Source organism: Plectropomus leopardus, chromosome 1 (genome assembly GCF_026936395.1).
Source record: "Plectropomus leopardus strain MGB_pleo_1.0 chromosome 1, ASM2693639v1, whole genome shotgun sequence".
In the NCBI taxonomy this organism is placed as follows: Eukaryota; Metazoa; Chordata; class Actinopteri; order Perciformes; family Serranidae; genus Plectropomus; species Plectropomus leopardus.
In genome coordinates this window covers 9,015,825-9,952,494 of record NC_142176.1, presented here as the reverse complement: position 1 = coordinate 9,952,494, position 936,670 = coordinate 9,015,825, and the positions used below count along the sequence as shown (strand labels likewise).

Below are 936,670 nucleotides of genomic sequence, written 5' to 3'. Positions count from 1 at the left end.
AGGCAAGATAAGCCAAAACACTATAATTACATTCATAATCAAAAATATAACTTCCTTTCTATGAAACATCCTTAACTGGTGTATCAGCAGATAAAAAAATCTTTAGAACACAGCTATATTTCTCTCAGGGGATTAATGAAGTATTTCTATTCTATTTCTGTTTCTATCTATATAATATGATGATTTATTTCTTGAAATTAATGTATGCAAAGAGATTCAAAAAGACACGTGCATCCCGTAGTGGGTGCTGGCTCCAAGATAAACCAAAATGTGAAAAAATAGAGGTCCTCCAGTTAACGTTGCCAGCTGCCCTGGCGCGAGTTTAACCTGCGAGCAGATGCACCTGTACAACATTAAGTCGGGGGGGGGGGGCAACTAGCAAAAAGTGCAGCAAGGACATAGCCTTTGTACATGGGGCACCCGTTTCTACCTGATGAGCTACTCCAGACTTCAGCTGTTGACACTGCTGTCTTCAATGACTCCCGAGTTTAAATAAAGTATAAAATAAATAAAAAATACAGTGAACAAATAAAAAATAGTGCATAATACATAAACAAATCAACAATAGTGCATTATGCAAAAATAAATCAAGGTGCGTTATATTTAAACAAATAAATAAAAGTGCATAATATGTACAGTTTAATTTTTTTAAAAGAAAATAACTGGACACGGTATATTTACAATATTAATTTATGTTATGTTTGAATATGAGTAAATCATGTATCATGTCAAACGAAATCATATAATATACAAAATATGTATTATTATGTTATATGTGTTTATATAATGCATGTAAATAGGAACAGAATACAGTAGCATAATAGAAAAAAATAGACTAGTTATTAAGCATCCTTATTATATTATTATCCTTATTATACGGACATACAGACAAAGAAGTAATTTCTGATCTGACATCTTCATCAGCAGGCAACTTCTTAATAACAATTGCCAGAGGTAGCAGCATGAATAAAAACAGTGAAGATGTATAGCTGCACTAATTAGCTGATGAGCGATGTCAGAGCTAACAGAGTCACAGAGGGGTGTTGATACAGTGTAGTGCTCACTGCTGTTAACACGACAGGGCCAAATGCCTGATATCTTACATTAGTGTTTAGTAGTGTAGCAACACATTTATCTGTTAGAACCAGCCACCTGTTTACCGTCAAAGAGAGAGGCAGCGCTGTTGTTAGTATCAGCGGGGAGTCCCTCAGGGCTGTGTTTTTAGGCCTCTTCATTTCTGCCTGCTTCTTGAAATATTGCAGACTGCAAAACGGGATATTTTTTTCCACTTCTGCTGTGTTTAGACTGCTCATTATTCATTTTCCACCTATCACAGAAGCCAGTGAGAAAGTTGTCGGAAATGTATCTGCAGCTTGCACGGCTCCACAGGTTGCTGTCGCTGTGGCAGCAGGGAGGCTTAAAAAATGCGGCAGATAGAGAGGAAAGGGATCTAAAAATATCCTGGGAGAAATTAGGTGATATGAAGCTATTCACATGAATGATTGATGTAGTTATAATGTGCTGCTTATGACCAGCTTTTATGAGCCAGTTAAAGTTTTGTTCGCTCAGACTCATAGCTTGAATTGCATGAACAAAATCAGAAAAGCGGCACACAGACCGGAGAGGATCCTCATTTTATCTTTCACTCTTTGACGTGAGAAAGCAAAAAAAAAGGCACACTTAAATGTGCTGTGAAATTCCTTTTATCAGTTAAAAGCAGATGCCCGGCGTCGCTTATAGGGACTGTATTTCTGATGTGGATGTGTCAATCGTATCATTGATTAAGAGCCAGGTAATCCATCTGACGTGGAGATTATTGGATCACTGCAGCACCTGCTCCAGGCTGATTCCTATGTATAAAATGGCTGCGTTAATCCATATGGGTGGAGGCAGCCCTTCAGGCTGAAGCAAGGACAGGGAGCGCTGCGGCCAGGAGAGAGGCTGTGTGAGATATTGAGAGGCTGTCGGAGCTGGAGACGGTTCTTCTTTGCTCACTTGTTTTTTGGTGGAGTTTGGAAAAGGGGGTTGTGTGGCTTTCAGTCAGTCATACAGGGTAATTTAAGCCAGATTTAGGTGAGCTGTCATCAAGGTCATGGCATATAGAGGTGCTTGGAGAAGTGCAGGTCAATAATGTAAGCCTGGGAAAGGAAGTCATTGTGACAAATTCACCAATGATGCTGTGGTAAGTTTTGGGGTATAACGGCTTTCCCAGCCCCTCAGTATGTTGCTTTTACCGTTTTGAGCAACATAATAAAAACTGCACGCTGTTATGACTAGTTCAAGATATAAAGTAACCAAGAGGGACAGTGGTTAAGTGTTTGTTTTACCACTTTAAACAGCTAGAATAAACAACAGTGTTCATTAGTGCGCAGCCATTACTTCCAGCTATGTCATTCACGAGATCCGGAGTCAAATCTCTCAGGTTACGCTACTACTGTCAAATGTCATGTTTTACAACCGCTGGGTTTTATTATGGGCCCTGTGGCTTCTATACAATGGGCCTCACTGTGGAATGCACCCTCCCCGCTTCATGTACGTGTGCACTCACATACAGCCGTTGTGACACGTTGTGTAATGGAGACAGTTATATCAGGGGCAATGCTCTTTGGCAGTGCGGACATGCCACTATGACTGTATGTTGTTATTGGAAAAAGCAGAGAGCTGAGCGGGGTCATGGCTGCCGCGTAGCACCTCATCAGTCAGCCCAACCGCCCCGAGGAGGGATTGTTTAAATTTGGCTCTGCGCCTCGTCTTGAGTTACGTCCAGATGGTGGATGAGAAGTTGAGAGGCGGGTTCTTGCTTGGTCGAGCGTTTGGCCAGTCGCGGCTTCAATTTTGAAATGGCCAGTCGTTTCATATGACATCCTATACGCTTGTCCTCAAGAACAAGTAAAAGAGAAAATACTGCCACTGATGCTCATAAATTCACTGTATTTTTTCAAGTTCACTTCACAAGGTCACAAAAATGTGCTCTGGCTTATTTCATCAGAACTGTGTTGTGTGTTGCTGCAGATGGCCTTCTACACCACATGGGAAGAGCTTTCACCTGCGAGGCAATCAGAGACTGAAAACAATCTGACGTGCTGCTGGTCATGTGTTATATCACTAAACATCAACTAAATGTTTCCGTGTGCTTTTTGTTTGGAGTCTCAATGGTTTTTCTATTCAGTGCTCACAGATGAGCCCATCATCTGTGGAGTTTAGTCAAGCCAAGGCAATTTTATTTATATAACTCAAATTTACAAATAAGTGAAACACTGAAATGATTTTGTTGCTGATATAATTTGAGTTGTGTATTTATAGTTAGTTTACATGCAAGTTTTTTTTTCTATTTTATTTGATTTAAGTCTCAGCATTTATCTTTGATGTAGTTATTGTAGATCAGTGATACATAAATTACGTAATTTCGTAATTTACAATGAAAATGAACTTATTCACCTGTTGGGGCTCCAGGCTAAGCCCTGAATGCCCTCAAATTTGAGAACATGAAAAAAAAAAAAAATACAAAAGGCTAAATAACTTAAAAGAAAAAGGGTCACCTAACCCCCCCTCCACAAAATTATTAAAGAGACACAACAGGCCTACAAAGAAACACAAAACAACTACACACAAATCGACACAGTTACCTAACAAAACTTACTTCAAAGACACAAAAAATAACTACAAAAAAGGCAAAATAACTTAATAAAGGGGCAAAAGAACCAAAAAGGAACACAAAATAACAACAAAGAGACACAAATTGACAAAAACTCACCAAACCATTCCGCCTGCAAAATTACCTCAGACACAACACATCTACAGAAAATCAAAATAACTACGTAAAGGGGCAAAACAACCAAAAAGAGACACAAGACAACAGCATATAGTGGGGCAGCAAAATCTGTGTGTCTCCAGTCCTACGCAGGGAAAGTAATGGGGCCCTAAACATGCAGGCCTGCTGCTACTGTAAATATATGGAGGAGAGCAAACACTGAAAGTGGCATTTTATTTACCATACCGTAGATATTGATAATTATTAGTGTTTGTTTGTTATCTGGCCCCTGGCCTCCTGTCATGCAGAAGTGGCAAAAGTTAAGTATCCCTGTTGTAAATGTTTCTTTGCACTCTTTGTTGAATTTAAAAGCATTAGAGGGCCGATGACCTGCAGCTGTACCTCAGTAAAAGGCCTCTCTCTCTTTTGGCAGTGATTGGTCAATACCTGCTGTAAGCTCAGAGGAAGGTGGACAAAGAGCCACTCAGAGGGACAGACTGAGCTGTCGGCTCATGAGATATGAGGTCAACAAGCCTCCCGGATGCAGCAGGTGGGAAGAGAGTCTGGGGAGCCAGATGACAGTGATGATGATGATGATGATGATAATGGTGTAGATGATGATGAGAGGTAAGAGTGTGACCTGTGAGTGGAGGAAGCAGAGTCTTGTGCAAACAGAGAGAGGACACACAGACGGAGGGAGAGAAGGATTTAAAGACTTTCCTACCAAAAGTAGAACAGCAGGGAGATGTAGCCAGCAGACCTTACAGGAAAGAGAAGAAAACCACATGAGAACAGCAGACGAGAGAAAACAGATGATAGTGAAAGGGAAACATGGGTCAGTCTAGGAAGAGGAGTGAGACCAAAAGATGTTTGGTGGCTGAGGAGAAAGGGAGCCAGACAAGGGCTGTGGTAGGAAATTTAAAAAAACACTTCTCTTTGACCTCATTGGAAAACATAAGATAGAAAAAAGATGTGACACAAGATTCACAAGGACTGCAAGAAATATCCGACTGCGTACACTAGGCGACGTAATCATGTGAAGCAAATAATCGTGAAGCGAATGTAATGGATGTTAGCCTACCGTGCTGAAACTACTACAAGATGGATCACTAAAAGCATTTCTTAGATACTTCTCCCTGTGCATTCTTAACGTTTTGTTTCATGCACTATATAAATGTGGACAATCAAGTGAAAGATTTGGCTTTATTACCAAGTTTGACATTGACATTAAAAAAAAAAAGGAGTACAGGCTACTGGTCACAAAAGTGAAACGAAATGGTCGTCACATTGAAAATGGTTGCACCCTCACCTTCCTGTCCGCTCACTTTTATCAAAATGTACCTCAATTAACATGAAAATAATTGTTAAATCTATTTAAGATATGCATATTGTTTTTTTGTGAATGGCACATCACTTTAAATGTTGCTGCAGCAAGGAATTGTGGGATGGCATTATGTCCTTTCCTTTTGTAAAGGATGGTCTGTTGTATCATGTGCTAAAACAGATAAGAAAGGAAGAACTGAAGCAACTTTCCTTACCATTTAGAGATTTCGAATAGCTCTCGTATGATATTTAACAAATTGGTACCTCCATGAATGGCATCGGCACGTTACTTACCCAATGTAAAGTTACATAGGTTAGGTTTAGAAAGAAACACGATGACGATGTCTCAAAGTTTACCTGGTGTTACATGGGACATGAACATTGATCTCCTGTGGAAAAGTCCCGTGTTTGTTTGACCCAGCTGCCATCCCTACTTCCTCCGTATGCAGAGTTTTGCTCTTTATCCGAACTAGTTGTTTTTTCCCATCAGTCTATTAGTTACATAATCGTAACCTTCCCTATTACAGGGTTTATGTTTCTGTTTCATGATTATGTGCGTTATATATGAATTCTGGTGCATTACTTTTAATAAGAGGATTTTTCTGAAAGCCTCAAAAATTGGAGCCTGAACAAGCACATTTGTAGCGAGTTGAATGATGTGTCAGTCTTGGTTTTATGGACTTCTGACTGTAAATAGAGGCCTTTTACTCCCCTATACTGAAGCTGTGTCATACTGTAATTCCAAAGCACATTTTTGTTCATGCATATTACAAAAAAATATACAAAGTTTAGTATACAAAATAAAATAGTGTAAATACTTAAAAAACAAAACAATTGAAACTGGAGTTTGTAGGTTATGAACATTATTGTCCCACAATGCAATACACAAAGATAAAGGATGAGCTGCTCACAGCTGGAGAAAAACAAACCAAAACAAAGCATGAAATCCTTGGAAAACATTCTGCATTCTCCTTGTGAGATTTTTTATTTTGATTAATGTCCACCAGTGCGCATATTTCATATTTTTCTTTTCGTACAAATCATCAGAGTGCATTAGTTTCTTGTATAATGACTGCAGAAACTCTGCAGTGGGGACACAGCATGCTTACGTCTCCACATGTTTTTTATTCTGGGCAGATATTACAGTGACTGAATAAAGGAAATTTTTAAAGATTCTAAAATTTTATACTGTTATTAAAACACATTTCTCTAACAGTTAAAATCCAAGAAGGAGGCTGACTTGTTCACACACTGCCTGGACAACTCCCCAAGCTGAGCTGTAATATTGTAATACCATATCATTCATAAACCCCCGGCCCATAATCATTAACTCATCTGCAGACTACTATCATATGAAAATAGCACTCTCGCTCCACGCCCTCCATTCGTGCAGTGACAAGATATTTAACTGGTCTCACAGAGTCCCATTCATCATCATGGCTGTCTTTAGAGGAGAACATTTCCCCTTCCACTTCTGTCTGTAAGATGAACAGCTCCACTGGCTCAGCTCTCATTTTATCGTCCTGTTCTCTCCGTGCTGCTGGAAGACACCACTGACTTCAAGCTGCTGGCTTTCAGCTCGTATTGTTGCAGTGGGATTAATGCTGATGGCCAGTATGATGTTCCTACACAGATTAAAGAAGCATCGCCACGCTTCTATTTTTATAAGTAACCCTTTTTAATCCACCAAAGTGAGCAACACGCTTTGAAATATGTAAATCATGTCAACTTCCCTCCACCCATATGATCATCACACCACATATTTCATGCTAATGAAGGCAGCACGCAAACATCCAAAATGCTTTTTTTCCCTTTTTTTTGTTCCTGAACAGTGTGCATCTTAAAAGCTTTCGTAGTAATCCGTGTGTTAATTGCTTCTCTACAATAATGTAATCTGGCCACAGTGGAAGAAAACAGTGGTAAACAGAGTACATGCCGATAAGCCAATGTTGTCTTGTTTGGTTGAAAATTGCTCCTATTGTTGTGTATGAGGCAGAATGATAGTGCTCAAGGTTTAAGCTATATCCTACATAAGGATAAAAAAATAAATATATTATAGAAAAGAAATCTATTTGAATCCCATATGTAGTAAACAGTACACTACAATACACATTGTACAGGAACAATGATTCTATACATGTTTGTTTGGCAGTTTTTAATCCTATAATGTATATTTTCTATATCCATCCCAGCACATGTCGTCATTTTCTGCTTTTGAACGACTCCAATTCAGAGATCATTACCACTCTTGATCTTGTTCCTCACGTTTAGTGACATTTAGTCCGGGTGCCTTATCTGATAATGTCAAACAAGAAGCTCATAATCGAGGCATACATTTTGGCTCTGAGATGACTGTTGCACTTTTGTTTTATTCATCTGAGACATTTAACTAAAAACTTTCATTCACAGTTGTAGAGATCAGCACTTTTATCACCTCCAAACTTGATTATTAGAGTGCACTTTTTTCTCCTCACAGCAGGTGAAAGAGCTTAAAGACTATAACTTAAACAAATTGCTGCTGTCAGGCTTTTAAAGAGTTCCTAGTGAAGCAACCACATCCCATCAATTGTTGCTGCCTTTTACTGATAGTTTTACCATGCAGGACCGGACTTGCTCCCTAAAAGTCTGATTGCTGCCTGACATTGTCTGACAGAGGCTACTAGTGATTCTGAACGTCACCTTGTCACTGATAACTGGAGCCCTAAACGCGATTGTAAAGCGGTACTCCATTCAATATGATATCACTTTTACGGTGTCTCTCAAGGCAGGTTTTCATTAACTCTCAAATTGTGCAAATTGAAAGTGGGAATATGAAATAAAATTAATGGAAACACGTACATTTTGAAAAAAAAAAAACCTGTCCCTTTTATCACAAAAAAATTTTTTACGCTTGCATGAGGTGGCATTTCAGGTGACTCAAAAAAAGCCACATTTCTCAAAAGTGCAATGAAAACACTTCTTCACTTTTATAGGTCACATGATGCTATGGCTATACGCTTGTCCTTAGGAACTGGCTCCCTCGGACGTGATGCAGCAGGCGCTACAAGAGGTGTTATTGCATCACATAACGCTTCAAAAGTTGAGCAGATCATAGTGAAGTTTTGAATCCACACTATCCAGACTATCACCTCCCAGGAATCCCTCATATATGGCCACTCTCATGTATAAGGGGCTTGCCATTACTGCTCACATAATAGGCCCATTTGCACATTTTGGTGTGTAAAAGAGGGTAAAAGAGACCCGTCGAGTGCCGGCAATCTCGCCTGACATTACTGTCTTTCAGAGGCTGATTTTTGAAGCTAGAGTGATGATACTGGTATCATATAAACTAGAAGACCTCTGTTGGAATTGGAAACCATTGGTACCAACAGTGTCATGGTAGCTTGTTTAAAGGAAGGTTAAGTAAGGCTGCAGTTGGGATATATTATGGCGAGGTGAAAAACTAGCATGTTATTTGTCACATGGGTCTCTTTAACTCTAATCTCAAGACATCTGAATGAAATTTCTATGGATAACCTCGAATCTCCCCTTTGCAGACACGCCCACTTTATGCTTGTGCCTGAACCTCTAAAACAGTCAGTGGAAATACATAAATTGTGTATGACTAAAAAGCGAAGATTTTTGCTGATTTAAAGAACCTAATTGTATTCATGTACAGTAATGTTTGTCCACATAGTGGCCATTTTATTGTAGTGAGAACATTTTTTTAATCTTTTGTGATAATAGACATGCAGAATTTAGAGGATGTATGACTTTTATAGGCCTGTTGACAATAATAGTAGTTCCAGTAGTAGTAGTAGTAATACTCTGTAGTTTCCAGAACAGAAGTAATCGCCACCCAGTTGCTGAAAAATGCAGTCCTTACAGAAATCTTCAAATTTCAAAAGTTTTTGGTTCCAAATCACAGCCTTTATTTTTTTGGTGCTCACCCTTAAGATCTTGGTGTCTTAATCTGGTATTTTTGAGGGATTTCTTGACCATTATTATCAATTCCCAAGTTTTTAGTACTTTAATTTAGCACCAAATCTATATTGAAAAAAAGCGTATCAAACCAGAAATTGCTTCAGCAACTTACGAAACATAGTTGAGCATGAGATTGGCCATAATACCTACACACTTTAAACTTTCAAAGTTTGAATAGGTGCAAAAACACAAGGTTTATTACATATTTCTGAGTGGATAATCTTGACTTACGGTGCTGAGCCGCATTTCAAATTAATCTGAAGGTTCCCAGCTCTCAGATGTTTACCAATACTATCTGGCATTTACTGTTGACCTGCTATCTACCTCAAAGTATCCCCTGCCCGTCCCCCCAAAGTGACAAAAAAGGATGCAGATCGATGGTAGATCTTAGAGGGTTCTCTTAACTAATGAAATGTGTTAGAATTGTTTAAACTATTATTTTAATTACTTTTTATTCCTTGTTTTACCCCAGAGCACTTTGTAACTTTTTAAGTTAATGAAAAGGGCCATGCAAATGAAGTAATTTTGTAATTATTATTATTATCATTATATAAAAACACAGTGACTGTGCCACTTAGTACAGCAATCAAAGTAAAGTGAGGCAGGGTCAAATACTTTCAATTAAACAAAGTCACTATGGCAACAAAGCCACTGGTGCAGGCATGATGTGTCAACAGGGGGCACCATACCACTGTCGTGCTCTGGACTTTTGACAGGAGCCTTAATTAGCATATGATTGGATCAGTGGGTATGAATCCCTCTTAAATAAACCAATTTGCAGTCGTACTTAGAAAATGATTGAGGTTGACAAAGGCGGCAGATTTGTGATCACTAAATGGCTCGGGCCGCTGATTGATGGCTGCTGAAGATGTCAGAACAGGGCGAGGCTTCAGCGGCTTCATTTCGCTCCCAGCTTGACCTTTCTTTTTCCTCTCAATACTCGTAATGATTCATCGTCCTGGAGCATGCTGATGAGTGCTGAGCCCACAGTAATGCTGACTGATTGATGAATGGGAGACATGGCGGGATGCTTTGTCTGTGTCATATAATATTTTGAGCTGCAAAGTGCTTGATGATGCAGCATCTTTTAGTTTGGGAGATGATTAATTATGATGACTGAGCGCTTATTAAACCCCAAATTGACCAGATGAGAAAATGGCTTCATATTCGGCCTGATGAGATGATGACTCTGATGTCTCTCTCCCTTTGAATAAAATCCCTAGACGCCTGTTTTTGTGTTTCATGTGAACCAGCTGTCTGTACTGTGATTTTCTCAGGGGGTCTCGTTCCAGCGATCATTGCTGCTTCGTGTGTTTGCCTGTGCGTCTGTCGTGTGATTGTTTCTAAGACAATTGTGTCCTGTTATAGGACACACACACACACCGCTGCCTCTCTGAGGGCCCGGGGCCTCTCCTCCACCCTCGCTTTCTCCCCATCCCACCTGGCATCGCTGTCAGAGGCATGGCTCCGTGCCTTGGCATGCAGCGCGCCGTCTCCCTGGCACTTCGTCTGGTTGCGGGGCTGAGAGACGGTGCCGTGCCAATTGGGGCTCCTCCGACCATTGTGCTTGTCCAGTCTTCGGATGCCCAGAGGGGGGCTTTTCCACCTGTTCATTGGGAACCTGAAGTGCACCTCCAGCGGCTGCCATATGTCACTCACATTCACACCATCCCCTCGATGCACTGTGACAGGTGAGTCTTTATTAGCAGCGTCTTAGACAAAATCATACTGAAAACATGGCACTGAAGCAACAAACACACAAGACATTTGGATTCGTCATACTAAGAGAACAGAATATTAATAACATTAACAAAAGCTTTGTTCTATTCAAGTGTCCGAGTAGGTCATTTCAGTAAACCAACATGCTCAACACGGGAACCTAAAACTGAAACGGCTAAATGGAATTTAGCCATCATTAATTTTATTATTTACACCTGAGCTTTACCTACTGTGACATGTCAAAATGTCTGTTAAAAAGATGTGTAGTGTAATAGTGCCACGATAACTCTTTGCAACCTGGATTGATATCAGTTTTTCTTGTGCTGTGTTCAGACCTTTGAACATTGAAAAAATTGGCTTGATGGTAAGAAAAAAAAGCAATCAGCAACATGACAAAAAAGGTCCAATAAATTGCGAAAAAAAAAAGAGTAAAAAGTTACAAGAAAATGACTTTATAATTATCTACAAAAAGAGAAAGACAATTATTAGAAAACTACCAAACAACCCTTTGGAAAAATAACAAGAAAATTTGATTTATAATTATTAGAATTTTCAGACATTATTATTTATATTCATTATTGATTTTATTTAACTTCTTTTTTTCATGTAATTTTCTGTTTTTTGTTCTTTACTGTTTTTTTTGGCTAATTTCAGGTAATTTTCCAGTAACTATTCACTAACTTTTTGGGCTATTTTTTTCTTTCCTTGCTCATTGCCTTCTTCTCCTGTTTTTGAAAGAATTTGCTCAGGTTTAAAAGCGTTAAGCTGCAGTCCAACAAATGTTATGACGCATATAGTGTGTGATGTTGTTTAACGTAATTGTCGCTGGTGTGCAGTTAAATATTTTGGGGGGGCTCAAAGCAATATATCAGTCGGTTAGCAATGTTGACCTTAAAGCCAGCGTTTTTTTTTCTCTTCTAACCTCCGGGAACCGAAGTGTCCACAGAGGTCTCCTACTTTCCAACAGACTCGCTGGTAAAAAGACTGAATAACGCTGTTTCATGTCACAGTTCAGTGTCTGTCCAATGCTGCTCGTTGCAGAGCGGCTTCTTACTACAGTGGCCCTATCTGGAGCCAGTGTTTGGTTTGTCTTGTTTTGGGCTACTATGGAAACATGACAAACAATGTGGTTGTCTCTATAAACGAGGACCTGCTCCCTGTTAGATACAAATGGCTCATTCTAAAGTGACAAAAACAGAACAATACTTATTTACAGATGATTAAACACAAAAGAAAATGTACTTATTTTCTTTAATCCTACATATTGGACCTTTTAATTAACATTCTAAAATCAAAAGCATAAAATATTTTGTATACACAAAATGGGAATACGTACAAAAAATTGCATTTAGCTTCTGAAGCTTCACTTTTGATTGGGTAGTTACAAATTGCAACACTGTTTCCTTTTTTGCCAATTCGGTTTGTATTTGGCTTAAATGGAAATGATTTTTTCAGTTTCCTCTTGACATATTAAATAGTTTGCAGCTTTCAAGTGGTGCAGCAACAGTTTTGGCTCAGACGATACAGACTCTTCAGAGCTCTGGTAGCTCTCTCATGTTGCTTTGAAAGCTCAAATAGCCGTACGCTGATTGACTTTTTTATAGCTGACAAATGCGGAACAAAATACGATTAAAATAGGAATGATGTGGCAGTCATGTTCATGCTTTGATTGCAAAATTAAGTTCAAGGAATATTAAATATAATGTGCCATTTAGGTAGTTTTTAAGTCCTGCATGTTGTATACTTACAGTAATATAATTTTATACACAGTATATTAAAAGAAAAAGACAGTTGTCACTTTCCCTTCATCCGTCTGAGGTTTGAAGGGGTAATGATTCTGTGTAGTGGTGGTTGTCAGTTCTTTGACACCACTGACAGATTCAACACCATCATGCATTTTGGAATAGTCCCCGACATTTTATAAGATCAGACTGACACGGTGAAATATTCTCTTTGTGCTTCACATTAATGTCTGAGCTGAGCTGCTATCTTCTACTCTCATGGTGTTTATGACTCCCCCTGAAAGTCCCTTCAATAATTTAACATTTCCAGAGCATGAATTAGCAAAACTGATCTTAAAAATACATTTGCTTTTGATAAGAGCTCTTCTTAAGGGGTGGGGGGGGTGATTTTTGCAGTCAGAAGAAGGATCTAGTGTTCTGATCACACTAATACGGAACAGAAGGAATAGTAATGCTCCTAAAAGACCTCAATACATCAGAGACATGCCTCTTCCAACAAGTGACTGCAGCATCCAGCTCTATAAGCCAAGTGCACTGTCTTGGGTTATGAATGGCTTAATTGGCAGCAGCGCCGCAAGTGTCACACAAAATGTCAGCAGTGAAAGAGAGGCTACTGGAACAAACTCTCCAGTGTAGGCACAGTGTCAGGAGAGAGGCTCGGTAAGGCGCTCTGTGAGTTCAGAGAACAGTCTGAGTTGATTTCCTGTCATCACAGACACATAATTACCTCCAAGTCATGTCATTGTGGAAAAAGAACAAAGAGTAGCTCAGTGGTGGAGGAAGTATTTAGATTTTTTTACTTTAGTAAAAGCAGCTATAACACAAGGAAAAATACTCCAGGATAAAAGAAAAGCTTGCAAAAAAGTACGTATCATACTCACTAACATATCTTAATGACTGCATGGAAGTTTGGGGTAACACTTACAAAAGCAACTTACAGCCAATATGGATACTTCAAAAGATATATATATATATATATATATATATATATATATATATATATAGTTACATGCATTGAAGTTAATAAGTTCTGGTCAAATTCAAAACTGCAATAATCACATTTAGAGCAATAAATTATTCACTTACTGGCAACATTCACAACGTTTTGTGACAAGGAGGAGGGGTTAATATTTAAATCTAATTTCAAAAAAGCAATGTGTTCGTATAACTAAAAAGACTCTGTGCGTTTCAGTTTACAGGTGGACAGGTGAATAAAGCAGGAACATAAATCAATTTAAAAAACTGTACAAAAAAGATATTTCTGGCAGGTATATTGATGAGGAAAGGTCGTTTTGGGGGTGTTTCCATTTATTTTGTAACACTGGGGGATATTTGGATTATAAATAAACCTGGGATGGTTATTTATTAATTTAATTTGCCGGTACGTAAACTGGGGATGGTTGTTTGTACACTAGTTGTAAATAAATATGGGAATTTGTTGAGTTTTAAAAAAAGTGAGAAAGCACCACTCCTTTCAGACACTGTATTTTTGTTTTTTTGTTCATAATATGTTTTAATTTTTGGTGTGAAATTAGGTCATTCATTCATTCATTCAAACACTGGATTTTGTTGACAAAATAATCTTACGACAAGATGCATTTAGCAGCTGTTAATTGTTCAGTGCACGAAAAAAAAAGGGTTGCTGAAAAAAATGTGTGTTATGATAGAAAGCCCCAGGTGAGCTACTAAATGGACCTTGACATTATTTTGTAAACTTCATCTGTAAAATCAAAGTTACTGGATTATTATCAGTATTGATGCATGAATTGATATATATATTATTTTTATCCACCCAGAGTTTTGGAACCTATTCAAACACCTTGAACGAGGATCAGTGTACGTCCTGGACATCTTACCTGCCGAGCCATCCATCTATAAATGGTAAATAGAAAATATTTTTTGAAATGATGTAGGATATATGTGGATATTATGTATGTAAATACAAATTATTAAAACATACATAAGCATAATTTTTAATTAATAATTAATTATCAATTAAAAATATATTTTTTAAAATCTTTTACAGTGCCGACGATATGTTACTATAGCTCTTAAAGAAGCAGAATATTTTGGGTGGAGTACAAAATAGAGACAGGCCGACTTAGTCTTACAGGTGGCATTTACAGCAACAACAATCTCCGCTGTGGACAAATCTCCCCACCTGGATGTGTTCCTTAAAACACGGCACACAACCTATTGAGACATGTTTTTTTCTCGTTTAATCTTCATTTATCCGAGTAAAGCCGACCAGCCTTGTTTTCTTGTCTGGTCCTGTACTCTTGCACATGCATCTACCCACTGCTTAGTCTGATAGTCGCACCTCTCCGCCTTTATGGAGCACTTCAGCAGCAGACAAAGCAGTAAAAAGTTTACTTAATCTATGCAGTTTCTACGCCCACATCCTCCATATCCAATCTTGGAATTCAAGCTAAGATTTCTGCTTCCTTTTGACTGAACTCCGCGCTCATATTATGTCCACACATGCGTTCACTGGCCTTGTTTTGGAGATTCATATCATCCAGCGGAATTAACAAGGCGGATGTGACTTCATTTTCTGTGTCGTCCAGTTGTATCAGTGACTTAATGTTCTCTTAACACAACTTCAAGTGTGAATATATTTCTGCTATATTTCACCTTCAAAGCCAGCAACTGCTCCATCTCCTGGGAGCGTTTGTCACACCACACTGCACAAACTCCACGATTTATACAGCAGCTGGTGCAGTAAATGTGCTGTAATTGCACAGTCACACATGGATTCGGGTGTGTTCATAGTATCACACCAAATCTATTCATCTGCAGTCCATGTGATAATGATGCTCGCTTCAGCGCCACACCGCCACCGCCGCTGCCACCTCCCATTTCCCTCTCAGCACTTGTGCATGTTATTTAAGGGTATTGTTATTATTCCTGCATATAAGCATCTGTCCCCTCGGTGCATTGTTCGCTGATTGGAGGAAATGCTTTTGTGTTTTGATCTGATTGGGCATCAGCAGTGATCTCTGCAGTAATGACCCGTGCTGGGAGGTGTTACAGGAGCAGATTTGGAGGCGCTATCCTGTTAACAAGGAGCCTGCTGAGACAAGCTGTGAGCAACACCGCTCGGAGATGTGTGATTTCAAGCAAGGCCTGTCCGTGCCAGACAGTTGGTGATCTTCACTTTCTTTTTTTCTTTTCCTGTTTATTGTTATTGAATATGACAGTGAAGGCAATCTAGAGTGCTTTAGCTGAGAGACATACAAGAAAAAAAAGAAAAGTAGATGTTCATTGATTTACTTTTTGAGTCTATGGAGAGATTCAGGGCCTTTTTTGTTGATATTTTTCTTATGAATGGCATACAAAACTGTCAGTGTGGAAGTGTGGAAATAGGCGTGACTTGTTAGTTTTAACCTTCTGAGACCTTGATCGACATCACCTTTCTTGTGCTGCATTCACACTTCAGATGCCTTTTACAAGCTGTTTAACCCCTTTCCTTCATAAAAAAGGGGGAGAAGTGAGTGAACAACTGGACAAGAAGTGTCCTTTTTTAAAGATGGGAAAAAAAACTAGGAAAATACATACTATTTTTAAATTTTCAGCCTTTTATTGGGTTTTTCTTTTTTGCTATTTACCCTTTTTCTTGTTTTCTTTAATATATATATTATTTTTTATTTTATTTTATTTTTTAAATGTATTTAATTTAATTTTATTTATTTTATTATTATGCTAATTTTATGGACCATGTCTTATTAAGTTGCTCATTACCTTCTCTCCATGTTTAAAAAAAAAAGTCAAACCAATTTTCTCAGGTTTCAAAGGGTTAATAAGGGCAACCTACAGTATATTTAGATTTATGTAATATCTTTTATCTTACTTTTGCCATGACAGGAAGAAGCTTAACAGAGATCCTTGTTGATTTTTCTACATTAGATTTGACTCTTTGATCCCTGTCATCCCCTGTAATAATCTACAAAAGTATCGTTAGAGTAACAGTTGTGTTATTTAGCCTGATTAGCCCCAGATTTAGGCCCCCTGGTTTGGTTTACAGACATACCATTACCCCAGGGCAACAATCGCGCTCTGTGTTAAATGAATTCGGCAAAATCCTCAGTAATCCTGGACAAAGAGCGGCTAACAACACAAATTCTTCTAATTCAAATAAGGCTAAACTGTTCCAGTGTTTACAAGCTGTGAGGTTGTGGAGCAAATCCAGCAACCATTCAGTGACTAAAGTGACTGAGTCAGAGTTCACATGCGAGCTGCTGACTTGAGTTCATGGCCAGTCTGTTACAACTTCTGGCACCCCCACTGGCCTCCCCTGACGAAAACAATCTCAGGCCACTATTACTGTTTTTAAGAGACTGTGGCACGCGGGTATTTAAGATAGGTAGTGGTGTCTTGTGAACGTTAACAACCTCAGGTATCCATTAGTACCTAACTTGTCAGGGAGGAAGCTATAACACTCCACATTTTGGCGTCAGTCATTTTGTCACAGTAGTTTCCCTAAGCTCTTGCTCCTCAGCCGACATGTTGCGTTTGTGGAGCTTCTAGCACGAGTGGCCGCTAGGTGGGTTTCCGTTACAGATATGCGCGAAACTTACGCGATATTTTCGAAATGGTGATAAATATACCTGTAAATGTCAACATGTCAACATTGTCGTTTTGAGAATTAAGCTTAAAAATACAGACTCACCGAGCTGATAGTTTTGCTGGGGAATCTATTTCTAGTTAAAAAACACAAGATATTGAATTGAATTATGACCTCATAAATGTAACATAAATTGCAAGAAATTAGTAGATTTAGAAAATTTGTTTTAAAAAATCAACAGAAAAAATGTCAAAAAGACAAAAGCTAGGGAAAAGTTGTATTTTTAACTATCATAATTATATATTTAAAATTGAATTATGGTTTATTATCATGTTCATTTTCAGGTAATTTTTTTGTACTTTTTACTGATTTCTTGCTAATTGTCGGTTGTTGTTGCTCAGTTCCTCCTTCCCATGTTTATAAAACAAATCAACCCAATTTGGGTTTTCAGGTTTCAAAGGGTTAAGCTACAGGTTTTTAAGTATAGTATATATTTAATATCTGTTCCACCGCGTGCAAATATGAAGTACAATGCTGCAAAAACACATCATCGCTTTTCATATGTGAGACATAATATGCTTTGATTCACGTAGGTCTCAACAACAACAGAAGGGCACATGGTGTAACTGAGAAATTTGACTGTGATTTGCAAAGTCCAAAAGTAAATTACTGCTATGTAAACCTCACCATCATCTCCTGTTCCGTACATGCAAATGACCGTGCCTTAGCTCCATGATTGATACCTAAGTGGAAAAAACGAACGTTGGTTCCTTTGTAGAACAAAGGAAGAACTATCCATCATCGCTGGAAACAACCCCGGCTACCCCTGTGCTCCGTAGGCTACATGCAGAGTAATTCTCGGGGGGATGTATTCCAGACATAATGAGAAAAAAACATCAGGGTAAACAAATCGACTTTTTTTTTTTTTTTTGCTGGCTGGCCTAATTACAGGGCAGGAATAAATAACTATTGGAGAAGAGACAGGCACGCTAGTGTAATGCATTGTAATGGGCCGTTGGGGAGTTAATGCGTCATTTTTCTGCCTGACATGTTGCTGTGGCATGTTCGGCTCACTCTGGTCATACAGATGTTTTTTAGCAGCTCTGGCATGCTGCACAGACGTGGGCAGATTGTTTTTGTAATATTAATTTTTTTCTGCATATCCTAAATGTTCCAGAGATTTGCTGCCAGGGTCATTTTGTCACACGTAGTGATATCGTGAATTGAGATATGTATTTAATCTCTAACCATAAGGGCTGAAAACAGAGACTTGTAAAAGGGTTCAACTTAAGTTTTGGTGTTTAAATGGAATATATGCCTGAATGACAGGAGGGAGCATCTTAACTTTTAGAAAAATATGCCCTCGGACACCCTTAGGCGGGGATCACACACTGATGCTCAGATCTGCTTCGAAAATGCCATGGCAGAGCTAAATGGTTGGGTGCGCCTGGGGCTGTCTGGCCCAAGTGTCACATTGATAAGCACTGAAACCGTCGAAAATATTTTCAGTTTTATGCATCTCTGGAAAAAAAAACCCAGGAAAGCATGTCATAAGAGAGATGGATGCATCCCAGACGCATCCTATCATCACTGGTTTTTTAGGTCCAGTGTATTTTTAGGAATCTCCTTTTTTAGTGTACCATGCTACCCTCAAACCACCTCTTTACTCCTACTTAAACTATGTATCCCAGGATGCCTTTCATCGTCCAGTGTGGGGACCCACACTTGTTGCCTTCACTCAAAGGTCAACATGAATACATACTGTGTATTATTGCTCATTACTCAAAACACAACGTAGCATGTGATCGTTATTTTCTGCAACGTTTTCGACCTTTATTTGATCAAAAGTCGAACGTATTAAGAGGGAGCGGACTAAATGTGGGAATACACACGACCTATTATGCTTTTGCTCATTTTCTGTCATACATATACATATATTGCAATGTCAGATGTTCATATTAAATGTGGCCAAAGTCTCAAATGATGACACGAACCTCAGACTACAGAGTGTTCTGGTAAGTGTTTTTTTCTGCATGCAGGCTGCAGGTGATTACATCATGTCGCCTACACAAGAAGCTACATGCTTGTCAATGTTGTAAATTTCTAACTGATTTCAGATCATGTTCCTGCTGGAACATGTCTAGTTGCAAAGTTTTTGGTTTAGAAGCTTTTATTTGTTATTTTTCACAATAGAAAGTACTCCAGCACAGTCATTTCTGGCTCCATGTACTTTACTATATGCAGCTACATGCAAACATCAGGGAAACATGCGATTTTAATTGTTGATGTTGTTGATTTCTTCCTGATTTTGGATCATATTCCTGTCCGGTTGTGAAGATTTTGGTTTACAAGCTTTGATTGGTGATTTTTCACATTGCAAAATGCTGCAATAGGCTACTCAGTTAGACCTACAGTTATTAACCCGGCTGCAATGACGGCGCGAAGATCAATCACAGCGGACTGGATTAGTATTTTCTTAAAGCATGTGTGTAAACATGTTTTAAGACATTGTTGGCTTGGTCTCTTTTAATGGCAGTTCTTCTGTCTTAATTTTTTGGGGGACCTGTATTTATTTTTTACAGCCCAAAGACACACACAAAACAAAATAAATATCTAATAAGATAGATTTATCAGTCCATAAATGACATTTTCTGCTACATCTTTTGGAGTCATGTGCACAGGGGGTATTTGAGTGACAATAATTAGCTAAAAAATATATCAACAACAGTAAACGCACTATCGAAATGAAGTAAAAATATGAAATTTAAAAAGAAAAGAAAAAAATAAATGATAATTTAATGCCATTTTTAATACCATCCTTTAATCTCTGCAGCAACTAGATCAGGTTTTTCATTTAAGTCTTAAAGTGGGCTCAAACTTAATTTAAATTCATTTAGGAGTCTCCTTAAATTACACATGATGTTATGAATAAAACATAAAATAGAAGCTCATTAAACCATATTGATATAGAAGGTGGATTATTTTCTTTCCAACAAAGTGTTTGCTGCCATTATAGCTATTTTTGGCTAAGATATCATATTGTTGGTAAGAGTTTTAAAGTATCTCCTAAAGATAACATTATGTTTGTTGATTGTTGCTATAAGAAATGTTATTATGGTTCATTGCAAATGAAATATCTTTTAAGTGCTATATCTTGAGCTTGAAGGTTCATCATTCTTGACTTAAACAGCAAAAAAAAAAAAAAACCAACAACACCACATCTCTTGGTCTTCTTCAGTGGAAGAAGCAGCTCAGTTGTCATAAAGATGTTTTTTTGTCATGTGACTGAAATTCAATCTTTAGATCACATGATAACATATATCTTTGTTTAATCTATTTCTTTTTTTTTTTTACATGTGCTAATCTCATTTTTGCCTTCTTTACACATGTAATTCATAAAAACCATGAACGATCACCCGTTTACACACATCAAGGCATGATCTGTTAGCGTCTCTGTCTCTCTCTCTGTCTCTCTGGTCTCTGGTCAGAGCATTCATGCACTTCATGATAGATGAGGTGGAATGGAGGGGGAAAAAATCCCAAAACTGAATATTCCCCTCACTGTAATCATTTCAATCTGTTCTGCCAGAACAGATTGTGGTATTTTGCTTCCCTGTTGGAGAGCTGTATATATCTCCTCCCTCCCTCTCTTATTTCCCCGCTCCCTCTCCCCTGTTCCCATTATTGCAATGTGGCACTCTCCATTTCATTGTCAGTCTGGGCAGCGCTGCTGTAGCATAGACTCGTTACATTGTGCCTAAAGCCCACTGGCCACCTCCCTGGTGAGGGCGCATGATCATCCATCATGGATAAAACATTACCCTACACCGATGTGACCACCAGTTCCTGCGTAGCCTGGAATTGGTGGGGATAAGCACAGAAAATATGCCGGTAAAATTGGCCACCTACTATCAAAATGAAACTCTTAAGGACAGCTCCACCCTATTTGTCGGGTCATATTGAATGCATTTTTCTGCGCTGAGAGAGCATGGAGCATGCAAGATTAGATGCTGCTTCTTGTTTTGTGTTTTCTGGTGATCCCCGAGCCCCGTTTAAGGAGTTGCAGTCCCTGTTGATTGAGAGAGCCCCTTTAAGTGGCCATGGCAATTCCAACAACAACAGTCGACCTCCTCTGGCAGGAAGAAGGCCCTTAACCACAAGAGCTGGGTCTGGAGGGGGGTGGGGGGGTGGGAGGTGAGCCAGGAGGAAGGCAGCTTGCGGTCGTACATCTTGGGAAGGCTGCATGTGTTGCCCAGACAGCCCCTTAAGTGACTTCACCTCATCTCAATGGTGCTCATTACGAGCGATAGAAAGCCATCCATTCAGGGCAGCAGTATAAAACAAACCAACTCCATCTGGAGAGAGGACAAGAGGGTGTCAACACGGGCTTGCAAAATTGATTGGGTTCTGCACAACCCTGTGAATAGCAGAGGGCTCTACATCTCATCATTTTTACACACTTGACTCCTTCACTGTCACAATTACTGCCACACATTTAGAGTCTGGATGTATCAACAGGGTTCCCACAAACTCTAAATATTTACTCATAAAACAGAGAGAAAAAAATCAAGTGCCTCCACAGTTGCCCTCTAAACATATTTCAATGGCTGAAACTCAAAGCAGGGCACCATGGCAAAACCCACACAGCATCCAGTATTCGTTTTGAAGCCCATGTTTACGCCGCTCAGTTTGGTAGCCTAGCGTCTCCGAGCAGCAGACTCCTGCTGGGATGTTAAGGAAGGCTCTGCCTTCACAAGATGGAGTCTAACCGAGAGGAGGGGAAGACAGGAGGAGAACTCTTGAGACTGCATTATCTTCCGCTGTCAAATTCACTTGGAATACCAGTTCTGACAAATTACACCTTCCTTCAAACTAATATCTCACCGCAAATGCCTTTTTCTCTTTCAAGTAATACACTTGGATGTTCACGTATGGCTGTGGCGAGCAGGAGCTGTCCATATATAGCAAATGAGCCACAGATAAAATCACTCACGCCTGCCTGTGAAATAAGCGCGGAGACAGGATTGTGCCGGTGAACTGCAGCAGGGTGAACAGATTTAGCCAAGCAAAAGCTGTTGGGTGTAATGGCTTTGATTTGAATTTCTATTCCTTTCATTAGGAACCGTTGACATTTCAAGCACACCTGAACGCCTTTGTCACTGACTAACCTTTAAAAAGAAGAGCGATGTGTCTTTCCTGAGGAGACAAAAGCCCAGAAACAAATACTGTCACGTTGACACACGCTTTCTCTAAAATACTGAACCAACTAATGAAAAAAAACAGGAAAAATCATGTTTACAGTAATTAAAGGGTTTAAGGGTTTATTCAGGTGTTTGATGTGCCTTGAGACGAGCATAAATTCAGGTATGTTGGATGCTTCAAAGCGGCATCATCCAATCAAGCGTACACATGCAACATTAGAGGTTTATACTATGTAATAAATGTAGCTCTTATGATCCCAAAAGACCTGCAGGAGATAGATATAAATGTATGCTCCGCATGAAAAGAAACTCAAACTTTGATGTAACTAAATCAACATTGCAAACCAGGTGAGTCATATGTGTTTTGATGCCATTTAGTCATATATTAGTGCTATGTTTTCCCTCCCCGTCTGTTTGGAGTATGTTATCAAGATTTTCCTCGCTGTTCCTCTTATCTCTATAATATACTTTGAATTTATGGTCCAAAGTTTATGGTAAAACAATGCGTCCTTGTCACAGCTGACGCCAGGAATAACTTTGCAGTTTTGCAGAGATGCACCTGCAGTCCGGCCACGGAGAGTGTGGCCTCTTTGGAGCTCATGTTGCTTTGAAAACTCATATATCAAAGTGACGATTGCCAGACCTCTAACATAGCTGCACTCAATTATATCTGACCCACCTTCATTGCACTGTTTCTTCTTGTTATTAAGTTACCTAAATGTTTCTTTAATTGTGTCTCTCCCATACGGTGAACACATGTCAGACTGCAAGTCATCTTTAACTATGACATCTGATAAAAAGGTATGCGCCCTATCAATCATCATTAAGGTTAAAGGATGTATGCATGTATGACTGCATGTAGCTTTTTACATGTATTAATTATTTTATTGCCAATGGGTGAATGAATTGTAAGGTAACTTAAAAACTGAGAACGTCTCTCATTTTCTTGGTTGCCTGCATACCCTGTGGATGTTATATGTAAAGAACTTGAATGATGAATTTTGCGGTAAAATCAAAGGGATGCGATTAACATTAATCAAATAATTTCTTTCTGACAGAAAGCCCTCAAGGCAAAATTCTCCCAACACCCTGCTGCACGCTGACATATTAAGAGAACTGGATACAGTGTTAATGTTGATTGCAGGGCTCTGTTCATTGCTGTGAGAGTTGGTCAGTGACCGATGAAGCCAAAATTGTTCAACTGCTGCGGATAAAATTACCTAGATGATACAGGGATGATCGGCACTACTTCTGCACTGTGCGGCATAAAGAGCCGGCGCTCTAAAGACTTACGGCAGCTGCACACAGCTGAGTCAAGCCAAGTAGGGATGCACAAAATTGGATTAATCAGGCGATATCTGATATGCCGATATAGAACAACTAATTTGGCCGATTACCGATAATATATCTACTTTTTCCCCCCGTCTAATTTTAGTGATCATAAGGTCTCCTCTGTAGTGGAATTAACATCATATTATGCATTCTCTTACCATGATGACCCACCAGCAGATGGAGACATAAAATACAATGCTTTTCAAAGTATGCAATATTCATTTATCGTGCAAAATAAGGAAAATACATAAAGTTGGGGTTGATGTTTTGTACATGTTCCCCTTGTCAATTAAGAAACAAAAAAGATCGTAATATGATATTGACAGAAATCAGCATGTTGGCCAATTCCGACATTTCATTTTGAAGCCAGTACCTGCTGATACCGATGACGTGCCAATATCATTAACCCTTAGAGCCAAGTGCGTACAAGAGGCCAATTTCCACTGGCCAGAAAATTTAACTTCCGGTTTAGTGCTCCTTTAGTTTGCATCGGGATAAAATTATTTAGGTTGCGGCTCTTCTAGACTTTCCAAATGTTATTGGACCAAATGGATCAAATCCTGATCAAAAAATGTATCCAGATTACAGAGGTCTCTTTCGTTTCTCACAAAATCTTCAAGTTTCATTTAAGGAAAAAGGAAATGCCCAGACAAGCTGCGGGCACACTGCCTTCTTTTTTCCAGTTTCTTCATTTTATACATATTGACGACAGTTTAACCATGAATAATGTTTTACCATGTTTGCACCACAGACTGGCCACTCCCTGCAAAATATTTATAGATGCACATAGACTTTGCTGTTAGAATTATACAACTGAATCAGTAGTGATTTAAGCTCCATTCCTCATATTTCATCATTTATAATATCCATATTCACATTCTGCCCTACATTTCCATGTTCCATTTTGATCAATATTTCATATCCCATGTTCCATATTCACTATTTTATCACTTAGATTTTGTTACTTAGGGCCTACCGCATTGTACGTTTGCTCTGTGTGCTTTGTTTTATTTTTTATTTGTTCTATTAATCTTTTATTATTTACTTTTTTTTTGTTTTATTTGTGTGTTTTCCTTTTCTTTTTTTTTTAGATTTCTACAATGCACGTCCATGCAAGAAAGGAGAAAGCACAGAACAGGTTGTATATGTGATGAATAATGAAGAAATAATTTTAAAAATCTGGGTTTAGGTCAAGAGAATATTTTAAATTAGTAACCCACACACACTTAGCGCTCCAGTTTGATCAAATTAGCTCCATCTCCTGTTTCGCTCAACTCATGGGCTATCATTCAAACTTGGGATCCAATACTTTGCAACAGAATTTAACATTAGATTTGGCTCCTTTGAGAGTAAATCTCCAGACAGCGGTCATTCTGTGGATTTTTAAGCAATCTGACAAAATCCACCCCATTACCCAAACTAATTAGAGCTCAGACTGTCATAGATTCCACTTTATGTGGCCATAAATCTGCTCCTCTGCCCTCTCCATCCTCGTCCTCTCCCTGACTTCTGACGTCAATCAAGCGTCTGTTTTCAGCGGGCTGTGCGCTGCGATATTTCAGCCGCACACTGAGAGGTAATTAGAACAATGATTACCAGCACCTAGGAAAAGAGTGAAGACAGGGAAAGAAAGTGCTGACATGTGTGAGGTGAGCTGTGCCAGGTTCTGAAAATGTGCCCAGGCAAGCACATGTATGACGGGGTGTCTGAGCGCACACCGGCTGCTTCCTGCTGAAGCAAGTTATGTGCTGTGCAGTGGCAGGTGGGAATGCTCCATGAGGCCATGTGCTGCTGCCATCTTTAGCCCGGGGTTTGGGCCAGGTACACAGCAGCTGTTTGTCTCCATGGGCAAATAACCGTCACACACACACACACACACACAAATACACACCCATGCATATCGGTCAAATGTGTCAGATAAGAAGAAATATCACCGCTGGCTCAGAAGTGAAATGTCATCCTTTTCTTGGGGGTTTAAAACTTAGTTTTAAAGGTCCAGTGTGTAGGATTTAGGGGGATACATGGACAGAAATGAAATATAATATAATGAGTGTGTTTTCTTTAGTTTATAATCACCAAAATCCCCCAAAACAAATTGTTGTGTTTTTGTTACCTTAGAATGAGACTTTTATATCTACTTGGCAGGCAGGTCCTCATTACGGAGATTGCTTTGTTGCACAGCAATGTTTCTACAATATCCCAGAACGTATAAACCAAACAATGGCTGTAGGGCCATTCACATTTTTTGCGTTGGAAAGTGTAGTTAGCAGCTCCTCTGCAACAAAAGTGTCATAAAACACTGATTTTTAAACATGAAACTGCGTTAGTCAGTGTTTTCCCTCGTTTAAATCACTGGGTTCATTAGTTTTGGAGACGTAGAGACCTCAGTGGACAACTCCTCTCCTGGTCAAAACCTCCTGAATGACCGAATCTTCAGTTATCAGAGAAAAAATGTGAGCAAAGATTAGCAGGTGCGAGGCTAAGTGCCCATCTCGGACATGCCAAACAGCATCAGAAAAACACGGTTTGTAACATGAAACTGCTTTATTTAGTGTTTTACTGGTTTAAATCACTTCATAAAAAAAGGTGAGTTTACATTAGCAGATGCTGAACAAGCTGCCCATCTCCAATGAGCCAAACATGTCGGAGAAACAGCGATTTGTCAAGTGACACTTGTATTTTCGTGTGCATTACTGGTTTAAATAATATGTTCTGTTTGTTTTGGACTGTTTGGACTTTAGTGTATTTCTTAAGCTAGAGAAAAAAAGGTGAGCATACATTGGAAGGAGCTTGGCTAACCGCCTGTCTCAAACTTGTATTTGAGAAACACTCATCTGTAACTTGAAACTGCTGTTTTCGATGTTTTTTCCAGCTCATATCACTGGCTCTGTTTGTTCTGGAGAGGAAGTGACCTCTGTGGATAATTTGGCTCCCGGTAAAACCCGCCTGAACGACTGGATCAGAAAAAAGGTAAGAACACATCACCAGAACATCACATCACAAGACTTCTGGTCTGTCTGCAACGTGCCAAACTGCATAGGGGGAACATTGATTTGTAACATAAAATTGCTTCATTTAGAGTTTTAACCGGTTTTAATAATATGGTCAGTTAGTTTTGGAGAGGGAGAGATCTCTGCGGATAATTCGTCTTTTAGTAAAAACCTCCTAAACAAAGAACACTGAAATTACAACTGGGAGAAGTTTCAGCTGGTTGTGGTCTGCAGTCCTCACCACTAAACAATAAATCCCCTTAAATCTTACACATTTATTCTTTATTTGAGCATTCATTTGAGCTGCACTTTATGTGCAGTGGATGAAGCAAGATTTCACTCAGACTGTAAATAATCCTCAGGATTCATCAAATGCCACACTAAAGACCGCTCATCCGGCTCTGCTGTGATCTGACCCGCGTGCCCTTTAATCTGGATCTAAATAAGATCAGGATCGGGATCATGCTGGGATCACATTCAAGTCAATGCCAGTATTGGTAATCCACTCCAATCATTTGAACTGAATAGCTGATTTACTGATATTAGTGGATATGGTTAGAGTGGTGATATTTAAGAGAGGGATGGTTCTGATTAAATAATATTACATCTGTGTAAAAATTATAAAATCAGATTCAGCGTGTAGATTTTTCTTTAATCTGCACTGGCTGCCCCTTTTTGTCTCCTCCACACGTTAAACTAATGTCAACACCAGTCTTGTCCCTACAGTCCTCTGAAAACACACACATCAATGCAATTTAACGATGCCTGAATATATTAAACTCTACATATGGCTGCTGCTTTTAGAAGAGTTCAAAATACTTAGAAACGTTTGAAATATTACGCTCAACAGCTGCTTCAAGTGCAAGTTAATCCACCGTCCGTTGCCGTGCTGAAATCTAATGGCTATTTCCCTGACTGTGTGGCTGCCATTACTTGATTCATGATGTGAATATCTCTTTAATGTTGGAGATTTGAGATTTGGTCTGACCTGGTGCTTTAATCTGGAAGAAATATGTTCCCAGAACGCATAGCAACAGGCTGTGAGGAAAAAAAAACATGCTGTTAAAGAATTAGAAGCGAGTTTGAGCGCAGCTGTGTGCTTGTACATAATATAATTGGCCTGTGGATGTGAACCGACTTTAACAGGCAGGTCTGCTGTGGAATATATTGCTTCATTATAAAGAGCAGAGCATATTGTAAAAATCTGGTGTTGGGCTTCATGTAGTGTTGGAATAATTGTTATGGTTTCATATCAGCGGACTGGGAATATGTCTTGTAGAGGAGCAAATGTTGGCCATTACAGTATAATAGACGGTCATGTAAACCTATCTGCAAGCCAAAACCATGATAATCTGTCAGACTGAACTGTACGTTGTCTTAACTGTGTTTTATAGGTGCCATTATCTGAATATCATACATTTATGCAACACGTAGAGAAAATCTAGTGACTTCTCCAGTGTAATCTTGCTGTAAAACAAAATTGCCAACATTGGCAGCAAAAGATGTGGAATAAATTACATGCTTTTAATTTGAAAATACAAATTTTCTCATCAATGATTTACGGGCACAAAAGTCCAACACATTATTGATTAATGTTAACATTTCTTTTGCCCCAAAATACCAATATTTAGAAGATTTTTCATGGATGAATTTAAGGAAGCAAGACTTTTCTGAAAGGAATAAAGTCTTTGATATGTAAATCTGAAGCACATCAGTGTAAAATGCTTTTATTTATTTATCTTTTTATTTATCTCTGCCTAGATTCTTAAATCATTGGCAGCAAGTGTGGAAAACCGACAGGTATGAAATTATATAATATTTTACTATCATATAAAGCTTGTGGATTGCTGATATTTTGGAGAATGATAAAACATTAGGAAAATCTGACCCACACAACCCAATCGCCAGAAAATATGTTGGTATTGTACCTTTATATAAACCACGGATATGTCACATTTGCATGTCATTATGTAGTAGATACACTAAAACTTTACATTTCAAATGATGTGGTTAGATTTAGGCACAAAACCACTAAGTTAAAGTTTGGAAAAGGTCAGCTGCTTTTCGTGGCACTATCTTCATAGAAAAACAAAGACAGTTTGCTAAAACTTTTTGCAGAATAAAATCCTTTAAGGGTAGCTCCGGACCTCTGTTTTTTCACATTTTGGTTTATCTTGGATCTAGCACCCACTACGGGATGTGCCTGTCTTTTTTTTAAATCTCTTTACTACAACACACCCACATTTGGGGGCTAAAAAGCCACAGGAAACACAGCAATGGGTCCCTTAAAAACACCCACACTTAGTGCTTATAAAGCCATTCAAAAATAGAAATGACACTATAAAACCTGTTATATCTTGGCCTCAAGCAGTAGTTTACAGCGTTCTCGCTCGGGTGTCAAACCATCAGTGTCCTCTGCCTCCCTATTGCAAAGTCAGTTTATATACAACATCACTTTAGAAATGATTTGCAGAAACGTGAAATGCATACATTTTCTGGCGACTGGGCTGGATCCTCAAAGCTCACATTTAATTCAGAGGTTAAAGCAGGATTATTTACAGCAGAGGTGCTCAAAGTTTTGAAGACAATTAATGGAGCTAGCATATGATTATGGCCTGCACAGGAAAAGTGCTGTTGCTAGTGGTCTACAGATATCACTAACTTCAGCCAATAGCCCCAATGACTGAATGTAATTCCTGTGACACTCATACTATTAGTTGTCTTGCAACCACCAGCTTTCTTGTTGTCATCCTCAACCTGCCAGATGCCCACACAGTCTTGAAAAATGCAATTTTCCTCAAAATTAACTTTTTTGAACTAGGATTTCTAATAGTTGAGAATATTGATTTTCATTCAGATTTCGGTAGATACTTAATGAGACACTCAACTTTGATAAAATATGTGTATTCTAACTACTTAAAGCCAAGTTTCCAGAGGCTTCAGTGATGTGATGATTAAAATATGATGTGTATTTCATATCATGTTCAGAGGCTGCACAAAATGTTTTTTGAAGGCCACTATTGGCCCCTTGGGCTACACTTTGAGCAACAATGATTTCCAATCAAATCCAAATTTATTTATGAAGCAAGTTTAAAAACGATAGAAGTGACCAAAGTGCTGTACATCAATAAATAAGTAAGAAAAAAGCTGCATAAATATCATAAAACAGGAAATAAAAAAACTGTTTAAAAAAAGGGCAATTAGGATTTGAAGGTACACCAGTGTGTCGACATGGGCAAATGATGGCTGAATATAAACCTCTGTCTAACCCAGTTGTATCTGATGATGCTCAGTGTTTCTCAAATGCATCCAAAATGCTTACACGCAGGAAATAGGCCTAATAATTTGTAAATTAGTACTTTGATTGATTGTATCTATCCATTCACTGTCATAATTAGCCTGTCTGCCACCTACTGCCCACCAGGAAGCATGGCAGCATTTACAGATGACAAATTGAATCATTCATGCCTTCTCCTCTGCTGTCCTGCTGAATTGTGTAGTTTTGTGTGTCCTAGTTACATTTCGATGTATTCAGGGTAAATAACAAGAATAAAAAGTATGAACTAGATAGAAGGGATTTCTCAGATCCATGACAGCAGCTAATAATCACATTCGACTGAAAAAATTGTTTTCTAGATAGATATTTCTATACTTGTAACAAAATGAAAATCAGCAAGACGAAATATGACCACTCTCTTTAAAGTCCTTCATTCTCTCTGCAGTCAGGCTGTGTAACCTTGACAGTAGTCTCTGGGAATTAACATTTTATTTTACTACTCTGGATATTAACCGCTTGTTTATCTGTTATCTGGTAACCTTATTTAGTTACTTATTTGTTGTCTCTGACATACTCCTTACTCCTGTCTGCTGTTCAGTGTTTAATGTTTGTACGATCTGTAGACTGTTAAAACTGAATTGACCTTTGGGATGAATGAGGTTGTTTGAATTGAATCGAGAAAAAGAATCCGGCCCTAGAGGTGAGCCCTGGGGCACACCATGTGATCAGTGACGCAGAAAGTATTTATTAAGAGTGAAAATGTGATATTTGACAGTTTATATGAGAACAGGTCCAGCAGCCACAGTGATTTTAAACAAAAAGAGGCTCTGTTTTGGCCCATGGGGTGAAATGGTTACTGTTAATGTCATGGATTACTCAGACCAGCGGGGGGAGCTGTTCCATCTGCCTAACTGTGATTCAGGAGCATTGGGATGTCACTTGTTACCAAACAGCCCCCCACCCCCCACCACCCCCAAAGCCTAGTCACAAGCTGACGGAGAATACAGCACTTGTTTTTTTTTTTAGCTTTCATAATTCTGCTTCGTGTAACTGCAAACAAATACTTTTATAACGACAAATACAGAGTGACGCAATGTCAAATTTTTCACCAATACTCTCTCAGTCCCCTATCCTAACAAAAACCAAAACAAGGCTCTGTACTTTATCCCCTCCTTCATCCCCTGTCCTTTAACAATACATACCAACCCTTGGGATTATTTTAAGCAACCTGATTTGAAACTTAAAGGATTTAATCCTAGCTTCTGATTTCTCAGCCACCATGTGATGTCATTTTTTTGGAGACAAGTTACAGATGTTGGCCTCTGTGCCTGTTTGGATTTCTGTGATCATTATTGTAAACAGGAACACATTTTCTCGTTATTTGTGCTATGTATAAACCTCTTATGAGTGCAGCCGCAGTCGACATGGATGTATCCCTACTTGGTCTACTGTAGGAGAGCTGTTCAATCACAGGATTTGGCTTTAAGAAACTGTGGTTAACTAGATTCACAGCTATTGAACTCACCACCACTGGATATAGAGGACTCCCGAGGTGTGAATTAAGATCATGTTTTACTGCTTTTCAGCTAAGTCTCAGTCTATGTCCCTCTGAGGACCATGACTCGATTGCATTGGAGGGTAAACCCACCTAAATTCAGTTTATCCACCTTTTTATTTGCTAAACATAGTGTGACTTTTACGGATCAGATTTACAATGTACACTATACGGCACTAAACAATGTCAAAAAGATGCCACTAAGTATATAATGACACAGTGGTGTGGGAGTTAAGTTTATCATTCACTGTTTTTTTAGAAAGTTAATTCAGCTTTTTTCAATCAATCGATCAGACTTTATTTGTATGCCACGTTACATACAGACAAACTGTAGCAAAGTCCGTACAATAATAACAACACACACGAATAAAAACAAGACTTTGTGATTAAGTAAAGCACTAAAAAATAGGAGTACTCATTAAAACCAGGAACTGAGGAAACACTATCATAACTGAGGAAACACTGGAGGCAGGATAAAAGCTAAAATAAGTAAATAAATAAATAATTAATAATAATAATATTAATAATAAAATACTCAAATTGTAAATGAGTGGTAAATGAAAGGATAACAGCACAAAGTGACAATAAACATGGTGAAAATAATACAATGATATAGGAAGTAGTAAAACTGTGAAACGGAGTAAAATGTATAAATATATAGTCAATAGATAAAAATATCAAGTTTATATTAACAGAACATTTTGAGTCATTTCACCACCATTAAATTTTGCATGACATTATTATTGTAGAAAACAGACATAAGCACAGAAAAACTCTGCAGCCTTGAGCATTAATTAGTCCAGTTGTGTCACTAACTTTTGAGTAAACAGCTGCTTCCTTACCGACCAAATAGAAATAACCTCATTACTACACCTGCCAGTCCTCTTTGTCATTACAGTTTGATTGCAAGTAGGAAAAATATTTTATTTTTACATTTGAGAATTGGTTGAAAGGCCTGTGTTGATGATAAGCATTGAGCCACTGGAGGCACCAGCACCTTTTTCTCTACAAAGATAAATGGATTTGCTATAAACAGTCTAAAGAATTCAGGAATGCGCCATTGTGCATCATGAGTAGGTTACCTTTGGTACATTAAGTACACAATGATGCAAATACTTTTGTACTTTAAGTGAAAGTTTGAGTGCAGGACTTGCACTTGTACCAGAGTATTACTTCCCTGTGGTAACACTATTTCCTTTATGTAAAAGATCTGAGCACTTTAGAACAAAAGTCTGAATATTTGTCGTTCTAGTTGGGTCGAAAAGTATTTTGAGCATCTGAAAATGTTTTCAGAAGGAATGTAAGTGTTTTTAGGTTTTTCTGTTTGCATTTTTTAGAGAGATCCTCAGTTAAATTTGCCTTTGGTTAGCTAATCAGCACTGTAAAAGTTTTAAGTGTAAAAGTGAGGAATCCTTGAGCGGCACAGACCAGTGAACCGGATGTATTCAGACTATCTTTATATTCAGTGTAGGCCAGGAAAACGCATAATTAATAATATTTAAAGCCTAATAAATAAATAAGTTGCCTTTTTCTCTCCCAACCTTTTGATGTCTTACTCATCTTTGCCAAAAAGCAAATAGAGTCACAGCTGACTGGCACAGTTCAGGTGTGTCCTTAGGATTTGAGGGCATTCAGGGCTTAGCCCGGTCCTCTGTCAGGGGGGTCTTGAGGATCCCTCCATGGCACTTTTTCAAATCCCTGTTTTGATGCTTTTTTTAACCCATCAAAAGCTGAAAAGAAATCAGACATTGGTGTTCCTAGTCTGCTGGGTGCTAATAATTAGTAACAAATCTGTCCCAAACGGGCCATTTAAGGGACTGCTAGTTATTTATGATGGGGTGTTGCAAAAAGGGGGAGGAGTGTCAGATATTTTTTGATCACAGTGGAAGACTTTTGTTTTTTATTTTAGCTTAGGGGGAAATCGCCAAAATTAGGATTTTGGATTTTGTCTTCAAATTTTAACTTTCAGACATCGAAGATTTATAATTGAATCTCTATTTTTTAAAATTTTCCTTAAAAACACCATGTTTCATAGCTAGAAACTGCAAAAACAGTTTGGATTTTTAATTTCTGTCAGTCCTTGGACATATATGCTATGAACAGTTCCCTTAGTCAGAAAAACGCACAACCAAGTACGAGTTAACAACAGAGATATGTTTATACATGCTGTTGGTTGTATCTATCTATCTATCTACTATTATTTATTTTAATGATTGCCGATAAAATTAAATGATTAAAAAAATAAAACTTTACTGAACTTTAAATTTGTAAAACCTCAGGGTGCTATTTTTAATTAATTCATTTTTTATTGACTTTATTTTTAAAAAACTCGCTGGGAACTTTCTGTATGTGATGTTGATCGCTTCAGTTTTGATGATACATTTGCTAAAGGCATTTAAATAAAGTTTTGTGTTGGAGTTTGTTATATTGTTATAATTCTTAATACTGAAAGGAAGATTTTCATTTTCATTGTAAATGCATATTGGTTCCAGATATTGGTTACTGTTCTCATTAACGTCTAATAATCCTGTCGATATCTACCCTGAAAAACCAACATCAGTCGACACCTGTCTATCTATCAATCTAATCTATCTATTTATCTATCAATCTATCTTTCTATCTTATCTATCTAAGAATATATCATGTTATAGAGGCTATAACGTGACAGAGCTCTTATGGAAATACAAAAACTGTGTTTTGTACCTCAAGCCAGTATTGACTTATCACTATATTATTAAAACATGTCAAATTCGCACATGATTTAACACACCTGTGTTGAAAAGAGGATGTGTCGTGTTGGACTGAAATCCCACACCACAGTTTAGTTTTCGCCTGAGCACACAGGATCCAAACTTCCGTGTGACTCCACACCCTGTTTTCCGGGGAGCCGGTGGAGATCCAGCCCTTCAACACGCTGCTCTCTTACGTCCCGTCCGTGAGCAGTGAGCTGGCCGCGGCGGAGATTTCTCCTTCTGCCCGGATCTTATCTTTTCTCCAACTGAGCTCTTTCTAGTCTTTTCCGCGCCTGACACACAGCAGAGTAGTAAAGTCGGCGCGTTGGAGCTCAGCCGCCCGCAAATCTCTGTGTCCTGGCGCTGCGCCTCCGTGGATATGGATTGATTTCAGTGTTTTTTCTCCGACCTCTGCCTCGACCAAGTTGAGAAAACAGTCCGTGTAACCTGCGGCTCTCTCTTTTCCATGTTTCATCCGGCCAGTTTTAAAAGTACCTGGCTCCGGATGTTTCTGCACATTTTGGGACTTTGAACTTTTTTTTCCACGCTTGTGCATTTTTTTTCCCCAGGAGGTGGCCGGGGATTTTAAGGATTTCTGTATTTTTTGGAAGAGCTTCTCCCGGGGTTCCTGAAGCCTGCAAAGATTTATTTGTGAAAAGTGATGGCCGAGCGGGGAGCTCTGTCGCTCCTCTCTCTCCTCTGTCTCACCTTTCTCTACACGGAGACCACCGCCGCAAAGCATGTCGACAAAGGTAAACGTCTGTCGGTGTTTTCTGCTGCGTGTCTGCCTTTTTACGCAAAGAAACTTACCGACATTGTATCACGAGTTGCGAAAAGAGAAACACACGGAATGCAAACTGTTGGCTCTGAAAACCAGACACGGAGCTAGGTAGCTAATTCCGCCGTGTTTAGGTCAAATCACCATTTACACAACTTTAAAAGTAGCCTACTTTTCACAGCATTTCCACCAGGACATGTTTGAAGCTCTTTTTCCACTCCGTCCTTTTGTCTGCATTGAACTGTTGATAGCTGTTTGTATTTCAAACGATTCACTAACATGCAGCGTGGGTGCTTCACAGATGTGTCTTTGTGTTGTGTGCATTTGAAACTGAAAGGCGTAAAAATATACTTTTAAAAAAACTGCTGGTTTAAGATCATGCATGTATATGTGTGTTTGGTCGTGGAAATGCAAAGGGTGGCAGGAACTTGAATGGAAAAAATGGAATACAAAGAGTCATTAGTGCTCTCTGTCAGGTAATAAGCTAGCATCATCAGTCCAGCAGACATCTCATTACCTGGGCGTCAATACATGTTTAGCTGATGGATAAACAGACCTCAATTCATTTGCTTCTGTTAATTGTTTTGAAGTGAGCGGCTCTGCACTGCAGCCTCTGCCTCAGTCCAACTGGTGGTGCTCTGTAGTGAGATATTTCACTGGCATTAGGGACGGTTCTTCATTTATCAGAGAGAGGAGGGGTGGTTGAGATGTGACTTGGTTTTTTTCTTTTCTTTTTTTAAGCTTTACATGTTTGCATCCCTGAATGACTGGCAGAAAACTTCTATCTATCACGAATTGGTTAAGATTAGTAAAACTTTTGATGTTTGAGAATTAAAAGTAAAAAAAGAAGATGAAATCACAGGTGTTGAAAAAAGCCCTGTTTTTACAGACCTGCTTGGCATGCTGGTTAGTAAGCGCAAACCTTTTTTTTTTTTTTTGGCCAGATTTTAAATGAGACTTAATAGTGATGCTGATGAAGTTTTTTTCAGTTTTGGATGTGGAACATGGTGTGATTTTGCTGATTTTTAAAGAAAATTTAAGAAATAGAGATTTGATTGTAAAGCTTTGATATTTGAAAGTTAAAAGACAAATCTTGGAGTTGAAAAAAGCCTTGGTTTTTCACGCTTGTTGTGCATGCTGGTGAGTTAGTGGAAATACTTTTATTTTTGGCCAAATTTAAAATGAGATGTAGAATAAAGTCATTTTGATGAAGTATCACTATTTTAAACTCAGATTTGGTCATGTTTTTTTTTATTCTGAAAGAAGCATTTTTCGCAAATGATGCAGCCAAGGACCACTGGAAACTTTTAAAATCCAACAATTATTTCTATTTTTACAGTTTCTGGCGATGATAATAAGTGTAATTTTGGCATGTGATTTTTTTTCAGGAAACATACCTTTCAAAACCGGCGTGTTTGGAAGACGTCTTTTCTGTAAAACAATTGGCAGTAAAATAAATGCAAAATACAACCATGTAATTTAAACTAAATAAAAAAACATAAGTCCCTCCCCAGTGCTCCATAAGTAACAAACAGTCCCTTCGAGGTCTTGATATTAGACGTATTGATTATATTTCAGCACAACACGCCACAATCTTCTCTAAGCACTCCAAGCCATGAGTGCCTGAGATAAACTAGAGAGCCATGAGGAAAAAATGACGGAGTGCAAAGCTCCAGCTTATATCACACACCCCATCGTGACAGAGTCACATCTTTATCATTTAAGCCTTAAGACGCTATCAAACACAGCAGCATGTGGTCTGGAAAATTGTGAATATGACTTGTGCAACATGGCCCAGTTTTTTCAGTCATTATGCAAAATAGCTGTGTGTGTGTCAAAAAAAAAGGCAGTCCATGTGCCTTTGAAAGCGTGTTGTTTATTCTAAAAAGAATGAATGTGGATAGAAGACAGGCCTTGGAGTGACAGGCCTGAGCTAGCTGTTGGGCTCTCTTGCGTGTGGAGCCTGATGAAAGACCCTCTCCTGCATGAAAAGCGCTCTGCAGTGGTGGAAGGGGAGATAGAGAGAGAGGGAGAGAGGGAGAGAGAAAGCCCCTCCTTGGCTTTGCTGGAGATCAGTACAAAAGAGAGAGATGGGGGTAGGGTGAAACAGGCCGACTGTCTGGAAAGTAATAAAACCAGGAGATTAAGGGGACCAGGGAGTTCCTTTGGGAGCTTTGATTGATTCCAGAGAATTGGACTGGGACCCACACACAGAGAGAGTCTCAAATTACAAATTGTGGGGTCCCCTTCTCTGAAAATATCTGTTTATTCAAAACACATTTCTTTGAGGTCCCAAATGTGGCCAGAAGTTACCTTGCTTAAAGTTGGCAGAGTTGCAACCCTAAAGAGTTTCAGTCTCATTTAGTTTGGGAACACTTTTTTTGTACTATTTGGAATAACCTGTAAGAGTTCAGCCAAACTTCAGCTTTTTTTGTAGCTCTTACAAGTTGTGAGAACTTTGAAAAATGCAAAAAGTTCAGCTTTTGTAAATAAGCCCCTGCATGGGGAGTGTAAAATCCATTTAGGCTCTATCTTATCTCTGTAATCCTGCAGGGAGGAGGGAATAGTGCGCTGATTGTCTCCCCGAGGACAATGCAAATAACTTGCTGAAATGTGTAAACATTTGGCAACGCTCTCTGCTCTTACAGACCACTCACCAGGGTTTTCTCCTCGCAGACCACCTCAGATGCAACGCTGCCCAGACTTTTATAAACAGCTGTCGTTTTCTTTGGCGCATTTAAGGTCTTCTCTGTGGACTCTGCAGCTAAGAGCATAATTTACCACCTTTGTGTCGTTGTATTTGGGAAGCCCTGGTGGTCCTACATCCCAAGTTGTGGGGAAAAGAAGGAGAAGGGCTTAAAGTTGGATCTCATTCATTCTGAATTTGAAGAATAATTCATATAACATCCTCATTTTTGCAGTGTAATGAGTAAGAAAAGTTAAGTTATAGGTTTCTTTTCTGCACAAATTAATGGGAATGCATGATATTGGATGTTTTCCGATATCTGATATGCAGCTATTTTCTAATTTTGGCCGATTGCCAATGCCCATGCTTCGACAGAGGATCAGGGCCATGCTGAAGAAAAAAGTCATAATATTACAATAATGAAGTTACAATTTCAAGAAAAAATTGTAATATTACAAGAAGAAAACTTGTAATTTTGTGAGAAATAAAGTCACAGATTAAGATCATGAGATGCAGCCAGACCCGAACTCTGACCTTCAGCATAGAAGTCCCATTTACTAACCATTCATCCATCACTTCTGATCACTTATTCATACTTTGTAGCTTTTTATACCATATTACCTGACTTTCCAGTCTTAATCTGTGACTTAATTTCTCACAAAAGTATTAGCATAGTCTCATAATGATACAACTTTTTTTCTCATAAATTTACGAGTTTAATTTCATAATATGACAGCTGTTTTTCTCATAAATTTATGACTTTGTTCTCATGATATTATGACTTTATTCTCAAAACCTAAGACTTTTTTTTTCAAACATGGCCCTAATCCTCAGTTGTATGATTCAATACATGCACAAATGTTTTTCCACCTAATCCATCAACTCTCTCCTGTAGTGGAATTAACATATTACGCCTGCTATTTGTAGTGATGGCCGACTGGTGGCAGATGCAGACATAAAATAAAATGCTTTTTAAAATGTACACATTCACTGGGCAAAATAAAAATGCTTTTTTAATTTAGATTTTGTGTAAAAATCATCTTCAACTCAAATTAGCTGCATCATTTCCACATGTCCACATCATCTTGTGATGAGTTGAAAGGGGACATCATGTGGAGTCACCTGCTGTCTCTGCCAAATACAGTATGCTGTTTACTGATCATTTATTTATGGGCTCCAATCGCTCATAAAGTCCTAATGACCTCCATCCACGAGAGACGGATAATTGCATACTTGGCCAAGTGTTTGATTCATCTGTTTCACTAATGAAACCGCCCCCATTAGGAAATGCTAGTGATCTGCTGTGGACACCGATGTTTGCTGCTGCTCCGTGTCCTTGTGTAAGATGTGGTGTGGCGAGGTCAGCAGTATGAGATCACAGTGGAAAATAACAAACTTTTTTTGTGCTTTGTTTCTGTTTTCTGCTGTTAAATTTGCTTGTCCAGACTTTGTCGGGGTGAAAATGACAGCAGTTATTGAAATAATGTGCCCTAATTGTCACAGCAGTTTGTCACATGTAATTGGCAGGGGGAGAGGTAGATCAATATGCTCTGAATAGATGGCACGACATCTGCTGTTGCATCTTTTTGGTGATTGGGGATCACTGTAATCACCCGCTTTTTGCTTTTATCTTTAAGCTGACTATTGTGCCAAAAATAATAGCACCATTGACTGTAATTTCATCTAACAAGGCTCTCCACTTTGTTGATTCCCTCATATATTGCTGTTATAAGCACGATTTATATAGACGTAGTGCAGTTAAACTATAGCATGGCGGCATCATTTGCACCGTGGAAATAATGCACGCCTTGAAACGCACGTTGTTTGATCCCATTTCTCAACATATCAAACTTTCACGCCTCAGCTGTTAGTCTGCAGGTTTAATGCTTGTACACCAGATTGAATCTACATGAATTCTTTCTCTACACTCCATAAATTTTAATCCCTTATTTTTCCGTATGTTTATTGATTGCTGTTCAGCATGCTGTTTGAAACAGTTTCTCTAATTGGCACTGTTAGCCCCCTGTGTATGTGAGGCATAGACTGGTCGGGCTGGCTGGTTGGTTGTGATGGTGAAGGGGGGGCTGTTTTGAGTGGAGAGAAGCCAGGGGTCATGGTCTAAAACCCAAAGTGGATCACAGACAACAAATCCACGGTTTCTGCTGTCTTCTAGATGAACTTACCTCGATCAGAGCAGCTTCTTGTTGTGTGGTGCAGAGAAGCACGACAGAAGTGTGCTTTTGCTGTTTGTCCTCTGAAGCCTGTATATCAGTCTCTGATTCTGGTACACATTCAGCAGCTTCGAAGACTTTCTTAGGGCTGCATGAAGCTTCACCCACTTTCAGGTATATGTCTTTACATTTTTAGTTGTTGTTGTATCCCTGAATATCATTTTTCAAATATATGGTTTTATGTTTTTTTTTATGTCGTAAACCACCCGTAAAACAATCCACGGTCTGTCTACCTTTTGTGATATTGAATACATTTACCTTTTTTTTATACATACTGATATTAAGAAAATTAGGGCTGCCCCTTGAAAGTTGGAAATCCAAATCATCAGTCAGAGAAACCTCAGTTGGCTGAGATTGCTTTAAGTTGAGCAGTCAGGTTTTTTTTGTTGTGAAGTGTACTTCAGGTAATGTTTTGGTCCCCAGGTTTTTCTGCAGAGTGAGTGCACTTGACTTTTATGCTACTCTTTGTAACAAGGAGCTGCAGACATGCAGGCAGCTGCATGGAGTCGGAGGGAGGAGACCTTCTGCTTAGAAGTGTGGAATTTACAGATCACAGCAACTTCATACGATACAGTCTCTGGCTTTTGTTTGATATCTGATTTGATGTCTGCAAAAACTGTACATTTAGGACCAGTTGTTAATGCTGTTAGCTTGTTTACTATATTTTGTGAATTTTGCTGTCACATTGACCTTCCCTCGGAGCCTGCTTTAACACTAATTCTTGAATATTAGCATAGAACAACAAAATCCAATTCGACTGGTATAAATCTGAGTTGGGTACAGCACTAGTGACCAGTTAATTGGTGCCTGGTTATTGAAACCAAAAATTTACTGAAACTGACTTCCCGAGCTGGAAACAACTCCTGCCGTCCAAACGCTTGGTTGAAGTTAACTTGAATTTCTGTATTCACCAGCTTTTGTGTTTTAATGTTAAAAACTTCCACACTTACAGCAGTCGCTCCTGGTTCACCAGTTCAGTCAGCTCTACCAGGACATTTTGTATGTGCTGGCAGAGAATAAAGGCTTTTTTTGTACACTTACCACTTCTGCTAATCAATTTCCTGGAGGGGAACCCTGCTCCCTGGACACAGGAAAGCCTTTGATTGAATGTGGTGTGAAAGGGGGTATAAGGTGTTGTCCTGAACCATCAGTTTTCTCTGTACTTTGAAAGCCAGCCTATTTGGTGTTATGATTGGTCGGTTCACAAAAAGCGGCTCACATCAAGTGCGCTCCTCTTAAAAGCTGAACTTCTCTCAGCCTCCGAGGTGCTCCTGCTGTGACTAAAACGATGTCAGACACAGCACCTTTCCAATCCGGCTGCTATGACTTCTTTGTGTCTGCTGGCCCTTTCATGTCAAAACAAAAAAAGAGCTGAAAAACACTTGCTGAGAGTTTGAAATAAGTTGAATAGCGTCAAGAGGCCATAAAGCTGTCCATACTGCCCAATGTGATGAGCCCTTTGAGACTTTATGGTAACCCGAGAGACATTACTTCAACAGCTTTGTTATCTTTTACAGGAGACATAGCCGGAGACATGTGCGCCTCACTGATTTCCAGTCTTTCTTTAGTTTCCTCTCTAAAAATAGAACAAAATGCAAAATTTTTTAATTCACTGTGGTGCTGTTGTGCTCTCCAGGCTTCCCTGTTCTGCTGTGATTGAATGATGCTCAGGCTTAATGACCTCTGGGAGAGCAGTCTTTTCAGTTTCCATGGAGCTGACGCACATAGCTGGAGTCTGAGCAAAGAATACAAAAAAAGACACTAAAATTGTGGCTTTATTTTAAGAGTTTAGCAAGTTTAGTTTAACTGATCAAGCTCTGCTTCTAAGCCTCACCGCAGTCTTGCAGTCTAGGGCTGTTGCTTGAAGTACAGATTGTACTTCTGCATTTTTGTGTGCCCACCACCACATTCACAAAGAGGACAGAAGTGGATTGAGAGGGAAAGACAAATTTGAAGTACAGAGAGAGTGAGAGGTGGCTCTCTATGAAACTCATATCAAACCATAAAAACTAGGCAGTGCTGACCAATATTGTGTTACTATATCGCCTATTTTTCACCTAAAATTCCTTCAGAAACATATTTTAGTGCTCTGTTTGGCTGTTATATGAGAATTTGTGAACAAGAAGTGGGCAGCATACTTTCCTATATTGTGAGAATAGTGTCTGAAAGTACTGAGATCTAACGGTAAAACTAAGCAGAGCTGATAAAATACGAAAATGAAAGATTTTGAAACTGCGTGACCCATTTTTCAGCTCAAATGTTTTCAGGAATATATTTTAGTGTCTTGTATAACTGTAATACAAGATCGTTTGTAACCAGCCAACCAAGCTTGCATTACATCAACCACCAGTGGGAGCGTTTATTGGTGCGGTGCGGCACAGTGCATTCTGGTAGTTGTAGGTTCAATGTAAATGATGCAGCCCCTTTTTCTGTTTACTCTGGTCATGTCGCACCAATTTCAAAAGTACTTGCTTCTTGTTACTGCATAGACAGCCCAGATTTATTAAAAAAAAAAACCCAAAAAACCCAACTTTTTCCAGCAATGAAATAATTCTTTTGAAGTTGTTACCAACTAAGTAAATCATTTGGTTAAAATTTTAAAATACCTGTAAAATGTCTAACAAATAGCATATTTTTCAATTTGTAGTGAAATTCTGTGAGCTCAGTTGCTCTCTTTTTGACATCTTTAAAAAGATATAACTGAAAGAAAGCAACATAGAAATCTCTAAAGCATCTGATTAGGTGAGAAGCTGCAAAGATAAAATCTTTTCAATATCTCATCCTGTTACAAGGCCTCACCCTTTGATTTGAACATTTCTGCACAGATAAAACTCTCAGTGGTTTCATATCACAGTAAGCTGGCCATTGTACTTGCAAAGTTTGTTAAACCAAATCAAATAATTTACCATTTTAACACGCAGATATGACCATCACCATTTACTGAAGCTCACGCCAGAGCAGCACACAAACGGGACGAAAGCACTAAGTGAAGCTTGTGTGAGTAGCAGGCAATAGTCTTAGCGCACGACACACTACAATATTAATGTTCTGCTTGACTGCAGTCACAGTTGGTCATGTTATTCAGGATGCCGTGGCATTGTCCAGTCTGTTACCGCATTCAGAAAAACTGCAGCAGTCAAGTTACTGTGTTTCAGAGCCTGTCCTTTACAACTGCAGCGTGACGGCAGTAAATGGCAGTGAGTGTATTGACGTTAGATTTAAGTAGTGTACTGCAAGCAAAGAAGTATTTCCCCCTGGCCTGGCACACAAGCAAAACCTTGTAGGAATGGGCTTTGTGGCCCTTGTAAAGGAATCATTATACCAGCACAGCAGGACAGTGAGGACTTTTTTTCCTGAAAATTTTCCTCAAACTTTTGCTATTTTGGTTCTGCCGAGCTCCTGTCGTGGTGTCTCCTGTCGGTAGTGGCAGCTGCGTAGGATTATGACACATGCAAGCTGTGCTTGTCAGATGAGCCTGGACTAATGAGTGCAAGGCTCTGTTATACACTGAACTGTTTTTACAACCATGGGGGGCATATTACAGACATTTCCTATTAACATAAGGCCATGTCTTTTTAGATGTTTGCATTTTCATTTTTACGTCCTCTAAATGTTTATTTTTTTGTCATTTCTAAGTCAAGGTTTAGTTGACATTTTAATGGTTAGTAAACAGTAAACAGCAAACAAGCCCGGCTTTGTTTTGCATTTTTATTTTCATCATATGATCCCATTAAATAAAAAGTCAGAATTGTGGGAGTTAGTGGTCGGGTTGAAATGTGTGAAAACAGATCTTGATATTTTTTGTCAATGATGTGAAAAATGATGTTGGATCTCTTTGGGGGATTTTTCAGTATTGACAAAGCGGCATTATCTTGCGAAAGCATCTCAATCACTTGCATAGACATAAAGGATGATTAACAGCTGTCATTATGAGGCAATTGGGGAACTTCAAAATAGGAAGGAAGATGGTTATCATGAAAAAGGAGTTTTAAAATGACAAACGCAGTTCAGGCTTTATTCTATGAACGTAATCTACACAATGAGCAGATTAGAGAGCTAGTTCACATAATTCCTTTAGATTTTGGCAACTCCTTCCCCAATCTCAAGAATGTAAATATAATTATCGTAATGTGTATTTGATATAACCATGAGGTGGCTGGTTTTATTCCTGACAGCGGCTCTTGCCATATATAAAGAGAGACTTATATTCTTCTTGAAAGACTGATTAATAACCTTCATTTGGTTGCTCTGTAGCTGCTGGAGCTCCAACACCCCACAGCTCTCAGACATGAATTTATTCTCTGCCGTCTTTTTGGAGGACGTCCAGGGTGTGATGAATTAACCTGAGAGTCTTCTCCATGGTGTAGTTTATGGTGTAGTGCAGTCGTTAAAGCTATGGTAGAGTTGTTTTTTTCTTTTTTTTATTTAACAAACACGACAAAAAGATTTTTTTTTTATGACTGTCAATATATTCCTGACAATAGTGCATGAAGCCAATAATCTGTGAATCCTCTGCCTCCTGATAGTCCTTCTAGACATCAAGATTCAGTTGCTGCATTGTCTGTTTCTTGCCTTAAAAGTTATCAGAAACATATTATAGTGTACTGTTTAGCTGTAAAATGTTCAAATTTGTGACCCAGCTGCTATGCTGAAAACAGCCATTCCAACAGGAAACACAGGCAGGAGCACAACACTCTTATTTTAGAGCTAAACGGTACACTAAAATGTATTTCTGAAAACATTTTAGGCCAAAATAAGCAATGCAGTAACAGAATCTTGATTTCATATTTGATCAGCGCTTTCCACGTTGACAGCAGTTAACAAGCAGTGATCAACATGATTTCTCGCTCCAAATATTTGCAGAAATATATTTTAGTGTATTGTTTAGCTGTAAAAGGACAATGTTTTGCTCCCACTGATGGATAGTGGTTTTTTTGGCTTGACTGTTTTCAACGTGGCAGCTGGGTCACAAACTTTCACATTTTACAGCTAGAAAGTACACTAAAATGTGTGTCTGAAAACATTTGCTGTGAAAAATAGGCAATGCAGTTACAGAATCTTGATTAATATTTTATCATGGATGTGTAGTTTGAAGTTTGACTGCATCTCATGAGCTGATGATGATTCAATGCAGCTTTTCCAATATTATTATTTTTGTTCATTATAGTGGTCCAGTATGGACTGGGCAATCTTGGTATTCTCAACCAAGGATTGTTTGATTGCTCAGGTCTCCCAACATATGCTACATATTCTAAAGCCTAAAAATGTTCAAGAAAACAGAGCCAAGAGGAAGTGCAGACATCTAGTTTTCTCTCAGACCACTTCAGTTACAATATGCTCAATATGCAAGTTTATTATGGGTTTGTGGCCAAATTACGGCAACATTAAACTGCCTACCCCAGTTTAAAGTATCTTCAAAGAAAATGCATGCAAACAAGAATCAATAAAACTTTTTCAATATAATGGGGTTTTTTCATTTTTACATTGTCCGTATGGATTGTGCAATCTTCTTATTCCCAACCCAGGATTGTTTTTATGAATTCTGTGGCCTTCTGCACCCGACCAGTACAAGTTCAGAGCGGTGCTTGACCTATTTCCCTCACCAAATTAACTTTTAGAACTGTTGTCTAACCCCAAAACATCATCATCTTTAGTTTACTCATCATATTACTGGTGCAGGGTTTACCAGTATGTGTATGCGGGAGAGATCTTACAGTCACTCATAAAGTATCAATCACTCATGTACACATAGAGCCTCTCAGCCTTCACTCAGTCAAAGGAACGTTTCATGTGCTGAAAGGGTGTGGGGCGGTCGGTCACAGAGAGAGGATTGTGAGCAGCGCTCAATCGAGCTGGCTGCCATCGTCTTGTGCCGGGCTGTGGCTTTTGGCAGCTTTAGCCATGGTGGGATGTGTGTGTGTGTATATGTTTGGGTGGGTATTTGTATAGGCGTATGCCACCCATCTGGGGTTGCACAGCTGTTTTATCAGCGAGGTTCAGAGAGTTTCCCGACTTGAAGAAAAAAGTGTACTTTCACTGAGAGAATGGAGAGAAATTAGACCATTTTGATTCAGCCTTGAGCTTTTTATGTTTTGCAACTAGCAACCTTGGTATCATTGATTCAGTATAATGCAGTGATATTTTGAGGAACAAAAAGGAGTAGGCGTTCACTGTTTTCCACATTTAGGCCAAATTTTTATTGTCAAAGTCTTTATTTAGTTAAAGACAAAATTACAACTTTGCACACAGCTGTGAATCGCAAAGAGGTCGGTAGCTGTGTGGTGTGGGTTTGTTAAAGAACTTCGATTTCTAAAAATGTGCTGCAGAAAAGATTTTATAAGATTCACATAAATTAAAACCCGATGTTTCCCATTGGAAAATATTGACATGTGCACTGGCAAGCCGACACATTCTTTACACAACTTTCTTAGAAGGCACACACAACCCAGTTCAATACCAGCTCCATCCAAGATTTCTAATTATGGTGTGTTTTTAATAGATTATGAGCTGCTGCAGCTTTGGTGAGCCGTGCCAGAGCAATTCTGTTAAGTTTTTGTATTTTCTCCATAATTTTCTTGCTTTGTTTCACAAGGCAAAAACTGGTTTGTCCGGTTGTCTGTAGTGGAAATCCATAAAAACCACTTAACTTAAAACGCAGTAGGCGTAGTGTGTTTAGGCTTCAGCAAGAATAGAAGAAGGTGTCATTTTTTGTCCTGCACAGTACTTTTCCATGGCACTGTGTCAGCATGCGAAGCACAGCAGCGTTCTGGATTGTTGAGTCTCAGACGTTTAGTTTAAACAGTTTAGGGTTTAGAGTTAAGACCACTGGAGGCTCCGTGCTTGTCGTGTATATATCAGCTTGTGTACCAGTTCCTCTTTGGGCCTCTCCAGTCAACCTCCCAGGTTGTATTTTGATTTCACCTGCTGCTATGGTGACTCCTAGAAAAAAAAATCTCCCGGTATTAACTGATGTTTCTGCAGCTAAACCCAAACTGAAACGATTCTTTGAAAGTTCAGCGTCAGATAGAGGCTCCTTTGTGCCGCTGGGAGCTCCCCTTTGGCATGAGGCTCCACTGACTGCAGCGACTTCTTACCATGTTATTGGAGCCAGTTCCTTCTCAACTCTGAGCTCATCTAAAGCTAACAGAGGTCAAGAGAGGCAGCTGAAATTGTGAAATTACTGCTTTAAGCCTTTTTTAATACATTGCCATGATGTAATGGAATTGGCCGTCTCTTTTGATTCTGCTTTCTTGGCCCTTCACAGTTGAATAAAAACGTCCCTCCGCAGCACTTGCTTGAAAGATGATGGCTTTTCTCCTTTTATATGAATGTTACACAGCTCTTACACGACATAAATTTGAGCTTGGCTTTAGAAAATGCTAATTACAACTTGAAATTTGATTTACTGTACATCAGTGGTGAATAAATGTTTTACTGTTGATGAAATTGCCAACCCTTAATAGAGGTATTGGGGCTTCTTTTTTTACATTATTACAAAGTTTAGGTTTCTGGAAGGACCTTCAGGTCTTGCAGTTTTTGTGCACAGACCTGCAAAAAAGTTCTTAAAATGACAGGTGTTTTAAACTGTCTGCAACCCTTTTTACACTGCCTGTTCAAGGAGGGAATATTGCCTAATTATTCTGCCTCGCCGATCTTTTTAAAAGGTATGATCACGGCGTGGGGGGCAGAGTATTCTCGTCTTGAAGCCCACATCTGAGGTAGTAACAGCGGTGAATAGACGTCTGTTTAAAAAGGACAACTGGCAGAACGGTCCCACTGACGGGACAGGTGTGACGTTTTGACAAGGTGTTATTTGTGCGACCCATTGAGGGGAGATTAACCTTTGAACGCTGCCATAAAAACGGTCCTCCGGTGCCCTCATTGGTATTTTTCCTCATTATGATGTCATTCATTGAAGTATCTTAGAATTACTTCATATCCAAAGGAAGACATAAGCTTTAGCTTTCTCTTGCAAAAAAGAATAAATGTTGTAGCTATTATGGTTTTTATTTTAGATTGATTCATACAAGGTTATGCAAACAACAATCTCCCATGAAAAAATCTCTGTGTAATTCTGGTGAAACACTACGGAAGACAGAAGAGTCTCTGCTGCAAAAAGAATGAATGCTCAAGCTATTATTGGTTTATTTTTATTAAATATCTATATATATATATATATATATATATATATATATATATATATATATATATATATATATATATATATATATATATATATATATATATGTGGCCATTACAAGGAAATACCGGCGTAATGCTGTGCAGTGTACTGACATTTTGTCCCCAGATTTTGCTGCAGAGTGAGTGTTCTTGACTTATGCTACTAGGAGAGGAGAGACCTTTGGTTTTGATGTGGTGAATTTACCGCTCACAGTTGGTCTGCTGCATAAAGGATGAATGCTCTTGCTGTTTTGTTTTTTTAAAAAAAAGTAGTTAGCAGAAAATCGGTCAAAAATCTGCAAACTGAGGAGGCAAGGAGGTCACACGCCTCTTATACTTACTGGATGCTGTCATGCAATCTAAAATCACACACTGGGGTGGCACAGTGCTGTCATTGTTTAGTTCAGTGTTTGAAAGAAAAAAGCAAAGGCTAAGGCCTGACCCTGGCTTTTGAGGTGGTCACTCTGACCCTAATGTTTGAAGTGAGAACTACACTTCCTGTGTGGCCAACAGTGACTATAGTAATAAAATGAGACCTCACTCACTCCCTCAGTTATGACTGTCCTTTTCCTAGTGTGGATTTAAGTCCTTGACCTTTAGGGGAGATGATAATCTCTGCCAGTGTCTGTTTTATGGAGTCTGATAAGAGACTTTGAAAAAGGTTCGGCTGGGATATGAAACCTAAGATTGTGAGAAACAAGTTTGGTTATCGTCAGGCTTACACAACGCAGAGAAGGATTGCACAATATTCACATTATGACCCGGAGCATTTCTCTCATTCACAATTGATGACATCATTTGGATGATTTTCACATTGGAGAATAATTTTGTTCACTACGTATGGCGCAATGCCAGAACTACACTAACAGTACAGCTGAGTTTCAGTCGCTGTCGGATAAAGCTGTACAAAACCTGAGAGCAGCATCTGGGACACCACAGTCTCTTGAGCTGTGTCTAAATACAGACACGACCTTCCTCCGTCTGATATGGAGGAAGAGGAGGATGGGCTTGGCGAGGAGGATAAGCAGGTGGACGCAGGGCCAAAAGCCTGTGGAGGTGAGGATTTTAGTCCAGCTTGAAGTGTACACAACGGGCAGTGATGGAAAGCAGCTGCATCAATTCCCTGTGATTCCTTAACCATTGTCCCTTGAACCTTGACTCCGCTCGCTCCCCCACTCCCTCTCAGCCTGTGACAGGTCACTCAGCCACAGCACCAGCATGGCTGCAGAGTGGATGGCGGCCAGCAGGGAGCACCTGCGGAGGAATAGCAGGCGAGCAGCATTCCATCACAGGACCTCGAGACACAGATGTCATATGAGACACGAGGGACGTGTTTGGAGTGGGGGATGGGGTGGGAGGGCCGGTGGCAGAGGTTTTGGCATGGTGGGGCAGTAATGGGGAGGGATAGCAAGCCAGCTGCTACCAACAGATTCTTAATGAGGTGTCCCATCAAGAACACAGGGAGATGAACATTAATGAGTACAGCTATACTTGTCTGTTCATTTATTCCCTCCTCTTCAATCTCGCTAGCATGAGGTGTGTGACATGTCTGGGCACAGCAGGGCTTTTTCCCTACAGGCCTGATTTGGATGTAGTTTGGCTTGCATTTTCAATAATAAAGTAGCAACCAGCACAATTATTCTATTCTGTCTGTGATTTTTTGGTTGATTTTCTGTTCAGTCCTTAAAGTTGGAATTTCCCAGAGCGGAGAACCCAGTGAAATCCTCTGTCATTTGCTTTTGTGACTAACAGCACAAAACTCCAAAATATTCAATTTAGTATGATTATACTTACAGGGAAAAGCAGCAAATTCTCACATTTGAGCACCAGCAGGTGTTTTTTTGCATCTGCTTTTTTGATTGATTAATGACTGATATTATTATTATTGTCATTATTGAAATTGTTGTCAGCAATCCAGCCAATTGGGGAACGCCTAACTTTTGCCCTTTTTACACAAAGATCACTCTCTAAGCCCCCTTTTTATGCAGCCTATGCATTTTTACACCAAAACAACGGTGGCATCATGCAGCTCCAGATTGTGATTTAAGACATCATGCATCATGTAAGCAAAAGAGGCATGACGTTAAACACAATAGCTTCTGCTTCTAGTGTGACATATAAAATACACATCGGCAAGGCCTTCTAAACAATAGCAATGGCATAACATGGCAACAAAAATCATTAACTGTTATATGGCAGCTGATCTCATCCTCTGCTCTGAGAGTAAGGAGCTCCCAGACTTCATTGTTCTCCTAATTTGTAGACATTTACGGCCGTTGCTCTTTTTCTTTGAGTTAGCCGCTAACTGCTACATGCAGCTTTTTAATCTCTTGCGTTGGGTTGCACGCGTAGCGCGTCATCAAAACATCACACCTGTCCCATCCAGGATCCCGCCCTACCGGCTGCCCCTTTTACACAGACCTTGATTCAGCGATGTTGCTACTTCTGTTACCAGTTCTAGGTGAGACAGCTGTATCCCCACATTCTGTGATATTACTTTTTATACAGAAAAGTGAGGCAACGTAATGGTGTGATTTTCCTGCCTTGAACCGGCAGTGTAAAAGGGTCTCTTGAGAGATTTGACAGGTGTGGATGCATGGGAGATGCATTATTGTCGTGATCAGAATGTGTGGACTACCGCTGGGAATCTGTACTCGATATCATCTAAAAAATCTCAGTACCAAATAGTATCGAAACGTCTTCAGTCAAATGGTTCTTACATTCGATCCATTTTTTGTCAGGCATCTGATCGCGGTCCGTCCCTATTCCATGCCAGACTTTCTGTTGCTGCTGTCTCTGGAGCCGCTCTCCTTAGCAAGTTTTCAGTTTATTATCTGCTTGTTTAGCATGAGCTAAAGCAGCAGGCGCTAACATCGAGCTGTTTAACAGTCCCAATAAACGAGCCCGAGCTAACACAGGCAGCAGCATTTAGCATCTAACACAGGGCCATTAACTGATCCCAACAAACTTTCTGTTGCTGCCGTCTCTGGAGCCACGCTTCATGATGAACAGTCAGTTCACATTTTCCTGGTTAGCACAAGCTAACACAGGCATTAATGGCTAACATCCAGCACTGAGCCTTCAAACGGTCCCAAAAAATTCATAGCAAAACGGCTTGACTCTGTTGCTAAACCCAGTAACAACCGTTGGGTATTGTTAGCCGTGTGATGCTTACAGTTAGCCCTGTTACTGTTTAGTAACATTAGCCATGTGATGCTTACAGTTAGCCCTGTTACTGTGTGTGTGGCCAGGTGGTGCCCCCGGAGTAGAGCTCACACTCCTGCATCTATAACCCATGGTCTGTGGTGTGGTGAGGTTGAGTTGGCCGAGTTCCCACCAAAATGTTGCCACTTCAGTCAAATTATGGGTATCAAATGAAGTATTGCTGGATTTGGTATCACTATAAGGGTACTGGTATCATTTTTTTTAAAAAAACAAAACACAGTCTTAGCCTGTATGCACAGAATTTTTGACCTTTATGAACAAATAAAAACTTCCAAAGTGATGTCAAAAGTGAAGCTCTGTTCATCAACTATTCCCTTTTTCGACATTAACAACAGGCAGTAGAGCTATGTAAAAACAACCGAGCTAAAAACCGTTGCTGAGGATGTGAATATGTACAGTATGTTTCGCTCGTGAGAGACGGTGAGTTCTTGTATAACCTTTTTCCAGCAACCAACAATCCAAGTGCTTGAATTACTGGTTGGGGAAATAAGCAAAATGCTCTTTCTGCTTTCATACTTCATTTACCTGGAGTGGTCTAAATTAGTCCTGAGTGCATAAGCATGTCATTCAGGCTTTCAGGACACCTGCTGAACAAATTCGCTCAAAGAGCACACATACACACACAAACAAACACACACGCTCAGAGAGCAAGATCCCCTAAATATGTCCTGCAGTCTGTTTGTGCCATATGCCGTCTAATATTGTAGTGAACTGTAGCAAGTCGAAATGAAAATTCACCCAACATTATCTAATTAAGCAGGTGTGAAAGCAGCTTAATTCAAGTCAGTTTTGGCACCTCTCACCGGTCCATGTTCAGCGTGAAGCAACAGTTCAGCTAAAAGATGTGAATACTTTCATTAAGCCAAAGGACCGAGTTGCACACTTTCATTTCTCCTCAAAAGGAGATGTCAGAAGCGGTCTTGAGTTATAAAGGGTGGTGGTTTTATTAGCCACTGCTAGCCCATGGGGTGCTTTTTGTTATGGACTGACAGGGGACTTAATAATGAAGCTCTCTAACCCAATGAGCCCTGAATCACTGGAGCCCCTCTTCCCTTTCTTTGTCCCTCTCCCAATCCCCCCACAGTGCCACTGCATTCCCAGCCTGGCGGGGCAGTGTCTCTGGGCCAGGGCCATGTCACGCACCCCTTTTGGCCCCAAACGACTGCGGTGGGGGGGTCAGGGGTTCAAGTGCTCCCCGTGGGGCGATGCACGGGATGCCTAGCGACGCCGTGGCTCGGCCCCCGCACCGGCTACGTCGGTAATTAATTTCTAATGAGAAAGAAATTGGCTGACCTCGCAATAGCTAGCCTCTTGGCTCTAGCTCACGATTACTGCCCCTTTCCCATTTTGCCTTTCTCCCACACAGACTTCAAAGCAGAGGCGAGGATAGCCCCTCCTGGCTCGATGCTGATAGTGGAGCGCTCGGTGAACATTCCTTGCGTGCTAGACAGAGGTTGAGTGTGGATTTTATGGGCTGTGTTTCTGCTAGTCCCACACATACCTGTGGTTCATGTGCATGCTGTTCTAGGAGGTTAACTGTGTTAACCCCTTCTCGTATGTAACAGAAATACAACTGGCGGTACTGAGGATGAGGAGGTTTCTCAGCTTTTATAAAGATACTGTGTTAGCCTGTGTGTGAGATATTTTACACAAATCTACAGTTGTTTTTTGAAACATAATCCTGTAGTTAAAGGTTGCATCTAATTCACCAGGCCGTTATTGTCATTTTAAGACCATTTTATGCCAATGGCGTAATAATATAACATCATAATAATGCCAGTACATGCGTTTAAAGTTAAGTTAACGTTTGATTCTCAATAACCTTCAGTTGGATTTGATTTGATATTTGAATTTCAATGTGAAAAAAAAATAAAAATATAACATAAATAAAATACGACAGGTGTCAGGCGTCAGTTTGTAGCTTTTAATTAGCTTCCATTGAAAATGAATTGTAGTCTGTGAGTGTGAATACAGCATTACTATGACATTTTAGGAATTTATGTTTATATCTTTTTTCTTTATCAAGGATTTCAATTCGAAGATCAACAATCCATTTCAATGCTTCTCAAATGGAGAGCGTGCTGTTTGATATAATTTGGATTCTTACTGAGGCTAGAAACAAGGGAAACGGCAAGTCTCTCTCAAAAGTAAAACAGATTTAGCTACCCACAAACCCCAAAAACCATCTTATTTACCAGTGCATTATTTTTAGTAAGAAAGCCAGCACATCAAAGAGTCAGCTGGATTTTGTTCAGAGGTACCAAAATGTGCAAAAGCTGGCAACTTCACAACTGGGACAAGACCTCTCAGATGATGTGTGCAGCTTCCAGGCCCAGTTTTTGTTTGTCAAGCCGTAGCCCCAGCACATGAAGCTTACTGCTTCTTTAAATATGATGTCCTGTTTTCCTGCTGTACATAATTAAATACACACATAACCTGAACAGCTTTGCAGTTGTAATGTATCTTTTATGGAGCTTGGCTAGCTGCACACTTGCTTGTAGTTAGTGTTAAGTTGGGTTAAACACCTCACAGAGGCTCCTCTTTGAACATCTTTAAGATTTTTTTATTAGTTAAAGGAACAAAAAAGTCATCTTCCCATTCAAAGATGCTTAATTAAAGCACAATATCTTTGTGTTGTGGGTTTTTTGGTCAGCGCGGTGGCAGTGTGTATCGATAAGACTTCCTGAAGGGAAACAATTGTGTGAAATGCAGGAAGCCATTAGGAAGCCAGGGACTCATGTCTCTCCCTGCTGAGTAAATAGTGTCTGCGCCTCCCCCCGTTTCATCCACTTTTGAATGAGCCCAGCACTTGTAACAATAAAGGCAGGAAATGAACTGTACTCACACAGGAGCGTGCAGGATGCTCATTGTGTTCCTAATTGACCAAACTAGGTTGGGTGATAAAAGCAGACTTTCCTCTTGGTTCTTTGAAAATAGCTCAAAGGTAGCGTGCATTAGGTGTGGTCCAAAAAAAAGCAGCTAATGAGGCTGTATTTTATTGCTTAATTTTAGATTTTTTTGGAGTGTTTTGGTCATGTCCTAACTGACCCAGTTTGTATGAAATTGGAGCTCACAGTTTGAATCCATGACTGCCTAACGCTTTTATTGCTTTCATGTAGCATGCAATATGTATGTGAGCACGCAGTGGGAAATAAAGCGCACGAGAAAACAAACATGGCACGCAGTGTTGTGTGTGCTGTGCGACACCAATTGCAGTCCTCAGTGTTAACCTGTTTACTATTGTCTAACCTCACCTGGCTGCAACATCCTCATTTTTCTCTGAGGAATGCAGGTGTGACTCACAGCCAGACAGCGTTACTTAAGTCGTCACCTGAGAAGCCCCTGCAGGGGAAAGTTGTGCTGCCCTTGAGTGTGGAGCATAAGCGTATTTGAGCTGACCTGCATTCAGAGAAGATTGGCGATGTAGTCGGGATTTAGGTTACTAGTGCCAATCCTACTACTCATTAGTCAAAACTTAGTTGTGTGTTTGTGTGTGGGCAATAATGCCAGCCCTCCCTGAGCCATGAGCTTTTTCTTCATGAGCCTCTGCTGTGCTCTCATGGAGGGAAGGGCAGTATATTAATTACACTAGATATATCGCATCTCGTCCTACATGAGATATATAACATGACTGTATCTGGGCATCAAGTATGAACTGTCATATTTAATGTTTATTTAACCTAATTATGATAGTACTTCATTCAGCATCACTACGAGAGTACTTTATCTTTATTATCACAGTACTTTATTCAACTATTTTATAGCAGTACTTAATTTAACTTTATCACAGTACTTTATTAGCCTTAATTGTCACAGTACTTAATTTAATGTTATTTTAACAGTACTTCATTTATCTTAATCATAACAGTACTTTATTTAACTTTATAATGACAGTATTTTTTAATTTCATGATGACAGTATTTTCTTTAACCTTATTATTACATTAATTTATTTAATTTTATTATTACTTCTTTTTCTTTACCTTTATTGTAACAGTACTGTATTTGGTAGTAGTAAATGTAGCAGATGTCGTACATTTACTAGTATTTTAGGGTCTACAGTAGTTCAGAGGAGATTTCAAAATAATGACATAGATGTATCACAAGATAGCCTAAAAATATGGCAATGTTATTTATAGGCTATATCACCCAGCCCTAGATGACAAAATAATGACATGTAAAATAAAGAATATATTGATACTTTATTTAACTTAATTATAAAAGTACTTTAATTAAAATTGCAATAACAGTAGTTTATTTAGTAGTTTAGTATTTCCGTAGACTATAGTAGTTACAAGAACATTTCAAAATGTCAAGATATAGATTTTATATCTTAATAATCCCGAAAAAATATGGATATATTGCAGGGGCCATATCACCCAGCTCTGAAGGTAATGTCGGCCAATTAAATACAGAGAATCAGATGAACCAGTTTCCAAATTTTGGTTTAATTGTTGGGTAAGGGATCAGTGGTTATCTGGCCCACATTTTGTGCTTAGTGTAATTGATATTTGGTTTACCCCCCAGATTAAGTGACAACTAAGAAGGTTAGCATTGAGGATTTTCCCAGATTAATTCCAGGAGGCCAATCCGAGCGGGATGACCACTCTCCCCGTATCATCCCAAACGTCTGCTTTACCTGGGATTTACTAGCATATGAAAAAGAAATGAGATCAGAGGTGGCGATAAATCCTGCAGCAAAGCCTCCCTCAGAGAAAATGAGATGCACACTTGGCAACGTCAGTCACCAGCCGCTCATGTCCTCATTTCCTATAAATTGATTTTGGGCGCTCAGGTGATGAGAGGTGGAGTAACTAATGCGTATAAAGAAAATGAATGTTCAAACTAGTTTGAACATTCATTTTCTTTATTCGCTTTCGTGCCTCTAATTATGTGTGATGCAGTTTTTGGCTTTGTTGCATGTAAAGAAATGTGCTCCAGTGAGGCCAGCTTCCCTTTGTTGTAGTCCATTTAACCCCAAGAGAAATGTTTTATTTTAAATGAGACGCTACACATTCACGCTGGTAAGGTCCCAGTGTCCCAGCAGATTCACCAGCAACTAATTTAGGAGTTGCTAAGTGATTTAGCATCTGTTTTTTATGAGACCCAAGTGAGCTACAACTGCCACCCCCCTTCTGCCCATCACTGTCTGTGCCTGTGGCGTCAAGGCTCGCTTTTGAATTTCAATCAGCCCTGGATGCATTGTTGTGTTTATTTGAGGGGGATGGGTCAGACGGGGTGTTAGTAGTAGTAACTGGTTGGTGTGTGTCAATCACATATTCAGTGTGACCAATGGGCAGCTCATTGGAGGCTAGTTTGGTGTTCTCAGGGGGCACAAGGCTTTAACTGCTGCCCGCGGGGCGAACCCTGCCCTTCATTCTTCACACATCGTTCTCCCTCCTCTCGTCATCCTCCTCGCAACCAGAACACAGGCAGCACAATCAATAACAGCCTCACCCTCCGTCTCCTTCCACCGCCCTCCCCCCCATCTGACTCCTCCTTTGGTCAGCCGCTCCCTGCTTTCCATTTATCAACACTGCGTTTGATGTTGGCTTCATCATTCTCTGTCAACCCCCCCAACACCTCCATGTGTGTAATTGTATTAGATTCGTCATGGTGGCGCAGTCATTTGGCCCGCCCCAGCTGGTTTTGGGCCAAAGGGGCTTCTTTCCATGTACCTGCAACCCCACACATTAGTTTTAAGTATCTTTAGAGTTTAATTCATTTCCATATGGTGTTGCACTGCTATGGTTCAGTGGGTTCCGCAATACCCTAAGGTACATTACGTCTTTTATTAAAGACCGTTTTCCTTTTCCTTATTACCATTGTTCCTTTACTTCCCTCAGTCCTTCTCTTCTTGCCAGGCGCTGAGGCAGAAGTGTTGAGCTCGCATTAAAAATCAAACCCCAGATGTAGAGGGCGAGTGGAAATAATGGAAAAAATGAATCTCACACATAAACATGCACTTGGACAGTGAAGATGCCCGCATTGTTTTCACACTGTGAAATATTCCTTCAAAAATTTATTGGGCATTTTTGCCACTTGTGCTCATTAGCAGTTTATTCCTTGAAGAATGTGCTCAGTGTGAAAATATTTGACAATAACAGTTTTTATTGCCCCCACAAGGAAAACTGGCATCAGTGACTCAGTATCTGTTTTTAACTGTGTGTTTGTGTTTGTGTTTGTGTGTGCAAATCTGGACAAGTTGAAAATTTTAAATTCAGACCTAATAAAGTATGCTGTGTTTCTCGGAGGTGTTTATGCAAAGGCCAGTGTAATACACGACGTGGATCTTATGGTCATGAAAAACTCGGAAAAATCATGGAATTTGCAAATAGCAGTTTTCAGGTCTGGAGAAGTTTCAGAAAAATAAATGAACCCAGAAACATTTGGAAAAGTCATTGAATTTAGCTTCACAAATATCTGTCAAATAGAGAATATGTGGTTCACTTAAGATCAGACTGAGAAAAATCTATGCTGTTTAAACAATAATTTCGGGCAGATCAGTCACTTGAAGTTATGTTATACGTTGGTAACATCAGACTAGGACCTAAATTGCAGCTTTTTCTTGTAAATTTGTGCAATGATAGGAAAATTCTGACCAAATTAACAATGTATGGCTCCACTTTGACAAGTTTAAGGCATATCTTGAGACAGACCAGGACCTAGGAAGTACAAAATGTGAAGTAACAACATTCAGCATTTCTTAGCTGACATCACTAGCTTTTACATATTTTTTAATTTCTATGACCAGGATGACACCTGCTGCCACCTGCAGTGCTTACCTTGCGTCCACCATCAGGCAAAAGACTGTTTCTAGTGCTGTGTCCAAAAACGAAGCCACATTTGCAGAGGCACTGTGGGCACTAAAGGTGGTTAGTTCTCACTATTTCCATAAAACACAAGCCAGCTTTTTCAGGTCATAATCCCCAAAAGCAAAGTAGCTGCCAAATTTGCATGCGGTGTGCACAGGTGCTTATTGGACTGTTTTTTCTGAGAAACTGGCAAAATTGGATATGCACTGTAACAAAACAAAACCAATTTTCAAATTAGCATAACCTACCAGGGGCTGTGGTTACTAGTATAATACTGTTATTCTATGGTACTATACTGTATTAACTTCAACAGTATATTACAGTCAAATTTCTTACGCTATTCTATGGTGAGAAGAGAGAATGTGAGGTTTATAGTGCGATACAGTAGCTAACCTGCGTGCGTTTTCTGTCCCTCCATTGGGCCTACTATTGGTAAAAGTACTGCATAATGCTGTAAGTTATACAGCAGCCTACTGTTTATTTTATCTGTTGTTTTGGCTACAAAAAGCATCATGATTTACAGTATTGTATTTTCAAAAATCAGTACATTACTGTCAGAATTTGGTCTTATTTTTACAGCAATTTGTTACAGCGTGATTTTTTTAATTCTCATTTTACGCAGACGTTTCAGAAAGGTATGGATATGAAAACTTGCCTCTAAAGCATAAAAAATCTTGGATATTTATTGGTAAAAATGTGTGTGCGCCCTGAAACTGGAGACATATTCACACACTGGGATCAGAGCTTCACTGGCAACACAACCACAGAAGCTCTAATTCCATTTTATTGTTTTCACCTTTGTCTCATAAAATCCCTTTATCAACTAATGAGCACTAATTTCCTTTTGTGAAACCTGTTGTGTCAGGGTAATCTCTAGCCAATACATTTCTTGTTTTGAGATTTTGAGGAACACTGAGCGGACGTACTGGGAGAGAAGAGACGGGATGGTGTGCAGAGGAGAATGAGGAATGGGGAAGACTTAAAAGGCACAGTGAGAGAATCTGTCTTTGTCGATTACACACGCAGTACAACCTTGGCGGCTACATTAGATCTCTTTCTCCATACACCAAACTACCATTAATAATGGATACAGCTCTCTAGCTCTTTTGCTTTTCTTCCCCTCCCCCCAGCCTTGCCCCTCAAGGCGTCTACCCCTCTCTCCCTGTCCCCCCTTTTCCCTACCTCCATCCTGTCCTGGCCTTCCCTTCTCCTTTCCCCCTCCCCCTCTACACTGTTTCAGCTGTGAGACTGCTAGCCAGGAGCCATGGCAGGTGTGCATACATCATCATGGCGCTGGCCACACAGCCTGCAGCGCCCAAACAGTCATCATCACATGCATCCACCTGCCTGCAAAAAAAAGAACATTATTGAATTGTTGAGCGTGTTTGGTTTCCCGTTTTGTTGCAGTCGGTGTTATCTGGGTTTTCGATGAGGACATTAGCTTGTTTTGTTTCTCCTGACAGAAACCTACAGACAATGACAAATGAATGACAAACACACTCTGTGGAGATATTGAGAATAAAATGGAGTGCATACAAGCCATTGTTGACACTCATCTGCATGCACAATGGGGAAAAGGCTTGTTTTATTAATATTATCTTGATTGTCACTTGAGCATTGCATCTGTCATTTGAGCCGAGATAATGTTCCCCAAACAGAAGCTTCTCAAGCTTAACCCTTTAAAGTCCCTCTCCAGACACGTTTTTAAAGTGTGTTATTCAAATACTAATATTTTGTTTAACATGGTTTTCCCACATAATAGTTAAACTCTGAAAAGGGGATGAAAGCAGATTTATTCCTTCTCCCTTGCTATGAGCCGTTTGCATGCATGTTTGAGCCGCAGTCAGACCCAGACTCAGATGAGGAATCTGTTCACCAAAATTGGCGACAAGCAGTCATATCAGAACAGAAGTATGAATAGCATATTGTAATTATGTACTTTGCTAGCTTGTTGGATAAACTGGAAGTTGCTGACAGAGCATTAGTGGTTGTGAAACAAACAGTAATCTCTGCTGTGATTGGGTTATTAGTAGATAATGGACGGAAATGCCGGGATCGGATTTACATCCAAAACACTCAGTACTCTGCCATGTCTTTTCTTCCTTGTATATGTCCCTTTTACATCATTCTGTGTCTCCTCTCTAAATTTGGATGTTTTTGCAGGTCAGTACATGATCTTTTTTTTTCCTCAGCATCAGTTTGTAGAGTCTCAGCATGAATAATTGATTTGATCACAGCTGATCAGTTCAATAAATAAGAGGAGCAGCTGCTGCAGAGAAAGGGGAATGCAAAAATTCAACATAATCAACGGTTGAGTTTCTCTTTACTGTTCTAATGCTCTGTATGTGCCCAGAGTACGCTCTACGCTCCGACAGCGTGGTGCGATGAATATCCAAACAGTATGTGTATTCCTGTAGCGCTCGTAATGAACAATGCAGGTCCAAAAATAGAGAATCAACATTTAGCGGCATATGTTTTAATTGTGGCGGACCACCACCAATAAATAAATGTGAGGGAAAAACTGCAAACTCTCGCTTTCTGACAAGTCTGCTCTGTGCTGAAGGCTTCAGGTCTTTTGGCGGTTTTGTGTTGAAGTCTGTTCCTCCGTCGATATGTGTTTCCTAAGTTAGACAGTGATTGGCTTTCGTATTATTGACATACCCTGACTATCTAAGATTCAAACGTAGGCTGGGCAAGCCTACGTTTGAATCTTAGATTTTAGGGAAGTGCACAGACATCGCCCCCTTCAGTAGACAAATGTGAAAACATCTCTCAAGTGACAAACTTTGTGCAGATGCAAGACAGTTTAGTCAAGGTCAGAAATTTTAGACTGCGTAAAGAGAAGAAAAACACATTTTTGAGTGGCCCAGTAATCACCGCAGAAGAAAAAACAAACTGCATACAATATTACATAATCAGTAGACTCCCAGTTTAGCAGCAATCACCATCCTTGTGTGTCAGTTAGCTGAATTATTTGTCCTGTTCACTGTAACATTTGCAAGGCTACACTGATTTGCAAAATACCACCTGAAGCACTTCTTTATCATGTTTTCTCCTGCACGGGGGAATACAAAGGTTTATCTAAAAATAGAGAAACATTATCGTCCATCAGTCTAACCCAACCATTCAATTTGTCTTGATGTAAAATCAGAGTGGTGTTTAAGCAGACGGCTAAATCTGGAGGACAAACAATATTGAGGAAAGCAGATTTGCAAAGCAAACAACAACACTTAAGTAATCTGGTCTGAGTTTCCATTTTCAGCACGAGATGAAAGAGTTCATACATTACTAAGCACAATAGTTGCCACGTTGTATAGCCGTTTAGAAAGTGCACATACATGTGTCACCGTTAATCACGTGTATGGGCTGATGATGGATGATATCATAAATACAGGCCATTTGGTATTTGAAAGACACTAAAGCCCTTCTAATCCTCTCACCATGATAAATGTATGTGTAAGAAAATGGGACCCAGATGCATAACACAGTAGCTGCACTGTTAATCCTTCTGGAGTCACTACTTGCTTTCGAAAAATCCTCGTCTTGAGATTGACGCTGCGTCATTGTCTCGATTTGGCAGACGCAAAATAACACAAAAACAGTGTAAAAGTAGAAAGGTGTGAACAGACACGTCTACTGCGCAAGGAACATAAATCATTTTCAGTTTAATATTATTTTGTCATGGCTCAACAATAGATGGTGACCTGTTGTGGGTGTTTCCTTTTTTTATGCATGCTCCAGTGAGCTCTGATGAGTTATCTGCCACTTAGGAGTCTGTAGGTGGTGGTGTAGTTGCTCTGACAGCAGCGTTCTCATATTTGGTGTCTGATATTGTGGTTGTTTCCTAAAGTAATCCATGTGTTTCATGCCACTTTGTCACGTTTCTGTGGCGGGTAGTATATTTCCTCTCAAAGACACTACCATCAGGGTCATAACACCCGAAACAGGTCCTAGTTGGATCCCCCTGTCATGGATTGTCATGGTGAAACCAGAGTACAATAAAAAAAAAATCAATGAAAGAGGGGCGGTGGAGGGTAGTAGGACTCCCAGTTGACAGATTAAGGACAGGTTCACAACACTCACAGAGGGAAAAATCGTATTTCCTGTCCACTTCTGTGGGATTATCCTTATCTGCTATAACTGTCTATGTCCTCTGCTGTATTTGTGAGGTTGTTAATGTAGTTTAAAGTGCTATATGACGTAGTGCTGCAACATTCCCACTGAAGTGATGACTTGCAGAGAGAAAGAAATATAATTGTGGTTTTAGACCCAGTGCAATGTTTCACTGTCTGAGGTCTCAGACACTGTAAACCATATGATCAAACCTCGCTTTATCTATTGGGGCTGTACCAAACTAAAATTTATGTCAATTGAATTGGATTTGGCTGTTGAGTATGAATATTTGTCTATCAAGGGTTTGGTGAGGCGTACAGAGACAGAGACAGCAACATTCATGTAAAATAGTAAATAAGCCAAGTTAGCCCTCTGAGCAGCGATGGTTGCTAACTATGCTAATGACAGATTAGAAATGTGCAACAATATTTTCAGAGTCAGAGACTGTATTGTATTCAGCTGCTGTGAGGTGTAAAATCACAATTTAAAGCAGAAGGCAGAACTGCTGCAGAGGGAAAAAAAGAACATATGCAGAGCTCTGCCTCAGCTGCATTCATAGACCCGCAAAAAAACCTCTGTATTTAGAGAGGGGACACATAATTAAACGACAGGAGACACACATTTAAAAGAAAATATGAACCACTTAAATTCTGTGGGAAACACACAAGAGCTTTCTCCAGGTAGCTGCCTCCATCTCACTAGGACTCACTCTGGGTCTGGGCTCGCAGCTGCCTGTACTGGTGTGCAGCATTTAAGTGAGGAGCGCTCACTCTGCAACTAAATCTAGGGACTGAAATGTCCCCAGAAGCATACTGCTAGGATTTCCTACACATTTATTTATTTGTGGCAGCCTGCCATAATTAAACATCTGTCGCCATGTATTGATTTTATATTTTTGGAGCTGGACAATTCATTAGGGGCTCTATTAGAATATATATATATATATATATATATATATATATATATATATATATATATATATATATATATATATACTGTCTGGTTTTTCATAGCACCACAATCTTGGACTGCAGCGTGTACTCTGGGCACAGATGGAGCAGTAGAATACCAGACAAGGTGAAAGTGAAACATTGCACTGGGTCTAAAAGCCACTCACCTCTACATCAGCTGCTCCTCTCATCTGTTCATCAGACTGGATTGACAGATCAATTAGCTGTCCTGCCACTCAAACTCCTGAAACTGCTGCCGAGGGAAGAAAACCTATGAGTTCTGCTTTTGCTGTGTCCATGGAGCGCAAAACATTTAAATTAACAGAGGGAACACAGAACACACAAGGTGAAAATAACGGGAAGTTTGCTGCCACAGATAGATTCTAATTACTGATAAAATACAATAAAGGACGACCTGAAGAATCTGATTGAGGGGCCTCCAACTGATGATTCAAATCTCCGCCTTTCAGGGGGCAGCCCTAGAATCTATATGGAGCATTATCAGACAAACCATGCTATGAACAAACAACTGCTCAGTTGCTTTTGAATAATTGGTGCTTTTTTTAGCTTTATAGCAAGAAACCAAACCTCTGCACATCCATCAGATTAACATGTGTGTGAAGAATGCTAAAGTGAGTTAACACAGCGCGGAGGATGCTGTGAAGATAGGACATGGTGGCTGGGGGTTTCAGGCTTTAGAAATTGGGAGCTTTGCCCATCGGAATTTGTTTTCCTTTTCCTCACGGGAGAGTCCTCCCCTCTCCACCCGAGGCAATCTGTCTTCCTGTCATCCTATTGATCCCCTACAACGCTCATTAATATGGGGAAAAGGCCATTGAGCCTGAGATGAGAGGCTAGTGGCTGTTGTCTGTTGAGAAGGTGTGTAAGCAGAATAAGAGGAATGATTCATCTAGACCAGAATTATATCCTCAGAGCTGGGATACCTTCCATCTCCACTTAGAAAATGTCTGGCTCAGAGGGAGGGGCAAAGCTTTTATGAAAGCCCAACACTCGGACAGCGATATGAGGGTAAATAAAACTGCAATATCATCTCGACACATGGCCACGGAGGTGTGCAGGGGATGTTTGACCTTGCGGACATGGATGACAAAACCCTCCCAAGAGGAGAGTACACAGAAACAAGGGATTTTAATCTCCTTGCATCAAGTGGCCTTGCTGAGCTCAAACCAGCTTAGAATCACTCTGGTGAATGTCAGCGTCCTCTCCAGCAGCAGACAACTTCCCTCTGCAGTTTGCTTACAGAGCGGGAGTGGGTGGCGGCTTCAGAGGCATTATGAATTGTTAAGATGGCTGGAAATGAAACATAATCTCAAATCCACTCAGGAATCTACATGTGCTTTTCCTTTTTTCTTTATTTTTCCCATCTGATGTTGTATTTTGATTCGAGCTTCATTTACATTCATATTGAATTTGTTGCGTGCCATATGCTCCCTGACGTTGTCATGGGATACAGGCCAGACTCATCGTTTCCCTTTTGGAGGCAGCTGAGCACATTCATTTGTGTTTGTTTTAAGTGATGAGATAAGAAGAGGAAAAGTCCATCCTCAGACAGTGGGTAAATGTTGGATAAAACCAAGATGTTAACACTGTCTGCTGTTTCATATCAGTTTGACACATACAAGAAGCTAACAAGTTCTCCTTGAATGTCATGTTGCACCAATACACGTGATGTTTATAGAAGCCTCTTTCACACATGCACTGCTAACATGAAATCAAAATCAATTAAGACATTACTGAAGGAAATGAATGTGAGAACTCAAATGTCCCAATCAGTTGGATTGGACATTAAACAGACTTTCCCTGTCATCTCCCTGGTACAAAGTCTGTAGGTCGGTGATTGTCCGGTGAACTCACAGCAAGTGAATGGGCATTTTGGTGTGCGAAGCCAGCACAAAACAAACATCTGAGGGTCAACATCATTCACACAAAGGGGTTTTGAATGCATTACAGGCTCTCATGGGTTGTTTTTTCCTCAGCAGCAGTTTGTAGAGTTTTGAGTCACAGAGTAGATAATTGATAAGCTGATCCAATTGATGGAGGAGAGGAGCAGCTATAAGTGAAAGCAAACTTTTAGACCTAGATCAATGAACGAATACGTTTCTCCATCCTTTGAAGTTTCTCCTGATGCTCTGCTGCTCCATTTGTGCCCAGAGTATGCTCTGTGCTCTGAGAGTGTGGAACAATAACCAAATGGTATATATTCCAACAGCACTCCTAATGAAAGGCCCAGCTCCAAAAATAGCAAATTTGAACATTGCTAAAGATGTTTAAATTGTGGCAGGCTGCCTCAAATAAATCAATGTGTGGGAACCCCTAAATATACACACATCATGTAGGTGAAAGGCTGTCAAAAACAGCATGAATCGTTGTTTAGACCTGACAAAGATCCAAGTGGGATTGAAGCGTTGTCTCCATTAAACTTGTGTGGCAGGTGTACAGGTGTGACTTTTTTCCTCATGTGTGGGGAACCCTGTCAGATTACAAACCAGCTAGGTGTAATCTAGGTCATGTCCTGCCACCTGCATGTTCTAGCCAGTCACCAACCCTCGCCTAAACCCTACAGAGTATTTCCAGTGGGTAAGAATACCTCTGTTGTGTGCTCTATGTTTGAGAGCGAAACTCGAGACATTGTACAGAGTTCATATGACAAAACGGCGAGAGATAGTGGTCTTTACGAAGAAACAGCCGGCATGCAAAAATCTCAAGCAAAATGAGCAACTAAAGCAACTGCAGTGTCCTTTTGGCCAATCTTTCAAATAAATCTCTGTTTATTTGTAATAAATCTTACATCTTATTCACTGTTAATGACTGCTTTGATGGACAAAGAAATGTCTTTGGAGACTCCATCCAGTGCACTTGCCTCACAGGATGGCACATTCAGGGGACTTATTTACAGCAAAGCTTACGCCCCAAATCACTCTCACGCTTTTCTTTAACCTGGGATGCTGTGGTGAGATCTCTCTATTCAGCTCCCTCTAAACTTGTTAGTAAATCAAGGCCATTGTGTGCTGCCAGAGAAATTGTCCATTAATAAGCACTATGCCTAGTCAAGTGGCACGGGAAGCATAGGGGTCAGGCCCGCCTTCCAATCATTACACCTCATCCACTTCCTCGTAAAAGGCCCCTAGCCACTCAGCCACAGGTCGCCATGGAGACCCGGGACAGGGAGCGGAGCGTGAGGTGGGGGTCGGGGGTTGGAGAGCGGCGCAGACAACCATTAGCATCCCATTCCATGGTAATTAATGATCATCCCACTGGCTCAAAATCAGGGCCCAGAGAAAAACAGACACGGAGCTTGCTCTCTGAGTGCAAATGTCAGCGGTAAGAAATACGTCTGAGGACTGGAGACGGGAGGTGGTTTTTGTTATGATTGGAAAATGGTGGCAGGATGTCGGTGAAAGCTGTAATGTTGCACGGGGGATCGAGGTGATGGATGTGGAAGTGATTTATGATCAGGATGGATTGTGTGCAAGAAAATAATAAATAATAGCTTTTTATTTGCATAAGCAGCCCTCTACACGTAACTGTTGTTTGCTATTCAAGGGCAGAACTTACAAAACCCTCGTCTTTCAGCCTTTGGCACCTTCCGCACCTTTGACTGGTGTCTATCTGGCTGCGCTCGGATAATCACTTGTCTAATCGAGTTATGAGCGCTGTTCACATTGCAAATACGAAGCTCACATTATTGGGTTTGTAATCAAATCTTAGGTCTGCTTGTCCTTAGGGGATTTTCAGTCAGCCGGCGAGCCAGGCAGCCAATCAGCCAGCCACAACGGCTTTGAAGTGCCGGCAAACCAAACTACCCATCTTCCCCCTTTCTCTCTCTCCTCAAGCAGAGAGCTCCTCTCCACACCGCACAACCAAATGTGCATCAACTCAGACACAAAAGCAATTCTGTGGGCAAATAAAAATGCAAACAAATGCCACACAGATGCCCATGTTTGAACATGCTGATGGGCATAGACAATAACATGGCGTGCGCGCACGCACACACACGCACACACACACACACACACACACACAGCAGAACAATCGGTGGCACGCAGACAAAGACTGTTGCCACACCATTCAGTGAGGGCCAGTGCTGCTCTTCCTGACAAGCAGGCTGTGTGTGTGCTCCCTCAGTCTGGGCTCACAGACCACATCCACAGCACTGACACCACACCTTTATCTCACAAACACACTGGACAGATTAAGAGGAATTTTGCCAGTTTGATATGCAGACGAAGGTAGGGATGTTTACAACAATGTTTAATTGCCTGGTGGTTTTTAAGGACACTGATTTCTATGACAACAATTTCATTCTCACCTAACAAACTCTGTTACTGGAGACATAAAGCCCTGTAAGCTCTGTTGCATTCATTTATCTTATTTTAGGTGTTTCATGCTCTCACTTTTAGCGCGTTTTGATGAGTTATGGCTTGGCTGTGGCTATAATTTTGACAGGATGGATGTCAATTATGATGACAGCTTGACGGTTTTGCTGGTTGTTGCCAGATGGCATGTGAACTTTGGGTTCTTGCCAAGGTCATTCGTATTGTCCAATATTTGCAATCCAGTGCAATACTGTTGCAAATAGCCTCAATTTTTGAGCTCCTGTTTTCTTTTCTCTATTTTTACAAGAGAAGGTTGTTTTATTGCAACATTCATTATAGCTAAAGGTGATTTCCAAAAGCAAATGAAGTAGCTAACTTCACCACTACAGATCAGATTTCAGTCTGTTTTAACTCTTTTAATTTGGTTGACTGGTCTTTTTAGACAAGAGCTAACCCCAATATCACAATATTTTTGACCAAATACCTTGGTATTGATACTGTGATCTAATGTCGAACTTATAACGTGAAAAACAATGTATAATTTGCTTCAAATTACTGAGCAGCCCCTGGGGCTTAATTTCTTTTTAGCTTAGGTATTTAAGGTTGTTGTACAAAAACCCTTAAAATCTTTTCTTAAGGACAAACTTTGAGGCATTTGTTGTAGTTAAAGGGATTTTACAGATGTAGCATTGTTGTTTATAGCCATACTTTTGATAAATAAGGTCTTTTGTGCAATTGTTTAACTAACTTAAGCGATTCCTCAAGTACAAGACAATAAGACAGAAAAAATCTCAACTTGGACTTATCATAACTTGCCAGTGTGTCTTTGATCACACTGTCAAACAGTCATTCAGAGCTGCAACGAATAGTCGAGGAATCGATTTAGTCGATCAAAATAACAACTGTTTTGATCATTAATTTTAGTCTTTTCTTTTTTTAAGCAAAAATGTCAACAGTTGAACAAAAGAAGATAACATAACTGATCAAGTAATTTAGTCTATCAAAAGAAAGTTAATCAGCAACTATTTTGATAACCAACCAATCATTTTTTAAGCAAAAATGTAAAGAAAATGCTGGTTATAGCTTCTTAAATGTAAGAATTTGCTGCTTTTCTTTGGTTTTTCTGACAGTTGATGGTGTGACTTTGAGTTTTGGACTTGCTTGGATGAAAGAAGCAAATAGAGGTCCTTTTGGTTTCTGGGAAATTGTGATGAGCACTTTTCATATTTTTTTTTTGTGACATTTTATAGACCGATCGATTAATCATGAATATAATGGCAGATTTGTCAATAATTAAAATAATCGTTAGTTGCTGCCCTGTAGTCACTTGTTGTTTTAAAACTATATGCAAAGCTGATTTTAAATCTGCAGCAGAGCTGAAATAAATAGAGCAGACCTTTTGATCTGCAGTTTGGATTGAATGTGGGATGAATAAAGATGTGAAAGTCTTTTCATTCAGAAAAATCACAACTCGTGTTGAATTAGAAATGAGTATTCAGCCAACGCTCCTAATATTTCAGGATAACACATACAAACACGGAATGAGATGTAACCCCCATTCTTCCTCCATTTTTACCTCTCGGACTCCTGCAGGTCATTGCCTACATACAGTAGGTCCAGTTAGTGATACAGGCAGCGGTTGTTGTTATTCTAGACATTCCTGCTGAGGGTTGCATTATCCTCCGTGGCATGGCGGCGAATTCTAGCATGTCTGTCACCCACCGACTCATCCCACAGGCGCTATCAGTGCTCAGCCTCTCACAGGCATGCATGTACACACTGTGTCCCACTCTCCTAATCCCTCCCCCCACCCCTCACCCCTCTTTCTCTCTCTCTCCCAGCTGCACCTCTTGTTTATCTGCCTTAGCTTTACCTTTTCCTCCCCTCCCTCCTCTCTCTTCTCTGCCCTCCGCACTATCAAAGGCAGTGGAGAGTATTATCACCTAGGAACCATCCTCTCCTCGCCTTGGCTAATGCAGCCCGACCGCACACACACTGGAAAACACACTAAAACGCACATACAGTATATACACAGAGAGAGCGAGAGAGAGCAGCCTTATCAGCACCCGCTGGTGTCAGACCCTCAATTAATTTTGTCATTAACCGAATCCCATTGCTCCCTCTGCCATCGCAATGCCATGACGTCTCACCCACATGGATGGAAGACACCGCTGACACACATGTATTATACACACACACGTGCAGCATAACACACACATGCCAATTCCACCCTCTCTCACTGACATCCATTTACATCCTAATGATGGAGGTAAATCCCCAGTGCGATCACGTGACCTTTCACCCCTCCTTGCGAGTCACCATGAGCACATTTAGGTCTGTGCAGCCAATCCGCCACCAGATAGTGAGCGATGAGAGGGGAGGGGTGATGGATAGGGATGCAGACGGGCCTGGTGAGGAAGAACAGGGGCGGAATAAGAAACCAAGAGGGTTATTAAGTGATAAGAAAGTGCACGCCACGGAGAGTTGAGGTGAGAGAAATGGAGCTCCTCACACATCTCCATTTGTTTTGTTTTTTTTTAACCTCCTCGGCACCCGATGTGTTACTGCGGCCCCTGGGCTACAAGGGAGCCAGCGGTGAAGCTGTTTACTAGACTCACCAGATCATTTCCTTTCGAGGGAACCGCTCGTGGCCCGGCCCGCTCAAGCCTGATACCGATTTCCCTCCCGCTGCTCACCGTTGTCTGGCTCTGCAGCCCCCCCCACCACCACCACAATGATCTCTGCCACAGCAGGCTGCGGTGCAGAGTAACCCGACTCCATTTTGAAACCCTATTGGTCTTGTTATGGCTCTGACTGGTGGAGTGATCTTGGCTCGGGGGCAGAGAGGGACAAACTCCCTTTCTGGGGGATTCAAACTTCCAGAGTTTGACTTCCACATAATTTTGTTTTTTGTTTTGGAGTAGCTCATTGATGTTCCGCTGCCTTTCTGCTTATCTTTTTTTCCTCGAGCTGTAGTGAGTTGGTTCTCCCTGTCTTGCATAATATTTCTGTTTTTCTTTCCTCCTCGCTGTCCCCTTGCAAATATTTTTTTTCCTTGCGGTGCATTCTGTGGTTTTGAGTGAGCAGTGTGGGTTGGGCGTTGTGTGCACATGGCTTATGGGTTCGAGTCTGGTTCACAGCTTGCAATGCTGTTTAGATTATCCCCGCATCACACTGGAAGTGATACAATGCTGAGGCGTCCTGCTGCTGCATTTGGCTCAGGCTTGTACATATTCCTTGAGACCCCTGGTGTTTGAATTAAACCCAGGATGCCTCTCGCTTGTCAGCCCCCTCTGTCTTCCACTTGTCCATGTGTTAAACTTATGACTACAGTTGAGGAATGTGTGATTTAGATGAAATTAGTATCACAATATTGGGATTAAGTGAACAAGGAAAGAATATAAAAGCAATAATGAAGAAATGTCCCAGAAAATTTTCCTTTAAGAAACTGTACAATGCTTTAAAAAAAATAATATCCATTTACCGGTAACTAACTGGTTAGTTTTTAAGGAAAAAGACTAAATGATGTGAAATACAAGATCCTTTAGATCGGCTTGTCATTGACTCAATTAGCTTTAGCACTGCATTTAAAAGCACTATCTATTTAGAGGTGGGGAAATTTTAGTTTTTATGATATAAATGTTTTGACTTTTGTTTTTTTTCTGCTTGCTTTGCTAACAGACAGCAAGGCGCATTAAAATGCGGAAACAACTAAAGCTCTGGTCTTAACAGGTTAGCTATGTTAGCCCTGGCTGCTCTGCTCTGTGCACCACCCAGATTGAGTAGGAGTTAGCGAGCAGCGTCGCTTATTCTGCAGTTACTTCTAGAAATGTCGTCCCAGTTGTAGGATGGTGTTGCTGTGTTAACAGGATAGCCACACTCTGGTCTCCCTGCATACAGCCCCCGCAAGTAAACAGATTAATTTTAAGCTGCAAAACCTCCTAAGCATAGTTAACTATGTTAGCACCACTAGCCATGCTCAGGCTGCTAACTGTGCTAAAAAAGCTAACAGTGATGACAATGCTGATGGGGTTTTAGGCTTAAAATTGGGGCGCTTACACACTGGGGCAACCTGGGGGGAGACAAGAGGATGAGCACAATGTTTCAACAGCAATGCTGTTGGGTCAGGGCGGCGTTATGTGTGACTCACAAATGTGTCAAGCTTGTAAAAATAGACACTTTGTTTTGAAGTACAGTGAATTTCTGGCACAGAGCTTTTATTTTGAAGGTTGTTTGTTGTTGTTAAATATTAGACAGCTGCTTCAAAAAAACGGCAAACTGGCTCTAAGAAATGGCCAAATGTATGAAGCTGAATATATTAAACTGTGTGGACCTTGAACTAATGACTGAGAAGAAATCTGGACCTTTTGGCTGGACCAGTTGGAAACCACTGCGCTGACTCAAGTGGGTCCAACATGTACAATATCCCAGGGTGCAAGCCTGTTACTCCTGTCAGTACATCCACATCCCCTTAAACTTCCCAGCATTTATCTCTGACTGTCATCTCTGCTGCGACTTTTTTTCCTCTTATCCATCCAACTCAACCATTCTCCTTCACAGTCAGTCACCTTTGCGCTACATAATGTACATATATACAGTATGTGTGTTTTAGCACCTTCACCTCTTCTTCTCCCATCCCTACCCCTAATTCGGTCTCTCCCTCTGTCCTCCCCACCCTTGCCCAGGGGGCTCCATAAATATCATTTCATCCTGTGGAGCCGCTGACACGCTGCAAAGGGCCTATGATAAATAATTCACTCCCTCGGTGCAGGGCAGGCAGACTCCCCTGCTTAGGAATTCAGCATGAGTGTGTGTATGTTAGGGTGGAGGGGCTGGTGGTGGTGGTGTGGCTGTTGGTGGGGGGTTGTGTAGTGGCGGTGATGATACACACAGACTTACAGAGTCAACTTATACTGCATACTAACACACATTTCATTTTATATGAAGAAGTGATACAGTGGAGCAGAGGGTGTAGACTCCATCAGTCCTCCACATTGAGCTCCCCTCTCTCCCTAGTGGTCAAGAAAACTGAATTTTCATTTCTCACTCATGCCTTTATCTCAGTGTTTCCCAACTGGTCCGGCCACTGGGTACACATTTCTCCTTAGTCATTAGTTCAGGGTCCGCACATAAGAGAAATGACCACGTATTCAATTTTATTTGATAAAATGTAAATACCACATGGGCTCAAAACACAATGATATCAAACATATTGCAAAAATGAAGCGCATTAGTTATAACAAGCAGCTTTTCTAGCATTTGAAGACATTTGGGGCTTAGTCCAGACCTTTGTAGGAAAAAAAATCGTCAACGTTTAATTTTTGACTTCTAAAATATTTTGCTTCTATGCTTTTTCTCTAATTTTTTTTGTTACTTTTAAAGAAAACATGCCTTCCAAACCGCAGGCCCAAAATGCCACAATGATGCTATTTATCACAGCCAAAAACTTAAAAAAAAAAAAAAAAAAAAAAATATTTCTGAATTTCCAATGGTCCTTGAACACATCATGTGGGACAAACACTTTGTGCATTTTCCCACAGTCACTCAGGGAGGCTCAAAAAATATTTGTAGTTTTGGGGGAAAAAAAACAACAAAAAACAGACAGCCAGTTTTTCAAAAACTGGCAATGGTTGCGAGTCAAAATGGACCAGTGACCAGCTGTTGGGAACCGCTGCTTTATGTTTTGTCCCCTTTTACTCGCAGTACTTTTGTCTTGGCTGGTGATAACCTGACTTCCTGCCATCTCAACCGTCTGTCTCCGTCCTTCCCCCTCTTCTTCCCCTCCATCTTCCTGCATCGCTCACAGCATGCTGAATAGGGTTGATCTGGGGGATTGTGCACGCACCATCACCTGCCCTCTTAAAGTACTGGCTCCTTGATTTATTGATGAGGCTTGGGATTATTAATGCCAATCGCCTCCCCTCGGCTTACTCAGCCGGCACGAGCGCCAGCCCTCCCAGTTATCTGTGGGCCGAGAGACGGAGAGAGGCAGACAGTGGAGGAGACAGTAAGTGGGCTTTTGTGGAAGCTTTGACTGGAGAGTGGGAAATCAACACCAGTCGCGGCGTCAGACAAATTCTGGCTCAAGTTGGCAAACACTGACAGACACTTTTCATTTTGGTAGATTTTTTTACTTTGGGGAGATATGAGAGGGAAGATGAGTGGCAGATGAAGAAGGAATGTCGACGCTGCGACTGTTGTCTGTCAGGCCGTGTGTGTGTGTGTGTGTGTGTGTGTGTGTTCTCATGCCTGTATGTGTCCTATATGGAGTTGTGTGTGTACCTACAGTATTCATTCATGGTGTTACTCGACCTCTGTCCTGTCAGGAACCTCCTATCCGCATTTTCTAGGCTGCACAACTATGACTAAATTAATGATCTTGCTTTTTTTAATCAATATAGAGATCATGATTTTTATTTATGGATATTAGGCACAAAATATTGTTATTGCTTTTATTGTTTACATTTTAGTATACAGAGCACCGCTTTCACCTGTGTGTTCTGCTATATTTCTGCTAATGTACAAATTTTTACATAAAATACGACTGGTCCTTTTTCACAGTGCATTTTCTAGAAGCAAAATATAATGTACAGAAGATTGAAACAAACCTTTTTTCACCCAAAATTAAATCAGCAGAGCATTGCTTTTAATTTCATGTTGTGCCACATTTCTGCAAATTAACAGATTTTTGCTTTTTGAATTAAAAAATGAGCTTCTTCTTAACATGAACTGCAAGAAGTTAAATATAAATCAAACTGTTCGCTGGATGCACGAATGTGATCTTTGGCAGCTGGACGGATTCTGTGACGGGCTGTACAGTGTCACTGTTACAGATGTCTGAGTTGATGCTGGACAAGGATGTGGATTCAGTGCGATTGCATTAGCAATGTTATTCTTCTTGAAAAAGCTAGATGTTTGCAGGTGTTTTTTATTTGTGAAGTGGGAAAGTGGCTTTACATTTTTACTCTGGACTGCAGCCGCAACATTCAGGAAAGTTTCACAGGCTGCCGCTGCAGTTTGCACGCACAGTGACGCAGCTGTTAGTTTAGTAAGCGCTTGATTTGATATGAAGCAAAGTTTTTTATACGTGTATCAAACATTTTAAATGTCAATATCACAGTCAGTCGTTTAACTGAAGGAAGCCAAAATCATGATTGAGATTAATATATCGTTAATTGTGCAGCTCTGACATGTTCACTAACAAACATGGTTCGTATCATTTGGCAAACATGGACGTTTTGTCTGAATAAGTCAACCCCCTTCTCTGTGCGTGAAGCCCATTATTTACCACGTCATATAATATAGTCGACTTGTTGCTTCTCAACATCTGTATTTCCTTGCCATAATAATAACTTTTGTTCAAGGCAGGTGTGTTCCATGTTCAGATTAGCTTCTTGCTGATGAATCATATGACCGGTGCCACAGCAAAGCCTGGTTATCTGTATGCCCACCTAAAGGGAAGACTAACAGTGATTTCTGTTCCCAAGCCTTCAATCTCAGGTTTTGATTCTGTGACAGCCACCTTTGTTTGCTCAAGATCCCCTCCACTATCTGCCCCAGCTCTTTGTGCTAACAATAGTGTTTTCTTGTTTGTCTGAGGCTTGAATGAGTGCTGCTCCAATAACACACACGCACTGCAGGCCCACTCACACCACAGAGCTGCTGTAAACAATGTGGTGATAGGAGGAAGTGACTTGCACTGTGGCTGCAGGAAGGCAGAGGCCACTAATGTTTAGCGTCTCATCTTCACCCTCAGCCCCTTCGCCCGTTCTAATGGATGCCAAGGAAGGAGAGGGAGTCTTGGATTTGATTAGCCTCAAGCTGCAGCGTCTAATTGCCCCTTCCACCAAAGCCATATTGAAATGATTTATTCATCATCAAGCTCCAAACAGTCCCTTGTAATAGGCTGCCAGAAAATAGGATGCCCGATCCCTGCTCCCCTCCCGTGCACTATTGTCTCTGTCATAGGAGAGGATAATGGGCGTGATGTTTCCATGGCTAGCAGGATGTAGGTTGATGTTTACAGCCATAATAATGGAGGGCATTACTGTTGTTAAGCATTCAGTGTGTGTAAGAGGGAAGGCTTTCTTGGCACAGTGGAGGGATACTGCCTCTTAGTCCACTGCTGTGTCTGCTCCATGCTATTGTTGCATCTGCAGGGATTGTGAAAAGCCTCAGACCGTATTAGATATACCGTTTCACACCTGATTACTTCATGAACAACTGTTGTTCGTGTGTGTGAGTTCCCGTTGTTTAATTTGCATGGGAAATGCGCTCATCCTAGCCAACCCTCAAGGGTTGATTTAAAGGCAAATTACACACAGACGCCATGCATCTTCAGCTGTAGTAGACCACTTGAGCCAATCCAATTTTTGATCTGTAAGCGAAGCAAGTTTGTGAAAGGCTTTCGTCTGAAAATGTTCGGGAAACTTTAAATCTCTTAGTTCTCAGCATCTCAGCATCGCTCTGCTCTTATCCCTTATCCAAGAACACACCAGTGGGGCCACAATCGCTGTCAATTCTGAGCAGAAGAGCCTCTTACGTAGTTAAATATGCCCTTTTAAGAACCCTTTCAGCTTAGCTTTTGATATTTAAGCATGAGCAGGCGATGGCGTGGAGTATGGGTTAGTGGTGGATGGTGTAAGGTTTGCTGGGCCGCGTGTAACTAATTCAGAGCACTGTCTGTATTTCCGCTATTTTCACTTTTTTGGAAATAGCCGTAAACGTCTCCAACCACCCATGTCCACGCTGACCCTATGAGGACGTCCACTTGCAGTCAATTTTCTAATGACCCTGCAGTCCAAAACACTGCTGTCAGTCCAGCAGCAGCCGCCTCACCACATTAAAGTTAGTTTTAAGTTAGATATTGGAGAGGCATTGACACCAGACGCAGCAGCACTGTTTAGTTTTACTTTCATTCGATGTTGGCAGCAGGAGGACCACCCAGCCCTCCCGTTAACTGCTGGGGGCCGACACGCACACTTTATTGTACTATGAAGACATTGGCAGACATTAACTTTGTGTATTTATTTTTTGTTTACCTCAGTTCAATGTGAAAAGTATGTCCGAGCCTGCGGGACCTAATGGCCCCCTCAGCAGAGATTCATACCGAATGTTATGAAAAGTCATCGGCAAGATGACGAGCAACAAAAGAAACCCACAAATGTTTTTTTCTTTTTAGATAAGGATGTAAAAATTCTTAGAGCCGTCACATCTTAGTTTCAGTGTTCAGTGTATTACGGTCCTTTTTTAATAGCAAAACAAACATCACAAAATGTAACATAACACAACAAAAATTGCTAGCATGCCATTGCCTTAGTTGCTAACTAGCCAGCTTGCTAACATTACATTGTTATGGGAGATTTGTGCATGACAGTCACATATTTTGACATATTTCCATGTTGCATTCTGCCACTTTTAATGGCATATGATGCTTAAAAATGTAAAGTCCGGCAGCAAAGTTGTTGCACTTTTTACCACTCCTCTAATATCAGTGCAGACTGGCCGGATAGCAGCACGGGTTGCTAATGTTAGCCTACAGAGCACCGCTCGTGGCCTGGTAATGAAGCAGCATCCTTTTTCAGTTGATGACTTGTTTGATTGATTAATAGCGTGAAACTTAAGTTGTTAATGAAATGCGAGTGTCCTGACAACCGCTAAATGATGCCTATAGCCCACGTAAGAGAAATCACCACTGCAGAAGATGATATATTCTTAATGTCCGGTAACACTCGTCGCGTCCGTTTATGTGCACGTCAGCATACCAGCGACTTATCAGGGTCTTGAAGGGTTGTCTCATTTCATAGGGGAAGTTTCAACCACTACTTCTTGTGTCTCGCTTCCAAGGGTCAAGGTGGCACTTGAAAATGACGAGTAGGTGTAAAAATATGAAATGGGATTGGGCCTTAACCTCGCCCTTGCCTAAATCTCCCTGGACTGCAGTAAGTCACCTTGATGTCACACGAAAACAGAACAGCCCCTCAGAGGATCAGTTTAACACCTAAGCAAATCGGCTTTCAACAGAGTTATATTAATACGTTATTGGCCAGCAGCTAGCAGCAGGTTAAATATAGGGTGTTGCTGGTGTGGGGCTATTGAGGTGACCCTGTTACTATTCAAAGGGAAACAAGAACCCGAGCACGTTGGCTCAGTTGACTCGCTCAGAACTGGCTCGCATGTAGGCCAGTTGTGTGTCCTGTTGTGCACAAAGACTGGCCATATGTAGTGTCACAGGGGTTGGCCGGCCCCGCGGCTTTTCTATCCTGATGGCAGCGTAACCCAAGCAGTCTGCCTCGGCCCCGAAGGCCAGTGTGGAGATGGAGTTCAGAGAAATGGCATGGGCTTGCCCTTCTTTTTATTATCATCTGCTGCTGTTTCTCTCTGACCCCTCTCTATCCGCTCCGCTCCGCTCCTGTAGGCCAGATTAATGCTATTCCACAGGCCTCGACTTAATCCTCAAAAAGGATTGTTCTAAGCCTTGACAAGGTAATATCGGCTAAACAGATTGCAATGGTGCACAATCAGAGTTACTGTAATGTGACGCTACAAATCTGGGTGTTACTGCATTAGCACATTATCCTTGTAACCTTCACAGGTCTACTCATTCTGCTACTGTTTTTTGATCTTTTAGTCTAAAAAAAAAGTTTATTCACAATTCTGCTTTAAAAATGCTTTTAATATGTTTTTTAAGGTAATTTTAGTCGTGTGTACTCTTCCATTCAGGGAATCCTGTGAACGTGCTGAGAAGGAGCACAGGATACGAGGTGTGATAAATGCTTATCAAATTGGAAGTGTCTCCCACCATCACATTACTGCCTGGAGAGGCTCCATCATCACTGTCTCAGCTGCCAAGTTTAAAAATGCATATAGAGGAAGGAGTGAAGGCTGGGGGGGGGGTAGAAGGAGATGGTGTCCTTTACCTTGAAATAATGAACTACGTTATTGATGAGGTTCTCAATTCATGAACAGAGCATAGAATTTGACTGAATTAATACATGACCGACCTACAAGAACTTTATTGACCACACATACAACATTGTTTTGGTGTTAACAGCTCGTGTTGAAATTGTAATATCGATACTGAATTCTGCCTTGATGCCTGTCAAGCTAACAGTTGGACGTAAGCCAATGTTTGATCTTCAGTGAGCATCTGTTGCCCAAGTTTCTTTTTTAGTCGGCCCTTGTCTGCTTTTTTCAGCAGATGTAGCATGTTAAATTGCCAACGTAGTCTTCAGTAAAGGAAATCACTCTGATTGGCAGTTGAGCTCAGTTCTCGTGAAGAGAAACAGATGTGAAGAGGGCATGAAATTAAACATGCTTTATTAGGTATGAATATTTTTTTAGCTGTCAAGCTCTTGAGCAGATTTTTTTGTGGTATTCTTTGTTGATATCAAAGATGCTCACTAATATCAGAGATCTATAGCAAAAAACTTCTAGTCTCCTAAGTGGGCGTGGTCATGTCTCCCCTGCATACCCCCACCTCTGTAGGAAGTGCAGTAAACATAATGTGGATGGATGAAATCTGATTCAAAACAATGCAACACTATATTAGGTACAAAATTGATTTGTTCATTATTTTGCCACTTGTTTATCTTCTGTCTTCATTTCTGATTTTAAGCGAGTGTAAGATCACGTCAGGTGTCGCGAGAGTATGTTGCAAAATCAGAGACGTGTCTCAAAGTTCAGACAATTTTTCTGTCTGAAAAATGCCGTTTCAGTGTCAGAATTTTTAGAAGGGTTGGAGCTTGTGACATATTGTCCAATATTTACTTCAGTGATGATTGGACTAAGGGAACGGTCATAATCTGTACTAGCATCTTCAGACTGTCCTGTCGATCTTCAGGTCTGCTGCTATGTAGAGTTGTTCCCTCTCATGCATGCGCAGAATGTATGTGCTACTTGGCCACTGGCTGTCGTCTTCGTGGTGTGTTCAGGTGCAACTTTTTGACTGAGACACAGAAGACAACATTAGGCGACAGTCGGCCATCATTCCCACTAGTTCTTTGATGTTCATTTGGTGTGTCTGAGCCTTTAAATGTGTTGAGAAAGAAATCACAGAAAACATGGAAGATGGACCGTTGCGACCTTCAGGTTTTACATGAGCCCTTTCAGGTGCGATGTGGTTTTTTTCCCGACTTACTGACTTAATTGCACTAAAAAAAGCAACTGATAACAACCCGGGACATGAGAAAATGAACGGTTTGACATAGACCATGAAATGTTCGCCTAATGCATGCCATTTATTTATGTGTGATTAGTGTCAGTTTTTTTTTACGTGCCGGTTTTATTTGGCTTGAAACAGGCACAGAGAGACGTGGGCCAAATTGATTCTGAACGAGACATATCGGCTGGTTAATGAATCTGGTTAATTGACTGTGTAAGAGGGTGCCATAACAGTCAGACAGTTAAGAGCAGCGGCAGCCTGCAGAGTCCAGCCGGCTCATCTGTGATTACGTCACTCTGCTCTTATCGATTCTTGTCTTCTCTCGGTGGCATGACACCATCAAAATTGTTGTAAGCAGAAAAGGATTATGAGCGCAATCATGGTGGTCATTACTGCACTATCATGGGCGTTTGGATGTCTTGACACTCTTGTAAAGTGATTAGCCTCTTCGCTGAGAGTGTAAAAGGGTCCCGCCGGGCTTTGTACTCCCCCTCTTTCCCTCCGGGACTTGAACTGACAGCTATGTGTGACGTGTAGAGACAAAGAAACTTCACCAAAAAGAGAGTGTGGACTTCTCTGCCTGAGAGACTCCTCCGTTCTGCAGTTCCTTCCCTCCTTACAGGTGAGGGTGGATAAGTATTTGAAGAGATTGTGGTTTTCACATCACAGGAAATGAAACGTGGAGCTCCCGACCGTGCAGTGACAAAGAAATCCACGGTCCCTGTTCTTAAGCACGTATACGCCCACTCGCACACAGACAGCTTGTACAAACAGTGTCGGAGGCATCTCCCTGGGTATTGGCAGGGCTCTCCAGGAGCTGCTGCCTCCTCACAGCTCCTCTTCAGATCACCGCCACCTCACGTTGGAGAATTTATTACCCTTGTGATTCTCCGGATCTCAAAACTACCCCTCCCTTCACTATCCCTAATCCTCTTTGTTCTTTGTTTGTTTGCTACAAGATTTATTACGCTTCTATGTATCTACTACTCCGTCCTATTCTACTGTACCTCCCCATCAGCTCCTCTTCTCACTCCTTTTCACACATCCCCTCCCACCTTGCTCTCTCCAGCTCAATAAGCAAACAAACTCACTTCCTCTTGACACTCGGCTCCGTCGCGGTGATTTGCTGTGCTTGTCAGGTCGAATATTGAGCGACATTGTGGCCCCTGTCAACAAAAGGAAGGCCCCGGAAGCCAGAGGGGTGGCGTTATTTGTGCGTGGGGTGGATTATCTCCCCCACACGCCATTCTGGCTTTCCTCATTGTCTGGCGGGTAACCGGCATGCAGCGTGCCGATGCCAGGATGGCTCCCTTGTGGCATCCACAATACACAATGCCTGCCATGATTTACCCAACTCACTTTGGTAAAACTGGATATTACACACATGGCATTCTCACACAGACTGGCTGCTTCCCTTGCATCCGTGTCTCACTGGTCTTCTGGACAATATCCAACACAATTTTCATGATTGAACATCGGGCGAGGAGGCAGGAAGGGAGTTCCTGCGAGTGTCTCATGAGGTGACCTTGTTGGGAGCACTGTCAAGGATGTAAAGCCACTGAACATATGTTCCTGTGTTTCGAAGCCCACATCTCTTCATGCTTTCATTATTGCATGTACATGTCTGTGTCTGACTGCGCTCTGAATTCAGCCCACGTAGTTTTTATGTCTGAATGCCTGCATGTCTGTGTTTGTATGCATAATGCTGCCTCTCAGTCGGACAGACAGTTTTCAAAGAGCGCACTCAAGCTGCGGAAAGACAAAGAACGCACCCAGGTAAAAGACAGATTTTGAAATAGAGATGGGGGTCTTGGCTGGAGCGAGGAAAGACCACCAGCACACCCATCCTCCGCCACCCTGATTACACCCCGCAGAGTCGCGGTTGGACATTGCAATCAATGGCGCAGCAGGTGCTTTAACCCTAATTGACACAGGTGGAGTCGCCTGTACACATGACGCTATATGCAATTTGCTCTCAGACGTGACGCTTTTGGACACAGAAATTAGACTTGTACACCAAGCCCCACTGCCACCAGTGTTTGTTTTACAGCGGGTAATGAGATGCAAATGATCATGCATGGGGAATTGGGGACCCTGAGCCACAAGAGAGGGTGCTGAGGGGGAAGGGATATGACACATGTGCTTGCACGGTGGGACATTCTTAGCCGCTAAAACCAGGCGACAAACAGATTTCACGGCAGGGAACAAGACGGCGTGTCAAAGGTGTCATGCCAAAATGGGATATCAAACCAGTCTATTGGTGGAAATGTGGGGAGGCAGGGTGACACTGGGTGCTTTCCACACCTTACAACATTAGACGTGGATAGCTTGGCTTCCCCGGTGGTATTGAGGAGGTGGCTGGGGGTACAAAGAACGAGGAAAAGCTATGAAAGCCTTGGTAGATGATGTGCTGTGGAAGTAGAAAGCTTGTCACCATCTTTACTTGTAACACAGTAGCTGCAGGCTAACAGGTTGTTCTAAGTAGGATATTGGCTTTTTATGTGCTGGTTTCTCTATATGAAGAAGCGGGTGATGGAGGAGAGAGGAAAGCAAAATACTATAGAACCACGAAATTTTTATGCACAGATTTTTGCACATGCAGCTTGAATTTGCATGAGAAGCATGCATATGCAAACAAGGTAACAGTCCAGCCCAGGTCTGATTCTAGCCACCTGAATAAAGACTCAAAGGGTTAAAAAAACACTTTTTTTCCTGAGTTTATCCACACTGACATTCAAGTGTTGCTTGTGCAAGCTCAAAAGTTAACTTCCTCTAATCTCCCAGACAATGGCTGTAATGGTGCGACAGGGCCTTTGGCTTTCAGTGTCACCCATCATCATGCATGCGTAGAAACAGGCTGGCAGCTTGGTGGTTTGGGACCTACTGCTGTGGCAGACGGTGCATTGAGGGGATGAACTGTGGCACACGCTGTTTTCACCATAATCTTGTGATGGGCTCCAAAATGCCCCCCTACCAGTGAAGCAGACCTGCGCCATAATTTTGCATATAAACCATCGAACAGTTGGTTTGACATCTTGACATTTTGACAGCAGTATCAAAGAATCTTTCATAAGGTTAAGAGCGCTATTTTTTTTTTCTCGTGTCACTTCTCTGGTTACACCTTGTCCTCTTAATATTGGCATTTTTGTCAAAATTTTGTTATTAATATATTCTTATTCTATGAAAACTTATTAACATTATTTGAGGTGTTTTTGTTAAGTTAGATGTATTTTTTTGTTTTCAAAATAATGTTAATATCATTTATTCTGTTTGCAATGCAAAGCCTTCAAGCCCAACATCTTACATTGCTCAGAGTGCAGATAGAATCATTAATTTTAAGGAGGTGACCTGCAGAAGAAACTGTAGATTGGTCTGCATTATAACTTGAGGGAAAATAATCAGGATTATATTGATTTATTATTTTTGTGGACAGGGTTTTTTTAGGCATTATTAGACTGGACAAACTTTTTCATGCGAACCATAAAAACTGGGAATGATAGTAATTTGTAGAATTCAATTTGAAAGGACTTTTTTTGCGTCTTTTGTGTCCCAGCAAAGGGGAGCCAGTAACCTAAGTGGATCTTTATTGGTCAAACACAGCCAATGCAGCACTTTCAACCCCCATTTTCATTAGCCGTTTAAACAACGGACGACAACACAAAACACGAATAACCGCTTGTAACAAAAAAGGGCCGGCAGTGAAGTCCAGGCTTTTGATTTGTGAAAGCAAAGGTGATGTTGTTAAACCAACTGCCATCCAGTTTACCGTACATCACTTCAGCGTTCTTTGTGGTGCAAACACGGACCGAAAAACAGCCACAAAAGATATGTAGTTCTTGAGAAACTCCCCCGAACAATATAGTCCAAAAGTACCTATTGTGCACTTTTTTCTTTTTCTATTTTTTTATTGATTGCAATATTTCTCAAAGCAGCAGCAGTTAAGAAGTCTGGTCATCACCTCACCGTCTTATTTTTATTCTGCTCTCTACTTACAAAATTCGAATAATACCAAATTACTAATACATTGGAGGTATATAGCTACGCCCAAGGCAAACCCTGCACTAAATCACACAGCAGTCCTCCCCAACACTGTGTTGATCTCTTCTTCTCCACTCGTCTCAAAAACAGCTTATACGAGATTTATGTTTTCCTTTCCCATTACAGCTGCCTTTCCATATTGACCCTAATATCAGTCACATTTACACACAGAGGATGTCAGCGGACACATGTAATAGATGAAATCATTAAACCGCACTGGGGTGTCTAGGGTAATTGAAAATGTAACAGACACACGCTCACTCTGTTGTTCAGCCATAAATTGTGGAAACATGAAATTGCGGCTGTTTGTTATTCATTTTGCGGCCTTATTTAAAGGAGGAGAGGAGCACAGGGGGTCTCGTGGGGCAAATGTTCCGCAGGAGTCTGGACATTTGTCTTGATCAGAGCCGAGTCCGACTGAATGACTAAAGTGTTTGTTTGGTTCCTCTGAGAGAATCTAAATGAGATCTATCCTGTCGTGTTATGCTTATTTACTATTGTGCAGATTTTTCATTATCTGTAGATCGGTGTGTGTTGGTGTGTGTGGACAGGTGCTCTCAGTTGGTCATTGTGTTTTGAGACACTAAAAAGTTTCATGTGTTTTAATTGATGTTGGTTGTGTAGTTGTGTGGGTGAATGTATGAAATTTGCTCAATCGAAGCTTCGTGGTGGCTTTTGTTAAAGGAGTACTTCCCCTGCAAAATGACCATTTTTTTAAAAATCAGTTTGTGAGGAAAACTTCTCATCTGCCTCCACGGTGAACGGAGAATCAAAAAAAAGTCAACACTTAATAAATACAATGAACAGGGACTGCGCTTAATAGTAAAACTGTATCAAAACACTCGTTTACACAACTCACATAATCCAAGTCTTATTTATTCTCAATATGACCTCACTGCATCTTCACATAGTGTTTTATATTATAATGTTTTTGCAAAAGTACGTGTGTTAGTGAAGCTACGAGCATCGGACTGGGTAAATGAGACTTGGATTAAGCAGCACGAGCTGTGTGAGAGTCTTTAAAAGGAAAAAGAATATTTGCCTTTTTTGAAGTCTTTGTTTACCATGGAGACATGCAAGAAAATCAAAATCCAACATAACATGTGGCCAGTAATGGACCAACACAATTGGTCATTTTGCAGGTGAAGTCTTCCTTTAACTGAGCTAGTTTCTGAACCAATATTAATCCTTGAGTTTGTATCAGTAGCTCCCATATTTGTGTTATGTCACATCTGTGTTGCTTCTGTATTTTGCACGTGAGAAATGTTTCGAGCCATAGCTCATATGCACGGCTTCCCGCGTGCTTTGGCTTGTTGCGTGTTTGTGAGGTGAAAAGTGAAAGAGACTTGGAGACTGGGAAAGAGTTGCTCAGTCTCTATTCCAACCACCTCCCTCCAATTTATAGCTCTTGGAGCGAGATCTGTCTGACAGCAGGCCTGTAATTAAAGTTGAGAAAAAAAACCCTCTCCAAATGCCCTCCAGAGTTTTTTTTTCCTTCCTTCTCTTATTTTGGAAGAGTTGAGGGAAGAAAAAGCTTTTCCATCTCCTCTTCGCACTCCTACTCCCCCACTGAACGTCACTGCTGCGACTCCTACAACTTCAAAACTTTACCCCCAGGGACCTTTTTCAGTGCATCATAAACACAATAAACTAGAAGTTATTTGCTTTTAAGTGGGGGATTTGTTTATCTAAAGAAAAGCCCCGTTAAATGTCATCAGAGTGATTTATTTTTTCCGTTTTCTGTCACTGTTTTACTGCGTTACTGACTTCAGCCTGAAGCCTCAAACACTCATGTAGCAGTTTGTGTCTTCAGCATGTTGGCCACATACCGCTACACACTATAGACTGACATTGAGCCCTGTTGATTGATCTGAAATTATGGTCTGGCTGCCTTTTACGTTTAAATTTGACAGCTAATCAATTCCTCCATCAATAACCTCTTGGTACGGAGGCCCTGCGGCTCCTGAGCTACAGCTCTCAGGTCTCCGGGTTCAGAAATAAATCAGCGGTAAGGTCCTTTGGCTCCCATTTATGTTTCCCTGAATTGTTTAAGTTTATTTGTTAGGATCTGAGTGATGTTTGTAACCATTTTTTTCAATTTTCAAATCCATATTTCTTATTTTTTTTAAAAATGATATAATTTTCCTCATTTTATTGACAAATATGCTATAGAGCATAATAACTATTTTATGCTAAAAATATTTGCCAAAAGCTCATCTTCATTAGCAAAACGCAGTAGCACTTTTATCTCAGAGGTGACTGTTAGATGAATATATGCAAACTCACACAAACAAAAACACCACCAACAGCTTTCAACACATCCTTAAAATAACGAAGGAAGTCTGCAATTAGATTGTGCCGCAGCAAACAGAAGCCTTTTTATTTTTATGTTGCTTGTTAGCAGATTCACACGTGTATCTGTGTGTCCTCCTCACTGACACTTTGAAACCACATGAAGGTTTACACCACGGTTTACTGCACCTCTGACATGTTTATTTCATTAACTTGGGTACTTCTTTGACACCGTCCTCCCACATGCACAGTCCTTCCATATTGCAATGGTTCAAAAATACATCCGCTGGGTATCTGTACTGGATAGCTTTTAAGCAGCGGTGGCCAAACTGTTTTGATTGTGAGCCACATACAGAAAAAGGTGCCAAGCAATAGTAAATGTGAAGTAATCAATTTGTTACATGTCAAGAAAAGCAGTTTTTAAAAAAAACAAAACAAAACATCAACATTACTACACAACGCTACAAACATTTAAATGTTTCACATTATATTAGTTTCTTGGTATGCCCATATATTACAGTTTTATTTTTCTATTTCTCTCCATTTTAAAGCCCTGACAAAGACTTGTGGTGGTCAAAACATGTTGACTTTTTAAATGATTTAGCCAATACAAAAAAGGCTTTTTTTTAACCTAATTCCTCCTTGTTTTTCATGTTTTTCATATTTTTGGAGTGCCTGGGTTTCCTTTCTGTTTATCGTGTTTCTTCCTGTTTTCCATGAGCACCCGAAACAAGTTTTGGACCTATGTTTGATCATAGCCTACAAAGCAACCAGTCACCTCTCTCTCTATCGAAGTATTTATCTATATTCTGTCTTTTCATGTTTGCCGTATCTTTTTCTCAGGTGATTGTTTTTTGAGTCTACTGTACTTTACTGATGAAGTTTTCAGATTAAGACAGGCGGTGTCAGGGCTTGCAGGTAGTATTCTGGTAGTTCAAGGTGACAGTAATATTGTGTTTTCCTTTTTGCACTCAGATGTAGAAAAAAATGACTATTTGTGCGGTTTTGTTTGCAGTGAATCACTGCAATCGTTCATCATTTTAATGCGTTGTTTAATTGGCACACTACTGCAGCAGCTACAGTCTGTACAGTCTGTGGTGTGGTGAAGTCGAGCGTGGTGTATTTGATGGGAGTTCAGAGTACTGAGATGCCACCAAAATGTTTGAAAGTGTTTGCTTTACTACACAGTTGTGGCATCTGGTGGCATTTCATGCAACTGAAGGCTTCCATTCTCCTGATGGCCATGAATTAGAGAAAGGGTATAAAATGAAGCACTCTATTGCTATCAGTTTCACTTTAAACATACTGTTATTGGTACTGGTATCATAACTTTTTAACCATTTTCAGCTAAAAGAATACACCATATACATGAAGATTTGCAGCTCAAACTTTTATGATCACCTGTGCAGTTTCCAGCAAGTAGAAAACCTGAGATTTTCAGCGAGCTGCTTCTTCTGGCTTCTTTGTGTGTCACCATCCCTGTTCTCTCCTTTGCTAAACGTTGGTCTCCTTCTTTTAACTGTCCCTGACATTGCCACAAGGGAACAAAAGGGCACTGAGGAGTTTTGTCTACAGTCTGGTAAATCAAAAGGACTCCTTGGGGAGCATGAGAGTCTGCCCAGGTAACCAGTGTGAGCACAAGTATGAAAGGAAACACTTTTATGTAGGAATCCCACTGTGGAGCATTGTTAGAATGTAGTTGTGCATAGAGATGTGTGATTATTACAAGGAACAAATGCACTTTCGGCTGTGCTCATACTTTTACTTCCTAAGGGTGCTGAACGATGTTTTTGCATCAACATGGGGTTCTCTGTCTAATTCTGACCTGGGAGCACATGTTCAAGCCTGAGAGTTTTCACTGTTGAGCCCCGATGGGAAGGAAACAGTTAAAGGCGGCTTATGGAGTGAGCGTTGAGTCTGCCGCGGTGGACCTGCGCAGCCAGTCGACTGAAGCAGGACTAGCCCAGTGACTGAGCCGAGCTGGCCGGCTGCCAGGAGCGCCCCACGCTGCAGACAATACCCACCTGTGTTAGGCAGAGGAGGGGGTTGGTGTGAGAGTGATTGTGTGTGTATGTGTGGAGCTAGTTACTCAGTCAGAGTGTGGCTCCTCCTCCTCCTCCTCCTCCTCCTCCTCCTCCTGCTCGCCATCCTCTAGCTCTCCAAATGTCTATCAACAGGCTCCAGCTCTTGTTTTGGCTCATTGTGTTGGACGCAAACGTTTGAAAGCAAAGTCGGAGATGAAAATTGAAACTCGTTTTCCGAGATGACGAGGGGCTTACAAACGGACAGAGGGTCTATTGGCTTGCTTGTGCATGTTCTCTTCAAAGGACACCCCCCTCCACCGGTGCCAGACACCCCCAGTTGGATCCCGGCGACCCCTCCACAAACGTGCCGGAGGCTAGAAGGGTGAGGGGGGGAGGTGAGGGGGTCCCTAGGGGTCTTTACTCTCTGGTTACTGCAAAGAGACTGCTACTGCCAGAGGGTCGCCATGGCAACGCTATTTGATTCCTACAACAATGCCAGAGTACCACTCCCCCCCTCCATCCTCCTCTGAGCTACACACACACACACACACACACACACACACACACACACACACACACACACACACACACATTTACCAACAGGGCCAGTGTGATTGGAAGATTACATTGGGGATCACGACAAAGTGGGCGCTGTAGCTGTAAAAGAGACTGGCTATGCCCATGTGAATTACAGGCTAATCTATGCGTAATTAAAATGTTGTCTGTAAATTAATTAAAATCTCATAATTAATATCAGGATGTTATAAATCCTTATTATCATAATACATTTAATGTACTTTTCTTCATTAAATTAAAAACCCAAAGATACTCAAAACTGAGACCTTGCCATGTCATATCTCTGCCAGACGAGGGTTTATTGTGATTGGAAGACAAGAATCTTTTTGCAGAATTCAGTGTAAAAAATATGACAGTTTATAGGGCTGTCCAAATACCTCTTTATGGGCTTTGAAGCCTCAGTGATTACTACCCACAAATATTCAGTGTTTCAAGGGGACGCAGAGAAAAAGTGACAGAGAGAGGGAAGAGAAGGTGGACTATTGCAAGCAACGTTTCTGTGAGTTCTTACTAACTGCGGATGTTGTAAGTCAGACCTTATCTCGAGATGCAAAGCCAGTGCTTCACTACTGTTGGCAGCCGCAGATAACCGCCGCCTCACCTGTTCCCTTTCCTCCTCAGACTGCCAATTCAGTGCTTGAAGCGGGGATCAGTAACTGTGCTGAGGCCGCTGGCCTTGTTCATTTCTGACACTTGCCACCCCATTTGAATTTCCAAAACAAAACAAAAATGTAAGCATTTAAATACTGATTTGGACGTTGATTACCATGGCTGTGATTGAAGCTTTAAGCATTTGCGTCAGCCATAGTAGTCTACATCTTCAAAAGTCAAAATTGTCAAAATTGTTTCAATACATGGAATTCACTAGCCAGAATTCACCAGTTTAGTGACTGAAGCAAATCAAAGCCTTGGAAATAAAGTGAAGTTTTGTTGTATTTATCTTTAATAAAAATGCTCTCAATGTGGTATCAAAAATTTATATTTTTCAAGGCTTTGATTTGAAGTTAGCGATTCCAGTACTGTTTCAACACAACTGATACATTACAACCTCTTGTTTTTGTCGGATCAAACACTTGACGAAGATGTATTGTGCAGCAGTGAGGCAGTTGCCAAGGAGCTCTCTGGCAGAATTAGAGCCATGCAACAAACAGTACAGTGTATTTATGGGTGTCCAACTTAAATTGTCACAGAGAATTACTCTGGAAAAAATCAACAATGAGTGTCTCTTAGTAGTTTTTTATCCCTTCAGATAAAGCAACAAAAGTATTTTTAGCCACTCTGCTGTGATGCTGATTGGAGCATGAAGCCAGGTGCTAAATCACACAACAAAAGCCTTGAACATACTGCTAGTAACATGTTAGCGTGGATGGGAATCAGAGAGCGAGCGAGCATCTCTTTGCGCCTGTTACACCCGACTCTCACAGATAGCCGTTCCACTGACAGTATAAATGCTTGTTGGTGGATAGTGCTGCTGGAAGAAAAAGATGTCAAGACATGAAGTGTATTTTACGGAGGCTGTGTACTCCTCTCAGAATAAAGAACATAGAGGAAAAGTAGACCTCGCTGCCTGATTGTCTGAGACAGCGTATGTACAGTGCGTGGTCGAGAGCAATCATTCCTCTGTGTATGAATGCATTGTCTGCCGGTGCCTGTGTGTGTGTTCGTCTGCTGCAATTTGCATGCTTCTCTGTTAAGCGACATGCTCTGGCTGCTGCGGGATTAACACCACTGTGCCTAAGCCTCGTACCGTAGTATTCCTCATAGACGCACAGATACTCCGACAGCTTCTCTGTAGCCCAGTGGGACATATTTTACGAGTGTATTTTGAAAGACAAGCATTTTATAGTTGATATATCGTACAGTTTTAGTTTTTAAACAGCTGATGAAGCAGTGCTTGTGATGTCTAAATCCCTTCCAGGTGTCCAAATTCATTTGCATGACATGTCTACTAACTACAAGCCAGTTAGATGTCTCTCCCCCTTGTGAGCTGATGAAACATAATTGCAAGTTGGTAATTTGCTCTCAGAAAATGACACGGACAACTAATTTGAAAGATTTGACCACTGTGAAATTCGACAGGAAAATCCCCAAGCACCAAGTATTTCATGGTATAAATAAGGCCTTTTGTATATATATATGTTAGCTAGGCCATCTATGCAGTAGAAAGTTGCAAATATTTTTTTAATTTGTGCTACATAACCAGAGAAAAGGTAGAAAAACCTTCAACTACCAGAATGCAAGGCGCTTGATCAGACTGATAAAGGCTCCTGCTGGCAGGTGACGAAATGTGGATTGGTCCGTGTGAAATAATGGCCGCCGGCCAGATCTCATGTTACCGTTAAACGGTAAGCTAAAACATATTTCTGAGAACATTTTAGGCGAGAAATATGCATCTCAGTGAAAGACTCTTGGTTTATATTTGATAAGCGCTGCATGGTTTTGGTGTTTGATCTCCGTTTTCTTCACAAACTCTGACTAGTATGGTGAAATGGGGCATCAAAGTATGTTTCTGACAACACTTTAGGCGCAAAATAGGCAGTACAGTGATGCAGTCTTGATTTATTTTCAATCAGCACCGCCTAGTTTTACTGTTTGGTCAGATTTTGGTCCGGGACTGAAAAAGGGGCGGGTTCGTCTCCTAATCAGCTGTATACTCTTTGAGTTCATGTTGATCGCAGCAGGGTTGATGAGCATTATGAAAATGCGGAAGTATGGCCTGTAGATCGAGCAACAGCCTCAAGAGCCAAATTACTAGGGCTGCCCCTGAAAGTCGGACATATGAATCGTCAGTCGGAGACCCCTCAGTTGACTGAGATTGCTTCAAGTCGAGCCATCATTTTGTTTTTGTTTTTTGCTAGTCAGTGTGCTGTGCAGCGTACTTCTGGGGACATTTTGGTCCCCAGACTTTGCTGCGGAGTTAGTACTCTTGACTGTCGCACTACTCTTTGGTATAGAGCTCGAGTGGACATGATGCAGCGGCACAGAGGACACACTGTAAGACTCCCAGATGACATTATCTTCTGTCTTCTGCTTAGAAGTGGTGAATTTACAGATCACAGCAACTTCATACAACAGTCTCTGGCTTTTGTATGATATCTAGTGTTGGCAAAAAACTGTTGTTGCACTCTGCCGATCTGTCATTAACACCCTTAGCTTGTTTGCTCTATTACATGAATTCTGCTGTCTTGATGAAATCCCTGTTAAGCCTGTTCAAACTCAAAACTCAAATATTGGTATTTAAGGGCCAATTCTGATTTGACTGACATAATTCTGAGTTGAGTACAGCCCTACAGATCACACCATTTGGTGGTGTTTTGGCTTAAACAGATATTTAGGAGCTGGTCGGATGGAGGGAAGTCTACCACACTTCATCTACACATATTATTCACATTGTTTTGATACAAAGCTGGCTGAAAATTGGTGATATCCCTTTAACAGAGAACACAACTGCCATATGCCCACAACACATCCTATGCTGTGCCCAGTGCCTCGCTCCAGGGTGCAGGCAGGAAATGCCATATTGGCCTCCCAGGACAGTGAGATCATTGGCTTGGCCCCCAGGGTGTGGACACATGGTCCCAGACGGCCTCATTCTTCTGTCTCAGCCCTTTGTCCTCCTGCTGACATGACAAGCTGTATGCCTCTAAGAACTCTTTTGAACCTTTTCATCAAGCCTTTCACCTTTTAGGATTGATGTCTTCCCTTTGATTAGCTTTTCTTGCCTGAATTCAAAGAATAAATGCTGTGAGGTTAACAGTGAGACATGAATGCATTACACCTGTGGCGGAAATTAACCAAGAGCCAGAATAGAGGGCAATTTTCTTAATCACAGCCAATTAGAGGGACAGCTTGTTGCTTCTTACTCCAAGTTCAGATTGAAGCCAAGGAGTATTACCTATATCTTGGCTATAGCTGGATGGCCCTTGCCGGCCAAGCGGGGTCCCTTTTAATATGATTAGGACGGATTACGGCGTTGTCTGCACATCAAAAGAGCCAGGACCAATTATCACCCCTGCCTTTCAACACGACAGCCGCTCCTCCTCCCTCCCAGCGAACGTAGGAGAGAAAAGGAGAAAACAGAGCCCAGGCGTCTTGTAACACTCCAGAAGCCCCGTGCTAATGGACGGATTCATCATTCATTCAGGCCTTTCATGTACAGTATTAAGCAGTGATGGTGCACAGTTGCCAGCGCTTTGGCTAGTCCCTAAAATAGATTGAGCGTCAGAGCTAATTATCCCGGTCCCAGAGGCATGTACAAACAGGTTCATATGACAGAAAATGTGCTCAAAGGCATTGGAAAGGAGCAGAAAACTGAAAACAAGAACTTCATGCCTACGGGTGATGTTTGTGAATATTTGTCTTTTTTTTATTTTCTTGCAGATTTTTCAATTTTTCTGCATGCTGTTGTAATCGAGATTGTGTGCAGGGTAACAGCTTCGACTGTTAGCTTTGCTCCGTTTTGCTTAGGTGCCCATTACCATAATCCCCAGTCAGAGCGGTTCTTCTATTAGCCCTTTGTGCTGTCTGCGCTCATGACAGGAAACCAAATGGATGTGGATAAAAGTAGTCCCCATGCCCCCACCCTCCCCATCTTACAACACTTACACACAACTCACACACACACGCTGCTTTGCCAAATTACTCTCATAGTTTCACTTTTCTCTAAAGTGCCAGAGCGTAAGCGCTTGAACAAAGGTGCCCCCTGGATCCCTACCACCCATCAAAGGCAGAGTTGGAGTCAACCCAGAGTCCTGTCAGGAGTCAAATGAAGCCATTAAAATCCCTTTTTCCACTGCCCTGACATTTAGTTTTTTTGTGTGTAGCATGGAGCTCTTGCCTGCACAGAGAAGGCGCCACATTACTTTTGTCGCAACATAATGAACTGTTTCCAAATATCAGTACCACACCATTTTTTCTTTTGTAATAATTGTGTGGCTTGTATCATGAGTCGGGTTTCCATCCAAATGTAACAAAATTTTAACTGAAATTTTGAGAAAAAGGAAAGAATATGTGAATTTATGTGCTATTCCGTGCAGTGTTACGTGGATATTGGGAGTTGGTTCATTGAGAGAAGCAGCAGGTGGCGCTAATTCTCCGATCAGGTCACTGCAGAAGAGGGCACAACAAGATAAATTAAATTAAAAAGAGCAACAGCTAAATCTCAAACAAATGAAAACAATTAATGTCCAATAACAGAAAGCACACTGACCAATAGAGATAGAGTTTTGAACAACAAAGATTACAGCCACGTGCTTTGGAGGCTGCGCAAACAAACGCATTAAGAGACGATGAAAAGAGATCGCAATGACCTATGGTACATCATGACTGTATGTTATGTATTCCCTGAATCTTTTTACATCGACCTTAGTTGTATTACCTTTTATTCATACACCAACTTCTGCACTTCCCAATGCATAAAAAAATGTTTGCATTATTTTAAGATTTTTCTAATTTTTTTGGCATGTTTTACTGTGCATTGAAAAAGAGTTTCCCCACACATTCCTTTATTTGTGGCGACCTGCCAAGATATCCACATCTGCCGCCACATATTGATTTTTTTATTATATTTTTTTGAGCTGGACTGTTATTGGACTAGCACTCAGACTGCAGAGAGGACTCTGGGCACAGATGGAGCAAACTCAACCAAAAAAATCTTACCAAGAGTTCTACCTGAGCTGCATGACATGCAAAAAAATAATAAAGGTGCACTGGGAAGCATCAGTGAGCAGCTACTTTGTGTGGTTCATTTCTTCCTTAACCATTGTCCTCTACATTTTCTTCTGGTTAGTCTGCCATAACCAGCAGCACAGAGTAGAGCTGTTACCTGCCTGTAAAGATAATTATGCTCTATGTCCTGAGCTAATTCCAGTGGGCAGACTGCTCCTTGTATCGCTGCACCACAGCTGGCCTTAGAGTGTGCACATCCAGCTCTCCTGCAGTGCTCAGTTTAATTGCAGAACCTCCACAAGCCACGGCCATGAATTTCCAATCCACTTGGGCGTACGCCTCATGTGAGATTTCCGCCTGTATTGTGTTTATACACAGTGCACGTATGTATATTAAATGCTTTGGGTATACAAGTAAATCCATAGCAACCATGTCAGCACAACTGACATCACTGTGGGCGATTAGCAGGTGAACACTCAATCACAATCCCCACAAGCATGTAAACAAGGGGCTGAAGTGGCCTCTGTGCACTACATACTACCGCCCCTGCCTTTTGGCTAACCTGCAGCCGGCGAGGGCGGCATTAATAATTTAACCAAACACTCAGACGTGATGGAGCGGACAAGGGAACCCAGTGAGGAGCACTGCGGTTGAGAGAGGCTATTAAATATGAAAACTATTTGTGGTGACTAATAGTATTTTTGTTTTCCTAGAGATTAAAGTCTCTCGTACTGTAACATAGCGTCTCCCAGCCAGTGAAGATGGTAAATTGTTTGATCAGGAGAGATTACTCTGGATGTGAGTGCCGTCTGGGTGTAAACTGACTCTCTGTGTTTGCTGGTACTGTGTCGCATTCAGCTGCCAATGAGCTTTACCCCAAATTTAACATGATTATATGTACAATTATTATCTTTAAGTGTAGTTTACATGTTATCTGTGCTGGTCGTTGCTGACAAATAAGCCTTAGCACATGTGTTCTCTAGTTAACCCCTGTCAGCTGAGCACATATTCATACACACACAGCCAACTGGGGACAGCAGCTACTTGTATATTTATACATTCATGGGGTGCTGCTGCGTGCTCCATGAAAAACACACACACACACACACTTACAGGGGGCCTTATTCTTGTGTCGAGGATTAGACGGGTTCAGGGCCAGAGTGCCCCTCTGGTTTCAGCTCTCGCCTTGGTGCGGTGTTTTAGGTGGGTTGGTGGGGTGTGCGCTAAACCCTCAGGGGGACAGACTGCACTGCACACAAATCATTACTGCTCATCAGTTGCTGCCACTCAGCCAATTATTTACTCAACAGCTTGGCTTGGCTGAGACGAGGATACATGAGACAGACACACACCTACTTGCAGAAACATACCTCATTATACATCGGGATTGTACGGGAGAAATCATTGAGAAACAGTGTTTGTTTAGGGAGGGATGTATTTGCGAGTGGGTCAATACCTCCAGCTGGATACACACAATTCGTCATAACTTCAAAGTCTGGATGAAGTTTTCACAACTGATTTCGGCGTGTAATTTGGAAGAGGGCTGTCAAGCGAGGCTCGACATGACAGAAAAGTGTTGCTTCAGCAATACACAGGCCCCTATCTAATACCTTTCCAGTGAATTATTTATAACCGCTATACCACGTAAGCTATATGTAGCATATTAAACACATAATCCTCTCATCTTTTATTGATGCTCCTTTGATACGAGCCTCGCTGATATGTTTAATAAGAGAGCTTAATATGTAGGCCAGTAAGCAGATTTGACTGCCACTTTGAGCCAATAGTGATGAAACTTCACCCAAGCCTGATTGGTATTGCCGTTTAGTTCACAAGTGCAGACTGGGAGAGGGGGAACACAGGCCAGATTGCTCTGGAGGAGATTACGTCTGTTTATGATACACTATAAACACTCATACTCAAGCTGGTCATGCTCAGCGGCTGACTGTTTACACACCTTGGCTGACGGGTAAGAGGGAATTTCAGCTGCGCTCCGATCAAATCTGCCACAGGACGAGGCTGTGTCAAGTGCTCACGCTCTCTGCTTCCTGTGTTTTTATTGCGAGAGGGACAGATACATGCAGACAGAAAGGTGGGAGGGCGAGGGGGGACTCCCTTTGATGGGCTAAACCTCTTGCTTTGTGGGCGGTTATACGCACACACATGCACGTAATCACATCGCACAATGGAGCTAAGATATGATCCGTCAGTGTTCAGGAAATGGGATTCATCTATCTAACTCGATGACGCTGAGACGCACCAGCAATTGCACAGATAGCACTGTTTTGTCAGCAAATTGATTCTGATAATATGGTATAATTGCTGCAGACAAATGAGCCACCACAGAGGAAACAAGTACTGCCTCTCTGTTGCTTTCATTCACAAGTCTTCAAAGAAAAACTCATGCTGCTATCATAAAGCTGTAATTATATCTGAATTATTTACAGGTAGTTAGTGGCAATAGTTTCTTTTGGCAAAACCAACATTTATTACTCCTATATAATTATACTAGGGGTGTCAGTAGCAGTTAATTTTGCTCTCAAAGTCCTGATACTGTTAACTTAGAGATTCATTTTTAAGAAAAAGAAAACACCATGAAAAGTGGCCTGTATTACAAGAGGTCTTTTTTTTATTTAGTCCGGTGCGCCACTGACTCATTGAGCTTTAGTGCTGCATTTCAAAGCACTGTCCATTTAAAGGTGGTGAAATTTTAATGTTTTCTTAAGGAAATGCTTTGTTTTTTTGTTGTCAGACAGGCCAATTTGTGGAAAGATAAGCCCCTTTTTCGCTGCCTGTTCAGAATCAGAGTCAAAATACCTGTCATTGTACAGGTATAGTGACATGTAGTTGAAGGCAGAAATTTCGCGCTGTAATGCCGCCTCGCTGATCTGTATTTAAGGTAGGATTGTCAGTGGCCATGGGAGGGTAATAACAGTGCAGAAATAGTGTCAGTAAAAACAGGACAGCTGGCAAGATGTTGTGTGTTATGTGTGCGTCCCACCACAGGAGATTTAAAAAGTTGCTAGTAGCAGTTAGCATCTAACACAAAGGAGGAGGACAGCGGCTGTAAATGTCTGAAAATAGGGAAAACAATGAGATCCAGGAGCTCCTTAACCTCTGAGCAGAGGACAAGATCAGCCTGCATATAATAGGGAAGGTAAATGATTGTTATTGTCATGTTGTGCCGATGTTATTGTTTAGAAAGCATTGCTGACTCTGATGTTTTATGTCACACAAGAGACGGCTGTTGTGTTAAACGTCACGCCAGTCACAGCTCTTTCAGTTCTGTGATGCCGACATGCTATATAAAAGTCACACACTGGAGCCATAATAATCCAAAAGGGCTATAAAGAAGCGGGTCACCATTGATTAGCCAGGTTAACATAAATAGTGGCGCCAGTCATTCGGTAATCACCCCCCCCCCCCATTGTTTAGCATTGTTTACTATACAAGCAACACTATCTATGCTGACTCTGCTCACTGTGCTAACGGAGCTAACAGTTAAAAATGCTAAAAGGGTTTGCGGCTCAAAATTGAGCTGTGTGCTCACGGGGCAGACCTGAGGAGGGGCGCTGACAGTGGACACAATGTTTCCATAGCAACACTCTTGAGTCGGGACGGCGTTACAAGCGGTTATCACCAAATGAGTGGCGTGGCAGTGCTGTAAACTGAAGAGTGAAAGTTAACCTTTAGACTGACATGCATAACATGTAAAAAAAAAAAAATCTTCATTGCAGTTGACAGTTGACATCCCTTGAATATAGGCTACTAATGAGCTTTTACAAAAGTTTTTCCTCTGTTTTGACCACAAGAAATAGACAAAGACATTCAGTCAGTGTCTGTTGGCAAAAAGGGACAAGGTGACATTTTCAGCTGAATTCAATAGCTGTTTTTATCTTTTTAATATCATGTCATCAAAAACATTTGTCTGTAAATTCAGACAGTGTAGGCTTAAGAATAAACACACACCCTATATTTCATACTGTGTTTTTGTTGTATAAATGATTGAACAGTGAGAAATGACACTCCTAGTGATTGAGTCACTTTGTCCTTTTGTGGCTGCTGGGACACAAAGCTCTTTTTTCATTCTGCTCTTATCTAAGCCAGACTGATTGAGGCCACATAGCCATAATTCTCTCTGTAAACAAATGAGACGACTTTCTTTCTCTCTCTTTCTCTCTCTGAGATGCTCGTACAAACACAGTGAGTGACATTCACCTTGTTGTGTCCTGTTGGATTTTTTTCTGATGTCTTGACTGCACAACAACAAAAAAAGGAAACCCATCACTCTGTCTTGTTGCCACATCACTGCACCTCTTCCTCACCGGCAATACGATCCGCATTAGCATCCACAGCAGCCTGGGCAGCTCCTGCTGTCCGAGCTGATAGGAATGAGAGCAGAGATAAGCTCACTGTGTAATGAGTGTTCAGCCTCTGTTGGACAGGAATAAGAAAGAACAACCCTCTTGTGCTGCAGTGTAAAATGGGAAATCAACACAGGTCACATGCATGTCTTTATGTCAAAATCAGTCTCTGTGACCAGGAATGCAGTTTTCGTGAGGATGTGTGGTGATGCGATGCTTTGTTAATGGGTGATATTTATGCCATGCTTCACCTCCCATTCATGCCATCAGCGCTCCTTGCGAGCTCTTTTGTCGTAGTTACACCCTCGGAGACTGGCACAGGCCTCACGCTCACTGTTGGAGTGTGAAGAAGAGAAATGCCGGCTGCAGTGGAACAAAGGTGCAAACAAAGAAGTGGAATGGTTGAGCAGAAATGGACGTATGATGATAAATGCATGAAAGCTAGACGTGCTGATAACACAGCAGAAGGTCCCAAAGGAAGGAGGGGATCAAAGATAGTGTCAGCATAAAAAACTCTGCAAATCATTCTGTTTTTAAGGCTGGGGATATACTTCCTTTTCAGTACACGTTCATGTGTGCATGATGGCTTCCTTGGAGTGGTGGTTGTACACATTAAGAAATGCTGTAAGACACATAAAACACATGAACAGTGGGGGCAGTGTTGGCATAACAAGAGAAACATACTCGACTTTAGGCATGTGTATCACAAGTTTCATCACGATATGATATATTGATTCTATTCTGTGATATTTGCTGATACCACAAAGTCTGCCATGATAGGATTTTGGTTTGATTCAGTTCAAAGGACTGCGACTGATATGAGACGATATCAGTAAATATCCTCATTGTATTTTTCTTGGCTGCTTACCATCTTCTGCCTGGCATTAGGCAGCTGGCATTGTTTAAATGTTTCTGACGGAGGTGCTCCTGGATGGAAATGGTGAGACAGAGGTGAGACTGCTATTTTTTACAATCTCAATACAAAGGTGTATCAGCAAGATAACAATATGTATCCATGTTTTCACTTTAAATTGATAAAATGCTATATCTATCTAAAGCGATGTAACACTACAACCTTACTAGGGCTGCACTATTATGGCCAAAATGATAATCATGACTTTTTTTAATGATATTGAGCACGCCTTTTTTTTTTTTTTGTCAATATAGCAATTAATTCTGCACATTTAATTGTGGGAAACCAAATTTGCGATTGTGATTAATATTTGATTAATGTGCGGCCCTACCTACTCACCACTGTCACATCGTGCCTGATGCATATCATATATGACGGCACTTTTTCTGCTGTGATCTGCGGTGATCTCAAAAATCAGCAATATAGTTACATACTTGAGTGAAATCATGTTTATTTTTTGCATCATTTTTACAGTGCAATCTCTAATGTGCCCTCTAGTGGAGTCCTCGAGGTAATGCGTATAGTACATAAGCAAGTACATGAACAATTCCCTTCATGACATAGCGTATTGTCTATGTGAACACTTGGTTAAAAAGCATTGCTTTAATTTAATCATCAACACATCATGAGAGAGTGAACTCTGGCAGATGAAGCATAATAATAATCTGGACAAGACAACAACATACATGGAGCCTATCGAGCTCTGAGCAAGCCTAAGAAACGGTTCACCAAAATAGAGCCGGGTCGAGCGTTTTTTTTCGTACAAGCAGATTATTTCTAAGGTGAATTGCTGAGTCACAACATGCTGTGAGATCCTTATTCAGAAACGCTGAATTAATCTAGTGTTCATTCATTGGCATCATGTCCAGATAGGAAGAGGTGCAGTTCTGCAGGTCATCTTAGTTTAATACACTGATGTAACACCACTACTTCCCATCTGCTAAATGACACAGCATCCTACAGCATTACAGCTGTTGGCACATCTGGTCAGACTTTGGTTGGACAGAGACCAAGTAGGTCTCTCATTCCTGCACTTAATGCAGTGAGGAGAAGATTTCTTCCTCCTGAGCCAAATTGATGTTTCATGGCATTTTCTGCTTTGCCATGTTCTGGAAATTGAAAGGAAAACTGAACAGATAAACGCGAGGATTCAAACTCTTTATCGGAGACAAAGTTGGCAAATACAAGGTATATATTTTGGTCTGCTGTCCTATCTGTTGAGCCCAGGTTTTGCTCTGTAATTTTGCTTGTTGTGGGTTTAAAGGTATTTATTCTTGACGATTGAAATATCTGTGGACTGAGCGGGGAATTGGCCTGTATCTGCAGGCTGGAAGTGGGAGGTGATGCAAGTGCACTCTCGTTACAAATAAAAAAAAGCTTCTCTCCAGGAAAAAAAAGATGCTTTCATGACTTCAAAGGGAGCTTGACAGTCTTGTACACTACAGTAATAATATCTGAGAGACCTCCCTTTATGCCCCACACAGCCTCTTCATTTTGTAATCTAACTATGCCCATGGTGCAAACACTTAACCCCTGTAACCACACTTAACTCCACCATTATTACTCCACTGTCTTCAGATAGCGTTCCCCCCTGTGCCCATGCTCCTCCATATGCCCTGGATATTTTGTCCAGAGTATATTTTTTTTGGAGGGGCAACATCCAGTTTCAAGTAAAATAGTAATTGAGTCTCCCTCCCAGTGTTGGCTCGAAGGCTTTGATCTCTCCCGTGCTCCAGTGTTAAATGGTTTCCTCCAAATCTCTGCGAACATGCAGCGACTGGCTGCTCTTTTATCAGCAGCCTGCTAACAGCGCCTCTTCGCCGACCACTTTGAAGCCACAAACAACTCACTCTGAAAAGAACAAAAAAAGGGTGAAAAGCATGAGAAGTCCTGCATATATACTACTTATATAAAAGCAGTTGCTGTAGTGCCATAGGTTAACCCTTGGAAACTTTAAGCGACGTCAGTTTTCTCATGCTGCATTCAGACACCTTTCACATGTATTTTAAACCTTTGAAACCTAAACAAATGGACTTGATTTCTTTTGAAAACAGAGCTAAAGAGGCAATGAGCAAATTGGCAAGAAATGTCCCATAAATTGTAAGAAATAAGGTAAAGAAAATGACCTGAAAATAGAGAGAGAGTCATTATCTGGGGATAATTATTAAAAAAGAAATAGAGGAAATGTCCAGAAAACTACTACTACTAAAATATATATATATATATTTCTATATATATCTTTATATTTTTAAAATAATAATGATAATGATAATTATTATTTTTTAAATTATTATTATATTATTATTATTTATTCAATATATTTATTTCTAATTTTATTTTTATTATTATTTTTAACCTTTTAAAAACTTTTTTTTGTGCTAAATTTCAGATAATTTTTTTGTAACTCATAACTTGTAACTTCCCATTTTTTTTAAAGAAATAAAGCCAGTTTACTCAGGTTTTAAAGAGTTAACGGCACAGTGGTGGGGTTATTATAGAGGAAGACACTGTTGTTGAGTGTGAGATAGAAAAGATACAAATTGGAGACTATGTCAAGACTTTTTCTTTTTCAGAGGAAAGTAATTCTATCATTTCTGTTCATGTGATAAGAATTAGTCTGTAATAGTCAGCTAATGTTCGGTGGGAATTTAAAAGCGGGTGACTCAGCTTTCTTCTTGTAATTAGCAGAATTTGCATGCAGATGCTTATCTTAACAAGAGGGGGAAATTGAGATAGTTTGAAATGTTTTTGTGTCTGGGGCTGGTAATTGGCAGCAAGCTTATCAGAGGGAGATTGGCCACACTTGAGCGCTCAAAGGAGCCCGAGCCAGAGTCTGTGATCAACTGAGCGGCTGGGTTTGACCTCCAGTAGACTTGTCCGATGTGACTTTCATCCTCAGCTCTTCGTACCAGATGCTGTATTAACCATTGCCACCCTGTGAGGGAAATGTAGGCATCCCCTTCAATTCTTTTCCTTCACGATTAAAAAGAAATGACAGCAGTCAAGGACGAAACAGGCCAAAGATCCAGACTTTGAAATCCAATACTGATAAATTGCCGGGTGTTTGACTTTGCAAGGCATACTGGATTATATTGATTTTCCTTCCTTTCTGTGTGTATGTGTTTGTGTGAGTGAGTGTGATAGCAGAGAAAACCAGGGGCAAGAGAATGCAATATTGTGTTTCATTAAAAAATCTATAGGATATCTCATTACAGCCGCATGATTTTCTTTAGTATCGGGGTTGGTGGGGACGGGGTGGAGCTGGTGGGTGGCAAGATGAATGTGCTTTCCTGTCTCAGATGACTATCTCATCTGTTGTTGTTCATGTAGAGAGGAGGAACTGGGCTCAATCTGCCCAGTGTGTCAACTGCTTCCTGGCCATGTTTGCCCACTGCTCGCTGATTTTTAAAGCCGTATCAGATAACTCATGCATGGCAGAGCTAACTGAAAACTTCAAAAATCACAATGTCTTGAAAGAATTTGGGGCATTTTTTCTATTATATTCATCTTTCCTTTTTTTTACTGTATAGTACTGGCTAGGGATGTCAGATTTGGTTAATTTTACTTTCCATAGCAAAGCACAGATTAACTGGTACCATTTATACTCCCTCAATGTTCGAAAGTACGTCCACTACAAACATTTTGAACATGACTGCCTTCATACTTCAGTGCGTCCTGGAAGAGTCAAAGTTACACGCAACAAATGACACGGCGATGGAAAAGGTTGCAGTAATGTTTCTTTTAGGCAGCATTGTCATTATTGTAATATGACATGCGCCTTTTCTTTTTGTCATCAATGTAATTCAACTTTCAGGGGTTCTTTTTGGGGAGTTTTTCCTTAGGCAGTGTGAGGGTCTAAGGGCAGACTGATGTGATGCTGTAAAGCACTCTGAGGCAAACCGTGTTTTATGATACTGGGCTTTATAAATAAAGTTGACTTGACTAGATGGCAGTGGTCTGTGAGGCACATATATACATCGCGACTTGTGGACAGAGAATTCTTTTCACTGTTTTACAGATTTGTTGTCTCAGGTCATGTCTCACTTGAACTTCGAGCGTGCCTGAGTGGGTAATTTTTGCCAGTGGAGCGTAGGTCGGACATGCATAACAGGTCGAAAATATTCTTGCTGTTTACATCCCTACTACTGATATTTCACACACTAGCTCTCTCTTTGTTAAAAACACCACCTGCTCCTATATTGTGTTTTTTTTGAATGATGCTGTAATGTCTCATAGGTCAAAAGGAAATGTTCATTTGATCTCTGCTTAATCGTGTTACAAGTATTGAGTTCGATTTGAAGGGAATCTTACTCAAAAACAGCAGATAATGGCATAAGCCACCATAGTGAGATTTTTAGTCAGCCTTCTCTGATAACCATGAAAGGTTATCCTAATTCTCAAATCCTGACATTAAGTGATGGTTTTAACCTTTAGTCTGACTGCTCCGTGGGTGCCCATTTAGCTTAAGAAACATGCTGTTTCTCGCTGTTTTGCTTTCCAATTATTCACGGTGAGGCGGAGTTTTTGACGTTCTCACACACTGTACCCACACACACCGTTTCTACACAAGCTCTCACAGTTTGATCGCATGTGCCGCCATCGTCTCAGTGGGCCAGTTCTTCAACGAGGGCCCGTGGGGAGCCTGATAAGAGGGGGAATTCAAGCCTCAATCAGTGCTGGTTAATTATCACAACCAGGGGAGGTGAGAGAGGTTCCTCCGTCTACCCAATCCCTCCTGGATCTCCATCTCCCTCTCAAACACCCTCGTCTGTTGGAGCTTTGTCTTGCAGTCCGTTCTTCAGGTGTTACTTTCATGTATTGATGTTCAGCCATACTCAAAATAATAGAATATAATAGCCGGTTTCATTTTTATATCCATTATTTTATTAATTTATTCTGTGTATTTAATTATTTACATTAGTATATATGTCTCCTAGGATAACAAGGTTAATGTGGTATCATTTGCAATTATATATGAATATATATGGTATAAATGATAGTTTGCTTTGGGGGTAGTGGTAGTATTTACACAGTGGGAAAAACCCATAGTGACTCTTTTGTCTCTGCAGTTCTGATGGCATTTTGAATAGTGACGGGAGTCTAGCTTAGCCTAATTACTAAGTGTCGCTACGATCAAGTTTAATTAAGAGTTATGTATTTGTAAACTCTCTAATTCCATTATTGAGAGCACAATTTGATTACATGTATATCCAGCTCAAATGCGCTGCCATGGCGGAGGAATACAAATATGCATATTTCAGAAACACGGGTTCCAAATGTAATTGTTGTAAACGTTGATGAAAAATTAATGCCACGCTAATGAGTGCAAAGCATGAATCATTCAGCATTGGAGGGCTATTTCCCTACTTTTCAGAGGAGCCAATTTTCAGCTCGCCATTCAGCATTCTCTTTTAACTGCATGCTGTGACACACGAACACACACACACACACACACACTCACACACACTCACACAAAAAAGAAATCTATGGGTTTTACTGACTCAGCTTAAGTAAGAAAATGATGTGATTCAACAAAAGTCAAACTATCCCTGAGACTGTGGTCTTCAGTCAGGACTTTTGACCTTTAAAATACTCAAAATACACAAAGAGAAAAAGAATTATAGAAAAAGGTGACAATTTGTATGGTTCTGCTGTCACCAAGCATTTTTCGGTTAAGCGAGGCACTAACTTGGCCTTCGACCGCAGCAGCTACAACCCGTACAGTCCGTCGAGGGTGGTGTATATGGCTGAGTTGGCAGTTCAGCATGCCGAGATGTCATCAAAATGTCCGAAAATATGGCTATAATACAAGCTTGTGGTATCCTGTGGCATTTTGCGCAACTGAATCTTTCCATTTACATGATGAGTATTATATAAGGTAGAAAAAATATCTAATAAATCACTCTATTGGCATCAGTATTACTTTAAAGGTAATCGTACTGGAGTTGTATTTTTTTTAACCATGGGTCCTCAACAGGCTGTCGTCAAACCATAGGGGGTCCACTATGAGTATATACTAGGTATGTTAATGCATGGCAGTTTAATCTGTACCACGTTACTGTCGGCAAGTTTAACATACACCTTCATTTTATGCAAATTATGTAGTGGTAGGTCCCCTGCTCTGTCTCTATTTCGCCTAAGGGGTAATCGGCCTAAAAAAGTGCTGATGACTCCTGTTTTAAATGATATATAGCCCTAAAAATTCCAACAATATAAAAAAGAATTTGCTGTTCAAACTTGCTTTTTCACTGTAGGTCACTTATTTTTTGCAATGATTTAAGATAACATAAAATGCATTAAAGAAGGACTAATGCAGACCCAAAACTTTCAAAATGGAAAGTGTTGCATTCAAACTACTTATTTGGTTGGAACAACAGTTGGATATTTTTATCTTACACCGTGGTTTATTATTTAAACTGTTAGTTGTGGAGCTGGTTATAGGTTGCAGAAGCTGCAGCAGCAGTCGTGTCTCTAAGGTGGTCTTGGGTTGAGCCTCTCGCTGCAAAACAGGAAATACGGGTCAGTGTGTGTGGTTTTTGGGAAAGAGGGATTAAGTACTCTTTAATTACTCTTATGCTACAGCATGACACGGTTACTAAAGGGTAAGAATGCCATTCCCTGACACAGAGTCAGGATCAAAATCCCTGCAGGTTACAAACTGTGCACATCAGACATGGTTGTTTAAATTTGATATTTTGCCGGACTCTTGCGCTCAAAGCATTCACTAATCCCATTAACCAGCAGATCGTTGGAGTAGGATCTGTTTCTTCATCTGATTAAAGAGAGACTGACATTTGTATTGGAACAACATTTTCTGGCACTATTCAGTGAAGCCAAAGCTGATGGCGTAGCAGTGACCCGGCCCCGCCTCTGACCCTGTCATGTTTTCTGCGGGCCTCCAGAGTTTTACAATGGCACCGAGCAGACAGGATGACAGAGAACTGCGAGCTGAAAAAATTGGATCCTTTCCTCTTTTTAATCTGCCAGTTGAGCGGGTGCCAGCGCAGGACAGCCAGTGTGCGCTCGGCGCCCCAATCATTTTGTCCATCCCTTTATGGCTTGGCCTCAACCCCTCATTTCATCAACTGCTGTGGGGAACGCTGAGAACACCAGAATTGGTGGGTTGTGGTGTCCCCGATCATAGCTACCTCCCTCAGGCATGTCAGATATTGTTCCTGGTGTCAACTCCCAAAAGAAATACATGACCGGCCACACTAAGTCTGAAAAAGTTCTGTTACAAATCTGCAAAAAAATGAACTGAACTATGAGCTGTAACATCTGACAAGCTGATCTATTAGAAAATAACGAAGCAAAAAAAACCAAACTATATAACTAATATAATTATCATAAATTATTATTATCTCTATTTTGTGTTTAGCACTTTTTCAGGTCATTTCCTGTTTTGGTTCTTCAGTGGAGGTTTGTTCCTCTAACCTGGGATTTTGCCCTTTCTCAGATTTCTCCAGACTCATTTTAAGAGATAAATGTCTCTCAAAGCATTGAAAACACTAATCTGTCTTAATGAATGTGCCCCCTTCTCCTTTCTTTTCTATTTCTTGGTAATGAAAAAGATGTCTCCACTCAAATCTTCACTTCTTTTATTCGTTTCAAGTCAAGTGCCCAAATGTCAGTTTTAACAAAATGAAAGAAAGTAAGCTAGCCGCCTCAACTTGCAGCCGCTCTGTATTAGAATCCTTGAAGGGACCTCCGTACTCGTCCTTTGATTGGAAAAGGACACACCTTTTCCTTTTTTTCCCCAAATAGATACATACATCGAATGAAGGAAGTTAGCTGCAGCTCCTTCTCCTCTTCTATTAAAGACACCTCGTCCCTCTACACTCGGTCTCGGGATCATTGTTATTTCCCTGAGGTGTTTCTTGGAGACAGATGGGCTTTAGACGGGAGTTTTGAGAGATGAAGGATTCTGCAGAGAGAGAGTCGCAGGTATAAAGATGAAGGAGAGGCGGAGAGGAAAGAGTGGGAGTGAAGCACAGACAACCATTTCCATTAGTGTCATTAAAGCGACCCTGACGCTGAGGGTGGAAGGACAAACAATGGAGGGATGGAAATAACGGAGAGGCAGCAGCTCGGTGAATGAAGTGCTCAGCTTCATTACAGAGCAGCCCCCCCGCCTCCACCTTTACCTGCGTGGAAGGTTTCCATTTATCCTTGATGGGCTGTGAAAGATTTTCTACGCTCAGCTTGTTGTTTCCTCATAAAGGTCTTGAAGATCAGGGATCCAGTGACACATTTATAACAGGAATACAGAACAAAGACTGTGAAAACTGTTTCCTTCTAGTGATGTCAACGGTTAACTGTTAATTTGTTAACCACCAGGAATATTATTGACCTGTTATTCATGCAGGTCAACAAGTTCATTTTGTTGCTCTTCAGTTTACTGCACTGCACACGAGCCGGGGCTGGTGTTAACTAGCGAGCAGCGCCGCTCATTCGGGAATTACCCACAAGAGGAAACATTTCGCCCAACCTGTCTTCCCCCCAGGTAACCGTGGTGAGTTAGCAGCTCAATTTTGATCTGCAAACCACCATTTGCATTAGCTCTACTGGAGGCTGGGCAGCGGGCTTTATTTCTGCATGGTAACATGGTTAGCTGTCTGTCAGCAAAACCAACAGAAAATACTGTAAAAGGAAAGACATTTACATCATATGGCATTCAAATTTCAACTCCTCTAAATCATTTGTGCTTAGAAACGTGGCCCTAAAGCTCACTAAGTGAATAGCACCTTTTACGCTGCCTGTTCAAGGCGGGAATGTTGTGCCATTCTGCTGCCTCGCCGTTCATAAGGTACGATCTCATAATATGGGGACGGAGTTTTCTCAGGAGGTGGAAACAGCGCCGAAATGCAAAGGAAGCAATGTTTTTAACATGTTGCCCTGTTTTTAATCGTGTTTTCACCATGTTGCTCTCTCCGTCTTATTATCGGCCTTTTTTAAAAGTTATAAGAAATAGGTGTTAAGTCATTTCTTCTTTCTTCTTTTCATGTGTCAACATGTACAGAATGACAATAAATAAACCTTGAACCTTAAAGGTCGTTTTAGGCCCTATAACACTGTCTTTGTGTAAAAGTGCTAAAAGAGCATTGGAAGAGAAAAGGAAAGGCCTCTTGCATTTTGTGTCAATTTGCAATTTTTATTTTGTTTTTTTTAAGTAACCAGTTAGTCACCGGTTAATGGGTGTCAGACTGTCAAAAGCAAAATTAACCAAAACCGACACCCCTGCTTCCTACATAATGATCACAATGTCTGTATTACTGTTTAGCCTCTTAAACTGTAATGACCATTTCCCATTGGCTGTAAATGCCCGTTTTCATTTCAGGATTTCTTGTCCCTTAAGTCCGAGCCACAGAAAGGCCTCTGTTGTTGGAAAAGTGACTGGTTTTGAGTGGTCTGCTCTGTCTCAAGAGCGGCTCAATAAGGAGGGCAGTCAATATGGCTGCTCTCAGACGGTGGGTCAAGAAGGGAGGAGGCTTCCTGCTGAGCCAAGGGTAGAATAGGAAAGAACAGGGGGTCTTTGTGTGGAGTGCAGACCCTCGCCCACTCCTCTTTACCGCCTCCTCTGGGATATCACACCTATGGTTTTAAAACTGTGTATTTTTCTGCTGGAATTGTAAACTGTATATAGGCTGGTACACAAAAATACCCATCATAGAATACATGTTGCACAAGTGAGTTATTCACTTTTTTTTTCTGGCGATGACAGAGTTGTTGCAAACCCTGAAGCAAAAAAATGTCTTGACATGCATTCTGTGAACACATTACCTGAGCTCACACACACCTCACCTTGACAGTAAGCCCTGTAACATCCAGAAATATGCTTTCAACGCCGGCTCATGATGGGAAATGCAGCACAAGCTCCATGTCTCCATTCTGTCTCTCTCATCTGAGAGCAAGGGAGAAACTGTGAGGGAGAGAGCGAGGCAGCGTATCAGGGCACCACCTTAAGCTGGGCTCCCAAACCTTTTATGACTGCTGAGCAAAGTGGATTTGGGACAGAGGTAACAGCCCATACTTATCAAGCAGACAGCCTCATTTTCTAGCCCCTTGCTCTCCTTGCCCGGTGTGGTGGCTCCTATTTCTCAAAGACAAACGGGGGCTCCCACACTGCTGGGCCTGAATAGATTAGACTTCCCACACCGTAATGTGGTTTCTAACACCCCCTTCCTATTTTAACTCTGCAGCTGTGTTGTTAAAAGCCCGCAGTGTTTCACTACTAATAAATTCTGGTGTAAAGATGTGTGTGCTCTGCATTGCAACAGGTGAAGCAGTCATCTGGGCCGTTGCATATCATAGATGACTGCATTACAAGACCAAAAGGTTTTTGTACAAGAGGCCGAATACTCCATTGTTGTGAAATTCATCTCCTTTTTTTTCCCATTACATTCTGTTTCAGCGAGGTTTGGTTAGATACTTTCCCTGCACTTTAATGATGTATGGGAACATACGCTCTGTTGAGTTTTCTTTCAATGAACGCTTCAGAATACATCAAGAGGCCGCAGCTCGTTCTGTAGGTGTTCATTTGAATTTTTTTCACTCACTCCCAGCCTTGTTAGTCGCCAAAAGTAAACTTTTCCTTTGACCTAAAAGTTGAAGCTTGTTGAAGTCTGTGAGGGGTGAATTTTTTTTCCCTTTTGTAATGTTGCAGATAGAGATCCTTGCTTCCTGCTGAGATCTTGGCCTTATCTGGCTCATTTAGCTCGCCTGCTTGTCTCCCTCTCTCTCTTACAGGAAAGATGGGGCTTGTTAACCTTTTGATATTAGCGGCTAATATTGTGGTTAATAACCACAGACTTGGTTTTCCAGCTTTTTTTGGGTGAAATTGCTTGTGGTGTTATTTGATATTTGGGCTTTGTTGTTATTCCTAAGGGGCCCAATAAACAGATGAAGTTAGAGTATTTTGGTATATGTACTCATACATTACACCTCATTTTCTAAAAATAATTCAGGAGAGTTTCAAAGAAATGAAATTACCACTTTAATAGCACACTGTTTAGACCAGGAATACTCAACTTGCTTTGCCTTGGGGCCACCTTTGCAATTTTATTTAGGATTTTAGGATGTCTCTAGGACTTTAGAATGTTTATCAGATTTAAGGCTATTTCTAGGCTTTTTGGACATTTCTCAGATTTTAGGACATTTCTCGGATTTTAGGACATTAGGGACTTAGCTGGGACCCGTGTCAGGCCTCTGCGTGGGAATCTATCACTGGCCTTTTTTGTAAAAAAGCTTAATTTTGATGATATTTTATGCACTCTATCACCTTGTGTATACTCAAAGTACAAAACAGTCCCCCGTGTGAATCACTTTATTTTTAAAGTGAATCAGAAAATGGTGGGGGGGGCACCTGGCACCCTATAGGGGCCAGATTTGGCCTGCGAGCCTTAAGTTGAGTATCACAAGTTTAGACCTCGCAACCAGGGTTAGGTTCCAAATCTACTTTTCTTCTGATTTCTAGTTTCTGTGTGCTCCAAAGCATGGAAATACAAGACATTTGGTCAAAGTGAAAGCTTTTTGGCAGCCGGTGTTGCTTTTCATCAAAATATTTGTTTAGTCTGTGCACAGTGGGCCCAGCATTGATTAAACTGTTCCACCTTCCTGTGTTATTATAGTTTGGACTTTGACCACTATGAAGGGCATCTTTGTTTTGCTTTGTTGTCTGTTCGCATGTCTGTTTGTCTTCCTGCAGTTTGACTGCTGCTGGTGGTATCGTAGTTTTTTTAAAAGGAAATAATTTCATGTGGAGATATTGTGGAAAAAAACACTTGTAAATGAAGCTGAGGTCAAGTCAGACCCTTAGCTTCTTGTCCACCCCTCACACCCCCTAGGTCACCTCCATCTCCAGCCCCATCTCCTTCTCTTTCCCCTGCTCTGCTTTGCTGACAGTGGATGTTGTGTCTGCAACTGAAAGCAGATGGTTCGCCATTTTGTTAGGCAGTACAGCTGAAGCTAAGCCCTCCCCTACTGCTCCTACGACGGGGATAAAAAGCTGCTAAAGGCGGCTGTTTTGGCTCTGATAGGATGCCGCAGGACCCTCAAGCCCATTCAGTTTTCTCCTCAGATAGAGAGCGGCTGAAGATGGTCTTTTGACTGGAAAGGAGCCAGGCTACAGCCTGGAAGCTCTGCTCAACCCACACACCCACTGTTCCAGCAGCGTAAAGCAGAGATGATTAAGCATGCCATGGTGCCTCTGGTCTGCAGGAGTGACAAATCCCCCCACTGCTACTCCACTCTGCTCTCTCTCCATCTGTCATGTACACCATCAGTGAAATATATTTTCTGGTGTTGTCACATTCTGCCCAGTATGTACACTCAGCTGCTCTGAATGTATCGATTTTCCTGAAATCAGCTGCTTACTTCAGTTTGGTTTAAAACCACTCGCTTACTGCAAAGAGTCAAAGTTGTGTTGGCTTTGGACGCGGTTGATCTTTTTTTCTTTCTTTTTCTTAACCGCTGTTTATTCTCTTGAATCTCTCATCCACGTACGCCTGGAGGAAATTTCAAAATAAAATATTGTATGTGTGAGCACTTGTGCCATCTTTGCATCAGCAGATCTAATACACTCTTCTGAAAATTTGCTTTACTTGCATCGCAGCCATAGCTGCACATTACTTGAAGTAAAATCAGATTTGAAACATGGCAGTGGAACAGTTTGATTTCTGTAAAAATGACACTCATGCCGTCATAAGAAGTAGGGATAGGAATCACCAGAGGGCCCCCAATATGATATTATCACAATAATTAAGTAGCAATACAATATTGTTGCAATTTAAGCAATTTATGTTTGCAATATGTTGAGTATTGCAGTATATTAGATTTATTACCTTTTTTTTAATCTCCAAATTACAGAAAAACTTTTTCAACAAGTGTTTTTATCTAGGAAGATAGTTTTCTGTCTGTTAATCACACCTCAGTAATCTTTATAGCAGCAGTGAAAGTGAGACTTAACTGTTTATTGTGCCAGGTCTAAAAGTTTGCTTTCACTCACCTCTGCAGCAGCTGCTCCTCTCATCCATTGACCTGATCAGCTCTGCCTGGATCAAAAGATCAGTCATCCACCCAGCAACTCTTTAAACTGCTGCTGAGGAAAAAGAAGAGCTCATGATGCAGCTGCACTACATTTACAGACCTACAAAAACGTCAGAATATTGAGAGGAGACACAGAATGACACAAAAGGGGCACACACAAGATTGAAAAAAAAAAACATCTGCTGACACCCTAATCATGCTAATCAGTCAGGCTTTGACGCTTCAGTCAGAGTAGCAAAGGTCCAACACTTTCAGTTGAGATAGAGTGAGGGCACTGTCCCCTCCCTCTCTCTCCTCTATTCCTCTCCATCAGTGAATTAGTGTGGAAACAATAGCACAGCGTAGTTGGAATGCGGTGTTGTCTTCCCTCTATTCCCCAATGTGAGAGTGGAAAAAATCTATTCAATTCAGTCATTTTCTGCAGCGTTTTGCAGTAATTGTTTGTGCTTTCAAGAGAACTAAGTGCACTGAGGACAACCTGCCATATTGCCACCATAATGGACCGCGCATTACATTGCTTCTCTCTTTGGATCTCACACTGGGGACTCGGTGCCGTAAGGTAGAGAAATTACCTCCTAGTAGTTAAATAGCTGAACCATTGACATAGCATCTCTCTTTTCTGTCTCCTTCCCTTTCCTTCTCTTTCTGGTCTCGCTCTCCCCTGGAGACGTGCCATTTCCCTGGAAGAGAGCAGGCATATTTTAAACTGCATTTAACATTCAGCCACTTATTTCTCTCCATTCGCTGCATTATTAAAATACCTTCATACCCTCTTAATTATTTTTCTAGCTTTCCTCCATCCCTGCAGAACTGATAATTGGTGTTATTTATCTAAACAATACCACTGTGTGACTCTTAGGGTGGGAGCGCTTGAATAATGGATGAGGACAAATGCAAAGCAATTGCACTTACTCCGACTTTGGCACTATCCATGTCAGTGCGATGTTACCATTTATGCTGGAGGAAGGAAATGGCGACCGCGTTCCAAAGTGTTTACTCCTTCGCTGCACTCTCTACTTATAATAAAGCAAGACGTGATATTAACTTGCCAGGGAGGCTAGACTGGGTTAAATTTGTCAGTTCCTCTCGTCCAATTCCAGCGGGGCTTGTGGTTTCATAATGAAAAGCCTCTCGGAGTCTCTGGGATAGACCGAGGCGCAGTGGCTGAAAAGATAGATTGAACACAAAGATGTTTTGCTTTGGAAACATTTCATTGAGTGTTTGGGGCACTCAGGGTCCTGTAGTGTCCTTTCATTTCAGCCACCAGCACATTTTGTGTGAGTGGGTTTTAAAATGTTCCACTGAAGTTGATGACGTCCTAGGAGATGTGATTTTGCAATCACTTGTCATGTGGTTGAACTCAAATGCAGCCTGAGTAGTAGTTCCCTGTATTCCTGAATAACAGTCAGCATTTTACTGCTCTCTCTCTCCTCTGCTGCAGAATAAATGAAAAAAAAATGTTAGAAGTGATATGAACTCATCTGTCGCAGCAGTTACAGCACTGGATGTTGAATGCGGCCTGTCATTGGCTGGCGATTTAGGCCGGCGTTCTCCTCCCCTCTATCAGCCTGTTACCGTCAGCTTAGACAAGTATAAAACACGAGAATAAAAGTTACAGTGCAGTGCAAGAAATGGATAAATATTTCATAAAATGCAGTGGCAAACAGAAACATCTTCAGTCTTGATTTAAAAGAACAACAACAAAAAAAAAATGTCAGTGAGTTTACATGGACATGAATAACCTATTTATGATCGGGTTTTTGGAGTATTTTGTCATGTGTTTAAGCATGGAAACAACATTTTTAGTTAATAAAAACCAAAATGTGCCACTGGAGCACTCTGAAAGAAACAGGGATGTATACTCGGAATATGAATAACTCGATTTCTCTTTCCCTAATATGATCGTAACTGGCATAAGCCTCATGAAAAGGAAATTGATGTCCATGTAAACACACTCACTGACTTCACCAAACTACAGATCCCTTCACAGGAGCTTCTGTGATATCATCATTTTGTGACATTTTCTTTTGTGGAGAATCAGACATTTTAATGACAATGCTTCCCTCCCCATGTGCAAATGTTTTACCCAAACAAGTTCCAGCCCGGCACTGCATTGTGGGCTAAGCTCGATCTCAGCAGTTGTGATTGGTTTAAAGAATTACAAACAAGCCAGAGCATTTCCCCCCATAACAGAATGATCATTTGTGCTTCCAGACCTTTCTGGAGTGCTGACACAGCACTTTGGAGATAGGTTTGGCTTTGCATGACTACATATACTTGGCTGCAGTGTTATGTGAAGCAGTATATCACAACAGGTTATGATGAACCTTTTTTTTTTCCTTATAACATCTGCAACAAGCAACAAATGTACACTTTGCTTTACACTTTTGCTGCTGGTGGAAAGAAGACACATACTGCTGTTATTTTAATAAACTCATTAACATGAATACTGCTATCCGCCGCAGTGACAATGGAACGGAGCCAGTTTTTCGATGTCAATGAAAAGAAAGAAAATCATTTGGGTTTTTGCTTGTTGAAGCTCAGGCTGCATCCTCACGCTCTCCTTTTGCCCTCCAGGTTCAGCAGCGCAGCCCTTCAGCCCCTTCTGGTTTACAGTGGAGCCCGAGGACACACTGGCCATTCGGGGCAACTCGGCACTGCTCAACTGTTCGGCCCACAGCGACGCAGCTACGCCGGCACGCATAGAGTGGAAGAAAGATGGCACCTTCATGAGCCTGGTTTCAGATGAGAGACGAAACATTCTCCCCGATGGCTCGCTGTTCTTCACCCACGTGGTCCACTCCAAGCACAACAAGCCTGACGAAGGCACCTATCAGTGCGTCGCCACTATCGACAACCTCGGATCCATTTCCAGTCAGACGGCCCGTCTCTCTGTAGCAGGTAAGAGCAGTCAGATTTATCAAGTTTTACCATAACCTGTACACCTTGAACACCACCGTTGTAGTTTGCGGTGAATTGTGTCGAGAGAACATCACATCTTTATTTCTTTTTGTTCTTATACTGATGTCAATTTTTGATAAAGACTGTAAGACAAACTGTGTTATGTAACATACAGGAATGGAACCATTTCTTTGAAAGTTTTGATTCTCCATGGCTATGCTGCAAATACACACCTGCGTAGGTGTGAAGAGGTTCTTTTGTTCCCTTGTTGATTGTTTTTTGTCCTTGAATTGCGTAGTCGTGTGTACTCTCTCCTCTATAAAGTCCTTCACCTTGCTGGGGCTTGAATGCATCGCCCTACAGGATAAATGCTTGTAAAAGGGTCTGTTTTTTTTTTCATTACCAGCCCCCACAGTGTGACCTTGTTCAGTTTGGGAACAGTAAGTGACGTGGGATTATTAGGTGTTTTGAGTCAAGTCGTGCCCCGAAATTCAATTTGCAGCTGAAGGAGCCACAGAAAGCGTCTACTGTGTGCTCTCTACTCAGGAGTGCTCTGCCAGATTTAAGTCGCTGGAGAGAGGCCTCTTGTTGACAATGGGATAGTACAGTATAAGCCTCTCGGATACTGAGTGCCTGTGTGAAGTTGCTGTCTTACTGTGATTCTGTTTCTTCTCATAGCCTTTTGAAATGTAAGCAAATGAGGCAGTACATTACCGCTGGAGAGATTGAGAAGAATTTTTTCTTCTTAACACAAAGACATCAGTTGTCTAACCACATGTGCAACGCAATTTCTCAGACAAAATCAGTGTTTGAATTTAGTGAATGACCACATAAAAAGTATAACTGTAATAGCTTTGAAAATTTGCAAAATGATACATTTCAGGACTGCAGTCTGGCATTTAAAGACTGAGTAGAGTTAAGGCATTATGTTGGTAGAGATGGAGTATTACGATAATAAGAATGTTTTCTTTAGTGTGTAATCACCTGAAAATAAGAATTGTGTTTTCACTATAGAATAAGCTGTTTATGTCTATATTGGGAGCAGGTCCTCGTTTATAAAGATTAACATGTTGCACTGTCATGTTTTTACAATAGCCCAGATCGGACAAACCAAACACTGGATCAAGATAGGGCCATTCACATTTTTACGTTTTCACATTTTCTCATATCAGCGACCAAAATTAGAAGCCCATTTGCAACAAGCAGCATTTGTAATGTAAAACTTCCTTATTCAGTGTTTTTACCGCTTTCGATCACCTGGTCTATTTGTTTTGGAGAGGAAGAGATCTTTGTGGGAACTTTGGCTCCTGATTAAAAAAAACTAAAACATGAACACTGCAGGAATCCTAACCAGAAGTTTTAGCTTGTTGCATTTGCAATTTTCACCCGTGGATGCCACCAAATCCCCTAAATTTTACACACTTGACCTTTAAAGATCTAATGAGGATCTTAGGGCCCTGACACACCAAGCTGATAGTGAGCTGTGATCAATGTTGGGCCGTCTGTTGTCCTGTTTTTTGTTGTGTCTTGCACCGTTGGCACTAGTCGGACGCTGTCTGGTCTTGTCTGCTGTTTTCCCAGCTGATTCAGCATGTTGAGTCGGAGGTGAAGCTGAAAGAACCATTCAGTGGGTAAAATCACTTACATTGACAGTTCAAATTAGTGCACTAGAAGAGAAATGTGTTCAAGTGCAACGTTTTGGCCAGGACACAGGCAACTTGAGGCGATACAACAGCCTGCTTTCATCCCCATTAGTTTTTTGATATTGGTTTAGTGTTTCTGGGCCTTCACAATTTAAAGTAAAGATTTTAAAATTTGTAAGACCCCGAAGTTGGACTTTGGAGATGACATATTACTTGTGTCCTTGCTACAGCTGCTTTACATGTTGCTGATCCAAAATAACAGAAAGGGCAACATGTGCTTGGTGTAATTTACCAAAAAATACTCTTTGTATGCACACATGCTTTAGTCGTTTTCAGCCATCACGTAGATTATCTTAATGTTGATGTGATGGTAGGTAATTAGTGTCTGGCTTTGTTTGTGGGGCTGTCAGAGCTTGTTTTTAGTCTGCCTGACCCTGTGGTCACCATGGCAATACTGCTGAATCAAAAAGAGGCTGTCTGTGTGCACTTAAGAAAATGAAACACTTATTATACACACATGAAACTAGATATTGTCTTAGATTTTGGATGTCATAAGTGCTGTCTTTTCCTGGTTTTAAAGGCTGTGTTACAGTAAAGCGATATCATTCTCTGAATTTACCAGACTGTGCTAGCTGTTCTGTTTTTTTCCTCTACTAACATTACTGATGATTATTGATCAAAAATCTCATTGTGTAAATATTTGTGAAAGCACCACTAGTCAACCTGACAATATCTTTGCAATATTCAGGTGTTTGGTCAAAAATATGGTGATGTTTGTTATTCTCCACATCATCCAGGCCTGTATGTGAAATAAGTACATGTCAGTGGGCTCATACGTGTGCGCGTCTTCAAGTTTTTTCAGCCAAAGCTGGATGGTAGACAATCCATCTCGGCGCTTCATCAATACCTGTCACTGAAGCTGCGTGGACGTATGATGCAGAGGGGATTCGTTTAGTTCCTGCGCCAAGATGAGTTCTGCTATCAGACAACCTCACACCCAGTGGGATCCGCCTGGGTCAACCATGATGGGATGTTAGATTCAATCAATTTCTACTTGAAGAGTGGAGCAGGTGAAACCTGTCAGCTATCACAGGCACACACACTGACACACTTTTCACATGGAAGTCCACCCACGTAAAAGCACCGACTATTGTGCACATTCATACACGCACAAGCGCCAACACATTAAGCCATTGCGTTTATGGTTCTCCTTACACACACACTCACACATGCACATGCACAACCACTGATGTATCTCCAGCTGGCTGGCAGGTGGCCAATAAAAAGGTTAATTGCGGTGTAGAGAGAGCAGGCCATTAGGCCGCCATCAGACCCGGGAACGATGGCGCAGGCGGGGGCGGAGTGGGCATGACCTCTCCTATGTAATGACGGAATGAGTCACGGATGGCTGCCGTGGCAGGGAGCTTATCTGACAAATACCGGGGTAATATCGGAGATTGATTGCTGGGAGACGTGCGGCTCATTCTTCTGAAGGAAACACCTCCACTTCCACACATCACCACCATTACCATTGACACCGCGTCCCTTTGCTCCTCAGCTTTATGTCCTTGCTTTACCAGACTCCTGCTGTCGTCTGCTGTCTTGTTTCATTTTGATGATGTTTACAGCTGCACAGAACGTGTTTGCTATCGTATAAGATTCAGCAAGTAGGACAGGTCACATGTAAACAGGAACTGATGTTGTTGTGATTTTGCTGCAACTCCTAGTGGGTGATGAAGTTTTTACCTCCTGTGAGCTTGAAATAATTCCTGTCCACACACACGGAAAAAAATAAAATCCCTGTCCAAATTTAAAATAATCTTGTTAGGACAGAGTTTCACAAAAAGGTTTGTTTTCCGTGACCTTAAATACAGTGCGTGTGTGGAGAAAAGGCCATGCGCTCAGGAAAAGCTGTTTTTAAATGTGCCGGTGTACCTTTGGACAAGACGTAAGGTGGACATGTACATTTTTTCCAAAATAACTACATCATATTTAAACCATCTTAAGGAAAACACTTTATAAAATTATGTAAGCAGCTTTATTATCACTGAAACACTGAAAAAGACCAAATCCACATAAGTGCTAATTTGCAGCACTTGTTCCTGAATGGCAGTTATATTACTTTACTAGGAGCCGGACAATATAGTGATTAGTCTTTGCTAATCACTATAATCATAGTATGATTATGATTATGATTGATATGATTGTTGATATGATTGTTTCATAAGTGTGACTGAATTGCTGGCGTTTGCATTAACTTATAATTGTAGTGCTTCAATGATAAGTTGATTTAATGAGCGATGTCAGCCATTAGAAAATGTTACTATACGAAAATACATGCTGGGTGAAACATCTCACATGTCAAGTTGACAAGTCTTTTATCAGCTTTTTATCTGTGTATACTATATATATTTTTTCCTTATTCGACAAACAAAATAAGTAATTATATGATCCCGATAGAATTCAATGGATAGTTTTTTATAGCCTTAGTCTTAGAGAGTACACAAAATGCTTTACAACACAAGCACCATTCACCCATTCACAAAACCATTCGTGGCCGAGACCGCCATACAAGGGCCCACCTGCTCACCCAATAAGCATTCACGAGCACACTAACGCACAGATTGAACAGCTATTGGGAGCAATTTGTAATTCAGTGTGTTGCCCTGGGATACTTTGACACGTAGACTGCAGGAGCCAGGGATGGTCCACTGACCTTCTGATTGGCAGACGACCGTCCTTCTTCTTGATCCACAGCTGCCCCGAGCTGCAACTGTTAATTGATTAATTGATTAGTTGTTTGACAGAAAAGTGATCAGTAGCTTGTTTGATTAGTGATGAATCGTTTCAGTCGTTTGTAAAGCAAGGAAGTCAAATATTTGACGGTTTCAGGTTCTCATATGTCAGGTTTTGCTGCTTTTTGTCACCTTAAATTATATAAAGCAAGACCTTTGAAGACGTCAACTTGGAGTCTCAGAAAACAGGAACGGATTATTTATTTATTTATTTATTTATTTATTTATTTATTTGTACCAGGGCTGCAACATCTAATTATATTGACAGATATTGCGATGAGTCTTAATTTTGGTGGAAATGGTAAATTTTTACATTTAATTTTCCCTGAAAATAGTAGAAATATGTGATTGTTGTTATTGTCTGTACCAAAACAAGCATTTTCTGGAATATGGTTTTTAGGCGGTTGCATCTGCGTCATTTGTAATAGTATGATGTGACATATTTCACCTATTATCAAAAAATTGCACCTTCTGTTATGTGGATATTGCACTTGGCCATATTGCAATTGGTGTTAATATTCCAATTATTTGTTCAAACCTATTTTTTTTAAACCATTTTCTGATGTGTTATAGCCCAAATGATTAAGTGATTATTAGGAAAATGATGAAGAGATTCTTAAAAGATTAACAAAAAGCCTTAAAGAAGCTCTTGACACCACTGTGATTGTAACTAATTTAAAAAATGTGTGTGATTAATAAGGTGGAAAAATAGTGGTTTAAATGAAACGATCAATGATAGACTAATCGATCATGAAAACAAAACCATTAGTGAGTTTAACTCCAAAACATAAAATTTCTTAGTATAGATTTTTAAAAATTAATTGGCTTTCCATTATTATGCAGAATAATATGATTAATATTTAATTTGTGTGCCTTGTGATCACACACACACACACACACACACGTTGTATCCTGTAAACCATTATTAAAGTAAGGCATTGTGGTTTTAGGACATCTATTATTCTCCATACGGTCCAGCTTTGAAGTCCCTCTCTGCCGTGTGTCTCCTCTTTGCTGTTGCTTTGTCATGCAGTCTGCCTCTGTGTGTTTTATCCTGTGTGTGCACAGTCAGATACTGTGGAAACACAAGCAGACTCAGAAGAAAGAGGGAGAGGGGGGGAGTTCGGCCTAGTGGGGCCCAGTCTTATGTATTCAGTTTGAGTCTCTGTAAGAGAAAAGGAGGGGGGAGAAAAATTATAGGGCAGAGAGCGAGATAGCAGTATACAGCAGTGATGGCCGGGACATGGAGCGAGACGCGGGTAATGAGAAATCCCATCTTAACTGTCTGCTGTTCTCCCACACAGCCGTCCCCCTCCTCCCACTGGCACGCTTTGAACTCCTCCTTCTTAGGAATTGCTCGAGGTGAGCGCCACCTCACCCCCGCTTAACAGGGAAACCCCCGAATGAGAAAACGAAGAATTAATTTCGCCCTCTCTCTCTCTCTGTCCCCCTCTATCTTACAGTCTCTTTGTTTTCCTTTCTGACCTCTCAGTATGTAAATGAGACTGCTCTCGGTTCACATATATCAGCTTTTTGTTTTAGTTTTTCTCCGTTTCCGCCCTGTTTGCTCCTATGTTTTTCGCTCTTCCTCTCTCACCTATTGGCGACTGTGGTGCACTGAGATAACCGAAGCCACTTATTGCTTTGCTTTGATATCCGGTTTCACTGAAATCTAATTTCTCCCTCCACACAGTAGTAGAAATTATAAACTGAACACTCTTCATGTGTCATGTGTGTCGCCTCGTATTTAAGCATGCTCATCCTTTGATAGAGTCGGACGCCCTTTGAAGGATTTAGGGGTGTCGGCAGATTCTTTAATCCCTTTTTTGATGTATTTTAATCTATTTTTTTTTGTGTATGTGTGTGTGTGTATTGGGGGTGTTGGACCCCCAAGGACATGACAGCTTGAAAATTCGAAAAGGGATAATTGCGTCACTGTTGCATGGATAGCCCTTTGTGGTAATGTCGGAGATACTTCGCAGTAAACAGAGTCGATTATTTAAGTTGGCATCTCAACATATTGTGAATAATCAAACGTCAGCTGTGTTTTCACAACAATAGTATAAATGTCAAGTAAACATGGATACAGATATTCGTTTGGGATGAAACATCATAATGGTCGATGTGCGCTGTGGTGTCTTAGAGAAACATGGATGCAGTAGCATGTAGTGCGATACGTCATGTAGTTATTATCATGTGTTTAGTTGGATATTATCTGAATACAGCAACTTTTTTTTATTACAGAGTAATAATTTCCTTTAAGCATCTGTCTGTCCTGGAAGAGGGATCCCTCATCATCCTCTGCCGCTCTTCCTGAGGTTTCTTCCTCTTTTTTCCCCCCGTTACAGGGGTTCTTTTTCGGGAGTCTTTCCTCAGGTGATGTGAGGGTCTCAGGGATGTCGTACGCTGTAAAGCCCTCTGAGGCAAACAGTGTTTTGTGATAATGGGCTTCATAAACAAATTTGACTTGAAAATTGACCTGCACAGCCACTCTTAGGTCCTTCAAGGTGGACTGATGAGACCTGCATAGCTCTTCTGTATTTTGACAAACACTGTGAGGGGCCTGTGTAAAATGTTTTATGAGCTAAATGTAATCTGTGCGATCAGTTCTGCCGTCATGGACCTCAAAGCGTGCAGCCCGTCATGTTCAGTTTGTGTTGTGTTGGGTTTGTGGTGTTGTTAACCTCTGTTGGGTTAAGACACAAGGAGTTTCTGATGTTTTGTTTACAAGGTACAAAGTAGATTTTCTAGTATTTTTTTAAACATAGTTTAAACATAGTTTAAAAAATGAAATGAAAATGTGTCTTTGATCCCTCTTCTCTCTCTCTCTCACGCTCTCTCAGTTTGTGGGCAATCTCTTGCCAAGTTGCTCATTTCCTTTTTTAAAGAATTCAAACCTATTTTCTCAGGTTTCAAAGGTGTCAGTGCTTGTTAAAGGTGTCAGAACGCAGCATGAGAAAACCGATGTCAATCCAGGTTTCAAAGGGTTAAATTTGGAGTGATTAGAGTGCGTTTGCCAAGAATATATTCTCAAATGTCTACCTTAATTAACCCGATGTTTGTCAATAACCAGTTTTTCTTGTGCGCACTTAGTCCGTGTCACCTTGTATCAGTGCGCTAAACCCGCCCTGATTAAAACAAACACACACAGAGCAAAGGGCAAACAACAAAACGGCTATCTCACAGGCTGATCTGGTTCCAGCACAGATAGAGCCCAATCAGATGATGTCTGACCACTCACTGAGCTGTATGCATTCATCCTACTTATCTCTTCACACTCTGCCCAAAGAATACTCCTTCATTTTATCACTCCTTCTCCTGTGTCGTGCTCTCTTTATCCGTTCTCCAACTGAATCAACCTCCTGTCCTTTCTTTTTTCACCTCCTTTACTACCTCTCTCAGCCCTCTATTTTCTCTTTATTATCCTCTCAGCCCTCCATTTCTCTACTGCTCTAACACAACACACCCACTGGCACACACACACCTACACACACTTGCACTCACCCATTTTGCACTTCCACAGTGGCTGCACCAAAGTCATAAAGCGCCAGAATGGCAAACAAACAGTAATAAATCTCAAAAACAACAACAAAAAAAAACATCTCCCTCATTCTCAAAGGAACCACCCGAAAGAAATGCATCAACCGTGTCATTGTTTTCCTCTTAAAAATTTAATCTTTTGTTTGTCAGCGAGTGCACGTGAGTCTTGACAATGTCCACACCAAAGCTGGCTAAATTTAAAAAACAAATCTTCTCCTTTCCAGTGTTCACTTGTCATCTGCAATAAGTCAACATATCCACACCCAAAAGCTATGCTTTACTAAAACACTCTCCTACCTTTAGTCTAAAAACTCCACTCATGTATTTCAGTTTGTGAATATGATTTAAAAAGGATGGCACATGTCTGTTCAAGCACAGTTAGTTGCTGTTTAAGAATTTGCCATACTGTATTTTGAATGCCCATATTTCCCGTCACATGATCCATGTGTATCTCACAACAGCTTCCACTTATCAGCTGTGAAAAATCCATACATAGTTTAATTATTTGAAAACTGAAACAACCAAGAATACACAAGTTGTGATAATATTATTCAATCTAAGTGATTGTGGAAAGCAGATGATGAGGTTTAACAGGCTGATATAACCCGGCTGTCTGGCTTACTTACCACCAAATTATTGCTTTAAAGGTTCAGGACGCCTTCAAATAAACAATTTTTTTATTTATTTATTTATATTTTTACAAAAGATTTCCTTTTCTTGGTGCTTTGAGCACCAAGAAAAGGAAATCTTTTGTTTATTAGTGTAATGTTTTAGTGTGGACAGAGAACTAATGTGACAAAATGACAACCAAAATACCAGCATAGATTTTGGTAGTTTCCAAATGTGAGCAGTGTTCTTAGATTTACAGTACAGACCAGCGGACACATTCCTTTAGCCAAGCCATTTCCAGGTGCAGGTGCTTCCCCTTATGACCAATTATGTGCTGCTTTACTGATGAATGCCGGGGTCGTTGCCATGACGAATGGCTCTGACCCGGAAACAGGGTCAGGGTCACCGTGGCGTTCCATTACCCTGATTTCCATCTGTCTGTGGCACACGTGAGGAGCGACGGGGGCGACAAGACGGGAGCGGCTGCAGATAAAGCGTAGAGGAATGACTGTTGCAAACCTGCACTTACACTGAGGTGCATTAATCATATGTTGAGCTGAAAAATGAAAACATTCAGGTACCCTTGGAGCACAAGTAATGAAAAAGGAAAATAAGTAGAAGGCTGTTTTTTAAAAAAAAAAAAAAGTGTACTTGAGCTGTTGTAGCCAGCTGCAGACACGAGGCTGTGAGAGAGAAACAGGACTCAGCTGAGAAAATATGACGTGGGGAACGTTGGTTGAGGATGGAGCTGCAGGGAAAGATCCATCTTTTTTTTTTCTCTCTGGAGGACGGCGGCGGGAGAACAGTGACGGCAGGGAGTCTGTTGGGTTGGAGGTAGATGACAGCCTCCATTTTACGTGTATTCGCTGACTGATTAGGTCCTCTGGGTAGGTGGAGAGGCTGATGGAGACGGCCCTATCTCTACTCTCCAGACACCTCAGTGCCTGCTGTGTGTTTGGGCGTGTGCGTGGGAATGTACAGTGGTGCGTTTAATTAATTTAATTGTGTTTCAGGAATTCTTCTGTTTGTGACATGTCATCTCTCGACATGAGCTTTATTCTGATTGTAAATTCACAGTTGAGCACCAATGCAAGGCTGTTGTTACGTGAGTTACCAGCGTCATTGCAAACAGTCAGTTTTTAAGTTTTGTGTTTTTGCAGGCTAATATGTCTCCTATAACACTAAAACCAAGTGAGATTTTGTATAGAAAACAGGTTTACAACCCATATTTATTACCAATTTTCAATTTATTTGTTTTCTACTGAGTGGTCTTTACACTACAAGTTACTACTAAATCACAATTTGATGTACTTAAACAGGTATTTTTGAAGTAGAATTTTCAGGGTTTATCAAGTGTCTGTAGTTTGGTTGTACATGATTTTATTTTTTTTAAAAAGTTGATCAGATCCTCGATAATCGTACTCATCCTGTCCATCTGAAGTTCAGAAGGAGCAGTAGGTCCAGCAGTAGAATCCTGCAGCAGAAAATTAGAGCAACAAGGTGTACTAAATCATTTGTGTCAACAGAAGTTTGATTATTTAACAAAAAAGATGAGTTGTAATGGCTTAAGGCAGACCTTTTTTATTCTTTTATGAAATGCAATTTCAGATTGTTTTCTATACTTTATGTTTATTGTCAGTTTTGTACATTGTGTGTGTATGTGTGGCTGTGAATGTACTGACAGTATATTTTTAAGTTCTGTTTGTGTACCTTTGTGTTCCTCAAACAGAGTGTGTATGAATGCATAAGTTTCCCCTTGTTGGATAAAAAAAAACTTTACAGTGACTGTGACTAAATCTCCTTTAACATGTGCTCTGTAATGTTGTTTTTACTCTGGTGATTCACCACACTGGACAATTTGTGCTAACTTGGTCACTTTATGAAAGGTTAATGTAAAAGTGCCCTCTACGATCATGTGCAATTGCTTTTGACAATAGTCGAATCAATAGCCAACAGGGACAGAAATGGCTGGATGTTCACCCTGTTACACAAAAGCTAAACCGTGTCAGACCTGTTTAAACCTCATGTTGCAGGCCGGGCTGCAGACCCAGTTCAGCTTCCCAATATTACCCAATTCACACCAACTTCATTTAATTTTACTGAGATTGTGTCTTCGGCTACATCAGCACTCATATAATTTGTTTTAAATGCATTACTATTGCTATATTTTCACCTAATGTTCACATCACTCTGGCATTTTGGAGCCACTAAAATGGAGGGAGACCTTTACAAAAACTGCCGACCTCGACTTAGTCGAAATACTCCAGAAATTATAGTCTGAACATGCGGAAAGAGTGACTTTTGAAACTGCCGCTTGCCTCCTGGTTGACTCTCATCAATCACAACTTTTCGAGCCAAAATATTATAGCTAAGTCTATATAAATTTGTGATTTCATGCATCTTGGGTGGTTACCCTTTTCTCATTGCTGTGATTTCCTCTGGCGATGGATGATGCTCCTGTAAGGCTCTAATATGTGGCTGTATTTACTTAGTAACTCCTCATTTCTTGACCACCTATGCTTAAAGCTAGGCAACGAGGAAAATATGAAAATCAAATATTATGATTTTTTTTTTAACCAAACACCTTATTGTCGATGCTGCAATGACAATGTAGGGTCAACTGTGGGTGCTTTCACAAAATATTCACGCAATGAGATTTTTGCGAACTAATCATCAGTAATGTGGATTTAATGACTCAGTGGGTAAAGACAGATGATAGATCAGCTATTTAGCCTATAAACCGAGAAAAGACAAGCCAAGTCTGTTGTATTTAAATAGTCAAATCGTAACGAAGTTATCAACACTTACACTTTTACTGTGTCTAAAATCGAATACAATATCTAGTCTTTTATCACGATAACGAAATAAAAAGTGCTTAAACTCGTGATACTTCCACAAACACTTTTTGCCATCTCTGTAACATTTTCTGTAAGTAATTGTAACGTGTTTTCACACGTATGCACATGCCCAGTGTCTTTAAAGAGCCATGTGAACGGCGTTTTCAGAGACGTTAGTATGGATAAAGATTATTTCTGAAACAGTACTAAAATGCTTGAATGTTCTTGAATGTGGTTTTCATTTTGAGACGCTGTTGTAGGATGAAAACACTTTAGTGTGGGTTCGGCCTTGTTGTGCCAGGAAAGCTTTACAGTTTCCATCAACATCTCTATCATTAATTCACCTGTTAAAGCATTCAGACAGGAAATAAGCTAATTCCTTATCAAATGAATTCTTCATCACTGTTATGTGCCAACATATCTTCAGAGGTTTTTCCAATTCAGATGGAGTTTTCTTCTGTGCCACATTATGTGCAGCTGCTCAGAAAGGATTTCAAAGAAACCTCCAAATACCTGGGGACATTTTCTTCACCACAATGAAGCCGCATTTACAATTTCAAATTAAAGTGTACTGTCCGATTGAACTCGGACCGTTTTCAGCTGCTTTCTGCACTGTGCTTTAGCTGCTGCAATTACTGTGTTCTAATGAGAGTGATAATTGACTGCTGCAGTCAGCAGATGAAGATAAACTCGTGCATAATGACTTCCCCAACTTGCTCCTCTCATCTGTGTTTTCGAGCCCACTGCTCTTCATCCTGCACCTCAAATCCCCGACTACCCGAACGTCTTATTCCCAGCTGAACACGGTGCATCTCCCAATATGTGTAAGGCATCTACACTTCAGTGAGGAGTCTTCAAGGTGTTCACAACCTCTGAGATTTCCCTTGAATGCTCTCATTTTCATTTCGGACCCGAAGGATAGAATCACGGCGTCAGTGAGAATTTGGCTGCTAGCGTGACATGTTAATCAGCTTGAGTGTTTTGTCTTTTATAGATGCCTTGCTACCATCTGCTCTAAAAGATCTTCTTGAACGTGCGCAGCATAATTTGGGGGTCTCATACAATCATGAGTTGCCCTTCAACAGCTCCAGTTGTTTGTGGGATTTACTTCAAATATATGTCAAAGCCACCTGAGACTAAACTTGGCAAATCCCCAAGATCTCACTAAAGCGATGGGGTAAATTAAGCCATTTTTTTAAATGTGGTGTTTATCATGTTAAACAACACATCAGAAGGTATCCTTTACACCAATCAAGTGGAATAAACAATGAGGACTTAAAATTAATCCTTCATGGTGATGGCAAAAAGCAGATTAATCATTGTCTGCTACTTGCATTACTTAAAAAATCAAGTCATTAGTAACCTGTAGTCGTCCACCAGCTTTCCTAACTGCAGAGCCTGAATTCTTGCTAGTCACGGACATGAATTGCATGGTAGTTATGCTGCTTGTGTTTTGGCAGAGAACTGGAATTTGATGTTCATAAAATGATCTGTTTCAAACAGAACATAAGGCACGAAGAGACGACCCGAAGGAGAGTAGTTTCCACTGTAGCATGCAGATCTAACCACACAAATAACTTTAACCATTTTGACTTAATTCTGAACTCCTGGTTTGTTTAATTTTAGGTTTCTGTGTTCTGCAGTGTGTCCCTCTGGAATGCCAATAATTGCTTTAATAATTGCTTTTTCTTTTAAAGAAAAAAACTTTTTTTTTTTCCATTGGCATTTGCCAATCTAGTTTTTTGTCCCTTCTCGTATTGTTTCTTCGTAGTGGAGATTGGTTAACCATTTAAAACCAAATTGGTTCAAATTCTTTCAAAAAACGTGGAGAAGTCAACAAGTATCTTAACAAGACTTGGCCCATAAATTGGCAAAAAAAAAATAGTAAGAAAGTTACAAAAAAAATCACCGGAAAATAAGCCAAGAAAATAATAAATTAAAAAAAAGACTCTGAAAAAATGCTTATCTTTTCTGTAACATCATTTTAAGTATAAAATTAATATAAATTTAAATATAGATATTTTACCTATTTTTTAAAATAATTTTCTAATGATCTTCCCCTCTTTTATATATATTTTTTTTAATTTTACATTATATGGGATCATGTGACTCCTGGAAAAAGTAAAATATTCCTGAGAAGTATTCCATGGAAAAATGTTCAACCTTAGCACATGTCAATTACAAAAAGGAAGCTTTTTAATTCCTGAAGCCAAGGTGTATTACTCAGTCCTACCCTGAGGATATGGGGTGTATGTGCTCCTAATGTTGAGCTCTCAGGGTGGACGTGCATGGCAAAGTTCACACTTAAGTCAAAAAATAGCTGCTTTGTGCAGGGAGCTCTGCTACCTGGGGAGTGCCTCATTCAAAGCCGTGAAAAGTTTTCGGGAGCGGACAATCCATCACTCTCGCCGTTTCTCTGAATCTGCATAAAAAAGAGGCTTAGACAGCACTTGAGAGCATTTTGTTTATCCTCCCCTCCCTCATTGACATTCACCGTCCATGTCTTCTTCCTTGCGGTTCTACAGATAGAGACACCTACGCAGTAACGGACCGGTGTGCTCATCCGCATCGCCCTTTCATCTCTCAGCGCCCGTCCGAGCAAGCATGCATGAGGCAGTTTTGGGTTTTCACATTAAAACGTCCCCGTGTTTCAAAGCTAAATTGGGCTTCATAGAGCTTTTGAACCCTGAAAGAGAGTTGACTCACGTTTTTTTTATTTCATTTATTTATTTTTTTTATGATGGCTCCCCATGCCATGGGGAAATCTTTTCAAACGCACCTCTGTATTTATCAGACACACGGGGTGGGCAGAAAAAGTGAGCCTGAAAGTTTTCATTTCAGATTGAAGCATCGCTAGCCTCGAGTTTTAATATTCAAGGCCACTTGTCTTGACACTTGTTCTTTGAAAATGTTTTTTTAGAGAGAATAGCAGCGAGAATCGATGTTCTCGTGAGCCTTTTTACCATCAATTAGATGATGACAAGCATATCATATTTCTTTAAGGGATGTCCTTTGAAGACTTTGTGGATAAAATGTGTGATTTCAGGGTGACAGAAAAGGGATTTGATTTTGCTACTCAAGGTGTAAATAAAATATGTTTGATGCATATTTTACTTGGCTTGTGCTGAGGATGCAGAAATATGGTGCAACCGTGAGTGTTTCATTGCATATTCTGCACTAAAAGAACGCCTCGCCTTGGGCACAGATGGAGTGTACCGAGGAAACCAAAGTGCGAAGTGCTCAGTTGGTGAGCATCTTGGTTTCTTATGCTTCAGAGATCAACGTTATTTATGGATTGACTTTTTCGCACCATCTGAGCAGGTTTTCTACAAGCATTGACAGCATGATGATGGCGGCGGAGAGGTGGAGCTTTAACTGAAAGGGGCGCGCTCAAGGTGTGAGAGGTGACACCTCAAAAAGCATTTCTCTCGGCTTCCTCGCAGTTCATATCCCACGCTCTGTCTTCCAGCTGACTGGATTTCACTCTTTCTGCAGAATGCCTCTTTATGCTTGGAGAAAATAGGAAGAAGCACTGCAGTGTTCTTTCCCACATTTCCCTTAATTATGGTAGATTCATTCATGTTTTTTTCTTTAGTGACAAACTAAAGGGTTTAATCCTGGGAACTTCACATTTTGCTTGACAATCCTTAATGGAAAGTTCATTTGCATTTATTTTGTTGCTTTTAGCCAAAGACAGACAGTCTGCATTCCTCACTGAGAGTCACTCAGAGCTAACTTGAGGGTAAAAAGGGGGGTTTGAGGGCGGAGGATGGATTGGTGGTGCTTGCCAAGTGTTCCTATGCATTCTGCAGAGCGACAGGGATGAAAATAAAGGTCGGAAATGAATGGGGCACCGTACGTGTTCTTCATAGGAAATAAAGAGTGTTTTGGGAGCTGTTTGAGCCTGTTCAGACCTGCTTGAACACCGACTCTGTCTTAATGTGCAGGGGCATGACATGTGTGATGCAGGCAAGACTTGTGTGAGCAAGAGCAAGGTGTGAAGAAGGAGAAAGTGTGATAAACAAAGAAGACGGAGAGCAGGAAAATGATATGTCGCTTCAATGAGCAATTCAGCTATGCAGGGAACATGAAGACACCATGAAAGTGTGCATGAATGTGTGTGTGGAGATCCTGCTTTGACTGAGCTGTCCTGAACTGTGTGTGTGTGTGTGTGTGTGTGTGTGTGTGTGTGTGTGTGTGTGTGTGTGTGTCTGTGTGTGTGTGTGTGTGAGAGAGTGTGTGTGAGCCCTGGTGAGGGAGTTCAGACGTCTCATCTGTACACCATGCAGCGCCTTCACACTTGGTGGTTGCATGCTGTGGAGGTGTCATTCAGGGTTGCATGTGCATGAGTACGAGTGTGCGCACACACATGCATGATATCAGGGCGGCGTAGAGGCGTTTGACTCGCTGAATTGAGTATGATGAGGCTTGATTGATGATTTAAAAAATAGAAAGGCTTGCGGTGTTCAAGTAGAGACTCCCTGCTGTTAGTGTTGGTGTGTGGTATTATGGAATTGCTTTTTGTACAACAGACTTCATTCTGCAGTATCACAGAGTAAAGCTTTCATGTCTCCAAGGGGCAATTTGGCTTATAGACAACAGTTAATAGTTACAACAGTGAATAAAAATAGCAATTAGTTTGATACATACACAAATAAACACAAATGCAAAGGTTAAAGGGATACTTTGCAGATTTTCAACCAGCTGTGTATCATAGCAGTGTGGGTAGCATGTGTAGATGAACTGTGGTAAACTTTCTATCTCTCTCTCTAAAACTATGCAGCGCTGATCAAAAACAAAATCAATTTTCTGTTACTGGATGGTCTATTTCTTGCCTAGAAACATCTGGTCACACAGCACCAAGTTCAAAAGTATTTGCAACTTTCTACTGTATAAACAGCCCAATTTAAAGACAAGACCATCTTTCCAGCAGTGAAATTCTTATTAACATTACATTACAGTTGTCATCACAGTTTAAAGCATCGGAGAAAGCACCGAAAGAAAAGAAGCCAGAAACCAGGAGAAGCAGAATCACATCCTCAGCTACTAACTGATCAAATCACATTTAGTTAAAAAAGCCAGCAGCTGATGGAATAAAATACCACTCTGATCCTCAATCTCCGACTCCCACTGATTGATCCGGAGCTTCAAAACGACCTGTCTCTATGATACGTCTGACAGTCGTTTGTGTACAAGACAAAAACAAGAAAAGAACGCTGCCCCGAGGAGACCTACGCTCATCTTCGTCAGTATCAGAGTGGGATGCTGTGTGTGTGTGTGTGTGTGTGTGTGTGTGTGTGTGTGTGTGTGTGTGTGTGTGTGTGTGTGTGTGTGTGTGTGTGTGTGTGTGTTCCAAGCTGTAGAATAACTTGTGCTCAAGGTCAGTGATAAGTATCTCCCCTATTGTTTATTCACGTGCACATGCGCGCGTGCACGCACGCACACACACACACACACACACACACACACACACACACACACACACACACACACACACACCAACCAACACACACACAGTTAAAAGAGGCAAAACAGCACAACAACAGCATGTTTTTTATTCTACACACTGCCAGCACTTTTATCCTCCCTCCAACTCACCTTTCAGCTTCCTTGCACCTCAGTGCTGCATTTTAACACTCAGGTCTCAGTTCCTGTTACATTTACAGCCAGCCAACACAAAGCATGCTTGGATACAGCTATTGCATCAAAGCATTTGTCTTTGATGTCGGGGATGTATGTATTAAATCTTTCTCCAGGCAGAGCGGATTGTGCAACCTTTTGCTTAAAGGACAGAAATATGCCGAGCAATTTGTATCGGTGAAATGTGGATTACACAAGCACAAGCATTATCTTATTTTGGGGATTTGGATGGCTCGTTTTTGGATGACACAATGTGCAGGCACATATTCTCACATATATACAATTAAGACTCATCAGAGGTTGATTCTGTTCAGAGGCGTTCTGCGTAGCATCTGCTGCGTTTGAAGGCGCTGCGCTGCAGATGGACTGGTGTAATTGCTAATGCCACACTGTCAGAGCGTCCAGGTGTTTTCAAGATCTGTTGCATCTTTTTCCATTAGGGCTGAGTGATCGATTCGATTGCCTTTATTGTTATTTTGTCGTCCTCACTTTCCCTGATATGATAATTTCAACACCTACTCTTTTTTTTCCTTTGCAGAAAAGCCACTATTTGCACTTATTAAATGTATCCACTTCATATCTGCACATTTAATTCACAATAAATAAACAGCCTACCTATTATTTGTGTGTAAAGAGATGGCCGCTGAGGGTTTAAATGCTGCTGTGTGATCCCCAATCAAACACAAATCTCTCTCCTGCAGCCTGTTTAATATGTACAGTATGTTTTCTCAGTTTTTGATGTCTGTGTTGGCTGCCGTTTGTTTAATCTGTATTATACATGGCATCTGCATCTCACCAGACATGGCTAATGAACTTTGAAACTGCGTTGTGTTTTATGTCTACATGGGCAGATTGGTCTCGTCATGTCAGATCCCTCTCTGAAATTTGAGTGGCGTCTCTGCTTGTCCTGTTATTGATGCTCGCTGGAGCATCTCCGAAATATGTTTACATGAATTTGGGAAAGGGGAGTGGGGGGGGGGATCAAAGGGGATTTTTGATCTTTTAGCTCCTGAAAGGCGCACGCAATCCCGTTTTTGCAGATACTATGATTTCAAGTGTATAAACTTGGATTATAATTATCCAACTAAAAGAATTTTTGTTTATTTTTTTATTTATTTCTCTTAAATTTAATCTTTTAGCCCCTCAAAATGATGAAATTCGACAATCTGTCACTCAGCTGTCCAATTCTATTTTGCAATTTCTTTGTTAGACTTGAACCTGTCACCATAATGTTGATCCTAAATTTAAACTCTCATTATTCTCACTCAAAATAAACATTAATATTCTGATGCTGAATCTAAAATTAGTGCGAGAGATGTGTGTTTGTACGGTGCGGAGGAGGGTCGGAGAGCTGCTAACTGACGTTAATTTGCCACCCCATCACACCTCTCGGCGAGGTAAACGATGATGAATGCCCCTGGCTGTGTTGAGTGACATCATCGCCGTGCACTACATCTGTGTGTTCAGAAACATCTGCTGCTCCCGAGCTGCCAGTCCTGTGCACATGTACACATACTCACCTTAATGCAGGTGTGGCTGCTGTTTGCGTAGTGGTTCGTAGAGAAACTCATCCATCTCACCTCACATTGTCAGCAGCCATTCTTCCTTTCACGACACTTTCAAGACAATTCCCTTCAAGTTCAGGAGTCAAGCTGATGCTTTGTGCAGCGTGGTTGACTGCCTGAGCTCGCCTCATTGTGTCTGCGGCGCATTTCATTATCAACAACACCACAAAGCCCATGCTGATATTCTCCAAATAGCAGCTGCAGATACTTCACACTGATATTTGTTACAAACTCTCTACATAATGTGACTGTTTGTGCAAATGTGAGTGTGTGTGTTTGTGTGTGTGTGCAACAATCCTTAGTAAACGCAGCTCACTTCTAATCTCACTGATGCAGGAAATGTTTTTTGTTCCACCTTCACTGGGGTATAATTTGAAGCACACACCCACACACTGTTTTAAAGATAAGTATTAAATTATGCTGGAGAATACTGTACAGTAAGTTTGCTCGGTGCTCGTGTGTTGTGTTTGACACATTTGCATTAAGCTCCCATAGATCAGTGCAAAAGAGGAGAGCTCTGTGGTGTGCTCTTTTATCGTTGTGCCATGATGATGAACTACAGGTCGGCCTTTTTTTATTAAAAAGTTATCCTTAATAATTTTAGGGTTGTAAGAGAAGTTGGTTTGACATACAAGAGTGTATATGTGTGTTTTTTTTTTCTTTCTGTGCTTTTCCTATGAAAACTCCCGCTCAACTGTCATTAAACAGTAGTGACGTAGGCTCCCCACACACGCTGTTCAGTGACATTGTTAGCATGAACAGTGTGGAAAGTTTTATCTTGGAAGATTTGAGCTCGGAGTTGGAGGATGGTGCTATTAAACCTTTATTTAACGAGGTGGAGACACACTGAGATTCAGTATAATACTGCATTCATACTGTACAACCACATCATTAGATCCACAGTTAATGTATTACCTACAGTTAAATGGAGGTCTGAAAGCTTCCAGTTTGGAGAATCAAACAGGAGTACCACCTTAAAACGATCAATATAAGTTATCAGTATAAATCAATACTAATGGAACTGAAGATATTATCTTTGCTGCCAAAGCCACCCGACGCCAAAGACAGAAATGTAAATTAGCATTTCTGTCTTTGGCGTAACAAATCGGTCAAATTTGACCTCACAGCACTCGGGAGTTACTGGTCTCCTGCTGACTCAATAGTTTAGTCTGTTTGTTGACTTTTGGAGCCAAACTAACACGGCGTCCACAGCAGTATGTGCAGAAAACATGCAGAAACCTGTCAGTTCATATGGGAAAAAGTTTTTAGAAGGGCTTCGGAAAAAAGCTTTTTTTTTCCAACTCTTTTTTTATTGTAGCAACAATAAAAAAGGATACAAACATACATACTACATACCAGTGCATGAAAATTTGTGTGCAAAAATACATACATACACAAACAAAAAATCCAAAGCAATACTGGACACCTGAACAAAATCTTAGTACGATGACGAAAGATTTAGCACACATGGAAAATAGCATTTTGAGGATAAAGCATACCTACTTCGATCTAAATTGGGCTTCTCGAGTTTAAATACATCAGGAACACTACTGAAAAGCTACAGAATAATATAAAAACCTAAAAAAAAATAAATAAAAAAATAAATAAAAATAATGGAGCTGCCCTGTTAGTAATTTCCATATTCCAGTACTCATATTAAATTAATATCGAGTCCTCAAGCACTCTGAAAAAATAAATAAATGAATAATTTAGTGTAAGACAAGGGTCCAAAATGGACACCTAAGTGAAATGCAGGCATGGTTTAGCATGCTTCTAAGAAACACAGACTGTAGAGATTAGCCATTAGTTGCAAAGTAAATGTTACATAGCTTGCACTGCACATTGATTTTGTTTATTTAGTCAAAATACTTACAAATATTACTGTTATGCCTGGTCGCCATTCTTCCAGCAACATTAGATTGTGTGATTTTTGACTGAAAATGTTGCTGTTTAAATCTCTGTAGATATTCATAGATAGTAGTAACATCACTGCATCCTGTCCAACAAAAGTAAACTTTCTCCGTGTAATAGGGTCACTTTACATTTCTATTTATGTATATTTATATGTTTTTATTTAACAAAGCAAACAAAAAGCAGTTTCTCTATATGTTGAATGAATCCTGACGTCCCTCTGGAGTCCTCATGCTCCTCCCTACATCAGACTTTGAATGCTGTCCTAGTTTTTCTCTGGACAGGCCTTTGTTTTTCTTGTCTAGATCACCTTCCAGAGGCTCTCCCCTCTCAGCCCCCTTACTTCATCAATTCTGCTGAGAGAGTTTCTCCATTTTCATGCGGCCTCATCCTCCATCCATCTCATTTCCCCGCTAGCTGCTCTTGCAGGGCTGGAGCATAAACAGAGCAACAGGCCCGCCGATAGCATCTACAGATGTGCCGCCAACATCCCCAGATAAGAACCAGCAGCAGCATGCCCCTCTCCAGCAAACAATAGAGCTCCCACTGAAATGTGTGGTGTGAAGATGGAGAGGAGAAGGGGAGGGATGATGGAACGGGTGGAAACTGAATGAATACAAGAGTAATGCAGGGAACGAGGAAGAGACGGCACGGTGGCGGAGAAGAGGCTGAAAAATTGGATGGAGTGGTGGAGGGGAGAGAGGTGAATATGGAGAGGTTAGCTCGTATCTATGTGTCCATCAACAGCAGGACAGGGGTGTGTTTGGCTCCTTTATCTGGATGGCCTGTTGAGCTACTGGAGGGCGGAGGGGCCCTTCATTCCAGGGGAGGGGGGGCGTTGCTCGGGGCCTTAAGGAAACTAGCATTTGACGAAAGATGTGAGGACGGGCCGGCGATAGCTGCTCTCTGTGGCACCTGTGTCGGCCTTGATTGACGTCTCCTTCATAATACCACACCTGACTCTGCTGACATTGGCTCTGTGGAGCTTCTCTCTGCATCCTCTCACCTCCTCCTCCTCCTCCTCCTCCTCCTCCTCCTCCTCCGCTCTCCTCTCTGATAAGGGAGCGAGGGAAAGGGGGGAGGTGAGACAGAGAGAGCAAAAGGGATGTACGGTCGTAGTGCCAACACATTTATCTGTGCTCTGGTAATGGGAGCAGCCGCCGCCACGGTCTCCCGTGGCAACGACCTCTGCAGAAGGTTAGCGTCAAAATGGGCCAAGAATGAGCTAAATTCCCAGTGATAAAATAAGACACCTTAACATGATTAAGGGCCCTAATGCAATCAGTATTGTTTCAGCTACAACTCAATTACCTGTAATGAAAAAGGCCTCGTTGCTTCTTGATTCTGTGGGGAGTTCGCTTGGCTGGAGGTCTGACTGTGAACAGGTGAAACACACATGGGAAGCAGAGGAGACACGTGAGGATGAAACAATGACATGCTGACTCACAAACTGAGGATCAGGCAGAATCCGTTCAATGTGTGGACACACTGGTCACATCAGCTCCCTCACAGGTGTCATAGACGGGCGTACAGCTTATCCTAACATGCAAACATCATTAGAGCTGATTAGCATTTAGAAAGTTAACCCCTCGAAACCTGAGCAAATTAACCTGATTCCTTTCTAGGACATAGGAAGGCAATGAGTAACTCTACAAGAAATTACCCCAAGCATTGGCAAAAAATAAGTAAAAGTTAGTAAGAAGTAAAAGGGTAAAAGTTTAAGAAAATTAGCAAACAGAAAAACAACGTAAAAAAACCTGAAAGAAAGTGCAAAAAAAAATTTAAAAATGGGATTTTAAAAATAATATTATTTTAAATACATTGCTATAATACTTAGATAAACTAAACGACTACTGACTTTTTTTTTTTTACTGTGTCCATAAGAAAGGACAGAAAATCAAACATTTCACGGTTAGCTTTTTATTGCAGGCACATGTAGATGTGATTGTTTGATTTCAGCCAAATTTTGTAGAGGTCAAACAGTTGAATTACAACTTACGAGTCCGTCACATGATGCCATGGAACCAGAAAATATTTTTTTCCATAAACTTATACTTAGCATACCTCTTCTAAAGAGTTAATCTGTGCGTCAGGCCATAGTTGAAGAGTTGGATGTGAGACCAGTTTAGTTTAGGAGTCTGATGTTACTTTCAGTCCCTCTCTATATCCGTGGAAACATTTAAAACTAAAGCCACGTGTTTGGGTCATTGATGTAGTTGTGTGTATAAAATATTTATTCACTATAAAAATAAAAAATGATAAAGAATTTTCCAACATGAAGCCTCAAAGACTTGACTCAGACTTCCTTTAAACTATGAGAAAGTGTGTTTTCCACATCAACCACATACAATCCAACCAAATACAAATATGCAATACAAATACAACCAACTACAGTGAGAATCCTTTTATACTTTTTTTACTGCACAGGATATACAGTAAATGGTTAACATATAAAATATGCATATAGTTTGATTTGCCTATTTCCACAGTAATAGGGTTGAAACAAGCGTCTCTGAAAACGAGATCTGGATTTCCTCCTCATTGATGTTCCCATGGCAACAACTGACCCGGCCCTGTCATGTGTCCTTCTCCATCCTTCAGCATCCACGAGCCTCTCCTCTGTCTGTTCCCACAACATCCAATCAGGAGCTGTCAGAGTGCCAACTGTGCTTCATCCTGACGTGTCATTTCCCATCTAGACACATTTGATTGTGCGCGATTTCATTGTTGGCTTTTTACTAACATTTGCAAGAAGAAAAGAAATCCAGCAGTCAAACAAGCAACGTGTCACACTTGTGACATGCAGAACGGAGAGGCAGGTTACTGCCGAGTGTTCAGAGCAGACCTTTTACAGTGACTGTCTTATAAAGCGGATGTTATGTCGCCTGTCTTCTGAGCGCTGCTGTTGTAAAAACAAAGCAAGCCTCTGTAAAGACTGTAGTAATCAGGCGGAGGTGACTTCTCCACGCCTCAGTTGTACTCTAAACAGCAGCTGCGCCCCGGGGCCCATCCGCTGATAGTCATAAATGTTTAGAAGGGCGTTCTTTTCTCAACATCTGGTCTGCACCCAGAGTGGCTTAGCAGTTAAAAATATCCCTCCCCTGGCTAAGAGCTATCAGAGATGTTAAGCCTCGCAGAGTTAGCTTAACATACTTAAAGGTGTCTGTCGGCTGTGGGTCAGTGCCCTGAATTCACTGCTGCTGCTCCAGCAGGCTTCTGTCTGCATTTTTTTACAACAATGGAAGGATTTTGTTTTTCTGATTGCCTCCTGCTACCACTGAGCGCTCGAGCAGTGTTGGACAGATCACTGAAAAAAAGTAGTTTATTACTTATTACAAAAGCAAAGGAGTCTTCACTCAGGTCCCAAGTCAAGTCCCATGTCCTACACTTTGAGTTTCGAGTCCTAAACAAGTCATAATATGAGTTTTGTGAAATGTAAAGCCATTTCAACAGCAGAGTGTTGATCAAATACATTTACAAAACTCATGACTGCTTTTAAAAATTCAGACCAAAAAACCCAACAAGTTTGTTGTTTCTCTGTCTTCTGTCTACAAAAAGGCTCAGTTAAGTTGCAAATGACTGCCGTAAAAGTCTTTTTTGATATTGTCAAATTGAGTCTAAAGTCATCAAATTTATGACTCCAGTCTGACCCAAATCCACACATCAGACTGAAAAAGTGTCTCCATCTTCCAAGCTAGCTGGTTGGTGACGTACATGCACGATTGTTGAAATTAGACAAAAGTATGGTTGTAATAATTTGCTTTTGGGGTAACAGTTATATTATTGAAATTATTAGTCATTTGTTACACTGCTTGTGATTTTACTACTGTACCTGCCCAGCACTGGTCTTGAGTTTGTCATGTTGGTATTTCACGCTGGACAAAAGGCTTTAGTTTCACTCTGCGACACCAGTTGTCTTCTTCGGGTTTTACTGCAGGCGCTGACTGGTTACAAGGTCAGGAAACGCTCTTTCTGTCATCTCCTGCACCCGAGAGTCATTTTTACAGTCCAGTAGATAAAATAAGAACCCCTGTCTGAGGCTGACTCCTGCAGAACGCCATCCATCCATCTTCCGCCTGTCCCTCTGATGTGTGCACACAGCACAAGCATATATGTGTCGGGTAGTGTGTGCGCTTTTGCGGTTGCCATTGCTCTGCACACATATCATAGAGTTCAAAAGTACTGATTCATTCTCGCATCACATCTCTGCGCTGATTGCTCATTACATGTTTCAGTGTGCCAAAGGTGGTATTGGAGTAGGCAGCCCTATTTTTAGCTCAGTCGTAAACTGGTGTCGTTGTTATCCGTTTATGTTCACAGACAGATGTTTGGATCAGATGGAAACTGAACATATTTGATGCATGAAGATTAAGACGAGTTTTATGGTTCGACATGGTTTCTGTTATGGCAGTCAGTCACTCCCGTCTCCCCTCCCTGTTGGTGAAAAAGACAAATATGTTGTGATGACACCGGCAGACTGAGCATTTCATCATTTCCTCAGTATGTCAGGCTTGTCAGGCTTCATGCATGATGAAGTGCCTCACTGACTTCTTTATTAGATTCCAACACAGAGTCATTAATTAATCCTGTTTTCACTCTTGTCAATCTTGCGAGACCTCCCACCTGTCAGCCCCCGACAGGATGAAGGTTGCTGTTGGCTTTTTCACTGCGAAGAACAACAGCAAACATGTTTTTCCAAAACTGACAAGACCTTCAAAGTTCCTGTTTCCTTCATTTCTCTTGACTTTGTTTACTATGAAAGTGGTACACTCTTGTTTTCTTTGCCTCCGAGTTGATTGAACACAGTTAAACTAGCATGTTTATATGTATTTTTAGATGAACACCCACAGTCTTTCGCATAAATTGGTATCTGTGCTTCTATTATATCTTCCCCTATTATCCTGTCTATTTAAACATTGAGGTTTTCTTTGTGAAATACTTCAGTCAGCCTTTTTTCTTTTTTGACCACATCCTATATTTGTATTAAACAGCAAAAAGCCAAACTCCCTCTTGGCGTCAGATTTAAAGAATTCATGCTGTGGTTTTCATGCAACATGCAAAGCCACTTATAACTAAAGCACCACCGCTCAAAGCTAAATTTCACAAGTATCTAGGCTGCATTGTAGAGATAGAATAATCTATTTTCCCGTGTGCCATAACACCTAAAAGGCCTTTTATTAACAGTGATATCTGGGGGTGAACAATGTAATCTTCATGTTGTTTGAAGGATATACATTTGAATGCATTAAAAAGCAATTAAAGTTTTATAACAACAGAACAGAGGAGGAATATGAGTGTTTGTCTCAGACATCTTATGCAACTGATTGTTGTTTACTGGCTGTCAGCCTCCACAGTGTTGCCTTCACTCATGCACGCGAACTTGAATGCATACAGAGTGCATTAATGTATTAATAATCTCACATAACCAATGCTGTACCAATGGGACGTTTATCTTCTCGTGATAAACCCTCTGAACATTCTGGCCCAGCAACGTTTTCTCAGAAACCCAGAAGGAATCACCCCGCTGACTTTTTAATCCAGTTTTAAAAGTAAAACGTAAAGCCTGAAGTTGGATGCATAATACTCAAATAAATAAAATGTCTATTTTTTTTATAAAGCTTTAATCTGGCATAAGAAAAACTCAGAAGAAAAATATCACATGAAATATTTAGTTTATTTTAACTTTTACAGAAAAACTTTTTTTTTTTTTTTTGGTATTTCAAAATTACACAAATTTACCAATTAAAAGAGAATGTGAAGTTCCGCTGTGTGAAATGAGGGCGCCGTCTTTGAGGTGCATGTCCTGTTAACTAACTATAATTAAAGTGAACGCACACAAAAACATGATAGTGGAGGAGGTAAATCAGCGTCTGTAATTCAGGTTTGGGCTGCCAAGTCATTTGGATGGATGTTGTTTATTGGGATTAGTTTGTCCAAAAAACACTGCTGGACCCAGTGTGGCACCCACAGGTAACACAGGGTGTCCTTTCCAGATGGTGCCTCCGATTTTATCACACCTGATATCAGACAGATTCGTCAACTCATTATACTTCGTTTCCATCTTCAGTCTGACATTGTGACTGCTCTTACTGATTTCCGAGGGGGATTCAGTTGCCCCTAACCAATCAATCCAGACCAACATAGGCCAATTTAAGTCCATACTGATGTTTAGCCATGCCAACACAGCGGTGGAGTTTTATAGAGTGGAGTGGAACAAAACAAAGCAAAACAAACTTTGATGTCGGGAAATATTGAGAAGGCATGTTAATTTAGAACAGCCTCCACAGCAGCGTCTGTCGTGTTTGTAATGCTCGCTATTGTTGATTTTTGTGATAGCTCCTCATTGGCTGCGGTGCGCAGCCATGGCGCTGATTGGATTGTTTTTGTATTTCAACTAGGGTTGCAAATTGTACTTTTATTAATCGATTCATCTTTAAAATTAACAATCAGATAATCAATTTACAGTTATTTGGAAAAAAAACCCATGAAAACTTTGCTTATTAAAAACAATACCAAATGCGTTTTTTCCTCGGTCAATGCAAAAAGCAACTTGTCTCATGGCCTATACTTTGACAGCATTTCCATTAATCACTTAAATTTCACATTTGACTAAATTCTTAATGACCAATTAATTGATTGTCCATTAATTGTTATCATCTCTAATTTCAACTGAGAATTTAATGATGCCAGAAAAATCATTTCAAGGACTGAACTCAGGCTAAATTTTATGTCCACCTGTACGTAATCCAGCACAGTGAATCTTACTGCAGTACAGTTTTTATATTCAGTGTCTGTTGACGCTGTCAGAGGCGTTGATGTAACTCTGTGAACTTTTTCTTTTTTCTTTCGTATTTGACTGCATTATAATGAATAATTTACTGACGAGGTGCAAAGAATGTAAGAAAAATAATGTATTTCAACACATCACCAACATCTCCACTAACAGTATGCTCAGAAATTACCAGAGAATTTAAGTAAGAGCTTTCTTACACAGAGCCAACAATATTTCCAGGGTTAAGGGATTGTATAAGATTGTGCAGTTGTACCTAATAAACGCACAGTACTGGACTTTCTGACTTCAATGCAGTACTTTGAAAAATATTGATATTCAATACTTTTTGATGATACCATGGGGGAAAATTGACATTGAAGGCATAAAATATATTTTTTTAATTAAATGATAAATGTAACGGCGACTTGTCTTTCTTTGGTTAGAAGCAGAGAACAGCAGGATGACTGCAGCAAACACTAACAATGAGAGAGAGCAAGGAAATGCAGCTGGTACCAAAGTTCAGTTCTTTGGAAAATGAGTAACAATTTCAACTATTCAGAATCAATATGGGTCGATAAAACAATATTTTTGACACTTTCATGAGTTTCCCGTCATTTTTGACTGAGTAAGTAAGTTTTGTTTGCATTCAAAATATCAAAAAGATGTGAGTACTTTACTTTTTTACTGTAAGAATGTAACCTTATAAGTTCGTAGGCGGAATAGATGATTTTCTGTAATAAAAGAAGACCTCAGAAATATTCTCCCCTGAAGCTCTGAAGCCTTCAATTAGGGAATTAATTATCACTTACTCTGCTGCTGGCCTTAAAGGGAGTATGAACAGAAAGAGGCGCTGAACTGAATAAAGCACATAATGTACATATTGTTCAGGAGGATTTTCTCAAAGCCAATACATCTAATAGACATTATTGTCTTTTTTTTTTTTTGGCCTGCTTGATTACTCTGCCACTCCCACATTCGCCTGGAGTCTCAGATACTCATTGCCATTGATTGTCTTCACACTCTGTCTAATTTGCTCTTCATCTGGGGTTGGATCTAACACCTCACTGTCTGAAATTGGTCTTTTTTGGCTCAGCAAACTTGATTTGGCTCTATGTGGTGTTGCAAAATTCATAAAACAATAGGTTGTTCTGTCTTTTCGTGCACGGCATGCAAAACTGTAATGGATGTGTTGATAAGGGAGGGTGAAGGCGTTATTATTGTGCTTTAAAGGAAAACCCTTCTCCCTTCGGACAGCCATACACTAGTAAATATCAATTTGTAACAGTCGGTGCATTCTATGAATTATTCTGTCATCAAGGGCTTTAATTTACTTTTTTAAGTGTACCCACTTTGCTTCAATCTGACTGGTGTACTTCAATTTCAGGTATTGATTTCCCCACATTTCCCAGAATGACTTTGTCCATCCCCGGAGGATGGGCGTGAACTTGTTGAATTCAGAGAAAGGGAGAAAGAGAGAGAAGTAGTGGAAATAATAGCGTGATAAGAATCAGAGTCCCAGTTGTGGCTGTGTTACATTCTGGTCTACTGATTCTGTTATCTGTGAAGAAACTGGGATCTCTGCCTCTTTTGTGATGTGTTGCTTCCTTCTGATTGTTCACGACCGCAAAATGTCAGATCTAGGGAGAATACTTTGCCCTTTGACTTGAAGGTACAGACACCAAAGCCAAACATTTACTGCTGATCTCCAAATATTCTGCAACAAAACTCCACTGTAGATTTGCAAGATAAATCTACAATAGATGTCATGTACTGGTCTGTATTTCAAATAATTGATCACTGTACCAGCAGGGGGCATTAGCCACAGCTGGAAAACAGCTGGTCAGTTCAGTCTTGTACATGAAAACACATTTGCTTAGCTATAATAGAGATGCAACATGCATTGTGCAGCCAGTATCCCACAATGCCTGTAGGCAGGACTCATGGATACAATGTGTTTCTGTTTCTATTACTGAAATAGACTTTTGAAAGCATTAGCATAAAGGCTGGTGTATTTTGCAGTTTGTGTACGTGTTTAATGCCAGTTTGATAGTTCAGATAAAGCTGCTGTTGTGCAATACAGTTTTTAAGTGGTTATCTCATTGAGCGTTAGGGATTGGGGGAATAATCGGCATTAAGATTTGTGCATTTGAAGAATTACCATATAGACTGTTTTTAAGCAACAGGCCTCCAGCATTTAATTTTTTTGTTGTTTCAGAGATAAATGTGAGCTGATTTGGACTGTTATGAAATACATGGATTTAGTTATCATACCTCTGAATCATAATCTAGTCAGAGTTCATGACAATAAATATTTATATAAACTGGTAACTGGTCTAATCAATATTTTTCTTAAACTCTCATGCAGTGTACCATCTAATGACATCTCCATATTAATTACATGAATATAAACTAATGGGGGCATTATGTGACCAAGCATTATCAGTGCACCTGACGAGGACAGCTTCATAAGTGCTTTCAGCAGCCATGACAGTTTCTCAGGGTTTGAGTAGTTTTGCACAAAGTAGCCTGAGGAAATCCAAGTTTCATCGCCACATCTTTTCGGCCCATCTTTGGTAGCTTATAATAAGCTTCGAGGAGATGGTTTTCATTGACTCTCCTTTTCCTGTCATGATTACAGTGTGCACACAGCACCAGCCTCAGGTAGCTGGAAGCAGACAGTGTATCACTACTCAAAAGATCATGGGAGTAAAGTAAAAAAAAAAAACAGCTTAACTGTCACCATAGTATTTCCCCCTATTTGTTGTCATGTATGACAAGTGAACACTGTAAGCGGAGTAGATTATTACACACAAATAATTTAAGCAGCATTTGTGTAGGAATAATTCTGTCTCAAGCCTTTTGATCCAGTAAGTCACTGTAACTGTGATCACTTTAATGGTGCGTTTTCACCAGCAGGTCAGTTCGGTTCGGTTCAGTTCAGTTTGTTGTGGATGGTACCTTTAGTACCTTTCCAATTTTGTCACCCCAGAGTCACCCCACCACAGATTCAGTAGCAAAAGGTGGAGCTGTAAACGCTGCAGTCGCTGAGGGCTGAGCTGTGGCTTATGTGAGTGCTGTATGTGGTGAAAACGCTCAACAGATCAGGCATCTAGGTACCCTCTCTGTGTAGGTGCTACTTTAGGCTCTAAACGTACTGTACCGAAAGCTTTTGATCAAAACATGGCTTATAAGTGATTCCTCTGTAAAAGTGTCACACATCACATATGAACGAGCACAACATCAGTTGAAAAAGCATTACAAAAACATAATCATAAGTCATGATACAGGTGCATTTTTTTTAAACGATATCTGGGAAAAATTTAGGAGATAAGACATTAAACTAAGAGTGCTATTTTATTAATCATTTTAAACTGACTTAAACTCCCCCATAATAATCAGCTCCAACTGTATCAGGTCATTTTTTAAATTAATTCAGCATGAAAGCTTGTTTCATTAAACCTTTGAGAGTGCAGTTCATGTAGATTTTGGTTTTCAGACATGTATGCACAATATTTAAAATATCACAGTATTATTAGTCATTTATGGTTATATATATATATATATATATATATATTTATAGGGAAGTAAAGAATTAGATCTTAAATAAAAGCAGCTGTCAGTTCAGATGCTGTATTAGAGTTAGATTGTATCTGTTAATATAAACAGTTACGGTCTAAATGGAAAATATGAGCATGCTCGGATGCATTAACTGTGCCCCTTTTTTGATTGCTTGATTTTAATTTTTTTTACATTGCAGATTTTTATTATGGAAAATAGGTTATTTCACGTTGCCAGTCCAAACACAGCACGTTGTCAGGGCAGAGACATATATGGCCTCTAGGCAGCTCAGAAACATGAGCCAGTTTCTGTTTTTTTTCCTCCTTAATTACTTAAACTGACTGCATGTAAAATATGTAACGCAGAGCGCTGTGTATTTTTGATCCAAGGTGAAAAGCATTCTACAGCCAGTTTATAATTCAGCTGAATCTGGAGGGAGATCCTTAAAGCCTTTTGCATATTCCATTAAGCTGCTCATTGTTATTCTATACCTGATTTTAATTAAGAATAGTAGAAACCCAACTGTGTGATTTAAGTGTATGTGCATGTGATGCTGCTCTGAGGCGAAGTAAACCGTCGTTACGCCTGTTGGTACAGTAGCTCTGTGCGGCGCAGTTCTTTCCTGCTAATCTCCGTCCCATGATGGACACATTCATTCATTCATTAGCATTCATATGATTATAAGCTCTGCCTTTAAAGCCGAGCAGATGATGCAGGGTTTTCTGACGAACCACTCTGCACAAAGGAAGCTTTTGGTGGCTCCTCTGGGTTAACCGCTTGATTTTCTCGGGAAATATTATTTGGAGACACAATAAGATCAGCAGTCACATTTTGCTTTCATTTAAAAGGTTCGAAATGAACAAAGAAACAGCTTTTGCATCAGCATAAAACTCCTGTGTTTTGACCACTAAGACATTATTGCTCCCTCGCAATCATTTGGCCTCATCGCACTCTGGTAATAAGTGTTGAGACTGGCAGTACAGCGCTTCTGCTCAATAGATGGTGCTGAGCAAGGGTGTGGAAAATGAAGCTCCCATGCAGTCGATTTAAATGGAGAATTGTGATTAATTGGAATCGATAGTGTTAGCATCGACACTCACCACTTCCCGCCTCCTCAATGCCCCGTCTCGACCCTCACTTAATGTGCTTATGCACACTTCATCCAGTCCGCACAACACACATGAACCCGCGCATACATATCTGAGACATTATAAAGTAAATGCACTTCATTAGCACTGGCTGCATCCTTAGTCATGCCTGTGTGAGTTAGGATCCCCACACACAAATACACACACACACACACACACACACACACACACACACACACACACACACACACACACACACACACACACACACACACAGCAGACTGATGAACTCAGCCGGAGAGATGTGATGAGGCTGGAGGAACAAAGGATTAGTCGATTGAGAGCTGGAAGCTCAGCAGACTGCAGACTGAGTGCTCACAACAATCTGAACTGAAGTTGCGAGATGGGCGATGTTTTCTCTCCTCTACAAATGTTCTGTCTTTGTAGAACTGTCTTGTCTGCAGATGACTTTCAGAAATCTCTCCTGCGTCCTCTTTGGACCAAATGTCTGAAGCTGTGAGACAAAGTTGTATCGATATCCATTGAATATTTTTGCTATTAGATCTTGGATGCATATTACTCAGGGCATTGTTTTCCAGCTCGTGTTTTTAAGTGTCATTGCACCAGGGGCCCAAACACAGCCTAAAGTTTAAAGTTTCAGTTAAAGGAAAACCTGTCCTGCACAATTATCAATTGTGTTTCTATTACTCACCACATGTTGTGTTGAACTCATGAAGAAAACGGTTTTCTCACATGCCTCAACGAACAAAGAATCCAAAAACAAACAAAACAAAAAAATGTGAATGAACAGAAATGGATGATAACCTGCAAACCCAATGAATAGATTCAAATAAACAACAAAACAATATGTGTTACATCTTCTGAAAGGAGGAAGAGGAAGTGTAAACTTATTGTTTCCTGTAATTAATTCATGAACTTTATCGCTAACATATATTAATATATAATTACATATTACACACACACACACATACACACGCACACACACACACACACACACACACACACTCCTATTCCTTTAATACAGTTCAACTACAACCACTAACAGATAAAATATTTTTTTTATCATTGAGATAATGAAACTGATGAAACTAGAAAGATAGAGGACCGTCTGTGAGCACGGTAGCTGTGTGGCTGTGGCTCAGAGGTAGAGCGGGTCGTCTTCTGATTGGAATGTCAGTGGTTCGATACCCGGCTCCCCCAAGCAACATGTTGAAGTGTCCTTGAGCAAGAGACTGAACCCCAGTTCCACGTGCATATGAATAGTTACTGAGTAGCAGGTGGCACATTGTACGGTGGCCTCGGCCACCAGTGTGTGAATGTGTGTGTGAATAGGTGAATTTAGTGTGAAAGTGCTTTGACTGGTCGAAACACAAAAAAAAAGCTATAAGTACAGTCCATTTACCATTTACAATTGAAAGTGTAAAAGAGCATGACATTCAGATTCAGTGAATTCATCAAATCACCATCATCATGTAACTACCATTATATCCTCTTGATTAAAGCTACATAACCTGAAATCAAATTCTTAAAAAAAAAAATCTAATAAAGATTGAATCTTTTTTTTTTTTAATGAAAGTTCATTTAAAGAAGTGCATCCAAGAATTCCCTCTAACGCTCGCTAGCCTTATTATGATTACTCGCCCTGCACTGCAGCTGCTAATCATAAAACGTATTTGATTCAGTGGGGAGCTTCAGTGACTTTAATCTGAATGATTCAGATGAGGCTTTTTTGCCTCCCCTGGCATGATTATACAGTAGTTGATTGGCAGCTTTGACACAAAACTATCAGTGCTGGGATCGGCTAAGCCCATATTAGCTGAACTATTGTGCTCAGATATACTCAGAGAAGCTGTGCGCGTCGACCCGGGCCAGACGAGAATGTGTAGCTGTTGGGACCTTATCTTAAAGTGTGATTTACCCTGGAGCCACTCTTGGCAGGGGATTTGAAGAGCTGTCTGTAGGTGAGAGAGGGCAGAGACGCCAAATCATCACTCAGCAAGCCGTCAGCATCACTTCCTGTGGAAGCGCACAGTTACAGCAGGCATTCATAAACAGATAAACAAACACTGAAACGAGCCATTTCATCCTCAGTCACACAGTTTCTCATTTCTCACACACACATTACCACGGAGACAACCACAGCTAGCCCAAAAACTCAAGAGGCCCTCCATGGTGGGAACACAACATGATATTCTTTTTGTTGTCGACGGAATAGCCTTCTTCCTTTTTTAAAAACAACTCCTCCTTCCTCGCTAATAAACCCAAGAATACCATTTGCAGTTCACACATTGTAAGTTGTTTTTAATTGAAGCCATTGTGTGCGATTGTTTCGAACGCGGCCCGCCAGTGTTGGTTTCAGATCAATGCTTTCAAACGCAGGAAATAATTATTTTGTGTGGAGATGAAAGTCGGGGTACAGCAGCATAAACAGCCTGTGGATCAAGCCTTTTTTAATTAGTGCTGTGTGTCTTCTGCTCTGCGTTGCAAATTAACATCCACCATTGAGGATAAGTGACTGTGCTGCGCAACTGTGTGTGGGTGGTTATGTGTGTGTGTGTGTGCATGAGGGGTTGTGAGTGCAAGAGGTCGGGTCTGGGTGAGGATGGGGGTTGCATGTTTTGGCCTTTTGCACTCAGAATCTGGATTGCAAGATGTCGCTTCCAATATTCTGGTATGTTTTGCAGCTCTTGAGATTAAACCAAAATATACATCTTGTCATATTTTAAAACAGATTCTCTGAGTTTTTATGACTTCCCAAGCGGCTGTGTTAAAGGTCCAATATCAGTCTGGTTGTTTTCCCAGCCTGGCTCGATAAAAGTATGGTTTTATTTCAGATGTTTTGAAAGTAAATATAGTTGAAAGTTGAATTTTTAAACAGGCTTAACAGCATATTTTCTCAGAGTCAAATGCCAGGATCACATCACTCCCACTAAACTGATGAAAAAACACATTTTTTGCCTCTTATAAACCTTTAAGTGTACATGTATGGAAGAACATTGGACCTCTATTTCTAAGCAAATGCTTTAACATCTTTGTCATGTCGTTGTCTTCCAGGGATGCCCAGGTTCGCCAGCCAGCCATCGGCGGCCACCGTGCATCAAGGCAGCAGCCAGGTGATGGCTTGTGAGGTCAACTCGGATCTGGTGCCTTTCACCCAGTGGGAGAAAGACCGCCTGCCGCTGGAGCTGAGCAGCAGGCTGGTGCAGCTGCCCAGCGGAGCCCTGGTGATCAGCAACGCCTCGGAGGCAGACGCCGGTCTTTACCGCTGTTTGGTGGAAAATGTGGGATCATCCAAGTTCAGCGACGAGGCCCAGCTCCAGATACTGCCAGGTAATTGGAGGAAATAGTTTTGTCAAATGAAATGCTGTCAGTAAGAATGCAAGTCAGCAAGCTTTTTTTTTCCAGATGTACAATCCCCCATCCAAAAAAGTTGGGAGACTGTGTAAAACACATAAAACCAGAATGCAAATCATTGCCTTCTGGTTTTTTATGTGCATCCTTTTTGACATACAGAAGAAAAAAGTCTTCAACGATTTTTTTCCATTTCACATTGATCCAATGCAGCTATTCACATGAAATTGCGACCAAACATTGGTAATAACCCAATAAAACTACAATGATAAAGCAATCCTGATATGTCAATTGATAAAAATGAGGTGCGATGCAGTGGACACAGACACAGAAAACATATATAGAACATGCTAACTGAAATGCATCCAAGCCTTTGTTTGCAATTTCAGCTTCAAGATTCTTCCTGTATGAGGAAACTAATCTCTCACAGTGTTCAGATGGGATTAGGGATTCTCAAAAAAAGATTGTTGAAATTGAAATTCTCAAAAACTACATCAGCTGGTGTCCTCAGTTCCCAAATGCTTTTAATGATGCCCCTTTTCCACCAACATGGAACGGGTTCCGTTCTGGTTTCTGCACCTAATTTTGAACCGTTTGGAGCATTTCGACCAAAAGTAAATTGGTTTGGGACCAGAAAAGTTGATTCCCGGTTGGAAACAAAAAGAAACAGGTTTTCCATGACAACATCAGTGGGCGTGTCATATACTACAGGTTAGAAAAAGGGGATAAGTCTCAATAGTCTTGAACAACTTCTCATCATTATTTGTTGTTCAATGCTTGTTTTTTGGATAAAAATGAATATCTGTAATAACAGAACAAACAATAAATGCCATCTGCCATCTTTCAATGACTCACTGCTTCCATTGGTTATTGTGAAATGTCCTTCATTGATGATTTATAGTTGATTACAATGGTCCTGCTTTAAACAAGTGTAATGGACTAGCTTGCTAAATAGTATTAAAGTTTTAAGAACCAGAGTTAATTTTGTCAAAAGTGGTCTGAGTGTTATCAAAAGAAAAACTGATGTAACATAGTGGTACACAAGACTCTGTCCCAAATTTTTTGGAATGTGTTACTGGCATCAAATCCAGATTGGGTGCGTATGCACAGAAAACAGTTAAGTTTATAAATTTCAACATTAAATGTCTCTTCTTTGAATTGTATTCAATTGAATACAGGTCAAAAAAAGATTTGTTTTCATTTAACGTCCCAAACTCTTTAGAATCAGTGTTGATGGATTTTTTAGTCACGAACATCAGTGCATCATTTGACTGACACTTACTTCCATTGTTATCTAACGGTGAAAAACTTATTCCTGCTTGCCCTTAATATTGCCTGTTAATCGAAACATTTTCACATGCTTGATTACGGAGCAATTATGTTGGAGCTTCTATTGTAGAACCACTTGTGCGGCAAATTGAAATTAAAATATAGTTCAGTGCATCATTTGATTAAAGCTTTACATGGTGTACTCATACCTTTAGCATGAAAAAGATTGAATGCCAAACGGAGAACTCTCAGCGGGGTTATCGGTAACGCCGCAGTAACTAAGCTGCAGCTCAAAAGGGGGCTGGATTCCATTGTGGCAGCATCCCGTCTCGCCCCTCCAGAAGTTTTATTTACTGAGTTGTTAAGCACCAGGCTCCTGGCAGCACAGAGAAGATATTAGAGGTCATAAATCAGACTTCAACAAGACCCCAGTGGGGGTCTTTATCTCTCTGTGACTCCTCCAAGGATGTGTGTTAGAGTGGCAAAAGGCTGGATGCATGCAGAAGGAAAACCCATAAAACTCTGTGAGGAAATTGAAAGACATTTTGTTTGGATGCTACCAGATGTTGAAGAGACAAAAATACATTTACAGTTTCTTGGTTTCTTTGAAGTTGCAACAAATCAGCTTGAGAATGCAGTAATGTGGGAGTCTGCGGAGAGAGACTTTGAGAGTTTGGAAAAGAGCTGGGTGAAAATGATTTCTGTTTTTTAATTAAAATCCCGGTTCGAGCTTCATAGAATTATGATCTCAGATAAACTGATAGTGCTGAATTCTTATGTATGTGCTCTGGCCACACAGGACCTGGATATTGCAGGATCCGACTCTTGCAGTTAGTTACAGCTGGAATTATATGGGATCACTTTGAACTCCTAAAGAGCCGAGACTTGAGCTGTCTCAGACGTCAACATGGACATTATTCATCTGACCATTCTTGGTTTGGGTGTCAGAAAGGACTGCCCTTCTTTTGAAGTTTTTAAGACAGATGACACCCATTACGTCAAAGGTTGCCTTTCTGCTTCACCTACTCAACTCGACCTTAACCTCAGCCTTAACCCTGACCCTTTTTTCTCTGTCTAAGAAACCGGAGAGGAGAGGAAGCTGGAGTTCCTGGTTCAGCCCGCGCCAGTGACGAAGGTTGTGGGCGCCAGCGTGCTGCTGCCCTGCGTGGCCGCTGGTTACCCTGCGCCACACGTCCGCTGGATGTTTGGAGACAAGCTGCTGGAAGAAAGGTAAGAGCGTGAACTCTGGCTGTACGTTTGATTCAGGATACCATTTCAGAAATGAAAGAAGCCTTAAAATGCTGCAGGTTTTCTTGGGGCATGCTTCTGCTCTGACTTGAAACTGCTCTGCTATGACTTATTCAAACCAACCTTTAAAAATCACCTTTGCCCATCAAAGTCCACACACTGCTGTGTTGAGCGTTCCCCTGCTCTCACACTTTCTTAGCAACACAAGCAAAGCAACACAACTATAATGCACTGCTTTTTTCCTACTTGATGCCTTTGGTCTCCAAAAGCTTACCTGTTACATCCTCACTGATACATTGTAGTTTCAGAGCTTTTTAAAAGTAAAATGATCTCTGTACACGTGAACGTTTTAGCAATATTTCAGAATTATAGTGTGTTGTATTTGCATTGGGAAGTTGGAATATCTGAGTTCCCAGTTGGAAATTTCAATCTTCAAAACCCACTGAAGTCAGATTTCTGACTCAGAAAGTCAAAGAAAACGCCAACGTCAAAATCCAACATAGTTGTTTGAACATCAACAGAAGTGAAAGCTGTAGGAATGTCCTGTATATTATTTTCCCTGTTTGCAGGTTATTACGGCTGCTGTTCTTCCTCTTTGAATTAGCCTCTGTGCTGACAGCTGCGTTTTAAATCTCCCGCGGTGGGTAGCACACATAAACATCTCATCAAAACATCACACCCTTACCGCTCATGGTCACGGCTTTCCGGCTTTATGTTTTACACAGAGGCTCGTTGCGGCGCTGTTACAACGTCTGTTTCCGGCTCAGAGGCGAGACCACTCTGTCCCTCCATTGGATCTTATATACAGAATGTTGAGGCATCATAACAGTGTAATATTCCCACCTCGAACAGGCTGCGTAAATTCAGCTTTTGTGGTGTGTTCAGGTGCAACGTTTTGGCCGAGGCACATGTGAATTTAGGCAACATGCTTTTAGGTGCTCCAAACGCCAGAGCCGTGTGGACGCTAGGCATAAACGCAGCAATAGTTTTAGGTTTTCAAACAAAAAGGTATTAGTGTGGATGCAGCCTGAGTCCTGGCGCCTGCTCCCTAAGGTGTTAATGCTTTCCTGCCACTGCTACTCAGAGAGCCCCGGGGGGGAGGCGGGGGACCTGGACGTGCCAGCGGAGCCACTTCAGCTGGGAGAAGAGGCTGCAGGGTTGCCAGCTGAGGGGAAGTTCACAAATTAAGAGCCAAGAGAGAGTGTCACAGCGCCTGTGCTCTCACTCCTCCGGCTCTCATTAGCTCAGGCGGAGCAGCTCAAATCCCCGAGAGCCTCGCGGTGGACGTGGGAAGTCCGATTCTCACCAATTAAGAAAGCACTTTGTTGACCCAAACCCTGTGTACCAGTCCTGTAGAATAATAACTTTGCAACTTGTAGGGTCAACAGAAAATGCCTGGAAATAGGGCTCATTCATCTAAATCCAGCCCCAGAATGGGATTTCTACCTTCAGTGAAATTAAATGTAAGGTCATCTCATCGGAGGCTCCGGAGTGGTGTGAGCCAGAATATCATTAGACTTTCTCCCAACCTTTACTTCCAAGCACAGCACCACATCTCAAGTTAACACCTATTTGAATCATCTGTGAGTACGTCTGACCTCCAGTGGGAGCCGACTAAAAAAGGGACTTATTAATCTACCTTGTATTAATTGCGAAACACTATCCAGCATGCTTATCCGCCCCCCAAGGGTGTCTCAGTTCGTAATTAGCAAGCTCACTCTGAACAACCAGGGAAGTCTTTTCGATATTGAAGTGGACCTCCACGCTCCTGCCTTCAGAGCAGAAATAGATTGTGTGGCGAATACATTACCGAGACTGTTCTTTTGATTTTAATACGACATTGACAATTAAGAAGAATAGCAGTGGAACTTTATTTTTTTTTTCTCCTTGAGAGTCTCCCGTCCCTCTCAGGCATTACATGAGAGATAGAAGAGCTGCTGTCAATTAAAAATCTGTGTGGCGTAGAGTGTGAGCGAAGAGAGAGAAAAGGGGAATCTGCAAAGAGCGTCTAATTGGTCTTTGGTGCGCGGCACAAACAGGGCCTTGAAAGTAGCGTCGGCGAAGCTGTAGACATGAGATGAAAGTTTATAAAGATGTGTCAGTGCTACCAATTGAAGGCAGGGTGACTCACTGACAGCGGGGATTATCACGTTGAGCTTCTGCCGTTGGTGCTTCAGCTTGGTCATGTCTCTTGTTGTCTTTCTGTCTCTCTCCCGGTCTGTGTTCACAATAGCAGAAAGCCAGTTTTATCCTGAGCCACAGATAATGTAGGTGATTCAAAAAGAAGTGCAGCATGAAACTGTGTAAGGCTGTTTTAGACACGTTCAGACTCTTGGATGTCTAATTCTCTTCAGTAATTCCTTGCCAGTCGTTCCTGCAGCTGACTGACTCCTCAGAAGCACTTGAGGATACTTTTAAAGACACAGTTGAATCCTTCAAAAGTCTTTTTAAAATGTGCCATATAAAGGATTTCTGCCATAAGTTGGATTTCTGTCTTAAGTCTTTGAAGAGTCTCATTAGTATGTTTTTCAGAACCCTCCAGAAGACTGTTTCTTTGTCTCACCTGTCCATATCACCATGTAGGACTTAACGGCTGCAGTAAAACTCTTTGATGTCTGCGTTGACAGATGGGGACAGAGACCTGATATAGAAATTCCAAACAGGTGGTTCGTCTGACTCTCGGTTGTTGAGAAGTTGATTTGTCTCTGTTCTCTGTTGAGAAGTTGTTGAAATCTCTTTAAATTGAGATGATCAATCACTTTCAGATGAGGCGATGATGAGTCATAAATTCTTGCTGTGACTTTGGTGAAAACATGTTTGACGACTTGTTGGACCATGACCAGTCACTGCAGCCTGTCAGACATGTAGGTCATGGGGATGGAGGTGCAGAGATGTTTATGAATGAAAGTAAATATGGAAGCATTCATCTCTCATAAACTGGGAAGGAAGGGTCCGTCTTTTTATTAGGGTTTGATCGGTATTGTTTTTTCAGGGCTGATACTGATACCAATTACCAGTATTTAATGAGACCAATAAGCGTTTTATATGCATTTAGAATAAAAACGAAAAGCTTTCTGTCAATATTTAGAATTTGGAATAATAATTTTGGATAGGGTTAGGGTTAGTATAATAATAATAATAATAATAATAATAATAATAATAATAATAATAATAATAATAATAATAATAATTTGGATAACAAACTCCAACACAAAACTCTGTTTAAATATTTTAAGCTAATGTTTAATCAAAACTGAAACTTTCCACATTATATCCAGCAAGTTCCCATCAACTTTTTTTTTCTTTGTATAAAGTCAAGTGAAAATTGAAATAAAAAATGAAATAGCTCCCTGGGGTTTTACAAAGTAAAAGTTCCCCCCATGCTGACCCTTTCTTTGCATTTTTTAATTGAATTAATTTTACATGTGATCATTTAAATACAATTCTGATACAGAAAATCAACAAAATGCCAAATATCAGCCCCAATCATAATCTGTTGATCCCTCCTTTTTATTGAGCATGCATTTGTACAGAAGGGCTGTGTATTGGCAAGAATTTTAACAATATAATAATAACAAAAAATGTTATGCTGGTCTTTTGTCAGGATATTATGAGGCGTCCCAAATTACACTGACACAATCAAAAACAATCATGATGACTCTGGCATGTCGGGTCAGACTGGTAAAGTGTAGATCAAATGTAGATAAAAACTCTAATAACCACTGCCTTTTAATTATGTAGTTGTCCATCTAATACCAGTTGTTTTATATAAGGTTTTCCATAGAGACGTGGCGGGATACTACTCAGACTTTCTATTACGCTCTGCTGTGTGAGATTATTCAGCTGCGGTATCTCCAGACAGTATCTGGAATGAAAGATTGATATTGCTGTATGAGTTACACCATGGTTTATTCTACTGTAACACGCTGTTTATGTATTCGCCAGATCCTAGTCTCACATTCATTTAGGCTCCGAGCAAGTCTATTGCCAAGGACACCAAGCTCACCATTTATTCTGATTAAGCTCAGCGGCACCGTGACAGAATATGTAACACTTGAAGCTGCTCAGTCAACACGTTGAAAACGCATTCTTAGCAAAATGCCCGTCGTGTCATCGATAGCATCCCCCAGGTGCGGGCGCGCTCTGAGAAACGGGCCTTTGGATTTCTCACAGTGGTCCTGATGACGCTCATGAAAAGGGCAGTCATCTTTTGTTCTTGGGAGTATCACTCTATCACCTAATAGAATTCCCCAGAAGTCAATAAAATGGATGAATTATGCATGACCGCCAGCAACAGGGAATTGACAGAGCATGTAAATCAACCCCTTTCCAAAGCCTCCAAGCCATCCGTCTCCTCTGCTCCTTGTCTTCTCGCCCTCATTTAAATATGATTGTGTATATTGCATTTACTTGTGTATAGAGAGAGAAGCATGGTGAGGGAAATTTGTTTGCAATTGGACTATTATTGGACTGCAGTGTAACCCTCTTTCACATATGCATACAAAAGCGCACACATCACCTTATTCACTCTGCTGTTTCTGTGGGTGACGGAAGAATAGACACACACACACACACACACACACACACACACATACACGTATATGTACAAATGCACAGGCACGTTTCACTCCATGGGAAGTCTTTATGTTAGTGAGCTGCTATGGGAATTACATGAAGGAAAAACAGCTTTTAACAGCTTTATTTTCCATGCCATAATGCACCACTGTTTTATAGTAAGAGCTCAAAAAATGTCGGTGTTGGGGGTTTAAATCAAAATCTTGCTAGTGTAACCACATAGAAACCTGTACATCAGCAAACCTCATTTGAAATTACATCATAATTAAAAAGTCCAAAGTATAAAGATGTTTAGGAATCCCACCTTTCGTGCCTCCTTTCAAATTCTTAACAGTTTTTTTATAATTTTGATAATTTTATTTTTAATAGAACATGAAGCAGAAAAGCAGCACAAAAGCAGGGGTAAACTGTTCTGCATCACTTGCAGCGTTGTGGTCGAAAGCATAGCAAAGTCATTGATTTGACAGATATTTTTCGACTGCGAAACACACTTGGAAAATAAAGAAAACACAAATACAACAAACGAGACAAATCACCATGACAGAAACTGTTGCATCTACATATTTTGTGCTGAAAAAATCAATGTGAGTTAGATTGATCATGAATTGGTAGTAGCATTATTGTTGTATAGATCACAAACTAAGAACAGTGCGATGTATTCTGACTGGAACAAGTTGCCATTTTTAATAAAATTATACCGAAAAGCAACTATTTTTCTCTTGCTCCTGGAATTCCTCTGCAAAAAAGCCACAACAATATCAATCCCCCGAAAAAGAATATGTCCTAATGTCCTTTTTTTAAAAGAAACTGTGCAAGTAAGAAAGACAGATGATCCTAAATTGCTATTTTATTGTTAATAGTGAGTAATTCTTACATTCACAGACCTTGTTGACTTGGTGGTACCTATGGTTGTTGGTGGGAACGTCAGGTGTATTTTAGAAATGGTGATACAAGTCCCAAGGTTGAGTTTGAAATGAGGTACTGGAAATTGCCAATTCACAAACAAAATTTCAGTAGAAATTATGGATGAATTGTGGTTGTGGAATTCACACCGCCGAAACTTTTATAATGGTTTGAGGATTGTGATAGCTCCGGTAATTCTGCATGCATACACAGAAGAGAATTGGTTTCTACTCCTGAAAAGACAGCACGGCTGAGTAAATGGCACTGCCATTTAAAATTCCATCCGAGCTAACAATCCTTCAGATGCAATCATCTGTAATTGTCTGTATTTTTGAGTAAAGTCACCAAGTGACACTTAGGCCTTTAACCTGCTTTGTTCTCCACATCCTTTTAAGTGCAGTTACATTTTTAACACCCACACCATCAACTGCTGTCATTGATTTTTTTATTTTTTTTAATTCTCAGTTTTGCTTTTCAAACCAATTTTAAGACACTCTGCACCAATCTGCTCTTTAATGTTGTTTCCAAACTGCAAGCGAAATAAAAATACATTGTTAGCGCAACTGAACCTGTCAGCCTGTCAGAGAGTGAACCTATCAGTGTTAATGGCCTGTGATTTTCACGCGTTCCTTCCCTCAGAGTAACACTTAGTGAGGTTAATGGCAAATGTCCGTCTCATGCTGAACTCATCCTGCAACAGCAGCAGTTCTTAGAGGTGTTTCGGATTCAGAGAGATTCAGCTGACTGATACAACAGTCACTCATACCGCAGAACACAAAGAAATCTGCCCAGCTTATTGTTAAGGAGGAAAAATAGAGAATTGTAGCTTCTTGTCATCTAAATGCAGACTGAGAGTATGAAAGCACTTCCTGTCCATCTGTGCAATATAATGCAATCCAGTACAAAAGCTCTGCACATATTCTTCCTCAAAGAACCTTAAGAAGTTTTTATTCAAACTTTTCCAAATGGCATTGACGTCTTTATTTCTGACATCGTAGTTTTTGGTGGGGTTATGCTGGACTACATTATCTTATAATGTGTTACAATGTTTTCCCCCTCTCATGTTTGTAGATTTGGTGGTTAATTATTAGAATTTAATGCGCTGTGGCACAACATCACAGCCAACTACAACTTTGTACATACACATGAAGTTGACTTAATACCTCTCTGGTATAATTATCTCTGCCAGGTGTAAGCCTGGAGGAGATGGTGCCTTTAGTTGTGTGTGTGCTGCACATATGTGAGTGTGTGTATCTGTCTGTCCACAGCTATTCTTGCAAACTACTGGACCAATCAGACAGTTATTTTGTGTGCAAATGTGTGACTGTATGCTCGAGGACCTCTTGTGTTTGCGATGATTCACATCTTTTGAAAAAGCTGTTTTATTGACTGTCTTACACGGTCATTGACTGCTGACTCCTCATTCCTCTTACTTTCCTCGAAATCAGCTGAGCTAAAATCAAGCCTTAGGCCCAGGTCCACCAAAGTGGATTTTTTTTTCCCAGCTAGAAAGCCATGCACTCCTCAAGAAACGCTTTAGAAGCGTAGCATTTTTTTTAGCTGAGGGGAAGACTGAAGCATGCAGAGAGAGAGGACGGACCTGCCGGTCTGTGTGGGTTCATAAGAGGAAACATAGTAAAGGCTGTATACCTAATATTAACAGATATCTCCTCTCTTTATGTTGTTCAGCACTTGCTCAGGTCAGATGTGACAATTTGTCTTTGCGGTAGACTGTTTGTCTCTCTTCAGCTGTGACTGAATGTCTAAAGTGACAGTAGTCGGGTTTCCATTAACCCTCAAATTGTGAAAATTGAATATAGAATAATGGCAGCATGTCAGTTTAAAAAAAAAAATTATTTATTGCAAAAAAAGTGTTTACACTTACATGAAACTGCGATGGAAACACTTTTTTTAACCTTTTATAGGTCACATGAAGTACAACAAAGAGTGTTGTTAGGAACTAGCTCCCTCGGGCATGATGCAGCAGGCGTTACAAGAGGTGTTATTGCATTGCATAACCCTTCAAAAGTTGAGCGGATCTTCCAGAAGTTTTGAATCCACAATCCTCTGTGAAATCGTGGGCTATCACCTCCCAGAAATCCCTCCTATGTTGGTGCTTCCACTTATTAGGGGCTTGTCTTTCCATTATCGCTCGCATAACACACCTAAGTCGCCTTCGAATTGGAAATAATGACGCTGTTGTGATAGCTGCAATAGCAATAAACATCCTATCTGTAATCTGTAATAGAAACCTGTATGGTGAGGTGTTGAATTTAACCCAAAGATGAGTATTTTTCAACTCTCTGCACTTAAAAAAATGCCCAATGTGCAGAATCCACACCCAGTGCCTCATCACGCTACTGGTGTAGCGCAGCGTATATATGCAGCCCTCCCATTGCAAAACAATTAAAAACATACATCGGCCTCAGAATAAACTGCTTTGGTGGACACGGCCCCTTACTGTCTGTTGCAGGTCACACTTTGGCCTTTGTTGTGGATCAAAAACTGACGTCATTAAAAAAGTTTGGTCTCATTTTGACCAGCAGAATCTGCAGATTAATACCTGATATGTTATGAGCCATGATGCAAGATGAATAAATCAACTGTTTTGTTATATTCACCGCAATCTTGACTGGGAGAGACGATTCCACCGGGTGCAGCTGGGCGACGTCCCGGCAGTGACTCGATTTTGTTCCATCCACCACTTGGCATCATACTGCGCTATGACTGTTTCACAAGTGAAGCAAGTAGTTAAATATTTGGTTTTGTCTGTTTTAATTGAGTTAATTGTTGTTTTTTCCTACTTTGTCATGTTGTATTCTACAAAGTTAATACCATTTAAAGTCCAGTTATGACCAACATGGTTCAAAAATTTGTGTGTGTTTTAATTATCAAAAATACATTAATAATTATATTATATCAATATTTCACATTCAGTGCCCATAGGCAGGAGAACTAAGTCTGCTCTGTGTAAAGCATTGCAGCTCCATCAAAAGTATACAAGGCGCATGTTTTTTGTAGCTTCTGGGTTGTGCTGCAGTGCATCAGCTGGAATTACACGATTTGTCTAAAGCGGCAGAGATCAGTTTGAGCGGCCAACTTGCACAGATCCACACTCTACTTTTTTCAGTTTGTAAAGGTAGACTTTATGTCTAGACCTCTTACATTGGGTTGCATCAGATTTTACAGGTGTATCTAATATAGTGTATATAAAAAGTAGCATTTAAGAAGGGGTTAAGATTGATGTGAGTCTGAATAAAAACTCTTCTGCTTCATATGTTTCCCTCATTGAGAGATGTTGGCATGTACGGTACTGTAGGTGTCCAGCGCCACATTCCTTCACATACACAGGAGGCTCATATGGTCACAATTCTGCTTAGAAACTCGAAATTTCTTCAGCACTGGAAAAATGATAGATGGCAGTAGCAGATTGGGTTAAAGTAATGGAGTGGCTGTGCTGGCATGTGAGGCTGAGAAAACAAGACAAGCAACATGGTTTTCTGGCAGTGGATTATGGGAAGGCTCCTTTTTAGGAAGTCTCCAGCACATCACAAACACTCACAATCTCTCTGGCTCTCCTTAAGGCGTGTTTCCTGTCACAGCAACTATTGTTCTCTTTTGCATTCTTGTCATAATGTTGCTTTTATTGTCATGTAGGAATTGAGGATAAGAGGATCAGATTTGTTTCTGGATGAATCCACAGTTTCTTGCATTTTTCTTTTTAATTCTAAAACACTAGAATTGAAGAAAATCTGCTCATGAACATACTGCAGTTTAACTCTAAAAGTTAAAACTGTGCAGCATCATGAGTTGAAATAAAACTGACAATATGGGTCTTTATTCACTGACAGACTAGACCTGCACATTGTCTTTCACAGCATAAAATCTGCTGCGCTTTACTGTGGCCCTTCATAAGACATTATGCAGGTATATGTCCCATTTAAAGGCTTTATAATGCGTCAAGTGCTGAAGTTCTGCAGACGGGATGCCCAGGGGTCATGTGGCTTCAAGCGACCCACCAGAGCCATTTAAAAAATATATACTATGTGAGTTATGGGCTGCATGATCTATTGTAATATGCACTAGTCAAATGATCAGTTTACTCTTGGGAACCCTGGTAGAGTTAGAAAAAAAAACCCAAAAAAACAAATAAAGTCAGGTATGTAAGAGCTGTTTTTGTCTCGAGGGCCCTGCGGCTTTCCATTACCAGCCAGAGGAAAACAAAAATGTTTTCATGGCTGAGTCACTTGAGAAGCCCCAGCCTGTGCTGTTGGCACCAGGTTGTTTCTCACATTAATTTCTATTTGTTTATTCATTCACTTATTTCCTTGATTTATTTCCTCTCTCCTTTGTCCCTCACGTTCGTTTCCCTGAATACTAAAGCTCAAAACTGAACAAAATTAGTTAAAGAACAAACTGTTTTGTTTTTTGTCTGCCCTCCTTGGCTGTGAAATGAAATCCTGCTGCTTTCTTCACACCTTGAACATGATTCAAATTCATGGAACTGTTGTGATTATGTTCGGTCAAAAGAGGGGAGTTCAATTTGCGTACAAAGATGGTGGAGGAGGTTGTAGACATAAAGGAGGAAATCTGAACAAAGAAAAATAAGAGGTAAAAGAGGGCAAACCAAAAAAAAAAAGTTTAAAGATCGCCACTCTATCCATTAATAATGAATCCCCTTTTTTTGTTGTGACAGTTGTGATTTCACCTGCCTCCTCTTTGTGCTGCAGATAGCATGACCCATGCCCTACCACTGTCACAGCACCACTGATTGCTCTGTGACAGCATGCTGCACGCCTTCATCGCCACACACACACAGACCCATACTTCTTCAGTGATCTGCAGCTTCCCCTCGCCCAGGTGTACTGACCTTGCCGCCACTCTGTTTTACGGAAGGCTGAGTCACCACTCACACATACCAAATGTGTTCTTCCCCCGCAAAGCCCTTCTCTGAGTTCTCTGTGGCTGCCACCACCGTCAAAGCTGAATGGCAGAACAGGGGACAGGATTGTGTGAGAGACCTCTACACGCTGACAGGACATCCTCAACGCCTTTTACGGACCAGTTAGCCGCTAGAGCGGATCAGAGGGAGGAGGGTGTTGTTGTTCTTTCCATCATTTTGGAGCTCAGAGATGATCTTTAAGCGTAACGATCAGAGTTGGGTACCAAACTTGGAACTTTAAGGGTGGCAACTGAATTATGTTCATAGTACTGCCTGCCAGTTCACATTAAAACCATTGTGACCATTTCAGTCCCTGAGAGCGCCTCAGGGTGAGAAAGCTCGAAGCTCCAACAAGCTGCAACTTTAAATCGGAGGCAGAAGCGCCCTGAACTCGGCCGAGCCCCTTTGGTTGCTCTGTTGGTTGCTCTGTTGGCTGCTCCATTTGCCACTTCGTTGGTTGCACCATTGGTTGTCCTGTTGTTTCTGCCATTTGCCGCTCCTTGGGCTGCTCCGTTGGCTGCTCTGTTGTCTACTCTGCTAGCTGCTCCGTTCGCCGCTCCATTGGCCGCTTCTTGGGCTAGTTTTATAGCCGCTTCATTGGCTGCTCTGGTGACCGCACCATTGACCGCTCTATGTGTTGCTCCATGTGCTACTCGCCCGTTGGCTGCTCCATTTGCAGCTCCATTGGATGCACCATTGGCCAATCCATTGGATGCTCTATGGTTAGCTCCATCAGAGGCTCTATCGGCTTCCCAGGGAGCCAAAGCTATCCTTGCAAAGCCAAGTTGATGAAATATTTTTGGTGTTTGGTACATTTCTTGTCTGTATCATTTAAGAGTATGGAATATCAATATTTTTCAAGGTATTAAAGATAGAAATTACAGCATGCTGACAACAGCAAACAGAATATAAAAACATTATATATCCTCCTATATGCACAACACAATGTGGAAAGTTGCTGCTGCTGCTTGAAGTGCAAATAATTAAAATATTGACACAAAACCTTGCAGAGAGACCAGGGCCAATTAGCATCAGTGCACCTCGGCTACCTGACATATTTACCCTGTAATCTTCACGTTGCTTGTACTGCATGTACACATGTGTGCATCTGCTGTTTTGTAACAAGATAAAAAGTGACAGCGGCAATGGTGGGCTAATTTAACAGCCCTTGGTAGGTGAATCCAGATAATGCAGTTTTAATTAGAGCCTCACTTATGAGCATCTCTCACCAAGGACCTGCAGCTAATGCATAAGATATCCTTCATATCCTTACAGCAGGTGCTTTATCTTTACTTAAATGACCACAAGTGCTCCTTCATAATAACACAAGGTATCTGCAGCCCCATTCAGCTCAAGACAGTTTACGCGGTCTCCCTCCCTCATGGTTTATTAACAGTAACACATTCTTTGTTCCACAGAGCACTTTAGCTGCTGCAGTTGGACTGACTCTCTCTAAACTGAATGAAGAATTGCCTGGTGGTTTGATATGTGCTGTGTGTTCTTCTTTCAAGTACAAGAGAAAGCTGTCAATGCCCTTTACAGTGCGTGCGGCACTAAAGGCCAAGAGTGTGAATAGTTGTCCTGGTGAGGCTAACTGCAGGAATGCCTGGCACAACAAACTCAGAGACGTCTCTCAGAGGAATTTCTCATTCAGCAGGGATTTGACATGCAGAGCCTCTCAGCAGAAACAGCCAGAATCTATAATGTGTACAGGGAAGTAGTCAATGTACAGAAAGGCTTTTCAGCATTTCAATTCAGTTCAATTTTATTCATAAAGTCCAAAATCACAAATCATACTTTGTCTCAGAGGGCTTTACAATATACCACACTCTGTGTCCCTGAACCTTCACAGCGGATAAGGAAAACTCTCCCCTAAAAATAGTATTTAACAGGGAAACAATTGTAAAAAAAAAACCTCATTACCAATGGTTCTGTGTTATTTTCTGCTGTCTAAAGGACTTAAAACAGCAATGGCATTTTTTTCTGTGATGAATTCACACAAATATTTTTTCTGTTGTTTTTGTCACAAGTACTTTCACAGAGAACATGAATATAACATGCTGAAAAAAAGCCAAATTATTTCAAAATGAGGTTGTTTTTTCTGAGTTAAAGTATTGCAAACAAAGGTATCAACCAATCGTGAAGCGCCTGTACTTACGAGGATTATTAAACAACAACACAGAAGCTCCACAGACTGAACCAAGTACCCAGGAACAGCACCAGGCTTTGAAGTCAATCTTACGTAGTGGCCACATGTGAAATTACAACTTCTGGGTCCGTCACGTGATGCCAGGGGGCCCAAAATGCCTCATTTCACAATCAGGATTTAGTCTATTCACCCTGATAACATTTCAGAAGGTTAGCAGAGCACTCTGAGAGAGAACTTTGTCGCTCAGCTCCCGTACGTCTTTAGTACGTTTGCTCTACATGTGACCCCCCAGTGTGGAACGTCGAGTTTTTTGGCTTCATGCACCACTGAGCAACTGAAACAGGAATGAACTGGGCCATGCCTCCAACATCATCATCCAGTTGTTTTCATACATCAATGATCTGCAACAAGACAGCAAACTTTAATACTCATTTCAACCTTGACAAAGGCAGTGCATACCAGATCCATTCCTTCTTTTCTTATTTCACAATAAAAGCCCTAAACATACACACTGCATAACCATTTACCAGAGGGATCCCAAATTCACTGAGAGGGGTTTTCTAATAGGAAAATTAATGAAATATTGTACATGATCCCAGGCTGTACAACAACTGACCTCAGTCAGAATGTCAGAGTCTGCTTTGGGTCAATATGATTCTGTAAATGCAAATGTGCATCGCTGCCAGTATGAATAGTTTTGATGCAAAAGTGAGTATTTTGCATTTCATGTATATTTGTCATAAGCTGGTGGATAAAGGCCTTAAGGACCAAAAGAAAGGGCAGCTACCTACTGATGTTGCCTCTTTTTTCTCCTCCACCTTGAGGACTCAGGGCATTCTCTGTCAGACTTTCTGCTGAGTGCAATACTTTTTCTTGTTATACATCGACTGCTGTCAGAATCAGCCCAGTGTGCTGTTTGAAAGTCCTTTCAGACTGACGTGATCTGGGTTCAGCTTGTGTTTCCTGTCAGTCTTAACAGGTCAACAAGTCTCTTTTGACCTGCTGCCGGCCTGGGTCAAACAACAGGTCTTACTCTGCCTCAGATTTGTTATTAATAGAGCCTTGTTCCCACTGTACAAAATAAAATGTGCTAACACCTGCTGACATCTGGCTTTTTAAAGCAATGAGAATGCGCATGATCGGCATTCACATCCGGGTCAAATGACTCTGCAGTAGAAATGGGTTTTTATAGCCTCCGGCTCTGATTGACATTGATGGAAACACAAAACCCAGGTGAATGTGGTAATTTCAGCTCCTTTAACCAGCGAGATGCAGTGACGCGCTGTCACTAATTACTCTCCGTTTCCTCCCAAGCTGCACTAAAACATTGATACAAATACACCTGCCCCGAGTTTGAAAGAGAGACTGAATAAGTACAAGATAAAGAGATAAAGAGAAGAAACCACTGAAAAGTTTTCAAAGACCTCTGTTCCTGCTGCTGTCTACTGTTTACCTGTTCTCCTGCGTGTCCGTGATTGCGCATGGACACACCAACAAAACACACACACACACACACCAGCTGACAGAAAGGCAGACTGGTGTGTTGTAGCGGTGTGTTCACTGGCAGTGAGAATGCATGCATGTTTGAAAAACCCAAATACACGTGCTAGCTTTAATGCCAAAGGGGTATCCGTGAACACTGGTTTGTAGTTTCTACAGGTTTACTGTGATTTTTATAGAATGTTAACAGTTTTTCTCCAATTTGACAGCAGTAGACATTGGTGACAGCTTAAAGACATCTCAACCAAACTTCTCAGTCTAGATATTTCAGCATTAAAATTGAAAACTGCAGGTGCAAACGTGGGCAGTGTGTGAACAATGACAATCAAACATTAACCTGTCATTGTAGCCCAGAAATGTCAAAAGCAGGTTAAATACTATATTCATTAAATCTGCGTCAAACAAAAGCTTTTGTGTGAGCCTGATGTCAGGCACATTATTGCAGCCCACCACCATCAGTGAGAAAAAACCACGTTCAAAACCTCTACAAAGCATTGATCTGTAACTGCATATATCTGAGTTTCTCATTTTCCAGGCACTAAAGTTTGCTCGTTTAAGACAGTAAGTCTCTCCAACCCGAAGCTGAAGTGTTAGCTGACTATTATACTTCTATGTGAAGTTAATAGTGTATTTTATCTCTACAATACAAGTGAAACAGTGATGTCATTTCAGTGACAGCAGGTCGAGTGCCACTCGAATGCTCCACTCCAGCACAGACAGACAGGCAGATGGTCTCAATGCCAAAGCTGCCAGAACGAGTCAGGGAGAGAAACAGGAGCTCGAATTGAAAAGCTCGAGCTAGTCAGCAGTTTAAAACTAAATCAACCTGATGCATAGAGTTGTTTGCCTCAGTGCACTCTCTCTACCTCTGCATGTATCCTCACTCCTCTGCGCAAAAACTATTATGCACTGATCTGGCTTTCCTCAGTCGCATCTCACTCGCTGTTGCCCTCTTTGAATTTTTATCCTCCTCAGCCGGCTCTTGCTTTCCTCTCTGTTTCTCTCCTTCTGAATGCAGAGTTCTCGCTGTAAGCTATTGATTTCTGTTTTCTTTCCTCTCAGCCTCCTCCTACTCCCATGCTCCAGTGGTTGTTGAATCAAGCCAGCGCTTGGCCACAGACTGCTTCCCCCCTGGGCCTACTGGGAAAATCAAAGATGGGACTGTTTAAAATGGAGGAGGGTCACCGGTTCAATAAGAGGCTATTCAAATAGATATACGATTATATTTTTGGATTAGGCGTGAATAGTTTAGAATAATAAATATTTAAGATTGCCTAGCCTGAAATGACTGATGTTAGTTCTGTCTGCACCACTCTGTGTTGCAATATGTAAATACATACATTTTACACATGAAAAGATTACATTTCATAATGATTTAACTGTGGGGAAATATATATATAATCGGAAGTTCTAGCACACCGCAAAGTGAATGATACTCGGAGCATGTATGAGAAAATAAATTCTCAAAATGTTTAGAGGTTGTGAACCTTCAATGATAATTTTGCTCTGGATATGATCACCACGGGCAATACTGGATGAAAAGAAACAATAGTTCAAGGATGCTTAACTTGCTTTGCTTGGGGGCCGCTTTTGCAAAATGACAAGAGGTCAGAGGTCAGTCGCAGTAGTCCCATACATGTGTCTGTGATTTTAGGATGTCTTTAGGTTTCTAGGATTTTAGGATCTGTCCAGGATTCTAGGGCAATTGTAGGATTTTACAATGTTTCAAGGATATTAGGACACTTCTAGGTTTCTAGGATTGTAGGACATTTCTAGGATTTTAGGATGTTTTTAGGATTTTAGCACGATTGTAGGATTTTGGTGCAGGGGCTTGCAGGGGTTCCTCTACTGGCAATTTTTTGGGGATTAAAAAAACTCTATTTTGATGCTTTTATGGAATCTTGTACCTTATATATACTAAAAGTACAACAACAATTTCCAGTGAAAATCACATTATGTTTATTGTGAATCAGAAATGGTTCGGGGGCCACCCGGCACCATATCGGGGGCCAGATTTGGCCCGCGGGCCGTAAGTTGAGTATCACTGCATTCGTTCTTTAAGTCAGAATCTCTCTCCTCAGTGTTGGATGGTTGTGTTGCTTTTTTGTGTATGCACGTCAGCTCACTTTATTAACAGCTGGTTAAAAGAGAAACAGAACATTTGTTACACAACTGCAGAAGTGACACTCAACACAAACTATGACAAGCCCCAACTGTAGCTTCAGTCCAACATGTATTTTTTAACGGTATTAGTTTATGCAAGTTGTCCATAAATCATGATTGCAGTTATATCTGCCTTTAGGATCTTTTATTTATTCAGAGAGTTGTTAAAAGGTGACAGAGCGAAGGAGGCGAGGAGGAGACCAGGAGTCAACCTCAGGCCAGTAGGTTAACATGGAGCTCCAGGGGCTGTGACTTTTACTACTCAGTGCAGTGAGCTGAATGAGCGGGAAGGGAATATGCTTCATGGAAGTGAGCTGTTATGGCTTTTTACATATTTTACCAGTCTGTTTTTTTTTTTTTTTTTAAAGTACAGGGCGATGAGGCCCAAGGTTTCCTGCATGTGGTGTTGACAGTGTGCCATCTAGAGCAGCCCCAAAGGTCATGAATACTGTTTTTAAAAAGGAATCAAGATGAAGGACTTTTGCACAGTCACACCTAACTTTGTGTCTTTGTGTCTCCAGTGAGGGTCGTGTGGAGCTGCTGGGAGGAGGAAGTATCCAGATCTTAAATCTCACAGAGGAGGATGCTGGCATCTACACCTGCATGGCGGACAATGCTAACACAACCATTGAAGCCCAAGCTCAACTCACCATACAAGGTAATGTCAACACACACATGGTCTGCCTTATTACAAATAAATACATAAACTGTATATACTGACTTTAAACACAAGATGAAGGGGAATTATTTGAAATTCACAGCATATGAGTTGTCTGAACAGGGTTCTTAACATGGCCAAGTTAGCAGCTAGAGGTGCTGACTCAGATAATTATCTGTAACTGCTGTATGAGGGAAGTGCACAGCAGCAGCGATGAGCTAGCCAGTGGGACACATACATGCACTAAGGCTCCAGCCACACTTTCCACTACCATTTCTCCTGCGAGGTTGCTCCTGCGGCTTTTAACTTGCTGCGTTACACCTATTGCATTGCTCCTGCTGCATTGCTCCTATGGCGTTGATCCTGTGGCTTTGCTTCTGCTGAGCTGCACAGCTGCCTGCTGCTATGACTACTGTATTTTCACAATTAAAAGCTTGTATTCCACTAGTTAATGGATCCATGCAAGCCACTGTCAACAACACGGCCATGCACATACTTCTCAAAATAAAGCCCTACATTAACAAATGAAGGAATTATGTCTACAGAAACGTGGCTTTTATTTTAAAACAGAAACGCTAAATATTGAATATAACAATTAATATTTATATATTTATTTAATATCTGTGACTGACAGAGTCACTGAAACTGAAGTGAAAGGATGGTATGATGTCAGTATGGTTATCAAAACACCATTCTGTTTTTGCTGAAAAAAGCACAAAGTACATGGAATAAATAGGCAATACTCAGAATCTCTGGATCGTCCACAGCTGAATAGCAGTCAAGTCGCACCTTAGCAGTGCTGCTCATGGGACACAGTGCAGCCCGGGCAAAACATGCACATATGGCTGAACTGGATACAACAACAAATAATAGAGAAGCTTGCATAATAACACTCATAGAGGGACTCCATTCTGTCTTAACATAGCAAATCGAGGTTTGCTGCTATATTAATGCTCTGAATGTTGCATCCAGAACCTATGATTCAGGCTTTCATAGTTACAAGTCAGCCAATCTTTGAACACAGTCATGGCTTTACTCTTTGGAGTAAATTAGGAACAAAGTGACAGCACAGGCTGAATTTAAGGCAGAGATTGAAGTTCAGTGAAGATGCATTAGTTAGCAAGGAGAGTGCAGTGGTTGAGAGCTGAAAACAGTTTCATTTCGTCTGATTATGTTTGCAATGAGCTTATTAAATGCCCACAGGACTCATATCCCAGACCCGAAACAAAGCCACCGACATCTTAGTTTGAAATGAAATGAACAAGGTGTTTTCTGCATGCAAACTATGTCGAGGTGCACAGGCAGGTAACTAAGCTCCGTGGAAAAAAAGGAAATGTTTTTGTAGATTTACTGTGAGGCAGTGTTGAAAGTGAGTGATATATTCAGCATAAATAGCATATAGAGTGTTTGTACTTGTTTATATCTGCCGTTTCACATAACTCCACCCCACACAGGAATAACAGAAAGATTTGAGCTGCATGTATTGCTTGCAGGAGAAAGATGTGAATTAGAAGAGACTGAAAGAGTAGCTGGCAGTTACCAGACAGCACAGTGAAACTGCACATATACACCTCTGAAATAGAAGTACCACACTGTGGCTTTTCTCTATTGTGTGTCCAAATACATTTATCCACACAAGTCGCACTTATATATCAAATAAATGGAACTCAAAAATAATAAGCATTGCTATTTGAACTGTTCATTTTCAGCAATAGTGCACACATTTGTGGGCTTCAGGTGGAAATGATGTCTGTTCTGCATCTAACTTGAGGTCATTCTGTGAAGGAACTGCTGATTCTGTGGCATTTATCTCTCAGGAATTCAGTGTTGATGAGCAAATTGAAATTCTAGACATACATTATTTATTTTAGACATATTTTTTCCGAGCATTAATTATCACACTTACAGGCAACAGCTGCTATTTCCCCAAGTGAATGCTGACTAATCTTCGCTTTCAAACTCCTACTTTAACCTAATTTGTGCAACACTGGTCTATAATAAATACATTATAAAGTGCTGTGTGTCGAGGTGCAAAATACAAAAATAATGCATATAAAATCTTAAAAAACCCAACTGCAATATATGATGTGACCAGTGAGACCTGCACTAATATTATGCACCATAAAAAATTACAAACAACCAGCACTTAAAATTATCATGACAAATTGTCAATAATCAGAGCCCTATGCAAGATGAATTTTTTATTATTTATTACATTTTTCCATCACAATGTCTTCATCAGCCTTTCTCCTCCCAATCATTCGTACAACTTGTCTCTGAAAATGTCTTCGTTCCTAAAGCACAAAAACAACACACAGATGTTAACTATTTTGGATCTTCTGCGGCTCATGTGGAGACATTAAGTGAACTACGTGAAAATTGAGCAACGATGAAACAAATTGAACACAGTATATCCACATGCTGCACAGGGTTGACACAACAAGCAAAAATGATGCATAACATTGTTTACAGGGTCCTTCCAAATCCTTACAAAGTCTCTTAAGGCTTTGCATTCATTAGTGGAAAATAAAGCCTTAATTGCTATTGAAATGTCTCGAATCAGTCTTTCAAAACTCTTAAAATGCTAAGTAATACAAAGTAGTTTTTTTCTGACTTTCTGAATTTCAAAATAGGCAAACTGGTGATGTCTATCTTTCTGAAATAATTTACCAAATGCCTCTAACGGTAATGTCACGCAGATTAGGATAGTGGAACCAACTACACTCACGTGTTGTTTTTGTTCGGAGCAGAGGATCCACTGCCTGCTAGATAGCTTTCACTGTGCCCTGGATAATGTGCGGAAAGGAAAATTCAATGAAAACTGGCTCTATAACCATGATTTTGTGGCTGAAACCAGTACAAGGCAATAAATTTGAGGCTCAGTGTACTTTATGCAGAAAAGTTTTTCAAACTCAGTTTGGAAACGAGGCAGAGTGAGAAACAAAAAAATCACCAAGGAAACACACTGCCAAACACAAGGTGTTTACCAAAAAAGTAATGATTTCTGTTACATCTTAAACAAATGTTTCCTTAACCCAACATAATGTTGGTTCCGGGTTTTTTTTTGTCTCTAATTTTACTTTCATTTTAATTATAAATGGCATTAAAAGTCTTAAGTCTTGACTCTAACCTGCCTTAAGCGGTAGGAACCTGTTTATTTTTTAACTATGCTTAAAAGGAAAATGACATCTCTAATTTTGTTATTTGTGGAGGTGCTAAAACTGAGCAGGTCACTTTATGGTTGAATCTCATAGGAATTAAATTTAAGTTGTTGATGTTGGTGGTTCAGAAGTTAAAGACAATCACATCTTCCAACTGTAGAAGTCCAAAGTAATGTGGAGCTACATCACTATTCACAGATGTACCAACTTAGAACATAAATATACATAAATATTAACATCTGTGCATCAGAAAATGGTGAGAAAAGTCTTACTTACTCATTTAAAATCATGTTTCACACACAGTTTCAGACACACCCACTGTAATCGCTTTGTAATTATTGTTGCCAGACTTCGTGTTGGTGAGGAAAATTACACATGAACACAAACTCGTCATGTGTGCTTGTACACTTTTCCCAGGTGAAGCAGGTCAACAGGATTTGGTGTGAAATAACTTTAGAATGGGGGAAACACCCCGAGGCTCATTCCCGGGTTCATTGCATTTCACACGCGGACACATCGTGCCATGACTCCCATCTCTTTCTTCCCCCAAATCCCTTCATCTCTCCATCACCCCCTCCACCACTCTTTCATCATGTCCCGTCGCTCACTGTGATTAAAGGAGACAGTAATGGAAAATCGGATCAGGTCACAGGAGGACATCTGACTTCACTCGTTTTCAGTCTTCAAGTCTTGTCCACCAAATTCTCGCTGAAATCCCTCATGTCTCTGACCCGACCCCTGCCAGCCGTCACCTTTAATGTGACAGGACTGCGGAGGATTGGTCAGCGCTCTCAGAATATTGTTGAAAGACATCAGTCATTGTAATACAATAAAACCATTCGATTAGATCCCGTGCCGTTGACTCACAGGCCTAATTGCATTTGCTTCATCCAGATTCATGAAGAAACCAGATTGTGCCATTGATTTGCTCCCTTGACAACAGAAGTGACACTTGAAAGGTCAATTGATTCCCTCAAGAAGTTGTTTCGCTTGTAAAAGAGGCTCGTACAAATCAGTGTGGCATAAATCTATACCAACATCAAAACAACGTTTTTTTCTATGATTGACTGCTTCTGAAAACACCTCAGGGCCTGTTTTGCTGCAGTAACAAGGAGAAATTGTGTGTTTATAGCGAGTGGCTTTTCATAAACACTGGACAGTTTGTGCTGAGGAAAGATGCAGAGAGTCAGCTGGGGATTTGATACGGTGAAACATTGTTAGGTTTCGCCTGGAGATAGCTTGGGGGTTTGTGATGCAGCTGGTGCTCATCTGTAGAGGGAGAGATGCATGGGGGCTGCAGCAGGTGCGCACACACACACACACACACACACACACACACACACACACACACACACACACACACACACACACACACAGATACACACAAGGATGCATACATAATGATCTCACACAAGGTCAATTATGCACTTACTCTACACACCTGTATGCATTCACTACCTGCAGATTGAACCATTATTCAAATGTCAAACCTCCCTCAGTGACTCCTCAGTTAACTTAAGTCTCCTTGGTTGCTACTCTTCACCTAGAATACTTCTTAACTTTCTTTTTTCAGTCAATACACTTTGGTGACTTCTACATTATGTAATATTTGTTAGAACAAAGTTGTTTAATTTGTAGATTTACAATGCCCTAAAAAATTCGATTTAGTAGTAAAAGTACATGGATGTTTCTGAAAATGTAATGTGAATCATTAAGTTACGATCCACTCAGATCTCTTAAATAATCAAGTTAATACTAGTTACAACAGTCTTAAACTGCACCGTGTGGATTATCCAGTACCAAGGCCAGCCACTAAAAAACCTTGGGTCACAGGATCCCCCCAACTTTGTATTTTGAGTATGTAAAAAAGATTTAGAGAAAATCACACAAGACATCACATTTAACTTTATAAGGATATAAGGCAGCCCAAGTTAATAAGATAGAATATAACATAAGTAAAATATGAAGTCTGGACCATGTAAGTAGAATGAGAGTAGATGGGACATTCCCATTCAAAGCACTGAACTTTTCTGTGCACCATTTCCACTGCTAAGAATTGTGACTGTTGCTTTGTAGCAGGCTAACTTTCACACAAACGGATTTGCAGCAAGTCGCCATCTCACTGAGGTGAGGTTTTGAAGTAACAACCAAGTGAGCAGTGGAGTAGTGTGAAGAATGGAGAGTTATCTTTTCTGCACTTTCTTTGTTGATTACTGGCCAAGACTACATAATGAGCATCAACAAGGGACAGACAAAAAAAAAGCTGCCTGCTCAGTGTGTATGGTAGGACAAAACGGAGTTAAACTACAGAGGGGTGATGCACTTTATGGCTCCATTGATGTGGGTTGTCACCATAATAACTAATAACAATCGACATTTTTTTTTTTAACTAGCTGAATGACCATGGCAAACAGTTCAATGTCTGTTCTCTTCTCATTCTGTTTTTATGGTCTGGACAGAAAAGTGGGGCTGCAAGCCTCTTTCAGATAAGATTTCACCTGGGCAGAACTTAACATATCCGCACTACGGTTCATATGACATTTAAAGAATAGACACCCCTGCTGGTTACGTTTGGTTTAAGAAAAGAGTCATGGTTTGTTTAGGAAAGTAAATTTTGGTAGGTTATCTTTAGGAAAGGAAAACTGGTTGGGCATCGTCAAGTTACATACTTGACATAGGGTTGAGCACAAACACCAATCTTTTGGGGAAAGTCCTGTGTTTGTTTGACCCATCCACTGCCCCAACCTGCATCCTCATAGCAATGTTCACTTTCTATGTTTTGTTCTTTACTCCCTTTAGCACATTCGTCACGACTGCAGCCTTGATTACGCTAATTAAATATGAATTCTGATGCACTAATTTTCATAGGTATAAATACAAACAGTGCATGAGAACAGCCTGCAGAGCTTTGTAGCAAACAATAGCAATATGTTGCTTAACTGACCGTTTTCCATGTTATCAAAAATCTTAAATATTCGGCTGCAAAGCTTTTATGGACAAAACAACAGAATGAACAGGGAAACCTATTTGCAATATGAAATGATGTACAAACAGCCTCAGTAAAGATAATGTCAGCGGCTGTCAGAAATAAGCAATAGGTATCCCAGAGCAGCGTGTGCCGTATCTTTTTTATTAAATATTATCTAAGTGCCAGAGAGATAAAGAGGATTACAGCCGGTATTTGCGTAGACACAAACACAATCTGGCATTGTGTTGAAGTTAAAGTTTTTCTTTTAAGACAATGGAACTCCAGGCAGTTTTGAAAAATGTCAGACTCTTAAAAAAAATATATATATATGTTACGGTAACATTTAAGTCATCCTTCCTCTTGTATCACATGGAGGATTTTGTGATTATTACAGTATGTTTGTTCTCTGTTTAGTGTGACTTTGCAGTGACATCTCACCCTCTATTAGAGCTGGAAACAGGATAAATGAGGCCAAAGGAGGGAGCAGCTTCTGATTATGGTCTTCCATGACGGGGGCACCTCCCAGACCTGGACTCTCTCTGTGTGTGTGTGTGTGTGTGTGTGTGTGTGTGTGTGTGTGTGTGTGTGTGTGTGTGTGTGTGTGTGTGTGTGTGTGTGTGTGTGTGTGTGTGTGTGTGTGTGTGTGTGTGTGTTTAAAGGACTGAAATAGTCTCTCCACTAACATGTATGTTCCCACTTTTATGGGGCTCTGAGTGAGTGGCCCTCATCTATCACGGCCCCATGCTATCGTGTCATCAACTTAATTGTTCTTTCCATGTGCAGCACTCACATGCAGGAAATCCCTGCCCTCTGTAAAAGTTCCATGTCTCTCCTATGAGCTGAGGATTTATAACCACAGGCAGACAGGAGGAGCGTTGTTGCCTTGTTATAGAGAAGAGCAAAAATAGACAGACATGAAACCCTGGATATGCTACATTTCAGCTCACAGTTGTACCTTCTTCTTTACTGTCTTGTTGCAAGAAAAAGTAAGACTTTGGTTGTATATCATATCTACATACTCAGTAAACACCTAACTTTAACTTTTGAAACCCTAAATTATATCACTTTTGTTTTGCTGTTGTCAGACATCTTTCACAACTATTTAAACAGTGTAACCCCGAACAAGTTGGTCCAATTTCTTAAAGAAACATGGGAAAAAAAGCAATAACAAACTTGCTAAGAACTGTTGAACCCATTGCAAGAAATTTGTAGATTTTGAAATTAAAAAAACTAGGGAAATTGTCTGGGAAACAAATAAAATAAGCTAGGGGAAAAATGTTAAGAATAATCATAATTTTTGTATGTCTCAGAATTATTACAATGTTTAAGCACTTTTTTCCAAGTTTTGTTGCCCTGATTTTTAATTACTTTTCTATGTTTTTGTTTGTTTTATTTCTTTTTCTATTTATTAATTTATTTATTACACATTTTTGTTCCTCATGTTTTTTTTCTTTTTCTGCTTTATATCTTTTGGGTCATTTATTCTTCTTTCCATGTTTTAGAAAGAAGTCAAACCAATATGCTCGGGTTTTAGAGGGTTAACTTGACAAAAATCAAAGCATGTTGAAAATGCTGTGTTTTTTTTTTTTTAACTGTGCCCAAAGCATTTTTTCCCACAATGGTGAAATAGTTTTTTTATGATGCATGGAATAATTAGAGATCTGATAAGATCTTGTGGATATTTTTACTTTAGCACATCATCTTCCTGCCCTCCCGTCAGTGTCACAGAGCAGCTACATTCTTGCTGTAATAAAAAGAAACTTTCCATTTAGCTATTAAAAGACCACTAATCTGACAAGAAACAGCACCCACAGGCACACACACCTTTTCCCTTTTTTCACAGGGGGTATTGTCTCACCCAGTGGGGCGTGTGGAGGTGTCTGATTTCCTTCTCCACCCTGTCTTGTTTCTGCATTTGTTTTCTATTTATTTCAAATGTGCATGACACAAAGAACATGCAAGCAGTGTTTTACTGTGTGTTTTATTGAGCCTGTGCTCTCGCAGAGACGTTGTGTTGGTAGGTCCCATGTTGCTGCATCTGCTGCGGGGGACACAGTCCAGCTCGGCCCACCTTACCAGGTGTTTGAGTGGGCAGCAGCGTCTGACAGGCGTTACTCAGCCTGTCCAACTGTAAAATGAACTCACTGAGTCATCCATGCATGAAAAAGTTGGCACCAATCCCCATTAGGAAAATATGATGAAGTGGTAACATTTTATGTCCAAAAAATCAAAAATCAACCTCACTGTGGCATCATAATGTTCTACAAAAACACTTTTCTGGCCATTACTCAGTATCATAACTCAGGAACAGAAGGTGAAACATTTGTCTGGATACTGAATAGGTGATTCGAATCTTTGGTGCCCACATTGAAACTGTCCTTATCATATAGGTTGAAGATGTGTGTGAAGCATCTACAATTAAGAATTTGTAGTTCCTTTACAGTAGCATCCATATTTGAAGTATTGTCTGCTGTCATAGATTCATATGAGTCTGGACGGACATGGATCTAAACTTTAACTTGACTAGTCGCTGGAGGCAAACAACTGTGAGTCTGTTATACTAGTTTAGAAATAAAGGAGTTTTTTTTAACGAGAATATTGTCATGACGTGCATGTCATCCAGTGATCGATGCACCAGACTCCCAGGGATGCTCTTGTTATACTTGATAATAATGAATACATGTTATAATTAAATACACTGTACATAATATACAGTTTAAAGGGATAGTTAAGGATTTTTGAAGTGGGGCTGTATTAGATACTACGTATAGTCAGTGTATTACATACAGTAGCTGGCAGGAGCCGAGCTCCTGGGGTTCACAGAGGTTCATATCACATTTTGATGCCGACTGTAAGTATCTTAGTATCTGATACAGCCCCACTTCAAAAATCTGTCCCTTTAATGGTCAAAGCAATTGGTTTTTTTTTTGTCGTGTTTTCAATACGCTTCCTACAGGAGTTTGAGTCTTAACAATCTGCTTTAGAGCTCTATTCTACAGAAAATTGATCTTAGATAAAAGCACCGTGCAGAGGAAGCTTCGCCTTCAACGCCTCTATGTGCCGTAACCAAACCATACAAGTGCTCTTTGTTTCAGCATTTCACGGACAATCTCAGGCCTCTGCTTTCAATCAATTCCAGTCATTTTGAAACCATCAGAGTGAGTCAACTGAAAGCATCCAGAGACTGAGCTCCCTCTCAATGAGTCTGCCTCTATCAGGACGTTATGCTCTCCTCGATGGCTAGGAAAGCAAATACCGAGCATCTTTCTTGCCTTACTGCTGAAGCTGTTTGTTTTGGCCGGGATTAAGAGTAAAGCTGTTATCTTTGGAAGAGCAGGACGGGTAATTAGCGCAGTCCGAGTTCCACTTGCCCTCGGAGTAAACCCTGACTGCCCAAGAGCTATTGTTTAACTTTATGAAGCTGACTGGACTTCGGCCAAGCTTACAAAATAGAAAAATGTCTTTTTGCAGCTTTAACAGTCTCACATTAGGCCTTGATAAATGACTGCTGTAGCCCAAATGTCGGAGAATTTAAAGATTTTGACTCATCCTAGCAATAGTACACCGACTGCTACAGCTCCTTTTTTTCCCAGCTTTTTCACTTTGATATGTCACCATTTGTATCAGTAGATAGAGGCTGGGCTTTTTTCCCCTCAGAATGTCTCTTTTCAGTGTATTCCTAGCTACCAGTGAGGCTTTAAGTAAAGTAATCTGCCCAGAATCCCTTTAGGAATCCTATGGGGTCTTGTTTTAACAAGCTCACAGTCAGACACACACATGACCTTTTTGTGGCCCTCTTTTAGTAGTTCACTGGAGTCAGTGTAAGTCTGCATTAAAGCTGCTTTTACTAAGCTACAGGCTAGAGAGATAATACCGGCCCCAAAGAACTGCCATCAGACTTCTTTCGGCTATTCGCCCTCCTTTATACTTGTTTCGATGTTGTTTTTTTTCTCCCTCTTTTGCGTATCTGCCTTTCCTTTGTTGTTTTTCAGTCTCTGTTGGATTTCTCTTTCATTAGGGGGTGGTTTTTATGTTCCAATTTAAGTCAGCCTGCTTGGACACACTCCAGCTTTAGAGCTGAGCGTGTGTGTCTGTAAACTGGAGAGTGAAGGAAAACAAGGGACATGTGACGTCATTCACATGTTTATGAAGAGACATATTTTTAGTCCTGGACTTGGATTAATCAGTCGTCACCATCTCTGTCACTTACTGGATCCAAAAACTCCAAATTTGGGGAAAGGCTGCAGCCGGGGGAGAGATGATGAGAAACGTGAACAGATAAAGCGTTGCAGAGTGTGACAGGCTGAGACACCTGTCCATCAAGCAAATATGCAAGACAAGGCAAACTTATTAATGGAGCACATTTCATTACAAAGAATCCCATCTTTGTACTTTTAAAAAATCATCAAGCAAATGCCATGCAAGGATATGTTAGATGTCTTAAAAAATATGTGCTAAACAGACTGTCTTTAACCCTTAAAGGCAATAACATGGACATTTTGTCATATACAAATACAATTTTACTTATAGTTAGCTATTAGGATTTAAATTTTTTTCCTGCAAAACTGTATACATTGTTTAATGAAATTTTGAACATTTCTTACCTATTATTTATTTTTGTTTCTTTAACCCTTTTTTTGTTGAAAATTAAATTCCTTTTGTTTGCATATAACTAACTTAAGTGAATTGTTGCCATTGTTACGGCCCGCTGCAGCTGGCTTGTTTTTCTTGTTAATGTTTATGTGCATCATAATGCCTGTGCTTTTACACTAAAAATGCAGGCGCCAGGTCATGAAAACATTGCTTTACTCATCCCCAGTCATCGTAAAAGAATGTTTTCATTGTATGTTTCATTTGAACATTATTATGGAGCAGATTCATTGAATCTTTGTATCTCAGCAACACTGCAGTAAAGGTGAGGTTAGGTTAAGGCACAAAACCCCTTTGGTTATGTTTAGGAAAAAGATCATGTGCTGACTTAAAACACCACGTTTGGCACCACAAAAGCAGCTGGAAAAGCAGGGACAGATTGGTGAAAAAAACAAACCACATTCTGTGTCTGAAAAACACTCACGTTCACTGACAAAACACCCAGGTCCTGGTCACGAATGTTGCTGGGAAATGTTGTGATGTGCGACTAAAAAACACCCAGGTTTGCTTAGAAAACACACAGGTTGAGTCACAAACCCCATTGGAAATACTGCAAAAAACAACCGTTTTTGTTGTTTGTCGGTCTCGAACAGTGGTAGTGGGTTTAATTTGACAGGTGTCTGGCCTACGTGTCACATGATCCGCCATTCCCGCCAACTCCAGATAGCAAAATCCACCCATATACTTTGTCACTTTAAAAATGCTGATATGATATGTGTGGTATGTTCAAGTGTAACATATTTTTGGTTTGCAGAAATGTACAATGCAAATACTTTCTTCAGATGACTGGGGTGCCTTACTGCACTACCAGTGGTTTAAAAAAAACACTGGTTTCTGCAGGGTTAGGGTTATGAATCACTTATTTCTAGGAAGAAGTTGGATTATTCACATAATCTGTGGTGCTTCAAAGAACAGGTGGTGTTTGCAGCTTTTCTTCACATCATTTTGCAAATGTGACTAACTCCACCTTTGCATATGCATGTTTCATGCTGTAAACAGCCAATTAAAGAAGGTCAAAAGAAATGTTGCATTGAGAATCACCCACCACAGAATCACACACACACACACACACACACACACACACACACACACACACACACACACACACACACACACACACACACACACACACACACACACAATTACCCTGACACACACGTCACCCTCTGTTGAGTCCTGAAAGCTTCCTCTACCCCCACCGCCTGAGCCTTATTGGTATATTTAGGCATTTCTACTCATTGCTCAGTCCAATAGGTTCCAAATGTCTGAACTCCATTTAGAGAAAATGGTGCATGTCTGCTCAGATGGAGAGAGAGAGAGAGGGAGGGAGGGAGAGAGAGGGAGGGGAGGGTGGAGATGGAGGGAGAGAGAGGGAGGGGAGGCTGGAGATGGAGAGATAAACAGGGAGTTATAGGAAGATTAAGAGTCAGGGGAAAAATGAGAGACTGAAACGGAGTGAGAGATAAAGAGAGCCGCTGGGTACCAGTCACCATCAAAACCTGTCACCAGCAAACCTCACTAGGGGGGCGTACACACACATACACACACACACACACACACACACACACACACACACACACACACACACACACACACAAAATATATATATATATGTACATAAGAATTGCAGTGTAATGCAAAAAGCTGTATGAATATATAAAATGTGCACAGATTGAGACAGCCTGGACGTACAGAAACATATGTCCGCATACATAAGCAGCCACTTGCACACACACACACACACACACACACACACACTTGTATTCCAAACAGCAAAACACAAGAAAATCCACCCATCCACATATTGCCCGCGGGAAGGAAGCAAACACAATTATGTACAGCATATAGCACCAGTAATAACGGGGCGAAACAAGTATCCTTTTTAAATTCATTCATAGCCCGACACACACACACACACACACACACACACACACACACACACACACACGCACAAACAATGACTCACTGGTGTCTTAACGGTGTGTCCCTGACACACCAAAGTAAACCAAGGATTCCACCTGCCTCTGCTGCACAGCTACTAGAGGCAAATATCCAGGGGACACCACACTGTGAAACACATTATTCTCAGCTCACACATCCCTCTGCAGGGAACACCGCTACACGCACACAGAGACACACACGCACACACACAGCAGGGCGATGGCTGTCTTGACAATCATACAGTGATCCAGTCCACAAGCATCACCATCCTCATTTCCATCTGGTCGTCAATATTCGCCACAGTACAGAAAAGTCTAGACGCTCATTAAACGAGGCGAAGGGAAGGTTTCTATATTCTCTGGCGCTGTTCAGTTGTTTGACTTGTTCTGCTATATCGAGTGGTTGGAAAACTGGCATTTGGAAGTCACAGAAAAAAAAAAAAATACTATACGGCGGGCTTTAGTTTGAAACACTGCAAGGTTTTTTTTATTCTGTTACATCAAACCTGAGGGGAAACCCAACCCTGGGATACCTCTGCACTGTGAGACATGTTTCATTTGTGAGGAGAATTGTATTTTCTACTGTTAAGTTTAAGTAGGAGATTTATTACCCAGAATACATTTTTACAATCTGAGTGACAGGCATGAATTTGAAGCTGTCATTAAGGAGGTAAACCTGTGGGGATAAAAATAGCGCTCGGAGGGCAATAGTGAAAGGAGAGTCATCATGTGTGTCACTTGCACCCCCGAATATGTAAAGAGAGCTGGAAACAGCATTTGAGTCAGAGCCCCATTCATTCCTATGAAAGCTGCTCAGCGGCACATGAAGACAAAGAAGTTCAAATGATGCATATATAATACCTGGAGATTCCAATTAACCCTTTGAAACCTGAGCAAATTAGCTTGATTTCATTCTAAAACATGAGAGGAATTCAGTGAATAACTTAAAGAAAAAAAATTAAAAACATATTTTGAAATTAAAACTGCATACTAAAGCTAAGGAAAGTTAGGAAAAATGAGAGGATACACACACGTGCTGCTCCCAGTATTTTTAGAGGAAGATACAGACAAAGCATACTTTGGGAATGTGCTTTCTCTTTGTGTGCATCTTCTCTCAAGTTGAGCCTCTCTTCCCACGTTTGTTCTATGTGCTATGTAAAAATACCAAACAGATGGACAAAGTGCATTTTAAGGTCAGGAAAATACAAACATGTCATATTGCCCACAGTGTCTGTAGCTGCACTGCCTCTTGTTTTTTAAGCTATTGTTGGTGTAGAAGTGTGCACAAAGGCAATTGTTTCTTTTGTAGATTTAATTACAAATAACTGTAATTTGAGAGTCTTAATTTTCTTTCTATTAAAGATGTGTCCCAGCAGAGTGAAGGCCAATTTGTTAACTAGCAATTTCATGCAACTGTAAATTAGCTGCAGCTACATCAAGCATATGCAGGCGACTTGACCTCACAACCTGCTCCTCTTCTGAATAAAGCCAAAAAAAAAAGGACCCCGTCCACCCACTGCTTCTAATATCCAATCAGCCCGTGTGAATAACCACAAAATAGATGCTAATAACTGGCTATCACAGAGCCCAGGAGGCTGATGGCGAAGCTTGACACACTGCGACACACTTACAATACAGTCATTTAAACTGTGGTCAGCGAGGTCGCTGCTTATCGGAGAATGCACAGAGGCAGCAAAGGCACTTGTGCACGCAAACACACACACTCACACACGCACAGTCTGTCTTACTCTGTCTCTCCTCACATACACATGCAGTCCAATTATAGAGAGAGGACGAGGCCTGGGCCCTGCGCTCCCGGTGACCTTGTTCCAGGACAGATTGATGAGGCGCTGTATCACCCCAGCAGATCAAATAACTCCTTTCTGGCCCTCATTACCAGGACGAGGGCAGATCTGCAAGTGCTCGGCTTAGCTAGTGTAGCATGCTAACACGCTGCACTGGTACCAAAGGAGCTGTTGTTTTTGAATAAATAAGACCATAGGTTACTGAACCTTTTTATCAAATATTCCAAGTGCTGCCATCTGCTGAAAAGGTCGCCGTTTTGTGAAAGGGTGCAGAAAATAATTGGATAAGTTGTTGTTAGATTATATTGTTTGTTGTTCTTTCCACCCTCCCTTAACTGGCAATTTGGCAGTTGGAGGGGAGGCATGGCATCACTTGTTCATTTCCTGGCAGAGACTGAAGGCTGGACTTTGATGTGCCTGGTTAGATTTGACAAATTGGTTCCTGAATTTCATGAAGAAAAGATGACACATTTTCTTCAGTCATCTCTTATTTGCTCCTTTTTTGTGAAGTATTAAGTTAGTCACACCAAATTCAATGCAATGTTTTATTTTTGATGTGCCTGACTCCTCTTTCTCATCTTTCTTTCACAGTTCCTCCTCAGTTTGTGAAGCGGCCAGACAACATTTACGCCTACGAGTCTATGGACATCATCTTTGAGTGCGAGGTTTCGGGGTCGCCAGCTCCCACCGTCAAATGGGTCAAGAATGGAGATGCTGTCATCCCCAGTGATTACTTCAAAATAATTGTACGTTAATTTGTCACTCAGTGGGATAGCTCAGATTTTTTGAAGTGGGCTTGTATGGGGTACTTTTCCATCGTCAGTGTATTGAGTACAGTAGAAGTCAGTTTGGAGTCCAACATGGAAGCTAAGCAGTCTACTGCTGTTGATGAGGGCCAGCAACAAAACCTATTTTAGCCACTTAAAAAAATCAATATCAGTTTAAGTGTAAGCTCTATTTAGTATCTATTGTCGACGCTCTACTTTGATGTCAAACAGTGATTTCTAACAAGAAAATAGAGCCATTATATCACTCTCTTTCAAGCCAGACTCGAGAAAAACAGTGATTTAACATCACTGAACACAGCAGCTGTTGGTGTACAGCTGCCTCAAACATTTAATTTCTTTGTGTTATATGTGACTTTGGCGTTTAAAAGAGTTAGTTCGGACCAAAGTCACACAGTAACAAACTAACTCACTGATTGAGGTGATGGTACAGCAGCTCCTGTGATTAGCAACTAAAATTACTGTTTTTGTCAATGGAGTCTGGTGGCTTTGACGAGAGATGGAAACGGAGGCCGTTAATGGCTTCCCCATCAGAAATTACCATCTGACGATGCAGTAAAAATGTTTCAAATGTAGCATTGTAGCATTTTTTTAAGGTCAGGCTTTTTATGTGGTTAAAATCCATTTTGTTGTTGCCCCCAACACAGCAATACATTAGCGTCCGTGTTGGACTCCTTCATGCTTCTCTGAATCTGTGACATGCTGACAAACATCTACTGTTTGTGATACACTGACGATGGACAAGTACTTTATACAAACCCACTTCAAAAAATCCAAACTAAACCTTCAAGTTGCACCTTTTTCCCTTTTCTGCACTAAAGACGCTTTCCTATCAGGAGTATATGCATGATTTTGCTTAATCCCAGTGTCAAAGTAAAATGTTTTAAATTATTTAAAAATGCCAAAATTGTTATCTATTACCAACTATTTTCTTCCTTCCTGTTTTGTAGAAGGAGCACAACCTGCAGGTCCTGGGTCTGGTCAAGTCGGACGAGGGTTTCTATCAGTGCCTCGCAGAAAATGACGCAGGCAACATCCAGTCCAGCGCCCAGCTCATCATCTTAGATCACGGTACGCCACTCACCAGGAACACTCGCTATAGTGTGCAAATCAGATGTGTTAGCTCACAAGATCAAATTGATTACCGCTCGAGGAGACGACGAAAATGCACCATTGATAGAAATGCGTCATTGATGTAATATTTGGCGTCTTAGAAATGAACTGTGTATGATTAGTATAGATCAGACAGTCAGGTGCTATACAGCTGTAAATGCAAGTCTCTGTTCACAGCCATCAACACCACAAAGAACCTCGTGATTATTTCTTAGCTTTTAACAGACACACCTTCTGTGAATCTAAGTTATGGCGGCTGGAGCTGTTGAATGCAAACAAAGTCATTATTGTTTCATCTATGTTGATATGATTAAATATCAAGTATAGTGGTAGAAGCCTGTAGCTCAGAAATTTCCAACAGAGAAAGCAATAAAAGGAGCAATCTTTGCAAAAATACATGTTGAACAAAGGCTCGTAAACAAGAGCTAGTTCTGCTCTCTATACAGTTTGCCTTATTTATAAACAGCTAGAAGGATTCTGGAGGCTGTGCACATCTGTGAAGGTGTGAGGAGTGAGGGTGTGTAGTGAAATGAAACCACTGGGATCTTGTTAAACCAGAGGTGACTCAAAGGGAACAGAATTATATCTGGGCCAAACGATGCTCGATTTGCACGCAGTCCATTCCACATCTAGCGCTACAGAAATGTTATGAGGACTTCAGGAAAGCAGCTTCACACAATGCTCATGCTTTGATGCAGCGGCATTAAATATGAACACACATGCTGGTAAAGTGAGAGCGCCTGGACAGCTGCACCATAGTTTCTCTTATTGTACTTTGATTTAAAGGTCCAGTGTGTAGGATTTAGCAGGATAAAGTGGCATGTAGTGGTGAGGATTGCAGATAGCTGGGACTTCTCCTGGTAAGAATTCCCATCAGAGGTTTTTAATGGGAGCCAAATAATCTGCAGAGGTCTCTTCCTCTTCAAAACAAACAGACCAGGTGATTAAAACTGGTAAAAACATTGAATAAAGCAGTTTCACTTTACAAATCTTAGTTTTCCTGACGCTGTCTGAAATGTCGGTCACAGGCCGCTAGCCCAGCACCACCTGATGTGTGCTTACCTTTTTCTCGAATAATTTATGATCCAGACATTTAAATCACGACAAACACTAAATATGCAGTTTCATGTTAAAAAAACAAAACAAAACAAAACAAGTTTTTTAAAAAAAGGAAGAAAAAAAAGGTTTTTCCGAGACTCGGGCTGCTAACTACCGCGTCCCTGTGTAGCAGGACTGTATTCAACCAAAGAAAATCTTAGTCAACCTCCTCTTCAACCAATCAATGGGATGATGGGAGAAAAAAAATCTACTCCGGTGAAATTATTCCTGTCTGAAGCTTAATTCAGCCATGAACTGAGTATTTATTTTGAAGACGTAGTAAAATAAGTCTGAAACTGATTCTGATAACTTTGGTTAAAACTCGTCACTGTCACCAGACGTCTAATCACAGTAGACAAGGGGTGGGACAAATAACACAGAGACCAAACATCACAGGGGACAAATAAAATGCTGGACAACAACTGCCTTTTCCATTTAGGTAGAGAAACACTTTGGTGGACACATGGCCTTATGAAAGTAACACCAGTGGTCATTTGACAGATGAGAATTTGTTCGGACAAGCACATATCAACCAGCTGTCCAGAAGCCCTGATATTTAGAGCCAGTGTTTTGTTTGTCCGTTCTGGGCCACTATAGTAACAAAACAGTGCAACATGGCAATCTTCGTACACCAGGACCCGCTGTCTATGTAGATATTAACAGCTCATTCGACGGTAATAAAAACATAATGATCATTATTTTCAGCGTTTTATACAATAAAGGACACATGCTTATGATATCATATTCCATTTCTGCCAATATATGCCCTTAAATCGTACACACTGGACCTTTAAATTCAAAGGAGAGGGTTGAACAGTAATTCCTGGAGTAGATCTGCTGAGTGCAGAGTACAACAAAAGCAGATAGCAAGGACAATGTCTTGAGGCACAGAAAACTAAGTACCCGAAAATAGAAGCAAATGTAGAAAATGATTTTAGCATCCTACTTGAGGTAATTTAGTTTCATTACCTCTGATCATTGGAGAAAATGTAATACAACTTAAATTTGAGATCATTTGCGCAGTCATTATGATCATAGTCTAACCCAGGGGGCTCGTGAAAACCTCTCCGCCAAACAAGAAAACAAGATATTTAAGATGATAACCAAGACACAATTTCACTAAAAAGCATCATTTAAATAAAATAAGGTTGGAAATGGAGGAACAATAAAACCATGAGGCGAATGGAGGTAAAAGAATAATACAGCACGAATCAGGTGTTTTTTTGTGTATTTTCTTGATATTAAACTCAGACTCTTCTGTTTTGTTGAGGGAGGCAAAATTTAATCAGGCGTGAACTCCTCCTCACTCGAAGCAGGTGGCTAATGGATTAGCATAGTGGTGTCCAACCGGTGTCCCCCCAGCTGTGACACCCCCTCTGATTGGAGGACAGTAAGTCAGAAATAATGATGACCTGCAGCTCATTGTGTATTTTTGTTTGACTCCATTGATAAGGGCGTTGCCACTTTGCATGGCCCCAAGTCTTTTCTTTTTTTTTGTTTGAGTTGGAGATAAATGGGATGAATTACTGCGGCAGCTGGCCTTGTGCACGGGGTCTGCCCTGAGCTGGGCTTTGAAGAAATTAATCTCTGTTTAATCCATAAAGATCACAGAGAATCTTTTCTTTTCTTACTTCTGAGTGTGCACCTCCGTCTTTGTCTCAGTAATCCAAACACACTCACCGGCAGAAAGTTTCCCAGGTTCCTGTTTATTCATCAGTTTATTATCCAGTCATCATCAGAGTCTCGGATGATAGATCTAGAAAATAACTCAAGTCGCAGCGATGCTGTTTATTCTCCCTGTAAATTATTGACGTTTGGTGCTTGTACAGACACATCCACTGCAGCGCTCTCTGCGAATGCTTGCTTCACTGTGTCAAAGTAATTTCCTCTCTCAGAGGTGCAATGGTGAATCAGTGAGAACATGTTCGAAATCAGCTCATTTTCTACAGCTATTAGTGCTTTGTGGGTACGGCTCTGCGATGTGAGATTGAAATGAATCTCTCCAAGTTCTAGCAGAGTTGTATCTCCCTCCTAGGAGTCTCTCCTCTGTCATATTCGCGTCTCTTTCCTCCTGGACACATTCGATTCTGCAGCCATCTGCCACCTTCCTCCCCTCTTCCTCTCACTTACTCTCTCCTTGTCTTCCACAGCCACCTGCTCTCTGTGATAATCCAACACACTGGGCTTTATGCTAATTGTGCTGGCTTGAAAATTCCCCTCTATGTGGCCACCCCCCCCCCCTCACAGCTGGGCATCTTTGTCCACACACTCCTGCTCTTTGCTGCCCCTGTGTGTTTCGTCTCGGTCAGGTATCCCGCTCACACCTGCCAGGCTTGAATCATCCTGAAACAGGGCCAGAAAACACCCGGTCTGTCTGTCAGCTGCCTTGCAGTCGGGGGAGATAAGCCGGGGACTTGCCACAGGGATAAAGTTGTCTTCACCCAACAGGGAAATCAATGGGGTTGAACTGCATCTAAACACCCAGCGGCTGCACGTTGGCTAATATTCATTAGTGCTCCTAATCTTTGCATCTTGACGCTGCCAGCTGCAGTTAAATGTGGCTCCGCTGATGATTCCCACTTGTGGATGTGTGGAATGGAAAAAGGTCAGCTGTCAGCTGTTAGCATATGCACAGTATCTTGACTGTTATTTATAGTGATATGTGCTGTGTATCAATACCACTGGCTTTGATCTCCACTACAGCAGATCATATGACCATGAGTGAGTACACAAGAAACTTCAGCAGAAAGCTTTTTCCTCAAAGTCTTATTTCATTTTGCTTCAGAGATAGAGATTCAGAAAACACATTTTTTGTGGGAGTGGAGGTCAAAAATAGGGCCTCAGATTGCAGTCACAAACAGTTTTCCTGGACATTCCACAGCCATGTGCAATATGGGTCAACTAGTTGCAAACAGATGTGGGTAAATAGGAGCACAAAAGCCAAAAGTGGACCTCAAGGGGAACTAATTATGCAGTGTGCTGCAGGCAAAGTAAGTGCCTCTTAATGTCCCTTGTAAAGCTGCCACATTCAGACGTCGTCTTCTGGAAGTGCTCGCAGTTTATGAAGTTCTAGCGCTGTAGTTACAGTCATCACATTAAGCCACAGAGAATGCAAGAAATCATGTGATTTAGACTTTTCACTCTGACAAATGCTGTATAATTTCTTGTTTTTCATAAATAATACAGATTTTAAAGGGATAGTTTACCTACAAAATCAAAAATACATATTCGTCCTTTAATTGTAGCGCTATTTATCAATCTAGATTGTTTTAGGGAGAGTTGCCAAGTGTTGTGTCTGCCTTCTCTCCAATATAATGGAACTAGATGGCCCTCGGCTTGTGGTGCCTAAAGTTGCTCAAAATAATCCACAGACCTCGTTATGAGCAGTTTCATGTAGGAAATATTTTCTTTCCAACTACACTTGCCAACCGTTTAAACGTGCGGAAGGAAGTGTGTATTTACTGCTGGCTCACCTCTGAACTAGCTAACATTACAGCTCAGTCAGGGAGGACAGCGCCCTGCCATCGTTCCAAAGCCCCAAAATACTGAAGCCCAATTGTCCAATAAATGTCCCATTGTACCAAAAGCCTGTTATCTCAAAAATAAATGCCCATTGCTCCAAATTCATGTTTTTCTGAAAATATACACACTTCCTGCAGCTAGTTTCAGTTTCCAGTGGTGTTTACAAGTGTTTTTACTGACCCTTCACAGCTTTTCCCAGCAGTGTTTGTGCCACCAACCGTTCCCTGCTTCTCCAACATCTTTTGTGCCACTGAAAATTGATGTTTTAACCCAAAATGTGATATTTTCCAAACTTAAACAAAGTGTTTTTATGACTATACTTAACCAAACATTCACCAAAGCCAGTCAACAAATGTAAAGTATCCCTGGTTTGAAGAAACTTACAATGCAAACTTGTTTTTTGTTTTTGCGATGGGGTTGTAAAGGTGTGTATCTTTATAGAGAAACAAGACTCCTGAGAAATGGTCATTTGTTTTTGGGCTAAAGGGCTGTTGAAGAAATGGACTGTCTGTTCATTGAAATGAATGAACAGACGAATGTGCCATAGGAATTTCGGGCAGTCCCTGAGGATAACAATGTCCCTGAGAATGTATATTATTTTATTTTGTGCGAGCTGTACACACCTAGACAAAATAATATTGGATAATATATGAGAGAAGGCAGACATCTCTACCGTCAGTATCTCCAACAATCGGCAACTCACACCAAAACAATCTAGATTGTTAAATAGCACTACAGGTAAGAGAAAATATATGTATATTTAATGTTTGGATTAACTGTCCCTTTAAGTCTACTCAAGTTCATTGTATTATAACAAGCCTACTTATGCAGGACTTGAAATCAATACGTTCTGATCAGAACAAGTCCGATCCAACAAATGCATACTCTGTGTGAGGTTTTGTCACATTCTTGGAAGATTGGCCCGCTCTTTCCTCACTTCTCTATAAATACAACCTCTAATTAACACTATGATGATTCTCTGCTGGCAGTTTGCCGTTAACATGTAGACCTTATTGTCAAAATGTTCATGAGGGAGGTTAGTCAGCTGCAGAGGATATGCTATTTAAGGGATTATCGTCACGTGTCATCTATAGACAGTGTGCAGCAACAATTTGTGGCCTTTTCCAGGCACATGATTATGTGAAGCATTTATGCATGATACTGTAGTAGGCGGCAATTACAGCTTGGAGAGGAAATGGGTCATGCTTTTCAACTTTGAAGCTGTACACGCCTAGACAAAGCACTTGTTTATATGATTGTCATCTATCCATATGCAGAACAAAGAGTAAGGCTGTTTGAAGTTTGGTAAGGTGGCAAACTAAAATGTATGCTCAGTCTTTGCAGTGCGGTTGCTTTTTGTGTCGTTCTTTGAGATCAGGAGCAGAGCTGAAACAAATATTTCGTTTTAAGCATGGGCTGGGATGGGACTTACATTTTCTTTCAGAAAAGAAAAGCTAAAGCGCATTTGCCAGCATTATTTGTACTTATTTTAACAATCGGAAAGCCCAAGACCACAAATGAGCCTGGGAACTCTTATTAGATGCCCACTTGTTGAAAAATGGCGTTTAAGATTCAATCACCTGCAGTAAAAGCTCAATATAAAAAATACTCACAGATCTGCATTCAACATTGGCTAACAAATGAGACGCGGGTGCACTCACTTTGCTGTTTGCCCTTAAGTGCATGGTTTTTGTTTTTTTATTTTTGCATAAATCCGAGAGATGCACTTCCATTTGCATCTGAATACTTATTTCTGCTCCTTCCATATGCTGTGCTGGCTTTAATATGGAAATACTCCTCCGTCTGAGTTTGTATCTCTCCCTCCATCTCTCCTCAACTCTCTCCATTCCCACTGCTCACATGAATAATGTTTTGCCTCCTAGTGCCCAAGCCAAGTACTTCACTGGAGAGGCTGAAAGCTTGTTTGGATGTTCAAGCTCTGAGCTCTCATGCTGCTTGAGCCGCAACTGTTGCAAGGCAATTTCATAAGCCATTTTTCAAACAGAGATTCTATAACACTGCTGTAAAGAAGATCTGCTGATTTTAGGTGTTTTACACTGAACCAAACGATGCACAAGTGCTGTTACGTGTAACACAACAGCATTGGCGTGGAATATTGGTGCATTCATTTGAGGTTGTGTTTACCGTGTTCAGGACTTAAGTCCATATTACACCTCAGTCATGTGGTGTTTAAAAACTCGTAACTGGCAGCTCGGATTTCATGAGTCTTGATGGATTTTCTGACATTTTCAGAAACGGCACAGGCTGTGGATGCTAAGTTTTTTGCAGATGGTCAGTTAATATATTACCATTTTATTTGTATAGAGTCTTTGTGATTGTCTTTGTTTTCTTAGACACTCTGTCTTTGCATTTGCTGCATTATATTACTCGCTCACTAGCTTGTTAAATTGTTATCCTCAGTGGGCCCCTAGATGTCGACAGCAGCGTCCATGTTGCAGCAGCGGTGCTTTCACGGCTTAACCACTTGAACACCAAGTATGTTGTGTACATGACTTCCCATGCCGTAACTACGAGCTCACAAGTTGTGTTTGAGCGCAGCATATGTACACAGCCCTTTTCCACCATGGTCCCGCCATGTCGGCTGTCACTTTCACACAGAAGTCAGCGCAGTTAGTAAATGTTTGTGTTATTTTTTTGGCACTCTGTAAGTATGCTTTGTTCTTTAAATACTAAGTTGTGCAAGTAATGTGCTAACTGGCTAACTAGTGTTTTTAATCCGTCCTATAGACTGTATATAAAGATGATCTCGATTGCCCCCTGGTGGCTGGTTGCAGTACAGGTCATAACCTTGCTTCTGTTAAGTTCGGTTCTTATTCAATTCGGCAAAAAAGGTTTTTCTCGCAATGATTGCCAGTCCAGGCACTCGTGTTCAGTGGGGCTGCTTGCAATTGGTCGAGTGGGTGTTTGAGCGGGAACTTCCCCACCACAGAGATCGATACTGCGCAGACGCTAGCGCTGAATGTAGTCATCAGCACAAGACTTACATGCTTGTTGGCCTTTGACTGTAGTCTTTGTGGTGTGTTCAAGTGCAACTGTTTTTTGTGGACACACAGGCGTCATGACTGCCACACTACTTCTTTCATGTTGGTTTGGTGTGTCTCAGTTTTTGAAGAGGCTGTTGAGATGAATGAGAGGGAAGCATTTCACTCAGCCATCCTCAGGTAAAGGATAACATACATAAAAAACATCAGTCGATGCTTGATGCTGTGTAATGGTGCTACACACAGCAGAGCTTCTTTATTCTAAAGGCTGGTGTCTCTGGCTATTATTCATATTGTTTTCTGACGAAAAAAAGATGACGCACTACTGCTGATGCAAATGTATTTTTTCAAGCTTTTGATGAATCCAAAGCTTAAACAGGCAGATCCCTCCCTCTCTTTCATCTCTTTCTGCTTCCCTTTCTCTCGGCTTCACTCTTTCAACCTGTATCCCTCCTCCTCTCCCTTCATCTTCCCCTTCATCCAGCCATGCTGCCATTAGTTTTCCCTCCCCCTCTCTTAGACCTGTGGCAGCAAACAGAAGAGTCCTGTCCTCCCCTCCCATCAGAGGTACTAGACCCCCACTGAGAGATGGAGATGCCTCATCGCTGCCTGAGTGCTCACCGTGTCTCCCGCGTCTCCTCCATCACTCAGTGTGTTTCTGAGTGCAGGCATCAGGAGCGCTGGCATGATAACCTGACGTGTGCTGTCCCCAAAGCTGCAGCCTGACAAAGTGACAGGGACAGGGAGCTACTGGAAGGGTTATTTAGAGAGTCGCACATACCGTAACTTCATTAGTAAATCAATTAATTACAGCCGACTTGAGCACCAGACGTCCCCGTGAAATGACACCGAGACCCATTCTACTACAGTATTTGCAGATGACATAGCGCCGCCGTTAACAGCTGAAATTAGATGGAAGCACCGACTCTCATTTGCTTTGATCTGGGCCAAGACAGTTATCACCTAATAAAGATTATGCCTCGGGGTTGATCCAGATGTCAAGAAAACCCACACAAGTTTTATTTAGATGTCACTAATTTACAACACATGAAAGCAAATCAAGTGGAAGTTTAACTTCAGTTGTGAAAACAAAGTAATTAGAGGCGACATTGAACTTCTGTACTCTTAGTACAACAACTCAATTTGGAGAAATAATTTTCAAAATGAATCTAAACAAATCTCTGCAAAGACGCAAAGCTTAAAGGTCTTGTGCAAAGGACTTAGTGACATCTTGTAGTGAGGTCCTGTTTATGCAGACACCATTTCGGCACAGTTGCTTCCACCCATGGCAGATTAAAAGCAAGACAACTCTGTCACCCCATTCCATGATCCTACCTTGTATAAAGAACGGCGAGGTGGCGTGAGGGCTGGACAGCATTACGGCACGATAATCCCACCTTGGACATGCAGTGTAAAAGGCTTAGTGTTTAATTTGTCCATTCTGGACTACTGTAGAAACAACATGGCGGACTCAGAGGAAGAGAACCTGCTCCAAATGTAGATATAAACAGCTACAAACCCGACGATTCTTATTTTCAGGTGATTATAAGCTAATTAAAACACAGTTATGAATATTATATTCCATTTCTGTCAATATATACAACTAAATCCTACACACCTTTAAACAAACTGAAATACCAGAATATGAACGCAGCCAACAACTTCTCTCATTGAAAATGAATGAAGGCAGATACATCGCAGTCATCTGGAGCCACACAGAAAATCAGCCTTAAATAAAATATTAACCCACAAGAAAACTATTGGCAAGAAACAACCACAACGTAAAAATACAGATAAATAGACCACAGCCATTACAGGCGGCTCAGCTGACCATAAAGTGAACACAACCCGGCCAAAGAAAGATGTTACGGAGCTGGTTGCCAGAAGCAATTCTGCTCGCTGCGTTAGCAACAAAAAGCCGAGAAAGCCTCAAACTCTTCCACCTTATGTTCAAAACATAAACCTTAAGAGATGTTTGTTTTTTATTTCAAACAGAGCTGATATCTGCAGCAGATTTGTAACACAAACAGGCACTCAAATATTGACACCATCGTTTCAACATGAGCAGTAATTATTTCCACATGGAGTACTGATACACATGAGAGACGGGAACACAGCAGCCGAGAAACATCACTGTGTGTAGAGCAGAGCGGGATTTATGTATAATATATCTTGATGTTATCCTCTTCTTATACAAATCAAGATGTATTTGTATTGATATTGAATTGAAAGCAAAGAGAGACACTTAAAAGGAGGTCCCAGTACTGCTGTCAGTGTGGCAGCAGCGCCTCTAGCTGGTGTTGAGGAAAGATATTTATTATGAATCCATATCATATAAAATGTACTGGATCATTATTTAACAACAAAGAGCTTCAGTCAAGAAGGCAGAGCAGTAAAAAAATCATATCAAAAAATCCCCCTAATACATTTGTAGCAGACAAGCCGTAGACAGGGCATCCTACCACTACATCCGAGCGCCACCCTTATTCCCTGTTCAAATCAAGAAGTGAGAATAGGCTGCTAAAAGACCCTTCCCTCCAGCCAGACTCTAGTCGCACTGAATAAAAGCTCAGGCCCACTTCAGGGAATACGGTGTGCTCCATCATCTGCTCGCGGGGTCATGGCCGGGCCAGCAGGAGCAAATGTGTAACGTTGTGAGCATGTGAATGTGTCAGCACAGTGCAGGGCTGCGCACCATGTTTGCTGTTGGCACACTCTGCATCGTAAGTTCAACAGCAGGCACCGGTGTGAAAATGTGACAGTTAAACAGCATGTCATGTACTGCTGGGATGCACGCGCACACATATGGTCACACTTCTGTGACTGCATGATGTTTGCCTTTATGAAGGCTGCATGATGTCACGGGGATGCATTGTGTTTACTGATTGAGCCAACTGAATTGTTTGTCATTGTTCATCCAAGGCAGCAATCATTATGTCAAGGTCGCTCTCGATTGCTTTGACTGTCTTTGTTCCTCGCTACATTTCCGTCTTATACCAGATGTACAGAAGTGGCTACATGCATGTACAGTAGCAGTAAATAGCGCTGCAGCTAATAATTATTTTCATTGTTGATTCATCATTATTTCCTGAATGAATCAATTAGTCGTTTGGTCTATAAAGTGTCAGAAAATGGTGAAAAATGTCCGAGATGACGTCCTCAAATGTCTTGTTTTGTTGACAATCCAAAGATGTTTGGTTTGCTTTCATAGAGGGATGGAAAATATTCATCTTTAGGAAGCTGCAATCAGGGGATTCTGACTTTTTCTTTAACCTCTAATACTGTGAGGGAATGCAGTGTCTTCGGGCAACATAACTGTCTTTCAGAGGCTGTAGCAGGCTGAGTTTTAAAGCTGCAGTGAAGATAATGGTGTCATGTGAAACTAGAGGACAAAGGAATCCCCTTTACAGACATGCCCACTTTATGCTAATCTTATGCAGTTTTTTTGCATGTAGTACAAAAGTGTTCGTTTCCCCTTATGAAAGCTGAGTCTCTTGTGGATTCAATGAGCCCAATTGCATTCAGGTGTAATGATGCCGGTCCCCATAGTAACCATGCCATTGTAGTGAGACCATTTTTTTTAATGGATTTCACTGTATAAAATGACCTTTTGTCTCATCCGTGATAATCGCACCCTCATGAAACTTTACAGCCTCAAACTAGAGACCTTACGCATCCAATGCATGTATGGCTTTCACATGTTTGTTGACAATAAGGTCGATTCTGAGCAGTTTCCATAAAATAAGTGCTCACCATACAATCGCTGAAAAATGCAATTCTTACAGAAATGTCCAAATGTCTTCAACTTAATCAAGTAATTGTTTAGCTTTGGTAGTGATGTCCAGTCTTATTTAGAGACATATTGATTCAATTCTATGGTAATTTTTGAGGCTACAGCCTTGGGGGGGTTGTTTATTTTCAAAATTTCCAAAAGTCAATATAATAAACATCCCATGAGCGTGATGCCGCAGAAACAGAGATAAGAAGCATAAAAAGGGAGAGGAGCGGTTGTTGCATGAGCTAATAAAGTGCAACTAGGGGATGAAAATGCCTCAGAGAAAGAAGTTGAATCCTTAAAAAACATCAGTTAACACCAAATTTACCTGTTCTGCTACAGCGACACCATGTAGCTGCAGGTTCTGTTCTACACTGCCAGCGCCATTATAAATTAATATTATATTAATAAGTATCTTATCTTAACTTACAGTCTTGAGTAGCATTTAATATTGGGGTGATATAGTTGATTAAACAAAGGATTGTAGTTATATATGTAAGTGCTCATGATCATGAAAAGGGAATAAAAAACAAATCAGGGACATTTGATGGCGAATATTAATTATATGTAAATGTGAATACTGAATTCTGCCTCTAAGCAAAATATATTGAAATTCAAATTTGGGGATGAAGCCCCAAAAATATGCACACAGTGTCTTAACTGCTGTACACACATGAAACCTCTTTGCCATGCACACACTCTGTGTTAGTGATAGTGATTAGTGAATGTGTTCCCCCACTGGGGGCTGTAGGAAGCTGATCAGAGGGATTGTAGCCTAAATTGATTGTGAAGTGCTGAAATCAGCTTCCACCAAATTGCTGTTTATTCGGGCGCTGATGGCAAAGTAAGTGTTTGTGTTGTGGCTCCGTCTCTCAGGGACGATGCTGAGTGTGTGTGTGTGTTTACAAGCCGAGGCTCTCGCAGCACGGGCTGAACTTCACTATGGGTTGTATTTACTCGACCGTGGTGAAAGGCTTTGCCTCATTTATAAATGGTCTGTCGCCTAAATGCTAACTGCAAAATGTTATGGGTGCCTATTTTGCTCTTGTTTTGCACAGGAAAGAGAGAAAAAAGGTTAAAAAGTAGCCTTCAGCTTCTGCATCAGTGCTGTTTTTTGAAGGTCAGTCTTGTTATCAACACCAGTTTTAAACCTGGCTGCGTGTATGTGTGAGAGATCTGCCTTTTCCTGACAGTCTGTTTTACTCACTACCACGCGCCCTTATTTACGATATAACACCATCCGCCTCCAACACACACTCATCCAGGATGCTGATCTGATGTTTTTGGACGTGCACAGTCCTCTGGGTGTAGTAATTGGAAGTACCACATGGCACAAAAACATCACTTTCCCTTCACACCCTTCCCTTAGCTGCAGGCAGCTGACCCCTGTGAGCGGCGCCACCAAAGCTGGAACTTTTATTTTTCCAGTTAGCCCCCCCCCCTTCTTCCACTGAGCCTCCCAGTTTCCATAAGCTAAAAGTAGAATAGTGAGTAACGTCACAGTGGGTTGTGGGCACCCCGCTGGCTGCGAGCGCTATGCAATAGGCGCTTCTCAGTGGGTCTAACCCAGGGAGGCCGCTTTATTGGTAGGAGTCTGATTAGCTGGGCCTGTTTGTTAGAGAGTCTCCCAAGGGGGGTGCAGCTGCTCCCATTTCTGCAAACATCCTATTTGACCTTTTCAGCCCTTCCCTGGTTGTTCAGCTCCACTCACTTTATACATAAAACGTTGCAAGTGCATGTATCCACACATACACACTGTTACACGGGCTTTCTCTGAAATCAATTACTTCATCCCAGGCTGGCTCTGTTCCCCCAGAAAGGTTGAATTGTATTCGTGTACCTCCGAGGTACTAAGATACAAAGGCAGGCAGTGCTGGAGAGAAAAGCTTGTTTTGTTTCCAGTGCTGGTCATTGGTGGCAAAATGCTCGGGAGATGTGTAGCATCCTCGGCTGTTTTGATCAGCTTGAAAGGCGAACCCAAGAGGCCTCGCTTTCCTCTCCCAGCCAGCATGTAGAGCATGTGATGCATATGATGTAGATTCGTCAAAGTGGGAAGGGAGTTGGAGGGGGGGGGGGGTTTACATTGTATACCATAGTCACACGTCCTCATTTGCATACAGAGTCTGAGCAAGCAGCTGTTGGCCTCATGATCGTGCATGTTTCTTTGAGTGTGTGTGTATGTTGAAGCAAGGCATTCGGGGAAACAAAGCAATCACACCCATATTAACTCACCAGTGACTCACGGATCAAGGGGGTACATGTGTTTGATGGTGAAAGGACGCTGCATGTACAAACAGCGGATGATTAATTATTGATGTACCCGACCCCATTCAGTTACTGTTGTCATCTTCAGATAAGACTGTTAGTTTTCCCCTATGTCAGTGATACTCAACTTATGGCCCAAAGAAAAAAAAGAAACATTATTTTTGTACTTCAGTGTACAAAAGGTACCAGAGTGCATAAAAAGCAGCAAAATGGGGCTTGTCTATCAAAAAAGTGCCAGTGGAGGATCCCCCATGCCCCTGACAGAGGTTCTAGCTAAACCTCTAACGTTCATAAATCCTAGACATGTCCGAAATCCTAGACATGTCTGAAATCCCAGAAATGTCCTTAAATCACAGAGACCTCCCAAAAACCTAGAAATGTCCTAAAAACCTAGAAGCATCCAGAAATCCTATAAATATCCTTAAATCCTAAAAATGTCCTAAAAGCCGAGATATGCCCTAGGAGCCTAGGAGCATCCTAAAATCCTAGATACATCATAAAATCTTACAAATTTCAGAAAATCTTAGAAATATCCTAAAATCCTGCAAAGACCCTGAAAGCAGACAAATGTCCAAAAATCATAGAAACATCCTAAAATCTTAGAAATGTCAGAAAATCCTTGAATCTTCCTAAATTTCTAGAAGTGTCCCGAAATCCTAGAAATAAGTATGAGGCTGCTGCGACTGGCCCCTGGCCTCTTGCCATTTTGCAAAAGTGGCCCCCAAGCAAAGCAAGTTGAGCATCCCTGTTCTATATGTTGAGATCTGATGATCTTCTGAGGGTTTTTTGTTTTTTTTCTCAGTAAAACATATATGGCATTTTACACATTCCCACACATCCAATCCGTCTGTTTGTTTATTTTGAGAACCAAGAGCAGGGATTGCCTTTTTTTTCCATGAAAACCAAATTACCAGAAAGTAAATTGCTGGAGGGCCAAGAGTGGATGCAAACCCAGACATCATCCCATCCAAAACATACCCCATACAAATGCCTTCTCCTTGTTTATGTAGTCCCGCAGGGAATTTGAGAATGTTGATTTTGGATGTGAAAAGCAAGATATATGTAAAACTGAACAAACTCTGGCATTTAAGGGGAAATTTGCTGCAGGGTTTTCAAAGAGGTGGCTTTTCTGGTTGATAAACAAGAACACACTGAGGCTTCAGGAGGTTTGAGCCGCCTGATGAATAGAAAGACTATCCTGCAACACCACATGGCATCCAGGAGGCCTGCGGATCTATCAGATGCGTCCTCTCTCACACCCCACTTTGTCTCCAACACCACAGAAGTGTTTAGGGAGTGCAGAGACATAAATACATCTGTGACCCACCCCGAACCTTTTGTAACGGCATTTATTGTTTGTGCTCATTGAGGCAGAGACTCTGTGTTTTGCTGTTTTATACATTTTTTTTGAGAATGTTGACCTTTACACTTTCTGCGCTGTGAAACATGCAGCACTGGGAGTGTTAGCCGGCCTATTTTTCAGTCTTTTGTACCCGACTATGAAAGTGCTGATCTCTCAATATTATTGCTGGTAAATGTCCAGTGTGTAGGATTTATGGGGCTATATTGGCTGAAATTGAATATTATAATAAGTATGTTCTCTTCAGTGAATAATCACCTGAAAATAGGAATTGACGGTTTTTGTTACCTTTGAATGAGCCGTTTATATCTAAACAAAGAGCGGGTCTTTGTCCACAGAGTTCATCGTGTTGCAGTGCCATGCTTTCGTGGGAGCCCAGAAAAGACAAACCTAACACTGGCTGGGGCCATTTGCATTTTCACATGGGCCCAATCCAAAAAGCAATACATTTTTAAGGTGAAACCACTTTATTCGGTGTTTTAACAGTTCAAATCACCGGGTCAGTTTGTTTTTGAGAAGAAATATCTGTGGATAATTTCACTCCTGGTAAAAACCACCTAACTGTCAGGGGCCAAATTCACAAAACTTGGGGGTAGGAGAAATGTTCTCCAAAAGCTGGATTACAGTAAGTAAATGAAATGCTGCAGAGTAGATGACGCTGTTCATTTCATTTCCACTGGGTGCCCACACGTTGCAGGCTCACAAAAGGGTATGTCTGTGACAACCAATCACATCTGTTTCTCTTCCTCTTAGAGTTACTCTGAGAAATCTCTCCTAAGCGAGGACTCCTCTCTATAATCTTTAAAGCTTAGTTAGGAGCTCTTTTAAAGTTTCTGAAAATGTTTGTGAATACGGACTCTGGATCTCTTAAATTATCTGAGAAAAAAGGCGAGCACTTTTTAGCAGGTGCTAGACAAGATGTCTGTCAAACAGTGTTGAAAAAACACTGATTTGTAACGTCTTTTTTCAGTGTTTTACCAGTTTATTTACCAGGTCCATTTGTATTAAGGAGGAAGAGACCTCTGCTGATAATTCGGCTCCTGCTTCAAACCTCCTAAACAGTGAACATGAAAGAAATTCTAACTTTCTAAGAGAAATTTCAGCTGGTTGCAATCTGCTGTCCTAACCGCTTGGTGCCACTTAATTCTCCTAAATCCAACACACTGCTCCTTAAATTTGTCTGATTTTGATGTGTCCCCTCTGGCCCCACCATCAGCATCTTCATCACCCTAAAAACTGTTCAAGAAAAAATATTTCAACCACTCAAGTCTTAATGAGGAGAACTTTCATTTTGGGGATTGAAATGTGTTTCTTTTAATTAATAAACGCTTATTTCTCTCTCGGGGAACATGCAAGATTTTAAACATTTCTCAGCAGTGGTGAACGTGCCCGAGAAAGTGATGGAGAGAAATGTGGAGCAGATGTTGTTTCACTTTTTTTGAAAATCAGTTTGAGGCACAAAGCGCCTTTTTTTTTCTTTTCGGATTATGTCAGCGTGTTGGAACACCTCGTCACTTTGAGCTTTTGTGAGGTTGGAGCTGCTCTTTAATCTTGACAGTCTCTGATTATAACAGTGAGAGGGTGTGTGTGCAGCTGCTGATACGCTCCACCAATCTGATACTGTATCTGTGTCAGTTTCCCCTCAGCCAGTGATAAGGTTTACACAATACAAGGTGCAGGAAAGGTCTCCAAGTCAAATCTTAGACTCCTAACAAGGAGGTCACCCTGCGGTGTAATGAGAAGGGATTTAATTATTCCCCCTTGGTGCACAAAGCACTTTCATGCTTTGTTGATAAATACCTCACATTTTTATTGTTTATTTAATTGCTTTTCATTTATTGTTGTATTGCTTGTAAAGCACTTTGTAACTGTTGAAAATTGTGTTTAAAATTGAGTTTATTATTGTTCTCGACAAGTTAGTTGAGAGGAAACGAAGAGAACAAAAAAACCTGTGCTTGGTCAGCCTTTTTCTAGCGCTCCCTCGTTTCTCTCCTCACCTCTCACTTTGTCTTCACTTGAAACATTTGTCTTCTCTTTCTGACTCAGTTTCCTTTGTCGGTGAGTTAAGGAGATGCTCAAATGTCACGAGCTGTCAGCCTCGCTCATCTTTTCAGTCTTACCTTGAAAGAGAGCGAGGGGTGCGAGAGGGGTGTAGGGGAAAAAAGCAGCTGTAGTTGTCAGCAGTTGCTCTGAAGTACCAGCAGTTTTCCTCCACATTTACTTGACAAGCCATGAGAGCATGTGTCGAGGTGTTCTGTTGTTGCTTACATTGTCTTTACATTTTAATGACTTTACATGCACAAAATATTCAGTTTTTGTCCCTTATTTTAAAAAAAAGACTATTTCTCCTGAGTTGTTTACATTGCTAATGAAAATGAATATTGCTCTAATATTCCTGATTATATGCAGCTCTGCGTACTCCGAATAATGTGCCCTAACATGTCGTTAATCATGTCAAAATATGAAAAACGTGGAACAGCTGGAGCCCCTTTGTGCCATTTTGCTCTTTGGATCAAAATAAGATTTTTTTTCACAGTTTTCATACCAGTTTTCACTGACTCGTTGGACCGTGCAAACTAAAGCTTTCATCATGCCCGACCCTACATAAACGCCCAAGTTTTTGTCAAAGCCCAACCCAAGAGCCTGAACCACAACAGCAATTTTGGGCCACAATCCAGTTAAGAACCCAAATTTTTACTGTAAAAAATGTATATATTTATATATTTTTAATATGAATGTTTCCTTGCGACGCTTCTTTTACTTGTCTTACTTAAGTTATTTCAAAAGTCTGTCGTGGGCTCTGTGTCTCAGGCCCAATATCATATCAGCCATCAGGTGGACATGCAGGTGTGACCAGTCTGTCAAGCTACTCATATCCCATGAAAGTAGACTTAACTGGTTTATGCCCATTGCTTTTCATGTCACTGTTATTTCTCCATACTCGAGGACATGATTTGGTTTCAGTTTTACAGGACTTTCAATAGATAAACCAGCTAGAGTGACCATCACAAGCTGGTGTGACCAGATAAACCATCAAAATTATGCGAAAATATCAAACAAGCTGGTCAACAGGCTTAACCACCTTAAGCTGGTCAGGCTGATTTTTCAGCAGGGGCGATATGTCCCACATGTCTGAATTGGAAGAGGCTTCATTCAGAAAAAAATATATTTTGTAATATCAGCGCAGAATACTGTTATACTGTTTCCACGACCCCTCAATAATTCCGAATATTCTCATAATCAGGATAATAGTGGAATATTGATTTGCATGTAAACATATATCTCTGTGCATTTTTGTCTTTGTCCAGAAGGATTTACCTCGATGTCCTTCAACCACAATCCCAGATCTGTGCAGTTTAGTTCATAGTCCCACATTTTCCCTTCATGCGACTATCACATGTTCATATGAAGCATGACAAAGACTTTCAGTCCTAATCGACAGTCTGCTTTGTGTCGGCTCTTTGAAGGCTCTGGACGGAGCTCTTTGAGTACATTGTTCACACATGCTCTATTCACTCTATGGCAGATAAAAGTAGTGACTCAGTAATGGACCATTAGCATTGTGCGGGATCTGTGTCCTATGCACTCATCATTACCGAACCACATTAGACATGGAAACTAGTTCTGAGAAAATCCATTTTGCAAGAGCCTGGCATGGCCTGCTGAATTCCCTCTGAAAAGGCTATCTGTAGTTACAGTGCTGTGGGTGCTTCTGGCAGATATCTGCGTTCAGTAGATTTATGCTCTCTTGGTGGAGGTGCGTTCGTCTGAGCCAGTGAGGTAGGCTCTCTTATCTGGGTACTCAGAACACATGATGAAAAAACGACTTGGCGTAACTTTACAGCCACAGTCACCTGGGAACACAGCAAAGGATTATGGAGTTAGCAGCACAAGATAAAAGTTTAAGTTATGAGGCTTTAATCAGAACTTTAACGCTACTCCAATTATTTTAATTTCGGAAAGGGCTCTCACTTCCTTTAAATATTAAGATGAATGCTTTGCTATGCACGTCTTTGTCTCAACTGTTTTGCGTATTGGTTTCCCAGATTTATTATGCAGATCTAGAGTAACCTTCCTCGTTAAGCCTTAATGCCAGCCATTCATTACCTCTGGCACAGAGACTAATGACACTATTAATCAGCTATGAATAGAGCTTGGCAACGGCAGTGGGAGGCTGACACCTCCTTACAGTAACAATTTTAGGCACGCATGTACAAGACAGATTGTCAGAAGGACACAGAAAACTGCCCAGCATGTCAATTACCTTCAGATGACAAGGAAACTATATGTACTGGTCCTTTTTTTTAACCCCACAATGCATTTCATACCAGGCTTTACTTCATCTCTGATTTCAGGAATATTTTTTTATAAGTGCGGTATACTTGATTATATTTGCATCATCCTATCTTTTACTCAATTTACTCAGAGAAATAAAGCAGCGTTACCTGTTCGCAGCGCCATTGTAGCCTCGCTGACCTCTGGGACACCTCTCCCTCTCTCTTTAGCTGCACTGATGTTTTCTTTAAAATAATTGCTCTGCTACAGTTCAGTATGTCTGTAGCAGCAAAGCCAAAGATGAGGGGTTTTTTCCAAGTATGTCCACACATACAGTACATGTCTCAAAGCTTGGCTCCGTTTCTGTCAGGCCATATTCTTCTGTCAGCAAGTGGTGGCTCAACTCCAGATGATGAAACATATTTTCAACACATTGGATCCTCTCCTACTTGTAAACTTACATTTTTCAAACTGTTTGATCTCTTTAAGAGAAAGAAAGAGAGTTTAAATGTGCTATATACAGCATTCACACAATTAATGTAGCAACAAATAACTATTTGCTATGTAAAGATGTATCAGAAAAGAGTCATCCTGAGCAAAAAATGAAACAATACTCCTCAGTTGTAGTAGACAGTCTGGCCACTGCATGTTAGTGTCGTGGATGTATGAAGAGAACTGGATACAGCTTTAGAGAAGGGACCCTGGTAATTTCTTTAAAAAGTTGCACAGCGGAGCATTAAGCCAAAAAAGCTCAGTTGCTGCATATACAGTTACCCGGATGATCAGCGATGTTTCTGTGGCCCATAAAGCAGGGACTCAAAGGCTACTTCTGTTTCGCTGTTCCACTAACTTAAATGGGGCTAAAATTACTAAATCATGCAACTCTTCTAAACTTGGCAAATGTTAACAGACTGAATGGATCAAATTCTGATAGTCAAACAAGTTTATTCTGCAGGGGCTGTGACACTCAAAAAAATGCGTCCACAGATTTTGACGTGTCTTTTCCAAGTTTATGGGGAAAAAAAGTATTTTTGGGCCGCTGGGCATCATGTGATGGATGTAATGCTACTGTTTGGCCTCTACCAAAATTGCCTTCAGAGCCCGGCGCACTTTTTATGAGACCTGTAACCCTTTCCTACCATCTTTTGTGTTTGTTTACTTCTGTTACAATAGCTGTTCAGCTGTAAACAAGCCTCCATGCTAGTCTTTCTATATTAGCAACTTTTTACATCAGGGTCTGAGCGTGGCCTCCTGGGCTCTCTGCAGCCGCCACCGCAAACTCTACCAGTCAGAAACCTTTGGTTAACAAGTAAGGGTTAGTTACGGCTGTTGGGGATGGATGTTTTAAAATATTTTTGACTGTGTTTATGAATCTTTCTATTTGTTTTCATGACCTCCCTGTTGTTTCCTGTCTATAAACCATTCCCAGTATTAGACTCAGTACTTTTTTCAGTACTGAGTTTCAGTTTGTTTATAGGATTATAGAAAGAAAATACTGGCCAGATTTTAATGAAACTTACTGGAAAGGTGTACTGTGGGCCAAGGAAGAACGCATTAAATTTTGGATCGAACTCAAATCACAGGGCAAAAACACAACTTATTTTTTGCTTTTGTTAACCTTGCAAAATATGCCATTCAGCCTTGGTGGACGTCTGCACTCTCTGGATGCCTTTTTAGTTTGTTTTGTTTTTGCACTTTTTATGAATGTTTTTATGTATGTATTATGGATGGAACTTTGTCTCCAGTACTAATTTGTGACAGTATTTGCTCTGCGTTCTGACTGCATGTAATCCACTGTGATCCTTGTTTTCACATTTTAGTAATGCAGGAAGTGCTTCCTCGTCAACAAACAGGCTTCAAGCTTTTGTTTATCCTGTGAGCTGCTCATGGTTATGTAGTGATAGACTCATGATGTGAGACACTAGAGCGCTGTGTGTGCGTGCGTGCGTGTGTGTGTATATCTCTTTATAAATGAGGATAATTGTTCAGCATCTGGTAATTTACACTGCAGTCAGAGAGCATTAGGACGATGATCTGTTTTCCTTTGTTTCTGGCTCCTTTCCAGCAAACTGGATTTGAAATGAAACGGTGGCTTTGAGGTTAAAGTGTCGACTTCCAGCTTTAATGTACGAGGTTGTTGACATCCATATCGGGTGAAGTGTTCTACATTAATCCCCCAATTTTACTTCACTAAACATACAGACAGGCAACCAGTGTTTTTCTTTGTTTTTGTTTTTTTCTATGACCAACTGCTGGAATAATCTTGACAGGCCACATCAGTCACCTGACCTCAAACCACTTGATGAAAACAAGACTGAAGGCAAAAATCCCCTTAAATAAGCAAGAAATGAGGATATTGAGTATCTGCTAATATCTCTGAGTTGTAGCTTCAGCCAGATATCGACTTTTGCAAATCTTATATATGACGCATTGATTTTGATTTAGGTCTGTGTCAAATAATCTGAAATGAAAGATCATAGTCAGAGCTTTAACCTCGTAAATCACTGTTTTCATTTCAAATCCAAGGCGCTGCGCCTTCGCTGAGCCGACACAACACTGAAGGTGTCACTTGCCAATGAGGACTGAGTGTACTCACACAGATGTACAAATACATGCAAACACTTTTTGTATTGATTTAAAGGTTCAGTTTGTTGGATTTAGGGGGATACAGAGGAAGAAATCAAATAAAATCTAATAAGTATGTTTTCTTTAGTGTATAATCACCTGAAACTAAGAATAATTTTGTTTTCGTTACCTCAGAATGAACTGTTTATATCTAATCAATCTCTACCACAGAGATTGCCACGCTCCACCGCTGTGTTTCTACAGTAGCCCAGAATGGACAAACCACACACTGATTCTAGACAGGACCATTCAAGTTTCCTTGTCAGCCACCATAGTAAGCAGCTCCTCTGCCAAACAGCATCGGAAAAACGCTGATTTTTAATTTGAAACTGCTTTATTCTGAGTTTGTACTAACTTAAATCACTTGGTTCATTTGCTTTGGAGAGGAAGAGACCTCTGCAGATAATTTGGCTGCCGGCAAAAACCTTATGAAAGTTTGGAACTTAAGTTATCAGAGAAAAAAGGCACTAATTTTTAACATGAAACTGCTTTTCACGGTATTTTTAACTTTTTTACCTGGTTTGTTTGTTTTGGAGAGGAAGAGACCTCTGCAGATAATTCGTCTCCTGCTAATCCTCCTGAAAAATGAATCCTCCAAAATCTCACTTTACCTTTAAACTGAACTTCCTTCAGAGTTTGGTGCAGAAAGTTCATAATAAACAAACTGATCACAGGGTTTGTGTGAGTGAGAACATTTATGAGGACCAAACAGCAGCAAATGCTTCATATCACAAAAGTCATTGAACTCTGGGAATTTGAAATGTAAACAAATATCTAAAAGCCAGGTTAGTGGTTAGTCCACATGCCATGACAGACAAATATGCTAGCGGCCGCTTTGCATTTCAAAACAATTTCTCCAGTAATAATACACCATTTGCACACTACACTACACCGTGCTCCTTCTTCGTATTTCAGCTCTGCCCTCCAGTCATTTTCCCTGACCTGCAAACAAATGGAAATGTCATACAGACTGACATTCTTTCCGTATGGTTTCGTTTCGCCCACTTGCCAGGCAAATGGAAAGCAGATCTCGCTGAGTCTGACCACAGATTGTTCCTCCAAAAAAGAAAAAGAAAAAAAGGAAACCACCAAATGAAATCACAAACATCTCTGTGGCTGAGCTGTGGAATGTGACGGCAAACGTGTTCAAAAAACATCATCTGGTGTACTTGAGAGAATCTAGAGCTTTTTAGGGGTTGGGTTACTTTTGCTGTGTTTGAAATACAACTGGTTAATTCCCTGAACTCAAAGACGGGCTTCTTGTGTGCATTTGAGAGGCTCTTAGGTGGCTTTGTCCTGGTCAAAACAAAGTCCACCTCCGTTTGACAGTTTTAATTAATGAATAAAAATTGCCAAAAGGAATGCAAACCAATCATTTTTCATCTCAAATGATTGGCAAGAAGGCCGTCTATGAAAACTACATGTCTGACGCAATGTTCTGCTCCCACTACCCTTACATTAGAGAGCTGTGTGTAGATCTGCATGTGTAGTCCCCCTTGTATTGTGCTTTTATTTGTCAACTTTGTGAGTGTAGTAGAAGTGTTTTATTTATGTGGTTCCTTGTCACGCCAAAAGTCTTTTTTTGTTACGTTGTTGTTATTTTGTTTTTCTTCTTTTTTTGTTTCCTTCCTTTCTTCCGTTTCACTGTCATTTCCATTTCAACTCCTCTCCTTGACCTGTTCCTTTCGGTCGCCTCTCTTCCCCTCCTGCGCTGCCACTGTCTCCCAACCCTCCCCGTCCTCCCTGCACCCACCCCTCCCTCCTCCTCCTCCTCCTCCTCCTCCTCCTCCCAACCCGAAGATGTAGCCCTGCCCTCTTTCCCTCCCCCCTCACTGACTCCTAACACTACTGACCATGTAACGCCAGGCTCTGGAGGTGTAGCCAGTCCAGCAGGACCCACCCCCTCTGCCCCACGAGACGTCGTGGCTTCGCTGGTTTCCACCCGCTTCATCAAGCTGACCTGGCGCCCGCCGGCTGAACCCCATGGAGACGAATTAACCTACTCTGTTTTCTACAGCCAGGAGGGCACTAGCAGGTACTGCACATAGAAAATGTAGTACTGCCAGGAGGGTACTAATACACATATTACTGCAGGATTCAGCAGGGTACTAATATACATACATTCCTGCACAGAAGTCTCAGACCAGTCTGAAAATACCTAATTAAAGCAGTTAAAGCACTTAGCATAGCAGTAAGTGTTAATTAATTAAAAACAAACATCCTCCCTCAAAGGATTACCTTTTAACATCCAAGTATAAACAAAACAATTCAGTTCTAACTCTTGTTTTAAGTGGCTCTGTGATGATTTTTCCCTCGGCTTCATGTGTAGGGGATTTACTGTGTACAACTTAGGAGGAAATTTAAGAAGCTCAGAGGATTTTCCACAGTTTCTCTTGAGGCGTTTTGGCTACTTTTTATGTTTTTCTCTGTAAAATAGCTGTAAGTCATTTTCAGAAGTGGCTACAGACATAAAAAGTGTTTTACTACGTGCTAGAGCTCAAGATGCAAATGCATACATTGCTGTGTGTGCAAATCCATGGAGCATACAAATACTGTTTACACTAACCAATCTAGTTTTACATGTACTGTTGGCCTGGAACTAACTATACTGTTTCTACTGTAGACATGAGTGCTAAAATGCTCATTCTTAGTCAATTACTTGATTAATTGATTAGTTAATGGACAGTTAAAGTGTCATTTGAGTCATTTTTACAGTTTCCAGCTTCCCCAGTATGAGAATTTGCTGCTTTTTTATTTCAGTTGCCAGACAAAAAGGTTTGCATTATACGTTTTTGCAAATCACAAATACGTTACATTTGGATGTTACATATGTATCATATCAACATTTCAAATAGTGGAAGGGATGGTGGATGGTGTGTCATTAGGGAGACACTTGCCAAGCTCTAAAGACCACCATTTCAAAACCAACAATCCCAGTTATTTTTGGCGACCATTGCAGCTTTTTGACTGGTTTTTGTGGCACTAAATCTGGGTGGTTTTTACCGACACTTAGCAGTGTTTTCCAGCAGCATTTGTGGCACTGAACTTGGGTGTTTTATTCTGAAACCTGGGTGTATTTAATGGCACATTTCCGCATTTCCTATCATTTATGGTAGCGAACCTGTTTTCAGTGTCACACCACAGCATTTCCTAACAGCTTTTATGTTTCCAGACCTGGGTGGGTTTTTTTTACCAAAACTTGGGGGTTTTAGTTGCACATTTTGGTGTTTCCCAGCAGAATTTGTGGAACTGAAGCCAAGTGTTTTTTTTGGTTTTTTTTTACCAAAACCTGGGTGTTTTTAGTGGCACATTGCTGCGTTTCCCAGTGGTGTTTACGGAGCTCAACCTGAGTATTTTTTTACATAGCCATCTCTGCTTTTCCTGCAGCTTTTGTGCAACCAAGCGTGGGTGTTTTAAGCCAAAACATGATTTTGTTTTCCTTACCATAACCAATTGATTTCTGTACCTAAACTTAACTACACCGTCACATCAGTGTTGACACTGTATAAATGTAATGTATCCATGGTTTGCAAAAACGCAAATATTATTTTCTGGTGATTGGGTTTTGCTGTTGTCAGGTTTATATCAGTGTTGATTAAATGTCTGTGGTTTAATTCTCTGACAAATCCAGAAAGATGTCACCCTGAGCTTTGTTTTATTTTATTTTATGACATTTTATAGACTAAATAATTCATCTGCTAATTGAAAAATTAATTGGAAATTCTGGGGAAAAAACCCACCCTCAGCATAAGGCAGCAAATACGCACTGATATGTCTTCAATCAAGATGTCACAAGTACTATAAAATACACAATTACATATTACTAAACTGTGTACTAGGCAATAAAAATGCAATCAATTAATGAATTCCTCATTTTATTAGTACCTAATACTTTCTGTAGTGCATTAAACCTTTCAAGTATGTTCTCACACTTACAATGTAATATTTATTTGTAATTAAAAGATATTAGAGTTATTAAATGTTCTGCTGCTGTTTGTGTGTGTGTGTGTGTGTGTGTGTGTGTGTGTGTGTGTGCGGCCACATCAGGGAGCGAGTGGTGAATACCAGCCGTCCCGGTGAGATGCAGGTCACCATCCAGAACCTCATGCCAGACACCAAATATCGCTTCAGGGTTGTGGCCCACAACAGCAACGGGCAGGGAGAGAGCTCTGCAGCGCTCAAGGTGGCCACCCAGGCTGAAGGTAAAGACACACAAACACACATAAACATTCATTTCTATGTGCTCAGTAAACAGGACGCATAAACATAAAGGCAAACTCCAGCCAGTTTGTTGGAAACATGTTCACACTGGCACTCTGAAGCAAACAGGATGCACTCAAAAAGAGCGTGCAAATGTGCAAATAAACATTCACACAAACAAATATTCACTCACATACAGCATACGCTCACTTCAAACAGAGACACCACACAAACACACACACAGAGGAGGCTGTTTGGTGCTGCGCGTTATGGCAGACCACCCAACAGCAGACCAGAGAAATGTGGCATTTTCTTCTTATAAGCCGCTTCTTGTTTATGCACCACCATTTACTATAATCCCTCTGTGTGTGTTGCTTTAAACCATGCCTACCTGTGTAAGGAATGAAATTAGTGTTCCATTTTTTTTGTAAAACATTTCCTTCATCCAGTCTGTGCAGAGATCCTGCTTTTAAGTGGAGACGCAGACGAAATATTGAGGGTAGAGAGGGGACAAAGTGTTTCTCCTCTTCTTTTCTCTTTGTTTTTGGGTGTGTACGCCTCCCCATGGCTGCTGCTTCAAGTCACCCAGTTTCACCCACATTTGAAAGTGCTGTGGCGGGGATTTCCCTGCCCGCTGTCAGGGAGGACGCCCCCCACCTCCCGATTCAGCTACAGCTCAGTCACTGTCACTTTGTAGGTCAGCCGCTGTTCCTTTACCTGTGTCCTTGGTTGGAGGGCAAACGGATCAACACTCATACACACAAACTTCACTTTAATGCCTGCCAGCAGGCGTCTAGCCACCCGTGGGGATAGCAGTGTGGGCGGCCTGTACCTGTGCAGTATATCTCTGTCGTGCATGTGCACTTTTAATATAAGAACATGCTCCAAATGGGAGCTTAAATTTTGGACCTGCGTCTGAGTACTCGGCGTGTGTGCACAAGGCTGCACTGTGTCACCTCTCTGCAGAGACTGGGTTGATACACCTGCACACGCACACTCAAAGCCAGGCCTCTGATATCCGTGCACAAATTGAGCTTTTCTGTTGTGTCAGAGACACCTGCAGCTTAAGCCTACAAGATATATACGGCGCAGACGTACATCTGTGCCTGACAGCCAGCACTTTAACCTCTCAGTCATTGTTTCCAGCTGCGACAACATTGCGACGGCTGTTATTGTTTTCACCTTATAAGTCTGTGTCTTGTTATCACGGCAAAAGTCTGGGAGACACCTATTGTAGTGGGAACTACCACACAAGCTGTTTTTAAGTATTCTGCCTGGTGTTTACAGTGTTTCCCCTCTATGCATTTAGCACCCCTGCAATATGATCATCCTCCCACATGCAATTAACTTTCAATCTCTAGGCCCACTTCAAGCAGCCAGTCGGGGACGAGCAAGGATTATAAATTGAACAGCCTTAACAAGGGTGCTCCTATCGATCAGCCACCAATCGTCAGATAATCATTCTAAATAGTTTAAACAGCCCCGCCAGGATTTTGCAGGCTGTTTTTATGATATTTCCAGTGTGAAATGCCTGATTTCGTGGCAGTTTCTCTTAAAAAATCTGATACAAGTTACAAAATTTTAAAGTCTTTTTATCTCCCCTGACAAGATTTTTTTTTTTTTCACAGTTACATATGATGCACATCCTGATATGATGCATATTCAGAGCCAGTTCTGGTGTAAAGTAAAACAAATATTAAAAAAAATAAATCTTTGTTTTCTTTGTTATATACGTCAGAGCCAGTAAGGGGGGTTTACAGTGCAACAGTGGTCCATGAGGGGGGGCACATCGGGGCAACGAGGGGCTGAGACAATCGAAATGCTGCAGGCACTATACTGAAAAGAGATTTTAACCTGTTGTAAAAAGTCAAATTTGCAGTGAAGTCGTACATGACGCTAAAAATAGCTTCCCTGACATGTTGGTCCTGAAAAGTGTCGCTGGATTTACAGGGTGTAAAAGGGGAGACCGAGGGAAATTGTAATGGTTTTTGGTTTTGGTGTCACTGATCACAAACCTCTCAAACTATGTGGATACAGAACCAAAAAGAACTAGCTTACCTTAACGTGGTGGAGTGGTCTCTTGAAGCGGTCACAGGCACTCTTGTATCGGAGAGAAAAAGAAGTGGGAAAGACTAGAAAGCTCTGACGAAGGCGGCTGTGCCGAATCACTTTTTTTTCTACCTTTTTAGTCTTTCCGACTTCTTTTTCTCTCTGATACAAGAGTGCCTGTGGTCGCATCAAAAGACCTCTCCACCACGTTTAGGTAAGCTGGTTCTTTTTGGCTCTGTTTTTTAATTAAAGCTACAGCAGAGCATCTTGTTGTACCACAACTCACACTGAGCATGCCAGTCAATTTTGTAAAAATATGTGTCTAAGGCCCGCGTAGCATCAGTGGATGTACTTAAATATCTTCCAATGACACGAAATAGAGCTGAAAAAAAATCCTAGCAGAAATACTTGTTTATGTGTCTGTCTGTGGGATTTTTGTCAGTGTGATTACGTCGCAATAATACAACATGTAGTCATGACACTTAGCAGCTTTTTAGTTAAGCTCACATTAAAGGTAGAGTTTGAATATCGGCGCAGTGTCAGGAGGGAGGCCAAAGGTAGGGGGGGTGGGAAATAGGAAAGGGTTCACACACCACCACCACCATCACTTCACATTACACCACTGACCCACATTTGTGGAGTGGAGTGATCGCGTTGCAACATGGTCTCCAGTTTTATTTTAAATCAAGTTTGTCACAATACAGACACAACTAGGAATGTCACAGTCCATATACTTACTGACATATTCTGTATACAGCGCAGTCACAACGTGTTAGTGTAGCAGAGATACATGCGGTGTTACGTTAGCTCTGTCTTCCAGCACTGTGAATGTGAAATGAATTATTTACTTCGAGGTTAAAGTGCTGACTGTCAGCTTTAATTTAAGTGTGTTTACATTAGTTTCAGATGAACAGTGTTGAAATACTAGCCTTGTTTATCCACGGCCCCATGCTCTCAGTGGATGTAAAATAATCAGACAAGTTCTCATAAACTTATATGAATATATGACGTTTATGTTCTCATTTGTTTTTGTAAGATGTCAGATATTAAAGTTCAAGATCTTCACTGCACAATTAAAACAGCCACATTTAAAGGCAAAGTTCTTATATCTGTTCTGTAAAGTTTCATCTAATATATCATACGACATTGCTAAATATTCAAGGTTTACATTTCTGACCTTTTCAATGTCTCTTTCAAAAAGTACAACCGATACATGTCACAAATCTTTCTGTGTAATCCTGCACTCTATCTTGAATAATCAGATGCAATAAGATAAACTGATGACCGCACTGAATCTAAGCTGAAGGCAGATGTTGGTGGAATGCAAGAAGCACATTGATGTTTTTGTTGAAGCTCACATGCAGTTTGTTTGTCGTGGGAATAACATGCGAATCAACGTGGCTGGCAGCCCAGTCGAGAGGGGACAGATTGGTCTGCACGGAGCTGCAGCGGACTGAGCCGTCTCGCGGTCTCAGCTCTTCCTAACGCAGGGAAAATGTGGCTTTAATGTAGCCAAGAATTGTGTTTTTGGCAGCGATCACTGGACATTGCCAAATTGAGTTCCTGTCCTCAAGATGTAACAAAAAGCAACATAACTTGGAGAGGGCTCAAGATTAAACAAAGGGAAAATTGTCAGGTTTGATGGTTTTCTAATTTCATCTTTCTTTCAGTCCAAGTGCCCGGCCCTGCTCCTAACCTGCAGGCGGTGTCCAACACGCCAACCTCCGTGTCTCTCAGCTGGGACAAACCGCTCACTGGCAACGGAGAGATGCTCACCTACAAGTTGTACTACATAGACAAAAGCTTTGGCACTGAACAGGTAGGACGTGGTCTTCATTCACTCAGCTGTTAATTAAGATAGCAGAATGGTTTTCAAATTTCTAAAACATGGTGACAAATTTTGATGACTTAATGAATGAAAGAGCAAGGTTTTCTTTTTTAATGACAAATCACGCTCCACAGTGCTTCACACTGAACTGATTAAAAAATAAAAAATAATGAAAAGGCTTGATTTAAGACACAAAGGATGAAAATTAAAAGAAATGAATAAGTCAAGTGAAATATGGATGTGCTTTCAGATTAATGGTTCTGTATGCAACATTCGGAGTACTAATATAGCAACAGATAACTATTTGGGGATTTCTGTTAAGTAGTCAATGATACATTGGCAGTTATGGTTGCTTAGAAATGTCAGGCGCCACCTGCTTCTGCGCCCTTGAAAGTTGCCACAGAGCAGACACAAGAGTAGCACCCAGAGCCTGACCTCATGTTTCCAGGCAATAAAACACACGCTGTGTGTTGCGGCCCTTACAGTGTTTTCTTGTGTGTTTTTCCATCACTTTATTGACGACACATTATTAAGATTTAAACAGAAACATGCGGTTCATATCTTTGTGTCACTGCTCACACTTGTAAGACCTTGTAAGAGGAGAAGTGCTGTATGCAGCTGACGCTTGCTTTTGCAGGGTACATTAGATAAAAAGAATATGACTGCACAGCCTAATGTAAATTGTGATGAGGTAAGGAGTTCCTAATCATCCGCCAAAAGACTCTTTGTATTGCTTTTTGGCCACAGTCTTTATTATGCACCTCACACTGAAACTCGTATTGTGCAGAGAGAAAGCAGATATGATTCACCCAGTGGTTCTCTGTAGGTCTAACTCCGTCACCAGAGTGGAATTTAGCTGGTTAGATATTGAGTCAGCCCCAGCAGTAGCAGTGTGCAAGCCAGTGAGGCATTAAAAAGCCTTTAATATGATAATGGATGAAACGTCAGCCAGCGTACTGAGTAATGATGCCTCAGCTCCCCAGAGAAGAGAGCCAGAGATGAGGTGAAAAAGGCAAGAGAAGTAGAGAGGGATGGAAGGAAAGAAGGAGGTGAAGGAAAGGGATGGAGCAGAGATGAAGTTAGAAAGATGCAGTGCTCAAAGGACATGAAATATTAAAGGACAGAGGGAAGTCAGGGACAACCTATGTATGATGCATCAAAGGGTGATGTGGTCACAGGAGATCATCTGCCCCCGAGTTCAAAGGTTGCGATCGGGTCGCTCTGAAAGCAAGATTAGATTTCCACAAAGTCTCTGCTTTTTACTCGAAAAATGTCACAAGCGGAGCGCTGAATGCAAATCGTCTTGAGGTAATTGGGCATGTGCCAGCGTGCCCAATTTGTACAGCAAAAAGTCGTGATCACAGACGGCATAATTTGTTTCTCAGCGGAAGATGACATTTTTACACAGAATTACAAACAGAAATGTTAGTGTGATGAAATGATGAAAGCAGGCATCACATTTTGCAGCTTTGCAATATTTGAGAGATTGCTCGGGTTGTAAATCTATTTGAACTGTCTCATTTACAACATGTTTGTGCTAGTATCAAACTCGAAATGGTAAAATTACAAAATTCTGAATTAATCAACATGCTGTCAGCAGTGAAGTACTCAAATACATGTATGATTTGCCTTTATTTTTGCAGATAATCTTTGAAAGAATAAAACATTTTTCCTTTTTCACATTAACTTTACATGCTTTGTTCAATTTACATCTTGTCTTTACATAAAATATTGGATTTCCAGTGAGCACATTCACTTAAGATATTTTTTTTTATATCTGAGAATATTTAAATATCCAAGTTGAAGAATTTGGTATTCGTATACTCAAACGACTGTTTTAGATTTTAAAGTAATGTTCTCTTCTCCCTCTCCTGCAGGACGTTGACGCTGACAGTCAGTCGTACACCATGACAGGACTGAAGAAGAACACAGAGTACAGTTTCCGTGTGGTGGCCAACAACAAGCACGGTCCAGGTGTCTCCACTGATGACGTCGTGGTTCGCACTCTGTCTGATGGTCAGTTGTTTGGTGAAGGGAGAATTTACGGCTTTTATTTTATGACATCCCCTCATTCATTTTATCACCACTGTGTGTGTGTAAAATGTTATGGATGTGTGGAAAATAGTTAATATACATCAAGAAAGGCACATTTTCACAGTCTAACTGTTACTTTGCAGTAGATTAGAGCTGTTAATAAATGATTATTTTAGTGATTAGCATTAACCTGCTAGCAGTGCTTGCGTAGTTAACAGCGCGTAAAGGGTTTTGCGGCTCAAATATAATGCATAGCATCCACCCCCAATTTCTCCCCCCAGGTAGCCTCGGTGAGTAAACTGCTTTATTTTGAGCTGCAAAACCATTTTAGCATTGTTAATTATATTAGCACCACTTACCGTTTTGACACTGTTAATGGTGCTAACAGAGTTAACAGTAGAGGAGCAGTAATGGAGCTGCTTACTCACTCCAGCAACCTGCAGGGGAGGCTGGAGGGTGAGCAACATACTTCCACAGCAGTGCTGTTGGATTGGGACGGCGTTACAGGCTGTAATCGCAGCAGGATGAGCAGGAACACCAGCTAATGTTTGCTCCCAGCAGACCCTGGTGGTGCGCAGTGCAGTAAACTTTTATTTATTTTCTTATTTATGATTTTACTTTTACAGGGACAGTGCACATTTATAATGATTAAAATGACAAGTACATATAAACAAATTCAGTGTGACAGTGATAGAGGGTAAGGCACAATTAGAGGATTACAAAAAAGACAAGAAAGGGATCCGTATAACAAAGCTGCAGTATCAGTATCAATGATGGTTATTTTTTGTATAATTCTGTATGTCTTACTCGTTTGTGCTTTAACTGTGGAAATGATTTTTCTCCTTGAGGACGTATAATAAACTCTATAAAATAAAATCGATCTATTTATGCTTGAAAAATCACTTAGATAATAGCTTACATTTACATTTCAATCAACTCATTTATTTATTAATTTATCAGCTCTTCAAGTCTAATGTTTGTGTTTTGCTGTGCGCTTCACTAAAAAATCTTTCTTTTGTTTCACAGTACCAAGTGCTCCTCCTCAGAACCTCACCCTGGAGGTCCAGAACTCAAAGGTAAGAGTTAGTTGCCTTGACTGAACAGGAAGCCACAGTTTGAAGGACCTCCAACTGATCTTGATTTTTCGGTTGTTTTTATTGAGGGCTTAAAAGCTTTTACAGTTGTTGCTCACGCTCCCTCAGATGCAACACACAAATGAGAAATGCACCGAAACTGCCCGCAGCTCAGCTGTATGGTCTGCAGTGTATGTAGCCGCTTCACCAAATCCACAAGCACTCACTCACTTACACACACAAACACTTGAGCAAATACAGTACATAGCCTGGGGGCCAGAACACCGTTGTTTCTCTGTGTGATTAGCTGCGTCAGAGGCCTGTAGCCCCAGCTGGTTAAGAGGGTGTGTGAACCCTCATCGATCCTCTCATCGGCAGGAGACTCGCCTGTCAGAAGGTTTTATCCTCTGTATCACTCTCCATCCATACAGTGTCTGGCAAAGAAGCCTGCGGCTCAAATCTGAATGGATACGGAACAATATGAGCCTGGGAGATGCAGGCACACTGAAAACAAGACTTGGGGTGTTAACGGGGATAGTTCAGATATTTTTTTCACCTAAACATCCATGTTAACAGGGGTAATTTGGCTGGAAAGTGAACATTTTGGCAGGTGTCTTAAAGGGATAGTTCGGGGGGGGGGTGCATATATAGGTATCGGCATCTGTTATCAGCCAAATGTGTTGTTATTTGACAGCATATCGGATGTCAGAGAAAAAAAATTCCAATATTGTGCATTGCTACTGACCATGGTTAAGTACCACATAAAATACCACTTCATAAAATTGGAACTATCCTTTTAAGACGGCAGTCAAAATCTTTGCTTTACAGCCAAATCAGCTCAGTAAAATATATATCGAGGTGTAATTTGATCTATAAGTTGCCATATCAGTGCTGATCAGGATGCTGTGTGCAAAGCCACCCTGCTAACAGCCGTTTCACCCTGTTGGTTAGCATGTTTTCTAGGAGACGGGATGAATAGAAAACAGATTTAAGTGTTTGAAAGTCAGATTTCTTTTATCTAGATTGAATTTCCCAGCGATAACTGCATCAAATCTCTCACAGCCCAAGCTGACAACTCCAGGTGTCTCACACTCGTTTTAAGTATCATTGTTTAATCAGATTTATTACAGTTAAACATACTGTAGTTCTTGCGTGACGCTCGTGATTAGATAAGCGTGCTGAGGTGGCTGCAGGCTTCACAACAGACTCCTGATTAAAACAGGAAAGCGGCCTGAGCTGTCTGTCTCTTTAGCCATTTGATCTTCAAACAGAGAGCTGTAGGCCTGTTTATTGTATATTTCCACCCGAGTGACGGATTAAATTTGATAAAAGATGTTTCTCGCTCGTGACATGTGAGACAGCGAGTGCAAACAGAGCGGGCGGCAAAGAGAAGAAGATACGGGAAAACCTTGGGGTGCATGCATCGACTACAAAAGCAGCAGCCGGCGCTTTTAGCCCTTTGCTGGTCGATGCAGAACCCGAGTGAGAGAGAACTGTCAAAGCAAACTAGGGAGAAAAAAAACTGGTAGACAATCCTATCACACACTCCCAGCTTGAGTGAGAACTGGCCACCCATGCTGAGGGATACTCAGCTGAGATTTGTGGAGAGAAAACGCTCTCATGCTAATGTTAAGAGTAAAATGAAGAGGAGGCGCTCTGCGGAGACAACAGGAATTGTAGCCGAATTGTTTTTTGAATGGATAGTGTACATCCAGCTGTCCCTCTCCAATTAGAACCAAAAAACCCATTTAAAGCTGTGAAACAAACATCTGGCATCCTTTATTCCTAAGCATTATTGAAATTAGTCATCTCATTTCTGCTTCTTTGTTGTCATTGTGTTTAATTCTGAATGTAAACAGTCATTAAGTCAATAATTCTGCTACAAGTATAAAGATACAAAGCATTTATGCAATTAGCAGTTTGAAACGCCCAGCCAAATGGAACTGGGAGGCAAAAAAACGAATTACTATGCATTTCATATTCAGTCTTCTCTTTGGGCTTTGTCACGCAGAACTGCACATCTTTTACCTGCGAGGAAACCTGAAAATCATGTTTTCGTGATCTTATTTTTTTCCCGGTGATTTTTCCAAAAGTCAATTAAACAGGTTTTCATGATTAGGGAGAAAAGACGGGAGAAAAGCAGCACGCACAACGAGCTGGGTCTGATAGTGTAATAAGAAAAATGGAATAATTGAACACATTTAACACAAATTTAATTTGCGCAATTCCCTTGACTTGGCTGGGGAGGAATGTGTGTGTGTTTGTGTGTGCGTGTGTGTGTGTGTGTGTGTGTGTGTGTGTGTGTGTGCCCTCTACATGTATTCAGGCCTTTGTGCGTCAGTTTGACAGTGGGGAAGCGTTAATTAACTCCTCTCCCACGCTGGGCTACCCCCCACCTATCTCTTTAAACACACACGAAAACTCAGATGCATAAATCCCACAACAGTGCGGCGCGTGCCCCGCCAGCAAAAGTCCCGCATTCATCTCCCCGCCTCAGAGTCTCCGCAGGGTTAACCTGACCACATGCACACCCCAATCATCGGGACACCTCCTTCTATTATTCATGTGTTTATTTCTTCCTAATGCTTCAATCTGCACTGCGTCACCCGTGCTCAGAGGGGTGTTTGTTTTTGCGAGGCCCTCCCATTTGCACCACTGTCAGGAGGAGAAGGGAGGGGCGGGTGAGGCAGTGTTCCTGGCCGACAGTACAGTAAACCCGCAGAGTTACGCTAACACATACGCCTGTGCCAAAGTGTGTGGGAAGGTGTGATTCTACCTGCCAAGCCGTGAGGTCACCTTTACAGCTGCAGGCCCAAAAGCAGATGGTCCCACATGTGCTAAGCGTAGGTTTTTGTTTCAACCACATTCGTTTTTCTCCTTCCTCAGAGCATCATGCTTCGGTGGCAGCCTCCACCTCTCAGCGGACAGAATGGGGAGATCACTGGCTACAAAATCAGATACCGGAAAGGATCCAGGAGGAGTGAGGCAGCCGAGACCACCGGAGGCACCCAGCTTAACAAGCTCATCGACGGTAATGGACGCTGAAGTTTTTGTCTTCTGTTGCAGTTTCTCTGAGAGACCGCCAAGTGATCTCCTTCAGGGGGTGTGAATGTGGTGCATTTATTACCGTATGTGTCGGTGGAGAGGAGCTAAAGACCCAGTTCAGACCAAGCACTTTACATTCAGTTACATCCAGTAGGGAGATACTGATTCCAGTGTGTTAAATCCGGTTCTGGTACACAACGGTACCTTTTTTCTGCACTTTAATTCAGTTCAATCCCATTTTAACTATAAAGCCCATCATCACAAATCACAAAACACTTTAACAAGGATAAAAAAAAATGTTTGAAACATCAGGTAGAGCGACTGAGAAGGGATCCCTTTTCCAGGATGGACAGACATGCAATGGCTGTCGTAGAGAACAATAAAATTACAGTAGATCACTTTACTTTCCCTGTAATAACAACAATTGAATATTTGAACAAGCTGCAGGGAAGACTAAAAGGCAACTCTGCTCTTGTACTCTTTTCTAATCACACATCGAGCTAATCTTCTGTGACCGTCTGTCCGTCTGCTTGTGTGATTGAATGCAATTGTGTCTGCTTGAGTAATAGTGATGTTAGGCTTTTACTAAACTTACATAGAATATACCAGACTTCAAAATTGTCACAGCAGATTGGCTTAGCACTGATAGTTTTGGCTCAATGGGAAGCTATTGAAGTCATCCCCCAGCTTTGGGGTGCATCTGCCTCTTGTCCGTTGCCACCTTTGGATTTACTGACTTAATTGGTTGGTATCCTTCAACGTACGGAGTTCGGTACCTCACCCTAACATCCAGTTTGAGCAGCGATAGAAAGCAGTTCAGACCTGGCACTAATCTCACTTTGCTCCTCATATTTTATCTGTGTTCACACTTGTGTTCACAGCTGTCCACTTTGATCACTGAGAGTGTGTTATGATGCTAAGTGTGAAGAGTTTCATTGAAATTGTGATAGCACTGCGAGCGATCGGTGTCCTTGACTCAAAAACAGCTTTTCTCCTGCACTTTTATATTAAAAACCATAGACTGTCTCCAGGTCTTGTGTGATACATTGCGACGTGATCGCTGAACATGATTTTGAAATGGTGGATCCATAAAAAAACCCTCTTGTTTTTTGTTCATAGGGACTACCAAATCCCCATGTTCCCTTTTGATGCTTTATATAGGTCCTACATCAAAAAGTTTATGCTATCAGTCTCCGTTTCATCTCCGCTGTATGTGTCTCAGATACTGTCAGCTAACTGACACGCTACAATATTTACAATCTAGATCTTGAGATGTGTCTGATATGTTGTTTGCAGTCAGTCTGGACTGTTTATTAAGTCAACATCTGCATTTCATCTGAATACTTTGAGACGCAGTTACACATCTTACCGTATCCCGACGTTACCCGCTGCTTCCACCAAAATATGCACAATATCACCAGAGAGACACAGCAATGGTGATTAATATTAGATGTTGTCTCAGCAACTTTCAAGTGGCCCGGCCTCACGCTGCGTGCTGCATCAAAGAGAATATACACTTAAAAGTTGATTTTTGAGAACATTCTGGGGGGTGAAACAGAGGGGTGTTTGTTGGTTCAAAAGCGTTTAGAAGGAGATGTTGTAGCCTCGGAGGCACGGATAGTTAGGCAGTCTTCAGAAGTTACCCCCAAGGGCGGCCCAGAATAGTGGGTACACAGAGAAAAGACTACAGGATTAGCATGTAGCGTGCAAATGGGACAATATGACGATGATGAAAAATTTTACAGCAAATTAATACAGCAACACATCATTTGTCAGCGGGCGTTCCCCTCTTTTGTGAATACCAAAGCCGGCACCCAGCAGTGAAACGGCTCCTTCTGAAGGAGACATAGCTCTAAAATATGAACGAAAATCCTCCTCCTAAAGTTTTTTTTAACTCTTTTTAGCTCCTTAGTTTTATATCTATTTGTGCCAGCTGCTATTACACAGTTTCTTTTTAACAACTTCTTAACCGCAAATAAATTTTTACCCCCCAAAACATATTAATCAAAGGTGAAAAATAAGTCTCAATCACTTTCATGATACCGAGTGGAAAGGAAAGTTAATTGCACCACAGAAACCTTCACTTGATCCGTCCCTCAGGCAGGATTATAGATTTTCTCCTTAAATTGTGCAGAGACGGATTGGACATCTGTTTAAAATATGTGTGCTTTCAAAATATTTATTGTGTCTGCAGTCTGAAACCACAGTTGTCCAGCCAAGTGGAGAGCAGCAGTAAATTATAGAATAAAATCAGGTTTTAGAAAGAGACTGACGTTTTTAATAAAAGCGTTTTAATTTCTGCTTAAGATTCAGTTGGGCAGCAGCTCAGTCTAAATACCCGAGCTTTGACTCTGACCTGTTTGTATTGCCTTTGCAGGTCTGGAGCGTGGGACAGAGTACTCCTTCAGAGTGTCGGCCATGACAGTGAACGGCACGGGACCGGCAACCGAGTGGACCACAGCAGAGACGTTTGAGAGCGATTTGGATGGTAAAAAATACCTGCTGAACCCCTCTCTTCCCCTTTCACACTTAAACTGTCCTGTGACATAAAGGCAACAAAAACCCCAAAAAATAATCTCAACAAAAAAAAACAGCTAACGGCAGTGAGTGGCTAACTCGGAAGAAGAATAGCGGCCAAAAATGTCTGCAAATTTGGAAAACAATGAGCACCTTACCCTCTGAGCAGAGGATGAGATCAGAGGCCATATAACAGGGATCATAAATGATTGTCATTGCCATGTCATGCCACTGTTATTGTTAAGAAAGAGCTGCCAATCAGACATTATATGTCAGACTAGAGGCTGATGCTGTTGCGTTAAATGTCACACCCGTAACGCCTCTTGTTTCCCGATGCCGACATGCTGTCTAACATCACACACTTGATGTAGCAGTTGTTAAGGTCTGTGTAAAAATGTGAAGGAGGTGCAAAGAGGGGACTTAGGAGAGACCTTATAGTGCGATCTCTTTGTAAAAAGGGCTCATTTTTACAGAAATCATGACCAGATTACTCAAGATAATCCACAGACCTTGTTGTGAGCAGTTTTGTGGAGCAACTACTGAGCCGCTTCCGCCAACTGCATCACCGCACAGAAGGAAGCGTCTTTATGAAGGCACAAGATTAATGGCGTCCTCCTCTGCTGAGCTGTAATGTCAGCTAGCTCAGCTGCAAGCCTCCTTCTGTGCAGTAATATGGCAGGCAGTGGTAGTTTAGTAGAAAGAAAATAGTTCCTTCATGAAACTGCTCACGACAAAGTCTGTGGGTTATCTTGAGTAACCGGGTCAGGATTTCTGTAAAGAGACATTACTGTTGAGATTTTTTTCAAATGTCATTTTTTAGGTGCTTTGAGCACCATAAGCCGAGTATCATCAAGCTCTATATGATGCTGATATCTCGTCAACTCACACCCAAACGATCTAGATTGATAAAAAGCCCCACAGGTAAGAGGAAAAACATGTGCTTTTGAGACTGGGCTGAACTGTCCCTTTCCTTCACCAGAATCACGTGTACCGGACATGCCCAGCTCCCTTCATGTCCGCCCGCTCGTCAACAGCATCGTTGTGAGCTGGACGCCACCGGAGAACCAGGACATCGTGGTGCGCGGTTACACCATCGGCTATGGTATCGGCAGCCCCCACGCTCAGACCATCAAAGTGGACTACAAGCAGCGTTACTACACCATCGAGAACCTCGGTAAGAACAAATAACATTCTGCTACATGTTTATCAAAACACTGCACTGCTGGTGTCCTTTTTTTCTGCGATATTGATTTTGATCACTCTGATATTTGACACCCACATAATTACACTGATGAGTCTGAACTTATTTGTCAAATAACACAAGTCAGCTGGTGATGAGGCTGCGGGAACAAATGCACCTTCACCTGAATTGTCAGCATTTATAAAACATTACAGTCGTTGTCCTACTTAAAAATATCACTGAGACTTTAATTACAAATGAGCAAACACAGACACAAACAATATGAAGCAATTCATCTGTGCTTCATAGAGAGTATTTACAGAATTAATGAGATCTTCTCCACCACACGCCTGAGCTGGTAATTATACAGATTGGCCTAATGAGGACACAATAATTAAAGGTAAAAAAAAATAAATGTTTAAATAAAACAAATGTGTTTTAGTTATTTTAATACTCGCTGGCATCAAAGCAAAGGAAACATCAAATGAAAGGTCTACTGCACTGAAATGTTCCACTTTGTGTCATTTTTCTGCATAACCTCAGTCTAACCTTTGACAAACTGACACAAATTGTCACCACTGACTAAATTAAACCATTTTTTAACCCTTTTTTATTATTGTAATGTCATTTCTTGGAGTATCTTGAAACACTTTATATCCCTAAAATCTGCACAACCTATGCTAGATGCTTATGTAAGTTAATAAACCATAATAATTGATAAAAGTATTGAAATTGTGTCACACACAAAGCGTCTTGATGCAAAACATAAACGAGACAATTCTTAATACTCAATAAGTTTTTGAAGTAAATGCATCATTTAGTTCTGAGATATGCTCATGTTTATGAGCAGAGTGCGAAGCCACTGTGATCGATTCATCATTTACTCCTCTGGCGCCATTACGCCTTTTTACTCAGTTTTGCACCATTTGCAACGTAGTGTGATGACATCATCACGGGCGTACAAAGTGATGACACCGATGAAGGAAGCCTTAGCTTTGTGCTGCAAAAAGAACAAATGTTCTCGCTGTTATGCGTTTTTTTAGATCGATTTATACAGGACTATAGAAACAATGATCTCCTGTTGCCGTCTGCTGGACGTCAAGAAAGCTGTAGTTCTTATTTTAATAACAAGCAGTGATTTTGCTCTATTGGTAAGCAAGATTGTATTTCTAATGAGTCCATTACGTAGATCATACTCGTTTTTTGGTTTTTTAGTAATGGTATTTATTAATTAATCACCATCAATAATACAACAATAATCAAAGCTTCAGGAAGGAGTCTAGAAGTAGATTACGAGTTAAACAGTAATCTCAAGGATCTGAGGGAGGAATTGTTGTGAAATATCTGTATATGCATAATTGAAGCCTTCATTACAATCAGAGTACGAGAAATGATTGTATTCAAATACTCATTTCGGCCAATATCGCAATTATGAGTCGAGAGTCTCGAGAGTTTTGGCTTGATTAGACGGTTGGATATCTAATTTATCTTGGCCTTCATGTCTCTCTCGCTTCACTCTGGGTTAACCTCTCTTTCTCTCTCTCTCTCTCTCTCTCTCTCAGACCCCAGCTCTCACTACGTGATCACACTGAAGGCCTTCAACAACGTGGGTGAGGGGATTCCTGTGTATGAGAGCGCCATCACCAGACCACAGTCAGGTATCAACGGCACACATCTCAGTCTGCCTGCTGAATGCTAAAGGCTTGTTTAAATAGTTGCATTTACAGCATTCATATCTGGTAGAAAATCCTTTTAAATGTGTTCTCTTTGCTGATGCACAACAAAAGCCACATTCAGTATTATGGGATATACTCGCACAGCTGTAGTGACTGAGCTCAAAGAAAGGCTTGGACTGACATTTATCTTCGCTCTCTCTCTAACCTGAGATCATTATGAGACAGAATGTGTCTCGACTCCAAATTACCAAAGAGATAACGGGTCATCGGGGCGTCTCGCTGCTCTAATTAACTCTCTCCTTAATGGCTCCCCGTATACTCTCTTTTTAATCAAATGTTCAAAACCCTCCAGTTTCACCGCGTAAATTACCATTTGTCCTGATATTAGGATTTCAGAAAAATAAGATTAGAAGTTATATTGATGGAAAAAATATTCAACCACAAAGATTGGACAGAAATATTACTGGAGAAAATACTATGTACAGAATAGGCTTGGGTGGTATCACGGTATTACAGTGTACTGGAGTATTATGAAATCCCGACGGCGTGACTTTAAATACGTGCAAAAAATTCAGACCCTCATCTTTTTGTTAACTTCATCCTGGAGAGGCTGTATTAAGGATTTCTTGCATGCAGCGTGCATCACGTGCTCTGCAGGTAATACCCGGGTCACACTGCATGTGTGAGTAGTGTGTGTTCACACTGAATATGTGATTATTGAATCATTCAAGGCTTGTCATTAATTGTATATTACAAAAACATCAGGGCCGAAAGCTTGTTTAAAAACCCAACAGCCGAGGGAACGAATAAAAGTAAAATGCCTTATGTCGACGACTGAAGGGATTCTGTCGACTGAAACGTTGTTATAGATCTTTTCGCAGATGATACGAATTGTATCGTATCACCTGCGATGCCGTTATCTCTGCATATCCGTGCGCATTACAGTGAAACAACTTTTGTTGCATCAACAACACAGTCTGAACAATCCAGTTTTTGCTAGCAGCCCCACAATCTATAATCCCTCAGATCACGACCCTGTTATCAATTAGAAGTAGAACTTAAGTCTCAATCCAGCGTCTTTGACAAATGATCTTAAAGTGAGAAACAGAGCCTGTTAGGCTGCGTGCTTGCTGAGTTCACAGAGTTTATGTGACAGTGTCAGAAGACAACCAGCCCATGCTCCCCGGGGTGTCCCAGAATGTGGGCTGCTCCCGCCTCCTCTCCCATCCAGCCTCCCACCTCCCTGCTCAGCCTTGATCACTCCAGTTTGTCTCCGCCGCAGCACTGTTGCAAAGCCGAGCTTGAGAGGGGTGGGATGCTGGATGACATGAATCACGTCAACATGCTTCGAGGGGGGGTGGCAGTCTGAGTGTGTGCGCACACACCCCGCACACTGTCATACTGTACACTTCTCTCTATGAAGCTCTCTCTGCCTCACACACACACGCAGCGCTGCACGCACACACACATACACACACGCAGACCCCCTGTGGTGGCTTTGGCAACCCTTCGTCAGATCCAAACGTTTCCTCTCAAAGCAGAACCAAAGCCCACCACCATCGTCTGCCGCTGAATCCTCTGGGGCGCGTTCCCTTCCTGCCAGTTTGTTCAAGTCGGGATTAAAAAGACGAGCTGACCTACATAGTACTTTTACTTTTGAAAAAAACTGAGGAAAAACTTGGTGAACTTAGGTTGAGAAGTTGAATATGTTATAATAATATGACGTCTTAACCGAAGAGCAGGAAGTGAGGGACTGCACCTGCGTCTCTAAAAAAATGTAACAAGGCGAAGTTCGGCCTCTTCCCTGTAGAGTGCGCTGTACTGGTTTACACTAGTCTCTTCCAGGCTGGGAAGAGAAAAGCAGCTTGCATGCCACTCCAAAAACCTCAGAGCCTCTCCACAACCACATGAATCCTCTGATCTCCATCACACACACGCACACACACTGACTCAGTCTTGGGAGTATAATGAGGCCAGCTCTGCACAAAGAGGTGTCAAATGGAGCGAGGCGGAGAGGAGAAGACCAACAAGTGGTGGAGGAGTGTCATCGTGGGTGACTGACCAAAGCTTTTTCTTCAAACCCGGGACAGAGCACTGAGACCAGCAGCCAGGAGGCCATCTTGAAGCGTTTATCCTTCAGTATGGAGGCCAGAAGCTTCTTGTTCCAGCCCCTCTTTCTCTCATACACACACACATGTACTGGGTTTTATGGGGTGTACTCGGCAGGCACCTTACAAACAAACACACTCAAGTGCTCTCTGTGGGAGCGCATATACACACTGTCACTCTTACATAAACAGATGATTTAACAACAGGTTGTTGTTAAACAACATAATGAAAACCATTTATCATATTCAAGTGCTGCCCTGTTCGTTGTTAAGGTGAATACTTCAAGATTTCAGTGTATATACTTCAGTTTTTGCTGGATAGAAATGATGATCAGTTATACTTTATATCTTTGGTTGTTTTAGCATTGCAGGTAATATCAAATCAGCAAGCACGACGGTATTATTTTGGTTTTTTTTGGGGGGGTTTTTTGGATTTACAGAATTTTTGCAGCAATTTGCAATTTTTCAAGTATCCCTTTATACTGTTTTGGACAAAAACAGACAGATTTATCTGGTAATTTTATCTATAAACAGTTTCCCAAATAGATGTCTATAAAAATGATTTAACAACAACAGGAAGTATTTTGATATTTCAGAATAAAATGACAAATACTGATAAAGTATTGACAATTACTCTTACTGGTTTGGTACATCTAGAATTAATCAACTAGAGCTGATAATAATACTTTATCACTCTTAATGTTAAAAAAAAACCTAATTTGAAAAAGGACAGTGTGTCTTATTTATTATTATTTTATTTCGTCATTTAATTGTTTATTCATTTTTTTATTGTATGGACACTGCACATTAATAGATAGTGTTGTATTTGTGCCAGAGCTTTCCTAAAGGCTCATCTCCTCTTCATCAGATGTTACATAGTCACTCTAATAAAGAAAATTAAAATAAGCCATTTTTAAATTAAAAAGGTATAAATATACTGTGTTAGATAAACATATTTAAACAAAAGAGGGGCATTTCAGAAAAATACACTTTTTCCACTTCTTCCAAATTTCCACAAATTTATTTTCCTGAAGCCTGACTGAAAAGGGAATTGTTTTTGTCACAGAGATTTCATAAATGACATCATACCAGTGCTCTACAGATGTGGCGTTCCTTGTAATTGCTTTTCTACTAGCTAAAAGTTACCAACTTTAAAATGAGTGCACTGTTAGGTACTAATTAAAACTTGCAACGCAGAATCACATGACAAACGGAGAAATTAAGACGTCATGAACCAAACTAGAAAGGATTAGGTTTGTAACACTCACATGATTACGATTGTATCCTCACAAAAGGCCTGATGCTAGTCATTATCTAGTATTGATTCAAGGAAGAAACTTCCCCCCAAAAGCTTTTCACAAAACACTTTTGAGCATCAGAACAGAAGCAGCACAAACACACACACACACACACACACACACACAAAAACATCCATCCACGTGTCCGTGACCCTCTTCTCTGCCTGCAGGCTCCACTACGCAGTATTCTTTCCATAGTTTTCAAGGACATAATGTAGTTTGTTGACGTCGCTCTGCTCGGAGGGAAAATGTTCCAGTGCGTTCAGTGTCCTTCTCTTTATCCACTTTACATTCAAATGTTGTGAAAGCTGCATGATGTAAACATAAGGAACACGCATTCACACGTAAAAGTGTGGGTGAATGCGTAAATGTGTGAGTTTTAGAGTTTGCTGTAGGATTGTGGATATCTGCTTTCAGCTTAGTTTTCCATTTAATGTAATCCTTTCTTATGAATAGAGTATCTCCTCCTCTCTCTCTGTAGTGCTACAGTAGTTTTTTATAGATCACAGCATACTTCTGTAGAGCAGCCAAGTCTGTAGATTTGTCTGTTTTTCTAATAGAATCTTCTCTCTCTTTCTCTTCACCCTTCCCAAATCCCATCCGTGTTGCATGTATCTTTTTCTCCCTCCCTCTTTTTCATTTTAACTCATTAACCCGATTTTCTCCCGTCCACTCCTCCCTGCATCCTGTTTCGACTCCACTGTCTGATCCGCCACGCTTCCTGTCATGTTTTAATTTTGGTCATTTTAATTTGTGTCCATGCATGCTGGTGCCCTGCCTAACGGGCAGACCCCATAGACCCCGATGTTGACCTGTACGAACTCTTCCATGCTCCATACACCCCAGTACCAGACCCCTCCCCCATGATGCCACCCGTGGGCGTTCAGGCCTCCGTGCTGAGTCACGACACCATCAAGGTGACCTGGGCCGACAACTCGCTGCCGAAGAACCAGAAGATCACGGACAACCGCTTCTACACGGTGCGCTGGAAGACCAACATCCCTGCCAACACTAAAGTGAAGGTAAGAGATTTTAGTTCTTGGTTTGATGTGTTTATTTAACCCTTTGAAACCTGGATAGACATCAGTGTTTGTGTGCTGCCTTTAGACACCTTTCACAGACTTTAAAATCTTTAAGCCAGAGTAAAACATGGAAAGTAAGCTATTTAGCAAGAAATTTCCCAGAAAAGTTGCCAAAAATTAGGAAAAAAGTGACAAGAACATGACCTGAAAATGTGCGAGAGAGAGATAGAGAGAATTAATGGAAAATTATGAAAAACTTTGGGAAAATGTACAGAAAACTTAACATGAATTATAAATTTATATAAAAAAAAATGTAAAAAAAAAAAAAAAAAAAAACTTTTTTAATTTTAAGCATTTTTTCAGGTCATGTCCTTGTTTAAATTTTTTTTTTACAATTTTTTTTGGGGGGGGCTTTTAGTCTTCAATGAATAGGATAGCCCGATTTTATTTTAATTTATTTTATTTTATTCTATTTTATTTTATTTTATTTTAATTTATTTTATTTTATTCTATTTTATTTTATTTTATTTTATTTTTTGCTTTAGGTAATTTTCTTTTCGCTAATTTCTTGAGAATTATTTGGATCATCCCTTGTTAAGTCGCTCGCTAACCTCTTTCTATGTTTGCTTTCTAAGTATTGGATTTAAAAAAAATCTTATTGTAGTATTTGAGGAGGATTTCTCAGAGAAAACAAAGCCTCACTTTAATTTTTTAACCCCCCCGTTCTGGTTTAGCTCAGCACTTTTCAGCTCACGTAAGTTGCTTACAACTCTGTGTAATTCACTAAAGTACAACTCGAATCATTTCACTCTGATCAAACTTTGGTGGCACTCCATATAATACAGTACGATTTCTGTGTATTTCAGTGCTGTGGGACTTTGTGCTTCCCTTCATGCCTACACTTACCAGAGAGATGTATTGATGTGCAGAAAATAAAAAGTAATGTCGTACAACGATATTTAATAAAGTATTCCCTCAGCAGCTCCCGAGCACAGTGGCAGCATAATGCTGATGTTTGTAACTGAGCAATAATCTATTTTCATCTGACTTTTGAGGCACTGTAAAGAGAAGCCGTCGCTCTGTTTTTAACTGAGAAATTCTTCCTCAGAGTTTAGTGCTCCAGTTTTAGTCTTCCTCAACTGGAGATGATGACATGAACATTTCAAGTCATGATTATAAGTATTATCACAGTAGCGTTAAGTTCAGCTTAGGTATCGAAAAAAAATAGCAGGAAATTAGCAAAAAGTACAATAAAATTTACTGATAAATAAATAAATAAATCTTTTTTGAAAAAAGTAATAGGGAAATAACTCAGAAAAAGCGCTTTAAATGTATAATAATTATCTAACATAAGTCTTTATCAAGTTGCTCATTCCCTTTTTTCACATGTTTTGGAATGAAATGGCACCAATTCAGTAAAAACAACAACAAAAAAGAAGAAAGTTTAAAAAAGGAACGAGGAAAAAACCTGGAAAAAGTGCTTGAATGTATAATCATTCTGTTACATAATTTGAAATATGTAGTTATGTATTTTTTTTCCTCGACATTTTAACTCAGCCAGTGTAAAATTATCCACTAATTTCTTGCTATTTGTGGAATATTTCTTACCAAGTTGCTTGTTCCCTTTTTCCCCATGTTTTTGAATGAAATCACACGATCGATTTGCTCTGGGCACAAAGGTGTAAATACTGGAAGCAGCACAAGGTTGCAAAGGCTTAAATAAAGTTTAAATATTTGTAGTGATTCACAGATATCTGATTCTGAAACAAGGTGTTTGAGATTCAGCCACTGATTTTTGACCTGAAGCTCAATTATGGTGATTACTTATATCCGAATACTGGATCACGGTTGGTGTGTACGTGTTCATGGCTGCATGTGTGTATGCAGACCTGTGACTGAGCAGAGCTCTGATAAAGGCCAATGTTTACTGATTAATTATTCAGCAAGGACAAGACAAACTGAGCACTGGAAAAAGAGAATCTGACAGTGCATACAGCCGACTCAGAACACACACACACACACACACACACACACACACACACACACACAGACTCAGCAGTCAAGTCTCGCTGCTTGATGCTCAAATTGGTTTGATTCTCTCACTGTGACTGTAATTAAAGACTTCCAAAGGCTCATTATCTTTCTGTCCCATTAACCAAATCCAATATATTAACAAGTCTATTTGGTCTGTTCTTTTGGCCTGTTTTGTTTTTTTTTTTTTGTTGATTTTTTTCCTTCTCTCTGAAAACGACTTCCTGTACATCCAGTACGTGTGCAAGTATATCATGAGACCAGTCTAACCGGCGGTGATGGCTTCACCTTAATGCTGCTGTTCATCATGTCCGCTCCACTCTTAGAGCGAGTCTAGCCAGACAAGCTTGTACATTATTGAAGAGACGACTGCTTTCAAACCAGCAGCGTGTTTCTTAAGAACAGAGTGTTTTCTTTTCCTATCCCACTGCCCTCTGTTTGACAGCCCCCACAGGAGAACTGCACTTTTGTCATAGCACGCAACGTTATAGATAGGGCTGTTAGAGACGGCGAACCTGCTGCGACCCCACAGCCAGCACTTATCAACATAAATGGTTATATAACTCAGGATTTTGTAATCCACTGTCTAATTTAAAGTTTGTAATGGCACAGGAATGTGAAATACATCCTTTGTGTTTTGCATTTTGAGAGACTATCTCTGCTGTATTTGGTTTTACAGCTGTTCATAATGGCCACTTTATGTGGCTCTATGTTTCACACATCACAAAATGTAAAAGCTTCTGGTTCCACTCAGTGGTCAGTGTGTGTAATGTATCCTAAACTCTGCACAACCTTCAGATTAGTGATTGTGTTAACTATTTGTCTATTAGTCTTTTAAAGGAAAAAAATATAGAATTTGTTTTGACAAAGGACTAATTGTTTAATGGTTTTTCAAGCCAAAGTGTCAAACATTAACTTACAGAGATTTGGTATTATCTGATAGTATATTTAATGTGTTTAGGTTTTTGAGTATCAGAGAACAGACAACATTTGAAGATATGTGATGAGTATACATTTTACCAACTAAAATATAAATCAATCATTCACAAAAATAGTCAGCAGACTAACGAATCAACCCGTTTTCACTCCAAACTCATCAAATACTGAAGCTTGGTCAGTTTCCCGCAGCATCAGATACAGATCAATGAGGCACACTTTAGCGTAAGTGATACACTAGGCTGAATCATGGTGGGACGCTATGAGCAATGGCTGTGTTATAAAGGAAGGGAATTATGTATCGATCGGTGTCAAAGAAACACAGGACTTTCACTGGAGATCACTGTTTGTGTCCCGCCTGAAAACGAAACTCAGTATAGAGCTAGTTTAACAATGAAACATAGTGTGTCACTATGTGACATTCATCGCTTTAAACCTAATCAAGTACCTTTGCTTCCGTAAACCTACGCTGGAATTTTATTCTGAAACAACATTGTGTGCATTTATCAAGCGGAAACTTGACATTTTCTGTAGGCACGGTAGTTTAATTTGAAAAGACACTGCATCAGCATATCACAATACAGGATTACAATTCAAGATATTGTTATATATTGCAATACAGTTACCAAGACAATTTTTTTAAACCTAATTTCATGAGCTAGCGGTGCTTCATTATGACTGTCTGCCATATACACCGGTGTTCTTTGTGTTTTCCTGAGCAATATGTTGTTGCATTGCACTGAAAGAATCAAATGTCTTAAGATAGATTAAAACATTGTATTCTAAACATAAAATAAACCATTGACGTGAATCTTTGCATGTAAACAATCAATTATAAATCAATGCATTGTTTTTGAAAGTTGATACAATATAGCAACATATTATGGCAATACTAAGTTTTATCAGTTTTTCTTACACCCTTACTACGCATATGAAGAGTATAAACTGACATGTTGTCCCTGAGCGTCTCAAACTGATACTAAAGGGATAAGTAGACTGTCATAGTTTGGCATTCTTGTTTTATTGTGTGTGTGTTTGTGTGTGTTTTTCTATCCCTCTGCAGATGGCCAACACCACCAGCCTAAACCACATGGTGACGGGTCTGAAGCCAAACACGCTGTACGAGTTCTCCGTCATGGTGACCAAAGGCCGCCGCACCAGCACGTGGAGCATGACTGCACAGGGCACCACCTTTGAGACCAGTAGGAGCACACACACACACACACACACACACACACAAATAATTGTGCAGAAACATGTAAAATGCACACATTCACAAAGACATAAACCCACATCATGTCCAGTTTTGGGAGCCCCTGGCTGGCTGGGAGTAACAGTTGACTTTTTGCAGCCCAAAGGCAAGGAGAGGACACACCTGTGGAAAATCAAGCTGTCACTGCACAGTAAAATGTAATCGAAATATTAAGAAAGGTATTCATCAGTAGATTCCACACTAACTGCAAGTGAAATTGAGGAAACCTGCGGAAAATTTGGTGATTGTGGAATATAATTTCAGCACTGCTCGATTTACTGAGAGTAACTCAGACTAACCCTGCTTCCATACAAAATACATGATTGGACAAATTATGAAATAATAATAATGATCATAATTATTATAATAATACAGTCTTGTGTTACAACAAATTTGGTTTACATTTTTCTCTTGATTTGCAGACTGTTGGCCATGTGTTTCGGCCTGAGGAGCAAACGGAGACCCGAGTTTTCAAGCTTAGAGAACAAAACGCATTTTGTTTTGGTTCATTAATCTTTTCTGGATTCATTATTTTATTACTGTTTAACTTTTTGTTGCATTTTGCTTGGCACAATATCTGAGGGATGACAGTGAGTGATCACTGTCTCCCCGGAGTCCGCTGGATCCAAATTGCATGAATTGTCTGTATCGGTGTTAAAATTACTCATGGCGCTGTCACCACATTGTTTTTAAAACCATCGGCCATTCTGTATTGAAAACACAGTCCCCTGAGTATTTGTTTAAGATTCCTGCAGCGCTGCGTACCTAATACTGCAGATACTAAAGTGGCAAAGCTCATTCTTCATTGTGAGTTGGAACTGCTGAGCTAAAAAGTTGCCTGACAATAAACTGGGCATTAAAAACAAAAACTAATTTTCTTTCAAACGCCGTTTTTTATACACCTTATTGAATTGAGATTTATTGCACTTTTAAAAAGAAGTGGAACTTTTTGTTGTTTTTATTAAGAGGTGAGGAGAAAAGCCAGTTTTCATCTCTGCCCAGCCAGGGGGTTTGTTTCACAAGTGTGCAAGGGGATTTTATCTACAAGGTCATAAACACACACACACACACACACACAGGTGCAGACAAGTCAGAAACTTAAGGTTGTCAGTTTTGTGAGCAGAAGAAGCACCGACTAGATACACACAACACAAACACTTAATTGTTGTTTGTGCATTTTATGGATCTAAGTTACACCCACACACATGCAAAGACTCACAGACTTTACTCAAATCTAGTGAGTTCATCATGTCCTTAAATTAAAAAAATAAAACATATGAATTTACTTATCAACAACACAACAAATGTTCTGTCTCAATCACCCCACAGTTCCCAGCTCCTCCCCGAAAGACGTGACTGTGGTGAGCAAAGAGAACAAACCTCGCACCATAATTATCAACTGGCAGCCTCCCTCTGAGGCCAACGGGAAGATCACTGGTGAGTCGCAAAGTCTCTTCTTTTGTTCCATAATTTGTGGTCCCATGGATAAATTCACAGTGAGGAGGAACCCTTTTTTTTAATGGTGCAGAGGCACAACGCACACACACACACACACACACACACACAAAATGTAAAACAAATAGAAGTGCAAGAAGACTACATGGCTTTGTTCATTTAAAACCAAATAAACAACCAAAAAGTAAAAACAATGACAGTTACAGTTAATAAGATTACCAGTTAAACCTTGAAAATCTACACTCACATTCAGTATATACAGAATATCTTTCCCTAACTATAAGTATAAGAAAAAAGTCTGACATTACTGGACTGAAAAGTTAGATTTCTGACTTTTTGACTTTAATTTGAATAATTTCGAAGTTTTTTGTTGCAAGTCAACACTAAATGTTGACTTAAAATAAATCAGATTAAGGTGGAGAAATGATCTACACAAAATGATTACATATGTAAAATGCCCTGTTAAAAATGTATATTCTTTGCACTTTTCAGCCTTTTTATGCAGTAGTGTTCAGAGATGAATCTCTATTTCCATCTGATCACTGTACTGCAGGCTTAAGCGTTTTCATTAAAAAAAGATGTAATGCAGTAAAACTACGACTACTACTACTGCTACTACTACTACTAATAATAATAATACATTTATTCATTTATATATTATTTTGCATAACACTTATAGAAATAAGAAATAAAATTCACAAAGTGCTGCACAAAAGAAGACAATAAAATCATGTAATCAATAAAAACAAATGCGAGACAACAATAAAAGCAAAAGCTACACAATGAAAGTAAAAGAAAAGACCAGAAAACATGGACTAAAGACAGCCTGCTGAGGAGGACCCCAAAAGAAACATACCAAATAAAGAGTGGGATGACTCTGATGATGTGGTTTGTCTTGAAAGAATAAAGCCAAGAAGCACAAAACATTTGAGTTTATTGGCATTAAAGCCACTGAATCCAAAAAAAAACAACCTCTCTCTCTTCTAACCCTCCTCTGTTAGGCTATATCATCTACTACAGCACAGATGTAAACGCTGAAGTCCACGACTGGGTTATTGAACCTGTGGTGGGCAACCGGCTGACCCACCAGATCCAGGAGCTGACGCTGGACACCACCTACTACTTCAAGATCCAGGCCCGAAACTCGAAGGGCATGGGCCCCATGTCTGAGGCCGTGCATTTCCGCACTCCAAAGAGTAAGTTTGGAAAACAAGATGAGACGGAAACGCGATGAGATGGAAACACAATGAGGACAAATGGTGCAATAAAACTGCATCCACCCTTTTTGTCAATTAATCCCACGTAGCACTTAAAGAGCCGTATGTTTTTCTCAGGAGTTGAAGAGCTAAAAGGCGAGATAATGAATATTGGATTTACATTAGTCAGGCCGCCAGAAGCACGACTCCAAACGAATGCTAATTTTTCAACCGTTTGCTGGAACGTTATGCATTTTATGAGCACTTCATTAGTGGGGAGTCAGGCTGAAAACATCAAAACAAGGCAGGGGGCTGCGTTGGTAGGACCGTATTCTTTAACTCTTTGCAACCTGAGAAATATGGTTTGACTTCTTTCAAAAACACAGGAAGAAGGCAATTAGCAGCTTAACAAGAAATGGCCCCAAAATTGGCAAGAAATTAGTAAAAAAAAAAAAAAATTACAAGACATTTTCCTGAAAATAAACAAAAACAAAGAAAGAATAAAAAAAAAAAATGAAACAAGAAAAATGAAGATAGAAATAAATTAAACATATTATATTTCTGTTTCTATTCGAAGAAATGAATACAGATTTCTGGACATTTTTTTCTCCACTTTTGATATTATCTAATAATTTCCCCACAGCTAATTTTCAAGTCATTTTCTTTTCACCTTTTACTATTTTTCTGCAATTTGCCAGGCATTTTTTGCCAAGTCGCTTTTTGCCTATTTCACATGTTTTCAAACAAAATCAACCCAATTTTCGGAGGTTTTAAAGGTTTCTGTGCTTTTGAAAGACACACAAAACTGATGTTGATGCAGGTTCCAAACAGTCAAGGCACCAGTGAGACAGTGAAATTTGATCAAGGGAGTTCAGATTAATGCGTCTATCAGACACCAAAACACCACACAAAAATTTGTAATATTAACAGACAGAATTTTTTAAGCTCTGAAAAGTTATCACGGCGAGAGCTGTTTTGTCTTTCACCATGAAGATCAGATGATAGACGGTAGAATCATAAGCTGCACATTGCAAAGTAATCGAGCAGGAATGTGCGCTTGCATGTGTGTTATTAGCCAAAGGCTTACATAAATGTTCTAGTTAACACTTTAGACTAATTCTCCTGATGACGCTGTTGTGAGAGAGTCTCTTGAGAGCTGACACAGATGTTTTCTAATCTTTGTTGATTGGTTCGGGATGACCAAATTACTGCAAAGTCTGGTCAGCAAATTTGCATCCGACTCTAAATGTATCAAAGCTTTTTTAGGTAGAGTTTGGAGGTGCTGTGCACACCTTTTGTGTTTTATCTTGATTTGACATGGCTGCACATGTTTAGTGAAGTACTTAATATCAATATGTGTTTAAGTGTGCTATTTCTTGGACTTTTTTTTCCGATGCTTTGCTCTTAATCCCAGTTTGGCTGTGTCTGCAGTGCTCTCTTGCTGTTTGGTTTTCTCACTATATTTTTCATTCTTTTAGTATTGCCTCTTTCCTCCTCACAGCTGCCCTCTCTCGCTTTAATTCCGTCTCCCTCGCTGCTCTTTTCAGCTAACCTGTTTTTTGCTTTTTATTGTCTCTCCCTCTCCCTGCTCTCCTTTGGCCTGTTAAGCTGAGTCCTCTGACAAAATGGCTAATGACCAAGGTAAACTCCCCCTCCACACTCTATCTTCCACTGCTGACTCTGCACCTCTTTCTGGAAATTACCATCTACTAGGCTGATGAAAACTTGGGCTGCATGACTGGCAAATTCTATTCATAGATGTACACAGATTGTATGTCATGAACATAAGACAGAGGCATGAATGTGACTGTAGAGGAGGTCATGACAATACTTAAGGAGTAAAACATATTTTTTCCGTTTTGAATCAGCCTCAAATCTTCCACCGAAGCCAGGGCCTCCGGGCAACCAGCATCCACAGGACCATGGAAATGCAGTTGGTAAGATTTTCCTCTCACCTGTTGTCTTTTACAGCCTTCTTCAGATATTTAATGATATCAGTGAGACACTGCAGCAACTAAGAGCATGATCTGAGAGTGTCCAAAAAGTTGGTCTTTAAAAAGATAGAAGGGAGTCCCTCTTCGTTTGACATAGCATTTTAAAATCTGCAGTTTTGAATTTGTCTTTTTTTTGTTGCTATAGTGCAATGATTATTTTGTTCTTTAATTTGTTTTATCTTAATCTTACGAGGAATATCATCGAGATTAAAATCTGATTTCCAAGGGAGTCCTGGAAAAGAAAGCAGAATAAAAATTTTTACATAAAAGATCAAACTACTCAAACAAAAAACAAGCAACAGCCTTAAAATAAACAGAATATTTACAACAAACTATTGAAAAGGCAGCATTCAGTAACCGAACATGTGCATTAAGTGCTCAAACAGTCCTCAATTCTGTTATTAAAATCTCCCATTCTTAGAATATAATCTAGTTTGAAGTGACTGTAGCTGACACCAACATGAGGGAGCAAAAACATTAAATAAACTTCACCAAGGACAGTGCGGGTTTGAGGAATGATGGTCGTAAATTGTCTGCATGTCTGAAGGTTGCAGCAACTGAACATTAATAAGGAGGCAGTTTGTTTGATATGGCCTTATAAATAAAAAATGTCAGTTAGAAAGTTAAATTTCAAAAAAAACAAAACCAACTTTCTCATATTGACTGCAGTGATGTGTCTGGAAACCTGAATCTGTGACAAACTGTAGCAAAGCGTAGCACGCTGAATTAGGTTTGTAAACTATAAGCACTTTCCTTAATCGATTTTTTTTTTTAAACAGAAAAACGTTGCTGATACTAAACAATATCAAATACATTTTTCCTTGAATCAATGCTGACAGCAACATTTTTGCATAAACTCAACTCACTAGCCCATCAATTGATGGATTAAATTTCACATGTTAGATCAAACTTTTAACGAATGATAAATCCATCATCAATGAATCATTATCATCCCTACACTGAATCTAACCTTTTCAAGGAAGGAGAATTTGCATGCACCATAATCAACTGTTGATAAAAGCATCACATCAACCAATTTTTTTCTTTGCACCAAAAAAAGATACGTTTGTTTCTATAATTAAAACCCAACTTTACCCTGAGTTTTTTGTAAGACACTCATCATGTATTTAAAAGACAGATTGTCTTTTAGGATGTCCCCAAGTGTCCTACAAAGAGGTTTTTGTAAATGTAACTAGTCTAATCCAGTCTTTCTCCTCTCGAGGTAAATCAGGGGTGGGAGGCAACAGCGAAGGTCACATCCTGGTCATTGTCATCATCATCTCAGTGGGAGCGTTCACCATCATCGTGGTGGTGGTCGGGGCCTTCCTGTGCACACGGCGCACCACGTCCCACCAGAAAAAGTAAGACACTTTGTCACTTTTTTACACAAAATGCATCTTCTGTAACTCTCTTACTAGTAACAGCTCAGCTCTCTCCTGTGTCCCTCTTTGCTTTCACATCTCTATAAATGAGGTCAGTCTTTCACGTCTGTGTTCTCTCCTGCAGAAAACGAGCCGCCTCAAAGTCCTCAAACGGCTCCCACAAATATAAGGGAAACTCCAAAGACCTGAAGCCACCTGATCTTTGGATCCATCACGAGAGGCTGGAGCTAAAACCCATGGACAAGTCGCCAGATCCCAACCCAGTCATGACCGAAACGCCCATCCCCCGCACCTCGCAGGACATCACGCCGGCTGATAGTGGCCTGGATAGCAACCCTCACCTGCAGCAGCGGCGCAACTCCTACCGTGGTCAGTCATGCCCGAGGGGCGAAGACTTTAAAATTTGATGTTATGGGAAAGAGATCAAAGTGAAATGTCACACTTGCTGCCTGGGCCTACATGCATAATAATACTGAGCAAACTTCTTGAGTTTGGCCGGCAGACAGGAAAGTACATTTTGGGAGCTTGACTAAGAAAACAGTTTTTTTAAAGGCAGGAAGTGTGTTAATACCCTCAGGTTTAGCTCCAGCGGGATGACTGCGGGAGTCTTGGAGAATTTGGTGTTTTTGTTTCACAAGTCAGCACTTGTGTTTGTTTTTTCTGTGATTATCATGCAAAACATTTCATGCTTTTCATACGTGATGTCCATTCCCTTTCATGATCGCAGTGCTGCAGGAACACGCTGTAGATCCACTCCATTAAATTAGATCATAGAGTGTGACATTTAAAATGCAACCAAAAACCAATGATGTCAAATTCAATTAAGGATCCAAAGGTCTACAGATGGATCATTCACAAAAAAAAGAACGTTAGAGTAGCATCTCATTCTGATTGGCTGGTTTCCACCGTACCTTTTAGGCCACGAATCAGAGGACAGCATGTCTACACTAGCAGGCCGACGAGGGATGAGGCCTAAAATGATGATGCCTTTTGACGCACAGCCGCCTCAGCGTAAGTGTGTGTTTGTGAGTGTGTGAGCCGCAATCTACAGATAGTGAGTAGTCGATTTGGAAAGTCTTGACATAAAATTTGTTGATTACAGCATATTGAATTCCCAATTTCCAGATAGAGTGCCCCAGGGATGGAGTTTTTCTGTAGCCTGACAGCAAAGTTACCATCGCCAAAAATTCAGTGGGATTTTTCCATTGGATTTTGGATCATTGCACAAAATAAGCTCTGTGGTAAACAAATGATGATACTTAGATGTTTTGTTCAGCAAGATAATCTTCACAAATGAACACTCATGATTTTTGAAGCCTAAATGCAGTCGCCAGAGGTAAAAAGCTAACAATAGGCTACAAATGAACTACACAGGTGTCCCATCACCACCACGTTCTGTAGTCTCATGTAGCAACTTGTTAGCAAATGCTTTTTTTAAAAACACATTAAAGCTTGAAAGTTCACAGTGGGGTATTTACTGACGTATTTTCCAACAAAACACGAAAGTCTCCTCAGCTTGTGTTAACCACAGACCTCATTTTAGGCATCTATACAGAAATCCATTCATTGACTTTGATATGAGCGAACCGAAGGTGCGGAAATGCTAACTCACTTCTGGGTTTTAGGACTCATTCCTGGGATACTCTATTTATCTCATACCATCGTTTGTCTAATCAAGAGACCAAATCCATCTCACGTTCCCACAAATTTCCTGTCTATTTTAATTGTTTGTTTTTCTAAATTTGGTGACTGAGAGAACATCTAGTCTGTTTATTTTAGAAAACTGCACGTGTGTGTTTCTCACCTTCAGTACTCCCACACCCTTCATCGGTGTTACAGCTGCTTAAACATCTCATCTTGTGTGTGTATCCATTTTCATTCACAGCTGTGATTAGTGCTCACCCCATCCATTCCCTCGATAACCATCACCACCATTATCACATGGGCAGCCTGGCGTCGCCGACACGCAGCTACCTCTACCACCAGGGCAGCGGGCACTCACGCCCGCACGCCTGCGCCACCCCCATCTCCCATCTAGACAGGGTGGACTCTACAGGTGAGACACTACTGCCACCTGCTGGACAGCAGGAGACACACAGAGGAGGACAGAGCTGCTCATGTTCATTCATTGATTTATCATTTCCTCGTTCATTCATACGCAGGCGCCATCTTCTACATTCATGTTTCAGTTTTTGAAAATGTGACTAACAGCTCCTCTCTGATCTCCCCGCCTTCTCAAGTCATTTTTATATGCTCTCTTCGACTCATCGTAACTTTTACCAAAGTAATTGCCATTGATTTTGCACTCTGGTTGTTGAGTTAAAGTGCATGAACAGATGAAGGCTGAACTGTTAATAGCTTAACTGATTAAAAATTAATAATAATATTTTTTTATGTAATAATAATAATGATAATCTTAATTTATAGAGCATTTTTCAAAACAAAATATCTTCACAAGGCAGCAAAATAAAACAGACAAGTCATAAAATCAACTGTTTTTTTAAAGAAAAGAGATTAAAAAAACATGTAGTCAGTGGTATAGTGGAGGGTATATGCGTGTATTTTATATGTTTTTCCTGTGCGTTTGCATTATACCCACCTATTAGCCTAAATGCCACTGAATATACAGGAGGGTGTACCCACTTCCTCCTCTGTAACCTACACATTTACCTCATCGTACACCCACCTCATCAACTACAAGTACACCACTGAATTTATAAACCAAAGAATTAAAAGACAGTTCAAAGGAAATTAAAACTCAAGTACATTCAGGAAAGCATTCAGATAAGAGTGCGTTTTAAAAAGGGACTCAAAAGAGATCACTGACTCAGCCGAACTAATTTCTTCAGGCAGAACTTTCCAGAGCCTCGGGGCCTCTGGAGCAGACAAAAGTCCTCCGCCCGAGGCTCTCAAAGCACGTACTGGTGCAAACACTACAAAGAGGTTATCGATATGGCAGCTAGAGAGGCCATGTAATCAGTAATACCTTAAAATTTATTTGAAAACATACTCGGAGCCAGGTGTGATCATGTCTCTGTTATTGATTGTTGATTAATCATATAGTTGTTTCTAAAGTAAACCGTTTTCTGGTTGCAGGTTCAAAATGTTCAGGTTTTCTTGCTCTTTAACTTACATAAATGATCTACATTTTATGTCGTTATTCTATATCCTTGTGTATTAGGGGCACTTTTTACTGTAACACAAGTTTTTGGGGTTTTTTTTAAGTAAACTGAGGAATGAGTGATGGTGGTTAGTTTCCGTGGGCATGAAAAACAGAACAAATACAGAATTTCAGGACTGCAACTTGCAGTCTTTCTTGAAAATATCAAATAGTCTATTTTGGTCTTTAATAATGGTCTGTAAAATCTCCCGGAGACAAAGTTTATATATATTTATATTGTTTGTTTTGTCGAAAACTCGAAGATTTTCACTTTACATTCACAAAAGAGTTTGAAAACTGGCAAATATTCTTATTTAAGAAGTTGAAACTGATGCATTATTTGCATTTTTGCTTCACAAAACCGCTTGATTATAAAGTTTGTTGCCAATTTTTACTTGTTTGGTCAATTATCAACTTATTGTTTCAGCTCCAGTGAATTATTACTCCGTTTGTGGTGTAAGAAATCTATTGATATTGAAAGTATCATTTTAAATACAGTTCTGCAGTAATGATAATAATCTATACTTTTTTTTTTTTTTTTACTTGTCTTGTATAAAGTCTGAAGTTGGTTGGCAGTCTCTGGCCCTTGGGTGTAGAATTTGAAATCGACCTCAATCACTCCTCAGTCCCTCCTCAACTTCCTTTTTCTCCTCCTCCAGAGTCGGTGAGGAACACGCCAAGTACGGAGCCCCTCCCTCCAGCCACCGCCTCCTCCCAGGTCTCCTGCCCCTCGGAGATCATGGCCGACCCTGAGGGCAGCTACCACGGCTCCACCACCACAGAGGAGGAGGCCAGCTACTCCAGCAACCTGCCGCCCCACCGCTCGGCTCACCCGCATGCCCACGCCCACCCGCTCAAGAGCTTCGCCGTACCTGCCATCCCAGCCACCGGCCATCCAACGTACGAGTCTGCTGCCCTGCCCAGCACTCCCCTGCTGGCTCAGACCGGTGAGCAGAGACACACACACACACACACACACACACACACACACACACACACACACACACACACACAAATCAGTGTGTCAGTTCAGGTCAGGGGAGAGAACAAGACTGCCGACTGTCATGCAAGCTGTTCACACTGTGACCAGGCAACGACCCGCAATCTGCACACTTGCTCCAGCTCATTTGTAATCATCTTGGTGCAGATATTTTGATGAAATTTTCTTTAAATTATTCAGATTATTACAAAATTTAATGGCAATGTTTATCATGAGGAGAGATTGTGTCTATGTCTTTGCATTTGAGTTTAAATCTGATGATATTCTGAGTTTGATATCGTCTGTGTGATATCTGTACAGACTGTGAAAACAAATTTCCTCCATAGAGGACAATAAAGTACAAAGCCAAGCCTGAACCGCGTGTTGCATAAAAAGACCAAAGCCAGCAGTGTTAGTTTGTCTCTCAAAACTTTCACACCAGAGCTTTGATCTCTGCCAGAGCTCGACTGAGACCAACCAGAGCCGCAGGGTTTGGGCCGGGCTATAATTTCTTAATATTCTCCTTGGCTTGAATCAGGTCGGGTTCTCACCAATTTGCTGGTGTGTGTGTGTTTTTCTTAATGAGTGGCAGTTCTGGTGCATGAATGGCAGGAGTTGCATTTGGCTGAATCAAGAAAGAAAGAGAGTCAATGATGGGGGACAGAAAAATAGACCAATATAGTGGAAACCAGGGAAGAAAAAGACAGAGAGCACAAAAGAGGGACTGCAAGGTGGTTTTAATGGTAGAAATTTGTGTTTTTAATCAAGCCGCGGCTGAAAATGGCTGCTGTAGTTGAGGTTCAGGTTGGGCTTTCACAGAAACTCTGCAGGTTCACGTAGGGTCGTTTTTTGGGCCCAATCAAAGCTCTATTACAGACGTCCTCAGCCTGTTGGTGGCACTCAGATCTGAGCCAATCAGTTTGCACTGAAGATTTCAGTCTTTAAAAACGTCACACTTGTTTTAGCAAAAGTTACTGAAACAGGAGTAAATAGGTAAGTATTTTCCAGCTGTTGAGTAATACAAATACTTCTCTAGTGAATATTTGGGTCAGCAGTATGGTGTAATGAAGAAACATGTCACACAGTGCAACAGTGTGGCTCACTGATGTATTTTTGATAGTTTTTGGACAACAAAGGACCTCTATAGCACAGAAGAATCTGCTGTAACAGACTTTGAATTCAGAGCCAGTACTTGTTAGTGGTTATTTTTGGTTTTGGTATTTTCAAAGGACTTTGTCTCTAAAAGACACAAAGTCCTTTGAAAATACTACTCTTTAATAAAACAACAAAAAGTGATTCAGGGTTGATGTATTCATAGGATGACCTCTAGCTCATCTGGTAGGCGCTGAATTTAGGCCGAGGCCTTTGCAGCGGCCTGGGTTTGAGCTGTATGCTGCGTGTTGCTCGTTCTTTCTCCCACGTTTCCTGTCTATCAGCTGTCCTGTCAATAAAGGCAAACACACAAAAGTTTATGCATTCAGTCTTGCAGAAAGCTGTTTTTCATGTCATCTGTGTGTTTGTCAATTTCAGGGGCCCCCACTCACCCCCACGTTGTTAAAACAGCCTCTATCGGAACACTAGGAAGGACACGAACACCGATGATCGTCACTGTGCCCAACGCCCCCGATGTGCCAGAGACCAGCAAGATGCTGGAAGATGTAGACAGCGTGAGTATAGCGCCCCACCCTGGCTGCCCAAAGCAGAGCAGGCTGTTCTTACCTGGCTTCACGGGGGTGAATATGTGATATTTAGCCCTTTTTTAAAAAAATAAAACCAATCACACATTTCCTTCCAAATCCATGTTTTCTTTGGGCACTGGATTATGCAGTTATTGGTTTTAACCACAGTTTCTGTTTGTTCTTTCTCTCTTTTTTCCAACTTCAATCTCACCATTTGATTTGTGGTGTTGTCGGCTGCATTTCGATTCATTTAACTTCTAACAACTGATCGTAACACGACCCATAACCGGAATGATTTTATTTTGACCATTTAATCTCCGTGTCCTAATCATTGATTGGCTGTCGACCATCTGTTCGCTCCTCTTTTGGATGTTTTGCTTTCGTCTGCTGCCTCTTTTCGTTTTTATCGTTTTTTCGACGCTTCAGTCCCATTGACCCATCCCCCCCTCCCCCGGCTCGCCTCACCCCACCCATTCAACTCCCCGATCCTCTGTGAGAGATCCCTGACTGACCCTCTCCTCCTCTCCTTTCCTCTCTTCTCCTCCCTTCCTTCCTCCCTCCTTCCAGGTGCTTGCCTCCCTCCCCCTGCCCCTCCCCGCCCCCGCAGTAACCCTGTTCCTCTCCCTCAGAGCTACGAGCCCGACGAGCTGACCGAGGAAATGGCCCACCTCGAGGGCCTCATGAAGGACCTGAACGCCATCACCACAGTGCCATGAGCATGCACACACACCTACACACGCAAACACACACACACTTTCTCTGTCATCCACACGAACACACACTCTAACGTCAAACACACCCAAACACAAGCCTTGGGAGCCAGAGGCTGGTGGACACAAAATGGCTTCTTGTGCCCAAGAAAACTCCCCCTGCAGAGAAAAAAAACAAAACGAAAAACAAACTGAAACTTAGGAACTTTTTTTCGGCTTACCTTGCTCAATCTCAGGAAGGAGATTGCCATGAGAGGGAAGAAAAAGTGACAACGCTTCATCTTTTTATGAAGAACCATTCTCAGAGACAATGAACTTTTAAAACATTGGTCGCTTTCAAACCGAAAGATTGTGAATTTTTTCCTCAGCAAAAATATGCGCGGTTGGTTTTTTTTGTGGCGGCTCGCTCGAGACGAGACGACGGTTGATTCAATGTCAAAAGGAGAAAGTCCCAAAATATGCTGGTTTTAATGTTGGTGCTCATGCGGCGCAGTCTACACACAGTGTTTGTTTTAGTGTTTTCTTTGTGCATTTTGTATATCTATTGGGCCGTTTCAGTGAAGTGAACATTGGATATCAGCCCCTCCCTCTTTACAAGCCTACATTATCATAAACTTGGTCATTTTTTTTTGTTTTTACCCCCTTGTGTCATATATTGTGCCATGACTTTTTATTATTTTCTATGTTATTGTATTATTTTTTTTACTCACATATCCTTATAAACATGTACATATGTTGTGTTTTTTTTAAAACTGCCTCATTCTTTTAATGTTTCCCATGTTTCATTATTGTTATTTGGGATGAAAGTTGGGAAGTGAAGCTCAGTTTTCATAGCAAAAGGGGAGAGATGTGTTTTTTCTTTCTTCTCTGGCATTTTTTTCCCCCTTTGTACATTAAAACGGCTTCTTTTTCCGTCTTTTGTTGTTGTGGGAGCTCCGTTTTAAAAGCCTTACCAACGTGTTTGTATGTTGGACAGTCGAGACGTCTCCGTGGATGTCGCTCGGAGTTGTGCTGTCACTCACCGCCATGGCAGTTTCTGTGTAGTTCTGTGGGACTTGACAGTATCTCCTCACAGGTCAGGGGTACCAAGGACTCAGGGCGCTGACCCCCACCCCTCCTTAAAAAAAAAAAAAAAATCACATGGCACCCAATCAGTCAATCACCTGCAACAGACGAGTTATCTTTTATATGAGAAGTTCGATCGAATGTGTGTTCCAAAAACCAATATTTGGTTTCAGACGTCCGTACTGCTGAACCACGTGTGCATTTTCCCGCAGCGGAGTGTGTTTGCCGTTTTTATTTTTCCCTGCTGTTCTTCATCAGATGCCCTGGTTCTTTTACAAATCTTATAAGATGCAAAGATGTTGGCCTTTTGAATGGGACTCCCAGATTTTTTTTTACATGGTAGTTTTTGTATGAAGAAAAAAAAAGAAGCTTGTTCTATACACAAATCCGATGTAAAAAGGAAAAAAAAAGTTCATCTAAGAAACTAGTTTTTCATTACCCTCTTACCCAAAGAAATTTGTCATTTGCAATCATAGTAATTTGCTCTACTTTTGTGAATACCATGTTTCTCATAAATGTACATCATCATGAATGTCAATATAACTGTAAGAGATTTTAACTATGGATACAAACAAGGAACAAGTTTTGGTGGGAAAAAAATGATTGAAAACAGAAGTGGGGAGAAAAAAAAAGGACCGGACTCCATTTGGGAAATAATCTATTGAGTTGTAAACAGTTGAACCTGTATTGCACTTTTTCACAATTTTTGAAAAGTACATTTCTTACATATCTTGTGTTTTAAATATCAAAAGCTGTTTGTGTAACGTAGTGTCCTAGGTAAGCAGCAGGCAGCTGGTCTCGTTTTTTATGTTCATTTTTTTCTTTGCTCCAGAGGTGATATGAATTTGAGCAGCCGGGTTGTTTACTCCGCAGCTCATGATGAGGAATTCTGTTGTTGCTTGTTCATGTACAGAGCTTTCTTTGCTTTCTGTAGAAAAAAAAAATCTGTGGCTTTTTAAAAAATGTTGAAAAAAGGTTTGGGAAAAAAAGATGTTTTTTTATTGGTGCTCCTATACATTGTGTATACAAACTATTATGAATACTAACAAAGTAAATGTTTCTGCTTGTCTTCTTTTCATCAAACATTATCAGGATGCCTGGTGACGCCGGCTGATTTTCGTCTGTTTTCGGGCTGTTGGTTGAACTACAGATTGTATTTGTACTTTATCTGCAACCACACAGCGGACATAAAAATTTAAGGTTTTTAGCACACTGTTTCACAACAATTTGTGAACAGGAAGTGGCTGCCATACTGTTTCCTGTGTTGTTAAAACAGAAGCTGAGGCTCACATCAACCATCAGTGGGAGCGTTCATTGCTATGAGGCGATGCAGTGCATTCTGGTAGTTGTAGGTTTTCTACCTCTTGAGCAAAAGTGAATGCCTCTTTCTCTGTTTTCGCTGGTCATATAGCCCTAATTTAAAACTATTTGTGTATTTCTACTACAAACTCAACCAAGATTTATGATGACATCATCTTTCCAGCTGTGAAATCGTTCTCTGAGGTATTTTACATGAGTATTTCCATTATAAGCTACTTTCTACTTTTACTCTACGACAATATTGCGCTTTTTGACATCACCTGAATATTAATCTACACATTCGGATTATTCAAACAAAATATAAATTAACAAATGACGATGTGTTATTATGGATTAAGCTACCGGACAGTAATTAAATTCAGCTCCACCTTTACCAGCATCAACATTAAAGTGATGCTTACATGTGAATGCTACTAACTATACTCCAGCGATATTATATCTATGATTCGCAAATTGGTCATTTTACATAATGAGTACTTTTACTTTTGGTACTTTTAATATATTTTGATATCTATACTAAGATTTTGAATGCAGGCATTTACTTGTAACACAGTATTGTCACACTGTGGTATTGCTACATATTCAAAGGTAAAATACTGGAGTACTTCTTTAAAGTCTACAGTATATCCAGTCAACAGAAAACAAACCAGAGACAACTTTGACAATAGATTTATTTTTTCAGCAGTTTTTTAAGAAAACTGCCAAATATCTGCTGTTTGCAACTTCTGACATGTTGGTTTACTTTTCTAATATCTCTGAATGTTGGTCAGACAAAACAAGCAATTTAAATATTTCAGTTTCTTGACAACAGTCGTGAGTCAGGGCGTGACTCTAGGTTTGGTTTAAATTGCCATGAATAAGAAATCTAACAAAAGCACAAGTTTCATGTTTAAGTTTTTCAGCCTCACGTTGTTAAAGAATGAAAGCCACTTTGTATTGTCATTATTTGTATGGTCTCAGATTCTTAAAGGCCCATAAATACTCTCATCTCATTTTATGTTTTCTTTTTCTTAGACTACCTTCAAGCTGATTGACTAACCTGTTTGTCGGTTTCATGATTTGTAAATCCTGAACTCTTAGATCAGATTTCTAGCTTCATCATCATGTGAGAGAGTAAAATCTGGCTTTCTGCCTGCGTGGCTGATGGAAGTGACTCACTCAGCATTTGGCTGCCTGTTGTTAATTTTAAGTTTCAAGTTGATGCAGCTGAAAAAAGTGTGGCATGAGATTAAATTAAACTGCAACACACTTGAATAAACCATGACATTTGAAAAAGCAGACACGTTCAAAGTCAGATAAATGAATTGAAGTAAGTTAAGAGCACAGGAAAGATGAAGTGAAATGGAAAAAAATGAGATGGCTTCAACTCAAAACACTGCGTCGAAGAAGTACTGATAAAGTAAAAGAATGGGCTTTTATTCACAGCTCATACAGTCTGTCACAACCATTTTAACTTCACTGTTGCAGGTGAATAAACATCTGGCACTCCTGTGCATAAATGTAATGTGATTTGACGAACCATTGGAAAAGTTTGTTCACTTCAGGTAAGTTGCAGAGATACTGTCTGTGTGTAAATGAAGGTAAATTCAGCTAGTAAAATAAAATTGATATATTCTACTTTTTCAGTGTCTTAAAGCTTTTAAAATATTTGACTGAAAAAACACCCCATTCCTAAGATTAAATTTTATTCCTTATGAGCTGTTCCATAAATGGGCAGCAGGGCAGTTGGCCACTTTTCCTGTTTACTAATTCACCTTTAAGAAAAGATTAAAATATTGTCCTTATACAGTAAAGTATAAAGTATCTCAGAATTATACTTAAACACTTGAGTAAATTTACTTAGATGCTACATCAAGTCTGAAGTACAGATATTAAAAATATTGAAAATGAGTCCAGTAATAATAGGCTAATTAATAATAATTAATAAATAAATAAATAATAAATACATAAATAATAATAAATGTTATTTATACAGCATATTTCAAAACAAAGTTACTAAGTAGTTCAACCAGTAATGAAACATTTCAGGGAAGCATATGCAGCATAATACAAAAATTATACTTTTTGTTTTCTAAAAAAAAAAATATATATTTTCAGTCAGATTTTGTAGATACTTTATGAGACACTCAACTTTTACTATTTAAAGCCACGTTTCCGGAGGCTTTAATTGAGCAGGTCTTTGCTGTGTGGTGTCCTGTTGCTAGGCGACCAGCAGGTGTCGCCGCCGCCGTTTCCTCGCGCTTGTAACATCCGCCTACGTCAGTCCCTCTCACAACACGGAATATGGCGGCCAGCTCGGATCGGATTCCTCCTCCTTTCCCCTCCTCAGAGGAGCCGGGAGCCGGACTGTCTGACATGGCAGACGGGGACAGCGACGAGGGAGAGGACATCTTCGTCAGTAACGTATGTTTACAGCTCATTCTCGTGAATTAAATCCTCCGCGTGGCGCTTAATGTCTGAGGCAGGGAGCCAGCCTCTTTATCTGATCTGACCTGCATTCACGGCAGCAGCCAAAATAACTGGGAGCTACCCGACAGAGAGGCGAGAAATTAGGTCACTTTTGTGACAAAAAGCTGCGAAACCGATTCAGAAAGTTGGACGAAGTTAGTTAGAGCAGAAATTGAGCCGTTTTGGACTCGCAGCTAGCTTGTTTTGCATTGATTTTTGGCTTGTTTTCGGCCTGCCCTGGTTCATAATTGTTAGTTTAAAGAGGCTCCTGTGTAGCTGTATTTGTATTTTTTTTGTTAGGAATTTAAGTTTGCTAGTTGAAGAAATGTCCACCTTACATGACCCGAGGCAGACACTTTCCTTTTCCTCCTTATCTGTCAGTAACCGATTTAACGGTCATGAGACCAAATAACTGTCCTCCCCATGTCAACGCCTGTGTGTGTACCAGTGCAGGAAAATACTCAGATCGTGTACTTACATATAAGAAGAAATATCATAGTCTAACATACTCCATTACAATTAAGTCCTAAAATTTAATGTTATATAAAAGGAGTACTACAGAAATATTACCATCAAAAACTAAAAAAAAAACTAAAAAACTAAAATAATAATATCAACACACTGATACAGTTTCTAGGTTGAAACATTATTTGATATTTATGAACAAAGCATGAGTTATGAAATATTTTGATCTGCTTTTATTTTTTAAATTTCTAAATTTCCCCTGTGCCGGAAAATACCCATGTCCAAGACAAGACTTCACAACTTCAAACTAATAAAAGAATGAGTTAAAAGCCTTCAAAATGAGAAACTTTGTTTTATTTTTTTTAAATATTGGCCTTCTAACCCTTTGAAACCTCGAGCAACATCACTTTTGTTGTGCTGCTTTCAGATGCCTTTCACATGTATTTAAAACTTTGAGTGCTAAGCAAATTGGTGCAAAATATTTTAGAAATATTGGGAAAAATACAGTTTGGCAAGAAATGTTCCACAAATTGCAAGGACTTTGTAAATTTAGAAAAATATTTTCTAAATTTTATTTTAAAATAGCCAGGAAAAGATATCTAGGGAAAGGAAAAAAGTATATTAAACATGTTAGTACATATTTGAAATTATGTTGCAAAATTATTCAAATTTTTAAGCAATTTTCATGCCATGTCCTTGTTTTTTATTTTTTTGTTTTTACTTCTTTTCTTTTTTTTTAAAGACGTGTCCCAGATTTTCTTTGACAATATATTTTTTATCAGGCTTAAAATGGGTTCCTGTTTTCTAAAAAGTTGGGAATGCTGCTAATGGCACTAGTAGGCTCTCTGTTTTTTAATTAATTCATAAAATAATTTTGCTGCTGGGTGTGTAAAATGTAAACTCTGTGGCCCCTCTGAATTATGATGTACGAACCAGTATTTTGTTGAACATTTAGAGATCTCTATGCATCTCTATGCAAAAATAATATAGCTGTTGTGAAGTTGCCATAAATATCTAACTTTTTATTCATTCCTCCACATCTTACCTTTAGAAAAACACTGGGAGGTTGGCCCACTCCGAGGTTTAATAGTCTGGACTTTTCCCCAGCTTAATTAAAGAATTTAAAAGATTTTTAGTCCCAATTCTCAAGAATGAATGACAGATACTAACTATCAAAAGTAAAAGTACACTTTATGCAAAAAAAAGAGTGTGGAGTAAAATTTGAAATTGCATGAAAAGAAGTGACTTAAGTTATATACAGTTACCTCAGATATGTACATGAGTACAGTATTCAATAAAATATACTTTGTTACATTCCACTGCTGGTATTTCCCAAGCGTTTCTGTGTCTCATTAAAGACACGTGTCCTTCCTGTCTGCAGAGTAACCCTGTGGCTGTCAGTCGAGGAGTTTCTCAGCCCGACCACGTCAGCGAAGAGCCTCCAGATCTGTTCAGTGAGGAGGAGGCCAGCAGCACCACTGCCAAATCCAACGGAGTTCACTCCGATGATGACAACGACCTGTTTGCAGGTACCAACAATTCATGGACATTTTATCCAGCTTGGTTTAAATTTCGCAGTGCTTGCAGGCCCTAAAACGAATCCAGAGTCTTGTAAGATGGTTTATTTTACGCCTAATGGTACTAGATGAAACGGCATTCCTCTGATTTGAAAGCATCGAGCTCAGTTTACGAGTCATGAGACTAAACACTTGAACAGCTGATATCATCTCTGCTTGAGCTGCAGCCACAGACTACTCTGATCATCGCTTAAACCACTGATCATTTTTGTTTTCAACCTTAGGAAATAGCGAACCTGATGCTTGTTTTGTCTGCTGTCACAAAGATACTCAATTCATATTGATATTAAAAAGAAAAGCAGCAAATCATGACATTTAAAAAGCTGGAACCAGTGAATGTTGTTTTTGCTTTATAATTGCTTGCTACTATTGATCCACTAATCAATCAATCTACTACACGTTTTAGATCTAGCTTTGAGACTGGGAATGTATTACAGTGAGCCAATATTACAAACTTTGGGCATGAAAGTTTGAAATATGTGGCCTTTGTTTTTTGTCACATAGTTGAGATATCTCTGCTTCTGCTGTATCAGTTTTACTACTCTTTTTTTTAAAAGTCTGTCTGTGCAATACAACAGCACCCAGTGCTTGTTAAATAAAGTCAGGGATTCAAACATAAGGTTTGTTTTGGTTTTGTTACCCTAATTTCAAGTATCATATTACAGTGATAACTTGTGTTTCATTACAGGCAAACTTTTAGTGCTTTACATTCAATATGTAGCCCACAATGAGAGCAGTAACGTGCAATAAAATAGAAATACGAGTACGACCTGCGCTAAGAAAAAAAAGATCAAAGAGAAAGTGCAAGAAAAATGACATTGAAAAAGACATTTCCAAACCATAACAGCTAATCTCAAGCAAAAATAGAAAGGTTTTAAGTTTAATTTTGAGCTTGGACATAATTTTTAATGTGTCTCAGGTCAGAATAAGAAAATAATTTGACCATAAATTCAAGTTCTTCCCTCACTGCTTTAAATACGAAGACATATTAAGAAATATGAAAGGGATAGTTCACTCAGAAATTAAAATTAGTCATATCCTCTGTTGTATCTGCTCACCTTCATGCCGACGGAAAGTCGAGTGAAGTTTTGAATTATCCCTCTAAGGTCAGTCCTCAAAAAGTGCCGAGCCTTTATTTCCAAGCATATAATCTTGTTGTCATGCGGTCAACAGCCTACAGGAGTTTAAAAGGGAAACAGAGAATTATCAGACGTTGTCATTAAACTCACTTTAACAGAGGAATAAAACAGGTTGAAATCAAGTTTTGTGAAATGACAAGTTGTGATGGGCATCAAAATTAGTCATGTACATGAAAATGGTAACTTTTCCATCGTGAAGTTCTAATTTCTAACTAATATTTAATCTAATGAAATTTTCTATTTTTTTTCTGGACAAAGCAGATGTGGTGCTGTTTCATGACATAATGTGTTATCCCTTCTGAGGTACTCTTTAGTCATCTGTGTTTCTGGTTTTTTTTGGATGACGAGAGCCAAACATTAATTAGAAGTCTTTCCTCAGAGGCACATGTGGAGCTCAGCACAGACACGGCCGACAGCTCTGCTCGCAAGGAGCTCTCCACCTCCTCTGGCCCCCGTCCTGCCTCCTCCTTCACTCAGAGCCCTGCAGCCATGCAGCCCACCTCCTTGGAGCAGGTACGGCCACAGCTGAGCTGAGCTTCCTGCGAACTTGGAAACAATTAATTACATCCGTGCTTTTGGAATGCACACTATGTAATCGGCAGCTAACCTGCCTCTAACAGCCTGTTGTGCTCTTCTTGTTGATAACAGTTGGAGGAGGAGGAAGCCAAGGACAGTTTTGACGTGGATGTTGCCGTCACAAACCCAGAGAAAGTTGGTCAGTCTCATTTTTCCATATTTTCTGTCTGTAAAACTATGATACAAAGAAATAAATTATTTAGAAAGTCGCTGGATAACTATAGTGCTGAAAAGTTTTTATCAACTTCTAAATGCACTGACATATTTGTTTTAGAGTGACACATTATTAATTCTCATCTTTAATGTATTTTCAATGTTTCTGTCCTCGTAGGAGACGGCATGAATGCATATGTGGCCTACAAAGTATCCACCAGGGTCTGTAGTTAAGCTCATATCGATACATATTTTTTGTGTACTTTTACATGGCTCCTAAAACTGCAATTATGTCTAAATCTTAATTTCTTAATTTCCTGTCCCTGTCTCTGCTTTCAGACCTCCTTGGCCATGTTCAAGAGTAAAGCCTTCTCTGTGAGGAGGCGTTATAGTGACTTTTTGGGTCTTTATGAGAAGCTGTCGGTCAAACAGACGCTCCACGGCTGCATCATCCCACCACCACCAGAGAAAAGTGTCGTAGGTGAGTGTCCTGGTTGTCTTTTTTTTTTTTTTTTTTTAAGTCTGTGTGTTTTTGTTTTTTGTGATTGTCCCTTTTGGTGATTGTTTTCATCATTTGGACCAACAGGAATGACCAAAGTGAAGGTGGGAATGGACGACCCGTCATCGGTAGAGTTTGTGGAGAGAAGAAGAGCAGCTCTGGAGAGGCAAGGATCCAAACATGTTTCACACAGTGACCTCTTTAAAAGACTGCTTCACCCTTCAAATGACCATTTGTATTCAGTCATCCTGTGATATGTTGGATTTCCTCATGAAAACTGTTTTTTTCTCTCGCATGCCTCTGGTTAGTAAATAATCCAAAAACAGAGAAAAATTCTACATTAATTAAAGTCATAGGGGTCCGCATTTGAATACAGCAAAACTATATCGAAACATCTGTTTACAAACTCGAGAGTTTAATCCAAGTTTCATTTATCCAATCGTGTGCTTAAGACAGCCCAAGCAGACAGGGAACTGAACTTAAGTAAAACTTATTGGTGCTCTTTTCAAGCCAAGACTCCATTGACAAAAACAGCAATTATACTTTCTGAACATGGGGGCTGCTGGTCTCCCACTGCCTCAATCAGTAGTTTGTGTGACTTCGGTGTTTTAAAGGTTTATTTTTTTTTCGGCTTCACCAATGTCACAACACAAACTACCGATCGAAACAGCGGTGAACCAGCAGCTCCCATTTTCAGCGATGTAAGGTTACTGTTTTTGTCAATGAAGTCTGGCTGGCTTTTAGGAGAGCATAGATGTTTATTTTCAGTTCAGTCACCTGTTGGAGAGCGCCGACTGTTTGAGAAATACTAAGCATACGACAGGATGAATGAGACTTTAATTACACTGCATGAGTTGTGTGTGAGTTTGTAAAAAGATGTTTTGACACAGTTGTGCTGTTGTTACACACATACCCAAAGACTTCAGTTCATCAGCAGTTTTCTCTGTATTTGGATTCTTCGCTCAGCATAGTAAAAAAATGATAAAGCATGATAAAAAAACAAAATTTTCTTTACAAATTCAGGATCCATGTGATAAGTCATTGATTTACAAATGGTCATTTTGGGGGAGAAGTATTCTTTTAATGAGATAATAACATTCATACTTGTTCTTTTTAACTTGATTCTGCCCGTGCCCGTGTTTTTGTGTTCATGTGTTTGTGTTATTTTCTTCGTTCCTCTTACTTACGTCATCTTGCTGCCTCTGTTTTTTCTAGGTATCTTCAGAGAGTGGTGTCTCATCCGTTGTTACTACAAGATCCTGACGTGCGTGAGTTCTTGGAGAGGGAGGAGGTGGGTATTTTAAGACATAAAAACATTTTCCAGTAGCAGTAATCTGGTTATTGACGGTTATGACATTTGAGCCATGCATGTGTTTGTTTTCAGCTACCCAGAGCAGTGAACACGCAGGCACTGAGTGGAGCCGGCTTTCTCAAGATGATCAATAAGGCGTCAGATGCTGTCAACAAGATGACCATCAAGATGAATGAATCTGACACTGTAAGGGGACTCCGGATGACGTGTTTTCCTGAGACGATTGTGCATCTAGCCTGCACATAGAGTTAACTATGAAAATAATTCTGTCATAAAAGACATATTGTTGGATGAACCACGTTAGATCAATAGAGGCACCATAAAGTTGTGATGCAATAAATATACAAAAGTTGGACAATATGGACAAAAATTTGTATTTCGATTAAAAAAAAACAAATAAAATAAGCAAAATTATAGCAAGACAAACCGGCCCAACACTCTGGAAGTTATGAGACATTTTTTTGTTTTTTCTCTTGATATTTTCTCTGTTTGTCTCAGTGGTTCGAGGACAAGTTCCAGGAGGTGGAAAATGAGGAGCAGCAGTTGAGGAAGCTCCAGGCCGTGGTCGACTCTCTGGTCAACCACAGAAAGGGTGAGTCTCATCTGCCTTTCACGACTTGTCTTTGTCTGCTGAAATTTTATTGAATCGAAGTGGAAGTTTCAAACTGAGGAAACAGAAGAGTACAGTCTAGCTGCCTGGTCTTTTAGGCTGAAACAAACAACACTGAATAAGTTTTCTGTTTCCAAAACCAGAGCTGTGTGGGAACACGGCAGTATTTGCCAAAAGTATGGCCATGTTGGGAAACTCTGAAGACAACACAGCCCTGTCGAGGGCCCTCTCCCAGCTGGCAGAGGTGGAGGATAAGATGGAGCAGCTGCATCAGGAGCAGGCGGCCAGTGACTTCTTCATCTTCGCAGAGCTGTTGGCCGACTACATTCGCCTGCTGGGTGCTATGCGGGTGAGATCACAGCTGCAGAATGGTAGTTTTTCAGTAGGAAGAAGTAAAGATACGATAATGTGAAAAGTAAAGCTTGAGTAGTTCATGAGACCTGGACTAAAATGAAAAAAAAAACTAAAATATTTTAAGCCACCATCATCTACTAGATTACATAAATTGATTTTAATGTGAGGAACAAAATGTAGTAAAAAAAAGTGGGCAGGATCACTTATACATAACAATGTGTTCATTAGTGAGGGATGAATTGTGATTTAAATCAGGAAATTGCAAAAAGTGTCTGTTGAGCCAGTTGAGATGAAACTAATCTCTGCAACTGTGAGCAGTGTTTTTTAACAGTGCAGTATGTACAACTCTTTCTCTCTTAACCCTTCATTTTGTCGGAGCAACATAAATACAGCAGTAGGAGCACGCTTTCACAGGGTTCCCGTGGAACCTTTAAAATTTTTTAGTCATTTAATCAATTAATCTAAAAAATAAGTCCTTGATTGATATTAAAATGTCTTAAAAAGATCTTGAAAAGTCTTAAAAATGATGAGACATTGGAAGTACTATTGGAGATTTTTCTGAATTGTTTTTCTGATGTTGCATTATAAAATTTCAAAATATTAAAGAATGCCTCACCAAAAAGTCATATTTTACGTTGCAATAAATATTTGGGCAACAGTCTAACTGATGTAGGCTCGTGTTTTTTTCCTTCAGCTTTAGCTACTGTAAAATTACTAAAATGCTGTCTTAAATTTAATTCTGAGTGGCATTCAAAAAGTCTTTGAAAGTCTTAAATCCCACTTTCTTAAGGCTGTAGGAACCCTGTTTAATAACTTTTGATAAACCTGTGGCGTTGTGCGAGGTCACAGTTTTACTGCGTGTGCTACCTGTTCTCTGTTTGGTATATGGAGTGATCGGGTATTGTGTGTCCACAGGGGTGTTTTGACCAGCGCGTGCGGGCGTGGCAGCGATGGCAGGAGGCTCAGAGCACACTCCAGAAGAAGAGAGAGGCCGAGGCAAAGCTGCTGTGGGCCAACAAGCCGGACAAACTGCAGCAAGCCAAAGAAGACATCACTGAGGTAACAGACACAGTGAACATCCAGCTGCTGCAGCATCAAAACAAGCTGTAAAGGTCTTTACATGAACACAAGTTCTTTCAGGGCATTTTAGATTTTAAATAAAACAGCTTGATTGTCATATTAGTTTGACCTGAAGGGAGTATGAGATCCTACCTAGCTGACCTATAGTCATTTTTCACTACTTTCTGACATTTTGTAGACTGAAAAAAATGATAAATAGATCAATACATATAACTAATTATTTGCAGCCCTCTCTTTAAAACTGCAAAAATAATGTGTTGGATGTGATTCAGTGTCTTTATACTAGAAATGAAGAATGCTGAAACATTATCACAACTCCAGTGACAATTCACCTACATACCTGTTGTAGTATTTTGTGCCATCAGTGTTTTATTCTCAGTAAAAATATTTCCTGTTTCTTTATAGATGTTTTCAGATTAGATCAGTGTTTTTAAACTAGGACATCTTGTGTGCAAAAACCTGTCTGTAGTTCTTTAGAATAAGCATCTGATGTATATTTTTTTACTGTTTAAAGGATGTGGTGTTCGACAATTTTAATATCACATGCTGGAAAATATCAAGACATTGATATTTTGTGATTGTTTTTGTTTTCCTCCTCCTGTTTGTCCTCAGTGGGAGGCGAAGGTCACTCAGTACGAGAGAGATTTTGACAGAATTGGCATGACTGTACGCAAGGAGGTTCTCAGGTTTGAGGTATGTTTATGTGATTATAATTGCTATTAAAAGCTTGTTTATATCATTATGACAACTGTGGATCAAAGTAGATGTTATGTGGGTTTTTGTTTGGTTTTTTCTTTTTTTAAAAAGATACTATTCTCAGTCTATTTAAATGCTCTTTTAAAGGTCTGGTGTGTAGTATTTAGAGGGAAATGGAATATTATAAGTATAAGTATGTTTTCTTAAGTGTATATTCACCTGAAAATAAGTATCGTGTTTTCGTTACCTTAGAATGAGCCGCTTATATCTACATAAGGAGCAGATCTTTGTTAATGGAGATCGCCATGTTGCACTGCCATATTTCTATAATAGCTCAGAGACAAACCAAACATTGGCTCTTAATAGGACCAGTCGTATTTTGGCATCAGCCACCCCTCTGTGACAAAAGTTTGGGAAAAACAGATTTTTTTAAACTTGAAACTCTACTCAGTGTTTTTACTAGTTTTAAACACCTGGTCAGTTTGTTTCAGAGAGGAAGAGACCTCTGCGGATCATTTTGGCTCTCAGTAAAAACCTCCTGAATATCTGAATTTCAAGGTTTAAGAGAAAAAACATGAACACATATGAGCAGGTGGTAGGCTAACGGCCCAGCCACACAAGGTCAGAGAAACACTGATTGGTAAAGTGAAACTGCTTTATTCAATGTTTTTACTGGTGTAAATCACCGGGACCGTTTGTTTTGAAGAGGAGGGGACCTTTGCAGATAATTCGGCTCACTGTAAAAACCTCCTGAACGTCAGGATCCAAAATAATGTAAGCACACATTCAGTTATCAGAACAAAAAGGTGAGCACAGCGCACATGGCAGGCGCTGGGCGAGGCACCTTCCTGACACGCCAAACAGCATAGAAGAAACTGATAGATTTGTAACATGTTTTTACTGGCTTTAATCGTCGGGTCCTTTTGTTTTGAAGAGGAAGAAAAGTTTCAGTTAGTTAAAATCTGCAATCCTCACCACTAGACACCATTAAATCCCCCTTAGTCTTAAACACTGCTCCTTTAAATGTATTTTATGGTGACCCTGACGAATGCCAAAAGCTTCTTGGAAGTAGGTGAAGTTTTGCCAGAAATTTCTTCAACTGGCTTTTCCATTGGCAGAGAGCTTGAGACGTGACAACACTTCTGTCTTTTCAGAAAGAAAAAGCCAAGGACTTCAGGACCCAGATAGTCAAATATTTGGAGGCAATGCTGCAGTCTCAACAACGGGTAATCTTTCAGCTATGTCAATATCATATTCACCATGTACACTTTATTCAGTGGGTTTAACGTTACTATAAAACTGTGTTATCATTATTATGTGTATTATTATGATAATAACTTCTAAATATTGTGGTTATTATTAGAATGCCTTGAAATATGAAGTGATGACAACACATTTTAACTTTTTTTATTTTTCTCACCCTGATTGTATTGCAGCTTGTAAAGTTTTGGGAGGCGTTCCTGCCTGAGGCAAAGGCAATAGCTTAATGAAGAGGGAGACTTTTTAAAGACCCCAACTGCCTTTTTTAACACTTTACCTCTTGACCAGGAACTGAGAGGACAATTTTGAAACACACAAGAAACTTCCATCCATTTTTTTCTTTCTTTTGTCTTTTTAATCATAGTGTATTCTCTTATCTTGTACAGTTCTTTTTGATATAATAAGCTGCCGCATTTACGAAACATTTCTTTGGCATAATTCCTTGTTTATGATTGAAAGATGGTATAAAGCAGGAGATGCACCTGGCCGTAGTATTTGTAAAAACCCACTGTCTTCAGTGGGCTATATATTTATGTTTCTTGGTTAAACCAGTATAATAAAGTGTTAACACAGAGGTACTGCCCTTGAGCAACATTGTCTATAGTTTACATTAGAAGATAGACGTTTGTAAGTCATTCCAGCCTCTAACAGCTTATGTTGATGGATGCATGTCAGATACCGTTTCGATGCACTAAAATGCATTTCACAGTTGGAAAAGCTGTTTTTTAAACAAAATACCACTATTGATGACTGAGGTCATTTACCAGGAGTATTAGCACATTGTTATTGCAACACATATTAGATCATAGAAATCATATTAAAACTCACATTTGGTGAGGTTACAGGCTTGTCGGAGTTGTGACAAAATGATAACAGAAATGTGATGTTACAGTGAGTGCAGGTTAAGAAAATGCAGTCACTGCTTTGTTTTCTATGATGATGTATTTGCTAGAGTCATGTTTATTGTATTAATCCACTTCTTCCGCAACAGTTTACTTAGATTTCTTGAGGCCCAAAGTAACTCATCTGGAAGTGCTGCGGAGATTGTTTGCTGCCTGTAAATGACTGTTGACATGTATGTACACATGTACAGTACTTGAATTAAATCATACAACTACATTCAGATATTAGTAATCATACATGTTTTGATGAATCGGTTTAGCAATGACAGAAAAGGCACAGACATTCAAGTGATATGGTCCCTTATTTTCTTATTCAGCATTTGTAGTTTTTCAGTCATGTCATATTTACGTAAGAATGTGCTTTATTTTTGTAACCACTTTGCATTAGCACACACATTTTCCTGGAAATGCTAAACAGGTAGATGTACAAAATAAATATGATTGGTTAAGCTTTGGCACTGGTGTTGTGTGTACTTATTTTTACTTTGTGGGATTTTTTAAATTTCATTTCGGAAGTCCTTCGGGCTTAACGGTGTTAAAAGGCCCTCTTGTAATTGCAATGATTTTGTGTCTTTTTCAGAAGCATTTTAAAGGTTGACCATGACTTTTAAGTCCTGCTGTCTTTTCGTGCTGTAGACAGTCTGTCTGAACCACATATTAAATACACTCATGCACGTGGCGCAGGGTATAATTTCTTGGCAGAACTATTCAAGTGCCAAACTTATTTAGATAAAATCTAATTTTAAAATCTTCTGTGCATCCTGAGCAATGAGAGACAGACTCATTCTTCCCTCTGCACAGCCCAATGCATTTTATCTTTCCATGAAACTGATTTGTAATGCGAAACTGCTTCATGTAGTATTTTAATCTGTTAAACATCCTGGTTTGTTTATTTTGGAGAGGAAGCAACCAATGCGGATAATTCGTCTTCTGTTTAAAATCCACTTTAGCAATTAACCCTGTTGGTATTTTAACTAGGAGAAGTTTAAGCTGGTTACGATCTGCAATCCTCACTACTAGATCACACTAAATCCCCCACACTGCTCCTTTAAATGTGTATCTGTAGTCCACAGAGGCAAAATTATCCAAATCTTACATAAAAGCTACAATTATTTATATAAAAAAATGTGCAAAATGTGTGTCTCATAACTTAGTTTCTCCTTCTTTCCATGACCCTTTAGATTAATAAGGTGACCCTTGGGAGGGGCCCAACCCCTATGTATAACCAGTGGACTTAAGCTGACTGTAAAATCGCCAAGACCATCTCCACCACCAGCAGCTACAACAGTAACCTGCTGCTCTGACACTCATGCACAGTGGTGGAATGTAATAAAGTACATTTACTCAATTACTGTATCTGAGTACAAATTTAAAGTACTTGTACTTTACGTGCGTATTTCTTTTTCATGCCAGTTTATACTTTTACCCCACTACATTTCAGAGGGAATACATTATACTTCACTACATTTATCTGAACACTGAAGTTACTTTGCAGATTAGGATTTTTGCATTAAACCACAAGAGTTTCAAAATATAATGTTTTTTATAAGTTAAATAACCAGTTTATACAAGTACAGCTGATACCGTTCATTGACATAAGAATTTCCAACTGTTTTGATAGACGTTTAAGTTTGTTTTTATTTTTCTTCATTTTTTACAAATAATTTTAAGATTTGGGGGTTGGTTCTATTTCTTAATAATAATTTTAGGGTTTGGGGGGGGTTTCCTTCTAAATTTTTGTATAAAATTCAACTTTTTCCTTTTTCTCCTATTTTTACATAATGTAAAATCTTATTTTTTTGAAAAACTTTGAGTTTGGGGTGCTATTTTAAATAACTTTGAAGGGTCTGGGGTGTGTTTTGTTTGTTTTTTGTAATTAATATTTTGAGTTTTAGGGTGGGTTGTTTTCTAGTATTTTTAAGTATATTTTCCTGATTATACTTAATTTTACTTAAGCATCAACAATACATCAGTAGTAACCGTAGTATAATGTCACATAGAATCAGTTATCAGTCACAGGAGACATTTTACTGCAGACTGAGGACTTTTCCCTGACAGATGTTACAGTAACATTAAAAAAAATATTAATAATTTTAGGAAAACTACAGATGTTTCTCCTTAAGCCTCCCTGAGAAGACAAATGTTTTTCTTCATATTGAGGAATATTTCATGCAAATAAACGTGCTTTTGTTCCTCTGCATCAGAATATCTTTAAATCTGTTATTTATTTAAAGACATTCATTGCTGTCACCTTATTAGGGATGCAAACTTTGAGCAATTTTTCCCAAAAATATTCATTTGACATTTTTTATGTTATTGTAACATTTTTCAAAAAATATACTAAATATTTTTATCTTCTCATATATGACTTTTTAAAGCTTTTCTTTGTCATACATGGTCATAGAGTTAATTAGCCTGTATGAGTCCTGACCTGGAAGTGTGCGTGGTGAAGCGGGCGGTGCCGTTTTTGTACATCCGGTGTGTTCGAACCTTTCACGAGCAGCGAAGAATGGAGCGAGCTGCTAACGACAGTCCGCCGTTAGCGTGAAACATCACTCACAAACAAGTAACACTGAAAACCTCCACATCAAGCTCCGGGGTACTCCTCTACGTTTTGGCGTGACAGACATACAAGCCGTGTCCTGACCGTCTGGATTTATCACAGCGAAGGTGAGCCTGTTGTGTTTGTGTGCGACGAGCTAGCAGAGCAATATTTGATAGTAAGCTTTTTGGTTGTTAGCTAATATTTTCGTTGCTAACGGAGCTAATTTCCTTGTTGCGCTCCGTCCAGCTGTCACCTAGCCATCAGGAGGTGTTAGCCAAGGCGTTAACACCAAGCAATGAGTCTTGTTGTTTTATTTGGTGTCTTTTAAGTCATTGAATTTTATGATTAATATGAAAAAATATATGTGAGTTTTTTTCGGAGGTTATTTTTTAAACCAGAGCAACCACTGTGGCTAAGTAATGTTTGGCTAACGTTAGCTTTGTGGCTGGTTGGTGAGGTTTTCTGCTGGGAAGGTGGAAAGCTAACTCTGCTAACGGCGAGTTAATCGATGTGACCATCACTAATGTTAGACTGCCAAAGGCTCGCTTTGTTCGCGAAACGTTGGCGTTCAAACTGCCAACTCGCTTCCTTGTTTTGATCCGGCTGGAGGGCCCGCTTACAAAGGATCGATCATCTTTATATTAGCCTCAGCTGCCTCTACTAAACACTTCATCACACACAAAGTGTTATCACTGCCTCCCAGTGCAAAGGTAACGGATGCAAAGACGGGATGGTATAGAATATATAATGTATTTTAGCCGAGGCCCCTCCTCAGCCTGGTCACCGTGGAAAGAGATGTATTGAATCAAACTGACGCAAGTTATTTTGATTTTTTTGTCAAGTGTGTATGTAAAGAACAAGTTAAATTGTACCTCAGAATGTGCACGTTTTCTTTGCTTGTGGTCAAAAACGCAAAGATACTCTCTAAGTGCATCTTTTTCTCTTGCTCAAGTGCATATAAAGTAAAATCTGAGAGGTTGAGCTTACTTTTAAGAAATCTTGGAAACCTATTGCCATAAAGTCAGTATAACTGTTAGTCCAAGATTATGTTTACTTGACAGTGCTGTGCAGAAGTCTAAGACCATGTTAAACTTTGTTATTAAAGCAAGGTTATGATTATCATATTTATTTCTCAGTAGTCTCTTTACTTAAATAGAACTAGAACATACAATAGATATGTATACAGTATCAAAAACACAAATATTTAAGAAAAAAACAACTTCATCAGGCTAAAGTTGCAAGTATTTAACGTGACCTCCATTTCCACTTAGCGTATCTTGAACTTTCTTGGGCAGACAGTATGATATTTACAGTACTAGTGTATATACACCATGTTGCATTCGAGTCATGTCCAAAGCTCAATATATATTGTTTGAGTTATCTTTTGTTATGGATGTACATTTCCATGTTTGGTCTTAATACCTTTCTTTGTTGAGCAATACATGCACTATTTGTGACTCACTGGAAGCTGGCTACTATAAAAGGCCACGTCACCTTCACATCATTCCATTCAAAATGCCCAAAATCACACAATTTGACAGGCATCTATAGTGGCCTAAGGCTTTTGCGCAGTAGTATATCTAATTGTGAAATGTACCTAATTTTGGGGAGTTGTAACACAAAAATGGCTAGTGAAATTAACTTGTTTTTTTTATTATATCTGTTTGTGACTGAAGTAAGCCAAGTTAGTCCAAATAAATTGGACAGTCATCGTTACTCAGTAAAATTTAGGGAACTGATTACCTGAGATAAATATTCAAAATCATTCCTTTAAACTATGCTTATGCATATGAGCTGTAATAAACAAAACAGCATTTTAGGTTTTAAAATTTTGCTGAATCTGGGTTGTTGTTTTTGTTTGTTGATTGTAAACTAGTCAATCAAATTTAAATATTCTAAAACATGTCAACAAATCAGAACTTGCAGATACCCAAACTGCACCACATGCAAAATTGTTTTTGTCATTACACAAAATACATGCTTTCCTTACATATTTATATAGAGCACTCAGTTTCCTAAATTGTCCTGAGTAAACACAACTGCCAATTCAGAATAACTTGGTTTACCTAAGTTTCTTACACTTGTAAAGAGCAAGTTAATTGCACTTGTCAATTATAAGTTGAAACAACTTCACAGAATGACGTAAATACAACTGTTAGTAAACTTAACAAGTAGATGTTAACAAATATAACTTAAACCAATAGTCATCTTTACTTACTTTTCCTTCAATGCAATTGTTTCTTAGCTTTCTAAAAAAAAGTAAGATCAACTTGTCACTTTACAGTGTAGATGGCATATTACTAAATCAATAGAGTATTCTGTTACTGTTTATCTAGTAAAATAATTGATTTCTACTAAACATCACAGTGCTTTGAGAGAGCAGTGCAAGCCATTTCTGAAGTCATTTTATTAAAATGCACGTTACCAGCTGGACTGTTGCCCAAATTAAGGCTATGTGGAACTAGCCATAAATTGTTGTTGGCATCTTTTAGAAGAGTTCCACTAAAGGCTGATATAAAATATTTTCTGCACTGCATTTATTCAAAAAGTCATTATGATATAGACGAAATGCCTGCCTGAATAAACTCAGTGTGTATAGACCTTGACTTAGCAAAATCAACATTTAAGTAATTAAATGTGCTTTTCATTCATGTTTGTTGACAACATTTTATTGCTATCTTTAAAGATTTTGCAGATAATTGTTTATTTGACAAACATCTTTTCAATGTCTCATCCTTTATCATATGTGCAGTTAATTACTACACAATGTAGACTTCCTCAGTAGTACTTGAAGTTGTCTTTACAAGATGGTAGTTTACAGATTTTTAAGCAGTGTAGTCAAGTCATTTGAGCTTTTATATCTTTCAGGCAATTTGTTTCATATTTTCACATTTTCAGCAATGTGTTTCCGCTGTCAGCATTCACACACTTCCAAAAGAAAATGCATTTTCTAGTCACTATATAATGTGGACTACCTCAGCAAAGCTCAAGTAAGATGTAAGATGCCTGCTGATCATGCAATATTTATAAGATTTGGGTGGAAAAAAATGTTAATTGTTAACTGATTTTATTTATTTATTTATTTTTTAGAGTATCCCTTGTATTTGAGCGTGTAAACACCATGTGAACAAATATTACCATAACTAAGCCTCATAAAGAGGTTATTCATGTACATGTAATCACACTGAAGTGAAGAAGGGAATCTATTTTAATTGTTATTTTATATATTGGTATCTCTTGATTCAGGTCCTGAAAAGCGCTTTACAAATAAAAATTATTATTATCATTGATAATCTTAATTCCCACCAGTAATAGTTGAGAGCTGGCGTTAAAGAGAGAGAGGCAGCTGTTAGCTGGCACTGCCACAGTAGGAGTCTGCACTATTGGCAGGCCCCCCTCCCGGGCTGATCTTTCCACTGAAGGTTAATCACTCCACTCAGAGCCTTTATGTTTCTGTAAAAATGAAAAGATGTCAACAGATTAGTCATTTTTAATAGATGCTAATCAACTATAAGCACCACTGTTTCTTGAGATATTTTTGCAAATTTGTGGTTTGTAATCAAGGCTTTTAAAGTCTAATATACATTTTCAATGCCACCTCAGTGTGTTACCAATAGAAATATACCAGTGAATAACCCTGGATTTTAAAAGCACCTATTTACCAATTACACCAACTTTCCTGAACTCTTAAAATGCTTCTGTTTTGATTAACAGCATCGTCAGCAATCCCTTTTGCCACTTTTAGTCAGTCAGCCTTGCTGCTTTGGCTTTGTGCCAGTGATTAGACAGTAAATAGTTGTGTTTATGTGTATATTTTGATACTTTCTCCACATTTCACAGGGATTTCTAACAGCATTGTGAAAATAATACTGTTATTATACTATGTTTATGTATTTCTATAAACACCAATTCCTGCATCATCATTTTCAGACTATAACTACAAAATGAAACGGTCTGGTGCATGCTTTCAGTGTGGCACAGATGAGAGATATGCAGCTTGTAGTCACAACGACTCATATTTGAAGGCTTTGTCAGTAAAATGACACATTTCTTAGTTGTGCAGAATGAGCTTAATTTGAAAGTGTGAACAGAATGACCTGCGTATGATTTGTTTAAAATATGCAGTGGTATTACTGCATGGTATTTTGCCTACTTGTATTTTGTGAGTTTAGCTCATCAGTCAAGTTATCACTGCAGTTTTTCAGGAAGCAAAATGAGTGACAATCTAATTATAAGAATGTAAAATATTTGTCTACTTTTTGCATTTAATGTTAAATAGGTTGATTAATCATTGCACATAATGATGTGACTCCTTTAGCGCGCATACAGGCCAAGCCAGAGTCAAATGAAATGCCTTCATGCAAATGAGCACTATATCAAGTATCAGGCTGCACCATCATAAATCTATACCACCATCAAACAGTCAGCCTCATTTACTTATCTGCTCTAGCACAAGCCCAGCTAAAGTTTCCACTATGAAATTACGACATTCAAAGTACACAACTGAACACTACCTCAACTTTTCTTCAACATGGGATTTTTCCCATGTTTAGAAAGCCAGCGTACACACCAAATTTTAGTGTGAGAAGGGTATTTCTGTCCAACTTTGGAACCCATCAACAATCGGTCTGATGACGATAAGGCTCTGGTAAGGTGCAATGGCTAATATATTGGGAGATCCAGTGTAGCAAAGGGATATACGGGCCAAGACCTCCTCTTCAGTGCACTGCTCATTTTTTAAACAAAAATGAAAATCATATAGAGCGAAATCATTGGATGATAGTTGATTGGTTCCAAGATTGCATTATTTTCAACTGTTGTTTAAAAATGTTTAGAGCCCTCTTTTCTCATAGCTTTTGGAAGGGTATTCCATAATTTTGGAGCATAGTTAACAAAAGCTGAGCTGCCTATTTTCTTGCGCGCATAACTGTGTATATTTAAAAACCCAGCAGCAGGAGATCCGAGAGCTGGTGAAGGATTATAGAATGACAGAGAGTCTGCAATGTAGGCCGGTCCCAAACAATTAAGAGCTTTAAAAACAAGTAAAAGAACCTTTAAATCTATTTTAAAAGACACTAGGAGCCAGTGTAGTGTAGCTAAAACCAGAGTAATATGCTTCCTCTTCCTTGTTTGGTTTAAAAGTGTAGCTGCAAAATTCTGAAGCTGAATTTTCTTTTTCAGTATTAGTTCCTTGCATTAGTGACTGCTTATTGCTTGCAACAAGGCATTTTAATGTGAGAGCTCAACCATAGAATAAAGGCTTTTTTAAACGTGCACACATTTTATCTGAAAGAAGGTAAAATGCTGTACTTGCGGTGGAAATGTTAAGCAAGCCTGGCAAAATCAACATACACTTGCATATTTGTTTGCAATGATATTTTTATTTGCTGACAAAAAAGAACAGATTGGAAAGAAAAGTGTTAATAAGTTCCATCTGATTTAAATTTATAAAGTCCTTTCATGCCTTCTTCTTCATAGAAAAAAAATTACTCTTATAGGATGCCAAAAGGTGTGTATCCTCAAACATTTATCAGGAGACACGGCGCCTCCGCAGGGATAAAGGCCGGGGATTCCCCACATCACATCAAAACTGAAGAAGCTGTTTGTAGAAACCACAATGTTTTTTAACAGTCCAGCTTGAATTTGTTCTCCACTTTATTAATTAGGCGGTCAACGGATATGAGTTTACACAGAACGATGTAATGAATTGCCATTTTATGCAGTTGCTCTATCATATTTATTTGAGGTGAACAAAACTGCAAGAACATCTTAAAATGCACAGCAACACCACCACTTATGTCCTAAAACTGCTGTAGTGTTGCAGAGTTTCAGCTGAAATGAAACATTTCATAGTTTTACTTTAGTCAAACTTCTTTCAGTAGATAAATATATATTTAACAATGAGCACATAACAAGATATTAAATGTAGCCTATATATCAAGAACCAGAGGAAACGATACACAAGTAGATAAATAATACTTAGGGGTTCTTTTACAGCGTGTAGCGTGATACGCCTTTTGTAATTAAAGGCTGCAGATGTTTTGCTACCCTTCATGAAGTGTAGTTTTGCCTCCTTATAGTATGAATTGAGTTCTTTCCCCAGTTTAATGTTCATTTTCCCATCCTAATCCTCAGGTTAGGCATGTCTGAACATGTTTGAAACATAATGTGGCTGTGGTAATTATATGACAGATGCATAAAAATAGGCAAAGAAACTATGCTTAAAATTAGCTCTGTGATACTCTTATAATGTCATATTGTCACACTCGGATTTTAGCGTGAAAACACCTTTAAAGTGAAGCTTGTGTGTAATTTTCTCCAAATGAAGTAGACTCAAACTAACTGGTGTTAGCCTTGTCTGTTGCATTATCATCTCTAACCATACACTCAAAATTAAACTAAAGAAGCATTTAATATACTGTAGAATTTAGTGTAAGGTTTAACTGTACCATAGAATTTTGAATTATTGTGGAAATAAAGTTTTGAAACATTTGATCAGCCTTAATTTACACCAAAAAACACAAGTGGAAATAACAAATGACCAACAGTATGACAACTCGGTGTCTACTGACCAGAAATAATCATGCCTCTCTTCCTTATAACAAATAACCACACTCAAATATAGTTACACATTTCAATATTATTTAATCTTCAGTATAACCTTATTTTTGTAGTGACTTAGGGACTGTTCCTTATTTCTGAGTGGAGGGGGTGGTGCAGGAGAGGCACTTCCAATAAAAGTGAGAATTATGGAAGAATTATTAGGGAGTTGTGTGCATAAAAATAAATGGTAGTATTTTGCAGTTTTTCCACCTAAAATGTCTGAGGGATGATGGCTTTTTTTGTAAGCTGCTGCAGAAGTTAGCATCGCCATGGTTCCCTTATTAAAAGGACAATAGGAATTATCCATTGGATTTTGGATTATTGCAGCAACGTGAAAGTCTCTTACACTTGTGCCAACCACAGACCATATTTCAGGCTTCTAACCAAAAACCCATCCAAATAAATGAAACAAGACTTTGAAACAAGGGAACTGGAGGTGCTGAAATGCTAATTCATTTCTGGGTTTTAGGAGTCATTACTGGGGATCTCAGAGCCCCAAGTGGATTTGAAAGGCATGTTTTTTTTTGGTTTTTTTTAAATCTCCAAAAGCACACCATTGATCATTGCCAGAAACTGTGAAATATGGTTATTTATGGTGTAGGGAGGGTCATGCATTTTCCCCCAGTCACCCAGGGAGGCTCAAGGAAAAGCATTAGCTCTGAGGAGGGTCATGATATGAAAAAAAGTCAAATCCCAGTCACTCTGATAAATAAAATACAGTCCCTTAGAATAAACTGAAAGTTTAAAGCTGTGCTCAGCAGTATCACAAGGTCAGGCTGGTATAATTCAGTAGTTTAGCTGTGATATGCGATGTGGTGTTGCAGTCTGGGCTCTCAGGTTAACAGCAGCGTCCAGGGAATTATCAGAGTGTGTGTTTATTATCCTGCGTCCACCCTGGAGTTTGTGTGTGTGTGTGAGGACGGTCTTTGATCAAGAGAAACACCTAGCCAAGCTAATCTAAACACCCGTGTGTGCTGGATCAGAGTGGCCTACAAATGATTATTTGCACAATGGAAACTGTTACACAGCTCACTATTTGTCGTTGCCGCAAACCTGTTTTATAGCCGTGTTGTTCTGTTCCTGGTTTTATGTAATAGCAACAGTGCACAGTTGCCCTTGAGAGCAAACTAGCTGTCTTTGATGCTGAGATCTGTGCAGGCACTGCAGGCAATACTGAGCATGAGTCATCCGGAAGCCCACACACAAATACTTTTCTGCAGCAGCCTTTTCCATGCTCTGGATTTACAGCATTGTCATGAAAACATTAGTAGCTGTTGTTTTTTTATTGAAAGCATAAAGCGTATAAAACATATTTTTTAATGGAAAACAGTGCTTTTTAAATGCATTTTTGGGTGAAATAATTTGTGGTAATCCCCTGATTTTACAGTCAACATTTTGTCTGCAGCTGCTTCAGCACACTAAGTTGCTGAAGATGAATAACAGAATAGGAAGTCCTTATTCCCAAAGAGGCCTGAAGCTGATAAACATCATATGTCTCGTTTCTTAATGATTGCTGAATCATACACCAAATTGCCTTCATGTTTCAAAGTCACGTAATTTAAAATCCGCATAATTCTTGCCTTTGGTAGAAGGGGGTAGGGTGAACCCAAAATCATTTTCCTGAGCACTTGACAAAATCCGACCAGTGTCCATCAAGTTAAGCTACGTTGTCCTTGTGAGCAGACATAGCTTTATATAATTGTTTACATAATATTCCCCGCTGACATTGTCTGCCAGGCTATAGCTGTGGGTGGTGGACAGTCTTCATGATCACAGACTATGACTTCAGGTTTGTGTTGATGCTCAAAACTGTTTACTGGTGTTTTCTGTGACCACTGTGACTTGATGACTATCTCTTTAGCTCAGCAGCGCTCTTACAGTAAGCCGGCCATGTCCTCATTTAGCACCGTCTGCTTGTAAACAGTGAGCTTGCGTATGATTCATGACCTTCAGAAAGGAGTTCAACTCGCAATGTTACAGTGAAGTTAAATTTAGGAAATATTTGTAACTGTTGAAATGTCATTGGTAAACTGCGGTGATTAGTGGCGACTGTTATTATAGTTCTGATGATGATTAATTTTGACAACCTTTTGGAAAAGTTAAGATGAGCAAATGGAGCCTTTTCTCAGTTATTAAAATGAAGTACAGTGCTCTGCCATCATGTCTCACTGTCTGTGCAGCGCATGACTTGCCCCCTGACTGAACTCTGCTAGGATTAGCAGCTCTTTTTTTCAGATTTTGCTGCATTTCCACATAAAATTAAACTAAATGACAGAATATCTGTCTTAATCCTGAACAACAGCAGTAGATCATTATTGAGTATTTTAAGGCCAGTTGAATTGTAATTTTTGTTTTACTTTTACTTTGTGTAGTCTCTTCGCTAATTAAGGTACAGGTGCATGTTTTCAAAAGTCTAAAATGGCTTAAATGTTCTCAGTGTGGCTACTTTGAATTTACATTTTCAATGGTAAAGTTTTCATTGTGAAAGTGTTTTGATTTGTAGTTTAAATGTTACTTTGAGTGTCATCATTTTGTGGTCAGTGTTTTTGTGCTTTTAAGAGCTTGTCAGATATTTGAACAGTTTTAGCTTTTTGCTGAAGAAGAAGCTCACTGAATAGGATTAGCCTACATCTTGTAGTTGTTTTCTTAAACTCTTTTTTTTTTTTGTTTTCACATTAACATGGGAGACAATTCCTTATGCTATGCTCACGCTACGAGAGACACAACAATAGGCTGCAATTAATTTTCAATGGAAGCTGGTGACGTGAAGTGACAAACTGACGCCCGATACTTGACAATTACGATGGACGCAATGCAAACTAAACTACAAACTAAAGTTGAGCTGCCATCAAGGTTTTTCATCTCCCCAATAATGCAGTGAAGTGTCAGGCAATCATATATTTGTTCCTTTATGAGCACTGCGGTGCACACAGGGATATAGTGAGGTGGCAAAGCATGATGTAAAACAGGACTCAGACACTAATCATAAACATAGATATATTTATGACCAAATACAAACTTTAGATTGTGTTCAGTTGGGGCTGTACCCAACTCAGAATTAATGTCAGTCGAATCAGATTTGGCTGTTAAATATGAGTATCCGACAAATTGTTTTGTTTTTCCATATAAAGTTTCAGAGTTTGAGCAGGATGATCGATGTTACAGTGGCATTCGTGTTATGTAGTAAACAAGCTAACAGTGCTCACCGCTGGCTTGTTTGATTTCTAAACGGGTGCTAAAACACTTGTGTGTATGGAGATAGTTCTCATTTTAAAATGCTGTTTAAAATGAAAATATATTAGTGTGACTGTGGCCTCAGAATCACACTTTTATGTTCCATCTGCTGCTCTTTGTTGAAAGTTAACGTCTTTTCTCTTTGTCGTGTTGTGTTTGTTACAGGTCTACCACCTTCTACTTCCTGTGACAAATGTTGAGGCCGGAGATCAGCCTTTTCAACAACTGTTAGAGGTGACAGGGTGAGGACGGGAAGGAGTGTCTGTTAGCTGTGCCAGGTTTTGTCTCATGAGAGTGACTGTGCCATCCAGGCACTGCCAGTGACCAGGGCTGTGGCTGTGGGGGGCCCGGCCCAGGAGGCCTTTTTGTACATCACTCCAGGCTCCCGCTGACCTGTGCTGCTCACACCATGGATCAACAGAGAGATAAATATGGCGAGCGGCCCGCCCGGAGCACTAAAGTTTCGCAGGGAAGCCGCAGCGGACACTCGTCCCGACCATCTGGCTCCTCCAGCTCATCTGGGGTCCTCATGGTGGGGCCAAACTTTCGTGTGGGCAAGAAGATCGGCTGTGGAAACTTTGGTGAATTGAAACTGGGTAAGTTGAATCTAAATCTTGTGTTAAATGGTTAAAGACACAATAATGGTGTGAAAGCTGAGTTTAGTTTATCACAATTATTGATGGTTCTGTGTGAAAATTCACTCTGTTTTCAGTTTATTAAGTACACGTAACCACAACCATCACAATCGTGAAACATTGTTCAGTCTTGATTTAATCTGTATCAGAGAGGTGAGGCCTGTCACGATAATTATGCTATTGACTTATCATGTGATATATGCCTGGCTCCCAGGCCTTTAATTCCTGGGAGCTGTCATTATGGAGGTAACTCCAGTGTTCATGAGGCTAGGCTTAGCCTGTCTATTAGTCGCAAGAGGCATCATTTGTTTTTTTTGTGGCCAAATTTTGTATTGCGTATCAAACTGAGTAATTTTGGGCTACTTCTTTAAATGTATATGTATGTATGTATATATTTCACGTTTTCACATTTCACACATATCACATTTTTGTGTCTGAATATTCTGAAAAATGAAAAGTTTGTTGCTGTTTTAAAGGTTGTACTGGTATTATTGTGCTATTATATTGTTATGTCATTGGTATAAAATAATTTTAAAATGCCAGTAATATTACTAAGTGCATTTTTTCTATGACAATATATCATCCAACAAAAGTAGTTACTGAGACAGGCTTGGTGTTAATTCAAGTTTTTTGTCATTTTGAAGGTCGCTTGTGTTCTGTTGAATTTTATTGCATTATACTGAAATGTTTCTAAAAAATTTTCCACCCCATTCATTTGAATCAGTGTAGACAAAAAAATCTTTCTCAGTATATTGCAATACAAATTTACAGCAGCCTCCAAAATTTCCATGAACTAAACTAAAACTGCTCAAAGCAGTTAAATTCAAAATGAATATTATAACATTTTTAAGGTACATTTTTTCAGGACTGTTGTGTTAGACTGGGTTATCTTTGGGTAGGTAACTGACTACATAATCACAGTAGAGCTGGAAAAACAGAAGCACCATTGGATCATTTTCTGTTGCAAAATTTGCAGGAAATTTAAATAAGAAATCTTCACTCAATCAGACACAATCACTTACAGAGTTGCCTATTCCCCGGTGAACCTCTTTTAAAGACTTAAGTGGTGTACTTTATTTTAAAAGCCATCTTTCCCGTCTTATTTCAGGTAAAAATCTCTACACCAACGAGTATGTAGCTATTAAACTGGTAAGTGCACACTTTTCTTCCTCTGCTTGATTCCTCACCTCTGCAGATATAAGAATCCTTTGCAAAATGATGCATACAGTTACAATGATGCATTATGAATCACTTGATTTTAGTGATGCATCTAAAGTGTTATGAAAATTACATGATGTCAGTGCTGAGCTCAGACTGGGAAGCTGTTATTAAACTTCAATTAGACACAAATTGCATGGCTGTCGAGATTGCATTTGCACTTGATTTCCAGAAATATGAGGTTGCACTCAGGCGACACAGTGGGGTCGTTGTTATACTGGACTATTCTGGTCTTTGAGAAAAATGTGAAGGAGGTGTAAATGCTTGGTGAAGTGAGTCTTTCCAGTGGCTGCTGGACCGGGAATCATGACTCCTGATTCATGCTTTTATTATTGCTCACGAGAGAGTAGTAAGTACAGTAGATACAGTAGTACTAAGGTTACAGAGCCAAATCACTTCCAGCTTCTTACACTGCTGTATGGTGTTCTGACACTGATGTAACTGAGAAATGGTCCACTTAAATGTATTGAGAAACTTAAAACATCAGTGAATTAGGAAGAAATTAAACAAATCTGAGGCACTATTGGGCACATTGTATCTTTAGATTATACGCAGGTCACTTTTATCACAAAATGGTTTTACAGGTGACTTTTCCAGGTAACATTGCACTTAGATTTACTGTAGAACAGTTTCTATTTTTTATTCTGTGTCCCACACTAAATGGGATATTTTGGTAACTTTGGGCAAAGACAAAACCTGCAAACTGGAGACTGATGGTCAGGTTTTAGGATGAGTCAGATACTGGAGGAGTTTGTCATTTGCTCTAACAGAGTTTTTGGAGGAGGACAAAGATTACGGACATGTTTTTGATCCCAGGTGACAGGAAGTAATTGTTGTTTTAAACATGTTGGTAGAGAAAAGAGCTGCTTGCGTTGTTTGTACAAAAACTGACACTGACATTGTTTGTGCTGCTAGTGCCAGTTCATTGGGTAGAATTATGAGTGTGTCATAATGGGTTTTCCTAGTTCATCCCAAATTCTGTTATCATTATTACATGGCATGTTTGTATATGACCTTATTTGCATTTCATGAAAACAAAATCTGAATGGTATACTGTGCAGGATTTCCTTAAAAAAAACCCAAAACATTTTATTGACTCGTACAAAAGTAATACCTCACAATCATCGTTTATGAACATTTAGAAGTGTGCTGCGGTTTATTTATTTGTAAAGTCTTTGACCTCTGTCAGTATTTTCTTATTTTGCCCTTATTGTGCTTTGATTGGAATGTTCCTGGTCACAGCATGCAGGTGAGGTCCGGACTTTATCATAAGCAGCATGCATTCGAAAGTATGTTACAAAATTAAAGTTTTTGATTACCAGTCAAGCTAGTGAAGCACTAAACGGGAAGTCAGTTGCTCCACTGGTGGAAGTTTCCCGCTCAGGCACTGTGCACATACTCTATGGGCCAAGTAATGTGGAAGATTTGGGTACTTTCGTACTGCAGAAATTGAGCATGTTTTGCTTCATGCTTCATTTTGCTACTGAGCCACTCTCATAGGAAAGAACAGGGTCCCGCCTCCATGGCTGTATCCAGGTTTTCTTAATACATCCATCTTCTAAATGGCAGTCCGCAAACCAGTGGGTGATGTCACTTTAGCTGTTTCCATTATTTATACAGTCTATGCTTCCAAAACAAGAATAAATTGGGGGGTGGCTTTTACTTTCATTGGCGATAAGGTTTGCAAACAGTAACCGACAATTTCTGCATACTATACTTTCAAAGAATAGCATTCATTGTTTTTCTTAACTGATTTAACACACATGTTAAATTCTGCTTAAGGTGTTTGTTTTTTGTCTTTTCCCTGTCTCATGTCAGTTTATGAGGTTCTTGTCATTAACTTAGTACTGGTTTGGGTGTTTTCACTGTGCAGGAACCAGTAAAATCGAGGGCACCACAGTTGCATTTAGAGTACCGGTTCTACAAAACGCTGGGAACTACAGGTAAGGTCACACACGGGTCTGCATCTCCTTGTGTTTTTATGTGACTGCATGACATTGATTTCACTGTTTTGGGAGATCAGATCAGAAGATTGCATCATTTCCACAACAAGTGATTACTCCGCTCAGGTTACATATTGATATTAAGCTGGGTCAGCGACTTATTTTAATCTCAGCGACTTTGTGGACATGTGAGTGCGAATGACTGTGCGCATATTAGAGCGTGTTGAACAGTGACCCTTCTTGACAATAGATTTAACCAGGAGGTAATTCAATATGAAATGTGTTGACATAAAACATCTTATACACCCACAAAACAGATGCAGCAACTTGTTTTTTTTCTGATCCACTGAAGAGACTTCCTTGTTTTTTTTCTGGGCAGAATATGCAGGAAGTCTTGCACACTGCATTTGAGGATGTAACATATGTTCAGTGCTGTTTGTCTGCAAAGTCACTGGTTTCCTGTCTGCAGTAGACTTAACGCATATGTGTCTATACTCCAGGTCTAAATGAGTTATTAATAACTTAAACAGTCCGTTTGTCACACTGGCTCAGTGTGTGTCTGTTTGGAGGAAGTCTGGGTGTGAATATGAATCTGTATAAATAGTGTACGAGTAAGCGGCTTTTGAAATATGGGCAATTATTTGATACAATGAAACGTCCTTTAAAACAAAACAAAACAAAAAAACCCACTAAATTTTGGACGCTTGCTGGCAGTGGAAAAAAGCTGTCAAAAATGCAACACTGACATATTTACACCTTATTAAGTGGACATGGCAAACCTGTTAGCACATCCAGCAGTAATAAAGCAACATTAACAGTCACTTCAGCCATTTTTTTATATGAACTCAGGACAATGTGCGAAGACTCAGGGCTTGAAATTGTCGGGAGTTGTCGGGACACAACAGGAGATTGTATGTGTCAGATGTGTTCTCACCTACTCTGTTTGGTTTAGACAACCTATGGGTGGCGCCTAGATAGAGAATGCAGGAGGCAAGACATGATGCAAAAAGTCTGCTGCAAAAATCGCAGTGTTTTGTTTACATAGACAGTTTGTAATTTGACCATAAACAACTGAGCTTCTTGCCATTCCTTAAATTTGTCTGAAGATTTCAGCGTTGGCCCTTATAGACAGGAGTTCTCCAAATCTGGTTGCCTTTCCAGTTAGACAGACTCTTGAGGGATTTATCTGGCACTAAATGCTTCACTACATTCACCATCTAGTTGTTAACTTCATCCTTTTTTGCAACCAAAATGTTCCAGGAGCTATGGAGCCATGCAGAGAGGCTTTCTTTCAGGAAGGAAACTAAAAGTCTCTTGTGTGTATTCCTATTGCATTTCCAAAGGGTGCAGGGTGGTGCTTGGCAGGTGGCATGTCAGCCTTTTTATTGAAAACAGCTGCCAACTCCGGCTTATAACAATAATGATGAGAGCGGAGAGGGTGAACAAAAACAATAAAGTTGTGGGCTGGAAAACCAAAACAATGCATTGAAAGATGCTAAAAGGAGGAGCTGCAGAGTTGGGTGATGGTTCTGTATAGATATGTTACTTTGAGTGACCCCTTGACATTACACAGTCATTTGACCCATCTCATAAAAATATTGATTACAGTCGCATTCAGGAAACAACTGAACTGGCGCTACCTTGCAAGCCAGCCAACTTAAAAGTGTTGGTTAGGAGAAGAAGAAAAATTATTTACTGTCACAGTTGGTGTTACTTTGTGAGGCATCACACCCATTAGACAAATCTTCTCTGTTTGCAATTTCTTAAAGAGATAGAACACAAGATGTCTTCTTTTCAGTCTTTACTTTCTCTGCTTTTAACTTTGCTGCTTGCTCTTAAAGAGTTATTGTTTCATTGTAGAATGTAAACATTGGTCACATGATCCAACTGACATTTCACCTAGGGCTTGTAGAAGTGCAGTGTGGATCATATAGCCTTGGGTTTAAATGAACCCTGGGTTAACTGTGCATGGAAAGGAGCTAAGAATATGCTAAGTGAAATGCCCTCTTTTTTAATTCTGTCTAGTCAAGCCCAAATGACACCGACACTGGCACTGTAACCCAAGTTTTTTTCCTGAGACATATATTATCGGCAAGCTAAAAAATAATAATAATAATATTAACAACAACAACAACAACAAATAAACTTTATTTATATAGCACATTTCAAAACACAGTTACAAAGTACTTTACAATAAGTAGAGTGACAGTACAGTTAAATACAGAGAGAACAAAATGAACTAAGCCAGACACTAGCTACATAGTAAAACAGATAAGACTAGGCAAAAAATATATAAGTTAAGTTAAGTTATTTATTTTGCTTTGTTTACACATAATTGCCAGTGTCAAAAGTTACACTACACTGTCTTGTTCATGGTGTTACGTAGTGATGTCAACACTTACAGTCCAATGTCTGACATAACACTGTTTGTCTTTCTCCAGATCCTCATATTCTTTTTTCCAGATTTGTGCCCTTTACACTTTATTATTCTGTGTTCAGAATGAAACACAATACAATAATTGTTTCTTCACGACTTCTCTTCCTTTAACTGTGTTCCCCTGAGGATTTGTCAGTTTGTCATAAAAGATTAGTCAAGGTCTGCTGACGCATCCTTGTTGCAGCAACCACTGACAAGGATCTTGTGAGGATTAAATGACTACAACAGAGAAATAAATGAAGGGCAAACTTTTTTAGTCTTGGTCCGAGAGGAAATGGGTGGGAACACTAGTAACAATGGAACAATAGAAAAATCTTTTTTAGTAGTTTGTTGCTCTTCTGGTAGAATGGTTAAAATTATAATGTATATATTGAGCCAGTAGTCCCAAGAACACGCCTAAACTGGAGCAAGAGATTGATACGAGATAACTTGGATAATGCTGCTTTTAGATTTATTAATTAAGATTTTTTTTTTACAAAACCGTTAAAACACAGTTAAAGGATGGTCTCAGTCACAGTTTGTCATGGAAAATAGAAGCCTCGTTTTTGTAATGTATGGTCCTTGATGTGGTTTTTGGAGCTCTACGTGCATATATGATAACCAGACTGGGAATATAATGGCTATTGTTTTGCAAAGGCAAGGGCTGCAAAAGGCCAACTGTGCGGAAACTCATTAAATATTTAGAGAGCGGGTCTGCCTCTCTTAGTACTAACCTGCCTCTGTCCTCTCCTCCAGATGGGATAACGTGACCTCATTTCTTCTTGGCTGTGTGCTGTGCCACATTCCTCCCAGCCAATGTGGTTGTCACAGTGTCTGTGCGACAGGGTCTTTATGAATTAATGTGGTTTGACTCGGATGCTCAATCAGGTGTTGTATCTGGTGCATAACCAACTGTCAATGGATATTAATGAGGATGATTCAATTAGGCATCATGCATCTCTTTCCAGATATGATGTGAGGATACTTATCAGTGCAGTTGATAACGGTTTTATCGCTGCTTTGGTTTTTTACAAAACGGCAGACTGCGAGGCATTATTGTGCCGAGGACAAGATGGTTTTGAAGATCAAGAGGTTTTTTTTTTTTCAAGGGTGGGTGGACACTATTGAGCTGTTAAAGGCATTGGCAGTCAGAGCTCATCGTGAAACACTACACCAGCCCTGTGGCCGTTGCAGTCCCGAGGAGTAAACATTTCCCACAGTGACACAGCTTACCAGATTTTACAAACATGTAAAGGAAAGGCCGGAGGTCTTATCCTGGATGTCTGTTCCCACTAATGCGAACACATGGATCTTTGTTAAGAAAAGAAATTCTCTCAGTGCACGGATTAGCTTTAAGTGAAAAAACAGGGCACTGAAACTACAGAGCAGTGTTTTAAATGTTAAAACCTTTTAGTCTATCAGTGGTGAAGAAAAAGCTTAAAAAATGAAAACAACTGCATCAACAGAGATGTAAATACAGTATCAAGTTGCTTTTAGCATTTGAATTAATTTAAGTATTTGAAAATTCATTCCAAAATTAAAAATACAAATTCTTCCTCTTACCTGTAGTGCTGTTTATCAGTCTAAGATGCTTTAGTGTGAGTCGCAGAGTGCCGGATATACTGGCTGTAGAAATGTCTGTCCTCTCTCAGATATAATGGAAATAGATTAGGGATGCATGATATTGGATTTTTTGCCAATATCCAATATGCTGATATTTTATCCCACCTAATCTTAGTGATCATCATGTTTCTTCTGTTGTGGAGTTAACATCATATTATAAAAACTTTTATCGTGATGGCCCGCCAGCAGATTGAGACATGAAATACAATGCTTTTCAATGTATGTCATGTTCATTGTGCAAAATAATAGAACTACTTCAACTTAAAGTTGATGGTATGTACATTTTCACTTTGTCAATGAAATAAATATATATCAGTTTGGGATATCTGCAGAAAACAGCATGTTGGCCTATTCCAATAGTTCATTTTCAAGCTAATAAATGCGGATACAGACGAGCTGATGTTAGTGTGCATCCCTAAACTAGACAGCTTGTGTTGCTCAAAGCACCAAAAAATATAAAAATTAAATAAAAAATTGAAAACTTAACAATAATGTCTCTTTTCATATATCATGACCCGGTTACTTAAGATTATGCACAGACCGTGTTTTAAGCAGTTTCATGTTTAAACTATTTTCTTTCTGCCAAAGTACACCTGCAAACCTTATTACTGCACAGAAGGAAGTGTACATCCGCTGTTAACTCACCTAGCACCACTGAGCTAGCTAACCTTACAGCTCAGCCGAAGAGGACATTAATGATTTTTAAATCTCGCGCTGTAGTTAGCCTCTCATCTATAAGAAGATGCACGTTTCCCTTTGCACTGTGATCTGATTGCTGACTGTAGTTCAGTAGAGAGAAAATAATACCCACATGAAACTGCTCACCGGGTCATGATTTCTGGAAAGAGAAATTGTGCTTCGAGCACCACAAGACAAGTGCCATCTACTTCCATTACACTGGAGAGAGGGCAGATATCTCTATGGCTAATATCTTCAACACTCGGCAGCTCACACCAAAACATCCTAGATTGATAAATAGCACCACAAGTAAGTAGAAAAATATATATTTTTGATTGGGGGGGGGGTTCCCTTTTATTTGATGGTCCTTTAACAAGAATATAATCTCTGTAATCTGAGACTTGACAAAAATGTTTCATATATTTCCGCTCATTTTGGCTGCAACCACATCATCATGACACATCATAATCACATCATATTCATCTGTCATGTACGTTTACATGTCACAGTTATACAGGTTACTGAGGGACACATTTGTTTATGCATAACGTAAAGTTAGGGTCATACTGGTAATTTTGTTAATTCTGAAACATGTACTTTTACTCTGAAGTTTAATAATTCACAATTTAATTGCCATGCAGCCAATGTTTTTTGAGTACTGGGTAAATTAATTTCTTCTGTAAGTCTTCAAAATTCAGAAAACATGAACGTGCATGGACACTTTAAAATCAAAGACAAAACTGAATTTTCCTGTAGCTGTTTTCCTGCTTAGAATGAAAGAGTGTAAATCAGAGTAGAGCTACAGTCTAATTACAAGTGATTTCTTTTCGCTTTTGGTTCCAAGTAGAACAACCCTTTCGGCTGCTTGCTGACACCGTTTTGCAGTGCAATTTACAAAGCAAACTGAAGCAAGCCAGTAAATGTGTCTGTCAGAAATGTAACCATGCAGGCATCATGCGATCAGAATTGGATCAGCACAGTGCACGAAACTTGATGTGAATCAGAAGATGGCTGTATTTCGCAAGATGCATTGCAGAACCAACAGAGGTTGTCTGTTTCCACTCCCGTTACACAATCTTTGCACCTACCTGTCATAAATTTACAATGTGAAAAAAAGCATCCATCCATTGATCTCTAAACTGCTTATCCTGTCGTGGGGGGCTGGAATTGATGTCAGCACACAGTGGGTTAATAGTTGGGTACACCCTGGACAGGTGAGCAGCCAATCACTGAGCTGAGATACACATACGTATATAGTAAAAGAAACACATTCTCACTGACACCTACAGCTTAATTTAGAGTCACGAATTCACCTAACCTGCGTTTTGTTGCACTGTGGGAGGAAACCCACACAGGCACGAGGAGAACATGCAAACTCCACACAGACAGGAACCACACAGTGATCTCAATTATTTCTGTGATGTTTTCTTCCTTTATTTAAAAAAATGCACTTGATTTTGCTGATATGCCTTATGAAATTACCGTTTTTAACCTTTTTTTTTTTTTTTAACATTTTTGTCTGGCATTAAGCATCCTATAATATTCAACATAAAAAGGTCTAGAAATTATTGCTTTAAAAGAAATTAAAGAAATGGGTAAAAACAGACTCTGGGAGAATTTCTACAACCTTCAGTGACAAAGCATTGGATTATTTATTGATAACAGAATAGCTATTATCAGATGTCAAAATAAAACTTCCAAGCACTGGACTGCTCTCATCAGAGTTCAGAGAAAGATCTGCTCTTTGACAGCTGGTTGAAAAATTGCACGCATAGAAAGTCGTGTGCAGGGAGATCCGGGCGACTGCCTTTCAGTCGGGCTCAGAACCAGTCATATTCATCCGTCACACATTCATCTTATTCCCGCTTTTGTTGCAAAGGACTGCAGCCAGCACCTCTATTAGATTACAGTAATGCATAGGAAAATGTAGTCTTTAATCCTTTCACACAGGGCAGGCAGTTTTACTCACTAGCTGACAGAACTGACACATTTGTCTGCATAAAATCTTTGTAGTTAAAATTTTTGTGCTGATGTTGAATTCTATTCTGATCACAGACTTGCTGCTCTGCGTAATGATTTAAGTTAATGTAATATATCTTGATCCAGTATCTGTATTTTAATACTTAACACAACTACATGGTATATACTTAGCATTTATATTAGTGAGGATAATTCACTCAAATATTGTTATTGCTGTGGAGAATGTAGTGGTAGTCTGTAAGGTCTGAGCAGACATCATCGCTAGCATGAACAAAATATTGAAGTTCAAAAATTAACGAATCAGCAAACTTGGTAGGTGTATGTTACCTGCAACATATTGCTTTAATTGAGGTCAATTAACCTTTTGTTGTGCCTCTGCGTTGGCAATAGCCATAGCTGGAGGCTTTCTGTTTTTGGGCTGTTCGTCCGTCCATCCAATTCTTGTGAACGTGTGATATCTCAAAAACACTTTGAGGGAATTATTCCAAATTTGGCACAAACCTCCACTTGGACACAGAGATGAACTGGTTAGATTTTGTTTGTCATAGGTCAAAAGTCAAAGTCACGCTGACCTTGAATCTGTCTCAATTTTGGGAAGATTTCTAGAACGTCTTCAGGGAATTTCTTAAGATTTGGCACAAACATCTACTTGGACTCGATGATAAAATAATTAATTTTTTGGCTATAACTCAAGAATTTATACATAAACTATTCTGAAATTTCACACAAATGTCAAATAAAATAAAATGATGATTTGATGACACTTTATATCTAAACATACAGAAGTGAACTTCACTGTGACATCATGATGTTCTGCAGAAACACTTTTCTGGTCATTACTCTAGATCATATCTCAGGAATAGAAGTGGAGACGATCAGATTTTGAATTGGTGACACTTATCTTTGGTGTCCATCTTGAAACTGAGCTGATTGCATAGATCTTTTGTGCTGTTGGGCTTAAGATGTGTGTGAAGCATCAATGTTTTTGAATATGTTGCGTGTTTGCAGCAACATAAGGTAATATATTTGAAGTAGGACAGGGCAATATAAAGATATTATATGGTGTGGAGATATGAGACTATATATCGTTGTAGACTTTGGATATTGTTATAGATGAGGAATAAAGGGTGTTTTTCCCTGATTTAAATGTTCCATTACAGTGGAATTTTGTACTTTTCTTAACTTATCAGACAGTTCTCATTGTTTTAACACTTGCCTTTACCCACTCAGTCGTTATATCTACATTACTAATGATTATTGATTATAAATGTAATTGTGTTAATATTTTTCAGTATCAAGTCATTCCTACGGTATTACCACATCAAAGAGAGAAATGGTTAAAAAAGGAAAAAAAAGATGTAATGTTCGAAGTGCTTTTGAGGAGATTTAAAAATATTTAGATGTTGTGTATCGAGATATAGCCTAAAAATATTGCAATATAATTTTCAGCCCATATCGCCCAGCCCTGATTTGAAGTGCTGTCAACTGTCGTAGCCACATATGAGTCTGGACAGACATGGATTTATACTGTAACTGCAACTTTAGGGAGGAATACAACCTTAACTCTGTATCTCTAGTTTTAATCTAGTGCTCTTCTGTGTATTTACTCAATGATGCGTTCTGTCCGTGAACATATTTTGTTTAAACGACTGTCTTTGTTTGCCTAGACCTCATGCCATTCATTTACTTTAAACACTGAAGAAATGTCTTGAAGACCGAGTCAGAACTACACCCAGGCATTGCTCTCATTATTTTAAAGAAAATTAGATGAGAGAAGTCAAAAGTGGTACCTACAAAAATGGTAGCCTCCATTAAAGTTTGAGTCTTTCTGTACAATTAGAGTATACTTTACAGTACAGGACACACAGATTCGATGTCTTTGCTATACATAATGATGGCTCTGCGTTCCCCAGCTCCCTTTGCTTGTAAAAAGCTTGACCAACCAACCAAAAGCTTGTTTTCAATTGAACGACGTTTATCCACTTATTTACAGCACATCTCCAATCTGACACATTTTTAGGCCTCCCACAGGCACCCGGGGTTTCAAGGCACTCATTCCTATGGTACAATTAGCAACCCACAGAACTGTATAATGGTGTCCAGAAACACAAGATGGAGCACAGCATGACTCCTACATGCCCATATGCTAGCTGACAGCATTTTATGCCACCTTTCATGCTGCAGTGTATTTCCCATTACCCAGCTGGCGAGTCCAAATGTCCTCAGCAGCATGCTCAGGATGAATATGTTAATGCACTACATCAGGATTATAATATAGCTTTGTGATTATTAGTCTTTTGCAAATTACTTGAGCATAATATTAACTTTATGGTGGCTATTTGGTCCATTCACAGAGAGGTGTTTTGCCGACTTACATCTTAGATCTGTCTACTTTATGGCAAGCAGAACATGAATTAACTGAGCATAGAATCAATATATTTTGAGCTGGTAGTTTGTCTGACTTGTTTACCTGTGTGCAGAAGAAAAAATCTTCTTTAAGCTATTACATAGACACAGTTATGAGGATAAGAGCCAAATGTACCAAATCTGGTCAACAGAGAGTTCTGAAGAGAATTATAAATGTAGTCTCAAAGCTGCACCAATCAACATTTTTATTTTAACAACAGTTCAGAAGATAATGTGTAATGTGAAAGGTGTTGCTCATGAAGAAATATTATTTTTTCAAATTTGCGTTTCTCCATAGCCTCATAATGTCCTCAACATTAGCTCAATGTTTTAATTTTATGGGCGGCGGCTTATTGATTTAATAAATCTGCTAATCTTTAGGCTCTGCTAAGAGTCTACACACAACTATATATCAGCCTTAAAACAGTGTGTGCACAACCGTTTGCTAACATATTCACCAGGTCAGCTATAAAAGGGGAATAATATGTAAAGGTTGTGTTTACAGCTTGTTAAGTGGCCAAAAATCAGTCAAGATTTAAATCTTTTATTACAATGAATCATCCATTTAGAGGTGAGGAACAATGGCAATGTATTTTTATTTCTAAATATACATAGATAATATACATATCACTTATATAGATATATTGCTCATACACATGCACAAGTGTAAACACAAAACAAACAAAGCAACTGTGTAACCAATAATAGTATCTCCCAAAGAGCTTCTTCATGTCAGAATCTGCAGATACTCAATGTATTAAAGGACTTTAGAACCGGGGACATGAAAAGCAATCAGGACGTCCCTACTTCTTTTAACTTCTATGCAATTATAATATTTCCAAGGACTGAATGCAGCTTAAGCATGTCTGATAAAGCAAGGTCTGTATGATTGAAGCGCCGACATTTCTTTGAAGTTTCTTGAGGGACCCTCTTTTTTTAATGGGACTCTGACTAGCAGCAAGCAGGGGCAAACTTTGAATCATGCTTCCTCCCTGAAGGCAATTAACAGTTTGACCTGATTTCCTGTTCTTTGAAACTGAAGTTCAGGATGTGGTCAGGAAGACGACACAGAATACAGATATCAGCAATTGCAAATAATTATAAATGAATAGGAGTTGTATTCGCAAAAACATTAGATAAGATTAATTAGAATTTCATACTTTGACTGTAAGATAGTGAAGCCTTTGTTATCCATTTAGAAATCCCCTTTGTGTGCTTTTTAGATAATGTCATTAAAACCGCAGGAATAAAGGAAAAGTTAAAACCATTCACACCCTGCCGTCCCATTACAATACAATTTTAGGCTTTAAGCTCACACACTTTCCTAGAAGTTTAACAGCACAAGGTGCTTTAATTTTCAGATTGGACGTGTTACAAATAACCCATGCGAAGGAGTGTAAGAGCGTTGGCCTATACTATAATTACTGTTGCATTGGACCGACCACACAACACTAAACTGCACTGTGACAAGAAGTAAAATAAGAGCCAAGGTGACAGATGGAAGGGATTTTGGAGCAATTAGAGTGAGTAGAGCAGAGAGGATATGATTCAGTAGGGAGGATGTGATATGAGGCGGTGAAAAGATTAGTTTTCAGACTGCATTAGAGGAGTGACACAGTTTTATTTGCAGGCGCTGTGCTGTATTTTACTTTAGGGTTAATATTTACCTTGCAGCTTTCTCTGCTCTCTGTACTCGGTAACCTTGCGGTGCCCCTTCTCCTATCTGACTGGTCTGAGGCCTCTTATGGTTCACCTTGGACCCAACTTAGAAATATCATTAGTCAAAAGAGACAGGGATAATAAACACTTATGCCACCCAAATGCTCTCTGAATTCCCATGAGTATATACAACTCAAAACATTGAAGGCATGCTCTACTTTTTGTCATCAACTAACTGGTATTTGCTTTGCCTCCAACAGTTATTTACTATCTAAGCTATAATTAATGAGCTTGCATACCTTCATTTGTGAATGCATATTTAACGCTTTGAAACCTGAGCAAATTAGTTTGATTTCTTTCAAAAACATGAGAATAAAGCAATGAGCAACGTAAGATATGACTCAAAAATTAGCCCAAAAAGTTACAAAAAAAACCCCCTGAAAACAAGATAAACGATTAAAAGTAAAAACAAACAAACAAGAAAATGACCTAAAACGTTGTGAAAATGAAAAAAAATACATGCATTTATTTTATATTTTTTATAAGACATAATTTTATACGTAAAAATTGTAGGTAATTTTCTTTTCACCTTTTTAGATTCAGAAATACTTTATTGATCCCCTGGGGGAAATTATGGTCCATTACAGTCACTCTGATGCCAGCATAGAGAATTATCACAAGTAGAAGTAAGAACCAGCACAGGTACATAAAAATAGAAAATAGAAAATCAGTAAGAGTGAACAATAAGGACAGTTAAATATTTAAAATAAAGTATGTATAGTATGTTGATTATGTAGGTGTGTAAAATATATATGTATGTAAGCCGTACACATCACAATATTTTATATTTTACTAATTTCTTGCAATTTGCAAGGCATTTCTTACAAATGGGCCATTGCTTTTTCCCCTCATTTTTTCGAAACCAATTTGCTCAGGTTTAAAATGGTCAAATTGCTTATTGCAGAAAAACTGATGTCAATCCAAGCTTCAAAGGGTTAAACAAAAAAGACTTGTGTGATAACTGACAAATGTGATTACAAGTACAGATGTGTCCACTGGACTTGAATCTTCTTCTTTTTTAAATCTAATTTCTTTCTTCCTGTGTTTTCAGCTGAAGGAGTGCCCCAGGTGTTTTACTTTGGGCCCTGTGGGAAATACAACGCCATGGTTCTGGAGCTGCTGGGCCCGAGTCTAGAGGACCTCTTTGACCTTTGTGACAGGACCTTTTCGCTGAAGACCGTCTTAATGATAGCCATTCAGCTGGTGAGTTCAAAGCTTTATATGATCCATTCAGTTGTTTTAAAAATAGCTTCTACTAACTTATTGTGACTGATGAAACACTTCCTGCTCCAGCATATGTTTCACAGTAAAAGCACCCCAGGGTTTTGAAAGGATTCTGCCCCCTGAATCACTCGATAGGTTCTAATGTGAAACAGATGGAGGAACTGCGACAAAAAAATCTAAACACCTAGTCTACTGTCCAGATATTTGCGGGAGCTTTCAAACAAATTTTTCTCAGCAGATGGTGTTTACTCAGGTGACAATATGATTAAAAGCTCTGGAAAAATCTAGTGATACCTAGTTCACATTACACAACTTTGATTTTCCACTGTGCGACAGTTTTCGGAGCTCCTTGACAAAAGCCCCAGATCAGAGGCAAATCATCAGCTCAGCTCTTGTAAAGTGGCGCTTAAGCAGTATGTGTGAACTGTTCAGGACATAAGCCCAAAGGTTTGCTGATGCATTGCAGATGCTCCCCAGATATTTAGCAGGCTTAATATCTGGACCTGTTGGGGAGCCACAGCCGATGAGAGTGGTTGTGGGAGGGAACACCTTAGGGGGAGGGGGAGCTTTCCCACCAGAATAAGTGCAACAAGCGAGGTTTTAAAACATATGTAAACCCGCAAAATACTGCATTCCCACTGCCAGTGAACACACCGCATGAGTCTGCCTTTCTGTCAGCTTTTGTGTGTGTCTGTGTGTGTGTGTGTGTCTGTCTGTCTGTCTGTCTGTCTGTCTGTCTGTCTGTGTCAGTGTCTGACAAAGAATAAGTAGACAGCAGCAGGAACAGAAGTCTTTAAAAACATCTCAGTGATTTTTTCTCTTTATATATCTCTTACTTATTCAGTCTCTATTTTAAACTTAGTGCATACTAACTTGAAATGGTGTTTTAGTGCTAATTAGGAGAAGATGGAGGGTAATTAGTGACAGTGCGTCATTGCATCTCACAGGTTAAAGAGCTGAAATCAGCACGTTCACCTGGGTGTTGTATTCCCATCAGTGCTGATCGGAGCCGGAGGCAAAAAAAACCTGTGTCTACTGCAGAGTCATTTGACGCAGGTGTTAATGCCGATCGTACGCATTCACATTGCATTAAAAAGCCAGATGTTTGCAGGTGTTTTTTTCTGCAGTGGGAATGAGACTTATGTGTTGCATTTGCGGTATAGATTAAAGCTGTTGTTGCCAGATTTGCAGGGTGTACAAGGTTTTCCACACATTTCTTTACTTGTGCGGGCCTGCCAAAATTAAAACATCTGTGCCACATTTTGACTTTTGATGTTTGGATCTGGACTTTCGTCAGGAGCACCAAATATATGTACAGTTCGGTTATTCATTGCATATCACTCTAAAAGCACAGAGCGTACTCTGGGCACAGATGAAGCAGCTGAAACCGGATGCAGTCAAAGTTAAACTTAACTGCTGATTATGCTGGGTCTAAAAGTCTGCATTTCTCGCCTCTGCAGCAGCTGTTCCTCTCATTGAAGTGTTCTGATCAGCTATGACCAGATCACCAGATCAATTATCAACCCCACGACTCAAACTCCTCAAACTGCTGCTGAGGAAGAAAATAACTCATGTAGAGTTCTGCCGGGGCTGCGTTCACTGACCCACAAACACGTCCACATTTAAAGAGGAGACACAGATTGGTAAAAAGGGACACACACACACTCCAAGATGGAGCATATGTTTTTTGGTGATGGAAGGTAGATCTTGTAATTTGTTGCACTTTGTTGCCAATCAGTCATGTCGTATGAAAACGACAACATCAAGACTCCCAATGACAAGTTAGAACGTTGTATGGCGTGAACTGTACAGTGATCTAACAACTTTGTAAGTCATGTAGTGTGAACTAGGAAGAAGTGGACCAAGAGTTTAAAAAACTGTCACATTTTTTTCAAGGTTAAGAATAAACTTTCATGCCAAGATGGAGCACATGTTGTGTTTCCAGCTAATAGAAGAAGTGGCAAATTAAAATGTCAAAGGAAAGCTAAATTTGGTATAATATGCATAAAATGGGAAATTAGACGATTTAAGTCGATTTTTTACACTTGTTTAACATACTGGATGTCTCCGAAAGCCTAGTATAAAATATTGTACTGCTTGAATAAGATACTTAAATACCTGTTTTTCAGTGTTTCAGCAATCAGCCTGACAAATTATACACTATTTTATTCACACTAAGTCCTGCCTGCAGAGGGCCCTGGAGCACTGGTACCCACCAGTGCCGAATCTGCAAATTAGCAATCTGTCAGTTTGTACGTACTGTTGGTCAGAGTCAGGTAGACTGTCAGAAAGAGCAAAGCCATCACTGAATCTCATTAAGTTTGAGCAGCTCAGAGGGTGGTTTTACTCAGAGTTTTTGGTGCCTCAGACATCTCAAAATTTCTAGCATTTCATTTTGTCAGCACAAAATCTGCACTGCTCTGTAATTCAGATAGCCCCTGCAAATTCTGAGGAAACCTACAAAACAGCACAACATAAGCATGATGTTGCAGAACAGAGAGTTGCTAAAGCAGCTAATCTCTCCTCTGTGTTTATCACGTAGGTCTTCCTCTTTATTTTTTGGCACAAGTGAGCGATCCCACAATAAGTGCTGTGAGCTTGTACTTCTACACAAGCTCTTTTTTTTTTTTTTTTGATCAGCTTAAAGAAAAGAGTGTTTCAGTATCCCACAAGATCAAACCCATGTACAGGATCTTATTACTCACACCATTACTTATGTTCCCATTGTGTTTTAGCTGTTCTTACAAATCTCTTTCTGGCAGGAAACTGCTCTGAGCAGTTGGTTAAGATTTACATCCATAAACATATTGTCATTCTGATTCCTAATTGCTAGCACTTTCAGAGTCCTAATTCCCAGCAGGATGGTTTTGCATCTCAGTGGCTTGAAATTCTGGCTCAACATCAACAGAGGCTTTTGTTGTGTGATAGTAATTGATCACTGTGGTAGCTGTGCAGCAAAGTGCTTAGGCAGTTAGTCAATTAATGATTGGTCAATCAGCATAAATTAATTGACTGTTTTCTAAATGATTCTTCACTTAACAGGTAAAAATACTTAGGTTGCAGCTTTTTTGCATTAGGAGGTAAGGGTTACTTCCACTTTGGTTATATAACAATCTAAATGATAATTGCTTCACCAGTTGTTTTATACTGTTCTAAAGGCTGTTTAAAAGCAGATAAGGCTCTGGTTTGTCTGATTGGCACATCTGGTTGATGCCATCAAATGTGCATTAGCAGTGTTTTCCACAAACGCAGCGCAGGTGAACTCTTTCAGCTTTTTTTTTCCTCAGCAGCAGTTGCAGGGTGGATAATTTATCTTTTGGCGCGGTCAGTGCTGACCAGAACAATGAATGTGATGAGGAGCTGTGGCAGAGAGCGTGAAAGTATAACTTTCAGACCTGGTGCAATGAACGGTTAAGTGTCACATCACTGTGCCTGATTGTCTGCTGCTCTGTCTGTGCCCAGAGTATGTGCTGTGCTCCGAGAGGTGCAGTTAATAACCAAATAGTATATATATTCCGATAAAATCAATACATGATGGCATGTTTTTTTATTTTGATAAAATAAATACATGTTAGCAGATGTTTTAACTTTGGCGGGCACAAGTAGTGCTAGTGTTATCTTTGTTTCCATGGGGGAAAAAAAACACATGGGGTCTGACTAATAACTGGAAAAAATCAGTCATGTCAGTAGACTCCTGTGTCATGAAACCTAGTTTACTACTCCAGCAAGTAGGCCGAACCTAACAACCTAGCAATAGAGATGATTTCAAATAAGAAATATTATGCTTTAATCCATATTTGTTGCGCTTAGCCTTTCAAAAAAATTTTTTGGGAAATTGCAGTGTTGCTGTTCTAAATATGTGGTTTACAGATCAGATTGCCTGGTTGGATCTACGTGTTGTTTAATGTGTAATAATGCTGACATCAAGTCCTCAGTCAATACTGTATCACAATGTTTATGAGAAGACTGACATATTGCAGCAGTCAACTTTCATTAAAATGTCACTTTTGAGTAATTTTGACATCTTGATTCCTGTTTTGCTGAGTCTGGATGGGTTTGCGATTATGTTCCTTTTTGCTGACTCGGCTGTATTCCTCTTCGCCAGATTTCTCGAATGGAGTACGTGCACTCTAAAAACCTCATCTATAGAGATGTAAAACCTGAAAACTTTCTCATCGGACGACAAGGGAACAAAAAGGAACACATCATCCACATCATCGACTTTGGTCTTGCCAAAGAGTACATCGATCCCGAGACCAAAAAACACATTCCATACAGGGAGCATAAGAGCTTGACCGGCACTGCCCGATATATGTCCATCAATACACATTTAGGCAAAGGTGAGATCAGTTTCAAAGTTTGTGTTTCTGTTTTGGTTCTGAAGTGTTCTGACATTCTTATTATGTAATGTTGTTTGATGCTTATATTCTTGAAGTTTCTCAGTGAAATGTTGTCACATCCATTGATATAGAGCAAAGCCGGCGAGACGACCTGGAGGCCTTAGGCCACATGTTCATGTATTTCCTGCGTGGGAGTCTACCATGGCAAGGACTGAAGGTATGCCAAGTACATGGAAGTGGTACAACATCCTTTTTTATACTATGTAGAAAAACATTCATTAATAAAATAGCATCTTGGGGCTGACATGATTTCATGACAGTCTGCAACCTTAAAATCATGATCTGATCATCACATCAGTATCATTGTTTAATGTGCAGTTTTGCATCCATATTTGTTATTATTACTAGTGACAGATTGTAAATATAAAGTTTTCAGTTATCAGTGATTTCTTCTCCACTTCAGTCCTAACTGAGTATTAAACAATATGGCTACAGCCAAAGAGAAATAAGTAGTGATGGTATGATTTAGATATTAACGGTCACTTTGTGTAATCCAGTGAACTGTACAGTCAGGATTTAAGATTTTTTTCTGACCAGTCAGTACAAAGATATACGATTTATATTAAAGGGGAACAATGTCCATGTTCAAAATTAATAATTGTCAAATAAAATCATAAAAATAAAAAAAAATTAATACCTGTATCTCTATGGTCCAAGGTCGTCCAAAAATGTTACTAAAAATAAACAAATGTCTCCCAAATGGAATAAAAATGGAAAAATGGACATTGACAGCACCTAGGACTATGTTCTCAGTGTTTGGGTACATTTTTTTTACTCTAGAAATTACAACACTATGACAGAATAAAGCTCATTTGGGGATGAATAAGAAAACAAACCTGTGGGTCCATGAAATCAGGCTCCCATTAATTGTCTGTTGGGCAGCTGCAGACTTTAAACCCTGTAACATCACAAGATTGAGACTCTTCTCTAGTTTCTGGCTTTGAGAAACTAGAGAACACAAATATTGATGAAACTTTCCTAGGCCATAAAAATAACATTTGCAATCTAAGAATGTGTTTTGATATAATTCTGATTGATGCTTGTTCGACTGCAGAACCGTTTCATATGTATCTTTCTATTTTAATACTCCTGAAGGCCGACACGTTGAAAGAACGATACCAGAAAATTGGAGACACAAAACGAAACACTCCCATCGAGGTCCTCTGTGAAAACTTCCCAGGTATTCATTCTGATGATGTGATCTATCTGTAATGTACTTACAGATCAGACTCTAAAGCTTTGAATCATTACATAGAGATTGGCTGTGATTTGACCTTTTTTTACAAGACTTTTTCAAATAAGGTGTTTTAGAATTTCAGCCCACTCCATGTTTAGAATTATAGTATCTACTGTATGTTGAAGGGTAAAACATCATTTAATTCTTTAAATTTGTTTAATTCAGAGGAGATGGCCACCTACCTGCGATATGTGAGACGGTTGGACTTCTTTGAAAAGCCTGACTATGAATATCTGCGGACTCTGTTCACTGAACTGTTTGAGCGAAAAGGATACACCTTTGACTACACTTACGACTGGGTTGGCAGGCAGATAGTAAGTGACCCACATAGTGACAGATGCATTTTAAGTCGGCCAATGACTTTTAGCAAGCTGCTCTACTGCACAGCATTTAACCGATGATTATTCCTCTCAGCCCACACCAGTGGGGTCTGTCCATATAGACTCTGGAGCCTCTGCTGTGACGAGAGAGAGCCATCCTCACAGAGACCGGCCATCACAGCACCCACCAATCAGAAATCAGGTACGTACTTTTCATTACAGTCGGACATTTTTATATAAGGTACACACCCACCCACCCCCGCTTGCAGAGATATCCACAAAGCATTAATCTCCGGTTTAACCCTTAATAAACTTGACCTGTAAATAAGGGAACCTGTTAGACAACATTATGAACAACTCTGGATTCTTCAGTTATATCAAGACCTCGTCATTATTACCAATCAAAGCTAATCTGCCTTTTAAGTTTTTAAGATTTTATGAAAGCTATTATTTCTAGAGATGCGCCAATTGATCAACTGGTGACCGGAATCAGCTGATTTTAAGCTTTAATGACTATAACCGGTGACCGTCCACTCAGTCTCAGACATAACCGATCCGATGCTGATGAAACATACATGCAGTAGCCACACAGTGGTTCACGTCGCACACACAGCACCACAGACAAGAACTGCTGCTGCAACCTGTTCTCATTCCCTCCTAGTGACTTTATTTCTAAAAGGCAGCTAGCGACACATTTAGTGACTTATACAGCACATTGGGGAGAAGTTGTAATATTTCCTCATGCATTATGCTCGGAGTAATTGTAGTGATCGGCTCTTCTGCCAATTTATCTTTAGTTCAATTTTATTTACATATTACATATGGAGCACTTTTTATTTTGAGTTTGAGTGAGAGAAGGTCATGTAATCTAGTGCAGATTTGTCAAAAATGTAAAAAATATTTAACAGTCAATTTTTATTGTGAACATACAATTGAATTTTCCATTAAAGAAAAAAAATTGAAATAGAATCGGCAGGTCTGACCTTTAAATGTTGACTAAGAAAATTGCAATAAGTTCATCTTTAATTATCTCTTTTGATAGATTGAGTGTTAAGTATTTGTTTTGTTGTTGTTTTTTTTTAAGAAGATGACAAATATTACAGACCGGAAACTGAAATGAGTTCCACTGATTGACAGCAGCCCACAAGGATGAGGATAACTGAGATAATTCTTTAGAAACATACACATACTTTACTACATTGAAGTGGAATAGTGAAGGAGGAATTATTTGATTTCTTTGAAAAACCATCAGAAAATATGCTGTGGTTGTCAGTGCAGGTGTGTTTTATTAGTGGTTTTCTGGCCTGCATCTCCCAGGGACTACAGTTCACCCTTGCACATGTTTTAGTTTCAGAGCAATGGTGCAAAGGCTCCATATAAGGTTTGGGGGGATAAAGTCATTTGAATGTTTCTGCCAATTACAGACATTTTTCAGTGAGCTGAATATTCTCTACATTTTGTTGTACTGTTGTATAAATACTTTGAATACTGTTGTTAATTGCATTTATAAGGACAGCTAGTCAAACAAATGACTTGTTTCACAGAAAAAAAATACTTAAAACATTTTTAAAACCTTGTTCAATGATTTAGGTTTAATTTGTGTTATTTAAGTGTAATGAGATTGAGGCCAAAGCTTACCTCCGTTTGGCTTCAGGCTCATTAGTTTCTGGTTCAGTTCTTTGGCTGAAGCCTTGCTTTGATTTTGATTCACTTTTTTTATTTTGTTACATTTTTTTTCTTCTTCATTTCTCATGCTGCTTTGCATGGTACCTGGCCTCGCACATCCATCTTTCCTAATGCAATTATTCCATCACCACCCCAACCCTCTCCCATCGCACCTCCCCCCAATCCCACTTCCCCTCCCATCACCGACGCCCCCGACTCCTGAGCAGACAGCGGTCTCAGATCGACGAGGAGCATGGGAGGTGCAGCCCACACGCCAAGCAAACTCCTCCTATCTGACCTCCCACCTGGCAGCGGACAGGCACGGGGGCTCAGTGCAGGTATACACCCCTCACCTGATCAACCACAGCCCCCACCTGATCTCTATGGAGTCAGATCTGTCTCATAGGATGTAATACAGAATAATGTTTCAAGTTAAAAACCTAATAATATTCAGGTGTGTCATTTGAATATTTTGAGCCAGCTTTTAAAGAAACATTGGCATGTGCAAATTCTGATTCATTTGGCACATGGCATTTTTGGTTCCTGTTAAGAAAGGGTTAGAAAGGTTATTTAGATTTTTTTTTTAAACATGGATCCTATATACCCAAGTGTATAAGTGACTAATTGGAACAGCAATTTTTGAAATTGGTGCAGTATTGAGCAAGACAGCTCCAGCCGACGATGATGAAACAGACGACAATGTAGCCACTCAGGGCAACGTGCACCCTGTATCTACGTCCCTAAAAGTGGTTGCTTTTGTTACTGACAGGCTCAGATTCCTATTCTGAGTGTCTAACAACATTATGGGAAGGATCCCAAGAGTAAGATCCTTTTGTTTGACCAGAAACAGCCGTGAAATTGCCATTGCTTAACCAACCAGACTCCAACAAATAAACGGTATATATACGGCATATTGACGGTATGATTTTAGCATTAATAGAGCGAGCATATTTTCACATCGCAAAGGGTCAATTTCAACCAAAGCAAAGTTAATGATATTTGGAACAGTGTAAAGACAAACCAAGACAGCAGGGAGTTGTATTTAGTTTCTGTCAACAATAAATGAAGTTGGTTTTATGATGATAAAATTATTATTTAAATGGAGTGTGCTGGGTTTAGCAATTGCAATTTCAGTGCTGTTTCTGGTAAAGCATAAAAGATTTTACTCTTTGACTTATAGGTCTGTCTCTGTAGGGCTTTTTGACATAATGTTGTCAGACTTACAACAATCTTAGCCAATCAGTGGCAAAAAACAAGCACTTTTAATAGATGTAAATTGACGGGGCGCAAATGCCCCTAGTGGTTACATTGCAGCCTTTTTTTGCAGCTGTTGGCTGCAGCGCTCTCGGTCAGTGCTGGACCAATTTCAATAAATGTTGTTCTCACTATAAACTTTGTAACAAAAACATGGGAAAATGTATTTAATTTACTGCAATTCACATAATTCCAAATAATTGTATTTGCTGAATGTTATTGGTATTTCTGAAAGCAGTTGCCATTTCTGGTTTACAAGTAAATGAACAATAGTAGATAACAAACATTTTACCAGGACACAACATTTATTTTGTATTTCAGCCTGAGAGTGAGACAGATCTGTAACCATGTACCTCCCCCACCCCTTTTACCCCTGGCTGGGAAATGTTATTTTTCTGCACCACCATAAGCATGTCATCTGGTGCCACCCACCCCAGATGGTGAAAATGTGATTTAGCTTTACGAACAGCAGCCCTGGTTGATCTCAGATCTTACAACTCTTCATGGCACTCAGACATTCCTTGCAAGATCAAGAAGCCTCTTGCATGGCAGGGTGACCTGGCTTAGCCGGCTAAGTGCATGCTCTTTAGTCATAAAGGGTCATTATGTTAAAAAGAACATCCTGGTGTAATTTTGACTACTTGCCATTACCCAAGCTTGTCTCTGTAACAAGCTCTGTTTGTATAGGTGTGTACAGTGTGGGCTTTAGTAGATCTCTGGCTATTCTACTAAACACTATTGACTGCCATTCATGTTAAAACAGTGTGGAGACTTGTACTTTGCCGCACATCAGTAGATATTTCAGCCATGTAGGTTCACTTAGGCAATTTCTCCTGGTTGTTTTTTTATTGGTAGAAACATGTTTTTAAGCTCAGATTGGACTCTCAGTGCAGGATGAGTCATGTAAAGGTAGAGAAAATGATTCATTGTGCAAGATGATGGCTGTAAGATTAACTGAGGGAGCAGAGCTAATGACAGCGAGCTTAGTTATTATACTGTTAAGGCTCCTTTATACTGTCCTCATACCTCCATGCATCTTGGCATAGACACATCCACTACTTGGCAGTAGAGGGCAGACACAAAAGTTTCTGACAACAGTAAGCATGGCGACAATGTGGAAGGTTGTAATAATATACCTTTAAACAGAGGCAGCGATGTAGATGGCTGTGGTCTGTTAAATACATTGCAACATGGGAACAAATAATTTCTTCATTATATAACCGTTTTGTTCCATTGGGCCATTTTTAAAATGTCTTTGTGGTATCGTACAGAAGTATCTTGCTTGACCACTACACTGCCGCCACAATTTCTATTGGTATTTCTCCATTTTGTCCGCTTCAATAAGCTTTAAGAAAACTGGCACAGGTCAAATGACATGAATGCAGAGTACGTTCAGAAGGCTCCCTCTATGTCCCTATACCTATCCAATGTTGAGCATAAATGAGTCCTTAGCTTACGAATCATCATTAGCTATAAGTTTCACTCTGTTTTATGAGGTTATATGAAGGTGGCTGAAATAGTTACATTTCTGTATACAATAGAATGATTATTGGCTCTTTATGGATCTCCATGCAAACATATGTACAGTTTATCTTTTGAAACATTTCCTGAAACTCTTTAATGTGTGGGGCCACCCAGAAAAACAGATTCTAACACTGTTGGGGATATCATGATGGAGAATTGGCAGATAATGAAGAAGGCAATCCCAAACACAATGCTGTGCATAAGGACCAAAGAAAAACAAATGTCATTTGCATTCACTTCTCTACATATAAAAATGTATATATTTTTATGTTAGCTCATTAAATAACATTGAGTCAAACCCACAGACAGTGGTGGTCTGTAGGACTTCTAAATTATGCCGCACACAGACATTGTGGTTGACTGACGGTCAGAACACAGAAAAGCCAGCTTGCAGTCGCTCCAGTACCTCTGCCAGTCATGTGACCCTCAAAACAAAGGTCTCATATATCTGTGCAAAGTCTAATTATTTGCTTGGATCCAGACCTTTGAGTCCACCCTCTCAACTGAGTTCGAGTTGACTGAAGATCGAAACGGAGTGTAAAAAGTTAACCATTCTGTCTGATATCAGGCAAATAAACTATGTTAGTTGCAGTAATTTGAATGAAACTAAGCAAGTTATTTCAACAATTTACAGCAGTTTTATCTCCAGGAAAATTGTCTACACTGTTGCATCATGACTGGAATTGAATGATATCAGGACAGCAGAGATTAACAAAGGTGAACACTGTACACGCCTGTGCACCCAAAATACACATTTTTACAAAAAATATAATGCCTTTTTTCTACAGGTGAATGGGACAACCATCAGTAGTTTATGTTTGAATACTGTAATTTTATATTTGTCTGTCGGTGGTTGTTTGTTTGATGTCTAGCTGTGCATTTATGTCTTTCTTTTCTGAAAAAGGTTTATGTTAGGTTTCTTCTATACTGTATTACAGGCTAGAAAGTGGATTTTAAAAGCTGTATAATTAGGTTTGACACATTTAAAAAGAAGTAAGCTTGAAGTTTGTTCTGTACAATTTAGACTGATAGTGGTGGAACTGCAGCAAAGCTACACCAAATTAAAACACCCCAGATTAGCAGATTATTGGAATTATTAATGTCAGCTATAGTTACTGGCAAGAATCGTTCTTCGCACGCAAGAAGAGCGGGATTTGTTTTGGACAAAGCTAACACACTGCGAGCCAGACTATCTGCTAACAAGTAATTTATGGGTGGAGATAAAGATTTTGCAGTTTTTGCACCATCCCACTGCATAATTTTCATGGTTCTCCACCCATCTCTTGTTGCCATTTTGGACTAACTTTCAAGTTTTCCAATTTTTCTTGAAATGGCTGTGACAGTATTAAAGGGAGACACACTGATCACAATCAGGGTAGCTATGGATACAAGATACAAGCAAGAAAAAAAAGTAGTTAACACATGCTGATGTGCTTTGTGTGTTATTGATGATTTCTGCCGTGCTCCATAGAAGAGGCAATGGTGGTAAAGCAACATTCATACATTAGTTTTTATCCAGAGAGACTCTCCATCACAGCAGGACCGGTTTGTCACAGTGATTCAAGCCAACGTCTTAACTGTTTTTTTGAAGTAACACCCATCTGTGCCACAGGTGGTCAGCTCGACCAACGGAGAGCTGAACGCAGACGATCCACTGGCAGCTCATTCCAACGCTCCCATTACAGCTCAGGCAGAGGTGGAAGTGGTCGACGAGGCCAAGTATGTGTCATACACCCGCCACACCTCTCCTCCATGTCCATCTGTCGCTTCCTTTCTCTCCCGCTCTTCCTCTCTCTGTCTCTCTCTCTCACCACTTTATGCTATGCTGTTGAATCGTGGCAGCCCCCAGCTGTCATCCTGCTCCTGCCCCTCGTATCTTCTGTCTGACTGTGTGGAGTTTTGATCCTGACTGCTGCCTGTCGCCATGCTGTTCCCTCAATTAGATTTTTTTTTAAAAAAAAAAAAAAGAAAGAAAGCAAATGTCGATTAACTTCTCAGTCAGAGCTAATTCAGCTTCTCTGCCTGTAGTCTGCCCGAGCTGTTGACCCCTAACACAGCTAGCAGCCATTGAGGATTTTATATCCTAACAGCTTGACCATCTGAAAGAAACACGGCACTGTTGTTCAACCTGAACATCATGTCTTTAACAGTTCCAGTAATGATCAATGCAGTGCAGATCCCGTCAGCGTATTAATGTAGCAGCCAGATCTCACCAGATTGTCCATGTGGCAACTTAGTCACATGGACAAAGATTATGCACATGATATCATCGTATCCGTCACTTCTGTTTCTCTTTGAGAGTCAAACGTGGAGAAAAAACATGGTAACCACTGTCATTAGCACTGGTTTCATTCAGTTCATCTTGGAGCTGGTAGCACCAGCTAAACGACTACTGGTGTTAGTCCTCAGTGCCAGCAGCTGGAGTGATGCCATGCTGCATGGCTGGCCGCCCACTGTGATAAAACTGCGCTGCTGGCTGAATGTCACGAGGTTCAGCTGACTGAGAAGAGCTCTTTTGAGACGCACAACTCTCTAAGACAAAAATATATATATTTATATATATGAATGGAGAAAATAAGCACTTTGCAGATAAAATTAGAGGCTCTTTGTGTTTTGATAAAAGTACAAACAACACACATGAGAGTGAAACGTGACTCCAAAATATAGAGATTTAGTTAAAAGCTACAAAGTACTGAGAGCTATGCATACTGAGACATTTAAAAATGGTGCTTGTCGCTAACACAATCACATTTATATTGAGCCAATCATTTAATTCTAAGGTTCAGCTTGGATTTAAAGAAGGAGACCGCCCTGGTCGGGTCCGAGTCAGTAGCACCACAATAGCGCGGGTCAGCCCAGTTATTCACTGGTGCAAGGCTGTGGTAGAAATATTTCTTATTATGGTGCAGCCAAGATTGACTTTACCAGGCCTCATAACAACCGCTTTTTAAAGGAAATGTGAGGCGTCACTGGCAGTGTTGTCATAACTAAATAGAAAGATGCAGGAATGAGTCCTAAACTGCGAAAATCAGTTGGCATTTTAGCACTCCTGGGTCCCTCATCTCAAAGGTGATAGGTTTTTTGAACTGGTTTTTGGTTAGATGCCTGATGTAAGATCTGTGGTTAACACAAGCTTAAGATATTTTCACATTTTGTCCTGTGGTGTAAAATACATCAGTAAATACCCCACCCTTAATGTTTTTAAGCATTCATGAGTCCTAACAAAGAGAGTTGCTAACAAATGGCTAAGTGAAACTATAGAACATCATTATGCCACACACGGCTTTACAACCTCGATGTGGTGAGTTTAAAGTCACATCACTGTGGTGTACTTCATTTATAGCCTAACGTAGTATTTATGCTTCAAAAATGATTAAAGTGGTAGTCATTTGTGAAAGTTATGTTGCAGAATATATCATGTATGTATCATAAACGTTTGTTTGCCACAGAGGTTTTTCTCTGCAATAATTCAAAATCCAGTGGAAAATCCTATAGGCTTTTGAGGAGGGAACCAGGGCGCCCCCTGGGCCGAACTACAGAAAAATGTCAACCCTGCCTCACCCCATAATATGTACTACTTAACACTTTTTTTCTCAGTAAATACTAGGTGTAGAAGTATGCCGCAACTGGCAAATGAACAATTAAAACAGCAGAACATTTCTTTTATTCAAACAAATGTGTTTGTGTTCAGTTGTGTGTTTAATTACAAAGTTTCCACAAAATAAGTAAGCTGATTTTAACTTGAAAGTCAGTGCTGAATAATTATTCCACCAAGCAGGTAATGTATGGTCACTTATCATTGGGTCAGCTGAGTATTTTAAATGGGGAAAATTATTCTAAAAGCAAAATATTAGCACAGTTAACTCCATTTCCCCCCTAAAGTAGACTGTAGATTTCATCCATTAGCATTGTAATATATTATGGTTATCATGATGTGATAATGTGTATCACAATGCATTTTGTATGCCTTGACATGAAACGGCTATCAGTGAATTTATTTTCAGTTCAGCTCTCTTTGAGTCATTATGAAACATATCAGGGATTTTACTTCCCATCTTTCCCACCAGAGTTTTTATCAAAGCTGCTGTAAAAGATGATTCTCCTCTGCTGAGGCTCCTCATGAATCTCCCAGAGGTTCATTCACTTTAATCTGCGATCGTTTCTATTTCTACCGAGATGACGGGCCTCTTCCTCCTGTTGTCTCCATTCACACTATTGTTTGATATGATGATTGGCGTGTTCGCTGCCAGTCTCTTTGATACCTCGTCAGACGAGCTGATGTGTGATATAAGAACATGAAGTAATGAATGCAAATCCTGCATCTGATGCAATTTAATTAATGTTTTGCATATGAGGGAATATCGGGTTCCCATGGTGAATTAATGCCACATGTATTGTTGGCTCTTTCATCTTTTTATTAGCATTCATGGGCAGAAATTTGCTTCTTACTGTTGAACAATAAATAATTTTCAGTCTGTGCAGGATCAGGTTAAATGTACTTTGAATTGTGGCTAATATTAGTGATGTTATAATCTACAGTTGTTAAAATTCTTATATACATTTATGCGTCCTCCATCTGACTTCTAGATTATACAGTAGAAACAGTACACTGCATTTAGATCTTTATTTACTTTAAATTACCAAACATCCAAATATGTGAATATTTTTTAAATCACTCCTTCATTTACAAAGGCTTTACTGTTATACTTAATGTATATTTTGACCTTGTTAAGCATATTTGTGGAAGTTTTTTTTTTGGCTTGTGATGCCACAATGACTTCCTGTTTACATAACTGATTGCTTTTTTATTGGACAGTATTAACAGATATTTCCTAGCAAATGATTTGCACGACTGAAGTCTTTATGAGCGGAGGCATTTAAAGCGTTACTTTAGTATTTTTAATAGACCTTTTTTCAGATATTTCAGTGACTACTGTGAACAGCAATTTTTTAAATTGGTCCAGTATTGAGTGAGAGGGTCGCATTTGGCGGCTGCAAAACAGGCTGCAGTGTAACCGCTCCAGGCATTTGTGCACCCTGTCACCTTATATTCACTAAAGGTGCTTGTTTTTGCCACAGACAGGCTCAGATTGTTCTCTCCCTCTGACTCAATACCGAACCAATTTTAAAAATTGTTGTTTCTATTAGTCACTTAGACACAAGAACATAATAGGGTTCAGTTTGAAAAGTATTGAAATGCCCCTTTAAACTTGGCGTAATCGTTTAAAAAATAGTTATAAGGGATTTAACACAGAAAATTAGTGAATATTTGGAAAAGTTCGGTCAACCAAATCCTGCACTTATTTCCATTATTTTGGGTGTTTTCAAAGAAACTGGATCATAATCAACTGATTTTTTTAGGAAGCAGACAAAGTAATTTTTAAAACAGGATTTTTAAACGCACATTTTTATTGCAAATGTAGCCTACATTACACCACATACTCTGATACTGCAGCATCCCTCATAACCAGGAATTCAGCGAGAAATAATCGACCCAAATGAACGTTGCTCCTGCTCTCTGCTAAACACAGGAGCTGCAGATTAGATGTTCTGTAACCTTTTCTGTAATCTTTTCTCCTTTAACCTTTTCAAACGTTCCCTCTCCGTGTCCACTGGCGTCCTGTTGGTGTGTTCGTGTGCATGTTTTGTGTGGCATGTGCCCAGTCCCATCATCTTGGTCTTGCTGTATTAATCTATCTTTCTTTTCTCTTTACACTCTTTCCTCTCTCTTCTTCTGTAGCTGCGTGAAAATGCTCAACCTGTGGTGAGTCCCTCTCTGCTCGTCCACATCAGACTCATGGGACAGGGAGTGGACCAGCCTAGGCTGGGGCCCAGTGGAGTTATCGTTTACAGTTTTTAACTAGACTCTCACTGGAGCAATAGTGCCATAAACTCCTGAGAACACTGTCTACTATGTGAAAAACACTCTGCTTTTTTCTGCCTTTTTTCCACCACTGCTCGAGGTTAAGTGACAAATGAGTAAATAATTCTGTAAACAGTGCTGCCTTGTAGGCAGGCAGCTTAAAACTCGATGTCACATCAGGGCAGAAAGAATAAACAAGAAGTGCTTTGATAAAAGCTAACTAAGGCCCTGTCTACGCATATATGGGTATTTTTAAAAAAACTGATATTTTCCCCTTTGGTTTTACAAATTATTTCTGTCCACACGACCATTATTTTACACTGTCGCCATACTAGAGCGCAAAAACAGTCCCAAATACTTTGGCTGTCTTTAGCAGTCTAACCTCAGCACAAAGGTATCAAATTGTATAGGCTAACATTACTTTTTCCAAAACACCAACTGTACATCTCAACACTGTTGATTCCCAATCCAATTTTACGATTAATAAAGTTCGTAAAAGAAGGAAGTCTCCCTCTGAAAATTGGTTTGACTGGTCTTGATCCAAAACTGTCATTTTTGGTGAACATGAAACCTCAGCGCTGAAGTGGAGAAAAAACATGGGGTGCAGCAGGTGACTTTTTTCATCCATGAAGTAGTGCAGCAATACCATGTAAAAAGGGATATTTTGCCAATTTTAAATGAGCTTTGTAGCAAAACAGTGTGAGTCGTATGTGTAGATAAACTGTGGTTAACTTCCCTCCCTCTAACCAGTGCCTAAATAATGCAGAGAAAAAGACACCGAGGCCAAAAATACAGAGATCACTGATCAAACATACACCAAGATTATGTTACTGCATTGCCTATTTCTCACCTCAAATGTTTTCAGGAACTGTAGTACAAGATTGTTACCAGTTGGCCGCCATTATGTCACATGGACGAGGTTCGCATTATGTCACCCATCAGAAGGAGCGTTTATTGCATTGTTATAATTGTAGGTTTTCTGCCTCTTGAGCAAAAGCGAATGCCACCGTCCTTTTTGCTTTTTTCTCTGGTCATGAAGCTCCAATTAGTATTTGCGTCTTTCTAATGCACAACAGCCTAGTTTTATGAGAGGATCCTCTTTATGTCGGTGAAATGCTTCTTTATGGTGTAAAGTAATCATTCTGCAGTCCAAGTAGTGCTTACAAAAAGTTAGCCACATTGTTGTAGTTTCAAACATAACACAAAGCAATAACGGACATGCACAAAGGAGATAATGTCAGCATTTTCCAACGCTACGTGTCCACTCAGATAAACAGTAACCAGAGTTTTGAAAAATTTCCATTTTCAAAGGCGCTTTAAAAAAACAACTGTTTTAGTACCTCTACCCTAGTAGCCTTGTGCGAGTCAACAAAAAGCCAAATCAAAGAGGAAAATATCTGTTTTCAAAAATATCTTTGTATAGCAGACATTGCCTAAAATCTTTTTGTGAGCCCTTATAATATTAATAAGCAATCACTCTTTTAGCAGACATTTGGCTTCAGATTAAAGGTCTTTAAACTCTTGTTGCATGGTGCACCATTACTCGTTTTTACTGAATTAATCTAAGAGAACCCAGTCACTGTCCTATGTCTTGATCCACAGCTTTTTTCTTGTCTTTGTATGTTTTTATTGACCATTCAGGCTCACCATGTCTTGTGCTCTTTGTGTGCACTGCTCCATTTTTTTTGTTTTGCATAGGAGAAATATTATGTTCAGAGTCACTGCAGCAGTTTGTAGTGAAGGTGAAGAAGCATGCAAACACTTGGTGGATGGCAGTGCGTCCACCTTGTTCTTGATGCTAATGATTTACTAATCAAACTTTTTGCCAGCTGCAGTTCTCACTATTATGATCCAAAAGTCTGTCCACATTTGGAAGACTCAAATTCAGCTCCTCTGATATTCAACACTAATTTAAACAGCTCGCCCGTGTTTGTTGTTTCTTTTTTGCTTCATCTAGAGTCTCCCTCGCCTACATATCCGTTTAATGTCTGTCTCTGTCCGCAGGTGCTGCTGTTTCTTTAAGCGAAAACGGAAGAAGAACACGCCGAGGCACAAATGATCATCCACCACCGGCCTGAAATGCCCCGAGTGTCCGGCTCAGTTGATTGCGATTTCAGAAATCAATGAGGTCCCATTCAGAATAAAAGAGGGAGACAACTTAAACATCGTGATTGAATTGTTCTCTGGAGGGACCCGTTTCAAAATGGTTTGTTGAGATGTACGAGACGCTTGTGTCTTTTGATGGGAGTCCTTTTTTTTAAAAAATGTTTTGGTTCTTTTTTTTCATTCTCCGAGATGTGTGGGAATGTTTTGCAGGCCAGTCGTCCAAACGGGGAACCTTTTTGGTGGAATTTTGCAGATTTTTTTTTTTCTCATCTCCCAAAGACATCCAGCATTTGTATTTTTCACTCCTCGTTTTTGGCATTTTTTGTTTCTCTTGTGGTATGGCAAAGGAAATGACAGATCTTCCTGTGAAATCTTGCCACCTTCAGCCTACTATGATTTCTTTGTTTGACTCACAAAATCATGTTTTCATTCCCCCTTTCTGTCAAGTCTCCAGTTCAAAACGGTTCGCCCCTCGTTAGTTCTGCTAACTCATTTTGACACAAAGCCCTTCTGGTTGCTCCTGATGTGGGACTGAATGTAAACCTGAAAACAAATGTGGAGCCAGGAGCATAAACCGCCTACCTTCAGGCACACAGAGCATCAGTCTGCCATTTGGCCCCTGCACTTTTTTTCCTCCAAAGAGGTCAACCCTGGCACTGGGACCCCTCGGGGCCCTGAGAGAACAGAAGATACCAGAGACGCCTCCTGCACTGTGTTCTCTGAGGACGATTTCTGCTCACGCTGCTTGGTTAAAGCACTCCCCTTAACCACGCCGCTGTCGAAAAACACACTACAGTCTCTTTTTGACTCACATGCAGTTTTGCTCCTGTCGGCTTTGTGATAATGAGCAGCAACTTGTACATGGGGCTGAAAAAAATGCTATTTATGCTATTTATCTTCTTGGTTGCCACCAGTTTTCTTACTAATTCTAAAAACATACACACTGAATGTATGGACAGAGACGTAAATGACTTTGGAGCGTTTATATAATCTGTCATGCGCATGGGAAGGAAATTGCAGTTAAAGACCAATGTCTAAAAGAGGAAAAGACCAAAACAAAGTGGATTTAAGGGTGAGAGTATCTTAATAATGTGATGGACTCTACACCAGAAGACACTGGGGGACGTTGCTTTGGAGCGACAAGAGAAACTGGCGTGATGTGCTTTTGGAGATCGAATCACAGCCTCTCGACTGTCCAATGCCTTAACCCCAACCAACCAACAGACCACCACATCTCATCACCACTTGGAGAAACAAGCTGGCAGCATGATGGTTGCGAGATTTGCAATTTTTGGGGTCGCTTGTATGATAAAGCCCAAAGTTGCGGACGGTTTCCCAGCTAGAGCAGTTAATGACTTCCCTTGTTAACACTGAGGATGTATTCCCGAGAGAGAGCGATGCCAAATGGAAGATTTGGCGTAATAATCTGTGTTAAGACGCACCCCCACCCCGCGTGTCCAGTCTGAAGACCCCTGAGCTGCAAAGTGATGATTTTAAGTTTGGACGACTCTGCTGAACCCATCGGTCCCTCTTCACCTCGACGCGGCGTGAGAAAACATGATCGAGGGTGGATAAGTGAACGTGTCCATACCATTTTTATTTTAGTGTCATGGAGGACTGCCTTGAAACAAAATCCTCGATGTGTCACCTTGCCTATCCTCCGAACAGAGAGTGAATTACCGTACATAGGTGTTTTATTTTTTTATTTTATATCTTGCTAATGTGAATTTTTTTTTGTTTTGAATGCAATTATTTTCCATTCCAAATAGCCATGGTTTTATGGGGAAAGAGAGGGTAACAAAAAAAAAAGCTTGAGACCATGACTGCACTACATTTGTTGACCCCGGCTTTCCCTGACGAGACCCTGCCTTCTTAAAACTGTACTTTAAACGTGCTTATTTACTTTAATTGTAGCTGCCTCATGTGCAAGGCCTTTTCCTAAAGGGTGCAGGGAATACACTTTAAATTGACTTTTATCCCCGCCCACTCCTTTTATTTGTGCCATGACACCCTCCTCATCACCCCTTCCTCTCTGCGCGCACACACACAATAACACACATGCACGCACGCACGCACGCACGCACGCAAGTCCTAGATGAGTAACTTCTCAGCAGAGTATGGAGATAGATTTGTCTCTTATTTGTGTGAACAGATTGACAATCTATGTGTTAATGTGTGATCTCAAAGTATAAAACAACTTCCACAAATACTAAAAAATATTTGAAATCTCACAGAACTATTTAACAAATATAAAACGGATCTGCAAATACAGAAACAAATGCCACAAATTTAAAAAAAAAAAAAAAAAACTTGGTGTGCGAGAAATGCAAATCCACAAGTGTAGAAGATTCACAAATACAACGACAATCGGTCACAAAGCTGTAAATGTTAGGAAGGCATTCGCAAATGTTTTTAATTTATTTGTAAAGTCATTAAATGTATTCACAGATATTTTTGAATTTGTGGAATTTGTTTCTGTATTTGCAGATCTGTTAAATATTTGCAAAACAGAAACATCAATTTTAACACACCGCTTTGGAGATAGAATTGTCTCAGTATTATCTGTATGAACAGATCGACAATCCGTCTGTTAATGTTTATTCTGTAAATATAAAACAACATCCGCAAATACAAAAAAGATTTGTAAACTCAAAAAACTGTTTTGCAGATGTTAAATTGATCTGCAAATACAGAAATAATACCCGGGTGGCAGTCTTGAAAATTCTGCTGCAGCAGAAGGAAATGTTTGGTTTGCATTAGCAGTAACTTCATACAGCATTTTTTTCTGCAAACGTTGTTGCCGACACCCAGTTAATACATCTGAGAATATATAAATAATGCAGTACTTTAATCAGTGGGCCAGAGGCTCAATCGCCTTTGTGTTTCGTAATTTGTGGACAGATAGTGACTTAAAGACATTCTTTTTAATGAAAATGTTTAAGATTATTACTTTAATGTGTAATGTGGAAATATAAAACATCTTCCACAAATACAAAAAAAGATTTGTAAAATCAAAAAAACTGCTTTGCAAGTATCAAATGGAACCACAAATTTCACAAATTAAATAAGCCCAAAAAACAACACTATAAAAAGTGTAAAATTGAGTTTCACAGATGAAAACAACATCTGAATCTTTTCCAAAGTTCTGTATGTTAGAAAGATATTCACACTTATATATATGTTTGCAAATTGATCAAATGTATTCACAGATTTTTTTTTTATTATTTGTAAAATTTGATTCAGATCTGTTTTATATTTTCAAAACAGTATTTTGAGACTTTTTTTGTATTTATGGAGGCTGTTTTATATTCGAGATTACACATTGTCTCATGGATTGTGGATCTGTTCACAAATATAATCGAGACAAATCTGTCTCCATCGCGGAGTGTTAGATTTGACGTTTTGTGGACCTGCTCCGTCATGTTTTAGAAATGTTGTAGATGTTGCAAACTATCTCAATGAATCAGTATGTAAACCTGCTTGTTGCGTGTATTTACACTGTATAGCTTTTCGGTTTATTCTCACCCCCTGACATGTCCGAGGTCTTAATTATCGTGTTATTGAAAGTACTTGAATATGAAAAATCTATGGGACCTTTTTTTTGTTTTTATTTTCTTGGTCATTATCATAGTAATTCCACGCATAGGATTTGAGGGGAATGGTGGGAAACCAGGCTATTTGAATGACAGGTATTCATTTCTTTGAGATGTCTTAGTGCCTCTTGAGTGTGTTGGACAGGTGTCGGCTCACCTGCGGAGTCATGTGCCCGCTAAATGACCCCATGAGGGTTGGGATCATGTTTTTATCTGGTTGCAGTAAGATGTTGGTTTGGATGTTAAAGGGATAATTTGGACTTTTTTAAGTGGGGTTGTGTGAAGTACTTATGCATAGTCAGTGTATTACATACAGTAGATGTCGGTCAGTTACGCCCCCAGTTTGGAGTCTAACATGGGCGCTAAGAAATCTGCTGCTGTGTCTGGGGTAGCAACAAAACGTATTTTTACCACATAAAAACAGTCCCACCTAAAAATAACAATATCAGCTTAAGTGTACAATATATTTAGAATATTTTCAGTACTTAGCCTTAATGGCAGACAGTGATTTGCAACAGGAAAATGAAGCCATTATATCGCTCTCGTCAAAGTAATTTAACATCACTGAAAACAGGAGCTGTTGGTTTACTGCCTCAAACTGTTAGTTTGTGTGACCAGTAACCAGGGTTCCCACATTCATGGAAAATACTGAAAATTCATAGATTACAATAACATTTAACGGCCCTGGAAAAGTCTGGGAATTTTGTTGTGTGTCATGCAATAGTTACTGTAATCTGACTTATTTTCTGTAGCTGTTAGCGTAATATTGCACTGATATGCGTATGTAAATGTGGGACAATTTAACAACCATTATGCATTCTCCCCATATTTCCGATCTCCTTTTAGGTTTGCCAACTTGCTGCAATCATGTTTGAATAGATTTCGAATTTGTCATGTTTAAAAACTATCAGGTTAAATCTGGCAGTTTTTTCATAACGGGTCCTTGAAAAGTCATTGACAAGTTGTAAAATGTTGTCCCTGATAATGTGTGGGAGCCTGATTAACACTAACTAACTCACTGATGGACGCAGAGGCTGATCAGCAGCTCCTGTGTTTAACGAGCTCAAATGAGTGTTTTTCTCAGCGGAGTCTGGTGGCTTTTAAGAGAGCACAGATGAAGCTGTTTCCCTGTGCTACCTGTGATACTGTGATACTCTCAAAATAGCATACACCTGAACTTAAAATACTAAAACACGTTTTGTTTCAGACACGATCTGCAGCAGTAGATTGCTTAGCGTCCGTGTCAGACTCCAGCCTGCTTCTCCAAACTGGGAACCTGCAATCTGACGCCTACTGAATGTAAAACACTGACTACGGACAAGTACTTCATACAAACCCACTTCAAAAAAATCCAAACTCTCCCTTTAAAGCTGTCACATTTTGTGAAAAATCACCGTACTGTACTTTGTGGTCGGTGAAATCCTTCATTTGCTTCATTTGCTCAGACACCAAACCTGTGACATCCGCTGCCTGTGATTCCCCCTCCAGCGGCTCAGACTGTTTTCGTTCCAGCTACCTGAAAAGTAAAGTTGAAAGTATTTCTGTGTCGTGAGATGGATATCCAGACTATATAGCCTTCAACGTTCCCCTCCTTAATTCCCCGAGTGCCATTCCTGAGACTACTACTATATAGCCCATGCCTTTTACCTGTGCCAGGAAAAAATGAATGTTTTTTGACCATTCCACCTTGTGTCCTTGACGTGTCCGCTGTCATTTTCGAGAAATTCAGTACCAGGAAGTGTTGTTGTTAAAGAGAGTCGGGGGAAAAAAAAGTGTTTTATGCTTCTGTTGGTTTCTTTCTCTTACATTGAAACCATTTTATCGACCTTTATCACAGATCATCTTTGCCACATCTGCTTCTTAAACTGTGGGTCGCCTCGCTCGTAAGCTCCCGGCTGTAACAGTAGATATAGAATTATTACTCTGATGTATTTACGTTTTTTTACTCTCTGGGCCTCGTACAGAGCGATATTAGGAGTACTCTGTATGGTTCGTATGTGCATGGCTTATCTGGAGACGACAGCGAGCGGCCTCTCTCTCTCTCCAGCGGATTTCCTCACCTGTAGAGCTCGCGTACTGTCGGCTCAGTGAGACGTTACGACTTCCAGTCCTCATGTAAGATAAATAACTTCATGTCCTCTCACAGCACATCCCATCTCAGTTCCCATTATTTCCGATGATACTTCACTTCGGTCAGACTCGTGTTTATGGCTTCGGTTGTGTGTGAATCACATTCCTGTGTGTCAAAGCTGTGTAATCAAAGCAAAGGACAGTTCAAGTGTGAATGAACGGCTTTAGGTCTTTATGGGTTCTCTGGCACTTTTTTCCTTGTTGCTGTACTGTAGAATTGTCTTGGATTTACTGTATATTTTTCTTTGAGGGAGAGGTTTAGGGTGACATTTACTGCAATATTGTGATGATTATTTGAAAATTGTAAATTGTACAGAGTTCACAATTATACTCTTTGTTCTTTCTGTTGGGATTCCATATAAAATATGTATTATTTGATTTTTTTTTTGTTTCCTCTCAGACTGTGGAAAATCAAATTGTACAGCTCCAAGAGTTTATCCTCCCCTCAGCATTATTTTTTTTTTTGGTTTTGTTTTATTTCTCAGAGCTATGATTAAGAGAAATCTTAAAACTGTAAATAAATATTATTGTGTTGAAATATGAATGTCACTTCAAAAATGTATTTGAATGAGTTAGTCAAGGGCTTCAAGAATGAAGGACCCACATTTCTTCTTTTTATGGTTTCATATTTTTAATTTACAGAAAGGTAAAGGTCCTTTTTATCTGAGATGCCTCTGTTTTTTTCTCCTCCTTGGATTCATATAATACAATGTGTCACACACGAACCTTATGAAATCACTTTTTATTCCCTCCACACTTAAAGGGAAACTCCAGTTTGCACCCTTTTTTATGTAAAATAAAAGATCTCTCCACCTTGTGGGAATGTCTTTTGTGAGATGATTTTGTATTTAGTGCTTCAGATGATGTTTTCGGAGTTAAATGAAATTATACACAGATGGTAAATTCAGCTCCTTGTCTTCATAGATGCTCGGTGCTTGTTTCAGGATTTCAGTTTGATGTCTGCAGGTCCTTAAAAAGTCTTAGAATGACTTAAATTTAATTTTCTAAATATTAGACCATGAAAGTCACTAAATAGTCTTTATGAGGTCTTAATTGCCACAAACATTTTATCTTTATTAATTCATCTTTACCTTTCTTTATGTCCAATTGAGTCAAACTCTTCTTCTTCAGAAAGTCCACATTTCTGATAGTACAAATCTTAAAACCAACCCCTAAACCTAATACTGTATTTTTACTTCACACTTGTTTCTTCAGGGGTCAAATTATGCAATGGACTCTGAGTTGCTGAGTTGAAATTGTGTTGCTCTCTGTTATGTTTTTTTTCTTTGTTTTTTTTCGCAAGCCTTAAAATATAAAATGATTACAACTTATAAAATATTTCAGGAGTGATTATAGTATGAATACAGTATAGAATAGTATATCAGGCCTATTGTACAGTACAGTACAGTATAGTACAGTGCAGTACAGTATAGTATAGTATAGTATAGTATAGTACAGTACAGTACAGTACAGTATAGTATAGTATAGTATAGTACAGAATAGTATAGTATAGTACAGTATAGAATAGGATAGGATAGTGTGAAATAATGGAGGATTACAGTTTAGTACATATACATATACACATACATACACACACTATATTATAAATATATATCTTTATCTATATAGATATAGATATATAGATTATAAAAAGGATTTTGGATTATCCTTTGGTTGATATAGGAGAGACAAAAATAAGCTTTAAAATTCAGCCCATTTCTTTTTCGGTTATTGATTGAAAAACAGAAAGTGTGAAATAATCTGTTTCTCATGATGCATGTAACCCTAATAAAATACTTCATAAACATTTTTTTTCCTCCCGCCGCTAGTCCGCGCTGTTGTCCTCGCGGCGGTGTGCGCGTGACAGCGGCGGTCGGACTCTATAAACTTCCTGCATGAACTTCCGGTGCTTCTCTTCCGCCGGTCCGAGTCAACATGGTGGGTAACACAGATAACACTTCATATCATCAGCCCTCACAATCCTCTGCAATCCTCCGCTTCTGTCCTCACATCAGGCTGTTTGAAGCAACAGTTTAAACAATAACGACACAAAGGTTCATAAACGTTGGGTTTGGAAACATTTATAGGTGTTAAATACACGTAAACACGTACTAAATGTCCGCTAACCGACAACCAAACGGTCACAAACAACAGAATATCACCGGAAAACATGTCTTTATTATAAGTTTGTTTGCTGTTTTTATTCGGTATATGTTATTTATGTCTTACTTTTGTCTTTTTGTTAATTTAAAGAGGACAGTTGTGCATTTTAACAGTTAATTTATTCGTAACGTTAGAGGAATGAAGTCAGTGTTTTCAATGATAACCGGCGATGTACGTTAACGTTATTAATGCAGGACAAATGTTAAACTACGGTTATTTAGTTAGTTTTAGGTATTAACTTCTAAAGCTTTAAATCGCTTTAATGACGCTTGACTTTACATTTTATTTTGAAAATGTTGCGTGTTGATACTATGGTTTCCTGGTCAGTCGCAGACTTATTAATGCACGAAGTGTGTTATTCATTTCCAATATTGAAGGTCCCGTATTATGTGTATTTTAAGGTTCACACCAGTGTTTTGGACAAGACACTTTATGCAGTTTTTTATTCTAAAAACACTTTCCTTACACTGAGCATCTGTGTTCACCCTCTTACTGAAACACACTTTTCACACACTGCAAAACATTTCAACAGGATCTACTAACGGACCTATTTAGAAAGTTTGAGTTTTTAAACAGTTTTATAGCAGCCTGTAGTCGTGGCAACAGAAACTCACAAATCCTGATGTAAATGTACAGTTTGTGAACATGGTCTGCGTGCATTTCTCTGCAGCGTGAGCTTTTTGATAAAGCTATACGTGCTGTATATTAAATAAAATTTTAATCTCAACTTTACAATATATGACCTTTTTTTGAAATTGCTCTTAATTTGCATTAATTGTGGCCTTTATTTGGATTTAAACTTAATTTGTGAGTTGAGGAAATGTGGCACCCCAAATAGTAAAATACTTTCTGCAGTGTAATAGCATTGATTTTAGGTGAGGAAATTGAGAGATTGAGGAAGAACAAGTGGAAATGTGCATTATTGATTTTGAGATTTTCTGCAGATGTATAATAGTATATTCCACTTTTTAAGTGTGTCTGCAAAGAGGCGTTTTACTTATTTATTCATTAATTCATATAGTGTATTTGATGAGGACAGTGTAAATTAATGTAGTACAACTTCAGCCAAAGCTGCAGTAACTGCACACATAGACGTTACTGCTAGTTTCAAACTCCTGTCATTAGTTCGGCTTTTTAGTAAAGAAAAAAATAAGAGGGAACAAGTTTACATACAATAACATGCATGCAATAACAGTTATGGTAAAAAGACAAAAAGGTAAATATTTAGACATAAAAACTTTAAATGCTCACATCTTCTGATTTTGCTTCTGCAAACCTTTAACACTTTTATTAAAAATCTTAATATCTTGTTATTTTATTTCAGTTGATAATGACTATAATATTGCTGATTTTTGGCTCAACAAAACTAATAACTGAATGATTTCTTAAACACCGTTCGAGCTGAAAATATTCCCAGTGTAACCAGTAATGATGCAGTTCAATGCAATGAACATCACCCAGACAAGTTGACATGAACACTGAAAGTGCGTCTGTTTGTTTGTCTTCAGGGGCGCGTCAGGACCAAGACAGTCAAGAAGGCCGCAAGGGTCATCATCGAGAAATACTACACACGTCTGGGCAGTGACTTCCACACCAACAAAAGAGTGTGCGAGGAGATCGCCATCATCCCCAGCAAGCCTCTGCGCAACAAAATTGCAGGGTGAGTGTAAATAGCTGCTGTTTTTGAGTGTGTGTGCTGCAGGAACATGCACTCCTGCTGGCTGTTCACGTGCTCAGACCTCCCATCAGTCTTACGTGATTTGTCTGGCATCAAGTGAGAGTGTGTTTGTTTGCAGAGTGAGTTACCTTTTAGAGCTCATATCAAATTCGATGGTGACACAAAAGCATAAAATAAGCCGTTTTAGGGTCAGAAGAGGAGCATTGCATGATGGCATGTCTGTCATTTTTTTTACCAAGAGGATGTGTGGAAATCAATGTGGTGTTTCTCTGAGCAGTTTTTATACGGATCAAACGTTTTTAAGCACTTGAAGATCCTCTCATCACTAAAGCGTACATCATGCAATGAGAGCCAGTAGAAACAAATGTAATGGTCACAGTTTTCATATTGACGTCATGATGATTCGTGATCCATGATGTAGTCAGTCAGGTATTATTGACCTCTTAACTAAGACAAAAAAATCTCAATTATTGAATCAATGAGCAAAATGCTGTTGAAAAGTTAAAGTTGAGTAGACGTCCACATTAGAGATAATATTCACTTTTCAACCCCAGTTTGCTCTTTTACTGAGTGATGCGATGACCGTGAGTGATCGTCCGGTCGATGTGGACTTCATAATATTTATCTGGTTGTCACAGCAGCAGAGAGCAGCATGCCTGCTGTCATTGGCAGATCTCAGCTTACTGATCGTAAAAGATCAAAGTTATCGTTTTAAGAACCGCGATTGATGAAAGTTTCTCTCAACAAAAGGCTGGGTGGAAATCATGACTGTGAGAAGTATGTCGGAGGTTTTGGTCTGATTGGTTGTACCTGTGGTACATTTTTATGAACTTACAACAGGTTCAGTCTCAACTTAACCCTTTGAAACCTGAGCATAGTGGGGTTTTTTTCTTTCAAAAACATGGAAAGAAAGCATTGAGCAACTTAAGAAGAAAATAGTAAAAAAAACACAAGAAAATTAAAATGTTTGCAAAAACAACAACAAAATATATTCTATTTTGTCATTTTATATATTTAAATTGCTTCTATATTTTTATCTTATCTCCTATTCTATTTAAATTCACTATTTTTATTCTTCCTTTATGTCAGTTGTTTTGCACCAAATCATCAAATCAAATTCCTTGTATATGTTAATGTACTTTCATAAACATTTACATGTAAATCTGGCAATAAAACCAGATTCTGATTCTGAAATTTTTTTTAAAAAAAAAAGCAAAACAAAGACAAGGAATTACCTTTTTTTTTTTTTACATCACAGTGACTCTAAATTAATTTTAAATATATATCTATGTTTCAAAAGAAACCAAACTAACTTGCTCAGGATTCAAAGGTTTAAGTACTTGAGAAAGGCGTCTGAATGCAGCATGGACAAGTGATGTCCATCCAGGCGTCAAAGGGTTAATTAACTCAGTAAGAAAAAAACAGATGCTGATCTCTTGATTTGCTGGATTACAGTTTGTGTTTTGCAGTAGTTTATATGTTTTGTTTAAGTGTTTCTAGCGTGTGTGCTTTCTCAGCAGACGTTGAATCAAAAGCACTTTAACTGAATGAATCCGTTTTGGGATTTTTTCGTGCTTTCATACTGTAGAACAGCACAAAGTGATTGTTATTGCTGAGTTGATTTTCTGTGCTTTATTATTAATGTTACAAAATGCAGAATAAATAAGCTTGGTCATTGCGGTTATGAATTTAAAGTTTTCCATTTCCATTCACAGTCTCAGGGAATGTGAGTCACAATATTCATTTATTGAATAATCTGTATATTATAAGCTTGAGAGCTGTTACAAAATAACCACGTATTTAGTGACACAATTCCTCAAATTCCAACTGCAACAAGTGTTTTCAATAATTGATATTATTTGTATTTTTATGAATATAATTGTGTATATTTTTATAATAATTTTTAGTTTTATTTTATTTTTTTAAATTAGTTTTTATAATTTGTTAGAAATTTTGAGAAATGTTCATCACAAGTTACCAAATGAATGTCTTAAAATTGGCAATAAAAAGTAATCAATTAAAATTATATTAAATTTGATAAACAGACACCAGCAAAATTGTAATTCATTAAGTTTGTCTAAATTAGCAGTCAGCTGATGACTAAACTCTACAAATGTACGGTGCTGTCGACCTGCTCCGTATCCTCGTTCTAACCGTGTGCTCCCGTTTGTCTCAGATATGTGACTCACCTGATGAAGCGTATCCAGCGCGGTCCAGTCAGAGGAATCTCCATCAAGCTGCAGGAGGAGGAGAGAGAGAGGAGGGACAACTACGTCCCAGAGGTCCGTCCACACTCTTTCCTTTGTCTTATCTGCAAGCGTGTTTCATGAGACGAGACATTTGTTGGTTTGGAAACTAGGACGCGTCTTGTAGTTTTTAACTGTTATTTTGGGTGATAATACAGAAATGAACTGACAGAAAATCCAAACGCCTTGTAACTTTGCAGTTGTTGCTAACAAACTTTGGACATGTTGGAAAAGACACAATGCAGACAGCTAATATGCAGCGTTTTTTATCTCGTCCTTTAGATTTCTGCTCTGGACCAGGAACTCATCGAAGTGGATCCAGACACAAAAGAAATGCTCAAGATGCTGGTGAGTGTAAAACCTAAATATATCCTGCGCTGAATGTGCTGTTACAGGGGTTCTTTTTGGGGAGTTTTTCCTTGGGTGATGTGAGGGTCTAAGGGCAGAGGGATGTCGTACACTGTAAAGCCCTCTGAGGCAAACCATGTTTTGTGATAATGGGCTATATAAATAAAACTGACTTGACTTGACTTGAATAATCATTATTTGTACATTATTGATTTGTACACTCATTATGAAGTGTGATGACTGACATGTTCCTATTGATCCACGGAAATCATGAATTCTTTCTCTTCCTCTTCAGGATTTCGGCAACCTCTCCAACCTTCAAGTCACTCAGCCAACTATTGGAATGAGTTTCAAAACACCACGCGGACTGTAAAATCATGTGTAATTATACTCTTAATAAAGAGACATAATTATCAAAAATTGTCCCTCTGTCTTTTTTAAATGGTAAATTGACTGTAGTTGTACAGCGCTTTTCTAGTCTTTTCGACTACTCAAAGCGCTTTCACAGACACGTCACATTCACACATTCACACACACATTCACACAGTAGTGGCCGTATAAGGTGCCACCTACAAGGTAGTACCCATTTATACACATTCACACTCCAATACGCGGCATCAGGAGCAAATGGGGGTCCAGTATCTTGCCCAATACTAATGCCCGGAGATCGAACTGCTGACCTTCTGGTCAGAGGACGACCACTCTACCTCTGAGCCACAGCCGCCCCTGAAAAACCTGAAAATGATGAAGTTGACGTATAGAGCCAGAGAGACACAACCATTTACAGTCACTACATGTTCATGATATTTATGATGTATTATGCTAAGGATTTTTTTAAAGTGACATTTTCTGAAGAGCATGGTATACTATGATATTTTTTAAAAACATTTTTACAGACTATATGGTAGACTATACGATGAAAGTTTTCTGATACCAGGGATTCTCAAAGTTGTGATGACTGGTTAACCAAAGCGCATGTGTGCATGCATGAATTAAACTTCACTCTGGGGAAAGACCATATTCTTGCACGATGTGGAAGAGATTTCACATTTAGCAGTAAGTTGCAAAGCCGCATGACAACTCACTCAGGTATCTCTGCAGCACAGCTGCATACTTAGAAAACTTAGAAGAGGGCTCATGAAAAGAAATTAGTTCAGAATTTAAACGAGTGCATTACATGATGTGCAAATGAAAAGATTTCAAATGTGTACAACAGTTTGTGCATAATTTGGGGTACTCAAATGCATGCTCCAATCCACACACAAATGTGATGTAATTTGAACACATGTAAAACAGGACAATCTGAATAAATATTACTATTTTAGATACAGAATTTTGACATCACAGATCTGCCAATTTCCACGTTTGAAAAGCTTCCTGAGTATACAAATATCAAAATATGTGTGATGTATGTATTCATGAATTGTTAAATATGTGTGACTGCGCGCATCAGGTTACATTTGTGTGGACTTGTGAGACTTTTATGCTCTCCGGCTCTGCACACATCCACAAATGTGTGCAATGTTTAACCCCTAGGGACTGTTTGGTGCATTTTACACGCTTTTCATTCCTAATTTTTGAGAATTTTGGTTGTGTTCATGCATTTGGCACACATTTTGGCAACACTTTATTTTTGCTTAATCTCAGCAACTACAATACATTTTAAAATTCACAGACAGCCATCAAAACATAAAAACATGCACTGTATTATTTCTGGGTGTCATTCAGGGCTTTTACCTTAGAATTTGTATTTTTTCTATTTTCTACCCGATGATGTAATTTTTACCTTATTTAGCATATTGAGAAAATACATGCTATTTCAACTAAGTGCAACATCAATCAATGTTGCTGTAAGTCATTGATACATCTCAGGCTGTGGTAATGTTTTTAAAAAATCTACTTCAATAAAGTAGATAATCATATTAATGTATAATATTTTTTAAAGCTTGATTTAGAAAAGCACATTTTGTGTAATATCAGAGAGGGCCCTATGGATTAAATTCTGGAGGAAAACTGTTTTTACCATCTCAGGTTTAGTGAAAACAAACGGTGTAAAACTCCAAAACGCGCGAGCACACGCACGCACAGGAGCATGTGACAGGTCAGGTGACGGTCACGTGGTTCAGTCAGCTGATGCTAACGCTGCTAACCAGCTGGACTGACGGACGGTTCTTTAGCCGCGGCAGAGACGGATCTGACGGTCAGACAGGATGCCTTTCTCCGAGCTTTATTTTAACGTTGATAACGGGTACCTGGAGGGTCTGGTGAGAGGATTTAAAGCCGGAATACTGTCCCAGGCGGATTATTTAAACCTCGTTCAGTGTGAGACCCTGGAAGGTGAGTTTAAACGGCTGCTAGCTAACGGCTAACAGCTAGCCGCTCAGGGCTAACTGAAGCTAACGCAAGCTGTCAGTGTTTAAGCTAAAGTTAGCTCGGTTTATAACGAACTCAAACGTTTAAATCACAATATCAAACTGTCCGGGTCGTATTAATGTCACTTGGTGTTCAGTTATCAAGCTTCACATCGAAAAAGTCGAAATACTCGACATTTGGTACTAAAAGCTGGCTACCCTCTGCGTCTTAGCTAGCAAGGTAGCTAATGTAATGCTAATATATGCTGAGCAAAAATAGCCAAGTGTTTTGCCGTCTTTTAAGCAATGACGGGATTTTTTAGAGGAAGTGAAAGCACAGTTGGAAGAGACTGTCTTGTTAGACATTTCGGATTTGACACACTGAGCCGTTTCGTTAGCCTCAGCTAGCTTTAATGCACAGACATTCCTCCGTTTTATATGGCCATTAACGATTAAAATGACTCGTGACCGTCCTCTGGTGCACATCAGTATAACTGAGATTTTATTGCAGCAAACGCTTCTAGTTTTATTGCTAAGCAGAAATGTGTTATGAATAAAGTGTCTAAAATGGCCATGTCAGAGTTTGGTATTACAATTGTATTTCATAATACTGTGGACCATTTTCCACGCAGTCCTTATACGCTTATTTTTTCCACTCTGCGTGTTTTTAATTTACTGTAGTGTATCACATCAAAATTAAGGAATGAAAAATAAGATTATCAACATAGGTTTGCAATGGTATGAGACTTGGAAGACACAATAACCATCACAGTTTCACAGTATTAATGCTGTTGCCATTATCTGTGAATGAAAAGTTTTTTTTGGTTGAGGAAGCGCTTTATAATAATTGAAACTTGAAACCATTTTTTGAAATTGAGGTATGCATAAAGTATGACAGGGACTCAGAGAGGACAGGAAATGTGCATGTGCAGGTTAGATATGTGTGCTGTTGCTTTTCTTTATCACCGTAATTAGGCAAATCTGCTTTAATTCATTTCAGCATTATGATCAGCTGTGTTTCTCTCCTCATATCTCCTGCAGATCTGAAGCTCCACCTGCAGAGCACAGACTATGGCAGCTTCCTGGCAAATGAGGCGTCTCCACTCACCGTATCTGTCATTGACGACAAGCTGAAGGAGAAGATGGTAGTGGAGTTTCGCCACATGAGGAACCAGTCATATGAGCCACTGGCCAGCTTCATGGACTTCATCACGTAAGAAAAAAAGACTGTTGTGTTGAAATGATTTCTTGAACATTCTCTTTTAAAATTCTCTTATACCGCTATAAAGTTGCAATAACTTCATTTTTCTACAAAAAACAAAGATAAGATAATAAAAAAGGATAAATAAAAGATAGATGAACATGTAAATAAATTAAAACATGAAAAGATGGTAAGAACAGGACATCTGAAGGACAAGAAATGGATAAATACAGTAAGACCAGCAAATTGAATGAGTAGAGAAAGACAGATAAATAAATAGATAAATAAAGGCGCCATCACATAAAAGCAAGTCTGTAAAAGTCAGTTTAAAGAAGTGATTTAAAAGATGTCGCTGATTCTGTGAGCCTTATCTCCTCAGGTAGGTCGTTCCAAACTTTAGGGGCCGTGAAGGCAAAAGCACGAATTAGCTGATTTCCCTCCAACAAATCAGCCACTGTTTTATTTAAGTACATAAAGAAAACCAGCTTGGCGTCCTAACAGTCCCTTTAGACTGTTATTCAGTCACCTATGTTTTCTTTGTCAAACTGATGTTATGTTGTGGTACTGCATCTTCAAGCAGGGCTGTTTTTGAAATTCGAAAGGTTGCTTACCGTGTTTGTGTGACCAAAGAAATAGCACAGAGATAGAATTGGCTTCTCCGCTTGCTCATGACAACCCCCACATACCTTGTGTCTTCAGGTACAGCTATATGATTGATAACGTCATCCTGCTGATCACGGGCACCCTCCACCAGCGCGCCATCTCCGAGCTGGTGCCAAAGTGTCACCCACTGGGCAGCTTCGAGCAGATGGAGGCCGTCAACATCGCTCAGACCCCCGCCGAGCTTTACAATGCCATCCTGGTGGACACGCCACTGGGTGAGTGCCTCCATTATAACCTGCTATTAAATTAAAAATGATGTGGAAACTGAACTGTAATGTGTCCTGCAGAACAGGAGATGGCACCAAAGTGTCAAGATGCCTTTTGGTTTAACGGAAACAAATTCTCTTGTCGTTTTAGCTGCTTTCTTCCAGGACTGCATATCTGAACAGGACTTGGATGAGATGAACATTGAAATAATTCGTAACACACTTTACAAGGTACTGAAAATTGTAGCATTAAATTGATAAACATATTTAATTATCTGAGTTATCTGAATTTTGAACCTGTTGTGTCAGCGTAGAAGGACTCTGTACCTTCGGTCTCAGGGGAGGAGCTGGTATTCGGGGTCAAGAATATGGGCTGGATCTGAGATGATTTTTTGTGTCTTTGATTATGATGTACCAGGAAAATATTCAGTAAATGATCTAAAAATGATCTTAACAACACAAAGATTGAAAATAATTGTTGAATATTGCAGTTATGTGCATTGCAAGACAGTTAAGATTTGACATTAGTTTCACATTATAATTTGATTATCATTTTTACTTAAATCACTAACATTTTAAACAGCTGCAATGGTTTTGTTTATTTACTGGTTGCCTAAATTTACATTTTGGACCATGTTCTCTCAGGCTTACCTGGAGGCCTTTTATAAGTTCTGCTCCAACCTCGGAGGAACCACAGCTGACACCATGTGTCCCATTCTGGAGGTAAGACACACACACACACACACACACACACACACACACACACACACACACACACCTTTTCACACAAACAATTAAAATCTGAGGCATCAGCAAGAAGATGCATAGATGGTGTGCACGCCCAAAAACCATGCGTACACACATAAACCAGTATTTATGAAGGACGAATGTGCACACCTCAGACATTCTTCAGATCAGGCGTCACACAGTTTTAGGTGTGATAGCTACGGGTGAAATGATAAGGAGCAGATGAAATCTAAGTTGAGAGACAGTTAACATTGTTTCTAGGTTGTTTGTCAATTTCACTGATAGTGCTGTAACTTTTGCAGCACAGTGCTCTGTAAAATATCAATCAATGGTGCATTTATAGAGTGGATTTTAAACTATTTATGAGTGATTAATTTCATCAATATTTTTATTAAAATCCAGCCCCCTGTCAGTTGTTATCTTGCCAAGCACTTTGCAAAGTCATTTTTAAAATTGAGTGTTATGAATAAGTCATTGATCACCCCTCTAATGTTTAATGATAATGATTGTGATTTTACTGCAACAATGCTTTGTAGAAACGTGATAAATGAGTGGTGCAGATGCTGATACCAGCTGCTCTGGCACCATTGGAGAGCCTCGCCCATGTGACACAGGGGGTGTAATTGCATTTTACCGTATACCTCAATGATGGGTCAAATGACTGGTGGAGCGGGCACAAGTATTGATATGTAAACAGATATTTAAGGGCATTTCTACATCCATTCAAGGTGAAGTGTGGGTGTGGAAATGTGCCTGGTGCGCCCAGCACCACAAGATTTCTAAAACAGAATCAGGTGTATGCACGGCTTGATGTAATGAAAAGAATACGTTTGCCTGTTGTTGCCTTTGTGCATACACACAGTTTTAGTCTCGAATCTACACAGAGTTTAATGCATCCGACCCCCTGAAGGTTCACTGACACCTCCACTGGTTCACCGCTGAACAAAGGTGACAGGATTGTCACATTTGAGAAATTTAAATTTGGATTTTCTACCAAAATAAGTAAGTTAACAAACCTATATTGACTTATTAGATTATTACAACAACTTGAAGTTGTGATATTAAGATGTATTCATGAAAAAGTTTAAGTTTGTTCAGGTTGATTATCTGGGTGCATGTAAAAAGAAGGAATGTTTTCGGTTGAGGATTAAACAGGGTTCATGCAAGTCTTTAAAAAGTCTTAAAAAGCATTGAATTACTTAATCTAAAAACAAGGCTTTAATTGGTTTTAAAATGTCCTAAATAAATCTTTCAAAAGACTTAAAAATGACATTGGAAATGGGATTATATGATTATTTTTTTTTTTTCTGATGTTGCATTGTAAAATACAAAAGTAATTGGTAATATATTCTGCTACTGTTATTATTACTATTAGCAGTAGAAGTAGTAGTATTAGTATTAGTATTGTTATTTTAAATATATAAAATATGCCACATTCTCCTTGCATAAATGTCACCAAAAAAGTCATGTTTTATGTTACAATAAATATTAATCAACTGATTGTCAGTTTTATTTTTTTTTGTAAAATTCACCTTAAACTTCATTAAGTCTTAAATCTAGCGTGCCTTAAGCCGCAGGGACCCTGTTTAAGTGTCGGCTCAGTCAGTCACTAGCTGTTTCCCGTTGATCTTCTCGTCTGCTGTAGTTCGAGGCCGACAGGAGAGCCTTCATCATCACCATCAACTCATTCGGGACAGAGCTGTCCAAGGAGGACCGCGCCAAGCTCTTCCCCCACTGCGGCAAGCTTTACCCAGAAGGCCTTGCTCAGCTGGCCCGGGCAGATGACTACGAGCAGGTCAAGGCTGTCGCTGATTTCTATCCTGTAAGTACAAAAATCAGTGTGACCTTTTGAGATCACCTCATATTTTAGATATCAAATCTAATCAGAGACAACATGTCTGTTTTTGGACCGTTACCTCTGTTTTGTTAAGGCAAATGCAATCAGAGTTCCTTAAGAGGTTCTTAAGGGGTTTTAACTCTCTCTCTTTGTCTTATTTCCTTGTTTCTCCTCAGTTCCCTGTTTTTCATTCTCATGTTGATGTCTGTTAATGTTACAGTTTCACTATCAGTGTCCATATTTCTGAACTTGCCTCATGTGTCCTCAGGAGTACAAGCTGCTGTTTGAAGGCGCCGGCAGCAACCCAGGAGACAAAACACTGGAGGACCGTTTCTTCGAGCATGAGGTGACTGATAGCTGGATGATCAGATGTAAATTTAGTCCTGATTAAAGATGCAACTTAGCTGTCTTACACCTTATGCACACAAACTGTGCTCCGTTGTGGTTTCAGTGTCCACCCGAAACATTTCAAAAGCAACATTTTACGTGTTTCGCAATCATAAATACAAATTTGCAGCTGTTTAGATGAAACCTTGCAGCTATGCTAAAATATGACAACCTTTTTTTGCTTCTAACCTTCTGTGTCATTGCTCATTTTAAATGTCCATATATTGTAGCTGATCTCAGTGCACAGCTGCTGTTATTTACCTGTTTTTATTTCTTTTATTCCATCATTGCGTGATCATTAATCTCAGCACACTTGACTCCAACAAATACACCGACTTCACCACACCAGACTGTGTGGGCTGTATGTGCTGCTGAGCGAGTGTGAGCTCCATGTTTGGGACAGTTAGTGTGAGTCTGCGTGGCTGCACACACACACAGAGACCAGGCTAACTGTTAGCATCACTCGGCGTTACTAACGGTTATTAACAACAGCGCTGAGCCGTGTTTGTGTCAGTTTGTTGGAAGCGTTTAACGATAGAGCAGCCTCTGCTGCTGTGTTAGCTCACGTTAAACCAGCAGACGTTCACCGAAGATAGCAGCTGCAGAGACAGCAGCAATGAAAAGATCACTGACACAGTTAGCTGGGACGGTTTCAGTCCCCTGGTGCAAAAAGGACTGAATGCAGGACTGGAGACGTTTCTGTACCACTTGGTACTTTATTTTGGTCGATGTCTGAAAGTTATTGAGTAAAGACACCCAGCCCTATTTGTAAGTGAATATAGGCCAATATCAGTTTATTACTGATCGTGAGGTAAATAAAGGTCCTGTCAATATAATAATTATGTTATTAGGAGTGTGCTTGACATTATGTAGCTTGGTGTTGTTTGAATGCTCATATTTCTCTTCCTCCTCCTTGTAGGTGAAGCTGAACAAGCTGGCCTTCCTCAACCAGTTCCACTTCAGTGTCTTCTACGCCTACGTAAAGCTGAAGGAGCAGGAGTGCAGGAACATCGTATGGATCGCAGAGTGCATCGCACAGCGGCACCGCGCTAAGATCGACAATTACATTCCTATCTTCTGAGCCTTCTCTTCCTCTCTCTCCTTCTTCTTCCCATCATCATTTCATTGTTCTTATGTCTTGAGCGGTGTCTCCAGTCCCACCTTGGTGTGAAAGTTTCTGGTGGTTTGATGCTAAATTTTCTCCGTTCTTCACTCACAGGTGTAAACTGGAGTAACGTGAGCACCAGCCAGGCTCATTATTGCTTACAAAGTCAAACATAATCAACTGAAACACAGAGCTTTGAGCTGGAAAAAAAACACGCGCCTGGTCGGCAGCTCATTTGACTTTCAAACACTCCTCTGATTGTTTCGACTTTCTGACGCTCAGTGTGTTGTTTGTTGCGACGCGCCCTGACCACCTGACACATTGGCTGGCAAAATACACCTTAAGGAAAATTTGCAATTTACTGAGTCATGGAATCAACCCGACTTCCACCAAGACGGAAAACTCCCGTTTACCACCTGCCAAAATTAGAAAAAAATAGTCAACATCCCAAATTAGAATTAAACACGACCACAGAACTTCAGCCAGTCATAAAAACATTCCTCTGCTCAGCATCAGGCTCCACCAGGTTCTATATAACCTGTATTTATTTCTGTTTTAGTGCTCGGTTTTGTCAGCATGTCTGGACATTACAGTGTTTTTTCCCCCAAAACTAGCAATTGAAGTGTGTGAGCGCCGTCTGATTTGCTGTCTTAACTAGATTGTTGTTAGATATCAAAAATACAGCAGCTGAACAGGAGCTCCCCATCCTCACCCGTCCCTGTTCCAGTGTGAGTTTCTGTAAATGAACGTAGCGAAATGAAGCGATATCTTGTGAGTATATGACCGACTTAATGTTTAAACTATACAAAGATATATAAATATTTAAAAATTACTCTAATTTTTTTTTTCATGCTGTAAAAAATGATTTATTTCTGTTTTGATCTGTTTCTTACTCGTGCAATGTGTACTGTAAATGTGACAAAAAATAAATGTACTGAGGCAGATCTGGAGAAATTTAAAAAATGGCTTTGAAACATTTTCTCAAGTTTGACGTGTTTGTGACAGATGTAGCAAACTTAGAGATCGAGCTTCAACATAAAATGTCAGTTTTCAGAAGAGTAGAGGGGCTTATATTTGTGTGCAGTAGGCACTGGAACAGCTGTTTGAGTTAAGAGTGAGGTTTTATTGGATGCTAATAGAAAGGAGTGATTTTAAAACCGTAAAACGTTGAATTATAAAACGTCACTTGCAAATTCAATCCTCAGCCAGTTTTTAAACTACAGTCAGATGTTTTTTCATCCTTACTGTTATGAAACAAAGGATTGGCCAAATTTAGAGTTTAACGCCGTTGACTGTGCTTGATTAAAAGTCAGTGGATCACCAGATTTATTACACTTCATCATGGAGGAAACATGAGTGCGTGTTACAAAATTTCATGACAATTCACATGTTGAGATATTTCAGTCGGGACCAAAGTGAAAGACCTAATGACTGACTGACTGACTGACTGACTGACTGACATTTCTTCTTCTTGACCTGCATCACTAGCACGGCTAATAAAGTGGCAAAAATGAAAACCTTAGATTAGATTTTAAAAAGATCATGTTTTGTCTAAAAATACCTGGTCCAAGCAGCAATGTTTCTGTAAAAACACTTTTTGTGCACAAAAAGCTCTTGGAGAAATGGCTATGGTTTGCTATGCTTATTGGTGTGGGACAGTGAGCCGCAGTTTGGCAGCATTAATTGGGGTTAAATCTAGGGTTAGGGTCAGGTGTGTTACCTAGGTTTCATGACATCCATCATCACTTCCACCTCCAGATGACAAAGTCGGCTGATACACTGTCGCCTCAGAAATGCTGATATGATAAATATGAAATGTGCAAATATAAAGTAGTCGTGGTGTGCGGAAACATGCAATGCCGACATTTTCTTTTGACAGCTGGACTGACTGAGAAGCGCTCACGAGGGGCTTCTGAGACAATCCAGATGTTTGATGTCTGTCAGAGTTCTTTCAGTAACTTACGTTAAACACTTCAAAATTCCTTTAAAATAAGGTTAAACTAATTTCTTGGAACTATTATCTCAAAACGTGTTTGTAAATATGGTAATTAAGTGCATTATACTGTAGAATTTCTGTTAGATAATGTGGAAAACCTAGTTGGAACAAAATAACTTGTACGGGTTATTATTTTAAAAACTTTTGTTCATAATTATGGTAACTAAGTATTTAATTACTACATTTATGAACACATTTTTGAGTTGATTCCTTGTATGTATGTATATATATATATATATATATATATATATATATATATATATAAAAACATTTTCACATCATTTAAAAGGAATTTTAAAGTGTTATATACTGCTTCCATAATTATGAACACACCTTTTTAAGTTGATTACTAGCAATAATTAAGTTGGTCCACTTATTTTTTCCACGTTTTTTAAAGTGCCAAAACTGAAAAAGCATTGAACGTCTATCACAACAGATCAATTAAGCTTCAGAAGCTTACAATAATTGTAGTTTTTATCAAATATAATGTGTGAAACAAATTCAGATGTTTTAAATTCACATGTAGCTGCAGGCGAAAGTATCTCCCTTTAAAGAGTGACTCTGCACCTGCTGAAGTCTCTTTAGGTGTGATTGAGTGTAATCAGGCTGTGGAGCTCCAGCTGTTGTATCAGCAGCCTGCAGGGCTGTCAGAAAACCCGCAGCTCTAATCAGAGAGCTTCTAAACTGAACAGAGAGGAAACAAACCCGTGAAATGTATCCAGCCGTGACCTTACAGCTTCAAACTGAAGCTCGACTCTTTGACCTGCACTGCTCTGTGGGCCTGACGGACTGGGACATGGACATGGAGCTGAAACTGGCAACAACCACCGACCAGTTTTACCACGGTGACCGTTTTTTTCCTTTTTCTGTGGTGTTTGGCTTCACTGTAGGTTAGAAGTGTTGGTCATTTACTTCCATTTGATCCAAACAGCAGCAGAGAGTACTTTAGTGATGATACAGTTGAGACACAGATATCATCAGAGAAACGTATGTTTAATGTTACCTCCAGGAACTGAGTCTGAAGGTTAAAATCAGTTGATTTAAAGTTCAAAATGCAAAGTTTGTCAGTATGAAGTGTTTGTGTTTGTCTATCGCTGTTGACAGATGACAAACTGAATGATCAGTATGTGGTCCAGAGGCCTTCAGCAAGAGCCTCGAGAAGAAAAGATGAATTCATTTGGTACGATAAACTATCAGGTGAGCTGAGAGAGAGAGAGACACTTTTTTCAGTCTTTTGCCTTGTAATTTGTGATTTTTAGTGTTTTCCACATTGACACTGATCTTGTAACTTGTGGCAAAAAGGGAAAATATTGCTTTGCTTTTATCTTTTTTTCTTTATGAAACAGTATGAGCCAGAAACTTAAAATCTTCAGCTCTGTTTGCTCTGAAATGAAATTGACTTCCTTCAGTTTTTTTCAGTTTTTTCAGTCTGTGTGTCTATTGAAAATATAGGATAACATAATCCTTTATTTGTCCCAAAATGCAACAATTTTCCAATAGAATAGAGTAGAATAAAGTATCTTCTATTCTATTCTATTTTATGGGGAAATTTGCATTTTTACAGCAGCAAGGTGTGTGCAAGATGATCAAGAAAAAATATATAAATATCGAAAAAAAAAACAAGCAATAGTAAAAAAAAAACAAACAAAAAAAGCAAGGTGCAAACTCAACAGTTAAAGTTTTACATCAATAAGGGACTTTATTTGTCATTGCAGATGTACAACAAAATTATGTTTGGTTACTCTCAGGTTGAGAGCTGTACACAAACATTATAAAACATTAAATTAAAGCTATATTTTTCTTTTCCAGCATAAATAAAAGGCAAGGTAAAAACACAGTTAATGATGGGATGAAACAGAGACAAATAACTCCAAGCATAAATAACAAAAAATGGTAATGCAAATTGTGACTGAATCATTGCACAATATTAAGTGCACATGCTTAAATCGGTGCATTTCTGTCATTCAGCCTCCTGATCCTTGCAGAACCTTGAATGTCAGCTGTGACTTTTCTTTCCTGCAGACACTTTTGTGAAGCCGAATCTGTGGCTGCTGGTGAATCCCAACATCGCCTGTCCACTCCAGTACGGAGAAAACACAGCAGATCTACAAACTCTCTCTGAACCAGCTGAGGAAATCCGAACTTCTCCACTGAACCCTGCAGAGAGCCAACTACAGCTCACCACAGAGCTCCACACCTTCACCTCCCATGGTGCTCCTCCGCAGGAGGAGCCGCTGCACTCCACTGAGCCCACGGTACATTACAGGCTGCAGACACCGACAGTCATTTTTTGGTTATTGTGTGTGGGTATGACTTTACCTTTTGAAAAAACAAGCAAATTTGCTTTTTTTTAAAAAAAAAAAAAAAAGAAATGGGAAGAAGGCATGAGAAATTTGAGAAGTGGCCTAAAAATTAGTAAGTTAGTAAAGCTACAGAAAATAACTTGGAAATCTGCAAAAAACAAACAAACAAAGAACATAAACATGGAAATTACAAGAAAAAAGTAATTAAAGTCCAGGTAAAATGATAATTAAAATGTGTTCTGAGTTTGTCACATCGCAAAAAGATGTCTTATTAAACACCTGACCAAATTTGAATGACCCAAAAAATTGCCAAGTATGTAAAAGGTGTCAAAATCATGAAAAAATGCACAGTATTCTCTGATCTGAAATGCTGGGGGCGTGTCTGCTGGAGGATCGGAGGCCACACCCAATTGCAAGACTATGCTAATGATGCTTTTCATTTTTATACTGCTGCTTGTCAGGGGCGGGGGTATGCAGAGAATTGCTTCATTGTATCATTGAGCTATGGTTTTAGGCCGGCCCAAAAAATCTTAAAATAGTAAAATGGTGAAAAAACAGTCAACCGTCTAACTCCACAATACCCAGTGAAGTGTCCAAACTTTTTCGATCTACCAGGGTGGCCCAAGTGGGGTGCTGACTACAAGCACTGCTGCAGGCAAACATGTCTACATAGCTTTAATTTACTATTTTGTTACCATTACCCAGACCACCTTTAGTTACTAACATTTCAAAAATGTCTTACATTACTTTTTATAGTTTATTGTATCGATCAATGACAAGACAACATAGTGACACCACACGAATGTGTAATCTGACTATCTTTTGATTATTAGATCAAGAGTAAAGACGTCTCCTGTCGTCCAGCCAAGAACAGACGCAAGGGACGAACCCCGAAGGCCAGGGTGAGAACTGTGAGCCTGGACCTGACCCAGGTTCCTCCTGTGGGATGTAGTTATCTTAGTACGAGTCAGGGGGTTTCACATGAAAAAGTATTTAACATACTGTCAAACTTCAAATAGAAGCCTAGTCCGAATTAAATGCCCTTTTATACAAATAAAGTCCTGTCTCAATAAGAGGCCTGATCTGGTTACCATACACCTCATTTTTATTGAAGCTCTTCAGATGTATAAAAGCGGGTTGTTGGCTACCTGCTGGAGCTTAAGTTAGTTAGCTGCTTCGATCATGCATAAAAATATAAATGTTTAACCTTTGTCAATATAGACGTGCTGCACACATGGCTGGCTTGGTAGATTCTCTACAGTTCAGTCTCTCAGTTAATTTTACTGAAACCATGAACACCAAAGAAGACGGTCATAGTAAACAAGAGAGACGCAAAAGCAAGGTTTAAATAAACAACTTGTTTGTATTTCCCATCTTTGCAGAGCAACAGTTTTGAGTGAAAGGAAATAAAAGCCCATCCCATATAGATGCTTGTCCCAAATATAAACCTGTAGAGTTCAGTGATTCGTGCAAATAATACAAGATACAGGGATGAGGGTGGGCTTTAAAAATCAGATGTATGGGTGTGTGTATAAAATATAAATATGTTATAAAATATGTGGTAATAACATTTGTAATAAGATATATGTGTGTGTATATGCATGTATGCATGTAGGTGTATATATATATATATATATATGCATGTATATACATATACATATATATGTATATGTGCATGTGTGTACATGTGTATGTGTGTGTATATATATATACGGTGCATATGGGTATATGCAAGTATATGTGTATATATAATATATTTATTTAAAATGAAGATAATTTGGTAGAGCTCTGTTGGGAAGAAAAGTTGGTTCTTCTGTGCACGACTCAGCATTTTTGCATTATTGCAGTTGGTTGTTGCCAGCACTGTCAAAAACAAACCACTCCCAGTCAGACCTGATTGAGCAGATATTAGTTAAACCTATTTTTTCCAAACTTTGACTGTTGCTTATTTAGTAAAATGAATACAATGAATCAATGCAATTCTGAGTTTAGGGTTTTCATGTGTTTCTTCAAAGTGCTCTGGAAATGAATTATTTTTGAATCTCTTTGCTGGAAATGAGATCTGTCATCCATGTGTGGAATTACTTCACTTTTAATTAGTTTCCGTCTCCCTCCAGGACAGTAAAACCCTGAAGCCTGGTTGCTGGCCTCGTCCACCTGTGAACTACTGCATCCTGATCGCCTTGGCGCTCAAGAGCAGCCACACTGGAAGCCTCAAAGTCCAGCAGATTTACAACTTCACCAGGTCAGTGTTTGATTTGTGTGGAAAAATGCGCAAAACGTGTTAAAGATCATAAACCATGAGATTATACAACATACAGCTGCTGATTTAACAGAGGTTTTTTATTTTCCAAAATGTCAGACTGATCCTTTAAGTTTCACTGGAGCAGCATGTTGCACCACAGGCTGTTTAATGTCCCTCGTGGTCCTGATATTCCTTCCTGTATATTCCCAGAGAGCACTTCCCCTTCTTTCAGACGGCTCCAGACGGCTGGAAGAACACCATCCGACACAACCTGTGCTTCAACAGCAGCTTCCGCAAAACCTGCAACCAGACCTGCAGAGACGGCAAGAGGAAGTCGTGTTTCTGGTACCTGACCCTGGACGGCCACCACCGGCTGAAGGACGAGATCAGCATGCTGACGGGAGAATCCTTCAAGCAGCTGGAGAGGAGCATGTCCCACCCAGGTAACTGACAACTCATTAATCTAAAGGAATGAAATCAAAATCTCCAAAACGCAGGCGCTGCATAAAAATTTCCCACCTAGAGACCCTTCTGAAAGGAGTTTTTTTTATATTATCAGTCAAGATATTACAGTATTAGATTTAATTACCTTTTCATTTTGGTGAAATGCAAATTTTATTTCAGGAAACTATAACGTTATTGAGAGCTAAAGGTGCTACTACATGTGACTTCAAGCTATTAGCCTAATTTGGGGGAATAATTTAATAATTAGATGACAATAATTATTAATAGTTAAATAAATAACTACAAAAGGCCCTGATACCTGCTGGTGTTTGAAAATATTGGACTTTCCTTATATGTAGCATCAACACACTCAAATTAAGTAAAACTAAGCAATTAAATTTTTATAAAAATGAGTTCTGTGGCAAACTGGGGTGCTAATCTGTAACAATGATTCATTGATTTTAGATAAAATATTTAAATTGCTTAAGTGAATAAGTTGCTATATGTGACGGACAGAACATATTTAACTCTAATGATTGTTTCTTGTTTATTTGTTTGTTTCAGATGCCATTCAGACATTATTTGAACTTTGATTTCGGGTGTAAAAGAGTTTAAATCAATGCATAATAAAACAATAAATGCAGAAAGTTTTTTTCTCTGTTAATGCTAAATATTCTAGATGAATGTATTGTTTAATCCTTGAAAATATTTGGAGAGCATTTTGTTTACTCATTACTAAAAAAGCAGTTAGCTAAAAATATATGCGCAGTCCTCACTTAAATGAAACATCCCTGAGCCAAAAAAAAAAAGCCAACATGTTTCGACGAGTGCTGGTCTACAGCGAGGCTTAAAAAAAACACATGCAATATAGGTGTGGCCCCATTTTATATAGTAGCAGGAAGCTGCCCGGAGTCTCTTGGTCAAAACACATCTAAATGTTTCAGGTCTGCAGGTAAATCTCTGCTTCATTTGCCAAAAGTCAAATGGCTTCTAGAGACGGAGCGAGTAGTTGATTTAAGCGTTGTCTGCTAGTCAAATGATTGATCTGATAGGACGAACTCGGAGTGGTAAGATGTTCAGCTGGATGTTGGACGCTCATCGAGCAGCACCAAGTGCTTTTTGCACCGAGCACGTCGCAGCAGAAGAATCTGCAGAACGACACAAAAACGGGTAAGAACACAGGCTGAACACATGCTGTTGATTGTTGATGAAGGTTTTACTTGATTTAGAGTCATTTAGTGTTTTCAAATGGTCTTTGGCAGCAATCTGCCATTATTTGTCTACAAAGAATGTCTCGTCATGTGTCTGGTATGTAAATATTCTTTAAAAAACTGCCAAAAATATTTAGCAAGTCACCTGCTGAGAATTTTATTAATTTTGTTCTTACTACAAACAATAACACAGCATGTTTCAATGAGATATTTTCCTGAACTACAGAATTCTGATAATAAGGATGAAGAGCGACCTCTTGGGACCCTTCCTCCTCATCCTCTTCCTCATCAGCAGTACCGTCACTGGACTGGGATCAGTGGTGACGAAACAGTACTCGTACATGCAAAGTCATTCGACCTGGCAGAGCGCTCAAAGCTCCTGCAAGAGGTGAAGCAATTATTTTCAAAAAATCACCAATAAGTATTTGAATTTGTGGTGGGATTATACAAAGCAAGGCTTAAATGCAACACTATAAATATCAGAGAATGAAAGCTAGATAGATTAAACAAAACATCACTTGTCACAAAACAATTCAGTGTAATAGCTTTCATCATCCCTTAGCTTTTTTTTTAGTGCCCTCATTGGGTCGAAATTTTAACTTGTCCAATTCTCTGTTTTGTTTAAACCAATGGCATCCCATCAGCCTCGGCTGTATTTGCTCATGTTGAACTAAGCAGCAACCCCTAAGGCTGAAAATGAAGCCAGTGAGGAAAACAAAACTGCAGTTCCTCTAATGGCAACTTGTTGCTGCCTCAAAGAGCGCGTGAATCTCTGCAGACCGCCATGTTAAAAAGCCCAACATGTTTACAGCAGAAGTAAACATTATTACAGCCTGGTACAACAAAAACATGTAATACTTTTTTTTATTACTCACTCATTTACATTTTATAAAGGCCCAAGTGACTCCTGTCTGCGAGTCAGCGCTACAGTCTGAGTCAGATCCACCCATGTCCAAATATGGTCACTTCTGGCTCCAAAAAACTAAGATGGCGGCAGCTGAAGTGCCGACTTCAAGGCTTAAAAATGGCAATCCACGAACCAGTATGTGACATCACAGTAACTACGTCCATTATTACTTATCAAATACCGACGCTAGGTCAGACTGTGACGCTGTGGGTCGTCCACCAACGTCAGGTCTGGATGGCCAGGCAGTGTCCGTTCAAAATAAACTTTAATTTTCACAGTAATTGTTCAATTTCTTTTTTTTTTTCATTTTTTATCCCAGGCTGTAAGCATGTTTCTGCTGTAAAGTTGGGCAGTTTCATGTATGTGGGGGTCACTTCTACATTAGCTTAATCTTTTAGCCTCACAGGTTTCTACTCAAACTTGGACTCTCTGCTTTATGTAGAATTTCTCACTCTTTATGCTGCAGTAGTTGCTCAGACCAAAAAAGATTTTGCGCGTCTCTTACTGAAGCCTGCTATACACTGTGCTATTTTGGGCCGTCTCCGATGACCAATGTGAAAAAAACGTGGTGATATCTACGGCTCTGAAACGATGGTCCTATGTTGCACAGTGGGAGAGCTTCAAGGATGGCTGTTGTCACAGTCTTGTGATCAAAGATAGGGATGAGCATCTCATTGTGTGACTGCTGTTACGACCTACGTCTACATATCGACCGATAGAAATGCAGCATGAAACCAGGCACCAATAGATGCTAATAAACAGTTACGCTGTCGTTGCTAAATTGGCGTGCCAAGTTGGCCTCTTTTCTCAAATCACGACTGCATCAACATTCTCCTCCCCATCCTCTTCTTCAGACTTTTTTGGACACGTAAATACCACTGTAGTGAGAGCTAGATTCATGTTTGTTTACATTTTACCACATCAGTAGCACAGATGGATGATGCACACTGATCACATTTTGATTTTGCGTATTGACGTCAATAAATATACGTCATAGCCTGTGATTTAGTAAGCATAGTCATTTACAGTCTGCATACATCAAACTTGATGTTGCACCCTAGTTTATTAGATGTCGCACAGCTTGCACTGTACTTATAAGATTGCTAAAATTTAAGTCTGCAGGGGGCTTTAAGTTAAAGGGTGCCTCTGTGCATCAGTATCTGACGCCAAAGGCCACTAGCCAAGTGTCTGTATTTGATGTGTTGAGAGTGAGCATTTACTGTTATTAGTATTTTTTTGTTTTTAAGCACTTGTATCCTGATAAATCTTAATTTTTATATATTTTTTTGTACGACTAGCTCAACTTACAACAGTGACTTGGCCACCTTCTTCACGCAGTCAGATGAAGACCTGATCACTATGACATACTATCATGCATGGCTCGGCCTGCACCTAGTCACAAACAGCAACATATATTGGACTTGGACCTATTCGCCATATACTTACAGCTCCACCAACTACAACTACTTCTCCAGATGGGCATCAAGCGAGCCAGACACTGGCGAGAGCTGCGCTACCATCTACTACAACAACAGACTGTAAGGGAGACTGTTCTTCCACCATGTTTCAGTCTTAGACAGTGTTTTTGAATGTTTAGAGGATTATATATTATTTATGAGACTATTCATTCCTTTATTGATCTATTTCATGTGAATTAATCACAAAATCATAGAGATGTGCATTTTGTCACTGGGCAGCAACATGCATTCATGCTGCGTCCTGTATGAATTTATGATAAAATGATTTAAAGCTTTACTTAGTATGTGATTTATACCTTTTTTTAAAGTGTTTCCCAAAAATCTAAAGCATGACTTGATTAGCAGTACTGTAAGCTTTTTGTTTGTAGTAAATGGGCTAAAACATCAGAAACACTGGTATCCTCCTAACACGACTAACATCGTCAGCTTTAAACACCTTGAAATGTTTTTCTAATGAAAAGGACACATTTTTCCTTTAACATTTTTTGTTCATATTTCTCTTCAAAGGATTTATGGCCACAGTTGTGGAGAATCTTTCTTCTTCTTTTGTCACAAACGCCAGTCCCAACAATTTGAATACATCTTTATACCACAGTCGAAGTCATGGACTGATGCCCGGGAGCACTGCCAGAGTGACTTTGATGATCTGGCAACTTTTGAAGGCATGTCCGACCTGAACTCAGTTGTCAATCAACAGGACTTTCCGGTCTGGATTGGGCTGCACAGAGATGGTAAGACAGATTTGCATTTATGAACTACTGATATGTATTCAGTCCAGAAAATGGTCCATTGGTGATTTATTTTTCTTAGATTGGACCAGATATGTTAAGTCAATTTCTCAAGCAAAAGTATCTTCAACATCCCTCCATTACTCACAGCGGTTCCAAATATTATTCTGTTGCTTTGTAACAACAATTACACATCGAGAGACAAAAATTAAATCCTACAGAAATTGCTACAGACACAGGCAACCATCATACAACAGCCATGAACCACTTAAAGGGATTATTCAGATTTTTGGACTGGGGTTGTATGAGGTACTTATCCGTAGTAAATGTATCACATACAGTAGATGTCAGTCAACACACCCCCAGTTTGGAGAAGCAGACTGCAGTCAGCAGTGTACTGCTGTGGATAGGAGTCAGCAACAAAACATATTTTAGTCAGCCAAAAAAGTCCCACCTTAAAAAGTCAATATCAGTTTAAGTGTATGCTATATCTTGAGTATTTACGCCACTTTACTTCACCAGGCAGACAGTCTTATCCAATGTGAAAGCTGTTAATGGCTTTCGTCTACGATCTCATCGAAGCCACATTGGCCATTGGCAGAAACAGTGATTTTAGCTCGCGGAAAGTCACACAGTAAAACAAACAAAATAACTGTTTGAGGCAGCTGTAGACGGCATCTCCTGGATTCAACTGCGTTAACATTGTTTTCTGCAGAATGACAGTATATGTGAGGGCTTGCTTCTCCAAACTGGGAGCGTGCTGAATATATTTTGGGATAAGCACCCCAAACAACCCCAGTTCAAAAAAATCTGAACTCTCCCTCTAATGACTTGAAGCCAGATGCTTTAACTTCCATCACAATGAAAAACCTTGAAGGCACAGCTTGTTAAGAGCTGAGCATGTACAGCCGCTACAATCTCCCTATAAGATGGACAGAGTGAAGGATGCCAAAACAAAGTTATTCTACATCTTCAAACATGTAGAAAACAGTAAACTCCCCACTAGGTTTTTTTGCTTCTGTTTTCTGGCTCAGTACAGTTCAACCCCTGTCTTTAGTAGACTTTCTGAAGACAGTTAACAGGCAGACTTTCACCTCAAGTTTCCAAATCTGTTCTTCAGGATTAACATGGAAGTGGAGCTCAGGACTGTCGGAGTACACAAATTGGGCACCGAATGAGCCAACAAACAACGGCGATTGTGTGGCCATCACCTCCACCGGGAAAAAGATGCACACCCAAAACTGCAACGCCCTGTTTCCCTATGTCTGCTTCAGGGACAACCTGGTCCTGGTGAAGGAGAACAAGACGTGGGAAGAGGCGCTGGAGCACTGCAGAGCCCTGCAGCCACCCGACCAGTCCAGCCTTCGTTACGAGCTGGTCAGCGTGCAGCCTGGAGAAGACCACAACTTCGTGATAAACAAGGTCAAGGAGGCCGACACTGAGGAGGTGGGTTCATGTTCGATGATGTAAGAAATGCTGAGATCTTTTTAAAGGTGGCATGTATTAAGATGCAAAAAGTGGAAAGCAATCTCCACCAACTGCTGATAATTTGGAGGGAAATTTAAATATTCTTGTTTTTTGTGGTCAAGTTTACAAAAAAAAGACTCTTTTTCAACAGCAAACATAGTGTAAGGCAGTGAAACTCAATTTATAATCCGTGGACCAAATCTAAGCTCCGATTGGATGGCAGGTCCCTCCAGACATTTTCTGATTCACAATAAAAATAAAGTGATTCACACTGTGAATTGTTTTGTATTTTTAGTATAAATAAGATGCCAGAGTACATAAAACAGCATCAAAATAGAGCTTCTTTATAAAAAAATAAAGTGCCAGTGGAGGATCCCTGCACCACCTAACAGAGGTCTTAGCTAAATTCTATAAATGTCCTGAAATCCTTAACATGTCCTGAGATCTTAAAAATGTCCTGAAATCCTAAATTTGTCCTGAAATCTGAGAAATGTCCTAAAATTCTAAACAGGTTTTGAAATCCTAGAAATGTCAGGAAATACTAGAAACATCCCAAAATCCTAGATATGTTCTAAAATCTTAGAAATGTCCTGAAAATCCTAGAAACATCCTAAAATCCTAGAGGCATGTACGGGACTGCTGTGAGTGGCCCCTGGCCTCCTGTCATTTTGCAAAAGTGGCCCTCAAACAAAGCAAGTTGAGTATCCCTGATGTAAGGTTTCAGGTTCTGTGCATAATCTTTCTTTGTTTTCTACCTTGAGATGTATTCCCCCTCTGACACTGCACCTTTAATTAATGAGCAAAGTACAGACTTGGCACACAAAATCGTTAAGTTGAACATCTGAAATTATTGATGCGATATGTATGAAAGTTAAAGGGTTTAACTTTTTAGGGTATTAAAAACACTCCATCTCCTGGCTCGCTGTCTACACCTACCAGCAGACGGACTCTCCCGAGAATGCTAATGAACACGTTTCCCTTCCACTATAAAACTTAATGCTCTGTAACGTTTCCATTTTACATTTAATGAAACAATATAAAGATTAGATTGAATATAAAGAGCAGAACCTGCATTACGCAATATTTTTACTGGAGTGTATTCAAGCATGTGTTAGCTAAGAGGTCGAGTGACTCCTGGAGAGCTCCCCAGTCCTTCATGTGGCCAAAACTTAGACAGAAACGCAACCTGTCACTCTTATATTCATTAAATGTTCAGTAACTTAGAGTAAAACCAGCGCGTTATTGGACTGTTAGAGGAAACAAAGGGAAGCATTCAAACTCAGCATAGAAAGACCCCAAAAACAGTCAAAATCAGGACCCTCGGGCTGTGAGAGTACACACCCAGAAACCACAGAAGAAGGGAAGCTGTAAGCATTTGCTCTTTGTGTTTATACAACAAAACATGTGCTTAGTTGCGTCCCACACCACCTCAGCAAGTGATCGGATTAGAAATGCATCAACTGAGATGCTTGTTGACGCCTAATCAGGGTGTGTGAGATGCACCAGGCTTTTAACTAACTGCAGTGTAAACCCATCCGTGGCAAAATTTGACACTGAGAGCAACTGATATAAATAGCGAGATGGTTCGTGGCTGGCCAGAGGTGAATGGGTCAAACAAAACTGTACTTTCATCCAGGATATTATCTTTCATATCCCATGTGAAACAGAAAGTCAAGGTTATTTTGACATAACGTTATGCAACTTGCGTACGGTCATCACACACTGACGATACTCATTTGATGTATTTAGTCCCGTTAGGTAATGAGACAAAGGTAGCTATGTTAACCCAAAACATGATCTTTTTTCTAAACTCTGTTTTTTTTTGCCCAAAGTTGAATTGTTAACAACATTAATCAAGTTTAACAGTGTTTCATCTGTGTGTCACACAAGGCTGGTTTCCACTACAGATTGGTGCAAAACTTAAGCGATATTTTCAAAGTGAGGATAAAACACAATTGCGACACACTTTTCCATTGAGTGAAGTTATTCGACAACTTCTCTCTTGAAAACATTCAAAGAAGCACGACAATAGATGTTCAAGACATAAGCAGGTTTATTTATCTTGCAGCCACCACACTAGCTGACATTATTTCCAATCGAAGGTGACGTAGGCGTGTTATGTGAGTGATAATGACAATGACAAAGCAAGTCCCTTATACATGGGAGCGGACAGGTATGTGGGATTTCTGGGAGGTGATGGTCTACGATTTCACAGAGGAACTGTGGATCTAAAACTTCCAGATGATCCACTCAACTTTTGAAGTTATGTGATGCAGTAACACCTTTTGTAGCACCTGCTGCATCATGCCTGAGGGAAGTGCACAGCTACAACATTATGTGACCAATAAAAGTGAAAGAAGTTTTTCCATTTTAGTGTTGCGAAATTTGGCTTTTTTTGAATCGCCTGAAAACCACCCCATGCAAGCGTAAAAACATTTTTGCGAAAAACAGGGATATTTTTTTCCGAAATTGGCTTTGTTGGTTAGTCGTATTTTATGTTTGCAATTTCAATTTGCGCAATTTGAGGGTTACCCCGCTTAAACCCGCTTACAGGTGTACTTAAGTTTACTCTGCTATGAGCTGCTATGAGTTGCACAGGGGCATGACAAAGCGTCGATATTTTAAAGCTGGGGAATGCGATTGGGTTGCAGCTTGCATCTGCTCATTGGCATCTCTCTTTCCCACTACTCACTAGAACAGCCCATAAACTTTACATTGAGATTACATCATGCACATAAAAATAGTTTCTCTAGGGATGTACTAAAATTAAACCTTAAAGAAAACAAATAGTACAAAGAGTTATAATTGATGTTATTAACAGTCTTAAAGATGTCTCTTTAATGATGGTAGTCCTCAGGGAATATGGTTTGAGAATAGCAGGTGGAGGTTAATTAGTTGTTTCCTCTCTTTAGGTGTGGGCGGGCCTCCGTTTCCTGGCCGGTCATTGGTTCTGGGTGAATGAGGCAGATATGTTGTACTCCAACCTGCCCGACTGCCCCTCCGCGGGGCAGCACTGCGGAGTCTTATCCAAGAACGATACGGGCAGTGCGGAGATCACAGACTGCTCTGAGAGAAGGAACTTCCTGTGTTACAGCACATACTGACATCATTCACACCATCTGCTTTAGCGGTTTATGTTGATACACAGCTTCTTTAGATGGTAAACACCTGTGTAGACTTCTAATACATCAATGGTATATGTATCATACTAAGGAATAACTTTGCAAGCTTTAAGATACACTTTGACTCAGTATCTAATAAATGCATCATTCCTACTTTCTCTTAGTCATGTATCAGCTCAGTAAAAGTCTTTAAAACCAACTGATCTACTATCATTTCAAAAAGTAATCTAAAAGGTAACTCTACTTTTTTAATTCAATAAAATTAATTATAATTAAAATGTAGGTGACTTTACAGACATTGGCAAAGTGACTATTGGTGTGATGCTAGTTAGTCAACCCAAATATTTAAAAAAAAAAAGCACATTTTCTCTTTTTTTGTTGACTTTTTTTATATTTCATGTAAATTTAAACTCAAAAAACTAAACTAAATTCCATTCACTGCCATTGTATTGTGGTGGCATACCTTAAAGAAGACATCTTTCAGCACATAAAACCAAAACTGCAAGGCTGAGTACCACTACAAAGTATAATACTATAATATCAGTTTGTAATACATGACGATGCTCCTGATAATGGAAAAAAAAGCTAAAAACAAGAAATTTGTCACATTAACCAGCATTTACAAAAATGAAAGTTTTCATCAGTGTAATGTTAATGTTTTCACTAATGTAATAATACGAATAGAAAAACATTATTTTCACCCCGTTTTCATATCCAAAGTGTAAATAATTCAGCTTCGTCAGTGAACATTGGCGTCTGAATAAACAGCAATTACAGAAAAATTGGAACAAAAGAAAGTTTTATCCTTTTAATCTATTGCTTAGGTGTGTTGGTGTCGTCACATATCTCCCAAACAGCCTGAAAATACACAGTTTTAAATGGCGTTTGCTCACAATACGAGAAGACGTGCCATACTTGCCAATATTTTGTCTGTCAGGTTTTACAAATAAGTGATGACCACCAACATTTAAAATTAATCCAGTTTTAAATTTTAGGTAGTGCTAGTGTCTGAGTGCTTGTAGCATGGGAGAGCTAACTTATTTCAGATGCAAATCATACAAACTGTTCACACTTTAGCTTTTTGTAATATTTTGTACTGATTGTAGTTTGTGGTTGTTACTGTTGGTTTGCCTGCGATGATAGTTACACTTCTCTGTTTACATAGACAACATTAATATCATAAACTGATGCTTTAACAAAAACTAGAGCCTGTTTCACTTTTTTTACGTGGCCACTCTGCTCTTTTCACACTGTTCAGCTGAGCGTCGATGGATGAAATGATTAATAGTGAAGCGGGCTGCTCCAAAAACACGTCCATAACTCACTGTGAACCACGTCCATGTTGTAATGGAAACACTGGAGATGAAACTGATTCCTGTCACTGATCAGAGTGTTGCTGTGCAGAGAAACATACTCTCTGTAAATCACTGAAGTCAGCTGGAAGAGTATCAGCGTTGGCCGACACACACGCTCACTCTCACACACACATATGGCATGTCCAGCATAACAGAAGCGTCAGTGTGCTCAGCAGCTGAAGGGAGTACTGTCCTGCTGTCTCCGGAGTGACCAACGAGATAATTCTAGTTTTAGAAACAGATAAAAATGAAATAAAAACAGGATATCTGGACGGTATTAAAAGCTCTGAGCGCCAGTCCTGAACATTAACAGCTAATCCCTCACTGTGTTTAATGAAGCTGGCAGCTACTCAGTCACGAATGTTTCACAGATGTGTCATGTACTCGTTATGAGCGAGCGATGGAAACCTTTCCAGGAAGGCAGAGTTGTAGAAACCCAGTCTCACTCTGAATCTGTGTGTGTGTGTGTGTGTGTGTGTGTGTGTGTCTCTCAGAATTGCATGTTAGCTTTATTTAAAACCCAATACATACAATACTTAATGCAAAACTATTGAGTGTTAATGATTATATTTCTTCCTCTGTATTGTTGGGATTATTTTCATCACCACACCTGGCTCTACAAATATTGCAAATGTATCTATTTATTGGGAGGCTTTGTTTAATTTTTTTAGGTAGTGTATAAAATATATCCATTACATCTTATTGATGTTAAGAGGAGGGTTTGAAAGTATTTGTCTGGCTTCTCTCTCAATGTAGATTTGGGATTAGTGTGGCGAGCATAGTTTGTTCTAAAGGAGCTTAACGAAGCAGGAATTTTGGTATGATATATTTGAAGAGTTTTTTGAGCTACTCGAATGAATGAATGAATGAATTACTTTATTTCGAACCAAAAATGAAAACATATTATAAACAAGGAAACAAAACAAAAGTACAGTGTCCAAAAAGGAGGGGGTTGAAGTAAAACTTTTTCTAAACCTTTTTCACTTTTTTCTTTTATCTCATATACTATGTCAACAAATTCCCAAACTTATTTACAACTAGTGTACAAACAACCATCCCAAGTTTACTTACCACCCAACTGAATAAATGAATAACTATCCCAGGTTTATTTACGGTGTTAGAAAATGTATATAAACACCTCTAACGCAATCTTTAGTCATCCATATGTATTAATGTTCATGCTTTGTTTCAAGCATCTTTTGGTTATGAATAATTAAGCTGATGTCATTGCAGATTGATCTAATGAGCATCTGTTTGTCTTTCAGTGAGCAGGTCCGGTTTCTCTGGTCTCCAGGTGACGTGCGGTTAGATGCTCAGGAGGTGACTTTCTCTGACAGGCTGCTGACACACTGAAAAACATACTCTCGCTCTCTCACGTGCTTGCATCATGACGTGGGAATGTTCTCCCAAAACTCTGGGTTTGACCAGAAGAAGGTGTTTTTTTTGTTTTTGAGCTCAGCGGCAAACTTAACAGAGATCTGATAAAACTTGAAATCTGAACTTGGACCCTCCAGCTGGCTCGGAAACAGTGATGACCTTTAGCATACGCTGCTCCGCGTAGGATGTTGTGGATGTATTGTCAGCAGCAGAGAAGCCGTAGCTGTCCATTCATTTGTTTAGAAGTTACATTTTAGTTTAATTGTAATAGTATTTAGGGATTTGAAGCGGAGAAATGTTGAAGTTTAGTGTCAAGGGGAGATTAAATGGATGAGAAGTTAAGCTGAAAATTGATTAAGTGGTTGACGGAGCTGACATGACTCATTCTTGCCTTGACCTTTGGAAGAGTTGATGTCAGAGTTTTGTTTTGTTTGTTGGTGCAGGCAGATACAGACAGTGAAGTCAACAGCTGTGACCCAACAGAAAACCTCAGGCCACATTCTGGTCCTAAATCGCTCAGATCGTCAGAGGAAGAAACCAAACATCCCAGTCACTCCGGCATTCTTGAAATTTATTGCAGAAGAATTACTGAACATATGAGCTCACCATGTGTTCTTCTTCATTTTTACTTAACAAATGATGGATGGAAGCAAGACTGAAGGCCCAGACACACCAAACTGATGTAAAAAAAAAATGTTATAATTGACTTGTTTGCTTTACTCCCTTCCGTTCCTCGTCTCATGCACTGAGCTCAACCGTCGTTTTGAGTAATTTAATTCAGCGATGAGCTCCACCGGATACGACGTCAGTTAAACATACCAAATTGGCTAAAAAGCAGCCGACAATGCTCAACTAGTGCAGACAGTGTGGGATACACTTGAAAAACTTGTGACAGATGCTCACCGATGACCTGGACTGACAATCAATCATTGTTTTGGTGTGTCAGGGTCCTATAAGTCTGCAGCCATTCTAGCAGCCCTTTGAGGCTGCAAACATCCATCCATTTTTATCTCCCTCTCTCCTCCTTGGGGATCTTAAGGCCCCCAGGCCAGATAAGATATATCATCCCTCCAGCATATTGTCCCAACTGGTTGTGCTCAGAAAACGCTTAGAAGGCACTCAGAAAGCATCCCAATCAGATGCCCAAACTATCTTAACCGGCCCTTTTTGACATGAAGGAGAAGCAGCTTATCGCCAAGCTCCCTCTGGATGTCTGAGCTCATTTATACTCAGCCTTACATGTAGAGATGGAGACGGTTGGAGCCTTCTGTCTGTTTTCTGAGAGCTCACATATGCAGACAAAAGTGAGCATATCACTGTAGATAGTAGGTGGTAGTGTGGAGTAGTTCAAGCAAGACAGAACCATAGAAGACTAAAAAGAAAATTAATTCAGTGAAATAGGTAAAAAAAGAAAAAATCTTCAACTAAATAAGGGGATGTGTATAGTGGCCACAGAAACCTTCGCTGTCTGCAATGCTGCCTCCGTTATAATATAATTTCCTGCTCCAACCTCGCCTCATTTGTCGTTTTGTGAAACTATTGACTCTGCTCTCTAGTGCCATTTATTGGATGTATTAATGAGAACTTGAAGGGCCTATGGAAGTATGAAGGCAGTGACATTTACAACATTTGAAATATGTGTATCTATTTTCATTTGTAAAGGGAGTATAAATGAGCCTTTAGGCTGAGCCCAGTCACCCTGTGATGACTGATGATGATGATGAGTGTTGCCTAATGGCTCCTAACACAAAATACAGCTGAGGGTGATGGGCAGGCCATTCGTTTTAAAGGTATTTAAACCAAAGTTTTGGACAAATTGAAATTGACCTGATAGTGGCACTAGATGTAAAGTCAGAAGATATCCAAAGTTATTACAATTCATCGTAAGGAGAACATGATTGTCCACTTCAACTTTCATGGTAATCCATCCAATGGTTGTGTAGACATTTCACTGAGAACCATAAATATAAACCTCATAGTGGCACCAGAAGAAAAGACGGGATCAACAAAATCAGACAGATTCAGCATCTGGGAACCGTGAATATCTGCACAGATGTTTGCACAAATCCATCCAGTAGATGTGGAGATAAACACTGGAAAAATTAAAACGTTAATCTGCTGGCGCTTGAGGAAAGACAAGAGTTTACCAAAGTCATTAGGCTTCATTGACTGGGCACAATAATGATCTTTGCCAAATGTAACGGCAATCCCACTGCACTTTACTGACAGACCGACAAAACAGCGTTCCCATCCACAGGGCTGAAAGGAAAGTGAATACAAACAACGTTAACTCAAAGCTGCTCCAGGGCTCTTTAGATCAGTGACCCTTTTTGTACTTTACACCCACACAGCAGTTTTTATTTCCACCTTATGTTGAAACAAAGATGGCCTTCCACCAAGTGATCTCTTATTTTCCTGTAACAGATTTAATGACAGCCCGAGTACATCCGAGCATCAATCACTTGTTGAGCTGAACAAAGACGTTGCACTCCTGAGGCAGTGTTTCCTTTCCAAGCTGTGAACCATCTCCAAGAAGCTCCATCAACTTTAACTTTCTCGGATTAGCTCTTGAATGCTCTTCCTTGACGTCACTCACTTTGAATCCCTTCCCTCATCTGTCTGGATCAGACTGGCAGCGGCTGCTTTCCTGCTCGTGACGGCGTCTTTTTGGGACAGCTGGCAACGTTTACCTCAGTGAGGGAGACTGATGGGCTGTTTTGACTCAGAGGGGGGAACAGAGCTGCAACCTTCAGGCCCAAACTCAGGTGGAAGTTCTCAAATTGTACAGGAAACTTATTAAATAGTAACATGCCTGTCAACTTAACTGTGATTAAATGTTAAATTGCACAATGGATACAATGCAAAGGCAGCATGGAAACATACAAAGTGAGTGGAAAGAGTGAAAAGGGCAGGTTCACTCCAGGTGACCTGAACTGAGGAGACACATCTGCTCACATTGAGAATGTTTTAACTCACAGTGAAAAATTTGAATGACATGACAAAGTTTTAAGACAACATTTTATTAGATAGAGGTCAATTTTAAATGAATAATTCCCAAATTTACATATTTGTAAAGGAAAATTTTATTGATGAATTCATTTAAGCATGTCGTCACTACCAACAGGGGGCGCCAAAGTAAAATATTTTGAAAATCTTATGACGTTTAAAGGCGTACTGGGGAGTATTTGTCCATTAGTTGTGCTGTGGAGCAATATTTATATTGTAAATTGGTCCCGACTGTAAAAGGAGTTGGTTAGATTGCTTAGGAATTGGAGTTCTGCAGTCTTTTACCTACACCTCATAGTTCGCTGTCAAACCTCAATGCCAGATACACCGTTTTCTCCGACTGCTTCACAATAGAGGCCCCCAGTCTTTCACATTCAGTGTAAAGCAGCAGCAGTGGGACATATGTGGATTGCTTTAGCAGTAACTTAATACAGGTGTGATATGACTGCAAGAGAGTGAACAGTAGCAGTGAGACTTTTATTTACTGAATTACTTACATGCTTTGTCTCCTTGTGTTAGTAAAAGGTCATTTAAATCCAGTGTAACAACGGCAGATTCTGCCACTGAAGGCTGAGCCCAGTCACCCCATCATGGCTGATGATGATGAGCCTGGCTGATTGGCTCTGAACATGAAGTACAGCTGAGGGTGATGGGAGGGGCATTAGTTTTGCAGGTGTTATTCCTGTTGTATGTAGCTGCACAAACTGATTAATATTTCTGAATATGTCATTTATCACATGAAAATAGGATAAAGTGGACTGGCAGGAACCACTTGTGCCATTGTGCTTCTTTGCGTCAAAATAGGATTTTTTTCACACAGCCTCCCTCTTTTATTCTTTCAACCACTTTTTTTAAAATGTTGCATGAAAGTTGCTGCGTAATTTGTGCATATCCAAAAACCTGCTAATATCTAAGTCTTCAATGATGTTTTAAAGCAGGTGTGTTTCTCCTTACATCCAGGAATGTAGGCTTTTCTTTTGTGCATGCATTTCTACCACACAGCCTTGCAAACTGTTGACCCACTAGTTTGTGTACAATCGATTCAAGACAATGCACATGGCTGACTGTGTCACAGACGGTGGTAAAAACCCCAACTGAAATGCATATTTTGAAAAATGCTCTGGATAATATCCCACATGCATTTATCAAAAAATGTCATGTTTGGAAAAAGGCCTTATTTGGAATACCAAAAAGAATATGCTGTGTAGAGGACCTGCATCAAATTTCAGAATATTGTCATATTCAGAATCATAGTGGAATATTAGTGTGCATGTAAACATAGTCAATGGCATGAAATTACACTGCATTACATGCATGCGTTGTCATCTTGTGTGTGTGAAGGCAATTTTGAATCCAGTGCAGAAATGGTGGACAAGCGCACTATAAATATCATTTATTATTATTATTATTATTATTATTATTTAACTGATGGATGTAAAAAGATGGAATAGCTATTGCAGAAAAATTGCCCACATTGTGTCAAAAATGAGCTTTGTTTCTTGACAATCTTAAAGTTTAGAACTTTTCTTTCTAGTGTAGTTGTATAGTTACCATTCAGATGTTGAAAATCTGTTAACCGTGGTGACTGTGACCTAAAAAGTTAAAATGTATGTGTATGCAGGCCTAATGATTATCAACATATTGATAAATAGGGAGAACGGTCCTTCCATTGAAAATCAAAGAGCTATCAGCCATGAGGTTTTTCACACAGGACAGTAACACTTTGTATGTTTTTGCGCTTTAATTCCCTGAACTGAACTCCTTCTCTGAGGGAAATATTGGAGAAAGTGTTGAAGTTGGCGGGCGGGGGCTGTGTATATGTGTGTGTGTGTGTGTGTTGCTGTGTGTCTGCGTGTGTGTCTGTTAGAGAGAGAGGGCGGCAGCTCAGTTCGTCATCATCAGCCTCTTTGCCGAGCTGCTACAACAGTCAGACTGTGTTAAGTGCTGTGGGAGTGTAGTCGTGGCAACCGTTTTGTGGAGTGTTTGTGAGTGTTTCAAGGTCCCGGTGGGATTTGGGGGGTGGGCGAGCGAGAGAGAAAGCTGTGTGTATGTGTGTAAGAGATTGTGTAAATCAGTGTTGGCTGGAAATGCCTGTGTGACCTAATGCACATCTGTGTGTGTTGGACTGATAGCTGGAGAGTTTTTAAAGAGAAAAGTTCTGTCTTTGTGTTCAGTCTCTTATCTGAGAATCTAAACAGAGACAAATGAGCAAACAAACAAGCAGCGGCCTGGGTGGTGTCGATGGGCCCTGATGCTCTGATGACACTCAGTATTTGGAGCTGGACGGAGCCGATCAGCTCGTCACCTCCAGCAGCTGCTCCTGTTCAGAGCTGCCATATCTTATTCATAACCCGCTGAACAGAAACCAGATCCAGCGAAACTCATTACTCCTTCAGCCTCGTTCTCAGGCTGCTGCTCACATTTGAGTTTTATACACAAAGGCTTTTCTCCCTTGAACTTATGTTCTTATTTCAAGTCAGTTAACTGCTGTTATGTTTTTATGTCATCAGTATTATTATATTATTACACTACAGTCAGATGTTTTTATTTTAATTTGTTTACATGACTCATGTTTACAAGATCAATTGTGTTGTTATAAAGCAGTAATTTCCAATTCTTAATTTTTGACTGTTTTTTCTAAAATTCCTTTAAAATTAACATACATTATATTAGAAAAGTGGCCCACTTTATTTATAGCTGTCTTAATCCTACAGAAATTATCATTAGATCTGGCAGGGCTTTGCCTTCCTTTTTTTTTTGCAACAAAGGTCCTGGGCCCGAAGCAAGTGCTGCAATCTGCAGAAAATGTAAGTACATCTTTTTTTTTGTAATATAAAGGCATGCCATGCAGATTGCCTGGTCACTGTTTGTTAACACAGCATTTACACTTGGCCTTCTCACAACACTGCTTTTTTGTAAGCTTATTATTATTATTATTATTATTGTTATTTTTATGCCCTTTTTAGATAGGACAGATGCAGTGTGAAAGTGGGAGAGAGAGGAGATGACATGCAGCAAAGAGGTCGAGGGTGGAATCGAACCTGCACCTACTGCAGCAAAGATATAGGTTTTCGTGTATGGGACGCCCACTCTTCCAGGTAAGCTGCTGAGCACTTCACCACACCGCTTGTGCGTACATTGCAAGCTAGTGAAAGTAAAAGTCAGCTCTAGAAACACAAATGTTTTGAACAAGCTTTGTCAGCTTGGCATCCCCCCTACACTGTATTTTTCCTGCACTGAGCCCACAGTTTTTTGTTGCTTCCTTTATATGACCAGACACACCAAACCAACATCAAAGAAGTCGTGGTGAAGAAGACAGACTATTGCTTTACCTTCACGTACCTCACGCTTTGTCTCGGTCAAAAAGTTGCACCTGAAGACAATGCAAAGTCTACAGCAAAAAGCCAACTAGGGCATGATGCAGCAGGCGCTACAAGAGGTGTTAATGCATCGCATAACTCCTCAAAAGTTGAGCGGATCATCTGAACGTTTTTAATCCGCAATTCCTCTGTGAAATCGTGGACTATCACCTCCCAGAAATCCATCATGTGCTTGCCTTTCCATTAACACCTACGTTGCCTTTAATCTTAGATTATTGACATTTTGAAATTATCGCTGAAGTCTTGTGCAAATCTGTAATGGAAACCTGCTCATTAACACAAATGATTATGAATCATCTCTGCTAACAAAAACTCAATGGCTAAGAAATTCATCTTACCCAACAGGCAATAACTGTTTCAATCTCACATCTTCATGACTTTAGCCGTTTGTTTGCTTTCCTCACTTACATTTCTCATGTGCTGAGCTGATTTGCCATTTAGAGTGATTTCATTCACCGACAAGCTCAACAGTTTCCGATGCTGTTTCAACATGCTAAATTGTCCAAAGACAGCCAACAAGGGCCGACATTAATCAACAATCGATATGTCAGGACTCTTGGATGTGTGCTTACTGTCTGACACCTGGTCGCTGGCACCATTTCATTTCGTTCTGACCTCACCTGCACGCTGTGCCCAGAAACGTCCTGAGCACAGCAAAATAAGATGAAAATAAGAAAATACAGGCAGTGGGCAGAGTCTCTGCAGATAAAAACACTGCCACACTTCTAGTGGGTCAGAAGTGAAACTTTTGTATGAGTCTAAATGTTTTTCTTATTGTTTTTCTTAGGGGAAATTTCTGCCTAGTACTTCTTAAAGGATATTTCCTCTTTCTTTTATCTTAGTGCTTTGATATAAATAGGATGAAGGATGAAGATAAATTAGTGTATTCAATCACCTGAAACTTTAAGAGAAAAACACACAAATCAAAGAAACACCCCGGTCTTGTCTGTCATGAATTCATTTAAACTCTTGACCTTAAGTTGTTTTTAAAATGTTATATTCTCTGTTATTTATCATCTTTGCTGACTGATTAGACACTTCCAGGATTTCTCTCTTCTACCTGGAATTCAACAGAAAACAAAAAACGAATCAATTACCGAGTGTCAACTTGAACATTCAACATGTTGCTGAAAACTGAGTCAGCCATCAGGGATTATTGGGCTGACTGAAGGATGCAGCGGGTGCAAAATGTAAATCACTTAACCCTAACCCGTAACCCTATGAAACCTGAGCAAATTGGCTTGATTTCTTTAAAAAAAACATGGAAAGAAGGCAATAAGCAATGACAAAAATGACCCAAAAATTAGCAAGAAATCGGTCAAAAAGTACAAGAAAAATACCTAGAAAAAGCAAATAAGGCAAACAAGACCTGAAAAACCTTCCTTAACCGTCCTTAAAAATTATAATTTTCTAACATAGTCTAATTATGATAATTATAAATATAGTTATATATTTTTTTAAAAGATATCCATTGGTAAAAGTAATGTAAATTAATAGATTCTCAGAGACTACCCAGAAGGTTTCCAACCAGGTCACTTTCTATAAGTACAGCAAAATGTATTTTATATTCAGTAAACAAAAAAGAGTTAAAGCTGTATGTTGCAGTAATAGTTGCATTTTTTAATCACAGTAAGTGACACAAGAATTGACTATTTCTCTCATGACCGGTCTCAAAATGTAAACACTGACGTACCGTCGCTGTCTCTCACTTTGGCACTCGCCTCACAGTTTGAACACTATGCATGCGTATAGTATTGTCACTGATCCACTGATATGATATCATCTTACTTTCCCCCATGGGTGAGTCACATGACCCCCGTTAGGGTGAGAGAGGGAGGGTCAGAACGCTTCAATGAGAACCACATGGAGGGAGGAGAGAGCTGCAACCAAACAGAGAGAGAGGGGCCAACGCGAGCCGCAGAGACGCATGAAGAAGAGCGAGAGAGCAGCTGAAGGAAAACATCTGAGCCTCCAGGACCAGGACCGAGGTCAGACCAGGGACCACAGGCTGCACGACAACCAGAGCCAGAATCAGGACCACAGACCAGGAGCAGCCCAGTCCACCATGTCAGAGTCCATCAGGAGAAAAAGCTCCAGCAGACAGCTCCTGCAGAACCTGATCAGGTGAGAGGAAAACGACTCTCTGACACAAAAGTTTATTTTTTAACTCATTCATGCAGGATGAAATTAGTTAATTCTGTGTTGATAAAGTGTTGCACTCTTACTCTACAACATTAATTGGACAGTTAGTTGCTTGTTACTCTGCATATAAAGATTTTTAAAACAGTGCACCTGGCAGTATCTAAAATTTTAAAATTAATTCTCATTAAGATTGCTGCAAATGGGCTTAATTTCTTTAAAAACAAAAAAGAAATAACCCAAAAAATTGCAAAGAAATTTGCAAAAATATTGGAAAATTAGCAAAAAACAATAAACAAACAAATGAAAAACAAAAAAAAAGTAAGTTAGGTTTTTTATGACCTGAAAAAATGCTTACAAGTATAATAATCTCATGTAATATTTTAAATAGTCTGTTATGGTAATAAAAAATATGTTTCTCTGAACATTTTCATAAGCTTTTTTTAAAAAAAACCCATATAATTTCTAAATCTGCTAATTTCTTGAAAATTTAAGGGAGTTTTCTTGCCGAGTTGCTTGACTTTGACCCCAAGTTTCTGAAGGAAAACCAATTTGCTCAGAGGTTTAACTGCTTGTTAAAGCTGTCCGAATGCAGCATAAGAAAAGTGATTTATTCAGTGACACACTGACACGAGGGCCACTCTGCCTGCATAATTAGCACTTTTATACTAAAGGAATTTTTTTTTATAATACCTACGTACTTTTTTTGTCTTCTGTACTGTGCTGCATTGACACTTGAATCTATCCATCTGACGTTCTATCCCACTTTGAATGCAGGACTATTATTAATATATTAATATTATATAGGAGTGTAGTATTGATACTTGTAAAACTATTGATACTTTTACCTTATTTGGATCCCCATTAGCTGCCATTAAGGAAGCTGCTACTCTTGCCAGGGTCCACACAGAACAAAACAAACATTAAAAAAGATACATAAAACAAAAAGCCTTAATAAAATGGAGTGAAGCATCTGACTGAATTGTAATGTATAGATATTAATATCCCATGCCAAGAATAAACCACAAAGAAAAACAATTACATGTTCATGAAAGCACAATGGAAGTAAACCTCAATTACTTGTTACCTCTTGTGATGTGTGTCATGGTTGCAATCTTTTTAAATTATTTAATTTAGGAGATATTAAGGCATATAAATGACTTTATTGTGAAGGGTGGGTTTGAATGAGCCAATCATATTTATTTGTGGTGGTTGTGATTTGCTCTTCTGCCTTCACCTCCACCCAGGATCCTTTGCTCTAATTTAGATTTTCTGTCTTAGTGAAAATACCAAGATGACATGAAGTGATAAACCCAAATTCCAGGCTCATAGTCATTTTAATTCTGTAAGAGGGGGATTTGGGGCGGGGGGCAACAACTAACAGGGAATGTGCAGGATTACTTGCTTTTACCTGTACTTCAACTTTAACTTTGTTGTCCTCGAAGAGAAATCTGTCATGCAGCTAAATTAAACACAGAACACACTAACTTCAACACAAAACACATTGAAATATTTAACAAATTAAATTAAAATATGTACAAATTTATGCTAGAGCCCTCCACAGAAGTTCATAGAAATGAACAATATTAACAAAATGACATAAAACCTGGAGTACATCCAACTATCATCATCCCACTTAATCATCAGCGGTTAAAACAGTTATCATCATTAACCACCAATATTATATAGCAGTCAGATAATCAGCTCACTCAGTCCGAGCACTTAAGTTTCACTGCATGATCTACACATGACAGAAAAACCAAGGTTAGAAAAATATACGCAAACTTGACAGTAGAGAGTAAATATTCGTCCTTAAGTCTTAACTTAAGATAAATATTTTAATTTCATCATGAGACTCATTATAAAGAGTTAAGTAAGTTTCTGAAAGCTGAAACGAAAATTAACTTACTCTGTTTTACAGGAACAATTGAGGAATTTTCCCATTTGTTTAATATAGACAGAGATCAGTGTAGTGGCCTTTACAAAATTTAAACTTGAAACATTTCTGCATTAGCCTCAGCATCAGCAGGTAGTGGTCCCCAATTAAGAGGGGTATACTGTGTACTCGATACGAGAACAATAAGGGACCGAGAACCAAACCATGTGGAACACCAAACAAAAGATGAGAACAAAGAGACCAATCGATGGATGATACGGTTGAGACCATTTCAAAGCCTGTGTCCAACAGCTGTTGTCTGAGGTGACTATCGTGAATGCAGTGCTGAAGGAATACTTGTATGTTCATTACTCATCACATGTGACCTGAAATTTGTGAAGAAAACTTAGTTTTTCCAACATTTCTAGTGAACAGAGAATCCAAAATGGAGAAAATTCTTGATGAATTGAAGTCATAAAGGACCACATTTAACAACAACACTATATTTAAACATTTGTTTACAAACTCTCACACAACTAATGCAGTAGAAAGCAAGTCTCATGTATCCAGTCATATGTTCAGTACTTCCAAAACACATTAATTTTCTCTAAAACATTATAATTTAAAACATGCCAGTAAAAACAGTCTCATGCACGGCTGAGTACCGTGCCTGGACAAGTATGTGCGTTTTATATCAGTCATGCGCAGACAGCATTTTAGTAAAAATGTACGTGTTTGGGAAGCACTGAGCATACGACTGGATAATTGAGACTTGGATTAAATTGCATGAGTTGTGTGAGAGTTTGCAAACAGACGTTTTGCTATAGTTTTGCTGTTGTAAACCCTTTGAAACCTGGGCGATTTGGCTTGATTTCTTTCAAAAACATGGAAAGAAGGCAAGGAGCAATTTAAGAAGAAATAACCGAAAAATGGGTAGGAAAATAATCAAAAGTACAAGAAAATAATCTGAAAATGAGCAAAAAGAAAGAAATAAACCCAAAAACCAACCAGCCAGCTCAGCCAAACAAAACAATACAAAAATGTGAAATTAAAAAAAAACAAATAAACTGAAATGACCTGACAAAAATCTAACCCCAACTTATTCCACAGACCTCTTTCATGGGTAGCAAGTGGCCAGTGGAATTATGAAGCAGTAAAAAATGTACAGTAAAAACTGGAAAATAACAGAAAATTATTAACATTAGTAAAGATAGTGCCTAAAAATAAGAATAAGCATAAATAACAGAATTTCTTCAATGTTTATGAACATCATACGTTAATAACACAATAACATTTAGAAATCCACCCAAAGACAAGATAGTGGACCCAGGAGGAGTAGCCATTGCCTTTGTAACAACTAATGTGGATATAAATAAACAATAAACAATTTTACTTTTCCGTAAGACTCCCTCTTATGAAAAACATCCTGTAATTTTTCAGTCATCGGATTCCGTTTCAGTGCGATCACTTTTTTATCATATTCCTTTGTTCTCTTTTGTACCCTGATGCTTTTTAGTTCTCCAATACAGTCTACTCTGGTTTATCTCCTAACAGGCACATGGAGCCCAATTTAATGTGCTGTTTTCTGTATTTGCATCTAACTACTGTTCCTCGTCGTCAGTGAGGCTCTTGTTTCCTCCGTGATCGGTGGAACATTGCTGTTCATACATTGTGACTTCACTAAAAATGACACTGAGCTCTGAGTTCAATGGCTTCTTTTATAGCTGCAACTTCCTTAATGGCCATGACATCATCTGGCAGAGTCCTGAACCCCCTCCTGTGCAACTGCACACACACACAAAGAAAATGCAGTTCCCCAGGCCTCCATTGCCTCATTGTGTAAATGGTGGAAAAAGTGATGCGTATCAGACAGATTTCCTCCATAATTTGCTCGTTTCACATTTATGCTTCGCAGCATCGCTTTAAACGTCCCGGCAGACTCTGAAGATACCTGGAAGTACAGATTGTCCTGCAGAGACAATATCCTGTTACAACAGTAGTTCAGTCTGTGAATAAAACAGAGCAGACATGCCTCATCTACAACTACTACAGATAGTGATTTCCCACCTTTAAAACTTAACGTCTTTCAAAAGAAGGCCGTAACTTGTTGCACTCAGCTGTGATCTCGACATGTCATTGCTCTATAGCTTTGCTTTTAGAGATATTTACTGCACTCTCTAAGTCCCAGATGACTTTTTTATTTAACATAATGTGCACAAGCAGCCTAGAAAGCCAATTAGATTTGCTAATTACGCTGTGGTGTCATGCGTAATCGCTGCTTGGATTACGTTCAGAGGCTACGTGTTTTTGAGTGAATGAAAAGCTGCTTTCATCTTCCGTACTTGAGTCACAAAGAGGTGGTCAGAGTGGTTGAAGGGCGTATAAAGCTCAGGACTTAAACTACAGAGTGCATGCAAGATCCCGTTTGTGGTTTGGCAGCAAAAGCACTTTGGTTAAGGTTAGGAAAAGATTTTGGTTTCGACTGAGTAGCCTAATTAATAAACATGTGTCTGAAGTCACTGCTGAATTCATTAGACCAGACTATGATCTTTCCCTAACTTACCTAAGTGATGTGAGTGCCTAAAACATTACCATAAAAAGTTTAATAATGCTGGACTCAATATGTGCAATTGGTTTAATTTAATTTTACTTTTAAAATATTTTATTAAAATATTTTGATTTAAAATGGGGTTTTTTAACTGTATTTCTTTTATTGGCACAATAAAACCACAACAAGTTAAGCAACAGATTAAAACAGATTTTGCAGGTGAGATAAAACCTCCATGAAGGGATATGAAGATGTCTCACCTAAATAAACAATGCAAACAGCAATGAAGACTAAAAAACACAGACAAATAAAAAATAAAGCAAATAACTTTTTTTAATGAAATAAACAGCAGAAACATGACATACAAACATTATATAAGAAAATTAAACAGAATAAAGCTGACATGTCCCTATTTAAACTTCAAACACTACAGAGAAAATCTGCATACAGAACTTCAGGCTCCACAACTTTGTCTTCAAAAATAAGTGCAATATTTATTCTGAAATTAAGAAAATACACTTCTGCAAACCCTGGCTATGTTACATTTGTACGGTTCATAACAAAGTTCAGATTACTTGTATATGAGCTGAGTTCCTCATCAGATGAGGAAGGGATGGTTGGGGTGACATTAGAGAACAGCAGACTTCTGTTCAAAACCAACAAAGTGGCATTTCCTAACAAGTTCAGGACATTTTCAGCTGTGTTTGCAGCATCCAAATTGGGTATTTTAAGTTAAAAAAAAGCATCTTTCTCGAACCCTAAGCACGTGTTATTTGTACCTAAACAAAAACAGTGATGTCACAACATAAAATTGATAATTGCAATGTAAAGAAACAAAAAGTTTTAACATGTCCACTAAATATGAAATATACAAATCAGCCCATTGTCATTCCAGAATCGTGAATTAGCGCCGCTTTGACAGTACTTTTGGCATAAGTTCTCAACACGGTGGATGGGTCCCACAAACAACAGACTTTGGGAGTCTGGTGTTTGCTTCATTTCCGAATTTGAAGTTTTTTTTTTTTACACCTGACTATGAACCTCCTTCCCCTAATCCATTCCCCTAAACCATCTGTGCCAGCATGTGCGTTTGCTGATGTTCTGACGTTGGTTGTCATGTGTCATCCTTGAATGTGAGGAGCAGATGCAGAAGGATATCTAAAAGTCCAGAAAATGCTATCCAAAACAATGAAGAAAAGGGAAAAACCCAAAAAGCATAATAAGTCCCATTTAATAGAAAACAGAATCCATTTTGAAACATATTCACTGTTGCAAATTAGTTGCATATAAACAGAGACAAGGTTTGCACAAGCAACCTCACTCCCACCTTGTCAAATTCTGACGCTTGATCAGTGGTGCTTGGCGTGCACAAACGAGCACTAGCCACTCAAAGGGAGAGTAAGGCCGGTCATAGGATTCGCAAATTTACCACCCATGAGACCAAAAGTCAAGTTATTTAGATAGCGATGTAGTGTGCTGTATGTGTAGCATTTTAGCCTGTGATATATGTCCTGCGGCATATATGACTTATCTCATGCAACATTACATGTCAGCAGTAATAAATGTGCATATTTTAAGCCAAAACATGATGTTTTTATAACCACAGACTTTTGTTGCCTAAACCTAAGGAAGTAAACCTAAAAACTATGATTTCACCTTTGTTTAAAACTTTATTTTAAAAAGAGACTGTATGCATTTAACAAACGGAAACTGCACATTTCCTGTGAAAACAGAAGTTCATTTTAAAAAGTTGCAATGTATGTAATGAGTGAACATAGACACGCTGTCCCTGAGCGTCCAAAACTGATGCTAGAGGCATACCTAGATAATCTAGTTTGATGTGCAAGGCCACTGACCAAGAGCTGATATCTGACAAGTTGTAAGTGAGAGGATATTATCTGCACAAGTTATTATCTTGTTTGCACAAAATGCCCATCTTGATGATGAGATAATCACTTGTGTGGACAAGATGTTTGATCCATAGGATGAGATAAATCAGTCTCTTTTCTTGTAAGGAGTGAAATGATTTGTATTTACTGACTAAAGCTCTTTAACATGCAACAGCACAGAAAGGTCCTTTGAGGATTTCATGCTTTTCCTCCTTCAGCCAACAATGATGAGGTCCAGACAGTTAAGCCTAATATCCAGTTGACCCAGTTCCCTCCAAAAAATTGCCTGACTGAGATCCAACATATCCCTATCACACATCAAATTGATTTATAGCAAACTAAAGATGGACTTTGCCAATATGGCTCCTGCTACATCTCTAGTGAGTTTGATCTTATTTAGGTCACCTTCCCACATGATAATGACCGCAGCATGTTTGACTGTTTGAATCACTCGCCAGCACCAGTGACAGTCATCAGACTTTTGAATTTTGAAGATTTTCTTTTTCTTGTTGATTTCATTCAGCCAAATGTTTGATGAACTGACATTGTTGGGAGAATTTGTCATATTTTTGGGTGAAGGCCTTTTCATTCAATCTACTCACTACCGGCCAACACAAAGGCAACTGGTTTGCGTGTTTAATGTTTTCTTTTAATGAGAACCAACAAGCTTGAGGCTTTGGCCTGTTTTTCTTCCATGATGCCTCTGCAGTGTTGGGACTAAATTCACATTTGCTTTTACCAGCAGATTTCACCAGTCATCGGCCTGTGCAAAATGCAAAGTTTATTTTTTTAAGCTAATATGAGGTAACTTTGGAAGATATCCACTTAATGATTTAACTTACCAACTCAGACTGCTGTAGTCTCACATTAAATCCCTACTATGCAGGATTTTCCTAAAAGCAATGCATAGACTCATACAGAAGTAATCTCTCTCAATCATCACTTATGACCCACTTGAAGTGTGTTGTGTATTTTTCTGCAGAGACTCTACCCTCTGCCTGTTTTTTATGTTCTTCTTATTCTCGGTGCTCACAACATTTATGAGTTTGCAGCCCACAATGTTCACAAGAGGTCAGGGCTTTATAAAAAGGTAGCACTACACCATAAGCAGCATTCAAGAGACACAGCGTTGTGGGGGGAAAAAAAAGCAAATATATTTAGGAAAAAAACGCCAAACGAGAGTGAATCTGGGGTTGGTTTTCTATTTCACTTTCACAGTAACCAAAAATACTGCATAGAATACCTTTTAACATGTAAACTTTAAATATATATATAATATATAATCTTTAAGAGCAAGACTTGTGAAATTTTTTTGTTTGAAGAAGATGGCCGCACGGAGCCGCACTGAGTAACACCAACTAAGGTCGTCAATAGTCCCACTAAAATGTGATCTCAATACGCTCCCTTTACGAGCAGAACTTTGAGAACAACCTGCAGAAGGAGACTATAAACTTAAGAGCTGATAAAGCTAGTGAAGTTTGGCGTACTTCTAACATTTTTTGAACGCACGTGGCAAGAGCTGGTTGGAATAATGCCGACAGAACAAGGACAGCCAGACTCTAGAGATCTAGAGACCTGCTGTCTCAAGCGATCGATGAAAGCTTCACATTTACTGCAGGAGATCGGGAAATGCTGCACAGCATTTTTAAACAACTCAAAAAGCTCGACGTACTGGATGAATTGAAAACTGATGTGGCAGAACTAAAAAAGTCAGTGGATTTTGCCCACAACACCATGGAGCAGATTGAAAAGGTCAATAAAACACTAAAAGAAGACGTTGGGAAACTAAAACAAACAGCAGAGGTCCTGACGAGTGAAAACAAGAAACTGAAAGCAGCTGTACTGGATTTACAGTGCAGATCCATGAGAGACAACCTGCTAATCATGGGAATACAAGAGCAGCCTCACGAGACTTACCAGGCTGCGGAGACACTCGTCCGATGCTTTTTGAGGAACCATCTGGGGTTTTCCGAGGAGGACGCAAAAGCCATACAGATTGAGAGAGCACACAGACTAGGACGGCGTCTCACAGGTAAATCCAGACCAATTGTGATCAAATTTGCAAATTCTAAGCAAGTCGACCACATTCTTTCCTTGAGCAAAATGTTGAAAGGCTCTCCCTTCGTTATTACCAAGCAATATCCAAAGGAAGTTGTGGTAAAAAAGACGCGAACTGTTCCTGTAATGATCTCGCTTAAAGAGCAAGGACAAAAGTTCGTCTGGTAATGGATAAATTATATGTTAACGGCGAGCTGTTTAATCAAAACAAAGTCGCTGACAAGTGACGTCACAACCATCGGCGACGTCTCTGTTTCCGCGCCGCAGCAGCGAGGATTGAGAGAAAGAAAGGGAAAAAAAAAAAAAAAAAAAAAAAAGGACAACGAGGAGGACAGAGGGAAAAAAAAAAACAGTTAGGATTATTTTTTTCTCTTTTGAATGGAGGAAAGACATGAACTAAAAAAAAAAAGAAGACAAGATTTTTTTTTTTTTTTTTTTTTTCCTTCGCCTGTTTATTGGATATTTTTGCCTTTTCATGTGAAGAAAATTATGGGAGCTAGAAAGAAATTGATTTACTTTGTTTCCTTTTGATTAAAAGGTGAAAATAATCTCCCAAGTCTACACTTTATCAATTTTTGTGCTTATTTCCCCACATTTCTGGAGCTAATGAAATTTTTTATTCTTTTTTTTTTTTTGGGACCGGACACCACGTAGAATGATGAACTTTTAGGTTATAAGTTCTTTTCTTACTTGAGGGGTGCATGTTTATGTGTGTGTGTATGAATGCAGGTATGTCATGCAAGTACTTAGTATAGGGATTTAAAAATGAGAATAATAAAAGGTAATTATGAGTTTAAAACAAACAATATATTTTTTTAAATGGCACATGGTATAGAGATCTCAACATATAATTGCAATGGGCTGGCAAGCTGTACCAAAAGACAAGAAGTATTTACGTGGCTTAAAGATAAATCTGATATAAAAATTTTTTGTCTGCAAGAAACCCATTCAACACCTGAAAAAGAAGCACTCTGGAGGTCGGAATGGGATGGTGAAATTTACTTTAACCCACAGTCAGTAACAGCAGAGGAGTTATGATTATGCTTAAAAAAGATCTGCCTTACACTATTCATAATTTACTATCAGATTCAGAAGGCAGATGGATAATCATGGACCTAACTATTGATAATTTGAACATACAGTTAATCAACTTATATGGCCCTAATGATGATAATGCAGTTTTTTTTGAAAATATTTTCAATCAAGTTAATACAGAGAAATCACATGTCATCATAACAGGAGATTTTAATACTGTTCTGAACATAAAAATGGACAGAGCAGTATAACTACTATTAATAACCACCCACAAGCTTTAATTGAAATAGAAAGGTGAAAGCATCATTAGATTTAGTGGATATATGGAGTTTGAACCAGGGTCCAAGATATTCCTGGCGTAGAGGAAGCAGGCTAGCCGACTTGATTATTTCCTTATATCCTTTTCTTTGGTTTCAAAAAATAACAAAATCTTATATTGGTGAAAAAACTGAGATCGGATCACTCTATAGTATGCCTCAAAATAATAACATCAGAATACCCACGAGGAAAAGGATACTGGAAATTTAATAAATCTCCTGAATAACCCAGAATTTATTGATAATACAAAACAGTTCATAAATGAATTCTTCCAGATAAATGAAAAACAGCCAATCCTCATATCGTTTGGGACATTTAAGTGTGCCTTTAGAGGACACTGTATAAAAAATCATCAATTAAAAAAAAAGAAACTACACAAAAGAAAAATGGTCTAATTAAAGAAATTAAAGAACTAAATGAGGAAATAGACAAAGCTTATTCACAGGGAGCTCTCTGAAATATTAGAACAAAAAACAAGATGAGCTAGAGAACATATACTATGAACGTGCCATAGGCCAAATAACCCAATCTAAGGCTGTATGGATGGAACGGGGGGAAAAATGTACTTTACAGTTTTTAAGACTACAGCAAAGAAATATAGCTAAAAAAAATATAACCAGCTTAACTACACCAAACAGTACTATTATAAACCCTCAAGAGATTTTAAATATGGAAGTGGAATATTTTCAAAACTATTTTACATGAGGAAAACACAGAATCCTGCAACTACAATATTTTTCCTCCAGGTCCAATAGAGTGCAACTTACAACAGAACTACAGCAATCTTGTGAGGAGATTTAACGGAAGATGAAATCCTCGAGGCTGTTAGATCTTTCTCTCGGGTAAAGCTAGTGGTTTGGATGGTATTCGATAGAGGTATATTCCACCTTCTTCAATGAACTCAAAACTTATCTTTTAGCTTCATTTAATTACTCTTATGTCAATGGTTTTCTGTCAGAAACACAAAACAAGGTGTCATTTACGCTGCTGTTGAAACAAAATTCTGATGGCCAATATAAGACCAACAAAAATGGAAAATTGGAGGCCCTTAACATTACTTTGCTGCTGTGATAACCGCATACTTGCTAAATGTATAGCTTCACGTATAAAAAAAAAAGGTTATAGGCAATATCATAAATCATGAGCAGGTAGGATTTATCAAAGAGTAGATTCATTGGTGAAAATATTAGACACATCATCGATTTAATAGAAGATTGTCAAACATATAATAAACCTGGTATTCTGTTTATCTCAGATTTGGAAAAGGCTTTTGACAAAGTAAACTGGAATTTTATTTACAATACTCTTAAGTTTTTTAATTTTGGGAAAAAATATTATAAGATGGGTACAGACTTTTTTATAATCAACCAACCAGTAAAATACTAAATTATGGATATTTATCGGACAGTATTGCACTATCTAGAGGAGTCCGCAGCGAAATTGTGCTCTATCACCTTATTTATTTATTTTATGTATGGAAATATTGGCCATCAGAATCAGAAATAATGTAGCAATAAAAGGTCTGCAATTGCACAATAGAGAATGTAAACTCACAATGTATATGCCGATGATGTAACTTTCTTTTACAACCAGAAGAAGAATCTCTCAATGAGCTAATTAAGGAATTGAATATATTCTCAATTCATTCAGGGCTAAAGCCAAACTACGAGAAATGTGCAATTATGAGACTAGGAAATATTCTTGGAACAGACTATCAGTTAAAATCTGCAGCACCAGTGAAATGGACAGACAATGATGTTAAAATTCTGGGTATACATATATTTAATAATTTAAAAGACACGGTAAAATTCAATTATGAAAATAGAATGAAGAAAGTGGAGAAACTATTACTTCCATGGAGAGGAATTCATTTATCCTTAATGGGTAAAGTTACATAATAAACTCTTTAGTCATTCCACAATTTGTGCATTTAATGATTACAATCCTTCCCCAGAGAAATCATTTCTAAAACTTTTTGAACAAAAAATGTTTAAATTTATCTGGAACAATAAACCAGATAAGATTAAGCGACAATACGTGTACAATTCACTAGAAAATGGGGACTCAATTTAAAAAATCTAGAGATGATGAATGAATCTCTGAAAGCCTCATGGATAAAAAAATCTATCTTAATCAAACTGGATATCTAGCCTTGGATTAACAAATAAATATGAATTTTTCAAAAGTAAACTATTTATCTATTTTCAGTTAAAAAATACCCATATTGATTATATATTACAAAACAACCTTGATGGCATATCCACATTCTTCAAAGATGCATTGAAATCATGGCTAAATTTCCAATACTATCCTCCAGGCGAGCGTTTATGAGTTTCAAAATCAATTATTATGGATGAATTCTAATATATTAATAAATGGTCAACCTTTCCTGTGGAATACATGTTTACAAGCCGGAGTTATGTTTATCAATGATCTTATTAATACTTCTGGTGAAATGTTCTCATATTCAGAGTTTTGTAGTAGATTTGGAGTTTGTGTCAAACAATTCCAGTATAATCAATTATTATCTGCAATACCAATTAAATGGAAACAAGCGTTTATAAAAGGAAAAATTAAGTTATTAGTATGTAAACCACAGAGTAGGTGCAATGCATGGCAAGCGAACATAAACAAAAGATATACATGTTTTATTTACATACATCTGGGACAGCCTTTTTTCCCCATAGAATCTGCAGGAAATGGGAAGATGAATTCAACCTCCCTATTCTTTGGAAACACTATTTTAGGAATATATGTTAGTGCTATAGACACTTACTCAAGGATGTTTCAACTAAAGATATTTTATAGAATTATAGCAACTAATAAGCATCTTAAATTATGTAACATCACAGGAAACTCGTGGTGCAGATTCTGTGGGGTTGAAGAGGAAGATTTAATGCATCTGTTTTACTTTTGCCCATATGTGGCCCAATTTTGGATGGCTGTTCAGAAATGGTTGTTTGAATTCAAAATTAAAATAGACATTTGTCCCATTAACGTGATGTTTGGAGAGTTTGAGAACTTTCAAATCAATGTAGTGAATACAATATATTTTGTGGGAAAAATCTTAATTTTTAAGGGGAAATCAAAGGAAGATCTATGTATAACTAGATTTAAAAATAAATTACACCAAAAATTCACACTTGAAAAAGTCATAGCGGCAAATCTAGGCAAATTATGCACTCACAAAAAAAAATGGGAAAAAATATTCTGGGACATACTCTGAATAATTTTGGATTCAAATAAGAGACTAAAAACAACCATTTTCTTTTCATTTGCTGGGTACAAATTTATTATAAAACGTACTGTGTATGATTAATTTTGGGTTAGAAGGAAGAAGAAGAAAAGGAAAGAAAAAAAAACTTAAATAAATTAAAGCTGTGTATGTATAAAAAAATGAAATATACAATTTAGATATGTATAAGGAACTTGCATGATGAGAAGAGATTATGTCAAATCTTTGGTATATATGTAGGTATGAATGTACGAGTGTTTGAATGTTTTTTTTTTTTTGGGCTCGAAAAGTGTACCAAGAGTGCGCACAGTGTATGGTGTAGGTGTTGGTATATATGGAAATTTGTATGTAATATTTTCTTTGTAATCATTGTATGTTGGTACATACATTAATAAAAAAAAAAAAAAAAAAAAAAAAAACTTTAAATATAGATATAGGACTGTAGATTTTGTCTTTTAATTTAATCTCTTGAAAACACAATCCCTTCTGTCACCGAGTAAACTGGCAATGCACGGATCCTGTGAGAACAGTGACGTCATGTCCGCACTTCGCTCATGCGCATGGTGTTCTTCTATGGTGTGTCATTACAAAGTTACACCGCCAACTACAGGCCTGGCTTTCATACTACAGCATTTTTGGTTGTTTTTGCGGATCTGTGTACACAAGGATCGTTCTCACAATGTTATAATATGACCGCAGATGTTTTGAAAAACACAAAGTACTTTTTCATTTTAAGTAGGACCGTGCTCGTCTAAACGTGGCCTTAGTTTCACATGGGACACGAACACCAGTCTCCTGGGTCAAAGTCCTGTTCTTGTTGGACACATCCCTTCTCACCTGCCCTTAGCTGACTTTAAACAATGTCTGTTGCTGTGAATGTCTAGTAATGATGCGGATGGGTGCGTTGGTTGGTTGGTTGGTTGGTTGGTTGGTTGGTTGAAAGCCTTGTGCGCCTCATATCGGTGCTAAAGAATGCCCCCAGCATCATTTTAGGGATGCCAGGGGGCACTGCCCTGGGAGTGAGATCAGACTGACCATTTCAATAATTAGACAGGTTTTAAAGATGTTTAAAACATTTGGCCATTTGGCTTAAGTGCTTTATTTGAAAGTAATATTAAAAGGGAGTGTATCTGAAATGTTGATAATTACTACTCACTGTGCAGGAAAACTATGTTTGCAAAACTAAAGTGCAGTTGGTAAAAGTTGTAAACTGTGATAAATGTTTCCAACAGACGGTACCAGCATCTGTATTCTCTTTTAAATCAGTTTGACGAACCCCTTAATCCCCCACCCGTGTAGGTTTAAACCAGTCAGACATTTTTAGTAATGGCACCACATTCTTTGAGATCTCAGCAATAACTTAAGTGATTACAGTGTCATCATAGCCAAATCATAGTTATAAACTGTAATTATTCTTTAAAAACAATGACATCATGCTTCGGAAAAACATGTTTGCACCCACCCAAAGTCCAACAACAGGTGCTCTCCCGAGATGTGTGATTTCTAATGGCTGACTGAATATTTCCAAAGTTTATTATTCCAGTTTTTTGACAAGATTTTCTCCAGACCTCCACGTGCATGACGAGATGGAGCTACAGAGGATTACAGTCTCTCTCCATCCTCCTCCTCCTCCTCCGTCTCTTCACCTCCCCCTCCCTCTCTCTTTGTTTCTCTCCAGAGGTTGAACTGAAGTGAAACAGCACAGCAGCTGGCTCCAGCTCCACCAGATGTGCTTTGACAATAAAAAGAGTTATTGTTTTTTAAGTCCCGCCCTTTTGGAAAGAGAAGAACTGAATGAGTTCTCTATGAAAGAGAAGAACAACTAATTTTTTCCTATGATTTTAAAATCCTCATACATCAACTTTTCTATAAATATCGTTCACTGTTATAGCAAAAAAATAACAAATAGGAAATGTGAATCATGTGTAGTTGGCTGCCAACATACTGCGTGGAGCAGGTAACATGGTTTTCATTTCTAGACTCGTACAGAATCTATCATCACTATATCTACCTGCATTATATCCCCCCTTCAATCTACTTTTTAGAGGTTTGGCCTCAAATTGAAATAAATCTTAATGTTCAATCACATTATGATAGAACATTAATCATGATCATGCTTCATAATTTCTCTTGTTATTTTAGACAGTCATCCAAGCTGGCACAGGATGTCAATATGACATCAGAAAGATGTTTGACAGATTTTAAATTTTAGTTGGAATGAAAACCAGGTTGACGATATTTTAGATGTCTACCGATGTGAGAATTTCTTGTTATGTGGACGTTACTATTATGATGTTTTGCAGATGTTTGGTTTTCTTCTCCTTTCAACTAACTTTTGATATTCTACATCAAGATGATTCTGGCATCTGACAGCCTGTTCTCATTCTGTTTGTGTTTGTGTTCGGCGTAAGATCCTGACGCCAAAAGCCAACTTTATGTCAGCATGATACACTGCTGGACCCATGTGCCTCTTTTGCCTAAACCTGACCATCTGTGCCATCATGTGATTTTGCTGACATCGTGGTAGCAGCATCAGATGCATTAGATTACCTTGAGCGTATAATGTAGATGTGGAAGTCCACTGCAAAGTGGCAATATGTAATGACTTAGGATGAGAGCATGTTTCATCAGAGGTTGTCCTGACATTAAGTTTTAGTCATCTGACGTTACAACCTGAACTGAAATATCAACATCCAGCGATGCTGATCACCAGCTGGAATGTTCTTTCAATTCTGTGGAAACAAACTGGGCTCGACCTCTTCTGGTTTCAACATGAGTCCTGTACACAAAGCCAGGCCCGAAAAGAAATTGATTTTCCAGTTCGGTGTGGAAGAATTTGACTGACCTGCACAAAGCCCTGACCTCAACCCCATTTAACACCGTAGGAACAAAGTGGAACGAGCCAGATCTGATCACCCGAAATCAGTGTTGGACCTCACTAAAGCTCTTGTGTCTGAATGGGGGTAAATCCCTGCAGCCTGGCTCAACATCCAGAGGAAAGTCTGAAACCAGAAATCAGAGGCTGTTATGCAGCAGATTAATGCCCATTATTTAAGAATGACGTTTTCGATAATTGCATGTAGGTGTAATGTTTGGTTGTCCACATGCTTTTAACCATGTAAGTATCTGCAGCTTTTGAGCTCCTGGAAATGGCGAGATCTGGGAGCGCTGTGCTTGACAGTGGTGAGGCAGTGGAGCGAAAATGTTGCAACATCTCTTCGACAGAAAAAAGTCTTCCAGATTGTGTTTAAGTGGCATCATACAGATGAAAGCTTTGTGAAAGAAAAAAACACAACTTTTTTGTTGATATTTGTTTATTTTTTTCAGCTTTATTGATTCTATTTAACGTCTTAGACCATTGATTGTAATAACAGTTAATACAAATTCATTTTGTTAAACATTGGTAAAACCAACAAAAATGCATCTTTTTAAATGTCTAAAGATATCAAATATGTCACAATTAATTTGGAGAAGCGTGTATAAAAAATATGGTTTGGATTTTGGGTTTAAAGAGTGTAGTGTAAACATTAAATAGCTTCAGTTAAGAGCAAACAGACACAAAACATAAACTACATGGGATACTGCCAATGAGTTGGAGTAAGATGACTTTAAAAACCTTTCAAGCAATTTACGAGATTAAAAACAGCAAGATTGCATGTAAAGAGGTAAATATCACTGTGAACCCCAATACTGCTGCTGACTTTTCACATGTACAGGTTCTCCAGCTAAATTTTAATCCAGCTTGTCATCCTTGGAAGAGAACTGGCTCCTAAAGGATCTTAACTGAGAGTTTTTGGAGTGTGTTTCAGGAGTGTGATTACAGCTTGTTGGTGTCCATGTTGGTTGCAGTTTGACGGCCCAGCGGAGCCAGGAGGATGCGGAGGAGTTGGAGCGGGAGCGAAGGAGGAGAGCCAGGGAGACGCAGAGGGAACAGAGGAGCCCTTCCTGGCCGGAGCCGCCCCAACACAACGAGCTCTGCACACACAGCACAGAGTGAGTTCGACACACACATTTTACTCTGTACAGGCCTTTCAGCTGGCTCACTACACGTAAACATTACCTGTGAAAGCTTGTTGTAATGTGGCTTTAGATTCACCACAGTCTTAGAAGATTAACTGCAGTCTCAGTATGTAAAGATGGATGACGTGCCTCCAGTACCCTACTGTACAAAAATGAAGCCAAAATATGTAGTAATATTTGGTGCCAGAGTCTGCGCAGTAGCAAATCTGATCTTTATCGAGTTCCTGCCAATCTTTAACAAAGCCATTGATCACAAGCACACCGATGGGCACACACAGCTTACAATCATGACCTCAGCCCCCCTCTTTTATAAAAGACTACATGACGTATACTGCAGTCAGCTGCCTATTTTCCCATCTAACGTTAAGCAAGACAGTGAATCAGGCAAATTTGAGTCCTGTGTTTTGAATTTCGAAGATGAGCTGACCGGTTTGTTTGCATGAAGCTGTCCTTGATGTTTACAGCTGAGTTTCCATCACCTGCAGTGCTGATTATAGTGGAAATGAGCTGTTTGTTTGTGTGTAATCAGTAGATCAGTTACAGTCCAGCGATGCTGCAGGTGAATAAGCTGAGAGTGCCGTCTGACGTCTCCTTAGGGAAAACAATCCTCATCTTCTGAGTCTGTGAGCTACTGAGCAGAATCACAGCACTGTAGCGTAAAATGCAGTTCACTCATCCAACAATTCACTATTCACTGGTTCAGTTATTATCTTAATGATTTTTCTTGTTAAGAGATTTAGATAATCCTAATCTACTACAGACACAGAAGTTCCATCAGCAGGTGCACAAGTTTCCCAAATTATCAATACCAGAGGTCAAACTTTAGAGCACATCATTTAGCAGAGTTGTGGTGCACAAAATAGCCAAACTATCTAAAGGCTCAGTCTGCTGCTATCAGATGACAAACCAATGGCTGAATGTTACTAATTATTTTTACTTAAGCACAGTACAAATACAACTGTGAGGTACTTCTACTTGAGTATCTCCATTTTATGCTCCTTTAATTGGGAGGCAAATATTCTGCTTTTTATGAAACTAAATTTAATTGACAGCCATAGTTACTCACTTTCCCAATCCAAAATATATAAGCAACTACTAAATTCTGATGTATCATTATAGATAGAGGTGTATAAAGTTATTCATATTAGCTCCACCTTTACCAGCTGCAGCATTAATGACTCTTTTATAGTAATGCATTATTATTATTATTATTATTATTATTATTATTATTATTATTATTATTATTATTATTATTATTATTTTTATTTTTATTTTTATTATTATTTTAAATGAGCAATTCTGCAAAGCTACTATGTATACCTTTGGTACTTTAAGTATATTTTCAGGCAAATAATTGTGTGCTTTTACTTACTTTACTTGGCAGAGTATTTTTACACTGTGGTATTACTATTTTTACAGAAGTACAATATTTGAGTACTTCTTCCACCACTGGGATAAACTCACCTCTCAAAAAGAAAATGAAATAATTTGTATTTTAGCCATGCTTCTTGGATTAAAAATGATATAAGTGATTAAATTATTTTGGGTTTTTTCATACTTAAATTATATGAAAATGCTGTGGCAATCCAAAAAAATAATAATTCTAACATTTTTCTTTTAATTTTTGGAGTTATATATTAACTTTGGTTAAAAAAAGGAATAAAAAAGAATTCTGGGCAAAAAGTCTTGAAAAATTTCTCGATTTGTTTTTTGCCCCATGTTTGAGAAGTTATTAATCAAATCATTAAACTTTTATATCTAAGCAACTATAAAAAAGGGCTACCTGGTTGCACTATCCACACCATAAAGAATAACTTTTACCTCAGCCTGTGGCTTTACATCCCACCAAATTTGTTGTTGGTTGTTGTAGTTGTTTTTGAGACACCGTGTTAATAGACAAACAGGACTGAAAAATGTAATCATACACATAACAAAGGATCAACTAACAATCAGCTAAATTTCATACTGAACTCAGAAGGTAACAGTATTAACTGTGTTTGCGTTGTTCAGCCAACAGTTTGACTGTGTATGTGGGTGTGTGTGCGTGTCTCTGTGTGTGTGTGTGTGTGTGTGTGTCTGTGTCTGTGTCTGTGTCTGTGTGTGTGTGTGTGTGTGTGTGTGTGTGAGTGTGTGTGAGTGATAGACTGCCCATCAAACACTTGAGTTTCTCTTGAACAAAACATCATCTTTTAGGTGTTTAGTTAGAGCTGATGAGATCCAGTCTGCTGATTGGAGCTGACCTGGATCGGGCAGCTGCAGTGACTCTCTGTTTGTTGTTTCCATGGACACCGTCTCCGTTGCCATGGAGTCTAAAGCTGCTGGTCCTGTCTGCCACCTGCCACCAGGCTCAACACTCTGCCCTCTAGGAAACCTCTGAGTCATACCCATTTGCCCGATAAAAAAAAAAAAATCCATTAGCAGCGACAGGAGACATTCACACCATTTAGATTTTGCAGTTTTAAACCTCACCATTCAGATCTGGATTTAGCATCTTTGGCACGCATAATGGCATTTCTTACTTTGATACAATACCATAATGACCATTGATGAATCTGGGAAAAATTGGCATTGATGGCAAAATATATTTTGTAATTAAAGCTGCAGAAAACAGCAGAGCGACTGTAGTAACAATAAGAGAAAACAATGCAGTTGGTTCTGGTGTGATGATACTGCAGGAAACTGTTTTAAATGTTCGGAATCAGTAATATTTTTGATAAATTATTTTGGCAACACTAGGATGTAGCAAGCAGATTTGGGCAAATGAGATGGAGATGAAGCTAACAATGGCAGCGTGGCAGAGTTTGATTGGCTGGGACATTTGTCAGTGAAGCCTCAGGATTAATGCCTCAGTCGAAACCTTAATTGATCTCAGAGAGAATGATCTGTCACCACAAAGTGAACGCATGATTTTATGACACTTAACAGGAAGAGACAGTTGTGGGATTTTAAAAAGACACGTGTAAAAATAAAGTGGAATTACATACTGTAAACCAAGCATTGTGACAACCCAATATATATGCTGAATACAGAAGTGTATTCAGTCTAGAGGGGTTCATCCAAGTTCAGAAATAAAGCTTTGGATTTACTAATTCAAACTAGAAATTATGTACAATAAATCCTCTCAGCTGCTGACAATGATGCATTACATCTGCAACTCTTCAAAGTAAAATTTCCAACAATAGCCTGACATCACATCTCGTCCATCCGATTACTGCACTAACTTTTCCAACAACATGGATCCAGTTCAGTTCTGATTCCTGCAGCTAATTTTACACAGTTCAGAGCATTTGGACCAAAAATTGGTTCAAAACCCCAAAAGCTGGCTCTCAAAAATAAGTTTTTTCTTGACTTTAAGCATAAATCATGAGGACATCTGTGTGTGTGTGTGTGTGTGTGTGTGTGTGTGTGTGTGTGTGTGTGTGTGTGTGTGTGTCATATAGAAAAAGGGAAGAAGAAGGCAACTATGTCAAGTCCAGTCAAGTCAAATTTTTTTATAAACCCCATTATCCCCAAATCACAATTTGCCTCAGAGGGCTTTAAAGCATATCTCTCTGTCCTTAGACCTACACATCGACTAAGGAAAGATTCCCCCAAAACAACCTAAAATGGGGAAAAATGGAGAAGTCAAGCGAAAAAATTGTCAGAAAAGAGAGTGTTTAGTGGTTTTACTGATAGTTGGTTCATGCTTGTCTTTTGTGTTAAAACAATGTCTGTAACAACTGAAAAAGAGTTTGCAGGTGATCAGTGTAAATCATGATTTTGCTACTTCTGTTGTGCACCGTGAAACTGAACCAATACAAAAATCACAGCTATATTGGTGAAAAAAGGTAACGGTTCTCCCCTGCATTCTCCTCAGGTTGGATGAGGAGCTGAAGCCCAGATGTTGTTTGGTTCTGGAGGAGGACGAAGGCTTCAGCGACTGGAGTCACCGGCTGGAGAGTCGTAATGAGCAGGAGGTGCAGGATGACTGCAGGGCCAGAGTGCAGAGACCGCCACAGTGGAAACCAGAGGCTGAAGAGGAGAAACAGCAGCAGGAGAAAGAGGAGGAGGAGGGAGGTGAACCGCAACAAAGCAGTCAGTCCCAGGAGGCTTCAACAAGACCTCCAGAGAAGGTACACCAACCTGCAGCTAAAATTACTCAAGAAATGATGATGATCATTACACTTCATTCATGATGTTTAATTAATATTTTCATTTTTTGTATATATACATTTCCTTTTTTCTTCACACACTGGACTGAATTATATGTACTTCTTGGTCTTTGGATTAATGTTAACTCACGGGTTATTGTTTTTGCTCTTTTTTATCATTTATCTTTTGCTGTATTTTACTGTAAAATGTTTTTTTTCTTTGCTTTTGTTATTGTTTGTTGTTTTCAAATTTAAGAGGGGTGCGTTTGTATAAGCCTCTTGCTTCTTGACCTCTCTTGACAGGTTTTTTTTATTTATTTAACTTTTATGTAATTTGTGTACAAGTAAACTAAAAGCTAAAAAAAGAACAAGCAATATTTCAACGGCTTTGCTATTGTTCATTTTAGTTGTCCAGCAATAGAAAAGAGGGCAGGATGTCATACAGCTCATCGGTCTTCATGTCACAGGACGCCAGGCTGCAGCACGCCATGGGCCAACCAGCAGACAGGACATCATACCTGGCAGCGGGGACGATGAGGCCACGGTGCGGTCTCCACACATTGGCTTTTTTCCCCTTTATGTTTATTAAACTCAAAGTCAATACAAAGAACACACAACATAGAGGAGATGTTGAAATGAACCTATTATTTCAGCAAATAGCCCAAACTTTTCTCTTTACAGTCCAATGAATATATATTATAAACACATATATGACAAAACAGTAATAATGATAATAATAATAATAATAATAATAATAATAATAATAATATTAATAATAATAATAATAATAATAATAATAATAATAATAATAATAATAATAATAATAATAATAATAATAATAATAATAATAATAATAAAGTTAAAAACAAGTCAGGAAAAAAAGAGAAAAAATATGTAAAAAAAAACCCAGTTAATTAGCTGGTTTTATGTCTCTCTTTTTTAAAGTGACATGTTTTCAGTGTGTGATGTGTTAGTATTTTGGGATCTGAACATGCTCATTTCTTCAATAAGTAACCTTCCACCCTTATCAACCACTAAAATCATGTCCTCCACAGTGGATCGGCCTGCAGGGTGGATGGGGAGGTGGAGCAGGAGAAACAGAAGGGAGGGGTGCAGGAGATGCAAGCTGCTCTGCAGAGGGAGTGGAGGTCTGTAGAAACCAGACAGAGCCCCAGAGATGAAGATGATCAGGAAGAGGAAGAACTGAGCTTCACACATGAAGAGAAGGCAGACCTTCATCTCAGGAGGGAGGAGAAACAGCGGGAGGATGAGGAGCAGAAAGACCGGGAGGAGGAAGAGCACAAGACTCCAGACAAGGTTGGCTAATTAATATTCTTATTAACTATAAACTACTTTGGAGATTCCCTGACTTTTTGTCATGTTGAAATTTCTCCTCGGCCAATACTTTAGTTTGTGGCAAGATTGAAAACTAATGAACATTGCTGTGGATATTCACTGTCGCCAGAGGATAAGTCCTATTGTTTTTGTTGACTGGCTCAACTTTCACACCACTAATTCTATTATAAACGAGATTTTAAAAAAAAACAAAGATAACAATAATAGCAGCGAAAGCTCCATAACATTTCACTGTTTTCCACAGAATTAGAGATTAGTGTGGCTGTCGCTGACGACAAGGCAGCATCATTCTGTGTCCCCTCTGTAAATTACGGGTCTGTGAACACAACACAGGCGGAGCTCTCCACAAGTTATTTTTTTTCCTCAGCAGCAGTTTGTATTGCGGGGTGATTAATTGATCTGTCGATCTGTTCAGAGCTGTTTAGAGCAGATTAATGGAGAGGAGAAGCAGCAGCTGTGGCAAACTTTTAGACCCGACAGAATGAACGATTAAGTTTCACTTTCACTGCACCTGGCTTCTGCTGCTCCATTTGTGCCCAGAGTAAGTTCTGTGCTCAGAGAGTGTCTTGCAATTCATAACTGAACAGTGTATTTCAGCAGCGCTCCTAATGAACAGTCCAGCTCCAAATTTATTTATTTTTTGTGGCGTCAGATGTTTAGGTTGTGATGGACTGCCATAAACAAAGGAATGTGTTGGAAATGCTGCATTTACTGAGCATCATGCTCCCCGGAGGAGGAATAGTTTCCTTTTTGAATACTCACGACCATTTTTTTAGCATCATTCTCAGTCTAAACTGTCAGTTCTGCTTAGATTTCCTCTTATCTATTGAGCAGATTGTCGTATTTGTTGAGCACATTCAGATTTTCAAGCAGATACACGTCTTTGATAAAAAAAAAGGTACCCCTGTGGAGCTTTCTTGTTAACAAACGTTCTGTTTACATTCAGTGTTACCCACTAAAACACATTGTGTTAATTCTCAACAACAAACAAAAAATCTATTTCCTTCCTCATAAAACATTTACAAAGCTTATTTTTAAAGTACAAAGTGTGCAATGTTTATTTTCTTGTTAACTAGCGCTTTCCTAACTTTGCTGATGCACAGCTGCATTTCTTGGCGCATTACTTCCTCTTAATCAGTGGAACAGCGTGAAACCGTCGGCAGGAATGTGTATCACATCACTTGCATGCACATGCATGTGCGTCATTGTGCACGTCAGTGAAATCAAACTAAACAGGGTTCAACTCTTAAAAACATTACTCTGTATAAAACTGCCTGCCTGCATTAGCGTCTCTTTAAATCACTTTCTATTAATGCGAGCACACTTTTTTGTTTTTTTTTAATTTCAGTTTCTTATTAGTTTTATAAATAACATTGTTTTAATCTTATATGGTTTCGGGGTATTTAATTCCATTTTATTGTGTATTATTTTAATTGTGTGATTTAAATGTCCTCTTTGCAGTCCTGTAATGTTTTAATCCAGGTTTAACCACCACCGACTTGTCATTTTTTTCAAGTACTGCATAGATAAAGTTTTTATTATTGTTGTTGTATTATTATAGTTATTGGTCAACAACTTTTAAAATAAAAATCACCATTAAAAAGCATCAAAAGGGCAGACAAAAGGTCTAAAGATAAAGATTATTTAAAATGTCATACAGTCCAGTTAAAAACAAGTTTGCAGTAATTAGTGGGCGGAGGAAGCAGTGTAAAAATGCAACTTTTTTAGCTTCGACTTAAAAGTTGTTGGAGTCGAACTTGTCTAACATTATCTGGAAGGTTATTCCAGATTTGTGCTGTATGATAACAAGACAAACTTTTTGTATTTTTCATCTTCATGACTGGATCTCTAATTTGTATGTTTTCTCTTACATTTTGTGGTGTTATGGCTGGTTTCTGGTAGGAACTGCAAGTTCTACCCCAATTATTTATAAATACTTTCACTGCTAAGCAGTAGTGTGCTGAGCTAACACCAAACATGTATTGTTTCTCACAGTGTTTCATAAAACATTTAATAATACATATGCATGCTTATTAGAAAACTCACAGAATTTGGCCTCAGATCTTAAAGTAATAAAGTAAAAGAATGCAGCTTTGGCTCGCGGGGTGCAGAACTGAGGCTTGACGAAAGCAGCTATGATGTGAGATGTTGTAACAAATTCCTACTTTTAGCTCTTTCCAGACTTTTATTAGTCTTTTGCCACCAAATAACACAGCGAGGGGGAACAGTGTGAACACGTTTTTAAGAGTTTTAACCAGAGAAAGAACAGGTATTGAGGAAAACCTTTCTTGAGGCAATATACAATAAGAAATGTATGATACTGTTATACTGATCTCTAACTATTGATGAGACTTCTGCATATGAAATTAAAACATTTGCCGATATTTGGTGTTTTCCTAGAGGCCAGTGGAGGGCAGGAGGAGTGAGGAGGTGACCAGAAGATCTGCAGTTTCTCTCTGCAGCAGCAGCGAAGGCGAAGAGTCAGTTAACTACGGCCCCATGAGCCCGACATTTAAGGTATCTCATCAAATCATAAGAGGGTCTGTACAAGCAAGTTTTCCAGATGTAAATACTGTGACACTGAAGTGAACACCAGCATCAAAAAGTGACTGTTAAATGGAGAAAATTAACCCTTAAGGACTGTTTGGTGCATTTTATGCACCTTTGATTCTTCAGTTTTTGGATAATTTTGGCTGTGTTCATGCATAAGGCATACATTTTGGAAAGATTATGAGTTTTTGTTTAATTTTGGAATTTCCAGTTCAGCTTCTACAATAAGTCTAAAACACACTCTGTAAACAAAATTGTTACATTCATACTGTTAAATGCAAAAAATGTGCCATTGAAACCTATTCAAACTGCAGTTTTTGATCCCACAGCCATCAAAGCATGAAAAGATGCTTTGTATTATTTCTGGGTGTCATTCTGGGCTTCGGTCTCGGAATTTGTACTTTTTGCTATTTTCTACCTGATAGCGTCATTTTTACCATATTTGACATTTGGAGAAAATACTTGCTATTTTTATGAGGTGCTCTGTCACAAATAATATTGCTGCAAATGATTGACATAGCTCCGAATGTGATAATCAAAAAAAAAAAAACAAACAACATATACCTTGTCTGTAGTATATTGAAAATAATTCTTTATTTTTTGTGTTTTTGTTTTAATCTAAAAACTTTGTGGCATTTACGGAGTTAAAATTCTGAAAACTAATGACTATTTCATGTTTAAGATTAGGACTGATGTTGGTTGACAAAAATAAAAGTAGAAAATAATATTAATGTGTAATATTTGTAATAAGCTTGATTTTGATCAAAGCGGGCCCTAGGAGTTACAGTAAAAATTGCCATGAACCATCAGATTTTGATGTCCTCTAACGTGAACAGAGTTTTCGAGCTGCTATTTTGTTGCCGTATTTTAATAACCAAATTGGACACTTGATAATCTGCCTTTGCTTATGCATCAAATCTCTCCACATGCAGCGATATTCTGCAACCAAAACATGAAGCTATAAAATAACAGACTAATGCAGTAATGTAGTAGTAAGTAGTAGTAAAGTCCTGATTAGATATCTAATCATTCATCATATTTTTTTTGATAACACATTTGCAGAGTGCACACTATAATGTCAGCTCAACTAGGAATTTAAGGGGTTTTCCTCTTAAACTACATTTCCCATAAACCCAAGTTTTCTGTTTGTATTAAGAATGTTGCTCTGGAATAAAAAATAATTAATTAAAAAGCTGCAGATTCTGACCAACATGTTGGATCAGGGAGATCAGCGTTACAGGCTGCCAGTAATCAAAATGATGTTAACGCTTCTCATTGACTGTGATGAATCACTGATTTTAACCATGCTATGTTTATTTCATGCTCCCTGCTCTTCTTCCAGAAACTCCTCATTCAGTTTTATCCAGTAAGTCTCTGCATGTCTTCTGATTGTTGGCATTGACTTGAATTTCGCACTTTATGTTAGAAATAAGTGTAACTAAATAAATGTCATAATTATACAAAAAAAATGTAATTTAGTTGAATCTGTTGACAGCTGCAGCGATCTGTTTTTAAACAGTGTGTCTCTTTACAGGATGAAGTGAACAGCAGAGTCTCAACAGACGGTAAATGCACGGTGAGTGCTGCTGTGGATGAGTGTCAGGGTCAAAGGTCACCAGCTGATATAAACTTAGTGATATACAGTATACTAGAAAAATACCTGAAAATCAGCAGTAAAGACAAATGGTAACAAACTAACAAACAATCAAGCAAGAAAATGTGCTAAAAATGAAATATAATTATCTTTAAATATGTAATTATAATTAGTTCTCTGTTTTATCTTTTTTTTCTAATAACTTTCTCCCTCTCTCTCTTTAGTGTCACTTTTTTCTTGTTCATTCTTGCCAGCTTTTCCATATTCCTTGCAATTTGTGGGACATTTTGTGCCAAGATGCTTGTTGCATTTTTACAAATCAAACCAGTTTGCTCAGGTTTCATGGGTTTAAATGCCTGTGAAAAGCATCTGTTGCACAAGAAAACTGATGTCGATCCAGGTTTCAGAGTGTTAATATTTTTATTTTAATCTTATGTTATTGTTTGGTATCTTGTTTTTGCAATCCTTAATTGTATGATTTTATTTCCTCATTGCAGATTTGTGTTAATCCCAGTTTAAGCACTTGGTTTAAATAACGGTCTATAAATACAGTTCATTGTTATTTTAAATACATGTTTTTTCATTCAAAACACAGACAAGTAAACAGACATCAAGTCTCTTCCACCAGTCTTTGTGCAAGCACTCAGCAAATGTCCACAATGTGATAAAACAACCCTGACAGCTGGAAGGATAAATAAAGTAACACCTTGAACAGCTCATTTGTTTTCAGTGTTCTAGATTTTAGGGGATCTCGAAAAACCTCATGTGCAAAGCAGTCAGGGAACATGCTCCCTGCCTCGATCTGTGCAAAAAATTACAAATTCGTGCCAGTTTGTAGCTCTTAACTGCAGCCTGCTTCTATACAAATATGTGTTACCATTGGCCATTTCCCAAGTGTGTGTTATCAGTATAATCATTGTGAGTTTTAACCATCAAATGTTTGAATTGTCCCCTCAGATCATAGAGAGAGCTGAGTCTCTGAAGAAAAGGTGAGTCTGTGTTTGTGTGTCTTGACATGAATAAAACAAAAAAAAAACCTGCTGAAAACTAATTTTCTTCTATTAGTAGTTGCCAGTGCTACTTCACTTCTTTGAAATGCTTCAGGTACCAAAAATCCTATTTATTTGCAGGTACAAAAATAAAGAGCAAAAGAGTTCAGAAGAAAGTCTGGTTTCTACACAGACACACTGCTTTAATAAAGTCATACCCAGACTTGTCCTGTGGTGTATTTAGCTCACGTGCATCAATAGTATGACACTTGTTCAACAGCAGATTTCTAACAGAAATATACTTGTGCCACAACTAACCTGAACATTTATCCATTTGTTTAAAGCACCAGCAACATAAAGAAGACGCCACCTCCCATGGCTGTTTCCAAGATCGACAAGAAACTGGAGCAGTACACACACGCTCTCGAGGTAAAAACCCATTGAGTTACCCTCTTTTTTAAGATTTGTTTTTATTCACAGATGCTCAAATTACAGTGCAATTGCAGTTCCAGAAATACATCAGGTTTCCATTTGTGCATTTGAAATTATGATTTAAAAAGGAAAAGTACAAAGCTAAAAAACTAAAGAAAAGAAGCAAAAACAAAATAAAACACAACAAAACAAAAACACTAAGCTATGGGGATATTATTACTTAAATATATATACAGAGAAGATGTAATACTAAACTTTAAGGGTCATTTGGAGGTGAAATGATACTTGGCAAAGCAAAGTATACCTTTTAAAGAAGGTTCCCATCATCCTGTGGATTCAGATTTATTATATTTTGTATTTACTGTTAATAACTTTATTGGAGTCTTTGTTATATATATATGCGTATAGGCATTTTGTTAAGAGAAAATAATCTAATATAAAAAATGATCTGTTCTCTGATGCTGTTTTTTGTTTAGTAAATTGGCACCAGAAATGTTGTCATTGTAGCTTTTTGAAATATGGGTTACGCTGTAAAAAACACAATTAAAACCTGTCATAATATTCACTATAGTAACGAAAATACTTCAGGACTATTACAGACACTGCCATTAGGTCAGTCTTTCAGAATACACAATCCCAATTCCAGAAAAAAAGTTGGTGTGCTGTGTTTAACTTGAACAATATTTAATGTTCAAACTGATAAACTTTAGTACTTTTGTAGATATATCCTCATCCTGAATTTGATGCCTGTATCACCTCATATGAAATTTGGCAAAGGAACATGTTTTCCACTGTGACATGACAGATGAGCTCAGATCAGAGAAATCGGTGGTGTTTCCGGATGTTGTTGATATTTGTAGTGATAAACAGTAGTAGTGAAGGTTACTTTTTTCACTTTGTTAATAATACAATATTTATTAACAACACAACAAGCTATTTTCCACTCTAAATCACCCGTGACAGACGACCAAAAGAATTTTATCTGCAGGAGACGTAACACAGTCCAAAGCATTCCTAATATATCAGTTACTACATGACTTATTCTGAACATCAACATCTCCAATAAAAATGTGTTTATCCTTAATGACATTTTCTTCTGCAAGACTACAGCTCTTAAAAAACTGAATTCAGAACAATAGTGTTTTCTCCAGTGTTTCCTCCAGTGCTACTGTATTTTTACTAGAGGTGTACTGACATGTCATTATTCATATCTGTATGCGCTCGAACCCTTAGTTCCATTAAATCATGCAAATGTTAATATTTCGGACCTAATATTCACTGGCTATACAATTGTTGTGCCTGAAAACATCGAATTGTCTCTTTCTATATCCCCCCATTTCTGTTTCCAACTGAACTTAGTTTTTCAAACTGTCTGAATCCCCACCATCATTCCTTCACACTTATCATTCAGCAGCTGAAAAAAATGCTCTATAAATCAAAAGATTAATTGATTCAAAAGTTTGCATTTTAAAAATGACAAAGCAGTGTGACTACTTATTTATAATTTACAAAAAACATTGCATAAAATAGTCCACCTTTTTTATTCTTCTGGTCATCCACAATGATAAGAATCTATATGAGGAAACATAATGGCCGAAACAAAGTTGACTTGATTTTTTTTTCCTGAATAATGATGAGCAACTTCAGGTAGAGTTATCGTTTGTTTCCACCAAATTATTTGTGCTTTTCCATTTAAAGTATTCTGGTACATTGCTATTATTTACATAGTTTAGAAGGTGTCTGGAGGGAGACTTTAAATAAAGTCATTTTCTTTTTGTGCTGCAAATGTGGAAAACTTGAGTGAGTTCGGCGGCTTTTGCTGAAGGTTCAGCATTTTTAAGCAGTAACTTAAAACGCTTACAAAGCTACTTTCATTGACCCCTGTCTGATTGTAAAGTGCATCTAAGGGATGCACCAAAACTCACGAAACTTGGCACACACAAGTCCTAAAATGTGATATCTGATATGATTTCTTTTATTGCTTCGGTGTGGCAAGATGTGTGGCCTTTGGTGTGGCTCTGTAGCACCCCATAGAAAATTTAAATGAAGCAGCCCCAGGACTAACCTTGAGCTACAACATTTTTGGAGACATGTGTAACACCCCAAGACCTACAAAAAAGCCTCTTGGAGCCATGAACTAAACTCAATGGGAAGCTTGCCATTTTTAGTTTTATTTTCATCTTTAGGCAATTTTTTGCCATTCCCAGCCTTTGCAATTTAGCGAAACAGATTTCAATGGATTGACTTAAAATTTGGGGCAGTAGTTTCTACAGAAGTTGGTGATATTAACTTGTGAAGCGTTTTTGATTTTGTCGAACAGTGTAGCTGTACAAAGCTGAACAATAGCTGAATAAAATTCAATATTCCTAAATAACACAGAAGGTTGCTGTCATGTGACTTTCCAATCTGCCCCAAACTTCACATGTCGCATGAGTGTCCAGGCCTGTGGACATCTACATGTCAGTTTTCAGTTATTCTTATAGCCCCACCACTTGGAAACAGGAAACAGGCCTAAAATTAAACAATACCTTTTTTGACACCTCTAAGTGCTGCAGCTCTGCTCTGGCAGACTAAATATTTTGTTTGCTGACCTGAGCAATATGCAGGTATTTGTGGATAACCATATTGTTAACCATGACAGTATTCCCAAAGCTGCAAACTGCTTTAAGATAATACTTGCAACTCCTACATGTTTGTTTGTTAAAAGAAACCATGATGGATAAACAGCTCATCACTGCAGATACGCTAATAGCCAAATTCTCCCAGTGAATCAGCCATGACCAGAGAGGAGTTTCATGGATGTTTATGTGATGTTACTGAACACCCTGAATCTCATTTTTTTCGTAGGTCTCCTCAAAGGAAGGCAGATCAGGTCATCAGGTGATGACGGACCTGACGAGTCCCTCTGAACCCGTCTCCTCCAAGAAGACCCTGTTTGAGGCCGGAGAAGCCTGGAACCAGAACGCCATCTCATTCACGCCATCAAAGGTTAATAAGTCGATAATGCAACTTTAAACAGCAACAATGATACATATCTATTCCTCATTTTGTTTTTTTTCTGTGGCAGTGTTCAGAAATTTACTTTTGCTGTTGTTTGATGGTGAATGTCCACAGGAAGGAAGGTTTTCATGTGACTTCCCCCTTTTTTAAAAAAATTAAGAACAGCCCTAGAACATTTGCACAGTATTCATGCTGACTGAAACAACAGCAGCCTACTGTTGTCGCCCTGTTGTCTCCTCCCAACCACGGGTACGTCTACCACAGAGGGTACCTCAGTCATTTGGGGGTGCCTGAAAAGATTGCAGAATAACTAAACTAAACTAAACTAAACTAAAATAAAATAAAATAAAATAAAATAAAATAAAATAAAATAAAATAAAATAAAAATATTCACAAATATAATACATATTCATGCATGTGGTGTTTGTTAAAACTATTTACTATATGACAAGATCCAAAAAGTGGATCAAGTTTAAAAGTGCAAACTTGAACAAAACTACTGAAAAAATCAACTAAGCCACCTGTCAACTGTTGTGTGAAAAAGAATATTATGACAATATAAACAGGAAGGAAATCCAGGCACTCCAAAACTGTGAAAAATATGAGAAATAAGGAGGAATTATGCTAAAAAGCCTTTATTATAGTGGCTTTTTCTAATATTATAACAATTCCTGTTTAAAACATAAGGATTTAAAACTATTCATGAGACCTCAGGAAACTTTTAACTTTACTTCTGTCCCTTTCACTTAAATTGCTAATAATCGCTTATTTTATTTTATTTTTTACAATAATTTTTGTTATTTTGCTCAACCAAATCTTTTGTGAAGTCCTGCATCAGGGATAATACAACATTTTCTGCTACCTTGCATTCTTTAAGGATAGATGTAGTGTTAAAACATATATTGAAAGTACATGAAATAGATGTAGATGATTATTAAACAAAGTATTTGTTTTCACAGTGATTCTGAATATTTTTTCTTCCCTGTCTCAGGATGCAGATGGTTTAAAAGTCGGCGTTGCTGATCTCATCAGTCAGTGGGTGAGAGGAAGTGAAGATGGGAGCAGGTGCAGCTCGCCCTCCAGACCTGCAGTAAGTCTAAATTTTTACCTCGAATGAGCACGACTTTATGAAACTTGTCTTTTTGCTTCACTGGCTTGTTTTGTTGCTGTATGTTTGGCAAGATTCCTAAATCACTTTACCCCTGAGCTCATCTTTACTTAAATAAGTTTTGGTTCTGGGACATTAGACCCACAAAAATTGTTTATGTCTGTCAACTTTTTTTGTCTTTTCAGTTTTCTCCTCAACTCTCTGTTTGATAACTTCCTTCTCTTTACTTTATCTCGGTTTGTTTCACAGCTCTTCTGAATCAGCATTCCTCTATGTTCCTCTCTGCTTCTTCGTGCAACCACACCCAGCTTCTTTCATCTGGTGTAAATCATCCCAACTCAGTTCAACAAAGAAATTAATGCAGTCTTCCCCCTTGTGGTTGCTGAGATGATAAACTATGTATTTTGTCATATTTGCAGGACATGAAACATGGTGGTGTTTTGAACAAGAAGAATTTATGGGAGAGTTTTGGTGACACATTATCTCCTGGACGTGAAGGGAAGGTGCGAATTCACACACCATAATCTGTTAATCGATGCTCTTTTATTACATTTATTGGATTTTCCTGCAATGATGTGTGAAAGAAAATAGTTCTTTAATGTCCAATTATGTGTTCACTGTAAATCAATGATAAACTTCTGATCACTTTTTTTCTGGCAGACAGTTGTAATTTTTAAGCAGCAAATACAAATATTTTACCACAAAAATATCAGATATCTACAACTATATACTACTATATAATGTGAATGCGATAACAGGCAGTTTGAGATGAGCAGAAACTGCATTCACACTGGATGTTAAACAGCATAAATGTTTGTGAATCTGTCTTCGGTAAATATTGTTTTATTTACTGAATTTCAGGAGAGCTCCACTAGTAAAAGATATAAATTTGTGGTGACGGGTCACGGGAAGTATGAGAAGGTTTCTGTGGACAGCGACTGCAATGACGATGCAAACTGTCAGTCAGGTAAGACAGAAGACAATTAATCAACCAACCTTCATCTGAAGGAAAACAATAATACATGAGAAGTTTCCGGACTGTTATAATGTTAGACTTATTTAAATGTTTACCTGTTGTTAAAGTAACTGTTTGATTTAATAACTTAATTACTAATTCACTTTAATACAAATAGGTAAAATGTTCCTCATCTTCAAAAAAAGGTACTGGATTTGGTTAGGTTCTGCAGTTAAAAAACATCATTCTAACTTTTCTTAAATTTGCAAAGCTGGCATGAAGTTTAATTTCATTCATGTTAAGATAAGTTAAGACACTGACGTTGGATTTCTCGAGAACATCATTTATCACCAAGTATGAGGGTAGGGTTAGGATTTGTAGGATAATTGTTAAAAAATATAGACTAACACAAACATTATGCTTTATGCTTTTATCTAATCAGTTCTGTTGGAAATTGTCATTACTATAGTTTAGGTGCCAAACAAAGCATAAGGATTAAAAAAAAAAGAAATATAAGACCAGAGTTCCACAATCAACTTTATGCATTTTTTAAATCACACATTTAACAATAACATGTTAAAGAATCAGTGTAATAAACGGGGCTGTGTTTGTTTACAGGGGTAAAGTCCCCCTCACCTAAAAGAAATTCCACAACAATTTTAACAATGCTATGGAAACAAAAAAGCATCAAAATAACAACAAAAACAACACGCTAATATCTGCTACTGCAGCACCAAAATCTTCCAAAGCTGTGAAACATCCCACCCATCGTCTAATTCCTGTCCTTCTTCCAGCTATCACTCAGTTTTCACTTAGTCTGTCTTCTTACAGCAGGCCTCATCACGATCATTATCATCAACATCATCATAATTATCTTATTGTCATTCATTGATATCCACTTCTACATCCTGAATACAGTCTTAACTCCTGGACGATCCACCTTAAGGCAGGAAATTACAATCCACCAACAGGGTCACTGAGTTTATCTGTTACACTGGTTGGAAATATTTTCATAATATCATCTGTGTTGGATGAAAACAGTGGATCTCCAACTTTCTGGAACTGAGGAAAACAACCTCATACAGTACATATATACACACACAATGTGATGACAATGTATTTTAGTGAAAATTTGAGAGTATTCACACAACACTAGTGATATGATGAAACAAGAATTTGATTCTGGGATGTATTAGGGCTGGGCAATGTATGATGTGTTAGTCTCTCATAACACCAAGAAGTGATGATGTGTCCATGAGTGATGTTTTAAAAAACACTTGAGAATGCAGTCTGACCTCTCGTTCAGTTGAAGGGCCCAAACACACCAAACTGACATCAAAACCAAATGGTGATAAAGGCCAATTGTTGTGGTGCCTCACATTGCCTGTGTCTCAGCTAGTTGCACATGAACAGACCCTAAACACTACAATCAATGGCTAACCAGCATGTGCATAACTCTCTATGCCAGCAGGCGGTGGTTATCTGGAAACTGTAAGACTGACAGGATGGATTCAAGATGCTAGTTGGCCAGTCAGCACTTTAACAGCACAACCCAATGTTAAAAGAGCAAATTATATTTATTTTGCACTGGCAAACAATAACACAATTACAAACCGTTTCTGCCAAAGAGCTCAATGGCAAAAAAAATCTTGCCTAATTTAACAGGCTTGTTTTGATCTTTCTCCCTCTTGACCTTAGCCATTTGTTAGCTTTCCTCACTTTTGTTTGTCACTGCCAACCAGTGACTTCATTCATAACAGGCTTCGCCATTTATGATGCCAATTCAACATGTTGAATTGACTGGAAAAAAAGCCCAACTGCTGCAAACAGTACAAAATGCAATGCAAAAACTTGGGTGAGACCCTCACCAACAACATGACATTGACAAATGGCTACTGTGTTAGCATGCTAACATTTACGTCATAGCAGTGAGCACAAGGCACAGCTGAGGCTAAGGGAAATGCCATTGATTGCGCAGGTACTTAGCATTAAACTAAAGTTTTTTCACAAATCTAAACTTCTACCTGATGGTGGCATAAATATTTTAACAGAAATTATTGGCAGTCCTCTTAATAGTTGTTGAGATATTTCAGTCAAGACCATAGTGGTGGACCAACCAATGTTGCCATCCTTAGAGCCGCTAGAAACGAAAAACCAAATACATCCCTCAAACCAGTACCATACAATCATAAATCATAAACTTACATCAGAAGTGGATATTTTAGGTATCATGGTATTTTCTTTAAATATTGCCCAGCCCCAAGATGTATCACCTTGTGTGGTTGTAGTTTCTTGCCCTAATTGAAAGCCCAGACATTTGCTGCTTCATTTCCATACCTGACTTGCAGAAACCTAAATCTGTTCTGACCAGACCTTCATGCTTTATCCATCTTTGTTTTCCTTCTTTCTCAATCCATCTGCCCTGTTGTTCCAGGAATGTAAAAGCCCTATTTATTACAGTGATAACAAACTGCCTACCAGCGGTGTACACTAAAAGCCTTACTTTCTTTAGAAAAATAGAAAAAGATAGAAAGCATGACAAATTGGACAATCTTTTATCTATCAAAGTATCTACAGAGCATGCATTTAACACTACATCCAGGTTATCATCAAATAAAACAAAAATATAACCAAGTATATAATATTTCTGTTTTTGAATTATATTTATTCTTTTTTTGTCAAGTCACTAATCACTAATTGATTTTATTAAAAGTGCAAAGATTCCACACCTCTATTACCACTGTTGTTATAACAGCTAATGTATAGACTAACCAATACATCCCAAATAACCACAACTGATAAACATGTCAGAAATATGTATTTGACATAGGGATGATTTTACTTTTAATTAAACTTATCTACTTTCCAAGTTGAAGTTCTAGTACATATATAGTATAGTATTTGCGCAAGTTGCAAACACTGGTGATTAAGTGGTAATCTGTTAAACTTATAAATTGTTTTTCCCCTTTAAGAATAATTTACCTCCTCATTGGAGCCCTGATTTATAAAATTGGCTTTTATCGTTATATTTTCTTTCACATTTCTTTTTGTGACACCTTGTCTTTGAGGTTCACCCGCCTATTTGACATCATCTTTCTGTTTTCACTCATTTATCCATCCCAAACACTTCCGCATCAGTTCAAGTATCTGAATCTGTAGGTTTCATCGAACCAAATCCTTTTGCTTTCCTGTTGAAGTCCTTACGTTCTTCCTCCTGGGATTTACGTTTTATCAGCCCCTTTTCAAACACTGCTGCTATTTTTGAGAGCGGCCTCTCTGCCGCCTCTTTAAGCTTCCTTGCATCAAAACGAGGGCTGTACAGCAAAATTGGCAGGCGATTGACAAATGAAGGAACTTCTGCTTGATTGTCTTTAGTTTCCTTTTTCTTGTCAGAATCCTTCTTGTTGGTATTGATCTGATTCATGATTCGCTCTTTGGTGGAGAACATTTGAAAGAGGAGGGCGTCCCACATTTTCAATGCCTTGGGACCTTCATGGTTGTTAGCCACCTCATTATTGGTGCATTGTTCGGGTGACATATCATCACCACCTTGATCTGTTGTCTTGTTGCTGCCACTGGAGTCGACGTTAGATTTGTTCTCCGGCTCTGGAAATGTAGGTTCCTCTGGCTCAACAACCATGTGCTTTTTGAGCCGTGTCCATCCGCTGAGCTTACCCTTGAGGCCTTTCGACTTCTTGGCCATTTTTGGCTCAGTGGGTGCAGCTGGTTCATCAGCTGTAACAGTCTCCTTATCAGCAGTTGAAGATGCAGTTGATGTCGTTGACTTCGTGGAGGGTTCGACTGCTGGTGCTTCCGTTGGTGCAGGTGTAGTTTTGGTCCTCAGAACATCCTTGTCTTTGAGTCCAGTTTTTGGCTGAGATGGCAGTGACGTTCCTCTGTTTGGGGACGGAGCTTTGACTGAGACTGAGGCCTGAGGCAGAGAGGCAGGAGTGGCAGAGTCAATCACAGCGGCTTTAACTATGGATGGTTTCATGACAGATTCTGTTGCTGGCTTTGCAGGGGAAATTTTCTCTACTGGTGGCCCCGTGGAAGGCTGAACATTACTGGTTTGCGAGCTAATCTGGGTCGAATTGGAGGGAGACTTTGAGGAATCTGTTTTTATAACTAATGGTTTTGTTTCTGAAGTGGCAGAGGATGGTCTTAATTCTACCTGCTTAGTTGGAGGCTGTGGTTTTAGAGTCGGTTTACCGGTTGAAACAGGATCAGTTTGGATGGGAGCACTAGTTTCAGTGTTCAGTGAGGAGTGTTTTCCTTCCTTATTGGCATTAGCTGCTAGGTTTGTTTTTATTTTTTGTGTTTGGGAATGTACTTTTACCTCAGAGTTGTCAGTTAGGACTGAAGCCTCCTTTGTTGTAGATGGTTTTGTGTCTGGTATTGAGATTTTCTCTGTGAATGGCTTTGCAGGGGGCTGAACAGTGCCAATTGGTGTATTATTTCTTAGAGGTATAATGGGAGGGTTAGTCTGGTCTTTCATAATGACTGATGAGGGTTTCGTTTCCGTAGTCTGATTTGAAGAGAGGAGAGTTTGAGAGGACTGGGGTATGGTTGGAGTATAGGTTGAAATAGGTGTATTACACACTCTTGGCTCTGGTAGAGGGGATGCTCTGGTTGTACTCCAAGGTTTAGGTACTCTATGAGGGCTAAGTGGGGCTTTGGCTTCTCTGGTGGTTTCAGCAAGGGGGTGAATGTTTGTAGCAATGTGGTTATTAATGTGGGAGAGAGTTTGAGTGGTTACACTGTGAATGCTGGTTTCTGTAGATTTCTTAGTTTCAGTGACCGATTGTCTGAACTGTGTCATTCCAGTTTGAGAGCTCACAGAAGTTTGAACGCTATATCCGGACGACATTTGACTTGCAATGGTTTGCTGTTTTACACTTGTACTAGATATGGTAGCCATAACATAAGAAGGAACTGTAGGCTCACTCTTGGGTATTAAAGCATTTTTACTTTTAATTGGAGGACTTGCTAAAGGTTTATTGATTTGAATTGGCTGGATGGAAAGGTTTTGTTCTTTTACAGTCGTTTTAGTAGTAAATGGTGCAGATGTCTCAGTTGATCTGTGCTCACCAAGAAGGTGAGCAATCTGTTTACCATCTGTTCTTGAATTTGTGTAGATTCCTCTTTGAGCAACAGGGCCAGAAATAGATTTTGGATCGATGACTGACTTTGTTGCAGATTGACTCTCAGGTCTGTCTGATATAAGTTGAGGGCTTCTTGGTGCTATATGCCTCATGATCGGGCTTAATGGCACAGTAGGTTTACTAACTGGCACAGTATTCACAAGTGGTTTAATACTCACTAATGGTTCTACTATCGTAGGCAAAATAGCATCTGTATGAAGACTACTGGGGACTCTGGAGACAGCAGCAGTCATACTTTGAACATTGCCGCCCAAATAGGGTTTGTTAGTCTGTGCAGTTTCTACAACAGGTCTGCTGTGCTGATTAGACTCTACACCTCCTGGTTGTGCAATTCGAACCAAGTCTGTTGGAGACTTGCTGACTGGTGGCAATCCTATAGATGGTATATTGGACAGTTTGGTTTCACCGCTAAGATTGTTCACTACTACGTTTCCTTTCGGAAGATTAGTAACTTGTCTCGTTTCTGTGACGTTTTTTGTTTGTATGGTTTCTGCTTTAATAGGTACAGAGGAGAGATGCTCTGTTGGTGTTTTCCCAGTCAATAGACCTGCTCTTCCACTGGCGGGTAGCGGATTCAATGCTGTATCTACTGTTGAATTGCTAACTCTGTTAATGTCAATATTATTGTAAGTGGGAGATTTAGGTTCTGTATTAACTTGGCTGGGCAGTATAGTGTCTTTAGCAGGGATGTTGAGACTAGTTTCAGTAGCTTGTATGGTCTCTCTTGTTGTCCTGCTTGAGTCTATGTAGAAAGTTGCTCCTTGAACAACTTTATCTTGGCCATTGGTTAAGATGCTACTCTGTGTGTTCAGAAGTATATTCTCACGAGTCTTAGTTAGCTTCGGGAGCTCTTTTGTTGGCACACTGGCAGTCATATGTAAAGGAGATTTAATGCCTGAAGTCTTGGGTGATTTGGGTGCTGCGATACAAAGGTCAGGTAATGTGGGTTCTGTGATATGTTTTCCCACTAAGTTCGGTGTAACAGTAGGTGTATTTGGTACATTTGGTGCTTGAGGAGATTTCAAAGAGAGTCCCTCTGCAGGCAAATGGATCTTGCTTCCTACTGCTTGACTATTTCTGTGAATTTTGGTTTCTGCACTGAGCTGTTGTGTAATTATTGGACTTTGGACACCTGCAGATACTGTGCTGATACTGTACTGTGCAGGACATACAGATGCTTTGACAGGCTCATGTTGCAAAATTGATCTTGTTGTTGCAATAATGGATTCTTTAGAGAGTACGTTTGAGAACTGGGGCTCTGTGTTTGTTTTGTCAGGGATATGCTCTGTATTAGCAACCAAAGAGGGCAAAATGTTCCCTATGTTTGTTTTATTGGGTAGGGTTACCTCCCTGCTTGCTTTTATTTGCTGGCTTACCTCTTCCTTTTGTTTGTGTAAAACAGCTTCAGTAGCCACTTTACTTGGCACTGGTGTTTCTGAAACCAGTGTGGTGGCTTGTTGTAATCCTACAGTGAAGGAACCATTTATGACAGCATTCCCTGAGAATTTGGGCTCTAACTCCGTGGCAGGAGATTGAACAATTAGGTTTTTATGGTCAGCTAGGTCCTTAACAGGTTTGGCAGTGAGTTGGACATTGAAGCCATTGGCTGTCGACTGACTTACTCCACCAGCAGTTTGATAAGACTGGACTGTTGCTATCTCTACTTGTTTTGACTGTTGTTTTGCAACCTTGGATTCTCTTTTTGCAAGTGCTTTCTCATGATTACCACCTTTCTTTTTGACGTCTATCAGTTTATGCTGTGTTTCTGCATTTGAGTCCACTTTCACTACGGGAGGGGAAGTGCTCGACAGACCATTGCTATCAGTCAGGCATGTAGTCTTATTTAGCCCTGCCTCTATGGAAAATATTGCCGCACTTTGTGTGGGTACCTCACCTGCTTTAAGAATTGGTATTGGAACCTCAGAGTATGAGTCTTTTGGTGTGGATACATCACTTGTGGATTGTTGCATTGTTTTCTGTGCCAAGCCAAGGGGAAGCTCAGGTTTTATTGTGTCCACGCTAGATGTTTTAAGTGATTGTACTCCAATATTTTGAGCTTCAGAGTGACTCTCCTCAAGTACATCTTTGTTATGTGTGAAGATCTGTTTGGCTGGAAGCTCAGAAACCTCAATTGAAGATGGAAGTTCTTGATGTCCATTGAATTGTTTTGTTGCATCAGACTTTGAGATGTTCGATCCATCTACGGCTACCTCTGACTGTATTTTGTTTGAAGAGGTTTCATTAATCCCTGGGGGTACAGGGCTGTGATGTGATGCAATAGTCTTAATCCCACCGTAGGCAGCATACTCAGCTGGAGTAAGACCATAATATGTTGATCGTGATTTAGGCTTTGAGGAGGCTAATGACATTTGACTCTCCAATAGTGATGACAAAGACTTCCGTGCATCGATCACTGGAGGATGATATGGGGACGACAAGGGGCTTGAACTTGGTCGTGTTTGGATTGAAATCACCGGCGTAGGGTTGAGATTCAAAGTCTTTGGTGCAGTGGATAAAAATGATGGAACTTTTGGCAAAGGTGAAGCTTCATTTTCTGAAACTTGGTCTGTTAGTTTTGGGATGACTGATTCTGTTGGTGTTGGTTTTACCACAGGAGATACAGGTGAAGTCATACTTGATGCTACATTCTCTCTAGGGTACAGCTCAGTATTAGTAAAGTTTAGATTTATTGTACTCCTTTGTGTGTTTTGAATCTCTATCTCGTTGTAATTGTTTGCCTGTTTGATAGATGTATTGTGGTCAACATCAGTCCGCTTTCGTTCTTCTATGGCAACTGGAGGTTTACTTATACCTCTAGTTTGAATCACTGGTTTGTGTCTTGGAGCCTCATTTGGAACTGCAGAATCGTGTTGACCTTTGGAGGAGTTAAAAGCAGCAAATAAAAGTGGGTTTGGTTTTGATATTTCAATAAAGGGTGTAGATACTCGAGCTGGTGTACAAGAGGGAGTCTTAGGTCTTCCACCTTGGGTCTTGAACACATTCAGTGTCTGATCAGTTTTCACCACTTTAACAGCTGCTTTCTTTGTGTATACGTCAGATAAAGATGCTCCCTGGTAGGTAGGGTTTAATACGGTAAGGTCCTGGATAGAGGGAGGTTTAGAGATCTCATAAAAAGTTGCCTTTGAGGTATAAATCCTGCTTTGTAGGGGGTCAGGCCTTGTCTCTTTCACTGCTTCAACAAGTGATATTTTTGAGGCAGTGATCTCAGGGGACATTTGGCTTGGGACAAAGTTGCCATTGCTGATAGGTCTGGCAGTCCAGGACACTGTCTGGCTCTTGTCGTTTGAACTGGCGTTTGTCTCCCTCTGGCTGGGAATAAAAGGTTGTGTCTGAGTGTTTGAAACTGATAGCAGCGCTGGAAAAGGAGGTAGGTCTGCAACCTGAGAAAGTGCCGGGTCTGGGCCACAGTTGGGGGCGGCTGGGGATAGGGTCAGGCTGTGGGTTGATATTTTGGTGCTGGCTTGTGACACAGCGGCTGGAGGGATTGTTGTGACTGACCCATGGGAGTTTGGTGTCATGTTCAAATTGAGAGCAGTTGGGAGAGGTGGTGCTGGAACCTGCTCAGGTGATGATGGGGGTGGTGAGGTTGAAGGAGGCATCATGAGAGGAGTCACGTCATCGAATAAAAAAGAGGAGCACTCATATATCGGAGCCACCTGCTCATCAGAAGTCCTGATCTGAGCTGTGTAGGACTGGGGGGGGAAGCTGCCAATTTGGGTGTAGGGGCTGCTCTGAGGATGAGGGAATGCAGATGCAGAGTGATCGTAGAGGGAGTCAAAGGGGAAAGTGGACACTGACGGGTCCGTAAAGTAGACTGTATCGGGTGTTTTTGGTGGGCTGGACTGGTCGCTGTGCTCAAGGTCTGTGCTCGCTTCGTTTACAGGAGACAAGCAGGAGCGGAAGGGGATAGGCGTCTGGGAGAGGCTGCCTTTTTTCTTGGCTCTCTTCTTCTTGAGTTTCTGAAGCCTCGCGTTATCTTTGCCTGGCTTTGGCAGTAAGGGAGGAGGATACTGCTGGGAAAGGTCAGGCTCCAGCCCGTTAGTGTAACCCACTTCCATCAGCATTTTTAGACTCCTGCAAGACACACGAGACACATCGGTCTGTTAAGCTTTAGCCAAAGATCTACTTTTCTAATAACAACAAAGCAGATGCAAAAATATGTGAAAAATATATTCATCAAAACAGGCTTGCTATTAAAAGTTAGTTTCATCACATATGCTTGACAACAAATAAACGCCTCTAACATAATTTGAAGTCAATACTAATAATGAGTCAGTAGTAACTCCCACCCAAAAAAAATCAGAGCCAAGATCCAACTAAAGGAGGTTACACATGACCTTGTTTTCTGGCATTGACTTTTGTGGCTTAGGAAATAGATTATCAAGACACCAGCAGGAATTTTTATCAGGGTTGCATGGTTTGATGTTTTCAATCACCAAGCAGTTAGAAATTTTAAAAGGTTTCTAAGACAATAGAGTAGAAGTATGTGGTAATAACTCTTTGCATGGATAAAATGTGGTCTTAATAAAAAATGTAAAAGGCAAGTCTCCTTCAAAAACAATCCAAAGCACACTGTATTGTCCACAGCTGACAATGGCCCTGATGAAGACCTGTTGGTTGCAATGCATTGGTCATTTTAAATATGTACTGTAATGTAAAATATAAGCATTTGAATTATGCACATATCCTACAGTTTGCCTTGGATTAATTTTGATGGAGACTTGCATTTGATATTTTTACTGAGACCATATTCCACCCATGCAAAGAGCCCTTCACAAGACGTTAAAGAGTTTAGAGTCGGATCAGAAAGTACATTTTTAATGCATGAAATGTCAGCATCTGGCCAAATAATCTGAGTTTTTTTTTAAAATAATCATTGATAAAAAATATATTTGATATAGATAATGAATTTTATATATATGAAAGCTACAAATTTTAATTATTATTTTTCAATTGGTATACAATAGATATTTGTTGATAAATTGTCTGTGTATGAAGCATATACATGTCAGTATTCTTTTTATTAAGTAAATGATAGATATTTTATATAGGTAATTAATTATGCCTATATGAAGGGTATGCATACAAGACTACATACAAGGGTATACATTTTGTGCAATAAATCTCAGCAGCTGGCCAAATTATGCTAGGTTTTTTTTTTTTAGATAATTAGGGATATATCAGATATTTGATAAAGGTAATTTATTGTCTGTTTATGATTGAACTTGTTAATAATATATTTTTAGTTATGAATAATCTAGATATTTGATATAGCTAATTAAATGTGTGTATATGAAGGGTATATATGTCAGTAATACATTTTTGGGATTTTTTTCTTTTCAGCTGGACACTTCTATGAAGATTTGTGAAACACACGATGGACTTTGAATTTTGGATTATCAAAAAACAATCTATATCACTTCACCATTCTTTGTATTTCAATCTTTAGATTGGAAATGTGCTTCAAGCCTGTTGTAATAACAATTTTCTTGTGACACTTTGGTATCATATTACAAAAGGTAGTGCAGCAAATACATTTTTTTCTGTTTATACTTTGCAGGTATTCGTTTGATCCTGTGAATAATAATCTCAGCTGTGGTAAATCTTTTAATACGATAATATAACTTCAATTAAACACATTTCCGATGTTTATTTCCTCAGTATTTTAGCTGTTAAAGAGTTTCTGTTCTTGCTGTCTTTGTCATTCACTGTGTAGGTGAGCTCATTGTCTGCCACTGTGTCCCCAGTGTTGGTGTATTCAGCTGCTTCCCAACTGCACTGATTTAACCCATGCTAATAGCTCCGAGACAAGTCTGCAGCTGACTTCGGGAAACTATGAGCTCTCATGACAACGAGCTCATTAGCAGGTTTCAAAACTCTTAATTGGGTCCTGAAGATGCTGCATGGCTACAAGAAGCGTCACTCTTGGAAATAGAAAGGCATGTAAAGCTGTTGCTTATGGCGAGGCTGCTTTGAATTGATGACAAACTACTTATGAAAATAGTCTCTCAAGGAGACTGTCGGATTTAAAAATGACCTCTGGAGGAAATAAAAGTAAACCAGAAGGGAGATGATTGACACATACAGGAGGGTGAGCTGGTTCATGCAGAGAGGAGGGGTGGCAGCATTTAGCTACTGTTCATGAGCAAAGAAACTTAAAACGTGAGCGGCAGTAAATTGGATCCAAAGTCCTCAGCAATTAGCATTACAAGTTAACAATAAGAAAAAGGTCAAAGGTCGGAAGCGTAATTAACTGACAATAAACGTAACATGCACCCAGGATTATATTCAGTTTTCCAGTTTGAGCTGTGGTTAAATTTGTAACTCACATATTGTTGGAAAGCTTACACAATATCTTAAATCATAATTATTTTACAATAGTGTGTTTTGTTCATCTTACTTTTACTTCTCGAGAGGCAACACAAGCTGAATTGTTCCCCCTCTGTTTGACTATTGGAGTGGCGTGTTGGTGTGACACTAGAAAAGGTCTGTGGACTAATTTTAGCCCGAGGGAAATAAGAGCAAACATCCTGACACCGAGCACCTGCTGCCTGCCGTCCTGTACTCATACAAACAGCCTCAGTCTGCTGGAAATCAATCCGAGGCCCAAATCCTCTCAGAGCGGCGCAGACGACGAGCTTAGCCTCGTGTTTCGGGGCGATGATTATCTTAAACTTTTATATATGTCATGTTAACACCACTATGGCCTGAGAGAAGCACAAGAAACATATCCAGTGGGAGAGATTTTCTGCAAGTTTTGCCAAGCTCTGTTTCAATATTTAAAGCGGCAGCGTAGAAATTCCTCCTTTGAGATGTCCTTAAACATTTTTTTGGCTGTTTTGTGAGCAAATGTCTAACGCAAATCCCTGTTGTCAAAGCGACTCCTGCAGTCACAGTGACAAGGAGGGCAGCTGACACATGAGAAGCCCCCCTTTTAAGGCTCTGGGGTTGGATATCTGGGAGGCTTCCACTGCAGCAGCTCAAAAGAGGAAAGTGTAAGATTAGCTTTGTGATAAAACTGTGCCATGACCTCAATCTATCTGGCTGTAAAGAGCTCGATTAAACAAAATGGAGGACGAGCTCTTTGTTAATTGATCATCAGGTTGTTAACGTGTGAAACTGAGCAACACTTACCTAAAGCAGAAGTAGGTGTTTGTGTTTTGCTGGACAGCCTGCAATGCAAACAGTCAGTGTCAGGAAGGAGCTACAAGGACATATCATTAATTTACAACTAAAAGTGGATAAAGACGCCAGAAAGAAGTGTAATCAATGTGCTGGTGTGCAAGTTCTGTTAATCTTTGACTCATGCTTACATGTATTTGTCATGGCACCATTGTGCAGAAGCATACAACATAGTAAACACTGCTTTGCAAGCTCTTCCTCTCTATGTCTGATATGCATCATGCGTCAAAGATTTCAGATCGTGCACGTGCTTCTATCAAATCCTATGCAGCTTTTGCAGGTTAGCACCCAGCCGACGGGTCAGGACCACTTTGCAGTACCATCAGCTTGTCAATCAACAGGCACTGAGTTTGACTGGTTTACCTTTGGTGAGCGGCTGTCGGGACAAACTGCTCTCTGCTTGTTAATCCCGGCTCAGAGTGCCACAGGGCCACTCATCCTGAAGTGAACTGAAGCCTTAGGGAGCGAGCCACCGTGCCCGTGGCCACTCCAAAAATAAAACTGTTGCCTTCAGTGTGTGTTGCAGGGGCAGAGGGGGGTTTCCAGGCCACCTGAGATGGCGGAGGTGCAGCCCCTACAGGCAGGCGGCAGACACCTCCACCTGAGGGAAGGTGGTCAATTTATCAGCTCAGTGGGAAGTCCTGTATTTAATCAGGAGCCTAGCCCTCTACCTAACATCAGCAAGGTTGAGTTCAATGTTTCTGAGCTGTTCTTAAAGTGTTGCTTACCATTACAACCTCAGCCACAGCATTTTAGTAACATTTCAGTTTAGTTAAATCAGGCATTCATGAACTGAGATAAAGCTCCATTCACAGACAGAAAAGTCTCATTTTAGACCAGATTTTTTGTTTTCTGATAGATCTGACAGGAAGCATGATTTAAGCTGCATGCACATGGAGCATGATCAATCACAAGATGGTGTGCCACGTTTTGCTACGGTTTCCAGACTGAACGACATGATTCTTTGAGGCTATGAGGTACTTTTTTTTTTTTTTTTTTGGTGGGTCTGTCAGAGGTGTTGACCAATCAGCAGCATCGTGATTATAAATAAATTTCCATTAGATCTTTACTTATAATACTCACATCTTTTTGTTTGCATTTCACACTTGTTAAATCTATATTTTCCATGCCAAAAAAGCCCTCTGAACGCAACTGAATTAAATCTAGCCTTATTAAAAGGCAGTGCACCTGTGTAACATTACAAAGTGTTCAATGCACCACCATTTCTGTTTTAATAAACCTTTTGCTACATTTAGTCAGGGCTAAATGTTACCCAGATGTCATTTTAGAGGGTGAGAGCAGTACGGTAGAATTAGGTGAGGCTGGGCAGAAAATACCAGCAACAGTATTGGTAGATGGCACTACAGCACAAGCTAAAATACTGTAACCTTTTTACATCTCTCAAATGACTGTTTTGTCTGTAAAAAGCCAGAAATAGGAAAAGAAAAGCCCATCACCAGAGAAACAAGCTCCCATGTTACCAAACTCATGTTTGACAGTCAAAAAATAACAACAAAGATATTACATTTACTTTAATATAGAACAGAAAAAATGTAATCTTCACATTATAGAAACTGCATCCAGTTAACGTTTTGCCATCACCTGCATCAGAACTTACTACTGGATGTTACATAATTGTCTGTATTTTAATATGGTTTGGGTCGAAGGACTGTGAACTATCTGTTAGTATCTATTTATCGAACACACAGACTGTGTGTAGCTCTGATTTGGCTGCACATGCAGCGCCTGTCATCCGCTGCTATAAACACATGTTGCCATGCGGCGCCTGCTCTGTAAATCAAGTGTCACTTTACCTCGTAAAACTTCACTTCCTCCCGTGGAATTTCTTTCTTTTGGCAGGTTGAGGAAGTGGGTATGAGACTGACGTGAGTCTGAACTTAAAATCAAATTAAATAAATATTTTAATTTAAAATTGAATTAAAATAATTATACTAAAAGTAGACAAAGTATATTACATATGAATTCAAAATCAATAAGAGAACAACAAATAGAATAAAATAAGATAAATAGATCAATAAAAGATAACACACAAACAAAACCACAAAATAAGATATCAATTTATCAGTCACACAAGCATGCCCCCACATACACACACGTATACAGGCACATCTGTAAAAACAAAAGAAGCAAGACTTGTAATTAATTTAAGAACTGAAATAAGAGTACTCATTAAAACCAGGAACTAAGGAATCACTACCATATCTGAAGAAACACCAGTGGCAGATAAAACCTATAGATGAAAAGATAAAATAAAATAAAAAAATATAATAAATATTATAGGTAAATAAATAAGTATTTGAGGAAATTGAGGAAAAATATTCTAAATATTAGATAAAAGGTAAATGAAAGGACAACAGTACAAATATTAGACAAAAAATGTTATAAATAATACAAATAATATACCATCTAATAAAATGATAAAAGAGACTAAAATGTGTAAATAAATAGTCAACAAATAAATACTTAAAGTTAAGTTAAAAGCCCAAAAGATAGCCAATATCTCAGTTATATGTAACTGTATGACATGGTTTTGTGTACTTTGTTATGGTTGTTAGAATAAAACTCTAATTATAATGAATAATGTATACCTCTAGCTTCCCTTAAGCATGTGCTCAAAAAACCCTGATCACTTAGTGTTGTTGCAATAAATCCTCCGACCACCAGAGGCAGTGATGTGCAGCATTAAACAGCAGCACTCCAGTCTGCTGATAGGTTGGCTGGATGCAGGTAAACCAGGTGGCATCTCAGATCACGAATTAACATTAGCAACAAATTTCAGAGCTCCCTTACAAGTTCAGGATGTTCCTCTTCTTCCCTTAAAATTTATCTAGCACTTTTACTCCAAAGAGGATCCTGCGTAATGAACAGTAAGTACATTTCTATGAAATCTAATGTTCCTTTACACCAAGTTAACAAACACATGAATGCTTTATTGGTATCTTTAAAGCTGTATTAATTGATTTTGACCACTAGCTAAAAGCTGTCAACAGGTTAAACGAACTTGTTACAGGATATAGCCGATTGGCAAACAATTAGCAACATTAGCATCCATTAGAGGTTGTTTTTTTTGGCCACCTGATTAATTTGACTGCAATATTCACCCTCCCTTTAGCTTTGGTTTGGTCTTGGTGTGACAGTATGCCAGCAACACTTGCTCAGTTGCAATGGAGCACTTAAGTTTCATGAAAGCTATTACTACTACTTCTTGGCTACCAGCTGACTATAACAGCCGTTATTCAGGTGATGACTGATATCCTCATGTCATCGCAGCTTCCTTCATTTACTGTCCATGGTTATGTCTGTAAATGAGGATTAGCTCTGTACTTTCTCAAAGAACCGAGCCTCTCCTGTCAGATTTAACTGTTAAATGGTCAGTATCAGAGATGGAAGTTTGCAGCCTGCACCCAATATGTAGTTTGATTTATGCATGAAAAGGTTTATGGTAGGATTAACAATTAACAAGTCCCCTCTCATACTTTAAGTCACTGATTAGGTTTATAAGCAGACTTATATATAATTAATTTTTTTCCAGATGTTTTTGTTGCGTTTTTTCCCTTTTTGGGCCAGGTAAACAAAGAAATGATATCTTTGAATGAGCACAAATTCACATATGCATATATAAGTGAAACAATGTTTAGTATAACCTTCTTTCACATGAAAAACATAGCAAGAAATTAGCAAGAAATTAGTAAAAAGTACCAAAAAAATAAGTAACCCACCCAGCCAACCCTTTTTTTAGATTTGTGGGAAATGTCTTACCAAGTCAAGTTGCTCATTGCCTTTCCTCCCACATTTTTAAAAGAAATCAAACAAATTTGCTCATGTTTTTAAACAGCTTAAATAGCTTGTAAAAGGCATCTGAATGAAGCACAAGAAAACCATTGTCAATCCAGGTTCCAAAGGGTTAAACACCGAAAGATTTGGATATACAGAGGTTTTTGGATATGCGAAAAATATTGCAGTGTTGACCATAGGAAGTAGGACATTTTAGTCTGCATGGCTGCTTGTAAACAGGAATGTTAGTAAAAATACTCCTTTTCACTAGCCATGTATACAGCTTAGTAGGAATATTGTTTATTTGTTGTTGGGTTGTTTGTGTTTTTTAGATATTTGATACATGATATTTATATATATATATATATATATACATATATTGTGTGCATAAAAACATTGTCACTGATGAATTTTTAAATATTTAACCAACATCAATTTAATTTAAGTGTTTTGCTTCAGTAACCATTAGAGACATGCTTTATTGCTACAAGCAGATTTAACATTGCAAAATTTGATATTTTAGGGGAAGAAAAATAATTTTCATTTAACATTTATTCACAATTTGTTCAATATGAGCATTTTGCAACTTTGCAGCTATGCTTTTTAAAAACTGTCTTATTATGATATTTAAGTTTTCTGATCTGATGACACTAACAATATGTACCTAGCTGTTCTTTTTTACTATATTTCAAAACCATTTTCTTATTTTACAGTATAAGCTTTGGCATATGAATAAATAATGTGATTTTAGTCAATATTACATAAATACAAAAATACACAAATTAATAAATATGCCCATGAAATAAGTAAGTATTGATATTAAATGAATACTGAATTAAAAAATATGTCAATAAATATATACATACATAAATACAAGTAATATAAATATATAAATTAGTAAGTATAGTTAAACATATATTTTCCCAAGGTTTTTTAAAGGACTCCTTTTATTCTTTTCAGGGGACTTTTATTTCCGAATTCCAAATTTACTGTTTTCAGGGGATTTTATTTCATAATGCCACATTTATTTCACAGCTCTTTTTTTTTTTTACATTTCTTATATTCAAACAAATAGATGGTTAATTCTTGTCTTATTTGCTGTCTGACAAACAGTTAATTCATTAAGAAAAAATCCCCGCAGGGTCATCAAACTTTCTGTTTCTGTCGTTACACAGGTTTGATCCAGTAGCACCTGCCCGCTGTGACCCCAGTACTGGGGTTTGTGGAGTTGCTGCAGCCGTTAACTGAAGGTCCGTCTCCGAAACTGCTGTCCGCTCTCCGCCCAGCGAAGCTGTCTCGTAGCAACTGGAGGTGAGGTGGAGGGACTGTGGGTTGTGCAAGCTAACAAATTATTCTTTCATTTGTGGTCTGACTATTAATCAGATTCAGTGCCCTATTTAATAAATTGAGTCTCCGTAGTGCTGAAAAACCCCCCAGAGGAAACACTGACGTGAAATATATCATAATATTGTGGTTTTAGCTGGCTAATGTTACAAAATATTAGCAGTCGATTGGCTAATTTGCTTTGTGAGTAACAAGCTGTTTTGAGTGGATAACATCGGCTAATTCATCCATACTACTGGCAGGGATTCTGGGATTGGGAAGTATTGCCTCATTTATTTATATCAGGATTTATTTCATAGGCATATTAATTAATTTGTTCATTATTGACTGAGAAGGCCTTTCCATACAAAAACAATTTAGTTCAGGTGTGTAACTTTTAAAATAAACTAATGTTAACTCCTTTTTTAAAGACTGACATATTGAGTATTTGAGGTTTGTTTTGAAGGTAAATATTTGTCACTTTTAATCATTTGCTGAAATGTTTTTCTCAGGAAGACGGTCTCAGTTCTACTTATGCATATTTTTAGTAATCAGCGTGAATTGTCATAGTTTTGTCTGATACTGGTTGACACGTCTAGAATCCATCTGCACAACAAATTTACCATTGGCCACTAATAAAGAAACATTGAACCTTTAGAAGTCAAAAGTAAACGATGATAAAGCAAACTAATGTTAGCTCATGCTGCCATGCCAAGGCCTCTGCTGTAAAGCTCCTTCAATCAGGTTAATTAGTTAACGAGCTTTGTGAACAAGGTTAACTCTTTGAAACCTGGATCAACATCAGTTTTCTTGTGCTGCGTTCAGATACGTTTCACAATTTATTTAACTCTTTGAAACATGAGCAAATTGGTTTGATTTCTTTGAAAAAACATGATGGAAAGGGCGATGACCAACTTAGCAAAAAATGTCCCACAAATTTCTAGAAATTAGAAAAAGGACACAAGAAAATGACCTCAAAATTAGTTGGGAAAACTAATTTGAACTAAACTAGGACTAGGAAAATATAAAAAAATTAGGAAAAATCTCTCTATATATAGCTATATATATAAACTTTAAACTATATAAACCATATATAACTATTTGTGAACATATTTACATTGTTATTTTTGAAAAAAGGGGAAGAGATTAAAAAAGGAAATAATACTACAAAATAGAACAAAATAAATAATTACACAGTAATCCCTGTACACACCTGGTGACTGTGTTTGTATTGCATAAGTATCATATCCTTGTACATCTTTTTAAAACTGGTTCATGTTTGAACATTGCTTTAGTGCTTGAAATACAAACATTTTGATGACTTGTTAATTGCATTCTCCCTATGTTTTTTTTTTTTTTTTTTTTAAAGAAATCAAACTAATTTGCTCTGGTTTTAAAGGGCTAACAAGCACTAGTGAAAATACTAATGCAGTTGAACTTTACAAACATTGAAACTAATAATTTGATTTTTTAAATTAATATTAAATGTATTATTAAACCCACCTTCAGCAAATGGCTCTCTTCGCTTACCTCATTCATCTCACCTCAAACTGCCCGATCAGACTGATCCCAACTGGTGCAGCTAAGTTTGAGATCCATCAGAGGGGGAACTACAGAAAACTTTAAGGCCGACGCAATTATAGGACAGGCCACAAGTCTGCTTTTTATTTTAATATTGTTTATTGAATCAGACTTGTTAGGTATAAAACCCTGACATATAAGAGAGCAGTTTTTCCTGGAAAAAAGTAGGCTATATATGTAAATATCTCATTAATAATTATTTGTATTTCTCTAAGAATCACATTCAATTTGACTGATTAGTGATGGGCATTGTGTTTTTAGTTCTGTTCTATTATTGTTCTAATGTTCTGTTACTCTGCACTGACTGATTGACTGACTGGTTGATGAAGTGTGTGGCACTCACACACACACACACACACACACACACACACATGCTCATGCTCATGCTCACACACACACAGACACACACGCGCCCACACACACACTTTCCCTCCATTGTCTGGATGCCAAGCTGATGTGTAACCCCCCCTCTCAGCCTTCTATCACTGTAAATTTAGCAACAGAAGCTTCTCAGCTGCTCCTTTCCAAAACCTGAGCCCTCCTCTTCCATCCACAGTATTTCATCCATCTCCTTCTCCAGGGTCATGCCAGCCTCCCCCCGCCGGTCCCCATCTTTTCCACACATAAACATAAACACTACGCACACACACACCTCACTCTCATCCCGCAGCCAATAAGGACCTGATGAGCTCAAGTATCACTATAACACAAGGACTTATTCTCTGAGCCGAGCCTGCAGATTCTTACAGACCTTCATCTTCATCGTCCGAGGAGCTTCTCTCCCTCTCTGAGGTAAGACCACCACTGACCTAACCTAACCCAAAATCAATCGTCATTACCTGATACATGTTTCTGACTATTTGTCTCCCCTTTAGCCAAAATCGCTGTTTTTTTTAGATTTTGTTGCTTTTGTGAGCAGCAGGAAATAAGAGCTTCAAGTGCTGAAAGAGAAAATTCTCTCCAACTCTGCAGGCTGTAACCTCAGGAGGGACTTTGACATAGTCGAGGACATGTTCCTCCGCATGTCAAACATGTGTAGTTTATGTTTGGGATGGTTAACAGCCCGGCTCGAGAGCAGGACTCCAGTGTCTTGAGACCAGATTGATTTAAGTGATTCATAAAAATGTCACTTCATGTAATCTAACCATACGCTTTATGTACCTTTAAAGGTCAAAGATCATCATTTGAACTGACAGGGTTAAACTAAAGAACTCTCGAAGGAAAGATGAGTATATTTGGGTCATCAAAGACGTATAAAGTACTGTGATGTACTGCCAAATGATCTGTGAAATTAGAACAGTTTGCACCTTCACTTTATGTAGTGTTGAGGTGCTCAGCTGTGAATTGGAGCTATTACTTTATGTTTTGTGACTCTTTAATTTAGTTTCTTATCACTATTACCCTCACATCAGCATTATCTTTAAATATTCTTAAATGGAAGTCCACATTTACCTCCAAATTGTGTACTTGCCACATTGGCTTTGAAATTTGACATTATATAAATAGCGGCCTGTTTAACTGTCCAAATTCTTCACCTAATAAGGCTCTATCTGATATTTTTTGTCAAAATTGAGTTATTCATAAATTCTTACTTTGTGGCAACTTACAAACATTATTTGAGGTGTTACTTTAAGTTATGTACATTTTTGGACTATTTATCTAGAAAACAAAAAGCTTCATATTATTTATGTTATTTGGAATGAAAACTTTGAAGCTCAGTATCTTAAAACAGCTCAGAACTCAGAAATAATGGCGAGCCTCGTAGCTCAGTCGGTAGAGCGGGCGCCCCATGCACAGAGGCCACGTCCTCACCACACAGCCGCCGATTTGATTCCAAACTCGGCCCTTTGCTACACGTCATTCCTGTTCCTTCTCCCCTTCCACGCTTAAGAGAAACGTGTGAAGCCCAAAAAATAATCTAGAAAAAAAAAACCCAAAATACAGACAGAGCCTTCAAGCTCTAATGTAGCACAATAAGAGCATTATATCTGAGGGTACAGAGCTGGTTGCTTGGAGAAGCTCACCTTGCAGACAAACTCTCACACACTGTCTAGCTTGTAAAAATGCTGTTTTTATTGTGATGTTTCAGGAATTAGACCTATATCAGGCAGAACATTTTTGCCTGAAGTTTTAAAAAAATAGTTTTTTCACAACTTTGACTGTTTGGGAGTTTGTAAGCAAGCTTTTTTCCGCTTTCGCTCTCCTACACATCTGTTTTAATATACTTTTGTTATATTTTTGACAATATTTTGCTTGAAAATTGGCGTAACTTCTCGTCACAAATGTTATCGTAAATGTGTTTTTTTTCTCCCATGTTTCACGTGAAAATTTGTGAGACACACTGACGCTGCATTGTCAGATTTTTGGTTTTAATTAGACCTCTTTTTTTCTCTTTTATAAATTTTGAAAAATTCATGTATATACATATTCTCCTCCTTTAACCTCTTGTCAGTATACTGAACTTTAAACTTGAATTTAAAACACCAGTGAAGCCACCGTAGGCGACCTGAAAACCAGGCCGGCATTTTGTAGATCTGAAGTTTTGAGATAGTGATGACACATAACGTCTGTTTATTCCCAGAAGTGAACTTCACATCCTTCGCCAGACCAATATATCGGCCTTTAAATTCATCTCATATTGCCATCTCAATCTAAATTTGCTCTGGATTGGCTCAGGATGTGATTCTCCGCTACGGTCTCACCTGTTTCTTCAGTCTTTCAATTTCAGCGCCAAGTTTCAATTTCAGAAAGACTCAGAAACACTTTGCAGCATTCAGTGTTCTCATACTGAAGAAATGAAGTGGCCATCCACTAAATATACAGCGTGCTGAAGTGTCGGCATGTACTGAGTGTGTGCTGGACACACCGAGGTGAGGCCGCTGTCAGCTGTAAGTCGATCAAAGAGCTCGTTTGCTGAAGGCGGACGCCGATTGGCTGTTTGAGCGCTGAGGATCCTCCCGCTGGACCGAGCCGAGGGATTAAAGCAACTATTTGGACACCGTTCCTCAGCTGATGGGTAGAAATATGATCCAGGACTAATCCCCCGAGTCCTCTGCAGCTGTGCTCACCGCTAAGTGTGAAGGAGTCATCCAAAGACACTTTATATATATCAAATATGATATATAGAATATACAGTGAGCAGAAATCCTTCCACATTGTCTCCAACAGAGCTCCTCCTTGTTCCCATTTGGACTGAAAAATGACGCATCACACAGTCAGCAAGAACTTAGGCGGATTAGAGGGGTATCTCCCATCTATAGGAGCCTGGCATTTCTTTATGAACTGTGAAAGCCGGTGTTGAATCCAGGAATCCAGGCCATCGGTGTAAATCATGCGAGTCTTGACTGGCTGTCTGCGCCAACAGTGGGCCCAATCCCATTTCTTATTTTTACCCCTACCCTATGTTTTGGAGTGCCACATAGCCCACGCAACAGAGTTACAAGGAATAATGGTTAAGAACTTCCCCTATGAAATGGGAAAACCCTTCAAGGCCACGTACATAATCCATTTTCAGGCATTATGTAAACAGTATTACTGGATCTCTCTTGCGTCAGCCACAGGAAATCTTTCTGAGGTTGTCAGGATGCTTGCGATTTGTTAACAAGTTTCATGCTACAAATCGATCAAACAAGTCATCAAATCAAAAAGAGCTCTGCTTCATTACCAGGCAACTAGCAGCGCTCTGTAGGATATTGTTAGCAACCGGTGCTCCTACCCTCCCTGCCCAGACCATGGATGTATGATGAAACCTGGATACAGCACTGGAGATTGAGCCCTGCTTATTTCTATGAAAGTTGCACAGGGGTGCATGAAGACAAGAAAGCTCAATTTCTGCATTTTGAAATTGCCCAGATGATCAATGCTTCAGCATCGTCAGGCCCAAAGAGCAGGTGCACTTTAGACCACCGGCTGAGCTGGCTACTTCTCGATTAGTGCTCCGCTAACTTAAATGGGGATAAAATGATTTAATCTTATGGCTCTTCTAGAATTTCTTAATGTTATCGGTCTAAGTGGATCAAAACCTGATTGCGAAACGAGTTATTTTGCATTGTGACGCTCAATAAAAATGTATCCACTGGTTTACGGAAATCTCCTTTGCCATATAAGTCAATGGGCAAAAAGTCTTTTTTGGCCCCACCACAACACATGGCGGACTTGGTAGTGTAGTGGAGGGTATATGTGGTATACCGTCTTACTTTTCTGGATAACTACAGTATACCCACCTATCAGCTGAAAAGCCATCAGAACATATCGGAGAGTATACACACGTCCTCCTCGGTTAACTACCCATCGTTCCCAATAGTACGCCCACTTCATCAACTACCACTGCACCACTGCTCAAGAGTTGTAATTCCACTGCTGGCCACTATGTGGAGTGGTAACAAGTGCCCCAACTTTGGGCGTGATCTGCCATCAGTGGGAGACTGTAACATGGGAATATGTCAGAAAGTGGGAATGTCATCCACAAATCTACAATAACAATGTAATGTTCGCTAGCTGGCTAGTTAATAGTTACTGAGACATCTGCACAGAAGTGATTTTATTTTTTATTATGCTTGTTTTAAAGAAAAAGCCCACGATATATTGAAACAACATTAAACTAAGATAATACGCTGGTTATTGTAATTTTTAAATCTGTAGTAACAAAGAAAATACATATGTGGGTTTGAAGTGTGGCTCTAAAAAAACTCCGTTTGGAGGGCCATGTAGTCCGAACACTTCACCCTAATCCTCTGTCTCAACAAGAATTTGGACACCCTACCCCTAAACATGAACATGCAAAACAGAGGGATAAGGGCTTAGTGGTGAGGGCGAAGCGTGTGTTGGAAATGTGTGAGAGTGCTTGAAGTTGAATAGTTTGAATTTGTGAATTTGTGTTAGAGGGTTGCTTCACCAAAACTACAAAAACAGATTTTTATTCCTATCTCTTTGTATTTAATTATGCAACTATTTCACATCAGATTTTTCCAACTGTTGAGATATCTGCCTCCTGACGGTCCTGTGTGACAGCAGACATTTTGACTTCTCGTGGTAGGAAAATCACGTGTTAATATTAACTACTCAAACGATGCCTTTGTTCTATTCAGGTGTCCCTGTGAGAGCGAACGTGAGCCAACACACGCAATACCAGGAACCTGAAATCAAAACAGCCAAGTGGAACTCAGCCATTGTTAATTTTATTATTAACTCAGCCATCGTTAATTTTGTTATTCACACCTGTGCTTTTCCGACATCACAATGTCTTCTGGCCCACGGAGGTGAATGGAATTTATTTTGTGGTACTCACAGCATCGGAAAAGCTTTGGATCTGTGTCCAAAATCACTCCCTATTTTCCATATAGTACATTATAAATACCCTTAAATATTTTTTGTGACTGAATTCTGTTTCTATTTCATTCTAATCCTATCTCACTCTAAAGGACTCTTAAAATGATCCACAATGGGCATGAAAGTACTTTTTGCAAACAATCCAGCAATGAAATATGTCTTAGTAACTGTCAGTGATTAAGTTAATTTTGTAAGTTATTCATAAGTGTACCAAATCTCAATTTTCTGCTTAACTATTGATCAAAAATATTTAGTGTGTAAATATAGTGAATGAGTGAACAAGTGAGTGATTTAGGACAACGTGGGTGTCGCAGGCCTGTACAAATTCAGAAATACTTTGTCCGAGTGCTTAGAGTAGACTCTGGAGCGACCGTTTGTCTACATGACTTAAAGGCGGTCCGTTCGCTAATTCACGTAGAGACAAAATGCTCAATTTCTTCAAAGAACAGCGCTCTTATTTAGTGTCAAGCGTCAGATTGGGTAAACCAACACAACCTTAATTTGAACTATTTCATAGCAAAAGAAAAAGCTCCTCTGAAAACTGTTTACAGTGATGTCTGCTAATTATTATTTTGGTAAACAGACCCTTTGATGGTGCATCATTTGTTCATTCAGTATGAATCATAAGGGCCAAAGTCAAAAGAAAACTAAACATGTTGCCAGAGCTGGATCCAAAACCATCCCAGAACTGGAAAGAGAGATATAAACTGTTGAATCTTTAAGATGTGGTTTACCAGATTTATAGTTTGAGATCATTGGGGTCCAAGTACAAATCCGTCTTTGAGGGAATAGTTTGGGAAATTTGCTTATTGGCTTTCTCTCCAAGAGTTAGACGGGTCATTTAAAAACGTGGTTTCAATCATCTCACTCTACAAAAAAGTGTAAAAATCTATTTCTTTTAGGTTATTAAGTATTTTTTTTAATCAGTATTTAATCAAAAAAACAGATTTCCAGTTTGATATAAAATAAAAAGTGAACTGGAGAAGTTTATTTCTGCAAGAGGACAGATGCCTGTGTGGAACAAACTCTTAACCCTTTCATACCGACAGTTTCTCTGCTGCTATTTCAACACTGTAAACTCATCAGACTCTTCATCCTCTCCTTCAGGTGTGAAGTTTGCTGTCGCCATGTCTGACACTGAGGATCTGTAAGTGTCAAAAATAACACACATTGCTGTGTGATGTAGTGTTATCACGTTTAACTTTCAACAAACTCATGAAGATAAGTCAGCTGGGATTTCATGCCTGATTGATTTTAAATGTCTCTTCTTTAATATTTCAGGGATCAGGTCGAGGGTAAGTGACAACCACTCAGTTTGTTTTATTTCTTTTGCATGTAACTTATATGTATGAAAAAAAACCAAGCTATATGACTATTCAAAATTATGACATAAAAATGCTTTAAATAAAACAAACATAATTTGCTATTTTTTATTTCAAGTTTTTTTTTTACTAACTTTGAAAGGCATTTTGTCCACACAGACTTGGATGTGAATTTGTTATTTTAAGGATAATTAATTTTATTTCTCATGATATATTCGAAATATGCCTCAAATACACTGCTAACATACTGTATATGAATTCATTTTTACCACGTTTTGAATGCATTTGGATTTACATTTTTAAAAAATGTCACAATTATTTCATAAAAACTTAATTGGACTTTTTTAAAACTGAAGTAATTTATATCAAATGACATCATGTTATATTTGTTTCTGTTATCCCAACTTTCTTTTCCCAAACTGAAGAGGAGGAAGGTAAAGACGACTGAATCGATTCCATTTAAAACTCTTTTTCTTTACATTGCACTAATTTGTCAGCTGCCTGATTTCACCCTTAACTTGAAGTGTTTGACTCTGACACCTGCTTTTCGTACAAGATGTCCGAACATCTGCACAGATTTAATTTGAGTCATAGTAGGATTTCCTAAATGCAAAGCTAAACTGTGACACTTCATATCTCTTTATTAGGTTATCAAAGTTAAACAGATCAGATTTATCTTGTTGCTTTATTTCCCCCCAGTTTCATTAAAATATATTTTTAGGTTAATCAGTGAAGGCCTTTTTAAGAGGGCAGTTATTTAATATCTAATTGTCTGTGCAGAAAAGACGTTTATCTTCTGGTAGGTAAAAAGCGAACTAACTCACGACTGTCAGTCAAACACTTCCAAGTAAAGGGTGACTTTTCCGAACTGAGTGATGTTTTGAATCACATGTTAGAGAAAAAAAATGTGAGTGAGCTCCTGCGCTCTCTGCATTTATTTTCTCAACATGTGACATGTTTACATTGTCATCTGTTGATGTCACATCAATGCAGCTGTCGTTGACCTCATTCACACAACGGCTATATTTCTAACAGTGGAGATGGAAAACTACCTGGACGACTCATAAAACTGGAGTTATTTCCAGTGACAGAGACTCAGTGATGACTGAACACATGAGTGTTCAAAAGATTATATTAAAAAATAAAAGAAAAAGGTGGAAATTAGCACATTTCAGTTGGGTGCAGGTGCAGGACAAAGGTGATTCCACACTGAATATTGCTGTATCCTCAAAATGTAATGATGCAAATTTTTGACCTTGAAGGTCTTAATCAGGATACAGCCTACTGGTACTTTAGGTACGTGTACTTTACTTGAGTACTTCCATTTTATGCTGCATTATACCTCTTCACCTCTACGTGTCAGAGATAAATATTGTATTTTTTTGTTAAATTACACTTATGTGGAAGTTTTAGTAAGTAGTTGCTTTCCAGATTATGATTCAAAAAAATCAAATTTTGATGTATGTTTGTATGTATGTAACTGTTTTTAAACTGTGCTATAGCTACTTTTGCTTAAGTAAAAGATCTGAGTACTTCAACCACTGCATTTTTAAACTTTTTAATTGTAGTCAGAAAAGTGTGTTTAATGTTGTGATTATAGATGAGAACACAAGTAACATATAAAAACACTTTTCTTGGTGGTATTTCTCCCAGAAACACAGTAAATTTAGTACATTTTTCAGAAGGGAAATGTATGAAAACACCCTTGATGTGACCAACAATCACCAAAGGTGTTGTCAAATCCACTAAAACAATCTGCAGGTAAAAACTTGAAATGGTAATAAAAGCTCGATAGAAAAAACATATTCTAACAGTGAAAGAAAACCATTCACTCCCATTGTTTTAATTCAACGATTGCACATAATCTTTGCTTCCATATTCTGTCAGTAGAGTTGGAATTTGCACGTTAAGATACGTTTGAGTTATACATCTCTACACACAACATCAGGACTGAAGTTACAGCTCTGCGGGAAGTTTTCCACAGTTCGACAGTTGAATATGGCTTCTGTGTGAAAGGTCAACTGGCTTCCTCTCATCATCATGTGTTTCTCTCTCTCCAGCAGCTCTGTCACTCGCTCATCCATCCACCCTCTCTGTAACTAAAGTAATCTCTCACTTTTTGTCATGTCTTTGGTCTTCATTAACGGCCTTCTCCGACACCCTCCCTCTCCCCGGCGGTTTGGTGCATGCTGCGTGCCCGTAGCCCAGGAGGAGGTAGTAGAAGTAGAAGTAGCCCCTGAGGCGGAGGCCCAGGTAGAGGCAGAACCAGAGGTAGAGCCTGAACCAGAACCAGAACCAGAGCCAGAACCAGAGCCAGAGGTGGTGCAGCAGGTGGTTCATGAGGAGGAAGGTACGTGGCATGGGCAGTTCACTGTTCTTCTGCAGGACATTCAGCACTCTGCTCCCTAGCATAGACGGTCCTGTCAGCATCAACACGCTGCAAAACATATCCTGCCTGACAAGTCACGAGTCTCAATGGACAGTTGGTGTGATTTCAGTTTTTGCTCAATCATCTTTTATGTCCCTCCTTTATAAAAAAATCTACATCTTTAAATGAAATTAACATTTCTAATGTCAAAAACCCCGTCACACTCATGATAACAATCAATACAATTCCCACACTGATAATAAATAAATAACCCGAACCATTTAGTTCAGTCAGTAAGTTTTGCAAAGTTTCACTTAGGATTTCTATATTTTGTCCTTCAAAGTAATGTTTTTAGAAATGCATTCTTTATGTTAGGCCCATCCTCATGACCCAGGACTCAGATCATGGGCGGATTATGAGACAATGGGGCCCCTGGGCACAGATATGTGAAGGGCCCCACCACTTTTCCTACGTACGAGCCAGACACACAGACTTTGTGGTGTTTTAGTGGTCATTGTGCGTCTCCTCGTAATTGTTTTGTGTTTCTTTGAGATAATTTTGCGACTTTTTTGTATTTTTGTCGTGTTGTCATTTTGTGTCTCCATATGATTGTTTTGTGTGTTTTTGGAGTTGTTTGGTTTTGTTTGAGGTAAATTTGTGTCTTTTCTATCATTTTGTGTTTCCTTGTAGTCATTTTTTAAATATACTTAATTAATACCCAGAAGGGAAATTCATTTTTTTCACTCTGTTGTCATTTGTGTCTACTTGTGAATGTTTAGTGCGTTTCTAGAGTTGTTTTTGTGTCTTTGAGGTAATATTGTAGTTTTGCGTAGTGACTTTGTAGTCACTTTATGTGTCCTTGTGGTTGTTTTGGGTGTCTTTGTATGTCATTGTTTTGTGTCTCTTTGTGGTAATTTTGTGTCTCCTGGTGTGTGTTTTTTTGTATTTTTGGAGTTGTTTGCATCTCTTTGAGGTAATTTGGTGTCACTTTTTCAGTCAGTAATATAATATAATATAATATAGCAATATATATATTTGTACTTGTATTTTGTTTCCTTGTAGTTGTTTTGTCTGTCTTTATGGTTGTTTTGCATGTTATTGTCATTATTTTCTGTCTTTTAGTAGGAGCTTTGCACCCTTTTTTCTGTCATTTTGAATCTCTTCCTGGTCAGTATGTGTTAATTTTACATTTTGCGAGTGAAGGCCAGATGGCCCCCTGACACTTTTGGCCTCTGGGCCTGTGCCTACTCAGCCCATTAAATAATCCAACCATGACTCAGTTTCTACAATATGAGTCTGCTGATGCGCATCTTATTGCTCCTAATATTAAGTAATTTACTCATAATTCTGAACTTTTCAGAGTAGATGTGCTTTTTTTAAAAATGATCTAAAACTGTAAGGAGGTGCTAGAGACGAGCAGAAACTCTAATCACACTAAAACTGGTGTTGACAGTTATTTTCCTTGATGCAGTGATAGAAATCTGCCAGTGTGTGGAGATATTCTCCTGTTCAGAGTCTCTGCAGTAGACATCAGGCTACAGTGCTGAATTATCACACTCCACTGACAGATTTTCTTCCACTTGTTCTAGATAAAAAATCTGACGATTCAAATGTCTTGTTAGGTTTGATATTTTTGCAGCTCACTAATCAAGTTCCCCTTTAGCTTCCCTTTAGCCCTTTCCACTGGATCTACCTTCTCTTCATAACCGCCCAGTATGACAAAAGTTTTGAATTTGCAGAGTGAGTAAAGAGGTCAGGATGCATTCTCAGTAGGAGCAGATGGTATCAATAAATTGGAAAAACCAAAACAACAAACACAAAACCCACATGTTATATCGCTAAATTTAGCACGTCCTCTCCGAACACAGGAGTGATTTGTCCGTGTTGAGCTAAACATAGACACAATGAAGCTAATAAGGCCAACTTAATGGTTCAGACAGCTTAAACTGGCTGCCAGTGTATGCTAAACCCGCTCATAGCAGAGCAGAGAAGCTACAACCATTGTTAAACAAAGGTCAGAAGCAAGGCTGCAAAGTCAGGCCAGATTTAACATTTTAATTAATTTAGACCAACTCCAGACACAAGTTTATTTATTATTTTGTAAGCAAAACCTCTCTTCATCATGCCACATAATGATACGACCTTTTGCTGCACACGTACTTGATAAACCCTTTTTATTTGAATAACCATAACTCCATTTTCTTGTACCACCCTCAAAACAAGTTTTATTTATTTATTTGACCTTCATTTAACCAGATAAATTTACTATGATAACCTGGCCAAGAAACAGCAATGGGAGGCAAGTCAACACAAAGCATTTAAATATAAATACAGCATACAGTAGACAAAATACAATTATAGCCGGACTGTTGAAGAATAGCAAAGTTAATATGTTCATTTATTCCATTGTTATGAATATTACAGCTTCTCGTGAGGCAACACACACCAGCAGTGTAAGACACATCCAAACACTAAGACTTTATTTGGATTACTCAATATGTACAATATACACTTCCCAAATCAACTTTACAATTTTTTTATGTAGTTTTTTTTTTTTTTGGAAATGTCGCCATACAAAAGAAAAACAGTAGGTGTTGACCCACAATCTTAATGACAAAACACACAGAAACACAAGGTTACTCCAGAGATCAAACAAATGGGCTCAACCTACATGATCAATTTAAATGAAATCTGTTAAATATGAATAAAATACACACTATATGTAACTCTTACAATACTGTTAATCTCTTGATACTGACCATTTAATTACTATTTCCTAGGTGGCGTTATTGTCAGTGATTGTCCTCCCACATCTTAGCTAACAAACAAACAAACAAAAAACAAAGAACATAAATCAAACAAAAACAAAGAATATAAAACTAGGTTTAAGTATAAGTGCCATATTTTATGTACATAACTATAATACTTTTCCCACTATGATATATATTCAAATGGAGTTAATTTGTCCTTTTTAATACCCATTGTTTTTTATGTAAGCATGCACACCTGCAGCATCAACATCCGCACACTCCAGCACCAACACGCATCAAAAAGCAGCAGCTTTATCACATTTGCTTCCCGGGTCGGCGTGGCATGAAAAGGCCAGTGTGTGTCACACTTTAGTCTTGTTCTCATGAAGAACCCTAAAGTGTATTTCGGTGTCTTCGGGCTCCTCGAAGAACCCTTTTATTTTTGAGTGCACTGCAGCAAACATTTGGGCTTTGCTCCATAAAGTGTCCACAGTTATCACATCACATCACCATCAGTGTTAGCTGACACAACAAATGGAACATTTTGTCCTGTTTCCAACATTATTGCTCAGTGTCAGATGTGTGTTTTTTCAATATTTGCACATAAGTGTTGGAAGGGAGCAGAAGAAAATCAGCTGCTTTTACATGAATCAACTGCCCCGTCTCATCTGTCACCTTCTATCCATGTTTCATTTTGTTGTTAATGACTTTTGCCACTGCTGCATTTTGGCAAATTCATGCTCAAAGCCATAGCAGAAAGGCTGATGGGCAATTTCAGTCATGTAAAAGCTTCTTCTTTGTCTCCCTTCACTCTGTGTTTAGCATCTTTCTTTCCATGCGTAGATGAAGAGTGAGACTACAAACTGCTCTAAAGCATTTACATTGGGGTGTTGTGATGCAAAGCAATCATCCTCACTATTCAAGTCTTCCATGGAAATGTTTCAGTTTAGTTTTGTTTGTTCAAATGTTTTAATGACCTGTGCAAACAGTGTCGCACATTTGGAGGCACCGCAGAAGTCCCAGAATTCACTGTCCGCTACTTCGGCAGTATCCGTTTTGAAAAATCTAGTTTTGCTTTCTTGCATACAGAAACAATGAATCTGCATTAAGTAATTGCTGACCACTAGTATGGAAGTTTTAGGATGCCTAAATGAAAACCAAATTTAACAAAAAAGGGAGAGGGGCGGGGCTACACACTAATTTGTATTTCCATTTCATGCATTTAGTGTGTCAAAATTAAATGAAAAACATCATCATAAATGCCAAAATGAAAAACAGTCATATGTCCAATCAAATTGGGGGTATGACCACACACTGTGTAAAATAACGGGACATAGCTACTGTGACATTATCACCCATACAGCCAAAAGTGACTATATTTGGCCCGAGAGGCTTAAGTTGTGGAGGAGGCAATGCAAGGAAGCTTTATTTGTGCAGCACATTTCATATAACAGGGCAATTCAAAGTTTTTTACAGAGCAATAAATTATAAAACATACAGAGGTTAGAGACATATGTTAAAAGAGTAAAGTTAAAAGATGTAACAGAGCATAGAGATGAACCTGACTGAGAAGTTATCCGCAGAAGGCCTGTCGCTCAAAGTGGCCCAGACTTAATTATGAGTAACTTTAAGCCTTAATGAAATGTAAATGGTGGAGTAACATAAAAACTCACCCACATACAGTTCTCACGAATGGGAAAAATTAGCTATAGAGACCAAAACTACTGTATACCAGGCTGTAAACATGTTTATTTCGGCTGTAGAGTTGGTCATTTTAACATGGGGCTCTATGGGGATTTACTTGCTTCTGTAGCCAGCCTCAAAAGGCCATAAGAGGAACGATAGATTATGCATGTCCTTTTCAAAACCAAAAGAAAAGAAAAAAAGAGACCATTCACTGTTGTTTTTAGTCTTACAGATATGGGCTACAAAGGGCCTGCCACACTTTGGTTCAGAGGATGTTATCAGACTGTTAAATAGACCTTCATATCCAATGTTATAAAATAATCAGTTTTGTCTCTTTGTTGTTAGATTTAGGAAAATATATCAAATATAGTTCAATTAAAACAGTAATCTCTCAGTTTTTCATGAGACACAAACCTCACTCTCCTGACTGAAAGTCCTGTATTTAATCACCTGATGCAGACATTCGTGCTCCTTAAACTACCTCATCAGACTTCCTCCTGCCTTCCTCTCCATAATAATTATCACAGCCACAACAGGTCGCCATCTAAGAATATATATAAATAGCTATTTTACGACCCGACAATGGCCATCTGAACCTAGCAGTAGGGGTAGCAAGCCCCTTCTCACCCATATGTATGACACTTATAGCCTCTGATAACGCCTATTTAATGACCTGATAACAGCTGAAAAGGCTGAATACAAAGTATTCAGACTACAAAGTAAAGATGATCGATCACATTGAAATAAGGAGCTGTTATTTAGATTATTTTGCAGTTAGAAGGAACAGCAGTTTCCTGAGGGATGTTAGGAGAGTGCAAGTTGCCTGTTAATGCAGGATTAATGCAGGACATGAAAAGCCATGGGACTTCTGCAGTGGCGGCCACTGCCTGTACATTAAGAGTTTGAACACCCCAATTTGGTAAATGTGCTTCATAAGCTGTGCATCGTAAAGAGGACAGGAGCAGGCTGACCAGTCCGACCACTAATGATTTCTGTTCTGCTCTTGCTTTGGACGCTTGCTGCATGCAGACGCCTATGAAGAGGAAGGTATGTTGATTTGTTTTCTTCTCTGTTGTTCTGTTTCCCCGTCGGCCAGGGACTCCCCCACACCTTCCACACATCAACAACATAAAGTTTATTTCACTGATCGTCCTTGAGAGAAAGGCAGCATTAATCAGATTGTTTTCATGATATTGAGAAACAGGGGGGAAGGATTCAGAAATGCTGAGTCATGGTTACAGGGCCCCACTGCTCATCTCTGCTTCTTCTCTCTTTTTGCATGAATGTGTCCTGCCAGTGGACGAGGGAGATCAAGATGGTAGTTTGTATTACCTGCTGAGTCACTGTTGCCTTGCTTGCGTTTTTCTCCCCGTGTTGACTGTTGTTTTTCGTTAGTGTGAGGGTCCCATAAAAAAAAATTAAAAAGCTAATCACAAACTTTATCTGTTCCTGTTAAAATCCCACCTGTGTTATTTCCTCTTTTTGTTACCATGCACATTAATTAACAGTAACTACAGTGTCAAACTCCCTGTTGTGAAAAGTGTGCGATGACGTATGAACAGAACTATTAAATAGTTAATGTGGTGATTTATGGCACACACCGTACTGATCCTGATTAGCATCTCAGATGTCTCGATTCTATTGGTTTGATTTACAAACTAATGCACAACAAATTAACAAATAATAAATAGAAACGTCAGGTAGCACTGTTTACTTACAGCACTCAAAACTGAGGCTAACACACAAGAATTTGGCCACTCGTGATGACAAGTGTTGTTAAATAGAGACTTACTTAAATTACTTTGATTTACTGGAGGTGTGAAACAACTTGCAGCCCTTAGGCGTAACTCAGTTTGTCCACATGGATCTCCCCCCTGATTAACTAGCAGACTTTTAGTCTTTTTCTCTCTCCATATTCATGTTTCTAACACTTTGATCTCTGCTTTCTCTCCCTGTTGCTCATTCGACACTGAAAAAAATAAACAGAGGAGAAGCCGAAGTTCAAGTGAGTACATTTATTCATCTTTCATCTGTTGCTGATACGTCATGTTTTCACTATGCTTGCACCTTTAAGTTAATTTTGTAATAATTCGAATGATATTTCCTTCAACAGACCCTCTGCTCCAAAGATCCCTGATGGAGAGAAAGTGGACTTTGATGTGAGTTGACTTGATTTTGTTGACTGATGTCTCTTGAGGTAATGACGCATGAATGAGTAGGCTTCGTCTCATGTCGTCGGCTCCTCCTGTCCACAAGTCCAAGGGCAAGACACCGAACCCCAAACTACTTAAGTAACAGAGTTATGTTCTTTGTCCACCACTGCTGTTTACTAACCTGTTTTCCGGTCTGATCGTGATGTCGAATGTGACACACAGGAAAATAAAACAAAACAGAAAGACGTACTCATGCTGTAGGGCCGTGTACATGGCTCTGCTCTACTGGCAATGGGAAAGGAGTTTATTCCTTGCTTTTAACAGATTTTCTTGCACTTAGAAAACCAACATACACAAGCTAATTTGTGAGAAAAAGAGGAATAAGTAATGCTGTTTACATCAAATCCCTACCCTGCCTATGTTATATATGTAACTTTAAAAAAAGCTCAACATCAGACTGCATTTGTTATGTTATACTGTTATACTAGAATGAGCTTGAGAATAACAAGATACGACATAGGATGTGTGTCTACATGATGATTTTTTTCCTTTGGCATTCATCATATTGTTCCTAAATGATGTACAGATTCTTAAGGTATTGTATTATCTCAAATGGCTTCAAAAATAAGGCTACCATAAATTTAAAAAAAAAAAAGAAAGAAAGAATCACCAGTAGGTTTGGGCTGGACCACGTATGTTTACGACATCTGCTTTAGAGGAGCAAATGCAATATATGTGCTTTTCTTACCAGTGCTTTTGTTAATATTCACTAAGAGCACTATAGCCACAAAAGGACATTTAACTAAAAACCTTCTGTTGAAAACTGCGCTCATCATCTCTAGCTCAGTATTATGAGTGTTGTTCACTTACAGAAGACACATTTTTTTAATCAGTGAGGGTTTGAAGCCAGCAACATCTGTACTGTCTGTTAGTGACTTTTGTCTCTTGTCGCCCTCTCGCAGGACATTCAAAAGAAACGTCAAAACAAAGACCTGATTGAGCTGCAGTCGCTGATTGACGCTCACTTTGAGTGCAGGAAGAAGGAGGAGGAGGAGCTCATCTTTCTCAAAGAGAGAATTGTGAGATTTTAGCCAAATAGCAAATCCTGAAAAAACCTGCATTGGTTTTTTTAATCTAATGATAATTTTAAAGTTCACAGATGTGTGGAAATACACCTACTTTGCTTGATTTCTGCTCATATCATGGCAGAAAGAACGGCAGCATAATGTTTTATTTGTGTCTTCAGGAGAAGCGTCGTGCTGAGCGAGCCGAGCAGCAGAGGATTCGTGCTGAGAAGGATAAAGAGCGCCAGGCCAGACGAGAGGTACGTTCACACCCCTCAGTCTGTAACTTTAGTCTTTTTTTCACCCAGCAGTGATGGCAGAGTGGAGAAAAGAGATTTTCAGATGCTGTTATTTTACTCTTTAGATTTTTTTGTGGTCAAACTGGCAAAAGGGGAAAAATAAAGCCAACAAAACCTTTGTCTTTTCACTTGTCATGCTGTCAAATTGTGGTATCATGAAATACATTTTTCAGGCCGAGCGTATGAGGAAGGAGGAAGCCGATGCCCACAGGAAGGCTGAGGATGAAGCCAAGAAGAAGATAGCACTGAGCAACATGGGATCAGGCTACAGCAGCCACCTGCAGAAGGTCAATTTCAGTTCTTTTCTTATTTTTTTGTTGTTATTTCAGATCTTGCCACATGTTTTTGTGTGTTTGTGAGGACCTGATGTTTAACTAGTCTGAGTTTTCTAGGTTGAGAGCAAGAGAGGCAAAAAGCAGACTGAAAGAGAAAAGAAGAAGAAGATCATGGCAGAGAGATGCAAACCTCTGAACGTTGACGATTTCAGCGATGACAAGCTGAGGTAACCCACAGGATGAAGCAAGAAGACAAGAAGACAAGTCACAGTCTGGATCATACTGACACCACAGAGAGCGCTCATTAACTGTGTTTTTGGGACCAGTCATAATATAAATGTATGAAGAGCAGATTAATATTACAAAACAGTTAGGAACCCCACACCTACACACCAGCATTTTCTTTATTGTTTGCCCACACAAATATAAAAGCAGATGAGAACAAATTGGCTGCATAATACAAAGTTTCACACCAGTAAACAAACACTCCTCATAACATAATACTGTGATATCTGTATGTACATCTGTGGGCACAGTGCAAGCAGGAAGTGTTAATTAATTTGGCATAATTTTAATGATGCCAGTTTGCCAAAATGTAAACAAAGTAAGGCTTAAATAGTAACTCACTGACTCTTTTGTGACATAATGCTTCCTGTTTGCATGCCCTTAAACATTAAAGAAACTGTAGTCCTGAAACATGACACATGCTTTTCCCCAAACAAAAAATAACGAAGAAAAGGAGTGAGAAAATCTGTTCATATCAACTTTTTCGCACTGTTAATATATATAAATATATATTTAACTTTTCTACGGCTCTGAATGTCTCATCAATGCAGTCTTAAGCATTGATATGCTCCTTTATCTATTCAAATACAGATATTCACCCTGTGATCAAAACCTTTGGATATAAAGAAGAAAAAATAACTGTCCAAAAGCATGTGCAGTAAATATCGCGTACAAATTGTGTAACATTTCTGAGTTACTTATTCTACAAATAACAATATATGACATGTAAGTAATATGATTGATCTTGCTCTGGCTGCAGCTCTCATTCCCAGGAAAGCAAGCAGCATATTATTTTTAGCTGCTTTACTGCGGAAGTTTGTTCATTGAATGTTTAGTTCCTTGTTTGTGATTTTCAGGGAAAAAGCAAAGGAGCTGTGGGAGTGGCTGCACAGCCTGGAGGCAATGAAATATGACTACTGTGAAAAGCTCAAGAGACAGAGATATGAGGTCAGTAAAGAAATGCTGCAAAACAATCTCAATCCCAAAATCAGTTTTCCTATATGAGGATGTTTCTTCTCTGGTGGGACAGATAGTTTGGTCCACTGATGGCGTTCAGGTGAGGCAGAGTTCAGTTTCTGGCTCAACTTCACCTTCTTGATACACGGACAAGAGTTCAGTAACACTTGTGGTATGATGAACAACTTTACTGTCAGACCAACGTGTTTCAATACAGACAAGACAACATACAGCTTCAAAGACTACGAAAAATTAAAATTAAATGAGCAAAAATCTTTCATTTTGACTGTTTAGCTGTCGGTGTTAGCCTTCCATTGGATCAGAGAAGAAAAAAGAAGAAAATATTCAAATAGTGTTTTTCCTTTTGAGTAAATTTCTTACTGAAACTCTGTGCTAATAAAATCAAACCAAACTTTTTATGGACCATCTGGACATGCCCGGTTTTGATACTGTAGGTTGTTTTAGTTGCTGGTATTTTAATGTTGTGCAGCTTCAAACAGAGAATCTCAGAGTCCTGAAGGTGTGCAGGTGAGATCGCTGTCAAACAGCTGTTTGTCTTTCAGGTGGTCTCTCTCAGAAACCGCATCGATGAGCTGCAGAAACAGTAAGTAAATGCAAAGAAACAGAAACAAAGTGGAAAAACATAAAAAGTATTCATATTATGTCTTTGAGTGCACATACAGTTTGTTCTCAGTGGAAAATGACAAAACAATTAAACTTCAAATCTCAACTTACACATTCTGTGTAATGTTGATACTTAAGTTAAAATTATTAGAGCTTTTCTTTTAAAAAAAAATCTTGCATATATTTAGTAATACAGTAATTATTGTCTAGGCTACATTATAATTTCATACATTATACTGCAGCTACTACTGCAGTTTTAAAATACTCTGTTACATTCAAAATCTTACTCAAGTGAAAGTATAAATGTATTTATGTCAAAGTATAATCAAAGTACCAAAACTGTTGCAACTGGTAAAGGAGGAGCTCATATTAATGTCTTGTAGTTTAATTTAATCTATAACAATACGTCAACATTTATTAGTCAGATTTATAGCTGTTTTTGTATTAATGATTCAAAACTGAACACCAACTAAAGCTTTAAAATAAATGTATTAGAGTAAAAGTAAAAATGTATATACTCGGTATTTGAAAATTGTACTTAAGCATATTACTAAAGGGCCTACTTAATTTAATTCTACCACTAAATACAATTAATTATTGTTTGTTTATCTGAAAAGTCCACCTTAGATACGACATCAGTTTGTCATGATTTGATCCTGATTACGGATTATAGCTTACTCTACACTGTTTAATCATTTTATTATTATTTAGATATTTTAATAATATTAAATGTAGGTTTTAACTAGTAGTCCCATGTCTGGACAGTAGATGGGGCTGTAGCTTAATTATCTATCTATCTATCTACAGTATCTTTCCTAAAATATTTATTTTCAAACTGCCATGAAGGATGACTGTGCACCTCTGACTCTGTTTTGCACTTTGCGCTTTGCAGCAGCAAGAAGGGAGCCCACTCGCGCCGCAGGAAGTGAGCGGGTGCTAAGTGAGGGTCAGATCTATGCGGTCAGCCGGACAGGAGGGGCCTCACCTCAGCTGCAACAGCGGCTCAGACCCTGTAGACACCTGGAGCTCCTGAACAACTGGACGTCTGCTTGAATGAAATGGTTTTCTGAATGAATTTAGCTTCAATAAAGAAAAAATTGAAATGTCCTCACTGTGTCTGTGTAAAATAATAATGAAAGAGAGATAAAAGAGAGTAAAAATGCTAGAATAATTGACCCTCCCTCAGTCTGCTCCAGCTTTGTGTAAATAAACAGCAGGTTAATGCAGGAAAATTCAAACACAAAACAATAAAGGTCAGAGTTACATGTCAGAAGTATTTATGCACTGTAAATGTTGCCTATACAAAGTATAGCCTAAAGTACTTAGTTTTTTAACTATTCATCTTAACATCATCACTACGTTTTTTTGTTGTTTATATATATTATATAAACAATATACATATACTTACATTTTTATTATAACATTGAATTGATAATATATTTCTGTTAATTAAGTCTGCTTCCTCACAACTTCATTGGAAATGTAATAATGTAGGTTGAAAGTCACAAATTACAGTTTAGATTTAGTTGACTTGTAGCCCTACTTTTCAATAATTATTATTACTTAACCAGTAATTTTACTTACATTTTAATTGTCAGTTTTGTACTTTGTTTAACTTCAAGTCACATTTGAGTAAAAGAAAAAGTAACAAAGTCCTAAACAGTTTGAGAAAAGAACAGGGAGGGAGACAAATCAGCAGCTGCATTATAGAGGAAGCTGCAGGTTTGCCTGCTGTCACCTGTCTGTCTGAGGCTGCAGGTGTGTGTCTGCTCTCACCTGTCTGTCTGAGGCTGCAGGTATGTGTCTGCACTCACCTGTCTGTCTGAGGCTGCAGGTGTGTGTCTGCTCTCACCTGTCTGTCTGAGGCTGCAGGTGTGTGTCTGCTCTCACCTGTCTGTCTGAGGCTGCAGGTGTGTGATTGTGGCCACAGGAGGGCACAGGAGTATCACATACTGTAAATGACACCCTTCGTTTAGCTGACATTCTGGAAAAAGATTCCGTGTTATTGGTCTTGTTTTAATATTGATTAGGTTTCAAAAACAAGAGTACTTTATACAGACAAATATGTAGACTTTCGCCATCCCCTTTTACAGTTAAAAGCTTGCTTGCTGCAGCTAATAGATGCATATACCAAAATGTGCAACTACTAAAAGTAATTGATAGCTTTTTGGAGCAAAATAATGAAGTATATAAAAAAAATGTTTACCATCAGTTTTCATGTTTCCCACCATTTCTGCTGCCCTGAAATGTCACACAAACGTCACAAATCAGCAACTCAGATATTATCGAAATTTTCCAACAGTGACTTTTGAGGGCTGTTAATGTGCTCTTAACTCATAAATACAATATTTCCATGTAGTGTGAGAAGGCAGCACATGACCCTCCCCACCGATGGGGGGCGCTGCGCATTAACGAGGGGGGTCACTTTCAAACGGGGGACACATTTCATCGCAACACCTGCATTTAATTTGTCCGTTGTTTACCACCGTAGAAACAAAATGGCGGAGTCGGCGGAAGAACGCCGGTGTGTAACACAACAGTTAGCGACATAAACGGCTCATTCAGGTCAATAAATCACAATGACTCTTAGCTCGGGTGATTATAATATAACGAAAACACAGTTGCGTATATTACATTCAATATCTGCTCCTAAATCTTCCCAGCAGGCGACCAACACCATGACGATGGCAGACCGCCGACAGAAGCTAACATGCTAAATGCTAAAACGGCCGCTGAGGATTTTCTAGCTTCGCTGGTGTGTGAGGACTTTCTGCTGAGTGTGGACTGGTTATACTGGGACCAGTGAGACTAAGCTGACTGGAGGAGGAGTTCGCGGTCTACAAGTTCTAGGACAAGACATCAGACAGGTGAGTCCGGCTTTGTTTTGCTGTGTTAGGTGCGTTTGCTGCTGCAGCTGCTGTGGAGTTTCTGTGTTGTTGTTGTTGTTGTTGTTGTTGTTGTTGTTTTGGGGATGTTTTATTCTGCTGTTGTTTCCTGCACCGCCGCGTGCTCACGGATGGTTATTATTTGGCGTTTTGTGTAGGCAAACCGAGTTTTATCCTCTCTTCTGGTTTTGTTGTATTGCTGTTGTGTGATCGATGATTGTTTGTGTGGACAGGCTCCATGTATCTGTTTATTGATACGGAAGTTGTTGTTGGTGTTGTTCCGTTGTGCGTATGATAATGTGCTTTTTTGTGACATGAAAGGTAGCTTGTGTACATTTTAATTGACCCATTTTTTTATTGTTATTGTTAAGTTCATCATAATACTAGTGACTTATTTGTTTCACGTAATAGAGAGCGCGGTGATGATAAAACATATAAAAAAGTACATGTGAAGGTGTGGTAGAAACCTATAATGGCTTATATAAAAACCACACTGAGAAAACATAGAAATAATAAAATATAAACAGTCAAAGCATCAATAGTAAGTTGCTAAAAATACCACAGTACAAATACAGGATTAAAAAAAATGTAAATATGCATAATCATTATGAATGTCTGAACATCAGTCACTTACTTTAAGAAGCGTATTAATGTTTATATATAACAGAGTATGCAACGATAAACTGACACTTAAGCTTTACTATAAAAGCTTATATACACAATTTTAAAGAAACAGATTTTTTGAGTTTCTGTTTAGTTTTTATTATCTATACTCTCCATTTATTCTCTGTATAATTTCTTACAACTTGAAATATAAACATTACTCCAATCTCCCTGTCTTATTTTTAAATAATGCAGCTTTATATTTTTGAACAGTAAAAAGTAGAGGGGTCCATCACTAGCATCTGGAAAAGTGCAGGGGACATGTCCCAGGGGTCACCCAGTTGGTTTTAGCTGTTTGTTGATGTGCAGATTATTCTGCTGTTGTTGTTTTTTTTTTTTGTTTTTTTTTGCACCGCCGTGTGTTCATAGGTGCTTTTGTTTTTTGTCGGTCATTTTTGTGTAGGCTAACTGACTGCATATTGTTGTAGTGCTGTGGCCCGCAGGTGAAGGTGGTTGTGTAGTTAATAGTTGGTTGTATGCACAGACTGCAGATAGCAGTCTATAGAAAAAGAAGTTACTGTTCATGTTGGACTTTTGTTGTTGTTCCACTTGTGCACGTGATAATGTAGTTTATTTTGTAGCATGAAGGATGGTCTGTGTGCAATTTAATTGACCTTTTTTATTGTTATCTAAGTATTTTTTCACACAAATAACTTTACTTTGACAGTTCTGGCTATCATAATGATTAAAAAAAACTTTTCACAAAAACAAATTTGTAAATTAAACCAAAATATGTACAGTAAGGAGTAAAATGCTCAGATTTTTGAGATTCTGTTTAGTTTGTTGTGTTGAACCTGTGGCTCCACTTGCGCATATAATAATGTGCTTTATTTTGTAGCGTGAAAGGTGATCTGTGCACATTTTAACAAACCGACTTTTGACTGAGTACATTCTCACACAAGGAACTTTACTTTTACTTATGTAAGAATCCCTTTAAGTGACTGTACTTTTACTTAAACATTGTAACACTCTGCATCCGTGCTAGTACCTTTTTACTTTAGTAACATAGTCAGGGTTGGAAATTCACTTTTTTGTCCGCCTGTCACTGTGGCTGGTGGATAATTAAATCTACCAGCCAGTCAGTAGGTTACCGTTGATTTTTTTTGGCTGGTGATTAAAGTTGATCTAGTACATTTTACCAGCATTTGGCTGCTGTCTGGTGCTAATTCCCAACACAGGATGACTAAATAGTTTCTTGCGCTTCAGCTCATAAACTTTGTGTTTTCTCCTGAGTGCCTGATCTGTACTGTTCGTGTGCAACACTAAAAAGATACAAGAAGGAAGTCAGATTGCTCACTTCCAGGCTACTTCCTTGGAAAAAACTGTCCGTATTGCCTGATTGGGAAAGGGAGTTGTTAGATTTACTAGCCTGACGTGACATTTTACTTGCCCTGGGCAATCCTTATTGTTGAGCTCTGGTAAAGCCCTTTAATCGGTATTTTTATATTAACACTTGATCACATGACTACGTGTATCTAAAGAGGTTAATAATAGAGATGAACCCACAGAAGATTACCATCAGACTCAGCTCTACAGAGCATTATAGCTTTATTCAGCTTAATGATTCTGCTTTTATCAGTGTTGTTTCAGTGGGGAAACTCTCATTAACCCATTAAATAGCAGATAAATTAAGTGAGTAGAGCCCAGGTGAAGTCAGATTTTGGAGATAAAGTGATGATATTTTAACTCAACACCCAAATAAATACCCCCCTCCTGTCAGTGCTCCTTCAGGAGTGTATAAAGTTTGTTTTCTTTTTTTAGCTGTCACACAGCATGCATAGCTAATGGTACTAGAGGACTTAATAGATGAATTTCACAAAAAAATGTATTGAATTTGAATTGCAGACTGCGCTTTATAAATAAGATTTAGTGGGATAACATATTTTTTAAAAAAGGAGGAAAGATATAGAAGACTCAAATATACATAACGCATAATGACCGCAGATGTTTCTTTAGGAAAATGAGGCATTTCAGTTTATAAAGACTTAAAATATGAATAAAATAAAATTGAAGGAATGAACTGAAGGGAAGAAGTCAGAATATGAACATTTCTTTATTAAAATGTCATTCACTCTTAAATAATATATAGAAACATGTGACACAACAATACCAGCATCCCTTGTGTGTGTGTGTGTGTGTGTGTGTGTGTGTGTGTGTGTGTGTGAGAGAGAGAGTCTTTTTGTGTGCGTACTATGAACAAACAGCTATTATTCACACGGTACAAAATGGTCCTCAGTTATCATCTGCAGCAGAAACCTGTCAGGAAAATGTCTTGTTTTTCTGCTGAGATTATGGAACACAGCAGCCGTCTTCAGTTTGTTCAGGAGGCTGAAAACTGAAGAAACTTGACTCAAACTTCAGGGAAAATGATGTCGGTTTTTGGGTTTTTTGTGGAATATGAGTCCTTGGCTCAGTCAGGTTCAGAGCGGCTCGTAGATGCTGTTGGGTTCAGCAGGGGGACTGGAGCCTGTAGGGCTGTTCTGAGGTGATCCGGGGCCCTGGGGGACTACACTGTCACCCGGAGGGGCCACAGCTGGATCTGTGCTGATCCGCTGTACAATGCTGGACAAACAGTCCAAACTGGAAATGAGGGAAGGTTTACTGCTGCTGGAATCTGTAGGAAAGAAACAGGCAACATTAGCGTTTTATCAGCTGGCTAAAATGTCAAATAAATGAAGAGGCAAGTAACAAATTGAAAGACAACTCTTTTATGTTAATCAAGAAGCTAGTTGTGTTTAAGAAGAGTATTGTAATTCTACAGGCAAAAAGTTCACAAGTCTGTCATGTCATTTTAATGAACGGGGGGGGGGGCAGTCATTTAAAAGTAGAATCAAATCATAAACTGGTTACATTAAAGGAGAAAGCAGACATGTTTGAGGAGAAAAGTGGTAATATCAAGAGTGAAGGTTATGTTGTAATGTTTAAAAGGAGAGGTGAGTTACTTTAAATTGGCCATAGTAAAAGACAAATCTGTTCTATAAGCAAAGAAAGTATACATATTCAACAATAATATGGCCATTTAAAAGAATGAATTGGTCATATTAAAGTATAATCTAGCTATATTAAAAGGGAACGTACAAACAGCGCATTAGAAATGAGTCACATTCAAACAGAAATTGGACATATGAAAAGAAAAACAGCTCTTAATCATCTCAAAAGATTGAAAACCTGAGTGTGAAACTGACCGTCTTTGTGGCTGCAGTAGGAACCATCACTGTTCTCACTTCTGGTCGAACACGGAGAGATGAAATCCATCTGGAAACGCACATCAATAAAGTTGATTTTAGACAGCGAACTAAACATTGATGATTTATTAGAGGACAAATGTTTGAGCAGAGGAACAATACACACAGTTGATGAATGTAAAATGTTAAATTTCAGCATGATTTACGTTTAAAAACAGATTATTTCTTTAACTTTTAATGTATTTTATATCACTTAATTACTAATGTCTTTATATAGTTAAAAGTAGATATTTGTTCTACACACTTTGTTGGGATTTTCTCATGTTAAATTACAAAAGTTAAATTACAAAATACAGCATGTATTTGGCATCAACATGCTTGGTACCACTTGTGATTTGTTTACAGCTATACATTGTCAATCTGCAAAACTTTTCCTCTAATTATCGAAAGCAGAACTTCCCTGTGCGACACAAACAACAAAACAAAGACACAGGCCAAAACATATTTCACATTAAAATAACAAATTGCTAAGTTATGTTTGAGCAGTTTTACAAAATCTTATTATACATTTATTTCCACATTCTTTCCAAATAAATAGCAAACTGCTGGTATTTGAAATAAGCCGACTGCTTTATATTTGGAGCATATCTTATTGTTTATTGCAACATCTTAGAGTTTTAAAAAAGTGGCCTAAAATGGGATTTTAAAGACTCCTTTTATGAAGGATGTATTGTAGCACTGGAGCCAAGAAAATATCCCAAACACATTCCAAACATTTCATGTGGCAACACATGAACCGTTCAGCTGTTCTCAGACTCACCATGCCATCGGAGCAGTTGGATCGGGGGCTGGAGGCGTCAGAATCTCCACTGTAGTGCTCCAGTGGGGGGTAGAAGCTGTCGTCTCGGCTGGTCCTCAGCAGCGCCTGCAGGGACTCAATGTAGCTGATGGCGTTGCGGAGGATCTCCACTTTGGGCAGCCGCTGGTTTGGATTGGAAGCTGTGCAGCGCTTCAGCGTCTCAAATGCGTCGTTGACCTTACCGAGCCGCCGCCTTTCCCGCATCGTTGCTGCTTTCCTCCGGTCTTCGTGTGACGTTTTCCTCTTGCAGGCCTTGCAGGCCCAAAGCAGGCAGTGCCCTGCCTGGTGGAGGCCCCCAGGAGCCCGCACGTGCTCGTCCTCCTCTGCGATGGGGACATGGTGGTGATGATGGTGATGAAGCTGGTCCTCTGACTTCAGCAGGCCGGCGTGCATCAGCCTTGAGTCAAGGTCGTCGAAAAAGTTCATGTCACTGGTGCTGAAGCAGGGGTCATCGTAGAGGTCATCAGCAGTGGAGAGAGGGAAGGGAAGGTCGGACAGATCCATCGGCCTCTGCAGAGAATTCTCTCAGAGTGACAAGAAGAAGAAGAAGAGCAGGAAAAGTCCCCTGAAAAATTCTCAGATGACTGAAAAAGTCTCCACAAAGTGTCTTCTATTTGTCAAATTTAAAAGACTTTAAAATACAGTAAAAACTGAAAAAAAGGAAGGATGTCTCTTAAAAGTCTCCCGTCAAAGTCATCTGGTTACAAAGTGGAAACTGTCTGCAGAAGAGATCAGTGTGTTTAAAGGGCCAGTCTGTGTAACTTCAGCTCCTTCAGCTTGGTTTGTCTTTATAAAAGGGTCAGAGTGGAGGCGGGGCTGCAGTGTGAGTGACCAATGATCTGAGAGGTGTGGTTTGTGTGTGCGTGTGTGTGTGCAGGAGGGTGTCACAGAGGTGAAACTATGCAACAAAAAGGAAGCAATAAAAAGTCTGTTTAGTTTCTCAACAAATCATTCAATCTGCTGTTGAATCAGATTTTTGGATTTCAAGTAATAAGTAATTAAAAAGTCAGATTGAAACTAAAATGGATTTGTTGTAGCTCTTTTCGTTACCAGCCACGGCAGTGAGGCTGGTATTGCTTGCACTTTGTGGGTCTGTGTGAACAATTGTGTGAACCAAATGGGGTGCTGGTGAGACAGTCATCATTTTAGTTGGAATAGTAATTTCTAAATTTAATTTTCACAAAAAATAATATAAAAGTGATGATGATGTGTCTTTCTGAGGTCTGTTGAAAACATTTTCCCCCACATCTGGAATTGGATTTGTTGGCAGGGCCTTTGTAGCAACTCAGTGCTTCATTTATAATTATATGTTGTGACACATTTCAGATTTTTGCAGCTCATGCACTTTGGATATCTCATTTGGCCATATTACATTTTTGTGCAATTGTGCAGCCCCATATGTATTGTAAGGGGAAGTACCACAGAAGTCATTTTGAGTACTTTACCAAGTGATTATATGTCTCTCTTTTTGTTTGTGGACAGACTTTATCACTGCAATAGCATCACAGCCGTGCAAGATGCATTCACAAAACTTAACAGGTGTGTAGTTGAGATCACAGTAGAGGCTGAGTTGGGAGATGGATGTGGATGTGGACTCTCATGGCTTTTATTCCAGTCTTTTTAAGTTGCAGATTAGATTAACAAGGGGTGTAATCCCATTGCAACATGGTCTCTAGTTTGTTTGTGTTGGTGTTTTGAGCATAACCGGACACACTACACAGATATTTTACCTCTCACAATCAAAACATGATCCAATTTCATTATCTGTTTTCATAGTGTTTTAGTGCCTATAAATACTTGATGTTGTAATTAAACACTCAAGTTACAAAACACTCCTCTTAAGTATTAAGACAAGTGTAATTTTACTGAATGGTATTTTAGGGTCTTTGAAAAAGTCTGATTTTTTTATGTTGTCAGGTCGATCAAGAAAGGCCAAAACTTACCAATAATTACACCTTTTGCATTAAAATAACAGTAACATAGGACCCTAGATGTAATATATAACTTTGTTTGTGTCAGTCTGTCCAGTTGCATCAGACTGACGCAGAGATGTGAACGCTCAGTGCTCCAGACTCATGTCCTGCTGAGGAGGTCATAGTGTCACGCAGTTGTCAGGTCTCTGATCTGTGTGTGTGTGTGTGTGTGTGTGTGTGTGTGTGTGTGTGTGTGTGTGTGTGTGTGTGTGTGTGTGTGTCTGTGTGTGTGAGTGAGTGATCACTGGACAACAGTTTAAGACAATTTGTTCAAACAGGTGAAATGATCTCAGCTCACAGACAGAGTGATTTTCATTTGTTTTTAAGTTTGAAGTTGTCTGTTTTTGTCTTCTGTAGATTGTGTCTACAAACGCTTAAGTCTGCGCGGCTGAAATCACAATGGTTTCACATTATGCAACACTGATCATAAGTTTCAGAGTCAGATTGTGGGGAAATCGTATTTATTATTTGGCATAAATGTGAAAAAGCAGAAAACGTGTGAGATATTTACAGTTCACTGCATGACCAGAACTAAACTCTTTGACTAAAATAATGTAACCATGGCACTTTATTTTAACTTGAATCCCAAAAACTAAAACTAAGCTAAATGAGGATGGCACGTCTGTTAACATTAGATTAAAATCAAAATTTTACTAAAAATTTGCTTTTCATAGATTATGATATTAAGTAGTTTGTTGGATAGCAAATCCAGAAAGTTAACTTAAGTTTGACATCCCGATTCCCATTTCAGGTTCAACAGTTCATTTGAACATTCTCATGCATTTAGGTGTTTGTTTATTTGTTGTCCTGTAAAAGTGAGACTTTTCACAGCTTCGGAGATATAAAGTGTTAGTGTGGGACAAAACAGCTCACATCACAGACTCCTCACAGCTTAATGGGAAGGCAGTACGTTAAATTTAGCAGCTTGTGAAATCCAAGACAAGTGCCCTTTAAACCGAGGCTGGTATCATTCTGGACTCTCACACTCCCCCACCTCCTCTCCTTGGGACACATTCAAATAAACCGAGAGAACACGAACCTGATAGCAGCTGAATCAAATGCTGAGATACAGGTGTCACTCTTTTCCCAAATTTTCCCAGCTCTATTTAATAGATTATTTACACAGATGTGCAGGTCAGTGTCCACATAAGAAATAGAGAAACAAATAAGAAAAAGAAGCTTAAACAAGTATTTTTTGGCATGAAATGCTTCTTAAAGAGTTACGAACGACATTCCTGTTAGTGTTAGTAGTGAAAGTGTGATTTTAATAGACTGTAACCCATTGATAAGAAAATTACATTGAAATAATAATTCATCTTTTCTGCAACATGTTACATGATGTGCAGTTAGGTCAATGAAAAAATTAAATTGTGCACAGACTGCATTTTACACAAGAAATGCAGCAATGTTTTTGTTCATATAATTAAATTCTGCATTGATTAATTTTATTTTGCAATAATACTAAAAACAACTTAAAGGATATGACTGACGACTGTCATTTGACGTTTGACATTTCATATTGTCAGCAAATCCCATGAAACAGTCCAAACCAATAGTGTGTTAGTTTCTGACTGCTTACGTGTGGCTCTCAGCTCCAAGCCTGCTGGTTTCCACTGAGGACAGAAATGTTTTTTAAACAGATTACAATTTCATAGTTTATTTGTAAATGGCCAGGTATTTTCTAAAACATCTGGTCACTGTAGTTTTTGTCATAGGTGTAGTGCTATTTTTTTAGGTACCAGAGTGCACCTTTGATGCACGCACATGTGTGCATGCTCACGGTTAAGCTGTGGTTCTATTCAAAGGTTATATAACCACTGTTTTTATGGTTGCAAATTTAGATACTAGTCAACTATAACTGACCATACGATCAAATGTTAGACAGACTTTATAGTTTCATCATATTTCGAATATTATGCAACAGTCAGTCAAACAACTAACTATGTTTAGACAGTTTTAAGTAATAACATGGTTGTAGTAGCAAATAGAGACGCATTCGAAACACCCATTCTGAGGAAATGTTGCAGTGCAGGCAGAGGTCCAGCTCATCTGATAGGCTAGACTAGGGCTGGGTGATACGGCTTTAACAAATAATCCCAAGATTTTTCGGCAGCACACGATATATACCTCGATATTTTGAAATCTCCTCCAAACTACTGTACAGTACTACAATACAAAATTATTAAATATACTTCAGATACAAAAAAAGTAGCTAATGAGATAAAATAAAGTTACTTAATCTAATAAATTTGAATAAAATACTATTATAATGTTAAATAAAGTAAAGTATAAAATTAAATAGCGCAAAAATTAAAGTTGTTATAGTTAAATATATCAAAGCAGGACCTGTGGTGCTTTTACTTTGAAGACCCGATTCGTCTCGGGTTGGAATTGTTGATGTTTTTCTGTAGACTTGAAACTTCTGGTCAACAGTTTGATGTCAGTGTAAGCAGAAAGTTAAACTGTAACTGCAGTATGAGGATTCATCCACTTTGAGCTGGAAACAAAGTAACAGCTTTCCAGTTGATATATTGCAAAGATTTCCAAATTGCACTGGTGCTCCCAGGTCACAAAATATGGCAAAATAGTCGCGATCAAACGCCAAAATGAGTGTCATGCCGGTGGCTAAAAAAAACCCAAGATCATTTATGCTCTGTTCGTGATAAAGTAATATCATACATGGCACGTGGGACAAGCTGCGATACATCAATTATATTCGATTTATCGCCAATCTGTAGGCTAGACTATGAAAATGTAGCTCATCCAGCTTTCATTTCCTGCTGGCATTGTGGATGTAGCACAACCTTACCAAGTTTAACATGCTAAATTAAAAAGAAAACAATAAAACATCAGCTAAGTTATAAAGGCTACAGTTAGCTATCTAAAGACTGATAAGAACATTTTGAATTCACTATAAGGCTACCAGCAGCTACCTGCAACTTTTAAGGTGGTATGTTTTCTGCCATGCTGCTCAGTACATGAGCTGACAGTGTAAGGGGGCCAGCACCGGATCCAGCTCTGTGCATCTGGAACTCAGCCCAAAGACATTTGAGCAAGTAGCCAATCAGAGGCCAGATATGGGTCAAACCGAGACCAATCCCAGTCCAGCAATGAGACAGGTTGAAGCTAAAATATTTGAATGCTTGGCAGCTGTCACACTGCATAACAACAGATATACATCAGGTAAACATAGTTTTAAAACTACTTACACTGCTTTTTTATATTTTATAACATTTTATAACAATTTATTTTAGTACCAATTCCTATATATTCTCTCTACTTGTTTTCTCTTTTACATATCCACTGTATATTCACTTTATAAATCTAAAACCAAGGTAATATAATACCAAAAATCTTTAACCTTGAGCCGCTTTTTTCGTGCTGGTTTTTATTATAGTAATATGTCGAAACACTGGGCTTTTTTGCTGATTTGTTGGGAAAAGTTCTGCTTTTCATTGTTGTTGTCAACTGACGTCCTCGCCACCCCTCCCTGATTCTTCAAAGTCCTAATCATACTGTCTATTTGTGAGTGTGATGCCTGGAAATGGTACGCCTCCTCACTCCTCCGTCCCTGCTTGCTTCAGCCGTTCGCTTCTTTTGATGTCAGAAGTGTAGGAGGCTCAGTGTGTCAACACTGTGTACATGGAAGTTAATTTGGAGTCAACAAAGTGTTTCTTGAGACTTAAAAAAGTTTCACAGGAGACACAATAGTAAAGCAAGGATAAAGAGTTGTGATTTATTTTTTTTTTATGTCTCTTTGCTGGCAATAGCCATTCTTCTGTCCTTCCTTCCCCTGCGATATCTCAAGAACACCATGAAGGAATTTATTTTTTTTTGTCTCAAAAATTCACTTGGACTCAACAATAAACTGATTAGATTTTGGTTTTCATATGTCAAAGGTCAAGGCAGCTGTACTGTTGTCACTCACATTCACACTCACTCTCACACCTAAATGTATTTTAGGGTCTCGAGGTCACCCTTTCATTTGCACTAGTTTGACTGGTTTCAATCTGGAGTCCTCAGAGTAGACCAGCCTCCCCAGTTCAGAACAGTTACTGCTGATCAGATGCTAGTGGCTCCAAGTTTTGCTTCTCACGTATCAGCATACAGTCAGGTCACAGAAAAAACTACTGGCTTCTCTAAAAGATACTTTCTGTGATTTTTTTGGGCAAAAAAACCCTAAAACAAAACAAGTGTTATTTTAAACATTTACCATTGTTATGACAGTATTTTTAGAATTCCAGATGTAATAATCCCTACTGCTAAAAGATAATTAATCAGCAGGGAATGATCACAGTCAAGAAAAGAATCTGCAGTAAAAAAGTCTCTTAATAAATTTTAATTCTAATATCATTAACAAAAATAATAAAAATTGACAATTGACTATAGCTAAAGCAAGCTTGGATCCCCTCTGCAGATTTTTGTCAGCCGAAGACGCAATTACTCCTCTCTCTGTCAGACAGTTAGAGGACTCACTTCCTTTTTGACATTAAGTTATCAAAGAGAGCCAACACAGTCCTTTTCCACTTGGTTATCGTATTGTCCGTCTTCAATCCAGATTTTCTCTGGTTTTTGAGTTTGTCTGAAGCTCTTAATCCCATTTCCGTCTGCTTGGTGTTCCAGTCAGTGTCTCACATTTCATTCAAGAACCCTCAATATCCCACCAGGGACTGATGCCAGATCAGTTTATAGCTTTGGATACCAGGCGAGGGTATTTTTATTAGGCGTGTGTGTCTGTGTTGTTCAGGGCATGTTCTGCTGTTGTGTTGGATTTGTATTTATGCTTTGTGCATTACAAACTTTGATGACTTTTTGATTTTTTCTATCATAAAAACTGGACTTGAACTTTAATGATGCAAAATACGTCAACACCTGTAACTTGAACATTGCTGGTAAAATTTAATTTGGATTTGTTCATCTTAATTACGTCAGTCAAGGAGGTTATGGTTTGTTTTGGGTTTTTTTTTTTTGTTTGTCAGCAGGGTTATGTCATGATTTTTAAAGAACTTGGTGGAAGGTTGTATGATGAGACAGAACCTACTAAATTCCAGGGTGGATGCACAAATTATTGTTTGCATTCATTAAGGTTGCAAGATGGGACTTTTGGCTTTGGCAGAGGTCTGCCCTCTCTGAGGCGCCCTTCTAGTTAGTTTATGAATTTTGAAAATAACAGCTGCAATTAATAGTAACTTCTACTATATTTTCTTAATTTATTATTTAGTCCATAACATTTAATTAGCGGGACAAAAGGGACGACAGAAAGAAATACACATATAATGATTTAAAACTAAATAAAGCACCAAAAAGATTCATTCTCTCCTGGTTGATGTCACCAAGTAATTAACTTGGTGTTTCCAGCTCAGATGTGTGAAGTACACCTTTGTCAGCCAATGCTGTTGTTTTTCTTCCTAGTGAACACAAACAAACAGTATATTTTCAGCTGTCATCAACATCATCATCAAAGCTCAAACGAGGAAACCATGAAACCTCAATCTGATCCGATCTGCTGAGGCTGGACATGTTGGGACACGTAGAAACAGGACAGGGTGACAGTCTTCTGGCCCTAGATGTGGTTTCCAGATGGATCAGAGTTTAGAGGGACTCCCTAACCACACAGCTCTACCCCTCCTCTGTTTTACAACTCCCGTTAACAGTCTAAACAAACCGACTGTCACCTGGATTATGAGTTGTTTCACTTCTCATAGCATCCCTACTGCCAGAATAAATGTTTAATTTTCACGTTTCTGCAAATCGTGGATATGTAACATTTGTTACACTGTTTCATCGTTGATTGGTGTCAAACAGTGGGAGTATGAACCTGATAATGAACATAATTTCCCCTTAAAATATAGCAATACTTGTTCACACACAGGTTTAGAATTAACAGGAAATAAGTGAACTTTAAATGTGAAAGTGTAAAGTCAAACTGTAAGCACACAAAGCAGTTCTTTGCATGCTTTAAGGATACAATAATTTGTGCACCAGCCCAGAAATTTAGGAGCATCCGCCTCAAAATTGTATAGGTTCTCTCTTGGCCCATACTACACACTTACAGAAACACAAAAGGCATCCAATCTGAATCAAACTGAACCAACAGCGCAGGCAGCTTCAATAGGCAACAGGTGTACAACTTCTCTGTTGACTGGATGAGTGACGCTGCCACCAGGACTGACTGTGAATTACTACTTCCTGTTTCATGGCAAGGTGGTTGACCTCTGTACTCACTGTGATGGCCGTGACTAACTGGTCTAATTGGATGCAAGTCGCCTGCTGGGACACACACACAGATGTCCCTCAGTTTTAGATATGTTTTCCAGTACAGGAAAGTTAAAGTGACCCTTGATCATTTTTCTACCACTGTAGTGTATTTGGGCTCTAAATATTGAATCAGTGTGTTTTTCTTTGGGCCCTCTGCAGTCCACTCTGTGATTAGATTGAACAGGTTTATATTGTGATTTGTCAGTCCAAATTTTGTCTGGCACTAACCCCTCCATTTCTGACATGAGGTTTGAAGAAGAGCTTTGCGAAAACAACATTTTTCCTGTTAATTCCAACTTGGCAGGCTCCATGTGTTCCTGCACATGTTTTGATACTGAGCGTACAGTTTCTTTAACCCCTGATTGGTGATTTCTTCTAATCTTACTTAACTGTTGCTCGGAGTGTAGGTGTACATTTTCGAAACAAAACCTACGCTCACATCTTTGTCTTCTTCTGCTTTTGCAGTTGTCAGGCTGGTTAAACCTTGTAGCCACAGAGTTTTGTTTTAACAAAAACTCTTCATACAAAATAACATATAAAAGCATGAAAGACATTTCAAAAATACAGAGTTGTTCTTTCAGACTTCTGACTGGACCCAATTAAGCTTTTATGGCAGGAAATTATAAACTTTTAGTAGGTTTCAACTTCTATTTATCAATTCAGAAAATTGACACCGGTGAGTTGTTCATGTTAACTCTTGTAAACACAGTAAACGCAACTGTGTAACCACGCACTAAATGCATTATGCAATTATAGTAGTATCTTTACCGCAACTGTAATATAGTTCGTGAGGCTGTGTTGTTACAGCGCTGTAAATGCTTCTGATACATAGTCATTGAGCTGCTGCTGCTTGCTCTGATCTGAACTGTTGCATGACTCCTTGCTGCTCCGTGACTTTTCAGTCATTGTTCCTGAAAACTCTCACGGTTTTCCCCTCTTATGAAACAACACTGAAGCTATGAGTCACCACAGCAGAGAGAAAACCACAGAAATGTATTTCTTCACTTGATTACACAGATTTTGGTCAATCTGACCTGCTGATTTTGAAAGTCACATCTTCAGATACAGAGGGGAGGGACAGTCAGTCACAGCAACAGAAAATTCATTGGATATTTATTGTTTTAAGACATATATTCAGTAGAAGACAGTAGCTACGTATATATATGCATGACCTGCACTTGTACTTTACTTTAGCTTTACTTACTTTAAATTTTCTGGACATTTCAGATGGGAATATTTCACCTTTTAGTCCACTACATTTATCTGACAGCTATAGCTGCATTAGCATACAAATTAAGATTTTATACAAAACATCCTGTGAAATACAATGAATCTTAAACCATTAAACTACCCAAAAGTAAATGATTTCAAAAGTAGCTCTACTTTGACAAGCTATAACGTTAACACACGCTGTACATATTATCAATGAAAATCCAGTAACATTTATATACAATATTTATAACTCTGAAAAAAAGCCATTTTGCACAGTGAGTACTTTTACTTGTGACACTTTTGATAGTACAGTTAGTTGCTTGTGTTTTTCCAGTGTGATATTATTAGTCTTACTTAAATACAGATTTGAACATTTGTCGCCCTCATAACAAACATTATGATCATTACAGACTCTGATTTACAGTTTAAGGTAGCAGCAACGTCTATCTTTCTGCTTCCATAATCCTCCACTCTGTTTTGGTCTTGCAAACACATCAGGTCCACCTTTGTCTTCACTCCTCTCGGGGGGTCAAAGGTTAAATCAATTCAACCTGCTCTCTCTATTTGCTCATACTGTGACAAAGCCATCAGGTCATTTCCTGTTGAGGGGACAAATGTCCAGCGTTGTGTCCCAGGACGTCACCTGATGGCCGGGGTCTGGCCTTGTCATCAGCTGCCTCTGACGTTGGGATGTTTTTTCACTCCTCCTCCTCATAGATGTAAATCAGAGCGACGCTGCTGTTGTGTTCAAAGACGCAGTGACAAAAGGAGCACTGATTGAAGTCGTGACCTGAAACAGGAAGGACAAAGGGACTCATAGTCAAAGCAGAGCCCAAAACAGTAGATTTTGTTTTGTTTTGTTGTAGCCAAAGTTTGATAAATATCAAGAAAAATGACTTGTTGAAATGACAGAAAATTATGAATTTCCCAGAGCCCAAAGTGACAACCTCAAATTTCTCCTTCTGTCGGATCGACAGTCCAAAACCCCGAAATATTACATGTACAGGGAAAAGTAGAAAATGTTAAAATATAAGAAGTTGGAAACTGAATATTTTTACATAAAAATTACTCAAGCAAAAGCAAATTAGTAGATTTTTTTTCAGTCCACCGATTGATTATTTAATGTATCATTGCAGCTTTTTATTTATTTATTTATTTGGATCTATTGAGTTTTACTGTCTCAGTGTTTGATTAGGGAAATCATATAAAAAAAAACTTTAATGAATCAAAAAAAATACATATTTTTTTACTCTTTTGTGTTTTGTAATTAAACATTATAGTATTATATAACTTGAATTTTCATGGTCATCATCCCATATGGGTGACACCATGACACAATATTCCTGTAATTCCACAAAGAATCAATTTAAAATGCTTTTTTTTAAACAAACTAAAAATCATTTCAACAGTAAGAACTAGATGAATAATTAAATTTCTAAGACTTAAAAAAATTATGGTGGGTGCTGCTTGCGCGTGATTTGCCTTCTCCTGTTCAATAACTGCAAAAATAATAAAACAGTTTCAGTTGTAAACCAGTAACATTAATGCAGCTCTGTCACATGGCAGAATCCCTGAAGCAGGACACGTGAAACCACGTGATTAATACCTCCGTAGGAATCCTCATTCAGGTCATAAATCAGCCCACGTATTATATTACTGTATGTGCTCATATTCAGCAGTCAGTGTGTGTTGGCAGCAGACCGGAAAACAGTGTGATGGAGAAAAGTGCAGCAGAGCTTGTGGAGGCATTACTAAATAGAAACAAATATATGCATAACACTACTCAGGATTTTACTTAAGAAAAAGCAGCAATACCACATGAGTAAAAATACAAAATTACAGTTAAAAGTCCTGCATTTAAAATTTTATTTATGTAAAATTACAAAGGCATGCCATCAAAAATTCTTCCAAACGTTAAAGTCATTCATTGTAATTATGGTTATTTAATGCATGTGTCACCTTAATGTTGCAGTGTGTAAAGGAAGGGCTTATTTTAATTGCTCTATATGGATGGGTATCAAATCTATAATATTACATCAAAATGTAGTTGTTACCTTCTGGGTTGCAGTGGAGTAGAAGTATAAAGTAGCAGAAGATGGGCTTTGGTGTCTGAGTAAATGTACTAAGTTACATTCCATCACTGTTAAGTTGTGATATAGTACTTGTATCTTGTAATTGCTTGGAAATCACTGTCTTTGCATTTTACTGTGTTATAGATTTAATTTTAAATAGATTAAATGTACTTTTTGGTCTTACAAATATGTGCCTTTTTAAATTAATGTCCAACCAATTGAATTAGACAAAGCTGGATACTAATCAAGTTCAAGAAAAATCTCTAGAATAATCAAAGCAAACAGAAGGAAACTGAGTTCAAGATGAAGTACCATAAACTTATATGTAAATGAGAGACTGCAGTTTTTGTTAAATAACATTAAATTTAATATTTCAGGTTATTATAATGTACTTATTTTGGGTTACCTTGAGTAAATTAATTGCAGAGAGAGTAAATTGAATCACTGACTAATTGAATTAATTTAAGTCCATAACATGCACGCTGCTTAGACTTGTGTTTTCAGTGTATTTTTTCTACAGACCATTAGTTTCCATTAATGTCTGTATAAAAATCAAATAGGTGACTCTCAAGTCTTCAGTTGTGTAAATCCATCACATCAACATCAGATCTAAATTATGTTATGTCAAAGTTGCATTTAGCTGTGTAGACTTTTCATTCAAATCATCATGCAATTAAACTGCATTAAACAACAGCCATAACACTTCGACACCAATCAAAGCAGACTTGTCTCTGCAATACTGCAGCAGCGGATTGCCAGTGATCATGGTGATCAAGATCATGGTGATGATCGAACACAAGTTTTTAGTAGAGTAGTTGTCCCTCAGCCTGTCCCCAGCTAGTGTCCCATCCTTATGTTTCACTTACACCAGAAAAAACAGTCAGTTTGTATATTTGTGTGTGTGTGTGTGTGTGTGTGTGTGTGTGTGTGTGTGTGTGTGTTTCTGCAGCTGCTCTGAGCTTGTCAAACTGACAGTCACTTTCCAGTGACATCACTGTTTGCCTCAACTCTCAGTACATTTCTCTGCCGGGGGTTTTGCTGGCCAGCTTTGTGTTGAGCTGAGGAGTAATTTTGGAGATATGACGAGTGCTAATGGGCATTCCTAATCGCCATGTTGGCATGTTTTTGTACTTAAAACTCTTCTCTGATTGTTTGAAGTCACATTAGAAAGGAGGCAGTTACTGAAAAGTACCATGAGTCATCTGAGGACAGTCCCTACAGACAGTTTCATTCCTACACTGGCCATACTGTACATACCACCCTTAAAGGGAATAGTTCACCAGAGCCGATAATGACTATTAGTAGTTAATGAGACCGATAACCGATACTTGGAACCGATATGCATTTACAATAAAAATGACAATCTTTCCGTCAATATTAAGAATTTGGAATATAACAAACTCCAACTCAAAACTTTGTTTGAATGCCTTTATCAAATGTTTAGTCAAAACTGAAACGATCAACATCATATACAACAAGTTCCCAGCAACTTGTTTTTATTTTAAATGATTGGATTAAATGAGTAGATAAAAATAACTCCTGGAGATTTTAGAAACTTCAAAGTTCCTCCAACGCTGACACTATATATTTTTTACTTATTAATTAATTTTATTGGCAATCATTAAAATAGAATGCCAATACAGATCATCAGCAAAATGCCAAATATCAGCCCCAATAATCGCCCAGGCTGATAATCTGTCGACCTCTCCTAGAGTGCCCAAAAAATAAAAGCTTGTCAGTAGACAAAAACTTTGACAGAGTAGGAACTAAATACATCAGAAAAGGTTATAACATGTCCAAAAACGTTCTGTGCAGCATTGTCCAAGTGTCCTGTATCTATTTATCGTCTCATGAAAATCCAAACACAACTATTTAAGCTTAACTTTTGCTAAACAAAACATTGCTTGAGAAAAATTTGTTGTGGATATACATGCATTTGTAAATTTGTATAAATCTGTCATACATCACACACCTAAAATAGGTCTCAAATGTCTACTGATAGATTGTAATTGATATTCATGGAAGCCAGTGACTGCTTTGAGCAATAACCTAAATGAATAAATAAACAAACATAACATCATAGTTTGAAAACTAAGAAGCTGTGTTGTAAAACATATACGTATGTCTTGTTGTAAGTGGGCTAAAACATGTAACGTCTTGGTACTCTTGCTAGTAATCTAGATAGTAAGCCCACTGTTCCAACAATCACCAGCTCTGGTTTCTTTAAAATAAATCCTTAGTTCACCAAGTAAGATGTATTATCATGCTTTTATCTCTCTCATCCGTTGCTGACCACTGGCTGCTGGCTGTTTACAGTCCTGTCGCTCATCCCTCCACCACAAGGTGTCGCAGTGTTTTTCAGCTCACCTGCCCGTTCAACCAGTAGACACCAGAGACAGAGCTCTGTAGCGCATGCTGTGCACTACATACGATGAGTTAATTAGGAACAGGAGTGCCTGTATTTATTGAAAAACATATTTTGGGGATTTCTAAGTACCCCTCTATACCGTAATACTGTGATACTGCCCAAGCCTACCGTATATACTGCTAGCTTCCATCTAATTTATAATGATACATCATAATTTATTAGTTGATTTGTATTTTTTAAATTAATATCTAAATATGTAAAGTAACAACAAGTAACAAATGTTGAGGAAGAAAAAGTAAAATATTTCCCTCTGACATGTAGTGGCATAGAAGTAGACAGCAGCATAAAACAGAGTTACACATGTTGAGAACAATTACCTCAAATAGTGCTGTACTTGAGTAAAACCACAGAGCTTATAGTTTCAGTTAATAATACACTTGGAAAAAAAGAAGAGTAGGTGTCTGTTATTTTTAATGAATGAAGAATATGTACTGAACAGTAATGGACACTAATAACTTTCAGGACCCTCTAATTAAGTCTGTTATTTGGCTCAGAAAATCTCACTCTCTTCACATTGACTTTTTGTTTTGATTTTCTGTTCAGTGCTGTAACTTTGTTGTTGACAATATTAATACAAACACACAGCTCTTTAAGAGTGGGAGTGGGGGCAGGGGTTTGGATGTGGGGGGTGCAGCTGTTGTATCAGGATTAGAAGAGCGAGATGACCCTTCACGGCCCCCAAATTCCCCCACTCATAACACAACAACACCTTACTGAATCCTCTACACCAGCACATATGACAACATGAAAAATGAAGTGCTTCAGTGGTATTTTAATGCACTGACTGTAGGTTGAAAATGTTAGTTGATCATTTGTTAGTTGATTATATTTTGTATTAACTTAATAATTCAAATATAAAAAACTAACTAATGCAGAGAAGTTAAAAGTAAAATATTTTCTGTGTATTTTTAAAAACTGTGTTTTGCACTTTGTAATTCTCGAGGTCTACACCGTACCATGTTGGTTTGTTTTAGTTGATAATTGCAGTTCAGGTGGCGATCAGATGTCTGTATCTTTCATCGATATGTCCAGAGTTGAAGTTGAGGATTGATGGTGTGTTGTTGAAATTAAAAACAGAACATGACTTCATCTACAAACAAAGGCAGCAGAGAGAGCAGGGTAATGCAGCTATATGAACACAAAACTATATGATACTAACATGTAGTGGTGAAATAAACAGTCAGCTCATTTATTTAGGCCTAAGCAAAAGCAATAATACATAACTGTGAAAATACTTAACTACAAGTAAAAGTCCTGCATCCAAAACCTTAACTAAGTTATGGAAGAATTACCAGCAGATTGTACTCAAAGTATGAAAAGCAAGAGTGCTCAGTGTGCTGTAACATGATCTCTGTCAGTGTTTTACTATTATTAATATTTTTTTTAATTAATATGAGAATCAGTATCAGCTTTATTGGGAGTGTATACCGTTGATTTTCAATTGGCTTTGTCGTACCACAGTGTGGGTAGTATGTTGAGATGAATTCTGGTAAACTTCCCTCCATCCAACTAGTGCCTTCATAGCCCTCCTCCCACCACAGCAAAACTCGGCCAATGAAGTAAAACACGCCAAGTGAAATATGTTGTATGGTAAAGTTTAGCTGGCTCTCTGGCTGTTGCTTGAACTACATGCTGTACTCGGTAATTTTTGTATTGCTCGCCAACCATGTTGCCATTTTGGACACAAAGCAAGGCTATACATATGACTACTATGAATACTGATTTATATGTATTTTTAATTATATTATTTTTGCTAATGGTATTGTTATAGTCTTTTTTTTTTTTTTTTTACAAGACTCCTGTTATCCTAATTAAACATTGAATTTTCTGTTGTACCAATTCTGCCATACATACATTAAGGCTGGGCGATAAATCAATGTTATTGATTAATGCAAATTTGAGGATGATTAGGATTAGGATAATTTTTGAAATGGCCTGGAAAAAAATACATTTTTGAAATTATCCTATAAAAAATCACAACACATACAACAATCCATATTTTTTCCCACCCCTACACGACAACATGACAGCAAGCGTTTGTGACAATGAAGAGTACATTCCCAAAAAAGGCACAATCTCGTCAGGCATTTGGAACTTGTGTCTCATAAGATGCACAAGACCGTGTCAGCCCGCAAAAATCCACTAAAAAGCAGCTGACATTAGTAGAATCATTATCCCATTGTGTCCTGTATGACAGGAACACGACCTGGTGCAAAACTGTTACTGATGCAGTGGCACTGCATATTGCTTTCGATATGATGCCCATATACATAGTGGAAAAGCCTGGGTTTATCCACATGCTGAACACTATGGACCCCAGGTATGTGCTACCAAGCCAAGTACAATTTGGACTTGCCGTACACCTCAGCACTGTCCCTGACACCATTGCTTGTGTCACAGATATTAACTCTACTCAACATCTGAGCTCTGAGTAATTTCCTCGCCTGGTCTTGGCAGCTCATTAGAAGCAAACGATTGTGGCCCACCTTACATGTCTGCTGAAAAAAATCCCTGGATTTTGTAGATTCACAGCTTGGTATCATTTTTCCATCTGCCCGTGCCAACATGCTGTAGCATGTAATCGGCCGTGTGCTCAGACCAGCCAGCTAGTCTGGAGTCTGAGATACAAGAGGAGGAGGAGCAGACTTACTGGTCTGACTTCCTCTCAATGTACATCCTTGCACATCTGGTTATGTAGTTGATTGATACTGGACACTGTCTCTGAAATTAAAGAAGCAACTGCAGTAATTTCGTATGGTCTGAACAGTCTAAATTTTGCTCTCTCACATATACTCAAAGGTCTGTCTCAATACACCAAATCTGGAAGTCAGAAGAAAGATTCATTTTTAAAGATTTAAAATACAAGATGACATAGCTGTGAGAATAATCTGCTAACAGTTTCTTAGATAAAAGCAAAGACTGACAAATGTCAGAGTAAAGAAAACCTTGATGAATGTCACAGAAGATCTTGCCATAAAAGTGCCTATTATGCACAAATTTCATAAAACATCATAGAATGGTAGGTCATAAACAAAGCCATAGTATAATATGCCATGAAAAAGTCATAAAAAGTATGCTCTGAAACATGTCAAACATCATAGTATAGTATGCCAAAAAATGTCATAGAATAATTTACCCTGATAAATGTCATGAAACATCAAACTATAGTATGCCTTTAAAAAAATATCATTTTACATTATAATATAGTATGTCATAAAGTGTGTTATGCCTCATGCCTAAAACATCATGCTTTTTGGGATAACATGCTTTTTTATGAATTTTTAATGCTTTTCTGTATGACATGCTATACTATGACTTTTTAATGCTATTTCGGACGGCATGCTATAGCATGACTTTATACCATTTCAAATAAGTTAAAACAGAGCAAACAATTTTAGTTTTTCCAAAGGAAATATTTATTGAAAATGCAAATGTACATTTGTATGATACAAATCCCCTTTTACTCAACTATCCAGGTGTGTGTTATATATATATACACAAACAGGTTCAAAATTTAGTCCACAGAGAGACATTGCATCTTCCATGTGCCACCATGCTTTCCTTATATTCTTTTTATAATCGGGAATACAACCAAATCAAAACTTTTAATCCTCTTAAGTTTCTTTGTTTGTTTAGCTCGGGCCAATGCTTCTTCTCTCCCCGTGTTGTCATTCATAAAACTCAGAACAGTTGTGCTTTATCAATCTCCAATAAATAAATAAAGTGCTCCACTTACAGCTGGATTTCAATCAGTTAATACACCTCACTAGTGTTGATTATATAAAGTATATTTAACATCACTGAATATACAGTTTATTGTCATCTGTCTAAAAGTGAAAAGCTTAAGAATTTGATATCGCAAACCATTTTAAAAAGGTATTTACAACACTCGGCACAACATGATCTCAAAATAATGATGGTGTTTGAACTGAGCCTAGAGGTGTTTGAAGTAACACCTTCAGGGCTTGTTTCCTGATTATTTTCATCATTCACCTTTTGTTAAAACCTTTAATACATATTTTAGAATATTTTACTTTACAGTCATGGCAGCACTGAAGCGTTCTGAGGAGACATGCAGAGAAATTGCTTCAAAGCAGATGATCGGCTTACTTTTTTCTTGGTGAAAGATTTCCTCTTCAGGCTGGCGGGGAGTTGGCATTTCAGTAAAGCATAGAGTAGCTCTTTGTGACATGTTTTTAAGCTGTTCTTCATCAGTTTAATAGTTATTTTCAGAACAGCTTTTAAAGACATGCCACAAGGCTGATCTGAATCTACTCTCTACTAAGAGATGCTTGTCTTTTTGTGAGACTTTTTGCTTTCCTAGAAAGGTAAATATCAGAGGTCAAAGGTCACTTCAGATGCTCTGCAATACTACCTCCCTGCCAGCAAAGGCAAGAGTGTCAGTAATGCAGTCTTGCCAATCACTGCATAGTACTCCATGCTCCCAAAATCCCTAAAAAACATGACTGAGATTTCCTCTTTTTCTTTTGTCTTGTGGTTTTAGAGAAAGTAGATCAGAACACCGTGTGTGTGTGCTAGGGTGTGTGTAGTATGAGTGTTTAGGACCATTGGCAGGAGCAGTCGGTGGGCTCTTGAATGGTGTAGCTGACCCAGGTGGCGTTGCCGCTGCAGTAGAGCTGTACGGAGCGCCGCTGCAGCCCCGTCTCCCTACAGCACTTGCAGAAGCGAGCATATGTGTTAATGTTGTAGTTGTAGATGCTAGCGGATGGACACTTCCCGTCACATGACACGATGTTCACCTGCAGGACACAGAGTTAGTAAAGAAGGTGTTACAACTGAAAATAAGTAGCAGCCAGCAAGATTAAAGTGAAAGCAATTGTTTATCGACATCATTAAGGGTAATTTTTTCTTTAACTTTCATGCTTTTAACATTTATGCTGTGATTCATAGGGATATGATATATGCTCTTAAAATTGGAAGAATATCACAGTAATTCTCAAATAGAATATTATACTAATAGTAAACCATGTTGCCCAAAATGGTTTAAAAAAAAAGAAAAAAGACAGTCCTAAGTGGAATTAAATGTCACTCCAAAAAAGGATAAAAAGGTCATACTGTGGTATATTGTCCAAAATAGCACCAAAAAGTCATAGCGCAGTATTTTATCCAATAAAGCACCAAGAATGTCATAGTATACTATGTTGTATAAAATAGAAAAAAAAAGTCATACTGTTGTATCTTGTTCAAAATAGCTCAAAAACGTCATGTCATTCAAAATGGCTCAAAAACGTTATAGAATCGTTTGTCACTAAAAGGTTGGATAATCATTTATTGCCCATAATAGCACCAAAAGGTCAGAATGTAGCATGTGGTCATTCTATAGTATGTTGTTAAAAATAGCACCAAAAAGTCACACTATAGTATGTCGTCCAAAATAGCAAAAAACGTCACACTAAAGTATGTCGTTCAAAATAGCACAAAAATCATATTATAGTATGTTGTCAAAAATAGCACCAAAAAGTCATACTATACTGTGTCATACAAAATAGCAGAAAATGTCATAGTATATTGTGTTGGTTAAAATTGCACAAAGAAATCATACGCTAGTATGTTGTCCAAAATAGAATAAAAATGTAAAAGAAAAGCATATTGTTTAAAATACAATAAAAAAAAAATCAGACTGCAGTATGTCATCCAAAATAGCACAAAATGTCACAGTGTAGTAGATCTTCAAAAAATGGGAACAAAAAGTCATACTATGGTTTGCCATCCAAAATAGCACCAAAAGTTATACTGTTGCATACTATTGCATGTTGTCAGAAATGGCACAAAAATATCATACAACAGCATGTCATCAAAAATGGAATAGCATAGTATGGATAGTATGTCTTTCAAAATAGCACCAAATAGTTCTTGATCATTTTCTTAACATGCATCATTATGGTGTTTATTGCCGTTTTTCCATCATTCTTTGCTATGGCCTGTCTCGGCACACTATTTTATGCTGTTTTGTTGTGTTTCCAGCTGTTTTTGGGACATGTCATATTCTGACATTTTCAGCTTTACTATGGCCTTGCTTTTTCTGTCATTTTTTCACATGCGTTATTTTGGTGTTTTTTGCCCTTTTTACACCATTCTTTGCTATGGCCTGTCACAGTATGCTATTTTATGCTGTTATGAGGTGTTTCCAGCTGTTTTTGGGACATGCCATATTTTGACGTTTTTAGCCTGACTAGCCTCGCTTTTTTGGTCATTTTTTCGACGTGCAGTATTTTGGTGTTTTTGGCCGTTTTTACAACATTCTAAGCTACGGCGTGTCTCGGGACGCTGTTTTATGCTGTTTTGATGTGTTTCTAGCTGTTTTTGGGACATGTCATATTTTGACATTTTTCCATACTATATCCTTGCTGTTTCCGCCATTTTGTCAACATGCTATTTCATTGCGTTTTTAGCAGTTTTTGCAAGTTTCTTTGCTATGGCGTGTCACGGCAAGATCTTTTATGCTGTTTTGAGGTGTTTTTAGCAGTTTTTGGGACATGTCATATTTTGACATTTTTCCATACTATAGCATTGCTGTTTTGGTAATTTTTTCAACATGCTATTTCATTGCGTTTTTAGCGTTTTTTGCAAGTTTCTTTTCTATGGCGTGTCACGGCAAGCTCTTTTATTCTGTTTTGAGGTGTTTTTAGCAGTTTTTGGGACATGTCATATTTTGACATTTTTCCATACTATAGCCTTGCCGTTTTGGTCATTTTGTCAACATGCTATTTCATTGCGTTTTTAGCAGTTTTTGCAAGTTTCTTTGCTATGGCGTGTCACGGCAAGCTATTTTATGCTGTGTGGAGGTGTTTTTAGCTGTTTTTGGGACATGTCATATTTTGACATTTTTCCATACTATAGCCTTGCCGTTTTGGTCATTTTGTCAACATGCTATTTCATTGCGTTTTTCGCAGTTTTTGGAGGTTTCTTTGCTATGGCGTGTCACGGCAAGCTATTTTATGCTGTGTGGAGGTGTTTTTAGCTGTTTTTGGGACATGTCATATTTTGACATTTTTCCATACTATAGCCTTGCCGTTTTGGTCATTTTGTCAACATGCTATTTCATTGCGTTTTTAGCAGTTTTTGGAGGTTTCTTTGCTATGGCATGTCACGGCAAGATCTTTTATGCTGTTTTGAGGTGTTTTAGCAGTTTTTGGGACATGTCATATTTTGACATTTTTCCATACTATAGCCTTGCCCTTTTGGTCATTTTGTCAACATGCTATTTCATAGAGTTTTTAACGTTTTTTGCAAGTTTCTTTGCTATGGCGTGTCACGGCAAGCTATTTTATGCTGTTTTGAGGTGTTTTTAGCTGTTTTTGGGACATTTCATATTTTGATATTTTTCCATACTGTAGCCTTGCTGTTTTGGTCATTTTGTCAACATGCTATTTCATTGCGTTTTTAGCAGTTTTTGGAGGTTTCTTTGCTATGGCGTGTCACGGCAAGCTCTTTTATTCTGTTTTGAGGTGTTTTTAGCTGTTTTTGGGACATGTCATATTTTGACATTTTTCCATACTATAGCCTTGCCGTTTTGGTCATTTTGTCAACATGCTATTTCATTGCGTTTTTAGCAGTTTTTGGAGGTTTCTTTGCTATGGCGTGTCACGGCAAGCTATTTTATGCTGTGTGGAGGTGTTTTTAGCTGTTTTTGGGACATGTCATATTTTGACATTTTTCCATACTATAGCCTTGCCGTTTTGGTCATTTTGTCAACATGCTATTTCATAGAGTTTTTAATGTTTTTTGCAAGTTTCTTTGCTATGGCGTGTCACGGCAAGCTATTTTACTCTGTTTTGAGGTGTTTTTAGCAGTTTTTGGGACATGTCATATTTTGACATTTTTCCATACTATACTATATTTTGGTCATTTTGTCAACATGCTATTTCATTGCGTTTTTAGCAGTTTTTGGAGGTTTCTTTGCTATGGCATGTCACGGCAAGATCTTTTATGCTGTTTTGAGGTGTTTTAGCAGTTTTTGGGACATGTCATATTTTGACATTTTTCCATACTATAGCATTGCTGTTTTGGTAATTTTTTGAACATGCTATTTCATTGCGTTTTTAGCGTTTTTTGCAAGTTTCTTTTCTATGGCATGTCACGGCAAGCTCTTTTATTCTGTTTTGAGGTGTTTTTAGCAGTTTTTGGGACAGGTCATATTTTGATATTTTTCCATACTATAGCCTTGCTGTTTTGGTTATTTTGTCAACATGCTATTTCATTGCGTTTTTAGCAGTTTTTGGAGGTTTCTTTGCTATGGCGTGTCACGGCAAGCTATTTTATGCTGTTTTGAGGTGTTTTTAGCAGTTTTTGGGACATGTCATATTTTGACATTTTTCCATACTATAGCATTGCTGTTTTGGTAATTTTTTCAACATGCTATTTCATTGCGTTTTTAGCAGTTTTTGGAGGTTTCTTTGCTATGGCGTGTCACGGCAAGCTATTTTATGCTGTGTGGAGGTGTTTTTAGCTGTTTTTGGGACATGTCATATTTTGACATTTTTCCATACTATAGTCTTGCCGTTTTGGTCATTTTGTCAACATGCTATTTCATAGAGTTTTTAATGTTTTTTGCAAGTTTCTTTGCTATGGCGTGTCACGGCAAGCTATTTTATGCTGTTTTGGGGTGTTTTTAGCAGTTTTTGGGACATGTCATATTTTGACATTTTTCCATACTATAGCATTGCTGTTTTGGTAATTTTTTCAACATGCTATTTCATTGCGTTTTTAGCGTTTTTTGCAAGTTTCTTTTCTATGGCGTGTCACGGCAAGCTCTTTTATTCTGTTTTGAGGTGTTTTTAGCTGTTTTTGGGACATGTCATATTTTGACATTTTTCCATACTATAGCCTTGCCGTTTTGGTCATTTTGTCAACATGCTGTTTCATTGCTTTTTTAGCAGTTTTTGGAGGTTTCTTTGCTATGGCGTGTCACGGCAAGCTATTTTATGCTGTTTTGAGGTGTTTTTAGCTGTTTTTGGGACATGTCATATTTTGACATTTTTCCATACTATAGCCTTGCCGTTTTGGTCATTTTGTCAACATGCTATTTCATTGCGTTTTTAGCGTTTTTTGCAAGTTTCTTTGCTATGGCGTGTCACGGCATGGTATTTTATGCTGTTTTGAGGTGTTTTTAGCTGTTTTTGGGACATGTCATATTTTGACATTTTTCCATACTATAGCCTTGCTGTTTTGGTCATTTTGTCAACATGCTATTTCATTGCGTTTTTAGCAGTTTTTGCAAGTTTCTTTGCTATGGCGTGTCACGGCAAGTTCTTTTATGCTGTTTTGAGGTGTTTTTAGCTGTTTTTGGGACATGTCATATTTTGACATTTTTCCATACTATAGCCTTGCCGTTTTGGTCATTTATTCAACATGCTATTTCATTGCGTTTTTAGCAGTTTTTGCAAGTTTCTTTGCTATGGCGTGTCACGGCAAGGTATTTTACTCTGTTTTGAGGTGTTTTTAGCTGTTTTTGGGACATGTCATATTTTGACATTTTTCCATACTATAGCCTTGCCGTTTTGGTCATTTTGTCAACATGCTATTTCATTGCGTTTTTAGCAGTTTTTGCAAGTTTCTTTGCTATGGCGTGTCACGGCAAGGTATTTTATGCTGTTTTGAGGTGTTTTTAGTTGTTTTTGGGACATGTCATACTTTGACATTTTTCCATACTATAGCCTTGCCGTTTTGGTCATTTTGTCATCATGATATTTTATAGAGTTTTTAACGTTTTTTGCAAGTTTCTTTGCTATGGCGTGTCATGGCAAGCTATTTTATGCTGTTTTGAGGTGTTTTTAGCAGTTTTTGGGACATGTCATATTTTGATATTTTTCCATACTATAACCTTGCTGTTTTGGTTATTTTGTCAACATGCTATTTCATTGCGTTTTTAGCAGTTTTTGGAGGTTTTTTTGCTATGGCGTGTCACGGCAAGATAATTTATGCTGTTTTGAGGTGTTTTTAGCTGTTTTTGGGACATGTCATATTTTGACATTTTTCCATACTATAGCCTTGCCGTTTTGGTCATTTTGTCAACATGCTATTTCATTGCGTTTTTAGCAGTTTTTGCAAGTTTCTTTGCTATGGCGTGTCACGGCAAGGTATTTTATGCTGTTTTGAGGTGTTTTTAGCTGTTTTTGGGACATGTCATATTTTGACATTTTTCCATACTATAGCCTTGCCGTTTTGGTCATTTTGTCAACATGCTATTTCATTGCGTTTTTAGCAGTTTTTGCAAGTTTCTTTGCTATGGCGTGTCACGGCAAGGTATTTTATGCTGTTTTGAGGTGTTTTTAGCTGTTTTTGGGACATGTCATATTTTGACATTTTTCCATACTATAGCCTTGCCGTTTTGGTCATTTTGTCAACATGCTATTTCATTGCGTTTTTAGCAGTTTTTGGAGGTTTCTTTGCTATGGCGTGTCACGGCAAGCTATTTTATGCTGTTTTGAGGTGTTTTTAGCTGTTTTTGGGACATGTCATATTTTGACATTTTTCCATACTATAGCCTTTCCGTTTTGGTCATTTTGTCAACATGCTATTTCATTGCGTTTTTAGCAGTTTCTGGAGGTTTCTTTGCTATGGCGTGTCACGGCAAGATCTTTTATGCTGTTTTGAGGTGTTTTTAGCAGTTTTTGGGACATGTCATATTTTGACATTTTTCCCATACTATAGCCTTGCCGTTTTGGTCATTTTGTCAACATGCTATTTCATTGCGTTTTTAGCAGTTTTTGGAGGTTTCTTTGCTATGGCGTGTCACGGCAAGCTATTTTATGCTGTTTTGAGGTGTTTTTAACTGTTTTTGGGACATGTCATATTTTGACATTTTTCCATACTATAGCCTTACCATTTTGGTCATTTTGTCAACATGCGATTTCATTGCGTTTTTAGCAGTTTTTGGAGGTTTCTTTGCTATGGCGTGTCACGGCAAGGTATTTTACTCTGTTTTGAGGTGTTTTTAGCTGTTTTTGGGACATGTCATATTTTGACATTTTTCCATACTATAGCCTTGCCGTTTTGGTCATTTTGTCAACATGCTATTTCATTGCGTTTTTAGCAGTTTCTGGAGGTTTCTTTGCTATGGCGTGTCACGGCAAGATCTTTTATGCTGTTTTGAGGTGTTTTTAGCAGTTTTTGGGACATGTCATATTTTGACATTTTTCCATACTATAGCCTTGCTGTTTTGGTCATTTTGTCAACATGCTATTTCATTGCGTTTTTAGCAGTTTTTGGAGGTTTCTTTGCTATGGCGTGTCACGGCAAGCTATTTTATGCTGTTTTGAGGTGTTTTTAGTTGTTTTTGGGACATGTCATATTTTGACATTTTTCCATACTATAGCCTTGCCGTTTTGGTCATTTTGTCAACATGCTATTTCATTGCGTTTTTAGCAGTTTTATCAGGTTTCTTTGCTATGGCGTGTCATGGCAAGCTATTTTATGCTGTTTTGAGGTGTTTTTAGCAGTTTTTGGGAAATGTCATATTTTGACATTTTTCCATACTATAGCCTTGCCGTTTTGGTCATTTTGTCAACATGCTATTTCATTGCGTTTTTAGCAGTTTTTGCAAGTTTCTTTGCTATGGCGTGTCACGGCAAGGTATTTTACTCTGTTTTGAGGTGTTTTTAGCTGTTTTTGGGACATGTCATATTTTGACATTTTTCCATACTATAGCCTTGCCGTTTTGGTCATTTATTCAACATGCTATTTCATTGCGTTTTTAGCAGTTTTTGCAAGTTTCTTTGCTATGGCGTGTCACGGCAAGGTATTTTACTCTGTTTTGAGGTGTTTTTAGCTGTTTTTGGGACATGTCATATTTTGACATTTTTCCATACTATAGCCTTGCCGTTTTGGTCATTTTGTCAACATGCTATTTCATTGCGTTTTTAGCAGTTTTTGCAAGTTTCTTTGCTATGGCGTGTCACGGCAAGCTATTTTATGCTGTTTTGAGGTGTTTTTAGCTGTTTTTTGGGACATGTCATATTTTGACATTTTTCCCATACTATAGCCTTGCCGTTTTGGTCATTTTGTCAACATGCTATTTCATTGCGTTTTTAGCAGTTTCTGGAGGTTTCTTTGCTATGGCGTGTCACGGCAAGATCTTTTATGCTGCTTTGAGGTGTTTTAGCAGTTTTTGGGACATGTCATATTTTGACATTTTTCCACCATAGCCCGCAATGAAATAGCATGTTGACAAATGACCAAAACGGCATATAGTATGGAAAATGTCAAAGCAAAGAAACTTGCAAAAAACGCTAAAACGCAATGAAATAGCATGTTGACAAATGACCAAAACGGCAAGGTTATAGTATGGAAAAATGTCAAAATATGACATGTCCCAAAAACAACTAAAACACCTCAAAACAGTGACACGCCATAGCAAAGAAACTTGCAAAACGCTAAAAACGCAATGAAATAGCATGTTGACAAATGACCAAAACTATAGTATGGAAAAATGTCAAAATATGACATGTCCCAAAAACAGCTAAAAACACCTCAAAACAGAGTAAAATAGCTTGCCGTGACACGCCATAGCAAAGAAACTTGCAAAAAACGCTAAAAACGCAATGAAATAGCATGTTGACAAAATGACCAAAACGGCAAGGCTATAGTATGGGAAAATTTCCAAATATGACATGTCCCAAAACAACTAAAAACACCTCAAAACAGCATAAAATAGCTTGCCGTGACACGCCATAGCAAAGAAACTTGCAAAAACGCTAAAAACGCAATGAAATAGCATGTTGACAAATGACCAAAACGGTAAGGTTATAGTATGGAAAATGTCAAAATATGACATGTCCCAAAAAACAACTAAAACACCTCAAAACAGTAAAATAGCTTGCCGTGACACGCCATAGCAAAGAAACCTGCAAAAAACGCTAAAAACGCAATGAAATAGCATGTTGACAAAATGACCAAAACGTAAGGTTATAGTATGAAAATGTCAAAATATGACATGTCCCAAAAAACAACTAAAAACACCTCAAAACAGCATAAAATAGCTTGCCGTGGACACGCCATAGCAAAGAAACTTGCAAAAACGCTAAAAACGCAATGAAATAGCATGTTGACAAAATGACCAAAACGGCAAGGCTATATAGTATGGAAAATGTCAAAATATGACATGTCCCAAAAAACAACTAAAACACCTCAAAACAGCATAAAATAGCTTGCCGTGACACGCCATAGCAAAGAAACTTGCAAAAAACGCTAAAAACGCAATGAAATAGCAGCATGTTGACAAAATGACCAAAACGGCAAGGCTATAGTATGGAAAATGTCAAAATATGACATGTCCCAAAAAACAACTAAAAACACCTCAAAAACAGCATAAAATAGCTTGCCGTGACACGCCATAGCAAAGAAACTTGCAAAAAAACGCCAAAAACGCAATGAAATAGCATGTTGACAAAATGACCAAAACGGCAAGGTTATAGTATGGAAAATGTCAAAATATGACATGTCCCAAAAAACAACTAAAACACCTCAAAACAGCATAAAATAGCTTGCCGTGACACGCCATAGCAAAGAAACTTGCAAAAACGCTAAAAACGCAATGAAATAGCATGTTGACAAAATGACCAAACGGCAAGGCTATAGTATGGAAAATGTCAAAATATGACATGTCCCAAAAACAACTAAAAACACCTCAAAACAGCATAAAATAGCATGCCGTGACACGCCATAGCAAAAGAAACTTGCAAAAAACGCTAAAAACGCAATGAAATAGCATGTTGACAAAATGACCAAAACGGCAAGGCTATAGTATGGAAAAATGTCAAAATATGACATGTCCCAAAAACAACTAAAAACACCTCAAAACAGAGTAAAATAGCTTGCCGTGACACGCCATAGCAAAGAAACTTGCAAAAAACGCCAAAAACGCAATGAAATACCATGTTGAAAAACTCACCAAAACAGTAAGGCTATAGTATGGAAAAATGTCAAAATATGACATGTCCCAAAAACAACTAAAAACACCTCAAAACAGAGTAAAATACCTTGCCGTGACACGCCATAGCAAAGAAACTTGCAAAAACTGCTAAAAACGCAATGAAATAGCATGTTGACAAAATGACCAAAACGGCAAGGCTATAGTATGGAAAAATGTCAAAATATGACATGTCCCAAAAACAACTAAAAACACCTCAAAACAGAGTAAAATAGCTTGCCGTGACACGCCATAGCAAAGAAACTTGCAAAATACGCCAAAAACGCAATGAAATAGCATGTTGACAAAATGACCAAAACGGCAAGGCTATAGTATGGAAAAATGTCAAAATATGACATGTCCCAAAAACAACTAAAAACACCTCAAAACAGCATAAAATAGCATGCTGTGACACGCCATAGCAAAGAAACTTGCAAAAAACGCTAAAAACGCAATGAAATAGCATGTTGACAAAATGACCAAAACGGCAAGGCTATAGTATGGAAAAATGTCAAAATATGACATGTCCCAAAAACAACTAAAAACACCTCAAAACAGAGTAAAATACCTTGCCGTGACACGCCATAGCAAAGAAACTTGCAAAAAACGCTAAAAACGCAATGAAATAGCATGTTGACAAAATGACCAAAACGGCAAGGCTATAGTATGGAAAAATGTCAAAATATGACATGTCCCAAAAACAACTAAAAACACCTCAAAACAGCATAAAATAGCATGCTGTGACACGCCATAGCAAAGAAACTTGCAAAAAACGCTAAAAACGCAATGAAATAGCATGTTGACAAAATGACCAAAACGGCAAGGCTATAGTATGGAAAAATGTCAAAATATGACATGTCCCAAAAACAACTAAAAACACCTCAAAACAGCATAAAATAGCTTGCCGTGACACACCATAGCAAAGAAACCTGATAAAAACGCTAAAAACGCAATGAAATAGCATGTTGACAAAATGACCAAAACGGCAAGGCTATAGTATGGAAAAATGTCAAAATATGACATGTCCCAAAAACAACTAAAAACACCTCAAAACAGCATAAAATAGCTTGCCGTGACACGCCATAGCAAAGAAACTTGCAAAAAACGCTAAAAACGCAATGAAATACCATGTTGAAAAACTCACCAAAACAGCAAGGCTATAGTATGGAAAAATGTCAAAATATGACATGTCCCAAAAACAGCTAAAAACACCTCAAAACAGCATAAATTAGCTTGCCGTGACACGCCATAGCAAAGAAACTTGCAAAAACTGCTAAAAACACAATGAAATAGCATGTTGACAAAATGACCAAAACGGCAAGGCTATAGTATGGAAAAATGTCAAAATATGACATGTCCCAAAAATAACTAAAAACACCTCAAAACAGCATAAAATAGCATGCCGTGACAGGCAATAGCAAAGAAACTTGCAAAAAACGCTAAAAACGCAATGAAAAAGCATGTTGACAAAATGACCAAAACGGCAAGGCTATAGTATGGAAAAATGTCAAAATATGACATGTCCCAAAAACAACTAAAAACACCTCAAAACAGCATAAAATAGCATGCTGTGACACGCCATAGCAAAGAAACTTGCAAAAAACGCTAAAAACGCAATGAAATAGCATGTTGACAAAATGACCAAAACGGCAAGGCTATAGTATGGAAAAATGTCAAAATATGACATGTCCCAAAAACAACTAAAAACACCTCAAAACAGCATAAAATAGCATGCTGTGACACGCCATAGCAAAGAAACTTGCAAAAAACGCTAAAAACGCAATGAAATAGCATGTTGACAAAATGACCAAAACGGCAAGGCTATAGTATGGAAAAATGTCAAAATATGACATGTCCCAAAAACAACTAAAAACACCTCAAAACAGCATAAAATAGCTTGCCGTGACACGCCATAGCAAAGAAACTTGCAAAAAACGCTAAAAACGCAATGAAATACCATGTTGAAAAACTCACCAAAACAGCAAGGCTATAGTATGGAAAAATGTCAAAATATGACATGTCCCAAAAACAGCTAAAAACACCTCAAAACAGAGTAAAATACCTTGCCGTGACACGCCATAGCAAAGAAACTTGCAAAAACTGCTAAAACGCAATGAAATAGCATGTTGACAAAATGACCAAAACGGCAAGGCTATAGTATGGAAAAATGTCAAAATATGACATGTCCCAAAAACAGCTAAAAACACCTCAAAACAGCATAAATTAGCTTGCCGTGACACGCCATAGCAAAGAAACTTGCAAAAACTGCTAAAAACGCAATGAAAAAGCATGTTGACAAAATGACCAAAACGGCAAGGCTATAGTATGGAAAAATGTCAAAATATGACATGTCCCAAAAACAACTAAAAACACCTCAAAACAGCATAAAATAGCATGCTGTGACACGCCATAGCAAAGAAACTTGCAAAAAATGCTAAAAACGCAATGAAATAGCATGTTGACAAAATGACCAAAACGGCAAGGCTATAGTATGGAAAAATGTCAAAATATGACATGTCCCAAAAACAACTAAAAACACCTCAAAACAGCATAAAATAGCATGCTGTGACACGCCATAGCAAAGAAACTTGCAAAAAACGCTAAAAACGCAATGAAATAGCATGTTGACAAAATGACCAAAACGGCAAGGCTATAGTATGGAAAAATGTCAAAATATGACATGTCCCAAAAACAACTAAAAACACCTCAAAACAGCATAAAATAGCATGCTGTGACACGCCATAGCAAAGAAACTTGCAAAAAACGCAATGAAATACCATGTTGAAAAACTCACCAAAACAGCAAGGCTATAGTATGGAAAAATGTCAAAATATGACATGTCCCAAAAACAGCTAAAAACACCTCAAAACAGAGTAAAATACCTTGCCGTGACACGCCATAGCAAAGAAACTTGCAAAAACTGCTAAAACGCAATGAAATAGCATGTTGACAAAATGACCAAAACGGCAAGGCTATAGTATGGAAAAATGTCAAAATATGACATGTCCCAAAAACAGCTAAAAACACCTCAAAACAGCATAAATTAGCTTGCCGTGACACGCCATAGCAAAGAAACTTGCAAAAACTGCTAAAAACACAATGAAATAGCATGTTGACAAAATGACCAAAACGGCAAGGCTATAGTATGGAAAAATGTCAAAATATGACATGTCCCAAAAACAACTAAAAACACCTCAAAACAGCATAAAATAGCATGCTGTGACACGCCATAGCAAAGAAACTTGATAAAAACGCTAAAAACGCAATGAAAAAGCATGTTGACAAAATGACCAAAACGGCAAGGCTATAGTATGGAAAAATGTCAAAATATGACATGTCCCAAAAACAACTAAAAACACCTCAAAACAGCATAAAATAGCATGCTGTGACACGCCATAGCAAAGAAACTTGCAAAAAACGCTAAAAACGCAATGAAATAGCATGTTGACAAAATGACCAAAACGGCAAGGCTATAGTATGGAAAAATGTCAAAATATGACATGTCCCAAAAACAACTAAAAACACCTCAAAACAGCATAAAATAGCTTGCCGTGACACGCCATAGCAAAGAAACTTGCAAAAAACGCTAAAAACGCAATGAAATACCATGTTGAAAAACTCACCAAAACAGCAAGGCTATAGTATGGAAAAATGTCAAAATATGACATGTCCCAAAAACAGCTAAAAACACCTCAAAACAGAGTAAAATACCTTGCCGTGACACGCCATAGCAAAGAAACTTGCAAAAACTGCTAAAAACGCAATGAAATAGCATGTTGACAAAATGACCAAAACGGCAAGGCTATAGTATGGAAAAATGTCAAAATATGACATGTCCCAAAAACAGCTAAAAACACCTCAAAACAGCATAAAATAGCTTGCCGTGACACGCCATAGCAAAGAAACTTGCAAAAACTGCTAAAACGCAATGAAATAGCATGTTGACAAAATGACCAAAACGGCAAGGCTATAGTATGGAAAAATGTCAAAATATGACATGTCCCAAAAACAACTAAAAACACCTCAAAACAGCATAAAATAGCTTGCCGTGACACACCATAGCAAAGAAACTTGCAAAAACTGCTAAAAACGCAATGAAATAGCATGTTGACAAAATGACCAAAACGGCAAGGCTATAGTATGGAAAAATGTCAAAATATGACATGTCCCAAAAACAACTAAAAACACCTCAAAACAGCATAAAATAGCTTGCTGTGACACGCCATAGCAAAGAAACTTGCAAAAACTGCTAAAAACGCAATGAAATAGCATGTTGACAAAATGACCAAAACGGCAAGGCTATAGTATGGAAAAATGTCAAAATATGACATGTCCCAAAAACAACTAAAAACACCTCAAAACAGCATAAAATAGCATGCCGTGACACGCCATAGCAAAGAAACTTGCAAAAAACGCTAAAAACGCAATGAAATAGCATGTTGACAAAATGACCAAAACGGCAAGGCTATAGTATGGAAAAATGTCAAAATATGACATGTCCCAAAAACAACTAAAAACACCTCAAAACAGCATAAAATAGCTTGCCGTGACACACCATAGCAAAGAAACCTGATAAAAACGCTAAAAACGCAATGAAATAGCATGTTGACAAAATGACCAAAACGGCAAGGCTATAGTATGGAAAAATGTCAAAATATGACATGTCCCAAAAACAACTAAAAACACCTCAAAACAGCATAAATTAGCTTGCCGTGACACGCCATAGCAAAGAAACTTGCAAAACTGCTAAAACACAATGAAATAGCATGTTGACAAAATGACCAAAACGGCAAGGCTATAGTATGGAAAAATGTCAAAATATGACATGTCCCAAAAACAGCTAAAAACACCTCAAAACAGAGTAAAATACCTTGCCGTGACACGCCATAGCAAAGAAACTTGCAAAAACTGCTAAAAACGCAATGAAATAGCATGTTGACAAAATGACCAAAACGGCAAGGCTATAGTATGGAAAAATGTCAAAATATGACATGTCCCAAAAACAACTAAAAACACCTCAAAACAGCATAAAATAGCATGCTGTGACACGCCATAGCAAAGAAACCTGATAAAAACGCTAAAAACGCAATGAAATAGCATGTTGACAAAATGACCAAAACGGCAAGGCTATAGTATGAAAAATTGTAAAAATATGACATGTCCCAAAAACAGCTGAAAACACCTCAAAACAGCATAAAATAGCATGCTGTGACACGCCATAGCAAAGAAACTTGCAAAAAACGCTAAAAACGCAATGAAATAGCATGTTGACAAAATGACCAAAACGGCAAGGCTATAGTATGGAAAAATGTCAAAATATGACATGTCCCAAAAACAGCTAAAAACACCTCAAAACAGAGTAAAATACCTTGCCGTGACACGCCATAGCAAAGAAACTTGCAAAAACTGCTAAAACGCAATGAAATAGCATGTTGACAAAATGACCAAAACGGCAAGGCTATAGTATGGAAAAATGTCAAAATATGACATGTCCCAAAAACAACTAAAAACACCTCAAAACAGCATAAAATAGCTTGCCGTGACACGCCATAGCAAAGAAACCTGATAAAAACGCTAAAACGCAATGAAATCGCATGTTGACAAAATGACCAAAACAGCAAGGCTATAGTATGGAAAAATGTCAAAATATGACATGTCCCAAAAACAACTAAAAACACCTCAAAACAGCATAAAATAGCTTGCCGTGACACGCCATAACAAAAAAACTTGCAAAAACGCTAAAACGCAATGAAATAGCATGTTGACAAAATGACCAAAACGGCAAGGCTATAGTATGGAAAAATGTCAAAATATGACATGTCCCAAAAACAACTAAAAACACCTCAAAACAGAGTAAAATAGCTTGCCGTGACACGCCATAGCAAAGAAACTTGCAAAAAACGCCAAAAACGCAATGAAATAGCATGTTGACAAAATGACCAAAACGGCAAGGCTATAGTATGGAAAAATGTCAAAATATGACATGTCCCAAAAACAGCTAAAAACACCTCAAAACAGCATAAATTAGCTTGCCGTGACACGCCATAGCAAAGAAACTTGCAAAAACTGCTAAAAACACAATGAAATAGCATGTTGACAAATTGACCAAAACGGCAAGGCTATAGTATGGAAAAATGTCAAAATATGACATGTCCCAAAAATAACTAAAAACACCTCAAAACAGCATAAAATACCTTGCCGTGACACGCCATAGCAAAGAAACTTGCAAAAACTGCTAAAACGCAATGAAAAAGCATGTTGTCAAAATGACCAAAACGGCAAGGCTATAGTATGGAAAAATGTCAAAATATGACATGTCCCAAAAACAACTAAAAACACCTCAAAACAGCATAAAATAGCTTGCCGTGACACGCCATAGCAAAGAAACTTGCAAAAAACGCTAAAAACGCAATGAAATAGCATGTTGACAAAATGACCAAAACGGCAAGGCTATAGTATGGAAAAATGTCAAAATATGACATGTCCCAAAACAACTAAAACACCTCAAAACAGAGTAAAATAGCTTGCCATGACACGCCAGAGCAAAGAAACCTGATAAAACTGCTAAAAACGCAATGAAATAGCATGTTGACAAAATGACCAAAACGGCAAGGCTATAGTATGGAAAAATGTCAAAATATGACATGTCCCAAAAATAACTAAAACACCTCAAAACAGCATAAAATAGCTTGCCGTGACACACCATAGCAAAGAAACTTGCAAAAACGCTAAAAACGCAATGAAATAGCATGTTGACAAAATGACCAAAACAGCAAGGCTATAGTATGGAAAAATGTCAAAATATGACATGTCCCAAAAAACAACTAAAAACACCTCAAAACAGCATAAAATAGCATGCCGTGACACGCCATAGCAAAGAAACTTGCAAAAAACGCAATGAAATAGCATGTTGACAAAATGACCAAAACGGCAAGGCTATAGTATGGAAAAATGTCAAAATATGACATGTCCCAAAAACAACTAAAAACACCTCAAAACAGCATAAAATAGCTTGCCGTGACACGCCATAGCAAAGAAACTTGCAAAAAACGCTAAAAACGCAATGAAATAGCATGTTGACAAAATGACCAAAACGGCAAGGCTATAGTATGGAAAAATGTCAAAATATGACATGTCCCAAAAACAACTAAAAACACCTCAAAACAGAATAAAAGAGCTTGCCGTGACACGCCATAGAAAAGAAACTTGCAAAAAAACGCTAAAAACGCAATGAAATAGCATGTTGAAAAAATTACCAAAACAGCAATGCTATAGTATGGAAAAATGTCAAAATATGACATGTCCCAAAACAACTAAAAACACCTCAAAACAGCATAAAATAGCTTGCCGTGACACACCATAGCAAAGAAACTTGCAAAAACTGCTAAAAACGCAATGAAATAGCATGTTGACAAAATGACCAAAACGGCAAGGCTATAGTATGGAAAAATGTCAAAATATGACATGTCCCAAAAACAACTAAAAACACCTCAAAACAGCATAAAATAGCTTGCCGTGACACGCCATAGCAAAGAAACCTGATAAAAACGCTAAAAACGCAATGAAATAGCATGTTGACAAAATGACCAAAACGGCAAGGCTATAGTATGGAAAAATGTCAAAATATGACATGTCCCAAAAACAACTAAAAACACCTCAAAACAGCATAAAATAGCTTGCCGTGACACGCCATAGCAAAGAAACTTGCAAAAAACGCTAAAAACGCAATGAAATAGCATGTTGACAAAATGACCAAAACGGCAAGGCTATAGTATGGAAAAATGTCAAAATATGACATGTCCCAAAAACAACTAAAAACACCTCAAAACAGCATAAAATAGCTTGCCGTGACACACCATAGCAAAGAAACCTGATAAAAACGCTAAAAACTCAATGAAATAGCATGTTGACAAAATGACCAAAACGGCAAGGCTATAGTATGGAAAAATGTCAAAATATGACATGTCCCAAAAACAACTAAAAACACCTCAAAACAGCATAAAATAGCTTGCCGTGACACGCCATAGCAAAGAAACTTGCAAAAAACGCTAAAAACGCAATGAAATAGCATGTTGACAAAATGACCAAAACGGCAAGGCTATAGTATGGAAAAATGTCAAAATATGACATGTCCCAAAAACAACTAAAAACACCTCAAAACAGCATAAAATAGCTTGCCGTGACACGCCATAGCAAAGAAACTTGCAAAAAACGCTAAAAACGCAATGAAATACCATGTTGAAAAACTCACCAAAACGGCAAGGCTATAGTATGGAAAAATGTCAAAATATGACATGTCCCAAAAACAGCTAAAAACACCTCAAAACAGAGTAAAATACCTTGCCGTGACACGCCATAGCAAAGAAACTTGCAAAAACTGCTAAAACGCAATGAAATAGCATGTTGACAAAATGACCAAAACGGCAAGGCTGTAGTATGGAAAAATGTCAGAATATGACATGTCCCAAAAACAGCTAAAAACCCCTCAAAACAGCATAAAATAGCTAGCAGTGACACGCCATAGCAAAGAAACTTGCAAAAAACGCTAAAAACGCAATGAAATACCATGTTGAAAAACTCACCAAAACAGCAAGGCTATAGTATGGAAAAATGTCAAAATATGACATGTCCCAAAAACAGCTAAAAACACCTCAAAACAGAGTAAAATACCTTGCCGTGACACGCCATAGCAAAGAAACCTCCAAAAACTGCTAAAAACGCAATGAAATAGCATGTTGACAAAATGACCAAAACGGCAAGGCTGTAGTATGGAAAAATGTCAGAATATGACATGTCCCAAAAACAACTAAAAACCCCTCAAAACAGCATAAAATAGCTAGCAGTGACACGCCATGGCAAAGAAACCTGATAAAACTGCTAAAAACGCAATGAAATAGCATGTTGACAAAATGACCAAAACGGCAAGGCTATAGTATGGAAAAATGTCAAAATATGACATGTCCCAAAAACAGCTAAAAACACCTCAAAACAGAATAAAATAGCTTGCCGTGACACGCCATAGCAAAGAAACTTGCAAAAAACGCTAAAAACGCAATGAAATACCATGTTGAAAAACTCACCAAAACAGCAAGGCTATAGTATGGAAAAATGTCAAAATATGACATGTCCCAAAAACAGCTAAAAACACCTCAAAACAGAGTAAAATACCTTGCCGTGACACGCCATAGCAAAGAAACCTCCAAAAACTGCTAAAAACGCAATGAAATAGCATGTTGACAAAATGACCAAAACGGCAAGGCTATAGTATGGAAAAATGTCAAAATATGACATTTCACAAAAACAGCTAAAAACACCTCAAAACAGTATAAAATAGCATGCAGTGACACGCCATAGCAAAGAAACTTGCAAAAAACGCTAAAAACGCAATGAAATAGCATGTTGACAAAATGACCAAAACGGCAAGGTTATAGTATGGAAAAATGTCAAAATATGACATGTCCCAAAAACAACTAAAAACACCTCAAAACAGCATAAAATAGCTTGCCGTGACACGCCATAGCAAAGAAACTTGCAAAAAACGCTAAAAACGCAATGAAATAGCATGTTGACAAAATGACCAAAACGGCAAGGCTATAGTATGGAAAAATGTCAAAATATGACATGTCCCAAAAACAACTAAAAACACCTCAAAACAGCATAAAATAGCTTGCCGTGACACGCCATGGCAAAGAAACCTGATAAAACTGCTAAAAACGCAATGAAATAGCATGTTGACAAAATGACCAAAACGGCAAGGCTATAGTTTGATAAAATGTCAAAATATTACCATCCATCCATCCATTTTCTTCCGCTTATCCGGGGTCGGGTCGCGGGGGCAGCAGCCTAAGCAGGGAAACCCAGACTTCCCTCTCCCCGCCACTTCATCCAGCTCTTCCCGGGGGACCCCGAGGCGTTCCCAGGCCAGCTGAGAGACGTAGTCTCTCCAGCGTGTCCTGGGTCTTCCCCGGGGCCTCCTACCGGTGGGACGTTCCCTGAATACCTCACCAGGGAGGCGTCCTGGAGGCATCCTAATTAGATGCCCGAGCCACCTCATCTGGCTCTTCTCAATGCGGAGGAGCAGCGGCTCTACTCCGAGCTCCTCCCGGATGACCGAGCTTCTCACCCTATCTCTAAGGGAGAGCCCAGCCACCCTACAGAGGAAACTCATTTCGGCCGCTTGTACCCGCAATCTTGTTCTTTCGGTCACTACCCAAAGCTCGTGACCATAGGTGAGGGTAGGAACGAAGATCGACTGGTAAATCGAAAGCTTTGCCTTTCGGCTCAGCTCCCTCTTCACCAAGACAGACCGGTGCAGAGTCCGCATTACTGCAGACGCCGCACCGATCCGCCTGTCGATCTCCCGTTCCATCCTTCCCTCACTCGTGAACAAGACCCCGAGGTACTTAAACTCCTCCACTTGGGGCAGGACTTCATCCCGATCCGGAGGGCACGCCACCCTTTTCCGGGTGAGAACCATGGTCTCGGATTTGGAGGTACTGATTTTCATTCCAGCCGCTTCACACTCGGCTGCGAACCGATCCAGTGAGAGCTGAAGGTCACGGCCCGATGAAGCCAACAGGACCACATCATCTGCAAAGAGCAGAGACCTAATCCTGAGGTCACCAAACCGGACCCCCTCAACACCCTGGTTGCGCTTAGAAATTCTGTCCATAAAAGTTATGAACAGAATCGGTGACAAAGGGCAGCCCTGGCGGAGTCCAACCCTCACCGGAAACGAAGTTCGACTTACTGCCGGCAATGCGGACCACAGCTCCGGCACCGGGTCATACAGGGAACGGACAGCCCGTATCAGGGAGTCCGAAACCCCATATTCCCGGAGAACCCCACAGGACTCCCGAGGGACACGGTCGAATGCCTTCTCCAAGTCCACAAAGCACATGTGGACTGGTTGGGCAAACTCCCAAGCACCCTCAAGGATCCTGCCAAGGGTCCAGAGCTGGTCCACAGTTCCACGACCGGGCGAAACCGCATTGCTCCTCCTGAACTGGGTTCGACTATCTGGCGGACCCTCCTCTCTAGTACCCCGAATAGACCTTACCAGGGAGGCTGAGGAGTGTGATCCCCTGTAGTTGGAACACACCCTCTGGTCCCCCTTCTTGAAAAGAGGGACCACCACCCCAGTCTGCCAGTCCAAGGGCACTGCCCCCGATGTCCACGCAATGTTGCAGAGTCGTGTCAGCCACGACAGCCCCACAACATCCAGGGCCTTGAGGAACTCCGGGCGGACCTCGTCCACCCCCGGGGCCCTGCCACCGAGGAGCTTTTTGACCACCTCGGTAACCTCAGCCCCAGAGATAGAGGAGCCCACCCCCGGGTCCCCAGGCCCTGCTTCCCCAACGGAAGGCGTGTCGGTGGGATTGAGGAGGTCTTCGAAGTATTCCTTCCACCGATCCACAACGTCCCGAGTCGAGGTCAGCAGCGCCCCGTCACCACCATACACAGTGTTGACGGAGCACTGTTTCCCCCTCCTGAGACACCGGATGGTGGTCCAGAACCTCTTCGAAGCCGTCCGGAAGTCGTTTTCCATGGCCTCGCCGAACTCCTCCCATGCCCGGGTTTTCGCCTCGGAGACCGCCGCGCCCGCCTCCGCTTGGCCTGTCGGTACCTGTCTGCTGCCTCCGGAGTCCCACAGGCCAAGAAGGTCCGATAGGACTCCTTCTTCAGCTTGACGGCACCCCTTACCGCCGGTGTCCACCAGCGGGTTCGGGTGTTGCCGCCCCGACAGGCACCAACCACCTTACGGCCACAGCACCGGTCGGCCGCCTCAGCAATGGAGGCACGGAACACGGCCCACTCGGACTCAATGTCCCCAGCCTCCCCCGGGACATGGTCGAAGCTCTTCCGGAGGTGGGAGTTGAAGCTCCTTCTGACGGGAGACTCTGCCAGACGTTCCCAGCAGACCCTCACTATGCGTTTGGGTCTGCCAGGTCTGATCGGCGTCCTCCCCCTCCATCGGAGCCAACTCACCACCAGGTGGTGATCGGTTGACAGCTCCGCCCCTCTCTTCACCCGAGTGTCCAAGACATACGGCCGCAAGTCCAACGATACGACTACAAAGTCGATCATTGAACTGCGGCCTAGGGTGTCCTGATGCCAAGTGCGCATACGGACACCCTTATGCTTGAACATGGTGTTCGTTATGGACAATCTGTGGCGAGCACAGAAGTCCAATAACAAAACACCACTCGGGTTCAGATCGGGGGGGCCATTCCTCCCGATCACGCCCCTCCAGGTCTCACTGTCGTTGCCAATGTGAGCGTTGAAGTCCCCCAGCAGAATGAGGGAGTCCCCAGAAGGAGCACTCTCCAGCACCCCCTCTAAGGACTCCAAAAAGGGTGGATACTCTGAACTGCTGTTTGGACCATAGGCACAAACAACAGTCAGGATCCGTCCCCCAACCCGAAGGCGGAGGGAGGCTACCCTCTCATTCACCGGCGTAAACTCCAACGTGCAGGCACCGAGCCGGGGCAATATGTGCCACCCCTGCCCGGCGCCTCTCACCAGTGGCAACTCCAGAGTGGAAGAGAGTCCATCCCCTCTCAAGAAGACTGGTTCCGGAGCCCAAGCCATGCGTCGAGGTGAGGCCGACTATATCTAGTCGGAACTTCTCAACCTCGCGCACCAGCTCAGGCTCCTTCCCCACCAGAGAGGTGACATTCCACGTCCCCAGAGCTAGCTTCTGCAGCCGAGGATCGGACCGCCAAGGTCCCCGCCTTCGGCTGCCGCCCAGCTCAAATTGCAACCGACCCCTACGGCCCCTCCTACGGGTGGTGAGCCCACGGGAAGGAGGTCCCATGTCACCTCCCCATGGGTAAAGGCCCGGCCACCAGGCGCTCGCCATCGAGCCCCACCCCCAGGCCTATATGACATTTCCCAAAAACAGCTAAAAACACCTCAAAACAGCATAAAATAGCTTGCCGTGACACGCCATAGCAAAGAAACTTGCAAAAACTGCTAAAAACGCGACGAAATAGCATGTTGAAAAAAATCACTGAAACGGCAAGGCTATAGTATGGAAAAATGTCAAAATATGACATTTCCCAAAAACAGCTAAAAACACCTCAAAACAGCATAAAATACCTTGCCTTGACACGCCATAGCAAAGAAACTTGCAAAAAACGCTAAAAACGCAATGAAATAGCATGTTGACAAAATGACCAAAATGGCAAGGCTATAGTATGGAAAAATGTCAAAAATGTCAAAATATGACATGTCCCAAAAACAACTAAAAACACCTCAAAACAGCATAAATTATCTTGCCGTGACAGGCTATAGCAAAGAAACTTGCAAAAAACGCTAAAAACGCAATGAAATAGCATGTTGACAAAATGACCAAAACGGCAAGGCTATAGTATGGAAAAATGTCAAAATATGACATGGCCCAAAAACAGCTAAAAACACCTCAAAACAGCATAAAATAGCTTGCCGTGACACGCCATAGCAAAGAAACTTGCAAAAACTGCTAAAAACGCAACGAAATAGCATGTTGAAAAAAATGACCAAAACGGCAAGGCTATAGTATGGAAAAATGTCAAAATATGACATGTCCCAAAAACAGCTAAAAACACCTCAAAACAGCATAAAATAGCTTGCTGTGACACGCCATAGCAAAGAAACTTGATAAAAACGCTAAAAATGCAATGAAATAGCATGTTGACAAACTGACCAAAACGGCAAGGCTATAGTATGGAAAAATGTCAAAATATGACATTTCCCAAAAACAGCTAAAAACACCTCAAAACAGCATAAAATAGCTTGCAGTGACACGCCATAGCAAAGAAAGTTGCTAAAACTGCTAAAAACGCAATGAAATAGCATGTTGACAAAATGACCAAAACGGCAAGGCTATAGTATGGAAAAATGTCAAAATATGACATTTCCCAAAAACAGCTGAAAACACCTCAAAACAGCATAAAATAGCATGCAGTGACACGCCATAGCAAAGAAACTTGCAAAAAATGCTAAAAACGCAATGAAATAGCATGTTGACAAAATGACCAAAATGGCAAGGCTATAGTATGGAAAAATGTCAAAATATGACATATCCTAAAAACAACTAAAAACACCTCAAAACAGCATAAATTAGCTTGCCATGACACGCTATAGCAAAGAAACTTGCAAAAAACGCTAAAAACGCAATGAAATAGCATGTTGAATAAATGACCAAAACGGCAAGGCTATAGTATGGAAAAATGTCAAAATATGACATGTCCCAAAAACAGCTAAAAACACCTCAAAACAGCATAAAATAGCTTGCCGTGACACGCCATAGCAAAGAAACTTGCAAAAACTGCTAAAAACGCAACGAAATAGCATGTTGAAAAAAATTACCGAAACGGCAAGGCTATAGTATGGAAAAATGTCAAAATATGACATGTCCCATAAACAGCTAAAAACACATCAAAACAGCATAAAATAGCTTGCCGTGACACGCCATAGCAAAGAAACTTGCAAAAACAGCTAAAAACGCAATGAAATACCATGTTGAAAAAATCACCAAAACAACAAGGCTATAATATGGAAAAATGTCAAAATATTGCATGTCCCAAAAACAGCTAAAAACACCTCAAAACAGCATAAAATAGCTTGCTGTGACACGCCATAGCAAAGAAACTTGATAAAAACGCTAAAAACGCAATGAAATAGCATGTTGACAAACTGACCAAAACAGCAAGGCTATAGTATGGAAAAATGTCAAAATATGACATGTCCCAAAAACAACTAAAAACACCTCAAAACAGAGTAAAATAGCATGCCATGACACGCCATAGCAAAGAAACTTGCAAAAACTGCTAAAAACGCAATGAAATAGCATGTTGACAAAATGACCAAAACGGCAAGGCTATAGTATGGAAAAATGTCAAAATATGACATGTCCCAAAAACTGCTTAAAACACCTCAAAACAGCATAAAATAGCTTGCTGTGACACGCCATAGCAAAGAAACTTGCAAAAACTGCTAAAAACGCAATGAAATAGCATGTTGACAAAATGACCAAAACGGCAAGGCTATAGTATGGAAAAATGTCAAAATATGACATGTCCCAAAAACAACTAAAAACACCTCAAAACAGCATAAAATAGCTTGCCGTGACACGCCATAGCAAAGAAACTTGCAAAAACTGCTAAAAACGCAATGAAATAGCATGTTGACAAAATGACCAAAAGGGCAAGGCTATAGTATGGAAAAATGTCAAAATATGACATGTCCCAAAAACAGCTAAAAACACCTCAAAACAGCATAAAATATCTAGCAGTGACACGCCATAGCAAAGAAACCTGATAAAACTGCTAAAAACGCAATGAAATAGCATGTTGACAAAATGACCAAAACGGCAAGGCTATAGTATGGAAAAATGTCAAAATATGACATGTCCCAAAAACAGCTAAAAACACCTCAAAACAGCATAAAATAGCTTGCCGTGACACGCCATAGCAAAGAAACTTGCAAAAACTGCTAAAAACGCAATGAAATAGCATGTTGACAAAATGACCAAAACGGCAAGGCTATAGTATGGAAAAATGTCAAAATATGACATGTCCCAAAAACAGCTGAAAACACCTCAAAACAGCATAAAATAGCTTGCCGTGACACGCCATAGCAAAGAAACTTGCAAAAACTGCTAAAAACGCAATGAAATAGCATGTTGACAAAATGACCAAAACGGCAAGGCTATAGTATGGAAAAATGTCAAAATATGACATGTCCCAAAAACAACTAAAAACACCTCAAAACAGCATAAAATAGCTTGCCGTGACACGCCATAGCAAAGAAACTTGCAAAAAATGCTAAAAACGCAATGAAATAGCATGTTGACAAAATGACCAAAATGGCAAGGCTATAGTATGGAAAAATGTCAAAATATGACATTTCCCAAAAACAGCTAAAAACACCTCAAAACAGCATAAAATAACTTGCCGTGACACGCCATAGCAAAGAAACTTGCAAAAACTGCTAAAAACGCAATGAAATAGCATGTTGACAAAATGACCAAAACGGCAAGGCTATAGTATGGAAAAATGTCAAAATATGACATGTCCCAAAAACAACTAAAAACACCTCAAAACAGCATAAAATAGCTTGCCGTGACACGCCATAGCAAAGAAACTTGCAAAACTGCTAAAAAGCAATGAAATAGCATGTTGACAAAATGACCAAAACGGCAAGGCTATAGTATGGAAAAATGTCAAAATATGACATGTCCCAAAAACAGCTGAAAACACCTCAAAACAGCATAAAATAGCTTGCCGTGACACGCCATAGCAAAGAAACTTGCAAAAACTGCTAAAAACGCAATGAAATAGCATGTTGACAAAATGACCAAAACGGCAAGGCTATAGTATGGAAAAATGTCAAAATATGACATGTCCCAAAAACAACTAAAAACACCTTAAAACAGCATAAAATAGCTTGCCGTGACACGCCATAGCAAAGAAACTTGCAAAAAATGCTAAAAACGCAATGAAATAGCATGTTGACAAAATGACCAAAATGGCAAGGCTATAGTATGGAAAAATGTCAAAATATGACATTTCCCAAAAACAGCTAAAAACACCTCAAAACAGCATAAAATAACTTGCCGTGACACGCCATAGCAAAGAAACTTGCAAAAACTGCTAAAAACGCAATGAAATAGCATGTTGACAAAATGACCAAAACGGCAAGGCTATAGTATGGAAAAATGTCAAAATATGACATGTCCCAAAAACAACTAAAAACACCTCAAAACAGCATAAAATAGCTTGCCGTGACACGCCATAGCAAAGAAACTTGCAAAAACTGCTAAAAACGCAATGAAATAGCATGTTGACAAAATGACCAAAACGGCAAGGCTATAGTATGGAAAAATGTCAAAATATGACATGTCCCAAAAACAGCTGAAAACACCTCAAAACAGCATAAAATAGCTTGCCGTGACACGCCATAGCAAAGAAACTTGCAAAAACTGCTAAAAACGCAATGAAATAGCATGTTGACAAAATGACCAAAACGGCAAGGCTATAGTATGGAAAAATGTCAAAATATGACATGTCCCAAAAACAGCTGAAAACACCTCAAAACAGCATAAAATAGCTTGCCGTGACACGCCATAGCAAAGAAACCTCCAAAAACTGCTAAAAACGCAATGAAATAGCATGTTGACAAAATGACCAAAACGGCAAGGCTATAGTATGGAAAAATGTCAAAATATGACATGTCCCAAAAACAACTAAAAACACCTTAAAACAGCATAAAATAGCTTGCCGTGACACGCCATAGCAAAGAAACTTGCAAAAACTGCTAAAAACGCAATGAAATAGCATGTTGACAAAATGACCAAAATGGCAAGGCTATAGTATGGAAAAATGTCAAAATATGACATTTCCCAAAAACAGCTAAAAACACCTCAAAACAGCATAAAATAGCTTGCCGTGACACGCCATAGCAAAGAAACTTGCAAAAACTGCTAAAAACGCAATGAAATAGCATGTTGACAAAATGACCAAAACGGCAAGGCTATAGTATGGAAAAATGTCAAAATATGACATGTCCCAAAAACAGCTAAAAACACCTCAAAACAGCATAAAATAGCTTGCCGTGACACGCCATAGCAAAGAAACTTGCAAAAACTGCTAAAAACGCAACAAAATAGCATGTTGAAAAAAATTACCGAAACGGCAAGGCTATAGTATGGAAAAATGTCAAAATATGACATGTCCCAAAAACAGCTAAAAACACCTCAAAACAGAGTAAAATAGCTTGCCGTGACACGCCATAGCAAAGAAACTTGCAAAAACTGCTAAAAACGCAATGAAATACCATGTTGAAAAAATCACCAAAACAGCAAGGCTATAGTATGGAAAAATGTCAAAATATGACATGTCCCAAAAACTGCTAAAAACACCTCAAAACAGCATAAAATAGCTTGCCGTGACACGCCATAGCAAAGAAACCTCCAAAAACTGCTAAAAACGCAATGAAATAGCATGTTGACAAAATGACCAAAACGGCAAGGCTATAGTATGGAAAAATGTCAAAATATCCCGAAAATATCAGCTGAAAACACCTCAGAACAGCATAAAATCGTGCGCAGAGACACGCCATAGCAAAGTATGATTTAAAAAAGGTGAAAAAATTCAAAATACTGCATGTCGAAAAATGACCAAAAAGGCAAGGCTATAGCAAGGCAAAAATGCCGAAATGTGACATGTCCCAAAAACAGTTGAAAACACCTCAAAACAGCATGAGATAGTGTTCCAAGAAATGTCATAGTATAGAATGTTGCAGAATCAGTCAAAAACAGCCTAATAATGCATGATGGAATAAAGACCCAAAAGGCAAGTCTATAGTAAGGCTGAAAATGTTAAAATGTGACATTTCCTGAAAACATCCGAAACACCTCAAAACAGCATAAAAACGCGTGCCAGGACACGCCACAGCATAGAATGTTGCCATAACGGCCAGAAACACCAAAATAATGCATGTTGAAAAATCACCCAAAAGGCAAGGCTATAGTATGGCAAAAATGTCAAAATATGACCTGTCCCAAACACAGCTGGAAACACCTCAAAACAGCATAAAATAGCGTGCCGAGACATGCCATAACATAGTATGTTGCAAAAAGGGCCAAAAACATCATAATAATGCATGTCAAATCAATGACCGTAATGCCATACTATTGTATGGCGAAAAATGTCAAAATATGTCATCCCAAAAACAGCTGAACGTCACATAAATTACAGTGCTGAGACATGCTATAGCTTAGAATGTTGCAAAAAGGGCCGTTATTCCTGACCTTATATTGTTGTTATTGTTACATTACTTCTTTTAGGACTTAAGTAATTCAGCATGTATTTGTTATGTTTATTGTTGGTTGTTTTATTTGACAAATACTGATGCTTTTGTTTTGAAGGCCAAGTTTGCATCTTGTTAGGCGGCAGTCATTAAAATCTGGGTAAAGTGAATTCAGTTTCTCTCAATTTCTTTCAAAACACATTATTAATGTTGGAAACTGATTGTTGAAAACATGCTACAAAGACCCTTTACTTAATAGTACTGAATTGTGGAGTTAGACGGTTGACTGTTTTTTCACCATTTTCCTCTTTTAAGATTTTTTGGGCAGGCCTAAAACCAAAGTTTGATGATGCAGTGGAGCTTTACTCAGCATAACCCCGCCCCTGACAAGCAGCTGTATAAAAACGAGAAGCCCCCAGTGTTTCAGATCAGAATACTGTGCATTTTTTCATGATTTTGACAACTTCTTTTACATACTTTCGATTTTATTTGGTCAGGTGTTTAATAACACATCTTTCTGTGTTGTAACAAACTCAGAACACATTTTAATTATCACTTTACCTGGACTTTAAGGAGCCCTCTGAAGATTATTCCCATTTTTGCAGCATGCAGCCAATGAGGTATTTTGTTTCTTTGTCTGTGTTTTGTTTTAGGAGCTTATTTTCTACATGCTGTGCATGCAATTGCCTATGTTAATTTAACACAGTCTCCATATTTTGTCATTTATACTGTGTGTTTAGTTTTCACAGTGGATTTGGAGAGAAGCTTCAAATAAACCAGTAGCAAGAAAGCCACTTGTGTCTGCCTGTGCTTGGAGGGAATCACAGTGAAAACTCAGACTGTTCGTCGACCCAAGTGGGCATTAACTGACCACGCGGCAATTTCAACAGGACAAGACGGCATCGACACGGAGCTGTCATCAAAGGACCAACGGACAAGCCGACATCACACCTTACACACACAGAAAGAAGAAAGAGGACGGACACAGTTTTAAAATGCAACGTTTTAAGAAAGAGCCTTAAAGAACTTTGCCTGAAGATTTTACTGAGTGACACTTACTGTGGTGTTTCCTAAATGTTTTGATTTATGTGCTCATGTCGTTTGATTAAAGCTTGCCACTTAAGGATACATGGAAGGTGCCAAAGGGTACATAACTCTTGTTTTTCATTAAACTTTCTATATTTGGAATTTAAGAATGAGAGGATTTAGAAATACAGCACCTAGAAGCAGAAACTTAAAGAAATATTACAGATTTAGAGGCAGCTGTAATAAAGTGTCTTTTAGAACTGAAAGACGAGTATGCATCTCAACAGAGGACTCTGGAGGAAAAACAGCTAAAGATACAGCATATGGAGGCAGTGAAAAGTAGGGATAGCAAAGTCAAAACTTTGAAACGTTTCAATATTATTAAACCATTGCTTTGAAACGTTTCAAAACCTGTTCGCTCTACATTGGCATCTGCTGGTAGTAGCTTGCATTGCACCCATTTATCATTGTTTTTGTTGTAAGCTCCCTTTTCCTCAGCCCAAAAGCCTCAACAGCTGTCACTCAAATCAAACTGCTATTGATTTAGTTCTTGTAGGATATGGTGACTATTTCATACCATTATTAGACCTAATGACATTGGTCATTGGCCTTGAGCTACGTGCCAAAGCCGGACGCAACAAAGTTTCGAAACAGTTCGATCTTTGGTGTTGAAATTGCCATCTCTAGTGAAAAGTCTCAATGCAGCATGAGCGAGAATGCAGGTGTATGATCAAGTGAAGGCCACAGAGGAGGAGCAGAAAGACACACTAGAACATGAGAGGGTAGCAGATACACAAATGTCGGCCCCCACTAGTCCTGTGCCTTATAAGTCTACAATCCCACAAGCTGTGCCTCCCCCTCAACTGAAAGCACAGCAGAGATCATTAAGGTGTTGGCAGGAGCTTTAAGTGCTAAGAGAATCGTAGCTCCTGAACCTTCGATATTCAGCAGAGATCCACTGAAATGCGACTGGCACTTCACAATTATTGATCAAAAGAACATTCAGGACACGGGGACGATCTACAACCTTCGTAGGTATGTAAGTGGACAAGCAAGGTCAGCACTTGACAGCTATTTCCTACTCTGAACAGAATCTGTAGAATATTCTTCGTGCTGTAAATGCAAGTGTCTATGTTAATTTAACACAGTCTCCATATTTTGTCATTTATAATGTGTGTTTAGTTTTCACAGTGGATTTGGAAAGAAGCTTCAAATAAACCAGTAGCAAGAAAGCCACTTGTGTCTGTCTGTGCTTGGAGGGAATTACAGGCTCAAAACACCAAAATATAACGTCAATAAAAACAACCAAAAATGCCATATAATATTATGGCAAAATATGACAAAAATATGACTAAAAACTGCATAAAATAGTGTGCCGAGACACGCCACAGCAAAGAATGTTGCAGGAACAGCCAAGACCACCATAATATAGCATGGCAAAAAAATGCCAAACTATAGTATGGCGAAAAATGTCAAAATGTGACATGTACCAAAAACAGCTGAAAACCACATACATATAATATTGTGTTGCCACACGCCATACAATAGAATGTTGCAAAAACGGCCAAAAACACCATAATATAGCATGTTGAAAATAATGACTGAAAATGCCTTACTAGTATGGTGAAAAATGTCAAAATATGACATGTCCCAAAAACAGCTGAAAACCACATGCCAAGATAAGCCATAGCTAGAATGTTCCAAAAAAAAATTGAAATTTTTCAGCATGGTATAGCATGGCGTTTTCAAAGTATGACATAAAATATGACACCAAAAAAAGCTGAAAACCACATACATAGTATTGCATGCTGAAAAAAACAGCAATAACAATAATATATTGTAAAAAAAACAACCAAAAAGGTCATAGTATAGTATAGCTTACAAAAATAGAACAAAAAAAATGGTTGATTAAGTATTGAAATGACGTTACACATTTTAAGACAAGGAGACATGAAGGAATAGTATAGTAATAGATAGTATAGCATGTTGAGACATATCATAGTATATCATGTTGAAAAAACAGCTAAAAACATCATAATATAGCATGTTGAAAAACTGACCAAAAACATCATAGTGTAAATATGACATGTTCAAGAAATAACTGAAAACTACACTGAATAGCATTTCAAGACATGTCATAGTATAGAATGTTGAAAAAATGTCCAAAAACATCCAAATATAGCATGTCCAAAAAAAATGACAGAAAACGCCGTACTGTAGTGTGTTGAAAAATGTTAAAATATGACATGTCCAAAAAACAGCTGAAAATCACATAGTATAGTATGTTGAGACACATCATAGTATAGCATGCTAAAAAAACAGCCAAAAATGCCATGATATATCGTCAAAAAAACAAAAATCATAGTATAGTATGTCCTCCAAAAATAGAACAAAAATGTTTGATAGTATTTGATCAATTTAATTTATTTCGCACATATTAAAAATGACAAGGTTACACATTTAAGACAAGAAGACATGCAGGAATAGTATTGTATAGTGATGCATAGTATAGCATGTTGAAAATACAGCAAAAAATGCCATAATATAGCATGTCAAAAAATGACCGAAAACATTTCGAAAAATGCCAAAATAAGGCATGTCGAAAAAATAGCCGAAAACCATGTAGTATAGCATTTCGAGACATGTCATAGGAAAGAATGTTGAAATTGGCCCAAAACGTCAAAATGTAGCATGTTGAAAAAAATGACCGAAAACGTCATACTATTGTTTGTTGAAAAATGTCAAAATAAGACATGACGAAAAAACAGCTGAAAACCACATAGTCCTGCATACTGAGACATGTCATAGTATAGCGTGTTGGAAAATCAGCAGAAATAGTCATAATACAGCATGTCACAAAAAAAAAAAACGGAACACGTCATGGTACAGTATGTCCAAAAATATTAAAACATGGGTGTCAAGTGTCGAAAAAATTCCTGAAAACCACCTATTATAGTATGTTGCGATATGTCATATTATAACATGTTGAAAAAAAAACAGCCAAAAACGTCATAATGTAGCATTTAAAAAAAACACGTTACACATGTTAAGACAAGGAGACATGCAGGAATAGTATTGTATAGTAATGCAAAATAGAAAAGGTAAGTAGAAATATGTCAAAATGTGACATCGAAAAAAAAGCTGAAAACCACATAGTATAGCATGTCATAAAGAATGTCGAAAAACGTCCAAAAAAAATGGCCAAAAACATCGTACTATAGTTTGTTGAAAAATGTCAAAATAAGACATGATGAAAAAACAGCTGAAAACCACATAGTCCTGCATACTGAGACATGTCATAGTATAGCGTGTTGGAAAATCAGCAGAAATAGTCATAATACAGCATGTCACAAAAAAAAAAAACGGAACACGTCATGGTACAGTATGTCCAAAAATATTAAAACGTGTGTCAAGTGTCGAAAAAATTGCTGAAAACCACCTATTATAGTATGTTGAGATATGTCATATTATAGCATGTTGAAAAAAACAGCCAAAAACGTCATAATGTAGCATTTTAAAAAAAACATGTTACACATGTTAAGACAAGGAGACATGCAGGAATAGTATTGTATAGTAATGCAAAATAGAAAAGGTAAGTAGAAATATGTCAAAATGTGACATCGAAAAAAAAGCTGAAAACCACATAGTATAGCATGTCATAAAGAATGTCGAAAAACGTCCAAAAAAAATGGCCAAAAACATCGTACTATAGTTTGTTGAAAAATGTCAAAATAAGACATGTCAAAAAAACAGCTGAAAACCACATAGTCCTGCATACTGAGACATGTCATAGTATAGCGTGTTGAAAAATCAGCCAAAATAGTCATAATACAGCATGTCACAAAAACAACCGAAAACGTCATGGTATAGTATGTCCAAATATATTAAAACATGAAGTGTCCAAAAAATTGCTGAAAACCACCTATTATAGCATGTTGCGATATGTCATATTATAGCATGTTGAAAAAAACAGCCAAAAAGGTCATAATGTAGCATTTAAAAAATATATATATATTTTCTGGTATGTCGAAGAATGTCAAAATATGTCATGTCGACAAAAAAGCTGAAAAACCACACAGGATTGCATGCTGAGACATGTCATACTATAGAAAAAACTGCCAAAACATCATAATATAGCATGTTGAAAAAATGTACTGTAGTATGTTGAAAAATGTTAAAATATGACATGCCCAAAAAACAGCTGAAAATCACATAGTATATAGTATGTTGAGACACATCATAGTATAGCATGCTGAAAAAAACAGCCAAAAACACCATAATATATCACGTGAAAAAACAACGCAAAACATCACAGTATAGTATGTCCTCCAAAAATAGACCAAAAATGTTTGATAGTATTTGATTAATTTTATTTATTTTGCACATATAAAAAATGACAACGTTACACATGTTAAGACATGGAGACATGCAGGAATAGTATTGTATAGTAATGCAAAATAGAAAACGTATGTAGAAAATGTAGTAAAAATGTCAAAATGTGACGTCGAAAAAAAAGCTGAAAACCACATAGTATAGCATGTCGTAACATGGTGTCATAAAGAATGTCGAAAAAAAGTGACCAAAAACAGCTGAAAACCACATAGTCCTGCATATTGAGACATGTCATAGTATAGCGTGTTGAAAAATCAGCCAAAATAATCATAATACAGCATGTTACAAAAACAACCGAAAACGTCATGGTACAGTATGTCCAAAAATATTAAAATATGAAGTGTCCAAAAAATAGCTGAAAACCACGTAGTATAGCATTCCGAGACATGTCATAGGAAAGAATGTTGAAATCGGCCCAAAACGTCAAAATGTAGCATGTTGAAAAAAATGACCGAAAACACTACTGTTTGTTGAAAAATGTCAAAATAAGACATGATGAAAAAACAGCTGAAAACCACATAGTCCTGCATACTGAGACATGTCATAGTATAGCGTGTTGGAAAATCAGCCGAAATAGTCATAATACAGCATGTCACAAAAACAACCGAAAGCATCATGGTATAGTATGTCCAAAAATGTCAAAACATAACGTATACAAAAAATAGCTGAAAACCACTAAGTATAGCATGTTGAGATATGTCATAGTATAGCATGTTGAAAAAAAAACAGCCAAAAACGTCATAATGTAGCATGTCAAAAAAATTCACAGTGTACAGTATCGTACAGTGATTCCCAACTCGGCTCTGTGAGCAGTTTGCAGGGGGTAATAATAATTTCCAAGATATTAAGAAAATATCCCCCAGCTACAGCGGCACCAGAGCACAAAACACTCGGAAAGTGTTGGTAAAACTGAGGCTGTCAGAACTTAAGTCGGGTCAGACTGTGATGAAGAAAGCCACAAGTGTGTCTAGCAAAGCACTGCAGGCGTCTTGCGCTGTATTTCTACTTGTGGCTAAATCAAAAAAGCCTCACTCTATTGTCGAAGAGCTGTGACAGTTCATCAGTCAGACAACACCGTGTCCCGTCGGATTGATTATATGTCTGCTAACATTGTCGGACAAGTGGTGAATAAAATGGAGCAAGCAGGTCAGTTCGCTGTGCAGCTGGATTTAATGACAGATGTGAGAGGAGAGGCTCCCGGCATTTGTTTGTTACAAAGATATTAATAAAACAACATGGTATAGATACTTTTTGTGTTTTGTTCTTGATTTTTTAAAGTTTAAATGCCTGTTTAAAGGGGAGTTATTCAAAGGATTTTCATTTTTCTTTGTATCTCTGAGTTTAATATAACAAATGCAGGAGAATTAATATTTATTTTTATTTTTTCATTACGTTTATTTTGAACATAAAAGCTAAATAAAAAGATATTAGAAAGATATCGTAAAAGAAGATAATCAACACTAGTAGAAATTTATGTTGCAGAGGGAAGTAATTCAAATACTTTTCATTTTCCTCTGCAGTAAATGTAATAGGAGTTTAATAGAACAAATGCATTTTTTAAATGTATTATTTATTAGATTTTTATTTATTATTTAATTTATTGTAAATTTGAGTTTAAAATAAGAGAAAATGCAGGAGAAAAAAAAAAGAAAAAAATTAAATACAATACTCAGTAATTGTATAATGTCTTTGTACTAGTTAAAGAGAAACATTAAAATGATTTTGTGTTGTCAGTTGTGTTACATTTTATATGACCACTTTTGGAGAATCATCAAAACTTAAAAGAGTGAGGATGTACTCATGGTATGACAAAAAGGCTCAGGGGGTATTCAAGACAAAAAAGGTTGGGAACCACTGTTATCGTATGTTTTCCAAAATGGCACCAAAAAGTTATACTATAGCATGTTGTTTAAAATCGCATAAAAAAGTCATATGAAAGCATGTCGTCCAAAATGGCATCAAAAAAGTCAAACTAAAGCACGCTGTCCAAATTCACATGAAAAAGTCAAATAGCATGTCATCCAAAATGGTACCAAAAAATCATACTATAATATGACGTCCAAAATGGCACCAAAAAGTAATATTATTCTATACTGTAGTCATCCAAATTTGCAAATATGTTAAGTATATTATGTCGATCAAAATCAGATAAAAAAGTCACACTTTAGTATGTTGTTAAAACCGTGGAAAAAGTGATACGATAGTATGCCGTCCAAAAAGATCTCTAAAAATGTCATACTGAAGTAGGTCCTTCCAAATATCATTAAAAAGTCACATTGTATTGTTTATTATTATTATTTTATTATTAGTATTATTTTTTATTTAAAATACCATTAAAAAAAAGTTATAGCAAAGTATGTCGTTCAAAAAAGTACAAAAAATAGAATAGTATAGTATTTCGTTAAAAGTAGCGCCAGTGTCACAATGTGTGTCATAGTATGTGGTCTAAAGTAGCATTAAAAGTCATGCTGTAGTATGTCGTCCAAAATACGCACAAAAAAATCACAGTATAGTATGTCCAAAATGGCTAGAAAATGTCATAGTATAGTAAGTCGCTCAACATATCTCAAAAAATGTCTCAATATAGTATGTTATTCACAATAACAAAATTCATAGTATAGTATGTTGTTCAAAATGGCTCAAAAATGTAAGTATAGTATATCGATCGAAATGCACAAGAAAGTCATCATGTAGCATGTTGTTAAAAATAGCACAAAAATCTCATAGTATACTATGTCTTTCAATATACATAAAAAAGTCACAATAAAGTCTGTTGTTCAAAATAACATTAAAAAAAACTGTGCCATATAGTATGTCTTCCAAAATTGCATAAAAAAGTCATAAGATAGCATGTTGTTCAAATTGGCTCAAAAACGTCATACTATATGTTGTTAAAAACGGCCTAAAAATGTAATAGTAGAGTATGTTGTCCAAAATAGCACAAAAATTAATTAGTATAGTATGTCGTTTAAACCAACATAAAAAAGTCAGACATTAGCAGGTTGTCAGAAATAGCATAGAATTCGTTTTAGTATAGCATGCCATCTGAAATGGCGTAAAACAGTCATAGCACAGCATGTTTAAAAAAAAAAAAGCATAACAAAGTCACACTATGTTAACATGCCATCCAAAATGGCATAAAAACTCACAATATAGCATGTCCTCCAAAAAAACCACAGGAATATCCTATGGGTTTGGACTGAATGCAGCAGACTGTGAGAGGATCTACACTGGTGATGTGCCAAACGGCGAGTCAGACCAGAGGGGAGAAACGAAACTGAAAGCACCACACAAAGTGAGAGAGGAGAGCTGGTATCAGGGCGAGGCTGACCCGACTTGGACTGGGAGCTGTTCCTCTACCAAGCCTTCCTCTGTCTAATGTCCGCTCGCAGGAGAATAAAGTGGATGAGAAGTTCATTCAGCAACAGTTTTTCAACACTAAGGCCCCTTCTGCTTAAGCTCGACTTTTCTACATGGCACTTATCAGCACTGGGAAAAGTTGTGTGGTGCTTTGACTGACTGAGTAGACCGGAAAAGGGTCCCCACCGATGGCATACGCCAACAAGCCAGTCAGACCAGAGGAGAGAAACGAAACTGAAAGTGCCGGGCGTAAAGAGGGGAAAGAGTCGGTATCACAGTGAGACTGGCCTGACTCGGAGCGGGAGCTGTTCCTCTACCAAGCCTTCCTCTGTCTACTGTCTGTTCGAAGGAAAGTGAAGTGGATAAGAGGTGTTTTTGGCTCACTCAGCAGCGGGAGATCTGGGACTGCTTTGCGCACATCTTCACAGAGACATGGTTAACACCTGATATCCCGGATCAAGCTGGTGCACTGGATAGGTAGAGCCGTAAGGACTCAAGACTCTGATGCAAGTTAAAAAATGCCCTGCAGGAATTGAACAATGCCATCGGCAGAAAACATGCCCAAGCAACCGGATGAAATCTTTATTGTAGCTGCTGATTTTAATCAACTCAGCCTTTAACTTCAAAGATGCAGCAGGATCAAGGATGAATGTAATGTAAAAAAATGCCAAATAAGTCTACCCTTTACCTTATAACAGGTCATCCAAAACCGAAAAAAAGTGGTGGACTAACATGACTTCCAAAAAATATAGCCATAGCATAGTATGTCGTCCAAGACGGCTAAAAAAAGTCATAGTGTAGCACGTTGTTCATAATAGCATAAAAATGCAACAGAAACAACACTTACCGGCCTGTTGCTGCGACAGTCGTTCTTCCTGATCGTCATCCTCACAGTCACCTTCTGACACGATTTTCCATCTTCTTTGCCTGTTCACACGACAAACAAACCAAATCAGTAGGAAGTTAACATTAAATCTAAAGACAAAACATCTGACCTGGTGCATTTAGCAACACAGCAATCACAAGGAGGGAGAAAGATGTCAGACACGTAAAAAGGCTGTAGATCATGCACAAGCTTTTTAGTGGACGCATGAAGCAAATAAATCATACATTTAAAAAAACAGTTATGAGGTGAAGAAAAGCAACAAATGGGGCTTTTCACAAATGAGACAAAAGAAAAAGATTCAAAGAATGTAAAGGGATGATGAGATTTTTCATGCATTTGTCATGTACACAAAATCGCGTTCAACAAATCTTTTCAACCTTTAAAGATTCAAATGAGATAATAAACGAAAGAAGAAGACAGCAGCAGTAAACATGCTCCAGCAAACTTTGTGCCATTTGGTATTAAAAATAAAAAAAAAAATGGAGTATGAACTTAGAGCTGCTATGTGTGGCATTAAGTCTTTATCCACATTAGAATAATCCCCTTTCTTAATAGGTCAGTTTTTCACTCCCTTCACCATCTGCCAGCACCAGAAAGCGAACTTTTTAGATCCTTTTCTGTCTTACGAGCAATCGGGCTATTTTCACCAAAAAAAGTGCCAAAAACTGCAGTTCCTCTAATGTCCACTCAGCCATTCAATCACTAGACAACATGTTAAAATGTCAAACTTTAAAGCATTAGTTGTTAGATTTATGCACAAAACTGTTAAGCTTAACAAAATGTCATGTTTTGGCTTAAAATACCAGGGGCACATTTCCTGGTAGGGAAAGTAGCAATGTCTCAGTAAAAAAAAAAACAGCCTCTCTTCAGGCCACAATCACAGCAGGAAAAAAAAACATCCATAAAAAACATCAGTTTCATGGGCAATTATCCTGGGAAGAAATGCAGTGATGGCTCAGTAAAAAAAAAAAAAAAAAACACTTTTACAAATTTTTCCATCAGTTTGGAATGACACTCGGCTCAGCCTCAGAGGACATAGCTATCGAAAAACGGCAACCACAGAGGTCGTTTTCTCAGCACAAATTGTGATCCAACAAACTGCAGATAAATCTTAGTCCTATGAAGCCCTCACATACTAATTCAAGAGTTGCAAATGTGCAGTTTCTTTTGGCGAGTGAAATATGACCAAATAAGCAAGAGGGTATTTCCGTATGTAGCAAAGAGTAGCTTGTATTTTATAAATTTGGTGAAACAGACCCCAGAGCTTTAGCCAATTTAGTATACTTTATGCAATTAGGAACAAAAAATACAGAATCAGTTTCAGAATACTTCTAATATTGACCCAGAAACCAAAAGTGAACTTATTTAAACTGCTGGTTTAAACATTAAATGCAACATTCACTTCAGCCTGCCATTAGCAGAACTGAATTTAAGCATTGTAATGGATGTTTGTTACCGAAATGCTCTTTGCATTCTTTCACATTCGAATCAGATGTTTTCTTGTGCCTGGTTTGCACTAAATGATTGAACCAAGAGAGTTTTCATGCCCATCCAAGCCTCGAGTCACCTAAATGCTGCCTGTGCAAAAAAAATTACTATTATATCTCTAGACACTGAAAATAACTTTTCCACCTTGGTACTGTTTTATCTGAGTGTTTCTAAATAAATGCACAGATGATTGTTTAAGGGTTTGCACTGATGATCCTTCGATAGTAAAATGCCTCACATAGTAGCTTTAGTTTTCCACAGAGCTCCCCCTGGTGGCGGAGCAGCACAGCAAGCGAAAACACCCCCAGCACCAACCCACAACAGACTCTACCGACACATGCAGACGTCTAAGCCCGACTACTGGGCCACTACCAACAGTACATTGTTGGCAATCAACAATGCACTGCCCAGACAGTGCTAAATGGGGAAAGAGTTTAGCTGTCATTTACATGTACGTGATCCACAGGGAGGGGCGGGGGTAAATACTTGTTACTGTCCTCTCAAATGTGACATCATTTTTGGCCTACAGAAAGGATTGTGTCCCCGCCTCCTTACTGCAAGACATATTTTTAGGGGAAAAAAAAGACAAAAGAATGCAACATCTGCACCGTAATTGTTCTAAATATATGTATTTTTCTTTTTGTTTTACTGATTTCAATTTCACTGAGACCTGAAATGAGACAGCAGTTGAGAGGACTGTTCTGCAGAGGGGAGTAGGTTGCAGTCAGACTTCCTGTGTGTTTTATCTTTTTTTTTTTCTTTTTTTTGGAGGGAGTACATTGTTGAATATCAACAATGGCACTGACAAGCCTTGTTGTTTTGGTACCTCGTTCACAGTTTGTGTTAACTGTGGGAGTCAGAGGGCTAACAGGGAAAGGGAAGAGAGGGAATCCAGTACCTGGTGGGATTGGTACATGATGGTAAGCTGCAGCACATAAACCACAAACCCACTTGCATGATATCAGATGCTTTTCAGTGACCGCTATGTTTATCATTTGGCACTTTGAAACAGTTATCTGTTGCCTTTTGTACTAGAGTGAATTCACTGAAAAGCACACTGACAGATCTCTCTAATCTGAATAAACAGCAGACAAGTTTAATGGAAAACAACAGCTAGGATCCAATTGAGACAACGTGGTTTTAAGATTTTGGACTAAAACGGACAAACTGAAGGGCAAACATGTCAGAAACATGTTGAGCGGCAAGTGAAGGCGCTCTTCAGTGTCATCTGCAGCCTACAGCTCTACACTAACTACAGAACTGCTGCTACATTCACATCAGGTACTCACATGTTTTGCAGCATCCATCCATGTAACTTACGATGGTCCCGCCGATCTGAATGCAGATGAGAAAGAAAATGTTAAGATACAAAAAAATTAAATCTTTTTCTTTGCATTACAGTTTGGTTTTTGAAGGTTAATATTATTTGGCTCAAGTCCCTAATGGCTGCTATTTTGAGCAAATATTCAATTTGTCATACAACAATTTGGGGCCTTAAAAAGTTTTCAGATAAAGCATGAGAGCACTCTCGTGTGGTCATTGTGAACATCATGAAATATTTTCTTTCAACTTTACAAAGCTCTGAGGGCTTAAGAATCACAGTTATAGACCACTGTTACGGTTTTGTTATAACTGTTCCCACCTGGCCACCAGTGTCACTAGATGTTGAAATTTGGTTGAATTTAGGTTATGACATTGGACGACCAAAATTTGATGTCAGGTTTTGTTCTCATGCCAACGTAAATTTGCCATAGATATTTTTGATGGATTTAAGTAACCAAAATCCAGTGTCTTCCAAACGTCTCATGCTGTCATCTTGACATAAATTAATATTATTTAGTCATAAGGTATGAAGAACAAAACCCACATCTGTCAAGCCAATTTTCAGTCCAACCGCAATTGAAACATTTGTCCAACACAAATACAAAAAAGCATCACACAGCACAAAAAACTCAAGGAAATATTTTTTCTTTTAAATAGCTGTGTGCAAATTTAGTCAGAATCCATCAAACCATAGAAGAGATTAACTATTTAAAGCAATTTCATTCGATCATTAATAATAAATTTAATATAATGTGTGACTCTTGTCAAGAGAAAACATGGCCAATTCTGCTCTAGATACATGTATGTGTTTATTTGTAAAAAAGCATTAATGTGTGTGTGTGTGTTACAGGACACTGACCTTCATGCACTCTGTTTCGTTGAAAGGTGGGCAGCTGAAGGAGTACGAGATGAGCGTGGGTCCCGACAGAGTGTCTGTGCAGTCGAACTTCATGCAGTTTGATACCCAGGACTTCCCGGGCTGAAAACGCAGACAGCATCAACAACATCAACTGACGAACTACAGCATCATCTGACTTTTACACCAGCAACAACTGGCTGAGGGTATGTGAGACTTTCAAATGATATACATAAAATATTCATGATTACTGATCATTAATGAGTAGTAAAATGTATAATAGTTGATTTCACACCTTATAGAGAGTCGTTGTCCCGTTCTCGTGTTCATACAGGCAGGAAATATTCTTACAGACACCGCAGCATGTCGTCTGGTCCTTCGGAGGGACGTAGATCTGATTCTGAAACACAGTCGAGGTTAGCTTTGTGAAACAAGGAATCAAATCTAGAATTAGAAAAGATGTATTTTAACTCATATTTAGTCTTTGTGTGTGTGTGTGTGTGTGTGTGTGTGTGTGTGTGTGTGTGTGTGTGTGTGTGTGTGTTTGTTGGTGGTCGTACTGGTTGGCAGTGGGCGGAGCAGTTGATGCTGGCGGTTCGCAGCAGATGGAAGCCGCTCGCCGGGTCGAGGCTGCGGCTGCATTGCCTGCTGTGACACAAGCCGTCATCGTGGTGCTCCACCAGAGTCTGACCCGGCCGCAACACGCCACGCTCGCCGAACACACACACAGCCTCGCGCACTGGACAAACACACATACAGAGCCAAGGTCAGAGGTCACAGTGTACACCATATACAGTTTCTTCACTTTTCTGATGGATTTATGGTTTTTGGAAACTGGCAAAAATCAGTTCACATTGTGTTTAATTTAAAAATAAATTGCTTTTTATATTATTTACATATTGTCTGATTTTTTTTCTTCCTCTCTCCCTGCATGATTTATTCCTGTGTTTATCCAAATGTAATGTATTAGTTTTTCTTGTTGTTTTGTTTTGTTTGTTTTGTTTTTGCCCTTTACTCGTAAATTAATTCTTGTGTTTTTGGAAATCTGAACTGAGTTTATATAAACTTTAAGATTGTTATGAGAGAAAATGTGCACAACCTTTAGGAGCATGTGCAGCCTGTCTAAATCACTTATCTGAGTTCCTCAGTCTTTAAATTTAAACCGGCGACTCTTCCCAGCAGTACTCACCACACTTGTATCTTTTGCAGGCGCACTGGTTCTGTGGGTCGGACAGAAAGGCCCGGTCCAGCTGGGCGGCCTCTCCCTGCAGAGAAAAACGAGAACCGAACCAAAGTCACACAAAAAGTACACAGACATTACACACAGAGCCAGGGACAAATGTGACTGAAACACACAGAGAGCCTGTGTAAAAGACAAATTTAACTACATCAGATAAACAGTCCATATAATGCAAAGAGTTAAATTCATGCTGAATTGTTTTGTAGTATCATTAAGATATCTGTGGCTAAGATTTAAACTTTGCCCTTTTTTTAGTTTATTGGTTTTGAAAATGCTTTGAGACATCTAAATCTCTCTCAGCTGGCACATAATGGCCTATTAATGTTGAAGCATTAAAATCACAGATAAAAAACAGAGAATGAGAATATATCTGTTAAAGTGACCGACGCAGTGAGCGCTATACACATGAAATACATCATCAGAAGCCCAAACAGACAACCAGACTAAAGAAAATAAAGTCGTGACGTACCAGGCCACATTTCGGGGATGCGATCTTTTCACAGGAACACTCTAAAAACAGAAAAAACAGAAAAGGGCAAAATCTTCACATTTTTGTGGCAAAACAACAAAATGTTCTGTACCAATCAAAAGTGTCAGTCTCATCTTAATTATCAGATTTGGAAATGTGATACTGATTTAGCTGTGCTTCTGAATTCATTCAAAATGTTCATATTGTGGGAGCCGTACCGCATGTTTGGTTTGGACAGCAGCGACTGGGACTGGAGACGGACACCACCGACATCCCAACAGGACAACTGAGCTGAGGACACCTGTACGGCTCACATACTGCGCGCACACACACACACACACACACACACACACACACACACACACACACACACAAACACACAAACACACACACACACACACAATGCAAAGACATGCCAGTTATTCATGTATTCATAGCTGCTTTCAGCTGCATTTATTACTGGATCATTTTAAATGATCACAAGTTTACTGTTTTGGGCATATTTTGAACAGGAAATTGAGTAAGACTAGACATATTTTTAAGCAAAGAAAACTGTGCCTTCATGGAATAGTTTGTATAACTAAGAGTATTGTTACGTCTGTTTTTCAGCTGTTGTGACATGATGTCACATTAATGCAGATTTTTTGGATTATTATCTCTGTATATTGCATATGTTCTATATACCTCACAGTGTAAACTTTTCTGCACATCCCTGCACAAATATAAAGCCGTTTAATTTAACAACAGATCAATTTTACATTTCTTTTTTTAAATGTTTTTTTAAAATTAATTTCTACTGACAATTTTTAGATTTTATTTGTTTCTTGCCTGTTGCAGTACTTGCTTTTTATCTTTTTCTGGTGTCTTTTTATGATTATTGTTATGCGTCAAAACACAAAGGCAAAACTTCCTTGTTAGTGTAAATTTACTTGGTAATAAACTTTTTTTTTCTAATTCTGATCTTGGTTACACTTCTTTAATCAACAAATCTAAGAGATCCTATATTATTATTAATATATAAATAATATATAAAATAATCATAATATTGGTCATCACATCACCATCTCTGGTTTTAATGTTCAAATACCTTTTCTGTTAATGTAGAAATATAGTAAGTTTGTGTTCTCTTACCACATTGGTAGGCGGGGCAGCAGCGCTCTGTGGTGTTACCGTCCACCGTCAGCACCTCGCCATCCTGGCAGAGAGGAGGCGTCTCCGTACAGGAAGAACACACTGCAGAAAATGTTATTTAATTATTATTCTAATTATCAAACTTGTGACTTAAACCTGCTGATCACAGACTGATTGCTGAATGAGACTCAGAATTAGAAGTTAATTGGTGAACTGACTGCAGATGTGGGCCAGACAGCAGCTGCCGTCAGCTCTGGTGGCGATTAGAGTCTGGTCGTCTCTGCACGTGGGGACGTCCGACTCACAGAGTTCAGGATCACACTCTGGAAGACATTAACATTAAAGGAATAGTTACAAATCTTGGAAAATATCCTTATTGTTGTTTGTTTGAATGGGAAGAAGTACGACTCTCACATCTGCACGTTGAATATGAAGTAAATTATAAATAAATGGAGTTCATCCCTTTATTGATTTAAAAAAACAAAACTCACCACACACGTAATCTGGACAGCAGGAGTCCTGTCTGTAGTACGACACCAGCTTCTCTCCATATTTGCACTCAGGCGGGAGCAGGTCACACAGACTCTGGTTACACACTGCAGAGTCAAAAATTACATAATCACATTAATCATTTCTAACATCACTAGTTGATTCAGATGCTGTTTTCTGGTCTTAAACTAAAGCATGAAGCGCGCCCAAGAAACTGCGTGGTCTCACCGCAAACTTTGTGCGGGCAGCAGCTGGTGTCATCGGCCAAGCTGATGATCATCTCCCCTGTTCGACGGCACACTGGCACCGCTACGTTGGAGCAGTTGTACTCCACGGGAACGATGGTGTCGTTGTCACAGCGGTACATGCAGCAAGCGTCTTTGGAGGCTTTCCACACTTCCCCGTGTGCACGAGGAACGCCGGCACTGTCGGTGCAAGCTGCAGAGAGACACAACATGAAAAAAACACACGTGATTTTTAAGTTGTTGACCATGGCATCATGGTACTGAAGCAGACTTTAAGCACTGATTATCTAAAAAATCACTAAGAGTTTTTATATAATAGTGTCAATAGGTTTGTGAATATGCAACAACAAGTATGTGGTTTCTTTCAAGAATCCACTTATTCACTACTGTGCACTGTTGTGGTAAAAAAAAATTAAAAAATTAAAAACAACGTTAAGTCTTGTCTGAAAAGATTAAAGATGTATTATTAAGGGGTGTTTTTTCAGGTGCCCTAAACAATCTTGTGCCATCATTATCTGATGTTGTGGCGACCACTTCGAGACCTCCTGCTCTGTAGAGGTAAACTGAAGTCTTACCACATTTCTCAGGTGAGATGCAGAGAGCAGAGTACGGCCGGTGGAGCAGCGTTCCCTCTGGACACACGCAGCCCTCAGTCAGGCCTGAACACTGGTCCGGGTCTGAGTCGAAGTCGTGGTTCGGGCAGGACTGAGATGTGCAGGCCGGCAGACAGGCCTGATACCGCAAAGTGTCGGGACACACGAAGGCTGCAGGAAGAGACACAAACATGTCAGTACCTCAAAAGCATCACATAGACTGTACTTTTAAGACAACAGTGGAATTAACTGCTGTAGATTGTGCTGATTGGAGTTTAGAAAATAAAGCTAACAATGCACACCATCATTCTGGTACATTTTTGTCATATTTCTATGAAATACACTACACACCGCCTTAAAGACCCTGCACAGCCTCAAAGGCGTTCAGTTATGCAAATTATTCTGTTTGATTCAACTTATGCTTAATTTCAAGTTTGTTGATTTGTTCAAACTCCACATACTGATAACAGTGATAACATGAATAACATCGGCCCCAACAGATGCAAGAAAACTAACAGGAGTGTGAGAGATTTTTGACAAGATTTTGTCGCTGCAGAGATGCGTTGCTGCCTGATAGAATCACAGTAACTCATTCTGGTGCAGATTTGCTTTGTTCTGCTCATCCTCTGTGGCCGTTGGCAGTTACAAGAAATGTAACTAATTACTTTTTCAAACATAATTAACACAGGTACAGTTATTGGAATTTAAAGTGGAACACTACTCTTTATTTTTGTTTTGATCATAGCAGACAAATACAGTCTATCTCCTAGAATTTTTCTGGCTTGTGATCCAGCATCACCCAGCCTCGAAGGTGGACACGTGCCCCTCAATATTTGCAACATTTACAGACGGAAATCTTACGGCAGTAATCTGGTCTCCTCCATTCAATGCAGATGTTGAATTTGTGGCAGGAAGCCACGTAGGCAGCGAGCGCCACACACTGGTTGTTGACGTACTCTGCATCTCGTACCCAAACCTCACAGAAGGTGCTCGGCGGGACCTAGAAACAAATAAAATAAACAAATAAAGCTACCACTTATTATAACTATAGTTAAGCTAGAAGTAATATTTTTCCACCATAAGCAGCTCTTCCTCAATAAGTCCTCACAAGTCATCTAATCTTCTTTCTTTATATTATAACAGTCATCTAAAATGATCTCATATAACTTATTTGTCAAACATGTTTTTTACTGAAGAGAAGTGAGAGAGTAATAATGACAGAAAAATACTAATAACTAGTTCATAATGCATTTAGGGTTTTTTCTTTTTCTTTTCCATCCTGTCATGATTTTATTTTTATTATATCTACATTTGTAATGATTATTGATTGAAATTGAATTGTGTTAATATTTTTTCAAAGTCATTCCTACAATACCGTCACATCAAAGAGGGAATTTGATTAAAAAAATAAATAAATAAATAATAGTAAATGTTCGATTCTGTCTCACAGTTCTAGCATTAAGTGCTGTTGAGCAGATTTAAAAATATTAAGATATACATTGTGTATCGAGATCTCAATATCCTTTTCAGCCCATATCACGAAGCCCTAGCTTCAGACAGACAGAATCTGGATTCAGTTCAAAATCAGACGAAAAAACGGCTTATCTGCCGGCTCCTGTATGTGAAGAGAAACCTGAAAATGAGTAACGTTAACGTACGAAGGCGTGGCAGGGGGAGAAGGCGTGGTTCTCCAGCATGACCAGGCAGCGGGAGCAGTCGCTTGTGGAGCAGTTGCGCTCACGGCGGCGGCTGTGGCTGATGTAGCTGGTGGTGTTGGGAACCTGCCAGCTGTCTATGAAAACAGCGGGATCCTCGTTGACGCCCACTGTGGTGCCATTCGCCAAAGTCAGGTCGTTTGTCGGGTCTCCATCACAAAAACCTGAAGTGTGAAAGGGAGAATTAACTTCAGCCATGACACAGACATCACTATGCAGTTGGTGTAACTGTTTAAGATTAGTGAAGTTAAACCATAAAGGTCACTATTTTTAAGGGTTTGCACGCAAGTTTCACCTGTGCACATGGTGCACAGCAATGAGCCCTTATTCTTGTTCTGGCTAATCTTTTTAAATTAATTGCAAATATCTTTACAACTTATCAATTATCGTGCTTCATAAATAAAATTACTGAAATAATTTTGTCACCTTTGTTCCATCCTTACCTCTTTGAAACCTGAGAAAATGGGTTTGATTTCTTTCAAAAACTTGGGGAGAAGGCAATGAGCAACCTACCAAAACTTGACCCAAAAATGAACATATTTTTACAAATTAAATGTTCTTTCATTTGTAAAAAAAATAAACAAATAAATAAAATAAAATAAATAAATAAATACATGTAAAAAACTGAAAATAAGCAAAAAAGGAAAGTAAAAGAATGAAAGACCCCCCAAAAGTGCAGATTTTTTTTAAAGTATGGGTATATTTTTTATATAATTTTGAATATAAAATTATAAAAAATATAAATATAGATTTGTTGACATTTTTCTAACACCCCTTATTTTTGCAAGCTAAATTTGAGATCTTTTTTTTTTTTCGAATTTCTTGAAGGACATTTCTTGCTAAGTTGTTCCCTGCAGTTTCTGTCATATTTTTTCAAAGAAATAAAACCAATTAGCTCAGGTTTCAAAGGCTCAATTGATTGTGAAAGGTGTCCGAACACAGCACAGGAAAACTGATGCTGATCCAGGTTTCAAAGGGTTAAGACGAAACATTTTTCATATAAATGACCAAACTGACAACTGTTTTACTGAACCATCACATTGCAAATGTAGCTTTGGAATTGCTGCATTTTTAGTGACTTTCTTCTGTGTGATCACGTCAGCAGGATTTAACGGTGTTCAGTGCTACTGTGATACAGCAGCGCAGCAAAACAGAAAACCGTCACTATGAAAAGTGCGTGTGGAGTCTGACTGCTCGACTTCTCTTACCGCAGAGGCCCATGGTGTGCAGTTTGGGGCTGGAGCTGTCAGTATCGATCACCATCATGCCGGTGCTGTGGTACCACTGCAGCTTGAGACCAGCCGGGCTGCGGATCAGGTACATGTTGCCCGTGTCGTAGATTTCAAAGCCATACTTTTTGAATCGAGGCTTGGCGTACCGAGAGTTGACATAGAGCTGAAAAAAAGAGCACATAATGCAGATTATTTTGACAGTATTAGAAATGCGTTCTGAGTTTTAATCCACTGATTTGAGAGTTAATATACAAAGTAAAAATCAGGACAAGAACAGGGTGCTTCTTACCCTCCTCTGCAGCCTGTTGATGATGATGTGGTTGGAGTTGTGGGTGATGTTGAGAGCCACCAGACACAGGTTGGTGAAATTCCAGAGAAGCTTTGTCAAGAAAAAGAGAATCAAGTAAAACATCAATGACTAATCAATCTGATTTGATATGATTTATTTCAAACATGTAAAAAGAAAACAGAGAAATGATAATCCAAACAAAAACAGTAATATTTACAGACAATGAAAAAACACAAAGCAAAAGAAATTGTTAAACACATGATGACTCTGTTTACAAATTCGAAAAGGAGTTAGAAGAAGTACAAACTTATTAAATCCCACCTACGCTCCATTAGTCATTAAATTTTAATTAACCAGCTTCCTTATCAATTTAAACCTATACTCTGATTAACTAGACATAAATACATACACCCACATACCCCAAATCAAATATATATTATTTGCAGAAAAAAAGAGATAAAAAAAAGATAAACTAGGAAAAAAATAATATCAAGTAACCAAATAAAGGAACAGTCATCCCTTGTAAAAAATAAATAAATAAAAAAAGACTGACTTCTGTTCCCATCACTTTAAGTATGAAGACTTACTGGTGACTCTGAATCAGCAGCACATTCCTGAACCAGCACGCTGACAGTCTCGTTGGGCAGCTGGGTCACGATGTATGAGGCGGCCTTGTAGATGGCGACGCTGTTCCCGTCAAATGTGATCACATTCAGATCCGGAAACATCGAGCAGCGACCTGGAGCGCACAAGAGAGACGAAAATGAAAATCTGACACAGCTAAAGCCACACATCTGTGGGAAACACCACCAATTTTACAAACAAGCATTTATGTGTGCCTGTTTTCCTCACATGGACAGTCCCACTTTGGACAGCACTTGTCTCCATTGACCAGAATGGCAAAGCCAAGCAGGCCGCAGTTGGGAGGGTCCGAAGTGTAGGGGCAGCTCTGAGATTTGTTGAATAGGACGAGCTGGTTGTTGACGCAGATGTACTTTGTGCACTCATCCACGATCTCTGCATAAGGAGGCTGCATGGAAAGAAATTAAACAATGAAACCCAGAAATCACACAACAAAAAAAAAAATTGCAGAAATTTTTGTAAATATTTGTAAGCAGGAAAGAAAACTAATATTTGGTGCATCAAAAGGTCTGATTTAACTCAGAACTGATTTATACTAATTCCAGACCGTGGGGACGAATATATGTGATAAAATATTGTAAACTCAAGACTTTTCCTACTAGCCTTTTTTGGAGCTTTTCACTGTTTACCATTTCCTATTCAGTGATAAAAACTTCGGTAAAATCACGGTATAATCATGAGTACCACATGACATGACACCATGTGATTATATACGGTGCCCCCCCAATATACAACCACGTTATCATGTGACCAAAGTGTCCATTCGGTGGATCTTAGATATGGTAGTTTAAAATTAAAACCTAGTTGAGTGAATCATAGGTGTGTAGTATTTCACCACAAATTAAGAGTATGTTTTGCAATATGCACATTTTATTCCTGTAAAATATAAATATATCCATCTGCTGCACTTAAGCAGAAAAATCCCAATAACGAGCTCTTCAAAAATGTCTGCTGCTGTTTACATGATTAGACCTGCAGTAGGTGCTCTTAGAAATGTTAGCTTTCAAAATGTTCCTTTATGGCTTTTTTGGTACATAAATATATTTAAATCAGTCAGCATTATCCATAAAGCTGTGGTTTGTAACGTTAATGACAAACAACTTTTCATATCTGCTGAAACTGTCGCTATATTCATACAGCACTAAATGAGACAGATAATCTGTGAATAAAGTCATATTCCTCTGCCTACCCGATTACCTTGTATCATTCTACTTTCCTTACTGCAAAGTGACGAAAACAGCAATCAGAGGCGATGAGTCCCCAAAACAGCCGTCAATCATGTCAATCACTGCTGCTAACTGTGGTCAAACTAGGCAGCACTGAATACATATGAATCAAGATTCTGTTACTGCATTGGATATTTCTCTTCTGAAATGTTGTCAGAAACATACTGTATTTTAGTGTAAAGTTTAGCTGTAAAATGAGAAATTTTGCACTAGCCGAAGGGCGGTGTTTGGTACGCTGGTCAACTATTTCCAACACGGGAGCCAGGTAACAAACGTTTTCATTTTACAGCTGAGCAGCACACTAAAATATGTCTCTAAAAATATTTGAGATGAGAAACAGGCATTGTGGTTTGACAGCAGTTAACAAGCTGTGATGAAAATGACTGACAGATGCGTTACGAACTTCTCAGTTCTGATTGGATGTTTTTGTTTCGCCAAGGTAAATTCAAACAAATTGCCACTAGAAGCAGTAGGATAAGGAAGAACCGACATTACTTTTTTTTCACAGATTATGTGTCTTGTGTACTTCTTTCAGAATATGGAGACAGTTTCAGAAAATATGCCACAAATTTATTTTTTACTGTAGCTTTAAAGGAAAAGAAAATATATAGAATCAGGGATAAAGTAATTTATATATCAATATGATCAAATTATGTGTCTAAAACGAAGATGTATAATAACTGAACCTACTGTGCACATCCTTGTAGGTGAAACAGCCACAGATGTCGTCCCCTCTGCTGTGTGTCTGGTTGTTTCCAAAGCAGTGTGAGGTGACGCAGGTGCAGGAGGCGTTGTTGCACCTGGACTGGTTTGATCGACCCTCTGCAGCTCTGTAGACTGGGCTGAGGTGGCTGCTGGGAGTAAAGTTGTAGAGGGAGTTGGAATACCAGGTTTCTCCGTGGAGATCCAATGCGTATCAGGTAGCGGCTTTTCCGGTTGGGATGTGGATGTTGCCACAACGCTCTCTTTGGTTGTCATGGTTTTCTCAGACGTGGCTGACTCTGTGGTCGTTGTTGCTGTTGTTGGAACGGCTGCAGATAACGTTGTTAGAGCAGGAACAGGCGCTGGAGTGGTTACAGTGGTTTGGACAGGACGTGCTGTAATTGTGTCGACACGTTTGGTCGTGCTCGCTGTGGTGATCGACTCGGCAGATGTTGTGACAGCTGTATGTGGCACTCCTGACATGGTTGTTGTGCCAGGGCTTGGTGTCGGTGGCCTAAGAGTGGTTGATCTTGTGGTTCCTAGCCTTGTTGTTGTGGTAACTCCGGCAGTGACTGGCCTGACGGTTGACCTCTCAGTCGTTATGACTCTGGGGGTCACTCTTGTTGTCACAGGAAACCTGGGTGTCGTTCTGACGGTGGTCGTCCGTGTTCTGGTGGTAGTTGTTGTGGCTGGTGTAGCTCTTACAGTGGACACCAGCCGTGTGGTGACTTTTTCTTGGATAGTTGAAGCTGCGGTTGGAGTAGTAGTTGTATGCAGCAGAGACTGTGATGGAGGAGGTGTTGTTGTGGCTCTCGTAGACACCTCCACTCTGCCTGTCACTGGACGCGTCGTCTCTGTAATCGTCTGCACAGTGACAGGTCTAAGAGTGGTGGTGACAACTGGTGGAGCTCTTGTAGGGATGGTGGTGAGAAGTGTCTCGGGAACACCAGGCGCAGGTGGACGTGGAGGTGTAACCAGCTTCTTGGTTGTGGTGGCTGCAGTTTCTGCAGTTGAGATGTCGGGAGGTGTGGTGGTTTTGGTGGTGGCTGTAGCAGCAGATGATGTCGCAGAGGTGACAACCTGCTCTGCTGTCGCATGAAGGCGAGGGACTTCAGTAATTTTAGTGGAAATTATCTCTTGGATGAAAGCTGCAGAGGTAACCTCTGGTGTCGTCTTCATTGTGGGGCTGAAGGCTTGGGTGGTGGAGGTCTCCCAGTGTGGAGGACGCCACGGTTCGGAGGTTCGAACAGTAGTAGCAGGTTGTGTGGAGCTCTCTGTTGTTGGTAAAAGTGGAACAGAAGTGGTTTCTATAGGAGACACTGGAGGTACAGCTGGTTTTGTTGTGGGAGGAGGACCTGTGGACACGGTTTCTGGAACCTCTGGAGGTCTTGAAGTTGTGGTCTGAGTTGTTTTCTCTGCAGTTGGGGCGGCAGCAGACCAGGAGGTTCTTTCAGCATAGGTGGTGGATTTAGACACAGGAGCAGTCGTGGTTTCTGTGATCTTCAGAGTTGGAGGTGCAGCCGTTGTTGTGGTTACTTGAGGTGTTTCAGACACAGTGGATTCAAGTATAGTCACTTTCTTTGTTGTTGTTCCCCAGTCTAAATCAGCTGATGTAGGAGGAGATGGAGTAGTTGTAGTCGGTGCAGCATGGATTGGGGTTGATGTTGGTATCTCAGAAGCAGTTGTAGAAGTCGTCGGTTCAGCAGGAGTGGTGTGCAGGATCTTCTCTGTGGTAGAAGATCGTGGTGTCGTCTCTGGAGTTATTTGCGGTGTTGTTTTGATGGTGAAAGGTGATGTAACTGACTCGGTGGTTTTAGCTGAAGTGACTGTGGGCAAAGATAAGGTTTCTGTTTCGACAAGAGGGGAGGTTGAGAGAGGTGAAGAGGTTGTGGAGGCTGTACTTGGTAAACCAGGAGGGATGGGTGTAGTTGTAGTCGAGGGAAGCCGCTCCACTGTTACAGGCTTTGTGCTGGTGTCTGAGTATGCAGTGGTGGCTGTGCTGAGAACCGTAGTCCTGTCTATAACTGTGGACATCTCTGAGACTGAAGCAGGACTCGGACTGGAGATGGTTACAATTGGAGTAACTGGTGCTGAATGTGTTGTCGACTCTGTGGTCTCTTTGGTTGGTAGCACAACAAGAGGGGGAGGCGTACTAATGGTGGTTGACCCTTCGACAGAGCTCGTGGTCGGTGCTATAGAGGTAGATGGCTGCCGGGTTGTGGCAGTGGTGGTGATGAGCGGCTGCAGGAGGTGAGGAGGCTTCGTGGAGGAGGTGACCAAGAATAGAGCGGTGATGGCAAAGGGAGCGCTGCTCGTCCTGGATGTGCTGGGGCCAAAGGGGCTGGTGGTGGAGCTCAAAGCTGTGGTCGTCGATGCTGTTGTGCCAGTGAAAGTACTGGGCGAGGCTTCAGTCACTCTGGTGGTAGACAGCAGCTCCTCCACCTCTGGTCCTACAGCAGGGGGCGATGATGGAGGAGATGGGGGTCCTGCAGTTTGGGGAAGTTCAGGTGTTGCAGATGTAGAGGTGGCGACTGGCGTGGGTGGAGCCTTAGACGAGGTTTGTGTGCTGGAGGCAATAGTAGTGGTGTGTTTACTGGTCGGGCCAGTGTGTGGAGGGGAGGAGGACGCAGTGGTGGTGGTCTGGAGGGGGGTGATGGAGGCGGCGGTGCTTGCCGTGGTTGAGGAAGTGACAGCTGCAGACGTTTGTTGAGCAGCGGACGATGTTACAGGCTGCACAGCAACTGGGACCTTAATGCCTGAACCCAAACAATAACAAGTTTTTTAGAGAGACGCCAACATCGACAGTTTATGAGACAGATGGAGAGACAGCTTCCTTTGGGTCTTATTTCATTGGTAAGTTTGGTACAGTGGTGCAATTTAACAACGTAATAATACTTCCTTACAATGCTTGAGTATTTTTTGGGAGTGTCTGTACTTGAGTTTTTATATTCTGTCAACTTTCACTTTTATTCCACAACATTTCCACAAAGCATCATAGTTACTCACTACAAATTAGCCAAGGAAGGGAGGAAGGAAGAAAGGGACAAACAGACAAATGAAGAAATGGGAGGGAAGGATAAACTGGATTTTGTTCTTTAAATCCTTTCGTTCCCTCAAGTATAATGTACACTCCATTTTTAAGGTGATGTACATTACAAACAAATAAACTTTATGATCCTCCGAATTCTGATCGCTTGCTTTTTGTTAACAGCATTTACTCATACTTCTACTTTCAATACTTAAGTACATTTAATATCATAAAATGACTTTTGATACTTAAGTACAGTAAATATCAGATACTTAAAGACTCTTACTCAAATAATATGCTAATATTTAACTAAAAGTCAACCAAAGTAATTTTCTGGTAAGATAACTGTACTTTTACTAGTATAGATTTCAGGTACTTAATCCAGCAACTGGAGAAGAGTTGTGCGACTTAATGTAATATTCAAGTATATTAGAAAAATGTTGCTTAATTTTTTATAAATGTACCACAATAACCACAGTGAAGATATTGTGTGTGTATTACAAAGTGTATTTTAGCAGTTACTTTAGGACCTGGGTGAAGGTGTATATAAAGATTTTAACTGTCACCATCTTAGATTTCAAAGAAGTTCCTCCTCATGCAACCGCACAACATCGTGCTCCACTAAGAAACCATTTTAATATCTAACGAATAAAACCGCACTGAGGTAAATCAGGGGATACTTACAATCTTCTACAAAGACGCAGCGACGGGTGACCTCGTCCAGGACCATGTGCGGGGGGCAGACGGGAAGGCAGCCCTCCACTCTGTACAGAGAGTGACAACACAACCATCAGAAAAACTGTCCACTGTAACATTTTAAACATCATGTTGCGTGCGATCTCACACAGTGATTGTGACTGCAGGAACTATTTTCTTTCCACCAAAGTACAGCGACCAACTGTATCATTACGCAGGAGGAAGCGTGCAACCTCTGCTAACTGAGGTACTGCTGCCACTGAGCGAGCCGACGATACAGCTCAGCCAAGACGACGCTGTTAATATTTTCATCTCATGCTGTTAAGTCTCTTATCCATGAGTAGATGTGTGCTCTTTCTGCATGGTAATACAATGTGAACAATCTTAAACAAAAAGTTTTGCTTTTTTTTCTCTGTTTTTTTCTAACTGTCCCTTTAATCACCTCATCTTTTCAGAGAAGGCTCGACATTTAGAGAAAAACACAGAAAAAAAAACTAATAATATGGTGCACGGAATATTTTGGAGGGTAAGGATGAACATTTTTCTGCACAAATTTTATTTTAAATATGAGCAAAGCATAAACTCTGCAGGGGAAGACTTTAAATTTTGTACTTTTCCAACATTTGAAGACCATTTTCACCCTATTACGAGTTATTAATTGTTAGAAGATATCTTATATATATCTATCTGCACTTCACAAAGCCAACTTTAAATAAAAAAATGTATATAAGGATCTAATCGATAAATTAATTGCCATCACATCAAAGGGGGATGACAATATTTAAGTAGAGCTCAGTATAGGCCTTATTAAAATGCAACCCATCTTCTCTGTAGCTGCCATGTTGTTGTCGCTTTACGACCTCAAAACACATGAACACGACAAAGTCGGAGGAACGACTTCCCAAATCAGAAACTACGACCTTCCGACATTGAATGCAGCACTAACTCAGGAGAGACCATTTACAACCTGTGCTGAGTTGTGCTGAGAGTTATTTAAAAGGTCATAGGTCTCACTCTGGGATGGTGCCGCAGGCTTCAGCTGACGGGTCGCTGCAGGTCTTGAAGCAGGGAATGGCACAGGAATCGTACCGCCACTGACACCGAGGAGCAGGCGGGGCGTCCGGGCTCAGGCCTGATATAAAAAAGAAACACAACATTTTTACTCCAAGGTTGCAAGACTGTTTTGTCTCTAAATAAATAACTATAGCTGTGAGATACATCCACTTTCACATCAGATTTTGTTGCAGCATTGACCTAAAGAACCCCAGACTCCCTAAATTTCCTCCATCTTTAAACATAGTAAATAATTTAAAAAAAAAATATTATAATATCACATCTCTTTTTGTTTGAGCACTTCATTTAAGTTTTGTAATGATTATTTTCACTTTATTTGAAATATTGAAACTTGTTTTTAATGGTTGCAACATTGCATTAAATGGAAATAATCTTGATGTGATGTATATAATTTTATACACTTAATATATTTGATACTTTTTGGAAACTTTGTGAACTTGATGTGCACTTGAAATTCAAAACAAACTTATATGATTTTAAGAACAGCACTCTAGTGTGTAATAATGGCCTCATCTGTGGGTGCAGAAGATAAAAAAACGTTAAAATATACCTTATAGACTCAATTAAACTTCTCAATACAAACAATATTCTTTCCTTATGCCACCATGGTCCTAATCCTGTGACTGCACAGCATATGTTGTTACCCTGTTATGTTTTTTCACTGTCTTGTTTTATTTTTTCTGTATCTTTTTTTTTTACATAATTTATTTATTTCAGGAGCTATTAGTTCAAGATTTTTATTGTCCATTGTATTAATTAATTAATGAATTAATACATAGTGTATTATTGTATTTGTGACAATAAAACTCGATTTGATTTAAAGTAAAAGTCCCTTTGATGTCACCTCAATCTTCTGGAAAACCTGTGAAGGTAAAATACATCACATTACTAATCTAGCCCGGCTAAAAGGATCCTCATGTGTTTCCACAGACGTGTAATGTGATGAACTCAGAAAGCCATTAGTGTCCCTCTGCAGGCCGGACTTCATCTCTCCCTCTGAATGTGTTCGGCATTCACCGCCGTCAGCAGGAAATCCAATCTGCTATTGGCTCCCACGCTGTTTCCATTAACTAACACAAATGCTGCAGTATTTTTAGTATCAGTGATTAGCCTGGCTGCTGTCTGAGCCGAGTAAGCAGCCGGAGGAGTCACTGGTCTTGACCTTTGACCCCTGATGGCCAGCTGGACCCTGAGGAAATCTTCCTAAATCCTCACTGAGGGTTAAAAATATCACGAGAACCTCAACATGGAGACATTATGACTTAACTGTCTCCAACTCATGTCAGGTCGAAATCAAATTTTTGCTAAAAAACAGTATGTTGGTGAGGAAGCACATCGATTTGATAAAAAGAAAAAAAATTTATTTATTACTATAATGACTTCTTGTAATGACACAAATTACTAGTAAATTAATGGAGAGGAATATTAAGTAATAACCTACATGTAATATGTCCCAGTGACTATAATTTAATACCAAGATGTATCACTGTACTAGATACACATCTTCATGTGGATTTTACTTTTTTCTATTTTTATGGAAAATAAGTTTTTTTTTTTTTTCAAAAACTTTTGGTCATATGTTTAGTTTTATTCATCTTCACGTTGTTGTAAGCATAAGATGTCTGCCATAGAAGTAGAGGTCAATATTCAGTCCATAACATTAAATAATTGACTAATTTATATGAATACATTTTCATGTTAAATAGGACAAAAAAGTGACCAAATAAGTCCCTTTTTTTATCATATCTTTAAAAAATAAATAAATAAAAGCTTCTATGTTTGGTTTGCGGAGAAGCTGTTCAAAATGTTCCTATGATCATATAAATTTAAAGTAGTTCACTATTACTTACTTACTATTACATTACTGTAATTTTGGGTGGGTTCAGCAGTGGGGAATTGTACATAAAGAAGACCAAATACACCAACTGGTGCAATAAAAAAAACTTAGTGCATGTAATTTTTTCTAAATAAAAACACTGTTCAACCGCTATTTGGACTAAGGCTGATGCGCTGGAGCTGAATCAGTGTCAGCAGTGAAAAAAAGCACGTGCACACATTCAAATTCATACAAAAAAGTCATGTTTACTCTGCAAGCTTCTGGTCAGAGTCCTTCTTCTATGCGTAACAGGTAACAAGTGGAATCAGCAGTATTAGGAGCTGGGAAAACATCACTTAGCCACAATGCAGAACATTTGTGTAAATCACTGAGTCTAAGTGTGTCGATGTGCTTTACATGTACCAGCACATGAAATAAGTATTTTGAGCCCTGTTCCTTCAGTAGACGTTTGGTACGTGTGATGTGTTCACTGCATGTTGGTCATGTCAGTGTCACTGACCTGTCAGTCTCAACAGCGTGGCCTTGCGGAAACTGTCCGTGTGTCTGTACTTGAGCAGGTGGAGTCGGCCCAGCGTGGCGTGCAGGAAGAAGCCGGGCTTTGCGTGAGACTCCAGCGAGTCATAGCCGGGGATCCAGGTGTTCCTGTGGAGGACGAAGGTGGCTCTGTCCCAGAATGCATCGCTGTCCTCCCACTTGGCAAGCATCACCTGGCCGCTGAGGCTCGTGCACAGGAAGTAGTTGGGTCTGTCGGCTGCCTCAAAGGAAACCCGTGATGAGTCTGTGGAGAGCAAGGTGATTCATTGGTAAACCAGGGATCAGATGTTTAAGAAATTAAAGAATTAAAATGGAAACAGTAAACTTTTCCCATCATTAAGTTTCCAAATTAAGTGGTATTATTGTCACTTGGGCTGTAACGGGGTTTAGGTGGGTGGTGCATGTCAGTCGGCATCCACATGAATGCCAAGTTTCCCAGCAGAACATTGCATTATAATAAGATGATCATTATTATTCACTTGATCTGTCACTGGTTTGAACATTTTGGCTGGTTGGTGTATAATGGTGCAAAATGCGTCCTCGTTAAAAGGATCCAGAGTCCAGCAGTATCACAGCTCACATGCAGTAAACACTGTGTTTCCAGCCTGTTCCAGTCTTGGCTTGCTGACCAGCCTGTAGCTCAGGTTGCCATATTAGCATTTGGCAATCTGATTTCGGAGCCCTTCTGCCACTGGAAGTCAATGGAAGTCCATCTCCTCCATCAGTGTTTTCACTGGGACGCTTAAATCATCCCAAACACTGTTAGATACAGACGAAACAGTGGAAGAGGAGACCGGCTGGCTGTCAGTCTCTCTCCGATCTGCAGGATTATCCACCATGTTATTACCAACATGTAACGTAAAGTGCTAATGAACTGGCATGTTAAAAAAAATGCATTGGATATTGGGGAAGCTATGTCATCTCCATTTCTCCTCAACTGATGACAGACACTCAACTGTGCTGCTATTATTACAGACATGTGATCCAACTACAGACACTTGTCGCATTCATGGACACACAGCGGCGTGCAGAATGAATACAGGATCACTAGAAAGAAAATTTGGGGAATTATTAAAAAGATTTTTTGACAAAGCTGGGTTCAATTTTAAAGGAGACACTAAAGCTAAGACGACCTGTGGTAGAGCTCCTGAAGCTCTGATGCTCTGCCCGAGCCTGATGGGGCCCGAGCTGACCCCGAAAAGTTATTTCCCATTATTGCCCCTGTTCTGTTGAACCTGTCATGCACAAGACGATAGACAATTGAAATTAAGAGTAGACACACACACACACACACATATATGTATATATAGACAGACAGACAGACGACCAACTGACCGACCAAACGGCTACCTTCGGTCGGGTTCGGGTCGGGCTTGAACAGAAACTGTATTTTGCTGACTTTTTGGGCCCAATCAGAGCTCTACAGCTCCCTGCGGATTTCAAGCTGAAATACAGTCAAGTTGCCTCGACTTGAAGTCAAGTCACTCTTCTGACAGGAAAACATATCACTGTGGTATCTACACAACGATCAAACTTTCCCAAACTCCACAACACAAGTTCCCTTTCATGCACTGATACTGCATCTGCTGTATCCTCCATTAGTAACTGCAGTGACACGAAATGAGTGTAAAACAAAACCCAACCAACCACAAGGTTCCCACACTCACTTAGACAGTTTCATTTCATTTCTGTATCTACATCTATTTCCCTTCATGTCGGCCATCTTTGGAGTTCAGATTTTTAAAGAACTGACTCATACTTTTTGCAAGATATCACTCCTTAATATTGGGAATTATGCAGAATTTTGCTCAAAAGCAAAGAACACCTTCAAAGTATTAAAACCTTTAAAAACTGAGCAAACTGGTTTGATTTCATTTGAAAACAGGAGTTAAACAGGCACTGAGCAACTGGACAAGAACTTATTTTCTTGCAAACTGCAAGACATTTGTAGAATTGTAGATATTCAGGTAATTTTCTTGTACTTTTACACTGTTTACCTGTTTTTGAAAGACATCAAGTCCATTTGCTTAGGTCTCAAATGGTTAAAAAAAAACATTAAAGGACATTAATTCTAAAATTTTTAAATAGCTCTGTACTTTTTAATTTGAATGATCTCATTCTCAGAACTAGTTGGGACTTAGGAAAACAAAAATAAAAAATCTTTTCAGTTAGTTTCTGTGGTGAATCCTGCTGCGTAAATGAAATTAAACCGTGCCGTCTGTCTGAATAACTCACCATGAGGTCGGGCTCTGCTGAGGCCTGGCGTCATCATGAACTGCGAGAGGACTCTCGGGGCGGCGTAGACGCTGAGGTTGCCTCGCTGCAAGAATACGGAGCCACTGGACCTGCTGGCTGCCAACAGCGTCGTCCGATCCCTGTAGGTGATCAGCCTGAAGGGACCTTTACCCAGAACTGCAGACAGGAGGCCATGTTAGTGCAGCAGGGTGTACTGTTATGACTGACAACTAATGAGACACATATACAAAATTCTCCATCTCTACAACACAAGAGACACACAGACTTTGTGATGATGTTGCAGCTTCTTTTGTTTTTTGTTATCGTTTTGTGATTCTTTGTAGTTGTTATGCAAATTTCGGTAATATTGTGTCTCTTTGTAGTTCCCCTGCATCACTTTATGGTTATTTTGAGGCTCTTGCTTGTCTGTACATATTAATCTGAGTAGCACTTTGCAGGAGAAGGCCACAGGGACCCCTGACACTTTGGGTCCCTGGGTGTAATCCATCCATGATTGTTGCAGAGTATTTATGCAGTTTTAATTAAAATACAACAAATTCTACATACTTTATGTCACAGCTACACAACTATGCAAACCATGTGTTTCCAGGAGTTTCATGACTGTGGGAAGCCTGTAAAATCAACAAGTGGCTGTCTGGAAGATTAGCAAAAATACATTAGTAGTATGTTTCTGTTGTTGTTCTTGTTATTGTTGTTTTTTACAAGTTTTCAATCTCAGTCATCGTGAAACTCTGCACACGTCCAAGTGTCCAAAAGTTCGCTCCCTCCAGTGGCCATAACATCCACTGCCAGCACTAAAACAGCTGCTGTAACATTACAATTAATAAATACTGTAAATGATAACAACCTATTGATTGATCAGATATTTTGATTATTATTATTATTATTTCACACATCCCTGTAACATTACTGTATCTCATAATGTATAAATATTTTGAGCCATAAAAGTCTGAAAGGCTGTCATAAAATTTAAAATGAATCATTGCTTCGTGTCCTCTGACACCACATCTCTGTATCACACTCAGCTCAGCCAGTGAAAAGCTTTTTTTTACACTTTTGTATTTCTTTGTGGAAAGAGCTTCATTTTTCTATCATTTGTAGATCCAAACCCTTTGTATGTGATGTTGTGTGTGTGATTTAGTGTTAGTGGGGATATCATCGTACCTTTGTTGTAGAATTCACAATCATACGCTGCAGAGAAAGCAAAGAGACAATTAATAACAATAATATTATTAATAGTAATGACAGATATCACAAAGTGCCTTATAATCAAGACAAATAGGTACTACTTTTTAATGAGGTGTAGAATATATTGTAGCCATGGTTATTATTGTTATAATATCTATATTTGTATGAACTTTTGAAAGAGACAATGAAAGTGATGCAGGTTTCCTGCTCCCTGCGTTCTGACTTACGGCACAGAGACGGGGAGCGCCAGTCGACAGGAACGCCCTGGTGGCAGCAGCGCTGGGCGTACGCCGCCACACTGGTGCAGAAACACTCACAGTCACCTCCACGGCTGCAGGCACACGTGTCTGCCAGACAGTTCATGTAGAACCAGGTGACATCCACCTGAACAAAAAGAACAAACAGTTTTCAGCAATTTATGGAGAATAAAAAATATTATTTTTACAAAAACCTTTGGTACGACTTAGAAAGTTCTGGGGTCGGGAGCTAAAAATTAAAATTTAAAATTTAAAAAGTGACACAATCTCAAGTCACTTAACTTTAATTATCAAGGCACCTAACAAGCCGTGTCTGGTACTGAAAGAGGACAGAGGGCTGTTGTTGTTCTGTTACTCACCACTGGGTGGCAGGCCTGGAAAACCTCACTGAGCAGGACGCCACACTGCCGCTTTGCAAAAGGCTCTCTGAGAGGACTGAGGCTGCAGGGGTGTCTGATATCTGGACTGTTCACACACTGAACATGCACACACACACGTTGATGACAAATTACAACTTTTACAACCGTTTAAAAAAAACAAGTTTTGGAAGTAATATTTAGATCCGTTACTAACACGCTACGGTTAAAATACTCCACTAATAACCTTATTAAAGCAAAAATGAGTCAGAACTGTCAGCAAAATGCACCTTAAGTATAAAAAGTTAAGTACTTATTGTACAGTAAAAAGGTCTCTGTCGGTGGTTTACTAAATTATGTTTCTGGATTCATATTAATGCTACATTAATGTGTATGTTGCATTATGATTGTGTTCGTTTTAACCCCTTTTTATACTGTTGGGTAGTTTAATCTACAGAAATTCAACATATTCTATAAGATCATCATATGTTCGTAGCATCACTGTCCTGTGAGAACCACGTATCTCTAAACAGCCCTGTTTTCAGCTTTGTGGCGATGCATTTCCCCGCAGTGTTTAAAGAGTTTTTTTAGGTTAAGAAGAAGGAGACATTATCAACACATGAAGGAACACTTCAGCCTTCATTTTATCACAAACGTTCAAAATCAACAAATCTGGAGAAACATGACGTAATGATAAGATCTGCCTCCCTTGTGTGTCTGTCTGGCAGTTGGAGCGTGCACAGTGTCGAGTTTCATAAGCTACAAGAATCTCCTGTAAACATGTGTTTGATGAAGTTACTAGATAAAGTACAACCTCTTCAAGCAAAAACTACATAATCCACAGCTGAAATGAAGAGCAGTAGCAGTAAAAAGTTGCATTTAAAATTGTAAAAGTACTACAAATGTGCACAGTACTTGAGTAAATGTATTTTGTTACATTTTGCCACTGATGAAAAGTCTTTTCTGGTGTTATGTGTTGGTTGAGGTGGTTTAGTTGATAAATATAATCAGTCATAAATAAATATCAATGTGCTAAAAGTGTTTGTAAATCAAAATTAAGAGAGATGAAAATGTATCCGAAACTATTGATCAGTTCTAAGAAACAAATTCAGTGATGATCTTATGAAAACAACATTCGTTATTTTTAACATTAATAATTATAATTAACTAACTTAATTCTAAGAGTTGGAATATGTGATAAGAATATGTTGTGTTTTTTATAATATTAATAAACGTTTAACTTTTATAGCTACAAAATTCAGTTGTAAAATTTCACGATAATGACACAAGCGACGTTTCACTCACCTCTGCTGCGGTCCAACTGTTTCCAAACTCCTGAGGAGTCGGGGAGTCGATGTTGTCGGGTGTCCGCATCTCGTTCACCGTCTTCATGTCAAAGTTCCCGCAGAGTCCACTTAGCTTCCCCTGAACACATCACCAACATATACAAGTGAAATCGACACATTGTGATCCGATGACTCAAACCACAAACACAAGGTTGTAGCGGAGGCATTTGCGTCATTTTTTCGAAGTATTAACTGTAATGCATCCTGATGCATCCAAGGACTGCGTCAACAGTGCAGTGTGACAGCACGCTCTAATAATTGCCTATTTTGGAACTACTTGGGCGAAATGTTGTGTGACCATCCCTCCTTTTGCTCTGTGGACGGAGATGTGTTGAATTCTGCTGACGGCGAATTCTCGAGCTGTAACAACACAACTGCAAACATGACTAGAAAGCAGCCAGCAAGAGCGGGGACATAATAACTGTGAGCGGGCTGTTTGACCTTCTGGCATAAGTGACGTAAGCAGCAACAAATTCTGAACTCAAGTGGTCAGCTGGAGATGCATGATAGACGCAGGTGTGAAGAGCGATCTGTCTCGGCTGCTCACTTGTGTTTAGATCACCAAAACACATATTGAATCCAGGTATAAACAAACGGTGTGTGTGACTAAAATATTCAGGCTTTCAAGGACTGCTCAAAGACTCATGGTCCGCTTAATAGCTTGTTCTGTAGCTTTCAACCATATCACACTGACTTCATCAGCAAATTTAATCAGCTCATTTGGAAAAGGTCAAGTATAAACAGTAAAGCTCAACTTTTAAACCGGTATGGACAAGAAGTCCTAAAAGTTTGCGAATCTAGTGTTTAATGATAACTGAGCGCGCTCCATGATGATCATGTGATACGGTCAAAAGCTCCCAAAACAAGTGAGTAAGAGGAGTTTGAGTTGAGACTACTGTGTCAACTGCTGTTCCCAAAGTCAAGCATGAACTGTCAAGCTCAAATTCATATATTATTCATCCTCTTCAGGGAGGGCAACAGGAGGACGCTGATGGTAAATATAGTCTTAAAATGAAGAAACACATTTTAACTGTAAATATTTGAACTTTTAGTCACTCTAGATTGAAGCATCAGCAGAAAATAACTTAAAATCACAACCGTGTACACTCGCCTGAGTCAGACAAAGGCACCGAACCAGCGTCCTACCTGCCAGCGAGGTCCGACCTGGATGTGGATGGTGGTCTTGCGGTCCCAGAGGACGGTGACGTCTTCTTCGGGAAAATGAACCACTGTAAAGTAACCAGCCGGCCAGATGAACATCCTCTGTTTCCTGTCAATCACACTGGATGGATTCTGCAGCAGACAGAGGAGTTGAATTTAACTGAAATATTCTCAAATGTTACTTGCGAGTGACTGAAATATGATCATACAACAACAAAAGGCAGCAATGAAAAAATATTTAGTTCCTGCTGATGCCACATAATCGACTTCGAGGTGCAAAAACAAAAACTTCACGCTATTCAATTGCAGATATTCTGCAATTTATGCTCCTTTTTCAGGCGACAAATTTGCTGCTGGTAACCTGCATAATCCTTAAACTTATATAAAATAATATACTGAAAGTGGCTCTTACTGGTTTTCCAGATTCATCATCGAACGCTATGAAGGATCTTCCGATGTTGATCAGCAGAGATTTTCTGCAGATGACGCCGCTGTCGAAACAGTCGACGTTCTCGGCCGTCACACTGAGCATCACATCAGCGCTGCTCTGTGTGACAGAAAAAACACAATCACTGAAACCACAAAAACACTGCTGACACTTAACATAATATACTACAGTATATATATGTGATAATAATGGTGTAAGGTAATTACAATGGGCCCCAGTGCTTGTTATTATGACAGGTCCTAGTGCACACTAGTTACTAATTATACTAGTGCCTAAAATAGCTACAGTATAATCTTATTGTCTAATCACATGATTAAATAGAGATTTAACATCAGAGAACCCAAACATATTACCAAGAAATCATCATCGCATATATATGTATTTGATAAAAACACTAAATAAATGTATGTATGAGGAATTACTCACTTAATTATTTAAAGTTTATTTATAGGTCATGTATTGTATGTATTTACAATGTATTTTAGAATGATTTATTATAGAAATGCACAAACACACACACGCACACATATACAAATATGTGTGTGTATATATATGTATATATATATATATAGGAAATGGCACCAATTTTGATTTTATGCAACTTTTTCTTTGACCACAGGCATAATTCTGAATTACTCCAAAGGGCCCATTTTCTGCTCGACATATTGTTGGAGGGCCCCCTCACCCTATGGGCCCCAGTGCAACAGCCCTGCCCGCACTGTCTTTATTTACGCCCCTATGTGATAACAATGTTTGTTTATCATTGTAAAAGTCTTATCTTTAACGCCTGAATTACATTTTTTTTGTTGTTGTTTTTTATTTTACGTCACAGACCATTTTGGCTCTCTTACAATAAATATATACTTTTAGTACCTTTACAAGATAGACTTTGCATGCACCAACGTAGTCAAACAGCAGTCCGTCAAACGTCCTGTAGTGGCGATCGCCATAGGCCATGCACATGGACGGACACGGATGAAACACACACTGGAACGTCCCGTGCTGGCAAACACTACAAAGACAGCAAAGCTTCAGTGATTCAGCATCAACTTGTTCCCACTTAGTGCGAGGACATTTTTTTCACATCTAATGGCCTCCTTTTGTGGAGCGCCTCAGGTTTACAGCAGGCAGAAAAGTGGCCAGTGAATTGTCAAAGGCTGAATCGCCGCTCATTGCGCTATTAGGCTGTCATCTACATCTTCTTCCCTGGCTGTGGCTTGAAGAAGAAATGGGAGGATGGGAGAAAGACTGAGATCACTGGGAGAGTGTTTCCTTTCACCAGAGATGAACAGTGTGAAGCAGAGGGAATCAAAGAGTCATACAAGGGCTCACTCTGTTTTCATGCCTCTTTTTCTGTCCCGTGATAACAGAGAATTATGGATATCAGGTGGCCACTTTGCTCCTCTGACAATCTCAGGACTCCACGCTGTCAGGCTAAATCTGACTTTGAAAAATTAGCAGCGTTGTTGGAGATTTGTCTTAATTTTGACAGATACTGTTGGCGGATGATTGGTGAGGGGAATACAAATTTGTACACCATGACAGAGTGGATAAAGAGGGAGGGTAAAGCGCATGTGGAATCACCAGACATTGTATTTAATGAACAAAGTGGTCTATAAAAGCTTGATCAGAGTTTGAGAAATGCATCAACGTACCACTGATGGCAGGGAGAGGAGACTCTGTCGCCGGGGTAATACTCCTTTCCTTTCCATAGACAGGGGCAGGACGCGGGTTCAAAGCACTCGTCTCCATGTTTCAGAAAGCTGAGGGAAAACACAAACTTGTTAAAGGACAAAACAGTTGGGTTTAAGATAGCAAGACAATATTAGTTTGATATCAACAGATTGTTGTGATGTTTTCTTGGGTTAAATCCAAGCAGCAACTTCCGAGGCTAAAAAATGAAGCAAAGTCGAACATGCCAAAAACTGCAGTTCCTCTCATGGCCACTTGAGGCTGACTCCAGAAATAAATAAATCTGGCTCAAGTACACCCCCACAGATCCCTATGTTAAAATGCCCAACTTTACAGTAGAAATAAAAATGTTTATGAAGAAAAAAAAGGTTTTGAGTCTCTAGACCCAGTTTCTTCATTCATGACAACTGTTCAGGGATAAATTAATTACCCGTTTTTACATTTTATTAAGGCTTAAGGTTATATGCATTTAAGGGCCGGCTGCTTGCAAGGCGTCCACACAGTCTATGAGTCAGATGTACCCCTCACTCCTCTACAGCTCCACCTTCTCCCCCAAATATGCTTCTTCTACTTCTGGTTCCAACCAAGCATCAATACCGAAAATACAGAGGATATACAGATTAAAATGTTCACATATAAGAAGCTGGAAGCAGAGCTCTTTGCTTTTTTAAAAAAAAACAAAAAGTGTCCCAATTATCCATTGATTCTGAAAGTAGTTGTAGATTGTCAATCGCCTAATCGATAAATCATTGCAGCGGTGAGCTGTAGAAGATTTCCTTTTTAACTTTTCACTTCAGGGGCGTGGGTTTAGTAGGTTTGGTTTAGTGTCAAACACTTAATTTCCTGCATTCTGGTAATTTTTTAGGCACCAATCTGAGCTTTTTCTACATCAATTTATAGTGTAAATGTCTTTATTTATGTCAGAATAAAAGTCAAGTTATTTATGTCAAATAAAAAGTCTTTTATGTTTTATTAGCGGGGGACAAATTGACACCTTCTAAATATTGAGGGAGGCGTGTCCCCTGAGTCCCCCCCAAAATCTACAACAAAACTTCACTACACCTAAAAATATGCAAAAATAAAGTTGTTATGTTTTATTATGTTTAACTATGAATAGATTTTGATAATTTTTTCATAGATTTTGGGAATAAATTCAAATAACATAATAATTATTTTCCTATTCTTTTTTCCCACCATGAAGCCGCTCATTTTATCCCACTAAACTTTACTACATAGGTGGCAGAAAAAACTTTCTTTGTGAAAGCATTGACAACTTCCATGACCTATTTAACCATTTACGTACAAGAACATCAAGTTTTGACTGAAATAATCAATTAACTAATTCTGAGTTATTGTCCAAGAACCGTTGGCTAACAGGATGCTTTCATGTTATAACATAATCATCGTTTGGATCTCCGGTGTTCATCTCAAACCCAGATATGAGGACCGTCTTTGGCCAAAAGAGCGACAGAGGCAGAGCCAAAGCAGGTTGGCTTCCAGCGGAGCGAAGCCAAGTAACAAGAGGGAGAGAGTTTCAGGGGTGGGCGACTGTAGATGAAAAGCCGTAACACTCGTTAGCTACATGAGAAAACCAGACAATTAGGATTCTCAGAGATAGAGAGAGAAACCGTCTTTGTCTGGATGCCTCCATTTGCTTTCCACTCTGCGAGACGAAGCTGATAAGTATCTTGTAATATCCAGGGTTGAGCTATATCCACTGGCGAGGCGGCAGACAATGAAGTGACATACTGAATGGTCCCGCCACAAACCTCAGGTTCATCTGAGTAGAGTTACACCCCAGATAAAACGGTGTTAACAGCTTCCTTTATCCGCCCGCCAAGCTGCCGTATCAATTACTCTGATCAAAGATCCTACAATCATTTATTCTCCCAAACCTACGGGCACATTATGAATAAATCCACAAAAACACAGCCCTCATTTTGAATTTAATTCCATCAGACGATGTAAAAGCGCCCAAGGAAGGTGTAGTTGCATACACTGGCGACAGGCGAGCCGGACGGCACAATGGGGGAGACTGCGAGTCTGTGATGCATCTGCTGCTGTGCCAGATTCTGCACTCACAGCGAAGATCACAGGTTTAATTATTATAGACAACAAAAGCAGAAAATGTCATACATCCTATTAATAACCTCTGTGTTCGGCCCATGAGAGTCGATGTGCACGCTTCGGCCGACCAGCCTACTGAATGTTATATCCTTTTCATGCAAAGTAGGCTAGTAAAGAGGAGCCAGCACAAGCAGGTCAGTGGCTCGAAACAGCACCAAGCACATCGAACCACGCTGCAATTTTTAAATTTGCTCCACTGCATGCACTGCAATACTTTCTTAGCTTTGTTACTTCTCTATATTGGTTTATTAAGGTTTTTTGTTTGTTTGTTTGTTTGTTGGTCAGCAGAAATACGGAAAAACCACTGGCTCAATTTTCATGAAACCCGCTGGTTGGGTGTAGCATAGGTCAAGAAAGAGTTGATTACATTTTGGAGTGAATCAGAATCACAGGGCAAATACATAAATCATTTTTAATTTCATTATCATTACAAAATAGGGCATTTGGCATTTGCGCATTTGGTCTGTGCTGTCTCATGTTTTCATCTTGTTTCATGTTTTCCGTTCAGTCATGGCTGTATGTGTTATCCCCATTTATTAATGCATTTATTTTGCCTTTTAAATACTTTATTTACAGTGAGAGACAGATATGAAATGTGAGACAGAGGTGAGAAAATGCATCAAGGCCAGACTGGCATTGGTCTGCTGCAGTAAGGATACAGCCTTAATGGCAAAGAGCTACTGGGGAAACAGACATTTTAAAATCTTATGGTAAAAAAAGGTAAGGGTAAAACGTACTGAGCAGTGGCTAAGTTTAGTTTCAGGAAATTTTTGCCAAAGAAAGTGGAAAACAGTGGAAACATAAGCAGAAACCATGATTATGATTTCACGTTAGTGTAAGATGAGATTTATTTTTATTACATTTCGAAATGAGAAAGTTTCATTTGAAGAAGGGAAGAGCGTAAGAGATTTATTTATCTTATTTTATCATTTATTTTGAGAAATAAGTTAATTTAATTTATGTAAATTCATATATTGTTTTAAGTTGCTTTTAGTTAAAAATAATAATAATAATAATAAAAATAAGGTACTCATTTTTATGGTTACTTCCCCTTTTGGGAGCAGTATTTAGTGGAGGGATATCAGAGATATTCTCCTGTGTGTTCAGTGAAGTTGTCCTGTTGTTGAGGTGGACATTAAAATTGAGGAGAAACTGAGAGGATGTTCCTCGTGTTTTTTCATGACCCACAGCCTTCAGGTAATTTAACCTTATAAGTTAAGGCTGGAAGAAGGCAGCCTTACATTAACTTTTTGTTGTTGTTGTTGTTGTTTTTAAGTTCATGCAGTGGAAAAGTGCCCACTCAGTTTCAAGCACAATTGGTAGTTTAAATACATACATAGCTACCAGTCGCAAGCTCAAAAGTGATAAAAAATACCTGAACAGGGTATCCCACACATTCCAGGATTAATACATCCGCAGCCACCTGTTGATTTTATATTTCTGATGTTGGACCGTTAATCAGGAGCACTGCTGAAATATATATATATTATTCATACATACTCTCAGAGTACAGAGTGCAGTCTCGGTACAGACAGAGCAGCAGAATGCCGGGAGCAGTGAAAATGAAACTTTGTCAGTAATTGTGCTTGGTCTAAAAGTTTGCATTCACTCCCTCTGCAGCAGCTGCTCCTCTCATCAGCTCTGAACAGATTGAAAGATCAATTATCCACCCCGCGACTCAAACTACTAAAAGTGCTGCTTAGGAGCTCAGAAGAGTTCAGCACTGTATTTAGAGACCCCTAAAAACGTCTGAATTTAGACAGGGGACACAGCATGATAGAAAAAGACACACACAAGATTAACTGGGAAAAAAAAACACAGGAAGTTTGCTGCCCCCCCTAAATACCAGTGTTTTTTTTACAGTTGTATGTTTGCATGTACGTACTGTAACCAAAACCAGACTCTGGTATGCTGCTCAGTCCTGCGCTGCACCTGAACGTCCAGGTTCATGTGAGTTCAGCTGAGCTAATTGTGACCGAATGAGGAAGGAATGAATGGTCTACATTTTGATCATAAACAAAGTGTGCCATTGTGAATGAAAACACAATGGATTCTTCTGTCAGCACCTCAGCTAATTATTTCCCATTAGAGGTTTTTAAATCCTGCTGCAGATGAATACCACGCAGTTGACTCTGAGTTAGGATTTTTTTTTTCCTGACGATAATCATCTAAGTGTAGGATTAATACGACAGAGGGAACACCTGCTTATCATCTGCTGTCCGGTTTGGAAAAGAAAACCAAAACCAGCCAGTTGAAGACATCAGACTGACAGATATAACTTCTTATGCTGGAGTCATGAAGGTGAATCCAGAGACAATTTAGTGTGCACAGTCATGTCTGTCAGAACAGGAAATGACACAAAAAGTACAAAATAAATGCACGGAAAAAATTCAAAATAAAATAGTATCGACACTTAAGGGGGAAGCGATGTTTTCTTTCATTAATCTTTACTTAATTAGTCAACAATGTAACATGAAAACTATTATTCCTCAAGTGTAGATATAGATTTTACATTTGGATTTTCCCTATTCTGTTTGTGTAGAACGTAACGTGGGTATTTATGCCAGTGTAGTGTAAAGATTCAATAATTTTATGGTAAGTATCTTATTTACATGCGCTATTGATTTATTTGGTCAAAATGGGGCATAAACAAATAGAAAATAGAAAATAGAAAAAAAATGTTTTTACTTGTTTTGATGCTATTACAACTTTTTACAGTACAAGTGTTTCAGTGCCAATGTTTCTTTTGTCAGTTTCAGATTATTTTTCAATGCCAAATTTTATTTTTAGTGCCAAACATTAAAGTCATCATTCTGGCTCCATACGTCTGGGGAGGCTACGTAAGAAACACCAAATGTAAACGTGACAGGGCTGACACAACATCTGGTTTTCAGAACACAATTATTGTGGCCAAGTGTTCACGATGACCATTTAATCACGACATCTTTAGAAAATATTGCTGTAAGTCGAAATTATCTTTAACCCTTTGAAACCTGGGCAAATTGGCTTGATTTCTTCATAAACATAGGAACAAGGAAATAAGCAATTTTAAAAGAAATTAGCGAGAAACTGGTTAAAATTACAAATAAGAAAATTGCCTGAAAATTAGGAAAACGATTTCTCGCGTCTTTTAAAAACATGGGCGCGTGCAAACAGCTTCACCAGAAAATTCAAGAAAGTAGTAAAAAGTTACAAGAAAAGTATCTTTAAGAAATAGCCAAGATTTGAAAAATCAAATAAAATTAAAAAAAAACAAAAACAAAACAAAACAAGAAAAATACCTTAAAAAAATGCTACGAAAAATTAAATATTTTTCTGTAACATACATGCAAATATATCATTAAGATAATTATAGATATAGCTTTCTGGAAAATTTCCCAATTTTTTTGATAATATCTCAAATTCTCCCCCAGCTAATTTTGAAATAACATCCTTTTTCTTTTCATAATTTTTTTCTTTTGCAGTCAGTGAGACCTTTCTTGCTAAGTTTCTGATTATGTTTTTTTCCTTATTTTTGAAAGAAATCAAACCATTTTTTAGGTTTCATAGGTTTAAATGCGAGAAAAATGTATCTGAATGCAGCACATAAACCTGAAAAAAAAATGCTGATCCAGGTGTTAGAGGGTTATTTTGAGACTGATTTGTTCGATCTGAGTCACAGTCTGCTGCTGTAAAAACAACCCTTCATTATTCTCAAAACTGTGGAAAACTATTTTCTAAAGATCAGACTCATGACTGAACCTTAAAGTTTCTCCTCATCACTGCACTTATTAAGACGGACGTCATCGGGGGGCTGAATAAAACCTTTGTCTCAATATTTACCGTAAAATTAGCTCACAAACTATCAGGTTCCTGGGAGTTATTAAACACTTGTACCGTGACCAGCGAGATTCTCGTCACCATAAAGGTCATCTTAGAAAAAGTGGCAAGCGGGAAAAAGTGAATCACACCACCGAGGTCAGACGAGTTTGACGCAGAATCAGAATGACTACAAAACCTTTCTCAGTGTCACCATGTTTAACGCCATCAGACGAAACACTGTGCAAACACAAACTGATACTATTTAAAGATGCGGACTGAAGGTTAATGAGGGTGTATATCAAATCAGCACCAGCCACATGCTGTAAAATATGCAAGTGGCTGCTGGATTTGCTTCACTCACCAGCCAAAAATACAATAATTTACTGAGTGCAGGTAGATTTTTGAATCCACCAGCCACAGTGCAGGTAGACAAAAAAGTGAATTTCCAACCCTGGTGTGCACATTACAATTGTTTGGAATTTATTTGGTTTTATAAAATGCATAATTATCTTCATGTTTAAATACTTTGAGAAGAATTTTGTATGGTGCTTTATTGGCCATGAATCAATTTATTCATATTTATTTATTTCTTGATTTATTTTTGTTAAAAGAACATCACTGCAGTTTGGGGGTTTTGGTGTTAGAAGTTATGTTTCACCTAAAGGGATATTTATTAAACCTCAAAGCTATTCACTGTGGCTATAAAATATCATGAAACACTTCCCTGACCAAGCTCAAGATTAAAAAAGCCAGAATTTGTTCCTCTTTTCTGATAAACAAACTTTCTTATTATTTCTTTAATATTTTATATTGTATATTATATATTGTATAATCTGCTGTTAACTTTAAGGTTAAAACCAATTAAGTTTGGAAGCATTCACATAAGAAAAAAAATTCTCTTTTTCCAAATTAATGGGATTATTATCTCAGTATTATCACAAAATGTTTCATTACAAAAAAAATCATTAAATAATTAAGGAAACAATAATCATGTAAATTTGGAAAAATGGGTTAATATCTTTTCAGCAGTGATTTCATTATGATTACATAAAAAATATATTTTAAAAAAGATTCATTAAAAAGAACAGTTGATATTTAATTTTTTTGACAGATATTACTTGTGTAAAAGAAATATTTTAACTGCATCCAAACGTATGAATAACTTAGATTTAGCTGTTTTTGGATGGAATATTACATAGATATTACAATTTAAGATTTAGTGCAGCTTCATGTTTGTGTTTTCATTTTATGTGTGGCTCTTTTGTTGGTTACAAAATAAATCTTTTGGGGGGAACACTGATATTTCTAATATGAATATTGAATCTTTTAATTTATGTTTAGTTGTATGATTCTTAGCATTGTTCTCTTCTACTTTATAATTTAGCATCTTCCATTATGTATTAAATTGCAACAATGAGTATTACCCAATTTAACATTTAGTGTAATGTAATGCCTTGTCTTCATCTGTAAGTTCTTCGTTTAGGGGAAAAGAAAGAATATCATTAATCATATATCACCTGTGTATTAGTGACCGAGTCCTGCAGAACACAGGGCCTCTGTGGTTTCCAGGTTTAGTCAGCGATATAATCTGTGCAGAAGCGTCATAATCTGTGATATGTTTTGCTAACCCCTGCCTGTGCACATTGTAATCAGGATGACTCTTGGTTGATGTCACAGAATGAAACCACTTAACCCTCCTTTCAGGCCGACAGCCAGAGGAGATTACAGAGATCAGATGACTGTAATCTACTCCATGATGTCTGTCCACCTCATCGGCTGGCTGTATGGACTTTTTGTCTCCTACAGGTGATCTAAGGCTCGTCCAAATGCATCGCTGCTAACAGGAAAGAACATTACTACAAATTTTTTTAAAAAGGGTTACCGCACTAGCCATTGAGAATCGATTACATTAAACCTCAACAGATCAACATTTTGTTCATAAAGTAGGGCTGGAAAAGGTATGGAATAAATCAAATATCATCAACCCTGTTATTGATATTGCTGGTTAACTGTTGTTGCTTTCATCAAAATGTTTACACAAAGTGAGAAATGAGACATGAGATTATAGATAATCATCAGTGAGTGGATGTGAGCGGGTAAAGGCAAATAACAGAACAGCTAGAATCACGGGGGAGCTGGAGCGGACATTGGGCAAGAGGCAGGTTCATCCTGGACAGGTCGCCAGACTATCACAGAGCTGACACACACAGAGACACACAACTACTCACACTCACATTCATACCCACAGCCAATTTAGAGAATATCACTTTCATGCCTAAACCTGCATCTTTGAACTGCAGGAGGACGCCGGAGAATCTGGAGAAAACCCAAACTGATGCGGAGAAGAGCCCCAGATGGCTGCTGAGTTCAAACCTGAACCGTAATGTTTTGAGGTGACGCTTCAGCTATCACAGTACTGAAAATCGAACAGTCTACTAGCCAACAAAGTCCACCTGAAAATGTTGAGTACCCCAAAGTTTTATGTTGTCAGTGAATAGTATGGGGCCTCAGCATTAAGAAACTGCCAGATGTTCACTTGCATATTTTGGGCAATTTACACAATTTATCAAATTTGCAGAAATTTGCATACTTGCATATATTGACAGTACCTAGTAACTGCTCGGCTAATTTGGATATTATTGAGGATGCTCAATCCACTTCTGAAATTGTGCATTTTCCAACTGATGTGAAGTTATTTCTCTTACTTCAAAAATATAAAACAGACAGACGAAGTTACCTGTCTAATCCACTCGATTCGGTGTCCTCAAAAAAGTCTTAATTGAATAAATATTAATCAAAGTCAGCCCAACTACAGTTAAAATATGCAGACTTCCGGTTTAAAAAAATCAGTTTCGAATTTTAAAAAATATCAGATATGGATTCAGTATCCTCAGATAACGTCCAAAAAGCAGAGGAATAGCTTAAGTACTGTCAGTAGATTAGATTTGATTTATGCAAATTGTGTAAATTGTGTAAATTGCCCAACGTATGCAAGTTAACATCCATCAGTTTCTTAATGTTAGGGACCCATACTATATACTGACAACATAAAACTTTGGGGTACTCAACATTTCTATCTATAAGGCTCTATAGGCTGACAACTAGACTATTAGAGAATATCTCATTTTAAGATGACAATATATTATCCAGTAGATATATTACACAGATCCATTATTTAAACTCTAGTTTCTGACCAAGCTGAACAGTATCAAGTCAGTCAAGGAAACTTTCAGAACCTTTAGAAACTAATAGTTTAATCACTTTTAATCTGACCAATTTGTTTAAGACAAAATCCAAAAATGAACCAGACTTTATTCTGGTATTATGATAAACAGAAGTATATGCAAGAAAGTTTTCAATCGCACTTGAAAAAATCCAAATTGCTGGACTGTGAGGCAATTATGGAAATTTTAGCCATATTAGAAATTACAACTTGCCCAAAAAGACTCTTTTCTACAATCAGCACAAAATAATGTCTGTAAACCTCTGAATATAAGACCACCAACAAGAATTGATGCCCGCCTCCGCACAGGTATCAAGCATCAGATACAGACAATATTTGATAGTTGTCATCCTCCTGCAGAGGGAGACGGAGGACGAGGAGGGTCTGAGGATTATTGCTGGCTCTTGGGACATTTTTAGAGGGTATTTAACCCCTCTGCAGCCAGACCCCATGCTCAACCCAGCTTCAGTGACACAGTCAGGCCAGCACACCCAAAGCTTTAGATTTAAGCAAACCCACACAGTCATTTCTTAACCTTCACTTATCAAGAAAAAGGTCGCACTTTCCTGCACAATCATCCTGACTCACCTTCACATGAACATTACACCTTCTCAACAACCAGCAGAGCAGGACAACAACAGTCTGCTAAAAGAGGCCAATAGATTGTGTCTGCTGAAATTTAAGTGTGAAATGGACTTTGCAATTTCATTTTCATATTTGTAAATTCAACATCAGCTTTATTTTTCACGTGTTAAGCCCACTACACATTCAGTTTACTTATGATTATGACAGGAGTATATTTGGGAGTAAACTGAAAATGATTCGTCTATCAGTTTTAATGTTTTAATTTTAATTAAAGCATTAAAATTATTTTCTGATAAAAGATGTCTTGTGCATAATGCATGCCAAAAATAGCCAAATACATTCCAGCATGATGAAATTGTTTCAGTGTAACATAAGTAGGTCATGAACTTCCATTCATAAACAACTTTTTAGTTATGGACAAAATAACATCACTCACCCAGGAGGGCAGGTACATCCGGACACGCAGGGCTCGTGTGCTGAGCAGGTGAGGTTCAGCAGGTAGGATTCACAGGTGTGCTCACAGGCCACGCCCCTTCCAAACATGAGGCCGTCGTCCCCCTCTGAGCAGTTCTGGTAGAGCTGACCCGCCGGACACAACGTGTCTGTGAGAGGAGAAGAAGAAATCACAGGTTAGTGAGGTGCTACAATAAAGAAAGTTCATTTTATATCACAGTCTACACCATCCTCTTTTATCTGAATCCTCTTTTGTTTTGTGTTACTTAAACAATGTCGACTAAATAGAACAATTAGTATAATTTTCTATGTTTATGTTCAATTGCATGATTGTGCAGAGCCATAAGACTAGGAGAGGGAAAATCACAAACACGTACATGTAAAAGCACAGATTCTGTAATCATAGTAGAATGATACACAATGATACAAACATCTACAAACTTATTATCATCTTCAGAAACTGGTGACTTACCGCTGTCTGTTATCTGGGACACCAGTTTACCGTTCAGACAGAGTCTGCAAGGAAACACAAAGAGAGCACAATGACGACAATACAGATGATAATAATAATGAAATATGATGAAGATAAATGCAGAAACCATACAGGATTTTAATACATTAACGAACATACATTTATACACAAGGATAACTTGAGGTAAAGTCAAGTTTGATTGCAGTTTCTGCTTTCTTGTTTTTTTAGTGTTTTTTGACAGTGGTTCATCTTTTATTTAATATTTGGCTGTTTTTGTATTCATTATTCTTTCACTTTAGCACCCCCTGTGTGATTTAACTTTCACCCCACTATTAGAAAGACTAGAAGAACAGCAACATTATCAGTATATTGGTATCAGTGTAGTATAGTTTTCACTGTTTCACTGATATTGCTGCTCTAAGGGGAGTGCTAGAGAGGTTTGAGATTTTTACTTTTGATCACAGAAAATATTCTTATTTAAGCCTGAGTTTCTTCTGTTGCAGCAATAACATAGTATAAAGAGCGAGAAAGGCCAAGTAAGGATTAAATACAGCACTTTCACCCTGGAGATGTGTTTGAAAGGTTGAGGGTTTTTTTTTTTTTGCTGATGTTTTATTTAAGTAATTTGCTAGGGTGACATCACTTGACATATTTCACATAAGTCATTGACATAGTTGTTACTTGTCATTTATTAACATTAAGGCAAGAATAATGTGAAAAGTCCTTTAACACATAGAATGTGTTGAGGGTTAAGGAGAGGATCTTACTGAACACCTGCTGACGTCATGATTACATCTCCTGGTTCGTAATCTGCTCCGAGGAAGCTGCAGGGACACTCGCTCCTGAAAAAAACACACCATTTAGCAAAAAGTAAGCACAAACAAACTGACTCAAGTACAACTCAGATCACTGATGCAACGACAGATGCTGCAGCTGTGCAGTAGAAAGTGATTATTCTGAATCTCAATCTGAGCAAACAGCTTTTAATTAGATGTCCAAAGGTCCTCAGAAACCTCCTTAATTCAAAATGACAAATTTGGCTTTGGCAGTGTGAACCAGACACTGCTTAGTTTGTTCATTATTGTGTAAAGAATCATGTTAAAGAGGGCTTTGTGTTACCTTAAACAGAGTATTACAGGTAAGTGGATAGGAGGCAGATAAGCAGGATTTAGGAGGTAAAATCAGTCCACAAAGGTGCTGACTCCAAAAAAAAAACTTCAAAAAGCTTAATTTATTTCAAAATTTTTTATCTTAAAAGAAGAAAAATATCAGCGGAGACTGAAAGTCTCGAAACATATAGGCCAGCGCCACACATCGGCCTCTGTACTACAAATTCTTTCTCACTGGTTATCAGATATCTGTGTCGTCGGGAATGAAAGGGGGGTTTCACGGTGAATTCCTTGATGTAACTCTATCACATGGTAAGTAAGGCACAGCGCTGCACTAGGATGTAAAAACCTGGGACATTTAAGAGGAATTAAGCTGCATGTCTTTTCGGGCAGAGCAGGCTGAAAGGGAGGGCACAATTACTGAGGTCCTCTGGCTCTGTAACGTCTGCAGGAAAAGTACGAGGCTCTCCACTTAAAGGCTGACCTAAACTTCAGAGCAGATACAAATATCACTTTGAGAGGATTTGTTTGGTGGAGGCACTCCAGCCAGTTCGCTGTTTAACGGGCTTCACAAGGACACTTGTGGACTGATTATCTCCTGCCTCCTGAGCCAACACTGACAACTCAAAACAGAGTAAAATAAAATAACTGAATGTTGGAGAAAATGTCCTGTTACAGTGATAAGCATTAAATCTCTCTCCTTGTGTTGCTATTTTGTGCTCAAAAGTAAAAGAAGAGTTGCTAGTTTTTGGGGTTTTTTTGCCACAGCCGACCTTACCTGTGCACACAGGTGTGCGTTCGATGGTTGTAGAAGGAATCGTGCGGGCAGACGCAGCCCTCCTCACACTCCTCCCCACATTGCTGTGGGACAGAAAGGGCGGAGCAACGGCGCTGGCAGGACGACACACAGGTGCCATACTGCATGGTGGCAGGACAGGTGACCGCTGCATGAGGAGAAAGTGTCAACAGGAAGATTCAGATTTCCATATAACCTCAAATTTGCTGCTCGGTGATGCTTCAAATGTCACAGCATCATCACACTCAAACCTGCAAAAAGGGATTTATTTGTTGCAGTGGAAACAAGTTGTGAATAACCCATCTCCAGATTTTTTTCATTTTCAAACTTTTAATCTCTAGCCCCTAACTGTGCTGACTCAGGTGATGTCACATGAGGCTATTAATCAGATTTGGCACACAGAAGAGTTTTTCCACCAATGCAGCACTAAAAGATCTGTAAATAGACTTTAATGTGTAAAATCGGTGGAGTTCCCCTTTAACTGCCTGTATGTTGTTGGTGTATGTTCAAGTGAAACACCTCCTCCTGTAACTCCTAACCTCCTCTCTGGGGATCAATAAAGTGTAAAACATTATAATTATATTGATCATTTTAATCTCAGTATGGGTTAAGATAAGTTCTTTGATTGTGTGACAGTTCTCACAAATGTTCATGTTCTGAAACTCAACAGAGAGCAGTGAAAATGGGATTTGGATTTGATACTGAGTGCAAGAGTCTCTGAGCTCGTCTTCTCTTGACTGACTACGATAAGTCTCTGGGGGCAATGGACGATATTTCCAGCATAGCCAGCAGATATCCTGGCCAAGACTTCCGCCTTACTTTTTGTTTACAGTTCGATTAGTGACACAAGATAGCCCGAACAACATTTTGGCTAATCTCTATAAAGATATATTTCCATTTAAAACACAGATGAAAGCTTGAATAAGGCTAAATAAAAGTAGAAAAGAGCTAACGGGATTCAAGATTGTATTTTGGTCATTAATTATTCACCTCTATCGCTCACCATGTAGACTGTTTACTTGCAGACAAGCAAAGCATGCTTGCACGTGACTGCTCAATACTGCTTGGACTACAAATGGACTAAGTGTACCTGTTTGTAGATATCTGTCTATAGAGAAAATACAAAGTTTGCTTTTTGGTTTTAAAGTAAGATGTCAAAAAACTAGTTGACAGACAGATACTTTGATTTCTTTTTGGTTTACTGTGCTTTAACCTGCACCAGCTGGTACGCAGAGGAGAATCACAGGTGTATACGTTGTGTTTTTAGTTATTTCTCTTTGCAGAAATCACTTATGAACATTATTGGGTGCTATAACAGAAATCAAATTCTGAGAAATAACATGGTCAGTCATATTTGGTATTATCCCAGCTGGTAGGGAACATTCCCACAACATTGGCTAACGTTACCTACAGGTTGTAATAATGAAATAATAATAATAAGTAAGCATTTTTAATTTAATGTTCAAAGAACCTTTTAAGGATATTTATCATTTCAAATAATATTCCTGTAAGATTAAATGCTGATGAAGAGGTAACGTTACGACTGCAGCATTGTGAGGATGTTATGGTGATGTTGAGAGGTGACGGATCATAAAATGTCTTTTTATAAAACATTCCCATAATGTTACATGAAAACAAAGGAAGAACATTTTTAAAGACACATTCAGAAAATGTTTTCAGGGTGTTATTGAGGCCTGAGATTACAAAACATTTTTTAATGAAACGTTCCTGTAGTGTAAAAAAAAATAAATAAAAAAATTAAGATTTTCAGCATTTATAGAGAATGTTGCCTGAACTTTAAGAATATTCTGGGAACAAAAAGAAAAGTTGCCATAACTGAAACATTACATTGTATCGTTCTCAGAATGTTTTTAAAACCCAAAATTGCTAGCTGGGAGCCCTCAGACAGCTGATAACTCAACTGTCAGTAACAGTGGGACGACCCGCCTCTCTGACCTGTACACAGAATCAGTCAGTGTGGTAGAACGTGAATATGCTGGAAACTCACCACAGTCGGGTATCTGTGATCGAAAGTCAATGATGACGGAGAATCTGCGGCAGTGGCGAGCATAGTGGGCGAGCGCAGAGCAGAGGCAGGGCGTCCCGCACTTACAGGTGTCTGAGCGACACTGCTGGTGGAAGGACGTCGGACTGAGGTACTCGTGGCAGGCGGAGAACAGATCCTGGTTCAGTACGTCACACATCTCTGAGGCATAGGCCACTGAGCAGATAGACATCACGTCACACACATAAACACGTGAAAAAATGACAAAATATATAGAAAACAATTGCACATGTAAATTTACATCAGCATTTATTTTGGAATAACTTTGCAATCCAAGCTGATTCAACCACATCTATTTAGATTCGTGTGTACAGCTGCTTCACAGTAAAAGCTGCAGAAAAATCTAATGAATCAATGAGACGTGTGCTGTGAAGCAGCTGCGGACATGTGAAAAGGGACTTTTTGGGCCTGACTGCTAACTTTTTGTTTCAAAGACTGTACACGACTAAAAAATACAGATTTTGAAAAACAGACTCATTCTGTTCATTTGATGTACAGTCATATCAAAATAATTTCTAAATCCTTTTGATATAAGAAAAATAATCTGTCCACAAAAAAAGGTTTAAATGTGACAAGATCAAACAGAGATACTTTAAGTTCAAACACAGCGAGAGTAAACTTGCTTTGTCAAGTCACATATTATTCCAACATACAGAATTTGCATGTTTCTATGTCATATGTATTTTTCAATGCTGAAACAGAAAAAACTTAAAGGCAGAAGAGGAACTGACCGGCCTGCTGGTGTGTGTCACAGGGGTCGAGCTGAGGCGTGCTCAGGCTGATCGAACAGGCTGACGAGACTCTCCAGGCGTTTCCAAACAGCTGAGGAGTGCTTTCTATCATACCTGATGGAGATCTGCAGGAAACCAGAGCACGGGTATATAACACGTGGCTAGAAAACAGATCACTCTTTTTGTTTTTCATACAGCGAAACCAATATTTGGATGATCATCCAATTGAGTCTTAGGGTCATGTTATGCCCAGTGCCACTTTGAATGTTATGCTAACTTTTGATATTTGTGTTCGAGGGTTTGGACTCCCCATCATTTCTGCATTTTGCAAATCATCACTGCATTGAAAGAATGTGTGTAAGCATGAGGACTGCTCGTGTTACAACATTAAACATTAAATGTATACTGACTGATCTTTGTAAATGCACTCGCCTGCCAAAGTAAAAGCCAACCCCTGATTCACTCTCATTTGGTGTTTCCCCTCACTACTATATTTGCATTTTTTGGTGCAATGTCTCTTGGATGCCTGCTGCTTTCCGTCTTTCAGCTGGTTGCTTCCATCTAAAAAAAAACAGCCTCACCTGTGTGCCGTGGATGTGCACGCCCCTAGACATATTCCAAACACAGATAATTTGAAAATAAATTTTAAAAAATAGAGGCAAATAGCAGTCTCTGCAGACAAATACGACACCACACACATCTGGTGGGTGATTAGTTATGATTAAGAGGGATTACTTGAAAATCCTTCAAAGTATACCTTTAATGCTAACTACAATAAGACAAGCTACTGCTGCTTCCTAAGAAATCCTCCAAATTTAAAACCTGTTTTTTTGTTTGGTTTTGGTATTTCGGTATAACAGACTGGGGGTCAAAGGGTACAGATGACATCGGACCAAGTCCCAGGGGGGCTCATGCAAAGCTCAATGGCTGAACCTTAAATGTGCTATAATCCGACAGTCTTCCTAATCAACGGTCCAGCTCCAATAACAGAAAATCTATTTGTGGCGGCAAATGCTGATATTGTGGTAGGCAGCCAAAAATAAATGAATGTGTGGGAAACCCTTAACTTCCAATGCCCATTTCACACACACAAAAAAAAAATCAGAAGGGATTAAAAAAACACAAGAAAATTCATAATCAATTAGATTTTCATGAGCTGACTTGAGACTGGAGTCATTTCTCTGTTGCAACTCTCTGCCTTTCTTAAATGAAGTGACAAATCAGCATGGCCACAGATTTAATAAAAAACATTATTTTTTACTTTTGAAGGGAAGGTGGACAAGAAAAATTGGAGAATTGCCTCCATGTGCAAAATGTAATCTTTACGTCTCAGCAGCCCTGTGTGCAGCCTGAGTGATTGATGATTTAGTCACACCTCTGCCTTTGCCTCCCTCCTGATTAGTCAGATGCACCAAAATCACTTTGAAATCAGAAGAGCAGAGACATGGAGCTATCGCTGTTTCAGTTTCTGACTTTCTGTCCTTATTGTTTTGGCCTCTAAATGTGCCACTTGTTATTTACTATATCTGAAATAACCCTTAATCCATTAAAATTAGCTATTGTAGCTTGAAAGCTTGTAAAACAAAATAAAAATATAACAGAAGTTATATTATATATACATATATATATATATGCTAGGCGTCAAATTTAAAAAAAAATAACGAGTGCAAGTGATCATTTAAACTGCAGAGTCTTTCACTAAAGTTAAAGTGAGTTTCTTTCTAGTTGCAAACGACCACTTCAGTCACCGACTGCGATGTATATCCATTTACAGCTGTTAGACAACATCCGCCCTTTATGGTCGGCCGTTACGATACGGTACAGTGGAACCCCTATTCCACTAACAGTAAATTCCTTGTTGAAGTGGCGTGTCCAGTTGGGCACTCATCTGGCCCGCCTAAAAGAGCTGATCAGAGAGCGAGGCTTTTGATGCCGAGCCACCGAGCCAGTGTGCATTACAGAGGGGGGGTGTGAGAGAGGGAGCACTTCACCATCACCTCCCTCTCTGCCTCTGAAACAGGAGTATGCGCTCTCTTTTTATCAGCAAAGGGGGGGTTAACGGAGGGCGCGGGAGGGGTCAGAGGTCGGCAGGCACACACTTACAGGAAGTCATCTTGGATGTTGCCGTTGAAGGTGCCGCACAGGCCCACCGTGTCGTCCTTCCACAGCTCGTCGGCCTGCAGGTAGAGGCGAAACTCCTTCCAGCTGTACTGCAGACGCAGGCCGAACGCCGTCTTCACCTGGAGGAACATGGACGACAGCTCCTGGATGTTGAACATGTCTGCAGGAGATGTGATAGAGATAGACTTCAGCCGGTGGTAGACAGGGTTCATTTAATATAGTTTTAGTTCAGTTTTTATTTCTTATTCATGCCAAACATCTGGCAAAAAAAACAAACTTCTGGTAACATCTTTAATGGGCTTTATAAATAAAACTAAAATTGAAATTGGTTATAAATACACACAAAAAAAACTAATGAACAAAAGAAAAACAGCTACCATAAACATTGGAAATAATACATTTCACATTAACTGTAGACTGAAAATCAGTGCTACTTACCAAGAATGTGTCCTGACGAAGTGAACAAAGTTTTATGTGCGACTTCATAAAACATTTGAAAAGTTTTTTGTATATGTAATTTTATATTTGCATTGTTAACAACCATATTCTCAAGCTACCAAACTTCGCTGCTTTTTGCCGGTGCATTGCTATGTCTCTTGGCACATGACTGAAAAAAGGATATTTATATGCATATTGCATAGGTGCAGACACAAGTGAACTCCGTGCCACACAAGTTTTTTAAAGACCTGATGAAGATCCAAGCAGGATCGAAACGGATTAAGTGTGCAGGCGTTATCTTTTTTCCCTCTTGGCACATTACTGCCACCTGTTGATCGCTGTAGTGTCAGCAGGAAGGTATCGAGTCGCCAGCGTACTCAAGCCTGAGCCCATGATACAAATGAAATGAGACCTCTTCATAAAGGTTTTACTCTGTGGCACTTATAGGGGTCAATAACTCCACATGGGCACGTTCAAAGAGTTACTTAACACTTCCTGAACGTTTATTTTTTGCTGATCTGTTATTGGTTTAACTTCATACTTCTGGGTGAGTCAGTGCACCATGACATCACTGTTGGGCACAACCGTTAGTGATGCAGCAAATAAATCCATGATATGAAGGATCTTTCTGGAAGGAGCCATTTGTCTCTAACTTCTGAATTCATGGGAAAGATCTCCAAAGTGAAATTTCTATTCATGTAGATTATTTTCAAAGTAAAAACAGATGAAACATTTGGTCTATGGCATTAATGTTAGTCAGGCAGTGGCCTTATTGTCAGTTTTGCTCTAGAATAATCTGTTAGTGACGTCTCACTACAGAAGTGGCTATTGGTATGTGCCTCATGAGCTGGTGTAATGAATTTGATTTATCTAATCTACAAACTGCAGACGTTATACTGTAAAGCTTGTTAGTGTTCAGTTCACTGAAGCAAACACACGAGCTGCACCGGGTTCCCTTTACGCCCTGGAGGAAAACTTCCTTTACAGGAATTATTTGATTATTTCATTGTTAAGTTCCTAAAATATCAGAAAAATGTTTTTGTTTTTTTTTAAAAAAAAAAAATCTTAAACAATCTTAAAAGACAACAAATACTCTCGGGGCATTCATACGGTCAGCACTGGTGTTGTTGATTATTTTTCTACTGAAAAATTAATATGGTTATTGACTAATTGTTTCAGCACTAGTTTGGGATTTGTTTGGGTTTGTACTTTTGTTTGCACTTTATATATCAATTGCACCCAAAGGTTTCTACATAAACAAAGGCTGATTACTTGATTGAATGATTGATTATTTGACATTCAGGAAGTATTAAATGGAGTTAAGAATGCAAAGTATTCTGTCAGAACCTGTTTGTAACAGAATATATAGTGTTGTAAGTGTTTTTATTCCTTAAATTACAAAAATATCAGATCATTCTCACAGAGTTCAACACAAAACACACAAAGGCGGTTGACTCCATCAACAGAACGCAGCGCTCGTGAAACCCGGCTGATAAAAGGCAGTAATACTCAGAGGGAAGGCATTTTGTGCAGCACAATGTGAGAGCTAACCCAGTAAAGTATTGGGAACATTTCTGTTCAATAGCTCAGCTGTCATTCAATCCATCTCTGCCATGACGCGCAGAGCGCTGAAAGAAGTCTGGCGCTGGATATGAACAATGTTGGAAGGTGATAAAAGGTGAGGAAGTTACCGTCAGAATAGGGCAGCGAGATGCGGTACTGTCCGGCCATGAAGACCTCGCCAACGTGGCTCAGTGTAATCTCGGTTCTTGGATCCTCGTCAATAACCAGGTTAACTGATTGGATGCAGGCCCCATCCAAATTCTGCAATTGAGACAAGATGGCTCGATAAAGCTGGAATTATCCGAAACAGCTGCAGCAATTCAGATACACGACAGAAAACATAATAAGAGTGAGATAATGAGAAGAAAGAGAGGAGAACAAGAAGGGGACCGACTGAATTTTGAGTGCTTTAATTTGTTGTAATGGAAGAAAAGTACTCAGATCCTTAAAATTTAAAATTTGAAATTAAAGTCAACTGCACTCAACCTGATTAGAAATATGTAAAGCCCCACTCGTGGTTCCCAGAAGCTGCACTTACATGCTGCATTACAGTACAAAGCTTTAACTTTGCAATTCTCTTGTGGCTCCATTATTTTATGTTTTGTTGATGTTTTTGTATCATTCTGCAGCAGATCTAAACTACAGGACATGACATATCAGAAACTGTACATCTGAAGTCATTTCAGGAGCAGTCACATTATATGGGCCATTTTAGGGGACAATAAGGCTGATTACGATTATGATTGAATGATTTTAGACGATTTTAGAGGTTTCGATGAGAACGGCCCTACTAAAAACCAAAAACTAAAAACAAAAGTCTTTCTGTTGCGTTTTTTAAAAAGTCTGCGTTCATATGATAACACTACGATAACGATCCTCATTTACACAGATCCGCAAAAACGTATGCATGCCAGGCCAGTAGTTTGTGGTGTAAATTTGTGATGACACACCATAGAAGAGGACCACATGGCCGTGCATCACTGTTCTCACAGGATCTGCGCAAAGTTTACACGCCGACAGAAAGGGTTGTGAAAAATAACCCCCTTCCAAAGTTGCAAACTTTGCAAATGACAAACTTAAAAAAAAAAGGACAACTAAGTTTGTTTTGAATTGCATTCAAATGTACTGCACACCAGGCTGCATGGTAGCATCGTGGTTAGCACTGTTGCCCCAAAGCAAGAGGGTCCTGGTTCGATCCCGGGTTGGAACGGGGTTTGGTCTGTGGGTGAGGGCCCTTCTGTGCAGACTTTGCATGTTCTCCCTGTGCATGTGTGGGTTCTCTCCTACCTCCTCCCACATTTCAAAGTCAGGTTGGTCAGGTCAGGTCAGGTTGATTGGTGACTCTAAATTGCATGACTGTGAGTGTGAATGGTTGTGTGTCTTTATGTGTCGGCCCTGTGATAACATTAACATTACCTCTTACACACTATTTTTCCGGCATCATTCTAAGGGAAATTCAAATTTTTAAAATTTGTAGTGCCGAATATTTTTTCTACATTACATTATTTCATATCTTCCTCCCGTCAGCACATGAGATCTATACAATCAGCAGTTTCAAGGTGGACGCCAAAGATTAGAGACACAAATTCAGTATCCAAACAAATATCTCTCCTTAAGTTCCTGAGATACGATATTAAATAATGGCCATTGTTTTTTGCAGTTTTTTGTTTTATGATGTCACAGTGAAGTTGACCTTTGACTTTTGGGATATAAAATGCCATCACTTCATCATTTAAAGTCAACTTTATTGGTAATTCTGCCATGTGTACAGGACATAGATGGGATTGAAATGCCATTTCTCCTGTCTCCTGTAAAAACACAAACAAAAGAAGAATAAAAGTATAAAAAGGATTCTTTTAAACATTTGTGTGGATTTTTTGTGATTAGTGACTGAATTCCTGAGTTACAGTCAAAAACATTTTGTGAGATCACAGTGACCTTGACCTTTGACCACCAAATTCTATCTTATCCTATCTTATTCTTGAGTCCAAGTGGATGTTTGTGCCAAATCTGACAAAATTGCCTCTAATCCCTCTTGAGATGTCGCATTCACAAAATGAGACAGACACAAGGGCACAACGGCTTTGACCTTTAATCTTTGGCCCCCAGATTCTAATCACTTCATTGTTGAGTCCAAGTGGACGTTTGTGCATGATTTTAAGAAACTCCCTCAACGTTTTTCGAGATATCAGAGAATGAGAAAAGAGCGGACAAGCTGGAAACATTATGTCTCTGGTCACGTCTATCGTCAGCACAGTATGCATACCAAAACTGTTCACAAACCAGCAGCAGTGGCCAAGAAGAAGTCTCAGACCAACCATTATCAGGGGAAAAATATTTTTAAAAAGAGATTTGTCTGGCATTGCATCATATTGTATGAGCACATTGGTCATTTTGAATTTAAGATTAAATCAGACTCGCGACAGCATTAGCATTTTTCAAGTCTCTTTTATAGTGCAGCATTTATGAATATTTAATATGTGGCTGTTGCTAGGTTTTATTATCCCTCTGCAGCCATTGTACGGTACTTTTTAGAAATTTTTTCCACTATCAATATATGATGACTGTGTTGTTTGCATTTTAATTTATTGTAGTTTTATTGCTACCTTCTTTTTAATTTGTTGCTTGTCTGAAACTCACTTTTTAACATTGTTAAGAAAAATGCTATATAAATAAAGTTTATTATTATTATTATTATCATTATTATTATTATTATTATTATTATTATTATTATTATTATTGTTATAAGCTGCTGCTCTGATATTTTTTTAAGTAAGGAAGCCTGCGCATCGCTGACAGTAAGCGATCTGCCTCTATGAATCGTCTCTTTCATAAGTGGCAGAGCCCCACGGCCGACAGGTTTTAGCACCCCCGCCCCCTCCTCCTTTTACTCTTCCCATCATTCATCTCCTGTTTTCGCATAACCTTCTCTCTGTCCAAGTCCCCCACCCCATCAGCGCCTCTCTTCACCTCCCTCCTCACTACAAAGCCGTCCACAGCTCTGTCAGTCAGGCCAGATAAGGTAATCCTGTTCACTTGGCTGTCAGAGGTCTCGGGCCTCTGCTCTGATGAGTGGGACATCTTATATCTCACCTCCTCCCCTGCATCGCCCCGTTTCTCAAAGGCTGCTGGGAAATTGCAGGCTTGCAGAGAGCGGAGAGGAGAAGAAGCTCTCGATCTTTTGTTGCTTTCCAGGTTCATTATCTGCCGCAGTTTAATTGACAGCGTTTCTTCCAGGCTTACATTTCTCTGAGTCGCAGCATGGCTCTTGAACAAAAATGAGCCGGACTCAGCGGGGATTATTGAGCACTTAAATTATGATATGATCTACATGACAGACAAATTGCATAAACCTGTAAGCGGAGAAAGCAGAGCACTTGCAGAGGCTGACTGCAGAGTGGAGGAGTTGGGCAAGAGTGTTTTTTTAGATGTTTGTTTTAAACGCAGACAAAGAGAAATAAAACAGATAAAACATAACTTACGGCTCCACAGGGGGCGTTCTGGATGGTGACTGTGAACTTTCCTGAGCTGCGACTTTTGGCGAGGACATACTGACATGTTGCAGGGAAGGTGTAGATCCGCCCGTCAAAGGACTGAAAATACATATCGCCAGTCACCGAGCACTCGCCTGTAGGGAGAAAGACACTTTTCACTCATTCATTCAGTCGAGGAAATCTACAAGTACAGTCTAACAGCTACAGGTAGACATCTGACGCAAAAGCACTTATACAGCATCAATGAAAGCTCTTCCAACTGTTTTTATTTCCTGACTTAAAGCCTCGATGTCTATATATTTAACCTTATCACAGTATAGAGGTCTCGACTTTCGTTTTTTGCCCTCAAATTAGTGAGTTTGAGTCCTTGATGTTTATCTTCTTCCTGGCTTTTTACCTAGAAAGCTAACTGCTTTTTGTTTATTTGATGTTGTCTTTCTCTTCTTTTCTTGTTTTCTATTTTATCCATCCTTTGTCGTCTGCTTATCCTGGGCGAGATCGTTGGGGCAGCAGGCTGAGCAAAGCACTCCAGACATTCCTCTCCCCAGCGACGCTTTCAAGCTCCTCCAGGAGGACCCTGAGGCATGGGGTTTCCGACCAGCTGTACGTGCCCGAACATCTCTAACAGGAGGCGCTCAGGAGGCATCCTGATAGATACCCAAACCACCTCAACTGGCCCCTTTTGATGCAAAGGGGCAGCAGCTCTACTCCGAGTTCCCCCGGAGTTTTCTAACTAAAACGATGTAATCGGCTGCCATCCATTCGGCCATACCCAAAAATTTCTGTTGGGCAGATTGTACCCAAAGAAGCTTAAAAGAGTGAACCCAAGGAGCACCTAAGCGGACACAATCCCTTTATTTCTAACATCATCTGCTATAACCCTTCAGCACTGCAGTTCCAGGTACACTGGATCATTGGATTGTAATACAATAAACCCAATCAGTGTTTCATTGAATGTGACCTGCAGTACAGTTGGAGTAAAAAATACAACCACCCACAGAGTTAGGGTACGAACCTGGGCAGCTGTACTCGGTGCAGTTCCACACTCCACCCACGCATGTGCTGAAACAGAAAGCAGAGACGTCCACAGGTGGGAACATGAAAGGCTGAGCTAATCAGCAGATCACTGATAGAAACTGGACACACTGAGGCCAGGTGGTCAGATCTGAGGAGATTAAACGGACAGCGAGGAGTCTGCAGGACAATATCTCCGGTTTATTTTTTAGAAGCTCTCCTCACACACGTTAGAGTAAGCGGCAGTGAATAAAAGCTCTCAATCAGTTTTTTTATTCAGTTTTGCCACAATGACAAATGAGGTGACAGAGCGGAGAAACACTGCTCACCAGTTGTTGCATTCCTCCTGCAGCGTCTGTCCAGACGGATAAAACATGCCGTGGTACTCGCAGGGACAGTCCGAGGGCGTCACACAGCCTCCGTCCTCGTAGATCAAACCTGAGGAGAGACAACAGCAGACAAACAGATAAGAGACGCACTGAAGATTATTGCATCACGTCTGGAGATGCAAAATCAGAACATGGACAAGATGACAGATGCAGGTTTTTTTCTCTCCTCGTGTCTATTTGCAGCCATTAAAAGATTACATGAATACATAAAGATTTAAAAAAGTAATGAAATTAAGTAATGAGCGATTAATTTGTAGAGTGGAATATTGGCTTTCTAGGTGGTTTATTTTTAGGTTAAAAGATAAAAAATGTAATAGAGGTTTACTTGCAGGAAGTCTTTCTGGGGGAACAGACACAACAACAGAAAATAGAATCTGAATAGAAACGCACCATCAGGACAGTAGCATCCATCCAGGCAGGCCAGCTTGCTGTCGATGCAGGTCCGCTCCAGGTTGCAGGACGCCGGGCAGCAGCTGATGCATTCCCTGTACTGCAGACCGAGGGGACACTGCTTCGCTGGTTTGCAAAAATTAAACACAACGCACATGTAAAAACATTTCTACTGAAAAGACTGACAATTAGCATTGTCAATGTAGTGGACAAAAGACACAAACAATGGACAGCTTTAACATCAGAGCGTCTGCTGTGTCTGGAGATAATGCCACAAACTACAGCCTAAAACACACTTAAATAAACATCTCTTTGACACAACACGTGAAGTGTAATTTATGCCATTATCTGCAAACAGGAGTGGAATTGATAGGGATAATAACAAATAATCAATGATTGATTAATCAATCATAAAGAACTTAATCAAATATATGACATTTAATTGATTAAAATCTATGCAATATTTTGCTGTGAGCTTTGATTAAGGAAAAAATACATTTGCTATTATTTGAAATAACCAAAGTTTTTATGTTTGGGTTCTTTTTTTTTCAAACAACGATTGACTAATCGATCATAAATTTTATAAATCCATTAAGGAAAGTGCTTACAATCTGCAAACCCACTATTAACCCATTAGCTCATCCATAATAAGCCCTGTCCATCTGCAAACCTGATTAAAAGTACAGCAAACCGTGACATTTTTGTCTGAGTCTGCAATGTTAAATTTATAGTTCATAATGTTCACAAGATGAGCTTTAACAGGAAAAAAGCCAACATTTTAAAGAAGGTTGAAAAGTTCTGTTGCATGTTGATGATTAATACAAAACCAGTATGCTCTGGGTGCATTCATAAATAAACAGGTAAACTCCTGCACACTGTCCAACTTGCAAGGTCTACTACCGAAACATTGCAAATAAGTGTTTTCTTGTGAGTTGGACAGTGTGCAGGGGTTTATCTGTTAATTTTTTGATGGACATATTGTTCTCCTTTGCACCTGTCCCATGGTATAGATGTGCAAAGTACATTTTTTGATTTTGCATTTATAAATAGACACTTGAAGTGCTGGAGCGCACTCTGTTTAAAACTGGACCTTTTGTAAATCTGGAAAGCTGTTGGAACGCACTGTTTGGTTATTGGTTACCACGCTCTCGCTAAGGTTACAGTTAATCTAGCTTATCCATGAAGTGCAAGGTGAGGAGAACGCACATTGCGCTCACAATACTCTGTGTAACACGTGACATTAGGAGCCGCCCTCGTGTGAAAGTGAAGATAAAAACGTACCACACTGAGGAATGTGCTGCCTCCAGTCTTGCAGTGGGTGGTCAGCGTGGGCACAGGCTCGGGCGTACTCGCTGAACACCTGGCATACCACATCACCGTTGGGACCCGACCTTCAACAGTGTAACAAACAGAGAAGGAGTCTTTGAGTGGAGCCAGGAGAGGTGTGGCCACAGGAGCCAGAACTGATCACACTGTGCAGCTCCAACAAATAACCAGCAGCCAGCTGCATCTCCATCGCAGTTAATGAGTAAAACTCCCAACTAGGCTTTCAATGGAGAGCTGAAGCTGAGAGACTTTGTTGTAGTTTGGCTGTATGGGTCAAATTAAATCATCTGTGATAAAGTACATCTGTGTCTGAGCTCAGTAAACTGTTTCTTCTTTATCACTGATCTCTGCTCCACATCAGTCTGAGTTAACAGTCTCAGACTGCCGGGGCTAATGTTACTCACAGAAGGAGGCCAAATTCAGGATCATGGACCCGAGCCACCCAAAGACACAACTGAGAAAGCTGTGAGTGGATCGTTTTGAATCAGACAGGAACAAAAAATGCTCAGTTTGGGGGTTTTTGGGGGGATTTTTTTGTGGATATGGACTTGAAATGTCATGTTACCTTTAATTTGTGAAGAAAACATTTTACTATAAACTTTTCTTTACTACAAACCCTAGTATTGGAGTCTGGCTTTGAGGAGAGCACAGATAAGTTTGACTTTCAGTTTAGTTTTAAATAGCTGCGTTTTTGCAAAAATGCATGTATTTGGGATGTGCTGAGCATATGACTGGATTAATGAGACTTTAATTATACTGCAGGATTTGTGTGAGAGTTTGTAAACGGATATTTTAATATAGTTTTGCTGTTCTTAAACCTGGTCCCGATTCATTCAGTCAATCAATATCCTGATCCATTTTCCATGTAGGCATGTGAGAAAAACTGAGCTTTCCTTCCAAATTCAAGGGAACAGGGGGGTGAGTAATTAAAACACTAACGGTCATTTTGTGGGTCAGGTGTTCCTTTAATAACAAAAATAAACAGCTGAAGTGAACCAGGTGTTTAAATGTATTTTTTTGCCACAGTTCAAATGACAATTACTACCCAGATTTCCATGAAAGATGGCATGAACATTCATGGCCCCAAAAACGAAGTATTTTGATTACCCTTTGATCTTTCCTCCAGCGCCACCTTGAGGCAGAAATTTTCAACTGTACATAAGAAATCTCTCATTAATTCACCATAACACTCCAAATTATCACAAAATCTGACAAACAAAAAGCTTGAATCACCTTAATGTTGTAGATGTAGATGTTGACAGTTATGAACTTGTTTGTTATTCTGTATTTTTAATTTTTTGCTATTTATATTGATATTATTGTTTGTTGTTTTGTATGATTTCTTTCGAATTTAACTGTTATTTGTTTGCTTGTTGATTATTTTTAATGTCTTTGTTCGTGCTCGGCATCATTGAAAAAGAGGTCATTTCCTGAGTCTTAAATAAAAGGTTTGATAATGATGGTGGTTCAACAACAGATTGATAACTTGTAATTTTATTTCGGTGAAACCCTGATGTGTCATGAAAAGGCCACCATCAGGACAAAATGAACGTGAGGCAGATCTGAATCTGGTGTTCTTACATGCAGAGGTCGTTGGAGCAGCTGGCCATGTAGGACAGCGGGCTGACAAAGTCGTGGCAGCTCTGAAAGGGCGGATCCAGCAGCATTGCACACACCTCCTCCACTTTCTGCAGCCACAGCACACACAATTCATTAAAAATATACAGTTTCTTTCTCTTTTTCTTGAGTAGCATTTAATATTTACTTCCAAGGATGTTTTTTCTGCAACAGGAAAGCTGACAATTCTTATCAGACATCTTACCAGCAGGACATGAGCTTCGACAGCAGCACAGGGTGAAGGGAAGCCAGAGGGCACCATGGGACATCGGGCCTCGTGAGGCTCCGCTTCCACCCAGCTATTCCCGAACATTTCTATTTCATGAGTCAGCACGCCTGAGAGAGACAAGAACGTTATTCCAAAAAAGGCCTGAGCTACTGAAATGAAATAATGAAATCATAATTAAACTGAGTATACTTTACATCACCGCTGACTACTGTGGAAATCAGCTTGTCAAGACTCGTTTAATATAGATTAAAGTACATTTAGTCAAGTACCATACTTTTCAGATTCGAGGTATTTGTACTTTAACTGAGTGTATTCTCATGCATTTTTCTACTTTTACTTCCCTAAAATTCAGAGGAAATATTTTGGCTTTTACTCCACTACACAGATCTGATAGCTCTACAGTTACATTAGATATAAAGACTTTAGCAAACAAAACATATAATAAACGTATTAAACATGATAGCAAATCTTCCAACAGTATGTAAAATAGTTCACTCAGCTCCACCTCAGCCAACTGCAACAGTAAAATGCTAATTACACATGGATACATCAATAGTGGTAGAGTATTTTTACGTTTAATACTTTATTTGCTGATCATGTTTAGGTTCTTGTCCTTAAAAATACAGTGCTGAGGATCATCATGTGGAGTTTCACCATCTGAAGTCATCACAACTTTACCTAACGGATCTGAACACTTCTTCAGTATGAGAGGCCTCCGCCTTGTGTCAGAATTACTGTATGTTATGTGTAATAACGCGGTGCACAGACTGCTCTTAAAGACTGAGATCTGGTGACCCGCAACCTTAAAAATGCAAGAAACAATGAAACTTCAATGTCAATGTTTTCTTAATGTTTGTCTTCTGCTTTTGATCTTTGATAAATCTGCCCATAACTGTTATTTTTTTACCATTAAAATAGTGAAAGGTAAAATATACATCACTTAATAAACATATTATAAGTGTATTGCGGTCAATGTGCCTACTATATTTAGACTACTTCTTTTTTTTATTAACTGGGTTAAATGTGCTGCGAAACACATCCTCAGATGGTTGGATTGTTCAGATTACAATCTTTCTGGATGTGTTTAAACTGAGATTTATATGTGGTTGAGTGCTCACTGATAATAATCTGATCCTCCAAAATGTAGGCTGGTGCAGGTGACAGCAGAGAAACTAAAACAAGCTGAGCTGTTCTCACGCTCCACGGTCAGATTTTACCACTGACAGTCTGGTTCAGTGACTCTTTCTACACTTAAATGACTAGATTTTAATACGAGGCAGGTTCTACTGAAACTATACTACGAAATATCGTCACAGACGCAGTGGTGGAACGTAACTCGGTAAATCTGAGCTACTTTAATCGAATCATTTCTTTTCATGCCACTTTCTACTTCTGCTCCACTACTTCTCAACGGGAAATTTTGCACTTTTATTTCACTACATTTATCTGAAAACTTTCTCTGCTAAATTTTAATCCTAATGTTTAGATAGTATTTCACTGCTCGCTGGGTTATGATGTCACAGACAAAACAACTGTACCATAACTCGTCTTCAGGTCGTCCTGGACGTCTGCGTTGAAGTTCCCACACAGGCCGCAGGTTCTGCCCACAAACTCCGGGCTGAGTTTGATGTAGACGGAGCCGCTGCGTCCCTCCCAGGCCAGCGTGAAGCCGTGCTGCTGCGTCACCAACACGTACTGGGAGATCTGCTCCAGCTGCAGGTCGTGGATGTGATGAGGGAGCTGCAAACTGAAGACAGAGACATCGTAATAAAAAATACATCGTAAGATCAGATACCACCTTCTGTTCTGTAAAAACCTCAGACTGACTGATATATGGCATTGATCCTTTCCAGAAATTCAGAAATAAAATATGGTATATTACTTAATAGTATATTTTAGACCATGTTACATCCACAAAAAGTAAAACATACTATAAAATAAATAAATAATCCTGATACAAAGATTTACTAAAATAGAGAAAGTAGTATCGAAAATCTAAATATATTTCGTGTATGAAGATGTTTAGTTGTGTTTTGTGCTCCGCTGCAGACCTTTGGCCCTTGAAGGTCACGTTGGTGGCGTGCAGCCGAACTTCACCCTCCCATGGAAGGAAGAGGCTGACAGATCGTTGGCAGGTGTAGGGGAGAGAGCTGCAGCCCGGGTCATTGTGGACCTGCAAACAGCAACATGGAACACAGAAGTAATGTATAATAATAATGTGCATTTTACCTTTTAAGAAATTGTACTCCTGGTTTTTCCTGTTTTCCTGCCATTAACTACAAAACCTGACATAACAGCAAAGTGTTTCTGTTGGTTTTCAAACTTCCAGGAAGATTCATTTCAGTACGCCCTGAATATTAACTTGCAAAGCTTTGAATCTTGGCTAAGAGAGGTCATATCCATTAAATAAAAACTGAATCACCTTTATTTTTCTGTCAGAGTTTTGCTATCACAGAGATCACAGAGAGATATCCTTGTTGCGCTCAAGTAGCGATTTCACTGTTCTTGTGCTGCTTTTCGACACCTTTCACAAACACTTACCCTTTGAACTCTGAGCAAATTGGTTTGATTTCTTTCAAAAATATAAGGAAAAAAGGCAATTAGAAACTTGGTAAGAAAAGAAAACTAAAAAAATAGTACATTTAGAAAATTTCTTGAGAAAAATATATCTATAATTATCATAATACTATATTTAAATTATGTTAGAGAATTATTATATTTTTAAGCGCTTCTTTAAACTCTTGTATGCTTTTTTTGTTTGTTTATTTGTTTTACTTTTTGTTTTGTTGTTCTGATATTAATTTTCAGGGTGTTTTCTTAACTTTTCACTAATGTCTTGCAATTTTTTTTGCTTCTCATGCTATTGGAAGAAATCAAATTAATTTGCTCAGGTGTCAGAGGGTTATCTTGATTTTCCTTTAAGTTAAAGAAAGCCATGTTGAGCATGTTGATTTTGAGGCTGCCATGTCTTTGGGTACCACAAGTACCAAGAGACCAGCAGACAGTGTACCAGCTACAGCAATGCACAAACTAAGAAAAAGGAAATCAGAGATGAGAATTTCCACCCCAACTCCCCCTGACAGACTGTTTTTAAAAGTGAAACTTGACCCTAAAAGTAGCACACGCACACGTGCACAAGCACAGACACACCTGAGTTTGCCAGTTTATGGCATTCATGAGCAAAGTTGCAAAAGAAAATATCATCTCTTCCTTCAAATCTAACTGTTAGATTTGCAGTGTTGTAGTTTTATATTTTCTGTCTGTTTATTTTCTTTTTGTTTTCTCATCAGTTTCTGTTCATTAACACTGGTATTAATGCATCAATAATAATAATAATAATAACAATATATAATAATAGACATATGTGCCTGAATCTTTCCGTGTTTCTCGTCTGGTTTGGTTTTCTCATACACAGATACAGTGTCTGCTGCCTTTTCAGGGGAACAAAGTCTCGGTCTGTTGCAGATGCTTTCAAGGCATTCTGGATAATTGCAGTATTTAATGGTAATTGACTCTAATAACCAGATAGCTTTCACTAATCTTCAGAGCAAATCTTTTCCTCGGGCTGAGACTGAACCTCGCTGAAGTCAGAAAGGAGAGAGTGTTTTAGAGCAGGACGCCACCGAGTCCAAACTTCCCCCGACTAGAAGCAGGCGTCGGACCGAGACCTTCTGGGCAGCTTCTAGTCGGGAGGATTTATTTCGTCCGGGTGAGTCTGAACTAACCTGGACGACGATGCTGGCCTGGGTGGTTTCCTCACAGTCCTTCAGCAGAGTGTACGTGCATCGACCGGGGAAGTGGTAGTAGAGGCCATCAAAGGTCTCAAAGTTGTACTGACCCCACGTTCGACACGTCATCTCCCTCTCAAAGCCAGGATTTGGAACTGGACCCATGAATTGGTGGAGAAAATACATGATGATGAAAGGATTTCTAATCACTTACATTCAGTCTAAAGAGACATTAATTTACTTCACATAAAAGGAACGTGACTTATGCTAACAAACCTGCGTCTTAACAAATGATTTAGTTTCATATTCACCATTCATGACATACTGTATCTTCCCTAATTCTTCTTTAATCAATGTTTAATCATTAAAGAGCAGAATAAGCTGAAAGAGTCTAAAAGCTCTACATTTTAATGCAGAAATATTGATTAACAGAGTTTTTTGTGCCAATATTTTCTTGCGTCTTGACTTCTTGACGGATCTAGATCCTACAAAAAAGGGTGGTAAGTTGTGTTGTAGTACTCCTAATCGGCCTTGATCTCGAGACCACTTTTAGAGGGTCTCGGTCTGCCAACGATCAGACGCATTTTTACTCAGTCTTGTCTCAGTCTCGGACATAGCGGACTCTGGATTTTTTAACCAAGACTGGTTGAGACAACAACAGATTTATTTGTTAAATAATTACTGTGATTGGATGTCGAATGTCCTTCTTCAAATCCAGCCAATCACGTAAGTCATTTCTAGTTTGCTTTTTTTGTAACCGATAACGGCTGCCACCCTTCACTCGTGGGAGCAGGTCCCTTAAGACGACACGAAGAGAAGCAGTGTGGTTGTTTGGGAGCAGAGACGCCAATTCCTCTGTAATCAAGTTCACCGATCTTTAACCACAGAGAATTCATATGCAAAACAACAAACCAAAAAAAACACTCGGCAGAGTGCAAGTTCTGCAAGGCAGCACTTGCTGATACGGGACAACAAACTTCTGTCGGTTAAATTGATTTCAGCTTCTCAGTGTTTGCTTGTATTTGTTCATAGAAATCAGATGGAAACCGTTTATATATACGTATATATCTGTCTCAGTCTTGGTCAAGTCTAGTATATCCTTGACTACAACACTAGTGGTAAGTTATTGTCTTTGAAACCTGAAGTAACATCACCTTTATGTGGCCCTTTGAGATGCCTTTCACAAGTAATTAACCCTTTGAACCATTAGCAAATTAGCGCAATTTTGATAAAATCAAAGGGAAAAAAGGCAATGAGCAACTTGGAAAGAAATGTTCCACAAATTGCAAGAAATTAGTACATTTAGAAAAGTATTTTAAAAAATGTCTGGGGAAAAAAAAAGAATAAGAAAGAAGCTAGGGAAAATGTATTTCTAATGATCATGATTAGATATTTAAAATTACGTTACATAATTATACTTTTTAAGCACTTTTCCAAGTCTTGTTTGCCTTGTTTGGGTTTTCTATTTTATTTTTTATTCTTTTCCCATTTATTCATTTTAACTCATTTTCAGGCAGTTCTCTTATGTGTTTTAGTAATTTCTTGCTCAATTTTTAGTAGTTTCTTCTTTCATTGCTCAGTGCCTTCCCCCCATGTTTTTGAAAGAAAAAAATGTAAGAAAACTTAGTAAGTCGTAAAAGAGCAGGCATCAAAACTGTTTTCATTTCTTGATTGCGATTCTCATTAAAAAACACTGAAATGGACTCAAACAGTTTCTAAAACAGAAGAACATCAGGTGTGTGGTACCTGTCTGACATCTGCGTCCAGTGGCCTGATACAAGCTGCAGTCACATGACTCCGACTGAATGCACTGCCCGCCGTTCAGGCAGGGAAACGCACATGGTCCCGCTGAGAGAAAACAAACAAACAAACAAGCAATTACACTGCTGCTCATCTGGAAACATGGAAAAACGCAGGACAACGATGCCACCACCAAGGAATAATTTTTCCTTTTCAGGTTGTTTCACTCATAGCCATTCAGTATTTCACCTGAATCCAACCTCATAAATGTCTACTGATTCAAACACAATGGTTAAAGAGAGTAAAAATGTCTGAAAGTGTGCAGGCTTTCTAGTTTCTAATCATTTTTTTAGCAAAAATACTGTATGTTTCATGTCCCTGTACATCCACACTGAGAACAACGGAAACAAGACAACTAACTTTGAGTGTCTGCAGGTCAAGACCTGAGGGAAAAGTCACCATCTGTCAGCACTCATATGGAGTTGTGGGGCCCCAACAACAGTCACTGAACGCACCACCAAACACCAAACGATGGCTCCTCAACCTGCAGTAACACCATCTGCTCGGTGGACTTACAGCTTGTCTGTTCAGTCAGCCGCATCCCACACAAGCACAGGTACCATACAGGGGTTTGTGAGGGGGGCTGAATAACCAGATAAAAGCTATTTCCTTTGTTCACTCTGTGGGGGGGGGGCTAAAAAAAACACAGCGCTCGCTTTTTGCTCTATTTAAAGCTACAAATTTACATCTTTATATGGCACTCCAAAGATGGAATTAATTTTGGATGTCTTCAGCCAAAACACCTGTTAGTAAAACTATTAACATTGGGGGTGCTTTGAGGACAGAACACTCATTCATCCATTACTGTTAAGTGCAGCCAAATCATCCGAGTACTTAACTACAAAAAGACAAATTATTCCAAACATTTAGTTCACTTCAGGTAATAATGTGCCACTTGTGGTATGTTGACAAGTGGGGATGTGGAGGTCTCTTGTTGAATGTCATGCTGTTCAACTGGTGGAGACAGTTTTAAATCCCATCTGGGACCAGCAAAAAAGTTAGTTAGTTTGAAGCCATAACCAACATTTTCTTCGTAATCTTAAAGGAATTATTCTTATTTTGTTTTGGGTAGTGCATTTTGTCTTACTTTCTCGTCATGAACTGAATGAAAAGTCAATACAGAGCAGCAGCCTCTGAGGCTGAAATGTGAAGCCAATGCAAAAAATGTCATAAACTGCACTTTCTCAAATGGCCACTTGAGGTTGGCTCCAAAACAGAGTAAATCCCCAAAGACGCCCTGTTGAAATATACAACTTTAAAGTGGAAATAAACAAGTTTACAGCCTGATGAAAAAAAATGGTTTGGGTCTCTAAAGCTAATTTCAACATTTATGACAACTGTATTGGAGATGATTTTGTTTTTAATTACTTGTCTGTTTAAATGTTATTAAGGCTTAAAGTTCTGCATATTTAAGGGTGGGGCCACTTTGCATGACAGGCTGTCTGCATGGCGTCACTACAGTCTGTAGATCTTTCTCAATACCAGGTTCGCCAAGTTACTGACACTGGGTACTGAGAATGTCAAAGCTGAATACAATACATACACTGCACTCATTTCCACCAGTATTCTCTTATTTTTTACAAACATTTATCCAATCAGTATATTTTGAAAAATTATATAGCACAATGGTTTTCAGTCCAAATTTTCCATGTAAACTTTCTTACCTTGAATCCTACGAAATGATGACCTCAGGGCTTCCTTGGCCTGCCTGGCGAGCAGTGAAATGTTAACTGGGCGCTCGTCCCCAGTCACTGTGCTTCCTGGTAAACCAGCTGATGACTGGTTTGATGGCACTGAGCTGGTCAGTGATTGGTCAGATGGTGTTGAATGTGACAGTGATTGGTTATGTGAGATTGAGCTGAATGGTATGTGGTGTGATGTTTTGGAGCTGTTTATGTATTGACTAGCTGCTATTAAAGTGGTTGGTGACTGATTTGAAGATGTTGGGGTGAGTGATGATTGGGTTGATGTTTTTTGGCCAGTATCTAATTGGCTCAATGGTGTTTGGCTAGATAATGGTTGGCTAGGTTTTGTAGTGCCTGCTGACTGGTCAGATAAGGTTTTGACTGATGCACTGCTGACTGGTGGCTGACTGGTTGGCACTGTGCTGGTTGGTGATTGGCTGGATTTTGCTTTACTGGTTTGTGACTGGCTATGTGGTGCCTTCTTTGTTTGATGTTGGCTTGCTGGTTCTGTACTGGTGGGTGTTTGGCTGGTTGTTGTTGGGCTATCTTTCAATTTTCTGGCTGATGATGTGCTCATCTGTGATTGGCCAGCTGGTGTTTTGGTGGTGGGAGATTCGCTGGAAAGTGTTTTGCTAGTTGATGATTGGCTCCCACTTGGTTTGGTGGTTGGAGATTGGCTGATTGGTAGTGTTTTTGTTGATGATTGGCTGGTTTGTGAAGTGCTGCCTGGTAATTGGCTGGCTGATGATATGGTGGTTGGTGATTGGCTGTCTGGTGTTTTGGTAGTTGAAGACTGGCTCTTGAGAATTTTGGTGGTTGGAGATTGGCTGACTGGTACTGTTTTTGTTGATGATGTTTGTGTTGCGCTGCCTGTTGATTGGCTTGCTGATACTGTGGTGGCTGGTGACTGGCTGTATGGTGTTTTGATGGTTGGTGACTGGCTGGTTTGTGTTATGGTTGTTAGAGATTGGCTGGATGGTATTGTACTTCCTGGAGATTGGTTGGTTGATGCTATGGTTATTGGTGATTGGCTGGTTTGTGTTTTGCTGCCTGGCAATTGGCTAATTTGTGGTGTGCTGCCTGACGATTGGCCGGCTGATGCTGTGGTGCCTGGTGATTGGATGGATGGTGTTCTGCTGCCTGGTGAGTGGCTCGCTCCTGCTAAGGTTAATGGTGATTGGCTGGCTGATGCTGTGGTGGTTGATAACTGGCTGGATGGTGTTTTTCTGGTTGGTAATTGGCTGCCTGTAGATTGGCTGGATGATGCTGCTCTGGATGGCGTTTGACTAGATGGCGCTGTGGTTGCAGACGATTGGTCAGAGCTGAGGTTCGGTGTCCTCTCCGTGCTGGGGGACGTCAGGTTGGACGCAGCATTGTGGCTGCCCAGTAAAGTACTGGAGGGAGACGTGTTGGTTTCTAACACAGCAGCTGCTGTCTGGAGGTCCTTCAAGCAGAGAAAATGTATCAACAGGTATTTCATGCAGCAGTTAAAACCATGAAGTCAAGAAGCCATTACCTGATCCTACCATGCAATGTTTCAGAGCCTTCTCCAACATAATAAATTAAATCTGATCAATTTCGTGTTGGGCCTAGGCACCATTTGGCAAAGAGAGTAAGGAGGCAATTTCAGCAAACTAAAACTAAGTCCTTGTAACGCAGTCTGATTCTCTTAATTAAATCTACAAGTTTAATTTAAAATCAAGCAAATCTGAAAAAGAAGCTCAGCTCTCAGGTGACGGATTAATAAACTTTTGATTAAAATGTAAGACACCCAAAGCTTTTACAATTCTGTGTTTTGTTGAGGCAAAAATTCCTTCCAGAATTACGCATGTTCTTGCCAAACCGGAGTCCTGACTGGTGAGGATGGACCGAGGCAGCGCTGGGAAGAGAAGAGGCTCGAGAGAAAAGAGCTGTCATCCAGCCTTCATTAATGACTCCTCTGTGACTTTCAACACAGCTTTCCCATCCAGGTCTAAAACACCACTCTCCTCCTCCTCCACCACCACCACCTCGCCCCCTGCATTTTCCCATTTTGGATGATCTTTGTTGTTTGAGATATGCAGCGAGGGGATATTTATCGAGTTATTTACTTAATTCTTTGAAACCTGGAGCAACATCACCTTCCTTTACCTGATTTCTGATGCCTGATTTTAACCTTTGAACCCACAGAAAATTGGTGCAATTTCTTTCAAAAACGCGGAAAAAAGGCAGTGAGCAACTTGGCAGTGAACATTATATACATTATAATTATTATAATTACATATTTAGAATTATGTTACAAAAAAATATTGTAATTTTTAAGCACATTTTTCAAGCTATTTTCATGTTATGTTGATGTTGTAGTTTGTTTTTTTTTGACAAATTTTCAGGTTATTTTCTTGGACTTATTTTTCTAGGCATTTTTTTCTTTCATTGCTCATTGCCTTCCTCCCATGTTTTTGAAAGAAAACAAGCCAACTTTCAAACTCAGGTTTCAAAAGGTCAACTAAAACATCCTTATCCCTTAGTTCACCACACAGAGCTGCTGAAACTAAGAGATTCGGTTATAAAAGCTGTTTCAGAATAAAATTCTCAGATAAACACTGAATATCGGGAATATTTTGGGCTTGGAAATTGTCCAGTATTGAAAAGAAAATATACAGCAACAGCAGCTTTGGTTTAAAAAAAATACTGGCATTCGTTGTTTCTAGACTTTGACCCACTTTGGATACCTGAGCACCAAGTCTTTCATCGCTAAGAGGAACAAAGCAGATGGAGAGGGTAAAGGGTATAGGGGGTATGGGGGGTGTGCGGCTATGAATTATTAATCACTGATTAGTATCAGAGGATATTGATACTGAGCAGGTCAACAACACAGATCAGAAATGAGATAGATCAGCTCTTTATATCTGTGACCTGTGCTACTAATTGCTTTGTTCGTTTACTAGCCCCCTATAGTTAAGACCGGATTCTCACGCCTCTGTGAGCCAAAAGGAAGAAGGACAAAAGGAGCGACCACATTCAGGCCGATGGAGGCTCTGATAGCAGAAGAGAGAGACAACAGAGAGCTACTGAATATTCCTGCTGGGACCCCCTGACATGTCTGTCTCTGAGGAACAAAGTCACTACGGAGCAATTTTACATACATACATGCTAAAGTGTATAACAGCCGGGAACAATGCACAGTTTTAGTTCTTTGGTACATCTTTAGGTGTCATCTGGATACAGTCTCAGCCTGATCTCATGGGGAAATTTGCACCTTTTTTTGGTCTGTTCTGACTAAAATAGTGTGCATTTTTACAAGGAAGACAAACATTTTATTACAATAAAACCACAAAAATATTATAGGTGATGGGACATTTTTGTCACTGAATTAAAATATAACTGTAGTAATCTTTTTTTTTAATCTATGATACAAAAATGTTGAAAATCTGCATATAAAGCTACACCACATAATATATATATTTTAGTGTTTGTTTATATACTGAAATTCCTTGTGTATATTTAAATTGTCTGTATATATTTGATTCTATCATATCTATTCATATCTATTAGCAAAAATTGGAAATATTGGAAATGTATACTGGAAATACTGGAGCACTATGTATAAATTATTGGATTAATGCCCTTCAGGTGATGGTTTGTTTCTTTTCTTTTGTCCGGCTGTGTTTTGGTGCGAGCGATGCTGATTTTTGGTGATCTCTGGCTGTGTGTTAGCCGCCTGAAGCAGCTCCATCAGCATCAATGATCAATGCGGCTGCCTACCTGCCCTCCCTGGGAAGCGGTGTCCCATTTCTGCTGCTTTATCCTGCTGCTCCCGCTGCTGGAACAGAGAGAACAAGGAGAGGTTTGTTCCCGCTGCAGCTTTCCCCCCTGACACCACAAACCCACCACCAACCAGGAATCAGCCAAACCATCAAAAAACAAACAACCACAAAAAAAACACCACCAGTCAATTAAGTAAACACTACCTGGTCCACCAATACTTCTGAAAAGGGGCCATCTGGATCAAAGTTACAAGTAAGGCTGCAACAAGTCAATTTCATCTGCCAACTATTTTCTCAATCAATTGATTAATCGGTTGACCTATAAAATGTCAAAATAAGTAAATAAAAGACTCTTTGCAAATCAAAAATTCACAAAATTAGGTTGATGTATTCTGTGCAACCAACATTTCAAACACCAAAGATATTTAATACACAAGGCTATCAGAGATGGCTGCAAAATGCAAAGAAATGATAATTTTAAAAAATCTTTTTTTCCTTTACTTTCAAAAAGGAATACAAAACAGCAAGGATTCACACTTCAGGAGGTACAAACAATGAATTTTGTCCAATTTTGTTTAACAAATTATTTAAATGATTAATTGATTATGGAATATTTGTCAAAGTTCTGTCAATCGACTTAATGATTAATCAACCAATAATTTCAGCCCTATACAAGATTGAAGATTGTTTTAGATTTTGACATTATTTTAAATTAATATTAGTTATTCATGTATATGTAATCAACAACATTTTATATAATTAAGATATGGGAATAAAACACACACATACACACACAACGAATGATGGTGAAGATTAACATCAAAACTAAAAAAACAAAACAAATAACGATAAAATATTATTAAAATATAAAAAATAACTCACTTATTAAATTGATTCCAGTCAGAAAGGTTCAGTCTGTCATCACCCCGGGACAGATGCACTGAAAATATTCATTTAAAAAAGTCAATGTGACTCCAATAAAGAGTCCAAGTAAAGTGAAAAGTAAATCAAGATTAAGTGAGAACAGATGAGCCGCCACTTAAAAGTACATGTCAAAAGAAAAATTGATTTAATTTATTGGGAACTATTAAAACGAGAAAATAAACGACATTTAGGAGTTTGCTCTTTCAGAAATTACACCTCATATATATAACCAGCATGTGGAGGTAACTCACCTTGATAAATTAGGATAAAATACAAAGATAATAAGTGAAGCCGCCTTTTCCAGCTACGTCTTAAATAGGGATCCATTCGTCGGGTCGGGTTTGGACAGCATCACCTGGTGAAAACCCTCCGGCTGGACTCCCGCTGCTCCCTGCTTTGCTCCATCCGGATCATCCCCGAGCGGCCCTCCGCGCGCCTCAAGAACCGCTGCACCTGCTAATTAGCATAAAATATGCGAAGGTGGGCGCGCGAGTGGGCGGAGCTAAACCTTGGTCCGAACGCATGCGCACATCCTCTGTTGTGTGACCAGCTGAAATAAATCTGAAAGTCAAACCACTAAAACCACCACTATCTGCGGATTTAAATAGCTTTGTGATACAATTCCCAATTAAATTACATTTAATTTAAATATAACGCCACACCCGGTGAGATGCCCTGTATCAGTTTACTGTTATGATAATTGAGGCTCAATCAAAACTTTATTAAAGCATGACATTTACACCCAGTGTTGTGTTTAAGTCACCCCAAAAGTTATTTACACTGAACAGGAGCCATGAGAACAGCGCCCCTCTGTGGTCCACAGTCAGTGCAGCATCACAGCAGCCTGTGGAGGCAATAAAATAACAGTGCAAAATGAAAATTAGTAATAATTATATAAACCAACTGCAGGGTAAAACTTGGATTTTGAACTTACTCCTCAGCAGTCATCTGGCTTTAAACTAAAGCACAGTTAAAGTGGTCCTTCATGCTTTCCGTCAATGTTTATTTTAAAATCATATTTTGTAGAAATGTGTTAAGGCTAGTACAAATACTTTAACCCTTGACTCACTCTACACCAGTCAATTATGTGGTCCATAACAACATCGTAACTTTGCATTTTATTTTGCTCTCTTTGCTCTTTCTCCGCTTGGCTACCTGAGTACAGCATTAAAAATCATACCACTTCTTTTCAGTTATTTAGTTTTATATACATTTTTTGCTCATTGTTTTTGCTCCAAGCTGCTGTGACCACTGGGTAAAAAAGTATATTAAGTAAAGTACGGTGCAATGTGCATCACGATAGCTTAGTCTACATAAAATGCTGGAAAATAATAAGAGATTTAACCCTTTGAAACCTCGATCTAAATCAGTTTTCTTGTGCAGCATTCTGATGCATATCACAAACATCTGAACCCTTAAAACATGAGCAAATTCTTTCAAAAGCATTTCCTGGCAAGAAATGAAGAAATGAAATATTTAAGAAGAAATAAGTAAAAGTTAAAAGAAAAAAATACTGAAAAAGAGAGAAAGAAAATAAAATTGTTTAAAAAAAATCTGAAGAGTGAAGAGAACTGCATATATATCATAATTACAGAACTATATTATATATTACTTAAGCATTTTTGTCACTTTTTTGCTGTGTTTTTTACTTTTCTTCTTTGGTAATTTTATGGAATTTTAACTAACTTTTACTAACTTCTTGCTAATTATTTGGGTCGTTTATTGCAAAGTTGCAAATTACCTTCTTCTTATGTGCTTGAACGAAATCAGGTCAATATGACTAGGGTCTTAAAGGGTTAAACTACAAAAACAACAAAAAAAGAAGAAAAAAAAACATCCTTCTATACCGCCTCCTGAATGCCAAAATGTCAACTTTGCTACAGACATTGAGGAAATGCGTTCAGTGATAGACACCATGCTCTCTGAATCTATTTCTTTAGGGGTTCAAATATTTAAAGCCACATTTTTTAAAAATAGGTCACTTCAGAGTTAACCCCTTTGTTCTGGATTGTCTCTCCTCTTGTCGTGTATTTTCTCGTAAATATTCAAACGCTGCTCAAACCGTGACCACCTAAACTGAACCTGAACACACAGCCTCCTCACACCTGACAGAAAACAGCTTTAATGTTGCTGAGGTGACCCCAATGTCACCAGCTGTGCATATTAGCATGTGAAAGTCTGGTTTTTCAGTAGAGGAAACACTTCCTGCGTCTGTCTGTCTGATGGCCGGGCAAAAAAAAGGCCTTTGACTGACTGAAGCCCTCAGAGACCCCAACAGGCTTTGTGTCGCGCAGCCAGGAGGTGTCTGCTTTCATAAATGGAAACAAGACCAGCAGAGAAAGAGAACGAGGGGGGCAGACTGGAGGGAGGTTTAAGAGTAAACATAAAAAAACGTAAGAGTGATTTCTGATGTTTTTGTGCGATTAGTCTCTTAATGTCACACTGTTACAGCTGCTTGTCTTTCCCAACAAGAGAACTGAAGCATCCCTCTGAACCACACTAAGCTTTTGCATCATTATACACACACATACGCTGCACTGGAAACCTGGCGCCTGCTTTGTGCCCTGCAGACGGCTCATTATAGGGCCCATGAAATGACTTATTGTTTTCTGTAGATTTATGCACCTCTGCATGAAATAAGATGGTTTTGGCACGAGATAAATAAGTCTGTTACCTCAATACTTTGACTTCACTAACCTGTCTGTGGCACTTGGCCCCAAACCCATTAGTTCCTACTGACAATGTTTACCATGTTAGTTTAGCATATTAGCATGCTGCCATTTAATAATTGGCACAAGTTACAGCTGAGGATGATGGAAATGTGTTTAGTTTTATGAAAGTTTTCCGTGATGAATCAAAGCGTTAGATTTTTTGACTGGATAATGTCATGAGATGAAAAGTTAAGCAAATTTATTACGAATCATCCTGTGGGAAACATGAATGCCTGTGGAGCATTTGAATTGTATTACATCATACTAGCAGGTGTTTCTATTATTTTGTCCACCTTATTTATATCGGTGAAGACAGACGAAATAAAGAGAAACACTTCTCAGTTCAGCCGCACCACAAACTGCATCCTCCAAAATGATCATCTGGTTGAATCAACACTTTTTAAAAGAGTTTCAACAAAAACAAAAGATATAATCTTCAGGGAGGATTTATTGTGACTGGATTAGTTTTAGTTACCTAATAAACCGAAATAAAGTCGTCTCTACCCGCGTGAACAAGCTACGTTTGATTCTGTGTGGAGTGAAGTGCCAGCACACCGCTGGAAAGCAATAAATGCTTAACGCGAAAAGTTCCAGTTCCTATCTTTAACTACCAGCAGAAACACCACAGACTGTAATCTGTACAAACTGTACCAGCAGATCAGCAACAAAACAAAATCAGGTGCAAAAGAGAAACAGGAATTGTTTAGAGTTTCTAATGTGTCGGACACCGTTCACATTAACTCCTGCGCTCGCTCACAAACACAAAACAAGGCAACAAAGATGCTGAACATTCAAAGATCACTGAGCCGAAACTTTCACCTGTTCATGGTCTTATTGATTCATTTATAATTAAGGGTTTTTGTACACAGAAAAGTGAGAAATAAAGAACATGAACTGTCTAATAATCTAAAGGAACGCTGAGATTTTGTTTGACTCCAGTTACCTTCGGATTCGACTTGAGTATCTTGTTACTTGGCAATATTTAATATTTTTCTCCTCATAATTATGAGATAATCAGGTATAAACTGCTGCGGGTACCAATTACCATTTTCTAATTCCTCCTCTGTTTTCTCCTTTTTTTAGTCTGACCTTCTCACCTCTCTGTATGGAAGCAGCAGAGGGACAAATCTAACAGCAGGAAAAAAAATGATGACGAAAATTAAATTTGCTGAAATTAAACGTCTGTGCATTTAACTTTCAAACTAGCAAATTAGCTCTGATGAAGATACAAATCCTCAAGCATGCAATCGAAAACAATCAAAGGCAGTGACAATGACTTAAGGGGCCTTCTAATCAGGGACCCGGGATCGGATCTGAGTACACGAGACCCCACAGTCCACTTGGCTTGATAAGTGTGAACAATGTGTATCGAACGCAGGCACACTGACCCTAAACACCCGAAATAACGCTGGAAAACTCTGGTACTGTTAATGTGTACTCAGCTACAGTACAAATCAGGTGTGAACATCGACTGTGCCACAACACGAGAGCGGACTTTGATTAAACTCGACTACAGGGAGGTTTGAGGTTATGAAACAGTCTCAACTTTAAACTGACGCCTAAATGCCAGACAGCAGTGCACAGACCTATCTGGCCTCGCTGCTGTCTGTGACCTGCAGTCGGAGCTCTGGTGGGCAGCAACTGACATCAGCGGCTCCTCCTGCGGCCAAAAGCAGAGCGTCACCTCGCTGCTTCACCGGTTCCCACTGAGGACGGTCCCCGGGACAGCAGTGTCCATCTGCAGCGCTCTCTTCTACACTGTATCACAACAAAAGTGTCAGATAGACGATGATACAAGTGAACTTGGTTACTGATCGTTACTGATGTGAAAGCTGAGCGTGCAGAGAGGGCTGGCAATTGTACTCAAACGTGAACAAATGAATCACATCTAATATGAATATGCCCTAAGACATAAATAATTAAGCTCTGATTCAAAAACAATTAAAGAATCGAAATGTCCCGCAGCAGTATGGAGTCATGACCTCAGGTTAACTGGGATTAAACAAATAACCAGCGGTCCGCGTCTCCTCTCAGCTTCATTCAAAATCAAAGGCAAGTTCGTACAGAGAATAAAGAAATCACATCTTGAAAAAAGGTTAAAACCTCTCACAATCTACACATCAGGGGGATTAAAAATGCATAAATATTTACACAGAGCTTTGTTCATAAATGATAAATCCACCCGTTGAAAGATTCGACACGTTTGAAAAGAAGATCGCTGTAAGAAAATCTGAAAACATTAGAATATGTACAGAATGTAAAGAGTGTCGCCAACCTAAAAACTACGTTTTGTGGGTTTTTGTTTCTCCTGAAGCATCAGGAAACAAACAGGGAAACTATCAGCCAGATATCAGGTATTTATGAATGAAACCTCATCCTATAAACAAACAGCCTCTGAGCTGGACGTGAATCCGAATGATCTTTTTGTTCCTTTCCGTCGAGGAACCTGCTTTTACTTTTAGACTTAAGATGATGACATACCTCTCAAGTGAAACAGCTGATGAACAGGTTAACACTGCTTCATCGTTGTGTTCAGTGTGTGTGTGTGTGTGTGTGTGTGTGTGTGTGATGATGTGTTTGTGAATGTGTGTGTGAACTCGTGATCTTTGGATAGAGAGTCCTGCACACTGCCTGGCGTGCTGCGTTATCTGGGCCTGTGATTGGCGAGCAGGAAGTCTTTGTCTTTACAGGTGAGGCAGAGTTTGAGGTTCCTGAGGGAGCCGCCGGCGGAGTAAAACGCCCAGATGCCCATCAGGAACAAGATGACGTAGGTGGGCACCAGGCTGGCAACGTACTCTGGGTTCTGGAAAGTCTGTGAGAGAAGACGAGAAGTAAATATCAACATAAAAACATACAAAATAAAAGCATTTAGTTTACGTTCTAATGCATTGTTCTTTTTCTGGTTAACATCTATGGAGGTTTTTTAGCTTTCACTTGCAGCCTAACGACCACAGCAATGTGGCCTTTTGAGTTTTTTTGTGTATTGCTATTTTATGTGTTTATAAGGACTAAAGCAACCAATATCCAATAATGCTGAAGCTCCGAAACAACTTGTTTTACTTCTGTGAAGTCCACTTTTTTTATTAAGTAGCGTTGGAGCTCGTGTCAGATAACTCAGCGTGACTGATGAGGTCCAAAGCTTCAAACATCACCCCTGCTAAAGAAAGAGCCTCATTTAGTCTGACAGCTAAACAATATGACAGACAGGAGAAAAACTGAGAAATATGGTGCTGATCGACACTATTAAACATTCAATAATAACAGAGATTCTTGAACTTCGATTGAACACGTGTGAGACTAAAAGCATCAAGAACAGAGAGGTCTTGTTAGCTGCAGTCTTGGAGGACTGATAGTTTAACAATCCACATGATGATAGAAAGAAAGCCCCAAATCTTCTTCCTCTCATCAACAGTAACCACCCATCCAGCCGCCATCCCCCCCATCAACACTCACCAGACATGAAACAACGAGGTGGCTGATGACGACAGCAGCCACGGCCCACCAGCGCTGCTTCTCGCAGGCGTCAAAGAAGACGACGCCCCAGAACATGTGGAGCAGGATGATGGCCATGGTCATAAACGCTGAAAAAAAGGGAAAGCGTTACATGCAGGATTTTGAAAACTCCATTTCAGCTGTTTCACATTATAGTCACAATACTGCTGCACACACTCATGACATCAAGTCCTCTATGTTTGTGTAGGACAAAGACAGCTGTAGGTTTGGTTCAAAAACTGGAAAAACTGTGTGCTTTGGTACCTGAGGACAGGAAGTAGTGCTGTGAGTCTCCGTGGATCCCCACAGTCCCCGGTCCCACAGAGTCCGCCAGGATGTTCACCACTGAAAACGCTCCGCTCATGAAGCCGAAGCCGAGGCCGGACACTGAGGCAAAACGGCGACGACAGAGGAGTGTTTTATTCCACAGACTGCATGGACGATGTTAGTGGATGATTTTTTATTCAGACATATCGGCACTGGTGTAGTGGCTACAGAGGTGGATTTATTAATTAAATACCAATTAAATAAAATAATTATTTTTTAATTACAGAATCAATACCAAAGTAACTAACTATAACTCATAATTCAAAATTATGACACAGAAACACGAGTTGGTATAAAGATGAAGGCTACTTCGGCTATCAGAAACAAAGAGTTTTATATTGAAAAACTTTTAAAAACCTCATCACACATTAAAATAGAAAGGTTGGTAGCCAGTTAGCTGTATTAATGAATCTTTTCTCATAAACAGAAGGCTGCTACAAAGTTATTTCTCCTGTGCAGTGACCCGACACTTAGTCACACACAAATCACAAGATCAAATGTAAGTTGTAAATGTGTATTTAACGTAATTCAGAAAAAGAAAACGCGTCTGTCTAAAACAGTTTGTTCACGAGAGTACAAAGAGGTTAAGATGTCTGTCTCGGTACAGATTTTAATCACACTTTTTTTAAAGATTTTTTTTTGGCATTTTCGCCTTAATTAGATAGGACAGATTAATAGCGTGAAAGGGGGAGAGCGAGTGGGGATGACATGCAGCAAAGGGCCTTGAGCAGGAGTTGAACCCGAGGCCGCTGCGGCACGAACACTGCCTTTATTCATGGAGCGCCTGCTTTACCCACTCAGCCACCGACGCCCCATAATCACACTTTTTTAAAAAACATATTTAAGGATTTAGATGTCTTTCAGTTCCCCGGCGAGTTAGAATTGTGCTTCTACAATGTTGGGGAACTTGAGATGTTTTTTTAGATTAAAATGGTTAAAAACAAAATAGCACAGACCAATCCTGACATCCTGAATTTTAGTCCGTAAGATGCATCTTTGATTAGATTTCCCCTATCCAGTCCCACTTCTGCAACACAGGCGTTTCATTAAAAACATCAGAACCAAAGAGGACATAATTATAGTATTATTACTGCTAGCACTACTATTCCCATGACACGTAAACTGCATTTGATGTGTAAAATCAGAGGATTGTCACTTTAAACATTAATACAGGGTAAAAGATTGATTTATTTAACTGTATTTGGGAGCTCAGAAGCTGGAATAACCCTTTTTCTGAATTTCCACGCAAATCTTGTCAGTATTGAGTAATAAAAACAGACAGACGGTGGTGTGAAGTGCAGACTGTACCGTAGGCCAGCTGCCGTATGGAGATCGGCATGGTTTCCTCCTGACTGAGAGCGAGGAGGCCTTCATTCGCTTTCCTTCAGGAAAAACACACACAAACACACACATCAGTGTTTTAGGTCCGAGTTTCACTGTGTGCCATCAACAAAAACATCAGTAAGAAATATGTGTGTCAGTTAGAGGAAGATGATCCGCGCTGCAACAATGAACCTTTAACAGAAAAAAGACTAAAGGTGGGAAACTGGAACAGACTGGGACACCAGAGCAGACACACACGCTGGGAAAACACGAGTCAGGCTGTGATAATGATGTGTGGAGGTTTTTTTTTTTAAATAAAAAAGTTCTGCACTCACACTTTAAGTCTCACAGTAAAGAGTGTCGACATTGTGTGTCACATTTCTGAGCTGTGACACGAAACGCCACAGAGTTCAATTCAAAATGACAAATTATCTGAAAGACATTGAAAATAAAGACAGTCTGTTCTTGGGCATTTAAGTCGTTTTCCATTTTGTGTTGTTTTCATGCAGATTTAACTTTTCCAACAAAATGCTCCTAATTATCACCTCAACTCTGAAGCACACTGAAGATCAGCTGTTTGATCTTCACATAATCGCAACAGAACAACTTATTATTTTTAAGTGACATTCACCGTTTCTGAAAAAATGCTGCAGCGTTTTAGATTTTCAAATGTTTTTCAAATTGCTGCAGGTTTTCTGGCTGGCTGGCTTCTCTAACGTCTCACTTCTTTAGGCCACAACTCTATTTTTTATGCATCTTACTATTTGATGGTTTTATGGTTTGTACTTATTCTATTTTTTAAGATCCATTTTTGCTTATTTCATATGCTGTTCTTGTTTTTGTGTCTTCAATCAAACTGTGAAGCACTTTGAATTGCATTTGATTTGTTTGAAAGGTGCCATATAAATAAAATTTGACTGATTGATTGAACACTTCTGTGTCTTCATTAGAGTCACAGGGACTGTGTGTCACCGTCACGCAGCTGTGTGTTGACTTACTTCAGCAGCTTGTAGTAAGCGAAGCGGAAGGTTTCCTGCAGCAGGACGGACAGCACCACACCGAAGATGAGGAGACCTTTCTGCTGACTCGGGCTGTCCTTATTACTGATCTGGACTGAGATGAACCAAACCAGAGAGGCCAGCAGCAGAGACACCAGCCAGAAAAACGCTCTGAGAGGAAGAAACAACAGTTACTTCTATGAAAAGCAGCTCAGGTGTGACATTAATGTAACTCTGGCACCTAAAGGGGATCATAACCAATAACATCTCTCTCTATTCCAACTGCTGCTTAAAATCTACATTGACCTGTTTTACGTTTTATTTATTAATCCTTCAGGCCTTAGTAGGCACAAATGGGTGTAAGTTTTTTTATTTCAATTTATTTATTTGAAAAGGGACAATGTGCATTAGGTAACATTAGAAAATGTAAATGTGCTCGAGTTAGCCAAAGTCTGATTTTCATCAACCCCAGCTGATGTTCTTTACGGCAGCTTTAAAGTCCTCTTGCTTGTTTTTCAGGATGCTAAAGGATTCATTTTTACCAGAATGCATAGTGAGTCGCTTATGGGTTAATTTTCGAAACATGAGCACCACATTATGGTCAGACAACCCAGTTATCATGTTACATGTTTCAGTTATCCTCTCCGGTCTATTAGAAAAAACTAAGTCAATCTGAGCACTGGTGTTGTTAGTTATACATAGAAAGCATTTGGATCAAATTGAAGCTATCAGTAATTTGTTTGAGCTTTTTCCTCACTGACTAGTCCTCCAAATGCAGATTAAGATCACCCATTACTAAGACCTCTTACTTAAAATCACACAGACTCAGCACGTTCTTGAATTTATCATAGAAACTAACATTAGAAGAAGGTGGTTGATAGATAACTATGAGCATGAAGGACGTCTGAAGCAACAGTAACATTTTCAAATGCGGATGCAGATAGGCTGCCTGAATAAATGCTCTAAAGTAGGCTATTCCCGCAGGGTATTCACTTGTTAGACAGGCTGTCCATTTTTGGCACAACACTGACCCGCGGATCAGCAATAAAACCAGGCTGAAATCTCCTTTACGGCTTACTAAGCACGAGACAGCAGGACATAAAACACTAATTTAACGGTTATTAACATCATCATGTGACAGGTCACTACACTCAGCGCTGACATAAGATGAGATGAAGCTATATTCATCCCCTGAGAGGAAATTTGGTTGTTGCAGCAGCACAATCACAGAAAAAGCACAAATACATAAGTGAGAGAAATTAATAAGAGTAAAATAAGAATAGATTATAAAAAATCTACACAATACCATTTGGAGACAAAACACATTGTATAGTGACAGAACTGTGATTACTGGGGTCAGCGCGTCTGTGTTGACAGTGTAAACTGGGCTGATGATACGATAATGTAGCGTACGCAGTACTCAGTGTTTGTCTATAATAATATAAATATGTTATATAAATATAATGCAGAATACGATGCAAAAATTTGTGCAACAAATTAAAATAACATCCCAGTACAGTAGATTTTTATATCATATACATATTTATGGTAGATACTGTATGGGATATGAGATATAGTTTAAAGTAAAAAACTACATAATACACAGCATAATACATAGATGACTATATGCCAAACCTAAAAGACAGACTTAACTATAAAAAGGTTGTTTATGTTTATATTGTGTATGTTTGTTTATGTATCACCTTCATGGAGGGCTGCAACTAACAATATTTTCATTTTCAAATAACTTTGCTCATTAATTCTTTTTTTTCAATATTGTCAATATATCAGAAAGTAGAGAAACATTTTTCTCTCCAGATTAAATTCTGTCAGTGCAACTGTCTACACAACAAACACAATCAGTTTACCATAGTTAATTAAAATTACACAAAAAAGGCATATCTCCATATTTTAGAAGCTGGACACACATAGATTATTAAAAGGCCTACTGATTCAACACTAACAAAATAGATGCCATAGCTTTAACCCCATGTATAAAAAATAAGTTAAGGAGGAGAAACAACTTTTTGATGAACTGAATTAACATCTCTGACACAGTGTCAACAAAAACAAACACTTTTTTAATTAAATGCTGCCATTTGTCGATTCACAGAATCAGGTCACTTCTCTAACATCTCACTTCTTCAGGCCACAACTCTATTTTTCATTTGCACAATAATAACAGCGGAGCAGTCACAGACAAAAAAAATCATGTTCTCAGGCTCAAAGTATACTTCTACTAAAAAGACAAACATCCAAGTTGCACTTTGAATTAAGACCTAACTGTGTGTCTTCAGGTACGAGACACTTAAAAAATAATGCCTCTAAGATCTTTACATGATAACTATTTTAAAAAATTAATACAGATTTCTGAACAACTCGTCTTTCTCTTATTCAAACCCTGAATATAAACACACGTTTAAGTTAAATACTCCTAAAAATAAAGTTAATCCAACTATTTTTATTCACATTATTTAAAGGGAATTTAAGTGTGTTGTGAGCCGTAAGACAATGTTTTGACTGACACTGAGGTTGTATATCTGAATAACTGCATTTAGTCTGAAAAAGAACAAGCCTGAACATCTTAATATTTTAATAGTTATTGTTTAAAAATAAGAAACTACCGGGATGCTCGAGGACGGAAGCTATGAGTAGCAGCTAGCTAAACAAGCGGTCTGTTAGCCAGGAAGCTAGCTCTGAAAAATACTGATTTAACGAATTAAACGCCACATTCGTCTGTGTAAAACCTTGCTATGATGAAGATAATGGTTAAATAAAGATGAAGTCTCACCCTGCTATGAGGAAAATGACCCTCAGCGGCTCCCGGGCGATGGTAAACAGGAACAGCGCGATAGCTGGGCCGAAGGCGATGAAGGTGCAGCCGAAAAACACCGCCGCCGTCATTTTGCTCTCTGTGTGGGGAAATCAGCGGCCAGCGGCGCGACAGAAGCGCTTTGTCTTGTTCCTAAAAAAGTGTATTTACAGATATTTGTCTGTATGTTTGAATAATGGCAGCCTGCTGATGCCGCTGATGGTTTCCTCTACTTCCACTCCTGGCGTATCACGTGACCAAAAGAAAAACTCTTCTTCTGTGGTTTCAGCGGTGTTTGGTGACCAGCTCACTACCGCCACCTGCTGCTGCGGAGGGACACGGCGAGATAAATTAGTCCCAGCGTTATAGGTGTGAACTGATTGACAATGCATTAAATCACACAAAGAAATAATTGTATGCGACTTTGTAAATTACAATCAGAAAAATCCTACTTTATGGATCCCTGGGCAGGAAATTGAGGTTTGTTTCAGTCACTCTCGATGCCAAAAATATAGAATTATGGAAAATAGAAATAATGGGCTGGCAGATTATCAGCCTGACCAATTATTGGGGCCAATATTTGGCATTTTTATTGACAGCCAATATCGGACAACTTTTTGTAGAAATAAGTACCAGCACAAGGCATTTCAAAATATAAAACAGAAATACAGTAAAAAAAAAATTTTAAAAAACTATTAGCATTAGTATGTAAAACTGTTTGCCCTAGGCTATAACACAATGTATGAAATCAGTATGTAAAATTAGAAATTAAATATATGTTTAAGCTAAACTACAATGTGCAACCTAATACATAGATACATTTTATAAATAAATTTAATAAAATTAAAATTCTTAAAAAACTAAAACAAATTCCACGATTAAAAAAAATCTGCAAATATATTTAATTACTTTACAAACAAATTTAAAAACATTTGTGAATATCTTACAAACATTTAAACTTTCGAACAGGTATTTGTGAATCCAGTTTTTAATTTGTGAATCTCAATTTTACACTCGCAAATTTGCATTTAATTATTGGAACATGTTTGTGCATTTGCAGATCTTTTATATTTTTTTCTTTTTCTTTTTGGTGCATTTGTAGAAGTTGTTTATTATTTATTATTGTTTTACTATATTATCATTATATTAATTAATTTATTGTTTTAAACTCAGTTGTGCTTTACTTTTACTGGTTTATTGTTATATATATAAGTGTGTGTGTGTGTGTGTGTGTGTGTGTGTCTCTACCATAATAACTATAAACTTTTACATTGAAATCAGTTCTCATAAACTTTTTAAAAGCCTATTATTAATGTTTAATTTTTACACCTTTGTCTATGACCTGTTTTGTTTATTTTACATTTTTTTTTAATCATTTTATTCCATTGCATTTTATTTTATTTCATTTTCATATGTTTAATTGTATGACTTGCCTCATTGTATCCATACCCCTGAATTATATTAAATTTGACCGTGGGTCACTTCTGTTTTCTGTCTGTTTATATTTCACGATTTATCAAATTATTGCAATGAAACACACAAAAGCATCCCATGATTTATTTATTCTATCATTTATACATACTGTCAACAACATGAACTCACATAATACACAGAAATGAATAATACTGCTGGACAACAGAGGAAAAAACTGCTGGATTTTAAGCCTCTGTCTCAAACATCTTCTTCCTGCCGTCCATCCCGGCCTTGTCTTCGATGTTCTTCCTCCAGTCGCCTGTTTGTTTCTCCTGCAAAGAAAAACATGCAAAGAGAAGCAGCAGACAGTTTCAGATCACTAATAATAAATGGTTAAAAACTCCCTTACTACTTTGTGTTTGAGGAATTACTTTCACTCTGTTCTGTTGTTGTATTTTTACGCTGAAGTTTGATTTCAGAGATGAAACCACAGAAATCAGAGCAGCAAAAGGAATCCATTAACCAAAATTATTTAACTGTGCTGTAATTGTTCTTTAATGCGAAATCTGAAGCACGCACCTCCTCCTTCACCTCCTTCTTGACCTGCTTCAGGTTGGCTCTCAGGTCCATGGACACTTTATGTTTGGAGCCCAGCAGAGCGGCCAACATGGCGTCGGCCGACATCCGCACCTTCTTCAGCGCCGGCTTCTTAAACTTCCCCTTCAGATCCTGAACCATCAGCTTCAGGTCATCGACCTGACGGAGGAGAGAGTCATTAAAACCGTCTGTAAAAACTCTACAGTCTGTTTTAACGGGGAGCGGTTGGTGTGGGTTGTCTTAAGGAAGCACATAAACCTGTTTAAAAGATAAGCCGTAATGTTTTCTTGTGAAGTGTTTCTGTGGACAATCATTGGTTAAACTAAAAAATATATCATTTTCAGTTTGAGTGGCAGACAATAACTGACAAAATGTACAAAGGATTTAATTTAACCCTTTGAAACCTGGATCAAATCACTTTTCTTGTGCTGCATTCAGCCACCTTCACAAATATTCAAACCTTTGAGCCCTGAGTAAATAGGTTTACTTTCTTCTGAAAATATAAGAAAAGTCAATGGGCAATGTGGCAAGAAGTGTTTTCCAAGATTTATAATTATATTTATAATTATCGTAATCATATATTCCAAATTATTTTACAGCAGTTATTATTATTATTATTAGTATTATTATTACTAGTAGTATTTAAGCACTTTTTTCAGGTAATTTCCTTTTTCCTTTTCCTTTTTTGCTTTTTTTACTCTTTTTCTTGGTGTATTTTTTTTTTGTTGTTGTTTTTGTTGCTTTATTTCAGGTGATTTTTGTGCTTTTTTTGCTAATTTTGGGGTAATTTCTTCTTGAAGTGCTCAATGCATTCTTCCCATGTTTTATAAAGAAACAAGGCAACTTTGCTGAGGTTTTAAAGGGTTAAAGGACTAACCTGCTTGTGTAGCTGTTATTTGTTAGTGGGATACCACTTCTGTAAATAAAAATAAAATTGTATAACAAAAAAAGGCCTGTGACTGCAAGACAAACTTGAGAAATTCAAACCTCCTTGTTGGCCTTTTTCACTTTGGTCTCCATGTCGTATCGCTCCTCGTCCACCAAATCAATCTGCTTGTGAAGTTTCCGGCACAGCTCCTGATTGTTGAAACAGACGGGAAAAGAGAAAGAGAGGTGAAGGTTGAGTATTCAATGGAAACTCTTTTTTTCACAAACATGCCCAACATACTAAGCAGAGGATCCATTATCTAATTTTTGCATTTTTTAAATTAATTCCAATTTTCTGTCACTTCTTACTGTCTGTGTTCAGTTATTTTTGTTTGCATATAATGAATATATTCTAAATCTTAAGTTCCCTCTCTTTTAGCTCTGTTTTTGGAGGGGAGAAATACTTTGCTCTTTAATTGCTAAATGCTCCAATATGTTCATCACTTAGTTTCTAATTTCGATGGTATAAATATTGAATCTGGACTATTGTTTGCTTTTTTGGAGGTTTGTATGATTTATTATCCCATAGAAATAAAAATATTAGATATTTTTAAGAAGGATTCATTGATATTTTTTGTTTGTTTGTTTAAAGAAGACATACAGGAGGCATGAAAAAGCCTGAGAGAAGGTAATATTGAGATGCACCTGAGGATAGAAGCTACCCGTCCTACTGTTCATACTGTAATACTTATGACACAAATTAGCAAATATCACATTAGTTCCTGGATTTTTATTTTCTTCATGCAAACGACAGTTGGACTGTAAGAGGACAATGTCAAGAGAGACTTTTGAGATCCAGCAGAGCTAAAATTTAGAGGGCAATTCTGTTTTTCTTGTTGCTGTCCCGTAGGATTACAGTTTTCCCATGAGGCAAAGACTCACGGGAGCTGTTGTTGAATGCTGAAAAAAAACAAAATGTGTTTGCTGAAATAATATGTGTTAAAATTTTAAAGGCTGGTACCCATTCAGTTTACAGTTTCTGCAGTTCTGTCAACCTGCTAAAACAAGACATATTTATATAAAGGCTGCGGTGAAGAGTGTTTTTGGCCTCCACTCAGCATCTAAGGTGACAGTGAGCGTTTACCTGGAGCTCCTGCATGCAGCCCGGGAGGGAGAGAGCGGGGCAGTGCTCCTCCATGTGCTTCATCTTCTGCCTCTCGGCCTCCTGTGCCTCCTCCTCCAGCATCGCTTCACCGATCTGCAGCAGCAAACTCTGAGAGGAGAAAGAGGAGGAGGAGGAGGAAGAGGAGGAGGAGGAGGAGGAGGAAGAGGAGGAGAAAAGAGTTCTGAGCACAGCAGCTCCACGCTGATGCTGAAAGACCACTATGATGAGGTGTGTTTATATAGATGGAAAGAAGCTGCTTTTCAACCATCCTGTCAATGCTTGTATGTGGAAAAGAACAAAAACACACCTGACTAAAGTCTACAGCGATGGTAAAGTTTACAGAGTTCAATAACTGAGACTTTAGGCCCCTTATCAACCACACCTGGGTAACATTTCAGACTTCTACATCTACCCCAGAAAAATATGTTGGCATAGCACACTTTTGCAAACTATGAATATGTTGTACATTTCATACATGTCATATCAATGTTTCTAAAGCAGAGTAGTATATGATCTGACTTTATCATCAAGATCAACAAACAGTAAAACTTTGGATTTAGGAGGTCATACATGTCAAACGTGGGAGATTTATAGCAACCTGTCACTGTGTTTCTAGAGGGGATTGTGCCACAAAAGGTAATTTTATTACAGAGAGATTGCTGCATTTTCTACTGGGATAGTGTAAAGTGAAGCAGTTATTTTTTTTACAGAGACATGGCTGTGTTTCCAGCAGGGATTGTGCCACCAAAATAAGGTATTTTCAGTGAAAACATGATCTTTTCCAAACTCTAGCCAAGTGGTTTTTGTGCCTACACTTAACCACAGCATTGTTGAAACATAAACTTTCTGCGACATTATAATGTGCAAATGAAATGTACCTGTGGTTTGCAAAACAAAAAAGCAATGCATTTTTTTCTGGCAATTGTGCTGGTCTAACATTATGAGAGACGGAGATTTTAGTGTCACTGTTGTCCCCAAACCTCTCCAAAATGTTTCCAAGTGCCATTTGCTTCAACTCACTTCTGTGACACTGAACACAAACTGGAAAACATAATGACGCCTTTTGATAGCTAGTCTAAAAGAAATTTCAAAATAATGTTTTGTATGATAGTCAATGAGGGAGTAAAGTCCCTCTCACAAACAGGGTCAGAGGTCACACGTCAAAAAAAGTTAGGAACCACAGCCATATATGACCAACTGGCCACATAAAGGCTGTTTGCAGATTATATAATCCATTTACGTGTTGCACTTAGTCTGTTTCAGTCTGCTCTGTTTTTAATAATGGCCTGAAATATTCTCTACTCTCAAACAAAATGTCTGAGCTTCACATTTATACAATTTCATATCGATTATCTTGCTGTTTTAATGTATTGTCTTTATGTTTTCCCCATAAAACACTTATTAAACTGCTTTTACAGTTGGTATAAGCCCATTACTAAATTTATGATGTTGCTGATATTTCATTCACACCTACATGTTTAGTTTTTAAACATCATCTCACACATTTGAAAATTAAAAAATTTCAGGCCTTCATCTACACCCATCGCCACTCTACCTTGAGCTGATTCCTCCGGCTCGAAGACATCTTTTTCCTTCAGAGAAACAGAAAAAGAAACAAGAGGAGAAAATGATTAAGAGAAATTCAGTGAGTTTTGTAGATTCAGAAAGTCTCAGACCAGGACTTACTCCGCCATCCTGACTGCAGCTGATTCCTGACAGAAGACTGGAAATACCACAGCTTTCCGGTCTCTTTATAGGTTCTGTGTGTGTGTGTGTGTGTGTGTGTGTGTGTGTGTGTGTGTGTGTGTGTGTGTGTGTGTGTGTGTGTGTGTGTGTGTGTGTGTGTTTGTGTGTGTGTGTGAGAGATGTACCAGTAGCAGTTGTCCTCAGAAGCTCTCGGTTGAATTCCAGACAGAGGGGTCGGCGGCGGCAGCTGAGCCTGAAACAAACACTTCAGGAATTTTCTTCTGGAAGCATCTTCAGACAATACTGTACCATAAAGAAAAGTCTAAACAGACTTAATTCAAGCGTTTCAGGGTTGAGTGTAATTTTAATTGATTTGGTGAAATGGCAAAGCTGGAAATATATCATGAAAAGACCAAAACCAACAGTCAGTGTATCTATTAACAAATATTGTGCATATCAAAGCCTGATATTTTATTCCTTTGTGTCTTAGAGCTCCATTGTTACTAAAAACACATTAAAGACCTATAATGTTGCACTAAGTGACATTTTCCATCATTACCATGAACACACAAACTGCATTTTATTTTGGCTTAATCCCACATACACAGTCCTGTTGCCACAATTACACTAAAGCACCAAATGTGGATCAATCCACCGCTGAAAATAGTTCCCAGCAAATGCACTACTGCTTTTCGTTTGATAAAAACTGCAGTGAGCAGCTGTTTTAAGGAATGATTTACCCTTTTAGAAAATGTAACGATGTTTTGTGAAATGTTTTTTTAAAGATTTACGTCTTTAGAAAGAGCCAAATTGTCTTGGATCTGATAGCTAAAGTCGGAAAGTATTGAGAAACAGACTAACACAGTTTTAGTTTAGGTCTTCTTATGAAATTCATTGACATTTAACTTTGACTTTAAAAGTTTGCCTAATTTGTTTTTCTTTGTTTTAACTTGATTTTACCCTTAAGTTAAGGAACGTTTGGCGCCTGCCACAAATAAATGTGGAGTCATCCCCTTGTTCAACAAATCTGGTGACCAGCTGTTTTAAGATACAACTTTTTAAAATGTGAAACTAAATATTTGGTTAGCTGTTTTTACAGATTTATTTATACAGCAGGCTTAATACTAAGTGGCACAGACAGCGCAGAGAAGTAAGAAAGTGTTGAAAGGCAGCCAAAGACATTGTTTTTGGTTTCTGGATTTGTATGAAAGTCTAAATTAAACCTTATGAGGGATCTATGGTGAGGAAATATTCAGCAATTAGACTGAATTCATCACAAATCTATATCAAGAGACAAATATCTGAAGAACTGTCTGTGACATTTAAAGAGAAAATAAAAACAGCCAACCAATAATCTGCTACAAAGACAACTGAAGCTCAGTTTCCTAAACTGTGGAGGGATTTCTCTGCTGTCCTTGGTTTCCTCCGAGTCAGCTCAGCTGTAGTCGGTAACAGCTGACTGCTCTTTTCATCCGTCTGTTTCATTTCAGAGACAGTAACAGGAACTCAGCAGAGAATTATTTAAAGCTCATTAAACATAACAGCACCCTGCTGTGATAGTGAGTCATGTAAAGTGAAGTGTAAAGTTGTGCTGAGTGTAAAGAAAGATGGTTAATTAATGGATAGATATTATTTATAGACTTAATTTATCCCTGGGGGGAAATTTGGAATTCAAAATTAATAATATATAAAGGAGTTTTGATCCTTTTTCTTAAATGAAATATAGAGGAGAAATTGAAAGAAGCCAGTTTCAGCATACGATATGATGATATGATTTGTTTGGAAGTATGCACCAGTTAAAATGAAGATTAAAAATCTCCCACAGGATTTTGCAGTAATATTGTTTACGCTCTGAAACTATCTGCAGGTCTAACTTTTGATTAAAATCTTTTATTTTGGTTGTAAATCCCAATATTCTGTAACTTTTACCACCACTAGCAATATAATGTAGGCATATTCAATTTATTTTATGGCACTCAAAGCATCAAAATATGTCATTTGAAAGTTTTTTCAGAGATGATGAAGCTCCTTGGGGCGAGACATGAGCAGCTTTCAGAGCTGCTTGTGGATTATTGTCTTTCTAATGTGACTAAATATATCAGAATACAAATGCAGCTCAATAAAGGGAGAGTGTGTGTGTGATTTGATAGGGAAAAAAACATAAAACACACTCAAAAAAAAAAAAAATGGAAGTAAGAGAAGGATAGAGGTGTGGCTGGTGGTGAACCAGAAAAGACCTCCCAGCAGCTGTCAGCTCTAAACTGGGAGGATTTATTGCTCTTACTGGTTCCCATCAGCTGCTCAGACAGACTGGGAGGGAGGAGGAGATATGCACACACACGAATTGTCTTCCTGCAGCATTTTATCTTAAAGAATATCACTTTCTAAAACCCGGGCCCCTCTGATAAATTACATGAATGATCTAGCTGGCAGGGAGCTATGAATTCATACAGCGATCTGTCATATATGTGTTAAAATGCCCTTCGATGCACACGTTTTTGTTTTGTTTGTGTGTGTTTTGTGGTTGTTTCTCTCTTTAAATTTCTGCTCATATTTGTATCTTGAGATTATATCTCATGTTAATATCTTGTCTGATAAACTGAAGAATCTCTATAAATAAAGTGGTCCCAAAAAAGTGTGTAGTTTTCCAAGCTTTTACGATTAATCACATTTTGAATTCATCACCAAAACAAAATTAAAGAAAAGTAAATTCATTTTTAAAAATAACAGCAAATTTAAATAAAGCTAAACTGAGAACTAAACAAATGAAACTTTTCTGATTCTCAACTAAATGACCATGTTGTAAACAAATTAAATGTGTGTTTTTATTCAAAATGCATATTTAATAATTTTACACAGGCTAGATATTTTCGGCTGGGAATATTGTAGGGTCTCTCGCACTTCTTTCACCTTCAGTCTTTTTTTAAGCTCTCCACCTGCACCACCTACATCTGCTGTTATTCTAACACTTGTGTCACCTGCAGGCATCAAATCTTATCTTTGTCAGTCATCATTGGGCATTTTATATTTTCATCTGACTTGTTTCTCAATAAAATCAGTCTACAAACAGCAGTTTGTGTGTGCATTGCTATAGGCAGCTGCCTCTTATAAGAAGACTCACCAAATCAAAAGGGCAAATGCTTCAGGTCTGTCTGCGCTCAGCACACAGCAGAGCTTTCACTCCTGTAACCTCACTGCTCAAACACTAGATGGCACTACATCATTTTCAGATGAAAATATTGTACTTTTTAATTCCACTACATTTGTTAGATAACATTGTATAACATATCTTTATGATAAACAAAAATTATGATGCATTACGTAGCTATATATGCTTTCATCTGACCTTTATCTACGGAAAATCAGAAAACAGAGCAAATAAAAAACACAACCAATGTCATAAAGAAACAGATTTCATCATCTTCAGAATTCTGATTGCTTGCTTTTTTTCATTACCAGCATTTAATTTTACGTTCAATAGGCCTACTTAAATATGTTTAACGTAATAAAATGCCTTTTGATACTAAAGTACAGTAAATATCAGATTCTTAAAGACGTTTAGCCTACTAAAGTTATATTCTAATAGGTGACTTTAACCTCTACCAGAGTCATTTTCTGGTAAGAAATCTGTTGTTTTAGTCAAGTACACTATAGCTTTCAGGTACTGTTTACTTGTAACAGAGTAGTATTTCTCATTTTGGATATTTGTTTGGCCAGTTTCTTTCTTTCTGTCTTTCTTTCTTTGTGTTTTATTTGATTTAACAGAAACAGATAGATGTTCAAAGACTTAAATGATTTAACTCATTTGATGTTAGACCTATTTCTAATGAATACTTCTTTCAAAACTAATGACAAGTGCAGTCAAATTCATAAATACCTTTTTAAAAAATGTCTTATATTGTGGAAATGTAAAAGTGGTGGCTTCATGAGCAAACTGGCTATATTTCTTAAAAAAAAAAAACATAGGAAGAAGGCAATGAGAAACTTATGAAGAAATAACTGACAAATTAGCGAGAAATTATTAAAAACTAGAGAACAAGAAAACTACCTGAATTTAAACAAACAAACAAAACACACACAGTGCAGCACTGAATGCAGCACAAGAAAAGTGTTCAGTGTTCAAAGGGTTAAAATACAGTTCAAAGAGATTTTATTTTTATTCTTTTAATAAAAAATGACCGGAAGATGTATATTTACTCTGGTCAGAAAGCTTTTATTGTGAACTAGCTGACCGGAAGTGAGGTAGTGTCATCATTACCTTGACAGTGGGATGAAGATGGCGGCGTACAGTTGCTCTCAGCTGCTGCCGCTGCTGTTTTGGTCCTTATGTCTCTGCGGCTGCGGCTCCGTTCTCGGCTTGAAGGCAGCCAGCGGCCCCGCAGAGCCGCCCAACCCGCCCGTCCTCAGAGCCGCCGATCCCCCGGCCAAGGATGCACCTGCTGCCGCCGCCGCTGGGGCCTCTCCGCCTCGAAGGGCGACCGGCTGGAAGCTGTCGGAGGAGGAGGCCTGCCGGGAGGACCTGTCCCGCCTCTGCCCCAAACACACCTGGACCAACAACCTGGCCGTGCTGGAGTGCCTGCAGGACCGCAGAGAGGTAAGCGGCCGCCGGCAGAGCCGGCAGCGTGAGCCCCGGTGCCGGTGAGGTGATGGGCAGCTGCTGGGTGTGTCGCCCCGGAGCTGCTGATCCTCCCCGGCTGTCAGAGTGACACTGATGCGGAGGTGAGGAGATGATGGAGGGGTGAACACCTGCGCCAGTAGCCGAGCTACACACACACACACACACACGCACACACACACACACACACACACACACACACGGTTTAAGGCGCCAGAAATCCACCTTTTGCATCCGATTTCACACCTCCACAAACCATTTTTTTTCTACAAAAAACAAAAGAGAAACGCTATTATTCCGGAATAACAGTGTCACATATGGTTTGTGTATATTTGCACTGTACTTTTACTCCACTGCATCTGTCTGACAGCTGAAACTTTACTGCTGAGTAGCACTGAAGCTGTTTAGAGATTTAAATGTGGGATGAAAACTGATGTTTATCATACTATATGAAATAAAATAATAATATCAAATAAAAATCTAGGTAAACAATTGTATGTAAATAGAACTATATATTACCTTATGTTTACTTTATATCCATTTCTCAAATTTACTTTAAATTTTGTTACTTCATTTCATGTGAGGTCAACTTAAAGATGACAAGGGAAATAAACTTGTTTTTTCTAAGTGATACCAATTTAAACAAACCAAGGTAGTCTGTTTAACTGAACAGTTGTGTTTATTTTATTTGGGAAACGTGCGTTTGATATATAATGTAAGCACAGAAAAAATCAGATTATTTTGCAGGATTATTTTTCATTTTAACAAAATGCCATTCTGAGCATCTTGAGATAAGAACAGTGTTTGTGGAAACTAAATTATGCAATCAAAATAATCCACTTTTAAGCCTTAAAAATTGATTCAGATTCAACTTTATCTTTGACTTCACTTAAGATTTCAACAGGACTCCCTGTCATGCTGTTTTATCACAAATATCAATACACAATTAAGCTTTTGGCAAATTGTAAAATACATAAAACTGATAATTTAAGTCTGAGACTTACTTAGTTAATTCAAGTTAATTCACCCGTCATTTTTAAGTTGCAACAACTTCACAAAATTACTGTATAGTACAATTAAATATAAGTAACCCATCATACCCTGGTCAGTCAAATATCCCTGAAAGTTTTTGTTAATTTAGATTTTTCTTACTTCACTAGCAAAGTTAACTCTTCAACCCAACCCCTTGTAATTTTGAGGTCTAAATTATCTTTTAAAGTCCTCTCTATCAAAAAAAAAATCAGTTTCAGAAACATTTCATCACTTAGTTTGTGAACGAAAACATTGATCAACAACTTTGGTAATTGTTAAAGTCCAGTTCTTAATTCTCTTTGTGGTAATTTATTTCAGCTCTTGCTAACAATTCCCCAGAGGAATGCACAAATGAACGAATAAATAACATCAAGACGTTAAAGAAAAGGAGAAATGAAAGAAAACACAAAGGTTCAGGCTGAAGCTGAAGCTCACTGTTATTCTCTGGTTCAAGCTTCTCAAATGTGACAATTTGGCTGCTTTTCTCTCTTTATAAGTTGAACGTCTTTGGGTTGTCGACAGTTGATCGAACAAAACATGCAGTTTGAAGACGTCACCGTGCTGTGGGAACCTGCAACAGTTTTCTGGCATTTTATAAACTAAAGTGATTAACTGACAAGTTGGAAATGAGACTAATTCATAATGAAAGGTTGCAGGCTTGTAATCAATTATTTAGGTGTTTGTTTGTTTATGCAGTTAAACCCACATGAGCAACTATTTGCCTGAAGGTAAAGGTTTGATGTGGTTTTCTGACTTTTGCAAACTACAGCAGCTCACTGCGACCTCGCTGAGGTAATTATCAACCCGAGTGAGGTGTGAAGAGCGTGCATGTGCAGTCATCCGACCGTCGGGTGACACACAGTGTGAAGTTAAACCACACACACACTCTGCCTGCTTCTCTTGTGTCTATAAAAGAAAAAAAATCACTCTCATCACAGTCTGTTTTGCCGCCTACATGCACAGATTAATTTTGGGCTGTTATTTTGGACGTGAATGTGAGAAGAGTTTTGTTGTCCTTTTGTGTTAAAATGTTCTGGAGTCCTCTCGTTTAGTTGAAGTGTGCAGGCAGGAAAGTCCTCACAGTGCAGACGGACAGCCGGTTTATCACACGGACACACGTGAAAAACTGCTGATCCTTCATGTATGTTTTTTTACAATCCATAATGTTACGAAATGTGATTTTTCTGTTGCTCTTTCTGAGGTTTCCTCCATCTTTTCCACGTTAACATGTTTTTTGGGGAGAGTTTTTCTGAGGGCTGTACAGTTTGTGAAGCCACTCGAGGCAGATTTGTGATGTTAGAATTGCATTTATTTGACTATTTTGATGCGTCAGTTTTCAAGCAAAAATGTCGGTTTCAGTGTCGCAGATGTTTGATGCTGACTTTTTATAGGCAAAGCAATAATGGGTTAATTGAGGAAAGATGAGGGATGCAAATCGTTGTTAGCTGCAGCTCTAAATTTAACAAATAATTATTTGGTGATATTCAGTTGAATATTGCAGTTGTTTGCTTTTTCTCCTGTCTTTAGAGTTTAGGACTCTGATTTATAGAAGCAGACATCAGATGTGATGATGACAAGTCTGGTGACCCAGTTTTATCTGTCCAGCTTTAACACACACACACACACACACACACACACACATGCACGCACATACACACACACACACACACACTTGAATTACTCATCAATCTTAACCAAAGAGGACACAAAACATTTATTTTGTTTTACTATTTTTGTTACTTATTTTGTAAAGCTAACAAAATGTTTCTTCTATGTTACCAAATATCAGTTGAGGCAAATGTCAGCCAGTAATTTGATTCTTGAACCACTTCTGAATAATTCATTTATAGCACTGACATTTTTACTTCTAAGAGACTCTATTTGAATTTCTGTTTGAATCCCTCTCTTTAAATCTCCGAGAAGTAATTTAAAATAGCTGCTATTTTCAAAACTTCAAAAGATTATGTGTGTTTATTTTTTTTATTGTTAAGGTTTAAAGATTTAGACTGAAAATGGACGAATGTTTAAAATATTCAAAACATCGTATTCAAGCTGCTCAAATTTAGTTTTGTCAAAATGGCATCTGAAAACTAAAGTCAAGTGGTGAAATTCAAACACTAAAATTCTACATTTTATGATCTCTTTTTCATGATTTAATGAAACAAATGATTAAAGAATAATTTTAATAATTTTCTTTAATTTAGAATTTTGTTTGACTTTAATGTTTGGATCATAATTTGAGCAACTTAAACATATTTCTCATATATAAATATATATGTACAGGCTGTAGGTGAACTATATTGTTATTTAGCCTTACCTAATTGATGGGGCGGATAAAATAATAAACCAATTTTTAAGAAAGTGTTACTAGGTTTTTTTACTCACAAATATCAGTGTCGGCCACAACGATAAAAATGAGTCTGCACAATATGTTTGTTTGTAATGCTTATTAATGCTAATGTGGGCAGAACGGATGTAAACGTCTGAAAAAGCATCCTGTCCCTGAGTTTTACCTTGTGTTGACGTCACCCCGGCCTTCCTCAAACATGCTGACGTCAATCTCACACACACACACACACACACACACACACACACACACACACACACACACACACACACACACACACACACACACACACACACACACACACAGACACACACACACACACACACACACACACACACACACACACACACACACACACACACACACACTCCTCCAGCCCTGAGCGATGCCCTCTTTACTGAGATAATTACATCGCTTCGACTCTATAACAGCTGTGGCCTCCAGAAGAGGTAAATGGCTCTTATAAATCTGCCTCTTGTCCACAGACTGACACCCCCACACCCTCACACATGACACACACACACACACACGAGACACACACACACACACACACAGTGAAGCAGCGTGTGGTTACAGTTCAGCGTTTCAGTATTTATTTGTGGTGGTTTAAGCCCTGAAAATCTGACACTTGAGAGACGTCTGAGAAACGGCACCACAGTTATAAACTAACTGCTGGACAGGAAGTCACTTTGCCACGGCACAAACAGGCCTGCGGACACGGACATGTGCAGCCGTAATCATGAAGTCAATTTTTCAGCGACTGACTGTGGAGTGACAGGGTGTAACGATGAAGATTATAGAGCAGCTTCGGTCTGCAGGCTGATTTCTGTTTTGATTGAATGTGATTTTTTCACAGCATACTCTTGCTTTTAAAAACAATATCAGTGTATTTTTGGGGTCGGGACTCTCACAAGGGCTCACAAAATGAATTTAAGTGTTCATTTCATCACAAAAGCTATTTGTGGACAACCCATTTTCATGATGAAAATTGGACTAAAACTATAATCACTAAAAGAAAGAAAAACATTTATCAAAAACGCAATTTAATGCTGAATCTGATTTTTGAAATACTGTTCATTTTTAACCCTTCAGGCGTCTAGGTGTTTTTGAAATGAAACATGCAGAGAAAACCGTCTGCATGAAATATCAGGCATATACCTGATAATTTTGTGGGATTCTTAATCAGGAAAATAAAGATTGTTGTCAGTGGTGAATCTGATATCACAAAAACAGTGAGAAAAAATGACATTAATAATAAAAGCAAGTAGACTATTGCAAAAGTCAAGAAACAATACCATTATGTGCAATATATCTGAAAAAAATGAAAAGAAGATAAAATGAAAGATCTATGCAGTTTTTAAAAGGGGTAGTTTTGTGCAAAATTGACCAAGGAAAGTGCAAAGGCTCTCTGTATAAAAGAATTACAGAAATTAGCCCCAAAGATGAGCATCTGTGTAATACATAAGCAGATATTTGCCTTGATACACTTTTAGCAGACACGGAGCAACATTAGCTTTTTAGGTCGTATCGTAATAATTCAGGAAAAATTGGTAAAATAACGATGTTTCTCTGTTAAACTTTTGGTGCTGTTACTTTACTGAAGGTGTTTGATTAAAATAATTAAAGAAAAATCTGTAAAATCCCACTGTTTCTCTGCAAAACACAAATTTCTGTATATTTTTTTGTTTGTTTTTGCACTTTATTTAAATATTTTACTTTATTTTTCTGTTTTTTGTTTTTCTGACAGCCTTTGATGGCAGATATTTGACCACTTTTGATTATTGTTTTTATTCTATTTGTGTCCACATGGTGATTGTAAGTCAAATATCACAATTTTGCACTATTTTCATATTTTTTCATAAATTATTCTGTTAGTCTCCTGCTACGTCTTTCAGTGGGTTTCACCATATTTCAGCCTATCTCCACTGGATCCTTTTAAAAAACGCTGTGTTTTTTTTTAATTCCTGAAAAATATCAATTTCGGAGATAAGAGTTTTGCTCATTTTTAATTATATTTTTTCTTCATCAACTCATCCCGGGGAAAATATCTGTCTCTGCAGCTGCTAAATTCTCTCTCACTTTATATCTCTGCTGTTTGGCGCTGAGCAGGTAGTGTACTGCGGGTTTATCGGAGCGCTGAGTGTGAACCAAACAGTAAATGTGCCGTAAAAAACAAAACAATGAGCTGAAGATGGATAATAGTAGATCACTCTCTGGGGGTTCATGGCTGAAAGAAACTCCTTTTGCATTACAGTCATTTAATAAAGTCACTTTTATTCCCAGATGAAGAAAGCTGGTACGGTCTGGTGCTGCAGACGACAAAGAAATTTTGTTCAGCCAGCCACATTAAATCTACAATAAACCTTTTGTGAGCTTAAATGTACAGAGGTTGGCTTCACACTGCCGGCTTGTCAACGATCACATTAGGTTTTCTGTGATATAAAAGGGAGTTTTGTCACATTACTCCCACTTCTTACCCAGACACAATTAGCCCGTGTTACCACTTCAGTGTGATCAGTCAAGTTGATTAATCTGGGCTTTTTCAGAGGCCTTTGATGTGAATGAAACAGCTCCTTCACTAATTAATAACTCATAGTTTTACTAATTGGTAATTCTAATCTTGGAGGCCACTGAGGGTCTGTTTCCTCATTACATTTGTTCCTCTGTCTCTGAAACATTTAGTGGAAATGACGGTTTGAAGTCAGAAGGAGTTTTTGTCTCCGTCCCCGTGGGCCGAGCGCAGTTAACACGAAGTGCTTTCATGTCTTTTTTACTGCAAAATGACGTGACGCTGTAAGAGGAGCTTCTCCTGCTGTGTTTTCTCTGTTAGTCAAGCATGTGGGAGAGTTTGTGAAGAGCTTCTGCTGCTTTGTTCATTTTAAATATGCCTTAAAGAGGCAGCTCACCCCAAATCAAAAATCTGTTTGGTTTTTTTTTTAACCATTTATCGGTCTAGATTGTTTTGGTGTGAGTTGCAGAGTGTTTGAAATATCGGCCTCATAGATGTTTGCATTATCTTTAAGATAATGGAAGTAGATGGCGCTGGGCTTGTGGTGCTCAAAGTGCCAAAAAAAAACATTAAACAGCAGTGTCTCTTCCCAGAAATCATAACCTGGTTACTCAAGATAATCCACAGACCTTGTTGTGGGCAGTTTAATGTAGGAACTATTTTCTTTCTACCAAACTACACCCACCAACCGTATCACTGTGCAGAAGGAAGTGAGAATCTACTGCTAGCTCCCTAAAACCACTGAACAAGCTGATTTTACAGCTCAGCTGAGGAGGACGCCATAACTGAGATTGACTTCACTTTTCTTGTGCTGCGTTCAGACGCCTTTGCAAGTATTTAAACCGTTGAAATCTGAGCAAATTGGTTTGCTTTCTCTTGAAAACATGGAGGAAAAAAGGCAATGAGCAACTTGGCCAAGAACTGTTCTGCAAACTGCAAGAAATAAATATCTTTGGAAAATATTTTTAAAAAGATAGGGGAAAATGTACAGAAATAACTATATATTTAGTATATATATTTATAAAACTATATTTCTAAAATTATTTTGATTTTTAGTTTTAAGATCTTACTCTCAGGTCGTTTACTTTTTTCTTTTTTTTTAAAACTTTTTTCCTTTCTTTTTCTTGCTATTTTTTGGGTTATTTTTTTCTTAAGTTGCTCATTTCCATTTTCCCATGTTTCTGAAAGAAATCAAGTCCATTTACTCCGGTTTCAAAGGGTTCAGCTTGGCTAAATACCTTCTGATTTCAGTTCTGTGTTTAATTCACTGACATTAGTTCGGTATAAATCTTCTCATCTGACTTTCCAAAGTGTTGAACTGTTCCTTTAATTCCAGGTGTGCACAGATTCAGATGTGTGTGCTGTTCTGATGAACTGGAGCACATCGCAAACATTTCTATCTCCTGAGAGAAGTCCGAACAAACTTTTTTGTTCAGTGTTCATAAATGTTTGAATTCACCTGAAGAAAACAGCCGTTGACTTCTCTCTTTTTCTCTGTTTTTCTGCAGGAAACTGAAATAGCTCCTGACTGTAACCATGTAAGTATTCCCTCCAGAAAACACTCACACACTCGGGATGTAACGGTACATGGTTCAGTTTAGGTATCACAGTTCAGTGCAGCGCAAAACAAACAAACCCCACAAAAAACAGGATGCATACAAATCTGTTAGTTTTCATTAATTTTAGAGAGACAGTAGTGCACGTGTCAGAGACAAAATCCTGTTGCTGAGGACTGAGGAAAGATTTTGCCTACTGGCAACTTTCATTAACTATTTTCATTATAAAAACTAACTATCTGGCTTTTTAATGCAGTGGGAAAGTGTAAAATCGGCATTCACAGCCAGGTCAAATGACTGCAGAAGTCATGATATTATCAGCTCTGGCTCTGTATCGGCATTAATGGAAACACATCACCTGGGTGAACACGCTAATTTTAGCTCCTTAACCGTCGAGATGCAATGACGGGCCGCCACTAATTACCATCCTTCTCCACCTAAGCAGCGCTCAGACATCGTTCTATATTAGTCTGCACCGAGTTTGAAAGAGAGACACTGGATAAATCAGAGATTCATGAGGAGAATTAACAGCCGTAATGTTTTCACAGACCTCTGTTCCTGCTGCCGTCTACTGTTAACTCTGTTAACACCCAAAAACAAACAAACAAAAAAAAAACCAACACACGCATACATGTCTGCTGCAGAGCCGTGTATGCAGCTCAGCTCTCCGGCAATGGAAAAGCACTCTATCAACTATTTTTGGTGTGTTTACCTGTGTGTAAAAAACCTGGTGGAAAAGGAGTATAAGGAACATTTCAAACTCTTCTGTTTACTCTGTATGAACACTGAACAAACACTTCTAAAAGGCAACAACAGGCTATAAAACTAAATTAAACAATGAAAAATAAAACTTGGGCATGAGGGGAAGCGTCTCAGTTAGTTCCAGCTCGGCACCCAAACATTTATTGTTGTCTGTTGATGCTGAATGTAGGACATGTTTCTTTTTTCACATTAACTACAACAGTGGAGCAGCACTGACACACCGTCCTTGTCCTTCACTCTCTCTCCGTTGCTGTTGCAGCCTTATACAAACAGCCACGGCTGCAGCTGACCGGGAACCCGCAGCTGACTCATATGCCAATCAGCGGATGTTGCTAATTGCTTAAAGCTAAAAGTTTCTGAGTGGAGCTGGCACTAGTGAGCTTTGCTTCCACATTTAGTGCATCAATTTACATACCAAGTATTCTGCAGGCACCAAACTGTGACCCCTGTACCATTACAGCCCTAACACACACACACACACACACACACACACACACACACACACACACACACACACACACACACACGCTGAACATTTTTCCTCTTTTAGATAATTCAGAGGAGAGAGGTAAAATCTGTAAATGTTTACTGGGTTTAGTAATAAATCGAAGGTCGTCTCCTCTGTGTTTAATGTGAACAGTGTCTCTTCACCTGTAACTGACGACCTTCACAAACTCCAACTTTACTCTCACCTCTAATATTCAGTCTGAGGCTTCACTTCTTTTTGTGTAAAAGGCTCGTGAAGCTCATCTCAATGTCCTCCGCATGATAAATCTTCATTGTTCAGAGTTCACTGCAGTTAACGGTGGGCCGGTTTATGAAACGCCACAAGGTTAATGGACCACTTGGACTGTCTTTATTACAGCACTGGCTGCAATTAACATGTCACACACGCACACACACACACACGCACGCGCGCGCACACATGCACACACGCACACACATGCACTTGCTTTGTTTTGGTGTTATTTTGTGGGCGGCCTGACTGTCAGTTGCTGTTATCTGTCAGCTGCTGCAGCTGGAGCGTCGCTGGCAGAAAAACAATAAACACAAAAAGACAAGAAGAGAGAAGAGAATATAAAGACAAGAGAGGCATCTGGAAGCTTCTTTAAATAATTCAAGAAATCCAAAAAGGACCATTGTTAGGTTTTACAGATACTGTGAGCTGATCTGCACAGTCAATATCGAGCTAAAAGTGCACTCACGCCACGCAGCATCGCACTTTCTTGTGTTCAATCTTGTGGGACTAAAGAGATAGATTTTTAAATAATTGTCAAGATCGAAGCAGCAGCGGGCAAGATGTGCTGACCTGTAGTTCCTGTGTGTCAAGCTCCATCAATAAAGGAATCTATCATTTCTATAAAGCAGTTCAATAGCATTTTTTTATTAGACCCTCCTGCTTGGTGCAGTGCCGCCGTCGTCCTTCAGACTCCTTACCTTCAGTTCGTAGTGCATATTCCCTCAATTCTGATTTAATGGAAAACCTTACAGGGAGACATTTTTCATTTCATTACTTTACATGTAGTTGAGAATAATCCACATTTCTCTCCTGTATGAAGCTGTAATGTTTTTATTCCTCTCTCTCCCTCAGCTCCTGTGGAACTATAAACTCAATCTGACCACAGATCCAAAGTTTGAATCAGTGGCCATGGAGGTCTGCAAGAGCACCATCGCTGAGGTCAGTGTGCACCGGAGACAATTTCCCATCAAGTTTAATAGATTTACTGACTGGTTACTGCATGGACTTAAGGGTCTAGTGTTTAGGGTTTAGGAGGATATAGTGTCAGACTGAATATATTTTTTCATATTATTCTATATATTTTTAGTTTATAATAATATGAAAAAAGAATAGTTGTGTTTTTGTTTCCATTGAATGAGCCAAGTATATCTACAGAGGGAGCGGTTCCTTATCCACGGAAATCACCATGTTGCATTGGCTTGTTTCTACAGTAGCCCAGAATGGACAAATCAAACACTGGCTCTTGACAGAGCCATTCATGCCGCTCCACTGCGTGCTGACAAACATGGATGTGTGATGTGAAACTGTATATTTAGTGGTTGAAATCACCTTGTCCATTTGTTTTAGAGAGGAGGAGAGCTCTGCAGGTAATTTGGCTACTGGTAAAAAACCTCCTGAGCGTCTGTAGTTTGAGCTGTCAGGGAAATGGTTAGCAGTTACGGAGCTAGCGGGTCATCTGCGACATGCCAAACTGTGCTGGAGAAACACTGATTTGTAACATGAAACTGCTTAATTCATTGTTTTTACTGGTTTAAATCACCTGCTCGGTTTGTTTTGGAGACGCAGAGACCTCTTCAGATAATTTAGCTCCTGATAAAAAAACCTCCTGAACTACAAACCTGGAAAAGTTTAAGGTGGTTCCCATCTGCAGTTTTCACAGCTAGATGCCACTTAATCCTCCTTAAATATACACACTGTTCCTTTTATTACTGTTTTCTCTTTTTTTCTGTTACAGTACTGACAGGACAGTATTGTCAAAATGATCACCCAATCAAACACTTTTTTTCTAAAACTTACACTCAGTCTGTCCTTTTGACCCGTCACATGTTCGATACCTGCAGATAAAGGAGTGTAACGAGGAGGAACGAGGAAGGGGCTACCTGGTGTCCTGCCTGGTGGATCACCGTGGCAACGTGAGCGAATACCAGTGCAACCAGTACATCACCAAGATGACCAGCATCATCTTCAGCGACTACAGACTGATCTGCGGCTTCATGGACAAATGTAAAGATGACATCAACAACCTGCGCTGCGGCAGCATCAACGTGGGACACAAGGTCAGTGTGTGTGTGTGTGTGTGTGTGTGTGTGTGTGTGTGTGAGACACTGAAACTATCAAAGGCTGAGCTGAGCGGAGTATGGTTCTACATTTTTAGGTCTGAATTCTCAATGTAACGTCTCAGGTGTAAAAAACTGTCTCTTTTTTAAGATGCTACAAAGATTCTGGTTTTGTGTTTGGCAGCAAGAAAACATGACTCAGAGTTCAGACTGAGGCTTTTATATCTTTTCTTGTCCTGTGTAATTCACTTACTCATTTCTCGATGTTCCCGTCAGGACATCCACTCTCAGGGCGAAGTGATCGCCTGTCTGGAGAAGGCCTTGGTGAGGGAGGCGGAGCAGCAGGATCATGTCCGTCCAATCAAAGAGGAGTGTCAGAGGGCGATCCTGCGGGTGGCGGAGCTGTCGTCGGACGACTTTCACCTTGACAGACATCTTTACTTCTCCTGCCGAGACGACCGCGAGAGGTTCTGCCAGAACGTAAGGAGACCCTGCTGGTTCCTGCAGGATGCACACGTCATTGAAGAAAATCAGTTTCTTTCATCGGCATCTCGGTTTCCATCCAAAAATATAAGCAAATAAATATTACACAGGAACAATGTTGGAATGGAAACAATAACAATAATTTACTCAAACCAAGTTTAATACTAACCTCCGGCTGTTAAAAGACATAAATTAGAAAGTGCTCATAGTTTATAATCATCTGTCAGTTATTAAGTCAAGTCGATTAATTTATAAAGCCTGTTATCACAAAACACCGCTTGCCTCAGAAGGCTTTACAGCATACAACATCCCTCTGTCCTTAGACCCTCACATCATCTGAGGAAAAACTCCCCCCAAAAAAACTGTAACAGGGTATAAAAAAGTGGCAGAAAACTCAGAAGAGCGACTGAGTAGGGATCCGTCTTCCAGGATGGACAGACGTGCAATAGATGTTGTAAATAACAATTAAATTACAATAATAGAAAATGTCTGGAACCTGCATAAAAATACACAGAGACAGAGTTTTATACTTGATTTTCAGTCAAGTTAGTACAGTAGTAAATGTTAAAAAATTGCCTTTTTTTCCTTCCTTCCTTTTCCTTTTTCCTTTTCCTGATAAATAGCAAACAAACAATTTAAACATAGCAAAGAAACCCAGGTGGGTTAAGTTAATTAGCTGTTACCTTTAAAATATAAAGTATCAACGTCTCTTTTGTCTCTTCTCTCCACAGACGCAGGCAGGAGAAGGAAAAGTCTACAAGTGTCTGTTCAATCACAAGTTTGAGGAGGCGATGTCAGAAAAGGTACGAGCAGCTCGGTTGTGTTTTGGGATCACAGTAAACTTGTTTGGGTGACTAATATCCGCTCCTCTCCCTCTGCAGTGCCGTGACGCTCTGACCACACGTCAGAAGCTGATCTCTCAGGACTACAGAGTCAGTTACTCTCTGGCTAAAGCCTGTAAGATGGACCTGAGGAAGCAGCGCTGCAGCCTCGACACCAACCTGCCGCGAGCCCGCGAGGCCCGGCTGTCGTACCTGCTGCTGTGTCTGGAGGCCGCCGTGCACCGCGGTGAGTCGAGGAAGGATTTTCACCTCTGCTTCCAGACGTTGACTTTTCAAGGTCCAATAATAAATTGCCATGACCAGTCAAAATGTTTAAGTACACGGACAAAACTGTAGAGTTCACTGTACTCCAAATGTTAGATATTGCAATATGATGGCATATTCGCCATCATATTGTAAAACGTAGAAGGCTACCCAATGAATATTAATGTAAAAATGAATACCATGAACACAACAAAATTCCATTATTTTTCCAAAGGATTTACTTATAAAAAGATTTTCGCTCACTTACATTTATGCCGTGCTTGACGTTATTCTGAGCTTTTCAATCTGTGAGACTTTCATCAGAGCATACACGCGTACAACATGCATAAAGCATGCATGCTCTGATGAAGGTCCGAAAGACAGAAAGCTCAAAATAAAATGAAGCACTGCATAGATGTAAGTGTGTGGAAATCTTTTCTACTTGTTTTAACTTTTTGATTTTTCCAGCACCGTGCCAAAGTTAGGCTGGGTAGAGCAGTGGTCATCCTGCATCAAGGATTTACTTATATAATCACTTTTCCAGGCCTGGAAAATGAGAATTAGATAGACCTCATTTTCAGTAGCAGGAGGCTGTTTTATTGCAAGGCTTGGAAAAAACTTTAAACTTTAAACTAGACTGACTGACAGACTGATTTTGTTGTTCGCCTCAGTGGAAATTGTCTTTGGCTTCGCTCAGACACAGCAAACGTACATATATAATACATAAAAAACACAAATGTACAATATACAAGATACAATAGTGTAAACAGGCAGGAGCAATAAATTATATAAATATAAAAGAGAGCACATTTTACAAAATAGTACTTTCCCTAATACGGTTATTCTGTGCTCATTGTCTGAATAGCGTGGGGAATAAAGGACTTCTGATAAATGTTACGACTGGTTTGTGGGACCCTAAATTGACAGCCAGATGGGAGAAGCTCAAACTCTAAATGTGTAATTGATGTGAGACATCTGCAATTATATGTTTGCCCTTCTTGTACAGCAATGGAAAATGCAGTATATTGCTGAGTTATCACCCTCCCAGCGATGCTGACAATGTTAGACAACTTGTTTTTGCTCTTTGCACTCAAGTTGCTGTACCATGCTGTTATGTTTAATGATAAAATGCTTTTAACCAGGCCTGTGTATGCCATTTCAAGTATGTGTTGGCTCCTCAGCATCCTGATTAAAACAAATGCTGATTGGCTCTTTTAAAAATGCTCTCTGAATTAGCATTAAAAGTCAATAAATGTGCACGTGTGCTTAAAATGTTACTTTTTCTACAGGCTGGTCATTAAACATACCTGACAAAGTTAGCAGCTAACTGATGAAGGCAGCAGAAAATTTAACAGCTAAAGAGCCAGATATTTTTCTCTGAAGGTGGTGAAGACCAAAATAGAGCTAAAAGGAGAGTAAAAATTTGACTGATTTATCTGATGGACACAAATATGACTCCGCATGAATGCTCCGTGTCTACTGGATTTGTAGAAAGGCTCAAATATTAGTCGTGTTTAGTGGTAATATGTCAGTGTTGTGTATACATGGTGCGGTGCAGCCCCCAAGTGGCCAAAAAAGTAATTTAATGAAGCTTGAAGCAAAAACAAAATGTTATCAGGGCTGAACTGTTTGAGTAATGGATCGATCTTGTGGCGTGCAGGTCGTCCTGTCAGCGGCGAATGTCAGGGGGAGATGCTGGACTACAGGCGGATGCTGATGGAGGATTTCTCTCTGAGTCCGGAGATCGTGCTGCACTGCCGGACAGAAATCGAGGCTCACTGCTCCGGCCTGCACCGCAAAGGCCGCACGCTGCACTGCCTGATGAGAATTGGACGCGGCGACCGCAGCACCACCGTCGACAGCGTCTGCCAGAGCGCCGTAAGACGCCGCAGTCACTGTGATGTATTAATACTAACGGCTGAGGGGCAGAACTTTTTTGGTGTGTGAAGTCTAGAGAGGTATTTTCTTCTAGATAATTCACTAATAGTTTTCTGAATAGATTTAAATGGAGAAATAGTTCTTACAGTTGCACAATCAGGCTTCAGCTTTTATCCATTCAGTAACTAATTTAACTACTTTTAACTGTTTATTGTTCTTAAAGCACTTCAAAAGGCAACGAGTCTCATCAACATCTAAATCTACTCTTATAGCTCAGTCAGTGGTCCAGCTTTTGTTGTCGAGCTCTGCTGGTGGAGAATTTCTACACTATCAAACTTCCAGTTCAGGTTTTTAGAAATATTGTAATATTCAGTGTTCATAACAGCTGTGAAGTCCTCTAAAAACATTAACAGCTCTTTCTCTACATGATATTTGTAACAGAGATTTTAAAACTGGACGTGCTGCTTTGTTGCTTTTTGAAAATACTAGTAATTTACGGGATGCTGTGAAAGAAAATTAGTATTTAAAAACAAAAATTAAATATGTTTTTTGTCATATATAATATATATAAAACAAATGAATTGCCACATCATGGTTTTTTATATCCTATCAATAGACTGTGGTTTGATTGGTTGTTTTTCAATGAATGAAATATAAATGAAATCCAGCTTCTTACCTTGAATGTTTTTCTCTTTGTTTCTACAGCTGCAGACGCTGATCCAGTCGGCCGACCCCGGAGCTGACTACAGAATCGATAGGGCGCTCAACGAGGCCTGCGAGTCCGTCATCCAGACCGCCTGCAAACACATCCGCAGCGGAGACCCAATGTGAGTTTGCTCTGCACACACATTTTTTTCTTTAAACTTTTTTAACACAAGTGTATGTCTAATAGACAGTGGTTCATCATCTGATGTGTGTGTGTGTGTGTGTGTGTGTGTGTGTGTGTGTGTGTGTGTGTGTGCATGCGTGTAGGATCCTGTCGTGTCTGATGGAGCACCTGTACACAGAGAAAATGGTGGAGGACTGTGAGCACCGGCTGCTGGAGCTGCAGTATTTCATATCCAGAGACTGGAAGTGAGTCTGAATCCGTCGGCAGCGGACGTTCGTCTGCTCTTCACCTGTTGACATTACTCACAAAAACAACAAGCAAACGTTACAGTTCATTCATGACCTCAGGAATAATAGTTTGACAAAATTATCTCGACTCAAGGTTCACTTACTTACTTTTTTTATGGGTCTTCATCACCGTATGGAGAAAGCTTGGTTACCATCACATGACCTAAATGCGGACTTTGTATGAAAGCAAAGCATTGGTATTTTAAAACTAAAAATATTATCAAGTTTGGAGTTGAAACTGATATAAAATTATAATTGAGCAGAAGGATTTGTATAAAACTGAACTGGAGATATGAAGAACGAGCAATAGGTGTTATCTCCACAACTTCCCAGAGACCAACAGTGTAGGAGAGCAATGTGAAAATAATAATGTGAGTCATGAGATTAATGTTCAGATCATGCAAAGAAAATAAAAGAAATAAAAATGTAGCGTTTAACAGATATCTCACTTTTTATTCATTTCCCTGAATCATGTTTTTTTGTGCACTCCAGGGAAAAGTAATCTATCTGGTGTTGGTTTATTAAAGACATGACAAGGTCAGTACAGTAAATACAGACCATGCTTAAGTGTGTGTGATAGAAAAAAAGCGAAAAATAAAGAGAGAGAAAAAAGGAAAAACCCAATGGTCACACAAAATAAATAACTAAATAAAAATAGAAATAATGCAAGATAAGATAATAACTTAAAAGACAATAACTAAATCAATAAAATTAAGCATTAAATTGAGTATGAGGATCGTTAAGTTAACATGTGACTAATTATACCAGATACCTACTCAATAGCAAATAAAGTCTTAAAAATATTGTTTCTTCAGACTTAAATCTCCAAATTGTGACTTTTTTCTCCGTCAGAAATCTAAATCTGGGTCTCAGAATATTGGCATTAATCCCAAATTCATGACTTTAATCTGTATAATTTGTTTTCACATGGCTCTAATGCTTCACTGACGTGGAGGGAAAAAGACGTCATCTGATGGTGTAACACTAATGACGTCCCTGTCTCTGTCCCTGTCCCTGTCTCTGTCTCTGTCTCTCAGACTGGACCCCATCCTCTATAAAAAGTGTCAGGGTGACGCTGCTCGACTTTGCCACACACACGGCTGGAACGAGACCAGCGAGCTGATGCCGCCGGGCGCCGTCTTCTCCTGCCTGTACCGCCACGCCTACCGCACCGAGGAGCAGGGACGGCGGGTACGATGACATCAGACTCAGTCACTCTGTTTATTCTAATGCTGGATCGCTCTGCGTCCTTTACATGTGACAGCAGGAAGAGTGTATTGTCTGATTAACGGGTCCGGTGTGTGTGTGGATGCTCGGTCTCTCTGACAGCAGGACGAGCAGCTGTAACTCTGGTGTTTTTAAATTTCACAGGTAAACTCGGCCGAGCAGGTACGTGGTCGATGCTTCACCTGAATCAGTTAGCGTTGATCCCGGTGAAGGGTTAAATGGATGACCAGTCTCTGATGGACCAAAGTGATTTGATGGAGTGTGTTTGTGTGACTTCCTGCTGCACATCAAGGCCAAGAAGTGCCAGTGTGTCACTCTGTCTAAACACACAACAGCTCACCGACAACAGCAACCAAAATCCCAAATCATCAGATCTGTTAGAGAGCTGATGGATGACGTCAGCGATTTTTCATCCTGTAGCTCATTAACTACAAGCAGGCTTCATTATTTTTCCATATTTAGACGCAGTGACGCTCTGAGCTAAACGTTAACTTTAAATGTGCTCACAGTGACAGTGATAACATGCTGATGTTGCATGAATGAATAATTTATTTGGGTGACATGCATCATGAGAAGCAGATTATTTCTCACAAGTTCTACAATCATTAACCGAAAAAGGAACGGGCTGAAGCCCAAGGCTATCCTAAATCAACCGAAGGATAACCCAGAATAACAGCAACACCAAAGAAACAGAATAAATACATTTATTAAAAAAAACATTATACTCTAAACTGTAATCCTCTATTATTTCACACTATAATATATCTTGAATTAATTTGCAATATAATCATTTTACATTGTAATTTGTAATCCTTTTACGTTTTAAAAACTCATCAGAGAACAACAAAATTTCAACTCATCGCTGAGTCTATCCCATAATATGACTCCCAAACCTGAAATACATCTAGATTTTACATTCGTTCACATGCTTCAACAATAAACAACCCTCTTTAATTATAATTTCCTTCTCTCAGTTTAAAAACCAGATGACTTTTGTTTACAACTCGAAAAATATTTGCAGTGTTTTTAAAGACACAATGTCTACAAATTTTCTCTAAATAATATTTGTAGAATCATCTTTATGTATTATCCTAAGAGCTGCTGTCTGAAGTTTAATTATAGGGTCTAGATTTGTTTTATATGCATCTCCCAAAATTTCAGCACAGAAAGATATATATGGCGTTACAAGTGAGCAGTGCAATAATATACAGACATCTGTTGCTCAGCAGTAGATTTAGATTATTTCTGTTTAATATATTCTATGTGTTACCTCCAACAGACTTAATGACTTATAATTACTACCAAAAAATTGTTTCATACACTCTTTCAATTTCAACACTATATAAATTTGCAATTAGCCCTAATACCACCAAACACCATACATTTTGGTTTTTTTTTTCATTTAGTGGTAACAGATGTTTAAAGTCCACCTTTGTTTAAAAATATGATTTTGATGTTTATGTCCCCTAAAATGTCTGATCTTGACTACACTGACTCGTATCTGTGCAAAGTTTGTCGCTAACTGCACCTTGCATCCAGTTCCTCCTTTTCAGACCACAACTCCCAGCATTTCTAAAAGAAGCAGACAAAGTCAGAGTGCTCGCACCGAAACACGTAACATCGTTTAAGATGTTTGTTTCAGAGGGACGCAGTTTGAAAAACAGCGTCTGCCAAATGAATGTGATGATATCTGGCTCTTCTTGGCCCTGATACTCATGTAATCAGTTTCTCAGCAGGAAGGTCCACTTGGCCCTGATTTTGGAAATTACACTCATCAGTGAGAGGACCTTCGACAGCTTGATTAGATATGATTATATGGTCTCAGTAATCATTGTGTTTGTGTGCTTGTTTCAGACCTTCAGAGTGTGTTCACACTTCTTCAAAGAGCTGTTTAAGACTTGCTTTTGAGCTAAACACACTTCCAGTAAATGTTTTAGGCAGCGGATCGACTTAAAAGCTGAAGTGTGGGATTTTAACAAATAAATGGATGTCAGATACATTAAATCCCTCCACACAATGCAGATTAAGCTCGCCAGCAAGGGCAGCTCTCTGTATTTCTCAGTATACGGGGTATTTGTTATCGGGGCCGACTGTCCTGCGTAGGTGCACTGTGATGCGTTTTACATCAGCCAGAGCGACAGGGGGCGAGTAAGACCACAGCGACAGAACCGCAGCCAGGAGTACGGCAAGAGAAATGTTGGGAAATCCTAAGAAGTTTCTGGAGTGGATGTTTTAGATTTTAAAAAAAGAAACTGCATTTAGAGGAAGGATTAAAGTAAAAACTAAGACTTGAAGAGTGGCAGTGTGGGGGGAGGCTGATTTGTCAGAGCTTCAGGAAAGAGTCCTCGTCATACTAAAGTATGACTTGGATGTTGGCATTAATGATAATGACAAGTCCAAAATTAATGAATGACAGTAACTCTTTATGCAGCATTAGAGATCTGTGTAATGCATACTACAATCAGTATTATCAGCTAATATTAGCTTATCACAGATATACTGTTATGTGCACGTGTTGACTGATAAGTAGCAAGAAAATTGAGTTTAGGTGTCGGCCTCAATAATCCAGTATTTTTAGGCTCGAGTTCAAGCTTGTGTGTGTGTGTGTGTGTGTGTGTGTGTGTGTGTGTGTGTGTGTGTGTGTGTGTGTGTGGGTGTGTGTGTGTGTGTGGGTGTGTGTGTGTCTGTGTGTGTGTGTGTGTGTTTGCAGTTATCACGGGACTGTAAGGTGGAGGTTCAGAGGATTCTCCATCAGAGGGCGCTGGATGTGAAGTTGGACCCTGAGCTGCAGAAACGCTGCATGACCGACCTCGGCAAGTGGTGCAGTGAGAAGACGGACACTGGACAGGTGAGACGGACATGTACTCTTACTACTGCCTACACCTGCTACTACAGTTTTTACTTTTTACCCAGTGGTGGATGTTTGAGCGTCCCCTGTTTGGCTGTTTTTTTTAGGTTGTAATAATTAAACTACTAATCCTTTAAACTTTACTGACCTTTTCCCAAATCCATATGTTTGTTCAGGAGCTGGAGTGTCTGCAGGATCATCTGGAGGATCTGGTGTCGGCCTGCAGGGAGGTCGTGGGGAACCTGACTGAACTGGAGTCAGAGGTCATTAATATGAAGCTGAAATAAATGTTCACCTGAGCAGCTCGTGTGTTTAGTCTCACCTGCACGTTTTGTCTCCGTTTTGCTGCAGGACATCCAGATCGACGCTCTGCTCATCAGAGCCTGTGAGCCCGTCACTCAGGCACACTGCCACGTGAGTACATGCATCTCCTGTGTACACACAAAGACATACAGTAGAGGGTGTACACAAAATATAACTCAGTACTCTCTAAAAGTTGCTGCGCCACAAATTCTACATTTGTGGCGATGGCAAAAATGTACAATGAAATAATTGTTGAGCAGGTTTTCACATACAGTGTTTTTATTGTCACAATAAAAACAATAAGAGCAAAGAAAAAGAAGCTAATGAAGTCAATAATTATAAAACATATTAAAGATGGGTGAAATAAATGTTTTTAAAATGAAAAAGATGCAAAGCGTTTAAAACTAAGCTGCACTGATTGGATGTTGTATTTTGACATTCATTCAGTCATTTTTAACACGTGTGTGTGTGTGTGTGTGTGTGTGTGTGTGTGTGCAGGACGTAGCTGATAACCAGATCGATACAGGTGATCTGATGGAGTGTTTGGTTCAGAATAAACACCAGAAGGAGATGAACGACAAGTGTTCAGTGGGCGTTACACACTTCCAGCTGGTCAGTAAACATGTAAACGTCTGTTTTTGCTTTTATTTGTCATTTTGAAGTAAATGTTGATCACACAATGTCATGGCTATAGAAAAATGACACCATGTAATGTAACCTTGCTTTCCTCCGGGTACGGGGAGTTAAAAAGTCGTCTGTTTCCGCTTTTACTTTTTTTCTAGTTTCACTTTAACTTCTTTCTTAAAATAAAAAAGTAAACTTCAAACGTCAGTTTTCACCCTCAGTTAACTGATCTGGGAGACACTAAATCCAAATCATATTTCTGTGTCTCTTTTCCATTTTGTTGCTACGGGTGAGCAGATTTTCAGTCCTGAGACCTATTTATTTATTACTTTTTATTTCTGAGAAACTGATTTAAGTGAAGTTTGGCGTAAAGTTCAGCGAAGGCACAAGTGTTTACTGTTATTTGGAAACATTTCTACACATTTTATTTAGAGTGGAGTTAAATTTTAGTTTAAAATTTTGCAGTTTTGGCAAAGGTGTGTTTGTTTGAACTCTACCATACATGATTCACATTAGAATTACATTTAGTTTCAAGATATTTTTATGTTAAAATATCATTTTATCTCCAGCCGCAACAAGTTTGTGAATATTATCAGTTTTTGTCCTTCTGTTTCCATCTGAAACAGCTGACTCTATTTTAATCTCTCTGGGCTGACAGATGGTCCTTCATGAAAACACCGACTCGCTCAGCTTGTATCTATAAAAGTGTGAAACTTTAATTGTTCCCTCAGTGATATTAAACTCTTACAAGATGAAGCAGGAAAAAGAGGGAAAAAAGGGGAAACTGATAGAGGCTGATGAAAAAGAGTTTCTGGGATTGTTGCTGTTTAATATGAGCGATATTAATAAATGCTCAACTTTCAGGTTCAAATGAAGGATTTCCGGTTCTCCTATAAATTCAAGATGGCCTGTAAGGAAGACGTCCTCCGCTTGTGTCCGAACATCAAGAAAAAGTGAGTTTGATATTCATGAAAACGTCCAGAAAACTGGAAATCTTTTTTCTTCTTCCCTTTGGTCTGATCTTTGTGAGCAGCCAGTTAGTTCAAAGTGTTTTCTGCATCCAGCTGTTCAGATTTAAATTGACATAATTGACACTTTGTCCGTCCACCGCGCTGCAGGGTGGATGTTGTCATCTGTCTCAGCACCACGGTGAGGAACGACACGCTGCAGGAGGCCAGGGAGCAGCGGGTTTCACTGAAATGTCGTAAACAGCTGCGAGTGGAGGAGCTGGAGATGGTACCTCACACACACACACACAGACACACACACACACACACACACACACACAGACACACACACACACAGACACAGACACACAAAACTCACACTAATTGCTAAAATACTGAAATTCTGAAATACACGAGGCACGGACACTGCTCAGCATGTCTCCCACATGCTGCTACACTGACCAAGGAAGCTACTTTCTTTTGAAAGAAAAACAAAAAAACTACAATATGTTTAAAAATGATGAAAATGAATACCTCATCGTACCAGAGGCAATGCAAAGCAGAGAAGCAACCTTGTGGGTGTTTTTGCATTTGATATTACAATAAATCAATCAAATCAGTGCATCTTGGGGGTAAAAAGTTACAGTTAATTAATTCAGTACCAGTTAATATCGCCTATATGCTTCCAAACTCGGCAAAACATAACCTGCAAAACTCAAAATGCACACAGTGAAGCTGGTACAAAGACAGAGTCTGTATCAGCTGTGCATAACATGCTTCCATATTCCCTTTTACACAGAGATCACGCAGTGACTACGTCCCATCTTCATGCGGTATATGCATTTTTAAACAGAAACAAAAAGCACTGCTCCAGTGTGTGATTTTAGACTGCATGCCAGTGTCGCAGAATCAAAAGAGGCATCCGTTTAACTCAACAGCGTTGGCCCCTGGTGTGACATTTAACATTTAACACGTCAGCAGAACAGAGCGACGTGATATTCCCCCTTCAGACAGGCAGAGTAAAAGGGCGAGTATTCAACTTTGGGTTTATGGTGAAAGGAAACTTTGAACCGGTGTTTTTTGTTGGACCCAATTACTCAGTTTGCTGTAAGACTGTAAAAGTTTGTAGCAACCGTTTTATTAACATTTGTCAGAAAAAACTTACAGTATGATTCTCCTCTTCTCTCCTCTCAGTCGGAGGATATCCGGTTGGAACCGGAGTTATACGATCCCTGTAAGTCCGACATCAGTCGTCTGTGTCCAAACGTGGCCTTCGGAAACGCTCAGGTGAGGAGCATCAGACACCAGAGAAACAGCTGAAAATCACAAACATTACAAACATTTTGGTAATGTTTGTCATGTTCGACTCTTCCTGTCTCCCCTCCTCCTGATCCACTCCCTCTCCTTCTGCTCCTCAGATGATCGAGTGTCTGAAGGAGCAGAAGAAGCAGCTGAGTCAGCGCTGCCACCAGCGGATCTTCAGGCTGCAGGAGGTGGAGATGACCGACCCCGAGCTCGACTACCAGCTGATGAGAGTCTGCAAGCAGATGATCAAGGTGAGGAGGAGGAGGAGGAGGAAGAAGAAAAGCGCTGAAGTGATCAAACAAAGAAGAGCTGTCACCTTGATCCCAGAACTCAGCAGCTGTGATAAAATGACAGAAAGCTCCTTTAAGCGGCTTGGTTGTTTCTCTCCTGCAGCGGTTCTGTACGGACGCGGATGCCAGAAACGTTCTTCAGTGTCTGAAACAGAACAAGAACAGCGAGCTGATGGATCCCAAATGTAAACAGATGATCACCAAGAGACAGATCACGCAGAACACCGGTCAGTAAAATGTTTACTGACATTAAAGAAGATGTAGTGAATCTGAACCTGATCGGACTCAATGTTAACCTCACTGACACACCTCCACCCTCCTCTTCCTCCTCCCGCAGACTACAGGTTGAACCCGGTGTTGAGAAAAGCCTGTCGAGCCGACATCCCAAAGTTCTGCCAGCCTATCCTGAACAAGGCGAGCGAAGACAGCGAGCTGGAGGGTCAGGTCATCGCCTGCCTCAAACTCAAATACGCCGACCAGGTCAGACCACAACGACATCACAGTCAGCCTCCTAAATCCTCTGAGAGAAAACGTTAATATTAGAATATCATAAAAACACACACTCCCTCAATTAGTGTTTCACGATGCCTTTTAAATAAGCTCATATTTAATGGGACTAGTAAAAAGAGAAAGATTGATTTCTGGCACACTGCTGCTGCTGGTTGTGTTAAATCGAGTGTTTTCTGGCTGGGGTTTGGTTCAGCGTTTGTCTTCAGACTGTGAGGATCAGATCAGAGTGATTCTGCAGGAGTCAGCCCTCGACTACAGACTCGACCCACAGCTGCAGATGCACTGCACAGAGGAGGTGCACACACACACACGCATGCACACACACACGCACGCACGCACGCGCGCGCACACACACACACACACACACACACACGCATGCACACACACACGCACGCACGCACGCGCGCGCACACACACACACACACAATCATCTGTTCTGGATCTCTACATTTAACCAAATATTGATTTCCGTTGATTATTTCCCCCTGTTGCTGACTTCCTGTCTCCTCTTTTTCTTTGCATCATCCTTCTCTCCTCTTTTGTGTCTTCTCCTCGCTACCCTCCTCTCTCTTTTGTTTCATCTCCTCTTTTCTCTTCACTCCTCTCCACTGTCCTTTCCTGCATCCTGTCTTCTCTTCTCTCTCCTCTCCTCTCCTCTCCTCTCCTCTCCTCTCCACTCCTCTCCTCTCCTCTCCTCTCCTCCCCTCTCCTCCTCTCCTCTCCTCCTCCCCCCTCCTCTCCTCTCCTCTCCTCCTCTCCTCCTCTCCTCCTCTCCTCTCTCCTGTTGTGTCCTTTTCCCCTCTCCCCTCCTCTTTTCTCTCTCTCTCTCTCTCCTCCTCTCCTCTGTTGCTCCTGCAGATCTCCAGGTTGTGTGCGGAGGAGGCAGCAGCTCAGGAGCAGACGGGTCAGGTGGAAGAGTGTCTGAAAGTCAACTTGCTGAAAATCAAGCAGGAGGCCTGTAAAAAGGTAAAAATAATTTAGTCCAGTGCACCATGACTTGATATTTTTTGATATTAAGGTACTCGACTTAGTTAAAAACTTGAAATACTGTTTTTAAAGGTGTTGGTGTGTTCAGGTGTCATAAATAAATGCACTAGTTAACCAACAGGCCGGTGGTTTGCTTAGGAAAACATTGACACAAGTTTTTTAGGATTAATGGACCGTTGTTGGAAAACATTTTAAATGTATTTTATTCTTTCTCTGTGGTGGCCTGCTTTTTTTTTTTTTTTAACATTTTTTAAACTATTTTTCTCTTTGTCTAAATGGATTTGTTGTTGGTGCAGAAACTCAGCTGTGTTTGCTCCATCCTCCTCTTCCTTCTGTCTTTGTTTCTTCCTCCCTTCAGGAGGTCCTGAACATGCTGAAGGAGAGTAAAGCAGACATCTTTGTGGACCCGGTCCTCCACACAGCGTGCGCTCTGGACCTCAAACACCACTGTGCCGCCATCACGCCCGGCAGAGGACGACGTGGGTGCTTTTACACAATATATTTAGATTAGTGCATTATATTGTGTCGGTTTGGGCGGATTTTTTTTAGTGCTTTCAGTAAGATTCTCCACCGAGTCTGAATGTCTTTTTTTTGTTGCTCCCTCTGTCCGTCCAGAGATGTCGTGCCTGATGGAGGCGTTACAGGACAAGAGAGTTCGTCTGCAGCCGGAGTGTAAGAAAAGACTTCAAGACCGCATCGACATGTGGAGCTACGCTGCAAAGGTAAAACACCAAGAGGAGACGGTTTTACTTGCAGGCCCTGATGAATTATTGTATCACATAAATTGGCTATTCAACCAAGATTTTTCTGCATGACGGAAACAGGTACAAGGCAATGCATATGAGGCTCTGTGTATTTTATGCAAAAAGTTTTTCAAACTCAGCCCGATGGAAGTGAAGGCAGTGGAGTCCCATAAGCAGAGTGAGAAACTAACCAAGAAAACTTGGAAACAAATGTCAGATACTTGCAGTTCTTCCTTGTGTCAAACACAAGACAAAAAAGTCATGTTTTATATAACAAAGAACATTTTGATGAAAGTGTTACTAACCCTAAGTGATGGAGGCTGGCTCGTGTTTTTTTTTCTTCAGTTTTGGTTGCTGTAAAATTGATCTTAATTCTTCAATCTCACTCTCTCAGTCTCTTCCTGAAGCTGTAGGAAAACCCTGATGAATGGACTTGCACATACATAGCACTTTTCTTGTCATTCGACCACCTCAAAGCACCTTTACACAATGAGGCACATTCACCCATTCAAACACACATTCACACACTGGTGGCCAAGGCTACCTGTTACTCAATAACCAATCACACGAAACACAGATGGAATAGCCAGTATCTTGCCCAACATGTGGACGGCTGTGCATCGAACTGCTTATCTTCCGATTAGTAGACGACCCACTCTACCATCTGAGCTACAGAATCTCGAATGTTTTCACAAAATGTCATTTTACTCCCTTCACTGTTTGCCAAGATATTTCAGGCTGGACGTCCCTAAAGTCAGACAGCTAGTATGACTAAAAGGCTGTATAACGATGTGAACCTTTCTGTCGGCCCTGCAGGTGGCGCCGGCAGAGGGCTTCTCAGACCTGGCCGTGCAGGTGATGACATCACCTTCCAAGAACTACATACTGCTCATGATCGCACTGAGCGTGTGCGTCCTCTTCCTGGTGGGGCTGCTGTGCGGTCGCATCACCAAGCGAGTGACAAGAGAACTGAAGGACCGGTAGAGGACAAGAGCTCGGACACAAGACTGACTCCTCGCACCTTCTTCTTCCCCCCCCCCCTCCTCCTCCTCCTCCTTCTTCTCCTCCTTCTTCTCCTTCTCCTCCTCTCTCAGACGCCCGGTCTGTGACCAGCCACCCTGCACAGTGCCAACGCCAGAGTCCACATCTGGAGCTCCTCTGATTATTGGCTGCAGCTGAATATTTGCATCAAATGCAAATATTGCAGCCCCCCAACTCTCAAAGAAATCTTCATTTGGGCATCTCCAAACTGATCGTCTGATTGGAGCGTTTTTTCAAAGATGATCGTATTCTCCAACAAATCAGCTTGTGCCGAGGATGTTCGGGGTCGGATTTGAGTTCGTCCTTTAAGTTTCTAAATAAGCGCTGTTCATGATGTGACTGAGGGCTGCTGCTTCTGAGGTTAGGATCGCTTTTCACTCGTCGAGTCCTGATGCTTTTTTGTGATATTTAATGGAGACTGGAGCATGTAGAGCAACAGGAGATTGTTTCTTTATAAATGACTGCGGCTGCCTGAATCGCACACGGAGCAACAAAACTTTAAATTCTTTGAGATGTTCCCGTTGCTTCAAAACATTTTCTCATCAGTCATGAAGTCCTCCTCACTGCAGGATCTCGTCCGGCTCGCCAGGCATACATCAAGTTTTAGATTATTCTGGATGTTTGTGTTGCTCCCCTGTTCTCTGTTGCCTTTAATGAACACAATCTGCCACCTAACACACAGAGAGGCTTCATTTTCTGCATTTAATAACCGAACAACCTGCCTGTCAGCAAACAAGCGCAGTTGGGAGGAAGTGATTGTTAACATGGAAATAGCATTTAAACAGCTCTGCATACAAAGTTTTTTTTAAATATCTAATAATTCATGCATAAATGTCCTGCAAGAGGTCAGACTTCACTATAAAATCTGCAATGAGCTGCTAGCACATTAAAATGATTTTTCCTCAGGCCTCATTTACCCTGCAGGCCTTTGGGATAAATTCTACTTTTTTTTTTGCCCTAATATTTTTTAAAAATTTGTTTCCACTTATGTTTTAGTAAGTAATTCGACCTTTAAACCCTGAGCAAATTCTGAAATTTGTGTGATTTTTTTCAAAACCATGGGTTTCTTACCAAAGTTGGTAAGAAATGTTCCACAAAATGCAAGAAATTCGTAGATTTTGAAAATTATTTTTAAAAATCTCGGGAAAAATGTCTAGGGAAAAAAAAATCATAATCATCATACTTTTGAAAATTATGTTACAAAATTATTGTTTTTTAAGCTTTTTTCATTTTTTTCTTTAATTATTGCCTGCCTTGATTGTTTTTTTCCACTTTGCTTTTCTTTTTCTTTTTTTCCCATTTCCCCACAGTTTTCAGGTAATTTTCTTGTACTTTTTTTTTTTTTTTTACTAATTTCTTGCTCATTTTTTCTTTCATTGCTCATTGCCTTCCTCCCATATTTTTCAAAGAGATCAGTCCAATTTGCTGCTCAGGTTCCAAAGGGTTAAACTGCATTTACACCCCTGCATGTCTACAAACAGACAGTAGATAAAACAGTAGATAAACTTTAGAAGTGAGACAAAACGCTGTCTGAAATAGGCACATACAAGTCAAAGGTTTTGAAGTTTTTGAAAAGCCGTTTAACATGGAAAGAGTCAAGAGATAACAGCATTTTCTTTAAAACAGCTTATCTGAGTAAGAACACTGGAGGCAGGGGGAGCTGGGTGAGCTTCTTTGTCTGAAACCCCCCAGAAACTGTAGGATTGCCACTGCACATGCTCACTGTCATTTTTCTCTACAAGTTAGAGACAAGAGTAAAGAAGAGTAGAGTTTTTGTGTGAACAGGCTTTCTAAACCACTCAAAACAGTGCCAAAAAAACGTACAGATGTGTTGCAATGTGTCAAAGAAAACAGCATTCACTCGACAGCCCGGGGAACAACGGCAGAGATTATCTGTGTGCTCCAAAACCCATACTATCATACTGTTTAGTTTGCCAAATCTAGTATGTCCAATTAAAGGTATGTCAAATACACTAAGCCAAAAATGCCAGGATGTTCTCTTGCATCTGGTCAGATTTTCCAGTTTGCAAGCTAGCATGCTTTTCTGGTGACCCACAATCCTCTGCGCAGCGGACGATGCGTCACATCGACTGAGCTGCAAACAGACAGCTCGTCGACAGCTGATTGACAACTATCCTGTGATTAGCAGAGAGATGGAAGATAGTATATTAGCTTTGCTTATCCAGAACTCCCAACTGTATGAAATTGTCAAAAATAAAAAAAATAGATGTAAGCACAGTGCACGCAGGATTCTAGCTGCCAGCACCACTGTGTAGAGGTGTCGATATTTAACTGTGGACTGCATGGATGTATTAAGAACATCTGGATACAGCCATGGAGGTGGGGCCCTGTTCATTCCTATGAGAGCTGCTCAGTGCGCATGACCCAAAAAACACTTTATGTCTTCGGTATGAAAGTACCCGCACCTTCTGCCTTGAGGGGCCCATAGAGCATGGACTTAGTGCTTCACTAGCTTGAATGGCGATCAAATAATTTAATCTTGTGGCTCTTTTAGACTTTCCAAATGTTATCATACTAAATTAATTAAAACTAAATAGTGAAATGAGTCATTTCACCGAGGTTTTGTCGCTCACAAAAATGTGTCCACTGATTTACAGACGTCTCTTTTCAAATGTAAATCAATCAAAAAAGTCGTTCTGAGCTCCATGGCATCACATGAGGGACCCCAGGTATTGCAAGGCCACTGCGAAAATTGGCTTTAAAGCCAGGTGCACTTACTGGAGGCCAGGCGGACAGAGCCAGGTCAGCTGTTCCCTCTGCTTCCAGTCTTTTTTGCTGCCCCCATGTGGCCAAAAACTAAAGCAGCCGTGACTTGTTTTGATTGCAGTACTGTGGGTCAGTCTGCAGCAGACTGGGGGAACTGGAATAATATGATCTGAGTGTTCAAATCAAAGATGCATTTGACTGACTGCATATATGATTGAGGAATTTCTGATTGTTTTCTAAATATAAATATCACCTGAAGGTCGAGCTGACTAATATCAGATGTACATTTTCACTTCTATGATACATAAATTGTACGTGTCTCATATGCGCAAAAATATCTGTAATTTAGTCAATTTAACCAGATGACATTAAACTAACTTTACATTCAGAAAAATGCATTTTAGTGTCCGATCATGATGTAAATGTTACATTACTATTTGATACATTTTAGATAAATGCTTCAAATAGTAATTTTAAAGAAAAAAAAGCTAAAAGGATGTTTGGTTTTATGCTGATGTTACAACAAATAAATTAGATGGATTATCCCCTGCACAGTATTTTACACACTTTTGAGCCACAGTTTTTGTTTTGCAGGAAAAATGTATCTTTAATTGTAACTACAAAGATACAAACATTATTTTGCATTTTAATATTTTTTTCAGATTGATGAATATTTAATCTTGCAACTTAACTTGATGTACGTCACATCTGCAGTGACATCACTGAAAAATGAGCCTCTTTCATCTCATTTATTTGTAAAAAGATTTCTGAACAGTACCATTGACTTTGTTTTTAGCAAATGTTTTGCAGCTTTTTGTAGAATATTAAAATTTGTGAATGACTTGAGAAGTTTCACACAGATGTGTGATGTGTGCAGCATATACGCAATATTTTCTGCTCATTTACAGAAGTTAATGAAGCTGAAGTTGCAGATCATTTGTGTTTCAAAAGAAAATGCCTCTCCTTAAAAGCCGATAGATCATCAGATAAAAATCAGCAGCTAAACGATCTTTATGTTTCTGCTGACGTCAGATGTTGAATCAGAGCGAACCAACAGGAAATAAAGACGGACATCATCATAACCAGTTTTGTCTCTACGTGAACAAACTTTGTCGGTGTGCAGTTTGTCTTTGTTTTGACATTATGCCATGTAATATGAAGCCGTAACAGATTTATCATTGTGATGTTTGATTTTGCTGTACAGATAAAAATTTGTCAATTTAATAAAACTGTCTGCAGATTTTCATATCTTTGGCTCAACCTGCATATTTTTCAGTGTTCATGATGTCCTGACTTATTTAATACAACATCATTAAAGCAGTTTGATAAACGAGTCAGCCAGTGTTGGAAAGTAACTAAGTATATTTACTGTAAGTACTAAATACTGTACTTGAGTATTTTCCTTTTCCACTATTTCTACTCTGCTATATTTCAGTGGAAAGTTATTTGATAACTTTACTTAAATTGGACTTAGATTAATCATGTTATTAATAAATACATTGTGATGTAATGCTATACATTAACAAACAATATTACTGATCCTAGAAAGGCAAAGTTAAAAGCTACACAGCAGTTTATAAATTAATTACAATTAACTCAACCTTTAACAGCCTCAACATTAAAATGATGATGAATTATATAGATTTTTAATAAAAGCATAATACATACTTTCACTTTTGGTATTTTAAGTATATTATGATGAAATGTCCTAAACCCTAGGATCATCTTAAAGTCCTACAAATGTCTTGAAATCCTAGAAACAGGTATGTGGCTGCTGCAAGCATATTCCATTTCTGCCTACAAATGCCCCCAAATCCTTCACAGTGTACTTTTATAAAAGCATTTGAATGCAAGACTTTACCTTGTAACACAGATTATTTCTGCACTGTGGTATTACTACTTTGACTTAAACAAAAGATGTGAGTGCTTCTCCTACCTCTGCTGTCCGATGACAAGAACCTACAGTCTGAAAATTAAAAAAAACAACAACAACAAAATCACCATGATGATGTTGTCTGAGAGCAGTTTGAACCACCAGGTGGCACTACAGTCATTTACAGGGAGTGGATCTCAAACTCTGACTCCAGGTGCCACCTCATCACTGCAGAGCACCAACACACCACCTGCTGACACAAACACACACATATTTTAACAGGCGGACCATCTGTCACCCTGATAAATTTCACAGGAAACAATAATATTGATTTTTGGAGTCTGTGGGTTCTGTTACCCTTTGATGGGGATCATAATAATTAAATTTTTCTGCCTTAAGCCTTTAAAAACTGAGCAAATTGATTTGATTTCTTTGAAAAACATGACGAGAATGCAATGAGCAACTTAACACACGGTTTAAATTTTTTCCCAAAAATAAATAATGAATTGCCACACAATAGCATTACTTTAAAATAAGCAGAAAATGTAAACAAACAACAAATAAGAAAATAACCTAGTTTTAAATTATTATAATTATATATATGGTTTTTGAAATATTTTCCTCTGTTTTGGATAATTTTCTCATAATCCTCCCCTCTTTTTTAAAACAAATGTTTGAGTTATTTTCTTATCACCTTTAACTAATTTCTTGCAATTTGTGGTACATTATTGACACATTTGAACCTTGTGTTTAGAATATTTTACTACATCACTGTAGTTCTTCACAATTATTCTGTGCTCTGCAAAAACATTTACTGTGAGAAACATTAAAGGCATATTATGCAGGATTTTCCAAAAAAAACCCAAAAACAATATACATAGACTACTCAAAAGTAATCCCTCTCAATTATCACTACTAAGACACTAGCCGTGCGCGGCAGTGTATATCTGCACAAAACCTGCCTTCTGGCTATATTTTCTTTTTCTTCTTTTCTTTTTGCGAGGTTTCTGGGTGTCAACCTTTAGGTAGTAGTTTGTAATCCCAGCCAATAACAGTGCAAGGTCAGGACTCTATAAAAAACTTAACAAAAATATCCCCAACCAGTTACCAACTCAGTGATGTACTTACATGAAATCGCAGGTCAAAAGAAAGTCTGTAAAACCTCCATCTGCAGAAAGCTCTTTATTGTTGCTTCCCACTTTATCTCCTGTACATGTTATCATTTTGTAAAGAAAAGGAAAAAATTAAGGAGCAGCACAGTAGCGTTAATTTTCTCTATCACCTCTCATTATTCAGATGTCTACGTGGGTTAGCGGTAGCGTTGATCAGGTCAGCAGGACAAAGGAGGTTCCCTCACACACAAACCAACACAAACATAAACATGAAAAAACCCAAAACCTGACAAATTATCACCATTTACTATTCCAGATGTTTGAGCTGCTTCGCGATCGCAGTGCAGCGAAACAAAAACGAGCAACAAACCACCTTCCACAGGTTAAAGGACCCAAATCTAAACAGTCAACTTTACTCTCTTTGCCTCCGTCAGCTCTAAAATCAAGAACGATTGCTAAATTAAAGAGCAGATTAAATTATAAAGTAAAGAAGTTGACTGTAAAAATGCTATTCTTAAAAAAAGAAACAGGTTTACACCGTCAATGATCAAAATCGGTTGACTTAATATAAACGTACAGCTATCACATTAAAAAAAAAGAAAAACAATGAAGAAAGTGAATTCAGTGTCACACCTAAAAATCTACAAAATAAATGAAATATGCTGATGTCGAGCTGAATGAGCCAATCAAGTGCTGCCTGCACAAACATCTGAAATCCAGGTAATGGGAGATTCTACTGGTTTCTACTGGGACCAGACTGGTCATCACCCAGCAGGCGGCTGCAGATCCTTGGTCAGACAGCAGGGCGGTGCCGTAACATTTCTGGCCTCGCTGACTAAGGCACTGACAGTCTTTCATTGGGTTTATTTCAGCTCTTTAATTCAAGCAGAAGCCACCGCAGCTGAGCGGAGAGGAGGCTGAAGATGAAAACGTGCCTCAGGCTGCAGTTCCTCTCACAGTCACTAGATGCTGGATCAAAGAGTGCACTGAAATCTACTGGAAAAAGTCCAAAATTCTCTAATGAAATTATTTTAAAAAAATGCTCGTCAATTTGCAGAATACACTTCTGCAGATCAAGATGGATATCACTCTCTCGTATCTCATAAAGTACAAGACCACAGCCGGCAGCTGGCTCGCTTGGTTTAACATAAAGACTGGAGACAGGGACAAACAGTTAGTCTGGCTCTGTCCACAGACTGAATCACCATGACGTCGCAATAACAACAACATTCACTTCCAGGTAGAAAACTGGCAGTTGTTTTGAACTGTGGTAGATGTAAAATTGGAAAATTAGTTTAAACGAATGAATATCAGTTTGGACAGCTTGGATAGCCTCCTCAGCATCACTGTCGTAACATTGGGGGTAAAGTTTTAGCATCTGCGGAGTGTAAAAGTCCACTCAGAGTGGATAGGTCCAACAAACACCAAACTTTAACCAAAGAGACTGATGTTCAAGACCTAAAAGCAACATTGGTTAGGCGTTTGTGGCACTCAGAGCTAGAGTTTTTAGTGACTTTTCCAATCAAAGCCAAATGGGGTTTTTTTGTTTGTTTGTTTGTTTGGTTTTGGCATTATATGCCATCTTTTAGGGTTATGCAATCCTAACCCTAACCCCTAACCATAACCAAGTAGTTTTGTTGCCTAAACTTCATCACCAATTCCCTCTGCGTCACGAAAAAGGCTGCCATTTGCATTATATAAGTAATGCAAAAGGCCTTTTAGGTCATCGGTTTTTTCTTTCCAAAATATATCTTGGGCATTTTTTTTTTTAACCTTTTTTTTATGTACACAAGCTTGTGACTGTCCTTTTAATCAAAGAAGTAAATATTTTATGGAGCTGTTTTTTTTTTTAATTTTATACTGCTGATTAAACTCTGAAGTCACAGAAAAGCTCACATTAACATGAAAAAAAGAAGAAAAAAGGATGTGACTTTTACTTCCAAAAATGTGTTGTTTCCAGTCTTTATGCTAAACTAAGCAAACAAGCTGCTGTTTTTAGTCTTATATGAGATATGAGAATGGAGTCCATCGTTCCATCTAACTCTGCAAGAAAGCAAATGAATTGTATTTTCCCAAAATGTCAAACTATTTCTATAAAAAAGAGGCGTGTTCCAGGATGTCTCTGACTGACTGACAGATGTTTCGGCTAATCACAGTCAGCCGTGGTGGATGCTCTCACTGCTGCTCCACCAAGGCTTTGATTAAATGTGGATTCTCGGACTCGAGTAACTGAAAATGATGGCAGAAAGCAGAAATCCAAAATTCCAGAGTTTCATAAGTTACGTCCATGTTTTTCTACAAGTATGTGTTCATGTTGGCCTCCGGAGACTTCTGTTCGCCTGTAAAGCTTCTTTTAAACAACGATGTCGTTGACTTCGGGCTGAGTTAACAGCCTGTCACAACAAGTGGACTTTTTCCTCTGGCTGATTTTCAAAAACGCAGCTCAAACAAAAAAAAAAAGCAAACTCAGAGATGAGTTTAACAGTCAGTACCCAAAAACTGGTGGTTTTACTGTCTACATGTCAGCACTAATAGCTTCTGATTGGTCCTGGCAACTTGAGTTTTGGTACCGTTGGCTGGGTGACCAGAGAGGGCGATCCATCAGGAGGCGATGGACTGGACGTAGTTGGCTGGGTAGAGGCCGACCTGGCCATTGCTCAGCTGTCCTTTACACCAGCCCTGCTCATCCTCCTCTCCCATCTTCAGCAGCTCCTCTCCTGCAGGGAAGATGATGGTCAGAAATGTTAAGTTAAAGGCAATGTGTGTAAATAGAGGAAGCATTCATACATGATGTAGATACAGAAGAGGCCACCTGTCCCAGTTTATTAGCGATCTGGTTCTGGTTCACGATAAGCAGAGCTGAGCTCAGCTAAGCTTTTCCAAACTAAGATCTCTCCCTCTGTGGTCCCATCAGGTTTCATTAACTTGGCGTCCTTCTGACTCCCTACAATGCAGGACCGCCTGCAGAGGACGGACTAAGCTTCACAGAGCAGCCTGGTTAAACCACAGCCAACCAGGACAACATTACATACAGACCTGAAAGGTTTATTACCAGCTCCATAGAGGGTATAGACTCTTTTAGCTCAATGTCAACACATACAAAAAACCCTTGTTATTCCTAGTCCCATGAGACCTCTACTTATGCCTTTCACAGTTTCTATATTCTACAGGAACCGGCCCAGGACTGCTGTTGAAATATATCTATTGTTTGGTTACTCACTGCACCACACTCTCGGAGCGCAGCGCTCACTCTGGGCACAAATGGAGCAGTAGAGTGTCATGCGAATATAAAGTAAAACTCATTCTTCTGGCTCTAAAGTTTGCATTCACTTGCAGAAGCTGCTCCTCTTACCCATCGATCTGATCTGATCAGCTGTGAACGGATTGACAGATCAATACTCTACACCGCGATTCTCAAACGGTTGGTGAGGAACTCATGGGAAGGTCTGCCAGCGCCAGATTCACTGACCCACACAAACCTCAGACTTTAGAGAGGGGTCACAGAATGATTCAAAGGGACACAAACACATTTAAAAGAAGAAAAAACAACAAACACAAACAAACAAAAAGTTTTCATGTTGCACCCCGCACGTTATCTTGCACCACACACATACTCTAATTCTATGAGAAATACTATATTCTGATAATAACTCTACTTTCTTACTCATTTTAATTTTCTTTGTGTCAGACAATTATGTTGAATCTATATATGTAGGAATCTTGACTCTTGTTTGTTTGTTGCATTTAGCTACACCATGAGAGCTAAAAATGACAAAGCAGCAATGATGAAGATGCCAGAGCATGGAAATATCTAAATGCTCCATGATAGAGTCAGACTGGAAGTCCTGAGTGGAGTTACTCTTTTAAATATTGGAGAATAATAATCTTCTAGGCTTCAGAATATACACACAGTATGCACACAGAATTAGATAGCAATATTATCATACATATAATTCATGAAGAGCTCTTTTGCACTGAAAAGAAAGACAAATCTGTGTGTCTGCATGTAAATACTTCATACCTATACTTCCAATAACAGTGGTTCATCAGACAACTCAGCACTGTGAAGTCTCTCATCTTATTCTGTTCATCACATTTTCTTTACCATTTCAGATCAACTGTGTTGTATATAAGTCTTTTTTTTAAATGAAGATGACTTTACTTGACTTACCTGACAGATAAGTGTATTATAATTGATCAGATTATTCTGATGATAATCCGTCAAATTAGGATAAAACATACAGTTAGCATCCTTGATATTAACACAGATGTCAAACATCCAGCAAATTTGGAAGATAAAACCACTCAGAGGAGGTTTTATCTCCAACATGGATAACAATAAGTTGCAAATATTCAGCAAGGCAGTTTTTCATTTCATACTAAAAAAGAAAACTAGAGAAACAAGTTATTCCTTCAAAATAAAAGCACCAATCCTCTGACTATCTGTCCTGACAACAGAACAGATGATATGAAGCTGCTCACACTTCACATCTGTCACATATCATGCAGCAGAAACACACAGTTCTCATGTTATCAGCAGTTTTACAATTGAAACTTTTGCAATAATGATTCAATTCAAGTCACTGTAATACAGCAGTTTTATATCTTCTATATAAGGTATACATTTAGAGACGGAGAGCAGTTGTCTTCAAATCAGGGGGTTGGTGGTTTGATCACTGCACCCTGCATGTGAAGGTGTCCTTGGTCAAAAAAACTAAACCCCAAATTACTCCAATCGGCTGTGCCATCGATGTGTGAGTGTGCGTGTGAATGTTTATCTGAGGAGCAGGTGGCACCTTGTGTCTAAGCCTTGGCCACCAGTGTGTGAATGGTGCTTTGGTTGTTAAGCTTTCAGTGGTTGCTTAAACCAACAAAAAAGTGCTGTATAAAAGCATCCATTTACCATTAATTTACCATTTCTTGATCAAAACACAGATGGTAAGCAAATAAGAAAGCAGCTTTTGTTTTCCGGCTTTTTAAATTGTGTTGTCTAGTGAAGCTGGAAATTTTCTCTAAGTTTTGTCTTATTTGTTTGATTATCTTACAGCGACCAGCTCAGCAGGTCACAGTGCTGACTGACATGCAGACTGAGGTACGATGTAACATGTTTGTTTTATGGGTGTGTCCCGCGCTGCATTACAGTCTTACTGCATTTGATGATCAGTACACATGTCTGAAACAATTTATTTGACATGAGCGTGTGTGAATGTGTTAGGACAAGGCATCACAGGTGAACACTAAGCACAAAAATATATATTTTCTCAGGTTCTGAAAAATAAACTTTTTACTACCAAGACATATACATAGAGTATATGTTCTCATATCTAACAAAGCTGTAATTTCATAAAAATGTGCAAATTTGTTGCACAGTGGGTGTAAAGGAATTACTTTTCTCATTTAATTCTAATAAAAATATGCACACTTCCTTCTGCTTGTTTTTATGATTGCAGAGTTTTGGTAGAAAGAAAATACTTCCTACATGAAACTGCTCACATCAAGGTCTGTGGATTAACTTGACTAAGCAGGTCATGATTTCTGAAAGAGACATTGCTATTTAATTTATTATATTTTCTTCTATTCTATTCTATTCTATTGGTACTTGGTTATTTTGGTCAATATCATGAAAGGAACTGAGTTAAGTTACCCAGCCTTACTTGTTACAGAGTATTTCTTCACTGTAGTATTGTTACTTTTAACAAGTACAAGATCAGAGTACTTGTAGAAACTGTTTCAGAGAAAAATTCCACTGTTTTGTCCTTTATCATTTTATGTTTTGCACATTTCATGAAACAACAGCGTCATAAAACTGAAACAGATCAATCAAACCAAAAATCAGCACTCTCCCCTGTGATGCCTCCCTGTCTGTGAGCATTAGTATGTGTTAATACCTGCTTTAAAGCTGAGCTCATCGGCCTCCTGGCCCGTGTAATCATAGAGCGCTCGGACTCGCACCCCCTCTACCTGATCCTCCTCGTCCTCCGCCTCCCCCACGCCGTTCACTGCCAGCGCCTTCTTAGGACTGTCCTCATCTGACCAGTCTGACGAATAATCTTTCACCCTGAGTGAGGACAGACAGGAAGTCAGAAACACACAAATATACAGAGTCTGAATGACAGGAAACTAATTTTGTGTCACTGAATGCAGCATCAGGGGTCACAGAAAAATCAGTATACTGCACTTATGTACAATTTTGCACTTTGCATGGGTACTTCCATTACTTTATGCCTCTTTTCCTCTACAATTCAGAGGAAAATCTTTTACTTTTTACTCAACTGAATTTACTTGAAACTCTTGTATTAGCAGCCCCTCCCCCCAAAAAAACCCCTGATGTTATACTATACTACTAACCTACCAATAGTACACAACGTATCTAAATTCCTAACTGACAAACAACAAAATTAAAATATTCTAACTTGTTTTATTAGAAATAAAATCAGACTAAGATATTTTATAATATAACACTTTAAAAGGAGCCATTCCTCATAATGAGTACTTTTACTTTTGATACTTCATACTCATTTTGCTGATAGTACCTCTGTACTTTTATTCAAACAACACTGTATGACTTTTACTTGTAATGATTATTTTTGGACTACAGTATTTCTACTTTTACTAAAATAAAGGATCCTAATACTTCTTCCACCGATGGAAAAATCCCATTAAAATCATCAATTAAGGTGTTGAAACATTTACTATGAAATCTTTTTTATGTCATTTTTAAGCACAAAAAAACAGTAAACCTTAAAGTTTCAGAAAAAAAGAAGAAAAAAACTTATTTGGCTGCAGCCTGCTTTCCTTAGATTGTGTATTCATCCCCTCCAAATGTATCCCAACTGAGGTGCTGTAAATAAACTAATAGAAGCTTTGAAGCTATGTCACACATCTCTGAGCAACCGCAGCTGTCGTCATCATGAATGTCCAGTGGAGTAAAAGAGTGTGTGTGAAAACCTCTGAGTGCTGGAGGCTCAGAAAGACACCACAGTGAGTTTATGGACTAACTGTGACTTCACAGAGGAAAACAAGTATTAGTTTGGAAAACAGTTCATAAAGACAGAATAGCAGACGAGCAGGAACCTGCTAATGGCTGCACAGAAAGTCAGGGTAGATGTTTGAACACTTGTCACTTATTTACCTCCACTTTCTATTTAAATATCTAGCAAAAAAATCCCCAAAGAAACCAAAAAATCCTAAATCAAACAATACAAAACCTTGCCTTGGATAAATGTGTAAATCAATATATATCGATATGCATTTGCTCAGGGTGTTTGTGTCCTCTGACTACAAATTTTTCCTTCAAAAGGAAAATCAATGTAATAGAAAAATAGAAAAAGACACATTTTTAGGAATATAGCCTCTTTCTCTGCGAATCAGCTAACATAATATAACACAGACAAACCTGCTGATGAAAATACAGCATTTATGCATGACTTGGGAGAATACTTGCTAGCCCTCTTGAGTACTAGACAATACTTGCATAATATTGAAGCATGCCCCAAAACAGGCTTCTCAGACTACCAGATCTGGCCTTTACGACAATTTCTTGAGCCCCCTTACTAGTTTAGAATTTATGATCATATTCGGCCTCCAAGTTTATTTATTTTTTTACAATTCTGCTTTTCCCTTCATTTTAGGGTTTTCCACTTTTTTTATTTCTCCATCTAATAAGAAAACTATTCAGTCAGAGAGCAATTTGTTATGAAAGAAATATAGTTACATTTTCAAGCATTTTCAAGCACTATATCAAAAATTCAAGCACTTTTCAAACCTTGAAAACAAAATCAAAAATCAAGAATTTCAAACACCCGTCCAAACCCTGTAAATTTAGCTGTTCTTGATCTCTGGTGGTGAAGCTGGGTCAGAAACCATCACCACGGTTACTGTTTGTACACAACATTCTTAGCAAAAGTGAAAGCAAACCTTTGATTCATTCTTGTTTTCTATATTTGCCTTTTTTTTCCTTTTCCTCTAAGATACGTGCTGCTACAGTTTCACTACCTTTCATAAAGTCCCAGTCTCACCTGTGTGCTGTGCCCAGGAACTTCTTGATCAGAGCAAAATAGGAAGAAAATAAGAAAATACAGGCCGAGGGCAGAGTCTCTGCAGATGAATATACTGCCACACACTTCAAGTGGGTCATAAGAGATGACTGAGAGGGATTACTACTGTTATTCTATTTTATTTTATTCTATTTTTTAAAGGAAGATCCTGTGTAGTAATCCTTTGAGAATAATCATTTGATTTTCTATGGCACCAAGCCTGCATAATGGAAGCATAAAGATTTGGGTCAATCTGGTCTCATGGACTCATTTCTCTCAGCACTGACAAAAAATTAAGTACGTGTTGACACAAAATTAATCTTTGGATTGTGATTTCAAAATCATCAGGTAACAGTTAAAAAATGCAAGATAACGAAGAGACTTTGATACTTAAAAAAATAAAATTGCAAGATAATGAAGAGGCACTTTGAGACTTTAAAAAATTATAAGTACAAAAAAAAAAGCCTATTTAGTTTTTTTAAAGTGTGACTAAGGCTGCAACACAATTACTTCCTTTAAAAAAAGTATTCTTTGTATTCTCAATTAATAGATTAGACCTTTTTGGATAAACTGTCACATAATAGTAAAAACTGCTTATCACAGCACTCTGATTTACCGCTGTACACCTGAAAACAAAAAGTCTCCTTCTCAAGCAACAGGAGCACAGAACACACATTTAAAGACATCTCACTTATCATTTTTTGGTAGAGCTTATTGTGAGTATTTCTATGGCTTAACTGCAAGAAAAACCTGCTGCTCCCCAAGAACACACTGTCAGCAGCTTCAGCAACCACACTCACAACGTGACCAGTGAACTCTCATGACCCCCATGACTTTAAGATAAACAATTTGGAAATTTTCAAGGACTTTTCAATGATTTGTTCCAGTTGAGGGAGGGCAGCAGACATGACAAGATTAAATACAGAAGCAGACCAAAGGACACACAGAGACACAGCCTTCTAGCTTCTAATTAGAGTGCATTATGTGCAGGATGTTAACTCCTCAGGGTGACTACAAGATAACAAGCTAAACTACATGCTGCCTCTATATCTGTTCCTAACAAACACACGCACACACACACACACAAACATATGTTGTGGGTTTGTGCGTGTGTGTGTGTGTAAAGGAAACTGGAAAAATTCTTAAAACCTTACTTTCGGCGGAAGTGCAGCCGAGGTTTACACTTCCTCCAATAAACTCAACAAAACAGACTAAGCTCTTTTTGTAGATGCTAATAAAACTAGAACTGAGACCTTTAATGAAAAATGGTAATACTGATAGTTATTATTAGTCTGCAGCTGATGTGGAGGTGTCCTCCTACCTGCCGGTGTCCAGGGTGATGGGACTCGGTGGGACGTCATCTCCACCTGAGGAGACGATGTTGGTGAGCTTGACCACATTTTCCTCAGAGTGTCCACCTCGCTCCTTCCTGCTGATGGAGCGACTCGCCTCTGGAGACCACTCCTACAAACACACACACACACACACCAGTGAAATTAATTAACAATAAAACACATCAATTCAATACTCTAAGGGATTTTCACTCAGGCTATGACCACTTGCATATGGTAGCTAATGTAAGTAAACCTTTGTAGATACGGACGTGAACTGACATTACAGAGTCAGTTTGCTGACTCACCTGCACCTGTACACTGTATGTCAGCCACAGCTTAAGGTACATCACATTTAAGATATTTAAAGACTTTTTTAATTACACTTGGAATGAAATTTACAACAATCAAAATCGACAATAAATTACGTTGGGACAATTTTGCCCAAATATTTACTGTAACATAAAACATGACTTTTTGGTGATGTTCATGCACGGGGAATTTGGCAGATTTTATATATTTAAAATAATGCTGAAATTAATAATTAATAACTAAATAAATAAATAAAAGGTGTTAACAGTTATTTTTAAACTGTACAATGCAATATCAGAAAAAAAATCACAAAATCCCATTTCCCATTTCTGAGCATTTTTAAGACATTTTCAAAGATTTATTTAAGACATTTTAATACCAATTAAGACCTTATTTTTAGATTAATTGACTCACTGCCTTTTAAGACTTCTTAAGGATCTGCAGGAACCCTGAGACAGAACGCAGTGATAATTTAGATGCAACATAGCTGCATATATGGTTGGCAGTAACTCAACCCACAGGGACTTGGCTTGGGATCTGGTAGGTTTTGGATTCAAGTCCAAGACCAAGTACGGAGTGTGGATTGGTAGCTCTAGAAGTGCCAATTTGCCACATGGAACCTGCCGAAGTGCCCTTGAGCAAGGCACTGAATCCCCAAATGCTCGGGGCGCCTGTCTATGGGCAGCTCCTTCACTCTAACATCTGCTCATTTAATACATGCTTATAGGTCCTGCCTGTGCATATGTGTATACTTCAGGCCTGTGTTATATGACAACAGAATGAAAAACTGAGTTTCCCCTCGGGGATTAATAAAGTATAAGTAAAAGTAAAGTAAGTATTTCATCAAAGTAAATTCTCCAAGGGCAGCACAAATTTACACAACTATGCAAAAAAGTTTAAGAGTAAGCTGAAATACATGTTGAAGATTCCCAGTCATTCAGCTCATGGTAACTCTAAGTGCTATACTGAGGGCAACTGGACTTGATTGAGTTTCTTGAGGACATTTTATCTCTTGCCTGAAACCCCTTCAATTCTGAAGAAGCCTCTTGGATGAGACGGAAAACGTCTTTGAGAATCTCACGCAAGTCAAGTTGCCTAGGATATACATGTAGCACTTTGAACGCATGCTGAAAATTTGCGTATTGGGCTTCTTCACTTTAGTGTCATACAGAGACAAGAAGAAAAAGGAGAGAGACTGGAGGTAAAAAACAAAATGAAAAAGGAGTTAAACACTAATGCTGAAATACACAAAGCAGCATCGAGGTGCCATGCAAACGCTATGGAAGGCCGAGTTGGCCGTTCCATGCGGGGGCTGTTTGATTTTGCTCCGAAGTGCAACCAAACTAAATGTCGTGGACAGTTTAAGATTAGGTAGCTTATGATGGCCAGAGCCATCATAAGCTACCTAATCATGAACATGAACACGCTTTCCAGCAGAAAAACTTCATATTTTTGGCGAGCCACACTGCACACTGCTTTGTGTGCTTTGGTGTAAGCTGCCACAGAAACAAACCTCCATTAACATGGTCATTTGCTAGCTATCTTACAGCCGCTGTTCATCTGTACACTGGCAGTTTGGGGGCAGATAAACAGACTGCACAAACAGCTTGAGATCCAATTAATTTATTTTAATGAATTCTCTCTGGCATTCAGAGGATTTATAATCCTATGGGAATCTGTAGCATTTTCTAATGTAGAAAATAATTAAATATATGTTAACTTATTATTGGAAAATAATAATAAATGAAAATTAAAATGCATGAAACACAATGAAAACAAAAACAAAGACATCTGTTTTGACAAAGAAGGATCCTTGTCTTAGATATATAGCTAATAAAATAAAGTAAATGTGATTTTTTCTTTTTTGTCTTGATGATCACTCTTGCCCTTCAGTAGATAATCAGTGGAGTTTGATCCGATCACACCCAGACAAAAACACACAAACACAAACACACAGACAGACACACTGCGGCCATAATAACAGGTTGATGACAGAAGTAGGTGGCTGGGGATACAGTTACAGGTATTTACAGTCTCAGTGGAGCCCAGAACAACCTCCAAACTATCAGCACTACAGGAGGTGTGTGTGTGTGTGTGTGTGTGTGTGTGTGTGTGTGTGTGTGTGAGTGAGTGAGGTATAGAATTAATACCACACATGTACATTGTGTAATTTTTGAGATATGCAGCAGAGGAGTTGAAGTTATGAATGAATATAGTCGACAGAAAGTCTTCAGAAGGACAGAAATACAAATGTGTGTGTGTGTGTGTGTGTGTGTGTGTGTGTGTGTGTGTGTGAGTGTTTGGTGTGTTGGGACAATGGCTCTCTGTTTGCGTGTCAGTGGCGCTGTGGGAACGCCAGGAGATTCCTCAGAGGACACAAGAGATTCATTTCTATCTGCCTACATCTCTACACTTATTTTTCTATTCTGGGAAGATAAATAGTGTTCTGTTTGTCATCATAGCAGTGATCCTCAAAACACAAAGACATTTCCAAATCCTCCTCAAGTGTGAAGAAAATCTCAAGTATTTGTTCTGTCTTCAGATCTTCCACAAACTCTCAAACTCTTAACATACATACATCCTGACCTCTGCACTGTGCATTAGTACAAATAATCACCTGACTGTCATCTGACTTCATCTCAAAAACAGCTGACTGAACTTTAAACTGTTTGCGCTGCACTGAACAAACTGTACAGTCCTCAGCTGATACAATGATACCTAAAATGCTAACACTTTACTTTAAATCCCCTATTTATCATTCATGAGAAATATACAGACATTTAATAAATAGTTCAGAACATATGATGATGAAATTGTAAGCAGATATAAGTGTTTATTGATGTATTGGTCAATGACTATAACCTCCTCCAGCTGACATCCATAAGTCGAGGCTGGGTATCGGTTGTCAATACCATTTTAGGTATCGACTAAAGTAACCCGGTGCCAAGAAGGTTGTAACATTTCAAAACTGTATTTTAACCTTTTTTGTGCTGATGGCCACTCTCCTCCCTGTAAATGGTCAGTTTAATGTCTGCCCAGACAACACAAGCTAAAAAAGCAGCAGCTAACGTCCAAAGAGAGACATCAAAGTGTCTCAACAAACTCATACCAACACAGAAACAGCTCAACTCTGTCGCCAAACCCTTAATAACCGTATGATAACTTTAGCTGTGTGGTGCTAATCGTTAGCTCTGTGTGTGAGCGGACAGACTCTCACAACTGTCCTCAGCGCAAAGCTCACACTCCCGCAGCAGGTACAACCATACAGTCGGTGGTGTGGTGAAGTTGAGTGTGGTGAATTGGACGGAGTTGCAAATGCAGTGTGCCAAGATGCCACCAAAACGATATTATGTCTAAACTACATAGCAGTCGATTCACATTATGGGTATCAAATGAAGCGCACCGCTGGTATCAGTATCACTTTAAAGAACTGGTATTGGAACTGGTATCGTAAAAAGAGGATACCCAAGCCAAGTACAAACAGATAATAAATAACAATATAGTAAAACACAACCAAAATAACATAAAATGTTGCTGTGCATCAGTTAAAGACTTTCACTTGTAGCTGCTTACAGAACATTATAGTGTGTTATAAATAACTTCTTTAATGTTAAAATACTGCTTCTAAATGCTAAATAAGGGGACTTACTGCGCATGAAAGTAGGGTTGGGCAACAGAAATGGCTTCTGAATTCATAAAATTCCTCCAGAAACACGTTTTTAAAATCAGCTTATGGATTCTTGAAGATTAGACTGCAGAAACACTCACGTCAATGCACGTGTGCTTACACATGCTTAATCAGATCCACCGCTAAACAGAGTTTGACGACAACACTTGGGAGATAGAAGAAGTCTATCTAACTTGACAAAGCATTTTCATAATTGCATGACATTAGCGTTTACAACTCGGGTAAAAACAAGTGTAAAATAGCTCAAGGTTCACTTGTAAATAGAGAGATTGTTTTCCTTTATTCAATGTTAACAAATGAAGAAGCAAAATCTCATTCATGGCAGCAGTGATTTGATTTCAGTAACCTCTCATCCTACTAAGTTAGAGGTTTTGAAGTTGCCAGTTGCAGTCAATTACAATTCTGCAATACATCCTACGATCCTCAATGGTATAATGTTTCGCTTTAGCTGAAACTGTTTCAAGGAGCTGTTGGTTCTGTTTTAGAGGATGTAGTTTGGGCTGCTGTTGAATTGCACCTTCTGTTCATAAATTTTTGTTGACCCTGATTGAAATGAATGAGATGCGGTCGTCCTCTCCGAACACAGAAAAAAGAACTACTGAATCAATCCAGACTTCATTTTGTTCTACTTAGCTTTTAAAACGTGATTAAGTTCTGGTTTTCATGTGTTAAAATCTGTCTCTTTGGCCCCATAAAACTCACAAAAAACTACGTTTTGGGATCTTTTACTGCAGCTGTTAAACATTTCATGAAAAACAAGGCTCTGAACTGACAGAGTTATCACATCACTGTGTTCATCACTGTGCTGTGACTTGACAGGCTGTGTTTAAACATGATGATGATCATGATGCCAAAATAATCTTTACTCAGTGAATTAAATGTGATTTTCAGGCATCAACTGCAGAAAACAGACAAAGAGATTTCACAATTTTGAAGTCTTCAAACAGACTTTCTGAGGTCCAGTTGCTGCATTTCCAAGTGTTGTATGTCGTCTCTTTTGTATGATTTGAAATTCGAGGATCCAGGTCTGGAACAGCGTACACACACATGCACACTCAGTGTGTAGCTGCCAAAAATCAAAGTGGAGGGCAGGAATCTAGATGATTGTATCTCTTTTATGCCTTCACAATTGGGTCTGCAGATCTTTTCACAGACTGAAAATAGGACAATACAATGACTCCTTTATTGTGAATCAGGGACAGAGAGTGAGGAGGGTGTGGAAATTCCTGCGTGTAACTGATCACAATCGGTTATATCATCCTCAGGCTAGATTCACAGAACTGCTCAGGAAAAAGAAGAAACTTTAAAATGGCTCAATGTGAATTTCAGACTGTATGGTTGACACGGTTCTCAACATGGAATTGGCAGAGCCAGCAATTAGCAGCTGAAGGTGCTAAATCCATAAATAACAGCACAAAACAGCAATGGTGTAACAGCTGTATGAGTGCAGTGCAAGCAGCAGCGATGAGGTAGCCAGAGGGATACAGATACACACACACACACACACACACACACACACACACACACACACACACACACACACACACACACACACACACACACACACACACAAACAAGCTCTCAGAGCCTAAAGAACTGATAAATGTCCCACTGATCTTTGTTATTTTACTTTGGGATTAAAAGGGCTTTTTGAAAGACAAACAGAAAACACAGCTGATCTGGAATATTCACTTGGATTATGTAAAAACTAAACTAGATATAACATGCTCAGTCGTGAGTTTTAAAGGTTTAGTAGGCTGACTTTGCAACATGCAGACAGAGTTGAGCTACACTAACTTGTTTTTTTACATTTATTTCAAAATGTAGAATTATTCATTTAAACTCTGAAGAAACAGTGATTTGTACTTCTGTTTTCACATATCTGTAAATGTTTGTTTGTCCTCAGCAGCCCGATCTGAAATCTGTAGATTTCCACCAATAACTTAACATGTATTGGTGTGAGTGTGAGTGTTTGTGTGTGTTCAGACATTCCTGACCCCACTCAGAGGTCTTAGTCACACAACAAGGCATTCACTGGAAACCTGTTTAATATTCAGTCTGTCTCTCTGAAACACACACACATACAAGCACGCACGCACGCACACGCGCACACACACACACAAACACACACACACACACACTGAACAACTAATGCAGTCCTGCGCTGCAGTCTTGTTTTCATCAAGATGTTTGGGGAAGAAAAATGAATGAATGAAGTTATATAAATAATGCCATGAGTGAATTAAAACAGAATGTAAGAGTGTGTGCGTGTCTATGTGTGTGTTCGTCCACACCTCAAACTGTGGCCAGTTCATGCTCATTCCCGGTCCGTGGGTGTTCCTCCACCATCTGAGATCTTCAGTGTCATTGGCTGCTTGGATGGTCTGACCCAGATCTCGGTACAGAACTTTAAACCTATTGGACAAAGTGACTGTCAGTCATCGCATATACTAAACGCCATCCTCCTCCGCCTTTAAAAATCTGTCATCGGAGATTTTAAATTCTGGTGGACACAAACAAGACTTAGTCATCTGAGTTTTTGTTCAAGTAAAAATACTGATGAGTGCAGGTTTAAAGACAGCAAAAGACAAACATTTTACACTTGTAATCAAGATTTAAAGAAACAGACTTATAGTATTGGTCATTTCCTGTTCTGGACATCACAGTTACAGTTAAAGTGTTCATACACTATAGTATATATTTACTCATTATAGTGTGTGTTTTGGGGGCTGGGCTTTTAAAAAGGTGGAACTCCAGATAAGACTATTGTATGTGCATATTTTGTAGTCGACACGATCAGCTTAGTGCTGGTTTGTTTACACTCAGAAATGATATGAAGGATAAACTTGTACTCATCTGCATCCATCCTGAACAGGAGCTGCAGGTAGATGCCTGAAGGCAGTGTGAGCAATGAACTCTTAAATCCTGTTTAATGTATTCAACAGAGAACAGACCGAAGGCAAAAACTCTTAAGACACATTTTATAAATCTTTCAAAACAGAAGGACGGTAAATTGTGAAACACTGCCCATGAGTGCCCTTTCGCAAGGTTTTATGATTATAATAAAAATTAAATCACCATTATTTTAATCTATATTGAGATCACGCTAATTTATTGTTAAATGGGACAAAATATTTGAGGTGCACTTTCACATTTAAATAATAGAGCACTTTTTCTTTAGCTGAATAAATTTAAATTCCTATAGACAAGTATCCGCAACTTTTTTTTTTTTTTAAGAGGTCAAAGTACCATGACGCACTGCGATGTTGCTGTTATTGATGGCTGAGTTGATACTGGATTAGGACGGGGATTTAGTGCAAATGTGATTTTTTTTTTTTTTATATACCTTGCCTTCATGCATTCATCATATTACAGATTGTGGTGTTTTTTTGGGTGGTTTAACAAGTGAGTTGCATTTCAGTGCAGAAGCAGGTCTCATGTACTCTTTGCATTTGATATGGTCTCCTAAATCCGAAATACTTCCTAACAATGTCTGATGACAAAAGATGATTTTTGTTATGCATGTCTGCAGATGCTGCAGCTGCTGGGTGCAAATATAGCAGCATGTCAACTCTTTGAAGGTGAACTCTGACTGCTGGTTCAGAGGCCCTTGATTTTATAGGCATTAGAAATTTCTGTAAACGGAGAATGTATTTTAAATGTCAACATTGCAGTCGATCATGTTTATTAATTATGGGAAGCCCAAATTGTGATCATGATGATTATTCGATTAACTGTGAAGCCTTATCTCATATCTCAGTTCAGGTAATGACAGAGCTCAGTCTGTATAGGAGAGCAGGTGGTCTTTCACAAAGAACCTGAATGGTCTCTCTGTACTCCATGTTAAACTGTTGACTCTGATTTTGGGGACTAAACCATTAATGTAAAAAAAAAAAAAAAAAAAACCTTTAGGAACTAAAGAAAAAAAAATAAAAATAAAGTCATTGGATGGATTTTTTCCCATCAAATCTAATCTATTCAACAAATCTTTGTTGAATATTTGGACAAAGATCATGCTGGACTTTCCAATCATGCTAACCATGGTAACAGTGGTTGTTTAAACAGAATGAGGGGTCAATAGTTAATGGACAACACCATGAGTTTTCTATTAACTCCTGTGTACATACACACGTTTAAAACACACACATTTAAACCTCGACAATTCTGCATGCCTTCGCTCTGAGTCATGGATCACGAACCACCTGATCACTCTGTTTTACTCAGGATGTGTGTGTGTGTCTATGTGTGCATGATTCTGTGTGCACATGTGTTTCCTACCCTTCTCTGGCGGACAGGTCGAGGTGTTTGTGGATGTCCAGCAGGACCTCTTTAAAGAAGCGCAGCCTCTTTCGCTCGGCCTCCTGGGTGAGGTCGAACACCTGCTCCATGTCCTCCATGTAGCGAGGGTTACAGCGGTTCAGGTCCTCCAGGGACTTTGTGTAGCGCTCCTTCATCTGCAACACACACACACAGAGCACATGCTGAGCTACGGTACAACCATGTGTCACCCTACGTTCAGAAAGATGAAGAAAAGCACGGAGGAAGAAGGAGTCTAAATTTTCAAACATTAAACAAAAGGATTGATGGCTGCTCTGTTAGAGGGCACTAACATCCTGCAAGAGACTTAGTTTATATGCCACTCTGTTGCAGCTGCAGGTGAGATACTGTGACTGTATCCACTGAGAGCAATGATCTGCAGCTGAGAAGTTGCGGAGTTAAATGTTAAATTGCGAAGCATTTTAGGTTTTTATTGAATGGTGTAGCCGTAGCGGTGCAGCGAATTTCAATATTCCAAAATCACACAAAAAGCTGCTGTCATTTGACTCTGCATGGTCCAATCTGTCTCAAACTTCACATGCTGCATGAATGTCCAGGCCTGAAGACATCTACATGTCAATATTTAGTTTTACTTATAGCACCACCAACTGACAACAGGAAACTGGCCTGAAATTAAACAAGACCAGATTTAATATGCATACAGCCAAAAAGCATAATCTGATCAAGATCGTTCCTGTCACTGTGTGTGTGACAGGTGCAGCAGCAGTATCACAAACACTGAATGGCAGTCGTCCTCTGCAAAAAAAAAAAAAAAAAAAAAAAGAATATCCAATTGCCTAAATTGAAAACCAAATACCTACTAAATTAATGAACACCCGAATAGCTAAATATTTGGTCCAGCCCTATGTTCCATCCAACAGGATGTCATGCTAAGCGCTGTTTACCGAGATCATGTGTTGGAGGTGTGGTGGTTTTCTGCAGTAAGAGCCTTTCATCTGTAGCTTAGTGTAATTGCTTCTTCTTCCTCTGCTATTCCTCTTTACACCCAATAAAACTGTGGAACTGTACATGTGGACGAGAAGACGCAGGAAGTGACTGATTCAGCTTAGCATCAGCAGCGTTTTAAATACAACTTTGACATGGCTGTAAGGCTTCCAGTGATTAACAAATGATCTATGAACTGAAATGCTTCAATAGTGATCGACAGGTTGGTCTACCACCCCCCCAAATAGTATGAATAAGCCATGATATTGAATTTCATTTCCTCGTCCTGTATTATGTTTTAGGATTTCCCTGTTTTTGGTTCCCTCTTCAGGTTCAGGAACTTCTTTACTGATGGGATTTTTGTGCAAAGTGGAGAACAGCAGAGACAAGCCCAGTCATGTTTCAAATCTCAAAAACACACAGGTATGTTTTTCTGGACTCAGTGACACACCCAGACTGGTGCAAGTGGAGCTACGCATGGGACTATCTGTAAATATGAGTGTGTGTGCGCGTGTGTGTATGTGTGTGTTTGTGTGTGTGTAAGCTTTGTACTTTCTCGGCCTCCTGGTTGCAGCGCTCCGCCCGGGTCGAGTATTTGCGCACTTCTTCCTGTGATTTTGTTGGGTCGGCTTTGGCGTGCGTTTCCCTAGTAACTGCAGTCCACTCCTCCTTCCTGGCCTGATGGTAGCTCTTCTTGCTGACCTCCACCTTGATAAACACATACACAAACCCACACACACACACACACACACACACACACACACACACACACACACACACACACACACAATGATACACTTTGATTTGTTGTTTCCTCCGTGACACATTTGACGTAACAGTCTAATATTAGAAACATGATTTACAGAAAGTGCATACTTTTTTTTTTTTTTTTATTACTTAAATTTTTATTGAGTTTTCTCATGCATGTAGACAAAACAAAACAGCATACAAGTAACAGTAATAATAACGTTAACAACCTGCCTGGAGATTTTCTACTATTCAGTCCACTGTTCCATTTAGCTTTTGTTCAGTTGGTGTCATGTCTCATATAGATGTTCCATTTTTTCCAGTTCATTTCAAATACGTTCTCCTTGAGTCTCAACAGGTACGTTAATTTTTCCATATCAAAGATTTCCTGGACAATTCCCAGCCACTGCTCCTGTTTTGGAGCGTTCACATTGAGCCAGTTTCTTGTGACCGCTTTCTTACTTGCTGCGAGTAATACTTTAGTCAGGTACAAATCCTCTCTCATTACGACCTTCTCAATATTCCCAAGATACATCACTGGACAAGTGTTTGGGATTTCATATCCCAAGACATTTTTTACAACCGAGTTAACATTTTGCCAGTATATCTTCATTTTTGTACAGTTCCAGAAGATGTGTGTATGGTCTGCCTCCACGCTCCCGCATAATCTCCAGCATGTTGCCTTGAGAATAGCCGAGGGCCTTCTCTGGAACCACAGCGACATTAACAAGCTGAAATCTGGACTGCAGCTTTTCTGAGTCGTGTTATAATGTTGTAATATAGCGCTCCAGCATTGTTGAGGTGATGCTCTTGTTTGTATTTGACAATTGGAAAAAAGAAATATTAAAAACATGTAAGCTTAAATAAGAATCAAACTTTGTTAGGGGTAGAATTCATATGCAAACAGTTTATTAACCCTAGAAGTTAGAGTTAGATTTTTCCAGCAGAACTCCCTCCATATTAATGAATTTCTTGATGTACATTGTGTCTCACACATTTGGTACCACTCCTCCTCTTGTATTTGAATTTTTCAGAAAGTGCATACTTATGAACTGGATAACAGAATGAGCTCCGACTAAAACACAGTGGAATAAGGTCATAATACTTAAATATTCGAGTTGAATATAGATATATAGGTATTTTACATGTATCCCACATTCAAAAGACGATGTGTTCCATAGAACATGGGAGCTTTTGTTGTCTACTCCAGCATACAACACAATAAAAGTATGTAGTAGAAATAACAAGAAATATATACAATATGTTCATCATATGTTAGAAAAATATTCAAAATGGCTTGAAGTAGCATCAATTTCAAATCTCTTGGTACAGGTCAATTATCATTTTACTTTTTGTTTCCATAGAAATCAATTGTGATGGTTTGAATCAGTTTTTTTTTAAAGATTTTTGGGCATTTTTGTCTTTAGTGTATAAGGGGGAGAGAGGGATGACATGCAGCAAAGGACACAGCCTCTGTACATGGGGCGACAGCTCTATCCACTGAGCCACCAGGCGCGCCCAGGTATTTTTTTTATTTTTCTGATAGCTCACATTCATTAAATGGTTACTTAGTGGTTCATTTTTAAGGAAAAAAAAACAAAAACACAAAATGACGTGTAATACATAATTCCTCTCCTATGTGAAAACATAGTGCCCACCGCCTACCTCCAGTCTCCACCAGTTGGCCACTCTGCGATTACCGCTGGTGGACGGTGTTGCTATGGAAACATGGTGGCCACCCTCAGGGCTTCTCCCAGTTTAGTAAGCACCTTAATTTTGAGCCAAAAACCCTTTAATTTAGCATTAACTACTATTAGAACCACTAACTTTGCTATGGTGACTCTGCTAATGGTACTAACAGAGCTAAAATGAAAACTGTAGTTTGCAATGCTGATTGGGTTTTTATATGCTGTGTGAAATTTGGCCTTTTAATCACTGAGGAAACCTGGGGGGCGACTGAAGGCGGGTACAATATTTCCATAGTAACACCTTCACAACACTCGAGTCAAATTTGTGAAAAACAGTTGATTTTGAAGCACTGTGAATTTGTGGCGCAGAGATTTTCTATTCATTTTTTTTATTTTTTATACATTTTTTTCCCCGAGAACACAAACTATTTCATTGCCCTGCTCTTGATATGTGGGCTTTTTTTTCCTGTAAAAATAAGAATAACCTTAAGGGACTGTTCTTTATTTATCAGAGAAGCGGGCTGTTTTTTTTTTTTTTTTTACCCTTTTGCCTCCCCAAAGCTAAAAATATTTTTCTTGAGCCTCCCTGAGTGGCTCAGGGAAAATGCACCAAGAGTTCATTCCAAATGATGTGTTCAAGGAGTGTCAGAGTTCAATGATTCAATGATCATTTTTGTTTTCACAGTTTCTGGCTGTGATAAATGTTGTCATTTTAGGTGATTTTTATTTTGGTGGACCCATGAGTTTGGAGGGCATGTTTTCTTTAAAAATAATCAAAAATTTTAAAAGATTAACAAAAAAAAATTTTTTAGAGACAAAGAAAATGCAAACAAATTAAAAAAATTTAAGAATTACAAAAAAAATAATGTGAAAAGTCATTGCTACACACTTCACACACACACACACTGTGCTGTGGTGTTACTGTTACAGGTCTTTGCATGGGCTACAATCTGTTGGAAACACCTGTACTTTATAGAGGATTTTACATTATTTGTGATTAAAGGCTGCAGCCTGTGTGCAGCAAAGTTTTCCTTGGCCAGTGGCAACACTATCAACCCACTATAGCCCAGTGTAGCTAAATGGTATATGCAAGCACATACTGCATTTTTTAAAATGAACTTAACATTTTACAACACAGTGACACAGTGACAAATGTATCTTAATCACTCTAAACCTCATTTTTTCTTTTTTTAATAATTATTAAAAAGTGGAAAATAATAAAAATTACAAATTCCAAGGCAAAGCCTAGAATGACACGAAGTTATAATAAAATGCAGGTTTTTATGCTTTGATGGCTGTGGCATCACTGCAGTTTGAATGGGTTTCAACAGTGCATTGTTTTACAGTTCACACTATGAATGCAACAATTTAGCTTCGATAGTGTATTTTAGACTTATTGTAGGAGCTGAGATGGAATATCCATGATTGAACACAAATACACAATCTTCCCAAAATGTATGCCGTATGCATGAACACGACTGAAAAACGTGAATATGCCCCAAACAGTCCCTAAGGGTTAAATGTTAGATTTATGGCTGAAAATAAACAAGTTTGCCTATTTTACATATATCTGCAATTCAAATGAATTGCCAATCATCTCCCTGTAGATGACTGTTGTTAAAGGGACGTGACAGTGATTCAGTCTATGATATCCCCAAATAAGGGATTAATATATCATTAAGCAACTGTATTAAAATGTAGAAAATTGTACACTGCTGTACTGTACAGCAATCAAAGAATGGACTACTTCAGTTTTTAATGCATGGCCACAGTGATTTGCACCATAATATAATAATACCATAATAACCATAAATGAGGGATGTATTACATTAAATTGTACAAAATTGTAATGTATTGTATTGTATTGTACAGTAATAAAAGAATGGACTCCATCAATATAATATAGAACCCACATATGTGTCACCTGTGTATTTAATATGCAACATCAAACAACTTAGCATAGAATGCAGTGACATCACGCTGACCTCATCATTAAAGGCTTTATGATGTCATAGTCTAGAATGTTGGGAGTCTATAAATTGGGGTGATTCAGTTCAGTTTTTCAGTTGGAGTTCAGTTCAGAGACGATCGAGAGGGAGATCAATCTCAGAGAAGACACCTGACGACCTACAACACCGACGACCTACAACACCGACATCGCAGAAGTTATCACATCAACTTCAGAGGAGAACATGGACACTCAGATGAATTTCTACCTGAGCACACTGGAGGAGCAGGCTCGGTGCGAGCTCAGTGACAAGGGTGTGACACTCACCCAAAGTCCAATGGAGGGGAGAGTCCTCCTGAACATCCAGGAGGATGTTCTGGCAAACTTTCTGGATCTCCTCCAGGACAAGAGGGAGAGTGTCAACTGGAGCAAAGAAAAACAAAAGCTTCAGAGGGAGATCTGTGGCCTCAGAGCCCAGCTGCGTTTGGCTGCGGCTAAACAGAACGGCTTTGCATCCAGCGACCGGAAAGTCACAGAGGCCAGTACCAACACAGAGCCTGAGAGCCAAGTGGACTTCGGTGCTCAGAAACACCTTGAGCACCAGGCCCATATTATCATGCACCTCCAGCAGAGATTGGCGCAGGCGGAAGGCCATAAACTCGCCCTTCTGAGAGAGCTTGAGGGAGTTAAATTTGAGCTTTCTCGGCGAACACAGTGTTTTGTTACGGCCAGGACCAACGTGGAGCTGGAGCTGGAGAGCCTCCTTCAAGGAGAGAGGACCCAAGCTCAAAAACATCGAAAGCAGCAGTCCTCCACCATCAAGCTCCTGAAAGATCAGTTGGAGCAGGTGAAGGACCAGAAAGAGGCCCTTCGGAGAGAAGTGACCACAATAGTGTCACAGCTTGACGCCGAGAAAGTCATCAAATGTCAGACTCTCTCAAGAGCAAAAGTGCTGGAAAAGGATCTGGCACTTGAGAGGGCTCAGACTCAACAGCTGCAGCAAAAGCTGAAGCAAGCGGAGGATGCTCTCTGGCATCAAAAGGTTGGAGCTGCCAGTATGCTTGAAAAAGTGCAGGCCTCCAATCAGACCAAGCTGGAAGAGCAGACGAGAAAGGTTGCTGCAGCCTTGAAAAAGGCTAAAGAGCAACATGAGACTGAGCGCCTCTCCCTCCAGCAGGAGGCCGAAAAAACCAAGGCTCAACTGGACAGTGAGACCGAAGAACGGATCAAACTGGCAGTTGCTCTGAAGGAGGCCGAGGAGGAGCTCAACAAGAAACAGCTCCAATGGCAGGAGGAGAAGTCCGCCCTCACTGCTCAGCTGCAAAGACTCCAGGAGACGCACGCAGCTGAGCTAAAGCAACAAGAGACCAACAGTGCATACTTTGTCTCAGTTCTGAAGACAAAGTATGAAAACCAGATGCAGAAGGACTATGACCAGTGGCAAAAACAGCGGACTGCCCTTCAGCAGGTCTCGGAAAACGTGAGATCCGCCTATGAGAAACATCGCAGAGACACGGAGATGGAACACAAGGACATGATCGCTGCTCTTAAGGATAAATTTGAACATCACCTGGAGAGCGACCATGACCTTTGGCAGCAGGAGAGGACATCGCTGGCAGACGCTCTGAGGAACGCAGAGAAAGACCTGCAGGGTCAGCAAAACGGGTGGCAGGAGGAAAAAACATCACTCCTCCAGGCCATGGAAAGCCTCAAAGAGACTCTGCAAGGAAAAGAGCAGGCAGAAGTCTCCCTGACCCTCCAGCTAGAGGAGCTACAGAGCCAAATCAATAAGAAAAAGAAGAAGAAGAAGTGGTACAAATTCTTCTGATTCTCGGCTCAGGACGACAATCACCAAAATGACAAACACACACACATGCATGCATTAGTTCTTGTATATTTGTGAGGATTAATAAAGGTCATTACACTTAACCCCCAGAGAGTGACTTTCTGGGGGTTAAGGCTTGACTAGACTGGTCCTCACAAACATATGACAACTAATGCACAGAAAAAGACACACACACATGTGCATTAGTTTACTTGTGAGGATGACTCTTGACCCCCAGAAAGTGATTTTTTGGGGATTAAGACATGACTTTACACCGCAAAGTAAATTTCTGGTGTAAAGTTAATTCCTCACAAGTAAATAACAATTAATGCACACCCAGCCATCCATGGAGAGGAGATCTCTCTTTGAATTGCCTCTCCCGAGGTTTCTTCCCATGTCCATCGGCTTATTCTGATGATCATGGGGAGTTTTTCCTCGTCTTCTTAGAGAGCTCGGGCTGGGCACCTGTTGCTGATCTGGGTCTTTTAGGCCTAGCAAAACATCTTCAGCAACAGAAAACCCCCCATTTCATTTCCCCATTATTAAACTATTTCCCCCTAAAAAAAATCCCCCCCAAAAAAATAAATCCCCCCCTAAATAATTTCATGTTTGTATGCCTGTTATTGAAAAGTTGCACCACAGTCGTGTGCAATATTGAATGTTTTTATTTATTTATTTATTAACAAATGGGTTAAGCACTAATGAGTTATCGTTTGCACTTTCTATAAATACAGCTCCACTGACATCAGAAACCACTCAAAAAGCCCTCACCTCTTTCAATTTGCGGACCCAGGGTTTCTGTGCTTTGCGAAAGCCATCGTCTGCATCCTTCGTCTCCCTGAAGCCTCCCATCATCTGCTTGTGGAAAGCTTCCTTCTGCCAGTTTCGAACCTTCTCGCTGTCCTCGCACGCCAGCCGCTCCCGCAGCTCAAGATGCAGCTCGCTGATCCGATCAGCCGCCTGCATAAAGGCATGCCATGCTTTCTCCAGTGTGCCATACTGAGGACCTGAGGGACAAATGTTAGAGGAGATAAATTCTCACCACTCCATTTAGGTGGAAACCAAAAAATACTGATACCAGTTATCTCTGTTGGTTTGTCTGTTCATAAGACTTTCAATTCCTGGCCCAAAGTCAAAATTATGTACTAACAAACTGAATTAGTTTAATTTGGCAAATATCTTTCAGTCAATACTTCGAAATTATTTTCTGTAAATTAGTTTCACTTAAAACTTAGTAAATGAGGGGTGTATACATCAAAGTTAATAACTCCTGTAAAAGTAGAGTGTTTTACTATATTTCAAGTTCAAGTTATGCTTTTAAAGTCTATGTTTAAATCTTGCGTGTATGTTCCTTTTTTATCATTATGTGTCCCCTCTCTAAATTCGGACATTTTTCCTGGCCATGAACCTTGCGCAGGCAGAACTCAACATTTCACTCAGCGGCACATTGTCAAGTATGACTCACAGGGTGAATCATTAAGCCTTCAAACTAGTCACAGCTGATCAGATCAATGAATGAGAGGAGAAGATGCTGCTGATGCGAGCGAAAGCAAACTTTTAGCCCTAGCTTGATGAAGCTCACTTTCACTGCGCCTGGCGTTCTGTTCATTTGTGCAAAGGTACACTCTGTGCTCTGAGGGAGTGGTGCAATACATAACCAAAGAGTTTATATTTCAACAGCGCTGTTATTGAATAGTCCAGCTCCAAAAATTGAAAATCTACTTGTGGCCATGATGTTTTGATCGTGGCAGACCGCCATACATAAATAAGTGTGTGGGAGACCCTGTTCTTGTATATTTGCTGTTAAGTTTTATGTATTTTAAGGTTCATCTAGGGATGGATACTGCAAATTAGCTCATGCTAATTCTATGGTGTGTAGCGTTGGTTTATGCTATGCACTTGTCCCTTTCCAAGCAAACATTAACAAAATTAATAATCAATGTTTGTTTCAAAACAGCAGACATTTTTCTGTAAGATGCTGTCTAATTACAGGATAAATTGGTGTACTTAAGATTCACATAGTCCTTTCTTACACAAATTTTATGGAGCTTAAAGAAGTTTCTCATTCTAATAATTAATTGATAGATTAATTGACTTGTATGCAGATTCTGGCAGTGAAATATCAAAAATCCCCAGAACACAGCAGATGTAAAATATTTAACACAGTTTTTTTTTTTTGTTTAAATTGTGATTTTTGTTTTAAACTCACCTTTCTCCACGACACCCCTCCATCTCTTGGCCCAGTCGCTCAGCTGCAGAGCGTAGCTCTTCTCTATCTTCGCTCTCTCCTGGAAACAGCTGACCATCTCATTACACAGCCGGTGACCATCGTCTATCCGCTTCACCGTCCTTTTGTAGTTCCCCGGCTGCAGAGGAACACAACACACAGAGATACAGCACAACAAAATTTCCATAACATTTGTAGTATAAAACCTTACTGTAAGACCAACATGTTTGGGCATCTGTCCTTCATCTGGTAAAGGGCGCTGAAATCCTTTTCTAACGCTATGTCACTAGGTCCATCAGTTCAATGCACCTTACCTACATGCCAATATTAGTGTTGCAAATTGTTAACGCGACAGGATGTTTATTAGACTAGTGATGATGTACACAAGACTAAAATAGAGACTAAATGGAAAGAGTGAAAGGGGGCAGACAGGACAGAGAGTGAGTGGAAGGTTGTAGGTATGCAGTTTTTCCAGATGGAGGGCTGTAAAGCCGGCAGTCAGTCAGCAGGGACTCATTATGTGTCTGTGTCTCTATCTAAACACGACCTTCGGCTACCCCTCTCAGCTGCTCCAATAATAGGCAATCATCAGGTGTGTAAGCAGCAGGTTTCTGGACCATAAGGAAATATATCAAGGGTTTTATTGACTAATACTGTATTTTATCTGGTTTAATACTTTAAGTACAGAGATCATAATGTCTGCTTTTTATTAAGTAACGAACTTTGTAAAGCCGCAGCTCAGTAGATAAAGCGGGACCGGGACGTCCGCTAAACACAGGGTTGGTGAGTAATTTTGCCAAGCTTGTCCTGCCCACATGTCTGAATGTCCTTGGGCAAGATATTGTAATAAACCCCAAATTGCTCCCAGCACATTAGCACCAAGGTAGCATGCTGCAATCGGTGTGAGTGTGTATGTGAGTGTGTATGTAAGTGTGTGTGTGAATAAGAGGAAAAATCTAAACCGCTTTGGATCAAACTGCTATATAAATGAAGCCATTAATATGTGAGCAAGCATTTTAAATCCAGACCAGTCCTTGAGTTTTCACTTAATGTAAAAAACGTTCATGTGTGGTGAATGCTCCCACTGTACCTCCCAGAAGCTGTCAGAGCTCCCCAGGTCGCTGAGGTCTCCATTGGAAGACATTTTAGGGTTGGCCTTACAGCACAGAATGATGGCGGCTACACAAAATACTGCAGACACAGAGAGAGACAGACAGAGAGAATACCATTTAATATAAACAGCTGGCATCAGGTGAAACACTTTGCACAAGCTAGGGAATCAGAAGCATTACTGATGATGACTTTGTATAATCCTATCACACTTTAAAGGGTTGGACACCAGTAATGTATTTTTTTCACCGCACCTTTTTACGCAGTCAAGTGCAATTTAAAGGGCATCAATGCAAACTGACTGACAAAGACACCATATGAACATAAATAATAACGGTAAAACCATAGAGTCTTATGCTCACTTAACTTGAAAGAAAACTCATATACTGAACCTAAAATGCCCCTTATCTAAACGGCTGTTGAGATCAAGATTTCACTTCAAAACTCAATTTTTAAGCCAATAAGGAAGCCTTTAAGTGCTCCCGAAGAAACGTAAATTTAATTCCCTGACAAGTAGGACAAACTCTATCTGCTGTTGAAGATCATGTGATATGATGGAAACAGCTAATAAATGGATCATGAGGTGAAACTCTTTCTGTGACAACGCTCATCCAGAGCCACAGAGGACATACAACTGTTATCAACTACTAACCATTACTAGTTTACTCATCTTTAGACTACATGTAAAAAGTGAAATCCTTTTCTGAAAAAATGCTATCAATTACACAAAAATACCAGCTAAATAAAATGAAAGTTAAATATATATTAACTTTACTTCTGATTTTTTCCTTTATTGATACTTTTATATAGTTAGATTTATTTTATTGCCTTTAAATATTTGATGAGCTGTTTGTGCATTTTCTTTATGTGTAGCATGGAGGGGACAGCAACTACATTTTATTGCATGCAACATGTGTTGTATACTGACATTAAGACCTCAAAAAACCTTTGGAAAACCTTAAAAACTAATTCTACACACAGGTAATGTGAAATAGGAAAACGCAATACATTGTAAACATTGTGAGGTCAAGAAAAGAATATGTGTCCTCTATTTCAGGCATGAAACCCCTGACCTTCAAGTTTTACAGCACTACTGTACGCAGCTCTACAGTTGCAGCGTCTGGCAAACTGCAGCTCCACTTCAGTCAACACAGAAAGCTTCAGAGTCCTCACCGCTCACTGCCCACAGGGCTGTTTTCTCCACGTCGCTGCCCAATTTCTCCCTCTACACACAACTGAACCGTGTGTGTCTGACAAACGCCGATGCCCTGTCTCACACAGACACATCCGCTCTGTTACCAAGACAGGAATTTGTGTCAGCCAGTCCTGTTTGTCCACAATGGATCTCATTTATCAGAGAGAAGACGCACTAACATTTTTGCTGGATTGTGTCTGATAATAACTCACAGATCCAAAACATTTTAACTCTTTCGTGTCTCTTCATGGTCAACAAAACTACGACTCAAACTGCCAGAACGAGGGACAAGATACACACCTGCGCTGCACCTCACAGGTGCCCTGAGGAGTTTTCTCGTAGACAAACAAAAGTTTTGTTTACATTCAGTGTCTACCTCCATCACAATTCACCAGAACTCAGTCTGTATCGCTGAGGTCTAATGAACATGCTGAATTAATTTTCTTCCTCATAAAACATTTGATGATTTTTAAAGTATCTTACCACCACCTGTAGATCAGTGGAGTAGTCTGAAACTATTCACAGTAATGTCTGTTGTGTCATGCACATGTACATGCATCACTGTGCATGAGATAAACACAATGAGGACCCATTTAACAAAATACCAACAACAAAAAATAGTTCCATTGAACAAGAGGTCAAAAACTTCCCAGGAAACCTTTAAAGTCTAATCTTTAAGTGACAAGAAACCACATGAAAGTGATTTTCAAATTTAGGGATAAAATTTTCATATTAAGTAAAGCAGGAGTCTGGACCCCCCAGGGAGTCCTACGGTAAATCTGAGGGGTCACAAGATGATTAAAAATTTAAAAGACAATTACAAATTTTTACTGTAGTTTACTTATTCTAAAACTAACTTTTCTCTAATTCTTTTTTCTGATTTTTTTCCTTTTTTCTTGTGAAAGAAATTAAACCAATCTGCTCCGGTTTCAAAGGGTTAATCCAAAACATATATGAATGTAATATAAATTTCTCCCTTTTGCATACTTATTGTCTCTCAAAAATGAACATGCAATGTAATTTACAGAGCAGATCTGTATGATGTAGCAGTATAAACTTTCTATTTAGAGCCAGCTGCACTTCAACATGACCTGAGAGGACGTCTTCAGCTGCAGTGAATCTGTGACTGATGAACCCTGTCTACAGTTCACCGTGACCTGACTCCTCTATACATCAACCTCCTCCACACTGTCCTTCTAGACAAAACCATGCTTCAAGACCAGACAACTTCCTGTGGCAGACACAACAAACTGGGTGTGAAAACATGTCACTACGGTCCTGACTGTGTGCACTGATCCTCTTTCTGCAACAATTAATCAGTGGAGTGCTCTGTAAAGCAGGCATGTACACTTGTTGATGGTTCATTTTCCCCAGCTCATCCAGCCCACATGTCCAACAAGGCTCTACTTGACAAGACTGTGAGAAGTTTCCAGTTATTTTTCCTTCTCTGTGTGTTTCACAATGTTCTCTCTCACTGTAAATAACTAGCTGACTCCCAAAATAACAGAGGTGACTGTAGATGTGCACTGGGAGCAGGCTGGAGCTAAATTAGATGTAGCCTATAACAGTAGTTTTGGTGAGCTCTGAAGGGAACAATGTGGGAGCGAGTCTAAGTAATAGCCTAGACTGCAACGACAGACTGACTTGCACTTACTTGTGCTACATGCTAACACCATCCTGAGCCTTGAATAAAAGACATCAGGTTTATTATGTATGTGTAAGTGTGTCTGTTGTGTGTCTGTGGAGACAAGGGCATTAAAGATTAGCCAAATGCTGACGTTCAACAACACAACATCACACCTCTCTCAGGTAATCCCATTCAGGCAGCTGAGCTCTAATTTTATGTCGAAACTGCAGAGACGCAGCGCTGGTGGAGTTAACAGACGGAAAACTGAGTGTGTGCGCCTGTGTTTGTCACAGGTGAATGGTAAGTATGCTATCAGCAGAGGTATCTGCCACCAGCATGCTGGAACATGAGTGAGAATGAGAAAACTGAGTTCGCTATGGATCGCTAATTACTGCGGCTATATCCTACAGAACAGCAGTGTGTGTGTGTGTGTGTGTGTGTGTGTAAGTGTGTGTGAGTATCTGGGTGCGGCTCATTGAAAGCGAGTAGGCTTGGCTGCTTGTACTTGTATTACCTCTGTACCTGCTGTGGGTGTATGGACTCTGACAAAATAAATAAAAAGAAAAGTAAACAGAGAGCTACTGTTAACCATAAAGTGCTTCACAAAACATAGAAAATTCAGCCACTATTTCACAACTTTCCACTGTCATGGTCGACAACATTCAACACCAACAGGGCTGTTTTACAAGTGCCGGGGCCTGACTCTCAAAACCGACATGATATAAGACAAAAACAATTCTAGTATTTCAAACACCTCATTAAGACAACACAACTGTAAATGAAATGTGGCAGAGGCCTGACTACTATTGGTACAAACATTTACAGTTACAATATCCCAGACTACTTCAGTAGCAGTCAGTGTGGTCGAGACAAAAATCTACCTCATATAACACTTATCGGACCCTGATGACAGGTTAGAGGGTTTCTCTCATTAATTGCATTTCTGGCAGTCTTTTGTGATGTGTTGATTGTGCATGTTCATACTGCAATGATGATTAAAATACAATTTATAGTTCAGCACACGAAGAGCTGGTTAAATCAACTGTCTTGAGTCACGACAGTCCCATAAACTGTGACATGTATAGTTAGTGTATGTGTTCCCGCCATAATTTACTGGACTGGCAAGAATCAGCTGGCTCTGGCTACCAAAACTCGGAATTGAGAGGTGGTCTTGATCAATAAAAATATTTAAATTGAAATATTATTACATGATCAAAATCAATATTTTGCCTTTAATACCTCAGTGGGCCCTACGAGGGGTCTAAGACTGCTGGGTTAAGAAGGATCACCACCTAACCAACAGATGGTCAGTTGAAAGTGCTGTTTGGTTTATGTGGAGAGTCCACGAGACCCTCATTGCCTCTCCCATGGCTCTGTGTGTGTGCTTTTCTGAGTATGTATTTACATTACTCAATCACTGATCACGAACTCAGGTTCAATCCCCCCAGTTTGACCACACACACTCTAACACACACCACCCTGGAACTCAGACCGTCCTGGAGGTCAGGGACCTACTGGAGCTGTCAACAATATGGTCAGAGGGCGGAGAGTGGAAAGAGAGTAAGAGACACAAGAGCCAATAGGCAGGTTTCCATTAGCCCTCAAATTGCGCAAATTTAAATTGCAAACATAAAATATGCCTAATGGAAACATGTCAATTTAAAAAAAAACTCCCATTTATCACAAAAAAGTATGTACGCTTGCATGAGGTGGTAATTCAGGTGATTCAAAAAAGTCATATTTCGCAAAACTGCAATGGAAACCCTTTTTTCACATGATGCTATGGCTATTCACTTGTCATTAGGAAATGGCTTCATCGGGCATGATGCAACAGGTGCTGCAAGAGGTGTTACTACATCACATAACTCTTTAAGGTTGAGTGGATCATCTGCAGGTTTTGAATCCACAATTCCTCTGTGAAATTGAGGACTATCACCTCCCAGAAATCCCCCACGTATAAGAGGTTTGCCTTTCTATTTTTGCTCGCATCACAGGCTTACGTCGCCTTCAACTGGAAATAATGACGTCTGTGTGGTGGCTGCAATAGAAATAAACCTGCCTTGTTGATTAGAAAAAAACTTCTACATTCTTTCAGGTTAAAAACAATCCAAATATTTGGGCTTTGCCTAATGGAAGTTTTGCTGGTTTGTCAATCGGGGGTTTCAGATCCCTTTCATTGAACTGTAAACACACTGATGCAACATCTTGATGCATGTCAAACATTATTCAGGTATTTGCCATTATACAAATAAAATTTTGGCAAAAAGGAGCAAGGATTGAGATGTTAAAAGAAGTTAAAGAAAAAGTTTGACATTTTGGGAACTATGCTTATTTGCTTTCTTGCCAAGAGATGGGCATGAAGATTGATCCACTCCAGTGTCTGAGCATGAAGCTACTGCCAGCAGCAAGCTAACATTGCTTAGTATACAGACAGGAAATAGGGGGAAACAGCTATTCTGGCTAAATCTAACTGTAACAAAATCCACCTCTCAGCAACTGGAAAGCTCATTAATTAACACATCATATCTTGTTTGTTTAATTTGTACAAAAGCCAAGTGTAAGAAAGACAATTTGCCATTTTAGGTAGGGTTATGTAACAAACTATGTCATGATCTTCGCAAGAAACAGTCTCTTACATTATCTTCGTAAACTTCTGCTTTGGCACAGATTGACGAAATGATATACAATATCTTACAAAGTGAGCTTTAGATGTGATGGCATGTGGATATTATTACTTTTGGACAGAGCAAGGCTACATGTTTCCCGTTTTTATGCTAAGCAATCTGGCTTAACTTCAAAGTGGTATCAAACTTCACATCTAACTCTCAAAAGGAGCATATGTCCCAAAATATTTTCCTTTTAACATCTGTATTCCAGCTTTTCGAGCACCTAGGTTATAAATCACTCTCTCCTCGTACTGTACTGTTTTTGATTATAATTAATAACAAAAGTTACTTGAATTGGTGACCGAAGCTCTAATTTTATGCTACGACGTGTCACTCTGATCTCAGGAATCATAAAAATACTTTCTTACATTTTCAAAAGAGACTTCTATCAAAGTTCTGCTTGTGCCAATATGGACCCTGTTTTCATTTTCATTTAGTCCTGTAACCATCTGAAGGCGTCCAAAATCTACAGGTTGGTCCTTGATCCAAAACAGGGCAGCAGACTGTCAGGCCTGACCGACAGAGAACAGGAGGACCGTTGAAAAAGTTGAAAGTGATGGAAGGAACACTGAAAGAGGAGAGGAATGAGAGAGCGGAGCATGTGATGAGAAAAGTGCAGGAGAACACAAACTTTGTTTGGGATGAGCCAAGTGTTGCTCGCCACCTCAGTGTGGAAAGAAATGTGAAATGGAGACGGAAGTTTACAGGCAACAGAGACACATCGGGACAGTGAGAAAGAGGAGGAGGTCTGACAGCACCACAACACAGAAGCATCTTCTGATGTGGTTTCTGCATCACAGCAACAGATAATAAGCATGTGGAGCTGGTTTGTCAGGCTAGAATAATGAAGAAGCGTGTACAAAATACAGATGCAGCAGAATAAATGAATAAGATATCAAATTACATTAACAACTAAATTATACACCTCTACTTCTCTTTGTGCTCGTGCACAGCACTGAGGTGTAGCTTCTCACCACAAAGATTTAAACAGTCATTTTATCTTGTGAGGCTGTTTTTTTAAGACATTTTCAACTAAGGATCTTTCTTTTGAATATAAAATATTTAGGCTGGCTCAAGACCTATCTCCAAATTATTTTGGGGGCTCACTTATGGTTGTTTCCCCTTGTGGAAAAAAACAACTGTGCCAATCAGAGCTTCAAAAACTGGATTGAAAATGGGGACAGGATTGTCAGTCTTCACCAGAAAAACATGGACAGGTTGTGCTATAAATGGCAACAAGCAGGTGTAGGAGTTGACTTACAAAACTTTAGTCTGCTTAAGTCTGCCTTTATTTCTGTTATTTATGAGATCCATGTAATCGCTATGGCAGCCTCTATGCAAACAAGACAAGCTGAAATTTTGACCTAATGGTGGCGCTTAATTTAAAGTCAGTAGATCTCACAAAGCTCTACTGGAAGTAGCATATTTAGCACAGAAGCATCTATTAAAGTTTTGTTTGTTTTTGCCATTTGCCACAACTCTGGGTCTCCACATAGTTATTGATTAGGCTAAGGGTTTGGGTCAGGTTTAGAAGAAACACATATCGACGGGGAAACAGTCCTCGACACTACACTGCAGTCAGTGGTTACAGCTTAGAAGTTACAGTCTCAGTGAATAAGCTAGTTAGTGTGTAAGAAACACAGCGATGGCATAAGCTCCTGGAAAATGGCCGTTATTCCCGTCACAAGCAGCTTCCGAAAAGAAGCAACGGTCCACAGCAAAGAAAAGAAGCGATGTAAGAAGAAGCAAAACTAGAGTAAAAATGCATGCGGCTTTCCAACACTGGAGACAGCTCTTGGAGAGTCAAAATATGCGGTTTGATGCTGAACTCACAGCGTATCTTTTATACCGGTAAGTAACATCGAATGTTGACTATTTACAGAAACCAATCTTTAGTGTAACTAATGACAACAGAAACTGTAGGCTTACAGTTCGCAATGGATTTTTCAAGTGGCGTGAAATGCCTGTTGTTTTGTTAATGCGGCGCTGCTAAAACTGAGCTAAGCTATAGAGTAAACTATGTACAAACGTCACACATGAAAAACAGAAGATAGCAGCCTAATTTTGAGCAAATTACAAATATGTCATTTAAAGGGTGAACCACCGCCCCCTGCTCAGTTGGACTGGGTGGCTGGTGAATATAAATAGATCTTTTAACGAGAGGATGCAGAGCAAATATGGAGTTAGCCCATTTTCTGTTGGACAGGTAGGTGACAGGAGTCAGCATGGGAAAAACTTTTACTTTGTAAAAACTGAGGGAGCTATTTTTATTTATTCTTTTTCTTTTATTTAATTTATTTTCAACTTGACTATAGAAAAAAGTTGCTTGGAACTTGCTGTATTTGATGCTTGAAGTTTCAATTAAGTTTTGATTAAACATTTGCTACAGGCATTTAAATAAAGTTTTGTGTTCGAGTTTGTTATATTCCAAATTCTAAATGTTGACAGAAATATTTTCACTTTTATTGTAAATGCATATTGGTTCCAACTATCGTTTATTGGTCTCTTTAACATATAATCGGTATCGGCCCTGAAAAACTAATATCGGTCAACCCCTAATACAGAGATATCTGCAGCTAAAACAGGCATGCTAAAGAGGTGGGTGATGGAAGCAGAGAAGGTCATGGTGAGACAGAAGGAGATTCTGGTTGCTGGTTTATAGAGAAATGGGTCAGGCCAGTAAAGGGGAGGAGGAGGGGAGACCAGCTAAGGGAGGGAGGAGGAGGAGGGAATGACGGATAGAGAGGCAGGTCCAGACCTCATAAGCTCCACTGGAAAAACTCACAGTCATTAATCTGATTAATGTACAACAACAGTTTCCCTGCAGCCAGGCTCCATCTATATGCTTCTACATATGAAGCATGTGGAGGCCTGCACAAGTATTAGTGTATAAGCTCCTCTGCTGCATTCCAGCAGTTTGTGAGAGTCTGTACAGTAGGTACACATCAGGGCCCAGAGGCTTCGAACATCTATAAACAGAAGTGCTTTGAGATCCTTTTTTTTTGCTCCAGCTGCTGTTTCTCAGCCAGCAGCTGGCTGTATGTCAGAGCCTGAGAAACAGCTGTGTGCCAGAGCTGTCCCAAACGAGAGACTCACTGTGCAAAGAAAGAAAATGATAACCATGCTCACAATGATCACAAGATGATTACTGCTGGCAAAAATAAAGAACATTATGGGTTACTCTGAAAGTCGTCCCGCTTTGTTTTGACTATCTGTCGCTTGAAATGGCAACTGAGGTAAGTTAGAAGTTTGTAAAAGTAGTGTTTTGCAGTGAATCACTTCTTGGATGAGCTTATCCTCAAGCTGTTTTATTAGCCTTGTTTCCATGTTACAACCCACCGCTCAGTGTGTGGCTCGGCTGTAACTGAAGCCTCACTAAAATGCCAACAGGAGGACTCGATTCTCTGTGCTCCTCCAGCCGCAGTGTCGTCACAACGACAAAGTTAGTACACACATGCTGGGCGATCACTTCAGCGTCTTTACACAGAGATTGCACTTTAGGGCCACTATGAAGTCCCTTCTTTACCCCGCCTTCGTTTTTCTTCACCGACCCAAACAAAGGCGTCATCATGTCGCCTGAGTGTGTGATTTTAGTTATGTTGGCATTCCAAACACAAAAGAGGCGTGACAAGTGTGACATGCAACACAACAGCGTTGGTCTCACACGCATCTGCAGCTCTTTTTTAGACAATAAAAATGGCATAACTTAGCAATGATTCAACGTCCCTGTTATATGGCAGCTGATCTCGCCCTCTGCTCTCAGGGTAAAGCGCTCCCAAACATCAATGTCTCCCCAGTTTGCAGTCATTTTCGTCAACTGTTCTTCGTCTTTGAGTTAGCTGCTAACTGTTTCTAGCTGCTTTTTAAATCTCCCACGGTGGGTTGCACACATAACACTTTGTCAAAACGTCACACCCGTCCCATCCTGCCGGCTTTCTCTTTTACAAAGAGGTTGATTTTGCGCTGTTACTAGCTCGGCTGCAGGCTTAAAGGCAAGGCAACTCTGCTCCACCATTCTGTGACTGTACCTTTTATAAAGAATAGCGAAGCAGAATAATGGCATTAAATTCCTGCCTTGAGCAGGCAGTAAAAAAAAATAATAAAAATGATTAATTAAAATTTGAGAAGGAAGAAGTCCTTCAGCAGCTTTCTATCTTATAACAGCAACCCGTTCCAGACTAAAATGACATTAGTAAATGTTGTCAGACTGCTGTCACAACAATAAAAGAGGTATCGTTGTGTGTGCATGTTAAAAGTCAGAGGCTGAAATCAAAAGTAATCCATTAACATTTTGAACTCTCAGAGGTCACAAATGGTGCACGTAAATGTTGACTAGCTTTCAAACTACAAAAACTGTCCCAACAACGTGAACTCGTCACATCTGACAAGACACAAAACTCCCCAAGGTGTCACTGCTTCTGCTTCCACTTTCCAGACTAGATAAACACTGCAGCTGCTCTGTTTCTAAAACTGTACAGCAAAATTTGTTTCTGAATATATGTGAGGCAAGAAAAACAGTAGGTCGAGTGCCTTATTTTAGAGCTTCAACTTTGAGATAAAATGTTCGGATGTGGTAAGTGGTGAGTGATGTGTAATTGGCTAGAAAATCCCTGTACTTCATGTGTTGATCTGATATGAATCTGGTCAAGCTCAATCACATTTCAAAGTATAAACTTAAGAGATATCATCTGGCTTTGTGAGGCTACAAGAAGATACCATGAAATAACTCAAATACTTAGAGGATTATATGCAGCTGGTGGCACATGCAGGCATAAACAGCTGTGTGGGTGTCACAGTAAACCAGTGGAGTGTAACTAAGCACATTCACTCAAGTACTGTACTTAAGTGCAATTTTTAGGTGCTTGAACTTGAGGCACTACTGGAATTTTTCCTTTTTTGCTACTTTATAATTCTCCTCCACTACATCTCAGATGCAAATTTACTTTTTTTTACGCCTCTACATTTAATTAACAGCTTTGGCTAATAGATAGTTTTAGATTTCAGATTAGGATTTTGCATCCAAAAGCATAAAACAGTGTATCACAGGTTTGTTTTTAACTTTTTCCTTTCCCATGAATGATTTCCCAACCCTTCGTAGGGTTTTTCCGTTGGTAATTTTGGCCACACTTTGGCACTTCGATTAGATTTTTTACAACCAGTTTAAGCATGCTGACTCGTATCAAGATGGACCATCTTTTGAATCGGGTCGAAGCATGCCTGACGGCCTTTGAGCATGTTGCAGGGATGTTGAATTCGTGTCATTATTCAGGAACATTTCAGTGTAAACAATTTGTGACAACTATGCAAAATGTTTAAATAGCCTCCACTCCTCTGTAGATACTTTATTTTAACAAAAGCTGGAAAATCCATCCAAATTGTGTGGCTACCAACAAACGTTGTGCAGTGCAACAGCAAATAGCGCTGACGAGAACACTGCTTTTAAATGTCTTAAACTCAAGACAAGGGCATCATCAGTTAAAGTCAAACCTTAAAGCTGAGAGCCCTGCTGTATGAGGAATAGAGCTTAGATCAGGCCCAAAAAATCTGTCCCAACCCTATATGAATCTGCACAGTTACTGTCCAAGCCTGTTCAAAGCCCAACCCAGGGTAGCAGTTTTGGGCCTGAGCCCAATTAAACCTAAATTTGTATTGTAAAAATAGGCCTATATTATATAAAATTAAATATTTTTCAAATACTAAAATGTGGAATGCAAGCCCAGGGCTGGAGTGTCATTTTTGAAAATAAAAGTATTGTAATACAAGTGTTTGAAGGAATTGAGGGATTTTTAATCAGCCGATATATTGGTGATGTAAATTTTTTACTCCCTAATATCGGTATCGACATTGGCCCAAAATAATCCATATCAGTTGGCCCCTACCCATTACATTAAAAAGTCAGATGTTAGCAGGTTTTTTTTTGTTTTGTTTTTTTTTATGCAGTGGGAAAAGGGCCGTGACTGGGATTTTGAATGCAGTACTTCTGCTACCGATTTAAAAGCAAAATGTTTTGTGCAAAACACAGAACGCATTTCTTAATTACAAACTTTGTATTACATATGCTCATTTTAGGTTCCTAAAGCTACATCTGCAGAGTAACTGCAGTTGTTAAAGCAGAGTAAAAGGTAAAATATTTGCCTCTGAAATGTAGTGGAGTAGAAGTATAAAGTAGCATAAAATTAAAATACTCAAGTGAAGCACTTAGTTATTTTCCACCAGTGATGAAAAAAGCACAGTAAGCATGATAATGAACAAAAACAGTACACAAACCACATTTTGCACAGGATCAGGAGCCCAGAGTGAGAGCAGAACTTACCTTATCAGAGATGAAAACAGAGATGGACAGATGTCCAAACAGAAGACAGTCTTTGTCTCCACGGGCCTGAGACACAAAAATTGGCGGAGAGAGGAAGATCCCTCAGAGGTAGATGCGAAAGCAAAAAGAAAACACACAGATGGGTTTGTTAGACAGCGGAGCAGCATGCGGTTAGATCTCAGCAGTGTTCGGACGGGGCTGGACGAGCGGCCCGTTATATGGCTCGGCTCTGGCTGGAAGGTGGCACATTCTGGGGGTCGTGGTGAAATGCCACACATGAAGCCTGTAGTGGACAGATAATGAAAGAGCTAGAAGACCAGCAGCCCCCTGTAAGAGGAGGTCAGAGCAGTTAGCTCACACCTCTAAAATTACCTGCCCGGGCAATGAGTTGGGAAGGGAGTGTCAGGTTTAAAAAAAAAACAAAAAAAAAACACGCTAGTGATTTTAGCTGATTTACTACAAATTTTTCTGAAGTACTTCTAATTTCATTCTTTTTTAAAATCAAGACTTCCATCATTAGAGATATTACATAGTAAACTACTTAAACTACTGAAATAAGGCATTTTTCTGATATTCAAGGTACTTTTATAAGATTGAAATATCCACTTAAAGAGAAACTTTGCTATTTTTGAACCAGGAGCCTCTTTTCCATGTTTTTTGTGTTCCAAGTGACTAATGGAAACAACATTTTTGAAAGTGGACCAGTACTGAGAGAGAGCGGTACAACCACAGCCACAGCAGCAACACAGCCTGCAATGTAAACCCTATAGGAAAATGTGCAATGTCAATGTATGTCCATTTAAAGTGCTTGTTTTTGTCACTAAAGACTCAGATTGTTATTATAAGTGACCATAAACTGTATGTAAGTGACTCACAACATTATGGAAAAGACTCTTTTCCATAATGACTTTCCATAAGACTTTATGATCCTGTCTGTTTTGTATCCAAGTCTCATTCAAGGAGAAGTCTCCCTCTGAAATCTTAAACTTTTAAAATTTGAACAGACTCAGTGGGACATTCAGTGTGACATCGACATTCATGTAATATTGTTAACATGCTTACTGCGCCAATGATGGATCAAAAGTGTGCAACACTAGATATCAAACAAAAAGTAAAGAGTAAGCAGTAAAGGGAAAACGTCATATCACAGCCTTATGGTGCAGTCTCTCCTCCTCCCTGTTGCTGCATCACGTCTGCAGCAGCCTGTACCAAAGAGTATTGTGAAAGTCAAGAGGTTCACTATGCAAAACATCCCCAGAAGTACACTGCACAACACACTGATAAGCAAAAACAACATAAACAAAGAAAAAAAATGTTCAACTTGAAGAAATCTCAGTCAACTGAGGAGTTTCAACTGATGATTCGAATCTCTGACTTTCAAGTGGCAGCCCTAGGAAAACATTTTATTACTCTGTACTGTCAGTGGCAAAAACAAGCACTTTTAATGGATGTTAACTGACGGTGCACCATCGTCATAGGGATTAAACTGCAGTCTGTTTCACCGCCGCCGCTCTCTCAATAATGAACCAATTTAAAAAATTGCTGATTGCATTAGAAACTTAGACACAATAACACTGGGGAAAGTAAGGATCCAAGTTGAAAAACACTCAAGTTTCCCTTTAACCTAAAACCTGCTTTAACCTCATGGTAAAAGCAAGACTGCTTTTCTGAGTCCCTCCCATTATGATGATTGGATAACTGTAAAATTTGACATCAGTTTCACTTCTGAATGTTTCACAAGCCAGAGCCGACAACCCCACCCACTTCACCCTGAACACAAACAATGAATGAAACTGGTTAGTAATAATAATAATAATAATAATAATAATAATAATAATAATGCAAAACCACATACAGCACAAGCTGCTTCATGACACAAGGTTAGATATTAGAGAACAATGATGACAAGGCACAGAGACAGGCCAGACCAAAAGCAGAGCAAAATCCTTCATGTTAATGCTTGATTCATGGTAAATAATGATGATTCATGACATGAATGCATCAACCTGCTAAAAATCAGGAATCTAATCTAATCTAACCTAATATGTATATTAGATGTTCATCTGATAGTTAATAATGACAAAATCAAGTTATGATTTCCAACACCGGATGAAGAGGGAAAAAAACTTTTCTCATCTTCTTAATTTCTGACTGCAAAACAATATAAATTTACCAGAGGACAAAGTATCATCAGAGACATTAGTTGTTGCAATATCATGCTATTTTATCTGAAATGTAACCTTTCCCTGATCTTTAATGCAATCGAGCCATAAATCATATTCAAGCCATATGATATTTAGTGATCACATTATTTTACTTTCATGAAACAATGCAGCAATCTCGAAAATGTCCAAGTTGTGAATCAGACCTTAGAAGAAATTATTTCAACAATTCACACTCCCACTCGTCGTGATCTCACTCCTGTAACGTCTGTCAGCCTGAGGCTCTGACAACTAACCATGTGACTGCTCTCTGCTGTAGACAAGGACAGAAAACAAAACGAAAGCAGATCACAGAGAGGCGGAGTACAGCAGACTGAGAGAAAAAGGACAACTCAGCCTTGTTCCCACACACACAGCTGTTCTCCCAGCTCGTTTCTAACCAGAACCACATCACTGAGGCCATGTTGGGCTGAGACCGCCTCCCTGCCAGCTGCCTTTGCTCTGCAAAAAGCACTGCAGCCTGACGGCCTCTGGACACTGGCTGGGGCTAGCTTGGCACAATCTGTTGCACGTTGCAAAGATTAACCCCGAAACCTGCTTTGCCTGCTGTTCACATTTGACTCCAGTGTGACTGCATGAAGCCTCTCTGACTGCAACACAGAAGGACTTAAATTTTCTGGTAAAAACACAGCTTTAACGAAAAGATCCTCATCACAGGTTTCTTTAAAACAGAGCTGGAACAAATAGTCAGTCAACAAATGAATTTGCAAGTTATCTTGATAAATGATTTAAGTCATTTTTAAAGCAAAACACTCAAACATTTGACAGTTACAAATTCTCAAATGTAAACATTTGCTGCTTTGCCTTTTACGCTATGGTACGCTGTATATATTTTGGACCATTAGAAGAGGTCATCTTTGTTTTATAGACCAAATGATTGACCACGAAATCTATCTGCAGGTTATTTGATAATGAAAATAATTGTTAGTTGCAAACCTACTTTAAATTGTGAATGTTAGTGGTTGAAAAAAGTTAGACTATTTCTGTTTTCTATCATTTATTTTTTCTTTTCATTCTAGTTTCTTCATGCTTCAGTTTTATCTTACAATAACTTATTTTTGTATTTTTATTTTTCAAGAATTAGAAGAGTAAAAATGTCTATGTTTGTGTATCTTTCAGGTCATTTTAGGTGCTCTTTTAGGTCCTTAAACCTACCTAATGTCCTCAACTCCTTAACAAGAAATAATTTAAACAACTATTGTCTAACGGATTATCACAGAGTACAAATTTAGCTGGGTAATAAAACTAACAACGGGCCTATTTTTAAAAGGCCTCTATCCAATCAGCTGGGTTTTTAAACACTTTATCACAGATGTGATAAAAAAAAAATAACCAAAAAAAAAGACAAAAAGAACACAAAATATGACATGACCCTGACCTTCACTCTTCACTTTTTGATGTCTGGTGTCACTTACTTAAATTTAAATTTAAAAAATGCATGAGTAAATATGTGCGCCACCCCAAGGAGTGCTGACGATGGGTGGGAGTTCACGCTCTGCGTTGAAATATTTCATGTTTGCATGAAATTCCACTTGCATGGCAGGATTTGAAGCCCGAAGCTGGGGGTAAAGTTTCAGCTTGCCTGCCCCACCCCTCAATGGATCCTTCTGTCATACTGCTGCTGTTAAGGCCTCCCAAAAATCATCCACATGGATTTCTATGAGCTGACAGGCCTCGTCTGATAAAAACCTTTTGTGGAAATTACGTTCACTCAATACTCTTTTCTCACTCATTTCGCAGGTTTGAGGTATGTTAATTATGTGCTTTGCCAAAATAAATGTCATAATAAAAACCACTGCTCCAACACCTATACAGGTCTTCTAAATTATCCATCATACAAAACAAAAAACATGACAAATAATAGCAAACTACAACACAAAGAAAGGGCTTTTAAAGAGCCTCACTTAGTAACATTAACCATTACTTTTCAGGAGGAAAAGCTGCAAAGGCATTCTTATTCTGTAGCAATGGACTTTTTGGTGACCTTAAACATTAAATAGCATGTCAATGTTTGATAGAGAGGGGTAACTTCTAGGGTCAAACCCATAAAGAAATATCTTGCAACTCTGCCGCTATCTAAAACCACACTGCCTTTTGTCTGAATTTGCATCTCTCACAAGCATTTTCTATAGTTTTTGCATTAATTGCATTTATTTGTACTGATGCAAATAAACAGCCACCTGGACTGCACGCTCCACAGCACTCTGTGTGGCAGACTGACAAATTCAGTGACTATTGTCAGTCAACATAACAATGGCTGCGGCTGTGCTTCTGTCAGTTTGTTTTGCAGTTTTTCTGCCCCGTCAGGAGGAAAATGATTTAAAGCAGCTTCAGGAAAACTGTACATTTTGTTAACTTTTTATATTTCTTGTAGGCTATGTGTAAAATTTGAGTATTAATGTTTTCTTTTTTAGCACATTTTGTCAGTATAACGTTATTGGCAGTGTGTACAGACTTGCTCAACTAGCAACAGCATCTTTAAAGCTAACAAGTGCTGGTATGAGCATAAGTAAAATCTGGGATGAAAAAAAATGGGGGATGATAAAGTTGCTCCATCACTGCGGATTTGAACTGTTTTCTAACAAATTGTCAGCCATAACAACTTAAAAATTTAATGATAAGGTGGTATTTAGTTTTTCTTCCCCCTACTGGTAAAAAATGACTTAATTCAGCTTAAAAATGTGAGATAAAAATACTAGGATTTGGTAAAAGAGAATGACAACTGTATATTCAAGTTTTGAGAGTACTGAAAATTTCAGTTTTAAAGCATTTTGATCATTGTACAACATGAAATTATTAATATATTGTAGATGCTATTACAATAAGGGCGTCATTTAAAGCCAATATTAAACTATAATGAAAATAAAAGATAAAATTAACAGCTATTCATTTTTATTTATATTTTCACTTGACTTTATAAGGAAGTTGCTGGGAACTTGTTGTTTAATGTTTCCTTTTTAATTAAACATTTGCTCGGCCCTGAAAAACCAATAACGGTCAAAAACTACAATACTTGAAATGTAGTGTGGCTAGCATAGTACAAAGTCGCGGAAAATTGAAATACTCATGTAAAGTCGGAAATTAAAGTACTTCAAAATTGTACTTGAGTACAGTAACATTACTTGTGAGTATTTAACTATTTTCCACCAGCCATAACAACTTGAAAATCTAATGATATATTGGTATTTACTTTTTCTTCCCCTACTGGTAAAAAATTACTTAATTCAGCTTAAAAATGTGAGATAAAAATACTAGGATTTGGTAAAAGAGAATGACAACTGTATATTTAAGTTTTGAGAGTACTGAAAATTAGCAGCTATTCATTTTTATTTATATTTTCACTTAACTTTATAAGGAAGTTGCTGGGAACTTGTTGTTTAATGTTTCCTTTTTAATTAAACATTTGCTCGGCCCTGAAAAACCAATAACAGTCAAAAAGTACAATATTTGAAATGTAGTGTAGCTAAAGTCGCAGAAAATTGAAATACTCATGTAAAGTTGGAAATTAAAGTACTTCAAAATTGTACTTAAGTACAGTAACGTACTTCTGAGTATTTCATTGTAAAGTAACTTAACGTTAACTATTTTCCACCAGCAATAACAACTTGAAAATCTAATGATATATTGGTATTTACTTTTTCTTCCCCTACAGGTATAAAATTACTTAATTCAGCTTAAAAATGTGAGATAAAAATACTAGGATTTGGTAAAAGAGAATAACAACTGTATATTCAAGTTTTGAGAGTACTGAAAATTTCAGTTTTAAAGCATTTTGATCATTGTACAACATGAAATTATTAATATATTGTAGATGCTATTACAATAAGGGCGTCATTTAAAGCCAATATTAAACTATAATGAAAATAAAAGATAAAATTAACAGCTATTCATTTTTATTTATATTTTCACTTGACTTTATAAGGAAGTTGCTGGGAACTTGTTGTTTAATGTTTCCTTTTTAATTAAACATTTGCTCGGCCCTGAAAAACCAATAACGGTACAATATTTGAAATGTAGTGTAGCTAGCATAGTACAAAGTCACGGAAAATTTTAATACTCATGTAAAGTCGGAAATTAAAGTACCTCAAAATTGTACTTATGTACAGTAACGTTACTTGTGAGTATTTTATTGTAAAGTAACTTAACGTTAACTACTTTCCACCACTACAAAGCACTTTTTCAGCTGTAAGCTAACGTTAGCTTAGGTGCCAACGGTCGGTATGTGACAGTTGTTGATGCTCGGTGTTTCAAACACGGTCCGGTGGGTTAAAATATGGATGTAAACAGTCATAATTAAACATACATGTTACACAAGATTATGAGGCCACAGGGTGTCAACATGTGCCGGCTGCAGACAGGTGAAGTCTCTTACCTGTTGTTTCGCTCCCACCTCCGAGCTGCAGCCGCTCTCCTCCCCGGTCTGACCGCCTCTCCTGACGGCTGTCCTCGGTAAAAACACGGCGGTTAGTCCTCTTTAAGCCTCCGCAAACTGCGACATCCTGCAGGTTTACTCCGCAGTCACACGTCGGTCCCCTTCAGCCATTTACACGGTGAGAATTAACCGACAAATTCACCCGAGGATAACCGTCACTTCGGTGTTTCTTCGCGGTTAAAAAGTAAAGTTTCCGAGTAAAAATGTGGAAATAAAACGAGTTTCTTCTTCGGAGGGGACTGAGGAGCAGTTGCGGCTGGTAGATAATGAGTGTCTTCCCCCCTCTGATGCCTACTGGCGTCTCTGTGTAATCAGATGCTGCTCACCACAATATCCATTCATCCTATTACACAGTTTAACCCTTCACTGTCTGCTGCTCGGCTTTATGCTGCCTTACAGGACCGTCGGAAAAAACACCACTCCAGGCTGGAAAAAAATAACACCTCCCTCTCACACGAGCAAAACTGTATGATGATTTAAAAAAAACCCCAATATATTTATCATGAGTTGATGTTTGAACTTATATTTATCTTCCGAGCTAATTTATCTAATACCTTTAAGATTAAAAAGCTAGTAAAATTTGAAACTAAATTGTATGCAATTATACGAAAAATAATATGATCTCTTTACCTCCAAATTAAAAAGAGTTATCATACTATATTATTTAATGTTAGTGTATTAATATTAAACACAGACATATTCAACAAAATTAATATAAAGAAATGAATACTAAAAAAAATATTTTACATAATCCTCCAAACAGTGTAGTTATAATAATAATAATAATAATAATAATAATGATTATAAAAATAACTATTATTATTGTCATTATTATTTTAAATTTATTGTAAGGTAATTGGCTTGTCTTATTTTCTTTGAATAAAGAAAATAACTTTATAATCCCTGAAACTGAATATCATTTAGATTATAATCGTAATTATGTTTTATTTAAATTTATAAGACAATTGATTAATCTAAAAAATATATTAAATTTTTTTTCTATGTTAACAGTCAAAATACACATTTATATAATGTATTTCTATAGCAAACAACAAGTTTCTTTTTATTAAATATTTATTTTAAAAACAAAATCTTGAATAAATGTCAGCAAACAGGCACAAGCATGGACTTCAGAGTTTACCAGGTGTACCTGAAGGCACCAATAACCCGGACCAACCGATGGAAATAGGTTAATGTGTACACACACACACACACACACACACACACACACACACACACACACACACACACACACACACGAATGACAATATATGATTAAAAACAAAATCCTCAGTCTGAAAATTCCAGAAAAAATATTTTCACCCCCATACATTTCTTCACCTTAACACAGTGCATATTTTTCTTGTTTACATAAATTAAGACTTTACAAAGCTATTAGATTTTGTATTTATCAGTAAAAATCAGTTTGCTTAAAAACAGCGCCATCTTCTGGATGCCAGCATAATCACAAAAATAGAGTATTACTGTCCACTGGACTGTTACAGTGATTGAAGCATATTTTCATATAGCATGTTTGAATTTTCTATATATATATACTTACACTCTCTTAAAGGTGTAAAGGTCTTAAACTGCTCTTTGCTTTTAACCTGTTTTTTAAAGACATCAAGCCAATTTTCTTAGGTCTCAAAGGTTTAAGTAAAATCTTGAATGAAACGCCTTTACTTTTGTAACAGGTTATTTTACACTGTAATTTTACTCAAGTAAAATATCTGAATACTTCTTTTACCATTGACTTTCAGGTAATGAAAGCTGATCTTTCTTCATTTTAAACTCTGGTGGTGATTCAAATCTTATTTCAGCAGGATTCAGGCAGAAGAGTTGCTCTCCACGTCGTCACCGCTCCTCTGATAACAGCCATCTGAAGTTCTTCAGCTCTCTGATGCTGGTGGAAATCCTGTGGGACAATTCACCAAGAAAACAGTGACTGAAATGTAAATTTGGGCTCCAGAGTTTTCTCTCTGCCATGTACCCCAGTTATTCTGAGGATATAATGAGAGAATTTGCTATTTTCACATTTCAGGGGCAGCGTTGCACATATTTAAATGCACTTAACGTTTGCACGGGTCTGTGCTGTGCACTTAAAGTCTGTTTCTGCAATATGTATTTTTATGTTACAGCCTCTATGTCCAAGACAAAGGTCCCTCGGGACATACACATGTTGATGTACGATGCTGACAGACTCTCTCACCTTCCAATGGCGTTGAACAGGGAGACGATCTCCTGTCGGCTGAGCTGGAAACTGGGTCGCTGGACGCTGGATGTGGGCAGAGCTTCAATCTGCCGCTCTGAAAACAAAATCTTTAGGGATGTTCCTAATCCCTGAGTCTGATGACGAGAGAGAGACAGAGATCAAAACAAGGCAGCAAATCACTGTTGTACCAGAGTACAATTACCACACTGTAAAAATACTCTGTCACAAGCAAAAATCCTTAAGTATGTACGTACATATAAAATGTCCTTAAAGCAATAAAAGTTGAAAAAATGTCCTTTGTGACTGTTACACTATTAAATATTGTATCATTAGATTATTATGACTAATAATAATATAAAAGCATAAAAGCTCATTTTTAACTAGCAATTAATTTTATTTTCATTTTAGTCATTAATGCAGTTAAAATTACAACAGCACTCTGATTATGGTATTTTTTATTATTCCCATTTTCTTATTATTATTATTTTTATTGTGGTAATAATAAAAAGAGCTATAATCGGAGTGCTGTCCTGATTTTGACTGCACTGATATCCACTTTGAGGATTTAGCACCTCAAAAAGGTCGATTGTTAGTTTTCATCATGAATTTTCATCATGGCTTCATCTACTGATTGTTCTTCATTAAGAGATTAATTGATTGATTTGTAAAAACAATGAGAATAACAGCTACATAATGTGTGCAAATGACAGGATTATTACAAATAAATTTAAATTATTTGAAATAAAAGCAGCAAATCTTTGTGAAGCTGGAACCATTCATAATTTCTAATCAGATATAAATAATAAAATCTTAAATAAGCTCTTTGTAGGTTTTGTGCACATAAATCTTAATTTGAAAAGTAACTAAAGTTATCAAATGCATGTAGTGAAGCAGAAAAAGATGAATATTTCTTCCACCACTGACACTCAGCTAATGAGAGCTGGAGTAGAAGTGGCGTGAAAATTAAGGACTCAAGTAAAGTATAAGTGCCTTTAAATGTGTACTTAAGTAGTACTTGGGCAAATATAATGAGTTAGACTCCACCACAGCAGATCAAATAACCGTTGCAACAACAAAAAGAAAAAACTCGCCTGCAGTTTCCCCCACAGTCGACACTTGAAGCAGCCCACGCAGTCCATGATCCTGGAGATGTTGAGGAAGGCCAGTCTGATGTCCTCCTGAAGAAAACACACTCAAGTCACTTTGATGGTCGAAAAAAAATATGTTTAAAACCTGGTTAATAACTAAATAACAAGAGTGGAGTGTGTCGATAATGACTTGATTTTAATGAGAGTGTGAACAAGTCCTTTATTTTCTGTTTAGTGAAACAAAATGAGTCTCATTTTCAGTTAAATGAACGCAGATTTTCTTCTCATGTCCACAAAGACCTGCTGTCCACGTTATTAAATCTGAAAATGATCCTTTCTTGATAAATACAGCAGTATTTTCTTGGAATATGAGGTGATCACTCTGTCTGTTACTTCATTTTTTCAGTTTTCTTGTTGAACAGAAGGTTATAATAATCGCTGACCTTCAGTTCGGCTGCTTCTTTTTCATCCCCAGCAAACAGAGACGTCTCATCAAAGTGCAGAGGGAAAGATCTGGAGAGGAAAATCACAACAAACTCACAAGAAACTACACTAATAAGAAGAGAAGAAAACTAAATAATCCACAGGTTGCTCCCAAAACTAGTAGCTTTATAAAATGAACCATTTAGCAAAGCATTTTTCCAGGAAACTCTAGAAAAAAAGAAAATTGCTTGCAAAAAAGAGAGAAAAATAACTATAAAGCTGTACCTTAACTTTGTCATGTTGTACCACTCTTGCATATTTTATTTTTTAACCTTAATTCTTATTTAAGTTTTACATACCTCTTACTATTTATTTTCTACTTTCTTTATTCATCTGTACTTATTTTCATCCATGTGCTTCTGCAATGACCAAATTTACCATCTGAAGTTAATTGAAAATATTATACATAATATGTATATATAAACCAAGAAATAATAATAATTTAATTATAAATAAAAAAAAATAATAAAATAAAAAATAATAAAATAATTTATATTATTTAATTTATTAATTATTTCTGTACATCATTATATATATATATATATATATATATATATATATATATATATATAATGATGTACAGAAATAATTAATAAATTAAATAATATAAATAATACAGAAATTATTTGAATTTCTCTTATATTTGCTATATTTACTGAAAAAAGCATTTATTTGTCTACACAGCAGCTCTACTTTTTGAAATTGAGACAAACTTCAAAAACTGATGGGACATTTACAGGAAAATAATATTATAGGACAGAGTGAATATTGAATGGACCACACTGAATAAAATAAAATAAATCTGAGTAAAAAGTGTATTAAAGACTTGATGCCGGCCCTGTTCTGTGTCAGTATCAGGTCTCGGGCTCACCGGGCCAGCTGCAGGATGTCCAGCAGCAGCTCTTTGTGTCTCTGGTCCTCCTCCGGTCTGCCGGTGTACAACTGGAAGGACGGCTGCTGGAAGAAGGGCAGAGCTTTGGCCAGCGCTCGCAGCTCGATCAGGAACAGGAAGTACAGGTTGCGGAGCCTCTTGGGCCCCTCGCCAGCCGTCAGCTCCGAATCAAAACGCTGTCTGAACTCTGACACGTTGTGACCCCACTTCTTCTGAAACCAGCTGTCTGAGGGAAAGAAGGGGTTAACACAGATGGGTCAGAATGCCTTTCACTGAAATTAGGGGATTTTATTGTGAAGTTTTGAATATCATATTAGCATCCAGAAAGAACATTAAACAAGACCTGATCAGAATCAGTCTCTTAGTCGTTCGGTGCGTTTACATGGACACGAATAACCCGATTATGATCCGGTTTTTGGAGAATGTAAAAAGCGTATTCCGTTTATTTTATTTTTATTTATATAGTTTATTTGATAAGGACAATGCAAACAAACACAGTACAACTTCCACAAGCTGTAGTAACTGATGTTTCACATATAGAGATTACATATTGCTAGTCCCCAATTCCTGTCCCTAGTTAGGCTTTTAGTAAAGAAAAATAAGGAAAAAATAGAAGATATCAAGGTTACATACAACAGCGTGCATGAGTGTAGGTTTATGAGACACCTGACATTACTAGCTGGAGTTCTCTGAAAGAAACTGGGGTGTGTATGCAGACTGTAAATAACCAAATTTTTCTGCAACAATATCCCAAATATGATCCTAACCAGGACAAGCCTCATAAACAGGTTATTCATGTCCATGTAACCGCAGCCAATAAGAGTTATAGGAGTATGGGAGAATAGGAGTTTTTTATGGCATGATTATGTTGTTGTACTGATGGAATTATTACTGTGGAGATGTGTATTGTGTATTAATACTTTTACATTTAATACATTTGTATATTGATAACGCACCACATGTAACCTTACATTTTTTAAGAAACCTTTGTTTTTCTCATATGCCTCCATGGTGAATGGAGAAGCCAAAAAATGTGACCATTCTTCACGAATTTCAGTCACTGGGGACCAAGTTAAACAAAAACAAAACTTTATATAAAAAAATACTTATTAACTCTCAAACAAGTCAGCGTGCATCTAAAATGTGCTCAAGCAGAGCTCATACGCAGCCACCTGCTCGGCACGCAACACGACATTAGACTGTTTATACTGACTTTTGTGAGTTTTTTCTTTGGTTTAATTATTATTATTATTATTAGTATTATTTTTTTTTTTATTATTATTTTGTTTACCATATTTAGTTTCCACTTTTTAAAAAAAAAATGTTTTAACCAGAGTAAGAGAGGCAGCGGGAGCCATGATTCCTTTGATCCTTTGTTTGGTTGCTTTTTTTTATAAATAAATCAAGAATAACTCAAATGCATGAATGCTTGAATGCACACCGTGCTCTGAGATGCTGGGGGTGTCTCCACTGAAAGTGGAGGCGTGCAAGAAAAACAAAATTTTCCTCCTTAATTCAAAGCATATCATGGTGAGAAATTGATAGATAAATGGTCATTATGCAAGTTTTCCTTTAATGCTGAATTTACCATGTGGGCTAATAATGCACAGGTAGTTGAATTTTTCTGTATTATTTAAGGTCAGTTTGTTATATGTAAAGAATTTAAAATACAAACTGCAAACATTTCTGTCTCTGTCCTTGCTGCTGACGTTTTGTTTTGCTCATGAATCAGTGGGAGAGAATAACCGACAGATCTGTGAGGTTTGTGAAAGTGTCGGTGTTTCTCACCATCCAGGAGGTACCTGGCGCTCAGGTGTATGTTGATGCTGGCATGGAGGCCGGAGATGAGCCGATAGAAAGCTCTCTTCTCCACACACTGGCCTGAAGAGACACAAACAGAGAGGACTGAAAACTGAACAAAAAAAACAGCCTTTGATTTCTCTCTTAAAGTGAAACGTCAGCTCACCTTCCAGCCAGCTGTAGAAGATCTTTGCTGTAAATAAATAAACACAATATTGTTAACACACACACACAAACGCAACAAAACTGACAGTCTAAATGAAGTGAATCATGATTTGATTTGATTTATTTCAAACATGTAAAAAAGAAAATTGAGAAATCATTATAAGAAGAAGCAGACTGAAAAAGTAATATTTACAGACAATGAAAAACATAAAGAAATGGTCAAACATATGATAACTTGATTTACATATTCGAAAAGTAGCAAGTACAAACTTATTTAATCCCACAATTTATTTAATTTTAATCAACCATATTCCTTATTAATTTAATCCTATACTCTAATTCACTAAACATATATTCATGCAGCCACATACCCAAAATCAAATATCTACATTTTCTCATTATTATTTCCAGAGAAAAAGATAAACTGGGAAAAAATAAATATTAAGTAACCAAATAAATAAACAGTAATCCTTGCAAACACCTTGATGCACTAAAACCCTAAATAGTTCTTACCTTCACTTCCCGAGCTGCTGTGGAACGAGTCGGGAATGAGAGGTCGCTTGACAGTAAACGGTCTGTGAGGGGGAAGTAAAGGGAGAGAGCCAATATTATCATTTTTACTCAACTACATTTATTTGACAACATGGCTTATTTACCAGATTTCTTAATACAAAATATAAATCAACTATTATTATTTATCAGAATGAAGACTGATGAAAGTTTTTCTCCATCAGCCTGTAGACTTTTAGTCTTGTTTTAACCCTTTGAAACCTGAGCAAGTTGGTTTGATTACTTTGAAAAACATGGGAAGAGCGTAATGAGCACTGGTCTAACTAGACATGGTCTAAAAAAATAACAAGAACTTAGTTAAAAGTAACAAGAAAATTGCCTGAAAATAGGAAAAAGGACACTTAAACAAAACAAAGGCAATGAAAAAAAACACTACGTATACTTTTTTCCATATTTATCTTTTTTTTTTTTTTTTAAAAAAAAAAAAAAGGGTTAGGGTTACCCTCTTTCCCTCTTTTTCTCCAAAAAATATTCAGGTAATTTTATTTTTACGAATTTCTGGTAATTTTCTGGATTTTTTTTTGCCAAGTTGCCCACTGCTTTTCCCAATGCATGTTTGCATTTTTTTAAATCAAATTTTCTCAGGTTTCAAAAGGTTAAATAGCTTGTGAAAAGCAACCGAACACAGCACAAGAGAACTGACGACCTAAAACCAAAGACCAGCCGCTGATCCGAGCTGTTATTGTTTAACAGTTGTTGAGTGTTTACTTGAAGCAGTTTTCCTCATAGATGCTGTTCCAGATCTGCCAGGCCTCTGGTCCTCTGTAGCCCGTGAAGCGCTCCGGGTTCAGCAGCAGGTCGACATGCTGGGAGTCCGGTGACTCCTCGTCTGGGAAACAGAAACACTTCAGTCCGCTGTGAGACACTTTCTTTGTCAACCAAGTTTGACCAAAACCAAAAAGACCTCCAGTGAAAGGTGGAGACAGTAGCAGACACCCATGATAATATGTTCGGTCGACCTGAAAAGTGCTGAGAAATCAAAATACAAAGAAACTGATCTGTGATCCATAAATTTACTTAAATGTTCTTTAGTGTTATTTGCTTTTAATCTTGTTCCCTAAAAACTGTACTTACAATATATTTTACTGTTTCAGTTGTTTGCAAAAAATTCTTCACATTATGCTCCTTAAATAAACTTGATTTTAAATTCAAAATTCAAACAATTTTTTTGCCACATGAAATCACAAATGAGAAATTAAATAGTCAGTTTTGTCACATTAGTAAAATTATTTGTATTCTTTCCATTTACATTTTCAAATATTGTATTCTCACGTTTCCTTAATAAGACATACATATTCTTTAATTAATTCCTTAAATAAAAAATAATAAAAATAAAAATAAAATAAAATGTATTTTATCCTCATAAAATCTTTAAATAATGTATTATTTCAGTTATGTTCCCTAATATCACTGTAAACCTTCTGTTGTTTTTTTTTAAATCTGTGTCTTCTCTAAAAACTATGACTTATTTAAATCCTATTCCCTAAAATATTATATTTTAGCTTTAACATTACCTATGTTAATGACTATGACTATGACGTATGACTATGACTCTTTGTTAATTTTATTAAAATGTGATGGAGATTTACCAAAAAAAAAAAAATTAAAAAATTAAATTAAATTACATTTTTACTTTTTTTGTCCCCAAACCATTATTTGTGCTGATCACAAATCAAAAACAAAAAAGGGTTAACTACTGAATAAATAAAGTTAAAATGAGGATGCCACATGTCAATCAGCAGGTCTGTTTTTTTCATTTGTTGTAACTATACTTTTAAATATGGGATACGGCAAAGAACACTGAATTAAAATACATAAAAATTTTGGATTATGTGTTTGTTCATTCTATCATTTGCTCAGTTGATGGATTTAAAAGTACCGTCAACCACGCAGAAGCGTTCGGCCTCGTCATCGTGTTTGCTCCAGCTGAGGAGAGCCTCTTTGGTCTCGTCACTGGAAATGAAAACAGAGAAATATGCTGGTTCAACTGTGTCTGTTTGGCTAAAATGTTATATTATAATACACAAAGTCTTTAAATGACCAATAATTTTAAAGTATTAATATACTGTATTTAATGTTAACATAGTGATCTTATACTATAATCCTGACTCACCTCAGTGAAACATCTACGGCTCCGAGATGCTCCGCCTGCTCACACTCAGCTGGCTGCTCGTTTGCTTCTGCTGAATACTGAATGCACACACACACACACACACACACACACACACACACAAACAATCACAACATTTTTGATTCCATTAATAAGTAAAATTATTTCACTAAAAGCTCTTCTGAGTTGTAAAATAAAGAGAAACATACTCTGAAATACTACAACAGAATATGGATAAAGTGATCCTGGCTGATTCACCTTGTTGTGGGAGGACGATCTGATTCCCTCCGGCACTTCGTTCTGTGGGCGCAGAGAAATTTTAGCAAGTCTGATGCGAATGCAGGTGAGATTATTTGAAGCATGTGGATGAGATGAGACGAGGAACTCACAAGAGAGCAGGGCTTCACAGCACAGTCCCTCAGACCGCAGTGACTGCTCACCGCCCAGAACGGACACGCCTTATTCAGGTTCACCTGCAGAGGATCGACATTGTTAATCTGTGTGTGTGTGTGTGTGTGTGTGTGTGTGTGTGTGTGTGTGTGTGTGTGTGTGTGTGTGTGTGTGTGTGTGTGTGTCCATCAGTCCACCTCACCTTGTAGAACCTGAAATAGTCTGACTCCAGAAGATTTTGAAGTTTGGGGAAAAGCTTGTCGTTGTTGAAGGTATCGATGGTCTCCACATCACAAGTACAGTCGTCCAGATCTCCTGTGACCTTTGTGAGACACAAAATACACAAAACAATCTTATCTTCTGAGCTGGTGGTTTTCTGTTGAACACCATTCACTATATTACACATACAAGGGTGTATACAGGTTTGTAGTTTTCTGTTATTTCGTTAAAATTTAGAATTTGGAATACAACAAACTCCAACACAAAACTTTGTTTAAATACCTTCGGCAAATGTTTAATCAAAACTGAAGTTCCCGGCAGCTTTTTTTCTTTTAAATTCAATGAAAATGTAAATAAAAAATGAATAAGTAAAAACAGATCCCTGAGGTTTTACAAAGTATCCTCCCATACTGACATTTTATTTGTATGTACTGCAGACTGCCTTCCCTGGTGCTGTTTGAGTGTAATACACACATTTTTTCATTAATTTATTTCATCAGCAATAATCTGCAAAATGCCAAATATCGGCCCCAATAATCAGCCAGGCCAATAATCTGTTGATCCCTACTGCAAAGTAACTAAAGGATGTCAGATAAAACTAGTGAAAAATGTACATTTCCATCTTAAATACAGTGTTAGTATGAATTTTTATGATTATGCATCCTCCATAGTTAGTTCCAGACTCTGTGTCTACTTAAAAGAAATACCTATATACCTATATATGGCGAAGTCTTAGTACCTACAGGTTATGTTTGACCACGGATACCTGAGCTGGACCAGTGGCAGTAAATTTAGCAACACAAATACCTGCCTCATTCCTCAAAAGAAGTCTAGTACCTGACATGTTAGTAACTGATACCTATCATCTACGTCACAGTATTGTATAAATACTACGGCGTTTCTAAGCGGTCGGTGTCAGCCAGCTCTCTGTGCTCTGTCTCAGTTAGTCTGCGTTTAGTCCTGTCTCTGTCTGGGCTGACCCGAGCGCTCGTCTTTGTTGTACTTGTCCTCATTTGTAGTCTCAGTTCATTTTTGTACTCATCTTCATTTATGTTACCCATGTTCATTTTAATTGTAATTATAATTGTATACTCATACTTTTACTCATATTAAAGGTGTGCTTATTGAAGCTTTAACAGATGTCTCCATCCTTCAGAAGTCATCAGATAAAACTCACACTCACACAGTGAAGAAGACATATAAAGTAACATAAAAAGGAAATACCCAAGTACAAGTTGGGCAAAATTATACCTGAGAAGAGTACTTGAGTAAACTTACTTCATTACGGGTCACCACTCATGACTGTTACCATCACTCTGCTCGAGCTAATTTCTTCTTGTAGGATTTCTACTGTTACAATGAGGTTTTAAGTTAGTTATTTACACCTGGGCCTATTATATGCACTTAGAAAAATCACGTCAAATTTACTTTACACGTATCTTTTAATTGCTCTAGCACGTGCAAAACCGACACACATGTATTAACAAATACATCAGTGTGTAGAAAGTAACATTAGACCTATAAGAGACACTGCAGGAGGAATATTGACCACACTGATTAAAAACAAATATGATGTTAGTAACTCTATAGTGAAGTGCCAGCGGCTCACCTGACAGAAGCACCTGCTGTCTGCGCACCCGGACACCTGGAGGAGGAGCACGAGGACCACCAGCTTCATGACGACCCCTACTCTGCCAGAAAACTACACCACACTGTCTGAAAGTATGTATACAAGAGGAAAACTTGTAGTTTAACAGAGTACTGTGGGTGGAGGAGGTGACCGGCGGTGATCTCATGTGAACTGTTGCTTCCTGGTTTCCTCATTTCCAGTCCGCTACGTGTAATACGTGACAGATCGATCAGCTGCTTTATCACACGCAGAGTCCTTTATTATTCAAGTGCATTAATCACACACCGTCACACACACACTGTATTTCTCTGTGTTCACATTTAACGCAATACCTTAAAAAACTGTTGTTTTTTTTGTTTGAATTTCTGTTCCTGTTCGCTCAAAAAAACTATCCGGATGAAACCACGTGGAGACGAGAAATATATATATATATATATATATATATATATATATATATATATATATATATATATATATATATATATATATATATATATATTCTCTATGCATTATTATAAAATTTAAAAATGTGTAGCCCACATCTAAAGAATACTCAAAATGATGTTTTTTGATATACCTGGTTTATGTATATACTGTTTCATATAGACCTCGAAAAAAAATACATATTTTCCAAACTTTAGACATTATATCACAACAGAGAAGTGGGCTCATTTTTAAAAAGTATGCAAACGTGTTAATAACCAAACTCAATGCATTTTCTCCTGTTGTATGATATTTACATTTTTAAAAAAAAATGTTTATGTGTTTGTTACGTTCAAATGTGATACCAACAGTCAGCCACACGGTGGGACTAAAAGACATTTACATTTACACTTAAAGGGACATTCTGTAAAAAATAACTCATCGGCAAAATTTACTAAAATATGAAAAGTAACAGTACTCATTTTTGCGGTAATACCCCAAAATATATTTGTTTATTTAATATAGCTATAGACTGTGTTTCATATAAGCCTCGAAACAAACACATATTTTCTAAACTTATAGCCTATGACATTATTCACAACAGCGAGGTAGGAGCAATAAATTCTACAAATATAAATGAATAATAAAAGCGAACTTAATACTTAATTTAAAAAAGTGCTTTTCTCTAATAATAAATAATAAATGGCATATGGAAAAAAGGACTTCCTATAAATGTTACGTATAGTTTCTGGGACTGGTTTTATCTGTTGTATTAATAATTTTAATCTAAAACAAAAGAAGTAAGCATGGTCTTTAAATGTAGCGAGGTGAAAAGTAGTGAGAATATTTCTCCCTAAAATGTGGGCAAGTGGAGTAGAAGTATAAAATAACATAAAATGGAAAATACTCAAGTAAAGTAGGGTCCAGGTATGGCAAAATTGCTATAGTACTTTAGCTAATGCACTTAGTTAGCCTACTTTCCACCACTGAAACTGGTGATATGTGCTTTGGAAAGTTATAGTAAGCTAGTAACTATAGCTGGGGAATGTAGTGAAATAGATTTAGGCCTAAAAAGTGGAAATAATCGAGTAAAAGTCAAATTTGCCGCCTCAGAAGTGTACTTACCTCATCTGATTATCTCAGTATGTGCTATTTTAACATTCAGCTCTTGTCTCTGTTTGGGCTTCATTATTATTTCTTTTACTTGCATTTTCTTGAAGTCCCTCTCTCTTTCTCTCTCTCTCTTTCTCTCTCTCTATTTTGGTGCTTCCTCGCGCTGCCAAGCCCCTGACGTAATGCTCCGCTGTTAATGATTAGCATGTGGAAAGGAGCAGCGCGAGCCTCCCTGCGTCAAGACCGCCGAAACGTAGCCGGAAGTTACAGTGCTCCTGTTTTCAAAATTACAGCCTGTGGCATTTATTAAAGGGCTGTTGGAGACCGCAAACTGGAAATACCAAAAATAGTGACAGTAAGTCCATGTATTCATTTTGTTTTGGCACGGTGATTAATATATGGTGCACTGTAAAAAGGTAGGCAGATGTTTATATCCTTTTGTTACAGTATGTGATATCTAAAGTCATTTTTCAATGTGAATTGTAATGATAAAAACAAATGGAATGATTTTATTTTGACTGATATTTTAAATGCCGTTTGTAAATGTTTTAATTAGTGTTTTTGTGCGCTCGGTCAGTGTGTGATAGTAGGCTATTGTATTGGTAATGGCATATCCATAAATGTAATTACTTCTCAGGTCAACAACTACAACTATAGCTCATTATGCAACCCACTGAGACTGATTCTTGCTGGTAACTTGTTTATATTTTAGAATTTTTACCCTTCACCTCGAAATCTTTGTTGTTAATCTGTTTAGGCAACATTTTATGATCTTTATTGCTAAAGTAATTTTATATATTTGTTCTGTCCTACTGAACTGGAACTTCTGTACAGCAATTTCCCTCGGGATACATAAAGTTATATCGTATATTTAAAAAATGCCTACTACCAGAGCTCTTTAAGAGTTTATTGTTTATTCTAGTGCGCTACCTACTACATCATAGGCTAATCATAATTAAATGCAGGCAGTTCAATATTCCGGCGATGACACAGGCAACTAATTTTTTTATGATTTTTTTTAAAAAATTGCATCGTTTTAAGAGCTTCTCCAAGAAAGCAGTAAAATAATCCAGAAGTAAATTAGGAAAACTCTGTACAATTATGGCGTCGCCGCACTGCAGTATTTTATTTTGAAAGCCTTAACCGGCAGTCACGTGCTGCTTCCTTTCATCTTGACCGTGCTCGCGGCGCTTTAGAGCGGAGCAGCAGAGCAGCCCGTCTGCTGGGAGATAGACAGAGGAAAAGTTAGTCAAGATGGCAAATCCCTCAGACCCGGAGTGAAGGGGCACCGCTCCCCGAAAAAAAGCTAAGCCTGTCGCCCGTAACTGAGACAAAGCCAACGATGCAAACTGCTCCGGGAGGTAAGACCCGTCACCATCGACCAACCGACTACCCGACAGCTGAAACATTCAAACTGAAGTTTCTGGACCTTCGTTTTTCGTTGTTTTGTCCTCTTTCTTTCGGCTTAGAAAGGAAATACTAACTTACTATCTTTTACAAACAGGTTTTGTGTTACAGTTACACAATTTAACGAGTTGTCGACTTATCGCTTTGTCATTTCTGCTGAGCGGTTACAGAGAATTCAGCCGTTAATGTTGGTCGTTTTGCTAACGGTGTTTGTTGTTACAACTTACGTTAAAGTTACACAGAGCTTTCTATAGAAAGTTACAGAAGGGGAAAATGGTTAGAAATACAGAAAAATGGCTATATTTGTTCTTTTTAGAAACTGCTCACACACACACACACACACACACACACACATATCCGCCAACGGTCATTCCCTGTGTGCTGATGAAGCAAAGTGACAGTTTTAGACAGCGGCTAACGCTCAGTCTGCTCCTAGCTTAACGTTACTCTCCTGGCTAAAACTCACCACTTACAGCCAGATTTGAAATACAGCTTCATATGAGAGTAATCTGTCATTAAGATAACGGAGGGAAGTCGCTGCTAACGTCTCTACAGCAGCCTCTCTGCCAGCCAACAGCCGCCGTCGGTAACCCGGACCGGCGTCCGTCCTTTGGAAAATTCCGGGATGCAGCGCCAGTAGTACCGACAGCTGTATTTTTAGGAATGGGTGGATACCAAAAGCGAAAATTATTTATTTTTGTCTCGGCGGTGAATGCCACAAGCCTATGCGCATAGGCGATGGCGAGGAGGCGACCTATAAATGCATGTATGAGTTTTTGAAGGGTGTTTTTTTTTTCTGCAGCAGCATAAAGTCTGCAGAGCTGAAGCAACAGGGACACTGGCGCATTTCTGGGGAACTGTTTAAGTCATTGCATATGTATGAAAGAGAGGGGGTGTACAGATAGCCACAGAGAGCATTGTTTGTTATAAATATGTTTCCTTTTTCTCCCCAAACTTCTAACATCGTCCTGCAGGCTTAAGAGGGATTCCCTGAAGAAAAATGCCAGTGAGGCTGAAGCTGATGTGACACAGCGTGTGCTGGAAGAAAGCTGACTCATCAAATATCAATCCCTCTGGGAGCTACTAAGCAGCAGAGAGCAGCTCATATCACCTAATGCCTAGCTAGAAGAGAGCCACACACACACACACCAAAGGAGATTATCAGACAGGAGAAGAGGAGAAGACAGTGCAGAAACCCCCTCCAGCAGGAATATATCAAGCGCCGGCTGCAGGCGAAACACATTTTGGCACCAGAAGGCCTAACAGTGATTGCAACAACAAAGCTAAGAATGGCATCACAGTGGTTCAGCTGAACCTCACCAACTGACTGACCCCTCCCCGCGTATACATCAACAAACAGCTGATAAGACCATCGTCATCCTCCTTCAGTTTTACCCCAAACCATCTGTGTAAAGGTTGCTCCTCTCAGCCCAGCCCGGCTCCACCACAGTCAGCCTGCTTTACCCCCGCCTCGCAGACCATGATGTTTCGCGATCAGGTGGGTGTGCTTGCCAGCTGGTTCAAGGGGTGGAATGAGTGTGAGCAAACGGTGGCTCTGCTGTCCCTGCTGAAGAGGGTGAGCCGGACCCAGGCCCGATTTCTGCAGCTCTGTCTGGAGCACTCCCTCGCCGAGTGCACCGAACTCCAGGTCCTGGAGGGAGAGGCTAACAACCCAGGTAGGACAGCCAACTTACACAGTGACAAACCACCACATCACTCATTAAGACATGATAAAGATGTATTTAGAGGCAAAGTCATTAAAGCAGTACCTCATGCCCAAAATAACAATTTGTATATGAATTATTGACTCTGCATTATATTGAATTCAGGACGAAAAATTGTTTTGTTTTTTTTTTTTGCATGCATCCAGTAAACAAAGAAATCAAAAACGGTAACAATTCTTTTTTTTTTCTAGTATTATTTTTTAGGGGGAATTTTCCCTTTATTTGATAGGATAGATGGTGTGAAAGGGGGAAAGAGGGGGATGACATGCCAGGGCTGAGAGTGGAATCCAACCCGTGTTCACTACAGCAAGGATATAGCCTTTGTACATGGGGCACCCGCTTTACCAGGTGAGCTACTGGGTGCCCAAAAGAAAAATCGGAGACAATTCTCGATGAATCAGATTCATAGGAATCTGCGTTTAACAACAGCAATACTATAGCCCTTTTTACACTGCCTTTTCCAGACAGGAATTTTGCACTGTAATGCTGCTTCACTTTGCTGAAAAAAGGGGACAGAGTTGTCTCATCTTTAAACTGGCTGCGGATGTAGTAACAGCGTCAAATCAATGTCTGTGTAAAGGCCTAGACACACCAAACTGACATCAGAAAACTAGCAGCGATGTAAGCCCCCTGCTGTGTCGCCTTTACGTCACCATGTCTCAGGCAAAAAGTTGCACATAAACACACCAAACTGACAGCCAACAAGCACGTATGTTCGTCGCCTGCGTGAGAGGCAATATCCCTCCATACCAGCAGACAGCAGTAGTCTGTAATAGTTAGGCAAAACGGTATACTGGAATACCACCATGACACTAGTTGGCCAGTTAGCACATTAACAACACAATCTAATATTGAAAAAATGGAGCATATTTACCATGCGCCAATGAACAACAGCACAACCCATCAGGAAACATTTTTCTTAAGAGCTCAGTGGCTAAAGAAAAACAGTCTTACACATAACAATATTGTTTTAATCTCCCTCCCTTTTGTGCGCTGAGCTGAACAGCTTATCAGAGTTATTTAATTTGGCGGTGTGTTTCAACATGCTGAATTGTTTCTAGCACCGATAAGGACCAACAGTGAGGGACAAACCGCAGCGACAAGAGTCACGGATGCTCATCACTGGCCTGACGTTGACCGATGGCCGACTGTTGACTTAGTGTGATAAGGCCCTCTAAGAGACAGCCCGCAGAATGGGAGCATAGACTGATGGGTGTGATGTATTGACGACATGTTATGCGTGTGACCAACAGCAGGGAGATTTAAAAAGCAGCTGATAGAAGTTTGCAGCTAACTCCAAGAAGAACAGCAAACGAAAATTTGAACAAATTGGGAAAACAATGATGTCTGGGTGCTCCCTATCCTCCGAGCAGATGACGACATCAGCTGCTATATTACAGGGATGGTAAATTATTGCTGTTACCATGTTATTACATTGTCATTGTTTCGAAAGCGCTGTAGTTGCATATATTATATTTCATAGGAAGCGGACACTTTTGGTCAGACCTCACACTCGTCAAGCCTCTTTTGCTTCTGGGGTGCCTGTATACTGTCTAAAATAACACACAGGTGGCATGAAGCCAAGATTGTTTGGTTCTGTGAAAAAATGCAAAGGCAGTATAAATAAGCAACTTCACAGTGGCCTTACAGTGTGAACTCTGTGTAAAAAAGGCTTATATCAAAACATTAGTTTACAATCTCTCACACAACTCGTGCAGTATAAGTCTTGTTTATCTAACTGTATGCTTAGTACTTCCAAAACACATGCATTTTTGATGAAACCTTACTATTTAAATCACTTCCACATAAACAGCACAGTCAGACATGCTACTTGTCCGTGTTTGAGACTGTTTGTAAGTGTTTTAGATAGTAAGGCTCAAGCAATACATCCCCTACACTTAAGCAGTTATATTTAATGAAATTCATCGTTGATGCAGTAGTAATGTCACATTACTTCTGCTTCAGACTGTATACTAATTGATTTTATGGTCAAAAGAGAGACTCAGTTGTCAAATCACAAATTTTGCTACTTTTCTTTTCTTTTGCCATCTGATTTGAAAATTCAGAGGGCTTTCAAGGGCATATTTTCCCAAAGGACTGTAGTTCCCGACCCTGGAACAAACACATACAGGCTCCATGCAAGCATTAGAAGATATTTCCTGTCCAAAACGTTCCTGCAGATCCATCAAGAGTAATAAATAGCTGAATCACTAATGGCATGAAACTGTGCAAAGTGTTGCACTGAACTGTAGCCAGCCTGTAAATGATTGTGGAAGGAGGTTGGGGTCGTGTATGGTGTTAGCTCAGCTGGCACTTTGGATGGCTGGAGACAGTCAGTCAGTCAGTCAGTGTGCCAGCCTATAGCGTTGTAGCTCTCTCTGGGTTGGTATCTTGCCAAGGCACCCAAGGGGGGCTCTGGCTGGGATTTGTTGCATCAGACTGCAGCGTGGCCATGGAAACAAAAACCCTGGCAACCACCCGGGCTCATGAAAAATAGAAAGAAGTGCTGCTGCAGCTGTGATGGAGAGCAGGCGTCTGTGTGTACCTATGGCAACATCTGCATGCAGTAACACATCTGTTGGCATACACTGGGGTGACATAATGGCCCTGCCTCGCAGTGACTCTCACACTTATTACATAGAGTTTCCATTAGGGTTTACAATGGGCTGTGGCTGCTGTTAATGCAGGCTGGTCTCTGTTATTGTTTAATATGAAGCTGGAGACATCAAAGCACACTACGTGAAGTTTCCTCGGTTGACCCCTCCCAGAGTCAGGCTGGTTCATACTGTCAGACATCAAAGCTGATGGGAGACATGGGGAGGCAATGGAGGGGGGGGTGACATCTTCTTATAATTCAACAACAGGTCTCTTTTTTTATTATGTTTCAGAATACAGTGCATCATGTGTGAGTCAAAGAGACATTGTCTTGTGATCTTTGTGTCGATACTTGAGTCATACTCTTATATTCTGTGTGAATCTCAGCAAGCGAGGCTCTGATTTCTGACATGGAAATGAAACGAGGGAAATGCGCCTTTGGGTGGAAGAGGCTAGTTTCTGTTGTTTGTGTAATATAATGCAATGAAACATCTTGGAGTTAAAGAATATTTCCCCTTGTAGTATGTGATTGGTATTTGGTGATTTGCACAATAAACTTAAAAGGATACTTCACAGATTTTCAACCAGCTTTGTCTCAAAACAAAATGGGTTGTATGTGTAGATGAGTCATCGTAATCGTTCCTTAATCTAACCACGTCATTGGGCCCAGTTTCGCCAGTTCTTCTGGGCTGTTGCTCGAACTACAGGCTGTACTTTTGCATTTTTGTATTGCGTGCCACCCAGGCTGCCACCATGTACACAATGAGTGAAGAGGTGCATTAAGAGACAGACCCGCCCCTCACTCTCTCTTAAACTGGGACTGATATCTGATTAAATGGTAAAACTAGGTAGCACTGATTGAATATAAACCAAGATTATTTTACTGCTCTGCCTATTTCTCATCTAATATGTTCTTAGAGTAACATTTAAGTTCCATCCAGGAAGTTGGCGCCATACTGCTTCTTGCACAATGAAAATGGAGGCCAGAAAACCAGAGATAAAACTAACAGGCACTAATCATATATAAACCAAGAATCTGTCACTGTGTTGCATATTTCTTGCCTCAAATGTTTTCAGATACATGTTTTAGCTTACCTTTTACTGTATTTTGAGATAATTTCTTGCCAGCTCGTTCATTGTTTCACATGTACGATTTCGCGTTATGTCGCCCACCAGTGGGAGTTTTTATCGTTCTAGTAGGGCACAGTGTGTCCTGGTAGTTGACAGTTTTCTACCTCTTTAGTAAAAGCGACCTCTTTCTCTGTTTTCTCTGGTCATGTACCACCAGTGTCAAAACTATTTGTGCCTTTCTATTGCATAGACAGCCTAGTTTTATTATCTTTATATTTCCAGCAGTGAAATACGTCGTTGGGGTTACGGGTTGGATGGTTGTGGATATGGAGGTATTTATCATCAAGCATGGGGGCTGGACAGGAAGACCTGAAATCCATGTCACAGTATTTTATCCCATCTGCCTCAGTGATATTACTGATGTAGTTTAATCGACCCTGATTTACAGATACTTTAACACAGGCACTGTGGCTCTTTGAAAGTTCACTGTATTGTCGCAAGACAGAGAAATATGAACAAAATAGAAAACATTTATGCAGCACATGTACCAAATTCCCTTTCATAATTGCAGAGTTTTTAACATATCTAACTTGCTTTACTACAAATTTTGTTTTTTGAAGACGGATTATTTCCAACAAAGAGCACAAGCGGAATCATTTTTCAGTTGGTTCAGTGTCTGGTTGAGCATTAGGACTGGTGTTATTTCTTTACTTTGCGCAGTAAACAGGATTTCACTGACAAAATGGCCTGATTAGATTACTGAGAAGTTCGCTTTCCAGGCGTTATGCCTTTGAGCAGACTGATGATGATAGCCTGCTCTCTCTGTGTCGTCAGTTCAGGGATTTACACTGTTGGTTTACAATCACTCACTACACTTTCCGTAAATACTAGTACTTAAAGTTACAGTATAACTCAAGAACCTTCTCTTCCTGAGGCCTCAACCTGATCAATTTAGGAAAAGTCATAATTTCAGTAAGGCAAGAACCAGACAGGGGATCAGTAAACAGTAGTACAACATTAAGCATACACATCAACACACCTGGATACAAACCTTTCAATCCTTCCCTTTGGGACACTTTGTTGTTTTTACATAATCCGTACCTCTCATACATTTTCTCTTGCTGGGTTTTTGTTATGCACCAATACAACACCTCATATGTAAAAAAAAAACTACTTAAACCATATTCTGATTCTGTCAAAGGTCAAGATGAAGTTGGAAATCAAACAACATGCTCCAGTGGAGTGGAAAAAACTTACAGAGCCCAATGAATGATGTTTTTCTGTAGGCTGACGTGGAACGTAGCATTGCCCTGGTTACCTCTTCGAAAAGCCTATGGGATTTTGGATTATAGCAGAAAATAAGCTCAGATGCAAACAAATGTTTATGTTACGTTCACATTTTGTTCAGCAAGATATTTTTCACAAAAAAACTCAATTTTTAGGATTTTTTAAAGCCTAAATGCAGTCGCCAGATGTAAAAGGCAGACATCAGTCTGTAAACAAACTACACTATGGTCGCATGACTTCGGTGTTGTCGCAGTTCCTTGTGACTACACCGAAGTCATGCGTCACTATAGTTTCATTTAGCCACTTGTTAGCAACCGCTGTTTTCTGATCATGTAAAAGCTTTGAAGTTCTCAAGCAGGGTATTTACTCAAGTATTTTATATTGTAGATCAAAATTTTAAAGTCTTTCAAGCTAGTGTTAACCACAGACCTTATTTCAGACATCTAACCAAAAACCCATTGACTTTGAGACGAGGGAACTGGAGATGTTGAAATGCTAACTTATTTCTGGGTTTTAGGGCTCATTCCTGCGGCACTTCATGGTTAAAGTTATATTCAGTTTTGTCTGAAGCTGTGTATTTCCAGTGTCATTAAGATAATCATGTTCATGTAAATGTAGCTGATCCATACAGTGCAGCTGTTTTGCCTCAACCATGTAGTGATTTGCTTTTTTTCTTATAGTCCATTTCACTTAGAAATTGTCATATCAGTCTGATAATGAGCTGTGTTGCTTAAAGTTTTGTAAAACTTTAAAATACTGTTAATTCAAAGATCAAACTAAATGGTCTCACTGTACATATTAAATTATATGGTAAAGGTAAACTCTTTTCCCCTAGCAAATATACTTTGCTTTCAGAACTGGAAATCATGTAGAGCACTACCAAATGGTGCATATTTCTCTACTTTAAACAAGCATGTCTGTGTAATTTCAGCACATGCTGGCTCTAAATATTCTGTGTAACAAACTCTGTCCCAGTGGAATCATGCTTAAGGAGATTTTAATGGACTTCTACCTTCTGGTACCTCCAGATTAAAGTTTGGGCCACGCCTTTGACTTTCCCCCCACCTGTGTCAGTTTGTGGTCGCTTCCCGTCCGCTGATTCAGCTAAGTCAGATGGAATCAGCAGGCCAGTTTCAGCACTGTAGACTTAACGTCAGGACACATGCTGCTGAAAAGAGGGAGATCGAGAAGGTTGTCTGGTTACGTGATCCCTCTGGTATGTTGTGGTAGCTTGTTTGAGTGCTTATGTGCTAGAGTAAGGCAGATACATTGGTCTGCTTTTTTAACTGGGCTGATACAGATCTTGTATTGATTATGGAGTATTTTCCAGAAGTTACCACAACTATACAGGGAACATTTTAAGCCCAAAAAAACATACTAGTTTGTGTGTGTGTTACTGCAAATGCGTTGTTATTCTGTTAAAGGCTCTGTGTTCAGTTTAATTGTAAATCTTCCTTGAATGGCTTGCCTTTTTTTAAAAAAGCTGCTGCCTTAGAAAAAATAGTCTTTTTTTCAAGAATAGGAATAAAACATTGAATAGCTGTATTTTAAAGCATTTAAAGAGAACAATATTGGCGCTGTAAGTCTAAAAATAGCCATCAATAAATTAAACAGCAAAACCACAAATTGCTTACAGATTCAAAAAGCTTTTGTCCTTCCCTGAACCCCTCATGTACGATTATTAGTCTAATAGCTGATTAATAATTAGTGTATGATTTGAGTGCAGGAGTGAGACATGCTGGCTGTTAAAGGGTTAACATGCAGCTGGAAGTCTTGGGCTGAGTGGAAAAGCGCAACTATTTGGAAAGTGGTGTACAAATGAATGGAATCCTTGGTGACCTACTTCTCTGAGCGGCTGAGAGGCGGCCTTGTTTTGGGACCCAGCGAGTGATGCGACGTTATTTGCGACTTGAGATGCAAACGTAGTCAATGGTGTCACTATCACACTGAAAGACAGGCAGAGTTGCATCACACAGGATTTATTTTTATTGAAGTTTTTCATGTTGTTTTTAGATGATGATTTCCTTGAATTGGTTACTTTTTAGGAGTTTATGCATTTTCAGGTTGCAGCATATCTGTCTGAACAGCCTGGTACAGATGTGTGAGTTCAGATATAACCCTATGGGAGATGCTATCTACAGCCGCCCCAACCAAATCACCTCACACATTTGACTTTTTTGAAGGAGAGACGACAGGGTGAAAGTTTAAATCTTGATTTTCTTCTGTGATTTTTGGACAAGAATAATCTGTAGCCTGCAGCGTTTCAGTTATAGTTATTAAGGAATGTAACTTCCTGTTTTCCGTCCCCCATTAAGGAGAGCAAAACTTCTTTTGAGGCAATCCCAAAGAGGGACAATATCGGATCAAGTTGTAAGGACATGAACAGCGAGCAGAGAGCTGTCTGAAGGAAGACACACACACACACACACACAAACACTCACACAGGGTGTAGGGTTAGTGTAAGGGGTGGGGTTAGGACAGGACAGTGGGCCTGGTGTTCAGAATGACTAACTTCATTTTGGTGTGGTGCGGTACTGCTGACCTTGCCTGCACGGCTGTTTGAGCTTGAAGGAGGCAGGCAGGTATTGGATTTGTACAGGCAGCTGTGTGGACGAACTGGAAGGTTATATATGGCGATGGGAATCTCAAGCCAACTACTGATTCAATTCCTATTCAGAAGGCTACGATTCAATCATAAGGATTATTAATGCATATAAGTTTTTGATTTTTATGCAAGATTTATTTTTCTGTCTGTTCTTGCTATATACTGTATACGTAGAGTATAAACACGTACTGCTTGTTTGTTTCGTTTCAATATCCAATCAGTTCAGCTGTAAATAACGTACAGCCTGGTCGTATAGGCCATCATAAGCCCATTTTACATAGATTGTGCTATAGGGCCAATACAAGGTCCCTTCTTTATGCCTCCTTTGCATTAATACACAGAACCAAACAACAGCGGCGTCATTCCACTCCTATGTGTGATTATACATTGCTTTGTTGAATCACAAAAGGTGTGATGGCCGTGACGTGTAACACAACAGCGTCAGCTGTGCTTTCTAAACAACAACAATGGCATAACATGTCAATAACAATTATTTACCTTCTCTGTTTTATCCAAGCTGATTCTGTCCTCTGCTTGGAGGGTAAGGGGCTCTCAATCTAACTGTATTCCAGTTTACAGCAGCTACAGCAACTGCTAAAAGCTTGGTTTTTAAATGACACATGGTGTGATCAACAACATAAAACATCATCATGACTGTGCGATATTCCCGCCTTGATCAGGCAGTGCAATTGTGGCTATAATCTTAGGAATTGGGTTTTAAATTTCAGATTATTTACTTTTTTGCATCATGACGTTATTCTCCTCACCTCTGGTGCCAGGTCTGTGTTACATGTAGTACATGTGGACGTTAATGTTGGTAAAAAGCTTTTCATAGCAGTTAGCACTACAGATTAGACTACAGTGTCACTGTCTGCATATGGTTTGTCTGTATGTACAGTTTGTGGATGACAACTGTGTGGCTGGAAATGGTGAGAGAGATGAGTTTCTGATAGCAGAACTCAGAGGCTTTGTCTTTTTTGGTATCATGAAAGGAGTTGCCAAAGCACATAAATGGAAAAACATCTTTATTTACACCTGGAAGCACCAGATCCTCCGAAATGCCAGGATTATACAAGAGGTGGAGTGTGGCTGGGGGTTTAAGCTCAGTGGAGAATTTGAATTTGAAAAGCTGTTGGAATTTAGGTCAAAATATGACTTCAAGCTAAAAAAATACTTTTCTGAGGAGCTGCCGGCGCTAGCTTTGCGTCCAATGTTGTGGAGCAAGAGAAAGCATACTTCTGCATTTGTCTGTGTCTCAGATGATTGACATGGAGGGAAAGTCTGCGTTGTATAATGGCTAGTATTACTCAGTGAATTCCTGTTGCACTCTCTGCCTAAACTAGGTCTGATGAAAACCTGGGCTGGAAATCAGCATTCCTGGCTTAGGCGGTAAACGGTTCCGGTGTTGGGGATACTGTCTAGGAATGTGGGCACGTCGGAGCACACTTGAGTCAGGCGCTCAGCAAGAGTTGGATGGGGGCTTTTCCAGCGTGGGGGGAAAAAGACACAGTGGAAAAGGAAAACTGATTCCACCTTCAGTGGAGCTAAGGTCTCCTGAGTACACCGCGGTATGGAAGGGGGGGGTGATAGGAGGAGGAGGGACGGGTGGGGCGAGGAGGGGAAAAGATGAAGACTCAGAGAATACTGGTGCTATTTACAGCTGAAGCTCATTCACTCCTTTCTCTGCCGGTTCTAACTCACCACACATTTTTAAGTTTTAAATAATTACTTGCTTTAAAAGTCCAGATTTAATGGTGACCTGGCACCCACACTGTATATTCCTAATGAATCTTAAAACAATCTTGGAAAAATGATTGCCTTGAAAAAGTAAAGTAAATATACCTATGAATCTTCATTTCTTAATCTTAATATCTCAGTGTTAAGTTTGCTTGGAATTTAGTTGTTTTTAAGAAATTTTATGAAGTTGTTGCAACTTTGATTGATTTACCTTGTTCTGTCTAAGTGTTATAGCAACTTCAGTAAACCAAGTTAGTCTGACTTAACTTGATCATGACAAAGAGGATTTTGCCAATGAAGTTCAAAGATCTGAGTTCTGTTTTGTTAACATGTTTGAGATTATACAAATATGATTGAATAGTATGCATCAAGCAGAATACAGATTAATAATATAGCACAGCAAACCTGGTTTAATGAAGTTGCTAAAGCTGTAAAAGATTGATTTAATTAAACTTGTCATTTTTAAATTGCAACAGCTTCACAAAATCAAGTAGATATAATAAAATTTGAAGTGAACTAAACAATTAGATATACATTTTTCAAGGCAGTGAGTACCCTAGATTTTTTAAATAAAATCAACTGGTCAAATTTTACAGTGCATTAAAGGAAGGTTGCGTAAAATGTTTCTGATTTTGGTTTATCCCGGAGGATACTTCCATTTCTTCCTGGTAGGGGCCAGGTGGGTGGCAGAAGTGTAACATGATCAGTATCGATAAAACATTCAACAGCACCATGAAATACTAAAACAGAATCTTTGACAAACCAAATGAAGCCTTTTTTTTTTATTTAAAAAAACAACAACAACACAGGTATACCCTTTAAGTTCAGTCTCATGTAGCTGACCTACTCTGCCAAGGGAGTGTCTATAAATACTGGGCCCCATAGAGATAAATGTTTAAAGTGGAAGTGATCTGATTTTTCACACACTTCTGATTTTTCACTTTTTTCCATTTGTCAACATCCTTTGTGCCTTTCTAAACATCTCATTGGCTAGTCAAAGAGAGAGACACAGAGAGAGAAAAGTCTTGTCTCTGGTTTGGGCGCCAAACTATTTCATCTCACCCACGCATGAGCAAACAGTTTATTTCTGGAAGTTGACGGCGTGTTCTGTGAACTCGTACTGAACCTCAGGAATGGGGACAGACAACCTGCCAAAACGACCAGAGGGGAAAACGAAATAAAGCTCATCTTTTCCCCTCTGCCCCTACAGCAAAGGCTTTTTCTTTTCAGTTCTTGCTTGCAGGTTTGTGTGTGTTTGTTTTTTGTTTTTTCTGTGCGCATGTGTGTAAACGAGGATGGACAGAAACTGGGGCTCGGAACGAGCTGCCAAAAGGACTCTGCGCTGATGGAAGCTACTCAAAGCCTCAGACATGTCAGGCTCTTGATATTATCTCTGAGAGAGGCGGACGAGGTGTCATTGATAGCAGGGATTATGCAATCAAGCGGTTCATAAATCCTGGAGGTTTAGTTTCTCACCGAACCCTTCTGTGCTTCTTTATAACTCTGATCCCAGCTTTGCTTTCCCCAGCAAGTTGGATTACTGAGCCATGTGTGTATCTGTGTATGTTTACACCCGGCCTCAAACTGAAAGACACACTATCATCAGCTAGATTGATTAGGCAGTCTACTAGTGTTCAGAAAGTGTTGCAAACACACAGAATACACAGTAATTGTTGTGCTGGTCGATTACATGATCTTAATTTTACACAAATTGAACAGGTTGATGCATATTGTGGCTTGGTTTTTGTGTGTTTTCAGTGCAGACAGGGGGAAAAAGAAAATTATAGTATTTATTTTGAAAGCTGACAGATGCTAAAAAGTCACTTATGGGGTGCAATTCTGGCCAAGATACTTAAACATTTACAAATGGTCACTAAGTTTTTGAATAGGAAACACAAGTAATATGTCAGTGTTGCCCTTACCTAATTTCAAAACTATGCACACATGAAGGAACATTATAGCAGGGCTCAGCCTCTCTGACCCAAGTGTGAACGCAGCAATAAACACTCACTACAGTGTTTCTTGTTCTTTCGGCCCCGTCTGAATCTTCAGTGAGGGGCTGGTTGAACGTTGTGGGATTTTTAGGATTGGTCCCTCTGTCTGTTTAAGCTTTCTACTTGTATTGCAAATGAAGAGCATGTTTGATGTTGCTATTTCAGTACACGTCTGTTGCTTGACTTGCTCCGGGAACCTTGTTGACACAAACCTTCAACATGGTCCACTACTCCACTACATTTTTCTTGGAAACTGTAATGCTTCCAAACCTGACCTGAATGATATGAGGGAGTCTTTGAACTCTGATTTACAGTCACCACACCAAAAGTAGCATCCCTGCCCCTAACCTCATAAAGGCTGGGCTAACATGACTAGCATGGCTTAGTTAACAGACAACATCTATTTTAATTTATCTATTTTTGTTTGTCTTTTAGATTTTCTTTTAATTGAATCTTTTATTTTGACTTGATCATGTTTAACTCTATTCGTAGTACTATTGCTGTGTTTACTGCTTTTATTCTTAGAATGGTATTCACTCTTATTAGTATGGGTTGCTATTGTTATTTTTGTTTTGTAATTGTTTCTCTCTTGTTTCATTCTACTTTAAATTTTGTCTGGCCTTAGTTTGGCATTATTGTTTGTCTGCAAGAAACCCTTGTTGCTTCTGCTTTGCACCTTGTAAACTCTGTTTTAAAAGGTGCTATATAGTTAAAGTTAATGTTATAATTATAATAATAATAATAATAATTATTATTATTATTATTATTATTATTAGTAGTAGTAGTAGTAGTAGTAGTAGTAGTAGTAGTAGTAGTAGTAGTAGTAGTAGTATTATTATTAGTATTAGTAGTAGTAGTAGTAGTAGTAGTGGTTGTTGTTGTTTAACACCTTTAAAGATTTTCTTAAAATTGTGTCCGACAGCCCATCCACAGGCCCTGTAACATGATTTTTGATGATGACGATGCGTGAAGCATCTGCAGTATTCATTTTTAAGTGATTTATCTGATCAATACCAACTGCTGGCTTTTAGGAACAAGACAAAACACGCCATAGCAAACTCACTGTGTAGTGTGTGTTTGTGTGTGTGTTTGTGTGAAAGAGAGTGAGAGTATGTAAGCGAGACGGAGAGAGGGTGAGAACAGGTGAGGGATACCAGTCTGTCTCATAGATGACCAGTCAGTCTCGTCCTGACTAGACCAGACATACAGGCGTATAATGTTTCCCCATATAGCCCCCCCCTCCGACTCTCAACCCAGCCCTTCACCGTCCCCGCCCCGCTTTCTGGCAGCTGGCTGTGCCATACAGTACACTTCTTGTGTAAGGACGCTGTTTTAACTCGGTAACTATCCAGTCCCAAATGGCCATATCTACACAGACCAGGCAATACACAAAATAATATGAGTTTGATTTGGAACAAGGAAGATGCTGGACTGCTCTGACCGCACACTGTCACCCAGTAACTTATGTAATAATCACAAGCTGTGCTCACTTATCAATGGATCTAAAGTACATCTGCAGTGGACAGCTTTCACTGCAATAACAAACATATAGATTAAGCCAGTGGTTCCAAACTGGCCCATGCACAGGGTCCAAATTTCTCCTTAGTCATTAGTTCAAAGTCCCCACATTATATAAATTACCACATATGAAAATGTAAACAACACGATGGTTTAGAGCAAAAAGAAATAAATCAGATTACAAGAATTAACAGACACGGCACTTCCAAAGAAAAGCTCTGTGTTGGAAGTTCACTGTAATTCAAAATAAAGTGTGTTTTTTTTTTTCTTTTTCACAAACTTGTCTCATTCACGAGTCACTTGCAGTTCATTTAGAATAGATCTGCGACCCACTTTGGGGCCACAACCCACCAGTTTGGAACGACTGGTTTGAGCAATAACTCTCTAACAGTATTAATCAAAATTGAACATTTTTTATCTTTGTAAAGTCTAGAATGTGGAGGATCATGCACACCTTCAAAAACTTGACAGGTGTGTAGTAGAAACTTGTCTATAGGCGACCTCCGCAAGAAATTCCTCTCGCTTCTGCTTTGCCTTGTTTGTCAAAGCACTTTGCAAACTCTGTTTTTACAGGTGCTACAGTATATAAATGAAGCTATTATTATTAATATTATTGTTAAATCTATGTAAATATAGAGATACGTTAGTGATATAAACCAATATTGACAGGTAATCTCTCTGGATGTATCCACAAAGTAAAAACCTTGTGTTATTTAAATCTTTGTAAACAGGAACTCCTCTTATTCATGAAGTAGTGTTTAAAGACTAAGGACATTCTGATTTTGGCTGTAACAAAAATACCCAGAGATGTCCTTAATTTGCTAGCTCACGGCAGCTTAGCCAAAACTTTAATGTGGGACTCTTTTTCAGTCTCAGCTGTGTCCCTGACTGTCCTCTCTGTCCTCACATGAATGGATGTCGACAGTGGAGACACAGCAAGGTGCCGTCGACCGTGCTCGTTTACTTCTGATTGGTTGACACGATGTTGGCTACGATATACAGAGTGATATCAGCAGAACTGGCCGAAGAGAGAGCCCTATGGCAACGGTTGCCGTGACGGCTATACAACAGGAGTCTTTGAATCCCCAGTGGGTGGAAATGACCTCATCTAAAACCAGACTCCTCCAGGAAGCTGTGTTCACCATCTGCTTCCAGACTCACCAAGATGCTCATTTCCAGGCAACGTGTCGGTGAAGAACTTATCATTTATCAATCACTTTTCATAAAAAAAACTAAGAAACTACATTCACACGTTAAGCTTAAGTAAGGATAATGGCTTTCATGATCTTTGGTTTTAAGTTACAACTGATCAGTTTATCAAGCATAGATATGACATTGTGTACACTGGGGTTTGACTGACAAGGGCAGTGCTGATATTGTCATTGTTTTTTTTCAGTGGCCAATATTTTGTTATTATATTATTCCTAGTTATTTCATTTTTTGTAACTGTAAGTTCTTAGTCTGTTAAGCCTGTTACAGAAACTCAGACAAAGTCAACAAAGCACTAAAACTCACCTATCTGTTCTGTCCAGATGTGGAAACAACACAAATGTTGTTAGTAGTTACAAACTTGATCATATAATCCATTTGACCCTTTTCACTGTTTTCCCATAGTACCCAGATCTAAAGATGAAATAAGTGCAAACCAGAAGCTTTATATTATCAAAGATAAATATTTGGGTCACTGGGTTTGCTGTTAAGTTTTATCGAGTTTCGTGATGGTTGCCCGCAGTTCTCTTTGCTTTTCCCACTATGTAAAAACCACTGCGAATTTTTAATTTTGACATTTCAGAGAATCATGTTATCTGATCTGGCTGCCATCTTTAACTTCAACACAAGTGAACGTAGAGTAGAGCTCTCCTTGCTTTTGGCTGTTGTCATGTTATCGTTTTTTTCTGAATGGGTCTCCGTGTGTGTTTTTGTGCTTTGTCTACTCACGTGGTGTTACAGGCGGATGTTGAAGCCATATATCTTAGCCATATCTCTGTCTCACACTCACAGGACCGCTCTCTGCACTCCACATGACACTCAAACATGCATCACAAACAGCGAGATGCACACACACTTTGTTACAAACACACTCACTGCAGGAGTGAAAGTGTTCCCTGAAAGACTCTGACTGGGCCGTGGACAGTGGATATACTGGTGTGGTCAAACCAGTTAGTTTTGTGTGTTGTTAACATCTGTCTTTTAATTGAAATGTTTATGTTTCACACAGAGCAGATTCGGTTAGGTTTATTAAAACAGTAATTCTAAAATCAAAGCTAGAGTTTGGACCAGTATTTAGCATTTAAACGAAAATGTTTATTGGTCCCAAATGTTTGGAAAAGGCATCAAATAGTATTCAGACCTTCATTGGGCAGAAACTAAAAGCTTGTCTAATGAAATATCTCTTTTGGATTTACAGCTCTGTATGCATGGCGGGGTGGCCCACAACACTATTCAATTATCACACCTTTGTCTCTCCTGATGGACATTTTCATAGCCGTCTTTATGTAAATGACCCTCTGTTTGTTTTCTGCTGGATTTGTGCAAGCTGATAGAAATATCATCACGTTCACTTGTTCGCTGTGAATTACCTCGACCATTACCTGCTCTAAACAGATTTTGTACTAGAGTTGGCAGGGTAAATTCTGCTAATGTCTGATTCAGTTGATTCAGACATTTGTGTTCTAACATAAAGCTCTTCCAGGCAATGTCTAGATAATTACATTTTGCACTGCATGTGTGCACTGTAATTGCGATTAACCAATGAACTCAAGCATTTAGCAGTAAAAGAGGCCTGTATACCAACTGTGCCCCTTTCTCAAGTAGGCTGAAACTTTCACCTTCTTCAAACTTTTCCTCTCTTTAACTGGCTTGTTGTTGTTGTTTTTGTTGTTGTTCTTTGGCAGACCACAACTATTAAGTAGTTTACAAAGACACATCCCTATTAAGCTCACAAATGTACCGGAAACAATTACCCAAACCACACCACCAATACACCGCTGTGTGTGTGTTTGTGTGTGTGTGTGTGTGTGTGTGTGTGTGTGTGTGTGTGTGTGTGTGTGTGTGTGTGTGTGTGTGTGTGTGTGTGTGTGTGTTTGTGTTCCTTCTTCCCAGCAGGTACGGAAATAAACCTTTCTTCCACAAAGGAAAATAATTATCATTCTTGTTAAAGGAAGGAAGGGGGGCTTTGAGCAGAGCGGGAGACAGACAGAGAAATGGAGAGGCAGTGAGAGCGGCTGATTGGCCCCTGACTGCCATTTCCTTAAATAGAGTTGTGGGCTTCTCCGGTCCAGCCCTGGCAGAGCGGAGGCTCACATTCCCAGCATAGCTGCGACGGCCACATTCAGAGCCTCCCCAACACTGGAGTGCGACGTACACTTCCACAGGTAGACTGCAAATCACTCGCCCCTGCTCTCAGCCCCCACTGTGCTTCCTCCGGACCCCCAACCACCAGTTAGTACTGCGGCAGGGGAGAAGAGGGGATGTTGATGAAAGACTTGAGAGGAAGTGGGGATGGAGGGGGGTTGGAGTAAAGGATAGCAAAGAATTGTTCTCCATTCACACAGCAGCCTTGTCCAACTAGGAACCCTCCCCCACTGCTGGGAAAAGATGAGACAATAAGAAACCGTCATCTGGTCTCCTCTGTCGCCCAAACTACACAAAATAATGTATAATATGTTTAGTAGCCTGCAACAGGTAGTCAGGTTAGAAAGACTAAAACAATATAGGTCCCATGGAAGCAACTATGGTTTTGTTCATGTTGAATTTAAATCCAAACTCTAGTTATGATGACTTTCAACAATACATTAATCTTTTTAAGTCAGAGAGGGATTTTACCCATAAACAAATGTGACCTTGTATGATCTTCATATTGCTTGATATCTGTGTTTTACAAGAGAAAAAGTTTTTAGACGAACTATAGTAAGCTTTGCTAACTGGTGCCTAGATATCCCTCATAACCCCAGTTTTACTAGCTCTTGGGGCTGCTCAAACAGGAGGCTGCTGATGCCCAACCCTGCTGCCGCCACCACGTACTCAAAGAACACACAGCTGATCAAACCAAAAGCTGAAAAACAGAGATCAAATGGTAAAAATTTGCAGCTCTGATCAAATAGTAACCAGGATTCACTTACTGAGTTGCATACATTTTGCCTCAGATGTTTTCAGAAACATGTTTTAGCTTACTGTTTAAGTGTAATAGCAGATCCGGCTTGCCTCCATCATTTCACACGGACCATTCACACACCAGCAGGGTCGTAGCATTCTGATAGTTATAGGCTTTGTAACTCTTGAGCAAAGGTGTCCTTTCTCTCTGTTTTCTGTGGTCATGTAGCACCAATTTCAAAAGTATTTGCGTCTCTCTACTGCATAGAGGGCCTAGTTTTATGTGAAGACCCTTTTATATCAGTGGAGTACTTTAATCATTTATTGCGTTCTGTGTTGGCGTGGCAGCTGAGGTGTGCAGGATTTGCATGAGCCTTGGAAATTTCTGAAAAGTTGAGCATTCGACAAAATGACATAAAGGCTTAAACACTTGTTTGAACCTGTTGATATTTTGAAGCATTTTGTGTTTTTTTCTGAAGACCAGATTTATAAAATATGGTGCCCAAATTCATTAATATGCTCCACTTTTCTCCACTGATGGGCACTTTGTATGCAGAGGAAAGTCTCTGTAATGGAGGTTTGTGTTGATACAGCAGCAAATCTTAAACTAATGACACCACCTGGATTTCTTGACATGGCAGACGTGGTTTGAATGTGGCCCAGAGTGGATGTGGAATGATGTCAGACAATGTGAAAAGCACTTCACTCTGATGAAACCAATAAAGCTGGGTGCTGCCGTGTACAGTAGCCATGATGATGCTTTTCCTTTTCCTCAGGAAGGGAGACACACACACACACACAAACACTGGCAAACGTGCTCAACTCATCGTCAGGCAGGTGCTTCCCACTTTACAAGTATAATCACACACACACACTCATCTTGGCCGCTGTTTAAAACATTACACAGTATAAATAAATAAGCGCCCAAGAGGAAAAGACCTACTTTACACCTACTGCACACAGACACACAGACTCACAAACAATGTGAAAACCAGATGAGAGCTGTGCTTTTTATAATGTTCTATAAACTGACCAGGTGTCCTGGCTGTGATGATGCAAGTCTGCTATGGAAAGGTGTTCCTCTGTTCTATTGTGGGTCGCGAGAATCTCTGTCTCTGTTTGTTAAAGCTCCCTGGAGACGTTGATTGATCTTTCACTGATTCCATTCAGAAAAAGTAACTCCTGTGATCTGAACACACGAGGGGCCGTGCACCTTTTTACTACAGTATTTCCTGTGGAAAGGAGATAGTGCTCTAGTTTCCACATTTAACCTGTTTGCAGTTTTTCTTGTTGCCTTTGATAAGAGCATCAAAGACAATGCAGTTCTTTTGATTTCCTGCATGATTCTCTGGTTTCCATGAAGGAGTGATTTATGGACTATAATATGTTCAATAGTGTCTCCTGGTTTCCATTACGAGGGAAGAGTGATGCAGCAGGAATGCATGGACTCACCAGTTGGGTTTGGATGATGACCAGTAAAAACAGTAGGGCTGCCCCCTAAATGTCGATGATTTGAATCATCAGTTCAGGCACTCCCAATCTAAAAGTCATATTGTAAGTCCATCATTTGACTCTCTAGTTATTAATTCTGCTTTGAATCTGTGTGGTTATACACAGAGCAACACAGGCAAACGACACAGCAGACTCTGAACCAGGCCCTTGCCAAGTCTGCCAGGCTTTGAAGCCCATTTTTCTAGTGGCCAAACAGTGGAACTGCAAGTTCTGGGGATCTGTCACGTGATGCCATGGGGCCCTAAAAGACTTTTTCCTATAGACTTACATTGGAAAAGATAAGTGTAAATCAGTGTTTGCATGTTTTGATCATCACAACCCAAATGACTACTTCCAATATAAAGATTTAATACATTTGGTCCAATAACATTTTGAAAGTCCAAAAGAGCTGTGAAATTCAATAATTTGTTCCCCATTTAAGTTAGCAGACTGTTTAACTGGAAGTCACGCTTGGTCTCAGTCACGCTCTGTGGCCTTAAGTCTCTCGTGCGCCTGCTTTATGGTCCCAGTGATGTGGAAGCAGTGCCAGTTATCTGGGTAATTTTATATGCGTCACCAAAAAATTTCAATGGGAAGGAACAGGGCCTTGACACCAATGCTGTATCCAGGTCTCTTAATACATCCATGCACTGAACCTTTCCAAACATAATCTTGTCTCACAGTCACTAAACTGTCACCAAAGTCACCAAACTGTAAACTTGACTGGACATCTCCCGTCAAACGATACATGCATTTAATCCTTTTTGTGCTGTTAGCCTGACCATGGACCATACCCAACTTCCTGCCACATCAGCAAAGTTTCTGCTGATGTGGTCTCCGGAGCCTCTACTTGGCGAATGAGCAGTTCAACGTCTGCCCGTTTAGCACAAACTCACAGAGCAGCATCAGCTAACATCCAACACAGAGTGGCTAAAAGGCCCTAACAAACTCACACCGTTACGGTCTGTCATTAAACCCATTAATAACCATTAGGTAAAGTTAGCTCTCTTACCTGTCCACATTATGGAGCTCACATGCCTGCAGCAGCAACAACACACCGTGGTATGGAGAAGTCAACCAAGGAGTTATTGACAGAGTTGGCAGTTTAGCGTGCCGAGATGCCACCAAAACATTCAAAAGTATTGCTATACTACCCACCACTCCTTTCACATTATAGAAATACTCTGTTGGTATCAGTATCGCTTCAAGGGTACTGGTATTGCTACTGGTATCTTAATTTTAACGATACCCAGCCCTACCCAGCTGCGTCTATCATTTTTCCAACCTTCTTTATATGAAACCGACTGCATTCCCATAGAAACTGCACTCAAATATGAAAGCTACAGCAGCTTGAGAAATAGCGATTTGGGTCGCAGAATTTTTTTGATTTACTATACATCAGTCTACACCATAGCCACAACAGTGTGGGAACATTTTGTTCATCTGGTGGTCAGTAATGTACCAGTGGTCTTCTGTATTATAGTTGAAGTTATACCATTTTCCTTCCTTCATTTTTATTGACACACTTTTGTCTGTTTTGATTGAAGGAAATCAGGTTTCTCATTTTCCCTGTGTTTCTTGAATTGGCCTGCTCACTAAGTGCATGCACTTCATGTTAACACGAAACGGATGCATGTCAGTCATGTTTGTTTAAAACAGCCTGTTGTCCAAATATCCGGATCAGAGCAGCATGTGTGCAGCGTAGAGTCAGCCAATGAGAGTGGTGTAAATCACCTGCTGACTGTTTTCCTGACAGCTTGACTGTCTGCTTCCTCTCACTCAGCCTCACCTGTCTGACATAATGACTGACACACTGATTATTTAGATGGACAGGGAGATATTTTCTCTCTCTGCTCTCCTCCTCCTCAGGTTTCCACTCTTTTAGCTGACTGTTGGTCATGCTTGTACATTGTTTTTCAGGGTACATTTAGTTAATTTTCCAGTGATGACAGGTTGAAATGGAGATTGATAGCAGATATTTTCTTTACAAGGGCTGCATCAAATTCTTAGTTTTACAGAAAATTGATAATCAAGTTGTCATTTCCTCTTCTGCAGTGTCTAATTTCACAGCAGAAGACTAGAGACTATTACAGCATAGGTCATAGACATGGTCTATATCCATATACACCGCCTTTCACTGGTATCATAGCCATTAAAAATAATAATATCACTTGAAAATGGCTAAACTTTACTTAAGGATTTAAGAAAAAACTAGACTAGACAGGTGTAAACAGCTCTCCTCCTGCTCCTTCCCTCCTCAGTCAGTTATGTGTCAGTAGGTCAGGCTGGGGCCAAGGTCAGGCTGATCCCACAACACTCTCTTCCTCAAACAGCCTCTCTTTTCTCTTATTCTTTTTCTCTGCTGTCTTTTTCCTCTCGGCTTGTCAGTCGGTCCCCCCCTTGTTTATTGCATGTTTTATTGTCTCGTCTTGTTTATTTTGCAGTCTTCTCTCTCTCTCTTTTTTCCCTCTCCAGTTGAAACCTGTTGACACCAGTGAACTTTACAGTCTGTCTCTCGTACCCACCCCCTTCCTTTGTACCCACCCCCTTCCTTCTTACCTTCCTTATCCCTGTGTGTGTGTACGCACGGGGCCCCAAAGCTTGTGTCAGGGCCTGTGAGAGCCTGCCTGCACTTCTTGTCAGGACATGGACTCTCTCTCTCTCTCTCTTTCTGTTTCTCTCTCTCTCTCTCTTTCTGTTTCTCTGTCTCTCTCTGTGTCTCTCTGTCTCTCTCTGTCCCTCTCTCTCTGGGTCTCTGGGTGGGGCGATGCAGCATTAGATCATTTCCATCATATATTATGCGTACCACACCTCTCATTGTATACAGTCATACCAGCTCCTCAGTTTCTTGTGTTACTCACACTGTGTTTGTTCTGTCTTGCTTGTCTTTGATTTTTCTTTTTTTTTTCTGTTTTTTTTTTTCTTTCTTTTTGTTGCATGTCTTGTCCACAAATGTTTGTTATTGGATTTTTTTCCTGTTTTGCCTTTTTGCTTTTTTTTGCTTTTATCTGGAATATTTTACACTTTATATCCTCTACTGTTTTGCTTCTTTGGTCTTGTCTTGCAGCTTATTTCTATTTTCATTTAATTGTCTTGATCGCTTTTCACTTATTTGTTTAGTCATCTTTTTGTCTTTGTTGTTTTTCCTTCTGCTTTATGTTTTCTAACTGTTTCTCTAACTTTTTTCTTTTTTTCCTTATTCACGTCTCTTTGTCTATATTTGCTCTGTCTTATTTACCCCGCTCTGTATGAAGTGATGCAGCTCACTGAAATGTGTCTATACAGTATGTGCATATTAAATGATTTGTCCTGATCCATTAAAAATGTAACTTCCCTCTTTGTTTCAGTGTTAGCTTTTCAGTGTAGTCCAGTCGTCCCACCCTGAGCCAGGCCACTGATGCCTGAGGGTGAAGTGTTGGGGTGGGGCTTGGTGTTGAGTCAAGAGCAAAGAGGTTAAAGATGAGAGCTTTGGTGTTAAGCATAATCACAGCACCTGCTTTAAACAGTTCACCTTGCTTTTTCTAGAGACTGTAGCCTGGAAACAAAGAGGACTTCTCAAGGACTTCTTCTAAAATAAAGATTCGCCACAGGGTTCAACGTTAATTTTTTTTTTTTTTTTGTTTTTTTTTTTCATTTTTTTGGTCTGGCAAGTGGGTCATAAATTTACTTGCCTGAAGTTATTTTGACTTGCCCCCACACGTATTGTTTTATTCATTGAAAACGACCTGGGGTGACCTCTAGCTCACCTGGTAGAGTGTGCGCTCCACATAGGCCTCAGCAGCAGCCTGGCTTCTCTAGCTGCACTATCAGTAAAAAGCAATAAAAGACCCCCCCCCATATATTGTTGAAGTTTTTCCCATGTCTTGTAATGCCCCACAAATAAACTCCCGTTTCCAGGATCATTGAAAAGTGTTTGTGCTTCAACTCATAAACATTGTCTTTACCCACTCCAAGTTTCTCACATCCTGATCGGTACTGTGTATGTGAAACTCAACAGATATGAGAAGGAAGTGAGGTGGTTCACATCTTAGCTCCTTCTGTTTTCGGCTCCGGAAAAAGCTATATGCTTAATTATTCTTAATATATTCTTTTTTATTACTTAGCCCGGGCAATCACACGATCCTTGCTGTTTATCCCTGAACCTAAAACAGTAAAAAGTTATTTGGTGGTTTGTAAACTATCTCAAGTGTTACTTTTCCTGGATGTTTAGTTTTAGGATGTTACATTTTTACATTAATCCTGTGTGTTCACAGTCACTTCATGTTTTGTAAAGATCACAAAGACAAAACAACATGTATTTTTAGCTGCTAGTTTAGCTGGTGATTCTTGGCAGGTACTTGGTGTTTAGGCACCAGATGCTGCCGTTTTTTTCACTTCAGAGTTCTCTCACTTCAAATGTACCACGTACTGCCTCGAGTGTCACTGACATATCTTCATTTGTGAGATAAGTGTAATGTAGACTTCAACCATCAACTCATTCATGTCTGACCAGCATCCCCTGCCAGTGTTTTATGTAAACAACTGGACTTCATTACATGTGGTGTGACAAAGACCCGTTTTACTTGTGTAAAAAAACAGCTTTATTTACAGAGTATGATGGATAGGACTAGGGCTTGGTCTGTGTGTGTGTGTGTGTGTGTGTGTGTGTGTGTGTGTGTGTGTGTGTGTGTGTGTGTCTGTGTGCGTGTGTGTGTGCTCGACTGTGGATCCGTTAGGAATCACTGCATTCTTCAGCAGCAGCTCTCTGTGGTATGCCAGCACATTCCCCACTGCTGAGCTGGAGAATCCACTCGGAAAGCAGGAGCGGGAACTTTTCCTTTCTACCCCCCCCTTTCACTCCACCCATCTACTACTCTGTCTGTCTTAACTTTGTTCTCCTCAAGTAACCTCCTCCCCAGACCTTATCCTCTTTTTTCTCTTTCCACAACTTCATTTAAGTTGTTTAAACTATGTTTTCCAAATTCCTTTCCCATTCAGTCTGGGACTTTGTCCTAAACCATGACGTCTCGTTTTATGGACTGTATGTAAGTCTGTGTTGTGTAACTGTGTTGTTCCAGGACCTTCCATACAGATATTTAATTCACCCTCCATCTCCTCCAGTCATTTCTCCCTGCCAGTGCGTCTCTTGGTGTTTTCCAGCCAGCTCACATTAGCCTCCTTTGCAGATGGTTTTCCTAAATTAAGCCCCTGCTCTGTTTATTGTTGGTCAGCTCTCTCTCGCTTTCACTCGGATTGCTGTCCTCCGGTTGGTAAAGGGAACACGCTGTGTCGGATGTGGTGTTGAATCAACAACAGCTATAGCGAATTGCCGGCGGTGGGACAAAGTGAGCCAGTCTCATGTTTGTTTTGCTAACAGCAGAAACACAGAGGTTTAGAGGACACACACAGACAGAGACTTGGAAGGACTTTCCACGCACTGAGTTCAGTCCTTACACCTCAGCTGGAGCTTCATCTTAACTGTGACCAAAATGTAATTTAACCTTTGTTTGAAACTCAAAACACAAAACTTTATTTTAGTAATCTTCTAGACCCCCCTCCCCCAAACACACAAGCACACACACACACTCAAACACTGGTTTCTGGTTATGCAACTTTACAGTGGCTGATATGGAAATTTTTAGGTGTGAGTTTAGGTCAAGTGTACATACACACCTTTTGTCACACACTGTCTTGCTTACAGACATCCAGTCTCTCTGTCTGCCACACACACACACACACACACACACACACACACACACACACACACACACTCACACACTTTTGCTAAAAAGCTGGTGTGTCACTGTCATTGTGATTGGGAGTTAATGTGTCCCTTTGCTAACCACTAATATGGTCTTATCTGTTGTGCTGCCTTGTTGTGGCTTTGTGTGCTGTTGACCTATCTATATTTAGAACGAGAGGAATCATGTGTCTAACCAACAGTCTGCACAAGTGTGTGTGTGTGTGTGTGTGTGTGTGTGTGTGTGTGTGTGTGTGTGTGTGTGTACGTGTGTGTCTCCATTGGTTTGTGTTTGCACATAACCAATGTGTAACAAATGAGCTAAAACAATCACATTGTTTCCACCACGGTCACTTGTGTCTTGTGATCACACAGTCGGATGTGAAGAGGACACGATGTATCCAGCTCAGGGTCAAAGTTAAACCCAACCAGCATCTGCTGCTCTGAGGCTCTTGGCTCCATGTTTGTAAAGGGACTCATATTACTTTTAGATGTAATATTATGTATATTAATTACGGAAATTTTCAGGATTTCTTTTTTTTTTCCTGGCTTTTTTTTTTTTTTAGCCTTTTTTTATTTAGTGTTGGAATCAAAACCTGAGAGCGGAGAAAGATGAGCAGCAAATGTCTCAGACCACTGAGCCACTGTTTTTACTCCTGTTTGTCCATGATTTGAATCCTTTGTTAATACACTGTAGTCACAATTAATGTGTTAAAATCTGAAGATCAAAGACGCTGCTGTTTTACAGTGAACACAGCAGTCTTGTGATATAAGATGGTGAGCTGCTGTTAAAAGAAATTTTTGATGTTTTCACACATTATTGGGGGATATTTTAAACTTTTTTTGTTTACTTCCACTCTTCTATCATTAAAAATATAGAATATAGAACACTGAGGAAATTTTAAAATATAAATCTCAAATGAATTAATGAGAAGACGGTAAAATAATTGAGTAAGCAATCCTATATCTATCCAGCGAATCAAACCAATATCCTATTCATTAAGTAAATATCTGTAAACAACAAAATCCAGTGAAATCAGTGGAGCCAAGTGACAAATGTCATGTGTTATGCAATTTATTACATAGCATATATATTTATTTATTTTATAAAATTATTTGTTGTATTTATTTTTAATTTCCTACCTTTTTTATTCATATTTATTTTCCCTCAATTTAATTGTCTATTAATATATTTCATATACAGTTGTATTATCCTTTGACCCCAGTTCAGAATGATTGAGCACTTCTCCAAATACAAGTGTGTCTTTTAAATGTCAGTAGGTGACAGCTCTGCTTTTCCACATACTTGGCTACATTACATTGACCGGGTACATTAGTCTGGGGTTTGCAGAGTCGTATCTTATTTTGTTAAGCAGAGCTTTTTTTTCTTCTCTTAAGTACCCACATTTCCTGTGGACTGACTTTTGTGCTTATACCTCAGTTTTTCTCCAGTGCTTCCCAGAAAATGGTTGAACCATCCTCAGAGAACGAGAGTGAACTTGTTGCATTCAGTGGTGCGTTGTACACATGTAGGTGGACAGTGTTGTATTGATATTAGTGCTGAGCAAGATGTTTTACGTTTTGGGAAAAAATGAGTCACACCCCTTACTCAATTCTCAGACAGTGCCTTGCCTTGTGTGCATCAGTTCAAATGGGTCGTGTTTGGGGAGTTTTTGCACCTTTCCTGGACATAGTGTGTTACACATCTTAACAGTCTTGAAAAGTGAATTTGAGGACTCCGAGGTTAGCTGGCCAACTTGATGACTAGAGCTTTGCCTTGAGTATGAAATTAAACATTAGCAGATGTAACAGAATTTAATTTTCAAATTGCAAAAGCTGTGATTAAATAAAAAACAAAAAACAACAGGGTTGGAAACAACTGGCCCGTGGGCTTCACATGTAGACACTGCCTTACACTTGACTTGACATATAGTTGAGAGTAGATGAAGAAAGAACTTGTAAAATGCCATGAGCAAGCTGTAATGCTTGCTGTACTACTATGTGAAAACTTGCCAAGGCCAGGCTTGACTACAATCCACATTTGTATTTTACATTGTTGCTCTACTCTGTGCAGAGCAGCTTGAATATGGCAAACATTATAATCATGAAAATTTCGGTTAATATTGAGATCACAGTTGTTTAACACTTTTACTCATTGATAAAAGGCTCTCTTTCCGCCATCTTGGCTTACGGGGAACTAAACATGCCATACTGAGTTGCAATATTAGTCTATAAAAAAACAAAAAAACAATTATTTTCCCATATCGTAACCTTTAAAATACCAAAATTAAAAGGAATATGAATTTAATTAATAACATGCTTTGAAGCTGCCTTATGAGAGGAAGATTTGCAGATCTGTCTGTATGTTGGACTCAATATAGACAGACTGGGTGTTGTTTTCAACAAGTCACCAAATAACCATTACGTTTATTACGAAGTGAAGTGACAAACTTGGCTGGTGTGTAGACATCAGCAAGCTTTGCAGCTGAGAAAAGCTTATTAGTCATCTGTAATCAGCCGCAGTTTAAAATGTCAGAACATATTTCAGAGATTATTTCATGTGACCTTTTTTTCCCATCCAAAATTAACATAAACTTCATTAATAACCACTCAGTTCTCTTTGGGAATGAATGACAAGGAATAACTAAGTTTCTCATAGTGTGGACACACAGTGACCCAGTGACTTTTTTATCTTTCTGTCTGCTTTTTGCTTCTGTTGTACTTTCCTCAAGCTAGACAAAGTGTCCAGGCTGTCGAGGAAAGGTGGGCGATTTGATGTGAGGTTGACAGAGGAAGGATTATACTCGCTGAGGGGCAGGGCTGTAATGAAAGCAGCACCCTTGTCTTGGTGCCAGAGACGGTGTCAGAGGGCAGTGCCTGGGCAGAGTGGCACAGAGTTCACCAGCAGGGAAATGCTGTGTCAGCCCCCGAACAAATGATACTCTCTGTCTGAGGTTTTACTGTTTGTGTGTGTCGGACTTTCTTTTTCAGTGTTTCTTCTCAATGATGCTGATGTGATTCATCAGTTCCCAGCATGCCCCTGCCTTTCCGTCTGGCACGAAAGAACAAACTCAACATCCTTTGTCTGGGTAAATACCTGACATCGGCTTTTTTTTTCCACTTTAAGTTGTATTGTTTATTCTGTTAGGCTGTTCATTGACCATGTCCCATTGCCCTCACATCTCACATGCTTAATTTTGACTTCACACTGAAGTATTTTTCAGTCTCTGCGTCCTGTCTGTCAGGTAGGATACATTGCAAAGATGGGCGATTTCAATAGGCACTCCCATTTCCAGGGAAGTCAACAGTCACACTCTGAATCAGAAACCAAAATGAAACCAGGGTGAAAGGAGGTGTTAGTATCACTGTGTAAGGAGGACTGGCGGGTCAGTGTTTCTGTCCTCATTCAGTGTTGTAACCTCAGTTTCAAAGCTCCTCTCCTCTTTCAACCTCCCATCCTTTTTTCACTCCAGTAGGATGAGGTTAGCACTTTCCCCTCAGAGCTTAGGGTGTGAGCCACCATGCTAGGAAAGAGTGTGACATGCACTGGGAAACGTTTTAATCCTGTCCACTAGACATGGGACGATAGAAAAATTTAATGTTACGATTATCCTTGCCAAAATAATTGCAGTAACGATCCTGATAATAATGAAAATATGCTTGAAATGCTGCGAAAATGCAATACATCTTAAGAAACAAGTAATTTTATTGCATCACAGATACAACACATATCTTATTTTAGTGTGGCAGTCTCTTTTATTGTTGGTTGTACAGCTGTCTCTTAAGGTGCTGCCAAACACGATATTCACCATTATCCTGATAATGGAAATTCGATACAATCTGCTTTTTGTGGGTGTTTTTTATCAAAATGCACAAGAAAAACGTATATTGTCCTATCCCTGCTGTTCACTTTGACTTTTATTTGGATTCTTTGGTTGTGAGCGTGCTGCATTTTGTTGTAAATTTACTACTGAAGATTGATTTACCCAAGCTCGACTGTTCTCACACTTTCACAGTAACTCATTCTCCCTGAACCGGCCCATTTGTGTACAAGGTAGCTCAGTGTTTCTCCTACCAGTTGACCTTTGACCTGTGCTTGGTTCAACTACTATGACCCCTCTTTGAGCGGTGAGAGAGATGCTGCATGTTTGTCAGCTGAGAGGGAAACTGCTCCCACGCCGGACTCCTTGACCTTCTAACCTTGGAGTAAGAGGTCAAAAAGCCTTGAGCAGTTTCCTGACTGCTAGGTGTTGAGGTTTCACACCTTCTTTTTTTTTTTTTTTACAGACATTCTCTTCTGATTTTAGTTTTTAAAGTATTTATTACAGACCTAGCATAGAGCTAACACACAATTTTCTCCAGAATTCTAGTAGATCAAAAGCATTTTTGGGAAGCTTTTAAAGCTTTTTTCAGCTTTACCTCTTCTATAACATCCTAACGTAAATTAAATTCATTTAGTCTTTTTTGACAGAATTGTTGGCTCCACAGGGTCAGTAACCACCAAAATACTCCCACAAAATCTTACACTGAATCAGGGTTCGAAGTTAACACCCACCAAGTGCCAAATGAAGGTCACACTAGCAGGCAAATATTTGTACCGGAATAGTTACATAATTTTAAAAAAAGCTATGCTGAGAGTCTCTACGGTGTCATTTAAGGTCACACTATTGTGTCTCTGCTGTCTGTCTTTGTGGCAGACAAGTTTGACACTCACAGCAACAGGGACCTCATGTTGCATTCAGGTGCACTTCGTAAACTCTGAAATCTATATTGCTTTGTACAGCAAAGCGCGTGGGTGACGACTAAAGTGCATTCACCTTGTAAACACAGTAATCTGTACTCAAATGGCCATGAAGGTGATTTAAAAAGGAAGAGCATTTTAATTATCAGATGCAAATATTTGAACAGTATCGTGTAAGAAGATTTTAAAAACTCTATTTAAAATTCAATTGAAGTTATTACCAGCAAACCCCGTAATTTTCTTGTTTAACAGGTGTTAAAGTACCTCTGTGAACAGCTGCTCTTCTGACTGTCGGAGTTTCACTTAGCCACCAGTGTTGGCCGTTACTCCAAAGTTATTCCAAAGTAGTTTCTCTCTTAATACACATGAATTATTCTCTTGATTATGGAGCTCAGGTGGAGTCAGGTGCAGTAAGTTACTGAAATCCTGTTCTGACAGCCAGAAACATGCAGATGAAATCAGTTGGAAAGGCTTGTACCTCAATAAAGGCACAGAGGACATGTTTTTTGTCAGGGAATTTGCTGTGAAAAATCTTCACAATGGTAACAACAACAACCATTAAAGATCATGAGTCATCCAAGCATCCTTGGTAGCTGTTTGAACAGTGAATCATCTGATTGAAAACCCACAATATGAAATGTTCAAACATACTTTATTATTCAAGTTGATTTCATTGATGACTTTAACCAGAAATTACCAAAAAAGATACAGTTATAGCTCATGATCTCTGCATCTTATGGGAAAATAATCATTGATGTCATTAGATATTTCAGCCTGAATTTTTAAGCTTTTATAGAAGTTCATGGGAGAGTGCTAGGCTCTGGGCTTCAGTGTTTAGTCAGCTTTGAATTTGTGGCGCTGTATGAAAGGAGGAAGTGGGACTTTATAAGATGACTGGACTTTTGTTCAACCCACCTCCAAGCCCTGCTGAATTTAGAGACAGAAGGAAGGACAATGAGACACACACAGACAAGTCTCTGTCACACCGAGAACCCCCACGATCACTGTGTTAACTTTACTTCTTTATCTAAGATATATCGTCTCTGTTATAGTCTGACAGTTTAAATGGAATGTTTTAATATATAAAACACTTTTCACTGACTATATAAGGCATATATTAATACTTTCAATATGCCACACAGCTGCTTTTAGGATCGACTTCAAACAAATGTACTGTAATTACCTAGTTATGTAAAGTTTTGCTTGAGATGTTTTGAGGTTTTGAGTCTGTGACTACTAATGTCAACGCCAGACTGGACAGGAGAGTCTCGTTTCCCCTAACAACATTAGTTGTCCAGCCCGACTGGACAACTAATGTCCAGTCGGGCCTTTTTTATGGTTGCGCTGTATTACTTGTTGCAGTAGACACATTTTTATCCTAGACTGTTAGAAAAAAATGTGAAAGAGTAGAAAGCATTTTATTGTCATTACTCAAATAGTGACGTTGAAGTTGGCAGTGCATGACTGCTTCTGTAAGCGAGTATTTATCAGGGTTTCTGTGTCACATCTTAATGTTTTCCAGTCATTTGGAAAGAAGTGTGTTTTAATCATGGAACAATTCTTGTTCTCGGATGGACCGAGGCTTGCCTCATTCAGAGGAATGAAGGATTACATCATCCCTGGAGCAGAGGGGAGTAACTCCCTGGCTCCCCTCACACACCTCACTCCCTCTGTCCATTTATTTTCTCCTCTTCCTTCTCAAACTTGCCTCTACCTCAGTCTTCCCCCATCCCCTCTCTACTAGTGCTCTATATCCATCTTATGGCCAATCCCTAGTGAAACTTTATAAAGCATCTTTCAAGACTTTTCAAGTCTGTTTTTGTTGTGTTTAGCGAAGCATGATCTGCATGTTTAAATCACAGAAACACTTACTCTTAGGTTAATCTTAGGTTCACTGTTATGAACCTATCTACAACATTTTTAATTTTCTTCAACGCTTGAGTGCTAGTGGTTTGTTCTTCCCAGAACAGCCGTCGACATTCTGTTGGGTGGGCGACGCATTTACGGAAGACAAAGTCAGCTTGGATGACAAAACGCTTATGTGTTGATCATGTCACGTTTATGTCTCGCTACCAGTGGGGATTCCCAATATATGTAGGCTCTCTGCTGAACTTCGGAACAGCCTGGTCAAGTTCACTCGGTCTTGGGTAAAATGAAAGGGACATTTCACTCATTCACTTTCTCTAACACGGATCTGACTTTTTTTCGTCAAAAAAAAAGCTGCTTGCTCATCCAGCCTCATCTGGGTAGACATGACACACACATGACCTTTGTGGCTGAGGCAAAAATCCCCTTGCATTTTCATAAAAATGACGTTAGATGTGTGGGGAAAAAAAACCAATCAGGAGTTCTTTCCAATCTGTTTTTTCTTCTTCAGTGAAAAGGTGAATCTTTCATTGTAGTCTGAAAGAGAAAAAATGTTGATTTGATGTGAAAACAACCAAACAAAGCCTGAAGCAGTAGGGTTTTTTGTGATTTATTATTACAATTACACTCTTGATGGTATAAATAGCCAATGCCAACATACAATTTGTAACTCAGAATTAAAAACAAATCACATCATATTCAAGACATATGATACTTCAAAAATAAAGATACATGGAAGTATACATTTTAAAGTGTTAATGTACAATTTAACTTCAGTGCAACTAAAGGGTCAAGTTCACTGATATTAATATAGAGATGTAATGGCATTATTTCATAGTTCAATATAATGTTAAACCAAATCTATCAACCAACAAAACAGGATACACACATGTTGGTTACCTTCCTCCCAGTAGAAAATCATGGGACTGACTGTGTATAAACGTGTGTAAAACTGTCAGTTCTACGCTGTGCGTTAGCTCAAGCCTGAATTAAATAATCCCTCAGTCCTGGTCATCTTTCATGGGATGACATGAATGTGAACCTTGTTTGGAAGGCTTCAGGATCTGTGGTCGTCCATCTGCCCGGTCAGAGCTGCAGCTGTCCACTCGACAGGGCAGAGAGAGCTGTACATCATCACAAAGTAGACTGTGACATTGGGATATCTTTGGACAGAAGGGCTAGCAGATGTATTTTCTAGTTTCACCTCATATGTCAGATTTAGAGACAAGATCCTTCTGGGTTAAGAATGACCAGGGCGGTCAAAATTCATACAGACACATCTCCCAAGCAGGAAGTGAAGTGGACCTGCATCCTGCCTCTATTTGTGTGACTGTCCAAAGCAGTCGCCCTGACCAGTTGGTATCTATAGCTATAGTCCAAGATGATAGGAATGGGCTCCTAAGGGCCCACTGACTCGGACAACAATAGAGCTCCATGACCTCCAGGTTATGTATAGAGCTGTACAGCAGCGGCCTACAGAGCTGGCTGTTTGTAAAAAGCAAAATAGAAGGATGACAGTGCGATGGGCCATGACATCATCTTTGTGTCCTCTATTTTTAACCGTACACGTGGACACTATTTCATCTTTTTATTTTCGGTTACCTTCTCCTCTGCTACCGCCTCAGATATTGTGAAATTGAAATCTTGTATTTTGTATCCAGTGATGTTTTGTTCCTCACTTTGGTCCAATCAGGTCAGTCAAGGTCACCCACAACTAGCTATAAACTTAATGAGATGCTGACATGTGAATTCATACAGTAGGGTTCCCCTGGTCATGGAAAACCTAGAAAAAGTCATGGAATTTCACATCTTGTTTTCGGGGCCTGGAAAAGTCATGGCATTAGTATAAATCATTCAAACGTTTGGAAAAGTCATGGATTTTTGTTATAGTAATCTTCCATAAATAACCTTAAATGTAATGTAACATACAGGCACATTTGTTGTCTGCAAGTTAAGGTAAATAACTGTAAGGTAAATTAACAGCTAATTTCTTGCTTGATACAAATGCAAAAGTTACATGGTTTTCATTTTTCGTGACTAATAATAATCAAGCCTTCCCCTTTAAGACTGGTTATGTGTAAATGTGACATAGTGTGGCAGCATTTGTTAGGGGAAGCGAGACTCTCCTGCATGTATATTTGTGTGTGTGTGTGTGTGTGTGTGTGTGTGTAAAAGTACAATAATTGTATTATTTGTAAATGAAAAGTCATAGAAAAGTTTTAAAATTTTATCCATAAAATATGTTGCAACTAGAGCTGTACCCGACTTGGAATTATGCTGATTTGAATCAGATTTAGCAGTTCAGTACAAATATTCTTTGATTTGTTTGTTTGGGTTCAACGGGACGTTCAATGTGACAGCAGCATTCACTTAAGATAGTAAACAAGCTAACAAAGCTAAAAACAGATCACAAATATGCAACAGCATTTTTTACAGACACTAGATATCAAGCAAAAGCCAGAGACTGCAGCAGTCTAGCTGAACTTGCTAAGAGCCATTGTCTCATACACTTCTAAGCACAAGAGCAATGTCTCTGTCCCTCTGTGCCAAGTAGGCTATCTCCTCCATGCATTATGTCTGCATATTATGTCCCCAGAAGTATACTGCAAAACACACCGGCAAAAAAAAGACTGCTTGACTTGAGTCGTCCAACTGTGGATTTGAACTTTAAGGGGGCAGCCCTTGTTAGAACCCTGATACAGTCTCACCTGCACAACTTTGACTTCATTTCAAGCTCTTGTGAAATAAATGGTTTGTAAAGGTTGTTGTTTTTTGTCTTCTCCTACAGGGGTGATCAGCCAGTGGCAAGGCGAGTCTAAGGAGAGGGTTATCTCACTTGTCCTCACTCATCTCCCGCTGCTAAAACCCGGCAACGTTGAAGCCAAGGGCGAGTACATGCGCCTGCTGCCACGCATCCTGGCCCACACCATCGAGCACGGCCGTCACCTGGAGGAGTCTCGCCAGCTCCTGTCGTACGCTCTCATCCACCCTGCCACTTCCCTGGAAGACCGCTCTGCCCTGGCACTCTGGCTCAACCACCTGGAGGAGAGGGCCGCTGCCCGAGGAGACTCACTGGAAAGGCCTCCTCCATCTGGGCCGCACCACCACCACCATCAATCCACGCCTCCATCCACTCTCTCCTCATCAGGATCTTCCTCCTCCACTAACACCTCCTCATCAGGCAATCTCTACTCCTTGCATCACCACCAGCGCTACGGCTCAGACGACCGCCTCAACGGGTGGCAGAGCTCCAGAGATTCAGGGCTGGGCGGAGGCTGGCATCAGCAGCAGCAGGGCTGTGAGAACGGGCACCTCCTTCTCTACCCATCATCCTCTGTGCCGGCAACCATCAACACAGTTGGAACTGGTGGAAGCGGCAACACTCGTAAGTGAAGTCTTTTCTGTCCTGTGTACCGTGTACTGTGTTGAGCCCATTTCTACACACGAGGACCTTTAACATCAATCTGCACAGAGATGAAGTCAGCATGCTTGGTTGATTCTCACTGTGTAGCACTTGATAATGTAATGAATACAATAATGTAAGAGTATGGGTTCCTGCAATAACTTTTCAAAATGTGATAAAATTATAAAAAATAGATCTATATAAGGTATTACTATGCCCTTTTAACCAATTAACATCAGCATCTCTAACTCTGGTCCATTGTGGAAATTTTATTGCTTCTTTCCACCTATTATTGTTAAACAATACATTTGTCTCCCTTACCCTTTCACATTTTCATTAAGAGTTGTGGAGATATATACGGGATTAGGGATGACCTTAAGAACTCTAGTACTTGATCTGGATGTCACTATTTGTTCACCATACAGAAAAGTCACTATTATAAATATGAATTGTCCCTGTTCTCTATAAAAGCTCTTGGATATGAAGCAGTGATGTAATTGTTCTCTATGAATATCTGCACTCATTCAGATCCATAAAGAAAAAATGATACATTTACACAGCTGCAGATCAGAGTTTACTCTCCAACATAACTCTATCTAATGTTACAGGCAGAGTGGCAACCAGGCATAACAGTTGATTTTGGAAGATATTCGACAAAATAAACGACATCCAAAATATTAACTAAAATGAAAAAAGTATATGATAACAGTATATTTTTTTTTTATGCTTATAGTACCCAGTCCACATCTCCTCTATTATGCTCTCTATCCTTTTCAGTGTTTTTATTTCTGTTCGATGGAGTAAACACTGGAGGGAGTAGAGGTGTGTCTTTACAGGGGGATCCTCTGAATCAGTTAATCACAAGAGACATAAAAGAACCTTCAGCTGGGTTTTTGTGTCTGTTTACCGTTTTCATACATAAATTCTGTTTGTGTGACAAAGAAGATGGATCGATACAACACAGACTGTGTCTAATAAGTGAAAATCTTAGCTCTTAGATCTATCCAAACATGAGATTCCTTAGTCACACGTGTAACAAAGTTCAGCAGTATTTATCCTCCTGTCATTGATTAGAACTGGATGGCAGGTTTATATCCTTTGGTTGTCCAACTTCACAGAAATATTGCCAAAATTTCACACCATGTGTCACATTTTGCACACAAAAAAAGACTCCTTTGCGTCAGTTTGCAGACATTTCTTTTCTGTGAAGCTGGGCTGTAGGTGATGATATCTGTTGAAAATCCTGGATTCTAGATCAGAGATCCTTTCACAATCCTTTTACCTAACATGCTTTATTTCCTTTGATTATCTCATCTGTTCAGACATGATAGGGGCTGCTTTTCAGCCCCAGACTTGTTTGTGTACTTCTAAAGTCAAGGTGGTCAAAACCGCAACACCATGTGAGAACACCTCAGTGATTACTGCCACCTACTCTGTGCTGGCCTGATGATAGTCTCTCTGTCTGGGGTGGCCACCTGATCACACACATCTAGACTGGGGGCTCTAAGCCTCTCTGATCTAGTTAAAATTGTGGGAATCTTTTTGGTATCTGGCTGGGCTTGACTGGATAATAATCAATAAAACCTGTTCAGCATCTGCCAGCACAACAAAATACAATGCATATTTAAAGTCTGTTTCATTATAATCCTATTAAAGGCACTCTTAAGGCATTCCAAACCTACCAAACACACTAAATACACCCCGAACACAATAAATACACAACAACCCACACAGCAGCTCCAGAGGCTGTGTGAGGTGGACGACAACACACAGAGAGGGCAGGGCTGTTGAAATTGAACATAACTATGGTCAGAGCAGGATATTTCCAGACAAGAATGCAAGGGCTCTGTTTTTTTTGTGAGATGAAAGAAACAGCTGAGGGTTTATAAATAAAGACACATTTAAAGCCCTGCTCACTGCTCCAAGAAAGATCCTCTTGTATTTTTGACTGCCAGCAGCTTCAGTCCCACACAAAAGACCTCAGGATTTCACAACTGATAAACGAGAGTTACCCCGGCCGCCGGCTCGAGATTGGTGCATGCAGTGAGCAGATGCTTTTCTCAACTAATGAAATGTTGAATACACAAGAATTGGTTTGTGAATATTTTATGAAATGCAAAGTCAGAGGCCATAAATCTCAAGGTTCGCACAGTCATGAAAAACCTGGAAAAGTCACAGAATTCACAAATAGCAATTTCTAAACTAAATATACCCTGAAAGTTTTGGAAAGGTCATGGAATTTTGTTCCAAAGACCTGTAATATAACACATTATGTTCTCAAGAACTGCTGAAAATTTGTAAATCCAATGAAAATGTCTGTTTTTACAGTTTCTGACTGTGATAAATGGCATAATACTTGGTGATTTCTTTGAAAAATCAGCCAATTCTTTGAGGAAAGAAAAAATAACCCAATTTCACTTAATTATTTATTTTTTAAATTGCCAAAACTCTTAAAAGAAAAAATAAACGGCCCGTGGGTCTGCACATTTGGAAGGCATGCTTTCTTTAAAAAAACAGCAGGAAAATAAATACAAAATACAGCCATTTAAAGTTTTATGCTCCTCCCCTAAAACCAAGATAAAAAACACTGATCCCTCCCCTGTGCTTAAAAAATGATTTGACATGCCTCATCCCTTTTGTACCACTCCTTCCCTCTCATAAATAACAAACAGTCCCTAAGTTATATTTAAATGTTCAGTTCAAATCCTGCTCCCAATTCACTATTTTTTAAGTAATATATACTTAAAAAAGCTATTATATAGTTAAAAGGAACTGATAAGGAGTATTGATGGTCATTTCAGAAAATGTACGGTCTTCAAAATTTGCCTCACAGTCATGGAAACATCATGGAATGTTTTTTGGTAAAAATGTTTATGAACCCTGAATCTTATTACTGAAAGTCAGCCACCGAGCCTCCAGCCCCCTCCCCTCCCCAAACACTGTTCATCGGGTCATGATGGTGATTACAGGAGTATAATTGTCCGGCCACATCAACCTGTGTGCCACTGACACCACATCCTGTTGACCCCCCACCCGTACTCTTAGCCGTAGTCCAAGCCACAGCAGCACATACCACCCATCCTTTCCCTTGTAAGGTAGCCTTTGTGGGAGACTGTATTTAGGGAAAATGGCTAATATTTAGGGACTGGAACTTGTAATGTTAGCTGGGCACCTATTTTAAACGGGGCCCATGAAGTCCTATACATAGCGCCAACAGTAAGAGGACCGCATATAGGAGGAGGAGGAGAGAGCCTGGAGTATTGGTGGCAACTTACCCCGTCACAGCGGCGACACAAAAAGCTCTGCAGCCCTCCACCTTTTCATTCTGTTTATCTCCTTCAGCAGGAGAAATAAGTGATGTTAGAGCAGCTGTTAGTGGGTTTTAAATGTTGGGATTTGAGTTGTAACCGTTATCTTAGTTTGACCTCAGTGAACCTCCATTATGAATTCATCCTGAGGTGCACAGATTTCAATTGTTAATAGAGAAAATAGGTCAGACAAGAAGACAAAAAGAAGGAAGAAAGGTTTATCATTCAGACAGATTTTATTGTATTTATTTCATTGTTATAGGCACAGTAAAAATATTTGTAAACCATCAATAATATTTCTACCTCATTTGGGAGGTATTATTTGGTTTGTAGCTTCAAGCTTGAGTCTTAAAACCAACAAGCAAGTGAAGGAGAGAATTAAGATCCAGACCAAGTAAATGTAGGGTAGTAAATTTAGGGTTTTTTTCTGCTCAAGTTAAACTTGATAAACTCATTGTTTGTAGTTCAGACATTTTGCAGCACTCATAGATGTAAGAATATCTAAAGTTTGTGTGTTTGAGATATTTAGATTAAATAAGTCTGGATTTTGCAGACAAACAAGATATCAGGAGAGTTTTGTTTGTTCCCTGCCTGGCAGATGCAGCCTCCTCCCTCCAGCTGTCTCTGGTTAGCTCACAAACAAATACTGAGTTTTAATTTCACATATGAGCTAGTTTGTTAGTAATGGGTATATAGTGTCAGCAATGGATAAGAGATTGTGCAGATACCTTATGCAAAGCAAAAAAAATGTGTTTTTTCACTGCTCTATAAAAGACAAGGAAATTTGGCAGGCAGAGTTGAAAGTAATTCCAAAAAGTAGATGAACGCTGGCTGAAGATTAGACTGTCTGTATAAAACAAACAAATGTACTCTTTTGTATCATACTAATTTAAAATTACAAAGCAGAAGGGTCGCCTCTGTGCACTTCCTATCATGCCAGATGTTCAGATCAGAATAGTCTGTGAGTGCACAAAGGGACCTGCATGTACAGTAGATGACAACATGGACAGTTAATGAACTGGCACTAACCTGGTGCTGCACTGTATGATACAGCTGATTATTCTGTACAGAGAGATGGTTCTTCTTTAGGGTCGGACTCTGAATTGAACATATTAATTGAACATGTTTTTGATATACTCGATTAACTTTACTGGTTCTTGACGATCACAATAGGTCGCCAAAGCTTCACAGAGGGTCACTTCTTCATTTTAAGGGTGTAAGGAAACATTTTAAAAAATATATACAGTAGGCCTGTATCTCAGCATTTCATTCATTTACGCAAAGGAAACTAAATGAAAGTTATTTTTAATGTTTAGATTATTACTATTTATTATTATTTAAAATAGTCTTAATGGTACAGACAGAACTGTACAAAAGGTTCCTAAAAATATCTGGAAACCACATCTCTATTTCCACAGGAAATAGTCTGTTTGAAATTAATCTAATTTCTAATTAATATTAGTTTTACACAGACTTTCTACAGAAATTGTGTTTACTATTTGGTTTAGTTTATCAGTTTTTCTGTGCTACGATGTTATGCATTGAATATGAAATATCCATAAAATATGTCATTTAGTCTGAGGTTGTCAGTTAATTCAGTGATAAAAAAGTGGTCCCTCAAGGAAAAAGGTTGGGAACCACTGATTTATAAATGTTCTTTATGTGATATGAGCCAATTGGGCGTTAAAGTTGTAAGGTCAAATGCCAATATTTTAATTAAGGCTGTTATACACTGTTGTAAGTAGGGAACATGAGTATAATTAAGGATATTTTTCAGACTAGCCTCAGTCTTTACAGTAGTGTTGTTGTGATCAGATGAATAATGTGTTGGGAAACAGCAAAATTATCATTTGAATTTTTGTATCAGGTGTTTTTAAACACAGTATTGAGTAAACTGTGAACAGCAGCTTTCCAGTATGATTTCTTTGTAGCCAAGCTCTAACAGTCTGCATTGACCTGACTGTGTGGGTGTTGAGCAGTCTTCTCTTCGTCGCCTCCAGTTAGTACAAAAGGCAGCTGTTCATCTCCTAACTGGAAAAAGAAAGCGGGATCATATAATACCAGTATTAGCCTCTCTCTCTCCCTGTCTGCTTCGGGATTGATTTTAAGATTTTAATGCTTGTTTTTAAGGTCTTAAACGGGCTGGCACCACCTTATTCAACGAAACTTTTACACCATCAAACTCTAGCTAAAGCTTTGAGGTCCACCAACCAAATGCTGTTAAAGGTTCCTAGGTCTCGCTATAAGAAAAGAGGTGACTGAGCTTTTGCAGGGGCTGCCTCTCATCTGCAATAGTCTATCTGTTCATATAAGAGCTGCTCAGTCCCTAGAAACCTTTAAGTCGCTGCTAAAGACCCATCTTTTTTCACTGGCGTTTACTTCTAGTTGAGCTAAGTACCTCAACTTAAAGTATTGTGCTGTATCTCTTGTATTTTATTTTGTACCCTTTTTATCATGTTTTACTAGTTTCTAGTTGTTTTGTCCCTTGGTTTTAGGATTGATCAGCACTTTGGTCAACTACGGTTGTTTTAAATGTGCTAAATGAATAAAATTGACATTGACATTGACTACTCTTGCTGTTATCTTGCAGTCTTGAGTGGAGGCGGCAGCCAGCAGCACAGTCCCCTGAAGCGCTCCGTGTCTCTCACGCCTCCCATGAGTGGCCCCAGCAACCAGCCTCTGGGCCATGTCTGGCTGTCGCAGGAGGACCTTCGGACTGCCAGAGGCCCAGCCCCAGACCACGCACCTCTATCACCCCAGAGCAGCATCGCCTCCTCAGGCAGCGGAGGCAGTGAGCATCTGGAGGAGGCTGGTTTAGGAGGAGGTTCGGGTCTGCATCGCAGCTCCTTCCATGATGAGGGCAGTGGCATGAGGGGTGAGTATAAAAAATAGTATACACTTAGTAGGACAGTTCAAATGAAAGGGATTCCACTAACTGATTAACACACACACTGCTGATTATGCCAAGCTCACACTACAAAACTACAAACGCCCTTTCCTGCATGTTGATAAAAGCCCCATCTCAGAGGCAAATTGGCATTGGCTTGGCCCTCGGTCCAGATATTTAGCAGACAAATCTATTTGGACCTATTGTTGACTTGTTGACAAGCCAATGAGAGCACAAGAAACATGTTTAGGACAGAGAAAAGGAATGAGCATTGCTGCGCTCTCGTGTTGTGTTGTGTTGTGTTGTGTTGTGTTGTGTTGTGTTGTGTTGTGTTGTGTTGTGTTGTGTTGTGTTGTGTTGTGTTGTTGTGTTGTGTTGTGTGTGTGTGTGTGTGTGTGTGTGTGTGTATTTAAGAGGAAGAGAGTAAATGAGAAGGGGTGGAAGGTGGACTATTGCACGCAATGTGTCTCTGAGTGATCTATGAAGTTTGTAGAATGTTGCTTTGTCACTTTTTGACCCACCTGCCTGAACCTGTATTTCCTAGTAAGCAACCCCTGCAAGTTGTGGTTTGACCTGCACTTTACATGAGATACTCATCTGGAATTCCTCTTGGTGAAAGTTCTTGTAGTGTCACCAGTCAGTCATTTGGTATGAATACCAAAATTACTTTGGGACTCCCAGTTACAAGACAGCAGGCTGTGTAGTGTGAACAGTTCAGCAATCTGACAACTCTAAAAGTCATGTAGTGTTAACTTAGCTTTAAAGGGGTTCAGTTAAAGGCTCTGGCAAGTTGTTGATCCAGTCAGAGCAGTTTGTCAGGGGGAAGCAGAGGCCACAGCTGCCAACCTCCGTGACCTTACTCTGAGGCTATCACTGTCTGCACTGGAGTTAAACCTTTCAAGAAGGCTCTGCCCTCTCTTTCACAGAGATTTTTCATGTTGTCATCCAGCTAAACAGGAAGGAAAAGCTAACATTCCTGCCCCAAGAGAAAGAGCTCCCATTTGTCATTTTTACTTTAGAGGAAAATATTGACACAAAGTTTCAGTAATCTGTTACTGCCAGAGAAGACTGCTGCGCTGGGTGTCAGGTATCAGGAGGCGGAAAAAGGTTTACAGAGCACTGACTTCTCAAGATTTAATATCAGCGTATGTGCACTTCCAGTGGACAAATACTTCATCCATCACTGTTTCTAACTCTATGACAATATCTATTATTCAGATAAATCAAACAGCTGTGTAATTGTGATCAAACACTCAGTCTGTATTACTTTACTGGAAGGTGGAGGTCTGCTTGTTCAGTGACGCTCCACATCATGTAGGATGGACAGACCAGTGTCCATAAAGTCCCTGTTTACTCTCAGAGTTTCTGCAAAGGTGTCAAAGTGAGTCCTCAGATGAAAACAGAGCAGCAGATTAACAAAAGAAATATATAAAATTGTAAAGGAGAAACATGCATTCACAGAGCTTATTTGTTCTCTTCTGAGTTGCACAAAATGGGCTGTCAGAACTGCAGTTATTGACTCAAAATCAAAGAACCAATGAAAATCGGCATCTAAACTGCACATTAGGACAAAGATGTCTTAATAACTAGTAGCGAGCTAACACTCCCAGCAGTTTGAATGTGGCGTACAGATCCGCTGAACATTAATGAACATCAGCTGAACATTAATGTTAAACTAATGTTTTATTTTCATTTATGATGATTTTTTTCAAAATCTTGTGATTGAATATTGTATTATCTATTTTGTCCATCATTATACAGTATGCGTATGTGTGCAAAACAGTCTAGGTTGTATGGTGTTTGCAGCAGCGATAATGAAGGAATTGAAGCTGCCCAATGAAATCGTTTTATAATCATTGGATGTCTTCTGCCTCTCAGATGTTCCTGCGTGGCTGAAGAGTCTCCGTCTCCATAAGTACGCTGCTCTCTTCTCCACAATGACCTACGACGAGATGATGTCACTGACTGAAGAGCAGCTAGAGGCACAGGTTTTTATATATATACACACCTACAGTAAAAAAACACACGAAAACACATGGACAGATTTGCTTTCAATGTAATTTATAAAAAGAACAATAACTTTACAAGGTAAAAGTTGTTGCTGTATATTTTTATTCTATTCACTGATGTTAATTGACTAAATGGATTCAGTCAACCAGGGCTGCCCCCTGAAAGTCAAAGATTCGATCATCAGTCGGAGACTAGTTATGGACCAATTCAGAAATGTACGTAATTATGCAGGGCAATGCCTTGAATAACAACATTTCGGCGCGTAGTTCTGGCACATGTGGGGCAGACACTAGTGTCAGATAAAAGGAAATATCTTAATATTGCCCAGTTTTAATCAATCTTAGTTTTGAAAAGGGACATATTTATATAATTAACTTCAGCCAGGTCATGTTGAGAAGTACAACATGACCTGGGTGTGCAGAGTACAAGGTTGTGCTTGCGCTTAAAGACGTTGAGGAGTTTATTCTGAAACAGAGGATGCAGCTAAAATAACCACAGCTCACCGGGAAGCTGTATACTTCCTCCAGGTGTTGCTAACCCTTTCTGTCTGACCCTAACATAATGCACAGCCACACTGAGACGTGCTAATCTTCAGCAGAACGACAGCGACGTCCTTTGCAACAGAAGATTCAGTATACTGCTATTCGCCCAACCTGGAAGTGTTTCAATAGATAGTATCAGTTCTTTAAAGGACAATGTATGTTGTCAGGGTAAAAGGCATTAAATTAATTAATCTAAAAATAAGGCCTGAATTGGTATTAAAATGTCTTAAGGAGCATTTTTAAGACTTTAAACGTGCTGTGGGAATTATGTTTTTTTTTTGACATTGCATTGTAAAATCCCAGAATAATTTTGTTGTTTTCCATGTGTTCCACTCTAGAAAGTTTTTTTTTTTTCACCATTTCAGGTAAATCACCTAACTTTTTAAGTAGAATTTTTAATTTTAAAAAATGATTTTTTAAAAAAAAAAATCATGTTTTATATTCAAATATACAGTATATTTGGGCAAATAGTCTCTTGATCTTTGTAAGTGATATGGTTTTTTTTTTTCTTTTTCTCTCTTTTATCTTGGTAATTGTAAAATTGGTCTTAGATTTCAATTCTAATGGCATTTAAAAAGTCTTAGAGTCTTAAATCTAACTCTTCTGAAGCTGCAGGAACCCTGATTGCATTTGTACACCGCACATCTCTCTATCTCAAGGAATAGGTATCAGTTCTTCAGACCAGTGTTTTGCCAATGAGTGAAGGCATCTTTGACACAAAACTCTTTCTCCCAACAGAAGGTCACTAAAGGAGCAAGACACAAGATCGTTATCAGCATTATGAAGCTCAAAGAGAGGCAGAACCTACTTCGCAGCTTGGAAAAGGTCAGTGACTGGAAAACACATTCTCTTCTTCTTTTCTTCCTCTTCACAAAAAAAATCTCACAAAGCTTCTAGCCCTACATGGAGTTATTTGAATTTAGAAATGATATTGATTTTTTGTTACTGGCAAATGAGCTCGAAACCTAAGTGGACACCACCTCTCTGTTCCCGTGCGTTTCTGAGAGGTAGAGTGAGAAGGGTGGCCATTCTCAGTCGGTGTTATGTATCTGAGATGGCAGCTAAAGGAACACCTAATCCAGGAAGCAGAGTTTTGGGCTCCGAATTTAAACCCATCCGCCTCCCGCCCCCCACCCCTCGCCCCTACGCTCAGCCTTCAAAGCAAGACAATGGCGCTCAAGGGCACACCGCAGGAGGGACTTCTTGGGCCGGCTAAATTCAGGCTTAACCTTTTCACCAACGCTTCATTTAAAAATTTGTTACCGCTGCATTGGTAGGGCTGGCGAAACAAGACACCTGTTGCTTGGTATTTTGGGTTTACACAGACTCATGTAGAGCGCTGCTGTGCGACGGGTGTAAGGGACGCTGATGTGATACACGTGGACACAAGTAGTGAAAGAAAAACGGACGTATGTATTTTTGGTTTTAGTTTATTCCTTGCTCTATCACATGGCACTGTGGTCAGGGATCTCTCCTTCACTGTTGAGTCCGTCTTCCTCTTAATATCCAACTTGTTTGCCATAAGTAACATACATTTATTCAATGAATATGTTAAAATTTGTGTCACTTAGGTGGTTCACGTCAGGTAAAGCTTCAAATCTTAGGCACAATCCCCTGTTTTTTTTTTTTTTTAATCTTTCCTACCACCCCTGATTTTCAAGTGCCACCTTGCCCCTCAGAACAGAGTTACAGGGGGTAATGGTTGAAAACTTTCGATATGAAATGGGACAACCCTTTTCTGGCCCTATTCTGATCATCGGTAGTCGTCCATGCGACGAGTATTGCCTGACATTGTGAATATGCCGTCTTCAGCTGTGGTTATTTTTTGTGAGAGGTAAAGGCAGACTTTTTCGGTTGTCACGATTCCTGGATTTAAGTTTCATACTATCAGTCTCTCAAACAAGTCATCAAATAAGACATAAAAAGAGGTGTTGTCAAAAATCAGCAATACCAACGTAACGTTAGCTAGCTAGCTAAATAAACCAATGCATCGGCATACAAGTGATATCTTTTATTTTGCCTTTTATAAAGAACCATATAAATCTTCATTTACAAAGAAAATATATCTGTGAGTTCCTTTTGTTGCTTGTGCAGCCACACTGATGATGATTTCTCTTAACACTCGGTTTGGACTGTGCCTCTGAAAAACCACCGTTTAAAGAGCCATGTAGCTCCAACACTTCGCCCTACCCCTCAATCCCAACAAGAACAAGGACACCCCTATAGACGTGAAAGGGCAAAACAGATGGGTAAAGGCCAAGTGTTATGGGCAAGGGGTACGTTGGGTTTTGGCCGTATTCTTGAGATCTGTATTGTAAGAGCCACATCAGCTCGGTCACTTAGATATCCTCTTCATTCTTTTGAATCTGATTCCCCATTCACACCTTCCCTCTCTCCTCTCCCCTCCTATCTTTTACCCCCACTAGGATGTATTGGAGGGCAGTAATCTGCGCGCCCCGCTGCAGGAGCTCCACCAAATGATCATGACGCCAATCAAGGCTTTCAGCGGTGGCGAGGAGGCCTCCCCGCAGCGCCCCCTGCTGGGCCCTGAGGGCAAGAGCGTAGCTCCCGGCTCCCATCTGTCTGGTGTTGGCGGGAGCGGAGGGGAGGCTGAGTCAGGCACCAGCGTCATCGCCGAGGGGGATCTACCAGGCCAGTTCACTCGTGTCATGGGCAAAGGTGAGCTACATGCACCAGCACTCAGGCGAGATTATTTCCATGGACCGCAAGAGGGTTTTGTTTTAATGTCTTATTTTCCATCGCTGCCTCCTACTCAGTTTGTACCCAGCTGCTGGTGTCGAGGTCAGACGAAGACAACATCAGCTCCTACCTACAACTGATCGACAAGTGCCTTATCCATGAGGTACCTGCTCACTCTGGAATACACTTATGCAGTGCAGATACTTTGAGTGTCAAGATGAAAAATCCGAAACATGATACAGCATATACTTTATATACTAGGAACAGAAGATACAGGATGTTTAAAGGTGAACTGCGCCCACTTTCAAAACTTATATATTTTATTCCTATTGTTTAAGACTGTCCAAAAATATTAGTGACCATGAACAGCTCTCTACCAAATCAAAAAATGAAGACAGCTAAAATTCAAATGTGTGATGTCATAGGGTATAAAGTTTTAGGCTACTCCATAGACAATGAATGGTGAAAGATGTTGTAGATGACACAGAGCAGCCAGGAGGATGTTCTGAGTATATAGACACATTTTCTGTTTCACAGCTGAGCATGCTACAATATAATAAAGCTCTTTTAGGTGTAAAGATATGCAGATATCATTATTTTTTTTCAGCTGAATTATTATTTCAGCCACCAGCAGAAACTTTAACAAATTGAAATGTTGAGAGAATTCATCAAACATTTTTTGAGTTCAGTTGTCAGTAAATTACACACAACAGATCATACATGAGTTAATCTAGTTTAAAGAGGAATGCTCTGATCCAGACCGTCTCTCTCTTTTTCAGTATGTTAAAGTAGAAATGTGCATTGTGCAGTTTCAGGTTTCAGGTTTCATATTTAGATGTGAAGAGGGGTTGGTGTCATTTGATGCGACACAGTGTACCTGAAAATCCTCCACCGTGCTTCATTTCAACCCCGATTCGTACTCTCTGTTCTCCCCTCCCCCCTCCCCTGTCAGTCCTTTACTGAGACGCAGAAGAAGAGGCTGTTGTCATGGAAACAACAGGTCCAGAGGCTGTTCCGGTCCATTCCAAGGAAAACCCTCCTCGACATAGCAGGGTACCGACCGCAAAGGAGGTAATGGCGAAGACATACAGCTGCTGTCATTTTCATTCGCTGTCTGTGATGAAAATACTTGAAATCAAAATCACTTTAACTTAAATAAAACAACCAGAAAAGGCTATGTGGTAAGAAAAAAACTACAGATTTCTGGCTGTAAATGGTCAAATGAGTGGGAAATGTCAGAAACCTGGTAAAGCTTTAATCAACATACATACAGGAAAAATGTTAAATGTAATAATTGTGACAAACATCTTATATGAAGTTTTCTGATTCTTATTATTATTTCCTTTGTAGACGTGTACAATTACCAAAGCATGAATATAGGCAAACAAGAGGAGGGAAGTGAATTAGAGAAGGATTTATTCATTAGTTTGTAGACAGCAGGTTTTTCAGAGATAGACGTTTAATCACTTTAAATGTAATCACTTTATAACTGAAATGTTTATATTATTATTACAAGTTCAGCTCTGTTCAGAAAACTTGTCTATCTCATCCCCAGCACCACAGCTTCATCAAACTAGTGGAAAAATTTCCCGTTGGGATGAGGAATGTGCAAAAAAGTTTTCTGCATGTTATTATAATATGTAACTTTTTTTACATTAAGATTGTAGTATTGAATTAACTTGCTCCTCTTGGCTTTAATGTTCCAACACCTGTGATCACCATTTGCTTTCCTGCATCTCACTTTTATCTGGTCCTGCTGCAGCCGTTTCGGCCAGTCCAACTCTCTGCCCACCACTGGCTGTGTTGGGGGCACGGGTGGCGTGTCGGCCAGGAGGAGCCTTCGCCAGTTCCAGATGCCCTCCAGGAGCTTGCCGGGTGCCAGGCTGGGCCTGCTGGGCAGCGGGGGACTGCTGGGACCCACACCTCGCAGCTCAAGCAGCACACCCACCGGTCCCAAGCAGGGGAGACAGGTGAGTGAAACCAGCACGGAGAGATGAGAGTAAACCAGCAGGGAGAACAGGGAGTCAGACTAGAGCGTAGACAGAGGTATGATGAGCCTGTCAGTGTGCAGAGAGTGTTACTATCTATGACAGGCATGTCAAACTGGTCCACAGGGGGGCCGGTGTGGCTGCAGGTTTTTGTGCCAACCAACCAAGAGCACACAGTTTGACCAATCAACTGTCTGAAGACGGAGATCAGTTGATTAAATGAGTCAAGTCTGGTGTGCTGCTACTTGGTTGGAAACAAAACCTGCAGCCACACCGGCCCCCCTGTGGACCGGTTTGACATGCCTGATCTATGAGTTATTCTCTACTATACATGATTTAGTATGTGTGACACCAAAATAACAAGAAGATGTGCATTATTAGCGTAGTGTGTGGCAGGGTGTTCTCTCCCTTAAAAAACCATTTTAGGGATTCATGTAATTATTTTCATTATTGATGTATTAATTAACTGTTCAAAGACGCATGTTAACTCTCACACAGACTGGTCATCTTTGGGAGATTTTCAACTAGTGTGGTTAAAGACGTCAGATGTGGCTGGATAGTTCAGATTATTTCCTAAAAGGACATTTAAATGAAACTTTCTGATACAAAAAAATGAGCTCTAAACTAATGGTATCGTGTGTGTGTGTGTGTGTGTGTGTGTGTGTGTGTGTGTGTGTGTGTGTGTGTGTGTGTGTGTGTGTGCATGTGTGCGCACGCACGCGCGTGTGTGTGTGGTGACTGGAATGCTGAATGGCAGTGGTGTTCGTGACTGCACAGAGGAAGATTTTGAAATGCGTAATAATACATTCCAGGATGTTTACAGTAACCTGGGCAGCAGAATTCCTTCTTCAGCACGTATTCTGCCTGAAATAGACTTTTTTTTATTCCATGACAAAGAAAAAATGTGGGGTGAGGAAGAGGAGCAGCGGTGGTGTTTGGCGAATGAAGTGAGGTGGATGGAACTCGTAGGCAGGTCACCCCACATACCAGAGGCCCTGCGTCAGTGCCGAACACTGAAACAGGAGGAGCTGTGGAGCTGTTTCAGGCCCATCCTGGCACACATTGGTCTGGGCTGACCCAGTTCATAGGGAACCTCTCTCTCTCTTTCTCCCTCTCTCTCTCCCTCTCTCTTTCTCTCTTATTTCTTACAATGGGAGGAAATACCTCAGTTCCTCCTCCTCACGCTGGACCTTCTTGTGTGGGACTGTAGTGTGGATGTGTAGAGGGAGAGAGAGAGAAGGAGGGTGGGAGGGAAATATATGAGTCATAGTTTGGGAGAGGTAGCTGTGGTGTTGGAGGAGGAGGGGCAATGAGAGAGAGAGAGTTTATATGAGTGTGTATGAGAGTGAGAGAGGCGGTCAGAGGCAGTGAGAACAGTGCACAGGCATTTCCTGTTTTTCCCTGGCCCGTGGCACTGAAGGGCTGCGGGGGGGTGCTGTGTTGGGGGTGGGGGGTCGTGGTGTTGGGGGTATAATAGGCAGGTTACAGTGAGGAATTCATGTGGTGAGTGTCTGAGACTGTCATTAGGTGTGGGCCAGACATCCAGACAGAAGCGTGGGGAGAGAAAATGTTGAAGAGGCTGTGGCCTTGATCTTACAACAGACTTCTTTCAAGCTTGCATATTTCATTTTCCTCTTTGATCAGTGAAAGTTTCAGCAATGTGTGAAAAGAAGTCATGGGAATGAGTGTAACGAGGAGAACCTTTGAACATGAAATTGGTGAATCAAAGCACGATGTATGATTATATTGCCTTTTAAAAGTTTTGTTGAAAACAGTGTAACGACAGGCCTGTCACGATATCTACTTTAGTTGGACAACAAACTGTCCCAGAAATAATTGCGATAAACAATATTGTAATTTTGAGACAATTTTATGACACTAATATAATGATAATATGAAAGCGTAATAATTTATGTATCCCTTACTAACTTTTAATTCCTAAAAATATTCTGCTATTGGAATTGGAATATGAAAACAATATTTCACATATTATTACTTTAGTGTCTCTTGCACACCAAAAGTGCAGCTGCAGGCTACTGGTAAGCTACGCTGTGTCATCTTTGAAGCATTGTGTTATTTTTCTTACTTGGCAGGGTGGAAATTAAAAAAAAAGAAAGATTGAATTGCTGCGCCCGAGTCTGATAATGGTTGGGAAAAGTCTGCTGTGAATTCTGGATTAATTTTGACTCAAGTTTTGGTGACATTCTTATGTAAACAAACACAACAGGCAATATAAAGATTAGGTTTTGTCCTAATATGGTGTGATAATTATCATGACAGGCTTACGTAACAATTAGTTAAGTCTAAATGCAGCTCACATATATACATTGTTTAACTTTCTCTGGACCACAAAGACCTTTTGACATACGCCGTATGTAATATAAAAATATTACATTCCATTTTGCTTGATCGAGAAAGTATTTATGGATGATTTCAATTTTCCAATACAAAATTGGTATACATTTTAAAAAAAGTACATTTTTCAAAAAAACTTTAGAAGTCTCAAAAGAAGAATTTAGTAAAACATTCAGATAACTTGATAATTTTATTCTGCCAGGTGTTATCTAAACAGAATTTATATATTAAATATAATTTAGTTCATTTACCAATAGCAGGAGTAGAATGAATATGTCCTGTCATTTCATAAGACATCCCAAAATACTGCCATTAACTGCAAAGTTAATGGCAGTATTTCAATTTTTCCCATTAGTTTCACAGAGGTGTTTGCATGTTCAGGAAGTGAATTTAATGCTTTTGTTAAAATATTCTCCTCAGGGTCTCTGGTTTGCCAACCCCGGAGGAAGCAACAGCATGCCCAGCCGGACCCACAGCTCCGTGCAGAGGACCCGCTCCCTGCCGGTTCACACCACACCACAAACCATGGTCATGTTCCAACAAGCTGGTAAGAAACAAATGAAAATATGCTTCAAATGGTTTATTCTAATCATTGTATATGTCTCTATATTGTGTATTTTATTCTGTATATCAACAAGTTATAACTCCCACATTTGAAATGAAAACACATTGTCGAAATTTACAGTGACGTTTTCTTTTCCTTTAACACTTTATTCTTATTTTAAAGGCAGCAATATATACCGTAGTTTCTAACTCTCACAACAGTTAAGTGCTTTTCATCATGCCGTTATTAAGAGTTTACCGACTTGCTTGATTTTAGTTTCAAACAACCAGTGGATGACTAACACAATTAGTCAACACACATTGACTAATCGCTTCCAGTTTTTCAAATTTAGTCTTGAGGGTATTGAGCTGGGTTTTGTCCCATTTTAGTGTTGATTCTGCAGGTTTGGGCCAAAAAAAATATAAATATTAGAAGGAAATGATAACACAGAAACCACTCTGCAGCCAGGCTGTTCTGTTTGAATGAAAGTGTTTCTGATAGAACTTTGTGTTTCATTTTGACAACATCAACTTCGTATGAAGCTGAGCACACTGACCTGTAGCCCTGTTTATTTTCCCTTTCCTATCAAAGTGAAAAACCTGTTTTAGCCCAACAACAGTGTATTGTTTCTCCCAGGACACACTGGAAATAATTATCCAGTCATTTTCTCTTATGAACTGGCAATACTGGTCTGTACTCAAGATGCAGCGTCATCGCATCAAATCATAAACAAAATTGTGTCTAAACATGAAGTCATCCTAAATAATGATGATCATTTTTAGCCCTGTTTCGACCTGAAAGCTCCTTGTTCAGTGTCAACACGGGCTCGGGTCATGGTAACCATCGGCGCCAGGCAGAGTGACCTGTAGTAGCCTTGGCTGACTGGACTTTGTCCCACAGGAACAATGGACAGTAATAGGACAAGCTGGGACTTCCTCCACTTTTGTCACACACACACACACACACACACACACGTACACACACAAACACTAGAAACATACTCTTTTTAGAATGAAGAGGAAAAACAGATTTTAAAAAAGCAGGAGGGAAGTTGGAGGGAGAGTGGAGACTGTGTGTGAGAGAGGAAGAGATAGAGGCAGGAAAGAGAGTCAGAGGAGTCTCACAATGAGGCTCTTTGTGCAGCGAGGACATGGCTCCCTGGCCCACTTTCGTTCCCTTCCTTCTCTCCCTGACTCGCTTTCTTTCTTAACTTTACCTCCCTCTGTCTCCCCCATCCCTCCATCTCTCCTTCTTTGACAACTCTGCAGAGTCATGCACTCATCTCATTCCTGTCACCCTCAAGGGTGGCTGTAGCTGGGTCTCAGCCAGAGTAACTGATTTGAAAGGCTAGACACCCTCCCTACACACACACACACACACACACACACACACACACACACACACACACTCTAACCGTGCATATATGTGCGATCTGTCTGTCCCTGCCAAACAGACGCACGAAGAGACGTATTAAGTGAGACACAGCAGAGAAAATGAGTGGATGAAGGAACAAGTGTGTGTATAGTTTAGTTCAGTCTGTGTTTGTGTCGCTGTAAGTCTGTGTGTACAGGGGGTGGAGGGATGTGGGGGGGCGGATTTGGAGCCTATAAATAGTCCAGTGTGGACTACTGGGCCTAACTCAGCTTTTCTCTCTGGCCACAAGGGATTTTCACCGCCCGGCCTGTGTTGAAGACTCAGCGAAGGACTAAATGGCCTGAAGGGGTTGCTAGGCTGTACTGTGGCCCAAATACAACCCCCCCAACACACACATACCACCCACCCCCCCTCCCACCAACCTCAACCCAACCCGCTTCAAATCAGTCTCCACCGTGCTCACGGTTCAGGCCGAGACAGCAACCAGCACCTGAGAGTCAGAAAAAACTGAGAAAGAGGAGCTCCAAGTTTAGTTTATGTGATGACCGTCCTTTAATAATTTGACGTGATTATTGCAACTAAGGACTATTTTCAGTATTGATTAAACCGCCAGTTATTTTCTCGAGTAATTGTTAGTACAGTAATTGTTCATAGTCTATGAATTGTCAAAGCCCCTGGTGATGTCTTCAAACTGCTTGTTTTGAAGATAGACTGTATAAAATAAAAGAGTCTAAAACATAAAAAATAAAGAGTCATCTCGCCTTTAAGCTTGCAGCAGAGGTAGTAACAGCACTGAATGTGTATAAAAATGACAGCAGGCAGGATGGGTGTGATGTTTTGAACACATGTCATGTGTGCGACCCACTGTGGGAGTTTTAAAAAGCAGCTAGCAGCAGTTAGCCATTAAATCAAAGAACACCCACTAAAAACGTCCACAAAAAACAGTGAAGTTAGGGAGCTCCTTACAGAGGAGAGAGATCGGCCAACATATAACAGAGACAGTAAATAGTTGTTATTGCCATGTTATGCCATTGCTATTGTTTAGAAAGCATTGCCGACATGTATGTTATGTCATACTAAAGGCTGTTGTTTTAAACATCACGCCTCGCCTCTCTTACTTCCAGATTGCCGGCATGCTGTCTATAATCACACACTGGAGCTACATGATGCAGCTGTTGTTTGGTTTTGTGTAAAACAGCAAAAGCGGTGTAAAAAAGGACTTTGTAATGGCCCCATAGTTCGATCACTGTGTAGAAAAGGCCATAGACTGTGGTGACACTTTGCAAACAGCATCTCACTCGAGATGTCCTTTATCATGCTGAACTTTAATAAAACGTAAACAAGTGAGCTATATAAAAATTCATCCCCCTGCAGTCATGAATGTGGAAATTAGCTTTCAAGACCAAAACCGTTTTCTGTAAGAGGCTGTATACATATTTATTTCTCCTGTAATGTTGGTCTGCAGGGATTGACTCACTGCAGTTTTAGGCACTTTCATGTGGACTTCATTTTTCAGCCCCACAGTTTTGCCATTTGGTTTTGTGTAATCCACAAAAAAACAAAAGTAATTTCCCCAATCATGTTTTGTTTCTAAACAGTGGTATTTAAATAATCATACTGTATTCTGACCTTTCAAACTCACAAGAAGGAGTTCATCAGGAGGACTTTAAGGCAGCATAAGAGAGCTGCCATATTTTTAGTTTAGGTTGTAACAGCAATTTTATCAGTTCTGTTGTCTTTATTTTTCAAAGACCTATTTAAATGTCAAAAAGTTAGATCAGATATTTAGACTGGGAGATAATTATGGTAATCATAATATTTCATATCTCCATGTATTTCAAAGAAAAGAACATCAATTAAATGTTTAGGTTATTTTGAATTAGTGAATGTAAATCTTGTCCCCAATCCAGTCCTCACTTCTCCACACACACACACACACGCAGACAGTCAATCGAAGTGACAACAGACGCCATGCCCCTGCAGTCATTGTTTTGTGTCTCAGTGCTGGAGTTAACAGTGTGGTATAATCTGATTATTGAGGCTGCACTCTGGTTGAGTGGACGACATTGTCCCAGTGGACTGATCTGAATTTGTGTCTTCTGTTCTCTGCCAACTCGTCGTCTGATGCCAATTTAAAAGGAAGAAAAAAAGTTCAAGCATAATTATGATGTTTGATTATGAACGAAGGCCTCTGACTCAGATGTGTGAAGTAATTTAAACACATTTTATGCAGCTTTTCAACACACGAGGAAGGAGTGAACACTGATATTGTAGCATTTCTGCCATGGAAAGGATCAACCGTAGAGAATTATTTGTAGTTTTGACCGAGTTTGATTCACCTGCTAAACCAGCCGTGACCCTGATCATCAGGACATTTTGTTCACATCATCTGTTTAATGTGAATATAATTTAATCACTGATGTTCATGTTTGTTATTGTGCAGATCTGCAGTTACCGGTGACGGAGCCAGACATCAACAATCGCCTTGAGTCTCTGTGTCTGAGCATGACAGAGCACGCCTTGGGAGGTAACACACAGTTTTGAACTGATCCTCATCATTAAACAAGAATCCATAAGATACAGTTGTTTCAGAGATTACATCTGATAATAGGAGCATACGGGACTTCCCTTCTGTTTTGAACATATTCAGGAGGTGATGTTTAAGTGGATCACAGAGTAATCTGGTTAATCATGTCCCTCTGTACATGATTATCATATCATCCAGGTTTCTGATGACTGTCTGGCAGTGATGTCCACCACAGAGAGCTGTCTCTGTCCTCTCTATGCCACCTGTTTAAAGTGAAGCTACATTGGTTCCTGGCTGCAGTGGCACTTACATACGAGAATGATAAACCAAAACAAAGCGAGTTCCCACATTATTACCAGTTTCGATTTGGTTCCCAAATTACTTTGTTTCCTTTATTTTGATGTAGAATATGTGGCATATATGAACTAAGATCAACGTTAAGGAAAAGGCCTACTTCTGTGACTCATAAAAAGAAATCAGGATCAAACTAAACCATGAATGAAAAATAAATCTAACAGTTTTACATTTTCAAGGACAAAAGACAAAGACACATGACATCAATGCTTTGATTCTGTGTCTTGTTTTTCTCTTGCAGTTGCTTGAAGTATTCATTATCTTGGCCAGCTAAATGGTCATGTTTTGTGTCACTAATTGGCACTAATGCCACATTTGACACTATTTGCCCTTTTCCTGAAAAGCTGTTAACAACGTCACTTTAGGTACAATCTGATTTTAGCATCTGATGGTCATCCTCACCAGTCTTAGCTGCAATATTATTAAAAATGTACGATATAATTTTGTTAATAATCTTGTGGTGCCCTTGGCTTGTCCTTAAGGCACCCCCGTTCATATTAACTTTAATTTTATTTTACTGTTGTCCCACATTGTTCTGTGAGCGCTGATGACAGTGCTACAAAGGAAAATCTCTAGGGATTATATGCCACAGTATCGCGTTGTGTTTCTAAAATAACTAACATGCAAATTCTAGACTTACAGCCGTAGCTGGGTATAATATTGATATACCCAATCATTAATTTGTAAGCAGGACACCGTTTCTTCTGTTCCAGTTATAAAATCTTCTGTAGAGACCAACAGTTGGATCTGACTCGACCAGAACTTTTATTATGTTTAAAGGCAAAAACAAATCATTCAGTCGGTTATTGAGTCATGTTTGGGCTCAGTCGCTTCAGTTTGTTTTAACACTGATCTGACTGGTCCATTCCAACACTCAGTCAATTATCCTGCTGTGTGAACAGCTTGAAGTCTTGAGATTTTGGCCCATCGATAACTCCAGACTTGTTGGAGCCCAATGAGGGTTTTTTCAGATGTCAAATTTGTTGGTCCAGTCTGGCCAAACAGAACCAAAACTCACAAAGTTTGAAATCTTACGATGATTCTGTTAACAGTCGAGGTGAGTTCAGCTCAACAGAGAAATAAAATGGGAAGAGCAAAAACCCACTTACAAAATTAACCACCAAAAACGTAACTTTTGAAAACTATATGAATTGAAAGCAACAGTGTCACGTTTAGTGTGAACTAGTTTTTATTAAATGATGTGGCACTTTTAATCTCAGACATCTGATTGTTAAAAACAGTGAGAAAAAGATCACATAAAACAGAACCGCCCAAGAGATGAAATACAAGCATTTTTCCATTTTGGAATTTGGTATGGATGAAAACAGGGTGAAAATCTTAAAAGAAACTGTTTCAAATCGTTACGTATTATGCTGTAGTGGACATCAGTCAAGTCAGCCATTCAGTGACCTGGTTTGTGCAGAATAATCTCATGTACAGTGAATTTCAGGCTGAGTTAAAGTTAGAGCCAACTCCCCCCATCCCAAAACTCGACTGAGGTGAAGACAGTGGGCCTCAGTGCTCGGCGCAGAACGCTGGACAAGTGCTGCTTTGTGTGTCTGTGTGTCTGTGTGTGTGTGTTAGGTGGAGAGCAGAACGAAAGAGTGCATTTAACTGAAGAAACTCCTTAATCAGGGTTTCGCCTTTTTCTAGTCTCAGATCCAGACATGCAGCCGGCTGTGCTGAGGTTCAGAAACAAAACCTGGTAACGGAATTTGAACCTGCTACAGGAAATAACCCAACACACAATGTTTTATGAGTACAAAGAAAGGATGTTGACATTTTTATACAGTATATTCTGTGCTTTTGCTATGCTATTCAACAAGAGCTCACAGTGACATTAACCTGCCCTTTCAGTATCATGATGGAATAAAATTGTCCGCCAGTGCGTAGTTTGATAACATTTTCCTCTTCAGCCACACCAGAGGCAACAGCTGTCAGACTGTTGTTTTCCTCTAAAAGGCTCTATCAGTATTTTTACAGATGTGTTGTTCTCTCACCATGACAGTGTGGGCTCCGGCCCCTTACTGTTCACCAAGGCAGAAAACGCTTCAGGCCTTCTCTGGAAAACAGTTTGACTGTCACGACTGCTCTGCAAATCAAATGAGATTTTATTCATACGATGCTTATGATGATCACTGCATAGTCTAAAGAGCATTACAAACATGTTTAGGAAGAATGCAAACCAACACGATGACAAGTCAACAAGAAACTGCAGTTAAAGTGTAAGACGGAAAATGAGTGAAATATGTGGTTGAAATTTCTTCTTTTTTTAAAACCTTAAAGCAAATTTGGAAGATCAGCTTGTGAATCTGTTCCAAAGCTAAATGCTGGCTCTTTGTAGTTATCTGCGACTCCCTGAAAACTTCCACCTTCCACTGGTGCCTTGTGTTCTGTGTCACACAGTGTTGTGTGCCTCATGTGCGTTCTTGTCTGCTTGCGTGGGTCACTTTCTGGATAAACTAGCAAAGTGATAACCTAAAATTAAAAAAAAAAAACAACTGTATGGTATAAAGTGAATGGTGCAAAGTGCCTTTTCTATGTGCAAGGTGCAAAATTTAACACATGCGTTGGTTGCGCGCATGCATCATGACTTTTACCTGACTGTAGCTAAACTCTCAAACTGACCATCATAACATTATACTGGAAAAAATGAAAAAATGTACTACTAGATAGCGCTAAAATAGACATTCTCATGGACTTAATTATGTCCAACAACAAAACTGCACACAAAGAAGATATAATCTGATATCAGTGTAGTATCTGACATCAGTAGATGCCCATCTGGGCTTACAAGGCAGAATCTCAAAGGTGAAAGACCGAATATACAAACTATAGGGAAACATGAATAGTATCATTCAGTATGCCTTCGTATTTGTAGTGTGTATTTTTCTGTCTAGTTCTGCTTAATTTTTCAAACTTAAGAAATAAAACTTACCCATACTGCCGCTCAATGCAACTTCTTATTTTCATCAAAACAAAATGATTCAGGATTTATGTCCTGCATTATGGCCCATTTGGGTGAAATACCAACTTTTTAGGAGGTTTTAAGGATTATGTTAGTGTAAGGCCTGCACAGGGTCAGTGAAGGCTATATTTGGCTCCCATTGAAGAAGCAAAATAGATATTAAACTTGCCATGAGATCTGAAATTTATCCCTGCACCAGCTTATTTCTATTCAGGACTACAAAAAAAAGCTGCAGCACATCCCAGCATGCACCAGGTGAAAGACGCAGAAAGAGGGAGGAGTGGCGTTTCACTTTTCACTGTTACAGTTTTGTCACCATCAGGACCCCTAAAGCTATGATAACGCTAACTCTAAGGATACTGATGAAGTTCAACTCTAATGCCTTTTCTTCTCTCTGCTGTTCCTCTTTAGACGGTGCCGACCGCACATCAACAATATGAAATGAGGACCTGAGTGAGAGCTGTAGGACAACGCAGGTTCACGAGGCTCTCTCACGATAAGTCACCTCGAGGTCACCAGCCCTCCTGTCCCCTCTCCCTGCAGCCAATGGTAGAGCTCAACCAAAGGATCGGGCGGGATCCAAGAAACACAAGAGAGCCAACCACTAAACGGCTAACACAAGCTATCACATTGGCACCGTCCAGTCGGGTCGGAAAAACACACTTCCTGCTCCGCCAGCATGCTCACAGTCACCTGCATCTGGGTGAGGAGAGAGAAAAGCATCGAACACGGCCTGGACAGTGAGTGAACAGCGCCCCCTCGCCCACAGCGGGGAGGCCAGAAGCAGCACTGCAGTCCAGCAGACGGGAGACGCTGGCCTGTGGATCGGGGCCCAGTGAGACTGAGGCCCTTTCCCTCTCCAACACCCTCTCTGGTCCCTGCACATCGACCACCACTCGTGGCATCTTTCAAATCCATAACAGTACCTCAGACCCAAAAACAACATGAGACAAGCAGAGTTAGGAGGACGCAGAAGGAAGTTTAGGATTTCCTTGACTGTTTTCAGTCGTGATGCTTGGGAAGGCCTCTTGCTCAGTATTGGGTGGCAAAAAAAAAAAAAAAATCATTTATTTGTGTTGTATGTATTTATTGTTTACATAATGATGCTACTTTCAAAGGGTACAGAAACATGTATGAATTTCAGGTATGAATTGTGTAATTCTGTAAAGCCTTGGCTGTCTACCAGCTTTACGTCCCACGAGTAGCCATCACGCTAGTTTACAACCAACGTGCTTATTCTTTATTTTAGCAGCCGACAACAAAGATGTGTTGGCTCAAAGAGAGAGAGAGATGAGAGAGGCAAGAGAGAAGGAGGAGATGAAGCAGATGTGTAAAGATGGCTAAAAGGAAGAACTGAGGAAAGACAAAGAAAGTAGAAGAAGAATGAATCAAGCTGAGGTGATACCGGAAAGGGAAGTGGATGTTTAAAGGAGAAAGACATCAGAGGCAGGACCTCTGATCGGCCGAGGATGACAGAGGAAGATGATGTCATGTCGTGAGTCTGTTTACGTGAGTGTAGGAGGAAGTGAGTTATGCACCGGTCAGTTACATTGTTTTATCCACAGCATGTACTGTATGAACTCTTTGAATTCAGAGCCTTTTGAGGCATGATACATTGAAAATGTAGGGTTTTTTTATACATGGGAGATTAATAACGTCAGTGGGATCTGTCTGCATGTTCAGATACTGTTTTTGTTTTTTTCTGATGCAGGTTGATATGCTTAAGCTGCATGTTACATCTGAATATCTTTCTTGGAAGAAAGGAAGATTGTGAAACGTGTGAAAGATGGCAGGGATAAACAGGATTAGGTTTCTACTTGGACCGTGTTGCAACATTGGAGAAATCACACGCTGTCAATCCATGAAGGGTCGTTCTCCCAGAGATTGTCTCATTAGTGCTTACCTCCACCTGCTGGCCAAACACAGTCACGGCAGGGCAGACGCTAAAGTCCATGGACGCAGAGAAATCATTCATGAGTATTATTTGGGGATTCCCCTCAAAGAAAACCGGTTTTACATGGTCTGTCTGCTCTGTCAGTGCAGGCCTACATGGAGTTTATTTTCTTTTTGTAAAGTCTCATGGTTATTCTGTGTCTTAATATTTATCCTCACTTTATTGTGTCTGGACTTTATAAGAATAGGTTTATATGGAAATAAGCTGTTTAGGATACTCCCCGCTGTGCCGCTTTCAAATGAGCACGTGTGCTGAGAGTCCTGACCCTGAGCGGTCGTCATCGAGGGTTATTGATTATTTAGTTTCTTTCATTAGTTTGTTGCAATTCTACAGTGCTTCCTTTTGTATCCTGCACTTAATACGATAATGTGATACACTAAAATTCAAATGTTCAAGGCTCAAGTGACAGAATCAAACAGAGCAGGTTGAAGAGATGAAGCTGACGCTCACTCTCGACTGCAGAGATTCAGCCTCGGTGGACGGACTAAAGTCGAGCGGTAGAACCACAACAGGTGGCGATGTTGGATCCTGAAAAAGCTCCTGACGCCTCTTATTCACCTGAAATGATTTCTGTTTGTCTGAAGGTGGATGTTGGGAGTTGAAAACACTTAATCGTCTCATTTCACGCACAGTTAAAGGACTGCACCAGGGTTTGTGCATGTTTTAGCCCATTTGTTACGATTTGAATCAACATAACATCTCAGCCAACTATTTCTTCTTTTATCTTGTAATGTTTTTTCTCATATTACAGGCAAATTTCCAATCAATTTTGTTATGGTATTAAAACAGTCTCGACACCTCCCTTAGAAAGTTAATCCATCACATCAGACTTTGTTTTTCTTGATTGAAAGTGCAGTGTAGCCTTTTTTTAAGATTACTTTTTGGACATTTTATTTGATAGCTGAAGCTGAAGAGAGACAGGAAAGGCAGGGTAGAGAGAGGGGATGACACGCAAAAGAGCTGCTACATTAAGGACTGAGCCTTCATTGTAAGCACTCTACCAGATAAGCTACAAGGATGCCTCGCAGTGCAGCCTTATGAAAAGATTTGCACTTCCACATAACAATTTGGATAAAAATAAGTGCAAGCACCTTCTCAAGCAAGCTTCGGGTCTGTGCAACCTCAGCTTTATACTATAATAGAAACCTCCTGCTACCTACAAGTTTGGGAAACATATAGTAGATCTATAAAACACTACAGCATGTTTTAAAAGTAGCCAGCAGTGATGTATTCAGTGTACTGAAGGGGCTAAAATATGCAGAAAAACTGAGTTGGTGCCTTGTTGTGACACCTGGAGCCCAAATTGCCATCCTGATAGTGGCTGATCTGAATGTGTCTTCAGATCCAAATGATGGCTTAAAACTGCAGTCTGGATCAGTGCACGCACCAACACAGATGACAGTGTTTGTGTTGTTAGTGGCACGCTGTGCAATCTTGGGATTTTTGTCTCTGTGTTTCAAGCGTGTGTGTTTTCTGCTCTTATACTTCGAGTGTGTAAGTAACCAATCAGACGTCATCTGTACGTTTGTGAACAAAGATGAAGATTCCACCAAAGCCTGAATGTAACATGAACTGATGTTACGCCGTCTAACATCTATATTTTTTTCCGATGCTCCTCGCTGAGAAGCAGCATCGGGTCTCATGTAGACCGTTTCAGTGTCACTGCCATATGAATCAGTACTTAAAGTAGATACAATTATTTATTCTTTTGTTTGTTTTTTTCATAATTTTTGCAGAGGTGATACTTTTACTCATTTAGGTGTATTATTATTTAAAGTACCATATGTATTAACATGTTATGGCTGGTGACCATACGTACATCTCAAATATTAACATAGTTATTGTTGACTTTTTTCTTTCATTTTTTGTTGTTGCTGTTGTTGAACTATAATCTTGTTTGTATCTATCAGTGTCAGATTTTTTTCTTGTGAAGCTTCGCTGTCAGAGCGCAGTCCGTCACAGAGGCATCGATTCATGTTCGGTTACAGATTCACGTCAGACGAGCTGTTGGTAAACAGAACGGAAGTGTTGTTGTTGTTGTAGTAGTTGTAGTCTTTGGCAGGCCAGGAAGTAGACTGGTCCATTCTGTTCTGGAGTCTGAACTTGGTGCTGTGGGCATATTACCACCTAACTGTTTGGTCTTGAGTGGGAGAAGTGAAAACTGCAGGTTTTAATGGATGTTGTATTAAAGGATAAGGCTGGCGTTATTCTGTATTTTTCTAATTGTCAATTTAAGGAAAAGACCAAATTCAACAATGTGTTAGTCTTTTAGGCTTGGGTAGTATCGATTTTTTCATACTTTTCTGAAATTTCACGGGGGTATATGTTATCTGACGGTGTTGAACTTGTGTTTCATCTAGTTCATTAGTGCACTGCTCCAGCAATCATCAGCTCTCGTTTGGCTGAAATAAACCCTTAATTCACTGATGTAGATATGAAAATACGCTGTTTTCCCCCTTGGTTGCTCGCTCTGCTGTTGCTGGCCGGCTGTTTACAGTCCTATAACATTATCCGCACCTCATGGTGTCTGTCAGTTCAGCTGCCTGTTCCACAAGTAGTGAGCAGAGACTGACCTCTGGTGACGCAGGATGTGAACTATATGCAATGAAATTAATGGAGCGCCTGTATTTATGACGGTATTGAAACTCACACCGTCGGAATTTCTAAATACCCGAGTATACCATAATACAGTGATATTGCTCAGTAACTTCAAAACAACTGCTCATTGCAGGAAGTATTACATTCGTTGGGCGCTATTTTCAGTGGTGGATTAATCCACATTTGGTGCTGCCGTGAGTATTTGTGGAAACAGATTGTGTTTGTGGGATTCAGTAAAGATGAACTACAGTGTGTGTGCTCACAGTAATGAAGGAGCATGTCAGTAGGTGCAACAGTGTGGGTCACTGATGTGGATTTAAAAGTTTGGAACAAAAATGCAGCTCTATGGCACAGTGGAAGATGATCTAGTAGGATCTTAGACACAGAACTTGTCAGTAGATACAGTGTTGTGTTTTTGGACTTTTTAGGAGATTTGTTTAACTTGAGAAAAATAGAGAATATGAGCAGACTTATCCTTTAACATAATTAAACCTGCAGTCAGTAATATAATCAAAGGGATTGTTGAAACTGTAGTATTTTTGCCGTATTTCTATTTACTTTCATATCACTTTGCCATGTTTGATTCGTAAAGGTCTAGATGCAAAGTTGTGGAGATTTATGTCAGTTTTGCATAAAAACACTAGTACTTGTCTGCGACTGACAAATAGCCTGAAGTTTATGTGGTTTTTCCATAAAAGGTTACATGTTTTTTGTATTTAGAGTTCAAAGCAACACAACAGGCCTCCAGTTTCCTGCAGCATCTCTGGGTCAAAGAGACGTTTGTGTGAACACAGAACAAACGTGTGATGGGACAGCGGAGGGTTACAGCTCTGAGGTCTGGATCATTACACATCTCTTCAAACCAAATGCTTTATTTTTATTTTTTTATTTTTTTTCTAAATGCATATCAGCTCTGTGGGTGTCCAGGAGTGCTTCTAACGCTGTGCACACTGCAGTATTAACAGTTAGATAACGCCTTGATATTCCAAAAACATTTAATGTACTTTAAGTCGAGACATGTATGCTGTTTTGTATCTTTTATTTTTGTCATAGATTCTGCAGTTTAGTCGTTGATATGGGATGCCAAGACTTTGTTGGGTTTTTTTTTGTAAATTCCGCAGCATCCATTCTGTAACAAAGTGTTACCGCTTGACTGTGCTCCTTTATTTCATTTAGTTTTATTTTATCAAAGAGCCGATGTCCTGTATTGACTGCAGGCTTACGTATATATTTGACAAAAAGATTATTGTATGTTTAATAATAAAAAAAACACAAAAAAGACAAAAAATTGAAGAAAATGCAGAAAAAAGAAAAGGAGAAAATTGGGGGGGGGGGCGGTAAAAAAAGTGTAATTTATATTTTAAAAACTGCATGCACAAGGCTGGGAAAGTCATATTTAGAATAACAAATGGCAGTGCCTTTTTTTGTACTCGAGACATTCACCCCCAAATGTAAATGGTTTTATATAGACTTTAAAGACTGTAATGTTACAGGATGAAACAGCTGTGTCGGGTCACGTTCACACTGCAGTCACAAGTGTTTCCGAATTCAGATCCCCCCCAACCCCCAACCAAACTGTTACTATGTCAAATATATTCACACATGTTTGATATGTTGTTGGAGGACAAAGAAACAATAAATAAGATTATTAGTGTAGTTTTTATTAGGAGAGACTCTTTAAATTTGGGTGCAGCCTCCAGCTTCATCCCCACAGTGACAGTAAGTACTTTTGTGGGTCAATCAATGACAAACATATGGCTGCAATTAACAGTTACTTTCAGCAGATTAATCAGATTAATCTGCTGATAATGATTCATTCTTTGCCCTAAAAATAGTCTCACCAACAGTCAAAAACCCAAAGATATTCTGTTTCTAACAAAGTAAGACAAGTAAAAGTAGCAAATCCCCATGTTTGAGATGCTGGAAGCATCACATGATAATGATTAAATATCAAACATTTTCACAAATCAATCATGAGTGGTCACATATTATAGCACCAGCTGTGGTCTCAACAGTGTATTGTGCGTTTCTAGAGATGCACAAAGAAAACAGCCTGTTCCACTCCCAACTTGCAAACGCTGTCGCTTTATCGTTGATGTTGGCGTCAGAAAGTGATGCACAGAGGCACTTTTTGCAGCTGCATGAAAGACACTGCGCAACAACCCAACTTGTCAAAAACTGCCGCTTTGTCAGTGGGTGGGTGCGGTGGTATGATAACACAACGTAGTGTGCTAGTATTTGTTGCTTGCTACGCCAGTGATGTATGTCACATGACATGATATTATGTTCGTAACAACTGTACTTATTCTAAGTCAAACCATGATGGTTTTTTTGAAAACGTGTTTTTGATGAAGAATGTAAAGGTTTGGATTTTTCTTAAGTATTTTACCAGTGTTGTAAGTATTTTGAAAAGACACAGTTCCTATAACAAGAGTAAATTACATGCAGTCTGTGTACATCCAGAACTGAAGGAGGAGAGTACCTAAGGCGTCATATATCAACTTTCCTTTGACAAAACTGCAGTATTTGACAAGTTGGGATTAGGACGTGTTGAAGCAACAGGCTTCATAAAAACAATATTGAGGAAAATACTAATGTTAAAAAGTGGATTGAGCATTGCAGAGACATTAGAAACATTTTTTTTCATTGTTGTCATGAAATTCAGTGATTCCACCTTTGTTCAGTGACATCGGGCCAACATCAGGAATCCTTCGTGTATTATTTAGTTTCATTATTTACCAACATTTTTCACTCAGACCACCCCATTGTTTTCTGTTCTGCCGCTGTCGTAAAGAAAAACGTATAGTTTCCACTTAGAGTTAAGAAATGATAATAGCTAGATTGTCCTGTACTTCAAAAATGGAAAAAATATTTCAGTCCTCAGTAATCTGGATATATTCAAAGATTAAAATCTGAATCTAAACTTGTGTAAACCCAACAGCACAGATCAACGTGAAAGCTAAATTCAGTCAGTGAAGTTAATTGCACGTGGTCGACAGCTCGTCACACGGGCTCGTTTTAGTCCATTTCAAAAGAAACTTGAATGTATTGAAGCCACTAAATGTGAACATTCAAACACAAAGTTGAATCTGAGCTGAACCTGGAGGCGTGCATTGTGAACGAGGCCCGCGGCGGTGAACTCGGTCTGTTGTTTCTGTACTCTGTAGGTACTTCTTAATGCTGATATGAAGTTATGAATTATTCTGGTCTGTAAAAAAAAAAATGTTTGAATGAGTGTGTGACTGCGTGTGAGTATGTGTGTGTGTTTGTGTGAAAACATTCAAGTGTTTTTCAATGTGTCTTGCTGTAATTTTGTGGCGACGTACCAGAATGCTGTGACTTGGCATGCCCCCGTTATACATAAAGAAAAGTTGTAACTCCGCCACCGCGTCTGTGTGATTCACATCCAGTCAGTAAAACAGGGTTCAAAAAAAAAAAAAAGGCCTTTAAATTTTTTAAACTTATTTTATTAAAATGTTGCACCTGAATTCAGCCGGGGGGAGATGTGCAGGTGTGATGTAGATTTCACTTTAACCCTTAAGGACTGTTCGGCATATTTTACACGTTTTTCACTCTTCATTTTTTGATCATTTTGGCTGTGTTCATGTATATGGCATACATTTTGGCAAGCTTGTGTATTTTTGTTTAATCTTTGATTTTCCAGCTCAGCTCCTACAATAAGTCTAAAACACACCGTGAAAACAAAACTGTTACATTAAGTGCAAAAAAGTGCCATTGAAACCCATTCAAACTGCAATTTTTGATTTTTTGATCCCAATACAAATTTTTTGTAACATATTTTGCACTTAGTGAAAATACATGGTATTTTCACTAAGTGCACTGTCACAATCAATCAATCACGATTGCTGCAAATTGTTGACATGCCCCAGGCTGTGATAATCAAAAAAAATCTACTTTGCCTGTCGTATATTGAAAATAATTCGTTTGTTGTGTGTTTTCCATCTAAAAACATGGTGGCGTCATGACAAAAAAAAACTGGCATTAAGGGGATAAAATTCAGAAAATTAATGAGTACTTGATATTTATTATTAGGACCAATGTTGGTTAAAAAAACTCAGTGAAAGCAGAAAATAATATTAATGTATAATATTTTTTAAGCTTGATTTTGAAAGGTGCATTTTGTGCTTAGAGTGGGCCCTGAGGGTTAAAAAAAATCACTAAATTTGACTTTCTATGTGATGCGATGAGGTTGGTTTTAAATGAAGTGAACATACGTCAGTCGTGTGCTGTGAAGAAACACTCTGGTCGCTGTCACATAGAGATTTATTTTTGATTAAAAAGTGTCTGAAATGAAAACAGTACATAAAGTGACAATGATGGTGAAGAGGCCAAACAACAGGCCGTCCTTCACAACAAGGCCACGAAAACAACAATATCAGAGCCGTTTGTTAGCGCTCATCTTCCCTCCAACACACACACACACACACACACACACACACACACACACACACACACACACACACATACACACACAACTCCCATCATCACATTACACAATTTAAAAACTCCCAAAATCTGTCTGGGGATGTAATGCAAAAAAAAAAAAAAGCTACACCAGTAAACACATAGTCACTAAACAACACATACACACACACACACACACACACACACACACACACACACACACACACACACACATTTCATTTGCCTCTCTGGTAAATTAAAAGTTTGTTTTCAGACAGTGAGTCTGCAGCTTGGCGTGCCGCCGGCTGCCTCGTTACGTCACCGTGAAGTCGTTTTTTTGGTTTTTGTTAAGAGGCTAGTTGGCACATACAGGCAGATCTGATTTAATGATAAAAAATCATAATAATGTTAGTAATAATAATAAGAGGCTGAATACTGTGTATTCTCAGATGCAATCTGATCATTCTGCACCTTCAAAATGTTTTTTAATTGTAAATGTCCAGTGTGTAGGATTTAGGGATATATATCCACAGGCCCATCTGCAATAAGCACCGTCGGAAAAACACTGATTTGTAATGTGAAACTGCTTTATTCAAGGATTTTTACCGGACAGTTTGTTTTTGAGCAAAGGAGACCTCAGCTTCCAAAAAAAACTTCCTCAACATCTGGATCAGAAAAAAAAGTTAGTATCTCTGACGGGCTAAAAAGTTTTGGAGAAACACTGATTTGTAACGTTTAAGCGCTTTATTCTGTGTTTTAATCTCCCAATCTGTTTGTTTTGGAAAGGGAGAGACGTCTGCGGATGATTTGGCTGCCGATAAAAACCTCTGAAACAATGAACACTGAGGGACTTTTAACCAGAAGTTTCAGCTGGTTGCAATCTGAAATCCTCAACGCTGGACTTCACTAAAGCCCCTGAATCTCACACACTTAACCTTTAAAGACTTGTTAATGTTTGTCGTGATAAAGCTAGTTTCAAATGACGGATATCTCTGCTAAACAAAAGTCCTGAATAAAGGAAAGGAAGTTTCTAATTTGAGGTTTCTGAGGTGTGACAGAGTGTTAGAGTGCCGTCAAACATGCGTGAAAAGATTTTAAAGAATGATTTGTGCAGATATTTCACACCACTGAGCTCAAACAAACTGTTACTGTAAATCTGACGCTGTTAGACATTTTGCTTGCAATATTTTTATGTGTGACACTTCATGTTAAGGGTTTTTAAACTGAAATGATGTGAAAAGACTAACAATTTGTTTTTTTTTATCCTTTTTTTAGGGTGGATTCTTTAGTTAAACTCTCCTTCTCTATTTCATGGCCAACAACTAATATTTGATTGATGATCAAACACAACTGATGTGAAAAAAAGGGGGTAAAGTCTGTGCCGTCGACTAAAAGCAAACAACACGTCCGTCTGCGGCCTCCAACACAGAAATCTGACCAAAAAAAACACTGAAAACACATTAAGCACTCTGTCACTGCCTTTGGTGAGATGGACACACACACACACAAACACACACTCTTTTCTTTCTCTGTCTCTCGCACACACTCACACATTCACACACACGTGGCACGGCAACTGGTCCGTGCAGGTGGAGGTAACCCCAGGCAACAGGAGGAGGAGGAGGAGGAGGAAGAGGAGGAACTTCGTCCTCCTCAGCTCCTGATCAGCGTCAGAAACTCGTCGCGGGTTTTTGGATCTTCCCTGAAAACTCCCAACATGGTGCTGGTGACGGTTTTACTGTTCATCTTCTGAACGCCTCGCATCACCATGCACATGTGACTGCAGAGGGGGAGAGTTCAGAGTAAATGCAGTGGCGATGACATAACACAAACAAATTTTAAAGAAATAAAACGGAGGGAGGAGAGTAAAAAGAATGAGTTGGTGAAAGGGGGAGACGAGTCGATTATTCAGGTCATGTGAATTCATGGCAACTTTCAAATATTTGCAAAATGTAATCCTACATGAACAAAGTCCATGGCTATGAGGTTTGTGTTGTGGCTTTTTTAATGTTTTTATGTGTGTGTGTGTGTGTGTGTGTTTTAAAATGTTTTTTTAAGGATGATTTTATGTGTTATTTTTTAATAATAATGATATGCATTATTAAGACTTTGATAATCCAAAATGAACATGAAAATTAACAAAGTCAATGGCCATGAGGTTCATTTTGTGGCTTCCTTATTGTTATATATACACATATATACATATATATATATATATATATATATATATATATATATATATATATATATATACGTGTGTGTGTGTTTTAAAATGTTTTTTAAGGATGATTTTATGTGTTTTTTTAATAATACTGATATGCATTATTAAGACTGATAATCCAAAAATAATACATTTAAAAAAATGTCTTTCAGGATTTTTATATATGTTCTTTTTTAAATATCAATTTGCATTATTAAAACTTTGATAATTAGCTATTCTGGGGGATTTGTTGCTCAGATAAAGGTATGAAATCAGCAATAATCACTCACAGATATATTTATGTTTTTTAAGCCTAATCTCTACAAATAATAATATAAAGGTGTAAAACATTGATTATTATGCTATTTATTTTTTAGTTTTATTGGTTTTCTTCCTGATGATTCACCAGATTTAGAGGCTGCTGGACCAAAATGCTTCACTGCACCAGATAAATAATCAATTCCACTAATCACGTCTATCCATGATAGGATATTGATAATGTAGAGGCACCACAGTGAAGATGATAGTGAGTATAAAAACAGGAATAAAATGTTTTGTATATAAATGTTAATAGGTTGTTTTTTATTCAAAGATTAGATTTGTTTTGAGCATTAAAAACATGCTGTTTGTAATTATCAATTGTTTAGGTTTTTTTCCACTTTTTAATTTTTTTTTTATATCCAAAACATGAAAAAAAAGTAGCTAATTAATTGTTTATAAAAATGTTTAAAAACTTGAACTACTCAATAAAGGGAAAAGTGGGAAATGTATACCATTAGTGTATATATATCTTTTTTATAATTATAATTTGTAATTATAATTATTTAAATTATAATTTGGAGACTAAAGGTTATTTTTTTTTTTTCAAAATCCCCCCCAAAAAATCATTGAATTCTGTTATTTAAAGATACGTACGTTGCCTCGATGACCACACCGACCCCGGTTGGCTGCAACGCCTCAGTGATTGCCACAGCAATTTGTTTGGTCAACCTCTCCTGAACTGTGGACACACAGACAGAAAGATGGACAGATGGACAAACATGTAGCAGGTCTGACAGAACAAACAACGTCCAGGCTGAGAGAGTAAAATATACAAATACACAAATATACACCCTCAGTACATTTATTCCCTTTATTTTATGTTTTGCGATTTCATATATAGGCCTTCTAATTGTACTGTATCCTATATATACTTATAATTATTCTTTGATATTCTAGGACTCTGTTTTTGTTTATGTAATCCAGTTTTATAAGCATTTTGGGGTTTTATATATGTCACCTTCATAATCTGCTTCAAAAAAAAGACAATCTGTGTAACTGCAGACTTTAAAGTAATAGTTCACCCCCCAAAAAAGAAATTCAGTCATTATCTTAATGCAGATGGAAAGTCAGGTGAAGTTTTATAGTCCACAAAACACTGCAGAGTTTTTTAATGCACACTCACAGACACTTGAGGAGTGCCGTTGTCGGATGTAAGTGTGTGAGGAAGGCCCCAGGTGACGTTTAAACACCTGCGTGCAGATATCGCGAGCTCTCATTTGTCTCGCGCGCATACGTGAACGCGGCTCCCACACTCGTAGCTGCCGCTGCGTAAACTGCACCGAAACTCGGGAAAAAAACGACCTACGACTCAAAAAAAGTGCAACGAAACGGACATTCAAGTCTTCAAGTCGGGATACCAACTCGGAAACTCCGTTTAGACCGAGTCTGTCGAAATGACTCACAACAATATGGCGACAGTGAAAGGTAAGCAGAGTTACCTGTGCGTTTACTTTCGTATAATGTTTGTGTGACACGTGCTGTAACGACTTCGTAGAGGTATTTTAGTTTCTATTACTTTGATTTGTGTTTGATAGAAGTCTTTTGCCAGCATGTAGTAGCCCGCTCCTCTTGTCTCTGTTAGCTACCTACATCCGTGAATCTGCATGTAGCCTCCTGTAAGATGTAAAAATCACCAAAAAGTCTTCTGCTCATGAGCACCGAAGACGTCACTTCCGATTGCCTGGCGCCATATTTAATAATAATACACACATGAAGTAGGTGCTCAAAAAAGGCATCAGCCATTCGCACTGACTGTGCCAAAGTACAGGCTTTTACTATCTGGCCCACACCTAAGTACACCTGTTTCCAAAAAAAAAAAGTATAAAACTCCTTCACTCCTGCCTCCATTCATGCTTTAAACACTACCAGCAGAAGGAGGTAACTGCTTTGGTTTTCCATTACCTGTAATGATGATGACAATGATAAAGATATGGTGACAGTAACAGTACATGTTGTACTTGTAGTATTGGTGATGATAATGGTATAGGTTGGCAGTAACAGTATATGTTCTACTTGTATTATTGGTGATGATAATGATATAGGGTGACAGTAACAGTACATATTGTACTTGTAGTATTGATGATGATGATGATGATGATGATGGTATAGGATGAGGGTAACAGTACATACTGTACTTGTAGTATTGATGATGATGATGTTGATGATGATGTTGACGATAATGATATAGGGTGACAGTAACAGTACATACTGTACTTGTAGTATTGATGATGTTGATGTTGATGATGATGATGATGTTGATGATAATGATATAGGGTGACAGTAACAGTACATACTGTACTTGTAGTATTGATGATGATGATGATGATGATGATGATGATGATCATGTTGATGTCGATGATGTTGATGATGATGATGATGATGATGTTGATGATGATCATGTTGATGTCGATGATGTTGATGATGATGATGATGATGATGGTATAGGATGAAGGTAACAGCACACATTGAGATGAGTGCAGCACCTTTTCCCTGTGAAACCCCGGCAGTGTTTTGTGGACTATAAAAAAGCTTCACTCTGCTTTCCATCGGCACGACTGTGAGTAAATAATGACTGAATTTTCGTTTCGGGGTGAACTGTCCCTTTAACTCGGTACCTTGTAGTCGACGACTGTAGATTTCAACGATCCTGAAGGAGAGAAAAGACAGAAAACTTATTGTTCTGTGCTCCATTTTTGTCCAGAAACTATTAACAAAACATCAATGAGACACACTGTTGATCATTCATTACCATGAACACACACACACACACACACACACACACACACACACACACACACACTGGAGTTTATTTAGACTGCTGCCACAAATACATACAACAGCGCCAAATATGGATTAATCCGCCGCTGAAAATAGTCCCCAACAGATGCAGTATTCCGTCCTGTTTTAATACCGTTTGTTAAATCTACAGTGTTCAGCTGTTTTAGGAAATTACTGAGCTTTTTGGTAAATTATAAAACTTAAACTTAATCTCTGAGCTGATGTCTTTAACAAACAGTCAGTGATCTCGGGGCTGAGAGCTACAGACAGGTGGGGGAGCTGGAAAGTATTTAGACATGGACAAACATTTTTGTTGGTTTTAATCTTTTCAAGGTCAAAGGACAATTTCACAACCATTTGAAACTATAATCAATAATTTAAAAAAAAGGAAACACGAGGTCATATCATCAATTTTTGGCCAGTTATCTTCAAGAACAGAGTTTTGCATTTATGTTTTTGCACATGATCGCGGTGCACAATAAGCGACTGTTCAAGTGCTATTAAAATGTCTTAAATCAGTGTTTCCCAAACCTTTCCTCAAGTACCACCAGTCCTGCATATTTTAGACCTCCCCCTGCTGCAACACAGCTGAATTAAATGATCAGCTCGTTATCAAGCAGCCTCAGGAGTTTATAACGAGTTGATCCTTTGAAGCGGCCGTGTTAGACGGAGAGATCCGAAACATGCAGCACGAGTGATGCTTGAGCAGAGTTTTAGGTCATAAATTAATCTGTCAAAAGTCTTAAAGATGTTACGACATGGGAGCTAGGATTTTATGGATCTTTTTTTCTGGCTCTGCATTGTAAAATTTATAACTGTGTACATCCATTTTTAAAAAATAATTTACCAAATGCCTCTGACATTAACGTCACGCAGGTCTGGATAGCGGAGCCAAAAACACTCATATTTTGTGCAGAGCGAATGATTCACGGTCTGCTCGCAGCTGTCACTGTACCTGCTTCGAAATTTAGCAAATTTTATGGATTTTGGTGATTTGATCAAGATGCAAAAACTAGTTCAAGGCAATGCGTACAAGGCGCGGCGTATTTTATGCAAAAAGTTTTTCAGCAGGATTCAGGGGAGATGGATCCCACATGCAGAGTGAGAAACAACAAACAGCTGTTATTTATTGTCAAGTCCTGTTTGATTCTCGTCTCCACCACAAGACAAAGTCTTGTTTTATGTTACAATCAACATTTAGGCATAATTTCACCTAAACCTAAATGATCGATTTTTGTCTTTAATTTTCGTTATTGTAAAATTGGTCTTAAATTTAATTTAGAGTGGCATTAAAAAATCTTAAATCTGCAGGAACCCTGTATTATGTCTTTTAAAATGTCAGCTTATGTCACGTCATCAACTGAGGTCATTCACGTGGACATTTCTCATGAATGAGGTAAACCTAACCCCATTTGAAGGTCCCAAAAAAAAACATTAAACTAAACAAAACTGTCATCTTAAAGCTATTTCTCTGGTGTGACGAGGAAACAAAAGGGAAAAGAACAGATGTGCAGAAACGACCAGTTCTCCACCTTTGACCTGTTGCTCTTCTCTGTGAGCAAAACATCTTAGGACAAATTCGACCTCGTCCACCCCCGAGAAAATGTCACAAGACCAAATGTGCAGCACGAGGAGAGGACGTACTGTACGTACATGAAGGGAAGGCAAGATGCTGCAGGTGGAAAACCGCAAAAGCTGCTTCAGAGAAAAGTCCAATAGGTCAAATTTTTAGAAGTGAAGGTGGAAAAGAAGTAGCTGAATTTTGTTTTTCAAAAAATGTCTTAAACTGGAATTTGACAGTGTTTCCACACCCGTTATTGTCTGGTGCGTCCACTCGTTATGTGAATATTAATACACGTGTGTGTTCCTCAGTAGATTCTCTACTAATCTAAAGGAGCAGTGTGTAAGATTTAAGGGGATTTAGTGGCGTCCAGCTGTGAGGATTTCAGACTGTAACCAGATGAATCTTCTCCAGGTCAGACTTCATTGTTGCTGAGGTTTTTATCAGGAGCCAGATTGTCTGCAGAGGTCTCTTCCTCTCCAAAATAAACAGCCCAGGTGGTTAAAACCAGTAAAAATACTGAATAAAGCAGTTTCATGATACAAATCAGTTTTTCTGTTTGGCATGTTGGAGACGAGCTTTATTTTTGTCTTTGACCCTTTGAAACAAGAACAAATTGGCTTGATTTCTTTAAAAAACATGAGAGGAGACAGTGAACAATTTGAGAAGAATTGACACAAAAAATAGCACAAAATTTGTTTAAAAGAGTACAATAAAATGACCTGAAAATTTACAACAAGAAAAAAGGAAATTAATAAAACCAAGATTACCTAAAAATTATAATATAATATAAAAAAAAATTCTGTAACATAATTTCAAATTCATAATAATAATTATGGTTAGAGTTAAATTCCTCCAGATGTTTTTTGTTTAAATATTTTTTTAAATTGGCATTTCTTGCCAAGTTGGTGACTTTTCTCCAAAATCAAACCAATTGCTTGGGGTTCAAAGATTTAAATACTTATGAAAACTATCTAAACCCAGCAAAAAAAGGTGCCAATCCAGTTTTCAAAGAGTTAAAAAAGTGAATGATTCAGTTCTTTTCATCACTAGAGAGTGTGCATGTCCAGTACTGTTAGTAAGGGGTGTTAGTGTAATAAGCCTGAAGGTATTGGGGTCAGTGGGATCAGATTCGACGCTAGCGCAAACACACACACACACACCTTTTAATAATCAGCTTAAATACACACTAGCTCTCACTCTCTGTCTGTCATACACACACGTACATAATTAGAGTAAATTTACTCACCTGGCGAGCTTACTGAGGCCCAGAACTCTCTTGTTTGGGAGGTAACCGATGTGAACCTGCAAACAGAGAAAAAATCATAATCAAATATTTTAAATACACATTATCCTGTTTTTACTAAATGACCGAGGACTCTTGGTATAAACTCACATGATCAGTTCTCAGATAAAATGTTGACCTTTTGTTTCCATTTTTAAAAAGTAAATTATATATTTTTTTAAAACTAATTTTCAGGTAATTTTATTGTACACTAATTACTAATGTCTTGCTAATTTTTGTGTCATTTCCTCTTTTGTTGTTAATTTCTTTCTTCCCATTAAATCTCCCTAAATGGCACGCTCTGCTCCTTTAAGTGAAATTTAAACTGCAGTAAAATATATTGCCATTCATGTTACCCAGAGGATGATTCCTAATGTTTTTGGCTACTCTCAGATCTTTGGTTGCTATGACGATGGCAGCGCCTGTAGATGCAGCAACCAGTAGCTATTCAAATCGTGGCTACTATTTTTCTATTGTTTTGACACCATGACTCCTGCTGAAGCATGACTTTTGTACGATAGAGTGGCATATAAACATCTGGAAAACTTGTGTGGGGTTTGGACTGAATGCAGCAGACCACGAGAGGATCCACACCAACAGCATACGCCGAGCGGCCAGTCAGACCAGAGGGGAGAAGCGAAACTGAAAGTGCTGAATAAAGAGAGGGAGGAGAGTCGGCATCAGGGCGAGGCTCACCCAACTTGGACTGAGAGCTGTTTCCCTGCTGAGCCTTCTTCTGGCTAACGTCCGTTCACAGCAGAATTAAGTGGATGAGATGTGATTGAGGCTCACTCAGCAGCGGGGAATCAGAGACTGCTCTGCACACATCCTGTCAGGGACATGGTTAACCCCTAACATCCTGGATCAGGCTTTTGTGGTGGATGGACCTTGCTCGAATCCGACAGGACACAAGACTCCGATGAGGAGTATGTATGATACCATCAGCAGCAACGTGCCCAAGCAACTGAATGTTTTTCATAGTAGCTGGTGATTTTAATCAACTCATACTTTAACTTTTCCATTTTTTTACTTTGTTTATTTGGGTGAAAATTTGACATTTGATCAACACTACAGAGTCTGAAAACTGCTGGATGGATTTCCATAAAATCTGCTGCAAACTTTGGTAATTTGGTGACATTTCCACTAGTGGTGTCATTACACAGTGTTTCAGATGAAGCTAATAATAAGAATAATAATTTTCCTGTAACATAAATATATAATAATAATAATTTTAAATATAGTTGTCTTGATATTTTATAGTTAATTGATATATTGTTTTAAATTGATTCTCTCTTTTTAAGCTAACTTTCAGGCCTTTTTCACATCACCTTTTAATTTATTTTTATTTTTTGCAATTTATGCTCCTGTTTCATAGATTTAAATGCTTATGAAAGGCTGAACGCAGCATGTCAATCCTCAAATGGTTAACTTCAAAAGCATTTCCACTTAAAAAAACAAATGCTTTTCTGGAAAACATAGATGTTTTCTGTCAAGCAGAGCTAAATTACTAGCTGTTGTGGTGTAAAAATAATCACTGAGGTAAAGTAAGTCAAAGTTCATCACACGTTACAACGACAGAAACCAAAAAGGAGGAAACAGCAGCTGCGATGCTGAGAGACAGAGCAGGTGGATGAACAACAGACGAGAGGAGGAAGAGACGCAGTCATCAGCTGGAGAATCACTGCTGTGGATGTCTGCAGGCTCTAATTCTCCAACACACACATACACACATGAACACACACATACACACATGAACACACACACACACACACACACACACACACACACACACACACACACACACACGTGCGCTCCACTCAAATGTCAGACGCAATTTGTTGACGAGACGAGAGAAAGGGCAGCAGCAACAAGCGTGCAAAGATCTCTTTTTCTTCCAGTTTCCTCCCTTTCTGACATATCGACATCAAACAGAGCGACTCTGACGGACGCTGTTTCACTTATCTGCTCACGTTATTCATGTTTACTGGCACACGCCGGGAGTGACAGTGGGTTGAGGTAAAGATTCATAATAAAGAATTAGATGAATCTTTAATTAGAGGTTTTTTTTGGTTTGGTTTTAAGGTAATTTTTACTGCTGGTTTACAGCTAATAAGCTTCTGATGAACCGGGTGTGCACGACCTGCAGCAGCAAACAGCAGACGGACACAGTGAACGACGAGTTGCTAAAGAAAGTGAAACATTTCGCAGCTAAAGCAGATATAATTTTCTTAGAAGTTGCCAAAGAGGAGGGTGAATATGACTCCAAATTAACGTTGCCCTTTATCTTTTGGACTGTAAATAAGAAACCAAAATGGTTCATCTAACAACTTTTTAAGGTGATAATTTGTTGGGGCTGGGTTCTTCTGCCCTCTAATGTAGCTTGATTTTTCTGTATATGTGGGGAAAAAACTCATTAATACACTGACATTTTGCTCTGTACTTAAGCAATATTTTCAGAATATCGATAAAACACAATTGGGAGATGACTACGTTAATGTTATGTGACTTCTCTCGTGAAAACATTCAAAGAAGCACGGCGGTGGATGTTCAAAACATTAGCAGGTTTATTTCTGTTGCAGCCATCACACTAGCCTCCGTTATTTCTAGTAGAAGGCAATGTAGACGTGTTATCTGAGCGATAATGTCCGTCAGAGACAAAAACGTTGGAAAAATAAGCTATCCTTAAAGAGTAACCCTTCAATGACCTGCTTCTGTAATTTTCCTTGACAGAAATACGTCACGCTGAAAAAGTATCTGTACCTTTTATTAGGTTTTAAAGGCAAAACCTGCGACCAAATTAAGATGTATTTTGTCTTTGAGGGTTGATACAGACAGCCTGTAATAAACTTCTCTTGTGTGGCAGATATTGAGACTTCATCAAACAGCCAGCAGCTACCTGCACGCCGTCGGACCATCGATAGAGAAGGAGGACGAGGACGAGGTCTTTCTTCCTGTGTGGTGAGTCACTGAGTCACAACAGACAGATGGACAGATGAGAGGCTGGATAAGAGGCAACGCTGCTGACAATGACGAGGGGAGGGAGGTGGTTTAGGGACATAAACAGCCACCTGATGGACACACACACACACACACACACACACACACGGACTAACAGGAGGTGTGGTGAGAGTTTGTGTGATTCACTGCTGTCATCAGAGCTCATTTACACTGGTGGAAAAGGATCAGCTGCAGCCCCTATTGTGTTGAACGACGTGCACCTGTAGGCGAAGGTGGAGGGATGAGGGGAGCGGAAAAAAAAGTACCAGAAAGATGGAAGAGGCCAATCAGGTTTGTTAGTGGAGAGTAATGATGTCGAAGCAGCAGCAGCAGCAGGAGGAGGAGGAGGGGAAAACCAACAGAACAAACGCACGATAAACGGATCTCCGCTAATCTGATGGTTTCTCATGTTGTCTGTTGTTCAGACCAGCGGCCTCCAGAAAAAAGGGTTTTTAAGATACGCATCTCTTACTATGTTACGAGGTCTGAGACTTTTTTTATTAGATTATGAAGACTTGTGGCTCTCTCAAGAAAAAAAAATCCCCTTTATTGATTTATTGTATTAGAAAGCAAAGCGGCTCAGCTGCAGCAAAGTAGTGTGAGTTTATTTCTGTGGCCCTCTTGAGTGTGGTGTGATGCACAGTTTATTTCAGCTTCTTAAATTTATTCTCATTATGTACACTGAACAAAAAAGTTAAGTGCAACACCTTTGTTTTTGCTCCCATTTCTCGCAGGTTTAAGCTAAAGGTCTAAGACTTTTTTCATGCACTCATCAGATATATTTCTGTCATTTTGGTTGCAAATTTGTTTAAACCCATGTCAGTGAGCACTTCTCCTTTTTTAAGATAATCCATCCACCTGACAGGTGTGGCACATCAAGATGCTGATTAACCCCTAAAAACCTGAGCAAATTGTTTTGAGGAGAAAACGGGAGGAACACAGAGAGATAAATAAAAGCACATGGCCCCAGAAATTAGTAAAAAGTTACCCAAAAAATACCTGGAAATAAGAGAGAAAAAAAAGAGTAAAAAAAAAAAAATTAAAACAAGCAAAAAAATGACCCCCCTCCCGCGCCAAAAAAAGTGCAGAAAATAAAATTTAAAAATGTAACATAACTTTAAAATATAATTAGAATCAATCAATCAATTTTTTATTTATATTGCACCTTTAAAACAAATCAAATATAATTTGAAGTGCTTTACAGTTTGATTGAAGAAACAACAAAAAGGAACAAGAGCAACATATGAAAAAAGCAAAGAAGGATCATAAAAAAATGGACCTTAAAAAAAGAGATTAAAAAAACAAGTATAAAGCAGACCAAACCAGTGACAGTGAGACACACGTAAGAGCCAGACTAAGAAGATAGGTTTTTAGTTTATGTTTAAAATATATGTCATATTTATAATGATTATAAATATAGTTTTCTGGACATTTTTTTTGATTATTTAAATAAGATTAGGTTTTCAAGTTTTTAATATGTTTAAATAACTTTATAATTTTTCCTCCTTTCTCACCGGTATATTAAAGCTATTGTGGATGGCATTCATTGTCCTTTTTTTTTTTTTAAAAATTGCAATTTATATGTTTTAACTGCTGTTTTTCTTGTATTTTACATGTTTGAAATAAAGAAATAATTCAATCAATAAATCATTTAATCAATGTATTAGTAATTGTCGCCCCTTTAAAAAAGAAAAATACTATACAGAAATATTTAACCCCTTTAAAACCTGATTCAACATCAGCTTTTTCGTGAAACTTGAGGAAAATGGTTACATTTATTTAAAAACATGGGGTTAAAAAGGTAGTGATCAAATTGGCAAGAAATGTCCCACCATTTTTGTTTTCTCATTTTTTTTCAGAAATTAGCGAATAGTGATGAAGAAAAGTACCTGAAAATTAGTTTTAAAAATGGGGGGAAAATTATTTAAAAAATATCACAAATTGTGGAAAAATGTCCAGAAAAAGATATTAACAATCATTATAATTCTATATTTGAAATTACGTTACAAAAAAATTACACATATATATTTGTTTAAATATTCTGCACTTTTGTGTGTCATTGTCTTGTCTTTTTTTTTTACTATCTTTTTTTGCCTTTTTTTGTATCTTTTTCCTAATTTATTGCTGCTTTTGGGCCATGTGTCATTAAGTTGGTCCTTGGCTTATTCTCATGTTTTTGAAAGAAATCAAGCTGTTTCGCTTAGGTTTCAATGGTTTAAATACAGGCAAAAATAACACATTTATACTGCATGCAAAATAACTTCACTGTTTTTACCCTAAACTGTATGGCAATCAAATCAAATCAATTCAGTTCAGTTAAATTCAATTCAGTTAATTCAATTCAGTTAAATTTAGTCAAGTTCAGTTTAATCAGTTTAATTCCTCAGCTCTTCTAGTTTCACATGATATCAATCCAGACTTAAAACTCAGCCCTCTGAAGCCTCTGAAAGACCGGCTGTGATCACCTGCAGCCCAGGAGGTCTCCGAGGGTTTTAATCAGCGTTTTGATTTGCCACACCTGTCAGCTAGAGATGGATTATCTTGAAAAGATAACTAACATAACTAACACAATTTTTAGCAAATTTGTGACCAAACATTAAGAGAAAGTCTTAGATCTTTAAACCTGTAACAAAACCAAAAGTGTCACATTTAAATGTATGTTTTTTTTAGAGCAACTTTCAGAGTTGGGGTTACAAAAATAACAGTTCATCCTCTGGGGATCATGAATATCACATCAAATGTCAGAGCAATGTGACGTGTGGTTGTCAGACGCTGGACAAATGGACTGACGCAGACTGAGCGTCCTCAGACGCGTGTTTATTTTTGGTTGATATTTGATTTATAACTTTAAACGAAAATGACCAACTTCTTAAACCTGAGAAGAAAACCTGTTTGTGCTCACCCTGCCGAAGATGGGCACCAGGTGATGCTCACACATGGAGAACATGTCGATGTCTTTGACGATCACCATCTCGTCGTGGTCTTCGTCGAAAATGGCGTCGTTTAGCACGTCTGTGGAGAAAACAAAATGAAAGAGCGATGAAACGAGAGGGAAGAATGTCCTGTAATTTCTCAAAAAATGGGAACAAGTTCACTTTTAAAATTTTCAAATTCACATAATTGGATACCGCCTTTTTCCCTACATTTATCCATATTACCATTAATGCATTTATTTGTTTTTTTCATTTCATCTACCAATTTTTTACTAATTAGCTTTTTTTTAATTTAAATTTATTTATTTTTATTAATTTATTAACTGCATTTAATTAGATGATTCTGTTTAATCTAGTTAGGCATGTGTAATCATTTACAAAATAATTAGGATGTTTATTATTTACTGTAATTTATTTTACTATCATGTGATGTATGTTTGCCTTATTTTCTGTAGTTTGCGAGAGCTACTAAAATATTAGATAATAAAATAAAATAAAAAAAACAAAACTATCATCCTGCATCACTCTCTGTCCCCATTGAGGACGGACAGATGGAAACCACCAGGGACGCCCAGTTTCACTTCCACTGTTGGTCCATCACTTTTGATCGTCGACGGCGATGTTTCTCTTTGGCAAACACCGCCGTCTAATTATAGCTCTGCCTCCATAGACTCCTTCCTGTTGTTGCTTTATTGCATTTTTCAGTTGCCGGGGTTTCAATAAACTGCTTTATCAGTTTGTGACGACGCAGACGCCTCTCGCTCTCGCCACGGCATTTTTTAATTTCCTGACTGGCTATCTGTTAGAGGGAACGAGGTGGGCGGTGGGTTTGGGGGGGCGAGGTCACAGAGGCAACGGAGAACAGACTTGTTGCTTCAGTATCTGCTGCTTATTGAATGACTGTGTGTGTGTGTGTGTGTGTGTGTGTGTGTGTGTGTGTGCGTGTGTGTGTGTGTGTGTGTGTGTGTGTGTGTGTGTGTGTGTGTGTGGGGCAGCGGGTCATTTAACACATTCAAGCCCCTTTTTTACTGCTTTTGTTTCGTCTGATTATGAGTTATGAGCAGTTTGAGTCACGATGCCATGGCGCCCGTCATCATGAAGATCTTACCACCGTTACTCACACATATTGATCCCTAACACGATCAATTGACATCATGAGACAAACTTTGTCATGATATCCCTAACATCAAAGACATCATGAGATCAAAATGTCTCATGATGTCTTAAGGATCAGTGGACATCACCTCCTTGTTGTCTAACTCATGCTAGTTGTAGCACATTTTAACATTTGATATGCTTTAAAATTATGATTTGAATCTGTAATGAATCCACATTAAGCCTTGTTCTTTTAACACTTTGAAACCTGGTCAAATTCACTTGATTTCTTTCAAAAGCATGGGAAGAAGGCAATGAACAACTTAAGGAGAAATGACCCAAAAATGTGCAATATATTTGTAAAATAGTACAAACAAAAACAAACAAACCAAAAAAAAAAAAAAAACAATTAAAAAAAACAACAAAAAAGGACAGAGAATATGAAAAAAAACAAACCATAAATTAAAAAAAAAATGTGAAAAACGCAAATAAAATAATTTTAAATATATCATTATATTAATTATAGATGTATAATTCCCTGGACATCTTTTTCTACTAATTTCTTGCAATTTTGCAGGACATATCTTTCCAGGTTCACAGTTCAAAGGTTAAAATACCTGTGAAAGACAAGGGAGCACAATAAAAATTATGTTGAGACAGGTTTTCAAAAGGTTAATGTAGTTATTAAATAATAATAATTATTATAATTACAAATACAATATAATGATGATAATTATAATAATAATATTTTTTTAAATGTATATAGCACTTTTCAAGCTTAAGCACAAAGTGCCTTCCAGGTTAAAAGATTCGCAGAATAAAAATTTAAATATCAGAAACCCATGTAGCTCCCACTACCAAAACTAAGAACACAGAGAACATTAGAGCACAAATATTAAACAGCACTGCGCCCACACATGAACACATTAGGGTGCGAGTGCAAAAATTCAATTTCATATATAAATAAGTAAAACATGGATAATAGAGAATGAAGCTCATATAAGCAGGTAAAATTAAGAGGAAATAATCATATGTGTAAGCAGATAAAAGGCATAGAGTCCACAGCCATGCTAACTGTCCTGTGAAGCTGCAGGCACAGCGGCGCGTTGGCTAAGTGCAAATGTCAATGTAAGCATGCAAAAATTTTAATAATTAACACAGTACAGCTGGAAGCTAATGGGAATGTCATTAGTTTTAAAAGAATTTGGTCATAAACCAAACTGTGTGGAAAAGTTTGGACCACTTTCATGGTCATCCATCCAACAGGCGACAAGACATTTGAATGAAAAACATGTGTCAACCTTGTGGTGGCACTCAAGGAAAATCGAATCACTAAAGTCATTAGGATTTATCTAGAAACCAGGACTGTCTCTACCAAATTCTGAGAAAATACCTCAATCTTAATTTTGAAAATTTCTTAATCTCATTCCAACCCTTTATACTTTGCCACTTGGGCACATGCCCAGAAGGTTACGAAAATGGCCACGCCCAAAGGGGTCGTTGGAAACAGGAGACGGTGGGTAGGTTCAGGCAGACTTTGATATGATTATGAAATGATCACAGATGTCTTTGAAAGGAGATCTAGCAATGAGCGGTGATAAGGCATCGACCGTTTAAGGCGACAAAACGACTTGGTTATAGTTAGGGAACGATTGTGATAAGTAATGTAAAGGTTAGGCAACAAAACAACTCGGTTACAGGAACTTTTAGTGGTACAAACCAGGATAGAAAACAATGTCTGAAATTAACTTCTTACTCACTGGCAAAAGTGGCTGGTAGATGACAAAAAATCCACCAGCCAAGCATATTTTTTTTCACTGGTGAAAATAATAAATTGCCTTTTTTGTCCAAGTATAATTAGTTTCAGTACATTTAACTGATATAATAATGTATTATGTTGACCGCAACCTTTAACAAGAGGCCAGACCAAAATCTAAAGCAAAATTATTTCAATATATTGAACAACTCATCACCACGGCCTCAGCAAGCTCCTTCTGATAAGCAGTGACTCAGTGTCTATGTCTAGGGCTTTTATTGTGAAAGGTTAAGCATGGAAGAGGTGGAGCAAATGTTGACAATGTTTACAAAAAGAGTTTGCCGTCTTGGTTCAAACTATGAGGCCTATGTGTTATAATTTCATCACCTTGAAAAGCATGCACGAAATGTTGGCTGGCAGCAGAACGGCAACAAGTGATATTTTAGTGGATCAGCTGGTGTCCCGTGTGTTGAATAGTGCCGCAGAACTGGTAGCACCTGAGACAGTCAGGTGTCGCTGCACCGGAGCAGGTGTGTGTGAGTGACACAGACAGCAGAGGAGCAGGAGAGCACCTTAATAAAACCAAAATGTGTCAGAGACTGTCAGCAAAAAAACAAAACCCTTTAATAAGGACTCTGCTCATATGGAGGTCCATAAACAATAAAACAAAATAAAATGAATACTATAATGAATTATATAATGCAAGAAAAAGGAGACATAAAAAAATAAAATATATTAAAAAATGTATTTAAACCCGCCAGTTTCGGCAGATAGCCTCTTAAAATTTACTTGCCAAACTAAAAATTTACCTGCATTTGGTGCTAATTTTGGACCCTGCTAGAAAGGCAGCGGTGTCACCATTAAAACCCCTAACTTTGATTGACACAAACGCCACAAATGATGATGTTTCCGCTCACTTGAGCAGACTTCGCTGTTGCTCTTAGCGTGTAATAGTGACGCAGACAGGTTTTCATCGGAGCTGGTGTTAAGCCTGTGCATCTCAGACACTAAAACGGCCAAACGCCGTATTTTGACACCCTGGGAATGACACCAGGCTGATATTTCTCTGGATAAGTGAACACTTTGACCTGCTGCTGGCGTTACAGGAAAAGTCAGAGGGATTCATCCTCTAGAGATCATAAATATATAACTCCTCTGCCTGTGTGGCTCTTTTCATGTGTAATTTTTTACCTTTTTAATGCCCAAGTTCTACAACCCAGTTTATCCTGACTGCATGATGACTCGTCTGTGGATGTTAGTAATCAGTATCGGTCTAACCGGTAGTTATCGAGTCTGGGCCAAAGTAGTGGCCAGACCCACGGACACTGCCATCCCTGGAGCCACAGCGCTTGTGAGGCTAAAACATGTAAATGCACAAGTTTTGTGCTTCAATTTACTTATTCAATAGACATTTGGTAACAACTGCATGAATTTGCTGTCTGCCTCGGTGCATTTTTTGATTCTGCAGTTGGAGGGCAGTCAGCGTTTTTAAATTCTACACACTGTGGCTTTAATAACTGCATCTCTCAAGTCTATTTGTTGGATTGACACTAAAATTTAATCACCTCCTGGACAGAATCTAAACCTTATTGATCCACAAAGAAGAAGATTGTGGCTGCCTTCAGGTTAACACTGTAATGAGAGGTAATCCTGTTTTGAAAGTTTTGTAATCAAGAACAAAGTGAAAGTGAAAGAAAGACTTTGCTGCTGACAACGTTGTGACAACAAGTTCTTCCCAATTTAGGATCATATTCCTGCTGGAACATGTTAGATTGTGTTTTGAAGCATTTATTGGTCATTTTTTAAAGTTGATAGTTGTTATTATATTAAGAGACCTGGATACAGGGTTGGAGGCGGGACTCTTCAGTCCAATGAAAGTTCAGTGGCGCACTAAACACTTCTGCCAAGTGAACCAGCTATTTCCAGTTAAGCGCTCCGCTTACCTGAATGGGAATAAAATGATTTAATGATTGAATCTTTCCAAATGTTATCAGACCAAATGAATCCAATCCTGATAGTGAAACGAGGCATTTTACGGGGTTGTGACGCTCAAAAAAAATGGATCTACTGATCACAGACGTCTCTTCCCCAATGTGAGTGTGGGGGAAAAAAGTCTTTTTTTAGCCCAATTGCATCATGTGACAGATTCGGAAGTTGTAATTCCACTTTCTGGCCACAACAGAAATTGGCATCAATGCCCGGTGCACTTCCCAGAGTCCTGCACTATTACGACGTGTAAGACCCAGAATCACTGAACCATCACAGCAGGCTGTGAGGAAGGCTTACAGAGACAGGCGCTAAATGAAGCTGCTAAAAAACAGTTGTCACAGCACAGACAGTGTGAGGAAAATTGTGTTTTTGAACATTAAAGCATGTAAACGTGGAAAAAACTTCAAATACAAGTATGAACCTGAAAATGAGCACGATAGATCTGCTTTAACATTGACTATCTTTACATGCACACCACCATTCCCCTATTATTCAAAATATGACAATATCCTGGATATATTGCAGGTCATATAAACAACATATTCTGTTTAAATATTCTGAATAACATGTGGGATATCCATGCATTATTTGGGTTTAGGAGCATAATTTGGGCATGTATACAGCCAATTCGGAATATAAGTCATTTAGATTTTCTAACACACGGCCTCTTATCTGTTTATGGTCGGCTCCGTGTGTTGTCATAGATACATTATACTCAAACCATCTCGCCAACTGTTTGCAAGGCTGTGGTAGTGATGCATACACAAGAAAATCACATTTCTGCAAACATGCTCAACGTCACATTGTTAAAATAGCATTTATAGCCATTTAAATGAAAATAATGTTTAATTTCAGCCCCCCGAACTTGATGAGTACCATGTTATGACTGACAGACACAACCAAACCTACCAAAATAAGACCTAAGCTGTTGCAATAAAGAGGAGTTATACTCCCTCTAATTAACGCCTCTTACCATCAGTAACAGTGAAAGTGGCATCTCAAGTGCACGAACACACACACACAAACACACACCCAGAAGGAAAATAACCTTAAGTCAACCTTAACTAAATAAGAGATAAAGGGCAGCTGGTGTGGACTGCCGGTTTGAGACGCCCCAGGTGACAGAAAGACGAGGCGGTTATCAGGTAATGACAGTGTTACTCATCATCAGCTCCACATTCAATAGTGCTGTGTGTGTGTGTGTGTGTGTGTGTGTGTGTGTGAGTGTGAGAGAGAGAGAGAGAGAGAGAAGAGGCCACATGTTGACACGTTCTGAATGAAGCAGGAAATGAGTCACTCTTGTACATTCCTGCCTTTAAATACGCAACAATGATGCAAAACTATAGGGTCTACCATTAAAGACTGAGTCCTCGCCGCAGTGGCCCGGGTTCAGGTTCTGGGTTCAGGTCCCGGGCTCAGGTCCCGGTTTCAGGTCCTGGGTTCTGCCCTTTGCTGCACGTCACCCTCTGTCTGTCCCCTGCCTTTCCTTTCTATCTCTCTCACTATCAAATAAAGCAGAGCTGCCAACAACCATCTTTAAAAAAGAAGAAGAAAAACTTATTATTTCTAACTGTTTTATTTACCAGTTTCACATCCCATAATATTCAGCATTCGTGATGTTTTCAGATCTGCTGAGTTTCAGGAAATTATTTTTTTCCCCGTTTATTTAAAAAGACATTTATTGACTGAATCTGACTCTCTGATGCTCTCTGCTGCCTTTTGGTTGGAGGCAACAAAAGGCTTTTGTGTGTGTGCGTGTGTGTGCGTGTTGCTCGGCAACCACACAGTCAGCTGATTATCATTTGTCAGTGTTTCAAAACAGATGTTCGGTGAGGCGTTCGCAAATTACACGGTAACGTGACGTTTGCGTGACGCAGTTGTGAAGACGTTTTAAACGCAGGATGATTCTGTTTGAAATGTGGAAACTTGTCTGAAATTACAACTTGTGTCATATTTGACTGTAATGATGAAGGCTACACACGGGGTTAATCGTTGAGATATATGTCTCTGTGACATCACAAAAAAGGAGACAGCAGTCAGATAATCAGGTGGGTTTCAAACAAACCTCCAGGTTAGAAAAACTCATCTGGAAGAGAGAAAAAGCTTTAAACATCCGTCACAGTTCACAGAACGACCTTTGGCTTTAATTTGAACCTGTTGCACTATAACAGTCGCTTTGTCCAAACAGGAATTATTACTACATCAGAGGCGCTCTCACTTTCACTTTTACCGCCGACAAAAGTGGTTTATTTAGTCTGTTTAAACTGTGTGTGTGTAAATCTGTCTGACTGTCCTTCGCGGGAGTGACGTTGCCGTGCTCTCTGATCTCAGAAATCTTTGTGAATATTCAGTGAGACATGACGGACAGACCTCAGGCCCCCGCAGGACAGCAGCTCAGCCTTTCAGCCTTTCAGCCTTTCAGCCTCTCGTGCTTTTGCTGTGAAAAAAAATCCCCCGTCGTCAAAAAAGGATTTTACCCAGAGACCACCTTTGTAAAAAAGACAGGACACTTGGAGCTGCAAAGACGGTCAATTATAAATGTTTCCATTATGGAGGTTTTATATTTGTAAAACTGTCCTCAAGCCAGGAAAAGCAATTTAAAATCAGTGATGTCATCACAATGTAAAGTCTATGAGGCAAGCAGGAACTCAGTAAGTTACGTTTTTTTGGCGCATGCCCCACGCCCCCGAGTGGTGTGCCAGGCTTTTAAACAAATTTTTGTAGTGGCCAAACTGCAGAATTACAATCCTTGATGCCTCGGGGCCCAAAAAGACTTTTTCCCATTGACTAACATTAGGAAGGATGTCTGTAAATCAGTGGATACATTTTTTGAGCATCAAAACCTCCACAAAATACGAGATAAGGGAACAGAACGAATTAAGAACGTTGTATAGACTTGTTTAGACTTTCTATTTTTACTTTTTACTTCATCTGTAAATGTATTATTTAAAATTCTCCGATGTGAATTGAAATGAGCTCTGATATAATATGAGATATGGAAAATCTTTTTTGGCTCAATAAAAGTACCTGGAAAGACAGTATCCCTGCAAAATGACTTGCTTCGAAATTTAATCTTCTCGGTTCAATAAGATTTTGAAAGTCTAGAAGAGCTGCAAACTTAAATTATTCTATTCCCATTCAAGTCAGTGGAGCGCTAAACTAGTTTAGTTAAGTTAGTGTGCTGGGACCATCTCTAACTCTATTACAGCTTTTCTTAGTGTTTGATATTGAAATTTAATTTATTGAGACTGTTGGCTAGTTTTAAAAAACAAAACTGATTATGTCAACTTGGATTCTAGGGATCTGTAATGAGCATTTTTCCCACAGTTTCCTGACATTTTATAGACCAAATGATTAAAAGAGAAAATAATTCAAGGACCAATGAAGAAAAATAATAAAATCATTAGTTGTAGCCCCTACAGATAATTATTTTTATTAATTAAAAGCTAAAATGTGTGCACTAAAGAGAAGAACATTCGATTCTGTAACATCGCACACCCAATTCCTGTTTAATCTCTGCATAACTTTAACTCATTACAGTTGCATTGGTCATGTGCTCGACAACAAGAGGATTTTAGGCTCATGTTGTGATGAAAGCTGAACCCATGACCTGCGCGCACACACACACACACACACACACACACACACACACACACACACACACACACATGGACACACTAATCAAACAGCGGGACGCTCACTAAAAATGCTTTAACCCTCCACAAACACTGAAAACTACATGTGTTTTGTGCTCTCTGCTTTCCAGCAAGTCAGAGGGGAGTCTCCAGCAACAGCCAATCAGCAGACAGTGAGAGCACCGCCACCGCCTGCAGAACAACACACATGCACATCATCACGGTCTCCAGCACTGTGCATCCTTTGCTGTTCAGAGGTAAGAAGAAGATGGGAGTCGTCAGGTCGCACCTGTGTGAAAACATCAATCTAGGTGCTCTTCACATTTTTCTCTCCCTCCGCCTCATTGCTTCCTTAAATGTTACAGCTTCGTATGACACAAACAACCCCCACAAACAGCCAAACTACCTCCAGATGGAGTTCTGGAGGAGGTTGAGAAAGAAAAGAGGGGGGCAGATCCCCAACTTCAGCCACTCCAACGTGCCGTAGCGTGAATAAGCCGGCCCATGTGGACTCTGACACCACATGTATGAAAACCCCTCCAAACTGAATATGACTCAGCAAAACCCTCTCAGGATGTGACTCCAAAAACAGCAGGCCGGCCGGCATGTCTGGATCAAGCATGAGCCCAAAAAATCCTGATTGGGCATGTTAATGTAATTGTAATGTTAAGGACTTTTACCTTCCCAACTTGTTTAACAACCGACAAACAGACCTGTTAGACCGGCCCGATCGAACATCACCACATGAAAGCACAGAAAGACGCCGGATAGAAAGCAGGAAAAGATTTCAGTTTCTGAGAGCAGATTTAGTTGCTCAAGACATTCTTCATTTCTGCTGCATCATTACACACTGTTCAAATTACAAATTTAAGGTAAAGTTTCTCTTGTAGAATTTAGCATAACAAATTACACACAAGACCACAGATAATGATACCTTCTTCAATATTGTATCCTAAATGAATCATTTAGTCTTTAAAATGTCAGAAAGTGCAGTTTTCTGAAGCCCAGAGTGACGACTTCAAATTGCTTGTTTTGGTCAGAAGTCCAAAGTCCAAAAATATTCATTTAAAACAGAGAAATCATCACACTGGAGAAGCTGTTCATTATTTTAGCTTTAATGACAAACGATTAATCGATTATTCAAATACTTGCAGATTAATCTCTAAAGATCCACTAATGGATTAGTCCTTTCAGCTCTACACAAGACAACCTCAGTATCTGCATTTGGCATAACAGAGGAGTCATAAAAGACTGGATTATTTTGGGTTTTTCATTGTAAGCATCCTGCAGCTTCAGCAGAGACACAATGAAGCGTGTGGAGATGAGACATGATTTAATGATCCTTTATCAGAGTTCAAAAGGTAAAATCTGCTTTGATATTCTTACACTCTTGGGTTTAATGGCTGCTGAGTATATTTCATGTGCGTGATTTTAATTTGAAAGGATTTTTTTTTTTTTAAATATTCCTGTTTTGCATTTAATGTCTGTTTTAGTATTTTTTAGGGAAACATGGATCTCTTTTGTGAAACCAGCTTCTTGCTTTAAGTTCAATATATACCTCTGAAGTGCACTGATGAGAAGTAACTAAGTGCTTTTACTCAAGTAGTGTACTTAAGTACAATTGTTAGGGTTTTTTTTTACACCTCTGTACATTTTTACTCCACCATTTCCATGAAATGTCACTGCATTCATTTGACAGATGTCACTCTGCAGTAAACCTATGACCGGTCAAGTAAACTACTGAAACATACAAAATTACCTCCACAAACAGATAAAATGCTGCTTTCATGTTCACGCATCAGTAAATATAATCCAGTTTTACAATACGCAGTTACATAACACTGACTCAGGCCATCATTTCCTCATATGAGTAGCCTAATTTTACTTTTGATACTTTATGTAGGCCACAATTTTATGATTTTTCTCTGTAAAGTTGTTGAATGCAAGGATGTTTTTGCACTGTGGTACTTGTGCTTAATTAGTATGAATATTTTTCCCACAGCTACAGAAATATAAAGGAGACAGTCTGTGAAAATGGAAATACGCAGTTAAAGTACAAATACCTCAAATCTTTAAGGTATTCTGATCTGTGGCAATTCTAAAAACAGGATTTTGGTTCAACCTCTGGCTGCAACATACAGCATCTGTTTTTGTTTCGTTTTTCCACTTTTTTTAAGTTCACATCTTGAACTGTCACCTGATGTGTAAAATCTTATTGCACAAAGTAACTACAGCTGTCAAGTGATTGTAGTGGGGAGAAAAGTAGAATAATTCCCACTGAAATCAAACTATTGAGTGTAAAAATGAAAATAATCATTCCTCCACTTCCCTCGAATGAGTTTAAAGTCTGAATTTTCACATCAGACGAAAAAAAACTCTTTTCTGCAAATGAAAAAGGGTGTAAAGTGATTTTTGGGACTTTCCTTTAGCTGCCACCTGTTGACCGCAGAACAAATCCCCACCGCCTCTGAGCGGCTTTGTGGATTTAAAAACTCACCGATAATTTTCTCCTGGTAGCCCTTGGTGAAGAACTGCATGGCGGTGGCGGCCCTCCAGGGGGTTTTGAGGAGCCCCTGCCGCTGCGGGTCCTCCCCGAGCCCCCGCAGGATGGTGGTGTACGCGGCGGCCAGGGAAGGCAGGCTCATCTCATTGTCCTCCACGCTCCTGGTGCGCTCCTCCCTCCAGCTCTCCATCACGGGCCGGTGCGAGCCGGACTCCGCGCCCGGAGGAGGCTGAGGAGCGGCGGCGCGCCCGGTGCCGCCGGCTGACCGCTTCACCATCCCGTCAAAGTGTCCGTTGAGCACGGAGCCGCTGTCCCCGGTGTCCTTCTTCTCGTTTGAGGCGTACTGAGCCTGTTTGGAGTGCTCCATCACTTCTTCTGCTGTGTTTCCTGTCTGTTTCCTGTCAGCTGAGCACTTGTTGGATCAGTTTCTCCTCTTTGGTGGTTCACTTGTGTTTGTAGTTAAAGTGCGCGCTCCTCCTGCAGCCTCGGCATCCCCAGACTTTATAACAACAGGATAATCCAGGGAGAGGTCCTATTGGCTGGCAGGCTCCAGAGGGCGGGGCCAACACATTTGACATGTGGTCAAAGTAGAATCAGAATGAGATTTATTACCAAACAGGTTTTCACTTACAAGGAATTTGATATTTGTTGCATAAATTTAACACACAATATTACAGAAGCCTTAAGCGGCAATACATAAATACTTTTTTCCCCCTATGTTTTCTAAATAATTTTCTGGAGATAAAAAATCTGTTTTTCCTGTGATAATAACATAATACATTTGAGATTTCGAGATAACCAACCAATACTGAAAGAGTGAACTGTTCGAAATAAATGATTTGAAACATCATACGGTGCAGCAATATCGGCGCAATCGCACCGAGACGCGTCGCTGGAGAAGCATCGTCAGCAAAACCATTGTTTCTCTGGTGCAGCATGCGTGTCAGGCGCTCCTCTCTTGCTGCTGTGCAACCTGTTTTTCTGGCATTTTTTGGGCACACATAAAAGTTAAAATATTTTCAAGTTTCTTAAGGTGTGTAGTCGCACTGCTCGTTAATGTCAGTTTTGGTCACACGCACACAGTATGCGCATGCAGCCCCAATCCAGGCCATTCCAGCTTTTTTATTTTCGGATGCGCTTTCGAAGCGTTTTTGGAGCGGTGGTGCCTGGCGCAATGCGTTGCAGTGTGATAACCCCTTCAGGGGAGCAGGACAATACTGACCACCGCATCACATGGGGGGACGACATCGTGGCTATTTGTATAGAGAACTCGACAGACAGCTGTTGTAACGTCAACATTGGTAACATTCACTCATTCATTCATTTAAAAAATATTCAAATTCACCCTTTTTTTTCTAAGATTATTTTTGGGGCTTTTTGCCTTTATTTGACAGGATATCTTGAGAGTGAAAGAGGAGAAGAGAGGGGACGACATGCAGCAAAGGGCTACAGGTTGGAAATCGAACTCGTGGCGGCTGCAGCGAGGAGACGGCCTTTGTACATGTGGCACCCGCTCCACCAGGTGAGCTACTGGGCACCCCAGGTGCAAGACAGTCTTAAATCTGAGGGCCTGTAATGTGCCAGAGTTGAATCCAGCCTGACTAATTTTATATACAAATAAATTGATAAAACTGTTATAAAGTTTGCTCACACAGACTTCTTTTAATTTTTTGGCACTTTTATATGTCATTGTACTAGTTACTTTTGGAGGAACAGTTTGTTTATTTCTTGAAGAATGCAAGCTTTATTTTACATTTGCTTGGTGTCTCTCTGTTGCGATTGGTAGGTCTATTTATCTTTTAAACTAAACTATAAACAGGAATATAACACACTGCAGTGTTAGTGATTAAAATAGGTATGGGTAGTGGAGATAAAAATGCTACACGTTGACCCGCAGCAGCGCCCATACTTCATGCCACTCCTGCATAAGTCCACACTGCTCTTGTGCAGTAAAAATAAAATCAAATAAGATCTGGACACAACACTGATTCTGCGTCTGCTGCTTTGACCTTAAAAATCCTTTTAAAAATTACAATTACAAGTTGTTACTTTTCACCACTGTGTTCCTCAAACCTTTTTCTGCTGGTACTGTGCATGTTGTGCATGTTGTGCATGTTGTGCATGTTGTGCATGTTGTGAATGTTGTGAATGTTGTGTCACTCTCATGACTAACTGGTACACTGTCAAAGAACAAAGGCAGCGATGATGTTGTGCTTTTCCTAGTCAAAAGAAACCTGCTGAGGTCCAAGTTTCACTGTTTGTCAAACAGGTAAGATGACTTATTGTTTTCCAGAGAGTTGCAGTTCATGATTTAGTTGTGTTTACATACGACAATAAAGTCTGATTCGTCTTGTGAATAAAGTCGATGCCACAAAGGAAAAAGGGGAAACAAAGATGTGAACTAACAAACATTTACATTTATTTAATTGATAAAATAGTTAAAGGTTTTTCAGAGAAGTTACAAATGTAAGAACAGGAAACAAAACCAATGACAACTTATGAATGTCACTGATCCGTTACAAACTTTGAAGGCGTTTTACAGCTTTAAATGTTCTGACGAGGTGCCTCAAAGTTCAGGGAACGTATTTATCGACACAGCAAACAGATTTAACGGGCTGAAACCTCCATCAGCACCAAAAGAAACACAAAACTATTAAAATATTTAGTTTTTGTTAAAAGCAAACGCTGAAAGCTTGGAGGATGGATCCAAAGATTTCTTCTTCTTTGCACTATTTTCATCTGCTTCCGCCTGTCCATTTTCATTTTCCGCGCCTCCTCCTTCAGCTCTCTTCCTCTTCTTCAGATCTGCTGCGTCTCCAGTTTGGCCTTTTGCTCTTTCCGTCCACGACTGAGAAAAATACATTTAAAAAAAGGGACACGAAATGCACATTAATTACCGAAATCGTATTGTTCATCCGTTTCAATCAAGGCGCCCAACACCTACGTGATGATGACTGAACACGCACACACACAGGCACACACGCACACACACACACACACACACACACACTCTCTCTCACTCACTCAGGCGTGCAGCTTGAAATTGCATCCTGTCATGTATAATCACTACTGACGGGCTGCTGCCTCTTTTCCCTCCTCGTGCTTTTATTTTTTTACCCTCTTTCTCTCTGAGCAGAGACAAAAGGAGGCGCTTTCCTGGACGTAATGGAGCCGGGATGAATCATCAGGCCTGCTGAGTGGACTGGCAGCAGCACACACAAACGCGCACACGCACACCCACTCTTCACCTCCAGCTCCCGATGAAGCACTGCCCATTAACCCCATGCATATTCAAACACACACACACACACACACACACACACACACACACACACACACACACACCATTACAGAGCTGGTAGCTGCTACGAGCTGTGACGTCTCGCTATTCAATTGTCATTTTGTTGTATTTGAAGAGAATAATATAATTAGGAGACACACACACCCACAGGGTCAGACATTAACAAGGTTTCAGGCCCCAGCAGGGTCATTTTCCAGGTATTTAAAATAACCAAACTGCGCTTTAAATCAGTCAGTCACTGAATTTAATTTCACTTCTAAAAATAATTTGCACGCGGCTGCGTTTGGTCGGGGAGTTACTACAAGTTGCAGTTATAAAACAGAAATCAAATCATGAAGTTTGAAGGATCAGCCGACAGTCAGGATGAAACAGTGACTCAATTAATTCGAAAAAGGTTATGGACAGAAAATCACTCAAGAATTTTGAGAATTCATTTAGAGAGGCTTATTGGGGATGTCTCGATCCAGTCTCAGAGATCAGTATTGAGTTTTTTAACTGATGGTGATCAGCTATCTTGAGCTATAAAGAGCCCGATTTGATCCTTTTTTATGTCAGCTGTCACATGGATGTTTTTACTCACAAAGCTTTCAGGCACAGCAGCACAACAAATGCAGCCGTCATCAACTCTCAAACTTTCTGCTGTCTTCATCCACTCCACTGAGAGCAGGGAGTCCTGCTCCCCCGTCCGTGACAAAACCTCACAAACCCTAACTGCCAGCGTAACGCAGTATGGGACTGTTTGTTATGTATTGAAGTTATCAGCTGTCACTTGATTTGAGCTCAGTCTGAGAGAGCATCTTGTGTTTTGCTGTCATCTACGGTGCACGAAAAAAGGCCAAAAAGAGTTTGGGCCAATTTTCTCCATATCACCCAGTCCTACTCTTAATTATTAAAAAATAATTTCTTAAAAGAAAAAATACACCTTAAACCCCTGAACACTGTATCATCACACGTCCTGCAGATTGACCAGCTCACAGTCTCTCACACGGTATTATCATAAGATCAATGCTTTGTGCCCTCGCTGCCAAAACACACTCGACAGGGTTCCCAGGCAACAGGCGTCCCTCCTCCCCTCCGTCTCACTTCCTTTCTTTCTGTCGAGTGTCCTCCAGCCTCTCGGCTGAGAGTCTTGATGTATGCAGGGTCAGGACCAGCCTAGTATACAAACGCACAGATCGACATCTATGAGCACTCGTGTGAATGACAGGACGGGATGTGTCGTTCCTCACACAACCGCCCTCATTTATCCAACTATTGACCGACAGTGGAAACTGGTTCCAAAATTCTGGATATCAAAAAAATCAGTGCCAATTGTGACACTATAGAACCGGAGGTAGCACCTCCTACTAACCAGGAAGAGTAAAAATCAAGAGATTATCGTACAAATGTTTAAACTTTAACAGATTCTTTCCCGTTCTTACAGGCGTGTTTAGGTTTGGTCACCAGAGGTCGATTGTTTTGGTTGAGTAATCAGGCCAAAGGGATGTTTGATAAACTATCATTATCGGTTGAACTTGGCTCCGATAGCGGCCGAAGCCTTCAGTGGTCACACAGGGACATATGTCACTGGCCACTTTCACACTGTCTGTTCAAAGCAGGAATATGGCGCCGTTACGCTGCCTCGCCGTTCTGTACACAAGGACTGATCGCAGAATACGGGGACAGGGTTGTCTCGCCTTTAGGACGCCAGGGGAGGTAGCAGCAGCACCAAACCGGTGTCTGCATAAACACGACAGCCAGCAGGACAGGACCGAGGACAGGAAAGGTGTGAAATTTGACCATGTGTTATGTGTGCGACCAGCCGATAGAATTAGTGTATAAAACTACGATTGAGAGTGTTTTAATTTTTCACCTTACTGTCTGGTACCGTCACCTGAACTGCACACGTAAGAGTAAACTTTCTAGGATTGTGTCGATGGCAAGCAAAATAGTTGGCGAGCCACGAAAGGCCTTGAGACAACTTTTTTAACAGAAAGGACGAGGAAAAAGGCGAGCAGCAGACTACCGTGCCATCATTATTCTTAACTTAACAAAGATACGTTTTAAACCACAGACAGGCAGTGACATGATCTGATTTAATATGTGAAGTGGCCAAAAAATGTCTGCAAAGTGGGAAAACAATGAGATTCGGGAGCTCTTACCCTCTGAGCAGAGAGGGCAAATGGTTGTTGTTGCGATGTTATGCTGCTGTTAGTTTGTAAAAGTGCTGTTGACGCACATGTTTAATGTTACGTTAGAGGCAGTGGCCGTTGTGTTACACGTCGTGCCTGTCACGTCTCTTTTGGTCCCACGAGGGCAGTTGCTGTTAAAAATCACACCATGAGAAAGCTGGTCCCCTCTGATGTGTGTCTCTAAGTGTATTGTTTTTATTAACATTTTAACATTTTTAAAATAATAACGTAAGTAATACTGTCTAAATCAGGTTAGTTATTGTTTTTTTTGTCTCACTGGTCTTCAGGCGTGTTAGTGCAATGACATTAAGTTTCTGGAGTGAGGTGAATAAAGTGGTGCAACGAGCGAGCACTCGGCCTGTTAGTCAACTGATTGACAGGATTTTGGTTGACAAAGAAATTTGTAGCTTATTAGTCATTTCATATGACCGTTTTTGGGGAAATTAGTCATTTGTGTGTAGTAATTCAGTAAATTACATGAACGCAATAAACTAGATTTTACAGGAAATCAGATTGACATGCACTGCAGTTACCTTGTTATAGCAGGTTATTAAAGTGCATTCAAACGCGCTGACTAATGGACATTGCCCCTCTCGTATCAGAATAAAATTCACAAACATGCACTTTGTTTTAGTGCTAAACTTTTTGGTATCTTTAATAAAGTATTTAACTGCTGAGGGACAAAGAAACTAAGGAAACAATTTGGCAGATTTTTTTTAAAATAGTGAATTTTATACATCTAAAGGCTGTTTGTCCAGATTTAAATGTTTTAATCTGCTGACAAAATTGTGCTGTTTTTAATGGTACCGTAATGTGTGATTACTGAGGCATAATAACAGAAAAAAATATTGAACTGTAAACTGCAAAAGAGATATAAGAGGACTTGAACATGTGAGTGCACAGACGAGCGTCTTCGTGTCTTCGTGTTGCACAGTGAGGATCTGCAGCTGATAATCACCATTGTCTCTCAGAGTCTAATTGATGTCTTCGCTGGTCAATTTTCTCTTCAGGACAAACTAAATCAAGGCTGGATGGACTTTTTTAAGCTCAGTTACAAGTTTTGCAGGACGTGAGATTTAAATATGACCGAGACCCTCCTCTCTGAGTGTCCCCCCCTCAGTGTGTCTTACCAGTCGCTCCTCCGCTGACAGCGTCCTGAAGCGTCCCATCGCCTCTTTGATGATCTCCGTCTCCTCCAGATCTGGGTGGTCAGCTGTGATACTCTTCCTGTTCTCCTCCAGCCAGAACTGGAAGCCCGTCTTCGGCCTGAACAGACGATCAACATCACAGTTACTATCAATACAGTTTCATAAGGTAAAAACACACTTAATGTTAGGCCACAAAAAACAACATTTCCATTAGGATAATATAAAGTGCAAATTCATGAATACTCTCAAAAGATAAAAAAAAAATAAATAAATAAATAAATAGAACCAGTACAATAAAAAAAAATACAGAATCAGCACAAATCAAAAAAATATACCAGTAGGAGGAGCTGAATGTTGTTTACAGGACAGATATAAATATACCTGTGTTATTAAGGGAGGGGAGAGAGTGGGGTCGTACTTTTACCTTTTATTTTCAGTGTCATCTGCAGGTGGAGCTTGAGGGGGGGCGTCTGGTTGTTTCTGTTGACCTTCAGACGGCTCCGTGTTCTTCTGAGCCGTCTTACTGGCCGTCTTTGTGCCGCTCATCTGCAGCAGAGTGGACTGAGTCTGGAGAGGAATCATAAGAACATTTGTAAGTAAATTTCTGCAGTTTCATACTTGATTCTGGTAATGTGGATGTATAATATATCAGTTGTTTTCCAGTTGAATCAATTTGAATATAATGCATTTGGTATCTATTATCATTTTGAGATCAACACATTGCTCTACCTTACCAACTAAATTACGACTAAAAATGATATTTTATATACCTTCATAAAGGTTTGAGCAAACACTGTACATCAAACTTTTGTTGTAAATTTTGAGTCAAGAGCCACAATAATAATATAAATACAAAATGATAAACTTAACTCTTACAGCACTTTTTAAAACAAAGTTATAAAGTGGTTAAATGGTTAAAACAGCAACAAAAAACATGTATGCACTGTAATGGAATAAATTCAGACAGTAACAATAAAAACAAAAATTAAAACAAAAGTAATAGCATTGAAAAAAAAAGACATGTTGGAAAGTTAGATACTGATACCTTTGTTTTGGGCCGGGGGACCAGCGGTTTGAGGACGGGGCCTTTGTTCGGTTTCCCTGCAGGTCCACTGAGTGGAGACAGCTTCCTGCTGGACGTCATGTTGTCCAAGATGTTTGTGACTCGAGGCTGACCTGGCGAAGACGAGGGCTTCCCTGAGCCGGAGACCTGCAAGTATCCCATCAAAACCATCATCATTTTCCCCACTTAACGTGCACCTCTCTTGATATTACAGCCTCTCACTCTTTTTGCAGTTTCAACTCTAAATAATTAGAGAAATCAAACATGCTGCTGTCAAAACATTGCTGCTTCTTACCTTGAAAGGATTTGCACGTCCCACTCTACCAACTGCAAAAAGAGAGAGACATCAGATCGTTATTCAAATTAAAAATGTTGCAGTCTACAGTAATGATTTTGACAGTATATTGCAATGATCACGATACACAATAGATCATAATTGTACATTTAACATTTTATTATATGGATTGTTGGAAGTGTTCACTCACTTGGTGTCAGAGACGGCTTCACAGGTGAACCTGCTTCTTTAGCAAACGGATTCACACCTGCAGTTTGAGACAGGTGCATGAGACACTGATGTCACTGACATTATGTGCAGAGCAAACGTGCAAAAATAGTGAAAAAAAAGAAACCGAACTGACGTTTTTTGGTTTCTGCTGCCTCCTCTGTCTCCATCTCCTGTCCACCTTCCTCTTCCTCCTCCCTGAGCTCTTCTTCTTGCTCCTCTTCCTCCTCCTGATATCGTCTGTTGTTGTTGTGTCCTCCTGTGACCTCACTCTGACCGTATCTGTCCAAATAATACACCCATGAATCACACTCTTCAACAAAGTAGAGCTTATGAAAGAAAACAAGACAGCGCATTTTTCACATGCTCTGCCATTAGGGATGTCCCGATAGAGTTTTTTGGCCTCTTTAACATGTAATATCTGCTGACACAGAGTCCAACATGATCGTTATATTTACTTAAATACTGATAAAATATGTATCTGACATGTGGAAATAACAGCTGTAGCGACAAGGGATGTCCCGATCAATTACGGTGGTCTGGTGCTGAGTCTGGTGTAACGCTTCAATAATTCACCACAAACAGTCAAAACATACAGGTGCATTTTGGCATTACCCAGAGGGCCGTCTGGTGGCGATGTATTTTGGCTCCTCTTCTTGTTCCTCTGGCTCTTCCTCCTGAATCTGGTTGGCTTTCTCCAGGGCGATCTCACTGAGCCGCTGGGCGAGGGCCATGCGTCTGGATCTTGACGCGTATCGAATGGCCAGAGTGACCACGTTCTGAGTCATAAACTCCGCCAGCTCCACACAGCGAAACTCTCTCTCCAGTTTACAGGACAGCTGGACGGAAACATGAACTCTGTTCAGTTTATTTATCAGGAGAGTCTAAACAACTGCAGCAGCCGCAGAAAACACGGCACACTTCTGAACCTGTGATCATAATATCATCACTAAGTGACGTAAGTCACGTTTTCATACTCACTGCAAACATTTTCATTAGCAGCTCCTGCTGCTCCTTCTGGGACTGACTCTGTCCGTCCTCATCTATCTCGTAGCCGCTGGACGACAGGAAGCTGTAGTGGTTGTGGAAGAGGACTGAACGCCAGAACTGCTCCTGGAGGACGACACAGAGTGAGCTTCCACGTTACATTACAGAGAAGTGTTTACCTGCCACCTCAGGCAAGTTCGCCGGACAGAGGTTTGATTACTTTCTATCATCCATGAGACAGTTTAACGTTTACAATAACACTTTTTTCTGAAAGCCTGAATATGTTGAGGCATATCTGGATTCGGTCGCACCTACGCCTGAGGTCATTAAGTCCTTCCTAATTTTCATCATTCACTAAATAAAGCTGCACCATTAAAACTTAAAGAGACAGTTCACTCAAAATCAAAACTACATTTTTTTTCTCCTTTTACCTGTAGTGCTCTTTATTAATGTAGATTATTCTGGTGTGAGTTGCAGAGTGTTGGAGATAACAGCTGTAGAGATGTCTGCCTTCTCTACAATATAATAAAACATATATAATATAGTATTTGTTTTCTTTTTGCACTTAATTTAAAGCATCTTTAAGTACTGAGAAAAGCGCTATTTAAGTAATATTTATTATTATTATTATTATTATTAACTAGATGGCACCCAGCTTGCAGTGCTCTAAGTGCCCAAAAAATCGTCTTAAAAACTCAACAGCAATGTCTCTTTCCAGAAACCATGAATCTGTTACTTGCAATAATCCACAGACCTTATTGCGAGCAGTTTCATGGAGGAACTATTTTCTCTCTACCAAATTACACCTGCCAACCGAATCACCTTGCAGAAGGAAGCGTGCATGTACTCGTGGACGAGATGCATGTGCTTGTGACAGTGTGAGACGTAAACATTAATGGCATCCTCGTCAGCTGAGCTGTAACGTTAGCTAGCTCAGTGGTGCTAGGTGAGCTAGAGGCAGCAGATGCACACTTTCATCTTAGATCGATAAACAGCAGTACAGGTAAAAGGAAAATTTGTGCAGCTATGTGTCTGAGGGAACCCCTGCTTCTGTGTCCGTGTCTGATTAAAGCGAGCCGTCTCAGGTGTGTTTACCTCCATCTGTCCTTTCTCTGTGGAGGTCTGACACAGAGGCAGCTTGAAGGGCAGGATGGCCACAGCAGGTCTGGGCAGGGTGGGGGGGTACCTGGAGCCCTTACAGGGGATACACCTGACAGCACAAGAACAGATGGGATTTAGGAGAAGAAAATAACCTCTGATACATAATAAATAACCTGCACAAACGAGAGGACCTAGAGGATCACACCGGTTATATTCTGTTAACTAGGGATCAGATTTAAGATAAGATTTTATTGATCCCATCAGGGGAAATTTAGGAGTTACTGTCCTGCTGACCCTTTTTACAGCATCCTGCATGTCTTAGATTCACACCCAAACTTCCCGAGGGGATCCATTGGATGAAAGTTTAACTGCTTTTTTTGGTAATCAAAGTTATGCTATGCACATCTGACACTGTATCATTGTATATGTGATAGTAAATAAGGATAGGTCCACTTTAGAAACATGGCTTGCCTGCTTTGGGAATTAAAAAAAAAAGCCAGTAATTTTTAAAAATTTTTTTCTATTCTCTGTGTAATTGAAATTATTTAAGCATTAAAAAACCCTACTTTCTACTATACAATTGATGTAATATCATATTCTAAGTGTAATAATTATGCTAAGGAATATTATTTTAAAAGTAAAAATCCAGACGCCATTTAAGTGAAGACACACATTGTTTGCATTTGTTTTTGTGCCGTCTTTAAGTCAGACAGACCCTAAACGTTTGTCTTTGTCTCCTTTGAGCCTTCAACGCCACTCATATTTCAAAGAGACGATGACTGCAAAACCAACCTCAGATAGAAAAGTTTTCGCTCACCTGAGCTGCTGAGGGTTCTCATGTACCCCGACCACCCAGTAGTGGTCTGATTTGCTCTTGCAGGTCTCTCTGGTGTTACATACAGGTGACCATGTGTTGCCAAGGGAACGGTTCAGCATCCGCACCACCCCATCTGAATCCACGTAGCATGGAGTACCTGAAAAACCAAAATGCAACCAGGCTGTCATCTTATAAATCCAAAGATAAGGGTGTGGTCAGAGGTAAATGCTTCTTCTATTTATTTAATGTGTATAAACAACGTCAGAAAAATGTTTTCAGAATTCAAATAATTCTCTACAGGCTGACGGACGGACCCTCAGCAGTGAATCCGAGCCAGGACAGGTGGGACTTGTGAGACAGAGGGAGGGGTTCTCCGTGGATGAGCTGCCTCTTCTTTTGACCCAACTGCAGCAGCTGGACACCCAGAGCCTGTTCCCCATCGAAACCCGGAGCTGAGAACGTAAAATGAGACACATGCAACGAAAGACCTCGTCAAAGCCTGAAGATCACAAAAGAATCTGTAAGTAATATAAACACAATAAATGCAACAGGGAGATTAGATCTTTCACTTTAATGTATTTATACCCCTGCTGGATATTTCCCACGCTGCAGTGATTTTCAAAAGCGTTTCAGCCTTCAAGGGAGCTACTGCAGAAAGTGTACGCTTGTTGTCGGCACATCAGATTATCTGAATAACGTACTGTTTAAACAGCATGGTGGCTGTTCTCAGGAGAATAGAATATTCTATACATTATTGAGTTTTGGGGGTGTTTATTGTTCTTTATTTACCACAGCAGTAATAGCCACCACCCTCACCTTTAATGCAGTGTGTGTGTGAGTGTGATGGTAGCCTCAAAAAGTCTCAAGGAAATTAATGTAAGCCAATGTAATGTTCTCTGAAATATATAGGGGTGTGTGTGTGCGAGCGATGCTAACCCCGATGGTAGACTATAAGCAGCTGCTCTCCGTGTCCCGCCATGCAGACCACGTTCCCCGGCAGGCTGAAGATTTCTCTCTGGACTCCACCGATGGAGAAGAGTCTGAGCATCAGCGTGCTGGTGGCGACGGCCGCCCAGCCCTGACCCAGACACAGCGCCTTCGCGTCCTCGCCCTTCGGCAGGTCCACCATCCACTCCTTATTGGTGTCCCATGACGAGAAGTGGAGGCACTGAAGCTTACTGAGAAGAGAGGAGGAGGAGAAGCAGGTGGAAGGATTTACTGCAAGAATTCACAAAATAAAAAATTCAAAAAAACGGGATAGAAGGAGGTTTACCTGGCGAGCTCGTCCGTGCTGGGGCAGGCCAGCAGCGCGGCCTCCTGGGAAAGATCAGCCATGGTGTGACCCAGCGAGTTGGTGAGGTGCATGGCGTGGTGCACAGCTGTGTCGTGAAACTCCACGTCAATGGCGTTGTCCTGTTCATCGTTGTAGCCTCGAATGATTCCCACCGAGTTCCACATCTGAGGCAAAATGTGAAATCTGTTACCTCACGTGAGACTTTTTTTATTTCCATTTACAAAATTAAATTTTATCTTTTGTGAGTCTTAGAGGTCACAGAACAAAATACAATGATTCCAGCAGAATTTATTTGAGTCTACCATGAAGCGGTGTGTGAGGTGTGCAGGGGTGGAGCCGGGCTGAAAGGCCTTCTGGGGAGGCGTTGGCATGGGTCCCTCGTACACGGGACGAGGGGGCAGCAGTGGAGCCGCAGGCACAACAGCGCTGCCTGTGTCATCGTCGTCCCCAAATCTGTCCTGACCAAGCTTCAGAGATCCAGTGTCTAAATAAAAGAAACAAAGAAGAATCATACAAATTTTAATTAGATAGGAAACGAAAAAATACACAAAATCACCTGAACTGTACATTTTTGATTGTATCACACTCAACAAGTCAGCAGAAGTTTAACAGGACGGTAACTACTAGCAACCAGCAGCCAGTCACCATCCAGTCATCCGTCACTCTGAACCCTTCTTCCACTCACCCAGTGAGTTCTCATCGTCGAGGATCGCCCCTCTGTTCCTCACCCGCCCTGTCGCAGGCATGAGGAAATCATCGTCATCGTCTTCATCCACCGCGACAGATTTCTTAACCGGCGAGTTGGTGTCACTCAGCCCTTCATCCATGAGTCTGTCATCATCGTCATCAAACAGGTCGTCGTAATCTTTGGCTGATTTTTTGGCAGGTGCCTGCTGAAAGTCCAGTTGACGGAGTTATCTAACATTAGCACGAAACAGAGAAAACGTTGAAATGTACACGTTGTGCGTTTGCCATGAACAATACCTCGGAGGTGTTGGTGCTGGATGTGGAGGTGCTGAATCCGTCCAGCAGGCACAGGCCGCCCTCCGTGTCTGTGTAAACGATCTGGCTGCCTGACGGATGCCAGGCCAAACCGCACACCGTGAAGCCCTTCTCGTGCTTCTGTCTGCAGCAGAGACGAGACAACTTCAGCTCAACGTCTACCGTTCCTCTTAATTACTGCACCACCAGGATGCTTTGTACGACTTTTCCTTTTTTAAATTTCACCAGCGATGCATTAGTTATCAAGTTCAAAATGTGTTTAAGTTCATAATTTGCCAATCTGTTATATTTTGAAACAGTAGGACACGTTAGCAAAATCATCGACCCTCATTCCTTCACGTTTCACCAAGATGTGATGACAAAATATCACAATTCAGTTCAGTCAGAATTTCAACAAACAACATAATGTACAGAAATTTAAACTTCTTGTTGACTTCTGCACATGTGCTTGTTGCTTACCTTTCCACACAAAGCTTGCTGTTAACGTCCCACACCGTCAGTGAACCCCCGACGCTGCCGGCTGCCAGGAACTGCCCACATGGAGACCAGGCCACCACGTTGATCGTCTGCAGGGGAGACAGCGTGGAGAATGAATGAAGAGACAATCAGACCACTGACAGACTAAACCAGGATCCCTACAGCTTAAGGCAAGTGAGATTTAGGACTTTTTATAGACCAACTTGTAATTAAATTTAATTTTACAGTAGCCAATATTAAAGGAAAAAAACATGTACCAACATCAATTACTTAAGGTTATTGGGAATTATTTTTCAAATATTTATTGTTACAAAAAACATGACTCTTTGGTGATGTTAATGTAAAAGGAATTTGGTAAATTATTATTATTTAAGTTACCAATACCTTTGAGCTGTTGCAATGCAAAAAAAAGACAGAAGACAGGTATGTTTAAGACCTTTGAAAATTTAATTTAAGAAATTTTAATGACAACTAGGGCCTTATTTTTAGATTAATGGATTCGGTGCCTTTAAAGACTTAAGTCTTAAACCTTAAGTCTTGCTGATTATTTCAGCTACAGTCTCTGAAGAAGTCGTCATTTCAGTGCTTTCGGGTTGCTGCAGATATCTGGCCTGAAAATGTACGTCATGCTTCAGCAGACGAAAGGCTGCAAAGCAAATTCATGTATCTCATGTTGAGCATCAGATAAAGGACGATGGGGGAACAGAGAGCAGGAAAATAAAGAAGAGTAATGGGAACAAAATGCATTAAGTGTGAAATGTTAATTCCCACTGAGGAGACGTCACCAAATTCGTTCTGGCATTTTATTACAGCAGCTACAGGATGTTGTTCAATGAGCTCCTGATGTGTAGAGCGGCCTTTAATGCAAAGACTTGACCGAGAACATTAAGACCGCGTATGTTCACCTGGACCTCACCTGCGTCAGCAGATCATCGGACAGAGTGCTCACATGATCCCAGGACCCTCGCTCGTACAGGTGCACCTTCGTCTCCACGGGAACCGCTAACACCTGAGCATAGACACAGAAACGTGTTTGTGTTTTAGGGTTACATCTACCTCTTACGTTGATTAAATCGTAATCAATCAGTACATTTATATGCACAGTTAGTCGAGCTACAGTTATAGCTCGATTAGGTCATTTAATTGGACTGTGGTCCTTGGCCCAATATACAAGCACCAGGAGAATCGATTTATTGAATGAAGTACGTCATCCCCCGTCCAGCTAGTTGCAATAAATCTATGTTGTTTAAACAGTCTATTATACAGACCAAATCCCAATCACAACTGTTTATTTACAATAACGTCGGGGTAGAAAACGGCTGCGTCACGTACATATAATCAGACGGTGCTAAGCAAACTCTGCCTTCACTGATTAGTTTTAAGCCACCTAAAAAATAAGTTCAAGTACACGCTGTATTTAGAATATTTTCACTGGCCTACCTTGAGACAGTTACACAGACAGCCGTTATATCAAAAACACCAGACTCCATTACCAAAAACTATTATTTAACCTGCTGGTTTACTGCTGCCTTCATCAGCTGTTGTGGAAGGTAAAGAGGAGTAAATACACAAAAATAGCAGACACTTAAGATTTTTTTTTTAGGTGGCTAAAGTATGTTTTGCTGCGGTCCCGTCCACAGCACATCACTGGTGTTGTGGGACTTTTATCAATCAGAGGAGGGGGTAGCTGAGGTGTAACTTTTTTTTAATGTAAAATAAATACAAAATATTATTATTAAAGTTGAATGTCTCCCACTGAAGCCAAAATTAAAAACACAAGTCCCTCTTCAGCACTTACATTTTTTTTCCCAAATGCCTGACCTGTTTTGTAGCACCCCTTCCCCCCTTAGATTACAATAATTCATTTTTTTCTAACATAATGTAAATGTACTGAATGGTTAATCATTGATTTGCTTTGCACTGAGGACGTCCTGGAGAAACGGAGATGTGATAGCACAAACTCAAAGAGTTACGTCACTGACCTTCGCCGTCACGGGCTGCCAGGCCAGTCGACACAGAGACTTTGCGTTACTGACGTCATTGGTCTTCTGCAGCAGAGGCCAACTGATGAGCTGAGACTGAAGGGACACAAAGCAGATCAGCATCTGACAGACTGCACAGATGGAGAGCTCATGAAAATAAAACGCTAAAGACTGTGTTTAGAAAATCATTCAGTCTGAGGTAATAAAACTCGGACGTACCTGCTCCTCGATGCTCCACACCACGACGGAGCCGTCACAGCTGGCAGACGCCTGACGGGGAAAGCACATTCAGCTTTTATTTGTTTTTAAGTCAAAACAGTTTGACATCCAGGATAATCAAATCTTCTAATTTATCATTTTCGGGTCGTTGAGTGGAATTATTTTGTGGAGAAGAGTTTGTTTTGTTGTTTCCACCCTGGAAATGTTCACTCACCAGAAAGTCATCTCTGGGGTCAAAGCTGACACTGAGGACGGGCGCTTCGTGGCCCCGGAGTGTTTTCTGCTGGCTGCTGTCTGACACCTCCACCACTTTTACCATAAAGTCACTGGAGAAAAACAGAGAAATAAATAAGAATAAATGTGTGCAAATGAACATGTGCAGAGAATCTGTGTTCACACGAGCCAGCGAGCAGTGACGGCGAACATCCGCTGTGAACCAACACAAGTGCAAATTGTTAAATCAATGAACAGAAGACAGACAGAAGCAAAATAATCCGGATTTCCTCTGACGTCCGCTACAATGCAGATGCCAAATTCGCCCTAACTGCCTCAGATGCCTGAATTTTTCACAATCAATATCACAACAGAAATTACCAGTGTGAGAATAGCAGCATCAATAAGGCACCATGCTCTGTGCTTTTGTTGCTGTGATAAACCTGTTTAGGGGAAATCAATTCTGGCAGGAAACAGATATTTATCTTCAATCAGGGCTAATCATAAGGCAATCCAAAGTTCTGCTCGGTCTGTGAGGCGGAAATTTCATTCAGGTACTCAGCTGTGTGCAGCTCATTCTGCACTGGAACAACAATACTGAACCTAATGAGATTGTAGTCTGGTTTAGTCATAGTATACTGAACACAACAGACGCGTTACGCACGACAGATTCACCAGCCGCCACAGGAGAAGCCGGAGCGGAGTGAACGTGCACCGTCTGACAAAGTGAAAGTGACATTTGCTCGTCTTTCGGCTCTGGGTATTGTGTGGGATCACCAGCGGGAAAAATATCAGGATAAACTGATGAATCTGCCCAGTCAGCTGGATGTCCTCATAACTGAATTAATCTTTAAAATGTGTGTGTTTGTTTGGTTGTTTTTCTCAGAATTACGGTCCACATGGGTGGAGTGTGTTAAAACCAAACAGGGGCCAGATGCATAAAATGATTAAGTCGATTAATGGCTACTCTGGTTTCGTACAAGTAAAATAAAAGATATATGGCGCATTAATTCGTGAGCTTCATAGGTGCTATTAGGCGAATTTTAAAGAATTTTTACAGAGCAAGATGATGACTTCTCCCCCTCTTTGAGTTCTGTGATTCAGAAGTGATCATGAGTACCTGGAACCGGCAGCAACTCTGGAGCCGCTGCTGTTAAAGGTGACATGTGTGGCATTGGTAGTGAACCGTGTCAGGATGCCATCTGGGTCACCGTCAGGAAACGTGTGGATCTGCACCGTGTTGCTGGAGCTTGCTGTCACCAGCTTGCCATTCTGCGGAGGGAAAGAGCACACTTGAGTTTAAAATCTGTGATCTGTGTTTCACAGACCTGAAAAACGACCAGGAGATGACCAACCTTGAGCGCCAGAGAGTACGCCTTCTCCCCTACACCGATGAACTTTGGATCGTCATCATCCAGACCCTCAAATATCCGAACATCTCCATCATTCCCGCAGGTTACAATGAACCTGAGGACGATTTCATGGTTGGATTTGTGCAGTATTATGAAGCAAAAGGAAAGGTAACAACATGTTGAAGTGATCATTTTGTCTTCTCAAATTTTATAGTTGAGTGCACAGTAGGGCTGCAACAAAGGATAATTCTCTTTGTCGATTAATCTGTCCGTTATTTGCTCGATTTATCAATTAGTTTTCTAGTCTGTAAATAGTAAAATGTCAGAAAACAGAAAAATGATCTGATCGTGGCCGTGAGATAACATTTATTTCAACATTAGCAGTCACAGACAGTGAGGATGTACCGCCAGATTACAAGTAACAACACCTCAGTAGAGCTGGGCAATATAAAGAGATTAAATCATATCAAGATATGAGATCATACATTGTCTTAGACATTGGATATTGTTGTATTGTGATATGAAATAAATGGTGTTTTCTGTTTTAACACTTGCCTTTACCTATTTAGTCAGTACATCTACAGTACTAATGATTGTTGATCAAAAATGTAGTGTTAATATTTTTCCAATTACCAATAGTCATTCCTACAATACTGTCACATCAGAGAGGGAATTTGTTTTGTTTTTTTAAATGTAACGTTTGATTCTGTCTTGCAGTTCTAGTATTAATGAGGTGCTTTTAAAAAGATTTAAAAATAACGAAATATATATAGTAATATATAATATTGCAATATTGCCTGGGCCTATACCTCAGTATAGAGATACTATGTTACAATAAAAACGTATGCTGGGTGGGTTATGTATTTACGCACAGGATGGATAAAGTATTATCTTTACTTGTAATAATGTATCTTAATTTATTTGCTGATTTTGTTTAGGATCATTAATCAGAGTCTAAAGTAGCAATAGTTATTAGTAGTTACATTTACCACTAAATGAAGTAGTTATACTGTCAGACTTACTTCCCGGAGTCGTCGAAGCAGACCTCGGTGTGTCCCTCCGAGTGGACGAAGCGGATCGGCTTCCTCTCACAAGGCATTTTATCAAACCACCAGACTGACGAGCACAAACAAATATCATTAATCAGCACGTGAAGCGCGTGAACACAATACAGCCATCATCCGCACATTACAGGCTCTGAGCTGAGGAGTTGAGCTAACGCTAACAATACAGGCACTGACGTTAGCAAACGTACGCTATTTCAAACTCAACGGTCGGATCGTATTTACGGGATGACACGTTAAACTAATCATTAACGATATCTGTGTCCTCATATTTCGAGAAAAGAGTTAGTATGGCAACTTACAACTTCTCCAGCTGACAGTCTGCACAGAGTCGATCCTCTTCTGCTGAATCTCCCGCGCTGCGTCAAAAACAAGGAACCGCAGCGTCACGGCTCCCGCCAGCTACGTCATGACGCAACGGCCGTAACCCATCCCAGTTTTGAGGCACGCGCTGCATGTGTCAGATTGTCTCTGGTTTTTACCTAATCGATATATAATCACCTTTAAAGTAAAGGAAATGTGTTTTAAACTAATTCACACATTGCATCCTGTTAATGAAGAAGTTAAAAAAAAGATTCAAGAGAGAAATTTGTGAATGTACCTGTGCTTCATTTATTTTGGCATTGTCCCATTGTGAAGAATTTCTTGCTAAATGTATGTAATTTTATATCAGGAAATATTTATGAAGGTTTTGTCTTGCTTTGGAGGAATGTGTGTTTTTTTGTATTCTGGAAATTAACATACATAAGGAAAACCCTCACAAAACGTACATGATTAATCTTATTATTATAATGGCCAAATTGCACATCCATAGATGCGAATTAGAAATAGAAGACCGTGCTTTACTGCTTTTAACAAGTTCATACAACACATTTATTCAATTTAACACTCCCCTTTATATGTGTGTGCGTGTGTGTTTATAGCAAGGACATCAGACCAAAACAGTTTTAACACATAATAAAGAAACATTTATTTTTTAAACAAATAGAACAATTCCAATAAAGACAGAAAAAAACAACAGAAAAACAAAACAAGAAAAAAACAAAACAAACAAAAACAGTAGTGCCTTTACAGTACCAGTTACTTCAGTCTTCCCATTCATCAAAATGTGCCAGTACCACATTTGTCAGGCATTCATTCCTTGTATTAGGGCCAAAAAGGGCCCCAGATTTGTTCGAAAATATCTTCTCTCCTCATTATTTTGTATATAACACGTTCAAAAGTAAATGTTTTATGAAATATATAAACGAGATATCGATGTCGATATGTAATATTTACTATGGATGTATTATAGGGAAGGTATTTACTCACAAACGTCAGGACGATTCTAAGAACCAATGATTGATAGGGGCACCCAAAATATTACAACGTTAAGATTTTTTTAAATTAAAATTAACTATCATGATTTAAATAATATTTTATCTACAGTGTGCTAACAAATAATAACGGTTTATTTTTGTTTTCTTATTTTTGGCAAAACGTAAACATCTAGAGAGTCGTTGCATAGCCCCCCCATACTTTCAAGAAGTGGTTCCGTCCTGTTTCCAAACTAACCTGGCGCAAACGGTTTCTGCTAGTTTACTGTCGGGGGGTGAAACTCAGTTCACAAGAGTCCGAAACATGAACTTCTAAACTAAATATCGAGCTAGTAAATATCAGAAATGATAAGAGGGACAGGAGAGAGAAAATAAAGGGCGACAATAAGTCACCTAATTCTTCACAAAGCAAGGTGGGTCACCGTGAGTGGTGGAAATGAACCTGTTTGGTCCATAGTGAATTAAGCTAGGTTTGCTTCCCTAACGTAAAGCTAATGTATTCACAGCAAATTCTCAGTGTTGTTTTGCTTCTCTTTTAGCTTCATTTGATCAAAATATGAATATAAATCAGTTGTCCCTATCCCATAACCCCAGATCCAAGATGCAGCTTCATCCTCAGCATCCCTGCGTCCCCAAACCACCTCACCAATGACCCAGCACGACCCCAAACTGAAGGTGAGCAGCTTTATATCGAAATGTCATTAACAGTGGATGAATAAGTACTCTTTTTTATTTAAATAAAAGTAGCAATACAACAGTCTAAAAAACTCGATTACATGAAAAAAGTTATGGATTCTAAATGTTACCCAAGTAAAAGTTCAGAAGTATTATCAGTAAAACGTGCTTAAAGTACTCATTATGCAGAATACCAACTTTAAAAGTATCATAACCATAGAAATATTATTTCTATGATCATAACATGAGCTCCTAAGAATATTATATGATTCTGTTTGCTTGTAAGAGTTTTTTTAATGTTGTAATTTGTCAATTGGGGGTCAACTTTAAAAACTATTCAATTTTCCATACTATTTTACTACTTAACATACTTTTCTCAGGGGCCAGATAAGATTATGTGAAAATAACTGGTGGCCAGTCACTTATGGCATCATAAGTTATTAAAAGAAAAAAAAAAACTTGTACAAATGGCACAACTGTTTCATCTTTAAGTGAAAAATATACACATTTCCACAGTTCCTAAAAGTTGCAGCCCTCGCTGTCAACTTAATACTTTTTTTGCCGTGGCCCTGTCTGCCACACTGCAGGAATTATCTGGTGTTTGGCAACCGTTCATTAGCTTTTTTACCGTCTGTTTATGAAAACACTTTAGTTTTGCCCATGTAGTTCCTAATGGTGCATATCTAAATTGTATGATAGTCTTGTCATCATGAGGTAAAAAAAATAAATACACTGTGATCATTCTTGATTAACCAATATTGTGTTAAAAAATATAGTATATTTAAAAAAAAAAAAACAAGTCAAGGGCTGTTTAAAATGGTCTGAGGGCCACAATTGACCCCTGAGACAGACTTTGGATGTGACTGCTTTACATAAATTACTGGGTAGATTATCACACAAGCAGTTTTGGCAGTTTTGGGTTTTTGGGCTTTCTTAGGATCATCAGTCACTGGGCTCATAGATCTCACATTTAGGTCTGACAAAACAGAAAAAGTATAAAATCAATATTGTATGAAAAGTATGAAAATTAGACTTAGGCTATTTGTATTGAAATCAGCAATTTGAGATTTGATTAATGCTTGTTTATCTTCAGTGGGTGGGAAACACGTTCTCAATTTAAGAAAGCATCCTGAGGATCACATCATGTATTTCTGACCAGTTTTTCACACTGTGTAAATGAGTAGTCAGAAACAAAGATTCAGTCACCAGTTCTCTTAATTATTTTATTATGTGTTACTTCAAGTAGCCATTGTACCTACTTATTGGCTGCTAAAGGCTGACTGACTCTCAACTCGCCTGTTTGAGCGTCTCAGGGGAGAATTTGATTAGTGCGACAGGAAGTACTCTGTTGGCAGACAGCTGGGTGTCTCAGTATTACATCACTGAAATATAACAGTATGTTTAAGAATCAGAGTGTGAACATGGTTAATAGGCCTCATGTGTGTTTTTGGCTGCATGACCGATTATGAAATCGTCTGTATGGAACTTAAAAACCAGCGTTTCATTCCTCAGATTTCAATATGAAATGCATCGTGAACCTAATGTAATTCTAGCTGCTGAAAAATGATGCTGGCTAACTGGATCATACAAGACAACATTAATTTTTCATGTATGTGGTTCAGGAAAATCAATAGATGTGGCTCCTGAACTCTGTCCATTGACTGAGCGTTGACATGTACAGTCAGAGGGATCACACACAAAGATTTAGGCTTTGTCTGTGGCGTAAATCTGACAAAAGTTCAATTGTCAAACTTGTTTACCTCCAGTGATTTAGTCTCACCCTTTGCTAAAGATAGAGGACTCACAAGAAACTGTTTTTATTTTTTAAAAAATAGTTAAAATCAAAGCAGCCATGGCACAGATATCCTAAGTTAAAAATTCTGAATCCTATGGAAAAAATCATTGCTGTGTTTCCAGCGGCTTTTTAGCCACCAAACATTGGTGTTTTTGGCGACCTGTGGGGGTTTTTCCAGGGGCTTTTTCGGCACGAAAACTGGGTATATTTTACCAAAGCGTCGCCGCTTTACCTTCCAGGATAGTAACACGAAAAGCGATTGTTTTTTAGTGAGTCATTGCTGTTTTTTCCATTGGCTTCTTAGGCATAAAAAGTGACTGTATTTCACTGAAACACTGTTGCTTTTCCTGCAAGGATTGAGGCACAAAAAGCTGCTGTTTTTTTTTTCTTAAGACATTGCTGTTTTCTTTATAATATTGTCCATCACAGTAGATATATTTAAGTGCGCACCTGTCTACAACCTGCTAACAGTTCATACAATTTACTATTACTGTACACCTGTCTACCACATTATTCTACTTTTACTTCAATTTACATTATATGTCATAGTATCTGCTGCACAATCTTTATCTTTATGTCTTCAATTCTGAGCAGATTCACATTATTTTTTAAACATATTTGTATGAGTATTGTTGAAGGGAGTCTTAGAACTAAGAATTTCATTGCCAACGACAGTTATTCGGCACATGATAAGTTTCTTTATTTGATTGTCAATGTCCAAACTGAAACTATGACAATGAAATAGAGATCTCTGATGGATAGGAAAACGCAAAATGGAAAAAAAACAACAAAAACAGATTGGCCAATTTACTCAAGAATATAGCGGCAAAATGTTGATATCTGTATGACGAGTACTGAAGAAAAAACAAACTTGTGATGCCTGAGAACCTAATGGCTTTATGATGAATATTTCATGCTCTGTTTAGTATTCAAACAAGTCACCTCAGGGCAGGTCTTTTTTTTTTGCATTGCTTGTTGGAGAGAGGCTGAATGACACGTGCATCAATTGAGAAAATCTGAATTCGAACCCACTTATGGGGGAGAAATTGTCTTTTTCATGTCCTTATCTCTCCATTTGCTCTGCTGAAGCGCTGACATTTAGAGGTGTCCTTTGCAAAGAGCGGGATGAATTGTTTTCAGAACGACACTTCAAAAGCAGCATTTTCCATACCATTAGCCTGTCTGACTATGACACGAGCCCACGGCTGCAGCATGAACAGGCATGGGTGGATACACACGACTTGAGCTGCACCAATGAATCACTTCAGAGATGACAAAAAAACAAAACAGAGACACAGTCGTACGACAGAGGTAGTGTAAAGGGCATTTATTGGTTTGTGTATCAGTGTTGGGAATACAATATATGCATCCAGGGGGAAGACTTGAACTTTTGCTTGATCCTTTACGGTGGCCCTTAGAGCTCAAATCAAGAAAACACATGCAAAGAGGTAAAAATAAGCAAATAAAGAAAAGCTCAAATTTACAACATGTGCAGCAATTGAGCGGGGAAAAAAGTCAAAAAGAAAACAGTGAAACACAGAAAATGACGCAAATTACATAGAACACAATGGAAATAAGTTTAAAAAAGCAGTTTTATCAACTTAATAGATAGTAAGTAATGTTATACTTTTGTGTTCAAACTTTCTAATAGCATGATTCAGATATGAAGTGGAATGCTTGTAAGACATGGTCCAAAATGGTTTCTTTTATATTTAAAAAAAAGCCAAACCAATTGCTTAGTTTTCAAAGGGTCATATAGCTTGTAGAAGTGTAGAATGCAGCACCGATGTCGACCCAGGTTTCAGAGGGTTAAAATACCAATTTTCCGATACAGTTAAGACTGAACAGTACGGATGCAGCTGAGTTTTACAAACACAGACAGGTAAAGGGAAATGCTGCACGTATGGGGCCACACTGATGAAGATATTTGTCTCCTTTTTCTTGTTTTGTCCATCTGCATGTGAGTTTTTAAGTTGCAGTGCATTGAGCTTGCACAGGGCCACAGTAACTCCTACATGTTGACAGTTTTTCAAATAACAATACTTGTGAAATCAGCAGAGGCAAAACTGATGTTGAAATGCCATTTTACAGAGGAGTCTTCGGTTAGGACTTAACAGTAAAGACACAGTGGAGTCCTCCAAAGACAGGCAAGTAAAGAGGATAAAGTCTTCCCATCAGTGCAGTTTTGCTGCCATCTTGTGGCTGCAGAGAAGAATGAATTCAAGCCCTCTTCATAAGAAGAGGCCATATAGAGTTGACTTTGATGATGTCAACTATATAATGCCACTTTTTTGTCACTATCAATCTCTTTGTCTCACCCATATTGATTTCCAACACAGTGCTTGAACCCATTTTGTATAGCAGATGAAAACAGTCCTCACATCTTTAGGTAAATGTGGTTAACAACCTTGGTCTTGACACAAAGTCTTTGGCTGGAAACACGGTTTGCATTTTGTGATAAGTTAGACTATGACTGTGTTTATATGTCATTTTTGGGGAGGAACACTCAGGGGAAGAGGTCTTAAAATGTTGTTTGGTTGGAAAGGTAATGAAGAATGAATAATGTTTGGATATTATTAGATGCAGTTGGAGTCTTTGTTGCTCAAAGAGGTGACAGCTTTGATTGTGTGGACAGGGCCGACACTAAAGCATTACATCGTTATGATATTCGGGTACATGAAAGGAGGTTTGGTCTCAGTCAGGAAACCATGGAAGGTGCAGTTCCTCTAGTGGACACTGGATGTGCTCGATAGCCACACAAAACAACTATGATGAGGATGAACCCAATGGCGGAAATGCTCTAATGTCAAGAGTCCATATTCCACAAAAAAGTTGTTCAGAGTCGTCTTGGTGATTTTCTACTTAGTGAGAATCCTTTCTCCACCAAGGATAGTATAAGGCAATTTTTTTGGGGGGCGTGTTTGCTTAATTACAGGCATTTCAACGTATCTTGACTTGACTCCAGGGTCTGTCAAAATGGACAAGAGCTTCAAAGCGTCCATTACTACTGAAGGAAGAGAAATACGTCTGTTCGTTCCTGCAGGATTCAGAGGTTTGTTTTTTATACCTCTTAATGCACCAAGATAAACAAACGTCCTCAAGGACTCTCTAGTTCTTCACCTTTGAGACCTCATAGATCTGCAATACTGGAATTCAGTGGCAATATTCTTGCTTCTTTTCCAGTGAGACCTGCCTTTGCTTGTCCCATCGTTGCCGCGCATGGTATGAGGCCTGCTTCGTACTGTCACACAGCGCAGGCTCCGTCACACTTGATGTGGTACTGTCGGAGGTAGTCCCTGAGCTGCGGCGGCAGCAGCAGGTTGTCTATGCCCTGGTAGGTGGTGTGGCTGCAGATCACAGCCCTGCACAAGTGCTGCAAGGTGAAAGGGAAGGTCCTTGGCAGCGGCCGAGAAAGGAGGGGCTCAAAGAAGAGGCAAGTGGCCGGGTCACTGTAGTGCCGCAGCAGTCCCGTCACACTGGGGTCGCGGTACATGCACGGGTCGCGCACATCAAAGCTGAAGCGCTTGTCGTTCTGCTCTATGCGTGCGTGCAGAGAGCGGCTGTAGCGACGGAAGCTGACCGAAAAGAGGAACTCATCCTGGGCAGAGTCTCGGAGCAGAAACGTTCCCTCTGGTTTGCCCTCCAGGAGCTCTTCTGCCTCAAAGCGGTTCAACACACCCCAGTAACAGGAGCTGTTGTTAATCTGGAGCAGATCTGGGACCAGTATGTAGTCAGTGTGACCGCAGTTTCCCTCTGCTCCCACAGGACAAGAAGGGTCCCAGTCCTCCAGATTGGTGCCTCCAGGCCCAGGAGAGCAGCAGATGTCATCCCAGGAGAGGGGGGTCTGTGGTGGGGAGGAAGAGGAGGAGGAGAGATTGGGTTTGAGGGGAGTCTCCATGTCCTTGAGAGCACTTTGGTGGGTGACTTGATTTTTTATAAGGTGCCAACATCGGGCCAATTCAGATTTGGGTGAGAAGGGACACTTTTCCTGCATAAGCTCTGAGACATGGATCTTGCGTTTGGACCAGAAGAGCACTGAGAGGGGTCGCGAGGAGCCTGATGGATGGTGAAGGTGATGATGGTGATGATGGTGAGAGCGCAGAGGAAAACACTGGCCCACAGCATCCTGGAACTTCTGCCGCAGAGAGCGGCGTGACAAGGCCTTCCGACACACTACATCAATGTCTGCAGATGTCAGTGTATCCCCAAGAGTGTTGCAGCTGCACTTTCTCTCTCTCCGCCGCCTTGGACAGGATGTCGACCTCACACCCAGCTCCTCCGTCCCCTCCGTCTCCAGCCCTCCCGGACTCGACCCGTTATGAGAGCTCCTGGAGCGCTTCTTCCCCCGCCAGGCATAACTGTCTGCACTCCAACTGCGGAGGCCAGATTTGGGACGAGTGTCCAAACCTCGTGGCTTCTTTTCTGACATGGCTGCTTCCTCTTCTTATTCTGTGGTGCATTAAGAAACAGACGTCTGAGTCATAACAGCAAAAGAGGACCATGTCTGATATGATTTACGACGCATTTATCAAACAACATGTAGTTTATTTTCAAAAATGTGCTTTCAATAGAGCTCTAGTATAACAGAAAATCTGATTTGAGGCTTTGCAAAATCCTTTTTTGTTATTTCTTCAGAACATTTTTAGTCGGGACCACGATGGTTCCATAGACAACTCTTTGAGGGTGCTACAACTCTTCAAATCAGTGATGGACTCTTCATTTTAATTTTTCATGGCTTTTTAAAGGTCCAGTGTGTAGGATTGAGGGGGATATATTGGCAGAAATGGAATATAATATTTGTCCTTTTTAGTGTATAATCACCTGAAAATAAGACTCGCAGTGTTTCCATTACCTTCGAATGAGCCGTTTTTATCTACATAGGGAGGAGGTCCTCCTCTACAGAGATCGCCATGTTCTCCGCCATATTTCTACCGTAGCCCAGAACGGACAAACCAAACACTGGCTTTAGAAAGGGCCAAACATATTTTCACATCGGCCTCCATAGTTAGCAGCTTCTCTGCGACGAGCATTATTGGAAAAACACAGATTTTTTTTAATGTATAAGCTTTTTCAGTGTTTTTTAAGGTTTTAAATCACCTGGTCCATTTATTTTAGAGAGGAGGAGAACCCTGCAGATAATTCAGCTGGATCAAAGGTGAACACACAGTAGCGGGTGCTACACTAATCACCATATCCAACGTGCAAAATAGTGTCAGAGAAACATTTATTTATAACATAGAACTGCTTTATTTAATGCTTATACCAGTGTAAATAATCAGATTCATTTATTTTGGAGAGGAAGAGACTCTACAGGAAATTTGGCTCACGGTAAAAACCTCCTGAACATGAGCACACGTGCAGGCACCAGGCATGTGTGCTTGTCTGCAATGTACCAAAAAGCGTTGGAGAAACACTGATTTATAATGAGAAACTGCTTTATTCAGTGTTTTAACTCGTTTAAATAACCACACCTATTTGTTTTAGAGAGGGGGACAGCTCTGTGGATAATTCGGCTGCCGCTAAAAAACCTCCTGGAAAATAAAAACTGAAGGAATTCTAAAAGGAGTTCACACTTGGCACATGGGAGATGTTTCAGTTGGTTGCAATCTGTAAACCTCACCGTTAGATGTCAGTAAATCCTACACACTGCTCCTTAAAGGTTTTGCAAAGTGATCTCTTAAATGCAGTTTTAGTCAAGACCTTAAAGGTGACATAAACCATCCTCTGAGAATGCTCCGACTCTTCAAATCAATGTTACTCTTTTTTAATGTATTTATCAGATTATTTTTAGTTACACCACAACCAAAAAACAACGCTTCAAATACTTCTGCTTAGTCTGTGTGTGCAGGACTACTATATAATTATTTGGTGCAAGACTAAGAGGCTGGTGTGGACATTTTTTTTCCGATCATCTCCAGTGACAAGTAATCAAATTAAGACCTCAGTGTTCAGTAACATCCTGCAGACTAAAACGGAAGAAACAAACACTAAAATTGATTTAACATCTTCCTAGGCAACATTTCATGCTTCGTTCATGAGATGTTAAAGAGGAAAGTTTTGTTAAACTGCCCACAAAGCTACAGTTGAAACACTTGAGTTATATGGTGATAGAGTCTGCAGAGATAGTCTCTGAGAACACAAAATAACAGTCTCATCAAACGGAGCCGCCTGTAAACGGCAGGAAGTTTAAGCTCTCTCTGTTGTTGTTACTCTTTAAAGATTAATGCAGGAGATGATCTTACCTTCCAAACAGTGTCAAACATCCACATCCATGTTATAGCCACTGAACATTAGCGTACACGTGTGACCCGCCTGCAGCCAGCTCCAGCTCTAACAGACGGCAGACTGTTCCGCTTCCTATATAATTATGATGCCAAATCCCCGAGGGGGGAGCAGTTTCCTCTCCTGCCAGGGCCGGCTCTGTATGAATGAATGAATGAATGAAGAGAGGGAGGAAGGTGGAGTGGGGTTGAGCAGGGAGAGGGGAGGGAGGGAGGGGTGTAAGGAGAGGTTTGTTTCAGGTTAATGGCAGTGAGACATCCTCTTCTTACATTTTCTTTACACATTCATTGACAAATTCCATCTCTAAAAGAAAGAGAAAAAGATAACCAGAGCAGGCGGAGAGTGCTTTCTCGTTCACAAAGTGAATTATTTCCGCCTGTAATTCTATTTCTGCACGCAGATTCGAGTTGTCTTAATTTCATCAGCGGCCCATGGTGTAACTTTAAAACATCAAAGCACATTTCATGGGGAGCTTTAAATCTGTTTAAGTCTGTCTGTGCAGGATGCCAAACTACAAACAGATAATACTCTTCAAGTTTACAAGCAGCCTGCACACGCCACCCGCTTCTGCACATCAGAATCTGTCTAATTAACCATTCAGCCCAGTAGAGGAAACAACCAAGCATTTTAAAAAGCTTCACTTATTGATTGAATAACCTTTGAGTTTCCCAGTTAAAACTTCCAGCAAGTCCTGCTGAAAGGACTCATCTGTCAAGGTGATGTCATGCAGACTGTGTGCATGACATTTTGGGAGATCTATAATTCATGAAACAAATAGACTACATCTATCAGACAAATAATATTACTCCCAGTGGTTAAGTGTGTGTGTGTGTGTGTGTGTGTGTGTGATCTCTGTGAGCTCTAACAGATAAAGGATAGTCATCAATAAATGCCTGACATCTCAGATAATGTAGTGACACTCAACTTCCTCTTAACTGAATATTTAATGCTCTTCACATTATCACACAGCCCAGCAGGATGATAACGCCATGTGCTCTGGCAAACTACCAATCAATTTATCTGACTCCAAAAAAAGTAGCAAAGAAACTGAAACTAAACTGACTGAACTTTGGCTGAACGCCCCAGGGGACAAAAACTATTACATCAGATACAGTAAGCTAACTAATGCAAATTAAATCTATCATCTCTCCACAGTTTGGCTCCTTTGGCTCATTTTGTCAAAATGTAAATCAGAAAACACAAGATTCGTGTCAAATATTGATGCAGTTTGGGTCCCAAACTTAATTATCTTATACGCACAAAGCAAAAACAATCACATCTGGCAGTCTGGCCTTAGGTGCTCCATATAATGTAAATGTATGAATTGAAACCAAATCAATCAAATCAATCAAATCAATCAAATCTTTATTTGTATGGCACTTTTCATACAAAGAGTAACACAAAGTGCCTCACAGAGATTAAAAACAATAACAGAAATGAAAAACATCAATGAAAATCAAGAAAAATACAGACAGCCTGACCCTCCCACCCCCACCTAGACGTACGCAACAACACACACACAATCATGTAGATATTCCCACACATATTCGCAAAGGCACCCGAACATCCACCCTTACCACCCACACACACGCACACATACACCAACACACACCAATTGTTACTAAAGAAGTTTACAGCTATGCTTGTGTGCTAAATGCTAACATCAGTATGCGTGCAGCATGCTCACAATATGGTGATGTTTAGCTGATATAAATAATAACTTTATAGCACCTTTTAGGTAAAAGTGTGGCCCCAAACTGCTTTACAAATAGGATTTAAAAACAATTTTAGGCCATGCAGGCACAAAAATGAAAATAAATATTAATAGGCAAGGCAAGGCAAGGCAAGTTTATTTGTATAGCACATTTCAGCAACAAGGCAATTCAAGGGGGGAACAACAGGGGGAAAAGAAACACATTTAAAACATTATAAAAGAAGCATGTAAAAGGTGATTAAAAACAGCAAGTAGGAAAACAACAGATAAAACCCAAAAATATAAAAACACATATATTAAAATAAGAGTTGCAGTGCAGAGTTTCGAAGGAAAGTATAAAATTTAAAAAGTAAAAAGCCTTTTAGTCAAAGGCAGCAGTGAACAGGTGAGTCTTTAACCTTGACTTAAAAGAACTGACTCTCAGCAGACCTGATATTTTCGGGTAGTTTGTTCCAGATATACGGAGCACAGAAACTGAATGCTGATTCTCCACGTTTAGTTCTGAATAAGTCAATTATTTGAGAACAATACAAAAAAACATTAAAATATATCCAATAACAAACAAAAGAAAGAATGTACAAATACCAAATATGAAATGTAAGGATGTTAGATTACTTCATATAAAATTTAAAAAAGAAGATTAAAAACAAATAAAAAGACAGGTCTTTATTTTTTATATGCCGTAAAAACAAAGAAAAGAACAAGAACATAAAACAGTGATGAAAAAAAACTTTTTTTTTGCAAGAGCCATGTGCTGCATCATCAGCTGTACCCATCATGAAATCTGATTACATCAAAGCAGGATGAGTGTTACTAGGCAACACTTTCATCATGCCATTCATAGATTCTCAGAAACTCCCCATTTACCGCACTCTCCATGAAACATTCAGCCTCTTCATTGAACGACAGCACAAATTGATTGGTTAGAATAATGGGTCGAGGAAAAAACACACACATACACAGAAACACACAGTCAGGTGAACCAGCGAGAGAAAGACGCGTGCTCCTAAGTGGATGACTTAATTTACTAAATGTAAGTCAAAAAATAAATACATTTTTAAAAACACAAAAGAAAAATAAAGAAAGATAGATTACAGATTCATCATGTTTTGTAACGGAGAAACATTATGTCAGATACAGAATGTATTGCACTTTACTCATGGTTAAGTGCAATACAATATTATACTAAGTCTATACCTTATTCTTTTTGTCTCGTGTTCAAGTTAAACCAGTATTATATTGGTGCTATTCTGATGCAAACTGTGTTAACATTTAACCTTAGTCACTTTTTGGGTGCAGTCTTCAATTCTGAAGCTGTGAAAGAGAAGGAAATACAATAATTGGAATAAAAACTTGTTTTAAATATGATCATTCCATAAAAAGGTTGATCAACTAGCTAAAAAATATTCAAATTACATCTATGTCTTCTTAAGTATTGGTCATTTCAAAGGCTGTAGTGGACTCAAGATGTTTCCTATTTCACCGAAAAGTCTGTTCTCAGGGTCTGAGACCTTTTAAAGTTTCTCGGTTGTAAAATGCATGTTTGACCACTGTTGGCTTCCAAACCTTGTGAGGTGACAAAATGCACAGTGGCGGCTGTAGCACCTTTGGTGCCGTAGTGGTCATATTTACTGAGTAGAGCTTGAATGCATCACAATGTAACTCATTCAGCTCAATGCAACCTCTGTAAGCTCACACTAACAAGCTCTCCTTCTGCCGAACTGTACACCGATTTGTTGGTTTTTCATTTTCTCTCTCTCCGCATACACTCCTCAGTGGTGGGGTGGCTGAGGTGGTTGCTCTTTTAGGTAGATGGGCAGATTACCGAGGAGGAATTAGATGGGCTGTGCTCCTCTATACATTTCCATGGCTTTAAGGTGGGTGTACTGTAAACGACTTGACTCACTTATTGTTCATTGTTCATTTTTTCATTTCATTTTATTTTATTTGCATCATTATAACAGTAACAGAAAACAGGTTAGAAAAAAATACAGAAAAAGAGGTGCCAGAGAGGTTAGAAAACCCAAATGGGCTTATAGACATACCTCATTGAAGATAATACAATAGATTACAAGTAATACAATAGTTATATATACTTGTGTGTGTGCATGTGTGCATAATTAGACTATAGGTTACAATATACTAATGAAGGCTATTAGGGGACTTGATTTATCAGGCTGGGCCTCAATTCTCAATTGACATTATTAAGTTCACACTGTAATGACAACTTTTTTTTCCCCGGGTGCCCTTGGTGACCGTCTATATCACGCCACCACTGACTCTGCACGTAAATTATTCTGCACAGACTTTTAGGATTTTTGTGATTTGTGATCTGATCACATTTTGATATTAGGTGTAAACAGGATCAGTTTGTAAGCATAAACAGCCTCTGTGATTGTAAAAGTTGGAGGACGTGTTGATTCAGAAATATTGTTTTGTCAAGAGAACGTGTACCCTGTAAAATAGATGTATATCCTTTAGGGATTGTTTGCTTGATTGACAGAAGCTTCAGCCTGTCACAGCCTGCCACACTGGCTGCCAATTCCTTGTGCCACTTGAGCTCCAGAGCTGTTGCCCATATTTGTATTGTCTGATTTAGTTAAGTCTAATATGTAAAACACAAATGAAGCCCACTTATATCTGCTGCACCAACTCACTGCAATTTTATAAAGTGTGTCAGTGGGGTGTGGTGCAGACTTTTATCCAGGAAGTGCCTCGTGCAGTGGGTGAAATCCAGTCGGCCCATTAACCTGCTGCAGCCAGGACTCGACCAGGGGCTCGTATCAGTCCGCATTACAGAGGCATCGATCCCACGAGCAGCACGGCCGACAGGAGCACTCATGAATAATTGATGCTGCTCTGATTGAATGGAGACTCTACTCTGCTTTTATTTTTATATGAAGGCTATTACAGCTTTTTATTGACATTTACGCAGTCAGGAGCAGTGAATCTACAAAATGCAAGTGTTACAGTTTCAGATATAGTGTGTTTGCGTGCAGTGTTGGATGCACATGTTCTGTGAAATCATATTATTTTAGTAAGTTTTTTAAAACTGCTCACAGACAGCGAACAGGACATGCCATTACAAACCTGCATCAAATGCACTATTTAAGAAATAATAATAATAATAAAACTTCTTAGGCTGTGCATTTCAAGAAACAAACAATTACACATGTTCTTCATTTGAAAGCCATGTAATGCTTCTCTAACCCTGACCATACACTAACCAGAACTTCATTTCCACAACTACAGTGTTTCCTTTAACATTGCATATGTATACATAGACTCTAATATTTTGAATAGTACAATATTCTGAACTCGACATTGGGTCCTGAAAACAGCATATGTTTGGATATTCTGAGTTAGACCTTTTTCCAAATTAAGCATCCTGATTAAGACACGCAGCATATGCAGGTATTATTCAGGTTTTATAAACATGCTTTTGACATCTTTACAACAAATTCAGAATATGAGTCTTAACTGGGGTTTTTACCACAGTTTGCGACACATGGCTGATTTATGGTCAGCTCTGAGCATTACCATTGATGCAAATTTACACAAACCAACTCTGCGACAGTTTGTAAAGATGCATGCCTAAAAGAAAAGCTCACATTTCTGATCAGAAGAAGTAACACACCTACTTTTAAACATCATGAAAGATTGGGATATCAATAGATTTTTGAATATGCCAATATTGCAATGCCGACCGTTCTAAGAAAATGGTTAAAGGACTGAAAGCAGGAGAAGCTTGAACAAGTCTGCTAAAAGAAAAAAAAAATCCTTTTTTGATGCAAAAATGCGAAATGGCACAAGCAGCTCCTTTCTTTCCACTATTCCATTTTGATGTGATAAACAACATGTTAGAGCACGTTAATCAGGGTATGCACAGCTGCATGTAAATATAAATATTGGTTGAATATTCATTTTCTTTAGCCATGATAACAGCTCCGGAGGAATATTGTCTTTTTGAAATAAGAACAAAAACTGGAAAACTGGAAACTGGAATTTGTGCGTGTAAACATAGTCAGTGTCACTAAACATATGGTTTATTGTTCTTGTCTGGTGATAGTTTTGCATGACAAGATGGCATTGCTGGAGTAAAGAAAAACAAGGGGAAAGAAGGGATGAGTGACTTTAGGAGAAGTGGGACACACCCCCTGTTTTCAGACTCACCTGTCTGCACAGTCTCAGGTGCTTTGGATTCTGTTTGAATACCAGGCCAAGTGAAGCTTAGTGTCTCTTTGTGGATTTGTCTTTCAAACATTGCACCATTGTGCGTGTGTGTGTGTGTGTTTGTGTGTGTGTGTGTGTGTGTGTGTGTGTGTTGGCTGCGAGGCAGTATCTTCATGTGAATTACAGAGATGGTAAATTGAATCAGCAGGGAGTCTCTGGCTCCACTGGTCTCAGTTGTTTTCATTGATCTGTATCAGAAGACTCCTCAGACCAACAGCAGCGCTGCTCCTCTCACTTTAGATACCACAGGGTCTCATTACATCTCACTTAAAGATATATTCCACCTTTTTTTATCTGTGCGGCAACCTGAGCTGTCTGACATCTGCCGCAAAGAGAAGTGGATGTTTGACCTGAAAATGTCCTATGGAGTATGTTCCCAGACATCTTTTCAGGTCTTTGTGCATTTTTATTGCTACCTTAAGACATTTTACTTGCAGAATGTGTTGATGTAACAAAAACAAATTCATAAAAAACATGCAATGAGAACACAAAACTAATTGAAGAATGAACTAATTAAAACAAGTGTAAAAAAATACACGAGTATTGATCAAATCCAAACAGATCAATAATTTAAAAACATGAAAATGTTGTGATGAAGTGAACAAAAACTCATCTTAAACATGTGTTCCACTCTGACATTGAGGTTATAATTTGCTCTTGTTTATTTAATATGATTGATTATCTCATGGTAATTATTGGATCATTTTATTCTCTGTTCCTCATAGTATGTAAATATTTGTCTATTAAATAACGTTAATATCTTTTCCTTTTTTAAGCACCTGTCTTAGGAATACAGAATCTCTTTTACACCTTATGACATTCAATGAAATTAATGATTACCTGGAGTGCAAATCAATCTGCAGAATCAGGTAAATAATATGTGTGTATGACATTATGACAGTTTTTTATATTAAAATTATTACGATGGTTGTGTACTCTGGGGAGTATTTAGGCCTTCTTCTTTTCTTTCAAATATTTTTATAAAATTTTCTGCAAACATGAAAAAGTCAGTACAACAAATACAGAGCATAATAAATGCTGGATATGGTATCACATGCACATAAAAATAAAGAAATAAAAATAGTAATACTAGTAGTAGCCAAAATAATAATAATAATACAATTTTAAGAATCGATACATCTTAAAAAATGAAAGTTAAGTAAAATAACATTGTAAACTGAAATAAATTCAGTAAATAAAAAAAGAGTAAAATTTAGGCCTTCTTATGACAACTATCCTCACTTCACTATGATACTCTATTTCTTTGTCGTAATTTTCTTTCTTTCTCTCCACTCTTTTTCTGTTTCTTTGGTCTTTTCTCCAACCTCTCTGTTCATTATTTCTTTATTTTTTCTACATCTAAAACATACTCTTATTCCTTATGAGTAGTTTTACTTTACATGCATACTTTTTAACTTTGAAGTAGAATGTTGTTGGAATGAAGTTCCTTTTTTTGTCGTACTGCTTATATTACCTCAGTCCATAAGGATTCAAGTACTTCTTCCACATATAGAGACGGCACATGTTGGCGTGTATCATATGCACATTGTTTTGTGGCCATTAAAATGCAGACGGGCTTTGGATATTCATCTGCAGTTGACATGTGAGCCGTTGTATCGACTTTCCTCGGGGGAGATTTATTTATGTCTGCAGCCTCTCTGCTTCCCGCAAGTTAGGTGCATCCAGTGAGGTTTCTCCTCTCCGTCATGTTAGAAAGAGCGAAACCCAAGCCCGGCTGGACACTGGACTCTGGACTGAACACACAAACACACACATGCACACTGGTGTACGGATATACTTACATGAGTGCATCTCCTATATATATACACCATATATGCATTTTCCAGCAGATAGTGGTCCAAAATCGTGACTGTGCTACAAGAATGGTTCAAAGTCAGTTTTTAAATTCTTGTGGAGATCAAATCTGCCAAATATGTCAGGCTGTAAGATATTGGAGGCTGATGAAATGGCGAAACCATAAAACATGTCGCCTTGGACATTAATTATGTGCTTATTGTGTATTAAATGTGTCCTGTGGAGGTTTTGACCATCGTTAGTGCTATTGCTTTTTACATGTGGAAACACATTCCTGCAAATGGTTTCGCATAATTTGACTGAAAAGGCATCCAATGACAGAGTTTCAGACACCACAGACACCATACAGGACACAACATGACAAGAAGATGAAACGATTAAAGTGCCTCAGTGCTTATCAACACGTTTAATGTGTAATTAATACCAATAAATACACAAAACTAGAAAACCAAACCCTAAAATAAAACAATCTAAAAACTATAAATAACTACATAAATCATAAATACAGGCTCAGAATGATCCTGGGCGATTTCCCACAGCTTGTTTACCGGTGTGACGGCAGCTGGAACAAACCTGTTTTTAAAGCGCTGGTTTTACTCCTCAGGTATAAAAAACCTCTGTCCAGAGGGTAGAAGCTGAAAGCTGATTTTTAAGTGAACTGTCCCTTTAAGTTGACTTAGACTAAAGTAATAAATCTGTTAAATGTATTTTCGTACTCATAAAACATGTATAAAATACATTTAAAAATATTTTAAAATCTGCATTCCTGTATTGTTTGCAGTTGTTGACATTACTGGTCTTCTTCTGAAGCAAGATGTTTGCTCTCACCTGTGTGCTTGTGTGTTCTGAGCAGACTAACTCATGTCAACAAGTTTTGTCTTTATAAATCATTTCTCCATGAAGCAACCAGTGGCCAAAATCAACACAGGGAATCTTTGACACACAGACGCATCTCAACATACAGTATTCTCAATGCCAACATCTTTAGTTTATAAATTTCCTTCATAAAGTAAAAACATGCATCAAATCCAGTTTTTTAAATTTCTGCTTCTGACAAAAAGGAATAGTCACACTTATAAATTTACTGTACTATCACTTAAATGTTAAGACCACATAGTTTACCATTCTGTGAACATTTACCGATGAAATGAGTTCATCCTCATGGAAATGCATCAACAAACAGATCCTCAACGCTGTAATCAGTGCACTTCTCTCTGTGATAAATGGAATGATAAACTGAAAGTGGAAGCAGCATCTTTATTTTCCTTTCACTGTTGTTTCAAGACAGCAGGATGTGAGTCAACACTGTTTTCCACTCCATCAGCTCGTCATGTTAAGACGCCCTGACAGGGCATCACAACGCCAATCAATATTGAGAGGGTGAAGAGGATGGAGATCCAACAAGATAACATAATTACCTTTTATTACTGCTGCATGTCACTGAATCACGAGCACACACAGACGGCCGAAATCTAGTTACACCTCTTTGGCATCACACTCCTTTTATATTAAATATATAGCCTCGCCTCAAAACTCTCACACAGAATTTTACTCTTTATATAACATGCTTTTCAACGTTTACTTGATTTCTTCACGTACAGGTTTTGCCTTTTTGTTTTCTTGTAACCTAAAGGTTGGAAAAAAACATCTTATTTTACACTATCTGACATTTTAATGTTCTATATCAGGTTGTTCCAGCTCTTTACTCAAGCTCTATGAACATTTCAAAACCAAGACGTCTTTTATAGCTTTATCATCTTTTGGAAACTTTTTTTTCCAACTACAATAATCTCCGTCCGGCATAGCCTAGCCTGAATGGGGTCATGCACTTTTGTGAGTGAGTGTGTGTGTGTATGTGTGTGTGTGTGATGCATTTTTATTTTATAACTTATAGGACAGTCACATCAAAGTAGATCTGTTACAGGGTGAGATGAAATCATTGTTAGAAACTACTGAAACAGGAAAAACTGCAAGCATTAATGAAGCAAAATATTTCAGCTGAGTCATTATCTGACAGCTGATGACTCTTCATAATGTTTGACTCAGTTGTAATCAAATATCTGGTTGACTGTTTCCGATTTAATCGCTGACGTTCATTTTGATACCTTCTGATATCCTCCTGTGCCTCATGCAAGATGCTGAGTGTGTACTCGTGTGTGTGTGTGTGTGTGTGTGTGTGTGTGTGTGTGTGTGTGTGTGTGTGTGTGTGTGTGTGTGTGTGTGTGTGTGTGTGTGTGTGTAGGTAGAATTATTTAGATCCTTCATTTAAGTGAAAATTAAAATAGAATTACAGAATTATCATCTGCAAAATGTAAAAAGTATCAAAAGTAATTATATTATCAAGTTTTTATCACTAATGATAACATGTAAGAGCATTTTATTGTTGTAATTTGTTTATTTATTATTAATTTAGCTATTTTATAGACTTTGTACATTGCAGATAGATAAATAGATAGAAACATGTCATGCCACCTAGTGGCTCATCCCTCATGGGATTATATGACACCTTTGCAACATAATGCACAATAGTCCATAGAACGTGTTTCATGACATGAAGATAGCTTCTGGTATTGCTGGCAAAAAAAAAAAAATCCTACAGCTGAACAGATAGATTTTTTTTACGCAGAAAGGAAGACAAATAATAATGATAAATAAATAAAAAATGATAATAAAATAATAATATTAACAAGTAATAAGAATGCTAAGAATATCATGTTTTATGTAAAACAAATATCAAGTAACTATCATATTTCCCTCTAAAATGCAGTGGAGTAGGATGTAAAGTAGCATAAAACTGAATTGAACATTGAAATACTCAAGTACAAGTATGTCAAATGTGTATGTAAGTATTTGCTAAAATGTACTTAGTTACATTCCATCACTGGTGTAGGTACAGTAGGCAGTGCAATCAGGATCTTCAATGTTAATCTCTTAATTCTGGCCTGTGCAGAGGAGTTACTATGTGTTTCAGCAGTGTAATAAAGAGCCACTGTATTGATTCAAGAAAGGAAGTTATTTTTCCCATAACCCCTGTGGAGGTCAGAGGTCAGGGTCAGCTGAGAAACATAATGTAGCTGGACCGGATGCAGTGTTGATGCCTGCGATTTCAGGCATTCAAAACCATAGATTTTCCATTGTGGGCTCTCTAGCTGCTGAAAAGATGCTACAAAATGATGGATGTTTTGGAAATAGTGATTGCACTGGCAAATCAGAGTATTGGGACTTTTGACTTCTGTGCTTTAAAGTTTGTAGTCATCCTGAGAGGCATGTAAAAAGTTAGAGTTGGTGGATGATTAAGCATATATATTTTAATATACTCAATCTTGACGCATGTCCTCCTGGAATTAGTCTTTCTATAAGGTCGACTGCGGCTCAGGAGGTAGAGCAGGTTTGTCCACCAGGCGGAAGATTGGCAGATCAACACCAGCTTCTCCAGTTTGCATACTATAATAATACCATAAAATGCAGTTCAGTTATCAAGTAAGGTACAAGTATCTCAAAACTGTGTTTAAGTACAGTATTTTGATAAATGTACTTTGTTACTTTCCACTTGTCTGCATGAGGATGCAACCATGCAGCCGCCACACTGACCACCACTTCACCAGCAGAATAACGTTACAAAACACTGACCCTCATGGAGTCGTGGTGGTCTGACCAGGTTTTTCTTAATTATACTGTAGCTGACTGCCATTAGAAGATACAGACCCAAAGAGCAGCTGCGTTGTTTGCTGTGTTGTGTTGTAAACCGCAGGCTGAGTATTGATTAACTGAGGATTTAATTGTGTACTTTTGGGAGCTTGCAGCATGACCTCATATCCTATTACAACCCTTCAGTGTTGAAATCAAAGCGATTTCTGTGGCACCAAATTTTAACTTGACCACTCAAACAGTGTCAAATACACTGAAGGAGACGTTGCAACAGTTTTCCGTTGTTGTTAGACAGTGACGGACTGACAGCCAAAACATCCCGACAGCCTCTCTGTCTCTCTGCAGCTTATCGGCCGGCTCACATCCTGCCTGTCTCCCGGCCTCTAATGCACAGAGGAGAGCGAGCGAGGGGAGGGGATCATTTGAAGAAGCTTGTATGTCTCTTGCTAGTCATGTCAACATTTGCAAAAACCCCACCGAAAATCAATAGGAGAGAGGAGAAATTCCAGTAACTCTGTGTCTGTGCACGCAGCTTGTCTTACAGCGGAAGTGTGAGCCGGTGACACAAACACAGCATACAGAACCATGAAACATGGTCGGAAGGTACACTGGGATTCAACCAGTTTGGATTAAATTTAGCTGTTGATAATCTAAAATCTGGTCATCTTTGCACTCTGAAAGTCCTAATCTTTGTTTTCTTGTTAACACATAATAAAATAATTGTATAATGTGTGAGGAGTCCTGTGTACTGACCAATAAACAGGTAACACAGGCACACACGCTCTGATAAAAGAAAGTAACAAAGTACATTTACTCAGTTCTATATTTAAGTACAATTTTAAGATATTGTGATTTATTTCAATGTTCCTATTTCATGCTATTTTGCATTTATTACATTTTAAAGGCAAATATCGTACTCTGTGCTCCACTATTGATTTGGGAGCTGTGGTTACGATTGTACTTTACAAAACATCTGACCTGTTGATCTGATCTGTTTCTAAAACAAAAAACATTGTTCAGTGCACAAAATCTCCTTATCAGGTCATTTTAGTCCGTCATTGAGTCGTTAAACTTTGTTTGTTATAATAAAAGTGGAAAAATCTGCAATTTCAAGTATTTTATAAAACATTTTATTTTTTTTTCACTAGTCTTATGAAGCAATCTGCCTCAGTCTCTCTTTAATCATTTTAAGAGATTTATTTTATATTTTGTTTTTTAAAATAATAGTTTAAGGAAAAAATGGATAAATATAGTAGTTTTACTCCACAGACAGATTTTTTTCTCCCCGCTTTTAAGAAAATCAGACTTTTTAAGGATGTGTTTACATTCAGAAATGTCTTCATGAGATTGGGGGTTTTGCAGCTTGAAGTGCCCAGCGGTAGTTAATAGCAACAGTAAAAGGCTATGTGCACATAAATGCACCAGTAATAATAATCCTTTAATGCAACATGTACAATTAATACATCATTATGAGTACCAATAACATAAACGTCTTCGAAAGCCTTTGGATTCAGGACTTTTACTTGTAATTGTTTTGTTTTTTTTTGTTTTTTTACACAGGTATTGTCAGTACCAGATGTAAAACATTCAGTTCCACTGGCAAACTGTTAGCGTTAGATCTTTGCATCATTTTCCCTTTATTTCTCCCCGTGTCACCTAAAGGCAGATCTGCCACTACACAGCACTAAACATCAAAGTGACAGAGTAAGCAGCTTTTTAAAGAACAAAGTGAGACATTTAACAGCTAAAGAGTCTTAGGAATTGGCAAAGAAAAAAAAACAACAAAAAAACAGCAGTGTTTAGCTGAAGCTCTGCAGTGCCAGTAAAGCACACTGCAGTGGATGAGTGTGTGTATGAATAGAGGCCACACACACAGTTAATCACAGCTAAAACTATTAACTGCTGTATAGTAGCAGCAGGCGGTTATCTCCCATCTGTTATCTGAAGGCCTGTTGTCATCAGCAGGTTGAAGTTATAAAGCTATAGGAGAGCAGAGATAATGATTACTGTCCCCAGGTGGTTTCAACCTTAAAAAAATACTATTCGGCAATGCAAATTAGGGGGGTAATTGTCCACAATGACCAATCATATGAGGTATTTCAATGTCTCAGTAAATCAAATAGTTACCACCAGCTCAGAAAAACAATATAATACAACCTGTCTACATTTCTGACAATATATACATTTGTTTTTTGCACCATACTGAATATTTTTATTGTTTATATTTTGTTTGCACTCTATAAATTTGCACTCACTTTGTATTGCAACTGCTGCACCACATTTTACCTCAGGGATAATAAAGTTTCACCTTTTAAGATTTTATGCAGCCAGCTGGGTTTGAATTATTATATGGGTTTGTTCGGAGTTTGCAGTATAAAGAAGAATTGCAGCACTGAGACGAGGAAATTAACCAGCTGAGAAACAATATCAAAGGTTTTAGCTACAGACTGTTTCATAGAGGTGATAGGTAATTCATTTACTTTTTTACTGTCATTTACTATCAAATCATTGCAACTACAGGGCCATGGAAAAATGAGGAAAGTACTTAACATGTCAGTCCCCACAAATTCAACTTTATAATAACCACAATACAAATGATCTAATGGTGTGATGCGATGATCTAAAATTTTGGGAACTTTTGCTTTGCATTCACTAGAGAACACAACTCTTTCAGTTAAAATCTTAAATGTCCTTTTTAATAGTAGTATTTAGGTTAAAGATAATAGAATAAGCTGCTTCAAGAGATAAAACAACTTAATTTAATCATTAAAAGGTCCGTGTAAAATGTTAAATGCTGTTTATGCAAATCAGTCTGCTCTTATGTTAATGATTAAGTCTTAAATATCCTCATTTGATTCCCATTAAAAGGACCAACCCCCAATCTTAATAATCAGAGCACATTTGAGGCATCAAATTGTGAGATTTTCAACATGCTTTGAGTGATGAATAATTAATAAAGATAATAATAGCAGCAGTAACTAACAGATTTGACATCAGGGGGTTAAACTGTCAAAGATAAAAGCAATACAACAACATTCCAATTTGTCCTTTCATTTTTGGCATACTTTTAATTATTTTGCAAGTTATGGAGAAAAATAAAATATTTTTAATCTTTAGATAAAAATCTAAAGTCATACACTGTAAATTTGAACATATTCCAATGGGGCCAGTCTGGTAACATTAAAATAATCATTATGCAGTCGCTTCTTTGAAGTCACTGAGTCTGTTCGCTCTGTGCAAAACAAAACAACTTTAACTTCAGCGAGTGAGAGTCTGGGAGGAGGCATTAGATGTTGTGATGGCAACCCGCCTCCAAAAACAGCCTCCAGCTTACTTTTTGTCCAGTTTAACGGCTTTACTCTTATTTCTGTATTTACAGCCTCAGAAAAACAAGGAAATGTGTACAATTTTTTAAAAAAATCATAAGAGCTGTTTGCCACTTTTGGTGCATGAAATTTCCAAGAACAAAAATGAAAAATGTACATTACAGGATTTTTAAGTCTGTGTGGGAATACTTTTTCAGCTCTCCGCCCCCACTGACACTGAACAAACCTCACACCTACTCACAGCAAAGCTGTTTCAACCAGTTTCATCATATATTCTGCTCTTCAGCACAAAGGAAAGTTGAAACTGGATTTATTCATCTTGAAAAATGAGCTGCTGGCAAACACCCTGTAAGTGAGGTGTCACTTAAAATCAGTGAAATAATTCAGCACATATCAGGATTAGAAAGCTGTTAGAAGAGTCTGTCATCTTGTGTTAGTTTTCCTTTCTCTCAGCTCACACCAGGGGGCAAGACGGGTTCAGCACAGGGAGAAACACGTCAGCGTTAGAGTCTCCTGACCACCTGCATTGTGTTTCTTTGAAATGCAGAGGTAGAAGAAGTACTTTTTTACTTATGTTAAAGTAGAAATACTCTTAAAGGTAAAAGTCCTGCATTCAAAACTACACTTAAAGATACAGTTCAGCCCAAAATCAATAATACATATTAAAAGGTTAACAAGTTACTGAGCAAAATTTAATGTAATTAGAATGAGCTCCACCTTTACAAGTTGCAATATTAATGAAACTGATTTAGACATCATTATGAGTGCCATCTAGTTTCATTATATTGGAGAGAAAAACGTCTTCTCTATGACTGATATCCCTCTGCAAGTCACACTGATCTAGACTGATAAATAGCACAGCAGGTAGGAGGGAGAATATGTATTTTGGGGTAAACTTTTCCTTTTAGTTTTAATGATGCAACTTGAATGAACTCAAATCATAAACCTTAGAAAGGCCTTAATGTTCAAACTTAGTAAAGGGTTTATGGATCAACCTAATGCAGATTTGTCACAACATTTTTAGGCATTCAAATATAGTTATTGTAAATATTGCACATTGCCCTGTAGATGACATAAGATAACCCAATCCTCTGTGAGACCCACATGCCTGACATGGCAGATAAATGGGTGAGTTAAGTCTGTGTCCTCCTCTGTCGTCCTCCAGGAGCAGTTTTGGCATACTGTCCTCTTCCACTACCATCACAGCTTCCTATTGTCCAGCAGCTATGAGACAGATGAGGACGGACAGAGTCAGCCCCAGAAGGAGCAGAAAACTCCACTTACAACAGCTGCAGGATCAGCGAGAGTAAGTACCAAAAGTATTAGCATCAAAATACAGAAGTACTATTATGCAGAATGGTCCATTACAGAAAAACATAAATGCTACTGATTGATTATAATTACCAATGGAGTTCTGAGTCTAGCAGACCCTCCGTACAGGATAGATAATCTATGTGAGACCCGCGATTCAACAGATAATACTGCAGCAGTTGACGCACAGTCTGGTATATCTCTGATATTTATGACTACATTATTTTGTGGGAAGTCCAGGTGTTTTTTTGTTTTTTTTTTAGATGGTTTTTCACTTTTGAGTTCATGTCCACAAACAGCAGGCAGAGGGCACTAAGCTCATACTGTACTTCAAACACGTCTCACTCACTATTTTCTCACTTCTGATTACTATATTAACGACACAGGTCAATCATCCTAAATCAGCACATGCAAGAAGTTAGAGAAACAAGCCTTTGCTTTACTGTAACTCGATTAATTCTTTGCCTGGACATTTAATGCTCCAATTATTAGAATTGTTATATTAACAGTGAATCAAACCGTTAATGTGAGTCAGGATAAAGTCATTGGGGCCTTTCTAAAATAAATTGCATGTTATAAATCTAAGTGTTCATAAACACAAACTAAATGTTTCTTTTAAAATATTTTTAAACTCAGCTTTATATTATAAAATGTTATTCCATCCAGCCTCTTTTCACAGTAACAGGGTTTATGAGATATCCCTTTTCTTTTATTACAGGGTCTCCTAATTTGAATTTTTTATTTCATAACAGCTGTTTTATTGAATAATGAAACTCACAAAGTCTTGGTTCATCAAACGGGACAAAAAGGGTCAATTAGTGATCAGCCCTGGCCAGTCTGTTTTACATTTTTATTTGATAATGTCATGGTGATATTACATGTTTTGTCAGTACTTAGTCATATATTTATTTATTCCATAATATCTTGTGTATTCATTTAGTGTTGAACACTTTGGTTCTACATGGAAATCAAGGTTTAAACCCTGTAAAAAAAGCAATCATTCTGCTGACAACAATGCTGCAAAATAAGTTTAGGTCCCACACTTAATAAACTTAATAATTATTCACAGAATATAGAATAATTATTTTCATGCTCCCATATAAAAATACCGTCTCAGATCAGACGAAAACATTGCTTTTTAAGTAATACTTTTTATTTCTACCTACTTTAACTGTCAGAATTATTGTAATTTCTGTTGTTTACCTTTTTGTGATCATGCATTTATTTTTCTCTCCCTGTTGGGTTTGGTATTTCCTTTGTTGTTTTTGCCATTTAGATGCTTTTATGTTTCTGTCCTGGAGTGAGAGGATTTTAAGCTCCGTGGAGCATCAACTAGAGCCCAGGATTTGTTGTTGCTGCTGCTGTTGTTTGTTTTAGTCTTTGTAAAATTTTGTATCTTGGGAAAAATGTATTTCCTTTTTAATAGTTATATTGTTGTTTTATGTGATAATGTTGACTTATATATAAAGACATTATATAAATAAATCAACAGATGATTTATAAAGCCTCTCAGGCCATAGATTAAAGGATTTTTTAAAATCTTTTTTAAATTTTCATTGTTGAAAAACTGATCAAACCGTCACTTGAATTCCAAACTGAGCTGTTGAAGTCTCTACTTCTGAACACTAAAATGTTCTTTTTAATGCTTTCCTCTTTCTCTTTTGATGCAAACCAGATCAGGCAGCTTGTTAAGATATTGTAACGTAGGTCTCACTCTTGTGCTGGCTGAAACACCCGAGCCAACAAGTAAAGGTACATGAATACATTTCCCACTGTGGCACAGCTCCAAAGCCACAAAACTCACACAGTTTTTGTGGGTGGGAGTATTTGGATGCAATCCAAAACCACACTTTTGCTTCCTGAGGACGAAAATGCAAGTTGCTCTTCACTAACAATCTCTTTGACTTTCACTGACGACCTACAGTGTCAGGTAGAAAAATGTTTCATGCACCTTTCCAATTTTCATCTTCTATATAATCCATTTTCTCACAGACGGGCAGTCCATGCCACAAATTATTTGGCGCAATATTTAATGTAGAGTCCTCCGAATAATTGCTCTACTGGAAAAAACATAGTTTTGAGCGCATCATGATACATTTAGTTTGCTCGCATGTTTACAAATCGAGTTCACATGAACGCTTTAGTATGACTTAGGGGAATATATTGGCAGAAATGAAGTATATTATTCACAATGATGCTTTAATTATTTTACAATCTCCTGAAACAATGAATCGTTGTGTTTTAAGCCTCTTCGATTGAGCCTTTGATATGTACGTATGGAGCGGTTTCTCTTCCATTAATTCATCTTTGATTCTACAGCAGTCTAGACCAGCCAAACCAAAAATTGGCTCAAGGTAGGGCCATCTGTGTTTTGGTGTTTTTGCATGGTCCACCATAGTTTACCTACATGTTTGGCACACTGGAGAAGTTTTAGTTGGCTGCAATCTTAGTCCTCACTGCAAGATGCCACTACATCTTACACAGAAGACCTTTAAATCAGCTATCTGAAAAAATACAGCCAGAAACGCATAATTAGCCAGTACAACAAGTCAGGCACTTTTTTTTTAAAAAACTGTTTGAAAATTTGCATTTTGAAAACAAAATACAGCCCATAAACTCTAATGCAGGAGCAGCAGAATCACATTTACATCTACATTTACTGAATTACAGTACTGAAAATCCTGCGAGTTCACTTTCAAAGAAACTAACAATTAATTAAAATAATCAGCTGAACAGCAGCTTAGGTGGCTAGAATTTAGCAGCAGTGACAAATAACACTTTTAATCGTGTTTAGCTGAAAGGTATCGAACAGGAAGTGGTGTGACTGCATATCAAATTAATGCAAAGAAGATGTGAGTGGATGAAAACTTGTCCTGGAGTGTGTAATTTGTAGACTTTTTAATTTATTTTAATTTATTAAAATTTAAAGCTGCAGATTTCGAGTCACTAGGGGGCAGAAGTACTCCACAAGCTGAAAGTGGGAGGAAGAAAAAGGAGAGTTGGGAGATCAACTGTCACAAATACACCAAATACACCCCTTCACAAGAACAATCTGTGCACATGTGCAGACAGTTGTCACATTGGTTGTTTGGGGCAAATAAATGTGGCACAGGATATTTGCTCTGTGTCTAATCTGAGCGCACGCACCCTTGAAAGCATTTGGCTGGCAACACACTGGGTGGGATCAGTTGTGCCATGCTGATGTTACATTGCGCTAAGGTTGGTAATAGTTAGATAAAAGGCAGCGTATGAAACAATAGCTGTAATGTTAAATCTTTTTCTGGTAAACCTTTACTCAGTCTTTTCAGTTTTTAAGGGTTGGCAGAGGAAACAGCATCTTTTCTGTTTGGATTCGTCCACTACAGGCCTTGTGAAAAATGTGTTTGTCAGTGTGTTGTTCTGTGGTGCTGTTGGTACATGTGGCATTTTGTTGATTAGTCAGACACAAGCTGCATGTGCTGCTCTGTGTGCCAAACTGAAATGGAGTGTAAATCATGCCAAACCCCCTGTGGCACTGTATTGGTCAAGTTTTAGAGCAAAACAAGTAAAACAATTTGAAATTAATTCAACTTATGAGCTGACTTTTTAAACAAAAAGAAGTGCATTTTGAAAATATAATACTCCATCATAAATAAGTGACATGGAGCTTACTATTCTGTTCTGTTCTTGCAGATAACCCTTCCACCACTTTTGTTATACCCTCATTCCCACTTTAATTATCTGAAACTTAACAAAATCAGTTTGATTTCTTTTAAAAGCATGGGAAAAAACATAATGAGCAACTTTGCAAGAAATGTCCTGCAAACTGCAAGATAAATACATAAATAAATAAATAAATGAAATATCAAAAGTTAAAAAGTCAATTTTCTGAACAGCTGGGGCAGATATTGTTTATAATTACCATAATTATGTACTAGTAATATTATTAAAAACATTTATTTTGGTTACTTTCTTGAGGTATTTTTTTATTTATTTATTTTTTACAAATAATTCATATTCATGTCACATCAGGGGGTTTTGCCAAATATGTTTTTGTAACAGTCTAAAAATCTCTTTTTCCTTATTTAGATGAGCAAGAGAGGAAAGCCCTGATCTTAAATCAATCAAGAAGAGGTGGAAAGAGGGTTGTGAACCTAAAAGTTTTGGTTTGTGGATAAAGAATTGCCCTATTAAAATAAAAATCAAATATAATGTGCTCCATTAAAATAAAACAATTACAACACAGTTCAAATATTTGTTACATGTATCATCATAATGACAGATTATATCTTCAACCCTTTGAAACCTGGATCAACATCACTTTTCTTGTGATACATAATCTTAACAATAATTTAAACCTTTGACCCCAGAGCAAATTTGTTTGAATTTTTTCGAACATCGCAATGTAGCCAATGAACAATATGCCAAGAAATGTCCAGCAAATTGAAAAAATAAAAAATAATTAATTTTGGTATTTATTTAAAAATAGACAAAAAGTACAGAAATGCATAATTATTTTAAATTGTGTTACATAATTATTGTTACTTTTTTGAGCACTATTTTCCTGTCCATGTCTGTGTTTTTTTTCTTTTAATCCGTTTTCATGGCAAATTTTCAGGTTATTTTCTTGTACGTTTAACTAATTTCTTGCAATTTTTTGGGTCATTTTTTCATAAATTGCTAACTGGCTGCCTCTCGTGTTTTTAAAAAAAATCGTGTCAGACTCTGACGGGTTACGGGTAAAGTCGTGAGTGATGTTACGGTTATTAAACACGAGAACTTAAATCAGACAAGTTATATAAGTGCGAGCGTTGTCAGCATCAGGTAGATTTCAGGAGGTGTCTCGCGCTGGGAGCGGCTGCCGCTGTGATGTCAAACTGCCACCCAGAGTGTGTCCGTGCGCGCGCGCGCGTGTGTGTCGGCGGCGGATTCCCATCACAAACCAAGATGGCGGCGGAGCGGACAGCCGGGTCGGCACAGTGACTGACAGACAGACTGAAGCCTCGCTCGGCTGGACAGCTAACGGTTAGACTGTTGACAAAAACACAAAAGCAGCACCGTAACAGGTCACCTCATCTCTTTCGGCACCGACTGCGTTGTCATGACACAGCGCCGGTAGACGACACCGGGGGAAGTTGCGTGTGTGTGAGGACTAATTTGACGTCCACAAGCGGGTAAGTACGAGATGATGGACGGTTATCGTGGCCGCTGAGGGATTTACCGAGCAGTTGCTAGCTAGAAATCCCTCATGCTAGCTCTGTCAGCTCACTTGTGTCATGCATTTGTTTACATTAGTTTTAACCAACTGTCGCTGATGACAAGTGTGCCCTCATTGCGTTTGACCCGATGCCTCGCGTGCTGTGACCTCGCAGGAAGCAGAGTACTGTATGTGCCACAGGTTGTTAGCAATTAAACTTGAATATTTAAGTCACCTGTGCTGCGTGTAAACGACCAGACACACCGCATTAAACCCGTGCTCACCCGGTGATACATGTCTGCTTTACCTGCTGGCGTGCCGTCGTTAAGAACTAAAAATAACCCCAAAACACTAGCTACCCCTCTCCGTGCGCGTGTAGGATATTTTAGGGTTTTTTTTGTCTCTGAAAATGCCTTTTGCTTTTACCTTGTTGTTTATGTAGTGGAACAAAATGTACAAGTAGAGTCGTGATTTTATGTTTTGTTTTTAAGTCGGTTTATTATATAGCCCAATATTACACATCACAAGGGGATTTATAATCTGTGCAGTATACAACAACCTGGATTCAGATAGGATAACACTTCCCCTAATATCCTCTTTTTTTTAAGGAAAAAAAACAAAAAACTGACAGTCAGATGCAGTATATACTGTGTGTACAGAATAGACACATAACATGGTAAATTTGTTGTATAGCCAATTAAGATGACAACATCTCTAAATAGATTGTGAACATAAATGTTTGTACTTTTTGTTTATACTTTTTTGTACTTTTATTGGTACTTATTGTGCAATGTCTCTTAACCATGCTATTTAGTCAGTGGGACACAATGGGCAGGGAGAGTCATGATATGATGTCTTATTTTGTCAAGTGTTTGAAGTGGGTCAGATTTATCATAAAGCCCAATATCAACCAACATCACAAAGGGATTTACAATATGTGCAGCACACAACACCCCTAATTCAGATGACCAATAACTCCTTCAGAAAACCTCTATTACCAAGAAAAAATGAATAAAACTGAGGAGTCCCTCTCCCTTGACTGGCAGACATGCAAGAGATATGTGCTGTGTGTACAGAATAGACACCCAGCATGATACATTTGCAGTATTGCTAATCAAGATAAGAAAACTTGTGGATAGACTGTAATCATAAATGAATGAGGCCAGACTATTAGACTGCCAGTGATTTTTGAGGAGGTATTTTCTCAAAGCTGTTCAATCAAACAGTCCAATAACACAAATCACAAGGGGCATACAGCACTCTCCATTCAGATAAGAAAAAAACTTCCCCTAAAAACCTCTTTTACCAGGAAAAAAGAAAAAAATAACTGAGGAGTCCCTTTCCCTTGACTGGCAGACATGCAATATATGCTGTGTGTACAGAATAGACACCCAGCATGATAAATTTGCAGTATAGACAATCGAGAGGACAAGATGTATAGATAGAATGTAAACATAAATGAAGAAGGCCAGACTATTATGCTGTCAGTGATTTTTGATGGGGTATGTTCTTAAAGCTGTCACTGCTGGTGTAAAGCAAAAGGCAGAGAATTCATCACTAGGGAAAACGGTGGTGACTGTGCTGCTGCAGCCTTGCAGATATAGTTAATATGTTTGGGGGCTGTGTTCACTGTTATTGTGGCGCATCACAGCAAATATGTCTGCCTGAGATATTTGAGCAAACTGAGCTGCAGTAGGGGATAATTTTTTCTTCTATTTTTTTAAGTTTTCTTTAGCAGAATCATAGGTTTGAATGTTCAGTATACAGGATTTAGGGGGATATATTGACACAAATGGTACACAATGTAGTAATTATGTTTTCTTTAATGTATAAACTGAATCTGAAAATAAGAGTTGTTGTGTTCTAGTTACCTTAGAATGAGCCGTTTATGTCTACATTGGGAGTGAGTTTTTGTTCATGGAGACCGCCATGTTGCACAGCCATTTTTCTATCGTGCCCGGAAATGACGAACTAAACACTGGTTTTCAAGGATGTGACACACCAAGCCAACAGTTGGCCGTCGGTCAAAGTTGAGCTGTTGGTGAATGTCTGTGGCCCTTGTCACTGAGATGTGTTCTGCACCGTTGGCCCTTGTGGCCCTCGTCAAACGCCATTGTCTTTTTTCACCAATTCAGCATGTTGAATTGACCCTAAAAAATAAATATCAGCCTAGGCAGAAGCTATATTTAGAGTATTGTCACTGTTTTACCGCGCCGTCGCACAGCCTTTTCCTATGGCACTACATTTCTCATTTGCTGTGGGTCAGTTGTTTGGGTCAGAAAGTGGTGCTAGCGGCTGTTACGCGCTCCGACTGACACAAAACTTCACGTTAAACACTCCCAATACAGTGTCGACTTAGACTTTAGATGTGATGATTTGCTTTTTCACATCAGCCACTGTAGTTAGCAGACCCTCGGCGACGAGCAGTGCTGAAAAAAATAAAATTTTTAAATGTAATTTTTTTTAATGTGAAATGGTTTTATTTTGTGTTTTCACTTGTTTTACTCACATGGTACATTTGTTTTGGAGAGGAAGAGACCTCTGCAGATAATTCGGCTCCCTTTAAAAACCTTATGAACAATAAATCCTGAAGGAAACTTGGAGAAGTCACTGCTTGCTGCAATCTGTAATCCTCACTGCTAGTTGCCACTAAATCCCACCTAAATCCTACACACTGGACCTGTAATGACAGAGGTTGTCGTATGTTGTACAATCTTTTGCCATTGGGCTATATAAGTAAAACTGACTTGACTTGATAAACACTGGGAGTCCAGCTTGGAGTTAGTCCACTGCTCCTCTCTGCTATTATGACAGGAGCAGCAATGGCGGCTGCAATCTGGGTAATTTTCACAATTTTCACATTCTGATGATTTACTTCCCCAAAACTTCCCTTGCATTGTTCAGTGGTGTTGCACGGGATGAGCCTAGCAAGTCTGGTCAAATCATGCATGTGACAGAAATACTCTCAAGCCTGTCATTTGAAAACCTCAGCTCCACATACCAGAAAGGTAACCTATACTGTAACCCTGTAAATCCTCTGCCTGTCTGGTTTATTTTTGCTTTTCATTCAGATGTTAAGCTCTCCGCATATCTTGAAATTACTCACGGCCACATCTCTGTGTTGTGCATGTGATAGACAGGATGTTTGTTTTCTGTCTTATTGCCGTGTCTGCTCATGTTTGGAGGGCAGAAGGGGCTCCGTGTTGGAATGCCAGAAAGGAAAAAGTCATACTTTTAAATGAAGTATGGCACCACAAAAGCCAAATGGCATAGGTTGTGTAGGTTGCTCGACTTGGCTGTCTAGTCTTATGTAGGTCCATCCAAGAAAAGGATTTACAGCATAGAGTAAAAGATCAAACAACCAGACAGCCAGACAGCCAGACAGCATCTGCTTAGCTGATTGAAGACTTCAGGTACACTCAGTGACCCTGGTTCCTCTTATCCTGACACTGGCCTCAGGGTTAATGCCTGCTGTCCACCTCTGACTAACACCAAATGTCCCGTCCTGCGGCAGTGACGGTGTTAATACCTAGAGGCACAGGGTGCATGTTATTCCCATCTTGCGTAATTTGGTGAACACAAACAATGTGGGCAAATAAGAGTCACACTTCAAATGGCTGACAGTTGCAAAATGTGGGTGCTCACCCCTCTCATGTTTGATGCATAGTCATGCATTTCACTGTGGCTTTCACTTGAACTTGCTCTGCATAACAGCGCATACTTGATGCCTAAACTGAGGGTAGTGTCGAGACTGTTTCTTTGGCAGTGAGTGGAAGTCTGATGCTGTAGTCTGCTGTTGGTGGTTTGATTGTTTAATTTTAAATTTTTTCTGCTGTGTTGCACCAGAAACTTTGTGTAAGAATTTAAGCGCATATGTGTACCTGGTAAACATTTTATGTTTAAAAAAACCCCCAAAAAGTTACATATGTTCAAATATTTTTGTAAGTTCGTACAACAGTGTATGTATATTTTTAAAAGGAGTGGTTGGAAAAATCGAAACTGTAGAGTATTGTTCTATATTTGTGCGTCAATATCGTATCGATGCACGCAAGCCAAGCTTTTTTTTTTTTAAAAATTCAAATTAGTAATTCTGCAAATACAGAATAAACTTTTGGCAGTCTATTTGAATAATATAATACAATTGTTTTTTTCAGTCCAATAAAATAGGTGCAATAAAAATAAAAAAGTGAAATGAATAAATTGAACACTTTATCTTAATAGATCAAACAAATGTTTACAAAGTTTTTCTTTAAAAAGATGATTTTCAGTGAAAAAAGGGTAATAAATTGCAACATATCACAATATATGTCATAGGGCTGCGCCTTGAAAGTCTGAGTTTCGAATCATCAGTCAGAAACCCCTCAGTTGAAGTCTAGCTGTCTGTCTGTTTTGTTTTTTGCTATTCGGTGGGCTGTGTAGTGTACTTCTGGGGATGTTTTGGTCCCTAGATTTGGGAGTGGAGTTAGCAATCTTGACTTTCACACTATTCTTTGGTGCAGGCTGTTGCGTTGATGCAGGCAGTGAAACAGAGGGAGAGAGCTCGGCGCCATGAGGCTCTGAGAAGGCATTGTCTTCTTTCTGAGAAAGGGTGAATCTACAGCTCACAGAAGCTTAATACAACACAGTCTCTGGCTTTTCTTTGATACCTAGTGTTGGTAAAAATGTTGTAGGACACTGCCAACATTAGCACCCATGGCTTGTTTACTTTAGTATGTGAATGATGCTAAATGTCCCGCTGAACCCTGTTCAAACATTAAAACTTGATATGGGGCAAAAAAAAATCGAATCGAATAGTTGCATTGAACAGCCAAATCTGATTCGACTGGCATAATTATGGGTCAGGTACAGCCCTGATATGTTATGGCAATAATCAGGATATTGCAACAAGTTTAAAATCACAATAGTATAATATCGTGCCTTAAGTATCATGATAATATCGTATCATGGGGCCTCTGGTGATCCCCACCCCTAGTTTTCAATAGTGCATTTTTAGTGGACAAGGTTATTGTTACAATTCTGTCTTCAAGTACTAGAATACATGTCCATTATGTTATTTACGATACAACCCCTGATAGAGTAAAGAACTTTATGCATAACGCTGTCTTCTGCAAAACTCTGGATCAAATAGAATCTAAAATTGGTAATTGTCCCAGGTGTAATGTTACCTTGAATGAGACTCACCTTCCGTAATCTATCTTCAAATAAACCCTCATTCAGCGTTTTCTCTGCCTTGAAAGTGCAAAGGGTTTTCAGAAGAAAGTTAGATTCAATTTAGTGGAACTCCAGTCAAAAGTAAAATACTTTGCAGACAAAGCTGCTCATGAACTTGGTGCAAAAAAATCCCCACAACGGTGCTCCTGGAGCGATTCACTGTGGACACTTTAATAGTGACACTAGTCTGGCATTCATAAACTGTAAAGGAAAAATACTACACTGCTTTTCTGTAGAAGTTTGTGATGAAGCTGTAGCAGAGATGTGAAGAAACTACGTCCTTAGTTTTGACCTCCAGCAGCGATGCACAGGTTGATGTTCTTTGATGTGGAAGCTGAGAGCTTAAGGAGTTTACAGCCTATATTATCACCTAATTTGAATGAGTAAAATGACTTATTTTTCCTTCAAGGACATGGGTCAAAGGGTTATACAATGCTTCCTTACAGTTTCTCATAACCTTGTTTAATGCCAACTTTTTGTATTCTGCTGTGGTTTATACTCACAGTTGGAGGGAGTAAAAGAGATGCTGACTGCATAGAAGAGCAGCAGAGCAAGAGATGTAACTGCTAAAAATGAGTGACAGTCATGCTTTTTGCACTCTGGTGTTTTCCTGCTCCCCCGAGTGTTAAAATGTCTCTCTATCTCTGATCATTTCTGTATGATTTTTGACAGACGCACCATAGTGAGTCCAGAAAAAAAGTTCTGAGAAATGTATACCGTGCATGAACATTTTCCGTTGTTAACTTTATTGTTACAGTGTGGTCAATATACAAGACAATATGCTCAGTACATCACTAGCAGCTGTTTTTTGGGTTCCTTTAAGGACACCACTGATGAATAAATAACCAGGCTGTTTTGTTTCAAGCTGTGGTGTAGATTTCTTTGACAAAGAAATGTTTATAACAAGATGTTTAAGGCCACTAAAATCACATATTTGAATCCCACTTGCTGTTGCCTTTTTTCCCAGTCTTTTTTCTCCATCTGGGTATCATTCTGATATGATAAAATATTTCAAAAAATGTTTGAGTAGAGAAGCAAAACTACTTTCAATATAAGCTGAAAGTTTTTTCGAAATTATAAATAAAATTATAAATAAAAACCCTCAACAAAATAAGCCCATCTTCTCAAATGCCATTTTTTGATGTCCCAAAACAAAAAACAGGTGGACAGGGAAAATTACTTAAATAAATAATATGATTAATAAATTACCAGAATTATGAAAGTAAGCAATATTATGTCAAGTAAGATATACATAAAATGGGAATTAATTAAGATTTTGTTGCTAAGTTTTAAGATTCTGACACAATTAAGGGCGTACAGAAAAAAAAAATTAATTGAAGCTTCATACCCAGCTCTTTGTCACTATAGATTGTGCCAAAAACTTAATATTTGAGTAACAAGACTTGTTGGAAGCAGAATAGATGTTTCAGTTATGTAAAAAATTCAGCTTATTGTGAAGGTCACAGCACAGAGGGTCACCGTTTTTTTAATGAAACATAACTAAAAGGAGACACGAAAGAAAAGCTGCTATAGATTTGCATGCAGAACAACTGAGAAGAGGATTACATGTTCCCAGGGAATACCATCCACAAACACTAATTAGCTGTAAGCTCAGAGTATTGTCTGCAGGGAGAAAGGCAGGATGTGTCCTCAGTTGGTGGGTGGCATCTGGTGGTAGGCGAGATGAGTTTGGGCGTTTGGCACTGATCTCATCATCTAAAGTGAGATTCATAGCTCCTAGCAAAGTCATCTGTTGAAATACTAAAACACATCTCACTCATCTCAGTTGTTAGTGCTTTTTTTCTTATGCAGCAGTCTGCATAAAATACAGTTGGGTACAGCAGAGGTAGCAGAGTAGTTTTAAGAAGTGGTTGGTTGAAACCACCAGCAATGCACAGCACCACACCAGAACAGTTAATGCTCCCACCGGTAAATGATGAACTGTGAACTTGCCCGTTTGAAACAACGGCAGCAGGCTGCTAACAAAAGATCTCTTACAAAAGATAAACTAAAACATGTTTTTCGAAAACATTTGAGGAGAGAAATAGGCAACTCACTAACAGAATCTAGATTTACATTTGATCAGTGCTGCTTAGTTTTACTGTTTGATCTCAGTTTTTTCAGTTTCCGTTTCACTATGCAGGAAACAGTATGGTGCCAACTTCCTGTCCACAAACTCACTATTATAGCTAAACAAAGCACTAAAATATGTTTATGAAAACATTCAAGGGGAGAAATAGGCAGGACAGTAACATGATCTTGATTGATATTTGATCATCACTGCCTACGTTCACCGTTCTAATCTGATCTAAGTGCATAATTTGATTAAGATTTCTTTAAAAAAAAGAACAAAAACAAAAAAACACACAGACAATTAAAATTAAAAAGCCAAAGATGTGCATCATTACTGCTAATGTTTAATTATAAAAAGCTGAATGGGGCTTTGGGAGGCAGAATACTATTAACAAATCCTCCAGAGACAAAGCAACATAGGAAACGTCCCTCTGGACTTCCCTTTCTCTCCCACCTACAAAACAACTTCTTTAACCTCATGAACAAATTCTGAGTAAAAATATATTTGTAAAGCAATAATTGACGCCAGGCAATTAAAATGCCCCATGATGAATGGACTTTGGTGCAATTTTTCAGTAATTTGTGGAACTGCATTTACACTCTGAAATATACATACATTTTGTTTTGGATAAATTACAGAAGTCTAATTTTCCGCTCTTTCATCTTGAGGAAACTTTCAGTTCAGTAGATTTAACTAAAACTTTCTTGGATGTAGGCTTGCCACAGTCAAGGCTCCACTGGTGAAGTCTGTAATTGACTCACACATTATTCTGCTGCTGCTGTTGTGTGGTCGACTGGGTTCACAATGGTAACGGATTATTCTCCACTTTCTTCTCATCATTCAGACAGAAATGGACGCTTATCAGGACAGACTAAAGACGTCACCAAATCAAAGAACAAGCTGCAAATAAACGAGGTCACACTGGCAAACAAATGTGTGTGTTTACACTAATCAAAGGCAAAAGCTTTTTCTACAATATAAGGAATTAAAAGATCAGGCAGGGAGAGAAGGCAGGTTGGTGAGATCAGGTTTCCCGGAGACATGGTATTAATTCCCACAGGGCTCTGCGTTAGCACTTCACTGTGCTAATACTGTATACAGAGTCAGGATGGTAACCTTTTGTATGGGGTTTAAGTGTAAGGCCTGTGATCCCAGAATTTAGCTTGATATCTGTACTTTGGAATATGACCTTGAAATGCATTTTTGCCCTGTAGCTGTTTTTTGCAGATTACTTTTCATACTTACATGGTGGATACAAGCATAAATGTCACCGACAGGAATTGCAGAATCCTTAAATGAAAGATAAACATGTAGGAGGCTCAATAAATGGCTTCATCTGGTATTGAAGCCTCTGTTGCTGTAGATGAGCATTCAGCAGGTGGAACAGCAAGTGCAGAAAAAACATGAAATGAAACAAGATCCTACAACAAAGCACCTGTACCTTAAACCACCAATACAACCAAACCATAACCTCACTAAAATGGATGCCTGTGCAGGAGAGCTGTGTAAAAGGAAGGAGGGCTCACTATGCAGCTAAATCTGGGGACCAAACAGTCCTAAGTAGGCTAAACTTCACACTGACCAGTAAAAAAAGACTGCTTGATTTGAAGAGTCTCATAATTATATATAGTCTGCATAATTATGGTCAAAATGATAATCACGATTATTGTGATCAATACTGAGATTCCGATTATCGTGATTATTCATTTTTTTTAGGGACAATTTTTTTTCCTCTGCCACAAGAGCACGGTTTTCACTTTCATGCTGTGCTACATTTCAGCTAATGTGCATATCTTTGCATCAAAAAAAGACTGGTACTTGTTTGCAGTGGAAAATAAAATTGCACCCAAAATTTTGAATTAAAACCAAATCAATAGAGCACTGAATCTGGCTATAGTCCATTGTTTCATTTTTCTCACTTTAGAAATCTATTACTCATAATAATCACGGTAATAATAGAGATCCGTTATTGGTCGGGCTGTTGTATTTACATGCATTTGTTTCCCTTAGTCACTTTGATTGATACACTTGTAGAAATGGATGCTTGTTTGTTGTATGAGATGAGACAAGAAACGTGTCAAATGCTGGAGGTGATGAGTGGCCTTCATTCTGTGCCCCAGCTTATTGTCTTTACTCTGTTTACTTTTTAGTAGATGTAATCAGTTAGTGAAGTTAATAGGATCATTTGCTGGCAGGTAAAGTCTGTCACCGCTGCGTCTCATGCTGCTGCATCACCATCCATCACGCTTTGTGCTTAATTATCCATGACAAACGCATCACAGCCTTCCACTTATATCAAGAGAGAAAGATTGCCCTGTCTGAGCCTGAGACGAATTTCAAAACGTCTTTTGAAATTTAGGTCAGGACCTTGTGCAAAGTTTTTGATGGCACTTTGTATGCTCGCAAATGCTCCTATGTTGAAGCACCTCACAGCACCATTAGCATATTCATGTTATAGGTTAGTCTCAACAGGGCACAAATTGCTAACCCTGACATTGTTATTTCCATTTTCTACCCATTGGTCCTCCTCTTTTCATAATTAACAGCATGATGATCTGTTGAATTAGTCGCATAGCTCATGTAAAGACAAGTTGTGAGTGTTAATGGATGCAAACTTACCCCCCAACCCTGAGTATCCTCCTTCTTCTTAACTTTGAGGAATTAATATAAAGTCGGGGAGAGTTCATCTGGAGGCAAAAATAAGGGCCTGCTTTTGCTGTCTTTACTATATGAAGCAGCATCACACTATGACCTTGATGCGTGTTTGAAAGTGTTTTTGCCGTGCATTTTACAAAGCTGAGACACTTTAGAGGGCTTGTGTTTTTTTATTAACAGGCAAGAAGTCCCATCTCCTTCTTCTTGGTTATTCAGCCGGCGAGAGTGGTGTCTTCTGTAAGCCTCAAGAGTGGAAATAATGAGAGGATTTATTAAGCTTCTGTAGATTAAGATACTTTTTCCCCAAAGGCATTCCTTTGACTTTGTGTAGCTGTAAATGTAGTCAGTGTCAACACCCATTGAGATGTTGCTGATAATTAGTTCCATCTTGAAAACATTCATCTCATAGCATCAGTTCCCCCATACTTTTTTTTAGCAAAACCTTTACAAATCTTTCCAAAAGTGTATCTGAGATGTAAACTGGTTACTGATAGTCTGCTGGCATCCTGCAAGGAGAAAGAAAAGGGGTTTAATGATTCATGATTGCTTTATCCAAAGTAGTCCTGACACCTGCTGCTTAAAACTTCTTTAATCTAATGAAGTCACAATGTCCGGTTCTATTAGTGTTTGCAGGTGCATGATTATTATTGCATTTATAAGATAATTTATATAGTTTCAGTTATCTGATATTATTTTCTATTATTTATGAAAGGTTTGGGACCTGATTTAGAGTCAGTTTGACTATTGTACATGAAGTATTGTCAGTAATTTGTCAACAGAAAACAGACCCTGGATTTGTCATATTTAGCATATTTTCTTGTGGGGTAGCTCGATTGTGGCAAAAACAAAAGAGAATTTATTTTTTTTTGATTGATATTGAAATCAAGTTTATTTAATGATTATTTAACACGATTATTCATTGGCTTTGAGAGCATCATGCATTTATTGAACATTAACTCTGGTGTTCCTTTTTGAAGACTGGATGTCTCTAACCTTAATTACGACTGAACTGAAAAACAATGAAATAATAAGAATAACAAAACAAAAGTGAAATAAATTTCAAATATATTAAAACAAGAACAAATAATATATAAAAATAATTTAGAAAATAAAAATATCACCACCTATGTTCCATTGCAGTGTCAGAACCTACTGCATACCACTTTACGTAAAGTATATCTAATATATCTATAAACTATGTATATAAATCGAGGGAAGCCAAAATGGTAATTGAAAATAAAATTCAGAATTAGTGAACCCTGGATGTGTTGTGACCTTCTGCACAGAATCATACAAGCTGCAAAACAAACTCAGCTGTGTGCAAGAAATCTGGATTTAATGTTCGATAATTTGCCCTAAAATGTGATAATTCTCATGTCTGTGTACAGTTATTTGGTTTTCGGCACCTGGTAACACTGAGGTCTAACATCTTTTTTGGATGAGCAGTAAATGTGATGTTATGAGAGATTCATAATGACTAAAGGATTCTAAAATCCACCAGCCACCTCCAGGATTTTACCATGTACCAACTAATTTATTTGTTTCTCTGGAGCTTTCTTTTGTGTATAGCGTCAAAGAGCTGACTGGATTTTGACAAAACACGAGTGCAATTATACATCTCAGTACTCTGCTTTGGCATTTTATACATTGCACCACTGACTGGATGTTGCCGAAAGCTAAAGGAGTTAAACACCTTTCATTCCAGTTTCTCTTTTGACATTGATTGGCCCAAAACATGATGAATATTTGTTACTGCCTCAGAAGGGGTGGGGGGTGCAACATTTGTGTAAAACATCATGTATATTGTTACCTTGTTAGAAAATGGAACGCTGTCTGGATGATGGTTTGTTGTAAGACGAGATTGACTTTATTTGTCCCTGAGGGAAATTTGTTTCAGTCTTTGAAAAAAGCACTGCTGCTTAAGAATGCAAACACAAGAAACAAACTGACAGCAACAAATAGTCACATACCTAATTTAAAATGCATCTGCTGACAAAGGTTAATGCATCCTGACTATCTCTTATCCAAACTGTCTTCTAGATCACACACACACACACACACACACACACACACACACACACACACTGCCTCCATCTAAGAGCAATTAAAGTATATGTTCAGTGCTAGTTGCTGTGTAATTAAATTGATAGTGATACAAGGAGGAATATGTTTATCTGCCAAAAGGGTTGATTGTAGATACATTTCCTGCAGTACCAACCGTAAAATATGCAGAGTTTTTTTTTTCAGTTTTTTTTAGCTGCCGAAGGCTTGTTGTGGGCTTTTCTTTATAGCTATGTTTCTTATTCTATATCAGTGCTTTTAATTCTTTCGATTGATGTTTGGGGAACTGGGAGTTTATAAGCAGTTATGTCACGACCAGCAGCTCGAGTTGAGTTTCTCTCAGCATTTGTTTCAGTAGGTTAATCCTTTGAAACCTGGATTGACATCAATTATCTTGTACTGCGTTCACATGGTTTTCACAAGCTATTTAACCCTTTGACACCTGAGCAAATTGGTTTGATGAGCACTTTTTTCAGGTAATTTACTTGAAATGTTTTTACTAATTTCTTGCTGATTTTTGGGCCATGTCTTGTTATGTTGCTGGTTGCTTTTTCGTCATGTTTTTAAAAGAAATCACACCAATTTGCTCAGATTTCAAAGGATTAAATGACCTGCTAGGTGTACAGATTTACAGTATTACATGAAAAAAGTAAAACTTATTTCTCGCAGATGTCATTATTCCTCCAAAACGTTACATGACCTGATGCTGCTGAAAGGCAAAAGTGCCAAACGCCCACCCCTCAGGGCTAACTAAAAGCAGATGCTTGGCCAATGAGGCTTCCTACTGGCTTGTGTTTATGTTCTTGAGCACATTCCTTCTCACCTCCTCCACGTGTCTGCCCTGCTGTGGCGGTCTCTGTGCGGGGTGTCTATACAGCTGGAGCCGTGAGCAGCGACTGGGCCACTTGAGCCTCGAACTAGAGTCCCTTTGGTGTGTTTCTTTGGCCCTTGGTTCTCGTGAACTGGAGACAGCTGGAAATCGTTCTCCTGTCACGTTGGCTGTAACGAAACCCTTGTGGAAGCAGCTGAAGGGCTGTTGGGTCTGGACATCTTATTGAACTCCTCCCTGAACTCCTGCTGTGGTTATAAGTCAGTGAGTTTGAGCTGGGAAGCTTTGTCTACGGCTCTGGCACCAGGCCCTTCATGTGGCCGAGTTTAAAGTTTCTGGGCCTGTGGTGCTTTTCCACCAACTCTGTCTCTCTTGTTTCTGTGGCTCCCACACTGCTCTCCACCCCATGTGATTATTGAATATCAGATAATCTGTGCATCCAGCTGTGTCACGTCATAAAGTATCTTAAAGCAAGCTAACCGCATCATTTAAGGCACTCAGTCAAATGCTGATCTCAGCTTTACAAAGACAAATAGTCTGCAAAGTCTTTGGGAAAACCGTGTCTTAAGGCATTTTTGCTGAATGAACCCACACCATAAATGATTAAGAAACACATAAATATAATGTGCAGTGCCTCAGGAACTCTGTGAAGGACTCCAGTGACCTTTAAAAGAGGCTTGCTGCCTGAGCACATCCTCTCTTAAATGTTCACAGCTTTTTTCAGTTTTGACCTCTCTCTGGGCGTTTACCTCAAGATCAAGTCAAGCGTTCCTTTCCAGAGGAAAAAGTCTGCCAGGGGAGAAGTAGGGCAGCCAGAAAATTAAGATACTTGGATTCAACCACTTAAGCCATGATGCAAATTTTTACGTATTTGGCATGGTGTGAGTCACAGCTCTGCATCTTTTGGATGCAGTCCGTGGGAGGGAGTCCAGTGAGGATCTTTGCATGACGAAATGCGCAATAGCTGGGTGTTTCGTATTGTTATGCTTTCTCAGCACTTCGATGCGCCTAAATTCAAGGCTGTCTGGGGGAAACTTTAAATTTGCAAACCCATAAACAGGGTCCGAAATTAACACTCGCCAAGTGCCAGTTACGGGTAGATTTTCAGTTTCTCAAGTAAATCTTGGAAGGTAATCTGTCACAGTGGTGGGGAAGTGTTTGTTTCAAAATTGTTGTGTAATAAAAAACAATGAGTCTTCAACACAGGGTTCCCGTGGATCCTCAGAACGTCTTAAAAGGCTTAGAATTCATTAATGTAAAAGTAATAAGATTGATTTAAGACATTTAATTGGCATTAAAATGTCTTAAATCAGTATCAGAAGTCTTTAAAATCTCAAAATAAATGGTAACATTTGTTGTTGAAAATAATTCTTAAACGCTTCATGATGGGATTTAAAACAGTGGAATCCCACATACAGAGTGAGACAGACAAAATCGGTTGTTGTTGTTGTTTTCTCGGTTTCATCATCATGTCAGTGCAGCACAGTTTGTCCGTGGATCAGTTCTTGTTGCGTAACACATAAATCCTTGCAATCACCTTTAAAAGATTGACTTATGGCTTAGTGAAAGTAGCAACTGTGAAAATCTAGAATTCGTTTTTAATTCTGTCACCTGTGTTTCCGTCGTGAGCTCAGCATTGTTGATTTGTTCTATTTGTGAAATATAGAGCAGGCGGAGACAATAGAGGCTGTTTGATTGCAGTGGGAGTTCAGGACTGTCCCACATATGCAGTATATATATTTATATATGTGTGTGTGTGTGATCCTTATGTAAGGTTTGCTACAGTACTGCTGCTTCATTTTGCATTGTATTTTTAGCAGGCTGACAGCATGGCAGGGATGAGTATCATTCTTTGGCCCGTCATGTGGCTCTGTGGTCAGTCTAACAGGGAGGTGACACTGCAGAGTCTTCACTGCTTCACATCGATGGGACTGCAATAAATTAGGTCAACAACTTTTTTTTGTTGCATTTTTGTACTAAGTGAGAGGAGTTAACTGTACTTACTGTGTGTTCCATAAAACATACCCTCCAATACCCATGTCTGTTTTTTGTCAGTTGAGTCTCATGCAAAATCTCCCTGGGTCAATTAAGCTGCAGTCATTTGCAAGAAACGAGATAACCACTGTATTGGCCGACACCCTGTGTCATTCCACTCCTTATTTCATTATACATAGCATAGTTTTTATATGGATTACACACGATTTAAACATATCTTTTAAATGGAGAAGATTGGTCCTAGATTGGTTCAGTCATCCAATGTGGTTATCTTGCACTTGACAAAATCATATGTATTGACCATGTAAGTTTCTGCCTTTCATCACGCCTGTGAAATACAAGAATGTGACCCCAGGACCTTGTATTTACAAGTATGTACAAACACACACACACACACACCTTCATGTCTCACCTCTTCCTCAGGCTGTCAGTCAGCCTGTTATCCTTTCCAGGCACATGCTCACATGCAGGCTTTTAATGGCTTAGAGTGTTGAGAGCACATGTGAAGGTGCAATAGGAATGTGTGCGTTTGTTCCCCTACATGTAATTTCGTATTATACTTGTGTTGTTTTTTTTCTTGTGTGCCAGCTATTCAGTCGATTCACCAAACGCAGGGAAAATGTTGAAGAATTCTGGATCAGTATGATGAGTTTACCCATTAGGTGTTAGGGTTAGGGTTAATTTCTAACAGGGGAGTCAGATCCCTCTCCATTTCTTTGGTCTGGACCCAGACCTATAACCAATTTAGACAGAGTGTTTCTATTTTAACTAGCTAACTAAATAGATACTTCTACGGTATATAATATTTTCGTTGTCTTCCATGTGTTTCACTCTTAAAGGGGTTGTTTTTTCAACATTTGACATACATAATCTAACTTTTTTTCTTTTCAAAAGTCATGTTTTATGTTTCAATAAACATTTGGGCAAAATAAAATTGTCCCTCTCCATGTTTGGTTATTAGAAAATTGGTCTTAATTCCAAGTAGCACTAAAAAAGTCTTAAATAGTCTTAAATCTACCTTGCCTTAAGCTGCATGAACCTTGTTATAGGTCTCAGTCCGGATAGGACCTGGGTCTGGACTTGAGGTTTAGAGAGGGACGGCAGCTTAAGGAGGGGGACATAGTTTGGTCGTTTTGCCAACAAAACGAATTGCGCGCCTCCTTGTCCCCCCTCAAATGACTGACTGAGTTTAGATCAGAAGTGAAGTGCAGCTGTTTAAACCATCTTAGTTTGCACTTGCCTCAGTGCTACAGTGGACCTGTTTTCATTCTGAAATGAGGTAGGTCTTTCTTTTAGTTTTTTGTGTGTTTTGTATTGCGTTCAATCCCAGAGTAAATGTTTCTGAAAGAGAAGTGAGCACGTGTCCCACATCCTGTCCTCTGGGTGTTTCACCAATGTGTTGTAATGTGAGTGTCCCAGGAACATTTATGAGTCTGCTCAGTGTGTTGGACAGGAAGTTGAGCGTAGACTGTGGTCTTGGACTCAGGATGCTGTGCAGATGTGTAGCCCTTAGAGGTAAATGTGGTCAATCTTAGTTTAACCTGTTATTCCCACACTGATAACCACAGGAGTGCCGCCAGCATTAAGGTAGATTTAATATGGGATATATTCCAGGACTGAATGTGCCATATGAGGAATTTTAGGACCAGAGGCTATAGGTCCAGCTCACTCACCTCACTGCTTTTGCCTTATCAGGGCTGACCAGACATCACTTGGCAGAAAATTAGCTCACTGTGACTGTCTTCTGATCGGGTTCCCACAGTGAGGAAATGATGAGCTGAGATGCATTTGTAATCCAAGTATAGGAGCCAAAAAACAGTGTTTTCTCACCATCTGTCAATAGCTGGAAGTGATATAAGAAAGAAACGCAAATCGCTCTTTGTTTGGATATAAGCTTGGCAAGCTGACCCTGCAAAGATCATGTCATTTTACCAATAAACACCCAGCTTCAGCTTTTAGGTTTGTGTAAACAAACCATTTTCTCTCCCAAATGTTGTGTTCAAAACAGTTAATTGCAGAAATGGAAACAAATACAGAAACAAATGGGATTCTGTTCCATCTTTTGCAGCCAGAATGACGTGAATTTCCATCTGCATTTTATACTGAAGATAACTTTTATATATATATATATATATTTACGGTTCTTGATAGTCAGTTCAGTAACATGTGTCACAAGGAACCTTTCATATGAAATGTTTTAACACTGTGTCTCATCAAAGACCAAAACTCACAATGTGTAGATGGAGGATATTCACAGTAAGAGGTCAGAATACAGAAAGAATAGGTCACAGTTTGATGTCTTCTTTACTTACAATAGTCGCTGATGTTGACGAGAATAGATAGAGGCGATAACAGTGGTTTATATAGCTGCAGTGGCAGCTGAGGTGCTGCAAGCATAGCATCACACTGACTGGAGTTGGCAGCTTTTTTACCTTTCCCCTGAGCCAACACATTTAGTCTAGCTAACACACCCTGCTCATTAAGCCTCTCTTCCCCCCACCCTCTTACTGCATATGGTTGGAATCACAGACCTTGTCCAATTGGATATCTCAGATTTAAATTAAAATCTCCCTGAAATGAAATGACTGCAAGGATGAAAAATTGTCACGGACTGTTTCAGCAACTTGGGGATCCTTTTAAAGAAATACATAACCCATCTGTGTAAAATTTAGTTTTGTCTGAATACCTTTAGACATTGAATCTTGATTCTTACATCCAATCTGTGTGTGAACATATACATTTTTCAAAACCTTCTGATTTCATCTGTCATGAGCCCAGTGTGCTCTTGTGTTCTTGTGTTTTTGTGCGATTGTCTAGAAGAAGAGCAAAAATGCTGGCACTGACAGTAAAGCTTCATTTTAACCCACAGAGACAAACTCATGTCCCACAGGCTCCAGTGTCAAGAGGTTGAGTGATGAATCTGGCCACTGAGGTCGACTTTACATCACCACAGCCAGAGACTGCCAAAGAAAAAAAACTACACTGTCAAACAACACTGGCTTACAGTATTTCTTTGTTCCTTTTATGCAAAGTGTTGAGCTGCTTTGTCAAGAGGACATGAGAATAATATTATGTCATTTCTCTTGAGCCACATACTGCTACATCAGGGTTAGGGCTGAAGGCATGTCTGCAGTCTGAAATAAGTAAGTGGGTAAAAATGTCGAAGGAGAACCATTTTACATCTCCTATTTGCAGTTTTTCTCTCAGTTGTCACTTACACATTTGCATCCTCATGGGTGATCTTGGGAACTGATTTATTTTCCTTTTTGTGTTTTTGGAAAGAAATACTTAGCATTTCTTTGATCAGTAAGAAGCTGAACAAACTGCTTGAAACAGTACAAAAGTGTGGTGCTTCTCTGTGACATAGTCTGTTATAACCTGACAAAAGAAATAATGGTACAAATTGAGAGTTGCGGTAGTTAAGCAGAATGTAATGCAAATGTCTTGCAACATTTCATACCTCATTCCAATTGCTTCACAATGGAAACAAATCCAATCAACGAGGCAAAAAGTGCATTTAAAGGAATGCATCAACATGAAGTCAACACAGCGTCTTTGGCAGAGCCTCCAGCAACTGCTCTTTAAAGATATCCCATAGTTTCTCCTCACACCATTAACTTTGTTCTCAGTTGTGTCTTTGGTCCAAATGCCTTTTAGGACGCTTGTCTCCAACTCTGACCGCAATGGTCCTGACTCCTTTGTTTTCTCAAAATGACACTGTGATCATGACACAGCAAACAGTCAGTGGTCAACTGCAGAGCTGGATCAGAGAAACACTGAACTTTTAAGATACACTGACTCTCCTCAGAAGGTGTAACAGTGTTGAGTCTCCCCCTTTTTCTGAAACAGAAAATGCACTCCTGTTGTTTTGAGATTCACCCAATGAACTGTTGCTCAGCTGAAACAATCAAATCTGTGTAGCTCGTCTTTTTCAGCTGGGATTTTGTTTGTTTTGTGATAATGAAGCCAGAATAGACAAAATTCATTCACTCAAAGCTGCTTTTGCTGAGGTGTAGATTCTATCGAAGATAACCTTATCGTTGAAAAAATAATAAATTCTTTATTGTACATTTTAAGGTGACATGTCGGTAGGGTTGGGTTAGTGTGAACATTTTCAAACCAGTTTGATATTATGCCAAAAGCTGGACGAGACTGGTTAGAAGAACTTTACCAGGCATCCGAGTTGACTCAGCAATAGCTCCTCCTCACCGTTCCAAAAATAATGTCCGACTATCACGTAGCATCACGTAACACTGGAGCTCTCTGTCCACACTGACTCCATTAAATATGCACCTCTGTTACTTCATGTAAACAAACCACATAGCTATCAGCTGTACGCTCAAAATCACTTAAAACATGGGTCCCCAGCCTGTTTGCTATCTTCCTATGTTTGTAGCGATACTTTTTAAATCAGAAAATACATTTTATACTGTGGTATTTGCAGTAAATTGCATAAAATATAATCAACAGCAAGTAAAGTTAGCCTAGCTTGTTTGTAGATGTCATAAACCTCAGCAGAAACTGTCAGCTTCCCAGCAATCTCCCTCCAGCCAGCTGACACTGTTTAGGTTTTTGTAGTGAAAAAAGTAGGTTTCATATAAATAATTCCTCATTTAAACTTGAATGAATGAATCTGCCAGTCCTCTTTAACTGTTGCACTTTCAAAGTAATAAGTTCAGCTCACACACCTGCAGCCAGCAAGGACCATTTTTTCGTTGGCTTTGAATCCAAAATGTTGTCATATTGATGCCATTTTAGCCTTTCAAACAGAATAGATTTGCCATGTCTCCTCTCATACCCCAAAAAGTAAACAAAGACACAGCATGCACTGCTTTCCCCCCTTCCCAACCTGCTGAAATTTGATCTCTTGGCAGTAAATTAATTTCTGCGGCTGACCTGTGTGACACCAGTGGCTACCTTAGTCTGTTTATAAACATAATATTATATTAGTCAAGCTGTCATCTTGCTTATTATTATGGCAATTTGACTTGGACGTAGCGCTGTGGGAGGCTACTTGTAAAAAAAGAAAAGAATGTGCCCTAATGACAAATTCCAGTTCAGCTGGTTTGCATAAATCATCCCAGTTTAAGCTGGTAAACTGGACCGGACCGACATCTCGGGCATTTCTGTGGTGCTAACATGTTTACCCACACATGATGGCATACCTTTCAGCCTGTGTTTCTTCTGAATGTGTAGCTGGTGTTGTGCCGTCAGGACATGCCCTACCTAGGATAGATTAAGGAAACTACTGTTTGGCTTTTATCATCATGCTTAATAGGCCTCATGATATCACAAGGCTTCTAATCAGCAGGTTTTTATGTGGGACCTGCCTGTAATTGAGGTAGAATGTCAAGTGTGAAGAAACACCTCACTGCTCCCTTTTTAAAATGCACACTCAGGTCTGTGTAGCCAGCCAGGCTTTACCTGCTGGTTCAGTGTAGAGAGAAGTTCAAAATCCACAATACCAACAAATGTTCTGTGTTGGTCAGAGATGCGTGTTTTTTTCAATGTGTCCTTGAGCCGGGACACTGAACCTTTAGCTGGTGAACTAAAGTCAGTCTGGTCAAAGACCATCAGCTATCTGCCTGAACTGAAAATGGCTGCCTGGTACCTAGTAGTAGCCCCTCTCCTCCACACAGTGTAGCCTCTAGTTTCATTTGCCCTTCTACTGGCCTCTCCTCAGTAAGATTTATGACTATCAGATTTTTTATTTTACTGCCTTAGCAAGGACGCAAGAGCCGTCTGTACCTGCTTCGACGACGAAAATCAATCTCCCCTCCCTCTCTCTCTCTCCCTCTCTGTGTCTCTCTTCCTCTTTCCCTCTGTAACCGTGCAGGCAGTCGGCGGGGATGGGAGATGATGGAGGACAAAGGCCCTCGTGTAGCCGACTACTTTGTGGTGGCCGGTCTGACGGACCCGTCCAAGCCGTTGGACCAGGAGATCCACTTTGATGACGTCTGCCACAAGACGGCCAAGCCTAAGGCGCCCATCACCGATGTGGCTGTGGTGGTCCGCTCGATGGGTGAGGAGGTGCCGCCAGGGTTCACCTGTGTAGAGGAAACACCAACCGGCCATTCGGCTGATCTAAACAGTGGCGGACTCATGGCGCCCCAGATCTTCCTGTGCTACAGGCGAGGTCGAGACAAGCCGCCCCTCACTGATCTAGGGTGAGTACCAAAGAAATCTTGATGTTTGTTTCTCAGGTGTTCAACCATAAACCAGAATTCAAATTAAAATCAACAAATTAAAAGTTTGACGTGATGATAATAATAGTTGTGAAAATTTTAGGGATCATCGAAGCTCGAACAATTCATCCTTGGACATAAATGTATGTACCAAGCTTTAAGGAGTTCCATCCAAAAAATGCTGAGATAACCCACCAAAAAACACAAATGTCAACCTCTTGGTGGCGCTAGTGTAAAAATAAGGGGATCACCAAAGTCACTAAGCATCATCCTGATTATAAATGTACAAAATTTTATGGCAGTTAGGGTTGCAGCTATATACTGTTTTTTAGGGCATACTGTGATATGAAAGTGGACATTTATCATATTGTATACATTTGCTTATCTACAATAGTGAAAAAATGCAACTGTACAGAGAATCTCACCTTTATTTTATTTTCAAAATGGATACTTTTACACATACTTCCATTAAAATACAGTTTCAAGTCTTAATTATAGTGATAAAGCATTTGTTTAACTAAAAGTAACCCTTCTGTTTACATTCATTTAAGGGTCATTCCGACTGAAAATAATAATTCTGTAATACCATGACATTACCTGGGATTATTATCGTACTTACTATACTGTTGCAACCCAAATGGCAATGCATGAAACTCTTTGTCATGAGATTTCATTCTGAACCAAAGTGGTAAACTGACATTGCCATCCATGGAGCCTTGCTGCCAGTATGGATAAAAAACATTTTTTGTTATACAACCAAAGTGAACAAATTTTTTGTAATTTTTATATATATATATATATATATATATATATATATATATATATATATATATATATGTTTTTTTTAAATAAAAAATCATCATATAATACAATACAGGGTTGGAAATTAAGCTATTTGATTACGAAATATACCAGCTACTCAATAATTGAACATTATTTCTTCATTTTTGTTTTGTTTTTTTGGGCGGGTGAGTTCAGCAAATCTAGCAGCCACTTGCATATTTTATCAGCATTTGGCTGGTTGGTGGTGCTAATTTCCAACCCTGGTATAATGTCACTGGCTGGCATTCCTGCTCGGTAATAGCTCGCACAGGCTCAAATTACAGTTTTATAGCCACATCTTAAGGAAATAAACTATATCTGACCAACCCTCATTAGGTAAATGACACAGTGCTTTTAGGAAAATGAACCTTTTATTCCCAGTCTGTGTAGAATCCTGTTTATTTTACAGAAAGTGTGAGTTTTAGTGTAAATATAAACAAAAAAAAAAGACTTGTGTTTGCATAATAGCAGGCTGTTCAAGCAGGGAGACACAATCTTTTCTGTCTCTGAATTTTTGCAGTCAGATTGTACAACCAGTTCTGGACAGGCTGCTCTGTAGAAAAGTGTTGGCAATGCATTGTGACCACAAAATGCATATTGACGAATCCATTTGTCGTAATAATTACAAATGCAGCTCTTTATCTCTTCAGTCACAGGGTAAGGCGGGAAAAAGACAGACTAGTTTTTATGCTTTGGATGAGATAAAGGAAACAAGTATTTAAATGCATTTGGTCATGCTTGATGTTGCAGTTCCTGCTCCTGCTTCATCTGCTGTAGAATAAATGATCCAATCAGTGGTCGATGGAAATACCGATTCATATTTTAATTTGCTAATTTTTTAGAAATTTGCTTTAAATTTATGATGTTTTTTTAGACAACTAAAATAGATCATCATAAAGAAGTGCAAAGTCAGAGCTTACACAATAAACACATGGCCATGCTATTTTATGCATTGCAGCATGTTGCTGTGTCCATTATTAGTCTCATTCCTAGTAATGACCAGCTGCTGCTTTCAGCAAACATTGTGGTTGCTGTTGTTTCTGTAACTGCTAGCTTCTGTCAGCTTTCTACCTCCCATGAGACGTTACCCTGCTGTTCTTTGCTATTGTGGGTGAGAAGTAGAGTTTGTGTTTAGAGAGTGGTCCATGTCCATGTTGGTTTTGAAAAGCTGAGAGCTCTGACTTTAGAAAGTGCAGAAATCCCTCCTGTGCAGCACTTTTCCTTAGCAGCCACTTTCTGTCTACCTTGCAGCCGTTCCCCATTGGGATTTTGCAACAAAAAGAGTATTGTGAAGCGCTGTTACAGGTGTCCTCCTCAGCAACATCTTTTGAACTGGGGGAATTCAGTACTGTCTGTTCAGTTCATTTTCACCTCTGGCTGGCAGGAGGCAGGTGGTGACAATGCTAAGGAGGCTCATACTGGCCTCTGACACTACAGAGTGCACTGCTTATCAGGCACTGACACAGAGACTCTGCTCGGACAGTATCAGCAGCTTTTGTGTGCTGATAGCCCAGAGGGGCTGCACTTCCCAGACATTGGTAGGACTAATGGGAAGCTGACGTACTCATTGCTTCATGTGATAGTGTGATAGTGAGTTGTTGCCTAGGTTGCAGATGGAATAATTGGTATTTTTTGTGACAAATTGTCATATTACAATATAGAAATTCGGCTTTTTATTCAAAACTGATTTCTAGAGAGGACAATTTGCATTTGCACCTCCAGGTTTTACCCAGGAAATTGTTGAGCAAAGGTGGTAATCCACACAATCATTGACACATCCCATTTCATATTCATTTTCGTCAATAGCTGATTGCCTTAAAAATAGCCACACTCATTAACTAGAAGGGCACTCGGAGAGCGCACAGCTCAGCTAAGGTCAAACGTCCTATCTCACAATTTTGAAGGTGTAATATATGAAATTAAGGACATTCATTTAGCAGCAAACTGTTATTAGTGTCCCAGCTGACTAGCTAATTGCTGATGCTCTGCACTGTGCACTACCTGGGCTGGCCATGCATGGGGGAGCGGTGCTCCGATGGCGTTGCTTTACTGCTGTATGATGACAGCACTGTTGCTGTTGTTAGCACTGTTGGGCTGTTGCACCGCTGATAACATTAACCCGACCTGTGGCAGTGAGAGAGCCTTGTTGTGGAAGTATAACATTCAGCTTCCATGCCCCCAGCCCCCAGTGTTGCCCTGGTGACTGTGAGATACCCCCTATTAACACTGTTAGCTCTGTCAGCACTGTTGCTGTTGTTAGCACTGCACTGCCAGCCGCCACCATTTTGGCTCAGCTGCCTCCAAACCTGGCCTAGATTATGAATGTTGTAAATTGCAAAGTGGGGAAAGATAATAAAAATAATAATTATTTTATTAATATAGCACATTTAAAAACAGAGTTTACAAAGTGCCTTGACAAATAAAGCAAAGCAGAAAAGGGATACATACACGGTGTTACAACAGTGGAAAGCCAAATAGTCCTATTGAACACAAGCGAGACAAAACTAGGGTAGAGTTAGGATGAAGGTAGAACCAGAAATAAATAGAAACCAAAATGTCAATATAAAATAATACAAACAAATAGACCAAATACAACAGCAGAAACAATAAAAGCAATAAAGCCACAAATAAAAGGAAATACAGTAAATAGAATATACATTAAAAAGGTAAAATTAATAAAAAGACATTACATAAAAGCAAGTCTATAAAAGTGGGTTTTGATTTGTGTATCCACCATGTGATTCAAATGCACTCCAAAATTTAATAGGTTCCTCCTTGGTCTATGCTACATCCTTCCATCAAGTTTCATGAAAATTGTTTGTTTAGTTTTTCTGTAATCCTGCTGACAAACAAACGCACCAACACACAACTTGAGCCAAATGCACAGCCTCCCTCAGAGGTAAATTTATGAATCTTCTGTGTGAAATAGCACCTCTGCTCTCTTCCCCTGAAGATTAATAGTTTATTTCACAACCCTTTTAATGTTTTATTATGTCATTTTCTATCAGAGGTGGGCCACTTCACTTGGAAAATACTGTTTAAAACCCTGACCTCCTCACACAACTCCAGCTGTTTGGAGAGGCATTCAAGGTCTAATTTAACAAACACATTAGAACAGCTGCACCGTTCTGTTGGTGGGGACTGGTCTGGTGTAACAGCAGAGGAAGATGTGGACAGTGTTTGTCCTGACTGTGAGCAGAGCAGAATCACCACTGAGATGAGCACTGACAAAATAAAAAACAGACAAAAAACCAATAAAGTCCCAAGTTGACCACTTTAAATTCTGTTCTCTTTTCAGCTTTCAGATTGTGCCACAAAATGGCAGTTGAGTTCCACTTGAAGCAGTAATGGAGGATAAGTGCATGGTGGAAGTACAAAGAGGGATTTTTAAAATTACTGTTACTGTTATGTATGTCTGAGTACTTGTCCACTAAGTGCTTTGTGTGAGTGCCCTCTTGTGCCTTGTTAAAATGCTGTAGAGGGTTAATATGTTTTGACTGACAGGGCACTGCACATAAACCTACATGCATGAGGACTGTCAGATACAACTAATCCCAAATTTGATTTGATTTAGAGTCAAAATTAAATTTCATTTTAAGAATTCTTGATAGGTGATGAAACTTTTCTTTGTTGAATTTTAATCTCAAAAGGTCATCCTGGTTTAATACATTTTTAAAGAAGTTGTTATTTTTATTTAAAAATGTTGATTCAACACAATCTCAGTTGTGATTTTGAAAGAAAAAGTGTTCCAAATAATTTGCACAACAATAGTAAATGTACATTTATGTAAAAGTGTGTGCTACTTTAAATTAGAGTTACTATGAGTAATTAATTAAAAGATTAGTTGTCAACTAATAAATTAATTGATTTGATAATTGATTCATCAGTTTAAATCATTTATTAAGGAAAAATGTGTCTTAAATGTGAATATTTTCTGGTGTCATTACTCCTCTATGACAACAACCTGAATATCTTGGGGTTGTGGACAAAACAAGACATTTGAGGATGTTGTTTTGGGCTTTGGGAAACACTCGTCAATGTCAACAATGAAAATAATCTTTAGTTGCAGCCCTGCTTTAAAGGATTGTCCAAAGATAAGAAGGGAATAGAGAGTAATGAGTGTACATTACAAATTAAATGTGCGCTGCTTCTAAATACAGTGTCCATCCAGCCAATTTTGTGTTTATCCCTTGCTTTCCACAGCAAAGCCCTCAGACACTGTCAGTTTTAAATGCAGCTGGAGCTTCTCACTTGGCTACAATAGTTTCCTGTGTTTCTGTGAGCTGCCATGTTACTGTTGCGTGATATTGAATATGGCATTTGCATGCAACACAGCTGCCGAACATTCTTTTACCAGCTGCCATCATAATCACGAGTTACCAAAAAAACCTGAAATACCACCATACTGATGACTTACTGTAAGTGAAAAGGGACATCTGCAGTTTTAATTTCCATGTACGTTTTTCTTCAGCTTTTACTCGTGTGTCAAACACAGCTCACATGTTATTGTTTCAAGTGTAGCCTCCTGTGAGTGTGGCCAGAGTTATTGGGTTTCAAAGTCGCCTTGAGCTTGATATTAAGGAGACATCTGTGCACTCCACCTGCCAATTTATAAGCTAAAGCTCATAGATCCCTTATTGGTTTTTCATGGATTGCATCAATTCTGCTTAGCAGTTTATGAGGTGCAAAGCAGACATTAAGCTTAATCAACTTCATTCTGTCAGCTGCTGAAAACTGGGATGGACGCCCAGTGTTAGACTTAAACGGGGAGCTCCACCTAATTGTCCCAATGAGATCATGACCGCACATTGTGTTGATTAATCTACAAGGTAATGACACTAATAGGTACACACCAATGTGGAGTTTTGTTTGGCTGACTGCCTCATTGTGCCTCCGCCACAGCGTGCTGTATGAGTGGAAGGAGCGTCTGAAGCAAGGCTGCCACCTCATCCAGACCACACCCTCCGGTCGTCCAGCCAACATCAGCGGCAACTCCTCCCAGCGTATCTACGTCACCTACCGTCGGGCGCCTGAGAGCCAGCCGCACTCCGCCCTGGCCGTCACCGACATCTGCATCATCATCCCGAGCAAGGGGGAGACGCCCCCGCACACCTTCTGCAAGGTGGAGAAGAATCTCAACAGCAGCATGGTGAGAGAGACACTGGTGGACAGAAAATGCTAAATAACTGTTGTGACGTTGCTTTTCGTAGTGTTATTTTTATGTCTTGTTTAATGAGGAGGCGTTACTGAAACCTTGTCCACACGGACACTGTTTTTTTGTAAACATACCTATTTTGGGTGTTTTGGCCTTTCGTCCATTAACGATGTCTTTTAGGTCACCAAAAACTATCTTTTGTAAAAGTTTGTTAAGGGTGAAGATTTTCATATATTCTGTGTCAGTGTTAATGTGCAGACAGGGCAAAGGGTTTAGGAGGTTTTCGCCTGCAACATCAGCGTGTGCCATCATCTCCTTTGTGAGGCATCATAAATGAGGCAGCATTTCGTGCGATGGAGTGCATGACCAAAATAGGGCTGGTTCTAACCTTGCTCACAGGAATTTTAACTTGTTTACACATAGATGTCAGATATTTTTTCACTATTTTGTTGAACAGATTTGTGAGAAAAAGTGCTAAGTAACAAAGTGCCAGAACACTGATCCAGATAGCCTTCTAGTAATTGCATTTTTGCAGGCTGCTAGTTACTTTGTGTGTGTTTGTGTGTGACAAACACAACTGTGCGTGCGTGCGTGTGTAAACGGGTATTTTGTCTTTGTTTTGAGTTTTGGTGCATTAACAGTAAGGTGTTGTCACTCCCTCAGAGTCAAAAAGCAAAGGGTTTCTCTCTAGAGCCACCATTTTACAAAAGCATTCAACAAGCATACAGGGGGACGTCTGATTTCTGCATCCAGGGCAACAGAATGACTGCATGAAATTCTCCGCTTTAACAATGACATCCTTGTTATGTGGTGGAAAATGAAGAAAATGGGTTACTGGGGTAAAAGGGTGCAGGCTGAGGGTAAGTGTAAGTGTGCACCCCAGAAATGTCAATTTTTTCATTACTGAAATGTGTTCATCATAACAAGTCATTTACACATTACTCGATGACATTTTGAATCCGGCAGACGTCATTGCTCATCTTGTCAGAGCCCTGTCTAAAATTCAAAATGTCAGGATCTTTTTTTAAGTCTTGAATCCTCGACTCCACTGTCGTGCCTCACTTCGCTTAAATCCTTCTCCACATGTTTTAATAAAGGAGAGACTTAAATTGGTGGTATGAGCCTCAGTCAGCGATATAAGACATTGAGCCTTATTGCAGTAACTCTGAGTAAGCCTGACAAACACTGGCAGATTCAACTGCCATCCTGTCTTCAGTAAAAGAATTTGAAATGATGGAGTGGCGTTGAAAAAATGTTATAGCTAAGCAGAGCCTCTCTATGTCTTTTGTTCTGAAACATTATAGTGTAGTGAAGGACAAAGAAAAAAGAAAAAGACTGCATCGCACCTGTTACTTCTTTTTCTAGTTGATTATGGTTTTTAAGTAGTTAGGAGAGAGATTTTAGCCCCTAGTTGAGTCATTTGACCTGGCTAGTACATCCAGTTATGGAAAATTGTCTTAAACCATCCCGCATTGCCTCAGGAAGTTTTTTAATGCTGTGTGTGTTTCTCGTGTTCCAGTCTGGTTTCTTTTTGAGGAGGGGGAAGTCCTTCAAGTTTTACAGCCTCTGCTCTCGTGTTTGGGTTAATCCTCACCCAGTGTTATTGCTGCAGAAAAATATCTCTTTCTATCCACTGCCCTGCCATGTTCTCTCTCACGCACTAATTAGGATCCTGTAAAAAGTCCTTGCTGTGTCAACTTGGTCTGTATTTGGCATTTCATAGACCAGGAGACCCCCCTTGAGAAACCATGTGAGCATGTGTCTCAGTGTGTGTAGTTTGTGTCTTAAAGCCTCCACACGCTGAGAGTAAGTGTGCCAGGAAGTGTTTAGAGTCAGTATATAAATCTACAGAGACTTGCGCATGCAGGAGAAGTCGAGGCTCCCACAATAAAAATGGGAATTAGCTACACACATTTTTCAATCTGACTACTGTAGGCTCTGTGAAGATCATTTTAATATTCCAGCACAGCTCTGGCTGCATACTTCATGTCCAGCCCCAGGTTATTAAAGATTTATTGGAAATTTTAGTTTCCATAGATCATTTCCCCTGTGAGTGACTAATCCACACAAATATGTTTATCAGATGTTTTATCACTTCTGTCAACATGCTAATGTTTTAGTTACTAGATGCAAATTACTGTAATTGGACTTTTGTTTGGGATGTATCAGTCTCAACTGTTGGAGGGATAGTATGAGTAATTTCCAGCTAATTGATTATTACTGATTGGGTTCCAGAGACATTTTAATTAGGACAAATTATAAATGGGATTAGACTGCACCTATGTGGTGCTGCCTTAAAGGAGCATGCGTCATACATGCAAAAACACTTTAGTGGCCCTTTAAAAACTTCCAGCTGTAATTTATCTTTGAAAGGAAGTTCCTGGCACAGCTCCAAATTTCATGTTATTTGGGGTTTTGCATTTTGTTCCTGACTGGCCCTAATTTGGCGTGTATTTTTCTTGATAAACAACATGCTTACTTCTTCCATTGTGCTCTTGTTTTCAGTGGGGCTCCTCTGTCTACCTGTGTTATAAGAAGTCTGTCGCCAAAACCAACACAATAGCCTACAAAGCAGGTAAGACCCCCTAATCCTATAACTACTAGAGCGCGCAGATCCAAATACTGATGTGTGCCTCCTGTTCCTGGTAATATGAGATATCAGATAACCGTGTTGAGCGTAAATACTTTCTCTTCTCTCCCAGTTCTTCCACTAATCACTGGTTTCCTGTGTGAGAAAAACAAATATTTAGAGAATGAGGTTATTGTTAGATGTGTTTGGAATGTCCCTTGTTCAAATAAGAAATTGGACAAGAAGAACTTAAAATGACTTTGAAGTCATAAATATTGATTTGTTGAATTTACCTCCTGTTTCTCCATTTGTTGCAGCTGTGTGTTGTTGTAGAAATGTCTCTAGAGAAGAGGGTCTGCTGCAAAGCACACCGGCTGCATGAGGACATTCTGCTACAGCTGGGCTTGCAAGTTCAGGCTTGTTGAAGCGTGTTGATGCCTCAGAATTGTAGTGATGAGATAAGCCTCTGCACGCCAATATTCTTACCCTTCAAAAGGGTTAAATGGTTGTTATATATTTAATGGTAATTTGAGGCTTATTTCACATCAATTCATCAGTCTATTTGGTGCCAAAATCAGCTGACAGAAGATTGTCTCTGATAACACTGTTGGCTCATTGTGGTTGTGTTTGGCTCTGCCTCAGATTGGCTGGCTGATGTTTTGCTGTACATATCTAGAAATATGCAGCAGACTGTGAATGGAGCGATCCTATCTGGTTCTCACTAGTGCTTTGGATGAGTCAGCTCACAGAAATCAAGTTTAACATTTCAGGCCCCCAATATTCCCACACGCATCAAGCTTTGTGTTCTGGAAACGTTTTGCAACATCTGACTTTATTTATGGACTAATGTGATAGTTTGATCAAAACTAAACTAGCTAAGTTTGTTTTATTGGTAGATGCATGATTTTGATTTTGGAAGGACATATTGTCAATGTGCAATTTAGCTGTAGAGCTGTGCGCATATGAGGCATTCCCTGGGGTGTTTAATACAATAGTCTGTATTTTAGAGAGAAGAACTGGCAGAACTTTCATGAAATTATACTATTATAATTCTTGAAGTTGTATAATCAGTGCATTTTTATGTAAACATATTGTAACATCAAATGACTACAGTACGTCAGTCCTTTGCACATTACAGTCTTTAAGAATTTCAACAAATCTGCAGCGCAGTCGAGTTTTTAACCTTTTTTAGTTCATTGTTTTGCTTTTACAGCAAAGTTTTCTCTTATCAGCTCCATTTCTAGCAGCATCAGGCAGCTGAATTCAGCTGATAAACTCTTTAACCACCTGTCTGACTACCATACCGCAGACAGATTAACTTAGCAACTAGCTGCTGAGGGAAGTGGTAAAGCTTAAGAACCAGATATTTTTGTCAGGATTTGGTGGAGATCAAATTAGAGTTAAAAGGAGAGTGAATATTGGATGTTGGTGTTGTGGGCTATAGTCATTTTAATTATTCAGAGAGAGTGGAAAATTTATCTGGTATATTGTGGTATGAGACTAGATATTGTCTTAGACTTTGGATAATGTAATCTCATAAGTTTGATCTTTTTCTGGTTTTGAAGGCTGCATTACTGTAAAGTGATGTCATTTTCTTAACAGACTTACTGATGATTATTTATCAAAAATCTCTTTGTGTAAATATTTTGTGAAAGCACCAATAGTCGACTGTATAATGTTGTCACATTATTGATGTTGAGATTTATGGTGAAACACTTTGTGATATTTGTTTTTCTCCATATCGCCCACTTCAGCGCCTTTGACGAATAGCAATTTGTCTTGACAGAGCTGATCTTTGAAGGCCAGAGAGTCCAAACTAGTTAAATCCTATTAGTTGTTTTTTGGTGACTCCAAACAAACCCTTAAAAACAGCAGAGTCACACAATAACAAACAAACTTACTGATCAAAGTAGCAGAAGACCGACAGCCTCCCTGTTCTGTAAGGTAAAATTATTAATTCTTTTGAATAGATAGCTAACAGCCTCAGTTCCCCATCAGAAATGGCTGTCTGAAGACACAATAAAATTTTGAAAATATTCTAAAAATAGTGTACATTTAAACTGACACTGATTTCATTTAAAGTGAGACATATTTTAGGTGGCTAAAATAAGTATCTCCTGACCCCTGTCCACAGAAGCACATTGCTTAGCTTCTGTTGTGGCTCCGTTTCTCCAAACTGGAAGTGAGCCGATTGCCATCCAGTGTAGTTAATCCCTTGACTGTGGATAAGTACCTCATGCAACCCCACTTTGAAAATCTGCACTTTATCTTTAAGAAGAGAACTTTCTCTTTAAGAAAGTGCACAAACTGAAAATCACTATACCATTGTTTCTAATTTGTGTCCACCGACACTGACTAATGACCCAAAGGCCTGATTACCAGGCCCTAATTGCTTGTTAGAAAGCCAGGCCTTTCCAGTGAAACAGAGGCATAATAAAGTGGTACATAATCATAATGATTATAATAAACTGAACTTGTTTTTTTTTTCTTTTTAAACTTTATGGAAAGGCGATTGTGCATCTTGATCTGCTGTTAATTGGTTATCACAGAGGGAAGGCTGCACTTTGCAGCTCTATAAATGGAGTTCTCAGTTTGTTTGTGGTCTTTTTTTGTTTCTTCCTGTTCCAGGTTTGTTCAGCAGATATCCAGAGGAGGACTATGAGTCATTCCCTCTGCCAGAGTCTGTCCCTCTCTTCTGCCTTCCCATGGGGGCCACAATTGAGTGCTGGCCAGCGAACACCAAATACTCCCTTCCTGTTTTTTCCACCTTTGTCCTCACCGGAGCCTCCGGAGAGAAGGTAAAATGGATGAATGGACAGGTCCACATTTCTGCTCTAATTTCTTTTACTTTTTTTCATCCAGAAGATTAACAAACAGGTATGATTAGGAGCCAGTGACTGTTAAACCTCAAAAAACAGACTCTAACTGCCATCTACACAGCTGACACGACCATACACTAACACACTTCAATGGGCCATGAGAAAACCACAATGCTCTGCATGCCAGAGAGGAAAGTGGGTCAGGCACGCATGTTGCCTTTGTCAGGTCAAAAACGTTGTACCCCCACATCTAGTGTTTCTTTTTTTAGGACAGGCATGTTAGCTGAAAAAAATTACAAAATGCAAAGATCCAGCTGAACAATGTTGTAACTGTTTCACCACTTTATAATTTATTTACAACTTTTTTTCACATATGCTCACATATACAATATGTAGTTATGGACAAACATCAGTTTACATGCAGACTAATGTCCCCACAAATATTATACTCTAGTTTTCTAGGCCTGAAAAAACCTTTAAGTACAGTTTTGTTACACTAGCTGGCTCACTTTGCAGTTGTGTCTCTAGCCTGATTCACATAGTCGTTATTTACCAGAGCTAGAAAATATGATCTTAACAATTTAATGATTGTCTAAACAATCAAGTGGAAATAGAAGTCTTCACCACTAATGAGAAGCATATGTTGTTTATCTAAAATGGATGAACCAAATCCTACAGAGACGTCAACAGAGATTTGAGTATTTAAAGTCAGTTGGGACAGAAATACAGAGGCACTTCTGTAACAACTGAAAACGCTTAAAGACTCTTAAAATCCTAAACAACTTTTGAATGCACTTCACATTTCACACACTTGACTATATAACAGAGATTATTCAGAGGGCGATTTTAGAGTCCTGACATCACAAGTCACTATCATCACACCGTCTGAAAATCCTCCCTGACACTCAATTCAATGTTGATCAGCATGTATGAAGCAACTTGCTGCGACTTCAGGACTCACCATCTTTAATTGATTGAGGCAATTCAGATCAGACTTGATCCTTTTTTGTTGGCTGTACAGCCATTAAAGCTGAAATTACGCTTCTGCTTACATGCAGGCAGAGCATGTGAGCGGAGTGGAGCGATGACAATTCCAGCTCCTCAAGCACGGAGCTGTACGTTATGCCTGCTCGCCCGCTCAGGGGCGATGAAGGTGGCTCCGCTTATTGTCGCTCCACCCTTCACTCAGATTTCATCCCGCTCCTCTCAATCGCTCAGCGCTCGCTCCAGAAAAAGAAAATAAAAAATGTATTGTATTTACTTTTAGCTTATTTGACTCATGAGAGCGCAGGTGGTCCCTCATCCTCCTCTTCCTCATGGTCAGTGCTGCACCTCATGGTGCGGTCTTTCTCTCCTTCTGTGCTGCTGCAGCATGTCTGCAGTTGCAAAGAGTAGCATGAAAGTACACACTCTGCAGCAAAATCTGGGGACCAAAACATTCCCAGAATTACACTGCATAGGAAAAAAATGACTGTTCAACTTAAGTAGACTGAGGGGCTCTGACTGATGAAATGGAGTTTCTGACTTTCAAGGGCCAACCCTGTTGCCGTTTTCAAACATAATACCCCGATCTGTACAACCTAAGTAATGTTCACATGAATGTGTCTGAACAACACTGGTGAATGCTCATTTATGTGCAGCCCAGAGAACCTTAATTTAATCTTAAGACACCACATACACAGAAAAACAGACACACACAAGTTCTTGGTTTCCAAATCCAAACTCAAGCCCCTTTCTGCAGTGCTGGTCTGTGGGTTTGGAAAGTGGGCCAGTTGGGACGAGGCTCATGTTGACACATTATAGTGAATTATGTGGTGAAACACAATCATGATTGCAAACAAATAACGTCCACGGCCTACTGATGTTTAGATAGCAGCTGCTCTGCTGAACAAGGCCAGTTAGGGGTCAGCGGCAATCGCTGGTGCCAAACCCTCCGTGGTCTGCTGCTGCTGAGTCAAGCTTGTGTGTGTGTACAGGTGCGTATATGTGTATTTGCATGTGAATTTGGAGGGCCTGCTGCTATAGCACATGCAGGGGGATATTTGGCGAGGACAGTGTTCATGCTGACTGGTGTTTTTAACTGGCCAAGGGCAGAGGTAGACTTAGCAGGATTCTGGCAGCATTAGGACTCCATGTTTAACTGAGAAGTCACCTGTTGACCAATGTGTACACACACAAGAATCCTCTTTTGTTTGTTTTTTTTTGAAGATTTTTTTTGGGGGTCATTTTTGCCTTTATTGGATAGGACGGAGTCACAGCATGAAAGGGGGAGAGAGAGAGAGAGAGAGGGGACGTCATGCAGCAAAGGGCTGTGAGCTGGAGTCAAACCCACAGCCACTGCGGGAAAGACATTACCTTCATACATGGGGCGCCTCCTCTATCCACTGAGCCACCAGACGCCCCTCTGCATGTGTAACTTTAACTTAATAGAAGTTTAAAGGTGTTGAAATCCAAAGTTTAATGTGGCCACCCACCTCTGACTGCTACCTTAAACTTAGTGGTGGAATAAGTGTTCAGAAATAAAAGTGTCCATTATGTAAAAAGGCTTCTATAAGTTAGTATTATTACCGATGAAATAACCAGTAAGTAGAATTTAACATTGACAGAGGCTTGAGTTGGAAAAAAATTGAATTACTTTATACACTGTTGGATTATTAAACCTGTAATGGTCCAGCCTTTTTTCACAAAATGATATATTTTGTTTAAAAAAAATCATAACTAGTTACTATTAAGTGTCAGATAAATGTCAGTAATGAAATATAGGCGAGTGGAAGTGTGAAGTGGCAGAAAATGGAAAGAAATAAGGTACAAGTACCTCAAAATTATATTTGAGTACATAGCTTGAGTAAGCATACTCTTTTTACCACTATCTAAACTCAACTTTTGAGTACTCAGAAAGTAATCTTAACTCAAATGTGAGCTGTTGCCGCACCTGAATTATAAACTATCCTGGAACCTAAATCCTGTCTTGGTTGTCATTTTGTTGTCTTTGTGAATATTTGATTGTTGCAGATTGTTTATGACAGAATAAACCCATGTCAAAGCTGTATGAGCCACTTGAATAAGTAGGAATTGGTTAGATGACTTGAATTTGAAACAACAAAACAACACCAAACATGATTTGTTTGTATTATACACATGAATAAACAGGAGAGATTGTCATTCATATTCATAGAATAGAAAAACAATGCCACAGGCTTGTCTCTGAACGCAACATACTCACACAAACACACAGGCGTCCCCAGTTCAGTTATCAGCAAACAAAGACATGGGCCACCGTGGTCCATTTCGGTAGAAAATGTTGAAAACCGACTCACATAGGCAGCCAGCAGATAAGCCAGTTAGCTCTGATCTGTGCGTGAATTGGGGAAAGTGTCATATTTCCAGGAAGCAGAGGGGATTTATTTGGCTGATACTGGCTCAGCTAACTGCTGTTTGTTCGTGCACTGTTGGCACTCATGGTATTTGATGTTCAGTAAAGGTTAAACAGAGGTGCACTACAATAACTTTATTTCTCTATACCTGTGGATGTTTTCATTTATTAAAGAGTGCAGAGGTGATTCTTAACTGTCTGCTCCTTTTTATTGTTAGTTTTCCAGTTAATCTTTTGGACTTTTACCTCTAGGTTTTTTTGTTGAACAGTGAAAAGAAATGAATACACTTTGGGTTCTCACCACTTTTTCAGAGTTTGAAGGTTATAACTTGGTTTTATAATTAAGGTTAAAGTAAGTTTAAGATTAAGGTTACTTGTTATGTGCTTGGGAATGCATTATGTCAATCAGGGTCCTTGTACGTATAGAAGTGCGTGTGTCTGTGTGTGCATACAGACATTTACTGTAGATGATGAAATTGGCAAAGTAGAGCTGAAACTGTTTCAATTAGCAGATTAATTGGTCGGTCAACCAAATGAAAAATTATTTGGCAACTGTTTTGATAATCATCTCTGCCTGTCGTAAGAGAGGATAATTTTTTTAGTCTTGTGTGTGCGCGTGTGTGCGTGTATCTGTTTATCTGCAGCTAATCCTGCAGCCTATTGGACCAATCAGCCTAATATCATATATGCACATGTATGACTGTATGCTTAAAGGCCTCTTGTGTTTGCAGTGATTCATAATTGTGTAAAAACATTTTTTATTGACTGTTTTATACCATTATTGATAACTGACTCCTCACTCTTCTTTATCGGGCAGGTAGAGGCCGTGAGTCATCATGAAAATCATGTCACAAAAGCATAAAGCAACGCTTTCAGGAAACTAGCTTAAAAACAAGGAGCCTTACGGTCTGTTGCATGCCTTATTTTGGCTTTTGTCAGGGCTTAAAACTGACATCCATGAAACAGTTTGGGTTCATTTTGAATCAGAGAAAATGTAAATTAATCAAATATTCAATATGTTATGATCCACTAAATTTAGGCACTTTTTGAGATGAAAAAACAACAACCCAACAACCTTTTTTTTTTATCTTCTCCGCCATCTTGACTGTAAGCAAACCAGAAGGAATAACAAAAGGAGTGCAGCAGGCTAGCATACATACTTAGCCACTTTGACCTTTGAAAGAAAATCCAGTATTGTGAAGGATCTGACTTTAGCAGTGTCACATCATAAATGCCTATGAGATAAAGTGTGGCTTTAAAGACTAGTTTGTTATCCTATGTGGATACCGCACTTAAGTCTTCAGTTACACTGTGCTGGGATAGCTATGATACATCTGCAGAGATTGTGAGCTGTATATGTAATATTTTCTGTTTCAGGTCTACGGTGCTGCTATTCAGTTCTATGAGCTGTTCCCACTGGAGTGTCTGACTGATCAGCAGCGCTCCCAGCTGGGTCTCCTGAGCCCGGATCCACCGAAACCCTCCTCCTCCAGCCGCACAGGAACAGCCACCAGCAGCACCACTAACAGCAACACTACAGCCCCGAGCTCGGTCTACACCAACAAGTGTATATGTCTGCTTTCACACTGGCCCTTCTTTGACGCTTTCCGCAAGTTCCTCACATTCCTCTACCGCTACTCCATCTCCGGCCCTCATGCCCTGCCCATTGAGAAGTGAGTTCTATTTTTTTAATCTCTTGATTTCACCATTTTATGCTCAGTGAAAGTCCTCCTAATTGTTTATTTTACACACTGTGAAGCTGAAGGAGCCACTGGTTTCTGTTTGGTTTTCCTCCATCTTTTTTTCCCCATTTCAAGTTTTTCCTTAATTAATGGCCTTAATGTTACCAAATATAGAAACAAAAGACTCACACAGATAATTCTAAAAAACTTTTAACTAACTAACTATTTCAGCTTTGTCTCTGAGAGATCATGTTTTGATTCCTTTTGCATGGCAAGTGGCTCTAAATACTACAATACCCATGAGCCTCATTTGCTGTTGAGATGGAGAGGAAGACAGTCAGAGGCACCAATCAGAGCGGCAGCGATTTTGAATTTTTTAACAAAACACGATACTGCTGTGACTGAATTAATATAAAATTAAGAAAAATGGAGTCAGAGAGTTGAAAGCTCAGGGATTGGATATTTCTTGCCGAAATGCACCCTGGGAGTGTCAAATACCTAGCCAGGGAACCAGACTAATCTGCCAGCTCATGTTTCATTTGCTCTGGCAGTTGCGTCCGGTCCTCCTCCATTCAGCCAGTTTCCCATCCGACTATATCCTGAGCAGGCCGATCATAACCATTTATCTAATATGGGGGGGGGTTTGGTACGATGATTAACAGAGCCGCCTCACTGGCTCTCAGATCAAACTAAGCAGCACTGATCAAATATAAATGGAAATTCTTTTACAGCATTGTCTATTTTTAGTTTTATCTGTCTTCAGAAACGCACTTCAATGTTTTTCTTGCTCGGACACCGCCCCTACCTGCAAGTGTCACTTGGTTGCTCTGATTGGTTGTAGGTCACAATGCTCTGTTGGTTTTATATAATTAAAATTGCATCCAGAGGCATTTTGGTCTGTGCCCATTGAAACCCTTGCAGGAAATCAAAAATGAACTGAGAGTTGTCAGACTGATTCACATCTGTAAATTATTCCAGTGATGCCAGAGTATTAGGTATCTTCTTCCAAAAGTTTTTTAGGTACATAAACTTGCACCCTTTTACCAGATATTTTCCAATCCAGTTGTTTAGTCTTTTGTACTGATGATGACCAGGAAAGTTTCACGCCTCTGTTCTGTTTCAACAGAAATGCTGCCAAGTAATTACCTGATAATGTTGAAATGTTTAGGCAAAATTAAAGTCAGTGACCAGTGCAGGTGATGTTAAAATCACCCCACCTCCACTAGAGAGATAAATCCTGTCTGAGTGGGGCTTCAGACAGATTTATTAGTTTTTCGCTGACAGAGGTGCAACATTCTTGTACAGGGAGTTATTATATGGTGTCAGCCTCAATAAATCAAAGTAGATATTATCAGTATGTGATATGCAGTGCAACTGAGGGACTGACAGCAAACCCTGATGTTTAATATTGATGTTATATTTTAAATTTTTACCATCTGTATACCAGAAACATTATGTTACATGTCGTGTAATATACCAAATTACAAAAGAGGTCCAGAAATATAGAATACCTCACCGATGCCTTTCTCTGTTGCTTAGTTGTTTTAGGTTGGATATTTACAACTTGATATGCTTTTCATGTTTTACTGCTGCTCATAAGTCCTACATGTCTGGGAGAGGTGCATTGACTGATTATTTGGCTACCATCTGCTGATATTTTTGGCCTCACATCCCCCTTACTCTTCTTCTTCTTCTTCACAGGCACATTTCTCATTTTATGCACAAAGTTCCCTTCCCTTCCTCTCAGAGGCCTCGCATCCTGGTGCAGGTAAGCTGAGGTCACAAGGGTAAAGATGTTTGTTGCACACGGTGCCAGTTAGAAATGGGGATTTATCAGAAATTTGCAGACAATGGTGTTGTTTTCTGAAGGAGTTGAGGATTGCCCGTGGGCTACAGCAGTTTAGGTTACTCCATTATGGATGAATATTTAAATGATTCAGTGCAGGCTTTTTTTTGCTTGGTTGGTTTTATCTCACTTTCCAGCTTTTCTGCAGCTTTCTCCTCACGACAGCCTGATGTTGAGCCAGCCAGTGTCTTCTCCTTTACCGCTCAGGTAAGAGCAGCTTCACATGCATTTTTCTGGGGATATCTGACAGCACTTATTTTGTGCTAAAATTTAAAGGAATTATGCATTTTGAGTGTATATGTGCATAACAGTGTAGTTCAGATAACATATTTCAACCTTGGAGAGGTCTGACAGTTTGTAAGATTGTTTTGTATTTTTTGTTGTTGTTGTAGTTTGTTGTTTTTTTCTGATGCATATTGATGAGAAAATAAATAGGTTTAAGATATGTATGTCAGCTTTCCTATATTACACACTTTTAAATCCCTTCGAAGAGTCAAAAAAGAATAGATAGTATGGCAGTATGCAGACTAATTGTGATGAGATGATTTTTGATTTGAATCTTATAAGTATTTTGGAACCCAAAATGTGTTCAGTGCACAGAAAAAGTTGAGAGATTGAGATACTGTAGTTTGATAAGTACGGATAATATTGTACTTTTTTATTGTGCTTTTTTGTAGTGGTGGTCGATTTTCCACGCTGCTCCAGAACCTCGGACCAGAGAACGCTGTCACCTTGCTGGTGTTTGCCGTCACCGAACACAAGATCCTGGTTCACTCGTTACGACCCGCTGTACTGACCAGCGTTACTGAGGCTCTGGTGTCTGTAAGTTACTGCTTTTAGCTGCACAGAGATGTTTCTTATCAACCTCCAACGAGGGATGTAATGACCACATTGGCTTCACGCTCTTAATACGGCTTTCCTCTTCTTTGCTTTTGCACATGTATTCTTTTTTTTTGTTAAATTCTGCAATCATAGTTATTGATGTCTAATATTGTTGATATAGTTATTGTGTTGGTCTCCATCAGTTGTGGAAATAGGAAGCAAAAGTTGTAAACTGTGTTTAAAGTGAGGGAATTCTGGTTGTTAGCAGACAGTGTTTGAACCAATTTCATTTACATCATTAGAAAGTGTTTTTATGCCTCCCTTCAGGCAATAGCTGTGGCTGGAGGCAATTATTTTTTGGGTTCTCCGTCCGTCCAATTTTAGTGAATACGATATCTCAAGAACGCCTTGAGGGAATCTTTTCAGGTTTGACAAAAATATTCACTTGGACTTAAGAATGAACTGATTAGAATTTGGTGGTCAAAGGTCAAGGTCACTCTGACCCCATAAAATTTGCTTTTTGCCCTAGTTCAATAATTCATACCCTAAAATTTCACACAAATGTCTAATAGGATTTAATTAAGTGCTTTTCTGGCTCTTGCTAGACATCACAGGTCAGAGACGAAAGCCGAGACGTTTGGTTAGATACTGTCGGTGGCGCTAATTTTGAGCGCCCACCTTAAAACTGTGCTGATTGTATCGACCTTTCATGCTGCTGAGGGAAAGATGTGTGTGAAGAATCCATGTTTTCACATACATGGATGTAAACTGTAATTGCATCTCGACTGTTGTGTGGAGGCATTCAACCCTGTGGTGGTAACTAGTTTTTTCATAGTAAAGCTCAAGTGTACTGCTAACTTTATGGTGACACATTGTACTTAAACCTGCAACTTTTAACAAGGGAGCCCTGTCCTGCTTTTCATCTCACTTTCTCATCTTCATCCTCAGATGATCTTCCCGTTCCACTGGCCGTGTCCGTATATCCCTCTGTGCCCCCTGGCGTTGGCTGACGTGTTGAGTGCCCCCTGTCCGTTCATTGTAGGAGTGGACTCTCGTTATTTTGATCTTTATGACCCCCCACCGGATGTGAGCTGTGTGGACCTGGACACAAACACCATCTTCCAGTGAGTGCAATACACAAAAACTTTCCCATTGCTGTTGAGTCATTTAGACAAGCTATTGAAGTGAGGAATAAAATCTGTAAAATGACACTTTTACTGAACTTTATCAGTCCTTGCTACCTAGTTGCCCCTTATGATGAATATTGTAGGGAATAAGTGCAGGACAGTGAGCTGCGTATATACTGTACAGCACTTCCAGTGGAGAACTCAACATTGTTTCTTGTGCTGCATCTTTTTTTGTTCAGACCACATAACTGCCAGGTCATGAGTTCTAAGTTTAGAGACCAGGCCAATTTTCCTGGAGGAAATGTTTATTTTTGTAGAGTCAGACTCATTTTAATATGAAGAGAATGCATTTTTCTGGTGGCTCAGGTACGGTCATTAATGGTTGATATAATTTATTTTGGCCTCATTACCAGCCAGACAGAATCAGGGTGGTCTGAATACCCCTGGAAAGCAGTGGGTCCATGTTGGTTTTGGCCTCTCAGCTTCTCCACAGCTCACTTCATGCTTCTTCTTTTCCAGCAACGAAGATAAGCGAGCCCTCACATGGAAGATCCTGCCAAAGAAAGCCTGTAAAAACCTGATGAATGTGCTGAGCAATCTGTACCAGCAGCTGGTTGATGGTGAGTTCTGAGCTGATAGACCAAAGGATTGCAAAAGTGTGCTCGATTTTGTTGTATTACTTTCATTTCTTCCTTCATTCTTTTTCAGTCTTTCATGTAAATACACTTTTATCAAAGTTTTATATTCATAAGTTGTTTTTTTCAGGGTTTGTACAGGGCACTGAGGTGCTTGTAATACTTAAATTTGGTACTCAGAAGTTTCATTAATGGAATGCCGTGAAAATCTCGGATTTTCATCCCTGAAAAATGTATGTGAATAATAGTGAGAGGAGAACACAATTATAAATTATTTTATGAAACATATTTAAAAATGCTTTAAGTTAGGATTCCAAAAACTTCCAAAAGCTGTACATGAATTACATTCTAATGCTGTTTGAGCAGTATGAGCTCAGAGCGCCAACAGGATGGTAACGCTAGTAAATAGTTGGTGCCAGGGTGTTTCATTAACCTGGAAGAAGTTGACACTGGAGCAGGGAAATCCATTAGTTTTGAGCTGAAATTCAGCAGCCCTGTGTCTCTGACTGTAGAAGATGGAGCTGTGAATGTTGATGTGGAGTTTGTTGGTTGCAGCGCTGGCTTTTGACAGCTAGCTTCGCTTGTTAGCTGCTGAATCACAGCAGAGTTAGCAGCCACTGGACTTGAAATCTGGTGATCCCTGCAGTGCTCCACTCAGATTCAGACAGTCTAGAGAGGGTTTATGGTTTATTTGCTGTTTGACATGTGGGTCAGAGGCTTGGTTATCCATGAGTGTAGCTGTGCTGTAAGTATACAGTCTGAACTCAGTGGAGTTTTCTCTGAAAGAGCTGAAAGTCCAGTATTAATCCTCCAGACTAAGTTGTTACTGCTTAAGAAAGAATTCAGGCTGAAATTATGTTTGGTGTTTATGTATGTTTTTTTTTTGTTTGTTTGTTTTTTGCTTCTTAGCAGTGAGCAAAACTACAGAGATAGTTGTGGAGAAAACCCTTTCAACATTGAACATTAAAATGAGTGGTTGGAAAAATACTTGAAAGTCCTTCAATTTCACTTCCCCCTGTACACACAAAAACTTTTATTTTTCTGTGTAACTGAATAGAAAGTGAAAGGTCTGTCACTTTTTTCCAAAGAGTCAAGTTCAAGCAAATTCAAACTAACATGAAATTTGTTCAAACCAATGTAGGGCATTGTATCTTTTTGGATTATATTTCTGATCTTCAGTGTAATCGAAATAATACAAAAAATCACATTGTGTTAAGCTTTATTCATCATCTGTGTTTGGATTTCGTTGTCTTAACAGTTTGTTTTCCATTCGGTCTGTACTGTTCGGCTCTCCATTCCACTAATTGAAAGCCAGCAATAATCCCATCATAGTATAATTTCCTAATTACTTGTCTGCCCAGTCATTGTGCTCATTGTATTATTGTCAACTTTCTCCTCTATTCTTGGAGCATGCTCACTGAGAGACCATGAAACTTGCTCCTTATTGAGCTGCAGAAATTGAATAAATGAATTTTCTGATTCAGTGAAGTTGAAAATCTACCCAGTTTCTGCCAGAAGTGCTGAATATTGATATGCCTGCCAGAGGTTTTAGTGGAGACATTTAAGCTTCATGGATGTGAATGTCAACTTGAGTTTATTTTTCCTTTTAATGAAAGCCAAATCCTCATTTGAAATACAAATACTTGCTCAGTTAAAGCAGTGCTTTGGCTGTATGACCTTTCAGAACATATGCTTTGATCAAAACCACTTAATCAAAATTCAAAATATGGCACATTTTCAGCAGCAGAAGTGGTGATTCATCCTTAATGTTGACATGAAGAGATTTTAATACAGCATGAAGTGACAGCTGCTGATTTTCCCCCCTTTTGTCTTCAGGTCATCAGCGGCCTGATGGGCTGCTGGAGCTGAACATGAGTGATTCGTCGGAGCTGAGCTGTGGAAAGAGCCTCCACATGCTGGAGCTGGAGATCCAGGAAGCCTTCCTCCGCTTCATGGCAGCCATTTTAAAAGGCTACCGCTCCTTCTTACGACCCATCACACAGGCACCCTCCGAGAAAGCCACAGACGCCAGCTCACTTTTTGACTTGCAAGGTATCTGGAATAATGTCACTCTGTTTGTAGCCATAAAAAATATTTATTTGTGTGCAGTGCATGGGACATGGGGCGAACAGATGACCTAAGCCGTCCTTTTTTCCCCAGCAGCCTCCTCCTGAACTCCTCACACACACCTAAACAAGTCCACTCTGAGTCTTTTTTCTCTAAAAGAAATGTAACTGAATAATGTTTACTGATCACAGATGGGAAGCTTTGCTGTTCTGATACCAGTAATCTGAAGACGTGTTCTGTCGTGCATGACACAAGCTAGTCCACCATGACCTCCTCAGAAAGATGCAGCTGACTGAGCCCTCTGCAGAATTATTGGTTTACTGTGCTTTCTAGTGAACAAACACTAGAAAGCCTTTAATAATGGCAGCTTTTGGAGGTCAACCACCATAATTTAGAGGCTCATAGAAACGTTTGTATATAGTCATTTTAACAGAATATAATCAGAAGGAGCTTTGGTGTGTTTTGAGAGGTGTCCTTTTGATGAACAGTATTTCTGAGTTCAAAATGATAGACATGTGGGATACAACATTGGGAGGAATTTGACTTGATCATTTGAAGGGAGCATGTCATGTGATGTCAATCACAGTGAGGCCTTGAGGGTGTAGTGCCGACGGGATAGTGGTAGGGTTACAATGGTATGAGATTTTTACGGTACGTTAACCATATAAAAAAAAAAAATCACGGTTTCATGGTATCACAGTCTAGGTTATTACACTACTATTATTATTATTATTATCAGAGGATGATCACAGAATTATGTTTGAACAAATGCTTTATTATAATTGAAACTTAAAATGATGTTTTTAATGGAAGTATGTTTAAAAAGTCAGCCAGGCAGTCGAGGAGGAAAGAAAATGCACAGATGCAGGAAAGAAAACATGATTGGATATTGATATGAGAATACAAAGCAATTATTTATTTATTTATTTTTTAGTTTTTACTGTATTGTTAAATATGTGAACAATATGGCCAGAGGAATGATGCGTGTTGAAAGCCATTTTTCAACTCTAAATGTATGACTTAAGCCAGTAAGTAGATCCTGAGTTTCTAAGACTACAATTTCCAAGGTCAAGAATAACTGTTCTCACTCGAGTATTGTAAAATGTTAAAGTGAAATCTTTTCTTTTGGAGAGAACCTGTTTACACTGACATTTTCTATCTAGAAGGAGCTTTTTCTTCCAATATTGGTACAGTAAGACTCAATATATATCAGTCACTCTGTCAAGTTTAGTGTCGTAGCTCTTTGTCAAAAACAGGATAATTTCTTAAATGGGTCCACAGGCCTATAACAGCATGAGCCCCCCTGATGTCACTGTTTTGAGTCTCATCTACAAACATCTGGAAATCACTTATGGGTGACATCTCAGCTTATGTGCAGTTGGTTCCTTATGTCATTTTGCAAATCAAGGTTATTTGGATAAAGAGCCGGGCTGATATTTGCTTAAATTATCTGAGAACTCACTGAAATGATTTAAGTAGCTAAGGGGATAAAACCAATATTACTGAGATCAGTTATTGATGACTGGTGTGCATGTTTGAGCACATCGACCACCAGACAATTTGGCATTCAAAAAAGTTTGCTTAACTTTTTTGTCATTATTTAGTCCTCAGCCAAGACTGTGAAGTCACAGGTATACAGTTACACTGCATGATTAGTGCTAATGAGTCTATGAATACATAAATACTGCGTCATCTGTAGCACCTTCCTCTCTACAGCTGGCCAGCCTCAAAAACAGATGGTGTTGTTTAATACATGAGCTTTCATAAGTGTCCATCCTCTCCACTGAGTAAACACAGAAACTGTTTGGAGAGGAAGGTTGGGGTTTGAGAAAGACGCTGGGGTTGGAGGTTCACGGCTGTTTGCAGACCGAAGGTTAGTCAGTTGGCGGTGCAGCTGCTAAAAGCTCCGGAGGCCTGAGAGTGGCCTCTGGATGGGAGCTTGTGATAGCTGGTCGACATCACAGCTGAAGTGAGTTAGGATGAAATCACGGCTGCTCTGCTGGAGGATAGCTGTAGCCAAGGTCGTGTCCAGTGTGAGTTATATGATACAGCAAACAGGAATGGCTGCACTGCATTACATAATGACTCGAGGAAAGATGTAACGGCTCGTGCATCATGTGTATGAACTCCTGACCGTTTTCAAATCTAATATAATAGCAACAAAGAAAAAAAAAGTTATTGGTCATGGACACCATTCATTTTATTTGTCACATGAAATCATAAAAATAACATTTCAGTGAAATCTAATAGTAATGGGAGACATTATTTATGGTTCCTCCTGCCCGCATAAATCACAGTTTCCTTCTTCACATGTTTAAAGTGCTTTCAGTCCAGCATCTTTGATGTTGTCAGTGTTACTTGCAGATTGCGTCGGCATTTCCTTTTGCTTTACAAAGTGTGGAATTGATAATTATTGATTGAGGTCTGCGTGTATCCAAGTGCGTTCTAGTGTATGTTAGTTACAATAAACCAAATACTTGTTTTTATCTGTTGTAGCTCGGTCCAGACCTTGTTGTTTTCATGCAGGAACTATTTTCTTTCCACAGAACTGCACCCACCAACTGTATCATTGTGCAGAGGAAATCTACTGCTAGCTCACCTAGCACGACTAAGCCATCTAACGTTACAGCTCAGCTAAGGAGGATAATAATAATATTAATTCATTAATTCATTTTCATTCATTGTCCGTAACGTAAAGCAGAAACTCATGGAATAATAAAAATAAACATCAACAAACATGCCGACAGAGAAAAGTCTCGAACAGTCAAACAAAAGGGCCAGAACAAAATGTGTATACAAAGGTCAACAAGAATAAAGCAAATAAAAGTAAACAAAACAGGCAAGTCCTCATCATCATGATGCCATTAATGTTTACATCTTGCACTGTCGTGAGCACGAGCATCTCGTCCATGAATAGATGCACACTTCCTTCTGTGCTGTTATGTGGTTGTTGGGTGTAGTTTGGTAGAAAGAAAATTGTTCCTGTATTGAAGTGCTCTCAACAAGATCTGTGGATTATCTTGAATAACTGGTCATGATTTCTGGCAAGAGACATTGCTGCTTATTTTTTCAAATGTATTTTTTGGCACTTTGAGCACCCCAAGTCGAGTGCTATCTATTTCCATTATAGTAAAGAGAAGGCAGACATCTCTACGACTGATATCTCAAACAGTCAGCAGCTCACACCAAAACAATCTAGACTGAAAAATAGAACAATGGGTTTGATTATGGGGTGAACTGTCCTTTTAAATGTTGTTTTTGAAATGTAGATGTAGACAGTTAACACTTGAATGACTTGTTGCCCATGTAAACAAAGTTCAGTTCCCTCAAGGTACATTTAGTAGCTGTTCGTGATGCGGTCAAAGTTCCTCCGCCGATGGGGCGCCCAATAGTTCACCTGGTAGAGCGGGCGTCCAATATACAAAAGGCTATGTCTTTTCCACAGCTGCCGTGGCACCCTTGGCCCGTGCTGCATGTCATCCCCACTCTCTCCACCTTTTCATGCCAACATCTGTCCTATTTGATAAAGGGAAAATCCCTAAAAATAATCATTAGAATAAAAATAGTCCTGCTGATAACCAAAAGCTCCAGAGCAGCCACTCGATAGACCTTGAGGTGAGATGGTTTTCTCAGGTGGCAATAATTTGTTCTTGTTGGCACTTGTTAGCACTCATCAGTACTGTTAAATCTTTTACCACATTACTAAATAATGACTCAGATCCTGTCAGTTGCTTCATTTCAGTCAGTGTCGCTTTTTAAAAAAACATGCACTGGGACCTTTTTGGTGAAAGTTAATCGCATAATTATTTAATCTACAAGTTGTTCCACTTTATGACTACACCAGAGGCTAAGTGTATTCATTTTTACAGTGATATGATCCACAGAAAAGTAAGAAACCTTAAGATTTTGAATCACTTAAACCCGCAACTGTGGAAAATATGTTCTTGATTCAGTAATAAATTGAGTAATACTTAAGTCCCTCGTTAGGTCATCGGGGGTGTTTTTAGATTATACTGGAAGGCTGTACTTGAAATAAAAAAGACATAAAGAGTGGTGTAGTGAAGCCACTGAGAGGACCTTTGGTCATATTTGATTGATGGTCCAGGTTGCAAGCGGCCAGTGTCAGGATTAAAATATTTATCAGCTTCAGGAAGTGTTTCTGTGCCGCGCCACACGTCACTGTTTGGCTTCCACCTCTGTGCTGTGAGCCAGTGGTCATCCATCCTGCTTTCAGTCTCAACAGCAGCGACTTATTAGTGAGTTAAGCTCCTTTCAGCATCTATTAAGGAAGCTATTTACCATGTTGTTTTACATCCCAAATTGGCCATTAGACTAATAACAATGTGTTGGCTTGCATCATGCAAACCAAGACAAATGGAAGTTTGTAATTCCTTCTTTGGGATAATGGATTTCTTAACCAGAAAATCACATAAATTGCTCTTGTGAATACTTTACTATGTATCTTAAACTATCTGTAAATCATTCCTCACATTAGTAAAGTTAACGGAAATATTTATGTCCTCAGGCTTCTTGAAGAGCCGCGACCGCTCACATCAGAAGTTCTACTCGCTGATGACCAAAACTCAGATGTTCATCCGCTTTATCGAGGAATGCTCCTTCGTCAGCGACAAAGACGCCAGTCTTGCCTTCTTTGACGACTGTGTGGACAAAGTAAGTGTGGTATTTAATCATGTAAAAAAAAATACTTTATTTATGTGTTCATTTTGATGCAGTGGAATTAAGCTTCTCACAAATATACAAAAAAGGTTTCTCCTTTTCCTTAATTGTTGATGTTGTTACCCTCATCTCAGTCCTCTGTCTGTGGGAGAGGTTCTACTTTTCTCACCAGACCTCTTTGTGCTCGACTCATTGTAATATTAATAGTTTCCACTCGTCTGCAAACCTTTCCTTTTCCAATTTCTTGAGTTTTTCTTTCTTTCCCTTTCTGCCTTTGTTTGCGAGCAGCTCTACAATTCAGAGCGGAGTGCAGACAAAGGAGGCAAGGTAAGTCTGTTGTTATTTGATTTTCCATTTTCACCTGTCTTGGCTGCATTTTGTTTTCAGGCAGGGCAATTATTGCATGGTGCATGGTCGCAGCAAACAACAAAATAGGTTGTTCAGGAAACAATATTTGTCTGCTAGAATCCTAGAAGTAAGTAGCATGGCTTTAGAAAACCTTCTTCCCCGGCAGCTTTAGTCAGAGCTTTCATGGTATTTTTTATCAGTATGTAATTTAGATGAGTTCCCCATGATTCAAACTCAATCATCGTCCCAGATTCTTCCATTTTTAATGAATATTGGAATATTCTCGGTCCACATCAAATTTGCTGCAACAGCAATTCGTCCTGAGATAGCAAAAGTCTCATAGAAATTCCTTGCGCAGTTTTCTGCAAAGATTCTGCCCTAAATTTTTCATGACTCGAGAGAGTGAAGGCTTTTAACGCTTCACTGATTTCTGAAGTGCTAACAGAGCTTGAAGTTAGATTTTTTTTTTTCTTTTTAACATCCCCTGGGCTCACACCCTTCAGTGTGCCAATATGAAGAGCTTTGGAGAGGCTGACAGTGGGTCTTGTGTGCTCCACTGGGAGCGTTTTGCGTCATGTGACCCCGGGTGTTCACAGGGCAGTGTTCCTCTATCAGACTGCATGTGTATGCTGAAGGTTAAATTTTTTGTGTTTGCAGTCTAAAAGATCGCACAGTCACTCGGCTCTCCAGTCACGTCTGTGGGTCACTGGTTCTTGCAGGTGACATTTGTAACAGACTCTGAAATAGACTTGGCTGTCCTTGGATTACTTGTGTATGTGCGTGTTTGTGTGTGTGTTCTGGCTGTAATTGAGACATAGTGGAAGTGACTCCAGAGGCCAGCATCTACAGCCCCCCCCCCCACTGTGTGCTCAGGCCTGCAGCGGGGCCCAGGTCTCCTCGGTCCTCCTTGTGTCAGCTCCACGGACGATTAAATCCTCCAACTGTCTTGCTGCACTGTGGCTGGATTACATTATCTGCTCTCACACTGCAACCACTCAGCCCACACACAGACACACTCGACTACACACAAACACACACACACAGCAGTTACATACAGAAAGAAAAGGTTAAAACATATTGATCCCCGATGGAAAGTAGCTCATTGCAGCAACAAAACAAATAAAATCCAGCAGGGGAACAAGACAGAAGTTAGCATAATCACACAAATGAAATTCAATGACATTAATTTAAAAGCAGTAGAAAAACAAACTGTATAGGGCAAAATTGTTGTGGGGGGTTTCATAAATCAAGACTGAAATTTAAAGATCCAGTCAGTAATTTATTTAACAAATGGGCTACATTACAGGTGTGCTTACCTACATTTTTGGACCAGGGGCCACTAAAGTCAGGGAATATGCATTTTAAGGAGTGGTTTGGCATTTAGGGAAATGGTTTTTTGCTTTCTTAACAAGAGTTAGAGAAGAAGATTGATACCATTCTTGTGTCTCCACAGTAAATTTGTGGGTAGAGCCAACAGCTGGCTGTCTCAGCTTAGCATAAAAACTAGAAATACAGGAAAACTGCTAGCCTTGCTCCATGCAAAGGTAACTAAATTTGTAAAATGACAAATTTTGGTTTCACTGGAGCATTAGTGATGTTGGTAGGTGGATGTTTTGAAACTCTTAAACATGCAGTCAGTAGATGGTTTTGGCTGAATATATTATTGAATAGTGTAAATTAAAGGGATATTTTGCCCATTTTCAGCCAGCTTTGTACAATTACAGTTTGAGGAGTATGTGTAAATGAACTGTGGTAAACTTCCTTCCATCTTACCAGTACCCAAATCTCCCTGCTCACCATCCAACTCACATCAACCAGATGATGCGTTTCATGTCATCCAGCGGTTTTTGGATGGCTCTAAGTCTGTTGTTTGGACTATAGATTTTACTTCAGCATTTTCGTATGTCCACCACCACCGTAAACATACGAAACTCGGATCAAACTGTGAAACTAGACAGTGCTGATCAAATGTGAACTAAGATTCTGTTACTGTGTTGCCTATTTCTTGCCTTAACTTTTTTCAGAAAAATACATTTTAACTCTCTGATTAGCTGTAATTAGAAATAAAACAGTCCTTTTTTTCTGTTTTTTTTTGTCACATAGCACCAATTTCAAAAATAAAAATAGCAAAAATAGCTCAGTTTTTGAAAAGACCATCTTCGGCAGTAAAAATATTTCTTTAACTACTTTTACAAGTTGGTCTGCAGTCATTCAACAGACACTGGGTGTCTTCTCTTTTTTGTGCACTCAGCCTCTTGGAAAGCTCCCTGATCCAGATGAACTGAATGTTCTTTGAGTGGTATAAACAAGACGTTGTCGTCCCACCTGTCTGTGTTTCTTTTTTTTTCTGATGTCTGAACTGAGAGCAGACCTGCCTGTTTGACAGATTGCTTCTTCATCATCACCACAGCTGTCTCTAGTCTCTGTGGAGCAGCAGTGTAGTTTGTCTCACATTAAAAAAACATTATATATGTGAGGGAGGGGGGGTGCTGCAGAACTCAAAGATCTCAAGTCAACATCATAATTATTTGGATAGTTTGTTTTTATTGACATTGCGAAGAGGAAAACGTAAAATGACACACAACTACAAGAATAACACAATCAAGTCAAGACTTATTTTCATTATGGTCACTGTAACGATAGCAAAGAAGCAGCAGTCCAGGTGAGTCGGCAGTATCATAACACCAACAAACCATCACTACATATACAGGGTTCCCACAGTCATGGAAAACCTAGAAAAGTCAGGGAATTTGCCAATCTTATTTTCAAGGTCTAAAAGGTCATGTTATTAGTGAAAATCATTAAAACCTTTGGAAAGTCATGGAAGTTTATTGTGTGTCATGAAATTGTTTCAGCACTTCGATTGAAAACCTTCGATGTAATGTAACCTAGCAGCAAATCTGTTTTCTAGAGCTGTGAACATAACGTAGGTCTAATATGCTTTGATGTTTGATGTTTCTCCCTTCATGTATGTATTTCAGTTAGCTGAAAATGTGTTTAATTAGAGTTTGAATTTGAGATATTTGAATACTGCCAGATAAGTGGGTGAAGTTTATTTTAATTATTACTGTGGGTCCTTGAGAAGTCATGGAAAAAGATTGTCCATGAAAATGTGTGGGAACCCTGTATACACCTGCATCATCATCAATAAAATCACTTCAACTCAAACTAAATTTTAGAAGTTGGTAAGATTATGCTTCGATTAGTCGAACTAACTTGACTGAGATGTTGTTTTTTAAATCCAAAAAACATTGTTTTTCCAAATATTCTGCAGTTCTTAAAATGTTTTCAGGATCAAACCAGCATTTTTATTAGCGACCAGCATTGGTTTCATTTTAGTAAAATGCTGTTACACACATCTATCCATCCATTTTCTGCCACTTTTATCAAATTTTGGCAAAATTTCCTTTACCCTGGCCACATCCTCTAACATTTCCTGTTGGTTCCCTGATATTATTGGATATGTAGTCTCTCTGATGAGGTCTGGGTGTCTTTGCAGGATATTTCTATGGGTAGGCATCCTGATCAGTTTTGTGAATCATATCAGCTCCTTCCAGTGTAAAAGAGCAGTGGGTCCTCTCTGACCTCAGATATGTTCAGAGAAAACCTCACAGAAGTTTATATTAACCTTCAAAGTACTGTATTAGACACGAGAAATAATGAAACTTCTTAGTCTAAAAGGCTTTAAACTGCACCAAAGAAGAGACACTTGATTTGACTCCCACACTTTACAGCTTTGACTGAGGTTATTATCAAACTTTAATTATCATCAGACTAACAAGGCTGAATTATAAACTTTCAGCTCGTTCTTCGCTTCCCTCCCATCCGCCATGAATAAAACCATTTCTTGTAGCTCTAAAGCCTGTCATTAAGCACTTCTCAATTTATGATGTTTCCCTCTGTGACCCTTCATTTTTTATATCCACCATAAAGCTCAAACCTCCCGCTTTAAGATTCACTCTGAAAACTGGAGGTCTCATCTGTAAGCTCTGCCAACATGGCTGCAGTAAAATATGTGCAGTAACTCCAAATGTCAGTGATGATGGGTGTCGTCCATTGCTCTCGCTGTATTTCATTTTGCCACCAAGATGTTTTTTTTTCCCCCTGGGACATTTTAATAAAATAAAACACCTTTTCTCACGATTGAGCAGCCATAACCTGTTATCTTCTGGATGAGGGGTTGTGTCTGGAGTCATGCTGGCTTAAATTCAGCCCTTTACAGTAATTTAATGCTCCCGCCGAGTTGATTGCAGGCTCGTACCTGCAGTGTATCAAACACACAGGACAGACTGCCAGGGGCTTAATTCATAGCAGAGTCCTTCCAATACATCTGTAGATTGCTAACATGTCTATATGAGTATACTGACAATGGTGGATGAAGTTCTCAGACCTTTTACTTAAGTAAAAGTAGCAGCACCACATTGTAGAAAACCTCAGTTTACAGCAAGTAAAGGTCGTGCTTCAAAATTGTTAAGTTTAAGTACAAAAGTATAAGCATTAATATAAAGTTAAAATGCCAAACATAATACTACTCATTATTCCACATGGTTTATTTCAGAATTATATATATTAATGGATGCATGCATGTGCACATTTCTTTGATGTTTCAGCTGGCTAAGTTGGCACTTATTTTAAGTATTTGATATACTGCGGGTCAGTTTTTGATCGTGTTAAAGAATTTGAGATGGGTTTTGGTCTCAGGACCACTTTTTGAAGGTCAAGAACCCTGTTTGAAGTCTCCTGTTGGACTCAATCATAGTTTTTGTCTTTTCTCAGTCTCTGACAAAGAAGAATCAACTTTATTTCAAGACTGTGCAACTGCAGGGATATCACTCAATTGCCTGTGCAAAAAAATGACTGTTGCGTTAAGATGATTAAGTAGATTTCAGCTCCTTAGTGTGCCTTGTTCTCAAGACGGCTTTTTAAGGGTCTCAGCCTCATCTTAAAATGGGCTGCATTTTTTCTCAGTCTTGTCCTGGTCCAAGACAGAGTAGACTGGATTTTATTTCAAGACTGGTGAAGGCTACAACTACAAAAAGGGAGCATTAAATAGAGATGGTTAAGTTAATTCCAGCTTCTTAGTGTTTGTATTTGTTGCAAATTGTTCTTAGTTACTCTCCATCACTTTATATTAATAAATCAGAATATATAACAGTGGTAAGTAAAAGTTTCAGTGTGCAGTAGAAGATCTCTGTAGTGGAATAAACTTGCTGCTCACACACTGACACTGCTCCCCTGTGGTACAGATTTAGATTTATAGAGTCGACACAGTCTGACTGGTCGAGCGACCTATTGATCCATGTGTATAGACTGAATAAATCCTCTTGCTCTGCATAGATTTTTTCACTTTCTGGCAAGTCTGATCTTCGAAGACGTCCGTGATTCAAAGTGCTTTCTGTCATTTTCTCGCACATAAACCACAGCAGGACTTTGTATCAATTAATCCTTAAAGGTGGTTTTACATTTAATTATTTAGCTAGTAATGAGGAGTACTTCTCAGCCTGTGAGTGCAGTTAAATTATGTCTTCTGTGATTTTGGAAGTGACATCTTGAGTTTTTGGACTTGGGTTTGGAGATCAATCGGGGGTGTTGAGTATGAAAAACACAGGTGTTTACAATCTATGGACAGTCTAATTAGAACAGAGCTACTGAGATGCATTATAGGAAGTGCATGAGAGGCAAGAGTCAGGCTAGCTCAGTCTCGAATGCATCCGCTTTGATCGTTAGTTCTTTTTAATCAGTTTTAGCTTTATTGGTCGGTCAAGTATCTTTATGCATACAAATAGTTTCACTTCACTTTCTTGTAGGTCTTAGTGTACTTTCACAGTTGAAAGAACAAATGTTCAGGAGCACAGTTTAATTAAATATATAAATAATACACATATGTGGCTGAAATGCCTGATTAAACAATTTTTCTTCTTGGCTTGGCATTAGAGTTCATTTTATAATAGCATGTGTTCCACACAGCGCTGTTTTTGTGTGTTTGGGGTCACGTGTGTGTAAGTGCGGCAGCACCTCTGTCCAGAGCATTGAAAGAGAGCAGAGGAGAATGACGGACAGACAGACTGAACATGTCACTTTATTTGGTTCCTGCTTGCTTTCTGTGGTTGTGAACAGAACTTTTGACTCTCAGAGAGATGGATGGAGACTGAGAGAGAAGCAAGCTGCAAACAGCTGTTTCTATGTGCCTTCTCCAGCTGAGTGTGACAGAGATCTTTTAACAAGTCCAAAAACTGTTGAGCCCTTTGTGAGTGCTATGTTCCTATTTAATGTCTCTGATTGAGAAATATACTGAAATGGGCTATATAACATGATTTGCTGAGAGAAATCAAGCAATTCTATGTAAAACTGGACATTTAGCACCCACCTCTTTTCTCCATGGAGTGATCCTTTGTTTCATAACCAAATTTACCCACAACTGTGATGATTAACTGTGACTGTTGGCCATAGACTGAATAATTGACTATGCCGGGACAGTGATTGATAATATGGACATTTTATTGCACAATCTGTATATTCAACTCTAATATACTATGTAATAGGTGTTATTCAATATTGGAACCCATCAGCTATGGGTCTGATGATGAAAAAACCACTTTGGGTGAGGGCCAATATTTAAGGTGTTGCTGTGCAGCCAGTGGATATCCAGGGCAAGTCGTCCACATCCACTCTTTTTGGCTAATCTGTATAAACGGATAGGCATTTGAATGCAGATATATAATAAGAGAAAGCTAATCAAAAGTTAATAGTCAATGAGTTCCAAGACTGCACTTTGGCTAATGCATTTTTCCTCTCAACACAAACTGTTTATCTGCAGCTCAAACGCGATTGATCAATACAACATGGACTACAAATGTAAACCAGAATTCCTCCAATATCAAATTCTTGTCCACAGATTCTGTATTCACATGCAGATAGCTGTTAACAGAGATTGGCTCAGCATCATACAATATGTTGCACAGCAGCAGACAAATAGAGGAAGATCGAGAACCGAACTAGCTTTGTGTGTGTGTGTGTGTGTGTGTGTGTGTGTGTGTGTGTGTGTGTGTGTGTGTGTGTGTGTGTGTGTGTGTGTGTGTGTGTGTGTGTGTGTGTGTGTGTGTGTGTGTGTGTGTGTGGTGACAGAAGTGGGCTGCAGAGAGGTAGAGTGAGAATAAAAAATGAGAAAAAAGAAAGAGAAAGGGAAGCATGTTCACTCGGGAAAACTAGGTCACCTGCTGTCATCCTCCCTCAGCTTTCCCCGACACTCATTCTGTAGGAATCCTGCTATCAGGGTGACGGCTACAAAGCTGCTTTGAATTTATGCTTCAGTAAAAAAAAAAAAAAAAGCTTTTCAGAGGTGAATCAGCTGGTGTCAGAGTCAAGGCCCACCTATGCAAACACGGAAATATTTATTGCAGGGCATAATGTCAAGATCTGTGTTTAAGTTACTCCCTACAACCATCGACTGTGATGGATGAGGGGTCATGGTATCACCACTAAAACACCTCAGTTCATGTTTGTGTGTTCTGTGCTTCAGGTGGACAGCGACAGGCCGGAGGAGACCAGGCTGATAGAGATTGATGAATCTCAGCGCAGTGAGCACACAGTCTTTATCACACCTCCAGAGCTGCCTCCTCTGCCTGAGGGGGAAGAATATCCACTCTGCTACAGGTAATAACTCTACTTCACCTAGAGATTTTAGACTCTAACTCTACTACTTGATGTTTTATGTTTAGTCATTTTTTTATGTTTTGATATTATTTCCTATGTTTTGGTAACATTTTTCACTTACAATAACTGTTCAAGGTAGTAATATGGGTGTGTGGATGTGCCGTTTTGACAACGTGTTATGTGAGCTACCCATCGTGGAAGATTTAAAAAGCAGCTAGCAGTTAGTGTCTAACTCAAAGAAGAAGAAAAACGACCAAAAATGTCCTCAAATTAGGAAAACATTGAGCTCTGGGAGCTTAACTCCAAGCAGAGAACAAGATCATATTGCAGGGACAGTAAATGCTGTTATTGCCATATTATGCCATTGTTATTGTTTAGAAAGAGCTGATTAGTTCGCCCTTAGTTTGGTCCTGTCTAAGATTGCAAAGACTGCATAAGAAGGGACTTTGTGGTGGCTCTATAGAGACAGAACGCAACGTGTCATACCCCGAAAACCATACCCACTGGAGCAGACAGCTCTCGGCGCCACAATATGCAAACAAGGGCTGATTCACGAACAAAATGCCTTTAGATAGCTCAAAACATTTGATATCAGCAAGTCAAATAAATACTTTAGCACCTTGTGTCTCCCAAAAACGGAGAGTAATAGTTAACTTCAACCTCTACAGTTTGGTCAGATTAGAAAAATACTTGCCGATCACAGTACACAATGGGTCAGAATCCCAGCCCCCCCAATTTACTCTGCTGATTGTTTGTTCTTGTATCCACTTTTGTCTTTTAAAAGTTTTGTTTTTCGGTTCGGCAGCTTATAAAAACTTAGCTCTGGATTCTTCACAGTGTTGGTAGTGCATCCCATAACACAGCAGCTTTCACGGTTTTTTTGTTGTTTGCTAGCAGATAGAAAAGACAAGGAGGCACGCTCGCTCAATACAAAGTCAGTGGAGAGTGATGGATTGTTGTCCCACCCGGTGGGGGTGGGACTTTAATGCACTCTGTTTCTATAATGCAGTCTCTGTGCAAGAGGACTGTTGTAACTGAGCTTCCACATTAGAAAGAGCAACAACACGCAAGGTATTATTAGACTGACCACTAGCATGAGTTGAGCCATGCTTTTGAACACTTAGCAGACCGCTGCTTTAGCTTTTGAAGTCTAATGTTATTTGTAAATGGGAAATATATTCTACCTCTACTTTGATGTTAAGTGCCATCTTCTATGAAGCTAACTGAGTACTGTCACCTAACAACAGGAGGAAGACTGAAAAATCAGAATAATACATCGTGTTGAAAGCTGGTTAATTCATTAGCTGATTGAGGACCAGCAGGAGTCCAGCCCCCTCACTGGGACCAAACACTGAGCACTGTTGCTGGACTGAGTGCGTCTGAACATGTGCTATTTGTATTCTGCAGTTCTGCTTTGCACTAAATAATTTAAGCCAAGAGATTTCTCAGAACCACTTAAATTAAGCTCCCCTAATAATCCATAATGACCAACAGCTTTCCAGAATTCATTATCAGCTCTCTTTGAAGATAATTTCAGGCAAACTGTTTTAACGGACCCTGTAACCTTGGAAGAAATAATTTAATGTTAGATAATACCAAAAAGTATTTTTTCTTGCAGACACCAGGAACTGGGAGAGAAACTGTGTGCCTGCTGTCACTAATGTGTGTGCATGCATGTGTGTGTGTATTCTTCATCAGGTATGATGGTTTCCCAGTGTTGAGTCTCGACCTGTTTGACCCTGTGGAGGGCCTGCGGACGCCCTCCTCTCGCCTCGCTGCCAGGCACAGCTGTCCCACCAGCCCTGCCCCCATGTTTAGACGCACCAAGCAGGTCAGCACAGCACTAACTCACTATTGTCACAGAATGATTTATTGATTTAGGTACTGAGCTGCTGCTCCTCTCCAGAGTTGCCTGAGATAAGAGCAACAACACAAAGTTAATTTTCTAAATTGCAAAACCTGCACACAAGTTTCTATAATCTTCTGATAAATCACTCTCAAAATAAAGTAGAGCCAAGAGAGTCAATCAGTTTGACAACAATTCGGTGTGCACACAGAACTGCCTTTTGAGAACCACCATAGACCCATTTTCATCAGTTTTGTGGGTGGACATGAGATCTAGCAAGCTAACTGAATATGCCAAACAGAACTGAAATACACCATCTAAAAGCTGGGAACCTGAACATTAATTTGAGATGCCCTTCAGCAAGGCGTGTCCAGTGTTTCCATTCAGAAATCTGTTCTAAATGTCTTTTGGTTAGGCACCTATTCAAATTTTCAAGTTCAGAGTACATCAGGCCTTAAAACATTATTGTTGAAGTTGTTGCAGCAATTTCTGAGTTGATAACATTTGTTACACAGATTTGGTGCAGAATTTAACAATTGATAGAAATCAAGATTCAAGAATCTCATCAAAATACCACCTTAAGACACCAGGACTTTTGGGAACACCACACAAAAATCCTTTCTGTAAGAACTGCAATTGTCTGCGATTGGATGGCGAACAACTATGTTCTGGAAACTGCAGAGAAACACCCTTAGTGTCAGTATACCCATGACAGCCATTCATCCTCTGCATGCTTTAAATCTCTAGCTTGTGGTTGTAGAGTTTCAATAGACTGTAATTACCCTGAAGGTCACAAAAGGTCATTTTATACAGTTAGGTCTATTTAAAAAAATATGGTGTCACTACAATGAAATAGCTACAATAAGGGTCAGCATCATCACACTTCAATAAAATGGGCTCATTGAATCCACAAGAGACTCAGCTTTTCAGTCATACTACATACACAGACTGTAGGGACCCCTGTATGCAGAAATTTTCAAATATAATAGGCAAAGACAACACATCTATACTGCATTCAAAAAATTGCATTGGGACTAATAAAATGGGTATGCTTTTAAAGCGGAGACTTGTGGGTACCCATAAAACAAATTTTCAGTCAGATATCTTAATGTTAGAGGTCAAAGGACACCTCTGAAAATGGCTATGCCAGTTTGTTCCCTCGTGTGTTATTTAGCCCACTTCCTGGCAATCTAGTATGACATGGTTGGTACCAGTGTATGCCTAAGGTTGTCTAGTTTTACATGATACTACTATTTTTACTATCTTAAAAATTGAGCTGGCCATAGCCTTTCAAAGACTGTAATGTTGGCAGAGATCGTGGAGGTCCTGTGGGTCTCGTGGGGTTAAGCAGCCCATACATTAAAATAACAGAGATAAGGAAAAGAAAGTTTTATTTCCTTTGAAAGAATAAGTAAATGGATATGATTCACTGGGTCAAGGGTGATGGGATTAACTTCTTTTATTTAACTTTTACAATTTATCTCTAACTTAAAACCCCACATGTCCATAAGCCTGATTTGCGAAGCAAACTTCTTTTCCTTTTCACCCACAGGAGATCAAATCAGCCCAGAAGATAGCAAAGAAGTACTCATCCATCCCCCAGCTCTGGTCCAAGTGCCTGCTCCGTCACTGCTACGGTCTGTGGTTCATCTGTCTGCCAGCGTATGTGAAGGTGTGCCACTCCAAGGTGCGGGCGCTCCGCACTGCGTATGACGTCCTCAGAAAGATGCAGGCAAAAAAACTGCAGCCCCCTGATGAGGTACATTAGCTATTCCCATCCTGTTTTATCATATTTGCCAATTATAGCAATGTTTGCTCTCATCTCAGATCAGCCATTGTTTGAATTTAGCTAAGGACTATTTCTGGGGCTTGTTGTCTTTCTGCCTAAACAATCACACATGTACAAAAACTATACAGGTCTGCTACCGGGTGTTGATGCAGCTGTGTGGGCAGTATGGCCAACCTGTCCTTGCCGTCAGAGTCCTCTTTGAGATGAAAAAGGCTGGAGTCCACCCCAATGCCATCACCTACGGCTACTACAACAAGGTACAGAATATTCCTCTATTGATCAAAATAAAGCCAGAAATTATGCACACTGTCATGGAAATCCCAGAAAAGACACAAAATTTCAAAATAGTATTTTTCAAACTTGGGAAAGTCAGTTTTGGAAAAGTTGTGGAATTTTGGTGTTTGTAATCAAGTAAATTGTTGCTTTAATCTTCCCTGAATTCAATGTAGTAGTTTGTTTTCTACCCGGTACCCTTTCTCCCTCCATGTAGGTCAGCTTGCCAGAAATAACATTTATGGTCATGAATCAAAAAGTTTCTATACCTATGCTATGCCCACTACTACTTTATAATCATGCTGCATTTTTGAGATGGTGCAATGTTGCCATGGACATTTTCTTATGGGTTGTTAAAAAGTTATGGAAAAATATAGAAATTTTGTCCATGAGAATGTGTGGGAGGACACTGACTTATGTCATGTATAATTGGTTTGATGTAAATCTGCCTTATTTACAGAGAAAGTGGCTTTGGGTTTAAGGGAGGACAAATAGTGCAACTCAGCAACTACCCAGTGCAGTGTCTCACACAGACACTAATATGAATATATTAGCCCTGGGACTCCCAAGTGCTATACTGTCACCCTGGGTGTGGTATTTCTTATGTGGGTGTGTTCAGAATATTCTGCTGATTCTGCTGCAAGTTTGACTAATGTTTGAACACACCCATGACAGCAAAATGTCAAACAAATCTCTGGGAGGACTGTCCGATGGGATCCCCCCTTTTCCATCAACTGTAATGGATGAAGACGCAGGCTTAGTCAGAGCCAGAAAAATACAATTAAAGCCAGGAGAGCTGGCTTCTGTACAAATCTGTATTATAGTGACAGGCTGCTATATAAAAAGTGTAAATCCATTGTGGAGTGCATCAAAACGTATGTCACTGAATCTCAGCTGTGATTAGAGACCTAAATATGGCTTTCATAAAGTTGAATGAAATGACTTGTGAAGTCAAATGAGATCTAAAGATGGAGTGATTACAACCTACATGTTGATTGTTTGTTTATGAGTCACAATGGCTGCATAAATAATTGCATCCAAATTATTATACCACTATTTTAGTTGCTCCATCTCTAAAATTCATTCTTCTCTGGTTGGCACTTCATCACACGACCGTCTCTGCATGCGCTCGGCTCGCAGATAAAAGAAACATTTATAACATTTGCAGTGTCCCCCTGCAAGGTTGTATGCTGTCATGTGCGGTCAGCCCCATGTGTCAGGATGAATCGTTGCTCTGTTATCATCGAAACCTGTCCCTGATCTGGCAACCCAGGGAGCAAATACGTAAATTGGCTGATGTGGGACCAGGCTGTCAGGAGACAAGGCAGCAGCAAAGGTTACTCTGTTGTGTTTTGACACCTCGGAGGATCTTATTTTATCGTAGAAATAGAAGGCTTGAGGGACAAAGTGGCCAAATCCTCTACTGCAGCTGCAGTGTTGGACAGCAGCAGGTGTTTATATTCCTCCCCTTTCATGCTTCTTTGAAGTCCAAGGATGGGAAGGAGGAGGGAAGACGTTTTCTGTATATGCATGAGCGCTTATCTATTTATAAAATCCAGATGCTTTGGTGTTAGCTCTAATGGAGGTTTCTAAAATAAAACTGCAAAAAGTAAGGAAAAAATGCTAAATTAGAGACTATCAGTAGCTCCAAAAACCTAAATTCTTCCTGAAACTGTATAGAACATAAAACCTATTTAAGAAAGGGGGGTTATAATGATGACCATGATGTTCCCCTGTGAAAGGATCTCCATGCCAAAGTAATCACTGTTTGCTTTAGTTATCCATGTCCCTGTCATGTGCAGTTTAGATTTTCATTCCCTTTAGAACAGCACTGGAGGCAAGGTGATAAAGGTGCAAAGTGATAGCATGATTCAATTCAGGTTAATATACTGCATTGATTAGTGTCCTGTATACCCAGGAGAGATTGTGGGAATTTGAAGGAGGCTGGAAGAAACCCTGAATTTAAAACATGACATTGGCTCAACATTAAAGGTCATCAAGAGACAATCAAAAGAACACAAATATGCTGAAAACACCAACTAAATTTCAGATTATTGTATGCTGCTGAAGATAACAAAAAGTTTAACTTTCCCAATAGTCATGGGATTTTTTGGATGTTTTAAGGTGTAATCTGGGAGCATCAAAGAATTTTACACAGAGTTAATGTCATGTATTGAATACCCATGTCTTGCTTTAGATGGTAGTTTTTAGACTAACAACAGTGGAGAGACTAGACAGTTCAGTCCCGTAGAAAAACAGCAGTAACAAACCAAGGAGTACCAACATCATCAAGTCAAGACAGACTTGGTCAGGGTTTTTGCACTATGGTAGAACAGTTTGAACAGTTACCTCTTTTTATCTCTACAGCTTGTTTGGCCTTAGTGGGTTAGAGTCTTTAAAAACAGTGCTATTATTTGGATAAGAAACCACACTAGTACCACCACACCAGCAGCCTTTTATTGACATTCTCTGTGTAAATAAATGTTCTGCATAACAGGTGGCTAATAAGAGCTTCATGGTGAGACTGCAAGAAGTCATGTTGAAAACAGCCTTTTGAATAAATATTAGACATCAACCAGTCTTGTTATCCTCTTAAAGGGGGTTTGTTTGTGATTGAAAATGAAACAAATACTAAATTCTTTAGGTACAGTTTATCCATCGGTCAGTTCCTCACCGACCGCAGTAGTCATTCAGACAGAGGGCTTTCATCTTTCGGGAAAAGGCACAATGGTGCTCTTTTTGAAACTTGGGGACTACAGAAAGGAGCAGTGAGAGGATGAAAATGTCTTTAAAAACATCTGCTGGTTTATCCACACACACCCTTAGAGCTTGGCCAGAGATGCCATCAGGTGCCTTGCATGGGTTAATCCTTTTCTAAGATCTGCACTCATCTGCCCTGGATATTACTGGTGGGCAGGGGTCCTGGGAGTTGTTCTCAAACTTTCATAGAATTTGTTCATATGGGAGGGACGCAGACATTACATCAGCACTGCTAATATCTCTCTTGTCGTCTGTGAGGGTACTCAGTCCAGCCCACATGTTTCTGGAGTTAGAGCTCTGGTTGTTAATTTCACAAGCGAACCATGTAGCTGGCTTAAGCTTCGTATTTAACAGTTAACGAGCGAGGTATCAAAACAGTAAATCAGCTATTTATTTATTTATTTTTTAAAAAAGCGACACGTTGCTTAGCTTGTGTGCTGAAGCACAGAGCACGTTAGGACATCTTCATTGGAAAACAACTAAAACGATATGATGTTCAGTCATTTGCATTACATCCTGTTAGGAAGAGGTGTTATAGGAGGAAGAAACTCTCCACTGCATCAATATAAAAGTCTGGTGTGTGAGATTTAGGGAGATTTAGTGGCGTCAAGCTGTTAGGATTGCAGATTTCAACCAGCTGGAATTTCTCCCAATTAGAATACTTTTAGTGTTCATATTTAAATCAGTAAAAACACTGAATGAAGCCGTTTCAGTTTAAAAAACAATGTTTTTCTTGCCTGTTTGTTGTAGAAGGGCTTCTGAGCTAAATAAGCTATAAAATAAAACAGCCTTATTTTGACCGGCTGTATTCCTGCTCTGCTGTTAGATATGAGTTGCCTTTATTTATGACTGATGACTGTAAATTTTGGTTGTATGGGCACAGTAGTCGACCAAAATTTAAGGGGTGAAATACTGTCCCCCATTTGGTTGAACTGGGTGGCTGGAACTTACATAACGCACCGTTAACGGACAGATATTAAATTAGTATCAACGTTCTTCACTTACTCTCAGGAAAAATGTGACTCAGCACATTTAGGGGGAAAACAACTTACTTCCACAACTTCCACTGCACTTACAGTCCTCTCTCAAACACTATAGTGAGTGTGATTGTGGCTTTATCCCAGTGCCTCAGTTGTCTTAACATCTCTGATAACAGCCTCATTTCACCTGGCCCAAATCCTGAAAGCCTTGACAGAGGAGCAGCCAGCGTGATAAAACCAGTCAGTGGCATACCAATTGTGTTTTCTCTCAGGGGGCCTCTGAAGTGTATTTTAAGAGCAGACAGAGGCTGTCGAACGTGACTTGGCCACCAACAGCTGCAGTGCCTCTCCTTTTCCCTTTCTGACGTTGAGAGTGACTGTGGAGTGAACAGTGCTGCAGTAAAGCCTTTGATGAAAAATTCATTCAAGATGAGTTTGTACGGAGCAGGCATTGGGTCAGTTTTAGTTCACTCGGAGAATGTGAGTGAACTAAAACTGTCAACACAAAATGTTGAGTTGAAAATGTATGAATGAAGCTGGAGCTGCACTTCGCACAGTATCTTCATAATATTCAGACTCCTGATGTTCATTAATTTATTTAGTAGATAAGAACATTTCACAGTGGACGGTATTTGAGACATATAAACCACCCGTATTATCCATAACTTTAATTAAAAATGAGCTGACTCACTGCAACAAGAGAATGTAATCAGAGACTTTTCAAAGTAAGTAGTCTGCAACTGTCTTCCTTTAGTCATCTTATATTCTGGTATTTTTCCCTCTTCTCCTCTGTCTCTCTCCTTCTGGTGTCCAGGCGGTGTTGGAGAGCACGTGGCCCTCCAGCACCAGAGGAGGATACTTCCTGTGGATGAAGCTGAGAAATGTTGTTCTGGGCGTGGCACAGTTTAAACAGGCACTACGACGGCACGCTCCCCTCAACCAGAGCCCTCTGTCAGGTAACCACGATCAGTAGCAACTCTGCATGTCTGAGAAAAGGAACGTTGTTGTCTCACTAAACATTTTTTGTTCATTAAGAGAACCTGATGCACAGACTTCTGAAGACGCAGCAACTAAACCTTAGCTTTAACATGGCCCCTATAAAAATGCATTCACACCCAGAGCAACTATGAACACAACACATTCGGGTGATAATGTAGGGACAGTAGTGTCATACTGCCGATCTACAAGTGCACAAGGGTATAAACACATCCCAGTGCCTGCTACTTTTACCAAGACAGAAATATTTACCCTCTCTGGTATGCACGCAGTTAAGAATATTAAAAAAAAACAGCTGAATATATCACTTTAAAATCTGGTTTGTTCTCAGTTTATTTTGTTTTTTCAGCATAACAAAAAGGATGTCTGGCTGTCAAATCCTCATAATCATTATAGCCATATTAACTTAAAATTTGGGTGTCCTTTTTAGTTCAGAAAGGGTTAAACTCAGGACAGTGACTGACTTGTTCTGGTGTATTGACGCTTGTGTATGAGGACAGCTCAAGTTTTGCACTGATGTTATCTACCCAAACATTTCTGCAACAACATCTGCAATATAATTGAGCATGGCAATGGCCATCATATACTTCCATAATAATGTTCTAATACACTCTGAAAAAAAACAAACAAAAATGATTACATAAAAATAACAAGCATAATACAAGCGAGTCTTAATCCAAGATAATAATAAAAAATAAAATCAGTGCTTGAATATAAATAAATCCCTTAGTCTAGTGGCTAATGCTAATTTATTATTCAATATTACAATAGATGATGATCAAAGACCTGCAGATAATTTCATTATAAACTAGAGAAGTTCACTTAGTAGAGTGCAGATCTCCACCGTGTATTTGGGGGCATGTGGGTGGGGAGCAGGGAGTGCCGGTCAGACAGTGTGTCCACAGCTGTGGGACAGTATGCATGACAGTATTGGCAAGCAGGAAAAATATGCAGGTTACATTTCAGGTTAACCAGAGTAGACAGGCTATATGGAGACAAACCTCAGACATTTCCAAAACACCAGCGATATAAAATGTCAATTAAGAGAAGTGAGGCGTCAGCAGTCAATGATGAAATAAAACAGAGCAGTCAATAAAGGTTTTTTAATAAAAGAAACGGTAATCACTACAACCACGAGAGGTCCTTGAGCACAGTCATAAACGTTCACATATAAATAGTAGGATGATGGGTCCAGGAGAGATTAGCTGCGTACAGACTGATACACAGACGCACACAGGCATGCACACGCATCCGAATGCATGATCCCCTCTAGGCTTAACGCCTGGCGTGAGATAACAACTCACAGTCCTACTACAATCTCAAATATTCACATCCATGTTTCTGAAGATCAGAAAAGGAAATCGAACTATCCCCGGTGTCTAAAATCCATATTTATCAGCTGTAATAAATGAACAGCAGAGTTGAATGGGTAAAACTATAAAACACAACTATCTCAACGTGTGATTAAACTCTCCTGCATGCCAGTGAACACCTGCACACCCAACGCATGCTAATCCCAGTCCCTGCTAATCCCTGCTTCTTTAAAATGCTCCCTCTTACCACTCGTAAGCATTGTGTTCTGAAAAGCTCCTGAGTTTGAAGGAGGCAAAGGTTCCTGTAAAACACTCGCATCTAGACGCACCACTAAGAGACGCTAGCCCCTTCACACTCCACTCCCGTCCCACACATCCAACACAATGTTTTCACAGTGAAATAAGAGATGAAAACTACCGGCAGGTTATTATAGTTCTGATGTGTCCTGTTAATTTCTATTAATATCCCAGAGGTTTGGTTTGGTGCTTACTACAGGGAGAAATATAGGCGCATGATCATCTCACCTGTTGTGCACTGACAGAAACATTGTAGTTAATGCTTGGAGCTAAGTAGAAGTGAAGTGTAACAATTAAGTAATTGTTTTCCCTATAATTAGAATCAATTTACATCCAGACCGTCTAAGGTTTTGACAGTTTAAGACCTACTAGTCCTTTCTGGCAAAATGTTTGATAACTATAGGACCTGTAAGAATTGTTACAACCGTTATTTTATTGTGGTGGCAAGAATTTATTCATTATGAAAAATAATTTACAACCCCAATTTCAGAAAAGTTTTGACGTTGCGTAAATTGTAAATAAAAACCAAATGCAATAATTTGCAAATTCATTTTGACCTATATTCTACTGAATACCGTATAAAGACAAGTGTTGATGTTAAAACGAAGCTGAACGGTACATACTGCCATTCAGACGGCATCTTTTACATGGACGTCCCTGTTAGCTTCAGCAACACAACATCAAGCCACATTCTGCATGTGATACAACAGCATGGCTTCATAGCAAAAGAGTGCGGCCACTAAAACTTCAGTTTCAGTTAGTGTCCTCAGTTCCCAAGTGCTTACTTGTTAGAAGAAAAAGAGACGTAAAACAGTGGTAGACATGCTCCTGTCCTAATTTATTTGGAATATGTTGCAGGCATCAAATTCAGAATGACGGTATATTTACAAAAAACCAAAACATTTATGAGTTTGAACATTCAGTATCTTTTCTTTGTACTGTATACAATTGACTATAGGTCAAAAAAGGTTTGCAAATAATTGAATTTTGTTTTCTTTACATTTTCTGAAGCATCACAACTGTTTTGGAACTGTGGTTGTATTTTGAAGTCAGTCACATCTCAGCTTTACACATTAAGTACTTCACTTTTAAACCGTTGTGTCTTATGTTAGTACTCATTCTTACTGTTTATGCAGGTTCAGCTGAACTTATATCAAAATAGATGAGTAGTAAAACATTAAAAATACTGTTTCTTCGTGTTAAAAACATAGTAGGACACAGACTCATTACTCAAAACAATAAAAAGCACGCTTGTGGAGCAGAAATGACTCCCGCCTTCCTTTAACGCCTTGTTGTCTTTGGGCAGATGGCAGCGACCTGGACGCTGTGAGTCACGGCAGCCTGGATAGCTCTGCCGACACTAACCTGGCCGAGCAGGGCCACTACGCCACTGACTCCGCCAAAGTAGACCCCACTGACGATAGATCTAGCACAGGTACACTCAACATGGCTGCTGCTTGACTCAGTCTTTCACAGGCAGCCATCTTGTTCTACATCTTTTTCTTCTCTTTCAATGACATTTTTTTATCCTCCTTCCTTCATTTGTCCCACTCACTCACCAACCGGCCTCTTCCTCGTTTTCCCTCTTCCTCTTAAACCTCCCTCCCTCTGCTGCCTGTTTTTCCACCTTCCTTACGTCCCTGTTGTCCATCCATGTCTCTCCCTGGTTTTGCGGCTGTGGTTTCTGCTGTGCTCTGTCCCTAACCCTGCCCTTCACTCTGGCCCTGCCTGTGTTGCCCTTGCATGCAGTCGGTCGTGGGGGCGGCAGCGCGGGCGCCAGGGCCCCGGTGGCCCACTCACACTGGGGGGGCTCTGAGCTCAGAGAAGCCACCCTCCACCCAGGTAAACCTCTCTGTCAGTCTGCATGTCTATCTCTCTGGTTTCTCTGTCTCATCTTACCTGCTCTGCAACGTTTTTATTTTCTGTCTTCGTCAGCCCTTTCAACGACACGCTTTTCATTTCTCTGTGATCTGGCCTCCTCTCTCTGTCCTCCACTGTGTCATCTCTCTGTCCGACACATCACAGTCTGCTGCTCCTCTCTGGCTCATCTCTTTTTTCTCTCTCACTCTTAGTCTTTGCTTCACCACAGAGTGATTTGTCATTTTCAGTTGTGGCGAGCAATTATCTGGAGGCACATTCTTTTTGATTACGGAAATCATTTTAATCATGGAGATGGCACCGTGGCAGGAGACGTGGCTTTGTGAGCAGAAAGACTGAGAGGGAGCCACAGCTCCCAGCGCAGCAGGAGGGAAGGCCCACGATGTGCAGATCATTGATTATTACAGCCCTGAAATGAGTTTTGTCTCTTGCCATCAGTTGCGAGTCTCTCCGTACTGTATAACAGCCGAGCTGTGCAGCCTCATGCTTTATTTAGAGATGAAGGTTCAGGGGAAAGATGAAAGAGGAGAAGAAATCAGCAGACAGCTGGTTGCCTGGAGACCCGGGGAAGTTTTAGAGACAGATGGAAGAGTCAGCCTGGAGTGACGGCAGCGTTTTTTTCCCCTCTAACGTCAAGTTTTAACAGTTAAATTCATTAGCAGCTGTGAAACTGCAGTTAGTTTCCTTACAGTAACTGTAGATCTCTGCATGCCCTGAGGAGGATTCTTTTATCCAGCAGAGCTTAGCTGCTTTTTCCTCCCCGTTCCTCTGCAACAGTGATGTGCCTCCCAGAAATGAGGAGATTAAAGGGAAGAAATGCCTCACTGGCTTTTTCTTTTATGTATGTTATATTTATTTCTTCCTACCACAATGTAAAGCCACAATTGTTTACACTGGAAAGCTGTTTTTGTTGTTCTCAGGTAAACAAAAGACTTGGCCCTCAAACCTGAACAGTTTGTGTCATGTACAGTTTTGTGGAAGTGCAGCTATTTTGAGAGAAGAGTTGACGTCTTGAAACATTTGTACTTGAATCCTCTGCATAGATTTCCATGTGTTGTGCACTTTTTCTGTGATCTCGTGGTATAATATCTGTGCCTGTTTTGCCCCTCTCATCTAATTACACCTGCGTTTTTCTCTTTGTTCTCTAGGGGATCAATCAGATTTGGGTTATAACTCACTGTCCAAAGAGGAGGTGCGCAGAGGAGACCCCAACGCTCAGGAGTCTGCCCCTGACAAAGATGACAAGAAGGAGAGCGACTGCAGCTCCTGTCAGTAGTCTGTCTGATCTGATATCACCTGATATTTCTGTCTACTGTACCTTCTAAGAAATGATAACTTGGCAGCCTGGCGGCCACACGGGATTTCCCCTTCCTTTGCCTTGATCCTTCTCCTCCAGAGATGATTCATTCTTTTTAGTTTTCAGCATCAAAGTTTTTTATTCGTGTGCTGTCCTTCAGTGGATTTTTTTTTGTTTCAGACTGTGCCGCGTATTAAAGAAAAAGACTGATTTTAAATTGTAATTTCTGTGGTTGCAGTGTCAGAGACAGAGAGCGCCAAGGGGAGTAAAGACTGCCTCCCACAGCTGGACATGGAGGTTCATTCTTCCTTCAAACCCCGTGGCATTGTTCGTAGCAGCTGTCCATATGACGATTCATCCTGTAAACCCAAGAGCTCCACCAGCGCAGGTAGTTTTTTTTTCATTATTATTGTCTATTTAGTGATTTTTGAGAAACATAAACATATGTGCATAAGCATAACAAAATGAGGTATAAAAGAACATATGTAGAAGTAGACTTTTTGATATGGAGACGATACATCTTTTGTAGTGGCATTGGTGTTAACTGGCAGGTTTCAGAACAGTGATCCTCAATTTAAGGCCCCCGGGCTGAAGCTGGCTCCTAATAGGGACCATTTTCTAATTAGCAATAAAAATAAAGTGATTAACTCTGGGAATCGTTTTGAACTTTTAGTATAAATAAGGTACCAAAGTGTTTAAAACGGCATCAAATTAGAGCTTGTTTATTAAAAAAGGGTGCCAGTGGAAGATCCCTGCAACCGCCTAACAAAAGTCCTGGCTAAGCCCCTAATGTCCTGAAATCTTAGAAACATCCAAAAATTAGATAGATAGATAGATAGATAGATAGATATACTTTATTGATCTCAAAACTGAGAAATTGGGATGTAGCAGCGCTATACAGTAAGAACAGAGAATAAAGAGCACACATAATTAATAGAATATAAAGGAATATGCTTAAAAAAAAAACCTAAAAAAACTAAGAGACTGTACATATCTACATATATACATGTGTAAAGTGCGGAACAGTATCTGAATAAATATAAATAGAAATAAAGTCAGCAGTGCAGAGTGACATGGAGCTAAGACCGGAGTTTAAAGCGCAGACAGAGGTGAGTTATTGTACAGGTGGATGGCTTGTGGCAGGAAAGATTTCCTGTATCTGTCCTTTCGACAGCAAAGCTGAATCAGTGTGTTGGAGAAGGTGCTCCGCTGTCGGTCTAGTGTGCGGTGGAGGGGGTGCTCAGCATTGTTCATGATGGCAAGCAGTTTTTTAAGTGTCCTCCTCTCCACCACCGTCTCCACGGTCTCCAGCCTGAAACCCACCACAGAGCCAGCTTTCTTAATGATTTTATTAAGTCTGTTGGTGTCACTGGCTTATAGAAACGTGCTAAAATCCTAGAAACATCCTTAAATTCTGGGGCTGCTGCGACTGGCCCCTGACCTCCTGTCATTTGGAAAAGTGGCCCCCAAGCAAAGCAAATTGAGTGTCCCTGATTTAGAGCCTTTCAGACACGATGCATTTAAAGTAGGTCTAAGTTCCAACTTCCAACTTGTCCCGAATCTTTAGTCTGAACTGAACTTTGCTTACTTTAAGAATCTCAGTGTGATAAATGATTTTAATGGCTGAATGTACAGTCTTATTTTAACAAAGTGTAATCTTAAACTTCTGCTCATTGTGAACATTTTTTAAGGATAGTGATGGGTTGTTCCTCTAAAATGTTGCTTCTCCCAGCTTGCTCAGCTTTTTAATTGCTCACTTGTGTCACTTCTTCCCCTCCCTCTCTTGCAGACAATGTTGCAGGTCTCCTCTTCACGTCCTCCCTGGATGAAATCGGTGAGGTCCACACCAACAGTTTGCTCAGGAGACACAAGAGTGCTCTGGAGGAGGTGGTGGGCAGCGCCAGCAGCGGCTCGGCTCTTGACTGGCAGGCCGTGAGAGGCCTCCGGCTGAGCGGTGACACGGTGGGCAGCAGCGGCAGTGGCACCACTGTTCTTGGCCTGGGTATGAGCCAGGGTGAAACCGACCCAGATAAAATCGCGGGACACCTGGGTGCAGACGTCAAAATTCTGTCTGGTGCCAACTTCAGTAAGAGTAAGAGGCCTCGTTCGCTCGTTCTGAGTGGCTTTGAGGGGCCAGCTGCTAAGGCAGGCGCCATCAGAAGTTGTGACTACAGGGAGGAGGAAGAGGAGGGACAGGACTCCAGTGATGAGGACAGAAGTAACATGGAGGCCATTTTTGATTTGGAGGATCTGGATTTAGACAAGCCTGCCACAGGGGCCGGTGTCAGCGCCCATAAATCCAGCAAATCTCATAAGAAACCTGTCGAACGCAGCGTCAGCTATGGTGGCATGAGCACCTTGACGTCCAGAGGAGCTGTGAAGCGCACAGACATACAGACGGGCTACGACCCTCTATCCCTGCTGGCAGCAGAGTCACAGTCCAAACAGCAAAATGAGGATCAGTACCCAGAGGGGGACGAGTCCAGCACACCAAGCGCCCGGAGGCACCTGGCCAGAGAGATCGAACTCTACATGAACCACATGGGCAGCCCGCTGAGCAGCCGTACACCTAGTCTGGACCTTCAGGACCCGTCCAGCCCCCTCCTCCTCCACCCCTCCTCACTCTCTGCCCCCCGTAGAGCCAGCCTGCCCCACACCTCCCCGCTCAGGACTGCTGGGATGCCACGCTCCCGCACCTTCCACCCACCCTCACCCTCTCAACCCATCTTACGCCAGCGTCTACTGTCGTCACCTTCCTGTCGCAGCTCTAGCACCACCCCCAGCGCCAGCCCTCGACCCAGCCCCTACAGGGAGAGGGCAGATAGGATGAGCCTGGCCTCACCTTCACCCTCCTCCTCCTCTTTCGCTCTCGACACCCTCCTCACACCAACACTAGATGTATTCAAGACCAGCATGGTCTCTGCCGGGAAGGGTGTGGCAGAGAAGGCAAGCCGCTGGTACTCCCGCCTCGCCACGTACACCACACCTACCAAGGTACGAAGTCTTAATTTCAAGTCTCTGCAGATTCCTTTGATATCATACTGAAAATAATTGGAACTAGTGACTGCATGGAATAGGAAAAAAATTGCACTGTTTCTCCACCTCTTCTGGCCTATTACCCTGTTTTTATGCCTCTATGCAGGCGACAGCCTCGGGCAGGGGCATAATTTTTCAGGTTGTCTTTTCTGTCCTATTATCGTGCATGCGATATCTCAAGACTGCTTTAAAGAAATTTCTCAAATTTGGCTCAAACCTTTAGATTAGAATTTTGTTGACAAAGCCAAGGTCACTGTGACCTCACAAAACACATTTTTGGCCATAACTCAAGAATTAATGTGATAACTTCGATAAGTTTTACACAAATGTCTAATAGGATAATATTTTTAATTAAGGACATTTTATATCTAAAAAGGTAAACTTCACTGTGTCATCATAATGTTCTGCAAAAACACTTTTCCAATCGTTTTTAAATGATATAACTCAAGGAAAGAAGGGGAGCTTTTGTTCAGATACCGAATTGGTGATACTAATGAACCTTGAAACTGCTGATTACATAGATCTGTGCTGCCGAGTTTAATATGTGTTTGAAGCATCCATATTTTAGTGTGTAGCTTCTTTGCAGCAGCATCCATATTTGAAGCATTGTGTATTGTCATGGCTACATATGAGCGTGGACCGCCAGAGTTAATGGATGTAAACTGCAAATAGGTCGACGGAGGCATACATTCTCAAGATAACTTAGATCTAATTGTTATAAAAATATGACAAGTAAATCTTTTAGACCTCTAAATATGTAAGAAGTAGTGACCTAGTTTTATACCAATATGGTATATTTCAATTGAAGAAAGGATCTGACACATCTCAGTCTATCTGTGTTCAGTAATGCAATGCAACTTTAGTTTGGAGTAAATGGGCTAAAACCTGCATAAACTCTGGTGGGATTGTATTTGATCTCTGCAGGAGATCAGTTTCTGAGGCATTCAGTAGCCTGAAGTGCTGCTGCCATCTTGTGGCCTCTTGAGGGTCTCACAGTATTCTTTCTGTGAATACATTGTCCAGCTGCATTGATCAAATCTGCTTTCAGAGTGTTATGGTTTCCAAAATCCATCAACAACAACAACAACAACAACATACTCATCTAGTACCACACTAGCAGCATTCATCTTCCTGCCACGAACAAAACGTACCGTGATATCACTCTCCTGCCAGACTTTTTGTTCAGTGCTGACACGGTGCTAAAATATGCATCAGGCAACATGACAGTGTGTAAACTCTTCACTGTTCTGTTAACCTTAATCAGCAACACAGTTTGTTGGTTTTCTTTCTTGTGTTCAGATATACAATACATAATATACAATATTTCTAGATGCATGTAATTAATGTCACAGGGAAGATGGATGCAGATGGTTTGCTGTAGTTCGCTTCCATTAAAATATATTACATTTTTTAATTCTGGTCAATTTTCTATCGAGTAATCAGTTGTGAGTCTGTGCTAACCTTGATTATTTGTTATGACTGTTATATTTTTAAATTAGAAACCTACGCAGTCTACGATGACACTGACCGGCTGGCTCTGCTCTGTTCTTTCAGGACGGTCACAGTGACCGTCTGAGTGTGTCCTCTCTCGGTGTTGGAGATCCAGACTGCTCCTCCCTGCTGGATGAGGAGAACTGTAGGGATTCAGATGGCTCCGTCATCTCTCCACAGAGGAACGGCCCAGCAGGGCCCCGCAGGAGCCCCAGACGCAGCCCCCTCCGCAGCAGACTGGACAGCCCCCCTACGGTCTCCAGTCATGGAAGACCCACATCTCTGCTGCCAGGTAACAGCAACCCTCGCTCAAGTGACATGTCGAAGAATCAGTTCTTACTTTACTGATGTCAGCCTAAGAAACATATTATTATTTCCCCATTTCTAACATGAACTGACCGAAAGAAATGGGATGAAAGAATATCGGTCATGTTTTGTCACAATTTATGCTTTTCTCCCATAGTGTCTTAAAAAATATGCAATATATGTTTGTAAATATATTTCTAAAAAACGATGTACTGTTGGAGATGCATCAACTAATGATGTATGGTCACATATTCTGTACACATGATCACTCTTCATACTCCTGCAGAATGCATCCTCTCGCCTCCTGGCTTCCCTCTGCCAGAAAAGTCGGACCTCGGTTCTTCACGGTACACCAGCAACACCAGCATCTTTAACAACTACGCCATGGAGGTAAAACTAATGAGACAAGTTCAAAATATCTATCAAATACAGTGTTAGTTTCATGTACTGTATAACAGTTTGTAATAGTGGTCAAAAGTGCTTTACAGGTAATATAAACTAAGTAAACGTTTAGATTAAGAAAATCAAAACAACCGAGGTGGTCAGTGTTGAAGTAGATGTTTTTTTAAGTCTTGATCACCAATGGTCAGTAAGTTCATCTGCCTCTCTTCCTCTCTGCATTTCCAGCTGCTGATCTCCAGCTGTTCTCGCTGTAAGACGTGCGACTGCCTGGTATATGACGAAGAGATCATGGCTGGCTGGACAGCAGACGACTCCAACCTCAACACCACCTGCCCGTTCTGTGGAAACCCCTTTCTGCCCTTCCTCAATGTGGAGATCAGGGACATGCGGGGACCCGGCAGGTAGGCGCTGACACCACAGTTCTGAACCCCTGTAAAAATATAAATGTGCAACATAGTCATGAATTACCTTATATTGTATCTTGTATGTTTTTTTGTCTTTTTCTTTGTTAGATATGGCAAATTGCTGAAATGATCTTAAGTGTTTAGACTTTGCTGGATGGAGCCATTCTCTTCTTTGCACACATTCATTTTATTTTCTCCCTTAGTTGTGAAATTTTGACAGATACTAGCTTCTTAATGTGATTACTTATTCATTTGATAACTTATTAACTATCCAAATACTCATCATAGTGTTTCTAAGGAAGACTGACTAAAGAAAAAAAAAATTGTTTTTATCAAAAGTTTTACACTGACTCGGTTAATCTTCAACAGGAGTTTGTGGGTGTAGTTTGATCAGACTGGATTGACAGTGGCCTGGAAACAGCCATACAACTGTCATTATTTTTTTTATTCAAATGTTGCTACATAACTCTGATTGGTGCACCGAAAAATATGACATTGTCATGTTACACTGAATAACAGACAACTGGTTTTTATCTAGTGAAAAGACCACAGACAAAACAGAAATCTCTGAGGTGATAGACATTAGTGTGTTTGTGTTACCTGATGTAAATTTACTATGAAAAATAGGTTTTCGAAGCCTGTAAAAATGAAGCTTTAAAACTCAATGAGGTGCATTTGACTCCTTTTACTTTCTGACCTTGCAGTACGATTAACCTCACAGAATAAATTGTATTAGCTTGTAGAAAACACCTGACTTGACTTTCTTGGTTGTAAATATTGTTCCTCCCTTTTATTTCCTCTCTGCAGGCTTTTCTTAAAGGGCAGTCCATCTGTGGACGAGGCCACGTCGTCATACTCTGCCTCCACAGGTTTGGACACGGGGACATCCACCTTGTCCACACCCTGTCCTACAACTGCTGTCTTCCCTCCCTCCCCTGTGATTGCTGTCCAGGAGTGCTCAGGAAGGTAAGCACTCACTGTCACTCAGTGTGACACCTAATTCTTTATTTATTGACACGCTGATCCTAAAATTAGTTTCTGTTCGGTTTGCCGGTTATCACTTTGTGTACTGTTTAATTAGTTGTAGTTCCATCAGGATTGATAGGAAGGCCGAAGAGATGATTCAGTACAAGCAGTAAACCTGACACAGATTTATCTCCGAAAATAAAAAGTAAAAAAAAAAAAATGTTTTTGTTGTATTCTCAAATGTGCTGTATGACAATTCTTTCCAGCTCATCTTCATTCAGCTCCCAGTTTGTCTGATTACATAATGCTTTTGAAGTAGGAACCTACTGTGGCTGCATCCACATGCTTCCCATCTGCATTGTAAAAGAGCGATGTGAGATGATCTGCAGCAGCACCTGGTCCTAACAAAGCTCTGTGTGTGTGTGTGTGTGTGTGTGTGTGTGTGTGTGTGTGTGTGTGTGTGTGTGTGTGTGTGTGTGTGTGTGTGTGTGTGTGTGTGTGACAGAGATTGAGACATGTGCTTGCATAAAAACCCTCACGAGGTTATAAAAATGTGTGGGCAACAGAGATTTGGGTTGCAAATAATAACAATTGTATTTTGTTTGTGATTTTGCTAAATGCTGTTGATGTGACTTAAATATCTGGATTCTGTTTGACTGTTATTTTTTAATGAGAAAATAAAACTATGCAACATGTTGATTTTTTTCCCATAAAAAAGTTGCAGCATCTTATGATTTGTTGATGCTATGACTGCAAGTTGTGTGTTCGAATTATGAACTGACCGTCCACGCTGTGTCTTCACAGGACTCGTTCAACCAAGGCTCAAGGCATCAACATCCCCTCAGAGCTCCGGCAGGGGGCGCTGTCTAGCGGAGCGCCCATGGCCCGCAGCATCAGCGCCTTTGGTCCTTTGGAAGAAAACTCTCGGGTCAACCACTGCGTGCCAACATCAGGCAGCCTGCCCAGCCGTCTCAATGAAACCATGGTGTGTCTAAACACAAGCCGGTCATGTTAGAGCATTTCACTAATTCATCACTTAGTGCTCAGTTTTGCTTGAGTCATGATGAAAAACTCTGTTAAAGCAGAAGAAAATATTTAGGTTGGCAGCAAATCCTTAAAGGGTAACTTTTGGTTTATTTTTTAACACCAACACTATGTCTAATGTTTATGTATCCAATTGACAAGTGGAGACAACTGATTTGAAAAGTGGTCCAATATTGAGTGAGAGCACTGCAGCCACAGCTGCAAAATGGGGTGCATGTAACCACTTGGGGCATGTTCCCACCGTCAATTTATATCAGTTTACCAGACATTTTATGGAGCTTGACTGCTGATAATTTAATTCTGACAAGAAGAAATTTCACCATTTTGTTCCACCAAGGACCCGCTTAGTATGGAGTGGCGGCTCCACAACCCTGAGCCGGTGACAGTTCCCTACCTGAGCCCGCTGGTGCTGTGGAAGGAGTTGGAGAGTCTGCTGGAGAACGAGGGCGACCCGGTGATCACGGAGGCTGACATGGTGGACCATCATCCCATCATCTACTGGAACCTGGTGTGGTACTTCAGACGACTGGACCTGCCCAGCAACCTGCCTGGTCTTATCCTCACCTCGGAGCACTGCAACACAGACTCCCAGGTCACACACACTCACACAAAAATACAGTACATATCAATAGTTATAACATGATAAATTAAATATTATAGCACTTCTTTGAAAACGAAGTTGCAAATTATTGTTAGCTGAAAGGTTTAAGGTTTATCCCGTCCAACAGTGATGTCATGGTGTACTATTGCATCCTTGAGTTTACTTCTTAACTCTTGGCCAACAGAAGATTTTCGGCTGCTGTTAAGTTGCTCATTAAATCTGGGTGTCACAATGGAGCGAATTTCTGTTTATTAAATTTACTATGATAATACTTTATGTAGATTTACCTCTGATTTTTATATAAGGATCATTGACTTCCATTTCTACAGATTTTTAATGGAAAAACACATCATTTGTCAACTGTTTTGTTTTGTGTGTGTGTGTGTGTTTCTGTTTCTGTGCACCCCCAAAATACTTATTACCACAATTTAAAGTAAATAAATTCCTCTTCTGTTTTTAAAGTAAAGAGATAAGAAAGAGGAAGATAGGAAAAATCTCGTGTCAAAATCTTGTGTCAAATAACAGTTAAAATACAGAGAATTATAGTGAAAATGGTATTTTGAAATCTGACATTTACCTTAATTTGTATCATTTATAGTATTATAATTTAGTTTCATCCATTTTTGCAATACTTAGAAATTAATACTTATGAATTTGGAGTCAGTATTAGTAATACAATAATTATAAGCCCTATTTTGTATGTTAAATAGTTAGCTCCTGTGGTATTAATTGTAATAAGGCTTATTTCTATTGTAGTCTTCTGGTAAACACCACAAGATAAGCATCACATCAACAAGACGTTTATTGCTAACAAGACAATCGACAAATAAATCAATGAATGGGATGCTTTCTCTTGTCAGGTCCCTCGTCACTGGATGTCAGAGGACAGTAAACACGTGTTGATCCAGATCCTGTGGGACAACCTCAAGCTGCACCAGGACTCAATCCAGCCGCTCTACATCCTCTGGAACACATACAGTGAGTCTCACAGACCAGAGCAGTTCAAAATTCAGCAGGCAGTTGGGTTATCTACAGTTACATGACTACTGACGGTGGCCGAAAGAGTTTTTTTTATATATTTCCTTAAGAAACAATGGAATTAAACTTTGGCATGCGTGACTTCGAATTTATGCATTTAGTTTATGAAAGGTTGTACAGATAGTTATCTGTGAAATGCATATATGGGTGTTGCTCTGGAAGTTGGGGTTGATGTGCCGTTCCCTGTGAAGATTGTCTGTGGTTTAATTTTGGGAAGCACTGGTCTATAGACAGTGTGTTTCCATTCACTCGTTTTTATGCACATTTTCAATTTCCACATAAAAAAATTTAGTTTGATAGAAGTCTGAGTGGTGCTCTTTCTTTTACTATGGTGTAATGGCACAGACTGAACTGTTTGCACCACTGGCTGTTTACCGTGACGTACCCAACTCATTAAATTTGCAGAGCAGTAGTGGATAAAAATGTGCATTCATTAGAATTTTCTCTTGTTTAAAATCTGCTCTTAATTTGGATGGAAATTTTACAGTGAAAATAAATAAACAGAAAAATACAATTGCACCCATAAACAGTTTGCCCCCAAACACCTGACTAAACCAAAGATACAAACGAATATAAAAAAATTCCAGCCACCTGTTTTTATACACAATATAATTTTGTGCAATAAAAAAAATCCAAGTGGAAATTCTGGGGAAAAAAATCCAGCTTGCTGAGGGGAGAATTTGACGTTGTTAAAACATTGTTAAAATGTGATTAAGTGACTCAAGATGTATATGAAACGTGTGACTTAAACGTCCACTGAGCGGACGAAAACATTAGAGCTGTGAGGGGTCTTGAGACTGTAGCCTTCCTCAAAAATACAATAAACAAACACAAATGCTCTATTGCAATATGTTTTCCCACATTGTTTTCAGTTGTTTGAGCTTTTACTGGAGCTCTTAATTACGTTTTCTCCTTGATTTGACTGTCATACGAACATCTCTGTTGCTGGGCTGCGTCTGTAGTAATTGATTATTTACTGGAGAACGAGGCAGCGTGGAGGCAGCTTGCTCCTCCTGGGAGCCGGCTAATCCTTGTGCTAACAGGCTGTCTGCTCTCTGTCTTTCAGGGCTTAATTGTACTCTGTTGTTAGACAGTGAGTGTTCATCTCTGCTGCAGACTCCCACAGATGAGTCCTGTTGTTTGTGTCCTGTGCTGTCTAAGGCCTGCTGCTGTGTCTCCCTCTGTTGTGTGCTCTTTGCTTGATGCATTGCCGTGTTGTCTGTGGAAAGTCAGCCTCTACTTTTCATGGTGTTTTGGAATGAAAGTCTCTGTGCAGTGTCAAATCCCATGATGATTTACACAGAGGGAGTATTTTTGTTTTGTGAGACTCTGTTGACATGTCTGTGTCAAATACAGCCCTGCTCTGTATTTGAATGAAGGTTTGCATCTTTGGTGAATGTATTTCTCCACTCGCTGACATCCAGTTTAATTTAGAAATGTTTAAAGGTGGACATAGTTGTAGTACTTAAAGGGCTGGGTACCAAACATTCGCCTCAGTGAGCTGGGCATCCTGAATACCCTTCGGTTTGTACAGGCTCATAAATCCATTATTAAGTTTGTGTGTAAAGGTCTTTATCTTAAACTAATTTCTTCCACACTGTATTTATACTGAGGGTAAACAAAGTCTAGCAAAATCTAACCAAAAATGACCAAATGAAGCTCATTATATTCAAAGTGGAAACTTTATTTAAGAAAGAAATAAAATAATCTCCAGAGCCCAGCAGGTGTCATGGAGAAAAAGACATGCACAAATGAATAAATCATGCTCTCTAATTAATAAAGGTTAGTGCTCTTTAATATTTAATTAGAGGACGCTTCTAATTATTTTCTTTCCAAGACTTAATGAGTTCTGTATAAAAGTTTTCCTCTAAATATTTTAAGTATATACTACTACTAGTACTTCTAATAATAATAATAATTATTATTATTATTATTATTTAAAAAGTCTGGTAAGTGTTTTTTTTCTCAGTGAATCTGAATTAAATCTAAATTTTGATTTAACCAAAATATTTTTTTTTTCAGTTTAATATGACTTACATTGTAACAAATGCAACAGTGTAATAATTAAATAAATCACACTTTTGTTACTATAAAATTAACTCATTACACACTGTTCATCTACAAATGTATTTATTTATTTAAATGGTACCAATATTGCCTTTAGAATATTGTTACTTTTACTACCTTTAACTCAGTACATGTCTGATACTGCTTTGTACCAGTACAGATACCCAGCCCCGAGTACTTCTCATCTCAGTGAAAACCTGTTCTTGAGAGATGATCTGAGATAAAAACCATCCTCATTTTGCATTATCATTGTATGTATTCAGCATTGGACGTCTTATTCATATTAAATTAGTGCTGAGCTGTGTGTGTGTGTGTGTTTTGGTAGATGTGGGTTACCCTCTGTCCCGGCCGGTCCCGGATGAGGAGAAGCCGTTCAGCGAGGAGCTACTGCAGAGTGTTGTGAAGAGCATCCAGAGGAACGATATCAGCCGGCCGATGGCTCAGCTGCTGCAGCTGCTGGGTCAGACACTCGGGGTCAAAAGGCAAAGGTCAGCATCAACGTGTCATATCGGGCACATTTATTTATTCAACTTCAGACAAAAACGCCTACAAGAGTTTCTTCAATGTGTAAACACGTAAAGCTCATATACATGTGTGCACTTTAACCCTCTGAAAGTAGTTGTTAAAAGTTTAATGTTAACCTCTTCACCGAGGATTTGTAGCGGAAAGTAACTAGGTGCATTTACTAAAGTACTGTCCTTGAATATAACTTTGACATATAATTTTGAGGAGCATTAATTGTTAAATGAAGGTTTTATTGAAAGAGTTGTCTGTTAACCTTGACTCTCCTCAGGAGTTTGTACAGAGACATCCTCTTCCTCTCTTTGGTGGCTCTGGGAAAAGATAACATTGACATTGGTAAGTCAACCTAATTTTTGTTTACTTTTATAATTTTGTATTTTTATTTTTTACGTCAAAAAATCATGAAAAAATGTCATAGTATGGTATGTCGCCAAAAAACACAACGAAAGTCATAGCATACTACGTTGTCAAGAAACATTAAAAAGACTTTATAGAATAGCATGTTGGCAAAAATCATGACAAAAACTTGTATTGAAGAAGTAGAATACTAAAAAACATAGTATAGTATACTGTCAAAGTGATCTAAAAACATAATGGTATAGTATGTCATCAAAACTCATGAGAAAACCTCATAGTACAGTATGTTGTCAAAAATGATCTAAAGACATCCTGGCATACTCTCATCAAAAACCGTGAACAAATGTCATAGTGTTGTATGTGGTCTAAAATTATGATAAAACATAGTATAATATTTCGTCAAAAATTGTGAAAAAACATCTTCATATAGTATGTCGTTAAAAATGATCAAAAAACGTCACAGTATCGTATATAGTCAAAAATCATGCAAAGTCACAGTAAACAGTGTTTCCCACAGATCGCCAGTGTTTGTGTGGCGGTACAGACATAACACAGGGAGACGTTTCGGTTCTGTAAACTTGTTGCTGGATGCCATTTAAACCTACATACTGGACCGTTACAGGACAGAAATGGCAGAAACTGAGAAAAAGACTTACATGTTTTTCTCTTCTTCCCTCAGATGCCTTCGATCGTGAGTACAAGTTGGCGTACGACCGCCTCGTGCCGAGTCTGGTGAAACTGACCCACAACTGTGACCGTCCTCCCAGCACGGGGGTCATGGAGTGCCGCAGGACGTTTGGAGAGCCTTACCTGTAAACACACACACACACACGCACGCACACACATCAGGATGAACTTTCACCACCTCACGTCATCGCTTTAAGACGAGCTCAGGAAACCTGTTGGAAGACTGTGAATGTTTTGAGAAAACTCTGCAAGTGATCGTAAAGGTGCAGCGGACGACGGTCAGAGTTTATGTAGCCTGAAACAACATAAAAAAAAGTTTTACAGATCAACAACTTCTTCATCCAGTTTCTTTAGAAATCCTGTAAAAATGATAAAAAATATACTGTAAAAAACAGCAGTCGAGGATTTTTTGGGGGAAACATTTCATTTGTATAGTCAAAAAACACATGAAGACTAATATTAGCAATATTTTAACTTGAACTCTATTTATACAAAGTAAGCTTTATTTATTGTAGTGTCTTTTTTTTGTCAAGCGTTTAGTGTTTTATCGTTGTCGTCTCGCAGGTTAAACCAGAGCGACCTAAACGCCATGTTGCGGTCTGGATTTAGTGTCTGTGGCACATGATGACTAGATTTCTGTGTTCTTAACGAGTCTGGGCATCAAAAAAAAAAGGCGTTTAAATTAGAGCTGCAATAATCTGTCAATTCACAGAAAATCATTACATGCACACAGTGTAATTCAGCGGCAAAAGGTTTCTCAACCAAAAACATAACGAAAGATGGACTTTGGTGACATCATGAAGTAGCGTGGGATCATGGGAGTTGTTTTCATTGTCAAACAGCCACCGATAAAAATCTGAAGCAACTCAGGCAGAAATCATGTTCAAAGACGAGGAAATTTGTTTATTGATGGTCAATTTTGTCACATTTATTTATTCTAATGAAATCGCCGCAAGTAACGTTAGCTAGCGAAACACTGACTTGCAAAGTTAGTATTAAATTAGTCAAAATCCCAAACAGTTCCTCTTGTTTATCTTTAAGCCCCCTCTGTCGTGGAAAGGCCACATGTTTTTACCCTTGTTTTACCTCTTTTGGTCATATAATCTTCTTGGGTCATTTGGACACGCACATCTGCGTTTAGGACGGCATAGGCGAAAGAACGCGCAGCAATCAGCAGAGCTGGATTCAAACCCTGCGGTATTAAGACACGGTTTAGGTTGTTTTAACGCACAATTGTTTCCTTTTAAATAAACATTTTGCAATCTTTTATCAGGGTTGAATTTCCAGGAACAGCACTGAGCTTTGAAGCCATTTTTTGTTATGACCAAACAGTGTAATTACAGCGTCTAGGTCCGTCACATGATGAGATTCGACCCAAAAATACTTTTACCCAAAACTTTAATTGAAAAAGAGAAGTCTGTATATCAGTGGATGCATTTTTTGTGTGTCACAACTCCCATGAAATTACTCTTTTTAACTATTATCATTTGATCCATTCGGTCTAATAACATTTCAAAAGTCCTTTTTTTAATATTACACAGACAAAACGGCTAAATTAATCATCACAATTACCAATAAAATCATTGCTTATTGCAGCCCTAATTTAAGCGTTTAAAACCACTTTTAAAGCTGCCTTTAATGTTAGTCCAGTATCCGAAGATAAATGTCCGCTTTGCTGCCACGACCAGTGACAATAGTGCTCTACATTTAATTTCATTTTGTTCCAAAACATAAAAAGTTTAATTTGTTTACAAAAAAATATGTTACTGAACTTTTTAAAAAAACCAAACTGTTCATATGATGAAATATTTAGTTTACTTCAGCAGTGGAGTGCTGCAATGTTCGTTCACAAAGAAAATATCAGTATTAATGTTTAACGTCTTCATACTAAACGTGCAGACAGTTGGGATGAAGGCAGGACGGGTGAGAGCGTTCACTACAGCACGAATAGTTTATCCTGAACATACAGAAGCTGCTCTGAAAAAACCAGCACGGTCACTTTTCTGTGCGTAGTCGCTGTCGAAGCTGAAGAATGAATTCAGGTGATTTAACATGTTTTGACGGCCATATTTGGAGGTTTACAGATCTTTCAAATAGGAAAATGAACGCATATCCAGACAGAGGAGGACAGGTGCTGAGCAGAAAGTAAGCAGATGTTAAATTAAATGAACCGCTCGCACACGGCAGCGCTCGAAGGCCCGCTGTCGTGGAAAATCTGAAGAAGTCATGGAATTTCACAATCACGTTTTCCAGGCCTGGAAAAGTCGTGGACTTTGGAAAAAACATTGAAAACAGAAAAATTAATGAATTTTGCTTTTTGCAAATAGTTTCCCTTGTATAACCCACCAAGTAATGTAACATAGTAGTAGTTTTTTTTGTAGCTATAAATGTAAAGAGGCTTAAATATGCGTGTGACAATATGTTTACTGTCAAATAAGCGTTTGCTTTCCCTTCATGAATGCCCGTAGCTCAAATTATTTTTGAGTAGAGTGAATGAATCTGATAAAAATTGAAAAACATCAGGAAAGTGGGGCAAGAACTTTTTTTTTAATTTGTGGGTCCTGAAAAGTTATGGATAATTTAAGAAATTTTGTCCGTCAAAATGTGTTGGAACCTTTGACGTTAAATCGGTAATGTTTCAAGAATAACTGCTCCTCATCAGTCCATCAGAGTCGATAAAAGAGCGGCTGTGCTCGAAACATCACCAGCGTCTTCTGCAGTGTGCGAGCAGTTCATTTTACGCTGCTTTGCAGTTCTTTACAAAACTTCAGGCATATCACAGCTTGGATTTTATTTTCATACTTTTAACAGTTATTAACTATAAAATTGTACAAATGAATAGTAGCTCACACAGCTAAAAGAAAGTCCAACAGGACAAAAAACATAAACAGACGATCAGACAGAAACAATATTCTCCACATGATCTAAAAAAATCTATTTCAACATTCGATGTGTTGCTGATATCTCAGAGAAGAAGATTACTCGAGCTGTCAGTGGCTGTTAGAGATACAGCTACATATCCAACCTCTGGTTTTATAACCACACACTGTATCTTCGTGTTTATTCAGTCACATGCTCGACTTCTGACAGGACTGAATTAGTTAAATCTCTTTCTGTTATTGTGTTCTGCATCAGTTGAAGGTCCTACACTCGGCAGCCAAAGTGCTGATGAGCTCTGCATTGTTTTTATGAGTCTCCTTCTGTGATTTCTCGAAGGTGCATTATTGAGATTTTATGGTTGTCATTGCTTTGTTTTCCAAATATCTCTGGATGCACATTAAGCAGTTTTGTAAAAAAAAAAAAAAAAAAGTTCTTTAAATACCCCCTACAGTAACATTTAACCGGTACACCAGCTTTGCCCCCCCCCCCAAATAAAAAGATTTCAGTGCCCTCAGGATATACTAAGGATGCAGCAACAGAAGGTAGCAGTTAATGTTTTGCTGTTTCAGAAAATACTAGCGAGTAAAAGCCACATTGATCAGAACGTCAGTTCAATTTCAATTTCAGTTTTATTTTTAAAGCTCATTATCACAAAACACAGTTTGCCTCAGAGGGCTTTATAGCATACGACACCCCTCTGCCCTACCCTCACATTGTCTAAGGAAAACTCCCCAAAAAAACCTGTAATGGGTCCACGTTATCAAAAATTATCAAAACATGTTGCAGTTAACTAACCCTGCAGATCATTCTCTGCTGACAGGCACTACAAACACAGAAATGCAAAATTTAAGTTACACTAAGGTCCAGATTTTTTTTTCATTTCTTAGAAAAATGAAACCTAACACGGTCACTGAAATTAAAAAAAGAGTTCATATTTCTGTGTTGATGTGCTCTGAGGAGTTGGATAACTGTTGTAGGTCATGTATAAACTGTTTTATTTACACTAAACATAAATATAAATGCAACACTTGTGGTTTTGATCCCATTTTCATGAGTTAAACTAAAAGGTCCAAGACTCTCCTATGCAAACAAAAGACTTACTATTTTCAAATTGTGTACAAGAATTTGTTTAAGTAAGTGTTTGTCTACATAATCCATCCACCTGACAGATGTGGCATATCAGGATTTACCTGCGGTCAGCATGCCGGTGGCACTCTCCCCCAAAAATTGAAACATCTGTGGATTTTTGTAAACGCGCTAAAACAGCGTGCTTTAGATTGTCCTTTTATTGTGACCATCCCAAGGCACACCTGTGTAGTAATGATACTTTTTAATCAGTATCTTGATATACCTTACGTGTCAGGGGAATGGATGTTCTTGAGAAAGAAGTAGTCCTCACTGCCACAGATTTTAACAAATTTGTGACTTGAAATTTTCATACTTTTTTCTGTACATGAAAAACCTAGTAGTCTTTTATTTAAACCCACTAAAAAATCAAAATGGGAGCAACATCAAAAGTGCTGCGTTTATATTTTTGCTCAATGCAACATGCACTAGTGTTTGTGCAAGTTTGGAAAGTAAAGCAGGTTTTTAGTGGAATCGAATGAATGTGCAAAACAAAGGAACACAGAGATCTGTAAACGTATAACTTCTTAACGCGAATGTTTACATGCTGAGGTTTGTGAATGTGTTGAAAGATTTTTCTTCTTGAAACAAAAATCTCTTTACACGTTGGCCCATGTCTGCATCTGCAGTCCAGCTTTTATTTGCATTAAAATGATGGACGTGACAAAGATATTCATTGCGGGTTAGCGTTGAACAGATTCTATCGAGGGAAATAATACCAAATAGATTTTGGATAGAACTGGATATAAGCAGGAGAACTTGTGTCACCTCACATTACTTACTGTTTTCATGTTAATGTCATTTGGAAACTATGACTGACAGACTGACACCATGGTTGAAGGAGGACCCTCAAGTGTAGACTCATTAGGGTCTCATGAATGTCAACCATGTGTGCAATTTGTGAAAGAGAAACCAAACTGGAAAAGTCAGCAAGTTGCACTTTGAAGCAGGACAGGGCACACTGACTGCGATGTCAGCAGCTGGAGAAAGCTGCAGTTCATCTGTGGATTTTTGTTGCGTTATAAAATTGTACAAAATGAATGATTTTGAAGAATCTGGGGCCATGTACATTTTAACTCGCCCTTTGTAGAAATCACATTTTATAACACATGTGCAAAGGTCCTTTTTAGATGTGGTAAAGGTTCTGTACAGCGACCAGATCTACAGGACTGTTAAACTGTAAATAAAACCACTTACACTTATTGTTGGCCTCTCTGTTATAATTTTAAAAAGTAGGGCAATATTTGGTTTATTATTTTGTAATATTTGGTAAATTTAGTATGACGTTTATCATGTCATATCATACAAAGATCAGTGAAAAATATGTGAAGAAATTCTTCAAAAGGTTAAACTATATTTTGTCATTTAAAAAAGAAACCATCATAGAAAAAAATGCCAAAAAAATGTTAATGAAAGAATACAATTTCATAGATTCATAGATTTCATACTATAGTATGTCTTTCAAAAATCAACAAAAACATCATAGTATAGTATGTCACTAAAAATGCATCAAAATCCCCAGATTAAAGAGTGTCGCTCAGAAATCCTAAAAACGTCATAGTAAAGTACATCGCTCAAAAATTGCCATTATATGTTGTGTCCCTCAAAATCCACAAAAAATGCCAAAGTATAGTATGTTGCTCTAAAATGCCCAAAAATAATGAAGAAATCATAATATAGTATGTCGCTCAAAATTCGCCGAAAGGAAAAACATCATTGTAGAGTATTTTCGCTCAAAAATGTCATAGTTTAATATGTCATTAAAAATTCAAGGAAATTGTCATAGTATAGTGTGCCGCTCGAAAATCACCAAAAATCATGAAAAACATGAAAAACGTCAGGAAAGCTGTGGTGACCCTGGGAAATTTGTCAGCTCCTGTTTGGCCTACCTGTGCTCTTTGTTTCAGGATCTCCCTGCTCTGCAATAATGATGCATGTCGAAAAATGAACAAAAAGGCAAGGCTATAGTATGGCAAAAATGTCAAAATATGACATGTCCCAAAAACGGCTGAAAACAGCATTAAATAGCGTGAAAAGATATGCCATAGTATTTTTTTTTTCCAATAACGGCCAAAAAACGCAATAATAACGCATGTCAAAAAATGAACAAAAAGGCAAGGCTATAGTATGGCAAAAATGTCAAAATATGACATGTCCCAAAAAAGGCTGAAAACACCTCAAAACAAAATAAAATAACGTGAAAAGATACGCCATAGTATTATTCTTTTGCAAAAACGTCAAAAAACGCCATAATAACGCATGTCGGAAAATGAACTAAAAGGCAAGGCTATAGTATGGCAAAAAGGTCAAAATATGACATGTCCCAAAAACAGCTGAAAACACCTTAAAACAGCATTAAATAGCGTGAAAAGATACGCCATAGCATAAAATGTTGCATAAAACGTCTGAAAACACAATAAATATGCATGACTAAAAATTGACCAAAAATAATAAATGGCGTGAAAAGGCTGAAAACACCTCAAAACAGCATTAAATGGCGTGAAAAGATACGCCATAGTATTATTTTTTTGCAAAAACATCCAAAAACGCATACATAAAATGCGTAATAGAAAAATGAACAAAAAGGCAAGGCTATAAAAATGTCAAAATATGACATGTCCCAAAAAGGCTGAAAACACCTCAAAACAGCATTAAATAGCGTGTAAAGATGGGCAATAGCATAAAATGTTGCATAAAACGTCTGAAAACACAATAAATATGCATGACTAAAAATTGACCAAAAAAGCAAGGCTATAGTATGGCAAAAATGTCAAAATATGACATGTCCCAAAAAAGGCTGAAAACACCTCAAAACAAAATAAAATAACGTGAAAAGATACGCCATAGTATTATTTTTTTGCAAAAACGGCCAAAAACACTATAATAACGCATGTCGAAAAATGAACGAAAAAGCAAGGCTATAGTATGGCAAAAATGTCAAAATATGACATGTCCCAAAAAAGGCTGAAAACACCTCAAAACAGCATTAAATGGCGTGAAAAGATACGCCATAGTATTATTTTTTTGCAAAAACGTCCAAAAACACTAATAATAATGCATGTCAAAAATGAACGAAAAAGGCAAGGCTATAGTATGGCAAAAATGTCAAAATATGACATGTCCCAAAAAAGGCTGAAAACACCTCAAAACAGCATAAAATAGTGTGAAAAGATACGCCATAGCATAAAATGTTGCATAAAACGTCTGAAAACGCAATAAAAATGCATGTCGAAAAATTGACCAAAAAAGCAAGGCTATAATATGGCAACAATGTCAAAATAGGACGTGTCCCAAAAACAGCTGAAAACACCTCAAAACAGCATTAAATAGCGTGAAAAGATACGCCATAGTAGTATTTTTTTGCAGAAACGGCCAAAAACACAATAAATATGCATGACTAAAAATTGACCAAAAAAGCAAGGCTATAGTATGGCAAAAATGTCAAAATATGACATGTCCCAAAAACAGCTGAAAACACCTCAAAACAGCATTAAATAGCGTGAAAAGATACGCCATAGTATTATTTTTTTGCAAAAACGGCCAAAAACGCCATAAAAATACATGTCAAAAAATTAACAAAAAGGCAAGGCTATAGTATGGCAAAAATGTCAAAATATGACATGTCCCAAAAAAGGCTGAAAACACCTCAAAACAGCATTAAATGGCGTGAAAAGATACATATAGTATTATTTTTTTGCAAAAACGGCCAAAAACACTATAATAACGCATGTCGAAAAATGAACGAAAAAGCAAGGCTATAGTATGGCAAAAATGTCAAAATATGACATGTCCCAAAAACAGCTAAAAACACCTCAAAACAGCATTAAATAGCGTGAAAAGATGCGCCATGGTATTACTTTTTTGCAAAAACGTCCAAAAACGCCATAAAAATGCATGTCGAAAAATGAACAAAAAGGCAAGGCTATAGTATGGCAAAAATGTCAAAATATGACATGTCCCAAAAAAGGCTGAAAACACCTCAAAACAGCATTAAATAACGTAAAAAGACACGCAATAGCATAAAATGTTGCATAAAACGTCTGAAAACACAATAAATATGCATGACTAAAAATTGACCAAAAAGGCAAGGCTATAGTATGGCAAAAATGTCAAAATATGACATGTCCCAAAAACAGCTAAAAACACCTCAAAACAGCATTAAATTGCGTGAAAAGATACGCCATAGTATTACTTTTTTGCAAAAACGGCCAAAAACGCCATAAAAATACATGTCAAAAAATTAACAAAAAGGCAAGGCTATAGTATGGCAAAAATGTCAAAATATGACATGTCCCAAAAAAGGCTGAAAACACCTCAAAACAGCATTAAATGGCGTGAAAAGATACGCCATAGTATTATTTTTTTGCAAAAACGGCCAAAAACACGATAATAACGCATGTCGAAAAATGAACGAAAAAGCAAGGCTATAGTATGGCAAAAATGTCAAAATATGACATGTCCCAAAAACAGCTAAAAACACCTCAAAACAGCATTAAATAGCGTGAAAAGATGCGCCATGGTATTACTTTTTGCAAAACGCCAAAACGCATATAAAATGCATGTCGAAAAATGAACAAAAAGGCAAGGCTATAGTATGGCAAAAATGTCAAAATATGACATGTCCCAAAAAAGGCTGAAAACACCTCAAAACAGCATTAAATAGCGTAAAAAGACACGCCATAGTATTATTTTTTTGCAAAAACGGCCAAAGACACTATAATAACGCATGTTGAAAAATGAACGAAAAAGCAAGGCTATAGTATGGCAAGAATGTCAAAATATGACATGTCCCAAAAAAGGCTGAAAACACCTCAAAACAGCATTAAATACCATGAAAAGATACTAATAGCATAAAATGTTGCATAAAACGTCTGAAAACACAATAAATAAGCAAGACTAAAAATTGACCAAAAAAGCAAGGCTATAGTATGGCAAAAATGTCAAAATATGACATGTCCCAAAAACAGCTAAAAACACCCCAAAACAGCATTAAATAGCGTGAAAAGATACGCCATAGTATTATTTTTTTGCAAAAACAGCCAAAAACTCCATAAAAATGGATGTCGAAAAATGAACGAAAAAGCAAGGCTATAGTATGGCAAAAATGTCAAAATATGACATGTCCCAAAAAAGGCTGAAACCACCTCAAAACAGCATTAAATAGCGTGAAAAGATACGCCATAGTATTATTTTTTTGCAAAAACGGCCAAAAACACTATAATAACACATGTCGAAAAATGAACGAAAAAGCAAGGCTATAGTAAGGCAAGAATGTCAAAATATGACATGTCCCAAAAAAGGCTGAAAACACCTCAAAACAGCATAAAATAGTGTGAAAAGATACGCCATAGCATAAAATGTTGCATAAAACGTCTGAAAACGCAATAAAAATGCATGACTAAAAATTGACCAAAAAAGCAAGGCTATAGTATGGCAAAAATTTCAAAATATGACATGTCCCAAAAACAGCTAAAAACACCTCAATACAGCATTACATAGCGTGAAAAGATACGCCATAGTATTATTTTTTTGCAAAAACGTTCAAAAACGCATAATAATGATGAATGTTGAAAAATGAACAAAAAGGCAAGGCTATAGTATGGCAAAAATGTCAAAATATGACATGTCCCAAAAACAGCTAAAAACACCTCAAAACAGCATTAAATAGTGTGGAAAGACGCGCCATAGTATTACTTTTTTGCAAAAACAGCCAAAAAGGCCATAAAAATGCATGTCGAAAAATGAACAAAAAAGCAAGGCTATAGTATGGCAAAAATGTCAAAATATGACATGTCCCAAAAAAGGCTGAAAACACCTCAAAACAGCATAAAATAGCGTGAAAACATACGCCATAGTATTATTTTTTTGCAAAAACGGCCAAAAACACTATAATAACGCATGTCGAAAAATGAACGAAAAAGCAAGGCTATAGTATGGCAAAAATGTCAAAATATGACATGTCCCAAAAAAGGCTGAAAACACCTCAAAACAGCATTAAATCGTGTGAAAAGACGCGCCATAGTATTATTTTTTTGCAAAAACGTCCAAAAAACGCAATAATGATGAATGTTGAAAAATGAACAAAAAGGCAATGCTATAGTATGGCAAAAATGTCAAAATATGACATGTCCCAAAAAAGGCTGAAAACACCTCAAAACAGCATAAAATAGTGTGAAAAGATACGCCATAGCATAAAATGTTGCATAAAACGTCTGAAAACGCAATAAAAATGCATGACTAAAAATTGACCAAAAAAGCAAGGCTATAGTATGGCAAAAATTTCAAAATATGACATGTCCCAAAAACAGCTAAAAACACCTCAAAACAGCATTAAATAGCGTGAAAAGATGCGCCATAGTATTACTTTTTTGCAAAAACGGCCAAAAAGGCCATAAAAATGCATGTCGAAAAATGAACAAAAAGGCAAGGCTATAGTATGGCAAAATGTCAAAATATGACATGTCCCAAAAAAGGCTGAAAACACCTCAAAACAGCATTAAATTGCGTGTAAAGATACGCAATAGCATAAAATGTTGCATAAAACGTCTGAAAACACAATAAATATGCATGACTAAAAATTGACCAAAAAAGCAAGGCTATAGTATGGCAAAAATGTCAAAATATGACATGTCCCAAAAACAGCTAAAAACACCTCAAAACAGCATTAAATAGCGTGAAGAGATACGCCATAGTATTATTTTTTGCAAAACGCCCAAAAACGCATAATAATGATGAATGTTGAAAATGAAAAAAAAGGCAGGGCTATAGTATGGAAAAAATGTAAAAATATGACATGCCCAAAAAAAGGCTGAAAACCCCTAAAAACAGCATAAAATAAGCGTGAAAACATACGCCATAGTATTACTTTTTTGCAAAAACGGCCAAAAACACTATAATAACGCATGTCAAAAAATGAACGAAAAACCAAGGCTATAGTATGGCAAAAATGTCAAAATATGACATGTCCCAAAAAAGGCTGAAAACACCTCAAAACAGCATAAAATAGTGTGAAAAGATACGCCATAGCATGAAATGTTGCATAAAACGTCTGAAAACGCAATAAAAATGCATGACTAAAAATTGACCAAAAAAGCAAGGCTATAGTATGGCAAAAATGTCAAAATATGATATGTCCTAAAAACAGCTGAAAACACCTCAAAACAGCATTAAATGGCGTGAAAAGATACGCCATAGTATTATTTTTTTTGCAAAAACGTCCAAAAACGCCATAAAAATGCATGTCGAAAAATGAACAAAAAGGCAAGGCTATAGTATGGCAAAAATGTCAAAATATGACATGTCCCAAAAACAGCTGAAAACACCTGAAAACAGCATAAAATAGTGTGAAAAGATACGCCATAGTATTATTTTTTTGCAAAAACGCCCAAAAACGCATAATAATGATGAATGTTGAAAAATGAACAAAAGGCAAGGCTATAGTATGGCAAAATGTCAAAATATGACATGTCCCAAAAAAGGCTGAAAACACCTCAAAACAGCATAAAATAGCGTGAAAACATACGCCATAGTATTACTTTTTTGCAAAAACGGCCAAAAACACTATTATAATGCATGTCAAAAAATGAACGAAAAAGCAAGGCTATAGTATGACAAAAATGTCAAAATATGACATGTCCCAAAAAAGGCTGAAAACACCTCAAAACAGCATAAAATAGTGTGAAAAGATACGCCATAGCATAAAATGTTGCATAAAACGTCTGAAAACGCAATAAAAATGCATGACTAAAAATTGACCAAAAAAGCAAGGCTATAGTATGGCAAAAATGTCAAAATATGACATGTCCCAAAAAAGGCTGAAAACACCTCAAAACAGCATAAAATAGTGTGAAAAGATACGCCATAGCATAAAATGTTGCATAAAACGCCAAAAACGCAATAAAAAAGCATGACTAAAAATTGACCAAAAAAGCAAGGCTATCGTATGGCAAAAATGTCAAAATATGACATGTCCCAAAAAAGGCTGAAAACACCTCAAAACAGCATTAAATGGCGTGAAAAGATACGCCATAGTATTATTTTTTTGCAAAAACGTCCAAAAAACGCAATAATGATGAATGTTGAAAAATGAACAAAAAGGCAAGGCTATAGTATGGCAAAAATGTCAAAATATGACATGTCCCAAAAAGGCTGAAAACACCTCAAAACAGCATAAAATAGCGTGAAAACATACGCCATAGTATTACTTTTTTGCAAAAACGGCCAAAAACACTATAATAATGCATGTCAAAAAATGAACGAAAAAGCAAGGCTATAGTATGGCAAAAATGTCAAAATATGACATGTCCCAAAAAAGGCTGAAAACACCTCAAAACAGCATAAAATAGTGTGAAAAGATACGCCATAGCATAAAATGTTGCATAAAACGTCTGAAAACGCAATAAAAATGCATGACTAAAAATTGACCAAAAAAGCAAGGCTATAGTATGGCAAAAATGTCAAAATATGACATGTCCCAAAAACAGCTAAAACACCTCAAAACAGCATTAAATAGTGTGAAAAGATGCGCCATAGTATACTTTTTTGCAAAAACGGCCAAAAACGCCATAAAAATGCATGTCGAAAAATGAACAAAAAGGCAAGGCTATAGTATGGCAAAAATGTCAAAATATGACATGTCCCAAAAAAGGCTGAAAACACCTCAAAACAGCATTAAATAGCATGAAAAGATACGCAATAGCATAAAATGTTGCATAAAACGTCTGAAAACACAATAAATATGCATGACTAAAAATTGACCAAAAAAGCAAGGCTATAGTATGGCAAAAATGTCAAAATATGACATGTCCCAAAAACAGCTAAAAACACCCCAAAACAGCATTAAATAGCGTGAAAAGATACGCCATAGTATTATTTTTTTGCAAAAACAGCCAAAAACTCCATAAAAATGGATGTCGAAAAATGAACGAAGAAGCAAGGCTATAGTATGGCAAAAATGTCAAAATATGACATGTCCCAAAAAAGGCTGAAACCACCTCAAAACAGCATAAAATAGCGTGAAAAGATACGCCATAGTATTATTTTTTTGCAAAAACGGCCAAAAACACTATAATAACGCATGTCGAAAAATGAACGAAAAAGCAAGGCTATAGTAAGGCAAGAATGTCAAAATATGACATGTCCCAAAAAAGGCTGAAAACACCTCAAAACAGCATTAAATAGCATGAAAAGATACGCAATAGCATAAAATGTTGCATAAAACGTCTGAAAACGCAATAAAAATGCATGACTAAAAATTGACCAAAAAAGCAAGGCTATAGTATGGCAAAAATTTCAAAATATGACATGTCCCAAAAACAGCTAAAAACACCTCAATACAGCATTACATAAGCGTGAAAAGATACGCCATAGTATTATTTTTTTGCAAAAACGTTCAAAAAACGCAATAATGATGAATGTTGAAAAATGAACAAAAAGGCAAGGCTATAGTATGGCAAAAATGTCAAAATATGACATGTCCCAAAAACAGCTAAAAACACCTCAAAACAGCATTAAATAGTGTGAAAAGACGCGCCATAGTATTACTTTTTTGCAAAAACAGCCAAAAAGGCCATAAAAATGCATGTCGAAAAATGAACAAAAAAGCAAGGCTATAGTATGGCAAAAATGTCAAAATATGACATGTCCCAAAAAAGGCTGAAAACACCTCAAAACAGCATAAAATAGCGTGAAAATACGCCATAGTATTATTTTTTGCAAAACGGCCAAAAACACTATAATAATGCATGTCGAAAAATGAACGAAAAAGCAAGGCTATAGTATGGCAAAAATGTCAAAATATGACATGTCCCAAAAACAGCTAAAAACACCTCAAAACAGCATTAAATAGCGTGAAAAGATACGCCATAGTATTATTTTTTTGCAAAAACGGCCAAAAACACTATAATAACGCATGTCGAAAAAATAACCGAAAAAGCAAGGCTATAGTATGGCAAAAATGTCAAAATATGACATGTCCCAAAAAAGGCTGAAAACACCTCAAAACAGCATAAAATAGTGTGAAAAGATACGCCATAGCATAAAATGTTGCATAAAACGTCTGAAAACGCAATAAAAATGCATGACTAAAAATTGACCAAAAAAGCAAGGCTATAGTATGGCAAAAATTTCAAAATATGACATGTCCCAAAAACAGCTAAAAACACCTCAAAACAGCATTAAATAGCGTGAAAAGATGCGCCATAGTATTACTTTTTTGCAAAAACGGCCAAAAAGGCCATAAAAATGCATGTCGAAAAATGAACAAAAAGGCAAGGCTATAGTATGGCAAAATGTCAAAATATGACATGTCCCAAAAAAGGCTGAAAACACCTCAAAACAGCATTAAATAGCGTGAAAAGATACGCAATAGCATAAAATGTTGCATAAAACGTCTGAAAACACAATAAATATGCATGACTAAAAATTGACCAAAAAGCAAGGCTATAGTATGGCAAAATGTCAAAATATGACATGTCCCAAAAACAGCTAAAAACACCTCAAAACAGCATTAAATAGCGTGAAGAGATACGCCATAGTATTATTTTTTTGCAAAAACGTCCAAAAAACGCAATAATGATGAATGTTGAAAAATGAACAAAAAGGCAAGGCTATAGTATGGCAAAAATGTCAAAATATGACATGTCCCAAAAAAGGCTGAAAACACCTCAAAACAGCATAAAATAGCGTGAAAACATACGCCATAGTATTACTTTTTCGCAAAAACGGCCAAAAACACTATAATAACGCATGTCAAAAAATGAACGAAAAAGCAAGGCTATAGTATGGCAAAAATGTCAAAATATGACATGTCCCAAAAAAGGCTGAAAACACCTCAAAACAGCATAAAATAGTGTGAAAAGATACGCCATAGCATGAAATGTTGCATAAAACGTCTGAAAACGCATAATAAAAATGCATGACTAAAAATTGACCAAAAAGCAAGGCTATAGTATGGCAAAATGTCAAAATATGACATGTCCCAAAAAAGGCTGAAAACACCTCAAAACAGCATAAAATGGCGTGAAAAGATACGCCATAGTATTATTTTTTTGCAAAAACGTCCAAAAACGCCATAAAAACGCTTGTTGAAAAATGAACAAAAAAGCAAGGCTATAGTATGGCAAAAATGTCAAAATATGACATGTCCCAAAAACAGCTGAAAACACCTCAAAACAGCATTAAATAGCGTGAAAAGATCATAGTATTATTTTTGCAAAAAAAAAAACACTATAATAATGCATGTCGAAAAATGAACAAAAAGCAAGGCTATAGTAAGGCAAGAATGTCAAAATATGACATGTCCCAAAAAAAACAAAACAGCAGCGTGAAAACAGCATAAAATAAAATGTGAAAAAGATCGCCATATAGTATAAAAATGTCAAAAATGCATAAATCAAAAAAGCAAAAAGCATTAGTATCAAAATGTCAAAATATGACATAAAAAATGAAAAAAGCTGAAAAGAAACAGCATAAAAGATATAGTATTATTTTTTTGCAAAACGCCAAAAACGCAATAAAAATGCATGTTGAAAAATGAACAAAAGGCAAGGCTATAGTATGGCAAAATGTCAAAATATGACATGTCCCAAAAGGCTGAAAACACCTCAAAACAGCATAAAATAGCGTGAAAACATACGCCATAGTATTACTTTTTTTGCAAAACGCCAAAAAACACTATAATAAAGCATGTTTAAAAAATAACCGAAAAAGCAAGGCTATAGTATGGCAAAAATGTCAAAATATGACATGTCCCAAAAAAGGCTGAAAACACCTCAAAACAGCATAAAATAGCGTGAAAAGATACGCCATAGCATAAAATGTTGCATAAAACGTCCGAAAACGCAATAATAATGCATGACTAAAAATTGACCAAAAAAGCAAGGCTATAGTATGGCAAAAATGTCAAAATATGACATGTCCCAAAAAAGGCTGAAAACACCTCAAAACAGCATAAAATAGCGTGAAAACATACGCCATAGTATTACTTTTTTGCAAAAACGGCCAAAAACACTATAATAATGCATGTCAAAAAATGAACGAAAAAGCAAGGCTATAGTATGGCAAAAATGTCAAAATATGACATGTCCCAAAAACAGCTAAAACACCTCAAAACAGCATTAAATAGTGTGAAAAGATGCGCCATAGTATACTTTTTTGCAAAAACGGCCAAAAACGCCATAAAAATGCATGTCGAAAAATGAACAAAAAGGCAAGGCTATAGTATGGCAAAATGTCAAAATATGACATGTCCCAAAAAGGCTGAAAACACCTCAAAACAGCATTAAATTGCGTAAAGATACGCAATAGCATAAAATGTTGCATAAAACGCCTGAAAACACAATAAATATGCATGACTAAAATTGACCAAAAAGCAAGGCTATAGTAAGGCAAGAATGTCAAAATATGACATGTCCCAAAAACAGCTAAAAACACCTCAAAACAGCATTAAATAGCGTGAAAAGATGCGCCATAGTATTATTTTTTTGCAAAAACGGCCAAAAACGCCATAAAAATGCATGACTAAAAATTGACCAAAAAGGCAAGGCTATAGTATGGCAAAAATGTCAAAATATGACATGTCCCAAAAAAGGCTGAAAACACCTCAAAACAGCATAAAATAGCGTGAAAACATACGCCATAGTATTACTTTTTGCAAAAACGCCAAAAACACAATAATATTGCATGTCAAAAAATGAACGAAAAAGCAAGACTATAGTATGGCAAAAATGTCAAAATATGACATGTCCCAAAAAAGGCTGAAAACACCTCAAAACAGCATAAAATAGTGTGAAAAGATACGCCATAGTATTATTTTTTTGCAAAAACGTCCAAAAAACGCAATAATGATGAATGTTGAAAAATGAACAAAAAGGCAAGGCTATAGTATGGCAAAATGTCAAAATATGACATGTCCCAAAAAAGGCTGAAAACACCTCAAAACAGCATAAAATAGCGTGAAAACATACGCCATAGTATTACTTTTTTGCAAAAACGGCCAAAAACACTATTATAATGCATGTCAAAAAATGAACGAAAAAGCAAGGCTATAGTATGACAAAAATGTCAAAATATGACATGTCCCAAAAAAGGCTGAAAACACCTCAAAACAGCATAAAATAGTGTGAAAAGATACGCCATAGCATAAAATGTTGCATAAAAGCGTCTGAAAACGCAATAAAATGCATGACTAAAAATTGACCAAAAAAGCAAGGCTATAGTATGGCAAAAATGTCAAAATATGACATGTCCCAAAAAAGGCTGAAAACACCTCAAAACAGCATAAAATAGCGTAAAAAGATACATATAGTATAAAATGTTGCATAAAACGTCTGAAAACGCAATAAAAATGCATGACTAAAAATTGACCAAAAAAGCAAGGCTATCGTATGGCAAAAATGTCAAAATATGACATGTCCCAAAAAAGGCTGAAAACACCTCAAAACAGCATTAAATAGCGTGAAAAGATGCGCCATAGTATTACTTTTTTGCAAAAACGGCCAAAAAACGCAATAATAATGATGAATGTTGAAAAATGAACAAAAAGGCAAGGCTATAGTATGGCAAAAATGTCAAAATATGACATGTCCCAAAAAAGGCTGAAAACACCTCAAAACAGCATAAAATAGTGTGAAAAGATACGCCATAGCATAAAATGTTGCATAAAACGTCTGAAAACGCAATAAAAATGCATGACAAAAAATTGACCAAAAAAGCAAGGCTATAGTATGGCAAAAATGTCAAAATATGATATGTCCCAAAAACAGCTAAAACACCTCAAAACAGCATTAAATAGTGTGAAAAGATGCGCCATAGTATACTTTTTTGCAAAAACGGCCAAAAACGCCATAAAAATGCATGTCGAAAAATGAACAAAAAGGCAAGGCTATAGTATGGCAAAAATGTCAAAATATGACATGTCCCAAAAAAGGCTTAAAACACCTCAAAACAGCATTAAATAGCGTGAAAAGATACGCAATAGCATAAAATGTTGCATAAAACGTGTGAAAACACAATAAATATGCATGACTAAAAATTGACCAAAAAAGCAAGGCTATAGTATGGCAAAAATGTCAAAATATGACATGTCCCAAAAACAGCTAAAAACACCTCAAAACAGCATGAAATAGCGTAAAAAGATGCGCCATAGTATTATTTTTGCAAAACGGCCAAAACGCCATAAAAATGCATGACTAAAATTGACCAAAAAGCAAGGCTATAGTATGGCAAAATGTCAAAATATGACATGTCCCAAAAAGGCTGAAAACACCTCAAAACAGCATAAAATAGCGTGAAAACATACGCCATAGTATTACTTTTTTGCAAAACGGCCAAAAAACACTATAATAATGCATGTCAAAAATGAACGAAAAAGCAAGGCTATAGTATGGCAAAAATGTCAAAATATGACATGTCCCAAAAAAGGCTGAAAACACCTCAAAACAGCATAAAATAGTGTGAAAAGATACGCCATAGCATAAAATGTTGCATAAAACGTCTGAAAACGCAATAAAAATGCATGACTAAAAATTGACCAAAAAAGCAAGGCTATAGTATGGCAAAATGTCAAAATATGACATGTCCCAAAAAGGCTGAAAACACCTCAAAACAGCATTAAATGGCGTGAAAAGATACGCCATAGTATTATTTTTTGCAAAACGATCCAAAACGCCATAAAAAAATGCATGTCGAAAAATGAACAAAAGGCAAGGCTATAGTATGGCAAAATGTCAAAATATGACATGTCCCAAAAACAGCTAAAACACCTCAAAACAGCATTAAATAGTGTGGAAAGACGCGCCATAGTATTACTTTTTTGCAAAAACAGCCAAAAAGGCCATAAAAATGCATGTCGAAAAATGAACAAAAAAGCAAGGCTATAGTATGGCAAAAATGTCAAAATATGACATGTCCCAAAAAAGGCTGAAAACACCTCAAAACAGCATTAAATAGCGTGAAAAGATACGCCATAGTATTATTTTTTTGCAAAAACGGCCAAAAACACTATAATAACGCATGTCGAAAAATGAACGAAAAAGCAAGGCTATAGTATGGCAAAAATGTCAAAATATGACATGTCCCAAAAAAGGCTGAAAACACCTCAAAACAGCATAAAATAGTGTGAAAAGATACGCCATAGCATAAAATGTTGCATAAAACGCCTGAAAACGCATAATAAAATGCATGACTAAAATTGACCAAAAAGCAAGGCTATAGTATGGCAAAATGTCAAAATATGACATGTCCCAAAAACAGCTAAAAACACCTCAAAACAGCATTAAATAGCGTGAAAACATACGCCATAGTATTATTTTTTGCAAAAGCGTCCAAAACGCCATAAAATGCATGTCGAAAAATGAACAAAAAGGCAAGGCTATAGTATGGCAAAAATGTCAAAATATGACATGTCCCAAAAACAGCTGAAAACACCTCAAAACAGCATTAAATGGCGTGAAAAGATGCGCCATAGTATTACTTTTTGCAAAACGCCAAAAACGCCATAAAATGCATGTCGAAAAATGGAACAAAAAGGCAAGGCTATAGTATGGCAAAATGTCAAAATATGACATGTCCCAAAAAAGGCTGAAAACACCTCAAAACAGCATTAAATGGCGTGAAAAGATTCGCCATAGTATTATTTTTTTGCAAAAACGTCCAAAAAACGCAATAATGATGAATGTTGAAAAATGAACAAAAGGCAAGGCTATAGTATGGCAAAAATGTCAAAATATGACATGTCCCAAAAAAGGCTGAAAACACCTCAAAACAGCATAAAATAGCGTGAAAACATACGCCATAGTATTACTTTTTTGCAAAAACGGCCAAAAACACTATAATAACGCATGTCAAAAAATGAACGAAGAAGCAAGACTATAGTATGGCAAAAATGTCAAAATATGACATGTCCCAAAAACAGCTAAAAACACCTCAAAACAGCATTAAATAGCGTGAAAAGATGCGCCATAGTATTACTTTTTGCAAAATGGCCAAAAAGGCCATAAAAATTCATGTCAAAAATGAACGAAAAAGCAAGGCTATAGTATGGCAAAAATGTCAAAATATGACATGTCCCAAAAAAGGCTGAAAACACCTCAAAACAGCATTAAATGGCGTGAAAAGATACGCCATAGTATTATTTTTTTGCAAAAACGTCCAAAAACGCCATAAAATTGCATGTCGAAAAATGAACAAAAAGGCAAGGCTATAGTATGGCAAAAATGTCAAAATATGACATGTCCCAAAAAAGGCTGAAAACACCTCAAAACAGCATAAAATAGCGTAAAAAGATGCGCCATAGTATTATTTTTTTTGCAAAAACGGCCAAAAACGCAATAAAAATGCATGTTGAAAAATGAACAAAAAGGCAAGGCTATAGTATGGCAAAAATGTCAAAATATGACATGTCCCAAAAACAGCTAAAAACACCTCAAAACAGCATTAAATAGTGTGAAAAGACGCGCCATAGTATTATTTTTTTTGCAAAAACGGCCAAAAACGCCATAAAAATGCATGTCGAAAAATGAACAAAAAGGCAAGGCTATAGTATGGCAAAAATGTCAAAATATGACATGTCCCAAAAAAGGCTGAAAACACCTCAAAACAGCATAAAATAGCGTGAAAACATACGCCATAGTATTACTTTTTTGCAAAAACGGCCAAAAACCCCATAAAAATGCATGTCGAAAAATGAACAAAAAGCAAGGCTATAGTATGGCAAAATGTCAAAATATGACATGTCCCAAAAAGGCTGAAAACACCTCAAAACAGCATAAAATAGCGTGAAAAGATACGCCATAGTATTATTTTTTTGCAAAAACGGCCAAAAACACTATAATAACGCATGTCGAAAAATGAACGAAAAAGCAAGGCTATAGTATGGCAAAAATGTCAAAATATGACATGTCCCAAAAAAGGCTGAAAACACCTCAAAACAGCATAAAATAGCGTGAAAACATACGCCATAGTATTATTTTTTTGCAAAAACGGCCAAAAACACTATAATAACGCATGTCGAAAAATGAACGAAAAAGCAAGGCTATAGTATGGCAAAAATGTCAAAATATGACATGTCCCAAAAAAGGCTGAAAACACCTCAAAACAGCATAAAATAGTGTGAAAAGATACGCCATAGCATAAAATGTTGCATAAAACGTCTGAAAACGCAATAAAAATGCATGACTAAAAATTGACCAAAAAAGCAAGGCTATAGTATGGCAAAAATGTCAAAATATGACATGTCCCAAAAACAGCTAAAAACACCTCAAAACAGCATTAAATAGCGTGAAAAGATACGCCATAGTATTATTTTTTTGCAAAAACGGCCAAAAACGCCATAAAAATGCATGTCGAAAAATGAACAAAAAGGCAAGGCTATAGTATGGCAAAAATGTCAAAATATGACATGTCCCAAAAACAGCTAAAAACACCTCAAAACAGCATTAAATAGCGTGAAAAGATGCGCCATAGTATTACTTTTTTGCAAAAACGGCCAAAAACGCCATAAAAATGCATGTCGAAAAATGGAACAAAAAGGCAAGGCTATAGTATGGCAAAAATGTCAAAATATGACATGTCCCAAAAAAGGCTGAAAACACCTCAAAACAGCATTAAATGGCGTGAAAAGATTCGCCATAGTATTATTTTTTTGCAAAAACGTCCAAAAAACGCAATAATGATGAATGTTGAAAAATGAACAAAAAGGCAAGGCTATAGTATGGCAAAAATGTCAAAATATGACATGTCCCAAAAACAGCTGAAAACACCTCAAAACAGCATTAAATTGCGTGTAAAGATACGCAATAGCATAAAATGTTGCATAAAACGTCTGAAAACACAATAAATATGCATGACTAAAAATTGACCAAAAAAGCAAGGCTATAGTATGGCAAAAATGTCAAAATATGACATGTCCCAAAAACAGCTAAAAACACCTCAAAACAGCATTAAATAGCGTGAAAAGATACGCCATAGTATTATTTTTTTGCAAAAACGGCCAAAAACGCCATAAAAATGCATGACTAAAAATTGACCAAAAAAGCAAGGCTATAGTATGGCAAAAATGTCAAAATATGACATGTCCCAAAAAAGGCTGAAAACACCTCAAAACAGCATAAAACAACGTGAAAACATACGCCATAGTATTACTTTTTTGCAAAGACGGCCAAAAACACTATAATAATGCATGTCAAAAAATGAACGAAAAAGCAAGGCTATAGTATGGCAAAAATGTCAAAATATGACATGTCCCAAAAAAGGCTGAAAACACCTCAAAGCATCATAAAATAGTGTGAAAAGATACGCCATAGCATAAAATGTTGCATAAAACGTCTGAAAACGCAATAAAAATGCATGTCGAAAAATTGACCAAAAAAGCAAGGCTATAGTATGGCAAAAATGTCAAAATATGATATGTCCCAAAAACAGCTAAAAACACCTCAAAACAGCATTAAATGGCGTGAAAAGATGCACCATAGTATTACTTTTTTGCAAAAACGGCCAAAAACCCCATAAAAATGCATGTCGAAAAATGGAAGAAAAAAGGCAAGGCTATAGTATGGCAAAAATGTCAAAATATGACATGTCCCAAAAAAGGCTGAAAACACCTCAAAACAGCATTAAATGGTGTGAAAAGATGCGCCATAGTATTACTTTTTTGCAAAAACGTCCAAAAACGCCATAAAAATGCATGTCAAAAAATGAACAAAAAGGCAAGGCTATAGTATGGCAAAAATGTCAAAATATGACATGTCCCAAAAAAGGCTGAAAACACCTCAAAACAGCATTAAATTGCGTGTAAAGATACGCAATAGCATAAAATGTTGCATAAAACGTCTGAAAACACAATAAATATGCATGGCTAAAAATTGACCAAAAAAGCAAGGCTATAGTATGGCAAAAATGTCAAAATATGACATGTCCCAAAAACAGCTAAAAACACCTCAAAACAGCATAAAATAGTGTGAAAAGATACGCCATAGCATAAAATGTTGCATAAAACGTCTGAAAACGCAATAAAAATGCATGACTAAAAATTTACCAAAAAAGCAAGGCTATAGTATGGCAAAAATGTCAAAATATGACATGTCCCAAAAACAGCTAAAAACACCTCAAAACAGCATTAAATAGCGTGAAAAGATACATATAGTATTATTTTTTTTGCAAAAACGTCCAAAAACGCCATAAAAATTCATGTTGAGAAATGAACAAAAAGGCAAGGCTATAGTATGGCAAAAATGTCAAAATATGACATGTCCCAAAAAAGGCTGAAAACACCTCAAAACAGCATAAAATAGCGTGAAAAGATACGCCATAGTATTATTTTTTTGCAAAAACGTCCAAAAAACGCAAAAATGATGAATGTTGAAAAATGAACAAAAAGGCAAGGCTATAGTATGGCAAAAATGTCAAAATATGACATGTCCCAAAAAAGGCTGAAAACACCTCAAAACAGCATAAAATAGCGTGAAAAGATACGCCATAGTATTATTTTTTTGCAAAAACGTCCAAAAAACGCAAAAATGATGAATGTTGAAAAATGAACAAAAAGGCAAGGCTATAGTATGGCAAAAATGTCAAAATATGACATGTCCCACAAACAGCTAAAAACACCTCAAAACAGCATTAAATAGCGTGAAAAGATGCGCCATAGTATTACTTTTTTGCAAAATGGCCAAAAGGCCATAAAAATGCATGTCAAAAAATGAACGAAAAAGCAAGGCTATAGTATGGCAAAAATGTCAAAATATGACATGTCCCAAAAACAGCTAAAAACACCTCAAAACAGCATTAAATGGCGTGAAAAGATGCGCCATAGTATTACTTTTTTGCAAAAACGGCCAAAAACGCCATAAAAATGCATGTCGAAAAATGGAACAAAAAGGCAAGGCTATAGTATGGCAAAAATGTCAAAATATGACATGTCCCAAAAAAGGCTGAAAACACCTCAAAACAGCATTAAATGGCGTGAAAAGATACGCCATTGTATTATTTTTTGCAAAACGCCCAAAAACGCCATATAAAATGCATGTCGAAAAATGAACAAAAGGCAAGGCTATAGTATGGCAAAAATGTCAAAATATGACATGTCCCAAAAAAGGCTGAAAACACCTGAAAACAGCATAAAATAGCGTGAAAAGATACGCCATAGTATTATTTTTTTTGCAAAAACGTCCAAAAAACGCAATAATGATGAATGTTGAAAAATGAACAAAAAGGCAAGGCTATAGTATGGCAAAAATGTCAAAATATGACATGTCCCAAAAACAGCTAAAAACACCTCAAAACAGCATTAAATAGTGTGAAAAGACGCCATAGTATTACTTTTTTGCAAAACGGCCAAAAAGGCCATAAAAATGCATGTCGAAAAATGAACAAAAGGCAAGGCTATAGTATGGCAAAATGTCAAAATATGACATGTCCCAAAAAAGGCTGAAAACACCTCAAAACAAAATAAAATAACGTGAAAAGATACGCCATAGTATTATTATTTTGCAAAAACAGCCAAAAACGCCATAAAAATGCATGTTGAGAAATGAACAAAAAGGCAAGGCTATAGTATGGCAAAAATGTCAAAATATGACATGTCCCAAAAAAGGCTGAAAACACCTCAAAACAGCATAAAATAGCGTGAAAAGATACGCCATAGTATTATTTTTTTGCAAAAACGTTCAAAAAACGCAATAATGATGAATGTTGAAAAATGAACAAAAAGGCAAGGCTATAGTATGGCAAAAATGTCAAAATATGACATGTCCCAAAAAAGGCTGAAAACACCTCAAAACAGCATAAAATAGTGTGAAAAGATACGCCATAGCATAAAATGTTGCATAAAACGTCTGAAAACGCAATAAAAATGCATGAATAAAATTTACCAAAAAAGCAAGGCTATAGTATGGCAAAAATGTCAAAATATGACATGTCCCAAAAACAGCTAAAAACACCTCAAAACAGCATTAAATAGTGTGAAAAGATGCGCCATAGTATTATTTTTTTGCAAAAACGGCCAAAAACACTATAATAACGCATGTCGAAAAATGAACGAAAAAGCAAGGCTATAGTATGACAAAAATGTCAAAATATGACGTCCCAAAAAAGGCTGAAAACACCTCAAAACAGCATAAAATAGTGTGAAAAGATACGCCATAGCATAAAATGTTGCATAAAACGTCTGAAAACGCAATAAAAATGCATGAATAAAATTTACCAAAAAAGCAAGGCTATAGTATGGCAAAAATGTCAAAATATGACATGTCCCAAAAACAGCTAAAAACACCTCAAAACAGCATTAAATAGCGTGAAAAGATGCGCCATAGTATTATTTTTTTTGCAAAAACGTCCAAAAACGCCATAAAAATTCATGTTGAGAAATGAACAAAAAGGCAAGGCTATAGTATGGCAAAAATGTCAAAATATGACATGTCCCAAAAAAGGCTGAAAACACCTCAAAACAGCATTAAATGGCGTGAAAAGATACGCCATAGTATTATTTTTTTGCAAAAACGTCCAAAAACGCCATAAAAATGCATGTCGAAAAATGAACAAAAAGGCAAGGCTATAGTATGGCAAAAATGTCAAAATATGACATGTCCCAAAAACAGCTGAAAACACCTGAAAACAGCATAAAATAGCGTGAAAAGATACGCCATAGTATTATTTTTTTGCAAAAACGTCCAAAAAACGCAAAAATGATGAATGTTGAAAAATGAACAAAAAGGCAAGGCTATAGTATGGCAAAAATGTCAAAATATGACATGTCCCACAAACAGCTAAAAACACCTCAAAACAGCATTAAATAGCGTGAAAAGATGCGCCATAGTATTACTTTTTTGCAAAAATGGCCAAAAAGGCCATAAAAATGCATGTCAAAAAATGAACGAAAAAGCAAGGCTATAGTATGGCAAAAATGTCAAAATATGACATGTCCCAAAAACAGCTAAAAACACCTCAAAACAGCATTACATAGCGTGAAAAGATGCGCCATAGTATTACTTTTTTGCAAAAATGGCCAAAAAGGCCATAAAAATGCATGTCAAAAAATGAACGAAAAAGCAAGGCTATAGTATGGCAAAAATGTCAAAATATGACATGTCCCAAAAAAGGCTGAAAACACCTCAAAACAGCATTAAATGGCGTGAAAAGATACGCCATAGTATTATTTTTTGCAAAAACGTCCAAAACGCCATAAAAATGCATGTCGAAAAATGAACAAAAAGGCCAGGCTGAAGTATGGCAAAAATGTCAAAATATGACATGTCCCAAAAAAGGCTGAAAACACCTGAAAACAGCATAAAATAGCGTGAAAAGATACGCCATAGTATTATTTTTTTGCAAAAACGTCCAAAAAACGCAAAAATGATGAATGTTGAAAAATGAACAAAAAGGCAAGGCTATAGTATGGCAAAAATGTCAAAATATGACATGTCCCAAAAAAGGCTGAAAACACCTCAAAACAGCATTAAATAGCGTGAAAAGATACGCAATAGCATAAAATGTTGCATAAAACGTCTGAAAACACAATAAATATGCATGGCTAAAAATTGACCAAAAAAGCAAGGCTATAGTATGGCAAAAATGTCAAAATATGAGATCTGCCAAAAACAGCTAAAAACACCTCAAAACACCATAAAATAGCGTGAAAAGATACGCCATAGCATAAAATGTTGCATAAAACGTCTGAAAACGCAATAAAAATGCATGACTAAAAATTGACCAAAAAAGCAAGGCTATAGTATGGCAAAAATGTCAAAATATGACATGTCCCAAAAACAGCTAAAAACACCTCAAAACAGCATTAAATAGCGTGAAAAGATACGCCATAGTATTATTTTTTTTGCAAAAACGTCCAAAAACGCCATAAAAATTCATGTTGAGAAATGAACAAAAAGGCAAGGCTATAGTATGGCAAAAATGTCAAAATATGACATGTCCCAAAAAAGGCTGAAAACACCTCAAAACAGCATAAAATAGCGTGAAAAGATACGCCATAGTATTATTTTTTTGCAAAAACGTCCAAAAAACGCAAAAATGATGAATGTTGAAAAATGAACAAAAAGGCAAGGCTATAGTATGGCAAAAATGTCAAAATATGACATGTCCCAAAAAGGCTGAAAACACCTCAAAACAGTATAAAATAGCGTGAAAGGATACGCCATAGTATTATTTTTTGCAAAACGCCCAAAAACGCATAAAATGATGAATGTTGAAAAATGAACAAAAGGCAAGGCTATAGTATGGCAAAAATGTCAAAATATGACATGTCCCACAAACAGCTAAAAACACCTCAAAACAGCATTAAATAGCGTGAAAAGATGCGCCATAGTATTACTTTTTTGCAAAAATGGCCAAAAAGGCCATAAAAATGCATGTCAAAAAATGAACGAAAAAGCAAGGCTATAGTATGGCAAAAATGTCAAAATATGACATGTCCCAAAAACAGCTAAAAACACCTCAAAACAGCATTAAATGGCGTGAAAAGATGCGCCATAGTATTACTTTTTTGCAAAAACGGCCAAAAACGCCATAAAAATGCATGTCGAAAAATGAACAAAAAGGCAAGGCTATAGTATGGCAAAAATGTCAAAATATGACATGTCCCAAAAAAGGCTGAAAACACCTCAAAACAGCATTAAATGGCGTGAAAAGATACGCCATTGTATTATTTTTTTGCAAAAACGTCCAAAAACGCCATAAAAATGCATGTCGAAAAATGAACAAAAAGGCAAGGCTATAAAAATGTCAAAATATGACATGTCCCAAAAAGGCTGAAAACACCTCAAAACAGCATTAAATAGCGTGAAAAGATACGCCATAGTATTATTTTTTGCAAAAACGCCCAAAAACGCAATAATGATGAATGTTGAAAAATGAACAAAAAGGCAAGGCTATAGTATGGCAAAAATGTCAAAATATGACATGTCCCAAAAACAGCTAAAAACACCTCAAAACAGCATTAAATAGTGTGAAAAGACGCGCCATAGTATTACTTTTTTGCAAAAACGGCCAAAAAGGCCATAAAAATGCATGTCGAAAAATGAACAAAAAGGCAAGGCTATAGTATGGCAAAAATGTCAAAATATGACATGTCCCAAAAAAGGCTGAAAACACCTCAAAACAGCATAAAATAGCGTGAAAACATACGCCATAGTATTACTTTTTTGCAAAAACAGCCAAAAACCCCATAAAAATGCATGTCGAAAAATGAACGAAAAAGCAAGGCTATAGTATGGCAAAAATGTCAAAATATGACATGTCCCAAAAAAGGCTGAAAACACCTCAAAACAGCATAAAATAGTGTGAAAAGATACGCCATAGTATTATTTTTTTGCAAAAACGTCCAAAAAACGCAATAATGATGAATGTTGAAAAATGAACAAAAAGGCAAGGCTATAGTATGGCAAAAATGTCAAAATATGACATGTCCCAAAAAAGGCTGAAAACACCTCAAAACAGCATAAAATAGTGTGAAAAGATACGCCATAGCATAAAATGTTGCATAAAACGTCTGAAAACGCAATAAAAATGCATGAATAAAATTTACCAAAAAAGCAAGGCTATAGTATGGCAAAAATGTCAAAATATGACATGTCCCAAAAACAGCTAAAAACACCTCAAAACAGCATTAAATAGTGTGAAAAGATGCGCCATAGTATTATTTTTTTGCAAAAACGGCCAAAAACACTATAATAACGCATGTCGAAAAATGAACGAAAAAGCAAGGCTATAGTATGACAAAAATGTCAAAATATGACGTCCCAAAAAAGGCTGAAAACACCTCAAAACAGCATAAAATAGTGTGAAAAGATACGCCATAGCATAAAATGTTGCATAAAACGTCTGAAAACGCAATAAAAATGCATGAATAAAATTTACCAAAAAAGCAAGGCTATAGTATGGCAAAAATGTCAAAATATGACATGTCCCAAAAACAGCTAAAACACCTCAAAACAGCATTAAATGGCGTGAAAAGATGCGCCATAGTATTATTTTTTGCAAAAGCGTCCAAAACGCCATAAAAATGCATGTTGAAAAATGAACAAAAGGCAAGGCTATAGTATGGCAAAATGTCAAAATATGACATGTCCCAAAAAAGGCTGAAAACACCTCAAAACAGCATTAAATGGCATGAAAAGATACGCCATAGTATTACTTTTTTGCAAAAACGTCCAAAAACGCCATAAAAATGCATGTCGAAAAATGAACAAAAAGGCAAGGCTATAGTATGGCAAAAATGTCAAAATATGACATGTCCCAAAAAAGGCTGAAAACACCTGAAAACAGCATAAAATAAGCGTGAAAAGATACGCCATAGTATTATTTTTTGCATAAAGCGTCTGAAAAGCATAAAAAATGATGAATGACTAAAATTGAACAAAAAGGCAAGGCTATAGTATGGCAAAAATGTCAAAATATGACATGTCCCAAAAACAGCTAAAAACACCTCAAAACAGCATTAAATAAGCGTGAAAAGATCGCCATAGTATTACTTTTTGCAAAAATGGCCAAAAAGGCCATAAAAATGCATGTCAAAAATGAACAAAAAGCAAGGCTATAGTATGGCAAAAATGTCAAAATATGACATGTCCCAAAAAAGGCTGAAAACACCTCAAAACAGTATAAAATAGCGTGAAAAGATACGCCATAGTATTATTTTTTTGCAAAAACGTCCAAAAACGCCATAAAAATGCATGTCAAAAAATGAACAAAAAGGCAAGGCTATAGTATGGCAAAAATGTCAAAATATGACATGTCCCAAAAAAGGCTGAAAACACCTCAAAACAGCATAAAATGGCGTGAAAAGATACGCCATAGTATTACTTTTTTGCAAAAACGTCCAAAAACACTATAATAATGATGAATGTTGAAAATGAACAAAAGGCAAGGCTATAGTATGGCAAAAATGTCAAAATATGACATGTCCTAAAAACAGCTGAAAACACCTCAAAACAGCATTAAATGGCGTGAAAAGATACGCCATAGTATTATGTTTTTTGCAAAAACATCCAAAAACGCCATAAAAACGTATGTCGAAAAATGAACAAAAAGGCAAGGCTATAGTATGGCAAAAATATCAAAATATGACGTCCCAAAAAAGGCTGAAAACACCTCAAAACAGCATAAAATAGCGTGAAAAGATACGCCATAGTATTATTTTTTTGCAAAAACGTCCAAAGAACGCAATAATGATGAATGTTGAAAAATGAACAAAAGGCAAGGCTATAGTATGGCAAAAATGTCAAAATATGACATGTCCCAAAAACAGCTGAAAACACCTCAAAACAGCATAAAATAGCGTGAAAAGATACGCCATAGCATAAAATGTTGCATAAAACGTCCGAAAACGCAATAATAATGCATAACCAAAAATTGACCAACAAAGCAAGGCTATAGTATGGCAAAAATGTCAAAATATGACATGTCCCAAAAAAGGCTGAAAACACTTCAAAACAGCATTAAATGGCGTGAAAAGATACGCCATATAGTATTATTTTTTGCAAAACGTCCAAAAACACTATAATAATTCATGTTGAGAAATGAACAAAAGGCAAGGCTATAGTATGGCAAAAATGTCAAAATATGACATGTCCCAAAAAGGCTGAAAACACCTCAAAACAGCATTAAATGGCGTGAAAAGATACACCATAGTATTATTTTTTTGCAAAAACGTCCAAAAAGGCCATAAAAATGCATGTCGAAAAATGAACAAAAAGGCAAGGCTATAGTATGGCAAAAATGTCAAAACATGACATGTCCCAAAAACAGCTAAAAAACACCTCAAAACAGCATAAAACAGCATGAAAAGATACGCCATAGTATTAATTTTTTTGCAAAACGCCAAAAACACTAAAATGATGAATGTTGAAAAATGAACAAAAAGCAAGGCTATAGTATGGCAAAAATGTCAAAATATGACATGTCCCAAAAAAGGCTGAAAACACCTTAAAACAGCATTAAATAGCGTAAAAAGACACGCCATAGTATTACTTTTTGCATAAATGGCCAAAAGGCCATAAAATGCATAACCAAAAATTGACCAAAAAGCAAGGCTATAGTATGGCAAAATGTCAAAATATGACATGTCCCAAAAAAGGCTGAAAACACCTCAAAACAGCATTAAATGGCGTGAAAAGATACGCCATTGTATTACTTTTTTGCAAAACGCCAAAAAAGGCCATAAAAATGCATGTCGAAAAATGAACAAAAGGCAAGGCTATAGTATGGCAAAAATGTCAAAATATGACATGTCCCAAAAAGGCTGAAAACACCTGAAAACAGCATAAAATAGCGTGAAAAGATACGCCATAGCATATTTTTTTTTGCAAAAACGTCCAAAAACGCAATA

General features: G+C 39.1%; 24 protein-coding genes and 3 long non-coding RNA genes across 54 annotated transcripts; 16 read left to right on the top strand and 11 right to left on the bottom strand.

Annotated features, from left to right (window-relative positions):
* The first annotated feature begins 34,236 nt into the window (after positions 1-34,236).
* On the top strand, positions 34,237-251,455 carry neo1a (neogenin 1a). Of its 8 annotated transcripts, none has more exons than XM_088074759.1 (29): positions 34,237-34,901; positions 115,123-115,446; positions 150,480-150,755; positions 153,125-153,275; positions 170,047-170,183; positions 185,299-185,453; positions 186,443-186,563; positions 210,328-210,562; positions 212,575-212,729; positions 216,447-216,595; positions 218,482-218,620; positions 219,665-219,714; positions 222,598-222,742; positions 225,134-225,244; positions 226,253-226,447; positions 228,016-228,111; positions 232,325-232,557; positions 236,588-236,726; positions 238,106-238,213; positions 239,233-239,427; positions 241,036-241,068; positions 241,296-241,364; positions 242,644-242,782; positions 242,928-243,172; positions 243,722-243,814; positions 244,689-244,859; positions 246,623-246,910; positions 248,473-248,609; positions 249,048-249,188. In XM_088074759.1, exons 1-29 carry the CDS (start codon positions 34,811-34,813, stop codon positions 249,054-249,056), a joined length of 4,389 nt encoding a protein of 1,462 aa, XP_087930885.1. In that variant the 5' UTR covers positions 34,237-34,810; the 3' UTR covers positions 249,057-249,188. The 8 variants fall into 8 exon arrangements, with proteins under 8 accessions (XP_087930885.1, XP_087930812.1, XP_087930765.1 ...); XM_088074686.1 differs by lacking the exon at positions 249,048-249,188 and adding an exon at positions 249,251-251,455 and having other exon boundaries at positions 34,238-34,901; positions 210,394-210,562; XM_088074639.1 differs by lacking the exon at positions 249,048-249,188 and adding an exon at positions 249,251-251,455 and having other exon boundaries at positions 34,238-34,901; positions 232,382-232,557.
* Positions 251,456-253,959: 2,504 nt separating this feature from the next.
* Positions 253,960-265,242, top strand: LOC121946566 (sorting nexin-1-like). The gene is made up of 15 exons (XM_042491187.2): positions 253,960-254,119; positions 256,011-256,158; positions 257,725-257,858; positions 257,994-258,060; positions 258,253-258,296; positions 258,414-258,555; positions 258,661-258,739; positions 259,789-259,864; positions 259,958-260,071; positions 260,384-260,477; positions 260,639-260,844; positions 261,765-261,908; positions 262,542-262,622; positions 263,780-263,851; positions 264,062-265,242. Exons 1-15 carry the CDS (start codon positions 254,000-254,002, stop codon positions 264,110-264,112), a joined length of 1,572 nt encoding a protein of 523 aa, XP_042347121.2. The 5' UTR covers positions 253,960-253,999; the 3' UTR covers positions 264,113-265,242.
* Positions 265,243-267,256: 2,014 nt separating this feature from the next.
* On the top strand, positions 267,257-317,920 carry csnk1g1 (casein kinase 1, gamma 1). 4 transcript variants are annotated; one of them, XM_088074130.1, is made up of 14 exons: positions 267,257-267,457; positions 277,335-277,765; positions 278,913-278,953; positions 280,896-280,965; positions 292,839-292,990; positions 297,117-297,351; positions 297,483-297,568; positions 298,507-298,591; positions 298,814-298,962; positions 299,063-299,170; positions 300,861-300,971; positions 305,024-305,130; positions 309,152-309,175; positions 311,279-317,920. In XM_088074130.1, exons 2-14 carry the CDS (start codon positions 277,579-277,581, stop codon positions 311,331-311,333), a joined length of 1,410 nt encoding a protein of 469 aa, XP_087930256.1. In that variant the 5' UTR covers positions 267,257-267,457; positions 277,335-277,578; the 3' UTR covers positions 311,334-317,920. The 4 variants fall into 4 exon arrangements, with proteins under 4 accessions (XP_087930256.1, XP_087930354.1, XP_042347133.1 ...); XM_088074228.1 differs by lacking the exon at positions 300,861-300,971; XM_042491199.2 differs by lacking the exon at positions 309,152-309,175 and having other exon boundaries at positions 267,258-267,457.
* Positions 317,921-318,936: 1,016 nt separating this feature from the next.
* rps17 (ribosomal protein S17) lies at positions 318,937-323,958 on the top strand. The gene is made up of 5 exons (XM_042491387.2): positions 318,937-319,041; positions 320,775-320,926; positions 323,121-323,226; positions 323,473-323,538; positions 323,834-323,958. The coding sequence occupies exons 1-5, from the start codon at positions 319,039-319,041 to the stop codon at positions 323,909-323,911; spliced, it is 405 nt and encodes a 134-aa protein (XP_042347321.1). The 5' UTR covers positions 318,937-319,038; the 3' UTR covers positions 323,912-323,958.
* LOC148190359 (uncharacterized) lies at positions 323,355-323,861 on the bottom strand. The gene is made up of 2 exons (XR_015775804.1): positions 323,722-323,861; positions 323,355-323,567 (listed from the first exon to the last, which is right to left on the bottom strand). It is a non-coding gene; the product is annotated as an uncharacterized LOC148190359 (long non-coding RNA).
* A 1,703-nt stretch (positions 323,959-325,661) lies between the features above and the next one.
* Positions 325,662-332,565, top strand: LOC121946611 (V-type proton ATPase subunit d 1). Its single transcript, XM_042491261.2, has 8 exons — positions 325,662-325,875; positions 326,931-327,102; positions 327,790-327,968; positions 328,111-328,190; positions 328,605-328,682; positions 330,352-330,528; positions 330,812-330,889; positions 331,850-332,565. The coding sequence occupies exons 1-8, from the start codon at positions 325,749-325,751 to the stop codon at positions 332,009-332,011; spliced, it is 1,053 nt and encodes a 350-aa protein (XP_042347195.1). The 5' UTR covers positions 325,662-325,748; the 3' UTR covers positions 332,012-332,565.
* A 2,030-nt stretch (positions 332,566-334,595) lies between these two features.
* Positions 334,596-339,670, top strand: foxr1 (forkhead box R1). The gene is made up of 7 exons (XM_042491273.2): positions 334,596-334,876; positions 335,136-335,228; positions 336,054-336,286; positions 337,168-337,236; positions 338,452-338,579; positions 338,790-339,022; positions 339,588-339,670. The coding sequence occupies exons 1-7, from the start codon at positions 334,744-334,746 to the stop codon at positions 339,614-339,616; spliced, it is 918 nt and encodes a 305-aa protein (XP_042347207.2). The 5' UTR covers positions 334,596-334,743; the 3' UTR covers positions 339,617-339,670.
* Positions 339,671-340,199: 529 nt separating this feature from the next.
* LOC121943817 (secretory phospholipase A2 receptor-like) lies at positions 340,200-349,138 on the top strand. The gene is made up of 5 exons (XM_042487440.2): positions 340,200-340,622; positions 342,440-342,679; positions 343,127-343,350; positions 344,468-344,793; positions 347,727-349,138. Exons 1-5 carry the CDS (start codon positions 340,477-340,479, stop codon positions 347,916-347,918), a joined length of 1,128 nt encoding a protein of 375 aa, XP_042343374.2. The 5' UTR covers positions 340,200-340,476; the 3' UTR covers positions 347,919-349,138.
* Positions 349,139-358,499: 9,361 nt separating this feature from the next.
* LOC121946550 (uncharacterized) lies at positions 358,500-403,132 on the top strand. Of its 2 annotated transcripts, none has more exons than XM_088073598.1 (15): positions 358,500-359,178; positions 376,002-376,145; positions 380,029-380,284; positions 380,770-380,846; positions 381,358-381,619; positions 384,059-384,175; positions 385,551-385,574; positions 385,743-385,784; positions 386,760-386,791; positions 387,136-387,220; positions 390,071-390,211; positions 391,215-391,313; positions 391,751-391,834; positions 392,193-392,298; positions 402,813-403,132. In XM_088073598.1, the coding sequence occupies exons 1-15, from the start codon at positions 358,907-358,909 to the stop codon at positions 402,836-402,838; spliced, it is 1,767 nt and encodes a 588-aa protein (XP_087929724.1). In that variant the 5' UTR covers positions 358,500-358,906; the 3' UTR covers positions 402,839-403,132. The 2 variants fall into 2 exon arrangements, with proteins under 2 accessions (XP_087929724.1, XP_042347097.2); XM_042491163.2 differs by having other exon boundaries at positions 358,510-359,178; positions 380,710-380,846.
* Positions 392,811-405,189, bottom strand: LOC121946529 (uncharacterized). 3 transcript variants are annotated; one of them, XM_042491136.2, is made up of 4 exons: positions 405,015-405,189; positions 404,604-404,641; positions 399,343-401,543; positions 395,888-396,217 (listed from the first exon to the last, which is right to left on the bottom strand). In XM_042491136.2, exons 3-4 carry the CDS (start codon positions 401,531-401,533, stop codon positions 396,039-396,041), a joined length of 2,370 nt encoding a protein of 789 aa, XP_042347070.2. In that variant the 5' UTR covers positions 401,534-401,543; positions 404,604-404,641; positions 405,015-405,189; the 3' UTR covers positions 395,888-396,038. The 3 variants fall into 3 exon arrangements, with proteins under 3 accessions (XP_087929460.1, XP_087929522.1, XP_042347070.2); XM_088073334.1 differs by having other exon boundaries at positions 392,811-401,543; XM_088073396.1 differs by lacking the exon at positions 404,604-404,641 and having other exon boundaries at positions 392,811-401,543.
* Positions 405,190-411,995: 6,806 nt separating this feature from the next.
* Positions 411,996-431,568, top strand: LOC121946628 (troponin T, fast skeletal muscle isoforms-like). Of its 4 annotated transcripts, XM_042491294.2 has the most exons (15): positions 411,996-412,142; positions 417,786-417,825; positions 417,960-417,973; positions 420,204-420,350; positions 425,834-425,851; positions 426,102-426,122; positions 426,791-426,809; positions 426,918-426,963; positions 427,920-428,036; positions 428,204-428,281; positions 428,494-428,607; positions 428,713-428,822; positions 429,738-429,828; positions 430,401-430,441; positions 431,354-431,568. In XM_042491294.2, the coding sequence occupies exons 2-15, from the start codon at positions 417,806-417,808 to the stop codon at positions 431,388-431,390; spliced, it is 873 nt and encodes a 290-aa protein (XP_042347228.1). In that variant the 5' UTR covers positions 411,996-412,142; positions 417,786-417,805; the 3' UTR covers positions 431,391-431,568. The 4 variants fall into 4 exon arrangements, with proteins under 4 accessions (XP_042347228.1, XP_087929907.1, XP_087929872.1 ...); XM_088073746.1 differs by lacking the exon at positions 426,102-426,122 and having other exon boundaries at positions 411,997-412,142; XM_088073781.1 differs by lacking the exons at positions 425,834-425,851; positions 426,102-426,122.
* A 1,335-nt stretch (positions 431,569-432,903) lies between these two features.
* Positions 432,904-486,966, top strand: LOC148190358 (uncharacterized). The gene is made up of 3 exons (XR_015775652.1): positions 432,904-433,026; positions 433,128-433,328; positions 485,462-486,966. It is a non-coding gene; the product is annotated as an uncharacterized LOC148190358 (long non-coding RNA).
* LOC121946654 (myoblast determination protein 1 homolog) lies at positions 436,073-438,803 on the bottom strand. The gene is made up of 3 exons (XM_042491329.2): positions 438,015-438,803; positions 437,195-437,264; positions 436,073-436,623 (listed from the first exon to the last, which is right to left on the bottom strand). The coding sequence occupies exons 1-3, from the start codon at positions 438,555-438,557 to the stop codon at positions 436,430-436,432; spliced, it is 807 nt and encodes a 268-aa protein (XP_042347263.1). The 5' UTR covers positions 438,558-438,803; the 3' UTR covers positions 436,073-436,429.
* On the bottom strand, positions 456,421-566,717 carry otog (otogelin). Its single transcript, XM_088073171.1, has 58 exons — positions 563,976-566,717; positions 563,683-563,740; positions 562,799-562,856; positions 560,263-560,498; positions 559,034-560,025; positions 557,316-557,417; positions 555,567-555,724; positions 553,893-554,014; positions 553,380-553,588; positions 551,818-551,948; positions 551,577-551,683; positions 549,951-550,060; positions 548,670-548,795; positions 548,220-548,328; positions 547,892-547,938; positions 546,865-547,010; positions 543,511-543,643; positions 541,364-541,541; positions 539,261-539,385; positions 538,473-538,685; positions 536,447-536,612; positions 535,327-535,401; positions 534,560-534,603; positions 534,071-534,236; positions 523,862-523,969; positions 523,080-523,218; positions 522,171-522,305; positions 521,744-521,890; positions 520,557-520,676; positions 519,255-519,371; positions 518,866-519,022; positions 518,615-518,641; positions 517,430-517,606; positions 515,160-515,438; positions 512,764-512,881; positions 511,738-511,817; positions 508,014-510,781; positions 506,308-506,485; positions 506,043-506,194; positions 505,456-505,545; positions 505,143-505,329; positions 503,878-504,098; positions 503,081-503,219; positions 502,202-502,390; positions 501,610-501,819; positions 501,384-501,488; positions 501,111-501,215; positions 500,893-500,994; positions 499,980-500,078; positions 499,762-499,802; positions 499,242-499,317; positions 498,585-498,791; positions 498,348-498,463; positions 498,056-498,175; positions 497,163-497,208; positions 496,700-496,771; positions 494,347-494,426; positions 456,421-456,756 (listed from the first exon to the last, which is right to left on the bottom strand). The coding sequence occupies exons 1-58, from the start codon at positions 564,049-564,051 to the stop codon at positions 456,556-456,558; spliced, it is 10,995 nt and encodes a 3,664-aa protein (XP_087929297.1). The 5' UTR covers positions 564,052-566,717; the 3' UTR covers positions 456,421-456,555.
* Positions 566,718-566,865: 148 nt separating this feature from the next.
* aph1b (aph-1B gamma-secretase subunit) lies at positions 566,866-575,663 on the bottom strand. The gene is made up of 6 exons (XM_042491342.2): positions 575,367-575,663; positions 572,576-572,746; positions 571,563-571,636; positions 570,192-570,314; positions 569,889-570,016; positions 566,866-569,247 (listed from the first exon to the last, which is right to left on the bottom strand). The coding sequence occupies exons 1-6, from the start codon at positions 575,477-575,479 to the stop codon at positions 569,080-569,082; spliced, it is 777 nt and encodes a 258-aa protein (XP_042347276.1). The 5' UTR covers positions 575,480-575,663; the 3' UTR covers positions 566,866-569,079.
* A 1,232-nt stretch (positions 575,664-576,895) lies between these two features.
* On the bottom strand, positions 576,896-585,512 carry LOC121946687 (troponin I, fast skeletal muscle-like). 2 transcript variants are annotated; one of them, XM_088073048.1, is made up of 7 exons: positions 585,374-585,512; positions 581,301-581,368; positions 580,985-581,021; positions 579,409-579,537; positions 578,385-578,474; positions 577,380-577,556; positions 576,898-577,132 (listed from the first exon to the last, which is right to left on the bottom strand). In XM_088073048.1, the coding sequence occupies exons 3-7, from the start codon at positions 581,012-581,014 to the stop codon at positions 577,046-577,048; spliced, it is 513 nt and encodes a 170-aa protein (XP_087929174.1). In that variant the 5' UTR covers positions 581,015-581,021; positions 581,301-581,368; positions 585,374-585,512; the 3' UTR covers positions 576,898-577,045. The 2 variants fall into 2 exon arrangements, with proteins under 2 accessions (XP_042347309.1, XP_087929174.1); XM_042491375.2 differs by lacking the exons at positions 581,301-581,368; positions 585,374-585,512 and adding an exon at positions 581,116-581,278 and having other exon boundaries at positions 576,896-577,132.
* On the top strand, positions 585,364-616,094 carry LOC121946703 (Golgi apparatus protein 1). 2 transcript variants are annotated; one of them, XM_042491400.2, is made up of 27 exons: positions 585,364-585,709; positions 593,127-593,156; positions 595,528-595,614; positions 596,517-596,732; positions 597,009-597,212; positions 597,947-598,018; positions 598,097-598,283; positions 599,961-600,178; positions 600,884-601,005; positions 601,151-601,252; positions 602,332-602,485; positions 602,666-602,683; positions 605,232-605,369; positions 605,546-605,632; positions 605,721-605,783; positions 606,171-606,284; positions 607,161-607,249; positions 607,415-607,532; positions 608,438-608,530; positions 608,662-608,799; positions 608,942-609,065; positions 609,176-609,318; positions 609,542-609,643; positions 610,207-610,314; positions 610,694-610,814; positions 610,951-611,057; positions 611,895-616,094. In XM_042491400.2, exons 1-27 carry the CDS (start codon positions 585,386-585,388, stop codon positions 612,060-612,062), a joined length of 3,447 nt encoding a protein of 1,148 aa, XP_042347334.1. In that variant the 5' UTR covers positions 585,364-585,385; the 3' UTR covers positions 612,063-616,094. The 2 variants fall into 2 exon arrangements, with proteins under 2 accessions (XP_042347334.1, XP_087928936.1); XM_088072810.1 differs by lacking the exon at positions 602,666-602,683.
* A 1,792-nt stretch (positions 616,095-617,886) lies between these two features.
* pacsin3 (protein kinase C and casein kinase substrate in neurons 3) lies at positions 617,887-664,786 on the bottom strand. Of its 2 annotated transcripts, XM_042491230.2 has the most exons (11): positions 664,401-664,786; positions 657,807-657,872; positions 645,986-646,086; positions 644,878-645,034; positions 643,440-643,675; positions 637,013-637,168; positions 635,477-635,652; positions 633,493-633,613; positions 627,189-627,331; positions 623,720-623,889; positions 617,887-620,548 (listed from the first exon to the last, which is right to left on the bottom strand). In XM_042491230.2, the coding sequence occupies exons 3-11, from the start codon at positions 646,037-646,039 to the stop codon at positions 620,433-620,435; spliced, it is 1,329 nt and encodes a 442-aa protein (XP_042347164.1). In that variant the 5' UTR covers positions 646,040-646,086; positions 657,807-657,872; positions 664,401-664,786; the 3' UTR covers positions 617,887-620,432. The 2 variants fall into 2 exon arrangements, with proteins under 2 accessions (XP_042347164.1, XP_042347171.1); XM_042491237.2 differs by lacking the exon at positions 657,807-657,872.
* On the top strand, positions 641,088-642,743 carry LOC148190356 (uncharacterized). The gene has a single exon (XM_088081711.1). The coding sequence runs from the start codon at positions 641,088-641,090 to the stop codon at positions 642,669-642,671; it is 1,584 nt and encodes a 527-aa protein (XP_087937837.1). The 3' UTR covers positions 642,672-642,743.
* Positions 664,787-665,516: 730 nt separating the features above from the next.
* Positions 665,517-676,223, bottom strand: ero1a (endoplasmic reticulum oxidoreductase 1 alpha). Its single transcript, XM_042486755.2, has 15 exons — positions 675,999-676,223; positions 674,373-674,492; positions 674,170-674,253; positions 674,039-674,080; positions 673,784-673,860; positions 673,550-673,623; positions 672,379-672,499; positions 671,614-671,675; positions 671,102-671,128; positions 670,924-671,016; positions 669,115-669,361; positions 668,204-668,273; positions 667,764-667,850; positions 666,670-666,806; positions 665,517-666,375 (listed from the first exon to the last, which is right to left on the bottom strand). The coding sequence occupies exons 1-15, from the start codon at positions 676,065-676,067 to the stop codon at positions 666,315-666,317; spliced, it is 1,371 nt and encodes a 456-aa protein (XP_042342689.2). The 5' UTR covers positions 676,068-676,223; the 3' UTR covers positions 665,517-666,314.
* A 2,507-nt stretch (positions 676,224-678,730) lies between these two features.
* Positions 678,731-746,296, top strand: samd4a (sterile alpha motif domain containing 4A). 2 transcript variants are annotated; one of them, XM_042490973.2, is made up of 13 exons: positions 678,731-678,916; positions 679,937-680,638; positions 714,191-714,787; positions 720,704-720,988; positions 722,879-722,982; positions 724,291-724,377; positions 725,979-726,231; positions 726,330-726,415; positions 727,205-727,323; positions 728,015-728,222; positions 731,016-731,142; positions 734,957-735,040; positions 738,774-746,296. In XM_042490973.2, the coding sequence occupies exons 2-13, from the start codon at positions 680,443-680,445 to the stop codon at positions 738,800-738,802; spliced, it is 2,175 nt and encodes a 724-aa protein (XP_042346907.1). In that variant the 5' UTR covers positions 678,731-678,916; positions 679,937-680,442; the 3' UTR covers positions 738,803-746,296. The 2 variants fall into 2 exon arrangements, with proteins under 2 accessions (XP_042346907.1, XP_042346899.1); XM_042490965.2 differs by having other exon boundaries at positions 722,879-722,988.
* An 884-nt stretch (positions 746,297-747,180) lies between these two features.
* gch1 (GTP cyclohydrolase 1) lies at positions 747,181-773,726 on the bottom strand. Its single transcript, XM_042486545.2, has 6 exons — positions 772,387-773,726; positions 761,384-761,493; positions 755,449-755,504; positions 752,476-752,507; positions 750,455-750,539; positions 747,181-749,119 (listed from the first exon to the last, which is right to left on the bottom strand). The coding sequence occupies exons 1-6, from the start codon at positions 772,757-772,759 to the stop codon at positions 748,993-748,995; spliced, it is 783 nt and encodes a 260-aa protein (XP_042342479.2). The 5' UTR covers positions 772,760-773,726; the 3' UTR covers positions 747,181-748,992.
* LOC121946397 (uncharacterized) lies at positions 751,100-790,569 on the top strand. 2 transcript variants are annotated; one of them, XM_088072645.1, is made up of 13 exons: positions 751,100-751,285; positions 758,348-758,442; positions 770,021-770,146; positions 773,787-773,914; positions 775,529-779,178; positions 779,450-779,604; positions 780,082-781,535; positions 781,632-781,707; positions 783,546-783,703; positions 783,783-784,002; positions 784,466-784,971; positions 786,252-786,425; positions 789,996-790,569. In XM_088072645.1, exons 1-5 carry the CDS (start codon positions 751,255-751,257, stop codon positions 775,587-775,589), a joined length of 441 nt encoding a protein of 146 aa, XP_087928771.1. In that variant the 5' UTR covers positions 751,100-751,254; the 3' UTR covers positions 775,590-779,178; positions 779,450-779,604; positions 780,082-781,535; positions 781,632-781,707; positions 783,546-783,703; positions 783,783-784,002; positions 784,466-784,971; positions 786,252-786,425; positions 789,996-790,569. The 2 variants fall into 2 exon arrangements, with proteins under 2 accessions (XP_087928771.1, XP_087928728.1); XM_088072602.1 differs by lacking the exon at positions 784,466-784,971 and having other exon boundaries at positions 780,120-781,535.
* wdhd1 (WD repeat and HMG-box DNA binding protein 1) lies at positions 774,790-791,519 on the bottom strand. Of its 2 annotated transcripts, none has more exons than XM_042490925.2 (26): positions 791,388-791,519; positions 791,044-791,137; positions 790,025-790,136; positions 789,790-789,941; positions 788,671-788,782; positions 788,457-788,507; positions 788,238-788,333; positions 787,172-787,264; positions 786,238-786,344; positions 785,761-785,902; positions 785,462-785,669; positions 785,079-785,260; positions 784,756-784,940; positions 784,419-784,660; positions 783,797-783,934; positions 783,483-783,639; positions 782,660-782,774; positions 781,559-781,690; positions 781,193-781,416; positions 780,714-780,859; positions 780,561-780,617; positions 780,371-780,402; positions 780,058-780,222; positions 779,437-779,579; positions 778,995-779,130; positions 774,790-775,240 (listed from the first exon to the last, which is right to left on the bottom strand). In XM_042490925.2, the coding sequence occupies exons 2-26, from the start codon at positions 791,118-791,120 to the stop codon at positions 775,055-775,057; spliced, it is 3,390 nt and encodes a 1,129-aa protein (XP_042346859.2). In that variant the 5' UTR covers positions 791,121-791,137; positions 791,388-791,519; the 3' UTR covers positions 774,790-775,054. The 2 variants fall into 2 exon arrangements, with proteins under 2 accessions (XP_042346859.2, XP_042346867.2); XM_042490933.2 differs by having other exon boundaries at positions 785,462-785,666.
* Positions 791,520-792,630: 1,111 nt separating this feature from the next.
* Positions 792,631-818,593, top strand: LOC148190355 (uncharacterized). The gene is made up of 4 exons (XR_015775518.1): positions 792,631-792,814; positions 792,996-793,076; positions 817,055-817,195; positions 818,477-818,593. It is a non-coding gene; the product is annotated as an uncharacterized LOC148190355 (long non-coding RNA).
* socs4 (suppressor of cytokine signaling 4) lies at positions 796,204-799,314 on the bottom strand. The gene has a single exon (XM_042490944.2). The coding sequence runs from the start codon at positions 799,298-799,300 to the stop codon at positions 798,116-798,118; it is 1,185 nt and encodes a 394-aa protein (XP_042346878.2). The 5' UTR covers positions 799,301-799,314; the 3' UTR covers positions 796,204-798,115.
* A 3,500-nt stretch (positions 818,594-822,093) lies between the features above and the next one.
* Positions 822,094-910,539, top strand: LOC121943806 (C-myc promoter-binding protein-like). 6 transcript variants are annotated; one of them, XM_088072035.1, is made up of 34 exons: positions 822,094-822,353; positions 843,038-843,368; positions 849,111-849,357; positions 851,869-851,938; positions 854,561-854,730; positions 859,502-859,797; positions 861,508-861,574; positions 861,801-861,859; positions 862,330-862,474; positions 863,423-863,598; positions 864,121-864,221; positions 866,073-866,288; positions 870,829-870,974; positions 871,269-871,307; positions 878,848-878,981; positions 880,680-880,812; positions 882,380-882,586; positions 882,745-882,873; positions 887,444-887,585; positions 890,542-890,670; positions 890,985-891,077; positions 892,262-892,381; positions 892,649-892,798; positions 894,200-895,404; positions 897,001-897,229; positions 897,530-897,633; positions 897,871-898,046; positions 898,857-899,015; positions 899,820-900,000; positions 900,397-900,651; positions 901,521-901,638; positions 904,091-904,253; positions 904,559-904,623; positions 905,324-910,539. In XM_088072035.1, exons 2-34 carry the CDS (start codon positions 843,058-843,060, stop codon positions 905,458-905,460), a joined length of 6,072 nt encoding a protein of 2,023 aa, XP_087928161.1. In that variant the 5' UTR covers positions 822,094-822,353; positions 843,038-843,057; the 3' UTR covers positions 905,461-910,539. The 6 variants fall into 6 exon arrangements, with proteins under 6 accessions (XP_087928161.1, XP_087928202.1, XP_087928288.1 ...); XM_088072076.1 differs by lacking the exon at positions 871,269-871,307; XM_088072123.1 differs by lacking the exon at positions 890,985-891,077 and having other exon boundaries at positions 822,095-822,353.
* Positions 910,540-936,670: the final 26,131 nt, after the last annotated feature.

Bases quoted from the DNA above. Each gene is read 5' to 3' on its own strand.
- neo1a (XM_088074469.1), top strand. From the start codon at position 34,811: ATGGCCGAGCGGGGAGCTCTGTCGCTCCTCTCTCTCCTCTGTCTCACC. The intron at 34,902-115,122 runs GTAAACGTCTGT...TTTGCCCTCCAG, and splicing joins CGCAAAGCATGTCGACAAAG to GTTCAGCAGCGCAGCCCTTC. The intron at 153,276-170,046 runs GTAAGAGCGTGA...TTGTGTCTCCAG, and splicing joins GACAAGCTGCTGGAAGAAAG to TGAGGGTCGTGTGGAGCTGC.
- LOC121946566 (XM_042491187.2), top strand. From the start codon at position 254,000: ATGGCGGCCAGCTCGGATCGGATTCCTCCTCCTTTCCCCTCCTCAGAG. The intron at 254,120-256,010 runs GTATGTTTACAG...TCCTGTCTGCAG, and splicing joins AGGACATCTTCGTCAGTAAC to AGTAACCCTGTGGCTGTCAG. The intron at 260,845-261,764 runs GTGAGATCACAG...GTGTGTCCACAG, and splicing joins GCCTGCTGGGTGCTATGCGG to GGGTGTTTTGACCAGCGCGT.
- csnk1g1 (XM_088074130.1), top strand. From the start codon at position 277,579: ATGGATCAACAGAGAGATAAATATGGCGAGCGGCCCGCCCGGAGCACT. The intron at 277,766-278,912 runs GTAAGTTGAATC...GTCTTATTTCAG, and splicing joins CTTTGGTGAATTGAAACTGG to GTAAAAATCTCTACACCAAC. The intron at 297,569-298,506 runs GTATGCCAAGTA...ATACTCCTGAAG, and splicing joins TACCATGGCAAGGACTGAAG to GCCGACACGTTGAAAGAACG.
- rps17 (XM_042491387.2), top strand. The intron at 320,927-323,120 runs GTGAGTGTAAAT...CGTTTGTCTCAG, and splicing joins CTGCGCAACAAAATTGCAGG to ATATGTGACTCACCTGATGA. The intron at 323,227-323,472 runs GTCCGTCCACAC...CTCGTCCTTTAG, and splicing joins GGGACAACTACGTCCCAGAG to ATTTCTGCTCTGGACCAGGA.
- LOC121946611 (XM_042491261.2), top strand. From the start codon at position 325,749: ATGCCTTTCTCCGAGCTTTATTTTAACGTTGATAACGGGTACCTGGAG. The intron at 327,103-327,789 runs GTAAGAAAAAAA...TTGTGTCTTCAG, and splicing joins AGCTTCATGGACTTCATCAC to GTACAGCTATATGATTGATA. The intron at 330,890-331,849 runs GTGACTGATAGC...TCCTCCTTGTAG, and splicing joins ACCGTTTCTTCGAGCATGAG to GTGAAGCTGAACAAGCTGGC.
- foxr1 (XM_042491273.2), top strand. From the start codon at position 334,744: ATGTATCCAGCCGTGACCTTACAGCTTCAAACTGAAGCTCGACTCTTT. The intron at 336,287-337,167 runs GTACATTACAGG...TTTGATTATTAG, and splicing joins TGCACTCCACTGAGCCCACG to ATCAAGAGTAAAGACGTCTC. The intron at 338,580-338,789 runs GTCAGTGTTTGA...GTATATTCCCAG, and splicing joins CAGATTTACAACTTCACCAG to AGAGCACTTCCCCTTCTTTC.
- LOC121943817 (XM_042487440.2), top strand. From the start codon at position 340,477: ATGAAGAGCGACCTCTTGGGACCCTTCCTCCTCATCCTCTTCCTCATC. The intron at 340,623-342,439 runs GTGAAGCAATTA...TTGTACGACTAG, and splicing joins GCTCAAAGCTCCTGCAAGAG to CTCAACTTACAACAGTGACT. The intron at 344,794-347,726 runs GTGGGTTCATGT...TCCTCTCTTTAG, and splicing joins AGGAGGCCGACACTGAGGAG to GTGTGGGCGGGCCTCCGTTT.
- LOC121946550 (XM_042491163.2), top strand. From the start codon at position 358,907: ATGAGAACCACATGGAGGGAGGAGAGAGCTGCAACCAAACAGAGAGAG. The intron at 359,179-376,001 runs GTGAGAGGAAAA...TGTTGGTTGCAG, and splicing joins CTCCTGCAGAACCTGATCAG to TTTGACGGCCCAGCGGAGCC. The intron at 386,792-387,135 runs GTGAGTCTGTGT...ATTTGTTTAAAG, and splicing joins GCTGAGTCTCTGAAGAAAAG to CACCAGCAACATAAAGAAGA.
- LOC121946529 (XM_088073334.1), bottom strand. From the start codon at position 401,533: ATGCTGATGGAAGTGGGTTACACTAACGGGCTGGAGCCTGACCTTTCC.
- LOC121946628 (XM_088073675.1), top strand. From the start codon at position 420,125: ATGTCTTTGGTCTTCATTAACGGCCTTCTCCGACACCCTCCCTCTCCC. The intron at 428,823-429,737 runs GTAACCCACAGG...TGTGATTTTCAG, and splicing joins TTCAGCGATGACAAGCTGAG to GGAAAAAGCAAAGGAGCTGT. The intron at 429,829-430,400 runs GTCAGTAAAGAA...TTTGTCTTTCAG, and splicing joins TCAAGAGACAGAGATATGAG to GTGGTCTCTCTCAGAAACCG.
- LOC121946654 (XM_042491329.2), bottom strand. From the start codon at position 438,557: ATGGATCTGTCCGACCTTCCCTTCCCTCTCTCCACTGCTGATGACCTC. The intron at 437,265-438,014 runs GTGAGTCTGAGA...GTGCGTTTCCAG, and splicing joins CCAACTGCTCCGATGGCATG to ATGGATTTCATCTCTCCGTG. The intron at 436,624-437,194 runs GTCAGTTTCACA...TCTTTCCTACAG, and splicing joins CTACTGCAGCCACAAAGACG to ATTCCAGCAGCAGTAAACCT.
- otog (XM_088073171.1), bottom strand. From the start codon at position 564,051: ATGGATCCCTATTTAAGACGTAGCTGGAAAAGGCGGCTTCACTTATTA. The intron at 518,642-518,865 runs GTAAGTCAGAAC...CTTTCTCTGCAG, and splicing joins GCGCTCCCCGTCTCTGTGCC to CGTATGATTGTGAATTCTAC. The intron at 503,220-503,877 runs GTACGTTAACGT...ATTTGTTTCTAG, and splicing joins TCTCCCCCTGCCACGCCTTC to GTCCCGCCGAGCACCTTCTG.
- aph1b (XM_042491342.2), bottom strand. From the start codon at position 575,479: ATGACGGCGGCGGTGTTTTTCGGCTGCACCTTCATCGCCTTCGGCCCA. The intron at 572,747-575,366 runs GTGAGACTTCAT...TCTTCCTCTCAG, and splicing joins GTCATTTTCCTCATAGCAGG to AGCGTTTTTCTGGCTGGTGT. The intron at 570,017-570,191 runs GTACCAAAGCAC...CCTTTTTTTCAG, and splicing joins GCACTACTTCCTGTCCTCAG to CGTTTATGACCATGGCCATC.
- LOC121946687 (XM_042491375.2), bottom strand. The intron at 578,475-579,408 runs GTAAACGCTCAC...TTCAACAATCAG, and splicing joins GCTGCATGCAGGAGCTCCAG to GAGCTGTGCCGGAAACTTCA. The intron at 577,557-578,384 runs GTTTGAATTTCT...CTCCTCCGTCAG, and splicing joins TGAAAAAGGCCAACAAGGAG to GTCGATGACCTGAAGCTGAT.
- LOC121946703 (XM_042491400.2), top strand. From the start codon at position 585,386: ATGAAGATGGCGGCGTACAGTTGCTCTCAGCTGCTGCCGCTGCTGTTT. The intron at 600,179-600,883 runs GTAAGACGCCGC...TTGTTTCTACAG, and splicing joins ACAGCGTCTGCCAGAGCGCC to CTGCAGACGCTGATCCAGTC. The intron at 609,066-609,175 runs GTCAGTAAAATG...CTCCTCCCGCAG, and splicing joins ACAGATCACGCAGAACACCG to ACTACAGGTTGAACCCGGTG.
- LOC148190356 (XM_088081711.1), top strand. From the start codon at position 641,088: ATGGACACTCAGATGAATTTCTACCTGAGCACACTGGAGGAGCAGGCT.
- pacsin3 (XM_042491230.2), bottom strand. From the start codon at position 646,039: ATGTCTTCCAATGGAGACCTCAGCGACCTGGGGAGCTCTGACAGCTTC. The intron at 633,614-635,476 runs GTAGGAAACACA...TTTGTCCAATAG, and splicing joins GACCTGTCCGCCAGAGAAGG to GTTTAAAGTTCTGTACCGAG. The intron at 620,549-623,719 runs GTATTAACACAT...TCTTCCCTGCAG, and splicing joins TGAGCTCAGCTTTAAAGCAG to GAGAGGAGCTGCTGAAGATG.
- ero1a (XM_042486755.2), bottom strand. From the start codon at position 676,067: ATGAAGCTGGTGGTCCTCGTGCTCCTCCTCCAGGTGTCCGGGTGCGCA. The intron at 674,254-674,372 runs GTGAGGTGGACT...GATCCTCTGCAG, and splicing joins ACTATTTCAGGTTCTACAAG to GTGAACCTGAATAAGGCGTG. The intron at 673,861-674,038 runs GTGAATCAGCCA...GTGTGCATTCAG, and splicing joins GATCGTCCTCCCACAACAAG to TATTCAGCAGAAGCAAACGA.
- samd4a (XM_042490965.2), top strand. From the start codon at position 680,443: ATGATGTTTCGCGATCAGGTGGGTGTGCTTGCCAGCTGGTTCAAGGGG. The intron at 714,788-720,703 runs GTAAGTGAAGTC...GTTATCTTGCAG, and splicing joins TGGTGGAAGCGGCAACACTC to TCTTGAGTGGAGGCGGCAGC. The intron at 731,143-734,956 runs GTAAGAAACAAA...GTTATTGTGCAG, and splicing joins GGTCATGTTCCAACAAGCTG to ATCTGCAGTTACCGGTGACG.
- LOC121946397 (XM_088072602.1), top strand. From the start codon at position 751,255: ATGACTCACAACAATATGGCGACAGTGAAAG. The intron at 758,443-770,020 runs GTGAGTCACTGA...TCTGCTTTCCAG, and splicing joins GAGGTCTTTCTTCCTGTGTG to CAAGTCAGAGGGGAGTCTCC. The intron at 773,915-775,528 runs GTGAGCTACTGG...CTCTCTGAGCAG, and splicing joins TGTGGCACCCGCTCCACCAG to AGACAAAAGGAGGCGCTTTC.
- gch1 (XM_042486545.2), bottom strand. From the start codon at position 772,759: ATGGAGCACTCCAAACAGGCTCAGTACGCCTCAAACGAGAAGAAGGAC. The intron at 750,540-752,475 runs GTACCGAGTTAA...GTGTGTCCACAG, and splicing joins CTACAGTCGTCGACTACAAG to TTCAGGAGAGGTTGACCAAA. The intron at 749,120-750,454 runs GTACGTATCTTT...CCCCCTCTGCAG, and splicing joins GGTGTGGTCATCGAGGCAAC to TCACATGTGCATGGTGATGC.
- wdhd1 (XM_042490925.2), bottom strand. From the start codon at position 791,120: ATGCCTTGTGAGAGGAAGCCGATCCGCTTCGTCCACTCGGAGGGACAC. The intron at 789,942-790,024 runs GTTGGTCATCTC...TTCCCTCCGCAG, and splicing joins CGTACTCTCTGGCGCTCAAG to AATGGCAAGCTGGTGACAGC. The intron at 785,670-785,760 runs GTATTGTTCATG...CTGGACTTTCAG, and splicing joins CCAGCACCAACACCTCCGAG to CAGGCACCTGCCAAAAAATC.
- socs4 (XM_042490944.2), bottom strand. From the start codon at position 799,300: ATGTCAGAAAAGAAGCCACGAGGTTTGGACACTCGTCCCAAATCTGGC.
- LOC121943806 (XM_088072035.1), top strand. From the start codon at position 843,058: ATGATGGAGGACAAAGGCCCTCGTGTAGCCGACTACTTTGTGGTGGCC. The intron at 890,671-890,984 runs GTACACTCAACA...CCTTGCATGCAG, and splicing joins TGACGATAGATCTAGCACAG to TCGGTCGTGGGGGCGGCAGC. The intron at 898,047-898,856 runs GTAGGCGCTGAC...TCCTCTCTGCAG, and splicing joins GACATGCGGGGACCCGGCAG to GCTTTTCTTAAAGGGCAGTC.